Source organism: Pan troglodytes, chromosome 4 (genome assembly GCF_028858775.2).
Source record: "Pan troglodytes isolate AG18354 chromosome 4, NHGRI_mPanTro3-v2.0_pri, whole genome shotgun sequence".
NCBI classification, from domain to species: Eukaryota; Metazoa; Chordata; class Mammalia; order Primates; family Hominidae; genus Pan; species Pan troglodytes.
Genome location: NC_072402.2, coordinates 110,338,467 through 111,491,899, shown reverse-complemented (window position 1 = coordinate 111,491,899; position 1,153,433 = coordinate 110,338,467). Strand labels below are relative to the sequence as shown.

At 40.1% G+C, this 1,153,433-nt stretch overlaps 8 protein-coding genes, 6 long non-coding RNA genes, 2 other non-coding genes and 2 pseudogenes across 75 annotated transcripts; 5 read left to right on the top strand and 13 right to left on the bottom strand.

The window, feature by feature from the left end:
• Positions 1-40,147: 40,147 nt before the first annotated feature.
• LOC107974809 (uncharacterized) lies at positions 40,148-94,665 on the bottom strand. The gene is made up of 3 exons (XR_001717843.1): positions 94,429-94,665; positions 82,680-82,775; positions 40,148-40,261 (listed from the first exon to the last, which is right to left on the bottom strand). It is a non-coding gene; the product is annotated as an uncharacterized LOC107974809 (long non-coding RNA).
• Positions 94,666-178,575: 83,910 nt separating this feature from the next.
• YTHDC2 (YTH N6-methyladenosine RNA binding protein C2) lies at positions 178,576-259,853 on the bottom strand. 14 transcript variants are annotated; one of them, XR_010156972.1, is made up of 31 exons: positions 259,444-259,849; positions 258,155-258,245; positions 248,361-248,557; positions 246,752-246,951; positions 240,489-240,655; positions 239,127-239,229; positions 237,736-237,892; positions 234,355-234,462; positions 232,424-232,572; positions 231,034-231,169; positions 225,219-225,345; positions 224,866-224,931; positions 220,534-220,712; positions 220,207-220,303; positions 220,039-220,126; positions 219,871-219,951; positions 217,756-217,838; positions 212,713-212,818; positions 210,423-210,542; positions 209,789-210,061; positions 207,908-208,034; positions 206,632-206,837; positions 206,080-206,275; positions 194,249-194,358; positions 192,235-192,527; positions 189,464-189,641; positions 182,604-182,807; positions 181,668-181,850; positions 180,465-180,552; positions 180,305-180,373; positions 178,576-180,042 (listed from the first exon to the last, which is right to left on the bottom strand). XR_010156972.1 is itself a non-coding variant. In XM_517881.8 (30 exons), the coding sequence occupies exons 1-29, from the start codon at positions 259,628-259,630 to the stop codon at positions 180,472-180,474; spliced, it is 4,293 nt and encodes a 1,430-aa protein (XP_517881.2). In that variant the 5' UTR covers positions 259,631-259,853; the 3' UTR covers positions 178,576-180,373; positions 180,465-180,471. The 14 variants fall into 14 exon arrangements, 12 of the variants coding, with proteins under 12 accessions (XP_517881.2, XP_024212465.1, XP_009447746.1 ...); XR_010156973.1 differs by lacking the exon at positions 180,465-180,552; XM_517881.8 differs by having other exon boundaries at positions 178,576-180,373; positions 259,444-259,853.
• Positions 259,854-280,598: 20,745 nt separating this feature from the next.
• On the bottom strand, positions 280,599-280,724 carry LOC112209355 (U4atac minor spliceosomal RNA). The gene has a single exon (XR_002944094.1). It is a non-coding gene; the product is annotated as a U4atac minor spliceosomal RNA (small nuclear RNA).
• A 5,013-nt stretch (positions 280,725-285,737) lies between these two features.
• Positions 285,738-749,307, top strand: MCC (MCC regulator of WNT signaling pathway). Of its 5 annotated transcripts, none has more exons than XM_009449469.4 (19): positions 285,738-285,979; positions 386,116-386,360; positions 430,762-430,973; positions 619,352-619,465; positions 629,532-629,674; positions 650,080-650,222; positions 668,345-668,508; positions 670,711-670,917; positions 687,336-687,482; positions 688,456-688,545; positions 689,637-689,785; positions 701,419-701,559; positions 704,493-704,596; positions 708,509-708,692; positions 720,611-720,845; positions 725,274-725,480; positions 730,943-731,043; positions 745,498-745,620; positions 747,072-749,307. In XM_009449469.4, the coding sequence occupies exons 1-19, from the start codon at positions 285,831-285,833 to the stop codon at positions 747,250-747,252; spliced, it is 3,039 nt and encodes a 1,012-aa protein (XP_009447744.3). In that variant the 5' UTR covers positions 285,738-285,830; the 3' UTR covers positions 747,253-749,307. The 5 variants fall into 5 exon arrangements, with proteins under 5 accessions (XP_009447744.3, XP_063666642.1, XP_016809127.1 ...); XM_063810572.1 differs by lacking the exon at positions 285,738-285,979 and adding an exon at positions 381,964-382,103; XM_016953638.4 differs by lacking the exons at positions 285,738-285,979; positions 386,116-386,360; positions 430,762-430,973 and adding exons at positions 476,380-477,036; positions 730,052-730,117.
• Positions 336,897-339,004, bottom strand: LOC134809968 (uncharacterized). Its single transcript, XR_010156971.1, has 2 exons — positions 338,898-339,004; positions 336,897-338,520 (listed from the first exon to the last, which is right to left on the bottom strand). It is a non-coding gene; the product is annotated as an uncharacterized LOC134809968 (long non-coding RNA).
• TSSK1B (testis specific serine kinase 1B) lies at positions 339,081-341,091 on the top strand. The gene is given in 1 exon segment (NM_001328324.1): positions 339,081-341,091. A coding segment is annotated over 1 exon segment (1,104 nt). The 5' UTR covers positions 339,081-339,225; the 3' UTR covers positions 340,330-341,091.
• Positions 391,214-448,232, bottom strand: LOC129144007 (uncharacterized). Its single transcript, XR_008548056.2, has 3 exons — positions 448,152-448,232; positions 392,946-392,989; positions 391,214-391,299 (listed from the first exon to the last, which is right to left on the bottom strand). It is a non-coding gene; the product is annotated as an uncharacterized LOC129144007 (long non-coding RNA).
• Positions 749,308-753,603: 4,296 nt separating the features above from the next.
• Positions 753,604-797,877, bottom strand: DCP2 (decapping mRNA 2). 5 transcript variants are annotated; one of them, XM_063810575.1, is made up of 12 exons: positions 797,414-797,696; positions 793,264-793,393; positions 788,449-788,600; positions 782,194-782,321; positions 781,671-781,769; positions 773,338-773,490; positions 773,105-773,217; positions 772,900-773,007; positions 770,477-770,612; positions 766,560-766,664; positions 763,804-763,855; positions 757,993-761,280 (listed from the first exon to the last, which is right to left on the bottom strand). In XM_063810575.1, exons 2-12 carry the CDS (start codon positions 793,269-793,271, stop codon positions 761,117-761,119), a joined length of 1,218 nt encoding a protein of 405 aa, XP_063666645.1. In that variant the 5' UTR covers positions 793,272-793,393; positions 797,414-797,696; the 3' UTR covers positions 757,993-761,116. The 5 variants fall into 5 exon arrangements, with proteins under 5 accessions (XP_016809120.1, XP_016809122.1, XP_016809123.1 ...); XM_016953631.4 differs by lacking the exon at positions 793,264-793,393 and having other exon boundaries at positions 753,604-761,280; positions 797,414-797,877; XM_063810576.1 differs by lacking the exon at positions 766,560-766,664 and having other exon boundaries at positions 797,414-797,613.
• A 39,731-nt stretch (positions 797,878-837,608) lies between these two features.
• LOC104006515 (uncharacterized) lies at positions 837,609-848,913 on the bottom strand. The gene is made up of 3 exons (XR_680263.4): positions 848,799-848,913; positions 839,447-839,558; positions 837,609-838,787 (listed from the first exon to the last, which is right to left on the bottom strand). It is a non-coding gene; the product is annotated as an uncharacterized LOC104006515 (long non-coding RNA).
• A 1,149-nt stretch (positions 848,914-850,062) lies between these two features.
• REEP5 (receptor accessory protein 5) lies at positions 850,063-894,182 on the top strand. Its single transcript, XM_009449467.4, has 5 exons — positions 850,063-850,338; positions 851,153-851,246; positions 868,017-868,155; positions 883,419-883,587; positions 891,763-894,182. The coding sequence occupies exons 1-5, from the start codon at positions 850,221-850,223 to the stop codon at positions 891,810-891,812; spliced, it is 570 nt and encodes a 189-aa protein (XP_009447742.1). The 5' UTR covers positions 850,063-850,220; the 3' UTR covers positions 891,813-894,182.
• Positions 877,474-884,973, bottom strand: LOC107974806 (U2 small nuclear ribonucleoprotein auxiliary factor 35 kDa subunit-related protein 1). Its single transcript, XM_016953630.4, has 2 exons — positions 884,511-884,973; positions 877,474-878,994 (listed from the first exon to the last, which is right to left on the bottom strand). The coding sequence occupies exons 1-2, from the start codon at positions 884,528-884,530 to the stop codon at positions 877,518-877,520; spliced, it is 1,497 nt and encodes a 498-aa protein (XP_016809119.1). The 5' UTR covers positions 884,531-884,973; the 3' UTR covers positions 877,474-877,517.
• SRP19 (signal recognition particle 19) lies at positions 878,528-909,372 on the bottom strand. Of its 3 annotated transcripts, none has more exons than XM_009449412.4 (5): positions 909,143-909,271; positions 907,977-908,052; positions 906,030-906,101; positions 905,826-905,937; positions 878,528-878,994 (listed from the first exon to the last, which is right to left on the bottom strand). In XM_009449412.4, exons 1-5 carry the CDS (start codon positions 909,181-909,183, stop codon positions 878,990-878,992), a joined length of 306 nt encoding a protein of 101 aa, XP_009447687.1. In that variant the 5' UTR covers positions 909,184-909,271; the 3' UTR covers positions 878,528-878,989. The 3 variants fall into 3 exon arrangements, with proteins under 3 accessions (XP_009447687.1, NP_001229349.1, XP_009447686.1); NM_001242420.1 differs by lacking the exon at positions 878,528-878,994 and adding an exon at positions 902,162-903,155 and having other exon boundaries at positions 909,143-909,372; XM_009449411.4 differs by lacking the exon at positions 878,528-878,994 and adding an exon at positions 902,652-903,187.
• On the bottom strand, positions 884,854-887,222 carry LOC107974807 (X-box-binding protein 1-like; annotated as a pseudogene).
• Positions 909,373-925,572: 16,200 nt separating the features above from the next.
• On the bottom strand, positions 925,573-1,060,474 carry APC (APC regulator of WNT signaling pathway). Of its 35 annotated transcripts, none has more exons than XM_063810557.1 (18): positions 1,059,919-1,060,300; positions 1,016,364-1,016,516; positions 1,011,185-1,011,261; positions 1,004,977-1,005,061; positions 1,003,997-1,004,198; positions 995,670-995,778; positions 990,501-990,614; positions 978,848-978,931; positions 969,148-969,252; positions 954,975-955,073; positions 951,223-951,601; positions 948,571-948,666; positions 947,202-947,255; positions 943,316-943,455; positions 942,557-942,634; positions 941,588-941,704; positions 935,391-935,605; positions 925,573-933,001 (listed from the first exon to the last, which is right to left on the bottom strand). In XM_063810557.1, exons 4-18 carry the CDS (start codon positions 1,005,017-1,005,019, stop codon positions 926,425-926,427), a joined length of 8,412 nt encoding a protein of 2,803 aa, XP_063666627.1. In that variant the 5' UTR covers positions 1,005,020-1,005,061; positions 1,011,185-1,011,261; positions 1,016,364-1,016,516; positions 1,059,919-1,060,300; the 3' UTR covers positions 925,573-926,424. The 35 variants fall into 35 exon arrangements, with proteins under 35 accessions (XP_063666627.1, XP_063666621.1, XP_063666628.1 ...); XM_063810551.1 differs by lacking the exons at positions 1,011,185-1,011,261; positions 1,059,919-1,060,300 and adding exons at positions 1,029,327-1,029,434; positions 1,029,861-1,029,909; XM_063810558.1 differs by lacking the exon at positions 1,059,919-1,060,300 and adding an exon at positions 1,029,861-1,029,909.
• LOC112209293 (U6 spliceosomal RNA) lies at positions 992,938-993,044 on the bottom strand. Its single transcript, XR_002944042.1, has one exon. It is a non-coding gene; the product is annotated as a U6 spliceosomal RNA (small nuclear RNA).
• LOC107974808 (chromobox protein homolog 3-like) lies at positions 993,210-993,767 on the top strand (annotated as a pseudogene).
• A 24,318-nt stretch (positions 1,060,475-1,084,792) lies between the features above and the next one.
• On the top strand, positions 1,084,793-1,138,487 carry LOC104006513 (uncharacterized). Of its 2 annotated transcripts, none has more exons than XR_008548050.2 (3): positions 1,084,793-1,084,975; positions 1,109,515-1,109,600; positions 1,137,980-1,138,487. It is a non-coding gene; the product is annotated as an uncharacterized LOC104006513 (long non-coding RNA). The 2 variants fall into 2 exon arrangements; XR_680262.5 differs by lacking the exon at positions 1,137,980-1,138,487 and adding an exon at positions 1,110,599-1,110,945 and having other exon boundaries at positions 1,084,820-1,084,975.
• Positions 1,124,221-1,138,663, bottom strand: LOC104006512 (uncharacterized). 2 transcript variants are annotated; one of them, XR_008548051.2, is made up of 5 exons: positions 1,138,489-1,138,578; positions 1,137,877-1,138,002; positions 1,136,495-1,136,709; positions 1,135,005-1,135,098; positions 1,124,221-1,125,321 (listed from the first exon to the last, which is right to left on the bottom strand). It is a non-coding gene; the product is annotated as an uncharacterized LOC104006512 (long non-coding RNA). The 2 variants fall into 2 exon arrangements; XR_002943939.3 differs by lacking the exons at positions 1,124,221-1,125,321; positions 1,135,005-1,135,098 and having other exon boundaries at positions 1,136,181-1,136,709; positions 1,138,489-1,138,663.
• Positions 1,138,664-1,153,433: the final 14,770 nt, after the last annotated feature.

The following is a 1,153,433-nucleotide window of genomic DNA, read 5'->3' as shown; positions in this document are numbered from 1 at the left end:
GAAAAGCCCTGCATGCCTCTTTCCATGTGGGGAGGGATGCAACTCTGGCCATGTAAATAAGCTCCTTACCAGGTCTAACCTAGCTTCAGTGGCTAAGCAGGTCTGCCAAGCCTGCTCACTATGTGCACGTAACCCAGGAAACAAAATACCTCCTCTAATACAACCAGTGCAGAGGAGAGGAACTTATCTAGGGGAAGACTGGCAATTACACTTTACACATATGCCAGCTTACAGAGGACATAAGTTTTTGTTAGTGCTAATAGATACCTTTACTAGTTGGGTCAAAGCTTATCCTCCCAGAATGGAGAAGTCTAATGAGGTTATAAAGTTTCTCTTAAAAGAAATAATCCCTTGTTCTCACTCATAGGTGGGAATTGAACAATGAGAACACATGGACACAGGAAGGGGAACATCACACACCGAGGACTGTTGTGGGGTGGGGGGAGGGGGGAGGAATAGCATTAGGAGATATACGTAATGCTAAATGACAAGTTAATGGGTGCAGCACACCAACATGGCACATGTATACATATTTAACAAACCTGCACGTTGTGCACATGCATCCTAAAACTTAAAGTATAATAATAATTAAAAAAAAAAAAAAGAAACAATCCCCCAGTTTGGGTTACCTCAGAGTCTCCAAAGTGTTAATGGCCCATCCTTAATCTCCCAGATAACTCCACAGGTTGCTAAGGCTCTTGGAATAAAATACTATTTGAATTCAGCATGGAGGCGTCAATCCTCCGAGATAGTAGAAAGGGCTAACAAGCTCTAAAATTAGCATTAGCTAAACTATGTCAGGAAACATCAGAAACTTGGGTCAGCTTACTGCCCATAGCCCTCTTAAGGATCCGTAATACCCCTAGAGCAAAAATTAATATAAGCACTTTCGAAATGTTATATGGAAGGCCATTCTTAACTACTGATTTAATTACTGACCCAGGAACAGCAGGTTTAGTAAAATACCTAGTCAACCTAGGACAATTTCAACAGACTTTACAAAAGTTTGGAATTCAAAGGATCCCCACACTGGGAACTAACCAGCAACCCAAAATCAGGCCAGGAGATAAGTTACTTGTTAAAAGGTGGAAGGAGGGATCACCTGCTCAACAATTACAACCCAAATGGAAGGGACCATTTTCAGTAACACTGGCCACGTCTTCCACGGTCAAAGCAGTCGGATTAGATAGTTGGATACATCTGTCAAGGATCAAGCCAGGGATACCAGAAGCCCCAGATCAGGAACCTGAAGTTCCCATCAGCCACTATACCTGTGAACCTGTGGAAGACCTGAAGTACCTGTTTAGAAGACAGCCAAAAGATAAGTAAATGCCTACCAACTTTCCTTGGTGTCTTTGTTGCATAGTTACTGTAGGCTGGATAATAGTAGCCATTTTTTATTTTTGCAGTTTAATTGCCTTCTTCCAAATGGATGGAATCATTTCCTTTATAGTAATTAAGCAGAATTTTTTATTTCTATAACAAACATTCCTGACAGCACAGGCATCCACTCCCAAAATTCCCATTAAATCTTTTAACCGAATTCATTTCCTTTTGCCTAGAGACCATCAAGCTTCAGATAATCATGCAACAAGGTTTCCAGCCAGCTCCAGGTGAAGGCACCACCCCCAGCCATCAAGAAGCACCCTGTCTCCACTAGACAGAGTGGGCTGAGAATTCTGGGATCTCCAACAGGTAGGGACTATGCCCCAAGTCAGTATGAAGCAGTTAAAGAAGAAAGACCTTCAGTCCCTCTGTATCCCGTAAAGATTTATGGGGATCATGTGTCTCAAGGGAATGATGAGGCAGGATAATAGGGTCTGGAGGCAGGGAACCTAAGGTGTTTCATGCTGACGTCCTAGAACTGAACTGAAAGGAAAACACTGACTTTCCACTCTTAAGTAACAAAAGGACCAGAGGCTACTCCCTTTGACCTTTTCTGCACTGCAGATGGGAAACTGGCTGTCTGCAAGCAATCAGACTGATTGTGGGCCGAGTCTTCATTTGCATAGAAGTATAACCCTGTAACTTCACCCTAGCCTCTGCTTGGTTGGTTTTTGCAACCAATCAGATGTTTGCACAAGAGTGTGGCCTTTGTAACTTCACTTCAGCCTCTGGTTGTCTGCTTTCTGCAACCAGACTGATTGCAGGCTACCACTTCATTTACATGAGGTGAGCGTGAAGTGGTCAATGGGAAACTTTTGGGGGTTTCCAAAAGGCCCTTGAGCCACTGCTTGGGCCTGCTCCCACACTGTGGAGTGTACTTTTGTTTTCAATAAATCCCTGCTTTGGTTCTTTCGTTGCTTCATTCTTTCTTTGCTTTGCTGAGCGTTTTGTCCAATTCTTTGTTCAAAATGCCAAGAACCTGGACAACTTGCAGTCTTGACCCTCTACCAGTGACACTTAGATGCTTCTAAATAAGCTTTTTTCAAATTATTCAAATGAAACAAGCATAGATTTGTTGGTAAATTTTAAAAATTGATAAATAAAAAGGGGCTTTTTGTTCACGTGAACAGGATGATTTGCATGAAATGTCATTTATCTTGCTTAGTCAGAGAAATCACATAGTTTTACTTTTATTTTAAAACATACTTGGATCTTTTTCTGTACCTCACAATTTAAAAACAAAACTTGCTAAGTCATCATTGAAAATATTCCCTTCTTTCTGACTTTTAAGAAAAGTTACTCAGGAGGGCAAATATTTAAAAATATTTAAAATGCATGATATATGTGAAGATAAATGTGAGGGGAGAAGAGAAGGATAATAAAAATATGTGCCACTTTGGCATTTTTAAATTAATGGGCAATCAATTTGACTACCTATTTAGGAATTTATTCATTATCCAAAATGGCTGAGGCTGCCCAGGCTTTTGTCAAATTGTCAGTAGCAACCACTGCAAATACCTCAGTAATGTTAATAGAATAGGGCTTGCTCCACACTCAGGACAGTGCTAGGGCTAGGGCTCCTGGGGGTTAAAAGACAATTGAACTAGATGAAGCCTGACTCCTGCCTACGTGTTTATGATCATTTTATGGGGGCAGGACTTGGCAATCTAAAGAGCAGCAGGAGCAAAAATTCAAGACAGTGTACGGCCAATATTGTGGGGTTCAGAATATAAGCTCATCTCATAACCTTACTTTTTTCAGGTGAACTTAAGCAGATTCTAGAATGCTTAAATACGTATTGCTGTTACCTGAAATCAATTTGTTCCAAGTCTCTTTTATAGTCTCTTTCATTCATTTTATAAACCATGCAAGCACAAATTCAAGACAATATTTACCTTTTATCTTATGAGAAGAGTTTAACAAGTTTCTTAAGGATAACTTCCATTTATGAACTTTAGAATTATTGGTAAAGTAGTCAACTATGTACTTATAATTACAACTATGTACTTATAATTAGTTTGCTTTATAAACTTAAAAATATATAGAATGAAGTTAATTTAGAAGTGCTGCTTTTTTTCTACGCTTATATTTTCTAGAGTACAACACTTTCACTTCTGCCTTAGTTGTTGGAAGAGAGATATCTTTCTGAATCTATATATGTATGATGCTGACAATGGATACTTTATCTCAGGTCTTAAGTACCTGTATAATATTAAGAAAGTGATTTTAAAATTTATCCTCAGTGTATGGTTGAAAATAAATGTAACCACTCATTATATCGTTTTTAAGTGATCTTTAAAACTTTTGTTTACAAAAATATCTCACTAAATTTTGTAAAATATATTATTTCCCATTTTTAAAAACAATTCTGCCCACTGATCAGTATTACATGTTACAAATTAACATTAACTAAGGTGATATTGGGATAATGTGTTGTGGCAGAGAGTATAATGCTCAACAAATACATTTCTTTTCCTACACTTCCCAGCCCCCTTGCATTTTTTTTTTCTTCGAGACAAGGTCTCACTCTGTTGCCCAGGCTGGAGTGCAGTGGCATGATCACAGCTCACTGTGACCTTGACCTCCCTGGGCTCAGGTGATCCTCCTGCCTCAACCTCCCAAGTAGTTGGGACTATAGGCACGCACCACCATGCCTGGCTAATTTGTGTCTTTTTGTAGAGACAGGGTTTCACCATGTTGCCAAGGCTGGTCTCAAACTCCTGGGCTCAAGCCATCTGCTCATCTTGGCCTCCCAAACTGCAGGGATTACAGGTGTGAGCCACCACGCCCAGTCCCCTTGCAATTAGATGAGGTTCAGTGAGGAGTTCTAATCAATAAAACTTGGGAGTCAATGATTGTGTCTCTTCCTAGCTAAGGTAGGGAAAAGTCCACATGCAAGTTTCTAGTATTATTGGCACATATTCCACTTGCTGCAATTACAAGATGGTGGAGCCTCTATTGTCTTGAATTCCTGTATGGAACTGCAGTCTGCCAACCCATGAGGGACACATAGTGCGAGTAAGAAAAAGTTATATTAAGGCACAGCAACTTTGAGATTAATTTGTTATCACAGCATAAACTTACCTACCCTCACAAATTGTCTTTTCTAAACCAATAAAACAATAAAGAAAATGCCCTATAATAAAAACTGTTGTCTAGGCTTGACTATAAAGTCATTTTCCTTTTAGTAAGAAGTAGTTTGAGAATATACCTCACCTTATATTTGATGAACATACCCTGCCTTATCTCTTGATGAAACAGGTTGACTGTTTCTTTAAGGTCATGATGGGTTTCAGGACACACAAGCACAAAATATGGCACTTTGGCATTTGAAAAAATAGCAAAACCCAGGAAAGTCACTCTATGACCTTTCCGTTCCCTCTTCCCCTAAAGCAGGTCATAAAACAGTTTTCTGACCTTCCTCTCAAGTAGGCCATAAAAACCTCATGTGAGATGTGCCTACCTATATTAGTTCATTTTCACACTGCTAATAAAGGCATACCCAAGCCTGGCCAATTTATGAAAGAAAGAGATTTAATTAGACTTAAAGTTCCATGTGGCTGAGGAAGCCTCACAATCATGGCAGAAGGCAAAGAGGAGCAAGTCACGTCTTACATGGATGGCAGCAGGCAAAGAGAGAATGAGGAAGACACAAAAGTGGAAACCCCTGATAAAATCATCAGATCTCGAGACTTATTCACTACCAGGAAAACAGTACAGAAGAAACTGCCCCCATGATTCAATTATCTCCCACTGGGTCCTTCTCACAACACGTGGAAATTATGGGAGTACAATTCAAGATGAGACTTTGGTGAGGACACAGGGCCAAACCATATCATTCCAACCCTAGCCCCTGCCAAATCTTATGTCCTCACAGTTCAAAACCAATCGTGCCTTCCCAACAGTCCCCCAAAGTCTTAACTCATTTTAGCATTAACTCAAATGTCCACAGTCCAAAGTCTCATCTGAGACAAGTCAAGTCCCTTCTGCCTATGACCCTGTAAAATCAAAAGCAAGATAGTTTATTCCTAGATACAATGGGGGTACAGGCATTAGCTAAATACCATTCCACATGGGAGAAATTGGCCAAAACAAAGGGGCTACAGGGCCCATGCAAGTCCAAAATCCAGCATGGCAGTCAAATCTTAAAGCTCCAAAATGATCTCCTTTGACTCCATGTCTCACATCCAGGTCACGCTGATCGAAGAGGTGGGTTCCCATGGCCTTAGGCAGCTCCGCCCCTGTAGCTTTACAGGGTACAGCCTCCTTCCCAGCTGCTTTAATGGGCTGGTGTTTAGTGTCTGTGGCTTTTCCAGGTGCACAGTGCAAGCTGTTGGTGGATCTACCATTACCATTCTGGGGTCTGGAGGATGGTGTCCCTCTTCTCACAGCTCCACTAGGCGGTGCCCCAGCAGGGACTCCATTTGGGGGCTCTGGCCCCACATTTCCCTTCTGCACTGCCCTAGCTGAGGTTCTCCATGAGAGCCCCACCCCTGCAGCAAACTTACGCCTGGGCATCCAGGCATTTCCATACATCTGAAATCTAGGCAGAGGTTCCCAAACCTCAATTCTTGACTTCTGTTCACTGGCAGGCTGAACACCACCTGGAAGCTGCCAAGGTTTGGGGCTTGCACCATCTGAAGCCACAGCCTGAGCTCTACATTGGCCCCTTTCAGCCACAGCTGGAGTGGCTGAGATGCAGGGCACCAAGCCCCTAGGCTGCACACATCTCAGGGATCCTGGGCCTGGCCCACAAAACCATGGTCAGGCCTGTGATGAGAGGGGCTGCCATGAAGACCTCTGACATGCCTTAGAGACATTTTCCCCATTGCCTTGGTGATTAACATTTGGTTCCTCATTACTTATGCAAATTTCTGCAGCTGGCTTAAATTTCTCCTCAGAAAATGGGATTTTCTTTTCTATCATGTTATCAGGCTTCAACTTTTTTAAACCTTTATGCTCTGTTTCCCTTTTAAAACTGAATGCTGTTAACAGCACCCAAGTCACCTCTTGAATGTTTTGCTCCTTAGAAATTTATTTTGACAGATACCCTAAATCATCTCTCTCAAGTACAAAGTTCCACAAATCTCTAGGGCAGGGGCAAAAATGCTGCCAGTCTCTTTGCTAAAACATATCAAGAGTCTCCTTTGCTCCAGTTCCCAATAAGGTCCTCATTTCCATTTGAGACCACCTCATCCTGGACCTTATTTTTCATATTACTATCAGCATTTCTGTCAAAGGCATTCAACAAGCCTCTAGGAAGTTCAAAACGTTCCCACATTTTCCTATCTTTTTCTGAGCCCTCCAAACTGTTCCAATCTCTGCCTGTTACCCAGTTCTAAAGTCACTTCCACCTTTTCGGGTATCTTTTCAGCAACAGCACCCCACTTCTGGTACTAATTTACTGTATTAGTCCATTTTCACGCTGCTGATAAAAACATACCCAAAACTGGGCAATTTATGAAAGAAAGAGATTTAATTGGACTTACAGTTCCATGTGGCTGGGGAAGCCTCACAATCATGGCAGAAGGCAAGCAGGAGCAAGTCCTGTCTTACATGGATGGCAGCAGGCAAAGAGAATGAGGAAGATGCAAAAGCGGAAACCCCTGGTAAAACCATCAGATCTCATGAGACTTATTATCTACCATGAGAACAGTATGGGGGAACTGCCCCCATGATTCAATTATCTCCTACTGGGTCCCTCTCACAACACATGGGAATTATGGGAGTACAATTCAAGATGAGACTTGGGTGGGGACACAGCTGAATCATATCACTACCCTATACCTGAAGGAAACTAACATCCTTACCCTCAAAGACACAGAGATGCCAAGAGGAATCTGGGCAGACAGGATTTGCTAAGATCCCCCAAGTTGTCACCATTAGGTCTTATCCTCTTTGTCCAATCATACTTCCCCACAACCTTTTCATCAAACCTAGCATAAAAATATACAAGTTTACCTGTTTTTTTTCAATTTTCATTGCTAAAGGCTCTGATGTCACGTCTAAATTTGTATGCTTTTCTCTTGTTAATCTGTCTTTTGTTATGTGGCCTCAGCCATGAATCTAGTGAAGGGTGGAGAAAACACATCTCCCTCACCATGAGAAAGCTGTGGAAGACAGAGCAGTGAAACAGGACAGCCCTCTGGGGTTCCCAACAACCCTGGCAGAAGGTTGTGCGGAAGGTCTTACTTGAACTGGTTCTGACTAAGTGAGCCTTGTGCTCTCTGGACTTGGTGAATATTTAAACCACATCTTTCTCACATTCATGGAATATGTTTCAGGGGAGAAAACATAATTTCCTTTTAAGGTTCTTAGTTGAGACACTTTCCTGAAAACAAGTCATATTAACAAAAGAAAAACAGAAGTTTATTAACATGTGCTGTACCCATGATGTGGGACCGGTGTCAGTCCAAAAGTATTTCTCTCTCAAGGCAGCAGCTTATGGGCCTTGTTTAAATAATATTTTAACAAAGATCCATAAATCCTATAGAGACAAGGACAAAGAAGGAGGTATCTTTAGGCTTCTAAAAAGCAGGAAAATGTAGGAAGATAAATTTATGGAAAGAGTAAAGTCTGCTTCTAGATGCTATGGTGCCACTGTCTCTGAGCTCTTTGCCTGAGCTGATAAAGGCAGACAGGAGGGGCAGAGTGTGCCATTCTACTTTATCCTTTTAGCTTTAACTAAAATCCCCAGGATTTTAGAGAATATTTTTTTCCATCATTCAACTTCAATAGACTATGAAAATTCCATCTTGAGAACTCACATCACAAGCACCTCACTCCTTCTGGTCACACCATTCTAACCTTTCCATGCCCTGTGACTTCTTTGTTAGCCTCCAATAATCAGATGTCTCCTCCCTGGGTTTGCTGCTTTGGTCCCTCTGCCCTTCTGGGCAGGCCTGTAGAACATGCCAAGCCAGTTCCCTCTCCTACATGGCTCACATCTCATCCACAGTACACACTCAGACATCATTTGCCCTGACAACTCTTGAGAGCAGACTGATCCCCGGGCTGCACTGATCTGGCCCTTATTTCCACATCAGAATTTCTCAGACTGGCATCCTACTGTTGCCAAACTGAACTTGGGTCAGCCTGCTTGGCAAGGCAAAGCCAAACACTGACATTGGGACTGCAGTGAAAGAAGTGAGGCATTTATTGCAGTGTGCCAAGCAAGAAGAATCAGGCACCTAATGCCTAAGACCTGAACTACCTGATGTCTTACAGGTCAGAGTTGTTTTTTATTTTTAAGACAGAGTCTTGCTCTGTCACCCAGGCTGGAGTGCAGTGGTGTGATCACTGCCGCAACCTCCAGGGCTCAGGTGATCCTCCAATTTCAACCTCACAAGTAGCTGGGACCACATGTGTGTGCCACTACACCTGGCTAATTTTTTTATTATTTGTATAGACAGGGACTCCCTATGTTGCCTAGGCTGATCTCTAACTCCTGGGCTCAAGTGATCCTCCCACCTTAGCCTCCCTATGTTGCCTAGGCTGATCTCTAACTCCTGGGCTCAAGTGATCCTCCCACCTTAGCCTCCCAAAGTGCTAGGATTACAGGCGTGAGCCACCCTACCTCACCAGGTAAGAGTTTTTAAAGGCAGGGAGGCAGAGGTTATAGGCAAAGTCATTAATCAATACATGGAAGTTATACATTGGATTGACCTAAAAAGGCAAGAAATCTCTAAGCAGGGCCCCACAGGTAATAGGTGGATTCAAAGATTTTCTGATTTGCTATTGGTTAAGGAGGCAAAGCTTTGTCTAAAAATTTAGGATCACCAGAAGACTGTGAGCTCTGGCTCATGGGTGTAAACTTCAGGCACCTCAGGAAGAAATTTAGAACAAAGAACAGTGGCCAGAGCCCAGTTCTCAGTTCCTCATCTGAGGTCTATGCACTGGCAGATCCATATGGTGGGGGTCTGGGTTTCTGAAAAATAACTCAGAGACATATGTTAAGCCATTATTTTTAGTTTCTATAGGGAGCCAAATATATGCTAACTCTAACTTATTTGGCTATTGTTTTAAGGTACTATTACCTTCTTGCTTATGAAGTTGGTCATTTAATTCTCACAACTAGGTAGGTGCCCAGAATTCCCTGGAAGAAATTCAAGATTTTTATTCATTTTCATGCTTGGAGTTCCCACAAGCCCCTAAGAAGGGCCCCTGCTCCATCTCTACCCCAGTGTACAGTGGTTCTTAAATACAGTGGCCTGCACGTTACCTTTCTCTGAGTGCACCTGTGGGTACCACTCTCACAGGGCTTAATGTGAAAAAAAAAAAAAAAAAAAAAAGGCATTCACAACAACAGGTCTCTCCAAAGAAACCTCCATGCAAACCCTCCCTCTTCTATTATCTCAACCTTTGAAGTGGGTAAGGAAGTCAAGGGTCATGGAGCCACTTCTTTACATTTCCCTTGAAGAATCACTCTAAGGTAATTGGGCACCACACTAAAATTTCATGTTTATCCTACCTTGGCGTTTAGTGGGATCTTCAGTTTTCACATTGTTACATAAAAGACAGGGCAAGGCCAGCTGGGTCAGCCAGGGCTTGGTGCCTGAGGGTGAGCGATCCTACACAAATAATGCTGAAGCAGAATAAGCCGAAGATGCACAACCTTTGAAAGCATCCAAGCCAAAAAGTCAGAAAACACACACACTACAGCAGGCCCTAGGGCAGGAAAGGCATCATAACCGTGGGACAGAATAAAACATCAGAATCTGAGCCAAAATTAAATTGGAATAAGAAAAAGTCAGCGATGAATGAGATTTGGGACAATTTCAGCCCACATTATTGGGGATTCCAGTGCTTAATAAGATGAAAAACAGATACAAGAATATTTTTAATTAATTTCCTACAGCAAGTTGGTTCTCTGGTTAAGGAAGATACAACCAAATTCCCTGGAAATTGCAAAGAGTCCCTAGAGATTTCTGTAAGACAGACAAGATATAGATTCCCAACACTGCCCATTCCCCCACAACAGGAAAGCAGCATTCCCAAACCCAGAAGCTGTTGGCCTGATAAGCTCAAGTTTCATGATAGTCGACCTACTTGGAAACAGTAAGTTTTCATCCTCATAACCACTCCTCTCCCATTGCCATGTCAATATTGGCTGTCTCTGCTCATCAGCCATACCAAAGTGCAGCACTTGAATGCTCATTTTCAGCAATAACTGAACTAATGAGAGCTTAGTCCATGGTGTTTTATTAACAATTTTCTAACAGTGTTTGGGAAATAGAAATTGTCTGCTGCTCCCACACCCAGCCTGCAACTGCATGTCCAGTGGGCCTGACTGAACTCTGTACCACTAGACAGATGTTAGCAAGGAAAATAAGGTTGTATAAAATATCTTTTGGTACCAATGGCCACTATGGTTTTACTGTATTTAATGCAAGTCAAAGCTGGTGACTTCTACCTACCTATCCACCTATCTTCCTATCTACCTTTCTTCCTATTTACCTACCTACCTATATTAGTTTGCTAAGCTGCCATTACAAATCACAAACTGGGTGACTAAGAACAACAGAAATTTGTTCTCTCACAATTCTGGAGACTAGAAGCCTGAAACCCAGTGTTAGCAGTGTTGGTTCCCTCTAAGGGGCATGTTATAATTTGAATATGTCAGGTGTTGAAACTTAATGGCCAATGTCATAGCAGTAAGAAGTGCAGCCTCTAAGAGGTGATTAGGTTATGGGGGCTCCTCCCTCATGAATGGGATTAAGACACTTAGAAAAGAGGTGTCAAGTGGTGTTCTGCCCTTTGGACCTACCTTCCTCTATTTGAGGACACAGTGTTCCTCCTCTCAGGAGGATACAGCAAGATGGCACCACCTTGCAAACAGAGACCATGAACCTCACCAGACAGTTTGCTGGCACCTGGATCTTGGGTTTCCCAGCCTCCAGAACTATGAGAAATAAATTTCTGTTCATTATAAATTACCCAGTCTACAGCATTTTGTTATAGCCGTACAGATGAGCTAAGATAGGCTATGAAAGAGAATTTGTTCCATACCTCTCTCCAGGCTTCTGGTGCTTTGCTGGCAATATTTATTGTTCTTTGGTTTGTGGATGCATCAGCTCAATCACTGACTTCACCTTCATATAGCATTCTTGCTGTGAGTGAAATGGTAAATGGCAGCTGAAACTTCAGTGGGACGAGGAAATGGAGGATGAGAGGGCAATGACAGAGACTTTCATTCTAACAGCTATGAAGAGATCAGAGATGAGCCTGGGTCCTGAGCCAGGCAGGGGAGGGGAACAGACTCTACACATAGTTGGGATTCCCCAAAGGAACCCACTCTCGGGGAAAGAGTGGATTAGGAAAAACACTCTCCCACCATCTAAACAACAGGACAAACATATTTGTTGAAGTAACAGATAGAACTTTGGGAACTGAATACCACAATGCATGGGTAAAGCAGCAGATTAGAAATCTGAAGAGAAAATGAGACAAGCAGAAGATAGATTTGAGAAAAATGATCAAGGATGAAGCGGGAACAGACAGAGAGATGCAAGCCATGAAAGTGACATTAAGCAGAATAGAGGACAAAATGAGGTGCTCCAATGCATGCCTGATAAGAGAAGGGGAAGGAGAGAATGGAGGAAATGAAAGAGGCAATACTGAAAGAGATCATAGCTGTGACATTTTCACAATTGGTGAAAGACAAAACCTTGGTTTTAGGAATTGCAATGGGTTTCAAGCAGAATTAACACAGCCAAAACTGAACCCTCGTGGTGAAACTGCAAAGAAACCAAAGACAAAAAGTGAAAAGGCTACAATAAAGCTATCAATTATTTATGAAGTGACACTAATCAGACTGATAGCAGACAATACTAACAGCAGAAGAAAATAACTCAATAACATCTTTGAAGTGCTAAGGGAAAAGAACTGCCATTAGAAAATTTTAAATGTGGCCAAACTATCATTAAAGAATAGGGTAATATAAAGACATTTTCAGACAAAACTGAAGGAGAAATTTTCTCAATGTTCTTTCTTACTGACAATATATAGAACTATATTGCAGCTTAGTGATATCAATACAATTTTATGCTCTAAACCTGTAGCTTAAAAAAAAAACAAAAAAAGTGTCTATAATTCTCTCCATTTATGCACAGCATCACTATTTATTAGAAGCCAATAAGGTACCACCGAATACTTTTTGACGATAGAGATGATGATTCCTACACGGAACAGCGTCTCTGGTGGAAATCATCTCTGTGCTACATTGTGTGGAACAGACAGGACCCTAAGTGCAGAATCAGGAAACCTGAATTCAAGCTCTAACTCTACCACTAATTACCTCTGCAACTTTGAATGATTTATTCTGGTTCCTTGTATATTAAAATAGGTGGGTGATTGGTTGATTTTTACAACTCCAATCTCCATCACTCTTAAACTCACCCTGTACCCTCCTGACAATGGTGAATTGGGATCCACCCAGGGTCCACACACAAAATTATTTCACAGAATTCAGTACAGAGAGCTTGAATAGTCTCACCTTTCAAGGCAAAAATCTCAAACCTAAAATCTATGCTCAAGAAATGTAGATTGGTAGGCCAAAAACGGTTTAGATCAACTTTTCATTAAAAAAAAATCTTAAAAGTTCAATACTCCAATTCAATTCTCTCCCACCCTCTATTCCACACGCACCAAAGAGTCACAGTTTTTTGGGTTTTGCCATGTATTTCAGCCTATGGGACTAACCAAGACTCTTATCAGTCTGGAATTTCTATCATTCTAACACCACCCCCACAGCTTTAGCTCCTCCTCCTAAATACCTCAGCATTTTCTTTGTGGTTTAAGTTACTGCTCTCCTACTTCCAACAGAGGGTGAAAAAATGATTGCTCATCTTGCTTTCAATGACCACAAGAAATATTAAATTCTTCTGGCCCAAAAGAACATTTCCCACAAGCATCATTTTAAATCTTAATTACAGGTTTATGTATTATTCAGGCAATGTTAGAAACTCAGCTTTGGAATAGCATTATACCATTAGTCTTAATTTGTTCTCTTTGGTCTTTCCCCCAACTTCCAAATAATGGCCATTCTAATTCTCTTGCTTCTTTAATTACATTTTAGTTAGAATCATCTTTTTCTTAGAGCATGAGACTTTCTCTTGCAAAATGCCTATGACTTCAAAAAAGGATTTGATTCTCCTCTGGTCCCCTTGCTGACAAGGTTTAGGGATGCAAGCAGGCTATTATCTATCACCAAAAAGTCCAGCAGAAGGGATAGAAAAGGATCACTAGGTTAATATAAAGATAATTCTCTTCTTGTAATGTATACACACACAGGTGCACACACACAGGAATGCACTTGTCCAAAGATTAAAATAAAGCCAGATAATTCTTCACCAGTTGTTCAGTGATGCTATTGGCATTATCAAAAACCTAAGATCTGAATTAGGTAGCTAATACTTTTCAAGTGCTCTCTGTGTACAGGTTACCTGACTGCATACCCATATCCTCTAGTTCTTCTCTATGTACTGCCTCACTGATTCCCTGCTATGTTTCTAAAGTGCTCTGGGCCCTCCATCCTCCACGTGCTATCAGATCTTTGTAGATAAGGTCCTTTTCATCTTTCTATATATGGAAAAGTGTAATGAATAAATTTCCCATCCCCTGCCCCCTCTTAGAAAGAGCCCTAAAATTAAAAGAAATCAATTTGAAATTGATGCTACTCCTCACAGGACACAAAAAGGTCAACCTAATACCATGATTTCTGTTTTGTTTTGCTTCTTTAGTTTAGTTTTGTTTTCAGTGATGCTCAGTCTTCAGCAAAACAGAAAAGAGTCAGATACTCCTTCACACAATTATGATTATCTATTGTTCCTAAGGGCTAGGCCAGGAACATGATAACAAAAGAAATACTTTTTTCTTTTGTAGGTTTTGTTTGTTTGTTTTTGTTTTTTTGAGATGGAGTCTCACCCTGTCGCCCAGGCTGGAGTGCAGTGGCGAGATCTTGGCTCACTGCAACCTCTGCCTCCCGGATTCAAGCGATTCCCCTGCCTCAGCCTCCTGAGTAGCTGGGACTACAGGCATGTACCACCATGCGCAGCTAATTTTTGTATTTTTAGCAGAGATAGGGTTTCACCATGTTGGCCAGGATGATCTCGATCTCTTGACGTCCTGAACCACCCGCCTTGGCCTCCCAAAGTGCTGGGATTACAAGTGTGAGCCACCATGCCTGGCCTGTAGGTTGTGTTTAAAGATAAAACTTGTTTGCTATAAACTATATATTCTTAACTGCACAGCTAAATTTTTACTTCTGTATGTAACCTATGTAACTACCACACAGACCAAGATACAGAACATTTTCATCACTCCAGAAAGTTCCCTCATGCCTCCTCACTCACTCACCTCAATGATAATCACTACTCTGACTTTTATCATCTTTGACGATATTTGCCTGTCTTTCACTTTATGTATGTGGAATCACATAGTATATACACTTTTGTGTCTGGTTTCTCTTTTCCAACAGAATGCTTTTGAGATTTATCCATACTATTGTAAATATCAGTTCTTTCTTTTTTTATTGCTGAGTAGTGTTCCATTTTATGAATACACTACAATTTGCTTTTGTATTCCTCTGTTGTTGGATATTTGTAGCATTTCTAGTTTTTGGCTATTATGACTAAAGCTGCAAAGAACGGTCTTTCATGTGCCTTTTGGTTGATATATGAACTCATTTCTCTTGGATATACACCTAAAAGTAGAACTGAGAACTGCTGGGTCATAAGATAGAAGAAGATAGAAGTTCATTTATATTTAATAAATACCAGTAAACAGTTTTTCAAAGTGGCTGAACCACTTTGTCTGGAAACTGTTTATACTTCTATCTGCAATGTATGTGAGCTCCAGCTGCTCTACAATCTCACCTACACTTCATGTTGAATCTTTTCATTTTAGCCAGTCTACTCTGTTTATACTTTTCCCTCGTTGTGGGTTTAATTTGGGTTATATGATTTATAGGTGTTTAATTTTTACATAACTATATATACTGGATATGACTCCTTTGTCAAGTATATGTATTACAAATATCTTACCCCAGTCTGTGGCTTGCTCACTGAACTCGCTACCTTAACTATGTCTTTTGATGAACAGAAGTTCTTAATTTTAAGAAAGCCCAATTTATCTTTTTCCTTTTTCTTTTATGGCTTAATGTTTTTTGTGTCTTGTTTAAGAAATCTTGCCTACTCCATGATCATTTTCCTTTGTTACATTCTAGAAGCTTTATTGTTCTGCCTTTCACATTCAGGCCTATGATCCACTTTGAATTAATTTTTATGTGTGATATAAGGTCAAGTTCAAGATTCATTTTTTTTCCCTGAATAGATACCAATTTCTCCAGCACCATTTATTTAATAATGATCTTTTTCCACTGAATGACAAAGGCACCTTTATTGCAAATCAAGAAACCATATATGTGCACATCTATTTGTGGACTTTATCTGCTCCATTGGTTTATTTGTCCATCCTTACACCAAAATAGTATTTCCATGAGGTGGGATTAGCTTGTGTGTCTCTGATGAGTACAAATATGCATCTTTGCACAAATGCCCACTTCCCTTCTGAACCTCACTGACTTTCACTGTGCAGAATATTCACTGTTTTCTCTTACCTCTAAATGCTCTCTTCTGTACTCAGCTTGGTGATGCAGAGGTTTAGACTCTGCAAACATTTCTGCTTTGCCAGTGGTTCCCTGTTAGGTTCTGCCAATAGGGGTCACTAGAGGGAGACTGTGACGCTGGAGCAGGGACAAAGGACTTTCTTCTTCCTGTGTGTTCATTGCTCCTATCAGCATGGCCCCAGCAATGGTTTTGTGAAACAACAGTGGCAGCTGGGTTTAGCTGTAGCACTACTATAGCTTCAGCTTTGTTTCCACACTCCCAGAGATGCACTTCCTCAGAGACATGACCACCAACCAGGCAGCAGTTCTGCAGGGCCCCAAACACCAACCTTAAGGGTTCTATTAACCCCACCCTCTCTTCCTTTTCATCCCTGGCCCTGGGGTGGCAGCTGTTCATAGCACTTCCTATCACTGTGCTAGCTCAGTGATCCCTGGTTGCTTTTCAATCCTCCAATACCAATTCCCCATATTTCTTTTTTTCTGTTAGGCTATTTGGTGTCATGCTGTTTTTCTAAGTGGACTCTGACTCATTCACTCACTAACAGAAGAGATGACATAGAATTGTGTACAACTGGAGAGAATGATCACTCTCCCTCCTGGAACAAGAGCCTATAACCCTCTGGATTCTGCACAACTCTTCAGAGATGAACAATCATGCTCATCCTATGTTCATTCTTTTAAACGCAATGCCAGAAAACATCAAGGCATTGTCAACAAATAGTCAAACTCTGTAAAATATTTGAAGAGATTTATTCTAAACCAAATATGAGTGACCATGACCTGAGGCACAGTCTCAAGAGGTCCAAAGAATATGTGCCCAAGGTGGTCAGCCTGGTTTTATATGTTTTAGGAAGACATAAGACATCAATCAATACATGTAAGGCATACATTGGTTTGGTCTGGAAAGGCAGGACAACTTGAGAAGCAGGAGCTTCCAGGTCATAGGTGAATTCAAAGATTTTCTGATTAGCAATTGGCTGAAGAGTTAAGCTAATATCTAAAGACCTAGAATCAAGAGAAGGCAGTGTGGGTTAAGATAAGAGGTTCTAGAGACCAAGGTTCTTATCATGCAGATGAAGCCTCCAGATAGCAGGCTTCAGAGAGAATAGATTGTAAATGTTCCTTATCAGACTTAAAAAGGTGCCAAGCTCTTAAGTCAGTTCTCTCCTGGATTAGGGAAAAGACCTAGAAAGGGAAAGGGATTCTCTACACAATGTAGATTTTTCCCCACTAGAGACAGCTTTGCAGGACCATTTCAAAATATGTCAAAGAAACGTATTTTGGGGTAAAATACTTTTATTTCTTTCAGGGCCTGCTATATGTCATGCTGGTATCTTATTGCTACAAATAGTCTGTTTTGTCAGTCTTAAGGTCTCTGTTTTAATGCTAATGCTGGCCAGCGGTGCCTGGATTCCAAAGTGAGGAAGGTATAATAAGACATATCCAACCATGCATTCCCATAATGGCCTGACCTAGTTTTTTCAGGTTAACTTTGGAATGCCCTTGGCTGAGAGAAGGGGTCCATTCGGTTTATCAGGGGGCTTAGAATGTGATTTTTGTTTTACAACATAAAAGCTTCTTTGGAAAAGGATAGAGTTTCCTGAGGGATAGATAAGTTGCTAAGCTGAGAAATAAGTGTGTTTCAGGGAGGTGGGGACACTTGCAAGAGAAGCTAGTCATCATGAAGGAAACGTGCAAGGGAACACGAAGCATATGAAAGCCCAATGCCTGAAAACATTTTCCCTTGTGCAATAAAAGGAACATCTAAACTCATTAACTTTCAACCATTGTCCCTCCTACCATGCAATACCCTTTTGGGAATCTCTAACCTTTCAGAAAAGTACTTCGTAAATATAGACTTTGCTCTGTGTATAATGGTAGAACTGGGGGAGAGATGGGTCTACTCTGCCCCATTTTCCTTCCTTTGAAAAACCTTATGAGCAACCACTTAATAGTAAATATTCTCTTGTCATGGTAGTACATCCTTTGCCAGAAAAGTTGGCTACAGCACTTGCCCTCAGCCTGAACTCTGAAAACTCTATCCTCAATCTAAACAAAGGGAAAGATATGCCTGATTGGGTGTTTTTTATAAGCATGACAGCCTGACCCCACTCTTCCCAGGAGTGAAACACACTCAAGTACACATCTGTCCGACGCCCTGCCTGTAAAGTCATCCTCACTTAGCAATCATAGGGAACTTTCCACACACACCAAAGGGAGGTCTACCTATGAAACAGGACCTACCCACTACCCTAAATCCACTACCACAGAGTCCATACAAAGGATAGGTATTTGGGGTGAACATACCCGCATTGGTTCCCTATTGTAATCAGCAAATCTTTCCTTCACAAAAATAAATGTAAAACTAAGAATAAACAGTCATTTGAAGAATTTTAACCTGGGAAAGATACAACCAACTGAACAAAACTACTGAAGAGGCCAGGCACAGTGTGGCTCATGCCTGTAATCCCAACACTTTGGGAGGCTGAGGCGGGAGGATCACTTGATGTCAGGAGTTCAAGACCATCCTGGCCAACATGGTGAAACTTCACCTCTACTGAAAATACAAAAATTAGCCAGGCATGGTGGCACATGCTTGTAATCCCGTCTACTCAGGAGGCTGAGGCAGAAGAATTGCTAGAACTCAGGAGGCAGAGGCTGCAGTGAGCCGAGATCATGCCACTGCACTCCAGCCTGGGGACAGAGACTCCATCTCAAAAAAAAAAAAAGAAAAAACCACAAACAAACAAAAAAAACTACCAAAGAAAAATTTTACAAGAGGCCTTAAAAGAGGAACTAAATAAACAGAGATAAATTATGTTAACAAAAGGAAGATTTAATATTGCAACCTTTTAATTTTCTCTTCAGTAATATAATAAGACCAGTAAAATCAGAAAAAAACCCAAAATTTTTCATGGAACACAAAAAATGGATACTAAAATTCTTAGAAGAGTAATGTGCAAGCATACCCTTATCAATTTTGGAAAAGACCAAACGATAACTTTCCTGCCAAATATAAAAATGTACTATAAAGATTTTATAATTAAAACAGTATGGTATTTGTCAGAAATGGGTGAATAAACAAATGGAAAAGAGAGCGTACGTGGGAATTTAGTACACAATAAGGTAACATTTTGAATGGAAAGGACAAACTTACATAAAAGTATGGGACCATGGGATAACCACTTGAGAAAAAGCTAAGCTGATTTTACATAGCCATTTGTAGCATAGATTCCATAGGGATTAGAGATTTAAATGTAAAGAATAAAAACATAAAAGTCTAGGATAAAATGACCAAATATTTTAATCATCTCAGGTTATGAGTGTGGCAGAGAAATAATTAAGCAATGACTAGAATTTGACCACATAAAAATTAAAATTATGTAAAAACAAATTCTATAAATAAAAATAATAGACAAAAAAACTGAAGATTCATCAGTAGGTGATTCATTCATTCAATAACTATAGTATATTTATAAAGTTCTGTGCAGCGTTTTTAAAAGAATGATGTAGTTCTACATCAGTGGTTTTCAACTGGGGGCAATTTTGCCCCTCCTTCCTGGAGCCATAGAGCAATAACTGGAGATGCTTTGGGGTGTCACAACTGAGGAGAGAATGTGCTACTGGCATCTAGTGAGTAGAGGCAAGGAATGCTGATAAACACCCTACAATACAGGACAGACCCCACAACAAAGATTGTTGGGTCCAATGTCAATAGTTCCAAGTTTAAAAAAACTTGCTCTCCATAAGCTAACAAAGAAAGATGTCCCTGACATACAAAGTAGTGGGAAAAACACAAATTGCAGGCCGGGCACAGTGGCTCATGCCTGTAATCCCAGCACTTTGGGAGGCCGAGGTGGGTGGATCACGAGGTCAGGAGATCGAGACCATCCTGGCTAACATGGTGAAACCCCATCTCTAATAAAAATACAAAAAATTAGCCGGGTGTGGTGGCAGGCGCCTGTAGTCCCAGCTACTCGGGAGGCTGAGGCAGGAGAATGGCGTGAACCCGGGAGGCGGAGCTTGCAGTGAGCCGAGATCACGCCACTGCACTCCAGCCTGGGCAACAAAGTGAGGAAAAAAAAAAAAAAGGACCAAATTGCAGAACAAAATGTATATTATTGAGAGGTGACAGCATGCTGGCAGTCCTCAGAGCCCTCGCTTGCTCTTGGCACCTCCCCTGCCTGGGCTCCCACTTCGGTGGTATTTGAAGAGCCCTTCAGCCCCCCCACTGCACTGTGGGAGCCCCTTTCTGGGCTGGCCAAGGCTGGAGCCCACTCCCTCAGCTTGCAGGGAGGTGTAGAGGGAGAGGCACCAGCGGGAACGGGGGCTGCGCGTGGCGCTTGCAGGCCAGCTGGAGTTCCGGGTGGGCGTGGGCTTGGTGGGTCCCGCACTTGGAGCAGCCAGCCAGCCCCGCTGGCCCCGGGCAGTGGGGGACTTAGCACCCTGGCCAGTGGCTGCGGAGGGTGTACTGAGTCCCCCAGCAGTGCTGGCACAGCAGTGCTGCGCTCGATTTCTCGCTGGGCCTTAGCTGCCTTCCTGCGGGGCAGGGCGGGGGACCTGCAGCCCACCATGCCTGAGCCTCCCACCCACTCCATGGGCTCCTGTGCGGCCCGAGCCTCCCCGACGAGCACCACCCCCTGCTCCAAGGCGCCCAGTCCCATCAACCACCCAAGGGCTGAGGAATGCAAGCGCACGGCACAGGACTGGCAGGCAGCTCCACCTGCAGCCCCGGTGCGGGATCCACTAGGTGAAGGCAGCTGGGCTCCTGAGTCTGGTGGGGACGTGGAGAGTCTTTATATCTAGCTCAGAGATTGTAAATACACCAATCAGCACCCTGTGTTTAGCTCAAGGTTTGTGAGTGCACCAATCCACACTCTGTATCTAGCTGCTCTGGTGGGGCCTTGGAGAACCTGTGTGTGGAAACTCTGTATCTAACTAATCTGATGGGAATGTGGAGAACCTTTGTATCTAGCTCAGGGATTGTAAACGCACCAATCAGCGCCCTGACAAAACAGGCCACTTGGCTCTACCAATCAGCAGGATGTGGGTGGGGCCAGATAAGAGAATAAAAGCAGGCTGCCCCAGCCAGCATTGGCAACCTGCTCAGGTCCCCTTCCGCACTGTGGAAGCTTTGTTCTTTCACTCTTTGCAATAAATCTTGCTACTGCTCACTCTTTGGGTCCACGCTGCTTTTATGAGCTGTAACACTCACCGCGAAGATGTGCAGCTTCACTCCTAAGCCCAGGGAGACCACGAGCCCACCAGGAGGAAAGAACAACTCCAGACGCGCTGCCTTAAGAGCTGTAACACTCACCGCGAAGGTCTGCAGCTTCACTCCTGAGCCAGCGAGACCACGAACCCACCAGAAGGAAGAAACTCCGAACACATCTGAACATCAGAAGGGACAGACTCCAGACGCGCCACCTTAAGAGCTGTAACACTCACCGCGAGGGTCCACGGCTTCATTCTTGAAGTCAGTGAGACCAAGAACCCACCAATTCCGGACACATTATGATCTTAATATAAGTAAATATTCCATAATATCAGCAGTAACGATGATTGATGCATTGAGTATTAAACTCAAAAGAAAATCTAATAGAATATTTAAAACAACTAGTAAAAGAAATACACTCCATGTCTAGGCCTGACCTACTCTATGACTCTAACGTCGTTCTCTCTTGCCTGTCTCTCAGTCAGATGCGGAGGGTAAATTTGAAAATTTTCCCTGAATTGAAGAATTTTCTAGGAAAACAGAAGTTATCAAAATTGCCTCAAGAAGATATATCAATAACAATACAGAAAAGTTAAAAAGATGTTCTAAAATTATCTCCATAAATAACATCAATTGAGTCCATTTTATAGAATAAGCTCTCTACTCTTTCAGAGTAGTTAATGCTCTTGCCATGTAAATTATTCCAGATCATGCAAAAAGTGAAAAACTCCTCAATGAATCACACAAAAGTAGTGAATTCCTGATACAAAATCTGACAAAATAGTTTGAAAAAAGTATGCTTATGTCAGTCTCTCCTATAAATAGGTATTCAATAATTTTATATAAAGTTAGCATAATTATGAGTTAATAATTCAAAATATTTATGAAGTCCAAATAAAAATATACCAAGTCAAATCCAGGACAATGCTTTTTAAAAATGGCCAAATCAGTTTTATTTCAAGAATGTAAGAGTGATTTAATATGAGAAGATATATTAACATAATTCAGTACATACTGGAACTTTAAAAAGAAAATCTTTAAGTCCTTCTAAATAGGTACACAAAAGGCACTTGATAAATCTTAGCATTCAGTCTTCATTTTTTTAAATTTAAAACCTCTTAGTAAACTAGACCAGGAAGGATATTTCAAGCACCTGGAAGAATGCTATAAGGTTGGAAAGATTCAAGAAATAGTTATCAAATGACTGCATAAACAGTAATTCTTTCATTTGATAAGGAGTATTTACCTTAAACCAAAAGCAGTATTTTTTCACTTAATAGTTTAACTTCAAAAGCATTTTCTTATCAGAGATTAGAAAAAATTGCTCACTCTACAGTTACTTACCTCTGAAATAAGATAACAACAAAAAACGGAAGGCACAAATACCTATTTAAAAAGAGAGGACAAATGATTATTATTGAGTGGTCTGGTGGTCTCCCTGGAGATTCCTTATCCTTTGATCATCTCCTCTATCTTCCTTGTCTCAGTGCCTGTTCCCCCACCCCACCACAACCACCAAATACCCACACAGAGATAAGCCATCACAGGACAGAAAGAAAATCATTCAAGCCCATCAATATGTAAAAGCCAAATCTTTAACATCATTTCCATGTGTTGTCTCTTATCCTTGGCTTTCTATCAGTGTCCCCAAAGTTGCCGCGGTTCCTCTGGGATGGCAGACTGTCTTCCTATCTCACTTCAGTCACTTCTCTTTGGTATTAAACAATCTGACACTCGGATTATTTCTGTTGTTTTAAATTAAAGATTCAAAAAGTGTGGTATTCAGTCGGCCCATAGTAGGTGAGGGTCTTCCTTACGGACTGCAAACTGATCCAAAAATGCAAGTTCTTTATCTTTAAAGAAGATTCATCTACAATTCCAGATACTTTCAGTTTTATACCACAAACTCTAACAAAGAACAAACACTTTTAAAAATCCATGGTCCATGACTTTTTATGCCACTTTCATTATTTTGTTCTTTGCCAATTTTCTATTATTGATGGGTCCATTTTCCACTGGAAGGTTGTAAGAGTGGTGTACAGTTTTTAAAAAGTTTGAAAACTGATACTTTAAGCAATGTATGTCTTTCATATCCCGTAATAACCAAGGATATAACCTGAAGCACTAGGCAATTGAGGTGAACATTTTAAAAAACAGGATAGTATTGAATATATTGAAAAGGTTTAAGGGTTGATAATAGAGCAAGTGAATTCAGACTATACTAATCTATTCTTTTCAAGATTTTAATGTATTTTGTTATTAGTCTCTTTAATAATATTTTATTAGCTTTCTAAACATTTCACATACACTGTACAAAAAAGCAAAAATATTTGGAAGCCTAATAACCGTTTTGAAGCACGAATCTATCTTAAATGTGGCTTTCTTTTGAAAAACAATAAAGCTGACCAATGCCATCAGGAATTCAATTAGATTATTTCACAGGTAATGGTTTCTTATTTTAGTGGCACAATCATCCATAAAATGGAGTCCTCTCGGAGTTTACTGAGCCATTTTTAATTGTTTTCTCTTAAAGTCAAACTGAAGGCTGTTACAAGAAGGACTGATATATCTCTCTAGACATGTTTAAGTGGTTTAGACCAATATGTCACACCTGCAGCTAAAAGACTTTTTTTCAGTCTGAAATCACCTTTGCAAAAATTGTGGCAGGAAGAGAAATATAACATAGAAAATTATGATGGTGAAAGAAATCTGCCCTAACTGAATCCATCTTACTTCTAACCTCCAAGCTATCCCTGTTCATTTCTGTGCATAGGCCAAGTTAACTATGAAAGGAGTTTAGTTTAACTTTAAAACAAAGATGATAACAGCCACTTCCTGAAACTATCTCCTTGCTTAGGGACAAAAACTGCCTTTGGAAAACTAACAGATGAGCCACAGTGTAGAATTATGGCTCAGGAGTCATGCAGCCAAAGGCTACAAGATTCCTAACCTCCCCAGTAGGTCCTATAGATAACATCCCTATGGTAAAACCTAAGGTTGGTGATTGAGGTATTTTTCAGACCCTGAATTCTGATAGACCAGCTAAACTCACCCAACTGGTTTTGTGATCCTACTCAGGAAATGAAGACAACAAAAAGACAGTTACAACCCCCTATGATTTCATCCCTGACCCAACCAATCAGTATTCCCCATTCCCTAGCCACCCCCATCCACCAAATTATCCTTAAAAAGCTCTAGTCTCTGAATATTCAGAAAGCTGATTTGAGTAATAATAAACTCCTGTCTTCACACTTGGCCAGTCCTGCGATTATTAAACTCTTTCTCTGTTGCAAAAACCTGCTGTTCCCAGTGCCTTGGTTTTTCTGGGCAGTAGGCAAGATGAACCCATTGAGTGATGACAAGTCTTACTCATTTAAAATCAGTACTTGACAGTTCTGAAGGTTCTGCAATTAAATATATCAATACATACCTACAAATACATAGGTACACACATTATACAAATATGAATATTCTAGAATATACTCTGGCATATAATGATAATAACATTTCATATTATTATGTGCAATTTCTTTGGCAAAGCTAAAAATGTTTCTTGCTTGTAATGGCAGTATACATTATAATACCTTAATGTGATTAATTGAATTTAGTCATTGGGAAGCTCAACTCAGATTATTTCTGTTGTTTTAAACTAGACTCCTTCAATGCTTGGAAATATATACATATGCAATACATACATACATAACAGTACTGTCAAAAAAAAGCAAAATTACAACAACACATAACAGTACTGTCAAAAAAAAAACAAAATGACAACAAATTTAGTTAAAGATCTAATTGGTGCTTTTTCACAACTCATGAACCAGAGCAGCCTCCATTCTACACAACAGAATGAGAGCTATCTGTGAGCAAAAGCAGAGCGTAGGTTTTGTAAAGTAGGAACAAGGAAACAGAACAATAGTCTGACTGGTTAACATCAGGTTAAAACAGGTTACTTTTTTGTGAGAGTTAAAGCAGAAAAGACTTCCTTATTGTGTTGACTCAGGTAGAATGGAATCTCCTGTTTTCAAGGAAAAAAAATGAGTCTGTTTGGGGATCTATTTCCTTCCTTAAAGTTTCAGTTTGACTATGTGGCATTTAGCATGAATGACTCCACTTTGATTTGTCCGGTCTGTCGGGGCCTTAGTGCAGGAGCTCAGTCCAAAACAATGGCCTCCCATAATTATATTTAACAGTACAAACATACTTAACAAAACTCAACTATGCAAAGTTGAAATGGGAGGATTCAGCTGGGATGCAGTGGTGGGATGGACACTAGCCTGGAAGCCTAGAAACCAAGGTCTGAATTCCAACCTGTCAAGCTATGGGTAAGATGCTTAATCCCTGTAAGCCTTTTTGGCAGAGTTGATTTTCCCAGCCACAGTGTCCTCCAGGTCCCAGCTTCTCCAGGTCCCAGGTAGCTGAACCACAGGGTGACAGGTCTGCCATAGACCCACTCACCAAAGCACTGCACAAGGGCCTCACTCTTGGTCTGCTTCAACACCAAAGAACTATGAACTGTTGCCACTGTCTTCCTATCTCTTCTGGTACCCACATACAGGCTGCATCCTTATCCCTGAAGGCCTTCAAAGTACACAAAAATATAACATTTTGCCACTCAAATCCCCTGTCAAACATCCCACATTCTGCCTTCTTCAGGATAAATACTCTGAATTCCTTCAAACATTTCTCATATTTAGGGTGACTATACAGCCTTGTTTTCCTGGGATAGTCCTGGTTATCCTTGTTTTCCCAGTATAATAATTAGTAGCACCTTGTCACAGTGAAAAGTTCAAAAAGTTAAAATATGATATTCGTACACATGTAGACTGAATGCATGCCAAATATTTTATTCAACTTAATCTAATGGAGGAACAAATAAGAAAATAGAACTGGATTTTTATAGGTATTTTGAGAGAAAAGAATGCTAGACCAAGTTTGCTAGTTTAGATATAAACTGATTAATCCTCTAAGGGGAATGAACAATAATCTTTGGTGATATCTTTTCTGCTAGATGGAGATCTACAAAATAGATTTCACACTGTCTGAGTTCTAAACAAATAGTGAAGAGCAAAGTCAAACAAAGGCACATCCTTCTAGGAAATCAAATAATCTTTAGGCAGTCCTGATAAATAATGCCACAATAGGATGAAAGACATATGACCATTCTCTTATTTTCAAGTTTTAGATAATTTTTCTAACAGTCCCCTTTTACTCTCAAATGTATCCTAGTTTGGACCACAAATTATATGGCCAGCAACCTTGTAGCATATAATTTACACATTCTTCACCTCTCTGGCCATAATGCTCTTCACATAATATGTTTATCCATGTTTATCTCTTAGGATGTGGCATCCAGAATTTTTAAAAGAATTCTCCATATGTGCCTGGAGGAGTGCAGGCTACAGGAGAGTTATGACCTCCTATAATTTTGACAATATGCTTGGGGTAGACAGAGGTCATATGACCCATAAAACCTACAATATCTCCTATCTAATGCTTTATAGAAACAGTTTGCTGACCCATGATTTAGGCCCCTCTTTCCATTCCTTCAAAGCCCATATTGAAAGTCATCTCCTGGTACAGTCTTCAAAATACCATTCCCTTGCTAAGCAGAGTTAATGGCTTTGTCCCCAGTACATCCACAGCTCTATGAAATACATACAGACCCTCTAAGAAAACACTTTGTATCATAGTTACTGATACGAATCTCTCTCTCTTCCTAATGGAGACTACTTATCTCCAGGTGTAGGGCCATGTCACCTCTTAAATGCCCAAGACCTAGGTTACCTAGTACAGTGTCTGGACCTAGAACCAGTTAATATCGTTTGGAACTTTGTTCCCTTCAAATCTCATGTTGAAATTTGATTGCCAAAGTTGTAGGTAGGGTGTGGTAGGAGGTAACTGGGTCATGGGGGTGGATCCCTCATGAACAGTTTAGCACCATCCCCTTAGTGATAAGTGAGTTCTCCGTTAGTGAGTTCACGTGAGATCTTGTTGCTTAAAAAAGTTTAGGACCTCCCCTTCTCCCTCTCTTGCTCCTTACCTCACCATGTGACATGCCTGCTCCCCCTTCACCTTCCACCACAGTAAAAACTCCCTGAGGCCTCCCCAGAAGCCACCGTGCTTCCTGTACAGCCTGCGGGACCATAAGCCAATTAAACTTCTTTTCTTTATAAACAGCCTTACGTATTTGTTATAAAGATGCAAGAATATTCTAATACATCAATAGTCATAATTTCTTATTTATTTTTTATTACTGAACAACTGTTGTCCAGTGAGCATAGTTATAGTGAGCACTTACATTTGTTCTTTGATATAACTTTCACAGTAGCCCACATTAAAAGACTGAAGCCCAGCCAGGCGTGGTGGCTCACGTCTGTAATCCCAACACTTTGGGAGGCCAAGGCAGGCAGATCACCTGAGGTCAGGAGTTTGAGACCAGCCTGGTCAACATGGCGAAATCCCGTCTCTACTAAAAATAAAAAAATTAGCAGGGCGTGCTGGTGTGCACCAGTAATCCCAGCTACTTGGGAGGCTGAGGCAGGATAATCATTTGAACCTGGGAAGTGGAGGTTGCAGCGAGCCAAGATGGCACCACTGCACTCCAGCCTGGGCGACAAAAGTGAAACTCAATCTCAAAAAAAAAAAAAAAAAAGACTGAAGCCCTCAGAGGCTAAGAAGCTGGCCAGAATGACACAGTGAATAAGTGGTATACCAATGGTGGAACTCTGATTTCTTTGAATCCAGCTCCTGGGCTCCTGACTCCTAAGCTATAAAACAGTTCATTTAATAACCCTTCTGGTAAAGAACTCATTGGCACCTCTAAAATTTTGGAAGCTCACTCGAAAAGAAGATGTAGGCTCTACGCCTATGTCATTCATCTGTTATTAAAATGAGAACCTAAAATTCCTTAGGACACTGCAATGTTTTGAAGGTGTTTTGCCAATGTAGGTGTTCACCATCAACTTTGCCCTGTTCAATAGCCAAGGAAGCATCCTTGTCCCCCACATATATGTAGCCACTAACCCCCACTGGGAGAGCAGGAACATGTAAGGAAAGCATGCCTAAGTGGGTCATTTCCACCAGTCTCAGAAAGGATCTGGAGTCACAGAAATAAGCTGAGTCAATACTCCTTTGGAAACAATATGTCAGACAATTTATCTGAAAGTTGGAAATAAGGCCAAAAAAAAATGGTGCACGGCACATACTTTCAGAATCTTATGGAGCCAATCAGCACCCAAGAATTGTCTAGGGGAATGCACTGTTTACTGCTGATTAAAGGTCCTAGACTAGTCTAGGACCCTTTCCCTACCTTGTAGATTTCTGTTCAATGGAACAGATAACCCCAAAGATTTACAGCCTGCTGTACATTAAACAGTTTTGCAGCTAACTCAGCAATCTTATCGTAATATGTTTTTATTAAATTGTTCATAAATGCCCGAGCTCCTTAAATGTTCTTTGAACCAATATTAACATCTAACTGGCTCCTTCATTAATTAATGAGTTAAATCAGTGATACATGTTCATTATATTTTTGCTTGGGAATCATGATTTTACCTCTTTGAAAATTATACTTCAAAAATATGTTAAAGACTTTACACTCACATTAAGAGATTCACGTGATATAACACAAGGCCTCAGGCCATCTTTTAAAAATCCATCTGTTATTGAAATTTCCCTTGTGAAAAAAAAATACTGTCTTTTTTTTAATGTGCTAAACTGAAGGATGCTTGACTGGCCTTAGACATGTTCTAAAAGGTACAGTTATGATTGATCTAAGATAATTCAACACTAGGAAATTACATTGGGAACATTTCTCAGGCTGATGGAAACCACATGTGGGCTGGATACAGCTAAATAAAAATAAGACTTCACAGTTGTTTATATCACACTCTGTTGTATTAAAGGTAAACTCACAGGCTGTATTTTCTCACTTTATTCCTTACTGACATGAAATATTTTGAACTAAATTTAGCAACAACGGCCTTTGAAAAAATAGTGTTACCTTCAGTAGTAACTCGAGAGTCTAGACATATAACTGCTACCAAAATTCTTATCCTCTGAAGAATGTTTTCCCAGGATGATTTCACAAGGTCTCCTCTGATTATATAAGATTATTCAGTAATTGCCAGCTAGCCATCTTTTCCATCAAACCTGAGACTCATCTGGGCTAACCTGAAAGATGAGGAAAAGCCAAGGTCTACTGAAACAAGGGTATTTGGATTCAGGGCACTCAAGATGCAAATAATGTCACATTTCTCCATAGTAAATGTGCACATACAACTAAATAATTGAGTGTGTGTGTGTGTGTATCAGCTTTCAGTTTAACACATTAAAAAATAATTTTTTTCACAAGGGAAATTTAAATAACAGATGGATTTTTTAAAAGATTACCTGAGGTATTGTGTTTTATCAGTTGAATCTCTTAATGTGAATATAAAGTGTTTAACATATTTTTACAGTATAATTTTCAAAGTGGTAAAATCATGATTTCCAGGCAAATATAACAGCCAATTTTCAGGTCTTCCTCCATACACCTTATACCATGCAAAAACCCAGAGTTTTTATGGGCCCTGGGTCACAAGGAAGGGCCTGTTACTCAGCTGTGTGCTCAGCATTGACCTGCTTCTGGCCCAAACCAAGTCCATTTAGGTAAAGGTAGTTCTTCCGACAATTCTGCTGCCTCCAGGCCAAGTTTGACCTTGGGGACCTTGCCTCCACTCTAAAGGCCACAGCTCTCCGTGGGCTCGCCATGCAAGCACCATTTCCCCCCACCTCAGAGGCACTAAGCACTCAAAGACTCCCAACCTCTCCCCATTCCAGCCAGGGAAGTACTCAAAATGCTCCTGGATGGATGCGTCTTCCTTCAATCCTGGAAGTACTAAGCCTCCAATCCCCTCCCGCTCCACCAAATCCATCTTTATCTTCAAAGCAGACTAAAGCCTTCAAAAACAGATTCATGTTTAGACTGCCTTGCCTACTTCAGGGCCAGAGCTTTCTACTTTCACCCTAAAATGCACAGATTGTAAACTGCAATATGTGGGTGATTGAGAGGAAGGGTAGGACAGAAATGAGGAACTCAGAGCGCAAGGAGAGACTAGCCTAGCCGGGGATGGGGAGGTGGGCCAAGGGTGACATATAAGAAACATACTGGTAGATCTTTCATTGTTCTATAGTGCAAGCCAACTCTCAAGAAAATAAGTTGTTTCCCAACAGATTTTTTTAAAATCCAGGCTCCTCCAAATAATAGCCGTATGACCCCAGGCAAGCTATTTAACCTCGGTTTCCTTATCTAAAAATGGGGTTAATTATGGTACCTATGTTATATGGCTGGTTAAGAATTAAATGAGTTAATAAGTGAAACGTGATTAGAACACTTCCTGGAACATAATTATGCCATAAATCCTAGGTATTAGTGTTATTATTATTATTATTATTATTGTGCCACAATAAATTCTCAATAAATTGCATCATTATACTCAATGTATCCCATTAGAATGGAATCACAAGGGTTACTGAAGCTGAGACACATTGAGACAAAATCACTAATCCCTGGGAAGAACTGCAAATATCCTGCCAGGGAAAGTCTGTATCATGGTATTGTGTCTGAAAATGAATGTTGTCTCAGAGCCTCATTCAGAAGGGTAGCTACAGCTAGGGACTCATTCACTCAATAATGTGAGGAGCACACAGGTCTAGAAATTCTCTTATCATGCTGTTCTTCTCTCTGAGCCCAGAACATGTCACATGCCTAAGCAGGAAGCTTGTCTCCTTCTAGGAAATTCACAACACAAACTTGATTTATACTGTGCATACATGGGAAGCATTTAAGCCCTGCTGGGGACCATAGGAATATGAGGGATTCAAATGGATTATGTACAGGGTAATGAAGGCAGAAATTTTCTATGAATCCAAAACATTCATATTTATGTATCCAAATCAAACTGGTTATCTGTATTTATTTATTCATTCACAGATATTTATTGATGGCAGCCACCCTGCTAGTGCTTATGATATAGTGCTGAAAAAGACACAGCCCCTTTCCTCACAGAGCTTCAATCTAACGGGGCACACTGAACAAATGCTGGATGCTATGGGGGCACATATGTGACTTCATCTGGTGGCTTAAAAAGGATTCCCCAGAGAAAGTGAATTCTAAGACTAGAAATGAAAGGCATTTTATGATGGGTAGATGGAACCATTCAAAAGCACTTGGCTGAAAAACAACACGAGAACTCAGCGACCTGAAAACTCTAATACAGCTGGAACACAGAAAGCAACGGAGTAAGTAACAAGAAAGGCCAGAGACATGGGCAGGGAACCAGGTTTGTAGGACCTACAGACTATGATAAGGAGTTTGGATCTTACCCTGAAGAAATGAGATATGATTGTGTTTTCATTTTAAACTGATTATTCTGGCCACAGTGAGGACAACTGATTTTAGAGTGGCAAAATTGGATACAGAGAATTCAACAGAAAGCTATTGCAGAAGCAGATGACCAATAATGTTGACTTAAATTAGAATGGTGACAGGGAGAAAGGAAAGTAGATGTAGATTCCAGGGCTATTTAAGACGTGGTGATAATGATCAGTCATGGAGATTAAGGAAGAGGGATAAGCAAAGACCACTCCTAGGTCTCTGGCATGAATTGCTGAGTGGGTGGTGCAAATCATTTACTGTTAGAAAGAACACTGGAGGAGAAGCAATCTTGAGCTGATGATCATGAGCTCATTTGGGGAACAGGAACTTTGAATTGAGCATAATATATCAAAGTGGAAATCTCAATTAGGCAAATTGATGGTCAGAAGAAAAAAAAAAGCCCTGGACAATAAATATTTTGAAAGTTGTCTATATACAAATAGCCATTGGGCCCAGCGCAGTGGCTCACGCTTGTAATCCTCGCACTTTGGGAGGCCAAGGCGGGTGGATTGCCTGAGCTCAGGAGTTGGTAACCAGCCTGGGCAACATGGTGAAATCCTGTCTCTACTAAAATACAAAAGAAATTAGTGGGGCGTGGCAGCAGGTGCCTGTAGTCCCAGCTACTTGGGAGGCTGAGGCAGAAGAATTGCTTGAACCCGGGAAGTGGAGCTTGCAGTGAGCCGAGATCGCGCCACTGGACTCCAGCCTGGGCGACAGAGTGAGACTCATCCCTAGGAAAAAAAAAAAATCTATTGAAAACAGAAACCGGTGATATCCACTGGGAAGAAAATACAGAGTAAGAGAAGCGGGGCAAGACACAACGTTGAATGAATAGACAGAAAGGATCAAGAAAAGAAAACTGAGGAGCTGGCTACTTAATAAAATCAGGGAAGCCAGGGAGTCAGGAGCAGAGCCTGCAGTTCTCACCAGGCCTGTCTGTGTTACTGAATCAGAAACCAAAAAGAATCTTCCTCTAGGAAGATCCTAGAATTTGTAGGTCGGAGTAATAGATGACTCAATAAAACCTAGGGAGTAAAAGAGACATATAATTTAAAAAATAAGGTCCTATGTGAAGACTGTGTTTATTCTGTATCTAAACAAAGCCTGAAAATTCAACATTAAACAGCCAATCATCACCCAGATTGAATTCTATGCAGATGTAATTTGGCCTTACAGATAAAAACTGAAGAGCTAGAGCTTTTGAGAGTGGGTTTTAAATCAAACCTCCTAGGTGATGGATGAGTGTATGGCATTGATTTGGTGGTAGTTTCATGGATGTATACTTTTACCCAAACACAGAAAGTTTAAAAGAGCATGCTTCCCAGTAGACACTGTGTCTCATCTTTGTATTCACTGCGTCTTACACTGAGGCTGCCCGTCACATAGCGGGTGTTGAATAATTACTCTTGTGTTTCAGTATCAAACTGTGTATGTGTAAGGCTCTGCATTCCTCTCTGCAACAGTATTACTATGGCTGTGAAGCGAGTTTATGTGTGAGGTTGTGTGGGTAAGACTCATAAAGAAGTATAGAACAAATAAATAAACAAACAAATAAATAAAACCTCTGATTTGCAAAGACAGTTACCTCTCTGTGTTTTGGTATCTTGGACCTCCACAAATTGTTACGGGCATTTAAACCAATTATTTTCTTCCTAAGATTCATTTTCGTGAGTTTTTTGTTGGCTTGTTGGTATAATACTACATCTCTAAACATTTAATGCTTTAGAAATTGGTCAGAAGTTCATGCGAACTACTTGCTTTATCTGTTAAGCAGGACTTTACTCCCAGATGAAATACAGATTCTAAAGCTAACTCATTAGTTATTAAGAGAAAAAAATCACCAAAATTTTTCTTCTATCAAAATGAACAAGCTACTTTTCTTGATATTTGAATTATAAAACAGCCTCCTATTTTTTCCATTATTAAGTCATTAGTTTTGTTGGCATTTCACATTACATCATCCCACTCAATGCACTCTTCTTGGATTTCTTTTCATTGTATCATGCCAAAAGAACTAAAAATTAGAAAACGGGAAGCTTCTTATTTCATTTTTAATGTCATTTGATATTAAGATCAAATAAAATTTCATGTAGTGGCTAAAGCCAGACTCTTCCAAATGCTCTTTCAACTACTCTCCTCCAAATGCTTATAGTGCATACATCTAAGTCATACAAAAAGTTGTAACATTTTAAAAAACATATTCTATACAATATGAGGTGTCTAATTAAACAACTATAAGGAATCTAAAATTACTAAAAGCAGATGCCAGTCAAAATCTACAACCATGTTCCCCATTTTCTCATGATCCTCTTTTTAAAAGCAATTATTTAACAATGCAGTATTGAAATACTAAAATTTTAAACTGAGAATATGACTTTTAGAAGATTTATTTACTCAACTCTTAAGAAGGAAAGCTAAGGTTTCTTAATGGCTTGTTTCTTTTCAGTTGTATAAAGACCAAATGATATCTTCTTCCAAAAAGAATGAGAAGCTGATAGCTACTAATGGAACAGAAGACTCAAGAAGAAAGTTGGAAGTGGAAGACACTAATTAAAGGAGGATCCAGTTTCACTTGCACTTAGATGTAGAAAGCCACAAAATAATGTGGCTTTCACATAAACAGGAACAAAGCTGGACAATCAATAAAATCATGATTTGCCTTGAGCTCAGCAGCGAGCTAAGGTAGCAAGGCAAACAAGTGCACTAAATTTCAGATGACAGGCCACTCTGAGAAGAGATCAGGTGCATGAATGGCTTTACCTTTGGCAAGGCACAGCATGAAAACGCAACCACCTTATGGGAGGGTAAAAAGAAAACATCAAATTTTAACAAATCCTTAAAGGCCACGGGTGGGTGAAAGCAATGGTTTAGACTCCTGGTTCATCCCAACACTAGAAAGTCAGCACTGCGTCACACGCTCTTTGCACCCCATTCTCAGTAGTCCATAGACACACAAAGCCCCATCTGCTCACATTTCTTGAAGAGAGACCATTCTTGAAATGGGAACCAAGGGCTTTGGGTCCCTGGGTGAGGGACCAAAATAAGTCCTCTTGCCTCCAGCGCTCAGGCAAGAATTCCTTGCCTCTGGTCATAGATAGAATCCAGTATCACTGGGAGGGTGTGGAGAACCCTTCCTTCCTCCCTCATTCCCAGGCAAAGATAAACTCTGAAGAGATTTCTCAGAAACCTCCGTATTTCCACGATAAACCTTGCACAGAGTAACAAGTGTTAGCAACCTACCACTGGGGTTGGGGTGGGGATAAACAGGGCAATTCACATGTCCGTGATCTCCAGTAAAAGCACAATGCTACTGAGGGAAGAGTAGAGCAATAGCTAGCTGACACTAGGGAAGGGACAGGAAACCCCCTGGGGTCCAGCCTTCTGTACTGACAGAAAACAGAGGTTAGCTACCACTGGAGGAGGAGGATGAAACTCTCTCCTGCCCCAAGTGCTTCATAGATAGTAGGGTTTGGCTACCACATGGGCACAGGAATGTTGAAAAAAAAAAACACTTCTGAGACCCAGGTACCCAGCATCTAGCCAAGTGAGGCTGGACCAAGACAACTAAGAGTCCCCATCCACTCCCATCTTTAGCCTTCCACCAAATAACCAACAATAGCAGTATACAGTATAAGAAAGATAAGAGCATAGCGAGACCCTTTAGTGGTTCAAGCAGTCAGGGCTTCTTAAATCTGAGAAAACATGGAGAAAAATCCTCCAGCACCTTAGGATTTACAATCAGTACATTGTAGCAGTAGTCTACCATTGGAGGGGTTTTGATATGGTTTGGCCGTGTCTCCACCGAAATCTCATCTTGAATTGTAGCTCCCATAATTCCCACATGTTATGGGAGTGACCCAGTGAGAGATAATTGAGTCATGGGGGCAGTTTCTGCCACACTGTTCTCATGATAGTGAATAAGTCTCACAAGATCTGATGGTTTTATAAGGGGAAACCTCTTTCACTTGGTTCTCATTCTGTCTTGTCTGCTGCTGTGTAAGAGGTACCTTTCACCTTCTGCCATGATTGTGAGACCTCCTCAGCCACGTGGAACTGTGAGTCCATTAAACCTCTTTTTCTTTATAAATTACCCAGTTTCAGGTATGTCTTCATCACCAGCATGAAAACAGACTAATACAGATTTAAAGACTGTTATACATTAATGGTAGTTATAGCAACAAGACCAAAAATCATCTTAAATAAAAACCAGATTGGCTCAATGCCCCCACACTAAAAAAACTAAGAAGAAGAGACATTATAGTTGGGGATTTCAGTAGTCCTCTAAAAGTGGGTATAAATCTTACTGACCTCAGGCTTTACTGTTTTATACAAAATGTGCAGCAATCAATCAAAAATTATTAGACATACAACAACAAGAATGTATATTCTACTCTTCTTGGGTAGAGTATTCTATATGTGTCAACAGGTCAAGTTGTTTGACAGTGGTTTTCTTATCTTCCAAATTCTTACTGATTTTCTGTCTAGTAGTTCTATTAATTACTTTTAGAGGACTACTGAAATCTCCAACTATAATTGCTAAATCATCTATTCTTTCAATTCTCTCATTGCTTCATGTATTTTGATACTATGTTGTTAGATGTATAATCACTTATAAATTTATATCTTCCTGATGTTTTGACCCTTTACTGTTAGAAAATATTTCTCATTGTCTCTAGTAATATTGTTTGTCATAAAGTCTATTTTGTCTGAAATCAATATAGTCACTGCTGTTCTCTTATGACTACTGTTTGTAAGGTACATCTTTTTCCATCCCTTTACTTTCAACCAATTTTGTGTCTTTGAAAACACATGTGTTATTTCTTACAGACAGCACATTTTTGGATCCTGCTTTTTTATCCAGTCTGCCAATCTCTGCTTTTTCATGTAACTATTGATGTGGTTGGACTTGTCTACCATTTTACTATTTGTTTTTTATATGTCTTATGACCTATTTGCTTTTCTATTCCTTTTTACTGCCTTACTTTGTGTAAAATATTTATTTTCCAGTGTATCATTTTAATTCTACTGTTGCTTTTTAAGATTTTTAAATATTTTTTAGTTGTTTAACTAGAATTACTATGCATTTTTTTTTTTGAGATGGAGTCTCGCTCTGCCACTCAGGCTGGAGTGCAGTGGCACGATATCGGCTCACTGCAACCTCCACCTCCTGGGTTCAAGTTATTCTCCTGCCTCAGCCTCCCGAGTAGCTGGGACTACAGGCACGTCCACCATGTCCAGCTAATTTTTTGTATTTTTAGTAGAGACAGGGTTTCACCATGTTAGCCATGATGGTCTTGATCTCCTGACCTCGTGATCTGCCCACCTCGGCCTCCCAAAGTGCTGGGATTACAGACGTGAACCATTGCGCCCGGCCCTCCTATGCATTATTAACTCATCATAATCTACTACAGGTTAACACTGACTTAATCTTTATTAAATATAGCAAATTTGATTCACTATAGCTCCATTTCCTCCTCCATCCTTATACTGTTATCATCATATATACTAAACATGGAATCAACCAAGAAGCCCATCGACAGCGGACTAGATAAAGAAAATGTGGTATACACACACCACAGAATACTATGCAACCATAAAAAGCATGAAATCATGTACTTCGCAGCAATGTGGATGCACCTGAAGGCCATTATCCTAAGTGAACTCATGCAGGAACAGAAATCCAAATACTGCATGATCTCTCTTAAAAGTGGGAGCTAAGTATTGAATACACATGGACACAAAGGTGAGAACAATAGACAGTGGTGACTTCTTGAGGTGGGGAGGGTAGAGCAGGGGTGGGTTGGAGGCTTATCTATCCGGTATTACACTCATTACCTTGGTGACGGGATCATTTGTACACCAAGCCTCAGCAACACACAATTTATCCATGTAACAACCTTGCACATGTATCCCTGGAACATAAAATTAGGAAAAAAAAGACATGCCTTCTCTGTGGTATGCAGGCACTGATGTCTCTGGACATGTTTTTTAATCTTAATTTTCATTTTTTACCCTGGCTTTTTAGTGGTTTCACCTGTGTCAATGATTTGAATAGAGCTTGGACTCAAACATCTTAAGTCCATAAAGCTTTCCACCCTCTCTGTTGATTGTGTGTGTGTGGCCTGGGAATGTACTCACATTTGCAATTGGTTAAGTATCCCTTGGGATATATTTTTCTCCCAGTTCTCTCAGATCTCCCCATGCATCTGTGTAGTTTTCTATTTAACCAGGGATGTTTGGAAAGCTGATCTCATTTCCAGGATCTTTCCATTAAGTTTCTGGCTTTTCTAATACTACTCACCCCAGAAAGAACTGCAATCTCAAGTTAGCAAAGCAAATGATTTTTTTCTGTTCCCAACCAGTTTCATCAGTTTTAACGGCAAAGCCACATGTTTTTACCCCCATCTCCCACCTCAAATTAAGTCTATCTCCTATGACAGCCCCATGTCTTTACTGATCCAGCTGTTGGGGGTGAGGTGTGCAGAGGGGAAGACTAGCTGGTTTGGTAAAAAATAATAATAATTAAGCATTCCCAGTTAAATTTGAAATCCAGATAAACAATGAGTAATTTTTAAATACAAATATGTCCCATTTAATATTTTGGACATACTTATACTAAAAAAGTATTTACCATTTATCTAAAGTTTAAGTTTTACTGGGCATGTGGTATTTTATCTAGCAACCCTAGGGGAATGGGAGGAGCCACAGGCCATATGAGCCTGATGTTTTTAGCTGAAATACTTTCATTTTCCAGAATAAACTCTTCTAAATTTTTTGTCTACCTTTGGTCAATTTCCAGTGCCCTTAAGTGTTTGGTTTTGACAATGTCACCCAGTTTAGTATTTGCTTTGCAAAGAGAAATCATGATCATCTTCATCCTGCTATAACTAGAAACTGACCTTCCTTGATTAATAAATATAAATATTTTTAGAAAAATTTAGTCTCAGATGTGCTAAGAAAATGAAGGGGAAAATGCCAGTTCTGTTTATGACCAAACCCAGGTTTAATGATAGCATTTTCAGTTCACTGAAAATGATCCACAGAGAAAGCTCCAGAAAGAAGCTGGCCCCTTTCCCATGATTCTTCTCTTAGGGTGGGCTGTCCACATGCGCAGTGCCCTCCTTACTCTTGGGAGGTGAGCACACGTAGTGTGTTTAGGAAGTTGTACACATGCCCATATGGGTTTTTTTTTTCCTTTTTCTAGTGGTGTGCCCTTGGAAGGTTATACTCTGCCACTTTGTCTCTTAATGTGCATGCCCAGAAAGTTGCTTCTCCTTGGCACCTGCATTCGATTAATACTTCAGGGCAACAGGTGTGGACCATCAAGAAATGACCTCTCCTTGGCACCAGCTGCCAATTTATCACTTTTAGAGAGGCAATGTGATAATCACCAAACCATCATCTGACATTCCTAGTGAGTGAGGGAAAGCCCTCCCCTGCCCCTGCCCGCTCATGTCTGTCTAAGTATCTGTAACTAAGAACCTAAAAAAGGTAAGAAATTATATTTTATCCTCTATACATGACAGTAACATAACACAGCTTAGCATTGACAGAGCACTTCATATAATCCAGCTATTGTCATGTTTTAATCTTTGCTATGCCATTGGGCTGCCATATATTTCCATGGAATTGGCCTTGTAGTGGCCTACCACAGAGAAGGGAAGATTTGAGGTCAAAATCAGGCTTCAACACTCTTCACTTGTGCAGCTTGGGTTTCCTTGGCCATAAAAGAAAATGCAAAGCATAATGCAGGCCTTGGAAGCTTTGGAAGAAGGTTTTTTCAAACAAGCAGTTTCATTCTTCAAGCATTTCCCCCACTGTGATACTATGAAAAATATATTTGACCTTCCCCATTTCCTGGCAAAATTCTCCTAAAACCCTTGGGATCTCCAGAGTGATATGAGTGTCTTTTGTATGCTAATGAGATGACTGGTGGCTAGGGGCTCCTAGACAGCTTCTAGATGGGGGGAATGGTTATCATAAAGACCAAGGCATGATTTAAGAGTTAAGACTTTAAGCTTCACCCCCTAACCTCTGGGGAGAGGAGAGTCTAAATGTTGAGCTGATGACCAATGGCCAATGATATACTCAGTCATGCCTATGTAATGAAGACTCCATGAACACCCAAAAGGACTGAGTTCTAGGAGGCTTTAAGGAATATGCAGAGGTTCCTAAAGGGTGACACACCCAGAGAAGGCATGGAAGCTCTGCACCCTCGTCACATGCCTTGACCTATGCATCTCTTCCATTTGGCTGTTCATCTGTATCCTCTGTAATATCCTTCATAATAAATGAGTAAATATAAATGAAGTGTTTCCCTGAGTTCTATGACCCATTCTAGCAAATTAATTGAACCCTAGGAAGAGGTTATGGGAACCCCAAATTATAGCCAATTGGCCAGAAGTTCTGCAGGCCCAGACTTAACAACTGGCATCTGAAGTAGAGGACAATCTTGTGGGACTGAGCCCTCAACTTATGTGACCTTCCAGCCAATAGTATCACAATTAAACTGAATTAGACACTCACCTTGTGTCCACTGGAGAATCTGCTGAGAACTGATTGCCTTCTTGGTGTATAGGAAAAACACCACACACATTTGGTTACGGAGGTGTTCCTGTTTTAAAAGTATAGTAGAAGAAACTGAGTTTGCTTTTTTCTGTAACTTCAGATGCACTTTACCTCTAACTACCTCCAACTATTTCTCCCTATATTACTCAGAGTAGAATACATTCTTAAAATCCTCGATCTGCTAATTTTGCTCTCTTAACACACAGATGAGGTCTCTTAGACCTCTAGTGCCATGTTTGGCAAAGTGTTGTAAATAAATAGTAACATCTGGCCAGGTGCAGTGGCTCATGCCTGTAATCCCAACACTTTGGGAGGCCAAGACAAGCTGATCACTTGACTCAGGAGTTCAAGACCAGCCTGGGCAACATGGTGAAACCCCATCTCTGCAGAAAAAAAACAAAAACAAAAATTAGACGGGCATACTTGTAATCCCAGCTACTTGGGAGGCTAAGGTGAGAGGATCGCTTGAGCCCAGGAGGTCGAGGCTGCAGTGAGCCATGTTCACACACTGCCCTCCAGCCTGGGCAACAGAGTGAGACTATGTCTCAAAATAATAATGATAATAATATCTAATATTTAATGAGCCCTTACTAAGTGCCAGGCACTGCTCTAAATTCTTTATTACAGTGACACTTTTAACTCTTAAAACAACCTAGAAGATATGGATTGTGATTATCCCAATTCTATGGATAAGGAAACTGAGATACACAGAAGTTAAGCAACTTGTCCAGAGTGACACAGCTGGTAACTGGCATCCTGGAATTCAAGCCCAAGTAACCCAGATTCAAAGGCTACACTCTGACCACAATGTCCTACTGCCTCTTTTTGAAGGAAAGAAAGAGCATGAAGAATGACTTTGTTAAACAAAAGATGAAATTAACTTCACTATCTCATTCCTCTGATCTAAAGCAAGTAAGGCTGTTTTATACAGGTACATTTTTAAATGAGATACTTCATTTAAATACCTCCAGTGGAAAGAATGTTTAATTTATTATCCTAGATAATTGTAAGAAGATTAAAAGTAGATGCATTAACTTGAAATAAAGCCCCTGGAAACAATAAAATTTCAACAGAAATAAATTAACATTATTTTCCTACTAAATGTAACCCAGCCTTACTAGTTAACACGTTCCTGAGTATACTGTTTCAGTTATATTCCCCTATTCTTTGCATTTCAAGTAACAACAGCAATTGTACTAATTTGTTACTTGTATCAGGGTTTCTATTCTCAATCTATATACTAATAACTTCTACTTTCATGATGTTTTTCAATGTGTTAATTTTTTATACATTATCTCAATTAATTCAAAACAAGCCTTGAAATGGGCATTTTTTTCCTCTCATTTTAGGATGAATCAGATGAAAACAGTGAGTTTAAGTAATTTTCTCAAGGTCACACAGCCTGTAAGTAAGTGGCAGAATACAGGTAAACCTCAATCCAAATTCCAACCTTAATCCCTTTCCTGTTGCCCCAAAGCTAGAAAAAAAAAGAAATGACTTTCACTATGATAGCAAATTCTATCCCTTGTGGACCATAGTTACTAATATTGAGTAATAATATTTGTGCTTAATCTAGAACCTTGTCTCTGAAGAGCTGAAATAATTTAAGCTCTATTAATCTCACCAAATTTCTTCACAGCTCACAAAAGGAAAAGCTGAAATATGAACACCAGTCCTACCCTCAATCCAACATCTATCAGTTCTATGATTTCACAGTGTAAACCAAAAATAAAATTCTAAGGCCCCCCAACCATCTAAATGGACCCCTCCTTTAGGCCCAGGGCTTTCCAAAATTAACCTGAAAAACTTGCTCTGGTCATGATGGAAGAGGGAGTTGAACATGCCTCATTAGACCCTTCTCCCTTTTAGAATTCAGGAAAAGCTGACCAACATTAACAATGGCACAGATCTTAAGTCTGATAAGAAATATTTATAATCCAGGAGGTGGGACTACGATGGCCAACTAGAAACAGTGGCATTTGGAGGCTCCCATAATAAGTATGTGAATCCTTCACCGGCAACCAAGGTATCCAGGTTCTCTCATCAGAACTGACTAGGAGTCTGGCACAATCCATTGAGAGCAAGGAAGAACAGGGTGGTCCAGCGGCCCACCTGAGAGCCACATGGGGCAGGGGACCCCCCAATCCTCAGCCAAGGGAGGCAGTGATTGAGCTACTACTCCATCAGGGAAACTGTGCTATTTCCACAGAACCATGCAACCCACGGATTGGAAGATCCCACCAGTGAACCCACACTACAAGGGCCTAGCGTCCCAAACCTGGAGCCATGCAGATTCTCAACAGCCTCTCAGATGGAATCTGCTTAAGCATACCAAGCTCCCATGGGGAGGGGTGACCAGCACCACAGCTGCAGCTGCCTGCTGTTTAAGCTCCTTGGGGAAGGGGCAGCAGCCAGCACTGGGACTCCCACATGCTAAGCTCCCTGGGCGGGGGAAGGGAGCATCCATCTCTATAGCTCCAGGCTACACTTTTCTCCTGATGGAGCCAGGGAGGCTGGATGGCTTGGTCCCGAGATATGTCCCCCACAGCCCAACACACCAGCTGTGGCAGACCACGGCCAGAGTGCCTCTTCAGGCCTGACCCTGACTCATCCTTCCTCACTGGGCCAGGCTTCCCTCCAGGAACTCCAGTAGCTCCAGCCGGAGGCTCAAGGACAGATCCCAGATCTCCCTGGGCCTGATCCCCTAGGAGGAGGGGTGCCCACAGTCTCTATGGACCAGCAGACTTAGCCTTTCCTTCTGGTAGTTCTCAGGAATCCAGGCAGCCCAGATGAATGGGTTTCCCCCCAGCAAAGCACACCCCCTCCACCAAAGGACAGACAAAGTAGTTCATTAAATGGGTCCTGTTCCCCATGAAACACCCAACTGGGTGAGGCCCTCCAACAGGGGTTGTCAGATGCCCTATATACAAGAGCAATCCTATTAGCATCAGGTTGGTGCCCCTTAAGGTCAGAGATCCCAGAAGAAGGAGCAGGTACCCATCTGTGCTGTTCTCCAGCCTTATTGAGTGACATCTCCAGGTGCAGGAATGAAGTAGATGAATAGGGCCTGAAGTGAACCCCCAGCAAACTGCAGCAGTCCTGCAGAAGAGGGACCTGACCATTGAAAGAAAAACAAACAAACAGAAAGCAACAACAACAGCATCCACAAAACAAAAATAACCCCCACAAAAACCCTATCCAAGGGCCAGCAGCCTCAAAGACCAAAACTAGACAAACTCACAAAGATGAGAAAGAATCAACCAAAAAAACACCAAGAATCCAAAAGGCCAGAGTGCCTCTTCTCCTCCAAATGATCACAACACCTCTTCATCAAGGGTCCAGAACTGGACAGAGGATGAGATGGACCAATTGACAGAAGTAGGCTTCAGAAGATAAGTAATAAAAAACTATGCTGAGCTAAAGGAGCAAGTTCTAACCCAATCCAAAGAAGCTAAGAACCTTGATAGGAAGTTAGAGGAGCTGCTAACTAGAATAACCAGTTTAGAGAGGAACATAAATGACCTGATAAAACTGAAAAACACAGCATGAGAGCTTCATGAAGCATACACAAGTATCAATAGCTGGACAGACCAAGCAGAAGAAAGGATTTTACAATTTGAAGACCACCTTGCTGAAATAAGGCATACAGACAAGGCTAGAGAAAAAAGAATGGAAAGGAATAAGAAAAGCCTCCAAGAAACATGGGACTTCATAAAAAGACCAAACCTACAATTGATTGGAGTACATGAAGGAGAAAGGGAGAATGGAAACAAGCTGGAAAGTACACTTCAGGATATTATCCTGGAGAACTTCCCCAACTTAGTAAGACAGGCCAACATGCAAATTCAGGAATCAGAACACCACTAATATACTCCATGAGAATATCAACCCCAAGATGCCTGTCTTTACTGCAATCTCTGAACATAAATTGTGAAGACTTCATGGACACTTATCACTTCCCCAGTCAATACCCTTGTGATTTCCTATGCCTGTCTTTACTTTAATCTCTTAATCCCGTCATCCTCGTAAGCTGAGGAGGATGTAGGTCACCTCAGGACCCTGTGATGATTGCGTTAACTGCACAAATTGTTTGTAGAGCATATGTGTTTGAACAATATGAAATCTGGGCACCTTGAAAAAAGAACAGAATAACAGCAATGTTCAGGAAACAAGAGAGATAACCTTAAACTCTGACCACTGGTGAGCCAGGCAGAACAGAGCCATATTTCTCTTCTTTCAAAAGCAAATGGGAGAAATATCGCTGAATTCTTTTTCTCAGCAAGGAACATCCCTGAGAAAGAGAATGCATCCCTGAGGGTAGGCCTCTAAAATGGCCGCTTCGGGGGCGGCCGTCTTTTATGGTCGAAGCTGTAGGGATGAAATAAGCCCCAGTCTCCCTTAGTGCTCCCAGGCTTATTAGGATGAGGAAATTCCCGCCTAATAAATTTTGGTCAGTTGGGTTGTCTGCTCTCAAACCCTGGCTCCTGATAAGATGTTATCAATGACAATGCATGCCCAAAACTTCAGTAACAATTTTAATTTTGCCCCGGTCCTGTGGTCCTGTGATCTCGTGATCTCACCCTGCCTCCATTTGCCTTGTGATATTCTATTACCTTGTGAAGCATGTGACCTCTGTGACCCACACCCTATTTGTATACTCCCTCCCCTTTTGAAAATCACTAATAAAAACTTGCTGGTTTTAAGGCTCAGGGGGCATCACGGAACCTGCCGACATGTGATGTCTCCCCTGGACACCCAGCTTTAAAATTTCTCTCTTTTGTACTTTGTCCCTTTATTTCTCAGACCGGCCAACACTTAGGGAAAATAGAAAAGAACCTATGTGAAATATCGGGGGTGAATTTTTCCTGATATCTGGCTGAATTTCCCCTGATACTCCAAGGTCAAAATGAAGGAAAAAATGCTAAGGGCAGTCAGAGAAAAAGGCCAGGTCATCTACAAAGGGAAGCCCATCAGACTAACAGCAGACCTCTCAGCAGAAACTCTACAAGCCAGAAGAGACTGGGAGCCAATATTCAGCATTCTTAAGGAAAAGAATTTTCAACCCAGAATTTCATATGCAGCCAAACTAAGCTTCATAAGCAAAGGAGAAATAAAATCCTTTCCAGACAAGCAAATGCTGTGAGGGATTTTGTTAACACCAGGCCTGCCTTGCAAAAGATCCTGAAAGAAGAACTAAATATGGAAAGGAAAAACTGATACCAGCCACTGCAATAACACACCAAAACATAAAGACCAATGACACTATGAAGAAACTGCATCAACTAATGTGGAAAATAACCAGACACCATCATGATGACAGGACCAAATTCACACAAAACAATATTAGCCTTAACTCTAAATGGACTAAATGCCCCAATTAAAAGACACAGCCTGGCAAATTGGATAGAGTCAAGACCGATTGGTGTGCTGTATTCAGGAGACCCATCTCATGGGCAAAGACACACATAGGCTAAAAAAAAGGGGGGATGGAGGAAAATTTACCAAGCAAATGGAAAGCAAAATAAAGCAGGGGTTGCTATCCTAGTCTCTGGCAAAACAAGACTTTAAACAACAAAGATAAAAAATGACAAAGAAGGCATTACATAAGGGTAAAGGGAACAATTCAACAAGAAGAGCTAACTATTCTAAATATATATGCACACAATACAGGAGCACTCAGATTCACTAAAAGTTCTTAGAGACCTACAAAGAGATTTAGACTCCTACACAATAATAGTGGGAGACTTTAACCCCCAACTCTCAATATTAGACAGATCAATGAGACAGAAAAATACCAAGGATATTCAGGACTTGAACTCAGCTCTGGATCAAGTGGACCTAGTAGACTACTACAGAACTCTCCACCCCAAATCAACAGAATATTCATTCTTCTCAGGGTCACACAGCACTTATTCTAAAATTGACCACATAATTGGAAGTAAAACACTCCTTAGCAAATGCAAAAGAACTGAAATAATAACAAACAGTCTATCAGACAACAGTGCAATCAAATTAGAACTCAGGATTAAGAAACTCACTCAAAACCACACAACTACATGGAAATTAAACAACCTGCTCCTGAAGGACTCATTGGTAAATAATGAAATTAAGACAAAAACCAAGAAATTATTTGAAACCAATGAGAACAAAGAGAAAACATATCAAATTCTCTGTGACACAGTTAAAGCGGTGTTAAGAGGGAAATTTATAGCACTAAATGCCCACATTAGAAAGTTAGAAAGATCTCAAACTGGCACAATAACATCACAATTAAAAAAACTAGAGAGGCAAGAGCAAACTAATCCAAGAAATAACTAAGAGCAGAGCAGAATTGAAGGAGATAGAGATACAAAAAAACTTCCATAAAATCAAGGAATCCAGGAGCTGGTTTTTGAAAAAATTAACCAAATAGATAGACCACTAGTTAGACTAACAAAGAAGAAAAGAGAGAAGAATCAAATAGGCACAATAAAAAATGATAAATGGGACATCACCACTGACCCCACAGAAATACAAACTACCATCAGAGAATACTATGAACACCTCTATGCAAATAAACTAGAAAATCTATAAGAAATGGATGAATTTCTGGACCCATACAACCCCCAAATACTAAACTAGGAAGAAGTCAGATCTTTTAATAGACCAATAACAAGTTCTGAAATTGAGGTAGTAATTAATAGCCTATCAATCAAAAAAAAAAAAACCCAGGACCAGATGGATTCACAGCCAAATTCTACCAGAGGTACAAAGAGGAGCTGGTACCATTCCTTCTGAAACAATTCCAAACAATTAAAAAGGAGGGACTCCTCCATAACTCATTTTATGAAGCCAGCATCATCCTGATACCAAAATCAGGAAGAGACACAACAAAAAAAGAAAACTTCAGGCCAATATCCCTGATGAACATCGATGCAAAAATCCTCAATAAAATACTGGCAAACAAAATCCAGCAGCACATCAAAAACCTTATCCACCAAGATCAAGTCAGCTTCATTTCTGGGATGCAAGGCTGGTTCAACATACATAAATCAATAAATATAATCCATCACATAAACAGAACCAATGACAAAAACCACATGATTATCTCAATAGATGCAGAAAAGGCCTTTGATAAAATTCAAAATCCCTTCATGTTAAAAACTCTGAATAAACTAGGTATTGATAGAACATATCTCCAAATAATAAGAGCTATTTATGACAAACCCACAGCCAATATAATATAAAATGGTCAAAAGCTGGAAGCATTCCCTTTCAAAACTGGTACAAGACAAGGACGCCCTTTCTCACCACTCCTATTCAGCATAGTATTGGAAGTTCTAGCCAGGGCAATCAGGCAAGAGAAAGAAATAAAGGGTATTCAAACAGGAAGAAAGAAAGTCAAATTGTCTCTGTTGGCAGACAATATGATTTTATATTTAGAAAACCCAATCATCTCAGCCCCAAAACTCCTTAAGCTGATAAGTAACTTCAGCAAAGTCCCAGGATACAAAATCAATGTGCAAAAATCACAGGCATTCCTTTGCACCAACAATAGACAAGCAAAGAGCCAAATCATGAATGAAATGCCATTCACAATTGCTACAAAGAGAATAAAATACCTAGGAATACAGCTAACAAGGAATGTGAAGGACCTCTTCAAATTGCTGCTCCAGGAAATAAGAGAGGACACAAACTAATGGAAAAACATTTCATGCTCATGGATAGGAAGAATCAATATTGTGAAAATGGTCATACTGCCCAAAGTAATTTATAGATTCAATGTTATTCCCATCAAACTACCATTGATATTCTTCAGAGAATTAGAAAAAAACTTTAAATTTCATACGGAATCAAAGAAGACCCCCATATAGCCAAGATAATCCTAAGCAAAAAGAACAAAGCTGCAGGCATCAGACTACCTGACTTCAAACTATACTACAAGGCTACAGTAATGAAAAAAGCATGGTACTGGTACCAAAGCAGACATATAGACCAACGGAACAGAATAGAGACCTCAGAAATAACATGACACATCTGCAACCATCTGATCTTCGACAAACCTGACAAAAACAAGCAATGGGGAAAGGATCTCCTATTCAATAAATGATGCTGGGAAAACTGGCTAGCCATATGTAGAAAACTGAAACTTGACCACTTCCTTACACCTTATACAAAAATTAACTCAAGATGGATTAAAGACCTAAATATAAAACCCAAAATCATAAAAACCCTAGAAGAAAACCTAGGCAATACCACTCAGGACATAGCATGAGCAAAGTCTTCATGATGAAAATGCCAAAAGCAATTGCAACAAATGCCAAAATTGACAAATGGGATCCAATTAAACTAAAGAGCTTCTGCACAGCAAAAGAATCTATCATCAGAGTGAACACTCAATCTACATAATGGGAGAAAATTTTTGCAAGCTACCCATCTGACAAAGGTCTAATATCCAGAATTTATAACGAACTTAAAAAAATTTGCAAGAAGAAAACAACCCCATCAAAAAGTAGGCAAAGGATATGAACAGACACTTATCAAAAGAAGACATTTATGAGGCCAACAAACATATGAAAAAAAGCTCAACATCACTGATCATTAGAGAAATCCAAATCAAAACCACAGTAAGATAATATCTCACACAAGTCAGAATAGTGATTATTAAGAAGCCAAGAAACAACAGATGCTGTCAAGGCTGTGGAGAAATCAGAACGCTTTTACACTTGGTGGGAATGTAAATTAGTTCAACCACTGTGAAAGACAGTATGGCAGTTCCTCAAGAAGCTAGAACCAGAAATACAATTTGACCCAGCAATCCCATTACTGGGCATATACCCAAAGGAATATAAATCATTCTACTATAAAGACACATGCACACAAATGTTTACTGCAGCACCATTTATAATAGCAAAATCATGGAACCAATCCAAATGCCCATTGATAATAGACCAGATAAAGAAAATGTGGTACATATACACCATGGAATACTAGGCAGCCATAAAAAGGGGCCAGGCACAGTGGCTGACACCTGTAATCCCAGCACTTTGGGAGGCTGAGGTGGGCAGATCATGAGGTCAGGAGTTCGAGATCAGCCTGGCCAAAATAGTGAAACCCCGTCTCTACTAAAAATACAAAAATTAGCCAGATGTGGTGGCGTGTGCCTGTAGTCCCAGCTACTCGAGAGGCTGAGGCAGGAGAATCGCTTGAACCCAGGAGGTGGAGGTTGCAGCGAGCCAAGATCATGCCACCGCACACCAGCCCAGGTGACAATGTGAGACTCCATCTCAAAAAATGAAAAAAAAAAGGAATGAGATCATGTCCTTTGCAGGAACATGAATGAAGCTGGAAGCCATCATCCTCAGCAAACTAACAGGAACAGAAAACCAAACACCACATGTTCTCACTCATAAGTGAGAATTGAACAATGAGAACACATGGACACAGGGGAGGGGAACAACACACACCAGGGCCTGTTGGGGGGTGGGGGGCAAGGGGAAGGAACTTAGAGGATAGGTCAGTTGTAGGTGCAGCAAACCACTATGGCACATGTATACCTATGTAATAAACCTGCACATTCTGCACATGTATCCCGGAACTTAAAGTAAAAATTTTTTTTAGAAAAGAAATATTTACAATCTATTCTCCCTGAAGTCTGCTACTTGGAGGCTTCATCTGCATGATAAAACCTAGGTTTCCACAACCCCTTGTAGTAACCCAGACAATCTTTTCTATTGATAATAAATCTTTCAACCAACTGCCAATCAGAGAATTTTTAAATCTACCTATGACCTGGAAACCCCTCCCACCTGCCCCCCAACTTTGAGTTGTCCTGCCCTTCCAGATTGAACCAATGTAAATCTTACAGGTATTTGATTGACGTCTCATGTCTCCTTGAAATGTCTAAAACTAGGCTGTGCCCTGACCATCTTAGGCACATGTTCTTAGGAGCTCCTGAGGGCTGCGTCACAGGCCATTGGTCCCTTATATATGGCTCAGAACAAATCTTTTCAAACATTTTACAGAATTTGAATAATTTTGTCAACAGCAGTGAGCACCATAGTTAAGTAACTTAGCCTGGACTTTATTTGCTTTTAAGTCACAGAACAAAAAGTAAAAGAAACTGAAGGTAACTTCACTGTTTCCAAGGCTCTGGGAGAACTGAGATCTGTTTAGGAGTCTTTTTAACCCTGCAAAAACAGGGAAGTGGAGGAAAGATCACAGCTGAGTAAGCAGATGAGGAGATCAACCTAGTTCTTCCATTCACACTAGCTGAGTAGCTTAGGGCAAATATTTCACCCTCCTCTAGGCACAGATTCTTCATCTCTTCCATAAAGGGAAAGGGATCTAGGTCAGGTGTCTGCAAATTAGGGCCTTTGGTTCAAATTCTATCCTGTTTCGTAAATCAGGCCGATCGGAACACTGCCACATCCATTCATCATTTGCCGCTTTTGCACTACAAAGGCAGAGTTGAGTAGTGACAGAAACCATCTTGCCTGCAAAGCTTAAAGTATTTACCATTTGGCCCTTTATAGAAAATGTTTGACAATCTCTGGGCTAGATCATGCTCCAGCCTTCTTCCTCTGACTGCAAATCTCCTGTCATGACAGAATATAAAAATATATATAAATTCTGTAATAGCCCTGATAAACAAGAAGAAGTGTTCTTGGGCACTTAAATTTATGAGGAATCCCTGACAGACACAAGGCAAATGGGATTAGAGGAAAATGGAAAACTACAACACATAATACACCCAGAAAAAAAGGCAGGCATAAAAGGCAGGAATGACTCCAGGGAACATCTGGCTCAGAAAAACAATTAGAGAGAGTAGAAGGGTCCATCAGCAACTGGGAGAGTGGTTGGTCAGGACCTGTCAGCAGGAGTAATCAGATAGCCTACCCCTTCCCAACCTCCCCATGTCCAGCCTCAGCAGCAAAGGCATCTGCCACCAGACTTGAGCAGTGAGGTGGGGCACGTTAGCCAGGGTATTAGGACAGATATGAGCTCTGGATGACTAGCAATACCCAGGAAAAACAGGGGAGTTACACTCCTAGGAGAAAAGCTACAGGTATATTCCACCTACTGGCATAGACCCCCAGTCATTAGAGATCAGGAGTCAGAAAGAGATAAAGCATTGACAGGAGTAATTACAACATGAGCTCAACCAAACATTGGTGGACACAGGAGGAATACCAGCACCAGGATATTCTGAGTGGCCCCAAACAAAAACACAACCTAAGGGACACTGAGTAAACAGTGTTACTACAGCAAACAGAACAAGACTTAGAATAAAACATAAAATATACAAAGAATGCTTAGAAATAAATTTAAACAACAATGAATTTCAAAAAAAAAAAGACAGAGAGAGCAACCAAAGCATATGAACAGGCAAGGCAATTCACAAAAGAGGAAATTCAGACAGCCATAAATACATTAAAATGTTCTAATTCTCACCAGTAATCAGGAAGATTCAAACTCAATAATTACCAACTATCCCTGCTTCCCAAAGATTGACAAAACTTTGAGAGAATGATAACTGTTGCTGAGTAAGGGGAAATAAGTATTCTTACACCCCATTAGTAGAAGTGTAATTTAAATCCGCCTGTTTAATATTAAATATGCATATTTCTTTTAATCCAGCAATTCTATCTCTTAGTGTCTACCTGAAAGAAGTATTTTTACATATGCAGAAAGATGCACAAACAAGAAAATTCATGCAACACTGCATAAATAAAGACAATTAAAACAGCATAAATTCCTATCAGTAATGGATTAACAAACTCTAGTATGTGCTAGCTAGGAAATACTTTGTATTCTATGGCACACCAACTCTAATAAAATATGAACTCCTGAAGGACAATGACTTTTTTGACCTTATTCCCTTGACCGTGAACAATGTCTGTCATAAAGAAGCACTGAGGATTCTTTGTTGAAAGAATTAACAAATCTATAAGAACATGCCAATACTGTTCCTTGGAAGGTTGACATATATGGATAGCATCAACATACTCCCTTTCTCTCCAGCTTCTGACTCTGTTCAGCCAATAAGAATCTCCCTCCAAGATCAAAGAGGGTGTTTTGGTCTAGTCAAGCTACCATAACAAAATACCACAGATTGGGTAGCTTAAACAACAGGAATTTATTTTCTCATAGTTCTGGAGGCTGTAAAGTGCAAGATCAAGATTCAGTGGGGTTTGGTTTCTGGTAAGGACTCTCTTCCTGGCCTGCAGATGTGCAGATGGCATCTTTTGTTTTTATTGTTTTTGTGGTTTTGTTGTTTTGTTTTGTTTTTGTTCTGAAACAGGTCTCATTCTGCCACCCAGGCTGGAGTGCAGTGGTGCAGTCACAGCTCACTGCAGCCTCGACCTCCCAGCCTCAACCAATCCTCTCACTTCAGCCTCCTGAGTAGCTGAGACTACTGGTGTGAGCCACCATACCTGGCTCATTTTTTTTCTTTTTTTGGTAAAAACGAGGGTCTCATTATGTTGCCCAAGCTGATCTCAAACTCCTGGGCTCAAGGGATCCTCCCACCTCAGCCTCTCAAAGTGCTGGGATTACCAGCAAGAACAACTGCACCTGGCTGCCACCTTCTTGCTATGTGCTCTGTGGTCTTTTTTCAGTCCGTGCACATGCAGAGAAAGAGAGCAAGCTCTCACTCCCTTTCTCTTTTTGTATAAGGGCACTAATCCCATTATGAGGGTCTGCCCTTATGATCTCATCTAACCCAAATTACCTCCCCAAAACGCCGTCTCCAAACACTATCATGTTGGAGGTTAGGGCTTTAATATATGAATTTTGAGGCGGTGGAGGGGGATAGAAATATGCAATCCACAATAGAAAGGAAGGGATGGAGAGCTTTTTATTTCCTTGATTCCCTCCCTGTGGAATTGGTTTAGACTGACCACCTCCCTCCACTGAAGGTCTCAGCCCTGCCAAGCAGCCCATTCCACACAACTCTCTCTGTCTCTGTCTCTCTTTGTCTCTCTCTCTCTATTGCTGTTTCTTTTTCTGTCTCTCACAACCTCTCCCTCTCCCCAAAAACTCCTCCTCTCACCCTTCCCTGTTCTGGTCTAGAGGTGGTAGGAGTGTCTTTATTATTACTAATCTCAGGGTACTCGCCTATGATTTCCCTATACACGGCCATAAAATTTAGTTTATGAAGATTCAATCAAATTACTTAGTTGGAGTTGATCCATTTGCTTTCTATCTGGACCCTGAATTACATGATAGATTGATATGAAAAGAGGTTTAAAGCATTTATAAGTGAAGAATGCAAACTTCAGACAAATGCACAGATCATGACGTGATTAACTTAATATATATAAAACAAAACTAAATATTTTTATATGTACATATGTATATGTAAATACAGGGAAATAGATATGAAGGGATGCAGACTAAATTGATTACAGTGATTATGTCTACAAGAAACAGATTTGGGATATGGGCAAGGAAGAGAGGTTAAGGGAAATTTTCAATGTATATATATTGTTAGCATTTTTAACAATAAGTAAGCATTTCTGTATAACATACTTAATTAAAATATCTTAAAAGAAAAAATGAAGAAAATTAAATGTCTGTACAATATTTTTAAAATTACAGACATAATACAATATTTTTTAAAGTATATACATCAAAATATCAGCAGCGGTTACTACCAGACAGTAATACTACATACTGTCCTAGTCTGTTTTGTGCTGCTATAACAGAATACTTGAGACTGGGTAATTTATAAAGAACAGAAATTTATTTTCTCACAATTCTGGAGGCTGGGAATCTTAAGATCAGTACACCAGCAGGTTCATTGTCTGGTGAGGGTCTTATGACATCCTCACATGGCAGAAGGTAAAAGGGCAAGAGATGGAGCATTGCATAAAGCCTCTTTTATGTGGCCCTTAATCCTATTCACAAGGGAGGATCCCTCATGGCCTAATCCCTCTTAAAGGCTCCACTTCTTAATATCATCATACTGGCCATTTAGTTTCAACACCTGAATTTGGAAGGGGATTCATTCAAGCTACAGCATTCTGCCCTTGGCCCCCAAAATTCATGTCCTTCTCACATGCAAAATACATCTACATATGATCTTTGTTATTTTCTCCTTTCTGTTCTCAAAGTTTTCTGAACTCAAAAACATATGACTTTTGTAATTTGGAAATAATTTACATCATGAGTTGGACAAATTAAATAGGGTTTAATTAGATAACCTCTAAAGTTGCTTCCAGTTCTAAACTCTGACATTTCATTTAAAATAAACACAAAATTATCAAAATAGCAGAAAGCTATAAGGAAATTAGAAGTTTGCCCAAGTAATAGTGGGCTTGAGGAGGATAAATAACACATAAATATTCAGAAGAGGAAAACATACAGAAGAAAGCCATCTATAGCTATTCAGAGACACTCAGCTACTTCTGTGAGTGGGGACTGGGTAGATGAACACAGCCTTCTCTCTACTGGTAAGTATTCAAATTCTGGGGCCTGGTGTATGTCACAAGGAAACAGCACATGGATCAATCAATTCTCCTCCTGCGAGTAAGAGGGAATGAAGAATAAGGTGTCCAAGGCCTAAGTTTGGCTTGTGTATGGATCAAAGACAAATCAGTCTATCCTCCTAAGCTAAACACAAGTGCCAAAACAAATGGGTGTTGATAGCAACTGGCAAAAAGGTACTTTCCATCTACTGATGGAGAGCCTGTAGGACTATAATTTTAAAAAAACTTTAATGTTGTTGAAAAAGCAATTGGGAAACCACAGCTGTGTTCTAGTGACAAAGACATAACACAACACACCGCACTAAAAAGAGCCAATGCTGATCCTCCTGTTCAAAAATGGAGTGAGCAGAGGGCGTAGCAGCAGTCCACTAATACCTCACAGCCATTTGGCTATGAGAATGGAAAAACCTGGAAAGGCCAAAGAAATCCTATAGAAATACTATAGAAAATGAGCCAGTAGCAATTAAACCAAGATTGATGTGTTTGCATCAAGATAATAAAAGTAATATTATCATAACATGTAAGAGTGCTATTTTTCCTAGAACACAAAGGAACTTAATTTCACTCATTTCTATTCTGTTCTGGTTTAAATCCCTGGCTGGATCGTCACTGTCTGTGTGTCCTTGGGGCAAATTCCTTCACTTCTCATCCTTCAGATTGCATATACAGTGTGTGCTACATGGTAGATTCTATATTCACATCCTTCCCCACTTCCCATTTTTTCCCTTTTCTTCTTATATTTATAGCTTTATGCAGATACCAGATATATTTTTAGCATTATTTTCAACCCACTAAAATAAATTATGCTATAGAAAGCAACTTGTTTACAAAGCAGATTCATGAATCTGAATGCTAAGGAGAAAGAGGAATTCCCTTCTCAAGTATAAAAATAACTTGAGTTTCTTTTTATTAGCAAATAACCTGCTAATAGGAAAAAAAATGGAGACTTAGTAAAATATGCTATGAATTTTCTAAAGTGCATGCCTATCTTAAACCCTATAAAGGGACATTGAACAATTTTTGTGGGGGAAAAAAAGAAGCAATAATGTTCTAAGGGAAAAGTCAGAGAATAAAAATGTATTCAGAACTACAGTACAATTCAAATTCCATATGGTAAGTGTCTGAGGTGGGGTCCTAGGGGCAGATTCTAAGATGAAGATTCACATAAAACTGATTTACTGGGAAGTATTTCAGGGAGCAAACAGTAGGGAAGTGGGGAAAGGAAACATGATAGGAAAAAAAGCTCTTCAAGGGTGAGATTTCAAGCCAACTCTTTGAGAATGTAGCTTAGCTCAATTCCACAGGGACCTCTGGAGATAGTGTAGGTTGCTGTCCCATTAAGGGCAAGGAAGTTGGAGTGTTTATTACCTTGCACCTGTCAGTCATTGGTTAAGGACTGGCTCTCGGAAGCCAAATTCCCAGGCACTCTCTGCTCCCTTTTGCACAAAAACAAAGCCATTTCCAGCAGCCTGAAGGCAGCCCTTCCAGAGAGAAAGCACTAAGGAGGCAGTACACAAGTAAATGGAATTGACCTTGGGATGTGGGCAGAGCACTGATAGTACATACGCAAGTGTTTGAACATGTGTTGATCTCTACCTTTATACTTGCCCTGAAAGTCCATCCCTAGGACCTTTCCTGCGAATTCATTTTCAAAGAAATAGAGTATATACTCTGGAATTTCTCAATAGCATAGACTTAGTTTCCATAGATAAACACAAATTAATCAATATATTCCTATAAGCAAATTTAGTGGTAAAATGAAAGCCAATCTTAACTCTTGGTGTTGGAAGAAATTATATATTCTTCTCTGTTACAGTCACATTTGCAAATCTTTGAAAGAGAGCCTATTCAGGTGTTGTTTTGGAACTGTTCTTACTATATTTAGGAATATCAATCCCTCGAGAAGTAAGATTTATTAAGGTATAACAATGTCAGTCCTCTTATAAATATGTATTGAACACAGAATGCAGCAAAACCTGAAGTAGGAGCTCCACAAAACAATGGTCATTATGGATGTAAATTTGTCCATGTGCATCCTATTCTACTACTTGACTCTTATTTCAGTCAGCCAACTTGAAAATTGTTATCTGCATTAGCAAAGAAAAGATCATCATATTAGGCTCTACTCAAAATCATCTGCTGCAAATTGTAGTGCAGAATCAATAGATTCTTAGGACAACATAGGTCTCAGAAAGTTCAGGCTACTTACCTACATGATTCATCTTTAATTCTCTAAGGAATTTGCAACTTTGGTGTCTTTCAACTCTGATGTCCTTCATGGTGGCTATACATTCTATGAACATATATCACTAGCATTTTTGGGAAGATTTCTGTAAACATTTTTCTCAGCTCCTGGACTACTGTCAAAGGTTCAGGCTTCCACTGACACCTTCCAGAACCTCCACTCCTGTATCCACCATCTTATGCACTCAGAAACCAAGAAGATCTCCTAGTTCTGCAAAGCATAATAGGGCATTAACCACTCCCAGGACTGATCCTACTGTCATTAATACAATTCTAGAATGCCGAGACCAGCTCGGTCAGGGAGACCCTAACCCAGCAACGCTAGAGGAATTAAAGACACACACACAGAAATATAGAGTCATAAAGTGGGAAATCAGGGGTCTCACAGCCTTCAGAGCTGAGAGCCCCAAACAGAGATTTACCCACGTATTTGTTAACAGCAAGCCAGTCATTAGCATTGTTTCTATAGATCTTAAATTAACTAAAAGTATCCCTTATGGGAAACGAAGGGATGGGCTGAATTAAAGGAATAGATTGGGCTAGTTAACTGCAGCAGGAGCATTTCCTTAAGGTACAGATCGCTCATGCTATTGTTTGTGGCTTAAGAATGCCTTTAAGTGGTTTTCCACCCTGGGTGGGCCAGGTATTCCTTGCCCTCATTCCGGTAAAGCCACAACTTTCCAGCATGGGCATTAGGGCCATCATGAACATGTCACAGTACTGCAGAGATTTTGTTTATGGCCAGTTTTGAGGCCAGTTTATGGCCAGACTTTTGGGGAGGGGGCTTGTTCCCAACATGTCCCCCTTCTTTGGTTTGCAAATCAATAAAAGCAAAGGCAGCTTTGTCACGGTGAGCTACTTCTCACAGGAGTCAGGATCCACATCTGCAGACTATACAAAGACAACACAGATTAAAAGCACAATCATCATTGAAATCACAGAGCTTCCAAGTGTTTTTATCCATTTTAATGGGTTACTAGCTGCTAATTTGTCTGCAGCTCCTTTAAGCACTCCAGTTCCTGGTATTAAGGCCAGGTGTGCGTGGGATGCTTTAAATATTTGTTCTTTTAATTCTGCAATGTCCAAAAACAAGTTTGTAGAGTGTCCTTTTAGATGCTTTTTTGTTCTTTCCCAAACTTTGATCTTATTAAGAGCTATTAATAGTTTCCACAAATCCTTATGTTTAGCTCCTACAATGGGCCATATCATTTGAGGTTGAGGTGCCACTATACCGCCATGATTCCAGATAATATGAACTCTTGCTGGACTTCTTATCATTTCTACTATCTGACCATTTTGTTCAGATCAGCTGAAAATAGTTTGGCCATGGCACGCAGACTAAGAGGTGCAATTCAAACTAAACATCCCCTTAGGGGACCAATGAATAATGATTCCATAGGAATCACTGTCCAGCACCTCTGCCTGTTCTGCAAAGCAATCTTCCTAAACAAGTACGTTCATTATTTCTGGCCAGGTTCTATTTTGTTTACAAATAGGTTTTTGAAGGCCGTAGGCCTCAATTATAGGAGCAGATTATGGTAAATACTGAGATCAGAAAGCATGTGTAACAGTGTCATAGAGTGATTATATCCAGGCATTATTACCAGCCACGATTGATAAATATGCCCAATAAGTATAATTGTTCTCTGTGTCAGCCCTTGTTGAAGGAATACTCACAGCAGTGGTGATAACTGCTATCATAGCTACCATTAAATTACTCATTGTGACTGGTTGCCCTGCTTTCCTCAGGTTTTCTTCCACCATCTGTGACAGCTTCTTGATCTGTCAGGTGGATGGCTGTGTTCGACAGGTGTTGCTCATGACAGTTGGGGTACTCCTCAGCATCAGTCTCAACATGGCTACAACCAGGGGGTCCTTGGGATCCTCCCGGCATCTCTTCCTCACATCTGGCTCATGATAAGGTTTTAGGTGTCTTGATGGTATTCAAATCGGCTGTTGATTTTGGCCTGGAGAAACACAAGCATAACCTCTACTCCAAGTTATCATTTTACCTATTTCCTAACTTTTTGTTATTGGATCTTTTCACCAAGTAATGCTAGATTCAATTGTGTATGGACGGTCCTGTAATCCCTGTTTCTCCTCCTTTTTTATTTTTATCATCAGTTGTTCATCTGTATGAAATCATAACTGAGCATTTTCAATTAACTGTGTGGAATGAACCATGTATGAAGAATCAGAAATCAAATTAATAGGCATATTAAAAGCAGTCAATACCTCAATTACAGCTACAAGCTCCAATTTTTGAGCTGAAGTATAGGGCGTCTGGAAAACTTTACTTTTTGATCCAGAATAAGAAGCTTTACCATTGCTAGGCCCATCTGTAACACAATGAAAATGTTTAGCAGACTGCAGGCTGTTTACTGCAGGAATTATAAATGCAAACCATTTACAGTCTTGCTCAGCTAAATGGATAGTAAAGAAACAGTCTTTTAAATCTATGACTATTAAAGGCCAACTTTTTGGAATTATAGCAGGAGAAGGCAATCCTGGCTGTAATGCTCCCATAGGTTGTATAACTGAATTGATGGCTCTTAGGTCAGTTAACATTCTTTATTTACCTGATTTTTTCTTAATTACAAAAACTGGAGAATTCCAAGGGGAAAATGTTGGAGCTATGTGCCCATTTTCTAATTGTTCAGTAACTAATTTCTCTAAAGCCTCCAGTTTCTCTTTACTTAGTGGCCACTGTTCTATCCAAATTGGCTTATCTGTTAACCATTTTAAAGGTACAGGTTCTGGAGGCTTAACAATGGCCACCATCAAAAATTATTTCCTAATCTTTGGCGGGAACTTTGTTTTTCCACTTGAAGTGGTTATTTCAAACCTTGCAAATTTTTTTCTAGTCCAATACCAGGGACATACCCCATTTCATGCATCATATATTGACTTTGAGGGCTATGTAATTGTTCTGGAATTAGAACTTGTGCTCCCCATTGTTGTAATAAATCTCTCCCCCATAAATTTATAGGTACAGAAGTTACAATTGGTTGAATAATCCCAGGTTGTCCATCGGGACCTTCACAATGCAAAATATAACTACTTTGATATGCTTCAGGGGCTTTACCAACTCCAACTATGTTAAATTGAGCAGGTTGAATTGGCCACGTGGATGGCCAATGCTGTAGAGAAATAACTGAAATGTCTGCTCCTGTATCTACCAAGCCTTTAAATTTCTTTCCCTGAACAGTTATTTCACAGGTAGGATGTTTATCAGTAATTTGATTTACCCAATAAGCTGCTTTGCCTTGTTTATTTGTGCTTCCAAATCCTCCTGCTCATTTAGTTTCACTTTTCCCCATTCCCATATACAGCACTATCAGGAGCTGTGCTATGCACTCTCCTGGCTCTGCTTTCCAGGGAACAGAAGTAGATATAACAATTTGAATTTCCTCATTGTAATCTAAATCAATGACTCCTGTATGTATTTGTACCCCTTTTAAACTTAAACTAGACCTTCCTAGAAGTAATCCTATTGTCCCCACTGGCAAGGGTCAACAGACTCCTGATGGGACCTTTTGTGGGGGTTCCCCAGGCAGAAGGTTCACAGCTTTTTTGCAGCATCAATCTACTGTGGCACTACTGGCTGTGGTGGGAGACAGACATTGCACAGGTGTGAGGGAATGGCCTGAGCTGGAAATGCCCTGGTTTGGAATGGGGCCAGGGATGGGCCCCAAATGGCGTTTCCTGAAATCAGATTCCATCTTTATGAAACTTAGAGTGACACTGATTAGCCCAATGTTTTCCTTTTTTACATTTTGGACATATTTCAGGCTCAGCAGTTTTCTTTTTTCCCCTATCTGGTGGCCTGACTCGCTGATTTTTTCTACATTCTTTTTTAGTATGAATAGCTTGTTTAAATTCTTTGAGTAATTTAAAAGGAAAAAGCTCAAATGTAGCTATAATATTTCCCTGCTGATCTGGGGGATGTATTCTAACAGGAAACTGCCAAACCTCTAAATCACCCTCTCATTTAGCTTGCTGAATTCCTGTCTGAATAGAACTAAGAGTGGTTGCTTGAGGTGCTGCTCGAACAGTCACTGGGGCAACTACTTTTCGCCCAGTGTCCTCCAGAAAAGAAAGACCTGGAGGGTCTTTTCCTTCAAAATAATAATGAGGGGGTGCAGAAGGGTAGGGATGAACCTCTCCCTCCTTTGCCGCTTTAGTTTAGCTGGCAAATAAACCTGGTCTGTAACCTCTTCTGTTACTTCATTATACTCTCCTTCCTCCTCATCATCAGTGTGAAAAAGTTCCAAGGTAGAACAAACCAGAGCCCATACTTGTCCCACTGTTACCCTGATGCTTCCACGCTCCCCTACTTACTCACCACAGGGATTGCTTTAAGAGTACTCAGGTGTCCTCCAGCTAGTTCCACATTCTCCAACCATCGCTCCAGTGACCCTTCGACCTGGATTTGAGCCCCCACAAATGGACGCCACTGGCCGAGACAAGCTTGGTCGGGGAGACCCTAACCCAGCAACGCTAGAGGAATTAAAGACACACACACAGAAATATAGAGGCATAAAGTGGGAAATCAGGGGTCTCACAGCCTTCAGAGCTGAGAGCCCCAAACAGAGATTTACCCCCGTATTTGTTAACAGCAAGCCAGTCATTAGCATTGTTTCTATAGATCTTAAATTAACTAAAAGTATCCCTTATGGGAAACGAAGGGATGGGCTGAATTAAAGGAATAGGTTGGGCTAGTTAACTGCAGCAGGAGCATTTCCTTAAGGCACAGATTGCTCATGCTATTGTTTGTGGCTTAAGAATGCCTTTAAGTGGTTTTCCACCCTGGATGGGCCAGGTGTTCCTTGCCCTCATTCCAGTAAAGCCACAAACTTCCAGCATGGGCATTATGGCCATCATGAACATGTCACAGTACTGCAGAGATTTTGTTTATGGCCAGTTTTGGAGCCAGTTTATGGCCAGATTTTGGGGGGCTTGTTCCCAACACTAGGATAAGTCTGAGATGATCACAAAAACTACACAGTGCCTTCCTTAAATGTTCAGAGAATTGATTAAATAAATTGGTACTTTTATCAAAGTAATACACACAGTTGAAGAAATCAGATATACTAAAAGCCTCATAATGAGAAACAACACTGATTTCTTTCTTTCCTCTCAAATGTCCCCTGGAGTTTCCAGGACCAAATACTTTTAACCACTTAAAGTGTTTCTTCTAATATTTGCTTACATGTTCCTAAATAATATGTTTATTCTGCTATTTTCTAACTTAATTTTTTTAATATTACCTATTGACTTCAAAACATGGTAAGTGATGAGTTAGCGCTCTTAAATTTTCACCATCTTTTCACAAATCTCCAAATATGTTTATTACAGAAACTATTCACAATAGCCAAGATATGGAATTAACCTAAGTGTCATCCATCAATGGATGAATAAAGAAAATGTGGTATAGACATACAATGGAATACTATTTAGCCATAAAAAGAAGGAAATCTTGTCATTTGCAACAACATGGATGAACCTAGAGGACATTAAGTGAAATAAGCCTGACACAGAAAGACAAATACTGCATTATCTCATTCATATGTGGAACCTAAAAATGTTGACCCCATAGAAATAGAAAATAGAATGGTGATTACCAAAGTCTGGGGAAAGCATAAGGGTGGCATTGGAGAGATATTGGTCAAAAGATAGAAAATTCCATTTAGATAGGAGAAATAAGTTCAAGAGATCTACTGTACAGCATAGTGACTATAGTGAATGATGATATATTGTATTCTAGAAAAAAGCTAAAAGAGTGAATGTTAAGTATTCTTACTACAAACATGATAACTGTGAGGCAATGCATATATATGTTAAGTAGCTAGATTTAACCATTCCACAATGTATATACACTTCAAAATATCATGTTGTTTATAGCAACTACATACAATTTGACCTGTTAATTTCAAAAAAAAAATTTAAACAGAATTTTGTAAAAGTATTTTACTAGAGAGTTAAGTATATTATTAATTCATTTCCTTTGTTATATAAACTTTGTATAATTATAATTGTATCATATTTATTATATATTAAAATGTACAATATGCAAATTATGATAATCATACTAAAACCATATATTACCTAATCAAATTAGTAATTTATTATAATTATGATATAAACACTAAAATTATATTGATTTTATTTATTATAAATTTTTATATTTTGCATAATTGTATATTTATATTGCACTATGTTATCATAGATATAATATAAATATTAAAATCATGATTTATAGTATTATATTGTGACTATTGAATTCGAGTTTAATGTAGTTTGATTTCCTTTACATATAAATTCTCCCAGAGCTAAGAATTGCTTGTATTTTTGTTTATGCTTGCTTAAAATGTTCGTCTGTTCAACTGGTATTTCTTTAACTCCCCTATGTACCAGGCTCTATTCTAAGCACTTAGCATACAATTGTGAACAAACAAGCAAAGATCACTGGCCCCTTGGCTTTGACATTCCAGTAGAAAACAATAAACACAACGAATAATTAAATTTACAAGGTAGTAGGTAGCATTAAAAATTCCATTTCCTTCATTTTCCATGTACTATGCTTAATTTTTTCCCACATTCTCCATCATATCTATCAAATGTCTTCCAGTGTTCTTTTTTAAATGCTCAAACATCAGATAATCTGGCTTTAAAAGAGATCTCTCCATCAGCAGAGAGCTGTATATTCATTGATAGTCCCAAATACCTATGCATGCACCTTTTAACAAGAAACTTTTCATCTCCTCCTTGGCTGTAGGTGTCCTGAGAATCAGTCTGTCCTGAAAGGAGAAACTGGAAGCTCTGTTCTCAGCATGTAGTTTTTCTTTAAACTTACTGTATTCAAGCATGAGCTTCACCCCTGCCCTATGTAAGGGACCCCTTAAGCTGCAGTGCCATCTCAGAGGAAATACTCTGTGAAGGTGGGGTGTCATCCAATAGGATGTAGGATTCACAATGAATTAGAGACCTCTATGCCCCAATAAAAATATATGAATCCAGGAACCAAGGCATAGAAACAGAAAAAGCCCCACTTACAGTCCCAGTGTCCCACTGGGGCATTTAATGCTTCCTGTTCCCACAGCTTTGGGCTCTTTGGGTCCACAATGGGGGCACATTCTTGCCAGGGAACAAAACAAAGGTCTTATTCAACTAAAAGTTATGACTGCAACCTGGGCACTTTGAACTTTTTGTGTCCAGGGAATAACAGACAAGAAAAGTAGTCACCATTGTGGCAGGGGTAACAGACTCTATCAGGTGGAGGTGAAGGAAAAGAGAAATGTGTGTGGAATTCACCTGAATTCACATCTCTTGGTATTCCTTTGCCCAGTTTCAACTGTGAGTAGACAAGGGCAACAGCCCAACATGAGAAAAATAGAATTATCAGGGACTCAGATTCCTCAGGAATGAAGAGTTTGGTCATCCCACCAGGTAAGCCACCAAAGCCAACAGAAATAGTAGCTGAAAGCAAGAGAATTTAGAATGGGTTTTATAAAAGAAAAACTGAGTACCACTCACAGCCCCAAGATCAACTGCAGCTATTAGGGCAATAGATCATCCGACTAACTTTCCCTCTCTAACTTTCCCCTCATGAAGAGAGGCCACTAGAACTCTGAAAGAGCTGCCCCTTGAACATGTGGATCCACATGGCACGAGGCGTAGACTGTGGCAGCTACAGAAACATGCAACTCAAATCTCCCTCTAAGAAATAACAGGCTCCTCAGCTGCAAGGAGGCATTTAGGTAATAGCCTCCAGCTGTTAATGTCTTTAAGCTCTGCCTCAACTTTTGAATCAAGGCTACACTTTTCCTTGGCAGCCATCAGCCAGCAACAAAGCATCTCTGCCCAGTGTGGCACTCTAAAGGGCAACCATTTCTCTAGGGCTCCCAGTTGATTTTGTAAGGTCTACACTATGGTCTGAGTCTTGCTCTCCTTCCCAATCCTTCTTCCTCCCCTCTTTTCACAGATGTCAGATTGAATCCCAGTCTAAAATCTTTCCCTGTCCAATTTTGTTGCATCCCCCTTTAATCTTTCAAAGGCATTCCCCAATCCAATACCATCTTGCACTCCTGCTTCATCTCAGTATTTTTTTCCTGCAGGACTCAGCTGACGCTTTGAATCCAGTAGCTTCTGTATGATCACCAAACCCCACAGTCACAAGCTGCCTGTCACACCTTTTTTTCTGTGAAGCACGTCCCTTGGTCCTATGTGATGTTATGCAGGATCCCATGTTTGTGAATCAAACATCTTCTAAGCCCTTGGATAGTGGTTCTGATTGAGACCTTATGGGTGGAAAGGACAAACCCATAACTAGAGTATGTATCTATTCAAAATGAATTGTTGCCCTTTCCACAGTAGAAGGGGGTTAATGTAGTCAATTTGTCACCAAGTACCTAGGTGCTTACCTTGAGGAATATTGCCATCTCAGGAATTCAGCTTAAGACTCTTGTTGATAGGCCAACCATTCAGCCACAGCAGCTACATCTGCCTTAATGTGAGAGACCCTGTGCTAATGGGTTCATACATGTCCCTCGTATTCCCACCTTAGTTACTCCTTTCATTAGCTCATTGCAAAAGTGCTGGGGTGGCCAAATTCAGAATCACTTAGCCAGTTATTCTGTCCACTTGGTTAGTTAATGACTCTTGCCTAGTAGATGCTTTCTGTTTTATACTAACTAGCCTGTGATACCAACAAATTCACACTTCATGCCTACTCCCATGTGTCCATCCACATGTCACTACATGAAAACTCCTTGTCTCCTACCTTACAATCTTGCTTATTCCAAGCCCCAACCAATCAGCTAAGCCATTTGCCACTGCTCATGAATCCATATATATTCTTAACTTTGGCTGCTTCTCCTTTTACACAATTGATAATCATTTGCACTGCCCATAACCAGAATTATTTCTCCTTACCACAGTCTTTCAAAACCACTCTTGAGTGGGGATGAAGTACAACAGCTGTCAATTTTCACTTGCACCAATATACCAGACTAACCATCCATAAACCAAGCTCAAGTTTTCCCACATTTACCAGCTGACTGTAGGAAATCTTCCACAAAATCATAGTTATAAGCTGAGGGAGAGGCTTCATTGCAACTTCTCCAAAGTCAGCCATAACCATTCTGACATTCCTAATCAATTTAATGGGGGTCATCACTTTTTCCAAGTTTCCATGACCCATCTCAGCAGAATATTAGAATTAGCTTTCCAGGGTCTTTGCCAGAATGTTAAATCCTGTATCAAAAGAGAGTATCCCATTTTTTTAATCGTTCTTATTTAGCTTTAAATTCCATCTCCCTTAATCCAGCGCACTCAAATTCACTCCCAGGCATACTCTCCTGGATTTTGACAGGCCATGTAGCTCCTTTTGCATATAATTCCTCCCCTCTATCAGCAAGCTTAGCTTTTCCCCAGTTGAGTCATGCTGAGATTTGGCCTGAGGTATTGGTCTACTGGCTAGGGAGAGAGATGGGGACAGATGCTGAGAGGGCCATTATTGTCCTGAAAGCACTTCTATCACATGCATCTTCTCCATAGTAGTCAAACAAGCAAAGGACTCTGTATTCCAACAAGGGGGACTACAAGAGTCTCAAGAGTTCAGAGGAATCTGGGATTCCAGTTATTCTCGTACATCTACTCAGTTATCTCCATCCCAAATCTCAGAGTTTCAATCACTCCCTAATAGGGATCTAACTTTCTCATAGAAGACTTGAAAGGCCAAGAATTCAGCCTTTTTCAAAGATCTGTCATTCGTAAAATTGAGTCCTGAGACCTGTCTTTAACCCTGTCATTCCTCAAGCAGCAGGACAGGAGGATCTCTTTAAATTTTGCTGAGGAGGCCCTATGACTCTCACACTTGAATTTTAGTTGGCAATTGATATGGTTGGATCTATGTCCCCACCAAATCTCATGTCAAATTGTAATCCCCAGTGTTAGAGGTAGTGCCTGATGGGAGGTGATTGCATTGTTGGGGTGGATTCTTCATGAATGGTTTAGCACCCTCCCCTCAATGCTGTTTTCCTGATGGTGAGTTCTCACAAGACATCGTTGTTTAAAAGTGTGTAGCACCTTCCCCCTGCATCCCGTCCTCCTACTTCCACCACATAACACACCTGCTCCCACTTTGTTTTCTGCCATGACTAAAAGCTCCCTGAGGCCTCCCCAGCAGATGCTGCCATGCTTCCTATACAACCTTCAGAACATGAGCCAATTAAACCTCCTTTCTTTATAAATTACCCAGTCTCAGGTATTTCTTTATAGCAGTGCAGTAATGGACTAATACAGAAAATTGGTACTGAGGAGTGGGGCACTGCTATAAAGATACTTGAAAATGTGGAAGTGGCTTCAGAACTGGGTAACAGGCAAAGACTGGAGAAGTTTGGAGGGTTCAGAAGAAGACAGGAACAGGAGGGAAAATTTGGAATTTCCAAATTTGTGACAACCAAAATGTCACAACCATTCAACAAGTCATAGTCATATAAACAATGAAGTCCAGGCAGAGGAGGCCTCAGATGGAAATGAGGAATTTACTGGGAACTGGAGTAAAGGTCACTTTTGTTATGCTTTAGCAAAGAGTTTGGTTGGATTGTGCCCCTGCCCTAGGGATCTGTGGAACTTTGAACTTGAGAGAGATGATTTAGGGTATCTGGTGGAAGAAATTTCTAAGTAGCAAAGCATTCAAGGTGTGGCCTGGCTGCTTCTAACAGCCTATGCTCATACGTGTGAGCAAAGAAATGAAGTAAAGCTGAAACTTATAGTTAAAGGGGAAGCATAGCATAAAAGATTGAAAACTTTGCAGCCCAGCTATGTGGTAGAAAAGTCCAGAGGCAGGGGAGGAATTCAAACAGGCTTCAAAAATTTGCATAAGTAAAGATGAGCCAAGTGCTAATATCCAAGGCAATGGAGAAAAGGGCTTCAAGGCATTTCAGAGACCTTCACAGCAGCTCTCCCATCACAGGCCCAGAGGCATAGGAGGACTGAATGCTTTCATGGACAAGGCCTAGGGCCCCGCTGCCCTGTCTTGTGCAACCCCAGGACACTGCTGCCTGTGTCCCAGACACCCCAGCCCCAGCCATGGCTCACAGGGGCCCAGGTACATCTCGGGTCACCACTTCAGAAAGTGCAAGCCATAAGCCTTGGAAAAGCCTGAATATCCAAGCAGAAGCCTGCTGCAGGAGTAGAGCCTTCAGAGAGAACCTCTACTAGGGCAGTCCAGAGGGGAAATGTGGGGTTGGAGCCTCCATACAGAGTCCCCACTGGGGCACTGCCTAGTGGAGCTGAGAGAAGAGGTCCACTGTCTTCCAGACCCCAGAATGGTAAATCAATCAACAGCTTGCATCCTGCGTCTGGAAAAAAAGCCACAGGCACTCAATACCAGCCCATGAGACCAGCCATGAGGGCTGACCCCTGCAAAGCCACAAGGGCAGAGCTTCCCAAGGCCTTGGCAACCCACCCCTCACATCAGTGTGGCCTGGATATAAGACATAAAGTCAAACGAGATTATTGTGGAGCTTTAATATTTAATGACTGCTCTGCTGGGTTTTGAACTTGCATGGAGCTTGTAGGCCCTTTCTTTTGGCTAATTTCAGTTTGCAATGGGAGTATTTGCCCAATGCCTACACCACCATTAAATCTTGGAAATAACTAACTTGTTGTTGGTTTTACAGGCTCATAGGCAGAAGAGACCAGCCTTGTCTCAGATGAGTCTTTGAACTTGGACTTTTGAGTTAATGCTGGAATGAGTTAAGACTTTGTGGGATTGTTGGGAAGGCATGATTGTATTCTGCAATGTAAGAAGGACATGAGAATTGAGAGGGCCAAGGTATGGAATGATATGGTTTTGATCTGTGTTTACACCCAAATCTCAAGTTTAATTATAATCCCCAGTGTTAGAGGTGGAGCCTGGTGGGAGGTTATTGGATCATGGGGTGGACTTCTTATGAATAGGCTAGCACCATTCTCTTGGGGTTGTTCTCATGATAGTGAGTGAGTGAGTTATCATGAGATCTGGTTGCTTAAAAGTGTATAGCACCTGCCTCTTCTCTCTCTTCCCTTTGCTCCAGCTCTGTAAGATGTGCCTCCTTCTACTTCACAACCGCCATAATTGAAAGCTTCCTGAGGCCTCCCCAGAAACCAAGCAGATGCTAGCATCATGCTTCTGTACAGCCTGAGGAACCATGAGCCAATTAAATATCTTTTCTTGATAAATTACCCAGTCTTGGGTATTTCTTTATTGCAGAGTGAGAAAGAACTAATACAATGATTGATTGCCATGAGCATAAAGGGCATTTAGCAACAGACACCCAATTAAGTCCTTGTAATGCTATTGCTCCTTCACATCTCAAATGCCAGAGGTACTACACAAACCAGTCTCTCTCCCACCTGTATCCCATCCCAGTTCACTACAAGTAAAAGGCTTAGCAACTTCACTGTTTCTACAAGCCTGGGGCTATCAGTACTTCACCTATCACTGGTGATAGGGACTCACTGCTAATTACCTGGGAAGTTATCCAACTTCAGAATCCCTTACAGTATTCTTCCCAGTTCCCCTCATCTGGTACCAACCATCATAGGTCAGGCTCTCTAGAAGCAGAATCTGAATCAGAGATTTAAATTAATGATTAAAATAAATATATAAATTTTTAGATAGATAGGGATTCAAAGTAAAGCATGCCTACTATTAGCTTTACATAAGGCTAAGCCTAAAATATCTCATAATTAATTATATCAGAAAATTAATGTACTATGTAAATTCTAAGGAGAGAACATGCAAAGAAGTATTTCAAAAACATTTTTAGATCTGGGCAGGGCATCAAAACAGCGTCCACCAAATTCCCCAACCACTAAATGTTTCAAACATGAGCACTGCCTTCCCAGATTGATACTTATTGGGTTTAAAATGTCTATTTCAAAATGAAGATATTGAAATGGGAGTTTTTCCCAACCATAAAAAGAAATGTATCATTTTCACACTATGGACTTAGAAGAGGTCCAAATGGTGCTACAAACTCAAAAAAAGTTTAGCTGTCATAGATTTTCAACAAGGGATCAAGTTGAAGAAACTAGGAATTAATAGTCAGGGAGATGTGGGTTCTAGTTATAAGAGGTCTCATTCCAACCAGTCTACCAATTGCATAACAGAATGCAAATTGTTAAAATAAATATTTAAATCTAAAAGTAGTTAAGGATTAAAAATAAAGCATGCCTACTATTAACTTTACATAAGGCTAAGCCTATAACATCTCATCATTAATTATGTCAGAAAATTAATGTACTCTGTAAATTCTAAAGAGAAAATGTGTAAAGAAATATTTTAAAGACATTTTAGCTCAAATTTCTCTGTTTGAATTCATAAAGCTCCCTTCTGGTTTCCAATCTGTCATGAGAAGAAGTATCTAATTGACTGCAATTTCAGAATTGGTGGAAAACAGAAACAGTCCAAAGACCAATAATAGAGTTGAAATGTCTTTCTTCTTCACCAAAAAAACTGGATTTGCATCCAAAGATGCAGGCTTTGAAAAATGCATTATTTATTTAGCACTAAGAATAGGGAAGCCAGGCTCTGTTCATGAGTTTTCTTGCTTTCTGTTATCAAAATGACATTCTGCTTTATAACCACACTTCCTACATAATAACCTTGCTATTTCCATTTAAAATATTTAGACCTTTTTCTTAGAGGGCAAAAGGTGAGTCACACAGTAGAGCATTTTGAGCCTTTCGATATGGAAACTGTCCAAATAGAATGCAAATTCACAATGCTATTTTTAATGACCTTGAGCAACCATTGGTATTTCTGCATTTCAGTTCCAAAGATCAGAAATTTGCATCATTAATAAGGAGAAAAAGAGTAAAATTTGCACAACTCCAGTATACTCCCAAGGTATTCACTATTATCAACATTTTCTCTGGTCATATATTTAAAAAGAAACATAGCAACTGAAGTAAAAAGGAAACAAAGTTGGATGTGAGGAAAACTTTACAACCTCAAAGTGCTAATAACAAATGCTGCCTTTGATTTGGACAAATGTTTTTCCAAAATAAACAAAACAAAAACCCTAGAAACAGTTGAATTTCTACACTCTAATTTCTAGACCAAAGAATGTAGTATGGAAACTGTAGAATATCTTCAATATCAGTGTACATGAGGAGACTTCATTCAAAAATTATAAGGGAGGAAGTTTTAAGAAGCCCAAGTCTACAGTTACAGCACTGATAGCAGCTAAATGGGCTATAAAAGTTACTTTACAAATGAGGAGACTCAAAACTAGGATGAAGGGAATTTCAGTTAATTTCAAACCCCTAGGATTTTAACTTGAATATTTCTTTCTTTCTTTTTTTTTTTTTTTTTTTTTTTCTGAGATGGAGTCTCACTCTGTTGCCCAGGCTGGGTGCAGTGGCATGATCTCGGCTCACTGCAACCTCCGCCTCACCAGTTCAAGTGATTCCCCTGACTCAGCCTCCCAAGTAGCTGGGATTAGAGGTCCCCACCACCACGCCCAGCTAATTTTTTGTATTTTTAGTAGAGATGGGGTTTTACCAGGTTGGCCAGGCTGGTCTTGAACTCCTGAGCTCAGGTGAGCCACCCGCCTTGGCCTCCCAAAGTGCTGGGATTACAGGCATGAGCCACCACACCCAGTCAAATATTTCTTATAAAAGGTAATATTCACAAGATAGTAATAGTTGTTCATTAATAAATTTCTCTGGATAATGATGCCAATGTAAAATAAAAATTTTGTGAAGGCAGAGTAATTTTCAATCAAATGTAGACCTTGACCACAATCCACAGGAATTACTGGCTATCCTGTGAAATCCAGGCCTAGATTCCTAAGTACATTCAACAATTCTTTCACAAGAAATATTGTACAAGCAGTCTAGATGTCAGATATTGGCATTTCAAGTCAGTGGAGAAAATAGTTGTCTATTAAATAAATGCTATTGTAACAAAAGACTGAATTGGAAGATAAAATTAAGTTAGACTTCTACTTCCTAACAATTACAAAAATAAAATACAGATCAATAAAAGAGCTAGAATTTTACAATTAATAATTCTAAATATAGGCAATTCTGTTAATACTTATTACTGTATTTCACTTGATACCTGTATGATGGGAAGGAAGCGTCCATGTTAAGATCTGTAGGAAAGAACATTCCTACAGAAGGATAACAGTGCAGAGGCCCTGATACTGGAATGAGAGTGGCATGATGAAGGTCAAATAAATCCAGTAAACTTATAGAGAAGAGAGCAAGCAAGAAAGCAGAAGATGAGGTCCCAGAACTAGGAAAGAACAAGAACATGGGAAGCCTTGTATACTATGTCAAGGAAACTGAATTTTATTCTATGCATAATAGAAGCTTTAGAGTGTTTTAAGCAAGGGTGACATGATTTGATATGTGTTTTAGAACTATCACTCAGGAAGATTGACAGCAGGAGTACAAAAGTAACATCAGGGACTATAATGCAAAGAGAGATGATGGGGACTTGAATAGGGCATGAAGATAAGAGAGAAATCCAGGATGATTACTCAGCTTGAGGCTAGTATGGAGGGTGGTGCCATTTACTTAGGGGGAAGGGCAATTTTGAAGGACAGGAGTTAATAGTTCTATTTGGGGAATGCTATATCCAAGATATGTATTAGATATCCCTGTCATAATGTCCAATAATCAGTTCAATATCTAAGTTGAGGAGCCCCAGGAAGAGATTTGCGCTGGCAATATAAATCTGAGGATTTACCAGCACATAAATGTTATCTCAAGCTAGGTCAGATCACATAGGATGAGAACATAGATAGAGAAAAAAACACAACCAGACTGATAGACTTCTACTTTCAGAGGTCTGATAGAGGAAAGGACAGAAGCCAGCAGTAAGACTGAGGAACAGGGGCCCAAAAGGTGGGGGAAAACAGACTTACAGGGTCACTGGAGCCTAAAGAAGAAAGCATTTCATCAACCATGTCAACTGCTGTTGAGAGGTCAACTGGGACAAGGAGAGAGAACTGACAATTGACTCTGACATAATATAAATCATTGGTGACCTTCGTAAGCGTGACAAGAGCTGCTTCAGTAAACAGCTTTGGATAAAAGCCCCATTCCAAAGAGTTAGGCAGAGAAAGAAAATGAGAACGACACAGAGCGTACAGGCAACTCTTTAAAGCAATTTTTGTATGAAGCAGAGATGAAAATAGGGCAGTGTCCAGAGGGAAACATCAACCCAAAGGATATTTGTCAATGCATGATAACAAGCCATATTACATGCAATTGCAAATGATTTTTAATAATATGCTAATTTACATTTATTCAGCATTTACACTGTGCCAAGCACTGGCACACATACTTTCTTGTACTGCTCATTTAATTGTCAAAAGTATCACTGACTCAGTGGCAAAGTTACTGAGACAAAGAAAAGTCAATAAATGTGCCTAAAGTCACATTGTTAGCAAGTTATAGAACTGTGATTTGAAAACTGACAATATGAGCTCTTTACCACTGCACTAGAAGATGCAAGGAAGAAAGCAAATAATTGTAGAAAAGTAATCCCTGAAAAGGAAAGGGAGAGCAGGCACCAGGGCACAAGCTGAGGGATCAGTCTTAGATACAAAAGCAGATGGAAAACAGAGTCTATTGATACAGACGCAAGTAGTTAGAATTTGTTGTGGGAAAGGCATTTCTCCTCTAATTGTGTCTATTACTTGTATAATTAAAAATAAAAACCTTTAAAATATTGTTAAGACTTTCCTGTCCTTAAAGGGCTTGCAGTCCCATAGGGGAGATGGATACGTAACCAAGCAAGTGGTTTATGTAAAGTGCTTAGAATGGAGCCTGGAACCCAGGGGCTTTCTAAGGTGAGCTTCAGTTAAGTTCGATAATGGTATTACCTAATGCTACTGAGAAACATGTGAAGTATAGTGGGGACTTAGAGTGGACAACTCTACTGTGGGAGAAGCAGGAGCAGGGAGGTCTCAAAGGCTCCCAGAAGACAATGGAGATCTGTGGAACTTTGAACTTGAGAGAGATGATTTAGAGTATCTGGTGGAAGAAATTTCTAAGTGGCAAAGAGTTCAAGAGGAAGCAGAGCATAGAAGTTTGGAAAATTGCAGCCTGATGATGTGATAGAAAAGAAACCCCACTTTCTGGGGAGAAATTCAAGCTGGCTGCAGAAATTTGCATAAGTAATGAGGAGAGAAATGTTAATCACCAAGAAAATGGGGAAAATTCCTCCAGGCCATGTCAAAGACCTTCACAGCAGACCCTCCCATCATAGGCCCTGAGGCATAGCAGGGAAAAAATGGTTTCCTTGGCTGGGTCCAGGGCCCCCCTCCTGTGTGCAGCCTGGGGACTTAGTGCCCTGTGTTCCAGCCACTCCAGCCATGGCTAAAGGGACCAAGGTATAGCTCAAGCCATTGCTTCAGAGGGTGCAAGCTTCAAACTTTAGCAGCTTCCATGTGGTGTTTGGACTGCCGGTGCACAAAAGACAAGAATTGAAGTTTGGGAACCTCCGCCTAGATTTCACAGGATGTATGGAAATGCCTGGATGTCCAGGCAGAGGTGTGCTGCAGGGGCAGAGCCCTCATGGAGAACCTCTGCTGGGGCAATGTGGAAGGAAAATGTAGGGTCAGAGCCCTCACACAGAGTCCCCATGGGGGCACTGCCTAGTGGAGCTGTGAGAAGACGGCCACTGTCCTCAGACCACAGTACAGCAGATTCACTGACAGCTTGCACCATGCACCTGGAAAAACTGCAGACACTCAACAACAGCCCATGAAAGCAGCCAGGAGGTGGGCTATACCCTGCAAAGCCACAGGGGCAGAGCTGTCCAAGGCCATGGGAGCCCACTTCTTGCATCAGTGTTACCTGGATGTGAGACATGGAGTCAATGGAGATCATTTTGGAACTTTAAGGTTTAATAACTGCCCTACTGGTTTTCAGACTTGCATGGGACCTGTAGCCCTTTCATTTCAGTCAATTTCTCCCATTGGGAACAGGTATATTTACCCAATGCCTGTACCCCCATTGTATCTAGGAACTAACTGGCTTGCTTTTGATTTTACAGGCTCATAGGTAGAAGGGATTTGCCTTGTCTCCAATGAGACTTTGGACTGTGGACTTCTGAGTTAATGCTGAGATGAGTTAAGACTTTGGGGGACTATTTGGAAGGCATGATTGGTTTTTAAATGTGAGGACATGAGAGTTCAGATGGGCCAGGGGCAAAATGATATGGTTTGGCTCTGTCCCCACCCAAATTTCATCTTGAATTTTAACTCCCATAATCCCCACATGTCATAGGAGGGACCCAGTGGGAGATAACTGAATCATCAGGGTGTATTTTTTCCCATGCTGTTCTTGTGATAGTGAATAAGTCTTACAAGATCTAATGATTTTATAAAGGGCAGCTCCCCTGCACATGCCTACCACCATTTAAGACATGCCTTTGCTCCTTCTTTGCCTTCCACCATGATTGTGACACCTCCCCAACCATATGGAACTTTGAGTCCATTAAGCCTCTTTTTCTTTATAAATTACCCACTCTCAGGTATTTCTTCACAGCCGTATGAAAATGAACTAATACAGAGGGTATGACCAAGGAACAGCTAAGTAGGTGCCAATAAAGGATGCCTGGATCACTAAGCCACATCATTTGTTAAATATGAAAATATAAGAAATTAGAAATAGAATATTATATACAAGTAGGTGACTCTGTAAGACTACCAGGAGAGTCCCAGATGGAAACTGTCAATGTGTTTGAGAAGTTTTGAGGCACTGTAGCTCTGTTGATTCTATAAAGGATTCCAATTCATTCAACATATATAACAAAGTGTATCCACAATACCATGCTTAGTGTACTAGTTGGTTTCCCTGCATGGAAGAAACCAAAGACAGAGAAAGAGAAATGTTCCTGCTCCTGATGCCCTGAGTGAGTTGCCAGAGATTGAAGTAGCCTAAGCAGCATGGGTCAAAAATAGAACAAGGGATCAACAGGAACACTGGCAGAATTGAAAAGGAGGAGATAGATCTAAAAGAGTTATGGAGATAGAATCTACAGGGCTTGATGACTGAATGGATTTGCAGTATGAGGGAGAGGGAAGAGTCAAAGTTGATGAATCTATTTCTAGCTTAGAGGACTTTGTGGCCATTTACAGAAATTAGGAACAGATTTGGGCAAGTTGGGGAGGAATATAATAAATTCAATTTAGGTAGAGTTTGAGAGGCTGGTGACGCAGCAGGAGCTCATGACAAAGGTGTAGACCAGGAAAGTGCTAAATCATGCACACAGCACCCAGGTCTAGCAACACAACAGGAGCAGGCAGAAGAAGAGGATCCAGCAATGGGGACCAGCAGAAGCCATTCAGTCTCAGAGGGAGAAAGAGTACTGGAGAGGACTAGATTTCGAGGAGCTGCATTAACTAATGTCAGGGTCCAAACTGATTTGTATTAATATTTTAGCTTTTAGTCGATGAACAGAAAATATTTTGATAAATCCATCACTATTCACTTAATACAGCTGAAACAAAGCAGGCATAATGAAAATTTCCAACAAGAGCATAAGCAAATATTGCTATAACAATAATATGACTTTCAAAGGAGAAAAGCTTTGAGAGATGACAATTCTCTCCCTGTACTCTCTCTTCTCTTATGATTTTTTTCTCCTGAATAATTTTGGATCATTAAGAGGCACAGCTTCTAATTAACCTAATAATACCTCCCAATTACTACATGTACTCAAGTTAAGACTTTGAAATCTCTCTAGATAGCTGTCATGAGACAAAAAAACAATTTTTGATAAAATATAATATTATTTTTATTAAAAATTGATACCTTCCTATTATAAGCATTAAAAAAACTATAATATAGACCCTCCTTTTTTTCTTTTGAGGGAAGTGAAGCGGATGAAGAAATACTAAGGATCTATGGGAAACACTGATTAATTAGTTTACAATTGACCAATAACTCTTGCAAAGAAATATTTCGTGCACTGAATCTCTAGAAAGAGATCCGCCACATTCCTTTCTACTTTCAACAATCTGAGAAGCTACCCTCAGATGCTGAAAGGCACTTAAAGTATGTGCTCTCATTTCCTGTAATTGAACCAGATTTATAAGAAGTGGAAAACAAATTTACCCCAATTGGCATAAGATTTAAATTTCCTCAAGAGTAGAATGAAAGAGCTAGGTTAAATGATTCGAAAGGTCTCTTCCACTTTCAGACATGTTATGATTTCATAATTGATGCACATGGCACTTATTGACAGCAATTTTCTTTGAAGCTCAGAAGCCATATACATTGGTTTCCACAGTTTCTTGTGCCTCTAAACAGGAAAGCCCATAATACTTTCTCTGATACCTCACAGACAATTTTCAAGGTGGTCATTTCTGGGTTGTTTTTTTTTTTTTTTTTTTTGAGATGAAGTTTTGTTCTTGTTGCCCAGGCTAGAGAGCAATGGCACGATCTCAGCTCCCTGCAACATCCACCTCCCAGGTTCAAGCAATTCTCCTGCCTCAGCCTCCCAAGTAACTGGGATTACAGATGCCCATCACCATGACTGGCTAATTTTTGTATGTTTAGTAGAGATGGGATTTCACCATGTTGGCCAGGCTGGTCTTGAACTCCTGACCTGGTGATCTGCCCATCTCGGCCTCCCAAAGCACTGGGATTACAGGCATAAGCCACCATGTCCAGCTGAAAGTGGTAATTTCTGATGCAACAATTTTGTGATTTTTTTGAAACATTTTAAACTTCCTAAGATATAGGCTCTCAAACTCTCCTCCAATTCCCTCCTGAATACTCATGAGGGGTATGACCCAATCCTATCTATTCAAGAGCACACATAGAACTGATTCGCAAATTGCCCTCTCTGTGAGCATGTGAATAGAGGAGATAAGTGGTAAGTTGCCCCCCATTGTTTCCTCCCCATTTGTAGGCACCTGTGGGACATAATTTCTTAGGAAGAACAGATCAATGATTTAAAGCACTCCTAAAAGCTTGATGATTCAGCCATCTTTTTTCCATTAGGAAAGAACTTGCTGACATCCATCCAAGTCATTGGGAAACAAGGACAAATTACGTCCAATTATCACTTTTCTTCAGCTTCCATCCACCACCCCATGCATACTTTGACCAAGAGCCTGCTGAGGAAACCAGACATGACAGTAAACAAAATCAAAGTACTGTAGACATCTTTACTTCTTCCAGGCCACATGATTTTATTCCTAAACAAAACCTCACATTACACCAAAACCAGAGATTGCTTTAAAAGGGCAAGATACTGTAAATCACTAGAAAGTAAATACCATTGTTGCAACTTAGCAGCATAAACAATATAATACATATAAATAAGACAAAAACGTTCTGTGACATAAATCCTGCTACTGGACACAACCTTGAAAGGATCCTTGGGAGTCACAGCATAGCTGGATCTGACAACCTGCACTCAACATTTACATGCTATGAAATTGGCTTTCTGAAGAATTATGAATAATTCTTCTAATAATTACTCTAAATAAAATCATTTCCCTGCTGATTGGAGCTCAAAAAGGAGGGGAGAGACTTTAAATTGAACTCACCTTGGAATGAAAATTATTCACCTTTTCTGCTCTTAGTGAGGCAAAGGAGTAGCAGACAGTAAAGAAAAGTGAGGTGTGGCCATCAAGATGACTGCAGGATGTTGGAGAAATGTCATAAGACTAATGCCTGTTCATTTATCAAAAAGTCTTTCCCACGGGGTCTTCACCATCAAAATGGGCAGATGCAGTCAGTCTGATTTAAAGTCACGTTTTAGTCTCTGGATCTGCAAATCCTAGTTCCAGCATTTTCACTCCCTGTGGGCCAATATTTTCACTTTTTATCAGAACAGTAGCTTATGCTTTGGCTCTCCTGATTCTCTTCTCCCCACCCCTCCCTTCTCACTCATAATTCAGAAAAATCACACCTTTATTGAGGATATGCTACATGCCGAAAAGTACATCTCCTACTCTTCCTGACTATTCCACAGACACACATTCCTGCAGTAGGACCAACTGGGGTGACTCCAGTTGCCTAGATTCAGTGGCATCCAAACTATGAAAGAGAATTGGAGGAGAATGTAGTGGTATTCCTTCACGCTAAAAATGAGGTTTGTACATGTGCTTACATATTCATATTTATGCCTGCAAACAAATATGTATATGTATGCAAATACACATAAACACATAAAAATAACCACAATTATTTTCTTTTCCTCTCCTTCTCCTAGAAGACTATGGAATGCAGCCAGCCCTGCCCAAATACCATTTCAGAACTTTTTTTTGCTTTTTTGTGTGGCATCTTTTTCCCTTCAGCGTTACCCTTGATGCTCATCTTGCCCAGATTTCAACTGTATAGAAATGTTAGGGAAGAAATAACATTTTATAATGTACTGTAATTTGAGACCATGAATATGCACTGTTGGTTTCCCTTGAGTAATGTATAACTAACCCAAACAGCATCTCTAACATTGAAGACTCAGGAACTAAAGGCATTTGAAAACATGCAAACACTAGGGTTAATAGTCTGCTAGCAGGCTTTACTAATTCAACCAAAATTACTTTTATAGATTATTAGCAACTTTAGGAATTGCACTAAACTATTGTACTCTGCTCATTTTAGTTCAATCTTTTAAATGTCCAAGTTTTTCTGATGGAAAATCATCTCATTGATCTGTCAGGGGTTAATTATTCAAAGTGCTAATGACAGTTGTCAGCCAGACCAAGGCTCATTTTGCTTTGGCCTTCATCCGTCAGAGCTTGGAAAAATGACAAATTTTAAAGACAAAAACTACCTAGGCCGGCAGTGTGAAAAGACTGCAGATTGAAGATCTGTCTTTCCAGCACCACTCATACTCAACACCCAGAATTGTGGAAACTTCCCTGTAAGTCTTCCTAGACTTTTGTCTGCCTTAGAAGAAAAATATTAGTGTTGTGGTTGATAAGCCTTAAACAGCTCAGCCTCAACCCGACTGCCACACTAAAGGGCACATTGCCGCAGTAAAGGGACAATTTGGCAAGCTTCCTGTCCAGGGTCCAGATGGATAAACACGACAAAACACCAACAGTACACACACACTCACACACTTACACACCCAGCTATATTTTCAAGAGACATAAACACTATCCAAACAGATCATTTCTAACCACATGTTGGGCTGCAGGCTTATTTAGCCTTTGTTCCACTGAATTTCAGATGTTCTTCAATTCGGCTGCTTTTCTATCAAACGGGAAGAAAACTACTTAGCCCCATATTGCTTGACAGGATTGGAGTGGAGAATGTTCTGTTTGGTTTTATTGCATTGCAAAATTACACATAAAAGGCTGATTTTTTTATTAGAAAAGAATGGGTTACCAATAAGCTTTTAAAGAAACAAAAGCAAGCAATTGGGGTGAGTCTCAGTATGTCATGAATGTTTTCTAGAGGCAAGGAAATTCACAGCAAGGAGGCAGAAGAGCTTGAATTGTTGAAGCAGGATTAATGCGCTCAGGCCAACTGAGAAACCCCAGGGGGAACGCGTGGGGTTTTTCCACTGGCTGCCTGAATACCAAGCAGGAACACCGCTGCCCTTTACGTTACCACCCTCCCGTTTTCATCCCGATGTTTCCTGTTGATTTTCTAACAGCTTAAATGTTTAAAAACAACTGCGTCCTCTGAAACATTTTAGCTACCAACAGGTGAATGTTATTAGTTAGACCTAAATAAGCGGGGTGGGGGAGAGGTGTTCTTCCCTTCCTCTGTATGAAACGAGGCTTTCCTGAATCGGAAATAAAGTAAAAATGGAAATCTGCGGGTACCCTGGTTACCTGGCAACCCAAACCCATGGGCTGCGTCTATTGGCATCCTAATGTCCCCCAGCATGAAAGATGCTGTCGGAAGGGATTCCTTTTATGTGGAGCCTCTTTACTCTCGTCCATTCATTTATCCCCAATTATTTGGTTTCCAAGTCAGTAACCCAGATTTCTGAGGGCTCTAATGCTTGTCTCTGTAGGGAAGGAGGCTTCCACTAGGGAATTTACTATAACACCTTTTAAAAGGAATCAGTGTTTTGCAACCCCCCGGGAACATTTGTGTTAAAAGGAAAAAACAAGGAGGGGGCTCTGGGGGAAGACTGCTTCTGGCTGCCCCGCAGTTCCTTCCCCATTGCTCTATGGAATGTGCAGGTCTTTCCTATTTCCTCAGGACCTCACTGCCTGAGGCTTCACTTGGAGAACTGCCTGTCACACTGCAGAGTCATCTATAAATAATCAGCCCAAATTGGCAACTGCCTGGAATGACAGTAAGGGAGAAATAACGCATTCCACACTGGCCCCACCCCCAACCCAGGCAAACCCCTGATACTTATTGTCAGTTCCATTACTGGGTCTAGAAATAATTCTAGGATTGTTTTGACATTGTTGTTTTGATTTGCAACGTTATGAAAAAATCTGGACACTACTGAAGAGACACGTGCTCAATTCCAAAGCAGAAAACTTCAAAAAATTAACATTTTGCCCTCCTCTGAAGAAAAATGCTGTATTAGCTCACTAGATTTTTAGAGTAAGTATCAGTGATTCTCGCAGTGATTCTGTTCATCCCTAACTAATCAAAACAAGTTTATCTGCTCTGTGTCTTTTAAAAACTTAATTCTCTCAAGGCCTTGTCCATTCTACTAGTTGTTTGTATTTCTATCTGATGAGGCTTTAAATTGTCAAAGAAAATCAAATCTCAATGTTTTTCCTATTTGTCAGCACCTTTTTGAAAAATTTTATGAAGGATAAGAATTTTAACTATAGGTATTACAATATAGAAAGAATAGTTAAATCCCTATAACCTAATTAATTCAACAAAATAGGTTGAGAAATTAGCAGATGTAACACCCTGCTAAAATACATGTATGTGTGTGTGTGTGTGTGTGTGTGTGTGTGTGTGTTGCAAAGATGAATACAGTACAGTCTGTTCTTTGAGAACTTACATTCTAAAGAGAAATATATAATGCATATGCTTTACCAGGAAATAATAATGTATGTGCTCTCCAAGGAAAATATACTAAGTACCAAAAAAGACATGAGCAATGGGAACTTTTTGAGATATAGTCATTTCCAGCTCTGGCAATGGAAAAAGCCACAAAGGCTTCAGGAGAAATGGAGAAAAAAATAGCTTTTGATCTAGTCCAATGGCTGGGTAGAATTTTGATACACAGAGATGGAAAGGACATTAGAGATTAAAGAAATGGAGTGACCAAAAGCATGGGGTGGGAAGGTGCTGGAAACATTCAAGAATTTGTCAATGGTCCAGTTTAGTCAATGCACAGGATACACTGTTGTCCATTTCAACTGTGGTGTATCAATCAATCTATAATGCTGCCTTCTATAATTCATTCACTCATTTATTCAACAGATATTTACTGGATGCAACAAATATTTAAGTCTCTTTTTGGCAGAGACTTGAGAGGATTTAAAAGAACAATAATAAACAAGTGATTCTCAATTTTTCACAAGGCCTTTTGCCAAAGTTGTTGTTCACAAATTGCCACTCCTCCTTTAAGATTATAATAATATCACAGTTGATGTTGCCAAAAAAAATTCCTGTGCATGTTTAATGTGACTTATTCATGAAGAAACTGCATTATTCCAAGGGCGGGCAACACAACAGCTTATTGGAAGAAACCGGTTCAAAGCACAAAGCATCAATACGTAAAACACTCATACCATTACAACATCCCAACTACATGCAGTTATACCTCCAAAGTATTACCTGAGAAGTTGAGTGTTCAAAGGGGTGAAGCTTAGCCATTTCATTTGGAACTAGCCACCATACCATACCAATTCACTTAACAGCTGGACATTTCACCTGCAGGGGAAAAAAAAAATTAAAGTGTAAGAATATTCTCAAACGATATTCTTTAATCTTACGGGTAAAAAAAAGATAAAAACATTTGCTGGATCTACTTCACTGGGTTAACGTAAGGATAAAATGAGACAATAAATGAGAAGTAATTTTAACCTGCAAAGCACTAAATAAATATTAGTTCATTTTATCACAAAAGTCAGTCTTTGCTGAGTCAGTGCCACGTAAATCTCTCACTGAAAATGGTCCCAGCATGCACAATAGGACACACATTAACATTACACCAAGTTGGGAGGCTATCATGTTTTTTTTTCTTTTCTTTTCTTTTTTTTTTTTTTTTTTTTTTGAGACAGAGTCTTGTTCTGTCACCCAGGCTGGAGTGCAGTGGCACGATCTTGACTTACTGCAACCTCCACCTCCCAGGTTCAAGTGATTCTCCTGCCTCAGCCTCCTGTCACTGGGATTACAAGTGCCTGCCACCATGCCCAGCTAGTCGTTTGTATTTTTAGTAGAGATGGGGTTTCACTATGTTGGCCAGGCTGGTCTCGAAATCCTGACCTCGTGATCCACCCACCTCAGCCTCCCAAAGTGCTGGGATTACAGGCTTGAGCCACCGCACCCAGCCAGCTATCATGATTATTTGGTGGAATTCAGAAGAGAGCTGGGGACTATGTTGGTCACCAGTCAGTCCAGATAAGCGAGTGGCAACCACAGCAGCAGCAAAATTGAGACAATAGCTTGGAGAAGCTGCAAACATTAGCTAGTTGCTAGGGAGCTTCAACAAGATGTATCCCTGCCACTAAAATTGAGATCATGTGGCCTATATTATAAAAAATTAATCCAAGTTGGGGCACAGCTGAAAAAGATGCTTCCATCCAAGTGGCTTGACAGCAGGAGTCATTTGAAGTATTGTCTTTGGTTTAGAGCCATCTCACACTCCTATTTTGGCTATACTACGTGAGCCACCAAATGAAGCAAGGACATCAGGTCGTCATAACTCATTAGATCATAATTGCTGAAAATGAATTATATAATATTTTCTGAACCATCTTTACTGGTCAAAAGGTTATTAAAGAAAGATAGAAACCAGCAGTTATTAACTGCTTGCTCTGTACCAAGCATTCTAATTATTATTTACACATTAATTATCTCATGTCACATCCAAAAGACAGATGTACCCCAAGGGGTATATGACTGAATGTAATGCTTTTGTTTCTTGTAAGTTGTTATAAACATAAATGCCTGGCTGGAATTAGCCCAACGTCCCTTGACCTCTACTCCCCCAACATTTTCCAGGACTTTTAGGAGTCATCTGCTGAGAGACTAGGACAGAGTGAGGATGAGGGAGAGTTGCAGAGATTTGGGACTGCTCCTCTGGGGAAGCCAATAAGGAGGGTCAGCAAAAATGACCACTGAGAGCAAACAGAGGGAATTCATAGCAAACTGATCAACATGACATCATGACATCTTCCAAGAAGAGGACAGTAAAGGACACAGCATTAAGATTCTCATGGCTTTTTTCCTCTGGGAGAAGAAAGACGCAGCTAAAACAATTACAGTGAACATATTAAGTAGCATGCAAATTAAAAGGCCTACTATTCACTAGGGCATATCCTCCAAATCCATATAGATACACACAAAGGTTAAGTTCACTCTAGGAAAGAGCCTCCTTTCTTGAAAAATCACTGAATGGAATTCCATAGTTTGGCATGCACTAGGTAAGTAGGTAAACCTTCTTGTTTGTAAATACTGACAAATAGAAGATCTGAGGATTTTTTTTCATTAACTGCTTCTCCTTTTTATTCTCACCCACAAAAGACTCTCTTTTTTTGTGCAAAACAATGCTAAAAGCTCAACTCCATTATAATAACCTTTCCCAAAAGTCATAAAGCCTAAGAAATGTATTATGATATCCCTGAACCACACTCCCTTCTCCAACATCAGTTTCCTCTTCCCTCGCCATTTCAAGCCTGCTTTCATAAGGAAACTGACATTAAATCTCCACTGGGTCTGTGAGCTGCGGGTAGTCAGGAAAGACATTTCATCTAAGCACACATTCTAGGACACGTAGAAATCATTAACCACAACCCACAATATGACTAAATGTAATTTATATAATGCTACTATCACAGCAAGGTATTTCTTAATTATTTGGGCATTTTAAATATTTAGCCTAACTACAGACTAAATTTGAGGAATTGTCCTGAATATTAGCAAAATGGCTTTTCTAAAACTGAAAATTTCATTAAGAGACTAGATATTTATACATGTGTAGAAACTGTTCATTTTCGATTGTGCCCCTAAAGGAACACAATATTCTTCTGTGAGATGGGTTTTAGGGTGGCATAAAGAGCAAATGAGGCCAGGTGTGGTGGCTCATGCCTGTAATCCCAGCACTTTGGGAGGCCAAGGCAGGCAGATCAACTGAGGTCAGGCGTTTTGAGACCAGCCTGACCAACATGGTGAAACCCCATCTGTACTAAAAATACAAAAATTTAGCCAGGCATGGTGGCATGTGCCTGTAATCCCAGCTACTCAGGAGGCTGAGGCAGTAGAATTGCTTGAACCCAGGAAGTGGAGGCTGCAGTGAGCTAAGATCACGCCACTACACTCCAGTCTGGGCAACAGAGCGAGACTCCATCTCAAAAAAAAAAAAATTCCCAGCACTTTGGAAGGCCGTAGTGGGCGGATCATGAGGTCAGAAGTTCGAGACCAGCCTGGCCAACACAGTGAAACCCCGTCTCTACTAAAAATACAAAAATTAACTGGGTGTTGTGGCATGTGCCTGTAGTCCCAGCTACTTGGGAGGCTCAGGCAGGGGAATTGCTTGAACCCGGGAGAAGGAGGTTGCAGTGAGCCAAGACTGCACCATTGCACTCCAGACTGGGCAACAGAATGAGACTCCGTCTCAACAAAAAAGCAAATGAAATGATGCATGTGAAGGCATTCTATAAATGGCAGAACATGATGCAAACTTGAGAGATTAGCTCCCTTTCTCTCCTCCATGTTCTTCATTTCAAACTGATTCATGCTGAATGGGGAGGAAATCTGAGTCTCTCTCTCTCTCTCTCATAAATGTCTTGTCATTTTCAATCACTGATACTGCTTTATGCTAAAGCTTTTTGCTTACATTTAAATTAGGTATGAAGTCCACTAACATATTTAGATTGAATTACATAAAATTGCCAATATTCAATGATTTTAACCTATAAAAATGGTCATTTTATGGTTCAATCAAATACAAAACATTTTCTTTTTATGATGCTGTAGAAATACAGACATCATAAAAATAGCTATGATTATTTGGATAGGATTTGTATTTATAGGAGATGAATAAAAGCTATGCTGCTCTGAAGACTGGGGGTCCCCCACAAGAACTTGAATGAAGGAGATAGGAATGGGGCAGCTTTTCCGACTGAGGCTGACTGGAACCTACATGCCAGGAAGAAACTAGCTACATAAAGAAATCTGCAAACATTACAAATCTTACACTGTAATATGGAGACATGTTGCTTTCAGCCTGTAATAGGATGTTGAAGGACTCTTTTTCCCTTGTCTCAGAATTTCAACTGAAACCCAAAACTGAGGATAATAGGTGCTAAGATCCTCCACATTCTAAAGAGAACTGCCAGACATATCTCTGTGGAACTTATCAGTTATGCAGCTATCACCCATTACTCCCTTCAGCCTGCATAAGCAATAGATTAGAAGTTCTAGAATTCCAATGTGTTATTGAGTTGTTGGCCTACCAATGGTTCTCAGGCTGAGTGGAGGTTGAAAACGTGGGGAGGCGTTGGGGGTGCAATTGGCATCTAATGGGCAGGATCCAGGGATGCTAAATATCCTGCAACTTAAGGGAGAGCCCTGCACAGCAAAACCTGATCTCACTCTAATTTCCATTAGCTCTCTCATTAAGAGACACTGACAAGGTGAAATCCTATGGCTTTTCTTCTTCTCTGCAGGGATGGGGCTATTTTCCTATCCCAAAGCCAAGTGTCACATGCTCAAAGAAATTAGCAGTAACTGCAAGAAGACTGGCATCCATTCTCCAGGTGGACTCTGTGTGTGGGCGAGTTTGTTAACCTGCTCCTGTGCCTGCTTTGAGCAGAGAGTAAAAGGGAATTAAGTGTGGGGTGGCGGCTGCCTGAAGAAAGGGAAGCAACATAGTAGTCCTGCCCTCCCACCCTTAGGTGCATCTCCCTGGGCCAAGTGGACACCACGGAAATTACCCAGGTTTAAGCCGGGTGGCCAGAGGGCTGCCCAGTGGACAATGAGAGAACTGTCATTAGATGCCTGCCATACAGAGCATGTGGCCAGCCAAGGAACACAGGACTTTTCTTAGGTAGGCGGCATTTGTCCCTTCCCCCATTATTCCTCCCATACCCTAGCACACTAGAGGGAAAAAAAGAAGATGCCAAAAAAGAAAAGTAGCAAGACAGGCTCCCACCAATGCAGTTCCCTCACCAAGGCAGGTTCTGTGGGTCCTAGGCCAAGCTTGGTGAGAAGAGTTCTTTCTCCATTGGACATGAGGCTGACCTTTCAAACTTATTAAATTAAGTGAGACTGGAATTTCATACCCAAAAATGTCCACAATACAATGTGATTCATCTAAAATATTGTTGAGATGGGAAATATTTGACAGTACATGGTTGATGGCAAAAAAGAAAAACGGAGAAATGACATAAAGCTGTTTCGTGTTTGTATGTCATCAAAATCTTAGTTAATAAGGAACATTCTTAGCTGATAACTTACCTACATGAAATTTTAAAAGTAATTCCTGTATGTGAATGGAAACACTTTAAAGGTAACTAAAACTACTAAAAACACTTCATAATGATAGGTATCTCCAGGGTCAATAATTACAACCAAAAAATAGATTTTAGTTCTTTTAGGTAAATAGTGAATTTACTAGAGACTATAACAAGCTCACAGTGTTCATTCATTCAATAAGTACTGATCTAGTACTATTACGTTTCAGGTATTGTTCTAGCCATTGGCACATGACAGTGAAGAAAAGATAAAATTTCTTTCCTCCTGAGGCTCAGCTTCTAATGAGAGAATCACACAAAATCAAATCAGAAAAATACCAGAATAGTAGATCATGCTAAAGGGAAAATTAAAGCAGGGATGGGGAGAGGGAGTTACACTCATTGGGGGCTTCCCTAAATGGAAAAGGATGATGATGACACTGTCATTTTTGAGAACCCACTCTGTGGCATTAGCCCACTAAGATGCTATTGTGACTTAAGAGGTTAAATGGCTCACTCTGAACATGCCAGGTATAGCAGGAACTCAGATTCAAGTCTCAGCTGACTTCAAAGCCTGTGACCCTAGTCATAAAGATAACTCCTTCCCCTAGAGAGCAATACTGTACTTGTTTTTGTTTTCTTGCCAGTGTACATGGAGGGGGGAAGAGTGATCGTCCCCAAAGTCAGTGTCATCCATAGGCTTCCTTAAAAGCATTTTGCATCAAGACTTGAGGTCTTCACCTTCATATTAGGTGCTCCCTCCACCTTTCCTTGCATCCTGTTCTCTCTGCAAACAGCCAGCTCCTAATCAAGCCAAGTGATGACTGGCCCACTAGGTTAATGTTTTTCAAATGTGGTCTTCAAACAGCTGTATCAGCATCATCTGGGAACTTGTTAGAAATGCAAAATTTCAGACTCACAGCCAGATCTACTGAATCAGGAACTGGGAATGGGAACAGCAATCTCAAACAAGGCTTCCCGATGACGCTGAAGGAGGCTTAATTTGAGAAACACTGCCCTGGGTCATACAAGTATTCTGGATGCTGTGCCTTCCCAGCGTGGTTCCAGACACCTGGAAGAGCCATCTTCCTGCCCAACAGGGACAGCCTGCTGACCGCCTTTCTGAATCTCCCCTCTCCTGGACACAGGAAATCTCTGCCTCAAAAAAATCCTTACCTCTAAAGTCCACATCAAGCCTGTAAAACCTTAAAAGATTAAACTAAACATTCCTACAAAAGCAACATGCACATATGTCCAGTTTTGTATTTCAACAACCAAAGATAGGATAAATACCATGATGCTTTGAATTATGAGGCCATGGAGAAAAACCATGCATATTTCTATATGGCACTATTTGGCAGTGCTTAACAAACCTTTTTAAAAGCTTATCTACTTATTAGAATAGTTGAATCCTGAGTATGTTTTTGGGTAACTACCTAATAATATGTTCTCTCTGGGTACAGAGTAGACCCACAGTACAATGAAACCCATGGAATGGTGAAATAATTAAAAACAGGGCTTTACTAAAATTTTTATAGCTTTTTATAAATGCAAATTCATACCCCTGGTAAAGCTTCACACGGTTCTTTTTTGCCAAAGAAAAATGAGACTCCTCAGTTTCCATGGATTTATGATTCTCACGGGTGTTGAGAAAAACAGTCTAGTATTCTTCCCCAATGAATTTTACTTCATAATATGACTTTTTTTCCTACTTGTTTTCTCTAAATAGCTCCCATATATCTTTTGATAGGTTAATGTCTTTATTAATAACATTTAATTTTTCATAGTATAGAAATGATATAGTCACTGTTAAAAAAGATTAATTTCCTTAAATCAGTGTTATATTTTTCTTTAATTTTTTAATTCAGTTTTATAATTAGTTGATTTATCAAGAGAGTGGAAGTATTTTGTAGAGATGTTACAAGAAAGCAATTACGAACCCTCTCTCTCTAATCCAAAATGGTGGTCTCCAACCTTGTTTTTAAAAGATATCGAGTACCAACATTTGTTTTTAGAGACAAGGCCTCACTATGTTGTCTAGCATGGTCTCAAACTCTTGGCCTCAATCACTCCTCAGCCTTCCAGAGTGCTGGTATTACAGGCATGAGCCACTGTGCCCAGCAAAATATAGTTATTTAATATGTAGTTAATATCACACTACATAATAAATGGAGTCACATTTTTGTCCAAAGATTTCTGAGATCATTGAGTACAAAACTCTCTCCCACTTTCCCAAGGACTGAATAGAAGTGAACATGTTTCATGGATGTTACCCATGAGAAAAATCTGAGAACAGGGCAGGCAAGGGGAAGTAGAAGATGTAGTGTTTATTCATCAGTGATCCTGTCTAGCTACAAAACTCCACCTTGCTGTTCACTACTTCTATTACTGTAATTTTTCTTTGATACTAAGATAACATCATCCTACTCCCTACATTAGCAATGAATAGTCTAGTAACTCTAATTAGATAAGAAGAGTTCAGGCATAGGATTTCTTATAGGTAATATTTTATATTTATGATAAGAAAATATATGTATTGTATTAATATCTCATATTATTAATATATCTAAACGTGCTTTGCTAGACATAACATGTTATTATTTATTCAAAGGTAATAACTCATGAGATCACAAATATAACAATGAAACTTTAAAAAATAAAACTATTTAGCCTAATACTCAGGGAGAATAACCATAATAGATAATTCTCAAACCTTTATTTTTTAATAAACCCAGAGCTTTAGCAGCAAATAACCTAAAGTAGACCCAATTCTGTCAGACCAGGGGGCTGGAGATTGCAGCATGTGCCCCCAGTGCTGAGGGAACGAGGACATCTCAGGGAGCTGCAAAGAGACCACCTCAGCCTGAAGAACTTCATTGTCTGAGGTCATGCTGGGAGCACAAGTGATCGGCCTTTCAGTAAACATCCCAGGTCTTGAAGGAGAATACATGCTGGGAAAAGAGGGCTACTCTAAAATACAGCTTAGGGGGCAAATAGGGGACTAGGAAAGAACATAAAGGGTGCTCCATTTTCTGCTGCCTGAGTGTAACAAACAGACTCAAGGGTGACTCCCAATAATTCCCATGTCTTAGTGTTAATGCCTTTATGAAATCCACTCCCTTTGAGTATGGGTGAGACCTGTGATGGAATGTTACCCTTACAATTACGCTACACTGTATGAGACTTTATCTCAGCAGGTAGGAGAGAGATTCTCTTTCTGATCTTCAAGAAGCAAACTGCCTTCCTGGGAACGGGCTCTGGAGAGGGTCATATGGCAGGGAACTGCAGGTGGTCTCTAGAACCCAAGGGCAGTCTCTAGCTGACAGCCGGTAAGACTGGGAATCCTCAGTCATTCAACCTCAAGGAAATGAATTCTGCCGACAGTCTGAATGAGTGTGGACAAAGATCCTTTACAGTTGGGCCTCCAGCTGAGAATGCAACCTGCCTGACCCCTTGCTGGCAGCCACAGGGCCTGGCCAGCTAATCCATGCTGTGCCATCTCCTCACCCGTGATAATTATGAGGTGAGAAATGTGTGTTGTTTTCAGCCACTAAGTTATGGTAATTTCAGCATAGAGAACCAATACACTAAGTCAACATGGAATCCTTTTTACTTTGGATCAAACTTTGGTGAGCTCCCTCTCTCATTTATTTGTAGTAATTACAACCATCAGTACAAGACGCATGGTACTTAATCTGTGTGAGCTGTTCTTCACTTCAGAAAAGACTGAAGTTTTAAATTAATGCCTTGTGATACTTTCTAATTCTTTCACAGAACGTTGGCCCCTACTGGATGACAACTAAAGGAATTTAGTAAGTAGAGTTATGCATCTTTTAATGACTAGGATACGTTCTGAGATTTTTGTCACTGTGCAAACATCATAGAGTGGTCCACTTACACACACCTTGACAGTAGAGCTCACTACACACCTAGGCTATGTGGTAGAGCCTATTGCTCCTAGGATACAAACCTGTGCAGCATGTTACTGTACTGAATACTGTAGGCGATTGTATAACAATGGTAAGTATTTGTATATGTAAACATAGAAAATGTAAATAAATATATGATACAAAAGATTAAAAAATGGCCCACCTTTGTAGGGCTCTTACCATGAATGGAACGTGCAAGACTGATAGTTGCTCTGGGTGAGTGATTGGGTGAGTGGGGAGTGAATGTGAAGGCATAGGACATTACTGTATACTACTGCAGACTCTATAAACACTAAGGCTACACTAAATTTATTTTTAAAACATTTTTCATGGCCGGCGCGGTGACTCACACCTGTAATCCTAGCACTTTGGGAGGCTGAGGTAGGCAGATTGCCTGAACTCAGGAGTTTGAGACCAGACTGGGCAACATGGTGAAACCCCATCTCTACAAAAATACAAAAAAATCAGCTGGGCATGGTGGCGTGCGCCTGTGGTCCCAGCTACTCAGGAGACTGAGGCATGAGAATTGCTTGAAACCAGGGTGCCAAGGTTGCAGTGAGCCAAGATGGTGCCACTGCTCTCCAGCCTGGGCGACAAAGTGAAACTCTGTCTCAGAAAATATATATATATATGTTATGTCTTCAATGATAAATCAACCTTAGCTTACTATTACTTTTTTACTTTAAAAGCATTTTAATTTGTCTAAACTATATGATTCTTTTGTAATAACACATCTTAAAACACAAACACATATAATGCTATACAAAAATATTTTTTTGTCTTTATAAGATTTTTCTATTAAACTTTTTTTAACTTTTTAAGCTTTTTTTGTTAGATACTAAAACACAAACACACACATTAGCCTAGGCCTACACAGGTCAGGATCATCAAGGCATTAATAGGTGAGGAATTTTTCAACTCCAATATAATCTTTTGAGACAAACATCATATATGAGGTCTGTCATTAACCAAAATATCATTATGTGGCACATGACTATATAGCTCTAGGTACATATTGACTTATGTAAAAGAATGAGAAACTAAGAAAAGTAAGAATACAATTTTTGATGTACTCATTCTCTCATTCTATAAAGCAAAAACATAGGATTTATTTAAGCAATAACAACAACCACAAAAATGTCTCAGTTAACTATTTTTCCAATATATGAATCACAAAACACCTCAGAGCTCCTAAGATATTTTATTCTGTATAATTTTTATATACATTTTTGTAAAATAAATAGATACAAAACATATATTTACCAGGCTTGAGATGCCACTGAGAACTTTTCATTCATTCAACAAATATTTACTAAGAGCTCTATGTGTCAGGCACTATTCTAAACACTTTTTAAATTTACTAGTCTATTTTTAAAAAAAGCAAAGAACCTTGTCCATGTGACATAGCTTAGTGAGAGGAACAAACAATAAACAACAAAAATAATAAATAAAATAAATAAATAAATAAATGATGTAGTATATTAAAAGTGAGATGGATGGTGGACAAAAGGGGAAATAGAGAAAGGAAGAGGCAGCTGAGCTCTGGGGAGGGTGGGCAGGGCAGGATGAATGAGGGTGGTAAGTGGAGGCCCCCAGGAGTAGGTGAGATTTGAGCAGAGACTTACTGCAAGTGATGAATTGGGTCAACCAGTTATCTGAGGGAAGCACATTCCAGAAGAAGGACAGCAAGAGCCAAGTCTCTGAGGCAGGAATGTGTCTACTCCTCAAAGGACATCAAGAAACAGTGTTAGCCCAGAAGTTCAAACTTTCTAACTTCCTGGCACCCTCAGTGTCTCAGTAATTTTTTAACCACCAAAAAAAAAAACAAACTACATAGCCATTCCTTTCATTAGGTAGTTAAATCCAAAAATCTTAAGTATGTATGTCCTAATAATTAAGTAGCTATTTGAAAATAATAATACAAATTGAAAAAAATACGTTTCATTTCAGTCTTAAATAACCACAATTACTTACAAATGGGGCATGTGTGTCCCTTAGGCCCTGCACAGCCTCTCCATCATTGGAATGAGACTGGACACTGCCATCCTTGTTAACTATTCCTGTTCATTTTTGCATACTACTTGCTTTTTATCCCATCAACCTCCAAAAACCTAGCTTTGCAAAAATATGATGTCACCTAGGACTGTAGGAATGTAGTGCAATTTAGTATGAAAACTCTAAAGTCATTTGCTTGGTTTCTGGTAGACGCTGCTCCATTTCCTTCAAAAACTCAAAATATCCTGGGGCCTCTCTGTGAGTTGGCTGCAGCACCTTGGGGTGTCCCAGCACGTAGTTTGGAAACAGCAGGGTTAGTTTATACCTTAGCCTCTTTCATTTTCTTGGATCAAGCTATTTCTATTCTCTTTAGTAGCTTCTCCGACTGCCTTTCTACAATTTCTCCTTCCCAATTTTCTTTTTGAGTAGCCGCAGACTGTCTTAATCAAATATGACTTAAAGTATGTAGAGATATAGAGATACATAAGCATGTATATCATTATAGTAACGCCACCATTCAGAGGCCTATATCCTGGTGAAGGACTCATTTCCTTCCCTCTCAGCTTCTGTAAGGGAGTTAATCGCCTTTGAAGGTTTTCAACACCAAACAGATAGAAACATACATTAACACACTAAAACACCATGTCACCTCACATCTATAAAAGATGGGAGGCTGGGAGGAATATCCTCTGTCCCCACAAAGATAATTCTAGTCACAGTGGAAGCCAGTGCTCTCCTCTGCTAAAATTTGCTTGTTTACAGTACTTTAAGGCTTAGCTGTTCAATTATTTTCAAAATCATTGACCATTTGAATCATTACAAACTGTTTTTAGAGGGAAAAGGAACATAACATTTTAGCCCATTAGGGGAATTTCAAAGGACTATGAGAAAACCAACACTTTTATTCTAATAAAAATTGTCATTAGCTTTTCAGAGAAGGAAAGACTAGAAAGCATGTTCTCATTGTGAGAATCAGTTACGCACCTTCATTTCTTCACGTCTCAAGTCACCTTCCGTCGGCTCATGTGACACAGTTAGCAGCAGGAGGAGTGCTGTCAGAGCTCATTACCAACGCTACACACTGTGAAACAGAGCAGGAGGCAGCCTGACATTCTCTCCTTCAAAGTGAGAATTAAAGCAAGTTGAATTTGCTTATGCTGAGATAAAATAATACAGTAAGTCCCTGTACCCCCTCCAAAATAAAAAGGTCATGATTTCTTATAAAGTATAATGAGGGGGGGAATGACTTAAATTAAACCTCTGCTTATCTGCATTGTTGGCTAATTACAAAATTAGAGATTCACCCCACCACCACCACCACCCTGGCAGTCTTCACGGTAACATAGCGCCATCTAGTGCTGATATCATGTTAGGGGAATTCAAAAGCACACGTGTAAAGGGCACCTAAAAAGCAATGGTAAAAAAAAAAAATAATAAACAAATATTTACTTAGTACCCACTATATAAATACCATATGCCTGCTTTTTTTTCCTTCACAATTCTGGGAATTGTGTAAAGCTTTCATAAGCAGGAATTGCTCTGACTTTTGTGGAAATTATTTACATGATAGTGAGGGGGGAAGAAAGAGATCCTCTGTTGGAAGTTGTGTCAGCGATTTCATCAACATTAAATATGAGCGTAGAGGTGGCCATCAGGCTTCTCAGCTTGAGCAGAGCCATGATTACATTTACTGCACCTCTTCCCAGAAAAATATGGGGCTACTTAGCATTTATATTGCACTTTTCGTCTCCAAACCACTTTGCAGAACCTCTCTGAATAATTCCCCCAACACCCTTCAAAGTAGTTATTACTCCATACAATTAGCCTCTTTATGAAAGCTTTTGATGGCTGTTTTCACTGCGTGTGAGTGAACTGCATTTACCAAAGAGAATTTCTCCAAAGACTCATGTCCAGAGTCAAAGAACAATTACTATCTAAAACCTTAATGTTCCCCTTTTTTACAGAGCAAAAAAAGGCTTATAATTAATTTACATAGTGAACACATTACCTCTTTCCTATTCAAAGATAAGAATGTCAGGAGAAAGGAAAGCATTGCATCATCAATATGAAATGCTTCCCTATTTTTCCACCAGTGCTACCACACCTAAAATAATAGCATTGTTGTGTCCTCAAAATATTAAGAAAACCCAGGAGACAATTGAGATGGGCAGACTGCTAAAAGAGGATGACCTTATAAATTAGGACCCTGTGATATATTAAGGATCTGACTTTTTTATTTAAAAGGTAAGTGTCTGTCACTCCTAACTTAATCACCTTTTATAAACCAGTTATTCCTTACAGTATTTGGATTAGTGGTGTAATTTAAAACCAAAAATAAAAAGGTACAGAAGTTGTCATTTTAATGAGTAATATTCACATTTTTCTATATATAATTCAGGTTTAAACTTCTTAACTGGGCTTGTACCTTTTGTAAAAGAAAACAGAAAAAAATTTTTGTAATCACAAAGCATTTTTACTGTGTGACTCCCATAAACTATGGGATAAAATATGAGTGTTTCAAGAGAAAGGTCCTGCATTAAGATGCATCCCAGAGAGAAAGAGAACAGAGTAAGGCAGAAAAGTTAAGAAGTCAGATCCTAAGCAAAGTGTAATGTCAACAGTGGGAGAGGCCAAGACACATCAACATAGTCAATGAGGGGCCAGGCTCCCTCGCAAACATTCTTTCTCTGCTTTCATCTTTATGTATCTTCACCCCAGAGATTACCAGCCCAAGAAACACATATGATAGGCATTTCACAATGCACATTTTATGACTTAAAAACATTTCACATTAGAAATAATCATTCAATATTTTCAGCTTTAAAAAAATGATTATTCCATGGTATGTGGGAAGCAGTAAGTTAGAATTAATGTATCACATGCCATTTCCAAAATCCCTTCTGCAGACCTAGGAGGATGCTTTTGGTGATGTCTCAATGCCAGCTTTTTAAAAACAATCTCTAGTTATAGTCACTTTATGTAAGGGGATTCATCATCATTCTGTTACCTAATGTATTTTCATATATTTTAGGATTTAGGAAAAGAAGATAGTGTGAACTGAAATAAAAACTCTAATAAGCATATTCATTAGGCCAGATTATTTTAGGGAAATACAGAAATCTCCCAACTATTCCCTAACAGGAAACCTTATAATTTCCATTAACAGGAGTTCGGGAGGTGGAGGCGGGGTTCTTGTTCCAGGAGTGGTGTGTGTCCTTTTTGGAAGAGTTGGGACGTTCAGATGAGCAAAGAGGGAAAGGAAGGTATATTCCTGGTCTGTAAAGCACAGGAAGCTGCTGACACCAACAAAGGTTTAAAGGCACCCCATTGCCTATGAAATGAAGCCTAAACCTCTCAGCTGGTGAAGAACAGATAATTCATTTTTCACACTGCATTCTGATGAGACCAGAAAGCTTTGTTTCTTCTGTCTGTAAGACTGACCCGATTTTCCTCACCAAACTCCCACCTAGCTAAGTAGCATGGGTAATTTAGAGTTGCAATTAGCGATATTTTAATCTCGTCTCTTTTAAACAGTCGGTTTGGATGATGAAGTTTAAATAGTGTATTCACAGTCAACCTAATATCATGCCTAGTTTGCATGATCTCTTTTGGATGAATCAGACCCTTTGCCAAATGTTCGGTCTTTCTGATTTTGCACCCTCACTTCCAACTCCACCATGACAGCTACTATATATGTTACAGGGATTTACTGTGCCCTCCTACCAGCAGCAAGAAGGGGCCCTCAGACCATCATGGCCTCCTCTGGCCATTGATTCTTGCTGCAGAATGGCTGGATTGACTGACTCTGAGGTGCAACCAGCCACGTCTGACTGTGTTGGGAGTGATGTGAGAACAACCACTTCAGGCCCCAGTCATTTGTTCCCAGTCCAGAGGGCCCCACCCATAGTATTTCCTATGTGTTCCCTCCAGGCCTTAATGAGACCCCATCACAGTTAACAATTCCATGCCCCCTCCCTGGCACAAATGGGAATTTCAGCATCCCTCGCTCACGGGGAACCAGAGGGACTGCTATAGGCCTGTCTGTCCAGCTCTTCCTATCAATGCTGCTGAGCCATCATTTGTATTTTTCCTGTTAGTAGGGGCTACATGAAAGGCTGCTTCTTAAATCTTGCAGTGTCCTCTAGTGTAACTGAGAAGTTTACTATTAGTCCTAGTCATCTCAGGCTCTGATATACTTGTCTGGATAGTTCTAATTAATCCTCGATGCTTGATTTACTTAGCCTCCCTTCTTAAGCTCTGTAAAGGGAGTAGAGTGTTGTCAATACTTCTCACCCATTTTCATAACAAACATAAAAATTTGATAATATTTGTACTGCACACTGGGATAAACTGAAGGGGATTTGGGCACACCTATCCATGGCCTGCTGGAAAAAATTATTACATTATTTTTCTAACATATAATAAATAAAAACCCAAGTACTAGAAAAGTAACTAAATTTTGAATATTTATAAAACACATAAATAAGCTATTTTCCAATCTTTTAAGAGAAACTTGAGCTTGATTCTATGCACGTAAATTTTACATCAGCTTTTATCCATAAAAATAGGCATAAACAATTCCTGTTCAAGTTTTTAATGACAAGCTCTTCAAACTCTAGACAGTCTACATTGATGAGAAACTTTATTCTCACAAGTAGGTGATAGGTTTAAAACCATTTTTTACACCAGATATTTTACAGCCATTTAAAATTTTGGAAATAACTATCATAAATATTTGAATTTTGAATATTGTAAATTCAAAAATTGACAATAGTTAAAATTACATTTAAAAGACCAGTTCTTCCTTTTTTTTTCCATTGACAAATGAAACATTGAAATTTTTGGTGATAATACAAAGGCACTTTGAGTGCAATCACACTTTTTTCTACATCAAGTATTCAAACTAGTGGTGAAGTTAATTTGCAGAACCACATGCATTGTTAGAGCAGTCACTCTGGGAAAGGAGAAAGGGAAAAACTGGGTCAGGCAGGCAGTTAGGGTGGGTCCTCGGTTGAATCCTTTCAAACAAAAAAACAGCCTGCAAGCACAGATAAGGGAACTTGCACAGAAGGGCATCCCTAAGACATGCCCATAGCCATACAAATAAGAAAGGCTACACAAGTGACTTGCCCGGACATGCCCACAATGAAAAATTCTGTCCCCTGACACATGTGCAGTAAGGGGAACAAAGCAATATGGAGTAACTCAAGCTAAGGGCCCGCATGTGCATTAGGAAGACAGGGTGAAACTACAAGAAATTCATGCTTTATGCAAATGAGAGACCCAGCCTTCATCAGTTTCCTGTAAAAGCCTTTGCATTCAACTGTAAAAATAGCCAACTTCTTATGGGTCCCTTCTCCACAGCAAAGAGCTTTCTTCTTTGGCTTATTAAACTTTCACTCCAACCTCAACCTTTGTGTCCACACTCCTTAATTCTCTTGGTTGTGAGACAAATCATTCCAGGTGATACCTCACAACAAGAGAATGCTGCATTGTGGTGCATTGGTGAGACTCTGCCACTGGTTTGGGTACCATAAAAGGGATCATCTGCTGCACATGGACAAAAGTGTCTGATATATGGAAAAACAGCCCCAACTGGGTCAATCAGGAGTACCCACGAGGCCACTCACCTCTGAACACTGACCATAGGTTCCCAAGCTGCACCCCATGCTTCTGTGCACCTGGAAGATGAGCCCTTCCCCCACCTCCAGCAGCATCAGAGTCCAAGTGTCTACAATGGGTAACAACACACCCCACCTACCAGCTGGCTCCTGAAGTCAATACTGGGTGTATAGCATCTCCTAGGCCATGCCCAGGAAGAGTGCTTGATTCCATTGTGCTCAGGCCCCAGACAAAATTGTTCATGTCCAGAGGCTCCCAGCCAGGGACCATAGCTACCAGCCAAAAGGTATGGCCACCTTGGGTCATGTTAGGCTTTCCTGAAGACCAAGGGTCAAGAGAAGCTTCTAGCTCACTGGTTGTACACAGATTGAAAAGATCTGTACTGTCTTACTCTTGATTCCTGTAATCCTATAATTGCCTAATGGGTTCTTCCTGCCCACTGCACAGACAATACCAATTCATTGAGACTCTGGAATTGCAGTAAAGAAAATGTTTTAATTGACATGAGGCCAGCCACACAACATGGGAGATGGAGATGGAGTTCATACTCAAATCAATCTCCCCAAAAATTCAGAGGCTAGGGTTTTTCAAGGATAGTTTGGTAAACAGGGGGATAGGTGAATGGGTACTGCTGATTGGTTGTGGATGCAATCGTAGGTGTGCAGAAAATTGTCCTCATGTGCTAAGTCTGCTTCTGGTTGGGGGCCACAGGAGCAGTTGAGCCAAAAATCACAGGTCTGGGTGGGGCCATCTGGTCATCAAAAATGCAAAAGCCTGAAAGGACATCTCAAAAGGCCAGTCTTAGATTCTACAATAGTGATGTCATCTGCAGAAGGAATTGCGGAAATTGCAAATCTTGCGACTGCCAGAATAATGGCTGGTAATCATTCATGCCTAGATCTTAGCAGAATTCAGGCTCCTCTCATCTTCCTAACTTCGTAGTGTTTCATTAGTTTTACAAAGGCAGTTTAGTTTTGGGGAAGGACTATTATTATTTAAACCATAAACTAATTTTTTCCCAAAGTTAGCTTGGCCCAAGCCCAGGAGTGACCAAAAGCAATTTGGAGGTTAAAGGCAAGATGGAGGTTGGTTAGATTATGTCTCTTTCACTGTCATAATTTTCTCATTGTTATGATCTTGCAAAGAGAGTTTCATTCCTACTTGGGCATCAAGCCTCCAGGCTTACACAACAAAAGGAAGAGGGGAATCTTTTAAACACTGTGGTAGAATCCTACAATCTGAGGCCTCAGGGCTCTATTCTTTGCCTATTAATGGAATTCAGAAAGTTCTCCTTTTAAGATAAAATTTGGCTTGCAAGGCTTATTTTCTTGCTGCTGAATCCATTTTGAATGTCACAAGCTAAATAATGGCACTTGCTTTTCCTTTGCATTCTAACTTTAAGAATCCTAATGTCTCTGTTTTCTAGGAAGTTGTGTGCCTTGACTATGGAGAAGGTCAGTTACATGGAAAAAACAAAGAGAAATGCTTGTTACTAACTTTCAATACATTGACCCTGGTGCATGGGCACTCAGTGCCCTCTAAGAGGCAGGCTTAACCTAACTCTCCTGCTTCATCTCTCCTCACTCTCCTCTTCTTCACCTAGGAATTTTGCCAACCCAGGCAATGCAGAATTCCTGGCACAGAAACTGTGCAGCTCCCTTTCCTCATGCTATTTTTTCTACCTAGAAGGCCCTTCCCTTCCTGTCTTCATCCATTTTAAAAAATCGACCCATTTTCTTCTAAATCTATCTTCTTCTGAGCCACTCATCACATCTGCTCCACAATAAACTTTATGTACATCTTTCTTCTCTGATTTCTGACAGCACTCACTCATCTCTTTTGTACTTCTCCTGCTTTGCCTTGTGCCAAAGTAACTTGGGCAGGTTTTCACCCCTCATACTGGCTCCTGAGCTCCTTGAGAACAAGAATAATATTCTGTTTTACTTTGGTTTCTATACAACACTTGTAGACTCAAGTTTGAAATGATGAAGATAGCAGTGTTAATTAGGTTAGGTTTGGCCACATATAAAGAAGAAATAATAGTAGCTTAAACACAAAGGATGTATTCTGTGACAAAAAAAAAAGAAGCAGCAGCCCAGGGATACGGTTGTTTGGGGTCAAGAAGTCCAGGGCAAGGACTTTTGCTACATGAAGTTATCAGATCCCCAGGCTCAGTTCTGCCCTGCCTTCCTCAGAATCTGACTTTCATCCTCAAGAATACCTTGAGGCTTCTCCACTTGTCATATATGAATTATAGGAAGCAGGCAGCAAGCAGGAGAAAATAGGAGAAAGAGCAGAAAGAACACACCAGATCTCCAAAAATAAAATATTTAAAAAAAAAAAAAAAAAGGAAACAAGCCGCTCACTACCGTAGGGGAGAAAGCATAATTTCTTTTCTTTCCCTTTTTTGGTTCTTACTTGAGACATTCCCCTGAAAACAAAAGTCAAATAAACAAAAGAAAAACAAGCAGAAGTTTATTAACTCCTGCTGTACCCATCAGTGGGAGAGGCCTTTGTTCAAAAGTATTTCTCTCAAGGCAGTGGCTTAGGGGCTTTGCTTACATAGCATTTTAACAAAGAGCCATAAATCCTACATAGTGATAAGAAAAAGGGGAGAGCAGTTACAGTCTTTTAAAAGGTGGGAAAACATGGGAAGACAGTAAAATCTATTCCTTGGGTCCTCTGGTGCTTGCTGGTGCCTTCTCTGGGCTGAAAAGCAGGTGCTGTCTCCAGTAAGGAAGGATTTACCTCCACTGTCAGGCAAATACAGGCTGAGGCAGAATGTTCCCCTGTGTTTTCAGTGTTTTTAACTTAACAATCCTCAATATTTTAGGGAGAAATGTTTTGTTTTACTTCAATACACACACACACACACACACACACACACACAGTCACACTATACCTGACAGAGAATCATAAATTGGCGCCATTGTCTCAAGGGTGAAGGGACAGAAGAGGAACTGTCAGAGACAGCCTAGAGAACAAAGGATTCAAATTATTGGCTTTAGTACTTCTAAGGTCAGATATAAAACAAATAGCAGACCACTTGCAGCAAGCATTCTTCACCCACACAGGAGGATTTCTGAGCTGCATGAGGAGTCAGAAAGACAAGAGAACCAGAGCCTGGGGAGTGCCCCTGGCAACTTTGCCCCTGGCCTCTCTCCGCAGAAGGAAGCCACTGCAAGTGTGGGATGTGGGCACAGAGGAAATCTGAACTGTGCTTCTTATGTAAGGTCCCAGAGTTCACCCACACCCCGCAGTGGCAGAGCACATATAGTGACCAAGAAAGAGAAGCTTTAGATAACCTCACTGAGTGCTCATGACCCCAATGTCACTTGGAAGAACATCAAAAACTTTCTTTAACCTGACTGTACCTACAGCGACTCGGTATAGCAGAAAAAGCCCAAGGACCTGAAGAAGACTCAATATCAGTCAAATCAAGAACAGAGAATATTCTTCTAGGACTTGCATCTGAATCCATTTGGGAAAGCCCATGTTTCATGGATGCTGGCAAGGATAAAAGCCAATAACTGAGTCTAGCAGGAATGAGCAGGTATGACTGACAGAAGCAGATGCCAATAGGGACCAATGACAACCAAAGATAAGATGTCCCTTTTTCATGGGTGCTGGGAGATTCCTCAGAATTTATTTAGTTAGTTTATTTGTTTGTTTGTTTTTTGAGGCAGGGTCTTGCTCTGTCACCCAGGCTGTAGTGCAATGGTGCGATCACAGCTCATTGCAGCCTTGACCTCCCAAGCTCAAGCAATCCTCCCACCTCAGCCTCCCAATTAGCTGGGACTACAGGTACACTCCACCATACCTGGCTCCTTTTTTTTTTTTTTTTTTTGAGACAGAGTCTCGCTCTGTCACCCAGGCTGGAGTGCAGTGGCGCCATCTTGGCTCACTGCAAGCTCCGCCTCCCAGGTTCACGCCATTCTTTTGCCTCAGCTTCCCGAGTAGCTGGGACTACAGGCGCCCGCCACCATGCCCAGGTAATTTTTTTGTATTTTTAGTAGAGATGGGGTTTCACTGTGTTAACCAGGATGGTCTCGATCTCTTGACCTCGTGATCCACCCGCCTTGGCCTCCCAAAGAGCTGGGATTACAGGCGTGAGCCACCATGCCCGGCCTTGGCTACTTCCTTATTTTTATGTAGAGATAGGGCCTCGCTATATTTTCCAGACTAGTCTTGAACTCCTGGTCTTGAGCAATCCTCCAGATTTGGCTTCCCAAAGAGTTGGGATTACAGGTGTGAGCCACTGCACCTAGCCAATTCCTCAGAATTTATATGAAACCTCCTTGGAAAAAAAAAAAAAAAAGTGGGGCAAATCAGAATTAACTGAATGGAGCCCGAGTATTAAATTCAGTTTTAAAAAATAAAGTTATAATGTTTCAAATATAGGATCTTTAAAAACCATACCCATATCATCAACAATGAAAGTAACTGACCAGTTCTTCCGAGAAAGAGGATAATAAGGTAATGGTGTGGCTAAACTGGGAAGTCTTCAAAAAGAGCTGTTAGATCTGGGTTATGAGAAGTAAGCATTTACTCTGCTGTCAAGTGGGGGTCACAGGAAGACATTCCTGGCAGAGGGCCCTTGTACACAGAAATAGTGGCATCTCAAAAGTAAAAGAGCCCTCTAAGAGAAAGAATGTGGCCGACTTAGATAATACCCACCCTTCTCTTTTGTGGGTTTTCTCTATTCACACTTCAGATTGGTTTGTGTTACATCATTGTTATTTTCTTTTAATTTTTAATTTTTATTTGTATTTACATAGTTTTGGGAAGACAAGTGGTGTTTGTTTACATGGATAAGTTCTTCAGTGGTGATTTCTGAGATTTTTGTGCACCCATCACCCAAGCAGTGTACACTGTACCCAATGTGCAGTCTTTTATCCCTCACTCACCTCCCACCCTTTCCCCTCGAGTCCCCAAAGTCCATTATATTATGTTTATGGCTTGGCATTCTCATAGCTTAACTATCGCTTATAAGTGAGAACATAAGATGTTTAGTTTTCCATTCCTGAATTACTTCACTTAGAATAATGGTCTCCAACTCCATCCAGGTTGGCGTGTATGACATTACTTCATTCCTTTTTATGGCTGAGTAGTATTCCATGGTGTGTGTGTGTGTGTGTGTGTGTGTGTGTGTGTGTATACATTTTCTTTATCTACTTTTTAGTTGATGGACATTTAGGCTGGTTCCATATTTTTGCAATTGCAAATTGTGCTGCTATAAATATGCACATGCAAATGTCATTTTCATAGAATGGCTTCTTTTCCTCTGGGTAGATGCCCAGCAGTGGGATTGCTGGATCAAATGATAGTTCTACTTTTAGTTCTTTGAGGAATCTCTATACCATTTTCTATAGTGGTTGTACTAGTTTACATTCCCACCAGCAGTGTAAATGTGTTCCCTTTTCACTACATCCACAGCAACATTTGTTATTTTAGATGATTAAATTGTGGCCATTCTTGCCAGAGAGGTTGTTATCCCATGGTTTTGATGGGCATTTCCATAAAAATTAGTGATATTGAGCATTTTTTCATGTTTCCTGGCCTTTTATATATCTTCTTTTGAGAACTGCCTATTCATGTCCTTTGCCCCTTTTTGATGGGGTTATTTGTTTTTTCTTGCTGATTGAGTTCCTTGTAGATTCTGGATATTAGTCCTTTGTTGGATGCACAGTTTATGAAGATTTTCTCCCACTCTGTGGGTTGTCTGTTTACTCTGCTGATTATTTCTTTTCCTGTGCAGAAGGTTTTTAGTTTAATTAGGTCCCATCTATTTATCTTTGTTTTTGTCGCATTTGCTTTGGGTTCTTGGTCATAAACTCTTTGCCTAAGCCAATATCTAGAAGAGTTTTTCTAATGTCATTTTCTACACTTTTTATGGTTTCAGGTTTTAGATTTACCTTTTTTATCCATCTTGAGTTGATTTTTATATAATGTGAGAGATGAGAATCTAGCTTCATTCTTTTACATGTGGCTTGCCAATTATCCCAGCACCATTTGTTGAATAGGGTGTCCTTTCTCCAGTTTATGTTATTGTTTGCTTTGTCAAGGATCAGCTGGCTATAAGTGTATCGCTTTATTTCTGGGTTCTCCATTCTGTTCCATTGGTCTATGTCCCTATTTTTATACCAGTACCATGCTGTTTTGGTAACTATAGCCTTGTAGTACAGTTTGAAGTTAGTTAATGTGATGCCTCCAGACTTGTTCTTTTTGCTTAGTCTTGCTTTGGCCATGCAGGCTTTTTTCTAGTTCCGTATGAATTTTAGGATTTTTTTCCTAGTTCTGTGAAGAATGATGATGGTATTTTGATGGGAATTGCAATGAATTTGTACATTGCTTTTCGCAATATAGCTATTTTCACAATATTGATTCTACCTATCCATAAGCATGTGATGTGTTTCCAATTGTTTGTGTTGTCTGTGATTTCTTTCAGCACTGGTTCATAAATTTTCCTTGTAGAGATCTTTCACCTCCTTAGTTAAGTATATTTCTCAGTATTTTATCTTTTGCAGCTATTGTAAAAGAGGTTGAGTTCTTGATTTGAATCTCAGCCTTGTCGCTGTTGGTGCATAGCAGTGCTACTGATTTGTGTACATTGATTTTGTATCCTGAAACTTCACTGAATTCATTTATCAAATCTAGGAGTGTTTTTGGACAAGTCTTTAGGGTCTTCTAGGTATACAATCACATCATCAGCAAACAGCAACAGTTTGACTTCCTCTTCCTCTTTACCAATTTGGATACCCTTTATTTCTATCTCTTGTCTGATTGTTCTGGCTAGGACTTCCAGTACTATGTTGAATAGAAGTGGTGAAAGTGGGCATCCTTGTCTTGTTCCAGTTCTCAGGGTGAATGCTTTCAACTTTTCCCCATTCAGTATAATGTTGGCTGTGGGTTTGTCATATATGGCTTTTATTACCTGGAGGTATGTCCTTTTTATGCCAATTTTGCTGAGGGTTTTAATCATAAAGGATGCTGAATTTTGTCAAATGCTTTTTCTGCATCTATTGAGATAATCATATGATTTTTGTTTTTAATTCTGTTTGTGTGAAGTATCACATTCATTGACTTGTGTGTTAGACTATCCTTGCACCCCTGGTATGAAACCCACTTGATCATGGTGGATTATCTTTTTGGTATACTGTTGGATTCAGCTAGCTTGCATTTTGTTGAGGATTTTTGCATCTACTTTCATCAGAGATATTGGTCTGTAGTTTTCTTTTTTGTTGTTGTTATGTTCTTTACTGGTTTTGGTATTAGGGTGATACTGGCTTCATAGAATGATTTCAGTTGGATTCCCTCTTTCTCTATCTTTTGCAATAGTTTCAGAAACAATGGTACCAATTATTCTTTAGATGTCTGGCAGAATTCAGCTGTGAATTCATCTGGTCCTGAACTTGATTTGTTGGCAATTTTTAAATTACTGTTTCAACCTCATTACTTGTTATTCATCTGTTCAGAGTTTCTATTTCTTCCTGATTTAATCTAAGATGATTGTACGTTTACAATTGTTTATCCATCTTCTCTAGATTTTCTAGTTTGTGTGCGTAAAGGTGTTCACAGTAGCCTTTAATGATCGTTTGTATTTCTGTGGTAGCAGTTGTAATATCTCCTGTTTTGTTTCTAATTGTGCTTATTTGGATCTTCTCTCTTTTTTTCTTGGTTAATCTTGCTAATGGTCTATCAATTTTATTTATCTTTTCAAAGAACCAGCTTTTCGTTTCATTTGTCTTTCGTATTATTTTTGTTTGTTTGTTTCAATTTCATTGAGTTCTGCTCTGATCTTTGTTATTTATTTTCTTCTGCTGAGTTTCGGTTTGGTTTGTTCTTGTTTCTCTAGTTCCTTGACGTGTGACCTTAGATTGTCTATTTGTGCTCTTTCAGACTTTTTGATGTAGGCATTTAAGGCTATGAACTTTCCTCTTAGCACTGCCTTTGCAGTATCCCAGAGGTTTTGATCAGTTGTGTCAGTGTTATCGTTCAGTTCAAAGAATTTTTAAATTTCCATCCCGATTTCATTGTTGACCCAAAGGTCATTCAGGAGCAGATTATTTAATTTCCATGTATTTGTATAGTCATGAGGGTTCCTTTTACGGGAAATAAAACACACAGTTTTATTCCACTGTGGTTTGGAAGGGTACTTGATATAATTTCAGTTTTCTTAAATTTATTGAGACGTGTTTTGTGGCATATCATATGGTCTATCTCGAAGAGTTCCATGTGCTGATGAAAAGAATGTATATTCTGCAGCTGTTGGATATAATATTCTGTAAATATTTGTTAAGTCCATTTCTTCTAGGGTATAGTTTAAGTCCACTCTTTCTTTGTTGACTTTTCTGTTTTGAGGACCTGTCTAGTGCTGTTACTGGAGTATTGAAGTCCCTCATTATTTTATTTTATTTATTATTTTTTTTGAGACCGAGTTTCACTCTTGTTGCCCAAGCTGGAGTGCAGTGGTGTGATCTCAGCTCACTGCAAACTCCGCCTCCCAGGTTCAAGCGATTCTTCTGCTTTCAGCCTCCTGAGTAGCTGGGATTACAGGCACGCACTACCACACCTGGCTAATTTTTTGTATTTTTAGTAGAAATGGGGTTTCACCATGTTAGCCAGGCTGGCCTCGAACTCCTAACCTCAGGTTATCTGCACGCCTCCACCTCCCAAAATGCTGGGATTACAGGCATGAGAAGTCCCCCATTATTACTGTATTGCTGTCTATCTCATTTCTTATGTCTAGTAATAATTGTTTTATAAATTTGGGAGCACCCATGTTAGGTGCAAACATAATATTTAGGATTGTCATATTTTCCTGTTGGGTTAGTCCTTTTATCATTACATAATGTCCCTCTTTGTCTTTTTTAATTACTGTTGCTTTAAAGTCTGTTTTGTCTGATATAAGAATAACTATTCCTACTTTCTTTTGGTTTCCATTTGCTTGGAATATATTTTTCTACCCCTTTACCTTAAGTTTATGTGAATCCATATGCATTAGGTGAGTCTCTTGAAGACAGCAGATACTGGTTGATGGATTTTTATCCATTCTGCCATTCTGTATCTTTTAAGTGGAACATTTAGGCCATTTACATTCAATGTTAGTATGGAGATGTGAGGTACTACTTTATCCATTGTGCTAGTTGTTGACTGAATACCTTGGTTTTTTTTTCATTGTGTTATTGTTTTTTAGGCCCTGCGAGATTTATACTTTAAGGAGGTTCTATTTTGGTGGATTTCGAGGTCTTGTTTCCAAAATTGAAATCCTTTTAGCATTTCTTGTAGTGCGGATTTGGTAGTGCCAAATTCTCTCAGCATTTGTTTATCTGAAAAAGGATTTATGTCTCCTTCATTTATGAAGCTTAGTTCTCCTGGATACAAAATTTTTGGCTGGCAATTATTTTGTCTGAGGCTAAAGATAGGACCCCAAACCCTTCTGTATTATAGCGTTTCTGCTGAGAAATCTGCTGTTAATCTGATAGGTTTTCCTTTATAGGTTACTTGATGCTTTTGCCTCGCAGCTCTTAAGATTCTTTTCTTTGTCTTGACTTTAGATAACCTGATGACTATATGCCTGGGTGATGATTTTTTGCAATAAATTTCCCAGGTGTTCTTTGAGCATCTTATATTTGGATGTCTAGCTCTCTAGGCTGGGGAAGTTTTCCTTACTTATTCCCTCAAATATGTTTTCCAAACTTTTAGATATCTCTTCTTCTTCAGGAACACCAATTATTCTTAGGTTTGGTCATTTAACATAATCTCAAATTTCTTGGAGGCTTTGTTCATTTTTTTATTATTCTTTTCTCTTTGTCTTTATCTGATTGGGTTAAGTCAAAGGCCTTGTCTTTGAGGTCTGAAGTTCTTTCTTCTACTTGTTTTATTCTATTGTTGAAGCTTTTCAGGGCATTTTGTATTTTTCTATGGGTGTCTTTCATTTCCAGAAGTTGTGATTTTTTTTTCATTATGATATTTATTTCTCTGGAGCATTTTTCATCCATATCCTGTATTTTTTTTAAATTTATTTAAGTTGGTTGTCACCTTTCTCTGGTATCTCCTTGAGTAGCTTAATAATCAAGCTTCTACATTTTTTTATTTGGCAATTCAGAGTTTCTCCTTGGTTTGGATCCATTGCTGGGGAGCTAGTGTGGTCTTTTTGGAGTGCTATAGAACCTCATTTTGTCATACCACCAGAATTACTCTTATGATTCCTTCTTATTTGGGTGGACTATTTCAGTGGAAAAATATGGAACTCAAAGGCTGCTGTTCAGATTCTTTTGTCCCACAGGGTGATCCCTTGATGTGATGAACTCCTCCTTCCCCTACGGATGGGGCTTCCTGGAAGCTGGACTGCAGTGATTGTTATTGCTCTTCTGAGTCTAGCCACCCAGTGGGGCTACAAGGCTCCAGGCTGGTGCTGGGAAGTGTCCCCAAAAAGTCCCGTGATGTGATCTGTCTTCAGTTCTCCCTGCTGTGGATACCAGCATCTGCTCTGGTGGAGGTGGCAGGGGAGTTAAATAGACTCTGTAAGAGTCCTTGGTTGTAGATATGTTTAGAGTGCTGGCTTTCTTGAATGCTGATTATGCTAGCAGTGAAGTTGTCACATGGACAGACTCAGGATCACTGGTTAGCCAGGATGTTGTAGGCAGTGAAATTAGCTGTTGTTTTCTCCTTCCTTGGAGCAGGCTTGTTCTGTCACGAGTTGTTGTGATGTCCTGAGTTGGTTGGCCTCCAGCCAGAAGGTGGCGCTTTTGAGAGAACACCAGTTTTTCGCCTGTCTCACGGAATGTGCAGCAGCCTGCAGCTTCTTCCAAAGGATCTCATTATTATTCATTTAATACAGAAGTGCTAGTTCCTTAGTAGTATACTCAATGGTTCTAGAGAAAAGCAAAATCTTGATGGAATTTTTAGCCAAAGAAATGCCTTGGATACTGGCTAGAACAAGTTAAATACTTCTGTGTATGGGGTCCATTTGGGTGTTACCCCTTCCTAAACTTCAAAAAAGAAATATGATCAAACAGAATGCATTAGCCCTATCAGCCTAATCTCATTTGGATGGGCAGCAGACAGTTCCAGACTAATCTCCTTCAGGCACTGCTTAGAAGATGTTCTCACACATCACCCTTCTGAAAGAGCTCACCAAACCCTAATGGATTTGATTTGATCCTTTGTTATCTGACAGGTTTGGGGATCCATGGAGAAAGCAAAATTACTTAACATTATTGAGTGATTACTTCCTGTTGGAGATTTTGAGCACTATAACTGTTTCTACAATAACTCAAAAATACGCCATTCCCAAGTACCAAGGGTGTGGAAAACCATGTGTTTTTATCTAGAGCACCTCAGCTTTAGAGGACTACCATGGGCAATGCTGACAATACCCACACTGTTGTTTTCATGAGCCCATTCTTCTAACTTCTCCTCAGAAAGGTCAAATAAATATGTTTCACGTGTACATAGGCATACCCACTCACAGAGATGCCAATTTAAAACCACGCTACATTAAAAATGAAGACAATCTTCAAATGTACTTCAGTGGGATATAAGACACTTAGAAAAGCAGCCCTTTGAAACACTGTAAAGTGAGCATGTATTTTCTCTACTACCTGTCAAAATCCCTAAAATAAAGGAACAAAGGGGCTAAACAAATTAAAAAGACAAAAGGGCAAGAAACCAGAAGACAATGGACCAGCAATGACAAGAGCATTCTAGAAGATGGACAACAGAGGAATGAGTGACCACTGACTGCCCCGGTGATCTGTGATTGTGTGACAAACTACCATCGGGCGTAGCAACTTAAAACAACTATTTTTTATATTCACAGATTCTGGAAGTCAGGAATTTGAAAAGGACATGGCAGGAACATCTTGTCACTTCACAATGTTGGTGGTTTCAGCTAGGAAGACTCAAAAACTGGAGTGATTCAACAACTTGTGGGTATTAAAACTATCTGGAGACTCCGTTACTCATACAACTGGCAGTTGAGGCTAGCTAGCTATTGGCCGGAACCTCAGCTTGGTCTGTCTCCTGAAACACCTGCATGTGATCTTTTTATGTAGTCTAGGCCTTTGTCAGGGCATGGCAGCCTAGGACTTCTTACATAGCACCTCGGGTATCAGAAGATGAGTGTCCCAGGAGAACCAGTCAGAAAGCACATCATCTTTTCTGATCTAGCCTTGGACACCACTTATTATTGTTTCGCTATACTCTATTGGTCAATCACTCACTGAGGTCAGCCCATATTCAAGAAGAGAGAACACAGACCCCCACCTTTCATTGGAAGAAACGTCAAAGTATTTTCAGACATGTTTTAAAACCACTATATCTTTTGGGAGGGTGAGGTGGGAGAATAGCTTGAGGCCGGGAGATTGAGACCAGCCTAGGAAATATGGCGAAACCCCATCTCTACAAAAAATTCAAAAATTAGCTGGTCATGGTAGCACATGCCTGTGGTCCCAGCTACTCGGGAGGAGGAGGTGGAAGGATTGCTTGAGCCCAGGAGTTTGAGGCTGTAGAGAGTCTTGTTTATGCCACTGCACTCCAGCCTGTGTGACAGAGTGAGACCCTTTCTGAACCAAGAATCAATCGATCAATCAATCAAAATCACTACATCTACTTAGCAGAGTGGGAAAAGCTGGAATTTTAGAATTTATAAAAGAGAATGCAAACAACAACAAGGCAATTCATGCTGTAGAACTCTAGTACATCTTGGGAATTGAATACATCAGATACCAAGGTGAAGGGATAGGGTACAGCAAAGAGGGGGGAAGGCTGAAACAAAACTGGGTGAACCTCTACATAAGGAGCACTTCGGTTCCCAGATCCTTTCCCCAACTTGCACAGACAGACCACTAACCCAGTCTTACACCAGCAAGAGGAGAAAAATGTGTTCTCCGGAGCAGCAGTTCTTAAAGTGTAGAGTCCCCAGGACACTTCTGGGGATTTACATGATCAAAACTATTTTTATAATAATACCAGAATATTATATGTATTTTTCATTCTCATTAATGCATAGGGGAGTTTTCCAGAGGGTACATGCAGAGAAGCTATGAGAATCCAGCTTCCTTCTATTAAGTTAGACATTTAAAAGATTTGTAAAGATGTAAAATAATGCTACTGTTTTCACTAAATTGTTTGTTATAGGAAATAATTGGGGTGGGTCAGAGGAATGTTGCTTTTTGGTATATTCTATTCTACTATTTGACTTTTTAGACTATGTATTAATCTAAGCATGCATTACTTTAATAGATTAAAAATATAGGGTTATGATTAAATTGGAATGTCATTTTGCAATTACTAATGAATTAATAGATATAGGCATTGATCATCAAAGACAGCTAATGTTTAAAGAGAGAGAGACAACAAGACTGTGGGTGTTTCCCAAAGGATGAACAAAATACCACCTGTGAAGTAGACCTCCCCCAAGCCCCAAATCAAATCTGAATCTGAATCTGATTAAGACTCTAGAACTCATTACCCATTTACAGGAAATACAAAGGATGTTAAACAGCACCACAGGAATATAATCAGCAATATCCAGACTATGAAAAACTCTACAGAGCAAGCAATTCAATTTCTTTAACTTAAAAGGGAAGGGGAGAGCAGGAGGAGGAAAAAAAGCAACTTAAGAAATACCTTATATATCCCCAGTGTCTAGGAAAGGGCTGTTAAACTGGACTTTCAGGCCAAATACTCAAAAGAAAGGGAGGGTTTATTTCCATGTAACTACTCAGAATAAAAGACACCCTTATGTCAACATCTCAGTGATGACAAGAGGTAAGCATATTTCAGTTTCAAATAGCTCATTATTCAGGAAAAGGAGCTTCTACAGGAAATGCCCACATATGTGTACCTAGAAGCCAAACCATGTGGTCCCCAATATGGTCATTCAGATGCATCCATTCTGCCTTGTTGAGGCACTACGCAGTGCTTGTCATCTAACTAATCATCACACAGGGACAGATTTCATTCCATGCAGGGCCTGTGGCCAAGGAAAATTCCACAACAAAAAGGAAAAATGCCCAAAAGACAGTTTCTGAATACTAATTAAAACCAGCAAGACTAAAACAAGTATTCTATCTGTAAGAATAAATTACAATGAATCAAAACCCCTAATCATAAAAATTTAGCTTTGAGACAGAATCAAACATTCAGAGATCTCAGCACATATCTAAGTATGGGCACTTTTTACACTAGCCTACGTCAGTCAATATATGATATTCCCCTGACCATAGCCATGGGTTCAGGAATTCGCAATTAGCCCTGTCACTGCCAGTCAAGTACCAGGAGAGGTTTGCTGATATTTCTGGGGTGGAGCAGTTAAAGTTTCAAGGACATAAGATCCAGAGCTGCTGCTCTCTCTCCCCCAAGGAATGAGCTTGCCTGAGAATGGGGCCCAAGTGAAGGGAGTAGAGCTGACAGATGGAAAGAAATGCAATCCCACTTACATTGTTTGATCCCCTAATTAAGCTACTGAGCATTCCATTAGGACCTCTCTGTCAATCATCTATTTACCAGTATGAGAGAGATGAGTTGGAATTTTTTTACGGCAACTGAAGAAGTCCTAAATGATACAAAGATAAAGGATATAGCAGGCAGAGGAGGTTTCACTTTAGCAAACAATGGCCTGCCCCAGCCCAGCTGCCCACAGCAGAGACATTTGGGCCTGAATCACCAAGCTCCCCTGTGGCTGTGATGCATTTGTGGCAAGAAGCTAGCATTTATCAGCTTCATCCTTCCTATCAGCATCTGCCCTGCTGCTGTAGCAGCATTAGGTAATATATTAGGTTCCTAGGGCTTCCATAAGAAATCACCACAAACTAGGTGGCTTAAAACAATGGAAATGTATTCCTTCACAGTTCTGGAGGCCAGAAGTCACAAATCAAGGTGTCAGCAGGGCCGCACTCCCTCTAGAGCCTCTAGGAGAGATTCCACTCCTTGCCTCTTCCAGCTTCGGGCGGCTATGGGGATTGCTCGGCTTGTGGGTGCATCATTCCAATCTCTGCCTTCTTGTTCCTATAGCTCTTATTGCCTTCTCCTTTTCTCTCTAATCTCCCTCTGCCTCCCTCTAAAAAGGATGTTTGTCATTGGATTTAGGACCCACCCAGACAACCCAGGATTATCTCCTCATCTCAAGATCCTTAATTTAATCTCCTCTGCAAAGGCACTTTTCCCAAATAAGGTAACATGGAACGTGAACATATCCTTCTGAGGGCCATCATTCAGCCCACTACAGGTAATTAATGTCCTTAAAAACTCATGGCACAGCATGAAGCATCTTGTTGAGGTAATACTCTGTGGCATGTTGGTTCCCAAACTGCTCACACACTAGAAACACCTGGGAAACTCACAGTGCCCAGTTGGCACCCCATGCCAACTAAATTGCAGTGTATGGGAGTGAGAACCAGGCCTCAGTCATTTTTAAGGATTTCCCTCTGGTGATTCCAACAATGTTTTGGGAACCACAGGTTTCATAGCAGTTCTTTATGTATCTTTTCACTTATCTTCAAGTTCAAAATTCTTTGATTTACTTTTTCTGTTTGTTTATTAAAACTCTTAAATGTTTCCCTCATGGTTTCTTTATTAAAATAAAGTCATTTATTTAAAAAAATCTTATTGGATATTTGCTTATGTTTTTCCCTTGATCATGCTTATGAGAACTTAGGAACTGCTCTCACCCCAGAGATCCACAAATTTGCCAGTCCTTTCCCAGTGTACACATCTCTGCCAATGGCAAAACCAGCTGCCTTGGATTTAATTCCTTTGAGTAAAGATTTGTACCCACTGGATTGCACGCCATTTTCAAAGAATTACTTTAAAAGGAATGATTAAACTTTAAAAGCTTTCAGGTCTATAAAGTAACCCCAGAGAATAAAGGAAGAGATGGAGTTTTGAAGGAATCTTGGTAATGGATATGGAAAAGAAGTGTTTAAATTTCTTGTATTTCAAGAGAAATGGTTTGGAATGCTTTCAAATGAGGTCAATAGCTGTAGAGAGAATCTCAGCACGTAGCACTGGTCCTATGACACTGTGTACTCAGGAACATGCCTAGTTTCTTCTTGCAAAGAAAGTAAGTTCAGCTTGAGGCATACATGTAGTTAAATTAGCTCTAGATATTGAAACCATAACCTCTGACCATTCTCCTTATCAATTTTTTATCAAACATACCATCATTCCAATGAAATATTTGAGGTAAAAGTATTTCTCAGTATGCATCTCTTCTCACATTGATTCTTTAAGTTCTTAGATGCAGCCAAAAGTTATTGCATGATCCCAAAGTCCAGAAAAGAATAGAAGATAGCACGTCCTTACCTAGAGAACGGTTTTATACCTGTTTTATATTACTGAGAGTGATTTTTTCCCCACAATATCAGTGTGAAATCAGTCACGATATTTAAAAACATAGTTCATATTAACATATATTTTTCTAGGTAATGCGACTTTTTACATTATATTTTAATATTTGCTAAACCCTTTAATAAGTTCCAGATATCATACTTCCTGTCTTATAAGTGCTCATGGCCAGAGGACAGAGAAGCCCTAATGCAGTCAAAATCAGCAAATATTTATTGCCTACTTTATGCAATGCATTTTTTTTTAAATGAGATAACAAGAGGTTCCACACCATTCATGGGCTGGAGAGATTTCCTGGGCCTTGAGTGAAGACCAGGGCTTGAACAAGGAGAGTATGCTACCCAAGGAAATCAGCAGGAGCAAAGGAGTATAGATATGAAAGTAAGCCATGGTGGCAGATACCTGGCTGTTGTTTGCTAAGGATCAATTTCTTCCTTTTTCAATAACTGCAAGCCAACGTTCTCTGACTATCTATTCTTCTTTCACTCTCAGCTTGCCACAGCTTGTGGATCCTAACAGAAAACATAAAACTCCCGGGCCGGAATCAAAACACTTGGTTACTCACAGCAATAGTAGTTGCCAGAGTATTCACATTTTCTTAGGTCAGTTCCAAGCCCCAGTTACCAAAAAGCAAAGCAATGAGAGCCAAGTGCTACCTGCACACTCAGTAGGGTGTTACAGGAACCCAATATTTTACAATGAACAGTAAGCATGGCTGCCTTTGTTCCAGAAGGAGATACTATCTCTATCTTCCAAGGATGTTTGCCATAAAACATCATTGAAAAGATAGCCCAAAACAAAGTCATTCAGTGCTTCTGCTCATAAGATGTGCAGAAAGCCAAGAGACTCATGGAGAAATGTCTGCCAATGCCTATATTTTGGTTTTCGAGTTCATTCTTCTCCATGAAGTATACTGAATATACAACCACTCAATTAAAAGCTATTAGTCATCTGGCAGACGTGAATGACAAGGAGCTTACTACCTTAATTCCCCCAATGAAAAGCAAGGACCAGAAGAACTACATTAGGAACTGCACCTACCCATGCCTCAGAAAAGCATAAAAACCTTGCTAAGAAATATTGACGGATAAAACAATCCCCAAACTTCAACTCTTGAGAGAGGATTTTGGATTTCAGTGAGAGAGAGTACGCAGCCATTTTCAGAAAACATCATTTCTTTACTGAGGTAGAAAGAACATTGACTTCTGCCTTTTTATAAATCATCTATTTCATTTGCCAGGTTACTTTCAAACCATCTCATTTTAAAGAGAAGTATGCATCATAAAAATAAAAACATATTTTTCCTTGTTTCTTTTGTCTGATAAAGTAACAAAGGGTAACATGTTTGAGAGAGGTGAATTTATTACAAAGAAATTTCTACTTAACAATGTGGGCAATAAACTAAGGAAACCTATTACCTTTAAGTGATCATGCCAGTGAATTTTTTCAAAGATTTAGACAAATTCGTGATTAAGAAATGGGTCTTAGTTCAGGCTGTTACAACAAAATACCATAGATTGGGTCCCTTAGATAACAGACATTTGTCTCTCACAGTTCTGGAAGCTGGAGGTCCAAGATCAGGATGCTGGCATGGCCAGGAGCCAGTGAGGGGGCCTCTTCCTGGCTTGCAGATGGCTGCCTTCTTGCTGTGCCCTTGCATGGATGTAAATTTCTCACTCTTCAGTCAGACAGGCAGAGAAAATGCACCTTTTTAGTAGAACTCTTCTGATCATTTGCACAAGTACCCACCAGTTAGTAGCAGAGGGAAAACATTTACCCTTTAATTCAATCTAGTAATTTTCTGTCTGAGACCATACTCTGAACTCTCTTGAATTGACTTATCTCTTTTGAAGGCTGCAAGGCAGAGCCCCTGGCTTGCATCATGCAGGAGACAGATACAGCCAGACTTCTGGGACTTACCAGGCTAGGACCATGCCCAGGCTTTCCAAGCTCCTCCCACCCACCACCCCCGCCCTAAGATGGCATGTAGTTGTGTGAGGGGCAGTGGAGAAGGGGATCTTGGATCTGGGATTGGGTGGTGCCCTCTGGCTTCTCTGACCTCTACATCAACCCCCCTAGTCAGCCTGGTCCCTTCTTCCTTGGCCAGTTACAGTACCAGTCAGTGCTTGGTGTAATTTGTGATTTGGTCTTAAAAACCAACAAATAAAATCCTAAGCCCCCAACCTACTGCATGGATCTCCTCTTGGCCAAGGAGACCCCAAGAAACCTGAAAAACTGAATTTCCAGCCATGACAAGAAAGGAGGTCGGAAGTACCTCGTTATACCCTTTCCCTTTTGGAGTTTATGCACAATTGACCAGCATTAAGGTTAAAATAGCGCTCAAAAGGCTGACATAACAGACTCTTTATGGCAATAAACTACCAAATTATAAACAAGACCTAAGGCCATGCAAGGTCAGGATGAAGTCACACCCTACAAACCATAACGTCTTGGTAAATGGTTTTTGTTGCTATTGTTGTTTGTTTTGAGATGGTGTTTTGCTCTTGTCACACAGGCTGGAGTACAATGGCACAATCTCAGCTCACTGCAACCTGTACCTCACGGGTTCAAGCGATTCTCCTGCCTCAGCCTCCTGAGTAGCTGGGATTACAAGCATGCGTCACCACGCCCGGCAAATTTTTGTATTTTTAGTAGAGACGGGGTTTCACCATGTTGGCCAGGCTGGTCTTAAACTCCTGACCTCAAGTGATTCGCCTGCCTTGGCCTCCCAAAGTGCTGGGATTACAGGTGTGATTCACTGCACCTGGCCAGTAAATGGGTTTTTTTTATTAACCCAGTATAACACGGCTTACTTTTCAACCTGACTCTAAAATAGCATCACCTGACAGCAGACTCTGAAGCAAATCAAAATACTTTCCCCCAAAATACATTTTATTGATGTATTTTGAAATGGGCCTGCAAAGTTATCTTTTGTAGGGAAAACTTGTACCTGTAGAGAATCTCCATTAATACAGCCAGGGCTTCCATTTTTAGGCCTTTCCTGAATATATAAGAGATTACTTAAGACTCTGACACCTTTCAAGATCTGAAAAGTGACATTTACCATCTATTCTCGCTGAGGGCTGATACCTATGAGGCTTTATCTACATAACAAGGGCCTTTGCTCCCATAAACCTCTTAAATCAAGCACACCTTACTACTGACTTCATGTTTCCAGATGATAGTTTAACTCTCTCAACCAATTAACTAAAGAATATCCAAAACCCACCTATGACTTGTATGCCACTGCATGGAAATATTCCATACTTGGAGATGTCCTCCCATTTGGGGCCAAATGTGTACCTTCCATGTATCGACTTATGTCTTTGCCTGTAACTCATGTCTCCCTAAAATGTATAAAACCAAGCTGTAACCCAAGCACCTCAGGACCTCTTGAGACTATTCCCCAAGCCATGATCATTCATACTGACTCAGCAAAAACTTCTTTAAAACATTGCACATAATTTGGTTTTTCCATTAATGGTCTCTTTGGCTGATCCAGGCCTGGCAGTGATCACTGCTTTTCTTGGCTACTGGAAGTCTGCTGCATGGCCTGTATGATCCTTCAGCTACACTGCAAAGACACCCTTTCCACTGGCACAGCCTAGAGTGACTGCCTCGGTTAAATTTCATGTCCTTCCTGGATTTTGTCTATGCTACCCATTAACCAAAGTGGGGGAGGGGGGGAAGCTAAGCTTAGGCACCCCTTCTGTGTCTAAAACCACTCAGCCAACCATTTAATTTGATGTGGCCACCACCACAAATCAGGAGACATTTACAAATAATCCCCTAGCCCCAACACCAAAATGCCAATTGAGGATAGGGCTCACTCCTGGCCTTTGGCCTTTCCCTCAGCTGATCCTCATATCTTTTAGCCCACAGAGGAGGGATTGGGATGTCTCTCACCCCCATCTACTCTGCCTTTCTTCTTTCCTTATTCTATAATTTTTCAGGACAAGAGGATTTCATTTCTTCTATTCTTTGTGTATGAGGATGTGCAGAAAAGCAAACTGTTTTTTCTCCCACAACTCTCTACTCTCACAACACAGAATGCTTCTATGACCAAATGTGTGGGGATTGTTCCCCCAACACCAACCGACCAATCAGTTCTGCAGTGGACACCACCTGGGTGTCCTCTAATTCAATTAGATTGTGACGCTGTCTACCTGGAGATAGCATCGAATCCCACAGGTTGAGGGCTCAGCCCTCACAAGACTGCCCCTGACTTCAGATGACACTTGTAAGCCTCATGTTGTTTTACCTGTGCTTCTAACCTATCAGCTATATATCAGGGTTCCCACAATCCCCTCTTCAGGTTTGACTGGTAGGTATGACTGAAAGTTCCAACCTCTCATCACATAGTTGGTTCCCATGGCAATCAGTCCCCATCCTGAGGTCACCCAGGAGCCTCCAGCCATCAGTCAACTCATCGGCATACATAAACACACCTACTACTCTGGGGATTTCAAGGATTTTAGGAGTTGTATCTCAGGATATCAGACAGAGACCACAGATATATTTCACAATATCAAAGGGGGTATTTTTTTTAATCTTTGTGGAAGAAACGATACTGATCAAAATCCTCCCTGTTTGGTTCTTGATATGTATAAAATTTGAGGAAATTGAGAAAAATTGTCCATCCTCAATAATGTCTGTCTTGCAAGCTTATTGCCTTAATGCAAAATCCTGTTTGAAATACCAGAAACTGAACACAAATTCTTTCTTTCTCTTTATATTTCCACTGTAACAATCCTTTAACTTTACCTCTATCCCCAGCCATATGAATCCCTCAGGATGTAGAAGAAAAATACATGGAAAGGCAAAAAAGAAAAGCATGGCTTTTAAAAATGAATATTACCTCTGTCAGAGGCGTTTGAACCAGAGTAACTCCATCTTGAATAGGGGCTGGGTAAAACAAGGTGAGACCTACTGAGCTGCGTTCCCGGGAGTTTAGGCATTCTTAGTCTCAGGATGAGATAGGAGGTTGGCAGGGTTGATATCACAAGGTACAGGTCATAAAGACCCTGCGGATAAAACAAGATCTGGTAAACAAGCCAGCCAAAACCCACCAAAACCAAGATGAAAGTGAACTCTGGTCATCCTCGCTACTCATTATATACTAATTATAAGGTATTAGCATGCTAAAAAAAAAAAAAACCCATCAGTACTGTGACAGTTTACAAATGCCATGGCAATGTCCAGAAGTTACCCTATATGATCTAAAAGTGTGAGAAGCCCTAAGCTGCCCCTTTCTTGGAACACTCATGAATAATCTACCCCTCGTTTAGTATATAATCAAGAAATTACTACTCAGTCGAACAGCCCATTCCACTGCTCTGCTTATGGAGTAGACATTCTTTTCCTTCTTTATTTCTCTAATAAACTTGCTTTTGATTTACTCTATGAATTCACCCCAAATTCTTTCTTGGTTAAGGTCTAAGAACCCTCTCTTGGGGTCTGGATCAGGACCCCTTTCCAGTAACATCTCAGTTGTAGTCACACTTAACAGCTGTACATTTTCTGATTCTTACATGCAAATATTGCTGCTACCTTTTTTCTTTAAAAGTTTTTCCTATTCAACCTTAGAGAGTTTATCACTTTTGCAATGTATGAGCTGTTAACTTGGACACTCACTCGCTTAATAACAGGTACACCTAATGTAACCGAGCAGCTTAGCTTCAAATTGCATTTTAAAACTTTTTTTCTTTCCTCCTTTTCCGCAGTCTCAAAACATAGCTTTGAGACAAACTATGGATGTGTTTTCTTTTGTCCGGAAATACAGCCTTGGAACGTGCTTTAAAACTGCACTCCCTTCCCTTTCAACCCACCTTATGCTCTCATGCCATATGCACATTTATTTATTTACCTGGATGTTTCTTACGCTCACACCATGCCCACTTAGCTGGTCATATATTTCCTTAGAAGCTTCAAGGGCCGAATTCTGACACAACCTAGGCACCGCCAGAACTCTCTCCCCAGCTGAAGATACTTCGAGGGCGGAGTTCACTCCCAGCTAGAAATTAACAGCAAGATTGACAGCAATTAATCTGTAACCTAGTTAGGTCCACCATGGAGCCGGCCCCTTCACCAGATGGAACAAGAATTCAAGATAAGCCATTGGAGTGAGTCACGCCACCTGGCACCTCCTAGCCCCTCCTTTCCTCCCCTGTATTCCAAGTCCCCTTCTTAAAACCCCTGCCCTCTCTTCAGAAATTGGAAAGGTGGCAATTTTCAGAAAGGATTCTGGCCTCTTCCCCACTTCTGGCAACAGATAATAAAATTCACTCTTTTTATCACCCCTCACTCTTGTCATTTTGGCTTTTTTTTCTACAAGTGGAGAGCAGCCGGACCATCTTTTGGTTACAATAAGCCTTTACTATGGAGATAAAACTACAAAGAATAATTAAATTAACGCCAGAAAATAGTATGCTTTTCATCTTATTTCCATCATTTAGCAACAGTTTGCTTTTTAGGTCACTTTTTTTTTTTTTAATTTTTGTGGGTTTTTTTGTTTTGTTTTATTATACTTTAAGTTCTAGGGTATATGTGCACAATGTGCAGGTTTGTTACATAGGTATACATGTGCCATGGTGGTTTGCTCATCAACTTGTCATTTACATTAGGTATTTCTCCTAATGCTATCATTCCCCCAGCCCCCAACCCTCAACAGGCCCAGTGTGTAATGTTCCCCACCCTGTGTCCAAGTGTTCTCATTGCCCAATTCCCACCTATGAGTGAGAACATGTGGTGTTTGGTTTTCTGTCCTTGTGACAGTTTGCTCAGAATGATGGTTTTCAGCTTCACCCATGTCCCTGCAAAGGGCATGAACTCATCCTTTTTTATGGCTGCATAGTACTCCATGGTATCTATGTGTGACATTTTCTTAATCCAGTCTATCATTGATGGACATTTGGGTTGGTTCCAAATCTTTGCAATTGTGAATAGTGCTGCAATAAACATACGTGTTCATGTGTCTTTATAGTAGCAAGATTTATAATCCTTTGGGTTTAATGGGATTGCTGGGTCAAATGGTATTTCTAGCTCTAGATCCCTGAGGAATCGCCACACTGTCTTCCACAAAGGTTAAACTAATTTACACTCCCACCAACTGTGTAAAACCATTCCTATTTCTCCAAATCCTCTCCAGCATCTGTTGTTTCCTGACTTTTTAATGATTGCCATTCTAACTGGTATGAGGATGGTATCTCATTATAGTTTTGATTTGCATTTCTCTGATGACTAGTGATGATGAGCATTTTTTCTTGTGTCTGTTGGCTGCATAAATGTCTTCTTTACAGAAGTGTCTGTTCATATCCTTTGCCCACTTTTCGATGGGGTTGTTTTTTTCTTGTAAATTTGTTTAAGTTCTTTGTAGATTCTGGATATTAGCCCTTTGTCAGATGGGTAGATTGCAAAAATTTTCTACCATTCCGTAGGTTGCCTGTTCACTCTGATGGTAGTTTCCTTTGCTGTGCAGAAGCTCTTTAGTTTAATTAGATCCCATTTGTCTATTTTGGCTTTTGTTGCCATTGTTTTTGGTGTTTTAGTCATGAAGTCCTTGCCCATGACTATGTCCTGAACAGTATTGCCTAGGTTTTCTTCTAGGGTTTTTATGGTTTTAGGTCTAACATTTAAGTCTTTAATCCATCTTGAATTAATTTTTGTATAAGGTATAAGGAAGGGACCCAGTTTTAGCTTTCTACATATGGCTAGCCAGTTTTCCCAGCACCATTTATTAAATATGAAATCCTTTCCCATTTCTTTTTTTGTCAGGTTTGTCAAAGATCAGATGGTTGTAGATGTGTGGTGTTTTTTCTGAGGCATCTGTTCTGTTCCGTTGGTCTATATATCTGTTTTAGTACCAGTACCATGCTGTTTTGGTTACTGTAGCCTTGTAGTATAGTTTGAAGTCAGGTAGTGTGATGCCTCCAGCTTTGTTCTTTTGGCTTAGGATTGTCTTGGCAATGCAGGCTCTTTTTTGGTTCCATGTGAACTTCAAAGTAGATTTTCCAATACTATGAAGAAAGTCATTGGTGGCTTGATGGGGATGGCATTGAATCTATAAATTACGTTGGGTAGTATGACCATTTTCACAATATTGATTCTTCCTACCCATGAGCATGGAATGTTTTTCCATTTGTTTGTGTCCTCTTTTATTTCATTGAGCAGCGGTTTGTAGTTCTCCTTGTAGAGGTCCTTCACATCCCTTGTAAGTATGATTCCTAGGTATTTTATTCTCTTTGTAGCAACTGTGAATGGGAGTCCACTCATGATTTGGCTCTCTGTTTGTCTGTTATTGGTGTATAGGAATGCTTGTGATTTTTTGCACATTGATTTTGTATCCTGAGACTTTGCTGAAGTTGCTTATCAGCTTAAGGAGATTTTGGGCTGAGATGATGGGGTTTTCTAAATATACAATCATGTCATCTGCAAACAGGGACAATTTGACTTCCTCTTTTCCTAATTGAATACTCTTTATTTCTTTCTCTTGCCTGATTGCCCTGGCCAGAACTTCCAACACTATGTTGAATAGGAGCGGAGAGAGAGGGCATCCTTGTCTTGTGCCAGTATTCAAAGGGAATGCTTCCAGTTTTTGCCCATTCAGTATGATATTGGCTGTGGGTTTGTCATAAATAGCTCTTATTATTTTGAGATACATCCCATCAATACCTAGTTTATTGAGAGTTTTTAGCATGAAGGGCTGTTGAATTTTGTCAAAGCTCTTTTCTGCATCTATTGAGATAATCATGTGGTTTTTGTCATTGGTTCTGTTTATGTGATGGATTGTCTTTATTGATTTGTGTATGCTGAACCAGCCTTCCATCCCAGGGATGAAGCCCACTTGATCATGGTGGATAAGCTTTTTGATGTGCTGCTGGATTTGGTTTGCCAGTACTTTATTGAGGATTTTCGCATCAATGTTCATCGGGGATATTGGTCTAAAACTCTCTTTTTTTGTTGTGTCTCTGCCAGGCTTTAGTATCAGGCTGATGCTGGCCTCATAAAATGAGTTAGGGAGGATTCTCTCTTTTACTATGGATTGGAATAATTTCAGAAAGAATGGTACCAGCTCCTCTTTGTTATACATCTGGTAGAATTTGGCTGTGAATCCGTCTGGTCCTGGACTTTTTTTGATTGGTAGGCTATTAATTATTGCCTCAATTTCAGAACCTATTATTGGTCTATTCAGAGATTCAGCTTCTTCCTGGTTTAGTCTTGGGAGGGTGTATGTGTCCAGGAATTTATCCATTTCTTCTAGATTTTCTAGTTTATTTGCATACAGGTGTTTATAGTATTCTCTGATGGTAGTCTGTATTCCTGTGGGATCGGTGGTGATATCCCCTTTATCATTTTTTATTGCATCTATTTGTTTCTTCTCTCTTTTCTTTATTAGTCCTGCTAGCAGTCTATCTATTTTGTTGATACTTTCAAAAAACCAGCTCCTGGATTCATTGATTTTTTGAAGGGTTTTTTGTGTCTCTATCTCCTTCAGTTCTGCTCTGATCTTAGTTATTTCTTGGCTTCTGCTAGCTTTTGAATTTGTTTGCTCTTGCTTCTCTAGTTCTTTTAATGGTAATGTTAGGGTGTCAATTTTAGATCTTTTCTGCTTTCTCTTGTGGGCATTTAGTGCTACAAATTTCCCTCTACACACAGCTTTAAATGTGTCCCAGAGATTCTAGTACATTGTGTCTTTGTTCTCATTGGTTTCAAAGAACATCTTTATTTCTGCCTTTATTTCATTAATTGTCCCGTAGTCATTCAGGATCAAGTTGTTCTGTTTCCATGTAGTTGTGTGGTTTTGAGTGAGTTTCTTAACCCTGAGTTCTAATTTGATTGCACTGTGGTCTGAGACACACTTTGTTGTGATTTCTGTTCTTTTACACTTGCTGAGGAGTGCTTTACTTCCAATTACGTGGTCAATTTTAGAATAAGTGCGATGTGGTGCTGAGAAGAATGTATATTCTGTTGATTTGGGGTAGAGAGTTCTGCAGATGTCTATTAGGTTGGCTGGGTGCAGAGCTGAGTTCAAGTTCTGGATATCCTTGTTAACCTTCTGTCTCATTGATCTGTGTAATATTTACAGTGGTGTGTTAAAGTCTCCCATTATTATTGTGTGAGAGTCTAAGTCTCTTTGTAGGTCTCTAAGGACTTGCATTGCATATATATTTAGGATAGTTAGCTCTTGTTGTTGAATTGATCCCTTTACCATTACATAATGGCCTTCTTTGTCTCTTTTGATGTTTGTTGGTTTAAAGTCTGTTTAATCAGAGACTAGGATTGAAACCCCTGCTTTTTTCATTATCTTGGTAGATCTTCCTCCATCCCTTTATTTTGAGCCTATGTGTGTCTCTGCACATGAGATGGGTCTCCTGAATACGGCGTGCTGATGGGTCTTGACTCTTTATCCAATTTGCCTGTCTGTGTCTTTTAATTGGGGCATTTAGCCCATTTACATTTAAGGTTAATATTATTTTGTGTGAATTTGATCCTGTCATTATGATGTTAGCTGGTTATTTTGCCCATTAATTGATCCAGTTTCTTCACAGCATCGATGGCCTTTACCATTTGGCATGTTTTTGCAGTGCTGGTACCGGTTTTTCCTTTCCATATTTAGTGCTCCCTTCAGGAGTTCTTGTAAGGCAGGCCTGGCAGTGACAAAATCTCTCAGCATTTGCTTGTCTGTAAAGGATTTTATTTCTCCTTCGCTTATGAAAATTAGTTTGGCTGGATAGGAAATTCTGGGCTGAAACTTCTTTTCTTTAAGAATGTTGACTATTGGCCCCCACTCTCTTCTGGCTTGCAGGGGTTCTGCTGAGAGATCCACTGTTAGTCTGATGGGCTTCCCTTTGTGGGTTACCCGACCTTTCTCTCTGGCTGCCCTTAACACTTTTTCCTTCATTTCAACCTTGGTGAATCTGACAGTTATGTGTCTTGGGGTTGCTCTTCTCGGGGAATATCTTTGGGGTGTTCTCTGTATTTCCTGAATTTGAATGTGGGCCTGCCTTGCTAGGTTGGGGAATTTCCCCTGGATAATATCCTGAAGAGTGTTTTCCAACTTGGTTCCATTCTCCCCGTGACTTTCAGGTACACCAGTCAAAGGTAGATTTGGTCTTTTCACATAGTCCCATATTTATTGGAGGCTTTGTTCGTTTCTTTTTACTCTTTTTTCTCTAATCTTGTCTTCTCACTTTATTTCATTAATTTGATCTTCAATCACTGACATCCTTTCTTCCACTTGATCGAATCAGCTATTGAAGCTTGTGCATGCATCACAAAGTTGTCATGCCATGGTTTTCAGCTTCATCAGGTTATTTATTCTAGTTAGCCATTCATCTAACCTTTTCTCAAGGTGTTAGCTTCCTTGCGATGTGTTAGAACATGCTCCTTTAGCTCAGAGAAGATTGTTATTACCGACCTTCTGAAGCCTGCTTCTGTCAGCTCATCAAAGTCATTCTCTGTCCAGCTGTGTCCCGTTGCCACTTTTCTTTTTTTGAAACAGGAAGGGTCTCAATAGCTTGCCCAGAGTGGAGGGTGCAGTGGCACTGTGATAGTTAATACTGAGTGTCAACTTGATCGGATTGAAGGATACAAAGTATTGATCCTGGATGTGTCTAGGAGGGTGTTGCCAAAGGAGATTAACATTTGAGTCAGTGGGCTGGGAAAGGCAGACCCACCCTTAATCTGGTTGGGCAAAATCTAATCAGTTGTCAGCACAGCTAGAATATAAGCAGGCAGAAAAATGTGAAAAGAGAGACTGGCCTAACCTCCCAGCCTACATCTTTCTCCCATACTGAATGCTTCCTGCCCTCAAACATCGGACTCCAAGTTCTTCAGTTTGGGAAATTGAACTGGCTCTCTTTGCTCCTCAGCCTGCAGATAGCCTATTGTGAGACCTTGTGATCGTGTGAGTTAATAATTAATAAACTCCCCTTTATATATGTATCTATTCCATTAGTTCTGTCCCTCTAGAGAACCCTAATACAGGCACAGCCACCTTGAATTTGGGGGCTCAAAATATCCTTCCACTTCAGCCTCCCAAGTAGCTGGGACTACAGGCATGGACCACCACACCTGGATAATTTCTTATTTTTTTGTAGAGACAGAGTCTCATCATGTTTCCCAGGTTGGTCTTGATCTCCTGGGCTGAAGCCATCCTCCTGCCTCAGCCTCCCAAAGAGCTGTGATTACAGGCATGAGCCACTGCACTCAGCTAGACAGCTTTTTATTTCTCAGATGTCTTTCCCATGATTTCTGTGATCCTCATGGCCTACTTTACAGTGTATTCAATTGGTGTGGATTTTCATGGGCGAGAAACTATCTCGACAGTTTCTCTCCATATCAACAATAGCAAGCCAGAAGCGAATGTCCAAAACCTTAACTCCCTTTAAAATAATGAAATGAATACATTATACCAAAAAGAAAAGGAACTAGTTACTCCAGTTTAAAAATGTACAGAAATCCCTAAATTCATAGGGAGCTCTCCATCACGTTAGCTTTGTAGCCTAAAGAAAATACTCCACAGGCAGAACTGGTAGATGCAGCTTTCTCACTTCCACTTCCCTGCCGGGCTTTCACTCAAAATTAGCACTTTCCTAAGTTTCAGCTTCACTCTTCTAACCACGTACAAAAGTCACTGTAATTGTTTCCTTCCATCACTGCCACCTCAATTCTCCTCTCTGCAAAGTATGGGTAAATAAAACAAGCAGAGTTCTTACTTTCTAACAAAGGTTGCCCACAGGCCCAAAGCAAGAACTGCTGGGCACTTATACCTGGGCACAGGAACTCTGGCTGTCTCCTGAAACACCGAAAGTAAAGTCAAGAAATTAGTGAGGATTTAGAAACTCAAACCAACCAATACTTTCTAAAGTTTGGCAGCGTAATAATCTAAGAAAGATTTTTTTCCGTCAGAAGATTTTTTTTTTAACTAGCATTAAGTTACAGATGCTATGCTTCAGTCTGCCAGGTCATGTCCACTTTTTCCAGTGAAACGTTTGAAAAGATCTTCCTTTCTCTCATGCTGGTACAATGCTCAAGGATGAAAACACTAACCTATTAAGAGTAAATACTGTTTTAACCCTAAACAAACTGTAGATAGCAGCTAATTTTTTAAGACAAAAACACAAGGCTCTCAAACAGATATTTGCAAACCCATCTTCATAGCAGTTTTGTTATTCACAATAGCCAAAAGGTGGAAACAACCAAAATGTGTATCAGTGAATGAATAGATGAACAAAATGTGGTGCATACATACAATGGAATATTATTCAACCTTAGAAAGGAAGAAAATTCTGATACATGTGGCGACATGGATGAACCTTGAAGACATTATGTTAAGTGAAATAGGCCAGACATAAAAGGACAAATATTGGCCAAGCACAGTGGTTCATGCCTATAATCCCACCACTTTGGGAGACAAAGATGGGTGGATGGCTTCAGCCCAAGGTTGGAGACCAGCCTGGGAAATGTGGCAAAACCTCGTCTCTACTAAAAATACAACAAATTAGTGGGGTGTGCTGGCACGTGCCTGTAGTAACCAGCTACTCGCAAGGCTGAGGTGGCAGAATCACCTGAGCTCAGGAGTTCGAGGCTGTAGTAAGCCAAGATCATGCCACTGCCCTCCAGCCTGGGCAACAGGAGTGAGACCCTGTCTCAAAGAAAAAAAAAAGGACAAATATTGCACAATTCCACTTATATGACATATTTGGAGTAGTCAAATTCATAAAGACAAAGAAAAATACTTGTTATTATATATTACTGAGGAGAGGAAAGAGTGGGGAGTTATTGTTTAATGAGTATGGAGTTCAAAATGATAAAAATGTTCTGAAGATGTGTGGTGGTAATGGTTGCACAAGAATGTAAATGCGCTTAATACTACTGAACTGTACACTTAAAAATTTCTGAGGTGGAAATTGTTATGCTATATATATTTTACCATGGTAAAACACATATAGGCCAAGTGCAGTGGCTCATGCCTATAATCCCAGCACTTTGGGAGGCCAAGGCAGGAGGATCACTTGAGGTCAGCCTGGGCAAAATAGTAAGCTGTCATCTCTACAAAAATAAATAAATAAATAAATAATTAGGAAGGCATGGTGGCACATGCCTATAGTCCCAGCTACTCAGGAGGCCGAAGTGGGAGGATTGTTTCAGCCCGGGAGGTCAAGGCTGCAGCAAGCCATGATTGTGACACTGAACTCCAGCCTGTGTGACAGAGCAAGACTCTGTTTCAAACAGGTAAAAAATAAGACACATACACACATCCAAAACTGTGTTCTTGCTCTCAAAATAAAAAGTTCCTCAGTCCCATGCTCCCATACTTGCTTATGTACTGCTGAGAATCCCATTTTTGTTTTAGAGTACCAATCCTATGAGGCACACTTTCACCAGCGATAAATCCTCTTCCTCTGCCTTGGAGTTGTGCTTCTCAATTGCACATAGTGGGAACCAGTGTTCTCATCCTGGAGAGGAGGCAGCAGTGGACCCCGAGGCCTTCATCCTGTCCTGCTAAAGCACCTATCGGTGCCTGTGCTGCCATCCATCAATCTCTGCAACGAGTGCTTCCTGTTTCCCCCCAGCTGTCAGCTATCCCATTGGTGTCAGCTGAATTCAAAGGGCATTTTGCCCCCCAAGAAAACATCCTGACAGTCAGATGGTATCACTGAGAACATTCATCAAACATTCAGAACCAGCTGAAATTGTATCATATGAAGTAGGGAGGGAGGGGAGCAAGGGCCTCCCAATCCCTGCCTTCAGTGCTGACTGAGGATGGGAAGTGAAGAGTCCTAATGTTTAAGGCAGGAATCTCTTGTTGTCCCTTTTACTCCTGTCCTCACACTGGATTCCATAAATGCCTTCAGGTTTTGAACCTGACCCTGTCTTTGAAGTATCATTGTCTTAGTCTGTTTTCTGCTGCTATCACAGAATGCCAATGGATAATTTGTAATGAATAGAAATTTCTTTGGCTTGTAGTTCTGAAGACTGGGAAGTCCAAGAGCATGGCACTGTCATCTGCCGAGAGTCATCTGATAGGGGCAGTAGAATGGCAAGTGAGCTCATGAGAACAAGAGAAAAAGGGGTCCAAACCTCCACAATAGCTAACCTACTCCTACAACAATGGCATTAATCCATTCATGAAGGCTTTGGCTCATTAGGTGACCTGATCACCTCTTAAAGGTCCCACTCTTAATACTGTCACAATTGCAATCACATTTCAAACGGTTTGGAGGAAACATTTAAACCATAACAATCCACCCCTGCCCCCCACCCCCTGACAAAAAAAAAATTATGTCCTTCTCACATACAAAATACATTCATTCCATCACAATCATTCCAAAAGTCTTGTTTCAGCATCAGCTCAAAAGTCTAAAGTCTCATCTAAATCAGATAGGGGTGAGACTCAAGGCATGATTCATACTGAAGCAAATTTCCTTCATCTATGAAATCAAAACAAGTCATCTACTTCCAAAATACAAGAATAGGATAAGCATAGGATAGACATTCCCATTCCAAAAGGGAGAAAAATGCAAGGTGACAGAAGTAACAGGTCCCAAATGAGTCCAAAACCCAAAAAGAAAATCAACATTAAGTTTTAAAGTTCCAGAATAATCTCCTTTGATTGCATATTCTGCATCCTAGGCATCCTGGGGAGTAGCTGGGCACCCAAAGCCTTGGGCAGCCTGGGCACCCCTGCTCCTATGGCTTTGGTGGTCTCAGTCCACACTTGAGCTCTCTAAGGTTGGAGTCTTGTGCCTGTGGCTGTCGCAGGCTGGAGTTGGACACTGGTGGCCCTAGAGCTCTGAGGTCTCAGTGGCAGTCCCATTCCCACGCTTCACTAGGCATTACCCTATTAGGGATGCTTTGTGGCAGCTCCATCCCTGGGCAAGTTTCTGCATGGACCCCCACACTATCTGTGACATCTTTTACAATCTGGGTGGAGGTAGCCAGCCCCTTATGTCTCTTACATCCTAAGACCTTTCAGATTTAACGCCACATGGATGCCACCAAGACTCACCACTTGTGCCATCCAGAGTGGCAGCCTGAGCCACACCTGGGCCCTCTTGAGTCATGGCTGGGGTGGCTGAAGGGTGCTGTGCTGAAATGCAGAATCACAGTCCCAAGGAGGCCCTGGGCAGTAAGCTCATGGATGCTCCAGGCCCATTCCTTGAAACCATCTTGTCCTCCTAGAGCTCTGGGCCTGTGATGGGAGGAGCAGCCTCAAAGATCTCTGAAATAACTTTGGGGTGTTTCTCCCATTGTCTTGCTGAATGACACCTGGCTTCCTTCTGTCTGTGCTAACCTCTTTAGCAAATGTTTGCTTGGCCACACCCTTAGTATTCTCTCCTAACCATGCTTTTTTACTCTTTACCTGGCCAGGCTGTGAATTTTCCATATTTTTCTGATCTGCTTCTTTTCTAATTATAAATTCCATCTTTAAGTTATTTATGTCCTCTCACATCTGTGTGTGGTTAAAAGTAGCCACACAACAGCCTGAATGCTTTGCTGTTTAGATATTTCTTCTGCCAGATATCCTAGTTCATTGCTCTTAAGGTCTGCATTCCATAAAGCCCTAAAGGCATGGAACACAATTCAGCCAAGTTATTTGCAACTATATTACAAGGATGGCGTTGACTCCAGTTTCCAATACCTTGTTTCTCATTTTTGTCTAAGACCTCATCAGAATGAGCTTTACTGTCTATATTTCTACCAACATTCTGACCAGGACCACATGAGTGATTCCTAAGAATATTTAGACTGTCTTTAGTTCTGGGGTCTTCTAATCCCTCACCAGAATTGCCCTGAAGAGTAACACTTCATTCATGACAATCTAGGTTTTTTTCTAGCCTGCTCCTCCAAATTCTTCCAGCCTCTATTCATTACACAGTTCCGAAGTTAATTATATATTTTTAGGTATTTGTTATAGCAACAGCCCCACTTCTCCATACCAGTTTTTTGTCTTAGGGTTCTTTAGAGAGACAAAACCAACTGAAGAAGGAGAGAGAGAGAGGTGAGCAGGTATTTATTAGGGGAATTGGCTCCTACAGTTATGGAGGCTGAAAAGTCCCATGACAGCTGTCTGCAAGCAAGAGACCCTGAGATGCTGGTAGCATGGCTCAGTCCAAATCCAAATGCCTGGGAATCCAGGAGGCTACCCAAGTCCTGGACTGCAAAGGCCAGACAGCCTGGAGTTCTGACACCCCAAGGCAGAATAAGAAATGTGTATCCCAGCTCCAGAAGAGAGACCAATTTGCCTTTCCTCTGTTTTTGTTCTATCTTGGTCTACATTAAGAGTAGATCTTCCGCACTTAATCCAATCAAACTCACACACCAGTCTCCTCTGGAAATATAATCACAGACACACCCAAAAATAATGCTTTACAAGTTCTCTACGTATTCCTTAATCCAGTCACACTTAAATCAACTTCACACCTAAAATTAACCATCACAATAATGCCTCATACATGCCTTTTTGTATAATCATCTGAAGTAAGCATTAAAAACTGAAGGAGTAAGTCATCTCACTTGGCAGCTGTTAGAAAAACTGTCTGTCTGGAGTTGGGATGGGTCTACAAACATATGTTATGGTCCAGTCTTCTGGATTCATATGCCTGATCTTGACCTTGGCCCCTCTGTTAACATCTTATCTGGATGGGTGACTTAGAATTTCACTTTGGGGATGTCATAAAATATTATATGCATCCACACACTCAGCTGTTTTTTCTTAGGGATTTTAAAGCAGCTTGTAAATTTCAAAGAGGAGTTAACAGTTGCAAACTTTTTAGCTGAATCAATGTATTAAAAAGACTTTTTGACAAGGGTAGATGAGTCCTGGTGTCTTTGCAGAATTTGTCCTTTTCAAAAGTATCTGCATTTTTCCAGTGCTTGGGATGACAAATTCTCAGATGTGAGACCTTTTGTGGGAGATCCAAGGAAAGAGACAAAACAAAAACAAACAAACAAAAAATCTAAATTGGAAAAGAAAACCATTTGAGATTTGTTCAGCTCAATCTTGAAATAAACCATTCAGTAAAGCCTGAATTTTCTCTAAGCATTTGGCAGCAATATTAGCCACAGATTGTTTACACTATCATTTAATTTCCCATTGGAACTTTGAGGGGATAAAAATACTAAGAATGTAATGAAATAATATATGTGCAAGCACCTAGATCAGTGTCTGGTACGATGTTGGTGCTTAGCTGAATTTGAAAAACAGTAATAACTACTTTCACTAAACCAGTTATAAACCATTTTTCTGTACTTGATAGTGGCGTTACCTGGGGATGTTAATTTGGTTTTTTATCTGTTTATTGCTTCATCTGCTTCTGGGTGCTCAGTTCATAAGAGTGGATCAGGCCCAAATATACTTAACTCCTACTTGAGCAAGGGAAGGCATACATGGGTTCCTACACCTAACCAGCAGGAAGTGAATTTAAGGGATTTACCTCGATTTTTTTGTAAACTCCAAAAATGGTAATGCTTCACAAATAGGACAAGTCTAAGATTAGGCAACAGGATGAAAAAATTATAACATGAATCCACTCTTCCTTCTATAGGGCTTCCTCCCCCAGTCCTATTCATAATAGGACTAAAAATGATCAAAAGCACAGTAGGCCCCATAAAAACATGACAAACTTACATTACTAATTTAGGGAGTGTATTAGTCCATTTTCACACTGCTGTGAAGAAATACCTGAGACTGGGTAATTTATAAAGAAAAGAGGTTTAATTGACTCACAGTTCCGCGTTGCTGGGGAGGCCTCAGGAAACTTACAAAAATGGCAGAAAGCACCTTTTCACAGGAAAGAGAATGAGAACCAGCAGAGGAAATGCCAGACACTTACAAAACCATCAGATCTCGTTAGAACTCATTCACTATCATGAGAACAGCATGGAGGAACCACCCCATGATTCAATTACATCCCACCAGGTCCATCCCATGATACATGGGGATTATGGGGATTACAATTCAAGATGAGATTTGGGTTGGAACACAGCCAACTTATATTGGGAGATACTCGTGACCTCTTTTCACACCATTCACACTCTCAGTGCCACCCTTGGAAAGAGAATTGACAGAGCAAAACAGCTATATTGATAAAGGTTTGTTTTTTCTAAGGATTAACCCTTAAATGACAGGGCTTAGTTTTATCAGTCCTAAATTGAAAAAGCTTCCCAAGCAGATGGTGAATTTCTCCTTATTCATAACTCACTCAGCTTAATGGTATATTTCTTGTGTTCCCCAGACTGCCTGAGTTTTTATTTTCTATTTAGTCTTAGCCTTTTGTTTCAAAACAGGTTTTATTTACATTGTGCTTTCAGCATCATTATTTATTTTTCTTAGTATTATATCCTAAAACACTGTTGTCCTAGATTTTACTGCACCCTGGAGTCCATTTTTATGCTTTAAAGGTGATTAGATGGTTTATTTCATTTGCTTGCTTTTGTTTACTGATTTTAACTTTAGTGAAAATGAAGTCCAACATTAGGGTATGCTTTATGAGATAACCTGGGGTCTTCTCATTATCCACTTTCTTACTTCAGAAGCCTTTATAATTACCCCAGAGAGTGTACAGGCAGAGAAGAGGTAAACTGCAATGAAGTCATCACTTGTACAGCATTTATAGAGAAGAGAGAGACATTTGACTATGTTCAGATATTCTCTCTTGCTCACCAAAAGACCACTCATTTTCTAGATGTAAGTTATCTTTGTTTATCCTAAAATTGTGTTCTCCCCTTCTCAGAAGCATTTTAAGAAGCAATTAGACTTGTCTAGGGACTCTGGGTGTGTGTTGGGGTATGCATTCAACACTTAGGAAGTTACAACTCTGCCTTACTCTTCACTTCCTGCTTATACAGTGCCTCAAGGTCAACCAAACTGAGGCCCTCTCTGTTGCTCTGGTGTTTCCTGGGTATTTACAAAGCCCTGCACATCCACATGGCCTTCTAGATTCTAAAGAATATGTCAAAACTTTTCAAAGTCTCTTACGCACCTCTTATTTCCCAGATTTTCCTCTTACATATCTGGCCAGGCTTGTTTGCCCCAACTGGTAGCCCAGCTTCAGGCAGCTGAAATATTAAAGAATTTCCATAGATTGCTCTTGACAAATGCCCTGGGGACAGATCTTGTCCCAGAGATCAAGTTCTGAGTCAGGTTAGACAGTGACGACGACAGTCCTCTCACTAATTGTGTTTTGTTTTGAAATATATAGTTATTTTTCATAAAAGTATATTATTTGTGTTAAAATAAAATTAGTAATTTTTAAATGAAGTAATATGAAATAATAACATTATTTTTATGTTTTCTCAGTTTTAATCTGTAATACATTAAATACTGATAGACATAATACACATAAACCAAATCTCTTTAAGGTCCTCAATGAGTGTAAAGGAATTCTTAGATCAAAAAGTTAGAAGACTACTGGTTTATTTTAAGGTCAAGGGATTTTCTTCTCTAACACTTTGAAGATGCTACTTCATTGTGATCTTGCATCTCATATCATTAAAGAGAAGTTTGACATTAATTTTATTCTTGTTCCTTTATTGGTGATCTGTTCCTTCCCTCAAAAGCCTTTAGAATTCTCTTTGGTTCTTAGTTGTTTCTACATTTTATTGCAGTTTATCTAAGTGTAACTTTATTTTTATCTATACCGTTTTGTAATCTATAGATTGCTTCTACTTCCTTTTATTCTGGAAATTTCTCTATTATTATTTCTTAAAATATTGATACTTCTTTGCTTATTTTTTCCTCTCCTTTGGAGTCCTCTATTCGACAGATGTTAAGACTGTTCCTACTCCCCATATTTCTTTAATATTTGTTTATATTTCTTTTTTGTTTTTTTTTGAGATGGAGTCTCACTCTGTCTCCCAGGCTGGAGGGCAGTGGCACAATCTTGGCTCACTGCAACCTCCACCTCTGGGGTTCAAGCAATTCTCTGCCCCAGCCTCCCGAGTAGCTGGGATTACAGGCACTCGCCACCAAGCCCAACTAATTTTTTTGTATTTTTAGTAGAGACGGGGTTTCGCCATCTTGGCCAGGCTGGCCTTGAACTCCTGACCTCGTGATCCACCCACCTGGACCTCCCAAAGTGTTGGGATTACATGCATGAGCCACCACGCCTGGCCTTATTTGTTCATATTTCTATCCTTTTTTTCTCCTCCTAGTCAGTAAGAACACCTCATGGTAATCATTTAGAGTTCTAGTTCATTCTTTTTATTCAATATTTCTTTTTATTCAATTATTTCTAATATTTTTTGTTGTAAAATACAACAAACACAGAGAAAATGCATAAAATATAATTATCTAGCTGAACAAAGTATTTTAGAGTGAATACTAATACAATCACCATCAGAGCTGACTTCATGGGCATGCAGTCACACAGGAACCCACACTTAGAAGGGTCTCATGCTTGGTTTACTCCTCTGCTGTCTCTGTGTTGAGATTTTTAAATATTTTTAAGCCAGAGGCCCTACATTTTTATTTCACACAGGCCCCACAAATTATGTGGCCCATCCTAATCACCATTCATGTCAAGAAACAAAAAGTTTGTCACACTTCAGATGCTCCTGACATGTTACTTACTAATTACAATCTCTTCCCTCCCACAGAAGTAATATCTATCCTGACTTTTATGGTAGCCATTTCATTGCTTTTTATATTGTTAAAACGTGTGTATGATCCTAAATACTACTGTTTCATTTTCCCTGCCTTAGGAAATATCTCACATTGTGGCACATTAATAAAGTGGATGTATTAGGGTGCTCCAGAGGGACAGAACCAATAGGATATATGTATAAATAAAAGCGAGTTTATTAAAGAGAACTGCCTCACACAATTATAAGGCAAAGTCCAATGAAAGGCCGTCTGCAAACTGGGGACAAGAGAAGCCAGTAGTGGCTCAGTCTAAGTCCAAAAGCCTAAAAAACAGCAAAGCTAACAACGCAGCCTTCAGTCTGCAGCTGAAGGCCCAAGAGCCCCTGGGAAGCCGCTGGTGCAAGTCCCAGGGTCCACAGCAAAAAGAACCTGGAGTCTGATGTACAGGGGCAAGAGAAGCGGAAGCAAGCATCCGACACAGGAAGAAGAAAAAGAGCCAGAAGCCTCAGCAAGCAAACTTAACCACCTTCTTCTGCCTGCTTTGTTCTAGCCGCACTGGCAGCCGATTGGATGGTGCCCACCCACATTGAGGGCAGGTCTTCCTCTCCCAGTCCGCTGACTCACATGTCACTCTCCTCTGGCAACACCCTTACAAACACACCCAAAAACAATCCTATATCAGGCATCTAGGCATCCCTCAATCCAGTCAAGTTGACACCTAATATTAACTATCACCGTGGAACATACTGAAGTAATTACAATTTTAACTATGAAAATTACATAAAAGGTAAATAGGGAATTATCTGTTCCTGACAAGATGGCTAATTATAATAGGCTCTGACTTCCTTCCCAACCCAACCCTGAAGATGAAACATAGAAAACAGCCATAAAATGAAACTAGGGAATGAATATTAAAAAGGGGCGGGAGAAGCTACAATATGACAGACACCAAGCTACAATGGTGCGCCAAATAGACAGGGTTCCTGCACAGATATTGAACAAATGATCACACAACGTATATGTGTGATAAATGTTGAAGGAAAAAGAACCCAGTGCAATAAAAGCACAGAATGAGTATTTCACTGAGCCCGAAGTGTCTAAGAAAGCTTCCCGGGGTAACTTTTGCTCTGAGGTCTGAAAGATGAATAGAAGTGAACTGAAGTGAGCCCTGTTGTGAGATGGCACATTGCAGCTGAAGAATTCTAAGAAGACATATGTGGCCAATGAAGAGGAGATGGCAGATCAACCTGGAGGAATAAGCAGGGCCAACGCAAACAGGCTTTATCCCAACAGCAATGATTTTAACTAGGTCTGTTGATGTGATCCAATTTGGTTTTAAACTATCGCTAGAGTTAACAGAGAATTGATTGGAAAGGGAGAATGGAAATACAAAGACCAATTAAATGGCTACTGTAGTCGTCCAGGTGACATATGCTGATGACTTGTTTAAGGCAGTGGCAGTTAAGATGAAGAGAAACAGATCAATTTGAAAGATATTAAGAATTAAACTAGTCAGTTGTGATAGTGGGACTTGAAGTACAAGGATACATTCAGAGTAAGAATAATCCTCCAGTTCCTGGCTTAGTCACTTGAGTGATTAGTGGTGCCATTTGCTGAGTTGAGAAACACAAAAGGAGAACACATGGGGGTGGGAGGTCCAAACAATGAGCTCGATTCTGTTTTAGACATGGCAATTTAAGTTTCCTTTAAGACACCTGCTTTGAGATGTTGAGTAGACAATGTGGACCTCAAACCTTTCACATGATCAGTCAGTGGGTGAGAGAGTAGACACAGCTGGTAATCTGTATACATGAAAAATCATAGAAATAGAAAGAGAAATCACCCACTGACAAAGATTTTCAATGAGATTTTTACCTCAAACCAACTTTTCATCCTCGTAGGATACAAAAAACAAAAATTACCTAAATTTCACAAAACATTCCTGATCACACTTAGGAGCTTAGTAGGGAAAAAAAAGGAAAGAAAAGGCTGAAAAACAATATTCTCTTCATATATAACTTTCTTTCTTCTTTCTCCATTTTCCCAGGGAAGTAATGATGCCAGAGGTGCTATTCTCACTGGACAGCCCTATTCTGAGGCCATGACTCTAGTCCGAAGCACATGACAACCTATAATCTCTGATAAAGATTTCCAATCTCTGGACATTAAATAATAATAACAATAGTTTTAATGAAAAACAACTTGCAGGAGCCCTTTGCAAAGCACTGTATGGATTCTTAGCTTTTATTATTGGGTGACTACAACTGTATTGAACATTAGGTAACTTATTGAGAATGATGAGGACATTGTACACAGAGATCTTTCTTACTAAACGAGAGTAATTACTGGAATATTGAATATGACTTTCTACTACAAGTTTTTCAAAGGCAATATGTGCATCACTTTTCCTTTAAAGGCTGCAGGTATAATTCTGTGTGAATTTCACATTTAAACACTAATTATTAATAATTCAAGAGTTTCCCAGATCACTATATAATAAAGCATAACGTTCATAGCATCAACCATTGGTGTTTAAAAGAAGGGCACTCTTGAGGGGGTGGGGGTAATCTATCTAAAGTTCTAGTGTGTTAGCCAAGGTCAAGTCAGCCTTCAAGCTTTTCTTTTGTTCTACAGCATGTCACTTATTGAAACACATATTTCTTACTTGTTATTTTTCTCCTTTCATGACACATTAAATTCTCTTAGCACCAATTATTAATTTATTAATTATCACCAAGTTAAAACCTGTTAAGAATGCCCAGAGGATGTGTACAGTAGGTTCACAGCCGTAGATCCAATGGAGTTTAAAAACCCATTGCCAATGAATTAGGGAGACTTTCATATGCTCAAGGACCATTATTTGAACCAAAAATAAAATTTCTAATTATTTTCATTCATCAAAATGTCCCACAGAATTCTATGCTGTGCTAATTTTAAGATTATAGAGTAATGTAACAGATGTCATGGATTAAATCCTTCAAAGAAGGAGGTATTCTTTTTGGCATATCCTATTTCCTTGCTTATGAGCTCTTTTCATTGAATAAAAAACATCAGGATATTACTGAGGGCATTCTCTGCCCCAGACTCTGAACCAGATATTTTCCATGATATCTTGTTTAGTCCTCACGACAACCTTATGAAGTGCATATTATCTGCATTTTGCAAAGGCAAAACTAGAACATATTTCAAAACTTTCCCAAGTCACACAGATAAATAAATAGAAGAACTGTAAGTTAGAACCCTGTATTTGGTCTACAGAACTTCTGTAGGAATAATGGTAAGGAAGAGCTGGTAACCTGTGTAAGAAGTAAGAAATAGCTGGTAACTTGAGAAAGAAGTAAGAAAGGTACATGTGAAGATAATATAGTTTTTCAGCCTTTTCTTTCCATTTTCTTTTTCCTACTAAACTCCTAAGTGTGATCAGGACAGTTTTGTGAAATGTAGGTAATTTTGTTTTCTGTATCCTAAGAGGATACAAAAATCCTAGAAGTAAAAAAAGAGAACTCACCCACTGACAAAGATTTTCAATGAGATTTTTACCTCCAGCCAATTCTTCATCCTGTCAGAATACAGAAAACAGAAGTTGCCTTTTTTCACCAGTTCCTTTTCCTACTTAGTATAAAAATTGTTTAGCTTGCAAGAACTAATGCTACAAAGATCTAACATTAACTATAGGGAAACAATAATCAGAGTTGGAGAAACTGGCATGTGAGCAAATGACTTCAGAATATTTCCTTTCTTCCTCTTTCTTTATGTCCAAACCAGGGATCAGACATTTCCTCAAAGCATGATAGCATTGAATAGTACCACATTTTCATAATTATTAATACTTTCTTTTTTGGTCATTTTACTGTCAAAACTACTTGCTTTAAAATACCTCTTCCACAATCTCCATTTTGCCTTCCTTAAAGTTTTTCACTTTTTAATTTCTTTTTATTTTCCATAGAAACCTAAGCTCCCCTGTCTATTACATAAATTTGAATACCTTGAGATATTAACTGTAGATTTAAACATGGTGAGCCCTGAAAGAATTCAATTAGGTAGGAAGCCCCAGAATATATTTTATGCTCTTTAGGAATACTAATCATGTATGTTAGATCTTTGTAACCAATCTTTGTAGCCGTATCTATCATTTCTCTAATTGCTCTCATCTTTTTATTTTTTACTTTATCCTCTATGATTTTTTCAATTCTATTTCATTTCATGGTCTCTGTTTTCAGCTGTGTTGATTTTAAAATTTTGTGCTACTGCTGATTCCGTTTTTATTCATTTGTTTCTTGTTTTTTTTTTTTTTAGATGAAGTCTCACCTTGTCATCCAGGCTGGAGTGCAGTGGCACAATCTTGGCTCACTGCAACCTCCGTCTCCCCAGTTCAAGCGATTCTCCTGACTCAGCCTCCCGAGTAGCTGGGATTACAGGTGGGCACCACCACAACCAGCTAATTTTTCTATTTTTAGTAGAGATGGGATTTCACGATGTTGGCCAGGCTGGTCACGAACTCCTGACCTCAGGCAATCTGCCCACCTCGGCCTCTCAAAGTGCTGGGATTACAGGCGTGAGCCACGATGCCTGGCCTGTTACTCATTTTTTTACATTACCTCTGCTCCCTTTCTATTTTTTTGTGTTGTCTTAGCATTGCTCATTTGACTTTTTGTAACTTCTTCTTCAATTGTTTCATATATTTAAGTGTATTCTTTTACCTCCAATTTTTAAAATTATGGCCAGCATAAAAACAATACAAAAAATAGTACAACAAACACCCATATCCATTACCTAGATTCAAAAATTATTTGCATTTTGCCATATTCTTTCTACTTTCTTTGCTTTAACCATTTAAAAATAAGATGCAGACATCATAACACTTCACCCCTAAATACGTTAGCAACTTCTAAGAAAAATGACATTATCTTTACATAACCACAATACCATTACCATATCTTAAAATAAATAATAATTTTCTACTATTATATAAGGCCCATTTATATTCACATTTTTACAATTATCTAAAAAAACTGTCTCATATATGCTTTTCTCAAACCAGGATTTAATCAAGTGCCATGCATTACATTTGATTGTTACATTTTTCCAGACTCTTTTATCTAGAAAAGTATCTATTTTTTGTCCCATGGCACTGACTTCTGAAGAAAAATGACCAGTTATCTTACAGAATGTCGATTATTTTCTTGTGGTATCATTTAACTTCTGCTATTCCTTTATTTCCTAAGTTAAATCATCCTTGCATTACTAGATAAACTCCACTTGAACATAAGGTATTCTTTTTAAATGTCCTTCAGGGATCCTATTTTTTAATATATTATTTTGGATTTTTACATCAATATTCATCCCTTGGTCTCTGGTTGATCTTTCAGCTGTAGGAATGTGGAGTGAGCCCAGAAACAGCCAGCAAGCATCCTTAATGTTAATTATTTTCCTGCCAAACTGATTAATCCTCTGTTATGTAAACATACTGGTTCTGAGTGTACCCTCTTAGGATCCTGGCCATTCTGAAAGTTATCCTAGTCTGGGACCAGGTCGTGAACAATAAAGGCGGTGGGAATACATGATCTCCTTTTAACATCACCTTTCTTGTCATTCTTTGGAACCGAATGGTGCCCCAGTCAAGGTTCTCTGTTTCTCCTTAATCCATCCATAGAGTTAATCCTTACTGCATCAGGTTAAAGATTAGTAGTAAGACTCTTTTTAATCCACTGATTTGAAATTTGCTTCTTTCCAAATATCAGAGGATATAGGAGAAAGTTCTGAACATCCATCTTCAATTAATTTGGTTCAAGTGATCTTGCTTCTAGAAGATATTCTTCAGTAGTCAGTGATGTGGAATTTAGCTGTCTGCTGCTTTTGTTGTAGATATAATTTTTCCTTTCTATTTGGCTCTTTTTGTTCATATCTGTAGGTTTCAGGAAGAGGAATAAGGCAAACTTACTCTCATTCAATCATCTTTCCAGAAACTTCTATAATCTGAATATTTAAATTATTGATTTAATATTCGTTAAATATTAAGTATTTCTCAGATGTTGATTAAGTATTAGGAATCTAAATAAACAGAGCTATATACTATTGAATGTCAAAAACAAGACAAAAAAAGCAAACATCAATAACCTCTCTGCTATCCATTGTAAGAGCTCTTACCTAAGCTTCTTTTTTTTTTTTTTTTTTTTTTTTTGAGATGAAGTCTCACTCTGTCACCCAGACTGGAGTGCAGTGGCACAATCTTAGCTCACTGCAACCTCCATCTCCTGGGTTCAAGTGATTCTCCTGCATTCAAGTGATTCTCCTGCCTCAGCCTCCTGAGTAGCTGGGATTACAGGCACCTGCCACCATGCCTGGCTAATTTTTTTTTTTTTTTGTATTTTTTAGTAGAGACAGGGTTTCACCATGTTGACCAGGCTGATCTCCAACTCCTAGCCTCAAGTGACCTGCCCGCGGTGGCCTCCCAAAGTGCTGGGATTACAGGCATGACCCACCACACCCAGCCTTACCTAAGCTTTTATCAAAATATGGACCTTTGACACAGGCTTAGAAACCAACATCACTCTCTCTCCCATATCATCTGTTGACTTTATTAGAACCTTGGTCTTCTCTACATTATCCTAGAATCTTGCACAGGGATAACAAAGAAGGTAACTATTTAAACTGCACATACTATAGGTAAGTATCAACTAGCTGCTGTGTTACGAAGTAGGTAAATTCATTTGAACTATGAGCAGAAACCACAAATTAGTTAACTTAAAGCATAATAGCAATAACTTTTGAGAATATGAATCCCATAGCTAGACATTACTTATCAACTGAACTTGGATCACAGTATGAACCAGACCCAAAATGACTTGGCCTGTGTTACCAAACTACCCCATAACTCTTATCACAATAGACTACTCACTCCTGTATATTGTCCCACAAAAGTGCCTTTCCCCACACAAGTTTCTCTACCTGGACTTTTCCATTTCTGCCTACCAATTTTGCCCATCGTTTGAGGTCCAATTCAAATGCCATCTCTTTGGGCAGGATGTGGTGGCTCACAACTGTACTGTCTGCACTTTGGGAGGCCAAGGCAGGGTGATCACTTGAGCCCAGGAGTTTGAGACCACTCCAGGCAACATAGCAAGACCTTTTACCAAAAAAAAAATTGTTAATTTTTTATATTAGCTGGGCATGATGGTGCACATCTGTAGTCCTAGTAACTTGGAAGACTGAGCCAGGAGGATCTCTTGAGCCCAAAAGTTTGAGGCTGCAGTGAGCCCTGATCATGCCATTACAGTCTAGCCTGGATGAGAAAGTGATAGTGATACCCCTCCAAGAAATCTTTATCATTGTTTTCTCCAGTTAAACCACCCTACTTGACATCTCTATTTTAGTGTGACTTTTGTCTTCATTTATTCCATAATTATTATCCAAAACCTACTGTATGCTACGTACTACTCTGAAAGCAATAGATTCAGTGCTGAAAAAAGCACAATTCTTTCTCTATGGAGCTCATATTCAAATGAATGAGAAACAATGTTACAAACAAAAATAATTTAATTTCAAGTGCAATTTGGCAATCTCAAGAAAAATAAAGCTAGGTAAAGACAAAGAATATGAATAAAGTGATTCTGGAAGGGATCAGGGAAGAACTGTCTGAAAAAGTGACATTTGAACACAGAACCAAATATAGTGAAGGAGTAGTCATGGTGACATGAAGAGGATCACCTCCTAACAAACAGAACAGGTGCAAAGGCCTTGAGGTAGGAATTAAATCCTTGTCATATTTAAGGAATAGTGGAAAGGCCAGCATTGCCTAGAATGCTTGGGGAAAAGGAGAAGGAGATGAAGTTAGAAAGATAGGGGCCAGGTCAATTAGAGCCTTGAAGGCCATGAGAAGAACTTTTGTAACTAGAACTGCATCTAGAACTGCACTGGACACTGCATCATCCCTTTATTTGGTAAACTCTAACCCTCTTCATGTGGCTATATTGAACTTCCATCACAGTGCCCTCCCTGTTCCCAACTACAAGGTATATGGCCCAAGTCAGGTCCCCTGTCATTGTCCCCTGTCATTCAGTCCATGGTTAGTAGGTGAGCATGTGATTCAAGTAGGGACAAAAGTTTAAACAATTGCATTGCTACCTTGTATCTGGAGCTATCTGCACTCCACTTGTTACTGGTGTTGGGAGCCCTCATTGTCAACAAGTTGGTGGATAATCCAGATTCAAAATTCTATCCCACAGGAGTGATGTCAGCAAGATAGTGGAATAAAGAGCTTTCTATCATTATTTTCCCCACAGAGGCATTGATTTAGACAGCTATCCACAGAGGAGAGTACCTTTGTGGGAGTCAGGGAGTCTGGTGGAGCTCAGCACACATCCAAGAATATGTGTACTGCAGAGGGTAAAAAGAATTTCACTTTATGCATGTCATCCCTCTACCAGAGCAGCACAGCTCAGTGCCAAATAGTCTCCCCACCCCAATCCTAGGCCATAATGTATTCCATGAGGGAAAGTGAAAGTATAGTGGGTGAGTGCCCAACTCCCTCAGTCATTTAGAAAGCTGCCCAAGAAGCCAACTTCATTCTTGGCCCACCCAGAATACTGAGGTAATCATCATGGCTGGGTTGTTGGAGGAGACTGGGAACAGAGAAGAAAGGCCACAGAATCTACTAACTGATCCATAGTCTCCATCAGAAAGCCTGCCCACAAGCTGCTAGGGATACCTTGCCAATGGACACTCCTACCTCCACCAACTTGCCCTTAGGCATTTCAAATACTCTGTTCACCTCACCTCCTTCCCAGGCTGGCTCCTCAAGTATGCCCTCATGAGAATGCAAGTGTCTTCTGTTGACAGCCAGCCCAACACTGCAGAATTGGGAAAAGGCACACAAACTTGAGGATTTTAGAGTACCACACCAGAGGAAACAAATGGGAGGCTCTCAGCATTTGACTGGACTTTTCAGGATGAAGATAAGACACACAATCTTAAGAATCCCTCACACAGAGTAGTTGAATGGATTTTTATAAAAATCTAACTGTATGCTGCCTACAAGAGACTAACATCATCTTTAAGTTTACACAAAAACTGAAAGCGATGGAACAGAAAAGAGTATTCTATGCAAATGAAAATCAAAAGAAAGTATGGGTAATAGTTATATTACACAAAATAGACTTTAAAGTGGTCATTCAAGAGGATATAAAAATATTAAATATATATACATCAAACATTGGAGCATCTAAATATATGATATGGTTACATTACATAAAGAGAATAAAGGATTAGTTCATATGATCATCTCAATTATGCAGAAAAAGCGTTTCACAAAATATAATACATTTTCATAATGCTCAAAAAATTAAAAGGAATATACCTCAACACAACAAAGATATGAAAAACCCTTAGCTAATATCATACTCAATGGTGAAAAGTTGAAAGCTTTTCCTGTAAGATCAAGAACAAGACAAGGATGCCCACTCTCACCACTTCTATTCAACATAGTACAGGAAGTTCTAGCTAGAACAACTAGACAATACAAATAATTAACATGCATCCAAATGAAAAAGAAGTAAAAATGTCTCTATTTGCAGGTGTCATGATCTTATATATATATATATATATATATAAACCCTAAAGAACACTAAAAAAACTGTTAGAACTAATAAACAAATTAGGATACAAAACTAACATACAAAAAATCAGTTGTTTTTTGAAACATTAACAATGAACTATCTGAAAAAGAAATTAAGAAAATAATCCAATTTATAATACCATCCAAAACAATACAATATTTGGAAATAAATTTAATCAAAGGAGGTGAAAGAGCTGTACATGGAAATTATAAAATACTGACAAAAAAATTAAGTAAGATACAAATAAATGGAAAGATATCCCACGTTGATGGATTGAAATAATCAATATTGTCAAAATTTCACACTACCCAAAGCAATCTACAGATTCAATGCAATCTGTATCAAAGTTCTAAGGGCATTTTTCACAGAAATAAAAAAAATTCCAAGATTCATATGGAACCATAAAAGATTCAGAATACTTAATCTTGACCAAGAAGAACAATGCTAGATGCAAGATACTTCCTGATCTCAAATTACATTACAAAGCTAAAAGAATCAAAAAGTATATTACTGTTCTCCTGGCATAAAAATAGACACATCTGCCAGTAAAACAGAATAGAAAGTCCAGAAAGAACCCCATGCCTATACAGTAATCTTTTTTTTTTGAGAGGTAGTCTCGCTCTGTCTCCCAGGCTAGAGTGCAGTGGCACCATCCCAGCTCACTGCAACGTCCACCTCCTGGGTTCAAGCAATTCTCCTGCCTCAGTCTCCTGGGTAGCTGGGACTACAGGCACATGCCACCACACCTGGCTAACTTTTTTTTTGTTTTTTGAGTGGAGATGGGGTTTTGCCATATAGGCCAGGCTAGTCTCAAACTCCTGACCTTGTGATTCGCCCACCTCAGCCTCCCAAAGTGCTAGGATTACAGGCATGGGCCACCACAGCTGGCCAAGTAATCTTAGATAAAAAGCACCAAGAATACCAATGGGCAAAGCCAGCCTCTTCAATAAGTAAATGGTGTTATGGAAATTAGATATTCACATGCAAAATATAAATAAATAAAATTAGATTCTTCCTTTTATACAGATTACAGTATCAAGGGATATCATAAAAAGTACTGAGAGGTGAAGCTGGCCAGGCTTCTGGGTCAGGTGGGGACTTGGAGAACTTTTCTGTCTAGATAAAGGATTGTAAATGCACCAATCAATCACTGCTCTGTGTCTAGCTAATGGTTTGTGAATGCACCAATCAGCACTCTGTAAAAATGGACCCATCATCAGCACTCTGTAAAACGGACCAATCAGCACTCTGTAAAATAGACCAATCAGCACTCTGTAAAATGGACCAATCAGCTCTCTGTAAAATGGATCAATCAGCAGGATGTGGGTGGGGCCAAATAAGGGAATAAAAGCAGTCCACCTGAGCCAGCAGTGGCAACTCGCTCAGGTCCCCTTCCACACTGTGGAAGCTTTGTTCTTTCACTCTTCACAATAAATCTTGCTGCTGCTCACTCTTTGGGTCTGCACTGCCTTTATGAGCTGTAACACTCACCGTGAAGGTCTGCAGCTTCACTCCTGAATCCAGCGAGACCATGAACCCACCAGGAGGAACGAACAACTCTGGACATGCCGCCTTTAAGAGCTGTAACACTCACTGTGAAGGTCTGTGGCTTCACTCCTGAAGCCAGCAAGACCACGAACCCACCACAAGGAAGAAACTCCAAACATATCTGAACATCTGAAGGAACAAACTCCAGACACACCATCTTTAAGAACTTTAACACTCACCGCAAGGGTCCGCAGCTTCATTCTTGAAGACAGCAAGACCAAGAACCCAACGGAAGGAACCAATTCCAGACACAATTTGGCAACCATGAAGGGACCATCGCCTATTGCCAAGTGGTGAGACTATCGCCTATCACCAAGTAGTGAGTACCATCAGATCCCTTTTGCTTGCTATTCTGTCCTATTTTTCCTTAGAATTTGGGGGCTAAATACTGGGCACCTGCCGGCCAGTTAAAAGCGACTAGTGTGGCCACTGGACCAAAGACACGGGTGTCAGGCTTTCTGGGAAAGGGCTTTCTAACAACCCCCAAATCTTCAGAGTTGGGAGTGTTGGTTTGCCTGGAACCAGCTTCCGCTTTCCCTGTAGTTCTGGGCTGAGCCGAGGGTCAACAGAGAGGAAAGCCATTCAGCTCCAGGGTCCTGACAACACATTGGTTGACCCTGCGGCCATGAGCAGAACTCTTAAAGGTGTGTCGCCCAAGCAAGATTCGCCGATCTATCCTATCTATCCTGACCCTTGCCCCATTAGTCCTGGCACCTGCCAGACAGACCTTCTTGCCTCTCTTCTCCGAGGCTAGCCCTGCTTATAAAAACCACTCCCTGTCTCTGGTGCTTTCCTAGTTTCTCCTATAAGAATGATTTCTAGTATAAATTCCAGGACTCTGTTACCTTCTTTAGGCACCCGGGCTCACCAATCAGAAAGACATAATTTTTGCCCAAAGCCCCATTGTAGGGGGGACTATCTGGAATTTTAGGATCCCTCTTCAGACAAGCAGGCCTAACAAAAGCTATTTCTGAAGCTAGGATATGGGGAGCCTCAGAAATTGTATCCTTCCTATTCATATAAGTGAGGACAAAAGGCATCACTCTTTCAACTCTGGATATCCCTTCCCTTCCTCAGGGTGTGGACCTCAACCTCATTTTTAGGGCATAACAACTTTATTGGACACAGGTAAAGTCCCAATACTAACAGGAGAATGCTCAGGACTCTAAAAGGTTTTCAAGAGTGCATCAGTAAGGGCCACTAAATCTGATTTTTCTCAGTCCTCTTTGTGGTCTAGGAGGACAGGCAAGGGTGCAGGTTTTTGAGAATCCATTGGTAAGCACCACTAAATCTGACCTTCTGGGTCCTCCTTGTGATCTGGGAGGAAAACTAGTGTTTATGCTGCTCCATCAGTGAGTGCAACTATTCCAATCAGCAAGGTCCAGGGACTGTTGCAGGTTCTTGGGCAGGGGTTATTTCTGCTGATGCATTGGTGGGCACAACTATTCTGATCAGCAGGGTCCAGGGACCGTTGTGGGTTCTTGGGCAAGAGGTGTTTCTGCTGCTGCATCGGTGAGTACAACTATTCCAATCAGCAGGGTCCAGGGACCATTGTGGGTTCTTGGGCATGGGGAGAAACAAACAAACCAAAACCACAGGCAGTTTTGTCTTTCAGATGGGAAACAATCAGGCATCAACAGGCTTACCCATGAAATGCATCCTAAGCCACTGGGACCAATTTGACCCAAAAACCCTGAAAAACAGGCAGCTCATTTTTTTCTGCACCATGGCGTGGCCCCAATATTCTCTCTGTGATGGGGAAAAATGGCCATCAGAGTGAAGTATAAATTATAATACTATCCTGCATCTTGACCTTTTCTGTAAGAGGGAAGGCAAATGGAGGGAAATGCCTTATGTCCAAGCTTTCTTTTCATTGAAGGAGAATACACAACTACACAAAGCTTGCAATTTACATCCCACAGGAGGACCTTTCAGCTTACCCCCCTTATCCTAGCCTCCCTATAGCTCCCCTTCCTATTAATAAGCCTCCTCCAATCTCCCCCACCCAGAAGGAAACAAGCGAAGATATCTCCAAGGGACCACAAAAACCCCCAGGCTATTGGTTATGTCCCCTTCAAGCTGTAGGTTGAGGGGAATTTGGCCCAACCCAGGTACATGTCCCTTTCTCCCTCTCTGATTTAAAGCAGATCAAGGCAGACCTGGGAAAGTTTTCAGATGATCCTGATAGGTACATAGATGTCCTACAGGGTCTAGGGCAAACCTTCGATCTCACTTGGAGAGATGTCATGTTATTGTTAGCTCAAACCCTGGCCCTTTATGAAAAGAATACAGCTGTAGTGGCAGCCTGAGAGTTTGGAGATATCTAGTATCTTAGTCAAGCAAATGATAGAATGACAGCTGAAGAAAGGGACATATTCCCTACCTGTCAGCAAGCTGTCCCCAGAATGGATCCCCACTGGGACCTTGACTCAGATTTTGGGGACTGGAGTCACAAACATCTGTTGACCTGTGTTCTAGAAGGACTAAGGAGAATTAGGAAAAACCCCATGAATTATTCAATGATATCCACCATAAGTCAGGGAAAGGAAGAAAATCCTGCCTTCCTCGAGTGGCTACAGGAGGCCTTAAGAAAATATACTCCCCTATCACCTGACTCACTTGAGGGTCAATTGATTCTAAAAGATAAGTTTATTACCCAATCAGCCGCAGATATCAGGAGAAAGCTCCAAAAGTGAACCCTGGGCCCTGAACAAAATCTGGAGGCATTATTAAACCTGGCAACCTCAGTGTTCTATAATAGGGCCCAAGAGGAACAGGCCAAAAAGGAAAAGCGAGATCAGAGAAGGCCTGCAGCCTTAGTCATGGCCCTCAGACAGACAAACCTTGGTGGTTCAGAGAGGACAGAAAATGGAGCAGGCCAATCACCTGGTAGGGCTTGTTATCACTGTAGTTTATAAGGACACTTTAAATAAGATCATCCAATGAGAAACAAGCCGCCCCCTCGTCCATGTCCACTATGCCGAGGCAATCACTGGAAGATGCACTGCCCCAGAGTACAATGGTTCTCTGGGCCAGAAGCCCCCAACCAGATGATCCAACAACAGGACTGAGGGTGTCCAGGGCAAGCGCCAGCTCATGTCATCACCCTCACTGAGCCCTGGGTATGTTTAACCAGTGAGGGCCAGGAAATTGACTTCCTCCTGGACACCGCACGGCCTTCTCAGTGTTAATCTCCTGTCCTGGACGACTGTCCTCAAGGTCCGTTACCATCTGAGGAATCCTGGGACAGCCTGTAACCAGGTATTTCTCCCACCTCCTCAGTTGTAATTAGGAGACTTTGCTCTTTTCAAATGCCTCTCTTGTCATGCCTGAAAGACCCACACCCTTACTGGGGAGGGATATATTAGCCAAAGCTCGAGCTATTATCTACATGAATATGGGGAACAAGATACCCATTTGTTGTCCCCTGCTTGAGGAGGGAATCAACCCTGAAGTCTGGGCATTGGAAGGGCAATTTGGAAGGGCAAAAAATGCCCACCCACTCCAAATCAGGTTAAAGATCCCACCACTTTTCCTTATCAAAAGCAATACCCCTTAAGGCCTGAAGCTCATAAAGGATTACAGGATATTGTTAAACATTTAAAAGCTCAAGGCTTAGTAAGGAAATGCAGCAGTCCCTGCAACACCCCAATTCCAGGAGTACAAAAACCAAATCGTCAGTGGAGACTAGTGCAAGATCTTAGACTCTTCAATGAGGCAGTAATTCCTCTATATCCAGTTATACCCAACCCCTATACCTTGCTCTCTCAAATACCAGAGGAACCAGAATGGTTCACAGTTCTGGACCTCAAGGATGCCTTCTTCTGTATTCCCCTGCACTCTGACTCCCAGTTTCTCTTTGCCTTTGAGGATCCCACAGACCACACGTCCCAACTTACGTGGACAATCTTGCCCCAAGGGTTTAGGGATAGTCCTCACCTGTTTGGTCAGGTGCTGGCCCAAGATCTAGGCCACTTCTCAAGTCCAGGCACTCTGGTCCTTCAGTATGTGGATGATTTACTTTTGGCTACCAATTCAGAAGCCTCATGCCAGCAGGCTACTCTAGATCTCTTGAACTTTGTAGCTAATCCAGGGTACAAGGCACCTAGGTCAAACACCCAGCTTTGCCTATAGCAGGTTAAATATCTAGGCCTAATCTTAGCCAGAGGGACCAGGGCCCTCAGCAAGTAACAAATACAGCCTATACTGGTTTATCCTTGCCCTAAGACATTACAACCATTGCAGGGGTTCCTTGGAATCACCGGCTTTTGCTGACTATGGATCCCCAGATAGAGTGAGATAGCCAGGCCCCTTTATACTCAAATCAAGGAGACCCAGAGGGCAAATACTCATCTAGTAGAATGGGAACCAGGGGCAGAAACAGTCTTCAAAACCTTAAAGCAGGCCCTAGTACAAGCTCCAGCTTTAAGTCTTCCCACAGGACAAAATTTCTCTTTATACATCATAGAGAGAGCAGGGATATCTCTTGGAGTCCTTACTCAGACCCATGGGACAACCCCACAACCAGTGGCATACCTAAGTAAGGAAATTGATGTAGTAGCAAAAGGTTGGCCTCACTGTTTATAGTTAGTTAAGGCGGTGGCTGTAGTGTCAGAGGCTATCAAGATAATACAAGGAAAGGATTTCACTGTCTGGACTAGTCATGATGTAAATGGCATACTAGGTGCCAAAGGAAGGTTATGGATATCAGACAACCACCTACTTACATACCAGGTGCTACTCCTTGAGGGACCAGTGCTTCAAATACGTACGTGCGTGCCTGTCAATCCTGCCACTTTTCTTCCATAGGATGGGGAACCAATTGAGCATGACTGCCAACAAATTATAGTCCAGACTTATGCTGCCCGAGATGATCTTTTAGAAGTCCCTTTAGCTAATCCTGACCTTAACCTATATACTGATGGAAGTTCATTTGTGGAGAATGGGATACGAAGGGCAGGTTATGCCATAGTTAGTGATGTAACCATACTTGAAAGTAAGCCTCTTCCCCCAGGGACCAGCACCCAGTTAGTAGAACTAGTGGCACTTACCCAAGCCTTAGAACTGGGAAAGGGAAAAAGAATAAATGTTTATACAGATAGCAAGTATGCTTATCTAATCCTACATGCCCATGCTGCAATATGGAAAGAAAGGGAGTTCCTAACCTCTGGGGGAAACCCCATTAAATATCACAAAGAAACCATGGAGTTATTGCACGCAGTGCAAAAACCCAAGGAGGTGGTAGTCTTACACTGCCATCAAAAGGGGAAGGAGAGGGGAGAACAGCAGCATAAGCAGCTGGCAGAGGCAGCAGAATGGAAAGAGAGAAAGAGACAGAAAGAGAAAGAGAGAGAGAGGAAGAAACAGAGACAAAGAGAAGGAGACAGAGAGAGGAAGAGACGGAGACAGAGAGAGGAAGAGACAGAAACAAAGAAGGAGTCAAAGAGAGACACAGAGAGAGGAAGAGAGAGAAAGAGACAAAGAAGAAGTCAAAGAGAAAGAAAGAGAGAGAAGCAGTAAAGAAAAAACAGTGTACCCTGTTCCTTTAAAAGCCAGGGTAAATTTCTGTCTACCCAGCCACGACATATTCTTCTTATGTGGAACTTCAACTGATATCTGCCTCTCAGACAGTTTACAAGACATAACGAAATCTATCCTTACTCGACAATCCCAAATAGACTCTTTGGCAGCAGTGACTCTCCAAATCTGCTGAGGCCTAGACCTCCTCACTGCTGAGAAATGAGGACTCTGCCCTTTCTTAGGGGAAGAGTATTGTTTTTACTCTAACCAGTCAGGGATAGTATGAGATATCACCCAGCATTTACAGGAAAAGGCTTCTGAAATCAGACAACGCCTCTCAAACTCTTATACCAACCTCTGGAGTTGGGCAACATGGCTTCTCCCCTTTCTAGGTCCCATGGCAGCCATCTTGCTATTATTCACCTTCGGGCCCTGTATTTTTAACCTCCTTGTCAAATTTGTTTCCTCTAGAATCGAGGCCATCAAGCTACAGATGGTCTTACAAATGGAGCCCCAAATGAGCTCAACTAACAACCTCTACTGAGGACCCCTGGACCGACCCTCTGGACCTTTCACTGGCCTGAAGTGTTCCCCTCTGGAGGACACTACAATTGCAGGGCCGCTTCTTCACCCCTATCCAGCAGAAAGTAGCTAGAGCAGTCATTGGCCAATTCCCAACAGCAGTTGGGGTGTCCTGTTTAGAGGGGAGATTGAGAGGTGAAACTGGCTGAGCTTCTGGGTCAGGTGGGAACTTGGAGAACTTTTCTGTCTAGCTAAAGGATTGTAAATGCACCAATCAGTGCTCTGTGTCTAGCTAAAGGTTTGTAAACACACCAGTCAGCACTCTGTAAAAATGGACCCATCAGCACTCTGTAAAACAGACCAATCAGCACTCTGTAAAATGGGCCAATCAGCACTCTGTAGAATGGACCAATCAGCTCTCTGTAAAATGGACCAATCAGCAGGATGTCGGTGGGGCCAAATAAGGGAATAAAAGCAGGCCACCAGAGCCAGCAGTGGCAACCCGCTTGGGTCCCCTTCCACACTGTTGGAAGCTTTGTTCTTTCGTTCTTCACAATAAATCTTGCTGCTGCTCACTCTTTGGGTCTGCACTGCCTTTATGAGCTGTAATACTCACCGTGAAGGTCTGCAGCTTCACTCCTGAAACCAGCAAGACCACGAACCCACTGGGAGGAACAAACAACTCTGGAAGTGCCACCTTTAAGAGCTGTAACACTCACTGCGAAGGTCTGTGGCTTCACTCCTGAAGTCAGCGAGACCATGAACCCACCAGAAGGAAGAAACTCTGGACACATCTGAACATCTGAAGGAACAAACTCTGGACACACCATCTTTAAGAACTTTAACACTCACCGCGAGGGTCCACAGCTTCATTCTTGAAGTCAGCGAGACCAAAAACCCACTGGAAGGAACCAATTCTGGACACAGTACCACTAATTGGGGCTGGGCATGGTGGCTCATGCCTGTAATCTTGTGTCCAGATTTGGTGGGTTCTTGGTCTCACTGACTTCAAGAATGAAGCTGCAGACCCTCGCGGTGAGTGTTACAGTTCTTAAAGATGGTGTGTCCGGAGTTTGTTCCTTCTGATATTCAGATATGTTCAGAGTTTCTTCCTTCTGGTGGGTTCATGATCTCGCTGGCTTCAGAAGTGAAGCTGCAGACCTTCGTGGTGAGTGTTACAGCTCTTAAGGTGGCATATCTGGAGTTGTTCATTCTTCCCGTCCAGAGTTGTTCATTCCTCCCAGTGGGTTCGTGGTCTCGCTGGCCTCAGGAGTGAAGCTGCAGACCTTTGCTGTGAGTGTTACAGCTCATAAAACAGTGCAGACCCAAAGAGAGCAGCGGCAAGATTTATTGTGAAGAGCGAAAGAACAAAGCTTCCACAGCGTGGAAGGGGACCCAAGTGGGTTGCCCCTGCTGACCCAGGCAGCTTGCTTTTATTCCCTTATCTGACCCCACCCACATCCTGCTGATTGGTCCATTTTACAGAGAGCTGATTGGTCCATTTTACAGAGAGCTGATTGGTTTTGATGGGGCGCTGATTGGTGCATTTACAATCCCTGAGCTAGACGCAGAGTGCTGATTGGTGTATTTACAATACTCTAGCTGGATGTAAAAGTTCTCCAAGTCCCACTAGATTAGCTAGACAGAGAGCACTGATTGCTGTGTTTACAAACCTTGAGCCTGACACAGAATGCTGATTGGTGTGTTTACAATCTTTTAGCTAGACACAGAGTGCTGATTGGTGCATTTACAATCCTCTAGCTAGACATAAAAGTTCTCCAAGTCCCCACCAGATTAGCTAGATACAGAGTGCTGATTGGTGCATCCACAAACCCTGAGCTAGACACAGAGTGCTGATTGGTGCATATAGAAACCTCCAGCTAGACATAAAACTTCTCCAAGTCCCCACCCAACTCAAGAGCCCAGCTGACTTTTCCTAGTGGATCCCACACTAGGCCCATGGGCGGAGCTGCCCGCCAGTCCCACACCCTGCCTGCACTCCTCAGCCCTTGGGCTGTTGATGAGAATGGGTGCCGTGGAGCAGGGGGCGGCAGCTGTTGGGGAACCTCGGGCGGCGTGGGAGCCCACTGCAGGGGAACTCAGGCATGGCGGGCTGCAGGTCCCGAGCCCTGCCATGCAGGGAGGTGGCTGAGGCCCGGTGAGAATTCAAGCGTGTCGCGCATGGGCCGGCAGTGCTGGGCGACCCAGCACACCTTCTGCAGCTGCTGGCCTGGGTGCTAAACCCCTCACTGTGCAGGCCGGCGATGCCAGCCAGCCACTCCAAGTGTGGGCCGCCAAGCCCGTGCCCACCTGGAACTCGCACTAGCCCACGAGCACCACACCCAGCCCTGGTTCCTATCCACGCCTCTCCCTCCACACCTCCCCACAAGCAGAGGGAGCCAGTTCCGGCCTCGGCCAGCCCAGAGAGGGGCCCCCACAGTGCAGTGGCGGGCTGAAGGGCTCCTCGAGCATGGCCAGAGTGGACGCTGTGGCCTAAGGAGGTGCCGAGAGCAAGCAAGGGCTGCTAGCACATTGTCACCTCTCAATCCCAGCACTTTGGGAGGCCGAGGTGGGTGGATCACGAGGTCAGGAGATCGAGACCACCCTGGCTAACAGGGTGAAACCCCATCTCTACTAAAAATACAAAAAAAGTTAGCCGGGTGTGGTGGCGAGCGCCTGTAGTCCCAGCTACTCGGGAGGCTGAGGCAGGAGAATGGTGTGAACCCGGGAGTCAGAGCTTGCATTGAGCCAAGATCACGCCACTGCACTCCAGCCTGGGCAACAGAGCAAGACTCTCTCTCATAAAAAAAAAAAAAGTACCACTCACTGAGAACTTACTATATATCAGGCAATATTATATTTCATTTAACTCCCACAACAACCCTAAGAGGTACATCTGTTATTATCCTCATTTTACATATGAGGAAACTGAGGCACAGATTTAAATTATAAGTTTATCAGAGGCAGAGCTGGAGCTTCAAACCTAGTGTTGCCTCTGGTGCCTGTGCTCTGAGTCTCCAGATTATGCTGCCTCTCTTATAAAACACATTTTTATTTTAAAGCATGTCCACTTCACTTTCTCTTTTAATCTTTGTTAACAAACCTCCAGGAGTTAGATTAGGTAGGAATCTCCACTTTAGTGGGAGGGGAGGGGATTTCCAAAGTGGAGCAAGAGATTTGCTACCCACACTCTTTTCATACAACAAAGTCACAGTTGATGAAATTAAAAATTAAAAACCAAATGAAATATAATAAAATATAAAATAGGATTCTTTTCTTATGCCACACACCAAATCAGCTCAGAATGGATTAAAGGCTTAAATGTAAGACCTGAAACTGCAAAACTCCAGACACAGAAAGAAAAATATTGCATGATCTCACTTATATGTGTAATCTTTAAAAAAAAAAAATGTCGAAGACACAAAGACAAAGAACAAAATGATGGTTACCAGAGGTGGGGTGGGGGAAAGAGGGAGGAAATAAGGAGATGCAGATCAAAGGATACAAAGTTGCAGATATGTAGAATGAATAAGTCTAGAGATCTAATGGAACGTGAGGACTATAGAAACTTCAGTGAAGTTTCTGGCTGAGCAGGTCAGGGTTCTGGCTGAAAGCAGATGGAAAGAGTGAAGAGTTATTAGTGAAAGGTCTGTTTACAAAGGAGTGAGTAGAGTTAAGGAAAAATAACAAGAGATAATGAAACACCCCATGACTAGCAATAACAGGAAGCTGCTATCATTCCTGGGCCTGATGAGCCAAAGGAAGGAACAACGAGTTACTGGAAACCGAGACTCCGGTAGCTGTAGGAGAGGGTGGTCATAAGCTGTGGCCTTCAGCAGAGGGTCAAGGACATGTAACCAAATACTCTATTTTTAATTTTTTAATCTTTTTCCATTTTCCTCCTTGCTTACTTTATGTTTAGATGCTTGAAAATTATATGGTAACCTTTGCTCTCTTTCCTTCCACCAGGCACTCCCTTGCACAATGTCCCCCTCATCTAATTATATGTTTTCTTGGAAGTTCACGGACTGAGTCTTGAAACAATCTAGGTACCTATGGAATTCTCCTCCTCCAGGAGATTACTCAAAGCTGCAGTTAGCTTTCACCCCGATTGTGCCTGGGATGGTGCCAGCCCATTCAACAGATGGGGCAATAACTCAAGGTAAGTCATCAGAGCAACTTACATAGACTGACTGGCACCTCCTTGCCCCTCTTGCATGCCCCTCCCACCACCAACCTCCCTTTTTAAGCCCTTGCATTCTATCCAGAAATTTGAAATGGTTCCTTTCAGGCACAAAACCTTGGTGATTCCTTTCCTTCCTTCCACCCCACCTTGTCCTTGATTTTTGACCTTGCAAGTGGCAAGTAGCTGAACCTGTGTTTGGTTTCAGACCCAGCCAATCTGCCCAGCTACTCAACAGATGTAGGGAAAGAAATTCTCCAGCTCTCTCTCCTTCCATCTATCCATCTCTTGCTGTTGCTTCCCATTGGCCAAACCTAACAGGAAATCAAAGAACATAAAGGTCAGCATATTGAGGCATAGGATAGTGGACCTGTACAGACAACAGTGATTATCCATCATCATGACCTTCACAATTGTTTACTGAAATTTAGCAGAGACAACCTTGAGTTTCAGATATAGCAAAGCTTGTCTATTGGTGCAAATGGAAAGGTTGGTTTTTAAAAGGCACTTTATTAATTTAATATTGTTAGCTTTGGTGGAAAGAAGTGTGAAGGAAGGGTACTTTGATTCCTGTCTTTTCTAGGCTGTGGCTGAGGACTGAGGAGCAAACATAATAGGGAAGTGGAGGGGAAAAGACATAGCAGTAGCTTTGGATACTGCTTAAAGACAATTTTGGAGGATTCATTTGGAAGGATTATCCTCCAGAAAGGTGGGTCCTGAGCACATGCGGTAGCACCATTTGGTGCCTTGGTTTAATGGTCTGAACATGAAGGATGCCACAGAACTCATTGAGGAAGACCCACTGCTTGTGAGAATCTCTCCAGCCACTTTTCCACAGTGCTCCCCTCTCGCAGCCCATGTGACTTGAGGCTTTCTCTATCTTCGTGTCTGGGAACTCCAAACACTAATATTTACAGCACATCTCTTAAGTGTTGTCAAAACTCCTTATTGTAAAGGAAAATTTTAAAGAATCTCAGGACCCCCAAACTCCTTATGCAAAAGGAAGCTTAAGCCTGAAGGCTGAGTCATGCAACATCCTCTTGCAAATGAATAGCTGCTACTAGCATTATGCATCAGCCAGATCGTCAAGGAGAGGTGGAGAAGTGAAAGGCCTCAGGCATCTAGGGAGGGCTGTCTCCACAGATCACTTATAAGTAAATTATTTGCTGGCCTCCCATAAACAAGGACATGCCAATTGTAACTGTGGGTCTACAGTCTAAGTCTAGTTCCTAAGACTAAAGTCTGTTATACATATCTTACCAGGTACAGAACAAAGACAAGATGAGGTCAGTCACTTCCTCCATCTACCCAGAAATGTCTGCATTATTGATTCTCCTTTACTCCTTTTTTTCTCTTCAGGGGTTCCCTTTATCCCATGTAAAATGTAGATTCACTGGCCACTAACTAAAGTCTCATAAGAATGTAACTGCCTACCTGTCTCTCTTCCAAATGCCGTAATCTCTTCCAAATTACATAAGAATGTAATTCATCTAACTGCCTACCTGTCTGTCTTCCAAATGCCTTCCCCTGCTTTAAGGAAATGTATAAATACGGAACTCCTGAAAACCTCTCTGAAAAACAATCAGAGAAGAACATATGTCTATGGCTTATTTTTTCCCAGAATACCCTAAAGCTGGCTTAATAAATCTAGATAGTTGAGACTATTACAGTAGGTAGCTAGTCAGGTGTATTAGTTCGTTTTCATGGTGCTGATAAAGACATACCTGAGACTGAGCAATTTACAAAAGAAAAAGGTTTAATTGGACTTACAGTTCCATGTGGCTGGGGAAGCCTCACATCATGGCGGAAGGCAAGGAGGAGCAAGTCATATCTTAACTAGATGGCAGCAGGCAAAAAATGAGGGAGCGTGTGCAGGAGAACACCTCTTTTTAAAACCATCAGATCTCGTGAGACTTATTCACTATCACAGGAACAGCATGGGAAAGATTTGCCCCCATGATTCAATTACCTCCCACCTGGCCTCTCCCACAACACGTGGGAATTCAAGATGAAATCTGGGTGGGGACACAGCCATGAGGCATGAGCAGGGCAAGAGAGGGCTCCCCTAACCACCACCAGGAATGCCAGGCAACCATCAGGTGATGGTCAGGCAGTTTGTCACATGGCCTCTCCAAAATGATAATTGGTCACAGCCTCTGCCAGAGAAAGGCAGTTTCCCATTAGATAAAAACAACTGAAACTGGCGATCAGCAGCTTCCCAATAAGATCTCAGGAATTGGGTGAGTGGGCTCAAGCATATGCATTAAGAGGCAAAATGGTGCAAATTAACTGGTATATGACTTTCTGGGGGCATTCCTCTGGAAAACGGAAGACTGCATCAGGTGAGCATGCTTACAACTCCAGTAAACATACTGCACATACTCACCTCCCAAGTGCTAGCAGCACCACACATGTGGGCAGCTCAGCCCAAAGGAAGAATCAAGGTAAAAGGGAGGCAAGACACTGGCAGCATATAAAACCCTAAGTCCAAGGTCAAACAGGGCACTTTACCTCCAACATTCCCACTTGACCCTCTTCTAAGTGTACTTTACTTTCTTTTCATTCCTGCTCTGAAACTTGCCTTGGTCTTTTCTTCTGCCTTATGCCCCTTAGTTGAATTCTTTCTTCTGAGGAGTCAAGAACTGAGGCTGCTGCAGACCCATACAGATTATCCAACAGTAACTGTGATATTCACCATTGATAACAAGACTTTTGCCTCAGTCACTCATTCCTGTTATCATAATACATACATCTATATAGGGTTACCTTTGGCCCTCAAAATAACATACTGCACTTAAGAAATGTCTAAAGCTAACCAGGAAAGGGGAGAGGGGAGGCTTATGTCAGAGAAAAGCGGCTTTCTTTGCAAACTCTTCCCTAAGTAAAGCTCTCTTTAGCATTATCAGGATCCCAAGAGAAGGATCAGATTTTCAGTCATGGTCAGTTTTAACTGAAATATACGTGTCTCAGAGCCAAAGGCATCTAAAGTCCACAACCAGCACCACCCCCAGTCTCTCAGCTAGCCAGAGGGGCATCCTAAAGTGATTTGGGGTTGAAAGAGGAGAGCCCAGACTCCAGGTGCTCCTTCCCCTCAGGGCATCCTTTCCATTTTTTCAAAGGGCTTTTTTTTTCCAGTCAAGGCTCTCTCTTAAACTTTTGGGAACGCAGTTCCTCATCTGTAAGACAAGGAGAAGGAATATGCAGTTTCTAAAATTCCTTCCCTCCCTCAAATGGTTTTGAAGAGGTTTCATTTAAACCACTGAGCTTTTTCAATTCATATCAATGAAGCTTATGATTGGTGCATGAAAACACGTACAATATCACCATCTAGCGGATAAAAGGTAGTAATACTAGTGACAATGCAGACAAATGAGTGAACTTTCAAAAGGAGAAAGCAATTATATAGAACTTTCCAGACAGTATTTCTCAATTTTTTGTAGATTGTAGACCTCTTGGAGAAGTTATGGACCCTCCCACCTCCAAAAATGCGAAATGCATATACCTCAAATTTCTGCACACAATTTTAGACAATATATGACCCTTGAATCATATGCATGGGCCACAGATTAACAACTTCCACTTTATACATTATTTCAATCACTAGGCAAATGAAAAAGGATCCTATAATCAGCAGGAATCAGTAAATGCTGTAGCACATCTATTGTCTTTAAAAAAAAATCTAACCATAATTGAAACCCCTTTCCTATTGTGGAGGTTACTGCATTGTATCAGGGTTGGTGAGAAGTAGGGTTCTACCTGACATGGCAGAAGAGGCCTGCCTGATTTTCTTTGGCCAGAAAAGCACCCGCTTATCTGGTCATTTGCTCCAATCAGACTTTGATTCTTGAAAGGGTGGTGCAAAGATAGAGGGAAGGATGAAAAGTGTTTGAAGAGCTCTATAGTGTCTAATGGCAGCAAAGCCAGGGATAAGGTCCTGGCCTGACCCTTCCTTGGCTAAAATTCCATCTTCCCACACCCCTGCCTTTTTCAATATCTAGTTCTTCAATCTCGTTAATTCTGTGAATGGCTTGACATCCTTCCAATAAGTCCCTTTACTGCTTAGCTCAGAATTAATTTACAATGAACTTTTTGATTGATACACATACCAAATTCTTAAAGATGACCAGAAAGATAACTGCCATTAAATATAACATATTTTATCATTAGAATTTTTTGACATCCCACACAATTTTGGAACATATATTAACATTACCCACTAAAATATAACCTGAAGATGATTTAACATCATTTTGGCAATCTCATATGCCTAAACCTGTTAAATAATCCTGTTTATCTCTCTTTTCTGGACATTCCAGGGTCCCTTCTGGAGCCTCTGAAAAGCCAAGTATCAGGAAAGACAATTTTGAAACTGAGGTTTGATTTTGGAAAACCTGGTAAATATGTTACAGGTTTAAAATATTGATGTTATGAAATAGAATTCTAGATTACCATAAATTTATTTATTTTGCCAAAATGATGACTCAAAAATTTTAAAAAGGCAAAAACCTTTCATTAGCCTTTACTATTACATGAAAATCCTGTTCAAAGCCAAATTTTACCCTTGCATTAGTTTATTAACGTTAACCCAAATTTTTTGGTGAAGCCTCATAGACAATTCCATCTAATCTTAACCATTTTGACCATGAGGTAAAATTTTTACAAACCTTTTATAATCCTTCTGCTAAAAGGCAGACTAGTGTATTAAGACAAACTTGCTGTATTTTTATTTCAATCCTCAATTTATGAAAAGACCATATAATACCCTTTTGTATTACCCTTTTGAATTTAGTTAATGTTTACACACAGGATTTTTTTGCAAGATTAATTTTACAATATTTCCACAACTTGCTTAAACATTCAGATGTATCTTATCTAATTTAAGACAATCCTTTATTCCTAGGTGAAATTTACATTTCCATGCCTTCTTATAATCTTCTACTAAAGACACATTTTACTGCTTTTACACACCTCATACGTAAATCTATTTTTAGTGGTTTAAGTTACATGTTATAATGATAACTTTTAGCAGTTTTTAACTTTAATGTGAAACCTGGTAAGTTGTCTTGATTATGTACTAGACACAGATAAAGTCACTTTTTCCAGCATAGTTAGGGGTGTGGTTAATTTTGTACGTCCCCAGGCCTTACCAAGTTGTAAAGCAGGGAGCTTACAGTCTTGAAACATTTATCAAACCTAGTATCAGACTTATATGATGTAGACCACCCGTTTGCATTTTGATGACATTTGTATTTTACCAATAATCCCTAAGATTATTTTTATTTCTTAAACATTAAAGCCACTTGCACTGAAAGGCATTATAGCTTTTATATTTGCTTTAAAAAATACTTGATTTAAATGTGTATTTTTCTTTGAGCCAATCAATTAGAGCTGTTTTATAGACATTACACACAACACATATTTAGCTACACAGACAGACAGAAGATTCAGTACTTGTAAGATTTTTCATTTGCCAGTTTCTTAACTGAATTACTGGCTTCAGGGTAGAGTCCTTGGAGAAACAGGGCTAGGAAAGCACTCATTTCTAGGGTCTAATAAGCAGGCACAGCTGAAGGCAAAGACAGATCCCCAAAATTAAGGATGCCATTTTATAGTGGATCCTGGATCCCCAAAAGGAGAGAAATACTATAGAAGAAGATAGTGCAGTGCTTCTACCATGCATTTTATTGCAAGGCAAAGCAAAGCCAATAAGCCTATTTTGTAATCAGCCCATCCCCCATGGGAGTCTCATCTCTCAGTGGGGGTAGGGATGTTTCCATATCTTCCAGGTGGTCAACAGCGTGCTTCTCTGATCCAAATGTGCAAAGAGTCAAGTATCCCTCCATAACTACTACTAGCCATCCCTTAAAGTATATTTCCTACCTCGTTATTACACACCAAAGGTCTCTCTAATGTGAAGCAATTTCTGATACTTCCCAAACTCTAAACCGTCAGATAACACAATGCAAAATAGAACAGAGCCTTTGATTTTGAGAGGGATTTATCCGCTTTTAATTCTGGGATTTCATGAGGAAAACAGAGGTTTTTTTCCAAAACAGGGTCTCTGGCATCTCCTCTGTTTTTCCCAAGGAATTCCAGGCTACCAAAAGTTATCTTAGGGCATCTCATGTGTGCATTAAGAGTGGCAAGACAGGCTGGGTGCAGTGGCTCATGCCTGTAATCCTAGCACTTTCGCAGGCCAAGGCACATGGATTGCCTGAGCTCAGGAGTTTGAGACCAGCCTGGGCAACTCGGTGAAACCCCGTCTCTACTAAAATACAAAAAATTAGCTGGGCATGCTGGCATGCGCCTGTAGTCCCAGCTACTTGGAAGGCTGAGACAGGAGAATTGCTAGAACCTGGGAGGCAGAGGTTGCAGTGAGCCGAGATCGTGCCACTGCACTCCAGGCTGGGTGACAGCATAAGACTCTGTCTCAAAAAAAAAAAAAAAAAAAAGAGTGGCAAGACAAAAAATGGAGAAAAATAATTCAGTCAACTGAGAATAAAAACCTTTTTCCAGAAAAACAAGACCCAAGAAGAGAAAAACGTATAGGCCTTTTAAATATACCTGTAGTTTGGATATCCACTTTTAATTAAGCTGAGCTCTCTTTAAGAAAATAATTTAAGACCTCTTGTTACTCAACATTAGCCACACCAAGTGGTTAAGATTTTTGGCTCTTGAACTTTACCAAAAGTAACCTCACAGGTGAAACCAATAAGCCTCCATTAGGTTATGACTTAACTGCAAGTGTATGAGGTATTCTCAAAGGGGCGGTAAGCAACTTTTGAACCTGTCACTGCAAAATGACTGAGACAGTAAAAGAGGTCCAACCCAACCAACTCCATCTTGCTTCCAGCCCCCAAGCTGTCCTTGCCCATCCCTAGGCATAGGCCAAACCAACTCTGGGAGGAGCCTAGTTTACAGATTATAGCCTAAAACAAAGATGATAGCAACTCCTTCCCAAAATAAGCCTCCCTCTGGGCACTAGACCAAGAAACTAGCCACAAGATTAGAAACCATGGCTCAGGAGTCGTGCAGCTGGAAGCTGCAAGATTCTGACCCTCCCTAAACTGCTCCCAAGATCAGTGCTCAAGATACTTTGCAAACCCTGCCCTTGATGGATCAGCTGGCACCACCCAGATTGACAAACTGGCTCATCTGATTTTGCAGCCCCCACTCAGGAAGTGACTCAGCACAAGAAGACAGCCACCACTGTAGAATGGCAGAGACTGAAACAAAGTATTGCCACGTAGTTACAGGTCATGTTCCCAAGGACATAAAACAAGATGGAGGCCTGCAGCAAACTTCATCACTGATCATTTTGTAGGGCTGGCTTGAACAGCAGGTTTATGAGGTCCCAGTCCTAAGGCACCCTTTCTTTTGACAGAACCATGCAGAAAGACATGCAAACACACCAGATTGATGACAGCTTAAGACCAACCACACAAATCCTTTTTCATTAATTAAAACTTAACAGAGAATGTAATCAGTGATCCTTATTATCCCTTTTACCAGTTTGCCCAGAGACAGAGAGGCCAAAAGCCCAACTGGTTAAAAAAAAAAACTTTTACCGTTTTGCTGGCATGTCAGCTTCTGGGTTCCCTGCTCCCGAGCTCAACTCTAAGCCACGCACTTTAAGGTTTGGGGAACTTGACATTTCTCTGTTTGGAGGAACATTATAAAAGAAGGAATAGGAGCCACTTTAAACTGTGAAAGAAGGAAGGAGAAATACCATAGAAAAGTCTAGTGGTTTGGGTAGTAGAACTGGAGGAGCTGACATGTGGATGGGGGGCAGGAAGGGCCAGAGCATCTGGAAGTTGCATTCGAGGGTTGCATTCAAGGGTTTCCTGAGGGTTTGTTTCTCTAATTTTGGGGAATCATTTCCTTTGGGCCCTCCTGATATGACTGGTAAAAAAGCTGAGTTGATTGTGCAACACTTGCAAAGTTCTAGTAAGAAGGCCATGCCCTTGTGCATAAGAAAGTGACCCACTTTTTCTTTAAAATCTAGTGTCAAAGGAGTCCCGGCGCTTCAGAACACATTCCAGAGGAATTCAGGCTGAAGATGGTCTGTTACCTATCTAGAAAGAGAAGCAAGAAAAAGGTATGCCTTTAGTCTCCTTCCTTTCCTTTGAAATGGCACAAGGTAGAGGGAAAGACAGTGGGGGCATCCCCCCAACTGTTTTCCCTCCCTAGTTCCCTGAGCCCTGGCATCCATTAAATGTGCCACCCATGGTTGCAGGCATGACCCTCAGCATGGAACCAAAGGAACTAAGCGATTTGGGATTATGTTCACTCTTGTGACTTTAGTCCTCCACTTGTGATATCCCTTTGATTTCCTAGACTCATCTGGCCCGTGTGGCTCCCGGAAAGATGGATCTCAGGAAAAACTACATAATAGTTTCATGTGGGCAAGACCCATTTAATGGAGGGAGTGTACTAGATTAAACTCTATATCCTGCTATTACGGCCCATGCTAAAGCACTTACCCTTAGAGAATGGTTCCGGTGAACTTCCAGACATAAAATCTTCTTACTATTTAAGTATGGTTTTAATGGGAGGTAGAATATGTGCCTTAAAAGAACGTAGGGACCGAATGGCCATTTTCCTGCTGATGGGACGGTATCGAGACTCAAATTTGATTTTAGAGGATTTTTTCCTCCTCATTGCTGAAGGGAGAGTTTTTCCATTTACAGAAGCGCATAAAGCCTGGTCTCTAGTAGAGAGGTGCCAAAAGGGAGGAGATTTCTATTCCACTAGGTGGTGCTGTTGACCTTGAAATGCCATGTGCCCTCCAGCCCAAGGAGAAATGCTCACAGTGGTGGGGCGGGGGAGTGGTGGAGACCCTCAGTTCCTAGAAAAATCACAAAAACGACATTCCCTTGAGCTATATTCCTGGTTACTGCAGCATCCTACATTTCCTGATCTTGCCTAATAGGATTACTTCCCTGAACTGTAAAAATTCCCACCACATTGCATACAGAGAGAGGAGACATGGCAGTCGCAGACAGGAAAGGAGGAAATTATGATAAGTAAAGCTGGAGATCCTGTTGCCGATGCCTGATTGAGCAGTTGGAGGCGGGTCAGTCCAGAAGCCTTCAGATAACACCAGGGTGTAGACCTGGCCAGAAATCCTCCAGGACTTATTCCAGCCCCATGCAATGGCTAGGTTTCCATGAAAGGAAATCAGTTCAAAACACAGCCAAAATGCCCAGAATGGAGGCCGACAGCCTTGAAATGAAAGGATGTCCCAGATGGGGCCCCAAAATGAAGCGGCGACATTGTCTGGGATAAATACCCGAGGTTCGTTGTTTCACGCCAAGGGATTCAAGGACATGGACACACAAGTAGAGAGTTTAAGAGCAGAGGTTTAATACATAAAAGAAAAAGAGAATAGCTCTCTATTCTGCAGAGAGAGAGGGGCACCCGAGTGGGTCTTCCAGTTTTGTGATGAAATAAACGGGGTTTTGTAGATGAGCTTGAGGAGGTGGTGTCTGATTTATATAGGAGGAGGTGGTGTCTGATTTACATAGGGCCCAAGAGATTGGTAGAACCAGTTGTGATGTTTGCATGGGGTTCAAGGAAGCTGCCCATCCCACCCTAATCTTTTATTATGCAGATGGGCTCTCTACCTGGCCAGCGCCATGTTGTCTGTTCCTTACTGTACACGTGGTTCACAAAGGGAAGATGGAGCCACCATGTTGAACATGACTGGCCCCCAGGTAGCCTTTCTCTACTGGCACAGCTGCTGGTATTTACCTATGCAAGATTTTAGCTTGCTTATTTATGCTTGCAGCTTGATTTTTCAGGCTGCTTTTTGTTAGAAAAGAAATGATTTGGGGGCTGCTTTTACAAAAAGGAAAGCTTACTGAGGACTTTCTTACCCTATCTGCCTAAATAATTTCCAACTCCTGTATCGAAACGACTGTACTTTTTCTACCACATTATCTTTGTGTCCTTGTGAAAAAAAATCAGTTGCCCATAGATGTTGAGTGTATTTCTGGACTTTCCATTACTTTCTACTGCTCTATGTGTCCACATTTATGTAAAAACCAGGTTGTTTTGTATACTAAAGTGTCTTAGTCTGTTTGTGTTGCTATAAAGGAATATCGGAGATGGTAATTTATTTTTTAAAAAAGGTTTATTTGGCTCATGATTCTGCAGGCTATACAAGAAGCATGGTGTCAGTATTTGCTTCTGGTGAGAGCTTCAGGCTGCTTCCACTCATGGCAGAAGGCAAAGGGGAGCCAGCTGTACAGAGATCACATGGCAAGCAAGAAAGCAAGAGAGAGGGGGATTAATCTATTCACATAGGATCTACCTTCATGACCCAAACACCTCCCATTAGGACCCATCTCCAACACTGGAAACCAAATTTCAACATCAGATTTGGAAGGGGTCAAACAAACTATATCCAAACTATAGCATAAAGCTTTGTTAAGTCTTGAATTAGATAAAAATTAAGTATGGGCCCTCTAAAGTTGTTCTTTTTCCATTGTTTTGGCTATGCTAAGGTCCTTTACATTTCCATATAAATTTTGAAATCGGCTTGCCCATGTCTACAAAAAAGCCCACTTTTGTGATTCTGATGAATCTATAGATTTTGCAGAGAACTGACTTCTTAGCAATATTGAGTCTTCCAACCCATGAAAAAGTAAATCTTTGTTTTTTAGGTCATCTTTAATTTCTCTCAGCAACATTTTGTACATTTCAGTGTATAGGTTTTTCATATCTTTTGTCAGTTATTCCTAAATATTTATCTTTTTTGATGCTTTGTAAATGGCATTTTTTCTTATTTTAACTTACAGTTGTTTGTTGCCAATATACAGAAATACAGCTGGGTTCTTGTATATTGATTTTGTATCCTGGAACCTTGTTAAACTCACTAATTAGTTCAAGTAGCTTTTGGTAGTGGGAAACTAATAATTTTCCCTGCCCCAGAATCTTTGTTGTGATAATATAACTTTGCTATTCCTTTGGAGAACCATTTCTCTTCTACTCTTGGTCCATGTGTTTGGGAAGACATTTAACAGAGACTAATTAGCACAGTGATTGGTGTAGAGACAATAGTGTACGTGACCAGTTCATCCAATGAAAGTCAATGCTGGAAGTTATGAGGAAATCAATGGGAAAACATTGCTTTTTCTAGCTAGTTCAAAGTAGAATGTTACTGATTTCAAATTTAAGTCCATTGTGGTCAGAGAATACACTTTGTATGATTTGAATGCTTTTAAATTTATTGGGATTTGCTTTGTGGCCCACAACTGGTCTATCATAAGTATTATATGTGCACTTGAAAAGACTGTGTATTCTCATCCTGTTATGTGGTAAGTTCTATTAATGTTAATTAAGTCAAGTTGATGGATAGTGTTTTTCAAGCCTACTATTTTTTGCTGACTTTATGCTTACTTTTTATAACAATTGAGAGACATTGAAATCTCTGACTATAATTGTCAACTTACCTATTTTTCCTTGCAGTTCTATCAATTTTTACTTAAGTCATTTTGAAGCTCTTTTATTATTAAGAGCATAAGCTTTTAGGATTATTATATCCATTGATCTTTTATTAAGTTACTGTCTTTATCCCAATTATATTCTTTGTTCTGAATTATCCTTTGTCTGACATTAATATATCCATTCTAGCTTTTTAAAAGTTAATATTAGCATGGCATAACTTCTTTCATTTTTTTAACATTTAACCTGTGTGTCTTTACATTTATGATTCATTTCTTGTAGGCATCATGTAGCTGGGTCTTGGTTTTTTATCCAATCTGACAAGCTCTCCCTTTTATTTGGAGTTTTTGGACCATTCCATTTAATATGATGTATTAGTCTGTTCTTACGCTGCTAATAAAGACATACCCAAGACTGGGTAATTTATAAAGAAAAAGAGGTTTAATGGACTCACAGTTCCACATGGCTGGGGAGGCCTCACAATCATGGTAGAAGGTGAAGGCAAAGGCAAGTCTTAACATGGCAGCAGGCAAGAGTGCCTATGCAGGGAACTGCCCTTTATAAAACCATCAGATCTCGTGCAGCTGATTCACTATCATGAGAACAGCATGGAAAACCCACCCCCATGATTCAGTTACCTCCCACCAGGTCCCTGCCATGACACATGAGGATTATGGAAGCTACAATTCAAGATGAGATTTAGGTGGGGACCCAGCCAAGCCATATCATAAGATTACTAATTTTTTCAGTTTGAGTCTATTGTCTGTTTTCTATTTTTGTTGTTGTGTTTGTCTCTATTTGTTATTTCCATTTGTTTTTTGTACCATTTTCCCTTTTTTGAAGTTTTGCAAGTCTGGTGGGAACAGGCACTATTTTTGGCCATTTATAAGCACTAGGCAGTTTTCTTTAATCCTTTCAGATGGTTCTTTTCCTGACTTCAGGTAGTTTTTGCATGCATGCACTGATCAGCAGCTTGCTGAACACTCCAGAGGGACCCTCTGCAGAGTGTTGCGGTTTACTCTCTATGAAATTCTCTCATCTCTGGTCTTCTGTCTGTTCTAAGAGCTCTAGGTGCTTTGGTTTTCCCACTCTTAACTTTGTCTCCTCAACTCAAGAACTCAAGAACCAAATAAATACGGCCAAATGATTTTTTGACAAAGGTGCAAAGGCAATTCAATAGAGAAAGGGTAGTCTTTTAAATAATAGTGATGGAACAATTGGACATTCATGTATATAAAAATGAACCTCAACCTATCTCATACTTTATCCAAAAATTAACTCAAAATGGATCATGAATCTAAATATAAAACTATAAAACTTTTAGAAAAAACAATGGAAGAAAACCTTCATAACTGGGGGTTAGGCAAAGAGTTCTTAGTATGACACCAACATCACTATCCATAAAAAAAGATACAGTTTATCAAAATTAAAAATTATAAAAAATGTTAAGGGAATGAAAAGACAAGCTACAAATAAAGTATTTTCAAGTCACATATCTGACAAAGGACCTGTATTCAGAATCTATAATGAACTCTCAAAACTAACAGTAAGAAAACAATTTTGAAATGGTCTAAAGACTTGGAGAGGAAATATAGGTGACTTACCCAAAGAGGATATATGGTTGACAAATAAGCACATAGAAAGATGTTCAACATTAGTGGCTATTAGAGAAATACCACTTAACCCCATGGTCAGATACTATTGCACACCTAATAGAATGGTGAAAATAAAGAATACCGACAATAGTAACAGCTATCAACAATGTGAAGCAACTGGACCTCTCTGACATTACTGGGAGGAACGCAAAATGATATAGCCATTCTCAAAAATAGTGAATACTATTCAGCAATAAAAGAAAATAAAATGAATTGTAGATATAAACAATAATTTGGATGAATCTCAAAGACATTATGCTAAGTGAAAAAGCCAGTTTCAAAAGGTTACATACTGTATGATTCTATCTATAGGACATTCTCAAGAAGACAAACCAAGAATGTCAGAGAACAGATCAGTGGTTGGCAGGGGTTAGGGGTGGGGGGATGATGTAACTACAAAGGGGTAGCACAAGGGAATTTTTTAGGATGATGAAATTGCATCCTGATTGTGGTGAAGGTTACCTAAATTTGTACATGTGTTAAAATTCAAAGAACTGTCCATCTTTAAAAAAGTTCATTTTACTCTATTCATTTTAAAAGTTAAGCTTTAAAAGAAAACTTTATAGTAAACTAATACTAAATGGTGACATCTAGTTGTCCAGATATTCTGAGAAGAGCAAAGTGAAGAGCTTTAGTGGGTCCCTGAGTCTGAAACATGCCTGGTATATTCAAGGAATAGTAAGCAGGTCAGTGTGGCTAAAGTAGGATGAGTAGGAAAGGAGAGTAGAGGACAGAAGGTCAGAGATAATGAGAGATCAGATTATGTAAGGACTTTGGCTTTTGAATTAAATAGGGAGTGACTGCAGGGTGTTGAGCAGAAAATATGAGATGAACAGATTTAATGTTTTAAAAAGATCACTGTAACTCCTGTGTTGAAAATAGATTTGTGTAGGGGGAAGAGAAGAGGAGGTAGAAGAGGGAAGATATCTTAGGAGCTACTTCAGTAACCCAGGTAAGAATGACTGTTTGTGGCTCAGTACAGAGTGGTTGTGACAGATGTTGTGAGAAACGGCTGGAGTCCAGATATAATTTAGAAGGTAGACTCAAGATAATTTTCTGATGGATTGAATTGAAAAATGAATTGAAAAGGAGTCCAGGATGACTTCAAGTTTTCTGGCCTGAGCAACCAAAAGATTTAAACCAGCATCAGTTAAAGGGAGGACAGCTTTGGGTAAATCAGGATGGGGGAAAGAATAGTTCAATTGTGAATATGCTGTTTGAGATTCTAACAGCCAAATGAAGATTTTACATTTGGCTGGAAAGATCAAGGTGCGTCCAGTGGCCTTAGGCATACTGACTGCGCTGTGTGGTCCTTTTGGTTAACTGTGGAGAGTTCTGGAGCAGAGTGGGGAATCTGTGTTCTGGGAAGCTCATTCCACACCAGAACTAAAAGATTGTAGTCACTTGTAAGTTACCTGTTCAGTTGCGGTCTTTTATTCAGGAATGAAGTTTATTTGATTTATTCATCAAGACTTTCTCTGTCTCAGGATATAAGATTTTAAATGGTGAAGAATGCATCTCTAAAAACAAATTCTTAAATGAATATGTCTTTTCTTATACTACTCATTCAAGATTATTCTTTTCTCATTGTTTATCTTTGCTGTAGTTTTTAGAGTCAGGCTGAGTCTTTCAGTGAATACAAGGTGTCAGTAGATACAAGGTGGAGGGCTGCTGTAATCTAAGCTGCCCAGAGAATCAGAAGGAACAAATACGAATTGTGGATAGGGGTGGGAAATATACAAACTCACTGAAGAACAGTTTTAGACAAAGTACCAGATAAAATGAAAAATAATGGCAACTGACAAATTATGAAAATTAAGTTCTTGATTTAAGAAGCCAAAGAGTGGAAATAGCAATGAAATCTGACATCAGCTCCAGCTGCAAATCTTCATGTGCATATTATGAAATAAAAACGTCACAAGATGTCTCCTTCTGGCCCTTCCCATTCCCCCAAATAGAAATTATCAATAGTACTATTTTAGATTCCAGGTTTATACATAAACACATGTATATATGTATAGCTCTGTTTCACAGCCTAATCCCATCCCAAATCCCAAACCCAAATATCTTCCGACTAGGTTGTTAACAAATCTATATACAACTCTTCTCAAGAGATCAAAATACAATGACTCAATACTAGATCCAAGGGAATAGATTTTTCATAATGAATCTGTAGGCTTCAGAATAAGTAAACAAGGGAATGTCTAGAAATGAAAGCTTCTAATATTCCTTCATATTACATTCATCTGCCATTTTTTATTTTTTTTGAGACGGAGTCTCGCTCTGTTGCCCAGGCTGGAATGCAGTGGCACGATCTCGGCTCACTGCAACCTCTGCCTCCCAGGTTCAAGCGATTCTTCTACCTCAGCCTCCCAAGTAGCTGGGACTACAGGTATGAGCCACCATACCCAGCTAATTTTTGTATTTTTAGTAGAGATGGGGTTTCACCATATTGGCCAGGCTGGTCTTGAACCCCTGACCTCGTCATCTGCCCACCTTGGCCTCCCAGAGTGCTGGGATTACAGATGTGAGCCACCACACCCGGCCTCATCTGCGTTTTCTAAGTAGCGTTGTATTTAGTCCACAGCATCTTTCAGAAGGTATATTCAATATGCTAAAAACTATATAGTATTTGGAAAAACTATGACAAAGATATCATTCATGAAAATAGGATTTGACTACTTTCTCTTTTTGTGCATTGATGTTTGATGTGAAAAATCACAAATTAGCTGGGCATGGTGGTTCAAGCCTGTAATTGCAGCACTTTGGGAGGCCAAGGAGGGAAGACTGATTGGGCCTAGGTGTTTGAGACCAGCTTGGGCAACATGACAAAACCCTGTCTCTACAAGAAATACAAAAATTAGCTGGGCATGGTGCACATGCCTGAAGTCTCAGCTACCTGGGAGGCTGAGGTGGGAGGATCACTTAAGCCCAGGAAGTCAAGGCTACAGCGAGCCATGATCGTGCCACTGCACTCCAGCCTGGGTGACAGAGTGAGATCCCATTAAAAAAAAAAAAAATTCACAAATTAGAGAATAAGAATTAGTCAAATCTTAGATTCATAACTGTGTACAGTGGACATAGAAATAATTTAAATATATATCATCATTGTAAGTTGGCCATGTATTGGGGGGTGAGGGAGTGGGCAGTGAGGCATGGGGAACAATGCTTTTTGAAGCCTCTGTGATTTCGTTATATAATCAGAGTAATTGTTTTGCCACTACATATTCTTTCAGAATGACAGGAAGTTAGGAAATATTATCTTGAGAAATTACTAAGAACAGCAATTTCCGTACTATTTTGTGTTTTTCCGTCTTACCATTAGTTGTTAAGCTGCCGAGTCAAAATCAGCCTAGTTTAAAATAATCCACCTCACAGAAAGTTTTGATATAATAAACATTTTCTCTATTCATCCATTCACTTATATAATCTCTAAGGAAATATATTTTAATTTCCTAAATATCAGTATTTTCTTATAAGTGCACAGTGGATTTTTGTGTCTCAAAGCTAATTAAAAATATGAAGAAACTGTTTCACATAATAGCCAAAAGATTCTGCACAGCTAACTTAGGAAAACTTACCGTATACTAAATTGAAAGCTAATTTCCGATACTGACTGACTGCAATAGAATGGAATAAATGGCATTTGCTTTTTTGTTACTATGAACATAAACCCAAAAGCCTGTTTCTACCACATGTGCATACAATATATGCACAGGTATGTGAGTATATAGTTGTATTATTCTAGGCTTGATTTTCTCATTTTGATTAATAAAATTAAAGGTTTTTTTTGTCCAATTGGCTAAATGAGAACTCTCTGAATTTGTGTCAAATACATTGATAATCTTATAAACTCTTGACTTTCAACTTCATAGCAGAATATTTGAAAATATTCACTGAATTTCAATGTGCATGTTAAAGTGTTGACTTAATTTATATAAGTAGATTAGGATATGTATATGATATAGAGGGAGGAAAAACTGAAGAATATATCTGCAAGAGCTTATCTCTATTAGCATACTATGCTCAAACGGCTTGAATATCATGCAAAAAAGTTCTGGGACGAGGATATTAGCATATAAATTATTTCCCTCTTTCATTTTAAGTTAGAATATGCATTTCCTCTAAAGAAATTGTCAGTTGCCTAAAGAAAAAGTACACAGATGGAGAATTCAGGAAGAGTTAAACTGAGCACACTCAGTCCATCCTCCCAAAATAACCCATTAAGTCATTCTTTCTTCTTTTCTTAGAAACTGAAGGAACAGACATGGTCTTTGAGTATTCATTAAATACACAAGTAACTCAGATTAAGCCAAGCTTCTTAATCCCTTTATGCCTAGTGTTCCATTATTGGAACGCTAAGCATGTGGGAGTTATTTATACACTACTGCTCATCGCCAAGTTCTGATTTTTCACACAAAAAAATTCCAACCTCCAGCATAAATGGATTAATAGGCATATTTAGCAGTTTCATCATCAGAAGACACTTCAGCTTAACATCCAAAATTACTGAATCTACAGACATCTCTTCTCAGATAAAACATCTTTGCAAAACCAGTGCTGCAACGTGACAGGATCAACTCCATCAGTTTGCTCCCTTATCCTCAGGGTTGGTTACTCTGGTATTCTTCTACTTCATGGACGATTGTTTCTGCCTCTTTGCCTTGTGTCTCCTGAGGAAAAATACATGCTCTCCTTCTGCAAAGTTCCTGCTTGCACTATAAAGTAACACTTGCCCATACAGAATAATGAGAAGAGCACTTCTGCCCTTGTTTCCTTCCCTCCAGCAGAAGTGACATCGTCTTACTGATTTCTGAAGGGACTGAGTATTCTCAAATTCTTCCTTCCTGGATTTTCCTTTTTGGGTCTCATGGTCTCAAGATGCACATGTTCTCTTCCTCAACAACTGGATATGTGGCCTGTTCCTATAGGTGAGGCTTATGACCATAGGATTAAGTTCAATGAATGAGGAATAGTTTGCATTTAGAAATTTTGTGTGGCCATGAATCTGAGCCATGATCTTCAACTTCATTAGCAATAAAACTGATATTTCAGTCCCCTTCCTACTTATTTCTCAACTGGCTTTGAACTTAGTAGAGAAAAAGGTATGAATAAATATACATTAGGGATCTACCATACTTGAGTGCCCACTCTGTGCTGGACACTATTAGGCAGATAATACTGTTTATATTTGTATAGCATTCATACCTTTCCAAGCACTCTCATTTGACCCTTCTAATTGTCTTGTAAGATAGATAAATACTATTTTCACTTTTCAAACATGGAAATTAGAAGTCAGAAAAGTTAAGTGATTTGCTATTTTCACATCTAGTGTTGGAGGCTGGCCTCAAATGCAGGTATTGTAACCTTAAATCTAAAGCTGTTTCTTGATATAACACATTATATCTTGCAACAAGGTAAATCCTTTATTATATATCTCTACTTTTGGTACTCCAATCACCTTTTATTGCATAAAATACAAAATGTGAATATTTTGTGTTGATGCCACATGAACTTTAAAACACAGTTTCTTTATCAATCTGTTTCAGTATTGTCCATTTGAATTGACAGTAGTTGAAGTATGTACTAAACATGAAGATTCTTGAGGCCTATTACAAAACTAATGACCTATTGATCAGACCCTGTGCATAGGCCAAGGAAGTATTTTTAACAGCCACCCCATCTGCATATTAAAGCTCAAGTTCCACTTGATTCAATTATCACTTCTTAGCGTTTCTTAAACACTCTATATTTCACATTGTAAAACTCTTACACAAAACCTTACCAGGTAGCTACTGTGAATTATATATTCCCAAATACACCTTGTCCTTTTCCAGCTCTTCACTAGTTTTAACTTTGTCCCAATCCATTTAAAAATTCTCTTCTGAAAGGCATGCTCAAATGCAGCTCTACCATGAAGACCTCAATGATTATCCTCCTCTTAAATACCTTAACCCTTGTCTATAACAATTGTACTATAAAAGTGAAAACTGTTACAATTTTAAATAAAATTGTTACTCACAACTTTAAATAAAATTATTACTCAAAAGAAGCTCCTCCTGGACAGCAAGAAATGTACCTGTTATATCTTAGTATGTCACTGTGATATGAAATATTTATTATAAATAAAGGACAATGTGGCCAAGCACAGTGGCTCACGCCTGTAAACCCAGCACTTTGGGAGGCTGAGGCCAGAGAATCACTTGAGCCCAGGAGTTTGAGACCAGTCTGGGTAATATTGCGAGACCTTGTCTCTTTAAAAAAAAAAAAAAAAAAATTTAGCCAGGCATGGTATGGTGGCATGTCCCAGCTACTTGGGAGGCTGAGGTGGGAGGATTGGTTGAGCCCAGGAGACCGAGGCTGTAGTGAGCTGTGATCTCACCACAGCACTACAGCCTGGGTGACAGAGCGAGACCTTGCCTTTAAAAAAAAAAAAAAAAGACAACAAACTGCTTCCAGAGAATTAGTGAAAGCAAATATTAAAATTCTCTGGGAGATGAAAGGACTGATGGAAGCCAAGTATCTAAGATACTACTACCATTTTCTACAAAGAAATGTCTGGGTAAAACAGCAGCTGCTCCACCTTTTCTGAATGGATGGCTTCATTAGCTGAAAGAAAGGAAACATTAGCTGACAGAAAAGAACTAAATTGTTCAGAAAAAGTAGTGTTAGCTACCAAGATATTGTACTATTAAAAAAAAAGATATTATACTATAACTAACTTTCTCCTGGATGTTTAGACAAGAACTTTGTGAATAAAGTTAGAAAAATACTAACATTTAAGTACAAGGTACTATTCATAATATTTAGAAATGTTTTAATATAGTTTAAGTTTCCTATTTTTGTATATTTTATTAATATTTAAAATATTTTATACTAAACAAATGAGATTTTTGCCATCTCCTATTGAAATAAGGCAATTTACAGGGAAGGGAGTTTCAATACAAACCATCACCTTCTATATCAATTTAGTATTCTTCAAGGTGTTTGAAATTCATTATTATCTCAGGGGATATTGTTGATCATTGTTAACTTAGTCTTATTATAAAGTATAAGAAATAAGATCTGAAAAACTTAATAGAATTTCATTTTAATAAGTATATTTAAAGTTTATCGCTTCCAAAAAACAGCATTTTAATTACATTCAAGTTGTATTCATTTTAAATACCAACAAACCCATCATTTACATATAGAGCTAGATATTACAAAACAGATGGAAATTAAAACAAGTTTTTTTTTAAGTCCTTCCAAATTTAGAACATTGTGAACTATTAAGTACATACCTAAAAAATGTACACATTATCAGGGAAACACAAGTTGCTCTAATAGGAAAAGAGCCATAATACACATACAGTGGAATATAATTCAAATAGGTTCAATTTACAGGTATGTCTTAAAGTACAAGAAAATCCCAAAGCTAATAACTAGAACTATAGGCAAAATCATAGCTGACTTTCTAAACTAATGCACCACTATATAATGCTTTCCCAGAGAAAGTAGAAGGTTCTCAAGATTTTATGTTGACCCATGATTTTTCAGGTGTTCTCAAATATAAAACCAGAGTTTTCTTTTTGTCTTTAATTTACACTCATGTTCGCTTGTTTGCTTTTATAAGAATAACTAAAATGTATCATGAGAAGTGCCATCAAACCTGTCTATTTAGAGCTCAGTAACCAAGACATTTCTTTCATTTTTCCCTGTTGCTCTATTTTCCCTTCAAAAAGTCTCTAAGGAAATTTTATAAACAGTGGTGGTAAAAAGATAATTCTGAGATGGCAAAGAAATATGAGACTTGGCACAAGCACGGGTTTACAAAAAAAAAATTATCCCCCATTTATTAAACCATATATGCGAAAAAGGAAAATCATATCTGAAAACAGAAGCCAGTGAAAACATACTGAAAAAAAATGGAAGGCGGCACTTAGAATTGTGGCGCTTGCAGGCTTTAGTTTGGAAGACGCACAGCAAGCAAGCTACCAGTTGAGAATTTTTAAAAACTTGTATGAACTTGTTTAAATTTTGAACTTGTTCCAATCAAGTTGTAGCCAAAACAAAAAGGTCATAATTACTGTGCTCATATAAGAGATGTGACGAGGGAAGGAGGGAGGGAGAAATGCAGGAAAGGAGTGGGGAGAGGAGGAAGGGAGGAAGAGAGGGAGGAAAGAGTAAGGTACACATCAGGTTAAAAGGGGCAGAATTAGGAATAAAACTAAGCACTTAATCTAATCTGATCAGGAAGAAACTTTGCCCTTTATTCAGATTTTATTGCATTTCATAATCACAGAAAAAGAACATCCAACTTTATTCTTAAACGTGTCTCAAGTTAAAAATGGCAGAATGAATAGCCCTTAGTTAGCACATACTATTTTTAAAAGGGACATTTGTAGAATTTCATTGGTTTTTTGTTGTTGTCCTTGTTGTTTTCCCCACTTCTTTTCATAGGTGTTGATGTATTTGTTTTCTAATGATAATCTTAAGAGTTGACTCTTCTAAAATGGTGCTCAGATGTTCTGATATATTCAGGCCTTTCTTAAACAACTTACTCTGCATTAAAAAGTCATCAATAAGAACTGTAATTCAGTGTTTTTAAAAATGAAATGTTTAACTTCAAATTAAGTTTGTTTAAAATAAACTGCTATTGTGCCAAATAATGAAACTACTATTTTATTCATTACAAACATCATATAATCATTCTCTATGATCACTATAAAAATTTAAATGCTTCCTTTCTCCTGTATATGAAGATGGTAGTTCTAAAGCAACACTCTAAAAGTGTTAAAAAGCCCATTCGTAACACACACCCCACCTCAGTTTTTGAAAGTCAGTGCATTCAGTGGTTATAAATAGGCATGATGTTCTTCCACAGCTAAGAGTTCTAGAAGAAAGGGGAAAAAAAAAGATAAATAATCTGAAAGGTTCCTAATGATCACAAATACTGCCAATACTCAAAGTCAAGATGGTATAACCTGAGTGTCAATCAGTTGTGTTTTTTTCTCCCAAGGGAAGACGTTCCCATAACTGGAGTAACTGTTCACCAACCTGAGGTTCTAGTTCCTAGATAAATCAGAAGTCAAAATAAACATAAAAAGAACTGGAGTGAAAATTTTTAATGACCAAAACCTACACTGATAAAAATGTAAGAAAATCACTTTAAATTTCATTTTCCTACCAGCGTATGCTAAAATCATATGGTATGAATTGTTCTAATTCTTTGCTTTAAGGTTTATGGAGTTGACTTCCAGATTTAAGATTACAGTTAATCTGCAAAATCTCTCAACTTTTGTGACAAAATGGCAACAGATTCCCATGGAGTCCTGGAACTGTTTCTACCTAAAAATAATGGATTTTGTTTTTCATAGAGATTCAGCAAAAGCACTCAGCTGGAACTTCCAAAGGTTTACTGTGAAACCTAGCATATTCGATTTTGGGTTTTTTCCAAGGAACTCTCTTAAGCAACTATATCTTCTTATCTTGAAAATTATTAAAATATTTTTTCTTCTAAGAATTATTTCTAGCTAACATATTTCTTCAAAATCATTATTATAGAATAAAAATGAAATTATTCTCACACAATTGAAAAGAATCCCACTTCATAGTACTCCTGTGGAATGATACCTATGATAAGCACTTAAGAAGAACCCAAACACTTTTTACATGGTGATTTGAAACGAGTCATACTGGTTCAGATAAATTATTAGCTGTGTGACCTTAGGCAAAACTAACCTTTGAGTCTATTTTCTCCTATATAAAATTGGACTAATACTTTAATCATAAGAAATAAATTATATCTTCTAAAGCAGCTAGCATAGTATTTGGTCAATATACATTAATTTCCATCATCTTAACTAGCTTAAAATGCATGTAAGTAGCATCATGAAGACAAAGCAAAACATAATAGAAATAAACAAGCCACTAGAATATAAAAAGGTTATTTACTTTACATAATTAAAGCCAAAGAGAAGTTAAATACTATTGTCATCTTGAGACTCTGACTGCAAGGAGCAATCAGACACATTTACAAGTAGGTTTTTACTATCTTTTTACAAACCTGAACCCCTGTTTCCCATGTGCATATGGAATATAAAATTTGTACTCTTACATTTTCTCCTCAATTAAAGCACTGGATAACAGAAACAAAAGTAAAAAAAAAAAAAAATGCCATTGTATACCTGCCCATCCCTGCTTATCTGCACTTTCTTGTTGTCATTCCATGGATTGAGTAAATGGTGTGCAAATTGAAAGGGAAGGCTTTCTTTTCGTATCCACTCCACCTTAAATACTCCTCCTAGTCCAGCAGAGCCCCAGTCCTGACTCTTTTCCCTTCCAATCTCAGAAGACATCCTAGAAAATCCCTGTAGGTAAAATGGGAGGAAGGAATAGAGGTGAGGAGGAGATTAGCATGTCTAAATTTAATTTATCTGAGAAGGCTGAGTTTTTAAAATTTTAAGATTAAGATATAATATTGAAATAACAGATACCTAACAAAAACAAAAAATAAGCTACTAAATTTTTCATTAAAAGCTCTCTTAGCAAATTTTAGAAAAAAACAGTTCTAGCCTCCTAACAATTTCAAATATCAATAATGATTTCTAAATAAAATAGCAAAGTACATATTTTTATTCCATGATAAATGGATACAAGCTAACCTCTAAGCTTTCATTTCCAAAAATTATAATAAACATCAAATAATAAATGTATTATTTTATAAATTCAGGTATACATTAAGTCAAGATGGGTGATGGGTTAACAAACATACTTAGTTTACTGATTGTCAATACTAACACTTCCTTGGCCTATTTAAATAAATATTTTACCAAAAGGTCAAGCTTCTCATTACTTTGAATCCACTTGAGAATTAGTAAATCTAAAGTTGTCTTCAGAAGGAAACATAGTTTACCTGGAAAGACTCTGGTAAGACAAGGCAAAAACAAAGAGGATTCCAGTTCTATCATCCTCTAAAGAGATGCAATATATCCCTTATTCTCAATCAAGCAAAAGGCATTCTTGCATTCTGATGCAATGAAAAGCCAGTTGTTTTTCCAAAAATCTCTATGATTTAACCTACAGCCAGAACAACCCCATTTTACTGATTCAGGGTGGCTCACCTGGAAATGTCCAGATCCTTGAACAGAAAATACCAAGTAAACTGTGCTGCTTTCCCAAAAGGCTCGATTTAGCTTCCGTTCATTACTAGGAGTTGTAGACCAGATACCCTTCTGTTGAGAAATTTCAAGGTTTCTCAAATTGCTACTCTTCATTATGAAGTATCGAACAGGCATGTTTGGTCTTGGCGAAGGAGATTTTGAGCCCTATAAAAGAAAACATAAGTTCTTGAAAGGTAATCTGACCTTTCAAAACCAAGAGGCTCCATTAAATAACATCTTCATAAACATATAAGCCAAAATATTTTATCATATATTCAACAAATGCAAATAGCTCTATCATGTCTGAAACCTACACAAGAATTAACCAAAATAAAGTTAGCCAAAAACAAGTACTCATTTTCAGAGCATTCAAAATCCCTTATCAACAAAGGCTCCTGGAGTACCAACTTTGGTTTATACCTCAAATATACTTTCAGAAATTGTTTTAATAAACTTTCAAAATCAGAAAACAAAACAAATACTTCTCCAGCTTACTGCCTGGAGGCAGTTTTCAGAGGACAAAGAAAAACAGAGTCCAGTGGTCTCATTAAGTTGTGCAGAAAGAAACTGGAGTTCAGAGACCGAAGTGGCTACTGTGCACGGCAATGTACTATCTTAGACAGAAAGGAGCTGCACATAAAGAGAGCTCCAAAGGAAACACAGAGGGGTTCCCACAAGTTTTTGGCTAAGTGCTGACCTGAACATGAGTGAGAAAAAAGATAAATAACCCAAGGCTAGGGAAAGATCCAAAGGAAAACAAGTAGACCAAACAATTTCTAGAGCTCACTCATGGCTGGGAATATTTCATGTTATCTTCAGCCAGAACAGATAGAACCTGTAATATATATGGTACTGGCCCACAGAAGGGCCATACCTTAGTATTGGAACTAAATTAATAACAGAATAAAGACTGCTCTGGCCCATTCCTAACATTACTTAAAAGCAAACTTCAAAAGGATTCAACTGATTGCAACTAAACTGTGAATCACAACAAAGTCTAACGCTATTGAAAGGAATATACAAAAACCTAGCTGCCCAACAAAATTATAAGAAACACAAAGAATATACAAAGGTTGTTATTTACATAATCAAGGCTGAAGAGAAGTTAAATACTGTTGTCATCTTGAGACTCTGATTGTAATGAGCAATCAGACACATTTACAAGTAGATTTTTACTAGCTCTTTACAAATCTGAACCCGTTTCTCATGTGCATATGGAATATAAAATTTGTATTTGCATTTTCTCCACAGACAAAGCACTGGATAACAAGAAGACAAAACAGAAACAAAAGTAAAAGAAAAAAATGCCAAAAGTAATAAACAGAAACAGTCTCAGAGATGACAGAGTTGATGTAATTAGGAGACAAGAATGTTAAAGCATCTGTTATAAATACATTCATTATGTCCAAGAAGGTAGAGGAAAACTTGAACATAATGAGAGGAGAAATGGAAGATATTATTAACTTTTTTTAGGGGGACAGGGTATCACTCTGTCATACAGGCTGGAATGCAGTGGCACAATCACAGCTCACTATAAAATCAAATTCCTGGGTTCATGTGATCCTCCTGCCTCAGCCTCCCCAGTAGCTAGGAATACAGGTGGCCCATCACCATGCCCAACTAATTTTTTTATTCTTTTGTAGAGATGATAGGGTCTTCCTATGTTGCCCAGGTTGTTCTCAAACTCCTGGCCTCAAGCTATCATCCCAACCTGGCCTCCTAAACCACTGGGATTACAGACATAAACCACGCCCGGCCAGAAGATATATATACATATATATATATTTTTTTTTTTTTTTTAAAAGACTTGAACTTCTAGAGATGAAAATACAGCCTTTAAAAACACATTAGAAGGAAAGAACAGCAGATTAGACACTAAATAAAAACATCAGTGAACGTACAGACAAAACAGTAGAACTATCTGAAATGAAGACAGAAAAATGACTGAAAAAAATGAAGACAACATCGGTGACCTGTGGAACCATATGAGATGGTCTTACATCTGTGTATCCAGAGTCCCAGAAAGGAGGTTCTTCAGGCAGAAGTAAATAATACAAAATGGACATTCATATTAACATAAAAGAATAATGAGCACAAGATTAGTAATAATAAATGTAAAAATATATTTTTCTGACTTTGAAATCTTCATAAAGGTAACTGACTATGTAAAGTAAAAACAATACATTATAGCATTTATATAAAAACAAAATGTATGAAAACAATATAACATAAAGGAGTAAAGTGTAAAATAAAAGAACACTGTTGGCCAGGCATGGTGGCTCACGCCTGCAGTCCCAGCACTTTGGGAGGCAGAGGTGAGCAGATCACTTGAGATCAGGAGTTCGAGACCAGCCTGGCCAACATGGTGAAACCCTGTCTCTACTAAAAAATACAAAAACTTAGCCAGGCATGGTGGCACATGCCTGTAATCCCAGCTACTCAGGAGGCTGAGGAAGGAAAATGGCGTGAACCCAGGAGGCGGAGCTTGTAGTGAGCCGAGATCGCGCCACTGCACTCCAGCCTGGGTGGCAGAGTGAGACTCTGTCTCAAAAAATATAAATAAATAAATAAATAAATAAATGGCTTCATAAGTGAATTCTATCAAATATTCAAGGAAGAAATAATATCAATTCTACACATCTCTTCTAAAACACTGAAGTGGGACAAACACTTCCCAACTAATCTTATGAGGCCGGCATTACTCTGACATCAAAACCATACAAAGATACATAAGAAAAAAGAACTACAGAATAATACCCCTCATGAACAAAGATCCCTCATTTAACAAAATTATATCCAGCAATATATAAAAATAACACCATGACCAAGTGGGGTATAAACATAAGAAAATCAAGCAATGAAATTCACCAAACTAACAGACAAAAAATGCTTTCCCCCTAAGATCAAGGGAAAGATATGTGGCTCTCAACACTGAACAATATTTTGCTGGAGGCTCTGGCCAGAGAGATAAGGTAAAAAAGAAATAAACAGCAATCAGATTGAAAAGGAAAAGAGTAAAATTATCTTTATTATCAGAAGGCATAAAAAGCTAATAGAATTAATAAATGAAGTAAGGTCATAGGATTCAGGGCAGATATACAAATATCAAATGTATTTGTATATACTAACAATGAATACCTGCAATTAAAATTCTAAAGAACAGTATCAAAAACATTAAATACTTAGGGAGAAATTTAACAAAAAATTGTAATACTTGTACTCTGAAATTTATAAAACATTGTTGAGAGAAATTAAAGACTATCCAAATAATGAACAGATATACTATGCTTATGGATTAGAAGACTAAGAAGTGTTAATTGTTGATTTTCTTTAAATTGATCTATAGATTCAATGCAATTCCACTCAAAATACCAAAAAATTTTTCTGCAGAAACTGATGAGCTGACTTTAAAGTTTATATGAAAGTACAAAGGACCTGGAACAGCCAAAATAATATTGAAGAAGATAAACAAAGTTGAAGGACAAATGATTGAAGGATTAACTGATTTCAAGACTTACTATAAAGCTACTAAAATAATGTCAGTGTACCACTGGCAAATATATATATAATAATATGTCATAAATATTAATTATATTAATATATAAATATACTATATATTATGCAATATGTACAATATATTAATATATAAATACATAATATATATAATATATAAATACATAATATATATTTATATATTAATATATAAATACATAATATATATTTATATATTAATATATAAATACATAATATATATTTATATATTAATATATAAATACATAATATATATTTATATATTAATATATAAACACATAATATATATTTATATATTAATATATAAACACATTATATTTATATATTACATATAAACACATAATATATATTTATATTACATATAAACACATAATATATATTTATATTACATATAAACACATAATATATATTTATATTACATATAAACACATAATATATATTTATACATTACATATAAACACATAATATATATTTATACATTACATATAAACACATAATATATATTTATACATTACATATAAACACATAATATATATTTATACATTACATATAAACACATAATATATATTTATACATTACATATAAACACATAATATATATTTATACATTACATATAAACACATAATATATATTTATCTATTACATATAAACACATAATATATATTTATCTATTACATATAAACACATAATATATATTTATCTATTACATATAAATACATAATATATATTTATCTATTACATATAAATACATAATATATATTTATCTATTACATATAAATACATAATATATATTTATCTATTACATATAAATACATAATATATATTTATCTATTATATATAAATACATAATATATATTTATCTATTATATATAAATACATAATATATATTTATCTATTATATATATATATATAGAGAGAGAGAGAGATATTAATGAAACTGAAGAGTCCAATAAGTAGACCACATATTTATGGCCAGTTGATTTTTGACAAAGGTGTCAATGTAACTCAATGGAAAAAAACAAATGGTTTTAACAAACGGTACTGGAACAATTGTATAAGCAAAAGCCAACGAGTAATTCTTGACTCACCCATACTATAAACGAAAATTAACTTAAAATAAATCATATATCTAAAATGTAAGATTGCCAACTATAAAACTTCTAAAAACACAGGAGAAAATTATGATCTTGGGTTTGGTACACAAAATTTCTTAGTACACAAAAAAATACTAATCATAATAGAAAAAGCTGATGAAATGGACTCCATCGAAATTAAAAACATTTGCTCTTCAAAAGGCACTGTTAAGGAAATGGAAAGACAAGCCACATATTGTTAGAAAAAATATGCAAAACATATAATAATTAAGCCTTGTACCCAGAATATACAGAAAACTCTTACAACTCAGTGAAAGATGACAAATCACCAAAAACCAACAACAAAAAGTGAACTAAGATTTGAACAGACATTTCACAAAGATGATACACTGGCTAATAAGCACATGAAAAGATGCTCAACATCATTAGCAACTGGGAAAATACAAATTAAAACTATAATGGCCTATTACCACATACCCAACTGGAATGGCTAAAATTACAAAAGCTAAAATGCCAAATATTGTCAAGAATATGGAGCAAATGGAACTCTTAAGATTGTTAAAGGAAATGCAAAATAGTGCTGTCATTTTGGAAAACAGTTGGACAGTTTCTTGTAAAGCTAAATATACATTTATCAAACAACTCAAACAATACTAATCCTAGGGATTTGCCAAATAATAGAAAACATATTTAGACACAAAGATTTTACTTGAATGTTAGTACCAGTTAGTACAATGTTAGCAACTTTATTCATAATAGCCAAAAAGTGCAAACAACCCAAATGTCCATCAACTGATGAATGGAAAAACCAACCATAGTCTATCTAGAAATGGAATACTACTCAGTAATAAGATAAACTAATAATATACTCAACAATATGGATAGATTGTTGATACACTGAATCTTATGTATGTAGCATTTTGTGTCTGGCTTATTTCACTTAATAGAATTTCAAAAGGATTCTATTAAGTGAAATAAGCCAGACACAAAACGTTACATATATATGATTCCATTTACAGGAAATTCTAGAAAAGGCAAAACTCAAGGGACAAAGAGCAGAACAGTGGGTTACCAGGGAGTAGGGGTGATGGAAATGTGTAGATGATTGTGGTATAGTTACATGATTGTATACATTTGCCAAAATTCATTAAATTATACAGTTTAAACTGGTGAATTTTATTGTAAGTTACACCTTAATAAAGGTGTATAAATAAACCAAAAAACTTCAAAACCTAAGAATGCAAATCTACAAAAACATTTATTTTCCTCTTATTTAACAAAGAGTATTTCAACAGGCACATTCGCCAAAATACAATATGCAGCTAAATAACCCCTAATCAAATACTTAGCTACTAAAACAGTAAAGTCATCACATCATGAACATTTGCAATTATTCTTATTACAAGTTTTTTTAAAGATAGTTTTCAATTTCTTATCAACATCTCCTACCTTCCTAACCCTATCCCATCTTGTTTTTTTAATATAACCACTGTAGAAACCAATTAACAATAGAAAGAAACCACTGTTTTCGATTCTGAAATTATAAACCAAAGTTAAATTAATCTTTGTTATTTATTTTAGCAAAAAAGTTTCTAAAGGGCTGGGCATGGTGGCTCACACCTGTAATCCCTGCCACTCGGAGGCTGAGATGGGAAGATCACTTGAGCCCAGGAGTTTGAGGCCAACCTAGGCAACAAAGGGAGATCCCCATCTATAAAAAAAGAATGTTTCTTTAATCAGCTGGGCATGGTGGCATGCACCTGTGGTCCCAGCTACTCAAAAGCTGAAGTGTGAAGATCACTTGAGCCCAGGAGTTCAAGGCTGCAGTAGATATGATTGTACCACAGCACTCCAGCCTGGGTAAAAGAGTGGGACCCCACCTCAAAAAAAAAAAAAAAAAAAGGATTCGAAAGAAATAGGAAAGAAATAATAAACAGCCTACCTACATGCCAGTAGTGAATGATCTATAGTTTTAAAGCATTCTAAAATACCCCAAGATGGTAATAACTAGAAATATTTGGCATGCAGGAAAAACTTTAAAATTTACTCAAACTGTATCAAGTTTGCTAGCTTCAACTTACATCTAGAAGAGGCCACAATTAGAAAAGTACTCTAATTGTTTTACAATTTTATTTACCTAGGATTACATGTGCTACAAATCTGTTCCTTACTACATTTTCTTTCAGATACTCTTACCTTTCCTGAGGATGGAGGAGAAGGACTAGCACAAGGACTTGGGTAACTACTGCTGTCTGTAGATTTCAGAGAAGACTGATCTGATCGGTCCTCAGTGCCTCGTTTAGGGTGTAAAATTCCTCTATCTTTGTACTTCTGAGGTGGGTGTAATGCTGGAGATGGAGATTTCATCAGTACTCTTGAGCAAGAAGGAGGAAGCAAAGATCAGTTATATATAAGTTCGTCATACAAAGATCAGTTATGTATAAGTTTATAATACAAAGCAGATGCCATTTCAATCCAAAGTCCCAATGATCTTATGATTTATGGAATATTATTTAAAAATACTAAGGTCAGGAAATATAGATGTCTATGGCAGTTCTAAATTTACAACTAACTACGTATGAGATCCTGAGCAAGCCTCGTAACTTATTGGAGCTTTAATTTCCTTATCTGTTAAATAAAATAAAAGGATTATATCTAAACTCCAAGATTTTTATATTCTAAAATTCTATGAATAAATGCCACAAACATGGCAGTCAGGAATTTCATAATTTTTCTTAAAGTATGGGTCTTTCTGGGACAGACATTAAGTACTTCCTGATGTATTGCAATATAAAGTTCACAACACCACCTATAAAATATTCTTGTTAAAACATTGGATCAAATCAAACCCTGAGAGCTAACCACCAGCTTATATAAGATACATAGGGTATGGAGTCCGGGTGCAGTGGCTCACGCCTGTAATCCCAGCACTTTGGGAAGCCGAGGCAGGCAGATTACGAGGTCAGGGGTTCGAGACCAGCCTGACTAACATGGTGAAACCCCATCTCTACTAAAAATACAAAAATTAGCCGGGCGTGGTGGCGTGCACCTGTAATTCCAGCTACTCAGGAGACTGAGGCAGGAAATTGCTTGAACCCAGGAGGCAGAGGTTGCAGTGAGCTGAGATCGTGCCACTGCACTCCAGCCTGGGCGACACAGTGAGACTGTCTCAAAAATAAAATATAAAAATAAATAAAAAATAAAAGATACATAGCGTATAGAAATAAATAGTGCCAGGAAAAAAACAGAGACAAATTCAGAATGTAGGACATCTCACAGTACCACTGACCTAGTTCCTTGAACATTTCACCTACTTGATTTATCTAACATTATTTTGTTTTTTCTTTCCTGCTTCCCTTCTGTTTTGGCTTACATATTTAAAAGTAAATCCCACACATCATGTCATTTTATCCTTCCATATTTAAATATGCATCTGTTAAAATGAGTGCATTGTCCTTATATAACCAAAGTGGTTACCAATCCCAATAAAATTATCATTTCCTCAACTGTCTCAAATTATTGATTCATTTGAATCAGCATACAAGAAACACTCATGCATTATATATTAGTATGTCACGTTTCTTGAATCTAACAGAATTTTTCATAGGCTGGTTTAGGAATAACTCTACCACAGAATAACTCCTATGGAAATATATTCCTACATCCTAAATAACTAATGCTCAAGAAAATTCTAGAACAATATTTTCAAAAAGTGCGGTGTATCTAAGTAAAAAAATTACTTTTTAGTCTTCCCCTTTTTCTCAGCAGGGTCTAGACCAGAAAGAAAGGTTCAGCACACATTTTACAAGCTTTCCTTGGAAACTGGTTAAATTATTACTAAAATGTAATATCTGAAGAACATGGAAACCAATGTTTTATTCCTCTTTAAAGGCTTAAATGATATTAAGCCTTTATATTTCATTCAAATATGCAAAAATCTGATCAAAAAAGGTACTAAAAACCCCACCTGATCCTTGAAAAACAGTAAGCATTATGTATCTTTTATGTTTCCATTGTTTCTATTTTCAGTTTAACTATAAAATCAAATTCTTACTACAGAGACTTTTCTACCAGTATTGCCAAAACTAGCCTCATAACCAAGAATGTTTTTTGTTATGAATTTTAACAAGGTGAAAACCTGATTATAAAATAACTTAAATTTGATTCTAACAAATGTTTTTATAACCAGAAACACTTCTGAATCATGGCCAATGATTTATTGTAACCACTATCATATTACTAAAATATATTTTTTACATAAATAATTCAGTATGCGGTATCTCATTAATATTCATAAAATAAACAAAAACACCACCACATTTAATTGCAAAAGAAGAAAAGAAGAATTTGGCTAAATTATAACAGAAATCTTGTCATATGACAGTAAATTTGTTTACTTATTATATGCCTCCCCTCAATCAAATATATATCCTCTGGAGGAGATCTTACCTGTTTTGTACACTTCTAGATCCCTCACACCAAGAACTGGCATTCAATGTGTCACTGAGTGAAGTACTTTTCTATAGGAATGCTAGTCAGCAGTATTGATATCTAAGATAAGGCTTATAAGGAGGTTGTTCTTTTAAATGGCCATAGCCAGTATGGCCCAGGGTATCTAGGTAAAATGTTACTTCACATATATCAAGTAAAATACATAATTTTAAAATGTCTATATATTTTTGAGAGACCCAATTCTAGAAATTAGATATTTTGACCTTTTCCTGACAAAGAGTTGCCTTATTAAATAACTCACAGATATCAATAGTTTAAAATTCATATTACCTTAATACTTAGAAGAATTAAGTTGAACAAGTAGAAAACTCTTTCCACTTTATTGCTATCTTTTCATGGATCTTAGATTATAAAAAAGTAATTTTTAAATATTATAAAAGCACATGATTCTAAGATAAATAATTCATTTTCCTGAATAAAAAGTGACCCATTTTGGTAAAATGTCATAAATTTACCTTTCTGCAGTAGTACACTCATCAGAAAATTCAGTATCTGCTGAACTTTTCCTACTATTATTTGACCTCCAAGATGAGGCCAAAGGAAGCTCTTCTGAAGACATAGGCCTTGGCCTTTGGCCAATCCCAGATGGTTGTTGTAAACCTGCAGACTGTTCTTCAGTGCTTAAAACAGCTATAATTGCTCTTATGGTAGCTTCATCAACTTGAGACCAAGGTTTAGATGGAGCTCTCATTCGGCGTAAAAATAAGCTATGCCACTTCTGTCTGAGCTGCAGCAATAAACTAGCTGCCTGTAATAGTTCAAATAGATACAAGCAAATGAATATCACATATGCAAAACACCTATGTGTTGATTAGTTTCCATTAGTTTGCAACTGTTTCCAATAAACTTATTTCACATTTCATATAATTTACTATTAATTTCATTATTTTTAATGCATGAATGAAATAAAATTTATTTATAATATTTTAGGCACTAAGACACAAAATCAAATTAAATAGTCTAATAAGAAAGACAGTAAACAATAGTTGTGGTAGAGTGTGATTAATACTGGAAAAGTAGCAGCAGGGTAAATAAAAATATATGTAGCTCATAGTGTTATTTTAGTGCCTGTAGAACATCCAAATGATCATGTCCTGAAGGCAGCTGGATTCATAGAAAGGTCTAAGACAGAGCTCTAAACTTGAAAGTCACCAGTTCCTAAATGATTGCAAAATATACACATAGAGATAAAGTCCCCAGGGAATGTATAGAGGGAGTAAGAAGATAAGAGTAAGACACAAAGTGCTAGAGAACTTAAAATTTAAGGCACAAACACACACAGCAGGGTCTGTGAAACAACTAAGAAGGACTGACTACAGAGAAAGAATTAAGAAAGATTAATGTTACAGTAACTAGCGACAAAGAATTTGGGGCAGGAGTAAGGAAGAAAACTGGGGAAGGGCAGGAGTACAAAAAGGAGGATATGGACAATAGTGATAAATAATAGAGGTCACATTTATCCCGGACAGCAGACTGACTTTGACAACATGAAGGACACAGTTGACCTTGGCAAGTACAGTTTCAGTGAAGTGATGAATTGGTTGGAATGGAAGTGAGAGTGTAGTAGGTTGAAGTGATGAATGAATGGATGCTAAAATAGTAAACCTAGCCAGTGTTAACTACTGACAGCTTGACGCCTCCCAAAAATGTATAGAGAATGATCTTGGACAGTAGAGACAGAATCAAGGGGAGGCTTTGTCATGAAAATTTGTAATTTGAAAAGAAACATTCATCCTCCCTCAAACCCCCAATTCAGAAGTATATGCAAAGAGAAAATAGTATGGAATCATATCTTTCTCTCAGAAAACATAGTTACACAAAATAAAGGGAGTTCTTGTGTACCCAATACTCAATACTTTCTTATATATCCAGAAATACTCAAGGATTACTGCTACAGTTTGAAGTTTTTGTCCCCTCCAAAACTTCATGTTGAAACTTAACCTCCAATGCAATAGTAATGGGAGGTGTTGGCCTTTGAGGGGTGATTGAGTCATGAGGGCTCTGGCTTCATGAATGGGATTAGGTATCCTTATAAAAGAGCTTGATGGAGGGAGTTCATGCCCTCTTGCCCTACTGCCTTTTGCCATATGAGGACACAGTATTCCTCCACTCTATAGGAGGCAGGGTCCAGCAGCCCTCAACCAATGTCAGCACCTTGAACTCAGACTTAAGATCCTTCAGAACTGTGAGAAATAAATTTCTGTTCTTTATAAATTACTATAGCAGCAACAACAAACTAAGACAATTACCTTGCTTAAATAATGAGCCACAACTAGGTTTTCCAAGTCCTCTGTTGGAATAAACCCCAATACAGAAGAGAATGAATGAGGTCCCCAAGAAAACTAAAAAACAAGTTATATTCTCTGATACTAAGGGCTCAATAGTAAAGAAAAAAATTTTATCATATTATATATCAATTCACACTAACTGAATGAAAGAAATTTATTACACTACTTGAAAGCAACTTACCTCTGGCTCCAGTTTGAAATGGAGCCACTCATCCAGTTTCAAGGCTGCCAAATTAGCTGTAGTTTTGTCCTCCATTTCACTATCACTACTGTCATTGGGAATGCCATCCACTGTCCAAGTACATAATGAAAAAAAAATCAATTTTACCTTCTTACGTTATGGCAAAAAACTAAGAAGAATAAATACGCTTCATATACACAAACCCTCCTGACATACAACAATTTGTGTGGGAAGTCCTTCAAACTCAAAAGATCACATGTTAAATCTCAGTATTTATTTAAAAGGAAAAAAAAGGGACCATTTGAAGACTATAATGTCTCATCACAATGCAACAAAATAAAAAAGACAAGAATATAAAATTTGAAGCACAATCTTTAATAACTGGATGAAAAAGAAACAAATAACATAATTCAAGGAAGGAATGACTATACTACATATCAAAAACTACGAAAGGTGCCCAAAGCAATACTCTTATAAAGTCACAGGTCAGTTTTAAAAAGAAAAAGTATACAGCTAAATATATCTAAGAAAAATAGCATAAAACCCAAAGAAAAGTAGAAGAAAATAGAAAATTATAAAAAGATGAATTAGAAAGACAAAATGGTAATTAAAACTATAACCCAGTTCTTTGAAAAGATTAATAGATAACCCTCTGTAAATTTAATAAAGGAAGAAGAAAGCAAAAATCTATCTACAAAATTAGGTGAAAATGAGATTATAAAAATACAGAATGCATTATAAAATATGAAATTGATATAGGCTAAAACATACAGTATGTATAAATAATAAATTTGAAATCTCCAAAGAAATTAATTATTTTCTACATGAAAATTACTAAAACTGAAAGTAGAGGAACTAGAAGAACACAAACATATTTAAGGAAGAAATCAGAGATATCCTTAAAGAACATCAACAAAGAAATCCAGAATACCAAGTCTCTCAATTTGGCATGGAATCAAATAATGACCATTCCTGTAATGAGACACATCTAAACCTAACCCAAAACCTGATTAACACCTAAAACCTACATACCGGAATATGTACAAGCACACACCACACAAACCCTACAGGTCAGCCTCCCCAATGAAGATAAATATAAGTTTTAAATAAAATGTTAGAAAAATATCCAGCAATGTAATAAATCACACTTAGTCCAAGGAAGGTTTATTCTCAGAACAAAATAGCAGTTCCATAAGAAAATCTATATACCACATCAATAGGCTAAATAATTTCTGATTATATGAACAAATGCTCAAATGCTATTTAGTAAATTCAACAAATTTTTAACACATACACAAAAAAAACAAAACAAAACAAAACCTTCTATGCCAGGTGTGGTGACTCATGCCTATAGTCCCAGCTACTCAGGAGGCTAAGGTGGGAGGATCACTTGAGCCTTGGAGTTCAGGGTTACAGTGAGCTATGACTACTGCACCACTGCACTACATCCGGAATAACAGAGTGAAACCCTGTCTCTTAAAAACAAAAACACACACACACGCACAGATACACACACACAAACACTATTCCGTTATTTAAAAGGGACACTTTTATTAAAATTAACATTATAATCAATAGTATAACTTTAGAATTTGAACCTTTAAAATTCAGTAAGACAAAATGGACCTTAATTCAGTTTTCTAATATCCTCAGAAATAAATAAAAGGAATACATTTTGGTAATAAATGGAAGTATTACCACCTGAAGGTAATATAATTCAATAAATACAAAATCCAAAGGATTAATGAGTTTAATAAAGTAACAAGGTACATAAAATATATAATGTCTGCAATAATGTTTCTAAAGTTCAGCAAGAAAATTACACAAAGAGAATCCATTCACCATGACAACTAAAAACAGCAACAAAAGAATCTTAAGAATCACCTTAGGAAATATCCCCAAACTTTATAAAAGTTACCAAAAATATATATTTTTTAAGATAAATTTAAAATAAGGTATGGCTAATTAAAAGATACTAAATTTCCTGGATGGAAACATTAAATTAATATACAAAAGAGGCCAGGTGCGGTGGCTCACGCCTGTAATCCCAACACTTTGGGAGACCAAGGTGAGCAGATTGTAAGAGCACAGAAGTTTGAGACCAGCCTGGGCAACATGGCAAAACCCCATCTCTACAAAAAATATGAACATTAGCCAGGCATGGTGGTGTGTGCCTTTAGTCCCAGCTACTCGAGAGACTGAGGTGGGAGGATCACTTGAGCCTGGGAGACAGAGATTGCAGTAGGCTGTAATTGCACCACTGTACTTCAGCCTGAGGGACAGACCAAGACTCTGTCTCAAACAAACAAACAAACAAACACAAAAGAACTGTTGTTTGCAAAAGGATTACAAGAAGATGACTAATGAATATTCATTATTAAAAAATAGGTAAGATTATCAAACAATAGCTCAATAACAGAAAGGCAGTAAAGAGTTACAGCTAGAGCTTCTACTACCAGATATTAGAATTTATTAATAAATAAAAATACTAAATAAAAAGGTGCAATATAAAGGCAGAAATGTAAAGGAATAGAGTATACAAAAAGGTTAAAGATACCAAATTTAACATGCAATCATGCAAGCTTTCTAAAGGAGGATATATAAGAACTGTTTAATAAATTGTACAGATGAGGGGAAAGCACTTGGAAAAACTTAGATCTTTGTTTTAGGCCAGAATCAACTCAACATGGTTATAAAAAATATTAAAAATCAAATTATAGAAAACAAAAACAATACTTATCACATCAATGGAGGGATGAAATTTTCTCAGCTTTGAAAGTGAATAGTATAGGAAAAGATTATTCAGTTTAAATACACAGCAATCAAAACTCAGAACTCAAAATACATAACACCAAAATGAATAATAGATTGACTTAAACATGACAGAAAAAAGATTAATAACATCTTTAAATTATAACGCTATCATTCAAATTTTTGAGTAAAATATCAGTACCCAAATAAATGGGCAGAAGATGAAAAAAACAACTCAACTAAAGGGCAATATAAAGAAATGCATGGAGAGTTATTTCTTTTTGACAGAAATAAAAAGAGCAAATGAAGGAATCTTTAAATATTTTATCTTTAAAACCAACACCAAATGATGGCATAGTTGCCATGAAATTCACTCTTAATGGTGCTAATATGGTTGAGTATGGAGAAAGAACCATGAATAATATCTATACATTTTTATCAAGTAATTCCCACTTCAAAGAGTTTTATCACAAAGAAAATATTAAATGAATTAAAGCAAAAGGACACACAGATGAAGATGTCAATGTAGCAATGCCACATAATCTCATAAATTATCAATCATACTATTTCTACTCTCTTCATACAAACTTAATGCCCTCAGTCTCTCAAAGCACATTCAATAGAGCTAACCACTCCTTTCTTGAAACAGATTTGCCTCCAACACTGAATCACTCTTCCACTACTCAAATTTATATATTCTCTTTAAGAAATCCATTCTCATGTCTCTAAATATCATTTACAAGCTGATGACTTCCAAATTTGTATTGCCAGCCCAGACATCTTCCCTGAGCTCCAAAAATGCATATCCAACTGCTTCCTGAAAAAAAATTTACTTAGAGTGTCTTAGCCATCTCAAACTTAACATGTCTAAAAAGAACCCTTAATTTTTCCCCTACATGACTTGCTCCTTCGTTTTCTGAATCTCAAATGAGTGACAAGCTACTATAACCAAAATCCGAGAATTGACTCCTCCCTTTCCCTTACTACCCACATTCAATCTAGCAGTTACTAGTACCTTCAAAATAATTTTATATCTACTTCTCTTCATATCAGCGATCACTATCCTATCTGAGCCATCATCTTGTTAGAAGACCACTGCAAAAGCCTCCTACCTGCCTCCACTCTTCTATTCTTGTAATTACTCCTGTAATTCATCCCCTTAGCCAAAATGACCTTTTGGAACACATCACATCATGTCATTCCTTTACTTAAAACCTTTTAATGACTTCCTTTTCTTTGCATTTCTATGGCCTACAAGTCCTTGCTTTCCTTTCAACCTTATCATTGCCCTCTTCCATTGACCAATGCACTCCAATCACACAGCCTTTCTGTCAATTCCTAGATCATTTCCTAGCACAGAATCTTGGGGCTTTCCCTCTTTCTCTACCTGCAGCACATTTCTGCTTTTCATGTGGCTGGCTCTTCTCATATTGTAGGTCTCAGTTTAAGTCTTCTCAGAAAAACTTGTCTAGGCTTTCTTTCAAGTAGGTCACCCCTAAGGTGATCCTCTTTGTATTTCCTTAATAGTATCATGCAGATTATTTATTTTTTACTGTCTGTCTACCCTCACTACTGTGTAAATTCCTAAGGACAGACACACACTGTTATACCTTCAATGTCTAGCACAGTACCTGACATATAGTAGGTACTAAATATTTGCTGAATCATTAAATAGCAAATAATTTGAAATCATCAAGATGTCTAACTATGAAGGAATATTTTAAATGTGTTATGCCAGGGGATCAAGCAAGATGGCTTATTAGAAACAGCTGCAGTCTGCAGCACTCACAAAGAAGAATGAAAAGGCACAATGAATTCAGCATCTTCAACTGAAATATCCAGGTTCTCACATTCGGACATACTAGGCATACAAATCAACCCATGGAGAATGAAGAAAAGTAGGTGAAGGCGACAGCCCACCCAGGAGCAGCACAGAGCAAAAGGAACCCTCACCCCCAGCCAAGGGAAGCAGTGAGTGATTATATGACCTCTCCCGGGAAACCACATTTCTCCCATGGATCTTTGCAACCTGTGAATCAGGGGATCCCTTTGTGAGCCCATGCCACAGATCTGTGTGGAGTGTTGGCAGAGCAGCCACTCAGGCACACACAGAAACGTAGGAGTTTTACATACTCTGGCCCTGGGATCCCTAGCAAGGCAGGAAATCTGTTTGTACATATCCCTAGGAAGGGGGCTGAATCCAGGAAGCCAAGCAGCATCATTCTGTGGGATCCATTTCCATGGCACCTCACCAATTATGACCTACTGGCTTGGGATCCCAGCCAGCCAACAGCAGTGGGTTGGTCTGTCTGAGATGGGGCCGAGTTCCCAGGGGGAGGGGTGGCTGCTATCTTTGTGGTTTGGTTGACTCTGCCACTCCAGCCTGATGGCTATACAGGCGGTCTGGATGAGGAAGGGTTCCCACCAATGCAGCACACCTGCTGTATCAAAAAGCAGCCAGACTGCTTCTTTGTACAGGTCCCTGATCTCACTCCTCCTGACTGGGTGAGACCTCAGAACAGGGGCTTCCAGTCACCTCCTACAGATGCATGTGGGCCAGCAACAGGTCAATAACCCCCAGGACAGAACTTCCAGAGGAAGGAGCTGGCTTCCATCTTTGCTGTTTTGCAGACTTCACTGGTGATACCTCCAGGTACAGGAAAAACTGAGGCAACTGAGGTCTGGTGGGGAGCCCCAGCAAACCGCAGCAGCCCTATGGAAGACTGGCCTGACTCTAAAAGAAAAACAAACAGAAAACAACAACAACATCAACAGAAAAGACTCCACAAAAACCTCATTCAAAGGTCAGCATCCTCAAAGATCAAAGGTAGATAAGCCCGCAAAGGTGAGAAATAATGCAAAGATGCTGAAAACTCAAAAAGCCAGAGTGCCTCTTCTCCTCCAAATGATTGTGATACCTCTCTAGCAAGGGCACAGAACTGGGCTGAGGCTGAGATGGCTAAAATGACAGAAGTAGGCTTCAGAAGGTGGGTAATAACAAACTTCGCTGAGCTAAAGAAGCATATTGTAACCCAATGCAAAAAAGCTAAGAATCATGATAAAACAATACAGGAGCTAATAGCCAGTTTAGACAAGAACATAACCGACCTGACAGAGCTGAAAAACACAACAGGAGAACTTCACAATGCAATCACAAGTATCAACAGAAGCACAGACCAAGCAGAGAATAGAATCTCAGAGCTTGAAGACCGTCTTTCTGACATAAAACAGGCAGACAAGAATAGAGAAAAAAGAACGAAAAAAGAAATGAACAAAACCTCCAAGAAATATGGGATTATATAAAGAGACTGAACCTATAACTGACTGGGGTAGCTGAAAGATAAAAGAGAATAGAACCAAGCTGGAAAACATACTTCAGGATATCATCCGGGAGAACTTCCCTAACCTAGCAAGACAGGCCAACATTCAAATTCAGGAAATCCAGAGAACCCTAGTATAATACTCCATGAGAAGATCAACCCCAAGACAAAAAAATCATCAGATTCTCCAAGGTCTAAAGGAAAGAAAAAATGTTAAGGGCAGCCAGAGAGAAAGGCCAGGTTACACACAAAGGGAAGCCCATCAGACTAACAGTAGACCTCTAAGAGGAAACCCTACAAGCCAGAAGAGATTGGAGGCCAATATTCAACACTCTTAAAGAAAAGAATTTCCAACCCAGAATTTCATATCCAGCCAAACTAAGCTTTATAAGTGAAGGAGAAATAAGATCCTTTTCAGACAAGCAAATGCTGAGGGAATATGTCACCACCAGGCCTGCCTTGCAAGAGCTCCTGAAGGAAACACTAAATATGAAAGGGAAAAATCCATTACCAGCCACTACAAAAACACACGGAAGTACACAAACCAGTAACACTATGAAGCAACCACATAAACAAGTCTGCAAAATAACCAGCTAGCATCATGACAGAATCAAATTCACACATAACAATACATAACCATAAAAGTAACATTAAAGGTAAATGGGGTAAATGTCCCAAGTGAAAGGCACAGAATGGCAAACTGGATAAAGAGCCAAGACCCACGAGTATGCTGTCTTCAAAAGACCCATCTCACATGCAAAGCCACACATAGGCTCAAAAGAAAGGGATGGAGGAAAATTTACCAAGCAAATGGAAAACAGAAAAAGGCAGTGGTTGCAATCCTAGTTTCTGATAAAACAGACTTTAAACCATAAAGATCAAAGAAGGGTATTACACAGTGGTAAAGGGCTCAATTCAACAAAAAGAACTCATGATCCTAAATATATATGCAAGCTAATACAGGAGCACCCAGATTCATTAAACAAGTTCTTAGAGACCTACAAAGAGATTTAGACTCCCATACAATAATAGTGGGAGACTTTAACACCCCACAGACAACATCAGACAGATCATCAAGACAGAAAATTAACAAAGATATTCAGGACCTGAACTCAGCTCTGGATCAAGTGGACCTGATAGATATCTACAGAACTCTCTACCCAAAAACAAGAGAATATACATTCTTCTCATCGCCACATGGCATTTATTCTAAAATTGATCACATAACTGGAAGTAAAACACTCCTCAGTAAATGTAAAAGAAGTAAAATCATAACAGTCTATCAGACCACAGCACAATCAAATTAGAACTCAAGACTAAGACATTCACTCAAAACCACACAACTACATGGAAACTGAACAACCTGCTCCTGAATGACTCTTGGGTAAATAACAAAATTAAGGCAGAAATCAAGAAGTTCTTTGAAAGTAATGAGAACAAAGAGACAATGTACCACAATCTCTGGGACACAGCTAAAGTAGTGTTAAGACGGAAATTCATAGCACTAAATGAACACATCAGAAAGCTAGAAAGATTTCAAGTTAACCACCTAACATCTCAATTTAAAAAATTAGAGAACAAAGAGAAAACAAACCCAAGCTAGCAGAAGACATGAAATAACTAATATCAGAGCAGAAGTGAAGGCGATAGAGACAGGAAAAACCCTCCAAAAAAATCAGCAAATCAAAAAGCTGGTTCTTTTTAAAAATCAATAAAACAGACTGCTAGCTAGATTAATAAAGAAGAAAAGAGAGAAGAATCAAACAGACACAATAAAAATGATACAAGGGATCTCACCACTGACCCCATGGGAATACAAACTACCATCAAAGGATACTATAAACACCTCTATGCAAATAAACTAGAAAATCTAGAAGAAAGAGGTAAATTCCTGGACACATACATACTCCTGAGACTGAACCAGAAAGAAGCTGAATCCCTGAATAGACCAATAACAAGTTCGGAAATTGAGGCAGTAATAAAGAGCCTACCAACCAAAAAAGCCCAACCAGATGGATTTACAGCTGAATTCTACCAGAAGTACATAGAAGAGCTGATACCCTTTCTTTTGAAACTATTCCAAACAACTGAAAAGGAGGGACTCCTCCATAACTCATACTGTAAGACCAGCATCATACTGATACCAAAGCCTGACAGAGATACAACAAAAAAGAAAACTTCAGGCCAATATCCCTGATGAATATCAATGCAAAAATTGTCAATAAAATATGGGCAAACCAAATACAGCAGCACATCTAAATGCTTGTCCACCACAATCAAGTTGGCTTCATCCCTGGGATGCAAGGCTGGTTCAACATATGCAAATCAATAAACATAATTCATCACATAAACAGATCTAAAGACAAAAACCAAATGATTATCTCAATAGATGCAGAAAAGGCCTTCAATAAAATTCAACATGTCTTCGTGTTAAAAACTCAATAAACTAGGTAGTGAAGGAACATATCTCAAAATAATAAGAGCTATTTATGACAAACCCACAGCCAGTATCATACTGAATGGGCAAAAGCAGGAAGCATTCTCCTTGAAAACTGTCACAGGACAAGGATGTCCTCTCTCATCACTCTTATTCAACATAGGATTGGAAGTTCAGGCCAAGGAAATCAGGCCAGAGAAAAAAATGAAGAGTATTCACGTCAGGTGGGTGCAGTGGCTCATGCCTATAATCCCAGCACATTGGGAGGCCGAGGTGGTGGATCGCTTGAAGTCAGGAGTTTGAGACCTGCCTGGCCAACATGGTGAAATGCCAAATCTACTAAAAATACAAAAAAAATTAGTGGAGTATGGTGGCAGACGTCTGTAATCCCAGCTACTCCGGAGGCTGAGGCAGCAGAATTGCTTGAACCCAGAAGGCAGAGGTTGCAGTGAGCTGAGATCACACCGCTGCACTCCAACCTGGGCGGCAGAGTGAGACTCCATCTCAAAATAAAGAAATAAAGAGTATTCAAATAGGAAAAGAGGAAGTCAAATTATCTTTTTTGTAGTTGATATGATCTACATCTAGAAAATCCATTATCTCAGTCCAAAAGCTTCTTAAGCTGATAAGCAACTTCAGCAAAGTCTCAGGATATAAAATCAATGTGCAAAAATTGCTAGCATTCCTATATACCAACAACAGGCAAGCAGAGAGCCAAATCATGAATGAATTCACATTCACAATTGCTACAAAAATAAAATACATAGGAAAAGGCCAAGCATGATAGCTCACGCCTGTAATTGCAGCACTTTGGGAGGCCAAGGCAGGCAGATGGATCACCTTGAGGTCTGGAGTTCAAGATCACCCTGCCCAACATGGTGAGACCCTGTCTCTAGTAAAAATACAAAAATTAGCCAGGAATTGTGGTGCGTGCCTGTAATCCCAGCTACTCAGGAGTCTCAGGCAGGAGAATTGCTTGAACCCAGGAGGCAGAGGTTACAGTGAGCTGAGATTGTGCCACTGCACTCCAGCCTGGGTGACAGAGCAAGACTCCATCTCAAAAAAATGAAATAAAATAAAATAAAATAAAATAAAATACCTAGGAATACAGCTAATAAGGGAAGTGAAGGACCTCTTCAAGGAGAACTACGTATCACTGCTCAAAGAAATCAGAGAGGACATAAACAAATGGAAAAACATTCCATGCTCATGGATAGGAACAATCAATATCATGAAAATGGCCATACTGCCCAGAGAAATTTACAGATTCAATGCTATTCCCATTATACTGACAGTCTTCACAGACTTAGAAGAAACGATTTCAAAATTCTTATGGAACCAAAAGAGACCATATAGCCAAGACAATCCTAAGCAAAAAGAACAAAGCTGAGGCATCACGCTACCCGACTTCAAGCTATACTACAGGGCTACAGTAGCCAAGACAGCATGGTACTGGTATAAGAACAAACACATAGAACGATGGAACAGAATAGAGAACTCAGAAATAAGACCACACACTTACAACCATCTGATTTTTGACAAACCTGACAAAAACAAGCAATGAGGAAAGGACTCCTTATTTAACAAATGGTGCTGAAAGAACTGGTTAGCTATATGCAGAAAACTGAAACTGGGCCCCTTCCTAACACCTTCGACAAAAATTAACTCAAGATGGATTAAAGACTTAAATGTAAAACTCTAAACCATAAAAACCCTCGAAGAAAATCTAGGCAATACCATTCAGGACATAGGCACAGGCAAAGATTTCATGATAAAAATGCCAAAAGCAATTGCAGCAAAAGCAAAAATTGACAAATGGGATCTAATTAAACTAAAGTTTCTGCACAGCAAAAGAAACAACTATCATCAGAGGAAGCAGACAACCTACAGAATGGGAGAAAATTTTTGCAATCTATCCATCTGACAAAGGTCAAATATCCAGAATCTACAAGGAACTTAAGCAAATTTACAAGAAAAAACAACCCATTAAAAAGTGGGCAAAGGACATGAACAGACACTTCTCAGAAGATGTACATGTGGCCAACAAACATATGAAAAAAAGCTCAACGTCACTGATCATTACTGGAATGCAATTCAAAACCACAATGAGATCAGAATGGCTATTATTAAAAAGTCAAAAAACAACATGCTGGTGAGGTTGTAGAGAAAAAGGAACACTTTTACACTACTGTGTAATTAAATTACACTAGTGTAAATTAATTCAACCACCATGGGAGACAGCATGGTGATTCTTCAAAGACCTGGAGGCAGAAATACCATTTCTGGGTAAATACCCAAAGGAATATAAATCATTCTATTATAAAGATAAGTACATTTGTATGTTCAGTGCAGCATTATTCACAATAGTAAAGACATGGAATCAACCCAAATGCCCATCAATGGTAGGCTAGATAAAGAAAATATGGTACATATACACCATGGGATACTATGCAGCCATAAAAAGGAATTAGATCATGTCCTCTGCAGGGACATGGCTGAAGTTGGAAGCCATTATCCTCAGCAAACTAATGCAGGAATGGAAAACCAAACACTGCATGTTCTCACTTATAAGTGGGAGCTGAATGATGAGAACACATGGACACAGACAGAGGAACAACACACACTGGGGCCTACTGGGGGTGTGTGGTAGAGGGGAGGGAGAACATCAGGAAGAATAGCTAATGGACACTGGGCTTGATAGATACATGATGTCATGATCTGTGCAGCAAACCACGATGGCACACCTTTACCTATGCAACAAAACTGCACATCTTGCACATGTACCCCTGAACTTAAAATAAAAGTTGAAGGAAAAAAATGCATTATGCCACTTCAATGTGATATACTATTTTGCAGTCATTAATATAAAATACTAAAAATATTTTTGATATCTCTGTAATGAAAATAACAAAATATAAAATAACAGTTTGGGTGAAATAATTTAAAATATGTAAACATGTAGAAAAAATATAACATTAAAAAGTGTTAGCATGAGAAAAATGAGATTATGGGTGGCTATTATTTCTTTTACAATTACCTTTATTTACGTTAAACTATCATTTAAATTCAAGTGGAAAAGAAAAATTTCTTCCCAACAGCAAGATTAATAAAAAATGCACAAATAAACATCAAGTTACCTTATAAATAAATTTCAAAAACAGTAGTATACCTTAGTATTTCCTAATTAGTCTTAGTACATCAAAATAGAGCTGCTACTATATAAATCTTTATAATTTCATTATTTGGTTTAGTAAAATAATTTCATTATTTGGTAAAAAAAAAAATTCATTTCAAATAGATTTTTATTTCCTTAATACATTTACCTCTAAAGGATGAAGGTTCCTGAAGAGCATTACTTGCCAATCTAGCTGGTCCACAGAATACCAATATAGTGACAGGCGTCACTGCTGAACAACATCTAATATTAGCTATTCTATGGGCTCTGGTCATTTCATCATAAATAAGCCAATCTGTGGGCAGTGCCTTAATTGCTGCAGCTTGACCATTGGCTGGAGGAATCTATTAAGAAAATAAATTTTAAAAATTGTTAATTGTGTTTATCACCTAGTTTATTGGAAATACTTTTAAAATGTAAAAAGTCAATGAAATAGATGATGTATATTAGTACGTAAGCAAAAATTAAAACAAGTCATTGCTCATGTAGTTCGTACAAAAGTACTCATTACTTAACATGTTACCTTTTCCAACTCTAAAATTTATAAGTTTTGTTCCAATATTTAATGTTATATATATATATATATATATAAAACTAATTAATTTCTTAAAGCAGGCAGGCATTTGGAGCATTTTTCATTGATAGTGAACTACCTAAATTAGTTTCACCTCAAAACCCAACAGCATTCAAAATCTTTTACCTTTTTATATTGAGGCTGACTGAGAACTGAAGCAGGATGAAATCGTACTTTTTTCTCCTTTGGCCCTGTCAATACTAGATTCTCTCTGTCCACGTGGACTAAATTAGGATACATGCCTGCCACCAATGCAGCTTTAACGACAGCCCAATTCTCAGAGTTTGTGTTAACATCTCGAATGTCACCACCACCTCGTGCTCTAACAAAACCTAGAGGGGAAAAAAACCACACCAATTTTTCTATTGTGCAAAAGATACTTTTGTGTATTTTTTCCAAAAACTTGTACAACTCATGTAAATTTTGTGATATTCAAATTTCACGATAATTAATAGAATCTCCTCTGGAAAGTTGTTTAAAATATGAACCACCCCTCCCCACCCCAAAACAGATACAGAACCAACATTCTAGGGAAGTGTAGATCTGCTCAGGTTAGATTAAGTATAAGAATCACTGGGGGCTTAAATTTTTTTAGATCCACATTCTTGCAATAAAGTTCTTCATAATCTGCTGCCAGAAACAAACTAAATTCATAGCTGGAAACCCAAACCATTCTTCTGACTGTTATTAACAACATTTTGGTTATGATAGATACTAATTCTGTAGATGAAGTCAAGTAAATATATGGTAATTTTTGCTTGAGTTTCAAAAGTCCTTCATATTTCCTTATGTTCAGGTCAACTCTTAAGTCCTCTGGTTCATTCCTTATATTACTCTGGCACTTCAGCTAACCCATGAATCCAGGCTCTGGTACTATTCTTCTGACTACCACATCAATTTTTTTTTGCTACTCAAAAAGGCAATTCTAAAAGGTAATAGCAATACTAGCATCCTCTTCAAAAAAAAAAAAAAAAAAGTGACTTCAAGTATTACTAGCTGTTTTTGTGTTCCAAAAATATGAAGAGCAGCATTCATATCATTTTTTTAAAATTTCTATTTCACAGAACTAAATAAGTATTCATTAATGGTGATAAAAGAAAATAACTATAAGATCTAAATTGATCTCTGCCAACCAATACAAATTGTTCATTGCCAACAGTATCACAAGCATATAGATTCTGTCCCTAGATTTCTCAAATACACCTCCTGCAATAGCATTTTTTCATCAACAAGCAAAAGTTGAAGACATATCGAAGTCTACAAATCATGCATGAATATAAGATACACAACATGATAATGTCATAAAAATAATAGATGGCATCAGTTAACATAAGAAATACTATGAAATATGGGCAGGGTACTCTCAGTAACTTAAATAGGCTCTTTGAGGGAAAAACTTTACCTGATGCTCTAAGTTGACCAAGCAACTGTGTTCTCATGCCTATGATTATTTCCATAGTAGCCTGTGAAAGAAAATTCTTTTCACAAAAGGCTCGCTCCCACCCATCACTTCGTGCTTTTTGCCAGGCCTATAAAAAGAGGATAATTGCATAACAAGACACATTTACTAATCGCTTCTTAGTGAGGCAACAAGTAACTACAAATCACTACACGAATTCCTCGAGGTCAATTTGCCTTATTCTAATTATTCTATAAAATCTAAGACTTTATGATCAAATAATATTTATCATTAATTTATACTCAAATGCTAAAAAAGCCATTGAGTTTATAAAATCTCAATGAGAACTAAGTGTCAAGTAGCCTAAATGACTAACAATGTAAAAATATTTGCCTTCTCAGATGCATCTGCTAATTTTACTCTCTACAAAAGTATAGGTTTTCAACTAAGACTTCTTAACACTTATATCAAAGAATCGTGCCACTCTTGTCCTCCAAAAAATAATCTCTATGTCAACCCTGGACTCTACCTAAGAATGGAAAGTAGGATTTCTATAAATCATCTATATGCAGTATAAAAAGCTCTCCTCTGTGAATAGGTTCTCTTGCTTTGGTATATATATAACTAAAAGACTGAAGCAATAATTTATCCTCTCTGCTTTTGAAGGAGCTGGGGGAAAAGCAAAGAACAGATAGAAATTCTACTCTAAATCTCCCTCTACTTCTCACTCAACTATCTACTATAATATATGGTATTTAATATACCCAATTAATAACAATGAGTTATCCATTGATCAATACTCACAAAAGAGCTTGTAATTATTTTTGAAAATTATATGTGGTGAAAAAATCTTCTGTGTCTGAAGAAGAGTACTTTCTGCATAAACAAAGTTAGATTTTTAAAAAATATGGCTGGGCATGGTGGCTCACACATGGTAATCCCAGCACTTTGGGAGGCCAAAGCAGGCAGATCACTTGAGGTCAGAAGTTCGAGACCAGCCTGGCCCACATGGTGAAACCCTGTCTCTACTAAAAACACAAAAATTAGCTGGGCATGGTGGTGGGTGCCTGTAACCCCAGCTACTCGGGAGGCTGAGGCAGGAGAACTGCTTGAACCTGGGAGGCTGAGGTTGCAATGAGCCAAGACTGTGCCACTGCACTCCAGCCTGGGTGACAGAGCAAGACTGTCTCAAAAAAAAAAAAAAAAAAGTATAGACACAGTCTACATTCAAGAAGATTTGAGGATAAATACAATGCCTATGTTTTCAAGAAATATTCTTCCCCACATATCTGAAATTCTAAATTACATTTAATTTGTCTTCCCCAGGATCCTATTTTCCCCATCTTTTCTTTTCCATTTGCCTCTTTCCTCAACTTCCCATTACCATTATCTTAAAAGGTTTTTAAGTGATTTTTGTATTTTGCTTTACAAAATTAAGTTCTCAGCATAGTGTCTTGAGCAAACAAGAAAAAAGCTGAACTCTAAGAAAAATCGATAGATATTACATCAATATAATTTTCTTATAAGCTTTATTCTATGTACTTTAAATAGTATACAGTATTTCTTAACTGAAATTTTAGAACATTCCTTGCCCAAGACATGATTTAAAGAAACCTGGTAATAGAAGCATAAACACAAATAAATATATATACAAATACACTCATATATTCCTATAAGGAGAAAATGGGAAAAAAGAGCAAAACTGTTTTAATTTTAACATAACAACAGCAAGAAGATATTTTTCAGGACTATTAATGTGACTTCATAATGAAACAAAATTAATGCAATTTTAAAATTTATAAATTATTTTTAAAATTCCTACATTTGCCCCAGAAATGTGTTTAACCAGCAATGTTTTCAGAAATAAAATGACAGTAATAGTACCTGGAATGCTCTGAGAAGTGCCATATGGTCACTGAAGGCTCCTGCAGTAAAACGTTTCCTACAAAGCATAGCTGCACGTTTTTGAGAGGCCTGAGTAGGTAGTACAAAAGGATCTCGATAAGCTAGCGTGCAAGCAATTGTAAGGATGGGGTCCAGACACTTTAAAACAACAGCACACAAGACCATTTTACCAAGATGTGGTTCTACTGGCAAGTCAGCCAAATGATACCCAAGTTCAGTCAGATCTTCCCATGTATCCATTGCATCTATTGTCTAAGTAAAAGGAGACAGAACAGACTTTGATGTGAGCAAACTGTTTAATCAAAACACATAATTAAAAACCCCTAAATAATAAGAATATAGATTTTCTTTTGCTACTACATCTCATAAAAATATATTTTGTTTCTATTATACTATATAAAAGAACTATATCTACTGTTTCATACATGACAATATTATTTAAAGTACATGATCATTTAAGATAATTGTTTAAAAGTACAAAATTAGTTTATCTGGACACATGTAGGAGGACAAAAAGAAAAATAATTATACAAAATTAGTTAAGACATATTTTCTTTTAGTTTAAAATTTCAAGTAAAAATGTCATGTAAAATAAAACTATGAAGACACCAACCTTAAGCATTTGTACAGCATTTCTTACAATTAAAGCTGGTGGAGGTTCAGGAGCTTTCATAAGAAAATCAGCAATGGGACAATTAACTGGGGCTAACAGCTTGGTATGTAAGCAAAGTTCCTATAAACCAAAACAGTAAATAATTTTTTAAAATTAAAAAGAATACTAACCTACACATTTAAAGAAATCATGGGAACTACAGTTCCCAAACACAGACTAGTAGAGTCTCTGATTAGAATGAACAGTAGAAGGAACAATGTCTTTCTGTAAAAGATGAGCTCATACTTTGCCCTAGATGCCAGAACCTTAATAAATACCCTCTTCAATCAACTTATACCAAGATTGCCATTGCTCCCATTGGCAACATCTCCTCACACTGTTCGTATACATAACATTCATAGTCACTGTCCAAAAAAAAAAAATCTTTTTCCCCCTTTATACTTACTACATTCTAGAATATTTTATCTACTCAGCAAATATTTAAGTGCTTTCTAAGTGCAAGGCCCTGTGCAAATTGGAGAAAAAGAAGGGGACAGAAGGAAGTGTCCATTCTCATTGAGTTTACACTGTAATATGAATAAGCAGACTTTAAATAATTAATTATATAATTAACTACTTAATTACGATTATCGTCGATGCTATGAAGGCTATAGGGAGCTAAACAAGTAAATATGATTTAAGCAAGTTCAGAAAAGGGTGGGAGAGGGAGACCATGGGAAGTTACAGATAGTTTTCCTGAAGAAAGACACTTAAACTAAGATGTAAAGACTGAGTAGGAGTAACTATAAAAGGAATAAGGGGAAAGAATCTAAGGAGAGAGTAGATACCTGTGAAAGCTGTAAGGCAGAAGGAAAAAAGACGTGCTTGAGAAACTAAAACCAATGGTGTAAGAGAGGATAAGTAACAAGAAATCACCTGTTCCTTCCTGCCTGTGACTGGAGACACAGGCAGGAACAGGCAATTTACGCTCTTGTTAAGGATTCTGAATTTTCTCCCGGGAGGAACAGAAAATCACACATAAGCATTGGGAAGTGGGAAATCATCTTAGGTATATGGATGTTTAACACATTATCCTGCCTCTCTTTAAGGGTTTGGAAGCCAGCATTAGCCAAACACACTAAAGAATCAAATAAATGCATTCTGCTAATCTTCCCTAGAAGCTATAGGGTCTGGCTGTTCCATGAAGTTAGAAAACTTAAAACACACACACACACCCACACACACCCACAATTAATACAGGTAGGAACAGGCAATTTATGCTCTTGTTAAGGATTCTGAATTTTCTCCCAGGAGGAACAGAAAATCACACATAAGCATTGGGAAGTGGGAAATCATCTTAGGTATATGGATGTTTAACACATTATCCTGCCTCTCTTTAAGGGTTGGGAAGCCAGCATTAGCCAAACACACTAAAGAATCAAATAAATGCATTCTGCTAATCTTCCCTAGAAGCTATAGGGTCTGGCTGTTCCATGAAGTTAGAAAACTTAAAACACACACACACACACACACACACACACACACACACAATTAATAGAGGTCAGAAAATCTCAGTGAACTCAGTTCTAAAACTACTAGATAATCTCAGCATCTTATAGTGAGATTTGGATATTATCTTTTGGACCTTAAATAATTTGTTTGCTAATCCCTCTGAGAACTTAAAAGGTGAACACTATATAGTTGAAACTCATAAAATGCTGCATTTAAAAAAATATGGCCGGGTGCGGTGGCTCACACCTGTAATCCCAGCACTTTGGGAGGCTGAGGCGGGTGAATCATGAGATCAAGAGTTTGAGACCAGGCTGGTCACGATGGTGAAACCCTGTCTCTACTAAAAATACAAAAATTAGCTGGGCACGGTGGTGGGCGCCTGTAATCCCAGCTACTCGGGAGGCTGAGGCCAGAGAATCGCTTGAACCCGGGAGGTGGAGGTTGCAGTGAGCCGAGATCACGCCACTGCACTCTAGCCTGGGCAACAAAGCAAGACTCTGACTCAAAAAAAATATAGATAGATAGATAGATAGATAGATAGATAAAAATATATATATATCCTTTAAAACTGTACCATAATTTAAATATTCAAGTGATTCTTTAAAATTTTGATGGTTTATGAATTAAATTTTCTTATATAGAAAAAATATTTGTTATAGACATAGCCACCCTCCATAATATATATTGAATAATTTTGTTTTACAAATTGATTTTTTAAAGGCCTAATCCATAGAAGTTGAAATGGCCCCTCACTTCCCTCACCCACAAAAATGCCTTTCATATTTAAATAAATTTTTACCTGTAATGGCATTCTCAAAAGTTCCGGAGTCTGAAATTCCAACATATTCTGGAATCGGAGTCTACTGAACAGACGAAAACAAATTCCAGGTCTACATCGCCCTGCCCTTAAAAATAAAGTACAAGATTAGGACTCAAACAACGAATAAAGGCTACAATAAACTGTAAATGCAATGTGATTTAGGAAAGAGAAAAATGATCCAGGATCAGGATACCTGAGTTGAAATCCTATTCTGTTTCTTATCCTCTTATCAATCATTTTGGAAAGCACTTCACTAGTCTGGGTCTCAATTATTTCAGACAGTGTGATTCATGAAGGACACCTACCTTATACATCTTGTAGGGTTATGGTAAAAATCAAAAGAAATAGCATACATATAAAAGTGAGCAAAAAACAAAGCATGAATGAATATTGGTAATTTAAATTCAATCAATTTTACTGAGCTTATATCAAGCACTGTGTTCAGGCCCAGTGATTAGAGTCATACAAATTATGCATTACACAGCTCCAAGGGAATGCCATTTATCCTGTCATCATAAAGACTTGCATAATTTTCTATGAAGCAGCAGAAAAACACCTGGAAGAAAAGCAGTCTCCTAAATTCACCCAAAGTCACTATATCAGCTAATGGCAGGGCTAGCTATGCTTAGGGATAGAGATATAGAAATATTCTTGTCTTCACGGAGCTCACAACCCAGATAGGCAATCATCACTATAACACATTATAAGAGCTATAAAATCTGACATTATTGATCAACTCTTTCCTTCATCAAATACAAGAGGACTTCAAAAAGTTTGTGGAAAAATGGAATTAAAAGAGAAAAAAATAAAATTTCTCAACCATTAAGTTCAAGACACTTTTGTAAGTGATGACACCAGCCATTTAGTCCTCCCTAAAGAACTGAGGGTCCAGGGAATGTCATTATGTCAATGCAGTTTTACATTATTACCCTAAGAAAAATGGGAGTCCTTTATAGGTATTTTAAGATTAGAAAATAAAATAATTCAGAAGGAGCCAAGCCAGGACTATAAGGTGGATGCCTAATGATTTCCCACAAAAACTCTCATAAAATTGCCCTTGTTTGATGAGAGGAATGAGCAGGAGCATTGCTGTGGTGGAGAAGGACTTTCTAGTGAAGCTTTCCTATGGGTTTTTCTGCTAAAGCTTTAGCTAACTCTTCTCAAAACACTGTCATAATAAGCAGAAGTTACTGTTCTTTGGCCCTCCAGAAACTCAATAAGCAAAATGCCTTGCGCATCCCAAAAAACTGTTGCCATGACCTCCAGTCCGCTTTTGCTTTGACTGGACCACTTCTACCTCTTGGTAGTCACTGTTTTGGTTGTTCTTTGTGTTCAGGATCATACTGGTAAAGCCATGGTTCATCTTCTGTTACAATTCTTCCAAGAAATGCTTCAGGACCTTGATTCCAATTGTTTAAAATTTCCATTGAAAGGTCTGCTCTTGTCTGCAGTTGATCTAGAAGCAATGGTTTTGGCACCCATCAAGTGGAAAGTCTGCTCAGTTTTTAATTTTTCAGTCAGAATTGGGTAACCTGAACCAACTGTGATATCTACAGTGTTGGCTATTTTTGTGCTGTTAATTGTTGGTCCTCTTCAACTAGGGCACAAATGAGATTTCTTTTTCCTCACAAATTGACATGGACAGTCTGATGCTATGGGCTTTATCTTTAACATCATCTCGTCCCTTCTTAAAATGAGTTATCCATTTGTAAACTGTTGATTTCTTCAGGTCACTGTCACCATAAATGTGATATTTGCTCTTACTTCAATTTTAGAAGAATTCATGTTGCTCTGGTAGGGGCTTTTTTCAAACTGATGTCTTATCTTTCTTAGTGCCTCAAATGAGATCCTGTTCAGATACGTTATAACAAGTTAATATGAGTTTATTTTGGTGCAAAAAATTTTTGAACTCCATGCATAATTTTTTTCATAAGATGCATTTTCCATAAAGTTTTTGAAGACCCCTTATACTTCCCTACACTATACCCTTCAGCCTCTGACTTACCTCCAGGCTCCTCTAAGAGATTTCTATATTTGCCTAGTCCTTAAATGTTTATGGTCCTCTGAGATTGAACCCTTAGCCATCTGCTCTTCTTACACTACCCTCTCCCCTGAAGTAACTTTAATTATATTCATAACCTCAATTTCCATCTGTATTATATCTTCTTATCCTAATTCTAGGCCTATACTTGAGAAACTTCTTAGACAGCTCTACTTAGATTTTTTTTTTTTTTGAGACAGAGTCTTGCTCTGTCACCCAGGCTGGAGTGCAATGGCGTGGTCTCAGCTCAATGCAGCCTCTGCCTCCCAGGTTCAAGCGATTCTCCTGCTTCAGCCTCCTGAGTAGCTGGGATTATAGGTGCCCACCCCCACGCCTGGCTAATTTTTGTATTTTTATTAGAGACAGGGTTTCACCATGTTGGCCAGGCTGGTCTTGAACTCCTAACCTTGTGATCTGCCCACCTCAGCCTCCCAATCCACTTCGATTTTCTACAGGCAACTCAAACTCAAAATAACCAAAAATTAATTATTCTCTCCAGTGAAAACACTCTTCCAATTTTCCCTATCTGACTATGGCACTACTGTCCGATTTTTTAAGACAGAAACCTGGATGACATCCTTAACTCCACTCTCTTCCTTACCCCTCACCCCCTACATACACGATCAATCACCAACATTACTTTCTTTAGTATCTCTTGAATTAATTATCTATTTATTTTTATTTCCACCACCACTAAAACAATCCAGACTACTTTCATCTCTCCCTTATTATAGGAAAGTATTAATGAAGAAGCCTCCTACTGGGTCCTCCTACCATCATTTTTGTTCCTGCCAATCCATTCTTCAGAGAGCTGAAAGAATACTATACTCATGTCATCCCACTGTTTATTTTTTTAAAAAAGAGAGAAAACTCAAAATGGTCCTTAAAAACTTGTCCCCAACTTTCAGCTCATTTTTCACTATTCTCTAAACTAAATTCTATCCAAACATCCTCCCTATTCACTCTTGCCTTTAGGCAAAGAAGTATACCTGGTTATACTTTCCCTCTGCCTTTTAGAAATGCCTCCCCCTTTATTCACAATTGTCTCAGATTCAATCTTAACAACTCTGGAAACATCCAGTTGTAGCACAAATAACACTGTATTAAAATTGCTTAATTTACTGGACTCCCACATGGACTGCAACATTTGCCCTACCTCCAGCTTTACCTATCAGGCTATGGTTTATTTATCACTATCCGTAACATGTGCACAGGGAAGACTTTTGATAAACATTTGTTGAAAAATGGCAATGAAAATTTTTGCAGTTCTGGCCTTCATCTCCAATAATATACTATTTGTTATTTTATTTTTTTTTGAGACAGTGTCTGGCTCTGTCGCTCCGGCCGGAGTACAGTGGTATGATCACAGCTCACGGCAGCTGCAGCCTCGACCTCCTAGGATCAGATGATCCTCCCACCTTAGCCTCCCAAGTAGCTAGGCCCACAGGCCTGTGCCACCACACCTAGCTGATTTTTTAATTTTTTGTAGAGACAAGGTCTCACTATGATGCCCAGGCTAGTCTCAGATTCTTAGACTCAAGCGATCCTTCCACCTCAGGCTCCCAAAGTGCTGGGATTACAAGCATAAGCCACTACACCCAGCCTTACCCACAATAATATACTATTAATAGCATGGACATCCAGCTTAATGTATCAAGCCACTATTGGTCATAAGAAAACAACTGACATAACAACAACAAAGCCCTCATGGGCATTCTATGAAGTTACAAGGTAAAGAAATAATGCAAATGAGTCTTCAGTATATGAGGCATTCTTTGAAAGTCAGCATTTCATGTTTTCCTGCGAATTATAATAAAATGCAAGATAAATATTTACTGAAAATGATACTTTTTAATGTTATCTTTTGAAAATTAAAAAGTAACCCAAACACTTAGTAAAATAACCAAATTACAAAAAAAATAAAATGGTCTCCTTACTCCAAGAACCCCACAAATCCTCCTTCTCAGAGTTAATAACCATTCATTGTTTTTTAATGTTTCTCCCAGACTTCTCGATGCATTTGTGTCAAAATACATACGCAAACACACATATATTTTTCTTACCACAAAAGACTACTAGATGCATGTTCTGTATCCTTTCAATTAACAATGCATCCTGAAAACTCATTCCACATAAGAATACACAGATCTACATTTTTCCTTTTAACAGCTACCCAGAAAGCCACTGTGTGGCTATAATTTATTTAATCACTTCAGTATTGATGGACATCACACTGTTCCCAGACTTTACATTATTATAAACAATGCTTCAAAGAACAGTCTTAAACATACATCTTTGCACACGTGTGCAAGCATACTCAGGATAAATTATGACAAGTGGAATCTATGGTCAAAGAGTAGATTTGGATAAATAGTTTCAAATTGCACTCTGGAGAAGTCACACCAATCTATACTCCCATCAGTAAAATATGAAAGACTATTGGCCCATGTTTTTCCTCTATGTTGTACATACTGTTAAACATTTTCATCAATGCCCATCTGAGAGTCAAAAAATAATATCACATTAATTTGCATTTATTTAGATACATACTAGGTAGTATATGTGAGGTTAATGTATTAGTAGGACAAGCATATTTTTTATTTTGGTAAATTGCCTATTTGTGCCCTTTATCCATTTTAACTGGATTATTGGCCTTTAGTTGATTTCAAAGAGCTTCTTTATATAATAAGGAAATTAGCTCTTTGTCCTACATTGCATATGTTTAGAATTTTTGGTTTTGTTTTTTAAGCTTCTTACATCTGAATGTACATTTAACTAGGCAAAAGTTTTTAATTTTAACATAACCTACATTCAACTTTTAAGGAAGTATCAAAATGGCTTGCTTTGCAAAAATAATATAAAAATTTTAACATGAAAACTACTATTTTATTGAACATGGAATATATGATAAATGTGTAATGCATATAAAAACGTTTCCATTTTACAGGCAATTGAATGAATATACATTAAATATACATTACCTGCCTTTCCGCTGTATGGCACTAGCTTTGGAAATCCATACCATTTTTAACATTGTAACAAAATTCAGAGCATCAAAGGATTTCTGTAATATTTAAACCATCTTTATGTTAGAATATAAAAGGTATTTAAAAGGTAATAGCAAGAATGTTATCAACATATTTTAACATGCCAAAAGTTTAATTCAAAGTCGTCTCTTGATTAAATAATTAAAACAGCAGTACTGATTTTTTAATAAACCCTGATTTTCTGGTTACAAACATACTAAGAAAAAAGGATTTAAAAACTAAACTCAGAAGAGCGTAAAACTTCTCCATTCTGTGCTCTGCTGAGCTATTTGTTGCTCTCTGCCACAGCTGGATAATGGCAGCCAGTTCTCATAAGACATCAAGATTGGAGAGAATGGATCTATTCCCTTGAGGTCACTTTCCTATCAGATTTGCATCACTGTGCAGAATAAGAAGATCAAGGAAAGACATTTTCTGAAATACTTTTCAGGGACCTAACCTTGTAGAGTAAGAATAACAATCAATAATCTTATCCAAAAGAGAAATATTTTTAACCACTTCCACTTTACTTCCTGCTGAGCTACTAACAAAGTTAGCCTTTCCCGAACGTTACAATGAAGAAAGTAAAAAAGAACCATTGTTATCCACATACTTATTCAAATAACCTACAGTGAAAATTTATTGTAGAGAAATATTTTAAAGAAATACAAGCCTAACTAGAACATGTATTTCAGTGACTCGGTACTTATACTTTCCCTTTCATAAAATAACTGCATAGAGCAAATAAAAATGTTTGCATAATAGTTTATAAAATTTTTAGAAAACAGCTTATTTGGTTTTTAATATGACATTACATTTGTCAATTTTGTATGTTAAATAACTTTTGACACTACCCATGTTTTAAATTTCAGTTACTTAATAAATAAATAACACCTAAAGGAACTTTCTAAAATATTCAAAACCCACTTTATCCACTTTAGGTAATTTTAGGGCAATAAAATCTGAATTTTCATTGGCTCACCATTAAGATTTTTAGTGATAATACTCATTAATGTACTATTATATAAAAATAAAATTTATCCCACCTTTATTCAATTATAAAGCATATGGCCAATTTTTATAATAAAATTTTATTTTCTATAAAATATTCCTTAAAATTACATTGAAAACATAAGGCAATTACTTTTTTCACATTAAAAACGATCATTTTTATCCACTAAATAGATATAATTTGCTTTCCACACATGAATAATATGTCTTCCCTTGAAAAATCAATTATCTTTACCACTTTCATTTTTTCAGCGAATGTTATCCACCAAAAGTTAGGAACATGGAAAACTGCTGGGCATTCCAGTACTAAAAGGAAATAAATGGCTTTTTTTTTTTTTATAACAAAGGTTGGCTGTTTTTGAAAAGGACTTTCAAATAGTAAATATTTTAGGCTTTGAGAGGGTCTCTGTTACAAATACTCCAATCTGCCTTGCAGTATAAAGGCAGCAACCATAGAGAAAAGGTAAAAGTAGACTAGCTGAGTTCCAATGAAACTTTTTTTTTTACAAAAGCAAGTGTTAAGTCCAATTTAGCTGCTGGTTATCCCATGGTTTATCTATTTCTTTGCTTTCTTTCAGCATGGTTCTCTTGAACTGAGTATCTTTTGAACACCTGCTATAGGTGAGGCACTAAAGATTTAACAGTGAACAAAGACATAATCCATGTCCATATGTAGAAGGAAAACATAAAAAATATGTAATCAAATTCCCATACTGTGTGACAACATTTTCACTATAACTAACCAAACCCTTTACTTCCTTCCTAGTATTTGGTGAGCAGAGCTACATTTTTGTATACTTTGTTAAAATAACAAAAATTGATTCTATATACTGAATTATTTAAGGCAGAATATTTAGTAAAATCAATATTTAGCATGTTAAATTTATCTAGAACCAGACATTTTTCGTAAATTCTGCTTATAAAAGCATGTGCTGGTCCAAGCTGTCTTGAGTAGAGGTAAAATTAAAAGAAAAATAACTAAATAATAAATAAAAGTATTTGTTGAAGTAGAACTTAATCTTCTTCATTTAAGTAAAACTACAACTTACCCATACATACCTCTTTCACCTTACCAGAATCAATAACAAAGACAACATCATTGACTGTGATGCTGGTTTCAGCAATATTGGTGGAAAGAATCTGCAACAAGATATTACTTTAAAGTTAATATAAAAACAGAAAAAATAACTAATAAAAGTGTTAAAAAGAAGATTTTATGAAGCTTACTATTTTTCGAACACCTGCAGGTGGGTTTTTTAATACTTTCTTTTGATCGGATGTTTGCATATTTGAATGAAGCATAAAGACTTGGTATCTGCAGACAATTGAAAGAGAAAACATACTATAAGACCTGTCCGTTATTTTAAGCAACAGATATAAGGCTTTAGCCCTTACCTATGTGTATTGTCAGCAAACCGCTTGTCATCAAACAGGATGCGATCTCTCAGTCCAACAATTTCGTCATATCCAGGCAGAAAAATTAGTACTGCACCTTGGAGAAGAATGACTTTTTAATATTAAATCTCATTGTGAATCAGAGGCAATCAACAGAATTATAAAAATCTGTATCACATGTTTTCAAGTACTGGTAAACTATCATAAGATGACAGGATATTATTCACTTACTACTATCAGCGCAATTATATAAAAATTTGTACACTTAAAATATTAATTCTTAAAGTATATATTTTGCTCCAGTTCTTTTAGACAACACGTATTTACCAGCATCACAACTATGGCAGATATTGTATAGTAGATGCATGATCAAATCCAAGTCTACTTTTTCATCATCGAAACTATGATGATAAGCTTTCAGGAGCTCTCTGTCTTCAGCACTGAGGTCACTTCCATTTGTTTGAACCAGAGAACTTTCATCTAGATTTCCAAATTCCAGTGAAGCACTAAAAAAAAAAAAAAAGAAAAAGACAAAGTCAATTTCCACTAACAAAAGTAATCCTTATGTCCTTCAAATTTCCAATATTCCCTAAGGAAGGTAAGGTAAGTGACACTTAATGTCCTAGCTATAATATGATTTATGTTTTGATTTCAAGCACATTATTCAAAGTAAAATTTGGCAATGAATGCTTTTAGAAAAGCACAATCTGAAGGCATTTCTCCAAAGTAAATATACAAATGGACTATAAGCACATGAAAAGATGTTCAACATCATTAGCTATCAGGGAAATGCAAATCAAAACCACAATGAAATACCACTTCACACCAACTAGGATGACTACAATCAAAAAGACAGACAATAACAAGTGTTGGAGAGGGTGTGGGAGAAATTTAAACCCTCATGCATTGCTGGTGGAAATGTAAAATGGTAAAGCTGCTTTGGAAAACAATGTGGCAGTTCTTCAAAAGGTTAAACATAGAGTTACCATATGCCCCAGCAATTCCACTCCTAGGTGTATATATAAGAGAAATGAAAAAAATATATCCACATAAAAATCTGTACACAAATATTCATACCAGTATTATTCATAGTCAGAAAGTGGAAACAACCTAAGTGTTCATCAATTGACAAATATACAAACAAACCTTGGTATATCCATAGAATATGTATTAGTCATAAAAATAGTGCTACAACATGGATATTTTATGCTAACTGAAAAAAGCCAGTCACAAAAACCACATATCACATGATTTCATTTATATAAAATGTCCAAAATAGACAAATCTATAGCAACTGGAAGTAGATTAGTGGTTGGTCTAAAGCTGGAGGAGGCCTAGGAGAGTTGGGGCGGAATAGGGAGAGACACCTAATGGGTACAAGTTTCTTTTGTGGTGATGAAACTGTTCTAAAATTGATTGTGGTGATGATTGCATAAGTCTGTGAACATATGAAAAACCATTGAATTGGTCACCTAAATGGGTGAATTATATGGTATATTAATTATATCTCAATAAAACTGTTAAAAACCACAAACTTTCAGCTATCATTTATATTTTAATAGGTTGTATCTAATTGTTTACTACTATAAACAATATTCTGATGTATAGTTCACATTTTTAAAAAACTCAGTAGGTACCAACTTAACATGACTGTTAATTAGAAAATTCTATACTAAAAGCAAGTTGATTATGCTATTTTCCAAAAGCAAGAATCAACATAAATTACTGAAATAAATGCCTTGCTTCTTCATCTTATATGTAAAAATGTAAACTACTGCTATCACTAGCAATTATCAACAGAATTTCTAGGAAGTTCAAATAAATCCAATCTCTCTTAAAGAGTTTAGCAGAAAAATAACATAAGACTGTTTTCAATGGGAAAAATATTAAACTTCTACAACTTAACAACTGGCTCTTGTAAATGTTTTATTATACTTTAAGTTCTGGGATACATGTGCACAACATGCAGGTTTGTTACATAGGTATACACGTGCCATGGTAGTTTGCTGCACCCATCAACCCTTCATTTACATTAGGTATTTCTCCTAATGCTATCCCTCCCCTATCCCGGAACCCCTCAAGAGGCCCTGGTGTGTGATGTTCCCCTCCCTGTGTCCATGTGTTCTCAGCTCTTATAAATTTTAAAATCTACTTTAAAACACTGTAAGTTTATTGTTTTTTAATTTTTAACACATAAATGAAGAAGACATTATATTCTGTTTAAAGCTATAGCTTTTGGATATAAATTATCAATAATCCAGTAAACATAATAATATATTCAATTTTAAATACCTAAAATTTATAATTGATAATATGATCTATCAAATAAAAAGAAAGCCCAGTTAGCCAGGATAATTAAAATATTATCCAGATAAACGCTTTACCTGGTAACCTGTAGTATCTAGTGAGCTTTACTTAACACCATAAGAATGTCTGGAACATTCAAAGTGTTAACAATAAAAGGACTGCAAGTTCTGGGTGCTACTATTGAAATGACAACTAAACCTACCATATCAGAAATAGCATTTAAACCTACCAAGAATTTTGAGACTCAATGTCACAACTAATTTCAAATGTCTGAGACTACATTTCCAATTTTACATCTATAAAATTAAGTACAAAAACCCAGGTCAAATAAAACATTTTATATGCTCTTGAATAACAGATATTTTAATATATTTTAACTTCAGGCTCCATTGTTTTCTTTTTGAGTCTCTAAAGGTTGAAAACAGAAGCTTTCAATGTATTATAAAATATATATTCAAAATTTTCTTTAAATATCTAATCTGAAAGCTTCATAATTTATTTAAATATCTAATGTAAATTTATCTAAAATTTCTATCTAAAAGACAATTAATTCGATTGGTTTTACAGGATTCCCTTGTGATTTTTCTTTTTTTGCTAAATCAAAGCAATACATATACATAGTGGTAATAAATGGTTTTATAGAAGTTACAACAAAAACTCCTAGTCACACTGCTTAGGACTATTCTATTGTTTTAGCCATTCCTTTTTAGTATTTGCTGTCATATTTCTAAGCAACATTCATTTTCTGCTATTTATTGTTTTAACGACGTAGTCATTATCTGCGAACCTCCAACTAATGAAAAATGAGGTTACCACTTCCACTTCCCTACACTTTCCACCCACACCAGTTCCTACAATTTTTGTTAAATCTTCATTCAGCCTTTACTTTACTATGACTGGTAAACATTTACTGCTTAGCCTAATAATATACTATGATTATACCTCCTTTCTTGTGTAACTTTTTGTTTTTCCTAGAGTAACAACTGTCTAATTTTTATTTGCTTAGTTTTCTGTGATCTGATAGTAATTCTTCCCAAATTATCTAACAGATTCATAAAGCTTTTTAATATGATTGAGAATGCCAGGTAAATTTTTCCCCCACAGAGACCTCCCTCTAGAGCCCCACATCTTCTGTTCCTATGCGATCAGGCCTACTAGACACAGGTGTCATCAAAACAATCCTCTGTACCAGCATCCTGAGCATTCCTGTCACCTATCCCCTGTGCTGTACCTGCCCGGTTTTACCCGTTTTTTTTTCTCCCCCAATTTTTGTTTTTCTTTTTACTTCTTTTTTGTGAAGCACATTCTCCAACAGTTTCCTAATAAAGGAGTACATAGGAAGCAAATTTTCTTATGTTTTTTCTACAATTTTCCTGCTCTGAAAGCAATTTTCTAAACTTTATCTTGTAACTCTTCTTTTTTTCTGCTATCATATTTTTAATTTACAAGAATTATTTATTTATTCATTCACTCAACAAACATTCACTGCACATCTACTACATCTAGTTGCTGTTCTTGAACAAGCAGACAATAAGCTTACTACATTCTGGTAGGGAGAAGAGATAGACAATAAACCAATAGAACAGTGAACAAGTATATTACATAGTGTATCAGAGGGTGGTAGGGCTTCTGGAGAAAAAAAGAATACGTAGAACAGGTTAAAGAGGATGGACATTGCGTGGGGGGTAGATTGTAATATCAGATACAGCAAATTTGGGTAGGCCTCATGAAGACAAAATCTGAACAAAGATTTGTGTTCTGTTCCTTTTTGATAGCACACTTTTTATTTCATGAATGCAATATCTTTTATTATAGTTTTGTATTCTAAGTTTTCTCTTTGATAACTAATTTTTTTTTTACTGCTTCACTTAAAGGCCACTGAACAAGCCTCTAAGGAGTTTCAAAGCTAAAATGAGTGTTTCTCATTGGCACTGTGAGTTTTCTTAGTTCTGCTAAGTCAATCAATCAGATATCTATCATCCCAAAATTAACATCTTCTATCAGTTGCCCTGTCCTCTTCCATTCTCTTTGACTTTGGTTTACACCTTTTAAATTTCTTTATATTGCTTCATTGTCATTTTAGTGAGGTTTTGAGAAATGTAAAAGGTTTGAGAAAATGCAGATACTTACGTTGTATCTACCATGTTTAATTGGAAATCCCTCTACTGATTTCTTAAAATAAGACAAATATTATACCATGGTAGATCAGACAGAAAATTTCCTTAGAATCACAAAAAAAAATCTCTGGATAAAAGACTATAAATGGTCTACATTTGAATAGTCCATAATTTATATGGTGAAGCTCTTTTTTAAAAGACGGTAGAATTAATTTAAAATAGTATAAAGTTTTACCTGTAAGATTCTAGAAGATCCACAATTTCAGTCTGCCCAAAGTGTTTAGCCCAATCCAATGCCATCCTGCCAAAATTCAAAGGATATATAAGATGTCATCAAAATTGTAAAACTAGTTCATGACGAGCCTGGGCAACATCAAGACCCTGTCTTTTCAAAAAAATTTTTAAATAAAAAATAAGATAAATTATAGTTAAAAAACAAGTCATTCAAAACTATTAACCCATTAAAACAGAAATTCACCAGCAATTATTACACAATAGTTTTTAATATAAAGACAAACATAAGAAATCAAAAAAAGATATGTGTAGCTATACAAAGATATATGAAGAATCGACGTAGTTTAAAATTACCAGCCATTTGATGCTTTACTATGGACATTGGCTCCCATACTGATTAACTGTTCTACTTGACTTGCAAAGCCACGTCCTGCAGCAACCATCAGAGCTGTTGCACTGGTTTCACTATGTCTGTAATCAACTAAAAAAAGGAAAAGATAAATAAAACTTAAATTTCCAAACTACTTCAAACCATTTTCATTCTTTAAAAAATCTGAAATAGCAGAACTGAGTTTCAGGATAATTAGCCTGAGAGTTGCTCCTTAACTACATAATGACAGCACTACATAACCCTTAACTTAGATCACTTACAGCAATCTGTTATGATATGTCTAGTGTAAATTGAATAAAGACTGTTGGTTGGAAGGTAGGAGAAGGAAAGATCGATGTTAAACTGTTTTAAGCTCATCTATATTATTTCAACAGAAAAGGAAAGCTATTAACTTGCATAACCTTAAATAATCTTCCTAAATCTAGATATTACCTTGTTCACCAAATGACAAGACATAATTAAATAATTTAAAAGTTAATTTTCATCAGTAACTAGTAATGAATACTTAAAAGCTTCAAATGCAAAGTTTGAGACAATGTTTTGTTGTTATTTTACTTTGCTTTTAATCCCCCATTCAAGGCTATTTGATAAGACACTTACTGGGATTAACACTGACAGAAAGTTTATTTCCCATAAAACCCTTACATTAGAAAAATAATTAAAGTTCTATTGAAGTTTCTTCCTAGAATATATTTCTCAAGCAATTCAATATAATTGCTTAGCATTAATTTGCTTAAATTACAAAATTGGTAATTTCAGAAAGATTTCATTTAAAAAACCCTCAAAAGTAAAATTTAAGATAACTACAAAAGGAAAATTTTAATCTTTCATATACAGTATGTATACCCAATTATCTTCTATTTAATAAACACTCTGAAACATGGTATCCATTATCAATATAAATCAGTGTTCTTTTAAAGTGAGGCAGAGACAAGAAAATTGCCTCAGGCTTTCTTTTTAAGACTATTTTTTTAGAACAAGTTTTAGATTCACAGCAAAACCGAGAGGAAAATAAAAGTATATCCCATATGTCCCTTGCCTCACACATGCATAGCCTCCCCCATTATCAACATCCCCCACCAGAGTGGAACATTTTTTACAACTGATGAACTTGCACTGACACATCAACCAAAGTCCATAGTTTACATTAGGATTCACTCTTGGTTTTGTGCATTTTATGAATTTGGACAAATATATAATGGCATGTATTTTTATTTTGCTTTGGGGTTTGTTTTTTGGGGTGGGTTTGTTGTTGTTGTTTCTGCTTTGTATTTTTAAAAGCACAGATAGCCATACCTTACTCAGAGATTCAGATTCATTAAGTCTGGGATGGTCAGGCATTTTAAAAGATCAATTTATTTTGATCTGTACTCATTGTATGCAAATTACTTCTTCAACTGAATATTCAATTCATGGCCTTGGAGAACAGCATCAAACTGTGTGTATTTTGAGCAGAAGGGTATGAATAAATGTGAAACATTTAAAACATTTTTAACACTCCTCCCTTCAAGAGGTGGAGCCTAATTCCCTTCTCCCTGAATATAAACTGGACTAAGTGACTCATTCTAATGAACAGAATAACGTGAAAGAGGTGGTGTGCAAGTCTGGAAACTAGGTCATAAAAAGTAACTACAACTTCCTCCTGCTCTTTTTCTTTCTCTCTTGAATCACTCTCAGAGAAGCCAGCTGCACCTCACAGGTAGAATAAGGCAGCCCTATTGAGAAGGACAGTTGACAAGAACTCATGGCTATTCTGCCAACAGCCAGCAACAAACTGAGGACTCCTGCCAAAAGCTATGTAAGTGAGGCTTCTTGAAAGCAGACTCTCCAGCCCCAAAAACCTTCAGATGAATGTAGTCCCTACCAACAGTTTAACCGCAACCTCATGAGAGACTTGGAGCCAGACCACTCAGCTAAACCACTCCCAGATTCTTGACTCTCAGAAACTATGGAGATAATAAATGTTTCAGGCTTCTAAGTGTTAGAATCATCTGTAATGCAGCAATAGATACAGTAAGTATAACAGAGAATGTCAAGTCTTAACTGATTATTAGCTGCTTCTACATGATCATGGGGAAAATGATGATACTAAAAAGAAATCTATGAAGCCCAGAGTTTCCTAAATCATATGACATATTTTCAGTTCTGGTGCAAATTGAGGGTTGAGATTTTAGAAATGAAACAAAAAGATGAGAAGTGAATGATTGAGCTACTGTAACATTTTAGTTTTCCTCACATGGCTTAAAACATTAGAATACTGGACTCTGGGAAATGTGCAAACTGTACATAAGAGCAGAGGAGAGACCTGAGTCTACACAGGATGACCATAATCAAATTAACAGTCTAGTATTCACTAAAGAAATATCAGGAAGAAAGCTAAGGATAATACTTAAATACTTAAAATGCATCATAAATATTTTAAAGTCACTGTTTTCAGAATTTAAATTCCTTAACTTTCAAGTAAGATTGCTAAACTCTTCAGAGTAAATATTTTTTAAAATAATGGAAAAAGAAAGAACGCAAGAAAACTGCAGATGAACAAATATCTACACTTTCAAATCCAAAAAGTTACTTTTAAAAATGGAGATCAATTATTTTTCAAAAAATCAATAATGAGGGCCAAGCACAGTGGCTCATGTCTGTAATCCCAGCACTTTGGGAGGCAAAGGTGGGCAGGTCGCTTGAGCCCAGAAGTTCAAAACCAGCCTGGCCAGCTCTTCAACAAAAGAAGAGAAACAGGTTTTGCAGAAGAGATGAAGTATTCAGTTTGGGGCATATTAGAAATATCTAAATCCAAAGCTCTGGAGGCTGAGGTGGGAGAATCACCTGAGCCCAGAAGTCAAGGCTGCAGTGAGCCACAATAGCACCACTGCACTCCAGCCTGGGTGACAAAGTGAGACCCTGTTTCAAAACAAAACAAAACAAAAAAGAATAATGAGCTTTAAAAAATAAATCAATAGGAGCCAACACACATTTACAAAGAGAAAAAAAAAGTCAAAAAACCCTCACTTATTTTTTAAGAAGTTAGACTAGAAGATGTGTAGGATTATAACTGCTTGAACAACCACACCCAAATACTGACCTAGTCCCTTGCAGCATACCACATGCTTGGTAATTGACCCAGACACCTCAAATTGACAAACAGAGAAAGTTATTAATGCAATAGATAACAATTAGAATTTTTTAAAAAATTGTTAAGCAGAAACAACGGGCCAAATCTAACTTTAAGATAAAATTTATAATGAATGAACAGAATATCTCAAGCTCAAAAAAATTCAGAACAAGTACATGATGATTAAATAATTTAATTCAATAAAATCGTAAGTTTAAAAAAGAACTAAAAATTTCAAAAACAATATGAATCAATATGACAATGGGGTTGGCTGAATTAATACCAGTAAAGAGTAGAAGGTTTTAGGCTAAGATGGTTACTAAGAGATTAACACTCAGAACTGGATACTATGCTTTTCAAAAGGGATAAAATAGAACATATCCAGAGAAGGCAGACCAGGGAACGAAGGGACCAGATATCATGTTATATTAAAGAACAGTTGAAGTAATAGGTACAGTCAGCCCAAAAAAAACAAAAAATTTAAAAGAAAAAGAATAATCATCTTCATATACCTAGAAGTCTGTCAGGCATAAATACATATGTTCACTCCAGAAGCAGAAAAAGGGAGATGCTATGTAGTTAGATTTCACATCAACATACTAAAAAGTTAACTACTAAAACAATTCAAATTCAAAAGAAAGGTAGTGAACTTCCTGTCACTAAACATGTTCCAACAGATTATCATGTGGTAAAGATGCTTAAAAGTAATATCATTATTTGGGCTGGGTGTGGTGGCTCATGCCTGTAATTCTAGCACTTTGGGAGGCTGAGGCAGGCGGATCACAAGGTCAAGAGATTGAGACCATCCTGGCCAACATGGTGAAACTCCATCTCTACTAAAAATACAAAAAAATTAGCTGGGCATGGTGACGTACACCTGTAGTCCCAGCTACTCAAGGAGGCTGAGCCAGAACAATCACTTGAACCCGGGAGACAGAGGTTGCAGTGAGTCAAGATCACACCACTGCACTCCAGCCTGATGACAGAGAGAGACTTTGTCTCAAAAATAACAATAATAATAATATCATTATTCAACAAAGATTTTTCAGCACTTAATAAACGATGAATCTCTGGTGATACAGAGATAAGTAAAACTGAGAAAGTTTCTGCCCTCATGTAGTTTTCATTCTAGTAGATGAAATAAGTAATGAAAAATAAAAAATACATGACAGGTAATGAAAGTACAATAAAGAATAATAAAGGAGAGTAAGGAAATATCGTGAGAAAATGGTACAATTTTAGTAAGGTGGTCAGAAAAGAGAAGGCAATATGTAAGCAGAGACCTAAATAAGTAGGCATTGGGCCATGTGATTACCGGTGGAGATAGTATTCTAGGCATAGGAAACAACAAAACAAAGTCCCAAAGGGAATGTGTTGGCATACATGAAGAATATCAAGGAGATAAGTGTGTCTAGGCACAGTGAACAAGGAGGCAAGTGGCAAAAAATAAGATCAAGGAGGCAGCCAGAGGCCTAATCATGGAAAGGACTTTGATTTTTATCCACAGCGTAACTGGAAGCCTGGGAGAGTTGAGAACAAGCAAGTGGAATGATCCAATTTCCTTTATGAAAGGATCAGTCTTATTTTTCTGCAGAGAACAGACTGCAGTAACATAAAAACAGAAATGGTTAACGGGCTACTGCAATAGTCCAGAAGAGAGGCTAGCTTGGACTAGGGGAGTGAAATGTACAGTAGGGGGAGTGAAATGTACAGTAGGGGAAGTGAAAAGTGGTCATATTCAGGATTTATTTTAGAATGCAAAGTAAACAGGATTTGCTAATGAATTATATGTGCAATATGACAGCAGACTTTCTGTATGCTTTGCTGCCTTAGCAACTAGGTGAATGATAGTGACCATTTACTGAAAAGGGAAACACAAGAAAAGTGCAGGTTGAGAGGAAGGTACGTAGGGAGGGGATCAGAAGTTGTTTGAGGAGTATCCAATTTTATTCACCTAACAGACATCCAACTGGAGATAACAAGTGATAAGGTATATTTAAATCAGGGGGTAGGTGAGGTCTGGAGATGTAAAGTTAGGGGTCATTTAAAATAGATATTTAAAGCAATGACTATTTGAGATCCACTTAAGGATTAAGTATAAATAGAATTAAGGTCTTAAGGATTGAGACCTAGGAGATTTCATATTTACAGGTCAGAAAAAAAGAAAAAGATCTTGCCAAGAAAACCAAGAAGTTAGAGCCAGGGAAATATGAAGAAAATAAGCCAAGTATGAAATACTGGAAGTTAACTGAGTAAAATATTTCAAGAAGAAAGTAATCAATAATAATTACAATAATAATGCTGAGGGCTTCAGGTGAAAGAATAAATACTTGACATCTAAATCCTTTCCAAGGAAGGGAAAGACAAGAGTATATACACAACACATACACATAACAGCATTTTTGCACATAATTGTCATGTAATCACACAGCTCTTCAAACTGCAATGGAGACATTAGCTTAAGAATCTGATTTAACACAATATTTATTTCTACTATGCTGTGCTAGCAAGAAGATCCTGATTTGTGCATTTGAAATAAAATAAATACTTCTAAAAAATAAAATTTTGGGTTGTGCAATTATTGGTAGTACATACGTTTTGAATTAAACTATACTTCCACCACAAATAACTGTAAGGGTAATTTTTTAAAATTAAAATAAACTTACCACTAACATTTTCAGTTAAAATGAGATGAAAGACCTGAGCAAAGGCATCAATATCTTTATGTAGCCATATATCAGAAAGGCAAGCATCCATTTCCTTTATTAACCATGGTTCAAGGCAATTCACATCTTTTTCAGTCTACAAAAAACAGTAAAAATCATAAATTATCATAAATTACCTAATAATGTAACATTTGCTTGCAAAGAACATAAGATGGCCACAATGGCCATCAGGACTACTAATCCTATGATAATATAGCAAAGGCTTTGACATAAAAAATTTCTCCTTTCATCACAAACATTATCACTCACAATACAGTATCTAGTCCTTATACTCAACTTTTATCTGAGAATGAGTTTGTCAACAAAGGACTATGATCTAGTCACAATGTTAATTGTGCTTCCAATATGATGTTGTTAAATGTACATACAGATCAGTAGTTCTCTCTCTCAACTGCACATCAAGGGAAGTATCACCTGGAGCTTTTTAATACTGATGCCAGGTCCCACCCCAGAGCAAGTGCATCAGAATCTCTTGTTGGTAGGGTGCTAGATTCCATAGGGCTTTAAAAGCTCCTCAGGTGACAAAATATACAGCCAGTCTTAAGAACCACAAATATACATGGTCAAAATGCTGTTCCATGACCCAAATAAGTCTATACTATATTTTTTTATATAGCATGTGTTATAATCCTATAAACATATAGGATATATATCATTATATATATAGTATATTTAGTGTGCATATCTATAAAGATGTTAAATAACAATTTTTATTACCAATTTTTAAATATTCTTTAAAAGTATTTTTAAAAACTCATGTACAGTTCATTTGGATACATTACAACTTTAAACACTAGTAGAAAACTGCAAACATATCTGCATTACATACTATCACATGCTCAAAAAAAGGGTAAATTATTTTTTTAAAGAGTAGAAAGTTGCTCTGAAAAATTGGTTGTGGTCTAAAATAAACCAAGAGAATTACCATTCAATTATGCAGTAAAAAATTACAATCTCTTGGCTGGGTGCAGTGGCTCACTCCTGTAATCCCAGCACTTTGGGAGGCCAAGGCGGGTGGATCACGAGATCAGGAGATCAAGACCACCCTGGCTAACACAGTGAAATCCCGTCTCTACTAAAAATACAAAAATTTAGCTGGACATGGTGGCAGGCGCCTGTAGTCCCAGCTACTTGGGAGGCTGAGGCAGGAGAATGGCGTGAACCCAGAACACGGAGCTCGCAGTGAGCCGAGATCACGCCACTGCACTCCAGCCTGGGCCACAGAGCCAGACTCCGTCTCAAAAAAAAAAAAAATTATAAGCTCATAAAATGTTCTTTAACCTACACAATTTTCACACAAAATATGAGTGGGAAACCAGGGAGGTCATACCAGCTGACTGAAGACAGCATCACCACCATCATCCAGTAAGTCATACTCATCAGTCACATTTAGAACAGTTCTCTGCCTCTGAGATTCAGGCTTGAAACTATTTTCTTGAGCTGAGTACCATTCTGTAAGTGTGGTTTGTTGTTTCTCTTCTAAATTAATTATCAAAGAAAGAATATGTAGACAAATCATTTCCTTTTTGAAATGTATTCCTTTGTTTAAATAAATTATGTGAATCTGGTATCTCTTAAAAGTTGGTCTTATTCTGTAGTTACTTTTAAAAAGTATATTAAGAATATTCAATAATAAATGTGTTATGCTGAAACAAAAAGACACATGAAACTGCTTGAAAACTTCATTGATATGGTTAGGCTTTATGTCTCCACCCACATCTCATCTTGAATTATAATTCGCAGGTGTTGAGGGAAAGACCTGGTGGGAGGTGATTGGATCATGGGGGCAGTTTCCCCCATGCTGTTCTCATGATAGTGAGTTCTCACGAGATCTGATGGTTTTATAAGCATCTGGTATTTCCCTTGCTTGCACTTCTCTCTCTTGCTGCCATGTAAAGAAGGTCCTTGCTTCCCCTTTGCCTTCCATCATGACTAAGTTTCCTGAGGCCTCCCCAGCCATGCAGAACTGTGAGTGAATTAAACCTCTTTTCTTTATAAATTTCCAAGTCTCAGGTAGTATCTTTACAGCAGTGTGAAAATGGGCTAATACATTCATGCATTCACCTATTGTTCCAAGTCCTACTAATAAGTTTACTTCTAAGTAAGTCCAGAATTAAGAGTATTTTTATTCATGTTATAACTATTGTTTAAATCAATGACCAATATTCATACAGCACTTTGTAGAAAACCATTTGTTGAAGTTCTACCACCACGCTAGTTTTCTGAGATACAATTATATATAATTTTCATCTTCAAATGTTTCAGCTGGACATGGTGGCTCATGCCTGTAATTCCACTTTAGGACGCTGAGGCAAGAGGATTGCTTGAGGCCAGGAGTTCAAGACCAGCCTGGGCGATGTAACTAGACTGCGTATCTACAAAATATTTAAAAAATTAGTTGGGCACAGTGGTCTACATCTCAAGAGGCTGAGGTGGGAGGATCCCTTGAGATCAGGAGGTCGAGGCTACAGTGAGCCATGATTGCACCAATGCACTCCAGCCTGAGTAATAGAACAAGACCCTGTCTCTAAAAAAAATTTTTTTTAATTTTTTTTTTTAAGTTTCAAGATCTAGGAGTTTTACAACTTACATATCAGTAATTCAGTGCTGCCCAATGAAATCAGCATTGCTGATTACATTTTTCAAGGGGAAAATCCAAAGGAGTTCAGATTTTTGTCCAAGGGCATACAGAATAAACAAGGTACCAAAGCTTGAAGCCAAGTCTTCTATGATGAATAATGAAGTTAAAATTAAGAAAAAGAAATCTGAACCCTAATTCAAAAGCTGAAATATGTCATTACAAGAGACGTATTAACAGGAAAATAATGCTAAATTCAAAGTATCAGTGAAATCCTGTAACATCATCAAGATTTGGAAAACTCAACATTTTTATCAAAGTTTGTTATTAATCACATACTACTTTTTTCACTCCCTCCCATTCACTTCCCAGTCCTTCCCTATGAGATATGCTGTGGACAGCCAGCATATATTCTTCTATCTCCTTAAAAGGTGGCTGAATCTTTGGATATAGACACCTCCTCAACTCTGGCACCCACTTTCAGTTTCTCTCCACAGATTATAACTTCTGGACACAAACCAGAAAGCAAACGAATATTTGGGACAATATTCCAATATAAGGTTATATAATTATATACAAGAGAAAAACACTTTCAAGTGTCCTTGTACCTCCACAATGTAAGGATGGAGTACTCCAAAGTCATTATCAATAGTAATTTCTATTTCTTTTATTAAAAAATTTACCTTGCTGTTTTTCCTTTTTATATTTTAACATTTCTTTGTTTGTATATCCAGTTGTTCTTAAAATATCTTCCAGAAACATTTCTTTTACTTCAAATGGTCTTCCCTGTACTAAATAATAAAAAAAAAATTAAATACTCAACTTGCATCTTGGAGAAAATTCACATAAAAACATGAAAATCCCAAGTTAATGAATCTCAGTATAATATCCAAAAGCAATTTCATAGTTCAAGTGACTCTTATAATATTGTCCTTTAACTATAACTTTGACTTACAAACAACTATTAGACAACTGTTTGTGTGCTTGGGTTTTTTCCTCTAGTGTTTACTACCTACTTATCATGTGTCTGGCATCGATATCATTTGTATTATAAGTAGAAATGGTAAGAGGAAACAGAGCTATTTCCTGTTCCCTGGAGGCAAGCTAGTGGAAGAGACAGAAATCAATCCAAAAATCCAGAATATGAAGGTAAATATACAGTTGTGAAGAGTCCTGAGATACAAGTACAAGACACCATGACAGTATGTAACGGGGGATTTGACAACATCAAGAAAAGTATCCTAAGAAAATGAGAAACAAGAAGATAAACAAAATAACAAAGCCATATGAAAAGAATAAAAAGTGTATAATGATGATGAAAAACTGCATGTGCAAAGTCCCTGTGCTAGAAAGGAGTTTCAAGGACCTAAAGGTGTTTCAAGGAACTAAAAGGCTAACTTACTTGAAAAATGGTGGGAGTGTGGGAATGGAGAGGGATATCGTTCAAGATGAGGTAAGAGGAAAAGATAAGTCTTACTAAGGGTTTATGTCTTTATCCTGAGGTAAAAGTCATTCAAAGATTTAAGCTCAGTAAAGTGCTCGACATCATCAGAATTCTACTTCAAAGAAGACCACTCTGACTGCAATATGGACAATGGATTTAAAGACAGCAGAATGCTACGTCAAGCCAAGTAGCAGCTACTGCAATAGTTCAGGTTAACCTGAATGAGATTAATAATAGTGAAAACCAAAAAAGAAGCAGACAAATTCTAGAGCTAGGCGGGAGGTAAAATCCGTAGAACTCAGCATTATATTGGATATGGAAAAAAAATAAAGTGTCAAATATAGTCCTTTGATGTCTGGCTTGCAAATCTGAATGATAATGTCATTCTCTGAGGTAGCAAAGAAACCTGAAAAGAACAGGTTTGCTGGTGGGAAATGGGGTTTGGTTTTAGGCATGTAAAATGAAAAATGAGCTTTCGATTAGCATATGTACAGATCTGATGTCCCTGATCACCCAAGATTATTACAAGGAGTTAAGAACTTATAGGTTTGTGATTCAGGTGATTAGGTCAATAGTAGTATGACTAACTAAGACAGGTAACACAAGAAGAGAAAAGGGTTTTGCAAAAGAGATGAAGTATTCAGTTTGGGGCATACTAGAAATATCTAAATCCAAAGCTCTGGAGAACAACTGAAAATAAAGATTCAGAAGTCATCAGTATAAAAGAAAAAATAGAAGCCCAGGGCATGAATGAGAGCTTCCAGGAAAACTATGCATCTCCAATACCTAGTAGGGTATAGCATAGGGCAGGAAACAAGAGGATGGGAATAGTGGGAAAGGAAGGAAGGAAGGAAGACGGAACGAACAGAAAAAAAAAAGGAAACGGATCAAGGGAATAATTCTAGAGAATACCACTATTTAAGCATCATGTAAAAGAAGAGAAGCCCACAGGGGAGACTGAGAAAGCATGGGATATAATGAAGAATGAGGTTTAGCAAGCAGCAATGTTATCAAACAAACTACAGCATCTGAGCATTTCACAAAAAAAAAAAAAAAAGAGAGAGAGAGCCAACCATAAAAGATACCACAGAAAAGTTAAGTAAGATTTTTGCCTAAAATTTGAATATCAGATTGGCAATTAGGTTAATGTCAAACGACACCGGTAAAAATTCAAATAAATAGCCTTATACACTTCAGAAATGTAAATCATTTCAGCCTTTTGAAAAGTAAAATGGCAAAAGCTGTTAAAATTAAAAATAGATATACTCTTATTTAGCAAATTCACTTTCAGAAATCTATCCCTAGAAATCCAGTACATCAGGATATACATAAAAGGATGTTCATTATAACATTGTTAGCAGGGGCGAGGCGGGGGATCTAGAACCAACTTGAATATCCAAAAATAAAGAAATGGTAAAATAAATATAGTACATCAATATTATGAAATACTTTATTATGCAGGTGCTTAAAATAAAGAACTAGATCCAGGGTTACTAAACTGGAAAACTGTTCATGATAAAGCAAATTGCAAATAATGTATTAGCCATGTGCTCATGTTTATAAAACCAATTTCTGTAAACGTTATAAATGTGTATATATTTGCATATTTTTGTGAGCATGAAGAACAAATATATATAAAACACTGTTAACATCCATAAATCATAAATCCATAGAGCCAATTTTTGTAAATGTTATAAATATGTATATATTTGCATACATTTGTGTTCTTACATTAAGTAAAAACGAATATATATAACACTGTTAACATCCATAAATCAGAAAAGTAGGACATGGAACAAGGATAGGGGCAATTGTGAACTTTTTCTCTATATATTTTTGTATTATTTCATTGAAGTAAACAGAACTTTTGTATTTTTATTTACTTTTTTTTTTTGAGATGGAGTCTTGCTCTGTCACCCAGGCTGGAGTGCAGTGGCACAATCTCAGCTCACTGCAAGCTCCGCCTCCTGGGTTCACGCCATTCTCCCGCCTTAGCCTCCCGAGTAGCTGGGACTGCAAGTGCGTGCCACCACGCCCGGCTAATTTTTTGTATTTTTAGTAGAGACAGGGTTTCACTGTGTTAGCCAGGATGGTCTCGATCTCCTGAACTCGTGATCCACCTGCCTTGGCCTCCCAAAGTGCTGGGATTACAGGCGTGAGCCCCCACGCCCGGCCTAACTTTTGTATTTTTTGAAGAGGAATTTATCATTTTTTTAAAGACTGATGGCAAAATCCGTTTTTAATAAAGGACAAGGGCAAAAGTTGTTTTAGCATTTTCAGAAGTGAATGTGAAGTAAAACATGGGAGTATAGACTACTTTTCAAAGATATCTACCAATAAAGGGAAATAGTTATAGGACAATTTAAGAAGGAACACAAAGTGAAAATAAAGCATATTTCCTTTTAAGGTAAGAGAATTAGGCTCACTACACAATACCAAAGAGCTGTTGATAGAAAAGGAGAAGTTGAAAATAGAAAGAAGTGACAATTAAGCCTATCTCAGGTGGAACGGTAACAGATGGCCTCTACTTCAGAACATTCCCCAGTTTCTGTTAGGATAAATAATGTCCAAAAGTGTTCTTTCATAAAAATTATAGAAGAAATCTGACAATTTAACTTACTATATATCACTGGACAACTTCCAAAATATCTTATAAAGAGATTTACATCCAAGGCAGCACTAGAAAGAATTAGTTTCAAAGTTGGGTGCTTTTGCAACAAATCTCTTAACTTTGTAAGTAAAAAATCGCTAAATCGATCCCTTTCATGCACTTCATCCTGTAGTAAACAGAAATAAAACCATGGAACAGTTAAAACATTATTGATGACTAAGTCTTTAAAAACAATGGCACCACTGGGTTTTACACTAATTCAAATTAAATGTGGACAAGGCCAATCAATATTCATGAAAATTTTGTATTACAGGAATTTCAGAAATAATTAGACATTAACAATGAAATGCAGATGACAAAGTAAAGTTGTCCCCTGGCATCTGTGGGTGAATGGTTCCAGGGCCTTCCCCCATGCCAAAATTCATGGATGCTCAAGTCCCTGATTAAAAAAAAAAATGGCATAGTATTTGCACATATCCTATGCAAATCCTTCCATATACTTTAAATCATCTCTAGACTACCTATATTACCTAGTACAGTGTAATGCTAGGTAAATAGTTACACTGTATTCTTTAGGGAATAACAACAAGAAAAGTCTGTACATGTTCAATACACACACAATATTTTTTTAAATGTTTTCAACCTGCAGTTGTTTGAATCCATAGTCATGGAACCCACAGATACAGAGAGCTGTCTATATTGCCCTTTTTTCCCACAAAATATAAAACTACAAAAAATTATAAGTAAAGTCCAATTTAATGTGCTTTTAATACATAAAAAATCTATGTAAATATGTTTCTTTTAGCATCAGAGCTTATGAAGTGCATCCTTTGGTTTGGGTAAGTTTCTAAAAGCTGCTTATTCCAAGTTTATAAAACTTAATCTAATTTTTTTTGACACAAACTAGATAAAAGCTTAGAATTCCTTAACAAAGGGGTAAACTCATCAACTTAGTTCATCAGCAGTTAGTTAATTTAGCAGCTTAATCATGGAGTTTATTAGTATACCCCTATCATGGGGAAATATATGATATTAATGAAGGGATCAAACGACCAAGTATAGAGATAAAAGAAATCTCCCTTTTTTTTGAGAACTCTAAGTGCATGCATCATTTTCATATATGAAAAGCACATTTTTAAAAACTATCTGCTTATTTTATTTTCCCTCAATAAAGCCTAATGGCTTTATTATTTTTGTAATACAAAATATTTCTAATAATTATAGACAAAAAATAAATTGATCATTACAGCCTGTTCAAAAGAATAAGTTGGTTCTCTTTTCTACCCTATTCCAAAAATGTAATTATGTATTTAAATTTTTTGAGACTATCCTGAAACGGCATATGTATTTAAATTTTAAGCAATCTGAGTTACATATGACAAATTCAGCAATATTCTTACCACGATAACATGTGTCACAGTCGACAACGTACTATCTCCTGCCATCAATGTACGAAGCAATACCCCATTAGTACAAAATGTCAGAAGTGTCTTTGGAGAAACCCTTTTAAAAAAAAAGCAAAACAAAGTGCACAATTGCAAGTTTTTCATGTAACTAAAATATAATCACATTAAATGCTGGTCTCGTACACATTTTAATAAATATTACTAATAGTGTACCGGTATGTACAGTTTATTAGTAAAGCTATGTGGTTTTGCAGTTATGTGAGACTGCCTGACAATAGCCTTTTATATTAAGTGATGTATTTTGTTAAAGAACCTAAGCTGCTCTAAAAACAAAACAAAACCTTAAGTACTTTTTGCTTGCAGATAAAGTATGTTACAAATGGAATCAGATTTTTTAATCACCACTGAGAATAAAAAAAGTACTACTTGTCAAGAAGGCATTACTAATACTACATATACTGAGTATTCCTTATCCAAAATGCTTGAGACAGAAAGGGTTTTAGGTTTCAGATTTTTCCAGATTTTGGAATACCTCCAGTTGAGCATCCCAAATCTGAAAATCATAAATCCAGAATCCTCTAATGAGCATTTCCTTTGAGTGTCATGTTGGCACTCAAAAAGTTTTAGATTTTTTAGCATCTTGGATTTCAGATTTTTGGATTTAAGATGCTCAATTTATACTACTACTGATAATAAATTCACTAACAGTTATTGAGTGTTCACTATAAACTTCACATCAAACCTGTACTCTAGATGCTTTTCTTTGACTCATTTTATAGATGAGGACACTGAGGCTCAAAGAGGTAAAATAACTATGATCATGAAACTAGGAAACGGAATTTTTTTTTTTTTTTGAGATGGTTTCGCTCTTGTTGCCCAGGCTGGAGTGCCATGGTGCGATCTCAGCTCATCACAACCTCCACCTTCCGGGTTCAAACGATTCTCCTGCCTCAGCCTCCCGAGTAGCTGGGATTACAGGCATGCACCACCAAGCCCGGATAATTTTGTATTTTTTTTTTTTAGTAGAGACAGGGTTTCTCCATGTTGGTCAGGCTGGTCTCGAACTCCTGACCTCAGGTGATCCACCCGCCTCGGCCTCCCAAAGTACTGGGACTACAGGCATGAGCCACCGCGTCCCGCCTGAAATGGAATTTTTATCTATGGTTCAAAGTCTTTTTCAAACTCTTCATTCAATACTTCTCTAGATTTAGACATGACTTCAATATCTTGATGTAGACTTACTTGGAGCAAAATGATCACCTAACTTTTCAACGAACACATCCTCTATTTTTAGTGAAATATACATAGTCTTTTTTAAGCATGATAAAAGAGAAGATACATGAGAACTGTTTTTACCTGCTTTCTAATCGGATCTGATAACCAATTGTTTGACCAATCCTTTCCCTTCTCTCTGCGGCAACTCTTTCAGCCACAGCGATAGCTGCCAATCGTCTTGGTTGAGTACAAAATATACGGCAGGGGATACCATTTTTAAAGCAATCATCTAAAAGGAACTGAGGAATCTGAAACAAAAGTTTTAAAAACTGTAAGATGACATGATCACATAATACAAAAAATCTAAGTGAATCAACTGAAAAACCACTAGAATTGAAGTTCTATAACAAGTCCAAATATAATCATAAAATCAACGACATTCATGTAACTAGTAATCAGCTAAAAAATGTAATTTGAAAAGATCTTGCTCACAATAGAAACTAAAGCTAAAATATCTAAAATCAAATATATCCAGGAATATTTAAGGTTTACATGAAGATTATAAAATGCTACTGGAAAAACACAAAAGAAGACCTGAATATATAAAGAAAATATGCCATATTCATGGATGGGGATAATCAATGCTGTAAAAATGTTAACTTCTCCCCAAATTATTCCATAAAGTCAATGAAATAAAAATAAAAATTCCACTGGGATTTTTTAAATAATGAAAAGCGTTAAAAAACAAAAATAGTCTATAATCCAGGATTGTAGATACCTTTTTATAAATAAAATTCAAACAGGTTGGAAAGGTTTAAAATCAAAATCTTACCTACTCCCTGCCACCAATGCCCTTATATCTTCTCCATAAAAGTAACTACTGTTACTTATGAAATCTTTCAAGAAAAAAAAAGTTTTACACAACCCAGAATATTTGTGTATATAAGCATGATTTTTATCCATGCAAAGTGATGACTGTACTTAATGTCTGTAATTTGCAGTTTTCACATAACATACCAGATCTACCTAGCCCATTTTAACAGCTGCATATTCCATCTCATGGATATGCTATAATTTAACAAATGATTAAACATTTAAGTAATTTCCAGTTTTCTAGGTTTGTTATTGATGTTGTTGCTTGATATTATAAACAACACTGCAGTAAACACCTATCTCCAGAGTTTTAGAAAGATATATGTAGTAGCAGTGAAATCACTAGTAGTGAAAATGCTGAGTCATGGAGTAAATAAATTTTTAATTTAGAGTAAAAAAATTATCAAATTGCTCCCCAAAACAATTTATACTCCTACGAACAAAGCAACAAAGCAGAAGAGCTGCCTTCCAACACCCATACAAATACTTGGTACCATCAATTTTTTAATTTCTGCCAATCTTATAGTTAAAAAATATAACTTTTTATTTTCATTTTTTTAACTGTGAGTAAAAGAAAACATCTTTTCATACATGTGCTGGCCCCTAGGATTTTTTTTTTTAAACTTGACTAGTTCATCCAGATGTGGGGGCTCAGTCAGGATGATGAGAGAAATTGTAAAATTATAGGAAATAAACAAAAACCTCTTGGAAGGCCTGGGGGTTGCATAAAGTGTTTGGCTGAAGGCAGCTGAATTCTCTTAAAAGCTGAGCTCGTAGACACAGAGGAGTTTATCTAAACAGCTTGTTTACTCATGTGGTCCTAAGACCAACCTTTAATTGGTCTTAGGACCACATAATTGCTCTCTACTCAGGAGGTCGGCAATGTCAATTACCCTCTAGTGGTGTCTACTCAAGACCTTTGTCATTTAATCTATACTGAATAAATGTGAGCTTCGCTGGCTGATGGGGCCACAGCTACAACTCTTTACAGCACCTTCCTCAGTGTCTGTGAGTGGCCCAGCCCCTCAGCCTAACTGACAGGCAAAATATCTGTGTCAGTGTATGTCTCTCATCATATCACTGGGTCAGGATCTGCGGGTCGGAACCCCGCATACAAAAGCATAAATGCATAAGTACCACCAACAAATATTTTAAAAGAGAAGATAAGTGTATCATTTTCAAACTACAGAAAATCAAAGAGATCTTCTGAAAAATCCTAAAAGAAGCCAGAGTGGGGGGAAAACCCTTACCTACAAAGGAGCCAAGGTAAGAATTACATCCAAGTTTTCCTCAGACACTATGCAAGAAAAGAGCAGAGAGAAGCAGCTGGGGGGTGGGAAGAAAAACACCATCCTAGAATTCTGTACCTTGCAAAATTATCCTTCAAAAATGAAGAAGAAATGAAGACTTTCTCAGATGAATACAAATTGAGGGAATTTGTTGTCAGTAGACTACAGCCTTGCAAGAAATGTTTTTTTAAGTTCTTTACAGAGAAAGAAAAATAACATAGGCCAGAAACTTGAATCTTCATAATGAAAGAAAGAACACTAAAGAAGGAATAAATGGAGGTAAAAAAAAAAAATTTTTTTAACTTTTATTTTTTGTAGTCTTAATTGATCTAACACATAACAATTGGTTCAAAATAATAACAGCAACAATGTAGCTGATTATGTATGTATATATCTTATGTGTGTGTACATGTATGTTTATGTATGGTTACATATAAGTGAAATGAATGACAGCAATGATACAAGGGACAAGAGGGAGGAATTAGGGTTATTTTGTTATTTAAGGTACTCACACTACCTGTAAGGTGGTATAGTGTTATTTGAAAGTGGACTTGGTTTAGTTGTGAATGTATATTGCAAACTCTAGGGCAACCACTAAAAAAGGTAAAATATAATGAAGAAGAATATTATGCTCACACTGTAAACAACAAAAAGCAGAATCCTAGTGCAGGAATAGATAATGAGATTAAAGATACATAAGAAAAATTTTAGAAATAGACACTGGTACTATAGACAGTTAGTATTTGGTCAAAAATAGCATCTTAAATTGGGTAGGGGAGGTCGGGGGAAGGACAGATTTTTAAATAAAAGTTATATTTGAGCTGGAAATAACATGAAGAAAAAGTAAAATTCCTACCTGATATAATACAATAAAATTTCAGATGAATTTTTTAAACAATATAAAACTATTAGAATAAAATATTTATAGGAAGAGCCAGGTGTGGTGGTATGCACCTATAGTTCCAGCTACTTAGGAGGCAGAAGCAGGAGGATCCCTTGAGGCCAAGAGTTCAAGGCTACAGTGAGCTATAATCAACTCTGTGAATAGCCACTGCACTCCAGCCTGGGAAACATAGTGATACCCCACCTCTAAATAAATAAATACAGAAAATGTCCATTAATCTTAGGGTAGGAAATGCCTCTCTTAACATGCCCCAAAGCCCTAGAAAAATATTGACAGATCTGACTAAATAAAAATGTAAAACTACTGAACAAGATACCATAAACAAAGGTAAAAAGTAAACAAAAAATTGGGAGAAATTATTTTTAAGATGTTTAACAGTCAACAGACATGCATCTATAATATATAATAAAGCACTCTAAAAAATAAATCAAAAATTAATAAGCCAAAAAGAATAAAAATAAGGAACTCATAGAAGATAAACAGATAAGAGGCAAATAAAAGATAACTAAGAATCAACAAAATGCAAGTTAAAATATGATTTTTTGCTTATCAGCTTGATAAATGTTTAAATAATTATATCCATTCTTGCCCAAGCTTTAGAGAAACAAGAACTTTCAATACTTTCAGTACAGAAATATGTTAACTCTTTTTTAGAGTGATGGAACAATAACCAGTGAATCTAGCTATCAAAATTTTTAACTGCCATATCCTTGATCTGGCATTTCCACTTCTAGGAAATTTATCCTATTGAAACATTCCTACAAATAAGCAAAGAAATATTAGGATACAAGTAAGTACAATATAAGAGAAAGATTCCTACTCTATCACTTCTTAGCCATGTTAACTAGAGTAGATTAACATCTGTAAATTTTAATTTGTATTCCTCATCTGTAAAAACATAAAACCTCCATGTCTTGAAATTATTGAGAAGCTGAAATGAGAGAACTCTTACATAACTCAGCAAACAGTAAAGTGTCATTTTCACCATTGTTTATTATCATTACAAAAATGTTCACGAATACTATGCAGTTGTTTAGACAATGAGGCATATCTATAGGCACTGACTTGGAAAAATATCCACATCTGTTAAGTGAAAAAAAAATCAAGATGCAAAATTATGTGTTCTTAGCCTATGTTAAAAAACCAATATATAACAATGCTGTAAAGAGAACAAAAACAAAACATACAAACCCCCCACCACCACTACCACCAAAAACAAACAAACAAACAAACAAACAAAAACCCACGAGCATATATTTGGAGATTCTGATAGTAATGCAGTGACACAGGGTGGCAGGAGAATTTAAAATCTTTCATTTTCTGGCCAGGCATGGTGGCTTATGCCTGTAATCCCAGTACTTTGGGAGGCCAAGGCAGGTGGATCGCTTGAGCCCAGGAGTCAAAGACCAGCCTGGGCAACATGTTGAAACCTCGTCTCTACAAAAAATTTAAAAATTTGCTGGGCATAGTGGCATGCACCTATAGTCCTAGCTACTTGGGAGGCAGAGGGAGGAGAATTGCTGGAGCTCAGGAGGTGGAGGCTGCACGCCATTGCACTCCAGCCTGGGCGACAGAGTGAAACGCTGTCTCAAAAGAAAAAAAAAAAATCTTCCACCTTCTATAAAATATTTTCCACAATGTTCAAGTTTCACACAACGAACACAAATAAGAAAAAATATTCAAAAAGCACTTAACTTCCTAATACCATTAAAGGCAAGATAAAATACTACTTACATTCTGTTTTATATTTCAAAGAATAAAAACATTAGTATTTTAATTAACTCTTTAAATAGGACAAAATTATTTCTCAGGTTTGAACTCATTAAATTAATAGTATCTTCTTAAAAAGCAAAGAGTATAATATTTATGAATTAAATTCACAAGTATCCTTTCATATCTAGTAAAATGATACACATAACTGTTGAAAACAGGCATCCATAATTCTCATATATAGATATTATTAGCAAGGACATTCAAATAATTTAAACAAAGACCTATTTATTACATTTTATCGAAACTTCCATAATCTCTATTCTATATAATTAGAACTGCTACAATTAATACTTAATGGCAAAATTACTCACCCTAAAAAAATTATAACAATCTAAGACAGCTAAACAAATTCTCTGGAGTAACTCCATGGAATTTCACTTAATCATAAAAGCACTCATGCTGGGTCAGGCGTGGTGGCGGGTGCCTGTAATCCCAGTTACTCAGGAGGCTGAGCCAGGAGAATCACTTGAACCTGGGAGGCACTGAGGTTGCAGTAAGCCGAGATAGCACCACTGCACTCCAGCCTGGGTGACAGACAGAGACTCGGTCTCAAAAAAATAAAAAACAAACTCATGCTAAAGAAAGATCTTGTATAGTCTTCAGAAAAAAATTTCATCATGTTTTTAATTATTCAGTTTTACAGGATCAAGTTTTAAGGATAAACAGATATAATTCTGTAAAAATGTTTAAGTCCTTCAAGTAAAAAACTGGTAAAGTTTATAGTCAACTTCTCCTCCCACCTTGCCTTATCTATTAAGCCTATTAAACTAACCAATATAATCACAGGAAATTTTAGGCAATTGTCAAAAGCAAAATTATGTCCCTAAAAGAAGAAAAACTACAAATATTCTATTTATTATTTTATCTGAACCTCTATTAAAAGCAAACTAATTTTAGTAATTTTAAGCTGAAATGCCGCAAGAATGTACACAAGAGTCATATGATGTCATACTTACTACTTCCAATCTGTTATCCTATGAGTAAAACTTCATAAGGAGGTACTTTGATTCTAAAAATGCAAGTCAAACCTATCATATTAATTCCATTCTACAGTCAACTTTATATTAATACTTGTTATTACTGCTTTTACTTTGGTTCCTATATGCAAAATGCTATGCTAGGCACTTTACAGAGATAATCTCTACACCTCACTGTGAAAGGTAGCAATGATTAGTCCCATTTTATAAATGAGAACTCTGGCTCACAGAGGTTACAAAAAGAGCCTGGAACTTCAATAACTGAGGGAACTGGAATCTAAATTCAAGGCCAAAGCCCATCTTCTTTCCATGATACCAAATCACTTTCCCACCTCTGTTTAAATAAAGGCCTAATGCACTAGTTTAAAAATAAGTAAATTATTTAAAACATTTTCTTTCTACAAATTCTCCAAATATATTCCAGTAGTAATTTACTTCTGAAATAACCATTACTATAATAACCACAAGTTTCTTTTTCTGTTTTTTTAAACATATGCAGTGTAAATTTGATATAAAATTATAATATGGGACTATATATATATATATATATATTTTTTTTTTTCTATAAACAACAAAAAAGAAACAAACCTGTGTGGTCTTTCCAGACCCAGTTTCTCCTACAATCAAAACTACTTTACTTTCCTTAATTATTTTAACAATTTCTTCCTGTTTCTCAAACACTGGTAAAGACTGCCTAAAAGAATCAAATTCGGATTCTCCTCTTTTCACTGGAATCTGAGGTATGCCATTGTTGAGTCGCCCACTTGTCTTGCTCATTTCCCGGTTTTCTTTGAAAATGAATAAAAGAACAAAAAATGTATGATCAACACTGAAAAAGAAGTGTTAAAAATAAGTAATTTTTTTTGCCAAACCTAGAAAAACATGCCAAAAGACATAATTTCTAACATAATTCCTTTCAAATGTTTTCTTCTCTACTCAGTCTACATAAAGTTGTCAAGCAATATCTCAATTGTACTCTTACACATAATATTCTCATTGAACATGTTACAAATTTCAATATCAATTAGAAAGTGAACCTCTCAGACATATTTCTGGTACATAATGTTTAAAAATTGATAAAAATAAATCATTCAATAACCATTAAAAATAAAACAATCTTGATAATCTAGATGATTTTTAGGCTTGTTATAAATTTCTATCAATAATTTCATGGAAAATTAAATTTTTATAGTAGGAAATAATGTACATTTTACTTATAAGATCTGTCACGTACATTACGAAAACATATTACAAAAAAAAGAAAATATCCCATATATGTTTAATGCTATACATGTAAGATTAAGTGATCAAATAGAATAATTATGTGTTAAATATAAAGGTCTTAATGTTAACAAATTTCCTAATGGCGTATTTTAGCCAACATCCACATTTAACTAAACAGATAGGAATAAAGAAGAGGTATGAAATGTTTTATATTCATGTAGCTCAAAATATGTTTGTTTGCCTATATTTAAAATGAAAGTTCTTTGATATCTAGGACCACATATTTTCTATATTCTGCTGATCTATTCCAATAGACAATAATAACTATGTAAATTTTATCACTATAGGCAATAAATAGTTTTCTTAATAGGGAAGTGATCTTTCCAAATAGTAAAATTACATCTTTATTTTATAACCCAAATACATTATCTATCTACTTTTGAGCAACTTAATGTACTGAAGACTCTGTCCAATCTCTTACCAGAGCTAAAGCCCCAGTTCAAAATCTCACTTATTAGTGTGTTATGGCAGCATAATATAGGAAAGTCTAGTCCCTGGAGTCAAATACCCGCTCTGCAGTTTATTGGCTGGTTTGGTGTCCTCGAATGAATTATTTAATTCCTCTAAGCCTCAGTTTCTTTACCTGTGAAATAGGGGAAATTCTTACCTTGCAAAGGTTGCTAGGAGGCCCCATATAAAGGGTTTTGTATACTGCCTCATACACAGTTAATGCTCAGTAAATGGTAGCTATTGATATTATTATTAATACTAAAAAAAAAAACTTGGTTCAACTTAATGACATGCTTTAACACTGCACTTTGTTTCAAATTTTTACAACTCTTAATCATTTCTAACAAACTATTCCAATTGAGAAATCTTATTTCATCTTGGTTTTCGAAAATAAATCTAAAATGGAAAAAGAACAGTCATCACATAATAGGGTAAATGAGGAAGCTCCCCAGAAAATACATACCAGCTTCAACTGCAAACACATTTCCTCTTTCTGTTTTAGGCAGAAGTTCTGTACGCTCTTTATTGGTGACAGGAAATCTTTGAATTAGGCTCCTAACAGCATGTTTTGTATTATGAGTCAAATTACAGGTCATCATTGCATGAGCTGTTTCTGATCCATCTTTCTTCTTCACAGTTAGGTATCTATTTGCTCCCTTTCTGAATATTAATAAAAATCATTTATTTACTATATAAAGTCAACTTGTTCACATATGATGTATGCCCACTTAGAAAATATGTCTCAAGCAAAACACTGAAAAAAATCAAAATGCTTTGGGAGAAGATGCTGAAAGTCCAAAAAAATTCAGTAAAGAAAGATTTGGGCTAAAGTGGCCATAAAACTATTTTCAATTAAAATTTCAAGTGCTGTAAATCCAATTTTAAGTCCACTAAAAAGGCTTACTTACCCTTAAGTGTTAAAGTTTGTCTTTAGCAGACTTCATGGTAGATGAAACATCACCAGTTAATATGATACATGCTGGGTAGCATACAGAGGGGGAAAATCAATCTGAACAATAGAACCTAAAAATGATAATGAAAAAGTTATGGTCCATAGTTCAGACTAATATGTCCCAGTGAATGCTTCCACAGTATGTTGGTAATGAGACACTCCCATGAAAACCTGTTAAGAGAGCCAAGTTTCATGGTTGGACCAAAAAAGCATAAATCAGCATTACTGATAAATAATTTCAGATGCATTTTTAATAAAATATTTTTCAAAGGTTCTGGTTCTACTCTTCAATTATAAGGTAATGATTATTTGTAACTGTTCAAGTTATTTACTGTAGGTATATTGTTTCCTCAACTGGTCCAGGACTGAGCATATCTTTCATGACTTCTGCAGCTCTAAGAGTAGTAGGTATAGTGTTATATACCAGGAATTTCCCAGATGTGTTTTGAATGATTTCATAATACATGCCTATAATGTAGCAGTGTAATACTGATTAAGAGCTCAGGCTCCAAAGGCACACAGACCTCAGCTTGAATCCCACTTCTACCACTTACTAGTTGTGGCACTACAGGTAAACTACTTAATGGCTCTGAGCCCAACACCATAGTAATATATACCTCAAAGGAATATTCATATGATTAAGATAATACATGCAAAGTGCAGTATCTGTTGCAGAGTAGACTCTAAATAAATGAAAACTATTATTATAGTCAGAAACAATACTATTTCTTAAATTTTAAGTTACCCAAAATATTTCATAAAATGTTTTGCCATTTGTTAATGTCACTATTATAGAAATAATCAACAGAGCCATAAATACAATGAAAAATTTATAATTTACAAAGCAAATTTTATAATTTTTCTAATTTTCATTAGATGTAAATTTTATCAACAGTATCTTCACCATAAGAGTGATATCAAACTGGGGATTAACCTATACAGTTTTAGCATATAAGTTTTCTAAGTGAGGCTTCCAATTTATCAAGGTTTTTAATTTCTGGAAACTCCTTATTGAATATTTCAATGAATTATAAGCTTTCTAGGTTGTTATTTACTCCTTAAAAAGTACTTGGTGGTACTTAAAATGATGCTATAAAGATGAAATAAAATTTAACCTGATCTAGAAGTTTTACTTATTTCCATGATAAATTCAAATTATTGAATTCCATAAATGTTCTCTGTAATAGGTTCTTTTCCCACGGACCTTTCTGAAACTAAAGGACAGTCATTATAGACTCAATAATTCATTCCCCTTCTGTGATGTTCATTTCATAAAATTTTAACTACAAAAGGCAGGAAGTGAGCTGAACTGAGCACCAGAGCAAATGGTAGGAGGCTAGTATTCAGCTAGTAATAAACTTTCAAGCAGTTACATGATCAACGGCAAATCATTTTACTTCTCTGACACTGTATAATTGTTAATTTTAAAAACTTCATATTTTTAAGAACTCAAAGATGCTTTAATTTTCTTAAAAATCATCTCAGAAAGGTTTTGCTATATTTCACCTTTAATTGTATTTTATTCATTCACTCAATCATTTATCATCTATTAACTAAACACTGACTTTATGCCAGGCACTGTGGTAGAAGCCAGGAATACAAAATGGAGTAAAATATACCCTTTCTCAACAAGCTCACAACTGAAATAATAAGTTAGATTGAAACCTTCCTAACATAGGTTACCTAATATAGCATTTAGGTATTAAAAAAAAAACTCATAATAAGCAGGTGGGACTACTTAGCCATTACCATTTAAAATTTACTGAATTCAGTTTGAGCACATATGGTAGAATGGAAAGATAATATCAACTTGATCATTTTTATGTTTTAGTAAAGGAGTCTACTTGTGCTTTTACTGATTATTCCTACCACAGTCAGCACCACAGTGACACTGATATATCATAAAAGGATTAATGAAATTTTTGGTAAAATATTCACCTCATTGTTGTGAGGATGGAAACATTAAATACAGTAGAAATTTGTCATACTACATAAACTAACAAATTGAGATCTCCTTATTATGCTTTCATTCCAAGATAACCGAAACTATGGTTTGATGATAAACACAGGAATCTTTTATACAAAGCAAAATTAACTAAAAACTAGCTGCACATGTGGAAAAGATGCTAGCTAAGTGAAATTCACAAGAGTTTTCTAAATAAAAGGTAAACCCCATATGCAATTTTGAAATATAAAAGTAAATGTAATAAAATTACAGTTGAGAGCATCATAACACCTAACTTTCGAAAAATAAAAGTAACCGATGCATTTTGGCATTTCAATGGCTTCTTCCTTTGAAAGAAAAATGATGCTATAAGTAATCAAATTTGACACAATGTTAACATTAATCAATTTACTAATTTAAAAGGATGTTACTAAACATTTAAATCAAATACAAACATATGCTTCTATATTCCCTACTTGTAAATCTAAGAACAGTTTAAAAGATCAGCTGAAGAGCCCAAATCTGAAATGACTACTTAAAAAGCTCACAGACACCAGGAGTCTCTTAAAAACAAACAACCACCACCACCAAAAAAAAAAAAACAGGCATTCATTTGATGCCTAATAAGTACTTAATTTTATATTCCCTTAATTTATATTTCCATTAGGCAGACAGATGCAAAGATCTAGCTCCAAACCACTTTCTCCCCAATACTGTAATACAGAATTGGAAAAGTAGTAAAGTTTGCATCATACTAATTTGTACTTTTTTATGATTACCTAAAAACTAATAAACCAACCAGTTCACTTCATGTTGTCGCCAAACTGAGCACAGCTGCTTTCAAGGTATGGTCACTACGCCTATAGTAAATTTATTTTTCTGGGTTTTTCTTTTTTTTTTTTTTTTGAGACAGAGTCTTGCTTTTTGCTTTCAAGGCATGGTCACTACGCCTACAGTAAATTTATTTTTCTGGGTTTTTTTTCTTTTTTTTTTGAGACAGAGTCTTGCTTTGCTACCCAGGCTGGAGTGCAGTGGCACGATCTCGGCTCACTGCAACCTCCGCCTCCTGGGTTCAAGCAATTCTCCTGTCTCAGTCTCCCCAGTAGCTGGGACTACAGCCGCCCGCCACCATGCATGGCTAATTTTTGTATTTTTAGTAGAGATGGGGTTTCACCATATTAGTCAGGCTGGTCTGGAACTCCTGACCTCAGGTGATCCACCCACCTCGGCCTCCCAAAGTGCTGGGATTACCAGCATGAGCCACTGCGCCCAGCCTATTTTTCTGGTCTTAATGAACTGTAAGCTAAATTGAAGATGAGATCTATCCAATATTTCTGTTCTAACTCCTCAGAGCACCTACTACACTGCTATGAACTTGATGTGAACATCAAAAAATAATTAGTTAAGTATTAACTGTGTTCAAATCCTGGCTCTGCCACTTGCTAGCTGTGTGATCTCAGGAAAATTACTTAACATCTCTAGGCTTTAATTGCCTCATCTGTTATATAGGTGCCAGGTGTTAAAATAGACTCTGCCTTATAAAACTTGTTATGATCCATGGTAGACTGGATAAATAAAATGTGGTACTACATATACACCATGGAATACTATGCAGCCATACAAAAGAATGAGACCATGTCCTTTGCAGGAACACAGATGGAGCTGAAGGCCATTATCCTTAGCAAACTAACCCAAGAACAGAAATCCAAATACTGCATGCTCTCATTTGTAAGTAGGAGCTAAATGATGAAAACACATGGACACATAGAGGTGAACAACAGGCACTGGGGTCTATCAGAGGGTAAAGGATGGGAGGAGGAAGAGGATTAAGAAAAATAATGGGTACTAGGATTAATCCTGGGTGATGAAATAATCTGTACAACAAACCCCCTTGACTCATGCTTACCTATGTAACAAACCTGCACATGTACCTCTGAACTCAAAAGTTGAAAAATAAACTATATCCACACTAGTACACAAATGGAGGCATGCTCTGTCATACATCCTGCTGTATTTAATGTATAAGAAAGAACCATTGGTCCTTGTTGCTCACTTCTGTGAACAGAAAGTGCACTAAGGCCATGGGAGTCATCCACTTTCAGGTCAAGGTCTATCTTTTCCCTTGTGGTAAATACCAGGCCAGAGATGAATCAGCACCAAACCAAAGGCCCTCATCCAAATATGAGAATGCTGACTCCTTCTCATTTAAAGAAAAAAAAAAAAGAGAGAGATTCTTTTATTTTCAATAATCCTTTTATTCTTGGGAAAACCCAGTTTAAATGTGACCTAATTTTTTATTTTATTTAGCATATTACATCTATGATCACAAGTAAGATAAACCCATAATTTTCATTTCTAATATCTTCTTTATCTGAGTTAGGTAGCAAAGTTATACTAGTTTCATAAAAAACAGGAGGTGTCCCTCTCTTTGATTCTCCAGGAAAAACTGAAGTAAAAATAAAATTATGTTTATTGTGCAGCCATAAAAAAAGAGTAAGTTCATGTCCTTTGCGGGGACATCGATGAAGCTGGAAACCATCATCCTCAGCAAACTAACACAGGAACAGAAAACCAAACACTACATGTTCTCACTCATAAGTGGGAGTTGAAAAATGAGAACACATGGACATAGCGGGGGAACATCACACACAGGGGCCTGTCGGGGATTAGGGGGAAAGGAAAGGAAGAGCATTAGGACTAATATCTAATGCATGCAGGGCTTAAAACCTAGCTGATGGGTTGATAGGTGCAGCAAACCACCAGGGCACATGTATACCTATGTAACAAACCTGCACATTCAGCACATGTATCCCAGAACTTAAAGTAAAATAAAATTAAAAAGAAAAGAAATTATGTTTATTGACTCTTTGATTTAAATTACCTCTGAATGGCATTTGTGTGAGTAAATTTCTAATCTTGATTAAATTTATATAATGAATTTTTTAAAAAACCATTGTTAGGATTAAATGATAATCCATTTAAAGCACCTAGTACAAGTATACAACAACACTTAGTAAATGTTTGCTCCTGCCTCCTCAAGGAATGCAGCCCTGCCGATATCTTGATTTTAAGTCCATGGGACCTCTGTTGTTGGACTTCTGACCTCCAGAACTGTACTTTGGTACTCTATTTGGTACCTATTAGGCAGTGACCTTAGCAGTCACAGAAGAAACTTGTACTTGGAAAATCTACTTTCATATACTTCATATTTTCCCATTCTACAGATTTTTAACAAAGTTCATTTTGTAAAATCCATTTTTGTCTAACTTGGACTGAGAAAAATCGAGATGGGATTTTGTTTTCATTATAAACAAGCCAAAGACTTAGAAAAGTGAGCCTTTAGGACTAAAACACAGTGACCTCAGCGTGACTTTAAACACAACCTTTAAAGTTGAGGAAAAAAAGTAAATAATGATGTGAAATTTTTGGTATGTGAAACCTGACTAGAATTTCAAAGAAAACTTTAGGATATATTAAAAATCACAAAATGGGGCTTTTACTCCAAGAATGTTTTCACTAAAAGATGAGCAATTACAAAAAATAATCAAAACAGGGCCAAGGCACACTAGTTCAGGCCTACAATCCCAATACTTTGGGAGGCCTAGGCAGGAGGATCACTTGAGCCCAGGAGTTTGAGACCAGGCTGGGCAACATAGCAAGACCCCAACTCTAAAAAAAAAAAATCTTAAATTAGCCAGGCATGGTGGTGCATGCCTGTGGTCCTATCTACTTGCGAGGAAAGCCTGAGCCTAGGCATTTGAGGTCATACTGAGCTATGATTGTGCCACTGTACTCCAGCCTGGACAACAGAGGAAGACTCTGTCTCTAAAAAATAAAAATAATCAAAGCAGGTAAAATTCAATTATTTAGAAGGTGAAAAACAAAATCCATCACAAATGACATAATTTTGAAAGAAAGAATATCAAAAAGAAAAAATTGACCAGAAAAAAATTGAAAGCTATCACACAATAAGTCTGGAATCTATTTTTTAAAACTTATATAAAAAGCCCAAATAAGAGAGTCAATGAGAGACTGGAAATAGAATCCAGGCTTTCTGCCCTTTACACCAGGTGGCCTCTCAAATAGGTACTAAGAAACTATAATATCAGACACCTACAGATACACATACACACACACACACACACACACACACACACACACAGGAAAACTAACTTACTGAATCAATAAAGTTAACGATAGATTATTTTTTTAAAAATCGGCCGGGCCCAGTGGCTCATGTCTGTAATCTTAGTACTTTGGGAGGCCAAGGAGGGAGGATTGCTTGAGCCCAGTAGTTCAAGACCATCCTGAGCAACATAATGAGATGCTGTCCTCTACAAAAAATAGAAAAATTAGTTGGGTGTGGTAGCATATGCCTGTAGTACCAGCTATTCAAGAGGCTGAGGTGAGAGGATTGATTGGGCCTGGGAGATGGAGGCTGCAGTGAGCAGTGAGCCGTGATCATTCCACTGCACTAAAGCCTGGGTGACAGAGCAAGACCTTGTCTCCAAAAAAAAAAAAAAAAAAAAAGGCCAGGTGCAGTGGCTCACGCCTGTAATCCCAGCACTTTGGGAGGCCAAGGCAGGCAGATCACGAGGTCAGGAGATCTAGACAATCCTGGCTAACACAGTGAAACCCCATCTCTCCTGAAAATACAAAAAATTAGCCGGGCGTGGTGGTGGGCGCCTGTAGTCCTAGCTACTTGGGAGGCTGAGGCAGGAGAATGGCGTGAACCCGGGAGGTGGAGCTTGCAGTGAGCCGAGATTGTGCCACTGCACTCCAGCCTGGGTGACAGAGCAAGACTCCATCTCAAAAAAATAAAATAAAATAAAATAAAGTCAAAGGGTGAACAGAAAATTTCATGGATAAGTCAGGTACAAATTCTCATACAAATGAAAAGAAAGGATTTGAGAAGTAGATTCAAAGTGATTTATTTCTTTTTGTGAAAAGAAGAAAAGGCATTTGAAAATCACAAGGACCACTAAGAAAATATAGTACAAAGTTTACTCAAAGATGAAAAAAAGAGAGAAGGAGCTAGGGTATTTCGTAAGAAGGTTTGAAAGCATTAAGGTTATAGGTATTAGGGACTGGATAAACAGGCAGGATTGCCTTGCTTCCCTTAGCATCTCTTTCCTTTTTCTTCTTTCTCTGGCTCTTCAATGTTTCCGCATTCCCCATTTTTGTCTCCATAACTTCCTTCTTGAATTCTCCTTCCCAAGATATCTATTCATTCCAGATCAGCTCTTACATGACTATGCTACTGAAGAGAAGGACAGGAAGTCTACTCTAATGGACTGCTTTTCTAAGTTAGCTGTTTAGAATGCAAGACCCATGTAACCATAGAAATGATGTAGCTACAGAACTGTACATTTATAACATGTGTTTCCAAGCACAGGCCCAAAACCTCTTACCTGCAACTAGTAAACCCAAACAGTGCTAAAAACTGGAAACTTTTAAGTTTGCAGTAACCTCATTTGACATCAAATGTGATCACGTGATTAAACTGACATGAGGTTATTAATAGTCTCAGTGTGAATATTCATAGAATTTCCAGCAAAAATATAAATGTGACTAAAGGTGATGGCCATATTTTATTAGGTAGATTATACAACATATTGCAAATATACCCAAATACCTTTCTAAAGTCTAAAAAATCTGAATCTCAAATATATTTAGCCCAAGTGTTTCTGGATAAAGTATTGTGGCACTGAACTATATTTTTATTTTCAGGTGCAGTATTTTTACCTACCTAGTGGACTATAAGATGGGCACATTCAGCAATCTAACCACTGTTCCAGCACTGGCCTTAGTGATGTTCAAAACGCACATTCACCTAAACTAAATCCCGTGTCTCAGTAATTTATCACTGTAGTAGGCAGTCATATGCAAGACATTCCTACATCAGCTGCTTTCACTTTGGGACCATCTGAATATTTATTAATATATTTACTTAATAAAGTTTTGTTTTCCCTCTTCCTAACCTAAAAACAGGTAAGCTGAAATTTTATCCTTTTTTTCCCTCTATGTCAGTAGTTCTCAACCTGAGCAATTTTGCTCTCCAGAGGACATTTGGCAACCTCTAGAAGCATCTCTGGTTGTCACAACTGGGGTTAGGAGTGTTAGTGGCATGTAGTAGTAATGGCTATGGATGCTGTTAAACACCCTACAGTACACAAAACAGAATAAAGAATTATCCAGTCCAAAATGTCAATAGCACCAACAGTGAGAAAGCTTCCTTTACATTGATCCCACCATCCTTATTAACAAAATGAAATAGTGCCACAGAATTTTAGAGTTTTTCAATTTGGATGGCTCAAATGACTTTTCCCTCAATATAACTCTGTGATCCTCCTAACAAAACAAAACAATTTCCTCCTGTACCACTTTTTAAAATCATTTCTAATCATCAGATCCTTGACTTGGTAGGAAAGAAAACAATGAACATATGCTCTAAAGCTTATTATTATATTGCAGTAACAGTAAAAGAAGTAAGTTCCATAAATAATTGTACTTATTATCTTTTGTACATCCATTTTTCAAATGAGATTTCATTTCTATCAAAAAATAAAAATATTTTTCTCAAGCAATCAACTTCAACTTTTAAACTATTTTTTTCTTACATCTTAAAATTTACCTTTGAAAGAGTTCACAGTATGCCACCCAAAAATATGTCACTCTGCCATAAGGATTATTTTGAGCTGAAGGCAATCGAGAAGAAGCAGACATAAGAAAAACTCTGCCTTCCCCTGCTTTACCAGAAAGGGAAGGACTATTCTTAACAAGAGAAACCACTCTAGACTCTTAATAGAGACAGCACCAGGGGAACCTACATAACCAACCTTGCTAAAAGAACACATATCTTCCATTAGTTTCCCCATATATACCTTCCCACAATTTACTGCACCTACAAGTTCAAAGTCCTTTTCCTTTGTCTTGTCATTTTTTAAATAAATTCATTGTTCTTTATTAAGATGCCACATAAGCCCCATGTTTGAGTTACTATCGAGTTCTCCCCTATGTATGCATGATGCATGTCTTAATAAGCTTATGTTTTTCTCTTGTTAATATGTCTTTTATCAGTCTAATTTGCAGGGTCCCAGCCAAGGAACCTAAGCTGGGTAGAGGAAAAAGCATTTTCCTAGGGAAAAACAAAACAAAACAAAAAAGGGGGGAAGAGGTAGACAGAAGGAAGAGGAAAGAGTTGAATTTGGTACAGACCTGAATCTTTTATCTACATATGATACAATTAAGAATGTGAAGTTAAAACAGTAATAAGTACTTAAATGTACTCAGAAACATTTCTCCCTTTTTTGGGCAAATAATCTTTTTAAAAAAAAAATAAGAAAAGCTACCAGCTTACCCTTTACTTTTAGAGACCAAACCAAGAGACTGACTGAGTCGATGAATAAAGGCTCTTTCAGTACTGGTCAAAGAAGAAGGAAATTCCATTTCTACACCGAAAAAAAACAAAGTAGTAAAATTTGTAGATAGGCAATTTTCTCTCAAGTAAAACACACAGATACAAAATATGAAAAACATACATAGACAATCAAATTTATTATACTTTATTTGAGGTTAACTTTATATTTCATATTCTTTTATGTAAATTAATAAAATTAATATATTTTATTAATTCAATAACTACTGAATGTCTACCAGAATTCTGATATTAATAAAAAGACAGCTATGTATTAAACCTAAATGTGATAAAGGCCTCTGATATTCACCAAAAACGACTCCTCTTACTTGTTCTGGAATTTTGAGTTGGTATAATGACTGAACATATTAACTTGGTCCCTACTTGTTTAGTTAACAAAATGTTTATTTTCTTCAATGATGAGATATGTTCAAATATTATGAATTCTCAACATGAAACTCCATTGTCTTTGCTTTCAAAACCGTATAGAATTCGTATTTCACTATTTCAGAGGGATTTGTTATATATTGCTGAGGCTTTCTCTTTTTTTAATGTGAATTTAGAATCTCTCTGTCTAGAACATTCCCCATTTTGGACTATAAGATTCCAGAGTAAGAGGTCCCCTAACTAAGCCAGCAGGTCCGAATGAGCCCTCAACAGACTGCACAGGTCACCGCAGGTCAGTTGCTGGTTCTGCATTATATGACCCAAGACAAGTGGCTATCTAACCTCAAGAGGTGTGGAAGATGCTTCGTGTGCCAAACAAGTTTAATTTAAGTGGGTAGCGTGATGCTTCAGGGTCCAAACGTATTGCTGGTGCATTTATTTATATGTTTGATTTCTTTCTGCTCTTCTACATCTGTAGCTTAAACGTGCCACAATTAGGTGACACCCCCTTAAAAAATTTTTTTAAGGGTTAGGGCTAACCAATATCTGAAACACGGTGGCTTAACCGCCCAAGGCTGCTGAAAGACGCGGGGGAAAAACACTTTCAGCTAGGGAGCAAAGTGCCCATAACCCCACAGATCCGCAGAGCACCTCGCATTCCACCGCAGGGCCAACAGCCGCGTTCCAGACCCGGGTGCCGCCGCTGAGGCCCGCCCCGGACGGTGGCCCGGGTCTTCCCTCCCTCTTCGGAGGCACCCCCATCACTCGGTGGGCCGCCGTTTGGGGGGCGCTGGGGTGAGGGGGTGTATCCTGACTGCCAGCAGGGTCCCTGTCCGGAACCTCACCTCTCTGGTCCCCGTATCGGAAGCGCTCCAGCGCGATATTGACTGCGATCTTCACCTCCTCATCAATGCGAATGTCCTTCAGCCCCTTGGCCCGGCCGCCGCCCCCAGGGCCACAAGGCGAGGGGCCGCCGCCTCCGCCACCGCCAGGAGCCGGCTGCCGCGGGGAGACGCTGCTCGGCCTGGACATTGCCCTGAAGAGATGGTCTCTCCGCACGGGAGCGGCCAGGCCTGCTAGCTGACAACCAATGACAAAGACCGTGGGAATCCGGGGCCACTACCGGGAAGCTCCGGAGACGGCCTGCGTTGGGCTGAGGTCACCAGAAAGGCCTCAGTCACCGCCACAGCAGAAGTGAAGCCTGCGCCATTGATATCACGGCCAGGCGGGGAGCGCGGGCGTAATGACGTCACCAGGGCCGGCGCCCGTGACCTCAGCGCGGCCGCCGCTGCGCGCCTAAAGGAGGCTGTCTGCGGAGCTATGGTGCGGTCCTCTTCCCGCGCCGCCCACCAAGGGTCGCTCTTCATCTTCTTATTCACTCACTTGCTACTTCGTTTAGTCCTTCATTAATTCCTGCAGTAAGCATGTATGGGCTTCTACTGCGGACCTGGCATTATGCCACGCCTTCGATGTACATTGGAGAACCAGAAAGCCAAGGTTCCTACCTTCATGGAGTTTATATTTTAGTGGGAGGAGGGTTGCCAGATTTAGCAAATAAAAATACAGAATGCTTAATAATTTGCATTTCAGATAAACGAATAATTTTTAGTGTATATATTTCCCATGCAATATTTGGAAAAATATCATAAAAAATACATATACTAAAGAATGAGCGACTGTTATGTGTCTTGCATTCTTCCCTTTTCTGAATGGGAGATTTTAATGCAAGTATGCCACCCTTGCTCTATCACGCTACACAGGGTAGCTGAGTGGGGGCAGGTATGTAGTACATATTTACATAGTTCATGAGTTACCTGGCAATGAGGATGTACATCTGGATCTAATAAAGAGGACTGTGTATCAACAACAGATCCTGTAGGGGTGGGTTGCCCCTACACACCTGTGGGTGTTTCTCGTAAGGTGGAACGAGAGACTTAGGAAAGAAAAAGACAGAGACAAAGTATAGAGAAAGAAATAAGGGGACCCGGGGAACCAGCGTTCAGCATACGGAGGATCCCATATGGAGGATCCCCTATGGAGGATCCCGCCAGCCTCTGAGTTCCCTTAGTATTTATTGATCATTCGTGGGTGTTTCTCAAAGAGGGGGATGTGTCAGGTTCACAAGACAATTATGGGGAGAGGGTCAGCAGACAAACACGTGAACAAAGGTCTCTGCATCATAGACAATGTAAAGGATTAAGTGCTGTGCTTTTAGATATGCATACACATAAACATCTCAATGCTTTACAAAGCAGTATTGCTGCCCGCAGGTCCCACCTCCGGCCCTAAGGCGGTTTTTCCCTATCTCAGTAGATGGAGCATACAATCGGGTTTTATACCGAGACATTCCATTGCCCAGGGACAGGCAGGAGACAGATGCCTTCCTCTTGTCTCAACTGCAAGAGGCATTCCTTCCTCTTTTACTAATCCTCCTCAGCACAGACCCTTTACGGGTGTCGGGCTGGGGGACGGTCAGGTCTTTCCCTTCCCACGAGGCCATATTTCAGACTATCACATGGGGAGAAACCTTGGACAATACCTGGCTTTCCTAGGCAGAGGTCCCTGCGGCCTTCCGCAGTTTTTGTGTCCCTGGGTACTTGAGATTAGGGAGTGGTGATGACTCTTAAGGAGCATGCTGCCTTCAAGCATCTGTTTAACAAAGCACATCTTGCACCGCCCTTAATCCATTTAACTCTGAGTTGACACAGCAGATGTTTCAGAGAGCATGGGGTTGGGGGTAAGGTTATAGATCAACAGAATCTCAAGGCAGAAGAATTTTTCTTAGTACAGAACAAAATGGAGTCTCCTATGTCTACTTCTTTCTACACAGACACAGTAACAATCTGATCTCTCTTGCTTTTCCCCACAGATCCTGGATGCAGTGACTAGATAGAATTCCAGGTGTCTGGGGAGGGTATATGTGTATTCTGTGTGTGGTAAGAAGGGGGCGGAATATTTGGTGACAAGAAGTATCTTTTCTTCCTAGGCATTATATTTCCCAACTCCCCTGCAGTTAGCTGGGGGCCACATGGCTGAGTTCCGGCCATTGGAATGTTGCTGGAACTGATGTATACCACTTCCAGGATTGGTCTATAACACCTTCCTTGAATCTTCCCTTCTCTGTCTTTCCTGGTCTTCTGGAAGTTCTTAGACAATGGTGGAACCACTAGATAGATAGCAGGTTCCCGATTCCCTGAACGAGTGTGATAGAGTGTCCTCACCAACCCACATTGGAATATGACATGGGTAAGAAATAATTCTTAGTTGTGGTAAACTGCTGAGATTTGGGAAGATTTTTTTTTGTAACATTATGGTAAATTGTTGAATTCATCAAAGGTATGGCCTTTGATGAATCACACATTCCTCTGTTCACACCCTTGTATTCTTCCTTCCCACATGGACTCTGTCTTTGGCTATGTAACTTGCTTTGGCCATTGGGACATCAGCAAATATGAGATAAGCAGGGGCTTGAAAGGTGTTTGTGCATTAAGGCTTAGCCTGTTTTGCTGCTGAGAATTCTTCTTCCACAAAGTAAAGAAGCTTAGGCTAGCCCACTGACAACTATGGCCCAATCATCCACCAGCACCAAGGGCAAGACGTGAAAAAGGCCATAATGGAAATTCTAGTCTTAGAAAAGCTGCTGGATGACCACAACTCTGTAAGCAACCCAAAACAAGATTAGCAAAACCACCTAGCTAAACATAGTCCAAACTGTTGACCCACAGAACACATAAACAAATAAAATGAATATTGCTGTAAGCCACTAAGTTTTAGGTTGGGTTTGTTACACAGCAGTAGATAACTGATACAAAGAGTTAGCTTATTCTGACTAATATATTTGTACAATGATAAGGCTGATCTTGGGCATAAGTGACTGGGCTGAAAGAACTAGCTTCACCAGTTCCAGTTTGTACCCAGTTGCCTAAGAACTGGGGTCATCAACATCTTGATATGCCTGTAAACAACTTGTGGCATACGAGCATGCCACAGCACAGTGGTCTGGAGACTGCTCTCTTCTCATCTATAAAATTGACCTGGTAGAGTAATAAAGTCTTAAAATATAACCAACATGATTTTATTATTGATGCTAGGGATATTTCCTCCCACCCTTTGCCCCCTCATCACCCCTACTTTGCCAGCCCTCCATCCCTTTCTCTCTTGTTCAGCCAGGTCATTTAGGGGTTATTATTTGGGGAAATATTGTCTTAAGTTGGTTTCGGTTCTCTGGAACTGGAAAAAGTCACATAGTAATATACCAGTAAGTTGCCAAAAAGGATCCTGAGCCCTGCTCCTCTTGGGGAGAACAAAACAAAAACCCTGAATGGTGTGGGAGATCCTGGAACAGAATGGCCTGTGCTACTTTCCCAAGGGAAGGCCAGAGAGGCAGCCCAGGAAAGAAGGTAGTGTGGTGTGCCTAGGCAGGTGAGGCACAGTGTGGTATAGAGCAGCAAAGGGTTCCTGGTGCCCAAGAGGTGTCCAGAATTGGCAGAGAGATATGCCAGACCTGAAGGAATCGCACAGTTGAGAATAAGCAATGAATGACTTAACGGTGACTTATGTTGTTTGACCACCAAGGATCAGAAACTCTTTCCCACACTTACTAATGCCTTGATACTCCCTAAGTCCCCCAGAACTTAGAAGCAAGCCTAGGCAAGAGTGGCAGCCCCTGAATTAACTGAGGTTAATTACAGAGAAACTAAGTTCTTTCATATCTAAATCTATGGAATAAAATTTGTACTTAAGTAATTGTAAAACTACTTCCAGCGCTATCATTTTATATACATATCATAATATAGATACCAAAAATTGGTATTTTTCTATAACCTGTGTATGTATCTACCTGTCTACACATTAATCAGCTTCAATGTATATTAATATGGTTAGCCACAAGGTGACACTAGAAAGCTATCTTTTGCTTATGGTTCTAGGTCTTGACCGTCATTGATTTTCATAAACGGCTTCTATGAAGTATTGTATTAACAGTAGTAATCCCTTCCAGGGACATTTTCATTTTAGTAAGGGAGATGGCAGCAATGAGGTTAATAGGAGGCAATGTTCATGTTTTTAAATCATAAAAATAAGACTCTCTGGAACAGGCTATCAACTAGTTTTTATTCTTGCTCTTCTTACCCACTCTCATGTGATAGGATATCCCAATCACTACAAAAAATATCAAACACTAATTTATTCAACATCCATAAATAAAAAATGTAAATAGAAATAGTCTGTTAGATCTTGGAGCTTAAAATTTAAATGACTGTTTTTACAGAATGTGCCTCAAAAACATCTAGAACATCCTTAAACCATCTCCCAAACACTAAAAGCTCAGTCCAAAAATGTGAACACAGTAGGTCAGCAAATACATTGTGTAACTCACTGAGCAATTGCTATCTCATGTTGGGGATGACTGAGAAGAGGAGGAAAACCATCTCTTCCAGAAAGTCTTGCTTATTTGATTTATAAAGGAGATGCAATTTAAAGGATTGCTTAGGAAAATAGGAAGAAAAGGTTTGGAAAAGCTCACAGGGAAGAACTTTTTTTTTTTTCGAAACAGAGTCTCGCTCTGTTGCCCAGGCTGGAGTGCAGTGGTGCCATCACAGCTCACTGCAAGCTCCACCTCCTGGGTTCATGCCATTCTCCTGCCTCAGCCTCCCAAGCAACAAGGACTACAGGTGCCTGCCACCACATCCAGCTAATTTTTTTGTATTTTTAGTAAAGACAGGGTTTCACTGTGTTAGCCAGGATGGTCTCGATCTCCTGACCTTGTGATCCACCAGCCTCGGCCTCCCAAAGTGCTGGGATTACAGGCATGAGCCACCACGCCCAGCCCACGGGAAAGAACTTTCTAAGCAAAGGAGTAGTATATAAGAGAAAGTAGCATGTCACAATCTCGAAAGCCCCTCATTGAGAACATGGAAAGGCAGGTTGAAGGGACCAAAGAAGAAAGCAGTGACACTAAATGATCAATGTGGATCTAGTCTATGGTCAGATAGCAGAGGAAATTTACCTACTGGGAAGTGGAACCATTGCATGGTTTTGAAGACAGGAAGGATATAAATTTGTCCGTTGGCATATGTCCTTATGGAATTTTAAGGAAACCATGCTCTTGGGATGCATCAGGAGTAGGATTTTAAAAATCAAGAGTAGAAATGATGACACTTTAAAGAATTTAACTGTAGTAGTAAAAAGAATCAGGTGAGAATTTGTGAGAGGATGCTGCAGAGCTGGGAGAATGAAGACCCCTAAGTTTCTCCTTCAGGAGACTTTTAAGAAGAACTCAGAGACGAAGAGGGAGAGTCTATTCATGGAGTTGTCTCTTGGGACCCTCTGAAGAGAACATCAAAAACCCACTGAAAACAAAAAGGTTATTGCTAAATATTTAATGTTTCTGTTTTATGAAAGGATTCAGTTTTTAAACCATAGGCAAAATTTACCCATGCAGATAGCTAAAGAGGAATTGAATACATTTTTCCGTTGCTTGACAGTGTATTCATATCCCACAAAATAAGGATTTTATTTTCCCCAGGGCACACGTAGTATTTCGTAAATATAGTACTTTATTTCTTACTGATATTTTTCTTCAAAATATTCACAAGCAAAATCGTGGTAATCACTGAATTGTGGTGATGGTTATACCGGTCTTCTTTATACTATTCTTTTTACTTTGGGGTATGTTTGAAAATGTTGACAATTTTTTAAAAAATCGTTAAGAGTCTTTCTAGCCCCAAAATGTATCAAGTTAGTAAACCTACTTATGCATTTGGGATAGGTTAAGAAAGAAGTGTTCTTTCAGGACATGCAACTACCTGGTTTGATTGGATCATCCAAAAGTAGTCAACTCCAGCAACAGCAACAAAGAAAAACCAGACTGGCATTTGGTCAGGGAGGAATACTGTTCAGGAATACTCCCTTGGCAGATGTTTTGGGGACATTTCTTTCATGTTTAATTTGGCAAATTGACTCATAACTAACACTGAAAAGGAAAGAGACCACATGATTAAAAGAAGATTATATTAGTCACCTCAGGCTGCCATGACAAAATACCATAGATTGGGTGGCTTAAAACAACAGAAATTTATTTTCAGCAGTTCTGAGGGCTGAAAAGTCCAAGATCAAGGTCTGGGAAAGTTCAGTTTCTATAGAGAGCCCTTTTCCTGGCTTGCAGATGGCTGCCCACTTGCTGTGTGCTTACATGGCCTTTTCTTAGTGCTTGCACTCAGACAGCTTGCTCTCTCATGTCTTCTCTTAAAAGGGCACCAATCCTGTCTTGAGTGTCCCGCACACTCAAGTGTCTCAACTTGAGTCTCTCAACTAGCACTAATTACCTTCCCATCCTCAAGTACCTTCACATTGGAGGTTAGGTCTTTAATATATGAATTAGGGGGGTGGGGATACAAACATTCATAACAGAGATGTCAGGGACTTCAGAGTTATGTGCTAAGATGCATGTGGACACCACCTGACTCAAGTCTCCCCAATCTATTCCCCAAACTTAATCCCATCATCTTCCCTTTCCTGTAATGACTGGTCCATCACACAGGGTAATGGGGCCCCAAGAGGTGCACTGGAGTCACATCGATGCCTCCACACTCTTCTTCAGCCCTTTCCTCTCCTCTGGCCCATAAGACCTATTTAACAGACTGTTCCCACAAAGTTTTCAGTCAATACTAAGGACTGAGTAGTCTTCCAGGGACATTTCCACTTTAACACAGGAGTCTTAAAGAGGAACCTCCCAAATGCAAAGAAATAAAGCTCTTGTAATGTAATTTCTGGAAATGCTATAGCTAGTGAGGAGTTTGCAAATGGGATTCCATCTCATTATGACCTGAATCACTGCATGGAAGTGGCCACTACTCTCTGTTTGTGAGACTAATCCTTGTCAAGAATTAGGTAGCACATGAGCAGAGGATAGTTTTGACTTATTGCTTATTCTCCAAAGTAATGAGCAAGTGAAATTTTAACTATGGCAAATAAATGATAGAATTTTAGAAATAGAAGGAATCTTTGAAATTCAACTGGATCACTTTACAAATGAGGAAGTGAAAGTATACCTTGGCTGGGTGTATTGCCCAATACTGTATAGTTACATGAAGATCAAAGACTAGAATACTTTTTATGACACTATTTCACATCATTGCTCCAGTTCTGCCCCATATCATTAGATATCAAGATCAGCTTCTGGCAGCACACCCTCAGTCTAGACCAGTTAGCAAAGAGGTGGTCAAGCAAGCCACTTCCTCACCAGCAACTCTTTAATTTATGAGACTTAGGCAACCACTTTTGCACATTTCATGCTGTGTTGGGTCTCAAAAATTGGTTTGTGGCTTCCTTTTCAAATAAGTCACATATACTGAATTGCCAACTGTTACCACCCTACCTTTTGTATTAATTCACAAATGTAGGCAACCTCTAGGTAGGTTCAATCTTATTGTCTCCATAACGATCAACACACAACTGATAAAACAAGCACCAGTCTCTTACCTTTGCAGCCTCTTGAGAAGGTCCCTGACATTAGAGAGATTTATGGGGTCAATGGACAAATGCTAGATTTAATAAACACTTAAGATACAAAGCCGCTGTATCTATCTCTTGGATCCCTTCTGATTGCCCAGCGTGGAGATCATGGTTCTTGCAACTTCAGGACTTGGCTGCTGAGAGGAGCCAAGAATGTGGAAACAGTGTAGCTCATTTATTGCTTCCATGTTGGTCTGAGATTATGGGAAAAAAAGGTACTCTCAGTCCATGGTTGGATTAATAACAAGGAAGAGCATTAAAGCTATTTTGAGACTTTTCTTCAAGTTTGCACTTTGGAAAATTTCCAATCTCAAGTAAAGAGAATAGTGGCCGGGTGCGGTGGCTCACGCCTGTAATCCCAGCGCTTTGGGACGCTGAGGTGGGTGGATCATCTGAGGTCAGGAGTTCAAGACCAGCCTGGCCAACATGGTGAAACCCTGTCTCTACTAAAAATACAATAATTTGTCAGCCATGGTGGCTCATGCCTGTAATCCCAGCTACTCGCGAGGCTGAGGCAGGAGAATCACTTGAACTCGGGCGGCGGAGGTTGCAGTGAGCCGAGATCGTGCCACTACATTCCAGCCTGGGTAGCAAAGCAAGACTCTGTCTCAAAAAAAAAAGAAAAAAAAGAGGATAATGAACCTCCATGTACCCATCATCTAGCCTCAACAGTCTGCCGTCCTTGACCCAGGTGTACCTCCACACGCTTCCCACCCTTACTCAATTATTATCATTTTGAAGTAAAATGTATATACATTGAAATGCACAATTGTTAGCTATACAATTCAGAACTGGATACCCTGTGTAGCCCACACTCCTATTGTCTCATTTTGGGTACACTTAAAATATATATAAGTCAGTAGATAATGAAACAACTTACAACTTTTCAGCTGTTCTCATTTTCAAATCACGAGGCATTCTTGGGGGTGTTCCTCACTTGAGAAATTCTTCCCTTGTGCCTCCCCTCATCCCATCTCAGCACTGGAAGATCAAGCCACATTTGTCTCTGACATTTGTTTCTGACACTGTTTGCCTCTGCACATTGACTCCAGATGTCTACCTGACTTCTTAGATTTGAGAATCCAAATGAGATTTCCAATAATTTATTCACTGGCTCCACCCATCTAAGATAAAAACCCTGCTCCAATCCCCTCCCAGAACTCAGCAGCCTAACTCACTTTGACTGCTTTGCCTGGTAGAGGAGATAAATGAAGCAGGTTAGCCTTCTTGGTCCACCAGGAGAACACCCTGGAAATAAGAAAGAGAATGGGAGGTACAGAAATAAAATGGATTCCTTCCCAATCACCCCAAGTACACTGAATAGAAGGTGAATGAAATAGAGAGAAATAAGGGCAAGTCATTCCTGATCAAAAGTAAGGAAAGAAAAATAAAGCTTCTGAGCTAAGAGTGTCAAGGTGATTGTTCTTGCTATAAGTATCTTTCCCCTAGAGCAGTGTGTGTTAGACAGATACACAACCAGATATACACTGTTTTTATTGTGTCCAGAAAAAATACATGCATAAATGAAAAGGTTTTATGAAACAATATGTGACACTGCAAGTCCTGTGAGGATAACATTCCAAGAGCCCCAGTGGATGCCTAAGACTGAGGATAGTATCGAACCCATATACATTTTGCTTTTTCTATAAATACATACCTATGATAAAGTTTAATTTATAAATCAGACACAGTAAAAGCTTAACAGCAATAGCTAGTAATAAAATAAAACAACGATAACAGTACACTATTCACAATTTCATGAATAGAAGATTCATTTTTACTGTAGATCTTTGCAACCTCAGCGTATGATTTTTGTTTTCATTCCCTAAATTGAGAACTTTTACCTTTTCACTTAAACGAAGCACTTTACCGCTTCACTTTGGCATATCCAAATTGCCAGCATCCCTATTCTTGCACTTTGGGGCCATTATTAAATAAAATAAGGATTGCTTGAACACAAGCACTGTGATACCATGACAGTCGATCTGATAACCTAGACGGCTAAGTGACTAATGGGTGAGTAGTGTATACAATGTGGATACCCTGACAAAGGGGGGATTCACTTCTCAGGCAGGACAGAGCAGGGCAGTGCAAGATTTCATCATCAGAACTGTGCACAATTTAAAACTTACGAATTATTTATTTCTGTAATTTTCCATTTAAGATTTGTGGACCATGGCTGACCATGGAAAGCAAAACTGCAGATAAGGAAGGAGTATTGTACTAAGTTAAATATATGCAGATATTTTCTGTTTCTCTAGTTCATGTTTTATTTTTTTTCTCTAGTTCATGTTTTTAAAGGCCTGGCCACCACTTACTAAAATAATTTTGCAACTCACTGATGGGTTGCAAACTGCAGTCTGAAAACCACTGCCCTAAAGATTTGGCATAAGATGTTGGAAAGGAGCTCTTTTCTCTGGAGTTCTTGGCCTCACTGTTTCCTTCATTAGAAACCCGTTTGATCCTTCACAAAGTATGGTTGCTCAGTTTAAATCCAAGATACCTATGTTCATTACAAGAGATGATATTTAGCTAGGGATTATGTAAAGTCAACCAACATATAACACCTGACAGGCATAAGACTCCTCTTTATAGCCAGCCCCACCTACTAGAGCTAGGGTAGAGGTGGCTGGAAAGCCTATCATCATGTGAGGTACCGAGAGAGTGATGACGATGCATGTCCCCGCACACACTCAGCCTGCTTCATGTAGTCCCTATTGTGTTTGCCACACATCCTTTAGTTCCAAGAAGAAATGCAAGCACGTTAAAAATAAGAGGTGCTGTGTATGCAAAGAAAATACCAGGCCCCCTCTCCAGAGATTTGAATCTAAACCCTGTATGGCTAACTTCCTATATCTGAACCCAGAAAGAGAAATAGAAAACATCTAAAAAGGAGGATCTGATGTTATCTGATATCCAGCAATAAATGTCTTAAAAATATCATGATGTACAGCCTTATCCAGTTTTATAATACTAAAAATTATAATGGCTATGTTTCATTGGGCTCTTCTCAGTGGTCCAGTGTGCTTTGCATTATTTCCTGCAATTTAGTAATACCTCTATGAAATAAGTGATACTATTACCCCCATTTTACAAGTGGAAGAGGGAAACAATGAGTATCAGTTGGGGCCCTAAGACCTACAGCAGTGATGGAGATTGTTATTTTTCCCAACAAACTTCCTCTTCTAAGAGTGCCCCTGAGGCCAGGAGCAGTGGCTCACACCTGTAATCTCAGCACTTTGAGAGGCTGAGGTGGAAGGGTCACTTGAGCCCAGGAGTTCGAGACCAATCTGGGCAACATAGCAAGACCCTGTCTCTATTTAAAAAGAAAAGAAAAAAATGAAAGTAAAAGAGTGCCCCAGAAAGAGAGGCCCAATGGAATCGCAGAGGAGCTGCTTCCCAGACATACATAAAGAAGTGGATTCAAATAGCTCAAGATGAACTGTGGTGAACATTAAGGTGCACCACCAAGTTCTCCCTTCAAGAATGGACTTTTTGGGGTAGGTAGAGCATGATGGCTGATTAGAAGCCTTTAGCAATTGTCACCTCCACAGAAACATCAAATTGAACAACTACCTACACCAAAAAAGTAACTTCATAAGAACCAAAAATCAGATGAGTAATTGCAGTAACTGATTTTAACATCATATTAAGGAAACATGCACTGTTAAGAGGAAAAGAAAGACAGTCTTGAATCCCTTACACCACCCCTCCCTCATCCCATGGCAGCAGCTATTTGGTGTGGAGAGAGAATATGTGTATTTGGAGAAGGGAGAGTGCAGTGATAGTGGGACTTTCTTTCGGAACTCAGTGCTGCCTTGTCACAGGAATGTCTATTTTTTGTGGAAACATGGGGCAGAACTCAGCTAGCACACTTGGAGGGAGCATTTAGATCAGCCCTAGCCAGGGGGAATCACCCCTTCCAGCAGTTGGAACCTGAGTTCCAGCTAGCCCCATCCCTTCAGGCTAAAGCTCTGGGGCCCTAAATAAATTTGAAAGGCAATGTAAGCCACAAGGATGGCAATTCCTGGGCAGATCTTGGTGCTGACCTGGGCTCAGAGCCAGTGAACTTGGGTTATACATGACCTAGTGAGACAGTTGGGATGACCAAGGGAGTGCTTGCATCACCCCTCCCCAACCCTAGGAGGCACAGCTCACAGCTTCAAGAGAGACTCCTTCTTGGGGAGAGGAGAGGGAACAGTAAAGAAGACCTTGTCTTGCAACCTCAACACTAGCTCAGCCACAGTAGGGTAGAGCACCAGGCAGAGTTGTGAGGCCCCCTAGCTCCTGGATGACATTTCTAGATATACCCTGGGACAGAAGGGACCTGCTGCCTTGGAGGGAAGTTACCAGTCCTGGCAGGATTCAATACCGGCTGACTAAATCAGCAGTAGTGGCCAGCTTGTACTTGCCAAGGGCCTTAGGTGAGACTCAGAACCATGCTGGCTTCAGGTGTGACCCAGCACCTTCCCAGCTGTGGTAGCTAAAGGAGAGACTCCTTTTGTCTGAGGAAAGGAATGGGAATAATAAGAGGACCTTGTCATATAGCTTGGGTACCAGCTCAGCCATAGTGGCATACAGCAAGCAGATACCCAGGGTCCCTGATTCCAAGTCTCGACTCTTGGACAGGATTTTTTGGATGTGCCCTGGGCCAGAGGGAAGCCACTTCCCTGAAGGGAGAAACCTAGGCCTGGCAGCATTTATCACAAGCTAACTCAAGAGCCCTTGGGCCGTGAATGAAAACTTGTGGTAGCCAGGCAGTACTCCTTATGGGCCTGGGTGGTGGTGGCCATGGGGAGAGACTCCTCTGCTTGAGGAAAGGGGAGGGAAGAGTAGGAAGGACTTTGTCTTATGACCTGGGTGCTAGCTCAGCTACATTAGAATAGAGCACCAGGTAGATTCCTAAGGTTCCTGGTTCCAGGCCCTGGTTCACAGATGGCATCTCTGGACCCACCTGGGGCTGAGTGGAACTTGCTGCACTGAAGGACACAAGCTTGGCTGTATTTGCCGCCTACTGACTGTAGAGCCCTTGGGCCTTGAGTGAACATGTGTGGTAGCCAGGCAATGGTCCCTGCGGGCCTTGGGTGAGACCCTGTGCTGTGGGTCTGACCCAGTGCAGTCCCAGTGGTTGTGGCCGCAGTGGTGCTTGTGTCACCTCTCCCTCAGCTCCAGACAGCTCAGCACAGAGACATACTCTTATTTGTTTGGGGGAAATTAAAGGAAGAAAACAAGAATCTCTGCCTGGTAATCCAAGAATTCTCCTGGATCTTACCCAAGACCACCAAGGCAGTACCTCTGTGAGTCTGCTGTGAGTCTGCAAGAGTCACAGTGCTACTGAGCATTGGGGTGCATCCTAATGCAAATATGGCTGCATTGACAAAAGACTTAGATAACAACACCAAAATCCCTTTGAATACTTGGAGAGCCTTCCCAAGAACAGGTATAAACCAGCTGAGACTCTGAAGACTACAATAAATGCCAAACTCTTCTTTCTCAGAAACTGATGAACATCCACAAGCATCATGCAGGAAAACATAACCTCACGAAATTAACTAAATAAGGCACCAAGGACCAGTCCCAGAGAGACAGGGATATGTGACCTTTCAAAAAGAGAATTCAAAATAGCTGTTTTGAGGAAGCTCAGCAAAATACAAGGTAACACAGAGAAGGAATTCAGAATCCTATCAGATAAGTTAACAAAGAGATTAAAATAATTAAAAACAAGCAGACATTCTGGAGTTGAAAAAAGCAATCGACATACTGAAGACTATATCAGAGTCTCTTACTAGCAAAATTGATCAAGTAGAAGAAAAAATTAGTGAGCTTGAAGACAGAACTATTTGAAGATACACAATCCAAGGAGACAAAATAAAAAAGAATAAGAAAAGATGGAGAACATTTACAGGATATAGAAAATAGCCTCAAAAGGGAAAATCTAAAAGTTATTGGCCTTAAAGAGAAGGTATAGAAAGAGAGAGAGAGATATTGGGGTAACGAGTTTATTCACAAGGATAATAACAGAGAATTTCCCAAACCTAGAGAAAGATATTAACATTCAAGTACAAGAATGTTATAGAACATCTAGCCGATTTACCCCAAAGAAGACTACCTGAAGGCATTTAATAATTAAACTCCCAAAGGTTAAGGATAAAGAAAGGATCCTAAAAGCAGCAAGAGAAAAGAAACAAATAACATACAATGGAGTCCAATATGTCTGGCAACAGACTTCTCAGTGGACACCTTACAGGCCAGGAGAGAGTGACATGACTGCTGAAGGACAAAAATTGTTGTCCTACAATAGTATATCCAGTAAAACATGAAGGAGAAATAAAGACTTTCTGAGACAAACAGAAGCTGAGGGATTTCATTAAAACACAAAACATGTCCTAGAAGAAACGGTAAAGGGAGTTCTTCAATCTGAAAGAAAAGGATATTAACGAACAATGAGAAATCATCTGAAGTATTACAAAACTCACTGGTAATAGTAAGTACACAGAAAAACAGAATATTAAAACACTGTAATTGTAGTGTGTAAAGTACTCATGTTTTGAGTAGAAAGACTACAAGATGAACCTATCAGAAATAATAACTATGACTTTTTAAGGCACAGACAGTATAACAAGATATAAATAGAAACAGAAAAAAAGTTAAAAAGCAGGGGATTAAAGTATAGAGTTTTTATTAATTTTTGCTTTGCTTATTTGTAAGTTTGTTTATGCAGTCAGTGTTAAGTTGTCATCAGTTTAAAATAATGGGTTATAAGATATTATTTGCAAGCCTTATGGTAACCTTAAATTGAAAGACATACAGCAGATATACAAAAAGTAAAAGCAAGAAATTAAAATATACCACCAGAGAAAATCACCTGCACTAAAAGGAAGATAGAAAGGAAAGAAAGAAGCTAGACAAGACCAAAATCAACCAGAAAACAAATAATGAAATGGCAGGAGTAAGTCCTTACATATCAATAATAACATTGAATATAAATGGACTAAACCTTCCATTCAAAAGACATAGAGTGGCCAAATGGATAAAAAAAAAAAGATCCAGTGATCTGTTGCCTACAGGAAACACACTTCACTTATAAAGACACACATAAACTGAGAATAAATGGATAGAAAAGATATTTCATGCCAATGGAAACAAACAAACAAAAAAAGCAGAAGTAGCTATACTTATATCAGGCAAAATAGATTTCAAGACAAAAACTGTAAGAACACAAAGAAGGTCATTATATTATGACAAAGGGGTCAATTCAGCAAGAGGATACAACAATTGTAAATATATGTACACCCAATACTGGGGCACCCAGATAGATAAAGCAAATACTATTAGAGCTTGAGAGAGAGAGTGTGTGTGTGTGTGTGAGAGAGACCCAAATACCATAATAGCTAGAGACTTCAACACCCCACTTTTAGGATTGGACAGATCATCTAGACAGAAAATCAGCAAAGAAGCATTGGACTTAATCTGTACTATAGACCAAATGGACCTAATAGATATTTAGAGAACATTTCATCTAATGGCTGCAGAATATACATCCTTCTCCTCAGCCCAGGAATCATTCTCATGGATAGACTATATGTTAGGCCACAAAAGTAGTCTTTAAAAATTCATGGATATTAAATTATATCAAATATCTTCTCTGACCACAATGGAATAAAACCAGAAATCAATAACAAGAGGAATTTTGGAAACTATACAAATGATTGGAAATCAAACAATATGCTCTTGAATGATCAATGAGTCAGTGAATAATTTAAGAAGGACATTTTTAAAATTTCTTGAAACAAATGTAAATGGAAACGCAGCATACCAAAACCTGTGGGATACAGGGAAAGTGGTACTAAGAGGAAAGTATATAGCAATAAGCACCTACATCAAAAAACTAGAAAAACTTCAAATAAACAACCTAACAATATCTCTTAAAGAGCTAGAAAAGCAAGAGTAAATAAAACCCTAACTTAGTAGAAGAAAATAAATCATAAAGATCAGAGCAGAAATACATGAAACTGAAACAAAAAAAAATACAAAGATCAACAAACAAAAAGTTGGTTTTTTGAAAAGATAAACAACATCAACAAACCTTTAGCCAGACTAAGAAAAAGAGAGAAGACTCAAATAAATAAAATCAGAGATTAAAAAGGAGAGATTATTACCAACACTGCAGAAATTCAAAGGCTCATTAGAGGCTACCATGAACAACTATATGCGAAAAAATTGGAAAATGTAGGAGAAATGGATAAATTCCTAGACACATGCAACCTGCTAAGATTCAACCATGAAGAAACTGCAAACCTAAGCAAACCAATAAGCAATAGGTAATAATATTTAAGCCATAATAAAAAGTCTATCATTAAAGAAAAGCCCAGGACCCAATGGGTTCAGAGCAGAATTGTACCAAACATTTAAAGAACTAATACCAATCCTACACAAACTATTCTGAAAAAAAAAAGAGGAGGGAATACTTCCAAACTCATTCTACAAAGCCAGTATTACTCTGATACCAAAACCAGACAAAGACATCAAAAAAGGAAAACTACAGGCCAATATCCCTGATGAACATTGATGCAAAAATCCTGAACAAAATACTAGCATATTAAATTCAGCAACACATCAAAAAGTTCATTCATCATGACCAAGCAGGATTTATCCCAAGATGCAAGGATGGTTGAACATATGCAAGTCAATCAATGTAGTACATCATATCAACAGAATGAAGGACAAAAACCATGTGATCATTTCAACTGATGATGAAACAGCATTTGATAAAATTCAACATCCTTTTATGATTAAAAAAACCTTGAAAAACAGAATAGAAGGAACATACTTCAACATAAGAAAAGCCATATACAACAGACCCACAGCTAATATCACACTGAATGGAGAATACTGAAAGCCCTTCCTGTAAGATCTGGAACAAAATAAGTATGCCCACTGTCACCACTGTTATCCAACACAGTCCTAGAAGTCCTAGCTAGAGGAATCAGACAAGAGAAAGAAATAAAGGGCATCCAAATTGGAAAGGAAGAAGTCAAATTATCCTTGTTTGCAGATAATATAATCTTGTATTTGGAAAAGCCTAAAGGCTCCACAAAAACCTATTAGAACTGATGAAAAAAATTCAGTAAAGTTGCAGGATACAAAATCAACATACAAAAATCAATAGCATTTCTATATGCCAACAATGAACAATCTGAAAAATAAATTTTAAAAGTAATCCTATATACAATAACTACAAATAAAATACCTAGGAATAAACGTAACCAAAGAAGTGAAGAATCTCTACAATGAAAACTATAAAACATTGAAAAAAGAAATTGAAGAGGGCACCAAAAATGGAAAGATATTTCATGTTCATGGATTGGAATAATCAATGTTGTTAAAATGTCCATACTACCCAAAACAATCTACAGATTCAATGCAATCCCTATCACAATACCAATGGCATTCTTCACAGAAATAGAAAAAACAATCCTAAAATATATATGGAACCATAAAAGATCCAGAATAGCCAAAGCTATCCTGGGCAAAAGGAACAAAACTGGATGAATTACATTACCTGACTTCAAAGTATACTACAGAGCTGTAGTAACCAAATAGCATGGTACTAATATAAAAAGAGACATGTAGATCAGTGAACAGAATCGAGAAGTGAGAAATAAATCCATACATCTACAGTGAACTCAGTTTCGACAAAGATGCCAAGAATATACTTTGGGGAAAGACAGTCTCTTCAATAAATTGTGCTGGGAAAACTGGATATCCATATGCAGAAGAATGAAACTAGACCCTTATGTTTTACCATATACAAAAATCAAATCAAAATGGCTTACAGACTTAAATCTAAGACCTCCAACTATGAAACTCCTAAAAGAAAATGTTGGGAAACTCTCCAAGACATTGATCTGGGCAAAGATTTATTGAGTAATACTCCACAAGCACAGGCAACCAGAGCAAAAATGGACAAATGGGATCATATCAAATTAAAAGACTTCTGTGTGGCAAAGGAAACAATCAACAAAGTGCAAAGACAATCCACAGAATGGGAGAAAATATGCAAACTAGCCATCTGACAAGAGGTTAATAACCAGAATATATAAGGAGCTCAAACAACTCTATAGGGAAAAAAACTAATGATCCTATTTAAAAATAGCCAAAGGTGTGAATAGATATCTTACAAAAGAAGACATACAAATGGCAAACAGGTATATTAAAAGGTGCTTAACATCACTGATCATCAGAGAAATGCAAATGAAAACTACAATGAGATATCATCTCACCACAGTTAAATGGCTTCTATTCAAAAGACAGGCAATAATGAATGCTGGTGAGAATATAGAGAAAAGGGAACCGTCATACACTTTTGGTGGGAATGTAAATTAATAAAACTACAATGGAGAACAGCTTGGAAGTTCCTAAAATCAATAAAAATAGAACTACCATATGTTCCAGCAATCCCACTGCTGGGTACATACCCAAAAGAAAGGAAATCAGTGTATCAAAGAGATATCTGCACTCCCATGCTTACTATGGCACTAGTCACAATAGCCAAGATTTGGAAGCAATCTAAGTGTCCATCAACAGATAAATGGATAAAGAAAATGTGGTCCATATACACAGTAGAGTGCTATTTAGCCATAAAATAGAATGAGATCCTGTCATATGCAATAATATGGACGGAACATGAATTAACAACATTATGTTAAGTGAAAGAAGCCAGGCACAGAAAGACAAACTTCATGTGTTCTCACATATTTTTGAGAGCTAAATATCAAAACAATTTAATTCATGGAGATAGAGAGCAGAATGATGGTTACCAGAGGCTGGGAAGGATAGTTGGGGGTAGGGTAAGTGGGGATAATTAATGGGTACAAAAATATAGTTAGATAAAATGAATATGATCTAGTATGTGATAGCATAACAGGGTGACTACAATCAGTGATAATTTATTGTATATTTAAAAGTAACTAAAAGAGCATAATTGGATCATTTGTAGCACAAAGAAAGGATAAATGCTTGAAGTTATGGATACCTCATTTACCTTGATGTGATTGTTATATATTGTATGCCTGTAACAAAATATGTCATGCACTTCACAAATAAGTAAATAAATCTATCTATATCTACTATCTACCCACAAATAAAAAATTAAAAAATTAAAATAAACAAATTAATTTAAGAGAAAAAACAGACTTGTTGCCCAGCTGCTAGGAGTGCTCTCAGAAGATAACCTGCAGCTGTCAGTCTATCAGATTTTGTCTCAGCTGCAGTTACCTTACCCACAGTCACAACCTTCCTGGGTCGTGGATCCAGTAGGATGGGGTCCTATTTTCAATGGGTGACTGAGGCAGAGGTATATAAGCCGAGCCATTTCATTTCAGTAAAGGACAGTCTGATATTGTTAGGCAGAATAATACCTTCTCCCAAATATAACCACAGTCTGATCCCTGGAACCTGTGAGTATATTATATTATGTGGCAATGGAGAATTAAGGCTATTGATAGAATTATGGTTGCTAATCAGCTGAATTTAAGACAAAGAAGTTATCCTGGATTACCTAGGAGGGCCCAGTATAATCCAGAGGGAGGTAGAAAAGGGCATCAAGTCAGAGAGAGATTTAAAAATGTTATTTTAAAAGGGAAACAAGTCAGAGAGAGATTTAAAAATGCTATTCAGCTGGCTTTGAAGATGCAGGAAGGAACCATGAGTCAGAGAAGGCAAACAGCCTCCAGCAGCTGGAAAAGGCAAGGAGGTGATTCTCTGCCACAATCTCCAGAAAAAAACATGGTCCTGCCAACACCTTCAGTTTAACTCAGACTGATTTTTGATTTACACCCTCCAGAACTATACAATAATAAATTTGTTTCATGTTAAGATACTAAATTTGTGTTGTGTTAATTTGTTAACAGCTGCAATAGGGAAGTAATAAAGGCCACTTTAGAGGTCAGACAAGGCTGCTCTCAGCCCTGCATCACAGCATGGCTTCTCCCTCCATCTCCATCCCATCTTGCTTCCTTCACCTCCCTTCTCCCCAGTTTGGGGCACTCCTTAGTAAGCATCCTGTATGTGAACCCCATACTGGAGTCTGCTTCCCAGAGAGCCCAACTGGTGACAGATAATAGAACCTCATGAAGCCCCCTCTTGTAACTATAAATATATAATAAATATATAAAGTTTATATTTATGAAAAGGAGTTATAAACTGTTCATCAAAAACTGTAATGCCTATATGACTATGAATGTGAATAGCACTGGATCTGATATTAAGACAATATGAAGTAAATGTTAAGAACATGGCTTTGACTGGTAGATACAAGTTCAGTTCTAGCTTCTGTACTTGTGTCCCCCAAAGTTCATGTGTTGGAAACTTAATCCCCTATTCAACAATGTCGAGGGGGGACTTTTAAGAGGTGATTTGGTCGTGAGGGCAGAGTTCTTATGCATGGATTAATGCCATAATTGCTGCAATGGGTTCCTGATAAATGCTGCAATGGGTTCCTGATAAAAGGATGAATTTGACCTTCTTACCCTCTCTTGCTCTCACCTTCTGCACCATGGGAGGACACAGCAAAAAGGCCTTGAAAGACGCTGGCACCTTGATATTTGACTTCACAGCCTCCAGAATGGTGAGAAACAAATTTCTTTTCTTTATAAATTACCCAATATGTGGTATTCTGTTACAGAAACACAAAATAGACTAAAACAGGGACATTACTTAACTTTGGAATTTAGTTACTCTCACTCACCAACATCCACCCATAAATAGAGATAATAAATACCTACCCCCACTCGAAAGCATTAAGTAAGGTGTAATTTTAAACCCTATGACTGATTTGTGATAAGAACCCAATAAAAGTTTGTTAAGCTCTCTTAACGCTACCTCACTATTTTCTCTTAGGAATTTGCAACTTCTTTTTATAATAGTTGATACTATTGAGTTGGGAGGCAAATCATTGTTAAACTATATGGTTTGCTTCTGTCACAATATATGCTTCAATTAAGAGAGCTCTGGAAGGTACCTGTGTCCTGTATTGGTGAAGAAAACTTCTTAAGGAATATTGGAATTTAGCAGGGATGGTAAAAACATCCTAGAGAAAATGGTGAGCCAGTGGCACCATGGAGTCCTCACTCCAACTCTTGCTTATAGTGTTTTTGTTTGTTTGTTTGAGACAGAGTCTTGCACTGTCTCTCAGGCTGGAGTGCAGTGGCGCAATCTCGGCTATCCCAGTTCAAATGATTCTCCTATTCTCCTGCCTCAGCCTCCCGAGTAGCTGGGATTACAGGCGCTTGCCACCATGCCCAGCTAATTTTTGTATTTTTTGTCAGGGTTTCACCAAGTTGGCCAGGCTGGTCTTGAACTCCTGACCTCAAGTGATTTGTCTGCCTCGGCCTCCCAAAGTGCTGGGATTACAGGATGAGCCACCATGCCCGGCTGCCTTTTTTTTTAACCTTTTTTTTTTTGACATGGAAAAGTGGGTTTTCATTTTTCCAAAAATTGCACCAAGGTAAAAGCAAACCTCTAGTTGATGCGGGTGTGTTGCGTAGGCGTTAGCAGTACTGCCTTCACTATGCGCTCATTGGACATACTGCAACCCCAAGAAAAGGATGGTTGCATGTAGTCCAGTTTAGGTAAATCAAATTTGGAAGGACACGCACCAGATTATCAAGTTTTCAAAGCACTGCAATTGTTTTATTTATTTTAACATGTAATTTTAGACATATGGGGTAGGATATCTTGTCATGTGTACAGTGTTTTCTGAAATGTACCACATAAATTGAAGAAAAAAGCTGAGTAAGGACAAAAAGGTTGAGCTATGTACTCATCTCAGATAAATATATGAAACCTTTGAAATTATGACCAGTACTGTTAGATTTATGGCAGTGAGTATACATCCCTCACTCTTTGAGAGAGTGGCTCTCACTCATAACTTCTTCTTTATATTTATCATCTTTATATTCATATGGCATCTCTATTTTCAATGTCTTACAAATTTCTCCCTCTCCTGTAACCCTTTAGGCTGAAATTTCACGTTTCATATCAATTCAGAAGCAAATTCTTTCCTGGAATGTGGAACCTCTCTGTTCAGCCATTTCTGAGTTACTCAAGCATGAGAAAAATGTTTAGGAAATTTGTCAAGATCCACTTTTTGTGTGTTTAAATTTAAACATCCAGAGCTGTTGAACACATTCGGTAAGGAGAAAAAATATTCTTTGCTTTGAAATATAATTGGTTGAGCTTTACTGTCCACATTCTGTATATATGGAATGTGGTTATAGAGAGATGTGTTGAAATTTTGCAAAATCCTTTGGGTTTCCAGACCCTCCATACATGTTGTACTTAGAAAAATGTTTTTTTATTTCTTTTTTAGTCTTAAACTGGCATTTCTCTAGAAAAATTTGAGTGTAACAGCTCCTGTCTGGCTGTATTGTCAAACAACAGAAGTTTTATTCTATAAAAATTAGAAAAATTAGGATTAAAAAATTTATACATATATAAATTTAAATATATATATAAACTCTTGGGCTTTGGTTCTTGTTTTCTTGTAGATAGGAATATTTGTGCTGTTGGTAGCAACTTTCAATAAAATATTATTGGGTAGTAGATAGTGTCTTAGTCTGTTTTCTGTGGCTTATAACAGAATACCTGAACCTGGGGTAATATACAAATAAATGAAATTTATTTATTGTAGTTCTGGAGGCTGGGAAGTCCAAAGTTGAGGACACACATTTGGTGAATGCCTTCTTGCTGGTGGAAACTCTGCAGGCTGAAGACGGCACAAGGCATCGCATGGCAAAGGGGCTGAGTATGCTAGCTCAGGACTCTCTTTCTTTTGTCATAAAGCCAACAGTCTCATTCCCATGATACCCATTAATCCATGAATGATTTAGTCTATTTATGAGGGACGAGCTTTCATGATCCAACTACCTCTCAATACTGCCACACTGGGGATTGTTTCAACATGAATTTCAAGTGAGTACAAACATTCAACCATAGCATTCTGTCCCTGCCCCCCACAAACTTATGTTCTTCTCACATACAAATACATTTATTTCATTCTGATAGCCCCAAAGTCTTAACTTGTTTCAGCACCAACTCAGAAGTCCAAAGTCCAGAATTTCATCTTCCTGTGAAATCAAAGCAAATTATCCACTTTCAAGATACAATAATGGTATAGGCAAAAAACAGACATTCCCATTCCAAAAGGAAGGAATAAACAAAAAGAATAAAGCAGCATGCCCCAGGAAAGTCCAAAACCTAGCGGGGCAGACATTACATCTTAAAGCTGGAGAATAATCTTTTTTGACTCCACATGCTGCCTCTTGGACACACTAGAGCAACAGTTGGGCCCACAAGGCCTTAGACAGCCCCACGTCTATGGCTTTGCTGGGTACAGCCCATACAGCTGCCCATACAGGTTGGGGCCCGGTGCCTGAAGCTTTCTCAAGTAGATGTTGCATGCTGTTGGTGACTCCACAGTTCTGGGGTTCTGGTAGTGGCCCTGTTCCCACAGCTCCACTAGGCATTGCTCTTTTGGAAACTCTCGGCAGCAGCTCTGACCCTACAATTCTGCTTAACATTGCCTTAGTTGGAGCTCTCTGAAGTGCTCTGCCCTTGTTACAAGCCTTTGCCTGGACCCAGGCTTTCAGCAAAAATCCTTTGACATCTAGGTGGAGACCCCACATCTCCACAGCTCTTGCTTTCTGCAAACCTGAAGAATTATAATGGCATCATATGGATGCCATTAAGGCCTATGGTTCTTATCTTCTTGAGTGACAGGTCAATTCACACCTAAAGCTTCTTGAGCCACAGCTGGCATGTCCAAAAAGCACTGTACCAGAATTTGGGAAGTAAAGACCTGAGAGAGACCTCGGCAGCAAGCCCATGAAAGGTGCCTCAGGTCTGTCTCCTGAAACCATTCTGTCCTCCTGCCTCTGGGTCTGTGATGAGAGGAACAACTCAAAGTTCTCTGAAATGCCATCGAGGTCTTTCCTTCTCGTGATGATACTTTCTTCCTTTACTAATCTCTGGAACAAAAGGTTGCTGGGCTACACCCTTGGTTTCCTCTCCCAAACACACCTTTTCACTCTTCACATGGCCAGGCTGAGAGTTTTCCAAATCTTTCCACTTTGCTTCTCTTATGATTGTAAATTCCACCTTTAAAGTATTTTTTCCCCTCTCACAGCTTGATGTAAGTGGTTAAAAGTAGCCATGCCACAGCCTGAATGCTTTACTGCTTAGATATTTCTTTGGCCAGATACCCCAGTTTCTCTCTCTCAAGTTCAGCCTTCCAGAAAGCCCTCAGGCATAGAACAGTTCAGCTAAGTTCTTTGCCAATTTATAACAAGGATGGTCTTTACTCCATTTTCTTGTACCTTGTTCCTCAGTTCCATCTGAGACCTTGTCAGAATGGCCTTTACTGTCCCTAGTTCCATCAGCATTCTGATTATGACCATTTAACCAATTTCTAAGGAGTTCCAAACTTTCCCTGTTCTTCCTATCTTCTCAGCCCTCACTAGAACCTAGGCTTTTTCTAGACTGCTGCTTCATTCTTGTAGCCTCTGCTCATTATCCAGTTTCAAAGCTGCTTCTCCATTTTCAGGTATTCGTTTTCGTTAGCACCCCACTCCCGGTACTAATTTCTGGTCTTGTCAATTTTCTGTTGCTTAGAACAGACTACCTGAAACTAGGGTGATTTATACATAAATGAATTTATTTCTTACAGTTCTGGAGAATGAAAAGTCCAAGGTCAATGGGCCACCCTGCTGGTGGGGACTCTGTGCAGAGTCCCAAAACAGTGCAGGGCATCACATGGCAAGGGGGCTGAGCCTGCTAACTCAGGTCTCTCCTTCTCTTCTTATAAAGTCACTAGTCCCACTCCCATGATAACCCATTAACTCATTAACTCATGAATCTATGATTTCAGTGCCCTGAAATACTGGGAACTTAGAGAATAATAAAGAAGTAAAGTAGGAATAGGTAGATGGGGTGGAGAGGAGGAGAAAGAGAGCAGAGATTCCTTCCTTCTGACCTAGCAGACATTCCCAAGACATATGGACTTGTTCCAGTTATATACTGCTGCATAACAAATCACCTCAAAACTTAATGGCTTAAAACAACAATTTTTAATTATTATCTTCACAGCTCTAGGGGTTGGTTAGCCAGTTTTGCTCAGGGTCTCCAATGCAGTTGCAGCATCTAGAGCTAGCATCATCTCTCACTCATGTCTGGCACCTAGTCTGGGAAGATTCTAAGATCCAGGGCTAGAACAGCTGTAGCTCTTTGGTCATCTCCTTTTTTCTTTACATGGGCTTTCTGCATGGTTTCTCCAGCTTCAGGGTAGCCAAACTTCTTTTCAGGCAGCTCAAGGCTTCAAAGGTAAGTGTCCCAAGGGAGAGAGCCAAGTGCAATCTGCATTGCCTTTTCTAACCTAGTCTCAGAAGTCAAGGCAGTCACAAGTCCAATCCAGGTTTAGGGGAAGCAACAGACTCCACCTCTTGATGAGGGGTGCACCAAAGAATCTGTGGACATATTTTAAAACCACCAGAGAACTTCACACGCCTCTCTGGCAGAAAATCCAGGACAGAATAATGAGTCATTCACGAAACCACAAATTGCTTCACTGTGGTTTCCCTTTGGCTATGGGGGAATAGTGCAGTGTTTAAAGGCTCCTGCTCTGGAGTTAGGCTGCCCGGGCTTGCCTCTGCCCTGACACTTACTAAACCTGGAACCTTGAGCAGGTCTTGGTACCTCAGTTTTCTTACCTGTAAATTGGGAACAATGAGAGCTAACATTTTTTGAGCACTTACTAGGTGTCAGACATTGTCCTAACTGCATTATGTCTGCTCTCCTTTTATATGCAAGATAACTCTATGAGGTACTTATCTATTAATACTTCCTAAGTCGTAGGATTGATAATAAAAGAGGCATCTTCCAGGTCTGTAGTGTGGATCAAATGAGACCATCTATTATGTTCGCTCTTGGCATTATTAAAGCTGTTGGGGGAAATTCTAGTGATGCCTGGCCAGTAGAGTGAGCCGTTTCCAGAAATGGACCCAACGTACACAATGCCACACAGCGTGCAGACTGTTCCCAGTACAGAGTGGAAGCCAAGATGAGGGCTGCGAGGGCCAGGTTTCTTGACAGGTGTCAAAATTTCATAAAAAGGCCAGTCATTCCGGTTCTCATTGGTGGCTATGGGTACAGAACCCGGAACAATCCTGGAGAGTGGGATTACAAGCACCGTTTTGAGTTTGCAGAAGGGGAGTGTTTATATAGCTTCTCTGGAAAAGGAATCCATGACTCCGGGCGGTCGGAGGAGTTCTGCCCGGAGTACACCCGCCCTCTGCCTGAAGCGTCCCCAAGTGTCCCGGGCCCGCGTCGTTGCCGGATGCACAATGCTGACACCCTTCCCGGGGGCTTCCAGTGTATTCTGCCTCCTCTTGTGTTCCCGTTGCCACCCTTAGCTCCCTGACTCTTCCAGCCACCTTCCCCTCCTCCCTCTTCCCTGAGGTGCCTCCTCGGGCGATTCCAGAGCGCCCATCTTCCCAGTCCAGGCAAAACCCGGAGAGGTGGAATCCCTCGCCCGGAGCGCCCCGGCGGCCACTGGGCATGCTCCGTTGTCAGGCAGGTTCGGGGCTGCAGGCAGCTTGCGCGCCGGGCGGATTCCAGCTGCGGCCGCGCGTCCTCCTCCTCCCAAGTAGGGAGCGGGCGCGTGATGGCGGCCGCGGCGGCAGCGGCTGCGGGGAGCTCCAGTAGCGGCGGCGGCGGCGGCAGCAGCAGCGACACGTCCAGCACCGGCGAGGAGGAGAGGATGCGGCGCCTCTTCCAGACGTGCGACGGCGACGGGGACGGATACATCAGCAGGTACGCGGGGAGGTACGAGGAAACCGACAGAAGCGAGATCAGTCCCGCCGCGCGCCCTTGACCCCTGCTCTGCCCCCTCGCCCCAACTTGCGGCAAGTTGCTCAGAAGCTCGCGGGAAAAGTTGGCCGCGACTCCGAGAGCGCGTAGCCGGCTCGGCCACCAAGGCCTAGGGGCTGCTCTGTTCGCCTTGCGGGGGTGCCAGTTGGTCCAACTTTTCCCAGCGCTGTCTTTGTCTAGGCGTTGGGAGACATCTCCTTAGGATGCACATTCTTCCCGGGGCTCGGAGTGTTCTTCCCTGTGGGAAAAGGAGTTCTGGCCGCTTGTCCCAGGTAGGAGGGGCTGCCCCACAGCCTCGGGGTCCTGGGCATCAAGATGCCGCGGCACGGGGCAGCGATCTGCCCGGCGGCTCGGTGGACACCCCGGGGCCGCACCGGCAGGAGATGCGCTAAGCGACAGCCTCGGACAGGGAAATAACCTGCGAAGAAACTTTCTTGTGCCGCAGAACCCATGAATTCCAAACTTCAGAGCCCAAAGAATGGGTATCGTTTGCCACCCAGTATTGATTTAAAGGCACTAGCCTGAGAGGAACGAAGCGCTCAGGAGCAAACTGGGGCTACACCCGACTCCTACCCGGCTCTGTGCGCTGACCAGGTGAGCTTCGTCGTGGCTCCGGGCGCCTCCGCGCCTCCACTCACAAACAAACTTTGGGGTGTTTGCTTCGGATCCGCCGCACCTCCTGCAGAGGCGGTATTTAAGCTTCCTGCCTCCCGGCTTGGCCAAATAATTACTTCTGCCCAAATTTGTGTCACTTAGACTCTTGTGGTGAAGAAGGCAATCGCAACATTTTCTGGTATGCTTCTATTGAATGGTTGACACCGGCCATTGAAGACTTGGTATCCGTGGAAATTTGAATTGCCTTGGATGAGGGAGCAGCCTAAGTTGTGCATTACATGTTTCTTTAGTCTATGTCTTGGTGATGCTAAAGATCGTTTCTGAAAATCCGGGGCTGCTTCCTGATTGTCCCTGCCTACCTGAAAAAAAAAAAAATTGCGGAATTTTTCCCTTAAAATAAAAAAAAAATTATTTATTTGGGACTCAACGCAATTTTGATCATTCTTAGGTGAATTTTTATTACTTTCCTAAAGTTTTACTGAGAAACATTAGGAAGATATCAGAAAACTTGATGGAGTAATTCTGTTCGGAAATGAAAATAATATGTAATTCTGATTGACTCCATGCAAATTTCTATCTGGAAGTCTCGTTATTTTGGTTCTGGGAGTAAAAGAAATTTCATTATATAGTTTTCCTTTTTGTTGTTTTCCTACTTGAAAGGTTATTTTCTCATTTGCAATAATAAAGGCAAACTCCAACTTTGGATACTTTTTTTTTTTTTTTTAGACAGAATCTCGCTCTATCACCCAGGCTGGAGTACAGTGGCGTGGTCTTGGCTCACTGCAATCTCCGCCTCCTGGTTCAAGAGATTCTCCTGCCTCAGCTTCCCGAGTAGCTGGGATTACAGGTGCTCACTACCACTCCCGGCTAATTTTCGTATTTTTAGTAGAGAAGGGGCTTCACCATTTGGCCAGGCTGGTCTCGAATTCCTGACCCCAAGTGATCCGCCCGCCTCGGCCTTAGGAAGCGCTGAGATTACAGGCCTGAGCCACCGCTCCCCGCATGGATGCAAAAAAGTTTAATTTCACATGGGCAAGAGTGCATATAGAAAACTAGCAGCGTGCTATCCTTTTCTAATTTGGCCTATTAATATATTGCTTTATCTGAACTACACTTTCTGTATAAATGCTCACATTATTTTCGGTGATTCTACCCGGGAGGATAATGAATTCTGTAAGCGTAATTTGAGTAAAGCGGGTGGTGATAAAGAAGCCGTTTTGGATTAGAGTAGAAACTGGCTGGGGCAAAAGTGGAAAAAGTTGTTAACATTCCTTGAGCTGCATTACTTTAATGTGTCTGCTTAAAAGTTTCAAGGTATGTGTAGTAATGAACCCTAAATCATAACTTTAACTGTGGGTGGAGCTGCCCTGAAAATTATGCTGTGGCAGAATTGCCATGTAGGAGAAGTTTAGGGATGGCAATCTAGGGCAACAAGGAACTTGTCTGGAAGTGTGTTTACCTGGTAAGCACAGTTTTACCTGGAATTTACGTTTATGTGGTAAGACTTGGGGAATGGGGCTAATGAAGGTAAGGGGCATTAAATGACTCTCTGAAGCCACTTTTCTGTGCTGCTTTCATTTAATGACCTGTACTTACCACTCTGTAGTGGGTGATATGGTTTGGAGGGTTGTGCATTCCTGTTCTATCAGACATGAGAGTTGGACTTTTTACATTAAAACCTTAAAAACTTTGGATTCATCCAAAGACGTTAAATTTATGTTCCTGGTAGACAGCTGTATCTGTTAGAATTTCAGATGACTATATGTCATCACAGTAACCTAACCACAGTCAAATAAGGGTTGGCTTTGTCACCTAGTAGAAATGTGGAGGTAGGCTATCTAGGTTGGGGCAGCAGCTCTGCGGTGGTGTCAGTCCCAGCTACCTTCTACCTTTCTCCAACACCATTTTTCACATAAAGCATTCATCCTCATGGTTATCTCATAGTCCAAAGGTGATTGCCCTGTCTTCCTCTTCATCCCCAAATTCTAGGGAAGAAGATGTAAAAGGAAGTGGAAATAAGTGGTGCCTGTATCATTAAAGCAGAGCTTTCCCAAATCCCTTAATTGACATCTTATTGGTCATACTACATCACTTAACCATGCCTACTTCAGTAGAGTCTGAGGAAGCATATAATTCAACTAGGCACATTACCTCCTAAACAAAATCTGGGTTCTGTTACTAAGAGCAGGAAATAGATATTGGGTGGGCAAGTAGCAGTTAATACCTATAATAAACCCCCCATCCCATGATAATCCACATTCAAGTATATTTGCTCTGGTCCTCTGCCGAACCCTCATTCTAAACAGGAGTAGGCTGGAAATCTTAAGTGTGGGGGAAGGATAAGTGGAAGAGAAACTGGGCCATTAGGGGAAATGTCAGGGAGGTAAGGGGTGGTGCTTTGTGCTTTCAGTATTCTCTTGGCCCAGTCTTCCTATCAGGCTGACAAAAAAGGCATCAGCTAACTAGATTCTTGGAATTGTTGCTTCTGCCAAGGAACTTTAGCCTATAAAAGGGACCCAGAATCATCCCCATCAATAGTTAAGGTAGAACAGAAAGCTATGATCAAGCAGCTCCAAACTGTGGCTGGGACTCCGCTGGATTTGGGCAGCAGAGTGAGACCACCGTAAGCTCTTTCAGTGCATTTCATTAACCTTACAATGACTTTACCACATATTTTATGGTACTGGATTTTTTGGACCCTGCATATCATATTATAGAAGGTGGTGGAGGTTACTCTATTTGTTGAAATTATTTTCCCTTTGGAATTTTAAAGCTTTTTGTTTTTACCGTTCAATATAAGAAACTGCTTATGTTGAACATACCTTTGACAAATATTGAAAGCCAGCGCTTAACATTTTTGAGTTCCCAAGTCTCAGCTCAAATGTTGATGCCTTAGAGAGAGCTTCCCTGACCACTATATCAAAATAGATTTGCTTTATCCTGCCATTATTGTCCATCATAGTACTGATTGCTTTCTTTCAAAGTGCCCTTTACAACTTATAATTCCATTTCTGTTTGCTACTTTCCCTGTTTATTGTCATTCTGTCACTAAATGTAGGCTTCCTGAGGGCAGAAATCATATCTGTTTTCTCAAAAACCATGTACTCAGTACTTAGCACAGTATCTACCATGTAGCACACAATCAGCAAATTCTGATGAAAATGTGACCAAGAATAAACAGTGGTATGTTCACGTATATTGGAAAATGTTTCAAACATTTTCATTTTCAGATATTTTCCATATTTATGTAATATTTTAAATATGTATATTTTTAACTTTTATTTTAAATTCAAGGGTACATGTGCAGATTTGTTACATAGGTAAACTTGTGTCGTGGGGGTTTGTTGTACAGATTATTTCATCACCCATGCCTAGTACCCATTAGTTATGGGTACTAAGCCTAGTGCCCACTAGTTATGGATACTAAGCCTAGTGCCGACTAGTTATGGGTACTAAGCCTAGTACCCATTAGTTATTTTTCCTGATCCTCCCCCTCCTTCCAACTTCCACCATCTGATAGGCCCCAGTGCGTGTTGTTCCCCTCTATGTGTCCATGTGTTCTCACCATTTAGCTCCCACTTATATGTGAGACCATGTGATATTTGGTTTTCTGTTCTTGTGTTAGTTTGCTAAGGGTAATGGCCTCCAGTCCCATCCATGTCCTTGCAAAGGACGCGATCTAGTTTTTTTTTATGACTGTGTAGTATCACATGGTGTATACATACCACACTTTCTTTGTCTGGTCTATCATCAGTGGGCATTTAGGTTGAGTCCATGTCTTTACTATTGTGAATAGTGCTGCAGTGAACATACAGGTGCATGTGTCTTTATAATACAACGATTTATATTCCTTTGAGTATATACCTAGTAATGAGACTGCTGGGTTGAATGGTATTTCTGTCTTTAGGTCTTTGAGGATACGTGTATATTTTATTAAATATATTTTTTCTTTAAAAATAACTTCTTTGGGGTTATATAAAAGATACTCTTGTTGTTGAAAATTTGGAAACATATAGAAATATACAAAAATAAGATCAAAATGATCTCTAATCCCATAACCAAGGGATATTATTTCTATTTTCCCAGTGATATATCTGCATGATGCCATTCCTCTATGGGTACATTAAAAATGATTGGATAAATGGAAAAAATCACATGTTCATGGATAGGAAAACTTTTTGTTAAGATGGCAATACTTCCCAAATTGATTTACAGAATCAATGCAATCCTTCTCAGAATACCAACTGCTGTTTTTTGCAGAAATTGATGAACTGATTTTAAAATTCATGAGGAAACTTAAAGGACCCAGAAGAGTCAAAACAATCTTGAAAAAGAACAAAGTTGGAGGATTCATGCTTTCTAATTTCAAAACTTGCTCCAAAGCAACAGTAATTAAGACACTATGGTACTAGCATAACGATACACAAATAGGTCAATGGAATAGAATTGAAAGTCCAGGGATAAACCTACATATTCATGTCAATTGATTTTCAACAAAAGCACCAAGATTAAGAATGCCAAGGTCAAGGGTAAAATGGGGGAAAAAATCATCTTTTTGAGAAATGATATGGGGACAACTGGATAGTCACTTATAAAAGAATGAAGTTGGACACTTTCCTCACACCATCTACAAAAATTACCTCAAAATGTATCAAAAACTTAAATATAAGAACTATAACTATTAAACTTTTAGAAGAAAAAATAGAGCTAAATCTTTGTGAACTTCGATTTGGCAATGGATTCTTATATGTGACACCAAAAGCACAAGCTACAAAAGAAAAAATTGTTAAATTAGGCTTCTGCAAATTTTTTAAGTTTATGCTTCAAAAAACACTATCAAAAGAGTGAAAGACAACCTGCAGAATGGGAGAAAATATTTACGAATTGTACATCTGATAAAGGACTAGTATTTAGAATTTATAAAGAATACTTAATAATAAAAAGACAAATAACCCAATGTAAAAATGGACAAAGGATCTGAATAGACATTTCTCCAAGGAAGACATACACATAGCCAATATGCACATGAAAAGATGCTCAACATCATTAGCCACTAGGGAAATGCAAATCAAAACTACCATGGGATTCTACTTTACACCCACTAGGAAGACTATAATCAACAAGTCAGATAATAAGTGTTGACAAGGATGTAAATAAATCAGAACCCTTCTATATTGCCGATAGCAATGTGAAATGATGCAGCTACTTTGGAAAACAGTCTAGCAATTCCTCTAAAACATAAACATAGAATTGGCGTATGACCCCAGCAATGCTACTCCTAGATATACAGCTAGGAGAACTGAAAATATATGTCCACCCAAAAACATAAATGAATGTTCATAACAACATTGTTTATAATAGTCAAAAGATGTACCCAAATGTTCATCATCTGATGAATGAATAAACAAGATGTGATGTATTCATGTAGTGGAATATTTTTCAACCGTAAAAAGGAATGAGGTACTAATACATGCTATAACAAGGATGAACCTTGAAAACATTAATGCTAAGTGAAAGAAGCCAGTCACAAAAGGCCACATATTATATTATTTCATTTATGTGAAATGTCTATAGAAAGTGGATTAGTGGTTACTCAGGTTTGTGGGTAATGGGAAGAATAGATGAATGAGAGCTAAAGAGTATAGGATTTCTTTTTTTGAAATGACAAAAGTGTTCTAAAATTGGTTGTAGTGATAGTTTTACAGCTCTGTGAATATAGTAAAAAACAGTGGGTGAACATTATGGTATGTGAATTATATAACTCAACAAAGCTGTTAAAAAAAGATTTATTTTTTATTTTTTATTTTTTTGAGATGGAGTCTCACTCTGTCACCCAGGCTGGAGTAAAGTGGCACAATCTTGGCTCAATGCAACCTCCGCCTCCCAGGTTCAAGCGATTCTTCTGCCTCAGCCTCCTGAGTAGCTGGGACTACAGGTGTGCGCCACCACGCCCAGCTAATTTTTTTGTATTTTTAGTAGAAACGGGGTTTCACCATGTTGGCCAGGCTGGTCTCGAACTCCTGACCTTGTGATCCACCTGCCTCAGCCTCCCAAAGTGCTGGGATTACAGGTGTGAGCCACCGCGCCTGGCCAAAAAGATTTATATTTGTTGTAATCTCATTATTTATTTAATTAATTTAATTATTGTTCTGTTGTTGACTATTTAGATTGTTTCTAATTATTTCTTTTAGAATTTCATTAAATCTAAGTTGCCAAAGACTAAGACAAACCATTACTTTATGTACCAATTAAACTATGGCAAAATAATTCTTACCACTTAGAATTTTAAAATTCTTACTGAAAGGACTCCCTTAAAATTGTTGAGTTATAGATTTTTATCATATTGCACTCTTGTACATATATAAAAAGGGAAATAGGCTAATCAAATTGTTTAAAATAATTCTAAAACTTCTTCATATTCAAATTGTTTAAAATAATTCTAAAACTTCTTCATATTTAAAATCCAAGTCTTGGCCAGCTGCAATGGCTCACGCCTGTAATCCCTGCACTTTGGGAGGCTGAGGCAGGTGGATCTCTTGAACCTAGGAGTTCAAGACGAGCCTGAGCAACATGGAGAAACCCTGTCTCTACAAAAAAATTACAAAAATTACCCAGGCATGGCAGCTTGCACCTGTAGTACTGGCTACTCAGGAGGCTGAGGAGGGAGGATCAGTTGAGCCTGGGAGATCAAGGCTGCAGTGAGTTGTGAATACCCACTGCACTCAGCCTGGGCAACACAGCAAGACACTGTCTGAAAATAAAATAAAATAAATAAAAATAATGAAATCCAAATCTTCCAAATCACCTTTTGATTTAGAGTACTGATGTTGTGTTTCACATCAACCTCTGTGACATCAAAATATTTAGGGATGCAGCAAACTATTTTCTATAGTATTTTCTTCTAAGATGCCTACACCCTTTCTGCAAGTATTGATGTTGACACTCCTGATCTTAATGGAAGACGTTGATGGAAGTTTCTCAGACAATAACCACGACTTTTATTCTTGAGGAAGCATTGAGGTTTGCAGTTATTTAGTCCATTTTAGAAGGAATAACAACCTGATTCACACAGAACAAGCAATGGTAACTGTGTTGGCACAAGGCCAATAAATTTTAAGAAACATTCAGATTTCACAATGTTAAACTGTGCATCTTAGAAGTTTTGAAATATGGTATTTTATATAATGCTAGAATAAACACCTTCATTGTTCCATGTACTATGTTATTAGAGAATTAGTCAAAACTGAAGTTATCAGTGAAATGTATGACCGAAAATTGCTTGCAGGCGCTTTGCTCAGTCGTCCTTAAGAAACAGCAGCAACAACTATAAACAACAAAAGGTTGTCAGATTTAATGGAGAATATGGTAGTTTGCTTATCTAAAGAACTACAAATTTATATACATCTTAAACATAATCTACTATTCTCTCTTATTCAGTGTTAGCAGAAATTGAACTTGGAGAGGCAAGAGAGAAAAGTCATCTAACTTTTAAAGGGTTGAAAGAGTCACTTGAACCAAAGGTAAATGGAACAGAAAGACTATGACCTCTAGATTCCTTGTCTCATAGAAAAGTAGATTCTCGTGACATAAGCATAAAGCCTGCAATATATTTATTCTTCTTGGAAGCAGTAACTCTGGAACACAATTTTTGAAAGAGAGCCTTTGTGAGATTGAAATGGCAGCATAACCAAAGCCAAGCATTAAAGAAACTGAATAGCACTGAAAGCCTCAAAGCTACAATGAAACCATAGTGTCACTAAGAAATGTATAATCTGAACCTAAGTGGGAGAATAAAGAAGAAAAAAGAAAAACCATTAAAATCCTAAGACCAGCCATAAAGCAATCAGCCTACCAAGATAAGTCAAAAATATGATCCTATTTCATATTTTAATTAGATTAAAAAAACACCCTACAGAACTCCCCTTGTGGTAGCTCAAGATAAAAAGTAGAGCCCTACTTAGGATTGTAAAGTAACATGGGAGACAATTTTGAAGAGGACACATTGGCGTTATGAACATTCACATACAAGTGAAGCCATATTACTTTTGAGAAGAGCTAACCGATAATGCAGTATTCTCTGATTTACTGACATGCAATAAAAGGAACCCATTTAAAGTGTATATTTCAATGAGTTTTGACAAATTTATATACCGCTTTAACCACCACCAAAATCAGGATTGATTTTCATAACACAAGTTTCCTGTGCCCCTTCCTAGTCAATTGCTACCCCAGACCCAGTCCCCTGCAACCACTGATCTGCTTTCTGTCACTGCAGATTAGATTTGTCTTTTAGTATTTCACATAAATGGAATCATACAACATGTATTATTTTTGCATCTGACATTTTTTGAGCAACATCATGCTTGTGAAATTCATGCATACTTTTACATATATCAGTAGTTCCTTTTTATTACTAACATTTCATTGTATGAAGGTGCCACAATTTGTTTATCCATTCATTAATTGATGGACATTTTGGTTGTATCTAGTTTGAGGCTATTGTAAGTAAAGGCATTATGAACATTCACATACAAGTGAAACCATATTACTTTTGAGAAACAGGATTATCTGTTTCAGATAAGATACAGCTAACACGTATGGAGTGCCTACCAGATATTCATATCGCTTATGTAATGCTCACAGTAGCTATGCGAGATAGATAATGCAGAAACACAGGGAAAGAAAGTGGATAATCCTGACAAATAGTGTGAGAAGCCATAATGATAAGAAGGACTCTCTGTGAGACTGGCAGGAGACTGCTTTGCCTGAGGAACATGATGCCACATTATTGGATCACAGATTCCTCTTATCTAAAAACCCTTAAAGCCCAGAGCTTCCAAATTTTAGTCATTTGTCCACCATCTTTACTCTTTCCATATCTCTGACCTCAATGTCACCCTTGAATTTCAGACAGCTATATGCAGTAACTGCATACTTGACTTCCATGTCTGATGGCATCCCAAGCTTATCACATACAGAACCAAATTCCTGACTCCTCTCCCCAGGCTGCTCCTCCCTTAGTTTTCTCCATTACAGTAAATGGCTACTCCCTTGCTAGAGGTTCAAGTCAGAAACTTGAAGTCTTCTTGCATTTTCCTCTTTTCAAATGCTACATCCAACCCATTAGCAACCCTACCAACTCTTTAAAATATACCTAATATCCAACCGTTTCTTACCATCTTCCTTTCTACCACTGAGGTCCAAACCATCACTTGTTTATCACCATGTCTATTATAACAGACTCCTACTTCTACTCTTGTTGCCTCTACATTCCACCTAAGGCCCAGGCATACAGCAGCCAGTAACCAACTAAAGTGTCTGTCAGATCGTGTTATTTCTCTGCAGCATAGTGGAAAGAGCCCTGGATCAGAGCCAGGAAAGTTGGGTTCCCTCTAGGCTCTGCCACTATGTGAGTTGGCACCAAACCCTGCCTCTGTCTTAGTGTCATCACCAAAAAGTGGAGTGATATTGCATTTTTCATATTGTATTCGTACTGTATTTTTCACCTCTAGAAGTTCCATTTGAACACATGGAGCATATTTATAACTTTTAAAATTCTTATCTGCCAATTCCATCATCTCTGTCATTTCTGGGTTTATTGATTGATTTTTCTCATGGTTATGGAACTGTTTTCTGCTTCTTTGCAAGCCTAGTTACATTTAATTGGATGCCAGATATATTAACTTGTTCGGTACTGGTTTCTGTATTGTATTCCTATACTTTGTTGTGGCTTGCAGTTGAGTTTGGCTCTTTTGGAAGCTTGCCTTTAAGCTTTCTTTGTTTGGCATGACTAGAGGAGTCTTTAGACTAGGGCTAATTTAAATTAGCCTACTCTTCACATCTCTGGAGCTCCTTTTATCTAAAGCATTCCTTCCTCTTCCCTCTGCACCACAAATTTAATCTCCCTTGGCTTCCCTGAATTTTGTTCTCTCTCTCCTCAACTCAGTGAGACCACTGGGTGCAGTTTGGATTTTCCCTCCTGTTCTGCAGCGTATAGACTGCCTCCAGGCAGCAAGTTGGTGTAAGTGTAGGCTCACCTTGCTTGTTGCCCTTTACTCATGGATTGTATTCTTATGCTGTTATATGATGTCTGAAAATCATTATTTCATGTATTTGGTTTTCTAGCTGTTTTAGGTGAAACGGTAAATCCAGCCTCTGTGACCTATGATTATGACCTCCTTTCGCTTTGTACTGAGTATTTCAAAGTGAGCCTGCCTATTTGGAAGCACCCTGTTTATTATTAAGTTTATATATAATTTAAAAAATAACATTTACAGAAATGCCTCAACCAACTTACTGGTTTTTGTTTTGTTTTGTTTTTAGCAACTACCTACAGTCTAGGCCCACATATCTCTTCTTTTAATAGCTAATATTATTGAGTGCTTACTGTATACTAGGCTGTGCCAAGTAAGCACTTAGTCTGCATGATCTCATTTAATACTCATTCCTTTGAGAAAGGAATTTTTATTACAGAATTTAAAGATGAGAAAAACAGGCTCAGAATTACTGTTATTTGCTCAAGATTCCACAGTTAGTAGGACCTGAATTCAAACTCATGTTTAACAAATGAAGGTCATGACCACTACTCAATGCGGCTTTTCACATACATTTCTTTAAGTTATATTTAACTAGCTTTATTGAGATATAATTGACGTACTACATAATTAACCCATTTAAAGCATACAATTCAATGGTCGTATATATTCAGAGTCGTGTAACAATCATCACAACCAATTTTAGAGTAGTTTCATCACCTCAAAAAGAAACCCTGTACCCATTAGCAGTCATCCTCATTTCCCCTAACCACTCCCGCCCTAGGCAACCACTAGTTTGCTGCCTCTCTAGACTTGCCTGCTATGGATATTGTACATTCTGTGGCCTTTTATTGCTTGTGTTTTGATACTGTCGCTAAAAAGTCTTTGTCTAACCAAAGGTCAGAAATAATTTAAATGTTTTCTTCTAAGAGTTTTATAGTTTTAGCTCTTATATTTAAGTCTATGATCCACTTGAGTTAATTTTTGTGTATGGTGTGAAGAAGGGATCCAACTTCATTCTTTTGAATGTGGATATTCAGTTGTCAACAGCCATTTGTTGAAAGTACTCGTCTGTTTTCCCATTTTCTTGACACCCTTGTCAAAAATCAATAGACCAAAAATGTAAGAATATATTTCTGAACTCTCAAGTCCTTTCCATTGCTCTGTGTGCCTATCCTTATACTAGTACCATACTGTCTTGATTACTGTTGCTGTATTCTAAGTTTTGAAATTGGGAAGTACGAATTGTCCAACTTTGTTCTTCTTTTCCAAGGTTTTTAGTCTGTGGTTGGTCCCTTGAGTATTCATGTGAATTTTAGGATTAGTTTTCGATCTTTTCGAAAAACACAGCTGAGAGTTTTATAAGGATTGTGTTGAATCTGTAAACTAATTCGTTCACGTGCATTTTTAGTAACTATGTTTTTCAGGGTACTTTTGATTTTTCCTCTGGGTCACAGGATCATTTTACAGTCTTTTTATTTTGAGTCAACATATCAGTGGAAGTCTAAAGTAATAATGGCATATGTTTACACAAACCTTTATACTTTACAATCAGACCATGCATTATTTTATGTAATCTTTGCAACAGGAATTAGTATTTTCATTTTAAGGTGAGGAGCTAAGGTAACATAACTTCTTGAGGGTATTTCCCACCATACATGCGGCCTAGCTAACATGAGAAAACTTATTTTCCCTTAAAGTCTTAAAGTCCTTTACTTTTTAATTTACCAAAGCTCTATGGTGAGGGTGATTTTTCATTTTATAACTGCCTTCTTAGCATCAGTAGGAATGACATTTACAATGTTGAGATTTGCATTCTAAATGAAATGACATGGGAGTCTCAGCTGGAGAGACTCTCTCTTGTTCCATAAATTGAAAAATCTCTTTAATTCTTAGTCTCAGAGTGGAAGCCATATGGAGAGAAAGGGCATTTCCTTAGAGAACAGTTAATTGTCAGCTTCTCATTGTCATTTCAAAATGCCAGTTTAAATATGTAAATGAGTCATTACTAAATTTATGCCATTGATTATCGATGACTCTAACTGATGGGAGAAAAAAAGATAGGTAGGTAGAAGGACTCTCTGGACCTATTACTTTTTCAAACATTTGGATCCCTGTCACCTAATAAAGTGAAAAAGTAAATTGAACAAGTTTCTAGATTGACTAATAAGCATTAAATGTTTGTCTGATGTAACTCTCAGTTGAATATTTACTTGTGAAACTGTTGCTTGGAAAATTCTAGATAGATGAGCTTTGTGTTTAATTATTTAAAACATTCACATCAGTGGTATACAAGATACTTGAAAGGGCATTTATACTTAATGTTGGTGTTAATTGGGCATCTATTCAATATTATGGCAAGTGACATTGTTTAGTACACCTGTTGTCTATTATTTAAAACATCCACATGCCCAAATTTGTAGTATAAATGAAGGAAGTGAGAAAGTAGATGGGGTGAAGGGAAGCATTTTCATAACGATGTGGCTGCATTTCCTTTAAATATCAGAATTTTGCATTTATTTATAAAATTTCAGAACTTCTTTCTGAGAAATGAGAAGCTTAACAAAATATTCTACATTAGAGGTTGATGCTTTCAAGAGAGGGCTTTATTTGTTCAATCTTATGTGATGTAGTCTTAAGCTGACTTTACTTCACAGTAATAAACAGGATGAAAGTCACTGAGAAAATTGTTGGGGAGGTGTTTCCTCTTCTGAAAATGTGTTGGCAATTTTATATTTATTATAGGCAAAGGATGAAATCAGTGCGGCTTATCCCTCTCTCCCTTTTTGGTTTCCTAAGCTACTTCATCTCTAACCAGGATTATTGTCCTAGTATTCTAATCTGCAGGCTTGCCCCCTCCAGGACTCTCGGCACTGACACTGAAGTCATTTTTCTATAACACAGAACTGAGCAGGCAGCTCTTCCTAAAATCCTTCAACAGTTGCCTGTTCCTTACAGATAAGTTCAGACTCCTTCTAGGGGCATTTAATTTAAGGCCCTGCCCGTCTGGCACGGTGACTCCACTCCCCCTCCAGCATTATCTCTTGCTGCATTCCTCTTTCACTGCAGCGTCCCAGGCTGCTCCAAGCATCGGTGCTGTGCACATGCAGCTCCCTGTAAGTGCCTTTCTCTCACCCTTACCTGTCTGGTGAGCACCCTCTCATTTTTTTCTAGGCTGTTTCCATATAGCTGCTCCTCTCTGGACACTTTCCTGATGCCCTAGTACCTTGCACATACTCCTACACCAGCACTGCTCACACTGGATATTCTCATAGTTTTCATTTCCTTTCTCCCCATACTCAAGGCAGAGACCATGCTTTCTTTTCTTTTGCCTTTGTAACCTCAGTGCCCACCACTTAATAGAAACACTTCAAATGCTTGATAATTTTTAGAAAAAGGTTTATCAACTTTTTGTCCAATTTAGCTGAGGAATTTATATTTTGAAAATACATATTAGGTGCATTTTACCTAATCTAAAAGATCAGTGTGACCAAAATTCAGTGCCCCTGCTACTAACTGGTTGTGTAACTTTAGATAAGTCTCACATCACTTTCTAATCAGTATCATTTTCTTCTTCTGGGATTTTTTTCTATCAGCTTTTCAGGACTGAAATACTTTGATTTTTATGGATTGTAGGTACCAGCTCAGGATTTTAGTGGTAGCATATTCTTATGGAAAGGCATGCTGTTTAAGTTAGTCTCTATTGGGCAGCTGTCTGGTTGTTTATGAACTAACCCTGATAAATCCATAGTTTCTCTTTATTAGTAGTTTTTATTATCCAGTTCCTTTAATTCCATGCAGTAATAGTATTTTCAAAAGCATTGAATTCTTGGTTAGGATTTTTTGTCAATTCCTAAGTGAAGGTTATGAGATGGAGTAAACCTAAAAACTACTCATAATTTTGTGTTATAGTTGTTACTGAAAAGTTGATGGACAGTTGCCCACACAGTATTTTGTTTTGTTTTGTTTTTGTTTTGAGACAGGGTCTTGCTCTGTCATCCAGGATAGAGCATAGTAGTGTGATTATAGCCCATGGCAGCCTCACACTCCTGGGCTCAAGTAACCCTCCCGCATCAGGCTTCCAAGTAGCTGGAACTAGAGGCATGCACCCCCATGCCCAGCTAATTTAAAAATTTTTTCTAGAGATAGGGTCTTACTGTGTTTCCCAGGCTGGTCTCAAACTCCTGTACTCAAGTGATCCTCCTGTCTTGTCCTCCCAAAGTGCTGGGATTACAGGTGTGAGCCACTGCACCCAGCCAGTTTTATCTTGACTACTCCAAGGTATATAAAAGTTAGAAAGAGATTCTTAAATTAATATTTTGTAGTCTACTTTTCATAAGCTATCCCTCTGGTTAGTTACTGGGTAGTCACAGTAAACTAACATTTAAAAGTAATAATATAATAAAAATAAAGGAACTTACCCAATACTAACTTGTATTATGGTAATTTCTATTCTGCTTCTTTCGCCTGCTAGACCGTAAGCATCATGAATGCAACAATGTCTTTGTATCTCTCACACTACCTGACACCATGCGTTGATTAGATGCTAAATCAACATTGAATGAATGAACCAATAGATTAATACTACCTTAAGACAAAATACGGTGCTTCACACTCCCAAATAGCATTTTGATTTTTCTCATTCCTAAAATAGAGGAAAACTCCTGTACCATGTTAATCTGTCTCTAACCATATGCTTACATGCTTCCAGAATTACCATCTGTGAAATAATATGGGTGAGGAAATCACAAAAAATATTGCATTTTGATCTTGTAAATTAGTTAAAGCTCCTTATTTGTTAATATAAATTATACCTTCTCTAAAAGGAATAATTTGCTATTCACAATCAATAGTTACTTTACAGATTACTTCCTAAATCTTCCATACTTACAGAATTTGATAACTGTCAGAGCAGAACAAATTTAAGAATATTAATTATTATTGTTAAACATTCATTGAATGTACACTGTAGGCACAGAGGAACACAAAGTTGAATATATTATAACTTGTGACCTTAAGGAGTATTTTGTCTTATGCAATAAGTATACACATGCATAAACAAATAAAAATGCAAACTGCTTAGGAAGGTTCAGGAAAAGGAGAATAAACAATCAGCTAGGCTTTATTGGTGAATATTATTCTAGTCAGGGGTAAGTTTGTTGCAAGAAGTATGCACCATGCTCAGAATGGCCACTCAGAAGATGGCCGAATAGGAACAGCTCCGGTCTACAGCTCCCAGCGTGAGCGACAAAGAAGACGGGTGATTTCTGCATTTCCAACTGAGGTACCGGGTTCATCTCACTGGGGAGTGCCAGATAGTAGGTGCAGGACAGTGGGTGCAGCACACCGTGCATGAGCCGAAGGAGAGCAAGGCATTGCTTCACCCGGGAAGTGCAAGGGATCAGGGAACTCCCTCTCCTAGTCAAAGAAAGCGGTGACAGATGGCACCTGGAAAATCGGGTCACTCCGACCCTAATACTGCACTTTTCCAACAGGCTTAAAAAACGGCACACCAGGAGATTATATCCCGCACATGGCTTGAAGGGTCCCACGCCCACGGAGTCTCACTCATTGCTACCACAGCAGTCTGAGATCAAACTGCAAGGCGGCAGCAAGGCTGGGGGAGGGGCGCCCGCCATTACTGAGTTAGTTGTTTGATTAGGAAAACAAAGCGGCTGGGAAGCTCGAACTGGGTGGAGCCCACCACAGCTCAAGGAGGCCTGCCTTCCTCTCTGTAGGCTCCACCTCTGGGGGCAGGGCACAGACAAGCAAAAAGACAGCAGTAACCTCTGCAGACTTAAATGTCCCTCTCTGACAGCTTTGAAGAGAGTAGTGGTTCTCCCAGCATGCAGCTTGAGATATGAGAAAGGACAGACTGCCTCCTCAAGTGGGTCTCTGACCCCCGAGTAGCCTAACTGGGAGGCACCCCCCAGTAGGCGCGGACTGACACCTCACACGGCCAGGTACTCCTCTGAGACAAAACTTCCAGAGGACGATCAGGCAGCAGCATCTGTGGTTCACCAGTATCTGCTGCTCTGCAGCCACCGCTGCCGATACCCAGGCAGAAAGGGTCTGGAGTGGACCTGTAGCAAACTCCAACAGACCTGCAGCTGAGGGTCCTGTCTGTTAGAAGGAAAACTAACAAACAGAAAGGACATCCACACCAAAAACCCATCTGTACGTCACCATCATCAAAGACCAAAGGTAGATAAAATGACAAAGATGGAAAAAAAACAGAGCAGAAAAACTGGAAACTCTAAAAATCAGAGTGCCTCTCCTCCTCCAAAGGAACACAGCTCCTCACCAGCAGCGGAACAAAGCTGGACAGAGAATGACTTTGACGAGTTGAGAGAAGGCTTCAGACGATCAAATGACTCTGACCTACAGGAGGAAATTCGAACCAATGGCAAAGAAGTTAAAAGCTTTGAAAAAAAATTAGATGAATGGATAACTAGAATAACCAACGCAGAGAAGTCCTTAAAGGACCTGATGGAGCTGAAAACCAAGGCACGAGAGCTACGTGACGAATGCAGAAGCCTTAGTAGCCGATGCAATCAACTGGAAGAAAGGGTATCAGTGATGGAAGACGAAATGAATGAAATGAAGTGAGAAGAGAAGTTTAGAGAAAAAAGAATAAAAAGAAACGAACAAAGTCTCCAAGAAATATGGGACTATGTGAAAAGACCAAATCTACATCTGATTGGTATACCTGAGAGTGACAGGGAGAATGGAACCAAGTTGGAAAACACTCTGCAGGATATTATCCAGGAGAACTTCCCCAATGTAGCAAGGCAGGCCAATATTCAAATTCAGGAAATACAGAGAATGCCACAAAGATACTCCTCGAGAAGAGCAACTCCAAGGCACATAATTGTCAGATTCACCAGAGTTGAAATGAAGGAAAAAATGTTAAGGGCAGCCAGAGAGAAAGGTCAGGTTACCCACAAAGGGAAGCCCATCAGACTAACAGCTGATCTCTCAGCAGAAACTCTACAAGCCAGAAGAGAGTGGGGACAAATATTCAACATTCTTAAAGAAAAGAATTTTCAACCCAGAATTTCATATCCAGCCAAACTAAGCTTCATAAGTGAAGGAGAAATAAAATACTTTACAGACAAGCAAATGCTGAGAGATTTTGTCACCACCAGGCCTGCCCTAAAAGAGCTCCTGAAGGAAGCACTAAACATGGAAAGGAACAACTGGTACCAGCCACTGCAAAAACATGCCAAATTGTAAAGACCATCAAGGCTAGGAAGAAACTGCATCAACTAACGAGCAAAATAACCAGCTAACATCAAAATGACAGGATCAAATTCATACATAACAATATTAACTTTAAATGTAAATGGGCTAAATGCTCCAATTAAAAGACACAGACTGGCAAATTGGATAAAGAGTCAAGACCCATCAGTGTGCTGTATTCAGGAAACCCATCTCACGTGCAGAGACACACATAGGCTCAAAATAAAGGGATGGAGGAAGATCTACCAAGCAAATGGAAAACAAAAAAAGGCAGAGGTTGCAATCCTAGTCTCTGATAAAACAGAGTTTAAACAACAAAGATCAAAAGAGACAAAGAAGGCCATTACATAATGGTAAAGGGATCAATTCAACAAGAAGAGCTAACTATCCTAAATATATATGCACCCAATACAGGAGCACCCAGATTCATAAAGCAAGTCCTTAGTGACCTACAAAGAGGCTTAGACTCCCACACAATAATAATGGGAGACTTTAACACCCCACTGTCAACATTAGACAGATCAACGAGACAGAAAGTTAACAAGGATACCCAGGAATTGAACTCAGCTCTGCACCAAGTGACCTAATAGACATCTACAGAACTCTCCACCCCAAATCAACAGAATATACATTCTTTTCAGCACCGCACCACACCTACTCCAAAATTGACCACATAGTTGGAAGTAAAGCACTCCTCAGCAAATGTAAAAGAACAGAAATTATAACAAACTGTCTCTCAGACCACAGTGCAATCAAACTAGAACTCAGGATTGAGAAACTCACTCAAAACCGCACAACTACATGGAAACTGAACAACCTGCTCCTGAATGACTACTGGGTACATAGTAAAATGAAGGCAGAAATAAAGATGTTCTTTGAAACCAATGAGAACAAAGACACAACATACCAGAATCTCTGGGACACATTCAAAGCAGTGTGTAGAGGGAAATTTCTAGCACTAAATGCCCACAAGAGAAAGCAGGAAAGATCTAAAATCAACACCCTAACATCACAATTAAAAGAACTAGAAAAGCAAGAGCAAACACATTCAAAAGCTAGCAGAAGGCAAGAAATAACTAAGATCAGAGCAGAACTGAGGGAAATAGAGACACAAAAAACCCTTCAAAAAATTAATGAATCCAGGAGCTAGTTTTTTGAAAAGATCAACAAAATTGATAGACCGCTAGCAAGACTAGTAAAGAAGAAAAGAGAGAAGAATCAAATAGACACAATAAAAAATGTTAAAGGGGATATCACCACCGATCCCACAGAAGTACAAACTACCATCAGAGAGTACTATAAACACCTCTATGCAAATAAACTAGAAAATCTAGAAGAAATGGATAAATTCCTCAACACATACACCCTCCCAAGACTAAACCAGGAAGAGGTTGAATCTCTGAATAGACCAATAACAGGCTCTGAAATTGAGGCAATAATCAATAGCTTACCAACCAAAAAAAGTCCAGGACCAGAAGGATTCACAGCCGAATTCTACCAGAGGTACAAAGAGGAGCTGGTACCATTCCTTCTGAAACTATTCCAATCAATAGAAAAAGAGGGAATCCTCCCTAACTCATTTTAGGAGGCCAGCATCATCCTGATACCAAAGCCTGGCAGAGACACAACCAAAAAAGAGAATTTTAGACCAATATCCTTGATGAACATCGATGCAAAAATCCTCAATAAAATACTGGCAAACCAAATCCAGCAGCACATCAAAAAGCTTATCCACCATGATCAAGTGGGCTTCATCCCTGGGATGCAAGGCTGGTTCAACATACGCAAATCAATAAATGTAATCCAACATGTAAACAGAGCCAAAGACAAAAACCACATGATTATCTCAATAGATGCAGAAAAGGCCTTTGACAAAATTCAACAACCCTTCATGCTAAAAACTCTCAATAAATTAGGTATTGATGGGATGTATCTCAAAATAATAAGAGCTATCTATGACAAACCCACAGCCAATATCATACTGAATGGGCAAAAACTGGAAGCATTCCCTTTGAAAACTGGCAGAAGACAGGGATGCCCTCTCTCACCACTCCTATTCAACACAGTGTTGGAAGTTCTGGCCAGGGCAGTCAGGCAGGAGAAGGAAATAAAATGTATTCAATTAGGAAAAGAGGAAGTCAGATTGTCCCTGTTTGCAGATGACATGATTGTATATCTAGAAAACCCCATTGTCTCAGCCCAAAATCTCCTCAAGCTGATAAGCAACTTCAGCAAAGTCTCAGGATACAAAATCAATGTACAAAAATCACAAGCATTCGTATACACCAATAACAGACAAACAGCCAAATCATGAGTGAACTCCCATTCACAATTGCTTCAAAGAGAGTAAAATACCTAGGAATCCAACTTACAAGGGATGTGAAGGACCTCTTCAAGGAGTACTACAAACCACTGCTCAATGAAATAAAAGAGGATACAAAGAAATGCAAGAACATTCCATGCTCATGGGTAGGAAGAATCAATATCGTGAAAATGGCCATACTGCCCAAGGTAATTTATAGATTCAATGCCATCCCCATCAAGCTACCAATGACTTTCTTCACAAAATTGGAAAAAACTACTTTAAAGTTCATATGGAACCAAAAAAGAGCCCGCGTTGCCAAGTCAATCCTAAGCCAAAAGAACAAAGCCGGAGGCATCACGCTACTTGACTTCAAACTATACTACAAGGCTACAGTAACCAAAACAGTGTGGTACTGGTACCAAAACAGAGATATAGACCAATGGAACAGAACAGAGCCCTCAGAAATAATGCCGCATATCTACAACTATCTGATCTTTGACAAACCTGAGAAAAACAAGCAATGGGGAAAGGATTCCCTGTTTAATAAATGGTGCTGGGAAAACTGGCTAGCCATATGTAGAAAGTTGAAACTGCATCCCTTCCTTACACCTTACAGAAAAATTAATTCAAGATGGATTAAAGACTTACATGTTAGACCTAAAACCATAAAAACCCTAGAAGAAAACCTAGGCAATACCATTCAGGACATAGGCATGGGCAAGGACTTCATGTCTAAAACACCAAAAGCAATGGCAACAAAAGCCAAAATTGACAAATGGGATCTAATTAAACTAAAGAGCTTCTGCACAGCAAAAGAAACTACCATCAGAGTGAACAGGCAACCTACAGAATGGGAGAAAATTTTTGCAACCTACTCATCTGACAAATGGCTAATATCCAGAATCTACAATGAACTGAAACAAATTTACAAGAAAAAAACAAACAACCCCATCAAAAACTGGGCAAAGGATATGAACAGACACTTCTCAAAAGAAGACATTTATGCAGCCAAAAAACACACGAAAAAATGCTGATCATCCCTGGCCATCAGAGAAATGCAAATCAAAACCACAGTGAGATACCATCTCACACCAGTTAGAATGGCGATCATTAAAAAGTCAGGAAACAACAGGTGCTGGAGAGGATGTGGAGAAAGAGGAACACTTTTACACTGTTGGTGGGACTGTAAACTTGTTCAACCATTGTGGAAGTCAGTGTGGCGATTCCTCAGGGATCTAGAACTAGAAATACCATTTGACCCAGCCATTCCATTACTGGGTATATACCCAAAGGATTATAAATCATGCTGCTATAAAGACACATGGACATGTATGTTTATAGTGGCACTATTCACAATAGCAAAGACTTTGAACCAACCTAAATGTCCAACAATGATAGACTGGATTAAGAAAATGTGGCACATATACACCATGGAATACTATGCAGCCATAAAAAATGATGAGTTCATGTCCTTTGTAGGGACATGGATGAAACTGGAAGCCATCATTCTCAGCAAACTATGGCAAGGACAAAAAACCAAACACCGCATGTTCTCACTCATAGGTGGGAATTGAACAATGAGACCACATGGACACAGGAAGGGGAACATCACACATCGGGGACTGTTGTGGGGTGGGGGGAGGGGGGAGGGGGGAGGGATAGCATTAAGAGATATACCTAATGCTAAATGACGAGTTGGTGCGTGCAGCACACCAGCATGGCACATGTATACATATGTAACAAACCTGCACGTTGTGCACATGTACCCTAAAACTTAAAGTATAATAATAATAAAATTAAAAAAAAAAAAGAATGGCCACTCAACTTCACCTACCCTCCTAGATCTCAGCCTCTTTCTTTGCTTCCAGCCAGATTGACTCTAGCTATGGCTCACACTGTTCCCTATAGTCCCATCTACCCAGGAGGCTGAGGCAGGGGAATCGCTTGAACCCGAGAGGCAGAGGTTGCAGTGAGCCGAGATCGCGCCACTGCACTCCAGCCTGGGCGATGGAACGAGACTCCATCTAAAAAAAAAAAAAAATGTGGGTTAATGTATTCCTAATTGCTTTTCAGAGTTTAACATCAGCAGTCTATAAGAGTGTCCATTTTCTTATCTATTCAGTAACATTAACTATTATAACCTTTCTAAATCTCCATCATCTAACATCTGAATATGGTATAACATTATTTAACTTTACAATTCTTTGAATCCTAGTGAGTTTGGACATCTTTTTCATTTATTGACTATCTGTATTTCTAATTTGTGAAGTTTCTTTTTGCTCACTTTCTTCTTTTAGGAATTTGTATTTTTCTTTTGATTTCTAAGAGGTCTTCGTATATTAGAGATCCTAATCTTTTGTCAGGTTGCAAATATTTTCCTAAAATGTTCGTCTTGTTTTAAATTTTGTAATACCTTTTGCAAAATATAAGCTTTATATGGTTATGCAGCCAAATCTATCACTGTCAATCTTTTTCTTCACTTTTTCCTTTTGCGTATGTTAAAACTCTCTCTACTGAGCTCAGTAGATAAATATTGACATTTTCTTATAAGTATTTTATGGGTTTATTTTGGAGTTAAATATCTAATGCCTCAGGAATTTTTGTGTATATGAATTTTTAGCACATGATAGAAAACATAATTTTCCCCCAAATGGTTAACCATTTTTCCTACTTCCATGTGATGAATCTCTACTGACTTGAAAATACATAATTTAATGTGTGTACAACTTTGAAAAACATCTATTTGCATCTCATTATGGATCTTTTTTTTTTCTTGATCTACCTGTTCTTAGCTCAATACTTTTGCTTTGTAACATAGTTTAATATTTTATGTGGCCTCCCTTCCTCATTGTCTCCCTCCGCCCCACAAAAAAAAAATCTTGGCTATTTTCAGGCATATTTTTCCGCCCAAAAGGACTTTAAAATTCCATTGAATTTTAATTGGAAATAGGATACATTTCTAAATTGATGTAAAGAGAATTGATATCTCTGCAAGCCAATTTTTTTTTAAGAGGGATTATATGTCTCTACATTTATTCAAGTCTTTTTTATGTCAGTCACTGAAGTTTTCCTAATACAATCAACTTATGCTTTATTTTTCATTTTATTTTGTTTCTCTAATTTTTCCCCCTACATTTTATTGCTGTCATGAATGGAGCTTTTTTAGCCTTTTTTTCTTGTTGCTATTTGATAGTATATATTAAAGTTATTTGATTTATCCAAATATTTTATTCAACATACATTTATTGAGTGTGTACTATGTACTAGTTACTCTTCTAAGCATTGAGAATATAGCAGTGAACAAAATAGCCAACCTTAAGAAACTTACATGGGACAGGAGGTGAGATAAATAAACAGAAAAACAAAGCATGATATGTTAGAGAGTAAGAAATACCAAATAAAGGCAGGGAAGGGAATAGTGAAGGGAGTTCAGGGGTGAGAGGCTAATTTTAATATTAAATGAAGTAGTTAGGAGAGACCTTGATGAGAGAATAATTTTGGGGGCAAAGACCTGAGGGCTAGGGAGCAGCCATTTATTTCTGTGAAGGAAGAAAGTTCCTGATTAAAGGAACAGCAAAGGCAAAAGCCATGAGGTGGAAGCTGGTGCATTCAAAGAATAAGCAGGCCAGTGTGGCTAAAGTGAGAAAAGAAGAGTAGTAGAAGAGAAGTAGTGAGGGGGCAGATTTTATGGCCTTGTATATTATTGTGAGGACTTTGGCTTTTAGTCTAATTGAGTTTCCTGCTTGATTCTGTTTGATTGCCTATATTTACTGTCTCCATTTTCTTACTTCTCATAAACTCCTCAACCCACTGAGTTCTGGCATTTGTCACTCCATCGTGCCCTACTGTCACTTCATTGAATCAATGCTAAGGTCACTAGTGACCTTGTCAGTAAATAAAACGGGTGTTTTCCCCTTGCCTGTATCACCTTTCAGCCATCGACTGTGTTGCCCATTGCCTGCCTCTGGACGCATCCCCTTTTCCTGGCTGCCAAGACCCCACGGTCTTCTTGCTGTTCTCCCACCTCTTTGGCTCATTCCTTTCTATCTCCTTTGCAGGCTTATCCTCCTCTACCTAGCTATTGAGTGTTAGAATATTTTAAGGCATCAATTTTTGCTCACTTCTCTTTTAACCTCAGACATTCTCTCCAGGTATTTACGTTTCGTCTCTTATTTACGTTTCAGCTTCAGTTCTCTTTGTATGTGACAGTGACTCCCTTAGTAAATGTCCAGCTCGGTCCTCTTTTCTGCATCTCAGACTTGCATAACTAATTGACCCAACTGCCTATAAATCATCTCCTGCCAGGTATTTGTAAGGCATTTTAAACTCCACAAGTCCAACAATGGATTCAGGATTCTTCCCACAAAAACTAATCTTCCAGGCTTGCTCTCTCAGTGAATGTGACCATGTACACCCACTTACGGGAAGCCAGAACAAACTTAGAAACATCCTTGAGCTCTCCTTTTCCATGAACTCCCATGTTGATTTCATCACCAAGTCCTATTATTTTACCTTTTAAATCTCTCTCAAATCTGGCTACTTCTTTCCATCTCCCTTATGATTACCCTAATTCTCTCACTTGGAGTACTTCAAATATTCCTAACTGGCCTTCCCATCTCTCCTTTGGCCTCCCTCCAATCCAGTCCTCCACACTGTACCTAGAGAGATCTTTTTGAAGTGCTAATCTGCTCACCTTGCCCCTGCTTACAACCCTTCAAGTGAGTCATAATTCTTAACCTTGCAGGGCCAAAAAGGCTTCCTCTCCTACCTCATCTTGCCCTCTCTCCTCCAGGCTCTCTGTACATCAACCACTCTCTTCTTTTCTGAATTTCAGTTTCTCCAGTGTGTTCTGCTCTCACTCCCTATCTAGCTCCTGTGCACTGGATACATCCAGCTATTCTCAAACTTTGAACTCAGCTCAGGGGACACTTTTTCAGCCTTCCCTGGCCCTCTCATCTTTCTTTTATTATTATCTTCTTTCTTTTAATATTATCTTCTAATTATTTCTTGTGTTACTTATCTCCATTTGTAATGATATGTTCATTCGTGGGAATTGTTGGTTAATATCTTTTTGGCCCACCCAACCTTGAGCTCCATGAGAGCAGACTGTGTCCCTCTTTATTCACCATTGAATCCCCAGGCCTAGCACAGTAACCTGGCACATTGTTACTATTCAGTAAATATTTGTGGAAAGAATCAATGAAGTCCTTTTGCTTCTTAGAATTAACCCAAAATGTTGCCTTTTTTGCATAATTGGCTTACTAGTACATTTCTTTAAATTTGCAGAAGCAGTGTATTTTCATGAACATAAAAAGTGTATTTTTTGAGGGGTTTCTAGGCTTTTTCTGGAGTTACTGGAGAACAAATTGCTGTTGGGGTTTTTCTCACATTGTCGGAATCTGATATAACTGCCCTCTGTCCTTTGTGCATGCCATCTGGACTCAAGATTGAGTAAATTCACAGATTCTAGGCTGATAGCTATACAATACTGTTAATGACATTTCTAAATGTGTTAAAAGTGTTGTTTCAACTGGAATGAAATCCACTTTCTGGAGGCTTCAGGAAAATTTTGCAGCATGAGGTGCTATTTCCCAGTGTTTCTGTTGAATGCTGCCCTGGGAACTATGAAACAAGCAGCCCGGAAAATCCAAGTCTGTGGACAAATTGGAGATCAGAGTTGTGCATGAGGTGTTTTAAAAGGAGGCAAGGCCCAGAAACAAAAGTAGAAAGTGGGTGAATGGGTGGGTTAGCCAGTCACATCCCCACATGGATGGTTCCAGAAGGCCAGAGGCCTAGCTCTGCCAGTGGTCTGCAACTAGTTTTAAAGTATTTTGACCTGACTTTGAAAAGTAAAGCAAGAAAATACCATTATTAAAATCGTTCTTTTCCCCTCAGTTTCTAATGTTTTTTTGTGGGCATTAACAGGCTAAGGTTCTCAGGCATGCAGGTTAAACCCTTTTACTTTACCAGTCAGACTTACATTCACAGTGTCCTAAAGACATATTCATAGGTAATAATTTTTAACCTAGTGTGTCCTCTATTTAGCAAATTGTCACTCCTGCTTTTCCTGGGTGCTCGATGGCACGGGATGGGAAAACCTTTCACTTCTTACATGCCTCCCTCAGTGAATAGTCCCTTTGGAGTAGAACATCTCTGCTATAATCTGTAGCTTCCACAATTATTGTTGTAAACACCTGTCAGAATTTTTTTTTTTTTTTTAACTGGTGCAAGGTGTTCATCCTTAAAATCCATTCTAATTATTTCGTTTTTAAAAAATTAAAACAGTTTTTTTAAGAAACATGGTCCCGCTCTGTCACTCAGGCTGGAGTGCAATGGCATGATCATAACTCACTGTAGTCTTAGACTCCTGGGCTCAAGCAGTCCTCCCAACTCGGCCTCCCCAAAGCCCTGGGATTACAGGCATGAGCCACCATACCTGGACCTTCTAATTATTTCTTGTATGTGTCCAAGGGGTAGGCAGCATAGAGTTGTGGCATATACAATGGATTCCGGAGTTCTAATCTCCTCTCCACTCCATACTGGCCATGTAACTTTGGGCAAAAACTTCACACTTTCATGCCTTGATTTCCTCATCTGTAAAATGGAAGCTTAATAGTATCTATTGACCATACAATTATAAAGGGGGCTGTTCTTAGGAGTAAATGAGTTATTTGAAAAACGTGGTTTTTATTGTTTGTGTTTTAAGTCAGGGTCTTGGTCTGTTGCCTAGGCTTGAGTACAGTGACATGATCATGGCTCACTGCAGCCTTGAACTCTTGAGCTCAAGCAGTCCTCCTGTGTCAGCCTCTTGCATAGCTGAGACTGCAGGTGTGCACCACCATACCTGACTGATTTTTTAAAAACTGTTTTAGAGATGGGATCTCACTATTTTGCCCAGGCTGGTCTCAAACTCCTGGCCTCAAGCCATCTTCCTGCCTCAGCCTCCTGAGTCGAAAAATGTGTTTTTAAGAGTGCTTGGCTTATAGTAATTAATGCAACTATTTCTTAAATAAAATAAATGCGATAAAGTGCCATAAACCAGTACTTCTCAAATTTTGATGTGCAGCTAAAATCATTTGGGGACATTGTTAAATTGCAGATTCAGATTCTGCAGTTCTGTTGTGGGCTTGAGGTTCTACGTTTCTGACAAACGGTCAGGTGTTGCAGATGCTGCAGGTCCATGGGCCACACTTTAGCAGCAGCCAAATATAAGGCAACAAGCTACAACTGTCTCAGAATCTCTGCTCAAACATGACAGACTGCATTTATAAGGAGCCAGGTCTTCAATATGATGCTGTCTTTTGAACTCTGTGAGCATCTTTTGATGCTCTGTGAGCACAAGGCACACAGCGTAGAGCGTGGGGCTGTTAGGGGAGCCCTGAGCAATCTGCAGGCCCACACAGTTCCCCACACCCACAGCTTGTAATGGGGAGAAATGATTGCTGGAAGTTAGTTCTGTGACCCACTGCGGGTGAGCTACTGACTCACAATGTGTGTGGTGTGTGTTTGGGGGAAAAGACAAGGTAAAGAGGAGGGAATACTGATGTGAAAACTCACAGAAGAAGATGTATTAATCCAAATATTAGTTGAATAAAAGAGCAAATAGTCACATCCAAACAGAGAGCTGCTGGACCTCTTCCTGAGAGAAATCCCCACCGAAAAGGTGCCTCAGATGATGTATCACATGCCTCAGGCTTCACCCTTTTTCTTGTGTCCACAAATTGTCAAAATTTCCCATGGAAAGAGGGTTCCCTTCATGTATGATATTCCCCAAAGCTACCCATGACAGTCATGAAAAGCTGGAAATGACTTCAGCTGCAAACACTTGGGAGGTTTTGGGTTTTTTGTAGTTTAGGTATTAACACTTTATATGTTTAGGTATAAACATCTGTTTTCATACAAGGGACTCTTCTTAGGCAACCTCTTTACTTCATGTTGCTTCAGTTTATTTTCCCTTTTTCTCAGCTTTCACTGAATGTCATGTGGATGAAGCAAGTTTCCAGCTTGATTCCGTGCCGTAGGATGTTTACTTGTCCTTTCTTTAAGTATCTATTAAATATCTATCTAAATATCCACAGAATACAACTAAGGTGTGCACATATGTATGCATGCCTGTGTGTGTGTGTGTGTTTTCCATAGCGATTCTAGGACTCCTTTTTGCAAGGGATATCTGTTATCTAGTTTTATTTGAAGCATTTGTCTGCCCTTTGACTTTTAAGTCAGTGATCACATTGGAGAGCTAAAGGTAGAATGGGTGAGAAGCGACAGAGGTTTCTGAGGTGGCACATGAATATGGCTCCTTCTGGTCCTGTAGGTCCTTCCATCAGGATTGTCACTCCATCACCAGTCAGGGAATAACAGTGTTCAGAGGCAAAATAAGGTTCTGTGAACACAGAATTCTGGCTTTTTCTTTTTTTTGAGATGGAGTCTCACTCTGTTGCCCAAGCTGGAGTGCAGTGGTGGGATCTCGGCTCACTGCAAGCTCTACCTCCTGGGTTCATGCCATTGTCCTGTCTCAGCCTCTCGAGTAGCTGGGACTACAGGCACCCACAACCACTCCCGGCCCATTTTTTTGTATTTTTAGGAGAGACAGTGTTTCATGATGTTAGCCAAGATGGTCTCTATCTCCTGACCTCGTGATCCGCCCGCCTCGGCCTCCCTCCCAACATGCTGGGATTACAGGTGTGAGCCACCGCACCCGGCCTGTGGCTTTTTCAAAAGGTATATTTTTCCAGAGTCTTCATTCATATTCTCTCTCTCTCCCCCCCACCCACTTCTCACACACACACACACACACACACACACACACACACACACATCCTTACTCCTCCCCAGAGACCTCATTGTTGCCATCACCTGTTCAGAGCATCCAGGTTCCAGCCATGGTCTTGGTTGGACCTCTTCTTCAGTGAGCTGTCTGGGAGAGGCTGGTGTCTGGCAAGGTTAGGGATGTTTGATGTGAGGATGAGGGTCTATTACTCAATAACTCTCCCACAATATCAGTTCCACTTTGCTGAGGTGAAAGCCCTTTCATCTTCTGAACCTTTGCTCTAGGTGAGTTGAAGATTCCTCTGGTCAATTGGAGGCCCCTAAAAGTGAGATCTTGTTAAACAAGGCAGACCACTTTGGGTTTTGTCCTTATCTGCAGATAACCATGCCATATACAGGGCCTTAAGCACTCTTTCTGTGTGTAACCCCTCACGCTTTCTTCCCAACTCCTAATTGTCTCAGCAGCTCAGGTCAGTAGCCCAGTGCTCTTGTTATGCTAGCCTATACAAGCAGCACACATCAGTATGTTTTGGTCTTACACACTATTACATTTTTATCCATTGTGCTTTTAAAAGAGCCCTTGTTAATTTATATCACATTCGCATCATTTTTACATCTGGGAAGCATTATTGTGTCCGGAATTGGTGGGTTCTTGGTCTCACTGACTTCAAGAATGAAGCCGTGGACCCTCGCGGTGAGTGTTACAGCTCTTAAGGTGGCGCGTCTGGAGTTTGTTCCTTCTGATGTTCGGATGTGTTCGGAGTTTCTTCCTTCTGGTGGGTTCGTGGTCCCGCTGGCTCAGGAGTGAAGCTGCAGACCTTCGCGGTGAGTGTTACAGCTGTTAAGGCAGCGCGTCTGGAGTTGTTCCTTCCTCCTGGTGGGCTCGTGGTCTCGCCGGCTTCAGGAGTGAAGCTGCAGACCTTCGCGGTGAGTGTTACAGCTCATAAAGGCAGTGTGGACCCAAAGAGTGAGCAGTAGCAAGATTTGTTGCAAAGAGCAAAACAACAAAGCTTCCACAGTGTGGAAGGGGACCCGAGTGGGTTGCCACTGCTGGCTAGGGCAGCCTGCTTTTATTCTCTTATCTGGCCCCACCCACATCCTGCTGATTGGTAGAGCCAAGTGGTCTGTTTTGACAGGGTGCTGATTGGTGCGTTTACAATCCCTGAGCTAGACACAAAGGTTCTCCACGTCCCCACTAGATTAGCTAGATACAGAGTGTGGACACAAAGGTTCTTCAAGGCTCCACCAGAGTAGCTAGATACAGAGTGTCGATTGGTGCATTCACAAACCCTGAGCTAGACACAGGGTGCTGATTGGTGTGTTTACAAACCTTGAGCTAGATACAGAGTGCCGATAGGTGTATTTACAATCCCTGAGCTAGACATAAAGGTTCTCCAAGGCCCCACCGTACTCAAGAGCCCAGCTGGCTTCACCGAGTGGATCCCGCACCTGGGCTGCAGGTGGAGCTGCCTGCCAGTCCCATGCCATGCGCTCGCACTCCTCAGCGCTTGGGTGATCGATGGGACTGGGCACCGTGGAGCAGGGGGCTGTGCTCGTCAGGGAGGCTCGGGCTGCACAGGAGCCCACGGAGGCGGGGGAAGGCTCAGGCATGGCAGGCTGCAGTCCGGAGGCCTGCCCCGCGGGAAGGCAGCTAAGGCCCGGCGAGAAATCCAGCGCAGCGCTGGTGGGCTGGCACTGCTGGGGGACCCAGTACACCCTCCGCAGCCGCTGGCCCGGGTGCCAAGTCCCTCATTGCCTGGGGCCTGCAGGGCTGGCCAGCTGCTCCGAATGTGGGGCCCGCCAAGCCCAGGCCCACCTGGAACTCCAGCTGGCCCGCAAGCGCTGCAGGCAGCCCCGGTTCCCGCTCCCGCCTCTCCCTCCACACCTCCCTGCAAGCTGAGGGAGTGGGCTCCGGCCTTGGCCAGCCCAGAAAGGGGCTCCCACAGTGCAGCGGTGGGCTGAAGGGCTCCTCAAGTGCCACCAAAGTGGGAGCCCAGGCAGAGGAGGCGGCGAGAGCGAGCCAGGGCTGTGAGGACTGCCAGCACGCTGTCACCTCTCATTGTGATTTCATCCCCTCCCTGCTTCATAGATGCCTTGAGATAGAGGTTAGGCACCCCAAATCTGAAAATCTGAAATCCTCCAAAATCTAAAACTTTTTGAGCACTGACATGACACTCAAAAGTAGTGCATGTTGTGCACATGTACCCTAGAACCTAAAAGTATAATTAAAAAAAAAATGTAGTGCTCATTGGCCGGGCGCAGTGGCTCACGCCTGTAATACCAGCATTTTGGGAGGCCGAGGCAGGTGGATCACGAGGGCAGGAGATCGAGACCATCCTGGCTAATATGGTGAAACCTCGTCTTTACTAAAAATACAAAAAAAAAAAAAAAAAATTAGCTGGGCATGGTGGCGGGTGACTATAGTCCCAGCTATTGGAGAGGCTGAGGCAGGAGAATGGCGTGAACCTGGGAGGCGGAGCTTGCAGTGAGCCGAGATCACACCACTGCACTCCAGCCTGGGCAACAGAGCAAGGCTCTGTCTCAAAAAAAAAAGGGTAGTGCTCATCAGAGCATTTTGGATTTTGGATTTTCAGATTTGGAATGCTCAACTGGTATATGTAATGTAAAATGTTCAAAAATCTGAAAAAGTTCAAAATCTGAAACACTTCTGATCTCAAGCATTTTAGATAAAAGATACTCGACCCATATAAAAGGATTTAATTTCCCCTGGTAGAGTCTGACTGGTGTCATAGCTGTGTGATCTCCTGGGTCCCACCTAAGAAGGTGGCATTCCAAAACCATTAAAATTCAGCCTATGTAACATAGCCATAAATAGGTTAGGCTTAGCCTGTCCTAAGGTGGTGTGCCTGGGAGTTAAGATCAGGGGCTCATATCTCTAAGTAAGGTGGCAGGTTCGGTTTTATTTTATTATTTTAATTGCTATGCATTAACCTACATATGTGTCACATATATTGTGTATATCAAATATTACATAATTTAACCTTTTTAAAAGAGTAGAGTTCTGGAGTAAGGCATTAAATTCTAGTTTATTAGCTGTATGATCTCGGTCAGTTTATTTACCCTTTCTGTGGCACCTCTCTTTATTTCCAAAATATATAGGGATAATTGTGCAGGTCCGTTCTTATTTATCTGCAATTCTGAAACACAGAAAGCTGTAAAATGGACAGCTTCTTCATAAGTTTGCTGCAGATTCAGTAGGTAATAAAACTTGAACTGACCAGAGTCTATTTATAGTCTTTATTCCATTTAGTATGATTGCTCATATTTGGGGCTGATTATGTTTGGTTCATTATACATGTTTGATTATTGGTATGGCCCCAAATTCCTCTGGGGCTATTGTATACTGTTTCATACAACATATTGCCTTTCTAAAATACACAAATTTCTGAAATCCTAAACATATATATCCCCAAGAGATTTGGAAAAGGGCTTTAGACTTGTATGTCCCATCTCAGAGGGCTGCTGTGAGGAGTTGACATGGCGTCCATCTCTTGCAAATGCCTGTCGGATAAGCTGTTAGTTGTTACAGACCCCTGAGATGTGACCTTATTTACTGAATAAATATTTATTGAATTCCTGCCGTGTGCCAAGTGCAGGTGGGGTGGTGGTGGTGATGGTGGGGGGAGCGCAGCATAAAAGATGCCACTCTTGTCTTCAGGGAGCCCTACTCTAGTAAGGGACAGACATGAAGATGAGAAAGTATGGGCTAGCAGGCAGGTGGCCTTTCAGCCTTGGCTGGCCAAGAAGGGACCTGGAGCCGGCCAGGAATGGGGCATCAGCTGAGCCGAGTGATGGACATGAAGAAGGGTTTGCCAAGTTGAGGATGGCCAGGAATGGGGCATCAGCTGAGCCAAGTGATGGGCATGAAGAAGGGTCTGCCAAGTTGAGGATGACCAGGAATGGGGCATCAGCTGAGCCAAATGGGATCTCAGTACTTTTGAAAACTGCAAGAAGTCAGGTTGGACTGGATCTTTGGTGCGGTGGGAGGATAAGCAACCAGGTGGACAGGGAGTGCACATAAAATGCTTGGTGTGTCCGGGGGGAGAGCTTGGATTTTACCCTGGAGCCTGGGGTCAGATAGTGAAGAATGAAAGTGACATCTCTGAGTGTGCATGTGCATGACTCCTCAGCTGCAATTATTCATTTCAGGCTGTTACTATTTATTTAATATTATTCAGTTTATGACTGTGTGTGCATGCATGTAGTATTTCCTCTCCCAGATGAACATTTTCTAGTACTATATTAGGTTTAACAAAATAGGCAAAATATTTTTAAAACTCCCAAGATGTATATGTGTATTCATTGATTTTCCCCTCCATATATAATTTGATTTTTCTACTAATAAATTTTATAGTTAATGGACTTCTTTAAGTCTGTCCTTATAGAGCAAATATTAAGTACTTTCAGTTAATGCTGATGATGTGGGAACATCTTTTGAATTTATACACTCTTCTTAGAATCTTTGTTGTAGATTCTCCCTTTGAAGTCTGTTAACATTGTTAAGATATTAAAAATTAGTGGCCCAATTAGCCTCCCTTAGGGTTTTATTATGACTGACATTTAACTAGAAAAGTGACACCTTTTCAAGGAAATCATCCATCTGCCTTGGGCTCTCAATTCTGCTACAAACTTAATTATATGAAAACAAAAACACAGGCCAGGCACCATGGCTCAAGCCTGTAATTCCAGCATTTTGGGAGGCCAAGGCGGGAGGATCACTTGAGCCCAAGAGTTCTAGACGAGCCTGGGCAACAAAGTAAGACCCTGTCTCTACAAAAAAATGTAAAAATTAGCCAGATGTGGTGGCAAATGCCTGTGGTCCCAGCTACTAAGGAGGCTGAGATGGGAGGATCACTTAAGCCCAGGAGATCAAGGCTGCATCGAGCTATGATCTTAGGATTTTTAAAAAATATTTTTTAATATACACTTATTACTTTAATTTTCTTTTTTGAGACAGAGTTTCGCTCTTGTTGCCCAGGCTGGAGTGCAATGGCACGATATTCCGTCCACCGCAACCTCCGCCTCCTGGGTTCAAGCAATTCTCCTGCCTCAGCCTCCCGAACAGCTGGGATTACAAGCATGTGCCATCACACCCGGCTAATTTTGTATTTTTATTAGAGACAGGGTTTCTCCATGTTGGTCAGGGTGGCCTCGAACTCCCAATCTCAGGTGATCCACCCGCCTCGGCCTCCCAAAGTGCTGGGATTACAGGCGTGAGCCACCACACCTGGCTATTACTTTAATTTTTAAGTTACTATGAATACATTTTTTAAACAACCAAACTAAACTAAGCCTCAGTGACTAAATACCAAACAGGATTTAGAGTGTCCTCTCCCTGAACCTAGTCCCTGCACCCTTACCCCAGAGATCTTTTCCTCTGTGACTTTCTTCTTCCCATTCAGCTTAATGGGGAGACACATAAACAGCTGGGAGTCAGCTGTAAAGTCTCTTAGAAAGCAGGCATGCCTTCACAGAGCAGTGAAATACCTTTCATGGTGGTTCAAAATCAGAAAGGGAATCACAGCGCCTGCCTTTGCTGAGGGAGGTGGAGGAGGAGTTGAAGCCATGGGTGTCATGGTGACTGTCTGTGAAGCCCCAGTGACAGCAGCCTAGGCTGTGACACTCCAGGAGGGCTCTGGTCACTTCAAGATATTTGTGAGAATCTGGAAAACAAAGTTTTGAACTTAATTTTCACTTGTTTAAAAAAGCTGTTCTACAACATTTCTTGGTGGTAGGACTCTCTGTATGTGTGCCCGTGTGTGTGTGTATGTGTTGTGTGTGTGTACAAGCTGGGGCCCAGACAAGTGGACGTGTTCGATGAGTTAGGCATTGGAGGAGTTTCAGACCTAAAAGAATCTCAGATGTAACAATGCATCTGTCTAAAGACAGGGTTTAATTGGGTGACCACCGAACATGCGTTCACGCTGGAAAACTCAGTAAGAATGCTGAGACAGTCACATAAACAACCTCCTTCCCATGATTTCTGCTGACAAGTGGTTCTTTGCCATTAACATTAATCAGCAATTACCCATTATTCAGCCAGTTGTTGTACTTTGTCACCTCATACCCTGCTCTTAAAGTTCTTATTGAGAACATTTGCTTTAGGCTAATTATTAAGGCTGATTATTAAGCCAAATTAACAATAATTATATACAAGCCTAAGTTAATCTCTTCCTTTCAAATAAAGGACACATAAAGGCAAACCTGCAGTGGTGCCAACATCACCTGAGACCAAATGGGGAACTAACATCCTGCACCTGTGCATGCACCTGCAATGAAATCATAATCTTAGACTTGAACATTAAAGAATTACTGGAATAGTGGCTTATCACTGATCTTTCTGAGTTCCAACTATGCTCTTCTGGTGTGGCATTAATAGATTCTCTGCAAGTATAGTGTCTTAGTCTGTTTAGGCTGCTGTAACAAAATACCGTAAACCAGGTAGCTTATAAAAGACAGAAATGTGTCACAGTTCTGGTTGCCAAGAAGCCCATGATCAAGATGTGGACAGATTCAGTCTCTGGTAAGGGCCTGCTTCCTGGTTCATAGATGGCTTGCTGTCTTTCACTCTCTTCATATGGTAGAAGGGCAAGGCAGCTCTCTGGGGCCTCCTTTATAAGGGCACTAATCCCATTTGTGAGAGCTCTACCCTCATGACCTCATCACCTCCCAAAGGCCTCACCTTCTAATACCATCGCATTGGTGATTAAGTTTTAACCTATGAATTTGGGGGGGACACAAACACTCAGACCACAGCATATAGCTGCCCACAATTCCTCCCATTCCTATATATGCATGTGGCTTCCTTGTCTAGAAAGTAGATCTATTTCCTCCCCCTGGAATCTGGTTGACCCTGCCTTGACCAATAGAAGGCAGTGGAAGTGATGGTGTGTGACTTCCAGGCCTGAGGCTTCAGTGTCCTGGCAGTTTCCATTTGCACCCTCTTGGAAGCCCCAGTCATATTAAGTCTAGGCTATCCTGCTGGACAAATCATGAGGAAAGAGCTCTTGGAGGATTGACGGGACATGTGGAGGGGAACCGAAGTGCCCTGGCCACCAGCCAGCGCCTACAGCCAAACATGGGGGTGAAGCCATCTTGATCATTCCAGCCTTAGGCAGGCTCCCAGTTGGACATGATGTAGAGCAAAAGGACTGCTCAGCTAACCCAGCCAACCCACAGAATCATGAGTAGTTAAACACACTGATTTTTTAAGCCACCAAATTTTAGATTGGTTTGTTACACAGCAGTAGATAGTTGAAAGACTTGGTGTGTGGCTTGGGCAAGTGATGTGATTATTCCAAGCCTCAGTTTTTCCTTCCTTCCTTCTTTTTTTGAGACAGAGCTTCACTCTTGTTGCCCAGGCTGGAGTGCAAAGGTACAACCTCCACCTCCCAGGTTCAAGTGATTCTCCTGCCTCAGCCTCCTGAGTATCTGGGATTACAGGCATGCACCACCATGCCTGGCTAATTTTGTATTTTTAGTAGAGACGAGGTCTCTCCATGTTGGTCAGGCTGGTCTTGAACTCCCGACCTCAGGTGATCCACCCGCCTCGGCCTCCCAAAGTGCTGGGATTACAGGCACGAGTCACCGCGCCCAGCCTCAGTTTTCTTAATCCATGAAATGGAGATGATACAAAACATGCTTGCCTCTCAGGGTTGTCATGGTGACCAGTACAATAATAAAAACAAATGGTCTGGATAAACTGTAGATTAATTTAAAATGCTAGTTGCTAAATCGTTATTCTTTCTTCATCTCTTCCTAAAAGATCCATTGCTTTATCTGAGGGCCTTTTGTTGTAGTACAGAGCAAGGGAAAGCTTTCTAGTGTAGTGGGCTTCATCTCAGGAGTGTGAAGAAGTAGTGAAAGGGTGTACTGAGATAAAGCATCTCATAGGTGTGGTTGGCAGTATGCCACCAGCTATGGGTTCTTATTTTACTTCCTGAATTCTGCTTACAGAGACCAAACTGAGTTACAGCCTAGGGCAGTGTAGAAAAGAAAAAAAAATGCAACTGTGGAAAAGGAAAGATGCATTAGAATAAAAGAAGCAGAAAGGATGTGGGTCAGAGAGAGAATGGGGAGAAAAAAAAGGAGGGTAGGGGCTGTCTTCAGAAAGGATGAATTACAACCTACAAGGCCCTTCTGCTAATACATTTTTATAATAAAATGAAGGCTAAGAGTCCTCTTCCAGAATAGAAAGGTAAGAATGCTTTGTAATAGCGTTTCAAGAAGTTGCCTTCTGGAGACCTTACTGAAGATGCTGATGGTGCATTAACAGAATTGTTCCTTCTGGAGAGTGACACTTTCTCAGCACGTAGGTACATGTGTACCATGGAAGAGGCAGTTTGAGTGGAACATGTTTTAAAATGCTTATGAAAAGAAATCCAAAATCAGCTCTAAAGAGGTAAGTGGAAATTCTGAAATATCTCACAAGCATTTCTTTATGTAGCATATGCTGTGAGAACATCTGTTACATAGCTTCAGAAGCATGCTGGGTCCCGTAAGGGTCATGATAAGCAAATGGTCCTGGCCAAAATGTTTTATCTCCTGGGGTTCGCACACATTTCTGTTCATGCTGCTGCCAGGCTTGGGGGGGCATCACATCAGTCAAAGGCAGCTATATTTGCCGAAGAACTACCTCAAGCTGCTGGGTCCCCACCAAGGCGAGGCCCATAGCTAACTCCACAGCAGCTGATGGAGTTCACTTTTGTCCTCCCAGAGATTCTTCTGCAGCCTGAGTCTTTCTGAGGCTTCTCAGGTTCCTCAAGTCCATTCTCTAGGCTTAAATTAATAAACTAATTCAAGGTAAGGTGCTAATAAGGTAACGTTTAATGTTATTTCTCTCCAACTCAGTTTCTTATTTTAACTGTGAACTTCCACCCTAACTCCAGGAGAGAGTCAAATGAAAGAATTTCATTCTGAGAGACTTAGGGGAGTGTGGACATAAGGAGAGACCCTTCCAATGTCCATGAACTCTTATCTTTATCTTTAAAATTCAATAAATTATTTGCAGTGTAAAATACACTGCAAATTATACATTGTGCAGTTGTGCAAATTGTATATAATTGCATGTGTTCTCTTTATAAAGGAAAAAGTAAACATTTTAAAATGGAAAAAATCATACTCCAAATGCAGCCGTGTACTTCACCTACATAGGACTATAAATTTGAAAAAGAGTTTCTGATCTGGCAATACACATCTTTAAAAATCGTCATTTATTTGTTGTGATTTGAAGAAACTTCAAAGATCAGTTTAGACAAATGTGCCCGAAGAGATAAATTCATGCCTATTTTTTGTCCTCCTCCACTTCCCAAACCCACATGTAGACTGTCCTGGGATGTAACAGCTATAACACATGGGCAGTTTTACCTCTGAGCCTCCTCCACGACTGCTCTTTTCCTGTTCCACTCTACCTTGCCCTACTTCCCTCAAAAAAGAAGTAAATAATTTTAAATAAGCTGACTCTCAATCCCTTTGTGTTTAGATAAGTCCTCACAGAAATCATCACAGGAAGGTGGGTACCTGGCCTCCGCTGAGGCAGCACACAGCTAGTGTCTGGCTGAGAGTACACGCTTGGGGTAATGTCAGATGAGTGAATGAATGCACCCTTTCTCAGCTCCCAGTTATAGTGTTAAATTCCTTGCATCACCATATTGGTCTCATTTTATTCTTTTTCTTTCTTCCTTTCCCCAACTACCTTTTCTGCTTTTCATATATACAAGAAGACCTTTTTCAGAACATTCTTCAACCTTATCTTTCCGAGGCTAATTTGTTTATTTTAGCTTTCCTCATAGGTTCTGTTCTCCAGCTTTCTGAATTAGTTGTTTTTCTTTCACTTAAATCCCTGGTGCTGAAGAATATCAAATTGGCTTCTAGTAAGGATCTTCTCTGACCCAAGGATATTTGCATAATTGATTAGTGCGTGAGCCATTTGTGCTATTTTATTCCCAGTAATGAGGCCAGCTGGCCCTCTGTAGGATTTTCCTGATGACCAGTAGAGACTGGGCAGACACTGATGACTGACTGAAGGTTAATAGTAAATTGGAGCATCCAACAAACAATGTTAACTTTTACCTGATTCATGCAATATATAGTACACAAAATGGATTAAAATTTAATCCACATTTCAAACCTTCTTTACTGAGAGGAATAAATAAAATACAAGATTGAAAAGGTCAGAATCAAATGTTATACCTCTATTTGTGGAGCTGTCTTGGAGATGTCTTGAATGATTTTCCCTCCTTGTTTTTAGGCACCTTCTTCTTCCCCATTAGCATTGAAATCTAAGAACTTCATAGTAATGGTGTTTTAAGATGGTGATTTTGTAATTCCGGGAAAAAATATTAGAGAAGAAAATCTTAAGGTACAAAAACAGAGTACTTATTCCTACGATCAAGGCAAAGGCTAAGGTTTAAAAAAACTGGAGTGTGTATTTGTCACAACCGAAGGCAGTGCATCAAATCTGAAAAATGAAAAACTTCAGGGATCATTGGTATCTGCAGCTGTCATTCTGTGACAGAAAGGCTTGTCAGCTTGGGGAATCTTTTATTAATTCTTTTCCACTTAAGGTCATTATGGCCTTTCTTTGCTATTTAGACTGTATTCTTGCGTCTGGCTTTACTTAAGTTTAATATTTAAACAAAGTCTTTACCCTGGAAAGATTTTTCTGATGTGAAGCCAGTTGTGTCTGGAAGCACGATATTTTCAGAATTTATGTATGCTAAACCAGACTCATAGCTCTTCCACATATGTTCTTCCTTCAAAGGTTATGCACCAGAAAGGAGAAGAATGGAGAGGCAAAGACTGATTGACCCCACTCATGGTGCCTGCCCATCCTGTGGATCCTCCATCTTTTGAAAAAGAGCTCTGAATCTTGTCATACTTAAAAACTTTTGGAATCTAAAAGTAGGCACATGACAGAAAAATCCTATTGTGAGATTTAATGTGCATTATGTGTTTTTTATTTATAGCGATGGTTAATCCACTTTCAATACTGTTGTTTCCAAGGTAGTTCTCATTTTCCTTTCCCTTTCTCCTATTCCCTTTTTCCAGTCCCTCTACACCTCTCCCCAGATAGTGGCCAGATTCAAGCCCATAGGTCTCCTGAGAAGATCAGCAAAGCCACAGCTATTTTGCTGTCTTGCTTCCAGTGACTGCCAAAGTATGAGGCAGCTGGACCTTTGTCTCAAAATGCTCTCTCTTGGTGGGCCGCCCTGTGGCAGTTCCAGACACTGCTGGACTTTTGGCATCAATGCAGAGGCCCCATATGTTGAACAGTCTAAGAGGCAGCATCTGCATCTTTGAGAGTCAGAGCAGAGATGGAGAGAGAGAATGTAGGGAGGATGTGTTTATTTGAATTTTAGCCAATTTAATAGTATCTCAAGTTTTTAAAAAAAGATATATCTTTTTAAAAAATCCTTAGGGAATGAGCCAACTATAAGAGAACATCAAAATATAATCATACGGAACATGTGTTCTTCCTCATCTGTCAAAGGAGGTGGTCGGACTAGATGATTTCTAAGACCTATTCCAGTTCTAATTTCAGCTGTAGAAAAAGCATAGTGGGATCACTGTATAGGGAGAGATTCTTCCAATATCCATAAATTTATATCTTTAAAAAATTCAATAAATTATTTGCAGCATATTTTTCAAATTGTACATAACAAGCATGTGTTCTTTTTATAAAGGAAAAAGTGAACATTTTAAAATTGAAAAAATTTATACTCCAAATGCAGCCATATGCTTCAACTAAATGTGAGACCACCCACCCCTTCCTACCCAAAGAAAGGTGTTTTCTTTGTCTCATGCAGGACTATACATTTGAAAAAGAGTTTCTAATCTGGCAATACACATACTTTAAAAATCATCATTTTATTTATTTGTCATGATTTGAAGATATTCCTAAGATCAGTTTAGATAAAGGTGCCCAGAGAGATAAATTTATGCCTATTTTTCTTCCAACTCTACCTCCCAAACCCACACGTGCACAGATAACCTGCAAAACCTCAGGGAGAAAGGGTCAATTAGAGATGAGGAAAGGAAGATGAGGGGAGGGTTGGACCAGTTACTAGAAATGATCTTATTTTTTTCAATAATTTTAACTTTTATTTTAGATTCAGGGGGTACATGTGCAGGTTTGTTACCTGGGTATATTGTGTGATACTGAGGTTTGGGGTATGATTGATATTGTTACCCAGGTAGTGAACATAGTACTCAACAGTTAGCTTTTCAACCCTTGCCCTCTCCCTCCCTGCCAGTAGTCCCCAGTGTCTATTGTTGCCATCTTTATGTCCGTAAGTACCCTATGTTTAGCTCCACTTATAGGTGAGAACATGTGGCATGTAATGGGATTGCTGGGTCTATTTTTAGTTCTTTGAGAAGTCTCCAAACTGCTTTCCACAGTGACTGAACTAACAGTGCATTAGCATCCCCTTTTCTCTACAGCCTCACCAGCATCTGTCATTTTTTGACTTTTTAATAATAACCATTCTGACTGGTGTGAGATGGTATCGCATTGTGGTTTTGATTTGCATTTCTCTGATGATTAGCGATGTTGAGCAGTTTTTTTATGTTTATCAGCCACTTATATGTCTTCTTTTGAGAAAAGTCTGTTTCTGTCTTTTGCCCACTTTTTAACAGGGTTATATATTTTTTGCTTGTTGATTTCAGTTCCTTATAGATCCTGGATATTAGACTGTCATCAGAGGCATAGTTTACAGATATTTATTTTCCATTCTGTAGGTTGTCTCTTTACTCTGTTGAGAGTTTCTTTTGCTGAGCAAAAGCTCTTTAGTTTAATTATGTCATGCTAGTCAATTTTTTTGTTGTAATTGCTATTGAGAACTTAGTTGTAAATTATTTCCCAAGGTCATTGTTCAGAATGGTGTTGCCTAAGTTTTCTTCTAAGATTCTATTCTTATAGTTTGAGGTTTTACATTTAAAACTGTAATCCATCTCGAGTTAATTTTTATATATGGTGAAAGGTAGGGGTTCAGTTGAATTCTTCTGCATATGGCTAGCTAGCTATCCCAGCACCATTTATTGAATAGAGTCCTTTCTTCTTGATTATTTTTGTCAACTTTGTCAAAAATTAGACAACTGTTGATGTGCAGCTTTATTTTGGGGTACTGTATTTTGTTCTATTGGTCTTTGTGTCTGTTTTTGTACCAGTACCATGCTGTTTTGGTTACTGTAGCCTTATAACATAGTTTGAAGTCAGGTAATGTGATGCCTCTAGCTTTCTTCTTTTTGCTTAGGAATGCTTTGGCTATGTGGGATATTTTTTCATTCTATATGAGTATTAGAATAGTTTTTTTCTAATTCTGTGAAAAACGACATTGATAGTTTGATGTTTGATAGGAATAGCATTGAATCTGTAGATCGCTTTGGGCTTTATGGCCATTTTAACAATACCGATCTTTCCAATCCATGAGCATGGAATATTTTTCCCTTTGTGTCACCTATGATTTCTTTCAGCAGTGTTTTGTGGTGCTCCTTGTAGAGATCTTTCATCTTCTTGGTTAAATGTATTCCTATTTTATTTTTCGTGTGGCTATTATAAATGGGATTGTGTTCTTGATTTGACTCTTAGCTTGAACGTTATTACTGTATAAAAATGCTACTGATTTTTTTTATTAATACATTGATTTTGTAGCCTGAAACTTTACTGAAATTGTTTATCAGTTCTGGGAGCCTTCTGGTGGAGTCTTTAGGATTCTTTTTGTATAGAATCATATTGTCAGCAAAGAGAGATAGTTTGACTTCTTCTTTTCCTATCTGGATTCCTTTTACTTATTTCTCTTGCCTGATTGCTCTCCCTAGGACTTCTGAAATTTTAAGTATTTGATGTTCCCAAACATCCCTAGATCTGGTGCCCTAAACCCAATTCAGAACTCAGACAAATAAGGGTACTTCAGCCTTCTTGGAAACTGAGGATGGAAAATGAGACCATGACCATACTCCAAGATGGAGAGAATTGAAGTGTCTGGGCTGTATCTGGGTTACTGGTTTGTGAGCATTAAGGGATTTTGTTTTTAAGAGACTGCATTGTGTCTGTTAAATATACAGTTCTGCCCTTTACTAGCTCTGCCCTTGGATAAGTTCCTTAAATGCATTGAGCCTCACTTTTCTCATCTAGAGGAATACTTCCTTTATAGGGTTATTGTGGGAATAAATGATATGGAACAGTGGTAAAGCCCACTTTTAAATTACTATTGTTGTTGTTGTTATCGTCATCAGGTCATTGGCCCAGAAACTGATGCAAGGCCTTCAATATAGAGAATTGTAATATTAAATGAACCACTAAACTAAAAGAGCTGTAATAATTGATGAACAATAGAAGCCTTTTCTATTAGCATAAATAACAGAGTCAGGAACCAGTAGCAACAATAAGAAAAGGAAATAGATGGCCTTTGAGACCTAGTAATGAGACTAAGCATTGATTTGAAGGCCAAATACCACGCAGGTGGCGATCTACCCTTCCCTTAATTGTTCGCAAGGCTATATAGTTTAGATGTGGAAACAAGATTAGACATGTGGATATGTATAGTTTAGAAGGAAATAAGACTAGGACATGTAGACTGCAGATTTAACACTTTTTTTCCTTCAAAGAAACTCAATCCAGTAACTTGAAGGACATCTAAGGAGGATCCATTTAGAACCTACAACTATAGATGTAGTAATCCCAATCTCTGTCTTTCACCCTATAGATAACTACGGTATCTGTCTCTTCTCATCCCTTACTTTCATCTCTCAACTAAAACTTTCTGCAGGCCATCAGACTCTTTGGTGCCTTCTTCCCCTTCTTTCCAGGAATGGGCAAACTATGACCGGCCGGTTAAAATTGACCTGTAACCTGTATTTGTACCATCCTCAAGGTAAGAATGTTTTTCATATTTTAAAAATGCTGTACAGGCCGGGCATGGTGACTCACACCTATAATCCCAGCACTTTGGGAGGCCAAAGCGGATAGATCACGTGAGGTCAGGAGTTCGAGACCAGCCTGGCCAACTTGGCGAAACCCCATCTCTACTAAACACACACACACACACACACACACACACTAGCCGAGCATGGTGGCGGGCACCTGTAATCCCGGCTACTTAGGAGGCTGAAGCTTGAGAATTGCTTGAACCAGGAGGTGGAGGTTGCAGTGAGCTGAGATCATGCCACTGCACTCCAGCCTGGGCGAAAAAGCAAGACTGCATCTCAATACCTGGGATGCAAGGCTGGTTCAACATATGCAAATCAATAAATGTTATCCATCAAATAAACACAACCAATGACAAAAACCACATGATTATCTCAAGAGATACAGAAAAGGCCTTTGATAAAATTCAACACCCCTTCATGCTAAAAGCTCTCAATAAACTAGGTATCAATGGAATGTATCTCAAAATAATAAGAGCTATTTATGACAAACCCACAGCCAATATTATACTGAATGGGCACAAACTGGAAGCATTCCCTTTGAAAACCGGCGTAAGACAAGGATGCCCTCTCTCCCCACTCCTGTTCCACATAGTGTTGGAAATTCTGGCCAGGGCAATCAAGCAAGAGAAAGAAAAAAAGGTATTCAAATAGGAAAAGAAGAAGTCAAGTTGTCTTTGTTTGCAGATGACATGATTGTATGTTTAGAAAACCCCATCATCTCAGCCCAAAATCTCCTTAAGCTGATAAGAACTTCAGCAATGTCTCGGGATACAAAATCAATGTACAAATATCGCGAGCATTTCTATACATCAGTAACAGACAGAGAGCCAAATCATGAGTGAACTCCCATTCACAATTGCTACTAAGAGAATAAAATACCTAGGAATCCAACTTACAAGCAATATGAAGGACCTCTTCAAGGAGAACTACAAACCACCACTCAAGGAAATAAGAGAGGACACAAACAAATGGAAAAACATTCCATGCTCATGGATAGGAAGAATCAATATCGTGAAAATGGCCATACTGCCCAAAGTAATTTATAGATTCAATGCCATCTCCATCAAGCTACCATTGACTTTCTTCACAGAATTGGAAAAAACTACTTTAAACTTCATTTGGAACCAAAAAAGACCTTGCATAGCCAAAACAATCCTAAGCCAAAAGAACAAAGCTGGAGGCATCACGCTACCTGACTTCAAACTATACTGCAAGGCTACAGTAACCAAAACAGCATGGTACTGGTACCAAAACAGCTATATAGACCAATGGAACAGAACAGAGGCCTCAGAAATAACATCACACATCTACAAGTATCTGATCTTTGACAAACCTGACACAAGCAAGCAATGGAGAAAGGATTCCCTATTTGATAAATGGTGCTGGGAAAACTGGCTAGCCATATGCAGAAAACTGAAACTGGATCCTTTCCTTACACCTTATGCAAAAATTAACTCAAGATGGATTAAAGACCTAAACGTAAGACCTAAAAACATAAAAATCCTAGAAGAAAACCTAGGCAATACCACTCAGGACATAGGCATGGGTAAAGACTTCATGTCTAAAACACGAAAAGCAGTGGCAACAAAAGCCAAAATTGACAAATGGGATCTAATTAAACTAAAGAGCTTCTGCAGGGCAAAAGAAACTGCCATCAGAGTGAACGGGCAACCTACAGAATAGGAGAAAGTTTTTGCAATCTATCTATCTGACAAAGGGCTAATATGCAGAATCTGCAAAGAACTCAAACAAATTTACAAGAAAAAAACAACCCCATCAAAAGGTAGGCAAAGTATATGAACAGACACTTCTCAAAAGAAGACATTTATGCAGCCAACAAACATATGAAAAAATGCTCATCACCACTGGTCACTAGAGAAATGCAAATCAAAACCACAATGAGTTACTATCTCATGCCAGTTAGAATGGGGATCATTAAAAAGTCAGGAAACAACAGATGCTAGAGAGGATGTGGAGAAATAGAAAAGCTTTTACACTGCTGATGGGAGTGTAAATTAGTTCAACCATTGGGGAAGACAGTGTATTTCTAGTTCTGGATTCCTCAAGGATCTAGAACTAGAAATACCATTTGACCCAGCAGTTGGGTATATACCCAAAGGATTATAAATCATTCTATAAAGACACATGCACATGTATGTTTATTGCAGCACTATTCACCATAGCAGAGACTTGGAACCAATCCAAATGTCCACCAATGATAGACTGGATAAAGAAAATGTGGCACCATGGAATGCTACACAGCCTTAAAAAAGAATGAGTTCATGTCCTTTGCAGGGACATGGATGAAGCTGGAAACCATCATTCTCAGCAAATGAACACAGGAACAGAAAACCAAGCTCTGCATGTTCTCACTCATAAGTGGGAGTTGAACAATGAGAACATGTGGACACAGGGAGGGGAACATCACACACTGGGGCCTGTCTGGGGTAGGGGGTTAGGGGAGGGGATAGTATTAGGAGAAATACCTAATATAGGTGACGGGTTGATGGGTGTAGCAAACCACCATGGCACAGGTATACTTATGTAACAAAACTGCACGTTCTGCACATGTACCCCAGAACTTGAGTATAATAAAAAAAGTGCTGTACAAAACAAAAAATAATAAGTGATAGAGACCACATGAGGCCCTCAGAACCTAAAATATTTATTACCTAGCTCTTTATAGAAAATGTTTTCCAACCCCAGTTTTACACCATTCTCTTTTCTCTACTATAAAGAGAACTTGTTTTTTGTTTTGTTTTGTTTTGTTTTGTTTTGAGACAGTGTCTCATTCTGTCGTTCAGGCAACAGATGGTGCAGTGGCACCATCTCGGCTCACTGTAACCTCCGCCTCCTGGGTTCAAGAGATTCTCCTGCCTAAGCCTCCTGAGTAGCTGGGATTACAGGCACCCGCCACCACACCTGGCTAATTTTTGTATTTTTAGTAGAGACAGGGTTTCACCATGTTGGCCAGGCTGGTCTCAAACTCATGACCTTAAGTGATCCGCCCACCTCAGCCTCCGAAAGTGTTGGGATTACAGGCATGAGCCACCACACCTTGCCAGAACTTGTTTTTTTCTAATTCTGTGTCTGTCTTTTCTGTTTATTTATCTGCCCTATTAACCTCATCTGCAAATACACAGTGAGTATAGGGGGTAAAAAGGAGGAGAAAATGCTATGAACACATACACATTAATGGTTGTCCCTGTCACACTATGATTCCAGCGGTAATATAAAAAGTCAGGTGGATCTTTCATTATCAGCCATAGTAATTATATGCATTGTTAAACTTCTGATATAATCCCTGATTTCTTTCTTTTTCTTTTCTTTTTCCTGTTCCTTCTTCCTCCTCTTCTTTCTTTCTTTGCCAACAGATCTACTGAAAATGAGCTTCTTACCTGTTCCCTTAAAGGATATAGACATCATTCTTTCTAGCTTTGTTTTTCTTTCTCACCCTTTGTTTTTTCCTTCCCTCCTTATTCCTTCCCTTTCTTCTCTCTCTTCCTTTCCCTCCCTCTCTTTCTCCTTCCGTTTCTTCTTTACTTTCTTATTTTTTTCTTTTCTTTAAATAAATATCTATTGAGTACCTATAAAGCATTGTGCATTGAGAATCCAAAGACCAATAAGATGCAACGTTTGCCATGGAAACACTTGGTTGGAATTAAATGAAATACACTATAGAGTGGTGTGTCCATGACAAAATGAGATCAAGGTGTTGTGGGTCTGCCTGGGGGTGGGTGGAGGGTGTAACTGAAGTAGAGTGTCTGAGGGAGCCAGGAGGCAGTAGCAGAATCCAGATGATAAAGAGCCTCAGATTCTGAAGGAACTTCTACTTTTTTCTAAGGGCCATGAGAGCCTACTCAAGAATTTCAAGCAGGGGAATAAAATATCCTGATTGATCTTTAATAAGGAGCACTGGGCTGCAATGAGGAGAAATGCCAGACTGGAAGTAGAGAGACCAGTAAGGGCACTTTCATAGCAACTGGGTGAGAAGAGATGAGGGTATGCACTAAAGCAGCAATGATAGCTCAGATGTAATAAAATGACCACTAATAGATCAGGCACAGTGGCTCAAGCCTGTAATCCCAATACTTTGGGAGGCTGAGGTGGGAGGATCTCTTAAGGCCAGGAGGTTGAGGCTACACTGAGGTCTTGAGGCCAGGAGGTTGAGGCTACAGTGAGGTAATGTCATGCCACTGCACTCCAGTGTGGGCAACAGAGCAAAACTCTGTCTGTAAAAATAAAATAAAATGACCATTAATAATGGTCATAAAAGCCAACACTCGCTAAGTAGCCACTGTGTGCTAGCCTTTTGCTAAGTATTATATATCATTATCTTTTTGGATCCTTGCAACAATCCCATGAGCTAGAAACTATTATAGTCCCTATTTTAGAAATGTACATACTGAGGCTCAAAGAGATTGAATCAGTTATTAACTATCACAACATAAGATTAACCACCACAGGCTAGGATTTTGCCTCCTCAGCTATCTTCAGTGACATGAGTCTCTAGCAGAAAACTTACGACTGGCCATTGGATTTTGCTTCCTAGTGCTTCAAGTTGTGAGGTAGGCTAGGACACTGAGAGACCTTCTGAGGGTACTGACCATGTTATATTCATCTCTATCTTTTCCAAGGCATTTGTCATCTAATAAAGGTTTGTTCTTGGCCATATTCATTCATTTCTCTGTGTTTTGTTCAAATGCCATTTCCCTTTCCTGTATCACCTATGTACATCTACCTTTGCTTCAAGGCCTCGTGTGTCTCATCACCTCTGTGAAACCCTCCAATTGTCCTTTGTGAGCCACTTGAAATGTACTCAGCATGCCTCCACAACCAGGTCTAGGACTTGACTGACACTTCACTCTGAGCCTGCTGTTTACCACCAGACTTGCTCCCCGACACTCCAGCTTTGGCCTGCCTAACTGATCAGCAACCCAGGCTCCTTATACCTTTTCCAAATTAAACCATGGAAACATTTCTGTCTGATCTCTTGGAATTTTCAACATGGTTTTCAAAATTCGTTTCCTTAGCTCAGACTTTGACCCTGCATTGTTATGTCCCTGGTGTCCTTTGGTTTCAGGAACTGTGCTCTTAGAAGACACTGCCTCCACACCCTATCCTGGGTGACCTCCCAGCCAGGGCATCCTGCCCAAGGAAGCTCTAACACCTTCCTGGGCAACCCCAGCCCTCTGATTTTTTTTCTCTCCCATAAGCTTAGGCAATTTACTGCAAAATCAGTACTTTAAAAAATCTACTTAAGTTTCATATTTTATATATTATGACATTCATATCTATATTCTAGTGGTTTCTTCAACTAAATAACAAATTTTTAGAAGATGATGCCATGTCATAGTGTTTTTAGCTTCCCTGTAGTGCTTAATAGTGTTAAGAAAAGTATTTAACAGATACTAGAAAATAGTTTACAGGATCCCTTCTGGGATATTCTAAGGTATAATAGATCTATATTATACTGAATATTATTTTGTACATAACTTGGGCCCAATGGAGTAGAACGCCTCTGCTTTAGACCATTATGATGTCATAAGAGGTGATATACCAGGAATCACCATGTCTAATCCTCACAATCACTGTAAAGTGCATACCTATTTTGCATACCTTTTTTCCTTATATACTTTTCCTATTGCCTCTGTAAGATAACTAGGTAAATTAGATAACTTCATCTATTTTACAGATCAAGTTACTTTCCGAGAGTCACATTGTACTAATAAGATGTGGCCCCTGGGATTTAAAACCAGATTTATCTGCTCCGTGTCTGATGCTCTTAACTGCCTCAGCTCCTACACCTCACCGTACGGCAGATGGAACCCTTGATAACATGTCTTTAGATATAGAACAAAAAAAGTTAGGTGTCATTCTATAGGACCTTAACAATTTCTAGTTAAAGACTCCCCCCACAACCCCAAAATAAGGAAAGTTAGGGGAAAGAAACACAGGTCACTTGCCTAAGGTCACAAAATGAGTTGTCAGAGCCCTAGGACCAAGGATTGGCTCTCCTCTCATGCATTCCGCATTAGAAAACTGCTTTTCTTCCCAGATTCTCAGAGTTCTGCTTGCTCTTTCACTAGGTCCCATAGACTGGTGATACTGACAACTTCAGCATCGATTTTAGGATGCCTTCCCAACCTATGGGATGGTATCCAAAGAGAATCCCACATGGCACTGAAGGAGCAGACCTGAGATGTGAAGCAGGGAGCCGGAGCCCCTTACCACTCCTGCCAAAATTCCCTGTACAGCATATATTTACCTATTCACTCTACCCAAGAGCAACCAAATCCATAATAAAATGCCTTGGTCAGGGCTTTAGAATAACTCAACTATCTGGGATATAGATAAGGAGCCTTTTGAATTTAAAGCATCTAAAGAATCAAAAGACAAAAAGGGGGTGGGAGAAACTGCCGAGTAGATTTTAGAAATATATCTCAGGGAATTTTGAGCCAAAATAGAAATCATTCAAGTGCAGCACTATTTCTCCTTCATCTCCAGGTGTTTTGTATGTCTATGTGTGAGTGTATGTGTATCATCTGTTGCCCAGATTTTTGTAAAATGCAAATAAATGATCCTGTCAGTTTAGGATTTTAGATACAATATTTCTACATAATCCCAAGGTAATTATCATTTTGAGTGAATACCTCATACCTCATTGTCTTTATCCTTGGAAGGCATAGAACATAACAGGGGTAAAGGAGCGATGGAGGAAAATGAATTTTTTTTCTCTCCCTTTCTTTGCGATGATCAGTCACTCAGCCAGTGTTTATGACTGTGTGTAAAGCTCTGTGCTGAGGGCAGCCAGGGGACACACAAATGAGAAAGCCCAATTTGCAAGAAGCTGTCTTCCCTGCTCTCTCTTGCATTTGCCTCTGCTTAGCTTTCCCTATTGCCTTTGTAGGATAACTCAATAAAGAAAACAGCATTGGGACCAAAATAAATTTTTTAGCATTTAATTACAAAGAGTAAACATAACATTGGATATTTTTCATTGTAGACAGCAATATAGATAAACTTTTTTTTTTTGAAGAGATTTCTTCTGAGCCAATATGTGACTAATGGCCCAGGACAGCCCCAGAAGATCCTGACAACAAGTGCCCAAAGGGGTAGGGCTGCAACTTGGTTTTATACATTTTAGGGAGGCACGAGACATCAATCAGTACATGTAAGGTATACATTGGTTCAGTCAGAAAAGGAGGGACAACTTGAAAGTGGGAGGCGGGCTTCTGGGTCATGTGGATTCAAAGATTTTCTGATTGGCAGTTGGCTCAAAGAGTTTATCTAAAGACCTGGAATCAATAGAGGGGACTGTCTCTGGGATAAGAGGTTGTGGAGACCAAGGTTCTTAGGCAGATGAAGCCTCCAGGTATTAGGCTTCAGAAAGAACACACTGTTAAATGTTTCTTATCAGACTCTAGTTAATTATCTCAGGAGAAAAGAGCTAGAAAGGGAAGGGGATTCTTCACAGAATGTAGATTTTCCTCACAAGAGACAGCTTTGCAGAGCTATTTCAAAATATGTCAAATCTGTTTGATAGTAAAATACTTCAGTTTCTTTCAGAGCCTGCTGTATCTTACTGCCAGAGTCTATTGTCAGTCTTCAGGTCTCTGTGTCGATGTTACTGCTGCTCAGCTGTGCCTGAAACCTGAAGGGAGGAGGGATGATGAGGCCTGCCTGACCCCTACTTCCTATCATGGCCTGAACTAGTTTTTCAGGTTAATTTTGGAATGGCCTTGGCTGAGAAGAGGGGTCCATTCAGATGGCTGGGGAGATTAGAATTTTATTTTTGGTTTCCAAGAGACAGCACTTGGGGTACCCCAGCAGGAAGGAGAAGGAGGCCGTCTGGAGGAAGGAGCACCAACCACGCACAAAGGACTGGCAGTGGGCAGTCAGGGTTGGGGAAGAAGGTGAAGGAGCAGAGAAAAGGGAGAAGGGCCACACCTGGTGGTGATCCAACCCAGCCTGAGCGACATCCAGCCCTACTAACTCACTCCTGAGGGGCCCAGGGTTCCACCTGGCTCATGTGAGGAAGGAGTTCTCACTCCCTCTAGGTGGATGAGGCCAAAGTCAAATCCAAGGCTAGGACAGTCATGCAACTCCTTCTTCCTGACGGTGTGGCCCAGAGCAGGTGCTGGACACAGAACCAGTCACAGCAGAGGCTCCACTGCCAGCAGAAATGATGGTTGCTGTCCAGTGCTGCCCCTGCTGCTTGTAATGTCCTCAGAGCAGCTGCCAGTGCTCAGGGTGGCATCCAGGCCCCACCTTCAGCCCCCAGCCCCAGATATGCCCTGGGAGCCCAGCCAGGGCCGTGGGCTGGGCAGGTCCCCAGGAGGGAGCTCACAGCCAAGAGCAGAACTCCTGCCAGCTGTCCTCCTACAGAGCTGCTGTAAGAAGCCAGCAAAGGCTCAGACAAGGGAAGAGATGTATAGGGAGGCGGCAGAATCCAGGCTTCTCAAACTGCGTGACTCCAGGGCCAGGAGGCTGTCTACCTTCTTGACACACCACCCTTCTTGGCCCTGCTCTGCACCCCTGAGGGTCACCTGTGTGGACAGCATCAAGGGCTGAAGGGGAGAAAAAGAAGTCAGGGATGGGACTTCCTCCCATCCTCTGCCAGCCTGTAGGGTCACTGAGGCTGGCTTTTTCTCCACTGAAGGCCACTGCCTCTCCCAAGGTGGTCCTGTCTACACTACTCTTTCTGGGTTCCAGGGACCATTCCCACCCTTTTCTATGCAGGCCAGGGGTCTGCTACTATCTTGGGGTAATTGTGTGACCCTCAGGGTTCCCTACACTCTGCTCCCACCTTTATTAATTGTCCCCTTATTAAATCCTCCTCAGATGCCCTGGTTTGCAAGAATTGACCTCAGTTCTGCACAAGTATGCCTGGCTCTGGGTTTGGAAGCATAGGCAGACCCATGTGTCCCACACAGCCCCCTTCTACCTCAGGTCCCAGCAAGACACGAGGCCACTTTCTGCTCATCTTGTCTGCTCCAGCCTACTGGTCAGCCTTCCAGGATTCCAAGTCCAAGTGCCTCAGGCCAGGGTCTCATTCCCCTAGGGCACTCCTCCTTTGTGACTTCACTCGCTGAAGTCATCTGGGAGACAGTGCCAAATGTTCCACTCCAGAGTCTTGGCCTCTAGGAGGCAGGAACAGCAGGCCTGGCCAGCCCAAAGGACTCTCTATCCAGGATGTAAATGAGCACACTGCTGGCCCATGCGCCTCGGGGCTGTAGAGGGCAGCCTCAGAGGCACTGGGCACTCCTGGCACCATGGATGACGCTGCTGTCCTCAAGCGACGAGGCTACCTCCTGGGGATAAATTTAGGAGAGGGCTCCTATGCAAAAGTAAAATCTGCTTACTCTGAGCGCCTGAAGTTCAATGTGGCAATCAAGATCATTGACCGCAAGAAGGCCCCCGCAGACTTCTTGGAGAAATTCCTTCCCCGGGAAATTGAGATTCTGGCCATGTTAAACCACTGCTCCATCATTAAGACCTACGAGATCTTTGAGACATCACATGGCAAGGTCTACATCGTCATGGAGCTCGCGGTCCAGGGCGACCTCCTCGAGTTAATCAAAACCCGGGGAGCCCTGCATGAGGACGAAGCTCGCAAGAAGTTCCACCAGCTTTCCTTGGCCATCAAGTACTGCCACGACCTGGACGTCGTCCACCGGGACCTCAAGTGTGACAACCTTCTCCTTGACAAGGACTTCAACATCAAGCTGTCCGACTTCAGCTTCTCCAAGCGCTGCCTGCGGGATGACAGTGGTCGAATGGCATTAAGCAAGACCTTCTGTGGGTCACCAGCGTATGCGGCCCCAGAGGTGCTGCAGGGCATTCCCTACCAGCCCAAGGTGTACGACATCTGGAGCCTAGGCGTGATCCTCTACATCATGGTCTGCGGCTCCATGCCCTACGATGACTCCAACATCAGGAAGATGCTGCGTATCCAGAAGGAGCACCGCGTCAACTTCCCACGCTCCAAGCACCTGACAGGCGAGTGCAAAGACCTCATCTACCGCATGCTGCAGCCCGACGTCAACCGGCGGCTCCACATCGACGAGATCCTCAGCCACTGCTGGATGCAGCCCAAGGCACGGGGATCTCCCTCTGTGGCCACCAACAAGGAGGGGGAGAGTTCCCGGGGAACTGAACCCTTGTGGACCCCCGAACTTAGCTCTGACAAGAAGTCTGCCACCAAGCTGGAGCCTGAGGGAGAGGCACAGCCCCAGGCACAGCCTGAGACAAAACCCGAGGGGACAGCAATGCAAATGTCCAGGCAGCCGGAGATCCTGGGTTTCTCCAGCGAGCCGTCGACTATGGAGACAGAGGAAGGGCCCCCTCAACAGCCTCCAGAGACGCGGGCCCAGTGAGCTTCTTGCGGCCCAGGGAATGAGATGGAGCTCACGGCTTAAAGCCCAAGCTCTGAAGAAGTCAAGGGTGGAGCCAGAGAAGGAAGGCAGTCCCAGATGAGCTTCTATTTTCATCAGTTTCTTCTCTCTCCCCTTGAACTTGGTAACCCACATGGTTCTCCCGTGGCCCCTAGGTGGATGAGGCCAAAGTCAAATCCAAGGCTGAGACAGTCGTGCGACTCCTACTCCCCCAGAGCGTGACCCGGAGCAGGTGCTGGACACAGAGCCTGTCTCAGCAGAGGGTCCCCACTGGCCGCAACGGCTCAGTGACAGCACGAGCAGGAAGAGCAGCAGGAAGGCACCGCTGTCCACCTTGGGCACCATTTATCCCCCTTTCATCGTCCCCGGGGCGGTTGCGTGACCCCGCTGGGAGGCCAGACCGGGCCGGACTGAGAGTCAGGGGACCAGGCTGGGTTGGGGGTCGGGTGGGTCTGGACAGGGACGAGGCGCGGAGAGGCGGCGGGAAAGAGCTTCGGCTGGGCCGCGGGCTCGCGGGCACTTTCGGCGGCAGCCTCGGGGGCTCCGACTCCAGCTCTGGGCAAGATCCATAAACTTTTAAAGAAGCCTCAAAACATACTTTTAAAGCATTAAGCTTTAAAGTGCTAGAAATCTTGTGCCCCATATGTGCTTCTTTCAGTATTATCCTAGATCCTCAGAAGTAGCATGGCAACTGGAGAAAATGGGAGGAAAGACAAGAAGAAATAGAAGCTGATTTAACATCAAGTTTATTCAGTTTTGATTTTTCTTATCTCTACTGGCTTTCTCCTGTTCAAACCTTGTAGCGATAATATTTGGAAAAGAGCACTTGGAAATTATATTCCTGTTTTTAACTCTTTATATTTAATCATTCTCCTTGTAATTGATTTTGTAGCTAATTTACTCCCCAGCACCCCCAGAAGAAAATTTTACAGACAAAGGAAAATGTTTTATTTTTATTTTTTCCTTATCAACTTTTTATTTAAATGCTAATATCCAATTAATGGACAAACGAATCAGCTAATACTGGAAACAATGTAACAATAGTGAAAAGCATGAACTTTTGATTTCTATAGACTGATTTTGACTCTGCTACTAAATGATCTTGGCAAGTTGTTAATCTATATGTCTCAGTTTCTTTATCTATAAAATGAGAATAATACAACTTCATTAGGCATGCTATTCATTAATGTGTTTAGTTCTCATAACCCTATGGGAGGGGTCCTATTGTTATTCCCATTTTATAGACACGAAATTGAGTAAAGTCAATTTAGGTCACTTGTCTCTGAGCACATGATAAATACGTGGCAGAGCCAAGGTTAAAGCCCAGGCACACTCCAGCTCCGAGCCAACACTGTTAGCTATTTTTTTTTCTTTTCTTTTTTTTTTTTTTTTTTTTGAGACGGAGTCTCGCTCTAGCCCAGGCTGGAGTGCAGTGGTGTGATCTTGGCTCACTGCAACCTCTGCCTCCTGGTTCTGGGTTAAGCAATTCTCCTGCCTTAGCCTCCTGAGTAGCTGGGATTACAGGCACGTGCCACCATGCCCAACTAATTTTTGTTTTTGTTTGTTTGTTTATTTGTTTTTTGAGACGGAGTCTCGCGTTTGTTTTTTGAGACGGAGTCTCGGTCTGTCTCCAGGCTGGAGTGCAGTGGTACGATCTTGGCTCACCGAAACCTCCGCCTCCTGGGTTCAACCAATTCTCCTGCCTCAGCCTCCCAAGTAGCTGGGACTACAGGCGTGCGCCACCATGCCCAGCTAATTTTTGTATTTTTAGTAGAGACAGTGTTTCACCATGTTGACTAGGATGGTCTTGATCTCTTGACCTCGTGATCTGCCTACCTCGGCCTCCCAAAGTGCTGGGATTACAGGCGTGAGCCACTGTACCCCGCCCTAATTTTTGTATTTTTAGTAGCGACGGGGTTTCATCATGTTGGCCAGGCTGGTCTTGAACTCTTGACCTCGTGATCCACGCCCCCCCCCCCCTTGGCCTCCCAAACTGCTGGGATTACAGGCGTGAGCCACCGCGCCTGGTCACACTGTTAGCTTTTAAACTACAGCCTCAAGGTATACCCCTCTAAGGCCATAGCCTCATGGCCTGTTGCAGGAGCAGGAAGAAACCAGAGTCGGTACTCAGGTGTCCCTGAACAGCATCTCTGCTTCTAGCTTTCTAATGCCCCAGGAAGCCCTTCACCCACCCCATTTATATGTAGATGTCCTAGCCCCTTGTACCTCAAGATGTGACCTTGTTTGGAAATAGAGTCATTGCAGATGTAATTAGTTAAGATCATACTGGAGTAGGGTGAGATGCTAATCAAATATGACTGGTGCCCAGGAGAGAGGCCTGGAACAGATCCTTTCCTAGTGCCCTCAGAGAGAGAAAGGCCCTGCCAATTCCTCTATCATAGACTTCTGGCATCCAGAAGTGTAAATCACTACTTTTCTGTTGTCTAAGCCACTCAGTTTGTGGTACTTTGTCATAGCAGCCCTAGCAAACTAATACACCTACCATATGCAACTAATCTGGTTAGGCCCTTAGCACTGTTCAGTTAGCCATTTCTTCATCTCTTCTCAACTCTCTCCCATAATCCACTGGAAAACTCCTCCAATCCTTTCACTACCTCAAGCTCCTCCCCTTCCTTTCTCCCTCAGCAGATAATCTCACTTCCTACTCTTCTGACACAATAGCTATCTCTTGAGAGCTCTCAATTTCCCTCATTCTTCTCTGTTGCCACTGGCTCCTTTTCTTTTTAGACCATTGCTCTTCCTACCATACACATTTTAGCTTTCAACAAGGCTTGGTCCCTCTCCTTTCCATTCTCCATGTGCCCCTCTCAGTGTTCATACTCATTTCCATAAGTTTACCCTGCACTATTAACTCTGAAGCTTATTCCTGTAACCCAGCTTCTCTTCAGAGTACAGGCCCTCATGATCAGTTCCATCTGCTGTCTCTTCACGCTGACCACCCTCCAACTAGCACATTCTGACCTCTGTACCAGCTTCTGTCATCTCTATTTTTCACATTCAACCAGACCCCAGAACTTACTTTTCCATGCCCTCCTACAAACAAAGTTGGCAAGACCTCTTGATTCTTTCTTTGCCTTACCTCTCATATACATGCTTTCTGATTCCCACTAGAACATTTCAAATCCTCACCCTGAGCAACTGTCCTGAGGAATTGTCCTTCCTGTTTACTCTGTCTAGCTTCCAGCCTGTCTTTCATACACTGCCAATGTCATCTTCTCAACATGAAATTTTACTTATGTTTCTACCGTCAGAGGGCTGGACCTTTGTTGCAGAGAGAATAGAGGCCCATCTTAAATCTAGCATTCAAGGCTCCCCTTTAATACAGCTCCAGCTTACCTAAAATAACTAAGGGAGGCCAACTATCTACATAGGAAGAACTTTACCTAGTGCTCTGTCCTACTAGGAACTTCATGGTCCAAAATTAGATTTTAGCATTCCGTCAGGCATGACCTAGCTCAGTGGAGCTAATTCATGTTAACAAAACTTATGAAAGATTGATGTACCTCCGAGGCTACCATTTTTCCAAGTTAGTGTTGAAAAAATGACTACCAAGTGCAATGGAACACATGTATTAACAGAGTCACACATACTTTGTCACTCCCGAGTGGGGAAGAGAAACAGGCAACCAAGTTCTAATGAGAAGGTTGCTTGGATCCATAGAAGGGAAATCTATGGCTAATCCCAATGGTTTCTTCCATCTGTGAACTCATGAGCTCTCCTGGCAGTTGCTTAGATCACAGTGACTGTTGTGATTGCATTTCAGGCCTGAATGTACAAAGACGTGACCTTGATTAGGTTTCAGTGTTTTCCCACCCACAGGATTATCTCACAGGACGTTTTACTTCTATATGTTACTAATGTCATTGACTGTGTTAGTTTCTTTGTTCATTCATGTGTTTATATGTTTGCTTATTTAGCTCTCAGCCACCTTATTTCCAAATTCTCCTCACTATATGAAGTGCCCTCAGAATTTCTCTGAATAGACTTTAGGCCATGACCCAGCAGCCTCTGAAACCCTGAACAGAACACCACCAACTGATCTAGCCAGGGCCTGAAAATATGTGTACCACTCTTGAGTCAAAGGCACTAACACTGAATGAGGGGGAAAAAGGACCTGAAGAAAAGAGGTTGAGAAAAAGGAGTGATGCAGAGCTAAAGAGGAAAACAAGTGAGGCATCTGTGAGGATTAAGTGCTTTAGTTTACTTGCATTACATGTCCCTTCACCCCCTATATTAGTCAGCCCTGGCCGCCACAACAAAGTACCATAGACTAGGTGGTTTAAATAATAGAAATTAATTTTTTCATGGTTCTGGAGGCTAGGAGATCAAAGATTAAGATGCTGGTTGATGCTGGCTGATGTGCTCTTTTCCTAGCTTGCAGACACCCACCTTCTCCCTGTGTCCTCACAAGGCACAGAGAGAAAGATCTTTCTCTCTCTCTCTCTCTCTCTCTCTCTCTCTCTCTCTCTCTCTCTCTCTGTCTCTTCATATAAGGCTACAGTCCAATTGGATTAGGACCCCACCTTTATGACCCACATTTCACATTAATTACCTCCTAAAGACCCTGTCTTCAGATAGAGTCACATTGGAGGTTAGAGCTTCAGCATATGAATTTGGGAAGGGGAACACAATCCAGTATACAACAGTCCCCCTCAAAAAGAGTATATGTAAAGTTTTTGTCCTATTTCTTCGGTGAAGGAGAGCTAATGGATAATGGTATACTTAGATATAGTGTGATTACAGATATAAATTCTGACCCAACATTATTACCTTAACAGGTCTAGGTTATTAGCTAGACTGGGAAACAATTCGGCCGGATAAGTAAATCTTGTTTTTTTAAGATAAGTGAACCTAGGGGCTTCAAAGACAGTTCTATTAAGATGGCTAAATTTTATTTAATGTCTTTTGGACTGTGAGGAATTGAACCCTTAAACTAAAAAGTCCAACTGTGTTTAGTTGGAATTAACTTACTTCTTTACAGAAAGTCAAACTGTGTAGACAGGTTTCCCCTTAAATTCTTCCTTGAGATTGTGTTCTTCAGATGGGGAGGCCTTAAGTCGGGTTCCCTAGGATTACACTTGGGATCAACACCTGTGAGGGAGTGAAGGAAGCAGGATTAGGCACATGGAGAAGTTGAACTGTGACAGACTTACAGGAGATGTCTCAGCTGACCTTACAGGAAGTTCTGGAAATAAGATTGTCCTTCAGCATAGCCAAGAGTTGAGGCAAGAGGGCTAGGCCTTTGTAGCCTCATATCATATAGTCATTGGATATGGAGTGTCTCTGGGGAAGGGGCATAAGTGTCTGCCTTCCACAGAAAGCAGTTCCCAGGAAGGGACTCAGTCATAAGCCTTCTGCAGCCAACCCTGCTGGCAGCTGAGAGAACACATGCTTCAGTCGGTAAAGAGGGGTGTGGTGCTGCATCCCAGCATCCACTACAGGGAATAAGGGTGAGGGCAGGGGTCTGTAGATATTAGTTATACATTAAAATCTATTGACATTCTTCTACTTGGGATTCATTTGTTTTTCTTGTGGTTAAGAGATCATCCTTGTACTAGAGGTTGAAGATTTTATATGTAGGAGCCCTCTGAAAATGCTGAGTTGTGGCCAGCTGGGACTGGTTAATAGTTGTAGAATTAAAATGCCCTACGTTTCCAGTCATGTCATTACAGGCATAAGGGAGGGTGGAGCTAGACCCCATTGTACACTTAATTGAAAATTACTGATAGATGATGTGATGAGGAGCAAGTTTCAGACAAGCCTGTACATTTATTTTGGAGGAGCTGGTTTCCACTGAGGTATGTGTGGTTTCTATAACTTTCCTGGATTTTTTTTCCTGAGATTGCTTATGTTCATTTGCTAGAATTAGCAGAGAGGTTATGAAGATGGAATATAGTTCACTTTTGTATGAATGTTCCTCATCACTTGGCTGTTAATTAGTGTGGTTAGGTTTAATGAACTCATTTAATAACAATATTCCTGCAGAGAATTTTACTGAGTACTGAATTCTTAAATTTAATAATGCAAAACATATTTGTATAGTGTTAATAATGGTTGCAAGACTTGCAGGGAGTAAAATACGGGAAGGTTAAGTGTAATGGATTAATTAAGAAAGCCCAAACTACCTTTCAAAGTGACTCCATAATAATCTTCACTTTGTTTTAATGAATAAAGTAGACCATATCAAATGCCACTTGTGCATGTTAGTTTAAAAGCAGTATTCAAAGCTAGCACATTTAGATCAGGAGAAACATAAACACAGCGAAATATTCTGCTTGGCAAACAGAGTTTTGTTTCCTGTACTGATCCATTAAGTTGAATAACTTGATTTTCTTACAAGTCAACAGTATGTTTCTTCCATGTACAGAAATCAGTGGGACCTTTCCAGTCAACTCCCAAACGACAGCAGTTTGTATCAGCAGCAGTCCACATAAGCATTTGGGAAATGTTTTTAATTGCTTTAATTGCATATTAGGGAAATGACCAACTTCTTATTATAGCTTTTTCAAAGTAAGCAATTCATTTAAATGGGCTAAGGGCTTTTAAGCTGGTATAAATATCCTTTATATGATACATTCAAAATTATTTTGAGCAAACTTTTGAGGATGATAAATGTGTTTTGTAATTTATTATCCTAACAAATTGGCTAGACCTGAAGAAGATGTGTCCCTCAGAGTCCCCACCTGCAACATAGGGATAGAAAAAATATATCAATTAGGATGTGATAAGGCAAGATATGATTAAATTCATATACCTTGAGTTCTTCAGAGTCCTCAAAGGCTATTTTGAGGATGAGTTTTGTGGATTTTGTTTGTAGAGAGGTAGTTACTCCAAACAGGAGTACTGAGGAAGAGTTTTGAACTCATTTTGCACTCCCATCGCATTATAGAGGAGTGAATTTTAAGTTTCTGAAATATTAGAAAGACTAGAAGTTTTAGTTTCCAATTAAATCCATCCCCATCACATTAGGAAGGCCCATTGGTTAGGCATGTGTTTAGTTATTTTATTTGAGACATCATGAATTCTGGGGTGGATGGCTTAATGATGTCTTCAGTGAACCTTTTCCTTTTCTTTGTTCATCTTCACATTTTGCCATTCTTAGAATATAGGCATGTTCACATGCATATTGCCCCAGGGTCACAAGATGATTCTACCCACGCAGGTGTTGCTGCATTGCCAGGTACCATGTTTCAGGCATGAAGAACATAGAAAGAGAAAGTAGGAAATGATGACACCTAATTCAAAAAAGAAAAACTTTCCCAGAACCTTCAGGGTTTGTTTCGTTGGCTGCATACTATTACATTGTGTGGATACAGCATAACTAACTAGTCCTGGGGATAGATTTTGAGGGGCTGTTTATGGCACCCAGTCTTGGACTAACAGACATTTTGAAGGATGACAATGACCTATAGCTCTCAGATCCAGTGTTGACTTACTGTTTGTCAAGCCTCCCATGTTTCTAGTTTTGCTTCCCTTGTGGCCCTCATCTGCCAGCCTCAATCTGAGCCTGATCCTTATCTCAGGCCAGAGGGAGATAAGGAGTGAGTTCCAAGCACCCTGGGGCCCAGCATCTGCTTGCATTGGCATCCAGACAGGTTCTGGCTTGGTGTCTCAGTTCTGAAACCCATGTCCCCACTTTGCCTTATTTCCTGGGCCTGGCTGCCTGCCTTGGAAACCTACCAACCCTCAGTCCCTTGAGGACCTGGCCTGCCTGGTTCTTGTCTGCTCCCTCCAGGAAGGGAAATTCTCTTTGAGCTTCTGCCTGGGTTCCGCCCTCGGCTGACAGACTCACTTGATGATGCCTTATTGCCATGGCTTCAGAGTATTGCCAACTCCCATGACATAGATCCTTGGCCTCTCCCCACCCATCTTCCCTCCATCCACTTCCACCACCCCCAGCATGGTGAACAAGGTTATACATGGTTTAAGAAGTCAGATAGATACTAGATATTCAAAATCCCTAATGAAAAACAACACTCGTCTGTCCACCTGCCCTAGGCCAATTCTTTGTAACACTGATGACACTTTTAGCTGATTCTTCTCACATTTGCTTCTATAATTTATAATAATTTGCTTATATTACTGTTTCTTCAAGTTTTCTTCAATTGTAGATATTGTGTATTGATTTTACACCAAGGAATATGTGGATTTAAGGCCTCCCTCCAAATATGCACCCACTTCCCCTTTACCTATTCTCCTAATCATAATGTTTGATTAGATCAGTAGTCTCACTTCTTGTCACATAGGAGAGAAATAGAATTGTTTCTTGTTTATGCCACTTTTACTTGGTTATTGGTTATATGCACCCAAGCCCAATATACTGTGTTTCTGTCTTTCTTGTGAACATCCTCCTTTTGGTGGTGTCCCTCTCCCAGTAGCTTCCTGAGAAGCATATGTGACAGCTAATGTTTTGAGAAATGTCTTGATTCTGCCCTTTCATTTGATTGATTGTTTTACTGGGCATAGAATTTGAGATTAGAAATTGTTTTCTCTTGGAATTTTGAAGTGATTGTTTATCCTAGCACTCAGTATTGCTATTAAAAGTAGGTGCTATGATTCCCAATCCTTTTATGAGACCTGTTGTTGTTTCTCTTTTTCTCTTCTGAAAGCTTTTGGGATTCTCTCTTTGCCCAATGTTCTGATATTTCATGTCTTTAAAAAAAATTGTTTCTGTGGTCCTTTGTGGACCCTATCTCATGGAAACTGATATTCTTAAGTTCTAGGAAATTTCTTAATTATATCTGTGATAGTTTCCTCCCCTCGGTCTTCTTTGTCATTCTTTCTGTAATTCATCCAATGTAATTTAGATGTCAGATATTGCAAAGTGAGCTTATTTTTTGACCCTTTCTTTCATATTTTCTAGTTCTTTTTTTTTTCACTCCTAGCATTGCTGTTCTATTTTCTGGGAGATTTTCTCAATTTTACTTTTCAATTTGTATATTAAAATTTCAGTTCCTGCTTTTAATTTTTAAGAGTTTTTTGTTAATGTTATTCTCTGGGTGTGGTTTCTAATTTTTTAATTTAAAAAAAATTTTTTTGAGATAGAGTCTCACTCTATTACCCAGGCTGGAGTACAATGGCACAATCTCAGCTCACTGTCACCTTTGCCTCCCAGGTTCAAGGAATTCTCCTGCCTAGCCTCCAAGTAGCTGGCATTGCAGACACCTGCCACCACACCCAGCTAATTTTTGTATTTTTAGTAGAGATGGTGTTTCACCATGATGGTGAGGCTGGTCTCAAACTCCTAACCTCAAGTGATCCACCCGCCTTGGCCTCCCAAAGTGCTGGGATTACAGGTGTGAGCCATCACACCTGGACTGAGTGTTCTTTTTTAAAACTTATTATTGTTCTGTGAAAATTATGTCATTGTTTAACTATATACTGATGTCCATGATAGGTTTTTGGAAGTTATCTAATCTTCCAGCATTATTTCTGTTTCCTATGAGTTCTTTTTTATATTTTTAATTTTTTTTGTCTCTTTTATATTAGATGCCCTCTTCAAATACCTATTAGTCTTCAGTTGTTCCTGATATTTAAGGGCGAGGCATAACAAAGCTGATTAGAATGTGTGTGTGTGTGTGTGTGTGTGTGTGTGTGTGTGTGTGTGTGTGTGTGTAGAGGATGACTTTTTGACCAGTGGGATTAACCGTAGGATGATCTAAGAGGGCTGTTTCACTGAGAGATTCTTCCCTCCCCTTCCTAATACACACAGATATTTTCTTTTGGCCCAGGCAGTATCCCCAGAGGGATGTCCTTCAGTCTGCCATCTGGTTGGTATAAAGCTAGTAGCCAGGGTTGTCAGAGCTGAGTGGAGGAAAAGGGAAAAACAGTTTTACCATTCTCCATGAGGACTTTTCCTGAATTCCCCAATTTCAGGATGATAACCTTATCCTACGAATGGTAACCCTGAGTCCAGAAGCAAGTGGGGATCAGCCACTGTAGAAAATAAATTAGTTTTCTGCCTGGGTTGAGAAAACTTGACTGTGCCGGGTTGGGGTGGGAAATAGAGATCTAATGGCTTCTTACACACACCTTCAACTCATTCTCCTGTTATGAACATCACCTGCATTCACTGGCTCTCCTATTTCTGAGCCTGGCCAATACTGGCTTTCTCTGGTGAGCTGATTCCACTCATCTATATGCCTTGTAACTTTTGAAATGTAGTTGTTCTAATCATCACTTCTGTTCTCCTCGTTATTATACCAGTTAATTCTCATTATTCACAGTAATTATGTTCTAGAAAGTTGCAGCAAACACTGAATTCGTAAATATTGAATTGTTGCTTCTAGGGGAAACACAGGATTAGATTCTTGTGAGCCCAGGATCAACACATAGCTTTGTGTTATGTATAGGTTCTTTTTAAAGACACCCTGTTTAATATAGATTGTTGATTCATTAACATTGAGCTCATGGCCAACAGCACTGTCACTCATGCCTGAACAAAGCTTATCTAACATGTATATTCTTTGCAAGGCACTTAGGAAACCAGACAGCCCTTCAGCACTGTGCTTGGGGGCCACTTTAGACAGCAAAGTCATCAACAAAAAGCACGAAGGTATGAAAAACGTGACACTAAATAGACCATGAAAAGGATGATGTTTACAGTGTGAGATCCAGAACAAAGGCAGAGTGTTGCTTTGTTCAGCCTCTGCTGGGAACTTGTGTGTTGGACGACTCAAATTTTTCACCACTCTGAGCACATTCACAAATAATTGTGGAAAACACGATGAGTATTGATTTGGGGCTACAAATAAGTTTTACTGAGTAGACAAGTTTGCAAACACAGAATCCATGAGTCATGGGGATCTCCTGTAGTTTTGTGCTTTTTTATTCTTTTATCCTTTTAGGATGGTTTCAGGAGGCATTGAAAGGGAACAAGGAAAGTAACTAAGTATATTAAATCTACCAAGTATAACTAGAAGTCTCTGTCATCCCAGTCATTTTTTAGAGGATCCACTAATTCCTATTTATCTCCGATGCCATGTCAGATTTCTTCTAGCTCCTCCAGCTCACTCTGCCTCTTACATCCTTTTGCATCTCCACTGGGCTCATCCAGGTCCAGATTCCACGGCTCTTCAAGTCACCCAGGCCTGCTGCAACAAGCTGGGCCATACCTGATAATGCCACAACATCCTGAAGGTTATGTGTAGGTCTTTCCTATATCCTATAATCAATGATGCACTGGAGCTGGCTCGTACTTGCTTGCAAAAGCAAATTGCTAAATTTTCAGGAATTTTGTGAGCCATTATTAAACATAACCATTGTTAAAAACTAAATCATAAAGTCAATTAAAAAGACAAAAATAACTTAAAATTAAATCATAGAAGCTTGTAAACAAATAAATTACATGAACAACAAATATAATAAATGCTCAAACTCATCACTTACTATTTATTTTACTATATTTACAGTTATCCATGCTCTTGGGGCTGTTTATATCTCTTGTATCTGTATGGTGGAAATACTGTATCATGGTGTGGTACAGCACATCTCTAATCAGTCTCCTCACTAGATGTCATATTCAGTGATGTGACAATGATAGCTTCAAATCAACCATGGCCGGAGTGTATTTACCATGGAAATCAGCAAATGCTCCAAATCAAGGCTTTTTCTCCCCAGAGAGCCTATTGTTAAACCTTCACCAACACAGCACTGACTGAATTAACTATAATTTTATTGCTGCTGTTAGGGATTCACTAATTTATATTCTGTCTTCTCTGGCCTTCAAATACCTCAGTAAAAGCTGAAAAAGTGGCAAAAACATTTATATGAAGCAATCTTACTATCATATTCTTATTTATACTGTCACTAGCATTAGCAATGGAAGGACCCCAGGGAACTGGGAAATGGTGAAGAAAATAGCAAATTACCCCTGGAGCCTAGGAAATTGACTATTTCAAGGACTCCAGAGCCTCATGGAGCGTGGAATTGAGTGAAAATAGAAATTAACTGACAAAGGCAATGGGGAAGGAGTCAGCAGCTAGATCCAAGGATATACATTAGCTCCGTGGATGTTTATTTAGCAGAAATAGTGGGGAAAATGAAGTGAAAACTGGTAGAACAGAGTCACAGGAAGAGAGTCTGGGTCCTTCCTACTGTCGCAGACAGTCTGACCCAGATGAGCGAAAGGGTCTTGTAAATGTGAGCTTGGAAAAGTGAAGTTTTTATAGTTAACAGATGGGGATACAAAAAGTATTGATGCCTTGTTAGAATCATACTGCCTAGGAAAGTCTTAATATGTGTGAATAACAGAGGATGGACCATTAATATGTTATTTCTCTGACCAGTTAGAAATGTTATGAAATTAAAGAGTTTTATTTTCTCTGAGCAGTAAGTCTAGGGAAGTTTGCTGAAATAATTATTCCAGGAAAATCCAGTGGGGGTAAAGGTCATATTTAAAATTCTTTTGCAGAGGCCGGGTGCAGTGGCTCACACCTGTAATCCCAGCACTTTGGGAGTCCAGGCGGGCAGATCACATGAGGTCAGGAGTTCAGGACCAGCCTGAACAACATGGAGAAACCCTGTTTCTACTAAAAAATACAAAAATTAGCTGGGCATGGTGGCGCGTGCCTGTAGTCTCAGCTACTTGAGGAGGCTGAGGCAGGAGACTCGCTTGAACCTGGGAGACAGAGGTTGCAGTGAGCTGATATCGTGCCACTGCACTCCAGCCTAGGCAACAGAGCGAGACTCCATCTCAAAAAAATAAATAAATAAATAAAATTCTTTTGCGGAATTTCTACTAATTGTAAACTTCTATAAAGTTCAAATTACTGATTTATAATGTAAAGTCAGTGAGTATTTTAGAAGCTTGAATATATTATATTTAACATTAGTGCTTAGAATCCTTTGATTCCAAATAGCAAAAAGAGCTAACTGCCTGATATATCCCTGGAAAGGCAGTTAAGCAGGAAAAAAGTCAGTGTAGGAGGAAAAACAGAAAATAGTTGTGCTGCCGTCCTCCCTGCCTACTATCATTGGTATGAAAAAACTGGGTTAATAGGCTTAATGGCAGGCCCGATTTGAGAGACCCTTGGGAAAATAGACTAGCATGTCCTTTATATTTATAAAATAGAATAATACTTCTTCCTATTTATAAGCACACTGGTGTGCAGTGGAAGGTCCACCTCTGGGCCTGCTGTCACGTGGATTCTTGGTTTTGGTTCCAAACTTCAGTTTTGGGAATCTGTAGTGTGTCTTTCAGAGAAGAAGAATTACTGTCAGGTTTGTATATTAAAATTTATTTCATAGAGATGATCCCTGCTTGAAGTGTTATCCCTTGAAGTAAACTAAAAAACCTTACAAAGTTGCTCAAGGGATAAGGCAAAAATGTTTGTCCTGAGTTGTTTGATATAATCTTCATATAACAGAAATTTTTACAAGTGGCAAATGCTGTCAGATTTCTTTTTTCCTTTTAACTGTTATTCTTTGCGTCTAACTTGTTTTTGGTGCTGTTGTTGTTGCACTTGCTTTTTTTCTTCTATGGATAGCATAAAATAATTTTTCTAAATTACTTTGCCTAATCTTACATTTAAGATTTAATCTTAATATAAGATTTTTATATTTAAGATTTAATCTTAATATAAGATTTTTATATTTAATCTTATATTTAATCTTAAGTATAAGATTTAGGTAAACTTTGGCACAATGAATGAATTCTTTTTTTATTTCAATTGAGATATAATTCATATAACATATTTCACCTTTTTTTCTTTTCTTTCTTTTTTATTTTTATTTTATTATTATACTTTTAAGTTTTAGGGTACATGTGCACAACGTGCAGGTTTGTTACATATGTATACATGTGCCATGTTGGTGTGCTGCACCCATTAACTCGTCATTTAGCATTAGGTATATCTCCTAATGCTATCCCTCCCCCCTCCCCCCACCCCACAACAGTCCCCGGTGTGTGATATTCCCCTTGCTGTGTCCATGTGTTCTCATTGTTCAATTCTCACCTATGAGTGAGAACATGTGGTGTTTGGTTTTTTGTCCTTGCCATAGTTTGCTGAGAATGATGGTTTCCAGTTTCATCCATGTCTCTACAAAGGACATGAACTCATCATTTTTTATGGCTGCATAGTATTCCATGGTGTATATGTGCCACATTTTCTTAATCCAGTCTATCATTGTTGGACATTTAGGTTGGTTCCAAGTCTTTGCTATTGTATTTCACCATTTTTAAAGTACACAATTCAGTGGTTTTTAATATATTTACTGTGTTATGCAGCCACCACCATTATCAAATTTCAGACTGTTCCTATCACAACGGGGTATGATGGCTTACACCCGTAATCCCAGCACTTTGGGAGCTTGAGGTGGGAGGATTGCTTGAGTCCAGGAGTTTGAGACCAGCCTGGGCATATAACGAGACCCATCTATACCAAGAAAAAAAAAGAAAAAAAGAAGAAGAATAAGTAAAAAATTAGCTAGGTGTTGCGGCATGCACCTATGGTCCCAGCTACTTGGGAGGCCAAGGTGGGAGGATCCCTTGAGCCCAGGAGTTGAAGGCTGAAGTGAGCTATGATAGCGCCGCTGCACTCCACACTCCAGCCTGAGTGGCAGAGCAAGACTGTGTCAAAAAAAAAAAAAGAATATTCCTATCACCTTCAAAAGAAACCTCATACCTATTAGCAGATACGTGTTCTTGGATATATGTATACTTAGGAGTGTCATTGCTGGGTCACATGGTAATTCTGTGTTTAACGTTCTTAGGAATTGCCAAACTTTTTCCCAATGAATTCATTTCTGTTAGTTGCATACCCTTAATTGTTCAGTTCTCCTGCAAGTACGCATCCCTCTTTGGTTGGTTGTGCCTTTTGTGATGTTCTGGGAGAGACACGAAGAGGAGCTCTGTGATGCGGTGCTGCTTGATGCAGCATGGAAACTCATTGCTTTTTGATTGGTTTTGTCTGCAACTTGTCAGGAAATAATTAAAGGCCCTTTTTACCCATAATTGTGGTAATAGATTCATATACGTTTTCTGTCTGTTCTGCTTTCACTTTGCTAAATGGCTACTTTCTTGTACTCATCTTGATGATGATGATGATGATGATGATGATAATGATGAAGATTTTGCCACTTGTTAGGTGCTTTCTAGGTTCCAGGCACTGCCATAAAAGCTTTACATACAGTATTTCTTTAATCTTCACAATACACTTCTGAGGTGGATATTTTTAATCCCTTTTTCACTTGCCCAAACCAAGGCTTAACTGGGTAAAGAAATTTCACATGGCTGGAGGTTGGCAGAAAAGAAGGAAAGTGTGCTAAGCTGGGGTCTCCCACTGCTTGGGAAGATGAACATATGTCTATTTAAACATATGTATATTTAATCTTATATTTAATCTTAAATATAAGATTTAGGTAAACTTTGGCACAATGAATGAATTCTTTTTTTATTTCAATTGAGATATAATTCATATAACATATTTCACCTTTTTTTCTTTTCTTTTTTATTTTTATTTTTGTTTTATTTTATTATTATACTTTTAAGTTTTAGGGTACATGTGCACAACGTGTACCCCTATTTAAACGGGGTTCATTAGATTTGAGTTTGTGCTGCTGAATTTGAAAATTGAGATCATACCTGAAGCCTCTATCAAATAGAAGGGAAAAAAGAAGTAGGCCTTACACAAATCCAACATGTAGCTTTAGATGCTATATCTCCAAAAAAGACATGAGGGAGGAAATGACTGCAAACAGTATGCAGTCACCTTCTAAATTCTGTAGTATTTAAGTCTCATATCCTTTATAAGTGACACTAGGAAAATTATTTCTTATTTTCACTTTTGTATGACTTTTTTTTTTTGGAAATAGTGTCTCACTCTGTCACCCAGGCTGGAGTGCAGTAGCACCATCTCAGCTCACTGTAGCCTTGATCTCCTGGACTCAAGTGAGTGATCCTCCTACCTCAGCCTCCTGAGTAGCTAGGACTACAGGTGTGTACCACTATACCTGGCTTATTTTTGTATTTTTTGTAGAGACAGGGTTTCACCATGTTGCCCAGGCTGGTCTCAAACTCCTGACATCAAGCAATCCCCCTGCCTCGGCCTCCCAAAGTGCTAGAATTACAGGCGTGCCTGGCCTTGTATGACATTTTGATGTTGTCCCTTACACCTGTGCATAAGAAATCTAGAAAAATGCACTTTAATGTCATTGGCTTTTAGAACTCCAAGATGAAAAGTTCTTTCCAAGTTTTGTCATGGTTGTGGCTTTTCAAATGGGAAACTATTTGGTGCCTCAGTGGACCTCCTTTGCTGCACTGGTGCACAGGGAAATCACTGACCTCTTAGGCAACAATGGTTAAAGCCATAACAGCATTTCCCCAAATGAAAGCATGGCCACTGGTAGCTTAGTAACAAGCAGCTCTGCTTTATGAAGTATGGGACTTTTCCTAAAATGCCTGTAGATTTTAAAACAATTGTAGGCATTTTGGAAAGGTATATATTAGGCAGGAGCATAAAAAAGCAATTCACTGCTGGGTGCGGTGGCTCACGCCTGTAATCCCAGCACTTTGGGAGGCCTAGGTGGGCGGATCATGAGGTCAGGAGATTGAGACTATCCTGGCCAACATGGTGAAACCCAGTCTCTCCTAAAATGCAAAAGATTAGCCAGGCGTGGTGGCATGCGTCTGTAGTCCCAGCTACTTGGGAGGCTGAGGCAGGGGAATCCCTTGAACCTGGGAGAAATAGGTTGCAGTGAGCCGAGATCGTGCCACTGCACTCCGGCCTGGCAACAGAGCAAGACTCCGTCTCAAAAAAAAAAAAAAAAAGGCAATTCACATGGTAAGAAACAGCAATGACCAATATGTAAATCCAATATGTAAATAAAATTATTGACCAATTTTATCAATAATTTGCAAATTGTTGACAAAAATAATTGTCATTATTTTTGACAATTTATTTTAATTGTCAAAAAAGTAAAATAAAATGAGATATCAATTTTATCTGTTTATTACTGAAGAAGTAATATATGTATGTGGTACAAAATTCCAGAATTAAAAATTATTTAAAATGAAAAGTATATTTCTCTCCTCTCATGCTATTTTGTTTTCTAGCCACTTCATCTAACTGTCCAAGGGCATCTACCATTACCTGTTTCTTATGGACCCTTTTAATGGTTGTCCATGAACATGCTTATGTGTATACATATACATGCATTTATGTATAGATATATATGTATGTAGAATATACTGTAAACACTCTGTACCTTGCATTTTTACATAACAATTATTACTAGAAACTTTTCCATATCAATACATATATAGCTGCCATGTTCTTTAGCCACCTGCTCCCCCTGCCACTTTTTTTTTAAGAGATGGTATCTCTTGTTGCCCAGGCTGGAGTGCAGGGGCTATTCACAGGTGTGATCATAGCACACTACAACCTCAAACTCCTGTGCTCAAGCAATCCTCCTGTTTCAGTCTCCTGAGTAGATGAGACTACAGGTGTGTGCCAGCACACCCAGCTCTCTAACATTGTTTAAATGAACATTTTTAAGCATACAGAAAAGCCGGGACCTTATTCTTTTTAAGAGTTGCATAGTTCCATTCCAAGATGGCCGAATAGGAACAGCTCTAGTCTGCACCTCCCAGCGTGATCAACGCAGAAGACAGGTGATTTCTGCATTTCCAACTGAGCCTCTGCTGGTGATACCCAGGCAAACAGGGTCTGGAGTAGACCTCCAGCAAACACCAACAGACCTGCAGCTTAGGGACCTGACTGTTAGAAGGAAACTAACAAACAACAGGGAATAGCATCAACATCAACAAAAAGGACAGCCTCACCAAAACCCCATCTGTAGGTCACCAACATCAAAGACCAAAGGTAGATAAAACCACAAAGATGGGGAGAAACCAGAGCAGAAAAGCTGAAAATTCTAAAAACCAGAGCGCCTTTTCTCCTCCAAAGGATCACAGCTCCTCGCCAGCAATGGAACAAAGCTGGACGGAGAATGACTTTGACAAGCTGACAGAAGTAGGCTTCAGATGATCGGTAATAACAAACTTCTCCAAGCTAAAGGAGGATGTTCGAACCCATCACAAGGAAGCTAAAAGCCTTGAAAAAAGATTAGACCAATGGCTAACTAGAATAAACAGTGTAGAGGAGACCTTAAATGACCTGATGGAGCTGAAAACCATGGCACGAGAACTACGTGACGCATGCACAAGATTTAACAGCCAATTCGATCAAGTGGAAGAAAGGGTATCAGTGATTGAAGATCAAATTAATGAAATAAAGCAAGAAGAGAAGGTTAGAGAAAAAAGAATAGATGCAGAAAAGGCCTTTGACAAAATTCAACAGCCCTTCATGCTAAAAACTCTCAATAAGCTAGGTATTGATGGGACATATCTCAAAATAATAAGAGCTATTTATGACAAACCCACAGCCAATATCGTACTGAATGGACAAACCTGGAAGCATTCCCTTTGAAAACTGGCACAACACTGTGATGTCCTCTCTCACCACTCCTATTCAACATAGTGTTTGAAGTTCTGGCCAGGGCAGTCAGGCAAGAGAAAGAAATAAATGGTATTCAATTAGGAAAAGAGGAAGTCAAATTGTCCCTGTTTACAGATGACATGATTGCATATTTAGAAAACCCCATCATCTCAGCCCAAAATCTCCTTTAGCTGATAAGCAACTTCAGCAACGTCTCAGTATACAAAATCAGTGTGCAAAAATCACAAGCATTCCTTTACACCAATAACAGACAAACAGAGAGCCAAATTATGAGTGAACTCCCATTCACAATTGCTACAAAGGGAATAAAATACCTAGGAATCCAACTTAAAAGGAATGTGAAGGACCTCTTCAAGGAGAACTACAAACCATGCTGAACGAAATAAAGGAGGAAACAAACAAATGGAAGAACATTCCATGCTCATGGATAGGAAGAATCAATATTGTGAAAATGACCATACTGCCCAAGGTAATTTATAGATTCAATGCCATCCCCATCAAGCTACCAATGACTTTCTTCACAGAACTGGAAAAAACTACTTTAAAGTTCATATGGAACCAAAAAAGAGCCTGCATTGCCAGGACAATCCTAAGCAAAAAGAACAAAGCTAGAGACATGACGCTACCTGACTTCAAACTATACTATAAGGCTACAGTAACCAAAATAGCATGGTACTGCTACCAAAACAGAGATATAGATCAATGGAACAGACCAGAGGCCTCAGAAATGACACCACACATCTACAACTATCTGATCTTTGATAAACCTGACAAAAACAAGAAATGGGGAAAGGATTTTGTATTTAATGAATGGTGCTGGGAAAACTGGCTAGCCATATGTAGAAAGCTGAAACTGGATCCCTGCCTTACATCTTATACAAAAATTAATTCAAGATGGATTAAAGACTTAAATGTTAGACCAAAAACTGTAAAAACCCTAGAAGAAAACCCAGGGAATACCATTCAGGACATAGGCATAGGCAAGGACTTCATGACTGAAACACCGAAAGCAATGGCAACAAAAGCCAAAATAGACAAATGGGATCTAATTAAACTAAAGAGCTTCTGCACAGCAAAAGAAACTACCATCAGAGTGAACAGGCAACCTACAGAATGGGAGAAAATTTTTTTTGTTTTGCTTTTTTTTTTTAAGGTTAGCTGTTTTTATGAATCTTTTAATTAAAGTGTAAAAATCTCTGATTATAGATTGTGGGTGACATTGTAGGTGGTTGGAGTTAAGAATTACTCCTGAAAAAAAAAATCGCTCCTGAAACTTAGAGAGAATGCATGCTTTTTACCTTATCTGACAAAGGTCTAATATCCAGAATCTACAAAGAACTTACACAAATTTACAAGAAAAAAACAAATAACCCCATCAACAAGTGGGCAAAGGATATGAACAGACGCTTCTCAAAAGAAGACGTGTATGCAGCCAACAGACACATGAAAAAATGCTCATCATCACTGGTCATCAGAGAAATGCAAATCAAAATCACAATGAGATACCATCTCACACCAGTTAGAATGGCAATCATTAAAAAGGCAGGAAACAACAGATGCTGGAGAGGATATGGAGAAATTGAAACATTTTTACTCTGTTGGTGGGAGTGTAAAATAGTTCAACCATTGTGGAAGACAGTGTGGCAATTCCTCAAGGATCTAGAGCTAGAAATACCATTTGACCCAGCAATCCCATTACTGGTTATATACCGAAAGGATGATAAATCATGCTGCTATAAAGACACATGCACGTGTATGTTTATTGTGGCACTATTCACAATAGCAAAGACTTGGAACCAACCTATATGTCCATCAATGATAGACTGGATTAAGAAAATGTGGCACATATACACCATGGAATATATGCAGCCATAAAAAAGGATGAGTTCATGTCCTATGCAGGGACATGGATGAAGCTGGAAACCATCATTCTGAGCAAACTATCACACGGACAGAAAACCAAACACCACGTGTTCTCACTCATAGGTGGGAATTGAACAACGAGAACACATGGACACAGGGCAGGGAACATCGCACACCAGGGCCTGTTGTAGGGTGGAGCGTTGGGGGAGGGATAGCACAGGGAGAAATACCTAATGTAAATGACGTCTCAATGGGTGCAGCAATCCGACATGGCACAAGTATACCTATGTAACCTGCACGTTGTGCACATGTACCTCATAACTTAAAGTATAATTTAAAAATAAGAGTTGCATAATAATTCATTATGCAGATGTAGCACAATTCATTTTACTATCCCGCAGTGTCAGATATTTAAACCTCAGCCTTCCAAAGCCCTGGAATCACAGGCATGACCCACCACGCCCAGCCAAGAATAATTTTTTTGACTCGTGAACTCTAACTCTAAGAATTTAACCTACCGAATTGATCAGACAAGTGTTCAACAATGTTTATCACAGCACTTTTATAAGAAATACATGATGGAAGTTACCAATTAAATAAATTTTAAAATCATATTATGTTATATCTATATAGTGGATACCTTGTGGATATCCATTGTATCCATTGTATAGATACAACATAATATGATGTTAAATGGATATAAAAATCCATAATGGATATCCACAAGGTATCCCTTGTATAGGTATAGCATATCCATACGCAGAACCATATTTCTTAACATGGAAAGGTTTTTATGATTTTTTGCTACATGGAGTACACTAGTTATAAAACAGTATGTTCAGCAAGGTCCCGTTGGGGGAAGTTATATGGAGACAGAGACATGGGTATGTCATTTGAGAAATAAATTCCGTTACATAGACAGATCCACACATAAGTGTAGAACTATATTTCTGTATCTATCAATATATAGATATTTCCCTGGAACAGTGTCTTTAAGAATATACAAGTTTTTAATGGAAAATATGATTATAGATAATTTTTCTTTGCTTTTCCTATTTTCCATATTAAAATACAATTTTATAGTGAGCATATGTTTTATTTTTGACCACAAAATGTGAGACCGTAGTCTCGAGTATAGGAAGGGTCAGAGACTAAATATCCTTATCCTCACTATCTGATACATAAATTGCCCTTAGTATTGGAGTGGGGTGGGAATGAGAGAGTACATGATTCTTATTTTTCTTTAAAATTCCTAAATCTTAATTGGTAAGAATTATCCTAATGGTTTATGTGTAACATTCAAATATTTAAGGCAGGCACACTGGCTCATGCCTGTAATCCCACCACTTTGGGAGGCCAAGGCAGGAGGTTTGCTTGAGCTCAGGAGTTCAAGAGCAGCCTGGGCTACATAGTGAGACCCCATCTTTACAAGAAATTTAAAAATTAGCCAGGTGTGTTGGTGCACGCATGTGGTTCCAGCTAATTGGGAGGCTAAGGCAGGAGGATTTCTTGATCCAAGGAGATCAAGGCTGCAGTGAGCCGTGATCACACCACTGCACTCCAGGCTGGACAACAGAGCAAGACCCTGTCTAAAAAAAAAAAAGTATTTAACAGTGTTATTAATAGAATCTGTGGATGTTGCATTTTTGTTGTTTGTGAGAATGGGGCTTTTGTGATAAGACTTCAATTTATGTTAAGAAGGTCTGGAAATGAAAATCAGAGCACATTTCCTGAAATGTCTTTTATAGTTAGCCACATTCCAGACAAGTGCTAATATGCATTTTACATTTTTAAGTGCAGAGGAGAAAGACAAATATAGGGTAATGCAGTGGGAATCTCAATCTCTGTGTTGCTTCAGGGCCCCTGGTCCTTCTATTCCAGCCTAAAGGCACCAAAGGACCCTCTGACTGATAAATTGGCATTTATTACTCTTTAGCAGGCACTAAAATTGATCCATGTCCTAAGCTGCTTAAAATCTCTAAACAGTGAGTTTCAAACTTTTGTTTAAGCTGTGAAAACTTCATTCAAATAAAGCCTTACTTAGTCTGTAGCCTTATATATGAAACAGACAAACATGGTAGGGACAGGCTAGGCCATCTGCCCTGAAGCCTGGTACATGTTGATCTATCTCCTGCTCCCTTGCTCTACTCAGTCCTAAGGAGCAGTTTGAAAGCACTACCCCTAGGAGAACCCCCAAAACAACCAATATTCATGATAAAACCACCTTGATGATTTGTCTACATTTGTGGTTATCAACCTTTAGCTCTAATCGAAACCCTGGAGAACTTGGGAAACACTTCAAGAGTCTCATTCAGTAGGTCTGGGTTTGGACCTGAGAGCTCATATTTCCAACCAGTTCCCAGGTCATGCTGATGCTGCTGGTCTCACGACTACATTTTAAGAACCTCAGCCCTAGGTATATTCTGTGGAGCATTTGTTTCACACTCAACGGGCCAGTGAGGATAATTCATTGTCAGGTAAAGGTTGGGCTAAAAAGAATTTAACACGTTTCCTTTAAAGTTTGTAGTGTTTAGTATAATACAGTACATGTTGTATCTCCAAGAAAAAGATCTTGTATTTGATCCCAGAACATCTTTCCCTTCCCTCTTTTTTCTTTTGAAAATAGAACAAACATGGAAATTAGTATCGTGTGTTTGCCAGAGATAGAATTCAGAAAAACTGAGACACAGGGCAAAACTATATATGTTAAGTTTATTTTTGTTGCTCCAGAAGTTTGCCTTCCTCTATCTTAGACCTAAGGTACAACTTGTACTTTGAGAAACCAACTAATTAAAGTGTTTGAAGTGAGATGAGGAACCTTATCTGTCCAGGTTGTATGAAAGATATCTACCTTTCAGATGATTTGAGGTTGTTTGCTGGGGTTATATCAGGAGATTGTGTTAATATATCTCCCTTTGCTTTTCCTCTGTTCCCTTCTAACTAGGCCTGTTGATGAGGTGGAAAGAAGTTAGGAGACCTAAATTCTAGTCCTAGCTTTGGCACTAACTAGCCAGTAACTTAGTGTCTGGGCTAAGTTTTCATTTCAAGATTCTTACTCTTAAAAATGAGGGAGTTTACGTAAGTGGGAGTTGAACAATGCAAATACGTGGACACAGAGAGGGGAACAACACACACAGGGGCTTCTGGGGTGGGAGGGGTGTGAGGGAAGGGAGAGCATCAGGACAAATAGCTAATGTATGCGGGGCTTAAAATATAGGTGACAGGTTGATAGGTGCAGCAAACCCCCATGGCACACGTATACCTATGTAACAAACCTGCACATTCTGCACATGTATTCCAGGACTCAAAGCAAAATAAAAATTTTTAAAAATGAGGGAGTTTAACCAAATGAATGCAGAGATAACTTGCAAGTCTAAAATTATTTAACCTGCAGGTGATGCTTGGTGGAGTGAGTACAGGAGCAGTACTGTGGAGCCTGCTGCAGGGGAGGCACTGGCTCACCACTTGCTCAGATATTATCCTGAATAGGAAATGGTCCCAGTTTTTGCAGTTTTTGCAGATGCAGTTGTAGAGACTGAGAGAGGTTCAGTCATACATCTAGAAAATAGCAAAGGTAGGATTTCACCCTATCTGAGCATAAAGAATGCTTTCCACTCTGCCTAATGCCATAATACACTTACCACCCAGTTTCTCCTTAAAGTGTTTTCATTTTTTAACATTTCCTGTCGGTCCTTTGAGATCAGGTAGATTTTGGACTCAGTCTCAGCTCAACTGCTTTATAGCTGGCAAGTTACTTAACCTCTTTGCATGTTTATTAAGAGGATTATGTCAATTGCTGAGCACAAAGTATGTGTCCAATAAATAATAATTATTTTAACTTACTCTAGAGTTATAAGCACTGTAGATAACAAATTTTTTTCTGCCTTTTTATCTTAAGCAGTTTATTATAAGCACTTCTTATGTTGTCCAGGATTTCCAAATTTATATTTAGGGGCTGCATCTGTTCTCACTAAGTATATAAATAGTTATTTACTTATCTATTCTGCTACAACTGATATTGAGCCAGATGGGCCAGGCTCAAGGGGTGTAGAACCTTTAAGGCAGGCCTAAGGACGGCACTTGCTCCCACCTTTGAAATCTCTTCTTGGAGATCCACACAAACCTCACTGAGGTTCTCTGCATGCAGGACTTCTGGTTGAACCTGCTGGTAGGATATCAGTGACTCTAAATTCTCTTTGTAAGGTGTGTGTAACTTTAAAGCCTCAAATGTAAACATTATCTTTTACTTCTTAGTTTGTTCCTCATTTGCTTTTCTATAAGTGAAAAGTGTTTTTCAAATATTATTCTGAATGAATAGCCAGCTATATTTAGATCGATTTGAAAAAAAAAGATGGCTTAATTATACTTTCATTAGTGAGTATCGATGTAGACTAAAAATAGGATTATAGAGAACTCTTTTTATTGCTGGTTCAGTGGAGAGGGCAGAGGACCAGGACAGTTTCAGCTGGAGGAGAATCTGCGTTACATTTATCTGGGCAGGAGTTAATTATATGCCAACAGAAATGTGGCCGATTTGGGTCATTTTAGATAACTCTCCAATGGGACTAGAATTATTATTCGATGGCATAAGTGAATTTGTGACTGCCTTAATTTTTTATTAAAATCAGAGATCTCATCCAAGACAATCTTAAGCTAGCAATGTCTTTCCTTCAGCTGGAAGGAAATAAAATGGTGTAAAGCTGGATTCTAAAATGTAAATTACAGAGAAGAAGATTTGTTTGTAATTAACTTAGTGCTGTTTGTGTTTAACTTCATCATAATTTCTCAGGATGAACAAATTGCACATTCAATAGTGCAGGCAAGAAGTAAGGCTTTTAACAAGTTTGAATGTTCTTTCTCAGTTGTTATTTCTAAGATGAACCTGTGAACTTTTAATTTATATATTGGTTGGAAGTAATTAGCCCTTGAATTGTGTAGCTTTTGAGACATAATTATTTAGAAGGGGGATGGAGTAGAGAGAGCATTTTGATTTTCTGATCATCAGGAGAAAAATAATGCTTTGCATTGAAAATCTTAGAGTGATGCTCAAAAGGAAAATGTAGTCATGTAAACATATGCTAAATACTTGAAATAATATTAATAAGTATTTTTACGGTACAGAACTACAACTTTTTTTTTCTTTTTTCTTTTTTTTTTGAGATAGGGTCTCGCTCATCACCCAGGCTGGAGTGCAGTGGTGCCATCATGGCTCACTGCAGGCTCGCATTCCTGAGCTCAAAGGATCTTCCCACCTTAGCTTTCTAAGTAGCTAGGACTACAGGCACATGCCACCACACCTGGCTAATTTTTAAAAAGAAAATTGTAGAGATCAGGGTTGGGGGGCGGATGTCTCCCTATGTTGCCCAGGCTAGTCTTGAACTCCTGGCATCAAGAAATCCTCCTGCCTCTGCCTCCCAAAGTGCTGGGATTACAGGCATAAGCCACCACACCTGGCCCACAGCATATTTTATCTGTTTTTTCCTACCAAACCACCTTGCCTGGCAGATTTTAATGCCTTTTTTATCTTTACAAAATTTGGAGAGTGAAAAGAATTCAAATTCTCTCCAACTACCAGGTAATTAAATCCTGCTTAAATATCTTATATACTGATGCTCTTATTACATAAGTCACCTGCAGAAGATTAACTGATACACTTTGGACAACTGAAGTGAACTACTGTCAAGGCCAAGTGTAAATTGCAAGCTACTAAAATATCTTGACAGGATAATAACTGGAATAACCTGTAAGCTGATCCACTGTAAGGAGGCATTTGGTTTTCTTCTTGGCAGGGCACTGGATGCCAAAGCTAAGTTCCTTGGCTTATTTTTCTCTAACATTGCTTTTTAGATATCAGGATGCTGACTGCCACTATAGAGCTGGTATGTAGCTTTTTAAAAAATGCCTTAAACATACATATGAATAAAAATTCAAATGTGTTCAAAAAGGTTAATGGCAGAGTAAGCTTCTGTCCCATCTCTGTCCTCCAGACATGGTCCTCTTTTTACAGTCAGTCACTGGTAACAGCTCTGTAGGTCTCCTTCCAGATGTAATCTGTGCACATCAAGTCCTGCAGATACATATTTTACTACTACTTTTGTATGTATCATTGTATGACATGCACTGATCTGCACCTGCCTTTTTTTTTAACTTGATTGATTTTGGATATTGTGCCACCATTATACAGAGCTGCTTTGTTATTTTGGAAGACTGTTTAGTATTCATGGCGTTGTATAGATGGAGCATAATTTATTTACCAGACCTCCATCAGTGGATATTTAGATGATTTCCAATCTTCTGCTAATATAAATAGTGCTGCATTGAATAACTCTGTTCAGTCATCAACATATCTCTAGGATACATTTCTAGAAATGGAATCGCTGAACCAAAAGAAAAGCAAGTACAATTTTTATTTTGACAAAGACTGCCAAACTGCAGTGAATGTTGCAGCAGGCTGTGAGAGTGACCTTTGCTTTTATACCCTAGATCTGGCCTTTGTCACTGGTGGGCGTTTTTTCTGAACTTGGCCACAGTGTTTACATTGGTGACTTTCTGTCTGTGACCAGGACTCATTTTCCCACAATCCTGGCCACTGTATTCTTTTACAGCCATTTGAGGGCATTGCTTTTAAGAAAACAGACTTATTTCTCTATGTGTTTCCTCATAGATGAGGGAAATAAGGGAAGTGTTGATGTTTCAGAGCTGTGAATTTTGGCAGTGCAAAGAAACATTAGAGAGGTTTCCTTGACTTCAAAATTATAGGAGGGGATCTTCTCACCCTCAAATAAAGAAACAAACTGGGCCAGGTGTGGTGGCTCACAACTGTAATCCCAGCACTTTGGGAGTCTGAGGCGGGCAGATCACCTGAGGTCAGGAGTTCAAGACTAGCCTGGCCAATGTGGTGAAATGCCATCTCTACTAAAAATACAAAAATTAGCTGGGCATGGTGACCCGTGCCTGTAATCCCAGCTACTCAGGAGGCTGAGGCAGGAGAATCGCTTGAACCCGGGAGGCGGAGGTTGCAGTAAGCTGAGATCACACCAGTGCACTCCAGCCTGGGTGACAACAGTGAAACTCTGTCTCAAAAAAAGAAAAAAAGAAACAAACTGAAGTTTTGACATTTTTAAAACCAAAGTGTTGGTGGTGTCATGTAGCTATCACTTTACCATTGAGCCGCTCTACTAACTGGACCTCACATTCTCACCCCTGGGTCTGGCTCCCTGATGGCAATCCCGCTGGGGGCTTACAGCTCGCTCCCTCTGCTGCTTCCTTTCCTCCTTCATTTCCCACCTTCCTCTTCTCTCCTTCTTGTCCAAACAGCTTGTTATTACTCCGGCTGGAACTTTACCACCTCTCTCTCAGCCACTATTGTAACACTACAGATCCAGGCCAAACCAGAAGAAGCTCCTTCCTTGTGATGAATGCTTTATAATCTGTGATATGATTTGTACTACAAATTTCTGAAACATGAAGAGCCCCTTTTGTTTAATTACGTAGAACACCTAGTTCACAGTACTCATTTAAATATGTGATTGTGGTTAGTTGAAGGATTTTTTATTTCTGGGATTTAACTTTAACTTAGGTATATTTTAAATATAAAACGTTGATGGCATTACTATGAGTTGTTTCCCCAATACAGTGTTTACGAATACTGAAATAGACTTAAATGTTCTTACAGTGTGCACTTACTTTCCTTAGAATGGTACGTCAAAGTAAACAATGATGGCAAGCTACCATGGCTAATACTGGCATTGTTGCTGTTCTGTGCCATTCCTTCCCACACTGGTCTCTAATCTATAAGGTAAGGGATAGTTTTAGCCGTATTCATGACATCTAGAACAGTGCTACTCAGAGTGGGCCACAGACTAGTCTTTTCTTGCCAATCTGCAGCAAGGTAAGTACAAGATGCTGCCAAATTGCTATGAAAGTCTTTGAACACTGAAAGCATAAAAGTGTTCAAATCTTTTATAGCAATTTGGCAGCATTGAATCTAATATTAAAAATTGACCTGTCTCTACAATAAATTTTTAAACAAATTATCTGGGTGTGAAGGCTGAGGCAGAAGGATCACTTGAACCCTGAAGTTCAAGGCTGCAGTGAACTATGATTGCACCACTGCCCTCCAGCCTGGGCGATATCTTCATGTAATACTTGAGGATGTGAGACACAATGACAACATTTCTTGCCTGAGGCTGCTGCCTATGCTGCATTAAATCTCCTCCTTCTTTCTGTAATCAGACTACAAGCCCTCATTTGCTTCTTGTGCTATAATATTTTGATTATAATCTGAGAGAGTGAGTAGAATAAGACAGAATATTATACATGAAAAAAATTTGCATTTTTTAACCCTTAAAAAAGTGTAAAGTAGCATTTCACCCATATTATTTTTGCGTTAATGCCATTTTCTAAAACTAAAGTAGTTTGGAAGATATTTAGGAGAACTTTATTGCAGTCACTTTGAAATTAAAAAAAATCCTCCATGTGCTGAGTGTTTTAAAAATTTTTTGGTAGGCCAGGTGCAGTGGCTCACACCTGTATTCCCACCTCTTTGGGAGGCCGAGAGGATCACTTGAGGCCAGGAGTTCAAGACCAGCCTGGCCATCATAGCAAGACCCCATCTTTACACAGAATTAAAAAAATTAGCTGAGTGTGTTTTTGTGCCCCCATAGTCCTACCTACTTGGGAGGCTGAGGCAGGAGGATCGCTTGAGCCCAGGAGTTTGAGGTTACAGTGAACTATGATCACACCACTGCATTCCAACCTGGGTGACAGAGGAAGACCCTGTATCAAAAAAATAGTAATAATAATTTTAAAAATATGTAAAATTTTAAAAATACAAAAATAAAGTTTTTAACTTCTAGAGGAGAATATATATATATAAATAAGAAAACCTGGGGAAATTTGCACATGTCACAGTCTTAGCCTCAGGGAAAGGTTTAGGTTTCTGTCCAGGCCAAGGTAAGACCCAAGGAGCCAAAATAAACATTGGGAACATCTATTCTCAGTATGAATGCAACAGTCCCTAACTGTGTGAGCAGAGTCTGGAGGTTCGGAGGTCAGACATACAGGTTCAAATGATGTGGGAAGCAAGAAATACTGAGAAGGCTGCTAAATGAGAAAGACAATGAGACCAAGGGACAGAGGATTGAGAAGGCTGATAGCAGGCTCTGTGGATGGGCCACTTCAATTTAAAGAGCCAGGGGTCAAGTACACCTTTGGATCCTAGCCTAAAACATTGCTTAGACTTGGTTATTCTATTGAGTAGTACTTAATGAAAAATTTTGCTTTATCTTCTACCTTTACTCCTTTTCTACAATGGAAAAAATAAACATAATTGTAAGTTTATCATTCACAGTACACTGTGAATCTTTTATATATTAAATACATGTTGTAATATACATCTTTTTACCCTGGTGAAAGAAATTGGGTGCAATTGTCTTTTTATAATAATGGTGTTAAGTGTGTAATTTTCCCATAAAAAGTGTGACCTAAAATGATCTGAAGGAATAACTATTCTGGAAGTATTATTAAAATACACTTAGAAATAAATTTTTAAAAAGTGGTTCACTTCCCAAATACTTTTATTGCCCCAAAACCTATGTATTAGGCCTCTTCCAAGTATTCCCTCTTTCTATATCTTTCAGACATGACTGCCTTACATAATGTTTGGATCTGGGGTCCGTTGCTTAGCTTTAGTGGGATTTTTGGAAGGACACTGATATATTAAGAGCCACTTACTCATTTGTCATACTGACCATTATTGCTAGAATATTCAATTAGTGAGGATTTACTGAGTGCTCACTGTAAGATTCTACATCTGTCACTGAGATTAACAAAAAGGTGCTCTTTGTTCATTCATTCATCCACCAAGCTGTTTAAGTACCTGCTGTGTACCAAGTATGGTGCCAGGAATTTGGGACAGATTTCCTTTTACAAGGCACTGATAGACCCTGTAAAATGAAAATAAGATCTGCTATTGTGAGAATTAAATGAAAAAATATATCTAAAATACTTTGTATAGCCTCTGAATGAGTATTTTTCCCCAAGAATGGCACAGACTGCTTTTGAGAAGTTTTTACAAATCATTGTGAAGATAGGCTGAGTCTTGCTTAATACCAAATGTTAATTTACTGATTTAAAGAAATAATCCAAGGGGGAAATACATTTAAGTATTTTCTTTCACTACAGTGTCAATAGGAAACATCAAATTAAGAGAGAGCCAAAACAGGCCATGCGCGGTGACTCACGCTTGTAATCCCAGCACTTTGGGAGGCCGAGGAAGGCAGATGACCTGAGGTCAGAAGTTTGAGACCAGCCTGGCCATTGTGGTGAAACCGTGTCTCTACTAAAAGTACAAAAATTAGCTGGGCATAGTGGCGGGCGCCTGCAATTCCAGCTACTCGGGAGGCTGAGGCGGGAGAATCACTTGAACCCGGGAGGGGAAGGTTTCAGTGAGCCAAGATCGCACCACTGCACTCCAGCCTGGGCGACACAGTAAGACTCCATCTCAAAAAAAAAAAAAAAAAGAAAAAAAGGAGAGGGCCAAAACAATAAAGAGTAAGAATATTAGGAAACAGTCACATGTAAAAGAACTATAGAATAAAAAGCTGTTAAAAAAACATGTAAACATAATACTTCACTTGTTTGCAGATGCTGTCTTCTTGAATGTTGGCTTTTAGTCATTCTTGACGTTTCACCTGGAAAGGGGAAACTATCATGTCAGTGAATGATCTTAGCTATTCATTATTTCTGTGACCTCTTAGAAAGTTCAGGCCAAACATCAGAAGGAATTAGTATTGCAGTAACTCAAATCTAAGAAGGCAAAGCTGGTGCTTTCTCTAGGAAACATCCTTACCCTTCTGCTTGCCCCAGAAGTCCTATAAATCTTTCAACCAAAATGTTTTCATAAGGGGATGGTGATTTGGACATGAATTTGAATCTGATTTCCTTAATCAAAAAGTGAGTAGTTTTTATATGTTCCATAAGTAGAAATGAATCCAAAATTAGAAAATCAGCTGCAAAATACTAACAAATTTATAATAGTGTTTTTATGTTCTGAGGGAAAAAAAGCTTCTATTTTCCTTATTTACTTAGAATAATAACTTAGTAAATAACCTTAATAATAACTGACTTTTATTTATTTATTTATTTATTTGAGATGGAGTCTTGCTCTGTCGCCCAGGCTGGAGTGCAGTGGCACAATCTCTGCTCACTGCAAGCTCCACCTCCCGGGTTCACGCCATTCTTCTGCCTCAGCCTCCCAAGTAGCTGGGACTACAGGTGCCTGCCACCACGCCCAGCTAATTTTTTGTATTTTTAGTAGAGACAGGGTTTCACCTTGTTAGCCAGGATGGTCTCAATCTCCTGATCTCGTGATCCGCCTGCCTCGGCCTCCCAAAGTGCTGGGATTACAGGCGTGAGCCACCGCACCTGGCCAATAACTGACATTTTAAATAATCTCCTTCCTTAACTGATACTATTGCCTGAAGCTATTTGAAGATATTGTAGACTATTTTATTTTTTCCAGTGTTAGAACTTTCTGTGATGAACAAAACATATTCTATACTTGTGCTGTCCAGTGTGGCTCCTGAGCATCTGAAATGTGGCTGTTGATCTAGTACAACTGAGGAACTGAATTTTTAATTATATTTCATTTTAATTAATTTAAATGTAAACTTAAACAGCCACCTGTGACTAGTGGCTGCCATATTGAACAGTACAGTTCAAGACTACAAATACTAATTCTCAGGGTTAAAATAGACTTCAAAATAAATTGAAATAGGTTTCAAAATAAAGAATATTGAGAAAGTTGCTTATTGGAAATCCTAGTTTTACAAAAAAGCTTACATGGGTATATTGCGTGATGCTGAGTTTTGGGATACAATTGAACCCATGACCCAGATAGTGAACATAGTACCCAATAATTTTTCAACCTTTGATCTCCTTCCTCCCTCTCCCATGTAGTAGCTCCCAAGTGTCTATCGTTGCCATCTTTATGTGCATGTGTACCCATTGTTTAGCTCCTACTTATAAGTGAGAACATGTGGTATTTGGTTTTCTGTTCTTGTGTTAATTCACTTGGGTTAATGGCCTCCGGCTACATTCATGTTGCTGCAAAGGACATGATTTCATTCTGTTTTATGGCTGCATGGTATTCCATGGTATATATGTACATTTTCTTTATCCAATCCATCACTGATGAGTACCTAGGTTGATTCCATGTCTTTGCTATTGTGAATAGTGCTGTGATTAGCATACAAGTGCACGTGTCTTTTTGGTAGAATGATTTATATTCCTTTGGGTATATACCCAGTAATACGATTGCTGGGTTGAATAGTTCCATGTTTAGTTCTTTGAGAAATCTCCAAACTGCTTTCCACAGTGGCTGAACTAATTTACATTCCCACCAACAGTGCACAAGCATTCCCCTTTCTCCACAGCCTCACTGACAAATGTTATTTTTTGACGTTTTAACAATAACCATTCTGACTAGTGTGAGATGGTACCTCACTGTGGTTTTGATTTGCATTTCTCTGATGATTAGTGATGTTGAGCATTTTTTCATGTTTTTTGGCCACTTGCATGTCTTCTTTTGAGAAGTGTCTGTTCATGTCCTTTGCCCATTATTTAATGAAGTTATTTGTTTTTTGCTCACTGATTTAAGCTCCTTATAGATTGTGGATATTACACCATTGTTGGATGCATAGTTTGTGAATATTTTCTCCCATTCTGTAGGCTGTCTGTTTACTCAGTTGATAGTTTCTTTTGCTGTGCAGCAGCTCTTTTGTTTAATTAGGTCCCACTTGTCAATTTTTATTTTTGTTGCAATTGCTTTTGAGGACTTAGTCATGTATTCTTTTCGAAGGCCAATGTTCAGAAGAGTATTTCCTAGGTTTTCTACTGGGATTTTTATAGCTGTGGGTCTTCTACTTAAGTCTTCAATCCATCTTGAGTTAATTTTTGTATGTGGTGATAAGTAAGGGGACAGTTTCATTCTTCTACTTATAGCTAGCCACTTATCTCAGCATCATTTATTGACCAGGGAGTCTTTTCCCCATTGAAAAAGCTTATATTTCAATATTCCATTAGGCTTGACATTTCAAAAATAATCTTTATAATATAAATTAGGTGACTTAAAATGTTTATTCTTTCTTTCAATCTTGATTTTTGTTTTGTCTTTCCTATTTTTCTGTATTTTTTTCAAGTTGGTAACCACAACCAAAAGTGTTTTTTCAGATATGAGAATTAGACCAATAGTTTCATCATTTCTAGCAGAATGTTTTATTAGAAACACAGAGTGACAGAGTAAGAGAGAGAATGAATGCATGGGCTCAACGTCATGCCAGTGTAGGATGTTAATTACTTTGGCAGACTTGGTGAGTGCTTTAAGACAGTGGGAGGAGCCAAGATGAATTCAGTTAATTCCTTCAGATGCATGTCATAGGGCATTTTGTTTGTTTGTTTAGGTAATGTTGGAGTTGATTTTCCCTTTCCTTCATAACTCTTCATGTTATTATCACATGTGTTTCCAGACTACAGCTGACCTTTTTTTAATTAAAAGCTGAATTTTAAAAAGGGGCTGAGGTGCATTTATCCATAGCAGTGTCTCTCTGGTTTCCCTTTTTAACATTGAAACTCCATTTTAAATTGTAGAATATAATTTTTATGCCCCTAAAGAAAGTTATCTGTTGATTCACTGAATACTGTATCTGCCAGGTTGCCTTCTTCTTTTGTAAAATTTCAGTTAAGTGGAATATTTGGAATCATGGGCTTCTGGTTGATCAAAAGCAAAAGAAGAAATTGCTATTCATTTATTATTTATTTACCAAGTACCTATTATATGCCAGGTATCATTCTTGGTATTGGGAATACAACAGTGAAGAAAATAGACAAAATTCTCCATCCTTGGGGAGCTTAAATTCCAGAGGAATCCTTTTGTTTTCCTACTTCAATAGAGGATTTTTTCAAAATAATCTATTTTATTTTATCTTGCAAGTACATAAATGACCACAGTATGGTTTGTCACCCAGGCTGGAGTGCAGAGGCGCGATCTCAACTCACTGCAGCCTCTGCATCTTAGGTTCAAGCAATCCACTGCCTCAGCCTCCCGAGTAGCTGGGGTTGCAGGTGTGTGCCACCACATCTGGCTATTTTTTGTTTTTTGTATTGTTAGTAGAGATGGGGTTTCACCGTGTTGGCCAGGCTGGTCTTGAATTCTGGCCTCAAATGATCTGCCCGCCTTGGGCTCCCAAACTGCTGTGATTATAGGCATGAGCCACTGTGCATGGCTCGGGTTTTTTTGTTTGTTAGTTTTTGAGACAGTCTCATTCTTTCGCCCAGGTTGGAGTGCAATGGCACAATGAGGGCTCACTGCAGCTTCCACCTCCTGGGCTCAAATGATCCTCTCACCTCAGCCTCCCAAGTAGCCGGGACTACAGGCATATGCCACCATACCCAGCTAATGTTTGTATTTTTTGTGGAGATGGGGTCTTGCCATGTTGCCCAAGCTGGTCTCAAACTCCTGAGCTCAAGCAATCCTCCTGCCTCGGCCTCCCAAAATGCTGGAATAACAGGCATGAGCCACTGCACCCAGCCTTGTTTGTTTTTGATCACTAAGACTCCTGAGTGTCCTGAAAACCCTCATTCCTTAGGACTGTTGATATAGGACAGAAGTTCTCTGAACTACTTAGGAAGTCTTTTAACAAATACTGATGCTGCCTTCCCCTCTCCCATTTCCCAGTCCCCCACCCCCACCATTCTGATGTAGTTGCATGGGCCATGGAGCATAAGCATCAAAATATTTTAATTAATCACCCCAGGCAATTATGAAGAGTTGAGCATCATAATTAATATCTATTTATATAGAAAGTTTAGATTACTGACTTGAATGGTATGGAGCCCAGCATATATAAACCAAAAAGTATCTGAGACAGGTCTCAATCAATTTAGAAGTTTATTTTGCCAAGGTTAAGGGTGCATGGATTTTGAAGGCTTCAGTATTTAAAGGGAAACAGCAGCCTGGGGGGAAAGAGGGAGGGTATGGTCACCTTACTGAATCCATATATTGCAAGAGAAAAGGAGCAGGTAGGGGAATAGTCAATTACATATACGCCTGGTGCTCAGTAAATTGGCACTTTAAATAAGATAAGGTGAACATAGAGTAGCTACCTGTGGAGATATTTAACTTTTTATCTGTAGCTATCTGCTTTGGAACAAAAGGAAAGGCAGCTTCTTGCATGACTCAGCTTTCAGCTTAATTTTTTTTTCTTTTGGCATAGTGAATTTAGGGTCCCAAGTTTTTATTTTCCTTTCATACATATATACTAGAAGATATTTAAAAACCTAATGATATCAACTTGTTTTGTTTTAATTTGTGATTACAAAATGAAGTGTGCAAAAAGTACAGGAGAAATGGCATTAAAGTTTTCATGTTTTAGGTTCTCTTTTCACCTCTTTTACCTCAAGTCTAACATTATATTTACCCACGTATTCATTTATTTGTTATGCATTTATTTAGCACTTACTGTATACCAGGTGTTACAGACTCAAAGATAATGAACAAGGAATGAACTTTGTCCTCTAGGAATTTACAGCCTAGTACAGATTTGCAAACTTTTTCTGTAAAGGGTCATATAGTATATATTTTTGGTTTTGTGGGCCATATGGTCTCTGTCACAATGATTCAACTCTGCTATTATAGCAAAAAAGTAGTCATAGATATTACATAGATAAATGGGCATGCTCTGTTCCAATAAACTAGATTTACAGAAACAGGAAATGATCTAGATTTGGCTGCAGGTCTTACTTGCCAACCTCTGGTTTACTAGAAGTGAGATAAAATAAATCAGTCATTACTATAGAGTGGGGTAAGTGATCGAAGCTTGAGCAATTACTTTGATAAGATAATGAAGAGCTATCAAATTAGACTGGGAGTTACGTGAGATACAGAAGATTTCTGAAGGAGATGCTGTTCAAGTGACTTATGAAACATGCGCTGGAGTTTGAAGAAAGGGAAAGAAAAGGATGTTCTGAGCAGAGGGACAAACATGTGCAAAGCAGGAGCATGTAAAATAACAGTGACCGTTTATAGAAGCTAAAAGAAATTTGGTGGCTGAATGAAGGCTACCTACTTCAGCAAGAAGATGAGACTAGAGAGGTAGGCCCAGCTATGTTCTGATGGGCCTTGGCTATGAAGTGAGAAACTTGGGTATGAAGCTAAAAGTCTTGTGGGGAGCAAATAAAGGATTTTAAGCAGGAAAGAGTAACAGAATTTGTTGGCTGCCTGTTGGAAAGAGTGAGACCAATTAGGAGACCAATGCAGTAAACCAGGTGGAAAATGTTGAGAGGTAGGGATGATCAGGACGGAATGGATGTGAGAGCTATTTAGACAATAAAAGCTCCAGTCCTTGGTAATTGAGTATGGGGATAACCAAGAAAGAAACATCCTAGATAACTTCTAGATTTCCAGCATGGGTGACTGGATGGTATAATTTATGTAGGTAGAAGGAGAAAATTTGGGAAAGGGTACGAGATGATGAATTAAGCACAGGACTTTGAGTTCAAGATAAATATATGACAGTCAATTGTATCTACCCAGTAGAAAATGGATTGCTACTTAATTGAAGATAGAAATTTGGTACTCAGCCATACATAGTGGTAGATTAAAGTCACAGATTTAGATTAGATTATCTGTAGAGAGTTTTAGAGTGAAAAAACAGGGGGCCAAGGATATGACTCTAAGATAGCATGTATTTAAGGACAAGAATTCTGATATGGACCTTTCATACAGAGATGGGAGAAACCAGAAGACAGAGTTTAACAGACTGAAGGAAGAGTTTCAAGACGGTAGCAGTCGGCATTAAGCACTGAAGAGAAAGAAAGAAATGTGTCTCTGGGATTATATGTTATGAATGCCTTTGCAGAAAAGAAAATGAGGACATAGGGAATACTCTCTATGTAGGGAATTAGACCACTGTCTCTAGAAACATAGCCAAAGCATGAGCAGCTCAGACACTGCTAGTGGGACTATAAATTTGATGTTTCTCGAAGGATGTTGAGAAAACTATATTGAGAGATCGAACCTTTTAACAATGAGTAATTCCACTCCTAAAAAATCATACCAGGAAAATAACCAGATGCTCTCTAGTCTGTAAGGATGAACAAAAGTTCCAAAATGACATTTTGGATCATTCATCTAATTTGATTAACTCCAAGGGTCATGTCCTGTAAACACTTATTGATATGAATGACATTATTTTAAACATTTTCCCCTCCAACTATAGCCTCAGACCAAACTTATTTTGAATCGGCTTTATATATATGTTAGATTTTTAAATTAAGAGACATTTTAAATATTGAAAGTTACAGAGTATGTAATTAACACATATGTACCATAACCAGATTGCAGAGAAGTTATTATATTTGTCCACAGCTCTTAAAAACAACATTACAAATGCATGTCAAGCCCCCTTTGTGCCTTTCCCTAATCCTGTTCTTCTCCCTCTCTCACCTCTTTACAGTTGAGATTTATGCTTCTTGACCTTGTTTTTATTACTTGCCTATGTGTAAATCTATACACAGTTTATAGCATTGTTTGTATATTTTTAAACCTTTGATTAATACTGTCATATTGTTTATGTCATTCTTCAACTTGATGTCTTTACTCACTACTGTTTTTGAGATTTTTTATGATGATACATTGTAGATGCATTTCTTTCAAACCTACATTCTATTGTATTTCATTATGTGATGCCACTTCAATTTGTATGTATACGTATTTTCTGTTGATAGGCATCTGGACTAGTTATTTAACATCTCTGTTCCTCAATTTCCTCACTTATAAATGGAGATAATAATGGTATCAACCTCATGGAGTGGTGCTGAGCATTAAATTAATTAATATATATAAAGGACTAGCTCAAGCCCTGGCATACAATAAACATCCAGTGTATATTAGCTATTATTATAAATATGACTATTAATATTATTGTTAACCTCTTCTCAATTCTTTGCTGTTACAGATATTGTTCATGTCTCCTCCATTTATGCATAAATTTCTTGAGCACATGTAACTAAAAGTTGAATTTCTGGTTGAAGGGTATGCTTGAGTCTATTTTTTTTTTTTAGATGTTGCCAAAGTCCTCTCAAGAGGTGGTACCAGCTCTTCTTCCACCAATACCATGTGAAAGTTTCTGTTTCCTTGTCAGCACTTGGTATTGTAAGACTAATGTTTTTGGCAATCCATTAGATACTAAAATGGCATCCAGTTTCTAAAATTACGTTTTCCTTACACTTAGTGAGGTTAGGAATCTTTTTATATCTTCATTGGCCATTGGGGTTTTCTTTTCTGTTGACTGTTCACGTCATTTGCCCATTTTTCTTACTTTTTCTTTATTTTTAAAGACGGGGTCTCACTTTGTTGCCCAGGCTGGAGTGCAGTTGCTATTCATAGGCAATCGTAGCTCACTATGGCCTTGAACTCCTGGCCTCAAGGCATCCTCCCTTCTCGTCCTCCCAAGTAGCTGGGATTACAGGCACATGCCACCATGCCTAGCCTTACCCATTTTTCTACTGGGTTGTTATATTTTCCTTATTGCATTGTGGAATTCTTTATCTAAATACAATCTTTGTCATATCTCAAATTACATTAATAATCTATTTGGTTTTTTAAAATTTGAAAACATTACTTTAATAAAAACTATTCATGCATATGGGAAACAACAAAATAAAATTGTACAGAAGAGTTTGTGACAAAACACAACCCTCCTGCCCTACCTCCCTCTCCACACCCATGCCCAGTCCCCAGAGGCAAAGTCTTGGTACCATTTGTGCTTCTAGTTCTCCTGATCATTTCTTCCATAACACGGAAAAATATGCTAATACTTCTGTATCCTGATGACCAGCTTTTTTTTTTTTCCCCCAGAGACAAGGTCTCGCTGTGTTACCCAGGCTGGAGTGCAGTAGTACAATCATAGCTCGCTGCAGCCTCCAAACTCCTGGACTCAAGTGACCTTCCTGCCTTAGCCTTCCAAGTAGCTGAGACTACAGTGTGCACCACCATGCCTGGCTAATTTTTTCAATTTTTTTTGTGAAGATCAATGTCTCACTTTGTTGCCTGGGCTAGTTTCGAACTCCTGGCTTCAAGTGATCCTCCTGCCTTGGCCTTTAAAAGTGCTGGGATTACAGGCATGAACCACTATGCCCAACCCTGATTACCAACTTTAGATAATATCTCCTTATTCCATGCTAGGAAAAGGAAGTACAGCCACTGTTTTCAGCCCCACTTCTCATTCTCACAATTCATCACACTGGCTGGCTATAAACCCAGAACCTTCAGCGTTTTAGTACCACCCAGCAGCTCCCCTGCTGCATATTCTAGGCAAGGATTTCTAGCGCCTGTATCATCCATCATCATGCTCCCATCTCTTTTGTGTCTCTCTGAAATTTGTTGAAATTTCCTATATTTAATAACTTCTTCTCCTTTTTTCTTAAATATGGTTTTGTTTGCTTATTTGCTTATTGTTTTGTACTTCACTCTACTTATTTCGTAAGAAGCAATGATGAAAGAAAGGCAAATGCATTTATTCCATTCAACAGCTATACACAGAAATTACCAACTATAGCCCGGAAACCTGTTACTTTTTATGACCTAATTATAATTTTTCATACTTTCAATATTTGTAGAACTGAAATTAGAGACTTCTAAATTACATTTTTTGTGTGACTCAAATTGAAGATTTGGGGCAAAATAAGTTTTTAGATGTTTTTTGTAGTCTTTCATGAGCAACTATTTCTGGACTACCTACTAGGTCCAGGAGTCTCTGTTAGTTGAGAATTTCAAACAAAAGCATGCAACCTACTACTTAAATTGCCTCTGTATAGCCCTCATTCCAACTGGGTTTGGGATTTATTATCATTGTGGGGAAGAATAGTGTTTTTCTCTGCCCCTGAGCCTGAGAGACCAAAGCCCATCTTTCCCATTATACATCCCCAAGGTTAGGCTGCGAATTTACTTGAATGACAAATAGTTTTACTGAATTTTCACTTTATACTCAATTTCTTTATAAGTTAAAGGAAGAATAGCCAAGAGAAAAAGAAGACTTTTATATATAGAAAATAATAGCTGTTCATTGTGAAACCATGCAGTTTTGAGTGAGAAGCATCAATCTTGAAATGACTGAAGTCATTTTAGTTCTGCTGTCTGGTGATTGGTGTTCTCTAAGAGCTAAATATTGCCTGACTTGGCCAGCTCCTCTGATACAAACTGAGGTCTTTTTCTTTCTCATGTTATGAGGATATCATCTGAAGATAAGATATATATGCATGAATATGAGTATGAAACGCCTTTTAAAGCATTTGTAACAATAACAACTTAGAGGAAAAAATGTTCAGTACAATTTTGTGTAATTCACCAGATATTCACTGTGGTTATTGCTAGGTAAAGGGATTGCATGTAAGCTGTATTTTCTTTCTGCTTGTCTACATTTTCTACAATTAATATGTGTTTTCAGAACTAATATACAAAAGTTTTATTTTTTTTCAAGGCAGAACACTTACATGATGTTGTTATTGCTACTGACATAGTTCTCTGCTGGACTATCTTAGTTTTGGACAGTCTCAATTTAGTATCTCTTCCTCTGAAAAACTTTCCTTGCCTAGGGCAGAGAAATGTCCTGCTGTTCTGTCACAAAGGCTACAGGGTTATTAGTGTTTTATGGAGGCCATTGGTCATTCATACTTACTGAGCATCCCATGTGCTGCATTCTGTGGGAAAATACAAAGACAGGTATATGGTGGAAAATATCCAAAGTGGGGACCCTCTTTAAAAGAAAGATCATTTTCAACTTCTGAGAGTTTATGTATCATTCCATCAAAACAAATGTGATGGGGTCTGCTGTGCACGTGGTGGTGTGCTGGGTGCTGCACACATCTCAAAGGGAATTGACGTAGCATCAACACTGGCTGCCAGGAGCTCATGGTCATATTGGGAAGATAAGGATTGAATATGTGAAAACAATTTTTAAAAAGAGAAAGAGAGAAAGAAATCAAAGTTAAGTACAGTCCAAAAGCTGTCACAAAACTGTAAATAATCACCAAATGACTGGTGCAGGTACTAAATGTTATCAGAAGGAAAAGACCACCATGGGGCTGAGCAGGCTGCCAGGACTGCATGGAAGTGGGAGGCATTGAGTTGAAATTGGAAGCTAGAAGGTGTCTTTAGGCCTGTGTGTTCAGAATCCTAGAATTTTATTTCCGCCACATTCTGTTGGTCAAAGCCAGTCTCAAGGCCAGCCCAGATTCAAGGGCAGGGAAAGAGCCTCCACCTATTGATGGAAGGAATGGCAAAGGCATGCTGTAAAGAGGCATAGTCACAGGGGACTGTACGTCATTGAAGGTCATTTGTAACAACCTGGCAAGGTGGCGTATGGAAATACCCTGCGATTCAAGTTCTCCAGACTTAGCTCTTGATATAAAGGAGAGCTTTTATAATTTTCTTCCACTCCTGTAACTTTGTTTTCTCATCTTGTTGGTAACAAAATGTAACTTTATATTCTCATTCGTGTGTAACACAGAAGGATAACACATGTATAGATGAATGTAATTTTCTGGTTTGATATAAAAGCATTGTTAATTCATGACCTTTGATAATCAAGCTGCTCATGTTAGTGCTGTCCCTAATTGTTTTCTCATGCCACAATGTACCTGTTATTAATGTCCGAGATGCTAGATGATAGCATGGAAAGGGCAAGAGCTCTAGAATCAGACCGATTTGGTTTAGATTTCCAGGCTGTGCCTCATACTGTCTCTGACTCTTTCAACTGTCATATCATAATCTGTAAAATGGGGACATGTTAGTCTATTCTTGCGTGGCTGTAAAGAAACACCTGAGGCTGGGTAATTTATAAGGAAAAAAGGTTTATTTTGGCTCACTGTTCTGCAAGCTGTATAGGAAGTATGATGTTGGCATCTGCTTCTGGTGAAGGCCTCAGGACACTTCCAATCATGGCGGAAGGCAAAGGGGAACCAGCATGTCACATAGCAAGAGAGGGAGCAAGGTGGGGGAGGAGGTGTCAGGCCTCTTTAAACAACCAGCTCTTGTGTGAACTAACAGGGAGAGAACTCACTCATCACCAAGGGGATGGTGCTAGACCATTCATGAGGGGTTAACCCCCATGACCCAAACACTTCCTACCAGGCCCCACCTCCAACATTGTAGATTACATTTCAACATGGAATTTGGAGAGGATGAACATCCACACCATATCAGGGGATAATTGTAATTCCCCTGCAGGCTTGTTAGTTATTATTGTTAATTTTGTATTTCTATACTGAAAGAATTTAGCTTGAATTTAGTTTTTAAAAACTAGTACTTCTATTTAAAACTTACAATTTGACTTAATTTGGTAGAGTGCAATGAATGTACTTTGGCTTTGATCTTTTATATCAGCCTCTCAACAGCCTACACGTTTAAAATTAAAATTCAGTGTTACACATTCTACTCTGAGTTGGTATTTCTAGACCACAGTTACTTCTTTGCAGCTGTTTCTTGTAGAATGGGGCTTCTCAAGCCTGGATAGAGCTGAGTTTCTCACCAGGGTGCCCAATATATGTAAGTGGGCTGCCAGCAGCGAGGAAGGGTGGGCCTCTGTGGACAGATTGTACCACTTAGTGAGGTAGTCAGTTCCGTTCAGTATTCTTTTCCCCTGAGCAGATCACAATTCATTTTTAAAGCCCTAATCATGAAACTGGGGTATTATGAAAGATCTATGATCAACAATTATAAACCAACCATAATAATGGCTACTGTTTATTGAGTAGTTAATATGTGCCAGGAACTATGTTAAGTGCTTTCTATGTATTATTTCATTTCTTTTCAGAGCAGCCCTATGAGGTAGGTACTACTACTATCCCCATTCTAAAACCTTCAATGACATATCAGTTTATGAAAGTAGTATAATACACTGTGAAAAGTGAAAATACACAGACAGGAAAAATGAATACACCATATTTTTACCAATCAGAGAATATTAATGTTAACATTACATGAACTTCTGGAATTTGGAAAACCTCTTTATTTTTTGCTAAGCCTAAATTTAAGACTATTCTCTAAATATCTAAAAAAGAAATCCTTATTTTAGAAAGTATAATCTGAACCCTGAACTCAGAGTAAAAGCAGGATCCTTTCTTTCTGTTGGTATTCCTGCTTTAGCAATCCTAATCATCCCTAACTCTTGGATGAATCTGGCTGGATATCAGGTAGGTCTTATATGAAAATATTATATGAAAATATTACTTTAAAAACCAAACAAACATTTTTCCAGTTTATCGATTAGCTACTGATGGAAGAAAAATCACAAAATCTGAGCTTAAGAATGAACTTTAATTTGCATGAACAATAAGAACTTACTTTTGATCACACATTTTGGGGTCTGCAGGAATGACTTTTCTTAAGCTATGAGTCTTCAGATAGATTGGGGTGGCTTATTTTGAGACCCAGGCTAGATACATGGATAATGGCTACCATGGTATGTTTTTCTCCTAATGATGACTGAAGCAAAAGGGGACAAGCTCAACAGTATAGGCACTTGTCCAGTAATATCCGAGGGGCCAAAGCAAGTTAGATGTGAAGCCTGAAGTTAAGGGATGGGAAAGGACACACCTACCATGAATGTCCTTGGCCCTGAGACCAAGGCAAGGGTATACTTTTATAACACTACTGTGGGATAATGAAATATTAGGACTAATATTAATAATTTAACCTGCCATACCCACTTCCATGTATATATTTATTCCTATCCTCATGCATCTACTTTACAAATATATGTGTGTGTATGTGTATATGTGTATGTGTGTATACACAGATGCAGAGGCATATATATATATATATGATATACATATGGACACAGACACACATGTACACAGAAGATAAAACATGTAGCTATGTGTAAAAATTCTTTATAAAACATGAAAATGGGATAGCATATGGAAGCAGGGTGATGAGCTGAAAAGGCTGGTGGCATAGGCCTGGCATAAATTGAAAGGTCTTGGAGTCTTTTACATTTATTTAGAAACACCATAAAGAGCAAGTATAAAAGCATTTCAGGGAGAAGACTAACCTAAATTTGATGATAACTCAGACCCTGGAAACTTGGGGAAGGGGACAAGGGCAGAGGTGGGGGAGGGGAGTGCAAGGCACAGAATTAGGGTTAAGGAGGAGTGAATGAGAAGATATTAAAAATGCCCACAATTTTGTGAGCCTAGGGAATTTGAGAGAGACCATAGTGACATTGACCAGGAGACAGAATTTGTGAAGGGTGACTTGAAGAGTGGTCTTAGCATGATTAGGTTTCAGGTATCAGCAAACATCAAACTGGTTATATTCTCCAGATAACTGAACTTTGGTAGTATGTTGAGACAGGCACACTAATTAGCTTTGTTTGTGACAATGAACAAATTTCTAATGTCTCTTCCAGCACTTAAATTCTACAGTCCTTTGACCTTTGTTGAAACCTGCAGTTGGAGGAATATGAGCAAAATATTTGCTAAAGGAGGTTAGGTAGAGAGAAAAGAACAAGACTTGTATGTCAGGGATCAAACCGATGTCCTCCACATAAATGTTCTTGGTCAGCATAGGGTTATTGTTCTTGTTATTCTTTTTGAAATTCTTTTTTATTTTTCTTTTTTTAAATTTGAGACTCTATAGGCTGGGTACACTTCTCTAGTCCAGCCACAGACCCCACCAAGCCCTCTTATCTTAGATCTATCCACTTCACACATTTACATTAAATCTAGTCCTGGAAGACATTGAGATTTTGATCCCTGCTCTTAGTCTTAGGGCTCACTGATTGCTTGTGGGAAGGTGGAAAATACTCAAAAGCAGGAAAAACCAAAGGTAGCTAAGCATTGAACCACGAAAGTCAAGATTAAATGATGTTTTAAACAAGTACTAAAGTTAGCTGATTGGTCCAGAAAGCTGAAAATCAAGCTTGTTAAAATCTCTGTTGGTTCTTTTATAACTTGACTAGATTTTGGACTCTGCCAAGAGTAGAAATAATGTCTGTTCTATGTTCTGAAACTTTATCTTACAGTGCGATTACAGTGCTATGCTCTTCAGGTGTAAAGAAAGAACTTTATAATCCTCAATTTCAAAACAAAGAAAGGGAGAGAAGGGTGTGGAGACAGGAAGAAAAAGAGAACAAAAGATTAAAAGTTGCCTCACCTTTCCAAATAATAGAGTTTTTGTTTAGAATAACCCAAATGAAACATGTTTTTTTCATACACTTATCACTTTTCTAGAAACAATGAGAAAGTTGAAAATAAGTCTAGTATGTGAATATATTTAAGAAATACCTTTTTTTTTTCATTAACCGGTTTCTCTAGCTTAAATGTCACTCATAACACATTTTCTTCTGTTTAACCCCTTCTGCAGAAATGACTTGCTAATGGTCTGTCGCCAGCTGAATATGGAAGAGTCTGTGGCTGAGATCATGAACCAATTGGGAGCAGATGAAAATGGGAAGATTTCCTTTCAGGATTTCACAAGATGCCGCATGCAGCTTGTTCGAGAAATTAGGAAGGAGGAAGTAGATCTTTCTGCAAAGTCAGACAACTCCTGTCCAAAGAAGCTGAGGGATAGAATTGCTTCCTGGCCCACGAGCAGTGACAACAGTTTGGGTAGGTATAACCAGGTGGCAGTTTTATGGCACTCCACTGGCCTTGCCTGTGATCTCTCATTAAATGAGAGTAGCCTCCCCATCATGGGGCCACAGCCTCAGCTCACACTGAGGCTGCCCTCCTGGCCACACTTTCCCTGGGGGAGTGCTCACTGTTTCCCCCAGTTCTGTCTGATGGCTTCACACTTCCCAGCTTGCTGCTTTCTTTATTTTGCTTCTTCCATTTTCCAAGTATAATAATGCATTCAAGTAGCTATTATGGAAGAAGGGCAAATGCATAAGAAAGGTAGTAACTGCATCAGCAGGCCTCAGAAGCTCTTTGGGGAGGAAGTTTCAAGGTTACATGCAGAGGCTTTTAAAAGCAATTTTTTTGGGGGGCGGGGGACGGAGTCTTGCTCTGTTGCCCAGGCTGGCGTGCAGTGGCGGGATCTCGGCTCACTGCAACCTCTGCCTCCCGGGTTCCCGCCTTTCTCCTGCCTCAGTTTCCTGAGTAGCTGGGACTACAGGCACCTGCTACCACGCCCAGCTAATTTTTTGTATTTTTAGTAGAGACGGGGTTTCACCGTATTAGCCAGGATGGTCTTGATCTCCTGACCTCATGATCCACCTGCCTTGGCCTCCCAAAGTGCTGGGATTACAGGCGTGAGCCACTGCGCCTGGCCTAAAAGCAATTTTTAAAATTTAATATTAAAATCGTTTTCTATAAAGATGGTTTTTCTGTTCATAAGTTTATATTTCTTACTGGTGCAAGATAAGCAGTTGGAAAGAAAGTTCTTAATACTGTTGATAATTATTGAAATTGGGTGATGGGAACATGGGGTTTCTTGTATATATTTTTGAATACTCAGTTATACATATTTTTTAGTATGTTTGAGATTTTATATAATAAAAAGTTAAAAAGGAAAGAAAGGAGACATCTTAAAGGGTAGCCTTGACAAAGAGACAGAAGAAAGTATCTGAATTTTCAGGGTTTGTTTTTCCTTGAAAATGTGTCTTTGATCTCATTGTTTCTCTGCTAGGTAGATCTATTGGCAAGAAGTAAAGGGTCATGTTGGTTGTCCCTGTCCAAATGAGCATAGATAATTGTGTAGTGCCACATACACACACATCTTTAAACAATGCTTCTTCTTATTGAGTAATGGAAACAATAAAAATGTCCACATGCACTTCATGCATTACTTCCTTCATATATTCTACTTTAGCAGCAAATCAGATGTCTGGTAATGCATGTGCTCTTAACATAATATGTAGAAATACTTAATATTGAAATACAAACTTTCTGAATATTCAAGTAATATATGTTCATTATAAAAAAACACGGGGAAAAAAAGGCAAGCAGAAGAAAATAAAAATCATACTAATCCTACCACCTGGAAATAATAACTACTGCCTACGTTTGATATACTTACTTCTGGAATCTTTTCCTCTCCCTCTGTCTCTCTCGTCATGTGTGTGATTTGTGTTTTACTAATTTTTCCACATATCTTCTGCATATTTTGTATCTTGCAGTTTTTCTTTTGCATTTTCTTCATGCTTTTAATGGTATTTGAAAGCATGATTTGTAAGTTTGCATGACACAAAATAGACACTCAGTAAATATTTATTAAATGATGAAATGAAGGAATTTTTTCTGCTAAGCTGTATTTTCAGATTTTTCTGCCAAGAACTTGGATTTCTTCTATAAACACATAAGTGTACACACATACATAGTTGAAGTGTTAAGTACATTGTGGAACACCCCAACCAATAATTGCATACTATATAGCATTAAAATAATGTGTAAATGTGTATCAAAATATGTACACAGAAGGAAATTTTTTGTGAAAAAAATCGTTTATGTGTAGTAGATATTTATAAAAATCCTAAAAGGAACTGGTTTGAAAGAATTGCTGCACACATCTAATTGGTTTGACCAGCTTGGAAGACTGTCCTGACCAGAGGAAGGGTTGAAAAACAATACCCTTTCATCCTTTTATATAACCTTATACCCTTGGGAAAAGAGGTGGTAACTGACAGGAGGTGATTCATAAAACATGTCCTGAACTGAGGAAGTGCCAGCGGCTGTGAAACCTCCTACCACTTTCTCCTGGTAGTTAAGAGTTCAGAGTCAGACTATTTGAGTGAGAATCCTGTTTCTGACGCTTACTGTCTACATGACACTAGACAAATTATTTAACCTCTCTGTGTCTCATTTTCCTCAAATGTAGAATGGGGGCAGTTGTTATTTGGGGGAATAAAGGAGCTAATATATATGTAAAGTCCATAAAGCAATGCCCCGCACATAATCACTAAATATGTGTTAAACTAATATTGTTATTATTATTACCACCCGGTTTTAAGTCCTGGGGATTGGGAAAACAACTCCCTGTTCAGCCTAATGTAAATCAAATACATCCAAAAATTGACACTAATTAGGCTGGGCACCATGGCTCACACCTGTAATCCCAGCACTTTAGGAGGCCGAGGCGGGAGGATCACTTGAGGTCACAAGTTTGAAACTAGCCTGGGCAACGTACAAAAAATTTAAAAGTTAGCCAGGTGCAGTGGTGCATGCCTGTTGTCCTAGCTACTCAGGAGGCTGATATGGAGGGGTTACTTGAGCCCAAGAGTTAGAGGTTGCAGTGAGCTATGATTACACCACTGCACTCCAGCTGGGGTGATAGAGTAAGACCCTGTATCCAAAAAAAAAAAGGACAATAATTAGATAAAGATATACATGTTCAATTAGTCCTTCTCTTTTCTATATTATTAACCTCTCCTTCTGACTCTATTTAGGTAAACTCCAGGATCTCCCTTCTGGGGGTGGAGGGAAACCGTCTCTTGACTTTGTGTCCCCATTAGTACTGCCTTATTTCTCTGACCCTTTCTTCAATGAACTCTTACTGTCTTCAGTCCTCACCACTCTGCTGGCCCTGCTCTTGCTGCCTCTATGTTGGCAATCCAAAGATTCCTTTTCTGCCCACATCTAAATCTTTGGAATTTGACCCAGCTGACCACTCCTTCATGCTACCTATACTTTATTCTCTTGGACTTCTTGACACCATGTTCTCCTGTTTACCATTTTAGCTTCCCTTTCTCCGCCTATACTACTTCCAAATTTGGAGGTGCCTGGGGGTTACATTCTCTCCTTAGATGATTTCTTGTGGTCCCATGGGTTTATTTATTTATTTATTTGAGTCAGGATCTCACTCTGTCACCCAGGCTGGAGTGCAGTGGTGCAATCATGGCTCACTACAGCCTCAACCTCCTGGACTCAAGTGATCCTCCTGTCTCAGCTTCCCAAGTAGCTGGAACTACAGGCATGCACCACCAGGCCCAGCTAATATTTTGTATTTTTTTGTGGAGATGGGGTTTCACTGTGTTGTCCAGGATAGTCTCAACTCTTGGACTCAAGCCATCTTCCTGCCTCAGCCTCCCAGAGTGCTGAGATTACAGGCAAGCGCCACCATGCCAAGCTTGGTCGTATGGTTTTAAATACTAGTTTTGTACCAGTAACTCCCAAATATAATTATATATATCCCTGCCCTTTCCTGTGATCTCCAGAATCAGGTTAAATTGACATGTATTCCTAGATATCTTACAGACTTCCAACCTTAATGCAGTGAAAAAGAACTTTTGATTCTGTCCCCTACTTTTTCTCCCAGGCTTACTAGTCTCCCAGATAACCTTTACCTAGGAAATATCTGCATTTAGTAAATATCTGCATCTCGGAAATATTTCTGTTCATCTGTTTGCTCAAGCTGGCAAGTCCCACTGTCTCGCGTGCAAAAGTATAGCCAGAATCTGCCCACTTCCTTTGCTCTCCTGCCATCACCGTGTCCAAATCACCATCATATCTTGCCTTGCCTACTAAAATAACCTTTAACTGGCCTCCCTGGCCCCTTCCTTGGCTCCTGACATTTTATTTTCTACCTTGTAGTCAGAATTGTCTTTTAAAGTTATAAAATCATGCTTAGTTCAATCCCATGTCTAAAACATTCTGTGGCTTCTGTATCATCTTAAAATAAAGTCCAAATTCCTTACCACAATGTGGTGCACACCACCCACTCTGAGTTGATCTCATCTTGCTCCCCTGACTTACCATGTTTGCCACAGTCACACTGGCCTTCCTGCTTTTCCTCTAATTTAGCAAACTCAGCCTGTCTCCGAGCCTTTACTAGGCACTTAACCAGGCTTAAATATTTCCTCTTCAGAGAGGCCTTTCCAAGCTCAAGCAGCCTCTCCTCCTTTCCTCATTCACATGCCCTTAACTGCTTCATATCACTCACCCTTATCTGACATGAGTTATGTACCTTCTTGAATATTTACTTATCTATCTTTCCCCATACAAATAAATTTCCACCGGATTACTAATGACGTTGATTGTCATGTTTACTGCTATACTCCAGCACTTAGAACAGCGCCTGGCACAGGGAAGATGCTTGATGCATGTTTGTTGAATGAATGAATGAATGAATGAATGAATGAGTAATGCACTGTCATGCTACTTTAAGGACACAGGGAAGTGCAGTGCACAGTTCCAGACACTAAATAACTTATAATGTGATTGTGGAGGCATAAGCACATGACAAATTAAGTGACAATAAGCTTTAAAGTAGAGTTAACAAAAGTTTGGAAGCCATCGAATGGTACAGAAGTTATGGTCTGCTCTTTAAGAGGAGCTAAGAAATACTGTGAACAGGAGTTTCAGGAAATGGTTACCTGTGACTGTAGGATGGAGAGAAGTAGAGAGAATGTTGTGCTGTTGTGAGAAAAGCCTAAGAAAAACTTCAGTTTAATAGTTAAGTGACAGAAGAAGTTTATTGTCAGCCTCGACATTTCACAGCACATCTACAGCAGGGATCTGGGTTGGCAGAAAAAGACTTGTCAAAACATTACATGCTCAGCTCGGAAGAGGAATTTCCATAGATTCATTCTTCCCAAGTGTTTTCTGCAGAACACTGATTTAAAGAGATGGTTATAAATATTATGTGATGAAAGAATTTCTTTGTTAAGTACATGTGAAAACTTTGGGTTAAACTAGATTATAGTTTTCTTTATGGCAAGACATCTCGGAGCCTTTAATATGCTATTGTTTCTTGAGAGTCTCCAGAAGAAGAATAAAATATAAGCATTTTCCACACTTAATTGACTATAAACTTTTACTCACAAAGCTTCTCTTAGGCCATGCATTCTCTGCTCAAAAGTTCTTTGGGTGAAAATTAAGGCACCTGAACAACCACGTCATAACAGATTTTTATATCGGTTTTAAGCCATCCCAGAAACAATATTTTTAAATTTTTATGTGTTTTAGACATCAGCTATACAATTTAATACTTGTAGCAATAATACAAATGTTTTAAAATTACTAGTATTTATTAGCATGAGACAATTTGCTAGGCACTTTACTTGTATTGTAATGCTAGAAAGATAGATCCCAATTTCACCACTGAGTTGCCATGGAACTTAGGCTAAGTTCCTGATTGTTCTGAGCTTTAAGTTTTTTATGTCTAAAGATAAAGCAGTAACACAAACATTATAGGGAAGTTGGAAAGATTTAGTGAGATATTACATGTAAAGTTCCTACATAGAGCTTAAAATATCACAGGTTTTCAGTATATAATCGTGTTGTTATCATTATCATCTCTAATCCTTGCAACTACTTTCCTCATCTAGAATAGAATGCTCCTTCTGTACAGGAGGAAACTGAGGCTGTAAGCCACAGAGCAAGTAAGGAATAGAGAACACTCAGTCTGTTGAAAGAGATGATTGAGTCTCTTGCAACTTTAACTTAGAAAACTGACGTGATGAGCAAAGTGCAAACTGAAAATAACACTGCCACCCAGAGGCCACTCCCAGAAATGACAGACATATGGTCCTCAGGGACTTGAGGCAGGGTCTGAGGGCAATTCGTGTTAGTGAAAGCCCATCTTGTTGGCAGCAAAGTGATGCATACATTATACCAGAACAGTTGTGAGGTATTCTATATGCTACCTAATTTTCCCATGAAAAACAAATAATCTAGGTTCATTATAATTACTTGTAGATTTCATTTTGAAAAGTGTGCTTTTCTTTGTGATTGGGAAAGACTGGAGTTAAAAAAGAAATTCTAGCACTAGATATTTACATATGTTAGCAATTCCAACAGAGCCTTTATTTAAACATGCCCTTTTGAATAAATAGTTTTTCTTTTTTACTTCAGCCAAGCTGTAAACCTTACACATGGATTCCATGTACTTGTGTCAAACATGTGAATTATGTGAAAGGGGCAGTGCTTCAGGCTGATGGCCACTGAAGGGGCAGGGATTGCCTGACGAGAGCTGATGCAGCCCTTTGAGCTGACCTAATGAGGCTGTCACCTGTCTGTGCTTCTCAGAGCTTTGGGGGCACTTGTTTTTCTTCCTTTGGTCAGGTCTCAGAGAGCCCCAAAACTTATTTCAATCAAATTCCATAGCTGTAAAACATTGTTTAAGATAGTAGACATAACAACCTGCTAATTAGTACAATTACCTTTAATTTATACTAAGATTAGAACACCAGGCACAATTTCCAATAACCTATATCTCCAAAGACTCTTTATTGCCCTTTCCTTGAGGTAGATTCTCACCGGATGTGTCAGCCTTCATTGCCGCTCTGATGGTGCCCCATGGTCTAAGGAAAAAATAAAGTACTGAAGTTTCTCAGAAAAACTAACAGTAAAAAAAAGTTTTCTCTAATAGGAACTCAAAAAGTGAGATCAAAGAATATGTGGTTGAGACAGGAAGGACCTCAAACCCACAAGCCCAAGGGAGGAAGTATGAGGAGATATCCTGATTCCTTGGCAGATTTAAAGAAACAATAAGCAGCCTCCTGAATTTGGGTTTGATATCTTGTTTAAAAAAGTTAAAACTACAGTTTTAATTAATATATACAAAATCTATTCAGCCCTGACACATCCCAGTTTTCCAGAATGAATGCTACTATTAGATTTCATTGTTAAAAATACTGCCCAGTGAGCATAAAACCGGACTCAAGTCACACACGATAGCCTTCAGCCCCATTTGAAGGTATAAGGGGTTTTTTTTTCATTTTTGTTGTAGTTTTGTTTTATTTTACATACTCTAAGCCCTCTGTCAAAGGGTAAACAATTTAATTTATTCCAATACTTAATTGGGAGTTATAAAGGCCTTTAAAGTCTTTAAGTAATGGGTACCATTTTACATTCTATTGTTGCATACTGAGAATGCTGTGAAGCAACTATCTGTAGATTAAGTTTGGGTAAATTTAGCCAAGTCTTTGATTAGCAGTTAATTTTTGTCTCTTTTTATTAATCATTGTCCTTCCTGTCCTTGAGGAGTCCCTAATTCCTATTGATTCTTCTCTTCATACTTCTCAGATTGGCAGTACCATGGTCTAGGTATGGATCCTCCCTCATCTCTTGATTACTGGAGTTTCCTCCTAGTTGTTCTTTCTGCCTGCAAGCTGTTGATTTCAGTCAGTGCTGCTATGGCTTCCTAATATTTTTGCTAGGTACTCATGATACAGCTCTCTTTTATCTACTTAATTGACTATGCTGTCACCTCTGGATGCTTTTGGATGTCAAGACTCCTAACCATCTAGTGGGCTCATTCTACTGTATCACATCATGTTTCCCACTGCTTCCCACATGGGCCCTTAGCTTCAGTAATGCTGGCCTTCTTATGACCCCTATACAACCCCTCAAACCTACTTCTTGAGTTTTGTTCCTTCTGTACTATATATTAGGGCTTTTTGGTGACAAGCAGCAAACACCCAACTCTAATGCTTTGAAGAAGAAGTGGGAGGTGGTGAGAGAGAATGCAAATGTGACCATATTGGAGAAGCCTAGGCAGTTAGATCCAGCATGGATGGATTCAAAGGCTCAAATGTCATCAGCCTTCCTTCTGCTGTGTCTCAGCCCTTTCCTTTAGAATTGGCTTTATTCTCAGGCTCCTGGTCATGGCTTCCAGCAGCCCAAGTCTTACAGCCATTCTGTCGGGTAGCCACAGAGAAAAGAGGGATTCTTCTCTAATGGTGGCTTCACAGAAGTCCTGGGAATTGGTCTCACTAGCTCTTCTTGGGTCATATATCTATTCCTGAACAAGTCACTCAGACTATAAGAATGCAGTGATCTGATTGGCCAGACCTGGATTACATGCTCAGCTTGAGAAATTAGGGTAGAGTTGGCTCTATCCTCATCTTGTGGACTAAGAGCTGAGGAAAGAGCAGGTAGGGAATCAAGGTGCTGTCACTACCAGAAAGGCGAATGAGTGCCGGGCAGGGAAAAATAACAGATGCCCATTCCATGGTTTTATAATGGAAGTTTTCTTTTTATGTGTATTTTCACCATCCTCAGAAGGCTTTAATAATGCTACATAATACTGATATGTGTGTGTGTATGTGTGTGTGTGTGTGTGTGTGTGTATATATATATATATATATTATATATATAATATGGCAACTAGGAGATTCATGTGTGTCTTATACACAACCCAATTGTAAGTTTCTAAATGAATTGGTAAACATTTTATTTTATGTCTCTTAATGTGTTTTCATTATATCTTGTGCATTTATCTGTCATTGCAATTATCAGCCAAATTGTGTTATAATCATCCACTGTATATCCATCTTCTCTACTCAATTATGCATGTTGGGCAAATAGTACAGAGACTGACACAGGGCATGCATTGGGTGAGTATTTGGCCAATAAACAAATATACCAGTGAACAAAGCTTTCTGATACCCATAGCACCTAATCCCATGGACAACGACTATTTTCAATTTATTGTCAGTCTTCAAAGCATGAACCTGTTTGTTCAAGGTACAGTTATTCCTTTGAAATAAGAAATGTGTGCTTGGATCTGAGCAACTTTTAAAGAGAAAATCAGTCCAAGTAATGAGTTAAAGATCAATATTACCAAGATTAATTTTTTTATTTTAAATCTACTCTTATCCTGAGGATATAGTCTCAAGCTGGATGAAATGAAAACACCAGAACACTGAGTTCACATCAGCTAATATCTAGTACGTGCCTTCGCTATGACACTTGCTGCTAAATTGACAGAAGAAAGAGAATGTGTGATGTGGCTGATTGAAAAACATGGCCACAGTATTTTGCAGCTTTTCCCATCAAGAGGTGGAGTATTTTTTCCCCACCCCTTAAATCTAGGGTGGCCTTGTGGTTTGCTTTGAACAATAAAATGTCACAGGAATGAAATTGTGCAAGTTCTGGAGCCAAGGCCTCAAATCCCTTGCAGCTTCTTCATTCATGTCTTGGAACACCCCTGCCACCATGAAAGAACATCTGGACTAGACTAACAAAAGTTGAAAGACCACACAGGGAGGCCCAGCCAACAGCCAGCACCAAGCCCCAGACATGGACTAAGTGTGGATATCTTAGTCCCTCCAGCCCCTGTCAAGCTACCAGATGACTATAGTCACATCAGTGACCCCAGATGGGACAAGCCAAAGTACTGTTCAGCTAAGCCCAGCCCAGCTGAGAATTGTTGACCCACAGAATCACGAGAAACAGTAAATTGTTGCTGTTTTAAGTCACTAAGTTTTGTGGTGGTTTTTTATGTAGCAGTAAACATGAAACACATAGAGAATTATCCTTAAGAAATTTGTGAAATTATTGTGAATCAAGACAAAACATATAAATAGAACTAGTACAGGATCATATATGATCAAGTGAAAAATGTGTGAAGCAAACAAGTTGTGCTATAGGAGATGAGAAAGGAGAATCATTGTCAGAAACCAGAGAAGACTCTTGGAAGAAATTAAGTCCAAGCTGATCTTGGAAAACTGGAAAAAAAAAATGGAACAATGTTGAAATAAGGAAACACACCCAGGTCATGATAAGTTGGAGAAGAGCTCAATAGAAAGTATTCAACCTGTAATTAAATTCAATGTCCCTGTGCATCATACCGAGTTATATGAACATCCAGGGAGTACATAGCTGTGGTTGGGTGTGGGAAGTACTAAAAGCTCCAAGACAAACATGGTGCATCTTTTTTTTTTTTTTTTTTTTTTTTTGAGACAGGGTCTCACTCTGTCACCCAGGCTGGAGTGCTGTAGCACAGTCACGGCTCACTGCAGCCTTGACCTCCTGGACTCAAGCCATCCTCCCACCTCAGCCTCCTGAGTAGCTGAGACCACAGGCGTGCACCACCATGCCCCAGCTAATTTTTGTATTTTTTGTAGAGATGGGATTTCACCATGTTGCCCAGGCTAGTCTTGAACTTCTGGGCTCAAATGATCCACCTGCCTCAGCCTCCCAAAGTGCTGGGATTTACAGCTGAGTCATTGTGCCCAGCAAACATGGTGCATCTTCTCAAGCATCAATTTAGTTGACTATTTGGAGGAAAAGTTATATAACTTGGTAAATTGCTTAAAATTTGTATTAATACAAATATGGCGTAGAATTAACCATTCAAATGAATTTTTAAGATGAAACATGTGACTTCAAAGAAATCTCTGGCTCGGGCGTAAGTGGGTCTGTCCCCTAGACTCTTTTGACTATCCTCTGCCTTCAGCATACTCTGGTGGAAGAGACTGAGAAATGCTTCATTAAAGGATTCCTTTAAAAATATAAACCTCAGAACTTACTTCTCTTTTAGTTTGTCTCTTTGGGTTGTTTAGGGCTCCTGACATTTGAGCTGACAATTGTTTTAGTACCAGACAATGATTTACAGAGTCCATCAGGATCAAGGAGCAAAGAAGGTTTAAGGCTGTCAAACACTGTTAAGATCATAGCAAAGACATTTTCTGGAGTGACTATTGCAATGGCTTTGCTATTAAAAAAAAAAAAAAAAAAAGTAGAAGCCCCAGGCTGGGCACCGTGGCTCACGCCTGTAACCGCAGCCTTTGGGAGGCCGAGGTGGTCAGATTACTTGAGCTCAGGGGTTCAAGACCAGCCTGGGCAACATGGTGAAACCCCATCTCTAAAATTAGCCAGGCGTGGTGGCATGCGCCTGTGGGCCTGTGGTCCCAGCTACTCAGGAGGCTGAAGTGGAAGGATTGCTTGAACCTGGGAGGTGGAGGTTGCAGTGAGCTGAGATCACACCACTGCATTCCAGCATGGGTGACAGAGTGAGACCCTGTCTCAAAAAAACAAAAACAAAAACAAAAAACCTCAGCTTCTCAACTTAGCGTGTATAGGGAAGCAATCCTGCAGTGAAAATGTGTTAACACAGGAAAATCTTGATTATGCACGGGTAGCTTTTATGTGGCAAATCTTGTTTTAAAATTATGAACATAATTAAGGATATTACATGACAGTATCCTTTATATATTTCACAGCTTTAAAACTAACCATTTTTTTCCAACCCATGGAAAATATGAAACAAAGAAATAGAGAAAGAATCTGTTTAAATTTATCTTGAGAGGTCATGTCATCTGCTATGAGGAGCAAACGAGTTCTTCTGAACAAGGGAATGAAAGAGGAAACTGTAAACCTTCCCCCACCCCATTCTCAGACAACTGAACCCATATATTAAAATGTAAGCACAAAACAGCTGATGAAACCAAAGATAATAAATGACTTTGACATCTAAGACAGAGTAATCAATAGTCAGATTTATGTTATTTATCTATCAGAATGAAAATATTTCTGTATTAGGTATATTTGAACTTCAGTTCTTTGTATTTAATTTTTTTTTAGTGCAAACTTTATTATTTTTTAGAATATTTTAGAAACATATTTTATATGTGTGTCTTTTCAAAGTATGTCACATGCAGAATTGTGTTGTGGACACCTTCATTCATTGAAACAACTCTCTTCTCAATCAGACACCCAAGTTGCACTCTTAGAAACATCTTTTATTTATTTTATTTATTTATTTTTTTGAGAGGGTGTCTTGCTCTATCCCCCAGGCTGGAGTGCAGTGGTGCGATCTCGGCTCACTGCAAGCTCTGCCTCTCGGGTTCACGCCATTCTCCTGCCTCAGCCTCCCGAGTAGCTGAGACTACAGGCGCCCGCCACCATGCCCGGCTAATTTTTTTGTATTTTTAGTAAAGACGGGGTTTCACGGTGTTAGCCAGGATGGTCTCGATCTCCTGACCACGTGAACCGCCCGCCTCGGCCTCCCAAAGTGCTGGGATTACAGGCTTGAGCCACCGCGCCCGGCCAGAAACATCTTTTATACATGTGTCTTTAAACAGTGTTTTAGGCTGGGCTCAGTGGCTCATGCTTGTAATCCCAGCACTTTGGGAGGCCAAGGTAGGTGACTGCTTGAGCCAGGGGAGTTAAAGGCCACAGTGAGCTGTGATTGCACCACTGCGCTCCAGCCTGGGTGACAAAGCGAGACCCAGTCTCTGAAAAAGATTAACAGTGTTTTACATGCAGAACAATATAGTGATCACATTCATACATTCGTTCTTAGTGTAAACTTGAAATTCTGTACTTATGATGTTATATTCTATTTGTGGTACATTGGACATTATCTCTTCATTCTGTATTCACTGCAGACAGAAGGAAAAACTAAAGAGCAATACAAAGAAAAAATATAATATATATATTTTTTAAACTTCTAAGAAAACATGTACAAGGTCACTGGATTCACAAATATTTCTGAGGTATTAAATATTTTAGATTTCTTTTGTAGATCAGTACCTTGTGTAATTCAGTATGTTGTTTTGTGGTGATCTAAATTCTTTTAAGATGATGTCTCAAGTAGTACAAACTGGTTCAGTCTTACTTGCTGATTTTGTCTTTTATCTGTGTGTTTCACACTATTTGGTGCTGCTCTTTTTGAACCTATTATTTTAGCTTGCTTCTTAATGGCATTAATCACTTCATTTTAGTCAGCATAAACCAAAAAAGTTCATGGGAATCCAGGTGTGTTTATCTCAGGTGGTAATTCTGGCATGAAGGGAGTCAGTGATTACCTGTGTTGATCATATCTTTTGGACCACACATAACACAATGAAATTGTTCATCTATTTTCTCTCTCCAGCATGATTTAACTGAAGCAATTCATTAAGTGTCACTGTTTTTATGGGATGTTGAAGCCATTCCAATTTCTGTGGCAGTGATACAACTTGGCATGATTTTAGTTATTTTTCATGGAAGAAAATGATTACTTGGCTGAGATAAAGGCTCAGTCTGCTTACAGAAAGTGTTTAATTTGGCCAGACTATTCCATTGTCCATTGTTCATTCTACAGAATCTGTCACTCAACATTATAATCACAGAAAGCTCAGGAAGGCTTATTTTGCTTCCTGTTTTATCTCTTGTAAGACTAATGCAAATTCATTGGAGAACATAAATGAGAGGGCATTAGTAAATGATTAATGTTTTAACTAATGTTTTGTGTATAAGTTTAAATCCGTTAAATTTATATGGTTGTTTTGGAAGAATTGTGTATGGTTTCCAGTTGATCCATTTAAGTTTGCTATCTACAAGAAAAACATTTTTCTCCTAGGTGAAGCAGAATTTAATCTGGTACTTCATATATTTGTTTGGCTCTCATTTTTTGCATGCATATTTGTCAGTTCTAGATAAATTTTAACACAAAAATATTACCATGTCAGATTTATTTCTTTGTATAATTATAGTGTTTTCTTTGATTTATCTGACTTGAGTACTTTGATAAAATTTTGCCCTTGAATTACAAGATTATAGCCAAGAATGTCTGTTAAATATAATTTAATTTCATTCTCTGTATAGGATAGATGAGGAAATGGAGACCTAGAGGATTAAATGATATTGCTGAGGTCACAAAACTAATTGTGTCATGGCTGGGACTAGAATGGAACTCTCCTGGCTTCTGATTCAACTGTCTTTTTTTACTTTCTGTTTTTTGAGACGGAGTCTTAGTCTGTCACCCAGGCTGGAGTGCAGTGGCACAACCTTGGCTCACTGCAACCTCCGCCTACCAGGTTCAAGTGATTCTCCTGTCTCAGCCACCCAAGTAGCTGGGATTCCAGGCATGCACCACCACACCTGGCTAATTTTTTTTTGTCTTTTTAGTAGAGATAGGGTTTCATCATGTTGGCCAGGCTGGTCTCGAACTCCTGACCTCAAGTGATCCACCTGCCTCTGCCTCCCAAAGTGCTGGGATATGCAAGCGTGAGCCACCATGCCCAGCCTCAACTGTCTTTCAGCTAATTCACACTGCTGTATTATTTCACCCGTTTTCTTGTGCTATATTAATAAAATCTTAGAATTTAGGTCTCTAAGATGGTTTTTCTTGTTAGAAATTTCTGTATAGATGTTTAGAATCTGCAGACTGTGTGTTGAAGGGGAGGGGGTGTCTGTGTATGCATATATGTTCAATGCTGGAAAATGGTTTTGCTTTTTTGAAATACAATCTCAAAAATTTCAGTGCTGATGACTAAATTTTAAGTGATTTTTAAGTAGAACAGAACTAACAAAATATATCTATGGATCAGTCCATATTCTACCAGTCTGCAGCTTCTGTCAGAAGAAAGACCTTAACTCAGTAGAGGAGGAGATGGCTTCTTTCTGAGCCTTCATCTCTTGCTTTTAGAAAAAGAGGAATCAGACTATCTAGTCTATGTTTCTGAATGCTGCGAACAGAAATGAGGATAGGATTGGGCTAGTACCCACGGTCACTTCTGATACTCCTTATTATCTAGTTTTGTGACGTTTCTGTTAATTTCTCTTTAGACCTTAATAAAATCTTCTATAATGGTGTCACTTTGCCCTGTTTGGGATGTCAAAGAAGAACAGGCTTCCATTTTTGGGCCTCAATGTCCAAAGGGAAAAACCTTCGCCTCTTCATGGCCTGGGAATGGTTACAGGGATAATTAGAGGAAAATCCTGAAGGGGAAGGTGAAGACAACAGTTGGGATTATGAGGGTTCTGCTACATCATCCATTGTGGAGATTCTCCCTCCATTGCCAGCTGTGTAGAATAAGAGGTTTGCTTTTATTTAGGGAGTTGTCTGTTTCTAACACCTTTCTGCTGATTTGCATTGATGTTGACTAAGTTATATCCTCAGAGTTTATTCCTTTGGTTTATCCCCAAGAAATACTTTTGTTCTTGTTTTAACAACCAAATACCAGAGAATATGTTTAGTCTTATCAGTCATTCATACTGTGTATGAAAAAAATGATAGATTTTTTACTTGAATCAGTTTTAATGAGGGAAACAGACAAGAGAGAGATTTTGAAGGAAAGAAGTAGGGTGAGGGAGAATTAGAGTTATGGAAGAAACCTAAGGAAGGGAGAGGGAGGTAGGGCTTATGAAAAGCACATTTTGTCTGTTTCACTTTTGTCTATGCCTGGTCTGATAAAGTTCATTTAGTATGACATAGATCAGCGTTTCCTAAATTGGGCCCAACAGACTACCATAGTTTTAAGAATGGTGAGCTGAGATCTCAGAGCTTAAATAGGTTATGTAGCCCAAAGGTGGAAACAACCAAAGAGCAACAAACATCTGAAGAATTCCTCTAAAATAAAAGATAGAGACCAAATCAATAGAAAAAGTAACTTAAAGGGAACAGAGACTCTGCAGAGAGAACACTCAAAAAATCTACCATTAATATACTCTGAAAAAGAGAAGAAAGTGTTGTATCCGTGAAAAAAGAATGGGGTAAAAGAGGCATTTTTTTAAACTCTGGAAAAATATATTTGTGATATTATAAAATATATATTTGGTCTTTGTCCTTATTTTCTGGCATACAACACTTCATATCCTTAAAATCTCCAAACGTGAGGTATTTTTATGTGCTAATGAGTTGACTGATGGTTGGCAGCCCCTAGGTAGCTTCAGGATGAGGCTGGTCACTGAAAAGACCAAGGCAGGATTATAGAGTTGGGACTTTAAGCCCCAGCCCCCAACCTCTGGGGAGGGAAGAGGGGCTCAAGGTTAAGTTGATCACCAATGGTCAGTGATAATCAATCATGCCTATGTAATGAAGTGTCCATTAAAAAAAAAAAGGACTGGATTCAGAGAGTTTCTGGATAGCTGAACACAGGGCATGGAAGCTCTACGTCCCCTCCCACATGCCTTACCATGCATCTCTTCATCTGTTTCCCTTATAATATCCTTTTTAATAAACTGGTAAACATGTTTCCCTGAGTTCTGTGAGCCACTCTAGCAAATTAATCAAATCCAAGGAAAAGATTGTGGGAACCCACTTTTATACCCAGTTGATTAGAAGTACAGGTAAAACAACCTGGAGCTTGTGGTTGGCATCTAAGGCAGGGTGGCAGGGTGGGCATCTTGAGGGACTGAACCCTCAGCCTGTGGGAGCTGATGCTATCTCTAGGTAGATAGTATAAGAATTGAATTGAATTAGAGGACACTCAGTTGGCATCCACTGCAGAACTGATTCCTTGCTTGTTGGTGGGGAAACATCGCCACATATTTGGTCACAGAAATCTTCCATGTTGCTTGTTGTTGAGTGAAAGAATAGGGAAAAAAAAACGCTTTTTCTCCTATACTGAGAATATCATAAATGATAAATTCAGTGGGAAAAAATAAGAAATAAAGATTAGAATATCTTCCAGAGAAAGGAGGGAAAAGACAAGGAAATAGAACATAGGAAAGAAAAGGTAAGAAAATTAGAGTGCTGATGCAGGATGTTCACCGTTCAGATAATAGGCATTCTAGAAAGAGTAAACAAAGAAAACAAAGGGAAAAACATCATCAACAAAATAGTCTATGAAATTTTCCTTCAAAGACAAGTATGTGTTTATTGATAAAAGTGCCTGGGAAGTATCCTAGCATAAAAGATAAACTATGACCAATTATGAAATTTTATAACACCAGGGACAAAGAAAAGATTCTTCAAATTTTCAGAGAGGAAATCAAAACAGGACAAATTCAAAATATTCAGTATCAGAATAGCTTCAGACATCTCACAAATGCTGGATGTTAAGTGAGCAACGCAAAATTGTGAAGAAAAATTATTTCCAACCTAGAATCCCTTACCAATCAAATTATTAATGAAATGTTAGAATAGAATATAAATATTTTCTGTATTTGGAAATGAGACTGAGTAGAGATGGGGCTTGGCTTCAGCTTACCCCTACTAGAGCATTCTTTCATGTATTACCACTGATCATAAAACCCACACTACTACCTCACTGCTATAGTCCTTTTACTTAAATAATTCTAGGAACTGGCCTTAGGAGATAAGCAAGGTTGCAGTGTCCCCCCTCAGTAAGGAATGTTGGACAATTGATTTATAGTCTTGTTGCCACTGGCCAGACCACCAGGTGGCCCATTACTCAAGATAACTCTAATGACCAGATAATGCTGACCTACATGCCCTACCCCTCAGCCAGCATACCCTACCCTGATGTCATTTCCTTTGCTTAGTCTAATAAAAAAGCCCTACTGGCTCTTTTCAGAGTCAGTCAGGGGATTCTCTCTCTCGCTCTCTCTCTCTCTCTTTCTCTCTCTCTTCCCCCCGCCCCCCGCCTTCCTTATGCCCAAGCATAAGTTTTAATGAAGCCTCGTCTGGGAAAATTCTTTTGGCCTCATGTCAATTTCTATTGCAATGAGAAATCAAGAACCTCTAGTCAGTAACAGAAACATGAAAGAGAATGAAAACAGATGAGAAGTGAAACATAATGGACATTGGAGCAAGTCCAGAAGAGTAGGTAAAAAAAGCTCCAGGAGAAAGCCTTCACACTAAATTTGATGGAATATATGTACATCTTAAATTATTGAGAAAAGACTTAGATAATTGGCTAAGAATTTGAGGCTGAACTCATGATGCTTAGAAAACTAAACAAATGAAAATACAAAAAAAATTAGTCCCAAGGAAATAAAAAAATTGTTCAAGAAAAAAAAACTCGGATTATCTGTAAATATGTATTTTCATTATAATAATTTGCATATTCATAATTTACATAATGAATATTGATTTCCATATCAATTAACATGATTAAATATCAGAATATATTGTTCAGCTGAAAATAACTTTAAAAGCTGAAATAAAGCTAGGTACAGCAGCTCACACCTGTAATCCCAACACTTTGGGAGGTTGAGGAGTGAGGATCTTGAGCCCATGATTTCGAGACCAGTCTGGGCAACATAGGGAGACCCTGTATCTACAAAAAATTTTAAAAATTAGCCAGACATGGTGGTGCATACCTGTGGTCCCAGCTACTTGGGAAGCTGGGGTGGTAGGATCACTTGAGCCCAGGAGGTCAAGACTGCAATGAGTATGATCGCACCACTGCACTCCAGCCTGGGTGATAGAGTAAGATCCTGTCTCAAAAAATAAGTAAATAAATAAATAATTTTAAAAAGCTGAAATAACTATATTTTTAACCTTCTCCTTTAAACATGCTGAATATCCAGCAAAAGAGTAAAGATGTATGAGTCTAAAATCTAAGTAAATGAGGAAACCTTGCACACCAAGCCACTCTTACTTATTGTCTGAACCTCATAAAAATTACATGACCTTATGGACCCTGGGAACAGAAGACAAATTTCAGCGTCTTCTCAGGTAGGAAATCAAATAAGACAAATCGTTTTTTAAAAAATCTAGAAGCCTAGAGGGCTATATATTCTGGCTAAGGTTGAACAGAAGTATTCTACCCATATATTACCCTCGAAATATTAAAAGGAAAATTGCCTTGGAGGTGATTAAAGCAGTTCTAAAAGAATATCCACAAATAATTCTCCAGAGAATATGGGCAATTCAGTTTCTACAATTACTTAGTATATAAAGAGACTACACACATGAGCAAGAATTAACATAAAAAAAACCTACTAAGATTTCATTTATTGAAATTATCAAATTCAGAATATAATTACACTTGCTATGTCCAGAAAGAAAATCTAAGCTAGAAAAAAAGAAAACCAAAAAGACAAAGCAGATTCAAAAAAGGAACCAAATGAACATCTAGGAATGAGAAATGTTATAATTGAAATTAAAATCTGATTAAAATTAACTAATTAGAAATGAAGAGAGAATTCGTGAACTGAAAGAGGGGTTTGAGGACATTAGTTTTGAAAGCACAAAAGAAGAAAGAGATGTAAAATATGAAAGAGAGGTGATATGGTTTGGATCTATGTCACCATCAAATCTCATGTTGAATTGTAATCCCAAGTGTTGGAGGTGGGGCCTGGTGGGAAGTGATTAGATCACAGGGTCGAGTTCTCATGAGTGATTTAGCACCATCCCCAACTTGGTAGTGTATAGTGAGTGAGTTCTCACAAGATATAGTTGTTTAAAAGCATGTAACACCTCCCTGCTCTCTCTCTTCCTTCTGGATATGAAGTGCTGGCTCCTCCTTTGCCTTCTGCCATGATTCTAAGTTTCCTGAGGCCTCCCCAGAAGCTGAGCAGATGCCAGCATCATGTTTCCTCTACAGCTTGTGGAACCATGAGCCAGTTAAACCTCTTTTCTTTATAAATTACCCAGTCTCAGGTATTTCTTTATAGCAATGCAAGAATGAACTAATACAGAAAATTGGTACCAAGTAGTGGGGTGTTGCTATAAAGATACCTGAAAATGTGGAAGTAGCTTTCGAACTGGGTAATGGGCAGAGGTTGGAAGAGTGTGGAGGGCTCAGAAGAAGATAGGAAGTTAAGAGAAAGTTTGGAACTTCCTAGAGACTTGTTGAATGGTTATGACAATGCTGACAGTGATGTTGATAATCAAGTCCAGGGTAATAAGGTCTCAGACAGAAATAAAGAACTTTTGGAACTAGAGTAAAGGTCACTTGTGCTACGGTTTAGCAAAGACCCTGGCTGCATTGTGCTTCTGCTCTAGGGATCTGTGGAACTTTGAACTTGAGAGTGATGATTTAAGATATCTGGTAGAAGAAATTTCTAAGCAACAAGGCATTCAAGATGTGGCCTGGTTGCTTCTAACAGCCTATGCTCATATGTGTGAGCAGAAAAATGACATAAAACTGGAATTTAAAAAGGAAGGAGGGTGTAAAAGTTTGGAAAATTTGCAGCCTGGCCATGTGGTAGAAAAGAAAAGCCTGTTTTCAGGGGAAGAATTCAGTTAGGCCACATAAATTTGTGTAAGTAGAAGAGCCAAGTGCAAATAGCCAAGACAATGGGGAAAAGACCTCAAAGGCATTTCAGAAACCTGCACAGCAGCCCCTCTCATCACAGGTCTGGAGACATAGGAGGGTTTCATGGTCATGCCCAGAGACCTGCCACCCTGTGCGGGCTTGGGACACTGCTCCCTGCATCCCAACTACTCCAGCTCCAGCCTTGGCTCAAAGGGCCTCAGATAGAGCTCAGTCCACTGCTCCAGAAGGTGCAAGCCATATGCCTTGGTGGCTTCTACATGGTGTTAAGCCTGCAGGTATGCAGAGTGCAAGAGTTGAAGCATGTGAGCCTCCACCTAGATTTCAAAGGATGTATGGAAAAGCCTGGATGTCCAGGCAGAAGACTGCTGCTGAGGCAGAGCCCTCATGGAAAACCTGTACTAGGACAATGTGAAGGGGAAATATGGGATTGGAGCCCCCACACAAGTCCCCACTGGGGCACTGTCTAGTGGAGCTGGGAGAAGAGGGCCATCATCCTCCAGACCCTGGAATGGTAGAGCCACTGGCAGTTTGCACCCTGTAGTTGGAAAAGCCATCAGCACTCAGTGCCAGCCCATGAAAGTAGCCACAGGGGCTGAACCCCGCAAAGCTGTAGGGGCAGAGCTGCCCAAGGCCTTGGGAGCCCACCACTTGCATTTGTATACCCTGGATGTGAGAAATTAAGTCAAAGGAGATTATTTTGGAGCTTTAAGATTTAATAACTGCCCTGCTGGGTTTTGGACTTGCATGGGGCCTAGAGTTCCTTTCTTTTTTTTCCTGTTTTTTTTTTTTTTTTTCTGTTTTTGAGAAAGAGTCTCACTCTGTCATCCAGGCTGGAGTGCAGTGACGCAATCTCGGCTCACTGCAATCTCTGCCTCCCAGGTTCAAGCAGTTCTCCTGCTTCAGCCTCCTGAGTAGCTGGGATTACAGACACCCACCACCATGCTCAGCTAATTTTTGCATTTTAGTAGAGACGAGGTTTCACCATATTGGCCAGGCTGGTCTTGAACTCCTGACCTTGTGATCTGCCTGCCTTGGTCTCCCAAAGTGCTGGGATTACAGGCTTGAGCCACTGTGCCTGGCTATAGTTTCTTTCTTTTGGCCTATTTATTCGTTTTGGAAGGGGACTATTTACCTAGTGCTTGTACTACCATTGTATCTTGGATGTAACTAACTTGTTTTGATTCTACGGGATTATAGGCATAAGGCCTAGTCTTGTCACAGATGAGATTTTGGACTTTGGACTTTTGAGTTAATGCTGAAATAAGACTTTCGGGGACTATTGGGAAGGCATGATTGTATTTTGCAATGTGAGAAGGACATGAGATTTGGAGGGTCCAGAGGTGGAACGATAGGGTTTGGATCTGTATCCCCACCAAATCTCATGTCAAATTGTAATCCCAAGTGTTGGAGTTGGGGCCTGGTGGGAGATGACTGGATCATGGGGCAGAGTTCTTATGAATGGTCTAGCACCATCCCCCTTTGGTACTATTTAGTGAGTGAGTTCTCATGAGATTTGGTTCAAAGTGTGTAGAACCTCCCCCTTCTCTCTCTTCCTTTTGCTGCGGCTATGTGAAGTGCTGGCTCCCCCTTTGCCTTCTGCCATAATTGTAAGTTTACTGAGGCCTCCCCAGAAGCCAAGTGGTTACTGGCATCATGCTCCCTGTACAGCCGGTGGAACTGTGAGCCAATTAAATTTCTTCTTTATAAATTACCTGCTCCCAGGGTTTTTTTTTTGTTTGTTTTTTTGTTTTTGTTTTTTGAGACGGAGTCTCGCTCTGTCGCCAGGCTAGAATGCTGTGGTGTGATCTCGGCTCACTGCAACCTCCAACTCCCTGGTTCAAGCAATTCTCCTGCCTCAGCCTCCTGAGTAGCTGGGATTACAGGCACGTGCCACCACACCAGCTAATTTTTGTATTTTTAGTAGAGATAGGGTTTTGCCATGTTGGCCAGGCTGGCCTTGATCTCCTGACCTTGTGATCCGCCCGCCTCTGTCTCCCAAAGTGCTGGGATTACAGGCGTGAGCCACTGCACCTGGCCAGGTTTTTTTTTAATAGCAGTGCAAGAATGGACTAACACAAGAGGCTATAGTCAGGAAGTTTTTGACATAACATAAAATTAGATTTCCAGAAGCAGAGGAAAGAATGAAGCAGAAGCTCCCTCCCTCCACCCTGGAGTCATCTCATTAGTGTAAAAAAAGACAATTATGTTTCAGGAAATTTCAAAGATTTTTGAAGCTCTGTGCCAGTAACCAGGAACAAAATCTAAATATATATATTTTACTATACCACAAAAGCATTATTAGAAATAGGCTAATTTTTAAATGGTGAAGTATTAAATTTGTTAGAAAGATGTAACAATTTAAAATTTGTCTCAACCTAATTATATAGCCTCAAAATACAAAAGCAAAAAATTGACACCTATAAAAAAATACACCAATCCACAATCATTATGAGAGATATTAGCATGTTTCTTGTTAACTGCTAGAACAAGGTGGACCAAAAAAAAAAAAAAAAAAAAAAAGAAAGTAAGGATCTGCAAGAGTTGAACAACTCAATTAATTAGCTTGAGATAATTCACATATAAATTCCATTCCACCCAACTGCAAGATATGCTTTCTTTTCAAATGTATATGGAACATTTATAAAGTTTTATCATGTATAGGCCATAAAACAAGTCTCGACAAATTTACAAGTAAAGTAACACAGACAGCCGGGTGCAGTGGCTCATGCCTGTAATCCCAGCACTTTGGGAATCTGAGGCAGGCAGATCACTTGAGGTCAGGAGTTCGAGACCAGCCTGGCCAACATGGTGAAACCCCATCTCTACTAAAAATACAAAAATTAGCTGGGCACGGTGGTGCATGTCTGTAATCTCAGCTACTCGGGAGGCTGAGGCAGGAACATCGTTTGAACCCAGGAGGTGGAAGTTGCAGTGAGCCGAGATCCCGCCACAGCACTCCAGCTGGGTAACAGAACAAGACTCCATTTCAAAAATAAATAAATAAAATATAAACCCCATATGATAGGAAATTCAGGAACATTGTATTAGTCAGGGCTTTCCAGAGAAACAGAAATAATAGGATATATAGACATAGATATATGAAGGTGGATTTAATATGAGAATTGGCTCCTGTGCTCATGGAGTCTGAGAAGCCCCACAATATGCCATCTATAAGCTGGGGAACCAGGAAGACTGCTGGTGTGGCTCAGTCTGACTCCAAAGGTCTGAGAGCCAGAGGAGCCTATGGTGTAACTCTCAGTCCAAGTCCAAAGGCCTGAGATCCAGAGGGGTTGCTGGTGGAAGTCCAAGAGTCCCAAGGCCAAAGAACCTAGAATTTTGATGTGCAAGGGCAGGGGAGAAGATGGATATACAAGCTCCAGAAGAGAGTGAATATAGCTTTTCTCTTTGTTCCATCTGGTCCCTCAACTGATTGGATGGTGCCTGCACACATTGGGTGAAGGCAGATCTTCCTTACTCAGTCCAGTGATTCAAATGCCAATCTCTTCTGGAAATACCCTCACAGGCGTACCTGGAAATAATGTTTTACCAGCTATCTGGGTATCCCTTAACCAGTCAAATTGACACCTAAAATTAACCATCACAAATATACTCTTAAACAGCCCATGGGTCAAAGATGAAATTATGAAAATTCAAAAATAATTTGAATTGAAAGATTATGTAAATATCAATTGAAATGCAACTCAAGCAGTACTTAGAGAAATTTGATAGCTTTTATGCATATATTAGAAAACAAAATAAAAAGGCTGAGTTGAGCATCCATTCTAAGAATTTTGAAAGAGAACAGCAAAACAAAATAGAAAAGAATATAATAAAGATGAGAACAAAAATTAATAAAATAGAAAAGCACTATAGAGATACAATAAAGACTGAAGATGGGTTTTTTTTAAAAAATTTATGAAATTGATAACTTCCTCGCAAGAATGTTAAGTTAAAAAAAGATAAGGCACTAATAACCGTCAAAGAAAAAAAAAAGACCATTAGAAAGCCAGGATTGATTGCTGAGTAGAAGAGTTTTACTGCTAAACAGGCAATCCAATAAAGCATGGAGTCTAGGAAGGCTCTGCTGGTTGAGGTTTGGAGGAGAAAAGAAAGGACCACAAATTGTCTTGTCCCAAATGAGAAATGCAAAGCCCCTAGACATTGTTAATTATCTGGCAGTATCCGGGCTTGTTGAGTCCATACATACTGGGCTAGCTAAGGGCATGTCCTGTGTAAGTATGATACATACATAGCAGGAGTAGGACATCCAGGGGCCTCTGCTTTGCACAGGTAGCAACTGAGTCAAGATTGGGTCATCCAGCCAACTCTACAATGACATTGGCAGGCAAGGTGGCCAAGTCAGGGTTTATTATAACTAATATCAGGAGTAAAAAGGAGACTGCTACAGATGCTGCAGACACGTTTGAAAAGAAAAGATTATGAACAGATTTCTGTCAATATTTGCAAAATTTTAGATAAAATAGATGAATTTCCAGAAAAACATAATTTACTAAAACTGATTCATTAAGGAGTATAAAGTCTGAATGGTTCCATAACTGTGAGTGAAATTAAAACAGTAATTTAAAAAATCTTTCCACAAAGAAAATTCCAGGCCCAGACAGCTTCACTGGTGAGGTCTACCTAACATTCAAAAACAGACAGACTCACACATAACCTAAGATGGAAACATAACAAGGACAATGTGAGGAATAAAAATTATGGGCCAATTTTACTTTGGAAAAGAGCTGCAAAAATCCTAAACAAAATACTAGCAAACCAAAATCAGTAATATATAAACAAGATTTAGAGTATATAGAGTTTGTCTCTGGAATGCAAACTTGGTTTAACATTAGAAAATCAATGTAATCCACCACATTAAGAAAACTTAAGTGAAAAATGTCAACTTTTCATGAATAAAGGATAATATTTTGTTTTTTGTGAAGAAGCTGGAATCGAAATCATTTTTTTTTTTGTATTCCCCTTGGTGTATTTTTTCCCCTGGCATTTTCCATTTTGATTAGGCTGATTTTCAGCCAAGAGGTATGACAATGTCATTGGCATGCCATACGAGAGGTTGTATGTGATGCTTTTCATGGCAGGGAGCAGGCTCAGATTAGCATCATCCCCATTCACAGTCTCCCATTTATGACACTTAAAAATTAGTGACTACCAAGGGCTTACTGAATACATGGCTTCCATTAATATGCCTTGTAAGAGAAAGATAAATTGATCCAAAATGCAATCTCTGCCTTCTAACCAAGAGAGACAAATCTTAAAGAAAAAAATCTTGAACTCATATGGACCATGGATGTTACCCCTACTCCCCAGCCCGCTTCAGGGGCCTAAAGGACCAAACATTCTATTTATCTTCTATGAAGTGAAAGTCAATTTCTTTGCTTTAATACCTCTTCATTTTAATGCTCCTTCCCCAAACTCTCCTTTGAATTCTTCAGCCCTGAATCAACCTTCTTGCTTATCTCCTTCAATATACATAGTTTAGACAAACCAAGATAATGAGCTGCCAAATATTATTTTTAATTGTTTTTTTAAAAAAGGTTAAAGAGGCTTGCCTCAGCTGTGCTTTCATAACCAGATTATTAACTGCCCAAGGGCAGACACTTTGCCTTTTATATTAAACTTAATGAAGAACAGAACAACAGAAGCTAGAGCTGGAGGAGAATTTTAAAGTCTGTTTATTGCAGCTTCTCCTTGGGTTAGTTGTCTCTAAAATATCTCCCATTAAGTGTTCTCAGGCCTGTGCTTAAAGACATCAAGGATTGCTGAACTCACTTGGGCACAGTGGGACATTAGAAATATCCACTAATGGTGATGGTGTTGATAAGCATGCTTCGGTAGGAAAAATTTCCTCATTTCTTTCTTTCTGAGCACCTGTCAACAGTCTTGGGGTGGGGGAAGGGGAGAGGGAGTTGCATTTCAAAATATATCTTCCACTGTATTCCCAATGTTACATTGAAATTCAGTGCATTGGCTCTAGATAGGATATGTGTAACATATATATGTTCTAAATAAGACACTAATAAGCTCACTTCCTGAAGACAGACAAAGGGCAAAGAACTACCTGAGAGATAATATTATTTACCACCACTTAGTAGACATGTCCTTTGAATTGCTCTTTATTTTTCCTTAGGAGAAGGATAGATAGACTCTATTTATCTGTACATTCCCACCCAGTTCTCCTTGTGACCACAGGCACAGATTTTAAGACAATTGGCCTGTGTTAGTAATGTAATTTGTAGTGGAGGATGCTAGGGGCCCTCATGGGGATCAGGTTCCTGAATTTCATACCAAGCATTGACATTAATAAATGACTAAAGACTCATGGTGATTCTGTTGTGGACTAAGCGATTTACTGCTGCTTCTGTTGATGTCAGTATTATCTAGAAATAGTAAATATGCTGTGACAGGGACAGCTGACACCTGGCAGCCAATTTGTTAAAATTATCCCATGCTTCTTGTGGCAATGTGGTAGCTTTAAATTCATAAAGGTAGCTGCTTCTGGTATATTGAAAGGATTATTTTCCTTCTTGACATGGAGGGTAATAAGTTAGGCAATGTACTCTAAAGAACCAACATAACTGAAAGATACAGGGCCACTAAACATAGACAATATCATAAGATACTGTTAATACAGGTCTCAGGATCCCCTAAACACTCTGCATTTTCATCTGCCTTTGTTGTGATGAAAGAGCCCAGTGCTCAAATGAAGGATGGAAAAGAAGCTAAAGGTAGAAAACAGAGGGGTGGCCAGAGCACAGATCTAATTAATAAATCATGCCTACTCTGCTTTTAAGTCATTATTGCTGCCAGGAAGTGCAGATTTCCTCATGGTGCTGGCCACAAGTTTTGGGAGGGCCAATGTCCTCTCAAGATTAGAGCTGGCCAAGTAGAATAGGGAAGTTAAGTCTGTCAAACCCAGTAACCAAAGACTGACTTACTAATGGAATATTCCATACTCAGAGAAATGTAACTTTGGCTCTGACGTGATTGGCTATTTTCATTTTCTTTACAATAATGCTGGAATAAAACTGTTAGCAGTGGGTGAATCTATATGGGTCTGCAGCAATGTCAGTTCTTGCCTCCTAAGAAGAAAGAATTTGACCAAAGGGCATAAGGCAGAGTGAGAAATGGAGGCAAGTTTTAGAGCAGGAATGAAAGTTTTTTAGAAAGTTTTTTAAAAATTGTAGGGCAGGAACAAAAGGAAGTAAAGTGCACTTGGAAGAAGGCCAGTGGGCAACTTGAGAGATTCAAGTGTGCGGTTTGACCTCTGACTTTGGGTCTTAAACAATGGCATGCTTCTGTGGTTGCATTACTTCTCCCCTGAGTCTTGCCTTTGGTTGGGTTATCCACATGCTCAGTGGCCTGCTAGCACTTGGGAGGGGCTGCAAGCATAGTGTGTTTACTGACGTTGTACACATGCTCACTTCAGGCGTTCTTCCGTTACCAGTAGTGTTCCTGGAAGGTCATATATGAGTTAAGCTCCACCATTTTGCCTTAGTGCACATGCTTGAGCCCACTTGCCCCAACTCCTGAGATCTTATCGGGAAGCTGCTGATCTGCAGTTTCAGGTTTTTTCTGTCTATTGGGAGACTGCCTTTCCCTGGTACTTGCTGTGACCAATTATTATTTTAAAGAGACAGTTTTAACAACTGCCTGACCATCATCTGATGGTCACCGGACATTCCTGGTAGGTGGGGGGCCCTCTTCTGCCCTGCTCATGCCTGACTACCTACTGTAACAAAACTATTGTTTAAAATTTTAGGCACTGGTTGGGTGTCAATGGTTTTGTATTTTTAAATTGGTAATCATAATTGTTACCTTTCAGAAGCTGAGTGTACATTTTCCCTATATATTTGCTTTCTATTATCTAAAATGGATTCCAAATAAGTAATTATGAAGTGTGATCAGATAATGGCTAACATTTGTTGATCAGTTTACCATATTCCAGGGATTGTCTTAAATGCTGTACATATTTTAACTTTAATTCTCACAACACCCTCATGAAAGTACACGTTATTATCCCTATTTTAAACATTAAGAAATTGAGGCTAAATAACTTGCTTGATGTCACATAGCTGGTTATGGTGTCTTTAAACCTGATACTAAGCAGCATGACTACAAAACCCCAGCTCTTAACCACTATTCTATGCAAATGAGCAATGTCTATGAAATTAAGCTGAAAGAGAGAAAATGTCCTCTTCTAAAAATGGGAAAAATGTTGTGGCAATTCGTAGGCTATTGGTAGGACCAAAGATAATATATGTGAAATGCTTAGTACAGTATCTGGTCCTTAGTGTGGTGGACTTTGAATAGCTGTTAGCTGTCAGAATTGTTACCAACCTTAAGGTAAATTTTAGGTGTTCCAGATGCTTTGGCTTGTCTCATTCTCACAGGAGTCTTGGCCTGCTGGGAAGGTTGCATAGTGCCTTTGGTAAATAAGCTCTGTAATTGTAGGCCTTGAAGCCAAACCTGGGTGGCACTTTGAAGATGGGATTAAAGTACTAACTTGTAGCTGCCAAGTACCCAGCAGGGCAGCTAGCATTCTCTCTGAGAGCAGGATTTTCCCAGTGGTATGTTATACAAATATGTCAAATTGCCACTTGTTTCCTGTGCTATTTGGATAAGTGAAAGAAACATTTAGAATTTGTGGTCTGCTACCTTCAAACACTAAATATTCCAGTTTAAAAAAAAAATATATATATATATAGTTTAAAACTTGATATATACATTTATATAAAATATATAATATATATTAGAATATATATTTTGCTGGAATATTATATATAAATGCATATATAAATGCTATATATATCTCCTAGCACTTTGGGAGGTCGAGGCACGAGGATCACCTGAAGCCAGGAGTTCGAGACCAACTGGGACAACATAGTGAGACCCAGTCTCTATAAAAAACGTAGCCAGGCTACTCGAGAGGCTGAGGCAGGAGGATCACACCTGGACTCGAGCTCAGGAGTTGGATGCTACAGTGAGCTATGATTGTACCACTGCATTCTAGCCTGGGTGACAGAACAAGACCCTGTCTCTAAAAAAAAAAAAAAAATACACCTTGCCTGTCACTTCAAAGGACCCAATAGTTGTTGCAGTGGCAGATATGATGGCCTCCTTTGCTTCTGTTTGTGCAGAGACCACCTCTGGGCCCAGGGAGTGCTTTGGATGTCTACTTACAGGGATGCCAGATGCCATGCAGCTTCCTTACTGGCCTGGAGAGAAACTGCTTAGTGGCTGTTATGAACTGAATGCTTGTGTCCCAGTGCCCAAATTTGTATGTGGAAACCCTAACCCCCAGTGTGATGGCATTTGGAGATAGGGCCTTTGGAAGGTAATTAAGGTTAGATGAGATCATGGGGTGGAGCCTTATGATGGGATTAGGGCCCTTATAAGTAGAGACACTGCAGAGCTTGACCTTGCCCTCTCTTCTTACCATGTGAGGACACAGCAAGAAGTAGCTGCTTACAAGCCAGGAATACAGCCCTCGCCAGAACCCCACCAGAACCCTACCATGCTGGCACCCCATTTTGGACTTCTAGCCTCCAGAACTGTAAGAAAATACGTTTCTGTTGCATCAGCCACATAAGTTTTGGTATTTTGTTATGACAGCCCAAGCAGACTAATATAGTGGTTATCTCTTCGTTGAGGAGCCTTTAAGCAAAACCAGCATAAGAAGAGAGTGCTGGTATGAGTGAGCCCTGCCTACCTATTAGTACTCTGTTTGACTCTTTGTTTTAGCTCTTTAGGAGATGACCTATGAAATGCACAATAGGGGTGAGATGAAATTACAGTTTTAAAAGGTAATAGAAATAATGTTGAAAGAAGGCAAATTCCCAAACCCAAGAGTATCCTCTAGCTTTGGTAAAAGGTCCTTGTTGGTGCCCTTTGAGGTTGGCATGTCTTGCACTTCCTTTGACCAACCCACCTGATCTTTCTCTGGATGCTTTAACTAAGGTGAGGTTGGTCAGCATTTATTTTTATAGTTCTTTTTTGATTGTCAAAATACAAGCAAAATGCAAATTAGGATTTTTTTCTTATGCCATATTTTTTAACATAGTATTTCCTTCTTCAGTCATTAATATAAAAGCTGGAATATATGCATCTGCATACACATATCTATATCATATATGTGTGTATACATACATATATACATGTACAGAGATTTCTCAATAAGAATATTGAGACAGAAAAAAAGACTATCTTTTTTTCTAAATATTTTTCTACGTAAGAACAAAGTGCTATTGCCACATTCTTGCATTAACAGGCCAAGGATAAGGTCTTAATAAGGCCATTAATTCTGGATGTTGAATAATAATAATAATAATAATAATAATAATACAGGGTATATGGTTGATCATAGTACAATAAAAAGTCTAAAAGAAAAAGGGGCCAGGCACGGTGGCTCATGCCTGTAATCCCAGCATTTGGGAGGCCGAGGCAGGCGGATCACCTGAGGTCAGGAGTTCAAGACCAGCCTGGTCAACATGGTGAAACCCCGTCTCTCCTAAAAACACAAAAATTAGCTGGGTGTGGTGGTGCATGCCTGTAATCCCAGCTACTCCGGAGGCTGAAACAGGACAATCGCTTGATCCCAGGAGGTGGAGATTGCAGTGAGCCGAGATCGTGCCACTGCACTCCAGCCTGTCCGACAGAGCAAGACTCTGTCTCAGAAAAAAAAAAAAAAAGAGAGAAAGAAAAAGAATCCCTCAGATGTTATCATATTTGAGATAATATAAAAATCCAATCAATATTAAACTCTGTTCTTGTAATTCACCAGATGTTTCCAGTTTTGCCCCTTCTGGACACTTAGTAAGATTACGTGACTGGGATCCCTTCAGGGTAGGGTTGGGCTATATGACTATATCTGGCCAGTGGGTTATGAGCCATGTGAGTCACTTGTGCAACAGAGCATTCAATTGCCAGTGTCAGACCCTCTAGAATACTCTCTGTCTGCTAGACAGTGACAGATAGTGCTGAGTGATTACAATGAGCAGAGGCCTTGCTGACCCTTGGATGGCAGTGTGCAGAGAAATAAGTCTTTTATGTTTAAGCCACTGAGATTTGATGGGGAGGGAAGGGGTCTTTTCATTACTGCAGCATAATCTAGCTTGCCCTAATCAATAGAATTATATTGGCAAATTGCTGATATTGACTCTCAGTGGACAATGGAACAGTGGTAAGCTTTTGAAGAAATTAGTTCCTAGAAGTGACCTTTGCCAGTTGTCTTCATACCATTCCTGAAAAGAAAAATGATTAAAGAATTCTCCATTGTCCACTCTAGCTATTGTAGAAAATAGTCCTGTGCATGTGGCTATGTCAGTTGATAGGTATCTATCTTCATACGGTCAGCTAAAAATAAAAATATCACAACATGTCTAAAGTGCCTCATGCACTTTGCTAACTGACCAGTATAGACTGGTATAGGGAGCCTAACCATGTGTAGACTGATCAATGTTTAGAATCCTATGGGTGACCCTCTAGACCAGATTGAATATTTAAGGAGGCTTTCACAGGTTATCAATTCTATATTGGTTTAAATGTTTACGTATATCTGTGGGACCACTTATGTTTGCTTATTAGTAGGCAATTTATGTGTGTAAGCCTGCTAAGAAAAAGGGAACTGACATTTAAGTAGTATTGAGAGACCATAAAGAGAGAGGTTTAAATGTATAATCTTCATTTTTTTCATAAACAAATAAAATGACATAAAATGACAGTGATAAACACTGTCGTCCTTCTCATTACCTTCTCATGACTGTTGCTAAGGACATGGCTGGGACTCAAATGCAGAAAGCCCAAAGCCAAAGCTAGTGCTCATGAACCCCCAGACCCTCCTGTGTCTGGCCTGAGAGTGGAGAGAGTGCTAGGAGTGCTCCTAACAATGGCCTTGTCATTTGTTCGAGAACTCAGTAAGTCTGAGACCTGAGCCCAGCAAAGAATGTGAGGAGCATCATTTCCAGCACAAAAACAGCACGTGAAAGGCCTGTGCCTTGAAAGCACCCATCATGTCAGAAGATACAGAAGGTCAGCCTGGCTGGAACCTCGTGAGCCAGGAGACATTGACACAGTGGTGTCCATGTCAAGGAGAAGAAAGCAGAGCCATAACCCTGTGGGGAACAGGCATATGAAAAGCCATGTTACAAGAGGGCTCATGAGACCCTTGACCTAACGTGCAGATGTCAGACAAAACCCAAATCATATTAAAATTACATTCTTAATTTTTCTTTCACTTACAGTACTCAATATTCAGCAGGAGTTGAGGGTTGTAACCTGATGATGTATTTACAAAATTTCTTCTGATGAAGAATCACTTGAACATTAAGGAAAGAACATTCATGTTAACACACAAATACCGATTCAAATGTTGAGAAGAAAAAGGAGCCCCTTCCTCATCTCTCACTATAGATCTGATAAAAGTGAAATTTGAGAGAGTGCATTCATGAACCCTTTCTCCCACTGCCCCCTGTGCTGATGCAGGGGGAAAAAAAGGAAATAATTTGAATGCTTCAGAAAAGTCATAGAACTTTCTACCCTTCCACCAGATGGTGAGCTCTTTACAGCAAAGATTTTTGTCTTAGCTTTGAATTAATATTTCTAGTATTTCTTGTAGAATCTATTACTTAGTGAGTTCTCAAAATCTGTTGGAGGGCAGGCAAGCAGAAAGGATGGGAAGACAGGAGAAAGAGAGGGAAGAGGAAAAAATATGGGAAGATAGTAAGCCTTTTATTTATTTATTTATTTTTGCCTGGAGCACAGGAACCAATTTGAGGTTCACAAGGAGGTGAACACAGGCTGTCAAGAGGCTGCATATGAGCCATCAGGTACCATCATGCTTCAAAGGGCAAAAGGAAGATGGTTACCAGACCTGCATTTTCAAAGTTTTTCAGTGAGATCATCACAATTAAATGACTAGTTTTTGTCTCATGAATGTTGGTTTTTATTGAGAGAAAATTTAACATGAAGACAGATTAAAAGAGAGTAATGGGAACAGTCTACTACAGTTTTTTTAAAAGTCCACTTCCCTTTATATGGTCCATTTATGTGGAAGCTATTATGACTGATTTTGGCTCCATAGCAGAAGATCTGAGATTTTCAGCATCACTTCAGCAAAAATTGTTATGGTAATAATATGAAGGCCTTTAAATCTTGCTGATTAATATAGAGCTTGGCTAACCTAATTAAGTGATTCTGCCAGAAACTGGGTTTAGGTCTGTTAATATGGCATAATAAATTTCAAATGAAGCTTCCTTTGACTGTCTTACCCCAGAACAGTTGTATTTTTAAAAAATATTGTGGGTACATTTAGGTATATATATTTATGGGGTACATGAGATACTTTGATACAGGCATGCAGTACATAATAATCACATCATGGTAAAAGGGGTATCCATCCCCTCAAGCATTTATCCTTTGTGTCGCAAACAATCCAGTTATACTCTTTTCATCATTTTTAAATGCACAATTAAATTATTGAGTACAGTCCCCCTGTTCTGCTAGCAAATAGTAGGTCTTACTCATTCTTTCTAACTATTTTTTTGTACGCATTAACCATCCCCACTTCCCCTCTACTTCCCCCACTACCCTTTCCAGCTTCTGGTAACCATCCTTACTCTCTATCTCCATGAGTTCCAATTGTTTTAATTTTTAGCTCCTACAAATAAGTGAGAACATGTGAAATTTGTCTTTCTGTGCCTGGCTTATTTCATTTAACATAATGACTTCCAGTTCCATCCATGTTGTTGCAAATAACAGGATCTCATTCTTTTTTATGGCTGAATAAAAAATGTACATTGTATTTATGTACCATGTTCTCTTCATCCATTCATCTATTGATAAACACATAAGTTGCTTGTAAACCTTGGTTATTGTGAATAGTGCTGCAATGAACATGGGAGTGTAGATATCCTTTCAATATACTGATTTCCTTTCTTTTGGATGTATATCCAGCAGTGGGACTGCAGGATCCTATGATTGTTCTATTTTAAGGTTTTTGAAAAACCTCCAAATGGTTCTCCATAGTGGTTGTACAAATTTACATTCCCACCAACAGTGTATGAGGGTTCCCTTTTCTCTATATCCCCACTAGTGTTTATTACTGCCTGTCTTTTGGATAAAATCCACTTTAACTGGGATGAGATGATATCTCATTGTAGTTTTGATTTGCATTGCTCTGATAATCAGTGATGTTGAGCACCTTTTCATATGCCTGTTAGCTATTTATGTCTTCTTTTAAGAAATCTCTATTCGTATTTTTTGCCCATTTTTAAAATCAGATTATTGGATTTTTTTCCCTTTAGATTTGTTTGAGGTCCTTATAGATTCTGGTTACTATTCTCTTGTCAAATGGGTAGTTTGCAAATATTTTCTCCATTCTGTGGGTTGTCTCTTCACTTTGTTGATTGTTTCTTTGCTGTGCAGAAGCTCTTTAACTTGATGTAATCTCATTTGTCCAGTTTTGCTTTTGTTGCCTGTGCTTATGGGGTATTACTCAAGAAATTTTTGCCCAGACCAATGTTCTGGAGAGTTTCCTCAAAGTTTTCTTGTTATAGTTTCATAGTTTGAAATCTTAGATTTAACTCTTTAATCTATTTAGATTTTTGTATATGGTGAGAGATAGGGGTCTAGTTTTATTCTTCTGAATAAGATACCAGTTTTCCCAACATAGTTTCTTGAAGAGACTCTCTTCCTTAATGTATGTTCTTGACACCTTTGTCAAAAATGAATTCACTGTAAGTGTGTGGACTCGTTTCTGGGTTCTCTATTCTGTTCCACTGGCCTATATGTCTATTTTTATGTCAGTAGCATGCTGTTTGGCTACTTAGCTCCGTAGTGTAATTGGAAGTCAGGTATTGTGATTCCTCCAGTTTTGTTCTCTTTGCTCCTCAGGATAGCTTTGGCTGTTCTGGGTCTTTTGTGGTTTCACGTACGTTTTAGGATTGTTTTTTCTATTTCTGTGAGGAATGTCATTAGTAGTTTGAAAGAGATTGCATTGAATCTGTACATTGCTTTGGGTAGTATGGACAGTTTAACAATATTCGTTCTTCCAGTCTGTGAACATGGATTATCTTTCCATTTTGGGGGGGTTCTCTTCAATTTCTTTCATCAGTGTTTTATAGTTTTCATTATAGATATCTTTTACTTCTTCAGTTAAATTTCTTTCTAGATATTTAATTTTATTTGTAACTATTATACGTGGGATTACTTTTTAAATTTTTATTCAGATTGTTCACTATTGGCATATAGAAATGCTACTGATTTTTGTATGTTGATTTTGTATCCTGCAACTTTACTGAATTTGTCTATCAGTTCTAATAACTTTTTGGTGGAGTCTTTAGGTTTTTCCAAATATAAGATAATATCCTATGTAAACTAGGATAATTTGACTTCTTTTCCAGTTTGGATGCCCTTTATATCTTTCTCTTGTCTGATTGCTGTAGCTAGGACTTCCAGTACTATGCTGAATAACAGTGGTGAAACTGGGCATCATTGTCATGTTCCAGATTTTCGAGAAAAGACTTTCAATTTTTCCCCATTTAGTATGATACTAGCTGTGGGTCTGCCACATTTAGCTTTTATTATGTTTAGGTATATCCCTTCTATACTCAGTTTTTTGAGGATTTTTATCATGAAGGGATATTGAATTTTACCAAACACCTTTTGGCATCAATTGAAGTGATCATATGGTTTTTGTGCTTCATTCAGTTGATATGAGTATCACATTGATTGATTTGTATATGTTGAACCATCCTTGCTTCCATAGGATAAATCCCACTTTGTCATGATGAATGAAGTTCATCATGTGTTGTTGAATTCAATTTGCTAGTATTTTGTTGAGGATTTTTGCATCAGTGTTCATCAGGGATATTGGCCTGTAGGTTTTTTTGATGTGTCTTTTTCTGGTTTTGGTATCGGGATAATACTGGCCTCATAGAATGAGTATGGAAGTGTTCTGTCCTCCTCTATTTTTTTGAACACTTTGAGTAGGATTGGCATTAGTTCTTTAAATGTTTGGTAGAATTCAGCAGTGAAGCCATTGGGTCCCAGCATTTCTTTACTGGAAGACTTTCATTATGGCTTCACGCTCATGATTTTTTATTGGTCTGTTCAGGTTCTGGATGGCTTCATGGTTCAATCTTGGTAAGTTGTATGTGTCTAGGAATTTATCCATTTCCTCTAGGTTTTCCAAGTTATTGGCATAGTTGCTCATAGTAGCCACCTAATGACCCTTTGAATTTCTGCAGTATCAGTTGTAATGTTTCCTTTTTCACCTCTGATATCATTTCTTTGAGTCTTCTCTTTTTTTATTCTTAGTCTGGCTAAAGGTTTGTCAATTTTATTTATCTTTTCAAAAAGCCAACTTTCTGCTTTATTGATCTTTTGTATTGTTTCATTTATTTCAATTTTATTTATTTCTGCTCTGATCTTTATAATTATTTTTTCCTACTAATTTTGGGTTTGATTTGCTCTTACTTTTCTAGTTCTTTAGATGCACCATTAGGTTGTTTATTTGTTTTTCTACTTTTTGATGTAGGCATTTGTAGGTATAAACTTCCCTCAGTACTGCTTTCACTGTATCCCATAGATTTTGGAATGTTGCGTGTCCATTATCATTTGTTTTGAGAAATTTATCCATTTCTTTCTTATTTTCTTCATTGACCCACTGCTTATTTAGGAGCATATTGTTTAATTTCCATGTGTTTGTACGATTTTCAAAATTCCTCTTGTTATTGATTTCCAGTTTTATTCCTTTGTGGTCAAAGAAGATGCTTGATATTATTTCAGTTTTTTGAATGTTTTAATACTTTTGCTTTGTGACCTAAAATATATTCTATCCTTGAGAATGATCCGTGTGCTGAGGAGAAGAATGTGTATCCTAAAGACCTTGAAGAAATGTTCTGTAAATATCTGTTAGGTCCATTTGTTCTATTATGCAGATTAAGTCCAATGTTTCTTTGCTGATTTTCTATCTGGAAGATCTGTCCAACACTGAAAATGGGGTGTTAAAGTCTCAAGCAATTATGGCATTGAGATCTCTCTCTCTCTCTCTCTCTTTAGCTCTAATAATATTTACTTTATATATCTGGGTGCTTCATTGTTGGGTGCATAATTACAATTGTTATATCCTCTTGCTGAATTGACCCCTTTATCATTATATAATGAGCTTATTTGTCTCTTTTTATAGTTTTTTCTTGAAATCTATTTTGTCTGATACAAGTAGAGCTACTATTTGGCTTCCATTGGCATGGAATATCTTTTTTCATCCCTTTATTTTCAGTCTGTGTGTATCTTTATAGGTAAAGCGTGTTTCTTGTAGGCAACAGGTCATTTGGTCATTTGGTCTTGCTTTTTTATCCATTTAGGCACTCTGTCTTTTCATTATAGAGTTTAGTTCATTTACATTTAATGTTGTTATTGGTAAGTAAGGACTTACTCTTGCCATTTTATTATTTGTTTTCTGATTATTTTGTGGCCTTCTCTTCCTATTTTGCTTCCTTTCTGTCTTCCTTTTGGTGAAGGTAATTTTCTCTGGTGGTGTGGTTTAATTTCTTGCTTTTTATTTTTTGTGTATTCAGTGTATGTTTTTTGATTTGATGTTACCGCAAGGCTTGCAAGTAATATAACCCATTATTTTTGTTTTGTTTTGTTTTGTTTTATTATACTTTAAGTTTTAGGGTACATGTGCACAATGTGCAGGTTTGTTACATATGTATACATAACCCATTATTTTTAACTGATAACAACACTGATTGCATAAACAAAAAAACACGAAAACTAATAAAAATTCCACACTTTAACATCTTCCCCCCAGTTTTTAACTTTTTGTTCTTTCTCTCTGTCTTATTTTACTGTTTATGTCTTTAAAAGTTGTTGTAGTCATTATTTTTTATTGGTTCATCATTTAGTCTTTCTACTTATAAGAGTAGTTTACTTACCACAATTGCAGTATTATAATATTCTGTCTTTTCCTGTGTGCTTACTATTGAAAGTGAGTTTTATGTCTTCAGATGAGCACTTGTTGCTCATTAATATCCTTTTCTTTCAGATTAAAGAATATCCTTTAGCATTTCTTACAGGACAGGTCTGATGTTGATGAAATCCCTCAGATTCTGTTTGTCTGTGAAGGTCTTTATTTCTCCTTCATGTTTGAAGGATATTTTCACCAGATATACTATTCTAGTGTAAAAGGGTTTTTTTTTTTTTCCTTCAGCACTTTAAATATGTCATGCCACTCTCTCCTGGCCTGTAAGGTTTACACTGAGAAGTCTGCTTCCAGACGTATTGGAACTCCATTGTATGTTATTTGTTTCTTTTCTCTTGCTGCTTTTATGATACTTTCTTTATCCTTGACCTTTGGGAGTTTGATTATTAGATCCCTTGAGGTAGTCTTCTGTGGGTTAAATCTGCTTGGTGTTCTATAACCTTCTTATACTTGAATGTTGATATCTTTCTCTAGGTTTGAGAAGTTCTCTGATATTATCCCTTTCAATAAACTTTTTGGTTTTTTGTTGTTGTTGTTTGTTTGTTTTTTTAGACAGAGTTTCACTCTTGTTGCCCAGGCTGGAGTACAATGGCATGATCTTGGCTCACTGCAACTTCCACCTCCCAGGTTCAAGCAATTCTCCTGCCTCAGCCTCCCAAGTAGCTGGGATTACAGGTGCCCACCACTACGCCTGGCTAATTTTTTTGGTATTTTTAGTAGAGATGGGGTTTCACCATGTTGTCCAGGCTGGTCTTGAACTTCTGACCTCAGGTGATCCACCTGCCTCGGTCTCCCAAAGTGCTGGGATTACAGGCATAAGCCACTGTGCTCCACTTCCTTTCAATAAACTTTCTACCCCTATCTCTGTCTCTATCTCCTCTTTAAGGCCAATACCTCTTAGATTTACCCTTTTGAGGCTATTTTCTAGATCTTGTAGGCGTGCTTCATTGTTTTTTTATTCTTTTTTCTTTTGTCTCCTCTGACTGTGCTTGTGTCACCCTTCTCCAAGCTCCAGGTGGCTCAGCACAGGGAGAGAGATCTGTTTGATACATTCTTCAGTAGGTCAATTGCATTTTTTAACTCTAGAATTTCTGCTTGATTCCTTTTAATTATTTCAGACTCTTTGTTAACTTTATCTGATAGAATTCTAAATTCCGTCTCTGTGTTACCTTGAATTTCTTTGAGTTTCCTCAAAACAGTTATTTTGAATTCTCTGTCTGGAAGGTCATATATCTCTGTTTCTCCAGGATTAGTCCCTGATGGCTTATTTAGTTCTTTGGGTGAAGTCATGTTTTCCTGGATGGTGTTAATGCTTGTACATGTTATTCAGTGTCTGGGCATTGAAGAGTTAGGTATTTATTGTAGTCTTCACAGTCTGGGCTTGTCTGTGCCTGTCCTTCTTGGGAAGGCCTTCCAGTATCCAAAGGGACTTGGGCACCAAGCCCAATAATACTGTGTATTTTTCAGACTCTTAGAGGTACCACCTTTGTGGTCTTGGATAAGATCTGGAAGAATTCTCCAGATTACGAGGCAGAGACTCTTGTTCTTTTCCCTTACTTTCTCCCAAACATACGAAGCCTCTCTTTCCCTGTGCTGAGACACATAGAACTGGGAGTGTGGTGATGCAGCCACCCCTGTGGTTCCCACCACTAGGACTACACTGAGTCGGACCTGAAGTCAGCACAGCACTGGATCTCACCCAAGGCCCACTGTAACCACTATGTGGCTACTGCCTATGTTCACTCAAGGCCCTAGGGCTTTACAGTCAGCAGTTTGGGAAACCAGCCAGGATTATGTGCTCGCCTTCAGGGCAGTGAGTTCCCCCAGGCTCTGGGCAGGTCAGAAATGCTGTCTGGGAGCCAGGGATTGGAGTAAAAAAATACTTAAAATCTACCTGGTGCTCTATTCTAATATGGCTATGCTGGCCCTCAAACCACAAGACAAAGTTCTTCCTGCTCTTTCTTCCCCTTTCCATAGGCAGAGGAGCCTCTCTCAGCGGCCACCACCACTGACCCATGGTGAGTTCTGCCAGGCCATTGTCAATGTTCCCTTAAAGTGCAAAGGCTCTTCAGTCAGCTTTTGGTGAATGCTGTGAGGCCTGGGACTCACTTTCAGGGCAGTGGGCTTCCTTCTGGCCCGGCGCAGGTCCAGAAATGCTGTCCAAGAGCCTGCTTGTTGCTCTACCCAACTGTGGCTGAGCTGGTACCTGCGGTGCAAGACAGAGTCCTCTTTACTTTCCTCTCTGCTTTTCTCAAATATAAGGAGTCTTTCACTGTAGACACCACAGGTAGGAATGTTCTAGGACTCACCTGAAACCAGCATAGCTCTGAGTCTCACCTAAGGCCCACGGCAAGTACAGCCTGGCTACTACTACTGATTATTCGGGGCCCAATGACTCTTTAGTCAGCAGGTGATGAATCCTGCCAGAAATGGGTCTTTTCCTTCAAGGCAGAAGGTTCCTTTCTGGCCCAGGGTATGTCTACAAATGTCTGGAAGCTAGAGCTTAGAATGGGGGGCCTCATGACTCTGCCCGGTGCCCTGTCCTGTTATGGCTGAGCTGGTTTCCAAGATGCAAAACCAAATCCTCTTTACTCTTCTCTCTCCTCTCCTCAAGCAGAAGGAACAAGTCACTTTCTTTGCTGCAAGCTGTGATGCCTGGGTTACTGAGGTGGGGTAATGCAAGCCCTCTCTTAGCCAACCCGGGTGATGTCTCACAGGTCATGTGCTGCCCTAGTCCACCTAAGCCCAGCCCAGCACTAGGATCTGCCTAGGAAGAATTGCAGTCTTTGTGTCCTAGACTGCCTTTCAAGTTTACCTAGAACCCCAGAGCACTTTAGCCCACAGTGGCAAGGCTTGCTGAGAAACTCAAGTTCCGACTGCTGGGATGGGCAATTCCCCTCTGGCTAGGGCTGATCCAAATGCTCCCTCCATGGGTGGGCAATGACTGAGGTCTTCACAGTTTGGCTCCCTGCTGTGACAGGGCAGCACTGAGTTCAATGCCAAGTCCCCCACTTGCTGTGCTTTCCCTCTCCCATAAGCACAGATTCTCCATGGTACATAACCACTGCTGGAGAGTACGGGAGGAGTGGTGTTGGTGATTCAAGACTGTCTTTCCTACCCTCTTGAGTGCCTCTTTCAGTGAGAGGAAGTCAAAACCAGGTACTGTGATTGCTTACCTGATGGTTAGTTCTTACGATGGTGCTTTTTTATGTGTAGGTAGTTGTTAAAATGTGGTATTCCTGCACAGGGGGATGATCGGTGGAGGCTTCTATTCAGCCATCTTGCTCCACCTCAGAACTGTTATATTTTCCTGTTTGAGAATGAGGCTTCATGTTTGCATAAAGAAAAAGTTTAAGTGTATAATTTATTTTGACTTAATTCACATGTTGTATTTCTAGGTTAAAAAGTGAAACTGTAGGGTACTACAACCATGGATAATTCAGCAATCCATTCAATAAATGTTTATTAAATGCTAGCTATGTCACAGGCCATGTGCATGGTGCTGAGAGTACTGTGGTGAACATATAAGGCAAGGCCCAGCCCTCTGTCTGTTTGTCTTATGTATGAGATATAAGTCCGTCTGTGACTCAGTCCAATGTGGGGACTCCACTTTTCAACGCTGACCTCTGTTAGTCTTCTTGCCACATGTTGCTGGAGCCAGAACAGAGGCCCTGAGGCATTTAGGCAGATAACAGACAGTGTTCAGAGGAACAAGGGGAGGGAGAGCAGGCATTTGGCAGTCTATGTTAAGGAAAGAAGAACCTGCCTTGCAATACAATCAATGGACTTTAACATTAAAGTAAACTTGGAGCAATTGCAACATAGTGACAGAATTGCCTGCTTTGATACAAAACAGTTGATGCATCCCAGCTATAAAGGCACTGTATAAAAAGAATGTTGGGTTAGACCGACTGGAGAGGATCAGTAGAGCCAGAACAGTAAGGGGAAACCATCTGAAGACAGTTTTCCTATTCACATTGATTAAATTCATCAATACCTGATAAGAGGAGACTGGACATTCATATCAGAACTCACTGTACACAAACTGCAGTTTGCTGTATGTAATTATTCTCAAGTAAATTATAGAGTAATCTGTATATGTTCTCATTTCATAGTACAAACTGGATCATTTTGTGTCCTTTTTTTTGTCATTAAAAGCCATGTATTAAAGACCTACCAGAATGAGATCTTTGCAGGCAGGGACTACAATTTCTCATGCTTACTGCTATATCCCCAGGACCCAGTACACGTCCTGTGCATAGACCGTTGTTTGTGTTGTGGCTGCCTAGGCCTTTTGAGCACCCTTCTGTTTAGGAAATGTCTCACCTTATCAATACTACCTCTCTAAAGTAAAACCAGAAAACACATTTACCCAGCTTTCCTTGCAGCTAGAGGCATCCAGCCTAGGCTTCACCAACCAGATGCACCCACAAGACATTTCCATTCTGAAGTGAACAACACAAGGAAACAGGTTTACCTCAAATCTATTTTTTTCTGGAAAGAGTAACAACTCAAGCATCAGGCTTTCTCCTCCAGGAAGCTTTCCCTGAACATTCCCCATTCATCTCCGGATGGACTGAGTTAGATATCCTTCCTTTAGTTCTACTTTTTCATTGCACTTTCCCATTTGTATTATAACTATTAGCATATTTTATTACCTTCTAATCGTCTGTAATAATTAAGGTAATACTAGCTGCTCTAATCAACAAACCGAAAGTATGTAGTGAATCAAACACAATGGAAGTTCCTTAAAGAACTAGGAGTAGATCTACCACTTGATCCAGCAATCCCACTCCTGGTTATCTACCCAGAGGGAAGTGTCATTATATGAAAAAGATACTTGCACATACATGTTTATACCAGCACAATTTGCTATTGCAAAAATATGGAACCAGACCAAATGCCCATCAATCAATAACTGGATAAAGAAAATGTGGTATATATACATCATGAAATACTATTCAGCCATAAAAAGGAACAAAATAATGGCATTCACAGCAACCTGGATGGAATTGGAGACCATTATTCTAAGTGAAGTAACTCAGGAATGGAAAACCAAACATCATATGTTCTCACTCATAAGTGGGAGCTAAGCTATGATGACTCAAAGGCATAAGAGTGACACAGTGGACTTTGGGGACTTGGGGGAAAGTGTGAGTCGGGGGGTGAGGGATAAAAGACTACACATTGGGCACAGTGTACACTGCTCGGGTGATGGGTGCACCAAAGTCTTAGAAATCACCACTAAAGAACTTATTCATGTAACCAAACACCACCTGTTCCCCAAAAACCTATGAAATAAAAAACATGTAAAAAAAAGGTTTCTTTTCTAATCATGTTAGGGCAAAATAGGGTACTCAGGATGAGCAGACACCTCTTCTGCAAGTGATGATTCTGGAATCCAGGCATCTTCCATCTACCTTGTGGCTCCACCTTCTGTACCACATGGTTTCCAAGGGTACCATTCCCATCTGAACCAGGCCAGAAGGCAAAGGGCATGGAGAATCACACACTGTGGGGCTTTATAAGCAAGGTCCAGCAGTGATGCTTATCATTTCTGTTCATATTCTATTGCCCAGAACTCAGCTTCATTGCTATCCCTAACTGGAAAATACAGTCTAGCTTCCTTCAGGTAAGAGTACATCAACAGTAGAAAGTCATGATACTGTCGGTTGCAGTGGCTCACACCTGTAATCCTAGCATTTTGGGAGGCCAAGGCAGGAGGATTTCTTGAACCCAGGAGTTCAAGACCAGCCTGGGCAACATAGTATAGAAATGAGGTCTACAAAAAAAAATTTTTTTAACGAGGCAGGAGGATCACTTGACCCAGGAGGTTGAGGCTACAATGAGCTGTGATCACGACACTGCACTCCCACCTGGATGACAGAACAAGACCCTGCCTCAAAAAGAGAAAGAAAGAAACAGAGAAAGAAAGAGAGACAGAGAGGAAGGAAGGAAGGAAAGGAAGGAAGGAAGGAAAGGAAAGAAGGAAAGAAGGAAGGAAGGAAGGAGAAAAAGAGAGTCATGATAAAGTGCCATATGTTAACTTCCTGTCATTCTTCTTGCTTCCTTTTTCCTCAGTTGGGAGAAAGAATGACCAGTGCTAAGGCTAATGTAGTAGCCCTGTGCAAATCACAGATGTGACTCTGATCTGGATTCCCTTTACTTGGCTCTCCAGTGCTTTTTTTGCTAAGCATTTCTGTTTAGGGGGCACATATTCATGGGACAGTTGTTTTTGAATGCTTTGCCTGAAATTGCTTTTATCTCCAGGCTCCCCATGTGTCAGTTTGAAAGAGAAAGCGCTTAGCATGCAGCCTGGGCACCACATGTGTTCTGAGATGCTGGCACATGGAAGGCTTAGGAGGTTCCAAATCATTGCCTATTGGCCACCCACAGGCTAATGAAGGAAATGTCTTTTCATTTTCTCTGCTTCTCTCGGACTTAGGTGCCTTATCAGCAGCCAGGGAGAGCTGGGAATACGACTCTGGTGCCAGGGACCTCCAGAGCCCGGATGTGCAGAGCCAGTCAGCCCTCCAGAAGCTGCTCGAGTATGGCGGAAGCTCTTTGCATCAGCAGGCTGCTCTCCACAAACTGCTCACACAGTCCCCGCACATTGGCAACTCTGTAGGAGGAAGCTATCTAGAGCTGGCCAACACAGTGAGTACTTTTTGGTTCATGGAACACATATTTCGGCCTGTCTGTATTCCAATACAAATATTTTAATTTTGTGCTCCAGGGAACATATCGGGTATTGTCTTCTTTATTGCGGTAAATATTGTACCATTTCCAGCATTGCCAGTAATGTTTAGTGTTCCAAAGTTGCCAGCACTTAGGGACTTCACTCTCATTGAGACCAGAGTAGACTCCTAAAAGGTGTTTTAATTAAGGCTGTAACTTGCACAGGTTTAATTACTAGAAGATGCACAACAGCTCTTCCATAACTAGACTACTTCTATGGTTCTAGACATTACAAATTAATAGGATATACTTGCTTCTGTTTCCTAATTTGGACTTTACTTATTTGGAAAACAAAAAGGAAAATATTGCATTGAAGGTTTCTTGTTTCTGGTTATACTTTAAGAGTATTTTCTGTTGAAAACTGTGGGACAACTTAGAATGTCATTATGTGTAATTTACCTTCCTTTTTCCTTCAAGGTGAGTCACTACAAAGCGACCTTTGGGCAAAGAGCTGTTGTCTTCTCTTCTAAGTCAGGGCTGCCAAATGAGGTGGGTGGCCGATGGCCTGGCCATTTTGGGTGACATGCAGACAGTACAAATTGAGATTGCTATGCAGCCACTGTGGGAAAGGTCTAAAAGCCTACCTGGCTTTTTGAAACTGAAGTTCAAATGGTAGACTAAGCATCTCAATAACCTTGACTTATGCATATTTACAGTCTGCTTTGATGTAGACCAGTGGTTTTCAAACTCTGTGTTTGAGGCACACTTTCTAATTCTGACACTTTTGGTGGGATGTTTGAAGGAACAAGCAATTGTAAATATGGCAACAATAATTAAAATACAATCATCAGAAAAATCCCAATTAAATGACAGTCTACAAAATACGTAACCAAAACTCCTCAAAACTGTCAAGGTTATCAAAAACAAGGAAAGTCTAAGAAAGAGAAACTGTCCAGCTAAGAGAAGCCTAAGAAAATACGACAACTAAATGTAATGCATACCCTCAATGGGATCCTGGATTAGAAAAAAAGGACATTACAGTAAAACACACATGCACGCGCGCGCACACACACACACACACACACACTAAGGAAGCCTAGATAAAATATGGACTTTAGTTAATAATAGTGTGTCAACATCAGTTTATTATGACTAGTATACCAAAATAATGTAAAATGTTAATAAGTAGGAAAAACTATTTGTGGGGTATATGATTACTCTCTCTCCTATCTTTGCAAATTTTGTCTAAAACTATTTTTTTTTTTTTTGAGATGGAGTTTCGCTCTTGTTGCCCAGGCTGGAGTGCAATTGCGCAATCTTGGCTCACTGCAACCTCTGCCTTCCGGGTTCAAGCAATTCTCCTGTCTGAGCCTCCCAAGTAGCTGGGTTACAGGTACCTGCCACGCCTGGCTAATTTTTGTAATTTTTTTTTAGTAGAGACAGGGTTTTCACCATGTTGGCCAGGCTGGTCTCGAACTCCTGACCTCAAGTGATCCACCCGCCTTAGCCTAAAACTATTATAAAATAAAAAATATATTAAAAACATATAAACATGCACAGTCACTGCTAGGGTATGATAATGTCTCATAAAATCTGTAAAAACATTCATAGTTATTGCACTGTTTGTCACTTGGCCACACTTCAAGGACATTCTTGCACAGTTTGAGTAGAACTCTAACTATCCTAATCTTGCCCTCCTATGTGCTCAGGAGATTAGGCGATTATCAGTGAATATGTCATCTTTCTCTGGCATAGGCCTGGACTTAGGCTATGCCTGCTTCAAATAATTTGCAGCAAGTTGAACCCTCCTCTGTACTATATCAGCTCAGCCTTTTCTCAAGACAGACATTGCCATAACAGGATGGGTTATAGCAGAAATCAGTGTTAAACAGAGATCAAAATTTGATGGTACCTTCTCTGGAGGGTTCCAGGTTCATGGCCGACCAGTTTTCTGCAGCAAATCTGCTATTGAAAACTGTGGGAGTTGGCTGTTTCCTATCTCTGTGTGACTCTGTGGTTCCCAGCTTCTCCAGTAACCTCCTGGACTGATTTCTGTTCTCCTGTCTCTCCTGATTGGAGGCCAGTTCAGCCCTTGGGGTTCCCACAGCCATGTTCTCTAAGTTGGCTCTTCAGGGGAGTCAAGGCACAGAGAGCTGTCACATACCCCACAGTCATATACATACCCTCTTTTTACTTTACTGGTTAAGCTTTAGAATGAGGGAACACTGCCTAACATTTCCTCTGCACACTCACTTAAGGCGATCCCTTGGCAAGAACTGAACCATGAATGCAAATGCAGGCACTGAAGTCCTATGACTATGATTACACTATTTATTTCCTCACCAAATGGAAAAGTAAAACTTTAAAAATACCATTTGAATTCACAGACCCATTTTTAATGCCCTTGGACCCTGTGGTAGAGTACATTTTGGGCCCCAGTTCTTCATCCTGTCCTGTGTCTTCACCATTTGTCATGCAACTCTAGAGTCCTTCTGTCAGACACGTGAGAGTGATACATGATGGTTGTTTTAACCATTGTGTTTGCGGTAGTTTGTTTCATAGCCATAGTGACTCAGGGTCTACTCAGAAGGGTCTGTAGAGCCCGATTTGAGAAATACCCTTCCCAGGTGGCCAAAGAAAGCAAATAGTCTCTTGAAACTGCACATTTGGGCAATCCCTTTGTTTATATAATCACATTAAAAGTAATTTATGTCCCTTCTAAGGAAAAATCTTGAACTAATAAAATTAAGTTTTATTATTTTTCTTTTAAATAGCTACTAAGAGCAAAAGGCATTTTATCAGTGTCTAGTTAGGAGACAGAAAGCACACAGTAATTCACACAGGGAAAGTTTAATATAAATGATTATTAACTAGTAGCAGAGGGTTACCTACTAAGGGTAAAGAAAACCGTACTGAACACAGGAATAGCACATACGAAGAACAGCCACTACCCCTAAGGCTGTTCCCAAGGAAAGAGTACCAAAGAAGGAACAAATTTGGAAGAGGGCCCTCCCCTCACCCAGGGCTGATTCAGACCCCTTTCAAAGAAAGTCTGCAGCCCACTGAATTGCAGAGAATTTCCCTGAGATGTTGCAGGCCAGGGCTGGCAAGCAGGAAACCAAACTTCTGAACATTCATCCAGCCTCCTGGGATACCACCCATTGGGGCATCTGCAAGACTCATCAGGTATCACTGAGGTGTCCTCCGAGGTGCCAGAGGGATTCACTGGGAAGCTGCCTGCTGGAGTGGTGGCAAACCCACTGAAAAGTCCCCCAAATACTGCCACTAAAACTTAATAGGGTGAGTCACTAGATGTCCTATGCTGCTGGCGCCTACCCACCACAAGAGCTAGCAGGGGAGAGCACAGCAGTCAAGCCACGAGAGTCAAGCTGAGTTCCCTTCTTCCTGCAGTGTCCCTCTAGCACCCTCTATTGACAAAGGAGAAATGTTTACAGGGTCCAGCTCCAAGACCACAAAACAGGACAAAGAAAGCTGGATTTGGAGATGAGAAGCAACAAATGATAACTAGCACAGACATTTTTTAGCATTGAGGATTTCCTGGGAGATTCCTACATAAGCTTTTTACCTTTCTAAGCATCTCTTCCTTTTCTTCTACCACCAATCACCAGTCTTCTCCTTCTACCTAAGACAGTGGATACTATGAGGCTTAACATACTGTTCACAATGCAAAGGCAACAAGACAGTGTTGTACACAGGGACTTACAGCAGCCATGGTTTTATCGAAGTAGCAAAATGGCCACACATTATACAGAATAAGAGATTTATTATCCTAAGGGCTAGACCTTACACAAATGTGAGAGCTGGTGATGCAATCTATGAAGACTATTGGTTCTGTATCTAGTGCTGAGCCTGAAGTTACTATAGGTTTGTCAGATCAGCTGTTAAGATGGAAAGCTAGATGTATAGGAGAGTAGGGCCAAACCAGAACTCATGAGGACCAATGGGACCATTGAGGACAAACTGGAACCCTCTTCTGTGTCTTACCATGTCCAACCTTGATGCTGTGGGTGACCTGCAGGAGAAACTGGCACTATCTCCTGCAGTGTGTCTCCTGCACACACACTTGGCCCAGGACTCAGAGAAGCTGAAGGAGGAGATTTAGTGAATTAGAATTACTGCAAGCCTGGTACACCAAGTAGTTAAGCAGCAGATTAGCAACAATGTGTGCAAGTGGACAAGGTGCATAGTGCCTGCTATGGTTTGTTTTCCCCTCCAAAATTCATATGGAAATTTTTTTGCCATTATAACAGTATTAAGAGGTGGGACAGTTAAGAGGTGATTAGGCCATGATGGCTCCACCCTCATGGGTGGGATTGGTGCCATTTTAAAAGGATAGGTTCCTCTCTCTCTCTCCCACTCCCTCTCTCTCTCTCTTTCTTTTTCTCTCACCTTCTCCTTGCCCTTGCACTCTTTCACCATGTGATAACACAGTAAGAAGTCACCTGACAGATGCCAGCACCTTAATATTGGGCTTCCCAGCCTCCAGAACTATAAGCCAATAAATTTCTATTCATTATAAATTACCCGGTTTCAGATATTCTGTGATAGCAGCACAAAACAGACTACGACAGTACTCTGTACCAAGTTTCAGAGCATAAAAAGTATGACTTCTTTACTTCTTCCTTCTGGATTTCACACAGAATGTCTCTCATGGCCATACAGAACCATACAAGAAAGAGAACTCTGGGGAATATGGTTCCAGCTTAGCTGAATTTAGTACCAAGTCACCACAAAGCAGCAGCAAAACTCAGTGTAATCTAAGCCCTATTCATAAAACTATGGGTAAAGCAATATGAGATATTTTAAGAGTCTGGTAAAGAGGGTATGCAGTGGGAAAGATGTACTGCCTGTTTTCTGATAGATTTTTTTTCTACAAAGATTTGTATTACCAGGAAATAATGCTAGTATAAATTATAATGTTATGGATTCTGAGTAGTAACATATGTAAGTATTCTAAAACATAAAACATAACAGAAGTTTCATTTTCTAGATACAGCAGAGATAAATTCCTGAATGAAATAGCAATGTCTAGATAAATTCTGTGAGCTATACTACTTGGTTTTTAAAGTATTAATTATAGGTTTTATTTTTTATTAATAAAAGTATTAATTGATGTACATTAAAATTAATTATACTAGAAGAGAAGCCATGTGGACAACAGAAAGTTGATGAGAAGTAAAAGTAATCATTTGTCTCTGTCTTCCCTCATTTAAAAGGTCTTCACCAACTTTTTAAAATGTATTCTTGAATTGCTTTTAATATAGGGAACTTTTCATTTCTCCTTCTGCAGTCTTAACACACTACAATCATTATGGTACTTGCCAAATTTGGGGTTACCAAACTTTGATCTAGAGGATGTGTGCTAGCTTCGTGGTTAAAGCAAGGCTGATTGTTCTATGAGCACCCTCTTCTAGGCATTGTTCAGAGTCAAAGAACAAAAAATTCTTCAGCATACAGCATGCTTGTCACCCTTTAGATTTGCAGGGAATTGGGATAGGACAAATAAAATATTGGAATTTTGAGAAAAGGGCTAAGGAATGGCCTAGAATATAGGGTTGATTTTTTTAAAATTCAGAACATTGGCTGGGCACGGTGGCTCACGCCTGTAATGCCAGCACTTTGGGAGGCCGAGACAGGCAGATCACCTAAAGTCAGGAGTTCAAGACCAGCCTGGCCAACATGGTAAAACCACATCTCTACTAAAAATACAAAAATTAGCCGGGTGTGGTGGTGAGTGCCTGTAATCCCAGCTACTCAGGAGGATGAGACCAGAGAATTACTTGAACCCGGGAGGCGGAGGTTGCAGTGAGCTGAGATCACGCCACTGCACTCCAGCCTGGGCGACAGAGCGAGACTGCATCTCAAAAAAAAAAAAAAAAAAAATCAGAAATCAGAACCTTGAATTGTCACTTCCAAGTGATTGAGACTGATTTTTAAAAAATATGTATTGTAAATATATATGTAATACAGCCGGGCATGGTGGCTCACGCCTGTAATCCCAACACTTTGGGAGGCCAAGGTGGGCAGATCGCGTGAACCCAGGAGTCTGACCATCCTGGGCAACATGGTGAAACCATGTCTCTACAAAAAATACAAATATTAGCTGGGCGTGGTGGCACATATCTGTGGTCCCAGCTACTTGGGAGGCTGAAGTGGGAGGATCACTTGAGCTCTGGAGGTGAAAGTTACAGTGAGCCAAGATCATGCCACTGCATTCCAGCCTGGGCAACAGAACTAGACCCTATCCCCCCAAAAAGTGTGTATAATATATATATAATATATATAAATATTCTAAAACATAAAACATAACAGAAGTTTCACTTTCTATATACAGCAGAGATAAATTTCTGAATGAAATAGCAATGTCTAGATAGATTCTGTCAGCTATACTACTTGGTTTTTAAAGTATTATTAGCTTTATTTTTATTAATAAAAGTATTAATTGATGTACACTAAAATTAATTATACTATAAAAGAAGCCATGTGCATAACAGAAAGTTGATGAAAAGTAAAAGTAATCATTTGTCTCCTTGTCTTCCCTCAAATAGATATATAAATTTATAATGTATTTATGTAGATATATAAATACATGTATATGTGAATACATATATACATATATGTACATATATACATATATATAAATATATATGAAGCAAAGACATTTTGTTTTTATGCGTTTAGTTATCTAACATACCAGCTATCTGTGGGGAAGTGCACTGTTTCATGAGTTTTTCTGTAACATTTCAAATGATGAAGCTGTAAACACAGTCAGACTCATTTCTATGCAGATGAAGATGGTAATGTCTGTATTCTGCACCCTGCTGCTCAAGGCTGTCTTTTCCTTTGGATGACTTGGCTTCAACTTTGCCCATTTTAAGACTTAATTTTGTGTTTAATGCTTTTTTGCAAAAGTAATTTACATTTTTAAAGGAGAAAAAAATCATGAGTTGTGCAAATAAAATCATGCGAATTAAAAAACTGACATAGCAAGTTTTGCTCCTCTGTGTATCCAACAGTCAAAAACTCCAAGCAGCCTTTTTACTTTAGGCTGGTTTAACACCTGTGAATTGAAAATCGAATTAAAACTGTGTATTATGCTCATTTGCTATATGATCAAAATTATTAATATAGTCATTATTAACTGAAACTTGATACAACATTATTGGTTACTTTGGAGAATACTGCACATCCACACGTTTCATCCAATACAGAAACATCTTTAAAAGGTGTGTGAATAAGAGTTGGTGTAGTAGTGGTGAGAGAGACAGAGGTCTTCTTTTTGGTTTAACCACTTGATCAGCTTCTTGTGTTTCACATTAGTTTTTGGTTTGTTTCCCCCTTTTTTCATATCAACCATAAAATACCGAGGAGTTTTTTTGTTTGTTTTTACACTTTTCAGTTCCCACAGTCCTTATTATTCTCCCTCTTATTGAGATCTGCTACCTTGATGTTTCAGGGTCAAGGGATTTGAAAATTCTTAAGAAGAGTTTTCAGAAATCTTGAAATAAAGCAAAAAGATTACTGGGTGCTCTTTCAAAGTCGTATTAGATCCTCTAAGAATCAGCTGATATTTCAGGAGATGTAGCTTTGTTTGGCTATTTGCTATTAATTGAAGTCTAGAATCTGTAAAATTTGGATGTTAATTTGCAGAAGATCGGTAAGTTACTGATGACTTTTGTTTGGTAGAGATACAAACTACTTTTGCCCAGCATTGAAGGTAACCCCAAATGTTATATTTTATTGGCCCTAGTAAAACGGCAACCATTTTGTAACTAACTTTGCAGTCCTATGCCAGCATTATTTTTTTCTACTGGATTTATATTTACTAGTTTCTTCTATTCCTTTTTTTTTTTTTTTTTTTTTTTTGGAGACAGGTTCTCATTCTGTCACCCAGGCTGGAATGCACTGGCTTACTGCAGTCTTGACCTCTTGGGCTCAAGCAGTCTTCCCACCTCAGACTCCCAAAGTGCTGGGATTATAGGCGTAAGTCACTGTGCCTGGCCTCTTCTATCCTTCTTTAAATCACCTTTATTATCCTGCCAGTTAACTCAAAGAATTAAGTAAATCTTAGGAAAATACTTATTTATAGCCAGGGATGGTGGCACACACCTCTAGTTCCAACTGCTTGGGCGGCTGAGGTGGGAGGATTGCTTAAGGCCAGAAGTTGGAGGCTGCAGTGCGCTATGATCATGCCTGCACCCTAGCCTGGGCAACATAGCAAGACATTGTCTCAAAAAATAAAGGAAACATCAAAAAAGAAAGTTACTTACAAGTGGCTACATTTGGGGTAGTATTTGGAAATAGAAACTAAAAAAATTCTAAAGAAATGAGATCTTTCAAGGAGATTTCAAGATATTTACTGATCACTTTTTTATAGTCTAAGAGCTGTCTCAAGATGACGTTGTTGTCATCAGGAGTTCTCAAGGTGGTATTGTCATTAAAAATTATGCTGAATGATCTTGTATGTAGAATTCACTTGGAAATACCAGATCATAGTCAGAGGCAGTGGCTCACACCTGTAATCCCACACTTTGGGAGGCCGAGGTGGGCGGATCACCTGAGGTCAGGAGTTCAAGACTGGCCTGGTTAACATGGTGAAACCCTGTCTCTACTAATAATACAAAAATTAGCCGGGTGTGGTGGCGGGTGCCTGTACTCCAAGCTACTCGGGAAGCTGAGGCAAGGAGAAACGCTTGAACCCAGGAGGCAGAGGTTGCAGTGAGCCAAGATGGCACCACTGTACTCCAGCCTGGGCAATAGAGTGAAACTCCATCTCAAAAACAAAACAAAACAAAACAAACAAAAAAGCAGATCATGAAAAAAATAATAATTTCTACCTACAGAGAGAAGGATCCTTGAAAAACTTCAGTCTAACCTTTTTATTTTAAAAACAGGGATATGGAGGCCCAGATCAAAATATCCACCTAAGGACACACAGAAGTAGTAGAACCAAGACTGTAGGGTAGATTTCCTGACATCCGCTACTAACACTACTATATCCCTGTCCTGGTCTAGAGGATGTCCCTGGTTATTGGCAAGAGAAGGAACAGCTGCTGGGAGGAAGAGCTACTTCAGATCTTTGCTAGTGGACGCTGAGTCACTCTTCTGCTCTGCTCAGCAGTACTGGCTTATTTTTCTGATGTCTTCTAATCCTCTTAGCAGAGTGAATGTTCAGCCAGAACACCACCGTACAGATTGTTGAAATATTGACATGCTTTTGTCCCAGACCCCCCACTCTCTTGGCTACCTAGTCCCTCTGCCAGGAACCCAGAACCTCTCCACAGTTCAGCATCTAAGGGGTTAATGCTGGCCCTGCAAAGGGAAGAGGCAGAATTGCTACCAGCTGGCATCTTCCGGGCATCTGTTCTGGTTAGCTAGTGCGTATGCCACACTAGTTGTGAAATACTTTTAATATTTCTTCTGCCCTTTGGCAATCTGTTGGACTGAAACCTTGTTCAGGTCCATGTGTAGGACCTGAAGAAAGTGTTGGCACCAACAGATAGTGAGGTGGTAGGAAGCCGTCATATCACTCTCCTAATAATTGACAGTATTTTTAAAAATGATTCTATTGGATAGTTCAACAGAGGTTCATGTTTTATTCTGTTTCCTACTATCTTTCAGGTAAAGATCTCTGATAAAGGGATTTAGAAAAATTTCAAGTACACTAGAGGGCAGTGGTCCCATATCTAGACACCTGGCAATTACCACTTCCTTTGCATTTCTTTGCCTTTCCTTTCGTGTAGGGGAGGGGAAGAGGGGTTTTCGTCACAGAATACAAATGCCATTTATGTCTGAAGTATTTTATAAAAACAGAGTAGCTGCTTGGCAGCACCCTGTCTATCATTTCTTGTAGTTTCTTTTCCATCCTTCTTCCAATGACTTATCTCAGCATTAACATCTTAATGACTTTTTGCGTTTTTGAAGAAAAGGCGAAGGAGAGATAGGAAACATACTTTCCTACTTTGGGGTAGTAAGGTTTTCTATCTTTGCATCTTTGTATTTGAAAATAAAGTCATGAATTAAGAATGAGGGAGAAAAAAGGTACAGGAATGTATTCTTGTATTTTGTATGTGCAGAGGTATTAAAAGAATAAGTTTAGACAAATTAAATTTCACAGAGTTTAACTGAGCAAAGAATGATTCAGGAATCACTCAGCTCTCAGAACCAGAAGTGGTTCAGAGAGCTCTGCTCCATTACATGGGCGGCAGCATTTATGGACAGGACAAAAGTCAGGTACAGAAACTTGATTGATTACAGCTTGGCATTTGCCTTATTTGAATATGGTCTGATCAGCTGGCTGCCTGTGATTGACTGAGACTCAGCTATTTGTTACAAAACTATACTCCTAAGTTAGGCTTTCAGTTAGTTTATGTGCTAATTTAGATTGCAATTAATTACATGAGGACTCAACTGTCCTTATGTAATTCAGGCCAAATTTAGTTTGACAGAGGCAAAAGTCACTTAGATGACTGCACTGCTGCCCCCTTCTTCATGATCACCAAGGACAATTATGTTTTAGATCACTCAGTTTTCCTCTCCTGCCCCTCTTCTAAGTAGAAGGGAGCCCTGCTTTCTGGAGGAGAGGCTAAGCTGATCTATATACACTAAAGGGATGGACAGGAGGTGAGTGGATGGGGTAGGGAGGAGAGAAGTTCCATTGCAGTTGGATAGTATAATGGATTTCAAGAGGAGAAAGCAAAGAGACATTAAAAAGTATGCCAGTAGATTATTTGATGAAATATGAGACCTTAAATAAAGAATTGTATCTATTATTAATTACTTTTGGTTGTTGGACTGTTTCTTTGAAAGAGATAATCCTCTGAAACTAGTTTGTATGGCTTTCTGGATTTATAAAAGTTATGTATAGAATGAACTTGCAGACATTAGCATTTTCATTTGTGAGATCTACAGCAGTTGTGTTTATATATGTGTGTATACGTATATATGCATGTGTGTATACATATATGTATATATGTATGTGTGTATATATGTATGTGTGGATATATGTTTCTGTGTGTGTGTGTGTGTGTGTGTGTGTGTGTGTATAGTTTATTCACCATCTTTACTCTTAGGCCCAGGTGGGAGATAAGATGCTCTTCTTCCAATTCACCCAACTAGAGGCCTGGGTGGGAGGAAGAACACCTGGACCCTTATAGCAATATGTCCCCTGCAACAAAGGGACAGGAACTCTGCATTTCTTTTGGTGTTGCTAATATTCATTGGGGATTTACCGTACACTACATATTGTGTCACTTGTTTTGCGTAGATTATCTTGCTTAATCCTCACAACTTTATGCTGCATATATAGGTATGATCCCCATTTACCCGTGAGAAATTTGAGGATTACAGAGGTTGCCTGGCATGAAAAAGTGAGCATGTAGCAGGCTGAGATGTGAACCCAGGTTTGTTTGACTCCACAGCTTGAGTTTGTAGCTACTCATTTATGTGCCCCTAAGGGAAGGAGGGATGCTGCAGGCAGTGTCATTGGGAAATCATTTGTTCTTCCGACCCATTCGACAGGGTGCAATGCTGTCTCACACATCTGAACTGGACATGGGTTCCTGGTCTTATTCCTCTATTGGAACAGAAATGATGACCTGACTGTTCTGGGGATAGCCTGGGACATAAACACACATGCACACACACTGACTGGATTTTCACTTCTCTGATTTTGTATGAGATATTGTCACTGGAGAGTAATTAAAACCCCTGGTGAATTTATGTTGGGGCCTCCTAACACGATTGTGCAGTTATTTATCCTTAGACAACAAGGAGGATTAGCATTAAATGCTGAGAGAAATGCATCTGCCACGTTGATGCAGTTAGAGGCATCTATCAAAGATGCATTTGGAACCCAGAGACTTCATCCTAATTGCCGAGAATGCTGGAGGCTGTTTTCAGCTAGACGTAAAAGTGAAGAGGAAAACCATTAGTAGTAAGAGAGGTGGATCCCACATTAACTTCTCAGCAGATTTCTTCTGGGGCAGAGGGATAATCTCTTCCCTAGCCCTGTCCCACTTGTATCTTTTAGGTAATAGTCTCTGTCATGGATCAGGGCAAAACGTTTCCCTAGAGACAGAAGCAGGCAGAAGGAATTAATGTGTTCCTACGATTATTCCTATGAATAACTGGTCACGTTTGCTAAGTGTTTAGTACATGTAGGATATCGGTAGAAGCGCTTTGCCAGCATCATCTCATTTAATTCTCAGATGGCCAGTCCCTCTTCAAAGCTAACCCTCTCCACCCCTTCCTTTCTAATCTAACACTTACTGTGTCATTTATTTCTCTCAGGGGAGAGGTAAGTCGTATTTATAAGACTGGCATTTACATTAGCTCAAGAAGTGAATGTTGCCAGGTACAAAGGCAGAAAAGGATTAGTAGATCTGTGAATTATGGTGTCAATTATACTTGTATTGAGAATAAGAATCATTTGTTAGTTGTTAACATCTTATTTCATGTTTATATATGTCAGATTTATTTTTCATATTGAGGAATAATACTATTAGGTATTCCTAATGTTTTTCCTAAATATTCCTCATATTTTCCACACTGAGGTATAATAATGTTAGGTTGGTGCAAAAGTAATTGTGCTTTTTGCCATTACTTTTAATGGCAAAAACTACGATTGCTTTTGCACCAACCTAATAATTATTACTTAAAAAACCCAAATGTCAGCTGCTCTTTGTCCTTCAGTTTTCGTTTCTGTTCATTCCAGCTCTGTTTTCTCCTCATTGCAACCCAGACTTGGAACTTAGTGATGAATCTATGATCACAAAAGAATTGGTAGGCAATATCTTAGTAAGGAAAGAGTACATAGAGGATGAGATTTATATATATATATATATATTTTTTTTTTTTTTTTTTGAGACTGAGTCTTACTCTGTCACCCAGGCTGGAGTACAGTAGCACGACCTCGGCTCACTGCAACCTCTGCCTCCTGGGTTCAAGCGATTCTTCTGCCTCAGCCTCCCGAGTAGCTGGGACTACAAGCTCACACCACCACACCTGGCAAATTGTTTATTTTTAGTAGAGACAGTGTTTCACCATGTTGGTCAGTCTGCTCTCGAATTCCTGACCTCAGGTGATCTGCCTGCCTCGGCCTCCCAAAGTGCTGGGATTACAGACGTGAGCCACTGCGCCCAGCTGAGATTTATGTTAAATGTAAATCCCACCCCACAACACACACATACCTTTCTTTTCAAGCAAACAGCTTAAGAGTTTCTATTTGATACTTCTGTCCTCTAGAGATCCTCCTTTATCCCAGATCTGAAGCTTTTCTCCATACCTTTCCACCCCTCTCCCAAGCAATGCCGCTGCTTACTTACTCTTGTCTGCTTCCTTCTTTTTTGTTGGAGGGATGCAAATTTCTCTCCTAATATTATATGTTGAAATTTAGGAACCATTTTTGTTGCTAAACATGACATTAGCATCTTACGCTTTTACCATATGTGAATTATAAAAGCATTCCTTGCAAGGAAATGCTGCACTCTCTTTAAGAGATATTTTGGGGGAATAAAATTTTTATTTCATTATAGAAAAAGACCTTATTGACAGAATCTGAAATAAGGGATCATGTACAGAATCTTGATTCTAAATAGTTGAATATAATCTACCTTAATTCAGCCATTTTATGTTTAACATAATACTGGAATAGATTCATTACCATAGAAGATTATGAAGATAACACAGAGTGTTAAGAATGACTGAATCCATATAGTGTAGTGAGAACTATTGAAAATTCATTATAAACTTCATATAGCACTTGCTATGGGTTGAATATGTCCCCTCCAAAATTCACATTGAAACTTAACCCCCATCGTGGTGCTAATTAAGAGGTAGGGCCTTTTGGTAAGTGATAAAGTAATGAGGATTCCTTATAAATGAGCTAAAGGGAACTAGCTTAGGCCTTTTGGCCTTCCATCTCTTCTGCTATATGAAGACACAGCATTTGGCCTCTCCAGAGTATACAGCAAGAGGGCACCATCTGGAAGATCTTGGCACCTTGAACTTGGACTTTCCACCCTCCAGAACTGTGAGAGTAAAATTCTGTTCTTTATAAATTATCCAGTCTCAGGTATTTTGTTATAGTAGCACAAGTGGACTAAGACAGCACCCAAATGATACATAAATAGTATGTAATGATTTCTGTTATGTGTCCTAACTTTTCTTTTGCTGTGGAACCAGAAATAACCTTTAACCAGGTAGCCTTGGTTCTGTCTTGGTTCTTCTGTGTATCCCATATTATTCTTGTGTTGTCTTGATTCATACTTAAATGTGAAAAATTCAGACCACATCACATTCAAACACATTTTTCATACCTGTGCATATTAATGGCTTTAATCTAGACAAAACATCTAATTTATAATCAAAGATATAAATAAAACCCTAATTCATGTGTTTGCTTAATGCCTCTCTGCCCCTTACTCCACACTCACTGGCATCTCAGATTACTTTTTACAGTATGGTCCACATTCACAGCTTTCAGTTTTCCAGAGTTCAGATACATTAAGATCATGTGTCTGTTAAACCTTGTTGACTAAAAATGTTTCCAGTGAATTCAGAAAGGTAACTGTTGTATTAGAGGAGTAAAACCATGTCAGTGTTGGCTGTGGATCAAGGGTTTAAAATTTCTGTGAAATTCAACTGTGAAGTGACTCTTTTTAGAAGGAAAATATAGGTTTATGTTCTTGAAAGTCTGCTTTCAAATGGATTAAACCTTGATTGGAATGGCACCATATGCTATAATACTTTCCATTTAGCAAATGAGTTTCCGTTGTTCAATAAAGTAGTCAAGATTACCACCGAGACTGAAGTTTCTCTGAGCCCACAGCACTTGTGATTCTGCGTGATTGCTTAACAGCAGCAAAAGACTTTGCAGGGAAGTCTAGGAAGCCATATGAAAGTAAGAGTGGCTACTGTCCATGAGAAGAATTTCTATTTCAAAGTTAGATTTAAGTCAGTAAAAAAAAAAAAAAAAAAATGCTGCGAGAAGCCCAAGTAATGAAAACAATCAGAATGTAGTACACTTCTCCAGATGGGTTTTGTTTTGAGGTTGAAAATTCAGTTTGAGCACTCTTACTGTGTGAATCATTAACATTCAGTTTGTCTTTTCAAGCGCTGCCCCTATAATATCTTTCAAAGGGTTAGGATTGGTTAGAGTTTGTGGTAAGAAGGAAACACTGGGAATTCTTTCCCAATGTTATCACACAACACCTTTCATTCCCACCCCTCTAACTTATTTATCTCATTGTGAGTTATAAAAATGGTTCCAGGGCTGGAAGCAGTGGCTCATGCCTGTAATATAGACACTTTGAGAGGCCAAGGCAGGAGGATCGCTTGAGCCCAGGAGTTTGAGACCAGCCTGGGCAACATAGTGAGACCCTGCCTTTACTGAGATTTTTTTTTTTAATTAGCTGGGCATGGTGACATGTGCCTGTAGTCCCAGCTACTTGGGAGGCTGGGGCGGGAGGATCCCTTAAGCCCAAGAGTTTGAGGCTGCAGTGAGCTATGACTGCACCACTGCACTCTAGCCTGGGTGACAGAGGGGGACCCTGTCTCCAAAAAAAAAAAAAAAGTTCCAAAACTTCCTACAAAGTGAACAGTCTTCAACTTTTATTTTCCTTTTCTAATGAGGTAAGAAGGTAGGCTGAAATTAAGGAAATGAATGTTTGTAGAAAATGTCAGCTCAGAGTAACAGCTGCAGGCTTGGATAGATTGCCAGTGCTACCTTTAGATTCTTAGAAAGAAATAGAGGTAGTGTTATTCATGCCATCTATTTTCTTCTTTATATTTTCTGTATCTTTCAAATTGCCTAACATCAGAATTTATGGTTTTTATAATAGAGAAGGAAAAGTCTTTAAAATCTTAGGTTTAGCCAGTATATTTTACATATGGGCATAGGGATACTGGAAGGATACTCACCAACATGAAAACAATGTTTATCTTGTGTAATTTGGGTGATTGGTAGTTTTTTCTCTTTTGCACATTTACATTTCTTAATTTTTTGCAATGAATATTATGTGTGTAATAAACAAGGATTTTTCTACAGTGAATATTATCTGTATAATTAAAAATTATATATTTTTAAAAATCATGCTCACACCAAAAGTAAATATTTGTACTATGCATTTGTGTTTGTTATTCATCAACATTTTGATGTTGTTCTACTTGCCTAGCAAGTAGAAACTCTTTCCTAAATTTGGAATTGGATTTGGTGAGGTTCAGAGGCTGCCTTAGAAAGGATTCTGGGGTTCTATAGAAACCAGCAAAATCCTCATTGCTCTCTCCTGTCCATTTGTTTCCTCCCTTGCAACACTGCAGAGGCCATACCAGGCCTGAGTTTGGAATAATAGCAAAAGTCATACTAGTAACAATTAGATATTTATGTAACTCCTAATACTTTCAAATCTTTCCTGGTCATTCTTCTCTGAGCCTCTAAATAACTGAAAAGTAGATAGTAAGCCAGGCATTAGTGGTCCTTTCCACACTATGGCCCAAGTGAGATTTTTTATTAGAGACATTGTCTCGATATGGTGCCCAGGATGGAGTGCACTGGCTATTCAGAGGTATGATCATAGTGCAGTACAACCTTGAACTCCTGAGCTTGAGTAATCCTCCTGCTTCAGCCTCCTGAGTAGCTGAGACTGCAGGTGTGCATTACTGCTCCAGGCCCACGTGAGATTTTTGAAACAGAGAGAATTGCGTTAGTCTTCTAAAGATTCATGAAAGGATTCCCAATGTGTTAAGAATATAATTTAAACTTTTCACAAGAAGTCCTACCTGATATGGCTAAGACCACCTCTGTGACCTCATCTTTCCCATTTCCCTGCCGGAATTTGCTCTGGCCACACTGTCCCATATACAACTCCGGATCTTCCCTCTGCCATTCAGCTTTCTTGTTTGGGAATGCTGTTCTTCCTACCACCACTGCCACCACCTTCCACCCCAGAGCTGGCTCCATTTTATCCATTCTCAGCTTAAATGTCTTTTTCTCAAAGAAGCCTTTCCTGACCACCTGTTTAAGTAGGTATGTTCTCACCTTCTCACCCACCTCTCTTCTGTATTAGTTACCTATTACAGCATAGCAAATTACCCCAAACCTTAGTGGCTTTAAACAATAAACATTTATTGTCTCACCTAGTTTCTGTGGATCAGGAATCCAGGAGTGGCTTGGCTGGGTGGTTCTGGCTCAAGGTCTCTCATGAGGTGGCAGTCAAGTCATCAGCCAGGGCTGCAGTCATCTGAAGGCCTGACCAAGGCTGGAGAATCTGCCTCCAAAGTGGTCTATTGAAACACCAGGCAAGTTAGTGCTTGGTTAGTTCCTCATGATATGGGCCTCTCCATGGGGCTGCATGCATACCGTCATGACAGGGCAGCTGGCTTCCCTCAGAGCAAAAGAGCCAAGAGAGCAAGGCAGAGCTACAATGTCTTTTATGACCTAGACTCAGAAGTCACGCACTGTCATTTATGCAGTATCCTATTGGTTACACAGGTCAGTCCTATTTAGCTTGGAAGAGGTCTGTACAAGGAAATGAATACTGGGAGATGGGGATCATTGTAGGCTATCTTGGAGGCTGGTTCTTCATCTTGATCACTTAGTTTTCTAACTATTACCAATTCATTGCTTACTTGTTTCTTGTTTGGCTCCCCTCATTCATTAACTTGCTATCCTCTGTACCCAGCCCAGTGCCTAATATATAGTTGATGCTCAGTAAATATTTATGGAATAAGTAGGAAACTCTTATCTTTTGATAGCTGATTCTTTAAAACAGGAGGTAGAAATAGGTATAAAATCAACATTACTGGTTGATGTTGACTTTACCCAAGAAAGTTTAATTGAATAATTGGATGTTTGTAGGGGGAGCTGATTTTCTCTTTAATGAAACACTTTCATTTATTTCAGTCAAGAAATTGTAATGTGTAATTTTTGTTTTCTCATAATTGATTTCTTTTTTAAAGTTAAACTTCATAACAGATATCTTTTCTTCTTTTTCTGTATGATTTTATACAATCATGTTTCAATATATTCATGAAAAGAAGTTTTCATGCAGAAATAAAATAAAATTATAGTACAGCCATATTAGATAATCAGTAGGTAGGAAAAGTGTGCAGTCAAACTGCAATGGTTACATATTTACTTATAGACTTTCCCCACCAGATGGTAAAGTCAAGGAAGCCACAGGTGTGTATTCTCTATGTCCTTGTACTAAGTGTGGTCCACAAATCAGTAGCATCCACACCACCTTGGAGCTTGTTAGAACTACACATCATGGGCCAGGTGCGGTGGCTCACGCCTGTAATCCCAGCATTTTGGGAGCCCGAGGCATGTGGATCACCTGAGGTCAGGAGTTTGAGACCAGCCTGACCAATAAGGTGAAACTCCGTCTCTAGTAAAAATAGAAAAACTAGCCAGGCATGGTGGTGTGCATCTGTAATCCTAGCTACTTGGGAGGCTGAGGCAGGAGAATTGCTTGAACCCGGGAGGTGGAGGTTGCAGTGAGCCAAGATGGCACCATTGCACTCCAGCCTGGGCAACAGAGCGAGACTTCATCTCAAAAATAAAAAATAAAAATAAAGAAATACAAATCATGGGCATCACCCAGGACCTAGTGAATCAAAATCTGCATTTGAACCAGCTCTCTGGGATTTGTATTCACTCTAAAGTTTGAGAAACATTGCTCTTTGGTGCTTAACCCGGGCTTTGCGTTTGAAGAAGGCTTGTGAACTGGAGAAATAGGGAGCATTTGCTTTTATGCAGTCAAGTTCAGGAATAAAAGACAGCATCTTCTTAGAACTGAGGTGTTTCTAATTGAGAAGCTATCTCTCAATTCTCTAATTGAGAAGACTTTAAGTTTTAACTACAGAACATCACCATCCCCCTTGGGAGTTTCCTAATGTGGGCTCCGCACTTGCCTGGTTTATGCAGTTCCTCTCAGATCCAGAAGGCCGAGCTCTGACTTAGAGTTTACCTCCTTCCTGATCGCTTTCCTCCCTCAAATTAGCAATCAGCAGAGAACCAGTTGCTTCAGGTTCCAGAAACCAAGATCTAAAAACTGGGGTCAGATGTATTAAAATGGTATAACCTGGAAAATAATGCTTTTCCTTATTAAAAAAAAAAAGTTTTCCTATTTATTTTACAAAGAAAACTTGGTTTTTAGACTCAGCTATAGAAAAGATATATTTTGGTTTTATTTCTAGACTTCAAATTAAAAATAGAAATTCTATATTTTCAGATTTCAGTAGAAATAGAAATTGCTTATTATCCTTGTTTCTGTTTTCACTCCTTTATATTTAGCATTTTCAGTTGCTCTGAGGATATTTCACTAAAACAGCAAAATGATTACTGAACCACAAGTGTGTAGTGGAATATTGTTTCATGCCTATGCTTTTCCTTTTACATAAAAATGTACCTTTAGAAAATTAGAACAAACAATTGTGTCAACTAAGAAAGTGTAGGCTATGCTATTGGAAATATTTGAGAAAGTATCATGAGTGTTACATTGGTACTCTGCTAGAGGAAGGTGAAACAATTGGCATTCACATCAACTCTCTCTTCACATTTCCAAAATCTGGCCACATTATATTGTATTTAAGAGCAAGATCTCACCTATATACTAATTTACCCATCATGGGTTTCATCTAGCAATGTTTTTGTGCCAGTCACTGTGCCAGGCCTTAGGATTGCAAAAAGGAATGTTTAATATGTGAGGATATCACCTTTTTTGGAAGCAATAGTTTGGCCAAGGAACTCTGCTAATAATTAAACCAGTTGCTGGTTCCTGAAAATTTTAAGAGATAAGTAGTATGCTTTCCTAATTCTAAAATAAACATGTATTTCCTCAGAAGTCTAAATATTTGGAACATGTAGAGGGCCTGTAGGTTATCACCCTGCTTTGCCAGTTAATACTGTGTTCCTCCCAAGATGACATTTAAACAGCCTTTTTTTTTTTTTTGCAATGAGTCTGGTGCATTTTCTTAAACAGTCTTGTGTACAATGTTATCACCATTTGAAAATCTGTTTCCTGACATGAATCTGAATTTGCATTTCTTTCGGTTTCTATATATTTGCCACTTAGGATCCCTTACCCTCTCTGCTACTGAAATTCAGTTTTTTAAAAACAAACAACTAATGTGTGTGTGTGTGTGTGTGTGTGTGTGTGTGTGTGTGTGTATACTACATAGTAGGCTTGAATGCATGAATGTGGGTTTTTTCTGGGCAGACAGAGTACATGCTATAAAAAAAGCCAGGATACTGGTTGAATTTTTGCAAAAGTTTATATACGCTAATAAGCATACTAGTGAGTCAAATTATAGAAGATTAGGAAATAAAATATCTTTGAAATAAGAATGCACAAATATCTTTTGATCATTCTGTTTGACACATGGAGTTGGGTTTTAGTATTTTATGGTGATGATCTTGGTACTGTAATAGCCATGCTGTTGTTCTGTGTTTTTAAATAGAAGTAAGGAGAAGCCCAGGATAAAATTATGCTAAGAAATAACTTTGGGGCCTCATATGGTCATTGGGGTTTGCCCAGGAGTAGGCAAGGCACTAAGAACTTCCAGCCGGTCTTCTCCAAGGCAAAGTTTTGCAAGAGGGAGAGGCCTGCTGTGGCTTGTACAATGATATCCCATAGTTTATCCAGGAAGCCTGGTAAACAATATCCAGTAGTTCCTAGAGCCAACATGTTTGAATGCTGTTACACATCAACATCGTGTAAGATTTTTAGCTCTATGCTTAATTTTGAGTTTGATCTCATATTTGTTATATATAAAATTTAATTGAGCCATGCATGGAAACAGGCATCTAGTTTCCTTCAAGTTGAATTTTGGTTTGAAAAAAATGATTAGATCCAATCACTCCCTTCCATCTTCCCTTGATCCAGCTCACAGAAAATGCTCAGCCAATGGGAACATGCTTTCCCAAAACAAGGCCAGCATGCCACAGGTGGAAGACACAGTGAATACAGGTGGCACACCACATGGCATCAAATAGGACAGTATCATACGACAAGAATAGAATTCCCTTTATAGTTCTCTTCCAGTCCTTATGTTTACATCAAGAGAAAAGCCTCATTTGGGTGCAAGAAGTTCACTAATACCTCCCTGCTTCTCAGAGCTCTCTTTACAAGGAAAAGGCCGGCCCCAGGATCAAAGCTTTGGTAAGCAACAGTATTTAGCTAGACTAAATTTACTTTTACTTTTACAGTTGCGTTCTGCTTATGCCACTTACAGTTATTTTCCATTAATAATAGTGTTAGAAGGCTTGGCACAGAGGTTCACGCCTATAGTTTCAGCACTTTGTGTGGCTGAGGTGGGTGAATTGCTTGAGCCCAGGAGTTTGAGACCAGCCTGGCAACATGGCAAAACTCCGTCTCTATAAAATGTATAAGAAATTAGCCAGATGTGGTGGCGTGTGTCTTGTAGTTCCAGCTACTCAGAAGGCTGAGGTAGGAGGATCACTTGAGCCCAGGAGGTGGAGGTTGCAGTAAGCTGAGATCACACCACTGCACTCCAGCCTGGGCAACAGAACGAGACCCTGTTTCAAAAAAATAATTAAAATAAAATAGCATTATAAAATTTTCATTTTTTTTAACTTTTATTTTAAGTTCCGGGGCACACGTGGAGGTGTGTTACATAGGCAAACTTGTGTCATGGCACTTAGTTGTACAGATTATTTCATCAGGTATTAAGCCTAGTACTCATTAGTTGTTTTTCCTGATCCTCTCCCTCCTCCCACCCTCCACCCTCCCATAGGCCTCAGTGTGTGTTGTTCCCCTCTATGTATTCATATGTTCTCTTCACTTAGCTCCCACTTATACGTAAGAACGTGCAGTATTTGTTTTTCTGTTCCTGCGTTAGTTTGCTAAGGGTAATGGCCTCCAGCTCCAACCATGACCCTGCAAAGGACATGATCTCATTCTTTTTTATGGCTACATAGTATTCCATGGTGTATATGTACCATTTTAAATAAACATTTTGAAGTATAAATCCATCAATTTAGAGAATCATGTTAAGTAGATTAAAGCCCAGATGGTACATAGTCTGGCAAAAGTTGTAAAGGTGATATATGAAAGACTGCCTTGGTTAGCTCTTATGTAGGCTTTGGAGTTAGTTAGACTTGGAATTTGCATCTCTGTGGGCACTTACTAGCTTTGTGACTTTGGGGAAATTGTTTCATCTCTCTGAGCTTTAGTTGTCTTCATCTCAAAATGGCAATAACAGTGATGTCATGTTTGTAAAGTACAGTGCTTTAAAAAATGAATGTACTCAAACTGTAGCTCCTTCCCAGCTAACTAAACTCTTCAAGACTTAGTTATATCTAATCTACACCACAAAACTCAATCCATCTCCCTACAGTGCAATATCAATAATTGGAAATCCTCTGACCTCCACCTCTTCATAATTGATTTGCTTCCTTTTTTCCTTCTTATATGATTCATAAAGCATTTAGGTCTCCCTCTGCATCTTGTGATATTTAAACTATGTGAAATCTTAAATCTGTAAGACTGTAATTATGACGGCTGTAATTATATCCTGATCACATTTTTCCTTTTGGTATTCACAAAATGGTCTGGAATTTCTGGGCCATCTGGGTGTTCTGAAGTAGCCAACTTAGTAGTATACCTTTTTCCATTTGCATCTTCATTAGCCCATCCACACTGGCATTGTTGAAGACATGTGGATTGCATTTACAATTTACGTGGCCATATGCTACAATGCCATTTTTAAATTCTATTTGCGGAACGAAGGTTTTATGGAAAACATTTTGCTCCAGAATTGTGAATGTGCTTAGGAATATCCGTGTCATACATCATGACAGCTCTTTCCCTGTCATCACATGTACTCACCTCCTTGTTTGAAGTACCTTCTTTAGCACCTGGCCATAAACATCCCTTTATGATACTATCAGTCATGAAACAACTGCTGGTACACCTGTATGAATTTTAGTGATGACCCATTTGATTAAATAGGCATGGCTATTATAGTGTCATATACTCAAATAAATCTACCAGTGTCCATTGTAATATAATGCAATAAACTCACTTTTCTAGCAAACTCAGAAATTGCAAGCCAAGCCCCATGTGGACCCAAGGGTCTGTTCATTTCACATATGGCCAATTCCCTGAAAGGAGATGTTTGAATATAGTTTTTTTAAGTAGGTTAGCGAACAGAAAATTTAATTCATATGCTAAAGTGTGTCAGGCAGCTGAGTTCCAGCATTCAGTTCATCATTATTTTGAACTGTGGGTTTAATCAAGTTCCTTCACTTAATCTGAATGTTTGTGTTCAAAACCTGGTATCCCGCTTTAAGGAAAACCCTCACCTTTTATTTCTTTTCGATAGTCCCCAGTTTTGTGAAATCTGATGAAGACAGCCAGTGAAGTGAATCTAATTTGGGTGGTTGAATAACTAAAAGGAATCAGGAAGCCTGCATAGTGTTGCTTTCATTAAAATAGCTTTGTCCAAGTAGACATTTTTCACCATACTTTTGCATCTGTTTCAGTGTCATTTCCATTTTGCTTTGCTTAAATTAAAAAGGAATGCTATTAAAATTAAAACTTGGTTTTAAAAATACACACACACACACAAACATATATGAGCAAATCAGTGGGTTGGGCTGAATGCTATGTTATTTGACAGATTTGCATGTCTCCTGATGGTGGGGGAGCAGTTTGGTTTACCCTCTTTGATACAAAGCTAGCATATGTTCAGAGCTGGGCATCAGATGTAATAGAATTACGCATTGTGTTTATGAGACCCTGACTTTTATATCCCTGTAGATGTTCATTCATTCATTTTTCAGATAGAAATTAAAGGTAGAGATTGCAGATTAGATGTGCCAGGGCTCATGTGGGCTATGTGAAATGTAGTTTCTCTCACTCTTGGAACTTATTGGATCATGACAGAAATATAAATGAGCTCTAGGAGAATATTCAATCCTTATGAGAATTCGTTTCTGTCAAGACATGGGTAGTGGCTGTGCTAGCAGATGAGGCCTGCAAACTTCGTTCTCTTTTTCTTGGTATTTGTTATTGGTATTTTAATTCAGTTAGCAGTGCAAAGGGTCTTAAGCAATATTATCAAGTTATAGCCTTTCAATCGTGAATATGACTTATGATAAGTAGACTACTTAATATAACATATCTCTTTCTTTTTTTTTTTTTTTTTTTGAGACAGAGTCTCTCTCTGTCGCCCAGGCTGGAGTGCAGTGGCATGATCTCAGCTCACTGCAACCTCTGCCTCCTGGGTTCAAGCGATTCTCCTGCCTCAGCCTCCTGAGTAGCTGGGATTACAGGCGTGTGCCAATACGCCCAGCTAAGTTTTGTATTTTTAGTAGACACCGGGTTTCACCTTGTTGGTCAGGCTGGTCTCAAACTCCTGACCTCATGATCTGCCCACCTCAGCCTCCCAAAGTGCTGGATTACAGGTGTGAGCCACCATGCCCGGCCAACGTGTATCTCTTGAAGGTCTACTTTGTACCTAGTTGTTTTGGGCACTTCGAAAGAAGAAATGGCCTAATCATCCCAATCTTCTGCGGTCTTTTTTTTGAGACAGGGTCTCACTCTGTCACCCGGGCTGGAGCGCAGTGGTGTGATCATGGCTCACTGCAGCCTCGACCTCCTGAGGCTCAGGTGATCCTCCCACCTCAGCCTCTTCAGTAGCTGGGACTACAGATGCACACCACAATGCCTTGCTATTTTTTTTTTTTTTTTTTGTAGAGATGGGGTTTTGCCATCTTGCCCAGGCTGATATTGAACTCCTGGGCTCAAGCAATCCTCCTCCTTCAGCTTCCTGAAGTGCCAGGATTACAGATGTGAGCCACTGCGTCTGGCCTGCTGTCATTTTTTTTAAAAAGGAGCACATGAAGGGCATTTGACCCTTTTGGATGCTGCTGAAATTACTTAACATAATTCAAACGACTTTCTATGTTGGCTGTATGCAGCAGAACTTAGTATTAAGTTGAACTATTTAAAATTGTCAACGTCTTCTCTTTTTGTTCTATTAAAAGCAATTTCATATGATTTAATCTAATACCTATAACTTATTGAGCACCCACTAGATACATAACTATATTTAGTACGTAAAGAATATTCAATTTCTAATAATAAAACAGGCAGTACCTTTGGCAACTGCTGTTGAAGAAGAGCTATGGATACTGTTAGGAATTTGGGGGTTCCCTAGCAGGCATGAAGGGATGAAAAGAATTGAGGACCAGAGATAAATTTGGGATTGATATTTAACATCTTCTAATCTTTACCTTAAAAGCACCTCAGCCAATAGTAAGGATCACAAACTTTATTTGCAAAGAACGTGAATACTGAATAGAGTTTATAATGTATTTCATCATAAAACAGTTTCTTATTTACTGATGGAGAGCAAAGCTCTTGGCAGATTAACTCTACAAATCAAGAGAATATGAGAATCAAAGGCCAGAATCCAGGATAATGAGCAAAACTCTTGGAAGAGCACTAAGACCAGTCCTGCTGGACTTTTGAACTGACTTCCCAAAGTGAAGGTTATGACCCAATGGAGGCTGGGTGTGGTGGCTCACACCAGTAATCCCAGCACTTTGGGAGGTCGAGGCAGGTGGGTCAACTGAGGTCAGGAGTTCGAGACCAGCCTGGCCAACATGGTGAAACCCTGTCTCTACTAAAAATACAAAAATTAGCTGGGCATGGTGGTGCATGCCTGTAGTCCCGGCTACTCGGGAAGCTGAGGCAGGAGAATCGCTTGAACCCAGGAGGCAGAGGTTGCAGTAGGCCGAGATCGCGCCATTGCACTCCAGCCTGGGTGACAGAACAAGACTCCATCTCAGAAAAATAAAAATAAAAATGACCAAGTGGGGTCAAAGGTGGAGAGTTCAGGGTTCCCCTGAAACTCCTTCTTGGACCATGTCACCATGAGCACTCAGCAGTACTCATAATATCCGGCTCTATACTGTGTGGAGTTGAGCAAAAACAGTTCTTTCAGGTGAAGCTGCTGACACTAACAGCATTTACATGCCCTTTTCTGATTTTGAACAACTCAGGACCTGCAGGGAAATGGAATTCCCATAAAAATCTTTAAAACTGAAGGACACAGTCATCCAACCTTCACTCCCAAGTCCATCCAAATTGTAATTAGAAAAATGAGCTCTTATTTGTCTATTCTATCATTTTAAAACTCCAATTAAAGGCAAAATGAAGCCCCATGATTTTTAAATTATACTCTATCATTTTGCCTAGAAAATGACAGATTTTATACAGGCCTCCCTGGGAGGTTTGAGAGAATCTGGAATATCTGTTTAGAATTATAGATACCTGCCAAGTGCAGTGGCTCACACCTGTAATCCCAGCACTTTGGGAGGCTGAGGCAGGAGGATTGCTTAGGCCTAGGAGTTTAAGACCAACCTGGGCAACATAGTGAGATCATGTCTCTGCAAAAAATAACAATTAGCCAGGCATGGTGGCCTGCACCTGTGGTCCCAGCTACTTGGGAGGCCGAAGAGGGAGGATCACTTGAGCCCAGGAGGCCAAGGCTGCAGTGAGCTGTGATCACACCACTGCACTCCAGCGTGGGCAACAGAGCAAGACTCTGTCTGAAAAAAACAAACAAACAAACAAACAAAACAAAAAACAGAGGGAGAAAGAAAATGGCAGATTATTATACAGGTCTCCCTGGGAGCTTTGAGAGAATGTGGAATATCTATTTAGAAATATAAGTATCTTTCCAGACTCTCTGGAGTCTTCCACCAGATGATGCATAAAGAACATCCCTAGTAAATAGGAACCCAAGAAAATAGCTGAAGGCCAATACTGATCTGTGACTCCTGCATTAGGAGATGGACTTCCAGAGTAGAAAGTGCCCCAGATCTCTTTTCTTTAGTTGCTCGCCATTGCCACCATATCTCCAACCCTCCTTCCTCCCCAACCACCGCTATCAGATATGACAGGAACTCTCAGGCCAGAATAGGAGCCATAATTTCCTCAAGCTGATTTTGCTTTCAGTGAGTGCAATTTGGCCTTCACAGAACTCGATGTTCCTTCTCTACACGTTTTTGTTGTTTGTTTGTTTGTTTGTTGTTTTTGAGACGGAGTTTTGCTGTCACCACGCTGGAGTGCAGTGGCGCCATCTTGGCTGCCTGCAACCTCTGCCTCCTGGGTTCAAGCGATTCTCCTGCCTCAGCCTCCCGAGTAGCTAGGATTATAGGTGCGCACCACCACAGCCAGCTAATTTTTTGGTATTTTTAGTAGAGATGGGGTTTCACCATGTTGGCCAGGCTGGTCATGAACTCCTGACCTCACGATTCACCCGCCTCGGCCTCCCAAAGTGCTGGGATTACAGGCATGAGTCACCATGCCTGGCCCCTTCTCTACACTTTTAAAGCACATTGCTCATATTTCTCTGGGTTAACAAGGAAGTCTCTTTTTTGTGTGTCTATCTTCCCCACTAGACTGTGAGCTTATCAAGAGGAGGAATCTTGTGTTTGTGTCTCTCCAGTGCCAATCAGATTGCTTGACACAGGCTCATTCATTCATTTAATCTCTCAATCATTTATTTATTCCCAACTGAAACCTCTCAATAAATGTTCATTGACTAAATAGATGGATAAATAAATATTTTTTTCAGGACTAGATTATGAATTTTATGGGCAAATTTCAAGGTATATATATGAGAAACTCCCTACCCATTTCATAGCAAAGTAAGCATGTGAGAAGAATAACTTGTATCCATCTTAAAACCATTCAGTAGTTCTCATAGTTCTTTGGATCAAGTCTTAAACCCTTCACATCATCTACAAAGCCTTTCATTTGTTCCAATCACTGCCTATCATCCCAGCCTCATTTCTTTGCATTCTCTTCTTTATCTCCATTCTCCAGCTGCATTGACCTTATAAGTAACTCAGCATCTGTACTCCTTCCCTACAGGGCCTTTGTACTTGAAGTTGCTGTGACTTGAACACCTCTTTCCCCTACCCTTCACCTGGTTAACTTCTGCATGTCTTCCAGATCTTAGGTCAGACATCTCTTCCTTAAAGAAATGTTCCTTAACCTCACTCCCCACCAGTCTATGTCAACTCTGTTATATGTATTCATATTTCTGTATTCCCTGTCCTTCAGAGTAGACATTGCAGTTTTATAGGTTTTTTTTTTTTTCAGACAGAGTTCTGCTTTGTTGCCCAGACTAGAGTGCAGTGGTGTGATCTCAGCTCACTGCAACCTCTGCCTCCCAGGTTCAAGTGATTCTCCTGCCTCAGCCTCCCCAGTAGCTGGGACCACAGGTGTATGCTACCACACCCAGCTAATTTTTTGTTTGTTTGTTTTTTTGAGATGGAGTCTCGCTCTGTCAGCCAGGCTGGAGTGCAGTGGCGTGACCTCGGCTCACTGCAAACTCTGCCACCTGGTTTCAAGCGATTCTCCTGCCTCAGCCTCCTGAGTAGCTGGGATTACAGGTGCCCACCATCACACCCAGCTAATTTTTGTATTTTTAGTAGAGACAACGTTTCACCATATTGGCCAGGCTGTTCTCTAACTCCTGACCTTGTGATCTGCCCGCCTCAGCCTCCCAAAGTGCTGGGATTATAGGCATGAGCCACCACGCCCAGCCTAATTTTTGTATTTTTAGTAGAGACGGGGTTTTACCATGTTGCCCAAGCTGGTCTTGAACTCCTGACTTCAGTGATCCACCCGCCTCAGCCTCCCAAAATGCTGGGATTACAGGCGTGAGCCACCATGCCCGGCCAGCTATTATTTTTTTTTAATGATTAAGCAATGTGTCAGTTATCTGTTGCCACAACAATGTTGTGTAATTTTAAAAGACTATAAAATATCAGTGACATTCACCAATAAGTGTTTATTGCTCATGTATTTGGGGTCAGTTGCAGGTCGGCAGGGCAACTGCTGTTCTTGACTGTAAAGCCTGGACTCACTCATATATCTGAGGATAAGCTGGCTTGATGGCTGATCTGGCCAGACCTTGGTTTGGGTGACTAGAGCAACTGCTGAACCTGTCTCTTATCCTCCAGAAGGCTGGCCTAGACATGCACTCACGTTAGCGGCAGATATGTAAGAGGAAACATGACAGACTCCTAAGGAGGAGACATGGGCATACCATTAATTCCATCTTATTCTGTTGGCCAAAGTTAGTCACATGGACAAGTCCAGAGTCAGAGTGGGAGGGTACTACAAAGTTATAGGCAAAGGACATGTTTACAGGCATGGGTAAAGTATGGGGCCATCTTTGCATTCTACCACAAACTGACTCTAAGTTTAACTGAAGACAATGATGGTGTACCTCTTTAATTTTTTAGAGACAGGTCTTGCTCTGTCACCCAGACTGAAGTGCAGTGGCTTGATCACAGCTCACTGTAACCATGAACTCCTGCATCCAAGTGATCCTCACTTCTCTGTCTCTCAAAGTACTGAGATTTACAGGCATGAGCCACTGTGCCCAGCTGGTGGACTTCTTTTTAATTGCTATTATATCTCTAGTACCCAACAAGATACTTGGCACATAGTGGGTGATAAATATTTTTTTAATGAAGGAAGGATGGAATATGAAAAACCATTAATTTAATGCAGTTGTCTCAAGGATCCAGAGAAATGTCCACTTTTGAAGGAGGTTCCCACCTTAAGAAAGATAAAATAAATTAGTCCAATATTGTTATCCATTTTGTGTTTTTTCAAATTCCCAAATTCTCCCAAATAGTAGCTGTTTGCATTTCAGGGTTAGCTTTTATTTCCCATGTGATACATTTCCCTCTCTATCACTAGTGACAGTAGTGGAAGGTGTTTGAAAAATAATTTCAAATGAAAAAGGTGAGATATGAACTATGTGAAGAAACAGAACAAAAACTTAATAATTTAGATATGAAAAAAAGTAGTTTTCATTAGTTTGGACAAAGGTTTGGGCAAGCTTTCTCATATGTCATAGGCTTTATCTTCATTCATTTGTGCTGCTGTAACAGGATACCACAGACTAGGTGATTTATAAAGAACAGAACTTTATTTCTTAGCGTTCTGGAGGCTGGGAAGTTCAAAAGCAAGGCGCTAGAAGGATTGGTAGCTGGTAAGGGCTGCTCTCTGCTTCCAAGTTGGCACCCCTGTTGCTATCTCCTCTGGAGGGGAGGAACACTGTATCCTCACATGGTGGAAAAAGCAGAAGAGCAAAAGAGCACTCCATTCAACCTCAAGCCCTTTTGTAAGGGTATTAATCTCATTTATGAGAGTGGAGCCTTCCCAAAGGCCACACCTCTTAACGCTGTTCCATTGGGGATTAAGTTTCAATATGAATTGTGAAGGGGACACCCTCATTCAAACCATAGCAGGCTTCCACATAACAGGCTCTGAAGGGCCAAGAGTAGGCTGCTGGTGCCTTCAAATCGTGTATTCCTTATAACTGGGAAAATAAGCCAAGTATTTCAGAGCCTGGTTAGTTCTAGAATATGAAATTCTAAAATATTGATAATGGTATGAAACACAGAAGAAAGAGAGAGGAAGAGAGGGAGGGAGGGAGGGAAGAAGGAAGGAAGGAAGGAAAGAAGGAAGGAAGAAAGGAAGGGGGAAGGGCGAGAGGGAGAGAGGAAGAAGGAATGAAAGAAAGAAGGTGAAAGGAAAGAAAGAAAGGAAAGAAATGAAATGTATTGTTAAGAATGTGTAACAGACCATTTGATACAGCAATACCCAGATACTGGATAGCTACTCAAAGAAAAAGAAGTCATTATATAAATAAGACACCTGCATTCATATGTTTGTCACAGCACAATTCACAATCATGAAGATATGGAATAAACCTAAGTGCGCATCAACAGATGAGTGGGTAAAGAAAACATGGTGTGTGTGTATATATGTGTAGATATAATGGAATACTACTGAGCCATTGGAAAAAAACAATGAAATACTGTCTTTGCAGCAACTTGGATGGAACTGGAGTCTATTATCCTAAGGGAAGTAACCTGGGAATAGAAAGCCAAATACCACATATTCTCACTTATAAATGGGAGATAAGCTGTGGGGACGCCAGCAAAGTGCTGCATGCATGGGTATGCAGAGGCATGCAGAGTGGACATGGGAGACTCAGTGGGGGAGGGTGGGAGAAGAACACGGGGTAAAAAATTACCTATTGGCTACAGTGTACACTATTTGGGTGATGGCTACACTAAAAAGTCCAGACTCCACATTATACAGTTTATCGATGTAACCAAAAATCACTTGTACCTCTAAAGCTACTGAAATTTAAAAAAGAATGTATAACAGTAAATGAGTTTCATATTCAGAGAGTGGTAAAGGAGTTGGGGGATGTTGATTCAAATTCTGTTAGGAAATTCTATAAGAGCATGATGATAGTTTAATTGGACAATGTAATTGAGTATCTTTGATAAAGAGATTTATTATTTGACTCTGGCTTCATTTTTAAAATATGGCCTCTTTTCTCCAGGAATAATATTCAAAATACTTGTCAATGGGGACTAGCCATAGCAATGGAGGAAGATTTTAGAAACCTTGGTTGTGCAAAATCAAAATGTTAGTCCCTCTCTTTCTTTTCCTTCCTTCCTTCCTTTCCTTCTTTTCCTTTATCTTTCTCTCTTTTTTTCTGTCTCTCTCTCTCTTTCTTTCTTTTTTTTTGCAGGGTCTTAGGGTCTTGCTCTGTCTCCCAGGCTGGAGTACCATGGCAAAATCATGGCTCAAGGTGGCCTTGGACTCAAGCAATCCTCCCACTTCAGCCTCCTGAGTAGCTGGGACCAGGCCTGGATAATTTTTGTTAGATTTTCTGTAGAGACGAAGGTCTCCCTATGTTGCCCAGACTGGTCTGGAACTCCTGGGCTCAAGCAATCCTCCTGCCTTAGCCTCCCAAAGTGGTGGGATTATTGGCATGAGCCACCGTGCCTAGCCCAAAGTGTTAGTCTTATGGCTGCTAAACTGTGGAAAGGTCTGGAGGTTTTTAGAGATGGGGATGGGGCAACCTGAGGAGGGAGTGGGCACTCTCTGGTTTGGGGCAGTAGTCATGTACCAACTCGGTAAGAATTGTTTCCTAATATTTTCTAATACTGATACAGTCATACCAGCCCTGTTTTTCTCTTTAATTAATTGAACTGAGCATCATACAGCTCACCTTTTAATGGAGCTATCAAGGTGAGAGTGCTGAAGGACTTCAGAGAACAGAAAGGTTAATGTCAGGACAAGAGTTAAAAAGTTGTTAAGATTTAGACAGGCACCAAAGAATTGTTAAGATTTAGACAGGCACCACCCTGGGCAACATTGCAAGACCTTGTCTCTACAATATATATAAAAAATTAGCTAGGCATGGTGGTGCACGTCTGTAGTCTCAGCTATTGGGGAGGCTCAGGTGGGAGGATTGCTTGAGCCTGAAAAGTTGAGGCTGCAGTGAGCCATGATCGTGCCACTGCACTCCAGCCTAGGTGACAGAGCAACACTCTGTCTTTAGAAAAAAAAAAAAAAAGGATTTAGACAGGCAAATGGAGCTGTCACTCCACGCAGGAGAAAGAGCAACAGGAAGATACATTAATGTGGGAATGAGCTTGGGAAAGATAGTAAGAAGACACCTTGACTTGCATTTAAATGGAAGAAGTGTTTTCCATTCAAGTGGTCAGGGATAAAAATTTATTGAAGAAAAAGGGGAATCTACAAAAAACCTACAGCTAACCTCATTTTTAATGGTAAAAGACTGAATGCCTCCCCACCACCCTGCCAAGAGCAGCACAAGACAAAGTTGTCTGCTCTTTCCATTTCTATTCAGCATTATACTAGAGATGCTAGCTAGGACAGCTAAATAAGAAAAAGAAATAAAAACATCCAGATTGTAAAAGAAGAAGTAAAAAAATCTCTATTTGCAGATGACATTATCTTGTGTATAGAAAATTCCAAGAAATACACCAAAATGTTAGAACTAATAAATGAGTTCAGCAAGATTGCAAGATACGAGATCAATGTGCAAAAATCAATTGCAATTCTGTACATTCATAAACAATCTAAAAATGTAATTAAGAAAAACATTTCATTTACAATAGATTAAAAAAGAATAAAATACTTAGGAATAAATTTAACAAGAGAAGTACAAGCTTTATACATGGAAAACTACAAAATGCCATTGAAAAGAATCAAAGCAAACTTAAGTTAATGAAAAGACACCTATGTTCATGGATTGGAAGACCTAATATTATTAAAATGTCGATATTCCCAAACTGATCTACAGACTCAGTGCATGCCTATCAAAATTTCATCTGTCTACTTGGCACAATAACAAGCTGATCCTAAAATTCTTTGAAATGCAAGGGACTCAGAAGAGCCCAAGCAACCCTGAAGAAGAACAAAGTTGGAGGACTCAACACACGTTCTGATTTTAAATCTTTGTATGAAACTCCAATAACCAAGATGTGTAGTATTAGCATAAGGATGGACATACAAATAAGTGGAATAGAATTGAGAGTCCAGAAATAAATCTTTATATTTATGGCTAATTGGTTTTTGACAAGGGTACAAAAATTATTCAATGCGAGGAAAGAATACTTTTTTTTCAATAATAAGTTAACAAAAAATGGATCATTGACCTCAACATAAGGGCTAAAACTAAAAAAATTATTAGAGGAAAACAATAGGAGTAAATCTTTGTGACCTTGCATTAGGCAATCATTTATTAAATATGGCACCAAAAGCATAAGCAATAAAAGAAAAAATAGATAAATTGGACTTCATTAAATTAAAATTTTGATGTTTCAAAGGACTCTACCAAGAAAGGGAAAAGACAGCTCACAAAATGGGAGAGAATATTTGCAAATTTATATCTGCTAAAGGTCTAATCTCCAGAGTATATAAAGAACTCTTAAAATTAAACAATAAAAAGACAACCCAATTTAAAAATGGGCAAAGGATTTGAATAAACATTTCTCCAGAGAAGATATACAAATGGCCTACAAACACATGAAAAGATGTTCAACATTATCAATCTTTAGGGTAATGCAAATCAAAGCCACATAGCAAGAATAAAGACAGTAAGTGTTGGCAAAGATGTAGAGAAATTGAAACCCTCATACATGGCTAGTGGGAATGTGAAATGGTGCAGCCATCTTGGAAATTATAGTAATTTGGTAGTTCCTTAAAATCTTAAAGATAAAATTGCCCTATTACCAAGCAATTCCATTCTTAGGTATATACCCGAGAGAATTGAAAACATATGTCCATATTAAAAACTTGCTCACAAATATTCATAGCAACATTATTCATAATAGTTGAAAAATGGAAACAACAAAAATATTCATCAATTGATGAATGGATAAACAAAATATGGTAAACCCATACAATGGAATATTATTTGGCAATAAAAAGGAATGAACCATGAATACATATACAACATGGATAAAATTTGAAAACAGGCTAAGTGAAAGAAGCCGTATACAAAGAGCCACATATTGTCTTACTCTGTTTATATGGCATGTCCAGAATAGGTAAATCCAGAGACACAAAGTAGACTTGTGTTTGCCAGGGCTGGAGGAGGGATACATACAGAGTGACTGCTAATGAGTATGAATTTCGTTTGGGGGTGATGAAAATGTTCTAAATAAGATAGTGGTGATGGCTGCACAACTCTGTGAATATACTAAAAACCACTAAATTATGTTAAAAGGTAAATTTTATGATATGTGAATTATCCATTAATAAAACATAAAATATAACTTGTAGAATGACATTACGGAAAACTGTACTTTGGAGAAAAATCGCTGGGCTAGAGTATATGGAATGCTTTGGAGTCATATCATTGAGCTATAATAACCAAAATGTAAGGTGGCAAGGCCTGGGAAAGGTGCTGCTAAGCAGTAAAAGTGGAGAGCAAGTGGGGACGAAAGGACTACATGACTGGAAGAGAAGATGAAGGAAGGGGAACTGAAAATGACTCCAAACTTATTAGACTGGAAAGTATGATTCCATTTACACAAATTTGTAAGCTGCAATTAAAGTTGGTTTTTGGTGGAAGGTGACAAATTCTGTTTTAAACATGGTTTTATAGTGATGACAGAACTTAGCAAGAGTGTCTGGTTGTCACATAAAGAATATTAACTGGAGCACAGGTAAGAGTAGCTGGAGATGCCAATTGGAAAGGATTTGCTTAGAAGGGGAAGTTTGAGCTCATGTGATAATCATGCAAAACAACTGAGGATGGCTGGGAGAGGGAAGCTGTCTTATCAAAGTAGGCAGGAGCCCATTCTTCATGCCTCAGCCTGTCCCTGTAGGAAATCCCTACCATAGCAGTCCATCCATGGGCACTTCATGAACTCAAAGGCTAGGAAGGTGGCTTTCCCAGCCTGTGCCTCAGACCTTCCTTCACCCCTCAGCTTGATACAATACCAGGTTAACTGACTCCTTTATTATTAAGTATATGAGGCATCATATCATACTGATTTTTTTTTTTTTTTTTGCCCCTTTTGGGTAGCTGCCGTAACATTCTAGCTAAGAGACAGTAATGGAATGATGCTGTTTTAGCCCAAACAGCTCCAGAAATAACAGTGGCAGGCATTTGGAATTCATTTAATTTAAGCATGTTCTCCAAATTTTACTAGATCTATTTTTATGCATCTATTTAAAATACTTTTTTTGTTTTCCTCTCCAGGAAATTGACCATATGCAGGTACTCCTGGGAGGACTTAAAACTTTTTTTTTTTTTAACTTCCTTGGATTTCCAAATCTCTAATCTCCACTGATTAATTTTCCTTTCCATAGAAAATGTGATATAGTTTAAAGAAATTTGGAGAACAAATGAGCAAAAATTTTTGAAAGATACTCTGAATATTGACAATGACACAGATACTAAGTTTTAGGCTCAAAAATATCTAATCAGACAATGAAGGGGTATTTGATGCATCACATGATGCTTGCATAAAGTAGTGAACTCAAATCATTATCAAATCCCCACTGATAATGTCGGAGATGTTGATGCCAAATGACTGTGGGTTATTAGGATGCCTAGGCTGGGTGTGAAGCAGTCTGTAAATGTAACTAATGAAACAGACAAACACCACGGGGGTGCTTTCTTTGCTTGAGTTATATTTGCAGTTGGAGAAGGTTGGGTTTTTGTTTGTTTTTTCTGTATGTGAGATGTAATCTGGAAATAGTCTTCAAGTAGTTCTTTTCTTAGCCAGTTTTAAACATAGACTAACCAAATTACCTACTGCATCCCAACTATTTTTTAGTGGTAAGTCACTGGGTCTAAAGCAGTGTAGCTGACTTCATGAACAATAAGGTGAAGACCTGGCCATGATGGGACAGACTTCAGTGAGCAGTTTTAGGAGGGGTCAACCATGCTAACAGCCCAGATTCTCTAATCCTTGCTGAGATGCTTCTACTAGCTTGACTGAAGGGACATAGTAAAGGAAGAAAAGCTCAGAAGTACAAGTAGAGACTTTGGTTCAAGATCTCATTCTCATAGTTTACTAGTAGTAAGGCTTTGGGCAACATACTTCCCAAAAGTTACCTCCAGGCCAGCGTGGTGGCTCAAGCCTGAAAACCTAGCACTTTGGGAGGCCGAGGCGGGTGGATCACCTGAAGTCAGGAGTTTGAGACCAGCCTGGCCAACATGGTGAAACCCCGTCTCTACTAAAAATACAAACAAATTAGCTGGGCATAGTGGCTGGCGACTGTAATCCCAGCTACTTGGGAGGCTGAGGCAGGGGAATCACTTGAACCTGGGAGGTGGAGGTTGCAGTGAGCTGAGATTGCGCCATTGCCTGGGCGACAGAGTGAGACTCTGTCTCAAAAAAAAAAGTTATCTCCATATGCTCTCTCAGTGTTTTCACTTCCTACACACCATTCAATCCACACTCGTCTAATTTCTATCACCACCACTTAATGACATTGATTCTCTCAAGGTCCCTAGTAATCTCCAAAGCCAGATGACACTTCTTCATTGTCAGCTTTCTTAAACTCTCAGCAGCATCCCACACAGGTTACCACTGTTCTTCTTAAAACATGATACAGTTTTCAGTTTTTCTGTTCTTCTCTGGATGTTCTTTCTTATGATTCTATTTACAGAAATCTGTAAGCTGCAATTAAAGTTGGTTTTGGTGGAAGGTAATTTCTATCCAACCTGAAAGAATTAAGGATCTCAAGGATAAGTCCTGGGACTGCATTATTACTCACTCTCTCCCTTGGTGACCTCATATGTTCTCATGACCTTCAACATCAACTATAATCTATATGCCAATAAGTTCCAAATCATCACCATTTGCTGGAGTCTCTCATGAACCCAAGATGCATATATGCAACTGCTATTGACATCCCCTTAGATGTCAAATAGGAATCTCAGATTTAACACATCCAACATGGAACACTTGATTTCCTCTGCGAAACTTGGTCCTTCCCCCCACCAACCCAAAAACTGGTAGTCATCCTTGATTCCTATCTTTCTCTCATTACCTGTATCCAATCATTCACTGAATCCTGGTCAGTTTTACCTAAAAAACACATCTCAAGTCCATTTCTTACCATCTCCATTGATTTCACCGAGTTCTAAGCCACAAACATCCTCTTACCTGGACCACTGCAATAGCCTTTAACAGGTTTCCTTGCCTTACTTTTATGGCACTTCAACCCAGTTTTTACACAGAAGGAATAATTATCTTGATTTAACTTGTTGATTTTGAAGATTTGTACACATACAATTGGACAGCAAGTAGCATGAATTCCCACATACCTATCACTGAGCTATAGTAGTTATCAATTCATCATCACAGTTTGTTTCATCAATAACCCTGTCTTCCCACCTCCTCTAGTACTTTGACATGAATCCCAGACATCATGTCATTTTACCCCTAAATATTTTAATATATCTCTAAAATACAGGATTCTTTTTCTTTAAATGTAACCACAAGACCATTAACACATCTAAAAATATTAATAATTTCTTAACATCATGAAATATCCAAAAAGTATATTTCTGAATACTGTATAATATGTAATTTTCACAATTCATAATTTTTTATAGTTACTTTGTTTGAATCAGGATCTCAACAAAGTCCACATATTGCCATTGGTCGATATGTCTTTGAGTCTCTTTTAATATGCAGAGTTTTTCTTTTGGTGGTTTCTCATTTGCTTACTTCCCTTTTTCCCTTTGCATTTTATTTGATGAAGAAACCACATTGTTTTGTTTAGTAGAGTTATATAGGGTTTTTTTTGTGGTTAATGTAACATTTCTTCATGTAAAAACTGCTAAGGTGGCTCTGTAGGTGGTAATGTTTTCTTCCATCAGAAATCATGTGTCTGGCTCTATGTCCTTTTGTAATGTTCGTAGCCATTATGCTAATACTTAAATCTATTAATTCATTAAGGGTTGCAAAACAGGGATATTTTGTCAATTCTTAATTTATTAGCAGCGATACTTGTATGAGGGAGGAACTGTCCTTGGTTTTTACTTTTTAGGTTACCTAGTGGTAAAGCTTGTGAAGACATAGATTTACCTTTTAAAAATGTAAACTGGATCATGTCTTTGCCCTGCAGAAAGTCTTCCTGTGGCATCTTCATGCACACAGTGAAATGTGTAGTCTATACATATTCTGCACGATTTGGCTCTGACATGATCTTTTTCATCATGTTCCATCACTGCTAGTAAACTATTAGAATGAGCTTAAATTTCAATTAAATAAAAACTTGAAGTTTATTAAAATGTATTAAAAAGGTGAAGCCCTTTGTTTCCCTAGGCTTTTTGCCCTTACTGTTCCCTCTGCCTGTCCACCCTTCCCTCACTTTTTGCCTAGTTGGCTCCTTCTTTACCTACATGCTGAAATGTCATCTCTGCATAGAGGCCTTCTCTGACCTGTTCACTTAAGGGGCCTACTCTCCCCTATCATAGCTCCTGTTTAATTCCTTTATAGCATCCAACACAAACTACAACTATCTTTTTTTTCTTTTCTTTGAGATGGAGTTTCGCTCTTGTTGCCCTATAAGTATCTTTTTTTTTTTTCTTTTGTTTGAGATGGAGTTTTGCTCTTGTTGCCCAGGCTGGGGTGCAATGGCGTGATCTCGGCTGGCTGCAACCTCTGCCTCCTGTGTTCAAGCGATTCTCCTCCCTCAGCCTCCCAAGTAGCTGGGATTACAGGCATGCACCACCACACCTGGCTAATTTTGTATTTTTAGTAGAGATGGGGTTTCTCCATGTTGGTCAGGCTGGTCTTGAACTCCCGACCTCGGGTGACCCACCCGCCTTGGCCTCCCAAAGTGCTGGGATTACAGGCGTGAGCCACCATGCCCGGCCTGTAACTATCTCTTTAAAGGTACTTATTAATCATTTCCCATCAAGAGTGCTAGCTCTGTGAAAGCAGGGATCTTTTCCATCCCATACACCACTGAATCCCAGGGCACATGCAGGACAATATCTAGCACACAGTGGGTGCTTTACTTTTTCTGAATGAACACCACAAACTCGCCGACCCTACATATCCTCATCTATATGAATGGGATGCAGGGATGAGCTAGGTAACTACAGAATTCCTTGCAGTTTGTCCATGTTTTTCTCTGAGGATATAGAGATGAAGATACAGATCATTCATTGCAATGCTTCCTGAGTTCTTCATGTTGTAGTTCCTTGAGCAAATGATGTCCGTTATGGGGCAGGCCATTGAGGCTGGTGAGAGGCTCCCAAACCAGGACCTGAGAGAGGAGCTGGTCCGGTAATTGATCAGAAGGCCACAGGAGTTTGGATAGGGAGAGCATTTCTGGAGTCACAGAGGTGGGAGAGTGGGGTGAGCTTATAGATTTAGGGCAGGAAATTCTTTGGAGTATGTACTTTGAGGGCTCCCTAATTTTTATGATCCTCAAGGACTCAAAGGACTGAGACTTCCTGAGTCTCCATAGGGTTCTGAAATCCCCCTATGCCCTCAAAATTCACTTTCTTCAGGAAATCCCACCAATTTAAGAATTATTTCAAAGCATTCTCCTTTTACAATGTAAACACTCTGGGCATGGTTGAGAAGATTATTCACGTGTGTGTGAATTAGTTTAACCAGACTGCTTTCAACCTAAAATCTGAGGTATCAGCGTTTTGTTTAGCTTGAGAGAGTCAATGGAGAAGGGGACAATTTTAGAGTTTGGGTACTCTTGTGGGCTGGAGGACAGGCTTCCTCAGCACAGTGGACTGCTGGGGTAGGCAAGGATGGCTGGGGCACCCCAGGGGTAGAGACAGTGGACCAGGCCAACTAGTTCCAAGGTTTTCAGTTTCCCTAGTGCTAGAGGTTCAGGGTTTTTTCTCAGGATTGCTTCAATTAACCTGATGTTTATCACCAGTAGAGGGTACAGACCAGACCCAGAATAGAGTTTCTGCCGTGTAGAGATTCACTGAAGTCGGCAGCCATACACAGAGAGGCCAGACTGCTCTAACAGCAGAAAGGTGATGCCAGTGTGCCCACAGCATGGTGTTGGTGCACAGCCTCATCCAGTCATGCCCAGGGCAGCTTCCACTTACCTAGAAATGTTCCCAAGACTGCTGCTGCCTCTTCTCATCCCAGGGACCAGATGAGAAGAGACTGGGCTTTAGAGAAGACAAGGCCTCAGGAAGGAGAGGAACCCAAGCACCAGGCTATTGCCTGATTGCAAAGCAGGTTTTCCTCCTTCTCCCAGATCTGCTCCCTCATCTTGATAAATTCCCCTGCCACCTCCTGCCCACACCTCTCCATAGGAGCTTAATCCCTGCTGAAGCAGGAGGACTTGGAGAAGCTTTCTTGGAGAGATCATGTTAAGGCAGCCACAGTATAACAGGATTTGTAGTCATGTAGAGTTATACACTTGGTAAACGCTGGCAAGCTCTAATTGTGAAACCTTTTACTTATAGCCTGAAACCTACTTGGGGCTTTATTCTTTGGTGTGTTGAGAAGACATGATGAGTTGGTCCATATGTTTCTAACGTTCTTATAATATTGACCCAGTTGCATTCTTGTTCAAAGCAGTATCTTAGCTTTCTTGATAGCAGAGATCCAAGACAATGAGGTGAAAAAAAATCGTAAGACATTTAAATTACCACCAACAAAAATCATTTCATGGAATTTTACATTATAAGAAAACCAGTCTAGACTCCCTCAATGCAAGAAGCCCTACTCTTTTTTTTTTTTTTTTTTTTTTTGAGACGGAGTCTCACTCTGTTGCCCAGGCTGGAGTGCAGTAGCGTGATCTCGGCTCGGTTCACTGCAACCTCCACCTCCTGGGTTCAAGCAATTCTCCTGCCTCAGCCTCCTGAGTATCTGGGATTATAGATGTGTGCCACCACGCCCAGCTAATTTTTGTATTTTTAGTAGAGACGGGGATTTCACTATGTTGGTCAGGCTGCTCTCGAACTGGTGACCTCGTGATCCGCCTGTGTCGGCCTCCCAAAGAGCTGGGATTACAGGTGTGAGCCACTGCATCCGGCCTGGAAGCCCTACTCTTTACATGCAATGGGGTTCAGCATGTCCCACCTATACTTGAACAATTTCAGGAGTGGGGATCACAACTACTTATTCCCTTGCATTGACAGGCATTTCTCTGTCTAACTTTCCTTGAGTCAGAATCTGATTACAAATTATCATTAGTCTTCGTTTCCCCTTCACAATTACAAAGAGGAAGTTAGTTTACTCGTCAAATAAGTATTAGTTATTATATCTCTGAATTCTTGTCTTCCCTACTGTGTACACTCTCTAGTTCTCTTGTTTCTGTTCTCCTAGGAAGAAGTATCAGCATCCCCTCCTATCCAAGCCTACTCCAAAGCTAATCTCATAGTTTTTGTCCTTGACACCTGCTCCCCTTTTCTCCCTTTTTAGGAACTTTGCTCCATCTCCTGGTTTCCCTTAGCTCCAGCTTACAAATACACCCATTCTACTCTCTATTCAACATTGCTTATCTACTCCAAAAGATAGTCTCATCTCCCATTTTCCTGTCACCATCAAATTTATGGAAAGAATTGTGCATGGTCACTACCCCCAGTTTCTCCTCACTCCCTATGGTAATTTATCTGCCTTCTTTCTCCTCAGCTTTATAGGAATCTATCTTTGAAGGACAGTAATGTCTTTGAAATGACCTTATCAGTCAGTAGGCTTCTCTACCCTCTGTAGCATATAATATTGATGCTGCTCCTCCTTCTGCCTTGGCATCTTCCTTAGACTCCCAGATGCAGAGGTCTCCTGGTTATCTTCCCATTTCCCTAATTGACCTTCTGTATCATTTCCTCTTTTATTCTTTGGCCTCCATAAAAACAAAACAAAACAGCCTTCCTTAAGGTAGTATCCTTAGACCACTTTTCTTTTCACTGTCCTCTCTTCCTAGGCAAATTTACCTGATTTCACGGTTTTATTTATTATTCTAACAGAGATAACCTCGAACCTCCATCTCCAGCTCAACCCTGACTTATCTCCATAATTCCACTTCAAGCTCCTGCTGAACATCTCCATTTGAATATCCTGATGCCACCTCAAACTCATGATACCACAAACCTAATTTCCTGCCAAAGCTATTTATTCTCTGGAATTCCTAATTTTGTTGAGGATATTACCTTAACCCCAATCAGCCAAGTTCTAGATCTATAAGTCGTTTTTAAGCTCTCCTGTTTTCTCCACAATTTCCATCTACTTTCTTTCTGCCTGTCCCCTCCTATTTCCATTGTCCCTTCTTTTTTTTTTTTTTTTTTGAGACAGAGTCACTCTGTCACCCAGGCTGGAGTGCAGTGGCACGATCTTGACGCACTGCAACATCTGCCTCCTGGTTCAAGTGGTTCTCGTGCCTCAGCCTCCTGAGTAGCTGGGACTACAGCTGGGACTACATGGTGCACACCACCATGCCTGGCTAAGTTTAGTATTATTATTATTATTTTTTGAGATGGTGTCTCACTCTGTTGCCCAGGCTGGAGTGCGGTGGTGCGGTCTTGGCTTACTGCAACCTCCATCTCCCAGGTTCAAGCGATTCTCCTTCTCAGCCTCCCGAGTAGCTGGGATTACAGGCACCTGCCACCACGCCCAGCTAATTTTTTGTATTTTTATTAGAGACAGGGTATCACCATGTTGGCCAGCCTGGTCTCAAACTCTTGACCTCATGATCCTAGTAGAGACAGGGTTTTACCATGTTGGCTAGACTGGATCTTGAATTCCTGACCTCAAGTGATCTGCCCGCCTCAGCCTCCCAAATGCTGGGATTACAGGCATGAGCCACCATGCCAGCCGTCCCTTCTTAATTCAGGCCCTTTTAACCTCTTGCTGAACTGTCTTGATAGTACAATCGGCATGTTCATTTCCCACTTTCAACCTACTACATCTGCTGCTGCCAGATTGTGGTGGAGTTGAATCTTATGTGAAGTATAAGTATTGAAGTATTCAAGTCATTGTTTATGAAGAAAATCTCATACAATCAACATTACCCTTGAAAATGCCTTATATTGTCTATAAAGTAGAATCTACAGACACTGCTTCTCAGTAAGTTCAACACTGCTAGTTTTTCCTCCACTTTTGGAACAGATTACTTTTCTTTTGGTTGAACACCAGATGAAGTCATCTGCTTGGTTTTAGGGGTAGAGTCGTATGAAAAATATGTATCTTTAAACACCAGAATCACATTCAACACTAGCCTATTTGAGTTCATATTAGTTACTCATGAGTGTGATTTAAATCTACTGGAATATCTAAAAGCACAGCTCTGATCTCCATTATTTCTATGCTAAAAAACCTTTAGTGGCTCTCCATTGCCTATTGAGAAGGCCCATTTCTTTAACATGGCACTTAAAACTGTTCACTGTCTGACACCAACCCCCCTTTCTCACCCAGCTTATGCTCCAGAATGGAATGCCTGTGATCCCCATGCCCGCTCTGCACATTCCAGTCTCCATCCGTACTTTCTCTCACAGTGGCCTGGAACGCTTTCCCCTTACTTCCCATCTCTGCTGGGCTCAGCCATTCTTCACAGGTCAACTCACATGCTGCCTCTTCTAAGATTCCTTCACAGAATCTTCTCTCCAGACCCTGTCCAGCCAAAATCATATTTCCCTCCTCTGAACTGCAGTCGCTCCTCATTTGTACTGTGTTTATGGCAAGTATCATTTTCTATCTAGAATTGTCATTTCTGTTCATGTTTTACAAGACTATAAACACATTCAGGGCAGGGGCAGTGCTTGAATCTTCTTCACAGTTATGTATACACCACCATTTCCAGCTTCAAGCATGCAGTTTTCAACAGATTTCAATGAAAAGATAAGTTAAATAATGTAGCTTCCCATCTCCTCCCCATGCAGAATGTGCTCTAGTTTGGCAGTGCCCAAGAACTTGGGACCCAGTGCTCTAGAAAGAGCAGCAAACTCTTCCTAATCCCAGCAGCACCTCCATCAGGCAATGAATGAACTCAACAAGAAGGGGGTTGGGTAAAACGTTATATGCAAATAGTTGCACTCTGCCCCTTCTTAAAGAGCAAAATAAACATGATTTTTTAAAAAGACCATGGAAGTTGGCAATACAATGGCTTTTTCACAGAAGGCTTCAGGATATGCCAAGTTCTGTTATTGGGGATGGAGACATTTTGTCCCCATTGTGTAGAAAGAGACTGATGAGGTCTCTTAAGCAATCTCGCAGACCTACTGTTTTGAAGCATCAGAACATTTTTCTGTGCATCTCAAATTCATTGGAACTTTAACTTTGTGGAGAGAAAAATCCTAGTTCCCCTCTTCCCCCATCTCATCTCTCTCCCAATAGACACAGGATGTTTTACCTTGGGAACTCAAAGTTGAAGGGGAGCTCAGATCCCAGGGGTGTACTGGGTATAACAGCCCCTTGAATCTTTTCTGAATCATACTCCACACTCCATAAATACAACTCTACCTCCGCTCAATTAGGGAAGGTCTGGGGGTTGGGGAGCCTATCTGACATCTTTCAAGGGATGGGAGTTGGGGAGCCTATCGACATCTTTCAAGGGATGGGGCCTCTATCTTCATTATGGACATGCAGAAAATGTACTCTGCCCCAGTGACAGACAGAGGGAGTTTGACATTGAATTTACACCCGTGGCGTTGACTTTAGACTGATTAGGGAAAATGACTGCCCTGCACCCTTGTAAAATCTTAATGTTCCGTGAGAAGTGCACCGTGCTGTCTGATGTACAGTGTTTAGGTTTGTCTTGACCTTATTAAATCATGGAAAGCGGCTCCTATGAGGGAAGTTTTTTTTTCTTTTTCTTTTTCTTTTTTTTTAATTTCCTGCACGATTATTCAGGTGGCTTTTCCTGTTTCTTCTCCCCCTCCTGGACTCGGGTCCTTAATTACTATTGCAGAGAACTGGAAGGATGCCTGCTCTGCTCTCCCAGCACGGTCTCCTCTGCTCGGCCTCCAGGCTACTCGCCCCCACCCTTTTCTCCCTCTAGCCCCGCCTCCTCCGCGCACCCCGTGGCCAGCAGCTAGACAGCTGTGTTCAATCAGAAACCACTTACAACTCCAGACGATTCGAAGGGGAAACTTCGGCGTGAAGTGCAGCTCCGCTCCGGCTCCCTCTAGCTTTCTTTCCTTCTCTGGAATCCGAGGCGCGGATCTTCCTCGCCCCACCGCCCTAGTTTTTTCGGGAGCTCGCCGGTGCCCTCTAGGGTGTCGGCTTGTGCTGGGAGGTGCCCTCCATCCTGGTAATGGGGGGCGGCGAGGCACCGTAGGAGTGGCGAGGCGGCGCCCAGGGTGGCACTGCCCCGGAACGGGGCGCTGGGTGCGCGCGGGAGGGTCCCCGCGCGGGCTCCGCCGCTGCCGCAGCTGCGAGCGCGCCGCGCCACCGAGCCTCCTGCAGCAATGGCTCGTCCGTGAAACGCGAGCCACGGCTGCTCCTTTTAAGAGTGCCTGCATCCTCCGTTTGCGCTTCGCAACTGTCCTGGGTGAAAATGGCTGTCTAGACTAAAATGTGGCAGAAGGGACCAAGCAGTGGATATTGAGCCTGTGAAGTCCAACTCTTAAGCTCCGAGACCTAGGGGACTGAGAGCCCAGCTCTGAAAAGTGCATCATGAATTCTGGAGTTGCCATGAAATATGGAAACGACTCCTCGGCCGAGCTGAGTGAGGTAAGAAACAGCTGAGGTCGGGAGCTAGGGTTTCTCGGGCGTTTGCTTTTCCACAAATCCCCCTCCCCTCGACCTCCCGACAGCCCTACACCCTATCCCCCTGTGCTCCCAGTCTGGAGGCAGCGCAATTGAAGATTAATAGATTTTCTGGATCTTGTTTTAACTTGTAGTGCTACTCAGGAAATGACCTGAACTGGCTTGATATTTCAGTCTGAAATGAGTGGCTTAAAAAAGAAACAACCTCTCACCAAGCCGCGAGGCGTTTTACTCACGACAGTCTGCATCCCTTGTTCCTTCCCACCCGCTTCCACTAATTTATATACACCATTTTATTTCCCTGATCGGTAAAATACACGGACATTCCCGATGAGTTTAAGCCGACGGTAACTAATTTGGTGGGGGTGGTGGTGGTGAGGGGGACGCATTGGATTATTTCATCTCCCACTTGGCTCCCACGTGCGATGCGTTTGGCTACGTTCAGGCAAGGTGGTCTCTTCCCTAGGCTGAGATGAATGACCCGCGCTGGGGAGGGGTCTGGGGACAAAGCACTTCAAAGCCGCTTTAGAACTTTATTTCCTGCCCGGGTCTGGACTCCTGAGTCTTTGAGGCAAGCGCATTTGCAATTCCTGGGCTCCCACTGTAACCTATTCACTTGAGTGTTTGAGACCAGCTTTGAAATTAAAGCTACATCAAACACTATGCAAATATGTGAGCGGTAAGATGCCCAAAGCCATCTTTTTTCATGACTTTAGGGATGCTTCGGGCACATCCCTCAAAGCTTTGAATACCTGAAAAGTGATGAGAAGCCCGTAGAACTGGGTGCTGAAAAGAAGAGGAAGTCTGTGTGCTTAGTGTCTACAGCTAGAGGCTTGGTGTCTGTCGGTTTCCCTCTTGGTACCATCACTGAGCCATTTATGGGGGCAAAAGTAGCATAAGTAGTCCGTGTTTCTTGAGTATGGCTGAAGAGAGGAAAGAGGAAGAAAAGGAAAACAGTGTAAAAGCAGCCGGAAGGCAGATAATGGTGATGTCAGACTACCAATGGTGAAGGGAAAAATGGAGGGATGGAGCCCCTGGGGGGGTGTGTGTGAGGGAACACCTGGTGATGGGAAAGAGGGGGGATTAAATGGGGTTGGGGGAAACCTAGGAGGTCTGCCGTCGGGCTGGTGAATGCTATTGGGCCCTGCCTGGTGTTCTTAAGTGTCATGCTGCTGCTGTGCTGTTCCTGCTCCGGTTTGAAATAGCATTTTGAGGTGCTGGCTGAATGAAGTAGAGCATTTGCTAATCCTTAACGGCTGTTGCCCCTGTGATGTAGAAGACTCAAGAAATGCTGAGAGTGAGAACTTAAAAATGGAGGTGAGGGAGGAGGCATGAGGATTTAAGTGACTTTTGCCAATTTTATAATTAACGGTCTCAAATCTGAACTAGAACCCAGGGCCCTGCTCCATCACTAACCCTGTTTCAGGAGAAGCCTTTGGTGATCTTCTAAGGTCATTGAAAACCCCAAAACTGAAGGCATTTCTTTTGCAGAGACTCTTTGCCAGGCCCTTCACGATGTTTCTATGCAGCAGAGTGCTGTCCAGTAACCTTTGTTTAAATGAATCGCAGACTTAGGAGGAGGGGGTCTAGAACCCTGAGTGAAGGAAGAGATGTGAATTGACTTTCGTCCTATTGGCACGTCCTTGAGCACATTGGGTGAGCAGAGAATGTGACACTCAGGTGCCACATAAAATTACCCATTTTTTTTGCCTAGTTGTATCCACTCCCTAAGTAATCCCTATAAAGCTTGTAGGCAAATGAAAGAGTTGAGAGTGCTTTGTAGTCCCTGCGTTGGCTGGAAAACTATTTGAGCAGTATATGACATAATATTGTTCCTAAGGAAATAAGTTCCTTCCTCAGCTATATCCTTTACCAGATGTTCTTTTCTTCTCATCGGTGTCTGCTCATTCATTTTTTGCTTGCTTTCGAGCCAGTTTTAGGTTCCATGATTTAGTTGTACCTCTTTCCAATCAATGTTAGTTATCCTGCAGGTTGAATGGTAGTTATTTTTACTTTTTGCACTAATTTTTTTAATTTTTATTTATTTATTTATTTTTTGGAGACAGAGTCTCACTCTGTCACCCATGCTGGAGTGCAGTGGTGCAATCTCGGCTCACTGCAACCTCTGCCTCCCGGGTTCAAGCGATTCTCTTACCTCAGTCTCCCGAGTAGCTGGAATTACAGGCATGTGCCACTACGCCCAGCTAATTTTTTTATAGTTTTAGTAGAGAAGAGGTTTCGCTATGTTGGCCAGGCTAGTCTCAAACTCCTGGCCTAAAGAGATCCGCCTGCCTCGGCTTGTACATATTTTAAATTAGAATATGTGTAAAGATAATTTGTAAGGCAAGAGAGTGTGTGCTTCATACCTTGTGGACCCTAAATCTCAGTTCAATTTAACATGGGCAATAACTTTAGTATTTACCATTTTTCTAATATCCACAGAGCAGTATCCATAGATTCAAATACAATTCGTTTGTATTCCTCACATTAGATCTTTGGTGTTTCTATTCCCTGTCATTTTTCTCTTAAACACGAGTTTTCGCTTAATATCTTGTAGGGCAAAGTTGCCATTCACTTTTGATGGTTGAGTCCTCCTCCTCACCTGGAAGCAGAGCTAATAAAACCCCTCAGGGCCCCTTCAGTGCCATCTCTGTGATTGCCCAGGAGCCTCAATGCTGTCTAGAGGTCACTGTGGGGTCAGTTTCAGCCTGATGTTTACTAGGCATTTCAGGGGCAGGAAGAACTCTGAAAAGACCTGCCATTATCCTGGGTATCATAAACAAAATGGCTCTCATTGGTGTTGACTTGCGGGCTTACTCCTTCTGTAAGGGTCCCCTAGCCACAGAAGTCATTGACTCTTTGACAGTAATGTTGACACTGACTCTGTAACATCCTGAACTAGAGAGTGAGTTTAATCAATTTCTGGTTGTAATCTGCTGATCCTGTTAGTGACAGCAGCAAGCTTTGGTCAACCACTGAGGTGTTGGCCTCTGCACCTAGTACTCCAGGAATGCTTGGATACTAGGGAGATAGGAGGGATTTGTGTGCGAGGGATACACAATTAGGAGACCTAGGGATGGGTGTTGGGCATGAGGTGTTTTGCATGTGTACTTCAAAATGGAAAACAGGAAATTCATGAGTGTGTTCCTTTTGTATCTTTAGTTTGAACAATAGCCATTTAAGATCCTGAGTTGATTACAGCAGATAGTAAAATTGCCTCTATGAACATTCAAACATATTTTTATGTATTTATTGACCATAAATGGCTTATGTCAAGTCTGAACGTTTTTTTGAAAGCAAAGGAATTCATAGCAGTAACAACAGAAATACAAAAGGAAAATGTAGACGGATAAACTAGTGATTTGTTCTTTTTTCTTGGCTATAGCTGTTCCTGTCATAAAGATTTGAAGGGATTTTTTTTTTTTTTAAATTGAGATTAAGGAAGGACTTCAACATCAGGCAAATCAAAAGCATTGCAAAAACTAAATGTTTGAATTCAACCTCTCTCCCCCATGATCAAGGAGCCGAATGGCCACACTTTAAGCAGCATTAAATTCTCCCGAAATCTGCCAAGGGACAGCTCTGGCATATTCTTCGTGGTCGTGACTTTTAGATCAGCAGTTAGCTCTATTGGTCTTGGTTAAATTTGTGGGGCCAGTATGTAGTTTAATCTTGTTAAATAATCCCAGGTATCTGGAAGGAAGATATCTTAAGGTTTAGCAATATTAGGGTAAAACTTGACTTTACTTATTCTTGGAGAGTAGTTGTCTGCTTGATCTGGTTGTCTGGTAGACAGTTGCCTATTTATGTACAAAAATAAAAATTTATTTTTAAAAAATTTCTCCCTTGGCAATCATAACCTCTGGAGATGAAAAAATATTCTTACTCAAAGAATTTGTACAAAGCAATCAACTTAAACTCTTTGCCTTTTAAACATCATTTAAACAATGGACAGACAAAATTCTGCATCACTATTTACTTGGAAACATTGGATGCCCCTGGAAATCATATTTCCCTTACTTTCTTCTTAGATCTTCATTCAAATCATTTTGTATCAGATCATTCCACTTCTGAATTAGGCCATAGAGGCAACTCTCCATGCTTTCACCATTTGCGTGTTGAGTAACTCCTGAAATGCCACCTCTTCGTTGATGCTCTAATTAAGAAGGAGAATTGTATAGAAGAAAGTTGTTCTCTACCTAGATTATCTTGTGTGACTCTCTCCAAGTGGCCATCTCGCAGCTGTGCTGTTCTTCATCATCAAATTAATTATAAAATATCAGCATTGGAAGGGGCCTGAAAGATCACCTAGTATTCACACACCCTTTTTTGCCTCTTTATACTCCTCTGCCTTTAGAAAATCACACGTCGTTGTAATGAGCTGTTGAATGTCTGTCTTAGCCATAGCATTAGCATAAGCGTAAGAAGAGCAGGGTCAAGACCTGGTGCAGAATCCAACAAACTGCTCCAAAATTTAGAGGCTGAAAATAACCATCTTATTTACTCATGGATTTGCAGTTTGGGCAGAGTTCAGGGGGAAGACTTGTGTCAGTGACTAGAGCAAGAGGATCTACTTCCAAGATGGCTTAATCATATGAATGGCAAACTAATGTTGCCTGTGAATTGGGAGATCAGCTCAATTCTCTTCAACATGGGCATCCCTATGTGGCTTGGGCTTCCTCTCAGCATGGCAGCTGGGTTCCGAGAAAGAGGAGGTAAAGGTGCCTGTTCTCTTAAAATATGGAAGTGAAACGGGCACAGGATCATTTCTGTGTGTTCTGTTGGTCAAAACAGCTGTTTTCCCAGCCTAGATTAAGGTTAAAGAAGTAAGTAGAAAACACCTCTCCAAGAGGGGTGTCACAAAGAATTTGCAACCAATTTAAACCCACTCCAGAAGCCACAAAATGACAGAGCCTTGTTCAAAACTCTGACTTCTTTCTTTTTTCTTTTCTTTTTTTTTTTTTTTGAGATGGAGCCTCGCTGTGTTACCCAGGCTAGAGTGCAGTGGCGCAATCTCGGCTCACTGCAACCTGCCTCCCGGGTTCAAGCAATTCTCCTGCCTCAGCCTCCTGAGTAGCTGGGATTACAGGCACGTGCTGCCACTCCCAGCTAATTTTTGTATTTTTAGTAGAGACAGAGTTTCACCGTGTTGGTCAGGCTGGTCTTGAGCTCCTGACCTTGTGATCCATCTACCTCAGCCTCCCAAAGTGTTGGGATTGTAGGCGTGAACCACCGCACCTACCTTAAAACCCTGACTTCTTAATTCCCAATGCCTGGCAATGGTTTTTAGTTTTTTGTTTTGTTTTGCTTTATAGCTATTCATTTTGTGGTTTATAATAACTCTGAATCACATTTTCTAAGCACTTCCCAGATATTGACATGCTTGTCTAAAACTCTGAGGTGCCTTCTGTTATTCCCATGTTACAGGTTTAGAAATTACGGCATAAGAAGGGGGAAAAGCATATCGAAACTACACAGACTGTAAAAGGTGGAGTCAAGATTTGTGCCCAGGTAGTCTTTCTCCAGAGCACACTCAGAGGAATCCATGTGTACATTAATTGCTTTCATTAGCTTCTGTTACTGCCCTCAGCTTTTGATCACATGTTCCAAGGAGGGAGTATTCTATTTTAATAAGCCTGTTTAACTTGATTTGTATTGTAATCCCTATGCAATACCCAGATATTTTGATAAAAATGAAATGATATGATTAGAGTAAAGGGATATAGTCACTGCCATAGCCTCCAAGTGGTGGAGGAATTCAAAGCATTGACTTTCCAGAGCCCTAAAAGCAGATTCGTCGATAAGGAATAGTTGTGATCCTCATTCAGTGGGGGTTGGGAGAGAGACTTCTATTTTTTTTCACTGCAAGGAAGGTGGAATATTACAACCTGTGACCCACTACCTGTGTATTCAGAGGCATCTCAGAGATTGATGTTACAATACTTGAGGTGCCAGAAAGAGAAGAATAAAGCGTTAAATATCTTAAGAATTAGGGCTTTCCCACCCCTGCAGGCAGGGCTTTAAGTTCCTTCTACAGTTGGCCAAATCACTGTGGGGCTGCAGAGTGCCGAGGCTTGGGGAGAAAGCCAAAGGGGCCCAGTGAAGTTAGTGGCCACGGCTGCATGGCAAGGCAGCGGCTGACAGCCAGGTCTTGCAGAGGCACATGCTGAACATGACATTGAGGTCCTGAGTCAAACGTGGTGGATAAGGTGCAGTAGATCCAGCCACAGAGATGGTTCGTTTGGCTGGAACCAGGTGGAAGACAAGAAAAAGGAGAACATGTGATATGAACAGAGAAGTTACTCAAAGACCAGGTAGGTGATCAGAACTGGGATGGCCACAGACCTGGAAGCAGGGAGAGAAGCTTTATTCTGAGGAAGTGCTTTGACCAATTGGGAAGCTTTTAAGTCCCAAGACTTCTTATCTTAAGGAAGCACCTTAGAGGTAGTTGCTACCAATTGGAGATGCCAGAACCCTGAGTGAGTGGGCACACTTATGTAGAGTAGGGAATGTCATGGTGATACTCAGGAAATAAAGTCAAGTGTGCAGTTGTAATAGCTGCCTAGCTGATTTACCCAATGCAAGTCATGAGGAAGGCTTTCTCCCAGGTGGGGCTGCAATTGGAAGATCAAACCTGCATTTATAGCAAAATTAAGAAGCTGTTGATGGGCTCGGTGTGGTGGCTCATGCCTGTAATCCCAGCACTTTGGGAGGCTGAGGCAGGTGGATCACGAGGTCAGGAGTTCAAGACCAGCCTGGCCAAGATGGTGAAACTCTGTCTCTACTAAAAATACAAAAGTTAGCCGGGCATGGTGGTGGGCACTTGTAATCCCAGCTACTCGGGAGGCTGAGCAGAGAATCGCTTGAACCCAGGAGGTGGAGGTTGTAGTGAGCCGAGATCGCACCACAGCACTCCAGCCTGGGCGACAGAGCGAGACTCTGTCTCAAAAAAAAGAAGTTGTTGATGAAGATTTCAAAGTTAGTTTTTGATCCAGGGAATCAAATTACCGAAAATGAAAATTATATTTTAAGCCATCTCTAGATTCTGAGAGAGGGGTTTGTGTTGGCAAGGTTATAAAATCAGACAAGCCAAAGAAGACAGCAAGAATTGATAGATATTAGTTAGGACTTGGATTATTTACATTGGTGAGAGGATGTCATAGCAGAGATAAATTGTATGTAATTATTTTTTTGAACCCTCTTTCCTCCCCCATATATCTGCCCGGATTCCCAACAGTGATATCTTTCACTCTTGGGGGTGAAAAAAAGAAAAAAGCAAGTAATGTGGATTACACAGATAAACAGAAGTTCAATTTATAGAGTAAATATTTACTGGAACTACAGAGATACCCTGTCTTTCTAGCGAATGTCCTTTTTCTCTTGTTGACTAGAAACAGCCAAAATTGGTACAGAGAGGAAAGAGGAAACCTTTTCAAGGGTTTTCATTGCCACAGGAGTGAATAAGGTTGTAAAGCACTTTGCATGTATGAATCTTTCAAGATATTTCTTAAATTCAGCAAAGACCTTAAACCTTGAGAAAGTCTTTTAGGGAAAAAAATTCTGTAGTTAGCAGCTATTAATTCCAATTGCCATACCAAAAACCATATGTTGAGTTTGTTAACTTTGTAAATAAGCAATAAAAAAGCCCATTGAACTGGGAAATTTGTGTGGTGAAGGCTGCCTGATGTTTTGGTTGGTGGAATATTTTGAGCAGATCCCTTGTCATGAGATTTGATCAGTGCCTGGAACGCGCATAGGACTTATGGGGCCAGAGGTGGAAATGCATCTTAAACCAAAGTCTATGGTGTGTGATTATTTGAGAACAGAAAGTTTCATGAAACCTCAATGTGTGTGCGCATGTCAGTTAACTTCAGCTGGGGTTGTGAGAAATACTGAAGCAGTTGTCAAAGGAAGAATGCCAACTAGGGAAAAGATTGCCTTGCAGTTAGAAAAGGAATGGAGGCCTCTGACTGGTTATGTGGTGAGAGTGGGAGTAATTCCTTGTTCCTGTTTTCCTGTGGGTTGTGTGAACTTGTCCATAGAACACACAGCACTCTTAGAGTCTTCTTGCTCTTCTCCCAGCGGCCCCCGGTGTCTCCAGGTTAGTTGTTCCTTCCCTTATGTGTGTTCAGAATACTTACAAGTTGGCCTCCTTGGGGAGACCATGAGGTCTTTGAAGGCAGAGACAGAGTAAAGTTGATCACTATATTGCCAGCACCTAGTCAATATGTGGTAGATAGGATATCAACAGTCTTTGAAGTTGCTGTTTGGACCAAATCCCAGTTGCCATTTTACTGTGACAGATGTGTTGGATTAACTTCTTTTCTATTTTGGTTAAAGTACCCATTCGATGGAATTTAGTTTGGTCATTTTGACTGTAATTTATTATCTTGTAACCGTTCACATATTCAGTCAACAAATATTGTGTGCCTTCTACATGTCAGATGCTATTGTAAGACTGGGGATACAGCAACAAACAAAACTGATGTAGTCCCTGTTCTATGCATCCTACACAGATACATAGACAGTACACAAATGTTCAGTGGTGATATGTGCTGTGAAGGAAAAACTCTCAGGGAAGGAAATGGGGAGGGATGCTGTTTGAGTGATCAGGGAAGACTTCACTGTGGGAGTCTGTGAAATGAGGGACACAGTCATGTGAAGATGGGGGACAATCATTTCAGGCAGAAAGGAAGAGTGAGGGCCAAGGTGCAGAGCCCAGGGCACTCTTGCTATGCTTCAGGAGTGGCAAGGCAGCAATGACTGGGAGCAGAGTGAGCAGGGGGAGAGTGGAAGGAGATGAGGTCCAAGAAAACAGTTCTGGCCAGATCACCTAGGGCTTCATAAGCCCTGGAAGAGTGTCTGGATCTCCCTGGAGAGTTTCGAGCGCAGGCCTGAATTTGTTTTACTTTCTTATTCTTTTCATATTTTGTGGGGGTGGGGGGCGGGGTAGGCAGGGGGAGATGTAGGGAAGAGGAGGAATTAGCAAAGAAAAGGCCTGGAAAGTTGTGTTCTGAAAGCCAGTTAAAGAAGGTATTTTCAGAAGAGGGCAGAGTGATCCATCGTCAGATGCCTCTCCTTTGGCTTCCCGCCTTTGAGAGCCTGTGTATATTCCCAAACTTTCAAACTGTATCATTTTCTGTCGTCAAAAGTAATTATTATGTACCATAAAAATACACTGTAATTATTTTTTTGACATCTTCAGAGTATGTGAATTCATTTTCCCCTAAAAAGGAATGGTTTAAAAAAATGAGTGGCATGGACACTGGCCAAGAATGATTTGAAAATTGCTTTCCCTTGATTGATGGTTCAGTATTGATGGATGCTGATGTTGTATAATATAGGTGGGTTTTGAATTAGAAAAATTGAAAACTACCTTCCACTGTCACATGGACCCATTTCCTTCAACTATTTAGAATCAGACTTTATTTTTATGAACTTTAATATCAATTTATTGATTTATAACAAATATAACTGCAAGGAGACTGGAATGCTGACACTTATTTCCTATTGAAAAACTACTTGGCAGTCAGATTATGACCAGAAAATTGCCTGGCAAACATGGAATCAGACAAAGGAAGTGCTTCTATTGGGTGGTGCTATTAAGCATATATTTGACTTAAGCGATAACTTGTCCTAACCATTTGCATGACTGATAAAGAAACTGAGGCCTGAAGAAGGCTTGCTAGTGGCAAAAGGGGAAATGTAGTACTGAGATTTTATGTTTCTAATTCCCAGGGATATTTTTTTCTCCTCTACCTCAACTTCCTCTATTTCTATATTACAGGATATTTACATTAAGGTATGTGTTTTGGAATATTCTGTAATTATTTTAAAAGGAGAAAGTTTAATTCTTCAGTAAATCATATCTAGATACAACATTATTACAGATCACACTATCAAAATACAGTTGACCCTTAAACCATGCTGGCATAGAAACACCAACCTGCCACCCCTGCAGTAGAATTCCATTTTGCAGGCTGGAGTACAGTAATGCAGTCTGCAGCCTCTACCCACTGGGCTCAAGTGATCGTCCCACCTCAGCCTCCCAAGTAGCTGGGACTAGAGGCACATGCCAAGACATCCGGCTACTTTTTGTATTTTCTGTAGAGATGGGATTTTGCCAGTCACCCAGGCTGTGCATAACTTTAGACTCCTCAAAAACATAATTGCTGATAGCCTACTGTTGACCAGAAGACTTACTGATAACATAAGTCAATTAACACATTTTATATGATACATGTATTATATACCATAGTCCAAAAGTAAGCTGGAGGAAAGAAAATGTTATTAAGAAAATCATAAGGAAGAGAAAATATATTGATTATTCATGCAGTGGATCATCATAAAGGTCTTCATCCTCATCGTCTTCATGTAGAGTAGGCTGAAGAGGAGGAAGAGGGAGGTTTGATCTTGCTGTCCCAGGTGGCAGAAGCTAAGTTTACACATGTAAGTGGATCAGACATTAGCAGTTCAAACCAGTGTTGTTCAATGATCAACTGCAATTAGTAATAAGAATTTATTTTTAGCTTTAACTGTGGTTTTAGGGTGTGTTGTAATTGCTCTCAACAGGCTTTTATTGACAAAGATTGTTGGAGCCTAGCAGGGACAATACGCCTTTCTTTTTTTGGGGGGGAATAATGAGATGAGCTTACTCTTTGGCTGGTTTGCTAGCTGCTGTATGTTGACAGGGAGTGATTGGTCAAGCCTCTCCTTTCTTTAAAATTTCTCAGCATCCTTGATAACACTTGTTCTTTTCCGTTTCTTTTTAAAAATTTTTATATTTTTGATTGTAGCTATCCTGATGGCTGTGAAGTGGTATCTCATTGTGGTTTTGATTTGCATTTCCCTAATGGTTAGTGATGTTGAGCATCTCTTCACATGTTTATTGGCTATTTATACATTTTCTTTGGAAAAATATCTGTTCAAGTCCTTAACCTATTTTTAAATCTGGTTTGGCTTTTGTTGATGTTGAGTTACAGAGTTTCTTTGCATATTCTGGATTATCAACCCCTTAGTCCTCTTCTCCTTTGTCCATTTTTTATTTTCTCCATATTGGGGCTTTGCACAGTACTCACGCCTTGGTATTTTCAGTAGGAGTGAAAGTGAGTATAAAATACAGCCCAAGAGTGAATAGCCTCTCCACAGAAAATAAATGGGCTCTGCCCAAGCCCAGGAAGGCTCTCTTTTGGCATAATCTGATGGAAGCAGGGAGCAGAAGTCAGTATGCCTTTTGGTAGGATTGATAGAGCGACTTCCAAAACTGTTTCTCATTTTGGGCATCTGAACTGCTTATGAAAATGCTGTCTGGACACACATGTAATTACTGCTGAAGAAAGTGTCTGATGCTGATAAAGCTGCCTTCAAACCCTTTAATTCCCTGAGTGTCAAAGATGGAGCGTCTTCTTTATTTGGCATTAAAACATCCCCAGCTAGCAGTGATGACATATTGGGGTCAGGATACTAAGTTGAATGACTAGGAAAGGCCTCTGTTTTTTGGCACCTTCTCTGCTAACTTCACTGGGTCAAGTCACTTCAGTTTCTTTGTCTGTAAAACTATTTTTTTCTAAAGTTATAGACTCTGAAATCATAGCCCTGCCACTTCCTAGCTAGGTGATGCAGGGAAGATTGCTTTTCTGGGCTGCACATTCCCTGTTATAAAGTAGTGATAATAAAAGTATTTTCCCTAGATAAATGTTGTGAAGGCCAGTGACATAACCCATATAGTGATTATCACAGTGCCTAGTAAATACATAGTAATTGCCAGTTCTTGCTGCTATATTATTATTATATTTTGCTACTATAGGGCCTACTTGCTGAAGATGCCAAGTAGAGTAGAAGTTCCTTAGAAGCATTAGTAGCTATATTTGTGAGCACTCAAATCATTTAAGAGAAATTCTTAAGTGTAGACCAATATGTCATGAAAACAATATGCAGGAATGCTGAGAGTCTCACTGCCTGCTGTTGTTTTTTTCTTTCTCTACCTTAATGCCAAAAGCTCATTGCCTGGGAAAATGTTTATCCAAATAGTGTCAAGTCAGAATACTGGGTATTTTCTTTTCTGGATTCACGGAGCCAGAATGTTAATAAGCTAACAAGTGGCAATACTAATTCCTTTTAAATTTTTATTACTTTTGCCGTAATTTTGTCCCAGGTTTATTGTTTTCAATCCCTCTTGTGCCCAGTAACCTTTGGATGACCATCATGTTTGAGGTCATGGGAGAGAGGTGGCATTGTGGTCACTGCCTGTGTCCAGAATAAGGATGCACTGCAGAGAAACAGACCATGTTCATGTGGTGCATGACCATTCTTTCCTGGAGATAAGGTTTTATCAGTGATGCACACTTTGTGAATTACTGTAAAGATTTTATCAGTGATGCACACTTTGTGAATTACTGTAGAAGTTTTATCAGTGATGCACACTTTGTGAATTACTGTACGAGTTGCAATTGGTTAACTGGAAGAAGGTTACAGAAGCACTGGTGAGAGCATTGCTTTGAAGCAGCAATGATGGCTGGAGGTTTGAGAGGATTTGGAATATCCCCCATAGCAACGAAGGCCACGTGTTTCATTTATAGCTACCTTTTTTATTTGCAAGGAGTTTTTTAAAGCCTCTGATACTTTATTGAGGTTTTGGCTAATGGTCAAAAGGAGGAAGTGGTAGAATATTCCTGCCAGTGTTTTGAAGTTGTTAAGCAGTTTGGTCATTTGCTGACCAGCATATACCATGAGGGCAATGGGAAGGGAACTGAAGAAGCCCTAAACCTAAGCTCTAGGCTCTTCCACCTCCCACTTGGTTGTGGAGCTTTGGACCCCTTGGACTTCCATGGCTGGGTCATCTCCATGGACTCTCTTATGGTGGTGGTTTCCATTCCCATGGCTTTGACTGCCACCTCTAAGCTGTTGCCTCCAACCTAGGTTGGAGGTCTGAATATCCAACAGGTAAAAGGAGAAGCACAGGTCTTGTGCAATACAAAATCTTCTTGTAGTCAGTATTCTTCCTCCTCCTCCCTCCTGCCCTCTCAAAACAAAGCTCATACTGCCCCTTCTTCCTGTGATGACGTTTCTCCATCTGGTGACACCAACTCATCTTCTAGACTCAACATGTCACCTTCTCTGGAAGGCCTTTCTCAACTCCTGGTGAGTGCCAAGTACCCCATGAAGTCTGGCAACACTCCTCACCTCTCTGACTTACGACTTAGAATTCTATAATACAGTGTGTTCACCTATGTCTCTGTCTCAGCACCTTAGCTGGTGAGAGTGGCTGGTGGCTGGAGAAATGCTTTCTTATCAGAACATACCCTACATTCTTGCAGTGTGCTTGACAGAATACATGATAATAAAGAATAATGAAAATAAGTGAAATAGTACTAGGAGATAGATAGAAAAGGTACACATAGGGCAACTACTTTTATATCAACCAGCGTTCTGAGCCCCTGGAACCCACCACTCCCAGGTTCCCTTTCCATGAAAAAGGATCTGGGCTACTGCTCGCCTCTATCTACTTCTGAAGGCAAACACTGAGCCCCAGGGGCCCACCCAGTACAACTGGGGTTGGAGAGCTTTGTTTCCAGCCAGATTACATGAGAGTATCTGAACTTGGCTCTGGGTGTCCTCTCTCAGGAAGAGAAGAGATCAGTGTGGAGGCCGAATGGAAGCAAGTTGTAGTCCTGGGATGATGGGAGTAGCTCCAGGAGCTGGAATTGTTGCAGATTGTGTTAAGAAATGATAAATGTGAAGAATGGCAATACCATATTATTTTGTTGAAATACTTCTAGTGAAGCAATATGGTACAGAATTACTTCAATTTCATTTTGCAAGTATTCCCTTTATGCATTTCAAAAGCTACATCTATACTTTTTAAAACATATTGCCTTTAATACAACAAAACTGTTTAGTGATGCACAGTAATAATTCTGATATTCAAAGCATCCTGTTACAAATTAGTATTGTTAAATTTATATTGTCCATTGATACTCTGATTATTCTAAAAATTCATAAGAGCTTGTGAGAATGGTAACCTAATGCATCTGGACTTGTCAAGGTTTCTTTCCAAATTAAAAATGAATAGTATTAGAAGATGGGGCTTGGGGGATAATTTTATCTATAATTGTGTTCTACATGCAAAAAGACATCCTTTCTTACAAAGATAGGAAGTCCATGCAGTTAAGCTCCGATATTCATTTGCAAGAGACAAATATGTTAATTGCTTTTCTGGGGTGAATGATTCTTAATCCAGTAGAAATGAAAGAGTTTTAAATTCATTTTACTAATTTTTTTTTAATGTCAGTGTTCATAGATTACTATATAGAGTTAATAAGGTATTCCAATGAGGTCTGGGTTACTGGATGAATTTCATTCACAATATGACACTGTAATATTCCTCAGTGGTAGAATTAAGTTTTCATCAAAGCAATCAGCCTGCAATGCTTCGGGTGACTCTGAGCATTGAACATTGGTGCTTATGTGGGTTGGGTGGGAAACTGGAGCACACCATGTCGTGAAATGATGAGGCTGATGTAGTGTCTTATAAGTGCTACTTAACACAGCAATTGGAATTGGGAAGTTACCGAGATCAGTTGTGTGGAGAGTTCTGAGGTTTATGACTCAGAAAAGAAGTTAACCTTTTCATTGCACATCTGACTATCAAAAACCCCAGCTAAAGACTCATGGGCTTTTCCCTTTATATTCTTGCCTTTAATATACCAACGACATAGAAAAATTTTAAAATTGCTTTTTAAAAATACTCTAACATGTTAATAATTGGAAAAGGCCAGCTTACAAAAAGAGACACTTGATTTGTAAATTTCTGGACAGCATAAACCAGACTATATGGTGGTGAGAATGAAGGCAGTTATTAAAGGTTTCAAGAAGAGCATTCAGCTGTGCTAAGCACTTTGAAAGCATTTGTTTGGTCATTTCCCTGCCCAGAACCCTTCATTTCGAGGTACCCAGCCCCATATACCCTGTTGATCACTCCACCTATATCTCTGGCCAGGTCGCTCACATTCTATCCTCCAGCCAACACCGCTGATTTCAGCACCTTCAAGGTGCCTGGTTGTCTCTGGACTTCACAACTTCACATTTGCTATTCCTCCACTGGTATACTATCCACATCCTTAAACTTTGCTTGTCTACCTCCTGCTCATCATACAGGACTTAGTTTAAATGTTAGTTACCTTGGAAAACTGTTTCTGATGTTGCCACCCCGGTCTAGGTTCCATCTCCTCTCCTGTGTTCCCCATTGCATTGGGTAGTTCGCATTGTAGCAGTTAATACACTGTAAAGGCCTGAGGACTTGGTATTTCGTACCACAATGGCTGTTACTCACCATTGACCCTAGTACCTGTATAGTGCCTAATAGTGCCTGACCCTCAGCATTCACTTTCTAGTGAATGGCCTTCATTTAAAGTATGCCATGGTCCCATGAGACAGATCCTGTCTTTAGGGGCGTTTGATGTGAGAGAACAGAAGCTCAGACAGGTTAAGGATCTTGTCCAAGGTCACAGGTCTGGTAGACGGCAGGGCCAGGTTTCAATTAGGGTTTGATTCCTGAAGTCCCTGCTGTTTGCATAATGCTACTCCTTTCTCAGACCATGTAGTCATGGCTGTTGGAGCTGGAAGATGGCTTGGTAGGTTGCAGGGAAGGACAGGCATTGGGAATAATGCCCAGGTTTCTGAGGGGATTCTGCTGATAGGTGAGACTGGAGATCTCATAGTAAAATCCAGTTTGTGAGGAATGATGAGTCTAGATTTGGGCATTCTGAGTTTGAGATGCCTGCTGGTCATCTAAGTGGAAATGTGCAGTAGACTGTTGGATAATAAGGCTCAGAGACAGGTCAGGATTTGGGCATCTTTGGTCTTCATGGCTGTTCACTCACAATGCAGATGGCTGATGGGTGATGTAGACATATAGTTTATTCCAGTCTCTCCACAGTAGATGCCAATATCGCATATACCACATAAATAAAGAGTGGTATGAAGTAACCATTTGGTACTGTTTGTACTCAAATGCAGATGAAAGGACCATAGTCTGTCTTCTAGCATTTTATGTATATATAATACACGTGTGTATAGTTCAGAATCTGCCATTATAACTAAAGCAGACCGTGCTTTTTAAGTCATGGTTTTTAAAATTGTTTTTAAGAAAAATTTAATTAGTTCACATCACATGAGCATTTCCACCTTGGACTCCTTACAGAAAGGGCAGGGTAAAGAGTAAGGAGTATGCAGGCATGATCATAAAAATAGTGCATATTCATACAAAACTTGGGAAATAAATGAGTAAACAAAAAATTTTGTATTTTACTATCAGGTAACATTTTGGTGTTTTGTTTTTTTTTTTGAGATGGAGTCTCACTCTGTCACCCAGGCTGGAGTGCAGTGGCACAATCTCGGCTCACTGCAACCTCTGCCTCCTGGGTTCAAGCGATTCTCCTGCCTCAGCCTCCCGAGTAGCTGGGATTACAGGTGCCCGCCATGATGTCTGTCTGTTTTTTTTTGTTTGTGTTTTTGTTTTTTGTTTTTTTTTTTAGTAGAGATGGGGTTTCACCATGTTGGCCAGGCTGGTCTTGAACTCCTGACCTCAGGTGATCCGCCTGCCTAGGCCTCCCAAAGTGCTGGGATTACAGGTGTGAGCCACCATGCCTGGCCGGTATGTCTTTAGTTATAAAGATTTCTTTAAAGGGATCATACTTGAGTTTTAAAGAATCATATTCTGCATTTTTTTCAAGTCTTCCTTGATATAGCTTCTTTTTAAAAACTTGATTCCTTTTGGCCAGGTGCAATGGCTCACACCTGTAATTCCAGCAATTTGGAAGCCTGAGGTGGGGGGAATCACTTGAGCCTAGGAGTGTAGACCAGCCTCGGTAACACAGTGAGACCATCTCTACAAAAAAAAAAAATAAGAAGAAAAATTAGTTGGGTGTGGTGACGAGTACACATAGGCCCAGCCACTCGGGAAGCTGAAGTGGGAGGATCACTTGAGCCTGGAAAGTCAAGGCCCCAGTGAGCCGAGATTGCACCACTGCACTCCAGCCTGGGCAACAGAGCCAGACCCTGTCTCAAAAAACAAACAACTTGATTTTTAATAACTCTGATAGTCCATCTTATATATCATAATATACAGTTAACGACTGAATAAGTATGTAGGTTTTCAATCTGTGTTCGTTATAAGCACATCTACATAACTTTGTGTTTTCTAATATCTTTAGGGCAGATCAAAGGAAGTAAAGTGGGGGAGAAGAGAGGGAAAATAGAGTAAATGAGGAAACTGAGCAGTGTATTGTGCAGAATTGGTGTCTGACGTTAAAGAAGAAAAAACAAGGGTACCTTGATGCCCCAGGGTGGTCTTTGTAAAATAATCCAAAGACTATAAAGTTCAGTTTAAAAAAACCAAACACATAGCTATAATAAATTAGGACCATCTGTTGTTCTACCCAGGCCTGCGTACTCAGTCTCCAGCCTGTTGCTTATTTAAGAATGCCTTTACAATGGTGAAGGAGTGCTGCCAGGGTGTCTGGAGGGAGTCAGGGGAGGCGTGTGGGACAAGGAGGAAGGCAGCAGCTTGGGGAGCCAGCATGGGCTGCTGTGCAGTTCCCACACTGGTTACCCTTTGGGGCCAGAATCAATGTGGCCACTGTGGCCTTGAGATTCTTGCCACCTGTGACCTTTGACAGCCCATCCATGGGTATGGGATGGGAGTCGGGGTTGGCCTGCTTAAAAAAAAAAAAAAAAAAACAAGTGAAACCAATTTTAGAATGTTTTGTAAAAAGGGAATTTCACTTGAACATTTAATAACCTATGACTCTTTTACATATACAGCCTCCCTTGGTGTTCAGGGGGAATTGGTTCCAGGACCTCCCGCTACACCAAAATCTGTAGATGTTAAAGTCCTTTATATATATAAAAGGGTGTAGTATTTGCATATAAGTTATGCGCATCCTCCTGTATACTTCAAATCATCTCTAGTTACTTATAATAGCTAATACAGTGTGAATGCTATGTAAATAGTTGTTATACTGTCTTGTTTCTTTATTTGTATTCTTATTTTTCCTGAAATTTTTGATCTATGGTTGGTAGAATCCACGGATATGGAGGGCGGGCTATACCTGTCTCTGCATGAGCCTAGTATTAATCTGTTTTGCAAAGTCTGTGAACCAATCTAATGTAGGAAGCTTAATCCCTGGGGCCTAGTGGAGCCCTTTTTAATCACAGAGGTAGCTGAATTTTATTTTCTGGCCCAAAATTGCTACAATTACGCATTGCTAGTGTTTCTGTGTTTTAATGGTGACTTCCTATAAATAATGACAAAATTATTACTGAGAAGTTCCTAAATTGAACTGTGTTGCTAACTACAGGTGTACTGTTAAAAGTTTAATTTTTGTTTAAACTATATCCGACCAAAATGCTAATCTAGAGCAACATTTTACCTACTGGTTTGGCAAACTGTGTCATATAATCAATTTAGCTCTTAGAGTCAGAGTTACTATTTTTGTAGCACAATGGAGGAGGGGCTACTTGTAGCTTCAGGGTGTTTTTGTTTTTTCCTTTAAGGAGCTCATTAATCCAGTGGCCCACCCGCGCGATGGACTGGCTGGAGGCTTTGGTTGCTAGGATGGTCTTAGGTTTTTGTGGCTTTCAGGAAGTAAAGGGAAGGCCACAAGCTGTGTGAGTGAAGCATTTGCAAGCTGGCCTTGTTTTTCTCTGCCCCCACTTCACTGGCATGCTGAAAGCCAAGCTGGGAATCTAGGCATGGTGCAGGAGGTGTCAGAGCCTGGCTTCCTAGCCAGAAATGTCATTCAGTGCAAACATTTTCTCAAGCATAAGGTATAACATTCATTCAGAAATGAGTATTTATGAAAATAGAAAGAGTTGATTGTGGGAACTTGGATGATGAAAACATTTATACTTAGTGATTCCATAGCCCACCCAGTATTAGACCCACCAAAGGATTGTAATAGAAACTTGTCCCTTTGAATGATGGGAAATAGCTTCCAAAATGCTAGTCTGGCCTCAATTCTGTTAACCTTCAAAATATCTTTAGGATGGGGGTGGTGGCTCACACCTGTAATCCTGGCACTTTGGGAGACTAAGGCGGTCGGACCACTAAAGGTCAGGAGTTCAAGACCAGCCTGGCCAACATGGTGAAACCCCATCTCCACTAAAAAATACAAAAATTAGCCGGGTTGGTGGCATGCACCTGTAATCCCAGCTACTCGGGAGGCTGTGGCAGGAGGATCATTTGAACCCGGGAGGCAGTGGTTGCAGTGAGCCAAGATTGTGCCTCTGCACTCCAGCCTGGGCAACAAGAACGAAACTCCATCTCAAACAAAACAAAACAAAAGTATCTTTAGTCAAAATTAAATGATCTCACCTTAGTACAAATGCTTCCCTATTGGTTTCCCCCTTTCCTAGGGGGAAGTTGGTTTGCTAAAACACATCATTTAGAAGAAGGGACCAAGAAGTTTCTAACACCCAGATCTGATTTATGCTCCACTGTAATTGCTACCACACATTATTACAAGCATTGAAGCTATCACAGGAAGTGGTACTGTCTGATGGCGTGACTGAAGTAAATCCCCTGTGTGGCACTCTTGGTGAGCTTCTGGAGGTCCCCTATCCTGCTTCATACACATGTTGGGTATACAATGTTTACCTGTTTGTATGTGCTGGAGAAGCCAGCGTTTTTCTGTGCAGAGGCGAAGCCCTCTCTTTCCCTGAATGTCAGTCATACACATAAATCCTGAGAGGAGCCCATAATTAGGAGTGCAATTAGGGGTGTAACATAGTGGGCAGACTTGGGAGATGAAGGAAGGAGACAGGAACAGAGCATAATGCTTTTTAACCTATCCAGACTTGATATTGCTCACTGTTTTTTTTTTTTCTCATCCCGTCTAATATGGATGAGAAGATTCCTGATCTTTATTATTGTGACCATTTGCATAGTGTTAATTGCATTCATTTGCTTAATACAATTAATCAGGAAAATACCCTTATTTAGTACAGCTGATTCTCCTTGGCACCACCCCATACCTACTTTAACCCCTCTTTCCTAACAGTTGTATTGCATTTAGTCTCTACACACACATCTAAATTCTTTAAAATGTGGCCTGATCCTGTTTCTCATGTTTTGCTTCCCCTACAAGTTTGTACGTATGTTCAGTGGCTGGGAGTGTCTGCTACTTTATGTCCTATTAGATTTCTGTGTCATACTTAACCCAATACCAAAAAAGTCAAAGACCCAAGTGAGAAAGACCCTGCAGTGTTGTAGGCATAACTCAGAATGAAGTATACAATCCCTGATTTCCAGCTTTAATCAACTTTCCTAAGATCTCATTGCTGATCCACAGTACATTCCCTGGGGGCAGTTCTTAGAAAACCCTTAGCAAGTGGGAAACCTCTGACCCCCTTTAGAATATTTTGTTAGAAAAGGGAAAGGACACATACTCATGGCATTCCTTCTGTAACTGGTAATGAATGAATTTTCTGCTTTGGAGGAAACTTTGCTTTCATCTTTCTATTCCAAAAGTTTGTTCATTGTCACCTTCAGCCCCTCAGTACTGTTCTGATAAATACAGATTAAGATATTCTTTTATTTTTCTTTCTAGTGTTATGGAACTAATAGTTCTCTCTCCTTAGTTCATTAATGTTTTCACAATAGTGAAATAGTAATAAGTAACAGTAACTTCTTTAAACTCTTTCTTGTCCCATTTCTACAATCTCTGGTTGCTGGCAGCCCCAAGAAACAGCAGCTACTTAGTCAACATTATTACGTTTTTGTGATTCTGTGCTGCCTACCCACGTGATAATCAGTGGTTATATTTGCTTGCCATTGAAAATTTAAATGACTGAAGGACAGCAAAGTAAAGGGAACCTTGCCAGATACGATAGCAGAGTAATGTCCCATAATTCATTTCCTTGCAATCCAAGCATTATCATATTCATTTTTAAAAGAATAATTACTGTATTTTGTTGAAAGAATGGGCTCATAAATTCCAAGAAGCTAATTATGCTTTGTTACTGGTGTTGCTAGAATTCTGATGAGCTTATTCCTATTTCTAGGTTAGCTGTTGGAAGCGGAAACATATCCTAACATGGACAAGTGTATCCTGATAATTAGAAATTACTGAGAAAGAAATAATGATATTTTATCATTAAAAGAATTTTCTATCACTTGGTTATGCTAAAATGAGCACAGTAGAGCCCAATTTTAAATTGAAGAAGGAAATTAAATTGCTTATTTTTTTATTTAGATCTGTCAGGGAAAGAGAGAAGAATTAAAGGAGAGCCTATCAACCTGATTATACTTGCAGGCTCCTCTGAGATTAAAAGAAAAAATTCATAGTATTTATTCAGATGAGTGGTATTTGAAAATCACCAGCAGAACAAATACGGCCATTCCACTAGACTTACAATATTAGAGATAATAATTCTGGCTCATAGTTGAGTGCTTCCTGTGTGCCTGACATGATGAGGAACTTGAGACAGAGAAGTTAAATAACTTGCCTGGAGTCCCACAGTAAGTGGCAAAACCTCAGATAATTAAACCTTACCCATTTCCCTTTTGGTGCAAGCAAAATCCAGAAAAAGATAATATATAAACAAGCTAAAGCTAAACAGTCTCCAATTTTTAATGCAGAGAATTGAGTTTAAAGTAACTATATTTAAGTTAATCAGTTATCTTTGATTATGCAAATATTCTTACTTGTTTGAGTCTCTGTTAAGGATGGTCAACTGTCTCAGTTCATTTTGTGCTCCTAGAGCAGAATGCCACAGACTGAGTAATTTATTAATAGGAATTTATTTGGCTCGTTGTAGAAGTTGAGATGTTCAAGATTGAGGGACTGTCATCTGTCAGGGGCCTTCTTGCTGCTTCATAACATCATGGACAGCATCACATGGCAAGAGGGGAATGGGGGACAGACTCATCCTTTTCTGAGGACCCTACTCCCCTGATAAATGTCATTAATCCATTTGTAAGGGCAGAGCCCTTATGGCCTAATTACCTCTTAAAACTTTCCACCTCTTAACACTGTTGGGCTGGGGATTAAGTTTTCCCCAGAACACATTCCCAATGTGGGGAACACATTCAAACCATAGCACCAACTATTTCTGTTTGCCCAGGAATTTCAGTGCAAAAACTATGCTAGTCCTGGCATTCCTGGATGGTTACTCCCTTTATTTCAGATCTTGATATCAGGTTTTCTTTGAAATTTCACACTAGGAAATTCTTTACTAAAGTAAGGATGACTGATCATAAGGAACCTTGTTCTTTTTCTTCATTATAAGTAGGCCTCTTGTCTATGGGTTTCATCTGTTTTCTGGTTCCAGACTTGAGCCAAGGGATCCTCACTGTGTACACAATGCTTAATCCTTACCCAACCATTTGTGAATCTAGTGTTCTAGGTAGGTGGTAGAAGAGATAACTGTGCCATTGTTAATGATGGGAAACTGAGTCAAGGAAAAGCAAGACATTTCTTAAGCCCATAGGAATCCACAGGCAGCTGAGTCAGCTGCATTATATCCTTGCAATTCTGTGCTTAGAAATGTAAACAAAGGCCTCTTAGATAAGTATATTTCCTGCTATTGTCTTAACATGAACATACTTGCTCACTAAGGGTCCCATTTTGAGTGATACAGCTGTAATCAATGGCGTGGTTAAATGCTTAATCTAGGTAAATTGATAGAAAAATGAAGCAAATATTTTTATCCTTGTCTTAGCAAAATGTTAAATTTCCCCAAGGAGAGATTGAATTAGGCTCCTATATGTCAGCTTTTTGTTTGTATATATATATATTTTTTGCAGGGCAATTTAAGAAGTAAAGTGAAGCAGTTATCTTTCTGTCAAAGGCTTTTCTTAGCACCAGTGTTGGTAGTGTGTGGGCCCTTTGATTTAAAAAGCACGGATCTATGAATTACCTGGAAGGAAGGTAACATGCATGGAAGTTAGGGATATAACTCAGGTCACATGGAATTTGGCATTGGAATTTTTGTTTCTCAACTTTCTAAGTGGAAAAGTGATCTTATTCTTTGCTTCATCTAGTATGCTAAAAAAGTTAAATGGGCCTCACATCAGAAAACATGAAGCATTTCTGTGTCCCATTGTGTGGGATACAGGGAGTTAGGGCATGCAGTGGGTGCAAAGGGGATGACACATTGTTATCTTGGGTACCTGGGTTTTTTATTCTAAAGGACGTTAGCCCTTGGGGACTAGGCTGAGTGCTTTATTTTTCTTTATTTTGTATGGTTCTCTTTTTTCCTAAAAACTTGAATGAATTTGATGTGTGCCCCAGTAAACTTTGGAATTCTATCAGTGAAAGGCTTAGTCCAGCCACCGACGTCAGCACAGGTACATGGGTATTCCCCCACATTCTGTTGCACGCTTTAGTGAATATAGCCCATGTTTGGACACCCTGGCATGGATGACCTAAAGATGAACAGCCGTATTATTCATTACTGACTTAGAACTATTACATTCCTAACCACCTAAGAAAGGATAAGTTGAAAATGCTAAAGAAGGAATCTTTATTTTGTCTCGAATAAGTCATAAACATTTTTCCTAGTCCAAAAGTGGTAAAAGAGTTAGATCTAGATCTACCTCCTGTAGGTACCCTTTTCTTTAGCATCCTACACCCTGTTGTAAATGAAAGAAAGTAATGTTAAACAGTTCAGCTCTTCCCACCTCTTTCCCTGAAACATTTTCTTATTCTCTCTTCCTTCTTTGGGAAAGTTTACAGTTAAGCTTCTTGTATTATGTCCATTTCAAAATTGCAGAAATGTAATTATACTTTAGAAAAAATATATAGTTATGTTGGGTGCTGAACTCAGTGTACTCTGTTGCCTTATCTCTGAATGAAATCTTGCAGTGGTGAGAGAAAAATAAAAGCAGTCTGTCAGTGGGGTTTTCGCTGTCACCCTTCTAGTAATCATCTTTATTGCCATTTGTTTCCCCTGATTGCTGCTCTGACATTTCCATGAACATTACCAAGGGCAGCTGAACTAGGTAAATTAGGCCCTTTCTGACCAAATAAAAAACTGACATTTTGGCAGTGCTAAACTCATTAACAGTATTAGCCAGGAGTCCTGCTTTTAGCAAAGCTCCATCCTGAGCATGTGACTGTAGGTTGGGGAAGATAAAGACCTTACAGCTCCTAATTAGCAAGTGTAATAATGGCAAACAGTTTGTGGGAGAGTCTGAATAACATTAATCAGATTTAGAAGGCTACCACAATTTAATCATTTGTTTTGGTGTCACCTTGGGGGAGATAAAACCCACATTATTCTAGAGATATGAAGGAAGTGTTTTTTTGATGTGTCCTCATTGCAGTAGCTTAATTCAAGAGACAGGAATTTAGCCACATAAGCATTCTTTATCAGTTAAGGTATCATTGAAAAAGCTTATTATAAAGAGTTCATTGGCCTCTGGTTCCCTGCAGTAGAGTCTGTTGAAGTCAAAAGGCCCAGTCCCCACCTGGAGAGAGATTGCGGGGCCCTGACGCCAGGGAGGGAACTTGCCTGCTGGTGTTCCATGGGTTTCGTAAGCAGAGAATTATTCTGCCTTGTCTCCCTCCAGGTTGCAAGGCTGGTCTGACTTTTATTTCCTTCATCCCTGTCTTCTCCATCAAATATTCACCCACCCATCTATTTGTGCTGCTGCCTTCTTAGTTTCTAACTTTTGCTGCCATTCTTCTTTTGTTCCTTTGATACCTTTTGCTTCTCTACTGCATTCTCACCTTTAAGAAAAAAAAGCCTAGCTTTTATAGATAACATCAGTCACCGTTAATATTCCTGTCCTGTGTCCTGCACTAACCAGTCAGGATACCATTGAGTAAAACTGTTGGCTCCTCCAAGGTGGTGTGTTTTAGCTAATGTATTTTTCCCCTTAAACTCAGTGCTTGGACATTCTAGATGCTTGTTAAAACTAGTTCCCAGGTAACCAAGGATTTACTAAGGGATGATTTTAAAGAAATCCACCTCCCAAACTAAAAAATGTTTGTTTTGCCAGCAGCTTCTGCGGTGTTAAATTAGATAGTAAATTTCTGGGAGCTCATGTTCTTTAATGGTCACTAAATTGAGAGGCGCTTTGTATATAGCAGTATCCTAGGCCTAGTGGATGGAGGGGCAGGGCACAGAAGATGTCGTATCATCTAGCTACCTTAGCTACCTTTTGACCCTTACTGGGAGACAGCATACAAAATTTTTCTTGTCTAAGTATCAAGTGAGTCAGACTACTAATGGTAGGTAGACAAACATTATGGTCTGGAATGTTCAAGGGAAATTGATGACAGAGGTACATCCTAAGGGCCTTTCTGTAAGCAGAAGAAAGGATTTCTAGGAGTGGTGGTGCTGTGCACGTGTGTTAGTCACAGAGGACTAGGTGAGACCGCTAGAATGAACTGGGAAAAGGTAGAGTTCATTTGGACCCTTGAGGGACCTCAGTTCCATGCTGAGTTAGGTACTAATGTTTTAGCAGGGAAGTGGTATGGGAAGTGGTATAGGAAGATGGTGCTTTGTGGAAGAAGAGTTTCGGACGTCTTTAGGATTGTTGGGATAGGGAAGAGACTAGAGATGTGGTAATCAGGGAGGAGTTGTTTCAGTAACCCAGGTTTGTAGAGTTGAGGCCTGGATTAAGATAGAAGATTCGTTGGCTACAATAGTGACAGAATTTGCTAAGTGAGAGAGACATTTTGAAGGAAGGGAACAGAAAGGAGTTGAAGATATAGCTGGTTTGGGTTTTTATCCATCTTCCATTCCACTTTATTTCATTCTAATTTAAGATCATGTTTTAGCAGACATACCTTTTTTATAAGACATATAAATACAGAAGTTAGGTTTAATAGCTTTGAAATGTAATTCATATACCATACAACTTATCCATTTAAGGTATACAATTCCGTGGTTTTAATATATTCCCAGGACTGTGCAACCATTACTACGTTTAAAACATTTTCATTACTCCCAAAAGAAAGGCTATTAGCAGTCACCCCTGCCTCCCGTTGCCTCCCTTATCTGCTTCTGTCACTGTGGTTGTGCCTGTTCTGGAAATTGTACAGGATATGGTTTTGTGAATGGCTTCTTTCACTTGGCATGTTTTCATGGCTCATCATGCTGTAGCATATCTCAGTATGTTGCTGGATTTTGGTTTGGCCATAAGGTGGCTGAGAAATGTTGCCCCTGACAGAATAAGCTCAGAGGTTGAGTGGCATACCTCACCTATTAAATGAGAATGATAGTGCTGCCCTCTTTACTTCCTAGAGTTACCGTGAAGATGAGATAATGTATATGAACATTGATGGGTGGATTTTATATACACGTGAAGGTTTTACAACATAACTCACTGAAGAGAAGATGAGTTCTAGGGGTGAGGGGATAAAATTTAGACATAATTACATTTGGGTTGATAGTAGCAGAGGAGTGAATTGCCAGACCCAAGAGTCTCTTGGGAAGTCACTTTTGGTGTGCCAGTGGTTGCCTCTATGAGAGCTGATGAGGATTTCCAGGGCAGCCTTTAAAGAAAGGGAGCAGAGGGTTGAGCACTGAGGGCCTGCTACAGGGACGATAGGAAGGAAAGAGCTGCAGAGAACGTGCCCTGGGATACAGGGGAGTGTGAAACCTGTTCTGCTGAAATAGTTTAATAATGCAATCATTGCTAAATTCTCATAATTAGTCAACTCTTGGCCAAGTCATGTCTGTGCATGATTCTCTGACCCAATTTATTATTGGCCCGAGGCCACATGCTAACTGGTCAGTAACTTAAGCTCTTATTTTAAAAAGAAAATGAAACAAAACCATAAATACCCTAGGCTTGAAATGTGACCTGGATCCCTGATTTTATGACCCATTGTGTTCACTTGAGCCTGATACCTAATCTTTTATAGGTTTTTTTTTTTTTTTTTTTTTTTGTCTGTATGGAGGGAGGTAGTTCCCTTGCTGGGATGTTGAAGATCACTTTGTATACAACAAGGTATGCAAAAAACCTTTGTAAGTGCTGAGGTGCCTTTAAATGTAAGGAAGTGGCTGGGATGTGGTGGCTCACACCTATAATCCCAGTTACTCTGAGGCTGAGGCTGGAGGATTAGTTGAGCGTAGGAGTTCTCCCCACCACTGCATTCTAGACTGGGTGATAGAGCGACACCTCATCTCAAAAGAAAAAAAGTAAGGGAGTAGTGCTATCCCATCTTCTGCCTATCCCTCTCCCAGATAAATACAAATAAAGCCCTATGTGAGATATTGGGAATTTCCCAAGAACTGCCAACTCCCAAGGACTGACTCTGGCTGTATGTGTAAGAAGCCCTGCGGGGTTGTGTAATGTGTTTGTAAGTGGCATCACTGATCGTTGCTGGGTGAACAAGAGTCCCACTTTGGGGGAGTGAATATCTAGTCTGAATTTTTTCCTGTATAGGTTTTTTCAGAATTGCTGGTGATAATGGTTTTGTGTGTGTGTTTGTGTGTGTGTGTGTGTGTGTAGAAGGGGTGAAGGGGAAGCAAGCACAAAAGAAATGTAGATTGAAGGTAGAGGTTGACTCAAGCCAGGACCAAAATAATATAGTTATTTTTTAGGGGAACTATAAAAAGAACAACAGTTTTTCCTAGCATTTGGCATAAGACCTAGGATTTTAATGAAAGTTGAAATTCAAATGCCTGAGACTGCCCCATACTGTGAGGGTCTTATTAGCCTTGTCTTTGGAAGGAGACTTACTGTCTCTCTTCCTAAATTTAAATGGCTTGTTTTCCCTACCTATATTATGGCAGGCAGAGTGGATATTTAAGGTATTGTCTATTCAGATTTCTCCCTTCTCATTTTCTAGGGATTGCCCTGCATTCCATTTACACTGTTAAACTTAGACCTGTGAATTTGACCTGTCTCCCGGGCATTTGGAAACGGGGTATGATTCTACTCCTAGTCTGTCTCTGAAGCAGGGGAGGTGTCAATCCTGGTGACATATGAACTAGAGGGGTTGGCCTGCAGTGAGGGAAGCATGAAGGAGATGGGTGGGTGGAGAAGGGAAAAAAATCAAGAGATATGCTCAAGTTCCTCTGTGTAGCCCTCCAGTTCCCAGAGACCCTGATGTACTTACAACAAATGAAAAGGGGGTGTGTTCATATTTTCCTTAAATTTTCTCAAGGGATTTTGGGAACTTCAACCACAGGTACCCTAATATAGTGGTAAAAAAGAAGCCTGAGATTTTTAGAGCTGCTGTGAAGACCTATTAGAAGGCGGAGTATAAGATTCTAAGTACGGGACTAAGTTACTGAAAATGTGGCCCCATAGAGAAAGCTGCTCTACCCTTCCCTTAGTGCAGACATTGAGGTTGGGGTTCATTCTGTGACATCATAGCCTTGCTTTGAACTAGAAGAAGCATTTGTTAGATACCAGGTTCTGTTGGGATAAAACAAACAGAATGTTGCTTCTCAGTACAGCTGCCTGTTTCCAGGGCTAATTCTCTAAGGGTCTCAGGATACTCAGAGGCATAGCAGACTTGGGCCCAGAGCACAGGGATAGGCAAAACTTTTCTGTTAAGGGCTACTTAGTAAATATTTTAAGCTTTGCAGGTCCTATGGTCTCTGACATTACTACTCAACTGTCCCATGGTAAGATAAAAGTCACAGACAATATGTAAACAAAATGGACATAGCTGTGTTCCAGTGCAACTTTTTTTTTTGAGACAGTCTTGCTCTGCCTCCAGGCTAGAGAGCAGTGGCATGATCTTGGCTCACTGCAACTTCCGCCTCCCAAGTTAAGCGATTCTCCTGCCGCAGCCTCCCAAGTAGCTGGGACTACAGGCATGTGCCACCACACCTGGCTAATTTTTGTATTTTTAGTAGAGATGGGGTTTCACCATGTGGCCAGGTTGGTCTCAAACTCCTAACCTCAGGTGATCTGCCCACTTTGACTTCCCAAAGTGCTGGGATTACAGGCCTGAGCCACCATGCCTGGCCCAGTGCAACTTTATTTACAGACACTGAAATGTGAATTTCATATAATTTTTACATCGTAAGATATTCTTCTTTTGATTTTTTTTAACCATTTAAAAGTGGGAAAATTCTTTTTACCTTGTAGGCTCTGCAAAAACATATGGCAGGTGAATTTGGCCCATGGGCTGTGGTTTGCAGCCCCCTAGAGTATCACAGGGAAGTAAGGGGGAGTGTTTACTTTTATAATAGCTGAGATGGGTGAGAATAGCTCTCATTGAGTGTAAGTCCTTGATATTTTAACATTTTCATTAATCCCACAAGACCTCTGGAAGATAGTTGGCCAGCATCCTAACTAACCTTTGAGAGGAAGAAAAGATTTTAAGTTCAGTGAGCTAGTTTTCAAGCTGGGAGCTAATAATTACCAGGCCAGACTTTAGGTGTTTGACCCGTGACTAAGGCCCTCTGCTCATTGTATCACTGGGGAGGGAGGCAGGTGCCGTTTTCATATTTATATAGAGAAACCAAGTCTCCTGGAAGATTGTGTAATGCTTTGTATGTAAACGTCAATGCAAGTTTTGGCAGGGACAAACTGCATTCAAAAAGCATTGCAGCAGCGAAGTGTGCTGGCTTTAGGAAGCAGTTTTTAGTGGATATTTACCTCACAAAGTCTTACAACTGAAAAATCATATCTTTCGGAATCACTTAATTTTTGTTTCTAAAGAGCAAAGTGCTTCTTTTCATTCCCAGAACATTGTTGTAAAATGAGGAATTAAAGAACCAGATGAGATGCATGACTTAGGCAAAATCAGGTGGTTTGGTTTCCAATCTGACCACGTGTTTTTTCTTTTTTTCTTCTTCTCTTTAGATATAAGGCCACTGGTTTTATTTCCTTCTTTCCTTTTTTATTCCCTTCAGTTATTTTGCTATTGCCATGATGAAGTGTGAGGCTTGTGTCTTGATCTGTGTGGAATGCAAGAGTCCGGCTGTTTTCTGCCACACCATAAACGTTTCAGGAAAATTAAGATGCTCCTGGAGATAACCCCCGTAGGTAATAGCTATATGACAGCTTTTACTTTTCCGAGTGGATTCCCTGCAATAAAATTACTGCAATCTTGTGTTATAGCTTTTACTTTTCAGAGTAGATTCCTGCAGTAAAATTATTGCAGTCTTTTTGCCTTGTCCTTGAAAGTCATGTTACTCTGAGAAATGAAATGTTGCTGAAAATGTGTACATTTCAGTAGGAGAGTTTTAAACAATTTGAAAGAGCCATGTTTTAATGGTACCAATTTTGCAGCTTCCTAGGCAGAAGTTTGTTACATTGAACTCTTCAGCTGTCCAAGTGAATCAGGGCCACTATTGATAAATCAATAGTAACATAGCTATGATTCTTTGGCATGGTAGCCAATATCTGATCCAGAATTAATGTTCTGAGTAGATGTCTCCTCTTGTAGATTCCATTTCCTCCTCCTTCCTTCGGCTTCCATTCCCATTAAGGGTCCTCTCCATCACAGTCGCATAGATTTAGCTGCAATCTTCTCCAAATAGCTAGTCAAGTTTGAAAGCTGTCTACCTTCTCTAATTCCAGCAGATGCCACTGAGCTGTTGATTGTCTTAGAAGAGACAACAGCACTCTCCTGCTTATTAGGGCCAGTCTTGAACGTTCCCTCTCTATAAGGTAGAGGACTGAGGACTTTTGGTTTCTTACCAGCCTTTCTCTGCCAGGATGGTAGGGTAGAAAAATATACAAGTAGGAAAAAACATTTCTCAAATTGAATTTTGAAAAATGTGTCAGGATTCCATCCTTTTTACCCTGTATGAATTTGATGGCCTTGTTAGCCATCATTGTCTTTTCAACACGTTGAAACCTCCACATTGCTGAGGCTAATGTGGTTAGAGCAACTGTTCTCAGTGGTCCGTGAACCAGCAGTATCAGCATCACCTGAGAACTTGTTAGAAATGCAAATTATGAAGCCCATTTCTAGATCTCCTGAATCAGAAAATCAGGGTGCAGGGCCCAGGAATTTCCTTTAGTAGGCCCTCCAGATGACTCTGATGCTCAACAAAGTTTGAGAATCACTTGTTTAGTCCCAAACCTGTGTTTGGATCCCATTTGCATTACTTAGAAGCTAACTGGGGACTAGTTACTTTATCTTTGGCCTCTTTATTTCTATAGAAAGAGGACAACCCTCTCTACCTATTAAGGTCATGATGGGGAATTAAGGTGACATGTATAAACGTTTGCACATAAGTGCTTGGTGAACAATAACTGCTGGTATTTGGTACCATCTTTTAAAAGCCATGGTGGTAGACAGTGAGAAGATAAAGGCGTAAAAGGTGGGCCCAGCCCTAACAGGTTTGCAATCAAGTAGAGGTGGCTTACATATAAATAATTATTAGACCAGAAAAATGGTAACTTTTCTCATAAAACCCAAGCCAAGGATGGTTTCGCTTGTTTTTTTTGCTTTCAACGTGATAGCAAATGTGATAGTTGAAAGCAGACACTAATATGCCTAGAATCATGGGATTGACATTACTTTTGCTAGCAATCTGTGGAGCTTGTATGCTTAGGCATGTGCTAAAGAGAGGAGCCTGAAAGTGCAGGACATCCTAGAGGATGCATTTGTTTCGGGGAACCTTGGGAGAATAGGCCCTTTGTTTTGCACGGACCTCGTACTTAAAAAAAAAAAAAAAAAAAAAAAAAAAAAAGCTCTTAGGACATTCATGAGAAAGTTAATGTCTTTTTTTGAATTTGTGAGTGGTTAATCAGTCTCTCCAATTTTTAATTATCAGAGGGGTAGATAGACACATAGACTATTGGAATTTTTTTATTAATAATGTAGTTTTTTGTGTACTGCATTCATGTTAATGAAAATAGCTTTTAGGAGTTAATACAGCATCATGTGGACACTTAGTAATATAAGAAAGTGATTAGCAAAAATGTCTTGAATTTTGGACAAAGCCCATTCTGTCAGCATCTCAAAAGGAGAGTGCTTTTAGGAAGAACCTGTAAATTCATGCTTCTTTATACCCTGTCTGCCAAAAGACTGGGTTTCATTTCTTCCATGTTGATTGTAATCAAATAGGATGTGTATTTAATTTATTTTTGTTTGTGTCAGTTAAATTGAATGCTTAAAAAATTGTAAATCTAACTTAAATATGATAATATTTGTCAGTTTTTCCCATAACTGTTAATATTTGGTATTTATGACTGTATTTGTAAATTCTTCTCCTAAAGGCGTAAATACCTGCCCTCTGGGTATGAGTTTTGGGTTTGGTTTTATGGCTATTTTGTCTAATACAGAAGAAGTTCAGGAAAAGATGGGCAAACTTCTTGAAGTACAGCTGATACCATAGTAATATAAACATGTTTTGTTTGTATTTTCCAGTTAACATTATATTATGAGCATTTTACAGATTTATGATGGGATAGTGCTAAAGCAAATACAGTAGAAATCATATTTTGAGTACCCATTTAGCTATTCTGTTTTTCACTTCTAATACAGTATTCAATAAATAACATGAGATATTCAATACTTAAGCATAAAATAAGCTTTGTGTTAGATGATATTGCCCAACTGTAGGCTAGTGCAAGTGTTTTGAGCACGTTTAAAGTAGGCTAGGCCAAGCTATTATGTTTAGCAAGTTAGGTGTATTAAATGCATATTTGATTCACAGTATTTTGAACTTAGGATGGGTTGTTCAGGATGTGACCCCATCGTAAGTCGACAACTTTCTGTATATTATTTGTAAACGGTATGTTGGCCACATAATTCATCACAAAGGTATATCCTAACAATCCTTTTTTGAACACTTAAACCATTTGATATTTTCCCAGAAATGAAGCTATTACTTCAAGAAAAACACCTGATGGTATTTGCCAATGATAAAATTAGAGCTGTCAGGTGAAAGTGAAAACTGAAATTTTGGAAAACTCATATTTGCAACCCTGTGCTTGACAGCTTCCCAGTACTGAAGATGTGTATGGTAAGATTGATAGTAATATTAATAATGTACTTTTCGGGGGATATTTTCTAAAAAAAAATGTGTAGGCATTTCAAAAAAAAAAGCTACATAACTCAGTGAACCAGTATTTTCCAAAATCATACATGGGTAAAAGACCCTTTCAAGTCGCAAATAGACCACTGGATTTTAATGGAACAGAGTACAGAAAGTTTGTCAGATTTCATATTCCATATTGTAATTAACTACTAAAAAGCACCACTTGTTGAATTTGGGGAAAGTATGAAAGAATACCCACAGCTATCTCAAAAGATGATTGCAAGACACCCTTCATTTTCCAACTGTTTATCTGTATGAGGCCAGATTTTTCTTTATGTCCTTCAACCTAAACACCGTATTGCAACAAATTGCATGCAGAAGCAGGCATGAAGCTCTACTATTTTCCATTAAGCAGGACATTGAAGAGATTTGCAAAAGCGCAAATCAATACCATTCTTAGTAAATTTTCTTTTGGAAGATACATAAAAAGTATCTAGGTTAATATGTGGTTTTAAAGATTATTTTAAAAAGTATTTTAAAAATTTCTTAATTTTGAATATGATAAATAACAATGAATATAACCCACATAACAAGAACTCTTTAGGGTCCTTGGTAATTTAAGGGTGTAAATGGATCCTGAAAACAAAAAGTTGAATACTGCTGAGTTAGATGAACTTCTGCGTTTAAGGAGTTTTTTTTTTCCAGAGTTGAATGTCATTGATTCTCTTGAATTTATAATGAATGCAGGCCACATGGAAAGGTAATATTTGTTAATCAACAAATTTGTTCATCTTTTCTAGAGTCATTTTGTAGTTTGAGCTTATTTATACATTTTGGTTGACTTGACTTTTTTTAAGAAATAAACACTTACCTGAGAAAAATATTGCATTCTGTGGTACCTAGTACAGTGTGACACATATAAAATAGCTTCATTTTTGTTATGATGAAAATTAACCCATTTATGCTGGAGGTTGCAAATTTTTTGTGTGTGTGATAAATCAGATCTTGGTGATGACCTTGAGCAGTAGTATATAAATAACTCCCACAAGCTTGGCGTTCCAATAATGGAACACTAGGCATAAATAGGTTAACATGTTCTAGGAGTTCGAATCACCCTAAAGGGAAAAATAATGGCCACGTGCTTCTCCTGGCCCCACTCTGCTGCAACCAAGATTAATTACTGGAAATAAACAAAGTAGACTTCACAGCTATATTTGCAAATAATTTTTGAAGCATATTAAGAGCAAAATACTTTCCAATTAATTTTTTTTTCTTTAGTAAATGATAATGGGTCTGTTAAATGACTTAGGGGTGTGGTAGACTCTATTACCTGACTTACTGTATTTTCAAAGGCTTTCTTCTAACCCATAAAGCAGATTTATGGGATTAGAATTTAGGGCTGAATGACTTTGAGGGATAATCTTGGTCTCTGAATAATAATTGGTATTTGGCTAAATGAGGAATATGGCAATGTTCATTTTTTGACTGTTTCAACTGGGATTCATCTGTAACAATGGGGCATCTCACAAATGACTGAGAATGGCAAATAAATGCATTCCTCTCTAATGGAGTCACTTTGGTTCCTGTAGAAGGTGGAGAAGTACCTTTCTAAGAGAAGGGATTTGCCTTCAATTATGAGAGAGTATTTAACAATAATAGGGTTATGTGTTTTTTGTCTTGCATTTTGCTATTGTAAATTATAAAAATATGGGTGGATTTAAAATAAAACACCTTTTAACATTTTTACACGTATCTACAAGTTAAATAGATCACTTAAAGAGCTTTTGATGTAAGAATTTTAATGGATAGCAAAAAGCATAATTATGTGGTCGGAGTAGTACAGACCTTGTTCTTGTATAGCCTGTTAATTTACTGTAAAATTACTTTAAAAGTTTTAATTAGCATAGTTAAGTAAAGTAAGTGATAAGATACATTACTTTATATATTTTATGTGTTCTTCTTGAGTCACAGCATTTAACAGGAGCATTTAAACTTAATTACCTCTTCTAACTTAGGGTAGGTGTAAAGCATAAGCCATAATGATGGTTAGTGCCACCACAAATTAAAATCATTTCCACCCTCACCTCAGTTCTCCTAAGTGAGTGACCCCCAACCTTTTTAGCAGGGACTGCTTTCGCAGAAGACAATTTTTCCACAGACAGTGGCGGGGTGGGGGATGGTATTGGGATGAAACTGTTCTACCTCAGATCATCAGGCATTAGATTATCTTAAGGAGCATGCAACCTAGATTCCTTGCAGTGCATTTTACAATAGGGTTCCCCCTCCTATGAGAATCTAATGCTGTGGTTAATCCGACAGGAGGCGGAGCCCAGGCCTTAATGCTGGCTGACTGCAGCTCACCTCCTGCTGTGTGCTCTGGTTCCTAACAGGCCATAGACCAGTACCAGTCTGGTCCATAGACCAGGGGTTGGGGACCCCCTGTTATAAGTGATTTATTTGTTCTAGTGTGTTGGCATTCAAATATGTTGAGTGCCACCCACAGAAAGAACATTTTTACATCACAATTCAGTATACACATAAGCATATGTTATATTAATGTTATTATATACAATGTTTGTCTTTCCTATAAGCAATGTACTTTGGTTTTTTAATTCCTTTCTTTAAAAAGTATTGATTTCAGGACCCCTTGCAGTGTGCTCACTGAAAAACTGCCTTGGGAAGCTCTCTCTCATTCACAATGTTTATTTGATATCTTCTCTACCCTCATTCAACTTCTCTCAATTCTGCTCACTTCTCTCAATTTTAGCAGATGCTCTGGCCTCCTGCTTTATGGAGAGCCATTGAGTTGTGGCTTCCTCAGCTTGTCACCAGACCTGCAAGTTTCTGCACTGCTACTATCTATCCATCTGTCCTCCCTCCCGTAATGGAAGAGGTTTGGTTTCTATACCTGTGCTCTAGATAGAACCCTTTCCCCTCCCTCGGGAACATGGGGTATTGATGATCACTTCTCCTCCATAGTCTCCAGGCTTTCCCTCTTTAATGACGTTTTCCCAACAGCCTTTAAATGTATTTAAAACTCTTCTTTCACACACCCACATCCCAGCACCCACACCCCCATGCATATCCATTTGTGCACTCGCGGCCCTAGCTACTGCTTTCTTCCTCTTATCTGTAGCTTATTTATTGCCAGCCTTTCTGAAGGGTTTTCTGTACCTCCTGTCTGAGTCCTCAGTTTTCTTTCCCTTCTCAACCCACTTCTCTCTCCAAGGTCAACAAAGACCCCTTATTTAATAGGCTTCTCACTCTCTTTCTCACTTAAACTCTCTGTTCCTGATGAGATTCTGTCGAATGATTGCTCCCTCTTCTTCACCTTGGCTTTCATTGCCTGGAATCCTTCTGTCCTCTTAGTTTTTCCTTCCTGTCTCTTCTTGCTCCATCTGCCCCATTATTCCTGGGTTCCTTGGAGTTCTCCCTTTGACCTCTCTCTCCTGATTTCCTTGTACTCTCTAGAGGTTTGCACAGCCTCATGACAACCTTAGTAATGATGCCCAAATCTGTCACCAGCCTGAACTCTGGACCCACACACCAGACTGGGCCAGGATGACCAGAAGTGGTACCTGGAGTATATGCCAAAAGCCCATGGACCTTAAAAATGAACACGCTCAGCCCCAGAAATCCTCAGTTGCCTACAAATTTCAATACCACGAACTTCTGCTAATCTTCACTGATAAGTTAGAGGGGAAAACACAAAAGGAGACAAATTTGTGACAACCACTTGGTGCAACGAGATGTAATGGAAGGGTGGTAACTGATTAGTAACCATCCAGACCTCCTGCCAGATTCTTTTCCTATAAAGATAAGAATTGAAATTAGTCACCTTGGAGAACTCAATGAGAGTTTTAATCTGGCCCTCAGAATGGTTTATGGGTTTTGCTTTACTAGCACTTTCTGCAGAGTAAGCAAAAATCTGATATGGTGTGGAAATAAAGCAAAAATTGGCATTAACCCAGGTTTGAAGGCCACAGTGACTCTTCTCAGATTTGAGGCTATGCCAAGTATCTGTATCAGGTTGGCAGGTAGGTAGCAGTGTCTGCAGCGGCCAGACAGCTCTTAAGTTTGGATGTCTCTCAGGCTTCCCAAGGTCAACATGTCCAGAAGTGGACTCATTATATTCCTCATCAAACATACACATTTCAAGTAAATGCTACAGCTGTCTACCTAATATATAGGTAGGCAAGTTTATTGAACTTGACGTTTCTTGAATATTCCATGTTTTATCTTGCTTCTAGACCTTTGCATACACTGTTCCCTCTGTTTAGAGAATCCACTCCAGCTATGTTTTATTTTTTCTAAAACTCAGTATAATATGTTGTAATAGCTTGGTGACTCTTTCCTGTCTGAACCCTCTACTTATGCCTGCTGGCCCCAGTAGACATAAGCCCTTTGAGGGCAGGTATTTTCTTTTTTCTGGCATATCCACAACACCTGGCAGAGTATCTGATATGGTAGATACTCATTTAATATTGTTCAATGAATGAAATAAGCAGTGCTGGGATGAGGATAGGCTTTAATTCAGTTAGAGTAGTGGTGTTACCTACTTCTCCTCTTGGATAGAAACAGAACCAGGAATCACTCTACTAAAGAGATAGGGTTGGTGCAGCTAAACTATGTGCTGGTTTCTTCTGAATTAGAACCTTCCATTTGGATTCAATTTGTTTGGGGTGTGGTGAATTCTCGGAACAAGGGACACACCCAATTTAAAATATAAATGCATTCAAAGCAAATATTATTTTGGCTCATCTGTGCCATTGTTCAGTGAATAAGAGTTTGTTGGTGGATAAAAATGTTGATGTGGCTGAATCAGATCAAATAAGCGCTTTTGGATTTTAGGATTTGCTAGGTTTGGAAATACTACCAGATGGATCTAAATTACTCCCTTTGCTGTGCTTGCATAACGTAGTCCTACACTCCAAGCACCATTTTATGCATTTGTAAACTCTCTGCCCTTGTTTTACTGGGGTCCAGGAGGGCAAATGTGGTGGCTTGTTTAGCCTAGTGTCCCATGTAACCACAGGGATTAGCCTGTGGTTGGGGCCATGTAAATATTTAAGTGAAAGCTCTGTGGGAAACCTACCCAGCATATTCCTCCTAAGGCTGAAGGTAAAAGATTTGGTCTTTGACAGGCTATTAATATTTCTCCTCTGGAGCAGAGTGTAAAGAAGGAGATATATATTAGTTAGATCTTTCTCACTTGCAGATGACAGAAACCCAAATCAAACTGGGCTTCATTCAGAATAGGAAACCAATTCCTTGTTTCAGTTAAGGAATGTGTTCCCCATCAACAACAAAAAAATATGCAACCGAAGTCTTAAGTAGATATGGGGGTTAGTTTTCTGATCCCAAAGGCTGGTACAGGCACTCATGGAATTCATTTTGGACCTTTTACCCTTCTGTCCCATCATTCTTAATATGTGGCTTTCATAGGAAAAACAGGGAAGGAAAAATTGCAAAACTTTCTTCTTAGCAAGACTTGGCCTTTTTATTTATAAAGGAAACCTCCTCGAGGACTTTGGCTCACATGTCGGCTCTCACTGTGAGCAGATTGCAAAAGGGGTGGGGGAATAATAGCTCTTATGTTTTTGTTTGTTTGTTTGTTTTGAGATGGAGTTTTGCTCTTGTCACCTAGGCTGGAGTGCAGTGGTGCAATCTCGGCTCACTGCAACCTCCACCTCCTGAGTTTAATCAATTTTTCTGCCTCAGCCTCCCGAGTAGCTGGGATTACAGGCGTCTGCCACCATGCCCAGCTAATTTTTGTATTTTTAGTAGAGACAGGGTTTCACCATGTTGGTCAGGCTGGTCTCGAACTCCTGACCTCAGGTGATCCACCCACCTCGGCCTCCCAAAGTGCTGCAATTGCCCGGCCCACTCTTATGTTTTTAAGGTACATCTTAGAGGCAGGCAAGGGAGAAGGGTTGGAAATGGAGGTTTACTCAGGCAACTAACAGTGTCTTTCACACTCTTAGATTGGGAAAATCCAAGGAGATGGTTTGCTTTTGTTGGCTGGATCCAGAGGCTCCAATACCACTCCCTCAAAGTGGTATCAAAAATATGAATGCACCATAAAGATGGAATCCTAGGTTATTAGCCAAGCATAGGCCACTTGAACAGAGGTGTTCTGGGCATCTAGGTCAAATTCTCTTTACATTTGGTTAGTGGCTTAGAATCATGGCATACTTTTGTTTGCTTTATGTATGGGCTGTGATGTTCTTATATAGCCTTGTTCTTACTGGACTTTCTAATTGCCTGTTTTCTCATTTACAGAAGTAATATTTGTCTTCATTCTCTCAAAACTATAATTTATTTTCTTGATTATACAACCTTTTTGAATGTGTTATGAACTAACTGCTTTCAGGACTTGCTTAACAGCTGACATTTATTTTCCTTTTATTCTTGGCTTAATTCTACTTTTCTTGGACTCTATTTTCCTTTTTCTGAGACATATTTTTAATTTTCCTGGAGTATATTATAAAGTAAGTTTTCAGAAAGAGTACATGGCAAATATACTTTGAGCCTCTGCTTATCTGTCCTCATGCTTAATTGGTAATTTGGCTGGATATGAAATTCTGAGTTTAAAATAATCTTCCCTTAGCATTTGAAAGAATTTCTCTCTAGCAATCAATGCTACTGACCCTCGTACCTTTGATGGACCTTTCTTTGGAGACTCTGTTTTCTCAATATCAAGATATTGTGACATTTTATGAGAATCTTTTTTCCTTGATTCTGCTCAGCACCTGTGGGCTCTTCCAATCTGAAGACTTGGGTTCAGTAGATTGATGTTAGGCTTCCTGGATTTACTCTTAAATTGTCTTACCAAACTTTTTTGTTTTCCTCCTTCCACTCACCCAGTTTTCTGGGGATTTCATCATTCTTTTATCATTTCATCCTTTCTAATGAATTTTTAACTTCAATATGCAATCTTTTCCATATTGATGTTTTTGTTTCATATATGTATTTTGTGTTTTCTAATATCTTTGACCACACTCAGATGTTTTTCCCCCTAAAATTCTCTTCTGCTTTAGCTCCATGAGTTATGATCTCTGTCTTCTCTGGGATCGGTTTCATTTTTTCCGTATTTATCTTTTTTCCCCAGCTTTCTTCATATGTGGTCATCCTTGCTTACCTATCCATATGGATGCATGAAGGATGTGTAGCAGCTGACTTAGCTTCCCTCCTCCTTGTGCTCATCTGCTGCCCCTCTTGGCCTTTTCTTTCACTAGGAGTATGGGTTGTGAGCTCTGAAATGGAGGGCATAGTATGTCAAAGAGCAGGTTTCACTTTAGGGTGTGTCAAGGTGAAGCAAGCAGGATGGGGAGAGGTTCCCACAATGCCAGAGGAGAGATCCCCACCAGGGTCTGCCAGTCCCTCCTGGCAGATCAGTTGCTCCCTTTGGAGAGTAGATGTTTGACTTCAGACTAGGGGCCAACCCTGCCACCACCCTGATAGGCTGGGGAAAAGGAGGCCATGCTAAGCTACCATCCTGCAGGCAGTTTTGCAGATGTACCCTCCTTTCAGTTTCTGTACGTCTAATCTCAGATGCTGCCAACTTCCACCTCCATTCTTGCCTTCCACCTGCGTGTGTCCCAAGCTCTGCTGTGGTTTATTTCTCAGTGTGCTCTCATCTGACCTATACAAATCTTTAGTCCGTTTATGTGCCCCAGTGGGTTGGGGTAGGGAGATGTCTTGCTTCTTAATCTAAAAGCCCTGGGGTATTACATATTTTAAAATTACATTTTTGAGAAATTAATTCTCACATAATAAAAATTCAAGAAGTACAGAAGGACATGCAGGGGAAAATAAGGCTTTCTTGAACCCACTCTCCATGTTCGCCAGTTCCCTTGCAAGAAGCAAATGCTCTTAGCAGTTTCCTGCATATTTGCAGAGAGGTTATGACATGTACATTTAAGAAAAATCATTTTGGTTGTTGTGTTATAGTATGGACTAGGTTTGGAGTGAGGTGGGAGGAGATAGAAACTGGAGTCTGGGGGTGCCATAGCAACTACAGTGGTCTAGACCAGCAGTCCCCAATCTTTTGGCACCAGGGACCAGTTTCCTGGAAGACAATTTTTCCATGGACCTGGGTGGTGGAGTGGGTGGGGGATTGTTTCAGGATGATTCAAGTGCATTACATTTATTGTGCCCTTTATTTCTATTATTATTACATTGTAATATATAATGAAATAATTACACAACTCACTGTAATACAGAATCAGTGGAAATCCTGAGCTTGTTTTCCTGCAACTAGACTGTCCCATCTGGGGGTGATGGGAGACAGCGACAGATCATAAGGCATTAGATTCTCACAGGGAGCTTGCAACCTAGATCCCTCACATGCTCAGTTTACAATAGAGTTCATGCTCTAATGAAGATCTAATGCAATGCCACCACTGATCTGATGGAAGGCAGAGCTCAGTTAGTGAGTGATGGGGAACAGCTGTAAATACAGATGAAGCTTCTCTCACTCGCCCACCCACCACTCACCTCCTGCTTTGCGGCCTCGTACCAGATCTGTGGGCCTGGGGGTTGGGGACCCTTGTGGTCTAGGCAATGGGGAGGCTCTACACTAAGATAATGGGATGGGAATGAAGGGCCGACATGCTTGATCAAGATAATTCCACTAAGAAGTAAACAGGATCTAGCCACTGGTTAGGTGTTGGCAGGACGTCAGGGATAAATGGAGGAATAGGGTTGTGGTGAAAAGAAAGCAGGCCTCTCTGTTGATTTTTGTGGAAAAAGGGTGGGGTTTTATTTGATTTAATCTGGTAATTTTACTGAGAATCTGAATACTTTGATTGTCTCTTTTAAGGTCTTGAAACCTTAATAATTTGCCATCTCTGCTCTTGTTCCTCTTCTTTTTGCATGTCCCCTCAGGCCACCAGTGGGTTTCTGAGACTAACAATCCAAAGTAATTTTTGTAGGCGTCGCTGAATATGCATCATTCCCACTTCCTATAGAGGAGAGATAGCAAACTGGAAACTCAGCAGCCAAGTACAGCAGCCCATAGGCATGTTTGGGCTCAGTATTTTGTTTTGGTTTGTTTTCAACTTGAGTTAACATTTTTAAAAACTGAGACTTCCCCAAACTCTGAATTTATCGCCTTTTTTGAGAAGTCAGAAGATCTAGCAAAACTAGAACAGTCTTCCTCACTGTGGTAATGGGGTAAGTATGAGAAGCTTTGAAGGGTTGTACCTTCTCCACGAGGCCACAGCCCCTATCCCTCAGTCCAGATCTATATGTGAACTTACTGCTGCCCTCCTGAATCATTTAGTTACCTGCCAGGCCCCTTAGTCTCGTGTTTGTCACCCTGGCTATAGAGATCACACTGCAAGAGATTTCCAACTATCAGAAAAGCTGTCTGTATCTTAAAGTTTATCATAGTACACGTTATAGTGGTATTCCTTTTCCAAGCACAAATGAATGGGAGAAATGGAAACATGAATTCTAACAGTTGAAATCAAATGTAGGCAATACCAACTTAAAAAAACGCAGACAGTGCTAATTAAAGTTATGGAAGAAAATACCTTTTGGCTTGGCCAGATTGATGTAAATATTTCTGACAATATAGTTAGTACATATGGCATTTGCAAAGGTGGTGGTGTGAGAAGTAGAATTTGCCTGAGGTTTGTAAGCTAAAAGACTGGATGACTTTATTTTCCTGTGAACAGTTACGATGTGTGGAAAAGTGAGGCCAAATAGAACACTTTTGATTGTATTGTTAAAATAGGACCTTAAGAAACCCCTCTGGATAAATTCTCTACCTCTTAAGTCAGTAAGGAAAAGGTATAAATCCTTTGTCTGACCTGTTACAGAGAACCTTGTCAGGCAAGACAGTTTATTGGAATGATGTACCCTAAATTTACCTGTTGCAGGGGCTGTGTTTTTCTAAGGCTATCCTAGGGAGTTCCCTTTGTGTAGGTCGACCTTGGACTGACCCCAAGATTTCCAGTCATCAGAATGTAGGAAGTAGAGGTAGTGGAATTACACATGCTTGGAACTCAGCCCCTTAGAAAAAGCCACATGCGTTTTCCAGCATTGGCCGTCTTTGTCTTCAGTTTTGAGTCCCTGAATATTTGATCTGAATTCCCCACACCACTTACACAAACAGTTCCATGCACTCCTCAGGAAGCATGTGACATAATTTTGTGATTGATGTTAGGATTCCAATAACAAGAACACAGGATCACAGAAAAGGTCTGGTAACCTGAGTAACTTTTTAAAAACAATTATTTATAAAGGCACATGTCTGTGTGAGGGAACAGATGTTGGGAGGCAGCGTGCTGTGGGAGCAGGCTGCACTGGGATGATGACTCAAGAAACAGAGGTTCTAACCCCAGCTCTGCCTCCGTCATGTTACATGACCTTTGAGCAAGTTTTTCCTACATCTCCTTTTCTTCTTGTGTAAACTGAGGAGGTTGGACTAAACAGTCTTCCAGTTTTCCCACGTTGGACATTTGAGCAGTCACTTGTTCTCATTATCTTTGCTTTACAGAGTGAGAATCCTAAGGAAGATGCTCCTTGGTGACTGTGTCCTCAGACATAATGGTTGGCCTCCCCTTCCCTGAGATAATGACAGAGTGCCCTGTGTGACTTATGTCATTGGTGGGTCTTCACTGACCATCTTCAACTCCTGCTGTTTGCAGTACACCTCAGACACTATGGGAAGCAAAGCTGGCTTTATGGGGAGACAGTCTCTTTTCCATTTGGGTTTCAGCATGCCAAGGAAGTTTTTTTTCCTTTTAGATGTTTCTTCTTATTTGGTGGTGGTTCCTGAAATACTGCATTATATTTTTTACTTTCCCTCCGCCACTTTTTTGGCTTCTTGGAAACTGTGCATTGGAGTCTGAAGAGGCTATTAACATGGCAAATCTTAGAGTCACAGAGAATTAGTTAAGTAGATGGTGAAACCAAAGGCGTGGGGGTAGAGGGTGATACCAGAGTAAGGAGCAGTGGATAAGGGGGCCTGAAGGCCAACTTCGTCTGTCTGATACATTTGTCCTGCCCTGGTCCTGGGTGAGCAGGTTTGAAAGGGAGATGAAGCATGCTGCTCTGACTAGCTCTGCTCTCTGCCCTGAAACCCAACAGTGGCAGGTGGAGTTTTATACACCCCAAACACACAGATATACAGAGACAGCCAGATTTACCTGCTTATTTTTAGGGGGTGAGCCAAGAGGAAAGGAGAGAAGAGGCACAGAGGAGAAAATATTAACTAATGGAACAGCAGCTGAGCAGAGGCTGGAATGAATGGGATCACAACATAGGTAGAGGGCATATGTTTGGCAGACGTAAAAGGAAATCTTGTCTCCACAGAAAGCTGTGAAGGAAAACAGTGAGTAGCATGTAGCTTGCACAATGCAGAGATATAAGGAATTGTTTTTCTTCTGACTTCATCTCAGTAAAGTTGGTAAGTCTCACTGTCCTCATCCCTCTGCTGACCCCCTGAGCTTTCTGTGTTTTATTTGGTTCTGAGCAGATCTTGATACTGTTGTGATTGGCATCTTTCAAGGAGAATGGTTTTTATAGAGTAAACAACAGGGACTCTGTTTTCTTCCATATCAGCTCACCCTTCTGTTTCTGGATCCACAGACAGTGTGGTGTCCAATCAATCGTTTAGAGAGAGAGAGAGAGAGAGAGAGAGCTGGGTGCGGTGGCTCACGCCTGTAATCCCAGCACTTTGGGAGGCCGAGGCGGGCAGATCACGAGGTCAGGAGTTCGAGACCAGCCTGACCAACATGGTGAAACCCCATCTCTACTAAAAATACAAAAATTAGCCAGGCATGGTGATGCACACCTGTAATCCCAGCTACTCGGGAGGCTGAGGCAGGAAAATCGCTTGAACCCAGGAGGCGGAGGCAGCAATGAGCAGATGCTGCAGTGAGCTGAGATCATGCCACTGCACTCTAGCCTGGGTGACACAGTGAGACTCCATCTCAAAAAAAAAAAGAAGAGAGAGAGAATGAGAGCACATGCAGCATGTGCACTGAGAACCAGAGAACATTGTTCTGTCCTGTTTCTGCTGAGGGGTATCTTATATCAAAACCCTACCGTTAACATGGGATAGGAAGGTGGAAATAGCTTTGCTATTCAAGACCCTTCTTGGTGAATATGTTGGATGAACCAGACTTGAACTATGTCTCTTGGCATTTAGAGGGTCAACCGGGGTTTCAACACTAGGGAAATTTGGGAAGCAGCCAATTTCATATACTCTTCATATACAGGTTGAGAATTCCTTATCTAAAATGCCTGGGGCCAGAGGTGTTTTGGATTTTGGATTTGGATTTTCAAAGTTGGGATGCTCAACCTGTATCGACTTTACTCAGATATAAAATTTATTTTTATATTTACTGAGGCAATGAAGTGACAGTAACATAAAACTGAGCATAGTACCTGCTTTGATGCCCATGATCTAATAACCCCATCCAGTGTGTTTTTCTGTGTTCTGTTACTTTGATTCCTTGGGCATTTAATACTGTACTACTGAGTTGTAAAGCTCCCTCCTGCCTTTCTTTTATGTGTGATCTTTTTTTTTTTTTTTTAATAGATACAAGGTCTCACTCTGACACCGAGGCTGGAGTGCAGTGGCACAATTATAGCTCACTCTAACCTGGAACTCTTGGGCTCAAGTAATCCTCCCACCTCAGCCTGGAGTAACCAGGATATATGCTTTCTTTATTCTTAGCTTCCTTTTGAGGCTTTTCCTTCTCTGCCCCCTTCCCTGACTTCTGCTTCTTCCAGCCCCCTAACTATGAAGTGTGCCCCAGGCTGAGATCTGGGACTCCTTGGATATCTCATTCATCCTCAAGGTTAGGCTCTTGGTTTTGGGCAACTCTCAATGCTATGCTTCCTGATGGCTTTCCAGGGCTTTAGTTCAGCATCTGACTTGTAAATGGCTGTTGGATATATCTTCATAGGTGACCATACACTCCCCTGCTGCCATCTATCATCCCTCCCTCTGGTTATGGTGACACCATTCTCCCATACATCTCTACTTGAAGATTGAGAGCCTTGATTGCTCCACATCCAGTCGATGGCCAAATCCCATTTACTTTTCCTTTAGGACGTCCTTTGTTACATCCATCTGTCCCTCTGTGGACCGGTCCCCATCACCTCATTCCTAAACTGCTGAGTCTCCTCTCAGTTTCCCTGCCTCCAGCCCTTCTTCAGTCCACCTTGTACTGTATTTCCAGAGTGATCCTTAAGATGCTGCCTTGTATATACCACTTTTATTTCTACTAAAACTTCCATGTGAAGAAATTTCTACCAGTAGAAATCTTTAGTAACTATCTAGAAAATAGCCTCAATTCCTTAGCTTGCCATTGAAAGCATTCTGTAGTTTTCCTGCTTTGTTCTCTTTACTCTTCACTTAGTTTTCTGTTGACTTAAATGTATCATAAGCCATCATTCCAAGGTCTACCTTTGTGTGCTGGGGGTGCTACGGTTCTCCCATCTCCCTCCCTTTCTTAACGTGGTCTTTACCTTAGTTGTCTACTCTTTCCACTGAATGCACCTGCCTTCACAAAGGTTTTGTCAGTTGCCCCTTGATGAAACCCCCCCTTCTGGATTCCTGTAGGATTTTTTGCTAATCATATTATCACTTATGTTTTCAAGTATATGCCCTACCTTCCTCCATATGTGTAAACTACTCCAGGGCAGGGGTCATGTCTTAAGACGTTACCTTTCCAGTGTCCAGCACCTTCCTTTGTCATAAACCATTTGAGGACAAAGGTTAAAGAGCAGACTCTGAAATGGACCAAACAGTGGACTGAGTGAAGAAAGCCTCTGGAAGTCGCAGAGAGCCTTGCCAAGACTCCGGATCTCTCCTAGCTTCAGTTTTTGCCTCCTGCTTAAATATAAAGGGGGCTGGTCTGTGACCTCAGAATCTATTTCTCAGGTCCTAAACCTAATGTTATGTGAATGACTCCAGTGATTGGATTTGGAAACACTGCATTGCAAGCCTCTCCCCTTCCCTGTTGTGATGATTAAACAAGGAGAGTAGAGTGGTTTACAGAAGTAACACATAACTTAAGACAATAAAAAGTTCACAAGATAAAGTAGGATTTTTTCCTAACCACAATCACAGAAAGTGATGAGACAACTTTCAGGAAAAAAGCTGACAGCTGGAGACAAAAGACAGTATCTCCTCCTGGGATTCATTTACTTGGCTCTCAGCCTCTGTCTGTATCCAAAATAGGATTCGCTGCTGCTTTCCATTCCTCCAGCATTCACCAAAGTAGTCACTTGGCTTTCCTGTTTTCCTAAAAATTAAGCCATTCCTTCTCTCCTACACAACCCCTCGCCCTAGAGCCGTGGCTGAAATTCCTCCCTTAAGTTTCACAATGTAACGTCACTTCCCCTCTTTCTGTGGGGTAGGCTTTTCCCCTTTACTTCCCTCTTCCTCTAAATCAAGATGAGACTTCACGAGAAATTGCTTTAAAAAAGATGAACTTTTCAGCTTATCAATTTAAAAAGTAAATATTTCAGTGGGTAGGGATCTCATTGTATTGAACCTCTGATTAGAGATTATTCCACAAGGAAGTGGAAACATGTTTTAACTGCCTCCAGAACCCTAAAATGTCTAGAATGTGACTTGTTTTGGAGTCCTGAAATTCTGGCTAAAGGCTCTTGTCCTTCCATGGTTTATCAAATTCTCTGCTAGTAAGCCATCTTTTATAACTAAATCTAAATGTCTGTCTTTTCTACCAAGAGTTTATTCTTTTTTGTTCCCCATCTTCCCCTCGGGAAATATTTTTGGCAGGGACCTTATCTCAAAAGCCTTTATAACAAGATCTTTTTCTGAAACCTCTGAAGTAATACTGTTCTCCTTGGCCTCAGTGTCATGAGAAGCCCAGACTTCCAGACACTTTCTGATCCCATTAGATGTTGATTACATTGTTGGCCCCTACTCCTGGTGACTTTTTTCCTTTCAAAGTGGCAGTTGCTGTGATTGAATGGGTTTTAAATTGTCACAGTATGAGTTCTTTATGGCTAGGATTCCTTTGGATTTTCCATCATTTGTGGGGAAGGGATGAATAACGGAGAAAATAAAAGTATGAGGCTTTGTCAGACATTTATTACTGAAACTGAGAAGCTGAAACTGAGAAGCCTTATATTCTCTAGGAAGGTTACAGGGTAGTAGCACAGTTTCAAAATTGATCACCAGGAGTTTTGTTTCTCACAGTGGATTCCAAACCTGCTATTATCCTGGTGGCACACCTCTTCTTGGCCTTATGTCCTTGGTTGCTTCAAGGACATAAGGCTTGGTTGTGGCAAGGACTAAATTCTACTTTGCTTACCTTTTTCCCTTACCAGTTAGGTTGTTTATGGCTTGTGGAGATATTTAAAATATTTCATTGGGTTAAAAAAAAACAGATGATTTGGAGAACACAAGAGAGAGGACATAAGATATTTCTTTGGTTTGTCCCTCAAGGTTGGGTTGAACCTTAGTGGGAAAAAAGTATTACTTTTTTTTTTTTTTTTTTGAGATGGAGTTTCTCTCGTTGCTTAGGCTGGAATGCAGTGGTGCGATCTTGGCTTACTGCAACTTCTGCCTCCCTGGTTCAAGCCGTTCTCCTGCCTCGGCCTCCTGATGAATAGCTGGGATTACAGGCACATGCCACCACGCCCGGCTAATTTTATTTTTAGTAGAGACGGGGTTTCATCATATTGGTCGGGCTGGTCTCAAACTCCTGACCTCAGGTGATCTGCCTGCCTCAGCCTCCCAAAGTGCCGGAATGTGCTTTCCAGAAGCAAAAGCTACCCAAATGATTTAATATGGCACTTCTGTGGAATTTTTAACCCACAATGGCTAATCAATATTAAGTTTCTCATACTTGTGGGCAGTATTGCTGCCTGAACAACAGTGGAGAAGCTCAGATTTTATTTGACAAATTTGTTATAGTAGATTTTCATTTTATATATATTTGGGTAGTGCTGTGCTTATACAAATATATAGATCTGGTGCTTGGAGGATAGTAGTAAAGTGAAACATTGTCTTCTTAATTACTTTAGGGAAGCACCTCTTCCTATTGTTTAGCTATCTTTACTTCTAGCCTCCAAGAGTGGAAATCAGTAAACTCACTTAGTGAAACCATTTTTCTAGTGGAAGAGTAGATACAGACTTGCACTAATTTTGTTTCCTTCCATTTGGAGTTTGACATTTCATCTTTCAGGCTAAGTAAATTTCAATCATGAGAGACTCCTAGTAACCAAATGTTGTATTTAGAAATGTTATTTAAAGCTGTTATTTTTTATTTTTAAAGCTGGAATGTCTAAAGTTTCATAATGTATAGGCTTAACTTCAGAGCACATGTTAAACACATTCTCATTCTAACTCTAGAGATTATATAGAGTATTACATAATTTGGAGTATTTCCTCCATTTGCTCAAAGTGTTAGCTATTGGAGTATCAAAATATATTTGTCCCTGTAGGCTTTAAGTTGTAAACCTACTTGTAGATTATTTAACTGTATTTATTTTACAGATCTACATTTCATAAAAATATGGATGATCATTCCTTGTGTTGTTAAAAGTATATCATTAGCTGAGGCCAACAATTACATCCACATTACATATGCTATTTGGGGGTGAGAGAGGCATGTTCCCATTTACAAATTTATTAGAGAAGCCAGATCTATTAGAATCAATTATGTAGATTTAGATAATTTTGATATTTCCATGTATGCTATCCAAAGACACATCTTAACCAGATTTGTGTGTGTTGACTTTGCCTGCAGTGTAGAAGTGGATCCTGTCATCTGTTTACTGTTGGTGGGTATTGGACTATATTGATGTTCCAATCCATTGCATGGCTCCATGAACAAAATTTGAATCTGGCTCAAGCCGGGTGTTGGATGGGTGGCAGAAGCAGAGGAAGGGTGTTAGTAGAGCTGAAGCAAGGAAAGAGAGAAGGAAATGCTAGGTGTGCTAAGAACTGCCGTGTTGTTGCTTGGCTAGAGCATTGGGCAAACGGAGGGCAGTCCTGAGAGGTGTGTCCCAGAGCCATGAGCCCGTCCTCAAGGCCTGAGCTCCTGGCTGGGAGTTGCTAACTTCGTTCAGGAGGCAAAGGGAGCCAATGACAGGTTTTAAACAGAAAGAAGGATAAACACACTAGGCATGGCCAGCACCTTTGAATTGTTTTCCAGAAACCGAGGTTTGGCCTGGCTTCCAACATTTGGCAGAATGAAACTTTGGAGAAGGAAAGGAACAGTGGAGGCCCATGGCTCAGATTATGTGCTTTCATTTAATACCTTTTATTCTTTCAGTCAAAGCCTGTAGTAACTGAGGTCTGTGGTATTCATACCACAGAGTTCTCTGTTCTTTTAGGGAATGTGGTCAAGGTGAGAGACAGTAGTCCTGTACGTGTGAAGGGTTAAGGCAGAGACCTGGAGTATAGGAGTATAGGATACTCACAAGTAGTATCCTATAGCTGCCGAAGCTTTGTTGCCCTGTGAGTTAGTAATTGTTTCCTTTTAATAAAATAATCTTGTCTTTACCTTCCATTTTTATGTGCTGATGATTCATTACCAGAAGAGGGCTGATGTAGCTACTTCTAGATCATGCCAGTACATGATACCATTCCATTAAAAACCAAAACAAAACAAAAAAAACAAAAACGCATGCTTGGTAACAGCCATTTTTAGACCTGGGCTAAAAAGCTAAAAATGTTGATTGTAAGATAATAGGCAGAAAGCATAGTTGTTCATTTCAGAATTCATTAGACCACTACACTGGATATTTTGGTTTAAACTTTTTAAAGTAAGTAGTTCAAGAGAAACAGACTTTCCCTCCATGGTATCTCATTGTGAATTGCATTTGCCTGATGATCTAGCTCTCACTGAGGAGAGGAAACTCTCACCACCACTGGCTCCTATCCCAGCTTGTCCGGGTCTTGCCTGACTGACTCCTGTTACTTTTGGTAAAGTCACAGCTTTGCTTTCTCGATTTCCACAGTACCCAGTTTTCAGTTCCTTTTGGTGAGATGGAAGGGAATGGCTCTCTGAAGTACCCGAGATGGGAAGCACATTTCTCTGTGGTGCATGGTCTTGAACTGTGTCCATCTGGTTACCCCGTGTGGTCATGTTCCTTGTTCATTACCCTCTTGAAGTGCAATGCCCTGGGCACTCTGCCTCTCCTGCTGTTGTCTAAGAAGGCATTAGTTTTTTGGGCAGCTGCTTCATTGATGAGTCACTGAATGTATAGGAAACCCAGATTCTTGAGGGATTAAAAAAAAAACTAATAATTAACTCTTACTAATTCATATCTCTGTTTTGCATAGTTGTTTTTAAATGTGAATGTAAGACTTAATTTTTGTTCCAGTTAATTTTGTCCTTTATTATCTGAATCTCTTCAGATTCTCTTTGGATGGGGTTCTGGTTCTCTCAGCTTCTATATTGGCTGTTCCTCCTCCTAAAGTGGTGTCATCCAGAAGTTTGAGAATTATACCATTGACATACTTACCAATGATGTGAATATACTAGAATGAATGCCTTGTAACGTATCACTGAAGGCTTTTTCTCCAAGTTTAGTCTTTCAGCCTAGCTATTACTCTCCTGACACACATGAACTCAAATGGTATTCTGAAAGAATTTAATATCTTGCTTCAGTCCAGAATATTTCGAATGAATCTGGGTATACCTTGCAGTATTGGTCTACTGCCAAAGATGGCTATGATGTGGGATTAGGTTAGCACCAGTAAGGAGTTAGAAGCAATGAAAAACAGTGTAGTTTATGAGAAGGAGGGTGTTCATTTTATACTGTTGTTTGATTTGGTTGTTCTCTATTCTGCTGGATTAGTTCCTTGAATATATGGCCACCTGTTTTTTTCCTAAAAGAATGTAAAAAATCTGATTTGAAGCTCTATGGGAATAGCTGGATTAGCCAACAGGTGGGCTTTGGAGCCAAGTGGTTGTCAATCTGAATGTGCAGTTTTTCCAGAGAAGACTTGTCTAGTCTACTTTGGAGATGTTGGCCTGGCTTCCAACATTTGGCAGAATGAAACTTTGGAGAAGGAAAGGAACAGTGGAGGCCCCTGGCTCAGATTACATGCTTTCATGTAATACCTTTTTTGATTTCAGTCAAAGCCTGTAGTAACTGAGGTCTGTGGTCTTCATATCACAGAGTTCTCTGTTCTTTAGGGAAGGTGGTCAAGGTGAGAGACAGTAGTCCTGTATGTGTGAAGGGTTAAGGCAGAGACCTGGAGGTCCAGTCTCTCTCTAAATAAACTTACAACTAGTTTCTAAAGTTTCCAGCCTCATGTCTCACTCCTGTTTTTTGTGGTATACAGTCTCTCCAAACCTGAGCCTCTCTGGGTTTCTATGAGAGTAAATTATTTTTCTTGGTATCTCCTCCGTAGGTTCTTTAGGCTATCGCAGAGTTGAGGAAGTTAAATTGGACATCATTCTGTCTATTTTGTTTTTCCAAAATTTGTTGAAATCACTCCTCTGCTATCTTCCCTCCTAGTCTCTTGCCCTTAGCTATTTCTTTAATTTTTATTTTATTTGCTATCATTTTAGTCATTGTTGGAAAGGAAAGGTGAGAAGTGTGTAGTCAATCTGCTACATTTAACCAGAAGCCTACATTATACTCCTAAGAAAAGACTGCAAGTTAGTTGAGTTTCTGTACAGTTTAGAGCAATATGTCATATAGCTCAGAGCTTATTATTACTATGAAACTAAAGCTATTTCTAAATGACCTATAATGACACATTGATATTACTCAGTTTCTGATTCAACTAATTTATAGGGCATCCAGAGGATCTGGCTGTTGTTCCTTGTGTGGGAGCTGCATGATGTCCTGGAGGAGCAGTGTTGTGGAATGGGGCAAAGGTGTCTTCTTCACCTGACTCCGTGATGCTCTGAGTCAAATAACTTCCTCGCCTAGTACCCAGCTCCTTATTTTGTGAATAAGGGTCTGGTCCTCAAGGTGTTCTCAGCTCCTCTGGTCCTGAGGCTGTGCCTTCTGGAGCACAGATTCTGGTGGACTCTAATGCAGACCTCCATCTGCTCCTCAACAGCAACTGGTACATTAACTGGGTGATTTAAATGGCCCAGTTTGCTCTCTGAGTATAGGAAAAAAGATGAGAAATCCTGTTACAGTTGGCATTAGACTCTTGGAGGAAGGGAAATGTAATATTAGAGCAACCTCCATTGAAACCATCCTCGCTGTAAATAGTGCCACTGATGTATTAAAGAAGACGTATCAGAGGAAGGGGAGTGGATTCAGTGGAGTCAAGCTACGTATGCTAGAGTGGATATCATGAATCATGCCATCGACTTATGTCCTGTTCAGTTGAAAGACGTAAACATAGTTAGTCTCAAAGCCTTATAAACAGATTCCACACCTATCATAAGCAGGTTAGTTCAATATGGTCTGAGTTCTAGGTTTATTTCAGTGAAAAGTTTAGAAACGGACTTCAAATTAGTTTAAATAATAATAATATGAGCTCATATAAGTCCAGGAGTGACTTACCCATGGCTAGATCCTGAGGCCTGGGTATATTTAGGCCTTGCTCTCTCACTAGCTTTTAATTGGGTCAAGTTCTCAACACCAGGCCAACTACTCTGCTGGGGAGAAGGGTATCCTGACTGTCCTTCCCTATGCAGTCACACAGAAGGTAGAGGAGTGGCGGAATGGGAGAGACCGACATGACAGCTTTCTACCACCCTCCATTCCATATGTGGAAAGTATAATCACTTATGAAGATTTAATTTGCAGAATAGGAGACCAGAAAAGAGTAGGTAATTTGGACTTTTCAAAAAGGCAGAAGCCACTGGAGGATACAAATCATATAATGAGTGACCAGATGAGATTTGTGTCTAAAGCTCAACCTGAGCTCTGTGTGGAGACTCAGTCACCTAAATGGAGTTGGAAATAGAAAACCAGGTAATGATCAGAAACTGACAGGACCTGGCCCAGAACCAGGAATCTGTCTTCCACCACGTTTGGATTTCACCCAGAGAGGAGTTGCCAGTTCACCGTGGGAAATCTGACAAATGAGAAATGTGTATATAAAAGTGAGTCTATATACCATAGTTGCCTAAAATAAGCACCCCAGGCTTAGACTGCATCCACAGAAGCCATTTCTCAATGAAGTGTTTGCCACAAATGGGCTGCACTTTGAAGTCTCAGAACTCGAGTCCTCTTCCCCATCTGGACATTACTACGGAGATCCTTCTTAGTTATGGCTGAGCCCACATCCTCTTCTCTGGGATCATGGTCCCAGAAATCCACAAATGGATTTCAGCAAGTGTGTGACTGAAACCCTTTAAAAATGTATGAGGACAAGGTCTGTTCCACTTACCAGGTTAAGAGGGGCCTAAACTAAAGGTGTTTGAGAACTCTGCTGCATGCGAACACCCCCCTGGAGAAAGGAAGTACCCTGCTTCCTCTCAGAGCTGCCCTTTTGGGATTCCAAACTCCTATTACCCAATTTATCTCCGAAAGAGACCCACAGTATACTGGATGTTTCCACGGCAGATTTATGCCTGAGGCCATCCCCACTGAAACATGGAACATGTTTTTCTAAAGAGATCTTGTCATCAGTATGGCAGCAAATGAAAGTAATGCTGATGTTATTGTTTCAACTAATGGTGTCCAAACTTCTCTGTTTAAATAAAGTTAGAGCTTTAACAGCTTGTATCTCCAATTTATGTATATTTACAAATTAAATACCTTTAGTACTGTATTAATGTTATATATCCTAAAAAGCAGAAATAAACTAGACGTTAAAGGATAAGATTGAAAAAAACATATGCATGAATATTCTCTTCACATTTCAATGAATTGTCATAGTTACCTCATCTTTTAAACCCTTTGTTACCTCTGTTTAAACCCAGGAATTAAATAGATGTTGCGGAGTAAGTTGGAAATATGTACCCCTTCTTGTAACTGCTTCTTTGGAAAATATGTTTTAAGTTCTAAACAACCATTTTACAAAAATTGGAAATGCCATTTTGTTAAAAATTTGAGACCATTAGTCTTTTTCTCTTGCCATATTGGATCACCTTGATAGTCGAGGCAAACCATGGTAAGAATGGAATTGCAGTCTTTCCACATCCCATACCCATTGGCATGTGGGAGGATGAAACTAATCAAATGTGCTAACATTTTTTTCTAATCTCTGGTCTCTTTGTTTATACTATGAACTCAGCATTAACAGCCTTCATTTTTGAATTGTATACAACCAATAACAAAACCTTAAATTTGGGGAAAATCTGTAAGCAAAATTGGGTCCGTCGTAAAGCACCAAGATTTTTTTGTTAGTTTGTTTTAAAAGCTTTATTGAAGAGTCTTTTTAGGAGAGAGAGTGAAATGCAGGACTTGTTTTCTTATGGGTCATCTGTCATGTATAATGGCCAAATAGGAAATAGGAGAAAAGACTGGAATGAAATATACAAAATTCTACCATTAGTTATGGATAGTGATTTTTTTAGGTGGCGTTTTCCCTTCATTTCTCAGTTTTTAGTGAAATAATTGCTTTGTTTAAAAAAACAGGAAAAAATGTTTCCAAATATTACTGCCTTTCTGAAAAGTGCCAGAAGCTCATCAGTTTGATTTAATGTCTATTTCAACAGTGGTGCCTCTACCCCCAAAGCCTGGTAATTTTTGCATCTGAGTTTAAGTGACTGTGTGGTTGCATGCATTTTGCTGTGAGTGCTACTTATGCCATGAGGGAAGCCAGATATAGCTGCATTCTTGATGTCTGTCTGCTATCAGTCTTGCAGCCAGAAATTTTTGAGCTCTCTTTGGTAAAGGAGAAAAAATCCACAAAGCACGCTTCCTCTACCTCTGTTTCCCTACTTCAGTTTTTTCCCTCCCCAGCTCCCGAAACCATACTCATTCATGGAAATTATTTTTCTGCTGTCACTGGAAAATAATACAATTCTGATACTTCAGGCATTAGATGACTCTGATTGTTTTTCAGTGTTCTTGCCTTAGACAAAATTAAATCACCAGCAGTGTGTCGCATCCAGCCAACATAAAAGCTCTTGTCTGGGTTCTGTGAGAGCCTTGCAAGTTTCTGAATCAGTCAGAAATTATCGCGGAGCTGAGACTAATCAATGAGGAAGTTCCATTTTATTTTTCAAATATAATTTCTCTTGTAGCCCATGTGTGTGCTTGTGATTTCTCTAAAATACAGCCGGCCCATTTTCCCCTGGCCCATGTTTCCTCCCAGTGCCTTGGTGACTGCTGTCATTTTAATGCAAGTAACCCTTCTTGGCAGAAATAAGATTAGGTAATTTTCTGACCTTCTAATCCCAGAGGCACCAATTCTCCTGGCTTGCCATTTTGGTTTTAGGTTTTTCCATAAAAATATTTTTGAACATTAAATGGGTAGTGGAAGCAGTTGGTATTTGCTTTTCATGGAACACATTTATTTCCACATATCAATGAAAATAACCAAGTCATATTAAAATATTTTTGTGCTACAAAATTCAGAAATTTTTGTGGTATTAGCTTTAAGCATAATGGCCCAAAATGTAGTCATTAAAAAGTAGAAATAAAATGTTCACGTTTTTGCCTCAGTGATCTCAGTAGTATATTTATACCAATTAAATATTTAATTTACATATAAACCATATTCTGTGGTTACTCTTGAGAAGCAAGATACTTAGTGGATTGTATACGCCATGATTTATTCCCTGAAGGCGTACACATTTCCAAGTTTCCTTTGAACAGGCAAGTTCAGTCAATTAGCAAGTAGTTAATGAATTCCCCAAGGACTTCCAGTGGATCAGGAGCCCCGTTGCCACTTTCCTTCTCAATTTTTTCAACTTGACAGAGTGAAAACAACTGACATTCAGAGTCTAATTTCTTTCAGTATATTCATTGCAGCTTTATGTTTTTAAGACTTCATGATAAATTCAGTCGAGGAAGAAAGGAGTGGGAATGCACTCCTGGTCCAGCCTCCCAGAGAAGCCACCCACCAAGTGTAGCCACCCCGCCTGTCCCGCGTCCCCCTGAACAAACATCCGATCAGTTTGAGGAGGGAGGGAGGGGCCTTAGTTCTCCTCTCTGTGTATTCTTCTGGCTTTTTATCTGCTCTGCCCTAACCTAGGTGTTCAGCTTAATCATTTATTGTACCTCAGAGTGACTCACTTGGAAATTGTAATATTAATCGTTGGCAACACTAACAGTGAAGATAAACATTATAATGGCACTCAATTATATGCCTGGACTCATTGTAAGTATTTTATAATTCATAATCTAATGAATCTTCAACTACCTCAACAACCCTAGACATAATTATCCCCATTTTTCAGATGAGGAAGTGGAGACACAGAAAAAATTTAAGTAACATGTCCAAAGTCAAATAGCTAGTAAGTAATACAACTGAGATTTAGTCATGGGAGTGTGGTTCCCAGAGCCCATGCTCTTATCCTCGATACTGCCTTTCTCTGGTCCCGGAAAGCTTTTCTGCCACCAGCATATCTAGAATTTATTGAAATTTGCATTCCAGATTATTGGTGTCCTTCTTGGTTTACGCAGCAAATGCAGCAATATTATTTCAAACCTAGGCTCAGGCATATTGGTTTATGCTGCAAATGCAGCAATATTATTTCAAACCTAGGCTCAAGCATACCTCACCTCTCTCAGATGCCATCTCATATTGTCATGGGAGTGTGGCTCATTCTGCAGATCGGAGAGCCTTTAAAAGAGGATCTTGCAGCCAGCATTTTTACCTGTCATAGAATTTACTCTTCAAAGGCACCCAAGGGGCCCAACCTGAACATGAGGAAATCCCACCTACCTAGGTTAGAAGACCAAGGAAATGGTAGTGGGAACATCACCAAAGCTGCCTCAATCTTCTAAACTCTCTAAAACTTTAGCAGACACTGACCGAATTTTAACGGCTACCAAAATCAGGTCAAGGAGGCAGAATAGATGTATGTTCAGACTCCAGTTCTTTGTGTTCTGCAGAGTTGAAGCTGCAGAACTGGGCATAACATTGAAATGAAAGAATACCCCCTCAAAATGATTTGTTTCCTGGAGGAATGTAAAGTGGGAAAGTCTCTTAACCGAAATGGTTTCTCTGCAGGAGAAATGGTGCCCAGTCCAGAAATCTTCTTTACACCTTAAGTGAAGGAATACTTCTCCAAGCACTGAATCTCCTTGTGTAGTTTTACCATGAAGGGACATGGGCCAGGAGAGAGTCGCCCAGCACTGTGCCCTCAAATGGCAGGATTGTTAAATCCACATTCACCGTTTTATTTGTGTTTCCCCACTCAGTTCCTGTATGCATGATAGAGTTGGATCTTTTTCATTCCCAAGTGCTAAATTCCACTTAAATTGATGTTTTCCTCTGAGGATTATTTACCTCTCTCTTGTTTAGTGGAATGAAGAAACTAATGCACTAACATAGTCTAATCAGATGTAAAAATTATTTGGAGATTCCTTTGGGGAAGTAATATGGAATGTATGTGTGTTTGATAATTGGAATCTAAGTTAACAAAGAGGCTAGTGTTTTTATTTAGAGAAAAATTCCTCTTTGATTCATTTCTCAAGTGCATTGAAGTCAGACTTTTGAAGAACCCAGAATATGAAGTGAAAAAGGATGAGGAGAGTTTTGTGGTGTTCTCTCAATTGATTTTTTAAAAAGCCCATTTTTATTGTGGAGCAGTTTAAAGTTTTATATGGCACCTTTCACCTCAGGCAGCTTTAGGAACAGAAGCAGCTCACTCAAACAATTCCAGAAAATCTGCTGGGCACAGCCTAGGAAAAGCAGAACTTACAAAGAACATTTTAGGAGCATCGCTGGTAATCGCATGCTCTTGGAAGTTTGCCAGAAGACTGAGGTTACCACCTGAATTTCTGGCAGCGAACTCAGGAATCCTAATTGGATCAAGCCTTGGTTTTACCTCCTTTCATAAGATATTTATGTCTCTTTCATGTACCTTTGGACTGAATTGCTAGAACCCAAGAGTTCATAATTTAACAAGGAACCTGCCACTGCTTTTAGTAGCTTGTGTTCTATTTGTCATCTGCATATCTGGGGCCTGTGAAGAAGTATAGTATTATGCACAAGGCTGGGTGGAGCATTGAGTTTCCTTGAGGAAATGGGCAGGAAGAAGAGTCCTGTTTTAACTCTAGTTGTTTTCTATATATAATATCTGCACTCAACAGATATTCTCTGTTTTTCTGTATTTTTAAAGGGAAATTGGAAACTATGGGTAGAGATAGAGACCTTTTTTAAGGGATTTGGGTTTAGTAAAAAGCCCATCTAGGGGGGCTTCCCTGGCATGCTGAAGCATAGGAGGATGCTGCAGTGTGCTCCTCTACTGTGATCTGATGCAGAGTTGCCACTTCTAGTCACACTCCACAAAGGAAGAACGTGGTAAGGCTGAATGCATTTTCTTATTGAAGTGTTGCTCTCAGAGCTTTCCTTGGCTTGCTAGGATCATGACCCTTGATTTTATTAAAATATATATATTTTTATATAAGATTTAAGACTTATAGTAATGTGAAGAATCCATCTCATATATGCTAAATATTGAAAGTGACCATGGAGCATTTAAAGGTAATTTTCAGTATCATGATGGTGTATTATATAATAAATAGGTTTCTTGATATATTTTAATGTCTTTTATTATCAAAGTAATGATTAGGCCATTTCATTTTCGCAAACTATCAGTTCATGAAAACAAGCACCACCAAATTTAGTTAGTCAACAAATATTGAGCACCTGTGATTCTTTTATTTGCTAGTCAGAATAGAGCTTTAAGTTTAAACTCTGTGTTAATGACAAGTGGCTCAGAACATTCCCTTCCACTGTTTGCGGTAGAGAGTGGTAGGACTTACTCTTTTGCATATACACTGTATCTCCCTGTTCTTTTTCCTCCATTGTCTCCCCATCCTATGAGTTCTTTTCCATTTAAGAGCAGAGAATGATCAGATGAACAGAGTTGCTTCTGACAGAGTCATCCTAGACCATCTGTTAGACTGACAAAATTTCATAGTTGTTAGGATTAAATGTTATTTGTAATCTAGGGATTTGGGGCAGCCAAATATATCTTAGGTGACTCAGGATGGATTTGAATCTAATTCTCAAGGAAACGTTGATTTAATACTAAATGTTTCTGACATGCTGTTGCCATCTGGCTGGAGTTGGGGTGGAGGGAGACAAAGGGACAGTGAGAGAGAGGAGAGAGAAGTCACATATGTGCCAGTTAGTATCACCCCAAAACTATAAATCACAAAGAAATAGCCATTTTATTCCTTTTCTCAATCATTAGATTGTTCCTTGGAATGAGGGCTTAAGATACCCAGGGTTTCAGAGAATCTGTCAAGTTTTAAGGAAACTTCATTGCATTCATATTTGTGTTTGGAGCAGGTAGTATGAATACATTGGTCACCTTTTCTTAAATTCATGCATTCTAGTCTGAGGCATTGAGAGGCATTTGGGGTAGACATTTGAGATGCACATTTAGTTATCTAAGATAATTATAGGAAAACATCAAACCTTTTGGCAACTTTCCCCCCTTAATATGGGTATTTTCAGCTTTTGCAATTCATGGTAGGTGTTACATACATTTGCCGACATAACTTGCCATGTAAATAAATATTCCATGTGGTTCCAAAACAGTTTGTTTCAAAGAAGCTTGTTTCCTCTCCTCTGATAGCTTCAGATAAAGTGGATGGGCCTATAACACTCATTTCCTCTCTTCACTAATATTAGCGATAGTCAGGTTTATAGAGCACTGCCTGCCTGCTGGCTGCTTTGCTAAGTGCTTTACAGGTATTTCATTTAGCCCTGTAACAAGACTTATAAAAGATTATAAGTCTGTGAAAATAACTGCCTGCTCCATATGCTTCAGACTTCTCCAATCCTGGTTCTGCTCCTGGGTAGATACTTTAAATCATCTCCATTTTATAGTTGAGAAGACAGAATTTAAGAAACCTGCCCCAGGTCACATAGTAACTGGTAGAGCCTGGCTTTAAGCCCAGACCATCTGGCTCCAAGCCTCCTTAAAGCACTCTGCACATGGTGAAGAGTCTGTGTTTTTCTAAAGATCCGTATGAAAGTTCTGCCTCATATAAATATTATATTAATTATACTTAATTTGCAATTCTGTATTCTTGTGTTCAAATGGGTCCTTTCTTGCTTTAATAAATTTTCAAAGTACTTTTCATTAAAGGTTTTTTGAAGTGTTGGTACATTGATGTGTGTATAATTATGCATTAATCTGAATCTGAAAGTTAATGTGAAAAAACTACCAAGTAAACTGACAGAGTCTCTGATCTCAGCTTTTTGGGCATGCGAATTCAGAATAGGAAGGCAAAGGGAGTGTTTGGAGATGCCTGAAAGCTGATAGACTTGGGCAAGGGTGTGGACATGTTGACTCACATGGCCTGTTGCTATTATGTGCCAGTGTTTAGGCATCTAATTCTGGAAGATTGATTCCAAAAGTTATGTAACTGGACTCCTCATTCACCCACTGAAATCCACTGAGACCCAGTATCCCAGCATTGGAAGATAGAATACAACCATACTACATTAGATGGATTAAGCAGAAATGCAAATCTGAAAAGGATGCTGGATATGTTGTTTTCCTACTTGACTGTGGATGGATGTGACTTTCATGCTTGTTCTTTTTTCCCCTGGAGTTTAGAAAATTCAATGTTAAAAGTGATACATTTTATTTTTGCTTTTATTTTAGAGTTTGCTTTAAGGTGAAAGCTAGTTAACAAATAACATAGTATCTTTGTGCTTGAGGTGGTGATAAACTATTTAGGCAATTGTATTTCATAGTTTGAGTCTACATTATAAAACCAGGAGGTTGTTTAAATTCAAAATTATATAGGTCCTGTACAACTTAGTGTCAATAAGTTGTCAGATATATAGTAAAAACTAGAGATTACTGGGGATTAATAGAGTTGAAGTCTACTAAGGTAGACAATGATTTGGATGTTCATTGGCAACACTGACTATGTGAAATAGCCTTATAATAAATATGACAGCTTGCAAAACCCACTGGATATCAGCAAAACCATGATATTTGTCTCAAAGTTCAATACATATTTTTGCTATTTCTTTCAGACACATTGGCAAATTGGTAATCACGACTATCTTAGAGACATTACTTGTAACTTTCATAGCTGTCAAGAAAATTTGTTGGCATTTTCTTCCTAGGAGGAAATTCCATTTTAGAGGTGATATGGGGGAAAGAGGATTAATGAGAAAGCTCATTAACATATTTGGCTGTAGGAACAAAGTGAACATGGGAGACAGCCATGACTAATGGGTGAAACATCACCCATGTCCTGTGGTCATATGAATATTCTGAGTTGTGATCTGGCTAAATAGCAGGTCTCTTTCATTGTAACTTGGTAAGAATATCTAATTTACAAAACTGAAACAAAAGGACACCACTTTGTAAGGATTTGTGTCCTAAGACAGATTTTAGATGGAAGCATATATTTACTGGTGATGTGTGAGAATGTAATACAAACTGAACTCCTAAATTAAAGAGTTGGAAGTGTGACATTAAGAAATTTCTAAAACTGGGAAACTCTCTTCTTATGGTAAAAGGGAGAGACTCGCAGGGAGTGAGAAGCACTGAAATAGGGAAATGTTTTAGTACCTCAATCCTCAGTAAAAAACAAAACAAAAAAGGCTTACTCTGCATTTCTCACCAGTGATTTAAGGTCAAGCTCTTGAGATTTTTTTTCCCCCTTAGGAAACGTTTCTGGAATTAGAGTTTTGGAGAAGAGGATTTGCTTTTCAGAATGAAGTCTTTAAAATTTTTGACTGCAATATATCAGTTCTAGAATCCAAGAAATTCCTGTAGCTGGGGAAGTGTTTGTCGGGCTCATCTCTTTAGAATCAGAAAATTCCTTTAAGGTATGGGGAGCACGTAGGAGCATGATAATAAGAATTGAGATAATGGTCTGTTTTGCAATCCTCTGTAGTAATACAGCTCAACTGATTGAAGAGAAAGTCAATGGAATGGTAGTTTTCATTTTAGAGAAATCACAATATGTGAAGGTAGTCATGTAGCTAGGTTCACATAACTGAGGTGAAAATGGACACTGGGGTTCTTTCCTCATTGCACCACATATTTATATCTGCAAAATAGTACATTAACTTGTATCCTCCAAATATAGGAAGAGTAAACCTTTTTCCAAATTAGACTATGTTAATATATTTTTACTGCTTTAGATGGACTAGATCCTTAATTCTTGTTGGATCAGTATAGCTTTGCTGAATTGAAAAGTCAGTGTGAAAAATTCTCTCTGTTAAAGGAAGAAATGTCAAGGTATTACAGCTTTCAGCTCATTATGCTAGAAGGAATGATAAGATGGGCAATGTTGCATATAAGAATTTGATTAGGGCCCTCTTATTAACATTTGTGATATCACATTGATTAGTTTCTGAAAACACATTGATGTTCTGTGTTGTTTATGTATGAGATATAAGTTCTCCCTCTCCCTCTGTTATCTAAAATTGTACGACCTAAAAGTCATATTTCAAGGACATTGATGTGTTAGCTGTCTTAAGAGAGTCTTCAAATTGAATTCTTAATGAAGATATTTTTAAATGATGAAAGCAACTGTTAACATCCAGTAACAGTAAAAATAAAAAACCAAAACAAAAAAACAAAACAAAACTTATTGCTGCCCTAATTTTGTAGGAAAAAGGATTAGGCAATTTAACTCTACAATGGCCATTTTTAGAATCCACTATTTAACATCTTCTTGACTGGGGACTGAGAATCATATGAAGATTTCAATTTGCTTCCATCCTTTGACTACACATTAGCTAGAGAGAAGATTGTAGTGGAGCAGAAATGCGGCATATATGGTAGTGATGCTTCCCTTAACAACTGGGATACATTTTGAGAAATGTGTTGTTAGGGGATCAGTTCTTCAAACTTCATAGTGTCCTTACACAAATTTAGACGGCACAGTCTAGTTACTACACATCTAGGCCATATGGTGTAGCCTGTTGCTCCTGTGCTACAGACGTGTACAGCATGTTACTGTACTGAGTACTGAGTACTGTAGCCAATAGTAGCACAGTGGTAAGTATTTGCGTATCTAAGCATATCTAAATATAGAAAAGGTATAGTAAAAATGTGGTATTACAATCTTACAGGACCACCGTTGTATATGTGGCCTGTCTTTGACTAAAATGTTGTTATGCAGCACATGACTGTAATTGCAAAATAGTTCTCTAGATCACTAAAAACACTTGCCGGAGTGATTGTATCCTAAACCCACGCAGAGGGCACTAGAAAAGTTTGGGCCAGTAATCCTCAGGAGGATCACTTTTGCTGACCTGAAAACTTTTCATCTTTTCTTTTTAAGCTAACTCCTCCATTTGCGTGTTAATTGAAATCACTAATATTTCACAATACTAGGTGTTTGGAAAAACATCTGATTGCAGTTTCTGGTTGCTATTAGTTATCATTAAGTATTTACTTACAGGATATTTAACCTTATACTTCTTTAAAGAAACAGCAGTATTTTTTCAGATTCTGAACATTTTAAATAGGCATTTAGTTTAGGTGTAACAGTGTGGCCAGAACACAGCTGTCTCTTGGCTGTTTTCTCACATCACTGGCTATCCCTTCTTTGTCTCCGCCGATTCTTCAGCCCCTCCCCATCCGCCATGTTGGGATGTCCTAAAGCCCTGTCCTCCCACCTCTTCTCACCCAGTGCCAGGGCTGTAAAAAACCATCCAAACACTGACCTCTAAGTCCATACTGCCAGCCCAGGCCATAATTCCAGACTCATATTCAGCTGCCTCTTCATCTTTTCTTCAATGTTAAATAGGTATTTAAAACTAAACATGATAAAATCAAACTCTGGACTCCACATTCTTTCCCATATATGTAAATGGCAACCCAATCCTTCCATTTTTCCGGCCAAAAACATTGACGTGTTTCTTGATTCTTCTTCTTCATACCCCACAGTAATCTGTCACCAAACCCACAGCTAAGCTATGAGCGTGTGTGTCACCTGTTTTTGATGGCTTATTTGCTCCGTGTTTCTTGTTTTTGTAACTGGTCTCTGCCTCCATCCTTACCCTCTACAGTCTGTTCTCACCACAGCAGCTGAGTGATTCTTTTAAAATATAAGTCAATTCATGTTATTCCTCTGCTCAAAACCCCTTTTCTCTTGCACTCAGTATAAAAGCCTCTTAAGTCCTGACAGTGGGCCCTGTATGATCTATACCCTACCCCTACCACCACCTCCACCTTCCTTCTTGTTTTTGCTGCCCCAGATACGTTGGTCACCTTGCTATTCCTCTAGCATTTCAACAACTTCTCAGAGCCACACTTTCCCCAGGCTTGTTGCTCACTTCCTATAGGTCTGCTCAAATGTCACCTTAACATTGAGGCCATTTGGAGCTTTCTATAAGTCTGGCAATACCCTTCTTACCACTCCCTCCACTGCCTGAATCCTCCAGCACCATTGGGGGGGTGGTGTATGTGTGTGTATGGTAGGTGTGTGTGTGTAAGAACTCATTCTCACGAGACAGCATGGGTCCCTCAGGACCCAAACACCTCTTAAAGTTCCCACCACCACTCAACACCATTACATTAGAAACCATGCCTCAACACAACACGAATTTTGGTGGGAACAAACCATATTCAAGCCATAGCAGGCCCTGTACCTATTCAGGATGTTTAAGGGTTTTCTCCTGTGGTCTTGGAAGCAAATTTATTCATTCAACACCTACTTAAGTAGGCAAATTCTCTGATCTATTAAGTTTAATTGAGCCCAGGCTCATTGGGGCTAAAGCATATACCTTGTGATTTCGTTGAAAGTAGCATCATCTGTTGTTATGTAATACCTGGGTTTGACTAAATTAGACCAGCCGTTAACTAGAAGGATGCATTGGTCCAAGAATGAAAGATCAGACTGACAGCTGATGAGCAGTCTTCCTTTACAGATTCTCTTTACGGTAGGATTTCCATGGCAGGTCTAAAAAATGCGGAATAATGGAAAATGATAGATCTTGTAGGGGAAAAGAGACTACTTTTTACTTTTATTATGGGAATGGAATGTGTTTGGCATCCATCTCCTACTTTATAGTATTATAGTTATACAGTAGTTTTAAGATTTGGATCTTGCTTGTGAAAAATTTATAAGCCATCCCCGTATTTGTTCTAGACATGCTTATGTTCTACTGTCTATGGAAACATGTGATTTTCTTTAAAGATTTTTTAAAATGGAAGGGATATTATTCTGTAAATCATTAAAGTACAAATATTAGTTACATGAATGAATAAGCACCACAGCTATAGGATAGGAGCTGAATTCAAATTTGAGAACCATGTTCTCTAGCTGGAAGGCACCATGTAAATAATTCGAGTTACTATAAATTATGGTCTACTTCAGGAATGAAATATGTAGAAAATGGGTGTTTGAGTTATCTAAGGTATGGCTATATACTTCTTATAGTGCCTAACACCAGATTATTTGGCAGACTTGAACAGACTTATATTTTCTGGTGCAATGAAGATACTGTGAAACGTATTCTTTGAAGATGGTGTTGGGATACCATTGATAGAAGTTGCTCTAGAGACAGGATAATAGGTAGAGATAACTTCAAGAGTCTCAAATGTGTCTAGAGAAATATTATGGGCAATTTTTGTTAACCATTTAAGGCTTTGTAATGCTCTAATGCTAAACAAAGTCACTTAATTAGTCCCTTTTAGAAATAAGTTGTCATATCACATCGAAAAAGTAAAAGAAAAACTGAGCCTGGGTGTCTCTGCTACTGTTAAATATCCCTGTCATAACTGCATTGCCTTATCCTTAGCAAATAACAAAATATACATTCTTAATTGTTCACAGTAATATACAAGTCAGGTATAGTTATCCCTATTTTCAGATGTCAAAACTGTTAAGGTAATTAAAATAACCAAGTTGAAATCATTCAACTGGTTAATAGCAGAAACAGAGTTTGAACTCAGGCCTGAGTCAAGACTATCTTATAAGGCCTCTTCACCCAGTGATAAATAATACCACAAATAAAACATTGTAAAGTTAGAATTTTAAACACTAAAATTACCCATAATTGTATATCCTAGAGATAAATACTTTTAACATTTTTAAGGGATATTGTTCCTTATTGGTTTATGAAAGTGTTCAATTAGCTTAATTTAAGCTCCTGAAAAGCATATGGAAATCATTTAAATTGTAACATGTTTTCTTCTAAAATGGTAGTTAATGACCCTAGCCCCTCAAACTAAATTGTTAGTTACTTCCAAATGTTGTGGCATTTAAACACACACATAATTTAATTTGAAAATAAAAGCTGTCATTTGAAAGCCTGATTTTGTTCTTTGCATGGGTGCCACAACACTTCTCCAGGAATCTTTTCACCTTGTTGCACTCCTGTGCAGATATGTTCATGGATTTCCTGTTGACTGCAAACTAAAATTTGAGCACGTCTCATTTTTCTCCATCATGGCTCCTGCCTTGCCAGTTACATTCATCCCTTGTGAGTCATTGTTTTTGGTCCCATCCTGGCCCCTCAATTCCATTCCATGGAATAGAATAAATTTATCCCAATAAAACTTTTTTCCCTCTCCAGAAAGGTTTCTTGTGTTACCTTTCTGGGGGTGGGGGAAGAAAATGTTTGTTTGTTTGTTTAGAGACGGAGCCCAGGCTGGAGTATGGTGGCACAATTGTGGCTCACTGCAACCTTCGCCTTGCGGGTTCAAGCAATTCTCCAGCCTCAGCCCCCTGTGTAGCTGGAATTACAGGCACCTGCCACCGCACCTGGCTAATTTGTTTTGTATTTTTAATAGAGACAGGGTTTTGCCATGCTGGCCAGGCTGGTCTGGAACCCCTGGCCTCAAGTGATCCGCCTGCCTTGGCCTTCCAAAGTGCTGGGATTATAGTCATGAGCCACCACGCCTGGCCCAAGACGTTTCTTGTGTTACCTCTACCACCTGCCAGCTCTCTCACTTTAACCTTGGTTTTTTCATCGCTAAAGTTAAGACATCAGATGTAATCACCTAATATCCTTTCTGGTTCTGACATTCCATTGTTCTCACTGCTTCCTGGGATGCCTGTGAGCCTATGTTTGTGACTATGCAGCACATGTCAGTGAACCAGGAACAGAGGAGGTGCCTGGTATAGGTTTCCTGGGTAGTGATTCCTATCCTCTTACTGTAATTGTGTTAGAAGATCAAGGAGGTGAAGGACTCCATGGAGCATACATTCATGAAGTACTCTTTAAGTTCAGGCTATATGAGGGTGTGAGTATTCAGAGGGAGTGACTAGGAGAATGTCATCAGTGTCACCGGCTTTCAGTAAATTCCAGAAGGTAACTCGGGAGGCCCAGAGAAAGTTTAGTAAGAGTGAGGTGGGGAAAGTGGAAGGGTGGTTGAGAAGTTTTTGTTGAAGAAGAGAATCTTGACATTGAGCTCTTAGAGGTAGAGCAATTCTAAATGATGGCAGAATTCAAGTGATGACTGCCTGGGTGGATTGGAACTGAGATCTTTAGGTTGGTGGCTGTCAGAATACGTTGAGGGTAATTTTAGAAGAAAATTCATCAATAAAATTAGTTCAACGGAATATACAGGAAAACACATAAGTGTCATACGTGAAGTCAGATCGGAACTAGTGTTATGATGTTGACATCTTTGACTCTATGTAAGAATCTGGAAGTGCTCAGCTCAGAGGTTATCACCAAGTAAAGCAATGTATATAAGGCTTTGGATGATAAATAAAGTATTACACAGACATGTCAGTCGCTTGGCTCTTCTGGATGTGGCCTCATTCTTCAGCTTCTTTTTATTTTTAACCGAGTATAAGATCAACTAGGAACAGGGTCACCACTCCTACATTTCTTATATCCTGTCTGGGTACCTCTCAGACCATGGTCCACATACCACCTTCTGTTCAATTTTCAGCCTGTCTGCCCTATGTAATTGATGATGTGGCAAATCTTTTCCTAAGGAGTCATTTTCATATTCCCTGGTTGGATTGTTTTTGCGAACAGGAGTGTAAACTTAGACTTATCTTGTTGCATCTGTAAAAGATTTGAACTTAGTAGCAACCACACGTGGCCATTATTTGTACTTCAGGAAAGTCCTTTTCCTGACCTTTCAGTTGAGGTTTTTCCTCTATTTACTCCTGCTTGAAGAGCTGTTGTTTGGATTAGTGGTGATACTTTTGGAATTTACACAGAGGAAAACATACAGTTTACCAAGTCTGGGAGCCTTTAAAGTCTTCTGATCTTCCCACAGTGCTGTTAAAAGATTCAGTGGTTATGCCACCATTAGAAAATGCTTAAGGACGAGGGCAGTTCCTCTGAGGAAAACAGGCATTTTTGTTTCAGGCCCCTCCAATTCATACTTTGAATAAAGAAAAATAGTTGGCATGCATTCACTATAAAAACTATATAACAATACTTGGCCGGAGGCAGTGGCTCACGCCTGTAATCCTAGCACTTTGGGAGGCCGAGACAGGCTGATCACTTGAGGCCAGGAGTTCCAGACCAGTCTGGCCAACATGGTGAAACCCCATCTCTACTAAAAACACAAAAATTAGCTGGATGTGGTCGCGCGTGCCTGATCCCAGCTACTCGGAAGACTGAGGCGGGAGAATCACTTGAACCTGGGAGGCGGAGGTTGCAGTGAGCCGAAATCACACCACTGCACTCCAGCCTGGGTGACAGAGTGAGCGAGTGAGACTCTGTCTCAAACAAAACCAAACAAAAACTATATAACAATACCTACTCCTCCAAGAATTGGTATGAGCATTCCTTGAGTTATTGTTTGTAAAAGATCTGAAATGGTGAGTCCCAGGAAGTGTTGCTGGTTGGTGTAGCAGCAGAACAAGGAGTTTGTGGTTCACATGGGGAAGGTCTAGGAGTCCTTGGCCTGCAAGCAGGGAGAAAATGCCAGTATGTGGGACAGAAGGTTTGTGGGGAGTGCCAGTTTTGGGCTAGATGTACTGAAAATGAAGTACTTATTTGTTGGTTAAATGTCAAATCTCTAGCCAGGTAACAGAAACAAACCTATGAACAAATGATGCATCATTTTCTCTGCCCTTGTGCCCCTCTTGCCCTGACCAGTTTACCAATTTCTGCCCTTCTTTGTAGATCGGTCATTCTGTGGTCTAGGCTAGGAACTTTGACTTCTCCCTCTCCCTTTCCCTTTATTGAATTACCATTTAATCCCTGCTTTAAAAAAAATTCTCAAGTAGCCTCTCTTCCTTTCCAGTTCCTACTTCCACTGCCTTAATATAGACTTGTTGGATCTCCTGCCCTGTCTTTGCCACCAGTCTTCCTGTTACAGGCTTGGCAGTATCACCAGAGTGATGTTATCTAATAGCAGTTTCAGAAATTCAAACACATCCCCAGGGCCAGAATATGTTGAGACCTTGGAGAACTAGAAGAGCTCCAAGGGGACAGGTACTTTTCAACTCTAGGGATCATGGATTTTGTATGGCCAGATGTTCTTAAGAGAAGCCAAAAACCCAACTTTGTTTGTGAAGTCCCAGAGTTTTAAACTTTGGTAATTAATTCAAGTATTTCACAAACAGAATATGCTTATGGGCCATCAGCAACTTCTGCTCTCAGTGCCTTGCCCTAGGCACATGAGACGTTGCATGATAAATCTCCTGCCTGCCTCTCAGCCTCATCTTCTTGCACTCCCTGTATCACATTTGAAGCCGCCCTGACAGCTTCGTTTGCGTCCCATTTTTATACGTGTGTCACCGTCCCTATCGATGAAGTCCTGGCTGCCTGGGATACACATTTTGACTTCCTCACAGTAGTCTGGCAAAGCTCACCTGCAGAAAAATATCTGAGCCCTAGGTGCTGAGTTGCAGTGATGGGTGGAATAGTCCTTGCCTTCTTCGCCTTTGTAATCTCTGATTGGCTCAGGTATCATACCCACAGGAGAGCCTTCCTTGAAGACTCCTACATCCTACCCCAGGGTTGTGTGTTCTTTTTACCATATCTCCTTCCCCTGACAGTGCACTGGGTGCAGTGGTCCACTTGAGGACAGGGGTTGTATCTTGGTCACCTTTGCATTCCCAGCTCCTAGCAGAGTGTTTGACACTGTATCATTGCCCCATAAGTCAAACAACAGAAATATGTGCCATTTCAAAATGTGATTTGAATATTCTCTTCGTTTCTCCCCCAGTGAGAATTAATCTCTTCTTCTTATACATTCCATTACAAATGTATTTTTATCCTGTTAATACATTTAATATCTGACAAATGAGTTGTAGTTGGCTTTGTGACTTTGGATATTACTAAAGATAGGACCTAGATTCACTGGTGAATTCATTTAAGAAAGAAATAATACCAACTCTACATAAATTCTTTCCAAAAAAATTGAAGTAGAGGGAATACTTAGGAACTTTATGAGGCCAAGATTACCTTAATGCCAAAATCAGAAAATGTATTACAATGAAAGAAAAGTACAGAGCAATACAATATCTTTATGAACATGGATGTAAAAAAAGACAATTTTAGCAAATCAAACCCAATAATATATTAAAAATGATAATACATCATGACAAAGTGGGGTTAATCCTGGCAACGCAAAGCTAGTTCAGTATTCAAAAATCAGTGTAAATCACCATATTAACAGACTAAAGAAGAGTGATACAAGAGTCTTAATAAATATAGAAAAAGAATTGACAAAATGTAACATGCATTCATGATTTAAAATTAAAACCCTCAAAACTCTCAGGAATTTAAGAATAGAGGGAACTTTCTCAACCTGACACCAGAAAGCTATGAAAAAACCTACAGCCAGCATCTTAATATACATAACAAAGACCAAAAGTATCTCCCCCTTCCTAATGTAACCACCCAACGGGCTTACTTTGCCTGCTGCCTAGACAAATTTATCAAGACAGGGGAATTGCAATAGAGAAAGAGTAATTCATGCAGAGTCAGCTGTGTGGGAGACTGGAGTTTTATTATTACTCAAATCAGTCTTCCCAAATGTTCGAGGATCACAGTTTTAAAGGATAATTTAGTGGTGGGGGCGGGGGGCAGTGAATCGGGAGTTCTGATTGTTCAAGCCAGAGATGAAATCATAGGGAGTTGAAGCTGAACTCTTGCACTGAGTCAGTTCCTCAGTCAGGTCCACAAGACCAGATGAGCCAGTGTATCCACCTGGGTGGTGCCAGCTGATCCATGGAGTGCAGGGTCTGCAAAATATCTCAACCACTGATCTTAGGTTTTACAATAGTAATATTATTGCCAGAAGCAATTTGGAGAGGTTTAAAATCTCATAGCCTCCAGTTGCATGCCTCCTAAACCATAATTTCTAATCTTATGACTAATTTGTTAGTCCTGCAAAGGCAGTCCAGTCCCCAGCCAGGAAGGGGAATTGTTTTGGGAAAGGGCTGTTATCATCTTCCTTTCAAAGCTAAACCATAAGCTAAGTTCCTCCCAAAGTTAGTTTGTCCTGTGCCCAGGAATGGACAAAGACAGCTTGAAGGTTAGAAGCAGATGGAGTTGGTTAGTTCAGGTCTCCTTCACTGTCTCAGTTACAATTTTTGCAAACGTGGTTTCACCCAGACTGGGATAAATGCAAGCACATCTGTGTTCACCACTTATTTTCTCTTATTTTCTTTTATGACAGCGTCTCACTGTGTCACCCAGACTGGAGTGCAGTGGCACGATCATGGCTCACTGCAGCCTTGACTTCCCCAGCTCAGGTGATTCTCCCACCTCAGTCTCCTGAGTAGCTGGGACCACAGGCATGTACCACCATACCTGGCTAACTTTTTGTATTTTTGGTAGAGACATGGTTTTGCCATGCTGCCCAGGCTGGTCTCGAACTCCTGGGCTCAAGCAATCCACCTGCCTTGCTCTCCAAAAGTGCTGGGATTATAGGCATGAGCCACCATGCCCGGCCTCACTGCTTCTTTTCTTTTAGTATTAGGTGCCAACTAAAAGTGTTCACCACGTCTATTCAACATTGCACTAGATGTTCTAGCCAGTGCAGTAAGGCAAGGAAAAACAATAAAAGGCTTCCAGATCTTAAGAGGGAAATGTAAAAATTTCTTTATTCAAAGATAACATAACTGTCTATGTAGAAAATCCTACAGTATCTACAAAGAAAACTGTTCTGGTTAGGACTAATAAGTGAATTTTACATGGTTACAAGATACCAAGGAAATACAGAAAAATCCATTATATTTCTGTATTCTAGTAATGAACAATCAGAAATTGAAATTCTAAAACAGTATCATAATCTGTCAAAAATATGAAATACTTAGAGATAAATTTGACAACAGATGTGCAAGATCGTGCACTAAAAAATACAAACATTAATAAAAGAAATGATCTAAATAAATGGAGCAAGCTGCTGTATTCGTAGATCAGAAAACTCAATGTTGCTATGATATAAATTCTCTCAATTGATCTATAGATCTCAATTAAAATCTCAGCAGACATTTCAGTAGAAATTGACATGCTGGCTGGGCGCAGTAGCTCACGCCTGTAATCCCAGCACTTTAGGAGGCCGAGGTGGGTGGATCATGAGGTCAGGAGATCGAGACCATCCTGGCTAACACGGTGAAACCCCGTCTCTACTAAAAAATACAAAAAAATTAGCTGGGCGTGGTGGCGGGCGCCTGTAATCCCAGTTACTGAGGAGGCTGCGGCAGGAAAACGGCGTGAACCCGGGAGGTGGAGCTTGCAGTGAGCCGAGATTGCGCCACTGCACTCCAGCCGGGGTGACAGAGCGAGACTCCGTCTCAAAAAAAAAAAAAAAGAAAAAGAAATTGACATGCAGATTCCAAAGTTAACATGGAAATGTAAAGGACTTTTATTAGCCAAATTAACTTAGAAAAAGAATGAACCCGGAGGATGTATACTATCTAATTTCAATAAGGGGTTGGCACTGACCGGGAGGATGTTGTGAGTCACATTTATTTGTACCAAGTTGGTTGGGTGTGTGGTATACAGTAGAAAATGGCATAGGAAAAACATTAGTGGGAGTCATTCTGAAGGCCAGGTTGGACTGGATGAAGAGGAATCAATATTCTCCTTATAGCACTCCTCTAAACCTTCTCCACTGTGGTTGAGGGACATGAAATTTAGCCTTTAACATAGTTTCTGGCCTGCTGGGACTTTAAGAAAACAAACCTCACTTTATTATGGAAAGTTTCAGCCATATACAAAAGTAGAGAAAATCGGTATAAGGGAATTCATTATATGGTCCTCCAACTGGGACCTATTATTGAAATTTTAAAGCAATGATTATAGACTATCAATAATATGCTATTACTAACATAATACAAAATCATCTATTCTTGAGATCCTGTTTTAACATCACCTTTTTTCAAATAAGCTATTAGGAAAATAAAAACATGTTAACACCAGCTTTTTAGATACATTTGTGGTTAAACATAGCAGCTGATCATTGAATTTTAATTGCTGATTCTTAATGCTACTGACTTTTTATTGGAAGTCCTCACAGGAGTTAAGGGCCCCCCAGGAAGGGCCTCCAGAATTCATTGCCAAGGGCCGTTTCCTTTAACCTTCCTGTGTACAGAGACTGCACGGCACCTCCCAAACAATAGCTTCCAAACTTATTTGGTAACAGAACTCTTTGTTCAAATGAAATCTTCAGCACCCCAACATTTAAAACAACCCAAAAGGAAAAGCAGCGAACTTGTTATTATCTTCTCGGGTGTTTTATTCTGGGTTTAACAGCCAATATTTTATTGTTTGTAGAAACCTGGAAACACTCTCAAGAGCCAGAGGACAGTTTGAAACCTGCTGTTTTACTGCATTTCTCTGTTATATCAGGAATTTTAAAAATTTCTTTTTTTAGACTCTTCACCTTTACTCCCGTTCAAAACCAAAACAAAACATGGATTTCATATTATCCATACGATGTTGAGAATTTCTGTGGATATTCTTCTACATTATTTCAAAAGCTATTCTTATAATGCGTCCCCTTCTATTCGGAAGAATAGTTATTAATTTACATCTTTTATTTTGAAAGTAACTAAAAATCTAAAACTGAGGATTTTTTTCCCCAAGTCTATCTTGCACAAAAGATATTGCCAACATCATGTGCAAATCAAAGCCTTGTGAACACATTATTTTAAATGCCTGAGAGGATATTTATATTCTAAAATCTGTATTGAGTTCCATTTGTAATGTGAAAAAACAGCTCTGAGACTTATTTGCTTTTCTTGTTTAACATTTTTTAACTCGCATAAATTGAAATACACCCGTACTTTGGTGTTATGAAGTTCATTTCTACCTCTGGGCATTGTCTCATTAGTTGCACTTGTGGGATTTGTAGTGAAGGAGGAGAAAACCCTAATACACTTAACTGATTATTCTGACCCACCTTCTGCCCTCCTGGTTGAGCGGGCGGTAATGTCAGGAACAAGGAGGAGAAAGCGGAGGCACTCAGCAGATCACAGGTGCCCTTTACCCTTGCCTGACATTCAGCTCTGCCCAGCCCCCAGCCCGAAAGCCCAGTGACAAAAATACCAGCCAATCTCAGGAAGCTGCAGACGTTAGAGATGTGAAAGAATAAAACTATTGAAGGCCAGGGCATGAAAGCTCCTACCCAGCACACATTTAGAGTTATTTATCCTAGCTGAGGCAATAAGCCAATGTCGCTTGTCGCCAGTGCTCGTGAGTAAGAGAAGCTGGGTAAAGGGCTCCCCCACCCCCCCACTCTCCATACTCCCCCCAGTTTCCCACCTCACCCCTACCCCCCTGCAACCATCCTTCTGGCTTCTTAAGAGCCAGATGCTCACTTAGGATTTCTGGCTTCTTTCTAAACTAAACTATTTACAGTGTCTGGTCAGCATGGGACAGATCAAACTGCAGAAAATACTGAGAAATTCTGTTTGGGATATGTGCGGCACACTTATCCCCCGAAAATGTGTTGGAAGAGGAAAGGAACATACAGGCATGGTGTGCACACTCATGTGCTCATGTCCTTTCTGACCTCTCAGTGTTTCTCTTGTCTCCTGGGATTAGATAGGACAGCATTTTCATGAGAAGTGCTCACTGGGCTCTGCCTGAATTCTCCGGTTTCACTCCAAAAGATAAACGACAGCGCCCCGGCCATCCGTCATAGTCATGTCATGCAACCGGAGCATCAGATTAGGGGCACAGGTGGAAGGCAGAGTTTGCCCTGATTAGCTTGGAGCCCCACTTTCCTCCTTGATTCCCAGCTCCTCCAAAAATTTTCATACACGAGTGGGATCTGTTTTTTACTTTTTGCTAAATGTGTTGGTATTACTCCCTGTTTTTGTTTTGATGCATGCAAAACTCAAGTATCTCTGTTCTAGCCCCCATGTACTTACCTTTAAAGAAAGATGAAGTTTTGTATGTACATTAGCTTAGAAAATAATATCTTTGCAGTAATAAGGCTATAAAAAATCAACTTAATATTGTCCTTTTGATTATCAAAATGTCTACTCTTCAAAATGTGTGCATTACATTCCAAGTTATGTGCTATAGCTGAAAAAACAAATTATGGTAAATTCTATCAGGAAAAGACAATTTACAGAACAGTTTGTTGATGCTTCAATTTAGTATCACCACTAGTGCTTTTTAACCAATGAATCTTTATGGGAGAGAGAGACAGAAGCTCCTCCTTTGGAGTTTGGTCTTTTATCTTGAAGGATTAGTATTAATATAAGACCTAGCTGCTTGTTTTCATAATTTAAAATATGAAACTACTACCTGAATCAGGGCTCCTGCTATGAAAAGATCAAGTGTGATGCTATAACATAGCCGAGACGACCCTAGCCATGTTCATTGTCAGTGTACTTGGAGCCTTAAGGCAGAAGACTTTGTCCATAATAATAATTGTTTCTACTTATTGAGCACCAAAATTGCTTGACAAAGGTAATGGGCATTTTACACATATTATTGGTTTCATAGCCACCCTGTGAGATAGAGGAATTATTTCATTGTCTTCGTTTTGCAGAGGAGGCAACTGAGAGTGAGCACCTTAACTAAGATCCTACAGCTAGTGAACGGGAGTCAGACTTTCAACCCTTATCCTAGTGGGAAATCCCCTATTCGGGGTTTCTACTTTGTCACCCATCTATAGACAAGTCAAAACTGATATAAAAGAATAGAAATTTCATCAGTTGAATGACTGTGTTCTCACCAAGGGACTATGGCTGAGCCTTTAAATATAGTCATTTTGTCAGGAGCCTTTAAATATAGTTATTTTAAAAATACCTTGTAAACACTCATCTACCTAGTTAACATTTTTTGATGGCTACTGTGTGCCTGTCACTGTGCTGAATTATGTCTGTAAGACATGGGCCTTGTCCTCAAGGAGCCACGTCTGTTGGGGAAGACAAAAATGCTTACAGATTATTTATACTATAGGTCACTGATGGAGGGATGTTCAGGGGCCATGGGAACCATCTTAGAAAGACAAAGAACGTGTCAGGTTAAAAAGCAGACTGACAGAATCCTGGGGAGCTAGTGTTCCTAGGACTGCTTATACCTTCATTGGGCAGCAGAATAACAAGAGCCTGTCCAGTCACAGTCACAAAGGTAGGAAGGAAACCCATAAGTTATAATAGGTAGGGCAAGGGTTGGCAGACGTTTTCTGTAATGGACCAGGCAGAAAATATTACAGTTTTTGCAGGGTATATGGTCTCTGATGCAATTTCTTAATTCTGCCATTTTTGCAGCAAAAGCAACCATAGGCACTATGTAAATAAAGGGGGCATACCTATGTTCCAATAAAACTTTATTCACAAAAACAGGTAGAAGGTCAGATTTTGCTCATGGGCCATAGTTTCCTGACCTCTGGAACAGGGAAAGGAGAAGGGCTTGCCATCAAACAAGATATAACTGAGAAACAACAGTTTTGATTGAACAACAAAGCGATTGGTGGTTTCTTTGAGAGATCAGAGTGTGGTCATTCCAGCCCCTACTAAGTGTAGGCATTTACTAAATATTTGTAGAATGACTAACTAATGGCTTCAACTTGGCCTGGAGATAGTAACTGAGGCTCTCTCGTAGTGAAGGGAGAGGTAATGGGATACCAGAAACTAGTCAACTACTAAAGAACAGAAAGTTATTTATTATTTCTGGAAGCTGGGAACGTCCAAGATCAATGTTCCGGCAGGCTTATTGTCTGCTGAGGTTCTGATCTCTGCTTCTAAGAGGGCTTGGATGCTGCATCCATTGGAGGGGAGGAACACTGTGTCCTCACTTGATGGCAGGCAGAAGGGCAAGTCAGCCGAACCGCCCTCCCCCGCCAGCCCATGAACCGTCTTTTATAAGAGCCTTAATCCCATTCATGAGGGCAGAAGCCCTCATAACCTAATCACTTCCCAAAGACCAACCCCCACCCTTAACCACTATCACATTGGCCACTGAGTTTCAATACCTCAATTTTGAAGGGTGCAGTATTCAAACCATAGCCAGCACTATGCTAAGGACAAAGATACACAGGTAAACAAGTCATACTTCAGATCCTTTTTTCAACAGATATTAAGAAACATCTCTTAAGGTTCCATTCTAATCTCCCCTTCCTCCCCCCACCAAGTTGTCTGAAGTCTAGTAGAGGAAATAGACAAGCTATTATAACAAGCAACTAAAATACAGTGTAGTTGAACATGGAAGTCTGACAGCAGAGACCTAAAGAGGATGCATTCACCTCTGCCTAGGGTTGTCAGCAAAGGCTTCTGGAGGAAGTGATAGCTGAGCCCAAACTTAAAGGGCTGGCAGTAGCCAGCCAAGTAAAGGGTAAAGGGGGTGGTGGGAGAGATGAGGATTGTGTTCCAGGTAAGGGAAATGGGGATTGTGTTCCAAGTAAGGGAAATGGTTTGTGTGCAAAGCCCCAAGGGCAGGGTCGAGCATGGGGATTTGGAGGTTCAGCCTCACTGCAGGTTTTCCAGTTAGGCTGAACCAGGTGCCAGTAGAGCATGGGGAAGGTAGAAGGGGTTACAAATGGCATTGCAATGTGGGCTTTATCCTGATGGCAATGAGGAGCCATTGTCTGATATTTTTTACATGGAGAATGGGCAGGCCACCACATGAAACTTGAGCTTTAGAAGGTACGCTTGGCTACAGTGTGGAAAATGGCTTGGAGGGTGTTGAGATTAGAAGTGGTAAGAACAATTAGCAGACCCAAGTGATCTGGGAGGAGGATGCTGATGACTTGAACTGAGTGAGTAAAGTTGGAGTGGTGTAGAGTTGCAGAAGCCTTTAGGCACTGATACTGATAAGGCTGGGGCTTGGATGAAGAAGCAGAAGGAGTCAAGAAACAAACCTAGCCTGCTATAGGATCTCATGCCCTCCTATGATCTAGTACACATCACTTTACATTTTAAATATTTATCTCTTAGATTCTCAAGTTTGCCTATAAGCTACTCAAGGATCTACCATTGTTCCATGGCACCCAGTATAGGAGCGCAGCAAATGAACACGCAAGGCAACTCAGTTCATGGAGTTTGATTAAACAGAGTTCTGTGGATGTGGTGGAGAAAGGATCTCTGGGCGGAGGACTGAGCATGTGGTAGTGTCTCCCCACTGGGATGTGGCCTGGTGGTTGAGTGGGGCTGTTTCTCAGCTCCGTCGTTCTTTGTGGCTTTGAAAGCAGCACCAGGGGAATGAGAGGAGGGCATTGGCCGTAGCCCAGGATGCTTTTCATGGCTGAAGTTGGAGCTGCTCAGTGTGTGGCCTTGGATTTTTGTTAATTCACACCATTGTGCGTGACCTTGTATTTTAAGTCCGGAATATGGGGACAGGGGTGGGAGGAGGGAAATGAGAGAGACAATAATACTATTGCAAAAAACATCAGTCCTACAAATTCTGGACTTGGCTGATTGGGTCCCTCATGTTGTGTTCTTTGCATTAGGAATGAGGAGGACTTAGGAAGTGGAGAAAAAAAATAAATGATGCACCCTGCAGGGAAATTCTTTAGTGCTGAAAAGGACTTAAGGATTAGCTGATTTGTCTGTCCTCTTTCGGACAAAGTAGCTTTGGGTAAGTGAATTGCAGAATTCTGAGTGACAGAGGCAACAAAGGGAAGTTGTCATTCACTGTGACTGGGTATGAAAGAGAACACGTGTCAGGAATTAGAAACCAACCTTACTTTTTAGGCAGGCAGCTTCAGAAACAGGGAAGTAGAGCTACTGTGCCCACCACTCTCAGTACTGAAAAGAGCCCCGAGCTTGCCTTTTCTCTCTTACCCGCGTGCTTTGACGTGAGGTTGTCAAAGCCGCTTGTCAGTGTAGCCAGTCAGCCTTTCATCATTAAGGGTCCAAGCAGTCTTCAGGTTATGTCGTTGTTCTCTTTTATGACTAAATATTTTTATTAGGACACTGCTTGCTGTGAACTGCCTGAAGGGTCATGGTGGTTATGAGCCTTTACTGAAAGCCATGAACACTGTGAGACCACCATGCCTTGCATTTCACATGGCATCTAAAAAACAGATTTCTTTATCTCCCCCTTCCAAGCCTGCATGGCACTTGTAACTCTTAGGGCAGTGTTCACATTCTGCTTAATATTTTAACCCCTTGTGGTATTTCTTATTAGCCTGCTAAACTTAGTTCCTTGAGGCCTCTGATTGCTTTAATGTTTATTCCTAGTTCTATGAGCATACTTTTTCAGCGGAAAGTTAGAGAGGTGTGTAGAGGGTTCGCAGAAAGTTGCAGAGACCCTAGGAAAGAGGCAAATAGGAGCAGCAATGGCATTGCATGTGACAGCAACACTTTGGCTTATCAAAATCCTGTAGAAAACATTCTGGGTTTCATGGGAAAGCAAGCCTTGCAGAATAGAATTTTAAAACGCACACACACAAAAAACAAGTACACTTGGGAAAGAAGGAACGCTGGAACCAGAAAGAACATGTGCTTGAAGTAATTAAAGTAAATGACAGGTAAAGAAACATCAGAACTGGATGAGAATGAAAGGTATTAGTAGGCAGGAGGGCAGCTTAAAGAGCTGGAGCAAGGCGGGTTTTGTTTTTGTCTGTTTTTCGTCCTTTTAGCCATAGTTAGAGGGGGAGTGACATCTTGTGCAATTTAGAAAGTACAGGAATACCTCCCTCTGAGCTCCCTGTGGGCAGGAACTGAGTCTTACCCAGTGTTGTATTTAGGTGTTGGGGAGTGAATAGAGGGAAGAGCACCTTCTCATTTCTTTGGCTTAAGAGGTTGGGAAGTGAGAGAATAAAACTGCAGGTGGTGTTGCCTAAAATGATAGAGAATTTTGTGTTTGAACACAATATTGGCATTGTACAATAAACGTGGCTATATCTAGAGGCTTGCATTTTTTGTCAAATGTGTGTGTAACAACCAAGAATGTTAACATTATAGTGAAGCTGTCTGCAACGTGAGATCTTTTTTTTTCTGTGTGAGATGAGGCTGCATGTGGTAGTTGAATGCTTTCCAAGAATGGTATGAAGCCCTCTCTGTGGCCTCTCCTGGAGTGGAGCCAGGTCATGGAGCTTTGTCTGGCGGTGGCTGTCAGCAACAAATGTCCATGTTCAAATATCTAGGGATTCAAGATTAGTGAGCAAGAAATGTGTATCATACTGCTTGGTGTAGAGAAAGGGGAATGGCTTTTTCTTGCCTTTGAGTATTAGATAGGTGTGTATTGTCTATATATGAATTGATAAAGATTGGTTATATATGTATGTACCAACATAATTTTATTTACTAATTTGTTATTATTGAGAGAACTAGTGGAATGTTAGTTATCAAACAGCCATTAGTTTTTAAATGCCAGACCTTAGTAAAATGCCCTTGACTAAGCTGCAAATACACAATCTTTCTATAATTGTCTGGGATCTTACTGCATCTTAGAGATATTCTCTCAGGGAAGCCATGTATTCCATGTGTTTGAAAATTAGAGGTACTTTACTGTGTGTGTATTTAGGTTCTGATTTAATAAAAATGCATTGTTTTAAAAGTTTGCTATTAGGCATGTGTCACACATAACTACTCCAATTTTTCATGCTTCTAAAAATGTTAGAGTTTTCATGTTTGTTTCTAATAAATGTCTTCATTCAAGTGTGCTAAAAACTAACCTCTAAGCCAATTTGTTTATTTTTAATTAAGGGGAGTTTTAGGATAACCTCCAGTAGTTGAGATAATGAGTTAAAGGTCTCCTTCAATTGTGTTCCCACATACAAAAGTACACATTTACCAAATTCTGCTATTTATATAAACATCAGCTACATAAAAAGCAGTCACTGAGCCTGTTTTCTGATCTTTAGATATGCTGACAGTACCTTACATGAAAAGTTAACATGGAGCAGGATTCCTTTAACTTTGTCAGCATTAGGCAACAAGAACCCTCCAAGCCAGTGGCTATGTAGAAGATTGTTTTAGAATCAAGCTGTGGGCACCATTGCACAGAGTAAGGCTGGGTCTTTCAGGTTTTTTCATATCTCTGTCATCAACAGATGAAGTGTCCAATGCTACATGTCTTAGTCTGTTTGGTCTACTATAACAACATGCCATAAGCTGGGTGGCTTATAAACAATAGACATTTCTCACAGTTCTGAAGTCTGGGAAGTCCAAGATCAAGGCGAGAGCAAATTCAGCATCTGGTAGGGCCCTGCTTCCTGGTTTATAGACAGCCACCTTCTCACTGTGTCCTCACATACTAGAAGGGACAAGCGAGCTCTCTGGGGTCTCTTTTGTAAGGGCACTAATCCCATTCGTGAGGGTTCTACCATCATGACCTAAGCACCTTCCTAAGGCCCACCTTTTGAAACCATCACATTGGGGATGAGGATTTTAACATGAATTTGGAAGAGACTCAGTCAATTGATAGCATCATGTTAATAGGCAATCCACATATCTCTAACACCACTAATTACACCAGTGAGAAGTCTTTTCTAACCTCCATTGAGCTAATTTACAAAGCCTTTAGAGTTGAGGGAAGGTCAAGAGCTTGAAGTGGCTGTTTCTAGAATGATGATGCCTTCTGATAAGCATCTTTCAAGTGACAGCAGGACATCTTTGGAGTACGTAAGTAGGGTAAGGTAGGGTTAGGGTCGATCTTAGCTCCTGGAAAATAGGTTAAAACTGACAGCCATATACTGTTGCCTATGCAACACTCTTTCAAAGTAAATTATTGTTCATGTAATTCTATCTTTACTAGATATTAACTTTCTAACTTTAGGGAGCTTCCCTGGTATCATGAACCTTGGATTCTCCTTCTTCCTATATTCATTCGTGTCATGTTTGCCTGAGTACCTGGGTTCATGTTTCCCCCAGACATCCTCTTTCCTTCCACCTCTGCAAATTCGACCTAGATTTCTCATCACACCTGTACTTGACCATTCTCAGTCCCTTTCTCAATCCCAATTGCACGGAGTCTGGGGATACACATTTATCTAATACACTAGCTGTCCCATATTGATTATGGTTTTATGTATGTGTTGGGGGAAGATGTTGTTAAGCTTATATTCCTTATATTCCAGACTAAAACAGAAGGTTTAAGATATGGGCTTCATACGCATTTTCTAAACTACCACCCAGTTTAGCAGAACACCACACTTGTATTAACACAGAATAAATATTTAAGAGAGAGAATTGGGAAGGAAGAGAGAATATGGACAAATTATGGGAAGGTATATTTAGAGGCCCTGTAATTCCAGGTTAGAGTCACTTCTCTGGGAGGGGAAAACTTGTACTGTTGAGGGTTTAAAGCTTCACTTTTCCCACCCACAGCTCTATCACCACACTCCCTGCCCTACTTTATCCCTGTGCTAATGTCAAATGTGTGCTACAAGAGCCTAATGAATGTCATAGGGTATATCACATTATGGCTGCAGTGAGAAGAGAAAAACAACACTCAAACATAGGTCCTTTAAGTCAGGTGGAGACCATATCATACCAATCTTATCACTCCGATAGACGGTTTTAAGCATGAATGCCATTTTTATAAGCAAAAATGAAATAGCGCTCTAGACACATCATTTATAAATTTAAGTAATTTCTTTCCCTCCTTTTTGTTTTGCTTTTGTTTGTTTGTTTGTTTTGGTCAGACTTGGTGTTTTTCTTTTTAAAGAGTAAATAAGATGAATGCAATGGGAGCCCGACCATAAACATGACATCCCAGGAAGTACACAATTCCCTGTAGGAATGGCCATGGAAGGCTCCTGACCCACTGACACTAGGAGCTGCAGTCTAATGTTTGAAAACAGCTGTGTTCCTGCTCTGAGTTCAGTGGTGTCTTGGAGTGAGAACAAACATACCTTGCTTTTTGCTTGACAACTTGATATAAAATATTTTCCCAGAAGAAATTCCTATACTGGGTCTTTACAATAAAATTATTGCAGCCATAAAAGTCGTCCCGTATCCAAAGCCTGCCGGAAATCAGGATAGGTCAAAAATAAAGTGTATGCATTCTGTCATCTTTCTATTTCCTCTGTAGGCTTTATGGGCTGGGTTTGGAGGAACCCAGTGGAATTGCCATCGGCACCGTCTGATGTTTTGTAATGTTGCTTAGGCAGAGCATGACTGACTGGGGAGCCATTGATATGTGACAATTGGGAGCAATAACATTTTGAGAATGGAAATAATTTTTGAAGCCGTCTTCTGAGGCATTTTAATAAGTCTGGTTTTTACAACTTTAGGTAAACATGTCAACTGTTCCCTAAAATCAGATGAGTTTTTTATGCTTGAATTAATGAATTGCTTAGAGCATCAATCTTGGAATGTAAGAGCCTCTCGGGAGAACCCAGACCTTTGATACAGAATATAATCTCACTCTGTTGGACATACAGCTTCTGTTAAGACTCTGGTTGTGAGAGATGATGTACATAGAAGGTAATTTAAGAGATAGCCTGTATCAATTTCCTTTTTGAAGTGTTTTAGGATCAATCCTTGGATGATATTAGACTACTATATGATAGCAATATATACCACAACCCTTAGCCCCTCAGAGAATGGCTTCAGGATCTGACCTTGGTGTTAGGCCTCTGAATTTTCTAGCGAATTGTAATATATTGGGAGCATACGAAATCCACATCTATGTTTTTGTGGCCATGATGTTGGGGACATTGCTTTTGAGTAATACAGTGAGGAACTGTAATTCCTCAGGTAAGAGTGTCCCTCTAAAGCATTTAAGAAACAAAGATGTTTGTTTTTTTCATGATACTCTTGCTAGCTGAATTTTCTGTGACTCCTCTTTGCCTCAGTTTCTAGAAAACTTAAAAACACAGTGTTCTATTTTGGCATCATAGCAACTGCATTGTCTCATGATTGAAAGGCTTGCTTTTTTTTCAGTTTCTTCACCTCACATTTCAGATAGTAATGGAAGTCTAATCCCATCTCGAAGAACCTAGTTCTTTGAGGAAGAAAGTCACAAATACCATTACCCAGAGGACCTGGTCCTACATTTTTTTATACGGGGCAGCATCCCGAGGCAGGGAGAGCCTTCCAGGAGTCCAACTGCACACAGCTTCTGGGTGCTCTTGAAGGGTGGTGGTTTTCTTCTGCAGTAGTTCAAGGCACTCTGTAGAAAGGAATCAGTCTTGTCCATCAGGGGAACAGATAGGTTCCAACTTCCTTCTCACAAAGTGTGCCATGTAAGGGATTGATTTGAACTAATTATCCAGCTTACAAAGTATCATATCTGGTGACTGTGATATGTCACTATGATAGGTATTGAAGATACATATCTTCAGTAGCAGAACCCATTTTTCAAAAGAAAGTTCACAGGCCAGCCCACCTTGGCTACATCTCTGCTTTATCCAGATTGGCTCATTTGGCTACCAGGTCAGTTGAGAGAATGAATGGAGAGGAAGTTGTAATCATCATACAAAGTGGAAAGTATGGGATTATTATCTGTGCTACCTTTGACAAGCAGATATTGCATATGAGTAAGCATTTAGCTGGATAATTTCCCTCTTTTAAGTGAATGGTGAAGGCAGACACGATTGAAGTCCCCAGTAGCTCAGGCCCCACCTCTGCTGATGAGAGTAGGGTTCTCATTCAGCAGACCACTTTAACGTGGCCTCCAGGGGAAGGACTTTTCACTTTGTTACCAAAGGACATCTTGTTAAGGTTCTGTTTATAGGTTTGTTTCTCGTAAGCTGTTACCTCTAGCTAGGATCAGAATAGACCATTGATATATGTCATTTCACTCAGTAGGTATAACTCTGAAAAGGTGTGTGAGTATAATTTTTGTAAATGTGCTCATATTTTAAGTGCCCTAGGAAAACCCTTTATTCAAGGGAGCCCTGCTGAGAATCATTTTGTAAAGTGCTGGGCTCACTGTAGGCGTTGGATAACTACGTGGATGGACAGATGAAAAGAACAAAAGAACAAAGATAAGTATTGTTTTGTAAGAACAATCATTAAAGCCATTCTCTAAGATTCAGTTCGTCCAGATACACTGCCCCCGCCCACCCCACCCCCCACCCTCCACGATGGAGGATAGGTGTCCCCAGACCTTGCTCTCTTAATATCCTTCATGTGTCTCTGTCATTGCCTTGTATTAATGCTAATAAAAATAGCTAATACATACTGGATGCTTACCATGAACCAGACTCTGTGCTAAACATCTTTCCTCTGCCATCTCATTCAATTCTCCTGACAATCCTGTGAGGTAAGACCACTGTGGTTTAAAGGGGCAGAATGATTTGCCCACCGTTGCATAACTAGTAAACAGTGAGGTCTGGTCTCAAATACAAATCTGTCTGATTCCAAAGTCTCTAACCCCCAAATTCATGTGTAACCTTTTGGTGTGTATGTGTGTCTCCTAGATGCCAGCTCTTTGGAAAAAACTGAACTCTGTTTTACGTATCTTTGCCCCCTTGGTTCCAACTACAGTGCCCACTACACAAAGGCTCTCATTTGAATTAATGGAGTAAGGAGGACCAAGATGGTGTTGGGAAGAACTGGGTTCTACTTTAGTTCTGGTGCTAGATGAATCATTTCATCGCTCTGTAATACCACCAAAATTAAGGGTAATGACCCCTGTCTTGCTTACATCACAGAGCTATTGTCATGATCAAATGAGGGAAAGCTTACGAGAACTGTAAGGGGCTATACAAATATTACGAAGGATTCACAAAATAAATTACCTAATTTACTTTTTAAGTACAAGATGATTCAAGACTAGGGTTCCTCAAAGTGCCTGAAAATTTTATTTTTATTTATTTTTTTGAGACAGTCTCGCTCTGTCGCACAGGCTGGAATGCAGTGGTGCAATCTTAGCTCACTGCAATCTCTGCCTCCCAGGTTCAAGCGATTCTTGTGCCTCAGCATCCCAAGTAGCTGGGATTACAGGCGTGAACCACCATGCCTGGCTAATTTTTTTAGTAGAGATAGGGTTTTGTTATGTTGCCCAGGCTGGTCTCGAACTTCTGGCCTCAAGTGGGAGGCCTGCCTCAGCCTCCCAAAGTGCTGGGATTACAGGTGTGAGCTACTGGGCCCGGCCCGAAAAATTTAAATATTTGGAAAATAATTTGCATAAGGAAAGGACAGATTTTTATAAAGCCAAGAGGAGAAAATTGTAAAAGATAATTTTTAAGGTTCTATGGTATATATTACACATATGAGCAAATGGGTGAAAATAGGATTCCAGTTAGGGGGAAACATCCCAAGGTAGTGAGTATACACTGGGTGGGGCATCCGAGGACCAGGGCACTCAGTAGAGCTTGGATGCTGCCTTTCTTGGGAAAGTGCCTCCACCTTGCTGCCAGGCCTCAGTTTTCCTATATGTAAAATGAGGTGTTGGGAGTCAATGACTGCAAGCCGCAGTGACCTGTCATTCTGAACTTCAGTCTTGGAGCAGTCCTGCAGGATTGAGTTGTCCAGTGGTGTAGCTGTCACTGCTCACTGCAGATGCCAGCACGCAGTGCTTGCTGCCACCTTCAGGCTTCTCACCATGCTCACAAAGGGGCTAGGCAGTGAAGCAACAGGAAAGGACCCATCTCTGTGGCATGGCTTCAGGAGCCTTCTATAGAAATGCCCTGGCCTCCAAAGCTAGTCTATGCACTGCGTTGACTAAACGTCATTGTTAGCCCCATCAGCTCTGGCTTCAGTCATCTTACTTGGGAGAATGCTCTGTCTACCCATGCCACCCCTCATGGTTTCGCTACCTGCTCACCTCTCATCTGCTGACTTGAAACTTAGATTCCCGTTATTTAAAGCAAATAAGATATTTTTCTATAGTGTAATATAAAAATACTCTTTAAGACTTTCTTTCAACTTTAGAGCTATTCATGCTTTTAAAACATAGTCTTTGGACAGACTGGTAAGAACATGCCCTCTGATAGCATCGTCAGTTTTGTAATATTTATCTTCAAATGCATTGCTTAAGTTTCCTGTTGACCCTGGTAGATACACAGAGCAGATATGACTGTCTGCATTTTACAAATGCAGCCTAGAAGAGGAAGGGAAGCCCCGCAAGGGACATGGCAGAGCAGGGGCTCAGACTTTGTTTTCTCCATCCTGTTTTGTCCACCTTCTCTATGATACAAGCCCACATTCCATACCTGACCACCAGGTCAGTCCTGTTTAGTAAGCAAGCAGGGCAGGTAATGTTCTCATTAAAGCTGAGGAAATTAAGGCTCAAAAGTGAAGCTCCTTGCCTCTAGGCCTTTAACTGTTTATTCTAGATCTCAAACCCACCTCCTCTGATTCTTAGATCCTGCTCTTCTCACTGCATCAGCCCTTCCTGTGAAAGCTGCAGGCTGGGTCCTCCAACATAAAATACATCAAGGGAACTCATAGAGAAAAATAACAGTAAGGCAGGGGGTGAGGGAGAGGGAAAGGAGGAAAAGACTGAGACTGGCATGTAAATTACCTGCTTCCTTCACCAAAAGTAGGAAGCAGTCTTTGGTGATGGAATTATCTGTGGCTTTGGCTATAAAACCAGTCCATAGCCCCAGACTCCCTGCATTAGCCCTGTCATCTGTTGAATACGGGGGAGTTACTGCAGGGTTCCACTTTTCATTAGGTGTTTGGCTGTTTTCTGTACTATTCATATTTGCATTGATCAGTTGATGGATATAAAAGTAAGACTTCAAAACTGATTGTTTAGTTTTCCAGACTAATCCACCTTGAATTTGAGGTCTGCTATCTGACAAATGGCAAAAGGTAATATGATCAGAGGTAGTTGCAATTACCCTCCCCTGTGATCATAACCGTGGGACAGAGAACAGCTTTGGAATGGCTCTTCCCTTGCACAATTTCTCCTGGTTTCCTGCCAGCCATGGTTTTCTGCCTGGAGCATTGTCTCTGCAGCTCAGGGCCTGCTCGCTCTCTCCCTGGCATTTCTCCTCAGATACTCTCCGCAGCACCCTCAGATCTGCCTAACTGCGTTGAACAGAGACGAGAGAACAGAGACTTGATGAAATGAGCATCAGGTATTTTAATACTAAAAATAAATTTTATTTGGTGTATATTTTAGAATTTTAGAATTCTTAATTTTTAGAATTTGGTGCATGTTTTAGAATTTTAATGCATTTCGGAGGGAAAGAGAGTGAATTTTAACTAGCTATCCACACAGTTTTAGAACTAAAAATCTGTATTTCAAGATCAATCAATAGAGCTTTTCTGAGGAAGAGAGCTTTGTGTGCAAAGGCCTTCATCTGCTGTGTGATGGCTTCATTACTTCACATTTAGTGCTAGAAAGAGGCTTTGTGATGATTTTAAGTATGCCTTGGCCTTCTTGTTCTTGCCCATAATGCTGATGAAACGGTTCTTGCAAACCGTCAAGACCATTCTCTAGGCACAGATGTAGTTACTCCCAGTCATCTCCTTGACCGTGTTTGTAGGCTTTATACTCATTCCTCTTATTCATCTCAGCTGCTCAGAAAGGCTGTGGATAGAGATGAGTGGGATAAAAATTGCCGGAAAAGGAAGGACGGAAAAGTAGGGGATATTGAGCCTGTACTCAGTTTGGCGTCCGGCATCTCTCCTCAAATTTGGTTTGCTCTTAAGAATCTGAATGGGCAAAGTTAAAGACCAATCTTGGTGACTTTTTTTAAAGCCTTCTTATAAATTATTATGTCCACATTAATCTGACAATGAAATGCCATGTTGCCTTGCGCTGGATCTATGGCAAAGAAATCTAATAGCAAACTCCATACATCTGGTGTCTAGAGCGCATCTTAACCTATCATTTCACATGTAGCCTTTATTTGTAATATTTTGATTACTGCATGTGTGTAAGATCCAGCGTTGTTTTTTTTCATTCTGGTGGCTTGCACGGCGCCTGGTTGAGTGGTTGAATGTGGGTTTGCTTTGTTAAAGCCACAAACTTTGGAAGCGAAATAATCACGCCAAGTGATCCGGCTTATCTTGACTCTTCTGTAAATAGTATGCGCTCGGGGAGTATTCGGTGGCCCCCCGGGCAGGTCAGCAAAGTGGTTGTGAGACAGAGTAATCTGGTCTGGGCCGTGCTGAAAGCTCTTATTGATATGGGATTAGTCTCGGTGGAGACAACGTGCTGTCACATGGGCATCAGTGCGATTGAGAGGAGTGAGATCCGAGGCCGGTGGGGGAGGGACAGCGCTGAGTCACTGAGTTCATTAAAAGGCTACTGAACAGGCGTGCGGCAGGCGAGACCAACCCCGGACTGTGCCTCCACCACACCCATCCCCACACCTCTTGGGCAAGGAGGACCAGAGCACATGTCAAGGTAGGAGCACAAGCCGGGCAACTGGCCCAGCTCACAGTGCCTGTCTACCTCTTGCAGGTTCAGGCCCCTGGGTAGTTTCCCGGTGGGGCAAGAGGGAGCCCTGGCTGAAATGCAGGAACCCTTGTATTCCCCAAGTCCAGCCCCTGGTCCTGAGTATTGGCTTCTCTCTACAAATGGGAAGGGGAGTGGTCACCAAAAGATTTCCTGGCTTGGTGGCTCAGAAGTTCTGAAAGGGAAAATTGTATGCGCTTTACTGGTAGCCAGCAGTGAAATATTATTTTGCCGGATTGGGTGCAATTTAAAGTCACATCTAAACTTGGCAGTGAGCAGGCATTGTTGATGAAAAACAGGGTTGAGAATATGTCAAGTCACTGTTCTAACACGGACGCCATAAAGTTCAAAAGTCTGAAGCTTCTATACCCCTAGAAAAAGTTTTTTTGTTTTTTTTTTTTTTGTTTTTTTTTAAAAGGGCAAACTTTCATCTGCATTGGGGCTGAGGGGAAAGTAGAAGGTATATGGGGGGGCTGGGGAATGGGAACAGAAGTCATAAAGTCTGATAAACTGTCTCATCTCTGCAAGCAGAGGCTAATTATGTGTTGTTTGACTTAAGTTTTTTCCCAGTCTTAAACATCTAACATACCATGTTTGTATAAGCGTGTGTGTTTTTGTGTCCCCTGCAAATACACTGTCGGCGTATCTGAATGACTGCTAATAAATGAACATGTCCAAAAGAATGACAGTGATGATCCTGTAGGCTAACTATGTACGTATTGTCAAAACAGGCAGCTGGCGGTAACTGGAGAAAATCTTTCAAAGTAAACCCAGTGTCGGAGCTACCCCAGTGTAGGTTATCAGTCCTGGAGAACAGATTTTGGCAAATCTAGATAAAGAGTGGCTGCTTGGCCTAAGCAAGTTTTTTAAGGGACTAGTAAAAAGTCATTTCCTATAGAAGCTCCGTGTGCACTCCAGCAGAACCCCGGGATTGCTTTATTTGTTTTGAGCTTCTTCCCCATCCTTCCTTTTTTTTCCCCCCCTTTTGCAAAACTGAACATCGAATCAGTTAATCACAATTCATTCAGAAGTGTCTAAGGCAAGGGAGGCCGACAGCAGATTTTGGTGGCTTCGGTTAACGGGGAAATTTGTAATGGAGGCTGGGGTTGAGCAGGTCCAGGGAAGGAGGAAAGCCTGTGTGGTAAAGGAAAGCTTGCTGTTGACTGGGTTGTGCTGGCAGCCAGTAAAAACTGGGAGGGAAAGAGGAGCGATGAAAATGGGGTTGTGGGGTCGTTCCTTGCTGCCGTTGCCCCTTTATTGGCTGGAGTGAGTGTAGCCTGCCTAACAGCGTGTTACTTGGATGGCCGGACAGGAAACCACTTCATTCCTGGCTCCCCTGGTCTCAATTAGCTTAAGTGTAAAAACTTGCTTGATTTTAATCAAGCCCTCTAGCAGAATAAGACTTTTCCCCTTTAAGGAGAAAGGAATGTTGTCTTGGGCATTAATGAACCTTTACTAAACCAACCTTCCTGCATAATTAAATTACTTTGAAGTTATAGGAGCACCTAAAAATCAAGGCTTCACATAAAATCTAGAGCATATTTTTAATATTTCTTTCAAGTTTTCATAAAAGTTTGGAAAATGAGGATGTCAAAAGCATTGACTCTGAAATGCAAGAAATATGTTAAGCAAAACCTATAGCTGGGGAGAAAAGCAAAAGCTAGTTGGTTCTTGGGTTTTTAAAGTCACCAAGAAGGAGCCATGGATTAGGACTTCATCTGACTTGGGGCCCTAGATTTATGGAGGGTGGGATACCACACTGCTGTGGGCCAGTAGTTTCTTCTTTGTTTTTTTTTTTTCGGAGATGGAGTTTTGCTCTTGTTGCCCAGGCTGGAGTGCAATGGCGTAATCTCAGCTCACTGCAACCTCTGCCTCCTGGGTTCAAGCAATTCTCCTGCTTCAGCCTCCCGAGTAGCTGGGATTACAGGCACGTGCCACCACACCTAGCTAATTTTGTATTTTTAGTAGAGACGGGGTTTCTCCGAGTTGGTCAGACTGGTCCCAAATTCCCGACCTCAGGTGATCCTCCCATCTCGGCCTCCCAAAGTGCTGGGATTGCAGGCCTGAGCCCCTGTGCCCAGCCAGGCCAGTAGTTTCTTATTTCCAGTTCCAAGCATATAGATGGATACATCCGAGGCTTTTTCCCCCCTGTGTAAGGGGTTCCATATAAGAATTTAACTGTTTGGTCTCCAACCATCATACTCCAAATAACCTGCAGATCACCTATGGCAGAATGTTAACCCTTTATCTACTACATGGTCAAGTTAGTGTTCAAGAAAAGCCAAATGCATTGAAAGATTTTTTGCCTAAGGAAATCCCTTCCCTGCTTCTGGCACAGCACCAGTTTCCTGTAAGATGAGGTGTCTTCAGGCCTCACTGCTGGCCTCACCTGGGCACTATCTGGTTTCAAATCCCCCTATTTGCTCTTTGAAATTTCTCTTTATTTCTGGGGATAGATCCTTTTGCTTATAAGGTTGGCTAGGCTTTTCTTTGTTTGCTTTTTAACGTAAGTTGTATCCGACATTTCCATATGTTTCTCAGTGGAGAAGGGGCTTCCTGTGTCAGCTCAGTCTGCTGTGCAGACCTGAGGTCTAGCCTAACTAAGTGGAACAGGGAAGTTCAATATGGGAGAATGTTTTTTTAAGTTGAACCAGATAGTCTTGGTGTTAGAAGGAACCCCTACCACCACTGTTTCTTGTATAGTCTTGTGCTTTCTAACAGGAAGGGGATCTGCAGGCAGGCAGTGATGTATCCTCACAGCAACTTGTGGTTCACTGTCAAGTCATCTTGACCCACAGAGCTGCTGTCCTGAGCCCTCCATCTGAATGGCTTTCATTGAACAAACTATACCTGCCTGTTGCTATATTTGCATGAGATCACTTTTCCTTTATAATTTCAAATTCATGATGTTTACTACTCACAGACTATGCATTTATAATGAGATTCCAGCTCCCTTTTATTTTTTCCTATTAGGTTTGAAATCCCTTCCTTCTGTGGTAACCTGTCATATTTACTGTCTTCCACTGTAGCTAGGATATAAATTTTACGTGTCTTCCTCCACTTTCCAAATTCCACATTAAAACTTACCTTGTCACTTCATCCATGGCAAAACTCTTTCCACCTGTGCTCATGAAATGCCCTTTCTCCCCAGCTAGGAGCCATCATTCTAGTGTCTCACACACGGTTCCTAAAAATAAAAATTCTGTTTCAGATACCCATTTGTGTTGCTTGGCCACTTTTATCTTTCAAAATCAATAGCCTTCACTGGGAAGAAGCCAGAAAAATATCCCCCTTGGGTTTCAGGGTTGTCTTCAGAAAGTTCAGGATGTTTGGAGTGGTGTCACTCATTCCTGTGAAAGTCAGGCATGGAGAGGAGAGGATGGTGTTAGCCTTGGTGGTCTGTTGCATTGTTGTCTCTCCTTGGCCTCATTTACTTCAGCAAGCTGGCAATCATTGGGTAATAATGATCTCATTCGCGTGGGGATGCAATCCAACTGCCTTCACCCCATTCACCATTCTACCAGAGCGTCCTGAGACTTGACTCTATGGCCCATGGCACACAGTGTCTGCTGCAATGCTACTGCTTCAGATTCTTTCACTCTCCAACCCTAATTTTAACTCTTTTTAGATAATCCTTTTGAGAATCTGGAAGCAGCAAACTTTCCTCCCAGAAAAAATACACTCATACAATTTTGTGTCCAGTTTCAGGGATTAGCACATCTTGTCTATTCAAAATAAGTGGACTCCAGGTTCAGGACCCCTTATATAAACTACCCACATTGTTTTTAGATTTGGCAATTTAGCTTACTACATGTGGTTTCTATTATTGATCCCACAAAGAGGGCCTTACTCCTGTTCTATGTGTCTTGTGGTTTTATATATTATTTATACTCGGACCTCAGATAACACGGCACTAGATTAGTCATGGTCCTTGGTTCACACTTAACACCTGTCCTTGCAGGATGCTCTTCTATTGATTTCATTTCTTTATTTTTTTTCCTTTGGAGACGGAGTCTTGCTCTGTCACCTAGGCTCTATGGAGTGCAGTGGTGCAATCTTGGCTCACTGCAACCTCCACCTCCCAGGTGCAAGCAATTCTCCTGCCTCAGCCTCCAGAGTAGCTGGGACTACAGGTGCACACCACCATGCCTGGCTAATTTTTGTATTTTTAGTAGACATGGGGTTTTACCCAGGTGATCCGCCCACCTCGGCCTCCCAAAGTGCTGAGATTACAGAATTGAGCCACTGCCCCTGGCCTATTGATTTCATTTCTATATAACATCCAACCCTTGTGAGCCCACCCCCAACTCAGAAACTTGAAGGTCACTGCATGCACCTCAGCCTACGTGGTCCCGCCTCCCAACCCAGCCCAGCCTCTCTCCTGAATCTTGTGCCAGCTGTTTGTTGTGTTCCTCAGAGGTAGTTTTGTTACATCTATATTGTCTGTTAATTCTTTTTTTTTTTTTTTTTTTTGAGGTGGGGGTGTTGCTGTGTCACCCAGGCTGGAGTGCAGTGGCCCATGATCACTGCTCTCTACAGCCTCAACCTCCCAGGCTCAAGAGATCCTCCTGCCTCAACCTGCCGAGTAGCTGGGACCACAGGTGCAGGCCATCATGCCCGGCTATTTTTTTTTTTTTTTAATTATTTGTAGGGACAGAGTCTCACTATGTTACCCAGGCTTGTCTCGAACTCCTGGGCTCCAGCCATTCTCCTGCCTCAATCTCCCAAAGTGCTGGGATTACAGGTGTGTGCCACCATGCCTGGCCCCACATCTGTACATTTCTAAAAGGTTAGATATTATTTAGTTCCTGCCTTCTCTCTTGAAATACATAAGTTATCCCAGGCTCATTTACTTAAAAATATTTGAACACCTGCTAGGTGTTAGGTGCTGAGGTGGCAGGGGAAGAAGGACTCAAATGACAGCCCCTGCTATCAAGTAGCTCAGAAAGAAGATACCAAAACCCTTTAAACTCAAATAGTGACACCACCAAAGACATGAACAAGCTGAACTGCCTTATATGGGTGATACCATTTCTGTGTGTGGCACGAGACTTGCTTTATGCTAGACTTATACATAGTATGACGAAGAAGGCCTGCAGTGCACCAGCTTTCCTGTTAACTGAATTATATAGGCTCACAGCGTGGCTGGCCGCCAGTTCTTAACCCCCTTTCTAATCTGCACCATTCCATAGCTTGCACTTAGCTGGACTGAGATGCTTATCAGACACACTTTAACTCTTGTAGTCACATGACACGAGTGTCACCTCTGTGCTTTCCTCCGCCTCTCCTGCCTGGGTTTATGGAACGCAGCATAGCCTGGTGCACAGAGCACTTGCTCTGGAGTTGGCCACCTTGGGCTCAAGTCCTGGCTTCACAGTTCCCCTGTGACCTTGAGCAGATTACTTAATGCCCTGCTTCCTTTTCTTCTCAACTATAAAGTGAGGATAGTAATTCACCCTTGTGGGGTTGCTGTGAGGTTTGAATGGAATAAAGTGCTTAATACATAGGGCCCCCTACATAGTAAGTTTTCAATATTTGATGCCATCATTAGTTGTTGTTTTGGCCTCCCATGACCCAAGAAATAGTGGGAGGTGAAAATTAAAGAGATTGGCTGTCATCAGGCTTCCTGTGTGCTAGGGAGCTTATTTTACTTTATGATTTCAACAGCTTTGAGATATAATTCACATATCATACAATTCACCCTCTTCAAATGTACAATCCAGTGGTTTTTAGTGTGTTCAGAGTTGTGTGTCCATCACCACAAACAGCCTTTTCACTGCCTAAAAAAGAAACCCCATAACCATAAGTAGCCATTCTTCACTTCTTTCCCCGCTACCTACCTATCCTCTCCCCTAGCCCAAGCAGTCACCTATCTCCTCTCTCTTTGTTTGCCTATTTGGGCTTAAAAAAAAATTGGGGGTCTGAAAACTGGTTTAGGAAAAAAAAAATTCCCCCTTTTGAATTGTAATTATATCTCCTTTGACCAACATCTCCCCATCTCCCCAGAATGTATTTAAGAAAGAAGCCCGTGACAGTGGAGTGGACCCCCCAGCCCACCACAGCTCCCTGGCTCCAAAAAGTCTGAAGTCCTAATTCCACAATATCAACATATGCCACCATTTCTTGCTCAGATTTCCATGTATACATCTTACATTTCCAGAACCAGGTTTTAAGCTCCATGAGGGCAGACACTGCATCTTTTATTTTCAATGTTACATGTAGGATGGCACCCTTAATTAATTGTTCCAAAGACCATTAGTGGAGGTTCCAGATCACAGGGCCCAAACTCAGCCAGAACCTGCAGACGTGCTTCTGTTTGCCCACAGATTGATTGATTGATTGATTGATTTTTGAGATAGAGTCTTGTTCTGTCACCCAAGCTGGAGTGATCTTGGCTCACTGAAACTTCTGCCTCCCCGATTCAAGCGATTCTCCTGCCTCAGCCTCCCGAGTACTGGGATTACAGGCATGTGCCACCATGGTCGGCTAATTTTTTGTATTTTTAATAGAGATGGGGTTTCACCGTGTTAGCCAGGATGGTCTTGATCTCCTGACCTCATTATCTGCCCACCTTGGCCTCCCAAAGTGCTGGGATTATAGGCGTGAGCCACTGCGCCCGACCAAGTATTTTTTAAATTAACATTGGTAAGTAGCCCTTATACATCAAAATATTTCACTTAAAAATCCCTATTTCTGGATTTTCTTACAAAATCATAGTATCTAGCAACATGGGGCCCATATTCCCACCTGGCAACAAATGCTGGAGTTGAGAAGCAGATGCCTGGTAGTAAATGAGACATGACCTCTCCAGGTTGCTATGGGCCCTACTGCTCCCTCCTGCTCACTTCACCCACTTCCATCAGGGCTCACCTGCTAACCTCCTGGGCACCTGACTGTGACCCAGGTCATGAGAGCCTGATGTCAGGAAAGAGGGTCATTCATCCATCCGCCAATGCTTCTAAAACCCAGCACTAGGTGTTGGCACAAGCAAGGGAGATGGGAATGAAGATATTTGCTATTACTTACGGTATCTCATCCATAGGTATATCACCAATAGAAGTGACTCCCAGCATGACTCCAGTGAAAGACACTATGTGCCAACCGAGGCACAAGTAAACAATCGAAAAGAATGAAGTCTACTGCTGCCTGAGCTGCCTGTGGGGTTTCTTGCATGAGGTCATTTGGCACTAGCTCTTTAAGGATGATAGGATTTCAGTAGTTGGAAGAGAAATCATCCTTCTCCCTGAGGGGGTGACAGATGCAAAAGAAGCCAGCTGTGACTTGACCACCATGACCCACATGTAGAAGAGTAGAGGGAGCTGAGAGAGAGGAGGCGCCAGATGAGAGACCCTGAAAGCCAGATGGTGGTATTTGGAACACAGGCAGAAGGGCACTGCCACCAAAGATTTTTGAGAAGGGGAATATTGTGGTCAAAGGAGTTTGAGAAGTGAAAATATCTTCAACTGTTAGCAAACATCCCAGAGCCAGAGATGGCTTACTGACCTGTTTGCCAGGATGTCCTCTGCACCCTCCATCTGGCTTTTTCTTCCAGCCCATTTCTTCTAAGGGTGCTTAAGATTACCTTTCTTTCTCAGGCCCATGGCTGTGTCAGTTTGCAGAGTCCTGGTGATCTCAGGAGGCCCAGAGCCCACAGATGGGTGATAAATTTCACATGCAATTGGAAATGCATTAAAGGGGAGTGGTGACACTGAGAAAGTTTAACCTGCCTGTCATATGAAGAGATGAGAAACATGTTTGAGGCTGTTGTAAATTACACCAGACCTAAGCAGACAGTTTGTATCTGGTTGATACCAGATTGTAGGTCTAATTCTATTAGTGAAACTCACTGTGTCCTGGTTGTTATAATTTGCTTTCTGCCTGTATGTGCTGGCAGAGGTTCTACATTCCTGATGCTGGGTGCCATTAAGGAGCACTGGTCACCCCTTCCGAGCACACTCTGTTGAGAATGCTGCTGTTGCAGCATGAATATTGATCGACACCCTCACGAGGTCCATTGCTGTCTTCACACCAAGTGTGATCTGTGTGTGGTCTTGGAGCTGGCTTCCTTTAATGTTCCCTTCAACAAACGCTTTGGTATGTTTAGTCCACACTGTGCACTGGGAAAGCCTAGGGCACAATCACTATCTGAAATGGGCATGGATGCTTCTGGGGCAGCCTGGTTCTATTCAGAGTTAAACATCACTGCTCCCAACAGTGGAACCACCAGCCTGGCTGTGATGTTGTCACTGACAACAGAAGTGAGGCCTGCTGTGGGGGCCATGTTCTCTTGTTGATTTTATGGCTATTTTGGCCTTGGTTTATTGCGTTTGCTTTGTACACTACATCTAGATTCATTTTCACAATGAGTCCTCGAGGAATGACTATAGATGAAGGAATTCAAGATTGCCAAAATCTTTCTACGGAGCAGCATTCATCACTCATCATAAGGCATCAGGAGGCCTCTTCTCTTCCCCTTTCCCTTCCCCTTTCTTCTTTTTCTTCCCCTTTCTTCTTTTCTTTTTTGAGGCAGGGTCTTCCTTTGTCACCCAGGATGAAATGCAGTGGTGTAATCTTGGTTTGCTGCAGCCTCCAACTCTTGGGCTCAAGTGATCCTCTTGCATCAGCTTCCCGAGTAGCTGGGACTACACACATGCATGCTCGGTTAGTTTTTATTTTTTTGTACCGACAGATTCTTACTTTGTTGCCCAGGCTGATATTGAACTCCTGACTTAAGGCAGTCCTCCTGCCTGGGCCTCCTAAGTTGTCAGTATTCGGGGAGTGAGCCCCCACGCAGACCAGGAGGCCTTTTGAGTAGTGTCAAGTTGTTGTTTTTCTCTCTTCTATGGGGCAATGTTGGACTTTAACTGATTCAACAGACGTTTCTCAAGAGTGTTTTGCATGTACTAAGTATTGTACAAGCCCTGGATAAGTTAGGTTATCACCATGCCCCCCTGCTGGATGCCTGGATTTCTTTATGACATATCCAAGACAGATTCAGTAATTTGTCAGATATGACCATTTTTTGTTTTCCGCCAATCACAGGACTAGACGATGATGTTTATGTTACTTTATAAGCTTAGATCTATAGGAGTCCTCTGGAGCCTGCGTAATTTTTCCCAAGTGCTGTTTCTTCAGTTTGTGCAGCTGCCACCATGTGAATAGTGGTTCCTGTAAACATGAGGTAGAACTGGCAGGTAGATGATCCCCAGGTGTGGTACTGGACAAAAACAGGAATAGGTCACAAAATACACTTTCATAGAAAAATAACAACTATTACCCAAATTGTGCTTCAGTTAATCATTCCTTAGAAAAAAAACAAATGAGAGGAGGAATTCCTAGGTGTATATGTAGCATTCACTAAAGTAAATCCCAGCTGGACTATAGACTTAGGTGTACAAATTGACCCCATAAACAAATGGAAGTGCAGTGTGTGAATGAATAGCATAAACTCTGGATGAGTGGATCTCAGGCTATGAAGCGGTTTCCTAGGAGAAACAGAATTGGAGGTGGGGAACAAATTTTATTCCTACTTTATGTATTTCTCTATCGTTTGAATTTGTAACAATGAGTGAAGTACATACACCCACACCCACGCATACACAAACACTATCCTGACAAGATACGGGGAGAATTCCTAGGCTTAACGTTAGTGGGAGAAATGACAAAAGGGTAGATAAGAGAATTTGACAACAAACATGTTACTTTTATGGAAAGAATGTAGACAAACAGGAGAAAATATTTCCAGCAACCCCATGTTACCATTCTCAAATAGCTTAATACAGTAAGAACATCTCTTGGGTTGAATGCCTGCCCACCCCCACCCCAAGAGGTCCATGTCCTAATCCCCAGAATTTGTGAATATTTTACCTTACATGGTAAAAGGGTCTTTGCATATGTGATTAAGAATCTTGAGATGAGGCTGTTATCCTGTATTATCCAGGTAGGCCCAGTGTAATCAAAAGGGTCTTCATAAGAGGGAGGGAGGAAAATGAGAGTCAGAAGAAAGAGATGTCATAATGGAAGCAAAGAGTCAGAGTCTGAGAGAGACTGGAAGATTCTGTGCTGCTGGCCTTGAATATGAAGGGGCCATGAGCCAAGGAATGCTGGCAGCTACCAGAAGCTAGAATAGGAAGAGCTGAGGAAGTAAATTCTACCCCAGAGCCTTCCCGGGAAGCCTGGCCCTGATAACACCTTGATTTAGGCCTAACGAAACGGTTTTAGACTTCTGACCTCCAGAGCTGTAGACAATAAACATGTGTTGGTTTAAGCCACTAAGTTCATGTATTTGTTACAGCAGCCATAGAAAACAATCCCAAGGCCTAATGGAAAAACTTTCATACTGACATCTACTACTTAGTAGGTTCTTGCTTGTTTGAACTGTGTTGTATGCTTTGCATGTGTCATCTCTTAGTTGATAAACCTATGGAGAAGGAGGTATAAGGAGGCTTAGCAGGTTCTTCCTTGTTTGGACTGTGTTGTGTGCTTTGCATGTATCATCTCTTAGTCCTTACAAACTTATGGAAAAGGAGGTGTAACTCCCATTTTAATAATAAGCGAACTGTGAAGCTTGTTAAATTGCACATCACACTGTTAGTTTCAGAGCTAGGATTCTTTCTGGCACACCCGATCCAAAGCCCATGCATGTGTGTCTTTAATCCACATATACAAGTACACACGAAGACATATGCTAATTGTAAATAGGTAGGGGGTATAGGTGCTATTTTCTGCATATGCTTTTTCATAACTCACAAATTTCCCACAGACAATATGTAATCCCATGTTGAGAAGAGGGAAAATTTCTTAGTGAAAGAACAGTACCTTGTGTTTCACAGTTTATCAACATTGACAACAAGGTTGTCCAGAGAATGTTCTTTTCTGAAGGGAAAGCCTTCTAGACTGCACATCTCAAAGGTGTTTTCAAAGAGTGACCTTGATCTAATAGCTTGGCCTTACCAAAACATTTCAGGTATTGTCTTTGGTTACTCTCAGGTGTGGGTGCTTCCTTAGAGCCTGGTGGGTGGGTGCCATGGTGAAGGAAGGGGCATGTGGCACTAGCCCCAGCACACTGGAATGAGATCTAAGCTCAAAAAGTGACATAAACATCATCTTCTAGTTCTGTGGTGGGGGGAAAACAAAAAATGGTCATATTTGACAAATGACTGAATCTGTCTTGCATACGTCATAAAGAAATCCAGGCATCCAGCAGGTAGGTGTGCATGGTGGTAACCTAACTTATCCAGGGCTTGTACAGTACTTAGTACATGCAGACATTCTTGAGAAATTTCTGTTGAATCAGTTAAAGTCCAACATTGTCCCATAGAAGAGAGAAAAACAACAACTTGACACTACACCTAAATCAAGGTGTTAAAGCCTTTGGCCTTCATGGGGAGTGGTGGCCCACTGGGGGCTGCTCTTTCTCATCGCTGTTCTATAATCAATTGCGTCACTTTAACTGTCCTAGAAAAAAGAAACTGTTGCATCCTGCTGTCTTAAAAATCAAGTCGCCCATCCTCAGCCCCATGACCTGGCTTCCTTCTGTTCTCTGATGTACAGAGATGTGGCGAGGAAACCTCTGCCTACATCACTGTGAGGTCAGAGAGCCCCATGATTATCATCTTCAGTTCCCTTGCACTCCTGTTTCTCCCCTTTGCTCAGCTGAGGGCTTCCACCTGTCTAAAGGAACATGGCCCAGCAGGAAGGCTTCTAGGTGCCCTCTGGATTCGGTAGGGCCATGCCTAGGATGGGCCTCCAGGGCCAGTTTCCCCACAATGACCAACGATGTTCCTGGTTAGGCTGTGGCCAGAAGGAGAGATGTTAAAAAGTGAGGGGACCTCCTCTTATTCCTATGAAGAGATAGAAGAAGAGAATGACAGAAGGAAAGCCCAGGCTCACAAACCCAAGAGGAAGAAGAAGGGTCAGAAAAATGTGGAGTACTGGTGCGGAGGCAGATGGGGGAGACAAGCCTTTCCCACTTCTAACATTGGATGGGAAGAGACCAGGAGCAAAGGCAGATAAGCAGCCTCCTACCTTCTGCTCGGTGATGCTTGAGAACTTGAATGTAATGGAGAATGCTAAAAGGAGGTGATTATCGTTTTTGGATTTGACGATTTCTGTTCATTTTAAGTCATCTATATAATCCAGAGAGGATGGGCCCTTCCAGCCTGCTGCTGAGATCCAGCTATCAGGGTCATGCCTGCTTCGTGCCAGGCACCATGCTCTGCCCTCCACTCCATCTTCCTTGCCCACTTCAGAGTACTTGCCTTGGTCCTGCAGATGGCCATGCACATGGTAATGGGGCTGTGTTCAAGAGATGGTAAGCTTGAGAGACATTTATTTTTGTCTGCCTCTCAGATTTAGACAATCCCTTGTTCCCCACACCCAGTAAGGGAATCCACTCAGAGGATGTTTCATACACTTCCTCTTGCCCCTGCCCTGGGTTCTCCTGGCACCACCTTTTTGCAGCTCGACATGCTGAGATTCTGAAACCATTCAGATATCTCTGTATTGTTGTGCTAGCTCCTGCTCTTCACCCCACCCCATTCTAAGTTTTGTAGTTGTTTTGTCTGTTTGGTTTTTTCAGCAGAAGGGACACTAATACTGAATAGCTCTACATTCTTTAGCTGTGATTCAGGAACAAGTTTTCCCCCTTAGAATGAGGGCTTTTCTTTGCTTTAATCTGGAGACTTTCTCCTTGGTATTTTAAGCTCCTCCTTTGGTGTGCATCATTTAAAGCTTCCTAACACTTGGAGAATCCTTATAGCCCCTCCTTCCGCATGTGATTTTGCCTTTGCTATGTAGGCCAGAGAGCCTGGATCTAGGGAAGCGCGATTGCCTGCCACCCCTATTTGTTGTTATCATCCTTTCCGGTAGACCTTTTAGTTCCTTGGGGAAATAGATCAAGTGGCTTGTTAGAGCCCTACCAGTTTAGAGCAGGCTGTGAACACAAGCAAAAGACAGCTAGTTCTCTCACATCTTATCACCTGACGTATTAGCTATGGACTTAGTTCACTTTACAACTGCAGTTTGGCCAAGACTGTTATAGCAGCTGCCCAGGCAGGAAATAAGGGGACCTTATAGACACCTTAACACCTAATCAGATGCTAACAGAAGACTGTAGGTTGAGGGGTGTTGGGCTACAAGTGGCTAGGCTGAGACTGAGGCTGGGTACTTCAGGCAGACACAGGCCCCTGAGTGGTCCATTAGCCAGTGGGATCTCAGTGGACTAATGAGGCTCTCTAGATAACCTACATCCAAGAGCCAAGCCTGGATCTTCTCCTGCAGGAATGTTATATAGCTTCACTGGTAATGGTGGTTACTGGGCTTTTTATAGGTGGCTGCTTAATTAAGATTGTGGCTAATTAAAAGTGAGTGACTTGCCTATTTAATTTAAATTTGGTAGTATCCATCCATGTCCTTAAATTTAACCTACTTCCTTTTTCAAAGGTTAAACAGTGATTCCACTAGACTCTGAGCACTTGGAGCCAGCCTCCTGCTTGCTCAAGTTATTTACTTCTATTTTTATTTTGATCCACTCAGTTGATTCACTTTTATTTATTCTGTATTGTGTGACTATAAAGGGGTAAGATAGTGCAACCTAGTGATAGACTGTGAGGCTTAGAGTCACCTGAGTCCAACACTGCTTTTAAGCAAGTCATAGTGAACCTGGATGGCCTATCCAGTTAAATTCTCAGACTCAGTTTTGCTATCTGTAAAATGGGCTTACACCTAAAGGGCATACTTTTACAGACCAGCATGGTCAATCTCTGCTTTGATCATCTGATCCTTCAAGAAGCATTCTCTTCTGTTTAAATGTAAAATTGGGCTAACACTTCAAAGGTGCTTTCTTCTGACCTATGAAACTATGGAGATGGTCTCTAGTAAGTCCTTCCCTCAGAGCCATAACTGAGAGTCTCACTGTTTAAGGGGCAGCTGACTGTCGAGTTGTGATATAAGATGCCAGCTCTTCCAAAGAGGACATGTAGGGCAAGGTGAGGGCAGCAGCTGTCACTGGGCTCAGTGCACACATTGGATTATTTTGTGAACACGGGCTTGAAGCAAGTCTGAGGTTGTCTCGGTTCTGTTCAGGTGCTCCTTTTCCCAGGGCTTGGTAGATGGCCTCACTCCTCCGAGGTGAAGCTGTCTCTGGGCTTTGCATTCAGAAAACTTGCTGCACCAAGGTCAGCTGTGTCTCACAGAGTAACAAGGGTTCCCCTTCTCACATTTACTTTCTCTTGCTTAGTATCCATTTCTCATTTATGTTAGCTAATACTGGCTTCCTAATACTCTTTGCTCTGTTTTTATAGTTAGATAAGCTTAGAGTTTATCTAAATTAAAAACTATGGAGTCAGGTAGACATCTCAATTCCTGGCTCTGCCACTGACCAGCTGTGTGGCCCTGGGCACATTATTCTTCCTCTGAGACTCAGTTATATCACACTTGTAAGATGAGAAGAATCAACAGCATCTACTTTAAAGGCCTACATCATGATTAAACAGGGTGATGTGTGCATACTACATCACAAGTGACATTCAGGTTAGATGTGGGCTGGTCTCTTTATACCATACTCCTCTGAAAAGCATGTGTGCCCTCAACCATGATTTTCCCTTCCCCTCTCTGCTTTTGTGTTTCGAATACATCTTTACTTAATAAATATGAAAACATAAAGCCTTCAGCCTCTTGATCCAATTTGCTTATTAAATAATATGAACTTTGCAGCCATACCCCTGCAGTCATTGTGGCTGTCCTTGGAAGCAGAGTAAATTCTAACTGTGAGTTGTTCTATGGCAGAACATGTGACTCTGTGTTTCTGATTTACCTGTTTCGTGGGGCTAGAATAATTAGAATCTTTTTTGCCTCCTTTTGGTAAACAATGAGAAGAATTTAGTTTGACAGCTGGCTCTTGTCTTTTTGTGAAGCTTGACAGTATCCAATCATGGTTGTGATGAATTTGTAATAGAAAATGGGGCATCCAGAGACAACCACAAGGCTTGCATGTAATGTGGACAAGCTGGCATTGATATAGGCTATATTCGTTGTTTCAGTACCATCTGAGGTCCTTGCTTCCTCAGCTGTAAATAATACATGGCCTCTTTTACATCCCCTTTTCAAAAACCCCGGGAGTGAGAGAGGCTCATTTGTGGCTTGGTTTACTTCTGCTTTCCCCTTTCTAGAATGATAACAGGATCATGCTTGAGCAGGGCCACATACCAGATTTGTTGATGCCCCTCTTGTTAGGTCTTTGCCCCTCAATTTGTTCTGAGCATGCACTAGAACTATAAGGGGCCTTGTTTGTAACGTGGGTTCTGTCTAAAGTATGGCTCACATTTGTGATGTGAGAGAGTCTTTGATTTTCTATTTTGGCCACAGGTGCATGTGTTTGCTTTTGTTGGTGTGTTTTCTTTCTTTCTTTCTTTTTTATTTTTTTGAGTTGGAGTCTCACTCAGTCGCCCAGGCCGGAGTGCAGTGGCGTGATCTAGGCTCACTGCAAGCTCCGCCTCCTGGGTTCACGCCATTCTCTCACCTCAGCCTCCCAAGTAGCTGGGACTACAGGCACCCACCACCATGCCTGGCTAATTTTTTGTATTTTTAGTAGAGACGGGGTTTCATGGTATGTTTTATTACAGCTTTCTTTTCTAGGGTAAGTTTGGGAGCCCCAGAACATGGAAAACTCTTGACTAAGCCCTGAAATATCCTGGGTTCCTCTGATCCTCAGAAGAACCCAGTGAGTTGACAGTGCTTTTATCCTCATCTTCTTAAAAAGAAACAGAGGAGGCCAGGTGCTGTGGCTCACACTTGTAATCCCAGCACTTTGGGAAGCCGAGGCAGGCGGATTGCTTGAGGCCGAGAATTCAAAATGAGCCTGGCCAACATGGCAAAACCCCATCTCTACGAAAAATGCAAAAATGAGCTGGGCATGGTGGCGCATGCTTGTAATCCCAACTGCTCAGGAGGCTGGGGCACAAAAATTGCTTGAACCTGGGAGGTGAAAGTTGAAAAAAACTGCTAGTAGTGATGGGGCATATGAGGAGTGGAGGATAAACTATAGGAGGTGAAAGTTTAAATGAGTTTGGAATGGTTTGGTTGGGGCAGATGTTGAGGAGCCTCAAAGTATCCTGTATCTTATAGGCCAGCACTTCCTGAAAACTTTCCTAAAGTAGGATTTCTGCTAAAGTAGGATTTCTGCCACATAATTATTGTTGTGGGGGCTGTCCTGTTTATTGTAGGATGTTTAGCAGTATCCCTGGGCTCTACCCAGTAGATGCTAGTAGCTCCCCCTATCCTCCTCCCGTTGTGAAAACCAGAAATGTCTCCAGACATTGTTCCCAAATGTCCTTTGGGAACAAACTTGCATGTGGTTGAGAACCACTGCTCTGAAATAAAGCAAGATAGGAAACCTCTACCCCTCAGTAAGCAAAGTGCCCATGGTGACCCTTGAAAAGGTACATAGGCTTGAAGCTTTTTCGACATCCCAGGGCTAATAGGTAGATGTTTTCTCTAGTATGTGTTTTGCTTTATTCTCTAATATATGTGTTGATCTTAAATATAAAAATATTTTAAGTTGCATTTACATCAAGTGTTGCTGTAGGGCAGGCTTTACACACTCAAGTGCCAGGCAGGGCAGGTTAAATAGATGAAGTAGACTAGGAGGTTTGATTTGTTTTTGTTGAAAAATAAGTGGTGTTAATTTTGGAAGGCAGTAGCCAAACAGGGAGGCTGACCGCATTTCTAGTTCATTGTCGCCATGGCTGCTGCGGGCCTTGGGAAATTCAGAAACACATTTTTATATCAAACCCATTCATATTTAAAACAGGCCCAAATGAGGGGGTGGAAGAGAGACTGCAAATCAAACAAAATGTGTCTATAGCCCCTGGAGCTGCACTTACTGTGTTTTCAAGTTCCTGCTGGCACGTCCCCTGCCACCCACGCTCTGGATTTCCCTGTGTGAGAAGCAGGGCTGAAAGATTGAGCCAGGGATACTGTGTAGATGTGGTCAGATCACCTGTAGTAGTTGCAAGGATCCATTGCCGCACAGGCATGTTAATACCCCGGAAATCCCAGGGACCTCTATCCTGCCTCAGCAGCAGCTCTCAGTCAGTCCCACAAACTAGGTTTATGCATTGTTGCCCCTCAATGCCACTGTCATTGCACTTAAAAAAAAAAAATCGTACAGTCCTTGTTTTCAGATCTCCTCAGGGTCTTGGTGGCTCTCATCTGAATATACACTTAATTGCTCTTCCTTCTCAAATTAAGGAATCCAGAATTCAACTTACTGAAGGAGGGGTGACCTCCTCCTTCATTTCCTTATATGGCCTCTGTTACTATACCCTAAGATTGCAGAGTGTCATGCTGCAGCACGCTTCATTCTCAATGAATTTAGTGTGAACTAGAATTCCTAAATCTCTTTAATATGTTATGCTACTATGCTGTATTTCTTTCCTACACTTGTAATTATTTTTCACATGCCTGGGGATGGCAATGACTCAAGAGAGGTTGAAGTTTGTAAAGCTGTTAGTTCCTCTCAATGCTCCCTAGACTGCTGAGTTTTAAAATATGCTCACTTTTGAGAATAATGATTCTCTTTCTTACCTTTTTGTCAGCTGTCAGTTCTTGCTGATATCTGTGTAGCTTTCTCTAGCCTTTCAATCTGCTACTTCTAATCTCCTGTGGGTTGGAACATCATGTGTCCAGGAATTTTAGAATCATGTAACCAGGATTTTAAGAATTTCAAACAAGATAGATGGTCTCTGCCTGTGGACCCTTGTTAGGAAGTCAAGTGTTCATGCCTTCTTTGCTGGTCAGAACAATTTGTGTGGTGTGTGTGTGTGTTTGCAGTTTTCAGGTCCATAGAGTTGTTTCCTCTAGGGCTTGTGTCTTGTTAAGATTTGACTGCATAAAGTAAGTCCACTCCCATTTACAACTCTCCTTCCTCACCCTCTCAACCCCTCTGATTACTAGAGAATTGGGACCTCATGTTAGAGACAGCTTAGATAGTCAGGATTCAAAGTTGGATGAATTCAACCCCTTATGCCCACTCTCTCTTCATTAAGTTGATGTTTGAACCATCGTGCAGAGGCTGTCTCCACGTGGAGTGGCCTAACGTGGTGTGGTTGTGCATTATCCTTCAGGCTTTCCCCAGCTTCCCTGGTGCCTTTGCAGCCTTTTCTCTCTTGACCCTTTCAGTTAAAAAGGTGGAGGAGATAAGATTTGGGTTTGTAGTCAAATACAAAGTTACTCTCAGGCTAACATTTTCTTTCCTTCTCCCACTGCACAGTGTGTGTCATGAGTACTTTATACAAAGTTAAGGTGGTTTGCCCATCTATTTCAGTTGGTAATTATAGAATTGGAGATGTGAAGTTGAAGCTGTTAGCCTTCTAACACACCTCCATCAGTGGACTCTAAGGATTTTACCCAGAAGTTCTATGTTCTACAGTTTCAGACTTAACCACTTTACTTATACCTGTCCATCTCTTCTTTTGATATTTTTAATAAAAATAATCCTTGTTGACCTCTGTTCCTATAGGGTTATAGAAACCAAACTGCTATAAGCTGGGCGTGGTGGTGCACACCTATAATCCTAGCACTTTGAGAGGCTGAGGCAGGAGGATTGCTTGATCCCAGGAGACTGCAGTGAGCCATGATCTCAGCACTGAGCACCAGAACAAGACTCTGTCTCCAAAAAAAAAAAAAAAAAAAAAAACGAAAAAAGAAACTAAACTGATATGTGGGAAAAGTGTGCTATTCCATAGATCAGCAAAGTAAAGTTTTACAAGTTGGTCTAATTTTTCTTCCAACATCTTTCTAGCCCATCCAAACCAGAAAAAATAAGTTATGCTTAGCATATGGAAAACCAGTTGAGTTTCAGGGAGGGTAGGTGGCGAAGAATCAGATGCTGATGTAGCTCTTTTAGACTACCTTAAATAGAAAGAGAGCTTTGGGTTAAGGACCTGAGTTATCCCATTATGTTCTGTCAGAATATCGATATTATCCAAATCCGTCTCAACAAATGCATGGTGCTAATAAGTGGGAAAACAATCTTATAAGAGCAAATTCTAATGTTAAGAGATTACAGTTCTTTTGAGATCACTTTAAAAATTAAATGCCAGCTGTCTCCCCTAATGAGCTTTAGAGGGGAATAAAAATTGATTTTGGCATCAGACATTTCATTCTACTTACCAGCATTGTGATTTTGGATACTCTAAGCTCTTTGGGCTTCAGTTTGCACAACCGAAAAATTGCATGGGGAATTGTGAAGATGGGTGGGGGTGGGCAGAGGAGGGAGGAGAGCAGCAGTCATGTGGAAAGGGCTAATGGGTGTCAGCCCTCTATTCCTTTGGCCCCCTTTCTCCCCACAAGTTTTGCTTCAGAGAGAACCTAGAGAATTCTGACCATTTGCCCTTGCTAGTCATGTTTTCCAGCTAGTTCCCATCCCTCTGGACTGGTCCCATTTGCCCCTGGTGCTCTTGAAATGGGCTGTTTGGGTCTGCACACTTCTCCAGATGCCCAACTCTCTCTGCGTATGAGACTCTCATCCTGCTGTGTGCTAGATACAGTATTCCAATTAATGCAGCTGAGGGGGGATTGTAATTTGACGCAGCCAATGAATGTCCCCTTCCAGGCTTATTTGGAACCAAAACCCTTGGGAGGGGGATGTTTGGGGGAGGGAGGTAGCCGACTTTGTCACCATGTTTCCATTAGAGGCCATAATACCAATCCACACTCCTTTCTTCTGAGACAAGAAAGAATGTTTTTAAGAGTAGTCTGACAAATTTTCTCTGACCTGGTACCTGAAGGAAGAAAAGATAGATTTGAATTAAGTTGCACATACTGAAAAAGCTAAAATTTAGAGAAGCTTATTAAAAGACATTTCTCTGTCTCCTTCCCCTCCACACACACACACACACACGCACACACAGCTTAGATTTTCCAGACCTCTCTGGTGTGAATCAGAGCTCTTGTCTCAGGAGTATAAGGGAGCTGACCTTTTAAATCAATTACACTGAGGAGCAGATGGGGCCGCTGAGAGATCTGGAGCCCCCACTGCGTGAGGCGTATCATCTGGCAGCCACAGACCTGGTATAAATCCTATCATGTTTCCATTTAAGGTGCTCTGCCCACCTGGACACCCTCCCCAGCTCTCATTCTTCCTCCCTGTTGAAATCCTTCTCCCAAACTTAGCTCAAATGCCTTCTCTCCAAGAAAATCTTCCTGAATTATCTCAAATGGGAACTGCACTGAACTCTCCTGTGCTGTCTGTGGCACATTACTGAGACCTTCACTATGGCCTTGTCACAAGCCTCCTGTGACAGTGTGGCTATTGGGTGTTTATACCTTCCCGCCATCTGGATTGTCAGTTCCTCATTGGATGCGCATGCATTGAGTGCCCCTGTGTGCCAGGCCTTGTGCGAGGCACCGGAAGTAGATAAATACAGAAGTTCACCAACAGGTATGAAGACTGGCATGTAAATGCAAAACTCACTGTGACATATGTTGTATGTGAAAGGAAGTATCAAGTGCATTAATATTTCCCTGTGAGTATCTTCATGTAGCTTTTGAAGGCTTGCTCTTTTTTTTTTTCTTTGAGATAGAGTATGGCTCTGTTGTCAGGCTAGAGTGCAGTGGTACGATATTGGCTCAGTGCAACCTCCGCCTCCCAGGTTCAAGCTATTCTCCTACCTCAGCCTCCTGAAAGCCTTGCCTTTTGAAGTTAGGAGAATATCTTAATCTTTTACCCCCATACCTAACAGAATGCCTGGTGCGTAGTAGATACCCAATATGTGTGTTTTGAGTGAGTCACTTACCATCTCGTTATTGTGCTCTGAGGAAAAAGGGTATGTGCCCACTTAACCACATTAGAACACTGGGTCTGGCTTGACTGTAGTAATGGAAGAACAGATACCAAGCTGCAGAGGCCATCCGGTAAATACTAACTGAATGAAGAGAATCTGTATAATGTGTGTAAATGCAGTTCAGTCCCTTCTCTACTATAAAAACCCCCTTAAAAGCATTTCATTGGTGGGGGTGAAATCACCCTTAAATAGAAACAAAATTGACAGGTAAGGAACAACTCTGGTGAAGAAGAGAGTTGTGGCTTTACCTTACACACAGGATGCTTCCAGCTAAACCCACGGAGCTGACAGAGGGAGCAGGACACCTCTCCTCCATGTTAGCACATGAGGGCCTGGCTCAGCTGTGGGAAGGAACAAGTGATGCTGATGAGCAGATAATGCACCTGATAGGGAATGGGGTCCTCGGAGAGCAACATATCTGTGTGGCAACTGTTATAAACCCCCCTGGGCCTCAGAATTTACAGTGAGCTGCAGTCATAGGTAAGGAGACTCACTCATACTTCAGCACAGTGTCTGAGAGCTTGTTTTCTTTCTTTTTTTCTATTTTTGGTTTTGTAATTGTGAGTTTTATATGTGAAGAAGGGAACTCTCCAGGCAGATGATCTTCATTTTGGTTTGAGGTTTGCCTTTTGTTACATTTTCATTTGTTCTTACACATCTCACTTATTCCTCTCTGGGGACTAGTTACCTCATCCTGTAGCTGAGAAAACAAACCCAGAGAAGCAGAGTCAGATTTGACCCCACTTTTCTGACAGCAGGTGCACAGTCAGAAGGTAGCTAAGATTATTGTGCATTATCTCTCCTTTCTATAGTATTCTACAGTTATAGATGGCAAGGTACTTTTGTTGGATCCTACTCATTTAGATAACTCTTTGGAGTTCATAACATGTTGTCTTTTATTTTCCTAAATATTTACCTCTATGATTATAAACAATAAAACAGCCTAGCCAAATTTCTTTGAGTCCCAGTAAAAGTGAATCTCTTCAGAATCCTTTTCTAAATTCTAATCAGTACATTTCAAGGCTGGTAATGGTGTTCTGACCGATAGTGCTGGTCTAAAATTTGCCTGATAATGGTCTTAAAGAGGCCTGTGCACATCCAGGCTTTCTGTAAGCAGCAGAATGAGGAAAACTCCTTTTTGAAAATCAAAGCTTCCCGTCAAAATTCATGTTTAGGAATAGTCTAAATTGCCTGTTTCTGGGAGTTTAGACTAGGTTGTCTTTAATAAGCATCATCGTTCACATAGAGATATATTGGTCTCAATATAAGAATATAGGTTTTTAGGGCACTGCAGCATTGATCTAATTTAATCAAGTTGGGAGGTTGGAATCTTTGATTCTTCAAAATTAGAGTTGACTTTTGGATGATTTTAGATTAAACTGTAAACACATAAATGATGACTTTCAAAGTAGGGTGCTGAATGGAGTTAGAAGGACATAAGTAACTTACATAATTATTTTGTTTTTCTGATTAAAATGTAATTGTTAACTATTATATAAAATGTAGAAAGTCAGAAAAATATTAAAAATTACCTTAAATCCCACATCCAGATAGACATGCCATTAATGTTTTAATATTCTCTATTGTATAGAGGAAAAATTGATCTCTTTTACACTGCTGAGATCTAACATATACGTAAATGTATACTCTTCTTGGGCAAAAATGGCTTGCCAGAAAATGGCTGGCATTATAACATAAACTTCTCTCATGTCAGTAAGCATTTTTGTTAAGTGGTCAATCTTGGGACGTGCTTTTACCCAGAAGTTGAAGAAGAAAGAGCCCCCAAACTAGAAGAATAGTCTCCATCTACTCTCATCTCATCGAGGCACCCTGAACAGCATTGAAAGCCTAGGAGGGGCAGAAGGAAGAAATCAGTAATCCTGCCTATAAGGGGTAACAAGTGGGTTTTTCTGGTGGGTTCTCTATACAATATATTCCATCAATCTGAGTCATGCCATATTTGTTTTTCTTCATTAGATTTCTGAGATGGAAGCGCTGTACTGAAGTCTTGAAATGTATAAGATTATTATTATAAATTGGAAGCACGGGAGACAGGGTGGAATTGAAGAAGAAATAGCAATAAAACAAAGGGAGTAGAAATGAGAACATGGCAAATAAAAAAACACGTGACGATAAGTAGTAGAGATGGGCCCGTGAAGTCCAGATGCTGATAAAGAAGTACTTCTCATGGAGACCAGGCAGACAACCCCTTCCTAAAATCGGGGGAGGAGGCTGTCGGGCCACTGTATTCATTCTCCATGGAAATCCTCTTTGTACTTCTGGGGTGAGAATAGAAATCTCTAGGGCATATTTAGCACATCGTCTGAAGCTACATCTTCAGGTAATTCAGAACCAAGATGTAGGTATGTATATGTTTAGGTATGTATGTCTCTTGACCAGGGATTCCTGCAATACCCATAGCAGCTGGTTGAGAAGACAAAAGATGGTGAAGCTGAAATTTGGACACAGATGTGTGCCTGTATCTAAGGCCCATGCTCTTGTAAACACAGCAGGCCTTGGCTCTAATGTTCCCTGTGTGTGTTATAAATTGGTGCTAGGTATATCATTGCAAAATGTGTGTGGTTCCTAATTGGGCTGTTGCATTTTACAGCAAAATCCTTTTGAAAAATTCAACTGCATTCATTTTTGTCTTTTCGAGAACTTGCATGTTATTAATTGGTAAATGAGAAGATACACTGGCATTTTAAAAGAAATCAATAGAAATTGATTCAGTGTGTCTTAGTTTAATAAAATTCTACTATCTGCTGTTTTTAAAGGATCAACACACAACCGCAATGGCAGCCAGAACATCTTGAACCCATTTTGGGAAGAATTTCCTTCGCATTCCCTCTATGAGGAAAGCAGAGCCAGTCACTTCAGAGTACTGAGCACTGCCTGAAGTACTTCTCGTGTTACTAACAGCCAGTGTACTTGCCCCTAACAGCATTTGAGAAGACAAATGTTCCCTGTGCTAGGCTGCAAATGGATTAAAGCAGTGTTGATCCTCATCTGTCAGAACAATTAACATGAGTAAAACACTTGCCCTACTTAAAGCAGATGGAGGGGGTTGGGGGAGGGTGTTCTGTGGTACTGTTCATAAGATTAATGGTGCTATATGGACAGCAGAGAGCACTGGATTTATATTCTGAACATTACATGGATTTACAGGGATGTCAGTTATTGCTGAAAGCGCAGCCTGTGTTCTTAAAGGGTCTCTGTAAGGTATTGAATGAGACATGGAAGAGTGTGGTATGGGGGATGGTACATGAGATAGTAGCATTTTAACAGTAAATTATGACTTCTGGATCATTTTTGCTCTTCTTTTGTTTAAGCTCTGCTGAATTTAAGTCTTAACAGTTACCTGGCTTCTTAGAGTATGTGTAAATATTGTTATAAGATTTTTTTGATAAGATAAATGAGAGAGATAGAAATGGGACTGTAATCACTTGAGACCACAGCTCTGTGTTTGCAGGAAGACTTTAGATCCCCTTTGCCTTCTGGTAGAAGGCAGGAGGGTAGGATAGGAGGAAAAGAAAATAGAACATGTTAATTAAGAGTGGGTATTTTTGAGGATTTTATTATTCTTTGACAGTGGAAGTGGAATGGTAAAATTGTTGAGGTTAACGCAACAATGATAGAAGACAGTAGTGTGAGAAATAATATTTACATGAGTGCTGAATTAAATTTAATTATAGAAAGGAATCCGGTTGTTGGCAGAAGTTTAGCTATCTCTGCAAGGGCCAGACTTGGGGGTGAGGAGGAAATGTGGTTGAGTGGCCACTTGTCATAGGCAGAGTGGGTTGGGATTCTATTATTTCTCTGGCTAACCCTTCCCAATATATCCCTCATAAATAAATCTTCTGCCCTGGCAATCCCCCATCTACCCTTGTTTGCTCTTTCTCTTGTTTTCTAGTACCTCAACTACTGGAAACAGGCCAGAATCCTTTGCTGCCCCAATGCCATCTACACTTTATGTCTAAATCTGACCCCTAGCCACCTTGCTAGGAAAGCTGCTGCATGCTCAGAGCTACTGAGATGGTCCACTCGCCACTGCCTTATCTGGTTCCATAACAGGGACTGCTGCAGGTAGTGTCTTTGTTAACTGTCTAAGTGGCAAGAGTGACTCCAGAAATGCTCCTCCCGTGTCATTCAGGAACGCATTCTAAATTCCATTTCTGCAGCTTCTCTTCCCTTCTGCTGCCACTCATACCCCACTTTCCTGCATGTGTTCTGATTTGCAAGCCCTGTTTTGGTCCATTCTTATATTAGCCACTGTTTTGGGTATTGTTTTGCAGATGGTGTTCCAAGTATGTGTTCTTGCAGGTTTAACATAGTGAAATAGTCTTCTAAGATAAGGAGAAAAAATTCTTTCCTAATTCGAAAAGAAGGAAATCATTTTATGTTTGTTACAGCATTATTTTAAATTAGTAAAGATTAGAAACTACCTAAATATGATTAAATATGATACATTAACTTGATGGCATTTACTCAGGCATTAAAACTACAAATATGAAGACTGTGTACCCACTTGAGAAAACCTATACAAAATAACACAAAATTTGCCATATATGTATGTTAGGATTACAACTTTTTAAAGAAAAATGCAAACATGGATTTTGAAAAATGGAAAGGATCATGAAGAAATCTAATTGCTATAACAATTGGGTTTTTTTTGGTATAATGTCTTTATGTGAAATGGCTTTAATGGCAAAATGTACTTAATGTTAACATTGTTTATCATCATAAGCAGACTTATATCATTGATTTCAGTGCTCCTTTTTGTTTTCAGATTGTGTGGCTGAAGTCATTGGACTGTCTAGCCCTAGATTTTCCATGGTTATGTACCTGAGAGATTTGTTGGGATGGTTTCCTAACCATTGCTGAAAGTCCACATTGTGTCATTGCACAAGGCACACAATGACCTCCAACGCCTGGTTTAGCTTTTATCATAGTTCCCATGTTAGAGGAACTGGTCAATGTTAGTCTTTAACATGTGGTTATTCAGTGCCTTCTTTGTGCCTGGCACAGTGCTAGCTGTTGGAAACCAGTCAGACAAAATGCTAGTCCTCAAGGAGTTTACAGACTACTAGAGGAGACCAAAGAAACAAGGCCACCAAAAGAGTGTGTTAGAAGCTTTATGGGAACTAGGAGGGTACATAGGAGAGGGGCCCATTAGGACTCAAGAAGTCTTTCCAGAGGCCACCTGAAGATGGTGTGCGGGTGGGAGCAGGTAGGTCCATTTAAAAGAATTTGGACCTACCTGAGGGCGAAGGGCAGCCACTGAAGAGTTGTTATTGTTTATATTTCTCTTTTAGCAAGAGAAATGATGTCATCAGATATGCACCTCAGAGTGTCTACGCTTCCTTTGGAGAACAGTTTAGAGAGAAGGCTGGATGTAGGGAACCAGTGAAGACACTGTTCCTGCAATCTAGACAAGCAGTGGACCCTGAGCTAGAATGGTGATGCTGGCACGGCGAGGAGTGGATGGTTTCCAGAAAGATTTGTGAGGCAAGATCAACAGAAATCGATATGAGGGACGTGGAGGAAGAATTCAAAAAGGATACCCAAGTCTCTGGTTTGGGTAAATGGGCCTGTAGAACTTGGCTCATGGCCCATATTTGTTCATTTAATTGAACTGGGTGACAGTTCAATTGCCTAGCAAGCTGGATGCACGGGGTGGGTTAGTTTGCAGGGAAAGAAGGGAAGTTGAGTTTGGGCCACATCAAGTGTGACCCTCTGGGTGCAGCAGTGTGGTCAGCAGCTGGTGGTACAAGCCTGGAGCACAAGGGAGCCGTCACCCTTAGCTGTTGGACTTTGAGATCAGTGTCTTGCTCTGTGTGTTGAGGAACATGCTAGAGCTTCAATAGTAGATGTCTTTTCCTGAGAATTCTGTTGACAATTGTCTTCAGATGTCTGAGTGTTGGCAGCACAGCTGCAAGAGATAACTTTTCAATTAAAGGTTTACTTGCTGTTGTACTCAGGGTGCACACATCTCCTCTCTGTACATCCACTGCTAGTGCTGGGCTGTTAATACAGTCCTTAGGGGCCTGGCCTGATGGCAGCGTTATGACCTTATTGTTGTGATCCCCCTTGTTCTTATGTCATGTTTTAATATACAGTACAAGAAATGGGCATTTAGGAGCTATTTCTCAGCAAGAAATCCTAAGGCAAAGCCATTTACCCATTATAACAAATACCTTGCTGGGAAGTAGAGAAAATAGAATTAGCTCCTGAATTTTCAAATGTATACTTAAACTTAACGTTTTTCTTAATGACAAAATCAGCTCCTTGAAAATCAGCCTAGGATATGGCTATCCAGACTTGAGAGAAAGTGTTTTTTTTCCTGCTGGTTGGTACAGTACATAGGGGGTAGGATGCAGAAAAGAAGGGAATATTTAAGGCAGTAGTTTTCAAACTTTTTTTTTTTTTATCTAGATCTATGCTGATCACAACACACTAAATTTGTCTCCAGACTCATTTATGGATCATGACCCACATGTTGAAAAATATTCATGAAAAGTACTCTAGGGATGATTGGGGATGACTGTATCTCTTCCTTAAAATTGAATGTATTTTAGAGTAGATTATAAGGAATATTATGTGGTTGCTATTTAATTCCCTGGGGGTACACCAAAACAATATTTACAATCTAATACAAATTTCATACGACCTCCTAGATAGGTTCCTGAGAAAGTCAAACAAGGCTTTCAAAAGTGAAATACATTGCAGTACCTATAGCATCATATCTATTTATCTGTCACTACTTACCCTCCAGTTTGAGTGGCTAATTGAACACTAACTACAGTGATCAAATTTGCATTTTCCCTGTCAAATGTGCCACTCTGTGAATAGCTAAATTAACTTAGTCTTCCTGGAATATACCCAAATGTTGAGAACCATCTAGGACCTTTCAAAACCATTTGGTCTGTGCTGTCTTAAGATAAGCAGAATAAATACGTCCCTGAAATCAAAGGAAAACTAATTGTAGTACCTCTTTCCAGCTTTAAGTCATCAAAGTTTGACCGTCTCAAGTATGTTCTAATGGGGTTCATTATTTTGTTTGTTCTACATCTGAGATACTTTTACATTTGCATTGTTAATATCCATTTTTCAAAATTTGTTGACATGTCTATTTATTTTCAAGAATAGTAACTTATTAGCCTCTCCTTTCAAAGCACAAAAGCTACACATGGCCACCAGAACAAGTCAAACAACACAGAAATATATCACGGAAGAGCTAACTCAGGCCCTTCTCCTCTTAAATTTCTGTCTTCCTCCTTAACCAGCATTAACAATTTGGTGTTTATTCTTCAATACCCATCTAAGCTCATATAAAATACACAAATATTTATAAATGTGGTGAACATTTTCTCATAAAAATGAGATCACACTATGTTAATTCTCTTCTTAACATTTAAAAAAAAAATCTGTCATCTGGGCACATTGGCTCACTCCTGTAATCCCAGCACTTTGGGAGGACAAGGCAGGAGGATCATCTGAGCCCAGGAGTTTGAGACCAGCCTGGACAACATAGGGAGACCCTCGTCTCTACAAAAACTACAAAACTCACACCTGTAGTCCCAGATGCTTGGGAGGTTGAGTTAGGAGTATTGCTTGATCCTGGGAGTTTGAAGCTGCAGTGAGCTGTGATTGGACCATTGGACTCTAACCTGGATGACAGAGAAACACCCTCAAAAAAAAAAAAAAGTCTTAAGAAAAAAAATATTTTTTAACTATATGTCGTGGGTTTTTTCTCCAAGGTCTTCAATATACCATTCTTTTTTACAGCTGCAAAGTATGGTTATGTCAGTGTATTTATTTACTCCCCTGTAGATGGGCATTAATGTGTTTGTTTAGTTTTTGTTATTATACTGCTATAATAAATATCTTTGTAAATGCATCTTAAAACTAGTAAATCATTAGATCAAAAGAGGTGCTCCTTAGGTGCCAAACAGTGCAGGTGATCCGTACCAGCAGTGTAGGTACGATTCACAATGACTCCGTCCAGCCTCCACCAGTGAATTGGTTTTTGTTAGCTGAGTCCCTTTACCAAGGAGCCAGGAAGAAGACAGGTTGGGAACATTGATTCAGGTCTTTTTTACCTAGGATATTTCTGTGTCTACCTACCCCTACCTTGGATCTTTGCTGTCTGAATGTCCTAAATCTCTCTTAGCATTGGGTCTAGGACTTTTTAAAGCAGTGTTCTGACTTCTTTACTTCACCATGGCAGTGATATACCTCATTCTAGACACATTTCTGTAGTTCTCAAGCATGAGTTCCAGTTCTGTTGATTTTGGTTCATCTTAATCTACCCAGTGTTACCCTCCATGTTCATTTCCCCTTTGTGTTGCTGTTGCAGTAATGTAGAAAGGTCTCTGTCTTTGGAGTTGGTTATGCTGTTAGAGTGGTGTGGTGGGCTGTAAATCCCTGCACTTAGACCTTTGCTGAGTTACACACACCAAGTGCATTCAGGGTTGTGGTGCTGTTTTAGCTATTTGGGGTTTGAAATACTAAATAAGATGTTAAAGACAAATGTTCTAGGTCACTTTGATTTCATTCATTCTAGTACACTGTACTAGCTACTAGGAATAGAATATACTGAGAAAACAGAAATAAAATTTGTCCTCAGGGAATTTATGTCTAGGTTAAAGAGAGCCTCTGCAAAGAAAAATACAATTTGATAAATGGAGTGCTCATGTTATTAGATGGGATTCAGTCATGCACATGATTACACTGATTGGGGGAGAATAGAAGTTTAGTGGTGTTGTGATCCAGAGCCTCATGGGATTTCAAAACAAATCTTTACAGTGACCTTATATTTATCAGGAAGAATAAACAAATAGCTAAAATATTATTTTTAATAAAACAAAGGGGGAGATATTACACTATGCAACATTAAACATAATATTGTCATTTAGAGTAACATAAAGATGTAGCTATAATTATTCAGTAGTAATAGGACAAACAATAAATGAAAAGAACAAAGTTGATTTCTAATTCATGTATGCCATGAAATTCCAGATGAATAAAAAGTTTAAAAAATGACCACATAAAAGAAAACCACACTGAAGAAAATGTTGGTAGCTATGGAATCTGAGTGGGGTGGAGGATGTCTTTCTAAACAAAAAGCAGAGAGAGGATCTGTTAAGGAAAAGGTTTATGGAAGCTACATAAAAATATGAAACATACAGATGTGATAAAATGCTCTATAAATTAAAAGACGAACAGTTCACTGGGAAAGAGTATTTGCAATGTATCTGGTGAAAAGTTAATATCTGTTATACACATCAAACTCTAAAAAATCATCCTGTCAAAACAGGCAAAGAACATAAACAGGCAATTAAAAAACAAATTCATGTGTCCAGTAGATTTACGACAAAAAGTTTATCCTGAAATAATCAAGAAAATGAAGACTATTTTGGAATCAAATTGGCAAAAAAAAAAATATGTGATATATCTACACATGTTAGGAGTAAAGTGAAATAGATAGAGCTGGGAGAAATATATATTGCAATAGCTTTCGGTAGAAGGCAATTTCACAGTCAGAAGCCTTGGCCAGATAATTAACTCTATTTCCACGAATTTGTTCTAAGGTTCTTCATTGTAGCAATATACAACAAGGAAAATTGGTTACACATTTTATAATTGGCTGTTGGCTAAGTTATGGTACGCCCAGCACATAGGTAATTGTGTTAAGATGGACAGATGGCCATGGGTGGAGTCTTTCTCGTCACCTGATTTGTTCTGTGTTATGTCAAAGTGTGTAAGAGGTGGGGAAAGAACATTTCACGTTTGCCTCCCCAAAGCCTTTTTAGTCAAACGAGGTTACTTAAAAGAAGAGGATGTGCATGGCAGAGTAGAGTTTTCAGCTGTAAAGCTATAGGAAATAGCAACTTGAGGCTGACCAAGTACAGTGAGAAGGGAAAATGAAGCTTGTTCTCTATGCAAATGAAGTGCTAAAGCAGCTGAATAGTTGTTCTAACCTCCAAAATTTTGCCTAGGCTGTTAAATAACCTTAAAGAGGTGAGAGTTTGATGCCTGAGACCCTTTTTTGAGTTGTTTTGTGTTCAGACAGACAAAAACATTGCTGTCACCTCTGAATCCTGTCTTAAGTGATCCAGTGAGACTTGATCAATATTAAATCAGGTGCCTGGATTGTGTGAGCTGAACTGTGTCTAATGGGTATGAACTGTCCATTGGTATGTGTCTCTTTTCTCTTCCACTGCTACATTTGGAGAAAAGGGTCCTACCTGTTCTCTTATAGAATCCTTCCCCTACATAATAGTTCTTTTCCCCCTCAGTGCTCCCATAGTACCTGAAGTCAGTCAACATTTGGATAGCTTTCCATTTTACTTTTTCTTGGTCAAAACAGGGCACTGATGGTTTGCTAAGAACCGTGGGAGATGGATCATGAGGGTGCGAAGGGAGAGCCTTCCTTATGTAGGGGCTCATGTAGTAGTGTCAGTTACTGATGAGTTCCAGGACTTGCTGGTGACAAGCAGATATCACTGAAGCTCTTTGTAGCTAGAAACCTCACAGATTCTGGAGAATTCCCTTGCCACAGCTGCTTCCGTTCTTGGAGGCTGCCCAGTAACCACCTGTGAAATGATACAGGCCACAGAGCCACCAATTAGATGTTCTGGGTTAAAGAGGTTTCCACTTTCCATGGCCAGGCGCGGTGGCTCATGCCCCTAATCTCAGCATTTCGGGAGGCCAAGATGGGCTGATCACTTGAGGCCAGGAGTTCAAGACCAGCCTGGGCAACATGGTGAAACCCTGTCTCTATTAAAAATACAAAAATGAGCCAGGTGTAATAGCGCATGCCTGTAGTCCTAGCTACTCAGGAGGCTGAGGCACCAGAATAGCTTGAACCCAGGAGACAGAGTTTGCAGTTAGCCGAGTCGTGGCACTACACTCTAGCCTAGGCAACCGAATGACACTCTGTCTCAAAAATTAAAAAATAAGAGGTTTCCGCCTTCAGCTTGTCTCTGTGCATTTTTGCCCTTGTTAGGTAATTGCCGGACTGAAGCTTAATACATTTTGGGGCAGAGATGTAAACTCATAAGTACCCAAGTGATGAAACAGCTCTATTTTCTATGCTTCCTCCTTTTGTCTTTAGGTTCAAGAGAATGGCTGCCTGTCTGATGGGAAATTATCTTGCACCATGCTGTGATAGCACTCTGCTAAACTTGACTCAGGAGCTTTCTTGTGGATGTAGGCAGTTGTGATCAAAAGTTTTGTGTGGAGGGCAGATATCTGAGTGAACTGCCAGGACACGGTCACATGCCTTTGACAAACAGAAATGGTTCAGGAGAGCCACTGAAGCCAAAGCTTTAGGGACGCACGTACTCGGTGCTTCCACAGAGTCTCAGTTCTGGATGCAGAACGCCCAGTGTGGGAGCCAAACACCCACTCTTCAGCTTAAAGGTATTGCCAGCCATCTGGCAATATTTGGATCTGACTCTCAGATTTCAAGTCTTGTCCTTAGAGATAAGTATTCCCAAGGGCTCTTTTCTGGGAGCAAAACATATGAGTTGCTTGCTTATACTGTAACTACTGACCACATCACGAAAAGTCTATAACTTCTTGTCAAATTTTGTAAACAGAGGCAAACATAATAAAGTATGTTAGAGATGAATTTTAAGAACACCAGTAAGGAGAGTTATATATAAAAGTCAGTAAATACTACCTTGAACTGTAACATTTTTGTAGTGCTTTTAACAAACAACACTTATAGGAATGCCCCGAGACCCCGGTATCCCTAGGAAGCGGGTAGAGTAAATATTAGCTTCCCACAAGCAGATAGGGACATGGGTGGGTGTGCATAGCAAAGGCTGGGTACTGTGGTACTTTAATGACGCCACAGAAATAAAAAGCATCCAAGCTTCTCACCATTCATGCAGTTGTGGTTTATCAGAAAATTTTGGAAATGTCCCTTCTTGCCTAAGGAGGTAGGAGTATGGTATATTGCCCAATTCTACAAGGAGAGGATGATTCTGCCATGGATTAGAAGTAAAGTCCATTGAAGAAAAGGACAAAAAAGTGAAAGGAGTAAAGGGACCAGTTAGCACCCTATGGCTCCATCTGTCCTTGTTTAAAAGAAGTAGGTGCTGTAAAGAAGAAAAAAGAAATTTAGATTAAGACACTACCATCAATGGTCAAGCTTCTTTCTATGAAGACCAGACCTGCCCATGACTTTGTGCTTAAAAATACTCATTTGTGCATCTTACTAAAAATCCCTAAGAATTTTGTATTGGAGCTTAGATGTGTGGGGTATATCCATCTAATTCTACCATAGTAGCTGTAGCTGAGGTATCATGTACTTGCCATCCCCAGAAGGAAGTACTTTATTTAAGCAATGTGAAGTTGAGCAATGCATAAAAGCTGGAGTAGAATAGAAATGTTATCATTTATGCCGATCTCCCAAACAGTGCACTTTGCTGGCCAGTCTTTAAATTGCCTCTTGCTGCCTGAATAGCTACTATTAAAGAAATGAGGCATTTTGTTTTCTAGACAGGCCTCTGATTGTTGACTACAAACACTCACACAGAGTGCCTGATTGCAGAGCTTTCTGTTTTTTTCCCAGGTCATCCCACAGCAGTTCAAAAGGTGACTGCTCTTGGGGAAGAGGTCAAGTCAATGCATTTTAAGAAACCTACCCTTGTGTCTCCCCATGGCCCGAATGTGACCCCATATAGAGCTTCTGAATTTGTACATTAACCCCCTTGGCACCACACCTGAGCAGTTTGACTGGGTCTTAATGAGAGAACATTTTTTCAAGAACAACCTTTACTTGTTTCTCAGTCCACACCTCATCTCCACCCAATTATCTAAACATCAGCATTCCTTGGTGTGCTTGGCCTTGCTGGTCCATGCTGGTTATAGGGTGTGGGGTGGCATTATAGGAGACTATGCAAGATTAAGGCTTTGACACATTTGGGTGCAGGAATGGTCCTGCAGAGGAAAGTCTTTCAAAAAGACTTTAAAAAAGACCTATAATGTTAATTTGCTTATTATTATTTTCCTTTCTCCTTCTGGGTTTCTTGGCTTCCTTTAGAATTAATGGTTATCTCCATGTATACAGCCTATCCATTCTATTTCCCTCTTCCCCCTACTCTTTGGATTCTTTCCCCCTTTTTCTCCTCCCATCTTACCTATAAAACAGCAAGAGCAATGCAAATCAGTGTCCCTTCTTTCTGTCTTCCTAGGACAGAGGGCAGGGAGTCTGGGACGGTGGGAGTTCCAAGATTTCTTTAAGGGAGGCATTCAGGCTGCTCTGGGGCTGGGGATTGGTGATGGGGAGGCACAGAGGGCTTGTCTTAAAGCTGTTTGCTTAGCTAACACAATCTTTACATCCACCGATTATGTCTGTTGGATGCCTGCAAGGGAGTTGGTGGATATCATGGGGGCTGATGCCTGCCTAAGCTATTGCTTGCTACTAGTCAAGCCTGAATTTAGAGTCTTTGTGCTTTATAGACTTTAGGGGTAATATAGAATTAGCCTTGTGGACTAGTCTGTTGCCCCTGCCCCGTTCTCTGCTACCTATCTCAGATCTGTTGCCCCTCTTTTCCCCCCAACACCACCCACTAGGAGGGCTTAATTAAAAAAACAGACATGGCAAAAAAGCACAGTTGCTATGGCCTGCACCCATTATTTGAACTACGAGATTCAGAATTCTGTAAACCACAAGGGTTTTGTGCCTGTGGTATATTCTGGAATTTGAACTCACCATAGAAAGAGCCTGCTTTGTATTATTCTTTCATGGCATAGATTTATCCTTTTGTATACTCTAATAATGTATTTCTATGGAAATCATTTAACTTATGCAGCACAGCTCATCTTTTCTTAGTCAAGTTTTTAATAAAAAGTATGTGAAAATCTTTTTCCATAAATGTAATGGGGGAAAGAAGTGCAAGTATATTTTTTCAGAAAGTTTCAAAGAACTGAATCATGTTAAAGCACTTGTCTGAATGGATATGAAAGTACTCTTAACATCTGGCATTTATCTGGAAAAGGGCACATTTTCATCAAAATTTTAATATTCCATATGTAAGTTAGGAATTCTTTATGGCTCTCTAGTTGCCATGTTTCCACAAGCATGTACAGTGTATATAAAGCTCCAAATAGGCTTGTTGTGGCATGCCCTTGGTTTAGTATTGCACTAGGTATATAAGAAAATCCAGCATAACTTTGTTGCTTTATAAGGATACTCAAAGCCTGTGTGTTTCCCTAGGAAATGATTTGCCATGTTTGCACTTTTTCTTCACGGACATAAAACTGTTGCCTCCCAAAAATGTGATATCTGAAATGAGATAGGTTCAGTTGTTAATGTTTAAAATCATGAGACTGCAGGCAATTTTTGAATAATTTTGGTTTCTTTTAAGGATGGTATTGACTGGGTGCGGTGGGTCATTCCTGTAATCCCAGCACTTTGAGAGGCTGTGGTAGGAGGATTGCTTAAGCCTAGGAGTTCAGGACCAGTCTGGGCAACATAACAAGACCTTAACTCTGCAAAAATTTAAAAATTAGTCGGGCATGGTGGCACACACCTGTAGTCCCTGCTACTTGGGAAGCTGAGGTGGGAGAATTGCTTGAGCCTATAAGGTCAAGGCTGCAGTGAGCCTTGATGATGCCACTGCACTCCAGCGTGGGTGACAGAGAGACCCTGTCTCAAAAATAAAATAAAGATGGTTATTGAAAGGGGAAGGTGGTGGTTGTAGGTCATGTTTCTCTGCCCCAGAAAAAAACTGTTTTAAAAGTCTAGAGAGTTTCAGTCTGTTGAAGTTAAAATTTAAAGTGGTGATTCTCTTTCCCTTTTTCACTCTAGCCTGTTATTTTGGGGATGAGGAAGCTGTTCCTTTATGTATCAATCACTTTAAATAAATTTCCAGTTCTATTTAAGTCACTTTTCTGGGTAGCCCTCAGCCCTGCAGGTGTGTAAATGCCATAGCTCCCAGGCTGAAGCACATCAGGGAATGAAGTGCGCAAATTTCACACTTCTGTAAATGTTGCTCTGTGTTATGAGTCACAATTGCCAGGATTTAAGAAAATAAAACAAAAAGCTAGCTTTGAGGTTCCTGTGCTTCCTTTGGAATAACCACTGTTTTTCTTTGCCACATGAAAAGAAATGCCCTCCATAATTGTTCTGTGTGTGTTGACTCACCTTTTTTGCCCCAGCGCATCTATTGGTGTAAAATGAGAGAATCATGAGACTGGAATGAACCTTGAGAGGCTGCCGACCAAACTCCCAGGCAGGGCTGCACCCACATTATCCCAGAGAGATGAGACTCGCCCCTGTCTGGAAAGGTTTTCCGGGAGAGTAATTCCACAGCCATCGCTGTACCTTGTAAGACATAACAAGCTTCACTGTCAGGAAAGACATTTAGAGCAAGCCTGAATCCCTCATGCTGAAATGTAAACCCATTATCTCTTGCTGCATACCCTGGTGAGTCCCTGCAGTCTAAGAGTTCATCATATGCTTGGCAGCTAGTGCTAATTTGCCTCTGTTCTCCTTACCTCTGAGCAAAATCATCCCATTTCAAATTTGTGATATTTTTCTGAGAGCCCAAAACTAAGCTTTGTTTTTTTGGTTTTTTGGTTTTTTTTTTTTTTTAAATAAATGATGCCCTGTATTGAGGGTAATGGGAAGACTCACAGAGTCTTGGGATCTTATAGTCCTGTTTATCCATCTCAAGTGATGTTTGCATTTAAACTCTATTACGAAGACTCAGAGTCTTCGGATCTTATAGTCCTGTTTATCCATCTCAGAGTGATGTTTGCATTTAAACTGTATTATCACCCATGCTGTTCCAAGATTAGCATTTCAGAATTTTGACCTCACAGGGTAGCTCATGCAGGACTCTTAGGACACTCCATCTGAATATCAGGCAAAAGCTTACTCAACATTTTTTCTACCGCTGTACTTGGTCCCATGCCTAATGATGGTCAGTGTAAACTTCTTTAGTAGTGGGGCTTAACTTTAAGAGTTTGGGTAAATTTTAGTTTTTGTATTGTAAAAATGGCAGTATTTCTAGTCACTGCCAGACTTAGACTTTCTTTTGATATTTTTATCTAGGTTGGAAATGTGTCATTCCTAAACAGCCTAGGAGTCTTTCATAGTTTCTTTGCTCACTGCCTTTCTGCTTTCAGGAAACAAAATAAGGCAGCTTTAGGGAATTTTTCTGTTTGCATCCTAGTGCTATGTCTACAAGGAGGTGGGGGAATGGTAGACATGACAAGAAAATCAGGATTAGATGTCACTTCTTTTGCTGTGCATGTTTGAAGTAATGATTAGGCTGGGCTTCATGAGCTTGGGAAAATATGCAGCCTTCATTCCCCGCCCCCTCCCACCCCTCTTAATAAGCACAGGAGAAATTTAGCTTGCAAATGAATGTATATTTTGGGGGCAGAAAGCAATGTCATTCCCAAAAATGTATGATGAAAGAAGCCTTACTTCTAGGAAGCTGTGTGCTATTTGTGATTACCCAAAAGCTCGCCACCTCTCTCAGCAACCAAGCTGTTTCTATTACCATTAGGTCTGGAACCTAATATGGATTTTTTGGGTGGTTACAGGTTGGAAGACGGTGCCGTTGGGTTGGGGGCTCCTACCATCCAGAGAAAGTCAGAAACAACCAATAAACGTAAACCCCAAGCAAACATTTCTTTCATCAGCCCATCACGGTGGCCTCCTCTTTATTCTTCCTGCTGCTTTCTCTTTCAAGGGTGTCACAGAGTCCCTGTAACAGCAGAAGGGTAGAGGTGAGTGCCGATGTAGGAGACCTTGCATTGTCCTTAGCTATCCCATCTGCAGCCAGTAATGCCACTACCCCTGCCATACTTTATTAATTTCAGAATTAGCCCATGAAATTAAGGGGACAAAAAAGGAATAAGTCAGTTTGTAAGAGAACTGGCAAGACAATATGTGATAAAATGTTGGTGTTTCTTGTAGGTAGGGGGAAGAAACAGGGAGGCTTTTTATATTAAGATAATGTTGAGCTGTTGCATACCTGTCCGAATTACTAGTATGTTGTGGTTTCTAGAGACAAAGTAGGAGGACAGGCTGCTTTTGAGGGAGAAGCAGCTCCTTACAGGAAAAGAGCTGGAGCGCTGTCAAGCTAGACTCAAACCACCAGATTTCATTCTGGTCTGTGGTTGACTTGCACTGTGTTGTAGCTTTTATCTGCAATTCTGACATCTTTGATTTGGCAAGGGATTGCAAAACACTCACAGGCCCTGGCCAGGCTAGTGTTGGCAGATGGGGTGGGGTGCAGGAGGTGCACCAGCTTTGGTAGGTTCATGGCTTACTTGCAGGAACAAGGTCTTTTTGGATAGAACAGCGCCTTTTTGGCTACAGAGTTCAGCCTGCCCTTTACCTATACAGGGGAGCTTCTTACCTCTGGTGCCAGGCACTGTCAGAGCAAGCATGGGGATCCCACTGAAACTCCCTCTGGTAACAATGGCCTTTCCAATTTGAGCAGCACTGCTATAAACCATCTGGTGCTGAGCAGCATCCAAGTCTGCAGTCTTGAGTCCTCAGGCTCTCTCCCTTAGCCCACACCAGATATGGGATCTCAAAATGTGTGACCCTGGATACCCGTGGTAAATGTGACAGGTCAGCTTGGAAGTTTATGGTTTCAAGTACTAGAAAACTGACTGTGCCTCAGTTTCCTTGTCTGTGAAATGAGTTCATTGTAGCACCTATCTCAGTTTACTGTGAGAATTCTATGAAAACTCTTGTAAAGTGATCGACACATAAGAATGAGCTAGGCAGAATTCATCTGGAGTACTGTGCTTGGTCCTGGCTACCATTTACCAAAAGGAACATTGACATCCTAGGGGCCCCTGGGCGATCAAGGATTGTTCTGGAGGTTTGATGATTTAGGAAGGATCTTACTGATAGAGTGAATTACTTGGAGAGTTTGGAGTATAAAAGAGAGCTAATTTTATCCTACTTATGGAACTAGACCAATGGGACAAGTTGCAAGGAGGCAATTTCAGAGTTGCTATGTAAGGTAAAATTTGCAAATGCCAGTAGCTATCCAACAGTGAGCAGGCTTGGCTGTCTGAGGAGTTGCCGAGCTTTTTAGCACATAGACATAGTGACCACCTGCAGGCAACACTGTAGCCAGGATTCTGGCACTGGCTGGACTGTTGGATAAGAGGACAGTTAATGATCTTTCCAACTCCTAGATTTGGAAAATCCTTGGTTTATCTCTCTGAATACACTGGGAGCTTGTTGAGAGCAAGGATTACCTATTTATTTGTATTCTTCATAAGACTTTGTAAATAGGGTCAAGAAAACACTTAAAAGTTGTATAATACTAATATATGTTTATTATAGAAAAAATACAATAAACCTAAGAAAGAAAATCATCTGTAATCACACTACACAGAGATTACCTGGGGATGCTGTTAACATTTTTGTACATGTATTTTTGGACTTCTTTCTAGTTAGATATTTTGGCGAAAAATAGTACTATTTTAAAAATTGTTTTGCATAAACTATCTTAAGTGTAGTTACACGTACAGAAATGTCTGACAGATATTTGCAGGTGATATCATCTCATAGTGGTGGTGGGAAGAGGTAAGGATAATGTTCCTTTATCTGTATTTTCTAATTTGCTAACTTTACCCATTCAACAAATACTGCGTGAAATTCTACCATGTGCCAGCTACAGTTCTTCTTGTTCATGAGCTATTTCCCCAGCCTCTTGACATCCCTGCCTTCTTGGAACTCATAATTTTATGGGGGCAGTGAGTCAATAAAAAAAAAAAAAGTTAGGATATGATGTCAGGTCATACTAAGGGTTACGGAAAAAAAAAGGAGGAAAGAGAAAGTGGATGGGGGAGAATAGGTGATCTGTGGGGGACAATTGGAAATCAACATGATAGAACTTAGGAAATGAGTCATACATGTGGGAAATAATGATTGCTAAGTTAATTATATATTTCTCTGTTTTGGTGACAACTTAGGATTATTCTATTCCTGCCACACATTTTATTCAAAAACTTATTATTTTTGATTATTTTTCTATCATGAATAAATGACCTTTGTGTGTGTCCTTGCTTACAATAACTTCCTTGGTCCTCTCTTTTGTACTATTGAGATGCGTTTTTATGGAAATTGATTTTGGGGTCATTATGTATGTCCCGCTTGGTTCTCGACTGTCTCTTACCTGAATGATATGAGGACCCAGGAGGCAGAGGGTGCAAAGCGGGCATGAGGCTACTCCAGTTTCCAGGCTGTTTAGGATGAATGTGTTTGCCTGCTTACCTGCTGGCCCAGCCCGGGTGCAGGGAGCAGCTGATTCAATTACACATGTTGAAAGGCAGAGTCTAGATTACTCTGATTAATGTGATCTAGGCTCCAATGTGTTGAATCGTTCTGATTGCTTAATCAGGACTTGTGAAAATGAGATAGGATAGTAACGTACCACTGTTTTCAAAGCCTGATTTTATTTTGACACTTTTTAGCAGGCAGAAGGGGTGGCATATGATAATTGTGGTCAGTAAGGTGGCAGTGGACCAAGGCACAGTGGCTCTAGCTTGTAATCCCAGCACTTTGAGAGGCTAAGGTGGGAGAATCACTTGAGCCCAGGAGTTTGAGACCAGCCTGGGCAACATGGTGATACCCCATCTCTACAACAACAACAACAAAATTAGTTGGACGTGGTGGTGCCCGACTGTGGTCCCAACCACTGGAGAGGCTGAGGTGGGAAGATGACTTGAGCCTGGGAGTTCGAGGCTGCAGTGAGTTGTGTTCTTGCTACTGCATTCTAACCTGGGTGACAGAGTGAGACCATGTCTCAGGGGAAAAAAAAAAAAAAAGATTGCAACAACCCTTGTGGCTAACAGTCTGCCAGCTGATGTTGTGGTTAAGTGATTTGCCTGAAATATTTCATCTAATCTTCTCAACTAGAATGAGTGGGTGTTGTTCCCATTTTAAAGATGAGTAGACTGAGGCTTAGAAAAGTTAAATGAGTTACCCAAAGCTGAACTAATACTCAAGTCCAGGGTATTTTGTTTTTGCATTTTGACAAAGCCTATGTCCTTAACCATGAAACTGTTTTTTCATGTTGTTTTCTTTCTACCTAATCTCTTTCCCATTTTCTTCATTTTCTGGGAACAAAGTGATCCGAGTTGGGACTATTGTTGGCTGGGTTAGAGTGATTGGAAAGGAAAGAAGATTCAGACCTAAAAGCCATTCCTTCTTTCTATCTAAACACACTGTTCTCTGAAGCAGTCAGCAGGGCCCCATCAGAGAGGGAACACGAAGCAGATTTGAAATGTGTCTCCTCTCTCCTCTCCTGGTACTTTGGATTAGATGTACCAGCAAGCGGTAAATGGCCCATCCGTCAGCAGCCCTGTGGTGAGGCAAGACAAGCCAGGGCCTGCCTGGGCCTTCCCTGAAACGGAGTATGCCGTGGCATCAAGCATTTTAAAACTGATTTTCTTTAAATGAAATAATGCATATTAAAGTATCTTTTAAAAGATGGGAATGCATTTAAAAATGATTGTATTGAATATCTAAATAGCTGACATCTTGGATAACTCTTACACTTTAATTAGAAGTCTGGAAGCATGTGCCTTGAGTTTTATATATACTCTATGTGTATATGTTGGTAATTGCATGTCTGTGTGTATGGGTATGTGTAGACACACACACACACACACACACACACACACACACATACACACATAAATCTAAACCTCCATTTGCTTTCCCAAACAAAAAGTATTGTCCTTAATCCATTAAAATCTAGGGTCTCTTCAAAGCACTTCAACCATTGCTGTAAAAATACTTTGGCCTTTCCTGATCTGTGGAGTTTATTGACTGTTTCACCATTAAAGGTACTTGGTTTCTCTAGAATGGGGAATTCAATACCTGCTAAATTGGATCAATATAAAAATTTATGAACAATGCAGACCTTGTCAGAGAACCCTTTTATTCATGTTCATAGAATTCTCTGTGGGAGTTTCCGCCTGGGGGATCACATCAGTATTTAGCGTGCACTGAAATATTCATGTCCCCTGATTAGCTGGATTTAATTGTTACATCTTCATCTCCTCCATGATGTGTCATTAGGATGCAGCCCCCTTGAAATTTAAGTTGGTGCAGCCAGCTTAGTGCAGTGTCTTTATTTTGTCTGTGTTTCTTTCCAAAAACCCTTGTATAACCACATAATTTTCGTTTCCCTTGAAAATAAATATTACTACACGTTAGGATTTTTTAGTGGAAAATACTAACTTATTTTTAATAGCTACTGTTGTCTTACAATATTTGTATAGGAAATTTTTACAAAATATATAAAATATTCTTCTGTTTAGATTTTTAATTTTTAAAGATCACAACAGTTGAAGGTAATAACCTTTCCTTTTCTGTAGTCTTTAAGCAGCAAAGTTAGGTGTTTGTAAGGGCTTGTTTTACCTATACTACAATTTTGTCCTCTTTAACTTTCCCACATAGAATGTAGGAATAGCTGGAGATTAATTTTTCACGGATTCCTTCCTGGGTCTGATACCAGCTGAATGGTCTTCTATTTCTCAAAATGTTTAAAGTTTTAAAGAATGAATACCTGTCTATCCCCCATGCTAATTGTGCTAATTCTGCTTTCTTCTCTTAACAGAATAACCCTCTGAGATCTTTCTTCTCAACAGTTTCATGGGTATTTGCAAGGATCTCAGAAGTGCTATGATATTCTGTTGCAAAGCAGGGGACTTGGTAGTTATGAACAAGACCCTGGGGTTAGACAGACCTGGGCTTTCATTCTGGCTCTGTTACTTACTAGCTTGACAAGTTACTTAACCTCTAAGTCTCAATTCCTACCTCTTTAAATTGGAGATAACAGCACTACCCATCTCATAAAGCTATGTGAAGAATAGTTGAGAAAAATGCATGTTATGTGCTGAGTATAGCGATCTAGCACATAGCAAGCAGTTGTGTTAGCCAGTAAAAATTATGATGGGACATATTTTCAGGGGAGCATATGTTTACAGATGGGATGGGATTGTGGGTCATCTTTAAAGCTGATTGTCAGTCTCAGACACCTCTCCCCCTTGGGAACCATTTCCTAACCATTTATTTGAAGAAGGGGAGGTGTGGCTTTAAGTGGGTCCTAGGGACCAGTATGACAGCTTTCACAGTGAGTACCTGGGCCTGCTTTGTGATCTGGCACTGTTCCCTATATCAGTCATCCTTGGGTAGGGTTAATCTTTCTTGTATAAATGGTGTCCCACTGCTGCGGTGTTGAAGGAGCCTTTGAATGCTGTTTTGAGCAACTGAATTTCAGCTGAGGTTTAAGAAATAATTCAGGGGCCACTGACCTCTCAATGAAATTATCAGGTAAAAGGAAAGATGAAAAGCTGCTGCTTTCTGAGTTGATCTAGGGCACACAAAAGTGATTTCCATGCAGTGAGACATCTTTAATTTATAATTTAGATTATATTTAATGAGTTTTAACTTTCAAGACTATGAGCAGCATTTCTTGAAATACTACATAGCAGGTGCCCCTAGCTGGAATTCCGGTAGTAAAGAGGAATGTTCCAGTCCTAGAAGTCACTGAACAGGCCTGATGGTATCCATCTAGCAGGGAACGCTACCCTTTTGCCAGGCATTTTGTTCTGTATGTATCTGAATTAGAACACCTGGGTGTGGAGTCTTGGATGGGAAGCTGAATGAGGCTTTTTCATGTGCAGATGTTTCTTGCCGTCTCCAAGGATAGCTGGGACATACATATTTTATTGACTACCCACGAGCTCTTGGATTGCCATTGGGAGAGAGGTAGCCTCTGGACAGGGAACCAGGAAATCTGAATTTGATGAACCTTGAACCTCTCTGAGTCTCAGTTTCATTTCTCTACAATGAAGGAATTGGACTAGATGTTCTCAAATTCCCTTGCCAGTGGTAAGACGATGTGTGATTCTGAAAACTCATTCCATTTTTAGGGAAAAGATCTTGGGTGAACAGTTCTGTATAGAGTGAAGCTTCCTTAAATATTTGAGCTTCAGCAGATTTTTCTGGGACCAGTGGGCAAATAAAGTATACAAAGCCCATAGTGCAGAACTCAGGTGCCTGGACAGGTGAACATGCCAGGCAAGCATGCTTACAAGTTTAAAACCAGAAGAATCTTAGAGGTAATCCGATACAAACCCTTCTACAGAGGACAAAAAAGCACAGAAAGGACAAAGAGAATCACCCACATTTATACCAAGCTGAGCCCCAAGCTTCATCACAGCATTGGAGGACTTGCCCTGCCACCCTTCTTGCTCCCACCCAAAATCACATGGGTGCTGCCATCACGAAAACCCTGACCCTGCTTCTCCCATGTCTCCAGCCCTGCCTGTGCACACACCTCACCCCCGCCCCACATCCACCCCTCCACACACACATACATGGACACAAGCAGGTTTACGCATCCCTCGGGCAAGGGAGAGCCGTGGTATGTTGAGTTGGAGGTGCCAGTGATGCACATAGTGGAGAAGATTTGAGCATAGGGTCCTTGTGTGTTATTATCTCCGGTACTGTTAGGTTGGCGCAAAAGTAATTGCAGTTTTTGCCATTGCAATTACTTTTGCACCAACCTAATATTTATTAGTTTTCTTCACTTCGGCTGATTTTCTACCCCTCTTCTGTGCCTTGGTTTCCTCGTTTGCCAGAAGGAGGTAATAACATATATCTCACAGCATTGTGGTGATGGTTAAATAAGATATGGCATGTAATGTGCCTAGCCCAAGCCCCTGATACCAATAAATATATTCAGCAAACGGTAACTATTAATATTATTACTTTCATTATTACTGCCTGGTGGCCTGGAATTCTCAAGAATATTCCCAGATTTAGGCATTGGGATTTGACACTGCCTTTCCTCTGCAGCTGATGGAACAGGTAAAGTGTATGAAGCATGCAGTGTGGAACCTGCCAAAAATATGTATTCAGTGAAATTAAGTGTCCTTTAATGAGAGAAGTTGGCACTACCCATTGTCACTGGATGAGAGAAGTTGGCACTACCCATCGTCATCACTAAAACATAAGCAAAAATTGTGCATACTTTGTATCTGGAAAGCAAGTGGCTCAGCTAGAAAGACAGAATAGTACAGTAGTCCCCCCTTACCCATAGTGTCATTTACTTGCAGTCAACTGCAGTCTGAAAATGTTAAGTGGAAAATTCCAAAAATAAACAATTGGCAGGTTTGAAATTGCAAGCTGTTTTGAGTAGGCTGATGCATTTGCGTGCTGGGCTGCTTTGTCCGACCTGGGGAAGGGCTCCTTCCTTTGTCCAGCATATCTGCACTGTCTGTGCTCCCCACCCATTAGCCAGCTGGGTTATCACATCAAATGCCATGGCATCACAGTGCTTGTGTTCAAGTCATCCTTATTTTACATCATAATGGCCCGAAGCATAAGAGTAGCAATGCTGGCATATTGTTAATAATTGGTCTGTTCTATTAATTATTTTGAATCTCTGACTATGAATTAAACTTTATCATAGCTTTGTATGTATAGGAAAAAACATAGTGTATATAGAGTTCAGTACCAACTGAGGTTTCAGGCGTCCACTGCAGGTCTTGGAGCAGACCTCCCTCCATTAAGTGGGGGACCACTGTAGCTCCTGTCATTACTCAGTGGGAAGGCAATAGATGCACGCTGGCAGTGAGTGTTAAACTAGCACTTCAAGTAGCCAGACCAAGTTAAGGAGAGAGAGAACAAGCACAGTTTACCCCAGATGAACTCACTTCCCAACAAAGCCGGGAAGACTGGCCCAGCCCTCAGCACCATGAGGTGCCTCAGCAGCATGAGGTGCCTGTATCTAGATAGGGCCTGTGGGGATGAACTCATTCCTCTGCCTCAGCTGTGGTTGCAGGTGCCTTTGGGCCCTTTGAAGACCGTGCTGTTCAAAGCACAGACTGAAGTCCCACAAAGATGAATCTAGGCTCTCCACCATTTTATTCAAATCGTATTCCTTTTTACCAACTGTGTTTCATGGGAAAAATAATTGTCCCTCAGCAAATTGGGAAGCATAGCTTGCCCTTAGGCCACAGAGTCCTGGCGTGATGAAGGTCAGAGGAGATGGTGCCTGGAGAGTGGTGTGTGCACTGGGTAGTGTAGGCATGTCTCCTGTGTTTATTGCCAGGGTTAACAAAATGCAGAAGCACCTAATAACCAGAAATACGCAGTGACACTCCTGGAGGGGCTCTCATCAGAGTCATTGGACTGCAGAGTTCAAGGGCACCTTATGAAGTGTGAAGCCTTTTGTCACACAGCAGATATGTAACGGAATAAACATCTATTCACTTAGCAAAGGAGATACCCCTGGGAGAGTCTGTCATGAGGGCACTGCTCACTTCTTACCTGGGCTCAGCGGGGCTGGACACCTTTCCTCTCAGAGGCTAAGAGGGCTTGTCCTTAGAGTCAGTTGAACAGTGAAATTATTTTACTCAAGTTATGTTTTATCCAAAAATAACCATTTTGACAGTTAGCTTGCAGCCAAATGTCCAGGTGGTTTAGTTTCGTTTGGATACACACTGTAAAATGAATGTGAAGCAGGGCTCAAAACAGCCTAGGGAATTAGGGCCTTTTATCTCCAGAAATGTGAGGAATGTGTGGATCTATATCCTTCATGCACTAGATCCAGATTTGTATACAAAGTGTCAGGGTTCTATCCAACCTCGTTTAGGCCTCATGTTAAAATTTCACAGAGAACTAAGAGCCCTGGCTGTCAGCTCCTTAAGCCTTAGGATTTCAGCAGAATCTGGCAACGCAGCTATTGGCTTCTTAGTCCTGTGCTATCCACCAGGTGATACGCTTCTCCAGGACAGGACTGTTTTCCTAGTCTGAGTGTCCCTAGCACCTCTGATGGGGCTTGGTCTGCCTGAGAAGGTTGTTGACTTCAAACAAACCCATTTGTTGAGTGCTTACCTGGTTCCAGCCACCATGCTAGTCACTTTCTGGATGCCATCATTTGTCTTGACACAGCCCTACAACAAAAGGGATTAAATTGTGCAAAGACAGTCCACCAACAAGTGGCATAGATAAGATTTGAACCCAGCCTTATCTGATTCTGTGAATTAGGATTAGATCAGCTTCATTTGCCAGAAACTCTCAACTTCATAGCGCTTTGTATAACAGAGGTTTATTTCTTGGAGTTCTGTAACAGAAGTCTGGGGTTAGGTGGTCCAAAACTGGTAGGGTGGCTCCACAAAGTTGCTAGGGACCGAGGCACCTTTCTGCTCCCTAGAGTCTCAGCTTTGTAGCACAAGATGGCTGCAAGAGCTCCATCCATCACATAAGATACCAAACAGCAAGGATGGATGAAAGGAAAAAGGATGTGGCCTCTCAAAAAGATTTTCCCATACCTCTCACACAGTATTTCTGCTTACATCGCACTGGCCAGAGCTTTGTCACATGGCTATACCTAGCGCAAACTACACTGAAGGATGGGAACTGGAATATTTTCGCTGAGCAGCAATATGACCAGCTAAAAATCAGCATCTGACTCCTGAGTGTGAAGAGAAATATGTGTTGAGGAAGACACTAGCACAGACTCTAAACAGCATGTATTTTCTTTCTCTTTGGTTCATGGAACATTTTCTTTTCATCATACTTCATAGTTCATATGTCTGAATCTCTCACTCAAGTTAGAGGCCATTTCAGAAACCAGAATATGATTAAAGGGATCCCCAAAATTGGCATAAATATAATTTCCCATTTATACATACTTGACAATTTTGGTTGCTTTAGTACATTTATCTTTCCAAGATTTAAACCCACTGGTAGTCCTTTTAAAAATCACCCGGAGGCACTCTTATACACTGTTGGTGGGAATGTAAATTAGGACAACCATTATGGAAAACAGTGTGGAGGTTCCTAAAAAAACCCTTAAAATAGAACTACCATATGATCCAATCCCACTACTTGGGTATTTGTTCAAAGGAAAGAAAATTGGCTTATTACAGGAACACCTGTATCCCCATGTTTATTGCAGCACTGTTTACAATAGCCAAGATACGGAATCGACCTAAGTGTGCATCAGCAGATGAATGGATATAGAGAGTGTGGTACATATGCACAGTGGAATATTATTCAGCCATAATAAAGAATGAAATCCTGTCATTTGCAGCAATGTGGACAGAACTGGAGGTCATTATGTTAAGTGAAATAAGCCAGGCACAGAAAGACAAATATCACATGATCTTACTCATACTGGGAGCTAAAAAAGTTGATCTCACAGAGATAGAGAATAGAATGATAGATACCAGAGGTGGGGAAGAATGTGAGGATAGTGGGGGAGGGATGAAGAGAGAGGTTGGTTAATGGGTAAAAACATGCAGTTAGAAGAAGTAACTCCTACTGTAGCACAGTAGGGTTACTATAGCTGGCAATAATGTATATTTCAGAATAGCTAGAAGAGATTTGAAATGTTCCTAGCACAAAGAAATGAAAAATGTTTGTGGTGATGGTTATTTTAAATATCCTGATTTGATCATTACACATTGTATGCATGCATCAAAATATCACATGTACCCCATAAATATGTATAAATATTATATTTCAGTAAAAAAGTTTTAACTGCCTAGAAGGACCTCTAAACTAATTTTTTCATGCTTGCCGACACACAACTACACAAATTCCTTCGTGTAGCATCACTCACAAACACTCTAGCTTTTGAATTTGCAGGAATGCCACCAATAAGCCAGAGACTGGTGAAACCCCAAAAGAAGGGAGGTTATGTCAGCTTTTGATGACTTGAGTTGATGATGCAGTGGGACAGGGAGTGCCATTGAACTCAAACGCACAGAGATTGAGTGTCCAGCACTCAAACTTGCGGTGGGAAGTCCACTCCTCTCCTCACCTACTCCGTCCAGGAGGTCAAGGAGTGGTCTGTCAGCCAATTCTAGGCAGTGTGGCTTATGGCTGGTTGGTGGCTTCCCCCACTCCAACTTCTGCTCTCTCTAGTTGTAGCCTCTGCGGAGTAATTGTCAGTAACAGTAAAAGACATATTTTATTCTACCTCATTGTTACAGGTTTTCCTTCTGTCAGAAGAGTTGGTGGACAGACTGCAGCAAGGAAGCAAAATAACCCTGTACAATATTTACGCTATAGCCTGCATATGCAGAAAACAGTCACTTTATTTTATTGTGTCTTTAATACAGAAATAACTCAGGAAAAAATGCTCATTAAACAAAAAGTACCCAAACAAAAAAAAGCTTAAAACCACCCAAAGCCCATCACTAAAACATGAGAATGCTCTTTCTGGTTTATTTTTCTGTTGCAATTTTATTACTTTTATAATCAGAGAAGATATGTTAAGTAAAATTTTCATCCAAGTAACAAACTGAAAACTCTGTCATGTACAATACCATAGAGCCAGAAAAGAGTGCTGTGGCCTTGGCCCTGGTGCTCAGCTGACTGTGAGACCTTGAGTAAGCAAGTCAGTCTCTGGATTCCAGATCCTAACCTGCAGTTATGGAGTGGGGGACATCAGTACCAAGGTTCTTTTCCCCACTCAGACATCTGTGATGATGACACATGAGACAGTCTCTGAAACTGATGTGGGGTCACAGAGCTGACATCAAGTCCAGATGTTTCTTATTGAGTGGCCCATAGATAGATTCCAGAGTGTGTCATCACCATAATTGGGTGGGAAATATGCATGCATCCCAAACTCATCTCTGCCCTAGTAGAACGGCCCATTGCATTCATGAGATTCTCAAGGAATCTGTTCTCACCTCATACATAGGCACCTTCCATCCAGAGAAGTGAAGGGACCTGCCCCCTTGGGCATCTGACAGCTCTTCCTGGAAATCTGGAGAGCTGGTAGGCCAGAAGGTATTATCACTCTAAGCCCGGTGCTCTCCCTCATGATAGTGACCCATCCTGGACCCCTCTTCCAAGTCTGTGATGGAAGTAAGTACTCTGTGTGTGTCTCCATCTGGCCCAGTTCATGGAGTCTGTGGGGGAGCATGCAGCATTCTCTCAGCTTTTCCCTCCAGGCCTCCCCCAACCCCTTCAAGCAGCCCTTTTCCCCAGAAGTAGGAGGGGAGATATAATGAGGAAGGAAGCAAGTCTAGGCTAACAGAGCTGGGATCCTTATCCCCACTCCTCAATTTCTTCAAGAACATGTCAGCTCTCACGTATTTTATCCTTCTCGCCGGAGGTGAGGTGGCAAATCCTTTCTCAAGAGTTGGTATAATAGTGTAACATGCCACAGTGTCAGATGCTGAAGAAAAATCCTCAGACTGACAGTTCAAAGGCTGAGGGGGCAACCAACCGTCAAAGGGAGTTGAATTCGTTCCCCTTCCACCAAACAAAACAATCTCAACAAGACTATACAACGGGAACACTGTGGTATTTGTACTGAGAAGTCGTCACACAAAACATTGTATCTGAAACCCACAGTGACCTTTTCCAAGCCACCCTAGCCCTACATCAGAAGTCAAATACTGCCAGATTGCCTGACATTTTCTTTTTTTAATTTTAAGCATTCCTGATTTCAAATCGGCTATTGATCTGTTGGTTTGCTGCTCCGATGCGATTAAGTGAAGTCACATTTACTGCTATTAGAGTCTAACAAAAACAACTGCTTTGAAACCCCACACTCTGCCTTATATCTGCTTCTCCCTCACTCAACACCCATCCCACCCTCACCCTGAAGCCTGCCAGCCAACATGCTGTGTGTGGAGGGCAGGTTGCAGAAAAGCACATTTTTCTGAGCCTCAAATGAGAATCTTCAAAGTTGAGTTATGTACCATCGTCCTGTGTCCATCTTTAAAGATCAAATGTATTTGCTCACTTCTTACTTGAAATCCTTCTTGGCAAAGACTACAAAAAGCCTAGAAAGCCAGGGGATGGTTTGTTCTAATTCTAGTTGTTCACCCAAATGTAGTGTGGAATTCAGTGAGGGGATGGTCTGAGCTCCACCTGGAATGGAAAGTTTCAAGGTTTCAAAGGACGTTTCAGGGTGTTGCTTTGGGACCAGGGTGTTGAACGGGTCTTAAAAATAGTTCCATCCGTCGGCCTGAAAATCACAGAAGGCACGTGTGTGGTAGGTGTGTGTGCAGCCAAAGTCCAGTCTTTAGAACTTGGAAGTTGAACAGATTGAGATTCTGGATGTACGTGGGGCCTCCTGTTAATCTTTTGAAGAACATTCTTTCTAACTCCAGTTAACCCAGAGAAATGGCTGCAGAAAGATACCTCAGTTGATCCTTGGTTTGTCTTTTCACAGCGTCATTTGTCAGAGTTCTGGTGCTGCTCCTGAAAGAGGGCCTGCTAGCACATAAGCATCTGTCTGGCCAGTACAGCCTTTCGGGGGAAGTGGGGAGGCAAAGAGGAGGGAAGACCCAACAAGAAAATAAATGGGTCAACTGTACAAGGAGACCATCTAAAAAATGAGCTCTGCTGCTTTTTTCCCCTTAATGCTCAGTGCCTGTCTGCCTGTCATATATGCAGCAATTTAGATGACTGGATTCCAAAAATCCAAATTGCCCTATTCAGCTTTCATATTTTCCGAAGGTGAAAATTAATATGGTTCTGCATTTTCTTGACTCTCATGATTAGAATCAGGCAGCTCCACTTCAGCTGTCAGGCTCATCCTCACTGAGTAGCTTGGGGAAAGCCATTGGAAAGAGAAGTTTTGTTCTCTGGCCTGATTATACCATGCAAAATTAGGTCCCATGTCCCACACATAATATTTAGGGTGACCATATAACCCAGCTTGCTGGTAGCACACCTGACTTATGCCTGTTGTCCCCAAAACTCATAACACTTACCTTCATTCTCAAAAGTGTTGCTTTTTGGATGATAGGCTTTTTATTTGGTTATACTAGTTGCGGGAATGAAGGGAAGGAAATACATCTCTGCTACAATACTCTAATCTCCTCCTTTCTGTCACCACAGCTCCATTCGGCAGCCCTGGCATCACTAAAGGGAGATATAGTGGAACTTAATAAACGTCTCCAGCAAACAGAGAGGGAACGGGACCTTCTGGAAAAGAAATTGGCCAAGGCACAGGTAAGGGATCTGGAAAGGTTTTTAGTTTGCTTTTGTTTTTTGTTTTAAATATGTAATCTTAAGATAAAACATGAGTACAGAAATTCCCACAAAACAAATTACAGCTTTATCAGCAAATACTCTGTCTTGGTCTGCTCTGGCTGCTGTAACAAATGCCATAGATTTGTGGCTTAAACAACACTTATTTCTCACAGTTTCAGAAGCTACGAAGTCCAAGGTGCCTACCGAGGGATTCCTTCCGAATGGCTACCTTTTTGTTTTTCTTGAGGCAGAGTCTTGCTCTGTCACCCAAGCTGGAGTGCGGTGGCACGATCATGACTCACTGCAGCCTCAACTTCCCAGGCTCAAGCATTCCTCACACCGCAGCCTCCCAAGTAGCTGGGACTACCAGTTAATTTTTTGTATTTTCTGTAGAGATGGGGTTTCGCCATGTTGTCCAGGCTGATCTTGAACTCCTGAGCTCAAGTGATCCTCTTGCCTTGGCCTTCTAAAGTGCTGGGATTACAGGCATGAGCCCTTGTGCCTGGCCTTTTAATTATCTTGTTAATATTAATTTTCTTCCTTTGCTTTGATTTTTCAAGGACTTCTATCATTTGTATGTTACATCATCTTTGCCTATCTTTATCTGTTACTATCTTAAATATTTTAAATCTTTTTTAATTTAATTTTTTCTTTTCCTTTTCTCTTGGGGTATTATGTGTTGTTTTTAGCCTTTCTTTTTTGCCTTCCAGTGTAGTCATCATTACTGAAATGCATTTTCATTTTATTTCTAACTCTTCTCACTTCTGAATTTTTCTAATTCCTAACGTTCTTTTCTGTCTCATGTCTTTTAGTTTATTTTGAAATAGTAGGCTATTATCTGGAGTGTTTTTGTTTGGGGGATTTTGTTTTTGTTCTGTGTTGTGGCATGCTTTTATGGTTTATAAGGATGTTCTGCCCTTGTTTTGTATAACTTTGTATGGGATTTGACGTCAGTATTTTTCTGTTTTTCATTTTCATGTGAAAAATAATTTCCTTGAACTTTCAGGAGGCAGGGTTTAAAATGGCTTTCTAAAGTGTTTAGAACCTAGCCTTCTGTTGTTTTCTTGTCAAAAATGGCAGCCTGCTTTCTGTCACTGTCTGGCTCTGTTCCTTTTACCTGCTTTTATCTGGACCTTTTCTTTCCTTTGTCTCTATTATTCCCATCCTGTTCAATTTTGTTTCCACTCCCAGCAGTTTCTCTTCCTGGAAGGCAGCCCTGAGGGCAGTCTCCAAAGTTCACAGGGACTAGCCTAGGTTAGCCTCTTCAAATCTTGCTGTGGGCCCCTTGCACTGACTCTTTGGTCAGGCAAAACCCCTCCTAGTTTTAGCTGCTATTCTCCAATTTGGCATCCTTACTTTCCTGTGAATTCCTTTTGGTTTTTTAGGGGTTTTCCAGTTCTCAGATACATCAGCCTTGTTTTCCTCTGATTCTCCCCAAGCTGTTGCCACTCAGATCTTATGGATGATGTTGGTTTGTTCTTACCTGCTTGTATTTTGTTGTTCAATAGCACACCTTGTCTCCAAGCTTTGGGCTTTACTGTGTAAGTGCTTTGTTTATTTTTATGTGGGAATTCAGAGAAATTTTAATACCAGGCTGGTATTAAATTAATATCTGGAAAGATGGCTGCTATAGCCATCTTTCCAGAATGACCTATGGAAAATTTTTGGAAACTTTCATGTCTCATAATCAAAGACTGCTTGAGTAGAGGGAAAGGATTCTCTGTATTTAAGATCATCCACTTTCATATTTGACGGGCATCTGAAGGAGATTAACTTGATTACCCAAAGATAAATGAGTAGCTCAGCAAGGCCACCAGTGCCTTTTCCCACTATAGGATGTTAATACTATTTTCATAGTATTTATCTCATACTGAAATAAAAAAATTTTCAGTTTTTACTTAGATGAAAATGTTACTTAAAATATTTTCCTTCTGATTATAAAAGTAATAAAATAGTGATAGAAAAAACTGGAAAGCATTAGAATGTTTCAGTGGTGGTCTCCAAACTGAAACTTTTTCAGCGCTTTTTTTGTTTTACAGTGTTTTTTTTTTTAAGAGAAAATAGTTATTTTTATATTTAAAAACAACAACAAAATGGTGGTGACTATGTTTTCTAATTTATACCCACCCAAAGCCAGCCATCATTAGCAATTCTTATTGATGAGAATTTGTTTTAAAAAAGAAAATTGTGAATGCATTTAATTGGAAGCTGGCATGTACAGTAGTCTTGGATTTTAAAAAGTGACCAGGAAGGTATTTATTAAAATTTAAGCCTACAAAGACAGCTTTTACAGAGGATGGTAAGAGGATAATGGAAAATTTTTTCTCTAAGTCAAGGATTGATTCAGCTCTTTTTTTACTTACCTGTGGTCAAGCCATCCTCATGTAATAGCTTTTGATGACTGATTTTACCCTTGATGATAATGGTCACATCAACCATTTATTGACTCTCTTATTTGCATTCTTATGTAAAATAGATTTAAAAATTACTCTCTGCTCTTCTCACTGGAGTTTTCTTCCCAGTTCATATACTGGAACCTAGGAAAGAGAATGTGGAAAAAAAAGTCAGACTTACATCTTTAAAAACATGAAATTTATGCAAGAAAAATATAAGAACAATGAAATGACTGTGCTGCACTTTTGGTGTTATATGCCTTGGTAAAAGATTCATGTTTGAGGCTTTACCAGATTGTAGAAGAGCAAATTCATGTGTAAACGTATGCTGTGTGGCTCTATTAAGTTTTACCAGCTCTCTAAATATTATAGTGCCATGATTAAAATGTAAAATGTAAATGGTGGTTATGTTCAACAGACATTACCAAGAGAGCTGCAACATCTGTTGAATAATTATTAATGGTGACACTATAACTGGTTGAATAAAAGAAGGTGTCTTATTTATGCTCATGACATCAACCTGTAGGTAGAGTTTTGAAAATAGTGATATGAAGGGAAGAGCCCAATACCAATGTGATGGGGAAGACAAAGTGCTTCTGTATTAATTTTCTATTGCTGTATAATAAATTGCCATAAACTTACTGGCTGAAAACAGCACACCCCTATCTTCCCAAATTGAATACGGGCACAGACATGCATCAATATTCTACAGCCCAGTGGGGACTGAGCCTGTGGGAAACTGGCTAAGATCAGATATAGTCCTGATTTGATGCTTTCAGCATATATGCTATTTATTTAGTACCAACAATTATTTTAAATTAACTGCATTTTTAAGTACTTCAGAAGGAGATATGTCAAACAAGCTTATGAACCCCTTTAAAATAGGTGAGCAGTAATGTGGAATACTTCGTAAGCTCTTTATCTTTGGAAAACAAGTCTCCTGAATTTTCTACCTCTTGGCATTCAGGAAGAGAACACACACAGTTTTCCTTAAGTGAAATGGAAAGAGTTTTTTCTTTTTCTCTTGTTTTCTGAGATAACTTTTCTGAGATGTAGTCGGCATGTATTTTTGTTAGGGGCGCCTCATTCCATTCCTCTCCTATTCGTTTATGCTTCTCTTTGGTAAACTCCTCTAGCTCCTTTGCTCCTTAATGGCATTTCCTTTTGTGCTGGTGCCTCTTTGTTTAGCTGGTCCACTTTCCCCTTAGCGAGCGAACCTGGGCAAGAACTGAGAGTGAGGGTGGAAATACCCCGAACAGTGTTAGTTGTGACAAATCCTGTGTGACCTTGAAAGGGTAACATCTCTTGTTAGCATATTTTAAAAGAGAGTGGTACTAACCCCCTTCACAGGATGGTTGAGAGGGTTAACAAATTAATGATGGCATTGCATTTTCCAAGAACCTAGTTCATAATGCTCTTAGGTTTGACAGCTGACACTAATGCGATGATTAAAGATCAGTGGTCTCGGTGGAGTAAGATAAAACCCGGTGAAGAACATTAACAAAACCATAAAGCTGCTTAGCATCACCACATTGCACAGGGTTTTTCCAACAGGGGCTCAAGTTCTCAGGCCAGACTGTCTCAAGGCTGACTCAGGGCTTTATCCCTGGATTGCACCATAGCAGGGATGAGCCTAAAGGATTTTATTCTCAGTGGTTGAAATGACGATGTTGCTTGTTTTTATTACACATTTTTGCATATAGGCAATTTCACCAATTTATGTGGCTAGACACAAGTATTTATATGAATGTTTAATTTGCTTCATCATCATGATAGGAAAGCTAAGATCTCAAGAAGAAACTCCGGGTATGTATTTAGCACCAGACGAAATTTGGGAAAAACAAAATTTTGTCATATCCAATGTCAATCATTTTTTTCTTTTCCTTTCAAACTGAAAGTCTGTAGTTGTGAGACAAATCTAGACTCCTAATGATAATGGCCTCCAGAAATTTATGGCAGGCAAGACACTGCAACCCCAGGCTTTCTGGCTTTGTGGTACTGTACCTTCAGTCAAAAATTGAATATGGGCTGGGAGGAGGAAGAACCTTGGATGCAATTACCTGTAATGACAGAAAAAAAAGCAGTACCATATTATTTGAGACCAATTTTTATTTTGTTCAGCTGAAATTGTATGGGGTGTCTCTGTCCAGTAGAGAGAAGAAAATAGTCTCTAACTTACAAGTTGTAGTAGAAGAAACTGCCTTTGGTCCCAGAGGCCGCTAAGTAAATTATCACTGAATAATTGACTTCGGAAGCTAAAGCTGGCTTGTTGGAAGCTAGAGAGACTTTGAATTCCCTGTTTTACACCCCCTTGTGTCTCTTTTTCTGTTTTTATCCTCTCTGGGGGTTGAAGAGAGAGCTCTTTGGGCTTTCCTAGCTCTCTTTGGTATCAGAAGGCCTAACATTCATGCTTCCTAGAGTTCACAGAGGCGTTTCAGGGTCTGAGACCAAGGCACCACCCAAGATCCTTAGGTAAATGGTGAAGAGGATATAAACTCACAGGTCAGGGAGCTGGGGGAGGAAGACATAGAGGAGAGAAGATTGCGGCTGCAACAGCTTCAATGCCTTGATGGCAAGAACAGGAATCAGAGGGGTATTTGTTACCTGGGTTACAGGAAATAAATCAGTTGCTTCACATTGAGTCTGTTTTCTTATCTACAAAATGATGGTGTCAAGCTATGCAGTGAAAACAAATAGTTTCAAATTTTCAGTGGCCTAAGATATCAAAGATTGATTTCTTATTTTCTATTGGGAGCTCACTGGGCCTGGCAGGAGACTCTGTGCTATATTGTCCCTACCCAGGCTTCCAAGCCGAGGGCCTCTACCATCTGGAATGTCGTTAGTGGCCATGGCCTGGGAAAGGGAATGTGGCAAGCCCAACAGGAGCTCTTAAAGGCTTCTAGGCAAAATGGTGTATATTCATTTATATCTTATTGGCCAAAATAAGTGGCATGGCCATATTTAGCTTCAAGCAGGAGGAGCATAATCCTACCATGTGCATGGATGGAGGCAAACCAGAGGCTTGGTGCCACAGGAGTATTTGTTATACCACATGGTGGTCCTGGTGGATGGAGCATCATGTACATAAGAAAATAATGGGGAGAAATTAACAGTATTCAGAAAAAAAAATGTGTTAGGGAAATTACAAAAAAATGGGTGGGTCTTGTATCAATTTTTTGAAAGTCTATACCGTACTTAAATTTTTAACTTAAAAATTGGAAAACTTCTGCAAATGTTAAGTAGTAATTATAGAAGAGAACCTCTTTTCCCTGTTTGGTTGTTGTCATTGTGTTACCTTCCTGAATGGGGCCTTACAGGAACACGTACTCCTAGGTGACTTGTACGTAGAGGTGCAGTGTTGAGCTTGGCCTAGCCTGTGTCCTTATTAAACAGAACACCTGAAACCACACACCATCCTGGGTTAAAAAGTGCTCTCCCAGGGCTGGGCGCAGTGCCTCATGCCTGTAATCCAGCACTTTGGGAGGCTGAGGCAGGCGAATCATTTGAGGTCAGGGGTTCGAGACTGGCCTGGCCAACATGGTGAAACCCCATCTTTACTAAAAATAAAAAAATTAGCTGAGCATGGTGGCACACCCCTGTAATCCCAGCTACTTGGGAGGCTGAGGCATGAGAATCAGTTGAACCCGGGAGGCAGAGGTTGTAGTGAGCTGAGATCACCCCACCACACTCCAGCCTGGGTGACAGAGCGAGACTCCATCTCAAAGGAAAAAAAAAAAAAGTGTTGTCCCAGGTCATGAAAACTCAAGGTGATGAGAGGCAACAGGTCAGTAAAGAACTAGAGTGTGGTGACAGAAGTGGGCCTCACTTTAACAAGCTGCTCCTGCCTGTGTGGGAGGTCACCAGGACAGGAAGGCCAGCAATGGTGCACAGAATGGCTTTGTCTGCCCTGGGCGCCACCTGCTCATCTTCCACTTTTCCTGCACTAAAGTGCCACATTCCCCGCACTAAAGTGCCACATTCCCTGCACTAAAGTGCCACATTCCCAGGGTTGACTCATGAGCAGTTGGATGGGTGCTGTTGAACAAGGGTGTTGGCCGGGCGCGGTGGCTCACGCCTGTAATCCCAGCACTTTGGGAGGCCGAGGCAGGCGGATCACAAGGTCAGGAGATTGAGACCATCCTGGCTAACATGGTGAAACACCGTCTCTACTAAAAAAAAATACAAAAAAATGAGCCAGGTGTGGTGGTGGGCACCTGTAGTCCCAGCTACTCAGGAGGCTGAGGCAGGAGAATGGCGGGAACCCAGGAGGCGGAGCTTGCAGTGAGCAGAGATCACACCACTGCACTCCAGCCTGGGTGACAGAGCAAGGCTTCGTCTCAAAAAAAAAAAAAAAAAAAAAACAAGGGTGCTGTGTTGGTTCTTTCGGCTTTTGCAGGTGATGGCTTGTTTCCTCCTGTGTTGTTGCCCTGTGGGATTTGCTCTGCTTTTCCCTGCGCCGCAGCTTGGAAATGCTCAGTGGATTTTCACTAAGCTTTGAGATCAGTGTTTCAGCCTCTTTGGCTGGATACAATGAGTGTGCACAAATGAGTGAAGTATGTTTAATGAGAGGATGTTGATTTGTAGAGATGAACCTTGAGCAGCGGCTTCTCCATCATTGATACATCCACCGGCTAGGAGTCTGTTTTGGTAATTATTTTCTGGTATTCTCTTTTCACTGGGGAAAGAATCCCCAGGATGCCATCCTAGTATCTCTTCTTCTCCCTACCTTCCCACTTGTATCCCTGTTTCTTGTTCTCCAGAAGAGAAGTCTGGAATTCTTTCAGTCCACTGGAAGCTGTGACCGCAGTTACCTTCAAAATGTGTTGTAATCACCTCCCCTGTAGCACCCAGCAGAGTCTCATTTAAGAAATGTCTGATATGTGTAGAGGAAGTGTTACATTATAGTACTACATTGTATGCTATTTTTTTAAAACTTACGGAAAAATATAGGAATGTAAACTAAATACCTTTGCCCTTAGCTAAAAGAGGTTTTTTTCCTCTAATATATTCTTGTTACTTCTCCTAAATCAGTGCTTGAGCTCCAAATATACATCGAGTCTTTTTTTCCTTTAGCTACAAGCCCTATTCCATCTGACTGAATCACCAGGCTTCATGTTGCCTCTTGTTCATGCAGGTATCCTCCAGGCAGGCTTCTCAGTTAGAGGCAGGGGAAGGATGGTGCAATACCAGAGAGCAAGCTCTCCCTCTCCATCTGGTATCCTGGGCAGCCCCACAGGGTCGTGTGTGTGTGTGTGTGTGTGTGTGTGTGTAAGCAAGTTTATTAGAGAAACAAAAGAATGGCCACTCCATAGGCAGAGCAGCAGCGAGGGCTGCTGGTTGGCCAGGATTACATCTTTTAGGCAGTTGATATCAGTCAGTAGGGATGCTGAAGGGTGGTCTTTTGGTGGTTTTTATTGATGGTGTGCCTTTCTCTATATAAACCCTTGAACATCTTCATTGTTCATTGGACTTTGTAGTTTCTTGTCAGCCCAGGTGGTGGTAGTGGCCTGTTGACCTGTAAGGACATCAAAGAAGAAAGAAGGAGTAGAGGAATAAGGGAAAGTGAGAGCTCATTGAGTGTGTAAGTGGAAATGTTTCACAGTAATTTGTAGCCCTAGAGAACGGAATATGGAAAACAAAAGAGGAGGAACAAGCAACATGGGAACATAGGAGTCACAGCATTGATGAGATCCAGGTCAGAGACAGAATTTTATCCTACAGTCACACTAAGATCTGGAACTGGTGACCTGCATGAGCGTGTCCACTACATCTGTACATGTTCATACAACATGAACACACGCACACACTCTCTGAGGTTGGGAACAGAGGCTAACAGCAAGAGTTTGTAGATGTGCTGCAGGTCTGAGAGGAACAGTGTTCTGTTCTTGGTTTGTTCCAGAGAAATATGAAGCTCTTTCATTTATTGATAGAAATGCCTTTGAGATCCTGTAATTTTTGTGGACTTCTCCTTTTCCTTAAGTATGTAGGATCATGGATGAGAAAGGCCTAACTTCATGGAAAGAGTGTCTGTGGCTGGTTACAGCATCTTTGTTTAGGAAAGCTTCCACTAGATGTGCCCCTCATTCAACCTTGATCCTTGCCTTTGTTCCCGCTTATTTTTTGTGTGCTTGACCTGGAGTGGAGTTTATTTGATGTTTCAGGTTGTCACTAAGAATAGTAGTTCACAGGAGTATTTTCCTGAAAGTATCCCTCTAAGGCTGTGACAAAGCATTCAACAACCTTGTTGCCTCCAATCTTGTTTCTGGAGCTCCAAGGTAACCCCCAGGAAGTTACGTAAATACTGATCCAGCTGTTGTTGAGGTGCAGGCCCTACCATGATTGATACCAGATTATTTGTCAGACTTCTTTGTTGAGTACTTCTGTTTCAGTATGGAGTTAGGCTTAGTACAATGTTCAGTTTATCGTTGAAAGCCTTTTGTCCCTGCCCTGGGTTATGCCATTGGAAGCTTAGCTGATTTAGGGAGGGACAGGGGAGGTAGCGGGTGAGAAGGCCTGCTCTCACTGGAGATGCAAACCTGCAACACTGGAAAGCACATATGGCTCTCGGCACTAAGAAAACCTTGTTGAAGATGAAATTAAAGTTCCTCTGCTGACAGGAAATTAATCGAAGCTGAATGTAGTAGACAAGGACGCAAGCTAGGCTACTTGTTCCATCACTGAGGAGTATTTTATTATTATGTAAATGAGATTAAATGCACAGTGACTGGAAGGGATTGAGAGCAGTGGAGAGAAGTGAGAGGTGAACAGGTTCCTCAGGATTTAAACTCTGGCTACAGAAATGTTTCTGTAACTCTGCTGCCTCTTAGTCCATCAAATGCTGAGCAAGGGAAGCTCCTCTGCCTCTTTTATCACTATTTCTGCTAAGCAGTTTTCATGACGATGATATATCGTCATCCATTCATTCCATAACACTCCTAGATCACCCACAGTAAACCAGGCCATTTGCCGGTGCTAGGCTAAATAATGAGAAACCTAGTCCCTGCCTTCCAGGAGCTTGTAGTCTGGGAGATAATGATATTGGAAAGCATTAAATTTGCAGATAATCCATCCAGATAAGAAGTGGTATTATACCATTTAGGATTATTTGGTTGAAAAATAGCTGAAACAAACCCTGACAAACTTCAGCAAAGGAGGAGTGAATTGGTAAAAAGGGAAACTGAACAGCCATAAAGGAACTTGGGAAAGGAGCTGTAGGTAGCAGGAACTAAGAGAGATGCTCTTCAAGGCTTTCTGAATCAACTCCATGCAACCTTACATCCATTGGCTCAAGATTGAAATCCCCTGCAGAAGGTATATGATGGATCTAGCTTGGACCACTTGCCTGTTTCTTGGCTACGGGAAAGTGGGGGACTTGAATAGCCCCACTTGGACAGTGTGCAATGGCAAAGGGACTGTTTCCCAAAGAGAGATGGAGTGCTAGAAAGGCAAAGACTCCAGTATCCACTGGGGGAATTATAAAATTTAGCCATTGATATGTTTCCTGGGATTGCCAGCCGATGAGCTGACATACATTTTATTTGGGGCATACTCAGTGTTGGCAGTTGTAATGGTTTAAGGCCACAAAGCTTGGAATCATCCACCTGTAGGTGCATGAATTCATCAGCACTTCTGTCCTTTTCCCTTATTCCCAGTGCGAGCAGTCCCACCTCATGAGAGAGCATGAGGATGTCCAGGAGCGAACGACGCTTCGCTATGAGGAACGCATCACAGAGCTCCACAGCGTCATTGCAGAGCTCAACAAGAAGATAGACCGTCTGCAAGGCACCACCATCAGGTACATGGCTCCAGTCGGCTTTTACTCTGCCCCTTCTGCTAAACCCTCCATCTTGGAGCTGAAGTAGCCCCAACGATTTTAACTCCAAGACCGAAGTTCTAGTTTGTAGATTATAAACTAGATTATAATGATGTTTTCTTTGTATCTAAGGCTTTTGAAGTGTATATTTCTCTTTGCTTTGTTAATCATGTGCTTTTACCTCCCTTATTCTGTTCTGATTTGGGTCCTTACAGTAACCCTGGAAAGTAGACAAGGTGGAGGTTGTGGTCCTCAGTTTGTTGATAAGGGTATGAAATCAGAAGTTGAGTGAAATGCTTTAGTCATGAGTTCTAAATGGAGCCCCTTCCGTCTTAGAGACGAGCATCCCTGCTGCTGCTTTTATTCACTGGGTTGATGCTAAATATGCAAACTGTGTCCCTCCCTTGGAGATTTTGAGAGATTTATGAATGTAGCTTATAACTAAGCATTATGTAGGCTTCTAGATAATCTGATTATATTTTGAGCTTACCTCAAATTGCTCTACCAACATGGATTTATCCTCTTACCAGACTCATAAGGCAGGGGGCAAGATTTGACCCATCATTTTACTGGTGAAAAAAGCTGGGGCTTAAAGAGAGTGACTGCCTTGTAGTTAAAATTAGGAGAGGATAGAGGTGGGTCAGAACCCAGAATATCTCTGCTTTTACTGAATTTTCTTTTCATAACAATAACTGGTAGGGATTCTGCCTTCCTTACTTATTAATCACTTGGCCTCTAAGTCTCCTGCCACAGTGATTAGTTGGTTGTATCTGCCCTGTTCCTCAGAGGAGAGGTTTGCTTTAAATGACACTAAGCCGTGGATGAGAGCATTTTCATGTTCCTGGCGATGCTCCGGGAACAGCCTGAGGACAGCAAGTGGCTGGCACCTACCTTTTTGGAGAAAGAGTGCTTTGTTCACCAAATGCTTACACAAGCCACAATTTTAAAACAGTTTCAGAGGCAGCTACTTTAAACTCTCCTTCTAGAAGTCAGAGGAAACTTTGGATGCATTTTGTTCCAACACCAAGAGTCACAGTAATGGCGGGGCTTCTTGATGAGGCTACTAATGGGCATCTGTTTTCTGGGCAAAATTGTGGAAAAGTTTGCACTGAGCTGGAGCCACACAATAAACTGCATATTCTAATTTAGAACCTCAAGGCTTTTAAATTGTATATTGGTCTTCAGAGTGATTGTAGGTTAGAAGTACATGAGCAGAGAAGAATTTTTAGCCCAAAAGAATGATTATAGCAGATGTAAAGGAGCCTGGCATAGGACACTGGCAAATTTGTGATTTTTATTAATACATGTTGCACTTTTAAACACTTGAGAAAGTGAAAGCAAATGGGCTCAGTAAGTTGTGAAAAATACAAAATGTGAAAAAATACACATCACCTAGAAATCTCAATTTCAAGATGTTTAAATTGAATGTAACGACCAAACTGCTTCACTTTGAAATGCAGTGAGCTTCTTGACTACAAACATTTATTGGTGCCTTTAATTTAAAGGAAGACTACATCTGTGGAGATGTCATATTAAATTCTGCCAGTTTTTGTTATGTAAATGAGCTGGTCCCTCCTCGAGGGGATTCCCTGCAAGGCTGGAAGGCACTTAGACATGTAGACCAATGAGACAAAGGCTCTCCTTGTCCTCTGAGCTCCTGAGGCTTAGGCATCTCCCCAGCCCTCAGCACTCCAGCAAATTGGTTTGGCCTCTGAATTATTCAGGGTTCTCCAGAGAGACAGAAACCAATAGAACGTAGAGACAGATATACATCTATAAAGATATGAAAGGGGATTTATTAGGAAGATTGGCTCATGTGATTATGGAGTCTGAGAAGTTTCACAACAGGCTGACTGCAAGCTTGAGATCCTGGGATGCTGGCAGCATGACTCAGTCCAAGTTTGAAAAGCTCAGAACAGAGAAGCTGATGGTGTAAATCTCAGTCCAAGCCAAAGGCTTGAAAACCTGGGGGAATGCAAGTGCAGGTCCTGGAGTCCAAAGGCTACGGAGCCAGGAGTTCTGATGTCCAAGGGCAGGAAGAGTTCTGATGTCCAAGGGCAGGAAGAGTTCTGATGTCCAAGGGCAGGAAGAGTTCTGATGTCCAAGGGCAGGAGAAAAGTATTCTACCTCCAGGAAGAGGGAGAGTGAATTTGTCTTTTCTCTTCCTTTTTTGTTCTATCCAGACCCCCAGCCAGTTGGATGGTGCCCACACACACTAAGGGTGGATCTTCCCCGAGTCCAACAACTCACACACCAGTCTCCTCTGGAAGCACCCTCACACACACATCTAGAAACAACGCTTTAACATTTCTCTCAGATATTCCTTAATCCAGTCAAGTTGACACCTAAAATTAACCATCACAGTCTCAGCTCTTAATATGCTGTGATGGGCCAAATGCAGTAGGAACTAGGCACCGTGGATGAACTCTAACTGCCCTAGCATACCCAGGGTCTACAGAATTGCTTGTCATACTGGACAGACACAGTGGTGGTACCATTGTAGACTTTGGTGTCACTTAAATCTGGCCTCAGTTAAGAATTTATTGGAGAAGCTAAAAATCATTATTAAGGGCATAGTTTATATAAGCTATGATATATCCACACTTAAGCTATCCTGAACTGCTTAAGGAAAGAAAATGACAATCTCATAGTTTTCTATCTCGGGTCACAATCAAAGCACCAGGCACCTTCTGTGACTGCCCTAAAAGACTCCCATCCCTTACAGTCACAGTGCTAATGTAGCCAAAAATCAGATACTGCAGGTTGCAGATGCTAATGTGAGTTGAATTCATAGCCACGTCAGATCTCTTAAGTGAAGATTAAGCATTGGTAGGAAAAGGTGAAATCGTGAGAATTTGAACAGGGACATTTGGGTAGATTCAAATAAATTCAAATACCTAGAAACTACAAATTCCACTGAGCTCTCCCTCCTACAGAAACAATTCTCCCTCCTCATCTAATAAAGCAAGTCCTATTTTGCTTGGAGACTCTATAACTATTTCATCCCAGGTAGGAGGTGGCAAATATAATCATGTCCCATTCCTACTTCATTCATCTTTATCTTTAGGCCTAAAAGTGGTCAAATATCATCATGTCCCAAAGAGATAAGTAGAAAATCCAACTTGGAAAGATACAAGTAAAGCACCAGAAGATTTGTAAGATTCCATTAATTTACATTTAATAAAACTCGGGGAAGTTTTATTGTATGTTCCTTAGAGATGCTGGATAGACCTTTGATGCATAGTTTGCAAATATTTTCTCCCATTCTGTAAGTTGTCTGTTTACTCTGTTGATAGTTTCTTTTGCTATGCAGAAGCTCTTAAGCTTCATTAGATCCCACTTGTCAATTTTTGCTTTTTTGCTGTTGCTTTTGGTGTCTTTGTATGGTGGTGCACACCTATAGTCCCAACTACTCAGGAGGCTGAGGCAGGAGAATCGCTTGAACCCGGGAGGTGAAGGTTGCATGTGTCTTTATAGTAGAATGATTTATAATCCTTTGGGTATATACCCAGTAATGGGATTGCTAGGTCAAATGGTATGTCTAGTTCTAGATCTTTGAGGAATCACCACACTGTCTTCCACAATGGTTGAACTAATTTACACTCCCACCAACAGTGTAAAAGTATTCCTATTTCTCCACATCCTCTCCAGCATCTGTTGTTTCCTGACTTTTTAATGATTGCCATTCTAACTGGTGTGAGATGGTATTTTGTTGTGTTTTTGATTTGCATTTCTCTAATGACCAGTGATGATGAGCTTTTTTTCATATGTTCATATTAATTCATGTGTGAGATTAGGAACTAAGGGTTCTAGACCAGGGAGGGAGGAACTCAGTTGGACCGATGACGACTTTATTGATAGGACTTTTCCTGTAAGAGATTCTGGATTCAGTATGTTACTATGTTATACTAATCAAACTAGTATTCACCAGTTTGAATAACTGAAAACTAGGCTCAACAAAGGACTCTGCATTAAATTATGTTGAAATGCCAGAACTTTCCTAGTATAATCTAGAAAAAGTTTAGAAGCCTGAGGAATCAGCGATGTTGACTGGGAGATAATGTCCTTAAAATGGGGTCCTTGGTACCACTGAACAAATAGAGTCGAAGTGGGCTTGGTTACTATATTGGTCAACAAGGGCACAATAGTAATCAAAAAAGTTTGACCTGCTAGGGATTGTTGTAGTGGCTAAGCATGAGATCTCTAGAACTGATATAAATGGGCAGCCTACTAAAGTTTTACTTGATCATTATAGTCAAACTCTGGTCTGGTGAACAGAGACTTTACTTGTCATCACAGTGAATAATCATGGCCTCATCCAATTCCCTTACCTGGATAACAGGCCAGTTATAGAACCAGAGTCCCCTGGATGAAGGGGAAGATGTATCAATCATGCCACAAGTGAGTACAGTAAACTTTCCTTTTACCCCTTCAAAGAGAATGGCAGGTACTTATAAGGGAGAGTGTGCAGTGGGGAAAAGAGAGAACCATATTCTTAGGTAGATTACTAGACATTGAATCTAAACTGATGATAACCCATGGAGCTTCAAAATATTTGTGGTTCACAAGTCAGAGTAGGGACTTAGGAAGGCATATCAGTCAGCTTGGGCTGCCATAACAAAATATCATAGACAAGGTGGCTCACACAACAGAAATGTATTTCTCACAGTTCTGGGGGCTGGGAAGTCTAAGATTAAGACACAAGCTAATTATTTCTCCATTGAGGCTCTGTTCCTGGCTTGCAGATGGCCACCTTCTCACTGTGTCCTCACATGGAGGGAAGAGAGAAAGAGGAAGCAAGCTCTCTGCTGTATCTTCATATGAGGGCACCAGTCCCATCATGAGGACCCCACCCTCATGACCTCATCTAAACCTAATTACCCCCCAAAGGCCCTGTCTCCAAACACCATCACATTGGATGTTAAGGCTTCAACATAAGAATTTTGGCGTGGGCCAGGCGTGGTGGCTCATGCCTATAATCCCAGCACTTTGGGAGGCTGAGGCAGGCAGATCACTTGAGGACAGGAGTTTGAGATCAGCCTAGCCAACACACCCCTCTCTACCAAAAAATACAAAAGTTAGCTGGGCGTGGTGGTGCGTGCCTATAGTCCCAACTACTTGGGAGGCTGAGGCAGGAGAATCACTTGAACCCAGGAGGTGGAGGTTGCAGTGAGCCAAGGTCGCGCCACTGCACTCCAGCCTGGGTAACAGAGAAAAAAAAAAGAATTTTGGGACACAATTTAGTGCCTGGGACCTTCTGTGACTACCCTAGAAGACTCTCCCATTCCTTATAGCTACAGGGCTAATGTAGCCAAGAATCAGACAATGCAGGTTGCTGAAAGTCAGGTGGTAAGTCGCATTATGGACTCAATCCAAATCATAGTGGACCTAGTGATGGCACCATCTGAGAGGTAACCTTTTTCATTGCCCTAGAGATGTGGTAAATGCTCCGAACTAGCAACAGTATATGGTGCTGTGTTTTGTGGATTGAGAGAATGGAAGTGGCCCTTCTTATGCATACACCTAAAAATCCACTTAAAAAGTTGTTGCTTCTGTTACCCTGATACCAAATGCAGACAGGGGCATAACAACAACAACAACAAAAGCACCAATTTCAGGCTAATATCACTAATGAAAATATAGGTAAAAATCCTCAACAAAATACTAGCAAACCAAATGCAACAGCACAATAAAAAGGTCATTCACCATGATCGAGTGGGATTCATCATAGGGATGCAAATACCATTCAACATATGCAAATAAATAAACACAATATACCACATTAACAGAATCAAGGAAAAAACATGATTATTTCAATAGATGACAGAAAAGCATTTGATAACCATCCCTTTATGATAAAAACCCTAAAATGGATACAAAAGGAACATATTGATATGGTTTGGCTCTGTGTCCCACCCAAATCTCATCTTGAATTGTAATCCCCACATATTGAGGGAGGGAGGTGACTGGATCATGCGGGTGGTTTCTTCCATTCTATTCTTATGATAGCATAAGAACGAATTCTGACAAGATCTGATGGTTTTCTATGTGGTTGACAGTTCCTCCTTCACATGCTTACACTCTCTCCTGCTGCCTTGAGAAGGTGCCTGCTTCCCCTTCCACCATGATTATAAGTTTTCTGAGGCCTCTCCAGCCATGCTGAACTGTGAATCAATTAAACCTGTTTCCTTTATAAGTTACCCAGTCTCAGGGAAGTTCTTTATAGCAGTGTGAGAACAGACTAATACACATATCTCAAAATAAAGGCAACCTATGACAAACCCATGGCTAATATCATAGTGAAGGGGGAAAAACTGAAGGCCTTTCCTCTAAAGACTGGAATAAGACAAGGATGCCCACTTTCATCACTGTTACCCAACATAATACAGGAAGTCCTGGCTAGAGCAATTAGGAAAGAAAGAAATAAAGGGCATCCAAATTGGAAAGGAAGAAGTCAAATTCACCTTGTTCGCAGAATTATCCTGTTCACAGATGATATGATCTTATATATAGAGACCCCTAAATACTCCAACAAAAAACTTCTAGAACTGATACATTCAGTAAAGTTACAGGATACAAAATCAACACGTTAAAATCATTTTAGCATCTCTATGCACCAGTAACAATCAGAGAATCAAATAAGTCAATTCCATTTACAATAGCTACAAAAATCTAAATTTTAGATCTAAAAAGGTCTAAATTTTGATTCCTTGCTTGCACTCCTAGCAGGTAAAAAATAAATAAATAAATAAATTTTGATTCTTATATAATTCTTACAGCAGCTCCTAAACCAGGAGAGCTACGATTACTCAAAGTCCTCAACCAAGTAATTCTACCTATAGGAATATCAATGCATGTATGAATCTTATCAGAAGATGTCTTGCACCCATGAGCTGTACCATCAGTAGGTCTATTTTTATTTATATTTTCTTATTTCAGATCTCTGTTTACATCACTAGGTCTAAAAGCAGACTTCTTCAGGAGTAGAGATTGTTGATTACTTCATTAAATAAAGAATTCTAACCAGCTGAGATGCTAGCTAAAGAAAATAAGGATTTCCTAGTAGGAGAAGGAAGGAGTAAATATCAACTGTAGCCTGTAACCAGCTATAGCCTGTAATCAGAAGCAATGGCTACGCTATGCATATATTCTTGCTTTTATGTATATATGCATGTCCCTTTTTCCTCTTACTTTCTCCTACTTAATTTTTATTTATTTATTTATTTTTGAGACAGAGTGTTGCTTTGTTGCCTGGGCTGGAGTGCAGTGGCGCAATCTGGGCTCACTGCAACCTCTGCCTCCTGGGTTCAAGCGATTCTCGTGCCTCCCCCTCCTGAGTAGCTAGGATTACAGGTATGCACCACCATGCCCGCCTAATTTTTTGTGTTTTTAGTAGAGATGGGGTTTCACCATATTGGCCAGGATGTTCTCGAACTCCTGGCCTCAGGTGATCTGCTCACCTTGGCCTCCCAAAGTGCTGGGATTACAGGTGTGAGCCACCACGTCCAGCCTCTCCTATCATTTTATATAGGATGAGTTGGTGTTGGTGAAACTCATAATTTAGTAGGTAGGTTACGTATCTAGGTGGGTTTTAATAGCATTTATATATGCCAACAGTGAAGAATCTGAACACAAAATCAAGAAAGCAATCCTATTTACAATAGCTACAAAAATCATGAAATACCTAAGGATAATTTTTTTTTTTTTTTTTTTTTTTTTTTTTGAGACAGAGTCTCGCTCTGTCGCCCAGGCTGGAGTGCAGTGGCATGATCTCGGTTCACTGCAAGCTCCACCTCCCAGGTTCACGCCATTCTCCTGCCTCAGCCTCCCAAGTAGCTGGGACTACAGGCTCCCACCACCACACCCGGCTAATTTTTTTTTTGTATTTTTAGTAGAGATGGGGTTTCACCATGTTAGCCAGGCTGGTCTCGATCTCCTGACCTTGTGATCCACCTGCCTCGGCCTCCCAAAGTGCTGGGATTACAGGTGTGAGCCACTGTGCCTGGCCCCTAAGAATAAATTTAACCAAAGAAGTAAAAGACCGACTGGGCACAGTGGCTCACGCCTGTAATCCCAGTAACTTGGGAGGCCGAGGTGGGCGGATCATAAGGTCAGGAGTTCAAGACCAGCCTGGGCAATATGGTGAAACCCCGTCTCCACTAAAAATACAAAAATTAGCCAGGTGTGGTGGCAGACGCCTGTAGTCAGCTACTCAGGAGGCTGAGGCAGGAGAATTGCTTGAACTCGGGAGGCGGAGGTTGTAGTGAGCTGAGATCGGGCCACTGCACTCCAGGCTGGGAGACAGAGCGAGACTCTGTTTAAAAAAAAAAAAAAAAAAGTAAAAGTTCTCTACAAGGAAAATTACAAAATTCTCTCTAAAGAAACTGGAGAGGATGCAAACAAATGGAAAGATCCCCATGCTCATGGATTGGAAGAATTAATATTGTTAATCCATTTATGCCTAGTGTTCCATTACTGGAACGCTAAGCTTGTGGGAGTTATTTATATCCTACTGCTCAAGGTCATCACCAACGTCTGATTTTTCACACACAAAAAAATTTCAGGCTCCAGCACAAATGGGTTAAAATGTTAGTACTACCCAAAGTGATCTATAGAGTCAATGTAATCCCTATCAAAATACCAATGTCATGCTTCACAGAAATAGAAAAAAAAAATCCTACAATGTTTATAGAACTACAAAAAAAAAAAAAAAAAAAAAAAGCCCAAATAGCCAAAGCCAATCCTGAGCAAAAAGAACAAAGCTGGAGGGATCACACTACTTGAGTTCAAATTATGCTACAAAGCTGTGGCAACCAAAACAGCATAGTACTGGCACAAAAGCAGACACATAGAGCAATGAAACATAATAGAGAATCCAGAAATAAATCCACTCATCTACAGTCATCTCATTTTTGACAGAGGTACCAAGAACATACAGTGGGGGAAAGAACAGTCTCTTCAATAAATGGTGCTGGGAAAAGTGGATATCCATATGCAGAAGAATGAAACCAGACACCAATCTCTCGCCATATACAAAAATCAGAGCAGATTAAAACCTAGACATAAGACCTGAACTATCAAACTACTCAGAGAAAACATTAAGGAAATGCACTAGGACATTGAGTCTGGGCAAAGAATTTTTAGTAAGACCTCAAAAGCATAGGCAATGATAGCAAAACTATACAAATGGGATTACATCAAACTAAAAAGCTTCCACACAGCAATGGAAATAATGAAAGTGAAAAGACAAACTACAGAATGGGAGACAATATTTGCACACTGTCCCTTGGCAAGGAATATAAGGAACTCAGTAGCACAAAAAACAAATCTGATTTTTTTTAGCAAAAGATTAGCAAAAGATCTGAATAGACATTGCTCAAAAGAAGACGTACAAATGGCCAACAGGTAAATGAAAAAGTATTCAAAATCACAATGAGATATTCTCTCTCCCCAGTTAAAATGGCTTCTACCAAAGCATAGGGAATAATGGATGCTGGCAAGGATATGTAAGAAAGAGGAAGTCTCATACACTCTTGGCAGAAATGTATATTACTACAACTGCTATGTAAGACAGTATGAAAATTCCTCAAAAAACTCAAAATAGAACTACCATATGATCCAGTAATTCCCTTACTGGGTATATATCCAAAAGAAAGGACATCAATATATTGAAGAGATGCCTGCATTCCCTTGTTTATTGCAGCACTTCACAACGGCCAAAATTTGAAATCAATATCAGTGCCTATCAACAGATGAATAGATGAAGATACACACAATAGAATATTATCAGCTATAAAAAAAAAAGAATGAAATCCTGTCACAGCAACATGAATGGAACTGGAGGTTGCTATGTTACATGAAAAAATCCAGAAAGCACAAAAAGACAAATATCACATATTCTTACTCATGTGGGAGCTAAGGAAGTGGATCTCATGAAGATAGAGAGTATTTTGGTGGTTATTAGAGGCTGGGAAGGGTAGGGAGGAGAGGGGGATGAAGAGAGGTTGAATAATGGGTACAAAAATTTAGGTAGATAGAAGAAGTAAGACCTAGTGTTTGATAATTCAATAGAGTGACTATAATATTTTATAATTCAAAGTAGCTACTAGAGAATAATTTGAATGTTCCCAGCATAAAGAAAAGATACATGTTGAAGGTGATGGATATCCCAGTTATCCTGACTTGATTATTACACATTATAAATGTATGAAAATGTCACAGGTACCCTGAAAATACGTATCTATCCAGTATCAGTAAAAACAAAAAAAAGAAAGTTATAGATTCTTATTTTTGCAACTTTGAGCTCTGCTAGTTTGAAATCTTAGAGAGTTCTCCATCAGAGACTACAAAAATGATTCCATTGACTGCCACCTGTTTGGCCCTTTGGGACACCCCATGCCACTGAGCCAACAAGCAAAGAAGGGAGTTACTCTACTGGCTGGAGTAACTATCAAGAGGAAATTGGGACACTGAGTACTATGTCTGAAACACATGGGAATCCCTAGGATACCTTCTAGTAATTATCCAGTGGTAAAAGTTAGTAGATTAGAACAACCGAATACAAGTCAGGCCAAATACAAGTCAGTCCACTAAGGGCTAGGCCCTTGAGGAATAAAGATTTTGGATTACTTCATTAAGTAAAGAACTAATTCTAACCAGCTGAGATGCTAGCCAAACAAATAAAATATGGATTTCCCAGTGGAGGGAAGTTATAAATATCAACTATAGCCTCATGACCAGTTGCAGAAAAGATGGCTAGGCTGTGCATATTTTCTTGCTTGTATATATATATATATATATATATATATATATATATATATATACACACACACACACACACACACACACACACATATGCACTTTTCTTTTTCCTCTTATTTTCTCCTATTATTTCATATAGGGTGAGTTGGTACTGGTGAAACTCATAATTTAATAGGTAGGTTACATGATATCTAGGTGGGTTTGTCATTGAACTGGAAGAATGAAGATCACTTTACAATACTATTGTTAGGAATAATGTTTAAAATTTTAAGGAAATTGAATCCTTGTAAAGTTCCAGTTAATAGAAAACTCAAAAGAAAAAAATTATAAATTAGAAAATAAAAAATTAATCGTTATTTAAAAAAACCCTTATATCCCACACTATAAATCATGGTACTTTGGATCTCTCATTTTCAAAAGTTGAGCCTATTTAAATTGAATCAAGGAATGACTACAGAGAAGGTTAGTATCATTGCTATTGCGATTTAGAAATTGTGGTATGGATAAGAGGGTGCATATGGTTGGTCACTGAGTAGCTAAAGAGGGTGGAGACTATGATAGCTGTTGTCTGGCACTTGATACCATTCCCACCCCTCTCTTTATTCTCCCCAGAATCAAAGAGGGCCTGGGAACTACCTCTCAGATTCTCTTACCAGCTGGGGTCTGGATAGAGTTTTAACTCTGACGATGAAATGCACTCACATGGGTTTGGAAGGCAGAGGGAGGTGGGAGCCTTTCTCCCTCAGGCCGTGGTGGTGCAAAGTCAGTAGCAGTTCCTGATCTCTGAGGGGATCACAGCCACGATGGCAAATCTGACAGCTCTTGGTGGCCTTTACTCACCTCTCTTTTCTGCAGCCCTTTCAGCAATTTTGCAGGCATGGAACTAAGTTAAATCCTTTCTACTTGAAACATGCAGTGCAGTTTGTTTTCCTAACTGAACCCTGCCTAATGTATCCTAAATCCTATCTCCTAGGATTAAACACTAAACACTTTATACATAAGGCCTTCTGAAAAATTGTATTCATGAATATTTTAAACAAATCTGATCATATAACATGCACTGTTTTGTAATATGTGCTCTTTCTCTTAACTGTTATGGGTGGCTTTTTTTTGAATGTTCACCTGACTTGGGAAGATTATATAGTGGGATGGGGGAAATGGAAAAATATATCAGTAGCTCACTGGATGTGAAAAGAAAATAAAAAAGGATTTCTAAGCAAATTAAACATGAGATCTTTTCTTTCCCAAGGAGGTTATTTTCTTTTCTATAAGCTACTCTCATAACATCAGCCTCTCACTACCAAGTCTCATGAGTTGTTCATGTTCTCTGCTTCATCTCCCCTTTGCTCGTTAGCTCACTGCTGCTGTGTGGCATCTGACTCCAACAGTTTACCAAAACCCTCTTGCTATGAACTGAACTGTGGTTCCCCCTACCCAAATTCATATATTGAAGCCCTAGCCCGTATTGTGATGAGATACGGAGATGAGGCCTTTGGGAGAGAATCAGGGTTAGATGAAGTCAGAAGAGTGGGGCCCTGTCTTAGTCCCTTTGTGTTACTAGAAAGGAATCTGAGGCTGGGTAATTTATAAATAGAAGAGGTTTATTTGGCTCACAGTTCTGCAGGCTGTACAAGAAGCATGGCACTGGCATCTGCTTCTGGTGAGGGCTTCAGGCTGCTTCTACTCATGGCAGAAGGGGAAGGGGAGCCGGCTGTGCAGAGATCACATGGCCTGAGAGGGATGATGTGCCAGGCTCTTTCAACAACTCGCTCTCCAAGGAACTAATAGAGTGAGAACTCACTCACCCACAAGGAAGGGCAATAATCTCTTGAGGGATCCACTCTCATGACCCAGACACCTCCCACTAGACTCCATCTCCAATAATGGGGGTGAAATTTCTACATGAGAGTTGGAGGGGACAATCATTCAAACCATAGCAGGCTCTCAAGAAGGTATATTGCCTTTTTTTCATTTTTTTAAATTATACCTAAGTTCTGGGATACATCTGCAGAGCGTGCAGGTTTGTTAAATAGGTATGCATGTGCCATGGTGGTTTGCTGTACCCATTATCTACATTAGGTATTTCTCCTAATGCTGTCTTTCACCTTGCCCCCATCCCCCGACAGGCCCCAGTGTGTGATGTTCCCCTCCCTGTGCCCATATGTTCTGATTGTTTAACTTCCACTTATGAGTGAGAACATGTGGTGCTTGGTTTTCTGTTCCTGTATTAGTTTGCTGAGAATGATGGTTTCCAGCTTCATCCATGTCCCTGCAAAGGACATAAACTCAATTCTTTTTTATGGATGCATAGTATTCCATGGTATATATGTGCCACATTTTTTTTATCCAGTCTATCCTTGATGGGTATTTGGGTTGGTTCTAAGTGTTTGCTATTCTGAATAGTGCCACAATAAACATACATGTGCATGTGTCTTTATAGCAGAATGATTTATAATCCTTTGGGTATATACCCAGTAATGGGATTGCTGGGTCAAATGGCATTTCTGGTTCTAGATCCTTGAGGAATTGGCACACTGTCTTCCACAATGGTTGAACTAATTTAGACTCCCACCAACAGTGTAAAAGTGTTCCTATTTCTCCACATCCTCTCCAGCATCTGTTGTTTCCTGCCTTTTTAATGATCGCCATTCTAACTGGTGTGAGATAGTATCTTGTTGTGTTTTTGATTTGCATTTCTTTAATGATCAGTGATGATGAGCTTTCTTTCAAATGTTTGTTGGCTGCATAAATGTCTTCTTTTGAAAAGTGTCTGTTCATATCCTTTGCCCACTTTTTGATGGGGTTGTTTTTTGGTGTATTGCCTTTTAAGAAGAGACATAAGACGGCTTGCATGTATATTCTCTTCCTCCCAGCCATATGGGGACACAGGGAAAAGTCAGCCATCTGGAAGCCAGGAAGAGCCCTCACCAGAAAGCAGCCATGCTGGACCTTGATCTTGGAGGATCTAGGCTCCAGAACTGTGAGAAAATAAATTTCTATTGTTTAAGCCACCCTGTCTATGGTATCTTTTCATGGCAGCCTGAGCTGACTGAAACACCTTTCTTGAAAATCACCAATGATTTCTTAAATGAAAAATCCAGTGACTTTTTTTGTCATTGGTCTCTTTCTATGGCATTTGACCCTAGGCCCTCATTCCTTCCTGACGGCACTCTTCTTAAACCTCTAGGACCCTGCAGACGGTTGATCTTCTCTTCCCTCCACCAAGTTTGTCCTCAGCCTAGGCTCCTATCCTAAACTCTCTCTCTCACACCTTTAACCTCATACAGCAGCAGCCCCAAGGCACAGACCCCTCCTATCTCTGTGATCTCAGGATTGGCACTCAACCCTTCTGCTTACTGGGTCTGCTACAAAATGCCCCCTCATTTGAGGACAGAGAGAGAAAACATCCCAGAGTCTCTATCTACTGTAATATAATCTGACCACTAAGATTTCAGGCCTGCACCAGGAGCTTGATGTTTCTCCTGATCTTTGGGCACACAGTTACCTGTGTGTTGTTGGTATCACGTACATCTTGATATACATGCAGCCAACAAAACACACAGGCATCTGTTCATCTTCATGTTGTTGCATTTCAAAAACTGTAACCAAAACCTCCTTGTCTGCCAGCAAAACATGTTGTTCTGATTAATTTACGGTCTAAAAAGTATAATGCAATGAAATAAAAATAAAACCCAGAAAGAAGAGTGTTTCTCTCTCCCTGTTTTCCTGTGTGGTCTATATCAATCTCTTTTTTAATATTTGGAAGTTCTTGAATATGGATCTTATATGAGCTCTTGTTAAGACAAAAATGGATTGTTATATTCATAGGAGAGCATTTCAAAATCCCATTTGTTCAATTATTCACCAAAAGATTCATAGATGAGTCTGATCTTCTCTATGCTATCTGAAAAAATAAGAGGAGATAGTATTGAAGAAAGAACGAGGACTTTATTCATCACTTATTTCCTGTATGTAATAGATTCTTTCAGAGAACTAAAAGGAATACATTTCCTTCCAATAGCTTTAAAAAAAACACAAAAAACAAAAAACTTTGTTCTTTAAAGGAAAGCCAGCCATTTAAAGGCAAGTCTACTCTTAATTTAAGAAAGAATGCAGTTCGCCCAAAAAACACCAGGTCAAGTAGGGTGGATTAGTTGGCCACAGCTGACTGACAGCTTGACAGCTGTCAAAGCAGGCAGATGACCATCTGGCTCTTCTCCACAAATCATTCCATTCCAATGGAAGGCATGAATGTGCACCCAAAATGAGATAGATAATGTGGATAGTTAGTGACATGACAGTCTATCAAATGCTGTTGACTCCATAGTACTTTCAGCTTGAAGTCTAGATAGCATATTAAGAATTATACTTCCACTGACTTTTCCCTCTTCTGATTAAATTATTTTACCCCTAACCAATAATGAGAAGGAATCTTTAATAAACAATGAAATATCTTTTCCTTCAGTCATGACATTATAGTTGACCCTCAAACAATGTGAGGATTGTGGGAGACAACCTAAGCAATTTCATTCTGCATGGAGGCAAGGGCAAGGATTTCATGACAAAGACACCAAAAGCAATAGCAACAAAGCAAAAATTGACAAATGGGTTCTAATGAAGCTTAAGAGCTTCTGCATAGCAAAAGAAACTATCAACAGAGTAAACAGACAACTTACACAATGGGAGAAAATATTTGCAAACTATGCATCAAACAAAGGTCTATCCAGCATCTATAAGGAACTTAAACAAATTTACAAGAGAAAAACAACTCCATTAAAAAGTGGGCAAAGGACATGAACAGACATTTTTCAAAAGATAAACATGCAGCCAACAAGCATATGAAAAAAAGCTCAATATTGCTGCTCATTAGAGAAATGCAAATCAAAACCACAGTGAGACACCATCTCACACCAGTCAGAATGGCTACTATTAAAAAGTCAAAAAATAACAGATGCTGGTGAGGTTGCAGAGAAAAGGGAATACTTACACACTGTTGGTGGGAGTGTAAATGAGTTCAGTCATTGTGGGAAACAGTATGGCAATTCCTCAAAGAGCTAAAAGCAGAACTAGCATTCAGCCCAGCAATCACATTACTGGGTATATACCAAGAGGAATATAAAGCATTCTACTATAAAGACACATGCATGCAAACGTTCATTGCAGCACTGTTCACAATAGCAAAAACATGGAATCAACCTAAATGCCCATCAGTGACAGATTAGATAAAGAAAATGTGGTACATATATACCATGGAATACTATGCAGCCCTAAAAAATACAAGCTCATGTCTTGTGGGAAGATGGATGGAGCCAGAGGCTATTAACCTTAGCAAACTAATGCAGGAATAGAAAACTGAATACTGTGTGTGGGAGCTAAATGATAACAAATGGACACAAAGAGGGGAACAACAGACATTGGGGCCTACTTGCGGGTGGAGGGTGGGAGGAGGGAGAGGAGCAGAAAATATAACCATTGTGTATTGGGCTGGGTGATGAAATAATCTGTACAACAAACCCCCCAAGACACGAGTTTACCTGCGTAACAAACCCTCACATGTACTCATGAACCTAAAATAAGGGTTTAAAAAAACCCAACAATATGAGGGATAGTGGCACCAACTGCTACACTGTGCAGTTAAAAATCCACACATAGCTCATGACTCACCAAAAACTTAACTACTAATAGTCTACTGTTGACTTGAAGCCTTACAGATAACATAAGCAGTCAATTAACACATAGACTAGTATCTATTAGGTTGTGTGAAAGCAGTTGCGGTTTTTTCCATTACTTTCAAAAGCAAAACTGCAATTACTTTTGCATCAACCTAATGTATATATTTCATGCATTTATGACATACCTTAAAAAAAGTTTGTTTTTGTATTTCTAGGCTATACGATTCTTCTGAGTTTTTTTCAAGTTGTCACAAATTTCCAGAAAATTTTCAAATATATTTATGGAAAGAAAATTTGCATATAAATGGATTCATGCAGCTCAAATACATGTTGTTCAAAGGTCAAGTACATATTGTCTCATTGGTATGAAATTTAGGAATTAGGCTGTGCTAGTGGTTGCATAATCTTAGGTGAGTTGCCTCTCGAAGCCCCATTTATCTTGTTTGTAAAATAAAGGTAGTGGTCCTGGCTAAAACAGTCTTTAAAATCCCTTCCAGTCTGCCAGCCTGTGATTTTTCTGCCACTGCTGGTCATTACATAGGCAAGTGTACAATCTAATGCCTGTCTCCTGAGGAGCATTTGTTATGTTGTTGTTTAAGCTAGGAGCAAACATTAATGGTTGCATCTCTTAAAGCAACTTGGAAGCACTTCGCAGATGCTTCTACATGAATGAAAGAATATGCATTTGGAATCCTGTGAGTTGACCCTTTATGTTCCAAGGAGAAACACCTGAGAACTTTGTCATTCCATTATTATAAACCTACCACTACAGAGTGTCACTTTCAACATTTATCAGTTTATCAGAGGTGCTATTTTTCTGGTTTTAAATGGACACTTTTTTTCCATGTTTTTACATTTTCCTCTTCTTCATCACCAGCAATAGCAGTTGGTGTTTTTTTGGGAGGCATTTTTTCCCCAAAGAAATAAGTTATTGCTTGAGAAGAATGCCTGTATATACAACAAACAAGTCATCTTGAGATGCTGTTGTGCTGTGTCATTAGCCTCACCAGGCATCCTCTAGGCTGTGCAGAGCCACTGCAGAAGCACAACTCAAAATCTTGTCTTTATAAAACTGCCAGGGACTCTTGGTGTTTTTTACTTATTCCATAGCTCTTGATGGAACAATGCTCCTGATGCAGTCTGCCACGCATACTGCAATCATAAATCGAGTTAGTTTACAGAGGACCCTCTGAGAATTGCTTTTGTCATTTCCCGGTCCCAGGTTCCAGCCCCCTTTCAGGAATGATGCCAATGAGAGATAAGGATATGCAGCTCCATGATTTTTTACCAAAGTCAGTGGGAGACACAACAGGGTGCATGAACTTTCTAATATTTAAGCTCAGTTTAACATTTTTATACCTCACTCTTTGTGGCACAAAATCTTCCCTGTTCTCGCAAGGTAGCTTTCCACCTCTGATGACTATTTACTTTGTTGGCATGTGTCGTTTTTGTTCTAGAATACTTATAATGATTACCATAGCTGGAATGCATTTCTCTTCTTCTCATTTTATCTGTTTCCACACAAGATCTTGGCAACATTTACTCCTTCCTCTGAATTCCTAGACTTTCCACATTGTATTTTTATTTCTGCCATCTAACCCTGATTATTTGCATCCTCCGGTGCAATATATTTTCCTTTTGCTCACACTGCCTAGTCAACAAGTAGTATGAGTGCCTCTCCAGCCTCATGTTTCCATCCTGTGCCATATTTCGGTTTTAGTCATAGTGAACCACTTGCTCCCCTCCAAGTTCTGCACGTTCCCAGCTCCTCTGAGCCTTTGCCTTTGCTATTCCACACTTGTGACCTAACTGAAATTAGGTCCTAACTGATCTTGAGCACTGCTCCACCCAGGAGGTCTTCTCTGGTCACTCCCCACTGGCAGCCCCAGATATTCCACCTGTGTTCACCCACAGCATCCTTCTTGTGAACATCTTTGTCTCCTTGAAGACAGAATCTGTGCAGTCTTTGTGTTCCTATCTTTGTTTTAGTGCTCAAATACATTGAATGGGAATTTTTAGTTTGCATTTTGTGACACAGAAAACCTACTGCTTAATGTATGGTTCTCCTTCAGACTGTGCTCTGACCTCAGTAGGGAATGTTTCTGCAATAACAGCTTCCCTTTCCCATACTTTCCCAATTCACTGCTTTATAAAGTTCATCCTAGTAATCTCTAGAAGTAATTTTGTACAAAGCAGGAGATTTGGCAGGAAATATATGTTTTCGAATCTGCCAAGCCAGGTTTAAGGTGGCTATTAAAGATTTTACAAATGTCATTTATACCAAAGAAACAGCAGCAGCATTTATCACTTGCTTTCTTGGCTGCAAAAAGTCTCAGCTGAGCCAAAGCTGATTACGTTGGCCATGCAACAAAGGTAATTTATTCATCATACACAAAATCTCCCTTAACTAAAATCAGAATTTTAAGTGCTGACTGAAAGGAGAGCTAATGTATCTATCAGTGCACAATCATCCTGTAGACCAAAAAGGCACTTAAGTGCTTTTTAATCATTTTCTTTCCTAAACCTAATTATTGTTGACTTTTGCAGATGTCTAATAATTAACTTATTCATAGAACATTAGCCTGTATTTTTTGTCTTCACCACTCTCTAATTCATATTTTCCATGTCATGGGGCTTTATATCTACATAAAGCTTTCCCAGTTTTCTGGGTAGGTTTTATTAACAATACCTTATAAAGCACGGGCTCAGCTGAATCCCTTTCCTGGGAGAAATTTGATATCTTAAGAGAACCAAGATTTCTGTTCTTCACATTTCTCTGATTTATAGATGTGTCTCCCGCTTGCCTCCCTAAACCCTAATGATCGCCACTCATCATCTTGGTCCACCCAGAATCCAACACTGTAGACTTTCTTCTCCTCTGGTTGTTGACAACTTAAAATGAATGCCAGGCTGAGGTTTCTCTGATTCCTAGCTTTCTTCACAGACAACCTGCCCTTGAAGCTGAGCAGACCCAAGTGGGCATTCCACTCCCAGTTAAATCCCCTGACAGTTCCCCCTACTGGTTCACTTGCAAAATAGATCCTTCAAAGACGGTTCATTTTGCTGTCTCCATACCTGTGTCCAGTGTATGTGTGGTGATGGTGGTGGTGTGGGAAGGGGACAGTACACGTGCTCTGAAATACACACTGCAATTCTAAGTTTCTCAGCTTGCTAATAGTACAGTGAAGAGACCAGAGGTTGAGGGACCTCTGAAGGGTTGAGAAGAGGTAGATGTGTGTATACAAATAAAACACAGTGGGGTTTAAATGTTGTCTTCCTGTTAGCAAGTGCAAATTAAAGGAAATAGACCATTGAATGGTGTTCTCTCATTCAGTGTTCTGTTTTCTCCTCATTGCATCGTCTCTTCCTACCCCCTAGTTCTACCTACTTTCTTTGGGAAGTTAGCCTAGTCTTTCTTATACATGCTGATCCATATACCTTTCAAAAAAGTCTAGTTTGATCTGCACAGATGAGGTGCTGGTTTCCCAGTAGCTCTAACCCCATCTCCAACCTCCAGCCTCCTTCAAGAAGGAAGCCCCTGTGGGCCCCTCCAGGTTGTAGGGCATGCTGTTGCTGTGCGCTAGACTCTTAGTTATTTGGTTCACAGTAGCCTCAGTGCTAGTAGCCTTAGTTCTTATTCTCCTCGGAATTTGAGGAGGTGAAGAAATCTAGTTTCTTCAGGAATCTTTAAAGGGGAAGAGTTTCTGCAGGCTGATAGATGAATCTTGTTTGGTACATGGGTATGTTTTGTGGACACAGAGGCAACCTTTCAGCTTCACTCACTGAGCATAGATGTGACTATCTATTTCGCCTGGGAGAAATCCTGGTCCCTGTGGCCTGGGGGAGAAATCTGTTTTCTCTCTCAATGTCTTTTTCTTGTCCTTAAAAGACATATTCTCTAGGGGGTTGTCTTATATCCTCTGTTAGTGGTAGCCAATTCTCCTTTTTTCTCAGGGAGGAAGATGAGTACTCAGAACTGCGATCAGAACTCAGCCAGAGCCAACACGAGGTCAACGAGGACTCTCGAAGCATGGACCAAGACCAGACCTCTGTCTCTATCCCCGAAAACCAGTCTACCATGGTTACTGCTGACATGGGTGAGTCTGCCTGCCCTTGCCACCAAGCCAGAGTTTGGTTTCTGGATTGTAATAGAAATTTTAGAAATGTGAGGCAGCCTGAATTAAAATTTAATTTTTCAGGGGGTTTGCTGAGTGGATGAAGTCACATGTATTTCAGTCCCTTACACATTACTTTGTTGGTCAAAATGGAACTGAAGCTTTCTGCTCTGATACAATTGTGATTCAAACATAAGTCACTTCTATTTGAAAATTCTGGAAGTAGGGAACCAGTTTAAAAGGCTATTGCAGTATTCCAAATTACAGTAATATCTGAACTATGATGGTGGGAAGGGAAGGGATGGGATGGGGGCCAACACATTGCAGTGGAAGAATCCCAATAGGTTTTAACAACCACTTGGATTGGGCAAGAAGGAGGAATCCAAAATGACTCCAATGTGTTGTTCCTAAGTGACTAAGAGAATGATCATATATTCCTTAGGAAGTTGTGTTGAGAAGTGAGTTGGGAAATAGTCATATTATGCTTGAGGTTGTAGAGAAATATCCATGTGTAAATATCTGGTATGATGTATTTTAAACTGCAGGGTGTGACCTACTATTGGGTCTTGAAATTACATGAAAAAGTATTTTTAAATGAAAGCTAATAGGAAAGCAAGTGACAGTATTGTTTCATGAAATTTGTTTCTTGCATCTTTGTAGGCAGTAAGTTGCCAAATGAATGTTCTAACTGGGTTGCAGTCAAAATGTTACAAAACTACTGGTCTTGCCTACCTGGATATTTGGAAAGAGATCGAGGTTGAGGGAAGAGGCTTTGAAGTTATCTGAGCTAAGGTGATCCCTGTGGTTGAAGAGTGTGGAGTCAAAAGAGGGAGGAGCAGCATATCTTAGGACAGACATGTTTACATGTATGGGAGAGATGGAAGAAGAACCAGGAGAAAGAAGAGTTGCATATAGTCAGTTTTCTTGAGTTTTATAATGAGTTTTTCTTGGAAGTTAAAATTTTGTTGGGGGGAGGGATTTTAATCAAATATTACATATTTGGGTTTAATTAAAATCCTATAAGTGCTACAACATTATGGAACACAGTACTATGAGAGTGTATCCAAAGAAATTTGATTCAGTCTAGGGTTACAAGAAGGCTCCCTCTAGGAAGGCGTTTGACCTCAGAGCTGGAGGATCAGTAGGAATTAAGCAGGTCAAGGAAGAGAATAGCATCCAGTGAGGGAGAGGAATGCATTTAAGGAGGTGACTGAAGATCCTCATGGATGGAGGACACAGAGGTGTGAGAGGGGGACTGGAGAGGTAGGCAGGAACTAGGCCATGCAGAGTCTTACAGGCCATGACAGAGACCATGTTTGGCCTTTACCCAAAGATCCACAAGAAGCTACTGAAAGATTTTTTAATAGTGGGGGAAGAGAATGAGATAATCAGATTTGCATTTTGAATCAATCACTGTAGTGTGGAGAAAGAATCCATAGATGAAGAATGAGTTGGGGAGGCTAGCTTGGAAACTATTGCAGAACTCTAGATGCGCAAAATTGTTGCTCAGATTAGGGTGGTGGCAGCTGAGATTTAATAAAGATGTAAAATTGGCAAGATTTGCTGAAGGATTGGAAACCGATTGAAGGTGGGGGGTGTGTATGCCCCATAAGAGTTCGTTTGTACAACAGATGGACAACAGGGCCACTCGCCAATAGGGCACATAGGAAGTAGGACCAGGTGGTTTTGCTTTGAGTTTTGTTTTGCTTGGGGCAGGAACTATATGATAGGTGGAGATCGTGTTTTGTTTGCCCATGGGTTTATAGTGTCTTGAAGTATTTGAGCGGAGGTGCTTCAGAAGGCAGTAGGCATTCAGATAAAACACCAAGAGGAGAGACCTGGGCTGAAGAAAAGCAGCTGGGAGACATCAGGGTGTTTGCAGATGATAACTGTTGACTCTGTCATTGCCCCATTTGTATCTTACTATCACGTTGACGTTTTAAATTATGTAATAGTATTTATTTGCTTGACTGATTCTCCCACTAAATTCCACTAGGCGGAAGCATGTTTGTTTCATCTCCTAGTATATCTTCAGAGATTATCACAGGGCCTGGCACATAACATGTGTTTAAAGATATTAGTGGGAATGAATGAATGAGGTAATCAACCAGTCCACCAGTCAGCCAGCCAAAGATGAAGGAATAAAATGAGGAGAGTGGTATTCTGGAAGCCAGTGGGGCAGAGGAGGCTCTAATAAGGAAGGAGCGATCAGTCGTGTGGATTGCATCTAAGGCCAAATAAAATACATCAAAGCCATTGAGAGCTGTATGTTGGTACAGCTTAAGCCAGGCAGAAGTATGTTGAGGAGTGAAGACACTTCTCCCAACTAAACTGAACCCAGACCCCGGGCTTTATGTTATAATACACACAACTCCCTGCAACCAGACCATGCATGTGCCAAGTTCATACCAGCATGCTAAGTTCATACCAACATGCTAAGTTCATATGGGCATCATAAATCTCTAACCCTGGCAGCCCCAAGCTTCAGGACTCTGTCTTCCGCCTTAGATAGCCAGACAGATTTAAACAGCCTAGAAATTGCTTATCATTGTAGAGTGTGAGCCCTATACTGATCCCGCCATTCACTTCTCTCAAATTGTATCTTATGGAATTAATAAATGACCTGTACTCCAACAAAGTTCCATAATTAAATAAGTTTGGGAACTGCAAGGATAAACACATTTACATGGATGTCTTTCCTGTGGGGCTTCTTGGACCTCCTGACATGAGGTGGCGTCTGTTGCACTGGTCCTCACACAGAAGGCAGTGTCCACCTATCTGCGCCATGGGGCATCCTCATTTTCCCAAACCATTCTTTTCATTCCGTCCCTCATTTAAAAATACATGGGTTAATTATAACTGGTGGTAGCCTCTTTCCTGAGAAGACTGAGTTCCTGGAGGGGAGTGACCTTCTCTGCCCAGTGTTGACACATGTTCTCTGCCCACACATAGAAGCTTTTTTTTTTTTTCATTTAGTCAGCAAACTCACTTGGGGCTGTGCTAGGTACTGGGGATGAAAGACAGAATCTGCTGTCAGGTCAATGTGCTCCCACCCTCAAATCCTTCAAGCCTAGAGTGACTTCTAGCTTCCTCAGCACGCAGCCAACAGGGCGGTCCCTGCTTCTGGCCGCCTCCTTGGCCATTTGTCCTGTTTTTCTTCCAGCTGCAGCCACTCTGGCCTCCTGGCTTGCCGTTCCTCCAGCCTGAGCTGCTTCTCCTGCCCGGGGCTCTGTGCTGGCTATTCCTTCCGCCTGGAGCCCTGCTTCCTCAGCAGCTGTCTCCACAAAGGCCCCCCGCCCTCCCCTCTAGAGTCATGCCTCATCCCTCACTCTCAGGCAGCCACTTGCTTCCCTTTCCCTGCTTCATTTTCTTTCATAGCATGGAGCACTCCCTGAGGATGGATTGTGTTTGTACTCATTTCCTTGTGTGTTACCAAGCTTTATCTGGCTGTCATGCCAGAGTGCAGGCTCCACGCGGGCAGGGACTTCACCTGCCTAATTTACCAGCATAGCAGTTCCTGCACGTAGGAGATACTCAAATACTTGAGCAGCAGTGAAAGAACCCCATCCCAAAGCTCACAGTTGTTTGGAGGATGCAGACAGGTCCACAGGGAAGACCTCACAGTGCAGTTAGGACTCCATAGCAGGCCTGCAGTGGCCCTGGTGATAACCTCGGGGAGGAGCATGGAAGAATGCTTGCCAGAGGTCACAGCCGAGCAGGAATCTGGGAACTGAGTGGGGTCGGAGCCCATGAGGAGGAGGGTGCACTGGGCAGGGGCAGCTCTGCCAGATCCCCCAGGAGGACAAACACTTGGGCACAACAAGGAGGAGTTCATTAAAGCTGCTCACACAGTGCCGTCAGTGTGTTTGTTCATCGGAACTGGCTGTCTCCCTCTTCTTATTCCTTCGCCATTTTCCAATTAAATTTTTTCAACAGGAAAAAAGCTTCCATATGTAAGCACCATTATAGGAAATCATTTAAAAGTAGCCATTTCATTATAGTTGCTATATTTGCAAACCTGCATTAGCAACCCAGAGGTTTTCTTGAGCTGCAGAATTTGCTGCAGTGTATTTGCCGATCTCCAAAGATAACAGGACTAAGTCCAGCCTATCCGCTTCATCAAAAAGCACTTTTCTTTTGTTTTCATACCCACCCATCAGAGTCCAGCTGCCCCTTCAGTAGGCTGGTTCCTGGACAGTCTTCCAAGCCTGGAGGAATAAACGATCCAATTAAAAAGTGCTTTGACTTACTAAGCAGTCAAATAAAAGAGAAAGGTGCCAGCCTCTGTCACATTGCATGTTTTTTTTAAAAAAATTACCTCTTATCAAACCTGGTCACACATTGTTCAGAAAATAAAGGTAATTAAGTGGACAAAGCCAAGGTAGGAGTTATTGCTTAGAATTTTTATGTCCTCCATCTGGCAAAGGCTCACCGTTAAAAGAGAGGGTGGGTATACCAACTAACATGCTTTGCTCACTTACCCTGTGTCAAGCATTTACATGCATCCTTCATGTTTAATCCCCAACCTGGAAGGATGCCCTGGAGGGCTCTTCATCTGTAAAATCAGGATAATGAAGTTTGGAGAGGGTAAGTCACTTGTCCAAGGCCACACAGCCAAGAAGTTGTTTTTGTTGTTGCCGCCTGTGTTTCTATAGATGGCTTTCCTTTGATACTCCTCGGTTTAAACAGGAAGACATGCCAGTGGTTGATGTCATTTGCTTACTGCAGTCCTTTGAGGTCTCTAGGGCTGATGGGGGAATTAGGGAGCAGCTGTGTGATCACAAGCACCTGGCTTAACAGTGAAGCATTTGCAATCAGATTTTGCAGCCCTTCATATTAAAATAGAAACAACACTCTTGGACCCAATGATTCTGGGTATTGCAAGAGAGCAGAGCACAGATGTGTGCACACAGGCTCATTGCATCCTGCATGTTACAGCATGTTTGCTGTCCTTTCCTGTGGACCATTTTCCCCACCTCTGTTAATGCAACAGCAGTGCTTTTCTGGAGCAACTGTTTCCAAAACAAACAAAATCCCTGATTGTATGGGCCTTTGCACAGCCAGTGAAGCATTCTGTTATTTTGAGATCTCTTCTGATTTTGGGTGAGAAATTTTTATTTTTCTGGAATTTAGCAATATCAGACTATTATACCCTCAAGGTTGAAATATCAAACCATTATACCCTGAGGGTTGAGGTTTATACCCTTAGGGTTGAAATCTACTCTTATACCCGCAAGGTGTCCTATGCATAGAATACCTTGCTTTCTGGTGTGATCACTTAGATTTTTCCTCTGTATGAATAGGTTTTGGAGGACAACCAAGGAAGATTTTCCACATGAAACCTGGTTTTTTGGTGCGGTTGTGACTGTGAAATATGTTCGATGCTAAAGCCAGATTTTCCTGGCTTACTGGCTGATGAGGCTTAATGGCTTCAGGAAAAAATGTTTACAAGTGTCAAGCAGCCACTCAGAGTGAGGAGAGAGGGTCAGGGCAGGGAAAGGCAGCCCTGCCTCTGCCAAAAACAGTTTTTGCAGACCTGGAGAAATGTGTTTACACAGGTAAGGCAGGCTGTCTGGCGAATACTCACTTTTTGCTAGGAATGAGGTGGCTAGATAGTCAGTGATCCTCTAGTCCACAGACTGAAAAGGTTAGACCGGACTGAAAGTTGTACTCTAACTGGTTCATGTAACAGGCCAAGCCCTTTGTTACCTTTTTCTTTTCTTTATGTGGGCAACTTAATTTCTTTGGAGAGGGTCACAATAGGGATCATCCCTGAGAACCAGTTAACAGTTTGAACATTGATTCACTGGAGCACTCTCTAGGGTGACTGTGTGTTTTCTCCTAGGGATCTGAGCCTGGTCAAATAAGACCTGTCTGCAAATGGTAGCAGAGCTAAGTGACTGAGGAGAACCCCCTGAAGTCATTCCAGAATCTTCCTTAGAGTAACCAGGATTGAGAGCAGGAAAGGTTATTGTTCTACTTCATTTTGTGTTACTTTGGAATATTTTCCCCAAATTCTGCTGTTCCATAACTTTTCAGTCCCCAAAAGAGACTTGGGGTATAAGATGGAAATGGAAAGGCATTAATCTACAGCATTTACTCAAAATGAGCTCCCACAATTCTTGGGATTCATGAACTCCTCTTCTATTAATAACATAAACAGTCTTTATTTTCTAAGTAGACCATGTCTTTTAAGGTTGATTTGGTTTTGGTTATTTGAAATTCATGACATAATTTTTCTTAAAACCAGCATTATAATAAAGGAGTGTTAGCTCCTGAAACCAGCCTTGGAAAGCCTGTGTAATCTGTCATGGAAATAACTTCGGGACCTTGCTAGTGCTGTTACCGCATCCCCAGCCGTCATTGTGAACATTGCTGCTATGAGAAAATAATTTGCAGATCACATTTGGATGCCAGAACCACATCTTCCCCCTCCTCCTGGTGGCGTGGAAATCCTCTCACTCATGTTAGCATGAGGGCCACAGGGCCTGGGATGAGTGCTAATGGAGGATCCACTGTTTGCTGTCAAGGGCAGGAGACAGCCTATCTAAAGGGGATCTGGAGCTGCCGCAGGTGACCCAGGCACTAAGAAAGGGCCATTTGGACTGGAGGTTAGTGAGCCTGGGGGAGAGTGGGCAGAAGTGAGGCCTGAGAGCTGGGCTGTGGTCAGTGATGATAGAGAGCCATGGAGGCACAGTGAAGGGGTTGGAATTGATCCTCTAAACATACTTGTAACTATTTCTTCAAGATTACTTCTCAAAGGTATTGAATGATTAAGTCTTTTCTTGTATATTGTCAGTTGCTGTCCCTTCTCTACCCCAAAGATTTCCTCTCATCCTCTGCAAAACTGAGTATCATTCTTATTTTAAAGCTGTGCCAATTCAGGTGATCAATAGTCAAATAAGTAAAATGATTATATGTAGATTTGAACTTTTTTTCACATATGTGTGAAACAGAACTTTTCTGGCAGAAAAGTTCTGGCAGAAACCAGTGACAGAACTTTTCTGCCACCGAGGCTGGAGGTGGATGGCTAGGAGTTATGTGGGGGTGCATAACAGAGCAGAGCAGGGGATCCTAGATGGGCACCAAGGTCAGTAGAGGCTCGCAGTCCTGGAGGACAGCTTCCTGGAGTTGATGTTAGGTTATCTTCCTTATCCCTTCATATTTATGACCAAGTTTGTTGTTTCACAGAAACAAACTGTGTCAGAAATCTAAAGTGACAACAGTGAAAATGAAAACAAATCCCCAGCTGGTAAGATTTTACTAAAATAGAAGTCCTGAAAATGCAGCCTCGATTGCTTTGAGAAAAGAAACAGAGATCTATAGTCAGAATGTGGTGGGGTGGCGTCTTCCGCTTCTCAGGTCCCCCACCCTGACTTTGAAATAGGAAATTTTCCTTGACCCCTTCTCAGGCCTCGTGACAGGGGTGCCTCGCTTACTCAGCCTGCAGCTCTCAACCCCTCAAGGGAGGAGGAGCACACAGGTGAGTGTGTGCAGGGGCCGGAACAAGTGCTTTTGAGCACCAGCAGGAGCAAAACTCCGTGATGGCCCCACAGTAGCGTCTCGAGGGGGAGGATCTGTGACCCCCAAAGCCCCAGAGGGCATGTGTTACAGTGCTCTTTTTGCTTTGCTGTTCGTGGACAGCTTAAGTGTTAAGCAGCTCAGTGGGCCCTCTGCCTTTTCATGTGAGGCAGTTGCTCTCCACCACTGAAGGCAGAGGGTCAGTGTGGCACCCTTTAGCATCTGTGCCCTTGGCACCCAAACTCTTGTTTGGCATCCAGGAAAAATCAGGTCGTATGAAGAATTGAAGGGTGGTGAATACAGAGGATTTTATTGCCAATAAAAGTGGCTCTCAGCAGGAAGGGGAGCTGGAAGGGGGATGGAACGGGAAGGTAATCTTCCCCTGGATTCTGGCTGTCCCCAGCCAGACTCGTCTCCGAAGCAACGGTGTCAAGCCATCGCTCTGAAGTCAAGCTGCTGCTCTCTGACATCAAACCACAGTCTCTGACATCCAGCTGCTTCTCCTCTTCTTCCCTTCTCTGCTCTCTGCCAGTCGGGTCAGAGTTTTTATGGGTATAGGATGGGGGGCGGGGTAGGCCATGGGTGATTTTTGAAAAGGCAGCATTTCAGTGGGGAAAAAAGGTTGCATGTTCTCACTTTGGGCCATGGTTATAGGCTTCAGGGTGGGGCTTCGCCAGGGACCCTGCCCTTTTCTGCCTAGAATTTCTCTGCCTCCTGTCCCTGTCAGCTTGTGCCTGTGTACTTGGTGATCATTTGGATGTGGAAGACACACTTACAGGAGAGCTCTCCAGTTCTGGTGGCTGCACTGAGAATCAGTCATCTTGCGCTCTCCGTGTTAAATCTCCACTGCAGCATATCCAGACCATGTGAGACCTTCTTGCCTAGAATGTTGAAGTATGTGTTTTCTCAACTTTTTATTTTAAAAATCTTCAAACTTACAGAAAAGGTAAAACAAACCTCCATAAACCACTCATCTTAATCAACCAATTGTTAACATTTTGCCACATTTTGATTTTTTTCTCTCTCTTCCTCCCATTTGTGTTTGTGTATACGTTTTTTTCTAAGCCATTTAAAAGTTGCAGATGCCATGATGCTTCACCCCCTAAAGGCATATGTGTAAACCTCTTAAGAAGGAACCTTCTCCTATAATAAACACAGTACCTTCATCACCCCTGAGAATTTTACCACTGATGAAGCATTGACAGTCCACAATCCATATTCAAATTTCCCCAATTGTCCTATTAATGTCCTTGGTTGCTTTTGTTTAGTCCCAGATCCAGTCAAGGCTCACACATTATATTTAGTTTTCATGTCTTTTGACTCTCCTTTAATCTAGAACAGATCCTCCCTCCTGCTGTTTTGTCTCTTGTGACATTGCCATTTTGAGGACGTCAGGTTAGTGTTATCAGGTTAGTGGTATCATAGAATGTCCCTCAATCTGATGATCTGATTGTTTTCTTACAAGACTTGAGGTTAGCTTTTTTTTTGTTTTTTTTTTTTGCAAGAACATATGTGGGTTATGGTCCTCATTACCCTGTTGCAGCGGGAGGTTCCTAATGTCAGTTTGTCCATTATAGGTGATACTGAGGAGTTTTTAAACTACCACAACATTGTTCTCATAAGTCCTCTTGTCTTAGGTAGACAGAGGCAACGTGGGACACAAAGCAAGGGGTAACCTCTGTGGATACTCTTTCTCCCTTCCTCCCAGACCCTTCAGTCTTCTCTTTGGTGTTCAACCCTAAAAGTTGACTATTCTGTTTTCTAATTTTCTGTGTTACTTTGTTCAGTTTGTGTTTGTTCCTCGATGGAATTAAAGAGGGCCTTGCTGTATGCAGAGTACAGAGGAATGCTCAAAAGAAAGCAACAGCCCTCCTGGTTTCAGCCGTAGAGCTACAACAAGATCTGAACTATTACATCCCTGGGATATAACATCTTGCCTTTACAGAAAGTCTGTGTTGATGCTGAAAGAATCTGTAGGTCTTTCTCCCACTTTGAATTGCTTTACCAGGCATGGTGTGTGCCCAGTCAGAAAAGAAGGGTGGGTGGTGTGCACTGGCCCTCAGAAGGTGGCAGGGATATGGTGAATGGCCAGTCCTGCTACAGCCCACATCGTAGCAGGCCTACAGCTGCTTCTGTTTCTTAGCCTGGCTAAAATTCTCTGTGACTTATGTCTCTAACTTCACTGACAGCTTTCTATCTTGGGGATCTTAATTGAAAGCTTTCTGCCTTATTAGCAGGCTGTGATAATGTCATTTGATATGTTTTAAATTTGACACTGGATTAACAAGTAAATTAACAAAAACTTGGGACTTTAAAAAGTTGGCTTATAAAAAGTCTTCCATTTATTTTACATGTTAATCTCATCCAGTGTCTGTAGAGCACATGTTCCATGCCCAGCACTGTGAGTCTCTGGGACATGCCCAGCACTGTGAGTCTCTGGGAACACACTGTTGAATGAATGAAATCATCAACTTTTAGGGCTGAGTGCCAAAGGGCTGGGAAGGCTTCCTGGAAAATGAGATTTCAAGGCTGTATTAGTCCGTTTTCACACTGCTATAAAGAACTACCTGATATTGGGTAATTTATTTAAAAAAGAGGTTTAATTGATTCACAGTTCCACAGGCTGCACAGGAAGCATGACTGGGGAGGCCTCAGGAAACTTACAATTACGGCAGAAGGTGAAGGGGAAGCAAGCACATCTTACATGGCCAGAGAAGGAGGAAAAAGAGAGAAAGGGGAGGTGCTACACACTTTTAAACAACCAGGTCTCATGAGAACTCACTATCACGAGAACAACACGGGAGAAGTCTGCCCCCATGATCCAGTCACCTCCCAACAAGCCCCTCCTCCAACATTGGCAATTACAATTCAGGATGGTTTTTGGGCAGGGACACAAACCCAAGCCCTATCAAAGGCAAAGCTTAATAAAGACCCAGCATGGAAGGCTTCCAAACTAGGCAAATACCTAACCACTAGTGTGAAGCAAGTACCGATCCCCAGGAACACGTGGTTTTGGAATCTGGGACCATACTTTGGAGCAAAGTCATTCTGGTAAAGAGGGGACTGCTTGGTTGGAATCAGGTGGACCAGGGGAGATGTTTGTAACATCTCACCTGTTGGAGCTGCCCTTTATTTGAGTTAGGATTTTTACAGGGCTTGTTTGTTTAAAAAAGCAACTTTTAACACCTGATTCAAAATGAACCAACTCTGCCGTAGTTAATGGTGTCAACTCTGGGCATAGGCATAGCTGATCCTGAGTAAGAAAGAAGAAAACCAGCTTTGTCCACTGGTGTGTGTTTAACTAAGCCAGAAGGCTCATTAGGATTCTTAGTTTTCACAGCCATGAATGTCCTCTTACCTCCTTTCCAGATTTCCAAAGTATAGTAAGTCCTCAACGTCGTTGATAGGTTCCTGGAAAATGCAACTTTAAATGAAATGACGTGTAACGATACCAGTTTTATGGTTAATTGATATAATCAAGAGTTAAGTTCCTGTAGTGTATTTGTGGTCACTGAAACGTTAGTGAATTTCTAAATAGAGACCCAAAGCACTTCTAATATTAAATGTGGGAATAAACTTGAGCTATATGTACATTTAAGGCAGATTAATAAAAATAAGGGAGATAATTATTTAACCCCTTATTCCAGGTCAGTGTCGCAGGTAGCTGAGGCCTATCCCGGGAGCTCAGGGTGCTGGATGGGAACCCACCCTGGCCAGGTGCCATCCCATCGCAGGGCACACGCATTCATTGTCTCTGTCTCTGTCTCTCTCTGACTGGGACTATTTAGACACACCAATGAACCTAACGTGCTGAGCTTTGGGGTGTAGGGGAAACTGGAATACCCAAAGGTAAACCACACAGCCATGGGGAGGGGACAATGTACAAACTCCACACAGACAGTGGCCCCAGCTGGGAATCCCTGTTTCCCTCCTCGTCTATGTTATAATGAGACGATGTTGAACAAAATGTTATTTGAGGACCTGCCATATGTGGATCTTTCCCCAAACAGCAACATAAAAACCTAAGGCTCTGGTTCTCCTTAGAAAAATATAACCTGAGCTGTGTATTATTGAGCTCTTATCAGGAGGCCAACTGAGGAAAATTGCATTTAGAAAAGAGGAAAAGGGCAGGAGGAGCCATGGACTTGGGTGGAGGCGGGCAGAGCAGAGGAGCACCGTGGGTTGGGCGTGCTGAGTCCTGGGGTCTGCGGCTGGCCCCTCTGCACATGGCTGTGGTCGAGAAGCTGGGCCCCGCATTGCCAGATCTTCTCATTTTACAAGGATAGCCATAAATTTTAACAATTTTTAAAATGTTGACAGTTAACTCAAAAACTGTTTTAAAAATTAAAAAAAAGGCCATGCCAGACACCATAGCCCTATCCCATATGCAAGCACATCTTTGGCTGCAGGTGGCTGGTTTGCATCTGCTGGCCAAAGGGAGAGGTCCATTCCATCCAGTCTTCTGGGTCCTGTTCAGTCTTATCAGACAGCTTTGAAGACTGAGTGCCAAGATTACGTGAGCTTAGCACTCCCCAGAGTTCCCTTTACCTTGTGCTTTAAATGGTCTACAACTTTAATTTTAACTGAAGGTTAACATAAGAAGAAACCATATGAAATCCACATATGTGTGAAACTGGCTGAGGAGACTGGCATCACATCACTTCACACCACGTATGAAGTACCGTGTACCTAAATCCTTCTAGCGTCTGTTGCCAAAAACACCTTGTCTCCCTTGTGAAACCGGAATGCTTCCTCCTTTCTGTCAGGAGATAATTCATATTTGCTCAGGATGCCAGGATGCTCAAGGCTAGCTGGAGGAGTCAGCCCTCAGCTGTGTCAGCCTCCGTTTGCTCCCAGCCTTTCCCTGATCCAGTCACCGTGTTTTCCCCTTATTTGTGGCTGCTTGTGATAAGCAACCTCAAATTCTTCTTTAGAAAGGGGCACAGTACAGATAAACTTAAAGGAATGTGTATTTGCTACCAAAGGCCTCCTCTCTGTCTCCTGGATGTAGAACAGTTTCCTTTGATGCATAAAGCACAGCACAGGTAGCTCACGCCTGTAATCCCAGCTACTTGGGGAGCTGAGGTGGGCGGATTCATTGAGCCTAGGAGTTCGGTCCTAGCCTGGGCAATGTAATGAGATCCTGTCTCTGGAGAAAAAAAAAAAGATTTTTAAAATAAAAAAATAAAGTACAGCAGAGGCTGAGGGAGAAAGCCAGTGGGCCTGCCTCAGCTGCCCTTCATGGAGTTGCATGGCAGTGGGGGCCAGGGTTTTTCTAAAGAGTACATTACTCCCCCTTGTCCTTAGACTTCCCATATCTCTTTCTTCCTTCTCTTGCTCTCCAACCCACAGGGGAAAATTTTTTTAAATTAAATTACAGTACTTCAAATCCTTTCTGAATGTGCTACCATTCTTGAAGGTTACCGTTTTCTGTTTCATATCTGCCTATTTGCTTATATCTCCTCATTTTACTCACTCATATACATTTATTATATTTATTGTGGTAACAAACATGAAATTTACCATGGTAATCATTTCTAAGTGTACAGTTCAGTGGCATTCACAGAGTTAGTGTGACCATCACCACCACCCATTTCCAGGACATTTTCATGCCAACATAAACTCTGTACCCGTTAAGCAATAACTCCCTATTCTCGCATCACCCCCACCCCTGGTAAACTTTATCTCCTGTCTCTGCATTTGCGTCTTCTAGATACCTTGTATTAGTGGAAATATTTGTCATGTTGTGTCTGATTTATTCTAATTAGTATAATGTTTTCAAGGTTCATGTTGTAGCATGTAAAAGAATTTTATTTCTTTTTTAAGGCTGAATAAAATTACATTGTATTAAGAGACCACATTTTGTTCCTTCATCTGTCAGTGTACCCCTGGGCTACTTCCACCTTTTGGCTACTGTGAATAATGCCGCTATGAACATCGGGGTACGATTATTTGAGTCACTGCTTTTCGTTGTTTTTGTTAAACATAGAATTACCATATGATCCAGCAACTCTACTCCTATACTTAGGACCTACTGTGGCACCTTATGCCACAGACTCTGAAAGACAGTTCTGTCTGGAGCCATGTAGATGCTGGCAGTGAGTGGTGATAAGTGCTTGATACCTTGACGTAGTACCTTGACAGGGGACACAGAATAGCTGCTCCAGGCGGCCCAGTCTCCTCGTCCTCCTGTGAGGCTCCAAACAGGGAAAAATAGCAATGGACAGCCAAGTGCCAACTGGTCACTGATGGGCCTGTGTGAAGCCACAGTGCAGAGCTCTGCAGCACAAACTGGAGTTTGTGGGGTTCATCACCTCACCTGTGTTTTTATACATTCAGCTTCCTGTGACCAAAGAAAGTATGTGTAGCCCTCCTTGGTTTGAAGGGTAGATATTCTTTAGAGTCTGTGCATCAGTGTAAATGACCTCACATCTTGCCACCTCTCTGCCTTGTGTCTGCACTGTGTTATCTATGGTTACTTCCCTTTTTTTTTTTTTTTTTTTTTGAAATGGAGTCTCGCTCTGTTGCCCAGGCTGGAGTGCAATGGCTCGATCTCAGCTCACTGCGACCTCCACCTCCCGGATTCAGGCGATTCTCCTGCCTCAGCCTCCTGAGTAGCTGGGATTACAGGCGCGCACCACTATGCCCTGCTAATGTTTGTATTTTTAGTAGAGACAGGGTTTCACCATGTTGGTCAGGCTGGTCTCAAACTCCTGACCTCGTGATCCGCCCGCCTCAGCCTCCCAAAGTGCTGGGATTATAGGCATGAGCCACCACACCTGGCCACTTTCCTTTCTTTTTTCTTTTTTTTTTTTTTAAGATAGAGTGTTGCGTCTTGCTCTGTTGCCTAGGCTGGAGTGCAATCTCAGCTCATTGCAACCTCCACCTCCTGGGTTCAAGTGATTCTCCTGCCTCAGCCTCCATTACAGGCGTGCGCCACCACACCTGGCTAATTTTTATATTTTTAGTAGAGACAGGGTTTCACAATATTGGCCAGGCCAATCTTGAACTCCTGATCTCAGGTGATCCACCCACCTTGGCCTCCCAAAGTGCTGTGATTACAGGAGTGAGCCACTGCACCTGGCCTCTATGGCTACTTTCCTTACAGTAGTGGTGGGCAGCAGAGAGATGGGGCAGTGGCCTTGTACTTCTGGGGGTCTCTCACAGTTAAGGTCAGTCTCTTATTCATCTTTGCACTCTGCTCTGGCCTGAGTCAGGGCTCGGCAACTGCCCAATTTAAGTATGAGAAGGAAATACTGGTCACATGCCTAGCCCATCTTCCTGCTGCCTGTAACTCAGCACCCTCTGGAAGCAGCCTGTTGCCACCACTCCAGCTCTGCTGTGAGAGCCCCTCAGCAGACATGTCCAGTGTCATTATTGCATCAGGTGGACCTGCGCTAGGGAAGTCAGCACAGAATGTCTGAATATTTCATGAACATCTCACTCATGAGCACTTAATGCACATAACTCAGGACAGTGGATCGCACCAGCCCTGGATACCAGGAGACCTGCACCAGAGGGTACGTGGTCATTCAGAGGCTGGTTGGTGTGGTCTCTGAGTTGTTCTGCTCCTCACTTGGGTCCTTTGCCTCCAGTTGGTGTCCACCTGCCTCCATCTCCAGAGGGCCTCTGCAGTGATGAGCATCCTAGTTCTTAGCAGCTCAGGTCGAGGTCCATAACAAGGAACAAAAACACTGAGGTCAGGAGTTCGAGACTAGCCTGGCCAACATGGTGAAACCCCGTCTCCACTAAAAATATAAAAATTAGCTAGGTGTGGTGGCGCATGCCTGTAATCCAAGCTACTCGGGAGGCTGAGATAGGAGAATCACTTGAACCCGGGAGGTGGAGGTTGCAGTGAGCTGAGATTGCACCACTGCACTCCAGCCTGGGAGACAGAGCTCAAAAAAAAAAAAAAAAAAGAAAAGAAAAAAGAAAAACATGCTGCTATTGAGTCTGTTTATAGCCTTCCTGTCTATTAAATAAATGATGATGTGGTGTTTCTCTTTGCCCATTTAAAAAATAATGTTTGACCGCCTACCCTATTCTCTGTTGGAGATACAAATGGTGAGGAAGATCAAAGTCCCTTCTTTCCTGGAACTTACGTTTAGTAGAGGAGAGAAAACAAACATGTAAGTCAGATCAGATAGTGATAATTGCCATGAAAAAAATAGGATAAGAAGATAGGGAATGGGCAAGGGAGGAGGTGAAACTCCATGCTTCAGATAGGGAAGAGGTTGTTGGGGAGATAGCATTTGAGCTGAGAGCTGAACAATATGTAGAAATTCGGTTGGCCAGGCATGGTGGCTCATGTCAGTTATCTCAGGACTTTGGAAGCCTGTGGCAGGAGGATCGCTTATGGCCAAAAGTTTGAGACAGGCAACATAGACCCTGTCTCTACACAAAAATAAAAATATGAGCTGATTGTGGTCATGTGTACCTGTAGTCCCAGCTACTTGGGAGGCTGAGGTGGGACGATAGGTTGAACCCAAGAGTTTAAAGCTTTAGTGAGCTAGGATTGTACCCCTGCCTGTACTCCACAGGATTGTACTCCAGCCTGTGCAACAGAGCAAGACCCTGTCTCTAAAAAGGTTGTATTTTTTTTTAATTAAAATTTTAAAAAATCAGCCTAGACAAAGGAAACAGCAAAGGAAAAGGAACCTGTGGAGCAGACAGGAGTTTGGCATATTCCAGGGGAAAAAAAGAAGGCCAGGAGTGTGAATGGAGCATAGTGAATGAGGGGAAGGAGTGTGAATGGGGCATAGTGAATGAGGGGAAGGAGTGTGAATGGGGCATAGTGAATGAGGGGAAGGAGTGTGAATGGGGCATAGTGAACAGGGGAAGGTGGATGGGTGAGGCAAGATCAGATCAGTGGTTCTCACTCTGACTGCACGTTAGAATTACCTGAGGAACCTAAAGTTGCCATTATGCAAGCCCCACCCCCAGAGATTGTGATTTAATTGGTCTGGGGTGGGGCCTGGGCATCCGTAGTTTATAAAAGCTCCCCAGGGACATGGTGCAGCCTGAACTGAGCACATCAGTCTTGATCATGCAGAGTTTTACAGGCTCTGGTAAGGAGTTGGGACTTTATATGAATGTTGATGGGAAGCCATTAGACTGTTTGAACTAGGAAAATAACTTGTTCTGATCTGCGCTTTTAGCAGGCTCACTTTGGTGACCGCGTGGAGAGTAGAGGCAGGAGATTGTTACAGTGGTCCAGTTGAGAGATGATGATGGTTTACAGCAGGATGGTGTCAGTAGAGATGGTAATAAGAGGTCAGTTTGAGGATAAGTTTTGGAGTTTGTGGTCACAAGATGAATTGGATTTAGTATGTCAGACAAAGGCATAGAATATTGCCTCAGAGCTCACCTGAGTAACTGGGTGGATAGGGATGCCATTCATGGAGATGGGAGAGATCGGGGAGGAACAGGTTTGAGAAGTAGGTAGAGTAGTTGTGTGTATTGGTTGGAGTGAAAGCCTTAGGCTGATCTCTCTAGATTTAGGTAATTTACAAATAGAGGCAACCAGATGAGGTTGACTAAAACATTCTGAGAAGTCCTGTTCCTGTTGTGCCAAGAGTTTTCTTGAAGTCTTCCAAAGGTAAGTCCCAAAAGCAGTCAACCATTTTATACATGGAACCTGTGGTGAGAAGCATGCAGAAGAGAAGAAGAAAATGGAAGACACTGAGCAATTTTCATGCAGGGTTAGGCTGGACGTAGGTGAAGAATGTACTCTGAAAGATTACATATAATCAGTCAGCATCTGCCCTGCAACAATAATTGAATGGCATGGCGATAGACAGAATCCAAAACAGCAGGTTACAAAATTTGTATTTGACTTTAAGGGGAGTTTTTTTCCCAACAAAATTGTCTTCTAAGATACATCTGAGTCACATTATAATTATTTTTTATTTCTCTGACCAGGCCCTGGATGTCCAGCGATTCAAAGCAACCCAAGTTTTTAAGTCAAAATCAAATTATTAGAATTGGTTGCCTTATGTGGAGAACAATAAGGAATTTGTTGGAACAGTTTATTTTTCCCCCTGATGAAAGAACATGGATTAAATTGCAACAGTGGAGCATATTGATTGGTTCTATCATGGAAAAGTTCTTGGTTTTAGGCTCATTGAGGGCAAGGACTATCTCTTACACAGTTTCTGTTTTTCAAAATACCTAGCATCTCTGCTCATTCTGAGACTTTTTGTTACATTTAGTAAAGTTATGGGATCTTTCTGCAGTTAGTGCTTGTCTGAATGACTGAGCAGACAGGTTGACCAGAGGCTCTGGAGGTGCCAGCAGCCTCTTCTGGGCATTTCTTTGTTCTTACTAAAGAAACTCAAGATGTGGCTGCTTTGAGTGAAAGACAAGAGAATTCAGAAAATGACCATCATCTGAAACTCCTTAATAAAAAGAGCTTTGCATTGGCTCCAAGCCTCAGAGGCAGTGCCTGTGAGGTTAGGCTGGCTGGTGTTGAACTTTGAAATGTCAGGCTCCATTGCCATCCCATTACCTGAATGAGTCCCTCATGGTAAGCAAAACAGCATTTGTTGCCCTGTGTAACACATTTTGTCTTCATTCACTCACAGACAACTGCAGTGACCTGAACTCAGAACTGCAGAGGGTGCTGACAGGGCTGGAGAATGTCGTCTGCGGCAGGAAGAAGAGCAGCTGCAGCCTCTCCGTGGCCGAGGTGGACAGGCACATTGAGCAGCTCACCACGGCCAGCGAGCACTGTGACCTGGCTATTAAGGTAGACCTTCCTCACCCTCTGTGAGGCCCTTTGAGGTTCTGAAAGGGAAATGGTCCAATCCTTCTCTTGAAGTGCAGTTTTCTTAAATACTTACTAGGGATGAATGTTTCCATGAGAGCCATACAATAGATTGGGCCACGGTGTAGAAGCGGGGGCTCTAGAAATTTTGGTTGGGCTGAATTATTTCAGAAAAAGTCATGATGTCAGCAGTCAGGTTCACTGGCTTTGCGGTAAAAAGGACAATTTACTTGGAAACCATTCGACTGCTAGTATTGAACCACGTCATTTAAGAGTGGTTCATCATAGAGCCAGTCGTAAGCTGTAAGTTTAGCTTGGAAGTTTTGTTAAAGCTCTAAGGCCTCTAGAATATGATTTCAGGAGTCCATTCATCAATTCCTCTTGCTGTTTGAGATGGTGACAGGAATTTGTTGCATCTGCACAAACTCATTGTGAATGATGGGAAAGTCAAGGCTTACTGATACTAGGCCTCTGGTATCTTTATATTCCTTCAACGTAACTTAGTGACCTGGGCATAGCAATTCAAATTTAAAAGTCTAGGAGGAGCCCGTAAAGAGAAAATGCAGGCCCAAGTTTCTATAAGTAGGAATCCTGGATTGCACAAAAGAACTGTGGTGTCACAAGGTAAACCATGATGCATGTTTGTAACACTGCTGGTTTTCCATCTTTCTTCATCTCAATTGCAAATATGTAGTTGATGTGGTTCAGGGCAGGGAGAAGCAATTGCTGGTGTTTCTTTCTCTGGAATCTCCTGGGCCCTATATTTGATTGTAATGTCAACTTGGGTCTAGCCCCAACCTCGGAGTTGAGAGGGAAGGAGGAGGCCAAGGGCCTCTACCAACCAGCTAGGGACAAAGCCACAGGGTCTGGAGCAGAACCCAGTAGGATGAGAGTCTCCAGATTTAAAGGAAGGACAAAGCAGCACATGGGAAAAGGGGCAGCAAGATTTGAGAACCAACATGAGCATCCAAGAGTGATGTACTTTTCTTTTCTTTATTCTTTTTATTATTATTTTTTAGACGGAGTCTTGCTCTGTCGCCCAGGCTGGAGTGCAGTGGCATGATCTCAGCTCACTGCAACCTCCACCTCCCAGATTCAAGCGATTCTCCTGCCTCAGCCTCCCAAGTAGCTGGGATTACAGGCGCGCGCCACCACGCCTGGCTAAATTTTGTATTTTTAGTAGAGACAGGGTTTCACCTGAGGTCAGTCTGGTCTTGAACTCCTGACCTCAGGTGATCCACCCGCCTGGGCCTCCCAAGTGCTGGGATTACAGGCGTGAGCCACTGCACCCGGCCAGCCTTCTGTTTCTTATTCCATCTCTTCACTGCCTTCTACCTCTTCATAGTAATTCTCCCTCTTGTTTCATTATCCACTGGCTTGTGCTTCCTTTTTCAAAGGACAGTAAATGTGAATGAACAGTTTATAAGAGTAAGCAGAATGACTTCTTCCTTTTTTTCCTAATATGCATGTTTCTTCTTCATTAAATGTTTTTAAATGAATTTTTTAAAACTATGTGCTACTAAGATTTTCCTTTAAATTTTGAAGCTGTATTATTAATTTAATCCCTGCTGTCTTAGAAATCTCCACAATGAGCTTCCTCTTTTCTGTGTCAATGAGGTTTATTTTTGTCTTTCACATCTTGAGACTGAACCTCATTTGCACCATCTGAATTTGGATGTGGCACTAAAAGCTGGAAATGGTAATGTGACCTATCTTATCGCTGAGTTGGCACGTGGGAGGCCTATAATTTAGGAAACTTCAAGTTAGATTTTGTATGCAGTTTACAACCTCATGTTTGTCCTCACATTACCAGGATCACTAAATGGCCTTCTGCCTGGTTGTGTGTATCCACCAACTCTGGAACTCAAGTGAAGGAAATAAGCATTGTGTGGATGTGTCAGCTAGCGCCACAGACAGACTCAGCTGCCAGGAGAGGACTCACTGTTTTTCTTACTCTGAAGGTTGCCGGGTAACACAGACTGTACCCCAGGCAAGTGACAGAGCCTCATCTGAAATTGGAGACAGGATAACTTTGGGGTGTCTGTAGTCATGATCACTATTTATAACAAAGTGGTTCTAGAACACACTCCTCTATGGACATTTATTCCTGTTCAGCCTATTTTCTTCCTATCCCCTTTCTCCAAGGTAACTTACTTGACTTTTCTTTGGGGCTGTATTTTACAGACAGTCGAGGAGATTGAGGGGGTGCTTGGCCGGGACCTGTATCCCAACCTGGCTGAAGAGAGGTCTCGGTGGGAGAAGGAGCTGGCTGGGCTGAGGGAAGAGAATGAGAGCCTGACTGCCATGCTGTGTAGCAAAGAGGAAGAACTGAACCGGACTAAGGCCACCATGAATGCCATCCGGGAAGAGCGGGACCGGCTCCGGAGGAGGGTGAGCATGCTGCATCCATAATGGTCAGGCCCTTCCTGGGCATGGGGCTGAGAGAGGCTGGTGTATAGCACCAGGGGCACCGTGAGAATTTTGTGGCATTTGTAATCTTGGGAATCACTGTCTCTTTCCTGTTATGAAGTCCTTCTTGAAAGTAGTTCGAAATTGCTAAGGTATAGAGGTAAGATTAAAAAAAAAAAAACAAACACTTTTCTCTGGAATCTTAAATCTGACTGGTTGATAAAATTACGTCGGGGCAGTGATTCTAAACTTTCCAGGGTAAGCACATCTTTTCTAAGCTCAATTAAAATGTTCTTTAGGATAAACTAATAGCTTTAGAATTTGAAAAAAAAAATGGAATTTTACGCTTTTAATTTTTTTCTATAAAATTTTATTTAGCTTTATTGTACCTGCTCTCATTTACTTATACTGAATTTAGTATAGAATGTCATCTCTCCTGGTGCAGACTTATTGAAGTTAAAATAGCCATATCTTGTACATTGTGTGCATATATGTATGTGTGTATGTGCATCTGTTTAAGTGTGCATGTTATGTGTGTGTCTCTGTGTTTACAGATGTGTATGTGTGACTCCTGCTATTCACCCTAGGGCCTGACCTAGTGTGAGTACCATTTTGTTTAGGACATGTATCCATTACTGAAGGAGCCAATGTTTCAGGATAGAAATGTTCGGCAGAATTGTTAAAGCCTCAGTTTTTCCAAGATGAAGTGTTTAATCCCAGGAACCCACAAGCACTTCTGTGTTTGGCTGTGAGTTTGATCTGTGATTGGACTGGGGGTGAAGCAATGAATTCCTCAATCAAACACTTCCCTCTGAACTTCACTTTGAATTACTAGACTTACTTGACTCTCTTTCTTGGTCTTGGCAATATTAGAAGCTTGTTTTCTAGTTGTGCTCTGACTGCTAATTTTGTACACAGATAAAGTTGACTTAGAAGGGGAAAAATAATGGCCAGGCACGGTGGCTCACGCCTGTAATCCAAGCACTTTGGGAGGCCGAGGCAGGCAGATCACAAGGTCAGGAGTTCAAGACCAGCCTGGCCAATATGATGAAACTCCCGTCTCCACTAGAAGTACAAAAATTAGCCAGACATGGTGCTGTGTGCCTGTAGTCCCAGCTACTTGAGAGGCTGAGGCAGGAGAATCGCTTGAACCTGGGAGGCGGGGGTTGCAGTGGGCCAAGATCGCACCACTGCACTCCAGCCTGGGCGACAGAAGGAGACTCCGTCTCAAAAAAAAAAAAAAAAAAAAAAAAGGGAAAAATACATCTAGTGGGTCTCATCATCCTTCACCATTGCTCTTGCTCCCTTAGCCATAAAAAAGACCTTGTAAATAACTTGCTCTTCTATCCTTCAACGAGCTCAGGATGTGTACATCATTTGGTTTTTAATCCATTTGTAAGTATTCTTAGTAGCCATTATATAAAACGGAAGAAATTACTATTTTTGAATGTTATCAACTCTTCCTCATTTGAAAAATATGGAAGAAATTACTATTTTTGAATGTTATCAACTCTTCTTCATTTGTGCTAATGTCATAATTAAAAGGCTGGCACTACTACCTCTCATATCTGAACATCATTTTGTCTTAACTCACGTGCATAAGCATATTTTCAGTATGCAGCTATATCGGATGCCAGTCTCCATAGTTGCATCAGCAGGTGTAAATCATCCCAGTCAGCAAAGGCTTTATCTGGGAAGCATGATGAAATTTGCTTAGCAGTAAAGCCCACGCCACCTGTAATTTCCTGGGTTACACTCCCCGATGATTATCACTGATGTCCTAATTAGGTATGTACTTGCTCTTAGTGTGTGCATTCTGATGGTGCATGTTTTGTGAGGGAAATTGTTGGTCTTTGGTGTAATTACATATTGTGGTTTAGAATGAATTTTCTTCTCTCACTTGCCAGCCCTTCATGGTGGACTAGCAAAAAATAAAAAGTCCCCTTCCCCACTTTTCAGTCTTTTCTCCAACTCTGGAGGTCAGTATTAAGAATAGCACAGTGCGGAGGCACTACACTAGGTACCAGGGCTCTGGAGCCAGATTGCCTGGGTCATGCACAGCCTGACCTGCCAAGTCACCACGAGTCTTTGGCAGGTTGCCTAACCTCTCTGTGCCTCAGTTTACTCTGCCACGAAGTGGGACAGTAATAGCACCCAAAGCAAAAATTACATAATACTCGTAAAGTGGTTAGGCGATGTCTGGCACGTAGTAAATGCTCAAAAAATTAGTAGTAGTTCTTTGGAGTAAAATCTATAGTTACCTGTTGAGTGATATGGAAAATTGAATACCATCCTGTCATTTTTTTAAATAGGAATCCTTAGATGTTTGAAGAACTCCAACATGGACATTGGATAATTACACACACACACACATACAGGCCTGCACACATAGACACATTTTAGTCAAAGCCTTTCTTCCAGTCACATCTGTTACCTTTTATAAGTTTGTGCAACTGGTATAGTTTTGTATAATTTTTATATCAGTTACCTTCAAATAATGTTAACTTTTATCTCTTCCTCAACTAGAGATATTCTCAGGAATTTATATACATACCATGAATTGGATTTATTGCTTTTTATTTCAAGATGAGTGTAGATCTCAAAAAGTGTCCTAGATGCATTTGAATGCCTTTTTACTAGACTTTAAGTGCCAAAAGTCTTCTTCCAGCCATCACTCACCCACCCACCTAGTGTGCTTTATTTCCCTCAGGAGGGATCTGTCCTTCGTGGTTGTCATTGTCGTCTGTTCTTGACGATGTGTAGCTCTGCAGAGTGACTGAGGTACCATTTTATTTTTATCCTGTGACAGTACAGAGTACAAGGCTGGTTTGCCTTTGCTGTCTTTGTAGCAGCTCTGAATCCATAGTTCATCAAAGTTCCTTGACAAGCAATTGGGGCCACTTTCTTTTTCTTTTTTTCTTTGCCCACATTCATTGTATAGAATTTTAACTGACCAGATCAATAGGATTGATGCTTGAACCGTGCCTGTAATTAAGCAAAGTGCTCTCTGTAGGTCTTCTGAGCTTTGTTCAAGATTTAATTAAATTAGATCTTTAATGTAGTCAGTTAACAAATTGGGCTAGTGGCAGAGCAGTACCTAAGGAACAACAGGCAATTTTATTATTGGTCCTAGTTCATTATTGAATGAGGCGATCATTTATTTCTGTTTGCTCTGTGATATAACCATGTATTTCCTCACACATAAAGAATTGGGCTTAATGTAGGCAAGGGAGAATTACTCTATAAAGGAATTACTTTATTCTTCATTCATTCATTTCACAAACGTGATTGGTCATCTCTGTGCCAGACAGAGGGGTTACAGTGATGAACAGGACACAGTCCCTGGCTTCAAGGATGTCGGGGAGACAGGCAAGTAAACAGATCATTGCAAGGTATATGTCAAGTGGTGGGGACAGGTAAACACAGAGAGTGCCCTGAGAGCTCCCCAGAGAGTCGTGTGATGGCAGGATCCACTTTCTCCACATTGTTCCCATTTTTTTAGCTACATTGTTTAAGTCAGCCATGATGTGGCAAAAATAATCAGCACTTTCCCCAGTGTGTTTGGCGAAGCAAACTTGATATGACCACAGGCACATGAAACTGTGTCCCGCTGAACCATAGACTTGAACACAAATCGGCCACATAAGTTCCTTCTGAGATTTTCTAGAAATTCTTCAGATTTACAGAATTCTTCTGCATGTTCATGTCATAAGATGTTAACAATTTCTTCTTTACACACTGTGCTCTACCTGGGTATTTTCTGCATGTCTTGGAATGAGTTCCATCTGTCTCTCCTGGGCCTCTCTCATCCTGGGGGTCTGGCTTCTGGTTTCATTGCCACAGTAAATTCAAGAGACAAGTAGACATGCTATTTTGAACCAAATAAAAGTCACCCTCGGCCAGGTGCGGTGGCTCACGTTTATACTTCTAGCACTCTGGGAGGCCGAGGTAGGAGGATTGCTTGAGCCCAGGAGTTTGAGACCAGCCTGGAAGTGTAAGTGTTGTGATCTTACAGAGGTTAAATAAAGAGACATCTGTGTTTTCCCTCACATCTCTCTTAGCCTCATTTGGCCATAGTCCCATCTGAGCTGGTCCCACTCTACCTCTCCTCGGTGTTGCTTTTCTTGAGACAGGGCTATATAGAGAAAATGCAGACTGCAAAATAGTACTTTATATTTATTATGAATTTATAGCTGTATAAATTTCCATTTCATAGATATTCATATGTGTGTATATAAAAATATTGAAAATAGACCAGAAAAATATAAACCAACATCATAATGGTAATATGTTGTATTGGCCTCAAAGGGACCTTAAACTTCTCTATAATGTTCTAATTTATGTTTTTAATGAATGTATTCATATCATTGTATAATTTTTAATATGCAGAAGTATATACATAGAAATAGAACACTGATATGCTAAAATATTAACAGGTTAAATCTGGGCAGTGGAAGTATGCGATTGCTTTTTTTCTTCTTTGTCCTCTTTAATTTTCAAATTAAGCAAAAACAAAAAAGTATGGATTATGGAGAATGATCTGTATCTCACAGCTTTTAATGGTTTGATATTCACATATAAGCTGAGTCTTCTTTTTTGTCCTTTATGGAACTTTTTTCATTTCTTATTTGTTCCATTTCTTCATGGGAATTTCTTTTCAGGATAAGGAAGAGGATGCCAATATTAGCTGAGTTTAAATTCATAAAAGTTTTGTAAAAACAAGTCCTGTCTCAACACCGCTCCTCTCAGCTCTCCCCAGCTGTCATCTAGCTGCATGGGAGGGAGCTGAGAGGAGCCAGGTCTGGCTTCAGTGTGCTCCTTCCACATGGGAGGCTCAGGTGGCTCTTCTTTTGTATGGCTGGTATATTAGTCAGTATGAGGCTAGATTTTTCTGCAATAACAGGTTCACTCCCCAAATCTCAGTGGCATGGCACGTTGTTTCTTGCCTGCACCATATATTCAATGCAGGTTAGGGGACAGGTGCACGTCTCTGATCCATACATTCACTCAGAAACTCAGACTGTTGGCCGTCCACCACCTAAGAGCCCACTTAAAGGCTCCCACCACAGCATTTAAATGCTTCTGCGCCCTGCCTGTTGACCAGAACTAGGCAGATGGCTTTACCTAACCATAAAGGGGCTTAGGAACATGTGGATATTCAACAGTACAAGTTTCTGATGCAGCTGATTTATATGCTTTGACCATGATACCAGCCGGACTTGGCCGTGAATCAGAGTTGCAGAGAAACAGGCAGTTTCACTCATCCATCTTGTGGTGACCCCACACGTGTGTGTCAGAATCACTGGGAAGCTCTTTGAGAGGATGTGTGCCCAGGCCTTTCCATGAGCCAGAGTCAGTAAATGGGGTGTAGCACCCTGGCACACTCCCCCACATCATGATTGTGGTCAGCACTTGGAGACAAGGAAGGGAGAGGCAGTGTCCTTTGGTCACCCACTGGACATGGGCCAAGAGCTTCTCCAAGTGTCCTCTACTTCCCCTCTGCAGGTGAACTGAGAGAAAGAGCTACAGGCTTTCTGCCTTCTCCTCATGCCCGGCCTGCTCCTCCTGGGCCCACCGTGTAGCAGTGATAAGCCCGGCGTCTGCTGGGGAAGCTGCCTGCTATGTGGAGCCTGCCCTGCACTGTCCCTTCACCAGGGTCATCTGAGCTAGAAGTGGAGGGAGGGTGGAGTCCACCAGGGTACAGGCACCCCGGGGCTCCCAAGGCCTGGAGGCACTGCCTGGCCCGGTGCCAAGTCCCCCAGCTCACCCCATGAAGGAAATCACTTCCACAGGGAGCCACTTACCAGTGCAAGCTCAGTAGGGCTTATTTTTAAGAAAGGCTCTGTTACTAATATTGATAGTATTGACATTCTGTGAATATTTGCAGACTGAACTCCTCTCAGACTAGACACCCCCCAGATTAAAATCAGATACCTCTAAAGGCAAAGCAGGACTTACTCAAAGCCTAAATCACCAGCCTGGGTAACATAGCAAGACCTCTGTTCTACCAAAAAAAAAATTTTTTTTTTTTTAATTAGCCAAGTGTGATGGTGTGCACCCATAGTCCCAGCTACTCGGGGGCTGAGGTGGGAAGATGGCTTGAGCCCAGGTGATCAAGTCTGCAGTGAGCTGTGATCACACCATTGTACTCCAGCCTGGGTAATAATAGCAAGGCCCTGTCTCTAAAAATAAATAATTTTGAAAACCTAAATTATGATAATAGCCCAGAACATATTTCAAACACTTATTTGTGATGGGTGATGATTTATGCACATTTTGTTTAATCTGCTCCAGAATCCTAGCTGATAGGTACTATTATTATACCCTTTTTAGAGATGGGAAAACAGAGGCCCACAAAAGCTTTAACAATCTTGCCCAAGTCTACATTGATGTTAACTCTTGGTACCAAAATTTGGGATCTGGTGGCCTTATTAGGGGAGGCAGTTGTCATTGTTCTCTTGTTTAGACCACTTTCCTGTAGCCTTCTGTCCACCCTTGTCCTCATCCTAGCCCCACTCCCATGCAGACCAACAGTGGGTAAAATGTCCTCTGTTACAGCAACATGGGGGCCAGATTCCTTAGGGTTTCACAGACCCACTCTCCTGGCATTCTAATGCTACATGAAGGCACACTGAGCTTGTTGCAGAAAATAGGAAGCTGGTGGTATGCATGCTTTTACCTTGACCTGAGTCCAGTGTTGTGTTCCCCTCCTCTCTGTAGACTGAGGGAGTTTTAGGGGGAATCCAAGGCAGAGAATCCCCAGAACCCTGGTTCTTTGACCTCTTCCATGGACACAGCTCCCAGTTACTTCATGAGGGCCTTACACACACTTGAGCCACGGAGATTGTGAGGCAACTCCTGCTGTGGGCACCAGTATTTGCTTACTCACCCCAGCCTCATGTACCTATGAGGAGGCCAGGCTGCTTCAAGGCTAGCTCTTGGCTGTCATGAAAGAAGCTGACTCAATTTGTCAAAAAGCTGGTAAGAAATTAGGAAGATTGGCTGGGAGCGGTGGCTCATGCCTGTAATCCCAGCACTTTGGGAGGCTGAGGCGGGTGGATCACAAGGTCAGGAGTTCGAGACCAGCCTGACCAACATAGTGAAACCCCATCTCTACTAAAAATACAAAAAATTAGCCAGGCGTGGTGGTGGGCGCCTGTAATTCTAGCTGCTTGGGAGGCTGAGGCAGGAAAATCGCTTGAACCCGGGAGGCAGAGGTTGCAGCAAGCCGTGATCGCGCCACTGCACACCAGCCTAGGCGACGTGTGAGATTCTGTCTCAAAAAAAAAAAAAAAGGAAGATTGCCAAAATGCTGGCCTTTTCCAAGGCAACCATTTTTATAACACATCCAGGTACTTTAGTGGGCTATAAAACAAAAGAGAAAATAGCACACATATCAAACTTTCCGAGAGATGGAAATGCTGTTGGATGTTTTCTCCTTCTATTTTGTGATCTCTCTCTTCTGTTTCCATCTGGCCAAAATTGCCATTAACAATAAAATACCACTATCCTGAAACACCATGTAAATTTGATTTATAGAAAGAAATAAATATTTGCTGTAAATAGATTCTGATTATTTGAGGGCTCTAAGAAAAATCATATAAAATCTCCAATAAGAGGTGTGGTTCTCGGCAAAATATCTACAAACCCTGGACTTCGAGATAGCAGCTTTCCAAAAACTACACAGGGACTAACTGCATGAAGCTCATTAAGTAGAGCTTTCCCAGCCTAGTGATTCTCACCATTCTATAGTGTGGGAATCATCTCATCTCAACCAGCTCCATTACACAGTGAAATTATGAATTACAACCTAATTGCCTGAAATTACAACTACCCAGTGAGCACTGCTACGTATCATCAGCAGAACAGGCTCTTTCTTTTATGGCTAATAAAAATGTTTCTGATCCTGCTCAGGACTCTGGTGCCACCTTGCCTTCCTGCTTGTCACTCATCTGTGAGCCACATTCACAGATGACTTCATCAGCTGACTCTTGTCTGTGCTCCCACAATTGTACTCAGAGATTGAAGCATCCGCATAGCTGACCTGTCTCATACTTGCCTAGCCTCACGTTTCCAAGGAATTTCCTACCACTTTGGAAACCTGCTTCTGTGCACACTCTTTGTGTTTGACAGCTCTAGGGCCAAATCCCCCCAATATCTCACTTTCCCACTCTGCCTAATCCCTCATGCTCTTGGCTTGCATCATTTACTTTCTTTTGGATTGATTGAGAGAGAGAGAGAGAGAGATCAATAGATAGATAGATAAGATAGATATGGGATCTGGCTATGTTGCCCAGGCTGGAATGCAGTGGCTATTGACAGGTGTAATCACAGTGCGCTCGACCCTTGAATTCTAAGCTAAGCGATCCTCCTGCGTAGCAAGCTGCCTGAGTAGCTGGGACTACAGGTGCGCACCACCATGCCTGGCTTTTGTTGTAATTTGGCACTCAGGACAGAGAGAGAAGATAATTATATTCACTAGTCACATTCACTGGTCCCTCTTTTAATTTATTCCTTGCAAATAATTTATCCCATATAATATCCCATCCCCTTCCCCCCATTTTGTGCATGTCCTAAGATAGTGTTTTGCATTACTTTTAATTTATTTAAATGTTATTGTGCTGTCGCCTTCTCTTATGTTTTTCTCCTCAGCACTCTGATTTTAAGGTTTGTCCATATGGCTGTGTGTACATCTGGTCCTGTGTGTCTAAGGACATCTAGCATTCTATAGTGACCCACCTATTGCATTTACAGCAGCTGGCAATCAAATTGCTTCCCATTTCCCATGACCACAAACAATGCTCCGGGGCATAGTCCCTTGCACATGTCTCCTCCGGCCTGGTGGGAATTACTCAGGATCACATGTCCAGGAGTGAAACTGCTGAGTCTCAGAGTATGTATAGTCTTGCTTTGACCAAGTACCCCAGGGCAGCTTTTGGGAAAGCTGGCCAGCCCATCTGCCCAACAGCAGCAAAGGAGTATTTCACCACCTACATCCGTGTCAGCTCTTGTACTTCCATTGTTTCTTTCATCCCATTCTTTTTCTCAGGTTTAATTTTTTTGGTACTGAAAATCATGTATTCTTAGGAAATTCTTTCAGCAAAGATCTATAGGTGATAGATACTTAATCTTTGAGAGGGTCTTTATTTTTGCCCACACTCTTGATAATAGCTGTGTAATCTCCTGTGGCTGCTGTAACAAATTATCATGAACTTAGTGACTTAAGACAACACAAATTTATCATCTTACAGTCCTAGGGGGTCAGAAGTCCAAAATGCATCTCATTCACTAAAATGAAAGTATCGGCAAGGCTGCATCTCTCTGGAGGCTGGAGGGGAGAATATACTTCCTTGTCGCTTCCAGCATCTAGAGGGAGCCTGCATCCTTTGACTACGCCCCTTCCTTCATCTCCCAAGCCAGCAGCATAGCATCTTTAGAGCTCTAACTCTGGCACTCCTGCTTCCCTCTTACAGGGGTCTTGTGACTTCTGAGTCCACCTAGATGATCCATGATACTCTACCCATCTCAATTCCCTTTTGCCATACAAGGCTACATTCACAGTTCTCGGGGTTTAGGGCGTGGATGCCTTTGGGGGCCATCATTCAGCCTACCACAATATTCTAAGTAGGCATTAGATTTTAAGGTGATAGGTTTTTTAGTGGCATTCAATAGATTTTATTGAGACTGTGTCAGTCCCTGTTGAAGGTGTTGGCAATGCAGTAGTGAATGAAACAGAACAACACCCACAGACCCACAGAACCTGAGATGCCTCTATCCCATGAGAAGGCAGTGTGTGTGTGTGTTTGTGTGGTGTGTGTGTGTGTGTGTGTGTGTGTATCTGAGTCTCATTGCATCACCCAGGCTGGAGTCCAGTGGTGTGATCCTCCTAGCTCACCATGGCCTCGACCTCCCAGGCTCAAGCAATCCTCCCACCTCAGCCTCCTGAGTAGCTGGGACTACTGGCTCATGCACCACTCCTGGCTAATTTGTTGTTGTTGTTGTTGTAGAGACAGGGTCTTGCGATATTGCCCAGGCTGGTCTCAAACTCCTGGGGTCAAGCAACCTTCCCACCTTGGCCTCCCAAAGTGTTGGGATTACCACCAAAGCCACCGTGCCTAGCCCCACAAGAAGGCTTTTAAGATTTGGTATCTATTTTTGTTTCATTATTTCTTAATCTTAAGGAAATTATTCCCCTTATCTCTTTAAGGTTCCTCAGTGTACCTATTGTGATGTGGTTTACCAGTTGCTTTATTTTCATTTCCCCTAGGGTGAATTCAGCTCCTGATTCAGACTGCTGGCTCTCTTGTTTTATCTTTTGCTCTCTGTAGTTGTCCTCACTCTGTGTCTGGCAGCTTTGTGGACCTGGGCTCCCAGTCATGGGAAGCCTAAGTCTCCTGTTCTCTCTTGATACTGGGCAATTTACAAATTAGGCAGTTTCTGAGGCAGTGGGTGGCCTGGCAAAATCCAAACCAGTTTCCATTGTTCATGTCAAGTTTGGAGTCCCACAGTATGCAGCTAGTATAAATTTGGACCTCACACCCAAAGGTGCCACTGGTCTGGGGTTTTGGTTTCTGAAGGTTGACTCCGCTGCATAGCCTCAGGATTCCTTCTGTGGACAGCACTTTCAGCTTTTCACCTATGGGTCAGGCAGAGAGGCTCCAGGCGTGAGGCAGAGGGATCAGCTCAAGCAGCTAGACTAGCAGGCGCCCTCCATCTCCTCCCTCCCACGCTCTCATTCTGTGCCCTGCTCACAGCCCCTGGGCTTGCGGTGGCACCACCTCCTGGCAACTCCTTCAGCCTTCTTTCTCATTTCTGGCATCTGGAGATTTTGCTGTCTTTTGACCTTGGCAATGAATTTATTTCTCATTGTTCCTTTTTTAATGCAGGATTTCTATGCATTTTTAATAGGAGGAGCACCTGTTGACTTTAGCTGAAGCTGTCATATGCTGGGAAGTTTCAATTGTTGTATACGGTTACATAGCTGCAACCTCTGTTAACCTCTGAAAGCCTCTGTTCTCATTCTTGTCCTTCCTGCTCTCGCCAAAGCTGAATTAGAGTCTGCCACCGTCCTTCTGGGTAGACTGGCTGCCTCTCTTTGTATACATTATAGACTTTTTTTATTCTGTGTCTTTCATCAGTGCTCTTCTTTTCACTTGGCCGTTGAGGAACGTGTCCAAATTTTGTTTCGGCCAATGCCCCAAGCACATTCTTATCTCCGTTGTGGTTTTAATCCTTTTTTATTTTGTACTATTATTTTAATGAGGTCTCTAGAGTTGGAAGAAAACAATGTGTTCCTCAGTCTACTATCTTCAAAGAGAGCTCAACTGAGCTGTCAGTGCTGCTGTGTAAGCTCCCTTTTTTTTTTTTTTCTTTTATGGTCCTAGGTCAGCCTCCTTTCTCATTTCTGACATTCCCCCCTCATGCCTAGCAGAGAAAATAGAAGCCATCAGATGGGAGTCCCTGTTTCGCATCTTCCCCTGACAGTCTGCAAATCACGTTTGTTATTGCCCGTCCTCACCTCCTTTCCTTTTCTCCCCGAGAAAAAGGTGTCCCCATCTCCCTGTCCTCCACTGACCCTCCACTCCTGCCAGCTCCACACAGGCACTCTGCCCACCACACTGCCACACCTCCTTCCTGGACCTTATCCATGCCCAGCATTCCTAAATCTATCTATCCAGTTCTAATTGCTTTCCTTCAGACTTACATCTCTAATTGTTAACTGATAAGCCCTCCCTTACATACCCAGTTGTTTTCTCAAATTCAGCATGTCCAAAGCTGACATCATTGTCAGCTCCGGACATTGTCAGCTCTGGTCATTTCTTTCTGAAAAGATCAGCTTCTCTTTATGTTTTTCTTTCTCATTGCTAAGTAACTCCATGATCCACTGAGTCACCCCAGCTACAAGTTTGGGTGTTTTGTTTGTTTTTTCACCTCCTTGAATATTTTTAGAACTGCACTGATGGGTACAGTAGCTACTAGCCACATACAACCATTTAGATTTGAATTTAAATAAAGTAAAATACAATACAATTAAAAATTCAGTTCCTTGAGTACACCAGGCACATTGCAAGTGCTTACAGCCACGTGTGGCACCAGGCTACCATAGCAGATAGCGCCACTCTAGAACATTTCCGTCTGTACAGGGAGTTCTGTTGGATAGTACTGGTCTAGGGTGTATTTTGCCATCCTTATTCCCACTTCGCTGACTGTATTTGAGCCCTCATAATTTCCTATCTGAACCATCAGTAGAGCTCTTGGCTCACCAACTTTTTCTTCCTTACTTCAGTCCATTTTCTCCTCTAATCAAATGATTTTTGCAAAACCCTTGAAGAAATACCAGAGGGTAACAACTGCAACCTTTTAATATCATTTCCCTACTTGAACCTTCCAGAGTCTCCCCATTATCTTTTCCTCTTTATTTGCTTGTTGAACAGTTCAGCCTTCAAGATTGAGTTCTAGCGTTGCCTGCTCTAGGAAGGCAGAGGCCAGCCAGGTTTCTTCTTCTGCACTTTGACACTCCTTGTTGATATCCCTCTTTCAGAGCATGTTTCCCATCATAATGTTTACCAGACACGCAGTAACTTCAGGAGAAGTGAAAAAACAGCCTCTCAGGTCATGTTCTGGTGTTGAGGAACCCCAGTTGAGAAAGGCTGTGAAGGGTGCTGAATGATGTTCCCGCAAGTGTCAGTCCCTGCCTCAGGTTAGCCCTGGTTCTTGGCTATCTCTTGACTCCAAAATATATATTCTGTAGAGAGCAACATAATTCCTTCAATAAAAATAGCCGTGTGCAGTGGCATGCCCCTGTAGTCCCAGCCACTTGGGAGGCTAAAACGGGAAAATCTCTTGAGCCCATGAGATTGAGGCCAGCTTGGGCAACACAACATAGTGAGACCCTGTCTCAAAAAAAATAAGTCTTCAATGAAGAAGGAGTATTTGGATTACTACAAACTCTCATAGTTCTGGAGTCTAGGAGTCCAAACTCAAGGTGTTAGCAGAGCCACACTCCCTCAAAGGGCTTTGAAAGAGAATCCTTCCTTGCCTCTTCGAACTTCTGATAGCTCTTGGTGCTCTTTGACTTGTGTCCAATCTCTGCTTTCATCTTCACAGGACCTTCTTCCCTGTGTCTCTCTGTCTTTGTGTTAAATATCCCTTCCTTTTCTGTTAAAAGAACACCAGTCATTGCACATAGGGCCCACCCAAATCAGATTATCTTGCCTTGAGATCGTTAATTTAGTTATATCTACAAAGACCCTATTTTGAGATGAGGTCACATTCACGGGTACTGAGAATTCAAATTTGGACATATCTTTTGGGGGAGACATAATCCAACCCACTACAATGGGTGAGAATAAAAGCGAGGACTCTATTAACTATGTTTCTGCCTCTTTCCGAAGCCATGCCTAAGCTGACTCAGGATATTGGCTTTAGCCTTTGCTTCTTGCATTTATTCCTGTAAATTAAGATTCTCACTCTCAAATCAAAAGACGGGGGAGAAGGCCACTTAACCAGCTGTCTTTCTTTCCCTGACAGGCACACTGCACTCCCTTCAGCTGGGTTTGTTTCCACTGGCTAGCAATTATCATTAAATAATAAAGCATAGCCCAAAATAAACATGTTTATCATCTTTAGTTTTCAAAGACATTCTCTGGGTCCGAAGTTTTTAAAGTGAAAGTAGATATTTAGATTTAGAAATTATTTTAAGCACATGTGTGCACATACACAGCAAGGAAAATGATTAGAGTTAATTGCCTCTCTAGAGTAAGAAAGAACATAAGCACTTTGACTGTTTTTATATTTTAGTGTCATCTACATTTTCCACAATGAGCGTGTTTTACTTTTGTGATTAGAAGAAGAAATGTTTTTAAAACACGGATAGTTTTAATGAAGTCTTTATAAATTGCCCAGGATTTTTTTTATCTGTATTTTTTTTTAAATAGAGATACAAAAAAAAAAAAACAAGATGAGTAGGCCAGTAGGGATTCTAAGAACAGACCACTGATTGTCTTGAGTGCAATTCAGACACCATTTAGGTTTTGGAGTGGTGTTAACATTGTTAATTATTCAGGACCTTATCAGACTCATCAGCAGTAAAAACTGAAATTCACCGTCTCCACCGGGAGGTTTCCCCCAGTCCCTGAGGAAATGAATGAGCCCTGTCTCTTTGCCCAGTCTCTCTTTGTGGCATAATGAGGTATCCACCCCTGTACCCATTTTTGGTTTGTCAGGGACCATTTCAGAACGAGTCCTGTAATCCTTCATCAGCAGTACCATTTGGCTTCTACAGGGATATATTTTCCTATTCTTTAGGCTATTTTGAGTTTAGCCCTCTGTCTGGTCTGTTTTGAGGACAGCAAGCATTTCCATCGATCCTCCGTTACTGGAACCGTGGCAGAGCATTAGGCACTTTTGAGCTGTTCCACTATTGAATGCAATTTGCTTTGAGGGAATTTTCCTATTTTAGCTTCTAATATGTTGATGAATTATTGAAATTTCAATTACTTTTGGTTCCCAAGTTAGCAGGATGGAGACATCCTAGACATTTAATATGAAAAGCTTTCCAGTGCCTTTTAGAGAAGGGGCCATGTGCCTGTTCTCTGCCCTGTCTAGAAGGCTTTTGGCGGCAGGGCTGGCACCGGGGCATGGCTCCACTCTTCCTGTCTATGGGATTAAAGTGCTTTGTGGCCTTGGAAGTCCCTTAGGTCAGTGCTGTTCAAGGTATGGTCCCCGACCGGCAGCATCAGCATCTTTTGCGAGCTTACTAGACATGCAGATCTTGGGCTTCATCCAGACCCTGCTAAATCAGAATCCCTGGGGTAGGGCCCTGGAATCTGTTTTAGCAAGCCCTCTGGGGGATTCTAGTACACATTCTGTTTAGAAAGCCCTGTCTTAAATTTCCTAGTGCTAACTCTTCCCAGCCCGACAAAGTCTGATGTCCACTTGTAAGGACCGCTGGGTGTTGTAGTTAGTTTGCTCTTTGAGGTAGACACTGCACTCTCATGCTGAAACTGCGACCAAGGTTATAAAAGACCAATCTCTAGCAACTCTCTTCAGCTACTTGGAATACTTCTCTCTTTCGAAGTCACAGAGTTGTAACTATAGAGGAGCAGGATTTGGACATTTAATTTCTGTGCAGGTAAATGCACGTTTTAAATGTAACTTAGAGGGTCCATTGTTTCTTTTTTATATAGAAGGACTATTTAGACGTTCCTACCTACTATTCCAGGGAAAATCTCATCTGTAGGTAACTTGGGGAAAAGGTGCTGGCTCCATCAATGTCTCTTCTCTTAGCCTAATATTTTCCCCAATACAGACACTTCTGCTAAAACACACATATTGAATAACTTGCACCTCTTCAAACATAGCATATCATTCTAGCACCTGTTCAACCCCCGACTCTCACCCCCCAGGCATATCACCACTAAAGCCATCTCCTCACTTGTTCTCCTTTAAGATTGCTCAAGTACTACTGTCTTCGTTCAGCTTTCTCTGGATGACTTCAGCTGGAGTTACATTCTTCCCTTTTTCTGCTTCCCGTAACACTTGAGATAGAAATTTATAACACTCAAGTGCACTTGTGTTGAAATCATTCCTGTCTCCTCTGGGCTCTGAAATGATGATTCCATGAGAGGTGATATCATCCTGGGTCCTCGTCTGCAGTCCGCAGCACGGTCAGGCAAGTGGGGCTGAAAGAATAAACATTCCTTAAAGGTAGTTATCCAGTGGCTGGGCACAGTGGCTCATGCCGGTAATCCCAGCACTTTGGGAGGCTGAGGTGGGAGAATTGCTTGAGTGCGGGAGTTCAAGACGAGCCCTGGCAACATAGCGAGACTCTATCTTTACAAAGGAATTTAAAAATTAGCCAGGTGTGGTGTGTGCACCTAGTCCCAGCTGCTCAGGAGGCTGAGGCAGGAGGATCCCTTGAGCCCAGGAGATTAAGGCTGCAGTGAGCCATGGTTGCACCACTGCATTCCAGCCTGGGCAACAGAGCAAGACCCTGTCTCAAAAAAATAAAAATAAAAAAAGATGGTCATCCATCCTGGAAGCTTCCAGTGCCTTACATAATATGTTCACCTCACGATTGTGAAGAATAGATGATGGTCTGTGGCAGATTCTGTTAAGAATATGGTGACTCTTAGGCAAATATAAAAACTAGTAATATCATCACTTTGGTTTATAACTCTACTTTTTGTATTACATGTGATTTAAGAAACTGATTCATTAAAAAAAAAGTATTAGTCCAAAAAAAGGAATATAATGACTTTTATGTGGACTCAACCAACCTAGCTTTTCAGTGGGCTGATCCCTCAATGTAAATGAAAGCCCCACCACCTACCCATCTGGCTGTTTTGCTCTTTAGCCAGGGAAAGCACCAACTATGTCTAAAAGCATTATGATTTCAGGTCAGAGAGCTTCAAACTCGACTACAGAGCGTGCAGGCCACAGGTCCCTCCAGCCCTGGCCGCCTCACTTCCACCAACCGCCCGATTAACCCCAGCACTGGGGAGCTGAGCACAAGCAGCAGCAGCAATGACATTCCCATCGCCAAGGTGAGTTCCTGGGGATGGACCCGATGAGCGGGAACACCTCCTGTTATCTGGAAGCACCAGGCTCATCCTAGCCACTGTACAGGCATGCCCTTAGCTGAGACAGCACAAGGGGCTTCCCCTGGGACCTTACGCAGGCCTTCTATGCAGGAGCTGCAAGGAGAGATAACCCACTAATAGTTTTAAGTCTCTCTCAGCTGCAACCTGGACGCCAGCTCTCATTAATCAGCCAGCTGGAGAATGTCACAGCTGACAAGTCATTATGGAGAGTGAGACGTTTTGTCAAGTGCTCCAGTACTTCACAGTGGACAGAGTTGCTCTCAAAGACTAAGGTTCAGCCCAGTCAGGGACCTTGAGTAATGAACCAGTGATCTCCCCACTCACAAGACTGACAGCTCTGCCACAAAAAAAGAAAAATAGATTATGATGGACAGGCTGTGGCAGCTGTGAGAAGTAGCCCCACTCATTCGCTGCCACAGCCCCCCAGTACCTATGTTGAGTCTGTCTCAGATGATTAAAATTATGCCTGTTGGCTTGCCTGGTAGCTCTGCTAGCCACCACAGTAAGATTGATTCTTAACTATCAAGTTTAATAAGTTAGGTTAAACCAGTGTTTTCTAACCAGAAGTGATTTCATCCTCCAGGGGACATTTGGCAATGTCTGGAGACATTTTTGATGGTCACAATTGGAGTGCTACTGGCATCTTGTGGCTAGAGGCCAGAGATGCTGACAAATGTCCTACAATGCACAGGACAGACCCCCATAAAAAGAATTATCCAAGCCAAAATATCAGCAGTGCTGAAGTTGAAAGGCCCTGGCTTAAGCTGGTGGTAGAAAAATTGGACGTGAGCTGTTCTTAAGTTCTTTAATCATTTAGTTGACATGGCTAAAAAGTAGCCCTGTATAAACGTAGTCCCAACAGTTTATCTGAGGAGTGGTGTGTAGTTTTCTATAATGTTTTGTTTTCTTTTTTAAGATTGCTGAGAGGGTGAAGCTATCAAAGACAAGGTCCGAATCGTCGTCATCTGATCGGCCAGTCCTGGGCTCAGAAATCAGTAGCATAGGGGTGAGTGTTCATGAGAAGCAAGGCAAGAAAGTACCCGGCAGAGCTACACAGACAATGGATTGTAGATGACAGAAAAACTTCCAAAGTCTATCTCCAATAAACCAGTTAGTTATAATAGTAAATCATACCTGATTTCCTTCCAAAGGATTAAATTAAAATGTATGATGATTTCCATCCATATGGTGAATTACTTCTTCAGCTTTAAGGGAGATTTTTTTTCCTTTCCTTGAAACCATTCAGAAACAAATGATTTAGGTCCAGTTCTTGGTGATATAGATGAAAGTCTTGAAGTATCTGTCTTATATCACCCTGCTACCCCAGAGACCAAGAGCTCTAAAATAACTTCGTCTTTTGCACATCCATCTTGAAAGGGGATGTGCTTTCCACGGAGGAGGAATGTTGTCTTTGAAGCCTAGCCCAGTGGTAGGAAAGACCAGAACCTTCACTTTAGTTCCAGAGTTTTCATTTGTGGAGTCTGGAAACCCCCTGGGACTGTAAGAGCTGATGGATGGTGAAAAGGAGTAGTTTCATTTCTTTAAGGGATCTTTTAGGATTGGGGATGAGGCTTAGAGAGCCAGCTATTTGATCCTCAGAGGCAGAGAGAGCCTGAATAGCATCTTAAGGCCCTAATTTAGAATTTTACACTGAGCAAAAATGCATGCATTCAGATTCTGTGCCAAAGCCAAATTGTGAAAATGAAGGAGTCAGCCCCTCTCCTGGGCTACAGAAACCAAAAACAGTGGCCTGGAGTGGCAGGGAATTCAGGATAGGGGACAGAAATCCTGACTCTGTTCCACATTCAGAATTTAAGGAACTCCAAGAAGGCATGATCTCCCTATCCTGGCTGCCCAGCACCACGTGCTTGGGGAAGGAGCCATATTTTGATCCTGGTTTTTTTTTCTACTGCTTTTATAGTATTTAATAGTTAGCTTTTCATACTAGGATTCTATCCTACAAACTGAGAACCTTCAGGGTAACCATCCTCCCAGTCCCCGATTCTCATGGAATATCAGCTTTAAATTCTTTTGCATGCAAAACATGCATCTCTGAAATGATCTGTTCCAAAGGGGAATTAATGCTTCTTTTTGCAGGTATCCAGCAGTGTGGCTGAGCACCTGGCCCACTCACTTCAGGACTGCTCCAATATCCAAGAGATTTTCCAAACACTCTACTCACACGGATCTGCCATCTCAGAAAGCAAGATTAGAGAGTTTGAGGTGGAAACAGAACGGCTGAATAGGTGAGGAGAGATCCTATCGATTTGATTGTGGGGCAGGGAGGAGGTGCTACTCCTCACTTCTCTTTCCAAAGATCTGTTCAAGGTGGCTTATGTATTGTGACATAGAGCAGTACCGTCAGGCTGGTGGGGTTGGAAGTTCCTACCACCTTGGTCATCAGAGGAGTGCTCACAACAGTCTGAGCTGCCATCATGGCTGTGACCTGGCATTCACATGGGCCTTATGCTTAGAAAGGTGCCATACTTGCTTCACTGCTGTGCTGTCAACGTTTTAAATTCTTAATATTGTTAAACAACGGACCCCACTTTTTCGTTTCACACTGGACCTTGCAAATTACATAGTGAGTCCTGGGAGCAGTCCCTACAGAATGGCAAGTAGGTCACAGGTGGCTGCCAAGCATGCAGGCCTGTGCTGCAGAGAACCACAGAAGGGAGTTCTGGAATGTTGAGTCAGCATCCTAGAGGTACTTGGAGCTACCGGAAACAGCACAGGCAATCTGGTAGAGCCATTCCTGGCATCGACCAGGCATGCTGATCTAGATCATCTTCCTGATGGTTGCCTAGTTTTATTTATGTTCTTCGCAAATGTGCTCAGTCTTGGGTCCCTACATCCTATCCTAACTGTCCTACCTAGAGTAATTTTACCATATACCCCATTTTATGGATTCTTTTCAAGTCTTACAAAAGAGGTAGTTTCAGTTTGCCCTTTTGCCTGTTGGCAAAGACTCTCTTATGTGTCATGCCAGTGATGAGGGAGTTGCTAACAAAGCAAAGGAGAACGACCAGGGCCAAACCATAGAAACCACTTGGCCTCAGAATTGGTTCTGCAGTGGCAGAATGGACTGTTGAGTCACATCCGAGTGTGGTGTGGCTGCCTTGACCTACCAATCTTTAGTGGGAGAGCATTGTAAGAATTTGAAAGACTTATGAGCTAACCAGGAAGAAATAGGGATACCGTTCCCCATCCGCTGTTGCTTAATTCCATTCCTCTTGTGTATGGCAAACCAGAATAAATTGAATTATCATGTTAGTCCTGCCTGATTGAAGCTGTTTAATATAGTTCTTGAGAACTAAGGTAATTGGCAATCTAGGTCATTTTAAATCTTGAAATTAAATGGTTTCCTTATTAAATCCAGAATACTTAAGAGTGATAATCCTGGTGATTACTTAGTGGCAGTAAAGAAGCAGTCTTTTCGGTATCACTGCCCTGGGAGTGCTTAAAAATTGAATCAGATATGCCCTTTGCAATTTAATGAAGTCAGATGCCTTCAGGGGGACCTCGATTTAGTGAGGATCTCCTCTCTACAGATTCTGGGCTTTAACAAGTTGGATCTGTGGCTGAACTTGAATAGGGGAGTTGCTTTCTACTCCGTTATATACACCCAGGAGAGACCAAAGAAGGGGGAAATATTTTGCTGGTAGCTGATGTTATTATGGTGTTTAACAGCTTACAAAGGGCTCTCGCAGACAGCCACTTAATCCTCAACTTGTGAGGGTAGAGTAGTCCTGTTTTGCAAATGAGAAAACAAAGGCTTTGAAGTCCCAAGTTGAGTGACTTGCCTTAAATCCAGAGCTATTAAGTAGCTGAGACAGAATTCCAACCCCTACCCTTTGACCTCACCTCCATTGTCATCTCTGTGATCCTAGCTGCTGCGGGAACCTGGGGGTTCTTAGAAATAAGCTACCAGTATATCCTGATGTCTGCTATTTTAACTACCTCAAAGTTGGAGGCCTATTACTCTCAAAGTATGTTAGCCTTTAACTTCATGATTGGCAGGGGTGGGGGGGTCATCCCTACCCACCAAAATGTTTTCCTTCTTTAGCAAATCTGTGTTAAGCATCTGCTATATGCTGGGCTATGTGGCATGCAAAGCAAAGTAAAACAGAAAGGGTCCCTGCTCTCATGGAGCTTATATTCTGTTAGGGAAAACAGACCAAAGAGAAAACAAATAAGATGATAAGAAAGATCCAAGAAGGAAATAAATAGGACACCAACAGAAGCTCTGGGAGGGGTGATTTTTCTTTTTCTTTTTTTTTTTTTTTTTTTGTTGTTGTTGTTAATTATACTTTAAGTTCTAGGGTATATGTGCACAACGTGCAGGTTTTTTACATAGGTGTACATGTGCCATGTTGGTGTGCTGCACCCATCAACTCGTCATTTACATTAGGTATATCTCCTAATGCTATCCCTCCCCGCTCCCTCCACCCCACGACAGGCCCCGGTCTGTGATGTTCCACACCGTGTGTCCAGGTGTTCTCATTGTTCAATTCCCACCTATGAGTGAGAACATGTGGTGTTTGGTTTTCTGTCCTTGCGATAATTTGCTCAGAATGATGGTTTCCAGCTTCATCCATGTCCCTCCAGAGGACATGAACTCATCCTTTTTTATGGCTGAGTAGTATTCCATGGTGTATGTGTGCCACATTTTCTTAATCCAGTCTATCATTGATGGACATTTGGGTTGGTTCCAAGTCTTTGCTTTGTGAATAGTGCCATAATAAACATACATGTGCATGTGTCTTTATAGCAGCATAATTTATAATCCTTTAGGCATATGCTCAGTAATGGGATGGCTGGGTCAAATGATATTTCTAGTTCTAGATCCTTGAGGAATCACCACACTGTCTTCCACAATGGTTGAACTAGTTTACAGTCCCACCAACAGTGTAAAAGTGTTCCTGTTTCTCCACATCCTTTCCAGCACCTGTTGTTTCCTGACTTTTTAATGATTGCCAGTCTAACTGGTGTGAGATGGTATCTCATTGTGGTTTTGATTTTCATTTCTGTGATGGCCAGTGATGCTGAGCATTTTTTCATGTGTCTGTTGGCTGCATAAATGTCTTCTTTTGAGAAGTGTCTGTTCATATCCTTCGCCCACTTTTTGATGGGGTTGTTTGATTTTGTCTTGTAAATTTGTTTAAGTTGTTTATAGATTCTGGATATTAGCCCTTTGTCAGATGGGTAGATTGTAAAAATGTTCTCCCACTCTGTAGGTTGCCTGTTCACTCTGATGGTAGTTTCTTTTGCTGTGCAGAAGCTCTTTAGTTTAATTAGATCCCATTTGTCTATTTTGCCTTTGGTGCCATTGCTTTTTGGTGTTTTAGTCATGAAGTCCTTGCCCATGCCTATGTCCTGAATGGTATTGCCTAGGTTTTCTTCTAGAGGTTTTATGGTTTTAGGTCTAACATTTAAATCTTTAATCCATCTTGAATTAATTTTTGTTTAAGGTGTAAGGAAGGGATCCAGTTTCAGCTTTCTACATATGGCTAGCCAGTTTTCCCAGCACCATTTATTAACTAGGGAATCCTTTCCCCATTTCTTGTTTTTCTCAGGTTTGTCAAAGATCAGATGGTTGTAGATGTGCGGTATTATTTCTGAGGGCTCTATTCTGTTCCATTGGTCTATATCTCTGTTCTGGTACCAGTACCATGCTGTTTTGGTTACTGTGGCCTTGTAGTATAGTTTGAAGTCAGGTAGCATGATGCCTCCAGCTTTGTTCTTTTGGCTTAGGATTGTCTTAGCAATGTGGGCTCTTTTTTGGTTCCATATGAACTTTAAAGTAGTTTTTTTCCAATTCTGTGAAGAATGTCATTGATAGCTTGATGGGGATGGCATTGAATCTATAAATTGCCTTGGGCAGTATGGCCATTTTCACAATATTGATTCTTCCTATCCATGAGCATGGAATGTTCCATTTGTTTGTTTCTTCTTTTATTTCGTTGAGCAGTGGTTTGTAGTTCTCCTTGAAGAGGTCCTTCACATCCTTTGTAAGTTGGATTCCTAGGTATTTTATTCTCTTTGAATCAGTTGTGAATGGGAGTCCACTCATGATTTGGCTCTCTGTTTGTCTGTTATTGGTGTACAGGAATGCTTGTGATTTTTGCAGGTTGATTTTGTATCCTGAGACTTTTCTGAAGTTGCTTATCAGCTTAAGGAGATTTTGGGCTGAGATGATGGGGATTTCTAAATATACAATCATGTCATCTGCAAACAGGGACAGTTTGACTTCCTGTTTTCCTAATTGAATACCCTTTATTTCTTTCTCCTGCCTCATTGCCCTGGCCAGAACTTCCAACACTGTGTTGAATAGGAGTGGTGAGAGAGGGCATCCCTGTCTTGTGCCAGTTTTCAAAGGGAATGCTTCCAGTTTTTGCCCATTCAGTATGATATTGGCTGTGGGTTTGTCATAGATAGCTCTTATTATTTTGAGATACGTCCCATCAATACCTAGATTATTGAGAGTTTTTAGCATGAAGAGCTGTTGAATTTTGTCAAAGGCCTTTTCTGCATCTATTGAGATAATCATGTGGTTTTTGTCTTTGGTTCTGTTTATATGATGGATTAACGTTTATTGATTTGCATATGTTGAACCAGCCTTGCATCCCAGGGATGAAGCCCACTTGATCATGGTGGATAAGCTTTTTGATGTGCTGCTGGATTTGGTTTGCCAGTATTTTATTGAGGTCTTTGCATCAATGTTCATCAGGGATATTGGTCTGGAATTCTTTTTTTTTTTGTTGTGTCTGCCAGTTTTTGGTATCAGGATTATGCTGGCCTCATAAAATGAATGAGGGAGGATTCCCTCTTTTTCTATTGATTGGAATAGTTTCAGAAGGAATGATACCAGCTTCTCCTTGTACCTCTGGTAGAATTCGGCTGTGAATCTGTCTGGTCCTGGACTTCTTTTGGTTGATAGGCTATTAATTATTGCCTCAATTTCGGAACCTGTTATTGGTCTATTCAGGGATTCAACTCCTTCCCGGTTTAGTGTTGGGAAGGTGTATGTGTCCAGGAATTTATCCATTTCTTCTACATTTTCTAGTTTATTTTTGTAGAGGTGTTTATGGTATTCTCTGATGGTAGTTTGTATTTTTGTGGGATCAGTGGTGATATCCCCTTTATTATTTTTTATTGCGTCTATTTGATTCATCTCTCTTTTCTTCTTTATTAGTCTTGCTAGCAGTCTATCAATTTTGTTGATTCTTTTCAAAAAACCAGCTCCTGGATTCATTGATTTTTTTGAACGGTTTTTTTGTGTCTCTATCTCCTTCAGTTCTGCTCTGATCTTAGTTATTTCTTGCCTTCTGCTAGCTTTTGAATGTGTTGGCTCTTGCTTGTCTAATTCTTTTAATTGTGATGTTAGGGTGTCAATTTTAGATCTTTCCTGCTTTCTCTTGTAGGCATTTAGTGCTATAAGTTTCCCTCTACACACTGCTTTAAATGTGTCCCAGAGATTCTTGTATGTTTTGTCTTTGTTCTCATTGGTTTCAAAGAACATCTTTTATTTCTGCCTTCATTTCGTTATGTACCCAGTAGTCATTCAGGAGCAGGTTGTTCAGTTTCCAAGTAGTTATGCGGTTTTGAGTGAGTTTCTTAATCCTGAGTTCTAGTTTGATTGCACTGTGGTCTGAGAGACAGTTTGTTATAATTTCTATTCTTTTCCATTTGCTGAGGAGTGCTTTCCTTCTAACTACACGGTCAATTTTGGAATAAGTGTGATGTGCTGAGAAGAATGTATATTCTGTTGATTTGGGGTGGAGAGTTCTGTAGATGTCTGTTTGGTCTGCTTGGTGGAGAGCTGAGTTCAATTCCTGGATATCCTTGTTAACTTTCTGTCTCATTGATCTGTCTAATGTTGACAGTAGGGTGTTAAAGTCTCCATTATTATTGTGTGGGAGTCTAAGTCTCTTTGTAGGTCTCTAAGGACTTGCTTTATGAATCTGGGTGCTCCTGTATTGGGTGCATATATATTTAGGATAGTTAGCTCTTCTTGTTGAATTGATCCCTTTACCATTATGTAATGGCCTTCTTTGTCTCTTTTGATCTTTGTTGGTTTAAAGTCTGTTTTATCAGAGACTAGGATTGCAACCCCTGCTTCTTTTTGTTTTCCATTTGCTTGGTAGATCTTCCTCCATGCCTTCATTTTGAGCCCATGTGTGTCTCTGCTCGTGAGATGGGTTTCTTGAATACAGCACACTGATGGGTCTTGACTCTTTATCCAATTTGCCAGTCTGTGTCTTTTAATTGAAACATTTAGCCCATTTACATTTAAGGTTAATATTATGTGTGAATTTGATCCTGTCATTATGATGTTAGCTGGTTATTTTGCTCGTTAGTTGATGCAGTTTCTTCCTAGCCTTGATGGTCTTTACAATTTGGCATGTTTTTGTAGTGGCTGGTACCGGTTGTTCCTTTCCATGTTTAGTGCTTCCTTTAGGAGCTCTTGTAAGGCAGGCCTGGTGGTGACAAAATCTCTCAGCATTTGTTCGTCTGTAAAGGATTTTATTTATTCTTCACTTATGAAGTTTAGTTTGGCTGGATATGAAATTCTGGGTTGAAAATGCTTTTCTTTAAGAGTATTTAATATTGGCCCCCACTCTCTTCTGGCTTTTAGAGTTTCTCCCAAGAAATCAGCTACTACTCTGATGGGCTTCCCTTTGAGGGTAACCCGACCTTTCTCTCTGGCTGCCCTTAACATTTTTTTCCTTCATTTCAACTTTGGTGAATCTGACAATTATGTGTCTTGGAGATGCTCTTCTCAAGGAGTATCTTTGTGGTGTTCTCTGTATTTCCTGAATGTGAATGTTGGTCTGCCTTGCTAGGTTGGGGATGTTCTCCTGGATAATATCCTGCAGTGTGCTTTCCAGCTTGGTTCCATTCTCCCCATCACTTTCAGGTACACCAATCAGATGTAGATTTGGTCTTTTCACATAGTCCTGTGTCCAGAATTGGTGGGTTCTTGGTCTTGCTGACTTCAAGAATGAAGCCATGGACCCTCGCGGTGAGTGTTACAGTTCTTAAAGATGGTGTGTCTGGAGTTTGTTCCTTCTGATGTTCATACTTGTCCGGAGTTTCTTCCTTCTGGTGGGTTTGTGGTCTCGCTGGCTTCAAGACTGAAGCTGCAGACCTTCACAGTGAGTTACAGCTCTTAAAGGGGGCGCGTCTGGAGTTGTTGGTTCCTTCTGGTGGGGTCGTGGACTTGCTGGCTTCAGGAGTGAAGCTGCAGACCTTCACGGTGAGTGTTACAGCTCTTAAAGGTGGCGTGGACCCAAAGAGTGAGCAGCAGCAAGATTTATTGTGAAGAGCAAGAGAACAAAGCTTCCACAGCATGGAAGGGCACCCGAGCGGGTTGCTGCTGCTGGCTCCGGCAGCCTGCTTTTATTCCCTTATCTCGCCCCACCCACATCCTGCTGATTGGTCCATTTTACAGAGAGCTGATTGGTCTATTTTACAGAGAGGTGATTGGTCTGTTTTGACAGGGTGCTGACTGGTGCATTTACAAACCTTGAGCTAGACACAGAGTGCTGATTGGTGCAATTACAATCCTCCAGCTAGACATAAAAGTTCTCCAACACCCCACCCGACTCAGGAGCCCAGCTGGCTTCACCTAGTGGATCCCGCGCTGGGACCGCTGGCAGAGCTGCCTGCCAGTCCCGTGCCATGCACCCACACTCCTCAGCCCTTGGGCGGTCGATGGGACTGGGCACCTCAGAGCAGGGGGCGGCACCCATCGGGGAGGCTTGGGATGCACGGGAACCCACAGGGGGTGAGGGGGGCTCGGGCATGGTAGTCTGCAGGTCCCAAGCCCTGCTCCGCGGGGAGGCAGCTGAGGCCCAGCGAGAATTCGAGCGTGGCACGAGCAGGCCGGCAGTGCTGTGGTACCCGGTGCACCCTCCACAGCTGCTGGCCCGGGTGCTAAGCCCCTCACTGCCCAGGGCCGGCAGCACCAGCCGGCTGCTCCAAGTGCAGGGCCTGGTGAGCCCATGCCGAGCCAGAACTCATGCTGGCCCACGAGTGCCACGCACCTCTCCCTCCACACTTCCCAGCAAGCAGAGGGAGCTGGCTCCGGCCTCAGCCACCCCAGAGAGGGATCCCCACAGTGCAGTGGTGGGCTGAAGCGCTCCTTGAGCATAGCCAGAGCAGACGCCGAGGCCGACGAGGTGCCAAGAGCAAGCAAGGGCTGCTAGCACTTTGTCACCTCTCAGTCCCATATTTCTTGGAGGCTTTGTTCGTTTCTTTTTACTCATTTTTCTCTAAACTTCTCTTCTCACTTCATTTCATTCATATGATCTTCAATCCCTGATACGCTTTCTTCCACTTGATCAAATCAGCTACTGAAGCTTTTGCACGCATCATGTAGTTCTTGTGCCGTGGTTTTCAGCTCCTTCAGGTCATTTAAGGACTTGTCTACACTGTTTATTCTAGTTAGCCATTTGTCTAATCTTTTTTCAAGGTTTTTAGCTTCTTTGCAATGGGCTCGAACATCCTCCTTTAGCTTGGAGAAGTTTGTTATTATCTATCATCTGAAGCCTTCTTCTATCAACTCATCAAAGTCATTCTCTGTCCAGCTTTGTTCCATTGCTGGCGAGGAGCTGTCTTCATTTGGAGGAGAAGAGGCACTCTGATTTTTAGAATTTTCAGCTTTTCTGCTCTGGTTTCTCCCCATCTTTGTGGTTTTATCTACCTTTGGTCATTGATGATGGTGATGTACAGACGGGGTTTTGGTGTGGATGTCCTTTCTGTTTGTTAGTTTTCCTTCTAATAGTCAGGACCCTCAGCTGCAGGTCTGTTGGAGTTTGCTGGAGGTCCACTCCAGACCCTGTTTGTCTGGGTATCACCAGAGGAGGCTGCAGAACAGCAAATACTGCAGAACGGCAGATGTTGCTGCCTGATCCTTCCTCTGGAAGCTTCGTCTCAAAGGGGCACCCAGCTGTATGAGGTGTCAGTCGGCCCCTACTGGGAGGTGTCTCCCAGTTAGGCTACTCAGGGGTCAGGGACCCACTTGAGGAGGCAGTCTATCCGTTCTCAGAGCTCAAACTGCATGCTGGGAGAACCACTGCTCTCTTCAAAGCTGTCAGACAGGGACTTTTAAGTCTGCAGAAGTTGTCTGCTGCCTTTTGTTCAGCTATGCCCTGCCCCCAGCGGTGGAGTCTACAGAGGCAGGCAGGTCTCCTTGAGCTGCGGTGGGCTCCACCCAGTTTGAGCTTCCCAGCCACTTTGTTTACCTACTCAACCCTCAGCAGTGGCGGACGCCCGTCCCCCAACCTCGCTGAGGCCTTGCAGTTCGATCTCAGACTGCTGTGCTAGCAGTGAGTGAAGCTCCGTGGGCGTGGTACCGCAGAGAAGGTTAATTTTTTGGTGGGTAGTCAGGGCAGGCATCTGAAGATGGGAGGCTTACACTGAGATGGATTTAAAAGAAAAAAAGAAAAAAAAGCAGCCATATGGCAAACTGATATTCTTATGGCCACTTAACAACCATGAGGCCTGAAAGAGGAATTGTCCAAAGGCCAGTGGAACTGAAATGGAGTAAGGGGAAGAAGCTACATGAGACGAGGTGGCAGAGCAGGGGCTGGCTCCGCTGTGGATTTCGATGCCACGGACAAATTTTACTCTTTATTCGAAATGTAATTAGAAGTCATTAAAGGGTTTTCGAATGTGGAAGAACAAGATCTGATTGACAGTATGGAAGCTTACCTGGGTGTGGAGAATGGGAAGGATGGGATAAGAGTGGAAGCAGCACGATCTTTGTGGTATGCCAGGGCAGCTCTGGCAGGATGGGGCCAGGGGCCTCACGCACGCCATGTGTGGTGCTGAAAGCGGTGGAAACTGCAGCTGGGTTGCACTTGAATAAGAGAAAGGAATGGTCTCAAAAAAGATCCTCAGGGGTCTAGTGCAGGGGTGTCCAATCTTTTGGCTTCCTGGGCCACACTGGAAGAAGAGGAATGTCTCGGGCCAAACATAAAATACACTAACACAAATGACAGCTGATGAACTGAAAAAAAAAAAAAATTGCAAAAATATCTCGTAATGTTTTAAGAAAGTTTACAAATTTGTGTTGGGCCCCATGCAGCTCACAGGTTGGACAAGCTTGGTCTAGCATGTAGTGTTGGGTAGATGGTGGTGGCATTTACTGAGATGGAGAAGATAAGGGAGGATGAGGTTCAGGGGAAATCAAGAATCCCACTTTGGAATGTTAAACTAGAGGTGGCAATGTGACAGCAAAAGGAAATGTCAGGAAGGCAGCTGGATATGTGAGCCTGGCCCTCAGAAGAAAGCGCTGGGCTAGAGAAAGTTGTGAGCCAGCGGAGCATACCTGCCTAATAAAGTCATGGGACTGGATAGAAATCACCCCTAGGGTGGGAGTGTTGATAGCAGAGGGGACCCCGGGACAGCCCCAAGAGAATGGCAAGCCTTACTAATTTTATAGAGAATGAGCATCTAGCAAAGGAGACTGAGAGGAAATAGCCGCTAGGGCAGGAAGAAAACCAGCAGAGACCCACCATGGCTTAAGTGAGGGGAGCTCTTTAAGAAGGAAAGAGTAGCAGATCAGTGGGGTGTTGCCTGAGAAGGGCCCTGAGATGGGCTTGGCTACATGGAGGTCTATGAGTTGGGTAAAGGCTTTATCTAATTAGCCGGGACAGACTGTAGACTGGAGCAAGTTGAAAAGTGAGAGAATGGTGACTCTTTTCAAGAAGTCTTAAGGTGAACAGGGGCAGAAAAGCATTCTTGTAGCACCTTACCTTGAAATGACCTTGGAATGGCCAGAGCCTGGCAGTGATCTTAGTTCTTCTACACTCACCAGATGTGTCCCATGTTGGCAAGTGTCTCCATATTCTGCTCTAAGGCTTGAGTCTAAGATTTTTCCTTGAAGCTAATGGCTTCCAAACCCCTTAACATTTCAAGTCACTTCCAGTTTGTTTGTGTGAAGCTTTCTCTTTAAGAGTTAGTGGTCAGAGTACTACAAATAGATGTGTCCATGGAAAATGACTTGTGGCATCAAGAGCATCTGTACCCTGAGATGGAAAACGGAGAAGCTGAAGGATCATATTATTCATTTGTTTGCTAACTTTGCCACAGACTCATTTGCCCTGAATCTACAGTTCTGAATCTTGTAAAACTTCAAGTTCCCAATGCTTATCCTACCACTAGTTAGAGCTGCTAGACTATGTAACCCAAAAGCAGCTTTGGGTACAATCCATAGCTCCTGGTCCATTTCCCACTTAAAGGCCACCAGGGGAAGTTTCCTGTTCACTCACTGATTCTTCCTTTGGTTCTCTCTGTAGTTTGTGATTATGAGGATGGGATTTGGGGTCACACTTCCTGGTTCAAATCCCAGGGCAAGATACTTAATGTTTCTGGACCTCCATTTCCTCATCTGAAATGGGAGTAACGACACTTAATTCAAAGGGCTGCTAGGAGAATCACTAAAGCAAAGGCTTAACAAATAGCCATGACTGCTGTCATGCTGCTTTTCATCCCTGCATGTGGAGGGTGACTTATCTAAGCCCACCAGACGTTCCACATGACGGCGGCCTGGAGGTTGCACAACTGTCTCCTTTCCTTGGAATATCTCCAGAGCCTAGCACTGTGCCCTGCTCATGATAGACATGGAGTGAGTGTGGCAATGGCTGGGGGGCTTATTTTTAACCAGGGGGCTTATTTTTTATTTGTAGTTCACAAGAGTTTGGTGATACTTTTATGTAGACTTGCTTCTTTGACAAAATACTGTGTCAGCTACTAATCTGACAGGCCCACATCCTCACATGCTTTTCTGCCCTGAATATAAATGAGACAACTGAAATGTTGGCAAATTAACTGTAACCCTAGTGTGAAACTGATTTTTGTTCCTTTGTAGCCGGATTGAGCACCTCAAATCCCAAAATGACCTCCTGACCATAACCCTGGAGGAATGTAAAAGCAATGCCGAGAGGATGAGCATGCTGGTGGGAAAATACGAATCCAATGCCACAGCGCTGAGGCTGGCCTTGCAGTACAGGTAGGAAAACAGCGCGAGGCACACACTGGGATGTTTGGAGCTACTTCAGGGTAGAAGTGCATCCAGAGTAACCTTCAGAATAAAAGCAGGAAATAGGCTTTTAGAAGGCATATCTGGCAGTTTGGACCAAGGCATATCTGGCGGTTTGGACAGCAAATAGCTAAGAGTAATGAATATGATGTTAGTAAACAGGTATATTTCTCCTAGCATATTCATCTTAAATATTATTTCATTTAGGTACTATCACTCAAAATATCGATTTTTTTGGCATGTTACATATTCATTTGTTCTTGCAGATTTTTATTCATGTTCATATGTAATTTACGTTGTTATAAATCTAGTGCATTCTAGTTCTTCATTTTGTCGTAGTCTTAAAATGTTGCTTTTAATAGTCTCTATTCTGAATGGCTGTAACCCCTCCATCAAGTTTTCATATTGTTAATTTATTCACTTTTCTAAAAGACATTTAGACTTTTGATATTAAAAATAATTCTATGATGAATAATTTAATGCAGATAAGATCTTCATTCTTTTGAATATTTTCCTCTGGATAAAATCCCGAAGCAGGAATTGTAGGTCAAAGGATATGAATATTTTCCTGACTCTTCAGGCATGCTGCTGATTTTTTGTCATGAAAACAAGTCAATTTAAATAACTACAGTTCACTCATTGGTGAGCAAGTGGTAATTTGAATGGGCCACTTTTTTTTTTCTGCCTCATCACTTTGAAATTTATCTGTTTTTAAATTACTGCTTGTTTAAAGCTGCAAAACTATGCCTTATTATTATCATCATAGGTTTCTTTTATTAGTGTTACCACTTAAGCTTATTTGCCAAGGCCTCAGAGTAGTTGACTGTATCGTACACTTAGCATCCTCTAAAAAGTTCGGTATTGTTTAAGAAACATTCTTGTTTATTCAGGAAATTATCAAAGCAAAATGAATGAGACCAAAGCTAGAGAGCAATCATTCTGGTTTACAGACAGCAAAGCAAGCAGATAATCCATCTGTGATAACCCTTGAAGCTGGTTGCTGTCCACCCACAATCTGCCTTTGAGCAGAAAGGTCTTTCTCCACATTAGTACAACCTCATGGATAAGGAAATGTCCTCACATCTCTGGAATATGAACTGCCTTTGAAACGAGGAGCTGGTATCACCTAGGGCTAGCATTTCAGCCCTTTGTCTTAACTCTTAGTAAAGGACAATGAAAATAAAGTCAGTTGACGCTGGGCGCGGTGGCTCACGCCTGGAATCCCAGCATTTTAGGAGGCCGAGGCGGGCGGATCACGAGGTCAGGAGATCAAGATCATCCTGGCTAACACAGTGAAACCCCGTCGCTACTAAAAATACAAAAAAAAAAAAATTAGCCAGGCATGGTGGTGGACGCCCGTAGTCCCAGCTACTCAGGAGGCTGAGGCGGGAGGCTGAGGCAGGATAATGGCGTGAACCTGGGAGGCGGAGCTTGCAGTGAGCCGAGATCGTGCCACTGCACTCCAGCCTGGGCGACAGAGCGAGACTCCATCTCAAAGAAAAAAAAGAAAGAAAAGAAAGGCAATCAAAGCAAATTGTCTGTTGACTAAATGAAGCAACATATCCCCTGTTCAGCTTGAAGAAGCTAGACAGTTACTTTCTTAAAGAGGAAATGTTCCTACTGCAGGCATATTATCTGGGACCCTGAGGATGCTGTACACATGTTCCACCTCCTCTTGTGTGGACGTGGGCCACTTGGGTCTCAGGCTACAGGAAAGGGACTGTTGTTTGATATTTTACCTTGTTTGCCCAATGAATGTTGGGCACAAAGAAGAGTGACTATGTTTCCTCCTCCTAGAAATCCAAACTCAAACTCTTGTCAGAGCTTTTGTGAAGGCCTAAGAATGTTTCATGAGACATTTTAAGCACTTAGTTTTATGAGAATCTAATAGAACTTTTCTGTGATGGTGGAACTGTTCTCTACATGCACTGCCCAATATGGTAACCACTGGCCATGTATGGCTATTGAACATATGAAGTATGGCTACTGCAATGGAGGAATGGACTTTTTCATTTTATTTAACTCAGAATATTTTCTATTTAAGTAGATATTTGTGGCTAGTAGATACTGTATTGAATAGTGCAGGTCTAGGTCAAAATCATCTCCTTGTGGGATGTTATATCAGCTACCTATTGTATGACTAATCACTTACTGCATCACAGTTTCAAGGATCAGGAACCTGGGGGTGGCTTATTAGGTGGTTCTGGTTCAGGGTCTCTTGTGAGATTCTGGTCAAGCTGTCAGCCAGGGCTGTATCATCTGAGACCTCAGTGGGGGATTGGAGGATCTGCTCTAAGAAGGCTCACTCACTTGGCTGTTGGCTGGAGGCCTTAGTCATTACTCACCATGTGGACCTCTCCATAGGGCTACCTGAGAATCTTGAAGACACAACAGCTGGCCTGCTCCGGGGAGGATGGTCCAAGATAGTGAAGTGAGAGAGAGTGACCAAGATGGAAGTCAGGGTTTTTTAGTAAGCTAATTTTGGAAATGACCTACTGTCACTTCTGTCACACAGACCAACCCTGGTACAGTGCGGATGGGGGACAGCACAAGGGTGTGGACACCAGGGTGCCGGCTCAGCGGGACTACCTGGAGTGGCCTACCACAAGGGAATCACATGGTCCTTTCAGGTGGTCACTGAAGGGACGACACATTTGCCTCTCCCACCTTTATTGTTTCTCTTGTATTTTTCCAGAACCAAGTTAAAGGTTTAAAAATAAAAAGGCCAAATGAAAGAGCAAGCCACTGGCCCTGTCCTGGGAATGTTCATGGGTGGTTTCCTTGCCTGTGTGGAGAGTGAGGCCGAGACAGCATCTGAGCTGCCTCCTGCACAGAAACCGGCGCCACATTGAAGGTGTCCGCTGTTCTTTGCAAGGGCTGAAGCCCCATGTGCTTTGTTTCAGCGAGCAGTGCATCGAAGCCTACGAACTCCTCCTGGCGCTGGCAGAGAGTGAGCAGAGCCTCATCCTGGGGCAGTTCCGAGCGGCGGGCGTGGGGTCCTCCCCTGGTAAGTGTCTCCAGAGTCCCTCTTCCTCCTCTTGTCTCCCTGCCTCCTTTGCTTCTGCCCCTGTCTCAGCAACTGGCATTGAATCATCTCCCGACAACACAAAATTTGGTTGTCAAGTGTGTTTTTCGTTTTTCCTCATGACTGAATGGGTAAATTGTTTATGTTGAATGCAGCAAGAACTGGAGTGGAAACAGAATAACAGACAAGTTAAAACAAGACTTCTTAGGAGCTGCATTCTCCTGGGCTGACAGTGGGGCCAGATGGAGCTGAGGCCGCATCAGCGATGAAAGGGGCCAGCGTTTCTGCAGCTGTCTCTCTGATGCCTGTTGTCAAGGCACATGCTGCTGCCACATGGCCTTCACTTCATCTCGTTTCATTGGCTGAGCTTCTCCAAGTTTACCTCTTTGAGTAGTAGTTGTGTTTTTTGTTTGTTTGTTTTGAGATGGAGTTTTGCTCTTGTTGCCCAGGCTGGAGTGCAATGGTGCAATCTTGGCTCACTGCAACCTCCACATCCTAGGTTCAAGCATCCTCCTGCCTCAGCCTCCCAAGTAGCTGGGATTACAGGCACATGCCACCACGCCTGGCTAATTTTGTATTTTTAGTGGAGACAGTTTCACCATGTTGGTCAGCCTGGTCTCGAACTCCTGACCTCAGGTGATCCACCTGCCTCAAAGTGCTGGGATTACATGCGTGAGCCACTGCGCCCGGCTTTTGAGTAGTTTTGAAACATGGGTTTCCCCTGCCAGGTCTCCAGGTGTCTTACGAACAAAGAAGAAGTAGTTTCACCCCCTGCTCATGTCAGCATCACAGAATGCTCGCCCACCTCGCTTTCCTGTGCCTGTCCTTCCCCCAGCCCAGGGATGCTGTGCCCTGTTGGCCTGACCTGTACCTTGAGATCTGCACTGCCTACTCACTTCTGTCCCTCAATTTTGAGTAAGGTGGAAGGAGTATCTAATTGGAACAGACACAAGCATGTCATTCTAGGAAGCGGCAGCATTTGCTAAAACGTGGCCAGTGATTGTGGCTCCGAGCCTGCAGTGATGTGGGGAGGACTGCAGTAGAAACAGTGCTAAGAGGAAAGAGAGACCCAAGGAGAAAGGTGGCCGTCTCTCCATGCAGAACTAAGCCCCGGACACCCCCTTAGCCTTCGGAGAGGCAATAGCAAGTAAACAGAAAGCCAAGGTGACCAGGTCTCTCCAGAGCCAAAGATGGGTGGTGTGGGCAGGCCAGGCATTCCCATGTGTGATAGCCAGGCCTCTGTCATGGACTGGCTTTCTGCTGTGAGCTTCCATTAGGACTTGTCCATCCAGGACACACCCTTCAAAGAAAGTCACCATCCAGGCACCTTCTGAATGCACCTTCCTGTCCTTCTTCCCCGCTCCTCCCCCCTTGTCTGGGGGCTCACTTTTTCACTGAACACTCACATGTGTTTCCTCCTTCAGTTTCGACTTGCGCAGGAATCTGAAGCAAAAGTGAAGGAAGGAAGGTATCCTGGGTGTTAATTTCCTGCTTCATATCCAAGTGATCCAACAAAGGAGCGCACCTTCATTTGTATGGAGAGTGATGCTCTGATCCTCCCTCTGGTTTTTTTTAAATAGTATTACCAGCCCAGCCCAGAAGTAGAAACTCTGCCAGCATTTCCATTAGAAACCTCATTTTTCAGGGTCTTTTAACTGAACCATAAAACTTTATTCCTCATATGAAACAGATCCTAAAATGATCTTGGCCTGCTGTCAGGATTTTTTAAAATTAATATACGTATTAAGAAAAATGACAAATTAAAGGAAAAAGTCAATCATATTTCCAGTTGGTATCAGAGGAGTGTCTTAACCTGTTCAGGCTTCACAAGGTACCTTTCATTAGGCATGTACCTACTCAGTGCAGTTATTTGGTGTAGGAGCTGAAAGAGCTTAAATAAATCTGCCTTTTAAATATTCAAAATCAATAATGAAATGCTTTGTATTTACCTAATACTGGGAAGTTCATGTATACATTTATAATACGAGCCAGTAAGTAATGTCATGCCTAATTCCAAATAGCAGTCATTGGTGAGATGTATGTAAAATGTCTTATTTGTGGAGAGAAGAGAGGCATGAAGTTTGTCAGAGAAATGACAGGAGGGAGTTCCAGGGATTTTTGGCCTGCAGAATGGGTCCACCCCATTTCCTGCCCACTCTCCATAGTACTGAGGGCAGGCTTGATTTTTAGCAGTTCCCCATTAAGCCTCGCCCTTGCATTCCGCTGACAGGAGTGGCTGGCCCATCATACTGTCCCATCATGCCACCCATCATGCCTTAGAGCTGTTGCACAGCAAAGCAGGAACTCATTTGTGACATGCATCCACAGTCTCTATGATTGTGGGTCTTTTCTTTTTTACTTGTTGATGTCACAGGCATTCATTCTGTTCATTCTTTCATTCACAGGTGCTTTAGGCTAGTGGTTTTCAAACTGGTCTGGGAAGCTGGAGGAGTTTCTCTGGGCCTCGGCAGTGGGGTTGGAGGGTGGGACTCTGAGTGTGTCTCCCACTTCTGCCCACTTCATGCAATTCCGCATTTACCTTTTTTGTATGTTAGGATAGCATTTTGTATGATTTGGTGTAAGATTTCATTAAAAAATATTTGGAAAAGCATGGATCTATGCTGTACAGGTAGCAAACCAGTGATTTGTTCAGCCAGCACAGTTTCTGTTTTGTTTTGTTTTATTTTTTTAAGGCTTTGTTTTTTTAGAGCAGTTTTAGGTTCACAGCAAAACTGAGAGGAAGGCACAGAGATTTCCCATATGCCTCCAACCCTCAACATGCACGGCCTCCCCCGTTTTCAGCGTCCCCCACCAGGGTAGTATATTAGTTACAAGTGATGAACCTACAGTGACACATCATCACCCAGAGCCCATAGTTTACATCAGAGTTCATTCTTGGTGCTGTACGTTCTATGGGTTTGGGCCAATGTATAACAACTTGAGTCCACGGTTACAGTATCATACAGAGTAGCTTCACTGCCCCAAAAGTTCTCTGGCTCCACCTATTCATTCCTCCCCCAACCCCATCCCCTGGCAACCATTGCTGTTGCTGTTGTTCTTGTTGTTGTTTTGGAGACAGGGTCTTGCTCTGTTACCCAGGCTGTATTTGAACTCCTAAGTTCAAGCAGTCCTCCCACCTCAGCTCAGCCACCCATGATCTTTTCAATATCTCTATAGTTCTGTCTTTTCCAGCACAGTCTTTAAACACAATAGGAATGTGAACATTTTGGGCAGGGACTTCACTGCCTGGTCTGTGCGAGTGCCCACCACACCCTGATGTTCTGCACTAGCCCACTGACCTGGCTCCTGGAGGCATTTGAGTTCATGCCGATTACCAAGCCAAGAGAAGGGTCAGGGGTGGCATCGGTACCTATAATACAGAGCCAATCTAAAGCTCTTGTCTGAACCATTAGTTTTGTCTCTCTTGCCCCCACACAGGGCTCTAACCAAAGCTGTAGACATGTGGAAAGATGGCACAGTTTTGCCCTAGTTTCTCCCTCCCTCATTCACAGGGAAGTGCCAATGCACAGAGGAATGGCCAAATGGTAGACTTGTGGCTGAATGGGAGGAGAAGCCAGGAGCCTGGATCATTAGAAAAATCAGAGCGTGTTAGAGCTGGAAACAGAAATGTGGTGATCCCGTTGGTTAACTCCTACACTTGTCCCTGAGGCCAGTGGAGCCCAGAGAAAGAGCAGAGAAATACCTTCCCACATGTAGCTTCTAAGTGACAGTGCCAGGCCCAGAACACAGATCTTCTCTTCGGCTGGGCACTGCCAATTCCCTTCCACAGTGCCACCTCTGCCCTAAGTAACAGAGTTAATTATGCATAGTCCCTCCCAGGCGTGCCTTGTCCAGGCCTATGTTGATTAATCCGTTGGCTTCTCTGCCACATAGGAGACCAGTCGGGGGATGAAAACATCACTCAGATGCTCAAGCGAGCTCATGACTGCCGGAAGACAGCTGAGAACGCTGCCAAGGCCCTGCTCATGAAGCTGGACGGCAGCTGTGGGGGAGCCTTTGCCGTGGCCGGCTGCAGCGTGCAGCCCTGGGAGAGCCTTTCCTCCAACAGCCACACCAGGTAATGCTTAGCCTTCTGCTCTGGGGTGGGCGTGTGTCCACATGGCATCTGTTCACTGGACTTGGTGTGCAGTGACCCAGCTCTTGGGGACTGTGTGGCTTGGGAAAAGGCAGACATGGCTTCTGGCATGCAGCCTGCTCCATCCAAAAAGGAGTCAGAAGATCAGAACAGAAGAGCTAGAAAGTGGCCCTCTCACTTTGCCAATGTGGAAACTGCAGTCGAGATTGGAGAGATTTGCTGTGGAAAGTGGTAGAGATGGAATGCAAACCTACCTTTCTGTCAGATCCATTTTCTCTGCATTGTTCTGTTCTCCATTTCTTTATAAGTCTTCATTTCCAGGAAGCACTTAGGGTAGCCAAGAGCCGTTTGCTTCAAATGGTCCCTCTGGTCCCAAGGCCCAGCCCAGCTCATCCTAGTTCCAGACATCACTCTCCTGTCTTCTTGTGCCTCCATCCTCTATAAGCTCTTCTCAGGCAAGAGCCTCTCCTCTCATCTCTTTTGCCTCATGGAATGATGCCACATTCACAGCACGTGCTTACAGGCACTCAGTCATGAACCTGAGGTCAAGTTCACTGTCTGTGAATCTAGGAAATTAAAGTGGGTGCTTGAAAAAGGAAGCTAGGAAGAGAGCGGCGAAGACCTTGCAGAGCATAATTTGCTGAAGTCATTTCATTCTTCGGATGGGAGTGGAGAGTCAGAATGAAACCCTTTCTACTTACCTTCTCATTTCTTGCCACCAAAGCCCTAAAAACATGAATGCCTTCCCTTTATTTACCAGTCCTCAGTTTAGAAGACACTTTGTTAGAGATTCTTACATAATTGCCAAATCGTGAAAGACTTGGAAGGGTAACTTACTCCATTTTCACAGGTTAGGAAACCTTGGCTCAGAGATAATGTCAGTGACCTGCCTGGTGATAAGAGGGAAACCTGGATGGGAACCCGGGATCTTAGCACCGAGCATATTGTTCTTCCCACATTGGATCTCATGACATAACAAAACAGTGTCTACTTGCAGACTAAGTGACCAGAACTGCATAAAGATAGATTGACTGTTGAGAGCCAGAGGAGAAATACTGATGCTTTCTTGGTGCTGGAAAGCAACTTAATGTTCCCCTCCCTCTTTCTCCCCTGGTGGGACCCGCCATCTACCTTAGTGCTTCCATTTACCTGTACTGGCCCAGGTGTCCCAGGAGAGGGAACATGGCCAGTAATGCACTCAGCCAGGTGCCCACAAACAAAAGGGACTTGATTCTTCTTTACTTTAACAACAATTGTCTCATTCAGTGAAGCACAGATTATAATTTTTTTTCATAAAACTATATTCTACTGTGTAAACACAGAAAGCAGATGCTTTTCTTAATGACTCTTCCAGATGTGTATAATCTATCATTTGTGTGTTTATTTAGTATAGAAATGTAGTTCTCATGTTGTCAGTGATGCTGTGTTGTTTTATTAGTGAACATAAGAGTTTGCTTGACAGGAAATGTGTGCTGTTTCAGTAGCTTATGAGGTTTGTGCTACAGATCATTTGCTCAAACCTCCCTACCCCCAAAAAGAATGTTGTGGTTTTATTCTGAATCAGAGACAAATTTAGAACCAGTCAGGAGGGAGAACAATTTTATCACCATCTATTTAGCTTTTGAATATTTGTTAGAAGTACTTGAACTTACAGGTTAGCCTTGATTTTGAGACTGTTTTCTTAGAGAAATTTAATTTGGGATCCTGTTTTTCTGCAGATTGAGATAAATTCAAAACACAGAGTCATTGTTTCCAAGGATAACCTCACCAAAGAATGGTTCTTAAATTAATTTCAGTCTCAAATGGATCTTCCCATCAAAGTACAGAGGTCTTTAGCTCCAATGTCACCCAATTCTCCTTAAAAAATCACTTTTACCCTCCCGCCCAAATCAGAGCAGCTCCGAGTATAGAAGAACCACACACGAGGCATTCATTTGTCACTCCACATTCTTAGAACCTGATGCAATTAGACTGCTTTATGTTAAATGTGGGTTTAGAATAAAGTCCCAAACCACCAGACCCCTTTCATAATTATGATAATTATAGTAATTTTGTTTGTAAATCTTGCCATTCTGGCTCAGACATTCCCCCTTGTCAAGTTTATGAAAATAAAGAAAAGGATCTTTCTGAGTTGGAGCTTTATGTGGCCCAGCAAATCCCCTTTCCCCCCACTGTAACCACCCAGCTTCAAGAGGTCTAATCAGAGTGTCCATCAACTGCCCCTCAAGGGTTCAGGAAAGAAACGCTGAGTATTGTGCCTCCAGCGGCATTTCTGGCAGCCCATAGGCAGCTCCTAACGACAGGAGGGTTAATGGTTTTAGAGAGGAGCAGCAGAGGGGTAGTTAACCAGCAAGGAGAATAAAAGTGATAGCCAACCCTCAGTTGACTGTTGGCAGGTGCCCAGGGTCGGTGCCACTTCATTTTTGAAAAATATAGCCATGGCCTCATCAGAAAGTATAATAGTCTTATGGACAGAGTGACTAGGTTGATTGCCTGGATGGCTTTATCAACATATCATGACAAAGAGGCACAAGGACTAAAATGTTAGGAAGTGGAAATAGGAATCCTTGGTCAAGCCCACCCTCTGTGGCAGGTCTCACAGTTCAGCTCCTTCTGTGCAGCGTAGTCATCGATCTCAATCCACAAAGGAACTGTGGCCAAGACAGGATCAGCCACAGCAAGTCTGTCCTCTCAGAGACTGAAATTGAGTCCCTTGTCTCAGCAACAGATGGTGACCCTGGAGAGCTGTGAGAATGGTGGTTGCGGCCTTGCCGTGAGCCTCTAGGTACCTCCAGGTAGCCAGGGTGCTGCCTGTGTGGCCACTCACTCTGGGGTGTAATCCCCAAGTTGGACTGGACAGCAGCAGAGCTCAAGAGATGCCTAGCTCTCACTCTTTGAACTAGTCTGGATTAAGATAAAGTTTCATTGGGGCAGAAAAAATGGTTGAGGAGAGTGAAATCATGTCCACTGAAAGGGTGAATTTTTTGAAACAGCCACCTAGTTAGAACAGGCATCAGTAAGCTTCAGGGAATGAGAGTCAGACTAGATCTGGCTGAAACAGTCATCTTTACTGAGGAGAGGTGCTTTTCCATCTGTGTGTCAGGAGAGTCTATCCAAAGTCCTTGGGACAAACGCTTACTGGTGTTAGTGAGCTCTAGAGACCAGCCCCGACACATCCTTGACATGACAGCATTATGATCAGTCCTCCTGCTCGAATGTCCTCATCACTTACCTTTTAGGTTCTATGAGAACAAGGTATAGACATGGAATGCTTTTTATGGTTTTTTTGTAGTGAGATCTAACTTCTTGATTTCAAAAGAACTGTATGTTTGTTGTAAAACTAAGCAATTAAAATGCCAGCTTCGCAAAATGCATAGGATGGTTAAGTTCTCCATTCTAGGACTCTCACTGGAAAGGACATTGGGAACCGTTTGGGGTATATTCCCACAGATTTAACTGCATTTTTTATTAGGATGCATGGTTGCAAAGAACAGAAACATGCTCAAATAGCTTAAATGGAAGGGGGTCTTATTGGAAGGATATCAGATCTCGCACCCACGAGCTGCCTACCCGAGCAGAGGGCTGCCTAAGACAAAGCAGCAGCAGAACCAGGCTCCAGGTCTGGTCTGTGTGGCCCTTGCATGCAGCCTTTGTTCTCTTTCCTGTTCTCGGGGGCAGCCTTCCCCAGGTGACAGACAACCAGCTTACCACCTGCATTTGTACACAAAGCTGGCTGGTTTCCCTGGTGTCAAGTAAGAAAATCCTGGAAAGGGACATCTTGCCCAGCTGGGCTGTGATGGCTATCCTGATCCTCTGTGGCCGTGGAAGCACGAGGCCAAGGCAGTTTCCACAGGAGCTTGGGGATGGAGAAGAAAAGGGATAAGTCTCAGCAGAAGAGCCTGGAAGGCAGGTACTTGGTGCACCAAAACATGACATCTTTAAAAACATGAGTACATCTCTTTTTCTTCTCTTTTTTTTGAGACGTAGCCTCACTCTGTTGCCCAGGCTGGAGTACAATGGTGTGATCTCAGCTCACTGCAACCTCCGTCTCCCAGGTTCAAGCAATTCTCTTGCCTCAGTCTCTGGAGTAGCTGGGACTACAGGTGCCCGCCACCACACCCAGCTAATTTTTGTATTTTTTGTAGAGACGGGGTTTCACCATCTTGGCCAGGATGGTCTCAATCTCCTGACCTTGTGATCGGCCCACCTCGGCCTCCCAGAGTGCTGGGATTACAGCTGTGAGCCACCATGCCTGGCCGACTGCATCTCATTTTTAACCTAATGAGGATCCTGTGATGTGGACTCCTGAAACATGCATTTTCCCCTTAGTGTTATGCTCTTACACATCTTTCTATATGTGTCATTCTTTCCAGGAGTTGGATAGTTTTCCATTGGATGACAGTAGTGTTGTGTATTTGAACACTTTTCCCTGGGACATTTGTATCCAGTTTTCCACTATTATAACATTGCTGCAGCCACTGTCCTTTCCTTAATGGCTATTCCTCTTGTGCCGTTTCTGTGAGACCAGCCCTCCACACATAATCCAGTTATTCTCCTACAGCCATGGGTGCTCCAGCCAGGCTCTTCCTCCAAATCCTTGGTAATACTGGGTAGTACATCTTTTTTCAATTTGGCCAATCTGTACGTAAGCAAAAAAAAAAAAAAAAAAAAAAGTTAATATTTCAACTTGTACCTCTTTATTTTTAGTGACATTTAAAGTCATTTGTAATGCTTAATTTTTCTAACACCTGGGAAATTGTTACCAGCAATATAGTTGTCAGGCCTGGGTAGTGTCTATCTTGATGTGTTATGAGTAACCACATCAGGAGTGGATTTATATTTGTTTTAGAGATGCAACACCATTATGATGGCACCTTTAAAAATTGCTGAATATATAATTTCTCTTCTAAATATTTCTGTCTCTTATTTTGACTTCCACTATCAGCTAAATTTTTAGGAGCTTTGTGGACTCAAGCAGTTTTTGAGGACTTTAGTTACTGACAGCAGATTTTCCCATGCCCATATTTTGCTAGACAGTCATAGGACTATTTTTTATGTAATCTACCCTCATTTAATCTCAGTTTCTCCTCCTGGAGAATTGTGATAACCATTCAAGAGCATATAAACCTAAGAGGTTTAGAGTTTGTTTAGTGTTTGTAGTCCTTTGCTACAAACCCAAAAAAGAAGGGATGGGGGTATACCCACAGCACAACAGTAAAAGATACAGGCAAGCTGCCAAGGCTCGAGCTTCTGCTTAAAGTAATGGGGCCACTTAGGAATGACTTAAATGCCAAATGTCACCTGGACTGACCCCACTCATTCAGATAAATTTCAAATGCTCAGCAAAACAGATGTCCACCCCCAGGGTACTTTCCTTCTAAAAATGAGCTGCTGGGCCGGGTGCAGTGACTCACACCTGTAATCCCAGCACTTTGGGAGGCTGAGGCAGGCAGATCATGAGGTCAGGGTTTGAGACCACCCTGGACAACATAGTGAAATCCTGTCACTATTAAAATTACAAAATTTAGCCAGGCATGGTGGTACATGCCTGTAGTCCCAGCTACTCAGGAGGCTGAGGCAGGAGAATTGCTTGAACCCAGGAGACGGAGGCTGTGGTGAGCCAAATCATGCTATTGCATTCCAGCGTGGGCAACAGAGTGAGAGTCTGTCTCAAAACAAAACAAAAAAAAAACAAACAAACAAACAAAAAGAGCTGCTCCTTGATGGAAATCAGATCTCAGCTGGGGCCAGATAAGATGTTGATGAAAACTTCAGGAAAATGCCATCACGGATTTTCAAGGCAAAAGAAATGAAATGTCCTTCTAGCCTTCCACCAAGGCAAGCTGAGGAGGCTATGAAAAATGAATTTTTCTTCTAATGAGCAGGCTGGGGAGCTGTCTTGAGGACAGAGGTGAGGCATGGTGGAGAGGGATAGAAGAGAGGATATTTGATGTCGATAGCTGGTTTGAACAGCTTGTCCTGTAGTGGACAGGGTAGGTGGAGAGTGGGTCGGCCCGAACCGTCCCGAACCAGCCAGCCCCGCATTCCCACCAGGCTACAGGCCTGCTGTGTATGCTTTGTGCTGGAAGAGCTGCTGGCAATGAACAGATGCAGAGGAAAGCCAGCGTGACGGGTGCTCCAGCAGAGCATCACGGAAAGGAGAAACCCACACATCCTAGACTAGCTCCTCAAGAAGCCAGAGCAAGACACACATGTGTGGCGAGGGTTTTTGTCATTAGCCTTCCCCCACAGTCGCTCTCAGAGAACACAGACAGGCTCCTGTCCTGGAGAGGAGGAATAATGCAGCCACAGAAAGTGATTGATTCCCCCTTAACAACTGAGATCATCCAGCATTCCAAGCTGGGAGAATTAATGGATGACTTAACCCTTGCCCAGCAGCCAGCAGCAGGCCCTTGGGAGACCGCCAGCGCCTTTGTCTGTGAGGCCAGAGAAAAGGCCAGTGGCTTCCCCTCCCCTACCATTGTCATAATCATATTCCGCAGTGAAACGTTAAGAGCTCAAAGCAGAATTGTAATTAACCTTGCCTGATCTGTTCCCCGCTGCTGTCCTGGAAGCAGGAGAAGGGAAGCCGGAGGGGCTGTGAGGTTTATCTTGAAATTAAACTTTCTCCACTAAAAGCATTTTAAAGCTCTGTGCTTCCAACAGGGTAAGATCTGTGGACTGAGATCTTTTGTTATTTTTTTTTTCTTATTTCCTTCCTCTTTGAAAACTATACTCATAGCAAAGTGGGTGAAACAAAAGCCTTCCCTGCCTGCCATGGATGAGGCTCCGGGCCCTAAGGGTGGCAGCGCCTGTCAGTCTCTGCCTGCCTGCGTTCGTGTTAGGGCTAGGTGATTTCTCAAGTCCATTCAACCACTGGCGGCTTTTGTTCTCCCTGGGATGGAGGGATTCTGGATGACCTGCTGGTGGCCAGTAGCTCAGGGGATCTCTGAGTCTGGTGTTAGGTGTTGTGGGGCTGTTGGCAAAGCCATCAGGAAAGTGGCCACCTGTCTCTCTTCCTCCCACAGGACAGGTGCTGTGTGGCAGCACCAGCTGCCTGCTTCAGGGCCTGCCGTATCCTTTCCACAACTTAGTGAGGCAGGAACCCTTAGTATTCCTATTTCCTGCAGCCCAGAAACATTGGGTAATTTACTCTGGGCCATAAAGCAAGGAAGTGGCAGAGGAGGAACATATATCCAGGTTTGACTGACATCAGAGACCTGCTCATAGACCCTGACACCCACCAGGGCAGCCAGGAGCATTGTGGCCTCTACCTAGAAAACCTGGGAGCATCCAGTCACCTCACAGGCTACTGAGCAAATGCGCACTTAGCCTGAGGGGGAGACCAGTGCTTCTCACACCTAAGCGTGCATCAGAGTCACCTAGAGGGTATATTAAAACACTGATTGCTGGGCTCCACCTCCAGAGTTCCTGACTGTGGAGGTCTTGACAGCAGGCCCCGGAATGTGCATTTCTAACAAGTCCCCAGGTGCTGCTGATGCGGCCAGCCCGGGACCCCTCTTGGAAAACTGCTGGGGTGGACCAGTCCTGCTAAATGGAAAATCTGCCAAAATAGTATCACTTCAGTTCCTGCAGGGTAATTAGAGAATGCTAGCTTTTACCACTCTTTGAATTTTGTGATTTTTATTTTAAATGAAAGTCAACAAAAAGTGTTTCAAGTTTAAATTTATATTTCCCAAAAAGTAGTCTGAAGAAAATATACCTCAGTGTCTTGTGGGTGGTAGACGCACAGCTGTTGGTTATTCTTTGTTTTTCTATAGGTTTGAAAGTTTTCAAAATAATTTTTAATGAAAGGAAAGACTAGAGGTGTAAGTAAACCCCACACCCTGTGTCCCAGCTTTACAAGGAAGGATTTCATTCCTGAAACCTCCCAAGTAACTGGAAGAGAAGTGCTGCTGTCTGCCAGCGCCACGCTGTCTAAACATGCCGAGGCTATGAGCACATCTCCAACCTCAGCCCTGTCTGTAGAATGCTTTGCAAACAGTGCCAGTACTTGAGTTTGCTCTAATTTTGTCGCGCGTTCGCCTGTGGAACATTAGATGTCTGTCCCTCCACATCAGTGTTGATGATCTGTGAAGGTGAGCTCCCGAGCTCTACTTGGGGGTTTTGTATGAGGCATGCCTGCCGCTGAGCAGGTTGCAGGCAGACAGGCCTTCGCTGAGATGCTGAGGGTCCTTTGGATGCGTCCTCTGATGCACAGGCGGGCTCCTCAGTGCCCTCTGCTGTGGGCGCGCTTTGCTCTCTTTGCAGTTCCCTTGAGCTGCCTCATTTCACTGTGGAATAGCCCGTGGTGTTCCAGCTGCAGGATGTTGCTGCTTCTCCCCTCTCATCCTTTTTAAAATACAGCTTGAGAAAACATAATGCTGATGATCAGTAGTCATTTTTATCTTTCTCCCTGCCTTCCCTGCTCCCACCTTGCTCCAAGCCGCTACCATCTCTCCCTGGAATTGTTGCTGTAGCTCCCAAGGTGCACCCCTGCCTCTGCCCTGGCCTCCCTGCATCTCTACTCATCCTAGAGGCCAGATGGATCCTGTTATAACAATAAAGCAGACCACATCCCTCCCTGTTAAAACCCCCAATGGCCTCCATCCTAATCCTAGAGAAAAAGACACAGCCCTTATAAAATGCTGCATGACCTGGCACCCAGCCCCTCCCACGCACTCCCTCTCTGACCACTTCTCCTTCTTTCTCTCCCCTGCCTGACTGCTTCAGTCACCATCTCGTTCTGCTGGCCGCACTCCCTGCCTAGATTGCATTTACTGTGTCCTGCAAACATCCACGTAGCTCCCTCTCTCGCCTCCCTTAGGTCCACCATAATGTCACTGGATCACACAGGCCTTCCCTGCAGCTCAATCACAAATAATAACCTCATGCCCACTCTGCATTCCCCACGCCTCTTCCCTGCTTCATTTTTCACCATCTCATGGACTGTGTATTTCACTTCCTGGCCTCCTCTATTAGAATATGAGTTCCGTGAGGGCGGGGATTTTTCCAGGACCCCATAGTAGGCACTCCAATATTTCTTGAATAAATGAATGATAACTTCTGCATTTATTGAGTGCTTACTATGTGCTGGGCACTGTTGTAAACATTTCTATTTTTTTTTTACTTTTAGTTTAAGTTCAGGGGTACATGTGGAGGGTTGTTACATAGGTAAACTCATGTCATGGAGGTTTGTTGTATAAATTATTTTGTCACCCAGGTATTAAGCCTAGTATGCATTAGTCATTTTTTCCGATCCTCTCCCTTCTCCTATTCTGTACCCTCAAGTAGGCCCATTGTTTGTTGTTCCCCTCTTTGTGTTCATGTGTTCTCATCATTTAGCTCCAACTTATAAGTAAGAACATGTGGTATTTGGTTTTCTGTTCCCACATTAGTTTGCTAAGGATAATGGCCTCCCGCTTCATCCATGTTTCTGCAAATGACATGACCTCATTCTTTTTTTATGGCTACATAGTATTCGTGGTATATATGTGCCACATTTTCTCTATCTAGTCTACCACTGATGGGCATTTAGGTTGATTCCATGTCTTTGCTATTACAAACACTTCTAATTTTACCTCATTTATTCGTTACCCTGACTTTATGAAGCATGTACTATGATTACCTTCATTTTAGAGATGAGAAGACAGGGAATATTCAAAGTATGTAAGACACTTGGGTCACACGTAAAGGTAGCACTTTGCTGTTAGGGCAGTGCAGAGAATCAGAACCAATAGGAGGTGGGTCTATATGGAGACATCTATACCTAGATAGAAAGATCAAGATCAATCTCTTGATATAGATTCTAGTAAATCGCAAACAGTGATTTATTTTAAGGAATTGGCCCATTTGATAATGGAGCTGGCAAATCTGAAGTCTGCAGGTCAGGCTAGAGACCCAGGGAAGAGTTGATGTTGCAATCCTGAGTCTGAAAGCTATCTGGAGGAAGAATTTTTTCCCTTTTGGGGGACCTGTCTTTCCCCTTAAGGCCTCTCTGATTAGATGAGGTTCACTCACTGTATGGAAACAGTCTCCCTGTAGTCTTTTGATTTTAATGGTAATCACATGTAACAAACACCTTCGCAGCAATGCCTAATCTGGTGGTTGACCAAGCAACTGCGCACATAGCCCAGCCCAGCTGACATGGGAACTTACTGGGCATAGCCTCTGAAGAGGTGGTGTTTAATGGTCAGGCTGATCTTGCTCACCTTATCTCCAAGGGACTCCCCACCCGTCCTGATGGTACAGAGGGAGTGAGATGCAGCCCCAAAGGGTTTCTGGTGCTCAGGAGTTTCCCATTCTAGAAGGGGTTCTCTGACTTGAAGACCACCCCAAGCCCTAGGGTAGCCTCTTCCTCCTGTGAACAACAAAGCTCCAGCCACCATCTCTCTTCAGCTTTTCTCTCCCCGGAAGCCTTGTCTTCGTAGCAATGTGTCATGTACAAGAGTGGGCCTGCCCTCACTCATGTCTAGGCTGTGGGGACTACAGCTACTGAGTTGGGGTCCTGGCTCTTACCCTTTTGCAGTGTGAGATGAGGAGGGCAGGCCTGGGTTTGTGGCATCTGGCGGCCTGTGGAGATCACTCGTGGCCCCTGGTATAGCTTCTAGCTACAGGATTCTGGGGACAAGGACAGGGCTGTGGGACGAGGCTGCGGCCCAAGTCTAGTTGCACCTCTTTCCAGTCGCATGACTCGGCTGACCACTTGATGTCTCTGAGCTTCACTTTCCAAATCTGTAGCAACAGACATGACAACACAGCCTGGCCTGTTTTGATGCAAGGTCAGTAGGCCTCTGCTTTTTCCTCTGCCATCTTCAGACCAGTTCCATGAGGGGCGAGTCACCCCTAGGGAGGCCCAGTGCAAGTGCAGAGAAACTGCTGTCGGTGCACACTGGCCTCAGAGTCCTCAACCGAGTGGAGTGGGCCTTATTCGGAGGCACGGGGAGCAGCCTGCCCACTGCTGGAAAAGGCCAGAGCCCACTTGAAAGCCGTGGCCTCCGTTTTCCAGTGGTGCTCCCCCTTTCATGGTGGTTTGGTCCCCTAGAAACCTTCCCGGGCTGCCACAGGCCTGGGGTTCAGCTGGGGGCTCCCTGCCCGGTCACCATTCACCTTGGGCTGCCAAGGGCCCTTGGGCCAGCCCGAGTCCCTATAGTGAACACTATACTCAGACTATCCTGTGAAGGCCAGGGGGTACCCCACTCCCAAAGTGGTTATTGCTGTGTTGTGCACCCCTGTGTTTTTCATGGTACATGTTGCAAACAACAGAAGTAAACACAGCAAAACAGCCCCCTTCGGTGCTGCTCCGCAGGGACGGCTGCCACAGCCTGGGACACCTGCACACACGTGTGAGGGTGTGACACGCATCTGTGGATCATGCCATAGGAGTTTTGTGCTTCAACTTTTGTTGCCTTAAATATACCTTTTTTAAGTTCTGACCACAAGAGTATCTTTTTTATTACATATATAATATCTTTTAACCTATGTCCTCAAAATATCACCACCATTGTCGATATCACTATAATTTCACATATTACAATTATCACTGTAATGTCCACATGATTTCCCTCCTTTTGATAGGTGTGATAAATCACTAAACTGTATTTTAGATTATGTTCCTTTGTATGTGTGTCTTTTTGCTTCTGTGGAATTATTTCCTTTGAAATTCATTTCTAGAGTCCACAGTGTTGCGTCAAGGAGTGTAAGCATTTGTTATTCTTCATACTTAATTCTTTCCTAAAAGGTGGTATCATTTTCCTATGCTGTGAAGAAAACTGATTTTTGGATTACCATCTAAATAACACTGGGGAGAGGGAATGTGGAGAAGAGTGAGGAGGAAAGATCTATTTGCCATGACTTGGAATAACACAGGGTGGTGGGTCTTTGTTTTTCTTCTTTCTCAGCACAACCAGCTCCACAGCCAGTAGTTGCGACACCGAGTTCACTAAAGAAGACGAGCAGAGGCTGAAGGATTATATCCAGCAGCTCAAGAATGACAGGGCTGCGGTCAAGCTGACCATGCTGGAGCTGGAAAGCATCCACATCGATCCTCTCAGCTATGACGTCAAGCCTCGGGGAGACAGCCAGAGGCTGGATCTGGAAAACGCAGTGCTTATGCAGGAGCTCATGGCCATGAAGGTATGTGGTGGGTGGGTCACGTGCGCTAGGCTGCCACCTGGAGGAAATCTAAACAACCTCTGAAAGCAGGTCCAGCAGATAAGGAGGAATCAACCCCTCCTGCCCAGAGAAGAGCCAGACCCTTGTTTGTAGACAGAGCTGGTTTCACTATGTCTGGGGGTCACTTGGGCTGGGTGTTTCTGGACAGGGGAGTTGAATTCTAAGGGATTTCTCAGGGTGTCCCAGCCCAACTTTGGAGCCCTTCATCCTCTAAGAGAAGCCAGGTCAGACCTCTGCAGGGTGGAGCCTCTGTCCATCTAAATTGACCCCTAATCTCAGGAATGTTTGGAAATATGTCTTGGGTTGCTGATGCTGATGTTAACTCCGGCAGGGGGAGAACAGGGTGAGGCCAGTTGTAGAGTTTGGCCGAGAGCCCTAGTTTCCTGACACCCTGTACCTTTGGTGCAATGTCGAGCCTGCTCAGACCATAGTGCCCTCCAGTGAAGGTGTACAGTGCTGTTGAGGTCAGTGTTTCAGTGGATCTGAAACACTGGGCCCTTCAGCTGCTAGTGGAGATATCTACCTGCTGGCATTTCTACAGAAGGGAGCTTTCTTGGAAAGCTGGTGTCCCCTACTGGGAAGTAGTTAAACCGCCATACCTACAACAAGACATCACTTTGCCTGTTTCTGGTGTGGAATGCCAGGCGCCAGCCCTTCACCTGGTACCTGCTCTCAGAAGGCAGCTGTGGTATAAGTAAGACCATATCTGGTATTTGTCCTTGGTTTTGGGACAGAGTTTGAGAAACCCTTGGAGTTTCTTGCTGAGCTAGGGGTGTCTTTGTGATGCTGATGAGGTGACTTATGGTGGGCCCTAGACAGCTTCAGAATGTGGGCTGGTCACCAGAAGGACCAGGCGTGTGTTGGAGGATTGGGACTTTCAGCCACCTGACCTCCGAGGAGGGGAAGAGAGCCAGAGATTGAGTTTAGGACCGGTCAGGAACTGGAGTCTAGCAAGCCAGAGCGGGTTGTGGCAGTGCAGAGTTAATGGCTCCTATTGGGATCAGTACTGTCCGCAGCAGGGAGAAAAACTACCCCCTGGTCGCACCATCTCTGGAGAGTGGAGGGGAGCTGGCAACAGCAGCCATCCTGACACCCTCGGGGGTGACTCATTCAGCACAGCCCTGTCCTTGGGAGCTTCTTGAGCTAGAATCTGGGTGAAGTTTGGGAAGACACTAGGCAGTGGTAACAGATACAGGAATCTCACCTCCCACCCCCACCCCCATGATTTCCAAACTGGCTCATCTTCATCAAGCCACGCAGCTCCCATCCTGGCCTCTCTCTAGAGAATCCTCATGCGGCTTTGGCTGATTCCACCTCTCATAGCTTATGAGCTAGACTTGGGTCCATCATCGTAGTGACTTTTCCCCCAACTGGGAGCCCTGTTTGCAGATGCTTGCAGCCTGTGGCACGAGCCATGAGGCCGCCCTTCCATCATTTGTTCCAAACATTGTGTTTCTTTTGGGCAAAGACTAAGGATTTCCTTTTTAAAATTGGCCAACGTAGGGTGATAAATTTACTGGTATTGTAGCCAAGAAAGACATTTTTGTTGGAATAAAAGTTCTAATACTCCCTTTGCCACTTGAAAATAAAATGTGTACTGATCTTAGAAATTTTCTAAAAAAGTAGAAAAGCTGGGAGGAGAACAATCCATAATATCATGATCCAGGGCAGCCATTGCTAGCATTCTGGCTTGGTTCCCTATGACTTTCTTGAAGGCTAAACATCAGAGCCGTCCCCTTTTCCTCTGAGTCGCTCCCAGTCTGCTTGGGGATGTGTGCTCACCCATACCAAATCCATTATCCAGCAGGTTACGTTGGATTTTCACCAGTTTCTAGGATCCAACTGCTGAGAAATTCAAGTTTCTGTTTTTGTGATACCTTTTCATTTCTAGATGATCTGCTTGGTTCCTTTTCAAATCCATTCTTCTTTTTGTTGTTGTTTGTTTGTTTGTTTGTTTGTTTGTTGTTTTGAAACAGGATCTCACTGTGTTACCCAGGCTGGAGTGCAGTGACACAGTCATGGCTCACTATAGCCTCGCCCTTGGGCTGGAAGTGATCCTCCTGCCTCAGCCTCCCGAGTAGCCGGGACTACAGGAATGCACTGCCCTACCCAGCTGACTTTTTAAGTTTATATTTTTGTAGAAACAGGGTCTCACTTTGTTGCCCAGGCCAGTCTCAAACTCCTGGGCTCAAGTCATCCACCCACGTCAACCTCCCAAAGTGCTGGGATTACAGATGTGAGGCACCAGGCCTGGCCTTCTTTTCCTTTTTGAACATCTTATCCCTTCATTATGACTCCTATATCACTTTGTTTTAAAGCTTTATTTTCTAGTTTTCCACATTGTTATTTCTGCTTCTTGTAAATGCTGACTCTTACTTTTTGCATCCGCTCATTCTACGTCAGTGCTGATTCATTCTCATTTCCTCGGTGGTGGGGGTGGGGGAGAGAATGCAAGCACCAGCTCATCCTCTGTGGAAACTGTCTTCCGTGGGGCCCTGAGGATCCTGGGTTGCAGATGTCCCTACAGAGTGGTTCTATGTTTAGATCTGTTGGGACTCATCAGTTTCTGAGGTTTAGGACTAGTTCTTGTTAAGTTCTTGGCTCCGGATTCCTGTACCACACCTACACATGACACAAGCTTGAGGTTTAATTCCTGGAAAGAGATTTTTCTTTCTTTTCCCACACAGAGCCTGAGAGATGACAAGTTTACTTGTCACATCTCCAGAAAGGAAGTTTCCTAGTGTCTTATGGGCAGCCTGATGAGAATCCTGCTCCCGTAGGGGTCTGAGCTGTGGCTCTCTGCCTCAGAGGCCACGGCCCTGGCCTTCGGTAATGTTAAGCCCCCGGGTGGAGGGCCTGAGGACAGTCTGACGCCTTGCTGGCCAGCACCTGCCCTCCTTGCCGTTCTCTCTGGCAGAGTTCCCTCTTCATTTCTGGCACCCATAGGTTTCTCTTTCCTTCTTTCAAGCCTGCACTTATATGTTTGTTCTGGAAGCGACCATCACATTAGCTCAGTATGCAGTGTTGCCAGAACCTTCGGAATCCTACTTCCAATGGCAAAAGATCCGAAGGCTCTGGGCGTGGCACACCTTTCATTCTGGCTTTTGTGTCTGATATTTAGGGTAAAGAAGGTTGGCATGTTCTGAGTAGTTTACTGAGCATATTGACTAACGTCCCTCTCGAGGGGTGTCCTCTAGCTATTTCCCCACATTTGAGAGTGAAAACATCTACCCCCTAGTCCAACTTACCCAGGACAGTGCACCAGGCCTGTGGTTTATTACCTCAGAAGGGTCACTTCGGGGGTGGTGAGAATCTGAACTAACCTCAGGTGAGTCCATCTCACGGTGGGCTGGGAAGGCTGGACCTGGTGGCCATGGGCTGGTGGAGTTACTCTCCAGCAGAAGTGCGGGGACAAGAGTCATGCGTGGGCTCACCTTGAAAGGGAGGGAGGCAGTATAGCTCTGAACCAGACAGCTTGGCTACAATCTGTGACTCCACAGCTTACACAGTAGCCATGAGCAGGGGGATTTCCTTCTGTGTGCCTCAGTTTCCCATCTGTCAATGGAGATAGTTGCAATACCTAACCCAGGTTGGGAAGATGAAATGAGCCACGTCATGTGAACACTTAGCACAGTGCCACGTGCTCAGTAAAGGCTACTGGCTGTCATTGTTATTGGCTCCTGGTCCCAGGATGGCACTGTCCTATTTTGGATTCACTTATTCTCCACTCATCGCTCTCATTTGAGTTCTTAGGATACTTTTAGAAGTTGTCTGATGAGCAGTCACCTGTGAAGGATGCTGTTTCTATTGATTTCATTTGGGCCCTGAGAAGTAGGCAAGAGCTGGAGGTTGATGCTGCTGCAGGCATTCGCCGCATGCCTGGCCCAGCTACAGGGCAACAGAGGTGCCATGGGTGTGATTAAACATGTGGTTGGTGCTATGGAAACCAAAATGGGAATTGGAAGGGGCTTGGCCAGAAGAGGCCTTCCATGGATAGGTGACTTTACAGCCTCTGGCAGGTGCAGCTCAGCCTCTGCAGACCAGAGAATGGGTTTCCATCGAGGCCCATGTGCCTGAGTGGGGGCTCTATTTGTTAGAAAGGTTTTCCCTATATTGAACCACAATCTTGCCTGTAACTTCTGCACTTCTGTCTCAGGTCTAGTCCATAGACTGACAAAGTGCATGGCCTTGTCTATACGTCATTCCTTTAGAAGTGTGGTGACAGGTGCCACGTCTCCTCCCACTCATCCTACTGCCAACTTCAAAGTGATAACTCTACCACGGGCCTGTGGGTCATAGCCGGGGACCCCCCACCCACCCACTTGGCAGCAGCCAGCCCTGCTCTCAGATCGGGCGTGCCTCATGTGCTCTGTGCTCCTTGCTCTGTAGGAGGAGATGGCCGAGCTGAAGGCCCAGCTCTACCTACTGGAGAAAGAGAAGAAGGCCCTGGAGCTGAAGCTGAGCACGCGGGAGGCCCAGGAGCAGGCCTACCTGGTGCACATTGAGCACCTGAAGTCCGAGGTGGAGGAGCAGAAGGAGCAGCGGATGCGATCCCTCAGCTCCACTAGCAGTGGCAGCAAAGACAAACCCGGCAAGGTAGGGCCGGAGTGGCTTGGGGACACCCTTAGGCTCAGGCCTCCCTGACTGCCCAGTGACCACTGGCCACACCTCACCGCCCTGCTGCCTCAGTTCTTGTATTTGCATAGGAAATGCAGGCCATTCGTAGGTATCTAAGAAGGTGACATTTTGAGTGTAATGAAACCAGGTCTACATTTTAGAAATACCAAATCTCACTTTATGTAATAGTTGAACCTTTTCACATATCACAGTCACATCAGAGGGGTGATCTCTGCAGTTGTCCACTGATACTGTTCTCACCTCCTTCGTCTAATCCTCTGTCACACGGCAGCCCTCATTTGTTGGTTTATTGGTATAATAGGGCCCCCTTTATCCACAGGTGATATGATCCAAAATCCCCCATAGATGCCTGAAACCACAGGTAATACTGAACCCTTATATATTCTACGTTTTCCCCTATACATACATACCTGTGATGAAGTTTAATTTATAAATTAGGCACAGTAAAAGATTAACAGTAATATATTAATAGAACAATTATAACAATAGGTCAGCATCATTAATGTTGCACTTTGGGGCTGTTATTACATGCCATAAGGGTTACTTGAACACAAGCAGTGTGACACTGATAGTTGATCTGATAATGGAGACAGCTACTAAATGACAGATGGGTGGGGAGTGTCTACACTGCGGCTATGCTGGACTAAGGAATGATTCGCAACTCAGGTGGGATGGCGCAGGTCAGTGCAAGGTTTCATCACGCTGCTCAGAATGGTGCACAATTTAAAACTTACTGTTTATTTCTACAGTTTCCCATTTAATATTTTCAGACCATGGTTGACCTTGAGGAACCGAAAGCACAGAAAGCAAAACTGCAGTTAAGGGGGAGCTACAGTACTTCTGTACCGATGACTGCATTTATTATCGCCCTTAAGTCTCACAGGTCTGAGGAAAGAATAGTTATCCCCATTTACATGAGAAAAATGAGGCTCAAAGAAGTGAGGAGTCTCGCTGCTGATAAATGGTAGAATTGGGATTTAGCCCAGATCCACTAACGGGCTCTCTTCTCTCCACTGCATTTCCTCCTTGACTCCTTCCTGCTGGCGTTGCTACCGTCACAGGGTGGTAAGCAGGAAGCAGCCTGCCGGCAGAGGAGGAGGAGGGAAGCCTTGGGTTACGAAGTCCACATCATCTGAAAGCGGGCTGTCTGGTGATAGACTTTTGCAAACTCACTCTCTTATCAGCCCCCAGGTGTTTTTTTTTTTTTTTTCTGGAATCCAAGTTCATTCCATTATCCTGTATCTCAGAATTTTCCAAATACTGTGTTGGGAAAAAAACAACTGTGGACTCTAAAGAATTATATCCCTTGTCCAAGGGTCATCTATATTCTGTGCATCATATTTTTCTGTTCTTAATAAATGCAAGCTTCTCTTGACCCCCATTTGTTTCAGACCCAGGACTCGCAGACATATGCCAACTTGCTAGTCTAATAAGCCGCTTCTCATAGCATAAGTGCAGGATCGTCTCCAGGAGAGCCATATACCTGGGAAAGAAGGAACAGTACTGATGTCATGTGACAGTGAATTGTCACTCCCTACATAGTTAAGAACTCTGAAGCATGATTCACAAATGGCCACAGCTACACCCTTCTCCACCTCCCACTTGCTGAGGAGCCAAGACAAGACACAGCTGTGGCACCCAGCCAGGCCAGCCCTCCCAAGACCCTGGCTGCTTTTTATTCATCCATTCAGCTGATAAATGTGATTTGGCACTCACAGCGTGCCAGAACCAAGGCAGGGTGCTAGAGGCAGCTCTGTGGTAGACAGGCAAAGTCTGTCCTCCAGGAATTTACATTTTTAGGAGGAGACTGTTGGGCAAATGGGTGATCGCAGAGCAGTGAGAGAATGTCCCCAGTGTGAGGCTGAATTCTTAGCACCATGGGAGGACAGAAGCCAGACACAAATGTCCACTTGGGAGATTCAGGACAGGTTTTCTGGAAGAAATGAACTTCCGAGCTGAGCCCCAGTGGAAAGTGGGAGGTAGCCTGTTGAAGAGGGGCAGGTGGAGGGCCAGGGGAGAGAAGAAGTGCCCTTAGGCTGATGGGACAGCACATGCAATGGCCCGGAGGGGTGTGGAGTTGATGCACTGGCTGGAGTTATCTTGAGGGCCGTGCGGAATCATGGAAGGGTCATCAGCAAGAGATGATGTGATACAGTTTGGGCTTTAGAGAAGTCACTATGCCAAGTGCACTATGAAGCCATCTGCCCAAGGCTGGGGGAGGTGAGTCAGGCTGTGCAGGTGGGCACCAGCCATGCGGTGCTGTATCTGGGTTCACATGGAAGTATCTGGGGCTCGGGAAGATGAGGTTCCATACAAACACCTTCAAAATCTCTCTTTTTTTTTTTTTGCCTTTTGAGTTTGTTAGCAGTCAGTTAGGGACAGAGCCTAAGAGACAGAGCGCTAGTGTTTGTGTGTGTTCTTGGGGTGTGGTAGAAATGGAGTTACCAGGTTCTTGCCAGAAGGCCCATGAACTGAGCATTTTCCCCTAGTTCCTGGTATTTATTCTGACTGGGTGAAACACTGTTATGTGGAGTGGCTTCAAAGTAAGGAAATTTGGCTGGACGTGGTGGCTGATACCTATAATCCCAGTACTTTGGGAGCCCGAGGCGGGTGGATCACTTGAGGTCAGGAGTTCAAGACCAGCATCACCAACATGGTGAAACCCCATCTCTACTAAAAATACAAAAATTAGCTGGGCATGGTGGTGGCGCCTGTAATCCCAGCTACTTGGGAGGCTGCGGCACAAGAACTGCTTGAACCTGGGAGGCGGAAGTTGCAGTGACCCAAGGTCGTGCAGCTGCACCACAGCCTGGGCGACAGAGTCAGACTCTGTCTCAAAAAAAAAAAAAAGTAAGAAAATTTCTCCTATGGAAAAGGCCAGATGATTTTTTTTTAACACTACAGTAAGAACCTTTATAAGAGTATGTTGTGTTTTTCAGGTAATGAAATAAGCTGATTATCTTGCCTTTCAAATACTAGATCCATTTACTGTTGGAATAAAATCTCCCATCTGGGCTGTTCATCTGGTCTTAGCTGTTCCTGGATGAGGCGAGCGTCTAGAGAAGGGGTCGGCACTTTTCTGTGAAGGGTCACACAGTGAATGTTGTAGGGCTTGTGGTTCGTTTGGGTGCAGCTGCAGCCACTCAGCTTTGCTGTTGTCCAATGCTAGCGCAAAAGCAGAGGCAACAGGGAGACCAGTGGCCATGGCTGTGTTCTAGTAGCACTTTATTTAATTAATTTTTTTTTTTTTTGAGATGGAGTTTCACTCTTGTTGCCCAGGCTGGAGTGCAGTGGTGCGATCTCAGCTCACAGCAGCCTCCACCTACCAGGTTCAAGTGATTCTCCTGCCTCAGCCTCCCAAGTATCTGGGACTACAGGTGTGCGCCACCATGCGTGGTTAATTTTGTATTTTTAGTAGAGATGGGTTTTCACCATGTTGGTCAGGCTGGTCTCAAACTCCTGACCTCAAGTGATCTACCTGCCTTGGCCTCCCTAAGTGCTGAGATTACAGGCGTGAGCCACTGTGCCTGGCCTCTAGTAATACTTTATGTATGGATGCTGACATTTAAATTTCATTTAATTTCTACCTGTCACAGAATACTCTTCTTTTGACTTTTTAAAATGATTTTAAAAATAGGAAAACCATTCTTATCCTGTGGGTCATAAAAAGCAGCTGGCGGGCCACATTTGAGTCTTGAACATTTTTTCTTGCTCCACTGGGTGGGTGCTTATGCTTCTTTAAAAAGCTTCCCTCCAACTAGCACAGCTGGATTCCAAATCTTAGCCAAGTTGCGTTAGGTTTTGAAATTCTTGTCTGTGTGCACCAGATACTGCCAAGTATATTCAGTGAGAGGCACCATGAATGAGACAGAGCAGTCCCTGTCTTTAAGGAGTCTCATGAAATGTTAACATCAAATGGGAATGGATATACAAAAAGTGAGGGTATTGTGGGAATCTCAACAGATTCCAAGGGTGGACAGGGGACTTGGATCTCTGAGCACAGGTAGGTGGAGAGGAGGTGGAAGGCGACCCAGGTGGAGGGCATGGCAGAGGGAAGAGCACTCAGGTGTTGGCAGCACCACTGCCAAGGAACTGCCTCGGGAGACCACGTGCCTGGACTTGCAGCACTGAATCCGTGCCTCTCTGTAGCTCACATCTTATAAAATTTTCTGTTTATGGCCAGGTGCGGTGGCTCACGCCTGTGATCCCAGCACTTTGGGAGGCCGAGGCGGGTGGATTACCTGAGGTCAGGAGTTTGAGACCAGCCTGACCAACATGGAGAAACCCCGTCTCTACTAAAAATACAAAATTAGCCAGACGTGGTGGCGCATGCCTGTAATCCCAGCTACTCGGGAGGCTGAGGCGGGAGAATCGCTTGAACCCAGGAGGCAGAAGTTGTAGTGAGCCAAGATCACGCCATTGCACTCCAGCCTGGGCAACGAGAGCAAAACTCCATCTCAAAAAACAAACAAACAAAAATCTGTTTACATTCCATCTCCTGCAACAGATCACAAGCTTTTTATTCTCAGGCCTGCAGCTCGGTAGCACTCATGTCCGTTGAGAGATCATCCGATGAATGCCTTCCCCCGGCCATGGTACTATGTAGTGTGGCTGCTGTCCTCTCTGTGCATGGAATGTAGAGCACTCAGGCATGGTCACTGCTTTGAATAGTCTTAACTGTAGGATTTGGACCACTGGCTCTTAAGTTTCCTCATCTGCAGGGTGGGATGATTTGCTTTAGATGATGTCAAGGTCCCTGTCTAATGCTAAGCCAGGGGGTGGGGTGCACTTCTGTTTTCCTCCTCCTCTGCTGGGTTTTCTTGATGATTACACTGAACCCAGCAAAGCTCCTAAATCTAAAGGAGTTTGCTTTTCTCCCAAGGAGACGTGGGATGGGGCACCAAGGATATTCACGGGTATTTCTCACTTGTCTTGTATGATTACAAGAGGCTTTACCTAGCGGTCAAGAGATTGATCTGCGGCCACACAGCTTGGGTTTGAATCCTGGTTCCCCCATTTCCTAGCTGGTTACTGGGCGGCATAACTTCTCTGTGCCTTCATTCCCTCCTTGGTAAAATGGAGATAATGATAGTTCCTGCCTCAGAGAGTATTTGTGGAGATTAAATGATTGAATGCATATGGCATGCTTAGACCAGTGCCTGGCATCAGTGTCTGCTCAGAGCATACTGGGTGTCATCCCCACCGCACTGGCCAGCCTGCAAAAGGAGCCAGCGGTCTGGGAGTAGAGGGGCCTCTTTGGCTTGCTGCCAGGCTTTCCCCTTTGGCATGACCTGAGGGCGCCACCCGGTGCCCACACTGCTGCCATCACTGCACGAGCCACCTACCGCGCTCTGCTGCAGGCTTCCAGGGTGCTGCCGGCTTGGATTCAGGCCTAACTGGAATGTGTTTGCTGTTGTCAGGAGTGTGCTGATGCTGCCTCCCCAGCTCTGTCCCTAGCCGAACTCAGGACAACGTGCAGCGAGAATGAGCTGGCTGCGGAGTTCACCAACGCCATTCGTCGGTAAGCACCCTTTCCCCACCCCAGCTGGTGTTTATCCTGGGCATGGAGACTTTGTTCTGAGTTCTCTTTGCTGCTCCCAAAAGGAGAAGGTGCTGATGTGTTCCACTTTACCCATGTCTTGGAAGCCAGAAATGGAGAAGGCCTGTTGGTGCCAGGCCTTTCAAAACAGTGAGAAGAGAGAGCACTTAAGAGACAGCACTTAGGCAGTCATTGATTCATCAGTGAATAGGAAAATTCCCCTTCCTTTTCTTTTCTGTTATGTTGTTGCATTGGCTAGAAACTTCCGGGACAGTGTTAACTAGTGAGGTGAAAACAGGCACTCTTACCTTGTTTCCAACTTCAGCAGGAATACTTTCCTTCAGCGTTGGTAGTATGAAAAAGCTTTGTGTATTTATTCAGTTCTGGGAAATTTTCCTTTTATTATTTCAGTGTTTCTTTCCCCTCACCGCCCCCCAGTTCTTTATCTCCTCCTGCAAGGAGAAACAGATGCTGATTCATCTAGCTCTGTCTTCCGTATCTCCACTTTTCATACCTTCTTTCCATCACTGCTTTTTCCCCGGGTTCTACAGCAGCATTGTCCAGCAGAAATGTAATGTGAACCACATAAGTAATTTTAAATTTTCTAGTAGCCACATTAAAAAGAACAAAGACAGCTGAAATTCCCTTTAATAACATTTTATTTAACACAATGTCTACATTATTTTAACATATAGTCAATATTTTCTCAAACTATTAATGAAATTTTTTTTAACTAAGTTTTCAAAACCTGGTATGCATTTTACACCTCAGCTTATCTCAAATTCAGACATTTCAAGTTCTCAAGAGCCACACGTGGCTTGTGGCTGCCCTATCAGATAGCTGCAGTTCTGGAGAGACAGATTTTTTGGCTCAATTTTCCAGCTCACTAATTTATTCTTTAGTTAGGTTCATTGTGATGTTTGACCTATATGTTGAGTTTTTTTATTTTGGTGATTAAATCTGTCATCTCTTTTTTAGTGATATGCATCTCTTTGAGGATTTTTATAATGCTTAAATTTTTTTTTTTTTTGAGAGAGGGTCTCATTCTGTTGCCCAGGCTGGAGTGCAGTGACACAATCACAGCTCACTGCAGCCTCAATCTCCCAGGCTCAAGTGATCCTCCCACCCCAGCCTCCCAAGTAGCTAGGACCACAGGTGCATGCCCCCACACCTGGCTAATTTTTTTTTTTTTTTTTTTTTGAGACAGGGTCTCCCTATGTTGCCCAGGCTGGTCTCAAACTCCTGGGCTCAAGTGATCTTCCCATCTTGGCCTCCCAAAATGTTGGGATTACAGGCATGCAGTACCCTGCCCGGCCCTTAAATTCCTTCATCTTTTTTGTCTGCTATATTAATTCTGTTTCTTCACATGTAATTCTTTTCATAGTTGAGTTTTGTGACTCTTTCTTGGTGTTTGCTTTCTTTAAATATTCAGTGGTTCTTGTTTGTGTGTTCATTCTTGTATTTTAAATTCCTAGGTCACCTGTTCGAGAGGTTTTGTTTTTTGTTTTTTGAGACAGAGTCTCGCTCTGTTGCCCAGGCTGGAGTGCAGTGGTGCGATCTCGGCTCACTGCAATCTCTGTCTCCCAGGTTCAAGCAATTCTCCTGCCTCAGCCTCCCAAGTTGGCTGGCACTACAGGCACACGCCACCACACCTGGCTAATTTTTTGTATTTTTAGTAGAGATGGGATTTCACCATGTTGGCCAGGCTGGTCTTGAACTCCTGACCTCAGGTGATCCACCCGCCTTGGCCTCACAGTGTGCTCTGATTACAGGCATGAGCCACTGCACCCGGCCATCCCATTTGAGAGTGCTTCTTCTACTTATTACAGTCTGCCACCTAGAAAATGTAGCCAGGTCCTTCAAAGTGCTGTCAGCTGGGTCATATCAGAAGCTGTCTCCTGGGCTTTCTGTGTCTCCTGGCTAATAACAGCCTTCTAGTCTGCGTATCTGACCCAAGCATTTGGTCCCCTCCTGTTCTGGTAGCCAACACCTCTGCTTGGAGCACCTCTGAATCCCCTTCTTCCTTTTGCAGAATATTTTTCTGCATTCATTTTGCATTGTGGTTTTCTCTTCAGGAAGAAGAAAACATCTGCCTTTCATTTTTTATGATTGAGCATGGTTTCTGATATACAAAGAGCACTCCTTTCTAAGACGCTCAGGGGTTTTAAAAAATGTCTTTCCTGCCATTTCTGGGGATTTAGGGTTGGAGGGGAAGGCTACAGTGTATTTTCAGTCAGCTAACTTGATCCAGCGGGCCTGTTTATAGGATGGCCTCCAAGCTGATGGTGGATGGAAGGTTGCCTTGTGGGGAACTTCACTACCTTCCTGATTTATTGTCACTTTTTGTCTTTCCTTCCAAGTTGTAATAGCTCTGTTTGTACTTTGCCAGAGTCTCTGGCCGTGCAGTTAAATGGCAGTTGCTCTGCTTGGGGCGGGAAGAGAAAAGCTGCGCAGAAAAATGCCCTCAACAAATCCTAATGACTTAACTGTGCCAGAAACACGGGATGGAAATCCCACTCGCTATTTCCAGTGGGAGCCATTTGCATATTGTATCTGTAAGCTAAGCCCTTAAGTTTTTCAAATTCCCCAAACCTCAGAGGCCTTTGCTGGCACAAGGAAGATGCAGACTGTGCTGACTAAACATAAAGAGACTTCATTTGTTCTGTCAGTCACAATGGATTTCCAATAACCAGCCTTAAGTTGGTTAGCATGGATTTCTAATCAAGACCCAGGTGGATGGAGCCAAGAACAAACTTACCGAGGTAAAGGAAAAAGGAAAATAACATAATGATACTGTAAATATAGCTTAGAAACTGGGGTCATCACTTCATGAGGGGATACAATATACACACCTCAGAGCTGCAGTTTGGGTTTGTATTATATACCTTGATGAAATGATTCCTGAGGTTTTTATTTTAAAAAATCAAATGGAAACGAACACCTTTTTTGAAGGTATTAAATCACAGCCGAGCTTATGGTTGAGGTCAGCTGGGGGAATCTTACCAGCATTTTCAGCAATATTTCTCCCTTGAAAAAAGGATGGTGCCAGACACCAAAACTGTAGGCGCAGGCATCCAGACTGAAAAGATCAGGTGTTGCTAAGGGAAGAGGAAGAGGCTAAGCCATGGGCTGTCCTTAAGGAGAACCAGCCATCCCAGGGAAGGTGCCCTGTGACATTTCAGTCACTGGTTCTGGGTCATGACACTGTCCCCAACCCAACCTCCCCTTACCTGGCCAGCCCTTGTCACTCAGCCCTGGCTCTCTCAGTGTATCTTCTCCTAACTTTCTTCTGTTTGGAACAAAACCAGGGCTACATGCCACCCCGCATTTACTGTATGTATAACTCCCATCTGGTCTGATTTCGTTCCCCCTACTTCGGTGAACATTTATTGCAGTTTGTTGGCTGTGGTATTGCCATAAAACCCCATCTGGATGACCAGGTTTCCAGTCTGGCACACGAGATGTTTTCTTAACAGGGTATCTTGTTTTCACTCTTGTCCATCCAGCCTGTGTGCTGTAAAAACCTTCTCCATCTCAGATCTGTCTCTCACCCTTGGTCCTAGTAAAATTTGACTGATCTTTCCACCAAGTAAGTGATCTATAAAAAGGCAGCTAAATAAGGGAATTTTCAGAAATGACTCTTTTTTTGTACTCACATGGTGTTTGTGCAGCCTGCCCTCGGGACCCAAGCACAGCTGAGAGGAGCAGACTAGTTCATCTCCGTCATATTCTTGGGAGGCAGCCGGGAGCAGGTGCTGCTCTCCATGTGATCCTGGGGTGGGGGCTGGGGGACGCGGAGTGGGACAGCAAGGCTGAGTGATCTCTCAAGGTCACACAGTGAGGCAGTGGGGAAGTCTGCATGTTTCTACATTCTCTATGGGGACCCCTTGTGCCCCACATGTGCTGGCAGCATTGGGCTTGCTTGCAGATGAGTGAGCCCACTCGTTTATCTGAAGACTACCTGCTGTGTGGCTGGTCTGGGCAGTGAGAAACCTCTATGCCTCCAGTAAACAGCCATGTCTTAGTCTGTCAGTGCGAAAGGCAAATGAGGTGCCATGGCGGGAGGCGGACTTCCTTAAACACACAGAGCTGTGAAGCAATGGCATATGTCAGCCTAAGTCATGCTGATAAAAATGTAAGGATCTGAGTGAGCCAGGTGCTGTTGCATACACCTGGAGTTCCAGCTACTGGGGAGGCCAAGGCAGGAGCATCCCTGGAGGCCAGTTCAAATCCAGCCTGGGCAACATAGCGAGATCCCGTCTTTAAAAAATAAATAAGTAAAAAATATCTTTTTAAAGTAAGGATCTGTGCTTCCTCAGTGCTGGGAGGCAGGAAGTAGGTGCGCTGCTCCTCACCATGATACATCGCCTGAGCCATGGTGAGGAGCAGAGCATGGTGCTGCCTCACAGGCACTCGCCTTTCACTCTACCCAGGAGCAGGGTGGGGCGAGCCTCACATACTACCTGCGGGAGTCAGCGCCCTGCCCTCCAGGAGGCTGCGGTCATTTAGTCACTGACCATCCAGGGGCTGTGCCCAGCCCTCCAGGGAACTGGAATATGCCATCTGTGTCTGCGTGTTTGCCAGATGGTTCTGTAAAATGCCACGTTAAGGCAATCGACAAATCACAGTGGCCGTTCTGTCCAGGGACAGGATGCCCCTGACTCATGCACCAGAAGAGGGCTTCCTTTCCCCTCTCTGCTGAATAAGAAGTAGGCAAGCTGCCACTGCTGGAAGACAGGGTTGTGTGCCAGAGCCCTGTAAGGATACATCCAGTGGCAGGAGGGCCTCGTCTGGTCAGTGTGATCACACCTGCCGTGAGACTGCTCTTCCTCTTCTGCGCCTCTGGGGCTTCAGTCTTGCATCTGCTTTTGTCCTGGCCCCACCCAATCCCATTCCCCAAACATTCACATCAGGTGACTTAAAGCTATCTGTAAAATGGATCCGGATGTTCCCATCCTCTACCTCCCAGCAGAAATGACACCCTCTCCCACTTCTTTTTTGGTTCCTAGCGCCATGAATTTCCTTCTCTCATGGAACATTTCATTGCTCATTTCTTAATATGCCTGGTTCTACCCCCAACTCCTCTCCTTAACCCTCAGTCCCCCCACAGAAAGAGAGTCCTTTTAGGGCCAGGGATTGTGGTTTACTCAGCCAAGTACATGACTCCAACTCTCATGTCTTCAGCTGTTCCTTCTAAATGGTCCCTAAATTATCTCAACCTCATGCCCACTGGACATCTCCACCCAAATATGCTAAAGCCTCAAAACAGCACATCCAATACAATTCTGTTTCTTCCTGCCCTTTGATGAATTCCTATTTATGTTAAAAATCCCCTTCTCCTAATGATCCAGGATTATAACTTGTAAGTCTCCCCTCCCTACCTCTCGTCAGCAGGTCATAATTCCTTAAAATCCCTTCCATTCCTTTCCATTGCACTGACCCTCAGAACCCAGAGAGTAGTGTCCTAATGGGTCATTCTGTAGTTTGATTCTGCCGCCAAAATACCTTAAAGCATACTTCGGATTAGGGTGCTCTGCATAAGCACCTTCAGTGCCTTGGCACTCAAGATTGTCCGTAGGTCCCTAACTTAACTTCCTAGCCCATATTTCAAATGTTTCCCCATGCTTGATCTGTAGTCCAGCCCCTCTGGAAAATTCATCTTTCCAAGAGCACACCCTTTGCTTTATCCCTGATTCTCCCTCATCCTTTCCAATCAGAATGCTTACCATCTTGAAGCTTCCTTCAGTCACCTCCATCACGTATCTTCTCGCTATTCTCTGAGTCTTCTATGGTACTTTTTTGAGACAGGGTCTCACTCTGTCATCCAGGCCGGAGTATAGTGGCACAATCACAGCTCTGTGCAGCCTCAACCTCCCCAGGCTCAAGCAGTCCTCCCACCTAAGCCTCCCAAGTAGCTTGGACTACAGGCGCACACCACCACGCCTGGCTAATTTTTGTATTTTTAGTAGAGACAGGATTTCACCATGTTGCCCAGGCTGATCTCAAATTCCTAGGCTCAACTGATCCGCCCGCCTCAACCTCACAAAGTGCTGGGATTACGGGCATGAGCCACTGTGCCCGGCCCTGACTACTCTTTACCCATCAGTGGCCCACAGAGCCCTTGACTGTTACCAGTGCCTTCGAAAAAGCCAGCAAGACTCCTCAGAGTTCAAATCCATGTCCAAGTTCATAAACCATCCACCCAACTATAGAAAACTTCCAGACTTGTAGGAACCAACATTTGTCCCTGAATGGAAAAAGGATAACACTAGTTGACCCCTATTTCAGCAGCTGTGGATGAATACTGTTTTTGAGCCACACAAAGAGTGGGATAAAATGAAAAGGGAAGTGGGTGGGGTGCTTTTTAAAAGGGAGCCCCCACTGAACAAATAAGCAGCAGAATCTTCACTGGTTCATGAGGAGGACCATTATTGTAAAAGGTGCTGTTTTATTTAAACTTGCTGATTCTTCATATCTGGTTGATGTATAAAAGCAATCAAGCAATGGAAGTTGTGCTTAGAATTCCGTAAAAGCACATGGGTCTGCAGGACATTAATGGAATACAAAGTGTGCCTGTGGCTTCATTAGCACGCAAATAAACTGCCGAGCCCCAGAGCCAAGTGCCTAGAAGCACAGAGGGTGAAGACTGAGGCTCACTCAAGGGATTGAGGGGTTGTTGCTTGAGTAATTGAGATTTATTTTACTTTTCTGCCATCCCTCCAGCATCCCCAAAGCTCAAAGAGAAGAAGGCCTTGCCTGGGACCTCATAAAGGCAGAGTGGTAGAGGGCACTGGAACACCCAGCAGCCACTGGCAAGGCCTGTGAAAACTCCAGATGGATTTCCTGGACAAGAAACATGTTCATAGCAAAGTCTGGGCAAAAAAAAGTTAGACTGCTGTTGTCCTTGTGCTGCTACTCCTGGCAAAACACAGCCACCGACATACCTGCAGAACCTCATTATCTGGGGACACTTGAGCCTTAGTTCTGCAGGGCTGCACTGTTAAGCAGAGGTCTTGTTTATCTTGCACTCTACTGTATTCCCTTTGTGAATCACAGGCTACTACCCAGTGAGATGCGTAAGGGCACAGGCTCTGCAGACAGAATCCCAGGTGGGAGTCCCAGTTCTGCAGGGACTAATCTTAAGTTCCTCATCTATAGGCCAGGCGCGGTGGCTCACGCCTGTAATCCTAGTACTTTCGGAGGCCGAGGCAGGTGGATCACCTGAAATTAGGAATTCAAGACTGGCCTGGCCAACATGGTGAAACCCTGTCCCTACTAAAAATACAAAAATTAGCTGGGCATGGTGGCAGGTGCCTATAATCCCAGCTACTCAGGAGGCTGAGGCAGGAGAATCACTTGAACCCTAGGGGTTGGAGGTTGTGTTGAGCCCAAGATCACACCACTGCACTTCAGACCAGGCGAAAGAGTGAGACTCCATCTCAAAAAAAAAAAAAAAAAAAAAAAAAAGTTCCTCATCCTTAAAAATGAGAATCATGATAGTACTGACTTCAAAGGTTATGTGGGAATGAAATGATGTTATCCTTATAAAGGACTTAGAGACAGCTGTTATCTGCTGCCTGGATTTTCTAAAAAATAAGTAAACATTGTGGTGATTACCATGAAGGAAACGGGATGATGTGATACAGTCACTGTGGAGATTTTTTTTTCCAATAAAGTAACTTTAGTTTGCAATGAATAATATGAAGGAAATGGCAAGGTGTGGTGATGTCATAGCTCTGGGACATGAGTTTAGATGGGTGGTCAGTCTAGGCCTCTCTGGGAGGTGACACTGAAGCTGAGATGAGGAGGAGAGAGGCAGAATCATATCCGGAAGAGGCCCTGGCTGTGCAGGGGTGTGTTGAGGACCTACAGGATTCCATCAGGGCAAGGGTGATTCCAGCAGCCCAAAGGCCCAGCAAGTAGCACTCAGGTCAAGCAGGGCCTTAGAGGTCCAGGCAAGACCACAGGGTTTATTCCACGTGTAGGTGAAAGGCAGTGAAGGGCAGTAACATGATCAGATCTGTCATGTGAAATGTTACCTGGGCTGCTGTGTGAAAACCAGGGCAGAGGGATGCAGGGGAGGAGACAGAGAAACCAGTTAGCAGGCTGTCGTGGTTGTCCGGGTGAGAAGTGATGACCACTTGGACCTGGGTGTGGTGACAAATGGCAGGATGAGACTTGGTAGATAGAGTTTGCTGTTGAACAGATGTCGAGGATGAGGGGAGGAGGAGTTAAGGCTGACTCCAAGTAACTTAAACTGCCTTAGCAAGAATTTTATCAGTGAGAAAACTCTTGACAGAGAGATCTGAGCCCAGTGAGTGACTGGGTGAAAGGTGGTGCCATTAGCCAACACAGGAGAGAGAGTGGCTGTCGGAGGTCATCTGGGAAGTAGTCCTCTGGACGTGTGAAATCGCAGATGCCAGTTAAGAGGCCGCAAACAGACAAGTCCAGAGATCCAGGGAAAGGCCTGAAGATAAGAGTGTGGAAGTTTTTAGGAAAAGGGAATGGAGGGAGTCCATTAGAGAAAAGGATAAGATAAAATACAGGCCAGGCCCAAGTCCTAAACAACACCCAGTATTTTGGCATGGAGTATAGAAAGGGAGCAGCCAATGAAGCAGAACGAAATCAGGCTCTGGAGGCCTTGTGCAAGCCATGAGCAAAGAGGCGGTCAGCCCTGCAGGTGATGCGGGCAGGTAAGAAAAGGACAGAAGGGACCAGACCGCTGGAGGCAACAACTTGGAGCTCACTGGTGAGCTCAGTGATCCACGTCAGTGGAGACAGAGCCTGATGGGTTAAAAGTAAATGGAAGGTGAGGATGAGAGAAATCACATATGCAGACAATTCTCTTAGTGACTAATTCCATATAATCAGCAATTACTAAGAAATTCCAGGCCTTGTGGCTGCATGGCTGTGACTCCCTGTGGTTTGGTGTGATTACAGCTCCTCTGAAAGGTTTCCTGGCCAGCTGTGAAGCCACTCACAGCCTCATTGAGACTGGGCTCTCGCCCGATGACTCCTGCAGCTCCTCATTTGGACTCTAATCACAGAGTACCGCTGCTGGCCTTTTTATTTTAGGGAGAATATAACCTCCTTACTGACTGCTCACGAAGCGGCACTGCCAGGCTACCCAGGTACACCAACAAGCACCACTTCCGAGGCTTGCTTCGCTCTGCCCAGCGTACTGGCAAGCCACCTTGGTTTTCATATTACCTTTAAATTCACACCACGAGTCTGCCTCTTAATTCCCTGTGTATATTCCACTGCCTTGAAACGTACCACATTATGTTTCAATTAAAAAGAATCCACCAGGTGGAGTTGCTCGGGCCTGTAATCTCAGCATTTTGGGAGGGCAAGGTGGGAGGACCACTAGAGCCCAGTAGTTTGCAACCAGCCTGGGCAACATAGTTAAGACCCTATCTCTACAAAAAAAAAAAAAAGTTTTAAAAATTAGCCCAGCACGGTGGCACACACCTGTAGTCCCAGCCACTCAGGAGGCTGAGGTGAGGGGATTGCTTGAGCCTGGGAGGTCGAGGCTGCAGTGAGCTGTGATTTGTGCCACTGTACTCCAGCCTGGATGACAGATCAAGACCCTATCTCTTAAAAGTCCCACCCTGGCTCTGCAGTTAGAGTCATACGACCTTTTATCACCAGGAATAAGAAGCCCAAAAGCTGAAGTGGGAAGACGTGGAACTAAAATCCATGTGTGTACTGGGGGACTTCAGTTGTCACAGTCATTACAATCCACCATTGTTTTTGCTTGATGGTATGGGGTATATTTGTGAGTGCCGATACTACTGGGCATAAAAAAGGAATGGATTATATATTTCTGGCCATTCCAGGAAACACTGTATGAATACATTACTATTGAAGGTGCATATGGAACGTGTAGTGTTTAATTTTTGCTTTCTCATTTGTGTGAAGCCAAGAAAGCTTGTTTTGGCCTAACTTATGTACCCAAACCATATAAAATCTTAACTAAAGGCTAAGCAAATTTAAATTAGAAGTAGAAAGGAACAAGAATGGTTGAGGTTTCAATGTGACTTGAATTAGTAAGCTATGTTTCTTTGCATTTTCCACGTCATCGTTTGAAAATCTGAGGAAAACTGTAGACTTGATAAAGTGAGCCCCGTGCTTGCAATTTTGCATATAAATTCAGAAAGTCAGTTCCAGGAGTAACTGAAGCTCATCCTCAGGTCCAGGTGAGGAACTCTTCTGCCTTACGCTAGTCCCTCAAGCTTGCCTGATAACAAGAGTCAGCTGGGGCCCTTGTTAAACTGCAATTCCTGGGTCTCAACCCAAACCTACTGAGTCAGAAGCCAGGGAAAATATCTGGTAATGCTGTTACTGGAAAATATTACCGATCCAGACCCCAAGAGAGGGTTCTTGGATCTTGTGCAAGAAAGAATTCAGGGCAAGTCCACAGAGTAAAATGAAAGCAAGTTTATTAGGAAAGTAAAGGAAAAGAATGGCTACTCCATAGAGCAGCCTTGGGGGCTGCTGGTTGCCCATTTTTATGGTTACTTCTTGATAATATGCTAAACAAAGGGTGGATTATTCATACCTCCCCTTTTTAGACGTTATAGGGTGACTTCCTGATGTTGCCATGGCATTTGTAAACTGTTGTGGCGCTGGTGAGAGTGTAGCAGTGAGGACGATTAGAGGTCATTCTTGTGGCCGTCTTGGGTTTGCTGTTTTGGCTGGCTTCTTTACTGCAATGTTTTATCAGCAAGGTCCTTATGACCTGTATTTTGTGCTGACCTCCTATCTCATCCTGTGACTTAGAATGCCTTCACCATCTGGGAATGCAGCCCAGTAGGTCTTAGCCTCATTTTTACCTAACTCCTATTTAAGATGGAGTTGCTCTGGTTCACATGCCTCTGACAGCATTAAACAATTGCTCTAGAGCAGCACTGTCCACTAGTGATATAATATGATCCACAAATGCAAGGCATGTATGTAATTTTAAATTTTCTAGTAGCCCCATGAAAAAAGAGACACACATGAAATTAATTTTAATAACAATGTAACCCATTATGTCCAAAATATCTCAACATGTAATCAGTATCCTTTTTTTTTTTTTTTTTTTTGAGACATTGTTTCATTCTTGTTGCCCAGGTTGGAGTGCAGTGGCACGATCTCGGCTCACTGCAACCTCCACCTCCCAGGTTCAAGCGATTCTCCTGCCTCAGTCTCCCAAGTAGCTGAGATTACAGGCATGTGCCACCACACCCAGCTAATTTTGTATTTAGTAGAGACAGGGTTTCTCCATGTTGGTCAGGCTGGTCTTGAACTCCCGACATCAGGTGATCCGCCAGCCCCGGCCTCCCAAAGTGCTGGGATTATAGGTGTGAGCCACAGCGCCCGGCCCGTCATCAGTATTTTTTAAACTAAATAGATATTTTACATTTTTTTGTGTTGTCATGAAAACAGATCAACCCAAATTTTAGGTTTAAGTTTACAGTTGGCCTCGTCTTTGCATCTTTAAATAAATGAGCATCATAGTTCTTTCCTGGGGTTTCTCCCAGCGGTTCACTCCCATTCCCTTCTGAAGGCCAGGCAGTTCTGAGCTCCCAGCAATGGCTACTCCCCACCCCTGCGCCACAACCCTAAGCTGGGGTTGGCCTGGGTCTGAGAGACTCTCTCCTGCCCTTCTGGGGTTCTATCCTCCTTTGGAGCCTGCCAGATCCAGAAAGTTCCCTCTGGTCCCCTGAGGGCCTGGGTGCTGGGTAAGGAAGCGTTTTGTCTTGTGGAAGGGCTGCGATTTCCAGTCTCCCTGTTCGCTGAGTGTGGATAGGAGTGGGGGAGGGAGCGGATTTGACTGCTCTAGGTAGCATCCCAGAGTTTTTTGTTGTGAATTTCTTATTGAGTTTGTGGTTACATTTTTAACTCTTCAGTTTTTTTTTTCCTTTTACACTATTAATCAACATTAGAATGAAAGATAAAGGGCTCTAAATGGTAATAAAATGTAGGGCAAAAAACCTTTCCCTGCTGTTTTTAGCTGGAGGGAAGCAGGAGTCCCTGGCTTCCCTCCGCTGGAGGAGGACTGCTGGGAAGGCTGAGGAGGTGTTGGGGGGCGGGTGGGGAGGAAAGGAGCTCCCCTCCTGCAACACCATCCTCACTGCTGGTAGGAAATGCTGCCACTCTCCAATGCCGGGAGGAAATGCAGCCAGATCCGAGATGTCCTGGAGGCTGCTAGGGCCTAGGAAAAACACATGCTCCTTCCAGCTTAGCAGAGGCGGGTAGGAGAACTTCCTGAAAAATGAGTTCTGGGCTGAGGGCTGGTTGCTAGACTTCCCTTAAAGATCCTGCCCCTTCCATCCTCTCTCCCAAAAGCAGGTGTGGATTTTATGTTGTAATTCCTTTCTTCATTGATCAGTTTGGAGAGCTTGACTTACCCTCATAGTAGCTAAAGGCAGAAATGTAAAAGATTAGATATATGAAAAGCTAGGAAAGGAGAACCAGGGTCTGAACCATTTGGGCACCAGAAAGGAGCCTTCTACCCCGACGTCACATTCCCATGCCGTTCCTACATGACTCTAACTTGCACTTTACAGAAAATATACAAAATTGTAAAAATATCTGGCAATGCAAAAGTGAGTGAAGTAGAAAATGAAAGCCTCCCATCAACCCCCTTCATGAGTTAAGCATTGTTGAGTTTGTTTCACCTTCTAGTCTCTTATTACAGTGTCAGATATTCACACTCAGCTTTTCAGTTTTTACAAAAATGGCATCTTTAGAACTCACCCTTTTTGCTTAAATGTATCAGATATCCTCCCATGCCAGTGCATGGCCATCTGATTTGTTTGTCTGTTTGTTTTGAGATGGTCTCACTCTGTCACCCAAGCTGGAGTGCAGTGGCAGGATCATGGCTCACTGGTCTTGACCTCCTGGACTCAAGGGATCCTCCCAACTTAGCCTCCTGAGTAGCTTGGACTACAGGCATGACCCACCATATCTGGCTAAGTTTTATATTTTTTTGTAGAGATGGGGTTTCACCATGTTGCCGAGGCTGGTCTTGAATTTCTGAGCTCAAGTAATCCACATTCCTTGGCCTCCTAAAGTGCTGAGATTACAGGCATAAATCACTGCCCCCAGCCCTCCATCTGCATTTTAAAAATATTTTTCAAGCAGAGCATTTCAGTAGCATGGGTAGGCCGTGATTAACCAGTTCCCTGCTTGTCTCCCTTTATTAGGCATTATTGTAACCAATGCCTAAGTGAATCCAAATATAAGTGATGTATCTTTAGGAACCTGTGCTCCTGATATCTCTGTAAAATCAATTCCTAGAAGTGAAGTTGCTTAGTCAAGGGGCATGTTCATTAATTATTTTGCTAGATCCTACCCAACTGTCTTATAAATTAATCATGCAAATTTACATTCTACATACAGTGAGTCCTTTTTAAAGGAATTCCTTCCCTAAATCCTGGTTTCTTAATATGTCCCAAAGAATCAAATACATTACCTTCAGTAAGTTGTTCTAAAGCTGTTTTAACAGTCACTAGAAGCTGTCACCCAGGCACGGTGCTCAGCACTGGGGGTGCATTGGGGAACCAAACCAAGTAAAGTCCTTGCCACTCTAGAACCCAACACGACCATGGGGGAGCCTCGTGGCTCCAGCATGTAATACGGTGACGTAGTGCTGAGTGTGCTACTAAGTGGAGTAACACTGTGCATGTGATAGAAGGATCTTGGAAGGGAGTCAGAGTAGCCGGGAAGGCTTTGATTAGTGTTTCCCTGCTGGGTCTCGTGGGAATTAGAGGAAGGCAATGAGCTGACTGGATACTGGAAACCTCCCTGAACTGACTCTAATTAGCTTGGGTTACCAAAGTAGTAGAGGATCCACAGAACTTGAAGCTGCTTTGCCTGTGGAGGGCAGGTAGTCAAAAGTGCAAATGTAATTTCATGGGAAAAAGGACCCTTACAATGAGGAGAGTATCGTATCTACTCCCTCTACCAATTTTTTGGTTTTTGGCAAGGTGGGATCATGTTGGTCTCAATGAGTGGGGACCTGTTCAAGGTAGGTTGCTAAATCTGAGTGGTTCAGGAGATACTTAGGACACTTGAAAAAGAAGGGGATGGAGACAGATGGGGGTTTGTGGTCAGGCTGCACTCATTGCTGAGGATCTGGTATGCCAATAGTAGAAAGGAACTTCTAGATTAGCTAGAAGACTAGAAACAGAAATTCCTGTCTTGTTTCTTTGACACATAAGATCTCTAAAAAGCCTCTGTCATTGAAGAAATGGGCTTAAATCTGCATTTGAGAATGAATTCATTCAGGTGACAGTAGCGCTGCTGGGCCCTTTAGTATCTTTTCTCTCCCTTGCCTTTAGGCTTTGCAAGCTAAACCTTCCTCTTTCTGTCACCACTTCCCAGGTAGTGGGCACCTCCAGCATCATCTCAAACTACTCCTGGCCTATTTTGTCTCCTTTAATATAGAGAAAAGAAGTTGAAGGCCAGAGTTCAAGAGCTGGTGAGTGCCTTGGAGAGACTCACGAAGAGCAGTGAAATCCGACATCAGCAATCTGCAGAGTTTGTGAATGATCTAAAGCGGGCCAACAGGTAAAAATCTCCCTATACCCAGCCCCCACCGCCCTCCACCTGTGGTACTTGGACTGACACCCCGCATGTAGACACAGCACCAGGGAAGGACATTTCCCTAACTCTTGAGAACTAACTGTAGAAAGTGGGTGAGTCCCTACCTGGCTCTCTAAGAGCCTGGTCTTCCTTAGAGTGGCATCTCCCAAGATGTTCTGTGGAAACTAAGAAATGCTCAGTGACAACATCCTTTGGCCAAATGTAGCATACTGTGGTATATGCCTCCTGATACTATGTATCTTAAAGGTTCTGAGAAGTCATATAATAAAAAATCTGTTTAAGCCAGTATTTTCCAAACAAAATTAGCCATGGAATTTATTTGAGCAACACAATATCCACTGGAATACTTCAGGAAATACTGCTCTAAGACTGGGTTCAGGACTCTTCTCTATAAAAAACGGAGGACCTCAGAGAGCTTTTGTTCCTGTAAGTTGTATTTACTGATACTTCTGATGTTAGAACTAAAACCAAGATAAATTCTTTAAAGTTTTTATTATTTCATTTACAAAAAAAAATGGCATTTTTATGAAAAACTACTTTCCAAGAAATAATTAGAAAAGTGGCGCTGGTCTTACAATTCTGCAAATCTTTAATGTCTGGCTTAATAGAAGACAGCTAGGTTCTCACATTTGCTTCTGCAGTCAACATTATGTGGATGTATATTGAGAACACCTGGCATCATCCAGCTGTATAGTTGGAAGTAAAAGCTCAAGACCTCACAGACCTCCTGAATAGGTTTTACAAATCCCTGGGGTGAGTCCTCAGACTATCTGGGAGAACTGCAGCTGTAAGGGTAATGACTGTACATGGAATGGACCTACCTGGGCTCACTGTATACCCCACCACCAGGCTCTGGTGGGAACAGTTCAAAGGCCTGTATATTCCATGTTTGGCTTTGCAGCATTGGCTTATGGCCTAATTTAATATTCTGAGTCCCACCAGCCCAAAGCATAAAGGGAAGGTGGAACAAGAACAACCTCTCTGCTCTCATCCCAGGTATGGTCACTTTGATTGCAGTGCCTTAGGAATACTCTCCTGTAAGATACACTTGACTATGTTGCAAGCAACCATGGAGCAACAAATAGACCCACTATTTGTATTTATCCATTTTGGACTTGGCCAATTTGGATTGCTGGTTTGACTCTTAGAACCCCTTCTAATATGTGAGAGTGACCAGCCTCTAGCAATCTGGCTGGATTCATCAGGGTTAAGCCAGTAGGTGACTGGCCTTTGAGTGTTGACATCCTGGTGCTGTCCCTCCTCTGACCACTAGATTTCAGATTCTTACTGAAGAGGATGAGTGATCTTTCTTCAGAGCAGTGCTCACTAGATCTGGTTATCCAGTGGACAGGACGGTGTGTCACGATGCTACTTAGGATGAATCTTCATACCAATTTCCCTTCATTCTCACCTAGCAACCTGGTGGCTGCCTATGAGAAAGCAAAGAAAAAGCATCAAAACAAACTGAAGAAGTTAGAGTCGCAGATGATGGCCATGGTGGAGAGACATGAGACCCAAGTGAGGATGCTCAAGCAAAGAATAGCTCTGCTGGAAGAGGAGAACTCCAGGCCACACACCAATGAAACTTCGCTTTAATCAGCACTCACGCACCGGAGTTCTGCCCATGGGAAGTAAACTGCAGCAGGCCACTGAGGACAGAAGGGCCCATGTACTTGTTGGGAGGAGGAGGAAAGGGAAGGCTGGCAGGTAGGTCGGCACTTGGACAATGGAGTGCCCCAACTCAACCCTTGGGGTGACTGGCCATGGTGACACTGTGGACTGTATCCAGAGGTGCCCGCTCTTCCCTCCTGGGCCCACAACAGCGTGTAAACACATGTTCTGTGCCTGCTCAGCGGAGCCTCGTTTCTGCTTTCAGCACTCACTCGCCCCCTCCTCTTCTGGTCTGGCGGCTGTGCATCAGTGGGATCCCAGGCATTTGTTTCTGTAAGATTTTCCATTGTATCCTCTTTTTGGTAGATGCTGGGCTCATCTTCTAGGATCTCGTTTCTCCTCTTTCCTCCTGCTTCATGGGAAAACAGACCTGTGTGTGCCTCCAGCATTTAAAAGGACTGCTGATTTGTTTACTACAGCAAGGCTTTGGTTTCCAAGTCCTGGGTCTCAACTTTAAGACAGAGGCGGCCATAAGAGGTGATCTCTGGGAGTTATAGGTCATGGGAAGAGCGCAGACAGGTGTTACTTACAGTCCCAGATACACTAAAGTTACAAACAGACCACCACCAGGACTGTGCCTGAATAATTTTGTATTGAGAGAATAAAAACTTCCTTCAGCCTTCATTTTGGAGGCAGGGCTGGGAAGGGAGCGCTCTCTTGATTCTGGGATTTCTCCTTCTCAGTGGAGACTTATTAATATTCAAGACTTAGAGCTGAGAATCTTTTTGATACCTGTAGTGGAACTAAAATTCTGTCAGGGGTTTCTTCAAGAGCTGAGAAACATTATTAGCACTTCCTGCCCCAGGGCACTACATAATTGCTGTTCTGCTGAATCAAATCTCTTCCACATGGGTGCATTTGTAGCTCTGGACCTGTCTGTACCTAAGGACAAGACACTGAGGAGATATTGAACATTTTGCAAAACTTATCACGCCTACTTAAGAGTGCTGTGTAACCCCCAGTTCAAGACTTAGCTCCTGTTGTCATGACGGGGACAGTGAGGGAATGGTAGTTAAGGCTTCTTTTTTGCCCCCAGATACATGGTGATGGTTAGCATATGGTGCTTAAAAGGTTAAATTTCAAGCAAAATGCTCACAGGGCTAGGCAGTACCAAAGTAACTGAATTAGTTCAGGAAGGTCTTCCATCTTAAAACAAATTTATTCTTTTTCAGTTTTACCTCTTCTCTCTCAGTTCTACACTGATACACTTGAAGGACCATTTACTGTTTTTTTCTGTAGCACCAGAGAATCCATCCAAAGTTCCCTATGAAAAATGTGTTCCATTGCCATAGCTGACTACAAATTAAAGTTGAGGAGGTTTCTGCATAGAGTCTTTATGTCCATGAGCTACGGGTAGCTCTATTTTCAGAGCATGATACAAATTCCACAGCCTTCTGTTCGCTGGAGGATACTCCAGCCACCAATTCGGAGGGCAGACAGTTGTATCCTAAAAGCAACCACTGAGAGGCCAGCAGTGAGGCTGCCCATCTCCAAAACGAAACAACAGATCAACTGGTATCAGTCTAGAAGGACCAGCTTTGGGGTGCTTTGATCACTATGAAAATGTTCACTGGTTTCTGTCAATCATTTGGTCAAAGTTAGTTCCTGTGATTTTTTTTTGAGATGGAGTTTTGCTCTTGTTACCCAGGCTGAAGTGCAGTGGCGTGATCTTGGCTCACTGCAACCTCTGCCTCCTGAGTTCAAGTGATTCTTCTGCCTCAGCCTCCTGAGTAGCTGGAATTACAGGTGCCCGCCACCATACCCAGCTAATTTTTGGTATTTTTAGTAGAGACAGGGTTTCACCATGTTGGCCAGGCTGGTCTCGAACTCCTGACCACTGATCCACCCACCTCGGCCTCCCAAAGTGCTGGGATTACAGGCATGAGCCAATGTGCCTGGCCATTGCTGTGATTTTTTAGAATTTTTCACTTTTCATAAAAAGTTGCATTTTATCATGAGGAAAATGTTTTGGCTGAAAAACATATGCCCAAAAAAAAAAAAAAAAAAAAAACAGTTTTCACTATTATTTTTCCAGCTTGCCTAGGGAAACGTCCTCCCCTGACCAAAGTGAGATGTGCATGGCTCTTTTGTGATTAAGCAGGCATCAAATGGGCAGTTTTCATTTTCACTGACACAGAAACATGTGGCTGAAGCAGGAATAAAATCCTGCCTACTGACTTCTGTCTCCATTCCTGCTCCAGGTAAAATCAGAGAACCTCCCCTTCTTGGCCCTTTAATTCCCCCAGGCAGAGGCGGCTCCAGCTCCTGTTAAGGGCCCCAGTTTTACTCATGCTACCTGACCTTAGTTTGAGTTTAGTACTTTAAAATGTGATTTGGGTAAAAACTATTTTGCAGGCAAAAGTGTTAATTTTATAAATATGTATAATAAAGCTATAAAAGTTTTTCCTTTTCTTGTATTTTTCAAATACTCCCCAAGACACAATCCTTGAAGGTGAACTAGGTGGCACTTGATTATGCTAATTGTGGGAGCTACTGAACTATATTGATTAAATTAAATGCTTGCAGGTGCCTGAGTAATTTTCCTTTGTGAATAACCTGGCTCTACCTGAATTTTTCTCTAACATCTCCAATGAGGGTAAACAATGATCCTGATTCCAATTTATATGAGGTTAAAAACCTTCAGATTTCGTATTTTGAATTGTTCTCCCTAGTTTCCTCAGTGGTTACCCCCTTTTAGTCAGTAACCATCTCTGTTCAGAATTCAGTCTTTGGCTTTTGAAGAAATGGGCACAGAGCAAAAGGACCCATTTCACAGTTCCCTTGGAATATATTTCCCATTGTTGGACTGAGGCAAACAAAACCAACTGTGCAAATCACAAGCAAAAGAGACTTCTGTCCATAGTTGGAGTGCCATCAGTGTGAGCTTACCAGCTACAAAACCTGTCATGGACTGGGGAACAGTATGATTCCTTATTGAAACTTTCATCATCCTCATCGGCTGGCTTGTCAGCGTTCTGAAGTTAATATCCATGCTGCCTGAAACAAATGTTATGTTTAACTAGCACTTAACTTTTAAAATTGCTTAATTCTCCTTTCAGATGCATGCACTAAGTCTTCTCTGAGCCTGCAGCAATATTTTAGAGGGACCTCTTCTAAGTCAGAGCCTTGACATTCTACTCCAAAAGGAAGTCCAAATTAGAGCCCATAGGCTTTTTCTTAAAAGCTGTTAAGGAGTAGTAAGAAAGTTACCACTCTAAGGAAAACATGAAACTATCTGAAAGTCTTCTGGTTCCTAACTGGATACAGATTAGATTATTTTAAATGAGAAAAAAGTGCACCGCAGTTACCCAATCAAGATTGGACTGCCTGTGTCCCTGGCATGAATTAAAGAACCTCCATAGTTGCTTGTTCCCTTCTGAAGGTGTTCCTATGGCCCACGAGAATTATCCAGCAATCACTTTTTAAGTCTATCAGTCAACCTTAATAGCTCTCAAGAGTTTGGATTATCAAGCTTTAAAGTGATATCAAGATGACTATAAAAAAATAAACATTTCTGAAAGTGTCCTTTCCTCCATAAGGCTTTAAACAATTTGCAAATTCTTAATTGGGAGTATGTCCCAATCATTGTATTAAACTATTTACAGCTCCACCTACTTCTAGATTCAGCAAACAGAGCTACTAGTTAGAGTATTTTGAGAGCCAAAATAGTAAGAGACTTCTTTAATGGTTGAGATTTCTGCACTGACCTTAATTAGGGTACTGCCATAGGGCTACCAAAGTTTTTAGTGAGGGCTGGGGAGGTGGAGCATAAGTAACATTTTTTTGCTGCAGAAGGTGATGGCTTTGTAGAACACTATAAAATTTTTCAGGAAAACATACAGCAAATTTTCTTATCCAGTGGGAACAGCCTATTTGACAAGGAATGATACAAGTTTGATTCACCTTTGAGCACTCTTACAGAGTTTATAGAAGAGGCGTAACTGGTTACAGAACAAAAATTACGCCTTCACTATCCAGTTCTTAAAGTTTATCCACATCCTGCAAATCTTATGTTTATGTAGGTCAGGTTAAAGTAAGCTCCAAACTTGTGGCCTTCAGAAGTATCTGTTTAACACACCTGAAATTACTCTAACTTAATACATTTGTATTCTCTAAGAAATAATGCTGACTGCTGTCACCACAGCATCACTGATCTCTCAGTGGCAGTTAAAATATAAACAAGTGGAAAAAAAGTATACAAGTTGATAGCAGCTGTTCATGTATTCTTGTTTTGCTAATACCTGTGTAGAGAAAGACAATTTCACATGCAGATCACCATACATTTTTGCTTAAAGGTTACACTGGGTAAACTGTTTATCACATTACATCTGGGTGAGATTTTGCATGGGACCAAGAGGAAGAAATCATTCAGTCCCGGAAATAGCAACTGCTATGAAAAACCACATCCTTGACTAGTACTTCATCTTTCCACAGTCATTCATCTGCTAATCAGGTGAAATATCAGCTCAGCAGAACAAAGCAAGTTATATACAAATTTCCCCCACATTCACACTGATGCCGTACTTAGTAATTCTGGCTCTACCATTCCCTTTTGCACTTTTTGCAAGTCAAATTCATGTGGAAAAATGTTCTGTTTGTAGAACTCATAGTATTCACTTATAGTGCTCATGTCAGGAATGGCAAGTGAGTAAGAGCCCCTGATAATCTGCTTTTGTTTGAACGTAATGCAAAGATAATAAAATATGTCCACTTCTTTTCTAGTTCTAATCAGTTTTTAGACATCTTATCAAGATTTATTTACTTTGCATGAGATTTGTTTCCTATTATTTGAATATGTGCTATACACTTGAATTAGAAAAACCTGCTTGAATGTATTGTCAGTTGTTAAAGCACATGTGACTAAGTTTGCATTTGTCAGTATTGTTCTACTGTTTGTACTGAAAGTCTCATTTTAAAATTGCTACTTAACACTGTACTATACCTTGTAATTTTTTAGATTCTCCACTTGTATTCTTTAAATGTTTCCAGATGCCTTTAGTTTTAGCTGCTGTAAAATAGCTACTTTGCGTTATTTGATATAGAATTGTTTTTTAAAAACTCCATTTATTTATACAGAGACATTTATAATATTTTACAAACATTCTTATATTCTGAATAAATATTTCTAATTCCACAGTGTACCTTAACTGTGTTATTTAAAGGGTAAGGCTATCCTTCTGTAGAACTGTGATATACATGCAGGCAAATATCAAATCCATGATGCTTACATGAAATCAAGAGCCCTAGTCAAAGCAGGGGGGCTAGAAGTAAGACTATTTATTATTAGATCAAAATGGCCAAAGAACCCTCATTTATAGCCCATTTTTAGTTGGCTTTTAAAAATTTGGCATAAATAGGAAGTTATCTATTGAAGAGAGTCTTTTCCCCTCTTAAAGATCATTAAAACGGAATGTAATCAAGGACTGGAAATGCAAGGAAGTCATATAGGACAACAAGATGGCAAGCAGCTTTGCAACACGTCTGTTAGGGAAACATTACAATGTTCTCAAGTTTTCACTATGGAAGCAAAGTAACTTTGACAGTAAGTATAACACCTTAGTCACTCTCCTTTTGAAAATTTAAAATAAAAGTTAGTTACTATCATATAGCTGAGGTCTCTAATGGAAAAGAATGTCTTTCTTTCCCCCTTGAGATCCAAAGTTAAGTATTCCTATTGCAAAACCTGATTCTAGCACAAACTTAAGAATTGCTGGATTTTAAATATCTAATGAATTCACATCTCAAGCCCTACACTATAATCTTGCTTTAAAGCAACAAACTTAATTGTTTGAGGTATTTTCATTTTTGCAGAGACTCTCCACAATATTTCTTCCTGGGGTTTTTTCTTTTTTTTTTTTTGGTTGTTTTTTGTTTTTTTCCAGACAGAGTCTTGCTCTGTTCACCCAGGCTGGAGTGCAGTGGTGTGATCTCAGCTCACTGCGACCTCTGCCTCCCGGGGTCAAGAGATTCTCCTGCCTCAGCCTCCCAAGTAGCTGGGACTACAGACACGCACCACCACGCCCGGCTAATTTTTGTATTTTTAGTTTCACCATGTTGGTCAGGCTGGTCTCGAACTCCTGACCTCGTGATCCACCCAACTCAGCCTCCCAAAGTGCTGGGATTACAGGTATGAGCACCGCGCCCAGCTTCTTCCTGTTATATAAACATACTTTTATCATGTTCATCTCATACTTGCCATTTTTATTGGTCCAAAGAGCAACCACAATGAGCAACTCAGAACCTACGATGATAAGTAACAGTAGCAGAAAACCAGGCTAAGGTGGTAACTAAAACCGCCCAAGCAGCCAATTTTATTGATAGTACATTACAAACAATCTAACACAATGATGTTTTTACAGAAAGCCAGTATCTGAACAACCTTCCATCATTCAAATTGTATTTTGTAAGATTAAAAGGCTTTTAGTTTCTAACCTATTATTTACATCAAAAAGCTTTCAAAAAGTTAGAGCATAACTGTTAAGACATAGGATTTTGTTCATTTTCTCAGTGGAGGGTACAGAGTACAGCTGACATTCTAGTGGGTCTTTGGAAGTACAGTAATCCTGCAAACATTTAAACTCCAATTCGCAAACATGAATCACCGGAAATCCTTTGATAGTCATACCAAACAATACAGGTAGTCTTTATCCTTTCATTAACACTGAGGGAAAAAAACAGGTGCTGTTCAACTACAACAACATAAATCTAGAAACAAAATGAAACCTGTTCTAAATGTTTCTGTTCTTATAACAAGGTGAACACTACAGGTGTTTTGGGGTTCCTTTTCTGCTATCAGTAAATGTTTGACAATTTCCAAAAGAGCACCAAGAACTGTATACTACCATGAACAGAATCCCTTGAAGTAGATTCACTTATAGTCTTTCTCCAAGCATTAAAATGCCCTATAAGGTAAAATAAAACACTGCTATAATCTAGGCAAAAATTAAAGGTTGAATCATTTCACATAAGATAAAAATAATTACTAAAGAAATAAAGTTCACAAATCTACTTGGTTATCACATTTACTCTAAAGTCCGGTTTTCTCATTGACCATAATATATTTAGTGAAACATTTCCTCAGTTTTTGTCTACCAGCAAAAGGTCTCAAAATAATTTGCTTAACATAACTCAGCATAAATATCTTCACCTTTTTCCGACTAAAACTTACTCCCAAATTGTTTTAAGACTATGTATCCTCCATTAACATCTTTAAAGCATAATGTAAAAAGCCACATCAAGTCTTGTTTTGGAAATAGGCACAGTATTAAAAAGTCAAGTCTTACCACTTTCCCATCCAAACTAATCTGTATGCCCTATTTTGGTTAGACAAAAGGCAATCTTATTAAGAGAACTTCACTTAAAAATGCTAATACATGAACTGGAATTCCGTATATTTTATTCTGAAATGAGATTGTTTTAAATTTTTATTAAAGCTAACAGATAAAAGTCTGAATTGTACATGGATCTAGGATAAGTCAATAATTACCAAGGATGATTTTTAAAAAGTACTATAAGGTATTAAGCTAATAAGCAAACTTCAAAACAATTATTTTTTAAAAACAGACATAAAGCAAAATAGTTCATGGTTTTATTGTCCTTCCCTGTTTTTGTTACTGAAGAAAAAGTTTCTAATATTTATAAAATGGAAGTCAGGTTAGCTGTCTCCTGTCCTAACTCTAAAGTGAAATATGACCAAAGAACTTTAAGACTCATTTCTTTGGACACTTGCATTTAACATTAAATGATTACTTGTGCAACATCCTAACACAAACCTAAAAGGAACCAAAGAGACAGCAGTCCCCTAGAACAGTAGCGAAATGCACAAAGAAACTCTTAGCAGTATGTCTTCTGTGTTTTCTGTCAGTGCATATCATATGTATAGTGCATAAAGAATACAAGTCTACTGTTATATGTTCCAAAAGCACTAACCCATCTAATCAACCAACTGCCGAAGAATTATCTTTCTAAATTTCATTCACAGTTGAGAACCTTTACTTTCATTTGCTGCCATCCATAGTCTTTTCCTAAGTATCACAAAAGCATATGCCTGCCCATCTCTTAAAAAATGACAATGCAGACTTGTGCTCAAAATGAAGCTACAGATTTAGAACCTCAGATTCAATGAACTAAAAGGAGAATACATTAAAATGTTAAATTTGACCTCAGAAATTCCACTATACTAAGGATGTTGCCTAAGACCTCTCAAAGACTGAGGTCCAGCAGAACACTGCCCATTTCACTCTAGAACCACACACAAGTCTGTTGTTCCCAAGCCAATGTGAAAGCTATAAGCCTTGAGACTCAAAAGAGCACAGGTGTCCACAGGTGACCCAAACATCAAAAGTGAGATCACCTTCTCAGGAAGGAAAGATAAAATCACTGCTTGCAAGTCTGTGGCAGGTTTGCTATAGAGATGTAAAACAAATTTTAAAAGATGGATTATTCTACAGAAGGGGTAAGACACCAGGGAGAAAAAAAGGACTCAATGGACTTTTTCCTGGCCAGTCACACCAAGAAAAAGGATTAAGAAACAACAGGTCTTCAAATGGCACTGAACGAACAGTAGCCAATAACCCAAAAACCACCCAACCACCTGCAGGAAACCTTCCACCAAAAAGCAGAAAACACATATTCAGGGCCATTGTCTTCTACTGGACTAAAAGACTGAAGTCTACTAAAGGTTAGGGTCCATGTGGGACAAGATTACAAACACAGCCAACTGATTTCTGCATTCACTCTTCGGAGTACCTTTGACCAATACTACCCAGCTAACGTAAGCACCTTGTGAAAGCTCATTCCTTTTAGGTTGTGCCTTCAAGCTGCTAACATAGCTAGACCATACTCCTCTGCTAACCACAGAAGATCCAAGATAAATGGAATGTTTTTATTGGTGATTTCATTACTCTGATAACCCAGATTAAAGATTTCATTATGAACAATTCTCAAGACCTCCATACTTTATCATAGTTTTTCTTTACACTTGTTTGTACTCAGCTGGTGGAAGTCAACCCTTTAAGCCCACTCCCATGCATAAGAGTAACTTTCACTCTTTTCCCTATTTTAAGACTATTTCAATAGTAAATGCTATTTGTCACAAGGAAGTTAGATGGAAAGGAATGAATCACCATTCAGGACAAATGTATAACCACTGTGATGTGACTGACACCAAAGCAGATTATGGCTGTGTGTTCTGAGTTGTCTTCCTGTAAGAAAGCGGTGCACTCAAGTTTGACTGGAGTTCTACAGTATCAGTACAGGAAGGACCAGACTCCTCATCACTGGTCTTTAAAGTGAGAAAAATTACTTTAGATTCACTGGATTGCTTGGCAATCATACTTCAAAAAAATTAACTTTATCCAGGGCTAGAAAACACTCGATAATGGCGATACATATATATTTATAGATATAGATATAGATATTCATATATATATGAATGACTACACTTAGGCCATGCAATGATCACATTTCTAGCCTGGAACATAATAAAGCACTCAAGTATTGATAAATACTCTAAAGTTTCTTTCTTATACTCTTTGCCCAGCAACTATAGCTATTCTTCTCCCTTCAGGACACTTTGATTCTATAACAATAATCTATCATATTTTTTTGAAACTGCAATCCAGAATCCTACTTTGAAAGCATGGGGCAAAGCCTGTACTGCCCATTTGCAATCTGCCATCTTTCTGACACAGGAGTACAGACTTCAAGAGCAACTCAATTCTAGGAAGCAAAAAGATGCTGAGAAAGCCCATCATAATCTCATTTTTAGAACTTTAGGCAACTAGACAAATGCACTTTAAAGTCTTAGGACATAATACAAAATCAGAAACTCTACCTAGACTTTACCAAGCTGTCAGGAGTACTGTTTGACAAAATTGTTTTTACTAACACTTGCTTACCTACAGACAGGTATGTAAAGGATACCGTCAAACAAAAAAATAGTTTGTTTTGTTTAGTAATCTAAAGTTACAACAACACATATGAACCCCATCCCCCAGGCTAGAAAATAATCCAAGTCAAAATTACTAGGAAGAAAAGTTAATGAGTCTGACTTTACTATAACTATGATTAACATACAAAGAAAATACTGCCTCGGAAAATATAGAAACACAAAAGATGTCAATCAAAACAAGTCTCAGGGAGCAGGAAGTTCCACTGGTACAAAAATAAAGATAAAAAGCCAAGAGAGACCACCCTGACCAACATGGAGAAACCCCGTCTCTACTAAAAAGACAGAATTAGCAGGGCGTGGTGGCGCATGCCTGTAATCCCAGCTACTTGGGAGGCTGAGGCAGGAGAATCACTTGAACCCGGGAGGCGTAGGTTGCAGTGAGCCGAAATTGCACCATTGCACTCCAGCCTGGGCAACAAGAGTGAAACTCCATCTCAAAAAAAAAAAAAAAAAAAAAAAAAAAAAAAAAAAAAAAGCCAAGAGGGTATTGTGCTAAGAAAACTAACTTGGCAAAATGTCTAATTTTTATAATTAACTTTGCTCTCCTTACCATTTAACTGTTGGAGATGAAAAAAGAAAGGATGAGAAGTCCATGAGAGAATAGGTAGTGAAATGTTTTTAATGCACACATGCACTCAGACCTTAACTTTTCTATAGGACACAATATGGTGACTTTTATAGAAGAATCTAATTCCTATAGTAGGAGGCTGTTATTTACTCAGATTTGAATTCCTTTTATTTGACATTACATACAAATTACTAAAGCCTTCAAAAGGAAAAGTACCAATTCAATCTTACAGCATAAAATTACTTTCATTATATGTCTTCATTAGCTATACTTACTAATTGATATTTAATAGAAAAATAAGGATATTCAAAGCTCAGAACAGCAAGTAGTAACCACAATTCCTTTGACAGCACTGGGAGACTTTCCTTTATACATGAATACAAAAATCCAACTTCATTTTCCAACATCTTTAATCAAATTTCACTCACACTATATGAGTTCTATTAGGTTCTCAGTCCTCTCCAAATGCTCATGTCTCAGGAGGGTATCACTATTTGAAATCCTAAACCATTCATTTGCTACTTCTTAACAAAAATTTTTGAAAAGCATGTAAACCACACCCTTATCTTTTGGATTACAATGGTTAGGTACAAAAACAATTCATTTAGCATCTTATAAATCATTTAAGTTATACATAAAAGCACCTACAAATTTTTTTAAAAATAAAAGATTCACAGTGCACTGCACCTTGGAACATATAAGGTTGGAACATAACATTTAAAAAGTGAATTCCAAGACCTGTATCTCTCTCAAAGACATAAAACATAATGAAGCAAAACCAACTACTCTTCTCATCTAGCATCTTAAAATGCAGCACTCAGTAGAAGTAAATTATTGCATATTCAGCATACTCCTTTATCACTTGATTTCCTCAAACCATACTAAAATTTCTCAAAGGAGAAATCCAGTTCGCTAAGCATGGCCTTTCTCAAGGTAACCTGAACACTGAGAAACTATTACCCAGGTTTGAGAGAATAAGTATAGTAGATGTACCTAAAACAAGTACATTCAACTTAAATATTTTCTGCATAGTTAAGTCACATCACACACATAAACTTTAACTCACATCTTTTAACATTTTTTTAACCTCAAACTTTGAGGAGAGCTAAAAGCCTGAAGTTATCATAATCACACCCCAACAGTACCCTTATATTTTGTTCCACAGTGCATTAAATAAAGCAGCGCAACAGCAATAACATTTAACCATAGTTAAACTACTGTAATCACAAAGATAATTTGTTGGTTCTTGAAAAGGCTCAACACCATTAGAGGCCATACTTCTGGTAACTAACTCTAATCTCTTTTGCTTCAGTATTGAGAGCTGAAAAATCCAACTCTACAGGCACCAGGAAGACTGGCCAAAGTATGAACTTAAAAAGAAAAAAAAAAAAAAAAACACATACCAAAAAAATAAAAAACAGTAAAAGTTAAATGGTTTCCAGAAGACAATAAATGAGTGAAAATTATTCATCTGCCAGGCAAACTACATTTTCACTCCTTTAACAATTTACCAGAAGTCTGGAATGCTGGGACCAACTATAAATATGGCTCGAAGAGACCCAAGCAAAGCAGCCGTATTTCTGAAAAGAACAGTAAAAGCTTCCAAACACAATTATATAATGCATTAAAAAGCAAAAGTCACAGGATTCAAAAATTTGTCACATTAAAAGATGCAGGATTCTGAATATCATAATTCTATACACACAGCTTTGTGAATTCTCCTGCTTAGCACCAAAAGGGTGACACTTTCATTAATAAATAGAATTTCTCCTTTAAAATCAAGCCATTTAAAAGCTAAAGCAAAGTACTACCAAGTGAATTCCTTAAATAGCCCTTCTTTTAAAAGTCCCATGAGGTTCAGTGGAACCCAATTAAATAGGCTACCTACACAGAATAAAGATTTCTACAATAACATTTATAAGCAGAGAAGTATTTTGTGGATACCACTGTAAAAAAGGATTTTTAAAACCCACATGATAGATACACACACACACATATACTCAAACACCCCCGACTCCCAAGAAATTCCTTCAATGAGGTCAGATGCAGCCAAAACACTAAAGCCCCCTTAACGCCCTGGTGATTGTCCTCAGTTATAGCTGAAATCCTCCTTAAAATGGGCACTGCCATCCTTATTTGAATTTAAAAATCCTGAAGCAAAATACATTCCTAGGAGTGAGTTATGTATGTTACTGTTATGTAACACATATACATAACGTGTAACCTAGTGAAATGCTTTATTTGGACTTGGGTAAACTGCATACCCCTTCCCTTCTCGCTCCATCATCCAGGGGCTTAGCAGGTCAATAAAAGCATGTCAGTCTCTGCTACTATTGCGAATTGGAACCTAATATAACATCAGTTTCCAAAGATCAATACTGGAGATGCAACGTAAAACCTAGTAATATCAGTTTTCCATACATATTTACACAACTGGAATATAGAAGAAATTTCCACAAGAACAAAAGTCTACGAGACTAAAGGGTTGGAGGCAGGACAGTAAAGACATGACCCAAAGTAGCTGCTGGGTCCCAGCCTCCATGCTGTCTGCTACATTTCCTCCAGCAGTCTCACAGGTTTACTGACTGCATGTAACCACAGCTCAAAATCACAGCATCAGCTCCCATCCACTCAAGCCCCTCCAGGCTACAGACTTTGTCCTTTTGAAGCGCTGAGTTCATTTTGGACATGCACATTATATTCCAGAAGCTGCTCAATAAATCCCTTCACTAAAACTCCAGAGGAAGATTAGAGAGCCTCAGTGGTTAGAAGCAGAGAGAAGTACAAAATGCCACCAAAATAGATCACCTGTAATCCTGACGAATGTGACATCTCAGCTCTTGTGTTCATTTAATAATTGGGCATTACTTTAAGTTTCTTTGAAAAATTCCAATATACTATTATTGCAATCACTGTAACAGGTAGATGGAGCATTCCCATTAACTTGGCTACTTGACAGTAACTCAATACATTATTTTCTTAACCAGAATACAAAATAAAACCCACAGTCACACAGAATAAATGCCCTCAAAGAAAGCAACTTAAACTTGTACTAAACACTGAAAAGGTAAATCTGTATAAAAGGTTATAACTGCATTTACAGTGCAAACTCGTGTTTCTTTCTACTCTCTTATAAACAGAAAATGTCTTCAGAAACATTGCCTCCCTGCATTTCTTTAAAACACCTGAGAAAGGTAAGGCTTGAGGAGACACCCACTCAAATTCAACAGGTCTCTGATCCTGGGACATTTACAATACATGTGCTGCTATCAAAGGTCCAAGATTTTCATTATAGCATTATGGTCAAACTTGAAACTCAAAAAGGCTCTGGATGAAAAGGGGAACTTGCAATGTCCATTACATGCCACGGGCTGTCCCTCGGCATGTTCTAGCAACTGGTCTTCATTGGAGCTAGGCAAGTCATATACAGCATCTGTTTAAAGAAAAAACAAAATAAATAAGCTCAGTAACCTTAGTAAGAAATCAAATACTGCCCTTTGCCTTTTGTTACAAAACAATTAGTTTTGAGTATATATTTATCTTCCCAGACTCTAACCCTAAACAGAACCACCAAAATATGTATTTTCCTTTCCATAAACTGGTGGTCAACTGCATTTTCAATCTATTATTATTTCCACATATTCAAAATCTTAATCTCAGCCATTATGACCCTTGACATTCCTTTGCTTTCAAAATGAGAGTAACTTTACCTCCTGTATGTGCTTTACCTATTTTATGTGCATTCTGTTACAGAAAAATAAAGCTGGGGTTTACCAAGATTTCCAGAATTTATCACCATAAAGAAAAATCTGGCCAGGCATGGTGGCTCACACCTGTAATCCCAGCACTTTGGGAGGCCAAGGAGGGCAGATCACAAGGTCAGGAGTTCGAGACCAGCCTGGCCAAGATGGTGAAACCCCGTCTCTACTAAAAATACAAAAATTAGCCAGGCATGGTGGCACACGCCTGTAATCCCAGCTACTCAGAAGGCTGAGGCAGGAGAATGACTTGTACCCAGGAGGCGGAGGCTGCAGTGAGCTGAGATCGTGCTGTTGCACTCCAGTCTGGGTGACACAGCAACACTCTGTCTCAAAAAACAAAAGAAAAAAATAAGAAAAAAAAGAAAAATCCAAATTTTCCAAATCATAGTACAACAAAACTCCAATTTATCTGGGATTTTTCCCCCCTCCTTTTAAACAGATCAGGGACTTGACCAGAAAGTAGGTTTGGAATAGACATCAAGAAGCTGGGGTAGAAAGAAAGTCTGAAATGAGGATGAGGCTTCCCAGGACATGAATCCTTTTATACTTCTCAAGACAACTCAAAATTTTATATATCCATATAATGCCCAAGATCGATATACCAAGTTATAGTATGCTGCCCCTTTTTTCGAGATGGTCTCATTCTGTTGCCCAAACTGGAATACAGTGATAATCACAGCTCACTTCAGCCTCAACCTCCTGGGCGCAAGTGACCTTTTTGCCTCAGCCTCTTAAGTAGCTGGGACTACAGGTATGTGCCACCACACCTGGCTCATTTTTAATTTTTGTAGAGACAAGAGTCTTGCTATGTTGCCCAGGCTGGCATGGTGTACCTTTTTTAATGTCCCTGAATATACGGCTTTTAAAAGATTCTGTGAAATAACTAATTTCTGAATATATGTTAACTAGATTTCACTATCCACCTAACATGTCCCCACCACCCAAGGTGGCCAGAAAAAAATCCTATTAAGAGGACTTATACCCCCATAACTTTTCTATACTAACTCTAATGAGGAGAAATAATAGACCCTTCAATAAATGGTGCTGGGAAAACTGGATATCCACATGGAAAAGAACTGGATCCTTATCATATACCAGACATAAAAATGAACTTGAAATGGATGAAAGACTGAAATGGATGAAAGACTTAAATGTAAGACCCGAAACTGTAGCATTCCTAGAAGAAAACAGGGAAAAAAGCTCTCTGATGCCGATCTTCACAATGATTTTTTTTTTGGATATGACTGCAAAAGCACAGGTAACAAAAACAAAAATAAACAAGTGGGACTGTATCAAACTAAATTCTAATGATAGTTCCTTTCTTCATAGTTAACAGTAACTTTCCATAATAGGGTTAAGGCATCTCTTTCAAAATAGCATTATCTTGCTTAAATCACAGACAGTATTACAGAAAAAGAATATGATAATGCTTTTCATTTCTTAGGCTTTTCTATATGAAAGCCTTAAATTTAGATGGTGAATAAATGAGTATCTACTGCACAGGAAATTTCATACAATTCAAAATAGCACCTAAGAAAAAAGTCTACTGCACTTCCAAGTATCATCTACTAAATCAGTATTTAACAAAGAGCTTTCTACATTCACCAGGATTACTTTCCAAATCAGACAACACACCTAGTTTTCATAACCGAGGAAGGAGAAATTGCAAGTATCTTTAATAAAACTCATACTTAGTATCACCTTAAAAAGTTGAACACTGCCTCCAAAAGAGGGAAAAATGTTCCTTTTAATTGGAAAAAAGGCATACAAATTTACTAACGTGTGTATGGGAAGAACCACAGTGATTACCTCCCAAAAATGTTCCCCTTCTAAAGTCAGTGCACCCCTTATATAGATCTGAGAGTGAGGTTTCCTAGCCTTTACAATACTGGATTCTTTCTACTCTCCCCAAATCCTTATGCAATTATTTACGTATTTAAAATATTCACGCATAGCACTAAGGCTTAACATTCATAAAAGAAACGGCACAGTCTGAAGGCAAGTAATTTTATCTAAATGAATTTGTTTCAGCCAGTTTCTTAGAGAACTCTACATACATGAACTCTTTCTACAGAACATATGCAACTCTTCCTGCTTAACTATCACAGATCACATACTCCCACTAAAATCAAAGTTAGGTAAACCAAACCAAATCCCACAAGGCAGAGATTATAAAAAGATAGGAAATGACTTGCCTGTTTCAAAATTATCCTGAAGTTTCCGTGGATGAAGTTTCTTTTCACACTTCTATTTAAAAAAACACACACACACACACACAACACAGTCACCAGTTATTTCACTTATTAAAAATCAAAAGATGTATTATCAAATTTCTCAGGAAGAAAAACTGAACCAGGAATATAATCATCATCCCATTCTCTCACCAGTATTTTTGTATTTTGTATTTACTTTTCACACCTAAAATTTTTTTTAGTTCTTGATTACATACATACACATTATAAAGACATCAAAAAAATAGACAAGTATTGGCTAGGTGTGGTGGCTCACGCCTGTAATCCTAGCACTTTGAGAGGCTGAAGCAAACGGATCACTTGAGGCCAAGAGTCTGAGACCAGCAAAATCACCTCCCAACATACTTTATTTCTAAAACATAAAAATCAGCCAGGGCTAATTAATTTAGCTGAGGTGGCCAGGGACAGTGGCTCACAGCTGTAATCCCAGCACTTTGGGAAGCCAAAGCATGAGGATCACTTGAGCCCAGCAGTTCAAGACCAGTCTGGGTAACATGGTGAGACCTATTTCTACCAAAAAAAAAAAAAAAAAAATACAAGAATTAGTAGGGTGTGGTGCCACGCACCTATAGTCCCAGCTACTCTGGAGGCTGAGATGGGAGGACTGCTTGAACCAAGGAGGTGGAGGTTGCAGTGAGCCAAGATCGCACCACCACATTTCAGCCTGGGTGACAGAGCAAAACCCTGTCTAAAAAAAAAAAAAGAGCTGAGGCAAGAAAATGGCTTGAGCCCAGAAGTTCAAGGCTACAGTAAACAATGTACGTGCCATTGTACTCTAGACGACAGAGCGAGACCCTGTCTCAAAAAAAAAAAAAAAAAGGAAAAAAAGATTATTCATTACATTTCTCAACCCAGAGCTAATTAGTATTATATTTTTCTAGCTGATTTCCTATGAAGATGTGTGTTAACATCTTTTCATAAAATTGCAAACTTAAAATGGAATTTTATCATACGTACTAGTGTCTGATAGTCTTTAAAAATAGAATATATTGTTAAGAAATTCCTTTTTCAATAAATGTACATTGTCATTTTTAGCAACTTCATGGTAACCCACTGCACAGATCTACGATACTGTATGTAATATCATCTTCTTCAATATTTGTTTTCCACGTTTTCATCATAAAGGGGGTGAACATTCTTTAGATTCCTCTTCTAGGGAAAAGGTGAACACTTTTGTAGGGTTTTGATACAGCGAAGTCCTCTCTAGAAGGTTGTACCAATTAGTAATTCTTATGTGTTACCAATACACTCAATATACAACTGGGTTACTTCTTTTCATCTTTGCCAATCTGATTGGAGAAATGTATCTCATTTCAATTTACATTCTTTGACCACATATACAGTTTAACAATGTTATATGTTTATCAGTCCCTTTTATTTCTTCTCTTAAAAACTGCTCATATACTTGCTCTCTGTCATTAACTTTCGTCTTAAACAACTTTTAAAAATCTATTCAAAGTTCTTCTAGACAAATTTGAGAGTATTTTGTGAAGTTCTCCCAAAAAATCTACAAAGAATTTTATTGGTATCATATTAAATGTACACATTAATTTGAGGACAATTAACACTTGTACAATATTATCAATAAGTTATCTGTTGGCCGGGAGCGGTGGCTCACGCCTGTAATCCCAGCACTTTGGGAGGCAGAGGCAGGTGGATCACGAGGTCTGGAGATCGAGACCATCCTGGCCAACATGGTGAAACCCTGTCTGTACTAAAATACAAAAAAAAATTAGCCAGGGGTGGTGGCGCACACCTCTAGTCCCAGCTACTCAGGAGGCTGAGACAGGGGAATCACTTGAACCCGGGAGGTGGAGGTTGCAGTGAGCCGAGATCGTGCCACTGCAATCCAGCTTGGTGACAGAGTGAGACTCAATCTCAAAAAAAAAAAAAAAAAGTTATCTGTCTAGTTTTTGTTAAAAACAGCTGTTGAATTTTATTAAAAGCCTTTTAATCATCTACTAAGATTGTCTTCTCTGTTCTTGTCACTTTTATCAGACAGAAGAGAAATAATAAAGGTAAAGTAGTCAAATGAGTCATTAGAACCCAAATTAAGTAAATACCCAGGGAATTCAGGTAAAATATTTTTGCTAAAAATTTGAAATTACTATTATTACTCACCAATAAATGAAAAACAGGTGAAGCTACAATAAGAAAACCTAATATACAAATATCAGAACTTACAGAAAAGATAACACAGGAGACTGTTAGTTATGAATTAACTTTTGGACTGACTAAACAAAAGAATGAAAGAAAATTGCTTTATTCAGTTGTCATCAAGCAAAATCTAATGACAATAGCACTGGCTGTGTTTTTTTTATTTTCTAAACTCTATCAACTTGAAGAAAAAAATAGTTAAATCCCCCCAAACTTTTACCCTCACTGAAATAATATTTAGAAAAACATGGAGCAATAGCCAAATAATTGCTCTAGAGAACAGGTTTGAGTACACATTGATATTAAAATAAACAGCCACATAAAAAATTAGATGTACAATTGCATCAACATTATACATTTGTAATTAAGAGCAGCCAGAGATTTTTAGTGTGAATAGTGCACAATTCAGCTACACAAAAATCCTACTAGTATATCAATTAAAATAAGAACAAAACAAGTAACATTCCTGTGCTTTGGCAATGCCCTTGTTTCACTCTTCAGAGGATGAACTGCCTACTTAGTGTGACAGCTATAACTCTTACCATCAAAGAATTCTGCTGCTTTGCTGGCTGAAGCCCATTTGTTCTTTTCTTTTGATTAGGTGAATCTTGATACTGTTTTCTGCCATTTCCCCTCATACTTTGATTCTGTTTTCCCAAAAAGAAATATAATATGAATCTATAGTATAATATAATAGCACAAAAAAATACTCCATGAATATGTTTAGCTGGTTGAATCAAGTTTTTAGCAAAGCTTCTCCTACCCAAATTTTCATTAATCACCCTATCAATGTATTTTCTTATAGAAGTCAGTGCTTCCCAAAGCAAGAGTTCTCTAAAGGTATGAAATAGCAAATACACTTGCCCCTAGAAATCTTTCCACACCTCCACCAGGCGCAGTGGCTCATGCCTGTAATCCCAGCATTTTGGGAGGCTGAGGCAGGCGGATCACGAGGTCGAGATGAGACCATCCTGGCTAACACAGCAAAACCCCGTCTCTACTAAAAATACAAAAACTTATCCGGGTGTAGTGGCACACGCCTATAGTCCCAGCTACTCAGGAGGCAGAGGCAGAAGAATCACCCGAACCCAGGAGGTGGAGGTTGCAGTCAGCCAAGATGGCACGACTGCACTACAGCCTGGGCAACAGAGGGAGACACTCTCTTTTTCAAAAAAAAAAAAAAGAAAGAAATCTTTCCACACCTCTTGCCTTATCCCATGTCTGCTTATAGATCTCGTTTCTAATGCATAAATGGAACCTCTCTGTAAAGGAATGCCGAGGGACATTGGCTACAGTTCTTAAAGCAGAAAATGGGTAGATGTAGTAATCAATTGTTACCCTAGAAATCTGCTTTAAATTATTAATAAGCAGTATTAATTTTTACAAAGTTTTTACTATATTTTTACAAAATAACAAAGATTACTATTATTTTTTTTAAAATGGAGTCTCACTTTGTTGCCCAGGCCGGAGCGCAGTGCTTGGCTCTCTGCAACATCCACCTCCCAAGTTCAAGCGATTCTCCTGCCTCAGCCTCCCAAGCAGCTGGGATTACAAGCACATGCCACCATGCCCGGCTAATTTTTGTATTTTTAATAGGGACGGTGAAGGTTTTCACCCTGTTGGCCAAGCTGGTTTCAAACTCCTGACCTCAAGTGATCCACCCACCTTGGCCTCCCGAAGAGCTAGAATTACAGGTGTGAGCCAACGTTCCCGGCTAAGATTTATGTTTTAAAATGTGGGCCATTATTCCTAAACTTAGACATGCAATAGTTTGAATCTTGCTATTAAATTGCTTTAAGATAATTTTCCTACCAAAAAATTATTAAGTTTAAATTAAAACGAACATTTTAAACATTAATTTGTTGTTTGAGATATTGAAAAGATAGCTATTTGAGGACTGGCTAAAATAGAATAAATAGGAGGAACTTCTAAAATATATATATATAAAATAAGAATGTTAATTTACATTCCAACCTATAGGGAAAAATAACCAGTTGCTAAAATAGCTGGAAAACAATAACCTAAGTAAGTGATGTGAAGGAAGTATGGCTTTGAACGACTCATGTTACTACGCACTTTTAATTTAGTTTCATTCCACTCTTCCCAGCATGTTTTTTAATTGTGGTACAAAATACATACAATTTACCACATCAACCACTTGTGAATGTATAATTCAGTGGCATTTAGTATAGTCAGCACTACCCACTTCCCCAACTTTTATCATCCCAAACAAAAACTTTGCAACCAATAAACAGTAACTCCCTATTCTCCCCTCCCTCTAGCCTTGGTAATCTCTACTTTGTGTCTCTATGAATTTGCCTATTTAGGAATGGAATAACATTAATACGATATTTATCCTCTTGTGTCTGGCTTATTTCACTTAGCATAATGTCCTTGAGGTTCACCCATATTGTAGCATGCTTCGAAATTTTTTTTTTTTTTTGGAGATAGGGTCCCACTCCCGTTGCCCAGGCTGGAGTGCAATGGCGCCACCACAGCCTTGACTTCCCAGGCTCAGGTGATTTTCCCACCTCAGCCTCCTGAGCAGCTGGAACTACAGGTGTGCACCACCATGCCTGGCTCATTTTTTATATTTTTAGTAGTAGAGACATGCTGCCCAGGTGGGTCTCCAACTACTGGGCTCAAATAATCCGCCTGCCTCAGAGATGGGATTACAGGTATGAGCCCCCATGCCTGGGCAGAATTTCATTTCTTAATTTCATTCCTTTAAAGCTGAATGATATTCCATTATGTGTATACACCACATTGTTTATCCATTCATCTGTTGACAGGCATATGAGTTGTTTCCACCTTTTGGCTATTGTGAATAATGCTGCTATGAACATTGGTACACAAGTTATCTGTTTAAGTTCCTGCTTTCAATTCTTTTGGATATTACCTAGGAATGGAATTGCTGAGTCACGTGGTAACTCTGTTTAACTGTTTGAGAAATTGCCAAACTCTTTTCCACAGCGGTTGCACCATTTTACACTCCCATCAGCAATGCACAAGGTCTCCAGTTTCTCCACATCCTCACCAATACTTGTTTTCTGTTTTTTTGTTTTTTATTATAGCCATCCTAATGGGTAAGAAGTGATATCTCACTGTGGAGATACCACTAATTATTAACAATGTTCTCTAATGATTAATAATGTTGAGCCATTTGCATATCTTCTTTGGAGAACTGTCTATTCAAGTCATTTGTCCAGTTTTAAATTAGGTTGTTGTGTTGTTGTTGAGTTCTAAGAATTCTTTACATATTCTGGATATTAACCCCTTATATATATAATTTGCAAATATTTTCTCCTATTTTGTGGGCTACTTTTTCACTATTTTGAAAATGTCTTCTGAAGCACAAAAGTTTAATTTTGACAAGCCCAGTATACACACACACACACGCACATTTTTTTGAGACAGAGTTTTGTTCTTATTGCCCAGGCTGGAGTGCAATGGCGCGATCTTGGCTCACTGCAGCCTCTGCTTCCCGAGTTCAAGCAATTCTCCTGCCTCGGGCTCTACAGTAGCTGGGATTACAGGACCCCGCCACCACGCCCGGCTAATTTTTTGTATTTTTAGTAAAGACGGGGTTTCACCATGTCGGTCAGGCTGATCTCGAACTCCTGACCTTAGGTGATTCACCCGCCTCGCCTCCCAAAGTGCTGGGATTACAGCCATGAGCCACCACGCCCGGCCAAGCCCAGTATATTTTTAAAATTAAAAAAAAAAAAAGTAACATTGAAACCTGAAATTAAAAAGATAACATCAAGTATTAGTAAAGATGTGCAACGATTAGAACTCGCATGTATTTTGCTGAGGATATAAATAACTTGAGTAAATTAGCAAATAGATACTCAATAACACAGGCATATCCAGTGATCCAACAATTCTACTTTTCTTTCCTTTTAGTTACACAGAACTGTGTATATTCATCAAAAGACAGGTATAGGAATGTTCATAGTAGCACTGTTTGTTAAAGCCCCAAACTGGAAACAACCAAAATGTGCATTAACAGTGTTATGAAAAAATAAACTGTGGTGCTTAGAACATGTGGAAAAAGGAAAACAAGTATTAATAGCAGTGTAATTATACACTCGAATACAACAATGAAAATCAAAGTTTACAATACGCTGTTACTTTTTCTTCCTGAACAAAAGCCAATAGATCCCACTTGTGTTAATTTGGAAAATATTTTCCTTATGACTTATTTTTAAATGAACCTTTCATTGGCAGCATATACACAAAAGTCAGATGCTAATTCTTATTATTAACTGGATTTACACCGGAACTGTAAACATTAAGAAGCCTCAGCCCTGCTTCAAATCATAAGTAAGGAACATACAGGCTTTGATCAGTAACTCAGAGCTCTCTGTAACTATTAAGATGTAATTCTCCAATTGAGAAAAATTTCAAAGCCAAATGATCTAAATTTCTGAGAAGACTGTAATTGTGTATCACTCACCTTTCCTTTTAAAAGGTCAGACATTTCAGAATGATTATTATATGGCTTTTGCTGCAGTGGTTGCCTGTGCTTTACCCACTGGTCACCAGGAGAACCGTCAGGAAATAACTGCTGACTGTGGCGGAATTTGGTTCGACTGCACCAAGATTTAAAAAATAATCAAATCAGAAAATGTTCACTTATAGTTCTTTTAACAACTTAATAGTTAAATTTATAGACTACATATTTTCTTATTTACTGTCTATCTTCCCCACTGGAATGTAAGTTCTATGAGAGCAGAGATTTTAATCTGCACTGCTTTATCCTCATCACCCAGATGAGTGCCTGGTATTCAATAAATATTTCTTGAATGAATTAATACACTATTATTTTTTTTCATCCTAGACTTAAAAAAATTATCCAGGCCATCTCCTCCCTATAAGTGATTACAGTGTACTCTTAAAAAATATGCAGACTATAAATCTAAATTTAGATGAAACAAATGAATGTACATTTTCCTGTTTTTTGAGACTGGGTTTCCCTCTGTCATCCAGGCTGGAGTGCAGTGGCAGGATCACAGCTCACCGTGGCCTCAACCTCTCAGGCTCGAGCCATCCTCTCACCTCAGCCTCCCAAGTTGCTGAGACTATAGGCACACGCCACCATGCCCTGCTAATTTTTTGACCCTGCACAAGTCAGTTACAGACCACATCCTAGGCTGAAAGATGATCTGAGAAAGTAAGCTACCCTCTAAAGTATAAAATTAAAGGGCACAAGATAATGAATGAGCAAATTAAGTAAAGATCCAGTCTCGAATTCTTCTGCAAAAGAATCTATTAAAATGTTGTACTAATGCAGGCTGAGCGCAGTAGCTCACACCTATACTCCCAGCACTTTGGGAGGCCAAGGAGGGTAGATCACTCAAGGTCAGGAATTCGAGACCAGCTTTTGACTAATATTACAATAACAGATTCTGAAAGACATCAGGGCATTTAGTCCAAGCTCCTGTCCTCAGAATATCCATCTAAAATGGAATGCTACCGATTTAAGAAATGCTTACTATAGAGGTGGTTTACTCCTATTTAATTTCTGAAGCTCTGTCATAAAAGCAAATCCAAATTACAGAAAATGTAAAAATCAACTCTCTCTGAATCTAACATAGGCAACTTTGTAAACAAGGTGATTATGCTTAAAATATATATTATGTTTAAAAATACAAGCTTATTTAACAAAGTTACTTTCCCAGCCTACTCTGTAACTGACTTGGATGCAATTAAGTTGTAAGCCAGAGGCCAGGCATGGTGGCTCACGCCCGTAATCTCAAAACTTTGGGAAGCTGAGGCAGGAGGATCACTGGAGCCCAAGAGTTCAACAGCAGCCTGGGCAGCATAGGGAGAGCCCCATCTCTACAAAAAATAAGAAAAAATTAGCCAGGCTTAGTGGCATCTGCCTGTGTTCCCAGTGACTCAGGAAACTAAGTGGGATGATTACTTGAGTCCAGGAGGTCAAGGCTGCGGTGAGCTGTGATCATGCCACGTACTCCAGCCTGGGCAACAGAGAGAGACCCTGCCTCAAAAACAAAAAACAAACAAAAAGTTCCAAGCAAGAAAATGTTCTTCACGGTTTATGTCCAGGTAGTAGTCACTCTTGATAATACACAATCTCTGACACAATTTTTTTTTTTTTTTTTTTTTTTGAGACCGAGTCTCACTCTGTCACCCAGGCTGGAGTACAGTGGCATGATCTTGGCCCACTGAAACCTCCGCCTCCCAGGTTTAAGCCATTCTCCTGCCTCAGCCTCCCGAGAAGCTGGGATTACAGGTGCCTGCCACCACGCCCAGCTAATTTTTGTACTTTTAGTAGAGATGGGGTTTCACCATGCTGACCAGGCTGGTCTTGAACTCATGATCTCAGGTGATCCACCTGCCTTGGCCTCCCAAAGTGCTGGAATTACAGGCGTGAGCCACTGTCCCTTGCTGGGAAATTTTTTTAAAAGCCCAAGTCTTCACTGTTCTATCTCCAATTTAACAAACTACATTAGCATCCTTCCTCTCCCCTACAAGAAAACAAACCTCAACATATCCTCCATCCAAACGTCTTTAGAAACTCAATTATCTTAAAAGTAGGATATGACAACAGAGAAGTAACACTAAGAACACACGACACAAGATTTTTTTTCTTTTCCTAGTGTTCTATCTAAAAAGTTGGTATCCTCTTGAGTATACTATTTTAAAAGGTGCCTGAAGCTCCTTTCCAACTCCAATTAACCTTTTTCATCTCATCAGAAACCCTTTTTAAAAATCTTCTATTATCTGTGAGACCAATAACAAAGAGTATCTATAAAAAGAAATCTTACACCCTCTGCAAATTTTAGAAGCAAAATACTATTATTCTACTTTTAAAAACTATCAGAAAATCAGGATTCCATGAATGTATTTCTTTACCTCAATTTTTCCACAGTGGGTTTAGCCGGCGTGCTACCAGTTGAGGAAAATCCATTGTCACTGTCTGAGGAATCGCCAAATCTTCGAGAAAGCCAGTCCCTTAATGGTCTGCAGAAACATTAAGAATTCACTTTCAAAATATGGCTACAGACAGAAGATGACTATCCCAATCATGAAAGTTACATTTCAAGAAATATGAACACACCTGATAAAGGGAATGGCCATAAAAAATTTGTTAGGTGCCAAACCAAGTTTGGATTTGGGGGTCATATCATTTCTATGACAAGGCAATTTCTCAATAGAGAACCACTCAATGTTCTGAAACACAGAAGAAAATAATTCATTTAGTTAATTTTTATCAACGAGCTTATAAAAGGATTTCCCTACTTATTCATTTGGGATACTGTCCAGTAACCTGAAAATACTCTTGTTACATACCCGAATTTCTCTTCTAGTTTTTGGGTTAAATTTTGTGTCTTTTGGAATTCCTGGAATGATGTACAAACGAGCAAGCTGGTCATTGATTCGAAGTTCAATGTAATCATCCTTACAAATATAGTCTTTGATATCAAAACCAGTTTCTTCAAAGACCTGGAAACAACAAATTTGGATGAAATTTTCATTTTAGTTCTTAGGCCTCTAGTTCATTAAAATTTATTCCCAAGACAAAAACTCAGAAAAAGGGGACATGACTTGTATTTACTATTTCTAGAAATGACAGGCTGGTACAGAAATGCATATGAGATGTAAAAAAAGTTCTTGTGTCCTATTGTTTCTAATACTGTATCCACAGGCGGTATGGTATATAGAGAACCAGTCCACTGTAGACCTGATTGCTGACATTCAAACACACCCAAACTATATATCTTTCCCAGAATAAAATTCTGAAGGCTAGTGATAGAGGTTTCAAGATTTCCCACTTTCCAAATCTTAACATTTATATATAGAAGGTAAAGTAATTAAATCATCAATGATGTGGAATTGACTCATGCAAGCTGTCTGAGCATTCCAATCAGAGTAAAAGTCCCGATGCTTTGGTTTTCCTTTCCTTCGAAACTAAGGTCTAATCTACTGCTTGAGATAGAGCTTAATAATGTTTTTGATTAATAAATTAATCTTGATGGCTTGGATTTAAAATTTTAACAATTAAGGCTGGTTTACTTAAAAGTTTACCTATCAATATGTGCAACTGTCTTCAAAGACACCATTAAGATCAAGAACATATTAAAAACTCAGGTGGTGTGTGTGTGTGTGTGTGTGTGTGTGTGTGTGTGTGTGTATTAGACAAGTAATTGCACTTCAAAAAAATAGGACTGGGCACAGTGGCTCACACCTGCAATCTCAGTACTTTGGGAGGCCAAAGAGGGAGGATCACTTGAGCCCAGGTGTTCGAGACCATTCTAGGCAACAGTGAGACTCCATCTATACAAAAAAATGTAGATAAAAATTAGCCTGGCATGGTGGTACACCCCTGTTTTTCTTCTTCTTTTTTTTTTTTTGAGACGGAGTTTCGCTCTTGTTGCCCGGGCTGGAGTGCAATGGTGGGCTCTTGGCTCAGTGTAACCTCTGCCTCCCAGTTTCAAGTAATTCTCCTGCCTCAGCCTCCTGAGCAGCTGGGATTACAGCTGCCTGTCACCATGCCCAGCTAATTTTTGTATTTTTAGTAGAGACGGGGTTTCACCATGTTGGCCAGGCTGGTCTCAAACTTCTGACCTCAGGTGATCCACCCGCCTTGGCCTCCCAAAGTGCTAGGATTATAGGTATGAGCCACCATGCCCGGCCGCATGCCTGTTTTTCTAGTTACTCAGTAGGCTGGGGTGAGAGGATCACTTGATCCAAGGAGTTCCAGGCTACAGTGAACCGTGATCACCATCCCAGTGCACTCCAGTCTAGATGACAGAGCAAGACCCTGTCTTTTAAAAAAAAAAAAAACAGGCTGGGTGCGATGGCTCACGCCTGTAATCCCAGCACTAAGGGGAGGCCAAGGCAGGCTAATCACCAGGTCAGGAGTTAGAGACCAGCCTGACCAACATGGAGAAACTCCGTCTCTACTAAAAATACAAAATTAGCCAGGCAGGGTGGCGCATGCCTGTAATCCCAGCTACTCGGAAGGCTGAGACAGGAGAATCACTTGAACCCCAGGAAATGCAGGTTGCAGTGAGACGAGATCATGCTATTGCACTCCAGCCTGGGCAACAAGAGCGAAACTCCATCTCAAAAAAAAGAACAGAAAAAGGTTTAAAAAGTAATTTTTATATGTTTCTTAATTCTAGTTTTATAGTTATTTTCTTTAGCTCTGCTCTTTGAATAATGCCTCAAAAATCAGAAATAAGTATACATAGCTAGTCATGTGAATCTGCATAATTGGAAATTATGCTAAAAGTAAATTGTATAATCTAAATTCTTCGTGGGCAGAGCCTGTTATCTTTGTGTTACCAACAGTATCTAACTAGATGCTTAATAAAAGAAAGTACTGAAGAAAAAGTAAGGAACAGTTTCAAATTAAAGGAGACTGAAGAGACGTGTCAATTAAATGCAAATGCAGCAAGTAAGCATGGATTGGATCCTGGGTAGGCAAATGGGTGGGAACTGCTGAATCATAATGGGCAATTAGTGAATGTGAATATGAACTGTCCATTAGATAACAAACAGCACCATATCAATGTTACATTCCTGAATTTGAGAATTTCACTGTGATTGCCCTAAAAAAACTCCTCGTTCTTAAAACATACATGCAGAAGCAATTAAGGACAAAGGGGCATTACATTTGCAATTTACTCTTAAATAATTCAGCAATAATAAAAAACTCTGCACACACATTTATCCAAAGTAATATAGCAACTATGGTGTAACATTAACTAAAGTCTATTCTTTGAATTAATCTATTCTTCTCTACATACGACACTATCTCATCCTCAATGTAATTTTTATGGGGTCACGTAGCTATGTTTAGTTCTTAGTGCTTTCACTCAACTATGTACTTTGTGCTTAGTAAATGACAGGCACTGTTCTAGGCAGTGAATTTAGTAATGAATAACGCAAGCAGCACCCTTTAAGGAGTTCAGTCTACAACAGAAAAAATTTTAATATGATGTAAGTATTATGAGGTAGGAGGAGGGTGCCTAACTCAGCCTTTAGCAGACGTCTTTGAGAGTTGGGGGATGGTCATCTTTGGTTATGGACAGCAGCCTATTCTGCTGGATAAACTGGAGCTAGGACTTAAAAGATAAATAGGAGTTTGCCAAACCAACAAGAAGAAAAAAGGCCTTCTGTTTAGATAGCCAAGAATGGCTACAGCTTAAGAATTACATGGGAGGAAGTAGGACAATATGAGGCAAAACAGCAAGGGCCACCAGCACTAAAAGAGGTAGATTCAAACTGTCCAATCAAATCTAAAAGCAATAAAACAGATTTGCCTGTAAAATTAGGCAAGTACTCTCATCAAATATTTGCCAGGAAAAAGTTATAATAGTTGAAATATATAAACAGACACCAAAGACAAAAATTTTTATACCACACCTCCTGTGAATCAAATCTATTGCTGTATTATAATATAGCGTTTAATTCTCCTAGCAAAAGGAGTATCGACTTCTCAAATGTTAGCAGATAAAAATCCACAAATAAAATTTTTTTAAAAGTGTTACCCAAAGGGCCAGGCGCGGTGGCTCACACCTGTAACCCCAGCACTTTGGGAGGCCAAGGCTGGTGGATCACGAGGTCAGGAGTTCAAGACCAGCCTGGCCAACATAGTGAAACCCCATCTCTACTAAAAATACAAAAATTAGCCAAACATGGTGGCGTGCGCCTGTAATCCCAGGTACTCGGGAGGCTGAGACAGGAGAATCACTTGAACCCGGGAGGCGGAGGTTGGGGTGCAGTGAACTGAGATCGCACCACTGCACTCCAGCCTGGGTGACAGAACAAGACTCCGTCTCAAAAAAAAAGAAAAAGAAAAAGTGTAACCCAAAGAGCAGCAGTGTACAAAGACAATGAAATCCTGTCTATAATCTTCATCCTATAAGCCTACAGGAAGAGGCAGAATAAACTTACCAATAGTTGCTTTGTATTAATTCTATTAAATTATATAAGTGCACATGAAAGTCAGTTTCATTACACTAAAACACTGCTTTGCCAAATAATAAGGAACGATATATTAAATCTTGAAACCACAAGTAAACAGCTAAGTATTATTCGCTTATTCTCAAGAAAGTTGATGTTTCACCACAAATCACAACAAAAATACAATTGAGATTATTATGCCTTCGACAATATCTAGAAAACATCTTTGTCCTGTTAAATAGAACTTATAGGAGGCCACGGTATGGACTGCATTCCCACACTAGGCCCCAACAGACCTAAACAAAATGGAATTACTCATGCTAACATTCCATGTCACCAAACCAAAACTAAGTTGTTCTCCTAACCTTCAAGATATGTGGAGAAAAAGAGCTAATAGCCAAATCCCAAAACAGACCAGTTTCAGTTAGCATGATAAGGAAGTCCCCTCTGCTTTAACCTTTAGAAGAAAACTAACTTTGAAACGCCAATGTACATTTGGTTTTTGGTCCTGCTTTCCTCAGCTCTTTTCCGTCTTTAAAGCCAACCTCCTTTGCTCAGCCATTGGAATGCTCATTTTATTTTATGGTATAAAATGTTGCGTAATTCTAAAATTGCAAATAAACCCATTGCAATCTTTAAATTTGTTGTGATTTTGTCTTTTGACAGTCCTAAATCTATTTCACTGAATAAACTATTCAGAAATAGTCAAATTAACAAAGGTGAGCCAAAAGGTCAAATAGAAGATTGGAAATTACTAATTAAGATTGCCCCCCAAAAAAAGGCCTGCTAAAAAAAGGTCTGTTCTTAGCTCTCTATTGATAATTACTTACACCTTCTCCCTAAGTAGCTTGTCTGCCACTGCTGCTTTAGGCTTAGCCCACAGACCATTCCCTGTTTGAGGATGTGTCAAATTCTGCTACGGTGTAACAAAACACCTCTGGAATGCCAATTATACTAAAATAACAACATTAATATAACTGTATGAATGCCATAATAAGCTAAATAAAAATGCTATTAGCAACTTAAAATTGTAAGCACCCATGGTAGAACTTAAATGTATGTAACTTAAATGCAAGAAAAAAAAAGTGCTCAAAACATCAGCCTAAGTCTAATCAGTAGCTAGAAAATTAGAACAAAATCTCTCCTCATCTGTTAATACAAGTGGAAATGAAAAGGAAAAACGAGGCATTAATCAACTATGAAGAATGGAATAACCATCTGGTTTACAACTGGTAATGTCACTCGGTCAAGCCGTGCAGCTTCTTTTATACCGCAGCACCACCAAGTGGCAGAAGGACAAACTGCAATTCTAGCTGAATACTTTCATCATTCAAAAAAGGCCACTGCTATGGACTAAATTATGTCCCCTCACCAAAAAAATTCATATGTTGAAGCTCAACCCCCCATGTAACTGTATTTGGAGATAGGGCTGTGAGGAAGTAATAAAGGTCAAATGAGATCCATAAGGGCAGGGCCCTAATCTGACAGGGCTGGTGCCATTTTTACAAGAGGAAGAGACACCAGAGCTCTCTCTGTATGTACACAAGAAGGGCATAAGTGTGCTCAGCAAGGTGTTAATCTATAAGTCACCTTGCTCTTGGACTTCCCAGCGTCCAGAACCGTTGCAAAATAAATTTGTTGTTTAAGCCACTCCATCTGTGATATTTTGTTATGGTAGCCCTCACAGACTAAAACAGCAACACTTCACCCTAATCCCAAACTTTATGACAAAGTCGGTCATTTAAAAATCAAAAGTCAAACTTGCCTTTAAAAATCCTAATCCAAAAATTTACTGAAATTAAAGTTCCTTAGTCAGCTATAAAAGGACATCATAGAGATCAAAAAGAATGTTTAGAGGTTAGAATTTTTATTATGAAAACGAAAAAATTCTCCCTGAAATTAAGAGACTATGGCTCTTCAGGATGCCTGTGCTTCCCTCAAACCAAGACAAAAACCTAAAATGGAACTGTTTTGTTATTCCAACCAATGTAATATCCTCTTCCTGACCTGGACAACCACCTTACTGCCGTAAGACCAGTCTAATCCCATGTACAGAGCTACAATCAATTCCTCTAAGCAGGATACTGCTTTCTATTTTGTCCTTCCTTATAAGCAAGAGAACTACAAAGTTTGAGGAAATAAAAGGGAGGACTTTTACAAATGGTCCGTCTCATTTCCTACCATCTACAGAAAGAAAAGCTAAGCTCTTAGGTGATATGGCAATTCCTCACATTCTCACCAAACTGCTTCCAATTTTAAGAGTTGTGTATTAACCTTCATTTACTCATACACAACAGCTTTGTCTATAGGCTGTTGTAAATAATAGCTTGGGCAAGCTGTTCCATATCAAATTTAAAATACAGCATTTTCAATCATTTTTTGATTCTATTACAAAGTGAATAACCACTAATGGTTTTTCTATAATAAACCACCACCAGCAGTTTGTAAAAATTTTAACTATTATCCCTCATTAATAGTTACACCCAAACTTAAAGTAGGCAGTAAACACTGTTGCAGGAAATCGAGTCAAACATATACAAGGCAATGAATTCTAATGAAATATGCCACAAAATCCATACTACCATTTCAAACAGTCTTAAATTCATCAAATCACTACCACCTTAGAATTTTTTCCTTAAAGATATTACTTCTAATGGACTTGAGTGAATCTCCTTAAAGGTCTTTATGTCTTACAGAGGTTAAGTGACTAAAGTCTCTAGGGTACTGGGTAACAAAATGTATGCTAGAACAAAAATCTTTCAACTCCTAGGCCAATCTGCTTTCCCTTATATCATACTTCCTATTAGTTCAACTTCTCAAATCTCAAGAATAATTGTGTGATACATGATAAATTGTGTGATAAATGGTAAGAAATAAGAATACGGGAAACAATCCATCGCAAGGTATTATATAATAGTGAACAGTAAAGACAATAACTGCTATTGAAGTTCAGAGACTAACACTACTGTTTGCTAGAGCTAACTGGTAAGATTTTAAAATAGAATTTTAAGTAAGAATGAAGGCTGGGCACAGTGGCTCACGCCTGTAATCCCAGCACTTTGGGAAGCTGAGGCAGGAAGATCACTTAAGCCTAGAAGTTCAAGACCAGCCTGGGCAACACAGTGAGACCCCACCATTAAAAAAAAAAAAAAAATTAGCTGGGCACGGTGGCATGCAACTGTGGTCCCAACTACTTGGGAGGCTGAGGCAGGAGGATTGCTTGAGCCCAGGCGGTCGAGGCTGCAGTGCACTATGATCATGTCACTGTACTCCAGCCTCAGTAACAGAGCAAGACCCTGTCTTTAAAAAAAAAAAAAAAAAAAGAAAGAAAGAAAAAAAGGAACAAACTTCAAAGAACATCCATTCTAAACTTCATTTTAAGAAACTAAGGCCCAGTCAAGCACGGTGGCTCGTGTCTCTAATCCCAGCACTTTGGGAGGCCGAGGAGGAGAGATCACTTGACCTCAGAAGTTCAAACCCAGCCTGGGCAACATAGACTTTGCCTCTATAAGTAAGTAAATAAATAAATAAATAAAAATTAAAACTATGATGTTGCCACTGGACAACAAAGCGAGATCCTACACCAAAAATAATTGTATGTGTGCATATTTATAAACACACACACATAGATACACATACACACACACACACGAGAGAGACAGAAAAGAAACTTAAGCCCTATACACAGAGTTAGTTGGTGGCGGTGGCAGTGGCAGTCCTTCAGGGAAAAGGGATTTAAGCTGGGTTTAGAAACATATCTAGATAGGAGCTGAACAGAAGGAACAAGAGAGGACATTCCAGGTAGGAAAATAACAGTAAAAAAATTTTTGGTTTTTTTTTTTTGGTTTTTTTTTTTTTTGAGACAGTGTTTCACTCTTGTTGCCCAGGCTAGAGTGCAATGGTGATCTCGGCTCACCGCAACCTCTGCCTCCCGAGTTCAAGAGATTCTCCTGCCTCAGTCTCTCAAGTAGCTGGGATTACAGGAATGTGCCACCACGCCCAGCTAATTTTTCGTATTTTTAGCAGAGACGGGGTTTCTCCATGTTGGTCAGGCTGGTCTCGAACTCCTGACCTCAGGTGATCCGCCTGACTCGGCCTCCCATATTCAGGCATGAGCCACCGTGCCTGGCCATAACAGCAAAAATTTAAAGGCCGAAACAAACCAATCAAGTTCAAGAGAGAGAGAATAAATTGTTTTGACTGAAAATACGATAAATTCAGAAATGGTTAAGATTTGTGTGGGGAGAGGGGACAGAGTTTAAATACTTAAAGAATTAAACTTTATCCTATAGGCAGTGGAAAGCCTTAGTGGGTTTTCAGCAACAAATGTCAACTTCTTAGAAAAGCCCAAATTGTGCACTTGTCAGGAAGCCAAGGCTATAAACATAAAACAAGGATTATAACAGCCAAAATGTTTTACCAATAGGAAATCTAATTCTAAAGGGAAAGGTGGGAAAAATATCATCAAAGAAAGGAACAAGAGATAATACAAAATGGACCATTAAAAAAAATGGGAACAGATAAGAATAAATGAAAAGAGATGTGGATAAAAGAATCAACAGTGATGTTAAAAAAAAAAAAAGTAAGTTACTTCGTGCACTCAAGTTCTGGAAAGGGTTAAGACAGTCCAAAGAAGTAGTCTATATGGCTAAAAAAAATACATTCAGACCCTAATAGCCAAATTTACTGTGTATCAAAATGGAATAACTTACCTCTCTAGCAGCACAATCATGAGGAGCTTCTTCTTTATTTACTTTTCCTTTTGGAAATCCCCAGCCTGATTTTGCTAGGTACCCCTGAACCAGTAGTACCTACAAAACAAGCAAAAGTAAATATCAAACTTGCCCTCCTTTTCCATGCTCCTTTCTAAAAATCAAAGGCATTTTTCTCCTTACTTGAGGTAACTGTTACCGCCAATAATTTTACAGAGTATTTTCTTAAAGTATCTTCAGTGAGTCTGAATACATCACCACCAGTGTGAAAGCATTCTGCCCATTTAAAAAAAAAAAAGTCTTCAACAATTAAGCGACACTTTTTTGTACCACACCGTAACTGCAACAAGTAAAAAATCTGCAGACATAGCATGCGGATAAAATATACAAAGCTTGGCCTTTTAGCACTAAAAATCTAAGTATATTTTAAAACCTCAATTTAGAAACACTACATCAATAACAAATTTTGTTAACAGACTAACGATCACCATTTCACTAAAAATCTTTATTTCATTACACTCACATTTTCAAGTGTCTCATCAAGAATAATTGCACCATATGTTGGTACTCCCATTTTATATTCCTTCCATTCATCCAAAACTTTTTCCACATCTTCACCTTGAGGCAGCAAAAACGGACAATGACTGAAGAGTATAAATAGTGTCAAGGAAGTTACTTTCTCCTTTAATATGGCTTGAGAAATTATATACAGAAAGAGACCCATTTAAATCAATAGTGTATTTCATGTGAAATTATTCAAATCTTCCCTCATTTAAGTGTAGCATTTTGGCCAGGCACCATGGCTCACACCTGTAACCCCAGCACTTTGGGAGGCCAAGGCAGACTGTGTTTTTGTTTTTTCTACATTTGTTTTCTCTTAAAAAGTCATTGTTAACTTTTTCATTTGTAGCCTACACACAAATCAAGTTTTTAATACTCACAGTCCTGGATCCCTAACACAAACTAATTCTGGACCATGTAAACACCTAGAACATTTCTCGTTAAGTGAGTCAAATTCATAATGCCAGGAGTTATAGATATTAGCGTAATAACAAGAAATAGAATTACATATATAAAGTGATAGCAAGAAACAGAAGAAAATATATTGCTAAGAGAAAGAAACTATCACATCAGAAAAAGAATAAAGTGCTTAATTCTGGGAAGGAGAAGTATGAATGAGGTATGCCATTCTATACTGTTTACCACATATATATTGTTTCCATAATGAAGAACACTTTCAACAAATTTTATTTTAAGGATTACAGAGAAAGGCAAATCAGGTATTAAGGAAAACATAGCCAGTTTCAAAGAAACTAGGCATGCCTCCCCCCAAAACTGGGCAGTGTAAAATATTAATAGTAAAGTAAGTAAAATCCAAACCCTGAAATTATATGCTCAGACTTCCAACACTCCATGCTATCGAATGCCCCATCACTATAATACTGTTAATTTTAAAAAAGCATAGAGAAAATGATAATTTATGATAGTATCTCTCAAAATGAGGTCATACTTTTAAGGGTTCTCAATTCTTCAATAAAAATTTGTATACTTTTTCATTTTGATATTACTCTAACATGCAATCTGAGCATATATTCAATTATCTAGATGACCATATGTATCAAATACTACCACTTGATTTCAGAGACCATATTGGTACTAGTACTACTTTAATTGCTACAGGCTATTAAAAACAGAAATAAAGCTAATCTACAAATGATGCATTACAATCAAATGACATACGACATAATATAGAAAGGAATGTTTCATAACAGAGAGCAGAGAAAGGTGGTGTTAGTACAGGTACACCGAACTCAAAACACCCTCAAAGAAGTCGGCATTATATTCATTCACATTGTGATGAAAAGTCTGGTTTAAAAAAAAAAAATCACATCAAATTCATTTTATTAATTTGAATTTTACATGTTCTACAATTCTGTAATTTAAAATTTGTTTCATAGTTGTAGTACAAATAAAATAGGTCCTCAGAGCCCAAGTCAAGTCAGCCATATATAACAACACTGTAATTTGGCCAGGTGTGGTGGCTCATGCCTGTAATCCTAGCACTTTGGGAGGCCAAAGCAGGAGGAATGCTTGAGCCCAGGAGTTCAAGACCAGCCTGGGCAACATAGTAAGACCCTGTCCCTACAATTTTTTTTTAAGACAAGCGCAAAGTTAATCTCAATATAATTAGTGCATGCCTTCATTTGGGGAGGGGAAAAAAAAGATGAAAGCTTGGATACAACATTAACCATTCCATGAAGCTCTATGGTTCTATAAGGGCCTGGTAAGATTCTAAAAGGTATTAAAATTCTGGCTTTACATGTTTAGTAAAATCCCTAGCAGAACTTCAGCCAAGGAGCAAATGTGGGATACTCTTGTCTGTATCCACGTTGCTGAGTGCTTACTGAAGGAAAAAAAATCAAAGACTATGCATAATTTACAAAAGAGAAAACAGAGGCATAGACAAGTTCCACAATTTACCCAAGGATACATAGCTAGTAAGTGGCAGAGAAAGGATGCTAACTCAAAGGATGTGGCTCGAGAACGTATGCTCTTATCAAAGTATGCAGTCTTCTCTACTGCAATATCCCACATGTACCATCAACTCAACTAGCCCATAACAGAACCCATCAATTCCCTACATTTCTCATTTTCTTGTCAATGAGATGGCCAAGTAAACGATTTACATGTACAAATATATGTGCTTCTCAAACTTACCCTTTGAATTAGGCACTATTAGTAACCTTATTTTTCAGGAAGAAACTGGGATCCTCAACTGCTCATACTAGAAACCTGGGTACCATCCTTTCTTCTACTTCTCCTCAGATATCCAAATCATCACCAATCTTACCTCCTAAATAGCTCTCAAATTTGATCTCTTCTATTCATTTCTACTACCACAGGTTTTCTCTCTCTAGTAAATTAATAAAATAGCATGTTAACTAGATTCTCAGAATCCAATCTTGCCTTCCCCCAATTCTATGTTCACACTATTTCACAGCAGTCTTGAAAAATACCCCTATACGGAGAAATAAGCAAATGTGGGAAAACGTTAATAATGAATGAATACAGATGAAGGGTATGATGGCAGTTGTCATGTTCTTTGGCCATCTCCGAAAGTTTTTTCCCAAAATAAGTTTTTTTAATCTGTTTTTTAAAGAAATATGGCCCACAAGACCCTTACATGTTTTAGCCTCTGAATTACTCTGTAGCATCATCTCTTATCTTTCCCATTTAGTCTAAAATACAGTAACTTTTTTCATTTCCTCCGATTTTCCTCACATAAATCACTATCTCAGAGAAGGCTTCTATTTAGCTCCCAAATCTTTTTTTTTTGGAATAATAGTTAACATTTATTACTTATTAACATTTATTGATCACTGTGCCAAGTAAACGACTTACATGTACAAATATATGTGCTTCTTAAACTTACCCTTTGAATTAGGCACTATTAATAACTTTGTCAGGAAGAAACTGGGATCCTCATCTAAGACGAATTAAATAACCTACCCAAGATTTTCGAGTGGCCAAGATGGGAATCAAACTCACAGCCTCCAAATCGTAAGTGGGTATCCCTCTTCTGTTCCCACTGAACACTGTGCTTCTGTATCATATCCTACCACACTGCACTGTAATCATTTCCTTTCCTGTCTTTTCTCATCTTCTTGAAGATACTGAGTCTACTCTCTTCACTGCTTAAGGCCTGGCACAGAGTAACCATGAAGTTACTTAATGAAGTGTACCACATTAAACATTCCTTCTCCATGTAGCTATTCTTAGTTAACTAAATGAAACATACCTAAAACAAAGGTTGTTGGTGTTTTGTAATAGCAGGCAAAGTGTAAAACTCATGTGCAAACAGACACAAAATGTTATCCGAAACCCTAAAGTATGTAAAGTTGCCCTAGTAGGGCTGTAAGTCCATACAAAATGACCAAAGCAAAAGAGGACTTGGTTATCTTAGTTATGTTTCCTTAACTAGATTGTAACTCCTGAAAACCAGGCTACTAAGATTTCTCCAGAGAACCTATCACCAAGGCCTTTAACAAAGATAGTGCTCAATATATTTCTATTTCTCTCTGATTTCTCATTAACTTCTACACATTTAATCAAACGGTTTGATCATTTCTTCCTTTGAAATCTGTCTCCCATCAGTGTTTTCTTTGTAGTCCCACTACCATGGCTCAGGGATTTATTGCCCTGAACGTCAAGTGATGTAACAGACCAACCAATAAATCTTGGATACCTTTTTTTTTTTTTTTTTTTTTTTATTATTAAGACACAGTCTCGCTGTGTCACCCAGGCTGGAGTGCAGTGGCGCGAACTCGGCTCACTGCAAGCTCTGCCTCCCGGGTTCACACCATTCTCCTGCCTCAGCCTCCGGAGTAGCTGGGACTACAAGCGCCCGCCACCACGCCCGGCTAATTTTTTGTATTTTTTTTTTTTTTTTTTTAGTAGAGACGGGGTTTTACTGTGTTGGCCAGGATGGTCTCGATCTCCTGACTTAGTGATCCGCCCCCCTCGGCCTCCCAAAGTGCTGGGATTACAGGCATGAGCCACCGCACCCGGCCTTGGATACCATTTTCAAATGATCAGAGTAATATTCTTTACCGTTGCTCAAAAATGTGCTATGGTTAACAGTTAACTGTTACAGAACAATCACTGTTTCATCCATTTTCTACAGAGCCCGAAGGATTCCATACTTCATGAGGCTAAAGGAAAGTGACAGGCAGCTGAGAATGAGGGTATTTCAGCTCACCTATCCCTACTCCAACTCTAGTTCTAGTACACGAACTTGCGGGTACAAATCCATTAAACATACACGTCATGGTCAAAAACAATAACCTGGCCAGGTGTGGTAGCACCTATAATCCCAGCTACTTGGGAAAAATGCGGGAAGACTGCTTAAGCCCAGAAATTCAAGCCAGACTGGGCAACAAGGCAAGACCTTATCTCAAAAAAGGAGAGGAAAAAAAAAGACCTATGGAATAAAATCAGTTTGGGCACAGTTGCTCACACCTGTAATCCCAGCACTTTGGGAGGCCAAGGCAGGTGGATTACTTGAGGGCAGGAGTTTGAGACCAGCCTGGCCAGCATGGCAAAACCCCATCTCTACTAAAAATACAAAAAAAAAAAAAAGGCAGCTAGGTGTGGTGGCTTGCACCTGTAGTCCCAGCTACTCAGGAGGCTGAGGCATGAAAATCACTTGAACCCTCCCTACAGGTGGAGGCTGCAGTGAGCCAAGATCACACCACCACACTCCAGCCTGGTCAACAAAGTGAGGCTGTCTCGGTTTGTTGGGCGGGCGGGGGGAATAAAAATCAAAGTGCTTTGGCTCAAGATTTAAGAACCCATACGATGCCATCATCACCTCACATGACTTTCCAACTATATCTGCTATTATGGCCCCATGAGAGGACGCTGTTCAATTCAAACTAATTTATTTATTGAGATATCCTTTTTCAAATCTCCAATTTTTCTTTACCTAAAACACATTCCCCACTTCTACTGAGAAAATCCTATATTCCCTCAAAAATATAGCTTTCCCTAAAATATTTCCACTTTTTTTTCCAAATTCTAGAAACATGTACTATCAGGACCATTAGCAATTACTCAATTATTTGCCTTATGACATAGCTTCTTTTATAATGTTAAATATTCATGTGAATCTTTTATAACTAATAAATCACGACAAGTTTCTGCCTGATATGTACATGGGGAAAGAAGCTTCTCTGAAGGCAAAGATGACTTTTTTCTCTTTGAGACGGAATCTCACTCTGCCGCCCAGGCTGGAGTGCAGTGGTGCCATCTCAACTCACTGTAACCTGTACCTCCCAGGCTCAAGAGACCCTCCTGCCTCAGCCTCCCGAGTAGATGGGACCATAGGTGAGTGCCACCATGCCCAGGTAACTGTTTTTGTACTTTTGGTAGAGATGAGGTTTCGCCATGATGCCCAGGCCGGTCTCAAACTCCTGAGTTCTGGCAATCCACCAGTCTCGGCCTCTCAAAAGTACTGGGATTATAGGTGTGAGCCACTGCACCCACCAAGGGCTTCTTTGTATTTGCCACACAACTGAAAACACTGCTTCAAACATAGTAAACATTCAATAATTATTTAATAAATGTCACTGGGCACAGCGGCTCACACCTCTAATCCCAGCACTTTAGGAGGCCAAGGTAGGAGGATCACTTGAGGCCAGGAGTTCAAGATCAGCCTCGGCAACAAAGAGAGACCCCCATTTTTAGAAAACATAAAAAAAAAATTAGCAGGAATGGTAGCGCATGCCTGTAGTCACAGCCACTCGAGAGGCTAGGGAGGAGGATTGCTTAAGCAGGAGCTCGAGAATACAGTAAGCTAGGATCACATTACTGCACTTCAGCCTGAGCGACAGAATAAGATCCTGTCTCTTAAAAAAAAAAAAAGAAAAAAAATTCTAAATAAATCAGAAAGGCAGTAATCTGATTAAAAGATCATCTGGTTACATGCAGCAGCAAGAGTAAAGTTGTACAAACAGGCTAGCTATGCATGGGAAAAAAATAAAATTTAATCAGTGTACATTTTAGGGCGTCCTCTGTATGATTATTATGAGTATTAATGATTATGATTATTAATATGATTATTACTAAATTGTGTCTACTACTTATGTTTGACAAATTTTAGCAATCAAGTATGTTTTTCTCTAAGAGTTTTAAAATCTGAAAAGACAAGCAAAAAGAAATTTGTGCTAAAATATATTGCTAACAAGAAAGTCAGTCATTATAGTAATAAAAAGGATATCAGCTTTAGCAAAGTCTCTTATCCCACACTGAGGTAATCCTGGTGTGTTCTGCATGTAGAAATCCAAGTAAAACCAATGGGCAAGTTCAATCTGAAAACACACTCGGATTGCATTGTCTCTTTCCTCGCTGGGAATATGCAAAATAAATCGGCTGTCAAAAACAAAACACATACAAAAATTACATTTACAAACTATAACGATTTATCTTAAGCTATTTAAGTGCTTCATACCTGACCCACCAACTGAGAAAAGGGATCAAGAGCAGTACTGTTCAAGGAAGCAATTAATATTTGAGAGAAATACTATAGGGAAGATGAGTCTTAGAGAGGAGACACCACATGTATCTCACTTTTAATACAGTTTGTTCTGAGCCTGTGTACCCTCTGTTCACAAGTACAGAGATCAGCTTAAGAGCTCACTAACAACAAAAGTGAGCAAGAAAACCTCCACTTCCTCCCATGTCTGGCAACATTTCCAAGAATACAGGTAAATATATTCATACAATTTTAAAATGTTTGCTATTACATAATCTTCACATACAAAATATTACCAAGAAATATTGGAAACCAATATTCTGTTGCTGATTAATATACTAGACTTCCCAAAGAGCCTCACCTGCACAGCCTCAGTTCAAACTTTCAAATATACTCACTTTTCAAAACCCTAAATTGTCTTTTCCATGTACATTGGGGAAAGGAAAGACATATTTCTTTTACATATAAATATACATTTATATTAATATACACTAATATTGCATGTACACATATGTAATTAGGATAATGAACCCCTTTATTATGAAACATACAAGTTAAAATTCATCAATCTAAGTGAATGTTGTAATTCAGAGCAGTCATTAAGCAGCTATCACTTATTTTTTCCAATGTTAAGCATTTTTGGTAATCCTTTTTCCCAGTAACCATTAGAGACAGATTCAAGTCCACTGGTTTTTAGAGTCATTTTTAAAAATTAAAAATAGTACCACCCAGTTTGATCACTTGTTTAATCACTATCATAGTAAATAATTCTTGGCTGTTTCCAAGTTTCAAATAAGCATAAGAATACTCTTCTCCAATTACAAGAGGACCTTCTCAACAAAGGAATTTAAAAATTAGCCAGATATGGTGGCATGCATCTGTAGTCCTAGCTACTTGGGAGGCTAAGGCAGGAGGATCACTTGAGCCAAGGTGTTCAAGGCTGCAGTGGGCTATGATCATGTCACTACACTATAGCATGGGGGACGAGACACTGTCTCAAATATATATATATATATATATATATATATATATATTTTTAAATTAAGAAATAAAAACAACACTGCAACACTGGAGTAGCAAAAGGCATTTTAATCAGGTTTTTAGAGATTGCAATTTGGGAGACACAAGTCTAGCAAGCAGCTAAATCATGTTGCATTCAGGCAAGGTTAGGCAGAGCTTTTAAGGGCTACTGTAAATTTACGTATCTGGAAGGTTTTAGCACAGTCCATGATAAATGATGGCTGGTTGTCAGCTCAGGATGTCTCTAGTCAATGATCAATATAGTTGGGTATGGTTATCTCTCCAGGCGGTTGATAGGCCCAGTATATACAACTCAAGTCAAATGCAGCTAGTTTTACACTTTGGCCCAGTTCAGCAGGTGAAACTCCATCTAGATGTGTATGTGACTAGGATCCAACTCCTTATGCCCTCCTGGCTCCTTTTTGGATATTCTGACATAATCATCTCCATTGTGAATTTTCTTTTCACAATTCAGATCCATCAGTTTCATTTTGGATTTTTTTTCCCCACAATTCAGATTCACCAGTTTCATCTTTAAGACTTCTAGTCTTCTGATCTGTTCTAGTCTGGATCAGCTGTCCTCTACACCTGGTACACATCTGTCAACTCTACACTGCCCTTTCACAAGCATCCTATAGTTCCCTGTGCCTTTATCCCACAGAGGTCATGTGTCTTGTCTTTTTGTTTTCACCCTCCTTAATTCACTTCCTTGTTTTCATGAAGTAATCCTCACATATCCTGTGAAGGAAGGATGCAAAGGGGAGGTAAATACTATATTTTAAGATACTACACATCTAAAATGTCTTTATCCTCATGCTTGATAATTTGGGTAAAGAATTCTAAGTTGGAAATGATTTTCTTTCAGAATTTTCAAAAGTCTTCTCTCATTCCAACTTGCAATTTTGATATTGAGAAGATTGAAGCCATTCAGATTTTTTTCTTTTTACTTCTAATTTGTGCCAAGGACAAAAGCCATTCAGATTCTTAATGTTTTGTATATGATCTTTTTTTTTCCCCAGTCTGGATGCTTCTAATATCTTCCTTCCATCCCCAGTGTTGTGAAATTTTGCAGTGTCTATTTTTGATCCACTACACTGTCATTCCATAGACTATACGTACTTGGAAACTCATATCCTTCAGTGCTGAAAGGTCTCGTAAGTCAATCCTACTGTGAGTCTTTATGTTTCTATACTGCCTTGCCAGGCATGGTAGTCTATGCCTGAAATTCCAGCTACTAAAGCCAAGGAGTTCAAATTCAGCCTGGTCAACAATGTGAGACCCCGTCTCTATTTTTTTTAAAAAATACCCCCCATATCAATTACATTAATTTTGCTTTTCATTTTTCCCAGTTCTCCTCAGCCCGCTCTGTTGAAATGCTGAAATTTTAACTGTCAGAGGCAACCGTAATATTGCCTTAGGGACTTGTGGGGAAGGGGAGGGGAATTATTCAGCGTAGTGTTTTAACTTTCAGAACCAAGTAATCTATTTTCTCTATGTAAGAAATGTGTTTGTCTTACTTGAAGAGAAACCCAGACTTCATCAGTTTTTGATAACATCTTGGTTTCTGAAGGAACTTCAATCTGTAATTGGCATTCAGAATGCCCTTGGCATGGCAGTCTGTGTGATGGCATTTAAGACCTGTGAAATCCTTGAGCCCAACTTGATTAATCAACACTGACAACCACCACCTTTATCCTTTAAAGTCTGCTTTATCTGTATTTTAAAAAATGAAAAACCCTCAAGTGTAAGAGCCAGCTTCCTATCTACTCACATAAAGGAGAAGCGTATTAATGAATAAACCTCCCAAATGTCTCATTATTAATATAAAAAGGCATCCAAAAATCACCTACCATCTAAGGAAAATGTGAAGCATGACAAGAAAGTTTTTTAACTGATGCTGAAGAAAACATAATTGAGGAACCAGAAGAAAACAGGAGTGAGGGTTGAAAGATGGAATTATTATCCTAAAAGAAATTTAAAAGAGTATTCCTTTTTCAGAGCAACTGTATTTTTCTTTAAATGTACAGTAACTAAGTAAGAGCCCTCGGGGGGAAAAAAACTATTATTACTATAACCAACAGAAGCAGTGGAAGGCAGTATTAAGGATATCACCTAGACACTGGTACTCAAAATATGGACGCTAGACCATGTGGGAACTAAGTGTGAAAACAGAAACAGGTATTTTAGACATTAAAGGACTCAGTTTACTTCCTAATGAACCCCCTCAAAGAAATTAACTTAAAATGCGCACAAGCAAAACAAGAATGAAAACCAAGAAAGGATAAAACATGATATTCAAGAAAGATTAAGTACCATCTCAGAGAGTTGTGAAAGTGAATTCTAGTATTCTAGTTGCTAGGCAAGTCTGAGGAGGAACGAGTCCAGACTGGATTAGGAGGATGGAGGTCCCCAAGAGCGCAGTCTAAAGGGAAAAAAGGATTCTGTCGAAAGTATGATTGAGGATAAAATAAGGAAGCGGATGAGAAGGGTTGAAAAAAGCAGCTAGAAACTTTGGACATATTAGAGAGGAGTACATGTACAACAGAATCATAGTGCAAATGTGAAGCAAAAACACCAAAGTTAGAACAGAAAGCCAACTGTCCCCTCCGCTCAAAAAAATGGATTTCAAGAATAGCCAGAAGGGGCCTGGCATGGTGGCTCCCGCCTGTAATCCCAGCACTTTGGGAGGCCAAGGCAGGCAGATCACCTGAGGTCAGGAGTTCAAGACCAGCCTGGCTAACACATGGTGAAACCCCGTCTCCACTAAAAATATAAAAAATGGTGCGGTGGAGGGTGCCTGTAATCCCAGCTACTCAGGAGGATGAGGCAGGAGAATCGCTTGAACCCAGGAGACACAGGTTGCAGTGAGCTGAGACCACATCATTGCCTCCAGCCTGGGCAAACGAGCAAGACTCCGTCTCAAAAACAAATAAACAAAAAGGCTAGAAGGAATCAAGCAATAGTAACAAAAGCATATATTTCTTTCCCCAAAGAAAAAACTAAATGGTACCATCATTTTGACCAATTTGTAGGATATAAGAACGGAGAATTCATTCAGATATTCTGCAAGACACTTACAAAGGGCTCCTGACTATGCCCCGATGGAAAAGAAATTAGCCACTGAAGACTTGCCTCTACTGTAAAAACTACATATCTATTTACACTGTATCATTATTGTTCAGCTTTTACAATCAACAAATAGCACAAAATATAACAAACGTAAATTTACAAAATAGAATATAAATATTATCAATCCTAATTTTTTTCAAGTTAATCTGCATAGAAGCTGAGGGAATGGGCAAGAAAAAATGAGGCACTAATCATCTCACCATATCAGAGACTCAAGAAATACTGTAAGTTCGTAAAACAAATATAATTTTAAGTATATTAAAGTCACAAAGGGGCCAGCATGGTAGTTCACACCTGTAATCTCAACACTTTGGGAGGTTGAGGCAGCAGGATTGCTTGAGGCTACAAGTACATTTGAGACCAGGCTGGGCAAAGATCCCATCTCTACCAAAAAAAAAATGTATTTAATACCTGGGCATGGTGGTACATGCCTATAGTCCTAGCTACTCAGGAGGCTGAGCCAAGTGGATAGCTTGAGTCCAGGAGTTGGAAGTTGCAGTGAGCTATGATCATGCCTGGGCAATGGTGCAAGACCCTGTCTCTAAAAAAAAAATAAAGTCACAAAGGTAAACAATGGAACAATTTAAAATACTGATAGAGACATACTGGAAGTAGGATGGGGGCAATAGTGGGTGTGGTAAACTGAACTCATCTAGTATCTACGAAATTGAACCAAATCCTCAATTCAATATAGAAAGTTGATAAAACAAAAAACTGGCACAAGTATATTTTAAAATATGAGGTATCCACCAGAAGAACTCAAAACAAAACAAGTAAAAGTCAATGCCTCAACAGGAATAGAAAAGGGTAGGGTAAGAAACTAAGACTGTTGCCTGTCATTTATAAATATGTCTGTACTCTAATTTTCAAAACCATGTACATGATTACATATTTTTAATAGTAAAAAGTTGACAAGTTTATAAGAGCTGATGTACGAAAATTAAACAGTTAATGCGTTCATTCTGTGAATGCTTTTGATCTGTTTTAAAGGTTCAAAAGTACGTGTACATATGTGTATGTATGCGTATATAGTAATAGCTGAAATAAAATGCTTTCCATTACAATTTGTTACGGAAAAAACTGCATCACACGAAATGTTATTTTCTCAGTGTTCCTACAAACAGGACATTAGCACAAGGATTGCAATTAGTAGAAAAATGTTCCGGTTGAATTCAACACTAACATGGCTAGCTGAAGATGAGCACAAATTATTTAATTAACCTATGCTATCACCAAAATAGCAGCAACACTAGTTGCCAGAAAATACCTTTCTCCTTTTAACACTAGTGTGGCCTTACTATACCCAACTCTTAAAAAGGGCTTTAAAAAAATTCTAAGATTTGAATCAACCAACTTTTCAGTTTCTACTTTAAAACCTTGCTTTTCAATTCTTTAATAAGCTAGTTTAAACAGTATTGAAAAACTCTGTATTTGAGTTTTAATATCAAAAATCATGGTTCATCAAAAACAAGTATCACCATAAAATGCTGCAGATTCACCTTTACACATACATTTTAAATTATAAAGCATTTTTTGTTCACTAGAATATTTTAAGACCAAACTCTTCCCTTCCTCTCCTCTAATTCTACTCCACTCAGAAAGTAACCAGTGTTATTAGTTTGGCGCATATTCTTTCGGCATACGAATACATATACCCCTTCCCCACCCACACACACACTTAAAAATTTGTTTTCACAAAAGGCACCAAGGGACTAAATAAGTATTTCACTCAGTATACTGTGTACATCTTTTCAACACACAAATATTTTCCCTCAGTTTACTGTGTGCTAATTGCCTGAGGAACTTAGAATGGCTGCACAATATTCCAATAAATAGAATGTTACATACTAAAGCATCAGCCTTAGGTTATGAGCAGTCTAAAGGTTACAAAGTCACATTTTGAAAATTTAAGTCTGCTGCTCTCCACATCAAAAGGCAAGATTTAACAGAAACATGTAATTTATCAAAAAACAAAGTAACACAAAAGAAAACTTCCTATATACACTAATAATAAGCAACAGAATTGGGGCAAAAAATGAAGGGAGTAAAAACAAGCACCTAGATTGAATTCATAAATCAAGACGTACATAAAAGAGAGCAAAGAAGTTCAGAAAAATTAACCTCAAATTAAGCTTTATTTTTACAGAAGTTTACCAAATTCTAAGTGTAAAAAAAAAGTTTTAGTCTACAATGAAAAGCTTGAATCAGTAACATTAAAAATCTTTCAATTAATCAAAGCTATAAATATTAACTTGAAAATGGCATTTATTTTAAAATCTGAAGTTTTGAGAAATGTTTATTTGGTTTCATTATTACAGCCAGCCCTAATTTTTAAATATATCATATCCTTATTTATACAGCCAAAAACAGTAACTGCAAAAAGAAATTTCTTGAAAGGAAAAAAATGTTACTCCATTCAAAAATATTTGTTTAACAGCTTAAATACACTCACTGGAAAACCAACTATCTTTAACACTTGACAGGTGCTTAACATATTGTTTACAAAATACAACGTAATTATTTTGTGAATAGGTTCCATACATAAAATCGTTAACAGCTGACATCACTTATTTAAATGATGTAATCCTAGATAATATGCAAATTAACCCCAATACTAGAAGGAAGACTAGCTCTGATGTCTGTAAAATGTTTAAGATTACCACATCTTTTTCTAAATCAACTCTTAACCCTATTAACACACAGCTAGTTACTGATCACCTTTCTAAATACTTATCTTCAATTTTTTTCTAACTATAAAATGCATAAAAAATATTGGAAACAAAAAATAAAGATCACAATCTCATAATCCCACTATTGGTTGATGTGCGTCTAGTCATTTACCCACATACACATATCAAATTCAGTTTCTTTTTCCTTTTTTTTTTTTTATTTGGGACAAGAAACTAAGTGCCTTTTCAGTGGTTCATTTGAATCTACCATACTTCAAAAATTATAAATCTACCATCACCAAAGAAGTACAACGCCATTTGTATTAGTTGCAAAATTAGGCTATTTACTTTTCTGTATGTACTTTTGTGAGGTTTAAAACGTTAGGCTTATTACTTCTCCTTGGTATGAGAGAAAAAGCACAGGCACTGGAAAGAAAAAGGAATAGGTGTGAAATCTTGATTTTGTGAATTAGGATGAATGTGACCTTATGTAAATTACAAAGTTCCTGAATCTGTTTGCGCAGATGAAAATGGAAATATACTAACTGCACCTACCAAACACGGCTGACTGAGGATTAAATAAAACAATACATGTAAAGGTAGTGCCTGGTGCACAGTAGAAACTCCAGGCCGGGCGCGGTGGCTCACGCCTGTAATCCCAGCACTTTGGGAGGCCGAGGCGGGTGGATCACGAGGTCAGAAGTTCGAGACCAGCACGGCCAAGATGGTGAAATCCCGTCTCTACCAAAAATACAAAAATTAGCCGGGTGTGGTGGCGGGTGCCTGTAATCCCAGCTGCTAGGGAGGCTGAGGCAGAGACTCGTTTGAATCCGCAAGGCAGAGGTTGCAGTGAGCCAAGACCGCACCACTGCACACCAGCCTGGGCAAAAGAAAGAGGCTCCGTCTCAAAAAAAAAAAAAAAAAAAAAAACAAAAAACTCCACAAACACCAGTTCTTTACTTTCCATTTAAAAAAACTGCATGAAGGAAATACAACTACTAAAAGCCTGCCTTTTAAAACATAAACACAGTAACTGTGAACGAAAAGGTGTTATCACTTGTAATCACAATCCACACACACTTGGCGACAACTCCGGGTATCACTGCACCCCAAATTTTACCTTCGGAAAATAAGTATTTTTAAGTATCCTACACGTGTTTGGCTATCTGAAATCAGAGTTGACAAGGGGAAAGAATGCAGAAAATTTCTCATGTGAAGTATACATCCTGAGTTAAAACCCCGCGGTTGAGAATTTCCTTTAAAATAGGATAATTAAGGATAAAAAGAAAAGCAGCGCTACACTTTTTCCCTCTCTCCCCCAAAGACAAGTCCAGGGATGAGAAAAAAAAGTAATTCCTTACAGGAATTTACAGAGAACGCCACGGACAAATAACACGCAGACGTCAGAATAAGTCCGAAAATTTGCTCCTTGCGCAGGTCCGCGTACCTGGGATCCTAAGCCTTAAATTACTACCCTGGGGGTCTTCCTTCAGAATCGGGGAATGAGACACAGGGAGGAGGGGGTGCACGGCGTGGAAAAGTCACAGAGGCAGAAAAAACAATGGGAGAGGGAGGCGGCGGCGGCGGCAAAACGCTAAGACCCAGGCTCCGGCGAAGCGGCTACGCCTGCGGGAAAGCAAAATAGTTGAGTAACTTAAAAAATGAGGAAATTCCGGGTGTTCTGCGGGGAAGGACGGAGGGCCTTGAGAAACAGGGAGGCTGCGGCGGAAAGAGGGGCGGTGTCGTCGGAGAGCAGGGTGGACGATGGAAAGCGAGCAGCGGCGGGAGCGGAAAGCGAGGACATGGACGTGGGCGGGGAAGAAGAGGCCTCTGGGGGTCGGCGAAACTGAGAAAACCCGACGGGGGCGAAAGGGGGTCGGGTAGCGCGGTACCTGCAGAGATCGTCCAGGACGCTGCCGGGAATCTCCACCCGTTTGGTCTCCATGATGAGGACCCACAGCAGGAACAGTGCATCCCGGCTCCGCGCGGCCGGGGACTGACGGTACGGCACTAGGACTCCGGCTCGCCGGAGAGCTGGCAGCCGAGGAAGCCGCGGCAGAGACGACTCCAACGGAGACGAGAAGAGGAAGGGGCGGGACCCGCTCACTTCCGTCCCTCTCCCTCAGCCTTGGACCCCAAGACTGGGCCAAGGCTCGGGGCGGAGCCCCCGGAGTCACGCCCCTGCTCGCTTGAAAGGCCCAATGGGAAGCTGAAGAATTGGGACTCTAAGCACTCTAAGCCAATGAGACGTTTGTTTATTGGTCTGCTACTTCCAATCCGTCTTCAAGCTGCTCAGTTGCTACTCAGAAAACCAACTTCCCGCCGCCTTTGGGGTGGCTACACGCATGCGCACCATGCCTCCTGCGCGCTTCTGGGAAGTTTAGAGGGGTCGGGGCTTAGGTGTAGACCCCGAGACACATATCCGGGACTTTGGCATGTTGTGCAGGACCTCGCGGTGACTGAGCTCTTTCCTCTGCAGGGCCGACCCTGAGAATCCGTACAACACAAGAGTACGCTCGCGATTCCTGTCACCAAGTATCTTGCACTTACCGCAGCCCCCACCAACTCCAGGCCAAGAGCTGTGCCTCTTTCACTACAAACCCTTGGAGAGGGTATCCATTTTGGAGGTGGCTCTCCTCTGTGCTTCCTTAGGCACCTGGTTCCAAATATGAAGACAAGGACTTTATCTCAGTATCTGGCATCTAGCAAAATCTTAGAAAATACTGATTTAAGCTGAACTCTGATCTGTATTCCACCCTCTGCACAAAGCAATCCCCACCTGCTCGTCCTTATTCATTCCTCATCTTGCTTAATGGAGTCCAATCCATTTGGGATCTTTGGAGAAACTAGATCCATCTGTTCTTCCTCTTACATCAGACCCACAGGCCCACACACACCTGCTCCGTCACAAGTTTAGTCTGTTCTACCATTTAATCTCCCATCTTTTGTCTAAATTTGTCACATGCCACTGTGTACTTCAGTTTTGCATCATTTCTCCATACTACAGCAAGAGCTGCCTAACCACTGACTCTGCCTCCATTCTTGGCCTGTGCAACTGCCTACATTTTGTTTTGTTTTACTCAGATAGGAACAAGTTATCTTTTCAGTTGCTGTATGATCAAGCCCAAGTTCCTTTGGCATAAGAGGCCCGTCACCATCTATTTTGCTCCCGTTTTCCATCCTTTTTTTCCCCTCTTTCTTGGAGAATTCCTCAAATTTATCTTCCCGACAACTACAGAGTTTTTACTTATTTAGAGTTCTATTTTGTTCTTCAAATGCCCCTTTCTTGTGGTGTCATATTCTTGCTTTGTATATTTTATTTTATCCTTCTGAGGATATTAATAGTAGATTTTGACGTTTTCTTCTCCCTGAGTAGTCTTATTCCTCTCAGCTGCTTTTTGCTATTATCTTGATCTCATCTATCCTATTAGAAGCCTCTGTAGTCCTTGACTATTCACTCACACTTAAGAGTAAGGCCTTGACCTGGAGTCAAGTGCCTTGAAAGCTAATTGGAAGCTCTCACCTTGTAGATGGTACTTGTTTCCTGAGAGCTTCACTGTAGGATGATCTGGCTGAGCTGTTGGTTGGAAACACATGGTATCAGTATCTGTACGTAATTCTTTCTGCTGATGAAATTCCCTAAAGAGAAAATGCTTCCAGGCACAGCTTCATGTATTCTGGGAGTCCAGTACAGAAGCACAGGCTGCAGTATTCCATTTGCTTTATTCAGTACTCCCAGCACAGTCCAAGTCTTATTTTAGATTTCCTAAGAAGCAGGCACTGAGACAAGGTTTTGAGTGCGGATAGCCTGTGAGGGAGGTGATCCTGGGAAACATTGGTAGCAGAGCAGGAAAGTGAGTCAAGGAGGGGAAGAAAGCCAAAAGGTTTATTATCAAGGAAATTAGCACTGTGGTTAACTGGAGCTTACTGTCACTGGAGAACTCTGGTGGCCAGTATAAAACATATACCTCAGAGTTATCCCACTCAAGGGGTGAGGGAGATGGGGATTTATATACCAACTTCCTTCATTGGTTGAAGGCAGCTCCTGGGGTCTGCACTCTAGCCTGCTACATGGGCAGCAAGATGGGCTCTGGTGGCCAGAAAAAGTCCTACGGCAAAGAAATGCAGATACTAGCAGTTGGACCTCCAGCCAGTGTAGTGGATGGATTGGTAAGGGTAAGAGTGAGCCCCTTCAGTTCTATTTTGCTGGGTGTGCATTCTACCTGTTCTGACTGAATGTCTTTTCTCTGACTGGGGGTCACCATAGTGGTTTTCTTAGTTGTCTCACTTAGAGCTCAAGTCTAGTTTTTAGAGTATTCTAAATGATGGCAGTGGAACAACAGTTCAAGGCAAAGTGGTGCTTACCCACATGGGCCAATGGTATATTAATAGAAACAAGCAGGTTACCAAGCACTTGCTAAAGCACCTGGAGGAATTCTTCTTACTACCTTTCTAGTCTCCCAGTTTAGGGGCAGCTATACAACTCCTTTTGGGCTCTTAGAGGCCAGGAAGTCCCCAAACTCTCACATGGTGTTAAACCAATCTGCCTTATTAAGAGTTTCTGAGATGTCTGTGGTCCAAGATATTATCTTGCCCATGCCCCATCCCTCCACTGCCTCCTCACACACAGATTTCCAGGAGCTGGACTAGTGCAACCCTTATAGCAGCCCCCCAAGCCATGACTTCCAAAGAAGCCAAGTGTACGGTAGAGGCACCTGACAGCAGTAACGTAAGCAGACCCAGGGGAATGACCCTGTGTGGCAGACAACCTGAATGAGTTTGCAGTTACAACCAAGATTCATTCCTTATCTATGAGGAACATCTGAGCCCTGTGGAATGCAGGCCGCACAGGAGGGCTAGGCCCTTTGTTTTGGGCTAAATGAAAGTTGTCAGGTGGAAGCTGTTAGGGAGAGGGTGCAAAATGAAAATGCTATATAAACTGCATGCTTTCTGCAGGTGATGTTGTTCTCATGTCCAGCTCTCCTCTAGTGGACCGCTCTGTATGTAAGTTCCCCTCAATAAACCATATGCCTCATTTGCTAGCTCTGTGTCTCTTCTTCAGCCTCTTGAACCTAGTGCCATCCCTGTTAAAGTGAATAGGGACACCAAGCCCTCAATTCCATCTAATTGTTCACAGGACCCAGCTGAGAATGACAAAGGGGAGCTTAGAGTTGAGGGAACAGGAGAACAGGAGATGCTAGGGTTCTTAAATTATAATACTGATTTGATTTTTAAATAATTAGGTTGATTAAAACCTTTATAGTTTTAAAATATGCTATTTCATTTAGTCTTTTTTTTGGAACAAGATCCCACTCTGTTGCCCAGGCTGGAGTGCAGTGGCATAGCTCACTCCTGGGCTCAATCTCCCACCTCACCCTCCCAAGTAGCTAGGAATACAAGTGCGCACCACCAGGCCTGGCTAATTATTTTTTTAAAAACTTTGTAGAGACAGGGGTCTCACTAGGTTGCCTATGTTAGTCCTAAACTACTGGCCTCAAGCAATCCTCCTGCCTCAACTTCCCAAAGCACTGGGATTACAGGCATGAGCCACCGTGCCTGGCCTCATTTAGTCTTTATTACTACATGAAATAGACAAAGATTAATGAGGCTTATAAAGATTAAATGACTCAAAGATTAATGATTAAGCAACAGTATGTAATTGAGTCAGGACTAGCATTCAGTTCTAAACTCATAGCAGGAATTCTGCCTTAGGGAGAATGACACAAAAACTATTGTTTATGCCTGTAAAGCATATTATAGTATAATATTCAAATATAATAATCTCACAACAAAATAAGCTGTCACTGAATCCTAAAAAATATTTAACTTGCTTATTGGCCTTTTAAATTGAGTGAGGTCGCCTGTAATCCCAGCACTTTGGGAGGCCAGGGCGGGTGGATCATGAGGTCGGGAGATCGAGACCATCTTGGCTAACACGGTGAAACCCTGTCTCTACTGAAAATACAAAAAATTAGCCAGGTGTGGTGGCAGACGCCTTTGGTCCCAGGTACTTGGGAGGCTGAGGCAGAAGAATGGCGTGAACCCAGGAGGCGGAGCTTGCAGTGAGCAGAGATCACACCACTGCATTCCAGCCTGGGCGACAGAGCGAGGCTCTGACTCAAAAAAATAAAAAATAAAAATAAATAAATAATTAAATAGAGTGAAGTTAAATTAAGTCTGTCAAAGCTTCTTCACATCCCTACAAAGTTCTTATGGTTCAACTCAATGTTTACAGAGTAACACATAATTGCCCCTTCTGTTAGTCCCGCACTCCTTCTAGTATAATATCTCCCACAGCATATAATATGTTTTAGTAACATCTACCAAGAAACAAAAATCTCCCTTGATCTCTATGGCAGTCTTACTAGATGCTGACTGTATTAGTCCGTTCTCACACTCCTAATAAAGACATACCCGAGACTGGGTAATTTATAAAGGAAAGAGGTTTAATTGACTCAGTTCCACATGGCTGGGGAGGCCTCACATCATGGCAGAAGGCAAAGGAAGAGCAAAGTCATATTTTACATGGCAGCAGGCAAAAAGAGCATGTGCAGGGGAACTCCCCTATATAAAACCATCAGGTCTTGTGAGATTTATTCACTGTCATGAGAACAGCACAGGAAAGACCCACCCCCATTATTCAATTACCTCCCACCAGGTGCCTCCCATGACACATGGGAATTATGGAAGCTACAATTCAAGATGAGATTTGGGTGGGGACACAGCCAAACCATGTCACTCACCAATCCCGTTTCCTCTTCCTGGATTCACAGGCCTCCTTGCATTTAGATGGAAAAACGCAATTGAGTTCTGACCAGTGGAATGAAGATAAACGTGATATACCCAACTTCAAAGCACAGCTCCTGAAATGCTCTATGTAATTTTCACATAATTTTTATTTCTCCCTTTTCTCTTCCCAGCTGAAAGCAAAGAACTCTTTAGATAGTGGAGTCACACTGGAAAAAGCACAGACCCTTGAGTGTACTGCTTGGAGGAGAGCTACCCTGGAGCATTTGCTCCAGATTCTGCATGAGCAAAAGCTAAACTTTTGCTGCATAAAGTATCTTGTTTTTTTGTTGTTGGGTTTTTTTTTCTTTTTACACACAAACCCTTTTCCATAATCAGTAAATGCAGGTTGTAGTGGTCATTCTTGTTTGCATGCCCAGCACTCATTTACCCAGGGCCAGCTGCATGTGTGTGTATGTATAAACCGTATAGTTGCACAGAACCCTACACTCAGAAAGGCCCCATGTTTGGTTTAATGCTCTGCTGTTACCATCTTGAAATTCTCAATTTTGTTTTTGAACTTGTGTTTTGTAAGTAAAATTGGAGGGACAATAGAGCATAAGCAGAGCTGAGACGTGCAATATGCATGTCCACTCACTCCTTGCCATGCCATTTGCATATAGCATTTGCATTGTCCTATTTAAATAGAATTTCACTGAACTCACAATGCATGAAAGTTCAGCAAGATTCAGAGTAAGAACAACATAGGCACATTACAACTGAGTAGGTGGGGTCGCTGTCAGCCCTAGGAGGTCAAGCTTCCTGTGTATCAGAACTTGTTCTAATGCAAGAAGACAATGGCAGTCTAAAAACACAAAGAACCAAGAAACTCTATCATATCCTTTCCTATTGCTTTCCTGATTTAGCCAACCCCTTATGCTGAAAATGATGACATAGAAGGAAAGGGGAAGATAGAGCAACCCATCTTTTCCTTTTCTTTTTAGTTTTTTCCTCATCAATAAGAAGGTAGAGAGTGTGGTAGAATATGTATGTGCATATCAAGAAGTGACGTAAAAACAGTTGACTTTCGTACAGCATTTTGACTGTTCTGGTAACAATGAAATATATCATACATGTACAAAGTATGAAGTAAGAATTACGTAATTTCAGTGATTCCATGTACAAGTTAAATTTTCTTATATTTGCATTTAAAACCAAAATTGTGGTTGGGCGCAGTGGCTCACACCTGTAATCCCAGCACTTTGGGAGGCTGAGGTGGGCAGATCATGAGGTCAGGAAATCGAGACCATCCTGGCCAATATGGTGAAACCCCGTCTCTACTAAAAATACAAAAATTAGCTGGGTGTGGTGGTGCATGCCTGTAATCTCAGCTACTCGGGAGGCTGAGGCAGGAGAATCACTTGAATCCGGGAGGAAAGATTGCAGTGAGCTGAGATAGCATCTCTGCACTTCAGCCTGGCGACATAGCGAGACTCCATCTCAAAAAAAATAAAAATAAAAAAGCAAAAAAAAAAAAAAAAAAAAAGTCAGCATTGCATAATATAAAGACGGTAAAAAGTCTTTGTAATGATTTTAATTTTACTTAGAATGAATTTAATTTTACTTAATTTTAATTTTAATCTTTATTTAGAATGACATTAAATATCAAAAACACCATAAGTCAAGAGAGAAACTGTGAAAGAAAGAAAAAGCCTTTATATTCTAGTATTTTTGTTGTTGTTGTAGTTAAGAGATGAGGTCTCAGTTTGTTGCCCAGGCCAGACTTAAACTCCTGGGTTCAGCAATCCTCCTGCGTAACTGATACTATAAGTGTATGCCACCTCGCCTGGCTTTCTAGCACCTTTAGTGACACTTTTTTCCTGCCTTTTGAATAAGGAGCTGTATATTTTCATGAGAGGAACAGGCTCTGCAAATTATGTATTAATAGCAGGCCCTGAATTCACCCCTTACTCTTTCCTAACAGAACCCTGATTAAGACATGTATCCCTTAGCTTCCCTCACACAGCACATGTGACTCTGGGGAAGCCAGAAACACTTTTGGCTCAAAGGCCAAGATCTGGTTGGTAAGTCAAACACCACACTCCATTCCCTGGAAATGTACCCATTCTCTGGACAGGTACATACCTACATAGTCCAGTCAATGTATACCATAGAACTCTTGCTTAAAACCTCGTGATGAAAAAGTCTCTCTTCTTTCATTGGATGTCATCAGGTCAGGATATGATGTCTGGAACTTCTACAGCCAGTACTCAGTGACTGATATACTACTACTGACTATCACTTTGAGGTTGAAGCTAATGTGTGGAATGGGGCAAAGCTGAAAGATCTGTGGGAAAATGGACCTAGAATTGTCAGGAAACGGGCTGGGAGAGAGACAGAGAGCACTAGCTGAGCTAATAGGTATCAGAGTAGCCAATTAGACCAACGAGCCAAAAATGAGAGTAGCGTTTACTGCAATGATACAAACAAGAAACAGAGAAAGTACCCACTGTTTCTGTTCCATTTCCCCCATGGAATTGTGCACTAGCTGCAGGTCACATGAGTCAGCACGGATGTAGGGGGTCATGGAGTCATATCACTGTTAAGGGATCCCTGAAGAAAAAGCTCCAGCAGTTTTATGGACTCTGAGGTGGAGTAGGGGAAGGCAAGGGGGAAAGGCTAAGAGTGGAAAAGTACTGAGTACCTAGGCAACCGGGAAAAGAATGTCAAGGTTTCCCCTCCCCTCCCCATAAGGAGGCCTCAGCAGAGAAGCCTAAAGAACCCTCTCCCCAGCCAGGCACAGTGGCTCACGCCTGGAATCCCAACACTTTGGGAGGCCAAGGCTGGCAGTTTGCTTGAGCTACTGAGTTCGAGACCAGCCTAGGCAACATGGCAAAACCTTGTCTCTACAAAAACTACAAAAAAATTAGCCTGGCATGGTGGCATCCACCTGTAGTCCCAGCTATTCAGGAGGCTGAGGTGGAAAGAGTGCTTGAGCCCGGGAAGCCAAGGCTGCAGTGAGCTGAGATTGTACCACTGTACTCCAGCCTGGGTGACAGAGCCAGACCGTCTCTCAAAAGAAAAAAGAAAAAAAAATCCTCTGCACAAGGCCTCAGATAAAGAAACCTAGGAATGAAGGAGGCACCAGGGATAGGAATGCAAATATTTACAGTCATGAGTTGTTTCAGAACAGGATACATTCTGAGAAATGCATTGTTGGGTGATTTTGTCATTGTGTGAACATTATAGAGTATACTGGTACAAACATAGATGGCATAACCTACCTAGGCTATATAGTACAGCCTATTGCTCCCAGGCTACAAACTTGTACAGTATGTTACTATACTGAATACTACAGGCAATTGTAACACAATGGTAAGGCTTTATAGATCTAAAAATATCTAAACACAAAAAAGGCACAGTCAAAATATGGTATAATAATCTTATGGAACCAACACCTTCAAATATGTTGTTGGTTGAAATGCTGTTATGTGGCCCGTGACTGTATCAGAGCCTGCAGCACACTAGCTGTGCACCAAGTCTGTGGAAGGGAGGGCAGCTTTCCTCCATGAGGGCTGCCAGGTAGAGGCTTTGTAATCACCTGCAATCAGACAGACCTGAAAAACCACACGTAGGTTTTTAACCAGGAGCTGGACTCCTCAAGAACTAAGTGAAACCCAAAGCCTATCCTACCTCTGAACTTACATGAACCAAATACTTCTTAAGCCGACGCTGTTATTTGAGCCTAAATCATTTTAATTTATATGTTCCTCTATCCATCCAGTAACTCAAATCAGAAAACCTAAGAGTGAATCTTGATTCCTGTTTTTCTCATATATCACTATGCCCAATACATCAGCAATTCCTAACTAGTCTACCACCAAAACATATCTAAGATCCATCCCCATTTCCTCCACCTCAACTTTCCCCACCTTAGTCCAGGCCACAGCACTTCTCACTTAGACTACTTCAACTGGCTTCTAACTGGTCTCCTGTCTTGCACCCATGCTCCGTTTTAATCTGTCCTCCACAGAGCAGCAAGAATGATCAGGCTGGGGATGGTGGCTTACTCCTATAATCCCCACATTTAAGGAAGCTGAGGTTGGGGGATCGCTCCTGGCCAGGAAGGAGTTAGAAACCAGCCTGAGCAATATAGTAAGATCCCGTATCTACAAAAGTAAAAAAGAAAAAACAAAAAAACCCCATGCATAGTGGTGTACACTCATACTCCCAGCTACTCCAGAGGCTGAGGCAGGAGGATCCCTTGAGCCCAGGAGTTCAAGGTTACAGTGAGCTATGATTGCATCACTGCACTCCAGCCTGAGCAAAAAAGAGTAATAATCTTTTATTTATTTACTTATTATAATTTTTTTAGAGTCAAGTTCCCACTCTCTTGCCCAGGCTAAAGTGCAGTGGTGTGATCATAGCTCACAGCAGCCTCACACCCTTGAGCTCAAGTGATCCTCCTGCCTCAGCCTCTCAAGTAGTTTGGACTACAGGCGTGTGCCACAATGCCTTGCTAATTTTTGTTTTTGTTTGTTTATTTGTTTTGTTTTGAGATGGAGCTTCATTCTTGTCGCCCAAGCTGGAGTGCAATGGCCTGATCTCCGCTCACTGTAACCTCCGCCTCCCGAGTTCAAGCAGTTCTCCTGTTTTAGCCTCCCAAGTAGCTGGGATTACAGGCATGCACCACCACGCCCAGCTAATTTTAATCTGTATTAAAATTAATAATTTATATTTTTAGCAGAAATGGGTTTTCACCATGTTAGCCAGGCTCATCTTGAACTCCTGACCTCTGGTGATCTGCCCACCTTGGCCTCCCAAAGTGCTGGGATTACAGGCATGAGCCACCACACCCATCCTAATTTTCATATTTTTTGTAGAGACAGTCTTACTATGTTGCCTAGACTTGTCTCAAACTCCTGGGCTCAAGCAATCCTCCTGCCTTGGCCTCCCAAAGTGCTGGGATTACAGACACGAGCCACTGCAGCTGGCCTGTGATCATCTTAAAACCCAAATTTGAATGCTGGGCATGGTGGCATGTGCCTCTAGTCCCAGCTAGTCAGGAAGTCCCTTGAGCCCAGTCTGGCCTGAGCAACATAGCAAGACCTCATCTTTACAAGACCCTGTCTCTACAGAAATAAAGGAAAAAATGACATAAATTTAATCATCACTCTCCTCCTTAAAATTTTTCATGACCCTCAGAGTAAACTCTAGTTTGCTATCTAAGAGAACTTACACGATGGAGCACTAAATGTCACTTTAGCTTCATCCTATGTCCCATCTTCATCTGTCTCTGCTACACTCTAGCCATATTAGTCTTTTTGAAATTCGTCAAATACCCCAAGCTCTTTCCAAATACCACTCCCTCTGCCTGGAATGCTGCACCTACCTTCCATGATCCCCTTCTTTTCACCTTTATGTATGGGTTAAATGTCACCTCTTCAAAAAACCTTCCCTGGCCGCTCTATTTAAATAGTCTCGACTGGGTGTGGTGGCTCACACATGTAATGCCAGCACTTTAGGAGGCCGAGGCAGGTGGATCACCTGAGGTCAGGAGTTCATGGCCAACATGGTGAAACCCTGTCTCTACTAAAAAAAAAAAAAAAAAAAAAAAAAAAAATTAGCCGGGTGTGGTGGCACGTGCGTATAGTCCCAGATACTCGGGAGGCTGAGGCAGGAGACTCACTGGAACCCAGGAGGCAGAGGTTGCACTGAGCTGAGATTGCATCACCGCACTCCAGCCTGGGTGACAGAATGAGACTCAGTCTCTAAATAAATAAATAAATAAATAAATAGTTTCTACTGTCATTACCTATCACATGTCTTTGTTTCCTTCATACTATGCTTCTTCAATTTGAAACATTTTCAATGCCTCTCCCCCATTATACTATATGTTACAAAAAAGCAGGGATCTTTTCTAATTTATCCACTAATTCCCCAGTGCTTAGAATACCTCAGTCATATCTATGACCTCTATAAACATTTGTTAACCAAAGAATAGGAAAATGAATGAGTTATCACCAAATATGTGCTGAGGTGACTAGGAAGGAGGTGATGAGACGCAAAATCTCAAAATGAGTAAGAGAGAATCACTTTTTAAAAAACAGAAAGAGGCCAGACGTGGTGGCTCACGCCTGTTATCCCTGCTCTTTGAGAGGACGAGGCAGGGGGATTGCTTGTAACTATGAGTTCGAGACCAGCCCGAGCAACATAGGGAGACCCCATCTCTACAAAAACCCAAAAAGATTAGCTAGGCATGGTGGCGCCTGTGGTCCCAGCTACTTGAAAGGCTGAGGAGAGAGGACTGCTTGAGCCTGGGAGGTCAAGGATGCAGGGGGCCATGATAGTGACACTGTACTCCAGCCTGGACAACAAAGCAAGACCATGGCTCAAAATAAAATGAAATCAGAGTGAATCTCTGCTTTCTAAGAGTGAATCTCATCTTCCTAACATGTCGGAAAAGATGAACTCATTCTAGCTCAGTTAGGTTTTTGTTACTTTCACCAGAGTCCTAATACAGAGCTCGCTTGCCCTATGTGTATATATTAAACAAATATATGTGATATAAAATATTATAACAAATATAAATATAATATGTGTATAATAATATATAAATGTATGTGAAATATAAACATAGTAAGTATAAATGTACACTGCACATAAAACAACTCTTGAACTCTAGACTATGCCTCTTTTCTTTTGCCCTCCCCTTCCTGTTCCCTGTCATGTCTAACTCCCACGCACTGATGTATTTGCCCAGAATGGGAGGAAGCAGTTGAAAGGGGACAAATGGAATTGTCAGACCCAAGTAAAAAAGCTCTAAGCGGCCGAGCACGGTGGCTCACACCTGTAATCCCAGCACTTTGGGAGGCCGAGGCAGGCGGATCACGAGGTCAAGAGTTCGAGACCAGTCTTACCAACATGGTGAAACCCCGACTCTACTAAAAACATAAAAATTAGCCAGGCGTGGTGGCACATGCCTGTAATCCCAGCTACTCAGGAGGCTGAGGCATGAGAATAGCCTCAACTTGGGAGTCGGAGGTTGCAGTGAGCCGAGATCGCGCCACTGCACTCTAGCCTGGGTGACAGAGCAAGACTCCATCTCGAAAAAAAAAACAAAAAAAGCTCTAAGCTAGTGATTAACAACCTTCTTTTGCATGAGGAACAAATTAGAAAAAGTAAAATTATTTTTGAACTTTAAAAAAAAATCTTAACTTTAAAAATCAGAACTACAATTTCTATAACAGTTAAGAATCTGCTTATTAATTTCCTGTCATTGACTAAAATTTCAAAACTAAGTTATTAATACACACTAATTATTATGTTGAATCTTTGAATAAATTTTGTTGTTGAGTAAGTATCCTAAAGGCTGGCTTTTCTTTCTTTTCTTTTTTTTTTTTTTTGAGATGGTGTCTCACTGTCACCCAGGCTGGAGTGTGGTGGCGCGATCTCGGCTCACTGCAACCTCCTCCTCCCGGGTTCAAGTGATTCTCCTGTCTCAGCCTCCTGAGTAGCTGGGACTACAGGCACATGCCACCATACCAGGCTAATTTTTGTATTCTTAGTAGAGATAGGGTTTCACCATATTGGTCAGGCTGGTCTCAAACTCCTGACCTAGGGTGATCCACCCGCCTCGGCCTCTCAAAGTGCTGGGATTACAGGCGTGAGCCACCATGGCTGGCCAAGACTGGTGTTTATTTTCTTAATGACCTTGTAAGCATCTTAACTGGAAAAAGGAGTTTGTCTTATAGCACCTCTTACAATGAATTCTTTAAAAGAAGTTGTTTTGTTAAAAACAATGATGAACAAACCAACCCAAAGAAATACAAAGAAGCACCTCTCCAATCACTCACTGGTAAACTCATCAGCTAAGTTTGGCCCCATAACTCTGTGCTGCATGCTCTTCATGTACCTCCTAAATCCCCAGTTGTGTGGCACTCTCCAGAGGCCCCACCTGGGTAGACCTAACTACTTCCAGAATACACAAGGAAGCCAAGTATGTTTTATCTGCTACCAGCAGAGGGTGTTCATTCCTTTTTTCCATTTTTAAATTTTGCATCATACTGCTGAGTAATATTTTTAGTACAAGAACATGACTTTAAAACTGCAGCTTTTGACATACATAGGACTCCACTTCTTAGGAGTTAGGGAAATGGCAGTGTTTTCTGGTTAAATGACTCAGAACTCTGAAGAAACCCTTTCTCACACAATGAAACCTCCCCCTTAGAGTTACTTCTTTTAGTCATCACAGCACTGCCAAACAGTGATACAATCTCACTCTGTAATTAGTTTTCTATTGCTGTTATAACAAATTACCACAGACTTGATGGCTTAAACAATACAAACGTATGGCCAAGTGCAGTGGCTCACGCCTGTAATCCCAGCACTTTGGGAGGCCAAGGCGGACAGATTACTTGAGGTCAGGAGTTCGAGACCAGCCTGGCCAAAATGGCAAAATCCCATCTCTACAAAAAATATAAAAAATTAGCCGGGCATGGTGGCACATACCTGTAATCCCTGCTACTTGGGAGGCTGAGGTAGGAGAATCGCTTGAACCTGGGAGGCAGAGGTTGCAGTGAGCCGAGATTGCACCACTGCACTCCACCCTGGGCAACACAGTGAGACTCTCTCAAAAAACAAACAAACAAGTTCTCACAGTTCTGTAGGTTAGCAGCCCAACACAGATCTCACTGGGCTAAAATCAAGGTGTTGGCAAGGCTGTGCTCCCTAGTGAAGGCTATAAGGAACAATCAGTATCCTTGTTTTTTCCAGCTTTCAGAGGCCGTCTACTTCCTCAGCTCGTGCTCCCCTTCCCCCATCTTCCAAGCAGCAATGACAAGTGATTCCTTCTGACGTTGTATCTCTGAGCTTTTCCATCATTCCACCTCCCTCTGATTCACTCCTTCTGGTCTTCTTTCACTTTTAAGAACCCCTGTGATTATATTGGGCCCTCCTGGATAATTCATGATCCCATGATCCTCTCCCTATCTTAAAATCAGCTGATTAGCAACTTTAATTCCATCTTCAATCTTAATTCCCCTTTGCTATTAACACATTCAGAGATTCCAGGGATTAGGACGTGGACATCTTTGGAGGACATTATTCTGCCTGCCATACTCTCTGTGTCCTTGTTTAGTAGCCCCTTCTCTGTGTCTACCCATCTCCTTACTTTCCTATCTCCAGGAATCACTGACATAAATTTTTATCATTTGGTAATTGCTAGTTTCATTAACTTGAATTTATGGAATTGTATCTTTTTTGTTCCTCTTGCATGGGATTACCCAGTTTAAAAATTATCCTTATTTGTTGGTAAAATAACAGGATATCTGGGATTTGCTTTAAAATGATCCGTTGGGGGGAATTACAGGGCAAATAGATAAAATAAGGCAAAAGGGTGGTAATTATTGAAGTTGGGTGCAGTTTCAAGTAGTTAGAATAAAAAGTTTTTTAAAAAATCTAGACCCTATTGAGAAGTCAATGGACTTTTCCTCTTCTTGTTTCTTGAGTAGTTGAGAGAAAAACAATTGATGATAACAGTTGAAACTGCAAAGCAAAATACCATTATTAAATGCCCCAATTCAAAATGCAATTGACTTTTTAAAAAACTTGATTAGCTGGGAGTGATGGCACATGATTGTAGTCCGAGACTGAGCACTTACACTATGACTGTACCCCTGCACTTTAGCCTGGGGGACGGCAATATTTCATCTTTTTTTTTTTTTTTTTGAGACAGAGTCTCGCTCTGTCGCCCAGGCTGGAAAGCAGTGGCATGATCTTAGCTCACTGAAACCTCTGCCTCCTGGGTTCAAGCAATTCTCACGCCTCCGCCTCCCAAGTAGCTGGGATTACAGGCTTACAGGCACCCACCACCATGCCCAGCTAGTTTTTGTAGTTTTAGGAGAAACAGGGTTTCACCATGTTGGCCAGGCTGGTCTCGAACTCCTGACCTCAGGTGATCCACCCGCCTTGGCCTCCCAAAGTGCTGGGATTACATACGTGAGCCACCACGCCTGGCCAAGGTTTCATCTTCAAAAAAAATTAAAATAAAAAAAAACTTCATTGAGATATAATTTAAATACAATAAAATGCTGTTAGCTGATGGAGTGGCACACTCCTGTCCCAGCTACTCAGGGGAATCACTTGAGCCCAGGAGTCCAAGGCTTCAGTGAGCTATGGTCCAGCCTGTGAATAGCCACTGCATTCCAGCCTGGCAACACAGCAGACTCATATATTTAAAAAATATATGCCATTCACTTTTTGTAAAATTAAACTTTCTATTTTGAGAAAATTGTAGAAGAGAGATCTTCCTACAACTGGATATGAATTTTCTCAAAATAGAAACTTGGTATATACTTTACCCAGTTTTCCGCAATGGTAACATCTTGCAAAACAGTATCACAACCAAGATATTGAAATCAATGCAGTCAAGACACAGAACATTTAATTACCACAGGTTCCTTCATGTTGCCCTTTTATAACCATTTTCTGACTGGGTGTTCAATATTTATAGTATATTCCAAATGAAAACTTTTCTATGACTTTTACATGCCTTCCTCTTAGCTTTACATAGGAGCTATGAGCAACTGCTTAAAATTACTGAAACCTATTTTTTCAGAGCTCTCATACATACTGCCTGAATCTATTTTCTGATATGATCCTAAAATTATATTGACTAAATCTTAGGAGCCATAGATAGACTACCAAAATATCAGCTGAAATAAGGGCTTGAGAGCAGCAAAGAGGGTAGTGAAAAGGCATCCTGGTCCTCCAAGATCAAAGCAGCACAGTGGGTTCCAGGGCAGTCAGTATTACAGAGCCCTTGACTGGCAAGTCAACAATGTGACAGACACCATCACTGGGAGCTGCCCTCTCCAATGTCCAATCTCCTCCCTCCTCTCAGTTAAAGGCCTCATTTAAAAGCCTACATGTCCTTGTCTGTCTCACGGCCATATGCTGCTAGATGTGAAACTGCATTTGGCCAAGGAGATACAAGCATAACGGTGGTCTAGAACCCTTGGGAAGTTTTTAAAAGAAAGCAGAAGCCTCTTTGCCACCCCTTCCTCTTTGTCCCTTCCTGTCGCCAGCAATCGGTAACCTGAGCAGAGTAGCAAAATAGAACTCTCTGGTCCCTGATGACCTTGGAGCCACTAAACCAGCTCTGGAGTGCCTATTTCTAGAATTCTTTTACTGAGCAAGAGAGAGAAATAAATGTCTACCTTGTTTAAGCGATGATACTGGTTTTTTTCTGTTATATGTAGACAGTAGTCCAAACTGACATAAGCAATCCTCTCCTCATGTAGAGGCAAAGGTAGTTCTCACTTAAGGCTTGAGAGTGCACTTTTCTTTGGATAAAAACATTTTAATAGGCCCTTTTAGCATACAAAATTAAAGCTCCAAAACTCTTACAGACAGAAGAGTTTGAGACAATTGAAGGTAAACAGCTCTGAAGAATGATGCGAAGCTTTATCTTCCTCTGAGCAGAGTTGAGGCTCTGCAGAAAGAGGATTATGATGTTGGAAGAAGAGAGAAGAAGCAGGCAGGAAGGATTTCCTCTTTTTAGGAAAAAAAAAAAAAAAAAAGGCTATAGTTGAGGGCCTGCAGCCTGGGTAGGGCTCCAGGTCAGAGAATCCCCATCTGTCACCTATGATTTCAAAGATGCTCCTAGCACCAGAGGCCTAAGGAGGGTGACAGCTGGAAGAGCAGGCCCCTGCACAGATGGATCTAGGAGCCAGAATATCAACATGCTTTCATTTTAAGGGGGATTCTTTTTCCTATTCTGAAAGGTAATTTTCTTTGCTAAAGTCCAAGTGCAGTGAGCATCTGCCTCTTTAAAAAACAAAAAACAAAAAACAAACAAACAAAAAAACTTCTCAGCATTCATTTTCTCTCTGGAAGCATAAAGCTGTTTTTCCTTCAGGAGCAACTCCTCCCCCATTCTCATTCATGTACTCTGAGTGGGTTTGATTCCTCTTTTCTAACCCCTCCACCCTCACTCCAACCTCCAAGAGCACTTGTCACCATGATTATTTAAGAAATAAGCCAGGAGGCCAGGCATGATGACTCACGCCTGTAATCCTAGCACTTTAGGAGGCCAAGGCAGGTGAATCACCGGAGGTCAGGAGTTCAAGACCAGCCTGGCCAACATGGCGAAACCCCGTCTCTAACAAAAATTAGCTGGGCATGGTGGCACGTGTCTGTAATCCCAGCTACTCGGGAGGCTGAGGCTGGAGAATCACTTGAACCAGGGAGTTGGAAGTTGCGGTAAGCCGAGATCCTGCCACTGCACTCCAGCTTGGTGGCAGGGTGAGACTCTGTCTCAAGCAAACAAACAACACAAAATTATAGTTCGAGACCAGCCTGGCCAACGTGGCAAAACCCCGTCTCTATTAAACAAACAAACAAACATTAGCTGGGCGTGGTGGCACACACCTGTAATCCCAGCTACTCAGGAGGCTGAGGCTGGAGAATCACTTGAACCCAGGAGGCGGAGGTTGCAGTGAGCCGAGATCATGCCATTGCACTCCAGCCTGGGCGACAGAGCAAGACTCCGTCTCAAAAAAACAAAACAAAACAAAACAAAAAACAAATACTAAGTCTTATTCATTCTATAGAGATCACACTGCTGCACTCCAGCCTGGGTGACAGAGTGAGACTCCATTAAAAAAAAAAAAAAAAAAAAAAGCTAGGAACCCAAGCCAAATTGCCAAAGACCCAACATGAGGATGTCTTCTTAACTGATTGGAAAAGAAATGCTTCTTCTTTCTGTTGGGCTTGCCAAAGTGCTGGGAACATAAGCCTGGGGATTCCAGTGCTTTCTCTGCTACCACTCAGGAAAGCCTGCATAAGAATGAAGCCAAAACAGAAGAAAGCAGGAGAAAGAGATGAAGAGAAGCCACTTTCTGTTTCTCTTCTATTTTCTTTTTCAAACTCCATTACTCTGAGTAATGGAGTAATTTCTTATCTTACTGTTTGAGCCCTAGAATCCAACCGAGCCTCAAACTACATATATTCCCTGGATCTTTCATTACCTTAGCCAATACATTCTCTTTTTTGTCATTGTTGTTGTTCTTTAAAACCAGTTTGAATAGAATTTTTGTCTCTTGCAACCAAGAGTCCTGACTAACACACTAAGTCTGCTCTCACTATGTTTTGGGAGAATCAAGGGAGAGGTCTGTACCTACATTTGGAATACATGGTTATTAGGAAAGCAAAGAAGCATTAAAAAAAAGTGATGAGAGCAAAAGATGATTGGCAGGACAGTAACCTTGGAAATAGAGACAGAAGCTTAGACCCTGCTAATTTGGCACAAACAAGAATGGCCACCAACACTTAGAGAAGTTGAGAACACTCTGATTTACAATAATAAAATTGATATATCATGAGTAAAATATGCTATCTGCAGAAAACTGTCTCATGGGTCCAAGGGGGAAGAGTTGAATTAGACAGTTCGCTAACATTATTTGCATCTTTAAAAAAACAGTGAGTCACCAGGGTAGACAGGGAAAGCCTGAAAGAGATCTGAGCTGCAGGGTTTGGCACTGCGCCTCAAGTCCCACAGAATAAAGAAACACTGAGTAACCAACTTAACCATCTGCTTGGCAGTACTTCCATATAATGGCTCTAATAGGACCTTTAACCTTGAAAATCACTCAGCTTAGGCTTCATTTCAATTCAACACTTTTCAAGCAACCCTGAGATTACATTTTTACATCCCATGTAACTTTCTGTCAGCACGACTAAGCACCCTGCAAAAGAGATGGAAACAGTCCAGATCAAAAATATTTCAGAGACTGGAAAGTCAAACTGCACCCTGGAAGCCAAGTACAAACAGCACATGTAGATGGTCTTAAGCAGAATCAGAATTTTGGGAAGGGATGCGGAATTGGAATGGAAGTGTGGGGTAAGGAGACCACACTCTCCAAGTCAGAGACAGAGAAATAAAAGATCAGGTTGGAAATGAACAAGATTTTGGCAACTGTTCTGATTAAACTGGGAGGGTCTGCATCTGGCCTTTGCTGGCTAGTGGCCTCTGAGGGATGGATTTGGTTTAAGGACAGAGAGCCAGGTGGCCAGCAACAGGGCCAAGAAATTTCTTTTTTAAGCAAAAATCAGTATACTCTATTTTACTACTTAAAAGAGTTTCATTATTTTTAGTAGTAAATGACTTTCTAAAAGTTAATTTTCCTAACTTTGAATATGAAAAATTAATACAAATCAGTGAAAGGACTCCGCTGGAAATAAAGAATATACGCAATTTTTTTTTTTTTTTGACATGGAGTCTCGCTCTGTCTCCCAGGCTGGAGCGCAGTGGCACGATCTCGGCTCACTGCAAGCTCTGAAATGTAGGCAATTTTTATGCTTAAAAAGTCCAAGCCTTTATATTACTAATATGTAAAAGTGGACTGTCAATTTCCATACATTTGCCCACATATACCATTATTTTCACGATAGTGAGCTTATGTGAACCAAAAGTATATAAATCTTAAAGATTATCTACCTCTGGCTTTGGAATGCCATTTCTTCAGAGATATTTGGGAAAGAATGGCAAATAATGACCAACAGGCAGACTGCCAGGTTGCAAAAGAACTGCTGGTTTGGCATTGTTTCAGTACCCATATTAAAATATTCTGTTCGTTAAATTTCCTACAGAAGAAAATTTGCATTGCTAAACTTGAATAATACAGCATGCATCCCTAATTTAGGTAAAACATCCATTCTGCCAGAGCTCTATAATTAGAAAACAACCATAAAAACTATTTAAAAAATGCTAGTTTTCACAAATTTAAAGTTTTATTTGCAAAGCATCAGCCCACTCTAACAGGTGCTTTGCTTATGAAGAATACTGGATTACTGCTCATTTCCCCTGCCCTGCTTATGTCCCCAATCTTACTTACCTCTCCTGTCCTCTTCCTTCTAACCCCATTCCCCTACTCCTAGAAATGTTAACAAACCCAGTGTGTATCTTCACATACCTTCTCCCTACTCTCTAAACAAACATATATACATAGGGATTTTCTCCTCACTGTTTTACCAAATAAAATACTATAAATTTATCTGCATTTCCCTTTCTTGGTAAAAACACACAGTGGACATCTCTCCAAGTCAATTGATAGAGAGTTCACTCATTCCATTAAGTAGCTAATATTCTGTGTTGCTTAATATTCAATGAGGTGGAAATACCATAACTTAGTCAATAGTTTCTTCTTGAAAGGTATATACTTTTAGTTTTTTGTCTCTACAAAAAGTGCTGCAGTAAAAATCCTTGTATGCAAGTTCCTATGTACTGGTGCCCTTATTTCCAAGAACTAGCAGCAGTGAGATTAGAGGAGCAAAGGAATGCAGACTTTAAATTTTAGGCTGGATGCCATGGCTCAGGCCTGTAATGTCAGCACTTTGGGAGGCCGAGGTGGGTGGATCACTTCTGGCCAGGAGTTCAAGACTAGCCTGGTCAACATGGCAAAGCCCCAACTCTAATAAAAATACAAAAATTAGCTGGGCATGGTGGTGCATGCCTGTAATTCCAGCTATGCGGGAGGCTGAGGCATGAGAATTTCTTGAATCTGGGAGGCAGAGGTTTCAGTGAGCCGAGATCATGCCACTGCACTCCAGCCTGGGCGACAGAGCAAGACCCTATCTCAAAAATAAAAGAAAATAGAAACAAATAAATACTTTTTAATAGGTACTGCCAGATTGTGTTCCCAATGGACTGTATTGAACTTCTAGATCCAAACTTAACAGATGAGCACGTCCACTCTTGTAGTCACCTCTATTGCCCCCAGTCATTGGAGTTACTATTCTTTTTAGTTATTGCATCTTGATAAAAGATGCAATAATTGGGTTTTATCTCTATTCATGGTATTAATCTTTATCAATTCATTTTTATGTATTCATCTTTACTAATTTTATCTTGAATGCACACACAAGGGGTTCTGGAACACAATCAGATTCATTTTTACCTAACAGTAAATTAGTGTGCTGGCCCTCCTTACTGCAGTTCTGATTCAGTTGCTGTCTGTATCATCAAGGTGGCACTTCTGTGATCTCTGAATCTTTGTAGATCCTCATAGACCTTTCTTTTACTCTGATAGACAAACAATAGATCAACTGGGTAAAGATACTTGGGTAGCACTGTTTGTTCTTTCCGTAGTCTGTGAATTTTACTTTATTTTCTCTAGCTTCAGGTTTTTAATGAGAAATGTGAAGCCGGGCTGATATTTTTCCTTTTAGACTAATGTTATCTCTATATCCAACAGACTCTAAGGTTATTACTTTTGATTCTTGGAGTTCTAGATTTTTACCAGAATATGCCTCTATGGAGGTATACATTGTTGTCACTGTTGCCATTATTTTTTAATCACTCTGACTGAAAGCTGGGCACAGTGGCTCATGCCTGTATTCCCAGCACTTTGTGAGGCTGAGGTGGGAGGATCACTTGAGCCCAGGGGTTTGAGACCAGCCTGGGTAACATAATAAGACTCCATCTCTGCAGAAAATAAAAAAGATTAGCCAGGTGTGGTAGCACAAACCTATGGTCCCAGCTGTAGGGGAGGCTGAGACAGGAGGATCCCTTGAGACCAGAAGGTTGAGGCTGCAGTGATCCATATTCAAGCCACTGCACTCCAGCCTGGTTGATAGAGTAAGAGCTTGTCTACAAACAAACAAACAAACACAAACAACTAACTGAAACTCAGTTAAACCTTTAATCTTTTAATTCAAATTGTTCGTTAACTCAGATACATTTTCTTCTTTTTTTTTTGTTTAATTATTGCCTCTCCTCCATTTATTTTCTGCCTCTGATAACCATATTTACATGTTGCAGCTTCACTATCTATCATCCAAGTCTTTTACATTTTTTCACCACTTCCATTGCTTATTTCCTCTCTGTATTTTAAAATCTTTCTTCTACTATTTTACCCTGTGTTTTGAAATCTTACTTCCATTTAATTTTCTAGACCACTAATTCAGTTTTCACCATTACCAGCCTTTCTTTAAAATTTATCTACTAAATTATAAAATTAGAAAACTAATTTTGTTTTTGCTTAATGTTTCCAGAAATTCTGTTTTTTGCTATAATTGAATCTTCATAAATTCTCTCTTTTGGCTGTGGTTTAGGTTGTTGTCTTTCTCTGACAACAGTTTATAATTCGCAAGGAGTCATCTGGTATATTAGTTATCTACTACTACAAAAGAAATCACCTCAAAACTTCGTGCCTGAACACAATAAACGTTTATTATCTCTAGGGAATTCAAGTGGAATACAAGAGAACCCGAAGAAAAGTAAAAGTCTACTTTCAGCCCCATGACTTCAGTTTCATCTACCCATTTACCTATCCAAAGATAACCATATTCTATAGTTTAAAACAAATTCTAAGCATACATAAGCACATATATGTATGTAGAGAGATATTTTTGGATTTTGTTTTGAAATAATTTCAGACTTATAGAAAAATGACAAAAATTGCACAAAAAACATACCCTTCACCCAGACTCCTCAAATATTAGCATTTTACTATTTTAGTTTCATTATCCTTTCTCTATATATATTTTTTCTGAACAATTTGAGATTGAATTGCAAATATGATGCCACTTTACCACTAAATACATCAGTGTGTTTCCTAAAAACAAAGACATTTTCCTTTATTCCCACAGCACAAGTATAAAAATCGAGAAATTAACGTCAATGTAATATTACCTAATCTACAGACCTTATTCAAATTTCACTACTCTACTAGCATTTTTTTTTTCTTTGAGATGGCATCTCACTCTGTTGCCAGACTGGAGTGCAGTGGCATGATCTCGGCTCACTGCAACCTCCGCCTCCCAGGTGCAAGCGATTCTCCTGTCTCAGCCTCCCAAGCAGCTGGGACTACAGGCACGTGCCACTACACCCAGCTAATTTTTGTATTTTTAGTAGAGATGGGGTTTCACCATGTTGGCCAGGATGGTCTCCATCTCTTGACCTTGTGATCTGCCCACCTCGGCCTCCCAAAGTGCTGGGATTACAGACATGAGCCACTGCACGTAGCCTCTACTAGCATATTTTACAGTAAAAGAGAAAGAACTTCTTTTGGTCCAGGATCCAATCCAAGATATATACTCCATTTATTTGTCAGCCTCTTTAGGTCCCTTTGATTTGCAAGAGTTCCTCAGTCTTTCTTTTTCTATAGATAACTTTTTTGAAAAAAATTACAAATAGAATAATTCTATATAGCTATGTCCCTTGTTTTTTATTACTTAAAATACCTTGGACATTTTCCATTTCATTATATATACATATTATATGTAAATATATATCTATATTAATATATATTATATATAACATATATAATATATAAATATATATCTATATTAATATATATTATATATAACATATATAATATATAAATATATCTCTATATTATATATTATATACAACATATATATTTATATACATATATATCTCACACACTTATTTTACTGACTGCACAGTATACAGTGTCAATCAAAATGATGTAGGTTATGCTGTGATAAACACTACCAAAATCTCAGTGGCTTAACAGAACACAAGTTTATTTCTTGTGCATGTGAAATCTGCTGTCCTCTATCAGTGGTCTGGGATGCTTAGCATCTCATGGGCCTCCATCCCAATATGTGTTTCTACAATTGCTGCAGCAGAAGAGAGCATGGAGAATCTCAATGGGCTGCTAAAACGCTTCTCAAATTTCAGGGGCCAAAGCAAATCACATTGGCAGCTAAACCTCAAAGGGGAAGACATGTATATTCCCCCCATGTACTCAGAAGAGGTAATCGAGAAATATTGGTGACCAGTGCCCTGGCACAGTGCTGCTCGCCTTACAATCTCAGCACCTTGGGAGGCCGAGACAGGAGGATCGCTTCAATCCAGAAGTTCAAGACCATCCTGCGCGACGTGGCAAAACCCCATCTCTACAAAAAATACAAAAAAAAATTTAGCCATGCCTGGTGACTCATGGCTGTAGTCCCAGCTACTCGGAAGGCTGAGGTGGGAGGATCATTTGAACCTGAGAGGCGGAGCCTGCAGTGAGCTGTGATCGCACCACTGTACTCCAGTCTGGGTGAAAGAGCAAGACCCTGTCTCAAAATAAAAAGAAAAGAAAGAAGAAAGAAAAAGAAAAGAAATATTGGTGACCACTAGAAATGTACTGAATGACTGTACCATAATTTGACTGGACGCGGTGGCTCACACCTGTAATCCCAACACTTTCGGAGCCGAGGTTGGCAGATCACTTGAGGTCAGGAGTTTGAGACCAGTCTGACTAACATGGTGAAACCCCATCTCTGCTTAAAAAAAAAAAAAAAAAAAAAAAAAGCAGCTGGCGTGGTTGCACATGCTTATAATCCCAGCTACTTGGGAGGGTCGTTTGAACCCAGGAGATGGAGGTTGCAGTGAGCTGAGATCGCGCCGCTGCACTCCAGCCTGGGCGACAGAACGAGATTCCATCTCAAAAAAAAAAAAAAAAAAAAGAAAGAAAGAAAAGGAAAAAGAAAAAAGGCTGGGTGTGGTGGCTCATGCCTGTAATCCCAGCACTTTGGGAGGCCGAGGCGGGCGCATCACGAGGTCAGGAGATCCAGACCATCTTGGCTAACACGGTGAGACCCGGTCTCTACTAAAAATAGAAAAAAGTAGCCAGGCGTGGTGGCAGGCGCCTGTAGTCCCAGCTACTCGCGAGGCTGAGGCAGGAGAATGGCGTGAACCCGGGAGGCGGAGCTTGCAGTGAGCCGAGATCACACCACTGCACTCCAGCCTGGGAGACAGAACGAGACTCCATCTCAGAAAAAAAAAAAATAATATGTATACCATAATTTATTTACATAGTCCTTCAGTAATGGACATTTAGGCTGCTTTCAGTTTTTTTCCCAAAGATACTGATACATTTAGCTTTTGCACATTTGTATGAGCATCTACAGTACAAATTCCAAGAAGTGAACTTGCAAAAGCAAAAGAAATGTGCATCTAAACTTTAGATAGATCTGGCTGGATGTGGTGGCTTACCCCTGTAATCCTAGCACTTTGGGAGGCCAGGGCCGAAGGATCCCTTGAGCCCAGGAGTTCGAGACCAGCCTGGGCAACATAGGGAGACTCTGTCTCTATTTAAAAAAAAAAAATCAATCAATAAAGTTTAGATAGATCAAGGCTGACATTTTCGGTTATCTTCAAGTGAACAGAGGAAGCCACACAACAAAGACAAGGAATTGACACAGAAAAAGAAAGGGAAGAAAGAGATGGGAAAGCCAGAGAGAACAGACTTCAAGCCTGACGTTCCATTTTACGGACCCTCTGAATCCTGACTGTCCATGTCTACTAAACCTCAACATGTGTTTAGTAAATTCTTGTTTTCACTTTTGTACATCTGAATGGGTATAGCTCCTTGCCATAAGTTATATCAGATTCTGAGGGAAGAGAAAGAAGGATGGAATGATCTTTACTCCAATTTAGGTTTCCAACCTAGTAAAGAGTTGGGGCAGAGAAAGAACCAAGCACTGAGTTACCCAATCCCAAGGTTCCCCACTGGACCAATATTTAATGGGTTGAGTTGCTTTTAAATCCAGTACAATGGTTGACAGAAGTGCATATTCCTCAGATATGAAACAAGAACATAACTCAAGGAAAGTCTTACTTTTAAATTCCATCTCTGCACCAGGGTAAATTCTTATTTTTAAAAACCCAGCTCGGATTTCACTCACTTCATGATCCTTTATCAACTGCTACCAGAGCCCACCCTGATCTCCAACTTTTCTAAATTCTCATAACACATAGCATACAAGGTAGACCACACATGGTTTTATTGTTCTCTGTTGGTCTCACCTCTAGGATTGGAGTGCAGTGGCGCAATCACGGCTCACTGCAGCCTCAAGCAATCCTCCCATCTTAGCCTCCCGAGTAGCTGGGACTACAGGTATGTGTCACCATGTCCAGCTAATTTTTGTATTTTTTATAGAGATGAGGTTTTGCCATGTTGCCCAGGCTGGTCTCAAACTCCTGAGCTCAAGCAGTCCTCCTGCCTCAGCCTCCCAAAGTGCTGGGATTGCAGGCATGAGCCACCATGCCCAGCCTGGGATTAGATTTTAAATTCTTTGAGAATAAGGAAAATGTCTTATATTTATTTTGAATTTCCTACAGTACCTTGCAGAGATAATATTCAATAAAGGTGCAATTGTTGACTGATTAATTCTACCTAAGTCATGCAAACCTGGCTTGACTTGAATGTATTTATAAAAGAAAAATAAAGTGAAGGACAATTCAGCTAAAATCAACATGTGGTCCTGACACTTCAGCTATTACACTAAATCAGAGTGTTCAGTATAGAAAATAACCCAAATCTAAAGCTGTTAGATCAATTATTTGTATATAACTTTATTTATTGTTTTGTTTTGAGACAGAGTCTTGCTCTGTCACCCAGGCTGGAGTGTGGTGGCACAATCTCCGCTCAATGCAACCTCAGCCTCCTGGGTTCAAGCAATTCTCCTGTCTCAGCCTCCCGAGTAGCTGGGATTACAGGCACATGCCACCATGCCCAACTAATTTTTGTATTTTTAGTAGAGACAGGGTTTTGCCATGTTGGCCAGGCTGGTCTCAAACTCCTGACCTCAGGTGGTCCACCGGCCTCAGCCTCCCAAACTGCTGGGATTACAGGCAGGAGCCACCATGCCTGGCCTATTTGTATATAACTTTAAAAGGAGTAGAAGGTTGTTTGGAGAGTTATAATCACATTCAAAGTACACTTTTTTTCTTGAAAAAAATAACAGATTTTTTTGAAAATTAAATGATGTAATTGAACTCACAAATTACTTCAAGCTGTTTTTTTCATTTCTATTGTATTCACATGTGATAGCATCAATTGTTGCTACATCAGAGATATGAAATATTTTATTAGGTCAGCATTATTTATGACCTTTAGAACAGTAAGGACATTAAAATGTAAGCTGCATAATGTTTATAAGTGTTTAACTTATAATATTGAGTGACGCGTGAGTTAAGTGTTCAGAGTAATTTTCTGCATTATCGTAAAAGAAAACCATTTTTAATTTTAGTTAAAATTAAATTAAAATTAATTTAGTATATTATTTTACTGATTGTAATTTTATGTAATAAAATACAGCACATTAAAAAAATTTTTAGTGTTATCATTACATTCTGCAGTCTCTCTTTTCTCATCATAGTATATATTTGTAGTTTATCTCATATTTATACATTACTCTACATATTTAACTGCTATTTAGAATTTCATTTTAGTAAATCCACTTTCCTGTTGATGGACATGTTAGTTACTTCCAGTTGTTTCCCAGGTTTGAAAATAACGCTGCAAGGAATGTTCCTGTTCATATCTACTTATGCACACACATGCAAGTTTCTCTAGGGTATAGACTTACAAGTAGAATTGCTGAGAACGCATATCTCCAACTTTGATAATGCCAAAGAGCTCTCCAAAAACAGTTATAACAATTTAGACTTCCACAAGTAATACATGAGAGTTCCATCTCCCCATGTCCTTGCTTGATTAATGTTAATATAGTCTGTCACAGTGCAGAGGCTTCAGCAACCCAGATCCTGCCCTGCCCACTGTATTGCTTATGGGGATCAGTATCTTGTGGCCCATCAGGTGGCAAGCTCTGTTCTATTTCTTTTATATCAATTCAATCTAGCTTACTAATTTTATTTCTTTCAGCCAGCTTGATCTATTCGTTAGAGGAGGGTTAACATCTTCTTCTTTGATTGAGATTTGGTTCATCATCCTTCTAATTCTATCATTTTCCCTTTTATTTATTTTACAACTATGGTTCTTTATTCCTATCTCTTCTGATAAATTCTTTTAAATTTTTTTATATTTAATTCTTGTGGTTATATAGTAGATGTACATATTTATGGTATACATGAGATATTTCGATACAAACACGCAACGTGTAATCATCACATCATGGAGAATGGGGTATCCATCCCCTCAAGTATTTATCCTTTGTGTTATAAACAATCCAGTTATACTCTTTTAGTTATTAAATTTTTAAATGTACAATTAATTTATTATTGACTATAGTCACCTGGTTGTGCTATCAAATACTAAGTCTTATTCATTCTTTCTATTTTTTTGACCCATTAACTATCCCCACCTCCTCCCAACCAACTACCTTCCCAGTCTATGGTAACCATTCTTCTACCCTCTTTCTCCATGAGTTCAATTGTTTTTATTTTTATTTTTACGTATGCATTTTTGTGTGTGTGTGTGATGGAGTCTCATTGTCACCCAGGCTGGAGTGCAGTGGCATAATCTCAGCTCACTGCAACCTCTGCCTTCCAGGTTCAAGTGATTCTCCTGCCTCAGCCTCCTGAGCAACTGGGACTACAGGCACCTGCCACAATGCCTGGCTGATTTTTGTATTTTTAGTAGAGATGGGGCTTCACCATGTTGGCCAGGCTGGTCTTGAACTCCTGACCTCAAGTGATCGGCCCACCTCAGCCTCCCAAGGTGCTGGGATTACAGGTGTGAACCACCGCGCCTGGTCCAATTGTTTTGATTTTTAGATCCCACAGATAAGTGAGAACATGTGACATTTGTCTTTCTGTGCCTGGCTTATTTCTCTTAACATAACATCCTCCAGTTCCATCTATGTTGTTGCAAATACAGGATCTCATTCCTTTTTATAGCTGAATAGTACTCCATTGTGTATAAGTACCACATTTTCTTTATCCATTCATCTGTTGATGGACACTTAGGTTGCTTCCAAATCTTGGCTATTGTGAACAGAGCTGCAACAAACATGGGAATGCAGATATCTCTTTGATATACTGATTTCCTTTCCTTTGGTTATATACCCAGCAGTGGGATTGCTAGATCATATGGTAGCTCTATTTTTAGTTTTTTGAGGAACCTCCATAGCGGGGGTATTAATTTACATTCCCACTAACAGTGTACAAGGTTTTCCTTTTCTTTACATCCTCTCCAGCATTTGGTTATTGCCTCTCTTTTGGATAAAAGCCATTTTAACGTAGGTGAGATAATATCTCATTGTAGTTTTGATTTGCATTTCTCTGATGATCAGTGATGTTGAGCACCTTTTCACATACTTATTTGCCATTTGTATGTCTTCTTAGGAGAAATATCTATTCAAATATTTTGCCCATTTTTAAACAGAATTATTAGATTTTTCCCTACAGAGTTGTTTGAGCTCCTTCTATATTCTGGTTATTAACCCCATGTCACATGGGTAGTTGGCAAATATTTTCTCCCATTTTGTAGGTTGGCTTTTCACTTTGTTGATTGTTTCCTTTGCTGTGCAGAAGCGTTTTAACTTGATGTGATCCCATTTGTCCATTTTCGCTTTGGTTGCCTGTGCTTGTGAGGTATTACTCAAGAAATTTTTGCCCATACCAATATCCTGGAGAGTTTTCCCAATGTTTTCTTGCAGTAGTTTCATAGTTTGAGATCTCAGATTTTTCTTTAATCCATTTTTATTTGATTTTTGTATATGGCAAAAGATGGGCGTTTAGTTTTGTTCTTCCATGTATAGACATCCAGTTTTCCCAGCACCATTTATTGAAGAGACTGCCTTTTCTCCAGTGTATGTTCTTGGCACCTTTGTCAAAAATGACTTCACTGTAGGCGTGTGGATTTGCTTCTGGGTTTTTTACTTTGTTCAAGTGGTCTGTCTGTTTTTATGCAAATACCATGCTGTTTTGGTTACTATCCAGTATAATTTGAAGCCAGATAATGTGATTCCTCCAGTTTTATTCTTTTTGCTCAGGATTGCTTTGGCTATTCTAGGTCATTTGCGGTTTCATATACATTTTAGGATTCCTTTTTCTGTTTTTTTGAAAAATGTCACTGGTATTTTGATAGGGATTGCATTGAAACTGTAGATTGCTCTGAGTAGTGTGAACACTTTAACACTACTGACTCTCCTAATCCATGAACATGAAATATCTTTTCATTTTTTGGTATCCTCTTCAGTTTCTTTCATGAGCATTTTATAGTTTTCATAATAGAGACCTTTCATTTCTTTGGTTAATTCCTTGGTACTTAATTCTGTTTGTGGCCATTGTACATGGGGATTACTTTTTTATTTCTTTTTCAGACTGTTCACTGTTGGCATATAGAAATGCTGATTGTTGTATATTGATTTTTTTATTCTGCAACTTTACTGAATTTGTCTGTCAATTGTAATACTTTTTTGGTGCATTTTTTAAGGCTTTTACAAATATAAGGTCAGATTATCTGGAAATAAGTATAATTTGAATTCTTCCTTTCCAGTTTGGATGACCTTTATTTCTTTCTCTTGTTTTATTGCTCTAGCTAGAACTTCTAGTATTATGCTGAATAACAGTAGTGAAAGTGGAGATCCTTGTCTTGTTCCAGATATTAGAGGAAAGGCTTTTCATTTTGCCCTGTTCAGTATGATACTAGCTGTGGGTCCATCATACATGGCTTTTATTGTGTTGAAGTATGTTCTTTCTATACCGAGTTTTTTGAGGGTTTTATCATGAAGGGATGTTGAATTTTATAAAATGCTTTTTCAGAATCAATTGAAATGATTAGGCCAGGTGCGGTGGCTCATGCCTATAATCCCAGAACTTTGGGAGGCTGAGGCAGGCAGATCATTTGAGGCCAGGAGCTCAAAACCAGCCTGACCAACATGGTGAAACCCTGACTCTACTAAAAATACAGACTTCAGGCCGGGCGTGGTGGCTTATGCCTGCAATCCCAGCACTTTGGGAGGCTGAGGCGGGAGAATCACTTGAGGTCAGGAGTTGAAGATCAATCTGGCCAACATGATGAAATCCCATCTCTGCTAAAAATACAAAAATTAGCTGGCTGTGGTGGTGGGCACCTGTAATCCAAGCTACTCAGGAGGCTGAGGCAGGGGGATGGCTTAAACCCAGGAGGTGGAGGTTGCGGTGAACAGAGATTGTGCTACTGCACTCCAGCCTGGGCGACAGAGTGAGACGCCATCTCAAAACAAACAAACAAAACAAACAAGCAAACAAAAACAGCCTTCAAGGCCGGGCGCTGTGGCTCAAGCCTGTAATCCCAGCACTTTGGGAGGCCAAGGCGGGCGGATCACAAGGTCAGGAGATCGAGACCATCCTGGCTAACACGGTTAAATCCCGTCTCTACTAAAAATACAAAAAATTAGCCAGGCGTGGTGGTGGGCGCCTGTAGTCCCAGCTGCTCAGGAGGCTAAGGCAGGAGAATGGTGTGAACCTGGGAGGCGGAGCTTGCAGTGAGCTGAGATCCGCCACTGCACTCCAGACTCCATCTCAAAACAAAACAAACAAACAAACAAAAAAAACAGCCTTCAGGGCAGTAGGCTCCCCTCTAGCCCAGGGTGGGTCCAGAAATGCAGTCCAGGAGCCTAGGCCTGGACTCAGGGACTCTAAGAGCCTTCTTATTTGCTCTACACCCACTGTGGCCAAGATCGTACCTAAGGTGCAAGACAAAGTCCCCTTTACTTTTCCCTCTGCTTTTCTCAAACAGGAGTTTCTTCCTGTAGCCACCACAGCTGGGGATGTGCTGGTTCATACTAAGTTATTCTTTCTTTCTTTTTCTTTTCTTTTCTTTTTTTTTTTTTTTGAGACAAACTCTCACTTTGTCCCCTAGGCTGCAGTGGCTTGATCACAGCTCACTGCAACCTCTGCATCCTGGGCTCAAACAATCCTCCCACTTCAGCCTCTAAAGTAGCTGGGATTACAGGCACCCGCCACCACGTCTGGCTAATTTTTGTACTTTTTGTAGAGATGGGGTTTTGTCATGTTGCCCAGGCTGGTCTCGAACTCCTGAACTCTAGCAATCCGATCACCTCGGCCTTCCAAAGTGCTGGGATTACAGGTATGAGCCACCACGCCTGACTTAAATTATTCTATCATTAAAAAGTTTTCATTTTTACCCCAAATGAAGCTTTTCATCTTAAATTTTATTCGTGACTCATGCCTGTAATCCCAGCACTTTGGGAGGCTGAGTTGGGGGGATCACTTGAGGTCATGAGTTTGAGACCAGCCTGGCCAACATGGCAAAAACCCATCTCTACTAAAAATACAAAAATTAGCCAGGTGTGATGGCGGGTGCCTGTAATCCCAACTACTTTGGAGGCTGAGGCATGAGAATCGCTTTAGCCTGGGAGGCAGACGTTGCAGTGAGCCGAGATTGTGCCACTGCACTCCAGCCTGGGTGACAGAGCGAGACTCTGTCTCAAAAAAAAAAAATAATAATAATTCTATTCATTTGCTGTTAATTCCATTATGTTATTAGCATTTCTGCATACTCTTTTTTTTATTAGTATTTGATTGTTGTATTTTTCTTTACTTTTATCTTGAAATTTCTGGATGGTTTTAAGTGGGCTCCTTGAACTATTTACACTATTGTTTGCTTGCTTGTTAATCAAATGAGATGATTTTTATCTATTAGTAAATGAATTCTATCTAATAAACTTATATAGTCAGTCGTCCTGGTATATTTAAATTTATTTTTACCACCTAATTTGGTCTTTGCTTTACTACCCTTTTTCTTTTTTTCTTTTTCTCTTTTTATTCCTGTTGCTTCTTTGGGACTGATGAAATTTTCTATATTCTTCTTTCCTTCTTTGTTGGTTTTAAGGCTATGCATAGCATTTCTATTTTTTTAACATGAATATCTCTACATTTTTCCTATAAAGTCTCCAATTACATACACAGTGTTTTTTCCTTCTCCTGAACAAGACACAAAGCTAAACAAGCTTTAATTACCTAGTAAGTACTTCCACATTATTGTTTTTATTTTTAATTTATTTTTTTGAGATGGAGTTTCACTCTTGTCGCCCAGGCTGGAGTGCAATGGCGCAATCTCAGCTCACTGCAACCTCCACCTCCCGGTTCAAGCAATTCTCCTGCCTCAGCCTCCTGAGTATCTGGAATTACAGGTATATGCCATCACGCCCAGCTAATTTATATATTTTTAGTAGAGACGGGGTTTTGCCATGTCTGCCAGACTAGTCTCGAACTCCTGGCCTCAGATGATCTGCCCACCTTGGCCTCCCTAAGTGCTGCGATTACAGGCGTGAGCCACTGCACCTGGCCCCCATATTATTTTTAACCCTCAAATTATTTTTTATATTGATAGTTAATTGTACTTACCAACTTATCAATTTCTATGCTTTTCATGTTTGCTTACATCTAATTTTTTCTTCCTGGGTTTACTGTTCTTCTAACTGAAGTATGTCTTTTTAGTAGATCTTTCACTGTAGGTCTATGGTTAGTAAGTTCTCTTATTTGTATATATTTGTTTTATATATTGTACACCTAAAGATGCACTTTCATTAAGCATTTATTCTGTCTTTTCTATACGAAGTAAGCAAGTAGAAGTAGAGAACTTTTCCATTTCTGATGAATTAATGGATCAGTGGTTGCCAACATCACACAGAGAGAGACAATCAGTTATTACATATTTTCTACAAGTCACCTACAAAGGAGTCTAGCCTGAAAATTGTACCTGAATCTGATCAAGGCCATAATCTCACTACCAATTTATAGAAAATACAGAAGACAGACAAGTGTAAATTACATGGGAATGCAATCAGCAAAATACAGATGTGGGAAACTCTACAAGTCAGATAAAACAACCCAGTTTCTTTCAGAAGTAAGTTGAAAAAGGTGGGGCAAAGGGGATTGAAGGGGTAGGTAAAAGAGACTTAAAAGATGTGTATAGTTAGAAGGCAAATTAAGCTTCAGAGTTTAGAGGTGCATCATGGGCGACAGAACTATAAAGAAAGCAAGAAAGCAATGAACATAAAACTCAAGATGTAGTTACTTTCAGGGGAAAAGGAAAGGATTGGGATTGGGACAGGGTAAATGAAGGACCTCTCCTGTGGCTGCAGAGTGGACCCCATTGGGATACAGCAGAGAATGAGACCAAGGCCCAGCTCTCAGGGTGTTTACACAATATTAGGAGAAATAAACCAATAAATGAATAATGCAATGTCAATTAGTGATAATGGAATATAAAACATAGTTGACCCCTAGCCTCCAAATAAGTGCCAGCCGAGTTTCATTCTTAACACAGAGTACATAGAAAATATAATTACTTGATAAGGTCAATAAGAAATCAGCTTTCGCAATATATTATGGCCAATTAAGAGGAAAAAGTAAAGAGAAAAGAAAAGAAATGAAGAGAGAAAAAGAAATAGGGGCATAAAAAGCAAGGCCAAACATAGAAAGACACCCACAAAGGCATAAAAACACCCACATCCATAGGGCCAGAACTTTATGGGTAAAATATTTTATTATAGCTACAAACTCATCACTCTATATAGATATAGGGGCAGGTTGTCTTGGAGCTCTCATCTTCAGATATTTAGTCAAGGTCTAGAGACTGTGCCAGACTTGATCATTCCAGCCCCAACACTTCCCTAGGTTTGTTCCCTATTTAGGTGGTGGCACATTATAAGTACATTTCAGACTTTTTCTGAAAGCAGATATTATAAAGAAAATGAGTGTGGGAGTAGAAGAGTATTCATCCTCAGAGGAAAAAGGACACTGAAGGGGCTGTAGAGGTGCCCAAGTAAATGCTCCAGTTTAGCCACGACTCAGTCTACACACCATGAAGGCCCTTTTTCTTGCAGCCCTGCAGACTAACAAAATGGATGGTAGAGAATGCTGACTGTGCATAGAAGACTTTCTCACCGTGTTCACCTTGGAAGGGTCATTTATAGCTCAGTTCCTTGGATTCAAACAGGAAATCAATCTTACCACCTATGGCAATAACAAAAATGGCAACAAAATGATTGCGGTTTTTAATTCCTTCCTGTTGTGGTAGCTTTCATTCGTCCTGTTATTGCTGGATTTATTAGAAATAACTATCCAAGTCAATAAACCAGAAAAATGCAAGCTCCATCTCATCTAGAAATCCTAAATGAAGTCACAATTCACTTTAAATATATATAGTTTATGTAGTTCACATTTTCATTTACAACAATATAGAATATTAACATTAACTTGCAGACTATGAGATGGCAGGAGGTCATAAGGGTAATAACCATTTATCAGTGAGACCTCAACCAAATGCTGGCTTACAGGTTTTCCAGTAGAGTTGTGGTTATTTTTTCCCTTTGTAATGAAAACAGATTTGATTATGGTTGTAAAAGTAATATTAAAAAGTAATATATATTCATTATTTTCAAAAGTTAAACAACAGGAATATATTAATATACATCAAAAACATAAAAGTTGGCCAGGTGTGGTGGTTCATGCCTGTAATCCCAGCACTTTGGGAGGCCGAGGCAGGAAGATCACTTGAGCTCAGGAGTTCAAGACCAGCCTGGGCAACATGGTGAAACCCCATCTCTACAAAAAATACAAAAATTAGCGAGGCGTGGTGTTATGTACCTGTAGTCCCAGCTACTAGGGAGGCTGAAGTAGGAGAATCACCTGAGCCTGGGAGGTTGAGGCTGCAGTAAGCCACAATCATGTCACTGCACTCCAGCCTGGGCAACAGAGTGAGACCCTGACCGCCCCCCCAAAAAAAATCAGTATTCTCTCCACTAAGGAATCTATTTGCCCAGACTTTTTTTGTCTGCAGGTGCACGCACGCATGCACACACACATACACGCCCCTCCCTCTACCCCCACTTGTGTGTTTGTTTGTTTGTTTGTTTTTTGAGTCAGAGTCTTGCTCTGTCACCCAGGCTGGAGTGCAGTGGCATGATCTCAGCTCACTGCAAGCTCCGCCTCCCGGGTTCATGCCATTCTCCTGCCTCAGCCTCCCGAGTAGCTGGGACTACAGGTGCCCGCCACCACACCTGGCTAATTTTTTGTATTTTTAGTAGAGACAGGGTTTCACTGTGTTAGCCAGGATGGTCTTGATCTCCTGACCTCGTGATCCACCCACTTCGGCCTCACTTATTTTTTTAATTTAATATATCATAGATATTCTTGATATATTGTAGATGAAAAAGCAAGTTATTTAATTATATATATATAGTATGACCCATATTTCATTTAAAATTCCTGTATGTTGGCCAGGCATGGTGGCTCACGCCTGTAATCCCAGCACTTTGGGAGGCTAACTGAAAAACAAAAATTAGCCGGGCGTCGTTGTGGGTGCCTGTAATCCCAGCTACTTGGGAGGCTGAGGCAGAGAACTGCGCGAACCCGGGAGACAGAGGCTGCAGTGAGCCAAGATCGCACCACTGCACTCCAGCCTGGGTGACAGAGTGAGACTCTGACTCAAAAAACAAACAAACAAAAAAAACACACATAAGTGGGGGTAGAGGGAGGGGCGTGTGTGTGTGTGTGTGTGCGTGTGCGCACCTGCAGACAAAAAAAGTCTGCAGGGTGTGGTGGCTCACGCCTGTAATCCCAGCACGCTGGGAGGCTAACTAAAAATACAAAAATTAGCCAGGTGTGGTTGTGGGTGCCTGTAATCCCAGCTACTTGGGAGGCTGAGGCAGAGAATTGCATGAACCTGGGAGACAGAGGCAGAGAATTGCATGAACCTGGGAGACAGAGGTTGCAGTGAGCCGAGATCGCGCCACTGCACTCCAACCTGGGTGACAGAGTGAGACTCTGTCTCAACAACAGCAACAACAAAATCCTGTATGTTTATATGTAGACACAAATAAAAATCCCTACGTAGACACATGGATATATGATTTTATTTGTACAGAAAATTATCTGACAGGGGCCGGGCGCGGTGGCTCACACCTGTAATCCCAGCACTTTGGGAGACTGAGGTGGGTGGATTCCCTAAGGTCAGGAGTTTGAGACCAGCCTGACCAACATGGAGAAACCCCATCTACTAAAAATACAAAATTAGCCAGGCGTGGTGGAACATGCCTGTAATCCCAGCTACTCGGGAGGCTGAGGCAGGAGAATCGCTTGAACCTGGGAGGTGGAGGTTGTAGTAATCCAAGATCGCGCCATGGCACTCCAGCCTGGGCAACGAGTGAAACTCCATCTCAAAAAAAATTATCTGACAGGATACAAACCAGTTTTTTTTTTTTTGAGACAGCATCTTGGTCTGCCTTCCAGGCTGGTGTGCAGTGGTGTAAACACCGCTCACTGCAGCCTAGACCTCCCAGGCTCAAGTGACCTGCCCACCTCAGCCTCCTGAGTAGGTGGGGCTACAGATGCATGCTACCATGCCTGGCTAATGTTTGTATTTTTTTTGTAGAGACAGGGTTTTGCCATGTTGCCCAGGCTCAAATTTTTAACAACAGGGAATGAGATGGAAGGGAAGGGCAGGTAAGTAGGGGAAACTTCAAATTTTTGTTTATATATATCTGCGATATCTATTCTAAAAAAAATACACATACTATTTCAGAAAGTAATCAAAGTATACATAAAAAACAGCTCTTTATATCAACATTATTTGTTATCATTTTTAATCATTCTCTACTATCTCGTTTGGCTACAGTATAGTGTTTAATGAATTGTCTACTTAACAGCTTTAGGATGTTTCCAATCTTTTGGTATTATAAACAATGTTGATAGCATAGCTTTGCATATGTTTTCTGTACTCTCTCATCAGTCCTGAGTATTACCAATTTTACTATATTTTCACCCATCAGCCAAAAATAAGTTCTTATTTTAATCAAGTTTTTAATGACAAGTGAATTGAACATATTTCCCATGCATGTTATATCTTTATTTTTTATTTTTGTTTATTTTATGGATTTTCCTATTCATATAATTTGTCCACTGTTCTTGGAATTTTTATGTTTTTCTTAGATAACTGCTTATATATAAAGTTATTAATCTCATCTGCAGTACACATATATATTTTTCCAGTTTGCTTTTCCATTTTTAGATTCATGTCTCTTTTGCCTTTTTTTTTTCTCTTTTTTTGCCATTCTCCTCCGCTTTTACTCACTTGCTGTCCTAGTCTATTTGTGCTGCTATAACAAAATACCTGATATTGGGTAATTTATAAAGAATAGAAATTTATTTTCCCACAGTCCTGATGGCTGGGAAGTTCAAGATCAAGGTGCTGGCAGGTTTGTTGTCTACTGAGGGTCCAGTCTCTGCTTCCAAGATGATTCCTTGAAAACTGCATGCTCCAGAGGGGAGGAATGCTGTGTCCCCACATGGCAGAAGGTGGGAGGGCAAAAAACAGGTCTGACTCCCTCATCAAGCCGCTTTATAAGGGTACTTAATCCTATTCACAAGGAAGGAGCCTCATGATGGCCCAATCACCTCTCAAAGGCCCCACTTTTTTAAATTTTATTTTTATTTTTATTTTTTGAGATGGAGTGTCACTCTTATTGCCCAGGCTGGAGTGCAATGGCGCGATTTCGGCTCACCACAACTTCCGCTCCCCGGGTTCAAGCAATTCTCCTGCCTCAGCCTCCTGAGCAGCTGGGATTACAGGCATGTGCCACCATGCCTGGCTAATTTTGTATTTTTAGTAGAGATGGGGTTTCTCCATGTTGGTCAGGCTGGTCTCAAACTCCCAACCTCAGGTGATCCGCCCGCCTCGGCCTTCCAAAAGTGCTGGGATTACAGGCGTGAGCCACCGTGCCTGGCCAGCCCCACCTTTTAATACTGCCACGTTGGCAACACCTGAATTGTGGAGGGGAAAATTCAAACCATATCACACGCTAATTTCCTGTATATATTGGACTGTCCATGTGCTATTTTATTTCTGTGGTTTGTCCATCCCTGCACCAGGACCCATAGTTTTAATTACTGTAGCTATATATGTGGTAAGGCATGCTTTGCTCAGACTTTTCTATTTTGAAATGTTACTAGTTCCTTTCACATGTTTGTTTATTCTTACTGGTAATTAGAATCATTTTGTCAAATCCCAAATGTTAAGACTGTGTTAAACTAACATATATATTTGAGGAAAATTATTTATAATATGAATATGTCCTTAGACTATTATGTTCCCAAGTCAGGTTATACAGTTTTCTTTAAATATGTACATCACAGGCTGAGTGCCATGACTGATGCCTGTAATCCCAGCACTTTGGGAGGCTGAGACAGGAGGATCACTTGAGGCCAGGAGTTTGAGACCAGCCTGGCTAACATGGTGAAACACTATCTCTACTAAAAATACAAAAAAACTAGCCCAGTGTGGTGACACGTGCCTGTAATCCCAGCTACTTCGGAGGATGAGGCAGGAGAATCACTTGAACCCGGAAGGCGGAGGTTGCAGTGAGCCAAGATCATGCCACTGCATTGCAGCCTAGGCAACAGTGAGAGTGAGACTCTGTCTCAAAATAAATAAATAAATAAGTATACCACATATTCATGTCAAATGTAAACTTATACATTTTATGTTTTGTGTTATTAATGCCAATAGAAATGTTTAGTTTTTTGGCTGGGTCTGGTGACTCATGCCTGTAATCCCAGCACTTTGGAAAGCCAAGGCAGGCAGATCACTTGAGGTCGAGACCAGCCTGGCCAATATGGTGAAAACCAGACTCTACAAAAAGCACAAAAATTCGCCAGGCATGGTGGCTCACACCTGTATTCCCAGCTACTCAGGAGGCTGAGACGTGAGAATCGCATGAACCCAGGAGGCAGAAGTTGTAGTGAGCTAAGATTGAGCCACTGTACTCCAGCCTAGGTGACAGAGTGAATGAGAAAAAAAAAAAAAGTTTATTTTTGCTTAACACTATGACCGGCATTTTACAGGCACTCAACAAGCATTTGTTGGACAAATAAGTGGATAATAAACTTTAAAAAGCCATGAAAACTTTTCTTTAGTTGGAGACTAAAAAGGAAATGTGCCCTTATGCCTAAAGGATTTTGATCTAATTATGCTAGGACCGAAAAAAAAAAAAAAAAAAAAAGGTAGTCAGCCTGGTTTCCTATCTAGGGTTCATATCTAAAAGTCAACTGAGCATTCAAGATTCAAAATCAAGCCTGGCCTTATCTATGAATGGTGGATCTTGGGAAACTATATACACTCGGGGAAAAAGTCTCTGCTATTGGCTGGGTGCAGTCGCTTACGCCCGTAATCCCAGCACTCTGGGAGGCCAAGGTGGGCAGATCACGAGGTCAGGAGTTCGAGACCAGCCTGGGTAACATAGTGAAATGCTATCTCTACTAAAAATACAAAAAATTAGCCCAATGTGGTGGCATGTGCCTGTAATCCCAGCTACTTAGGAGGCTGAGGCAGGAGAATCACTTGAACCCAGGAGGCAGAGGTTGCAGTGAGCCAAGATCATGCCACTGCACTCCCGCCTGGATGACAGAGTGAGACTCCGTCTCAAAAAATAAAAGTCTCTGCTATTGCTTTACTAATACCTGGAGTTCCACCATTAGTTTCACTGCTTCAAATTTAAGGCTTCCTTTCTCTAAAAATGCAAACACCTCTGAGAAAGATAGTAGAATACAATGTGTTCAGCCATATAGTCTTTTACACCTTAGTATGAATTAACTATTAGTTTATTCCCAACTTGTAGCTAATCAAGAAGAGTTTTTGATAAGAGGAGGAAATCAAGAGGCCAAAGAACAGTAGGATACTGGCCTTATGGGTGTGTAAGTGTAGAAAATTCAGGAAGCTGACTTTAGGAAGGAAGCTAAAATGTGTAAATTTCTTTGGGCAGGAAGTAAATCTTGTTTATCCTTGTGCATAATGTTGGAATATCATAGCCAGTATAGATGGGTATAGAACAGATGAGTTAATGGATAAACAGCTCTGCTCACTTCATAGCTTTTGCCTAGGGCTTGCTCTGCCCAAAGCTGTAGTCTCAGGGTTATTTTGGGGTGACTGCTACCCTGTTACTCTGGCTTCCTTTTCTTCAGAATTACTCATGTGGGATGGTGATATGGTATGGCTGTGTCCCCACCCAAATCTCATCTTGAATTGTAGTTTCCATAATCCCCAAGTGTCATGGGTGGGACCCAGTGGGAGATAATTGAATCATGGGGGTGATTACCCTCATGCTATTCTCATGATAATGAGTAAGTTTTCACAAGATTTGATGGTTTTATAAGGGACTCCCCGCTTCACTTGGTTCTCATTCTCTCTCCTGCCAGCATGTGAAGAAGGATGTGTTTGCTTCTCCTTCTACCATACTTGTAAATTTTCTAGGTGTCCCCAGCCCCACAGAACTGTGAGTCAATTAAACCTCCTTTCTTTGTAAATTACCCAGTCTCAGGCAGTTCTTTATAGCAGCATGAGAATGGACTAATACAGATGGTATGCCAGAACCTCATTGTTAACAGATGTTGGATCACTAGTATAACAAACAATTGCTAACTACTAACACATTTTGCACTAAAACATTTTTAGAGTTAAACACATTTAAAGGAAAACAATAAAATGTCTATTTATACAGTTTTAAGTGTCTCCTTATATAATAAAAACATTATCATCATCAGATGCTTGGTCAGATCATTGACCAGCTCTGTCTCCCATTCCCTATGAGTCTGACATTTCATAATTGATACCACTGGTGAAATACTGGGCGACTGGGAGATGAAGATAAACAGTGGATTTTCCCTCCACTGCTTAGTTTTTCCACTGTTAGTATTTATGAATTTATTACATAATTTAGCAAAATGATGACTCAACCATGAAGCCAGTGCTCCCTCAACTGCTGGATCTGTGGGAAAGGGAAAAGAAAAGCTAATGAAGTTAAAAAGAATTTACTGCTAGCAAAGTCACAGGTAAAGAGAGAACAAAGGATATATGATAAAAACATAGTCACATTGAGTTTATCAGTTATCAAATTTATTGATAATAGTTTTTTCTTTAGTGATAAGAAAAATATAAATATTAGGTTAAGATATTAAAGTTTCAAACTCTTAATGACACATAGCAAATGTTGCTGTGGTTATAATCTGTGAGATCCATAGAGCTTGGACCTAATCTATATTGGTTCCTGGTGTATCTTCAGTGCCTAGCAGATAGTAGGTGCTCAGTGAATAGTTGTTGAATGAATGAATGAATGAATGAATGAATATTAAATGCTGGTGACTCAGTAGCCTTCTTTAAAGTAGTGTAAAACCTTTAACAAATTATATCTAGATAATTAGGTCCAATGCTAATGAGAAGGGCCTTCGAGGATGAAGGAATGCATTCTGGAATCTATTTTATACTTGACAAAAACAGCAATGACTATTTCTTGGTCTCAAACTAAGTCACCCTGAAAAATCTACCCATGACCAATTTTCCTATGCTGAAAGACAGCCTGGGCTGTCTACACCAAGTAGATATAATTGATATAATTTTTACTAGTACAATCCTAAGATAATTGCTTACCTTTTTACTTTCTTCTGTCAGTGTAGGTGCAATCTAAGGCAAATGAAAAGAACTCACACCATATAAACTGATGCTGGTCTTCAGTCCAAGGTGACTTTTACAAATTTTTCCTCTGAATAAATACAAATTGGAAAAGTGGTTTCAGTTAACTATAAAAATAATGTATTTAAAAAGATTACTCTGAAATTAAGCCAATGTTGTTTTCTGTATTAGTTTATTAAGAAAACTGCCTATCCTCCACTTAATTTTGCAAGTTGCGAACTTGATATGAAATAATCGAAGTAAAACGGTTTTCCTACATGTTAAAGACGGGTTGTAAGTAATCACATTTCCAAAGAATCCAGAAATGGAGACTCTCCCTTTAATCCATTTCATATGCCAGTGTGTTGGGTTATAAACATACCAAATACACATGTGATATAGACTGGGTATATTGTATTAAACACTAACTCAGTTACTATTGTACAAAATTAGAAGTTACAGTTATCACTATTGATGTTTCAAGTCCAAACTATTTGCATAAGAATGACTATCAGGCCAGGCACAGTGGCTCACATCTCCAATCCCAGCACTTTGGGAGGCTGAGGCAAGTGGATCACCTGAGGTCAGGAGTTCGAGACCAGTCTAGGAACAAGGTGAAACCTCATCTCTACTAAAATTACAAAATTTAGGTGGGTGTGGTGGCATGTGTGTGTAATCCCAGCTACTCAGGAGGCTGAGGTAGAAGAATCGCTTGAACCCAGGAGATTGGAGGTTGCAGTGAACCGAGATCACGCCATTGCACTCCAGCCTGGGCAACAGAGTGAGATTCCATCTCAAAAAAAAAAAAAAAAACCATCAAAAGTATAAAATTAGAGTCTCACTTGTGACTTTCAGTAAATTCCACCCTTGATCTTAGCCAAAAGGCGGAGAAGCAATGACTTTCAGTAAACTCTATAAAGGTGGTTAAGATGATGCATATAATAGTTGGTGCTGTTTGGAAAGAGTATATATTGTAATTTTTTTAGACTAATGAATTCTCACTTTTAGTAGGGTGTTTTTGTTATGGCTGTGAACAGATAAAGATGTGCTGGGAACAATGGTGTGAAAAAAACAAAAACAAGCCTGTCCTCCCAAACCTTATTCCAAATCCCCCAACACTAACTAGTTATAAATCTCCATCAGCATGGACTTTAGGGAGACTAGACTGGGTAAAATGCAAAAGGCTATGTGGTCAATCAATTCTCTCCTAACTGCATGACAGAGCTCATCATAAAGCAAAAGTTATTTATGTAATGAAAGGAAGATGCACGTCCTCGAGTCAACCAGTGTGGTCACAGCATGATTGATGTCCAAGAGCTAGAGGAACATGGGCCAAAACTCATCCAAAATAGGCTGAAAGTCAGAGACTGAAGAGAGACAGGAAGCATTAAGAGACTGCTAAGTGATAAAGAGCTGCATAAATCAGCTTGCTGCATGTCAGAGAACAGCTTGACTTTGACCTGACATTTGTTTGTAGGTCAATTCCTTGCTCACATCTGTGTAGGCCTGGAGGGTCCCTTTCACTTGGCCAAGGGTTAATCCAAGGATCCTAGACAAAACTGAAAAATAAGCAATTTTGTTTCACTACTTTGTACCTTGGAAAACACTACTCCTTTAATCCTCAGGTACTTAGTGACCCCTGACTCCAACAAAATATGCTGTCAGCATCTTCATACAAATTGTCTAACACAAAATAGGTGCTCAGTATACATTTTCTTTTCCTCCTTCTTTCCCATAGTCAAATTGTTGATGAAAATGTGCTCTTATTTTTGCCAGAGTATTTTGATTTTCACAGATACCAAATCCTTGAATCAAAAGAATAAGAGAAGATAGTATAATTTTGGGCATAAACTCTTGTTAGTGTCTACTTCATTGATGTATGTGCCCTTCAGATAGGCACTCTGTGAAGTGCTTTACGTGGAGTATCTCATTTATTCCAACAATTATATGAGGTAGATACTAGCATTATCTTTGTTTTACAGGCTGAGAACAGTGGGGCTTTTGGAGGTTGAGAACTTTCCCACGAGTGCACAGCTAGTAAGTAAGGGATCCAGGGTATCTGCTCCAGGGCCTGTGCTTTGACCCTGTGCCATGTCCTGGGATGGCGATTGATGTGAGTGAAAGGACTTACACCAGTTGTCTGATCTCAATATGTTCATTCTTTCCAGGGAACTTGATGCTGGTTATGGGTCCCCCATGTAAGGCTAGTGTAGTAGGCAGAATAATGACTTCCATCTCCACCCAAAGATATCCATGCCCTAATATCCAAGCCTGTGAAGATGTTACTTTGCATGGCAAAAGGGACTTTACAGATGGGATTAAAGTTATGTAGACTAATCAGGGAGATTGACTGGGTGCGGTGGCTCACACCTGTAATCCCAGCACTTTGGGAGGCTGAGGTGGGTAGATCACGAAGTCAGGAGTTCGAGACCAGCCTGACCAACATGGTGAAACCCTGTTTCTACTAAAAATACAAAAAAAAATATAGCCGGGCGTGGTGGCGCACGCCTGTAATCCCAGTTACTCAGGAGGCTGAGGCAGGAGAATTGCTTGAACCCAGGAGGCAGAGGTTGCAGTGAGCCGAGATTGCGCCACTCCACTCCAGCCTGGGTGACAGAGTAAGATTTCGTCTCAAAAAAAAAAAAAAAAAGATCTGGGAGATTATCCTGGTACCTGGGTGGGCCCAATCTAATCACATGAGTTCTTAAAAGTAGAAGCAGAAGGCAGATGAGTGAGAGAGATGAGATGAAAGAAAAGGAACAGAGATTTGAAGTATGAGAGGGATTTGACTGCTGCTGGCAGTGGCTTTGAAGATGAGGAAGGAAATGGGGACTTGAGTCCTATAACCACAAGAAACTGAATTCTGCCACAACCCAATTAGCAAAAAAACATGACTCTTTCTTTAAGCCTCCAAAAAGGAACAAAGCCCTGCTGACAGCACCTTGATTTTAACCCAGTAAGATTGACACAGAGCACTGCAACATAAAAAATTTGTGTTGTTTTAAGCCATCAAGTTTGGGATAATTTGTTACAGTAGCAATATAAACTTAATACAACTGCTTAGTTTCTTTTTCTTTTCTTTTTTATTTTTATTTATTTTTTCTGAGACAGGGTCTCACTCTGGTGTGATCATAGCTCACTGCACTCTGGACCTCGCTGGCTCAAGCCATTCTCCTGCCTTAGTCTCCTCAGTAGCTGAAACTGCAGGACCATGCCATCTTGCCTGGCTAATTCTAAATTTTTTCTTATAGAGAGGAGATCACAAACTCCTGGGCTTAAGAGATCCTCCTGCCTTGGCTTCCCAAAGTACTGGGATTACAGGCATGAGCCACAGCACCTGGCCTGGTCAGTTTCTTTATTTATGTTAACTATATTTACCTGATGTCTTATCACGAAAGGAAGTGGGCAAAATTGTCTGACTCCTTCTGGTCCTTCTCTCACATGAAAAGAAAAGCAAAACTTCTTGCCACCCTGTAGGCTAGGAGGCAGATGTGGATTGTTCTCTGTAGTTGGACCCATACCCCAGGGTGAGTGAACGCCGTATTATCCTGGTATGGAATCCAAACCCCAGGCTTTATCTGGAACTGGACTAACTGGTCTTGAGCATAGACAAACAACCTATTAGTGACTTGTTTTCTCCTATTAGTCCACTGTGCAGATACCATTAGAGAAACGTCAAGGAGAAATAAAGGACACTTTTTTTTTTTTTTTTTTTTTGGTAAGATGGAGTCTTGCTCTGTCGCCCAGGCTGGAGTGCAGTGGCGCAATCTCGGCTCACTGCAAGCTCCGCCTCCTGGGTTCACACCATTCTCCTGCCTCAGACTCCCGAGTATCTGGTACTACAGGTGCCCGCCCCGAGGCCCAGATAATTTTTTGGTATTTTTAGTAGAGACGGGGTTTCACCATGTTAGCCAGGATGGTCTCGATCTCCTGACCTCGTGATCCGCCCGCCTCGGCCTCCTGAAGTGCTGGGATTACAGGCGTGAGCCACTGCACCTGGCATAAAGGACATTTTTAAACCTGGTGAGAAATCTCTAGATTTGTGTGCAATAGCAATGACATATTAGTAATTTCACATAACAATACTTTTGCTAAACTAAAGGATATTTCCATGTTGGTTTATTCTCAACTGTGAGCACGAATTTTCTAAAAATCAACTTCCTGTTTGATAAGGGGAGAAATACATTAAAATGCTTTGTCCATATTTTCAGTAGAAAATGTTTAAGAATAGGACAAATGAGGTAAAGAAAATGTAATTCAAATATATTCAATGAAACATGGTGATTTTCACATTTTGTTTCCTTCAATGCTCTTTCTTAAATTACATTCAGACTCTACATTTTCCTCCCATGGTCTGGCAAGTCCGTGTCTCAGGTTTTGTTTACTCTGTCTTTTTCCCTTTTTATTCTGATGACATGTCATCATAAGCCTCCTGCAGCAGAGGGAGGGTGTATGTGCCAACAGGGCTGTGTCTGCAGGGGCTGAGGGTCTCCTGCCTGTCTCATTGGTGCCATACCAGGGTACCCTACAAATGCAGGGGTGGGGGAAAGGAAGGAAGAGATTACCTGACAAATTATGCTGTACCTCTTCTTCCTAACATGAGTAAGAACAAATGTGTTTGATGACTTCAACTTGTTTTCTTACCCTGAAGAAACAGTTTGTGTAGAACAAAAGTGACCTGATCTGAGTTCTCCAGCAGAATTTTCTTCTCTAGCTCACAGAGGGTATAATAATAGTATTTGCCTCATCCCAAGTCAGTTCAACTTCCTCCTTAGAAACTGCCAAAGTTGGCCAGGCGCAGTGGCTCATGCCTGTAATCCCAGCACTTTGGCAGGCTGAGGCGGGCGGATCACAAGGTCAGGAGATCGAGACCATCCCGTCTAACACGGCGAAACCCCATCTCTACTAAAAATACAAAAAAAAAAAAAAAAAAAAAAATTAGCCGGGTGTGGTAGTGGGTGCCTGTAGTCCCAGCTACTCAGTAGGCTGAGGCAGGAGAATGGCGTGAACCCAGGTGGCAGAGCTTTCAGTGAGCCAAGATCGCGCCACTGCACTCCAGCCTGGGGGACAAAAAAAAAAAAAAAAAAAAAAAAAGAAATTGCCAGTGTCAACCGGTTCCAGGCCAACCTTCTTCACAGCCTCCAAAACAGATCTCATCTATCTAGTTCCCAGATCTAGCAGCATCTGGCACACAGGATATATTTAGTAAATATGAGTAAGTGAATAGTTTGAGACCTTAGGCAGGCTTCTGGGTTCTTATTTTCTGCATCTCTTTCCTCTGCTATGAAAGAATCTAAGGTTTACAGTGCTGGTGGGATAAACTAGGATCCCATACTCCCCGAATCTGATTGTAATTTACTAAAGGCAAGAGTAATGTAATATTTCTCCATCTCAATTTTAGAGGCTGGGCATGATGGCTCACTCCTGTAATCCCAGCACCTTGGCAGCCTGAGGGGGGAGGATTGCTTGAGCTCAGGAGTTCAAGATCAGCCTGAGCAACATGGTGAAATGCCATCTCTACAAAAAATACAAAAATTAGCCAGGCTTGGAGGCATGTGCATGTAGTCCCAGCTACTTGGGAGGCTGAGGTGAGAGGATGGCTTGAGCCTAGGAGGCAAAGGTTGCAGTGAGCTGAGATTACACCACTGCACCCCAGTCTGGGTGACAGAGCTAGACCTTGTCTCAAAAAAAAAAAAAAAAAAATTACACCTAGCTGTGTTTTTTTTCTTTCTTAAATTATTTAAACACTTATTTTGCATCAAGTACTCTTCTAAAAACATTACAAATAGTAACTCACCTAACCATGATGAGAACTCTGTGAAATAGGTACTATTTTTATCCTTGTTTTACAGATGAGAGACCAGAAGCACAGAGAGCTTATGCAACTTGCCCAAAGTCATATAGCTAAATGGTAGAGCTGGGATTTAGCTCATACAGACTGAATCCAGAGATAGAACTCCACACTATGCCTCACTATACTGCTTTGCCTCACCATTGGTTGAATGCTTGAGGAAAGAAGAAATTTGGAATCTATGTCAAGAGAAAATTGAAAAGAGAGCAATATTTACAGAAAGAAAGCCAAGGGCTGGGCACAGTGGCTTGCATCTATAATCCCAGCACTTTGTGGGGTCAAGGTAGGAGGATTGCTTGAGCCCAAGAGGTCAGGGCCCCAGTGAGCCATGATGGTGCCGCTGCACTCCAGCCAGGACAACAGAGTAAGATCCTGTCTTGAAAAATAAAAAAATTTAAAAAAAAGGAAGAAAGGAAGAAATCCAAATGAACAGTATGTTTCTAGATATTCCATGCATAGTTAATGTAGTACAAATGTTGCCACTGCATGAAATGTAGTGACAAAAACCTAGGTTGATTTGGATACCTAACTTAAAAGGATTTTGCTCCTTTGCTAAAATAAATAAATAATAAATAAAACAATCAAATTGTGATGCTGGGTGTAGCGGCTCATGCCTGTAATCCCAGCACTTTGGGAGGCTGAGATGGGCGGATCACTTGAGCTCACAAGTTTGAGGCCAGCCTGGGCAACATGGCAAAACTCCATCTCTACAAAAAAGTACAAGAATTAGCTGGGTGTGGTGGTGCACACCTGTAGTCCCAGCTACTTGGAAGGCTGAGGTGGGAGGATGGTGTAAGCCCAGGAGGCGGAGGTTGCAGTGAGCCAACATTGTGCACTGCACTTCAGCCTGGGTGATACAGTCAAACTTTGTCTAAAAAAAAAAAAAAAAAAAAAAAAAAAAATCAGGACCGGCACTGTGGCTCACACCTGTAATCCCAGCACTTTGGGAGGCTGAGGCAGGCAGATCACTTGAGGTCAGGAGTTCAAGACCAGCCTGGCCAACATGGTGAAACCCCATCTCTACAAAAAAATACAAAAATTAGCTAGGCATGGTGGTATGCACCTGTAGTCCCAGTTACTCAGGAGGCTGATGCATGAGAATCATTTGAACCTGGGAGGCTGAGGTTGCGGTGAGCCAAGATCATGCCACTGGACTCCAGTCTGGGTGACAGAGGCAGACTCCATCTCAAAAAAAGAAAAAAAATCAAATTATGAATCACTTTAAGTATTCAAAAACAACCCCAACTTAATATACATACTGTACTCAGTAGGAAATTATACAAACTCACAACTTGTTTGAAGTTTACAGTTGAGTTATTCTGCTAAGCAGCTGTACTAGTTTCCTAGGGCTGCTGTAACAGTCTCACAAACTGGGTAGCTTAAATAATAGAAATTGAGGCTGGGTGCAGTGGCTCATGCCTGCAGTCCCAGCACTTTGGGAGGCCAAGATGGGGAGATCACTTGAGGTCAGGAGTTTGAGACCAGTTTGGCCAATGTGGTGAAACCCCATCTCTACAAAAAAAAAAAAAAAAATTAGCTTGGCATGGTGGCACACACCTGTAGTCCCAGCTACTTGGGAGGCTGAGGTGGAAGAATCGCCTGAACCTGGGAGGTGGAGGTTGCAGTGAGTGGAGATTGTGTCACTGCAGTCCAGCCTGGGTGACCCAGTGAGACCCTGTCTCTAAATAAATAAATAAAACATAAATTTATTATCTCACAGCTCTGGAGGCTGGAAGTCCAAGATCAAGGTCTCAGCAGGTTTGGTTCCTTGTGAGGGCTGTGAGGGAATGATCTGTTCCAGGATTTTCTTCTTGGCTTGTAGATGGCCATCTTCTCCCTGTGTTTCTTCACAGTCTTCCCTTTATATGTATCTGTCTCCGTCCAAATTTCACCCCCCCTTTTTTTTTTGAGACAGAGTCTCGCTCTGTTGCCCAGGCCGGAGTGCATTGGCTTGATCTCGGCTCACTGCAAGCTCTGCCTCCTGGGTTCACACCATTCTCCTGCCTCAGCCTCTTGAGTATCTGGGACTACAGGTGCACGCCACCACGCCCGGCTAATTTTTTGTATTTTTAGTAGAAATGGGGTTTTACCGTGTTAGCAAGGATAGTCTCAATCTCCTGACCTCGTAATCCACCTGCCTCGGCCTCCCAAAGTGCTAGGATTACAGGTGTGAGCCACCGCGCCTGGCCAAATTTCCCATTTTATAAGGACAACAGTCACACTGGATTGAGGTCCACCCTAATGAGTTCATTTGAATTTGACTACCTTTTTGAAGACCCTATCTCCAAATAAGATCACACTCTGAGGTACTGTAGGTTAGGATTCCAACATGTCTTCTTTAGGGAGGTAGAATACAATTCAACCCATAATAGCAGTGTAATATAGGGGTAAGAGCCTGATTCTGAATTCTAGCTCTGCCACTTATTGTGATATGGGAACTCACTATATCTCATTTTTTTTTCCTTAAATGAGGATGAAACAGGTAGCATCTTCCTCATGCAGCTGTGAGGATTAAATGAACTAGTCCACGTAACACTTGGAATACTGGGTGGTACAACACATGTTAGATATTCATTCATTCATTAATTCAACAAATAGTTATTGAACAACTACTAAGTGCTAGGCACTGTTCAATGTGCTTAAAATATTGAAGCAAATAAAATAAGCAAAAATGTCTACCCTCATGGAGCTCATAATCTAGTGAGGAAAGAAAGATAATTTAAAAATAGAACATGGTCTGGCATGGTGGTGGCTCATGCCTGTAATCCCAGAACTTTGGGAGGCCAAGGTGGGCAGATCACGGAGTTCAAGACTGGCCTGGGTAACATGGTGAAACCCCATCTATACTAAAAACAAAAAAAATTAGCCAGACATGGTGGCACACGGCTATGGTCCCAGCTACTTGGGAGGTTGAGGTGGGAGGATGGCTTGAGCACAGCAGGAGGTCGAGGCTGCGGTGAGCTGTGACCACGCCTCTGTACTCCAGCCTGGGTGACAGAGTGAGACAGTCTCAAAAAAAAAAAAAAAAAAAAGTAGAACATAATGCCAGACAGTAATAAATTCTATGGAGAAAAATCAAGCTAGAGACCACTGGGGTTTGCAATTTGAGATTAGGGGTACCATTTGAACAAATATCTGAATAATGGAAGGGCACAGTTAAATGGTTAACTGGGGAAAGACACTTTCAGATAGAGGAGGGTTTCTGGACTGTCACATTACTGACATTTGGGGCTGGATAATTCTTTGTTGTGGGGGCTGTCCTGTGTGTTACAGGATGTTTAGCAGCACCCCTAGTCTCTAACCACTAGATGCTAGTTGCACTTGCCACCTCCTGCTCTCCTTGTGTGACAATCTGTTTCACAACCAAAGTATCTCTAGACATTGCTACTCCTCCCCCCAGGAGGAAGAAGGGGAGAGGAAGTGCTCCTGGTTGAGAACCACTGAAATAGAAGAAAAGTGAACGAACGCCCAGAGGCTTACCTTGTCTGAGGCACAGCAAGGAGGCAGGCAGTAAGGGAAGACATCAGAAAGGGGAGGGATGAACCATGTCACCTGTGACCCTGATGCCCTCCTTCAGGCAGATAGGAAGCTGCTGGAGGGTTGAGAACAAAAACATAGCACAAGTTGACGCACATTTTAAAACAGATTCTACTGTCTGCCACATTGAGAATTAACTGTAGGTGAAAAGACAGAAGTAGACAGCAGGTTGTTTCATTTGTTCACTGATTTGGCTGGGTGGTGGTAGGAGCAGCTGAGAAAGCTGAGCTAAGAAGCTCTGAGGAAGAAAGGAGGAAGGAGAATTAGCATAAAAGGAAAAAGCTAGGCGTGGGCAAGATAACTTTTTGCAGAAGTGGAAGGCAGTAGGGTAATTAAGTAGATTTGAAAGCACAGAGGGGTTGTGTAGGACCAAGACAGAATGTTGGGGGCCAGTTGTGGGCAGGGCATTGAATGCTCTGCTAAGGAATGGGAGCTCTAGTCTGTTAGGATAATAATACGGAGCTTCGGACAAAAATTCTGCAGCAGTGTGCAGAATAGGAGTCAGCAACAGTAATTTTAGGAGTGTCTGGAAGTCATATGGGTGAGATAAGAGGAGCCTAGGTTTAGGTGGAGGAAGAGCATGGCCAACTCATTCTGAATGAAGCAAAAACGAGCTCCTGCCCTAAGGCTTGGACCTTAGAATCTCCGTCTTCTTCAGAGTATTTTGAGTGTACGAAGTGCAGAGTATATCGGCTCCACAGAGAGAATTTGGACACTTGCCACGGTATCAGACACCAAGACAACGCAAGCCCACCATGAAAAGATTTAATGCAGTTTTTTCTTGGAAAAGGTGTACCCCAGGGAGGATGTGTTAGATTTCTTCAAGGGTCTTTACAAGGCAACGATTGTCTGTAGGTGAGAAAAACTGCCAAGTTAAGGCAAAGAGGGAGAAAGCAGGCCTGCTTCCAAAGAGTTCTTTCACGATGCTCAAACATTTCATTTTTTTAGGTCAAAAATGCCTTAGCAGGTTTAGCACAGCAATGTAGGTGCCAAACTCATCGCACTAAATTGCAGGCGGGAGCAACAAGGACGCCTGCCTCCTTTCTGCCTGCTTTTTGCAATAGTCCGATTTGAGAAGGGGACCCACGCCACATCCTTTTTACCCCGCAATGGGTTAAGACTGTCAACAGGCAGGCCACCTCGCAGCGTCCGCGGAGTTGCAGGCCCGCCCCCGCCAGGGTGTGGCGCTGTCCCCCAGGCGCGGGGCGGGGGAGGAGGGGCGCGCGGCGGCCGGGCGGGGCGAGCGGAGGCGAGTGGAGGACGCGTAGACGCGCCGCGGTCCCCGCCTGCCGCTGCCCCGCCGCAGTCGCCGCTCCAGTCTATCCGGCACTAGGAACAGCCCCGGGCGGCGAGACGGTCCCCGCCATGTCTGCGGCCATGAGGGAGAGGTTCGACCGGTTCCTGCACGAGAAGAACTGCATGACTGACCTTCTGGCCAAGCTCGAGGCCAAAACCGGCGTGAACAGGAGCTTCATCGCTCTTGGTGGGTGGCCGGGGGTCGCCGCCGCTGGTAGGGCCACGGGATCCGCCGCTGCCCCAGCTGCTGGGGAAGGAAGCAGGGAGAGGACTCGGGAAAGGTGGAGTCGGAGACAGACGGGACAAGCAGCATCCTCAGGGATCAGGCTGGCCTCCCGGGAAGCGTGGGCATCGGAGGACCCCGCCGGGGCTGCCCAGGCTGAGGGTCGCGGGGCTGGAGGGCAGCTGCGGCGCCGGGCGCTGGCAGCTGGAAGGGCCAGCGCTGACGTGTCTGCCCCGCGGCCCGGCGCCCTATTCCTGCTGTCCTGCGCGGTGGGCGCGGACAGCGGGGCCCCTGCGGGCGGGCGCGTTGACGGAGGTACCCGGTCCTACCCGACCCTCCGTGGAGCTCCGCCCGGGGAGGGCGCCCCTCGGGTGGGCGGGGGCTGCTGCTGCAGCGTGTGCGGGAGTCCGGGCCTCTCGGGACGCTCCCCGCTGAACGCAGCTTCCCAGGCTGGAGCGCTGCCCAGCAGGCCCTGCGAGAGGGCGGAAGGGGGTGCCCCGGACCGTCCCGGGCGCCGGGGGTTGCTACGCAAAGCGCCGGGGCCCCCTGCGGGAGGTAGGAGAGGCACAATGGTGGGGCTGCCTGGTATCCCCAGACTTCAAGGCATAGCCCCGCGGACGCGCAGGCCCAGCTTTCGTGTGGTTTGTTTTTCTCGCTCCTTTAATCGAGTCGAGAGGAAAACTCCTACAACAGGCCCAGCCTCGCGGTGTGGGCGGCGGCTGTCCCGCGTGAACGGCTCTCATGCTGCCCGACCCACTTCTCTCCTTGTGGTCTCCAGGTGTCATCGGACTGGTGGCCTTGTACCTGGTGTTCGGTTATGGAGCCTCTCTCCTCTGCAACCTGATAGGATTTGGCTACCCAGCCTACATCTCGTAAGTGACACACCCTGCAGCCGTCCCCTTCCCTTCCTCCATTCCCCCCCGCAGGGCTGCTGCAGTAGACTGCACATCCGCATTTCCCGGGAGAAAAGTGAAAGCTCGGCTGGGAGGGATGGGGTTGGACATAAGGGGTGGGGATAGTATTCACCATTTTGGAACCTTAACTTAATCCCTATCTCTTGACGATTAGCCCAGAGGTATTTTCATTAGATTATCCTGGTGACCAGTGTCCCCTCTCTTTGGCACACTAACAGGAAAGCGCTACCACTCTGTCGTCCTGCCTTTACTGGTGGGAGGATCTCAGAAGGTAGAGGGAGCTGAGCACTTTTGTCTAGTAATTATTTTAATGGGTATTTCACCATATATTTATGCACCTAGAGAGTAAAACCCTATCAATTAGGTCTTCCTTAATTCATAATTATGTTAATTGAGACAGTAGGGAGAATTTTGTCTTTTTCTTTTATTTTGAAAAAGCCACATGTTACAGACAAACTTGGGAAATGCTTACCCTAGTGTAAAAACAAAAACCTTTAAAAATGCTCCATGATATAGCTCCTTGGTTATATAAGTGAGTCATTTATATAATTGAGCTACTTAAAAAATGAATTTTTACCATTAGGATCTGAATTTATTACCAAAGTTGTTTTTATTCTACAATGTGTTTATTTTTTTTAATTCTACGATTTTATTTTTCCATTCGTTCAAGTAGGAATTATTCCTCTCCAGAAATGAATTTTGTTTTGCGATACAGTTCTTCCCAAGAAAGCCAGTGGTTTTTACCTTCATTCAGTTGGTCTCTGCTACTTTCTTCAACCATAGGGATAAAAATAAAGGAAGAAAAAATTTTCAACTAGGAGGCTAAGACACAGATAACACATTATTACAGCTTGTATCTGTCACTAGTTAGGCTAGAATTTAGTCTATGACTATAAGGGAAGAAACATGTTTTAGAAGTTAGTTCTGATTTGAGCAATTAAATTGCAGTTACCTAGTAGTTGTTACTGTGTTAGTCCGGTACAGACACTTAGTCATACTCCGGAAAGTCTAGCTACATATAGCCCTGAGGCCTACCCCGGGCTCTGCTTTTTGGAGGAGACTCAAGGAAAAACGGGATTGTGTGCACAGAATAAAGCATACAGACCCCCGTGAGCAAATATTCAGGCGGTCGGTGTTACATTAGTCTAATCAAGTCTGTTCATTGCGTAACCAATATGATTGTATAATTGTCCAAAAGAAAGAAAAAGTGTTTGAAAATGGTGGTCTTTAGTAGCATCAAAATCCATGTTGCTTAAAGTGTGACCTGTGAACATTGTCTTAGTCTGCTTGGGCTGCTATAACAAAATACCTTAGACTGGATAATTTATAAACAATAGAAATGTATTGCTCACAGTTCTGGAGGCTGGGAAATCCAGGACCAAGGCACCAGCAGATTTGGTGTCCGGTGAGGGCTTGCTCCCTGCTTCAAAGATGGCATCTTCTCACTGCTTCCTCACGTGGTGGAAGGGTCAACTGGCTCCCTCAAGCCTCTTTTATAAGGACACTAATACCATTCATGAGGGCAGAGCTCTCATGCCTTTTTCTTTTCTTTTGAGACAGAGTCTCGCTCTATATTGCCCAGGCTGGAGTGCAGTGTCGTAATCTCAGTTCACTGCAACCCCCATCCCCGGCCGCCCCCACCCCGCCAAATTCAAGCAATTCTCCTGCCTCAGCCTCCCTAGTAGCTGGGATTACAGGCATGTGCTACCATGCCTGGGTAATTTTAGTATTTTTAGTAGAGATGCAGTTTTGCCATGTTAGCCGGGCTGATCTTGAACTCCTGACCTCAGGTGATCCACCTGTCTCAGCCTCCCAAAGTACTGGGATTACAGGCGTGAGCTACCACACCTGGCCAAGCCCTCATGTCTTAATTGCCTCCTAAAGGCACCACTATTTAATACTAATACATTGGGTATTAGGTCCCAACATATGGATGTTGGGGGAACACAACATTCAGACCATAGCAGTCACCTTCATTTTAACTACTCTCCATACCTCTTGTAACTCTTATGCTCCCTAGCCAGAGTTATTTTTTAAAATATTCATCTATTTAGCAAAAATCAAATGCCAGTCACATGTGTGGCACTGTGGTAGCACTTTAGATATGGCAAGAAATAAGGTAGTCATACTCTCTGTCCTTGTTGAATGAGCAGTCTACCCAGGCAAGAAATAGGCAAAGTAGTGACCGTGTGGTAAGCCCTCTAAAGTAAATAAACAGTTCTGGTAGAGAAGACCTGAGGAATGAGAAGGGGCCAGCCAAGAGCAGAGCCAGGGAGAGGGAGAAGAGTGTGTCAGGCCCTGAGGCAGCACACAGCTTAGCTCTGTGTGAGCAAAGAGTGGTGGGGGAGGCACCAGAGAGGTGCAGGTGCCAGCAGGTAGGGTCAGTGGTGGAAGTGTGCATTTCATTCCAGATGGTGGTAGGGAGTTCGCATTTTTTGATTGCCTTGGATGGGTTTTAAATAGGGGGTGACATGCTACGATTTATATTTTAAGGTCACTTTGGCTGCTGTGACCTCTGTAAGGAGTTCGCGATCTTGCCAAACTATTGCCAGTAATTTATTTCCTTCCTTTCTTACCTTTCAGCTTTTCTCTTGCTGTTTCCTCTCCTTGGGCCATCACAGGAAGGGGAGTAGTGTCAGTATTGGGTCAAGAGACTGCAGGATGCAAAGATGAAATTGGGAAAAGCTCACTTGGCTTCCTAGCTTTTCTCCCTTTGGACTCCCTTTGGAAGTCTGTGAGTGAAGCTCAGGTGCACCTGGCTCCTGGTCAGGGTCTGCTGCACGTCGGAGCATGTAGATGGTTGAAGACTTGCCCAGTGCTCACTGGGGAGCAACCAGTACCTTATTGTATACCCCTCTTCCTACTGGTTCTTTCCGTGTGCATAATTTCCCTTTGAGCTCTTTGAGAACGGGGTCTTTCATCTCTGACTTCTAGTTTCTAGAATTTTTGGCCGTCTTATATAGGCAATTCGGAATCTAATTCCAGCCTTCCTTTCATTAAGAACTGTTGACATAATTACCTTAATCTCCTTACTTCCCTCTTTTACTGATAACAGGAGGCAGACTACTGGAAATGTTTATTATAAAGATAGACCTCCCCCCATTGCTAAGATATAATTTAGATACTTATAAATTGTACACTTTTAAAGTATGCAGTTCAGTGGCTAGTATGTTCAGAGTTGTGTAACCATCACCACTGTCTAATTCCAAAACATTTTTATCACCCCAAAGGGAAACCATCACCAATCACTCCCTATTCCTCCTACCCAGCCCCTGGAAACCACTAATCTGCATTCTGTTTCTATGAGTTTGCCTATTCTGAGCATTTCATGTAGACGGAATCATACAATATATGGCCTTTAATGTCTGGTGCAGCCCTGCTTCTAATGGGATTGCACAAATAAGAGTCCTCTGGAGGGTGTATGCTGTGCTGCACCCTCATATGTGAGTAAGTCCTCCTGGTGCAGTCCCTCCAGGGTGGGCGCTAGTGAGCCAGGGCCCTAGTCCTGTACTTGCTCCTTTGTACAAATGGAATTGTGAGGCAAACTCAGACTTTATCTTCTATTTAAGGAAAGGGGAAGGTTTGCTTTCTGTCCTACCCAGTAACTTTTTTGTTTAAAATTCTATAAAAATGTCTATTACTTTTCCTCTTTTTATTTCATATTTTCCTTAAGACTCGGGCTGCCACCTTCCTGGGACTATCAGAGTTGGGCCTTAAAGATCAAACAGGTAGTCCAGTTCCTTTAGTTTTAAAATGACAATTCAGGGACAGAGAAAGGTGGAGTGTGTTTCCCAAGGTCACACAGAGGCCAGGCTTGGTCTGGAACTACACAAGAATGTAAAGCACATTTAGGCATATTTTAGTGCCAATGTTAGAAAGATTAAATATGTTTAGGGGGCTGGGCATGATGGCCCACATCTGTAATCTCAGCACTTTGGGGTGCTGAGGCAGAGGGATTGCTTGAGGCCAGGAGTTCAAGACGAGAGTCCAGCACTATATATTTAATCTTTAACAACACTTTTGAAATCTCATACCCAGTTCAGTAATGTGTCATTTTAGTTTCTGTGTGTCCTCACAAGCCCATTTTAAACTTTTGCTGCTGGTGTAAAGAGTTATATTGCATTTAGCTCTTTGTATGGCTCCTGAAATCTGTGTAGCATTTTATTTAACAGATACGTACATATCTCTGTCTAAGTGCTTTGCAAATATAGCTCATTTAATCCTCAGAACAACCCTGTTATGTAAGTGCTATGATTATTCCCATTTTTACAGATGAGGAAACACAGAAAGAGAATTTGAATAACTTGATCAAGGTCTCACAACTAGCAGGTGATGAAACTGGTATTTAAATCCAAAGAATCTGGCTCCAAATTTCATGCTTTTAATGATTACGTTATGCTACCTCCCTTGTGGCTCTTTGAATGTCCCACAAACACAACATCACCTTATGTAGAGATGAAAATTAAAAAATGTAGGCCTTTCAAAAAAACAGTTGGCCCTGTCAATACATTACCTTTGTGCAGTGTATTTTTCCTCTCAAATAAGGTACTGCCATCCCAAATCATATATCTGCACACATAGGCATTGACTGTGTTTTGTAGACATTAGTTAGAATATGTTACTAACAACTTTTCTTATCTGTTATGTAGCTTTGACTTATGACAGCAGAGGCTTGCTCTGTTTTACTAGCACAAGGCCACCTGAAAATGGCACACTGAACTGGATTTCCTAAGGGGATGCAGCGTTGCCTTTAGTTCTGTTTCAAGAGACAAGTATCTCAAGGGGAGATGTTTGGGGATGACCCCTATCGAGGTCAGATCAGAAAGGGATGGCAAGAAGGTTAATTTGAAGAAAAAAAACAATGAAAATATCTACAAGAGTTGTAACACAGTTAACCACAAGTAAAAGCAACAGCATCCTCTTAGCTAAATGATGCTCAGCACACAAAGGGAGGACACATTCTGGGGAACACAAGTTAAAAAGAGTTGCAGTCTACTTGCTTAAGGTGTGCATTGACAGACTCCTAAAGAGGTTTATTACCCAGAGGAGACTTTGAGAAAGTCACCGTGGTGTGAATGACAGTTGTGAACAGACACTTTCTGTTTTGCAGCTAGTCACTGGAAGCAGAGCTGTTTCCTTAACAGTACTGGAGGATGTGTATTTGTAGTTCTCTTCTTGGACTCACTAGTAGGGGGTGTATTTGTTTTCTTGTGGGTTTTTTTTTTTTTTTTGAAAACTTGTAATTATGTTTTGTTCTTTTTTACTCATGAGAACTTCGGAGCAGATGTATTTTCTACTGAGCTGCCTATGTTCCCATTACACTAGCTTTTCTCTCTGGATCTATATGTGCTTTGTTAAAGTGTTGAAGAGCAGAGCAATGCATGCCTGCGCTTTGCCTTCTGGGGTAGTATGAAGCACAAGCCAATGTGGCCTTCTGGCCGATGTGCACTTGGATAAAAAATATAACAGGCATTCTGCAAACTGTGACTTAAGCAATTTGCTTAAACATTTAAATCTTTAATTTACTTAATTTAAATCTGAAATCTTAAGCATTTAAACATTTAACCTTCCTCAACTTTTTTACTGTCCTTGTTTCACTTAACATTACTGCTAAGAGTGCTGGACTCTTTTAAGATGAAAGTGTTGTGGAGAAATGAAAAAGTAATAAAAATATCCTTATAACAACTTGTGACTATTTTGTAAAATAATGACAGCCAGCGTTTCAGTTAAGGTTCGCCCGCTTGCCTGTGTCATAAAGAAAGTAAAGTTTTAAAAAGCAAATAAGATGAATGATTTAAATTATTTATTCATGATCAGAGTTTCTGGGCTCTAAAGCAGTTGTGGAGGAGGATCTCATTTCTAATACTCTATTCTGGAATGTTCCTTATGAGCTTTTTTTTTTCTCTTTATGAAGGCCCTGGAGATTTAGTCTATTTGTCCTTCTTTCTGTCATAGCCTCCCTCATCTCCTTCTGACCTGGACTTCTCTTTTTCAGGACTGACTTTGAATGAGGACTCAGTTTTCAACTTAATTTTTTTCACATGGCATTTAAAACAAGTATAAATACAAATATAACATGTTAAGGTATTTAGTGGTGATTCATAACATTAACAATTAATTTTGGGGAAATATGAATTAATATGGCAGAAGTTTTAAAACAATTTCAAAATTGTGAATGAAATTACTTTTTGTAGCAGCTGAAATATAAGTGGGGGCTATAGAAACGTACCCTGACTTCATTCTGTCACTTGCACACTTTCCTGATTCCAGGGAGTGGAGCTTATCAGTCACTCTGAGTCATGTGGCTACTATATATATCCTGCAGCCTCTGATAGACTCAAGTGATCTAGTTAAGGGATCACTTACTTGTCTAGACTGCAGTCCGCATCTAAGGTGGCCCTCCTTTACCTAGGAAAAGGCAGCTTAGGTTGTTCCCCATCTAAGTTGTGAGGGTACTTGAGATTAAGTTAAACTTTATGATACCAATCTGACACAGATACTTATAGAACCACTGGTTTTATTGACAAAGGGTTGTCCCAGTGGGATTTGCATCTGCTCTTTTATTGCTCCTGGCATTAATCTTTTTTACCATCAATCATTCAAACAGTTTTTTTGGGGGGACAGGCAGGGAGGCTGAGATGGGTGGATTGCTTGAGTTTGAGACCAGCCTGGACAACATGGCAAAACCCCATCTCTACAAAAAATACAAAAAATTAGTACACGCCTGTAGTCCCAGCTACTCCAGAAGCTGAAGTGGGAGATATGGGTATAAATGGGTATAAATTTATATGGGTATAAATGGATATATAGATATATTTTAATGAACTGCTTTTTTTTTCACACTGTCAGTCTCTGGTAAATAGTTGATATTGGTACAACTGGTTTGAATAATAAAGCCAATGCTGTGAAGACATACTATTACTTAATTTTATGTCATTTGGCTAGTTTGAATTGTAGCAACTGAGTTACTTATGAACCATGCACAGAACACATAGTATGTACCTATGTGTCTTAGGTGTGAGTAGCCAAAAGCATGTGTATATGGAGCTGATTATTACCTCTTGAGCAAAGAGCTTAACTTTTATAAAATTCAGTTTTCTCATATGTAAAAGGTGGGGATAGGGTTGGGGGGAGTTGGGATAATATATGTCAAACGTTTAGGACAAATCAGGCATTCTGTAAGTGCTCAATTAAGGGGAGTTAGTTTCATTAACATATAAAGAGGAAAATTGACTTAATCATAGTCATAGTTCTTTAACTTTGTGTCATTAAGCTTTTCATTGATTTAAGGAAAAACCTTCCTAAGAGTATTTTCTTTCATTTATTTTTTCACTTTCATTTTTTGTTCCTTGTCTTATTATTTTTTTCCTGTACTTAAATCAGCTTAAGACATCATTATTCAAAGAATAAAACACAGTAAAGTTTTGTTCTTCCAAGTTAAAAATATGTGATATGGCTAGTGGTTTTCTTCTGTACTGGTACAATGGTGTATATGTTCCTAAGCATTGAGTATAATTTGGACTAACAATTTTTTAATATTAAATCTTATGTTATGCATAAGAAATGTGAACTTGGTCCTAAAAGCAAGAACTCAAAACAGAAATATAAAAAGGTTGTACAGTTCACATATAAAAAAGCATTTGATCTATTTTGCATAGTAAGAACAAAATAGATCTGAATTAAGAACTTGTAAAAGTGGATGTTTTTCCAGATGGATTTATTGTGTCTGAAATAATTTGAAAAATAGTATGGAAGGTTGTCTCTTTCCTGTCTTCCTCCAAGTAAGCATTAGCTGTAAGTGTTTTGAAATATTGATTGATAGATGAAACCTCAGCAAAAGAAGAAGAGCACATTTTGACCAATACCGAGATAACTAACTTAAGCTTAGCTTAGAAAGCTTTTGGTGATGATGCACACCTTTTATGTCAGTTCAGTGAGCTGCAGCCATTTACAGTGGCCTAAAGAATAATGACCTTGAATTACCTCACGTAAGAAGTCTGGAGGTTGAAATTTCAAGGCGCTACAGCAGAAATCCATGCTCTTTCCCAGCGACTTTGGAGTATAATCTTCCTCGCCCACGCCTGTTTCCTTAATATATAACAAGATTGTTGCCATATAGCGCTAAGGCTTTCAAGAGCAGGAAGCTGGAAGACCTTTTATTTGTGCGCCTCTCATATTTTATCAGCAGAGGAAAATTTTGTCCCAAAGCCTTCTACCGTATTTCCTTTTGTGTTTCATTGGTCAGAACTGTGTCACATGGATACCCTTAACTCCAAGGGGGCTAAGAAAGTCAGTATCTAGCAAAAAGCAATGGGATTACCATGGTGGATTTGTACTAACTTTGATTTATCCCCTAGGCCTGGGGCAGGAGCCTAGCTTCCCTGAGTCAAGACAGATTTGCCAGGTACATGTATATAAAATCAGGGCTCTGTGGGTGAGTAGGAAGGACTGGCTAATTGATAGGCAAGGAACAGTGTCTGCTATTTCCTTGAGCAATGATAGTGACCGGTTGCTGTCATAGGATTTTTGAAGCAGCAGTGTTACCATGACAATCTGATCATGCTGGTGACCATCATTCAGCAGTGAATAGTTAACTGCCAGGCAGTGTACAATGGAGAGATTGAGCTGCAGATATAAATTTGGAAGTTATTAGCATATATATGATATCTAGATTTATGGGGACAGATACTCTCTCCAGATCAAAACAACCAAAATGGCATGATGGTAATAAAATAGTTTTAAAAATCTGGTATTATAGAATGCCTAGGTGGTAAGTGAAGTTTTTTTTTCTCTTTTTTGTTTTTAAATGGATTTTATTTTTTAGAGCAATTTTAGGTTCACAGTGAAATTGAGCAGAAGATACAAAGATTTCCCATGTACCCAGTACGCCTACACATACACAGCCTCCTCTACCATCAGCATCACCTACAAGAGGGGTATGTTTTTGTCTTTGTTTTTTTTTGAGATGGAGTCTTGCTCTGTCGCCCAGGCTGGAGTGCAGTGGCACGATCTCAGCTCACTGCAACTCCACCTCCCGGGTTCAAGTAATTCTCCTGCTTCAGCCTCCCGAGTAGCTGGGACTACAGGTGCATACCATTATGCCTGGCTAACTTTTGTATTTTTAGTAGAGACGGGGTTTCACCATGTTGGCCAGTCTGGCCTTGAACTCCTGACCTCAAGTGATCCACCCTCCTTGGCCTCCCAAAATGCTGCGATTACAGGCGTGAGCCATCGTGCCTGGTCAGGGTGCTGTTTTTTATAATTGGTGAACATACATTGACACATCATTGTCACCTAAAGTCCTTAGAGAATGTACAGCTTACTTGTGTCATGGGTCAGGGAATATCTTAGGTTTTCTAAAAGATGACACTTAATTTGGCAAGGAGATTCCAGCCCAGAATCATCTCTGCTCAACCTTGTTTTCTTCACATGTTAATGCTATTCTTTGGCCATCCTTGGTTCTTGCCTTTGCTTTCAGAAAATAGCAGCCAAGGTGTGAACAAGTAGATGGGCCAGCAAGGGTGGAGTGAACTGGTACCAGTTACTGGGGCCCAGTGTACTGGATGAGGGATGGCCAGTGAGTTGTGTTCATATATGTACCAGTCCAATGCCAATGTAAAGAATTTCTGCCATTCTACCATTGCAGAGTGGGCCTGAAAAATGTTTTCAGCAATGTTCAAATTTCTTCCCACTACCTGCAAACATGAATTTGGGGATTTCAGCTAACTTCTTACTACCTGTAGCATATGGGATTTGGAGTAGGGTATAATTAAAATTGATGGGTAACTCTAATCTCCTTTTAGCCTTATTAGCAATATAAACCCTCTGACAGCTACTTAAACAAAGAAACTAGAGTCTTCTTATCTCTCTCTTTTCTTCTTAATCTCTTATCTCCCTATAATAATGTTATTACTGTACTATAATTAATACCTGTTAAGGGAGTATTTACTGAGACTTTGTTAGTGCCTTACATATATTAACTACTTTAATCTTCACAACAACACAATGAGGCTTATCCATACTAGATAGGTGAACAAACTAAGGCTCAGAGAGATTGGATAACTTGCCCAGGGTCATATATCTAGTAAGTAGTAGAGCTAGAATACAGAGCTACAAACTAAGGGTGGTGAAATGCTGCAAAGCCAGAAAAGCACTGAGAAGAAATGAAGGGAAAGCCCTGGCCATTCCATAGTTCAGTGTAATCAGTAACTTATGATAGTTTGTATTATTTAAGTAGAAAGTTAAAATGAGTCAATTTCATGTGATGGGCTGTGTGGCTCTCTTTTCTCTTTGTGTGTCTCTTTGTGGGTGTGTGTGTTGAAGGCCTTTTAATGCTCTAAAACAAAACAGATTATATCTGACCATTGTTAGAGAAATTTGTAAAAAAAAAAAAATCATTAGCTGGGCTGGACATGGTGGCTCACGCCTGTAATCCCAGCACTTTGGGAGGCCGAGGTGGGCGGATCACGAGGTCAGGAGATCGAGACAATCCTGGCTAACAAGGTGAAACCCCGTCTCTACTAAAAAATACAAAAAATTAGCTGGCGTGGTCGTGGGCGCTGTCGTGGGTGCCTGTAGTCCCAGCTACTTGGGAGGTTGAGGCAGGAGAATGGCATGAACCTGGGAGGCAGAGCTTGCAGTAAGCCGAGATCGCGCCACTGCACTCCAGCCTGGGCAACAGAGTGAGACTCTGTCTTAAAAAAAAAATTATTAGCTGTTTTCTCAAAGAGAAATTAAATGAATATAGCTGATGTTCACTTTAGTGTTTATTTTTAACAAAGCCTCATAGAGAAAACTAGTCTCATAGGAGAAAATCATTATAGAAAGTCTGATGCTCAGCCAGGCACGGGGGCTTATGCTTGTAATCTTAGCACATTGGGAGGCCAAGGTGGGTAGATCACCTGAGGTCAGGAGTTTGAGACCAACCTGGCCAACATGGTGAAACCCTGTCTCTACTAAAAATACAAAAAAACTAGCGGGGCGTGGTGGCAGGTGCCTGTAATCCCAGCTACTCAGGAGGCTGAGGCAGGAGAATTGCTTGAACTGGGGAGGCAGAGGTTGCAGTGAGCCGAGATCGTGCCACTGCACTCCAGCCTGGGCCACAAGAGCAAGACTCCATCAAAAAAAAAAAACAAAAAAAAAAAAACAAAGAAAGTCTCTGATGCTCATTCTTTTCCAAATGGAAATCTCCCCCGCCCCCTTCTTTTTTAAATCAATTTTAGTACATACTCATTGGAAAGACCTTAAGTAAAATTCTGTTATTCAGGATTAACTTTATACAATTTGAAATGTATTGCATATCTTTCTGGATATCATTCTTGGTCTGTAAACATATAAAAACACATCTTTTTTTAAACAAAAAATTAGAATTCACTTTTTACACTCAACACTGTATCTTGGACATCTTTCCCTGTCAATACCCTTTTTAAAGGCTTCAGAATATTTCACTGTACGGATGTGCCAAAATGTAAACAGTCTACTGCCCTTTACATACACATGCTCTGTAACCTTCTAGTTTAATAAATTAAAATTCATTTTAATATAACTCGTTTCTCTTTAAATTTCATTTTGTCTATATAAAATGTAGAATTTGAACTAGTTCATCTCTGAGATGTCTTCCAACTCCACACATGGTGATTCCTAATTCTGCTCGATTAATTTTAGAGCTGCCAGCTGCTCCCACAGTTTTGCCAACTATCCTCTGCCTTGTAGTCATGCCTCTGCTGCTCACCCAGCCCTGGCTTCTCTTGATATCTGCTTTGGGGAAGCAAAATGCTGCCCCAGAACATGGTAGGTGGCTCAGGAGAGAGAATAAGGAAGCCACAGCACTGAGCCTAGGCGGCCAGGCTTTAGAACAGTGGTGAGAATATGACAGTAAGGTGTGCAGAGAGCAGTAAGACTGTGGTGTCTGTCCACAGAAGCTGTATGTGGGTGTGTTAGTTCTGAGCCCAGGATCAGTGTGACTGCCAGAGGATGAGGCGGTACTAGAGACAGAGGAGCCTGTAAAAGAGTGGACCAGGCCTGTGGAGAGAGTGGTAGGAATTGTTGCCTGTTGCCATGGGGTCATTCCAGAACTCCTCTAGGGGTTAGCTGTGCAGGCTGAAGTTCCAGCTAGACAGATACAGGGCTTTTAGATGCAGTTCTTGAAATCTTAGTGAACAGTTTTATTTCAGTGTTGTTATCTTGAATCCTTTTACAAATTTCAGAATATTCAGGTGAGGGTTCTAGATCATATTAGAGTTGACTTATTCTAATTTTAGTAGAGACATTATTCAGTTTGCCTTCTACGTCCAACTTTTCTTCTCTTTTGGCCTCTCACTCATTACTGGAAAGGGGTAGCCTGCCCTCTGGCTACAGCTGATTATACCCAAACTGGCCATTTGGATTTCCTTTCTTAGAACACGTAGGGCAGGTGCTGTGAAGACTGGAACTTTGAGGTGGTTTCCAAACACAGTTCTGCATTATGATCACCTGCACAGCCTTGTAAGAGCAGCTGAATCACTAGGTCTGAAGAAGGACCCAGGCGTGTATATTTTTAATAAGTTCTGTAGATGGATGTGGATGATCATCTAAGTTCGAGGACCAGTGGACTAGGACACCAACTCAGAACACTATCCTGTTCACTTCTGATAGTTCCCCCCTGCAAATCCAGGTGAGTAGAGTGGAGGGTAGAATGGACCTCCAGGGATCTGGACACTAAGACTATGACCCTGCCTCCTATTTTTCTGCTCTGTGGCCAGTTTAACCTTTCTCTGGGGTCCCCTCCAAAAGTAAGATTGTGACCTCCTATTGTATGTATATTAATTCAATAAATATTAAATGCCTACTTTGTACCGGACATTTTGCTGAGTGCTATCCAGCTTGCCACTGAATTGTTTTCTTAATTAGTAAAACAGCATAGGATAGTGAACAAAGCACAGGCTTTGGAGTTAATTTTAAGTGTAAGACCAATCCTTGCTACTTGTAGCTGGGTGCCCTGCACATGTTATTTCTCTACACTAAGCCTCGGCTTCTTCTGCTCAAATACAGGAACAATACCTATCCTACATGGCTATTATGAAGGTTAAATTAAATAATAGGTTTCTACCCCTCCATTCTATGGCTTGGCCATTTTGGCTAGACTGCAAGGGACCTAAGAGCATAGAGCATATCTTATGGTTTCATGAATCCTCTATGTTGCCTAAATTGCTACCTCTTTATTCTGATACACCAAGTTGGAATATGAGTCATATTTGTACAAGGCAGAGAGTGTTTTGTTGGAGAATCACTTTTATCTACTGAATTTGGACAAGGAAGTCTAATCAGAAGGTATATAAGTAGCCTGGGCATGGTGGCTCATGCCTGTAATCCTAGTATTTTGGGAGGCTGAGGCAGGAGGATCACTTGAGCCCCATGAGTTTGAGACCAGCCTGGGGAACAAGGCAAAACCCCGTCTTTATAAAAAAGTACAGAAGGTAGCCAAGCATGATGATGTGAATCTGTAGTCCCAGCTACTGGAGAGGCTGAGGTGGGAGGATCACTTGAGTCCAGGAGGTTGAGGCCGCAGTGAGCTGTGATCATGCCACTGCACTCCAGCCTGGGTGACAGAGCAAGACCCTGTCTCAATCAATCAATCAATCAATCAATCTTTTTAAAAAGAAGATATATAAGTAAATAGCATTCAGAAAACCTCGTTTGTTTTTTTTTTTTTGTTTTGTTTTGTTTTTGAGACCGAGTCTTGCTCTGTCACCCAGGCTGGAGTGCAGTGGTGGAATCTCGGCTCACTGCAACCCCCGCCTCCCAGGTTCAAGTGAGTCTCCTGCCTCAGCCTCCCAAGCAGCTGGGATTACAGGCATGTGCCACCATGCCCGGCTAATTTTTGTATTTTTAGTAGAGGTGGGGTTTCACCATGTTGGCCAGGCTGGTCTTGAACTTCTGACCTCAGGTGATCTGCCCACCTCGGCCTCCCAAAGTGCTGGGACTACAGGTGTGAGCCATTGTGCCTGGCCAAAAACCTCAGTTTTAAGCTTTTTTCTTCTCTCACCATGACTACATGGGGCACTTCACCTTTTTGAACCTCACGTTCCTGAGTGAGCTAGACCATCTCTTCCCTTTTTTCTTGTTTTGGGTAGTTTGTGATTGTTATGACACATAAAGACATTTTTTAAATTGAACATTGTGCTATTTTAAATTAAAACAATTAAATGCTTCAATAATATGAGACGATCTATTAAAAAATCTCTTTAGCTTAATAGACTCATTGGCCTTTTCCTGGCTTCTTTCATATGCCTTGGTTTTCTGCAAAGTTGTGATCAGTGTATGTATTCAATTTGGAGTTCTTTTATTTCTACTTTTCAATGTTACTATATAGTGTTCTAGTATATTAACATGGGGACTTTAGAATTCATATTGTAGATATGAATTAAAAAAAAATTTTTTTTTCCTAGAAGAGCTGAACTGTTAGGCTTCCTGTTTTTCAATCTGTGGAACTTGACTAACATTTAAAAAATAATGAAATAGAATGGAATTTAAAATATCAGAATGGTTTCAGGAAATATCTATTTAAGTTTATATTTTTATGTGAAGATGTCTGTTTACTGGATCATGATGTAAAATGTATGCTTACCGAGGGTTGTGGCCAAAAGAATTTAAAAGCCACTGGATTAATAATGACAGTCCCATCACATTTTGAGGTTTTTACGTCATATTCTAGAAAAGACTGTTTAATTCCCAGTTGTGTCCTGAGAGTTGCTTCTTTTGAAAGTACATAGTTGTGAGCTATTGCGTTCACAAAACTAAGACCTTAAGTGAAATGTAATTACGTATCTCCTCTGCCCAGAATGAATGTACAGGAAACAAATTTTTATTATACTAATAATTAAATAAATCCAATTAAATATGGATAAGCCATACTATACCAAATGAAACACAGCGGGAGAAGAAATCTTACACATAAAGGATATACTGTGTTCTTTGGTTAACATGCTTGTCTACACTTTTCCTTTGGCCTTCTATTACATTCGCCAGCTTCTATCTGAAGGAAGCTAAAAAAATACAGACTTTGTGCATACATTACAAGCCATTTTTTAATAGTCAGCTCTCTTAAATTCATTTTATATGATTCTTGTACTTTGAAATATTTGGGGCTGGGTGTGGTAGCCGCCAGACTGCACTTTGGGAGGCCAAGGCAGGAGGATTGCTTGAGGCCAGGAGTTCAATACCAGCCTGGGCAACACAGTGAGACCTTGTCTCTACTAAAAATTTAGCAAGTAGCTAGGTGTGGTGGTGTGTACCTGTAGTCCCAGCTACTTGGGAGGCTGAAGTGAAGGGAATTACATGAGCCCAGAAGTTTGAGGTTGCAGTGAGCTATTATTGTGCAACTGCACTCCAGCCTGTGCAGAGACCCTGTCTCAAAAAAAATAAAAATTTTGCCTAGTCTTGAAGTTCAAAGCAACATTCACCTTATTACTTGTTCCTCTCTCTGTCTTCCTCATCAGTAATCATCTCATTGAGCTATAATTTTTCCCCTTTTGGTTATTTTCTAAAACTCACACACATAGCTGCTTCTCATTAACTGTACAAGGGCTTTCTTAGTGAGTGACTGAGCATGATTTAGCAGCCCGTCTCTTTGGGGAGCTGATGTTATGGAGTGGCCAATGTATTTGCTTTTTGAAAATTTTTTATTTCAATAGGTTTTTGGGTAACAGGTGGCGTTTGGTTACATGGATAAGTTTTTAGTGGCAATTTCTGAGATTTCGGTGCACCCATCAACTGAGCAGGGTACACTGTACCCAATGTGTAGTCTTTTATCCCTCACTCCCCTCAGCCCTTTCCCCAAAGTCCCCATAGTCCATTGTATCTTATGCCTTTGCATCCTCATAGCTTAGCTCCCTGTCAATGTATTTTCAGTAGTTAACCTGTTTCATAGGCTAAACAAGATTCAGAGTTCTTTTATTTTACTGTTTCAGTCCAGCTCAGTTATGATAAATATCTAGATCTGTTAGGATAAGAAATTGTGGAGCTTCAGGTTTAGAATAATGAGATTCCTAGGACTGAAGGAAATTTCTGTGATTTAGAAAATTATTTTAAATGTATTTCCATCCATTTGCAGAATGAATTTTGTTTAAGCAATAGTTAGGGTTGGGAAAGTCCTGTTATTAACTGAGGAGAGGAGGAAAGTCCATAGCCTGTGGATCAGATAAAGACATTCTGAACTAAATAGACACCATGAGGTTTGTTTTCACCCATTTACTATAAAATATGCTGTGGATTTTGGGCAGTACCTAACCTATGTTCCAAATGTTGCTTTATGGGAAATTCTTATTCACCCATGATATATCTCAATCATTAAAAGTACATAAGAACCTGGTTATCATGAGAGAATTCTTCCTGATATATCCCTGGTGGCAGGACCCAGCTTGGGAGTGGAAATTGCTCTAGCTCCCAGTCACTAGTGGTATATTCTAGGACTTGTGGGGAGGCTTTGGCAGGGTGGAGATCCAGGGCAGTAACAGCTGGTGCTGCTTTCTCTGGTGACCAGGAGACTAGAAACAAGTGGTTATAATGGCTTGTCCCGATATCCACATTGCTTCCAGTCTTTAAGCTGTATTCTTGCATCTAGTGACACAGTGCCTACTACATGTGCCTAAGTTTCTCAGTGGTATCAGAGGACAGGTTATGAAAGTGTATTTGAAAATCTTTCATTGATATCTTACCAAATGATATACTTTCTTTTGTACTGCCTTTCAGAATTAAAGCTATAGAGAGTCCCAACAAAGAAGATGATACCCAGTGGCTGACCTACTGGGTAGTGTATGGTGTGTTCAGCATTGCTGAATTCTTCTCTGATATCTTCCTGTCATGGTTCCCCTTCTACTACATGCTGAAGGTATGTTGGTCTTGCTACCACTAAAACTCCATCTCAGGACCTGTATAGAAGAAGTAGGAATAAATGCTTGAATGTTGTACATCTGTGGCTCTGTCTCAGATTATAAACAAGAAGACAGGCCTGGGCAACAGAGCGAGACTCTGTCTCAAAAAAAAACAAAAAAAAAATGCTCAAGCAAGCCACTTGCCTCAGCCTCCCGAGTAGCTGGGACCATAGGCGCACACCACTGCACCTGGCTACTCTTTTAAACAATTTTATCTAAAGAAATTTAGATATAGGAAATTAAATATAGGAAGCTCCATCACTCCAACCACCATCATAAATGGTAGTATCTTGAGTTTTAGTTCTGGGTAATTATGGATATATATTTCTTTTTGTCTTTGGTCTTAGCCTTTTTTTTTTTTTTTCTTTTTTTTTGAGATGGAGTCTTGCTCCGTCGCCCAGGCTAGAGTGCAGTGGCATGATCTTGGCTCACTGCAACCTCCACCCCCCAGGTTCAAGCAATTCTCCTGCCTCAGCCTCCTGAGTAGCAGGGATTACAGGCGCCCACCACCATGCTTGGCTAATTTTTGTATTTTTAGTAGAGACAGGGTTGGTTTTTTAAAAAATCTATTTATTTGTACTTCTTCTGGGAGATTTCTCAATCTGACCTCCTTTTTTTTTTTTTTTCTGAGATGGGCTCTTGCTCTGTTGCCCAGGCTAGAGTGCCATGGTACAATCTCCGCTCACTGCAACTTCCGCATCCTGGGTTCAAGTGATTGTCCTGCCTCAGCCTCCCGAGTAGCTGGGATTACAGGCATGTGCCACCACGCCTGGTCAATTTTTGTATTTTTTTTGGTAGAGAAAGAGTTTCACCATGTTGGCCAGGGTGCTCTCGAACTCCTGACCTTAAGCAATCCACCCACCTTGGCCTCCCAAAGTGCTGGGATTACAGGCGTGAGCCACCGTGCCCGGACTCAATCTGACCATCTAATTTTCAACTGTATTCCATGACTACATTATAACCATTCTGTTATTCCTGCTATATACCGTGTTCTTCATTTCAGCTATTATATTGTTCACACCTAATGTTTTTGCTTGGCTCTTTTCTGTTTTCTTGTTCTTGTTTCATATTGCTAATATTTTCTCATTTCTTTTAGTATGGTTACCGCTCCCCAGTTTAAAATTCTTGGTCAGCAGTTCTAATATTTTTGCTCCTGACCAAAACCTGTAGTTGATTGTGTTGTTTTTCTTTTGAAATGTACTCTTGGCCAGGCGTGGTGGCTCATGCCTGCAATTCTAGCACTTTGGGAGGCCGAGGCGGGCAGATGGCCTGAGCTCAGGAGTTTGAGACCAGCCTGGGCAACACGCTGAAACCCTGTCTCTACTAAAATACAAACGAAATTAGCTGGGTGTGGCAGAGTGCACCTGTAGTCCCAGCTACTCAGGAGGTGAGGCAGGAGAACTGCTTGAATCTGGGACGCAGAGGTTGCAGTGAACCGAGATCACACTACTGCACTCCAGCCTAGGCAACAGAGCCAGACTCCATCTCTAAAAAAAAAAAAGAAATATATTCTTAAAATATCTTTTTATTTTAGCCTACAAACTGCTTTTCATCCATGAGTATCAGCTATCCCATCAGGCACTGGAATGGAGGGGGCCCCAGTCCATGCTAGTACTAGTAAGTTCTGGGTAGGGGGTGGATGAGTCCTAGGAGTGGGGGGCCCCAGGCACACAGGAACCATAGTTAACCACTCTTCACCTACAGAAGAGCTCCTCAGGTCAAAGCTTCACTGTACAGTCCCCCTCTACCCCAGCAAAGCAGCATCAAAAGGAAGTGATCCTGGGTTATAGTTCACAGCTCTAGGAGTTGGAGCAGGAGGGGTAGGGAAGTAACTGCCTTTAATTAGTGTCCACCTGTTTTCCTGAGTGATTTGCAAAGACAGGACTTTTATGCCAAAACCTCTGTTTTAGAAAAAAGTAGAGGACAATATTTTTTAACTTTGAGGTATAGAAGCAAGACAAAATACAAAAGTTTCAAAGAAAAAGATTTGATAAATTCAACTAAAAATTTCTAAAAATTAAATTTCTATATGACAGTGGGCAGCATAAACAAAGTTAAAATAATGACAGACTAGGAAGATAGATTTACAACACACACACCAAATAAGGAATATCCAGAATACATAACAATTTCCATAAGTAAAAAGAAAAAGAAAATGGGAAAAGGTTCTAAGTTAAGTATTTCACGGAAGAGAAAAAATATAGAATGGCTAGTAAACAGCTCACCAGTGATCTGGGAAGTGTGAGTTAAAATAGTGAAATCCCATATTTTGTTCATTAAACTGGCAGATATTTTAAAGATTGAAAATATCTGGTATTGGTGAATGTATAGGGAAATGGACATGTAATGGTACAGGCTGAACATCTGAAATTGGAAATCCTAAATGCTTTAAAACCCCAAACTTTTTGAGTGCCCACATGATGATCAAAGGAAATGCTCATTGGAGCATTTAGATTTTAGAGTTTCTGATTTGGTATGCTCAGCTGGTATAATGTACATATTCCAAAATCTGAATAAATGTGAAACCCTAAACACTTTTAGTCCCAAGCATTTCAGATAAGGGATACTTAACAGCGTAGTGGTATAAACTTGAATAACCTTTTTAAGGGACCTTTTAACCATTTCTTGTTGAATTGAAAAATGATACTCTTAACAATTCTAAGGAAATAGTCACTGTGCATTAAAGAGCTGCACAAAGATATTCATGGCAGCATTTTTTGTTGTCAACTGTATATAATATGAACTGCATAATGTAAACATTATAAACAGAAATGTCCATCAGCAGGTAAATGGTTCATTCAATTAATAGTATATCCATACAGTTAAATGGAATGAAATAGATCCATATGTACAGACCCAGAAATTTTTGCATAATTTAGTAATTATGAAAAGTTATACAGGACAGTTGTGCTAGCTTTTGCCTATAATCCCAGCATACTCGGAGGCCAAGGCAGAAGGACTGCTTGATGCCAGGAGTTTGACACCATCCTGGGCAACATGGTGAGACCCTGTCTCCACACACACAAATTTAAAAATTAACCAGGCTCCCAGATCACAGCATGTTGACCAAAAAAAAAAAAAACCAAAAAACAAAAAAACAAATGCCAGGCATGGTGGTGCATGCCTGTGGTCCCATCTGCTCAGGAGGCTGAGGTGGGAGGATGGTTTGAGCCCAGGAGTTCAAGGCTACAATAAGCAATGATCACCCCACTGCACTCTAGCCTGGGTGACAGAGTGAGACCCTGTCTCGAAAAAGAAAAAAAGTAATAGAACATTAAATACAGTATCACACCATTTATGGTTAAAAAAGAAAAAAGACAAGACACTATATGAAGTGAGTGTCTTTTAAAGTTTAAAAAATTAAATGAAAACATGCTCAGTATAGATTCTTTTATATTTTTGAATGACTTCACCACAGAATGCCTTGTAAGGCAATTAAGAATTTTCCTTTCAAAACTGATGGAAGAAAATAAAAATTGGTCTGTGGAAAGAGTTGATTTCAAAGATTGGATTTTTTTGTTTTTATTATTCAAATTCATTTAACATTTATAAAAATATTCTTACAATCTTTAACTTGGACATGACATAATTTAAACTTCAGATAATTTTAAAGCCCTTAATAAGATCCATCTAATCGTAGGGACCTCACAGTACAGTCTTTAGTGGAAAGAAATTGGCTTTTGCTTTGGGCCCACTTGCTTGTGGCAGTGAACACTATCTTGTCAGCAGAACTACTTGCAGTAGTTCTGACCTCAGACTTCCAAATGTGAGCAAGCTTGACTTCTAGCCTACTCCTAATCACCTCTGCTAATGGAGTTCACAGAGAGGTAGAGAGAAGATCCAAAATAAATGGTAGTCACTGAATCATTTATATTTGGTTTTGAAGTTCATTTAAAATATTGCTTTGTAGCAGACTTTCTTCCCTAATGGTAAAATGAATGTGCATCCATTAGTAGTCTCCAGCTGCATGGCATCATAGTGTTCATGAGAGTGAATTTATTGCATACATTCCAAATAGATAACATACTTGAAAGGATTAAAAATTCATGATGCTGTCAATCAAAATACTTTCTTCCTACATTAGTGGCATACTCTGAATGACTTAGTGAACAGACTGAGAAGAGGCCTCTGAATTGCAGAGTCTGTAGGAGAAGGTTCGGGAGAGTATTGAATTTTAGGGACTAGAATCCATCTTACCTATGCTGTTGCAATCGCATGCTGACTGGAAGTGTGGGAAAGAGACTTACAAGTAAGGACATGGGTTTGTTTTGTTTTTTGTTTTTTGGGATGGAGTGTTGCTCTGTCACCCAGGCTGGAGTGCAGTGGTGCCATCTTGGCTCACTGCAACCACTGCCTCTCCAGTTCCAGCGATTCGCCTGCCACAGCCTCCCAAGTAGCTGGGATTACAGGCACGCACCACCACACCCAGCTAATTTTTGTATTTTTAGTAGAGATGGGATTTCGCCATGTTTGCCAGGCTGGTCTCAAACTCCTGACCTCAAGTGATCTGCCTGCCTCAGCCTCTCAAAATGCTGGGATTACAGGTGTGAGCCACTGCTCCCAGCCCAAGGACATGTTTAATATTTTATTTTTTGCAGAGTTAATATTATTGGCTTTATTTTCATTTTTCTAAAGCAGCTTATAAGATTGGAGGAAAATAAAAAGAGCCAATGGCTTGGCATCAAAGCTTAGTTGAGAAGATAATATATGATGTATTTAGGTAGAAATTGGATCGTGCATATTCTGAGCTTTGCTCTGACATCTGGCCTTGAGCAACAGGGTTTAAAAATAAATTTAAAAGCTTTTTTTCTTGATTATGAAATTTACATATGCTCATTCCTTTATTCAGCAGATTTATTTAGAACCTCCATGTGCCAGATTCTGTTCTACATCTGGGAGATATTTTGGCGAATAAAACAAAGTCCTTGTTGTCCTACTGTTTACATTTGTGTGTGTGTGTGTGTGTGTGTTGGGATGTGTTTTATGTAGGGAGGAAAATAACATTTGTAATCCTACATCTTAGAGTAGTCTTCCTATTTTTTAAAATGTGCAAATATATTGGTCTATGTATATAAATAAAAACAGAACTCTGTGTGTGTGTATGTGTATATATATATGTATGTATTGCTGTCTTAACATATGTGTGGCTTAGATCACATTTGATATATAATTCTGTGTCTTGCTTTTTTCAATTAACACAGTATTATGAGTATTTTCTCATGTTATTCAGTATTTTTTGACATAGCTATCTGTTATTGATAATTTACCTACTTCCCAATTGAAAGACATTGAGGACATTTGTCATGCGATTATACATAATGCTGCAATTAATATCTTTGTATCCTCTGTTTACCTTCATTTAAATCATTTTCTAGATTTACTTTACTTTTTTTGAGACGGAGTCTTGCTCTGTCGCCCAGGCTGGAGTGCAGTGGCGTGACCTCTGCTCACTGCAACCTCTTTCCCAGGTTCAAGTGATTCTCCTGTCTCAGCCTCCCGAGTAGCTGGGACTACAGGTGCACAACCACGCCCGGCTAATTTTTGTATTTTTAGTAGAGACGGGGTTTCACCATGTTGGCCAGGCTGGTCTCAACTCCTGACCTTGTGATCCACCCAACTCAGCCTCCTGAAGTGCTGCAATTACAGGCGTGAGCCACCAGGCCTGGCTAGATTTATTTTTAGAACAAGGTTGAGTAAACTCTGGCAAGGTTAGGTCCTGACCTGAATTGTCACCTGTGCTATTTCACCCATTGACAGAGAATATAACATTTTTCTTTTCTTTTTTCTTTTTTTTGAGATGGAGTTTCGCTATTTCACTCAGGCTGGAGTGGAGTGAAGTGGCGTGATCTCTGCTCACTGCAACCTGTACCTCCCGCATTCAAGCAATTCTCCTGCCTCAGCCTCCCAAGTAGCTGGGATTACAGGTGCCCACCACCACGCTAGGCAAATTTTTGTATTTTTAGTAGAGATGGGGTTTCACCATGTTGGCCAGGCTGGTCTCAAACTCCTGACCTCAGGTGATCCTCTTGGCCACCTCGGCCTCCCAAAGTGCTAGGATTACAGGCGTAAGCCACTGTGCCTCGCAACATTTTTCTTCTTAATCTTCGTAGGAGGCTAAAAAGACAGGGAAATCTTTCCTTTAACACGTTCTTTTAAGCTTTTATTTGTGTATGCTGAGCAATGTAGCCTGTAACTATTCTGTGGCTACACTGCAAAGGCTTTCTTAGACTTCTGTTTCTGTTCAAGTCATTGTAGCCTATCAGGAAGTCAGTGTTGAAGTACATTTTCTTCTGACATTAACTCTCAGTTCCGTAACTGCATGTTAAGCATACCCCTACCTGGGAAATATCTCTTCTGGGGGAAAATCACATGGTGACAGCATTAGAAGCACAGACGGAATAGAATGGCCTGTTGTAATTCGTAATTTAAGGAGTCACTGTGTCAGTGCTAATACTTCCAAGAGTCCAGTTAAAATAGCATGGACTCTGTCTGAACTGCAGGCAGCAGTGGGCTTGTGAGTCTCCTTGGGAGTATCATCAGCTGGCACTTTGAGGGCAGCTTGATTGAAAAGAGCCAGATCTGTGTGGGTGACTTTAATAAACTCAGGCTATTCCTGGGCTGTAGAATAGTTACATAGATTAAGAAGAGAGGGTTGTAAGAGGTGGCAGCTGAATATCACCTTGGGAGTTGAACAGTAATTAACTTTATTTTTAACATAAGAAAATGATTTCATTTCAGAACTGGAAAATGCTAAGGATGTAGCTAGAGAGCAGTAATTATTTTACTGTCTCAAGACAATAGCTAGAGGGTACCAGAAAGAAGTCAATTAACAGTCTGCAGTCTAGCCTACAAAGTAATCACATTGAAGAGGTACAAAACTGTGGACACTTGACTTAATTCATCCAGAAAAGATAATAAGCTTGTCTGGATTGCTGAAGGGTTGGCATCTACATAGGCAGGTAATATTTCAGAGATTTTCCACAATAAGAACTTTAGGATTTGGTAATACTACTATTCTATTGTATACTTTCTTCAAGTACATTAATTTGTGACTTTCCTAAAACTCTGCAGAAGAGAAAACTGTCTCTTAGGTTGATTTGCCTAAAGTCATAAAACACACCCCACCTTTCCTGATTTTTTTTTTTTTTTTTTTGAGACAGAGTCTCGCTCTGTCGCCAGGCTGGAGTGCAGTGGCGCAATCTCAGCTCACTGTAACCTCCGCCTCCTGGGTTCCAGTGATTCTCCTGCCTCAGCCTCCTGAGTGGCTGGGACTACAGGTGCCCACCACAATGCCCGGCTATTTTTTTTTCTAATTTTAGTAGAGACAGGGTTTCACCATGTTGGCCAGGATGGTCTCGAACTCCTGACCTCGTGATCCACCTGCCTCAGCCTCCTAAAGCGCTGGGATTACAGGCGTAAGCCACTGCGCCCAGCCCCACCTCTCCTGATTCTTAATCCAATGAGTCATTTTCACTTCACCTTAATGCTCTGGTTTTAATATGGACATCTGTCTCTCTCTTGATAATCCATTTCTGAAAATCAGATATTCTATGTAGGAATACATTCTATGCAGAAGCTTATTTTCCACTATTTTAAGTGGGAAAAATTTTAATGTATTACATGTCAATGTAAAACTCAACGAATTCACTAAGTATTAATAAAATACAGCAAAATACCTATATATAACAAATATCATGTTAGGATGTTAGATGCTAAAAACACTTGCTGCTCTCCAAATAGTTAATATAGTAAGTAACAATTGCTCTGTGTGCAGGAATACATAGCACATCCCCTGTGATGCTCTGCATATTCTTCAAAATGTCCACCAAGGATTCTGATATTCTGTCAAAAATGTTACTCAAGACATTTCCTGCATATCATAATGTTGTATTGCATTTTGGGGATGTATAGCTTTTCCTATATAAGCAACTACAGTAAAACATTATATGAATTTTGGATATTAAAAACCAAAAGGCAGCAGGGCACAGTGGCTCACGCCTATAATCCTAAGCACATTGGGAGGCCAAGGTGGGCAGATCACGAGGTCAGATCAAGACCATCCTGGCCAACATGGTGAAACCCTGTCTCTACTAAAATACAAAAAATTAGCTGGGCACGGTGGCATGTGCCTGTAGTACCAGCTACTCGAGAGGTTGAGGCAGGGGAATCACTTGAATCTGGGAGGCGGAGGTTGCAGTGAGCTGATCACGCCACTGCACTCCCGCCTGGCAACAGAGCAAGACTCTGTCTCAAAAAAAAAAACAAAACCAAAAAAAAAAAAACAAAAAAAACAAAACCAACCAAAAGGCTTCCACAGGGAAATAACTAGAGAGGTGGTCTTGCAGGGTCTGCTGTAATTAACTGGCACTATGCCAAGGAAACAAAGCTAATGCCAGTGAAAAATAGTCATTTAATTCTCCATTTTGGGTCAATGCAAATGCGTATCTCAAAAAAACCAAGGTTCTGAACCTCTGGCAACATCTTATAATTCAGTAAGATCTGCTGCTGGCTAAACCTAGGGCATGCTAGAGCAGAGTTGCTGGGAAAACTAAGAGTAACATGGAACTACTTGCACATACTGAGGGTACCTCAAGGCGCTGGCTTCCTTGGAGTGCTTGGACCTTTAACAGAAGGTCTTAGTCTACCATTGTGTGTGTGCAGAAGGCTGGTTTGAGTTTTTGCATGATTGCACATTCATGCACGTAGCATTACTATCCATGTGTAGTGAGACTACTAGATGCTAGTCTGAGTCTTTACCCTTCCATCATCTATTGTCATGCCTTCCCAAGTCTGAAGATCCTGTTTTCCAAGATCTGTGCTCAGTAAACAAGCTTTGGAGTCTTTAAATGTAAGGAATAGGAAAGGTGAAGAGAGGACTGGCTTAAAATCATAACATGGAGATTATGGCAGTGAATCGCATTGGGTTGAATGGTCTGATATGGAAAGCAGGCTGTGTAGTTCCACTAGTCCAAAAATTCTATTTTTTGAGACACAGTCTCGCTCTGTCACCCAGGTTGGAGTGAAGTGGCATGATGTCGACTCACTGCAACCTCCGCCTTCCAGATTCAAGCGATTCTCCTGCCTCAGCCTCCCAAGTAGCTTGGATTACAGACGCCTGCCACCACACCTGGCTAATTTTTGTATTTTTAGTAGAAATGGGGTTTTGCCATGTTGGCCAGGCTGGCCTCAAACTCCTGACCTCAAGTGATCCACCCACCTCAGCCTCCTAAAGTGCTGGGATTACAGGTGTGAGCCACTATACCTGGCCTGGTCCATTCTTTTTTTTTTTTTTTTTTTTTTTTTTAAGAACAAAACTAGTTTATTTGGATTTGGGACTCTGAACAGTTCTGTCTCTATTACCCGACCTCCTCCTGCCACGACTTCGGCACCTAGAGGAACTTTGGCTCCGGCTGCGGTGGCTCCTGCGGCTCTGGCTCCGGCGGCCCTGGTCCCAGCTGCGGTGCCTATTTCTTCCTCTGCTTGGTGAATTGTGCCTCTCCCGACTCTTTGATGTGCGTTTGTGAGATTTCTTCCCCCTATGACTACTCTTTTTTCTCTCGGATTCCCCATTTCTTTTGTAGGTGTGGTCTGGACTAGGGTTTCTCCTTCCCCGCTGCCTGCTGTAGTAGTGGTCGTGGTGGCCCATCTTCTCCCTCCTCTCGGAGTTCTTGCCAAAGGAGGAGCCAGTCTGATCTGGAGACAAGTAGATGTCTCTATTAGCTTCCCAGAATTCATTGTTGGGATTTCTGAACACATGAAGAAAGTTGCAGTGTTTTCCTCTTGGACATTGTTGTATTTCAAATAAACCACAAATCGCCATTTTCCACCGCGTCACTGGGCAGAATTCACATTGCAGCTGTCGTCCTGCATACCATCGTCCGTTAAACAGAGAAAGGGCTGCTTGGCATTCTTCTTCCGACTGGTACTGAACATATACATTGCCCCTCAGGTGAGGTTCCAAATTGCAGCTGACCTTGAACTGAATCACTTTCCCCACGTTCTTGAACTCGGGCAACACATCCTCATAGAAATCTAGGAACTGTTGGTAGGTTTCTTCCTCGCTGAACTCCAGGCTTGCGTCAGGGTCATAGTCATCCCTCCTGCACTGCTCCATTCCAAACGTTGTAAACATGCTCTTAATAAGAAGGGTAGGACTGGATGTTGGGAAATTATGTTTACGTGAACATCTGTCTCCAAATCTGCAAGCTCCTGTTTTACTGTAGAAGGGACAATTAGCTCGATCCTTCTCCATTACTCTGAAATCCACGGGTGGTTCTGGGTTTTGCCATGTGGTACCATTTTCTAAATCATTTTCAGCCTGATCCAGCATCTTCTGCACAGCTTCCTCTTTTTCTTTCTTCTCCTGTTGTTTCTGCTCCTCCTCTTCTCTCTCTTTCCTCTGCTGTTCTTTCCATTGTTCCTTTAACTTTCTCTCTTGTTCTTCTTGCCATTTTTTAGCCACCTCTTCCTTTTCCTTCTTTATTCTGAATTCTTCTTGTGCCTTCTGCTCTCTCAGCAACCACTCCTCATGTAATCTTTCCCTCTCTCTTTCCAATAGCTTCTCTTCTTCTAGTTGTTGTTCTTCAATAAAAGTGTCCTCTTCCTCCTCCTGTGAGAGTCCTGAGTCTCTCAGTCGAGCAAGTTCCTGCCGACGTTTCTTTCGTTTCTCCTTCTTCAGGGCGGCCCTGTACTTTTTGTGGCTTGGTTTCTCTGGAAATGTCATCTTCTTGGGAAACGTCATCTTCTCAAGTGCAGCCATCTTGCCAGCACCGCCTGGCCCCTCAGACATTCTTAACCTATGGGAATATATGGAAGATTTTGTTCATAGCTGCCACTGTCAGTGATTCTACTTATGAATATTTTATGTTTTCTAGTATTGTTTTGTTTGCATACTTATATATATTACAAATTACTTTCATTTTGTTTCTCCTTTATATTGCAGTTAGACTTTTTTTGTAATTAAGTATATCATAAATTTGAATTTCATTTCATGTACTAAAAGGAGATTTCTAAAATATTTACTTATGGCCAGGTGCGGTGGCTCACTCCTGTAATCCCAGCACTTTAGGAGGCCGAAATGGGCGGATCACCTGAGGCCAGGAGTTTGAGACCAGCCTGGCCAACATGGCAAAAACTCATCTCTACTAAAAATAAAAAAATTAGCCAGGCATGGTAGCACGTGCCTATAATCCCAGCTACTTGGGAGGCTGAGGCAGGAGAATTGCTTGAACCCAGGAGGCAGAGGTTGCAGTGAGCCACGATTGCGCCACTACACTCCAGCCTGGGTGACAGAGTGAGACTCTGTCTCAAAAATAAAAAATAAAAATAAATATTTGCTTAAATATTTTTGGTTCTAGGATTTGCTTTCCCCTACTGAAAGCTAACATGTTCTCCTGTTAGTAATGTTTCATAGATGTTGTTAGAAAACACAGTATTCTTGGGTCAGAGAAAGTCCTTGCTATGCTTAGTAATTTTATTTTCTTACAAAATTATAGGGGTAAATTTTAAAATTTTCAATTAATACCTATTTTATAGAGGAAAAACCAGACTTAAGTGATTAAGTAACTTGTATAAGGTTTGCTTAGCTAGTAAATGGCAGAACCAGGATTGGAAGTTAGTTTCTTTGAGTCCATCCTGTTACTCTCTATATACTATATTAACTCTTTGAATCCCTGTTTGTTGGGTTGAGAGATCTGTATATATCTTTAGAGTGAGATTTTAGGCCAGGTGCAGTGGCTCACACCTGTAATCCCAGCACTTTAGGAGGCTGAGATGGGTGGATCACTTGAGGTCAGGAGTTCGAGACCAGCCTGGCCAACATGGCGAAACCCCATCTCTACAAAAAGTACAAAAATTAGCCAGACGTGATGGTGCGTGCCTGCATGCCTGTGGTCTTCAGCTACTTGGGGGGCTGAGGCGGGAGAATCACTTGAGCCCAGGAAGTTGAGGCTATAGTGTTCTGTATTTGTGCCAATGCACTCCTGCCTGGGGGACAAAGTGAAACCCTTTTTTATTAAAAAAAAAAAAAAAAAAAAAGACTTAAATTTTGTGTTCTTTATTCTGTATTCTTACTAATTTCTAGGTTGTTTTATATATCAACTTTTTTTTTGTCTTTTTGAGACAGGGTCTTGCTGTCTCACCAAGCCTGGATTGCAGTGATGGTATCACAGCTCACTGCAGTCTCGACCTCCCAAGGTCAAGCCACCCTCCCACCTCAACCTCCCAGGAGGACCACAGGCACACATCACCAAGCCTGGCTAATTTTAAATTTATTTTTTGTGGCCGGGTGCGTTGGCTCACGCCTGTAATCCCAGCACTTTGGGAGGCCGATGGGGGCGGATCATTTGAGGTCAGGAGTTCAAGACCAGCCTGGCCAACATGGTGAAACCCCGTCTCTACTAAAAATACAAAAATTAGCTGGGCATGGTGGTGTTTGCCTGCAGTCCCAGCTACTTGGGAGGCTGAGACAGGAGAATCGCTTGAATCCGGGAGGCGGAGGTTGCAGTGAGCTGATATTGTGCCACAGCACTCCAGCCTGGGTAAGAGAGCAAGAATCAGTCTCAAAAAAAAAATTTTTTTTTTTCCTAGAGATGTGGTCTCCCTATGTTACACAGGCTAGTCTCAAAACTCTTGGGCTCATGTGATCCTCCAACCTCAGCCTCCCAAAGTGCTGGGATTACAGGTGTAAGCCTGGCTAGTATATCAATTTCTGATGGAAATGTTAAAATCTATGATTGCAGATTTTGTCCATTTGTCTATATAATTCTGACTTACATTTAAATATTTCAAAGCCATATTTGAAAGCTAGCTATAGCTATATATAAAATATATAATTATAAAAATAATTCTATTGCAAACATATGCAAAGTTAGATATAATTTACGTATTTCAAAGGTATATACAAGTTCAGGAATTTTAATATTCTTCGTGAATTGCTTTCCTTCTTTATCATTCTATTTACTTATTTTGCCTTAAGTAATTTGTATGTATTAATATTGCTAATGAGCTATTTTGGGAGTTGGTGTTTGTCTGATATATCTTTCCCATAACTTTATTTTCAGTGTTCCTATTTGGTTTTGTTGTAGGTATGTTTCTTAAGCATACAGCTATAGTTTTGGGGTTTTATAAAAAATTTAGTCCTATAGTGTCTGGGTTTTGTTTTGTTTTTGAGATGAGCTCTTGCTCTGTTGCCCAGGATGGTCTCTGCATTTGTCTGTTCTCATGCTAATAAAGACATAGCCGAGACTGGGCAATTTATAAAGGAAAGAGGTTTAATTGACTCACAGTTCCACATGGTTGTGGAGACCTCACAATCGTGGTGGAAGATGAAGGAAAAGCAAAGGGATGTCTTACATGGCGGCGGCAGGCAAGAAAGAATGAGAGCCCAAGCGAAAGGGGAAACTCCTTATAAAACTATCACATCTCGTGAGACTTATTCACTACCATGAGAACAGTATGGCAGGAAACCACCCCCATGATTCAGTTATCTCTCACCCTGTCCTTTCCACAACACATGAGAATTATGGGAGCTACAGTTCAAGATGAGATTTGGGTGGGGACACAGCTAAACCATGTCAGTCTCCAACTCCTGGGCCCAAGCAATCCTTGCACCTTGGCCTCCCAAGTCACTGGGACTACAGGTGCATGCCACCATGCCTAGCAAGTCTCTGTCTTAAAAACTCTTGTGCATGTGTAACAAATTTTAATTCACAAAGGTTACATTTCAAGAGTTACTTTTTACTGTAGTTGAGATAAGGGGAGTCTGGGCAACATTGTGACACTTGTCTCTACAAAAAAAAGTTATAAAAAATTAGCCAGGCCTGGTGGTTCATGCCTGCAGTCATTCCCAGCTACTTGGGAGGCTGTGGGAAGATTGTTTGAACCCAGGAGTTCAAGGCTGCAGTAAGCCATGTTCATGCCACTGCACTCCAGCCTGGGTGACACAGCAAGACTCTCAGAAAGAATAATCTGGAGATATTGTTGAGAACTTGGGTTTTGTTTTTTATTTTGAGTGTTATACAAGTTCAAAGTCTAGTATAAATTTCTCAGAGCCAACATGGTGCTGATGGAGTGAGCTATTTGTGCATTTTAAACTGAAACTCTTGTCATTAGTGTTAGCCCTTTATCAGCTTTGTATCTCTAAAACACTTGAAAGACTGTCTTAGAAAAGCATCATAGCTTGTTGATTATTAGAGTACATCCCTTGGTTTGGAATCATAAGGACTAAGACTTTTAAATTTAAAGCATGAGAAATTAAGATGTTTTTACACTAAGGAGAAGTTGTAAAAAGTACTGATTTGGAATCTCTGTAAGTGACTTCTGTTTTTTTGTAGAGTCACCCAGGCTGTGTGGAATACAATGTGGTTAGAATCTTTTAAACTAAAATAACTCAGTATATTGTTTATTAAACTTTCTAGGGAAATGGGCAGATTACTCTGAATATTCCCTTTCCTTCTGCTTTTCTTTTTATCTTAAAAAGGAGTAAATTGCATGGATGACTTGAAGTGGCGAGTTGGTATTTATTATTTGAATCAGCAGTGAAAATTTTTTGGACATAGTGTGAAAATCCTTATTTAAGTAATTAGGGCAGAATTCTTGTCAATTAAAAAAAATCTCAATGGCAAAGTAGAGCTGTAAAGAAGGAGTTAGGAATAATAACTACATTCAAGATGAAAGATGAAGAACAACTGTAAAGATTCCTTGAAGGCTAAGATCTACCCAAAACGGAGGTCCACCAAAGGAAGAATTCAAGAATGGACAAGGTATTTTTTCCATAATAGGATGAATAAATGTGATAAACTTACCAAGATAAGCCTACCAAGCACAGGCCTCCTAGATATTAGGCTTATCTGTACAGGGCTTTATACATGCAGATAAGTACTATATTTTCTTAAATTGATTTCTAAGAGTTATGATTAATAAAAGCCTCTTACAGCTATATACTAAAACGTGGTCCAAGTTAGGAAGATAGTTAAGCTCCTGGACCTGGTGTGTTTTACCCTTTGTTTTTTAGTCTCAGCTTTTCCTTACCAGCTCATTACTCATCATGTTTTTTCCATCTAAAGAAAGCCCACCTTTAACCTGCAGAAAACACTGGTAATGCCTTTGGGGAAAATAACAGAGGCATCTCCCATCCCCAGAGTAGTGAAAGACAGTGTGTATTCTCAGAATGTGCCCCCTCCACCCTCCTGTTACCCATGCTGGCTCTTATTCTGTGCAGTGTGGCTTCCTGTTGTGGTGCATGGCCCCGAGCCCTTCTAATGGGGCTGAACTGCTCTACAAGCGCATCATCCGTCCTTTCTTCCTGAAGCACGAGTCCCAGATGGACAGTGTGGTCAAGGACCTTAAAGACAAGGCCAAAGAGACTGCAGATGCCATCACTAAAGAAGGTAAGACTCAGGAACAACATGGCCCCACATGTGAGAGGAGATGTGACACACTGGGCTCAAATAACAGGCTTCCTGGCCTTCTTGTCTTATCACCACCCCTCAGCCAAATGCCAACATTACTCTGGGATTTCTTTACAAAGTCTATGCCTATTGAGAACACTTACAGTTCTCGACTTTTCCCAAGACTCTTCCTCCATGCCACATTTAATGTAGCCTTCAGTCAGAACATTAGGAAAAATGACTTTCCTTGGTAGGCAGCGATTTTAGAGAATCATCTATATTGATATGCAAGTCCATCTCTTCTAATTGTTTATTTAATTTTTTTGTATTATACTTAATTACATAGGTAGTTTTAAATAAATGGAGAAAGCACCTTTCAAAAGCTATACTAGCAGGAAAAATTCCATCAAGCATTTACATAGTAAATTTCTATAATTTTACAAAAAATTCTTGATCTTTACTTGAACTGTACATGAGGGGAAAAGAGCCCCCTCAGGTATGTGTTCTCTCCACTTGCAGAAGAAAACTAAAGGACCTAAAACTAGAGACAAGCCTGGGATGCCAAAAAGCGGGAGGAGAAATGATAAAGAGCCATTCATGAATTCCATGTCTACTCTAAGACACTTGTCTAATCACCCTCACATAATAAATATTTAGGGCAAACTACCACTCTTTAGAAAAAGTACAACCTCAAAACCTATAGTTCTGAATTGTAACATATCGAATACCTTGGACTGCTGGATGCCAAAAGACAATACTTGGGGTTATCTATGACGTTTAAACAGGTAAATAGGGGAATTCTCTAGGACTGTACACTCTGTGACGTTTTGAATGAAGTGCAGGCAGGCTTCTCTGCTATCCTCCAGGCAGTGTAATAGTCAAGGAAAAGGGCAACAGTATTGGATCACTCCTTAGACACTAACCAGCTGGTGAAAGAGTTCATTGGCCAGTCTCCTCCTTAGAATGGTTTGCACCAAGTGGAGAGGCCATGTCACTGAAGGGGAAAGGGGAGCCCTCATACCCACAGTCACTATAAACATCCAGTAGACAGGAAGATGGCTTCGGGCAGTGGCTGGATGGAAGTAGATTGGAGATACCCAGGTCTGGAATGAAGTCATCTTCCACAAAGTCTTCCTTCACTGAGACCACGAATTCTGGGTGATCATTCTCTAAAAGGCTGAGAGGTGCTTCCTTGATTTTCACTACCACATTAGCTTGGCTCTCTGTCTCAGACTACGGGCTTGGCATATATGTAGTCAAAATTAATTAGTTCATTAATAGCTTCAAGCTTGGCTGATAATGTCCCCACTGACAGAGAAAGGGAGGCTGGTTAGGAATTGGGTCCTTCTGAGTAGACCTCTGGGAGCTGCTCCAGGCTGGCAGACCCTGGGGAAGGACATTTGAAGAACACTAGTGGGTCTAAGTTGTCCAGAATGCCCAACAGGATGTCATACTGGGAAGGTAGTTGATGTTTACTTCCAACCCCACCACAACTAACTTCTACTCTCATCTGCCTAGTTAGGGATGTCAAGCATCAAATAGATGGAATTATCTTGGCTTTCGCCTCCTCTTCAGTAACCAGAGCATCCATCCCCAAGTGCTGTCTTCACTCATGGTTCTCAACTACGAGTCCATGCATTTTCTCTTGTAAAAGCTGATTTTCTAGCAGAAGTTTTTGGTTCTGTTCTAAATCTACCACTTGCTGTTTCAGGTCACTCATTTGAGCTTGCTTTCTGTCTCTGGCAGTTTGAGCTGCTAACCCTGTTTTTCCTCCTCAGTGCCTTCTCCTTGGGGCTCCCCACCCCCACAGCACTCACCATCTCCTGGCTGGCTCCTCTCTGGGCTGGCACCATGAGCACCAGGGCCTAGCTGGCCAAGGCTGTAGCAGCAGGCTGACCAGACAGAAGCAGTACTTTGGAGGCCCTGACGGCCAGCCTGATTCAGTTCAGATTGATCGGTTCAGTATGCTGTTCAGTTTTTGTTATGGGTACAAAAGAATGTCCACTCTCAGCTCTGATTAATTCACTCAATAAATATTTATTTATTGAGGTGTTTAACATGTGCCAAGCATGTTCATAACACTGGCAGTGAACCAGCAAACCGAAGAGACCATACTCCTTGAATTCATGAAGCTTACAGTCTAGTTGAGAGATAGGCAGTAAAATTGAAAATTAGATGGTATATTTACCAGATAATATAGGGAAAAAATAAAGCAAGTAGAAAGATGGGGGGGCCAAGGACTGGAGGGATGGTTATGATTTTAAATAGAGACGTTTAGGAAATCTATACCAGAAGGCTCTACTGAATCAGACTCAATAGTAGTAAAGGAATCAGGAACAGTGACTCAGCCTGTAATCCCAACATTTTGGGAGGCTAAGGCAGGAGATCACTTGAGGCCAGAAGTTTGAGACCAGCTTGTTTGTGACAGGGTCTCCTATGGAGACCCGCTCTCTACAAAAATTTAAAAATTAGCCGGACATTGTGATGTAAGCCTGTGGTGCCAGCTACTCAGGAGGCTGAGGCAGGAGGATCACTTGGGCCCAGGTAATCAAGGCTGCAAGTGAGCTGTGCCACTCTAGCCTGGGTTACAAAGCAAAACCCTATCCCCCTAAAAAAAAAAAAAAAAAAAAAAAAAAAAAGAAAATGGTAAAAGGAGGAACCATGGGGAATCATACTTTAGAATGAGCTGCATATACAGAAGTCCAGAGGTGGGAGCAACAAAAGAAGTGATCTAGGGGGGTGCAGGAGGAGATGAGGTGGGAGAAGTTGCGAGTGGAGGCTGGAAGACGTATCACATAATGCCTTATAGGCCATTGTAAAGGTTTGGCTTCTACTCTATGTGAGATGTGGAGGTACTGGGGACTTTTAACCACAGAAGCAAAATGATCTGTCTTGTGTTTTAATAAGATGCCTGTGGCCACTGTATTAGGAACAGACTGAAGGGGTAAGGCAGGAAATTGGGAGAACAGTTAAAAGGTTCTTGCAGTGATCTGGCTGGAGGTGATGATGGTGGCTTGGTTCCTTGTGTAGCAGTAGGGGGTAAGAAGTATCAGATTCTTGATATATTTCAAAGGTAGAAGTAATGGGATTTGCTTATGGATTGGCTTATGGATTGGGCATGGGTCAGAGGGGTTAAGGACAAGGACGAGCTTTTTAGCCTGAACAAATGGAAGGATAAAATTGCCACTGAGCTGGAGAAGACTGGGTAGAACAGGTTTTGTTGGGGTGAGAGGTTGTGGTGGGTGGGAGGATATGGAATTCAGTCCTGGACATTTGTTTGAGGTGTCTGTTTGTTAGATACCTACAAGGATTAGTCAAATAGCTAGTTGGATACAGGGTGTCAAGAGTTCAAGAAACAGGTCTGGACTGGAGATATAAATTTGGGGGCCACAAGCTTATAAATATTAAGCATGAGACTAGATGAGATCATGAAGGTAGTGTAGTTAGGAAACAGGAGGTCCAAAGACTGAACGCTGGGGAGTCTAAGGTTTAGAGACTGGAGAAATGAGAAGCAACCAGCAAAGCAGACTGATAAGGAGTGGCCAATTGAGGTAGCAAGAAAACCATGAGCGTGTGGTATCCTTGGGGCCAAGAACAGAAAGTTTTTCTTTCAAAGAGGAGAAGTGATCTGTCATGTTACATGCTGTCGACAGGTCAAGTAAGATAAGGACTGAGAACTGAGCAGATTTAGCAATGAGGAAGGTACTAGTGATTTTGATAACACAGATTTTGTGGAGTGGTATCAAACTCCTGATTGCAATGGATTTGAGAGAATGAGAGAAAAGGGATGAGAGAATATAGATCTTTCGTTTGAGAAATTTCCTGCAAAGGAGAGCAGAGGAATGGGGCTATAACTGGAAGAAGGAATTATGGTCCTGAAATTTTAATTTTTTTCTTAAGGTAGGAGAAACAAAGCCTGTTTGAAAATTAATGGGAATAATTCAACAGAGCAAAAAATGATGATAGGAGTGAGAGGGTGAATTGTTGGAGCTCTGTCCTTGACCAGTGAAGGATCCAGTATACAGTAGAGGGATTGGTCGAAGAGCTGGAAGTTTATGGTAACAGCAGGGATATCAGGTTTTATGGTATGCTGTGAGCACATGTGACTACAGGAGCCTACAGAAGTGACTTTCTAATTGTTTCATATTTCTCAGTAAAGTAGGAAGGCCAATTGAGAGAGGATGGGGAAGGAGACAATGGAAAGAGAAGGTATGAAATAGTTGCGAAGGAGAGGGACTGCTCAACTTTTTCTGTAAAGGGCCAGATAACAAATGTTTTAAATTTCGTGGGCTATCATGTCTCTGTTGCAGCTACTCTCCTCTGCCATTGTAGTGTGAAAACAGCCATGGACACTACATAAGCGAGTTTGGCTGCAGTGTGCTGGCCCCTCTAGGACAGTTGGAGAGTAAATGGACTGTCAGGCAGTGTTAAAGGCATGCTTGAGATTTGTGTTCATGAATTTATAGTGAAACCAGTTCTTGTTTATGTTTTTCTCCAGCCATACTCAGCTACATGGGTATAGCTACAGAGTAGGTGGAGAGTTGTGTCAAGGTTGTGATTTCCAGCAAGAACTATGAAGTGAGGGTGGGACTGTGGAGTGGTTAATGCTTGACAATGGAATTTAACCTGAGTAAGGTGGGAAGTGGTGGTGGAAGAACTCTGAATCAGGATAATAGCGGGAATACTCCATCATCATCTACAATGAGCAAAAAAGCAGGGTGGGGAGTGCACTACAAAGATAAAAGGTGATGGTGGGTGAGTGGGAGGCTTGATACAAGATTATGGAGGGACTGCAGTATTGGTACTAACAGGGATCCTGGGAGTCAGTGCCATATGTAGGGTGGAATATAAGGGTTATTGGAGGGGAGGAACTAAGAGGTCAGGATATTAGAAGATCATCACATGTCTACATGGATATTAAAATCATCAATAATTAAAATAGGAGTAGTAGGTCAGGTGCAGTGCTCACACCTGTAATCCCAGCACTTCCAGAGGTCAAGGTGGGTGGATTGCTTGAGCTCAGGTGTTAGAGACCAGCCTGAGTAACATGGTGAAACCCAGTCTCTACAAAAAAAAAAAAAAAAAAAACACAAAAATTAGCCAGATGTGGTGATGCGTACCAGTAGTCCCAGCTACTCAGGAGGCTGAGATGGGAGGATCACCTGAGCCTGGAGGTTCAGGCTGCAGTGAGCTGAGATGGCATCACTGCATTCCAGCCTGGGTGACAGACTGAGACCCTGTCTCTAAATAAATAAATAATAGGAGTAGTGTTAGAAAGGAACATTAAGTTAGGAGCTAAAATCTTCAAGAACTAAGGCAAAGTAGCCCAAGAGTCAGGGATGACAGGGAAAGGGAAGGCTACTCAGTGATAGAATCTGATGACATGAGATTCTGAAAGTGGCAATGAAGAACAAAAACAACACCTACCAGATCCATTTGTACTAGGGTCATGAGAGGAAAGAAACAGCCACCACTTGAGAAAGCAGTGTCCTCAGGGCACAGCCAGCTTTCTCTAAGAGCAAGAAGGTAAAGGAAACATTCGGAGGAATGGATGAGGATATAGATTTTGCCAATGATGGGTCTTGAGTTCCAGAGGGACTCAAGGATTTTAGAAATTGGAGAAAGGTTTTTGTGTTTTAGAGCTCTGTGGTAGTTAGACATGGGAGTTGTGAGGTAGCCTGACCATGGGGAAGTAAAATCCCAAGACAGTTCTCCAGCAGCACTGATGCCCCAGAGGTGGTATGTTCCCCATTTCTCCCTCACAGACCTCTCTTCTCTGGACTCCTATTTTTGGGCATACAAATCCAGTCTACTTGAATATGTTTTAGGTATTTTTTAACTTGTAGCCTTAACCTCCTCCCACTTCAGGATTGCCAGCTTTTTTTTTTTTTTTTTTTTGAAACAGAGTCTCACTCTGTTGCCCAGGCTGGAGTGCAGTAGCATGATCTGAGCTCACTGCAGCCTCCACCTTCCAGGTTCAAGGGATTCTGCTGCCTCAGCCTCCCAAGTAGCTGTGATTACAGGTGTGGGCCACCACGCCCAGCTGATATTTGTATTTTTAGTAGAGACACCGTTATGCCATGTTGGCCAGGCTGGTTTCAAACTCCTGGCCTCAAGTGATCCACCCACCTCGGCCTCTCAAAATGCTGGGATTACAGGCATGAGCCACCATGCCCAGCCAGGATTACCAGCTTATTTTTAAGAGCTTTCTTTTCTTCTCCCTTCCCTTAGCCTAATCAGCAACCTGTGGTGATGTCATTTCTGTCTACTTCACCCACATTTCTTAGCCTCTTGGTTCTCTTAGATATCAATACTTAAAATCCAATCTTACTTTGTTATGACACATTACTAAATAGGGGCAAGAAAATTAAAATAAGTTAGGAGGAATTTACATGCTGCCACATTTTGGACTTTTCTCAAAGCTTTTGGATTAACTAGGAATTTCTACAAAGGGTTAGTTAAGGGAAGGACTACATTTTCTCCTTTGCTGTGAACTTGGTTCAGTAATTTTAACTGAGCAAAGGGAGAGCAGCTGTCAGGCAGCTGGTGGACAAGAAGGGACTCCTTGGCTCTCATCACTAAGGCTCTGGGCTCCATCAAGAACAGCTGCAGATTGTAAAATCTCACAGTGGGCCCTGGAGGCTTCTAGACAACCCCTTTCCCCTCCATCTCACACACTGTACTGGTTCTTATAGCACATTCCCTGCCACTTGGTAATTAGAAAGTGGAAGGCTTGGTCTCCTGCAGAAGTAAGAAAATATATTTTTCTTTTTTTTCTATAGAGATGGGCTCTCACTGTGTTTTGGCCAGGGTGATCTCAAACTCCTGGCTTCAAGGAATACTCCTACCTCAGCCTCTCAAAGCTCTGGGATTATAGACATGAGCCACCACACCTGGACAGAATGTTTTCTTGATGAATGTAGTGTCTTGTCACCAACTCAAAGACTTAGAGCAAACTCTTCGCATAGAAGAGAATGGTGGCACAATAAAAGTATAAATACAGATTTTAAAAACAATTTAGTATAACAACAATTTATATAGCATTCATGTTGCATTAGGTACTTTAACTAGAGATGGGCTTTTAAAATTTTTTTAAAATAGAGGTGGGGGGTGGGGGTCTCACCATTCATATTGGCCAGGCTGGTCTCAAATTCCTGGCTTCAAGTGATCTTCCCACCTCAGCCTCCCAAAGTGCTGCGATTACAGGCATGAGTCATTATGCCTGGCCGAATTTAAAGTATATGGAAGAGGCCGGGCATGGTGGCTCACGTCTGTAATCCCAGCACTTTGGGAGGCCAAGGCGGGCAGATCACGAGGTCAGGAAATTTAGACCATCCTGGCTAACACAGTGAAACCCCATCTCTACTAAAAATACAAAAAAAAATTAGCTGGGCGTGGTGGTGAGTGCGTGTAGTCCCAGCTAATCGGGAGGCTGAGGCAGGAGAATGGCATGAACCCGGGAGGCAGAGCCTGTAGTGAGCCGAGATCGCGCCACTGCACTCCAGGCTGGGTGACAGAGCGAGACTCCGTCTCAAAAAATAAATAAGTAAATAAATAAAGTATATGAAAGCACATAGGTTATATGGAAATACTATGTATGCTATTCTATTTAAGGGCTTGAGCACTCACAGATTTTGGTATCTGTAGGGTTCCTGGAACTAATCTCCTCTCCCCCACCACCCCCCAAACACATATATCAAGGGATGACTGTATTTCTAGTGCTGGGAATGAGGACTTCTCTGATTTGTCGCCATGGGATAAATATGATGACCTAGTTGTCATCAGATTGATAATATATTGATAAGTGAAATCTTACCGGCAAGCACACAGATACAAATAGAATTTGAACACTACTCTTAAGGAATCTCTGCTTCTTTCAATGCTTAAAGGAGAATAGAGGGCAGACAGTTTAGGTGACACTGTCACAACAAGGTGCTAGGCTAGATGACCTTCAAGTATTTTGCTCAAGTATTTAGGATTTGTGCTCTAAGAGGTACCTTCTCCATTTCCTGCAAACCCTCTTAGCCCAGACCACAAACCCCAACATGATCGCACCTGAACATGAGTCATCCAAGTTTTGTTATCTAGTAGCTACATTAGGCACAAAGCTTGCAAGCTTGCATTCCAAAGGAAGAGCTTTGATATATTTTTCTTTCCCTCCTAACAAACAAACAGCCAAGAAAGCTACCGTGAATTTACTGGGTGAAGAAAAGAAGAGCACCTAAACCAGACTGGATGGAAACTTCCTGCCCTCTCTGTACCTTCCTACTAGAGCTTGATGTTATATTAGGGACTGTGGTATAATTATTTTAATAATGTTGCCTTGGAAACATTTTTGATATATTAAAGATTGGAATGTGTTGTAAGTTTCTTTGCTTACTTTTACTGTCTATATACGTAGGGAGCACTTTAAACTTAATGCAGTGGGCAGTGTCCAAGTTTTTGGAAAATGTATTTTGCCTCTGGGTAGGAAAAGATGTATGTTACTATCCTGCAGGAAATATAAACTTAAAATAAAATTATATACCCCACAGGCTGTGTACTTTACTGGACTCTCCCTGCATGCATTTTCTCTGTAGTTACATTTAGGATAATCTTTATGGTTCTACTTCCTGTAATGTACAATTTTATATAATTCTGAAATGTTTTTAATGTATTTGTGCACATGTACATATGGAAATGTTACTGTCTGACTACAACATGCATCATGCTCATGGGGAGGGAGCAGGGGAAGGTTGTATGTGTCATTTATAACTTCTGTACAGTAAGACCACCTGCCAAAAGCTGGAGGAACCATTGTGCTGGTGTGGTCTACTAAATAATACTTTAGGAAATACGTGATTAATATGCAAGTGAACAAAGTGAGAAATAATGAAATCGAATGGAGATTGGCCTGGTTGTTTCCCTAGTATATGGCATATGAATACCAGGATAGCTTTATAAAGCAGTTAGTCACTCTAGTGATAAATCGGGAAATTTACACACACACACACACACACACATGAGTAACCTGTAACTTTTAATTCCCTGAAAAACTAGTAATACTGTCTTATCTGCTATAAACTTTACATATTTGTCTATTGTCAAGATGCTACAATGGAAACCATTTCTGGTTTTATCTTCAAAGCGGAGAAACATGTTGATTTAGTCTTCTTTCCCAATCTTCTTTTTTAAACCAGTTTAAGGAACTTCTGAAGATTTGTCCACCTCTACATGTATGTTCTTGTTTGTATCATTAGCAACAACATGCTAATGATGACACCTAGCTCTAAGAGCAATTCTGGGAGAATGAAAGGAAGTATAAAGTAACCCATAATCTGCTTGGCAATAGTTAAGTCAATCTATCTTCAGTTTTTCTCTGGCCTTTAAGGTCAAACACAAGAGGCTTCCCTAGTTTACAAGTCAGAGTCACTTGTAGTCCATTTAAATGCCCTCATCCGTATTCTTTGTGTTGATAAACTGCACATGACTACATAGTAAGTACAGAACAGTAAAGTTAAAATGGATGTCTCCATTGATCTGCCAAATCGTTATAGAGAGCAATTTGTCTGGACTAGAAAATCTGAGTTTTACACCATACTGTTAAGAGTCCTTTTGAATTAAACTAGACTAAAACAAGTGTATAACTAAACTAACAAGATTAAATATCCAGCCAGTACAGTATTTTTTAAGGCAAATAAAGATGATTAGCTCACCTTGAGATAACAATCAGGTAAGATCATAACAATGTCTCATGATGTAAAAAATATTAAAGATATCAATACTAAGTGACAGTATCACTCTAATATAATATGGATCAGAGCATTTATTTTGGGGAGGAAAACAGTGGTGATTACTGGCATTTTATTAAACTTAAAACTTTGTAGAAAGCAAACAAACAAAATTGTTCTTGGGAGAAAATCAACTTTTAGATTAAAAAAATTTTAAGTATCTAGGAGTATTTAAATCCTTTTCCCATAAATAAAAGTACAGTTTTCTTGGTGGCAGAATGAAAATTAGCAACTTCTAGCATATAGACTATATAATCAGATTGATAGCATATAGAATATATTATCAGACAAGATGAGGAGGTATAAAAGTTACTATTGCTCATAACGACTTACAGGCTAAAATTAGTTTTAAAATACTATATTAAATTCTGAATGCAATTTTTTTTGTTCCCTTGAGACCAAAATTTAAGTTAACTGTTGCTGGCAGTCTAAGTGTAAATGTTAACAGCAGGAGAAGTTAAGAATTGAGCAGTTCTGTTGCATGATTTCCCAAATGAAATACTGCCTTGGCTAGAGTTTGAAAAACTAATTGAGCCTGTGCCTGGCTAGAAAACAAGCGTTTATTTGAATGTGAATAGTGTTTCAAAGGTATGTAGTTACAGAATTCCTACCAAACAGCTTAAATTCTTCAAGAAAGAATTCCTGCAGCAGTTATTCCCTTACCTGAAGGCTTCAATCATTTGGATCAACAACTGCTACTCTGGGGAAGACTCCTCTACTCACAGCTGAAGAAAATGAGCACACCCTTCACACTGTTATCACCTATCCTGAAGATGTGATACACTGAATGGAAATAGATGTAAATAAAATTGAGTTCTCACTTAACTGTTATATTTCATTTTATTTTGTGGGGCTTTTTTCCTAACCCAGAATTATTTAAGCAAAGTTTTAAGTAAATACAGATAAATGAGCCATGAACACTGCTCTTTATTAACTCTATTCCTCACATGGCTTGTAGTTTTCTCCTGGTGGTTCTTGCCTACCAGAGGAAAAGATTTGTCCTAAAGAAAACATACCAACTCAAAAAGTTTCTACCAATAATTAGCACTACATTTAAAGGAAACCGAATCCACTGTTTTTTTTTAACCTGTGTATTGCATTACACACAAAGAAGTCTCCTATGACTTAAGATAGTGTATTGCATGCATCTTGATGTAATAAACTTTTTTTTTTTTTTGAGATGGAGTCTTGCTCTGTCACCCAGGCTGGAGTGCAGTGGCGCAATCTCAGCCGCCTCCCGGGTTCACGCCATTCTCCTGCCTCAGCCTCCCGAGTAGCTGGGACTACACGCACCCGCCGCCATGCCTGGCTACTGTTTTGTATTTTTTAGTAGAGACGGGGTTTCACCATGTTAGCGAGGATGGTCTCGATCTCCTGACCTCATGATCCACCCGCCTCGGCCTCCCAAAGAGCTGGGATTACAGGCATGAGCCACCGCGCCTGGCTTTGATGTAGTAAACTTTTTACATGTGCCTCCAAATTATGCTGTACTTGTTTTCAGAAGAGATCAAGAAAAGGAGTACTTGAGAATTTTGATAAAAATACCCACTTCTGGCCTAGCGGACCTGTAATCCCAGCACTTTGGGAAGCCGAGGTGGGCGGATTGATTGAGTGCATGAGTTCAAGACTAGCCTGGGCCACATGGTGAGACCCTGCCTCTACAAAAAATACCAAAAAATTAGCTAGGTGTGGTGGAACGTACCTGTAGTCCCAGCTACTCAGGAGGCTAAGGTGGGAGTACTTGAGCCTGGGAGGTCAAGGCTGCCGTGAGCCAAGACGGTGCCAATGCACTCCAGCCTGGGCGACAGGGCCAGACCCTGTCTCAAAAAAAAACAAAAACAAAAACAAAAACAAAACGTACTTCTGAAGGTATGCGTTGGTCCGCACGGTCACCTACATCTGCTTTTTGATGTCTGCATGTCTAGAATTGTGGTGTTTAGAATAACACAGGTACAATTCAGATCTTTACCCATCAAAGATTACAGTTCTATATAGCATGGCTGGAAAGTAAACATATTTGAGGATATTAAAAGTTTTCCTGGCTCACTGCTAGAACATTAACTCTTAAAATCTTACAACATACACATTTAAGAGTTTCCTTGGTTAGATCGATGCTTCCCAAAAACTTTGGTGTGGGCCGGGCACGGTGGTTCACACCTGTAATCCCAGCACTTTGGGAGGCCAAGGTGGGTGGATCACCTGAGGTCAGAAGTTCGAGACCAGCCTGGCCAACATGGTGAAACCCTGTCTCTCCTAAATACAAAAAAATTAGCCGGGTGTGGTGGTGCATTCCTGTAATCCCAGCTACTTGGGAGGCTGAGGCAGGAGAATGGCTTGAACCCAGGAGGCAGAGGTTGCAGTGAGCCGAGATCACACCATTTGCACTCTAGCCTGGGAAACGAGCGAAACTCAGTCTCAAAAAAAAAAAAAAATTGGTGCACATCAGAACTGATGGAGGATGGGGATGGAGAGGAGTGTTGTTAAAAAGATTACTGTCCTCTCAGATTCTGATTCAGGAAGTCTGGGGTGGGGCTGAAAGTTCTGCATTTTTAAACAGCCCAGGCAGTGTTGGGTCCAGGAACTGCACTTTGAGATAAAACCACTGGGTTAGGTAAATGCTATCTTTGTATCTTAATACACAGAGGTTTTCGGACCTGGCTGCACAACGGAATCATCTGAGGACCTTTTCAAAAATATTGATCTCTGCCTTCACTAACAAAGTGCTGATTTAATTAGTCTACCATGGTACCCAGGTGCCAGTATGCTTTAACAACTCTGTAGGTGATCCTAGTATGGAGCCAGGGTTGAGACCCACTGGTAGAGACTAGTAATGATACTAGTATGGATCCTAGTATGGAGACTAGTAATGAGGACAAGACTCTTCCTTTGTTAGCCAGGCTGGTCTCAAACTCCTGGGCTTTCAAGTGATCCACTGCCTTGGCCTCCCAAAGTGCTGGGATTACAAGCATGAGCCACCATATCCTGCCACTCTGAACTTTTGTGGTTTTTTGTTTTTTGAGACAAGGACTCACTCTGTCACCCAGGCTGGAGTGCAGTGGCATGATCACAACTCTCTGCAGCCTCAATTTCCTGGGCTCAAGCTATTCTCCCGCCTCAGCCTCCAGAGTAGCTAGAACTACAGGTATGTGCCACCAGGCACATCTAATTTTTAATTTTTTTTGTAGAGAGGGAGTCTCCCTATGTTGCCCAGGCTGGTCTTGAAGTCCTGGGCTCAAGTGATCTTCTTGCCTCAGCCTCCTAAAGTGCTGAGATTACAGGTGTGAGCCACAGCACCCAGGCCAGATCTCAACTTATAATCAACCTTTTGGTCCTTCTATCTTAAAAACCAGCAACCGAAACAAAGCTACTTAACGTGATAGGGATCAAAATAAAAACAGAAGGAAAAAAAAGAACTTGGAAACAATAAGACTATAAATCTCACCTTCTGAGAAATAAATTACATCCATGAACTGAGAATAGAATGCTAGAAAAAGGGAACATGCAGATGACAAGAGCTTAAAGAAGTTAGAAAGAAGGCCGGGCGCAGTGGCTCATGCCCGTAATCCCAGCACTTTGGGAGGCCCAGGCAGGTGGATCACCTGAGGTCAGGAGTTTGAGACCTGCCTGACCAACATGGAGAAACCCCGTCTCTACTAAAAATACAAAAATTAGCCAGGCTTGATGCCGCATGCCTGTAATCCCAGCTACTCGGGAGGCTGAGGCAGAAGAATCGCTTGAACCCAGGAGGCAGAGGTTGCGGTGAGCCGAGATCGGGCCACTGCACTCCAGTCTGGGTGACGGTGTGAAACACCATCTAAAAAAAAAAAAAAAAAGAATAGGAAAGGTTGGAAAATAAAGCTGAGCAAATCTAAATAAAGGCAAAAAAGAAAAAAAAAAAAAAAAAAGAAAACCTGAGGATCAGACCAGCAGGTCTAATAGTCAAATAAAAGAGTACCAAGAAAGGTCAGAAAGAGGAGAAAAATTATCAATGAAATTTTCAGAAAACCTTCCCAGAGCTGAAAACACAAATTCCCAGACTGAAAACCCACTTAGCTGCCCAGCACGATGGGCAAAAAAAAAAAAAAAAAAAAAAAAAAAAAAAAAAAAAAAAAAGACCCACACAAAGCACACAACTGTGATATTTCAGAATACTGGAACCAGGATCATGATAATAAACTAGAATGGCTACAACTTCCCTTCAGCTACAAGAGGTCAGAAGACCAAAAAGTAATTCCCTTGAATTCCTTAAACAAAATGACTTCCAAAGGTAATTCTATATCCAGCCAAACAATGTAAGGGTAGAATGATGAAATTTTCAAATATGCAAGGTCTAAGAACATTTACCTCTCTTGCACTTTTCTGGGGAAGATCCTGAGAACAAGATATACAAAACAAAGCAGTAACATAAAAAAGAGGACTACACGGGATACACAACAGATGATGCCCACAACAGCAAAGCAGTGGCTTGAGTCACTCCAGACAATGGTGAGAACCCAGAGTGAAGTTGTGCACTAGGTCTAAAGGGTAAGAGATCAGAGCCAGGCAAAGGACTACAGAAAAGATTTTAAAATGATGAGGCCGGGCACAATGGCTCACACCTAATCCCAGCACTTTGGGAGGCCAAGGTGTGCGGATCACTTGAGGCCAGGGGTTTGAGACCAGCCTGGCCAACACAGCGAAACCCTATCTCTACTAAAAATACAAAAATTAGCTAGGCATGGTAACACATGGCTGTAATCCCAGCCACTGGGGAGGCTGAGGCAGAAGAATCCCTTGAACCCGGGAGGCAGAGGTTGCAGTGGGCTGAGATTGTGCCACTGCACTCCAGCCTGGGCAACAAGAATAAGACTCTGTCTCAAAAAAAAAAAAAAAAAAAGAATCATTTGGGGATCACATTAAACACATCTGAATTCTGGGCTGGGGCCAGAGATACTGCATTTTTCACAATCTTTCACCAGAGGCCAGTGCTGCTGGTCCTTCAACCATACTTTTAGTAGCAAATGTACTACACGGCTGAGCTGTGAACAGAATGTATAATGTAAACTCTGAATAGTGGTTAAATTATGAAATATATTGGTAGGCTAGGAAGATAGGAAATATGCAAGCATATGGTAGAGAAGAAAAACTAAATCCTCTTCTTCTGCAAATGGAAGTTAATGCCTAAAACAGAAACACACTATTAAAACTAGCTGGCTTTTAAAATTATATATAATTCTGATAACAGATTCCTTAAGAAGTGAGTAGAGGATGTGAACTCAGTTCATAAATACGAAAAGCACTTCAACATCTACATAAATACTCAACTGTCTCATTAAGATTCCCTTTTTCAGCTAGGTGTGGTGCCATGTACCTCTAGTCCCAACCACTTGAGAGAATTGCTTGAGCCCAGGAGTATAAGAACAGCCTGAGTGAGATCTCATCTCTTAAAAAAATTTTTTTTGAGACGGAGTTTCACTCTGTCACCCAGGCTGGAGTGCAGTGGCACAATTTTGGCTCACTGCAACCTCCATTTCCCAGGGTTCAAGTGATTCTCCTGCCTCAGCCTCCCGAGTAGCTGGGATTACAGGCGCCCACCACCACACCTGGCTAGTTTTTGTATTTTTAGTAGAGACAGGGTTTCACCATGTTGGCCAGGCTGGTCTCGAACTCCTGACTGCAAGTGATCTGCCCGCCTCGGCCTCCCAAAGTGCTGAGATTACAGGCATGAGCCACACCACACCTGGCCTCTAAAAAAAATTTTTTTTAATTACAAACTTTTATACTCAGGAGGCTGAGATGGGAGGATCACTTGAGGCTGGGAGGTTGAGGCTGCACTGAGCCGTGATTGTGCCACTGCACTTTAGCCTGGGTGAAAAAGAGAGACCTGTCTCAAAAAAACATTTTTTTGGCTGTTTTAAAAAGATTACAGTTTTCACTTAACAACTGGCAAAAAAAAAAAAAAAAAAAAAAAAAAATTCACTGATTGCACCAATTGCAATAATGTGAAGAAACAGCAATATATTGTTACAGCAGTAGTTCTGAAATCTTAGTGTTTTATGTTGTTGCAACAGAACACCACAGACTGGGTAACTTAAAAAAATGAATAGAAATTGGCTGGGCGTGGTGTATCATGAGGTCAGGAGTTCAAGACCAGCCTGGCCAACATGGTGAAACCCCATCTTTACTAAAAACTACATAAATTAGCCGGGTACAGTGGCAGGCACTTGTAATCCCAGCTACTCGGGAGGCTAAGGCAGGAGAATCACTTGAAACCAGGCGGCAGATATTGCAGTGAGCTGAGATCGCACCGCTGCACACCAGCCTGGGCAATGTGTATTTGGCTCATGATTAGGAGCTGGGAAATCCAAAAGCATGGCACCTGTATATGGCAAGGGTCTTTGATGCTGCGTGATCCCATGGTGGAAGGTGAGAGGACAAAGAGGGTGTGCTGAGGAGAGCAAAAGAAAAATTTGGCTGAACTCCATTTTATAACAAACCCACTCCTGAGATAGTAACATTAATCCATTCCTGAGGGCACAGCCCCCATGGCCCAATCACCTCCCAAAGGTTCCACCTCTCAATAACATCACAATGGCAATTAAATTTCAACATGCATTTTGGAGGGGACATCCAAAATATAGCACTGACAATCCTTATTGCCCCAAAAGTAAACCATTTCCAGATTTCAACCATCTTTCTGTGACAAATCTTTTCAGTTGGCTACCACAGTACGTTTTTTTTTTTTGAGACAGGGTCCAGCTCTGCTGAGGTGAGTGGAATAGCACGATCACGGCTCACTGCAGCCTCACCTCCAGGGCTCAAGCAATCCTCCCACCTCAGCCTCCCAAGTAGCTAAGACTATAGGCATGTGCCACCATGCCCAGCTAATTCTTTTTTTTGTAGAGACAGTCTCACTATGTTGCCCAGGTTGGTCCCGACTTCCTGGACTTCAGTGATCCTCCTGCCTCAGCCTCCCAATGTGCCGGGATTATAGGTGTGAGCCACTGTACCTGACCCAGTATGCATTCTCAACTACTTTCTTCCTTAGCTGCCTTGGCTGTCAGGACTGAAAAAGCTATGCAGTCATCCCTCATCTGTGGTTTCACTTCTGTGGTTTCAGTTACCTTGGTCCCAAAACAGGTGAGTATAGCACAATATTTTGAGAGAGACTGACAATTTCCACATACATTTTATTATAGTATATTATTATAATTGTTCTATTTTATTGTTAATCTGTTACTGTGTCCAATTTATAAACTTTATCATAGGTATGTATTAATCCATTCTCACACTGCTATGAAGAAATATCCAAAACTGAGCAATTATAAAGGAAACAGGTTTAACTGACTCACAGTTCCGCATTGCTGGGAAGGCCTCAGGAAACTTACAATCATGGCAGAAGGCAAAGGAGAAGCAGGCACCTTCACAGGGCAGCAAGATGGAGTGACTGCAAGCAGGGGAAACGCCAGGCACTTATAAAACCAACAGATCTCGTGAGAGTCACTCGTTATCTCAAGAACAGCACAGGGGAAATTGCCCCCATGATCCAATTATTTCCACCTGGTCCCACCCTTAACACATAGGGATTTGGGGATTATAATTCAAGATGAGATTTTGGGTGGGGTAGCAGCCAAACCATATCAAGTATATATACATAGGCAAAAACATAGTATATATAGGGTTCAGTACTATCTGCTGTTTCAGGGATCCACTCTTGGAATGTATTCCCCAAGGATAAGGAGGACTGCTGTGTTCACTTTCTCAGCCTCCTGTGCAGCTAGAGATGGACCTGTCACAGTTCTCAGCAATGAAACTAAGTGAAAGCCTGCTGGGAGGAATTTTGAGAAATCTCATGCCTATGGTCTCAGCTACTTGGGAGGCTAAGGTGGGAAAACTGCTTGCCAGAAGTGGCTGGCACAGCCACCTTTTCTTCCTGCCTTGCACTCACATAAATATCAGCCCTTTTACAAGCAGGAACAATAATCATAAAGGTGTTAGAAATATGTCATGGACAGCAGAGCGGAAAAATACAAAAAAAAGGCATCACTGAGAGCTAAAGCACCACCACAGCAACCTCACTTGGATTTAACATATGAGGCAAAAATATCCTGCTTAAATCCTTCATTGTTTTGTTTCACAGCAAACACATCCCCTTATTGTTTTGTTACACAGCCAAACACACCCACTTTCTCAAAGAAGGCTGCTCTGAATTATGTTTTACACATACTCCCCTCTCCCCAGGATTTATTTGTAAGTCAAATATATAAACTAAGTCTTATACTATTATGTTCACTATAAAACAGAAATTGTTAAGAGTTAAAAAAAAAAGTCAACAGGCCAGCTAGCTCATGCCTGTAATCCCAGCACTTTGGGAGGTTGAGGCAGGAGGATCACTTGAGCCTGGGAGTTTAAGACCCTGTCTCAATTCAAATAAATAAATACATATAAATCTCCACAACTCTAGGTTTGCTTGTTTGACAATCAATAGGAATGTTTGACTGTGAGCAATAAAAACGTAAAGAAGGCCGGGCACGGTGGCTCATGCCTGTAATCCCAGCACTTTGGGAGGCTGAGGTGGGCAGATCACCTGAGGTCGGGAGTTCGAGACCAGCCTGACCAACATGGAAAAACCCTGTCTCTACTAAAAATACAAAATTAGCCGGGTGTGGTGGCACATGCCTGTAATCCCAGCTACTAGGGAGGCTGAGGCAGAAGAATCTCTTGAACCTGGGATGCAGAGGTTGTGGTACGCCGATATCGTGCCATCGCACTCCAGCCTAGGCAACAAGAGTGAAACTCCATCTCAAAAACAAACAAACAAACAAACTTAAAAAAAATGGAATTTACTGAAAATATGAGATAGCTTGCAGAATTCAAGGAAGAGCTAAACCAGGCCTCAGGAAGAACAGGAATTGGGATAGCTCAAAATCACTACTTTCAGAAACCGCTCTGAAATTCTGGAGCACCAATCCAATTTCATTTGTTGAAGGAAAGTGTACCTCAAGGTGCTAAAGCACAGTTAATTTTACAACTCCCATGAAAATCATGTTCTTAAACCTACAAAATAAGCAAATTTAAAGCTTAAAATCCAGGACTTTCCATGTCAAAAAACAACTGAACGATTCGATTACAGTAATATATTAAAATATGATCTACAGACTGGCTTTTTACAGACTCCCCTGTCCCCCACCCACAAAAGGACCTACCACAGTTTCTTCTAGTTTCAGGCTCACACTATGGAAACTTTCACTACATATTTTATTCTTAATTATCCCTCCTCTCCTAGCATTAGTATATAAGCAAAAGCTTCAAAAGTCAGTTTCAAATTTTATTTCATTAACTTAAAAGGTGGACAAAATGTTTATTTTAAATCTAATTGAAATTTATCTGAAACAACTTATTTCAAGTAACTTATTGTACAGTCCATTGTCCATTTAAAAATATTTTCTTCCAAAAAACTGCATTGAAAGACAAAAAAATTCTTTTATATGGCATATAAGCGAGATGCAAACTTCTGATGTAAATTTGTTTCACTGTCAACTCCGATGATAAAGATGAGAGGCACAAGGGTTCACAGTTCAGTTAAATGATGCAAACAAAAAGCTTCTGTTTCCCTCCGATACAAATTAGAAGTCTCCATTCATGTCTCTTACAGTAGTACCACATACTTGATGCTGATACTAGGTTACTTCTTTTTCTTTCCTTTCCCTTTTTTACTTCCCTCTCCTTGTTGAAGACTTTGGTCAGCACCTCCTGTTTTTTGTGTCCTTGTTTTTAGTTTAGGTATCATTTCTGCTGCATACAACATTACTGACTTACCTAGGAACCAGAAGTTAGGCTTAGTGTATAATCTGAGAAATAAGACATAAAAAGTCATCAAATTGAATATCACAAAGTGTAAGAAACTATCACATCAAGAAAATGGAAAATAATTTTTTTAAAAAATCAAAAATCAAATGACTGAAGACACTGACTAGCTCAAGTCGGGGGAAATGTACTGAGAGTGAGAATAATGCTGAAAATATTTAAATGAATAAAATCAAAAGGCAAAACACTAAGTATGAAACAAAAATTTTGGTTTGGTCCTAGTAATCAGCTTGAAGATCTAAGGAGTATGTATCCAAATATACCTCAGGTAGAAACAGAGTCAGAATATCACTGTATCTTAAGACACTGAAATACAGGGTTTTCTCAGTCTTACAACAAAAAAACAGTATCATCAAGTTACAAGCGATCCGATGGGTAAGATCAGATGATCTACACTTACATGCATTCCTGCTCTGCACACCTACAACCAGCTACCTTCACCCCCAACAGACCAAGTTCCTCAGCTCTGCTTTCTTTTTACTATCTTACTTGGGTCTTACTGGAAATAAGAAGTGACATGTTCTCACCACAACTTCTACCCCTATTTTATCTACTACTTAATTACAAGTTTTTGTTTGTTTTTGGTCTTTTGAGATATAATATAGGAATATGTTAAGGAGAAAAAACATATCAGAATATGATGTCACTCCTTAGTCACAACCTGAAGCATCTAGCAATACCTACCAATCCTGATGGGTTTTAGTATATAAAAAACAATCTATTTTAGGCTGAGCCCAGTGGGTCATGTCTGTAATCTCAGCTCTTTGGGAGGCTGAGGCAGGAGGATCACTTGTGTCCACGAGTTTGAGACCGGCTTAGGAAACATAGCAAAACCCCATCTCTAGAAAAAATAAAAAATCATGTGCCGATATTCCCAGCTACTTGGGAGGCTGAGGCAGGAGGGTTGCTTGAGCTCAAGAGGTCAAGACTGCAGTGTGTTGGCCGGGCGCAGTGGCTCACGCCTATAATCCCAACACTCTGGGAGGCCAAGGTGGGCGGATCACCTGAGGTCGGGAGTTCGAGACCAGCCTGACCAAGATGGAGAAACTCCATCTCTCCTAAAAATACAAAATTAGCCGGGTCTGGTGGCTCATGCCTGAAATCCCAGCTACTCAGGAGGCTGAGGCAGAAGAATCACTTGAACCCGGGAGGCGGAGGTTGCGGTGAGCCAAGATCACGCCATTGCACTGCAGCCTGGGCAACAAGAGCAAAACTCTGTCTCAGAAAAAAAAAAAAGAAAAAAGACTGCAGTGTGCCATAATCGTGCCACTGCACTCAACCTGGATGACAGAGTGAGACCTTGTCTTTAAAAATAAAAGTTCAAACATGCAGGCTGGGCATGGTGGCGAACGCCTGTAATCTCAGCATTTTGGGATCTCCCCCAGATGGGAAGATTGCTTGAGTTTGAGACTAGCCTGGGCAACAGAGTGAGACCCTTGTCTCTCTATTTTAAAAAAATCAGGCCGGGGGCAGTGGCTTATGCCTGTAATCCCAGCACTTTGGGAGGCCGAGGTGGGTGGATCACGAGGTCAAGAGATCGAGACCATTCTGGCCAACATGGCAAAACCCCGTCTCTATCAAAAATACGAAAGTTAGCTGGGTGTGATGGCACATGCCTGTAGTCCCAGCTACTTGGGAGGCTGAGACAGGAGAATCGCTTGAACCAGGGAGTTGGAGGTTGCAGTGAGCTGAGATCACGCCACTGTACTCCAGCCAGAGCGAGACTCCATCTCAAAAAAAAAAAAAATCAAACAAGCTGTCAGTTCGTCTGACGATTTCATTATTTTTAAGTAAATTTAATGACAGAGTTTAATTAAACTGAGGGGGTTATTAAACTGAAAGAAAAAATTAATAGCTCTGTTTTAAAAAATTAAAATTTTCAGAGATGAAAATTCAGAAAAATAAACAACATGCAAACAAAAACTTATCTTCCTAATATTCAGAACATTCTGTTATATTGATGCCGTTTTGCTATTGTTTTTCATAAAATAAAACACTAGAGATGATGCAACAGTCTTCTATGACCATCAACCCGTGTCTCTACTCTCTACCCCGCTCACCATTAGGTGACTACTCTCTTAAGAATGAGTGTTTCCTTACAGAGCATTTCAAAAAAATGCCAATAAGCAACATTACATATGCATCTATCAATAAATAGTAATATTTTGTATTTAAATTTACCTAAGTGGTACCACACTATGTATATCTCTTGCTTTTTTCAGTCAATATTGCTTTTCAGATTTATTAATGATAGAATCATTAGATATTATAGATATTAACAGACCTCAAGGACCTCTAGGATCTGAAATGGCAATTAACATCCAACGATTTAATAATTTCATATTCTTAACCTGGGAGCAATGACAGACTTCCAGAGGTTTATAAAATGTTCACACAACAATTTTTTTGAAAAATGTTTAGTGGGTCTCATTACATTTTCAAAGAGGTCATTCACCTCAAAGAAATTACAACTACTGCTTCTCTCCATGAGCAGTAGTCCTGTCTTTAAATTAATCTTCAGAATGCAAATTCTGACTTTTACCTTTCAGTTTTAGAACCTTTTTTGTGTTGTGTAGGAGAAACCTATCCCTGAGCCCCACTGATTCATTTAAACAAGCTTACGTGATGGGAACTGTACAAGGCAGAGGCTCCCATCTTCCTGTTTGAGCTGGACCCGGACTCTGCCTCTGTATTGGACATCACGATTCCATTCTCTAGAGTACATTTTATTTTTCTAACATAAACGAAACAAAAGAAAAACAGGACTTAAGAAAGTTATTACATCAATTAGATGAGTATGGAAAATAGTGAAGAACCACGTCATACCTCAAGAAATACGTTAAGTCCAACTGCTGAACATACATCTTGAATCTCTGTAGCTGTAGGATTTTCAACAGCCTGAACAGTTAAAAACATAAACACTAAATATATGTGCTTTAAGTGGACACTGCCATAGTGTTGGGTAAATAATTTCAAATACTATAATCAAACAAGTACCAAAACCCTAGGTTTCCTTTTTCATTAAGTACAGATGCTTCTATTGTAATTTTAAAAATTCCTAGGAATAACACTAATGCATAACTGTGTGCCCATCTCCCCTCCAACAGAACATAAACTTCTGAGGGCAGGGGCTTTGTTTTGTTAACCAGTGTATTCCCCAGCACCTAGCATGGTACTCTCAACATAGTAGGTGCTCAATGATTATTGACTGCTTAAACAATTACACATACAAACACTTTAGAAAACTGCTAGTATCTACTAAAGCTGAATATATGCATTCTCTATGGCCCTGCAATTCCATTCCCAGATGCGTTCTACAAAAAAGCAAAAATATGTTCACTAAAAAACATCTATTTATAATAGCCTCAAACTATTAATAGAAATAATCCAATTTTCCATCCAGAGTAGAAAGGGCCAGGTGTGGTGGCTCACACCTGTAATCCCAGCAGATCACTTCAGCTCAGGAGTTTGAGACAAGCCTGGACAACATGGAGAAATCTCATTGCTACAAAAAAATACCAAAGTAGCCGGACATGGTGGCATGTGCCTGTAGTCCCAGCTACTCAGAAGGCTGAGGTTGGAGGATGGCTTGAGTCCAGGAGGTGGAGCCTGCAGTGCGCTGAGACTACACTGCCGCACTCCAGCCTGGGTGACAGAGCCAGACCCTGTCTCTTAAAAAAACAAACAAAAAAGAAGGTAGAAAAGACTTTGGCATACTCACACCATGCAATACTATAGAGGAGACAGGGCAGTAGTTTTGAGCAGGGAAATTCTGTCCTCAGCCTCCCTACCCCTACCCACACACAAAAGACATCTAGCAATGCTTGGAGACATTTTTGATTGTCACAACTAGGGGATGGGGGGGTGGAGGGGGCTGACCTGTCATCTAGTGGGTAGAGGCCAGGGATACTGCTGAACATCTTAAAATGCACAGAACAACCCCCAACAACAATTATCTAGCTCAAATTGGCAATGGTGCTGCTATTGACAAACCCTGTTATAGAGCAATGAAAATTCAACTACATTCAAATATGTAGGTAAATCTCAAAAGCTTAAAGTTCAGTGAAAAAAAGATACAAAATTACATAGTGTGTAATTCCATTTACAGAAAACTGAAAAAGAAGCAAAAGTAATCTATGGTGTTGAAGTCATAACGGTGGTCATCCTGGTATTTTTGAGCATATGCGGAGGCGACAGTGACTGAGAGGGAACATAAAGCAATCTTCCTGGATGCTTGTAGTGTTTTCTTTTTTGAGTGCTTGTTACCACCCAGATGTACTCATCATGTGAGAATTCACTGCATCAAACCTAGGTGTCTTAAATCTGTCATATTACAAAATACAAACGACACTTTAATAAAACTCAACAGGGCTGAACTTTCTGCATGTCTTCTTCACACACTTAAAAAAATCTCAACTACATTCTGAACATTATTAATGTATCGTACAATGTCATAATTTTGATTTCCTATATCAAGGGAAACACCGTCATAACCTTTGTTTTAAAAACATGTGAACTCTACAGACTCTGCCCCCACTCCTTTACAAACAAAGGCTCATTAAGAGATGTTAAAAAAATATCCCTTCAGCTATGAATTAATGCCTTTCTGGTTTCACCAACACTGAGGAACGCACCCCAATTCTTGGCTGTGTTCTCAAGCCCTAAATAAATGCAGTGAAGAGAACCCCCTGCGGCTCTAACAAGATTACGTGGCCCGACCAGGATGACACCCCCCATTCCCTCGAGGATCAAGGTGCCAGCCATCTTGCTTACCTTACTTATGGGGATTCGCCTTCCCTCTGCGATGGTCTTCTTATTATTTAAATAAGCAGGATAGATACAAATAAACCTGCCATAGACAATAGCATAAGTGGTATCACTAGAGCAGTAAGAGGCAGGAGAAAAGGGTCGGGTAGCAGGGAACCGAAGGCCAATTCATGCTGCCTAGATATCAGATGGGTACTCCCTTTTCAACCCCTCCTTTTTCTGCGTGGCAGTTGAAAAATCAAAGTACCTCGGAGTGGTCCCCTCGAGCAACCAATCAGACTGGCCGCGGGCCTACTCCTCATTCTGATTGATCCCCCTCCCTCAACCAGTCAGACTGGCACTGGTCAATGGGAAACGTCTAGAGGGTATTTAAACCCTAGAAAATTCTGTAACCAACAGCTCTTGGGTAGCTTGCTGGAGCCGGCTCCCACCCTGTGGAGTGTACTTTTGTTTAAAATAAATCTGCTTTCGCTGCCTTGCTTTGTGTGTTTTGTTCAATTCCTTATTCAAAACGCCAAGAACCTGGACAACTACACTCAACAGATAACAAGTATTTTCAAAAATACATTATTTCGGTCCGTGGTAGTCGTCATCATTGCTGGTACACCTATGCTATTATTTGCTTAATGTTATTTCTTTAAATTACCTCCCTTTAACTTATTTAAAAATAAACTTTATCCACTACCTTGGATGGAAAAAAACCACACGAATAGAAACAAAACGACTTGGGTAACTGTTACATTAGACACAGCAGCCCGTCAAAAGTTCCTGAGAATGGGCCCGCCCTCTTATATAAAGTGTCCGAGGTATTAAAAACCTTAAAATTTCACAAATGAGCCTTTCTGAACGCAACAATACTTAAAAAGAACACATTTCTCACACTGTGATTATATTACTTGATATCATGTCCACATAGCACCCAAAATCCTTGTCTCGCGTACAGATAAACACTAGGCTACCTACGGTCGGAATTTCAGGAGCCCTGAGAAGAGCCTGGTGGCTGCTGCAGGATTCAGAAAAACGAGCTGCCAGGGAGAGGCGCGGGGCCCGTACAGGGCGAGTTGGGTCAGCTAGGCCATTCTGGAGGCCGCGGAGCGGAGAAGCGCGGTGTAGCACCTGCGGCACCACAGCAAGCCCCTTCCTTTCTGAGGACCCACCTCCTCAGAACCCACCTGTCCTGGTCGGCAGGGGACCGCGCGGCAGCGCAAGCCATCTTCACAAGAGTCTCAACAGCCCAGGAACCGCAGGGAGAAACCCGGCAGAAACCCGGGAGGAACCCGGCTCTGAGTTTCCGAGACAGCCCGCTTTTCCGCCGGAAGTCCTGCCCAAGAAATGGTTCCGCGTCCGCGATTTCTCACCGCCTGTTTGTTCCGGCACCTGTCGCTCGGCGCCAGGATCTCTAGTCTCTGACGTGGCATGAAGACTTCCCTTCTCGCGAGAGAATCATGAAAGCTTCTCATTCCTTTCCCAAGCCGGGAAGGCCATGTGGGGCGCATGCACCGCCACTAAAAAGGGTTTAACTTCGACCCTCCCTCGTTTCCAGTTTCTCAGCGAGTATGGGTGGTACTAGCTACTCTATGTTAAGGGGCGAAGACTGTGCAACGAGGGGAATCTGTGTGGTTCAGGATGCAAATATATGTTAGAGCAGGGAAGGAAATACTCCTTACGTTTAATTTTTCTCCGTTCCTGGGCCCTAGAGCTTGCTTTCAGTTTGGTAAAATGGATTTTTGTAGTGGTAGAACTAGCAAAGTTATAGACGTTGTGTTTCAGTGTGCTCTGTGTTAGAAACTTAGCTATTCACCTTTTAGGCCGGGTGCGGTGGCTCACGCCTGTATCCCAGCACTTTGGGAGACTGAGGCAGGTGGATCATGAGGTCAGGAGTTGGAGAGCAGCCTGGCCAACATGCTGAAACCCCGTCTGTCCTAAAAATACAAAAATTAGCCGAGTGTGATGGCACAAGCCTGTAATCCCAGCTACTCGGAGGCTGAGACAGGAGAATCACTTGAACCCAGGAGGTGGAGGTTGCAGTGAGCTGAGATCACACCACTGCACTCCAGCCTGGGTAACAGAGCAAGACTCCGTCTAGGAAAAACGAAACAAAACTATTCACCTTTTAAAACTTCTGAAGGATACCATGTGCCATCACTACAGGCATACTTCATTATTGCCCTTCACTTACTGCTGCGAGTAGATACTGCCTTTTTACAAATGGAAGGTTTTTGGCAAATCCGCCTGAAAGAAGTTGCTTGGTGCCATTTTTCCGGCAGCGTATACTTTGTGTCACATTTGGTAATTCTTGCAATATTTCGAACCTTTTCATTATTTCTGTTATGGTGATCGGTGATCAGTGATGTTTGCTGTTACTATTGTAATAGTTTTAAGGCCGGGTGCGGTGGCTCACGCCTGTAATCCCAGCACTTTGGGAGGCCGAGGCAGGTGGATCACGAGGTCAGGAGATAGACACCATCTTGGCCAACATGGTGAAACCCCATCTCTACTAAAATATAAAAAATAAGCCGGGCATGGTGGCACAGGCCTTTAGTCCCAGCTACTCGGGAGGCAGGGGAATCTCTTGAACCCAGGAGGTGGAGGTTGCAGTGAGCCAAGATCATACCACTGCACTCCAGCCTGGCGACAGTGCAAGACTCCGTCTCAAATAATAATAATGTTTTGGGGCACCATGAACCATGCCCAGATAAGATGGGGAACTTAATGGATAAATGTTGTGTATGTTTTAACTGTTCGACCAACTGGCCATTTCCCATCTCTCTCCCTCTTCTGGAGTCCCTATTCCCTGAAACACAACAATGTTGAAATTAGGCCAGTTAGTAACCCTACAATGGCCTCTAAGTATTCAAGTGAAAGGAAGAGTCACACGTCTCACATGTCAAAAGATGGAAATGATTAAGCTTAGTGAGGAAGGCATGTGTAAGTCAAGATAGGCTGAAAGCTAGGCCTCTTGGCACCTAACAGCCAAGTTGTAAATACAAAGACAAAATTCTTGAAGGAATTAAAAGGAAATTACTTCAATAAACACACAAATGATCAGAAAGCAAAACAACCTTATTGCTGATATGGAGAAAGTTTTAGGGGTTTGGATAGAAGCTCAAACCAGTCACAACATTCCTTTAACCCAAAGCCTAATCCAAGCAAGGCCCTAACTCCCTTCAATTCTGTGAAGGCTGAGAAAGGTGAGGAAGCTTCAGAAGTGGGAAGCTAGTAGAGGGTGGTTCAGGAGGTTTAAGAAAGAATCCATCTCCATAACATATAACATAAAAGTGCAAGGTGAAGCAGCAAGTGCTGATAGAGAAGCTGCAGCAAGTTATCCAGAAAATGTAGCTAATATCATTGACGATGATCAATGATTAGCTAATATCATTTAGTGGCTACACTAAACAACAGATTTTTCAATGTAGACAAAACAGTCTTCTATTGGAAAAAGATACCATCTAGGATGTAGCACCCCAAATCCTTGTCCCTTTGAGAGAAGTCAATGTCTGGCTTCAGAGCTGCCCCATTTAGTGGCTACACTAAACAACAGGTTTTTCAATGTAGACAAAACAGCCTTCTATTGGAAAAAGATGCCATCTAGGACGTAGCACCCAAAATCCTTGTCTCTTTGAGAGAAGAAGTCAATGCCTGGCTTCAAAGCTGCCAAGGACAGGCTGATTATCTTGTTAGGGAACAATGCAGTTGGTGATTTTAAGTTAAAGCCAATGGACATTTACCATGCAGAAAATCCTAGAGACCCTAGAATGATGCTAAATCAACTCTGCCTGTGTTCTCTAAATGGAACAACAAAGCCTGGATGACAGTACATCTGTTTACAGCATGCTTTACTGAACTATTTCTTTGAGACAGTCTCGCTCTGTCACCCAGGCTGGCATGCAGTGGCCCTATCACATCTCACTGCAGCCTTGACCTCCCACACTCAAGCAATCCTCCTACACAAGCCTCCTGAGTAGCTGGGACTATGGGCTCATGCCACCATGCCTGGCTGATTTTTATTTTTATTTTTAGTGGAGACAAGGTCTTGCTATGTTGCCCGGGCTGGTCTTGAACTCATGGGGTCAAGCAATCCTCTTGCCTCAGCCTCCCAAAGTACTGGGATTACAGGCGTGAGCCATCGCACCCAGCCTTTACTGAATATTTTTAAGCCCACTGTTGAAAACAATTACTCAGAGAAAAAAAAAAGAGATTCCTTTCAAAATATTACTGCTCATTGACAATGCACCTAGACCTCTAGACATCTAAGGTTCTGATGGAGATCTAGAAGGAGATTAATGTTTTCATGCCTGATAACACATCATCCATTCTGCAGTTTATAGATCAAATAGTAATTTTTATTTTCATCACTTATTAAGAAATACATTTTGTAAAACTATAGCTGCCAAATAGTGATTCCTCTGACGGATCTGGGCAAGATAAATTGAAAACCTTCTAAAAAAGATTCACTATTCTAGATGGCATTAAGAGCATTTGTGATTCACTGGAGGTTAAAATATCAGCATGAACAGGAATTTGGAAGAAGTTGATTTCAACACTCTGGGATCATTTTGAGGACTTTAAGACATTAGTGGAGGCAATAACTGCAGATGTGGTGGAAATAGCAAGAAAACTAGAATTAGAAGTAGAAACTGAAGATGGGATTGAATTGTTACAATTATGATAAAACTTGAATGATGAGGAGTTGCTTCTTATGAATGGGCAAAGAAAGTGGTTTCTTGAGATGAAAACAACTGGTGAATATGCTGTGATCATTGTTGAAATGACATCAAAGGGTTTAGAATAGCATAAACTTAGCTGATACAGCAGTGGCAGGGTGTGAGAGGACTGACTCCAGTTTTTAAAGAAGTTCTACTATAGGTAAAATACTACCAAACAGCATTACACGCTACAGAGAAATCTATCGTGAAAGGAAGAGTCAGTTGATGTGGCAAAATTCGCTGTTGTCTCATTTTAAGAAATTACCACAACCACTCCAACCTTCAGCAACCATCATCCTGATCAGTCAGCAGACATCAACACTGAGGCAAGACCTTCCACCAGCAAAAAGATTATGATTTTCTGAAGGCCCAGATGGTTGTTAGCATTTTTAGCAATAAAGTATTTTAAATAAGGTATGTACATTATTTTTCTGGATATAATGCTATTTCACACTTAACAGACTACAGTATAATGTAAACATAACTTTTATATGCACTGAGAAATCAAAAAAATTGTATGACTGCTTTATTGTGATATTTGCTTTATTGTGGTGGTCTGGAACCAAACCTGCAACATCTCTGAGGTATGCCTATATATTTTTTGCATAACTTAGATTGATTGCAAAGTAGTATTTCAGCATCTCCATTCAACTAAACCTACCTTCATTCCTGTTTTAATAATGGATGTTTATTCCACACCTATAAAGACATGCTTCAAAAAGCCAGGCAAAGTGAGATAGGTTTTCTCTTTTACAGATAAAAAAGCAGACAAACTGAAAAACCAAACTCAACCAACAAAAATCTTCATGAAAGTTTGAGTCTCAGTGAGGTTAAATAATTAGCCCATTTATGCTAATAATGGCTGAGCATAGATGCTCCAGTCAGCTAGTCTGACTGGAAGCCCCTGACTTTCCTTCATGTTCTCACTTATGTCTCTCAATCTTCCTTGTTTTTTTTTTTTAGCACAAAATTAAGTTTGCTCCTGATGTAAATAAATAACGTTTACTTCTTTCTAAAGTGTATATGATTCCTGTTAAAACAGTGTCATGCAATGACCTAAAATTGAGGAGTACATTTAGAGATGAAATGAATCCAAACTTTAAAATACATAATTTTCTTGCCTTAGGGTATGCATACACATATTAAAAAGTAGAAAATGAATGAGGTAGTCTGAGGCTTAATACATGCAAGTAGCCTACTTACCATGGAATTGCTTTTGTAGAGCCATCTAAGTAATTGGAGACAAAAAGATCAATATTATAATTGCTAGTAACATGTCCTGGTTCATATATACTAAGAGAATTAAGAGAATTAATGACAGAGCTAGTATTTTTTAGTGTCATTCAATGCCAAATCCACACTCCTATTAAACTCCACACTCCTATTAAACTCCACACCATTGCTGAGATATTGTACAACTACAGAGAGGAGGGGTGAGGAAGAGAGAAAGAATGCAATATTGTTACCACACTGACAATGAAAGTTTCAGCCAAATATGAAGTTTTTAAATGCTTATGCTTGTGGAAAGGCAGACTGAATTAAAGGAGGATGAAAATGGACATGGAAAAATTGTGGAGATGATGAAAGGGCTTTATAGAATTATGGCGCTTGTTTTCAAATCTTATTTTTATCAAACTATCTTCCTTTTCTTCATACAAATGTGCCACTAAATTCAACCTATCAACCTTGATTGAGGCTGCTGGCTGGAGGTAGGGTTCACAAAGGTAGAAAGAGAAGATCAAGGTAAACAAGAGAAATTTTCCTTAGTTGAGTAGAAATTGAGAGAGTATTCTGAGAAGATTGTGGAGTAGAAAGAACCAGGAATCCATCTTCCCACCACAACAATGATTACATTAGCAAAATCTGTGACATGTAACTATTTAGAAACTATGGAGCCTATTGAAGGCTTGCAACTTCCAGGGGAAGAATTTAAAAGTAAATTGGAGTTATTTTTGGTCAGTGTCAGTTCTTAATACAGTAGCAGTTACCCATGCCCATCCCCAGTCCTGTGATAGTCAGCTGTATACGCATTCCAGGAACAGCCTATGGGACCCAGAGTGGGCAAAAAGCACCCTATCTTCCAAGTACTGGGCATCTGTACACTGGTCATTGATTGCTGCTTCTGATCATATAAGTGCAGACAAAGAGGCAGATGGTCATGGATTTTGCACCTCCCCTCATTGGTTCAAACCCCTTCTCTCCAGCTGAAGTGACTTCCAGGGGATTTAAAGGACTGGTGCCCCTCCTCCTTAATTTTTCTCTCTCTCTCTTTTTTTTCTTTTGGGAGGCAGGCATTAAAGACTAGGACATCCAAAAACAATGGCATATATGAGGAAAATTAGAAAGTAACTATGCATTCCGAGGAAAAGACTAGGATCAGAAAAACCTGAGAAGACCTCAAGTGTATACCTCACGTTGAACCTTGGCACAGAGAGAGCCTATAACAATTAAACAAACAAACAAAAAACCCAGGGAAGGGGAGAATTTGATTTCCAGAGTTACCACATCTCCTGCTTACCTTGATCTTCTCTGTCTTTGTGAACCTCATCTCTAGCCAGCAGCCTCAACCAAGGTTAATATGTTGGATTTAGTGGCACATGTGTTTGAAGAAAAGGAAGATGGTTTTATAAAAAATAAGGTTTGAAAACAAGTGCCATTGGATTCAAATGTCCAGTTTTCAACAAAAAATCACAAGGCATACAAAGAAACAGGAAAATTAGGCTCATTCAAAGAGAAAAAATCTTGGTAAATCTCAGAGTAGGGGTGAAAAGAGAAAAAGTAAATAAAAGATATCAACAGAAACTATTTCTGAAAAAGATCTGATGGTAGATCTACTAGATAGAGACTTTAAAACAACTGTCTTAAGGATGCTCAAAGAACTAAAGGAGGATGTGGAGAAAGTTGAGGAAACCATGTATTTACAAAATGGAAATAACAATAAAGAGACAGAAAATCTAAAAAGAAGACAAAAAGAAATTCTGAAGGTGAAAAAATACAGTAACTAAAATGAAAAATTCACTAGAGGGAGTCAGAGGCAGTTTTGAACAGACAGAAGAATGAGCAAACTTGAAGATAATGGAAATTACTGAGTCTGAGGAACCAAAAGAAAAAAAAATAAGAAAAGCAAACAAATTCTAAGGGACCTGTTGGAACACCATCAAGTGGACCAATATACACATTGTGGGAGTTTTAGAAGGAGAAGAGAGACAGAAAGGACAGCAAGAATATTTGAAGAAATAATGGCTGAAAAATTCTCAAATTTGTTGAAAGACATTAATGTAAACATCCAGGAAGCTCAGTGAACTCCAAGTAAGATTAACTAAAAAAAAAACCCACATTAAGACACATTATAATTAAACTTTCAAAAGCCTAACATGAAGAATCTAGTTCAAGTTGCTCACAGGTCTAAGAGTGAGACTCATATGCATACAGCCATAGCAGGATCACCCCAGCCTGAGCTTGAGTTGAGTCTATTGGGAAATTCATGGCACGCTTGGGCATATTTGGTTAGCTAATGGGGATGGCTGCCTGTCTCACTTGTCTGTTGCTGTGTAACAAAGCACTCTAAAACTTACTGCTTTAAAACAACAACAACAATTTATTTGCTCATGAAAGTGCAGTTTGGGTAGGGTAGATAAACAGGACCAGCTTGTCTCTGTTTTATGTGGCATCTGCTGGGGCTAGAAAGTCCACAATGACTTTATGTTTATGTCTGCCTCAGTTGGGATGGCTTGAACAGCTGAAGGCTGGTTGGATATCTCTATCTCCATGTGGTGTGGCATCTCCATATGATTAGATTGGGCTTTGATAAAGACTCTCTCCTTGACCAAACATTAAACAGTCTCCTCTGAATCCTCTTCTCAACTAGGTCTTGACCTTGGCCCCAGTCTTCTCTTTGACCTGTCTAGCCCAACCTAGTTTTAGCAAGAATCCTGCTAAGTTTAGTGAGAATTTCCCTACCCTTGAAATCTAATCAGATTTCTCATCCCCCACCTTTAATGTAAAAGCCTTTGGCCTGCTTACAGCAAGAACCTGTTAAGTCAGGTTAGCAAGGGTCACCCTATCCTTGATGTCTTCCCTTAGCAATTTTCCATCCACTTACCCCTTTGGCTATAAATCTCTAGCTGCTAATCCCTTTCCCCTATTGCAATACCCCAATTGCCAAAGTCTTGAGAAAAGTCTTCATTACAGTTTTAACAAGTTTCCTGCAGATGGCAAAGTAGAAGCTGCTAGGCTTTTTTAATGCCTGGTCTTGGAAGTCCCAGAAGATAATTTTCTCCACATCCTATTGGTCAAAGCAATCACAGGACCAACTCAGATTCAAAGGAGGGGCAATAGATTTGTACTGTAAAAAAAGCACGTGGAATGGGAGATAGTGTGCCATTTTTGGAAATATGTTCTACCATTCTGTCAGAAGTCAATTCCACAGAACACAGAATTTACCCTAGAACAACTAAGAGTTATGAAGACCAGCTTGACCCAATGACAAAACTGTCACCATCTGGGGGAAAACTGTCAGAGCACAACATGGTGCTTGTCACTAAGATTTGTATGTGTTCCATATCCAGACCCTGGAGGATTCATATCTATATTTTGAGTTAGGAGAATAGGCTATCATTAAAATCTGTTTTAATGAAACTATTTCATTAAAAATACCTTAAGGCATTTGAACACAAACAGTACTGGTTTGGTAATCTTATGGGAAAATGTTAATACCAAAGTGGAGGACAGGTGTTCTTGCCACATCTAGGGGAATGCAGTGCAACTTCTGGACATCAAGAACTCCTGAGAGTAGAGTCCCCACTTAGGCACCGCCCAGTTTCTGATGACAAGGGCCATTTTGGTGGATACAGTTGATTTGGACCCAGTATCCACTACATTTTTTTTTTTTTTGAGACAGAGTCTCGCTCTGTCATCCAGGCTGCAGGGCAGTGGCATGATCTCAGCTCACTGCAGCCTCTGTCTCTCCAGTTCAAGCAATTCTCCTGCCGCAGCCTCCCAAGTAGCTGGGACTACAGGCATATGCCACCACACCCAGCTAATTTTTGTATTTTTAGTAGAGACAGGGTTTCACCATGTTGGCCAGGATGGTCTTGATCTCCTGACCTCGTGTTCCACCTGCCTCGGCCTACTAAAGTGCTGGGATTACAGGCGTGACCCCTCACGCCTGGTCCAAATTCCTTATATTATGGCTTGATTTCTTATGCAGCAAAGTGCGAGAAAAGAAGTGATGGAGGGGAAGTAACAGTAAAAGAAAGAACATGTGAACATTTGCTTGAAGGCTCAAGATTGAAAAGATTCAGGATTAAAAGAGTTATGGGGAAAAAGACAAACAGCTGGACTTAACGCTAGTAAAATTTCTTTATTGAAGGGCTTAAAATAAAACCCTATAAACACTCAAGTAGGAAATAAAAGTTATCTATATTGGAAGAAACCCAGAATGATACTGGAACTTCTTAGCAGTAGTAAATGCTAAAATCTAAAAGTTCTGAGGAAAAAGAATTGTGACCAAAATTGTGACCCAAATTATCCTTGTGTGAGGGCAAAATAAAACAATTTGAAAACGAGTATGGATTTAGACAGTACCCTAATTTAGCTTTTCTGAAAAGATAATAATCATTTGAGGAAATACTCCAGCTAAGCCAAATTAACATACAGAATTGAAGAAAATCAAAGTCATGTAATATAGAACAGTGCTGAATACTGAAATCTAATTTATACTTAGATTTAAATAATTATAGTTACTATGATGGTGAAGCTAATTACAATTGTAAAGAAAAGACCCTGAAAATTAAAAACGAGTGAATACGTTAACACTGGAATAGAGATTTTGCAAAGAACCTAGGGTTCCAACTAAAATAATGTACATCTCTTTCTTGAATCATTTTAGCCACTACATCATGGGCATATTACTTCACCTAGGACCTTGACCTCTCCATATTTTGCTTTCTCCTCTTTCCCTTTGTTCTCTCCCATCTCTCCTCCTCAGCCTCCCATTCCTGGGCTACCCCAAGAATTCCAGATTCTCACCTCTCTTAAGCAAACCTATTAAATTTTCTCTAACTCTCCTCCCAACTCACTCCAGGCTTGGCTTTACAGATTTCAAACTCATAAAGGTCCTCAGCTAAAGAAAAGGATCCTCTGAGAAACTTCCTTTCACACAATCCACCTTTTTAAAAGGAAGTTGTGGTTTTATTATTTTTATTTTATTTTACTTTTTTGAGACCGAATGTCACTCTTGTTGCCCAGGCTGGAGTGCAATGATGTGATCTCGGCTCACTGCAACCTCCACCTCCTGGGTTCAAGTGATTCTCCTGCCTCAGCCTCCCGAGTAGCTGGGATTACAGGCATAGGCCACCACGCCCAGCTAATTTTGTATTTTTAGGAGAGACGGGGTTTCTCCGTGTTGGTCAGGCTGGCCTCGAACTCCCGACCTCAGGTGATCTGTCCCCCTCGGCCTCCCAAAGTGCTGGGATTACAGGTGTGAGTCACTGCGCCTGGCTATTATTTTTAAAATAGAGACAGGGGTCTCACTATGTTGCCCAAGCTGGTCTTGAACTCCTCGGCTCAAGCAATCCTCCTGCCTTGGCCTCCCTAAATGCTAGGATTACAGGCATGAGCCACCATGCCCAGCTGGGAAGTTGTAGTTTTAAACAATAACTGCTCCTTGGTAGCAAATGTATGAAACAAAATTACAGGCCGGGCGCAGTGGCTCACGCCTGTAATCCCAGCACTTTGGGAGGCCAAGGTGGGCGGATCACCTAAGCTCAGGAGTTTGAGACCAGCCTGACCAAAATGGTAAAACCCTGTCTCTACTAAAAATACAAAAAATTAGCTGGGTGTGTTGGTGGATGCCTGTAATCCCAGCTACTCAGGAGGCTGAGGCAGGAGAATCACTTGAACCTGGGAGACAGAGGTTGCAGTGAGCTGAGATCCCACCACTGCACCCTAGCCTGGGCAACAGAGTGAGACTGTTGTTTGGGCAACAACAACAAATTACAAATGCAAAGAGAAATTAACAAAAACCATGGTAACAGTGAGGCTGCCAGTGTTTTACAGATGAATTAGTCTGTGCAAAACAAAAGGAAAAGTTATTATTTATAGTACCAAATGTTGTCATCATGTTTCATGTTTGATGCCTTTTATCAAGAACTATACTGTCATAAATTTGCCTTTACTGTTTTCTTTGCATTTGCCTGTGCAAGGTGGTTGTACTTTTTATTGTATCCATTCTGAATCATTTAGACTGTTTTGTTAGTGGCATATAGTTGGGAGATTTCATTTTATCCAATCTGATAGTGGCTATTTTATGTGTTTAATACATTTATTACTCTTATTCCGTCATTTTATGCTTCACTGTGGCTAATTTAGCTGTTATCTTTCAGCTAGTGATTTGGAGGGAAAATTTTACTTAAATAAGATTTTCTGTTAGTTTCAAGTTACTTTAGGAACAAAGAGGGGTTAGAAGTTCACAAGTGTTCCCCAAACCGGAAAAAGTAGTATACTTTTTTTAAACATTGACATTACCACTAAACTTAAAAATTGAATTTGTATTTTTTCTAAGTTAAAAATAAAATAGTATCTATTGACACTGCCTACATAAAATTCAAAACAGTGTGTTTTAACCTCTTCCTTTCCTTCTAACCCTTATTTCCCAGTTTGGGTTGAATAATCTTGAATTTAAGATGATTTAAATTACTAAGCATTTCATTGTTTCTCTTTTGAGTTATTTAAACATTCACATTGAGATTCATTATCAGGTTAACAACATTATTTATACATTTATTCAAGTTTAAATATTTCATTGCTCAATCTTAATACCTTTCCATTTATCTTAATTACTGGGGCAGCTGGAATACTGTAGTAGAAATACGTCATGGTTTCTGGCTCCCAAGCACTTTTGCAGTGTCACTCATAGATTTGAGAAATTCATTTTTATGAATCCAGCCTCAATGGAGAAACAAAAAAGTGAACTTTCCCAGGTGCTACAGGCATGTCAACACATCCTCTGCCAATCACGTCCACCCAAGCAAGACTTCAATTCAGAAGCAAGCAGCGTGAAGTGAGTGCCATATGTAATCTTATTTTATGGCGATGGTGTCAGAGGATTCCAGCATTTAGGGGTAGCATCTAAGTCTTTACTGCAGTCTCACAGTATGGTTTGGATATTGTTTCCACTGTGTAGTTTCTAAGGCTGATTTTCTAGTCCTCATACAGATCCTGTGGGCTACCTCATATTCTTTAAATAAACATCTTGTCATTTAGAGGTCTTGTTTTTAACTATAACAAGAATCCCAAAGGTTGATAAATGAAATGTTAGTATGGTTGGTTTCAGAATTCTTAGGTAATATTTCTATTCCCTCCAAATGCCGCATGCATTGTGTTCCAATTTCTTGTGGTGTTTTGTTCTTTGACATTTAGTATTACAGAGATATTTGATGCCAACTTTTTTTTTTAAGGCAACCTATTCTTCTCTTCCTATTGTTTTTTTTTTAATTTTTTTTATTATTTATTTATTTTTTCCCTCGCTCTGTCACCCAGGCTGCAGCGCAGTGGTGAGATCTTGGCTCACTGCAACCTCCGCCGCCTCCCGGGTTCAAGTGATTCTCCTGCCTCAGCCTTCTGAGTAGGTGGGACTACAGGCGCGCGCCACCACACCCGACTAATTTTTTAATTTTCAGTAGAGACAGGGTTTCACCATGCTGGCCAGGATGGTCTTGATCTCTTGATCTCCTTATCCACCTGCCTCGGACTCCCGAAGAGTTGGGATTACAGGCGTGAGCCACCGCTCCCGGCCCCAATGATGTTTTTATAGTCTTATCTTGGAAATTTTAAAACTTACTGTATGTCTAAATATGGTTTTCTGTTAAAGTTACTTCAGGACCAAAGAGGGGTGAGAGGTTCACAAGTGCTCCCCAAACCGGGAAAAGTAGAACAAAGTCTCAAAAATGGCAGGAACTGAGTGACTCCAGGAGCTAGGGACTCTTTTTTTGAGACAGGGTCTTATTTTGTCACCAAGGCTGGAGTGCAGTGGCGAGAACGATCCTCTCACCTCAGCCTCCTGAGTAGCTGGGACTACAGGCGTGTAGCCCCATGCCCAGCTAATTTTTTGTAGAGACGAGGTCTCACTATGTTACCCCTAGGATTTTTTTTTCTTTTTTTTAAGACAGGGTCTTGCTTTGTCATCCAGGCTGGAGGGCTTACAGCTCACTGCAGTCTTGAACTGACAGCCTCAAGCGATCCTTCCGCCTCAGACTCTGTGTAGCTGGGACTACAGGTATGCACCATCAGGCCCTATTTTTTTTTTTTTTTTTTTTGTAGAGACAGGGTCTCGCTTTGTTGCCCAGGCTGGTCTTGAGCTTGTGATTCTTGTCTCTCTCTCGCTATGTGTCCTCCCAGTATCTGTTCCCTTTTCCTCTTTCTCCACTAGGTGGCTTCCTCTTAGTTTAAGCTTCATGATGCCAGTCATAGTAATTTGAGCCTTAACTGTGTGCGTGCTCTTTCAGTTCCAGCACTCAAGACCCGGCCAGAAATTTCCTTTGTGACTATTTCAAATTGATTGGCCTAATCATTTTTTTATTTCCAAGCAGTGCTATACAAGTCTCTGGTCACTGACCAGCTGATGATGAGTCTCCTCTAGGTCAGATACAACTCTGGTACAAATAGCCAAGGTCAGGGAGAAAGACTGGGTACGTAGTTCAGTGACCAGTGAATGAGGCTAAGGGTCTGGATTCCAAAAGGTGGTGTAGGTAGGGAAGTTAATGTTTGGCATTTTTTTCAATAGTTATTTTTCACTAATGCTGCTTTATATTCAATGGTCACCTTCACTAACATACATTATGTTGAATATTTTTAATTATTCGAGAAAATAAGTGGATAGTCACAAATGTAGAGAAAGAATTATCCTGAATATCAGATAAAAGAAAGTGTATTTAGCACCAAGAACAATATTATATACATAGAACGTACAGGTTGAAAAAAGCATCAATGGCCTAACAAAAAGCAGAATATACTTTTATAGATCTTAGACAGAGCTGTAAGAATGGCAGGAAAATGACCTGGGGTTTACAGGAGCCACAGTCTACAGGTTTCAACATTACAAAGTAATTTTAAAATTTTAAGTCAGTGTAATATGAGGAAAATACGCTTATTTGAAAGGAAAAAAATTATACACTCTATTTCAGCCACCATGACCTTTGAAAAATAATTGTTTCATAAATTTTAATGATCTGACTACTCAGATGTTCCTTTAACTATGGGCAATTTACTTTTTGCATTTCTGGTGCTCTGCTTTTTTCCTTAGATTCCAAGAAACCCTGGGATAACATATATTCAGATATTGTGCAACTGGCTCCCATCCTCTGCAAGAGATTCATTCTTTCATGTAATTAACCTGTGGCAACACGATCCATATTTTAATCAAGAAACATTTTACTGTACTTACAGTGCTATTTGATCCTTATGGGGCTTATCTTTGATTACTTCCTTTTCATTACCCTGGTAATCTGTAAAGTTGTCCTCAAATATCTTATTTGCTAATTATTGATCACTTCCACTGTATATTAAAAAACTGGATATTTTCATCTGAAATCAACCTTCTCTCATCTCAAAGTTCCCTTTTCATAGTCTTTTAATCTTATTGAAAATTCAAATTAGATCTTTGCTGAAGTTACTGCTTTTTATAATGACAGTCTCAAAGGGAACATTAACTGATCCTTCAAATATAATCATTGTCTTTAGAATTACTTGTTTGTTCATGTCTGGCTAAGTTTGTCTGCTGTCAGGAGTTGAGATGAGCATTATCAAATTGGATGGCTTAATATTGAAATCTTTTATGCCTAGGGGAAGTCTTTTATCTGTTGCTATACTTTGTCAGATTAAGGGTCCAGTTGTTGGGAGGAATCGCTAGAGCTGAAGGCAACCACTCAAGGAGCTTCACTGTGATCTTAGGGCAGTAATTCTCAAAAAGTGTGGTCTCCAGACCAGCAGCATTAGCCTCACCTTTGAACTTGTTAGATATGCAAGTTCTTAGGCCCCATTCCAAACCTCCTGAATCAAACTGGGGGTATGGCCCAGCTATGTCTTGGTAAGCACTCCTGGTGATCCCAACGCACTCCTTTGAAGTGCCTTACGATAGGTAACTCTCCCTCCCCCACTCCTCTCTAAACTGGCATCGTAACTCTTGACTAATTCCCAACGCTGGGCTTAGTATGCCATTTGTTAACAAACATAAACTGGGAATATTTGGCCTGCTATCGATTATAGCAGCACCCTGTGAACATCTATAATTAGAATTGAGATTTGCCCCTTTACTAATTCAGAACCACTATCTCTAATAGAGGGCCTCATCCAGCAGTCTTTACTTCAATGGGTAGTATAGACTGGCCCTTCTCCCCCCACTCAAGTGTTGCCTACAAAAATTCCACTTTTCTGGCATGTGGAATGAACTCTTCATTTTCAGCATTTATATTTTCTTCCTTATTTGAATTAAAAGGCAAGTTTATCTAATTGACTAACATCCATCTCTTTCCATAGAAGTACTTGAAGTGGTTTGCAAAAACTGGCATGCAGTAATTCAGAAAATTGGAAATAGAAAATCAAAAAATGAAAGGAAACCAGTATGACCTATATGCATGTATCTCCATTGTTTATGGAAGCCCTGGAGAACAACAGAAGTAGATCGTATTCATAGACAATTTCAGGTAACATTTGGCAAAAATTTAAAGGTCAATCATTTCAAAGATAGTAAATTGAAGTGTTTACAAAGTGGTGCAGTAGACACAGTACAGGCATTGGAGTCAAATACCTTAGCTCAAGTCATAGCACTTTTATTTACTGGCATTTTAGCTTTAAAAAAAAATCATTCTCATTACCTGGAAGTTATAAACACAGGTAAGGGGTAGATAATTAACTACTTGATGTGATTTTCAAGGCACCAGGTAGGTGTATTCACTCCTCTCTTATCTGAGTGCCCCACCATGCTTAAAAAGGTTTTCCCTCCCCAAATACAGAGTGTATGAATCTTATCACTAAAAATAAAATTTCATTTATTCAACAAATATGTATGCATGTATCATCAGTCACCCTCTGATCTTTTAGAACAAATCAGAGAAGATATATTAAGTAAATTATCTTAGTTAATAAGTGTCAGTTTATTTTCCTTCAGGAAGGAAGACTTCCCTCCACTGTATAAGGGGACAGTTAACATGTACCCCAGAACTGTACCTACTACAAATAAAGTTTCCTTAACAGGCAGGGATTCTAAAATATACTTCTGAATATCTTAATCGTATTAAATCTACCTCTAAAGTTCCATGTGATTTGAATTTTCTGAGCATGGCAAAGTGCTGATTATACTTCACTGCTGAGATTTTGCCCTAACATACAGGGTGATAAAAAGTGTTCATGTCAGACCCAGTTGCAACAAGAAGATGAAGGGGCAAGACAGTTTACACTGTAAAGCCTCGAAGAGACTGCAATGTCTAAGAATCAATTTCAAGTACAGAATTCTATAATATTAAGAAAGAGGAAATTATGTGGGCCTATTATGCTCAATGCTTAGTCTGTGCTAGGCTGCTTACATTGCTATTACATGAATTTACTTTTACTGAGCTCCAGTGGAGTAAGAAAAAAAAGTTTAAGTGGAAAAATATTAAAAATCAAGATGAGCTAATCACATAAAAGAAATTTCAGGAATAGATAAGTGCCAACGCATGGAATGGTTAAGTGGCAACAGTCTTCTTCAACTGTTTTTATTACAGTAAGAGGAATTTTACTCTTAATGCATAGAAGCTGAAGAAAAAAATTTATATAAGCTTTTAAAAGACGCCTTTTAAACAATTATTAATACAAATGTGAAACAAGACCCTTCAAACAAATACCAATTTCAGTAATAGTTTACATACAGCAATAATTTATTCTGAAATGTTCATTTAGTTTCTGTTGAGACACAATTCATGTCTCATTAATAAAAGAGCAGCCATCTCACCTCAAATACCAGAATATACAACAAATTACAGCATAGCAAAAATTCTACCTACTTTCAGATAAAATCTAGTTCAGGTAAAATAGTTTCATTCAATGTTTTACAGTTACACAGATTTTTGTTTTGTTTGGAGCACAAAATAGTGTAAATTATTACACTGTAGCTATCTCTATGCACATCATGTGACCACATAACTGTTAATCATTACTTCTGAAATTGAACCATCAGTTTCATTCATGCAGTAAAGCAAAGCAGGCTGGGTAAACTTGTTCATCGGGAACCATATTACTGTGAATTTCACAGCCACATGATTAATTATGATGTTAGATGGACTCACAAGGACAAAAACTTTTTTTTTGCATAAATACCAATTTTTCCCTGATGTAAGTTTAGTCAGTTTATAATCTAGAAATGATTGATAACAGCAATATATCATATTTTCTATCTGTACTGTTCATTATTTTAAGACAAGCAATAATTAAAGGAAGTTGGGATGGGATGCTACTTTAAATACATGTAAAACATACTGTACAAACATACTTGGCTTTACTATTTTTTTCCTAACCATCAAGAGTGCCTCCCAAAATAAGACCAGTGAAGACAAAGTATACTATCAAATATGGCTTCCAGAACAAAAACCCTCTAACAAGAATCAAACCTATTTACAAAATTTTTCAGTCTTTTAAAGTTTCATTTGAAACAAAATGTCTATATAGCAGTTGTAATTAACATAGAATTTTCTTAGTTTCATTCTTCCTCTCTTTTAAACAGATGTCACAAGGTAAGACCCAGAATGGCGCTTAGGACTTTGGGTTCCACTGGATTCTGTGCTGTCAGTTTTGGAATCTCGCTTCTTTGTGTTGTTATTCACTGGAGTTGGGATCTGAGATGGCCGAGCTGAAGTGCTATCTGCGCTGCTTTTCCTAGGGCTTGGGTTATAATTAAAAGGTGTCACTCTGGCAGCAACAGTCCCACTAGGTGAACTGTGTTTGCTTGAGCTGCTAGAACTGAATGGGGTACGTTCCACTATAGAACTTTCATTAGTCTCCGATACAGGGACAGGATTATTTTGTCCTGGTTTTATCTCAGTTCCTTTTTGGTCAGGGGCATCCACCTGAATAAAGGAGTTCAGGCGATTTTCCAAACCCACGGTACGCATGGGAACACTGCCATTACCCACATTTTGTTTTGCCTGATTATCTTTTGAATCTTTAATGTTTGGATTTCCCTTTTCTGAAACACTGTCAATCACCGGGGGAGTATTACCTGTGGGAGATCTTCCAGATCTAGGATTGTTAATGGGACAGTCCTCAATTCTCACCCAAACATCCTCTGTTTTAGAAACAGCAGGTGCCATTTGATAAATTAGAGTCTTTGATTCAGCACCATTTGTAGCACCTGAGGAAACGGTCTGAGAAGTACTATTTGTGGGAGAAATTTCATTTTCTTTTATTTTTCTCCATGTTCCTTTTGCGGATACTTGGTTTGCTTTACTTTGTTTGGTTCCTGAAATAGAGTTCACATGTTTTTCATCCTCACTTTTTGCTTTTTCACTGGATTCTGATGAAGCAGAAAGAATTGAAGATGAACTTCCAGTTCTTCTCCAAGTGCTTACTCGAGGAAGGGATGATGAATGTTTGCTGTGCTCACGTTTCCAGGTTCCTGACCTATTGATTGGAAGTCTAGAAGGACTTTCAGAATGAGACCGTGCAATATCATGGCGCTTTGCTGGTCTTCCATCATTATACTCTATAGTGGGACTGAGATTAGGTGGGAGTTTTCGCCATCCACCAGCCTGAACAGACGAATGTGTGGATAGAGACATATCAGGAAGGGAAGGACTTAAAACTGGAGTTTGTGCCTGGGACCTAGTGGGAGAAGCTGGTCTAGACGATGGAGAAAGAGATTCAAATGAAGCAGATTCCTCCAATTTTCTTCTTAATGTTGGGCTTGGAGCTTCTTTGATGAAAGTTGACTGGCGTACTAATACAGGTCTTTCTGATCTATCAGATTCACTTCCACTTGATTTAGTTGAAGACATTCTAGAAAGTTCTACCTTTTTATTGGCTCCATTACCATTATTCATCTGATTTAGTCCTTTGGAGGCAGACTCACTTCTTGGAATACTACTGGCATTCTTGGATAAACCTGTTTGTTTGGTAAGGTTCTGTTGGCTCATCTGTCTACCTGGAGATGTATATGACATTTTTCCAGAACCTGAGGACTTAGTTGAAGCAGTACTAGGGGATGATGTCCTTGGAAGTTGAGATAATTTGTTAGGAGGACTTATTCCATTTCTACCAGGGGAAATTGAGTTTCGGCCAGGAGACTGTATAGGTCTACTTAATGGTTGCTGGGCAGGTCTTGAAGGGGTCGAATCTCTAGATCCTGATCTAGAAGGTGCTTTACTTGTCCCACCTATTTGGGATGTCTGCCTGGCAACAGGGCTTAATTCTGATTTCACAGATGGCTTGGCTCCTCTAGGAGAAGTGGTGGCTGTTTGACCTTCACTAGGGCTTTTGGAGGCTGGAGTCTTAAGGGGTGGGCCTTTTTTAGAAACAGGACTTGTACTTGAGGAGCTATTTCGAACTCCTGGAATATGAATCATTGTCCTGCCTCGAGAGATTGAAGGCATGTTTGCTTGAAGGGGCTGTTTCATTTGGCCTGAAATTTCTGAATTAGATCGAACTTTTCCAGTAATCAAACTTTTATAAACTTTTTTTCCTCCTTTGATTCCTTTACTTTCAGATTCTATCTTTTTAGTTTCCAATGTACTTTTCTCCCCTGGTTTTAGAATTCGTGGGCCTTTATTACTTGTAAAGGGTTTTTCTTCTTGATCAGGTGTAAGATGAAATGGTGATCCCAGAGAGATTCCTGATTTCAGGGAAAGGATGGAATCTGAATCAGACGAAGCTTGTCTAGATAAACATGCAGCAGCAGCAGCTTGATGTAAACTACTTACTATGGAATTTGCACCTTCCTGAATAGCTTTCCAATCAAAATTTTCTGAATCAGGGGATAGACCATGTTCTGAATCTGGTCTCTGTATATCTTTCAAATCAAGTGTCAGATCTTCAGCTAATATGCCACCCATATTTCTGGGACTATATTTTTCATGATCACCCTTGAGTCTTGAAGGCTTTTTCTTTTTTGGCATTGCGGAGCTTATACATTCCTGCAACAGGTCATCTTCAGAGTCAATACTAAGAGAACTGAGAGAACTGTTTCTTGAGAAACAAACTGGGGTATCTTCAACATGAAATGATTTAGGAGCATAGCCTGATGCTTGAGGTTTACTTGGTTCTCCCTGTGAGTCAGGGGGCTCAGTCTCTTTGATAGGTTCATTTTCTTTATTGTTGTTGTTTTCTTGGTCAATGTCACTGAGAGAACTCAGAGAGGAATTATGAGAAAAGCAAACTGGAGTATTTTCAATAGCAAAATTCTGTAACTTTTCATCAGTTGCTGCCCCTCTGTCTGGTATGTCTTTGGATGACTGGGGGAAAGTGGATTGTTTCTGAAGTATGGGTTTAGGCTGACCTCGATTTATTGGCTGCTTTGCAATAGCTTGTGTCTTATTAGCTGATTGTTGGTTGGAGGTTAGTTCTGTGTGGCTGGTAACTTTAGCCTCTGATTCCTTATTTTCTTTTGCCTTTCTTAATTCAGCCTTTTCCCTGGAAAGGTCAACATCATCATCATCAAAATCTAGAGAACTCAAAGAATCATTTCGTGAAAAACAGTAAGGAGTTCCTTCAATAGGCGTGTAATGATGAGGTGAATCAAAAGCAAAACTTCCTCTGACTCTATCTTCATTATTTGGGAGCTTATCATTGAAGTCCTTGGAATTATTTTTCAAATTCTGTTTCTTTGAATCTTTGTTGTCTGAGAAAACTCTCTCAGCATTTAAATTATTTTTTGAGTCTGCATTTTTTCTTACACGTGTCCTATATTCAGTATTTTGTGGTATAGGTTTTACTGGTGAAGTTGGTTTCTTTTTCTTACCATCTAACTGATTTTTATTGGGTGCAGAAGACGACGCAGATGCTTGCTGGACCTGGTCCATTATCTTTTTCACACGGAAAGGCTTGTGACTTTTCCCTTTGGGCATAGCAGAATTAATGCATTCTGCAAGAATATCACCTTCCTCTGCTTTATTGTCATCCAATTCAGGTATGGTTACAGATGAGGTTTTTCCTCCTTGAGCCTCATCTGTACTTCTGCCTTCTGTAGGAATGGTATCTCGTTTTTCAAATTCACCTGACTGTGCACCTCCTCTAACTCCTTCTCCAGCAGCTAACTCATTTGGAGGGGATTCGATTGTTAGATCACTTAGAGATGTAGCTGTGGAAAAGTTTATAGGTGTCCCTTCAACACAATACACCCGTGGCATATCATCCCCCGGTGTAAAACTAACATGCTTTTGGGGTTGCAACCTGTTTTGTGATGGTAGAAGTTTGTACACAGGCAGCTGACTTGGTTTCCTTGCCACAGGTGGAGGTAATTTTGAAGCAGTCTGGGCTGGCTTTTTTGCTTTACATGATGACTTTGTTGGCATGGCAGAAATAATACATTCTTCTAGTATTTCAATATCATCACCATCTGAATCATCTAATAGGTCCTTTTCAGAATCAATAGTTTTTTCTGCCTCTTTCTCTTGGTTTTCATTTGATTCTTTAGGCTGCTCTGATTCTGTTTCATTCCCATTGTCATTTTCCTGAACTGGAGGCATTATTCTTAATTCCACATCTTTCTGTATAAATGGCTCATCGAGGCTCAGAGCACTCAGGCTGGATGAACAAGAAAATCCATCTGGAGTACTTTCCGTGGCAAAATGTAATAAAGTATCAGCATCTGGAAGAACCTGGACCCTCTGAACTGCAGCATTTACTGCAGCTTGCTTAGGTCCACTCTCTCTCTTTTCAGCAGTAGGTGCTTTATTTTTAGGTACTTCTCGCTTGGTTTGAGCTGTTTGAGGAGGTGGTGGAGGTGTTTTACTTCTGCTTGGTGGCATGGTTTGTCCAGGGCTATCTGGAAGATCACTGGGGCTTATAATGCCACTTACCATTCCACTGCATGGTTCACTCTGAACGGAGCTGGCAATCGAACGACTCTCAAAACTATCAAGTGAACTGACAGAAGTACATCTGCTAAACATGAGTGGGGTCTCCTGAACATAGTGTTCAGGTGGACTTTTGGGTGTCTGAGCACCACTTTTGGAGGGAGATTTCGCTCCTGAAGAAAATTCAACAGCTTTGTGCCTGGCTGATTCTGAAGATAAACTAGAACCCTGCAGTCTGCTGGATTTGGTTCTAGTGTGCTGTGACACTGCTGGAACTTCGCTCACAGGATCTTCAGCTGACCTAGTTCCAATCTTTTCTTTTATTTCTGCTATTTGCAGGGTATTAGCAGAATCTGCTTCCTGTGTCGTCTGATTACATCCTATTTCATCTTCAGCTGATGACAAAGATGATAATGAACTACATCTTGAAAAACATATTGGAGTATCTTCTACACAGTAAGTCTGTATTGTTTCTTGGTTAATAGAAGAAACTTTGCAAGTGGCAGCCTTTTGAGTCTGACCACTTCTACTCTGTGCAGAACTTGGATGGAGCTGATTCTGCCTCTTGGCATTAGATGAAGGTGTGGACGTATTCTCACTGCTTGACGACATATGTTCGGTTTTACTGCTTTGTCCAGATGAACTCTTTGAGAATGAAAATGACTGTTTCTGTGATGAAGGAATATCTGTGGCATATTTTAAACTATAATCAATAGGCTGATCCACATGATGTTTCTCTTCATTATATTTTATGCTATAATTTGTTGGTCTCTCTTCTTCTTCATGCTGTTCTTCTTCAGAGTAACGTTCACTATAATTGGTAGGCTTATCATCTTCATAGTCATCTTCTTGACACAAAGACTGGCTTACATTTTGATTAATTCCATGATTAGAACCCACTCGATTTGTTTCTGAACCATTGGCTCCCCGTGACCTGTATGGAGAAACACATTCCTGCTGTCCAAAATGTGGTTGGAACTTGAGGTGTTTATCATCAGTGCTCTCAGTATAAACAGGATAAGTTGTACTTTGATTCCTTGATTGTCTTTGCTCACTTTGTTTTATTTCATCTTCTATTATGTGTTTGGGTCTTGCCCATCTTTCATTCTGTGAAGGACTTTGCCTTCCAGAGTTCAACTGCTCATCTGAATATTTAAGACTATAATTTATTGGTGTATCTAGTTCTCCATCATTATCATCCATATGATTTGCACTATGTATTTTATGGGCTAGGTCGGCTGGGTATTGACCATAACTGCAAAACTTACTTTCATCATCTTCAGAATAGGATTCAATCGAGGGTTTCATTTGACCTCTTTTACCATAACCATCACTACTACTGACACTATTTAAACTATCATTTGAAGATCTCTTGTATTCTAATTTGGCATAAGGCATAGAACATGTCCTATTTGAATTTTCTGACTTAGTGAAATTGTAAGTGTTTGAATGTGTATGGGCAGCAGAGCTTCTTCTAAGTGCATTTCTCTCATCTGTCACACAATGTAATTCAGTGGTAGACCCAGAACTTCTGTCTTCCTGAGAGGTATGAATGGCTGACACTTCTTCCATGACTTTGGCAATCTGGGCTGCAGTGGTGGAGATCTGCAAACCTCGCTTTGAAGAGGTTCCTGGATTTTCTGTTGCTGGATGGTAGTTGCCTAGACCAATTCCGCGTTCTCTCTCCAAACTTCTATCTTTTTCAGAACGAGAACTATCTAAGCTTCCTCTTGATGAAGAGGAGCTGGGTAACACTGTAGTATTCAAATATGGTGAAAGGACAGTCATGTTGCCAGTATTAAAATTGTCTGACCTATTATCATCATGTCGATTGGTGTCAAAAACATAATCACCATAGAGACTTTGCTTGTGTCTCTGCTTACTACGATGAGATGCCTTGGGACTTAAATTGTCTATATTGTCAAAAGTTTCTGATAAGTGCTGAGCATCTAATTCTGCTTCTAGGGCTTTTTGTTTCCTAACATGAAGAGATGGCAAGCTTGAGCCAGGAGACATAATATTGGCATCCTTGTACTTCGCAGGCCTATTTGCCATGAGATTCCTTAAAGCTGCAGCACTTCCCATAGCAATCATTTTGTGCTTTGAATGAATGAGGTTCTTGAGCATGCTAACTGCCCCCATGTCCCATAATGCTTCCTGGTCTTTAGGATTTCTTGCTGAGAGATTCCACAAAGTTCCACATGCATTACTGACTATTGTCAAACTATGAGATTTTAAGTGTTGTAATAAAGTTTGTAGACAGTTGTTCTCTCTTAGGATTTGCCTGAAATAAAATCAAGAGATCACAAAATTAAGGTCACAATGTGTATGCAGTAACAACAAATAAAAGGATAGAAGACAAAAGGCATAATATGATTGTACCAATTATCCTATAAATTCCAAGTATTCCACATCTCCTTTTGTTCTTTCTAATTTCATGTAATGTTTAATGTTTTAAAGTACTAATCTGTCACACTAAAAAAAGTAAAGGTGTTATTTTTTGTCAATTCTACATTTCCTATTCTGACCCAATAGCTTAAAACATTTGCAGGGGGTGGGGCACATACATTTACTCTATTCATATAACAGTTTCCCAATTTAAAAACTATATCATGAAATCCTATGTTGAATAGGAACTTTGTGGTAATTTAATCTATGGTTGGGTGCCACTCTGATATTGATATTGAGTTATCTTGGAAGAGGTAGATAGAATTGATTGAAGATTTTTCTGCAGTCAGTGCACATTATAAGCTCTTAGATTAGCACACTTACTTTTTAGAGTAATCTCTGTATCTCTGGCTTGATTTTGTGATACTGCCATCCTTCTTACGAGTGCTCTTGGCCAGACACAGTGGCTCATGCCTGTAATCCCGGCACTTTAGGAGGCTGAGGCAGGCGGATCACCTGAGATTAGGAGATCAAGACCAGCCTGGCCAACATGGTGAAACCCTGTCTCTACTAAAAATACAAAAATTAGCCGGGCATGGTAGTGCATGCCTGTAGTCCCAGCTACTCAGGAGGCTGAGCCAGGAGAATCACTTGGGAGGCAGAGGTTGCAGTGAGCCGAGATCACACCACTGCACTCCAACCTGGACAACAGAGTGAGACTCCATCTCAAAAAAAAGAAAAAAGAGAAAAGAAAAACTGCTCTTTGGCAGACTTATTATTTTTAAAAAATCAAGTAAATTAAAGTTTTCGAAACATTTAAGGCATATAAAAACAAGGAGTGAGAATCAGCATAGTGAACTCTGGACATGAAAGAGCAACAGCTTGTTTAATGCAGGCAAACTGAAGATTAATGACAGCATATTCAGCTTTAGTGGGCTTTAAAACTGAATGGCAAGGGTACATAATGAGCTTTAACATGGTCGTCTTCTCTTAGCAGTCTAGTAGTTACTGGACTTAAGAAATCTTCTCTGTATAGCAGAAAGGGAGACTAGGCTTGTAGTTTCTGCATCACAGACTTAAAAAATGAATAAGATATAAAAAACAACCATATTTTTGGCTAGGCGCGGTAGCCCATGCCTATAATCCTAGCACTTTGGGAGGCCGAGGCGGGCGGATCACCTAAGGTCAGGAGTTCAAGGCCAGCCTGGCCAACATGGTGAAGCCCCGTCTCTACTAAAAATATAAAAATTAGCCGGGCACGGTGGCGGGGGGGGGGGGGGGGGTACCTGTAATCCCAGCTACTCGGGAGGCTGAGGCAGGAGAATCGCTTGAACCCCAAAGGCAGAGGTTGCAGTGGGCAGAGATTGTGCCACTGTACTCCAGCCTGGGCAAGAGTGCAAGACTCCATCTCAAAAAAAAAAAAAAGAAAAAAAAAGACAGTTGTATTTTTGTTGATATAATACAGCATCCGAGTTCTGAAAATGTGTGCCCTGTATCTGAAGCACTCTCTTGGGTTTTACAACTCTAGCAGATTGGATGAATGGCTGTTAGCTAAATAATATTATGATTATTGGCCGGGCGCAGTGGCTCACACCTGTAATCCCAGCACTTAGGGAGGCTGAGACAGGTGGGTCACTGGAGGCCAGGAGTTCAAGAGCAGCTGGACAACATTGTGAAACCCCATCTCTACCAAAAAATAGAAAAATTAGCCGGGTGTTGTGGCGTGCATCTGTAGTCCCAGCTTGTTGGGAAGCTGAGGTGGGAGAATCGCTTGAACCCAGGAGGTGGAGGTTGCAGTGAGCCAAGATCACAACACTGCCCTCCAGTCTGGGAGACAGAGTGAGACCCCGTCTCAAAAAAAAAAAAAAAAAAAAAAAAATATTATTATGGATACTAAGACATCATTAGAAAAATGTGAACCTTTATATTCTCTGGATCACGCTCATAGTTTTTGTCTTGTTCTAAATTTTGTTTTCATACTCTTTTATACTATACTAATAGAAATGGATTATTTTGTTACAATATTTGTGACTAGTTTTTCCTCCACCTATGGGCTACACCTCTCAACTATAATTTGCTTAATTTAGTCTCCTCTATAATACTATAAACTCTTATTACATTAAGTACACTAATGAGTTAAACTAAGAGTTAGTAGTTATCTTTTCACATTAATAAATATATTTTGGCTTAAAACTTTCATGATTATGTAAAACATTGCTTACAATTAGGTCTTTTTGAGAGTATGAATTCTGTACTTTAAAAGTAATATAAAACTCTATATATACCTGTGGTCCTCATTTGTAGCTATCAAGCTGGACACATTCCGTAATATCCCACCTCCACTTTCAATAATGGCTAAAGTGTTTGTCTGGCTCCGGTAAGTAAGAGTGCCAACCAAAAATGCAAGTGCACCATCTACAGCACATATATCAGCTTTATTCTCAGTGCAATGTGCTGACAAATTCCATAAGGCACTCAATACGCTTTTGAGGGTTGATTCCTAGTAAGAAACAGAATATGGGTCATCTAATTAGAGTTGGAATTTGTCTCTCATTAACTTCTATGTTACTGATATTGAATAAAAGCTATTTTTTAATCTATCCTATTGCCCGTCCCTCACTGGTAAATTAAGAACTTTCCATTTAGAAAAATGTTCATAAAATACCAAATAGTATTTATATCAGTGATATCTCTATAAAACAAGCAGAACACAATATTTAACTAATGACTTTTATAAACTTTATTCTAAGTGTTTAGATAGTACACACATCTTAGAATATGAGGCACAATTGATGTGCATTATGAAAAGAAAACATTTTCAGAATAGAATGTGGGTTATTCTCAGGCTGGGGTTGCTTGAAAAAAGAAAAAAAAAAGTGAATAGGAAGTGGATTAAGGCCCGGCATGTGGCCGGGCACAGTGGCTCATGCCTGTAATCCCAGCACTTTGGGAGGCTGACGGGTGGATCATCTGAGGTCAGGAGTTCAAGACCAGCCTCGCCAATGTGGTAAAACCCCGTCTCTACAAAAATACAAAAAAAAATTAGCCGGGCTTGATGGCAGGTGCCTGTAATCCCAGCTACTTGGGAGGCTGAGGTGGGAGAATCGCTTGAACCTGGGAGGCAGAGGTCGCAGTGAGCCGAGACTGCAACACTGCATTCTAGCCTGGCTGACAGAGCGAAACTCTTTAAAAAAAAAAAAAAGGCGCAACGTGGTGGCTCATGCCTGTAATCCCAGCACTTTGGAAGGCTGACTGGCGTGACTGGGAGTTTAGGAATTTGAGACCAGCCTGGACAACATGGTGAAATCCCGTCTGTACAAAAAATAAAAAAAAAATGAGCTGGGTATGGTGGCACACGCCTGCAGTCACAGCTGCTTGGGAGGATCACTTGCGCCTGGGAGGTCAAGGCTGCAGTAAGCCATGATCGCGCCACTGCACTCAAGCCTGGTTGACAGTGAGACCCTGTCTCAAAAAAAAAAAGAAAGTAGATTTTTAAAATTCTGTAAACCATACATAGATATGGAAAGATATCTTGGAAGTATTATTAAATGACAAGAGCAAGTTGCAGTGTAGTATATACAATATTCTGTTTATATAAAAAGCATTATATACATGTGGTTGATTCAAAATTAACAATGTAATTTATAAAAACAATAAAGGGTACTATAAAAGCTATAATTTCTTAAAATTCCCCACATAACAAATTATGAAAACCTGGAACTCCCTAACATACAATTATCAAAGTCAACTGTCAAATTGTAATGGCCACAGAAACACTCTGATACACAATTAAAGGTATTTGGTCAAAACTTGCCATGTGCTGGGTGCGGTGGCTCATGCCTTCAAGCCCAGCACTTTGGGAGGCTGAGGTGGGTGGATCGCTTAAGCCTAGGAGTTAAAAACCAGCCTGGGCAACATAGCAATACCCAATCTCTACAAAAAATATAAAAAGTAGCCAGGCGGCCAGGCGCAATGGCTCATGCCTGTAATCCCAGCACTTTGGGGGGCCAAGGTGCACGGATCACGAGGTCAGGAGATCGAGACCATCTGATCAACATGGTGAAACCCTGTCTCTACTAAAATACAAAAAATTAGCCCGGTGTGGTGGTGGGCACCTGTAATCCTAGCTACTTGGGAGGCTGAGGCAGGGGAATCGCTTGAACCAGGGAGGAAGAGGTTGCAGTGAGCCGAGATTGCACCACTATACTCCAGCCTAGGTGACAGAGCGAGACTCGGTCTCAAAAAAAAAAAAAAAAAATTAGCCAGGCATGGTGGTGCACACCTATAGGTCCAGCTACTTGAGAAGCTGAGGCAGGAGGCTAGCTTGAGCCCAGGAGGTCAAGGCTGTGTGGCAGAGTGAGACCCTGTCTCAAAAAAGCAAAAGCAAAAGCAAAAGCAAAAAAAAAAAAAACCCAAACCCAAAACTTGGCATGATGGTGATGTCAATCTGTCTTCTTACTATATATCCATCAGGAAACAAACATTAATTAGAAATCAACTCTGTGCCTATTGCAATGAGAGGCACTCTAGAGGATGCAAACACAGCAAACTGATACCAGTGATTGAAGGTGTTAGCAATTTGCTTTGGGGGGAAAAAAAGATACAAAAATATACATGAAACAAAGTGCTCCAAAGGAAAAATTATTACACCCTGAATTTAATCAAATCAATCAAATATTTCATGGAGGAGAACAGCTCTTTAGGAGGATTAGACCTGTACATTCCCAGAGAAGAGAATCCAGTTGCTGCTGGCAGGGGAAGTAGAATGAGGAAAGGCAGGGAAGTGGGAATCAGCGCGGGAGCACTGATGACCCAGAAAGAAGATGCAAAGGAGATCACAGTCCATGATGGGGAACAGTGGAAAATAAGTCCAGGGAGACAAAAGCCAGGCCTTGAATGTCACAGCAAACATTTTGGGTCTAACCCAATAAATAGCTACTTTATTCTCTTCATCAAGAAATTAAGTGAACAAAACAATCTAGGAGCAGGTTTAGACATAATTTGTCAGATAAGTGGTAGGAGGCAGATAGAGTGCTTTTATGCAAGAAGTGCCTTTGTCCTTCTCACATCAATCAAGATGAGCCCAATTTTAATTACATTGTGACTGAGATAAAGGTGGGGCACTCCAAGTATCCTGAGAACAAAAAAAGCAAGAATTTAAAGGACTGAATTAAGATGCAACTGGCTCAGAGTTGAGAGTTGAAGGTAGAAAAATACAAAAGTTCCTCTCTGTGGGGCTACATGTCAAGGGCCAGAGGTTTTGTTTCAAAAATGTTTTTATAGTTCAAATTAGAAGACACAAAATAAATAATTAGAGGTTATTAATACAAGTAATAACAGCAAAAGTGAGTGACCAAAAAGTATAAAATACAGGTGAAGGTAGAATAGAAAAACTTAAATAAATCTACAAATCTAGATTCTATGATCAAGGAGAAGGGTTGTGTCAGAAGCAAAATTAGGAGGAACTCAAGATAGTACAGCCAGTTTAGAAATGAAGCAAGTCAAAGTCAACTGTCAAATTGTAACTGCCCCAGAAACACTCTGATACACAAAGGTATTTGGTCAAAACCATTGTTCAGGGTTTTGGTTGTTACTGGAAAAGAGAAACACTGTAATAGAAGCCACAGAAAATTTTTGTTTTTCAAAACATTGGGCTTCTTCTAGAGAACTGAAACATAAAAAAGAAGGATCCAGTAGAGAATATGTAGAAGACAAGAGTAAGGGACCAACAGCTTTAAGTGAATGGAGTACAGAGTGCTGGTAAAGGAAAGCTCTAGAGTAAGAGCTCTGAGTGAGTTAAAGTGATGTGGAACACGCAGGGGAGCTAGAAGGTAGTTCTGATTCTCTTGCTCATTAGTAGCTGAAGTTGAGAGGGAATTGAATGAAAAAGAGAAGAAGAATGTTCATGACTGCTGCACTAAATGTAGAAAAAGAGGAAAAAAATAAATTCTAATACTGCTAACCAGAATTAGGCCCAAATCAGAACTGGATATTATAAATTTCTGACGGCTAGTTTTTCCAAGATTGACCATGCATTATATCATGCCTGTAATCCCAGCAGTTTGGAAGGCCAAGGCAGGCGGGTCATGAGGTCAGGAGATGAAGACCATCCTGGCCAACATGGTGAAACCCCGTCTCTACTAAAAATACAAAAACTAGCTGGGCATGGTGGCGCATGCCTATAATCCCAGCTACTTGGGAGGCTGAGGCAGGATAATCGCTTGAACCAGGGAGTCGGAGGTTGCAGTTAGCCGAGATCCTGCCACTGCACTCCAGCCTGGCAGCAGAGCGAGACTCCATCTCAAAAAAAAAAAAAAAAATTTATAGAAGAGTTTAGGTCCTTGAGAGAGAATTAAGTCATGAACCAGTTAGCAGCAGTGCAAATTCTCATAATACATACACACATTAAATCCTTCTGAAACTACACAGGGTTATTAGAGTAGGAGTACTTAAGTGTGCAAGCACTAATTTTTTTGAACTTTATTGAAATATAATTGAAGAATAGTAAACTGCACACATTTCAAGTTTACAATTTGATAATTTTTCATACATGTATACACCCATAAAACTGCCAGTCGAATCAAGATAACAAACATTTATATCATCCCCAAAAGTTTCCTACCCTCTAATAATCCTCCCCTTCTCTTCTACTCCCAACCCCAGGCCACCACTAATCTGTTTTCTGTCATTACAGATTACTGCATGTATCAATAGTCATTCTTTTTCACAGCCAAATCCTATTACTTTGTACAAATATTCCACAATTTGCTTACCATTCACCTGCTGACAGACATAGTTATTTCTAGTTTTTGACTATCATAAATTATTGTGGATGTTTGTGTGTAAGTCTTCGTGTCAGCACCTTTGCTCCTCTTGGGTAAATACTTAGAAGTGGAATGGTTGGGTCATATGGTAGGTGTATGTTTAACTTAAAAACACTGCCAAATGTTGTCCAAAGTGATTATACCATTTTATATTCCCACTAGCAGAATACATGATTTCCAGCTGCTCAACATCCTTGAAAATGCATGGTCAATCTTTTAAATTTTAACCAATATGATATGCATAATGGTATCTCATTGTAGTTTTAATTTGTATTCCCTGATGATTAATTATATTAAGTATCTTTTCAAGGGCTTATTGGCCATGTTCTTTTCTGAAATGTCTTCTCTCCATTCAACAGTGATACAGGTATTTTTATGCAGAAGCTAAGTATATTTGAATATTATCTTTATAACTAATAATTTAGCTGAATGCTTTTCTATCTAATAAATTTTCAAGGGTTTTCCAAGAACAAAATAATATACTTTACCAAAAATGCATAACTAAACCAACAAAAAACAAACCTTTTGCCTTCTCTGAAGAGGAAAGTTTTGAAGAAGAACATGTAGGCTGTGGGTGTAGGAGGACTAGCTGGGTGAAAGGAAACCTAGACTAGCTAAGACAACTTGCTTGGTCCCTCTCAGATTTCAAGTTTACTTTTTTTTTTCTTTTTAAATTTAGCCTAGTTTCTGAAGCAGATGGACTGCCTGGAGATATTTCCTTCTGTAAACAAATTATTATTTGATGATTCCTCACCCTTGGCTCTGATCACCTCTTGATAAGTTGACCATCAAAATTTGAGGGGATTGAGATTTGGAGAGCACAAAGGTACACTTATACCAGTGATTCTTAATTGGTGGTGATGTTGTCCTTCCTCCCTCCCACAGACATCTGACAATATCTGGAGACAATTTTGATCAGCATAACTAGGGGGAGGGTATACTGGCAGCCAGCTGGCAAAGGCCAGGGATGCTGCTAAACAATCTACAATGCACAGGTCAGCCCCAGCAAAACGAAGAATTATCTGGTCAAAAATGTCTATAGTGCTGAGGCAGAGAAACCCTGATATACATTAAATCCCCTATATAATCTTTTCTACCTTAGTACTTTAGGAGTTTGCAGTACTCTAAAACTATGGACTGGTGAGATAAACAGGTAAGAAATTAGGGAATCTAGGTTGGGCGTGATGGCTTGCGCCTATAATCCCAGCACTTTAGGAGGCCGAGTTGGGCAGATCACAAAGTCAGGAGTAGTTCGAGACCAGCCTTACCAACATGGTGAAACCCCATCTCTACTAAAAATACAAATAGCCGGGAGTGGTAGCGTGCACTGTAATCCCAGCTACTCAGGAGGCTGAGGCAGGAGAATCACTTGAACATGGGAGACGGAGGTTGCAGTGAGCCAAGATCAGGCCACTGCACTCCAGCCTGGGCGAGAGAAAGAGACCCCATCTCAAAAAAGAAATTAGGGAATCTCATGGCTAAAAGAAGGCAGCAAAAAAAGCTAAACATGAAATTCATATTATAGTACTGAATAATACACAGGTAAGAAATTAGGTAATCTCATGGCTAAAAGAAGGGAATCTCATGGCTAAAAGAAGGCAGCAAAAAAAAGCCAAACATGAAATTCATATTATAGTACTAAATGTTTTCAAAGGTACCTTTTTAACTTCTAAAGCACATTCCATCAATGCTTTCACACTTCCAACTTCTCGCAACGTCTTTTTACTATTTACATCTGCTCGCCAAGACAAATTCCTCAAAACACTTGCAATAACCTGCAAATTAATCAATTTTAGATTAATTTATACATAAAATCATACTAGTTGCTTTTTTGTTTTTAATGCTAGCAGTAAGAATAGAAATCTATTAAGAAAGAAATTCTGGCTAGCCGTGGTGACTCACGCCTGTAATCCTATCACTTTGGGAGGCTGAGGCAGGAGGATCTCCTGAGACCAGGAGTTCAAGACCTTCTGGGTAACACAGTGAGACCCTGTCTCTATGAAAACTTTTTAAAAATTAGCAGGGCATGGTGGCATGCACCTGCAGTAGTTCTAGCTACTTGGGAGGCTGAAGCAGGAGGATCCCAGGAGCTTGAGGTTACTGTGAGCCATAATCGCACCACTGCACTCCAGCCTGGGCAAGAGAGGGAGATCCTGTTTTTTTTTTTTTTTTTTTTAAATTCCTCCTAAATGCTACTACAGTGCCAAAAAGATTTCCTACAGTCTAACCACAATATAATTATTTTTCTTTTTCTAGTGTTAATGGAACTATCTTTTATACATGAGATACTAAATACTGAGCAACAATCTAAATCAGGATATTAGCTGGGTGTGGTGGCACACGCCTGTAATCCCAGCATTTTGAGATGCTGAGGTGGGCAGATTGCTTGAGCCCAGGTGTGGTGAAACCCCGTCTCTATAAAAAATACAAAAATTCGTTTGGCATGGTGGTGTGCACCTGTAGGCCCAGCCTCGAGAAGCTGAAGTGGGAGGATTGCTTGAACCCTGGAGGCAGAGGTTGCAGTGAGCTGAGACTGCACAACTGCCCTCTAAGCCTGGGTGACAGAGTGAGACCCTGCCTCAAAGAAAAAGAGAAAAAAGAAAAACAGGTGAAATTCTAAATAGTACCTGCTGTAAGTCTTCACTTTCAGATTTTAGTTGGGCCACAAGTGCTCTCATGCAGCCTTTCATAGAGCATAGCGTAGCCTGTAAATTAAATACAGAATAGAGGATCATTAAAAAGACAACTTGAAGCCAAGCTTTATTTTTGGCTACTAAATGTCTAATTCAGTTTTCATTATTTTGTTTTAATCATAACTGATACTTCACTCATAAAAAATCTAGAATAAGATTACCTAAATAAAAGACAAATATTCTCCTAATTCTTTGCTATCTGTTCTTCCTTTGTCAAACTAGAGAAATAAAGTGAATAAGTGGTGAGAAATGATAAGCAACAGGTTTTAGAGTAAAGCCTCTTATTTGGATGGAATCAATGTGTGTGTAACACTTGCCTTGGTCTTAAGAATTTTTAGATTTTTAATCCCATTCCTAGGAAGTGTTTTATCTTTTATTTTTTAATTCTACACAGCCAAACTTCTCTAGTAATGGATCACAGAAATGATCCCTACAAGTATATTCTTATGAATGGTGTTTTTAATGCAATTACATAAATTCACTACTGTGTTCCATCTGTAGATGTACCTTTGCCTTTGTTTAGGCATAAGACAAACAAATGAGTAAAGATAAGCGAATGTGAAGCACAGGTTTTTATCAGTCATTGTTTAATGAGGAGAGTGAAAAAAAAGAAAATCAGTAAAATGTGTTTGTATGAAAGTAAATTAACTCATACCTGAGCTATCTTAAGAAATACATGTTATAAAAACATACCTTGTTGGCTACATCTCCAAAAGTCAAGTTTGTCAAAGCCATTCCAGCATATCGTCTTAGTGTAATACTGTAGTGGTCATTAGTAAGCCCATACATTTCACAGTCCACTTGCAATAATTCTGCAATGGCCTGTAGTCCCCCTAATTTAAAAAGGGCAAGAGGAAAAAGACAATCATCTAAAATAAAACAAACTGGTACCAAGTTGGTAACTTAAATACTAGGAAAAAAAACTCAATCAATGAGAATATATGGTTTAAATTTGCCTTTAGAATTATAAGCTACAAAAACTGTTATAAAGAACTTTTGTATAATATATTTATAAAGTACAACTGACAATTATTCCATTTTATGCCAGTTTCTCCACCCCCTAGCCCCTTATCTTGCTGAGCGAAATAATTATTTTCTATTTACTGCATATACACTGCACCTTGCCAACAGTGAAGAAGGCTATTTTCTAACACTAGTTCTTCCTGAACATAAGCAGAAAAAGGTAACTTATTATTATTATTAGGGCTTTATAAACACTCTTTATTGTCATACACTGTGGCCTAACTACTTTAATTTTTTTTTTTTTTTGGCAAATAATTACCCTTAGGAATACGGATGCCTCTAAATGAAACTGTGCATGAAGAAAAACTAAAAAGTTTTTTTTTTTTTTTTACAAAAAATGATCATCTGTTCAATTTATTAAGTTATATAGAACTACTGATTTGTGTTTTTCAAAACATTTCTTACTTCTCATTGATAATATCAAATATTAACTATACTAAGATTTAGTATTTTCTTTCCCCTGATTCTTTCCACTGAAAATGCTAAACAATGCCCACAATGGCCAACAATAGGAAGTCAAGGAGAAAACAAAGGTAAAGGAATGGGAAAGACACAAAGGAAGCAGTTAAAAAAAAAGTGAAGCAAAATGGTGAGGAAGTGAACAAAAGAGAAAAATGCATGTGGAGGCTATTCAAAATATAATTCATCAAATATTAATCATCACGGGACTCAGAAAGAAAAAGATGAATATAAACAGGCAATTCTTGGATACTACAAGTCTAATTAGGTCATTCATCTGCAAGACAGCCAGTACGTTAATATTTTTAATAAGTGATCTGGAAAGTTCAATATGCAGAAGAATCTGCAAGTTTGTAAAACAAAGTTCTGTCTTGGGTCAAGAATTCCAAGCCAAGGGATTTAAATGTAGGAAGATTTATGCAAAACTTTATGACTAGCAGGAATGACAGACATATTTGAATGTAGGTAAGTGAAAATTAATTTGGTTAAAGAAAATCCAAATCATATTTAGGAAAATTTTCCTCCATTCACCTGCAACAGTGGCAAAATACAGAGACAGTGAACAAAAATCAGTCACTGTCTTTATGAAGAGCGTACAGATTGGAGCAAAGATAGATGAACTATGTAGAACCACAGGGTGATATAATAGGTGGACTTAACTTAGACCTGGGATTAGGCTCCATAAGAAAAAGGCTGAGGAAATAATCTTTTAATGTTTAAGTTGAAACATAAAGGATGAATGTATATCTTTCCTTTTATTTTTATTTTGGTAGAGACAGGGTGCCACTATGTTGCCCAAGCTGGTTGCGAACTCCTAGGTTCAAGTGATTCTCCTGCCTCGGCCTCCCAAAGTGCCGGGATTACAGGCATGAGCCATCAGGTCTGGCCAGATGAATGCGTATCTAACAAGGGTGGGGCAGGAAGAAGAAAGATGCATTCTAAGCAAAGGAAACAGCATGTGAAAGGGCCCCTGGGCCTGAAATATTTAACAGCAAGGAGAGGGCCACAAAATGAGGCTATAAACATGGGTAGATGCCGGATCACATAAGACTTTATGTGCCACATTAAAGATTTTATGCAGAAAAAGGAATAATTAGATGCACACTCTCAACAGATTACTATGGTTTCAGTGAACAAAATCGACTATGAGTGGAAATGGGAAGAGAAGTAAGACAAAGTATTGTAGAACAGGAGAGACGATGGTGGCTTGGACTGGGGATGAAGAGAAGAGTGATGACATAAGATACTTTTAAGTAGCAGAATTAAAGCAGTCAGTTGCTATTTGCAGGGGATAAGGATGGCATCGTGAATGATTTCCAAGATTTTGAAATTTGAGCAACTGGATTGGAATTTCTGAGAAAAGGAAACTGGGAAAAGATAAGAGATTCAGGGATGGGAAAGATTACGAATTCAGTTTGTGACAGTTGAGTTAGAAGTGTCTAAAATACCACCTAAGGGAAGATGTCACATAGTCAGTTCAATAATGTGTCTAAAACTCAGGGAAAGAACTCAAATTGAGCTGTAAATTTGAAAACAAAAACAAAAACTATAACAGAAGCATAGAGAGAAAGGAAAAGAGCCTAGGGCAGAGCTTCAAGGAATTCCACCATTTTACACTTGGGTAAAAGAAAAGGAGCCTGTAAAAGAACTGAGAATTTTGACCCATGAAATTGACAGGGAAGACCTTAAGACTTGGCCTGGTATACTAATGAGATCCCCAAGATGTCGAGTATTTTAAAGCAGAGGATCAATACCAAAACAAAACAAACTATGCCTTTCGTCTGTATAAAATCTTGCCTGGTGTGACAATAACTGGGATACTTTCTTAACAAAGATAAAATGCACCTAAAGAAGATGCCAAGAAGGCACTACATGATCAAAGAGTTGAGTACTCTTGCATGGAAAAACTAAAAATCTTAGTACTTGATACTGAAAATAAAGATTAAATAAGAATGTGGCAGATATCAACAGATTCAGGAAGAACATGGCTAATAAAAAAAGAACATTCAAAAAAATTTAGACTATCAGATAAAAGAGGAAGTGCTTTTTGATTTCAGGCAAATGAAAAGATTTCAGAGAATTTTGAGGCACAGAATAGAATTCATAGGTTAAACCTATAAATGGATTTGCTAAAATATGCAAATTCATGACTGCATTGATACAATTAAAAACTGGTTGCTCTAAGAAAAATCAGGATGTTTCATGGTAATGCAAAGATGATGAACATGTCCTTCTACAGTTTTCTTGGTGCCTGTTAGAAAACAGTGGTCTAAATAGACCAAACTATTGCCCAATAGGGTAAAACTACCGATAGTAGAGCACCAACAGACTCAGGTGACATTCAACAGAATCCTTAATTTAGACTCTTATGAACAAAAGAAAGACTGATAATTTTAAAAAGTATATTGCTTTTGTTTTATTTGGTTTAGATAGTCACCATTAGCATGAAATGCCTTGTTCTAAAATAAATATCACAGGCTCAACAAGAATATTCTACTGGTGTTTCACAAAATTTCCCGAACATAAGAATCAGCCAGGCCACTTATCACATTGATTCCTAGGCCCTTCCCCTGGAGATTCTGTTTGCTACAGGGCCAGAAAATCCAGTTTGACGAGTGCCTCTGGGTGATCATTATGATTTAGGTATTTTGTGAAACACTAATGCAAATAAACTGTGAGTTCCCTGAAAGCCAGGACCAGGTCTTAATCATTATAAAAATCTAGTGCCTAGCACAGTTTCTGGGGTAGATTAGGGAATCAATAAACATACGTCATGGAAATTATATTCTAAAACTTCTAATAGTAATAAGTGCAAACTTAAATGACTGATAGCTGTAGAATCTTCATATATGTACAAATGACCATCCCAGCTGACTGAACTAAGGAATTCCCCTTCACCTATTTGGGGTTTCTTTTCTCCTTATCCCTTACTGCCAAAACCTTGTGCTGTCTTATACTATTATCTCCCCGCAATCCACACACCCTAATCCTCCTTTTGCCCCAGTGCAAATCTGGAGGTGAGGAGTGAGAAGAAGGTAATCCCCTGTGGCTATGTCCCCAGCAGTCACACCCCCAGAGGCCCCATCCTGCTCCTCACCTGAAAGCCCCTGCCCTAGCTCCTGTGATGAAATGCCCCGGGTAGCCTTCCTACCTGAAGAAGGAAGAGGAACAAATACTGAGTCTAGGTTTTATTTTGAAATCCAGATGATTAATGTCTCAGTCCTAGTCTACAATCCATTGGAATACAGGAACATTTATAGAATAACTTTTGAGGTATCTTAAAACTGAATGTTTTCCTGTTTATTCATTATTTTTTATCCCCTTCCTGTTATGATTAGCATTTTAAAAAATTTAAAATGTTCACAAATGCTGAGATTGTATTAAGGAGGGGAGAATTCATAAGATTAACTGAGAATCCACAGGAGACCAGGGGGAGGAAAGAGAATCAGGTAGGCCAATTGCTACACCACTAGGAAGGAAAGCATGGCCAGAGGGCAGGCCTGAAATCTTAAGGTGCAGAGCCTCCCAAAGTGATGACTCTGAAGGAGACAATACTTTTGGCTGTTCATGTTCTCTGTGTAAGAGTCTCATGACTTCATCACTTTTAAGATAAATGACGAATGAAACGATGAGGGGGTAGGAATATAAAGTGGTGGCTGGAACATAACGTAACATAAACGGCACAAAAAGCAAGGGCACAATTACACTAAAATGGGAATTAAGTGTATGGTTCTTGCTTGTGGCATGACTAGAGAGATCCAGTTCACATGAGATGGTTCAGCATGATGCAATTTATAAATACCACATGTACAAAATGAACCTAGAAATCAAAGAAAAACCATTACATAAAAAATGGAGTGCACTGCTGGTTATATAAGGCTTAGTGTGTGAAAATACATACCTAAAGAAGTAATCATTCCAAAGTTATAATGAAATGTTTCTGACTTAAAGCATAATACTTTTCTATATTAACCAATTTCAAAGATACCAGGCTGCTTATGATGAAAATCCTGTAAAGTACCAATAACCATGAAGATAAATGACAATCTTAATAATAATTCCCTCTGATGCTCATCAAAAGTGACTGAGTTCAATCACAATACAGCAGCTCCACATTTCAAAATAATTCAAATTACCATCCTCATCAGCTGGCACATATAGAGTCTACTTTGGCAAAAGGGACAAAGAGTGACCCATTTTGTCATTTTTTTTCAATCTCTGGCTTCGATTTTGAAAAAGTTAGCTTATGACAGGGTAGCAGTTTCTGTGATTCAGGATCCTTTCTATGCTGGAAACCAGGGTACAATTTTTTGCTACACAGAGGAAGCAGCTGATAACAGAAGTTGGTGGCCTTATATCCTAATTCATCAATGATTAAAAATCTTTATTTACTATACTGAATTTCTACCATGATTTAAAAATCCACCAGTAATTGTCTATGTCATTAAAAAACATTTTTGTCTTACCTAGTTCATTCATTGCATGTCTATGCTCTTCATCAAATGAAAGTTTCATTAGAACACACACAGCAGGACAGATCTGATGTTCAACAGGAGCTGGCACTGAAAAATAAAATCAACATAAACCATAATGCTTTGTTATTTGAAGAGCAATGATGTTTATTGTACTTTAAAAATATGCAAGGATCACTAATATAACCCTAATTCACGGAATTTTAGTGGATCAACAAATATTTGCTGAAAGGATGAATAAATACTACAAATGTGGAACAAAAAATAGGAATAAAGGAATTTGTTTCCATAAAAATGGTTACCACTCATCTGCCCTTGACTAAGTCTCTTAGAATAAGTCTAGGAGGTTTATGCTATTACTCATATAGCTAATAACTTAAAATTATGTTGAGTATACAAAATAATAAAAATATTTTGGTATAAAATGGTTTAATTGTTTATAATTTCTTTCTTTCTTTAAAAAACAACAACAACAACAAAAAAAAAACCAGGGTCTTGCTCTGTTGCCCAGGCTCGAGTGGAATGATCATAGCTTTCACCGCAGCCTTGTATTCCTGGGCTCAAGTGACCTTCCTGCCTCAGCTTCCGGAGCAGCTAGGACTACAAGCATACCCCACAATCCCTAGCTAATTTTTAAAATTTTTTGTAGAGATAGGGTCTTGCTATGTAGCCCAGGGTAGTCTCAAACTCCTGGCCTCAAGTGCCGCTCCTGCCCAGGCCTCCCATAGTGCTAGAATTATAGGCACGAGCCACCGTGCTTAGCCCAGTTTATAATTTCTATTTAAACTACTATCATGAGTGTGGGTTAAAAGCACATGGTGCTAGGTGCAGTGGCTCACACCAGTAATCCCAGCACTTTGGGAGGCTGAAGTGAGCAGATCCTTGAGCCCAAGCAGTTCAAGACCAGCCTGGGAAACATGGCAAAACCCTGTCTCTCAAAAAAAAAAAAAAAAAAAAAAAATAGTCAGTTGTGGTGGCACATGCTTGTAGTCCCAGATACTCTCAGGAGGCTGAGGTAGGAGAAGTGCTTGAGCCTGGGAGGTTGAGGCTGCAGTGAACTGTGATCGCACCACTGCATTACAGTCTGGGCGCTTGTGTGAGACCCTATCTCAATACAAACAGAAAAAAAAAGCATGTGGCTATGTACAAATGTGATCTCTAATACAAAAAGTTACACAGATATACTAGACAGTAAACAGATATTTTTTAAAAGGGTGACTAAGAAAATGTACCTCCACATTCAATACTATGCACGAGGTTTCAAAACTCATTTGACGTAAGTTTTTTAAAAACTTTTCAAAAGAAGTATCATTTTATTCTATTTAATTTTTTGAGAACAAATATCAGGAGTACAAAATGTGGGTCATTACATAACTGTGGATAGCCAAAGAAACAATCCAGGAAGGCAATGTTCTCCCAGTAAAATCTTACTAGTTCCCCTCACCCCAGGACAAATAGATATGAAAGGCGATCCCTTTTTTCTTATGCTTTTTAAATTTTTAAAAAATGAGATAGTGTCTCACTATGCTGCCCAGCTGGTCTTAAACTCCTGGGCTTAAGCAATCCTCCTGTCTCAGCCTCCCAAAGTGCTGCCATTACAGGCATGAACCACCACACCTGGCCTTTCTTATCCTTGAACATTTTTAGATTTCAAATAAATTCACCTTCATACCTAAGCTTAAAAAAATCTGCTATAGGTTCATAAGTCATGTTTGTATCATCTCCTCTTCACATCAATAGGCTGATACAGTAGAATCATCTACTTGTAGTGCACGTGTGTGTGTGTGTGTGTGTGTGTGTGTGTGTGTCAGTTCTTATTAGGTGAAAGGAAGGTCTTACCTTACATACTTACTGCTTTTGGTTCTTGGCTACAGGAATGAAATAAGTTATATCCCCATAGGTCCTAACTCCCATGCTGCTCCTGCGGGAGTGGGGCTGAGGTCTAAGGGTCCCTTCCTGAGTGAAGAGCTGGGTGGATTATCACTCCCAGCAACTGAGGCCCACTGTCTACAGCTGGATGGTACAGTAGGAAGAGCACCGAGCTGAGAGTCAGGAGATCTGGGCTCTGTTCCTGGGTCTACTACTTACTAGGTGTGAGGCCATGGTTAAGTCCTTTAGCTCTTCTGAGCCTCAGTTTTTTCATCTGTAAAATGGAGATGATAATATCTTCCCTTCCTACTTCACTAGGTTGATGTGAGGAGCAAATAACATAACAGATGTAACGCTGCTCTGTATCCCCTGAATATAATGATATGCAAATGTAAAAGATTATGGTTTGGACACTAATGGCTAAAGGAACTTACGTAAAGTCACTTTCATCTATGAAATGAGCTTCAGCTATGAAGTGAAAGATGGGCAACATAATTGCTCAAGTTCTTTCTAGCTCTACTAAGGCCCTACTATGCTATGATTGTATAAATTTCTCTTGACTTACTGTTCTTATAGTAGTGCACATAACATTTTCCTTTGCTAAATTTTTCTAGGGAAATACAGACTTAATCTTTTAAATACGAGTAGCACAAATGGCTGATATGAATTTTCTCCTCTTAGTCATAAAGACAGCATATTAACTAAACATGTTTTCTGTTTAAAAATTTCACATTTGCTTTGAAACATGCACTACGATGTACACTATAGAGAACATACTTGGATTTTTGTCCTGGTCCATGCCTTGTTCATGAGCTTCCTGCCACTCCCAACAGGTTTCACAGTAAGCGCGTATCTGTTCCAAAAGATGAAGGACTCGGATTTCACGCCTGCCTCTCTTGTCATCAGGCTGTGAGTGAATGATGTTGTGGAGTGCTGCACTGGCCCTGGCCCGAGCCTCTTTACTGCCCCGGGAATTTCCCAACAATACAGAGTCTTTGTCATTGCCATGTAAAAGCTGGATGAGGAGAGGAAGACATCCAGACTGTCGCATGGATATACAGCTGTCTTGGGAGCTAGACATAGCTAGCAAAGTTCGCGACATATCATCCTTATCATGAGTACCAAGCATTGACAACAATGAATACACCATTTCCACCTGTGGGCCAAATGAGTTTAGAAACAAAATTATGACTTTAATATCCAAAAGCCAAAAACCAATTAAGTGATGAATGGGATATTTACTATAACTCTAAAAAAACAAAACAACCCCCCCACCGCCAAAAAAAAAAAAAAAAAAAAAAACCCGAAAACCTTTCCAGGATGAAGTAATCGGTGTTATTTCAAAATCTATGTATCATCACCAATTTGTTTATGTGAGTAAATAGTATGAGTGGTAATATACAGTATTAAAAGCAAAAGTAGGTTTTTGCATACTCACTAACAAACTGTTAGTGCTGTTTGCCTAGATAAGTTGGTGCTAATCCACTGACTATAATCAGTGAAAAACAACGGATTTCACACACATAGAGAATGTAGTTTATCTAAATCTTTACATAATTTAAAACTTTATCTTATTTCTTTTAATCTATACCTATAAGCAATAAACAGAAAACATTTCTGCAACAATTTTAAGTACTAATTCTCAGCAATCATTAATTCTCGTCAGATAATATTATTAAAATTATATGATTATAAATTTAAAAACATTTTGTCATAAAAAGGAAAATGCCATGATCATACAGAGTGAGAGCCAGGATTTGTAGTCAGTTTTTTAAAAAGCAACTGGTAAGTACTAATTACTCTCTGACAATAAATTCTACGTATTTACTTAGAAGCAGATTAGAAACCGGAAAGTGGCACCCAGTTATCCTGGGCCATGGTCCACTCATTTTAACGCTAGAGGGTATTATATAAAAGTAGAGGCTATTATATAAAGAATGCATCATTCTCTATAAGTCAATGGTTCTCAACTGGGGGCAATTTTGCCCCCATCGGGACACATTTGACAACATCTTGGAGACATTTTTGGTTGTCACAATTGTAGGATGGGTATTTTAGGGGAATCTAGTGGGGAGAGACCAGGGACGTTACTATACATTCTAGAATGCAACAAAGAATTATCCAGCCAATAGTGCTGAGGTTTAGAAATGCTGCTTTAAATGCGTAAATACACATACACCTTTAGATATGAAAGTTTTAGGAAGGCAGTATAGGACTGTGGATAAATGGGTTTTCATCGGAGCTAGGTTCAAATTTTGGCTCCACCTCTTAGGAGCAAGCTGTGATACTATTATAGTTAAGCTATTTGATTTCTCTGAGCCTCAGTTTTCTGAGCTGCAAAATGGAGAAATTCACCTACCTAACAAGATTTTCTCCATTAAGGTGAAATAAAATAATACATGTATAGGACAGTAGCTAGCATTCAAAATACATACTAGGGTCTTAATATTATCATGCATAAATTACTTCAAAAAGAAACAGTATTCTAATTGCCAGTTTTCACACAATAGTACTCTTGAATATTCAAGATTTTCTTTATAGTAAAAACTACATGTTGAGGTTAGACAGATCTGGAATTAAATTTCCATGCCTAAAACTTTTTTTGCTTCAGTTTTCTCATTTAGAGAAATATGGATACTTCATAGAATTTTGGAGAGGACCAGAGATAAGGTACACACAACTCCTGGCACAGTGAATGGCATATAAGAGGTCCCAAGAAGTATAAACAGGATTAAGCCTCATAGTGAGAATATCATTGATTATTCTAAAATCATTACTTAAATCAACATTAGTTATTTCAGTAATACCTTTCCCAAGAGCTATTATATTATTTACAGTAAAGAAAGAGTATACAGAGTATGCTGTGAAAACAATTAATGGAATTCGAGCTAATCGAAAATACATCGTTTAGTAATATTAGAATTTCATTTCATCTTAGTGAATATTAAAATCTCTGATGGGCCGGGTGTGGTCACTCATGCCTCTAATCCCAGCACTTTGGGAGGCAGAGATGAGCGCATCACCTGAGGTCAGGAGTTCGAGACCAGCCTGGCCAACATGGCAAAACCCCATCTCTACTAAAAATACAAAAAATTAGCCGGGCATGGTGGCACGCACCTGTAATCCCAGCTACTTCGGAGGCTGAGGCAGGAGAATCACTTGAACCCTGGAGGTGGAGGTTGCAGTGAGCCAAGATCGTGCCACTGCACTACAGCCTGGGCAACAGAGCAAGACTCCATCTCAAAAAATAAATAAATAAATAAAATAAAAATAAAATCAAATCTCTGACTTTAAAATAATAAAGTAACTATATTTTCCTCTTTTTTTTTTTCTTTTGAAATGGAGTTTTGCTCTTGTTGCCCAGGCTGGAGTGCAATGGCACAATCTCAGCTCACTGCAACCTCCGCCTCCCAGGTTCAAACAATTCTCCTGCCTCAGCCTCCCGAGTAGCTGGGATTACAGCCATGTGCCACCACGCCTAGCTAATTTTGTATTTTTAGTAGAGACGGGGTTTCACCATGTTGGTCAGGCTGGTTTCGAACTCCTGGCCTCAAGTGATCCACCCACCTCAGCCTCCCAAATTTCTGGGATGTGAGCCACCACATCCGGCCTAAAGTAACTATTTTCTTTTCAAACATTATTCCCAAATCCTAAAATATTTGCTAACATCTAAGAAAGATACTCTAAGAAAGCTCACTTATCAGCATGAAATAACACTCAACTTCAACAATTTTTCCATTCACCTCAATACATATTTACTCATGTGCAGGCACTGTGTTAGACACAGCAAAAGATAAGTAAAAAAACATTTCTTGATTTCCAAAAGACAGGTTCATGCAAATTGTTAGTGATTCAAATGAGGCAGATGGATCACATGGGGAGGTAAGAGGACCTTGGGAATCAGAAAATGTTTTGTAAAAAAGCAAAGCCCAAGAAGAGTTTTGAAGGCTGGCTAGGATTCTGACAGACATTTATGGTGGTCCCCACCAATGCAGGCAAGGAAGGGAGGGGGAAAGTCACAGGGAATGTTCAGGAAGCAGGAAGTGAGCCAGTTTGGCTGGAACTCAGTATTCTTGCAGAAAAGTGGATGTAAAGACTGAAAAAGAATTAAAAATTAGCTAATCTGGCACTTTTTATAAACCTGATTTTTCCTTTGTTTATGCTTCGTTGTATAAAAATATGTAATTTCTTCAAGAGACTGTGAATCAGAATTCTCCACTAGAAAGCGGTGTAATCTCAGCTCACTGCAACCTCTGCCTCCTGGGTTCAAACTATTCTCATGCCTCAGCCTCCTGAGTAGCTGGGACCACAGGTGTGTGCCACCACACTGGCTAAATTTTTGTATTTTTAGTAGAGATGGGGTTTTGCCATGTTGCCCAGGCTGGTCTTGAACTCCTGGCCTCAAGTGATCCACCTGCCTTGGCCTCCCAAAATGCTGGGATTACAGGTGTGAGCCACTGCACCTGGCCAAGAATGTCTTAGCAAAGTAGTCATGGCATTAGTGACCAGGGTTTGTAATCTTCTGTTACCTTGGTTCCCAGATGACTTGTCAGCCTTCGAGGTGCAGAGTGTGTGCTACTAGAACTCAAAACACTGGCTGTTTCATGGTCCATTCGTGTAGTTGAACCCTAAAAATTAAGCACATTATAGATGGTATAATTTAGACTATAGGTAAATACAGATAACATCATGTTAAGGTACTCCAAATGAAGTGTCTTTATGATAAACAATTAAATACATCATAAAAAGTATGACCATTATAACTGTTCAAAATATTTTTTACCTATACGCTTACTAAGTATATTTTAGAGAAAAACTAAAGAAAAGAGAGTTTCTTGCATATGAGCATTAAACTGCAGAATGGACTTAACCAAAGACTGAAGAAATTCTAGGGTAGTAATTTTTCATAGATCTAAATAAATAAAACCACATTCAGATAAGTTCACTGATGAAAAGCATTGAAGGAATGTTCAAATTCTGAAATGCTCCAAATTGCCAGAAAACTAAGTATGAATTTGCTACAGTCCAAGTTCTCTAAGATCTCACAGTTTAGAAAGGGCTGTTTAAAACTTTTACTGGAGAAAGACATGAAAAAATAAATGACTGCAGTGCAATATAATATAAACACCGCAGTAGAAGAATGAACAAAATACTGAGGGAAAACAGGAAGAAAGAAATTACTGCGTAGGGACTATTAGAGGCTGTATAAAATCAGTAACATTTAAGGTAGGCATTTTGTGACAGGAGACTGACGGAGGAGACTGTGCAAAGGTACAAATACGGAGAGCGTGGAGTGTTCCAATGTAATGTGGACAGAACACAAGGTGTATGGTTAGAGATAAAGGTTGGGTTAAATCATTAAGTATCTCATGTCATTTCAAAGATGTTGCTGTCAAGCTGTGGAGTCACTGGACTTCAGGCAGGAGAATGGTACAATCAGAATTATGTCTTAACAACAGCACGGAGAGATCACAGGTAGGAAATGAGGGAGAGGGTATTTTCAGTAGTTGAGTGGTTCTGAGGGCACAAACTAAGGCAGTGAGAATAGAGAAGTGGGGATGCTCTTGAAGGAAATTCAAATTAATTGGCTTGAACTGAAGGTCAAATTAACTGGCTTGAGTAACTTGACTGGATGTGAGTAAAGAGGGGCTGGGAGTCGAGGACAACTTGGAGGTGTCAAGCTTGGATAAATGGGTAAGTAATGATGCTCGTAATGGATATCGGAAACCCAGAAATAAATGATGGCTTTCACTGGGGGAACTGAGCTCACTTTGAATCTGACATCCAGTAAGAATGCCCAATGGGCACCTGAAAACAAAGGATGCAACTCTGGACAGGAGGTGGGGTTGCAGATAAATAACTGGGACCTATCAAAATATAGGCCACAGCTAAATCCATTCATTAATAATTAAGGAAATGACTGTAAGAATAGTGTCAGCAATATTTGCAGGCATTCTTCTGCAGTTCTCAACCTTGCAGAATGGAAAGCTAAAATGTAAGTTATTTGAGGACAGAAACTTTATTCTGTTCACTGCTGCATTCTTAGTACCAAGGGTGGTCTTAGGCTTAGTAGGTATCCACAAAATATTTGTTGAATTATAAATAAATGAGGAGCTATTAGTAAAATCTGTAAGAATGTCAAGATGCAGGACATCATTCGAATTGTCTTTCAGATATACAGGCTCTGGCTAATTGAAGAAGGGAAAGAGAAAACCACAATGGGAGTAATAGGTTTTGAGGACTGTGAGATGGCACCTCCTACTCTAGCGGGTACAAGGGGAGAATTTTGGAACCAACATACCTTATAACTTCCTTTTGTGCATAAATTTCACTTTTGGTGATTTTTTTTTTCTGTTTTCTTTTTTTTTTTTTAGAGATGAGGTTTCACTATGTTGCCCAGGCTGGCTCTGAATTCTTTGGCTCAAGTGATCCTCTCACCTCAGCCTCCAGAGTAGCTGGGACTACAGGCAGGAGCCAATGAGCCTAGCTATGGTGACGTATTAGAAACTTTTCTTCCCTGTTAGCTAGCAATGTAAACTGTTTGCCAGATAACTTCCACTTTGGTAGACAACATAGAAAACTGTTAACAATGTATTCCTAAGTGATTCGTCAGGATTTTAATCAAGCAATAATTAAGGGCTCATACAGAGATTTCTGAATTCGTAATAAATTCCTTGTTCAAATTTGTTATAAATTTGTTTCATAAAGTCCTTAAATAGGTAATACTCCAAAGTTAATTTTTATGAGGGCTGCTTAGAACTTCTGTATAAGTCATGTTATAAGCCAAGATGAGGTTTTCCTGACTAGTGCACAAAACTATTTTAGATCATCGTTCACAATAATTAGCTATTTTAGATCAGCATTTTAAAGAGAAAACTACATTTGTCAAAACTCATTCAACTGTACACTTAAAATGGGTACATTTTATCACATACTAATCTTTCTTCAATAAAAGTGATCTTTAAAAAATCCTAACTTGAGAGGTTTTAAAAAATGTGTCCCCATATAAAGGCAAGATAATCCACTTATTCATACTCGCATAGGGAAGTCTGGGGTTGGACTGAGAATACTAGTTCAGAGTCCAAAGTGGCTCCCCTTTCCAGTCTCTACTTCCTTTGTGGGTCTGGACTCTTTATGCTGACTAGGGACACTTCTAGGACAAAACTAATTAGTAATCCTCCTTAGGGAAGGGAAAAGAGGCATCAAGGAAAGACTCATCTTACATCTCTTTCCACTGCCACCAGCTATTGACTGCTTCTGGAATGGTCTTTAAATCCACATGCAACCAAGCAACAAATATTGCCTGAGCCCCTGCTACTTTCCAGGTAGTATACTAGTCACCAGGAATATAAATGAATAAGACATTCTCACCCACACTACACACACAATCTAGATGAGGAGCTGAACATGAAAATACGTGTGGGTAAGTGCTTTGACAGAAACTATATGAACACACAGGAAGATACACAATTCAGTCTTGGTTCCTGAAAAAGTGGCATCTGAATTTGGACTTGAACCATGAGGAGTAATTTAGTTAATAAAAAGAATGAGGGGGATTAGCCACAGGGCAGCCCAGGCAAAGGCAGAGGCATAAGCAAGGGTCAGAAGAATATGGTATAGTTGTGTTTGTGTGTGTGTGGAGAGGAAAGGGAGGCAGAACTACAAATAAATCTGAACATAAGGAGCTCACTCTGGTTCTAACTAATAAAGGATAGATCTGAGGGACTGAGACTCAGGCTAAGGAGGATAGTTGGGGCTTTTTTAGTAAATTCAGACAAGGAACCTTTTTCTTGGTCTATAGAAGGGAAATGACTCTTTACCCTGAAGCAAACACACAATCTTGGAAGATGTCTAAATATTTTTACTGTTTGTAGGTAGCCTCTAAGATAGATCTTCGCCTCCTGGTATTCACGCGTTTTTGTAATCCCTTCCCCTTTAGTCTTGGCTAGATTTAGTGACTTGCTTCTAGTGAATAAAATGCTATAGAGGTGATGAGAAGCACTCTCAAGATAAGGTTACAAAGACGTGTCTTCCATCTTGGGCACCTCTCTTGTTCCCTCTGAGGGAAGCGTTACTATGCTGTGAACTGCCCTGTGGTGAGGCCCATGTAACAAGGAATTGATGTCTCTCTGGCTGACATCCAATGAGGATCTGAGGCCTTCAATAGCCATAAGTGAACTTAGAAGCAGATCCTCCCCTGGTTATGCATGGAGATGACTGCAACCCCAGCCAATACCCTGAAGTCTTGTGGGAGACCCTGAACCAGAGACAGGCAGCTCAGCTGCACCAGGATTTCTGATCCATAGAAGCAAATATAAATGTCTACTAATGCTGTTAAGTTTTGGGGGCAATTTGTTATGCAGCAATAGCTAACTAATGTGCTACTTGAAACAAAAGAAAACAGGAGGTTTAATTATGAAACAAGGGAAAACCTGTTTCCACAATAAAACATGTTTCTGACATTCATTTCAGTGTAGACAACAGATCTTTTCTAAGCTTCAGTCTTAGTTATCTTCCTATTTAGCTCCTGGATTTTGAGACACTCTTCATTCCCCAATCTGTCTCAGTAGAAATTTAGATGTATTTATTATTAGGAGATACCAAGAGGTACACATACTCGTATTCTCTATGAGCCTAGAACTTGGTCCATGAGAGTCTTTCTTGGGCGTTTTATTAAGGCTAGACCTGAGCCAACTTCTTTCGGAGGGACTAGAGTCTCCCTATCAACAAGAAATGATTAATAACTTCCTAAGAATTGTTTCCCACCCAACTCAAAACTAAATTCTGAATAAACTTGAGTGTGATGAACTTTCTCACAACCTCAAGACCTGCTAAGTCAGTCATGATTGCACATCCCTTGAATCAGCTTTGCTCATTGTCCAAAGATAGAAGCACTCGCTGTTATCATTCCTGACTCTCAGTGTCCAAATGTGTGAGACCCTATTTCCCACTGTCCTTTTTCCTATCCAACTTTCCTGTACCATCCACATTCAATGCTTTATAAATACCCATACATCCTCCACATTTTACTTCATGCTCCTTTTATTTCCTGGTCTTCAACTTTCTCTAAGATGTTGGTTCTTTTTTTGTATGTGTGTGTGAGATGGAGTTTTGCTGTGTTGCCCAGGCTGGAGTGCAGTGACGTGATCTCAGCTCACTACCAACTCCGGCTCCCAGGTTCAAGTGATTCTCCTGCTTCAGCCTCCAGAGTAGCTGGGATTACAGGCATGTGCCACCACTCCTGGCTAAGTTTTGTATTTTTAGTAGAGACAGGGTTTCACCATGTTGGCCAGGCTGGTCTCAAACTCCTGACCGCAAGTAAGATACTGCTTCCTTGAAATGACTAGCAAATCCAGCACGTATTTCAGGTTGGATTTCTTGTGGTTATCACTTTCATAATTCTCTTGCTAGTTTTTAACAGCTTTGCCCTGCACTTATTCCACCCCATTTGTCTGGAAACATTGCAATCACAGATGAATCCAACTGTCTGTTTTCTCTACACCCTGACATGAAGTGCCAGGCAGCATTCGAGAAATTTGAGCATGTGAGAAACTTACGTAACTCTTTAGGATGCTGTCGATATACATTTATGGTCACCAATACACCTAGACTCTCCGTGCTATAACTGCCATCTTTTTGTTTCCCTTGTCAGCTCTCCTTTCTTTGGCTATTTTTGATATGCCTCATTTTGTATCATATAAAACTGTGGCTCTTCTTCTCTTACTGCATATAACTTTACCTTCTACTTTATAGAAAAAATAGCCAACAGACAAAATTTCCTCAACTTCTTGCTAACCAGAACCTTAAAATTACCTGCATATATATCCATCGCCACCTTTTGCTGTGACATCAGAGTTCCCCTCCTCCTATCTAAGGTCCATCCCTTTAGATGTGCTCTGGATCCTTTCTCTCCCCATTTCTCTTTGATCTTAGGGATCTTCAACTCTCTTCTCTACTGGCTCCTTCCCATCAGCATTCAAACATCCTCATCTTTTCTATCTTAAAAACAGAAATAAATTTTCTCTCAAACTTATAGTCTGTATCAGTTAACGATCTTTTCTCTCTTGGGCAGTTCACATCTAGACATCTTTACAGTTAGCTAAAATTGCTCTCTTCTACTTTTTTTTTTGAGATGGAGTCTTGCTCTGTCACCAGGCTGGAGTGCAGTGGCAGGATCTCAGCTCACTGCAACCTCTCCCTCCCGGGTTCAAGTGATTCTCCTGCCTCAGCCTCCCGAGTAGCTGGGATTACAGGCACGCGCTGCCACGCCCAGCTGATTTTTGTATTTTTAGTAGAGACAGGGTTTCACCAAGGCCAGGATGGTCTTGTGCTCCTGACCTCGTGATCTGCCCATCTCGGCCTCCCAAAGTGCTGGATTACAGGCGTGAGCCATCACGCCTGACTGCTCTCTTCTACTTTTTAACCTTCCATTTAACTTCAACTCACTCCAGTATAATATAGTAGGAAGGAAGGCCCAAGGAATTGCATTTGACAAGATCAGCAATGAACTTTTTTATTTTTATTTTTTTTTTGGTGAAACCCAAGGTGATTTTTTAGTCCTCATGGCAATGGTGGAAACTGTTAACTGTTCCCTCTTTGTTGTAACAATATTATTCTACTGCTTTGGAATTTTAGGCTAGGTATTCATCTTCTCACTGTATACTCATTGGGGATGTAAAAATCTTTAATACCTTTAATTACCAATTCTTAACCTTTCCTCTCAATTCCAAATCTAATAGCCTACCTCACATTTCTACTTTGTGTGTTTATTTTATTTTTTTGAGACAGGGTCTCACTCTGTTGCCTAGGCTGGAGTACAGTGGCATGATCTCAGCTTACTGCAGTCTTGACCTTCCAGGGTCAGCCACCTCAGCCTCCCAAGTAGCTGGGACTGCAGGCACATGCCACCACGCCTAATTTTTTTTTTTTTTTTTGTATTTTTTGTAGAGACAGGGTCTCCTTATGTTGCTGAGACTGGTCTCAAACTCTTGGGTTCAAGTGATCCACCTGCCTTTGCTTCCCAAAGTGCTGGGATTACAGGCATGAGCTACTGCACCCAGGTGCATTTTTGCTTTGATGTCTCAGACCTAACATCTTTAAAGTTAAACTTAACATTTTTCCAAAACTAGACTCATTATTTTCTCTCACAAACCTCCTTCTCATCTAGCATTATTACTAAATTGCGTCACTACCCTTCTAGTGATGCCTAACAGAAACCTGCGAGTAATTCTCGACTTCTCCTTCCCCCTAAACACTCATATCCAATCCCTAAGCTTGACTGATTCTACTTCTTGAATATTCTCAGATACTGAAATCTACCAATTTATAGGACATACAGATGATAAAGAAACATGTTGAAGTATATCATGGGGAGTCATCAGCAAAATCTAGAGTATGGGACACTCTATAAAAAAAACCTTTGGAAGCCAGGCATGATGGCTCACAAATGCAATCCCAGCAACTCAGGAGGCTGAGGCAGGAGGACTGCTTGAGATCAGTTTGAGTTCAAGACCAGCCTGGGGAACAGAGGGAGGCCTAGGGCATGGTGGTGAGTGCCTATAGCACCAGCTACTTGAGAGGATCGCTGAAGCCCAGGAGTTCAAGGCTGCAGTGAGCTTTGCCACTGCACTCTAGTCCGGGCGAGAGTGAGATCCTGACTAAAAAAACAAAAACAAAAACAAAACCCCAGAAAACCATAAAGAAAAAAGAAAAACAACTTTAGTTCTTCAATAACTAAATGGCCGTAAAACAAAAAGAAGGAACATACAGATTAGAACAGATATCAGAGATATACTAATTCCTATTCACGGACCTTATCTGGACCCTGAGGCAAATAAACTGTGAAAAAGACATTTATGAAACAACTGCAAGTTTGAATACTGACTGGATAAATGATGCTATTAAACAATTACTGTTAGAGTCTTTGGAGATGTAATAATGCCACTGCAGTTATTTATTTTTTAATTTTTTTATTTTTTTGAGACAGAGTCTTGCTCTCTTGCCCAGGCTGGAGTGCAGTGGTGCGATCTCGGCTCCCTGCAACCTCTGCCTCCTGGATTCAAGTGATTCTCCTGCCTCAGCTTCCCGAGTAGCTGGGACTACACATGCACGCCACCACATCTGGCTAATTTTTGTATTTTCAGTAGAGACAGGGTTTCACCATGTTGGCCAGGCTGGTCTCGAACTCCTGACCTCAAGTGATCTGCTCACCCCGGCCTCCGGAAATGCTGAGATTACAGGTGTGAGCCACCACACCAGGCCAGTTATGTATTTTTAATAAGTACTTTTATCTTTTGTAAATACACAGTGAAATAGGGAAGAAGTGATGATGATGCCTGGAATCTTCTTAAAAAATAAAATGGGAGGTTAAGGTGAATAGGTTACATGTGGATATGAATCACTATATTATTGTCTTTGTAAATGTTTAAAATTTTCCATAAGAAAAAGTTTTAAAAACCAGTGGCAGTAGAGTGGGTTTTTCTATCATTCCATCTTTTTCCCACTTTTAATTGAGCTTTATTATTATATACTGGCTATTATCAGAGACCTGGTTCTAAATTTCAAATAGAAAAGCTTAGGTTGCTTGAAAAAAAGAAAAAATAGTGAAAGAAAAATGGATTAAAAACTTCCATATCTATAAACCACATATAGATAGGAAAAGATATCTCAAAAGTATTATTAAATGACAAGAGTAAGTTGTATAGTATAAAAATATTGTTTATATAAAAATTATATATGGCTGATTCAAAAGTAACAATGTAACTTATAAAAAGAATAAAGGGTACTGGAAAAACTAATTTCTTAAATTCCCCAAATAACAAATTACAAAAACCCAGAACTCCCTAAAATACAATTACCACAGTAAACTGTCAAACTGTAATTGCCATAGAAACACTCTGATATACAGAAGATATTCGGTCAAAACTTTCCACGGGCTGGGCATGGTGGTGCACGCCTGTAGTTCCAGCACTTTGGTTTTATGTTTTTTTTTTTTTTTTTTTTCCTTGAGATAGAGTCTTGCTCTGTCACCCAGGCTAGAATGCAGTGGCACAATCTCAACTCACTGCAACCTCAGCCTCCTAGGTTCAAGAGATTTTCCTGCCTCAGCCTCCCAAGTAGCTGGGATTACAGATGCACGCCACCATGCCTGGCTAATTTTTGTATTTTTAGTAGAGATGGGGTTTCACCATGTTGGCCAGGCTGGTCTCGAACTCCTGACCTCAAGTGATCCACTCATCTCAGCCTCCCAAAGTGCTGGGATTACATGTGTGAGCACCATGCCCAGCCAATCGTAGCACTTTGGGAGGCCAATGCTGGAGGATTGCTTGAGCTTGGGAATTCAAAACCATCCTGGACAATATAGTGAGATCCTATCTCTATAAAAAAATTAAAAAATTAGCCAGGCACAGTGGTGTGCACCTGTGGTCCCAACTATCCAAGAATGACAGTGGAAGAATGGCTTGAGCCTGGGAGGCAGAGGTTGCAATGAGCCGAGATTGCACCACTGTGCAGTGGTGTACAGTGACAGAGTGAGACCCTATCTCAATAAATAAATAAATAGATAAATAAATAAATAAAGTTGAGAACCAACTAATAAATAAATTATACACATAGTTATATGCTAAGCAAGCAGGTATCTGGCCTGTATAATTTACTCCTAAGCTTTTCCTTCCATTTAACTTCCATGAGAGATTAAAAACAGATCAAGAAACCCTTTCTTTAGCAGGGATATTAGTTGGTCTTCCACACACCACATATTTATTGTTATCTACTATTTATCAGGGACTGTGAGGGTATGAAAATAACAAAACTAGATAGAATCCCTGCCTTTCTGGAGCTTACAGTCTAGTGGGGGAAACACAAATATTAATCAAGTCATCACACAAATTAATGTAAAACTGCAAATGTAGTAGTCTTCAAACGAGAGGAACATGCTGTGACAGCCTATGGTAGTGAGATTTGATCTGTTCAAGCCTCTCTGAGAAACTGGTGCTTAAGCTCAGACACACATGAACTGGTGTTAACTGAGCAAAATGGGATGAAACAAACACTACATGGAACAGGTATAGATGTGCACAGGCCCAGTAAATATGAGGTACTGAGAGAAGGCCAGTGTGGAGGTGTGAGAGCAAGATGTGACATAAAGCTGACAAGATAGGTAGGGGCCAGGTTACCTGGGTCACAATAAATGGTTATCATTTTTCTAAGAATCAAGGGAAGCCAATGAAGGATTTTTCAAAGAGAATGATTGTGGGCAGGAAACCAGGTGAGAGAAGGGGTAGAATACATTCCCACGTGGTGGTGAAGAGAATTACTCTACTGTGATCCTGAGGAAGTCAGAGACTGATTTTCATTTTCAACTAGTGTTGGTGGCTTTTGTCTTTTGAGCAAATAATAAAACAAAACAAACTAATAAACCCCAAGAGGTGGTCATGTGTATAGATCCTATTTAGATGAAAGGACTTTTGGAATAACAAATCACAGTCCCACAGATACAGGTCACACATCTACATCAGGATCTGGGAATAGCTGCAATATTGTTTTAAAACAGTGACTGAAAGTAACCAGATAGTATTAGCAGCATTAGTGTCATACAAACACCAATATGGTGGGCAAGTCTATGATTGCTACTGCTAAACAAACATACTTATGTTTACCTCTGAATTCACAGCACTATCAGAGTTCATGGCTTAAAGGAGGAATGAATACCGGGCCCTGATTTACTATTTTCAATAGATCTTTTCCTCTGCCATCCCTATACTGACATAAATGACATGATGTATGTCATGGTAGGACTCTGAAGTACGACAACCTAAACTACCACACAACGGAAATCAAGACAGTGCTTTCTTCTATTTTCCCAAAATGAAAATGGGTTTTGGGTGTTATAAATTATAGTAATACATGTTCATTACAAAAAATAAAACGATACACAAAAGAATAAGTAAAACCCACAAAAATCCCAACACTCAGAGATAACTATTGATAACATTTTAAAGAACATTCTCCCACACATTTCTCTATGCATATACACACATTATACATATGTATAATGAGATCATACTTACTTGCTTTTAAGTTTTTTTTTTTTTTTTTAGACAAAAAATAAAAATTAAAAAAAATATTTTTTGCCTTGTTACCCAGGCTGGAATGCAGTGGCATGATCATAGCCCACTGCAGCCTTGACCTCCCAGGCTCAAGTGATCCTCCCACACAGCCTCCCAAGTAGCTGGGACTACCACACATGGCTAATTTTTATTTTTTTTTGCAGAGGCAAAGTCTCCCTATGTTGCCCAGGTTGAACTCGAACTTCTACCCTGAAGCAATCCTTCCCGCTTGGCCTCCCTAAGTGTTGGGATTATAGGTGTGAGCCACCATGCCCAGCATACTTGCTATTTTTAAATTAAAAAAGTTGTAATTGGCCGGGCGCAGTGGCTCACGCCTGTAATCCCAGCAATTTGGGAGGCCGAGGCGGGAGGATCACGAGGTCAAGAGATTGAGACTATCCTGGCCAACACAATGAGACCCCGTATCTACTAAAAATACAAAAATTAGCTTGGTGTGGTGGCACACACCTGTAGTCCCAGCTACTCGGGAGGCTGAGGCAGAATTGCTTGAACCTAGGAGGTGGAGGTTATAGTAAGCTGAGATCCCACCATTGCACTCCAGCCTGCTGACAGAGCGAGACTCTGTCTCCAAAAAAAAAGTTATAATTACCTAAGTCAATAATATTTATTAATATTCAACATAAATGCTCTCTGCCAGGTACATATTAGTTGGCTGGCATACAGTGAGGAGCAGGTGTGGCTTAAAGGACTTTAAGAAGGAAGGAAGACAATTAAACCAATGATAAATTGTGCTAAGCACTATGAGAGCAGGAATACAGCGTATCAAAGAGTACTTTATTTATTCCAGGTAGGTGGAGACAAGGAAAATGTCCAGGAAGAAGTGACATTTAAACGGTGGGGAAGGATGAGTAAAACATATAATATGAACTGAAGCAGAAGACAGTTTTAGACCAAAGGAATGTCCTGTGGAAGGCCTGGACATACTCAAGGAACTGAAGAAGTTGAAGTTGAGGGAGTGGTGAGAAATGTGGGCAAATATTGTGAGATACTCTTGGAAGAGTAAGCAACATGAAGAATCTGGATTCTAATATATGGGAAGTGAGTAGCCACTGAAAGGTTTAAACAAATAAGTGATATAATCAGATTCATGTTTTAGAAGAATAACTGATTATAATATGAAGGATATACTAGAAAAGGCAACACTGAAGGCTAAAAATTAGATCTTTACATAAATAGAGACGTAATTTATCATTTTTAATATTTGCATGGATGTACCATATAGGTTCCATGAGGCCAAGGACTGTCTGTCCTTTTCAATTATCAATTCTAGAGTCCAACACAGTATCTGGCATATTTGTTAATTTAAAGATAATTATTAACACTTGTTAACAACAGAATCTGTTACCTTTTACTAAGCTCTGACAATATGCCAGGGACTGTGTTAAGGGTATCTTGCATTTAACTCTCCCAACTGTTCTATGAGGTAGAGGTTTTATCATCATCTTATTTTACTAAAGAGGAAACACTAAAGCTCAGAGACTTTTTGTTACTAAGCTAGTTAGTGAGGGAGTGTGATTTCCCAGGTTTGTTGACTCCAGAGCCACTTAACTAATCTACAGCTGACTAATAATTTAACCAATTTACGATCAATGTCCATTTAGGTTATTTCTAACTTTTTGCTATTGTTAATATTATGATGAATCTCTTCAAACATGTCTGATCACTCTTGACTGATTATCTCATTAGCAAAAAATCTTAGATGTTGTAGTGATGAGCTTCACAACAGGCACATTATAAATAATGCTAGATGCATTTGACAAAATTGCTCTCCAGAAAGGCTGTTTCATGTCATACAATTAAAAGCAACATATGAGAATGCCTGTTTGCTCACCATTACTGAGTGTTATTGATTTTTGCCAACTAAATGGCCCCCCCACGAAATCTGACTTTAGTTTTAATTTGTATTTATATATCATGCTTAGTAAAGTTGATCATCTTTCCATGTTTACAAGTCATTTTAATTTCTTCTTTTATTTCCTGTTCATATCCTTTGCCCATTTTAATTTTATTTTTAAAATTATTATTTATTTTTTTACTTCTACGATGGCTTGGAACCATTTTAAGATACTTTTTAAATAGTTGGTATATAAATACTGTTTTTTGCATCTTGAATTTTAACTTTTTACACGTCATAAATGTTTGCAAATAATGTGATCTTGGTTGTTTGTTTTGGAATCTCGCTATGATTTCCTGGCATACTGAAGTCTCAGGCTGTAATGTGAAATCTATCAATCCTTTCTTTATGGGTCTCCCACCTACATCATGATTATAAAAATGCTACCCATATTTTCTTCTAATCTTTTTATATTTTTAATGATTTTCATTTTGACATTAAATCTAATCTACTTAGAATTTATTTTGATGTAGTAAGTGTAATATGGATCCAATTTATCATAGCCAGCTTACTGGATAGGTAAGGTTTCCAAAGTACATAATAATTGGAAGATGACCCAAAGCACTACAAGTAGATCTATTCCTATGTAAATATTTTTTCTGTCATATAAGATTAAATTTTTCTTCCTTCTACATATGTGTAGGAATATATAAATGTTGCAAGTAATTCCCTAAACAAAAGACAGATAAATAACTCAAATGTGCTGTTTAAACATGATTGCCTTTGTCCTAATTTACCACTTGTTTTCCAATATAATGCTAACTAGTAATACTGAATGAAGTATGTTTGTTTTAACTCAGTAAAATAAATTTAAATACTTAATAAGACATTTTAAGCTTTACATTTTAATGAACTAATAGAAGCATATTCTTAAAAACAATACTATCAAAAGTAACCTAGAGAGACTAAGAAAATTTTCTGTATCAACAGTAGAAAAATTACCTTTAAGAACAATTTAGTGAAATTCTGTTTTTAAAACATTTACACTCTAAAAATATTCATTGAAGAAAATTTGGAGAATACAGAACACCCTAAAGAAAAATTCTGTTCTATTGCACTGTATTTCAATAAAAATCTAATAAGACAACTGATGGTAGCATAACAAGATAATAGTTCTGTATGTAAAAAGAAAAAGTTTACTTTCATAATTTTGCTGAAAATGATGTAATATTAAGCATAATTAGGCCATGTTGCCTTACTTTTTTGTGTGCATTACAATTATCTTTTTCAGTAAGACTTGGATTTCTAGATTTATATAATCTTTAAGTACAACAGGAAATAAAGCCTTTATAACTTTAAAAAAAACATAAAAATGTCTTTACATTGAAGGTCTTAGTGAAAGAGCAAACCTATTCAAGGTAAGCAAAAATAACTAGGTCAAATCATATATATAATCAAAATGCAGCTTAGAGTTATTTAAAAAAACTACTCACAATCATTTTAGACTAAAACATAGACACACAATCTATAGCTATAGAAATAGATCTAGAAAATCCTTACAGCATTATTGCTGATATAATAAAGAGAAATGACAGCACATTGGTACTGAATGCTTCTGGAAATATGCATTCAGGACTAAGAAAATAGGTAAGATTTATAGATCATTCTTAGAACCATCTTGCTTCATACTTTTCTGATATTTAAATAATTTTAAAAAATACGATAAAATAATTTATTTACCTGACCATTACCAGAAGTTGCCATGTTGATTTCTCCCACTCCTTGACCTTCATTCTGCCGCTCAGCATCATGTGAGCCGGTTTCATGCTTGTTCTGAGATGACCTCTGTTAAGATGGAGTTAACATCAGTACATGCAAAAATGGTGTAGGCTTTCTTAGCCCAAGGCTTTTTTTCTTTTTTTGTTTTAAAGCTCTGAATGCATCAATTATACAGACTGATAAAGGCATGGAACTGTGTATTACACTTCATAACCTCCAGTACGATTGGCGGTCGACTATCTCGGTAAGGGGAAAGTGAAGTGTGTCCCTTGAGCATTAGAGCTGCACGAGACAAAGGATTTTCTGAGACTCACAGGAATGCCATCCTCTACCAGCTGCGCTCACATTACTATCAGGAACATAACCCAAGTAGAACAAATAACTATCTTTTCTGCAAGGTCACATGATTCTGACATTTAATGGAGCTGCAAATACAACAGTTAAACTATTACCTAAGCTTACAAATATCTTCTACTTAGGTATATTTTCACATAGAATATATATATATGTATATCTTCTAATAAAAGTTAGGTGAAATAAAATGATAGGCTCTTAGCTTCTGATATGAATAAAACCCAAAGCCTTTTCTAATGCAACCACCATCTGTTAACAGGAAATTAAAATGACAGATTACATCCAGTAAAAGCAGTCATTTCAAGATAGATTATCCCTAGCACAAAGCAGTCACTTTATAAAAATACCACCACAAAATTAAAGAAATAAAAGAATTTCTCACGGTCATTTATAGAAACAGCTATATGCTTGTTCTAGGAAAACAATATCTAAAATAAAAATTATACATTAAAAATCTGACCTAACAGTGGATAATTAAATTACAAAATGATTCCTAACGTAATTTCTTTAAACATCAAGCTTTCCTACATCATTTAAAAAATGTGACTTAAAAAATTAATTTATATGCAACATTTCCATCAATAAACTAGTATCAGTTATATGCTGGCAAAAGTGAGGTAGCACTCAGTAATCCAGAAATAAGAATAATTAGTACCATCTGAAAATCACGCTATAGAATTTAATGGAATCCACAAGAATAGATATACATATATAAAGTCAACCTAGAGACAAAATGAATCTAAGACCACAAAGATTTGACACTAACGTAAGTGAAGATGTCAACATATTTAAAGAAAATTACTGACCATCTACTATGTTAGTTACTTGCATTAGATGCTGGGGAATACAGTGCTAGCAAAACTAGACATTGTTCTATGCTCTCTTGGACCTTACAGTTTAGTCAGGGACACTGTCAAATAATGACAGAAATAATAAAGGTAAAATTGACAAATGCCATGAAAGAAGGGTACAAGGTGCTGTAAATATATATAACAGAGAGATATGATATACTCTGGAGGTTTGGAAGAGCTCTCTTGGGAAGTGCTGTTTGAGTAAAGACTTGAAGAGTAAATAGGAGTTAACTAGGCAAAGGGGAGGAGTAGAGGATGAGTGTTCTGGGTAAAACAGATCACATGCAGAGGACCCAGGGTAGGAGGGAGTGTGGCTTGTTTTAGCATGTCAACGAATCATGGTGTGGATGAAGCACCAAAAATAAGGAGGAAAGTAGAACAAAAAGAATATGATAAAAAAAAATCTAAATTTTAATGCCTTTTTCTGCGATTCTTAGATGGCATTCTTGCCTTTTCTACTTGCAAGTTACAGTGAGGCCACTGCATGATTGCCCCCACATAATTAATATTAATATATTAATGGATAAAGTTGCAAGTAAATTTTATTTTTTAAGTCAAATTTTAAATGGTCTAAGTAGGGAGGAAACATAGGAAAGACCAGTTAGGAGGCTAATGTATTAATATAAATGTGAGACAGTGGCACTATGCACTAGGGAAGCAGTGACAGAGATAAAAGTGGAGACATAGAGGTAAATCTGATCGGGTTCGCTGACAGGATATGGGGAGTGGAGGAAGAGGTCTGGTGTCGAGTATTACTCCTACGTTCCTTAGCTCACACAATTCAATAATGATGGTGCTACTCCTCACAGAGATAGGTAATACTGAGGGAGGATGAAGGTTTTTTGCTGCAAGGTGGGGTAGTAAAGAGGGCTTAGGAGGAACAGATCATTAATTATGTTTTGAATATGTTGAGCAATATTAAAGTGCCTTTTTTTTTTTTTTTTTTGAGACAGAGTCTCGCCCTGTCACCCAGGCTGGAGTGCAATGGCGCGATCTCGGCTCAAACGATTCTCCTGCCTCAGCCTCCCGAGTAGCTGGGATTACAGGTGCCCACCACCATGCCCAGCTAATTTTTGTATTTTTAGTAGAGATGGGGTTTCGCTGTGTTGGCTAGGCTGGTATCGAACTCCTGACCTCCTGATCCACCTCCGTCGGCCTTCCAAAGTGCTGGGATTACAGGCATGAGCCACTGTGCCCAGTATTAAAGTGCCTCTGACATGACTCAGTGGAGATGTAGAGCTGACACAGAGATTTAGTACAGAGCTTAGGGCTAGAAAAATAAACTTGACAGCCATCAGCATATATATGGTCAGTGAAACCCTAAGCATAAATGAGACTGTTTAGGAAGAGAAGATACAGAGAAAAGAAAAATATGCCTTAGGAAATACCCTTAATTAATGTACAGAGAAAGGAAGATGAGTCTATAAAGGCCAGAGAGGCTGGGCACAGTGGCTCAGGCCTGTAATCCTAGCCCTTAGGGAGGCTGAGGCGGGAGGATTTCGAGCCTAGGAGTTTGAGATTACAGTGAGCTATGACAGTGCCACTGCATTCCAGCCTGGGTGAGACTGAGACCCTGTCTCAAAAAAAAAAAAAAGCCAGACAAGCGGGAGAAACCAGAAATGTGACTGATGATGGTGATGGATGATGCATATGGTAACATTTAAAAAAACCCGATGTTTACTATGCACTAATCACTTAGCACTTATTATTTAATCCTCAAACTAACCCTATGAAGTATTATTATCCCCATTTTATTTATTTATTTTTTGAGATGGAGTCTTGCTTTGTTGCCCAGGCTGGAGGGCAGTGGCACAATCTCAGCTCACTGCAACATCCACCTCTCGGGTTCAAGCAATTCTTGTGCCTCAGCCTCCCGAGTAGCTGGGATTACAGGCTCCCACCACCATGCTGGTTATGTTTTGTATTTTTAGTAGAGACAGGGTTTCATCATGTTGGTTAGGTTGGTCTTGAACTCCTGACCTCAGGTGATCTGCCCACCTCAGTTTCCCAAAGTGCTGGGATTATAGGCATGAGCCACAGTGCCCGGCCATTATTCCCATTTTATAGATAAAGAGATGGAGGCACAGAGAACATAAGTAACTTGTTTTCAGTCACATATCTAGTAAATGGCAGAGTCAGAGCTGGAATTCCAACCCAGGCAATTCCAACCCAGACTACCATTTAACATTTACTATCTTCATTTTCTTTCCTCCCTCCTCTTTCCTAATTACTTCTTTTTATTCTTTCACTGATCCTAGGCTACAGGCCTGCCTGCACTCTTTGATACACTGAAGACAAAAGAAGTGGTTGCTCACTATTATGAAAGATTAATTCTAACTAGTTTCCTCATTTCCATAGTTGCTTTACAACTTCTCCAAGGTTTTCTACTCTAGGTGATAGAACTTGAAAAAAAATTTTGGTGAGGTATTTAAATATCACAAAATCCATCCATTTTAAGTGTTCAATTAAATGACTTTTAGATTTATCAAGCACAGCTGTAATCCAGTTTTTGAACATTTTCATCATTCCAATAAAATTCCTGCTGTCCATTTACAGTTAATCCTCATTTCCACTTACAGTCAAACAACCACTAATGTACTTTTTGTCTTTAGAAATTTTGCCTTTTCTGGACATTTGATATAAATGGACTTATATCTCTGGCTTATTTTACTTAGCATGTTCTGGAGGTTCATCCATGTTATAAATTCTGCATCAGTAACTTACTTTTAATTGCTGAATAATATTCCACTGAAGGGATATAACAAATTTTGTTTATTTATTCACTAGTTGATACACATTTGCACTGCTTCTCCTTTGAGGCTATTATGAAAAAATGCTGCTAGTGAATGAACATACAAGTCTAAGTCTTTGTGTACACATATATTTTCATTTCTCTTGGCCAGATACCTAGGAGTAAGATTGCTGAGTCACATAACTATATGTTTAATATTTTGAGGAATCACTCAACTGTTTTAAAATGGTGGCTGTACTATTTAAATTCCCACCAGCAATGAGGGATCCTGCTTCTCCACATCTTCGTCGATGCTTATTATTGCCTTTATGATTAAAGTCATCATAATGGGTGTGAAGCAGTATCTCACTTGGGCTTTGATTTGCATTTCCTTAATGATTGAGCATATTTTCATGTACTTATTTGCCATTCCTATATATACCTTCTGTGGTGAAATGCCTATTTAAATCTTTTGCCCACTTAAAAGTTGAGTTGTATTTATCTTTATTAATGAGTTGCAAGAATACTGTGACTTTAGTAAGTATTCTTCATTTGCTATTATCTTTTAAGACACACTGCACTGTCCTCACAGCTCCCATGCCACCCAATGTACTTGCTTGTTAATAAATAAACTATGTCTGGAAGAACACACAAGAAAGTCACAGCACTGGTTGCCTCACATACCTTTATGTAACTTCTGAGTTTTGAATCATGTGTAATAATTAGTAGACTTAAATCACGTCCAGCATCTAGATCTTAAACCAGAGTTATAATACAGGTAGCCAAAGAAAATGCTATAAGAAATATGCTTCATGATAGAGAAATTATTTGGCAGAAGCTTTTCCCTTTCTCATATCTACTGCTCTATGAACTAATTTGCAAGTGTCCAATCCCCAATTTTCTCCATCTTCTAGCTTCTCCCTCTAACTTACATTAGAAGAATAAAATAATGCAATAAACAAACCACAAATGGCAAAATTGTAAAAAGTGGTTTTGTTCTTTCTTAAATGTGAAATGGCACCTTCCTTTGGTTTACACATTTACAAACTATCAGAATAATGCAACTGATGTAACTATTATCATAACAAAAGGAAGCAATAAGAGGTTGGATCATAGTAGCAGACAGTCTGCCCTAAATCCAATAATATGAATAAAAAGTTTTGAACAGATACAAGAAACACAAACAAGTTTCCAACCTGAAACTTGTAACAGTACTGGAAAATGAGGATTACTATTAATAAATGGTACTACAGTGAAATTGAAGGTGAACAGCATTAAATAAAATAGAGGGCTATTTTATATTATACAAATAAAAGATTCAATCAGCTAGAAAAAAATGTGACTATTGATTTAGAAATATCAAAACCTGTTAGATGCAGCAAAACAGTAATAATCAGAATACAAGAAAGATGGGGGGGAAAGAACTAACTGTAACTAAAGCTATTCAATTAAAAACAAAACACTGCCTATTTAAAAATAATTTAAAAAACAGACCAAAACGAATTTGCTTAAGGATGAAAGACACATAAAAACTTCAGTAGAAAGCCAAAAAGGTCATAATAAGTAGAATGCTACATACATCAATACCAACAGAACTGAAAAGGAGCAAAAAAATACTGCTTTTTTTCCTGGCCCTTGGAAAGGGCCAGGTAAAAAAAAGAGTCCATTGCAAAAATGAACACATTCTTTAAACTGCAAATATTTGACTTATATTTGCTTAAGACAGTCATGTTAAACTGCTTTTAGGATTATGACTATCACATTGTACTTAAACTGTCTACTTAGCAAATACGTTTCTACATATTTCAGATTCAGACGTACTAAATCCAAAGTTCCTCAGATATTAAAAAAGCCAGACATGGATGAAAATGTTTTTTGAAAGAACTCTTTCTTTCTAATCTCTTTCAGCTGAGTTTTTGGGGAAGGGGGGATACTCACCCCCTCCGATCTCCAAATAACCTGCTTCAATGGCTAGTTCTGCATTTTTCAGTTGAATGCTTTATTTCAGTTCCACTTTATTGTTACACAAATTTTCCACTATTTACATTACTTTGACTATTAAATTCTAATCATAGCTGGCAGGTGGTATACTATGATCACCTTCCTTTACAACTTCCTGTTGTCCATGGAGTTAAAGGTAATCTTTATTTTTTGTTCATTTGGGTTTCTGGGTACATATGACTGATGCTCAGCTTCTCTCCTACTGTGTAAATTTCCTTTCCCTTCAATACATTCAGAAACCGCAGGTATTCTGCTGATTTCATCTTCTTGGACTTAATCTCTCCTGGAATCCTCTCAATAGTTTCAATATGGACTGGCTGCTTTCTTTACCATTTATCTCAGGATGTCCCTTCATCTTTACTCTGTAGTTTCACTCATCTCTTTCTCTTGTATTATATCCCCTGGGTCTTGAGTTCCAAAAATTCATTTTTCTTGCTTTATATTTCGATTTCACTTGAGTATATCCTTTAATAGGTTCCAGAAAAGGGTGCATGAGAAAAACGTATTTGAGACTTTGCCTATCTAAAAGTGTCTTTATTCCACTCTCAAATTTAACACTTTGATTAAAGGCTAGAATGGTATAATAAAAAATATAGCTGGTCTTTGTTCATTTGTACCTGAGAGAGCTTCAAATACCCTTGGAATTTCTCGAGTGATAGGGGTGTGTGTTATGCTAATGAGGCAACTCAGGGTAGGCCACCAGATAGCAAAAAGATGGGTGGCTGTCACCATGTGATAAGAGAGTTAGAACTTTGGGCCAGACTGACCTCCAGGAAGAGAAGGAGGCTGGAAATTGAGTTTAATCCTCATGTGGCCAATTATTTAATTAATCATGCCTACAGAATAAAATTCTAATAAAAATTATGGATACCAAAACTCAGTGCAGCTTTCTGATTGGTGAATACACTGAAGTGCTGGAAAAGGCTGGGAACGGTGGCTTACGCCTGTAATCCTAACACTTTGGGAGGCCGAGGCGGGCAGATCATAAGGTCAGGAGTTCAAGCCCAGCCTGGCCAATATGGTGAAACCCCATCTCTACTAAAAATACAAAATATTAGCCAGGCATGGTGGCAGACACCTACAATCCCAGCTACTAGGGAGGCTGAGGCAGGAGAATCACTTGAACCCAGGAGGCGGAGGTTGCAGTGTGCCAAGATCACGCCACTGCACTCCAGCCTGGGCTACAGAGCGAGACTCTGTCTCAAACAAAAACAAAAACAAAACAATGAAGTGCTAGAAGAGTGACATGCCTAGATTCCACTAGGAGAAAGCATGAAATCTCTGCACCCCCATCCCCATCCCTACCCCCTTCCTTAGACCTTGCCCCATATGTCTCTTCATTTGGCCATTCTTGATCTGTATCCTTATAATAAAACTGTTAATCCTAAGTATAGTACTTTCAGTGAGTTGTGAGCCATTCTAATGAATTACTGAACGTGAAGGGGATGTGGAAGCCTGGAATTTGTAACACACTGGGCAGAAATGTGAGTGGCCTGGAGAAACTCAACATTTGTGGCTGGCATCTGAGCCGGGAGCAGTCTTGCGAAGGAGTTGGCTCTTAACCTGTTGGGGCTGTGCTAACTCTGGGTAGTTAGTGTGAGAATGGAATGGTACCACAGCACACGCACACAGGGGTGGAATTTATAGACAGCTTGGCAGCAGTCCTGGTGGCTTAGGGACACCCAAAACTTGTGGCTGGCGTTTGAAGTGGACAGTCTTGTGATTGACTTTGTCTTTTACTTGTGGAGCTGACTCTAACTCTGGGTAGTTAGGATCAAAATTGAACCCAACTGGAGGATATACAGTGGTGTCAAAGAACTGGGGTCAAAACATAGCTGCACATATTTTCTTTCAAAAGTTTTAAGAGGGGTCAGGCGCAGTGGCTCACGCCTGTAATCCCACACTTTGGGAGGCCAAGACAGGCAGATTGCTTGAGCTCAGGAGTTCGAGACCAGCCTGGGCAACATGGCAAAACCTCGTCTCTACAAAAAATACAAAAATTAGTCAGGCATGGTGGCACATGAGCTACTCAGGGGCTGAGGTGGGAAGATCACTTGAACCCAGGAAGCAGAGGTTGCAGTGAGCCGAGATTGCGCCACTGCACTCCAGCCTGGGTGACAGAAACTTTTTAAAGAGACTTACTTACATGGCAGGATTCACCAACAAAACAACCCAGCTAGATCATCCTACTTTTTTTTTTTTTTTTTTTTTAAGAGACTTAGTTCCACGTCTCTTAAAAAAAGAAAAGTTTTAAGAAATGCCTACCCTACTTCCCAGTTTCCAGTGCTGTTATTTACAAATGTAAAGGCATTTGCATTCCTGTTCCTTTATGTGAAATTTGTTTTCTCTTCCTTCTCCAGAAGGTTGTTAGAATATTCTTTTTATCCCCAGTGATTTGAAATTTCCTCATGATGTGTCTTAGTGTAGGATTATTCTTATACATGATGTTAGATACTGGAGAGACCATTTTTTTGGAAAACTAAGCCCCTTGTTAAAATTTCTGGGAAATTTTGATTTATTTCTCTAATTTCCTGTCTCCAGTTTCTCCATTTTCTTTTTGGAACTCCTTTTATTTGGATATTGAACCTTCCTAGAATGAGCTATACTGTCTGGTAGTTAGTGTCCACTCATATTTAAGAGCGGGCTATCTATGAAAAAGTTAAATGAAGCTCTATGCCTGAAGAATGGATTTTGTCAACTATATTACCCTATAGGGTGATCTAGGTGGGTTGTTTTGTTGGGTGAATTTTTCCATGTAAGTCTCTTTAAGTTTTTTTTCTTGGGTTAGTCACATTCTTCTGATTTTTTTTCTCCCTTTTTAATGTTCTCTCAGCAGAATCAGGGTTAGTCACATTCCTTATAGAAGTTCCTTCCAGAAACTTGCCTGGAGATTATAAGCCTGGATGCCAGTGGGGGTTTCAGCATTCAGTAGGTAAATTTTCATGTAATTCAGTGTTTCGTATGATACCCTCACGTTCAATTAAACAAGGTTGACACCTAACCAAAGACCCTTCGTTTACCCTCTCCACCTCTTCAGAGGAGAAAGCTCTCATCTTTTGCTGGGATTGGAAAGGAGCAGTCACCTAGCTGTACAGGGTTGTAGGGAGGTTCTGGAAAGTCCATCTGCTTCTTAACAGATTTTCAAATATCTTCCTGCTTTTAACCCTTTTTTATTCTCACATCCAGAGGTATCTAGTTGCTTCATGACTTTTCATTCCTATTGCTGCCTTATGGGTCAACCCTCTCTGATATGCTAGAATGTTATCACTTGTTTACCTGCTTTCCAGCTCCACGGATTTTACTGTGGTCACCTTCCCTGGTCTTAATGCCTCTTTCATTGTATACTTTTACTATCACTTTAATGGGGTTTCTGGAGTAAACACAGGTAAATGTGTATTATCAATTCTTACTATGGATTATCTATAAAAAAGTTTACTTACTGGATAGTAGCCAAATTAAGTTAACTATTTGATTATATGTAAGCTGACAGCTAAAGTAAGGTATCTATATTTACAGTTTTATAAATTTTAACTGCCTAAAAGTTAGATAAAATCAAAATAGTCCAAATTTTTGATAATTTAATTTCACGAAAAAAATTACGGTATTTAAATTCTCTGAAAGAACATCTATATTTCAATGGTGTCACATTAAATTATACATGTTTTCTTTTCTCAGAATAACTACCTATTTTTATACCCACAAACAAGAAAGGCAATTTACTAACCTCTGCTTCTGTTGCTTGGGACTGTAAAAGCTGTCGTATACGAAGTATGTCCTTTTCGATTTGCTGAATTCTGGCTATTCTTCGCTAAAATAAAACAAGAAACCTAATTAGTTATGTTTTTATTAATAATATTAATAGAAATAATCATACTATGGCTTCCACTTAAAAGCTCAGGGTTATGTCAAATCATTCTTATTTAAAAAGCTAGACATATAAATATATTCACCCTTTAATAACAAATTGGGGTCAGTTCAATTTTTCTTTTCTTTTTTTCTTTTTTTTTCGAGACAGAGTCTCGCTCTGTTGCCCTGGCTGGAGTGCAGTGGCATAATTTCAGCTCACCGCAACCTCCGCCTTCCGGGTTCAAGTGATTCTTTTGCCTCAGGCTCCCGAGTAGCTGGGACTACAGGTGCGCACCACCACGCCCAGCTAATTTTTGTATTTTTAGTAGCGATGGGGTTTCACCATATTGGCCAGGCTGGTCTCGAACTCCTGACCTTGTGATCCGCCTGCCTCGGCTTCCCAAAGTGCTGTGGGCTTACAGGCGTGAGCCACTGTGCCCGGCCCTGGGTCAGTTCAATTTTTTGTAATACACTGGACTTTATTCAACAGATGTCTAGATCTGCTTAGTAAAACTGGAAATACAAGTCATATATCAAATTGTATGTTGCATGAATTATGAAAATTGACACAATACACATTGTGAAAATTTATTCTCAAAAAATATTTCAACAAAGAGAAAATTACACCTGCATTTAATCTTTTATATTAATCGAGACATTAATACAATATAATAAATTTATATAAACATAGTATACCAGTAAAGGGAAAGAACATCTGATTTGTTTTAATAAATATCAGGGTCCCCAACCTTTTTGGCACCAGGGACTGGTTTCGTGGAAGAAATTTGTCTACTGACTGGGGCAGGGGAAGTCTCAGGATAAAACTGCTCCACCTCAGGTCCTCAGGCATTAGATAAGATTCTCATAAGGAGCCCGCAACCTAGATCCCTCACATGTGCAGTTCACAAGCGGGTTCATGCTCCTAATGCAGCCACTGATGGTGGCAGGAGGCAGGGCTCAGGTGGTAATGCTTGCTCATGGCCTGGGGGCTGGGGACCCCTGGTTTAAACAGTAGGCCCAACTCTTCCCCAAAGTTACTTCTGTCATAAGTTAGTAGTATTTTTCAGCCTTTCCAAGTACCTAACTGTGGCTAAACATTATTTTTTCTCCAACACTAGGATCATAAAGAGGATAGAGCTTTTGCTTTTCCACTACATGGAGACCATCAACTGGTCACAAAGCAGTAACTACAGATTGAACCACATGGAATGCAAACAATGTGGGGAATATGTTGTGTGTGTGTGTGTGTGTTTTTTAAGCTAGACTTCATTTTAACTTTTATGAATACTAGTGGAAGTGGAAAAAACAACTCACTTATGAATAAAGACTTTGCAAATCTCTCATAAAGCTAGTTTATGACAAATCAAACACATATGTTTTAAAAACAAGTACTGACAATGCTGTACCATTTTCTGTAATAATTCTATAGTTATTGACATCCTAATATTGAGAAATCAAAAATTATATTATAAAAGTAAACTGTTTCAGTAAGGGGTGTGTGTGTGTTAGAAGCTAGATGGAGTAGTTTCCAAACATTTTTCAGTTATGTTCTCCATCAATAAAATATTTCGGAACAAATATCACCCCCAACAGATAAATAATAAAAGTACTATAGCAATTAGCTTTAAATACATGCAGTTATAAAACTTACTCTTTGATCACATCTAGTTTTACTTAAATACAATGCCTTCATGCTTTTCTTACTACCATAGTAAAAATGTTTACTGCTATCATCCAGTCTTATGATAAACAAAGAACAGAAAAACTCAAGTTGTGTTCGCTGCCAGGCATGGTGGTTCACGCCTGCAATCCCAGCACTTCAGGAGGCCGAGGCAGATGGATCACTAGGTCAGAAGATTGAGACCACTCTGGCCAACACAGTGAAACCCCGTCTCTACTAAAAATACAAAAAGAAATTAGCCAGGCATGGCTGACGCGTGCCTGTAATCCCAGCTACTCGGGAGGCTAAGGCAGGAGAATCGCTCGAACCCAGGAGGCAGAGGTTGCAGTGAGCCGAGATCGTGCCACAGCACTCCAGCCTGGGCGAGAGTGAGACTCCGTCTCAAAACAAAAACAAAAACAAAAACAACCCCCACCCCCCAAAAAAAACCCAAATAAAACAAGAAGCTGTGCTCACAGTCCCAAATTAATCTATCTTAATTTTCTCCCTCTTTTCTTTCTTTTTAACAATATAACTAAGCTGATTCTCTATCATGATTCTGAAAGTAGTAAACTTAAGGTAAAAAAATATTCTCAGGCCAGGCACCGTGGCTCAGGCCTGTAATCCCGGCACACTGGGAGGCCAAGGTGGGCAGACTGCTTAAGCTCAGGAGTTTGAGACCAGCCTAGGGAACATGGTGAAACCCCGTCTCTACAAAAAATACAAAAATTAGCCAGGCATGAGGGCATACGCCTGTAGACCCAGTGACTTGGGAAGCTGAGGAGGGAGGATGGCTTGAGCCTGGGAGGCGGAGGTTGCAGTGAGCCGATATCGTGCCACTGCCCTCCAGCCTGGGAGACAGAGCCAGACTGTCTCAAAAAAATAGGAAAAAAAAAAAAAAAAGAATATTCTTTAACTAACAAATCTTACCATGTCCAATTCACAGTATGAAAACCATCTGAAGAAGTACCTGTACTTTTGGTAGTTTTCTAAAGATATTGCAAAGATGAGTGATCATTTCCATAACCAGGTGGCAAATACTTCCTAGCTTTAGAGAAATAGCCAAGCTACATAAAATTACTGGATTTCTAAATTTGATTGTTTCCTCCTTTTCTATATAATCAGTTTCTATATAATTAGCTCCCTTCCATCAATATAGTCCTAAATAAAAATTTTTAATATTTAGAGGATGAAAATAGGAAATTATATCTCCCACTCCTCTCCATTTTACACTACATTTCCATATTGCCAGTATCTCACTAAATACTGAGGTCATGTCTATGTCTTGATGTCCAGTGAGGTGGATGGTTTCTGACATGACATTCCTTGTGCTTCTGTTTCTAATATGAAAATAGAAGAAGCCACTACACCTTGAGTATTCCTAATCCCTATACCTAATACAAAAATCCAAAACCCAAAATGCTCCAAAACAGGAAACTTTTGGAGCACCCACATGGTGCTCAAAGGAAATGCTCACTGCAGCACTTCACAATTTGGATTTTTGGATTAGGATGCTTAACCACTAAGTATTTCTTTCCTTTTTCTATATGACAAGAATATTTGTGAAATTATATTTAATAACAAACTGTTCAGGAGTATGGACTTGATATGACTTTAGAAAAAAGTGATTTTTAAAAACTGCAGTAGTAATACAGATTCAGGATAACTCTCCACAAATTAGAATAGAAGGTAAATCCCTTAACTTGATAAAGGGTACACTTAACTGTGTAAACAACACACTTAACTGTGAAATTTTAGAAGAATTCCCTTTAAAGTCAAGACAAGAAAAAGAAGACCACTATCATTGTTTCTATTCAAAGATATATTAGAGTTCTTACACAATACAACAAAAGAAAAAACGCTGTAAGGACTGGAAAGGATAACCAAATTGTCATTATTTGCGAACAATATGACAGTGTATAGAATCTTAAACCGGCGATGATATAATAAAATATTTCAGGAAGACTGCTGGATACTTTTCACTTAAACGTAATTTACTAATATAATTAAAGAAATTCTCACTTATAATAGCAATAAAAACTGTAACATATCTAGGAATAACTTTTTTAAATGATATGTAAGACCCCTGTGGAGAATTTGACAAAACCTTATTGAAGGATATAAAATAAAACCTAAATGAATAGAGAGATATAAAATTAGTAAGAATACCTAATAATTTGCTTACTATGTGCCAGGTTCTGAGTGCTTTTACATATATCAACTCATTTAATCCTCACATTTTACAGTTTATCACTATCTGTATTGTATTGACAAGAAAACTGAGGCAGAGAATTTACCTAGGATCACGGTGTTGCTAAGTGGCAGGTCTGGGATTTGAATATAGAAGGTCTGGTTCCAGAGTCCATCCTTTCAACCAAGACTAAATATTATGAAGGTCTGACTTCTCCTTAATCTATAAATTTAATGTAATTCTAATCAAAAGTCCATGAAGCTTTTATCTGAATTAGAAGCTGACATTAAAGTTTAAATGACAGAGTAATAAGGCAGAATACTACGTTTTTAAAAACAAAGAAGGATTCACTCAACTGGATATCAAGATTTATAAAACTGCAGCAAATGAAAAATGTGGTATCAGTGCAGGCATGGAGAAGCTAAAGTGGACTAACAGAAGAAAGTCCAGAAATATCCAGCATATATAAACTTGGTATGTGATAAGAGATGACATTACTCATCGATGAGGAACTAGTGCGGTATCCAATACATGATAATGAGAAATTCAGTTAACAACATAAATATATGTATGTATGACTATACATAACTGTATATACACACATGTATAAATCATGTGCATGTATAATACACATACACACATATATAAGTAATATACATATAAGTTAGATTCCTGCCTCCACAAAATACATAATAGCAAACTCAAGATGAATTAAGGAGCTAATAGAAGATTACCTTTACGACTTCAGTACAGGAAAAGATGTATAAATCTGGCAATATAACTAATTTAGCTCTATCATAAAAGTTTATTTTTGTTATGAGGCTAATACAGATAACAGATTTGGTGGGGAGGAATTGAGATGTATATTATCTACAAAGGATTGGTATCAAGAGGACATTAAAACATCTCTCAAACAAATGAAAACAAGACATTTAACAATAGGGAATGAGCAAGGGATATGAAGAAGTAACTTAGAAAGAAAACCCCAAAATCTAATAAATATATTCGAGATTCAACTTCAGTAGCTCAGGAAAATACAAAGTTTAAGATGACAAAATGTTTCACTACCCACTGATTGTTAATGATAAATTCTGACTCACAAGTGATGGAGAAGACATACAGAAACAAGAATTGTCACATACTACTATTAGGAATGTAAACTAAAAAGATTACTTTAAGAGCAATTTGGCAAACACTAATTCAAAACACTCATACCTTATGACCAGTAATTATGCTTTTAGATATATATGCTAGGGCAACAGTCAGCAAACTAGGGCCTACTAAGCCATCTGTTTTTGTAAATTAAGTTTTACTGAAACACAGCCATGCCCATTTGTGTTCATAAATTATCTATGGTTGCTTTCTTGTTAAAAGGCACGGTTGAGGCCAAGAGTGGTGGCTCACGCCTGTAATCTCAACATTTTGGGAGGCTGAGGCGGGTGGATCACCTGAGGTCAGGAGTTCGAGGCCAGACTGGGCAACATAGTGAAACCCCGTCTCTACTAAAAATACAAAAATTAGCCAGGCGTGGTGGCACACGCCTGTAATTCCAGCTACTTGGGAGCCTGAGGCACAAGAATCGTTTGAACCTTAGAGGCGGAGGTTGCAGTGAGACAAAATTGCACGACTGTACTCCAGCCTAGGTGACAGAGTAAGACTCTGACTCAAAAAAAAAAAAAAGAAAAAGAAAAAGGCAGGGTTGAGTAGTTGCAAAAGAGACCATATGGTCCACAAAACCTAAATATTTACTATGTGGCCTTCTAAGAAAAAGATTGCTGACTCCTCACCTAGAGAAACTCTTGCATGTTTGTTTACAAGACATGAATAAGTATGTTTATCAGAGCTGTTTTTTTTTTAATACTTTAAGTTTTAGGGTACATGTGCTGTTTTTAACTGAAAAATTAGAATCAACTTAAGTGTCCATCAACTAGGGAGGAGATAAACTATATTAAACAGTATCATCAATTATGGCAATATAGAGGTGTACTTACACCTTCACCCCACCAATTCCCACATCCCAGTAGTAAGCTCTATTAACAAACTGATGTGCACTTTTCCAACCTTTGCTTACATGCCTATGGAAGGGTAAGTACCACCATACTAGGTGACCAAATACACACTGAACAAGTAAGAGTAAATAACCATGCAGTTAAGAGGTACCTGGAGACTAACAATCTCACATAGGTAGGCAAAAGTGGATTTTGAGTTTTCCTAAATTATTTACTAGTCATCTGTGTTTTACTGGTCATTTGCCATCTTTTTAATGAATTGCCTTATTACATCCTCTGTCCATTAAAAAACATGGGTTAGGCAGGTGCGATGTACACGCCTAAAGTCCCAACTATGTGGGAGGCTGAGGAAGGAGGGTTGCTAGAGCCGTTTGAGGCTGTAGTGTATTATGATTGCTCCTGTGAATGGCCACTGCGCTCCAGCCTGGGCAACCAGCAAGACCCCCTCTCTGAACAAAACAAAAACACAGGGTTGTCTTTTTCTTATTCATTTGTAGGAATTCTTATATTTTAGAGATATTAACATTTTCCCCTTTATGTGTTATAAGTATTTTTCTAATTTATCTTTTGTGCAATGAATGATTTAAAATGTTATGAGATAAATCCCAACTTTCCTTCCTCTTTACTGCTTTTGAGTCTCCATTCATATTTAAGAAGATCTCTTGCCTGTATTTTATTCTATTAATTTTAGATTTATTTTTCACATTTGAATAGCTAATCAACCTATAACTTTTCTAAAGATGTGAGGTAAGGGTTTAATTTCTCATCTTCTGAACAGGTCATTGGTTGTACCTATATAATTTATTGAGTAATTTACCAATTTCTCCAAAATTTATAATGTAACTTCTGTCATATAAAGGTTGTAAATATTCCTGTACCTCTTTCTAGTCTCTATCATTTGCCTAAATTTATTCCTGTGCTATTATCATACTGTGATTATTCCAACATCTTCACAGTAAATTTTAACAAATGCTAAGGTAAATCTTCAATTATGCGTTCTTTCATAAATGTTTTTGGAAATTCTTGCATTATAAACTTTATAATCATTTTTCTAGGTTCCAAAAAATTTAGTGTCCTTCAACAATTTTATGTTTTTCTTTATGCAGGCTTTTTCTAGTTACTTTAAAGTTTCCTGTTATTGTGAACAGGTCCTCCTACCCCCATTTCCACTTTTAACTGGTAGTTATTGCTGATTTTTGTATGTATCTTAACTTGAGATACCTTACTAAATTCTCTTACTAGTTTAAATACTTTTTAGTTCATTTTGTATAGCTTTTCTAGGCAAACCACCACATCATTTACAAATAATTATTTAATCTCTTCCTTTCTAGTTCAAAAATAGTGTAGGATTCATAACACTTATTTTGTTTTTTCTACTTGCATTAGTCAAGCCTGTCAAACAAAGTTAAATAATAGTGATGACAGCAAGCTACTCAAACATATTAATGATAGCAACAATGATTACCTCATTATTTCTGTTTTCTTTTTCAAGACAAGGTCTTGCTCCGTCACCCAGGTTGGAGTGCAGTGGCATGATCATAGCTCACTGCAACCTCTAATTCCTAAGCTCAAGCAATCCTACCACCTCAGCATTCCTTAAGGCAGCTGGGATTACAGTTGTGTGCCAACACTACTGCTAACTTGTGACCCTCTTGAGTCAGCCTCCCAAAGTGCTGGGATTACAGGCCTGAGCTATTTCACTCAGTCACTATTTTCTTAATATAAGGTTTGCTTCTGGTTTGTGGTAATACTTATGTTTAAAAACTTTCATTCTATTCTTATTTTATTTGGAATTCTTATTTACTCCTTCCCCTTGCAAATGAGATCCCATATTTTTTCTCATAGCCTCAGACCCTCCTGAGATCTCCTCTTCCAGGACTGTTGTTGTTTCACTTGTTGAATCACCCAAGCAGGGAGTTAGGAGGGAAAGGAGTGCTTTGGCTACCATATTCCCACTATTCTCAGTATGGTATTTTATAATAGCTTGCATACTATTCATTTAATAATTTAAAATATGTATCTATATTCTGCCCTAAAGTAAGTATTTCTGTACACAACATATTCCTAGATGTCCTATAGAAACACAGGGTCATAGAGCATAGGCATTTTAATTTTGGCAAATAATGCCAAACTGTCCTCCAAAAATGTATCAATTTATTCTTAAAAGAACAGGGTAGACAATGTTGGCTGGGTGCAGTGGCTCATGCCTGTAATCCCAGCACTTTGGGAGGTCAAGGCAGGCAGATCACTTGAGGCCAAGAGTTCAAGACCAGCCTGACCAATATGGTGAAACCCTGTTTCTACTAAAAATACAAAAATTAGCTGGGCGTGGTGGCACACAACTATAGTCCCAGCTACTCAGGAGGCTCAGGCATGAGAATCGCTTGAAGCCAGGAGGTGGAGGTTGCAGTAAGGCGAAATCAAACCACTGCACTCCAGCCTGTGTGACAGAGCAAGACTGCGTCTCAAAAAGAAAAAACAAAACAAACAAAAAAGATTTAAAGGTAGATGATGTTTTTACTTTCACACCCTTGCTAATACTGCATGTCATCAAATTATAAAGTTTCGGGCAGCCTGATAGGCAAAAAAAAATAGTACCTTACTTTATATTACATTTCCCTGATGTGTAGTGATGTTTAAGCATCTTTTCACAATTGTTTATTAGACATTTGAACTTAATTTTCTGATGGAACTATTCACATCTTCTGACTATTTTGCTATTTGGTTATCTGTTTTCTTTCCTTTCTTTCTCTCTCTTTTTTTTTTTTTTTTTTTTTTTTTGAGTGCAGTGGTGAGATTGTAGCTCACTGCAGCCTTGAAATCCTGGGCTCAAGGGATCCTCCTCAGCCTCAGCCTCCCAAGTAACTAGGTCTACAGATGTGCACCATCATACTCAGCTTTTTTTTTTTTTTTTTTTTTTTTTTGGTAGAGGCAGGGTCTTGCTATCTTGCTCAGGCTGGTCTCGAACTCCTGGGCTCAAGTGATCCTTCTGCCTCAGCCTCTCAAAGTGCTAGAATTACAGGTGTGAATCACCATGCCTGGCATGTTTGACCATTTTCAATTGATTTGTAGGTGATCCTTGTAGAGTAGGGATATTAAATCTCTTATATATTCTACCAACATTTCCATTATTTGCCTTTTTATCTTGTTTACAATTTCTTTAACCTTAACCTTCATATAACTATTTCCAGAATAAATGAACACATATGTTTCTCAAAATACAGAATAAAATTTCCTTAGAATATTAACTACCAAAATGAAGGATACTGCATTCCAGAATAAAATAAGAATGACTGTATCAGCGCTTATGTGAACAAAATGGCCAAGAAAGAACTCAAGTTAACCTCTCCTCAGGGATATAAAATGTCTGGAATACACCTACTTATATTTATATAGCACAAGAATTTTTACAACTACCATCACATCTTGTTCTTTAAGGATCTCTCTCTCTAAAAAAAAAGCTTATATTAACAGACACAGAAAAACTAACTTATGTCTACAGTATCCCATATATTCATGTTCTAAAAATGCAAATTCATATAAACCAAAGTATTAGTTGTTTTTTTGAAACAAATAAACCTAACATTTTAAAATAATTCCATGAAAATCTAAAATTTAAATCTAAATGTAAAATGCAATGTATTTTTAGAAGTTATTTATATATTCTTGATTTTAGTTCTTTGCCAGTTATATGGTAATAAATATCTTCTCCCAATTTGTAACTTATCTTTTCACTTTCTTTCAGGTACCTGTTGAAGATAAATTTTTAATTTTAATACAGTAAACTTATTGGTCTTTTATCATTAGCGTTTTAAGTCTTTCTTAAGAAATACTTTCCTACTCTAATATCAGAAACATACTTATGTATATTTTCTACTGAAAGGTTTAAAGTTTTACTTTTGACATTTAAGTCACGAATCTTTCTGACTGGGATAGGGGCAAGAGGGAAGGTAAGAAAAAATGATATATTACATACACGTATTATAACTAACATGTACACATACATGCACATGCACACAAACACTAGTTAAGCCCCCAACCTCATTATGACCTTAACCTTCATTATGAAACTAACATGTATGGACTATGAAATGTAGTATGGTACTGGTGTTTTAGTAGCACCTTAGCCTACCACCATACTCCAAAACAGATAGAATATACATTATGTTTAGGCTGGGTGATATGGTTTGGCTGTGTCCCCACCCAAATCTCATCTTGCAGCTCCCATGTGTTGTGGGAGGGACCCAGTGGGAGATAATTAAATTATGGGGGTGGGTCTTTCCTGTGCTGTTCTTGTGATAGTAAATAATTCTCACGAGATCTGATGGTTTTAAAAATGGGAGTTTCCCTGTCAGTCTCTCTCTTTTTGCCTGCTGCCACCCATGTAAGACATGACTTGTTCCTCCTTGCCTTCCACCATGATTGTGAGGATTCCCCAGCCACGTGGAACTGTTAAGTCCCTTAAACCTCTTTCTTTTGTAAACTGCCCAGTCTCGGGTATGTATTTATCAGAAGCCTGAACACAAACTAATACACTGGGCATGATGACTCTAAATCCTAGCACTTTGGGAGGCTGAGGCAGGTGGATCACTTGAGGTCAGCAGTTCAAGACCAGCCTGGCAAACATGGCGAAACCCCATCTCTACTAAAAATACAAAAATTAGCTGGGCATGGTGGCGCACGCCTGTAATCCCAGCTACTCAGGTGGCTGAGGCAGGAGGATTGCTTGAGCCCAGGAGGCGGAAGTTGCAGGTGAGATCATGCCATTGCACTTCAGCCTAGACAACAGGGTGAGACTCAAGAAAAAAAAAAAAATCATTATGTTTAGGAAGTGTCACAAAAAAAATAAAGACTATACTTCAAGGAATGTAAAATATCCTACAGTAGCCATTTTAAAACTATTTAATATGTTTTATAGAATACAAAATGTATGTGTATCACTACCATGTAAATGCTGGTCTCTGCTTTTATTTGCTATATTTACTTAAAGAAAATCTTTAAATGTTTTCCTCCCAATTTGTCCCAAAAGTTAAAAAAGAAAACAACAGCCCACGCTAGTTTTGAAACAGTAGGCAATTGGCAAGGCCTCTTCAGGGCTTTAAAACATTAGTCAGTCATAAACTTGTTTGAATATAAAAAGGCTATATTCAATAATATATAAAAATACTTAATAGCAAAGCTAGCTAATACTCTTTCTTGACATTGAAGGTAGAAATATGGGAATGTTCTCCATACAACTTACTTCATCTCTCCTAAAATTCTCTTTGTTTCCTTCCTATTATCCTTGAATGAGGGTTAAGTGCACAATTTGAAGAGCAGTGACATGTTCTGAATGCCTTTATACAGTCTAAGATTACAAGAAGTAAAAATTTCAAAGGAGAACTGAAGCTAGTTATTAGCTACCAGAAGACCACCATTTAACTCTCTCTCCCTTATAATTCCAAGGCAGAACAGAACAGTAACAGGGGAAATGAATATGGTAAAGACACAACTATGTGAATATTGATTATGTTGCTCAGCAGCCATGATAAATCTTATTTTTAAATAGAGCCAAAATAAACACAGCCTTATAAATGTCTTTAATAAAATTTAATCAATATTAACAGAGCTGTAATTCATTTTATTCCTAATAGCTCTTTGCTGTTTTATCACTTAGAAACAAGTAACTTACCTGTGCTCGTTTTTCCATATCCTGGCAGGTACCTAGTTGTTCTTCCATCGCAACTCTGATTTGCCTTGCTTCATATTCCAATTGCCTTCTGGTCATATCTGTTTGTAAGGAAAACTAAAACCACAAAAAATAAAAAAGTATCAATATCTTGTATTTATGTTAATCAGTAAAAGCAAAAAAGCACATAAGTACCAATAAAGAAAATGAATAAGCAAATACGTCAGTCATGGTGCATGAGAAAATTATTTTTTACTCCAAGGAGTGTTTAAATTTGATTATAGGTGTCAGACTCAATCTGGATCCCTGATGTGACGTGGAATTCAAACACTTATTTGCCAAAGTCACAAGTGGCTTTAATTAGATTGGCCTATTTCACTTAAAATATATAATTGGTCCAGTTAGAGTGAGGCTAAATTCAGTTGCCTTATGACTCTTCTCTACTGAAGAGGCACTACTTTTAGTTATTAAATACTAGCATATTAATGTGGACAACATAGAAATATCAAGAAACAAGTCCATCATTCTTAAGCTTATACTTCAACTTAAGGTAAGGATTACCATATACATACAGATTAAATTGAGAGAACTTTTCCATTAATCAAATGAGGAATATGGGATAAGAAAAAGCCTACATGTAAGAAAGATAATCATAGAGTGGATAAAGTCAACACAGACTTTGGTAAAAATTCAAAAGTAAAGCAAAGTTGAAACAAAAACAGGTACTTCTTCAGAATGGGTAATAACTCATTCAAAAATTTATTAACCCTTTAATTAAAATTCCAAGGACTGTGATAACTGCCAAGCATGCAACAGGATTTTAAAAGGACAAGGTAATGAAACATATAAACCCATGCCCAAAAGGTAATAAAAACTGATTAAATAAAATGATAGGTAACAGACTTATAATGGGCCATGAAGGGAATCAGGAAATGTTATAGATTTTCTGTGTGCCCTTAGAAAACTGTATATGACATATATCTGACTCAGAATAGCATTCTGGTCCAAGAACTCCAAATTGTGTTGTCAGTTGTAGTTAGATTAGTTCTCACCCTTTTCCCTTTGCAACATACAGATGACATTCATATGCAGAATGCATTCCCTTAGGCATACCCAAATTATGGGTTGCAATAGAGATGAAATAGTCTGCATGTTATTTCTTATTCCTACTGAGCCAGTTGTAACTCCACTTATTAGTCCTCCACTTCCCAAACCCTCTCTGCAAAAAAAAAAAATTGAACATGACACAGTATGTTGCAATAATGTGGTTTAGATCTGATGTTTTCAGTAATGTTTTGATAAGTAGGTATTTCCACATAAAGTGTTCATTAGCTTGGCTTCCCAACATAAATGCAAAATTTGTGAAATTAAAAAATACTTATAAAATACAAGCAGAGTTTAAATTTGCTGATGTTGCCAATGGTGCCTGATAATGTCTTATATATCATATTAAATAAATGTGATCTACTTAATAAATTAGTAGAGAATAATTAACTTGACAACTGATCTTTGTTTCAGATAGTAACCAAATACTCTTGAGTTGTCATGTACATTTAAGCTCTTTCCTGAACCTGACTTCATGTAGACAGTGGGATTCTGGATTTTTGTATATTCTCTAATGACCAAAATTAACGGTAAGCAAAACTACACTTTGGTATTTTTCTTCATAAGTTATAGTCCCAACAAATCCCCGAAAATTCCTCATCCTCACAGGCTAACAATAACTGTTCTCTCATTATCTGTGCTCCTTAATTCCCAGGAGCACTGTTAAGTGTTAACATGATAAGGGCCCTCTCAGAAAAAGGGATCCTTTCTCTCTCAAAACCCTGAATGATTATTCTAGGAGAATGAGCACTTAAGCTTCCAGTTCCACCTCCTGTCAGCCAATGTCCACTCAGGAAACCTGGCTAGCTACATGTTTTCAAAACGGTTTTCTCTCTTTCAGTTTTTACCTTTTTGTCTATTTTGGTCTCTCAAAGTAGTACTAGAAAATGAAAAATCTAAGCTAAGAGAGTACGTTATATTTTAATTAGTCTATTTTCTTTTAAAAAATTACATGTGGCCGGGCGCAGTGGCTCACACCTGTAATCCCAACACTTTGGGAGACCAAGGTGGGTGGATCACGAGGTCAGGATATCAAGAACATCCTGGCTAACACATCAAAACCTTGTCTCTACTAAAAGTACAAAAAATTAGCTGGACATGGTGGCATGCGCCTGTAGTCCCAGCTACTTGGGAGGCTGAGGCAGGAGAATCGCTTGAACCTGGGAGTCAGAGGTTGCAGTGAGCTGAGATTGCGCCACTGCATTCCAGCCTGGGTGATGGAGGGAGACTCCATCTCAAAAAAAAAAAATAATAAGTTACGTGAAATATTTATGGATAATAGCTAAAATATGTAGTCTTGTTTGAGATTATATATATACGTTTTCTTTATTTTTTTTTAAATATAGAATACTTCATGAATTTCCATGTCATCCTTGAGCAAGGGCCATGCTAATCTCCTCTGCCTCATTCCAGTTCTAGGATATGTGCTGCTGACACAGCCACTATAAATGTATTTGAGAAATATTCTTATATGTGCCATCCCATGAATAAAATCATTGACATGGAGAGGGAGAGGCTGACAGGATTAGAATTTTTTTTTAACAGAACACTGCAGACCTATAACCCAGAGCAGCTTGGAGGTGGTGAATATCAGCTCCTCAAGTCTGCAATAAAAAATGGCCTCCAATAAAACTACATTGCAAAAAATAGGAAACAAACAGAATGGAAAGAGTAAAAAAGATGAAGAGGCAGAGCCGGAAGAATCTGTGGTGGAAAATGTACTAGACTGACGTGTAGTGAATGGGAAAGTGGAATATTTCCTTAAGTGGAAGGGATTTACAGATGTTGGTAACACTTGGGAACCTAAAGAAAATTTAGATTGTTCAGGGTTAATTGAAGCATTTCTTAATTCTCAAAAAACTAGTCAAGAAAAAGATGGCACAAACAGAAAATCTTTATCTGACAGTGAATCTGATGACAGTAAATCAAAGAAGAGAAGGGATGCTGCTGACAAACTAAAAGGCTTTGCCAGATGTCTTGATCCTGAAGGAGTAATTGGTGCCACAGACAGCAGTGGAGAACTGCTGTTTCTCATGAAATGGAAGGATTCAGATTAGGCAGAGTTGCTGCTGGCAAAAGAGGCAAATATGAAGGGTCCTCAAAATGTAATTGCTTATAAAAGAGAAACTAACTTGGCATTCTTGTCCAGAAGATGAAGCACAGTAATTGTTCGCCCTGTTTTTTATGGGTCTTGGTTTTTGATTTACTAGTGTGAAGAAATAACTACATTTTAATGAAAATCAAGTTTGGTATGTTTGTTTTGAAAGTAGTATTGGGAGAGTTGCTGTGGATTTTCTTTTGCATTAATAGCACTGGTCACTTTGAACAAATAAATAAAAGCTTTCTGTAGTTGCTTCCTTCATCAGAAAGAAAAATTAGATACCATGGTATATTATATCCACTGCATGAGAGAACAGCTTTTCTAAACATATTAGGGGAAATTTCCATAGCCATTACTCAATCAGAACTTCTGTTCTCATATGCCTAAGGACCATTCTGGGTTTCTTACTTGTTTTTTTTTCATGTGTGTGTGTGTATAAAGAAAATGCACACGTAAATGTTTTCCTTTTTTATTGTTTTTAAACATTTACCAAAACAAAAATCACAGGTAATCCAATGTTTCTGAAATGCCATCATTCTGAACAATCTAAGAAAAATAAATCACTTCAAGTTAAATTGAAAAATTTCCTTAAGTCATACATTTCAAGTTAAATGAATGATTTTAATTGGACAATTTAAATTGGATAATTTTAAAGCAGCCATATCAGAATTCATATCTATAAATGCAATGGTTTGCAAAATTTCTAAAATGAAAAATTTTACCATTGCTAGCAACATCCAGATGAGGAAACCAGACAAATCCTAGTGTATTTTAATTAGCTAAACAAGACAGTTAAATGGACACTTAAAGATTCCTCTAGTGAGTCATTTCTTTTTTTTTTATTTTTTTCTTTTTGTTTTGAGATGGAGTCTTGCTCTGTCGCCCAGGCTGGATGGAGTGCAGTGGCATGAACTTGGATCACTGCAACCTCTGCCTCCCAGGTTCAAGTGCTTTTCCTGCCTCAGCCTCCCAAGTAGCTGAGATTACAGGCATGCACCACCATGTCTGGCTAATTTTTGTATTTACTTTAGTAGAGACAGAGTTTCACCATGTTGAACAGGCTGGTCTCGAACTCCTGGCCTTAAGTGATCCACCTTTCTCAGCCTCCCAAAGTGCTGGGGTTACAGGCGTAAGCCTCCGCCATGTTGAGTCATTTCTTAACAAAAAGTTGAAATCCCTGTGTTACACTGACTAAAAGGTTATGATTCATGGAATATCTAAGACTTGGCTCATGGAAACCTAATCAGATGGTTAGAGATGTTGGCAGTTTAGGATCTGCTGTCATAAATCGGTGAACAAACTTCTGTAATCTAAACTATTGACTTGCATGTTTTTTCTTTACTCCAACACATTCATTATATGTAGGTTCGATCTTTTCAGTATATGTTTTACTGGTTCAGCACAGGCCAAGAAAAATAACCCTTTGTAGTAAATCAGAATGTTATTCAACTGCATACTGTTAATTTATTGTGAATACTGGTGGACAAAAGAAACCAGCTTTAGTGCTTGCAAAAATGCTAATATCCGTGCTATAGCTATTGGCATTTATATCTAGAATATTTTCAGAGATATTTTTATTGCAAAAACTATTTGGCATGATTCCTGCAACACAGTACAAAAAATAGGCAGATGGTGATAAATATTTCTATAGAGTATGTTTGGCAATTCAATACACGGAGTTAAAAAACTAGTTGCCTAGTTGAACCCTGAGGTCCTCTAGAATTCAAACTTTATAGAGTTTCTAAATAAGAGCTTTAAATAAAACATTTGAGCACAATAAAGTTTTATCATCTTTACAAACAAAAATTCATTAACTATTATATATTCAGGCCTAAAGTTGGGTAAAACATATTGCAATTTACAAATAACTATAAATTCAGTTATCCTGAATTTTAATGGATTACCTAGGTACTTTAAAATATCAAGTTATTAAAGTTTCAAATAAGTTGTACTGCCAAGTTACTTACATTTTCAGTTAAAGGAAGACTATCTATTCTTTTAGTGAGATTCTGAAGTTGAGCGTAATACCAGTCTTTTTCCTTTTCTTCTTTGTCAAGATCAGCAAGAAGCAATGACCTATTTTTTTTTTTAAAAAAGGTACGTTTAAACAATGCTAATAAAGACTGCAGAAAAGCAATACTTACATCAGTTGTTATTGCAAACTTCTCTACCTAAAGTGCTAATAATGAATTACTCAAAAAATTTACATTGATTTCAATTTTTAAAGGTAGGACTTAGAATATTACAGTCATTAAAATTAGAGTATTAAAAAGAACTTTTTTTCTAAATAAACTGGTAATCATCCTTAAAAGAATACTTACACTTCACTAAAGGCTTTCTTCATATTTATAGTCTAAGAATATAATGATAGGTAAAAGATACACATATAACAAAACTCAAAATTAGTATAAGAATAAAAAGTATAGTAAAGGAAATAAGAAAAGCAGCAATGATGCCCAGAAAACAAAACCAGAATATAAGAAGCTATTACTTTGGACACTGATGTGGCTTTCAGCTTCACAGCAGCCAAAATAATAAGAAATATACTGTCATTTTGAAATAAGAGGAAGTTATGATGGAGAAAAACTTCTTAGTTTGGAATCTGAACACCAAATGATGGTGTTCTCCATAGCAATCTGTACTAAGAAACTGTATACCTGAGCATTATAAACATAAATGCACAGTAAGAGTGTTACAGGGATAAAACTCAAGAGGTACAAAAAGTATATAATCTATCTCTTTTCACGTGGCTCTTTGCCAGAGCTACCACTGTTATAATTTTCTTATGTATATTTCTAGAGCTATTCTATAAAAATACAAGGACATATGTGCATACTTATATGTACATTTTAAATATAAATTGTAGCATATTATTATAGTGTATGTTGTCCTGCAACTTTTTTTCACTTAAAAATTGATCCTGGGGGCCAGGTGTGGTGGCACATGCCTGTAATGCCAATACTTAGGGAAGCCGAGGCAGGTGGATCACTTGAGCTCAGGAGTTCAATACCAGCCTGGGCAACATGATGAAAACCCAAACCCCAAAATCCCATCTCTACAAAAAAATACAAAAACTAGCCAGGTGTGGTGGTGCATACCTGTAGTCCCAGCTACTTGGGAGGCTGAGCTGGGACAATCACTTGAGCCCAGGAGGCCAAGGCTGCAGTGAGCTGAGATCATACCACTGCATTCCAGCCTGGGCAACGGACTCCTTTCCAAAAAAAAAAAAAAAATCGATCTTGCAGAACACAAATAGGCACAGGTTGAGTATCCCTTATTCAAAATGATTGTGACTAGAAGTGTTTTTGGATTTTGGAATATTTCTATTATACTTACCAGCTGGGCATCTCAAATCCAAAAATGCTCTAATTAGCATTTCCTTTGAGCATCATGTTACTCAAAAACTTAAGGATTTTGGAGAATTTTCTATTTCCAGATTTGGGATGCTCAATCTATACTAGGTATTTTTTTGGTTAGCTACATAATATTCCAAGAATTCCCTAGTATTCATAAATCTATGTAGGGATACACTACAACCAACTTTTAGTTGGTGGGTACTTAAGGCCTTTCTAATCTTTTGTTATTATAAACAATGCTGCATTGAATAGCCTTATAGCTATACCTCATTTAATACATATACACTCATTTATATAAAAGAAATTCCTAGAATATATAAATTTTTAACTTACTGCCCTTGTGAGATGTTATACCAATGTATGCTACCATCACCACCAATTTAAGTGTTTAATTCAACTTTTTGCTTTTTCATGTCTAGTTTTTTTAAATGGTGTATCACTGGTTTTAATTTGATTTCTCTTACTATGAGTGAGATTAAACATTTTGTTCAAGTTTATAAACCATTTGTATTTCCTTTTCTGTGATTTTTCTTATTTGTAGGACCTTTTCAATATTAAAAATGATAGTGCTTTGTCAGTTGTTGGGCTGCATATAATTTTCTGAACTTGACACTTGTCTTTTTCACATTTTTTACTCAGTTGACCCTTGAATATGGGTGTGAACTGCATGGGTCCACTTATACAAGAATTCCCTTCCACTTCATTATGATTTTCTTAATAACATGTTTTCTCTAACATAGTATATAATACATATAACATACAAAATATTTGTTACTTGACTGTTTATGTTATCAGTAAGGCTTCAGGTCAATAGACAGGCAATCAGTAAAGTTTTCGGGGAGTCAAAAGTTATATATATATTTTTGACTGCACGTAGTGGGTGGGTACGCCAATCCCTGAATTGTTCAAGGGTCAACTGTAACGTTTTGCCATGTAGAAAATTTTGATTTCCATGCAGTCCGATTTGTAGATATTTTCTATTACAGATTCTGGAGTTTGGTCATACAGAGAGACGTTCCCCACTCTGATACTATTACTTTAAAAGTTCTGCTTGATTATTGTTTCTTAGGAAATATGGGAATGAATCTTAGTAGTGAGTATGTGGAAGGTTCTGTTCTTGCTAAAATGTATTTTCCTTTACTGAGAAGCAACTTAAAAAATAAGAAATAAGCTTTTGTTCTTATGTGGCAATCTTAATAGTGACGGACTGATTGGGAAGAAAGGAAGCCCCTGCTTATGATGTAGCATCCCTCAGAAAAGGCACACTAAAGACAAGCTGCTCTCTCCCTCCGATTTCTGACAATAGGAACAGGAGAAAGCACTGCAGAAAGCCTGAACTCCATTCACAGCTGGGTACCACAACTCCCATAAAGATGAGATTTAATTCTATTTTTCAGTTTTCCCTAGTGAGGACCTGCAGGACCTACCAGGTCCAAGGTGGGAAAAAGAATAAAATAGATAGTGATGCTACTATTTCCTCCATTACTTCCTAATAAATGAACTTATGAAATAAGAGTTGGGGCCAGGCACGGCGGGTCACGCCTGTAATCCCAGTACTTTGGGAGGCTGAGGCAGGTGGATCACTTGAAGTCAGGAGTTCGAGACCAGCCTGGCCAACATGGTGAAACCCCGTCTCTACTAAAAATACAGAAATTAGCTGGGCGTTGTGGCAGATACTCATAGTCCTAGCTGCTTGGGAGGCTGAGGCATGAGAATCTCTTGAATCAGGGAGGTGGAGGTTGCAGTGAGCCAAGATCGTGCCATTGCACTCCAGCCTAGGTGACAGAGTGAGATTTCGTCTTAAAAAAAAAAAAAAAAGAGCTGGGCATTAAAAGTGCTTAAATTGACAGGCCAATGTCAGTGGCAGTGTTGAAGTAAGGGGGAGGTTAGGGACACTAGGGACAATTTGCTACTATCAAGTTTAAGATTAACCTGCAGTAAAATACTCTGGGGAAGCCAAGGTTATAGTGTCTTCAGCTAAAATGATAGCAAGTGATTAAATTATGGTAGTTGACCTTGTGACTCACACAACAGCAGTTCATAAGGCTCAGAACTGAAACTAAGGCTAGACTCAGAACAGGTAGAGTCATTAGGGTTTAGTGTACTAAAGGCCTATTTTGTGATTGCCAATGGTCTTCTTTAAAAATGCTTTTTCACATAAATCTCATGTCTTCTTAGTCCTCTACCTTACTGGGGGTCACCTAGAAGAGCATGGCACATTTGTATTAGCATTCAATAAATATTTGTTAAATAAATTAATAGTGAACATGACAGCAACAATTCCTAACATTATTGAATGCTGTATGTACTGGGCATAGTGCTAAGGACTTTTAAAAAATCTAATTTAATCCTCATGATATCCTTTGAGGTCGTTATTCTCATGATCACTTTACTAACTAGAAAACTGAGGTTCAAAACCCAGCTTATAAAGCTACAAGCTGGGTTTAAGTCCTGGCTTAACCAACTTCTAGCATTTATCTTGAGGAGTACAGATAAAGGAAAAAGATATAAACTATGACTTTAGGAAGGTCTAGAAAGAAAGAACAGAAAAAACTAAAGGGGAAAATCATCAAAGAAGTAATATAACAGAAAAAAGCTGAATAAATAAATTTCCAGATCAAAAGGGTAGAGTAAATATTCAGCATGATGAATGAGGAAAATATGCATACCAAAACATTCAAAAGCTTCCAAAGAGGAAAAATGGCCATCTACAAAGGAATAAGATTCAGACTGGTATCAAATTTCTCATTGGTACGTTGATAATGAAGAAAAATGAGTTTGAACCTAAACCTACCTGAACTATCAATCAAGTGTGAGAGCAAAATAAGTATACTATCACACAAGCAAGAAATCAATTTATCTCTCTCCAACACAGCAAGAGTCAAGAACACCCAAACATATTAGACCTAAATGGGAAGCATAATGACAACAGTGGTATGACAGTCTTGTAGCAGGCTCAGGAAGCAAATGGTACAAATTAGATCAGAAAAATTCATTGGCTCCAATAAAAATTTATTTATGAATAAAATGAAACTAGATCCTCATATTATCATAAAGGCACAAGTTTCTGCTCCCGAAAACATAAAAGAAAGGCAATTAGAAACTTGAGACAAAAACAAAGAGCTATATAAGAAAGACACAGTCCAAATAGCATCATCTTCCTTTAAACAGCACAAAGAGTATGATACTCTATCAATAGGGAGCAAAAATTAATTCTGGCATACTACTGACTCAGTGTCCAACGACTACAGAGTCCTAAAAAAACCCACTTATTTCACATCAACATTATGCTTAATTTACAGAATAAAAAAACATGAAGACTTAAATATATATAGTATGATGTAACTGTTAACAGTCTTAACAAAATGAAGGTAAACACACAGTTGCCAAATCTTATACAGCGGGGCTTCAATAGACACAGTCACTCACAGGAAAGAACAAGAAATAGAACTTATATATATGTATGTGTATTTGCTTATGTGTATATGTATACAAATTCGACCAAAGAATTGGTACAGAATTAAAAACTGGATGGATAATTGAGTGAATTTAACAAATCTTCATCTTTCAGAGTGGTGAGTCAGTAAGTCATGTCCAATACTAGCAATATAAACATATTATTTAGAGTTATAGAAGTAACTATCTCATGGGAAATGAGACTGAACATAGCAAAGGAATACTGATACTTTTCATTTATGATGCTTTATAAAGCTAAACTAGTGATACTAATGATCAGTGAGAGTTGAGAACCTTCTAACAACACCATGTTGATACCTCTTTCTCTCCAGATAAAGCGACTTTTTATAGAGTGTAATAAAGCCTGAATTAGAAGTTGGGCCATATTTTGGGAGAAAAACGAAAACAAAAACAAGACGTCTTTTCTACAGTAACAACAGAAAAGGCTAAAGCACCTTGAAATATTTTTAAAAAGAAATGTATTTTCCACTTGAAGTTAAAAGTCAGAATACTAGCTTAAAGTTACTTACAGTGGTATTATATAATAAATAAAACATGGAGATCATTGCATTTAAGTCTTTGAACAGAGAAATAAGCTTTTCCTAGATTTAGATGCAAAGAACTCTGGAAGACTAGCAAGAAATAATGTCAAGACAGAAACTAAGAACATTTTTATTACAAGTATTCCTTACCACTTACAGCTGTATTTGTTAGGTTTACTAGTATTTGCAGTAAAACTTATTTCAAAAATTAATATTTTTCTCTGAAATTCCCTCTCTCTGCTAATAAAATCAGGACTTTGCCTACATAAAGCAAAGTAAGGAAAAGAAAGCAAGTAAGGAAAGGTTAGTATGCATGCCCTCTGCCTCTTAATAGAGCTCAAAGGGGAAAAAGAGATGGAAGATTATGGACCCAAGTTCACTCCTTATTTTTCAAGATGGTGTTTCAATAGTCTAGGATCAATGTATGAAACAGAGACTTATGTAAACTTAAGAAATAAAAGACAGTGAAACATCATTTCTCGTCCAGATAATTATCCCTATTTTTATAAATGGGCATATATGAAACTGGAGAGAAAGTTATAAAAGGTCTTCTGCCTCTCAGGGAGATATGCTGGGCATTTCCTATATACTAATATTCAATTTTCACAACAATGCCACAAAGTAGAGCCATATCTTTATCTTACAGAAGAAAATGGTACAAAAATTTAATGACTTAACCAAGGTCACAGAGATAATATGAAGCTTTTATATATTTTACCATTTTCTGAATGTCTAATAGAACTTTTAGAAATATAAAGATAATAAAGATATTCCTTAATATGTGCATTAAGGAATCTTTTAGGGGACATAAAACATTTGACGAAGTTCCTGATAATGATCTATATTTTGGTATCTGCAGTGAGATAATGTTAACTTTAGGAAGAGAAGAATTAATACACTAGCTGTGAAAAATCAGAACTCATTCCATACATCAAGCAATTTTTTTTCAGGTATTAAAACTTATACATTAAGACATGTTTTGTTGGCCAGGCGCAGTGGCTCATGCCTGTAATCCCAAAACTTTGGGAGGCCAAGGCAGGCAGATCACCTGAGGTCAGGAGATCGAGACCAGCCTGGCCAACATGATGAAATCCCATCTCTACTAAAAATACAAAAATTAGCCAGACGCGGTGGGGCGTGCCTGTAATCCCAGCTACCCGGGAGGCTGAGACACGAGAATTGCTTGAACCTAGGAGGTGGAGGTTGCAGGAGCCAAGATTGCGCCACTGCACTCTAGCCTGGGCGACAGCAAGACTCTTATCTCAAAAAAAAAAAAAAAAAAGAAGAAAAAAAAGAAAACTTTACTTTTTACTAACAGAAGTAAAAAGTAAATACTAGAGGCTAGGAAACACAGAGGGAAAGAAGAGATAAAGAGAGATTTGTTAAAGAATATAAAATTACAGCTAGATAGGAGGAATAAGTTCTAGTGTTCTACACTACTGTATAGGACTGTGTTCTACACTACTGTATAAGACTGTGTTCTACGCTACTGTACAGGACTGTGTTCTACGCTACTGTACAGGACTGTGTTCTACGCTACTGTACAGGACTGTGTTCTACGCTACTGTACAGGACTGTGTTCTACGCTACTGTACAGGACTGTGTTCTACGCTACCATAGGATAAGCACAGTTAACAATATTACATAGTTTCAAATAGCTAGATGGTAGACAGTGAATGTTCCTAACACGAAGAAATAATAAATGTCTGAGATGACAGATATGCTAATCTGATTGCAATAAATTATATGTGTAGAAACATCACTATGTACCCCATGAAATGTACAATTATTATTTATAAAGTAAAAAAAAAAAAAAAAAAAGACGTATTTCATTTGTGGCCACTTGTAGTGGGCCTTCCATAATGAAAAGAGTCATCTTTTACTGAATCTAGTAGTTACTGAATATACTTCAATAGATAATCAGAAATTCAATAAAAATCAGTTACTACTTTTTCTTTTTTTTTTTTTTGGTAAAGAGACAGAGTCTTGGCCAAGTGTGGTGCCTCATGCCTGTAACCCCAGCACTTTAGAAGGCCGAGGCAGGGGGGAATCACCTGAGGTCGTGAGTTTGAGACTAGCCTGACCAACATGGTGAAACACTGTCTCTACTCAAAATATAAAATTAGCCAGGCGTGGTGGCACATGCCTGTAATCCCAGCTACTTGGGAGGCTGAAGCAGAAGAATCGCTTGAACCTGGGAGGCAGAGGTTGCAGTGAGCCGAGATTGTGCCACTGCAATCCAGCCTGGGCAACAAAAGTGAAACTGCATCTCAAAAAAAAAAAAAAAGAAAGAGTCTTACTATGTCACCCAGGCTAGTCCTGAACTCCTGGCCTCAAGCAATCCTACCGCCTCAGCCTCCAGAGTAGCTGGGATTACAGGTGTGGGCCAAAGTATCTGGCAAGTTACACATTTTAACTACGTATAAATATAATAATTATGTGTATTACTCAATGTACAGAGTAGTCAAAGTATTTAAGTGATAAACAGCTTGGCCAACATGAAGAAACCCCGTCGCTACCAAAAATACAAAAATTAGCCAGGCGTGGTGGTAGGCGTCTATAGTTTCAGCTACTTGGGTGGCTGAGGCACAAGAACCGCTTGAACCCAGGAGGTGGAGGTTGCAGTGAGCCGAGATCATGCCACTCCACTCCAGCCTGGGAGACACAGTGACACCCTGTCTCAAAATAAACCCCAAAAAACAAACAAAAAAACAAAATAAGTGACAAAATAGGTCTTCAGAATCCCAGGAAACGGCCTTGTTTATATTTTTAGATTTAATGTAAGTGCAATCAATAACATGCTATCTTTGAGTTTAAAAATGCAAAATGCTCTAAGTGTTAGCTATCACCTACTATAAATTCACAATTTAAATATTATATTACAAAATAACAATAAACTGGAGTACACAAGGCAATGTTTACTATATGAAGAAAAGTTACCTCTCTTTCTCAAGTTCTTCTAAATATCCAGTACTTTCTCTGCTTCCATTTACAAACCCTCTTCTTGGAAATGAACCCATAGGAACAGGACTGCACTCTCCAGAACGGCTTGATACAGATCCTTCCCGGCTTCCATAAGAACGGAGGGACATTTTTGACCGCAGTTTTACTCCAGGGAAATTACTGCTATCTAAGTTAAGCTCTAAATAAAATAGAAACAAGTTTTTATACAACAATTGCTTTAAGCAGTCTAAAATATTCTTAATGTTATATTATTTTAAAGTGAAATATTAGGTTTACATTTTAGCCACAAATATACATGACTGAAAACAAAAATTATTTACGACTTTCCTTGCAAAGTCCACTTGGGTCAGGGTAAAAATAAGGAGTGTGTTAAAGGAAAATTAGATAAAATGTACTTCCTTAGACTTCCTCTAAATAATATTTTAGAATCCAAAAGTAATTTCTCTGTCTGGCTTCAATTATTATCAAGCACTTTCTCTGTTCTGACACTGGAATTTTCAAGCAACAGAATGAGAAAGATATCCTTTTAAAACTGCTAAAAATGAATTATAATCAACTTATATATGTGAAAAGGTTTAAATATTTCTATCCTGAATGAAGAAGACAATACTTCCTCCAATGAAACAGTAGGCTCAAGTCTATGGCATATAGAATACTAAAGCCCTATTTAGTGACTGGCAGAATAGCAACAAGCTTTAAAAAGAGTTGAAAATTATTTAAGGAAGGGATTTAAAATAGTTAATTCAAAGCCAGTTAAATGTTTAACTGAAGAAATGACACACAAATACATTTTTTATTTATTTGTACTTTAACAATTACATCCTGAGGGTAAGGCTAACATACCAAGAAAACCGATACCGACATCCAAATCGAGAGAAGCTGTACTTGGATCTACACACCTAAAGATGACAATTTGAGCTTAAAAAATTATTTTAAAACACCTTTTTAAAATCTACCTTTAAGACGCTCTAATAAATCAATCTGTCCAGAAGAAGCCATAGCTTCATCTTCAATACTTCCTTGTAGTTGTTTAAGTACTTCCTGTTAAAAAGAACACAATATATTAACATGAAATTCTAAATAACTTCAAGACATGATTCTGTATTTCTTGACATTTAAGTATGCTGAGAAAAAAATTCAGATCACTCTCAAAGCATGCACCTTATATATATTACCTATTATTCATTATTAATAAATAAATCATGGCCAAATAATAATAGTGATATTTTGTGATAATGGTGATTATGGGGAGTCTCCGTGCAAGGTATTATAAACACACTTAAGATACATTCATTATTTCAAACCTAAAAACCAACAATGCAAATTATTCTCATTTTTCAGATAGAACAAGTGAGACCCAGAGACTTGCTCAAGTTACAAAAGCTACTTATGTGTTTAGAATCCATGTCTCTTAAGCGTGCACCAACATGACCATAAAAAACACCAAATTAACACATAATCTATTTAACAACTTCAACATTCAAGCTTTTATATACCACATTTAAGTATATTCTGCTAGTATACTAATTTACAATTAGCATACATTCAAATGACTGTATGTTCACTATTTCTTGACTTTTGATGCTTTTCTTCTTTCCCATGTAATCCCTTTCTTGATCATTTTTTCTCAAAGAATGTTGGAAATTTTCATTTTCTACCAGTTTTTCTGCCATTACATTTGTGAACTTTGGCTCTTATTGCATGCTACTTAATAACAATTTATATTATTTTCCATTTACTGAGGCATTCCATTCTAGCTCCTAGCATAGTTCTTTGGCCAATCAGGTTTCCTGAATGCAAGACAAAATATTTGAACATTTGCAACTTTGTAACTAAATGGAACGTTCCCCTATAAGAAAAGTAATCTGTAAATACATTAAAAGGAAAACCTGTCAAAAAGTGAGTGACTGGAGCAAAGACGGTTTCACTGATTTATCTTGACAGTGACATTGTAAGCATTCATGGTGGCTCATGCCTGTAACCTCAACGCTTTGGGAGGCTAAGGCAGGAAGGTCACTTGAGTCCAGGAGTTTGAGACCAGCCTGAACAACATAGCGAGACTCTGTCCCTACAAAATTAAAAAACAAACAAACAAAAACCATGAGTGGTGGCATGTGCCTGTAGTCCCAGCTACTTGGGAGGCTGAGGCAGGAGAATCACTTGAGCCCAGAAGTTTGAGGCTGCAGTGAGCCACAGTCTCACCACTGCACTCCAGCCTGGGGGACAGAGTGAGACCTCAGCTAAAAAAACAGAAACAAAGAAATCGCCCCCAAACCCCAGAATTCCTGTTAATAAATAGCCTTAGTATCTGACCTTCAAAATAATAGACTATGTTGGAGTTTGAAAGGCTTTGGTAAGTAGATGTGGGGGCATCAAGGTGACTGTATTATTTTCAAAATATTCCACAGTGTTTTACATTTGTGGAATAGAAAACAAATTTGCTCAGTGATAACTTCCTTTACTGAATGTGAATATGCCCATCAAAATGTCTACTATAAACTTCAGGGCACCATCTCTTCCATTTAAGAACTCTCATTGGAGACTACCTGTGATTTTTCCAGGATTCCAATTCTCTTTCCATCCATTGCTACTGTTTTAGTCCTTCAATAATCCTTTTTTAATCTTATCCTTATTTCTCAGGCTTCTGGTCTCACAATTCAACAACTACCCTTGAGCAGTTAATTTCCAATGACATGTCTCGAATCCTAACCTCACTTGCAAACTTCAGACTCACTTTTCCAACCAACTGATGGATGCTTTACATCTGTATGACAGGTACCATACATCTAAATGTCCAGAACTGAACTAACATTTTGTACCAATAAAGCCTGTTCTTTGCCTTGTATTCTCTCAGTTAAATGGCATTAGCCTTCTCTTTCTCCTCCAGCTCAAATCCTTAGCACCTCCTCCTTCACATTCCCAGTTATGGATTTCTGGTGATTCTACCTCTATTAGCTCTCTTACAGCTATCTCTTTCATATTCTTACTGCCACTATCTTGTTATTAACCCTACCTAAACTATGAAAATAATTTCCTAAGTGGCTCAACCTTGCACAGAGCTGTCAGAGCAACCTTTTTAAGGCACAGCTTTGATCAGGTCTCTTTTTTTTTTTTTTGGGACGGAGTCTCGCTCTGTCGCCCAGGCTGGAGTGCAGTGGCGCAATCTCGGCTCACTGAAAGCTCCGCCTCCCAAGTTCACGCCATTCTCCTGCCTCAGCCTCCCGAGTAGCTGGGACTACAGGCGCCCGCCACCACGCCCGGCTAATTTTTTTTTTTTTTTTTTTAGTATAGTAGAGACGGGGTTTCACCGTGTTAGCCAGGATGGTCTCGATCTCCTGACATCACCATCCGCCCGCGTCAGCCTCCCAAAGTGCTGGGATTACAGGCGTGAGCCACCGCGCCCGGCCGATCAGGTCTCTCTTTGTAAGATTCTTCTCCAAAGCCTACAGTAGTGTTCTCAAGCGTCAGCATGGATCAGAATCACCTGAAGACCTTGTTAAAACATAGACTGTCGATTCAGTAAGCCTGGGGTAGAGGCTGAAAATCTGCATTTTGAACAAGTTCTCAGGTGAAGCTGATGCTGAAAGCAGAATCATTAAAATGTTAACAGTGTTATTCTATGGAGACTGAAATTACAAGCAATTTCTTTTTTACTTGTTGTGTCATACTTTTTAAACAATATGTATTAGAAAAAATCCTACTTGTTTTTAGAAAAGTTACAAAGATTTAAAAGTTTAAAAATAAAAAATCCTTCGTACATCATTGGACATACATCTAATTTTTTCAAAACTAATGGTACATTAATGGTCTTTTTAAAAAGAAATAATAAAAACTTAAAATATTAAAAAAAGAAATTAAAAAGCCATATAAATTCAGATGTCCAACAATAAGTATTAAATAAACCATAGCATTTTTTAGCTGTACCTACAATGGAATACTATGCAACTGTAAAATACATAATCTGACGTAAGATGACAATAAATTACACAGAAAAAAATATCCTGCAAAATATGATGTCATCAAATACAAGTTTGCATAAATGTATAGAGAAAAGAATATATATACATACTATCAAAGGTTACTTTTACCTCTGGTGATGGGATTTAAATTAAAAAAAAAAATAGTTGATTTTGATATTTTTTTGTCCACATTTCCTAATTTAATAAAATAGTGAATATACTCAACTAGTAATAAAGTTCTATTTTTAAAAATTTCTGTACACATTGTTAGAAATCTATTGATAGCTATAAGCATAAAGGTAAATAAGATTTAAGGTCAAACAATTTTTAAAAAGATTCCCAAAGTAGTCACCTTGGAAAGCTACTAACTTACTCCAATGATGTGTTAAATTACTTTTGTAAGTGCTTTGAGTTATGAACCTCATCAACAAAATCTGTGTACATTTACAGTCACATCCAGTTACTTTGCCTTAAGATGATACCATCCAATATGACCTACATTATTTACTAGTTTGCTGTGAACAGTTTATGGCTATTCCACAATAAAAACTGACCTCAAGTAATTTTTTTCCTGTTTTATTGAGGCACAACACACATATGTAAAATACACTAATCCTAAATATCCAGTGAATTTTCACACCCATGTAATCACTATCTAGGTGAAAATACATTTCTAGCACCCCAGAGGGTTCCCTCAAGCTCCTTTTACCAATCTTCATTCCCTAGAGGTAACCACTATTCTGGCTTCTTTATCAGAAGAGTTTGGCATGCTCTTGACCTTCATATAAATGGAATCACACAGTACATAAGTATTTTGTGTCTCACTTTTTTTGTTCAACATAGTATCTGTGAAATCTGTCCATGCTGTTGCCTTATCAGTTCATTATTTTTAAATGTTGTATAGTATGTAGCAGTCCACTGTATAAATACAGCCCAATTTATCTATCCTTTCTCCTCTTAAAGGGGCATCTGGGCTGTTACCAGTCTGCAGGCTATTATTTAGAATGTCACTATGAACATTCTTGTACCGTTTAGTGGACACTTGCCCTCACCTCTCTTGAGTACATTTCTAGGAGTGCAAACACTGAGTCATAGGGTTTAATTTTAAAGGAAACTGCCAAAATGGTTTTTAATACTTCTCTCAGCAATGCCTGAGCATTCCAATGCTCCACATTTGGTGTGATCAGTCTTTTAAACATCAGTCATTTGAGTAGGAGTGAAATAGTCTTTGCATTTCCCTGATGCCAAATGATGCTGAATCCCTTTTCATGGACTTATCTGCCATTTATCTTTCTTTTTGAATTGTCTTTTCAAGTCCCTGGGTCACATTTTAAAAACTGGATTGTCTTTTTGTTACTGGTTTGTGGGAATTATTTATATATTCTGAAGGAATTACTTATATATTCTGAACTGAGCCTTTGGTCAGATACATGTATTGCAAATATTTTCTCCTCTATGGCTTACTTTTTCATTTTCTTAATGAAGTCTTCTGAAAAGCACAGGTTTTTAATTTTGATGAAGTTTATCTTATACATTTTTATGTTTAGTCTTTTGTGTGTCCTAAGAAATTTTGCCCACCCAAGGCCACATAGATAAGATTATCCTATGTTTTCTTCCAGAAGCACACTTGAGTCTTTTGATGAACAAGAGTTCTTAGTTTTAATGAGGTCTATCAAATTTCTTTCTATATATGGTGCTTTGGCATTCTGTTTAAGACATCTTTGCCTACTCCCAGGACAAGAAGCTATTACCTATGTTTTCTTCTAGAAGCCATTGTTTTGTCTTTTTTGTTTTTTCCATTTTTTTCTCTGTGCTTCAGTTTGAATATTTTCTACTGATCTTTTTTCAAGTTCACTAATTCTGTCTTCTCACTAGTTCACTAATTCAGTGTTCAGCCTGCTGTTAAGCCCATCCAATGTTAATTTCAAATATATTTTTCAGTTCTAGAATATCTATTTGATTCCTTTTAATTACAGACTCCAATTTTCTGTCAAAATTTTCTATCTGTTCATTTTTCTTTTTTTCAAGACATTTATAATACTTATGTTAAAATCCTTGACTACTAACTGCAACATGTGGATCATCTGAGTTTGCTCCTATTACCTATTTGTTCCCTTGATTATCAGTAATCTTCCAGTTTCTCTGCATTTCATATAACGTTTGACTGTATGCCAACTGTGTATACAAGAACAAAAGAGACTTAAGATGATTGATAGTATTTTCCTCTAGAGAGTTTGCCTTTTCCATTGTTGGGGTCTGATCTCCTCAATCCAATTAGCAACTAAAAATGGATTGGGACCCGCTGGGGGTGGTGGCTCACACCTGTAATCTCAGCACTTTGGGAGGCCGAGTCGGGTGGATCACGAGGTCAGGAGATCAAGACCATCCTGGCTAACACGGTGAAACCCCATCTCTACTAAAAATACAAAAAATTAGCCAGGCATGGTGGCAGGTGCCTGTAGTCCCAGCTACTTGGGAGGCTGAGGCAGAAGAATGGTGTGAACCTGGGAGGTGGAGCTTGTAGTGAGCCAAGACTGTGCCACTGCACTCCAGACTGGGCGACAGAGCGAGACTCTGTCTTGGAAAAAAAAAAAAATGGATTGAGACCTAGTTGCAATTTTAAGTTCACAACTAACTGGTTTGGTTTTCCCAGTTCCTTGAGTGTGTCTCTCTATATTCAGATAGAAAATATGAAAGTTCTCCATCTCCTCAGCAGTTAACTTCTTACCCTATACAGTATCAAAATCTGACATTTATCTTGAATGGAAAACCAGTCATGTTTGATATACTAGGTAGGTCTCCCTCTAATAGGTCTTTCCTAAACATTGCAGGAATATGGGATATTTCACTTTGCCTTTCCAGTTCAGCCTTATTCTCTGGTAGCACTTACCTCTCTAGCCTTAAATGTTGTTTCTCTTGGAGGTTGTAAACTCAGGTCTTTAATCTCCTGCTCTACAAAATTTAAAATCTGGCAAATGACTTGAGGAGACCTGTGGTATGAAAGTAACATGTCTCTCCCTCTAGCAGGACTTCGCCTGCTAACATTCTGCGTTTCTAGTCTATCCCAAGTCTCCTGCACTACAAGACTCGGCCAATATCTCATGGTAAAAATGAGCCATGCATTTAGAGCTCCTCTAAATGCTAGTATCTCTACATCTGCCCTCATGTTTGTCAAGGCTGCCAACGATTTCATTTTCTTTCATACCTAGTCCTGCAGAAAGTCCTCAAGAGTTTCTTTCTCCCAGTGAAGTCCTCCTGCTTGTGCCAGTGATGAATCTCAATCTGTACCCAGAATCAATATACCCCAGGAAGAAAATTACCAGTAATCTCAGCTTATCTAGAAAGGGTTCTTTCTTCTTAAGAATTATAGTTAATAAAGAGCTTGATGATTCCACAGTCCTCCAATGTCCTTAAAAGTATGATTTTTGTATTTTATCCAGTGTTTTCTAGTTTTTGAGTGGGACAGATTTCTTGGGGGCTGCATACTGCATACAACCTAGAAGAGGCCCTTGATTTTGAAGAGTTTTTAAAAGAAAATGGAATACAATTGCAAAGCAGTTCCAAAAAAAAATGTTTCAAAAAGTTCTTTGAGAAGTGGCAGCTTTTAAATACATATGTAATTTTGAAGGAGAGAATATTCATTTGTATTTTAAAATTCTGGAAGCTCAGTTTTAAAAGATTAATTACACTATATAATCACACATTGTCTTAGAAGTATTTTAACATTTTAGAAACATTAGAAAATTATTCATTAGGCTGGGCACGGTGGCTCACGCCTGTAATCCCAGCACTTTGGAGGCCGAGGCAGGAGGATCACAAGATCAAGAAATTGAGAACATCCTGGCTAACATGGCGAAACCCCATCTCTACTAAAAATACAAAAATTAGCTGGGCGTGGTGGTGCACGCCTGTAGTCCCAGCTACTCGGGAGGCTGAGGCAGGAGATTAGCTTGAACCCGGGAGGTGGAGGTTGCAGACAGCCAAGATCATGTCACTGCACTCCAGCCTGGTGACAGAGCAAGACTCGGTCTCAAAAAAAAAGAAAGAAAGAAAGAAAGAAAGAAAATTATTCATTAGAGATGAAATGTGCTGTGGTTATACCAGTGATATTTATCTATGAGCAACTGTGTTATTTCAGGGAGGCTGCTACTTGACCCACTTTTATTTATTTCAGTATATCATAATTAAAGATGCTTTTCATTACCAGATATAAGTACACTTGATAATTACATCTTCAAAATACATTCTGAAATGTTGATCTCGGTTTTTTCTTACTTTCTGAAAAGATATACTTTACATGTATATTGTTTTACAGTTTATAGACCAATTTATAAATATTAAATTTTGTCAAACTACAACAAAGATGTAAATGCTTCAATAACTTGCCTATAGATAATTCTTCCTACACCATGCCATCTTTCAGCTTTTTATCTCTATAATGCCATATTTACCTTGTTGCTATACTCAGCATTTTAAAGTCAATTAAAGAGCTCTAGGTAGGCTGGGTGCGGTGACTCATGCCTGTAATTCCAGTACTTTGAGAGGCCGAGGCGGGTGGATCACCTGAGGTCAGGAGTTTGAGACCAGCCTGGCCAACATGGCGAAACTCCGTCTCTACTAAAATACAAAAATTAGCCGGGCGTGGCGGTAGGGACCTGTAATCCCAGCTACTCTGGGAGCCCAGGAGGTGGAGGTTGCAGTGAGCCAAAATTGTGCCACTGCACTCCAGCCTGGGCAACAAGAACGAAACTCCATCTAAAAAAAAGTTGTGGGGAGGGGGCCAGGCGTGGTGGCTCATGCCTGTAATCCCAGCACTTTGGGAGGCCGAGGCGGTGGATCACGAGGTCAGGAGTTCGAGACCAGCCTAGCCAACATAGTGAAACCCCGTCTGTACTAAAAATATAAAAATTAGCCGGGCGTGGTGGTGCACACCCGTAGTCCCAGCTACTTGGGAAGCTGAGGCAGGAGAACCACTTGAACCCGGGAGGCCTCCGGAGGCTGCAGCAAGCCAAGATTGCCCCACTGCACACCAGAGCCCAGGCGACAGTGTGAGACTTCGTCTCAAAAAACAAAAAACAAAAAACAAAAAAACAAAACAAAACAAAAAACAAGTTGGGGGGAGGGCTCTAGCCATGGAGTAAAAAATACACCACACAACTTTTTTTAAGATTAGCTATAATTCTGCATTTATCTGATTTCATATCATCTAAATTCCATGTAATCTCTATTTTATTTTCATTACAAAAAATTTCAAACATATACCTAAGTATGCAGAAAATTATAACAAACCCCCATGTACCTTCATATCCCACATCAATAATTATCAATTCATGGTCAGTTTTATCTCATCTACACCCATATCCACTTCCTCTATTTCCACCCCTCTGCCCCAGACTTATTTTGAAAATAAAGCTCAGGCATCATACAACTTCTTTGTAAATATTTCAATATGTATATTTAAACAAGGATTCTTTCTAAACACAAACACAATAATATCATTATACTTAAAAATAAATATTTCCTTAATATACAGTGTTCACATTTCCCTAACCCATAAACACTTATTTCCCTGGCTGCTACAAAGACACATATAATCAAATAGCAAAGCAGTGTCCTCTTTTGCCACTAGATGGTACTACTACATAAATTTTAGACTTTAAGTAATCCGGTTGGAGGAGACCCACTTTTTGCTGTTTTTTGTTTTGTTTTTGTTTTTGTTTTTCAGACAGACCAGGTCTGGCTCTTTTGCCCAGGCTGGAGTACAATCTTCCCACCTCAGCCTTCCAAGTAGCTGGGACCACAGATATACGCCACACCTGGCTAATTTTTGTATTTTTTTGTAGAAACAGAGTCTTGCCATGTTGCCCAGGCTGGTCTCAAATTCCTGAGCTCAAACAATCTTTCTGCTTGGCCTCCCAAAGTGCTAGGATTATAGGTATGAGCCACGGTGCCCAGCCTCCTTTTGCCTTTTTTGGGGGTAAAGAGATTAATGAACAGGAAACGTGATTCGAGTTTATATAAGGTATTACAAAGTCTAGCAAGTGATTTTGGGAGAAATAACCATTGTGTGGATTAATTTTAATCCACAGTAGGAAGTGCCAATGGTTTCAAAAGTGTCTACACAAAACAATATTCTAAGACAAAATAAATAGCTCATGGTTTATGCTCTTTCACAGCATAAAACCTTAAAAAGAGATATAATTTCATTATAGGGCTATAATTGTTATGGTACCACATGTCCAATTCTAAGGAAATATGTTAATGGATTCACAAGATGTCTGTTGAAGCACATGCTGAGTAAAATAAAATTTATGGTTGGTTTCAGGTATATCTGAAGTGCCACTATTCCTGATGTATATAGGTTGAACATTCTAAATCCGAAAATTTGAAGTCTGAAATGCTCCAAAGTCTTGAGCTTTCTGAGCACCAACATGACACTCAAACGAAATGCTCAATGGAGCATTTCAGATTTTGGATTTTCGAATTAGGAATGCTCAAGAAGTATAATACAAGTATTTAAAAATCTGAAAAAATATAAAATCCAAAACACTTCTGGCCTGAAGCAATTTTGGGTAAGGGATACTCAACTTGTATTATACCACACATATAAATGATCAACTAGATATTCCACTGTAGAAATTTGAGGGTGTGACTTCTATTGTCACTCTGAGAGACATTACACTTCAGTGTGGAGATGGATCTAAGGGTAAGTTACATTGTCTCTCAAATATGAGTTTTGAATTGCTTAAGGAATTAAACAAACTTTAAAAAAGAGATCTCAGAGTTCTACACTACAAAACAGACATGTACTATCTAAATAGGCCTGCCAGGAGGAGTTCTCTGCGAAATATACCATACTAAAGTAGATGAAAGAATATTTTAATTCTGTATTTTAAAACTTTTAAAAACACATGCCAAGTATAATGATTTGAAATGTAATGTGTTGATCAATGTTAAAATACCAAACTACTCTTTTTTAACCTGTTAGGCAACTAATGCAAGTCTTTTTAGGTCACCCATAGTTTGTGGAAAGAATAAAATGTTTGTTTATAGTCTACCTTATTTCCCAAGGGATTTGAAGTAGGTATATTGGATGTCTGTCATTGCTGGGGACAGTTTTACCACAGAAGAGGCTAATTAGAGTAGAAAAGATTGATAGAGAGATGGAAAAAGAGAATAGGACACATGAGCAAAGGTTGAGCTGTGATGATACTGAATATAAAGGGTAAAAGAGAAGCAGAAACAGTTACCTCAGTGACACACAAAAGTCTGGAGAATAAGGGAAACCTTGAAATGCATAGGAAAAAAACTAGGATAGAATAGGAAATTAGTAAGGAATAAGAGTAGTGAACAGACAGGAAGAACTGGACCAGGAACTCAAATGTTAAAATAGCCAAGAGGCAGAAACAACACAAAGCAGGAAGATTTTTTTTTTTATAAAGGAAGTAATTTTTTTTTTTTTTTTGAGAACGGGGTCTTGCTATATATTGCCCAGGCAGGTCTCGAGCTCCTTGGCTCAAGCTATCCTCCTGCCTCTGCCTCACTAAGAGCTGGGATTACAGGCCTGAGCCATCACACCCAGTGGAAGTAATATTTTTGTTGATGATGTCCAATTCTATGAAGTTATTAAATTCAGTCAGAAGAGAATCTGCCTAAGTGGGAATTAAAATGGCTAAAGTTTTAACCTCAATTATTTTGAAACCAGAACATTTTCCCCACTATAGACGATTTTCTAACTTGTCTTGGAGGTGATCAGAACTTTTCAGTACTATTTGGCAAGCCAATTTTAGGGCTTGAAGGTGCCATGGAAATCATCTAGACTAGCGTGATGCCTGTACTTGCCAAATAAGACAACTTAAATTCTGAAGAATATACAGAGGTCATATAGCTCAGTTTGTGGGAAAGCCAGGGATAGAACCAGGTACTGACTTTCAGTTCATGGCTCTTCCCAGTAGGGTATCCTGATTTTCTTGATCACCTATCATTGCAGTACTTAAGGGGTGGCAAGATCTGAGGGAGTTGGGGAGGAAGGCTACACTTAATATTCAAGGCATATTCTAAAATCATGAGGCTAGTTTCTATGAACTACACAGAAAACCTTGCCTCAGTATAGTGATGCTATATTTGGTCTCTTCTCTTTCATCTTAAAAAGAACTAAGAACTAACTAGCCATTGGAGTTTTACACTTATTTTCTTTATATGATTCACTGAATGAATTCAATATATCTTATTTAAAAATATAAATGCTAACTTTTGCAAGAAAGAGTTTACATATTATTGCTTAATGTAAAATACACTTTTAAGTAGTGTCTTACCTCAAGTTTACAAGAGGGAATACTGAATAAAAATGGATAAACTACAATTAAAAGTCACAGTCTTGATACCTTCATATTAGATGCCTCAGTTTCCAGTTTTGTAAGATGATTGGAATTATCTTCTAGCTCTTGTCGAAGATTTGAGTTCTCCATCTTCAGTGCCTCAACTTGCTTTAACAACTGATCATATGAAGCTGCAGCCATCCTTGGCTACCCTTGGACCTATAAGGTTAAAAAGGATTTTGAAATTCACTACTAAAAAATTTAGTGGCTGCTTGTTTTTAAAGAAAGGGGTAAAGGAAACAAAACTCTTAAGACGTTTAAGAAGAATTGTGTTAATATGCTAGTTTTTGGTCTCAAAACAATATTGTTCAAGTAGCAGCATCTAAGAGGATGAAACAGTGGAGTCTTAGTTCAAGACAAATGAAATTAAAATAGAAGAGAGAACTTTAGTTGTGTCTGAATACATTTGCCTTCTCACAGATGGATTAAACTTTCTATCAAGTAATAATTTCTTCAAGGTTTTAAAGATATTTTACCCATTCTTACAGGCAAAACTTAGGAAATATAATTATGATAAAAAATTATTTATATTAGTAATACTATTTTATTTCTGAATTTTATCTGATAGTCACAGAATTTTAGAGCCAGAATGGATTAATCAGATTACATATTCCATTTCACACTTTTCATTTGATAAAAGGCTAATCTTACACATCCTCCATGGTGAAATAGTTCTGAAGTTCTAAGATGTCATTAAAAGGCAATCATTTAACAAAATGGACATGAAGGAGAGCATTAAATGAAGACTTTAAGCCTTTTTGATAGGAAGATGGTAAATAAGAATTACTAACATAAAGTTCAATCACATTTATTCAAAAGGTTGACTATAATAGCCTATGCTATGGCATATGTGGTCTTGGGATCTGCTGTGCTCAAACTGAGGCCAAAAGATACCTAAAGAGAATGGATGACCTTAGGAGTAGAGACTGTCAAAGAGAAATGAAGCAGAGTCTGGCAGTTATTATGACTCGGAAAGAAGAGGAGAGACAAAGAAGATACAAAAGATAGCCAGGTAAGAGGACTTTAGGAACAATTATAGAATGCTAGGAGTTATATTAAGATTAACCAAGTAAGATTCAGGAGATCCACATTCTCTTTTTAGTTTAGGTCAAATCATTTTGGAACAAATAAAATCCTGCCTATCTTAATTATTTAATAGCTAAAAAGTATTAAGTAGTTTGCACTTAAGCAATACTTAAACATCTTGACATTAAAAAAATGCCTCTGTAATATGAAATCCATTACACAGAATAAGGCAGACAGGTTGTAACACTGGCTAGTCACGACAATATTGGAGTTCAGCAATTGGAAGACTCTACCAAAGGAAATCAGGGGACTCATCTTAGATCTAGTTAGTTCTACAATGGCTAGAATCTACAGTAAACCTGGTACAATCCAATGACATCTGAGGAGGAAGGGGAGTCCTGCAGGCAGGGATCACCTACAAAAGTCTTTAGTTGAAAAAAATTGAGTCTTGTGTGTTAATTTCAGGCCTGGTCATGATTTAATCTTTGCCCTTTCATTTTAATTCATTTCACAATTTGTAAATGAACACTTACAATCTGCTTTAACATAACTTACAGTGATATTATTAGGATTAATAAAAAAGTATGCTAAAAAATAAAAGTACTATGTAAATGTAAGTTATATTATGAAAATATACATGTAACATAACCTCTTCAGTAAGATATAGGGTTCACCCATAGTTAAGACCCCTCCTCTGATCAATGGACAAGGGGTGAAGAAGTAATGCAGCCAAAGGAGACATCTCAAAAATAAAGGAAAAATCCACAGGAGTGATCATTATTTTGTTTTACATCTTATTAATAAGCAGGTCTGAAAATACCCAGCACATTATAAACCATATGACAGAGGTAGGGATCTGACAGAATTTGAATAATGTGAACCTTAAAATTTCTCATTTCAAATAAAATTAACAGGTAATTTTACATCAAAATAATAAAACAAAATAAGAGAAAAGGTAGTAACAGAGAAAAAAATGGGCACGCACAAGTTTACTGAGACACAGAAGTTATAAACTTACACAACCACAAAAAGAGCCGGATGGGCAAGATGAGCAGAGACTGCTAAAAGTACCCTTTATTACAGGAATAAAAAAATCAACTCTTCAGATGAACAATTAAACTTTTAATCATCTTTTTTTCCCTTAACTCCAGAATCCCAATCATTAAAGTTCTTTCTGCTCTAGAAAGAATCTAATTTTCTGGAAAAAATAACAAGTTTCATGGAAGAATACCCAACCTTATATTGTTTTAGGATGCTGCAGCCATACCTCCCTAATCCAAAACTTGTGAAGTCATACAAAATTTGTGAAGTCATAAATTTACTTTGGAATGCCTTTTTTGCAATTATAAGAATTGCATACCAAATATATCTTTAAAACATTTTTCACATTTGAAACTTGTGTGATCACATTACAGCTGCCACACACCATGAAATGGGGAAAACCTCCCAATCTTTCACTTTACTGAGAGCATGCAAACCTCTCAATTTGTTTTTCTGCAGTTAAGATGACCACTAAAGACACTGCTGCACCTTGTAAGTGTGGGGTAGGGGAGAAGAAAGCACAAGGACTATTATCTAGACTTTTATTCAAATGTTCATTAGAAAATAAATTTACAAGTAATGTAAGAAATTAAAGCAAGGAAGCAAAAAATTTCAGGGTGGCAAAAGATAATCAGAATTAAATGTGGAGGATTATTATTTTCAGAAGTTTGAGATCACTTCTTTTTTACATTAATGGAGCTGCTTTTATTGTTTTGTTTTCATGGAAAAACAAAGATATATTTTCCAGCATTTTTAGATGAAATGAGGAAAATATGAATAAGAAGGCAGGAAAGCAAAAGAATCATAAAAGATGACTCTGCTCAACTCTATGCAAACAAATTTGAAAACCCGAAATAATTTACTAGAAGATATAATCTATCAGAACTGATCCCAAAAGAGATGAAAAATATAATTTACAATGAAAAAGTCACTCTTAGAAAATTAATTATATCATTTAACATAATAGATATGGGAAAAAATCATATGTTCATGCCAAAGATGAGGAAAAGACACTTTACAAATTTAATACCCATTCTTGTTGAAAATACTGAATAAAAAAGAACATTTCTTTAACATGATCTATCAGCCCCAAGGCCAACAGCATACTTAATGTGGAAACACTGGATATAGTCCTACAGTCAGGGTACCATTCTATTAGTCATAATATTAGTCAACACAAATTAATGAATAAAATTAGAAAAAAATTAGAAAGGGAACATTATTCACAGATAACACAATTATACACCTGGAATATACAAAAGCATCGATGAAATATTATTATAATAATATAATTTGGTAATACAGTATAGTACAAAATATACAGAAATCATTCCTTCATAGGGGAGAGAAACCAGACAGAAGATAAATGAAAGAAAAGATCCCATTTACAATAAAAAATGCAAATATCTGGGCATAAACTACAAAAAGAGTCCAAAACATATACGAGAAAGATAGAAAAGTAGACTTCAACAAATGGAAAGACGTTTCTTATTCTGGTATACCAAGATTCAGCAACATAAAAATGCCATTTCTCCCTAAGCTAACTTATAAATTTTACAGTCCCAGTAAAAATACTATATAAAGCTTTTGTTTATTTTCTGCAGCTAGACATTTAAAAAATTGAAAATATGAAAGAAGAGCAGGGAGTAAACCAACAACATATTAAAATATTGTACAAAGCCTTTATAATTAAAACCATATAAATGTAGTTAACTATATTGTACCAATAGATTATTTTTTTGTTTTGATAATTGTAGTACAGATATATAAGATGTTAATCATCTGGGGAATCTGTAAAAGGTATATAGAAACTCTCTGTACTATTTTTCCAACTCTTCTGTAAGTCCAAAGTTATTTAAAATTAAAAGTTTTTTAAAAAGCTACAATACCAGTACATAAATAGATCAACCACGAGAACACAATGTTTAAAATCCAGAAGTAAATATATATAAATTCAGTATATGATTAAAGTAGCATCTCAATACTTGTAAAAAGATGGAATTTAAAGTGGTGCTGGGAAATAGGACAGCCATGAGGAAAAAGAAAAAACTGCATCTATTCCTCATACAACACACTAGGATAACTTGCAAAAAGGAACAGAGATTTAAATGTTTGAAAAACATTTCATTGCTTATGAGAGCAGACTTTCATTTTTTTAAGTAAAGATATTTAAATGGTGTACACCCTCTTCAAAGGATGGTATGGAACATTTTAATTTTAATTTGTTTAACGGGTGTAAGACACACAGAGGGCCAAGTAGAGTTCTCTAAAGTAATGATGTCCGTTACTAGACTAGGAGTAATAAAGGAGATTCTTAGGGTACTTCAAACAAATGGGAAAGTTTCAATTTGCTATAAAAGCACAACTATGTTAAAATAAATAATGCACATCTGTACAGTGAAATACTACATTGGTATTAAGAAGAATGAGGCTGATGTAAAAATGAGGTTGATGAAAAACAAAACAAACAAACATAAAAAACAGGCAAAAGCCAAGAAAAAAAAAAAGAATGCTCATCACTAATGCCTCATGTGGTCCCTCCTCTTCCAGTAAAAATAAAGGAGTGCATAAGGATAAAAAATATCACTTAAAGAACATACAAAAATACAGTCACTGCTGATAGAATCAAGGTATGGTGTCTGGTGGTAAGCCTTCCTTTTTATTACATACCCTTTGAAGAGTTTGAAAAGCAAAGCATTGGCCAGGTGGCGGTGGCTCATGCTTGTAATCCCAGCACTTTGGGAGGCTGAAGCGGGCAGATCACTTGAGGTCAGGAGTTCAAGACCAGCCTGGCCAACATGGTGAAACCCCATCTCTACTAAAAATACAAAAATTAGCCAGGTGTGGTGGCATATGCCTGTAATCTCAGCTACTTGGGAGGCTGAGGTGAGAGACTAGCTTGAACCTGGGAGGTGGAGGAAATGTATAGTTTTAAATTTTTATAGTATTTTGAAATAGGTTTTCAATTAAGCTTATGCTATCTCATCTTTTTATATGGTCTGGAATAGTTTGAATAGTGTCTATTCTTTGAAAGTCAGCTAGAATTCAAATCAGAAGGTGACTTTTTTCTTTTTTCTTATCAAAGTGACGGATACTCAAAAGAGGTGCCATTTTAGAGCTAAGATTTTTTTAAAGTATTTTAAAGTTTCTTCTGTGGTTTACTCTTTTCATACTTTCTCCATCTTGTATTAAGTTTATTCATTAATAGTTCACTAGTAAACTATTTCTTTCCTCTAGTTTTTCAAATGTATTGTCAGAGTTGTATATATTCTGTCATTTAAAAATTCTTTATCTGAAGGTATCTTTTCTCACTGATGTTCTGTTTGCCTTTTATTCCTTTAAACTTTTTAGGGTTTCATTTATTTTATTGGTGTTTACCAAAACAAACAAAAACATCAACATATCCTTTCCACTACTTTATTTTCTATTTTATCAATTTCTTTATCTTTACTAATTATATCCTCTTATTTTCCTTTGGTTTACTTTGTTATTTTTAATAGTTATTTAAAGTGAAAGGCTGGCGTGGTGGCTCACGCGTGTAATCCCCACACTTTGGGAGGCAGGTCAGGAGTTTGAGACCAGCCTGGCCAACATGGTGAAATCCTGTCTCTACTAACAATACAAAAATTAGCTGGGCGTGGTGGCACCCGCCTGTAGTCCCAGCTATGGTGTGGGGTGGGGGGGTCGCTAAGACAGGAGAATCGCTTGAGGTGGAGGTTGCCGTGAGCCGAGATTGCAACACTGCACTCCAGCCTGGGCGATAGAGTGAGACTCCGTCTCAAATAATAATAATAATAATAATAATAATAATAATAATAATACAGTGAATATTAATTCATTTATTTCCTTACTTTACTTAAACATTCACTTATTCGTTTCATCCTTAATAATATAAATTTTAAGGACATCAATTTTTCTCTTAGTACAGCCTTATCTACATTCCACAAGTTTTAGTATGAAGTGTTCCCCTCTTTATTTCCAGATAACTCATGACTTCCATCTTGATTTCCTCTTTGATCTAGGGGATACTTCAAAGATCTGTTTCAACTGTTAGGTATATAAGGCTTTTTGAGTCATCTTTTTATTGTCATTGATACATTGTTTATTAGATTAATGGAAGACTACTGCTTATAAAATTGTTACCATCTGAAAATTATTAAAGGTTTGCCTTGTAGTCAAGAACATGACTAATTTTCATAAAAATTTTACTAAAAATGTTTTAAAAGGAAAAGTATATAAAGTTCTATAACTGTTTGACTACAGCATATTATTTAAATCCTATATATGCCCTTATTTTTTATGTATTTGATATGTGAAATTCAGAAAGCCTGATATCTATTTAGTACTTACAATATCTCACGTAATGTAAATGCTTTCTATATATTAACTCATTTAATCCTCACAACCACCTATGAGGTAGGTGTTACTCATTTTTGAGTTAAGAAAAATGGAACTCCAAAACAGTAGATAACTTCCCTAAGAACACATATCAAGAGCCTATGCCAGAATTCAAATCTGTATTTGTTTTTAATGCTCATGCTCTCAAAGACTGTATAACTTCTGTCTGGTGTTCACAATCTATTATATCTGATAATAGTCTACCTTCAAAACTTATTTCCTATTAAGTTCCAAGATAACCTTCCTCAAGTAAGTCTCTCCTCACTTTCCTCTACAAACTATTTCTCACCTTTATATTTTTGTTTATACCTCCTCCCCTTTCTGAATACCACATCCTTTTTTCCTCTGCTGTTATAATATATCCTCATCCTTTAAGGCCCAGCTCAGTTTCTTACACAAAACCTTCCTGACGTCTCTAGCCAATAATGAATCTTCCTGCTGGCTGAACAGTAAATACTATACAATTTGGCCTAACTTCTCAAATTATTCCATTTTACCTTGGGGTGTTTTGTCTTCCCAGCTGGAGCATAAATATCTTGAAGACAAGGTCTATATCTAATACTTAGCTTTTGTAATTCCCAAAATGCTTTACTCAGTGACAGCCACATAAAAGACAAATATACATGTAAGAATGAACAGAAAGGGTGCATTATCAGCCACAGAGGGCAGACAACAGAAAGAGAGGGTACAAGTTCAGAGAATGTCCAAGATGACTTTTCCATAAAAAAAGTAAGACAATATGCCTTGTTATCCACAAGGTACCATATTTAGGTATCTTATTATTCACAAGGTACCAAGTATTAAGGGAGTGTTATGGGTTGAACTGTGTTTCATAAAAAGATATGTTACAGGTGTGAGCACAGTGGCTCACACCTGTAATCCCAGCACTCTGGGAGGCTGAGGTGGGAGGATCACTTGTAGACAGGAGTTCGAGACCAGCCTGTGCAATATAGTGAGACTCTCTCCTTATGAAAAAAAAATTAAAAATTAGCCAGCTGTGGTGGCACATGTTTGTAATCCTAGCTACTTGGGAGGCTCAGTTGGGAGGACTGCTTGAGGCCAGAAGCTACTCTAGCCTGCGCAACAGAGGGAAAAAAACCAACAAACAAAAAAACACCAAAAAATGTCATGTCAAATGTGACCTTATGTGAGGACAGAGTCTTCATAAATGGATCAAGTTTGAGATGAGGTCATACTGGATTAGAGTGGGCCCTAAGTTCAATGACTGGTAAGACAATGACAGATCAAGTTTCAACAAAGCGCCCACAGAAATGGTGTTATAACGAGTCTAAAAGATACAAAGAGAAATTTAATAAGGCTGTGTTGCTTTAACGTTTCTCAGTTTCTATTACAGACTATGTCAGAAGTAGCTGATACACTGATATAAATTAAGTGATGATAAAATCAAGAATCTAATTGAACAATGAATATCTGCTTACCAACTTGGTGATCATTATATATTATACTATGCTTTAAATAAACTTGGTAAATGAAAATCTGAATTTACCAAAAGAAAGTAACATGCATTCACAAAAGTAAAAATAACTAAAAAATCCTTCAGCTTAAAAAAATGGAGAACCAGATGAGTATGCCTGTGTATGGCCCCACAAAGATGGCCAAATCCTAGTCCCCAAAACTTATGAATGTGTTACCTTATGTGGCTAAAGGAACTTTGCAGATGTGATTAAGTTAAAGATCTTGAAGCTGATTTTCCTGGATTATCTGGGTGGACCCAATGTAATCACAAAGGTTCTTTTAAGAAGGATGCAGAAGGGTCAGAGAAGAATATGTGACAAGAGCAGCAGAGGGTCAGATTCAGAGAGAGATTTAGAATGCTGCTGGCACTGAAGATGGAGAAAGAGGCCATGAGACAAGGAATGCAAGAAGCTGAAGAAAAGCAAGAAAATGGATTCTTCAATAGAATCTCTAGAGGAAACGCAGAGCCACTGATATCTTGATTTTGGTCCAGTGAAAACCGTGTCTGACCTCCAGGACTGCAAGATAATACATTTGTGTTCTCTTAAACCACTAAGTTTGTGTTAATTTGTTACAATAGCAATAGGAAACAATGCCCTATTATCCAGTGATCCCTCTCCTAGGGATAAATCCAGTGAAACTGTTTCACTGGTCGATGTAATGATCTTAAAATATATCATAAATTCTTTGACCCTACTCCTTTAAGAGGTGGATCCTAATTCCTCTCTTTGGTGGGCTGGACTTAGTGACTCACATCTAATAAAGAGAATACAGCAGAAGCAATGGTGTGTGGCTTCTGAGTCTAGGTCATAAATGGCCTTTCTGTTAGAATCATTGAGGGAAGCCAGCTGCTATGTCATGAAGACATTCAAGCAGCCCCATGGAGAGGCCCATGTGACAAGGAACTGAGGTCTCTTGCCAATAGCCAATGAAAAACTGAGACTATCTGAGTTAGCCATCTTGGAAGAAGATCCGTCAGTCTAGTCAAGCCCTTCAGATGACTGTATCTGTGACTGACATCGTGACTGCAACTTCATAAGAGATCCTGCCTGAGTCAGACCATCCAACTAAGACATTCCTGAATTCCTGCCCCACAGAAACTGTTTAAGCCACTAAGTTTTGGTACAATTTGTTATACAGAAATACATAAATAACATAGTCCCTAAGGAGATATGTATAAGAATGTATATCATAAAAGTGTTTGTGGTTAACGGGATTTGGAGAAAACTTACGGCCTTCACTGGAGGAACAGTGATAGGTACTATAGAATACTATAGAGCAGAGTTAGCATCACAAACTAGATGGACATAAAGTAAAATGGATAGATCTTAAAAACAGTATTGAGTTAATAATCTTCAAAAATTATGTAAATTAAAAACACAAGTTTGAGTACACACAAAAAAAGTAAAACCCAAGCAGACACTTGCACACCCACATTCACAGCAGCATTATTCATGATAGACAAAAGGTGGAAACAACCTGAAGTGTCCACTGGCAGATGAATGAACAAAATGTGGCATATACATGCAATGGAACATCATTTAGACCTAAAAAGGAAAGAAATTCTGACACATGGCTACAGTATGGATGAACCTTCGAGACATTATGCTAAGTGAAATAAGCCAGGTGCAAAAGAATAAATATTAAATGGTTTTTCTTATTAGAGGTTCCTAGAATAGTCAAATTCTTTGAGACAAAAAGTGGAGTGGTGGTTGCCAAGGGTTGGGGGGAGGGGAAAATGGCATGTTAGTGTTTAATGTGCACAGAGTTTTAATTAGGGAAGATTAAAAATTTCTAGAGATGGGTGGTGGTGATGGTTGCACAACAATGTGAATGAACTTAATGCCACAGAACTGTACAATTAAAAGTGCTTAAGATGGTAAATTTCATGTATATTTATCACAATAAAATTTTTTTAAAAATCTCATTAACTGTAAAAAACAGACTCACAAAATGATGCTATTTCTCAGGAATTTATGCATATTAAACACACAAGAAGAGTGGGAGCAGGGTGTGAGAATAAAGGGGAGAAGGCTTACCTTGTATCAACTGATGATGTATGATTTGATTTACAAAGTCAACTTTTGAGAACATACCTATTCACCTAATGTTCTCATTGTACATTCAAGATACTTAGTACTTCAAAAGTAATTTAGTTTTCAAAAATTCTCTGTGACTCTAAGCAGATTTTATGAAAAAGCAGTGTTTCAAAGAGCAATCCACCATATTCTTCTAAATTAGAGGATATCTTAGATTATATAAATCTTTAAATATCCTAGGAGTAGCCAAAGCAGTGTTTAACTTGTAATGAAATTTCACATAATTCTACCATGAGTTTTCTTAGAGATTAGTTCACGTGTCTTATTTGACTCCAGCATCTTTCAAAGATGATATTTAGAAGGTATCCTAATAAATATGTAGTGAATATATTTCCTAAACTATTACCCATCTTTTCTGAACCATAATACTCTATCCCATTTTATGTGCTGCATAGGTAGGTTTCAGATTCTAATACAAGAAAAGGGGGAGAAGGGAGATCAAAATTGAAGAGAACATTTAAACATATACAAGTATAAAAGATTGGTTAAATTTCATAAAATGAGTAACAGTTTATAAAACAGACAAAAATGGTAAAATCTACAGAGCAATTAATGCAAATGGAAAAACTTCATGGTGGCTCACACCTGTAAATCCCAGCACTTTGGGAGGCTGAGGTGGGAGGATCATTTGAGCTCAGGAGTTCGAGACCACCCTGGGCAACATGGCGAAACCCCATCTCTACAAAAAATATAAAAATTAGCTGTGCACGGTGGTATGCGCCTGTAGTCCCTGCTACCTGGAGGGCGGAAGTGGGAGCATCACTTGAGCCTGGGAGGTTGAAGCTGCAAGTGAGCCATGTTTGCTACTGCACGCCAGCCTGGGTTGACAAAGTGAGACCCTGTCTCAAAAAAAAAAAAAAAAAGAAAAAACAACAACAACAACAAAAAACTTCAATAGCTTAAATTCAGTTCATAAAACATTTATGAATATTTAATTTTAAATTCCTTAAACAGCACAATTCAGGCCATATCAGAGCAGTGAATAATTTCAAAGACCACTAAAGCCAATAGGTCAGTCATAGATTAGATATACTACAAGAGGAATGAAATAAACTTTAGTTCTTTATTTCTTATTTAATTCAGAAAAACAACTCAATCTAACACTGTTCTACTTAAATGTGTTCATATGATTAACAAGACGATCTTTAAAAAGTCGTTTATGAATGTCATTATGAAAACTGCTGCTTCTCCATTTGCTTAGTCACCAGGTATTTTTTAAAGCATTCTTATATTGTAGATAAAAATCCACAACCAAGTAGGATTGCCTTTTCATTTTTTGAATAATTTGTCAGTGACTTACACTGTTTTTCAAATTACCTGTTATATATTATTTTATATGTATGTAATAAAAGGCATTATAGTTTTATAGAATTAGAATAAAATAGAAGACTTAAGTTCTTCACATTGTTATACAATATTTGACCTTGGATAAAGTCACAACATATTTGAATAGGAGTCTCTAACATTTAAAATAAAAATAATGCTACAATGAGCTGTTAAAATGGTAAAAGAAGGTAATTTATGTAAAAATAATAGTTTTATAGACTCTCAAACACTATGCTAATGGAATTCAAAGAACTGAGTAATATTAGCTGTTAAATGTCATTTGGAATTTTAATGTGACATCTTTAGTTCTAGCCATAGTTTCCATCAGATTTTAAAAAAGAGACTCTAAGTACTTTTTTTTGAGATAGGGTCTTGCTTGGTTGCCCAGGCTGGTCTTGAATGCCAAGGCTCAAGTGATCCTCCTGCCTCAGCTTCCCTCAGCCTCCTGTTTAGCTGGTATTACAGGCATGGGCCACCACGCCCGGCTCCTAAGTACTATTAACCCTGATATCCATGATCAAGTAATTCTTAAAGCAGAAATAATTTTTTAAAGAACTATTTAAATTTATCAGTGAAAAACTTATGTAGTCTTATTTATCTAAGCCAGCCCAATTCCGCATTATCTTGAAAATATTACTGAAACAATATAATAGGTCATCTTAAGACTTTCTATTACATAAACATTATTTAAGAGACACTGTCACTGACCCTGGAGGGCTTTACAAAGCCACTGCCATCCTTGTTCAGGGAGTGGGGAGCTGTGGCAGGCTGGCTACTATAAATATGCATAAAGATAGGCTTTTACATTTAGGTAAAGGAAAAAAAAGCTCAATGAAAAACACTTTATATCAAGAGTATATCTCATGAGTACTCACTAAACAGAAATACATCTAGAAGAAAAGCCATGTTGCTTTAATTTAAAATATTTGCACACTGAATAAATATCTTAAATATTTATTCAGTGTAATCTAAAAGCAACCAAAGAGAAATATAAAATTACTTAACTATAGGTCTTAAATATTAGGCCTACAAAAATTTGTTCACCATAATTTTTGACAAAGTAATTTACATTGTAAAGTGGTTTGCTCTTGAATGACCTAATTAATGGCATAAAAGCTTCACTAACAAAGGAAAAGATCCACTGTTTCATACATAATTTATTAAGATTTCCTATAGGATTTATGTTAAATCAAAGAATTTGAGCATCACTTTCGTGATGTAGAATCAAAGTGTCCAATAGATTCCAATGACAAAACATTCATAGCCTGACATTTTTCCTACTTTAAAAAACAGTAATTTTTTTTCTGCTGTTCAGGCTGCATTTATAAACTATGGCTTCTTGTAAATGGGCTTCTACCCCAGCATTTGCTGCAAGGTTTCTTATTCCTCTGCAGTTGTCTTTTCAGCCTAACAGAGGGAGAAAAAGCACTGCTGCAGTCGTCCGCAAAAAGCCACTACCACTGCATTTTGTAACTAACAAAGACACTGGTATCTGTTTGCCACCCTGTTCACAGGGAGTTTACTTAGATGTTTTACAAAAGCAGGCACACTACTGGTGACCAGTATTTCACCAACCAACACCACCACTCACGCTCTGCAGTACCTGCCTCCTCCTCTTTCTCTCATCCCCAGTAGCTCTTTCCACTAGATTCACATCAGCCATCTGCAGCGGTTTTGTCTCCTCTCTCTTTTGGCCACCAATGCATGTGTCCTTGTCGCCAGGGAGGAAAAGAAGCCTTTCAGTGGGGTAGAGCTTTTGCTCCTCGCCATGAATATGCTCCATTCTTTGTTGTCCTCTACCCGTTTCCTTAGATACTGTTATTCCACTCTGTCAAATGGCATTATAAAAACAAAAACCCCTTCTAGCTTCAAAAACAGCTTTTCTCAGCAGACTCCCCTTAACACTTCTACCCCTCCCCCTTCTTCCTCTTCTGTCAAAAACCCTGGATCCGAAGTACAGGAAATCCATCTCCAGTGCTGCAGTGGGGGGCGGGGGGACGACGCCCCTGCCTCCTCGTTTGGCATGCTGCAGTGGACCCTGTGCCAAGGAAAGGCCATCGGTTTAAGACAGTGCGAGGGAAAACCGCCTTCCCCCTCCCCCCGCAGCAAGCCTGGCCATGGTGGCTCCAGCACCTACCCCATTTCCGAGTCCGGCAGCACCTCCATTCTGTCTCCAGTGACACCCTGGCGGGCTGCACCAATACAGCCACATGTCGGTCACGTGCGCCCACACCCAGCCAATCGGCGGGCTCCCGACGGGAATGGGGAGCGCCCTGGTCCGCATCCAGCGGATTACACAGCTGCTTCTCTCTCCGCTTCCCGACCCGCACTCCGCAGAGGGGCACAGGGCCCCGCCCAACCGCACAGCCTGCCTAGCCCTAGCCCCGTACCCCTCGGGGGTATGCCCTCGCGGCCCCAGTCCCCAGCAAGCAAGGAAGTTGATGGCAGTTGACACGCATAGTAAAGAGTCGGGGGAGGTCCGCAGGGCAGAGGGATTAGCACAAGATGCCGGAGGTGGGAGGGAGAGTAATAAATTACATCTCGATTGCTATGATTTTTGCAGCACAGAGAAACAATAATATTAAATGAATTACAATGAATAATTTTACATTACAAGTCACTGAGTTGTCAAGAGTGATGACTTGTTAGATAGATCACTCGAATTATATTTGAATTAAAAATAGTTACCAGAAAAGCTATGCTAGCAGCTTAGTAGTGGAGATCAGAACTCTGGAAGTCTGGGTTGCCTGAGTTGAAGCTTTACTCCTGTCACTCTAGCTCTGTAACTTTAGTTACTTAACCTCTCAGTGTTTCAATTTCCTGCTGTATAAAACGGTAACAGAAGTACAGAATAGAGGAGTTAATATATATGAAGTATTTAGAGCAGTCCCTGACACATACATAGAAGTGCTGTTAGCTACTACAAATCTGAGGCTTTAATGTAGTATTTTAATGCAAATTCTACATTGCATTTAAATCGAACCAGGTGATGCTTAAATTCCCAATTTTATGAGGTTGAAGGACAAAATCCAAACTGTCAAGAATACATAAAGTTAAACTTAAATTCTGGTTTAAATGGGGGGAAACCAGTTTCTATTATCTATTTAAAATTTAAAAGGATACTATACTTCAAGTTTTCTTTGTTTGTTTGTTTTTCGAGATAGAGTCTTGCTCTGTCACCAGGCTGGAGTGCAGTGGTGCAATCTCCGCTCACTGCAACCTCCACCTCCCGGGTTCAAGCGACTCTCCTGCCTCAGCCTCCCAAGTAGCTGGGACTACAGGCACGTGCCATCATGCCCAGCTAAATTTTGTATTTTTAGTAGAGACGGGGTTTCACCATGCTGGCCAGGATGGTCTCAATCTCCTGACCTTGTGATCCGCCCACCTCGGTCCCTCCAAGTACTGGGATTACATGCGTGAGCCACTGTGCCCGGCCTAAACTTAAAGTTTTTAAATGAAGCATATTATAATCGTTTCTTAATTTTCAAATAGTATGAAAAGAAGCAAGCTATTAAATAGCATATTTGAGGCAATTCCATTTGATTAAAAAATGTATACATTAGAAAAGCAATAGACACACAACAAAATGTCCGTAGAGGTTATCCCTGGAAAGTGAGATTATGGAGCTATTTCTGCTGTCCTTTCGTACTTTGTTTTTTTTCTCTTTCATTAGTCCCTGTGTTACAATGCCTGATATACAGCAAATACACCCCAAATATTTATTTAACAAGTGAGTTATTTCCACACTGATGGCATACTACTGTTCTATTAAAAGTTTAAATATATTTAGAAACAATTTCCCTTCATATTTGAAATAAATAAAAGCATGTAAATCAATTTGATTATATCCTAAATAACTCTCTTATGAGAATGACTTCATTTTACAAAAGGCTTTCAAAATCCTCTTACTGAAAGCACATGATTCACTGCACAGGACTTATTTACAAGTCATTTTTTGTGACAAATTCAGAATAGGTAATTTCTCATAAGGCCTAGAACTTCCAGAAGGAAAACAGTCTTTCAAAACAAAGAATACCTTTTAAAAGGTCCTCAAAAGAACTTCTTAGTACCCTAAGACACAATTGTAAGCCTATTACTCTTGACTCAGACTATGATTCAAGCTATTATTTAGTAAACCAGTTTGTAGCCAAAATGTTTGTCTAAATTTTTACTGCATGTATCATAGATATTCATCAGTGACTTAAATGACAGAGTTGTAAAGAAAGCTACGACCATTATATGTTCATTAGTCACTATGCTTCAAATCTAAAAGAAAGCCAAGTTAAACATTTTGTATTTTATGTTGCCAATTACTCAGTAATATTTTTCTTATTTTTAGAGATTCCACAAAAGTTTAATTTGAATTTTTAAAACTGCTTAGCTATTTTAAAACTATAATTAAATATAGATATATAATCAAAGTATATTGGGCCAAATTTCAACATGGAAAATTACTGAAGCATTACCTTGTGTTATCAAGTTTGCACATAGCTCAGAATAAAGCTCCTGCCATCTCTATTTGATTGAAGATGTTATTTACACTACATATACATATACATATATATACATATACATATATATATATATATGCATTAAAAATATTTTCTGGGCAGGGTGCAGTGGCTCATGCCTATAATCCCAGGAATTTGGGAGGCCGAGGTGGCCAGTTCACTTGAGCTCAGGAGTTGGAGACCAGCATGGGCAACATGGCGAAACCTCATTTCTACCAAGAATACAAAAAAATTAGCCAGCTGTGGTGGCACGCGCCTGTGGTCCTAGCTACTCAAGAGGCTGAGGTGGGAGGATCACTTGAACCCAGGAGGCAGAGGTTGCAGTGAGCCGAGATCTTGCCATTGTACTCCAGCCTGTGCAACAGAGACCATGTCTCAAAAGATATATATATTTTTTCTGATCAAAATGAAACAGAAATAAATTGTGTAACACTGTTTAAAGACCGCACTGACAAACATATCTCTTATTTTCAGTATCAGTGTTTGTTATAACCAGCTTCATTGCTTTTAGTAAATGGTTTCATATGTAAATGTTGTAAATATGAACATATAATTCAACTTAAAAAACCCTTCTGAACCTTCTGCAGCTACAAAAAAAAATGACTAAATAGGATTAATAGGATTCTTAATGTCTTAAATATTACATTCCCCAGCTACTTGGGAGGCTGAGGCATGAGAATCTCTTGGACCTGGGAGGTGGGGGCTGCAGTGAGCCAAGATCACACCACTGCACTCCAGCCTCAGTGACAAAGCAAGACTCTATCTCAAAAAAAACAAAAACAAAAACACACACAAGAAAACCCTTTCCATTCCATTTTTACCTAGGCACTTTTGGCCTAATTTAAGACTTTTGGTTTAAAAAACTGACAAGAAGAATATTGACAATATTAACTAGTGTAAAATGAATTAAAATTAGTGCTCCTTTCAGTCACCTTAATTGACTCTGGTGCTTTACTGATAAACTTAATCGTCTCTCTTTACCGAAGACCTTAGACATAGAATAGAGTTATGCCTACAGACATCAACAAGCTTTTTTTTCTTTCAAAATAATAATTATGCATTGAAAAAACAGTTACTAGTATAAATTTAACTTCTACAGGTACTAAGGCATCAAATAAAGCTCAGATTTAGAAACCTTTCAGTGTTCGGATCCTATAGTTAGTTATGGTACGATGGAAAAGCCTAAGAAGAGATAAGTTAGATGTGTGCCTAACTGGTTCTGTATTTTTCATGGGATACGAGAACGAGGTGAAACGTTACAATGGCAATGAGATTTTCAGTGATGTATAAACTAAGTGGGAGATCTTGACCCACGTGTCTATCTTTATCTATATGTCTGTCTGTCTATCCATCCACCTAACCATCTCCCATTTTTTCAGGGACGAGGTCTTGCTCTGTCACCCAGGCTGGAGTGCAGTGGCATAAGCACAGCTCCCTGTAACCTCGAACTCCTGACCTCAGGTGATCCTCCTGCCTTGGCCTCGCAAGGTGCCGTGATTACAGACGTGAGCAGCCACACAGGACTGGGAGATATATTCATAGTCTTCTACGGGCAAGACTTACCAGTATGTTCTATGTTACCTCAAGGAGTAAGTCTCAAAAGAAGTGTTCCTAGCATCTAATAGAATCTTAATTAATTTTCCTCTCACCAATATCCTCTCTAATCAGCAAACACCAAAATAGTTCTTCACACTATTGCTCAAGAACATTCCATGTCTTTCTACTGCTGACAGTGGAACAGAGACAGTTTGGAGTTTAGTCATGGAGTGCCCTGAGGTCATGTTAATTAGTCTTCCTACAATAAAATAGTTCCTAGGCGTATTAAATGTCCTATGGCTGCCAAAACAAATTACCACAAATTTAGTGTCTTAAAACACACATTTGGTAACTTACAGTTTTGTAGGTCAGAAGTCTAAAATGGGTCTCACTAGGCTAAAACCAAGGTGTCTGCAGGGCTGCACTTCTTTCTAGAGGCTCTAAGGGGGAATCTGTTTCCTTATCCTTTCTGGCTTCTACAGATCCACTGTATTTTATGGTTCATAGCACTTCACTTCCATCTTCAGAGCAAGCAATGGTGGACTGAGTCTTTCTCATTCTGCAGGACTGACCTTGCCCCTTCTCAAATGTCCTTCTCTGACTCTCATTTTTCTGCCTCCCTCTTCCACTCTTAAGTAACCTCTTTAAAGACCCTTACATTTGGCCCACGTCAATAATCCAGGATGATCTTCCTATTTTAAAGTTACCTCATTAGCCATTTTAATTCCCTTTTGTCACATAACCTAACATATTCATAGATTCTGGGGACTAGGAAGCAGACATTTGTAGGGAGCCATTATTCTGCTGACCATACTATAGCTTTATCTCCAACTATTTCAGAACTTGCATCCTAATAATAAAATTAACTATCAGCCCTTTCTAAAACTTATAGTTTCTTACTCATATAGCTCTTTGATACTCTACTGAGATACTTTAGAAGGCTCCAGCATATGGAGATTGAAGACTTAGGTTCAAGTTCTGAATCTTTCACTTTGTAGCTTGATAACGCTGGAAAAGTCATTTAACTTTTCTAAGGCTTGACTACTCCTTCATCTATAAAATGGGAATAACTGACTTATCTTGCAGAGCTGTAATAAGGATCATTATGTATTATGAACAAGCTTTATAAACTGAAACAATTTTTTAAAGTAAAGGATGATTAATTGCTCTACTGGCCCAAATCATGGTTTGGCTTAAACATAAATTCCCATGAAGTAATCCAGCAACCCACCTAGAATCAATTCATCTCCTTTTCCCTTCATTGTTCCTACATCTTTTATGGCACAAACACATTTTGTACCTGTGTGTATACACCTCTTATCCCATTCCTGACTATTAAAATCCCAAGGGAAGAGCCCTCACCTGATTTTGTCTCATATCTCATGGTGTATATCACGATGTTTTCTACATAGGTGTTCATTAAACATTATTTTAAAAAGTGATTTTAAATTAACCTGCAAAGGGCATTCAATTAAGATGCCCTCATGGAATAATAGTAGAGCAATTGTTAAATAATATTATTGTAAAATATAACCTTCTACTGAGGAAACGGAATATTCTAAGTTAAAACTCTGGCCCCTGTATATGGAAAAACAAATGTTGTGATGCAGCCACGGGACTAAGTTTCTGAGCTTAGTTGTTACACTGCAGAATCCCTTTAGTACTCCGAGGAGCTTTTAAAACACCAAGAAAGAATCTGTGGGTAGTGCCCAAGCTTTGGTATGTGCTGCCAGGGATGAGAAACACCAAGCACTCCTTTAGATTCTGCTCTCGAAGTTCCCACTGCACTACAGTAGGGAAACCATTTTGAAATAGCCTTTTAATTTGGAGTGTTATACAGCCTCAGGACTTGCTTACAGGAGAAAGAAACTTACTTCTTCCTGTCAAAAAGCTTTCCCGGTATCTTGCTTAAGTACTGGCAATTAACATGAGAAAAAATATGAAGGACTAATAAATACATAGAAAAATGTTCTGGTCATGTGCAATGGCTCATGCCTGTAATCCCAGCACTTTGGGAGGCCAAGGTGGGCAGATCACTTGAGGCCAGGAGTTTGAGACCAGCCTGGCCAACATGGCGAAACCCTGTCTCTACTAAAAATACAAAACTTAGCCAGGCGAGGTGGCACATGCCTGTAGTCCCAGATACTCGGGATGCTGAGGCACAAGAATCACTTGAGCCTGGGAGGCAGAGGCTGCAGTGAACAGAGATCGCGCCACTGCACTGCAGCCTGGGCAACAGAGCAAGACTCTGTCTAAAACAAAACAAAACAAAACAAAACAAAACAAAACAAAACCAAAAAAACCTAGAAGAATGTTTTAGTATATCAAATGATCAAAGAAATAGAAATAAACACAAGAGTACTATAAAAATAGGCAATGATATTTTAAAATAATATTGTAGGGTCAGTGAGGACACATAAGTCTTTAAAATGTTTACCATGATTTGAGTATGTCCCCCAAAAGCCTGTGTCGGAAATTTAATCCCCAATGCAACAGTGTTGGGAGCTGCAGCCTAATGGGAGGTATTCACGTTCCACCCTCAGTAATGGATTAATGTGTTTTATTAAAAAGCCTGAGGCTACAAATTTGATCCCTTGCTTGCTCTGGCCGTCTCCTGTCCTTCCTCCTTCCACCTTGGGATGACACAATAAGAAGGCCCTCACCAGATGCTGGTGCCATGCTCTTGGACGTCTCAGCTCCTATAACTATGAACCAATAAATTTCTGTTCATTATAAATTACCCAGTCTCAGGTATTTTGTTATAGTAGCAGAAAATGGACAAAGGCAATTCTTATACTCAAGCAAGCCCAATTAAAAGAAATTATCCTATGTACAGATACCTCTACAAAGATTTGTAATTCGGCATTACTTATACTACTGAAATGTTAGAAAAAACCTCAACAATTACTAACAACAGCTTGGTTAATTATACTTTTGGCACATTTATAAGATGATTAAAATTACGTTGTAAAATATAATTATATGATATATAATTATATAATCCATATATTATGTGAAAATGCAGAATATTGTCTGTTTAATATGATATAAACTAGCTTTTAAAAAATAAATTGCGTATGTACACAGAGAAAAGCAGAGAGAGATAAAATATCATGTTTCCTCCCTAGGAATTACAAGAATTTCGGTTTTTCTGAATTTTATAAAATTCCTACAACCTAATATATATAATTTCTTTCCATTTTTTTTAAGTTAAGTACTTCTAGGTTGGACACTAACTGAAGTCACAACATTAGAGGAGAGAGAAATTAACATTTGTTTCTCACTTAACCTGTGGCCAAAGGCAGATTCAGATTTTGTGGTGACCAGCAGCCTATAATAAAGGGGCAGGTGGGTGGGAGGGTCCTTAAGAAAAACACAAATTAATTCAAGATTGCTAGGGCTGCTCCTGCAAGGGCCTTAGAAAGGGCCATGCAATTAGGTTCACTAAACTTCATCAGTTTCATGATAAATATGCTTCTAAACCAGTGGCAAACATTACGTTAGGCATTTTCATATATTCAATCTAATCTAACCCTAACAAAACTTCTATAGAGATAAAGGAATCACTATTCACATGCATAGAAAATTGAGGCTCAAAGAAATTTTAAAAAGTATCCAAATTCACCCAACAGTGAAATGGCAGTCTGCCTTCAAAGCCAATGCTGACTATATTGCCTCATCCTCCATGTCTCAGCAGCAATTTCCTTCACTAAGGTACCTTTCAGAGCAGCTTGTACTTTTTCAAGCTTCATCCCTCATAAGAAGTTACTTGTTCAACTGTTATCATTCTGATGCTTACTATATAGTAGCTGGCTCTGCAGCAGTAGGTACTTGATAAATATTTATTGAATGAATGGATTTATTATAATCAGAATAGGTAAAAATAAGAAAACTCAAACATTTGAAAATGTCCTTTTAGAATCTACAATGAATCCACCCATAAATTTGTATCCATGAGAAAATACAGATCTCTCTGGAAAATATCTGGAACAAAATTTCTTTAAATGCAGGAGACATCTTTATGTTAATTTAGTTAAATAACTAAAGAGAAACAGAGTTTGGGGTTATCGTATGGGCATTGGCAAATAAGAGGTAATGCCAAGGAGTGGGCATATTAGTAAAGGCAAAATAAATCAGAAAAACTGTGATGACTCAACAACTCAGCTACCCTAAGTTAGTTCTGTTTCACTGCCCTTGTAAGATACTAAATATATATTAGATTAAATAAAACTTATGCATGCAAAATGTGGCAGCATTTAGGCCCTCAAGACTTGCCCTCTGGTGTTACTCTAGTGAATATACTACATTATATGGTAAAAGGAACTTGGCAGATAAAATTAAGTTTATTAGTTAGCTGACCTTAAAATCATGAGATTATCCTGGGTAGACCCAATGTAATGACATGAGCCCTTAAAAACTTCAAACTGTTCATTGGCTTCCCAGTGTAATCAGAATAAATTTTAAATTCTTTACCTTGGTTTACAACTCTGCATAATCTAGATCTGATTCTTATCACTTCTCCTGTCCTTCCTCACCTACCTCTTTCTTATGCCTTAGAACTACCTTTCGTTCAGCCTCAAAAATTCTGCTTCCAAATCTTCAAATGACTAGTCCTTCATGTCATTCAGGTTTTGGCATAAATGTCAAATTTTCAAAGATCACACCTTCCATGATCACCTTATCAACGCACTGGTGCTATCCTCAAACTTTCTACCACATCATGGAGTTTCACATTCTAAGCATTTGAGATCTGAAAAGCTCTATCTATGTATTTATTTAATTTTCTGTCTCTCTCATCATTGTTTTCCAAAGTGGAATATAAATCCCATGAAGACAAGAACCAAGATTCTCCTGCACTGCTCTTTCCCTCGCATCTATAACAGTGCTTGGTGCTTTTTGTTCAATGTATGAATGTAGATGATACAATAATGAGTAAGAGAATTTATAATCTAGAAGAGGACTAAGACATTTACAGCAGACGTTTTAATACAAGGGAATGTACTGTTAAAGAATGGGAGATTAGATCGTTTCCAGCTAGGTAATCAAAAAAGATTTCAGAGAGAAAGTAGTAACAGAACTAGACTTCAAGGATGTTTAGGAATTTTTCAGGGCAGAGATTTCAATATTGTGTGTTAGGTTTAAAAACTCAGAATTCACCATATAGGCAATGAAAATACTAAGTATTTCAAATAAAAAGGGATATATAATTAGAACAAGATCCACAGATATTACAGGACCAGTTTCTAGTTCTGGCTCAAGAGGAAAAATAATCAGAAATCATATGCACACTATTACTAATTTATAGCTGAATGTAATGGCCAAAAGCTTTTTCAACTGGAAAATATGATTGCAGGAAAAAAAAAACTAAGTCATACTCTCTATAAAAAAGTTTATAAATTCTATGATGTTGACAAAACAAAAAAAAACACAATCACCTCTGGCAACCATTTTACCCAATTAACAAAAGATTTAGAAAAAATTGTGCGTAAGAACTTTATTTTTCTAAATTCTTAACATGTCCTAATCGGTTAAAACTTCAATTTCAGGGTATGCAGTGTTTTCCAGGGATGTCCAATATTTTGGCTTCCCTGAGCAACACTGGAAGAAGAATTGTCTTGAGCCACATATAAAATACACTGGTCGGGCACGGTGGCTCACGCCTGTATTCCCAGCACTTTGGGAGGCTGAGGTGGGCGGATCACTTGAGGTCAGGAGTTCAAGAGCAGCCTGGCCAACATGGTGAAACCCCGTCTCTACTAAAAATACAAAAAAACAATAGGCAGGCATGGTGGTGGGCGCCTGTAATCCCAGCTACTCAGGAGGTTGAGGCAGGGGAATCACTTGAACCCAGGAGGTGGAGGCTGCAGTGAGCTGAGATCACAACACTGCACTCCAGCCTGAGCAACAGAGAGAGACTCTGTCTCAAAACAACAACAAAAAACACAATAACACTATCGACAGCTGATGAGCTTAAAAAAAAAAATTGCAAAAAAATCTCATAATGTTTTAAGACAGTTTATGAATTTGTGTTGGGCCGCATTCAAAGCTGTGGGTTGGACATGCTCATTTTAAACTATCCTTTCCTATGGGGGGATAAAATTCTGATTTTTTTTTTTAAGTTAAATGTTTAAAACAAGGTTTTATGCTTGCCTGTATATTTAAGTATGTCTTCTTCAATTTTTTTTTTAATACTTTGACCTCTACTTAAAACCTAAAACAGCTACAAGACCGCCCCCAAAAGTACAATTTTACAATACAAACTGTATTCATAAAGATATCATTTTACCACTGAGAAGCTTAGTGACTGAAGGTCACCAAAACAGCACCAAATGCTTATGCATGTGGATTCAAGAAAGAGTAGCACACAGGATGATTTTTTTTAAAGTCTTTTTCCCAAGAAAACAAGATTAAAATGATCATTCATTTAATATTTAAAATGTCCTAAAATGCCCAGATTACCTGATAAATCAGTTTATAACACACAAATCAGCCCTGAAAATACATCATAATTGATAAGAAAAATCTCAATACTGATGTTAAAAACAAAATTGGGTGTTTATGAAAGAATAAATATAGGGCATAGTAATGGCATTTAGAACTTGAAACCAAAGCCTTGGGTCAAAAGACTTTTGTTCTTATACCAATATTACCAAATTCTTACCTTGAAAGAGAAAATATAAGCTTTTAAAATATCATATTTAACAACTGCAGATGGCATTGCCTAATGCTATACCATTTTCTTCCTTTTTGAATGTCTTTCCTTGGTCTTGCTACATGCTGAATTTTTTAAAAGTATAGACTATAAAATTATTTCACTCTGAATGTCCGAAGGTAAGTGTTTGCAAGGGTCCCAACTTACTATTAAGTAAAATGAAAAAAAAAAACTCTATCTAGCATTACTGGACTATGTCAATCAAATTGGAAACCTCTTGATCACCTGACTACCCCTAAGAGTAGGTTGGTGCAAAAGTAATTGCGTTTTCACCATTACTTTCAATGGCAAAAACCGCAATTATTTTTGCACCAACCTAATAGTATCTAATATATATTATAGACCCATTTTAAGCATTAGGAGAATGAGTCACCTAATAAAGGCGTTCATAATGCCTATTTAATATTATGTTCTCAGAGAGAAGAGAGAAAAGAAAATCAGGACAATCTAATAAATGTAATTCCCTTTTTCAAAATAGATCAATGTTTTAAAACTGAAACTTCATATTTACTTTATAAGTCTTTTTAAACTTTCTCTCCCAAGTACTCCAAGGTCAGGTGAATTATCTTAAGTGTCATACACCTTTTATACAAGCAGAAAGGTTTAAGAATTGGAATAAATTTCATTCCACATTCAAATACCCTCTCAACATGATACGGACAGGAAACAGGGAAATACTGGGTAGAAGAGGGTAGCTCTCCAGCAAAGGCCCCACCTCCAAGCCTGGAAACCTGCAGCCCTAAATAGGAAGAGGCATTCCTTTTTTTGCATCCAAAAGATGCCTTCTGGTCTGCCATGTCCCCTTATCCTGTGCCCATAAAAACCCCAAACCCCCTGCTCCACAAGGAGACAAATGGAGAAGCAGAAGAACAGCAAAACAGCACAGCAGAGAAAAGAAAAGGAACGTTTGAACGCCGAGAGGAGTTTGGCTGGGCATGGTCAGAGAGGAAATTGGCTACTGGACAGCCAAACTCCAGGGGAAGATCATCTTCCCACTCCATCCCCCTTCCAGCTACCCATCCATCTCACTGAGAGCCACCTCCACAACTCGATAAAACCCATGCATTCATCCTTCAAGTCCGTGTACAACCTGAATCTTCCTGGATGCCAGACAAGGACCTGGGTACCAGGAGGGTACTTAGCTGGTTAACACTTAAGTCGTCTGCAAGGCTAAAGGGGCTCACTGTAACACATGCCCACCTGGGCTTCAGGAGCTGCAGGCTCCCACCCCTGGATGCTGCCAGGGGGCCGGAGCCCAGGGGCACTTGCCCCGGCTTCTGCACCTGCCCATCTGTGTGCTCCCCCTCCCATAAGGGGTTTGAGCATGGACGGTGGCCTGAACAGATGAGCCACTCCCCTGTTGCACATCCTGCAACAGGGGTCAGGGAACTCTCCCATTTCAAATAGACACAAGCTATTAATAAGGATCTTGATCCTGAACGAGTCTGTACCTCATATACTATGGTAAGGGCTTTTTCCTAATCTTTTTCTGAAGAAGGTCTGCTATTTAATTCAAATACTTAGATTTTCTCAACAAAACACTTGGGAATTCCATAGTAAAGGAATTTTTTTGATATGTGGTGCTTTGGGTTTTTTTGAGATAGGGTCTCACTGTTGCCCAGGCTGGAATGCAGTGGCATGATCACACCTTGCTGCAGACTCAACCTCCTGGGCTCAGGTGATCCTCCCAACTCAGCCTCCCAAGTACCTGGGACTACAGGCCTGCACTACCGAGCCCAGCTATTTTTTTTTTTGTATGTTTTTGTAGAGATGGGGTTTCACCATGTTGCCCCGGCTGGTCTCAAACTCCTGGACTCAAGGGATCCATCCACCTCAGCCTCCCAAAGTGCTGGGATTACAGGCGTGAGCCACCGTGCCTGGCCCCTCCTTCTCCTTTTGAAACTGTTTTGTTTCTAACACTATTCTGATATTAAGAATATGCTGCTTGAATACTCAAGAAACAACAGTGACTTCCTCTGGGGAACAGAACCGAGTGGCACTCTCTTACTGTTTAAATCTTTAACAACCGCCTGGAATACCTTTAAAAAAAATTGCTGTAAGTTATACTTACAGAAAATAATCTGATTGGGTGCAGTGGCTCACGCCTGTAATCCTAGCACTTTTGGGGACCAAGGCAGGTGGACCACCTGAGGTCAGGAGTTTGAGAACAGCCTGGCCAACATAGTGAAACTCTGTCTCTACTAAAAATACAAATTAGCTGGGTGTGGTGGCACGTGTCTGTAACTGGGGAGGCTAGGCCACGAGAATGGCTTGAATCCAGGAGGCAGAGGTTGCGGTGAGCCAAGACTGTGCCACTGCACTTCAGCCTGGGGTGACAGAGCAAGCTCTGTCTCAAAATAAAAAAAAATAAAATAAAAATCTGTTAATTGCCAGCTGTTAGAAAGACCCTCCAAGATTAGTATTTTCTACCTTTCAAAGCACCCAAACAGTGATAAAGTAAAAGTCTAAGCTCATTAGCACTATATGTAAGGTCCTTTATGGCCTTGGCCCTTCACACTCCTCCATCCTTACCCACCGCCACTCACCTACTCTAGCTACACTCCAACCATTTGGAATTCTGTGCACTCACCACCAAATCACTACACCATTTCATTTACTGGAAGGTTCTTACATCTGCTTTTTCACCTAGATAATGTGGACCCATTTTACAGGACCCAATTTAGATGACCTCTCCCAAAAGCCTTCCCTAAGTCCTCCTTCCAGAGTTAGATCTGCCCCCACCCCCACCCCAATGCTTCCATAGATCCCTGTGCTTACCAACTATCTCATTTACCACACACTTGGGATTACGTATATATTGCTCTTTCTCACTAAAAGCTGTTTGAGGACAAGACTCTTGTATGTCATAATTGTATTCTCAAATGTATTCCAGTATTGCGCCTGGTCCAAAGTAGGTACCCAAATAGCTGCAGAATATGAATGAACTACCTCTCATACTTCAAGGCCCAATTCTGTGAAGCTGTCTATACCTATCCTAAGCAGCCAGGTGCTTTTTTCTCCATGCTCCCAAAGTACCAACTCAACTAATATCTATTTCTCTCCATTAGACTATGAGCTTCTGAACAACAAGCTTTTTCTTCTTCATAACTATACAAGCACTGTCCCAGGTATCTAGTAGCAATTAATTATTTGTTGAGTGGATGAAGAGTACGTATACTGTTAAAAATACATGTGAAAAAATAACAAGCATAGGATAGCCTGCTCACTTCTGATTTATTTTTTCATCTTTACTAACAATAAGAGATCATAAAGCTCTAAAAGTATTTTGTGCTTGCTTTAGGATTAGGGAAAGGGAGCCGTTAAAAGATCATACTATTCCCCAGATAGCTCCTTATCCTCTGACTTCCTGAAACTCTGCTCTTTTTTTCATCTGAATTTTGTTCTCATTTCTAATCATTAAACCCTGGACCCCCCCAAAATTAGAGGCCCTCCCAGTAGCTTAGAAGCAGGGAATTCCCACTTTAATTGCTTGGCAAAGAGTAGCAGTGGGGGCAGTAATGGTAAGGTAAGGAAGAAAACTCTTATACTAGAGCAATAAAAGGAGATGAAATGTTCCTGACATCCCAATTTCAAACTTTGAATTCATTTTCCTCTAGAAATAGCATTATTCAATGTTACACATGGTAGTAATGGCAGTTAATACAGCATATAAATTAAATGGTTTTTTGTGGGCAGGGCTGGGACATCATCATTCCGGTCAACACATTATTCCTATGGGACCATGACAGATGTTTAAATTTTTGAACTACTATTCTCTTCATGTTTTCCCCTCCCACAAAAGAAAACCTGAATACCACAACAGGTTTAGCACAGTGTGAAATACATATGTATATGTTTTCATCCACAGCTCCTGGATCTTTTTCTTTTTTTTTGAGATGGGGTCTGACTCTGTCACCCCAGGCTGGAGTGCAGTGGCATAATCTTGGCTCACTGCAACCTCCGCCTCACAGGCTCAAGCAATTCTCCCATCTCAGCCTTCTGAGTAGCTGGCACCACAAGGCTGCACCACCATGCCCAACTAATTTTTTTATTTTTTGTAGAGGCAGGGCCTCTCCATGTTGCCCAGGCTGGTCTCAAACTCCTGAGCTCAAGCGATCCCAAAGTGCTGGGATTACAGGCGTGAGCCACCACGCCCAGCCAGTTCCTGGCTCTTCACTACTATAATGCTTATTATAGTCCTCTTTTTTTTTAATAATGTTGAGGCACTTCAGGCCTCAGGAACAGAATCTCTCTCTCTAGCCTTCTCCTGTCCTCCTTTTACCTACCCAAGGCATGACTCTAATCTGGTTTTGGGTCAAAAACCCTCATTCCAGAGAGGGTCCTGTCCCCATATCAAAGAAGAAATGCTACACAGAGAGGCCAAGGAAAGTCAGAACAGACAGGCCTTGCTGGGCTTAGATCACACACTTTTTGTCCAATCACATTTCTACATGGTTGTCAATCATACCTATGCAATGAGGCCTCCATAAAAAGCCAAGAGGACAGGGTTCAGACAGCTTCCATATAGCTGAACACGTGGAGGTTCCTCGAGGTTGGTACACCCAGAGAAGGCATGGAAGCTCCGCGCCCCTGCCCCTATATCTCACTCTGTGCATCTCTTCTTCTGCATCCCTTGTAATATCCTTTATAGTAAACCAGTAAATATAAGCAAGTGTTTCCCTGAGTTCTGTGAGGTGCTCCAGCAAATTAATCGACTCCAAAGAGGGGGTAGTGGGAAACCCAACTTGAAGCCAATCAGAAGTTCCAGAGGCTAGGACTTGGGACTGGGGGGAAGGAGGGGGTGGTCTTGGGGCCTGAGCCCTCAACCTGTGGGATCTGATGGTATTTCTGGATAGACAGTGTGGGAACTGAATTGGAGGACACCCAACTAGCATCCACTATTGGTGTGTGGGGAAAAAGCCCCACGTCTTTGGTCACAGGTGTCTGTTTTTTAATTCATTTAATTGGTAAATTTCCCAAGATGAGACACAGATGTCTTTTACTATGTTAATGATTGTTGTGGTGGTGCAAGAGCAGCGGAAAAACAAGGGTTTAGAGTTTTTCTGAAACACACAGTGTTTAAAATGCCATAATAGTATGGAAATTTATGTAACTCACAAAACCAGTGTATTACTTTAGTACTACTGTACTAAAATACAATAGATGAATGTACAATAAATTAATCAACGAACTCCCCTGTAACTTCAAACTCTTCAATAAATGTCGTCTTCACCGATTTATCTTAGTTGAAATCAGATGACACCACTTTCTGTGCAGCTTTCTCAATGGGGGGGTCTTTTTTCTCTCACATCCTATGTACTTTAGGCCAGGAGATAGGAATAGGATACTGAAGGGTCTAGAGCAAATTTGTCCCCAGGGCTGCATGGCCCAGGATGGCTTTGAATGCAGCCCAACGCAAATTCGTAAACTTTCTTAAAACATTACGAGATTTTTTTTTCCTGCCATTTTTTTTCAAGCTCATCAGCTATTGTTAGTGTTAGTGTATTTTATGTGTGGCCCAAGACATAAAATTTGCCAACGAGGCCCAAGGAAGCCAAAAGATTGGACAAGCCTGGTCTAGAGGGAGGCAAAAGATATGCTCCTTGCATCCAATTATCACTTCCAAACCATTTCTCCTCCTTTCTTAAACACCCAAGATCTTCTGACATGATACCCAACTGTGTACCCTCTATTGCCTCCAGCACTCTTCTCCACTCTTACCCCCACCATCACTCTCAGTGACTTCAAAGTCTATGTGGATTACCCACCTAACACTCTGGCTTCTTAGCTCCTTAACTTCTTCACCTCCAAATACCAACTTCCATGATCCACGCAGGACCTTGTCATCATCAATAACTGCGTCATCTCCAAATTCTTAACCAAAAATCTCAAAAATCAAATTTTCAGTCTTTATTTTTTTATTTTATTTTTATTTTTTGAGGTGGAGTCTCACTGTTGCCAAGGCTGGAGTGTAGTGGTGCAATCTCTGCTCACTACAATCTCCGTCTTCCGGGTTCAAGTGATTCTCGTGCCTCAGCCTCTCGAGTAGCTGGGATTACAGGCACACGCCACCATGCCTGGCTAATTTTTGTATTTTTACTAGAGATGGAGTTTCACCATGTTGGCCAGGCTGGTCTCGAACTCCTGACCTCAAGTGATCCACCCACCTCGGCTTCCCAAAGTGCTGAGATTACAGGTGTGAACCACTGCACCCAGCCCCAAATTTCCGGTCTTCAAAATGTATCTCCTGCCCCTCTAGTTCATTATACTATCTCCAAATTCAACATTCCCTCACCTTACTTACTGTGTTCTCCAATCCAATAAAAAATGCTCTCATCATTTTTCACCATCCGTTACTTTCATCTTTACTGTTCTCTTTAGATGCAACAATAACCAGCCTCTTTCAAACTCTCAAACCCCTTACTCTTCTCTCCCTCTGTTACCTGGTAAAATCTCAACTCTAGCTGAACAATTCCATTCCACTTTTACGTGCCTGTACCAGAGCAGCTTATTATAGAGGAAAGGGGGAAAACCAGCTAACAAAGCTAGCTGGTTTCACTTTAAATTCACAACTATAAACATCAAAGGATATCCAATACTGCCTAGCAGGGCTACTATGTTTCCTGGAAAGTTTGCCTTCCCACACTCTAAGTGTCTTTTTTGTCTCCTCAAATCTGTAACAGACCTATTTTTCTACCTATGCCACTCTTTGCTGACGACCTACTTCATGGAGAATATAAAAGCTATTGGAGAGAAATTCCCTCATATTTTTAGGCAAGTCAAGTCACCCATCTTCCTTGGGCCTCTGTTTTCACGTTTAAAATAGGAGATGGGTAGGACAGGAGGGTTCATGAGAGACTTAATGATATTTAGGGTCTCTTCCAGTTCTAAAATTCTCTGTCCACCTCATTTTATCCTTCAGTTTTTTAAAGGCAAGTGAGCAAATCTAAAACAAAAAGCTATTTGATCTAACATAGCAGGGAAGAGAAGGAACTATAATAGGAATCTTCGACTTAGTATTTTCTTCTAGCAAAGAGAAAAAAATAAGTAAACAGTAAACACATAAGAATTCTAGGTTTTCATACAAGAGAGCTGGTTTTGTTCTTTATAGACACATCAATTTAATCACAAAGAAATGGATGGCATTTCATATTAATGGCTGTGACTAATATCAAATCAAGTATCTATACAGGAAAAATATATTGGTATGTTATACTAAATTTTTAACACTCCTCCATCACAGAAGAACACCAATTTATGTAGACTACCATAGCTTAGTTTGCCTAGAAGAATTTCTAACGTATCTGTTTGGCTTCCATATTTAATAGATTTAATCTCAGAATTCAAACGCAAATTGTACCTATATTTTAAATAGATGTGGGTAAGATTTTTGAAATCGTATTTTGTCCTTGAGATGTAAAAAAAGTTTAAATTAAATAAAAAATAAAAATCATGACATCTACATGGCATAGAGAGATTTGTCAGAATTTTTATTGAAAATTGGCTGGGCGCAGTGGCACACAACTGTAATCCCAGAACTTTGGGAGCCTGAGATGGGAGGATCACCTGAGGTCAGGAATTCAGGAGTTCAAGACCAGCCTGGACAACATACTGAAACTCCATCTCTACTAAAAATACAAAAATTAGCCGGGTGTGATGGTGCGCACCTGTCATTCCAGCTACTCAGGAGGCTGAGGCAGGAGAATTGCCTGAACCTGGGAGGCGGAGGTTGCAATGAGTGGAGATCACGCCACTCCAGCCTGGGCGACACAGTAAGACTCTGTCTCAAAAAAAAAAAAAAAAAAAAAAGAATTATTATTGAAAATGAGGCTGGGTGCAGTGGCTCACACCTGTAATCCCAGCACTCTGGGAGGCCAAGGTGGGTGGATCATTTGAGGTCAGGAGTTCCAGACAAGCCTGGCCAACATGGTAAAACCCCACCTCTACTAAAAATTTAAAAAAAAATTAGCCGGGCGTGATGGTGCACACCTGTAATCCCAGCTACTCGGAGGGCTGAGGCAGGAGAATTGCTTGAACCTAGAAAGCAGAGGTTGCAGTGAGCCAAGATCGTGCCACTGTACTCCAGCCTGGGCAACAGAGCAAGACTCTGTCCAAAGAAAGAAAAGAAAGAAGTAAAGAAGGAAAGAATGAAAATGAACCTACTTCCAACAAAAATACTAAACAACAAATTTGTCTGCAGTCCCTCCTCAGTTTAGTACATTCTCCCTCCTCCATACAGTCCCACTTCAAAAATGTTCACATTACATTCTATTTGCTTACATAATTCCTACCCTAAGGCACTACTCACATACAAGTATTTTTTGCTTCTCCAGTCATACAAAATATCCTCTGTCTCCTTCCCTTAGGGCTTTGCAAAGTACTAGGAACTAACCTAACTAACTTTTAAAGAATTAAAAGGCAACCATAGCTTAAAGTCTACCTTTTCCAGGTATCTCATTTGCACCATCAAAGGAGCCCTAACACAAAGGAATGGCTAATGTAGAAATTTCAAGTCTTTCTGAACAAGTTAGTCAAAGAAATATTTGGACTTACACTCGTAGAAACAGCAGACCAGGTTATTCAGACCAAGTATCCTTACAAACACAATTTAAAAAGCTAGATAAGATAGTAAAATGATCTTAATAGCACCAAATAACCAGCAAAATAACTAGGAATGAGTAAGAAGCTCAAATCCACTAGAAGTCAGGAACCCAGAAAGGTGACCTCAGCTTTTGCCTTTTGTGAGTTTGCCAACAAAGAAGCATTAAGAGGCTGAGCTTTGTTGTTTGTTGCCTGCATTGCAGGCACAGGGGACCAAAGCCAGAGTCTGAGACCCACCAAGGGTGAGGACTGCAGTGAAAACAGCATTGGCTTCCGGCTGAGACTCTAAAGGGCTGCAACCTAGAAATAAAGAAGGAACCAGAAGGAAACCATGGACTGAAGTCAGTTTCAACTCATCTAGGTGGCCCAGGAAAGTTAAAGATTTGAAATTTGATTAAGATGTTCTCATACCCCCAGGCACTTGGTGACAGCAAATGAAAATCTTCTTTAGAGAAAGATTAACTTCATCTTACATTATATACATCAATTTATTTCTACAACACAACTGAATCAGCTTCCTAGAGACTTCCCAACATTGGAATTATCAGACACAAACTGAAAAATAACTATGCTTACTACATTCAAGGGGATAAAGGCCACACTTAAATATTTTTGCTTAAAATTGAAAACTATAAAAAGTGATACAGTTTTGAAAAGAACCAAATAAGAATTCTATACTAAAAAATAACCTAAATTTGGTATTTACTGAATGAGTTAATAACAGATTAGGCATAGGTGAAAAAAAAAATGTGAACTTTGAAGATAAGTCTGAAGCAATATCCAGAACAATGCCTTGGGGTCAAAAAGAAGCAAAAAAAAAAAAAGAAAAAGAAAAAGAAAAAAGGTAAGAGACAGGATAAGAAGGCCTAACATACTAAACTAGTCCCAAAATGACAGGAGAGAGAATATGAAGCAAAGACAGTATTTGAAAAAATAATGGCTAAGAAACTTCCAGGACTGATAAGACACCAATCCATATATTCACACAGCCCAAAGAATCCGATGTCTAATCACAGCATAGAAAAACAGAAAGCCAAAGATAAAAATCTTAAAAGCAGCCAAACAAAATCACTTTATCTTAAAAGTTGAGACACAAAGAGTTGAGGTATCAATAACAATGAAATGTGCTGAAATAAAGTAACCACTGCTAACCTAGAATTCTGTACCTAGCAAAAATATCCTTTAAGACTGAGATAAAATAAAGACATTTTCAAGCAGACTAAAGGACATTCTAAAGGGTGTGTTTCAGATCCTTCAAAATCAAAGAAAGCAATCTTAAGTGCAAGATCATAGGGAAAGTAAAAAGATGGTAAAGACATGCATTAACTTAAATATTGGCAGTATGAAACAGTAACAACAACAATAATGAGGAAGAAAGAGAAAAAATAAGAACGAATTAAAATGCACAACAAAACTGTATGAGTAGGGGCTGGGCACGGTGGCTCATACCTGTAATCCCAGCATTCTGGGAGTCCGGGACTTCAAGACCAGCCTAGCCAACATGGTGAAACCCCGTATCTACTCAAAGTACAAAAAAATTAGGCAGGCGTGGTGGCACATGCCTGTAATCCCAGTTACTCAGGAGGCTGAGGCACGAGAATTGCTTTAACCCAGAAGGCAGAGGTTGCAGTGAGCCAAGATCACGCTACTGCACTCCAGCCTGGGCAACACAGCGAGACCCTGTCTCAAAACAACAACAACAACAAACAAACAAACAAAAATAACTATATGAGAAGGGCTGCAAGTAGAATTAAAGTGCATCATCTGAGAATAGGATAAAGGTATTGATTAACATTAGATTTTATAAGATAGATAGCAATTTCTAGAATAACTAGTAAAAGAAGATCAAACTATAATAAAGAGAAAGCTAGTGTTGTTATATTCATCTCAAACTAGACTTTAATGTGCAAGTACTACCAGAATAAAAGAGGAAACTTGATAATTTTGAGTCACTGAGAAGATATAGCTATTACACATTTCTATGCATCTAATAGCATAGCCTCAAATTTATAAAAGATTAGAGAACTACAAGGGAAATACTCAAATCCACAACCATAATGGAGTATCTTAACATACACTTTTAGTAACTGATGAGCAAACAAAAGATCACCTACGATACTTAAGATTTGAAATGCAGGATTAACAAATATGACCTAATAAAAAAAATACAGAGACCTGCACTCAATAAATGGAGAGGAAAAAAAAGACAATATACTGGGCCATATACAGATCTCAAATTTTAAGTCTGAAATAACAGGCCTTTGAAACAGAGTATGTTCTTGGATTACACTGTAATTTTACAAATTAAAAACAAAATAACTGGAAAATCTCCATATGTTTAGATATAAAAATATAATACTTCCAAATAATCCAAAAGTCAAAGTATAAATCATAATAGAAATCTGAAAACATCTTAAGTGAATTATAAAAATACTATGCACCAAAAAATACTATGTATCAAAACTAGTAATAGAACTAGCTAAAATGGCGCTTCGAGGGAAATGTTTAACTTTATGAACATATTTAAAAACAAGAAATGCTGAAAATTCAAGAACTTCACGGAAGAACCCCAAAAAGTAGGAGGGAAGGAAATAAGAAGCAGAAATTAACGCAACAGAAAATAAACATACAACAGACTAGCAAAATTCAAAATACGGTTCTCTGGAAAGACTACTGATCTCTGGTGAAACTAATAAAGGAAAAGGAAAAGGTACAAATAACCTACGTTGGATATGAAAAGGGAATCTTTTCCTGCAGCCATTAAAAGGACCACAGAATATTTATTATAAACAATTTCATGCCAGTAAATTTAAATTTTTAGATAAAAGAATAGGCTTAAAAACAATACATTGAATTAATAATTAAAAACCTTTCCTCGCAACACAAAGAAATGATAAACGCTCAAGATGACAGGTACTCTAAATACCCCGACTTGATCATTACACATTTTATACATGTATCAAAATATAACATGTACCCCATAAATATGTACAAATAAATACCAAATTTTAAAAAACATTTCCACAGGAAAACTCCCAGCCCAGGTGGTTTCTCTGACATGTTATAACAAATATTTAAGGAAGAATTCATTCCAACTATACACAAACTCTTCCAAAACCAAAAATGATGGGCACCTCATTTTATTCTATTTCACATCTCGACAAGAATGGTACAGGCCACCTCACTCATGAACACTCAGGTCTCTTAGCACAAAGGGCTTCTCAAAAAACCCTTCTTCTCTTACCAAACTAAAGTAGTATCCCCTGTTTTATTCTATTTTATTCTATTTCAAGACCTATATACTACCTGAACCTATTTTATTCTATTTCAAGACCTATATACTACCTGATGTTATTTGTGTGTGTGTATGTGTACATATATAATATTTATTGACTATGTCCCCCACTAAAATTTAAGCTCAGACAACACAGGCTCTGTTTTGTTCCCACTCAATGTTGCCACACTATCTGCCTACAGCAGGCTTCAAAAATATTTGTTCAATTAATAATTGGTTTTGGTTTTGTTGAGAAAATGACAAAAACACAAGTAGAATTCAGTAACGCTTTCAAACGAATTCATACTCTATTATAACAACTGCAAGAGCATCATATACATGCTTTAGTAGTAGGAGCACAATGCACATAATTCAGGATTCAAAAATAACTGATGAAGGAATGAGGCGTTCTTAAATTTCTAAACATCTCCCATCCCCAAGGGGTACCACAACTCTATTTCAATAGTTGTTATATATACTTGTTTCTTCCTTTCTGTAGTAAGCACAAAATCATTCACTAATTCCATAAACAGTTATCATACACTACTATGCCAGGCAGTATTCCAGACATTTAGACATTAAGAATACAATAATTAAGACAAGGTAGAGTAATGCATGGGACAGAAAAATAATACCCATAGAGTGTGATATATAGATTGTAAAGCTGAAGCATGATAGAAGAGATAATAAACTTTTTAGGGGTAGATGTTTAGGGAAAGTTTCAGTAGTGGTGATACTAAATAAATACTTGTAAAATCAAATACAAAATATTTTTCATTTTACTATATGTGAAATGAGGATATGAAGTCTGAAAGTACTACAGTAATTTACCACCATTAAGATAAGCTAGCCCAAGAATAAAACCAAATCATGGTGAATAATGGAGCAGAATGAATAAGAGAAATTAAGTCCTTGATGTTTTCATGTGAGCCACTGGATGAAGTCTTAGCTAAAGTTTACTAGAAGATCTACTGAGTCCCCTTTTTTGTTTAAGCCAGTTTTGTGTTTTCTGTCACTTGCAATGTAAGAATATAGATCAATCTCTGAATTCTTTCAAAAGGCAAAGCATTTGCTAACTTCAGTGTATACATGTGCAGGGGCACTACTGGTATTTTTGAAAGGACAATTCTGTTTTGTGGGACCATTCCAAACATCACAGGACATTAGTGTATCTGGCCTTTACTTAATAATTATGAGTAGTACCCCGCAGTCACTGTGACAACCAAAAATGTCCCCATATAGTATTTCCAAACATCTCCCATCCCCAAGGGGAACCACAACTCTATTTCAATAGTTGTTACATATAATATACTGTTTCTTGCAGTAGCTCCAACAGATATGCTTAAATGTACTTAACACAGTCTTAAACAAACTGGGATATACCACTGAAATATTCTAATTTTACATAATAGTTCATTTTTAACCAGTCACCTATGACTATTTAAATGTTCAGTCAAAATCTTACGTATAGGCTCGGCACGGTGGCTAACGCCTATAATCCCAGCACTTTGGGAGGCCGAGGTGGGCGGATCACTTGAGGTCAGGAGTTCAAGACCAGCCTGGCCAACATTGTGAAACCCTGTCTCTACTAAAAATACAAAAATTAGCTGGGTGGGGTGGCAGGCGCCAGCTACTTGGGAGGCTGAGGCAGGAGAATCGCTGAACCCAGGAGGTAGAGGTTGCACTGAGCTGAGATCAAGCCACTGCACTCCAGCCTGAGTGACTGAACGAGACTCTCTCTCAGAAAATAAACACCGAAATCCTATGTACAGCTTATATTAACTCTTGGTGTAAACAGTGTTTTAAATTTGCCACTATTATCTGAAAATTCTTATTTATTTAAATTTCTCCATACAATACTGTCATTGACACCATCTGTTTTCTTCTAATCAGCCATTTGCTTACCCTCTTCCTAGACTGAAATGCCACATATTCATTTTCCCAGCCTCCTCGTAATTAAGGCAGGGGCACGCCAAGATGGACATCGGAAAGAGGGCTTCTGTGAAAGGTTTAGTTGCCTAATTAAGAGATGAAAGGACAAACTTCCACCTGTCTTTGGTAACTGTGTGAGAATGTGATGCCTGGAGCAGAGCCATCTGCAACCATGATGGCAAAGTCTGAGCCCAAAGTTAAGCATGCTAAGGATAGCCAAGCATGAAGATGGAAAGCACCTGAATCCTTGATGAAATCATAGCACAGCTAAACTAACCATGGAATACTCCATTTCTGGACTTTTTATGTGAGATACTGGCTTTTTTTTTTTTTTTTTTTTTTTGCGATGGAGTCTCGCTCTGTCACCCAGGCTGGAGTGCAGTGACACAATCCCGGCTCACTGCAACCTCCACTTCCTGGGTTCAAGTGATTCTCCTGCCTCAGCCTCCTGAGTAGTGGGGATTACAGGCGCCTGCCACCACACCCGGCTAATTTTTGTATTTTTAGTAGAGACGGGGTTTCACTATGTTAGCCAGGCTGGTCTCAAACTCCTGACCTCAAGTGATCCGCCCGCCTCAGCCTCCCGAAGTGCTGGGATTACAGGCGTGAGCCACAGCGCCTGGCCCGAGATACTGTTTAAATCAATGTTAATTGGGTATTATACAACTTGGGGGCCTAACTAAACAAGATGTATTCAAGATCTGACAAGTGATTGACAGTGGGAGAAGAATCAAGATTTCTGAAAGATTTCAAGACTGGGTGGTTGAGAGAGAGGTAGTTAGAAAAGAGAAATCGGGGGAGGAGGAATACAAACACACACATGCTGCTGGGTGCAGTGGCTCATGCCTGCAGTCCCAGCACTTTGAGAATCCCAGGTGGATCACTTGAGCCCAGGAGTTTGACACCAGCCTGGGGAATACAGCAAGCCCCGGTCGCTTAAAAAAAAAAAAAAAAGGGCTGGGTGTGGTGATGCACACCCGTAGTCCTAGTTACTCAGGAGGCTAAGGGCTGAGACGGGAGGACTGCTTGAGCCTGAGAGGTCTAGGTTACAGTGAGTTGTGATTACGCCACTACATGCCAGTCTGGGTGGCAGAGTGAAACCCCGTCGGTCTCACAAACAACAAAACATATATGTGCACATACACACTAGGTGAGGGTTGGTGAAGAGATCAAACTGACTCAGTTTAGTATGAGCTAAACTTAGGGTAGTATATATAAGATAGACATATACAGGAGGAAATGGAAGTAGGGAGTTACAGAACCAAGAAACAGCCCCACAGAAATGATGGTTTATATCATAAAGGATATGATCACCAAGAGAACACAGTGAAAAGCATACGGAACCTTGAGGACACTGGTTACTTCCCCAGGATCCACCCCTTCCCCGTATTGTGTTGCAGTCTCTATTTTCAGGTAAGATTCACTCCACTGGCTAGGCCACTTAGGATAATTCCATCCCTCTAGACAAAGATATTGTTACAGGTTTGGCAGCATGATCGATGTTTGTTTAATCAAACTAGAGCTTAGGATTCTTGGGAAAAGGCTAGGAGAAGTGGCCTTCTCTCTTTCTTTGGAAATAAATGAAGGGGCTATAATATGAACATCATTGGTGGCAATTTTTTTTTTTATTAGAAGGGAAGTCTAAAGCCCAAACAGGAGGACAATGTTGAGAGAACAGCAGATAAATGGGAGCTTAGCCCTTATGACATGACAAAGCACTCTTCAAGCCACTTCTATCTATGTACTTGCCAATTACAAGAGCCAAAACATCTCTTTGGGTTTTTTTGTTTTTTTGAGATGGGGTCTCGTTCTGTCACCCAGACGGAAGTGCAGTGGCCCAATTATAGCTCACTGCAGCCTTGAACTCCGCCCCTCAAGCAATCCTCCCACTTGGGCCTCCCAAAACTGCTGGGATTACAGGTGTGAGATACCACGGCCCAGCCTATCTTTCGTTTTTAAATCCCATTTGCAGCCTAACTGATAAAAGGAAAATGTGAAGAAACTTCCTGAGAAATAGAGAATCAGGAAGTATAATGCAGAAAAGCCAAGAAATCTAGATCGTTTTATGACTACAGAAGACAGTATATTTCACAACTGATCTAAGGCAGCAGTCCCCAACCTTTTTGGCACCAGGGAATGGTTTTGTGGAAGACAATTTTTCCATGGGACAGGAGTTGGGTGGGGGATGGTTTCAGGATGAAACTGTTCCACCTCAGATCATCAGGCATTAGTTAGATTCTCAAAAAGAACATGCAACCCTGATCCCTTGCATGTGCAGTTCAAAACAAGGTTGGCACTACTATGAGAATCTAATGCCGCCACTGATCTGCCAGGAGGTGGAGCTCAGGTGGTAATGCTTGCTCCCCTGCTGCTCACCTCCTGCTATGCTGCCCAGTTCCTAACACCAAACAAGCCAAGGACCGATACCTGTCTGCAGCCTGGGGTTTGGGGACCCCTGGGTCTAAGGAAACCAAGGATGACAGAGGAAACGTCATTGGATTTGGTGATTCGGAGGTCACAGATAACTTTTAAAACAGTAGTTTCAGTGGCGAAATGGTAAAGGCAGTACGAGTGCAAAGCACAGAAGCATTTAGTAAGAACTCTACAATGTACCAAACACTTGGATGGACATTTAACATGTGTTAATTTCTTTAACTACCACCCTGTGAGCTAAGTATAACATATTTTATAGATACAGAATGAAATCTGAATAGTAACATACCCACAGTTACACAGCTACTAAAGTGGTTTTAAAGGACTTCAAAAACCAAGATCAAAAGTTCTATCTTGCTCAAAAGTCAATGTTCTTCCTACTATAACAGCTTCCTGGGATGAAAGAATAAGTCATTAAAGAAAAGAATAGAAATACAGTGGCATAGCAGACTCAAGCTTTAGAACGTCCTCCTAGAGTTGAACAGCACACACACTTATATGGCAGAAGATACAAGCATCTATGTAGGCTAGAGAGGGAGAGGCTGAAGAAGGTGGACAGGAAGTGAAAATGGACAGTTTCTAGAGAAAGAAAGATGGGAAAGGATACATGGACACATCTGGAGGGAGGGGGTTGCTCTTGAAAAGAAGGAAGGTCATTTCTTCCTCTGAGATATATATATATAAAGAGATGACACTGAGGTGAAAAAAGTGAAGTGGAAGTATACCTCAGATGGTTGAGATTTTTCTCAGCAAAGGAAGAGATTAAGTTATTTGCTATAAAAACCTGAGGAAATGAGAAGAAAAGGAACACAACACTAGAGACCCAGCAGAGAGCACCAACTGGCATAAAAACTGACCAATATCCTCACATAGCTGTCTCTGACGTCCCTCAGAATTTCAGGGGTCAAACTGGTAAAGCTAGTGAGGCTTATTTAGGATTGGGGACTGGAAAGGTAAGTCTACAGAAAGTGAAGCATTCTAGGCCATCAATAGGAGCTTAGTAAAAGCTGATGATCATGGGATCCTGGTTACACAGGGAGGCAAATGAATCAGCATTAGGGTAATGGGTTGGAAGAACAGGGAGACAAAGAAGGTTCACAAAGAGAAAGAGAGAGAGAAAGGAAAAAATACCAAATTCCATAAGAGTGGAAGAGTGAGAGGGTTTGCTTGTTTGTTAGGAGACAGGGTCTCACTGTCACCCAGACTGGAGTGCAATGGCACAATCTTGGCTCACTGCAACCTCCACATCCCGGGCTCCAACGATCCTCCTGCCTCAGCCTCCCAAGTAGCTGGAATCACAGGCATGCACCACCATGCCTGGCTTATTTTTGTATTTTTTTTTTGTACAGATGAGGTTTTGCCATGTTGCCTAGGCTGGTCTCGAACTCCTGGACTCATGCGATCCATGTGCTTTGGCCTCTCCCAAAGTGCTGGAATTATAGGCATGAACCACCACACCCTGCCAAAGTGAGAGGTTTTAAAGAGTTTGTGGTCAGATGTTTTTTGATACAGAGCTTCAAATCATTTTGCCAGAAGCAGTGAGCCACTGATTGGGGCTCAGCAACCCCTGTTTTGCTACTGTCCCTCCAAACTGTATGCAGAGAATTCAGAGACAACCAGCTCTAAAAACACACAGGCTCTGGTTCTAGAAAAGTGAAGGCTAGCAACGAATGAACTAGCCCATACAAGAAGCAAACATAAAAATATTCCTCCTTCTTTTAAGCTGAACAATTCTATCTCTAAATTTTAAAAATGCATTAAAAGGTCAAAAGTCCACAGCAAAGGGAAAAATAGATTATGTGTTATGAGATAGAATGAAAAGTAAACAAATCTGTCAGGCTATTTATAACCCACACGTTAAAAATTTTTAGCATACAATTCTAATACAGCAGGCATAGTTTGTGCTTAACAACTTTGGAGAACATCTAGCATAACTTCAAGAAAACGATATTGCTCAATTTAATGTTAATAAAAAAGGTCCACCCATTTGCAATTTCAAAGGGCAAGCTATCATTTATATTTTTAATCTCACTTCTACAATTTTGGGGCTCTTGACACGTTATCCAACCCTTCCATCCAGGGAAAGATGGAAAAATTAGCCATGGCAACTTCCTCCACTACCGCTTTGATCCCACATTTTGCACTTAGACTCTGACAAGGTACTACGTTATTTAGGACAGTTTTTTACACCAGTAATTCTGACTACCCTTGCTCCACTAATAAAGGAGGGAGTACTGAGACTGGCACAAGCCTAAATCATATAGAAAATATCAAGTACTCCTAAGGAGGGTTGAACAGTAACAACAATCGAGAATACAAGCAATTTAAGAAGTTTTGAACTTAAAAAGCTTTTCTCCATTTTAGTCCTTTCTAAATAGAAACAAAGGGCTTGTACAACATGGAATTCTAAGACGTCAGTAGGCAATTTAAGCTAACACTGAATAAAATAATAAATCACTTATCCTTGCTTGTACCATTAAGTGATGTCTTACATGTACTGCATAAGGTCTTCTTTTTAAAACGAATATAAGTTTCCAATTCTTTCACTAGATCTAGAAAGCTCACGCCCCCACCTCAACAGTTCAGAGACCAAAGATTTCCTACAGCCGAAAAAAATGAATGATTTAGATGAACAATCATTTGCCAACAGAGGCACCATTCCTCTACTTGGTGGGTCAAGGAGTCAGACTCTGACCTAACCATCCAAGGCTCCTGGGGACTTGATTCTCTCATCAAAGTGAACAAAATTCACCGGCCTTTGGATAACAGCCCTTTCTTTGTAACTCCACATGCCGGGCTATCAGGTATTTTCCCAGGCAGAGAGTTTAAAACTTTTAGAGGAAGCAAGAGGGTCGAAACGAGGAAGATGGGGAAGCGACTAAAATGGGAGGGGCGGACGACCCACCCACCTAACGCGAATGGGGCACCACTTGCAGGGGCGAAGCTCCAGCAGCAGCCAGGAAAGGTGGAGGACGGCGGGCGTCGCGACCCCCATCCACTGCGTGAGAATGGAGGACCTGCAAAGCCAGGGGCCAACTGGAGGCCTGAATGGGGAGTGCGGGGAGGGGAGAGGGTGGGACATGGAGAGAAGAGAGCCACAGAGTCGGGCCGAGCACCGTAGGGTCCCGAGCAGCGGCGAGGCAAAGCCGAGGAAGCTTTGCCGGGAGGAGACGTCAATGTCTGCAGCCTCACTCACCTGCCAGACGCTCGCCCAGTGGCCAGAAGTACGAGCGCCGCCCGGGCTCTTCGTCTCCTGCCGGACGCAGCTCCTGCTGCCGCCGGTGCTCCAGGACCCGAGAACTGAGGGTGGTACAGAAGCGGGCAAAGCGGCGACCGGACCCGAGCCCAGGGAGGCGTACATAGGGGGCGCCGGGGCCGGAGAAGGCAACTGCGTGCTTCACCTTCCTCACCAACAGCCAACAACAGTTCCTGGGAACAGCATCGAGCCAACCTCGGTCCGCTGCTCCCGGGCCTGAGCCCGCAGGTCACCCCCAGCAGCGGCTAGGCTTCCGGCGGCCACACCCCGCCCCCTTGCTACTTGCCCTCCGCCATCTTGTGGGAGGTGGGAAGACTACAATGCGCATGCGTGAGAGGTGTCGCTGGCTTCCCACAGCCCGGAGACTAGAGCCTGTTATGCGCAGGCGCAATGGGTGCTGCGCTCCGCTTGCCGGGCACGGCTTCGTTGTTCTGTCCCGTGAGCCATTGCTGCCTAGGCAGCCGAGTCTCATTCGCAGTACTTACTGGCCTTCTCTGAATTGTGCTGCAGCCCAGTTAATAGATCCTTCTGCACACACTAGTCCATTATTCCGCAAACATCTATCGAGTGCTCACTATTTGCTACTCCCCGTACTAGACGCTGATGATAGAGAGATGAATAAAATTCTGTCCCAGCCCCACAGGGGCTCATAAGATAGCGGAGAAACGGAGATGAGCAAGTTATTATTTTGTAGCTGCGACCTCTGCTTCCCTACCACCTCTCACTACCACCCTGTAGTTTTAATTTAAAAACACCTCTTCCGGGAAATCCTTGTTTGTCTCACACAGTTTGATAAGTTCTTTACCTTGGATTACCTCTTCAGTTTCATTTCATTCAACATTAATTAAACAATATCATTTGGGTTTCCGATATATACTAGATACTGTTTCAGGCTTTAGATTTACAGCAATAGGAAATACAATAAACTCATGGAACTTACATTCTAGTGTGAAAGAATAGACAATAAAAGACAGTCAACAAAAGAATGTTTGATGGTGATAAGGGATAGGAAGAGAGCAAACCACACAGAAAGATGATGGACAGTGAGAGGTGGTGATTAGTGATCTTTCTCCAGAGTTGACATTTAATCTGAAGCCTGACTGACCACGGGGGCCCAGGAGCCACTGGAAGATCTGGGGCAAAAGCTTTCAGACAGAGGGAACGACAGAACAGATCCTGAGGTGGTAGCAAGTCTGACATGAAAGAGGGACAGAAAGAATAGGTGGCATGGACAGTGGGAAGGAGATGTGGTCGGGGTAGGCAGAGGCCAAATCAGGTAGGGCCTCCGGGTCATGGTAAGAAGTTGGATTTTATTCAAAATGGCCCTTGTATGTTGTTGACGCTGTCTCCCCTAGCCCCCACTACTCCTCTTCAAACACTTCTAGCTCCTGACTGCCTTTCTGGTTTGTATATGCCCCCTTGACTACCTAGAGGACACTTCTTCTTGTTCTTTAAATGTCTAACTTCTTATCTTTCAAGTTTCAGTTTAAATATCACCTCAGAAAGACCGTCCTTCCTAAGAATAATAAATTTTCCCCTGCCTTCCTCATTATTCTCAATCATTGCACCTTATCATTTCTTCCATGGTACTCAATATGTTTTTAAATGATCTATGTTTTGTTTCTTCACTGCCTCCACACTAAACAGTCGACTCCATAAGACAGGGAATACATTTTGTTTACCAATGAATACACAGTGCATAGCACCATACCTAGCATGAGTGGTCTGTCACTCAGTGTTTGTTGATTTAATAAGTGTGGAAGTTTGTCAGCATCTAAGTAGTTGGTGGTGTACTATATTGGTTTCACTTGGTTTTTAAAATGAAATGCAAGTCACTTCTTATTTCTATGTCTCCTCAGCTAGAATATAAATAGGAAGGTTGGAGAGAGAGCAGATGGGATGGAGAAGGGTGGGTGATTGTGGGGCAGTGGGCAGGGTTTATATTACATATGTTGTAGTATGGAGAGAAGGAAGGCTTCAAGTTAATGCAATCCCTATTATATGTGCTGTGAACTATGTTAGATATGAAATCCTCACCACAGCCCTGCTAGATAATTATCCTCACTTTTATACATGGGCAAATTCAGAGAGATTAAGTCCCTTGCCCAAGGTCTCACATTAAGGGATAGCGCTGACCATAAAGCCCATGCCCTTCCCATCTAGAGAAATTGGATTTGGAGACAGGCTTACTCAGAGATTTGATTCTGTGTCATTAGCAGGCTTTCATTAGAGATTTCATTCAGTTACCCCCACTTAAGAGTCCCAGTCGTATTACTATCCCTGTGTAGGACCTCAAAGGGCCTGCCTGGGAACTACTGTCGTTCTTTTCTTTTGAACTAGAGCAGAACTCATTTTAGCATTTTCCTTTTAATGTTTTTTAAATTCTGTATTTATTTTTATTAATAACATATATATTTTCTTTAAAGGAAAAGAAGAAATACCAGCAAAATGGATACATAGTCTAAATGCTAGCTGCATCTATTGGTTAGGCTTCTCAATGTGCCTAAATGGGACTAGTTGTCCCATCTAGGACCCAGCTGATACCTTACACCCCCAAAGACCCTTCTGGAAAAGAGTTATAGGCTCACTGCAACAACCTCTTCTTCCATTGACTTATCAGAATTACACACCATCATTTCCCCTCTAAATGGGATAGCTGCCTCAGGATGGCTGGGGAGACCTGCCAGAAAGGATGGGGCTGGCATCTTATCTGTGGGGGCCATTTAGTCCTTATATGAGAGAAGAGATTCACTGAACTCATAACATATGCTCTTCAACCAGGCCCTATCAGTCCATATGCAAATCAAGTAGTAGGTAGGAATATATACTTGAAAACACTTCCCCGCCTTCTACCTCACTACAATGTAATCCTTGGAATAAATCCTAGAAACAAGACAAAGTCTTCAGTTTCTATGGTATTTACTTCTCTTATGGTTACCATCTGTTAGAGACTGAATTGTACTACTCCGAAAAAAGGTATGTTGAAGTTCTGACTTTCAGTACCAAATAATGTACCCTTATTTTGAAATAAAATTATTGCAGATATAATTAAGATAAAATGAGGTCATACTGCAATAGAGTAGGATAACCCACCATGACTACTGTCCCTTTAAGAAGATGACCGTGTGAAGACATAGACAGAACGTGAGGATGCCAGATGAGGGCAAAGGCAGATTGGAGTTATGCAGCTACAAGCCAAGGAATGCCAAAGACTGCCAACAAACCATCAGAAGCTAGGAAGAGGCATGCATGGACTTTCCTACAGGTTTCAGAGGGAACATGGCCCTGTGGACACCTTGACTTTGGATTTATAACTTTCAGAACTCTGAGTCAATAAATGTCTCTTGTTTTAAGCCACCCAATCTGTGGTACTTTGTTATAACAGCTCTATGAAATTAATACACCATTTTATCTGGAAGGGCCTGAAATAGAGGAAAGAGATGTTGGCAGGCAGTGAGAAGGCTTGAGCTACCGCTCCAGTATGTCAGCAAGCCAGCTGCACAACCTCAAGCCAGTCACTGAACAACAGTTTCCTCATCTGTACAAACAGAGATAATGACAGCCACCCTGCCTACTTCAAAGATCTGCAGTGGTAACTAACAAGTATTCCTCCAGTGATGCTGTGACCAAGGTCTGACAGATACTAAGAAACAATTATGTAAAGACAGGGTTCCTGCCACAGGGAATTTTACAGTCTGGCTGAGAAAACTAGACACTTTCCTATGATAAGATAAATAGTATGGGCAAAGTGCCAAGTGCGTGGTTTGGATCTTAATCACTATTGATGCTGAAAAAGGGAAGGATCCTGTGGACTGGGGTGGAGAGGGAGACTTCATGAAGGGCCTTAGCAGAAAAAGAATTTATTAGAAGGATATTTGACATCTACAGGATCTTCAGGAACAACACGCAACATTATGCCCGGAACTGGTCCCAAGAAGCCATCACTGTAGCCACTGCTGGATGCAAATACCAAAACTGAGACTGCCAGTACCACTTGACCCAGAGTGGATGATGCCTCTGCTGCTTCTGGAAGATAGATACAGTTACTATCACTGCCACTACTCTCAACAGAATGGAGGGTCACTTCATATTCACAACATTAGCTTTCAACCTCAAGCCTAGAATGGGGGCAAATCATGGATATAACCTAGTAACACATTAACACTCTAGCTACATGCTGTCCGATAGAAATATAATGCAAGCCACATACATAATTTTAAATTTTCTAGTAGCCACATAAGACAGTTTAAAAACAAAAACAAAAACAAAAAACCGCCTCTAATCCCAGCAGTTTGGGAGGCTGAGATGGGAAGATTGCTTTAGACCAGGAATTTGAGACCAGCCTGGGTAATATAGTAAGACATTGTCTCTACAAAAAAATATTAGCTGGGCATGGTGGTGCATGCCTGTAGTCCTAGTTACTCAGGAACCTGAAGCGGGAGGATCACTTGAGCCCAGGAGTTCCAGGCTGCGGTGAGCTGTGATTGTGACACTGCACTCCAGCCTGGGTGACAGGGGGGAGACCCTGACTCTAAAGCAAAACAAAAACCAGGTGAAACCAATTTTAATAATATATTTTATTTAACCCAATATATCCAAAATATTTCAACATGTGGCACTAGACATACGTCAAGTGCTCAGTAGCCACATGTGGCCAGTGGCTACCATGTTTGACAGCACAGCGCTAATTGATAGGAAGGCCAGGAAGATGAGCATATGAACTTTTAATTTCGATAGTGAGAGGGGATTTCTGCTTCATGAGGAGGGCAATCTCCTAAACACAGTAAGAGAATTAAGACATAGTCTTACAAACGGAAAATAAAGTTGAAGGAAAACCAAACTGGATTGTAGAGAATGGAAAATGGTAAACTAAGGACATTTAATTTCATCATGTAGTGACTGAGAGCCACTAAAGGTTTGTGAAATGGGGAAGTATTTTGAAAATTTAATAAAAGTACCATGAAGGGGTAGGTGATAAAAAACACTTGAAGTTAGAATTTCTGGGCTTAGTTATGTTTTTTTTTTAAATCTGTGCAGCATTATACAAGTTGCCTCTTTGGATTTTTCTTCTCATCTTCAGACATGGTGCTTATAATATCTATCTCAGGCTTGTTGTGTTGTGAGGATTAAATGAAATGGTACATATGAAAATGACCAGCACCTGGTGCATTATTTAGGGTTCTCCAAAGAAACAGAACCACTAGAATATATATGAGATTTATTATAAAAATTGGCTCATGTGGTTATAGAAGCCAAGAAATCCCACAATCTGCCATCCATAAGCTGGAGAACCAGAAAAGCTAGTGGTGTAATTCAGTCTGAGTCTGAAGTCCTGATAATCAGGGTGCTGACAGTATGAATGCCACTTTGAGTCTGAAAGCTCGAAAAAACAGGAGAGTTAATGTCCAAGGCAGGAGAAGATGCTCACCCACATTGGTGAGGGAGATCTTCTTTATTCAGTCTATGAATTCAAATGCTACTCTCTTTCTGAGACGCCCTCACAGACACACCCAGACATAATATTTTATCACTTATTTGGGCGTCCCTTAGCCCAGTCAAGTTGACACATAAAATTAGCCGTCACACTTGGCAAGCACTCAATACATGATACTTAAATCTGAATGAATCTGAGTATCTAGTTAGAGGTCTAGATAGATAGTAAGGAGGTTGGATTATTTCCTAAATGTGAAGAGGACCTCCAGGGTAAAAACCCAGAAAATATGTATTTTAGATATCTCAATTCTGTCTCAGCGTGGACAAGTTAAAATGTGTACTTGTTTTTTGCCTAGACCATGTCTTCCTTGAAGCCCTTACTGGTCATCCCTGGCCATCTCTGCTTCCATGGCTTATTGTTCTCCTTTAGGTAGTATTACATTGCCATGTGTTGGCCTCATGTCTTGTCTTCTTTACTATAATAGATACATACATGAGGGCATAGGCCATATCTTATTCATATTTGTATTTATCTCCTACAATTTCTTGAATTGAAAGTGTCCAAACAAACAGAAGCTGGATGATGAGTACCATGAGTATTCATTATATTATTCTTACTACTTTTGTGTATGCTTGGAATTTTTCATAATAAAAAGTACTTTTAAAAAGACATCCAAGAAACTTCTGCTGCTAGATGGGGGGCTAAGTACCAGTGTTTACTTCCTTCTCCTCTGTATATTCCACTAAAATATCAGTAGCAGGACTTAATTTTTGATGAAACTAATGGATGTTAAGCTTCAAGGCTCTTCACTTGCGTGGGCCCTTTTCAAGGTCCTGGAAAATGCCTTAGCAATATGTTCATAAGTTTTTGTAAAATCTGCAAAAGTAGTATCTCTTAATCACAAGTGGTTAAGGGCATTTCTCTTTCCACTTTGACTTACTGTCTGTCACAGGTCTGTTTTGTCAGGTGGTATTAGAGTAGCTGTAATAACTTTGGGTTCCAGCTAAGGGAAAGTTGAGTGTAAGAGACATTTTTAAAAATTTGGTCAGAGGATATTTATGTGATTCGTAGTTATGTCTGTGTCTAGTATCTTATTGATAACTATCTTAGTGGAGGAATAGCTTCCAGGAGTACTTCTATAGTCCAGTGCCTGACTCTGTCTGCATTCTAACACAATGGGGCAGGACCAGAGTTTGTGTTGTAACATGAACATGTTCTGTGGCACCTGAACCCGAAGTATGTATACAGCCAGAAGTTAGTCTATAGAAAATTCTTCCAAACTTTATAGCACATATGGAAAAGGAACGTGTAGATAACACGGAAAAAGAAAAGACATGATGGAAATTTTCCCAAATGAGATAACAATCTTAAGAAATCATAAGCCATTACTAATAACAAGTTGTCAAGCTGAAAAAAATCTAAACTATCAATAATAAAAATTTTGTGATTAACCATGTTAGAAGAAAGACTGAATTATATTTCTATTCAATCTATTAAATTATAATAAAACAAAATCACCACTTAAAGAGCATCTAGAAAAAAATTTAGGACAAAACTACAGAGGTATGTCAGGCAGTAAAATAATGCACTTGTGTTATTTTTCCAGGTTTTGTGATGCTTGTGGATTTTGTGTCAGCATTCTAGATTTATTTTTTCATTCTAAAGAAATATTTACTTTTTCACCTAAATTTATATTCAAACGTTGTATTTTTTTTTCAAATTCAATGCCTTATCATGGACCTCTGCAATTACAGTTAGAGACATCAACATCCCTCTCTCAGTAATTGATAGAACTACTAGGCAGAAAATCAGCAAATACATAGAAGACTTGAACAACAGAATTAATCAATAGGATCTAACTGACATTAATACAACACTCAGTAGAATACACTTTTTTTTTTTTTAAAGCATCCATGACACACCACATCTTTGGCCAGAAAACAAAACTATGCAGAATATGTCCTCTGAGCATAATGAAATTTAATTAGTAATCAATGAGAGAAAGGCAATGGGAGAATCTCGATACACTTGAAAATTAAACGACACACTTCTTCTTTTTTTTTTTTTTGAGACGGAGTTTTGCTCTTGTCGCCCAGGCTGGAGTGCAGTGGCACGATCTCGGCTCACTGCAACCTCCGCCTCTCGGGTTCAAGCGATTCTCCTGCCTCAGCCTCTCGAGTAGCTGGGATTACAAGCGCCCACCACCACACCCGGCTGATTTTTGTATTTTCAGTAGTGACAAGGTTTCACCATGTTGGCCAGGCTTGTCTCGAACTCCTGACCTCAAGTGATCTGCCCACCTTGGCCTCCCAAAGTGCTGGGATTACAGGCGTAAGCCACTGTGCCTGGGCTAAATGACACAATTCTAAATAATACCTCAGCAAAGAGGAAGTCTCAAAGGAAAGTTTTAGAAAATATACAGAACTGAATGGAAATGTAAATACAACATATCAAAATTGGTGGAATGAAGCTAAGGTGGTGCTGAGAGGGAAATTCATAGCACTAAATGACTACATTCAAAAAAATAAAATGATTACCTTAGAAAAGATCCCAAATTAATCACCTAAGTTTCTACCTCAAGAAAAACGAAGAGCAAAATAAACCCAAAAAAAGCAAAAGGAAGGAAATAATAAAGATAAAAGCAGAAATCAATGAAATTGAAAAGAATAGCAATAGGGAAATCAATAGAACATGAAGCTGGTTGATAAACTCTAGCAAGCCTGACAAAATAAAAAGAGAGGGGACACAAATTACCAATATCAGTCATGAAACAGGATATAATTATAATTCTTGCAGCTATTAAAAGAATAAAAGGGAATACCATGGACACATGTACACTTATAAATTAAACAACTTTAGAAGAAATGGACCAATTCTTAAAAACCATAAATGACCAAAGCTCAAAGAAGATGAAACAGAATAGTCCTATAACCATGAAATAAATTGAACTGCCACTAAAACGCTCTGGAAAAAGAAATCTCCAAACCCAGATGGTTTCACTGGAGAACTCTACCAAACATTCTGAGAAGAATAAGCTCTGATTTTAAACATTCTATCCTAGAGAATAGAAGAAGAGGGACTACTTCTCTATTCACTTTATGAGGCCAGTATTACTTTGATACCCAAACTAGACAAAAACAGTAGAATAAAAGGAAATTACAGACCAATATTTCTCATAAACTTAGACACAGAAATCCTCAACGAAACATTGTTATTTCTTGGAATCCATGGGGAATTGGTTTCAAGCTCCTGAGAATACCAAATTCCACAGATACTTAAGTTTCTTATATAAAATGGCACAGTATTTGCATATAATCCAGGCATATCCTCTGTATATGTTAAATCACCTGTAGATGACTTTATAGACATGCTCTGCCTAACGACAGGAATACATTCTGAGAAATGCGTTTGGTGATTTTGTTATTGTGCAAACATCATAGCATGTACTTACACAAGCCTAGATGGTATAGATGATATAGCCTAGGACACACATAGGCTATATGATCTAGCTTATTGCTCCTAGGCTACATACTTATACAACATGTTACTGCACTGAATACCGTAGGCAATGGTAACACAATGGTAGGTGTGTGTATATTTAAACATAGAAAAGTTACAGCAAAAATATAGAATGATAATTTTAGGAAATCATCATTGTATATGTGGTCTGTTATTGACTAAAATATTGTTATGCACTTCATGATTGTAATACCTAATACAGGATAGATGCTATGTAAATAGTTGTTATACTATATTGGTTTTTATTTTTATTATTTTCATTGTTATATTGTTATTTTTATTGTTCTTTTTCTAAATATTTGTGATCTGCAGTTGGTTGAATTTATGGATGCAGAACCCACAGATATGGAAGATTTTGAGTGTACTAGAAAATCAAACCCAATAATATATTTAAAAAAAATATGACATGGCAAGTAGGATTTCTCCCAGGTATGCATGGCTAGTTCAATATTCGAAAATCAATGTGATCTACATTATCTACATACAACAGGCTACAGAAGAAAATTCATGTGTAATCACATCATTTGATACAGAAAAAGCATTTGACAAAATGCAACACCCTTTCATGATAAAACCTGGGTCTGTTCCCTGCCCAATAACTGCATAAAAGGGAATACATTTGTGACTATTGAGAATGAAGAATGTTCCATCAGCTGATGAGAGATTTGGCAAGTGGCTAGAAGACAAGAAATGATGGATGAACCAAGGTGGAAGACATGCTCCAATCCAGAACATAAACTGCCTTATGGAGAGGCCCGCCTGACGTGGAATTGAGGGAGGCCTCTGCCCAAAAGCTAGTGAAGAACAGAGGTTCTTAGTCCAACAGTTCATGAGGAACTCCCTGCCATCAATCATGTGAGAGAGCTTGGAAGTGACTCTCCCAGTCAAGGCTGCAGATGATAGCACAGACTTGGCTGAAAGCTTTATGAGAGACCTTGAAGCACGGGTACCTAGGTAAACCATGCTCAAATTCCTGACCAATAGAAACTGTGAAAAAAAAATACTTCTTGTTATAAGCTGCTAAATCTTGGTATAATTTGGAAGGCAGACATGAGAAGGTATGAATTCCATTTCCAGCAGTAATTGAATTGGTCATAGAGCAAGTTTGAAAATCTTTATGACACCAATTATACATGTTTCTTCTTTTTTTGTTTCTCTTGTGCCTGTATCAACATTTCACTCATGATACACTAAACTTCCCTTCTTTTAAGCTCCACCTATTTCTTAAAACTTTCCAATTAAAGTGGCTGAATGCAATAATCAGCCAGAGACTCTGTGCTTTTCTGTTTAATGACAAAAAAAAAAAAAAAGGAAAACTCTCCATGTGGGTAGAAATTGATAATTAGCCATATCCAATTCCTGGACATCTGGCTTTTAAATGAAACTGAGCATAGCAATGTCTGCTCCCTCGGCATTATTTTACTGAAAGTGCTACGTATTCTTCTAGTATTTAAAGGGGCAGCACCAATGTAACTTGAATATCAAGTTACTAAAGATTTGTCTCAATTGTTTTTCATACTACCAAAATGTTAGCTATTTATCATAGAAAATTTGGAAACTCCAGAAAATCTCAAGAAGAAAGAAAAAAATCTCACCATTCAAGATAAGAATTGTCACCATTTTGGTGGTGCTCTTTCCAGGTTTACTTTAAAATGAAAGGCATTTCAGAATAACAATATTGCCCTCTACAATAAATCCTCATTTTGTAAAAGCATATTTTAATGAATAAAATTTAACAAAGAAAACCAAATCATTTATTTCACTGAAATTCACATCAATATCTTGACACAGTTTATGGTTTGGCTGATGACATTGATAATCAGCCCTAACAACCAGTCTGAGTAGCTCAGGGGAACATCCCACAAGACCAAAGCAGCCCCAGCAGCACGTTGAGAGCGGTGGGGCTCAAGAGAAACAACATATGTTTGCATCCGCTCTCCCTTCATGCTGCTACAGCTCCCCCGTCATTTGGGGTTGGGGAGGGATCCAGAGACTTGCACCAAGATCTTTAGTAGACTGGAACCAGCTTAAAGAACTGAGAGAAAGTCAGTTTAGAGATTTTATGAGTTGGCAATTACACACAGCTATTATTAAAAATTAATATAAAATTGCAATTCAATAAATTATATTGAAAACAAAGGTAATAAGCACTCAAAACTCATCACTTTCAAATCATTTTCTCACATTTAACCATTTCCTATGCTCCTGATGCCATTCCATCTCTTGTATCTAAATGGTGGAAAAACTGTATAATGTTCTAGGGCACATCTACTCAAAACACTAAGTTCAATGATGTCACATTGGTAGTTTGAAATTGGCCAGAGCGAGAGCATTTACACCAGGGAACTCAAGAAATGCTCAAAATCTGGGCTTGACTTATTGTTTTGTTGATAGTCTAGTGATGGAGAAAATGTTAATGCTGTACATTAAAGTTAAAAGTGTGTCACGTCTATTGCTCTTACTTTGCGAATAGCACACAGATTGAGGAAATATTATTCCGGTATTTAAAAACCATTATCAAATTCTTCCAAGTCGCTCACATTATAGACAAATAAATAAAGTTCTAACATATATCTTTGTTGTTTCATTTTCATCTTACTCATTAATGACTAAGAAAATATCAGCCAGGATTCTTGTCAAAACTACACTTGTTTGTTATTTATAATGATAGGTTGGCTACAGATACAAAAGTTCAGCAAAAATCAATGAAACAATCATGGGCAAAAATCAGGAGAATTATTGGCTATATGAAAGTCACATTAAAGAACATTTTCTGTTTTGCTAATATTTATACACTATGTGCTATATACTCTTTTTTCTCTTTTTTTTCTTTTTGTTTGTTTGTTTGTTTGTTTTTTTTTGAGATGGAATCTTGCTCTGTTGCCCAGGCTGGAGTGCAATGGCATGATCTCGGGTCATTGCAACCTCTGCCTGCGGGTGCAAGCGATTCTCCTGTCTCAGCCTCCTGAGTAGCTGGGATTACAGGCGTGTGCCACCATGTCCAGTTAATTTTTGTATTTTTTTTTTTTATTAGAGATGGGGTTTTGCCATGTTGCCTTGGCTGGTCTTGAACTCCTGACTTCAAGTGATCTACCTGCCTCAGCCTCTCAAATTGCTGGGAATTATAGGCGTGAGCCACTGCACCCAGCCTGTGCTATATACTCTTCATATCAGTAAAATTTAAAAGAAACTTTAGTTTGTGTGTGTGTGTGTTTGTGTGTGTGTGTGGGTGTTTCAGAGAGCTGATTACTAATCATTTACCAGTGTACTACTGATTAGAAGCAAATGCTTCCTTTTGCCCTACTCGACTTAGCCCCCAGCTAATCCCTTTCAGCAAGGTTTCAGCTGATGAATAAATAGGAAAAGTAAGTGAAAGAAAAATAAGGGCTGCAGGAAATAGAAGAGGGAGGAAGAATATAAAAGAAAGACAGGAAGGAAAAGAAAGATAAAGTTCTCTCTGACTTGCCTGTGTACATCTTTCTTTCTCTTTATCTTTTACCATCAGCCAGCAGCTGTCTTTGAGAAAGGAGACAAACCATTGCACAACCCTTTAGGAGTCCTGGAACCACAAATATGTCAGGGATTAGCTGGTAACCCCACTCATAAGAGAGCTAAGAGGCCAGCAGTCTCCACCAACAATGACCACAGTGATCTGGGTCAGAGTTTTTTGTTTTTGTTTTTGTTTTTTTAAATTGAGCTGTAATTTATACACAGCAAAATTCACCATTTAAAAGTATAGTTTAATAAGCTTTGACAAATACAGACAGTCATGTAACCACCACCACAATCAAGATATAGAACTTTTTTGTCATACCCAAATGTTCACTTGAGCCTATTCGTGGTCAACCCCTCCCCATTTCCAGCTGGTGGCAACCACTGATTACTTCTCTATCCCTCTTATTTTGTTTTTTTGCAGACTGTCCTATACCTTATGAGTCCAGCTTCTTTCACTTAGCATAATGTATTGGAGATTTCCCCGTGTTGTTGCATGTTTAGTATTTCCTGTCTATTTACTGCATTATACGGATGTACGATTGTTTGTTACCCATTCACTGGTTGAAAAATATTTGGGTGTTTTCAGTTTGGGGTGATTATTAATAAATCCATTATAAATATTTGTGTACAGTTTTTTGAGTGGGTATATGTTTTCATTTCTCTTGAGTAAATACCTTGGAATGGGATTTTTGGGTCATATGGTAAGTGTATATTTAACTTTATAAGAAACTGCCAATCACATATCTTAAATGATGAGCATCTTTTCATGTACTTATTTGCCATCTATGTATTTAATTTGTTGAAGTGTCTGTTCAAATTTTTGCCTATTTCTAAATGGGATTTTAAAAACCTACTGAGTTGAGAGAGCTCTTTATGTATTTTGGAAATATGTCTTTTAATGAATATGTATTTTATAAATATTTTCTCACAGTCTGTAGCTTATATTTTTAACAGTGTCTTTTCAAGAGTAGAAGTTTTAAGTTTTAATGAAGTCCAGGTTATCAGCTTTTATTTCTTTTGTGGATCATGTTATAGGTGTTGTATCTAATGAATCTTTGCCTAACCCAAGGTCACAAAATTTTTCTCCTGTGACTTTTTCTAGACATGTTACAGGTTGTACATTTAGGTTAATGATCTATTTTTACCTTAATTTTTGTGTATGGTACAAGATAAGGGCTAAGGTTCTCTCTTTTTTAGTATATAGATGTCCAATTGTTCCATAATCATTTGTGATTACCATTTAAGAATCTTCTTTCTCCATTGAGTTGATTTTGCACCTTTGTTGAAAACCAATTAACCGTATGTATGTATATGGGTTGTGTTAGAATTTTTAAAAGAGACTTCAATGCTAGGGGCTACCAACTACTTTTCTAGGGAGGAAAACTAGTATCTCAGAGAGCCAGACACTGTTCTCACCAGTTCTGAGAGATGAGTAAATTCCTAAAGCAGGAAGCTTTGAGGGAGGCTCAAGCATAGGCTTGCTGTACCTTGAACTGAAAGAGACAGGTTATTGTCTGACTACTAGCTACCAGGCTCATGGTAGTCCTCATGTGCCTGAACACTAGGCAATCCTGAATATGAGGAGACCTTCCTTTTTTTCTTTTTTTTTCCAAAAAAGCGACTAAAAAATGGTAGGCCAACTTGGAAACAATACACACTTCTAAGGATATAGTCAAAACAGTCAAACGTCTCTTTCTAAAAACTTTGTTATAATTAACTATTATTTATTAAAATCCCATATCATATAAAATGACATGTGCATTTAAGAATGTTCTAGAGTTTTTCTCTCTCACATATTATGACCTAGTTTTACTTAAGTTCCTTGCATGTATCTTCAGCATTATAATCTTTGCCAACACTAGAACCACGCTGGTGTCATCTTACCCCGGTTTTTTCCAAGCACATCAGCTTTGTTTCATTCGATCTGTTATTTGAAATACAGCACTTTTTGAATCCCAGCATGAAGCTGTCTTCAGCAATTTTATCATAAGCCACAAGTACCTATTTACATAACATTGTGGGAGTTGGCATTTTTATTCATTTTGAACCCATGCTTTTATGATTTCTACCTCATAATTATTTATAGTGTTTTTTTAAAACAAATATATTTAGAAATTGTATTGTGCCTCTTCCAGTCTCCCCATCAAGGAGGATGAGATAAGAGAAAAGAGGAAAGGAAGGCACTAAAACCCCTAAAACCCGAAGTACAGGGATGGTGCCAAAGAAAAATGGGAAGGCCGGATTGATAAAAGGGTTGGGTCAACTCCCAGGTATGCCTTGTGGGTCAAGAGAGTGGGCAGTGGGAGTTGGGTGAAGCACTATTGGCAGCAGGGTGATGGCAGTCTGGGGTCCTAGACACCAGAGACCCGGGGTTTCCTCCTTGTCTAATGAGGCAGAACTGGATTCAGGATTAAGGGGCTCACCAATATCCCCCATCAGTAGAATAGAACTCGTATTTTGAGGGCTCACTGGTGAGACCTGGGCTTTATTTCTGCCCTCTGACTTGAAGACCTTCCAACATCCTTATAAAGTGCAAAACAGTGAGTGAGTAGCTCTTCATTTATGTCTCCATGGATGGCAACTTAGTGCCTATCTCTATGTTCCTGAAGAGGGCTGGGCAGTTTCTTTCTTTCTTTTTTTTTTTTTTTTTGTGTGTGTGTGTGGTCTAAGTTTCACTCTGCCTTCTGAGGTGCTTTTCACTTCCTTTTGGAAAATATCTTTTGTTAGTAAAGCTGAGCTCACATGAGTCTCCTAAGTCTCTTCTGCCCTATTTCAAAGTGTGTGTGTGTGTATATATATATCTTCAGGGGGCTTAGGAGCAGGTGTAGCTGGGTATGTTTGCATTTTGGCATTGGTGTTAGTTCGGAGTTCAATCAGAAGACAGACACCACATAGTAATTTGAACATCAGAAATTGAAATAGAGAACTATTAACTTTAAGAAAAGATTAGAGTAAGAGGAGATTGGCTAGTCAAAGGTAAAAATAACTTTAAGGCCGAAAGCAACCTAATGGAGAGCAGCTACAACTCAGGGCTGAGCTAGAGCATCCAAGGAAGAGACTCCTCCATCCTGGGCTGAGATCCAGATCCAGACCTCATTGGTAGAGGGTGCAACCATGGCTCACTGGATGGAGAAGAGGTTTGCTGAGGTCCTCTGCTGGTGGGACTACCTGGGAATCCACCCTCTAGATTACCAGGGGAAGCTCCCCATGGGGAGGTGCCATGCCTTGGATCTCATTGCAAAGCTCTGTGAGAGGATTTCTGGGGAGACATTTCTGGGGAAGTGCTGAGCTTAGGGTACTCCATTGCAAAGCAGCCTGAGAAGGTGATAGGGAACGATGCCCCTGGGGAGGTACCACTTACTGCTGGCTGCTGGCCACTGCTATCCCCTGTGCACTGCGGGAGCTGATGCTGTGTAAGCCAGTGGGTACTGCAGGAGCTTGCTGAGAGGTGCACACCAGAAATAGGACAAGAAATCCCTTCTTCCTCCAGTGACCTTCTAGCACCCTCTACCGACGAACATCATGCCAGCTGGCAGAAGAGAAATACTGAGTCTAACTCCATTATTGCAGAGCAGGCAGTGAAGGGTGAGTTCAGAATGGACAGGTAATAAATTGATAATTGGCACAGCATCTCATGCCTGAAATGCTTAGGCTTCCTTCTCATTCTCATCTGAAGTCAATCTGCCTGGATATGGGGACTTTTTAAGCTCCAAGCCCCATTGTGGGGTACACACTGCAGGAGACCCCTGCTCCAAGCCACAGGGGAGCTGTGTCATGGGACTGGGGACAACAAAGAAAATCCTCCTGCTAAAACCAGGAGAGCAGCAGCAGCATCACTAGATGTTGCCCAGGCTTTGGGTGGAAGTTGGATTCCGGTGTGGACTCTGTTGCCATCTGCAGACCAAAGTCTTCTGTGTCTGGTTAGAGGTAGGCAACCACTCTAGTTCTCCTTGTATGTAACGAACTTGGTCAGCCAGATGGAGGTTGAGGATTTCACTTTGGAACTACACATGTAGTAGTCTGCTGCCTGTCCTTATCTTTGCCATAATAATCTCTTTCAGGCATGTCTCATGATGCCGAACACTACAAACATGACAGTGGTAGTGAACCAGTGTAAAGCAGACTGTCAGGGCCATCCTCATAACATCACTCAGCACAGGGGGTGGGGATTAGGAGGCAGGAAGTGGAGAAGGGGGAAGCTCCAGGTGTTCTGTGCCTCTGGCCATGGAAACCAAAGATACTTCCAGGTCTCCATAGAATTTCAAGGTGACTCAAGCTGGCTGCCTCAGGACACTGCTCTCAAGAAACACAGCTCCTGGTGACACTTGAGGGTCTTCCAGACAATGTAGCCAATTCATTCACTGTTGAGGAAAAAGTATCTTTCTGGCCTCAATGTGCCCTACCATCCCCCTACAACCACCCCATTTCCAAAGCGTCCTGGCCTAGTTCCCAGTCACAACTTTCTTTCAAGAGCACCTCCCACTTGCTTGGGAATGATGGCTTAGAGGTGATAAAATTATCAGTGATCAAAGAGATTCTATTGCTGCCTTTTAGTCCATTGAAAATAAGCTGAGGCCAGTAAGAGCAAAGCATTGCATGAGTCATCAGATGCTGGTGAAAATGACAGAATTTGAAGCTCCAAAGTAATCCATAATCTCAATCAAGAAAATACTAAATTTTGCCAGGAATAATGCCAAAATTTAGATTTTTTGCTGTTATTAAGAAAAAGAGTAGTATTTTAAAATAAAAGACTTGATTGCACCTAGATCTTTGCTTTCTGTGTAAGACTGCACTAAAACCTATCTGCTGTCTGTATTTGAAGTAGTTACAACCTTTCCGCAGCCTCGCTGTAGGAGATAGAGACCCCTAGATGAACTTGGAAAGCCTAGAGCGGGGGGAACCTTTGACTCTCTTCCCTGGAACCCTGGGAGGAAATCACCCGACAGCGTGCTCCTTGCCAAACTGAGTAGAAATGGAAGGTTAAGTAGAGAGAAGGCTGGACACAGTGCCCACAGCCTGAACATGGCGGAAGCACACTGAGCTTTCCAATAGGTCCAGCAATAGGCATGACGGGCCATCTTGCCTTGGAGCATGGTGACCTACAGCCCAGGCTCTAGGGTGGGAAGCCGAAAAGATCAATGTGAGGTTGAGTCTCCAAGCTTCATTTGAGCCAGAAGGGGCTGAATGGGGGTGGCCATGGTGGGCCTTTATCACAGTTAGACAACAGGCTACAAGTTACCAGCTGTAAAACCTTCAGCTGCAGCAAGGACACAAGCATCTGGGGCACAGCCAGACGAACCCCTGTACACAGATATATCCTGAGGGGAAAGAGAAGACGAGAATCTTTGAGAGTGGATAGCAGCTCATGTATTGAATTTGAGCTCCAACTTACTGAGCTTAAATCTTTAATTTGACTGAATATTTACTCCAAGAGACTAACCTTGAAACTGCAATGACACAGTTACCTTGAGAGTGACAAGGCTGAGTTTACCTCCGTCGTTGAAAATGGAAACTTTAAAGTTAAATTGAATTCCACTATGGAGAAGTAAACTAAAATACATTTCTTCTCACTTCAGTTGTACATTGTGAATTTTAAATTCATTACACTATCATATTCTCCCTTTGAAGTCTTAAATAATTTATGTAGTGTGGACAGCAATGTGACTCAGCTGTGAGTTCAGCACTCCTGTATTGGCAGTGTCTGTGGAGCCCACACATAGACCTGGGGCAGATTTCCTGTCTCTGCCTCCTACAGAGAGACTGGAGGGACGTTGTAACTACTCCTTTAAATACAGGCAGCAGATAGGTTTTAGGCAATCTTACAAAGAAAACATAAGACCTAGGTGCAATCAAGTGCCTCATTTCAAAATACTATTCTTTTTCTTAATAATAATAGCAAAAAGCTAAATTTTAGCATTATCACTAGCAAAATTTAGTGTTTTGTTGATTAAGCTTATGGATTACTTTGAAGCTTCAAATTCTATCATTTTCACCAGCATCTGATGACTCATGCAACTCTTCATTCTTGCTGGCCTTGGCTTATTTTTGATGGGCAAATGGGAAGCAATAGACATGTCTTTGATCACTGATAATTTCACCACCTCCAACCCATCATTCCCAAGCAAGTGGGAGGTGCCTTTGCCTCAGAGTCCATAGGACTTCTCAACTTCTCCCAGCTGACAATAGCCCAATGATGACAGTTTTTTCAGAGGCCAGGACACATTACACATCCTATTAATTAAGTTTGTATGACCAAAAAAAAAATTATTAAGCACTGATGATATGCTAAGTGCCAGTCTGTAATGTTGAAAAATTACAGCCAGTCATATGTTGAAAAATAGGAGTTTCCTTCAAGGAGCTCACTGAGGGAACTTCAAGGAGCTCACTGAGGGAAATAAGATAAGAGAGTGGACTGACAAATACAGCCTAATGAAAGCATTTGCTGAATAATCTAGGTGAAATCTCTCAAATAATAGACTGCTTTTCCCTCTCCTTTGATGACTGAGAGGACAGAGTGAAAAAGAGCAACAAAGAGGCAAAACCATGGACAAGAATAAGGCAATAAGTCAAGTTGGTGGTATCAAAACAGGAATGAGAGAACTGTAATGACGGAAAAAATGCTGTAAAAACATTAGCTTGCCATCTGAGGAAAACTTGCCTGACATGTTTCTTCTCAAACTAGTTTCATCCTTCATTTACCATTAGTCAAAATTCACATTATGGCCCATGAGAAGTGCCCTTCTCTGATCCAAGTCCTTTCTAATTTGACCTGTGGGAAATCCAGTGGATCGAAAGCACCGTGGTGCATTGTGGGAGGGAGTGGTCTGCTGGTAATGGAGCCATGTCAATATAGTCTGCTATGGCAGAAGAAGTAGGAGCTGGGAGCTGGTAATTGAGGAACCAGGAAAGCAAGGAGATGATAAGAAAGAAAGGCATTATTTCCTTTCATTCAAGTGGCAGGAATAAAAAGCTTTAAGAAAATTATTATTTAAGGCAGAAGAGTCTTCTATTACAGGGCTCTGTCTTTCCTCTCATATTAATTAAACACACACACACCCCCACAACCTGTGTTACTTATCTAGTATTCTGAGGAGGAAGAGAGGTCAATTACTTTCATAAAAAAATACTTTATGCTGAGACATGCAATGGAGGTTACTTTAAAATATAATAATCTTATCATATGTATATAATTTCATTTTCCAAATAATAGGTGTTTTCAAATAGAGTTTGCTTTGGCCTAATTCTTTAAAATGTACCTACAGCTAAACAATAAGTGAGTACAAAGGTGAGTATGTATCAATTCTAAAACTGATTCTATTTATGAGACATTTTACTTTTTAAAAATGCTTACTGTAGTTTAATACTCATATTTCAAATCCTTTTATTGACCCGTACTGTCTCAGTACAGCATTGATAACATAACATTAACATCCACAATAATTAATATCATAAACATGAGATTATGGCTTTCTTACAAAATGTAGCAGATGAGAGAAAGAGCTGAGAAAAACAAAGCTCTTTTCAAAACATGGTGTCAAAAACAGTTATTAAAACTGATAGCAAAGAGAACACAGAGCAGTAGCTTCAAAGTCACTTGTGTAATACCTGATTTCTTATTTACTTGCAGAAAATGTGCTTACGGCCAAAATATTATCTCACAAATTAGTCTACAGTACTTATATAAAGATGAAACAGAACCTTTTAGCAAAATTCCACCATAAGGAACTACCCTGATGTATTGTTTCTGGGTCCAGTGCCCCAAATCTCAATTATGGACCTGCTTTTCAGGTGCTTTGTTTCAGGTGCTAAACAAAGAGGACATTGGATCTGCCTTTTGTAAGAAAACAAAAGGCTGTGGTTGGAGACATGTGATGCCCATCATTTGCTCCTGCTGGCCAGAGGCAGAAAGGACCAGGGGAGGGGAGAAGAGACAAGGGCTACATTACTTAGAAACATCAAATTCTGATGCTGGGAATTTAGGAGAAGCATCCATAGAGAGCCTGGAATTTCTCTTTCTCTGTGTTTTTTTCCTTTTCTTTTTCCTTTAAAAAATTGGTATATAATAAATGTACATATCTTGGGGTACATGTGATAATTTAATACATTTATGTAATTTCAAAAGATCAAATCAGTGTAACTGGAATGTCCTCACCTTAAATATTTGTCTTTTCTTTATGCTAGAAACATTCAAATTATTCTCCTCTAGCTATTTTGAAATGTACAATAGATTATTGTTAACTATAGTCACCCTACTGATCTATCAAATACCAGATCTATTTCCTCTATCAAACTGTATATTTGTTTCCATTAATCAGCCTCTCTGTGCTTCCTGAAACAAAGACATCTAACCAGACCTTGGATGGATTCTTGTTCTGGGCTGAAAAGCTTGAAGAAGGGAGAGCAGCTGCAAGGACAGCAGCATTGGAGTGGTTTAGTCTTTCCGTTCTGCCTCTAGCTCCTTAGCTGAAAGCTTTTTCTTTGCCTTTAGAGGAACAAAGACCTCTGGGTCCTTAAGGTCCCCAGAGAACCACTTGGTCCCCACAGTGCAAGTCATCCAGTGTAGCATATGGCTAAAACTACCAAAACATCAGAAGGGTCAAAATGATTCTGAAAATTGAGGCAAATCGTCTAAATAATTCTACCAAAATTGTACTTTTGTTCAAACACATAGATGGCTGAGGCAAAAGTGGTCCTTTTGGCTTATCTTAGACAACAATGAAAATTATTTACATCATTTGGTAGGTTTAGATGAGAATTAAAATACACTTTTTTTGAAAAAGTATATTAATGTAGATGAAACTATTGGAATACATTTACCCATAGTATTTCTCAAGAGCAGATGACAATGTCTAAAAGACAGATTCTTATGGCAAAATTGTAGAGTGCAGTGTGAAATCTGTACATACCTTAACTTCAGGGGCAGTAGTCATAATAGTGACCTACTTCACTGGGTTGTTAGGACATATGTAATATTCTAGGTAAAAGGAAGGAGATTCTTTGAGCCAACCAGTGTGTCTAACCTTCCCAGAATCCCATGATAACTTTCTTTATTTTCTTTTTTGGTTTATTTGGCTGAAGTTAATGTTAAGACAAGATATATTCTAATGTATATCAAAAGAGTTTAGAACCCATGGGCCCAAGAGTTTAGAGCTCATAGTAATGCAAATTACTTACATCATTCCATTTAATACCAGAGTGATATGAGCTCTGCACTGAACAGCCAAAGCTGCAAATAGTTGGCAAGAAAATGAAGGGCCTGTCCCAAAAGAATGCTCTGCTTCATGCTCTACCAAAGACAAATTCTTCAGTGGAGCATATCAGCTGCCATAGGAAAACAGAAGCAAAGTTATGTCAGTGATTCTAGAACCCATACTGCTCCAACTTGAAAATACGTTGGTGTTTGTTGAAAGCTCATTGTAGCATCATTGGCTATGATCAAGTTCTCATGGTAAAAGAAAAATAGTATCCTTTTTGTCAGAAAAGAGCGTTTGTAATAAATATGATACATTTAAACTTGGATTTTCTTGTGGAAAATAGACTAGTTTTTTAAAGGATAGCACTAAGTTAAATTAATTTATATATCTATAAAATGAGCTTCTTCATTTGTACATTCAATGACTCTAGCTGATTTTCCCAAAATATATCACACAGTCAAACATTCCCACCAAGCTAAGACTAGAAACAAGCTGTTAGTAAGAGGAATAATGGTGAGAAGTAGACCTGCCAAGACTGAATAATTAAAAATGATCCAGAGTTGAAAAAAGCAGAGTATTTTCCCCCACCTCCTTATGTTACAACATCTTACAACAGTAGCACAAATGCTTCTGTGGTTTACAATGAAAATGGCAGAATTCCTTAGGCCAAGGGACTCAGAATATAAATTCTCCCCCTACTTTCCATACTGGGGCCATTGTGGGAAAGATGCAGCTCTCTTGTCCTCTGGCTTTTTCAAATACAGATAATTAATTTTAATTTTTATTTATTTATTTTTGAGAGGGGCAGTCTGGCTATGTTGCCCAGGCTGGTCTTGAACTCCTTGGCTCCAGCAATCCTCCTGCCTCAGCCTCCCAAAGTGCTGGGATTACAGGTGTGAGCTATCACACTCAGCTCACCCTTCTTGTTTTTAATAAATAAAGTGAAAGCTTTTTATAAAAAGAATGTTGCTTGGCTATTCTCATCTCTAGTAAAGATGGAGAGATAGTAATAGGATTCGACTTCATCAGAAGGAGTTTAGGGTGAGCTAGGAAGAATTTCCTGCATCCAGGAGTGATGAGGCAAAGAACAGCTCCTGATGATTGTGCTTTTCCTGTCCCTGAAAGAATTTGCAGATGATGATACAGCATATATTTGGTGGGGTGGTAAGCGTAGTAATGGGATCAGGAATGCAGAATATTAGTTATGGAATAACAGGCCGCTCAGTTGCTAAGGAATCCTAAAAATAGGGCATGAGTGACTAGCTGAGAGGGGTGGGGAGGAATGGATGGTTTCCTGGGTTTCATTGGGCGCCCGGATCTGACAAAGACAATGCAGAGCTGCTTTCTGCAGCTGCAGAGATTGAGCAGCAAGCGTGGACAGACAAGTCTGAATCCCAACTATCTTGCAGAGCTATTCTTAATAATAGCCTAGCTTTCTTCCAGTGCAGGCCAGCCCCAACACACGGAGTCCTCAGACTCACAGTAAAGTCTTGAGGCTTGGGTTCTTGGGGCAGAACAGAGGTCCACAGTTCCTCCAACAACTGTGCCCATATGCACATCCCCTCTTCCAGCCCCATCTAATTTTCAAATGAATTCCCCAGCTTGGAAACTGTTTGGGTAACAGACTCCCACCCATCATTCCACAGTGTGCGAAGCTGACTATTTGCATACTGTGGGGAGAGAAATCTAACAGGTGAAAAAAGGGTGGATGATTTTATTTTGAAGCAAAGTTGTGTTTGTTGTCATCCTGGACAAGTTGACCTCTGCAAAACTTTTTGTTTTCAAGATTCCGCAAAACTATTTTAAGCAAAGTTTACAGCTTATCAAATAAATGGAGAAACTCCCTAGGGAATAATGTGTTAGAAAATTTGCCTGCCCATTTCCCACATCCTCTAACTGACAGCCTATCAATGCTGTGCTACTTGTTTCCTCTGAGACAGGTTCTAATACGGATTGTGGCTTTCATTTGCTTGGTGGGATTTTAAAAAATTTCTGATGTTGTTATAACAAAGGGCTTTGCTCATTTTTCTTTTAGTCAATGACAAAACATGGTAGAAATGATATTTGGCTGCTGTGTGGACACCAGGGAGATGGCAGGAAAATGAAGAGAGTAGAGGAGACCTGGAGGAGGACATCAGCAGAGGAAAGGAAACCTAGCTCTCCTGCCCTGAGCAAGTGTTGCTATAGGACAGAGAAGGTTGGGTTCATGCTCTGTGGATCCCTTTGATGTCTTTGTCCATTCTTTTAAAAAGCTGGCTCAAAGGAAGAAAGCTCAGGGCTCTGTTTCTAAAGATTTCTATTTTACCCTTTTTAGCAATATTATTAGTTCATGGGCTTGGAGACTTAGTAAGTGACATTGGTTTGTGGGATTATACAAAGGACATCCCAAACCAATGGAAAAAATCTTTCCCCAAACTTTCATTGAGATTCACTACTTTATTAAGACATTAACTTTTCCTGGAAGGCTCTGTTTAATTTAGAAAGAAGAAAAGAAAAAACCTTGGTAGGGAAGAACGGTTATATCATTACCAGACATTATAATGTGATGACTAGCCAATAGAATATAGGACACAGAACAGGTGGGTTCTTTCCTATTTTAAATATGAAATATAATTTAGGTATAGTAAATTTTACCCTTTTAGTGTACAGTCTTGCAAGTGTTGACAAACATGTGTAGTCATGTAACCACCACCACAGTCAAGATATGGAGCAGTTTTCATCACATCAAAACATTTTTACTTATATCAGGATAATATCAGGTATTATCCATATCCCTTCTGGTTAAACCCTTCCCCAATCCCTAGCAACAACTGATCTGTTTTCTGTTCCCCTAGGGTTACCTTTTTCAGGCAATGTCATATAAATAGGCTCATACAATATGTAGCCCTTTTAATCTGGTTTTTTTCACGTAGCATAACATATTTGAAATCTATCCATGTTCTTTTGTGTTTTAACAGTTGCTCCCTTTTTTACTGCTGATTATTATGTCATTGTAGGGATGCACCAGAATTTATTTATTCATTCCCCAGTTAAGGGACTGCTATGGAATGACTTCTGTCCCCCGCAGATTCACATGTTGAAACCCTAACTCCCAATGTGATTGGATTTGCATAGGTCCTTTAAGAGGCAATAAAGGTTAAATGAGGTCATAAAGGTGGGGCCCTAACCCAATAAGGTTGGAGCCCTTATAAGAAGAGGAAGACACATCAGGTCTCTCTGCAAGCACACAGACTAAGTAAGGAGAGGTTACAGGAGCACGCAATGAGAAGGCAGCTCTCTGCAAGCCAGGAAAAGAGCCCTCGCCATAAATCAAATCGACTGGCACCTTAATCTTGAACTTCCAGTCTCCAGAGCTGTAAGTAAATAAATTTCTGTTGTTTAAGTCATCCAGTCTGTGGTATTTTGTTATAGCAACCCAAGCAGCCTAGTGGTCAGAAGGAAAAATCTAGCTAGGATTCTAGTCACCGAGTATGAGTTACTAAAAAGCAATGGTCATTTGATAACTTAGGCATGCCCTAAATGGAGTGGCCATGGTGGCTAGTCTCTGCCATTTAGTGAGCTAGATAAAGATCAGTGAGAATAACTGAGGGCCCACAGCTGCAGCATAATGGAGAAAAATGGAGGAAAAGCCAGAATGAGAAAAGATGACTTACTCGACAGACATCATAATAATGCTACTAACTGCTCCTTATTTTAATGGGTAGTTTTGTCTAAACCAAATCAGCAATGTGAATGCTTAATTCTTTCCTTCTACCAAGGGGGAAAAAAGAACTTAGTCCCTCTCAGGGGGACTTTCAGGGAGTCCTCCTTGGATAAAAGATGTTTAAGAAAGAGGCCATTTCCTAGAGTGTTTGTTAAAAAGCAAGTTCCAAGACACTAACTGCAGGGAAACACAGAAATCTGCAGTTTTTGAAAGTCAGATAATTCTGATGCAGATAGTCCTAGAAGTTGATTTTCAAAAACAGTTTTTCAGAAATGGTTGATGTTTTCACTGTACCACTTGTATACATCGAGCGAAATGCCACATTTTAATTATATCATGACTTAGATTCAGGTCCTACTTTCCAGAAAGATGCATAATACCTATTCATACATTTATATATTTATACATACAAATAATATACAGACTGTGATTGTTTATTTCAGTATATTTATGCGGAGAAACCCAGACACATTGCTATTACTGAGACAATGCATCTAAAGGTAGATCATGGCCCTTCCGGGATCCATGGGTTTCTGTGCTTAAAATCCTTCAGTCAAATCGTAGATGTCAGGGCTGCTAAATGCACATCCTTTCACACCTTTTAGTGGGTTGAACCCTGAAAGGAGAGAGTTCCTGTGGGCATCACCTTAGGGTGTTAGAGGAAGACAGCTGTCCTTGGCTTCTGGTCAAGAATCTGCAATGAAAAATGAATGTTTCAGTACTTCTGCATAGTCTGCTTAGTAATTTGGAAAGCAGAATGCATCTCTCTGATGCTCACTAAGCAATTTTGGCAAGTAATTGAAACACATTTATCTTCTCTGACATTACCTAATGGAGCTATCTACTTTCCTGGAACATGCTGAAAGTGACTGGCTAAAATATGTGCATTTTGCAGTCTACAATAAGGCGTGTGTGTGTCCCACAGATGGAAGCAGCCCACCTTTGGCACCCAGCCTGAAAAGTGAAACTAATGAGTTCTCTAGTAGCTGTTCAGTAAGTTGTTCGTTATTTTAACCTCTGAGATCTGAGTAAGGTCTCAGATCTTTTAGGGCTGGACTCTGGGCATTAAAAAAAGTTTTAATTTAAGCCTATCAAAATATATTCCAGTTAAAAAAATATTTCATTTTAAACTGAGTGTGAAGGGAAACAGAAGTTAATTAAAAGGAATACTGTATGTGCTGTAACCATGTTTTAATTCCTGAACCCTGAGAAAGTAGTGATAGTAGAAAAATGTGACTTATTGAGACATTTATATAAACAGCTTTAAAATTAGAATAAGAGTCTATGATGATGATGATAATGATGATGAAGAATAATAAGAAGAAAAAGAATTGGTCAAAATTTTTTGGTTCATAACATCTTAAGAAAGTCTCATTAGACATACATGGTCTTCAAATTAAGAAAAAAAAATTAAAAAGGTAGGGAACAGTTAAAGAAAGGCGGAATCCAGAACCTCTACTTACATTTCATCAGTCCTCAAATTTATCTAAGAAATGTCACAAATCTTGGAAAGGAAAGGTGAAGCTGTGGGTTTTCATGGGTGCAGTCAAGTACGTACAGGCTCCTTCTAACTACGTGAAGAGAGATAATTCTAGGGGACAGGCTGCTTTCACTGTAGGGGCACGTTCACTACTCTGATTAAAAAGCTTGGCATGGCAAAGTTTCCAAAACCTGTCTTTACTAATTCATACCTCCCAATTGAACACCCAACACTGTCAGCCTAGTTTTTCATTACAAGAAAGGTGATAAAAATCAAATATTGTTAAGATGGGCTCTTCATGTGAAAACCTATTTGGATTTGATCCAGTTTCACAGTTCTGAACATCTATGGAAAACTCTGAGTAGACTCAGAGTAATCAAGAGTTGCAGATGGATATAAATATATCCATCATCCACTGTGAAAAGTGCAGCAAATACGTGTTGTTTATGCACTGGGATTCTTGTCTTTTAAGATGGGTTGCAAATATTACATGTTATGTTTTAGAGTTAAGCTTCGAGAGGAATCAGAGGAGACATAGCTAAAGCCAGTCAATATATTTTGAATTGTGACTGTTCTCATCCAAGAACCAAAAGGAATTCCCTGGGGGCAGTCCTTGAATCTCTTGTTTTCATTTTTGCTTAGGAAGTATTTATTTTCACTACTCAAAGAGAAAAAAAAAAAGAGGATTTTTTTATTTCTACCCCTTCCCAAAGGGGTAGAAAAGAACTGGCTGTCCTTACCCCTATCAGAGTCCGCTATTGGTCCAGCACACTAAAAATCTCTTAAAGTGACTATATGAAAATGTGGGAAAATGGGTAGGATATAATAATAAGTTAAAGAAACTCAGGTTCTGGCTGGATGTGGTAATTCATATCTGTAATCCCAGTGCTTTGGGAGGCTGAGATGGGAGGATTTCTTGAGCCCAGGAGTTCAAGGCCAGCCTGGGCAACATTGAGAGACTCTGTCTCCATGAAGAAATTTGAAAAATTAGCCAGGCATTGGTGTTGCATGCCTGTAGTCTCAGCTACTCAGAAGGCTGAGGTTAAAAGATTGCTTGAGCTCAGGAATTTGAGGCTTTAATGAGTGAGTTATGATTGTGCCACTGCACTGCAGCCTGGGCAATAGAGTGAGATCCTGCCAAAAAAAAAAAAAAAAGAAGAAACCCAGGTTTAAAATTGGATTCATGACATGATTATAACTATGTTGAAATTATCTATATATGCAGCTAAAACTTAAAGGAGACATGTGGAAAATGAGGCCAAATGATTTGTTGGAAAGTGAGATTTGGGATGAATAATTTTTATTCTAAATTTTCTATACAGTTATTATGTTGCTTGCAAAAAAATAACATTCTTTAAAAACTCTGACTGATGCTCGGAGTTGCCCAGATGGCCGAATAGCAACAGCTCCAGTCTGCAGCTCCCAGCGTGATGGACAGAGAAGATGGATGATTTCTGCATTTCCAACTGAGGTACTTGGATCATCTCAACGGGACCGGTTGGACAGTGGGTGCAGCCCATGGAGGGCAAGCTGAAGAAGGGCAGGGCATCACCTCACCTGGGATGCACAAGGGGTTGGGGGATTTCCCTTTCCTGGCCAAGGGAAGCCATGACAGACTACCTGGAAAAATGGGACACTTCCCACCCAAATACTGTGCTTTTCCCAAGGTCTTAGCAACCAGAAGACAAGGTGATTCTCTCCCGTGCCTGGCTCAGCAGGAGCCTTGCTCACTGCTAGCGCAGCAGTCTGAGGTTGATCTTCGAGGCGGCAGCCTGGCTGGGGAAGGGCATCTGCCATTGCTGAGGCTTTAGTAGGGAAACAAAGCGGCTGGGAAGCTCGAACTGGGTGGAGCCCACCACAGCTCAACAAGGCCTACTGCCTCTAGACACCACCTCTGTGGGCAGGGCATAGCTGAACAAAAGGCAGCACACAACTTCTGCAGACTTAAATGCCCCTGTCTGACAGCTCTGAAGAGAGCAGTTGTTCTCCCAGCATGGCGTTTGTGCTCTGAGAACGGACATAGTATCTCCTCAAGTGGGTCCCTGACCCCCATGTAGCCTAACTGGGACACCTCCCAGTACGGGCCAATGGACACCTTATACAGGCAGCTGCCCTCTGGGACGAAGCTTCCAGAGGAAGGATCAGGCAGCAATATTTGCTGCTGTGCAATATTTGCTGTTCTACAGCTTCTGCTGATGATACCCAGGCAAACAGGGTCTGGAGTGGAATTCCAGCAAACTCCAACAGACCTGCAGCTAAGGGACCTGACTATTACAAGGAAAACTAACAAACGGAAAGGAATAGCACCAACATCAACAAAAAGGTCATCTACACCAAAAGCCCATCCATAAGTCACCAACATCAAAGACCAAAGGTAGATAAAACCACAAAGATGGGAGAAACCAGAGCAGAAAAGCTCAAAATTCTAAAAATCAGAGTGCCCCCTTCTCCTCCAAAGGATCGCAGCTCCTCGCCAGCAATGGAACAAAGCTGGACGGAGAATGAATTTGACGAGTTGACAGAAGCAGGCTTCAGAAGGTCGGTAATAAGAAACTTCTCTGAGCTAAAGGAGGATGTTCAAACCCATTGCAAGGAAGCTAAAAACCTTGAAAAAAGATTAGATGAATGGCTAACTAGAATAAACAGTGTAGAGAAGACCTTAAATGACCTGGTGAAGTTGAAAACCATGGAATGAGAATTTCGTGATGCCTGCACAAGCTGCAATAGCTGATTCGATCAAGTGGAAGAAAGGGTATCAGTGACTGAAGATCAAATTAATGAAATGAAGTGAGAAGGTTAGAGAAAAAAAGAGTAAAAAGAGACAAACAAAGCCTCTGAGAAATATGGACTATGTGAAAAGAACAAATCTATGTTTGACTGGTGTACCTGAAGGTGATGGGGAGAATGGAACCAAGCTGGAAAACACTCTTCAGGATATTATCCAGGAGAACTTCCCCAACCTAGCATGGCAGGCCAACATTCAAATTCAGGAAACACAGAGAACACCACAAAGATACTCTGGAGACGTGCAACACCAAGACACATAATTGTCAAATTCACCAAGGTTGAAATAAAGGAAAAAGTGTTAAGGGCAGCCAGAGAGAAAGGTCGAGTTAACCACAAAGGGAAGCCCATCAGACTAACAGTGGATCACTCGGCAGAAACCCTACAAGCCAGAAGAGAGTGGGGGCCAATATTCAGCATTCTTAAGGAAAACAATTTTCAACCCATAATTTCCTACCCAGCCAAACTAAGCTTCATAAATGAAGGAGAAATAAAATCCTTTACAAACAAACAAATGCTGAGAGAATTTGTCATCACCAGGCCTGCCTTACAAGAGCTCCTGAAGGAAGCACTCATCATGTAAAGGAACAACTGGAACCAGCCACTGCAAAAACCTACCAAATTGTAAAGACCATCAATGCTATGAAGAAACTGCATAAATCAATGGGCAAAATAACCAGTGAACATCGTAATGACAGGATCAAATTCACACATAACAATATTAATCTTAAATGTAAATGGGCTAAATGCCCCAGTTAAAAGACACGACAGGCAAATTGGACAAAGAGTCAATACCCATCAATGTGGTGTATTCAGGAGACCCATCTCACCTGCAAAGACACACATAGGCTCAAAATAAAGGGATGGAGGAAGATCTACCAAGCAAATGGACAGCAAAAAAAAAAAAAAAGCAGGGGTTGCAATCCTACTCTCTGATAAAACAGACTTTAAATCAACAAAGATCAAAAGAGACAAAGAAGGCCATTACATAATGGTAAAGGGATCAATTCAACAAGAAGAGCTAACTATCCTAAATATATATGCACCCAATACAGGAGCACCCAGATTCATAAAGCAAGTCCTTAGAGACCTACACAGAGACTTAGACTCCCACACAATAATAATGGGAGACTTTAACACCCCACTGTCAATATTAGACAGATCAATGAGACAGAAGGTTAACAAGGATATCCAGGAGCTGAACTCAGCTCTGCACCAAGCAGACCTAATAGACATCTACAGAACTCTCCGCCCCAAATCAACTGAATATACATTCTTTTCAGCACCACATCGCACTTATTCTAAAATTGACCACATAATTGGAAGTAAAGCACTCCTCAGCAAATGTAAAAGAACAGAAATTATAAAAAAACTGTCTCTCAGACCACAGTGCAATCAAACTAGAACTCAGGATTAAGAAACTCACTCAAAACCGCACAACTACATGGAAACTGAACAACTTGCTGCCGAATGACTACTGGGTACATAACGAAATGAAGGCAGAAATAAAGATGTTCTCTGAAACTAATGAGAACAAAGACACAACATACCAGAATCTCTGGGAAACATTTATAGCAGAGTGTAGAGGAAAATTTATAGCACTAAATGCTCACAAGAGAAAGCAGGAAAGATCTAAAATTGACACCTTAACATCACAATTAAAAGAACTAGAGAAGCAAGAACAAACAAATTCAAAAGCTAGCAGAAGGCAAGAAATAACTAAGATCAGAGCAGAACTGAAAGAGATAGACACACAAAAAATCCTTCAAAAAATCAATGAATCCAGGACCTGGTTTTTTGAAAAGATCAACAAAATTGATAACTAGCAAGACTAATAAAGAAGAAAAGAAAGAAGAATCAAATAGACACAATAAAAATGATAAAGGGGATATCACCACTGATCCCATAGAAATACAAAGTACCATCAGAGAATATTATAAACTCCTCTATGCAAATAAACTAGAAAATCTAGAAGAAATGGATAAATTCCTCGACACATACACCCTCCCAAGACTAAACCAGGAAGAAGTTGAATCTCTGAATAGACCAATAACAGGCTCTGAAATTGAGGCAATAATTAATAGCCTACCAACCAAAAACAGTCCAGGACCAGAGGGATTCACAGCCAAATTCTACCAGAGGTACAAAGAGAAGCTGGTACCATTCCTTCTGAAATTACTCCAGTCAATAGGAAAAGAGGGAATCCTCCCTAACTCATTTTATGAGGCCAACATCATCCTGAAACTAAAGCCTGGCAGAGACACAACAAAAAAAAGAGAATTTTAGACTAATATCCCTGATGAACATTGATGCGAAAATCCTCAACAAAATACTGGCGAACCGAATCCAGCAGCACATCAAAAGTCTTATCCACCATGATCAAGTGGGCTTCATCCTTGGGATGCAAGGCTGGTTCAACATGTGCAAATCAATAAACATAATCTATCACATAAACCAAACCAACAACAAAAACCACATGATTATCTCAACAGATGCAGAATAGGCCTTTGACAAAATTCAACAGTCTTTCATACTAAAAACTCTCAATAAACTAGGTATTGATGGAATATATCTCAAAATAATAAGAGCTATTTATGACAAACCCACAGCCAATATCATACTGAATGGGCAAAAGCTGCAAGCATTCCCTTTGAAAACTGGCACAAGACAAGGATGCCCTCTCTCATGACTCCTATTCAACATAGTGTTGGAAGTTCTGGCCAGGGCAATCAGGCAAGAGAAAGAAATAAAGGGTATTCAATTAGGAAATGAGGAAGTCAAATTGTCCCTGCTTGCAGATGACATGATTGTATATCTAGAAAACCCCATCGTCTCAGCCCAAAATCTCCTTAAGCTGATAAGCAAGTTCAGCAAAATCTCAGGATACAAAATCAATGTGAAAAATCACAAGCATTCCTATACACCATTAACAGACAAACAGCCAAATCATGAGTGAACTCCCATTCACAATTGCTTCAAAGAGAATAAAATGCCTAGGAATCAAACTTACAAGCAATGTGAAGGACCTCTTCAAGGAGAGCTACAAACCACTGCTCAATGAAATAAAAGAGGACACAAACAAATGGAAGAACATTCCATGCTCATGGGTAGGAAGAATCAATATTGTGAAAATGGCCATACTGCCCAAGGTAATTTATAGATTCAATGCCATCCCCATCAAGCTACCAATGACTTTCTTCACAGAATTGGAAAAAACTACTTTAAAGTTCATATGGAAGTGAAAAAGAGCCTGCATTGCCAAGACAATCCTAAACAAAAAATCAAAGTTGGAGGCATCATGCCACCTGATTTCAAACTATATTACACGGCTACAGTAACCAAAACAACATGGTACTGGTACCAAAACAGATATATAGACCAATGGAACAGAACAGAGGCCTCAGAAATAACACCACCCACCTACAACTATCTGATCTTTGACAAATTGGACAAGAACAAGAAATGGGGAAAGGATTTCCTATTTAAGAAATGGTGCTGGGAAAACTGGCTAGCCATATGTAGAAAGTTAAAACTTGATCCCTTCCTTACACCTTATACAAAAATTAATTCAAGATGGATTAAAGACTTAAATGTTAGACCTAAAACCATAAAAACCCTAGAAGAAAACCTAGCCAATACCATTCAGGACATAGGCATGGGCAAAGACTTCATGACTAAAACACTGAAAGCAATGGCAACAAAAGCCAAAATAGACAAATGGGATCTAATTAAACTAAAGAGCTTCTGCACAGCAAAAGAAACTGCCATCAGAGTGAACAGGCAACCTACAGAATGGGAGAAAATTTTTACAATCTACCCATCTGACAAAGGGCTAATATCCAGAATCTACAAAGAACTTAAACAAATTTACAAGAAAAAACCAAACAACCCCATCAAAAGGTGGGCAAAGGATATGAACAGACACTTCTCAAAAGAAGACATCTATGCAGCCAACAGACACATGAAAAAATGCTCATCATCACGGGTCATCAGAGAAATGCAAATCAAAACCACAATGAGATATCATCTCATGCCAGATAGAATGGCAGTCATTAAAAAGTCAGGAAACAACAGATGCTGGAGAGGATGTGGAGAAATAGGAACACTTTTACACTATTGGTGAGAGGGTAAATTGGTTCAACCATTGTGGAAGACAGTGTGGTGATTCCTCAAGGATCTAGAACTAGAATTACTGTTTGACCCAGCAATCCCATTACTGGGTACATACCCAAAGGTGTATAAATCATGCTACTATAAAGACACATGCACACGTATGTTTATTGCGGCACTATTCACAATAGCAAAGACTTGGAACCAGTCCAAATGTCCACCAATGATAGACTGGATTAAGAAAATGTGGCACATATATGCTATGGAATACTATGCAGCATAAAAAAGGATGAGTTCATGTCCTTTGCAGGAACATGGATGAAGCTGGAAACCATCATTTTCAGCAAACTATCGCAAGGACAGAAAACCAAACACTGCATGTTCTCACTCCTAGGTGGGAACTGAACAATGAGATAACTTGGACACAGGGCAGGGAACATCACACCCCAGGGCCTGTCAGGGGGTAGGGGGCTTGGGGAGGGATAGCATTAGGAGAAATACCTCATGTAAATGATAAGTTGATGGGTGCAGCAAACCAACATGGCACACGTATACCTATGTTTCAAACCTGCATGTTGTGCACATGTACCCTAGAACTTAAAGTGTAATAATAAAAAAAAATTTGATTGACTAGTACACTGAAAACTATAAAATGCTTGTGAAAGAAGTTAAAGAAGACACCATAAATGAAAAGATATTCAGTGCTCATGGATTGAAAGACTAAATATTATGATGTCAATACTACCTAAAGTGCTCTATAGATGCAATGCAATCCCTACTCCAACAACAGTTTTTGCAGAGACAGAAAAATCATCCTAGAATTCATATGGAATTTCAAAGGAGTCTGAATAGCCAAACCAATCTTGAAAAAGAAAACCAAAGTGGGAGGTCTCCTACTTCCTGATTTTCAAACTTGCTACAAAATACAGTAATCAAACCCATGTGGTACCAGCGTAAAGACTGACGTATAGACCGATGGAGTCGAATAGAGAATTCAGAATCAATTTCTCTCATACAAGGTCAAATGATTTTTGACAACGGTGCCACGACCATTCAATGGGGTAAAGGACAGTCTTTTCAACCAGTGCTGTTGGGAACACTGGATAACCACAAGCAAAAAATGAAGTTGGACCTTTACCTTATATCATATTCAAAAATTAACTCAAAATGGATCAATAAGCTAAATGTATAAGCTGAAAGCATAAAACTCTTAGAAGAAAACATAGGGGAAAAGCTCCATGATATTGGATTTGGCAATAACTTATTGGCTATGACATTAAAAGCACAGGCAATGAAAGAAAAAATTATTTAAGTTGGACTTCATCAAAATTAAAAGCTTGCGTGCATCAAAGGACGCTATTAACAGAATGAAAAAACAACCCACAGAAGGGAAGAAAATATTGGCAAATCATGTATTTGATAATGGACCAATATCCAGAATACATAAAGAACTTCTACAACTGAACAACAACAGCAAAAAAATTGATTAAAAGTTGGACTTGAGTAGACATTTCTCCAAGGAATATATATAAATGATCCATAAGCAGGTAAAAAGATGCTTAACCTCACTAGTCATTAGGAAAATGCAAATCAAGCAACAATGAAACACCACTTTACAGCCATTCGAAGGGCTATTATTAAAAAAAAATCACGCAGAAAATAACAAGTGTTGGTGAGGATGTGGAGAAACTGGAACCCTTGTGCATTGCTTCTGGGAATGTAAAATGGTACGGAAATTCTTCGAAAAATTAAAAACAGAATTACCACAAGACCCAGTAATTCCACCTCTGGATATATACTCAAAAGAAGTGAAAGTAGGGACTTGAACAGATATTTATACATTCATGTTCACAACAAGCATTTCAGCAATAGTCAAAATATAGAAGTAACCCAAATGTCCATCAACAGAAGAACGGATAAATGAAGTGTGATATATACATATAATAAAATATTATTCAGCCTTAAAAAGGAAGAAAATTCTGACATGCTATAACATGAATGAAAATTTAAGACATGCTAAGTGAAATAAGTCAATCATAAATGGACGAATATTGTATGGGATTCCTCTTTGATGAGGTTCCTAGAGGAGACAAAATCATAGAGGCAGAAAGTAGAATAGTAGTTGCCAGGGGTTGGGGGAAGGAGGAAATGCAGAGTTTGTGTTGAGTGCATACAGAATTCTAATGTGGAAGATTGAAAAGTTCTGGAAATGAATGGTGGTGATGATTGCACAACAATATAAATGTACTTAATGCCATACAACTGTACACTTAAAAATGGTTAAGGTGATAAATTTTAGGTTGAGTGTATTTCACCACAATAAAAAAAATCTGATTAAATGCACATTCTTTTTTTTTTTTTCCTGTAAAAGAAATCATATCAGAGTAAATACACATTCTAATTCTCTTATTCTAGGTAGTACATCCTGGAGTCCTCATTCCTGTCTTTCTCTATATTCCCATTTCCCTTATCTCTGCTCTCAATAAGATTGCTGTAGATTAATTGCCCCAATCTGAGCCCTGCAGCATTTTCTTTTCTGACCACTTCAGTTGTCAGTTTCTATGCTGATGGATTCATCTTTGAATAACAAGTATTAAATAATTGTGTAATGTGTGTCAGTGCTGTGGGCAATATGGTGGAATATGGGCCCAATGACTTGCAGCTATGCTCTGACAAGATAGGGTATTGGAAGATAGGGCACATGGGACACAGACAATACCTCCAAAGGAAGATAATGCTTGATCGACCCACTGTGAGTAATTTGGATTAGAACTGCTTTGGGAACTTTGAGAGAGAACTGGGAGAGATGAGGTTGAAACAAGCTTTGGAGAATGGTAGGATTTGATTATATGGAGATGGGAAGCATTGAACTCAGAGAAAATGTGTCAGTTATTTATGAACATGTGCAGACTTTTTTAACTTTAGCACCATTGAGATTTTGTACTGTACACTTTTTATTGTGGGAGGTTTCCTGTACATTTTAGTATGCTTACCATCTTCCCTGGCCTCTACATACTAGATACCAGTAACTCCCTCCTTCACCCCAATTTTAACAATCAAAAATGTCTCTGAACACTTCAAATCTTTCCTGGAGGGCAAAAAAAAAAAAAAAAAAAAAGCTCCCCCTCCCCACCCCAAATTTGAAAACTGCTGCTATATGGAACCTGTCTCAGGGAAACATCAGTTTGAACAGGGCAGAAAGTCCATTCCTGAGAGTGTCTTTCAAAATCTGTGTATTCCAAGTGCTCATTTTGGCACCTGTTATGTATGGATAGTTTTTAAGTCTTTTGTTCATTACTGTTTAAATGGTGCTATACACAGGCTGATCCTACCTTTAAAAGAGTGTGGATAGGGAGAGCCTAGAAGTAGAAGGATCATTTAGGAAGCTTTTTTAATAGTTCGGAAAATAGATGTAAAGACCTAAACCGAGGTTGTGATAATTGGGATAGAAAGGGGAAGGGTGCATGAATTTGTGTGAAGGAAGGACAAACAGAACTTGGGGCAGGAGGCAATACATCTGGGCAAGCTGAGTAGAAGAAAAGAGAGGCCCGGGTCTTCTTGAGAAGATAAATCAGTGTAGATGTAAACTTAAGTCTCTTGGTAACTGAGGGTTGAATGTGAACAACTTTTTGTGAACAAGTTATTAATTATTTCAAATCATGAAAATAACTTCAAGTCAAGTTGAAAGTGGAATCAACTATAGGTAAAGAAGGTAGGCAAATTTAGACTTTATTTAGTCTTTTTTTTTTTTTTTGAGATGGAGTTTCGCTCTTGTTGCCCAGGCTGGAGTGCAATGGCACGATCTCAGCTCACTGAAACCTCTGCCTCCTGGGTTCAAGCGATTCTCCTGCCTCAGCCTCTCGAGTAGCTGGGATTACAGGCACCCACCATCATGCCTGGCTAATTTTTGTATTTTTAGTAGAGACGGGGTTTTACCATGTTGGCTAGGCTGGTCTTGAACTCCTGACTTCAAGTGATCCGCCGTCCTCGGCATCTCAAAGTGCGGGATTACAGGTGTGAGCCACCATGTCTGGCTTAGATTTTATTAGTCTTCTCTCAGAAAGAAAAGATTGTAAGAAAAAGGAGAAAAGCACTGCAAAATCTTTTTTTCCTCAGTAATACCTATTTGAGATGTAAAGATGAATAATCTCTGATTTGGGATTTGGAAATCTGCATTTGGAACTCAGCGTGTCCCTTTAAAAGCTCTCAGGGAATTAAAAACTCTGTGCTTTTAAAAATTCTAAACCATTTCTCCATTTTCACAGAGGAAATACAGACAAAGCAAGGGCAAAATTTCAGCATAAGGGCCTCCCCCTGGCTCACAGCCTTGGATGCTGCTAAGCTGGTGAGCATCGTATTGTCATTTGAGAAAGCCAGCTGCATAGCTAGATAGAGTGAGCCTGTCTCTTCAATTCCAAGAATGTAATTATGCTAAAAAGGGATCTTGCAGCAGTGAATATAAAGAGAAGCCTGGGAATATATCTCCTACACTAAACAACTTTATGGTTGAAAGGAAGCAATTACTAAGAACAAGACGAGACTAAGTAAAAACAGCATAACTTTCCAACTTGGGTATCGACAGTATTGTGCTGACCTCAAACAGTCTTTGCTTCCTCCCTGCAACCCACCGAAAGCCATAATAAGTCCAGCTTGCTAGCCTGATTTTTAGATCAAGTGGAAATAATTTTTAACAATGAAACTGCCCTCCCCTCACTCAGTTTAAAGCAACTTTCTAGATGGACTTAATAATATCAGTAATCCTACCGAATAGTTACCCCTGTCACCAAGACTTAGAAAGGTATTAGGTAGTCACGTAAGCCCTTCGCTACTTGATGAATCAGCTCTACCTTCCTAAGTTATCACCATCCAGTTGCAAGTAGAGCTGTCTGGGGATAGGACAGATATGAAAACAGTAGAAAAGGAGGATTCCTAATTCTTTTACTTCATGATTGAAGGTGGCAGAAAAAGGAAATTGGGTATAGAACAAGATTATGTATAAGATGGAAAACTGAAAATTAGATCCACCTACAATAGTGCACCCAACCACCTCCTCATTCTGACTTTGCAGTCTGCAATTGAACAGGTTCATTCTAACCCTCTATCTGCAAAGTGTATTATAAGGTTATGTGAAAGCAGGTGGTGTTTGGGAACAAGCACATTCAGGCCAGGTCTGCACAAGTTAATTAGATCACTTAGCTCTCTCGATAATTCTAGAACCCAAAATATCAACTTTTACCTAAATTATACAGATGGTCATGCTTGGTGACATTTATCACTCCCTTTTCTGGAGGTCTTAGCCAAAGCATAAGACAATAGGAAGAAATAGGATAGGAGATATTGAGAAGAAATAATAAAAAATGTCATGATCTTTAAATGATATGATTGTCTTTCTAGAAAATTTAAGACAAAGAAAAACAATGAGGTTTAATGAGAGATATCAGTAAGAAAGTCAGGAATGGCTATAAAAGTGCCAAAATCAATAGGTTTCTTACACATCAGCAATAATATTATAAAATATGATGTGTAAGTGAGAGGAATTATTTAATTAAATCAAGATATTTGCATTCAATGTAACTGTATACTACAGTCATTACAAAGATGGTGTACATCTCTATAACATGACATGGAAAGAGATCTAAAACATTTGGTAAAAGGAAATAGCAAAGTCCAAACAGTGTGTAAAGTATCAAAGTAAATAAAATTATATATGTATACATGTATGTGCATATGGGTGTGTGTACGTGTTTATACACTCATGTGCCACATAATATGTTTGGTCAACGGTGAACCACATATATGACGGAGATCCAAAAATATTATGATGGAGCTGAAAAATTCCTATTGCCTAGTAATGTGGTAGCCATCATAGTGTCTTCGCACAAGGCATTGCTCATCTGTTTGTGGTGATGCTGGTGTAAACAAACCTACTGCACTATGAGTCATATACAAAGTATAGCAATACAATTATGTACTGTATAATACTTGATAATGATAATAAACAACTGTTACTGGTTTATGTGTTTACTGTATTACACTTTTTATCATTATTTTAGAGCATACTCCTTCTACTTATGTATATTAAAAGGTTGATTGTAGGCAGGGCGCAGTGGCTCATGCCTGTATTCCCAGCACTTTGGGAGGCCAAGGCAGGTGGATCACTTGAGGTCAGGAGTTCGAGACCAGCCTGGCTAACATGGTTAAACCCCGTCTCTACTAAAAATACAAAAATTAGCCGAACATGGTGGCACGCACCTGTAATCCCAGTTACTCAGGAGGCTGAGGCAGGAGAATCGCTTGCACCTGGAAGGTGGAGGTTGCAGTGAGCCGAGATCGTGCCACTGCACTCCAGCCTGGGCACCAGAGAGAGACTCCGTCTCAAAATAAATAAATAAATAAATAAAAAGATAAAAAAATTAACTGTAAAACAGCCTCAGACAGGTCCTTCACAAGGTATTCCAGAAGAAGGCATTGTTGTCACAGGAGATGACAACTCTATGTGTGTTATTGCCTCTGAAGACCTTCCAGTGGGACAAGATGTGTAGGAGGAAGACAGTGATATTGATTATCCTGACCCTGCTTAGACCTAGGCTGATGTGTATGTTAGTGTCTTGGTTTTTAACAAAAGCTTAAAAAGTTAAAAAAAAAAAAAAGGAAAAAAGCTTATAAAATAAGGATAGAAAGAAAATATTTTTGTATAGCTGTGCAATGTTTTTGTGTGTATGTGTGGGTTTTTTAATTTTATTTTTTAGAGACAGGGTTTTACTATGTTTCCCAGGCTGGTCTAGAACTCCTGGGCTCAAGTGATCTTCCCGCCTCAGCTTCCCAAAGTGCTGGGATTACAGGTGTGAGCCACCATGTCCAGCAGTGTTTTAAGCTAAGTGTTACTATAAAAGAGTCAAAAAGTTTACAAATTTAAACATTTATAAAGTAAAAATGTTACAGTAAACTAAGGCTAATTTATTATTAAAGCAAGAACAAATTTTAAAATACATTGAGTGTAGCCTAAGTATACAGTGTTTATAAAGTCTACAGTAGCACACAGTAATGTCCTAGGCCTTCACAGTCACTCACCACTCACTCACTGACTTACCCAGAGCAACTTCTGGTCCTGTAAGCTCCATCTGTGGTAAGTGCCTTACAGGAGTGCACCATTTTTTAAAAATCTTTTATGCTGCGTTTTTATTGTATCTTTTCTATGTTTAAATACACTAATACTTACCATTGTGCTACAGTTGCCTACAGTATTCAGCACAGTAACATACTGTACAGATTTGTAGCCTAGGAACAATAGACTATATCTATATATACAGCTATATATAGCCTAGGAGAATTAGATTATATATTTGTAGTCTAGGTGTGCAGTAGGCTATACCATCTCAGTTTGTGTAAGTATGCTCCATTATGTTCACACAATGATGAAATTGCTTAATTTCTCAGAATGAAAAATGTATTCCTTCAGCAGGGATACATTCATTTCTGAGAACTATCCCTGTTGTTAAGTGACACATGACTGGATATAAAGTATACATAATACATACATATGTATCTGGAAAAGAATCTGGAAGAACATAACCCATCCCTGTAAAGTGGTTTCGTTAGGGGTGGAGAAGAGCTAGAATTATGGCTTTCTCTTTCTTTAGTCTATATTTCTCTAATATTTTTACATGACAATTATGTATTATATTTGAAATCCAAGGAAGAGACCAAGTGCAGTGGCTCACATTTGTAATCCCAACACTTTGGGAGGCCAAGGCAGGAGGATTGCTTGAGCCCAGGAGTTCAAGACCAGCCTGGGTGACATAGGGAGTCCTAGTGTCTTAAAAAAAAGAAATTATCCAGGCAAGGTGATGCATGCCTGTGGTCCCAGCTACTCAGGAGGATGAGGACGGAGAATCGCTTGAGCCTGGGAGAGCGAGGCTGCAGTGAGGTGTGATAGCGCCACTGTACTCCAGCCTGGGTGGCAGAGCTAGACTCTGTCTCAAAAACAAACACACAAAAAGCCAAAGAAAGCAATGAATACTAAAAATCTAAAAAAGAAAAATTAAATGTTAAGAATCTTCTTGAGCTCTCCTTTTATAGAGAATTTAAAAGCTTACCTCCTTAAGACTGAAATTGAAAATGAATAGCTACCAAAATGGGAATAGAATGTTCTAAGCTTCAGGTCAGTAAGAAAAGTAACTATGGGCTAATATTGTTAAATCAAAACATATTTTAAAAGATACACCCAGCACTGGAAATTTCCTATTTTCTCTAGTGTTTAAATCAACCTCTTTAAACATTATATATTTTTCTGATTATGTCAGTAATTCATGTTTATTCCAAGAATTTGGAAAATACCAAAAAGAACAAAGATGGAAACAGAAATAACCTATAATCATGTTTTTCAGAGGTAACCAAAATTAATATTAATATTTTTGTGTATATATATTACCCTTTAGTCTTTTAATTAACACATATGTATATTTTTAAAAAAGGGTTCATAACTATTTTCATCTGACAACACATAATGAAGGTGTCCCCTTGCCATTCTTTGGAATAGCATTGAATATTACCATTACTTCTTATTTTTGTAATAAATATTACTATAATCCATATATTTATGTTAAATTTTTTATTAAAAAAATTAGACACAGGCTGGGCGTGGTGGCTCATGCCTGTAATCCTAAGCATTTTGGGAGGCCGAGGTGGGCGATTGCTTGAGCTCAGGAGCTTGAGACCAGCCTGGGCAACACGGTGAAACCCCGTCTCTACTAAAATACAAAAAATCAGCTAGGCGTGGCAGTGTGTGCCTACAGTTCCAGCTACTCAGGAGACTGATGCAGGAGAATCGCTTGAACCCGGGAGGCGGGGGTTGCAGTGAGCCAAGATCACTCCACTGCACTCCAGCCTGGGCAACAGAGGGAGACTCTGCTTCAAAAACAAACAAACTAAAAACATAGATGAATCAAAGGACTTTTTCTGTGTTATTTACAGCTATGTCCCCAGTGCAGGGGACAGAGCCTGATTCTTTGTAAAGAATAAACATTAATGAATGAATCTCATTTCCCCAGGCCAGTAGGGCTTAAGCCTTAGTATATATAAGTATTATCAGGAGAACTTGTTAATGCACAATTCCAAGATCTCAGCCCCAGAGATATTGATTCAGATGTCTTTGGTGGGGCCAGAGTGATTCTGATACTGGGACCAACCTTTGGGAAACACTGCCTTAAGCTAAATACATGGAAGAATTACTGGATCAAAAGCATCAAGGTTTTGAAGACCTCTGATTTATATTGTTAATTTACCTTCCTGAAAAGTTTTGCCAACTTACTACTTTAAAGCAACCTCCTTCTACCTTGTGACATGTAAAATTGCCTATTTCATGGTCTTTCATCAACACTGTGTATTATTGATTTTAAAAATCATGACTGATTTGATAGGAACAAGGAAGAAAAAATAAACAGCTTCTCATTAATGATACAGAAAGTCATAAAAGAAAGTCACAATCATCTAAATTCACACCATCTGGAATGAATTACTCTTACCTCTTGGCATAATTCTTTCTAATCTTTTTTTCTTCTGCTTTATTGAGGCATAGTTGACAAATACAAATTGTATATATTCAAGGTGTACGAAGTGATGATTTGATATACGTATACACTGTGAAATGATTGCCACAACTAAGCTGATTAACATAGCTGCCACCTCACATAGTTACCTTTTCTTGTGGTGAAAATACTTAAGATCAACTCAGTAAATTTCAAGTACACAGTACATTATTATTAACTATAGCTACCATGCTATACATTAGGTCCCCAGAAATTATTCATCTTATAACTGCAAGTTTGTTCCCTTTGATCAATATCTACTTTTTCCACTCCCTCGATTCTTGCTTTTAAAAGAAAACAATCATTATTGTTGTTTTAAAAATGGTACATGCTTATTATAGAGAATGTGTATAATGAAAAAGAACAAATATGAAGGTTAAAAACAGCCCAGATTGCACCACGTAGACATAATTAGACTTGATATAAGAAATGACTTTAGACATCTTTCTTTCTCTTCTTTCTTTTATTTACTTTTTTAGTTTTAATTTTTTAAAACTTTTGGGTTCAGGGGTACAGGTGCAGGTTTATTATAGAGGTAAATTGTGTGTCATGGAGCCTTGGTGTACAGATAATTTGGTCACGCAGGTAATAAGCACAGATCCTGATGGGTAGTTTTTCCATCTCTCCCTCCTCCCACCCTACGTCCTCAAGTAGGCCCCAGTATCTGTTGTTCCCTTCTTTGTGTCCATGTATATTCAATGTTTAACTCCCACTTATAAGTGAGAACATGTGATATTCTGTTCCTGTGTTAGTTCACTTAGGATAATGACCTCCAGCTCCATCCATGTTGCCGCAAAGGACATGATCTCATTTTTTTTTTATGGCTGTGCGGTATTCTATAGTGTATATGTACCACATTTTAATTATTCAGTCTATCACTGATGGTCATTTAGGTTGATTCCATGTTTTTGCTATTGTGAATAGTGCTGCAATAATCATATGCATGCACAAGTCTTCATGGTATAATAGAGCTATTTATATTCCTTTGGGTATTGTATTAGTCTGTTTTCATGCTATTGATAAAGACATATCTGAGACTGGGAAGAAAAAGAGATTTAATTGGACTTATAGTTCCACATGGCTGAGGAGGCCTCAGAATCATGATGGGAGGAAAAAGGCACTCTTACATGGCAGTGGCAAGAGAAAATGAGGAAGAAGCAAAAGCAGAAATCCCTGATAAACCCATCAGACCTTGTGAGACTTATTCAGTATCATGAGAACAGCATGGGGAAGACCGGCCTCCATGATTCTATTACCGCCTCCTGGGTCCCTCCCACAACATGTGGGAATACTGGGAGATATAATTCAAGTTGAGATTTGGGTGAGGAGATAGCAAAACCATATCAGGTATATACCCATTAATGAGGTTGCTGGATCAAATGGTAATTCTGTTTTAAGTTCTTTGAGAAATCATCACACTGCTTGCCACAGTGGCTGAACTAATTTACATCTCCAACAGCAGGTATAAGTGTTCTCTTTTCTCTGCAACCTCTGCAGCATCTGTTATTTTTTGACTTTTTAATAATAGCCATTCTAACTAGTGCAAGATGGTATCCTTGTGGGTTTGATTTGTATTTCTCTAATGATTAGTAATGTTGAGCATCTTCTCATATGCCCTTTGACCACATGTATGCCTTCTTTTGAAAAGTGTCTGTTCATCCCACTTTTTAATGGGATTGTTTGTTTTTTCCTGTTAATTTGTTCAAGTTCCTTATAGATTCTGGATATTAGACCTTTGTCAGATATACAGTTTGCAAATATTTTCTTCCATTCTGTAGGCTGTTTACTCTGTTGATAGTTACTCTTTAGTTTAATTAAGTCCCATTTGTCAATTTTTGTTTTTGTTGCAATTGCTTTTGGCATCTTCATCATGAAATCTTTGCTGGGGCCTATGTCCAGAATGGTATTTCCTAGGTTGTTGCCCAAGGTTTTTATAGTTTTAGGTTTTGCATTTAAATCTTTAATCCATCTTGAGTTGATTTTTGTATATGGTGTAAGAAAGGGGTCCAGTTTCAGTCCTCTGCATATGGCTAGCCAGTTATCCTAGCATGATTTACTGAATAGGGAGTCCTTTCCCCATTGCTTGTTTTTGTTGATTTTGTGGAATATCAGATGATTGTAGGTGTGTGACATAGTTTCTGGGCTCTCTATTCTGTTCCATTGATTCATGTATCTATTTTTGTAGCAGTACCATGATGTTTTGGTTACTGTAGCCTTGTAGCGTAGTTTGAAATGTAAATAGTGAAATGACACTGGCTTTTTTTTTCTTAGGATTGCCTTGGCTATTCCGGCTCTTTTTGGGTTCGAATTGAATTTTATTGATCTGCATATGTTGAAACCTGGCATCCCAGGGATAAAGCATACTTGATCGTGGTGGAGTAGCTTTCTGATGTGCTCCTAGATTTGTTTTTGTAGTATTTTGTTGAGGATTTTTGCATCTGTGTTCATCTTTTGCCTGATGTTTTTGTATGTGTCTGTGTGTTTCTGCCAGGTTTTGGTATCAGTATGATGCTGGCCCCATAGGATGAGTTAGGGAAAAGTCCTTTCTCCTTATGTTTTGGGAACAGTTTTAGAAGGAATGGTACCAGCTCTTCTTTATATGTCTGGTAGAATTTGTCCGTGATTCTGTCTAGTCTTGGGTTTTTTATGTTGGTAGCCTTTTTGTTTTTACTGATTCAATTTTAGAACTCATTATTGTTTGGTTCAGGGATTCAATTTCTTCCTGGTTCAATCTTGGCATATTTCCACGAATTATCAATTTCTTCTAGGTTTTCTAGTTTGTGTGCATAGAGGTGTTCATAGTAGTCTCTCAGAATTTTTTTTTGTATTTCTGTTGGGTTAGTGGTAATGTCCCCTTTGTCATTTCTCATTGTTTTTATTTGGCTCTTCTCTTATGTTTTCTTTGTTAGTCCAGCTAGCAATCTATCAGTCTTATTTATTCTTTCAAAGAATCCAACTCCTGGATTTACTTATCTTTTGTATGGTTTTTCCACATCTCAATTTCCTTCAGTTCAGCTTCGATTTTGGTTATTTCTTGTCTTCTTCTAGCTTTGGGGTTGGTTTGCTCTGGCTTCTCTAGTTCTTTTAGTTGTGATGTTAGGTTGTTAATGTGAGATCTTTCTAACTTTTTGATGTGGGCATTTAGTGCTATAAATTTCCCTCTTAACACCACTTTAGCTGTGTCCCAGATATTCTGGTATGTTGTTTGTTTGTTCTCATTAGTATCATAGAACTTCTTAATTTCTGCCTAATTTCATTATTTACTCAAAAGTCATTCAGGAGCAGGTTGCTTAATTCCCTTGTAATTGCATGGTTTTGAGTGATTTTTTTTAAAGTCTTGATTTCTATTTTTATTATGCTGTTGTCTGAGAGTGTGTTTGGTATGATTTTGGTTATTTTGCATTTGCTGAGGATTGTTTTATGTTTGATTGTTGGTCAATTTTAGAGTATGTGCCATATGGCGAAGAGAAGAATGTATATTCTATTGTTTTGGGGTAGAGAGTTCTGTAGATGTCTGTTAGGCCCAGTTGGTCAAGTGTCAAGCTCAGGTCCTGAATATCTTTGTTAGTTTTCTGTCTTGATGATCTGTCTAATACTGTCAGTGGGGTGTTGATGTCTCTATTTATTGTGTGTATGGGTTCTAAGTCTCTTCATAGGTCTCTAACAACTTGCTTTATGAATCTGGGTCATCCTGTGTTGAGTGCATATGTATTTAGGATAATTAGGTCTTCTTGTTGAATTGAACCTTTTACCATTATGTAATGCCCTTCTTTGTCTTTTTTGACCATTGTTGTAATGCCCTTCTTGTCTTTTTGACCATTGTTGGTTTATTGTCTGTTTTGTCTGAAATTACAATGGAAACCTCTGCTTTTTTTCTGTTTTTTCTTTTCTTGGTAATTTTTTCTCCATCCCTTTACTTTGAGGCTATGGCTGTCATTGCATGTGAGATGGGTCTCCTGAAGACAGCATACAGTTGGGTCTTGCTTCTTTATCCAACTTGCCATTCTGCCTTTAAATTGGGGGCATTTAGCCTGTTTACATTCAAGGTTAATATTGACATGTACAGATTTGATCCCATCATCATGTTGTTTAGCTGGTTGTTATGCAGACTTAATTGTGTGGCTGCTTTGTAGTGTCAGTGGTCTATATACTTAAGTGTATTTTTGTGGTAGCCAGTAATGGTCTTTCCTTTTGACATTTAGCACTCCCTTAAGGACCTCTTGTAAAATAAGACTAATGGTAACCAATCCCCCTAGCATTTACTTGTCTGAAAAGGATTTTATTTCTCTTTCACGTATGAAGCTTAGTTTGGCTGGATGTGAAATTCTTGGTTGGAATTTCTTTTCTTTATGAATATTAAATATAGGCCCCCAATTTCTTCTGGCTTGTAGCATTTCTGCTGAAAGGTCTGTTTTTAGCTTGATGGGGTTCCCTTTGCAGGTGACCTGGCCCTTCTCTCTAGCTGCCTTTAACATTTTGTCTTTAATTTTGATCTTGGAGAATCTGATGACTACGTGTCTTGTGGATGATCATCTTGAATAGTATCTTGCAGGGGTTCTCTGCATTTCCTGAATTTGAATGTTGGCCTCTCTGGTGCACTTGGGGACATTCTCATGGATGATATTCTCAAATAGTTTTCCAAGTTGCTTGCTTTCTTTTCCTCTATTTCAGGTATGCCAATGAATCATACATTTGGTCTCTTTACATAATCCCATATTTTTCAGAAATTTTCTTCATTCTTCTTTATTATTTTTTATTTATTTTTGTCTGATTTATTTCAGAGAACTGGTCTTTGAGCTCTAAGATTCTTTCTGCAGTTTCGTTGATTCTGCTGTTAATACTTGTGATTGTATTATGAAATTCTTGAAGTGAGTTTTTCAGTTCTATCAGATCTGTTTGGTTCTTTCTTTATGGCCCTATGTCATTTTATTGTGTTCCTTAGATTTTTTTTGGATGGGGTTTTGACTTTCTCCTGAATGTCAATGATCTTCATTCCTATCCATAATCTGAATAATATTTATGTCTGTCATTTCAGTCACTTCAGATAGGTTAAGAACAGGGGGACTAGTGTGATTATTTGGAGGTAAGAAAACACTCTGACTCTTTGAGTTGACAGAGTTCTTGAGCTGGTTCTTTCTCATCTCTGTAGGCTGGGCTGGTGATCCTTCAATGTTTTAAGTTGCTGTCCTTTGAATGTTTTTTTTTTTTCTTTTTATCTTCTTTGATGCCCTTGGGGGTTTGATTGTGGTAAAAGGTGGGTTCAGTCAACTGAGTTCATTTCTGGAAGATTTTAGGGAACCAAGGCCCAGGTCAGCACCTCTGGTTTGCATGTTCTAGCTTTGTGGGGCTGGTACCAGGTCCCTGCCTTTGTTCTCTGGCCCTTTGAAATTAGGAACCTGCTGCACTGGAGGAGCCAAGGTGTTCTTGGTCTACTGGCCACAACACTCCAATGAGTGGTGCCAGCCAAAGTGCTTCACAGGGGGTGCCAGCAGCCATGGCAGCATGGCATAGTGCGTGTGCCTACACATATTTCTATGCATGTCTATAGGTGGATGAATAAAAGATAGACAAATAGATGGCTGGCTGGCTTGTTGAAGAACAGGAGTGGAGTACTTCTGTAAAAGTTATCAGTATAAAAATAGTCACTTGTGTTTAAAAAAAAAACAACAAAAACTCTGACAAATAGAGCCAAGGAAGGCCATGGAGAGAAGGGTTCACATGCATAAATACTTGGTGACAAAAACTGTCACAAAAGACTGCAAAAACCACAACCTTGCACAAAGGCCATCACAACCTTACACAAAAAATACTTCTGCGAGAATATCTACCCCCAACTGCCTGTCCAAACTTGGACTGGTGTCACCCTTGTTATTGATCCTTGTAACCCAAGGAAAATTATCTCAAAACAATTATGTAATCCTCCTCATTTTTCATTTAAAAGCCTTCGTCTTCCTTTACCCCCTTGAATATGCGTATAGTTTACATGGCACACATATTCCCATTGCAATGCTTTATTCCTGAATAGGTAAAATTTTCTTTTAGAGACTCTGTCTCTGTTATTTAGGTTGACACTTTTATAAAAGTGGAAACATACTACAGATAATCATGGGTATGCTATCTTTTATATTACCTGGGCTCTACTCTTTCTTCTGGGATTTTGTTAATTGTTCTATATCAAGGTTCATACTTCCCATTTGAGCATGTATTCTGTTCTTTTCATTGGTTCTTAGGTTGGGTTATCTCAGAAGCAGAACCTGAGACAAGAAAGTGAGTGGAAGCAGTTTATTTGGGAGAAAGTCCCAGGAAGCACTGGTAGGTGAGTGAAAAAGTGAGGAAGGGAAGGGAAGAAAGCCAGTAAAGGGTGAGCCAGTAAAATGTTACTTTTGTGGGCCATAGGAGCAGCTCAATCCCACCAGGGATCTCTGGGAGTCAGTGCAGAACACATATCAGAGTTACTGGAATTGAGAGTGGAGAAATTGGATATTTATCCCACCTGTTGTCAGTCATTGGTTGAGCATTGCTGGGAGGAGGCATTAACTTCCCAGCACTTTCTGCCTGCCCCTCAAGAGGCCAAATGGGCTCTGCTGATCGAAAGAACCCTCAGAGGCTGGGTGTGGTGGCTCACGCCTGTAATCCCAGCACTTTGAGGGACCAAGGCAGGCGGATCACTCAAGGTCAGGAGTTCAAGACAAGCCTGGCCAACATGGTGAAACCCCATATCTACTAAAAATACAAAAAATTAGCTGGATGTAGTAGCACGTGCCTGTAGTCCCAGCTACTTGGGAGGCTGAGGCAGGAGAATCCCTTGAATCTGGGAGGTGGAAGTTGCAGTGAACCAAGATCATGCCACCTGCACTGGGGGCAGCAGTAAAGGTAGGAGCTGAGCCTTCCTGTGTATCTGGCTTCTCTGTTCTGTTTTAGAAGTTGGTGCTCCTCCCAAGCCCTTCCTGCCAGTTACCTCTCACAGTTTTTTAAGTTATCATATGATGATTTAAAAATGTGTCCACAAATTCTTTGACATTCTTCCTCCAAAGGGCAGAGGCTAATTCCCTTCCTCCTGAGTGTGGGCTGGACTTGATGATTCTCTTCTTTTTAATTAATTAAATTATTTATAGAGATGAGGTCTCACTATGTTGGCCAGGTTGGTCTTGAACTCCTGGCCTCAAACAATCCTCCTGCCTTGGCCTTCCAAAGTGCTAGGATTACAGGTGTGAGCCACCATGCCTGGCCTTGATGATTCTCTTCTAATGAATAAAATACAGTGTAAGTAAGGGTATGTGACTGTCAGATCAAAAGCATCCCGATTCCCCCCAGCTTAGACTCTTGGATCACTGACTCTGAGGGAAGCCAACTACCCTATTGTGAAGCTACACACCAGCTCTGAAGTGAGATCCACAAGATGATTCTGTGAGCTGTCACAAGGAATGAAAGCCTCCAGACAACAGCCGCATGAGACAGTTAGAAAGAGGACCCTCTAGCACCTGTCAAGTCTCTAGACGGCAAAACCTGAGCCAGAACCACCCAGCTAAGCTTCTCCCAGGTTCTTGGCTCACAAAAGCTGTGAAAAGAAACGTTTGTTCTTTTAAGCCATTGAGTTTTGGGGTAATTTGTTAAGTGGCAGTAGATAACTATTAATAATAAAATTGTATTAGATTTTTCCATCTCCTAGTTTGGTTCTTTTTGGTAAATTTAAGGCTGACTTTAAAAAATATTTTTTGCTCTCCTTTTAAAGTGCGTAGTTTTTCACCATGTTAAACAAGAACTTTGATACTAACTCTTTGCCTCGAATATGGCATAATATGTTAACCTTTGCTTTTCTTTCTTTCTTTCTTTCTTTTTTTTTTGAGATGGAGTCTTGCTCTGTTACCCAGGCTGGAGTGCAGTGGTGCGATCTTGGCTCACTGCAAGCTCCGCCTCCCAGGTTCATGCCATTCTCCTGCCTCAGCCTCCCGAGTAGCTGGGACTACAGGTGCCCACCACCATGCCTGGCTAATTTTTTGTATTTTTAGTAGAGACAGGGTTTCACCGTGCTAGCCAGGATGGTCTCGATCTCCTGACCTCGTGATCCACCCGCCTCGGCCTCCAAAGTTCTGGGATTACAGGTGTGAGCCACTGCGCCTGGCCTAACCTTTGCTTTTCACTTTCTTTTTTTTGAAACAGGGTCTTGCTGTGTCACCCAGGCTGGAGTGCAGTGATGCATCCTCAGTTCACTGCAACCTCCGCCTCCTGGGCTCAAGCAGTCCTCCCATTTCAGCCTCTTGAGTAGCTGGGACTTCGAGTGCACACCATCACGCCTAGCTAACTTTTGTATTTTTTTTTTTTTTTAATATAGAGATGGTGTTTTGCCAGGCTGGTCGTGAACTCCTGGACTCAAGCGATCGATCTGCCTTGGTCTCCCAAAGTGCTAGGATTATAGGTGACAGCTACTGCACCTGGCCATTCCTTTTTATTATACGTAGTCATTGGGGATCTGGGGCAACTTTCGTCATTTTATTTCTGTGACAACAGTGAAGAGGTAATTTATTCAGTGTGTCCTTCCCCCTCACATTTTACCTATAAAGAGAACAATGTGGAGAGGTTAATGCTCTTAATTCATAGAGACACTTACAAGTTCTAGACAAAAGAAAGCTTTAATGTAGCCTCCAAAAACCTCTTCAACTTTTGTGGGTTTTTTCCCACCTACTTCTAACAATCCTCTTGGATTCTCTGGATTCTTAATAACTTCAGTCACTGACACCACTACTGCTCTCTCCTTCTGGTTCATACTGATTAGAAGTGGCTGTTCCTCTGCATCACCATATTCATAACCTCAATTTTCTCAGTTCGGAATCTCTTAAGAAGTATTTTTTTCCTATAAATTTCACATTTGCATTTTATTTTTAGAACTATTGCATGAAGGACATAGAATAAAGGGCAGAATCTGATGAGTGGGGAGATTATGACCTCGTGAAGTTAAAGCAGAGTCTCTTAACCTAGAAACTAGAGAAAGCTGGTATTCCCTTTGAAGCAATTCTTGCACCTCCATATTATAATAATTTAAATCACTTTAAAATAAAAAAATTATGTTGAAATGTAAGCATGGGAGAACAGTTTCAAGACATACTCGATGATGTGAAAAAAAAACTCTTGTAGAAATACACACTTAAAAATGTAGAGTACAAAATAGTACATATTCTATGATAAAAATCATGTAAAAAGGATGGGTATACATGGATATAGATTTGGAACTAAAGAAATGTAAATAGTTATTTTATTTAGGCCTAGACACCACAGGTACACTTTTTGAAACCATAAAAGCAAAACCTTTCTGGAAGGAAGATATACAACTACATGTGCCTGGGTGGATTTCTGTAAACATACTGCAATGAAGAATTTTTAAAACTAAATTGGGGCTGGGTGCGGTGACTCACACCTGTAATCCCAGCACTTTGGGAGGCTGAGGCGGGTGGATCGATCACTTGAAGTCAGGTGTTTGAGACCAGCCTGGCCAACATGGTGAAACCCTGTCTCTATTAAAAATACAAAAATTAGCTGGGTGTGGCGGTGCATACCTGTAATCCCAGCTACTTGGGAGGCTGAGGCAGAGAATCACTTGAACCTGGGAGGTGGAGGTTGCAGTGAGCCGAGATCGTGCCACTGCACTCCAGCCTGGGCAACAGAGCAAAACTCAGTCTCAAAAAACAAAGGGTAAATTGGGCTGGGTTTATGAAGGAGAGAGAAAGAGAGCATTCTTTCCTTCTGGCTGAAGTGAGTTTGTGAGATAAGACTTCCCTTGTATCTGTTTTAAAACTTTTCTGTGCTTCTTTCCCTCTCCCACTTGGCCCCCTTTTGCTGTGGTCTGTTTTTCTTCTCCTCTCTTGATAGAAAATCTCCAAATTACTGTATGACTGATTATTTTGCCTGAACAAAAATAATGATAATAAAACTTCCAAAAACTGAAGTATGGTAAGTTTCCATTTAAAAATCAGACCAACAAGGTTGTGTCTCAAGAGCTGAGCATGCTGTCACCTTTGGCTTCTAAGAAACAACCAACAGCCTGCCTCAGTCTTCTACGTGTGTTTTCAGCCCTCTGAGTGTGGAAATAACCTAAGGGAGGGAGCAAAGGCCATACAATTGGAAGAAATAAATAGGCCTGCTTATTAGGTCTCCCTATAAAGCTATTTATGATCTGTTATGCCTCATCTATTAAAGAACATAATAAGCACCACAGGTCACATTACAGATGTGCATGTGGTTAACTTTAAAAATGCGGCTGTCTCCAGAAGGAATTCCGTTTGAGGAAGGGCCAGTTGCAGTGTAATGTCAAACTGTTTCCATCTGCCCTGTGGACTGCTGAACACTGATCATTTATGTCAGGGTCAGCAAGGCCGTTTTCTTCCCCGGGCAAAAAAAAAAGAGGGCAGTGGAGGTATACATCAGGCCAGAGGTGGTAAATCTCTACAGAGACGAATCTAGCTATGAGATGATGGCTGGGTAGAGGTGACCTTGCTGAAGGCCAGGTGGGTGTGTTCAGGAATCTGGGTACACTGTAACAAATGGGAAGTCCTGGCCGGGATGCGTCTGTAATGGCAAGCTTGTAAAGTACTATACAGCCCTGCTGTGGCAGTTAATCCCTGGCTTGGCATCTTTGGGAGAGCTGAGGTCTTCTATCTTTTTATAAATGAACTGCAGCTCAGGGTGTGCATGGTGGCTCACACCTGTAATCCCAGCACTTTGGGAGGCCAAGGCGGGCAGATCAAGAGGTCAGGAGTTTGAGACCAGCCTGGCCAAAATGGTGAAACCCAGTCTCTCCTAAAAATACAAAAATTAGCTGTGCGTGGTGGTGCACACCTGTAGTCCCAGCTACTCGGGAGGCTGAGGCCGGAGAATCGCTTGAACCTGGGAGGCAGAGGTTGCAGTGAGCTGAGATCGCACCACTGATTCCAGCCTGGGTGATGAGTGAGACTCCATCTAAAAAAGAAAAAAAAAAAAAAAAGAACTGCAGCTCATTTCTTATGTTCCATTTCATCCTGTGACCTGACCTCATGCTACATGGGTCAAAATAGATGTCTTCGAAATGCACGTAGTTTCCCTAAGTGATTTTAGTGTCAAAACTTCTGGAATTTGCCTAAAACAGAAATCCACATCCCTTTTCACTTTCCAGTCTTCATTTTTCATTTTTTCCTTGTAAGTATCAGTATCTATTTTTTAATTCATATCTTTTTTTCCCTTAGCTTTAAATTCTAGGTTTTATGATCCTTACCTTATTATCACAGATTTCTTCTGTATTTCTTATCTCAAATGTCTTCCTGCTTTATTGTCTGTGGACATACTCTCTACCTCTTCTGAAAAGTTCTCTAGAGATTCTACACTAGGTCAGATCTTTGCTATTGGCAGGACAGACTTCATCCCTGCACTCACATATGGCAGAAGAGACTAGCTGCTTTTCTTATGTCAACTCAAAAGATGAGGGATTTGGGGGTAAGACCATCGTAAGTGGCTTTCATTTTCTTTGTACTCTAAAAATTTTTTCCAAATGTTCAATAATAAACATTTTTTACTTTAATTTACAATTTTAAAAGATGAGATATATATCATGAGTAGCCTTTGCTTCCTTTCATAAACCACTATGGCTCTATTATTTTATCGAAATCCTTTTTGAAGTTATGTATTTTACCGTTTTAACTTATGAGTTCAAGAGCATTGTAAATTGCCACTCATGATGAAGTAGTGAGGTCTTTGATTTATTAAAGACAAATATCTAAGTTTGTCATTTTAGAGAATTGTTCTTCTTTAGTCAAACATTGACTATTAGTTATGATTCTCATAAAACTTGCAAATGAATATGAAACATCTAAGCGCTATTCTCCTTTAATTTTTTGTCTCTGTGGTAAGTAGTAAAATGATTTATAGCAAAGCCACTAATGTCCATTTAGCAGATGTTTGCTGGGTGTGGCTACACCAGAGGCTGGCTGTCCTGGTTAAGAGCATGTGACCTGGAGTCAGTGTGAGCTGGGTTTGTGTCCTCACTTATCACTTCTTACGTCACTTTTTTTTTTTTTTTGCATGGAGGGGGTGAGAAATGGGTGTGTGGCGGCAGGAGGAGAGAAGCAAGGGGGCAAATGGAAGGGAGGTAGCAAAAGAGAGGATGGAAGTGGGGGAGAAGCGGGTGGGAGGGACCAAGAGGATGAAGTAAGGAAGCAGGTGGGAGGAGAAAGAGGAAAGCAAGAGAGGATGGGAAGGTGGTGAGAAGTGAGGGATGGGACCAGGGGAAGAGTGAGAAGCGAGGCCAGGAGAGAAAAGTGAGGGGGCAGGTCCTTTGTCATCTGAAACCAATTTTTCACCATTCTGAGTCTTTTTTTTCTGACCTGCAAAATAGGGATGATAATATCACCTACCTCATAAGATTAATCATATGACTGTTATGAGGATTATGTAATACAATCTACAAAATCCAAAGTGGACGAAACACTACAAGATGACTGTTTCAGTTTCTTCGATAAATAAATTGAAAAGAAAATAAAGATGTTTCGCTCTGGAGGAGGGGAAGAGAGAAAGAGGACGGCAGAGAGAGCGAACCTGAGCACATAGTACATTTAACACTACGTTAATTTAAAGTTTTAGCTATTTATATTATGTGCTGTCCAAATTAAACTATACAACAGTTTACCGAAATCAAATAAATGTTCATGACATTCTACTAAGTGTGATTCTAGGTCGTCCTGTCATTCGATGAATGTTACGTTGTCCCCGCCAGGCCATTTGGGGTTACAGTGAAAGATAATGACAAACCTCACTCTTGGTCCTGGCTTTGATGATTATTAGATGTGACATCTTGAACAAATAATTGCTCCAGTTCTACATTTACTCAGCTATAAAATTTGGATGAACATAATACCTGCCTCACCAGGCTGTTGTGAAGATTGATTACACCATTAGGTGTAATGCTTAGCACCATACCTAACACTCAAAAAGTATTCAATAGATAAATACTGCTTCCTATTATTGTTATCACAATAATCAACATTTCCCCTGCCCTCAATAAGCTTATTATCTGACAGGGGAGATAAGACACATCTGACATGTCCGCAGAGAACTATAGCTCAAGGCCCAAGGTGAAGAATGGTGCAAGCTACATACAGGTGTTGTGGGAACACAGGAGAGAGTGGAGGGGTTTGAACAGAGGGGACCAAAGTCAGGGGGTTCGTGTCCAGACCAGCGACATTTTTTAAAGAGCCACTCCTCTGACTGTAGGAGCTGCAATCTTTGGGTTTTGAGTTCTCTCTTCAGAGAACTGCAGGGTAAACTGCTGTGAATGCAGACTGGAGATCCCCTGAGATGCCACCATCCCTGCGCTTAGTGTGTCTTCCTGCCCAATGCATTCAAGTTACTGCCATGCAGCAGGCAGCCGATGTAAGCCTGGGAGGAGAAGGGCACTCTGGCTGAGCTGAAGGGGACAGATAAATAAAGCTCACCTAAACATTGAGAGAGCACAAGCATTAGGGTAAAGGGGGATCAAGAATTCCTCTGTGGAGGGGTTCAGGGACCTCACTGAGAGGAGGAACTTGAAGCTGCATAGGAAGTTTTCTAAGGTACCTGATTCTCTTTGCCTTCCTGTCTACGGCGCTCAGGGCACCAGGGCCAAGAGGTAGTGATGTGAGTAGGAGGAGCCCTGGATTTGATTCAAAGGATCGATGTGAGTCCTGACTTCACTGCTTACAGAGCGGCCTTGGGCAAGTTGCATAAACACACTTGACTGCAATTTCCTCAACCATAAAACAGGTTTAATAATACCTGCCCTGAGTATCTCGTGGGAGTATTGTGAGGATTGAGTGAGTCAATGTATATGAAACATGAGTTATTATTGCCAGTGACTTCGGTGTCTTTGTCCTTGACTTTGGATATGCTTTGAGTGTCTTAAAATGAATTAATCACTCAAGTAAGTGTTTCTGCTACTAGCCTTGACCAGGACAGATAAATAGGAAACCTGTTTCTTTAAAGGCCATTTACATTTAGGTATGCTTCAAACATTTTCTTCATTTATTTCTCCCCTCAGGGAAATCCTTGTTCTTTGCATGATAGAATACTTACTCATCTTTTTATAATTCAACATAAATACCGTAATCACTTTAAAGTCACTGGTAGGAAAAGCAGGTTTCTTCAAGACTCCACCATGTGCTATAAAAGGTAAAAGATGACCTTGTCTGAAATATAGGATGTAATTATTTCAGATTCTGCAAAAAACCGTTCTTTGAATAAACCATGCCTTTCCTTTGCATGTTTCTTTTTAAGAAAACTGCAAGCTCTAGCAAGAAAGATACCACAAAAATAGAAATGCCAATCTCTAAGATCCCAAGACACTTTCAAAATAATAAATAATTAATTTTTTTCAAGCATCCTTAATATGATTAATCTTATTTTAGAGATGAGGCAAGGGAAGCCAACAGAAGTTAAGAGACCTGCCCAAGGTTATAAGCAGCCAAGCCTGGAAGAGAAGCTGATTTGGAGCTCAGCACTTCTTCTAATGAAAGGGTCTCAGTTTAGTACAATTATTGAGTATGAACAATGTCATATGCACTGTGGGAGACATCATCTAAGAGCCCATAATCTACTAGGGACCACCCCCCCCAAAAAAGTATAAAGCAAACAGCAGTGAATACTATAATTAGATGTCAAGATGTCATAAAAGAAGAGGAGGGGAAGAGATTAATTATGACTCAGGCAGAAGGGAAGTCTGGGTATATTTTTACAGAGGAGATGGGATTTGAGCTGAGGCTTTGGGAATGGGTTGGACATGTATAAGAGAACATGGGAAGGGGGACCAAAGGGATGTCATCCTGGGTAGAGTTCTGGTTTGCATCAATACCTAGGGATTGGAAAGCAAAGGAAACACTCTTACAAAACAGCAAGTAGATCTGGGTTGTTCACAGAATAGAGATCAGATTGCCAAGGATTTTAAATTCTAAATTGAAGAGGTTGGATTTTGTTAGCTGTGATAAGCCGTTACTGGCTTCTGGGTAGGGAAGACATAAGATAACTGTTTTAATACAAAATACCAATACAATACAAAAAAGACACATCCCCTGCTTCCAGAGTAACCCGTGCTTATGAATATGCCGAGAAGTGTTAGGAGTAGTAGGAGTAGGATGCTTTGGAGGCACAGACTAGGGGTATCCAAATCAGGGAAGACTTCTTGGAGGAGGTTTTTACTGTAGCTAAGATGGAAAATGAATAGAGATTGGTTAGATGAGTAAGGCACAGAAGTGCATTCTAGGTAATGACACTTGAAAGGTAAGAACTAGCATGAGAGGTTCAGGGAACAAGCAGCTCCATGTGACGGGTCACAGCTGTGTGTAGTGGTGGGTGGAGGACAAAGGATAGGAGATGAAGCCAGAAAGGCCAGTGAGCCTAGAGCATGAGAAGTTTTATGTGCTAGTTAAGAGAATAAACTTCAACCTGAGAGCTTGTAAAGGGTTTCTAAGTAGAAAAGGCACTCTGTTAGACAGGTTAAGTTCTGTTAAAATAGTTCTATTTCTAGTAAGAGCTTGACCTAGGTCAGTGGCAGGCCATGAGACTAGAAAAAAACTCTAATTTGGATGGAGAGTTCAGACTAACGCAGAGTGGAATTAAAAATCAAGACAAAGTCAGCGTGGCCAGGCTTGGTGGCTCACGCCTGTAATCCCAGCCCTTCGGGAGGCCGAGGCAGGTGGATTGCCTAAAGTCAGGAGTTCGAGACCAGCCCAGCCAACATGGTGAAACCCTGTCTCTACTAAAAATACAAAGTTGTGGTGGTAGGCACTTGTAATCCCAGCTACTTGGGAGGCTGAGGCAGGAGAATCGCTTGAACCCGGGAGGCGGAGGCTGCAGTGAGCTGAGACTGTGCCACTGCACTTCAGCCTGGGCGACAGAATGAGACTCCATCTCCAAAGAAAAAAAAGCCAGTGGCTAAACTATGGGTTTGTACCAAGGGCTGTGGGATTTTAAGAGAGAAAAACATGAAGCCTGGAGCATGATGCCAGGCAGGGTTCCCTGAATGGGGTATGGCTTGCATGAAGAGGGCATTCTGGGTAAGCACTACAAGGCAGGAGGGGAGAGGCATTCTAGGCAAACACCACAGGGAGGTGGGGGGAGGCATTCTGTGTAAGCACCACAGGGCAGGAGGGGAGAGGCATTGCACCACAGGGCAGGTGGGAAGAAGAATTCTGGGGAAGCACCACAGAACAGGTGGGGTGAGGCAAGGCCAAATTCCATGGCTGTGAGGAGAAAGGGCTGGATTGGTGGAAAGCTTGTATTATCATATGAATGGCCGTATGGTAGGCTGGCTTATAGAAGACTTTGATAGGAGTAAGACTCAATGAAATAAACCAGAAACTCACTGGAAACTTTTGAACAGAGTTTCATAAAATGACATGACTCAGGGTATTTTAGTTTAGTTGCAGGTATTTGGGCTGTTTTAGGAGATGGAGAGTATGTCTGCTTATCCTGAAAAATCTGGCTTCAAACTGTGGAGCCTTTCAAGTTCTCTAATTATATCATCGTTTTTTTTTTTTTAAGGAATGGCAATGAAATAAACAATTTTTTCCTACCACTCAGTTATAGTCTTATAGTATTAGCTATCACTGGCTAATCTAAGCCATAGAATTGTTGAAAGAAACGGAGTATTCCTAGAAAGCTAACTTTCTGTGGCATTAGGGCACTGGGCAGGCTTGCAGGGGCCACCGTTTTTTTAGCTTTGGTGAAGAAAAATCGCATATATCTCAGTGAATTTTCCTGGGACCAGTCTGGGTATCCCTGATGAATTACTATGTGGCAGCTTTAAACCCAAGTTATTGTGCTGAGGCACTCCCATGGGCTCAATAGCGAAACAAGGGAAGCCCAAAGACACATGGAAGGAGAATGCAATGAGTAAAAGAGAGACAGCCAAGCAAGAAAGAGTTTAGAAATTGACTAACTGTATACATCTGTGACCTGGACACTCAGGAATGATAGGCCTATGGTGGTAGGATTCTTAAATCATGGCTTGGACCTGAGGAAGGAATAGTATACACTTCCCCTTATCTGCTTCAATGGGGCTAGAACAGCTCAAAGACTTGGAGCACAGCCAGAAGTATAGTGGAATAGAAAAGGAAGACACACTTACTAGAGAAATAAGAGGAGAGAGACCTGGGCAGATGGAGGAACACAGATCTAAGGATCTCTAAGTAAAATATCTCCTATGCCGACCATGTATTTAGTTACTGCTTCAAGTCATCGGCTTGTCTTTAGGAGTAGCTTTGTTGCACTCAGCGTGTCTGGCCTGAGGGTATGTGACGTGTATGATTTAATGCTGATGAAAGGTATGAGAGATGATGGTGTTTCTACGTCCTCAAATTATTCCACTTCTGAGCATCATTTAAAACAGTTTCCCCCTCCTTAAATTTTTGTCCTGTCTTGATTGTGTGATACCATAAACTTCCTGTTCTGGTGACTTTTTTTTTTCTTTTTTTTTTTTTTAAAGACAAGGTCTCACTACTTAGTCACCCAGGCTGAAGTGCAGTGGCACAATCATGGCTCACTGCAGCCTTGACCTCCCAGGCTCAAGTGATCCTCCCACCTCAGCCTCCCCACCTCAGCCTCTTAAATACCTGGGACTACAGTTGTGCACTACCACTCCTGGCTAATTTGTAAAGTTTTTTTTATAGATACAGGGTCTCCCTATGTTGCCCAGGCTAGTGTCAAACTCCTGGGTTCAAGTGATCTTCCTGCCTTGGCCTCCCAAAGTGCTGGAATTACAGGCATGAACCACCACACCTGGCCTGGTGGCTATTTTTAAATTTCATTTGCTGCCTCTTTGTCCTCTACCTAACTTCCAAATATTGGAGTTCCATCACAGGGCCTCTTCTCTTCTCCAGCTATCCAATCTCGGCAGGTAAGCTCATCCAGTCTCCCAGTTTAAACATTATATATATATATATATATATACCCAGATGATCCCCATGTCTACAGTTCCGGCCACTCCCTAGAGTTCCTGACTCATGTATCTAAATGTGTACTTGATGTTTCCACTTGGATGTCACACAGACATTTCAGATTTTATGAGTTTAAAATTACACTTTTCATTTTTCTGCTTAATCTTGTTTCTTTTATCTCAGTTAAATGTTATCACCATCCACTCAGTTGCTCAAGCAAGATCATCCATGATCGCTTCCTTTGCTTCACCCAATCCATTAGCAAGTATAGACCATTCTACTTTTTTTTTTTTTGAGATGGAGTTTTGCTCTGTTGCCCAGGGTGGAGTGAAGTGACGTGATCTCGGCTCACTGCAACCTTTGCCTCCCAGGTTCAAGCAATTCTCCTGCTTCTGCCTCCCAAGTAGCTGGGATTGGGATTACAGGTGCCTGCTACCACACCCAGCTAATTTTTGTATTTTTAGTAGAGACAGGGTTTCACCATGTTGGTCAGGCTGGTCTTGAGCTTCTCACCTCAGGTGATCCACCCGCCTCGGCTTCCTAAAGTGCTAGGAATACAGGCATGAGCCACTGCGCCCGGCCCCATTCTGCTTTTAAAATACATCCCAACCTGCCCATTTCATCACCTCTGTTAATGTCACAGTACAAGCCTCCATCTTCTGTGGCCTGGACTCCTGCTTTGCATGTCTACCCAGGCTTCACTAAGAAGCATGTAGCATAACATTCCCATTGTGGCCTGCAAGTCTGCATTGTCTGCCCATTCCTACAAGTTCAAACCCATCTTGCTTTATTTTCCTCCTTGCTCACCCCCTTTCAAATCTTTTTTTCATTTTCTCTAATATGTGCACGTCCTTGATTGAGTTCCCTGGAAATGGTTTAGGGGCAAGGTAGGGGGTGATCTGGAAGGAGTGAGGGCATGAAGAGAGTGGAAAGAAAAGGAAAAGACCAAAACAAGTGCATTTTTTGAGACTGCTGTTTTGGGCAATAAGGCTCTATGCTGCTGAGATCTCCCAAAAGGTATACAGAATGCCTTCCAGAGATGTGAACCTAAAGGACAGGAGACTGGGACATTGTCTACCAGCTCCTGTCCCTGACAATTGAGGATTGTCTGAGGGTCATTAGCACAAGCTGCCCTGTGGCACTATCAGAGAAAGTAGAAAGAAGCTCAGAAGCTTGAGGTGGGTGGCTGTCAGCTGGAGGTGAGTTTGGGCTTTCAGGGAACTATTCATCACAGCTGTGGCTGAAAACAGGAAGGCTGAGGGGCTACGCTGAGAGGCTACTCCAAGCTCTTTTTTGTGTTAGTAGCTTCTTACATGCTGTTCCCTTGGCCTCCATGGACTTCTCTTCCTCCCAACTCTGTGAGTAGCTGGAGTCCTTCCATCCTTTAGATCTCAGCTTAAATATCATTTCCTCAGAGATACCTTCCCTGTTCTGCCAATCTAAATTATATCTCTGTTGGTGGTCTCCGTCACAGTACCTTCAGGGCATCTGCCAGGATTTATGATTATATATTTTTGTGTTACATGTTATGTTTGTCATCCGCATGAGTCTGTAACTCTCTCTTTTGTTCGTCTCTGAACATCCAGTGCCTGGCATTATATCTGGCAAATAGTAGGTCCACAACTAACGCATGAAAGAGAAAAAGCTATAAGCCTAAATATGTAGCCCAGAAACCTGTCTCATGTCCATCTTTTGGCAGCACAGGCAGGGGGCCTTGTTCTCCATCAAGCCTGCCTAGCTGTTGAGAGAGCTCAGGTTTTCTGGGCAATAACTGGGACAATAGTGGGAGAAGTTTTAGGACACCATATCAGCAGGGGAGGATTTGACAAGTGTTTGTGGGGCTTTCACTGTGGGTCAGACCCTGTCTAGGTGAAGGGGATAGAAAAATTGTGAAGACCCAGTACCTGTTCTCATAGAGTGGTCATGGGAATCAAAGGAACTTACAAGTGGCAAAGTGATTGGAAGACTGTAAAGCACTAGGCAATATGAGGCCTTTTGATGGTGAAAGTTTGGGCTAGGCTGGGCACAGTGGCTCATGCCTGTAATCCCAGCCACCACCCACTCAGGAGGGTGAGGCAGGAGACTCGCTGGAACCCAGGAGGCAGAGGTTACAGTGAGCCAAGATTGAGCCACTGCACTCCTTGGGCAACAAGAGTGAAACTCCGTCTCAAAAAAAAAAAAAAGAAAAAAAAAGAAAGGTTGGGCTAGATAGTTCTAAGGAGCCTTCTGGCTTTTAATCTAAGGCATTTGTTATCAAGTGGGGCAGGGAGGATGAGTGTGTTGAGATCTGAGGGAGATTCTTGAACTATTTAAACTAAGGGGGTGCTTGAAAATAGTTTTGCTCACAGCTCTCAAGAGCTGCCCAGCACTTTGGATGATGTTTTCAGATATAGAGCACAGCTGTGCAGTTCCCAAGCTGGGGTAGACATTGGTTCTGTGCCACTTTCTCTATGGTAAGTGAGTAGCTAGGTAGGATTAAGTCTGATATGCTTTCTTTACTCTAAACTTTCAGCTCATGACTTGATACATTTTTCTCTGTAGTAATAGCCAAAAATGAATGGTAACATTGAATAAAATTTGTGTAATTTATCTCTTAACTTGCAACTCGAAAAGTAAATTTTTACATTAAATATGTTCTGTGGTAGCATCTGCTTTAACTACAGTATCTACTAATGCAGAATCTGAGTGTTAGAAAGACTCTAAGAAATAAATTTATTCATTGCCCCATGTCTCTGAGTTTCCTAAACTGCTGCTCAATGTAGACTCTCCATTCATGTCTAAGTGTTCAGAACTTCCCAGGAATTCAGAGATAACATTCTGAAAGCATTGGCATGTCACCAAGGGATAGTGGAATGAGTAAGGCCCAGGAATTGGGAGACTTGGTTTCCAGTTCCACTCAGCCACTACCTGCTGTGCAGACACAGGGAAAAATGCCTCTGCTCTCAGTTTCTCTAGTTGTAAAGTGTTACCTGACTTTTCAGATTTAATTGTTCATAGAAGACACAGAGAGACAGTACAGTACATTTATTAAGAGCCTGGGTCCTGGAGCCAGACTGTCTGGATTCAAGTCTGTGCTTGAGAGAGTGTTGGCCTAGAAGATACAGAAGCCCTAAACACACATTGATGCTGAAATAAATATGTGTGGCTTAAAATATGTGAATACAAATAATAGTAATTTTGACTATTGTACTGACATTAGTGTCAAGTATTGGCGTAAGTTGTATTGGAGTATAACAATAGTGTTGGGGTAGTATTAGTAGCACCCTGGGGTCCCATAAAAATCTAAGCTTCTGTTTCTTTGGGAAATTGACTTATTTTTCCTTTTAAATAAAGAGGAAAGGGTCCTCCTCAAGATTTCTTTTTCTTTGCAGTCCTAATTATTTTGCAGCATTGGAAAAACAAATCCAGTATTTAATTTTTTAGTATTTTAAGTATATTCTCTTTCTTCTGAAGTGGTACAATCATTAAGAAAATGTTCTCAATTAGATCCCCCTGCAACCTTCACTAGATATTCCACCAGTGAAAAAGATTTATCTAAATGGAAACTTCCAAAACATTTAAATCAGTAAGAAATTAAATTCAAATTAATTTCAAAGGTGATGACTATATAAGTGTTTTGAACTCAGGCCTCCAAAAGAGAAACGTGGTAGGGAGGAGAGTGATAGCAAACCCTCTTCTCTTCACCATGTAGGGGAGGAAAAACATCTTTATCTCCCCATTCCTAGGTTCGTGGCTGAAGTCCCTTTTACCTAAGACAGATTAACAGAGAAAATTAGACACATTTAGTTAATGTAGGTTTTATGTGACATGAGTCTTCATAAGGAAATGAAAACCCAAAGAAACAGTGAAATATATATATATCTCTCTTAGGTTTAGTGAAGAGTGGACAGTTGTGGAGAAATATGATTGGGCAAAACAGTGTGATCTGATGGTAAAAAACCAAGGGAAACTTAGCAAGGCCTGTTTGTTCAGATTCTTCTCTGTGACGTTTTGTGTTCGGAGATACGGATGCTTCTTTCTTCTGGATATAGTGAGGGCATCTCTAAAGTGAGGATCTTAGGAACTGCTTCAGGGTGAGGTCAGAAAATCTCCCCTAGGTTTTATGAACAGCTGCAGGAGAAAAGGGTGGGAGAAGTTCAGAGAGACTTTACTGCTTCTGCTTTTTCTCAAACGCCAAGGTGCCGTATTTGGGGGCAGCATGTCCTCAACCCCATTACTCATTTCCCACAAAGTGGGAAATTTTGAGTTGACTGTAAGGAAATATCGAGTTCTCACCGAGAGGCTCAGTCATGAAAAAGGAGGTACTGTAATTTTGTTTGATTCCATACAGCATATAAAAGAATGATCTGGAAAACTGTCTTTGGAGACAGGTTTGTGAGCCTAAGCACACAGCTTCAGGTTGCCCCTGCCCCTTTCATTCTTGCTTACTGGGCACAGCCCTGTCTGCAGCAGCCCCTGAATGTGGCCTAAAAGGCAAAAAAGTACTACATCCCAGTGGGCTTTCTCATCCCTGTACAATTATGTGTATAGGCCATCTCCAGCCTCATTCACCCTCTCCCAGCATTTCTGCTTTCTGGTTTCAGTTCACCTCCTAGGGTCCTCGACAAATCAGTTTCCATCTTTGCAGCCACAGACTTGCCCAGAAAGTTGTAGTGTGCCTTTGTGTACTGTCTGTTCAGTTTCAGGGGCCATCCATTTGAAGATGTGCTGGAGTTCTGCTTCTTTCCTACTTGTCTCCACATCTTGCACAGACATAAGTGTGTCGAGGATGACTCCTCCACCCTCCCCAACACTCCCAATCCTATAAGTTGGGTTGGAAAGAGCTGTTTTCCCCAGGCAGGGAACTCTGTCTGTCATCCCGATTTCTTTGGTTGTCTGGAGAAAAAATGCAAAACAGTGCGTCCACCCTTTCCCGTTTCTCTTCCAGGCAGCAGCTGGTGGGTGCAGTGACCCCAGCCTCAGAGCTGCTTTGGGCAGCTTCTGACCTCTTCTCGCTACTTAGGCTCCATCAGTTCTGTTGTGGGCTGCATGTTGCAGAAATCCCATCTCTCCTATTTGGAGAGAAGGATTTAAATGCTTGAAGAAAGGTTATAAAGCATTCCTGTTTCCTAGTGACACAGCATTCAACCACATTCAACTCTTGCTAGTTTTGGGAGAGGCAGCTTTTATAGAGTAGAGCTCTAAGAAGAATGCTGTGTTTTGTAGACACAGATTGCCTCCCTGGAGATTCAAGGGAATGCCTTAGGTCATAATAGCCTGGAGGCCAAGAAGAAATTTCTGCCCTGGAATAACAATTGGTTATTGAGCTGTGATTTTGACTGGGTTGTTCCCCCTTCTACTCTACTGCCCTCCACTGCTTCCCCATCCCCTAATCCAGACCAGACACTCTGGTAGCATGGATAGCCGGGGAAAGAGACTGCCAATGAGCAGTGACAGGGGGTCCAAAGTTGAGTCCATTTGCCCATTTTGGGGGTATAAATTGTGGACCAGTTGCAGGAATGTGTAACAGAATACACATTTGGGATTTGTGGTCACTGAGATAATAATAGCTGATACTTTATAATGTTTCCATGTAACAGACACTGTATGAAGTGCTTCACTTATAGAAATTATTTTATCATTATAATAAATCTTTGAAGTGCTTCCTCTTACTTTCCTTTCTTTTCTCTTCTTTTCTTTGGAGACAGGGTCTCACTCTGTTGCCCAGGCAAGTGTAGTGGCAGGGTCATAGCTCACTGCAGCCTTGAACTCATGGGCTCAAGTGGCCTGCCTGCCTCAGCCTCCTAAGTAGCTGAGACTACAAGTGTGCACTACCATGCCAAGATAATTTTATTTTATTCTATTTTTTTTTTGTAGAGACGGGATCTTGCTATGTTACCCAGGCTGGTCTTAAATTCCTGGCCTCAAGCAATCCTTCTATCTCAGCCTCCCCAGTAGTTAGGACTACAGGTGTACACCACCATGCCTGGCTAATTTTTATTTTATTTTATGTTTTGTAGAGACAGGGTCTGGCTATGTTGCCCAGGATGGTCTCAAACTTCTGGCCTTAAGCCATCGTCTGGCCTTGGCCTCCTAAAAGTATTGGGATTACAGGTGGGAGCCACTCTATCTGGCTGAGGTGATTGATTTTATTATTATCCTCATTTTACAGTTGAGGAAACTAAAACTTGGAGAGGTTAAGCAACTCGTGTAAGAGCACACAATTAGTAAGTTACCTGAGTACAGTTCAAATCCTGTTCTGGTGTCTGCACTTTTAATCACAGCCCTATACTCTGACCTTTCCAGGGGATTGTTAGTTTAACGACCTCTAAGGTTCCCAATCTTTGTTTTATGGGTTAGAGACACAAGAAATTTGGAGGCATAGGAGGCTACTCCTAGTGTTATGCAGGGCTGTTGACGAAAAGAACCCATTGCGTAGAAGAGTTGAGATGAATTATAATTTTGATCTGAAAATGAAATGAAATAAAATAAAGTAGAGGAAAACCAGAAAATATTGACTAGGGAAGGAAGATGAAAAAAGAGATAAAAGGGAAGGATAGTGAAACTACATTTATTCATTTAGTTACTAAATGAGTGTCTCTTACATGCCAGGCAACGTGTTGAGCCTTGTGCTAGACACTGGAAACTAACGGCTGACAAAAAAAGAAGACACACTTTTGCCTCTGGGGAACTTTTACAGGTTGAACATCCCTAATCTGAAAATCCAAAATCCAAACTGCTTCCAAATCTGAAATTTTTAAAGCACCAACGTGAGCCACAAGTAGAAAATGTCACACCTGACCTCATGTGATGGGTCATACTCAAAACACAGTCAAAACTTTGCATCATGTACAAAATTACTTAAAATATTGTATAAAATTACCTTCAGGTTATGTGTATAAGGTGCATGTGAAACTTAAATGAATTTTCTTTAGACTTGGGTCCCATCTCTAAGATATCTCATTATATATATGGAAATGTTCCAAAATCCAAAAATCCCTGAAATCTGAAACCCTTCTGGTCCTAAGCATTACAGATAGGAGATACTTAAACTGTAGTTTACAGGGGAGGGGGAGGGGTGGGTAACCTTCATCAAATAGCCTCATACATAAATTTCAAATTATAACCCCTATTTAGTGCTATGAAGGAAAAATTCATGGGGCTTAAAATAGCATAATAGGGGCCTGACCTAGTCTGCCTCCTGGTTAAGATGTGTAGGAGAGAGATTTGATGAATTGCCTCTCTTAGGGGAAAGTGAAGTTGATTCTGATATTCTTGAGTGAATAAAATTTGCAGACAAGATGGTCATCTTAGTGTTTCATTAGAAAAAGTTTGACAAGGAACCATAATGGGCATGATTTTTGCCTTTAAACTCTCCTCTCCTTCCCTTACTTGTTTAAATTTTAACCTATTTCTTCCAGCCCAGTGTCCCTTTCTCTACACTGTACCTCCTAAGCCACTGTCATTTCCTCATCAGTAACAGTTTTTCACTGGGCAATTGTCTACTGAAGGGTTCATTTGTCAACAAGTCCACTCTCATGCCTCAGCTTGGCAAAAACATTTAGGAACCAGTTGCCTAACCTAAATTTCCCTCCATCCTTCTGTGTACCCCTAGAAGGTTTACCTGAACCAAAAGGCTGCAATATTCTCCATTGCTTATTAGACTCATTCTCTGAGTCTCATTTTATTTTATTTTATTTTTTGAGACAGGGTCTCACTCTGCTGCCCAGGCTGGAGTGCCATCACCTTCCCGGGCTCGACCTTCCCGGGCTCAGGTGATTCTCCCACCTCAGATTCCTGAGTAGCTGGGGCTGCAGGTGAATGCCACCATGCCCAACCTTTTTTTTTTTTTTTTTTTTTTTAGGAGAAGAAGTTTTGCCACGTTGCCTTGGCTGGTTTCGAAGTCCTCGGCTTAAGTGATCCACCCACCTCGGCTTCCCAAAGTGCTAGGATAACAGGTGTGAGCCACCAGTCCTGGCTCTGTCTCTAGATTGAAGACTATTTTGGCATTATTTTTTTCACCACATATGCAATGTATAATGTGTTATATAGAAAAATGCATAAAGTAAATCCCATTTCTTTTATTCTCCCTTCACTCCACGATGGGAAAGATTGGAACGCTCAGAATTCTAAGATAATGATAAAACAAGTAATTGTACAGCAGTCCAGAATATCTTATGTCATAGTTAATACTGACTTTGTATGTTATGGGTAATACTGCTTTTCATACTGATATTTTTGAAGGTCAAAAAAATCTGATTAGCTTACAGTGCTTTAGCCATTAGGAGTTACATTTAGTTGAAAATTAGGAGAATGGTTGTTATTTTTACCACTAATATGCTACAGCCGCTCTTTGCCAAGGATGTTCTTCATGTGGACATGGAGTGATGCCCAAAATGTTAGGTCATTGCCTCTTGACAGAGGCTTCTTGTGCTTAGATTTCAAAATTTACAGCCTCTGTGGAAGTCAGTAGACAGCAGGGTAAAAACACACATACTTGAAACATATTGCCATTTTCTCCCTTCCAATTAAAACTACTGTCCGCAGGCCAGGTGTTGTGGCTTATCATGCCTGTCATCCCAACACTTTGGGATGCTGAGGCAGGAAGATTGCTTGAGCCCAGGAGTTCAAGACCAGCCTGGGCAATATAGTAAGATCTTGTCTCTACAAAAAATTTAAAAATTATCCAGGTGTGGTAGCATGCGCCTGTAGTCCCAACTACTCAGGAGGCTGAGGTGGGAGGATTGCTTGAGCTCAGGAGGTGGAGGCTGCAGTGAGCTGAGATTGTTCTATAGCACTCCAGCCTGGGCCACAGAGTGAGACCCTGTCTCAAGAAAACAAAACAAAACAAAACAAACTACTGCCCACAACCAGGGCATAAAAACAGACACTGGAAGTCAAGAGACAGTATTTACTATTTCCTTGCAAGACATACCAGAGATTTTGGCAAGATGCCCTGAGAGAAAGGACCTCACCATCTCAGGGAGTTGAGCCCAGCTGCCTCCTCAGGCTGCCTAATTTTTAAAAGGCTGTGTCTCCCTCATTTCTGAGAATGTTTCCTAGCCTGAGGTGGGCTGCAAGATTCTAGAAGCTTCTGCTCTAGGCACTTGAAAGGGACCCCAGGTAACTACCCTGACACCTTTTGACCTGAGCTTTCATTTCCAGGTGACTGCCTCAGCCTGCTTGTCCTGTCTCCTAGGAATAGGTTTGTAGTAATTTCATTACTGAGAGAGGTCAAGTGGAAACTATTGCTCAGAGAGAAAATTGTACTTCCCAAATGGTGTAAGTCAAAGTAAGTAGCATGCATTTTGTCATTCATTCAGGCAGTATCAGTTGAGCAGCATTATTTGACAGTCCTGGGCTGGGGCTGGAGTGTACAGTGGTGAGCAAATAGCCCTGGGCCCTGTCCTAGTGGAGCATGCTATCTACTAGGGGAGAGAGGGACTGGTGAAAATGACTACACAAATAAGTGATTACAACTGTAAGAAGTGCTGAGTAAAGCAAGGTAGGAAGCCGGGAGGGTGCAGGTGAGCCTGGCAGGTTCATGGTGAGCTGAGACCTGTAGGGCATTGCCCTTTTTGTCTCTTGTACTTGGCTGTCTCCTGCCTGTGGCCTTATGGTCTGCTCTGAAACACAGATACCTAGTGGGGCAGGGCTTTCATGGGGAGTAACCCATTCACAGTACAGTGTCTTTGTTCAGCACTTGGTGGTTGGTCCCTGGGTGGCCTCTGATATCTGTGGAATCAGAGTCTGGGCTCTCAAAATAAGAGGGGTGTTCTTCTGAGTCTTTCTCTGCAACATTTGAATTATTTAGATAAGGCATTTGACTAGGAGGTACAACTAAGAATCACTACACTTTACAAAGCATTTTAACCACATGATTTCAGCTGGTTCTCATGCCAGCCCCACAAAGTAGGTTTTTGTTAATCATTCCCAATTTACAAAGTGAATAAGTAGACAAGATTGGTGTTTCAGCTTTTCATTCCTTTACTTTGCTTATCATAACACTTAATACACTTTATTGTCATGACTTGTTTAATTGTGCACTTCCCCCATGGGATTGTAAACTTTACAAAGGCAGCTATAATCACTACCACATCCCCAGCACCCAGGAAGTGCCGGTACATAGCAATAATTATTTGTTAAAATAAATAAATAAGTGAATGAATACATTGTGCCTAAGAAAATCTGTGTTATGATAGAAGAAAAAGACATTGAATTAATTTTCCAGTGAGATGTAACCGAACAAGACTATGGAATTCAAGGCCACAGTAAATGTAAGGGCCAACCCAACTTTTCACATGCCTGAACTGAAAATTTGTAAAAGACATGTGAAAACACATAACACTTATCTTAAGCCTTTCCCACAAAATTACTACCTCTACCTCTGACTCGTCAGGCCTGGTGCCAAAAGGCACAATAAGAGCCCTCTCTCCCCCTTCAATTTCCTGCTCTGCCCCATGTCAAGATAATCTCCAAGTAGGGTTCCTTTACACGTTGAAGCTGCAACCAGAAGTCCTGAATGGCTGCATTAGAAGCCTGATGTCATCAGGACAGGGGTAAAATGGGACTGGCTTTAGCACCTGGACCCCACACTTTCCCTACCCAGAAGTTTCCCTTCTCTGTTCTCTACCAACCTCTTCCCCACTTCCCATACCCACTTGCTATGTGCAATCCAGCGCCCTGCTTGTCAGTAGTGCTCTTGCTCTTGATTCTTCACTGGCACGGGAAAGACATCCAGACCAGAAAAATCTAACAAACAGGAAGACCTCAGGAATCATTTGGTTCTATTAATACTATCTAGACTGGGGGAAGGATGTTTCACAGTTTCACACTGAATCGGGTGTTTACTGTTCTAGGCCTTTGCTGCTGGACCCAGAACAGATTGTAACTTGAGAGCTGGACCTGCACCACAGTAAGCCTGTGACCCCCAGCTGTTATACCACCACCTCTGTTGTCACTATTGTGGGGTGTTGAGTTTCCTGCCCTAACAAGTGTTAAAAGAATTTCACTCGAGTAAATTATGTGCAACTATTTCATAGTGGCTTAGGCACAGAGGATTTTGGGTCATGGCTGGATATCATGTACTCAATAGCGTGTTCAAACACAGTGAGATTAGTGCTCCAGGTCCCTCTCAGACCACCGCCACAACATTATTTTTATTTGAATGGAAGCTTTGTCTGGATAAGGCCAACAATGCAGAGATCCATGCAAGTTTTGCTAAGTCATTAGTGGTTCCATTTTAAATAATGACTACTAAGGGGGAAAAGTTGGGGTCATCAAGGAAGAGGTCTTGAATTTATTAGTACTTCAAAGGGAGAAAGAGTAAAACAATAACATGAGTATTTTAAGTTTATATTCTCCAGATTATCCACTATAAAAAATTGACTCACACTGGAAGCAATGAAAGTGTCATAAGAGTATTTATAAATAAAATTGTGAATGGATCAGGAGTCAGGAAAGTGGTTGCTGGTCTCACTTCTGCCTCTTAACTACTTGTGTAACTGTAGTTCAGCTGCCATTTCTCTCTTGTAAACCTCATTCTCCTCATTTGCAAAATGATGGGGCTGGATTGGGTAATCTCTAGAGCACCCTTCGCAGCAATTAAATTCTCTGGTTTGATGAAGTATTGTAAATATCTAAAGGAAACCAGTACAATCTGTTGTTTTCAGTGAAGTTGGCTTCTAAGCTGTCACCAAGAAGGAACTTTTTAAGCCACAAATCAATAAGTGGCATTTCAGTGAAACGCTTTGTAACTGAATTTAAATCACATTAAAAAATCAAACTATACTGAGGTCTATCTGGGAATGTTTAACTGTATTGATTATTTCAACATGACTTGAAAAAAATGGAATTAATGATAATATTCAAAAGAGAGATAACTCTAGTAGTATTACTGTACTATAAAGAAAATATAAAACAATACAATCTCTGGTTATTATTGTGGGATTCATTTTTTTTTAAATATCATTGCAAAACATGTGTAGTTGGGAAAAGAATGTCTGCTTCATACCTTGCTAGAAGGCAATTTGTATGTTAGGAAGTACTGTCTCTGAGAGCTCAGAAAGCAAGGGCTCTTCTATAATTTTATATAAGGATGACATCATTATGATATGAGTCTAGATTTTTTTTAGAAGTTAAGCCCCACAGGACAAAGCCTTGGTTTGGAAGAGTAATGTGAAATACAACACAGGGCAATTTGCTAGTGACACAGGATTCTTCTTGGTCATTCTGCCAGCTGGAGACCCCTGGCTGGTGACAACCCTGCCCAGGTGGATGGTGGCACGTTAACAGCCCTCTCAGCCCTGTTCTGGCCTGTGGCTCTGAGGCTGGCTCTGCCCCACCACTGTTACAGCCTTCTTTGTACCCATGTTCGGTGGGTCCTGAGCTCTTGTCCTTTGTCTAAGAAGAAGGAGGATATGCTGACAATTGAAGTGTGAGGAGGCAGAGAATAATTTTATTGAGTGAGAAAAGAGCTCTCAGTGGAGAGGGGTTGTGAGGGTGGTCAACTACCTAGAGTCAGGAGGTTTTTCTCCCCTAGTGTGGCTGAGTCCAGGGCTTTTATGGGCTCAGAATAGGGGCATGCATGTTGATTGGTTTGTGAGTATGCAAAAAAAGGTTAAAACAAAGACACCACTCAAAGGTGGACATGACAGTGTAAAAAACCAATTAGGGAACGGTAGCTATCTGTAAAATAGGTGAAGGGTGGGGATCAATCAGAGGAAAGCACACCAAACGGGAAGACAGGATCTCAACCCAGTTGGTGGATTTGACTTGTAGCTTGGCTTTCAGGATTTAAAATGTCTTTGGCTTGGAGGTGGGGTTTTACTGGAGATCTGCCCCTATCTGCCTAGGCATTTGTGTGCCTCCTGCCTCTATCACTAGGTACATGATGTTATATTATTAGAAAAAATGTAAGTACATCAGGTGTTCTCTATTGTCAGTGACCAAAGGTTGCTTCAGTAAACTATCTTCTGAGGTTAGCAGATAAACTTCAGATGAACAAACAACAAATCAATATTTGTTTCTACAACATATTAATCACAGAGTAAGACTCCCTACAAATTTCAATCTTCTTATTTCATCTGCTACTGAAAATGCTTTCTCAAGACACGAATTCTATGAACTGAAAGGGTGATTATAATAGTGCTCCACTGCAATGTTTCTTGTTCATTAGCTATGCTTGTGCCCAGAATAAAACTGTGGAGCCTGAGTTCAGGAGCCCTGGCCTCCTACATGGGAGCTGAGCGGTAAAATTTCCTGGCAGGATGCAGTACACTTAGGAGGCATTCTGGGAGAAGAGTGCTTAGGTGAATTCAGAGCTAAAGGGAGAAAGAATTTGGTCTTGTCATCTACTTTAAATAATTCCTCCATGAGACAAGAGTCAAGGTAGGTTCCAAAGAGAAAAAATGATCAGAAAGGTGATCAAGTCATTCCATGCAAGCATTTAGAAGGCAAGAATGGCATAACCTATTTTCTTTGAAACTCCCAAACACCCACACCTGCACACAGAGGGATCATGACTAGGTAGACTGGAAATTCTTTGGGTAAAAATATGACTATGGCTTGAATGTCCCCTCCAAAACTCATGCTGAAATTTAACTGCCAATATAACAGTATTGGGAGGTGGGGCCTTTAAGAGGTTATTAGGTCACTAGGGCTCTGCCTTTATGAATGGATTAATATTGTTATCATGGGAGTGGGTTAGTTTTCATAGGAGTGTGCTTGTGATAAAAAGATAAGTTTGACCACAAATTTTTCTGTGTCTCTTGCACTCATTTGCTCTTTTACTCTTAGGCCATGAGATAACTCACCAGATGACAGTGCCATGTTCTTGGACTTCCCAGTCTCCAGAACCATGAGCCAAATAAACTTCCATCATTTATAAATTGCCCAGTCTGTGGTATTCTGTTATAGCAAAGTAAAACAGACAGACAAATACTATCTTAGGCATATTTGATTTTTTCAGTGTTCTCCAGAATTCCTAGTATTTAGTAAGCCCTTATTAAATACATGTTCAAATAATGAATATTGTGTTGCCATTGATGTTCTCAGACTGATTAGTTTTAATTTCCTTAAATTTAAGTAAATGATGTCAACTGTATACCTGCGTGAAAGGATAGCTTTTTGAGCAACACTGTGTTTATAAATCACCTCAAGGTGCCTTTATGTTTCTCAATTTCTACTCCTTTAATTAAATGATTTGGTAAGAAAACCTCGTTTCCTGTCCTTTTTACAGTGCTACATCCCTCAGAAGTTTTATGTAGGTAAATGTAGTAGCTCTCTGGGTGCTAACCTACTGCTCTTTCCTTGCCACTGAAAGTAGCATGCTGATAAATATTGTCTGTAGCCCAGTAGTGAGTGTAAAAATTTTCTGAGGGTCTTGCTAAAATACAAAGTTCTAAAAACACTCCAGAGATGATCACTTACTAGGTCTAGATTGGGGCTCAGAAACCTCATTCACAACAAGCACTCTAGGTGATTCCGATGTAGGTGTGCTTCAGCTGGTATTGCCATAGCAATATTGTGTCATGATGTCCCCCTCACCCCCCAAATCTCAGTGGCAGAAAATAAGCATCTTCTTCTCACTCACCCACATGGAGATAAAGTTTAGTTCAGTTTATCTAGCCTGAACTTGGCTTTCAGCTATTGGTTGGGTCCAAATCTGTTCCATGTGTCTCTCATCCTCCCTGAACCAGCATCTGTCTGAGGAAAGTTCTTCTCACTGAGAAAAACAGTTGTGTGAGATGGCAAACCTGACCCTCACGCACATGCTGAGTCTTCACTCACATCTTGTCCACTAACATCCCACTGGCCCAAGAGTGTCCCATGGCCAAGGTTAACATCAAGGAAGAAGAAATGTATTTCTTTCATAGAATTCTGATGGGGGAAGTAAATATTTTCTGAACAATAATCCACTATAAACTAGTATAAAAAGTTTTACTTTAAAAAGCATTAGAGTCTCTTGAAACATCCAGAGGAGGTGAATGCAAGGTCAACTTTTTTATTTAGTTAGTAATGCAATAAACGATTTATGAGTGACTACCAAATGCCAGACAGACAGATAATTAGTTATTGCCTGTCTGTAAAGAGTCCAGTCCAGAGACAGATAAGTAAATAGATAATTACAAGCAATGATACCATATAACAGAAGTGACAGAGTTATTTTTGAAAATCTAGAACAGACCAGGAAAGCAAAAAATATTGTTTGTTCTCTGTAAGCCAGAAATAATAAAGAATCCTTAAAATATGGGAGACACATGGAATCAGATTGTAAGATGAAATCAAGTCCTGGGGAACTCACTGAAGAAGATTGCTGCAAGTGATAAAAGTGGCTCCTGGAATGTTCCAGACGACAGGTTGTAGACATGAGGGCAGCAGGAAGCCTGGGATGCCTGCAGCCTGGCAACCAGTAAAATGTCTCAGCAATGACCTTCATTGGCTCAGATTGAGGCACTCATCCAATGCCTAGACCATTCTGTGACGTGGATTGGCCTGATGAGGATCATAGTCCCACTCCTGAAGGGAAGAGGTAACGTGGTGAGTCACATGAACAAACAGTGTAGGAGGCGATTTCCCAAGGGAAAATCAAGGTTCTGGCAAAAGGACAGATGTCCTCCACCCTGGAATACTATACAGATTTAAACATATTTATTTATACTTATTTGGAAATACCTTCAAGATAGTTGCTGGGTAAAATTTTTAAATGCAGATATTTTATACAGAACATTTATGTGATTCAGTCATATATTTTTGTATGTACAGGAATATATCTGAAAAGGCATGTAAACATAATAGAAGGCTTACACATCAAACTCCTAGCAATAGCCAGTACTCACCTTGAGGAGGGGACTACAATTGGGGATGAGGTATTATAGAAAGTGACTTTGAGTTTACTTATATTGTTTGGGGCTGACTGTCTTTCTCCTTACTGGAATTCCCGAGACAATACAGTCCTGGAATAAGAGAGTGGCAGTGGGGATAAACAGCAGATGATAGTTTTGAGAGGATGCAGGCTTTGTTGACCTATGGAATGTTAGCACAGGCAGGATGTGTGGGAGAGGGAGTGGTTAAGGTGACTCCCAGCTGTCTGGATAGGCATTATGTGGATGGTGGTGCCACTCACTAAGAGAGGGGGAACAGGAAAAAGATAAGTTTATGGATGAAGGTTATGAGATTGTCTGAAGACATGTTAGTTTTGAGGGTATTGTGGGGCATCCAGGTAAAGATATCCAACAGAAAATCTGGGGTCTCTACTGATGTCACACTTTTCTCTGCCCAGAAAAAGCTTTCAATGTTTCATTAAACATTTTAAAAAGAGGGTGGGCGCAGTGGCTCATGCCTATAATCCCCGCACTTTGGGAGGCAGAGGCAGGCGGGTCACTTGAGGTCAGGAGTTCAAGACCAGCCTGGCCAACATGGTGAAACCCTGTCTCTACTAAAAATGCAAAAATTAGTCAGGCATGGTTGTACATGCCTGTAGTCCCAACTACTCGGAAGGCTGAGGCAGGAGAATCGCTTGAACCTGGGAGGCAGAGGTTGAAGTCAGCTGAGATTGCACCACTGCACTCCAGAGCAAAGACTCTGTCTCAAAAACCAACAAATAGCTACAACAAAAAAACCCCCAAACATTTAAAAAAGAAACTAATCCACAGAAAACAGAATACGTAGTGCTTAGTTACTTACCGAAGGAGGGGCAGCCCAGCAGGGTTAGTTTTTTCCTGGGGTCTTGGACTTCAACTCACCAGACTTTCTCTGATAAATACTATTCTCTTGTTTCATTCGCCAGGATGACATTAATGGTGTAATTTGCTATAAAGAAAGAGGCTGAAAAATTTACTCCTGGGGAGTTAAAAACAGAAGGTGCACAGAGAGGTGTGTGAGATATAAATTGCCTTGCATATAAAGGGCTCACTTGGCAGAGGATTGCTGGGGGAGAGATACAATCCTCACAGCCTGAAACTCAACTCTCAAAACTCCTCACTTCAGCCTTGACCTCCAGAGCACCCATTTCTTCCAACCGCTTGTAGAACTTTCTCTTTCATCTGCTTCAACGCTCAGAGTTTTCAGCGGCATTGACAAACAGTAGGAATCAGGACTAATGGCCATAAACCTTGATGGCAATGACATTCGGATTCCCCTGGGAACCAAGGCCTGCACCTGGCACTTCAGTGCAAGAAGCAAAGAAGTACAAAAGAGCCTTTCACCCCGGATTCTTTTTCCCCATTCTGAAAAAGGGATGCCTGGGATGTGGGGAACTTTCCTCTTCCACAACAAAAGCTGTAAACTTAAACCCACCTTGTGCCTAGCCACCAGCCTTTCTGGAAAATCTTCCCCTGCTTGTCTCTTTATGTTTCACAGCTATTGGAACTGGGTTGTTCAAAGAAGTACCTGACCTTGTTTGTCAGATGAGAAACAGAAAATGCTGACACTGAATTCTTTCATTTGCTCCTGCTGCTAACAGAGCAGTACTGCAGAATCTCAGACACTTCAGCAGCTTTGGCCAGGCTGGGGGTATAGAATAATGAATGCATAAAGCTCCTTGACAGGAACCTTCTCTCCCCTCCCAACACTGCATTCTGTGCTGAAAAGGAGGGAGAGAGGCCATTAGCAAGGAGTAAGCGCAAAATGAAGTGGTTTGGAGCCGTGCTGAGGATAAAGGCCAATTTCAGCCAATGCTGTTTGACCTGCTGGTACTGTTTTTGCTTTTTTTTTTTTTGCTTTGTTTTTTTTTGTCTGAGTCCTGCTGTTACTTTTGTCACAGGAAGAAAATGAGTCTCATAAAAACATAGGTTTTGTCTTATTCATCTCCAGGATTTAGCACAGAACCTAGACTAATGAAGGCAGATTTTAAAGAGATTATGGGGAGAGCATCTTTTGCATTTGAAAGGTAAATAGTTTTATTTTCAATTTGCAGAAAGGGAACACAGGTTTGGAGATATGAAGAGACTGGTTCAAAATACAAAGCTAGTAAATAGAGGTATCTTTGCAGATAAGCAACAGAAAATAACTCTGGCATATTTAGCCAAAAAGGTCATTAATTGGAGAGATACTGGGATACAGAGAGAATGGGAATCTAGAAACCCAAATCAGAAAAGGGACAGGTGTTAGGATAGATACAAGCATAGAGTATTGCATAGATACAGATACAACCATCCCATCTAGCAGTCAATTCATGCCAAAGTTTTTTCCCATTCTTGCTATCATTCTGCTCAAGATGGTAGAAGTGCTGGGAGAAAGTATGAGATGGACTGAGCTCATTTCCACTTTGGAGAAGGGTGGGCAAGACATGGTTTCCAAGACTTAGAGTTTCATCGAGTCTACATACAGTGGAACAAAAAAGATTGTTCCACCAAAGGAAAATGAGTTACTGTCAGAAAGAGGGAATGGGCACAGAGTGCCCCCCAAATTCAGATGTTCACCCCAGAAAGCTAGAGTTCAACTCATGTACATTTGATGCCAAAGTTTGCATCCTTTCACTATGCCAGCATGGTTGTATACAGTGGTTCTCAACCAGTGGTAATTTTCTCCCTTTACCCCCAGGGACATTTGACAATGTCTGGAGGTATATTTGGTTGTTACAACTGGGAGGAGGTGCTACTGGCATCTAGCGGATAGAGGCCAGAGACGTTGCCAAAAATCCTACAATGCACAGGACATCCCCACAAAAAAAAATTATCCAGCCCAAAATGTCAACAGTGCTAAAGTTGAGAAACTCTGGTATAAACAAAGACAAGGGATTGAGGTAACACACTATAGGTTTTAGAAAGTTCAGTAATTCAATTTGGTAGAAGTATCGATTATATATAGAAAAACAAAAGACGAAAAAACTAAAAAAAAAAAAAGCTTTAAATCAGATTTTGTGGGGCCTTGAATGCCAGCCTAGGTTGTCTAGACTGCACTTAATAGGACTGGATACCTCTTAGCCTAAAATTACATCTTCATTGACTGGGCCTGGCAGGTCTCCATGTTTATTCTGAAGTTTATTTCTAGAAGACCTTTGGAGCACGTGATCAAATGACATGAGACAGCTAATGACAAGGCCCTTATTGTCCCCAGCCTGTGCAAACAGTCAGGATCGTTCCCAAAAGTTTTGCTTCTCTATGCTTCTTATATCTCTCAAGTATATGATATTAGAAAAGTGATTGCTTCTTAGAGCGCATGCTCCTGCTAAAGAGATTAACACTATTTTCACATCCTTTCAAATCATACAGCCACCAAATAATCTTTATTCTTTCCTGGATACCCTGTTTTAAAAATTAACATATTTCACTGATTCACATTTTTTTCACATCTCTGAAATCAGGACGTACTTATGACCAATAATGTGCCCAAGTTTTATTGGTAGCACTTACAAATGTTTTATATAAAATAATGGCACTTTTGATCAATGGAACTTTAAATTCGATGAAATATATTTGTTTTCTTTCATTGTCATTGGTTAAATTTTATTCACACTCATTTAAAAGAACTGGCTGTTGGCATTGTATGTGGGTATTAGTGTTGAACTCTTGCAGAGTGCTAAGGAACATACAGAATATCATGATGGAACTGGCCCCTCTCTGTCATCATTATCTTATAATTAGAATTACAGCTCTCATGTTGAACAGAAGAGGTTTTGTAACTATGCAACCATTTCCCCAGTGGGAACATCCAGGGCCTGCCCCCAGTGAAATGTTTCGTCTGTGTTTCAAAGCTTTTAAGGAGTATGTGAAAGAAACATTCATTCAGGTCGAATTGCCTTGGCATATGCTTTTGGGCTGTTCTTATTTTATACAGACTTCTTGCTCCATCATTAGATAATTTCATTTGTACAAAGGAAATGGAATAAAATTTCCTTCTACATCCTTTCTCTATTTCTCATCTTTATCTCCCAACAGGGCTTCCTCCTTTCCTTTTTCAACACCATATATCAGTAAGATTAATATGTAATGAGATCCACCCTCCTGCAATGTATCAGCCTAAGAAACAAAGGCGTAAGTAAGACTAAAGAAGGAGAGTGAAGAGATGAATAGAGGTGAAGCTTAAGCAACTGTGGATTTCCAGGAAATATTTATGAGCTAATTTAAATACTAATGAGCTGGTAGTCTGACAGCAGAGGGAAGACACAAGAGCATAGAAACTCGGCTGGGCTGCGGGTTGTCTTATATCTACACAAGCTGTACAGTAGAACAGCCACATTTTCAGCCTCCTGCTGAACAGACATTTCAAAATGCTGTTTGGCGAAAAATTGACATTTTCCCACTGATTTCAATTTTTTATTTCTATCATAGTACTTACTAATCTATTTGAATCCCATGTTGAAGAAGATACATAGGGGCTGAATATAAAAACCACTTCACCCAACCCTTTTCTTTGAATGGCTACTGTACTGGAACGACTCTTTAAATTTTCTTTTTCTGTCCCCTTTAAAAATCCACCAGATACCCTTTCTTGCAAGTTCCTATGCAGCAGCTTGAACAGTGTCTCAAGAGTGTAGTAAGAGGTAATTTATCTGAAATTGCCTCCTGTCCCAACCTGACTGCAGAAAAATACATCAGTTGCCTATGGGTTAGAAAAGATAAAAACACTTGCTATTATAATAAAACAAATTTAACTTCCAAAGAGCTTTTTACATATATTGCCTTAAGCATGACAATCTGCTGACTTGATTCAAAATAAACAACTGGCTTTTGTGGTTCTAAATCATATTTCAAAGTTCCCCACACAGATTTGTTGTTAGGGCTTATTCAGCTGGGATTTCTTTTTTTTTTTTTTTTTGGCATTTTTCCTATCATAAAGAAGCTAAGTAACGTAAAGAGAAAAGTTGGGTGAGCAACCCAGAGAGTCTCTGGAAATGTAGTCATTTTTAGAATTGAGGAGACTTAGGTCCCAAAAGTTAAAAAGCAGAAGCTAGGGTCATATCATCTAGAAACCCTGCACCCATGCTGTTATGTGTCCCGGGGATGTGGTGGCTAGGGCTCAAATGAGGCCAGTGAGGTGCTTACCTCAGGTGCAAAATGTAAGGTGGTACTAAAAAACCTAAGAATCAAGATCATACTAATTTTATGCAATATTTTAAAAAATTAAAATTAATGCAAAATTCAGATAGTGTGATGTCTCCATCTCTGTTCTTTTTGCTCAGATTTCTTTGGCAGTTCGGGGTCTTTTGTTTTTCTATACGAAAGTTAGGATTTGTTTTTCTATTTCTGTGAAAATATCATTGGAATTTTGATAGGGATTGTATTGAATCTGTCGATTGTTTTGGGCAATATGGACATTTTAACAATGTTAATTCTTTTAATCTAAGAACATGAGATATCTTTCATTTATTTGTGTCTTTTTCTCTTTCTTTCATCAATGTTTTATAGTTTTCAGAGTATAGCTCTTTCACTTCCTTGGCTGAATTTATTCCTAAGTATTTTTTTTTGTAGCTATTGTAAATAAGATTTTTTCCTGATTTTTTTTTCAGATACTTCATTGTCAGTGTATAGAAATGTTACTGATTTTTGTATACTGATTTTTCATTCTGCAACTTTACTGAATAGATAATTCTCAAAGGAAACTTACAAATAGCCAACAGGTATATGAAAAAAAGGTCAACATTACTAATCATCAGAGAAATTTAAATTAAAAACACAATGAGATATCATCTCACACTTGTTAGTATGGCTTTTGTCAGAAAGACAAAATGGAACTCTCACGCACTGTTGGTGGGAATGTATATTAGTACAGCCATTACAGAGAACAGTATGGAGGTTAATCAAAAACTTAAAAATAGAACTACCATATGATCCAACAATCTTACTACTGGATATGCATCCATAGGAAATGAAATCAGTATCTCAAAGAGACATCTGCACTTTCGTGTTCATTGCAGCATTATTCACAATAGCCAAGAAATGGAATCAACCGCGGTGTCCATCAACAGATGAATGGATAAAAAAATTGTAGTATTCATTGGGTGCAGTGGCTCATACATATAATTCCAACACTTTAGGAGGCTGAGCCAAGAAGGATCCCTCGAGGCCAGGAGTCTGAGACCAGTCTGGGCAACACAGCAAGACTCCATCTCTACAAACAATTTTTTTTTTAATTAGCTGGGCATGGTGGCACATGCCTCTAGTCCTAGATACTCAGGAGCCTGAGGCAGGAGGATCCCTTGAGCCCAGGAGTTTGAGGATGCAGTGAGCTATTATCCCAACACTGCACTCCAGCCTGGGCAACAGAGAGAGACCCTGTTTCCAAAAAAAGAAAATGTGGTATATATGCACAGTGAAATTCTATTCAGCCTTGAAAATAGAAAGAAATGCCGATATTTGTGACAACATGGATGAACCTAGAGGACATTAAATAAAACAAGCCAGGCACAGAAAGACAAATATTGCATGATCTCACTTATGTGTGGAATCTTAAAAAGTTGAACTAATAGAAATAGAGAATAGAAAGGTAATTGCCAGGGACTGGGGAGATATTGGTCAAAGGATACAAAATTTCAGTTAGATAAGAGGGATAATTTCAAGAGTTCTATTGTACTACGTGGTGACTACAGTAAATAATAATGTGCTATATTCCTGAAAATGATTAAAAGTAGATTTTAACTGTCCTTACCACAAAAAAGAGATAAGTATATGAAGTAATACATATATTACTTAGCTCAATTTAGCCATTCCACAATGTATACATATTTTCAAACAACATGCTATATACTGTAAATATATAAAATGTTTGTTGGTCAATGAAAAAAATAAATACTTTTAAAGTTTCTGTTCTTTAACCTATCTAGGAATCTATATTTTAAAGTGATCATCAGAAATGCAATATATCACGAATGCAATGAGCCTAAGTGCTCATTATTGTAGTATTTTCAAGAGCAAAAGTGGACACATATTACATATTCAAAATTAGGAGAAGCAATAACTAAATCATAGTTCAGCCATATGGTGAAATTTTGCCATCATTCATACAGTAGAAAAGCTAATGGAATAAGGTACATCACTTAGGATAGCAAACCAAGGGGTTCAAATAATAATGATACTTATTATCTCACATAATAAGAATTTGGGAGGTAGGAAAAAAGGCAGAGTTAGTTATTCTGGCAAAGACAGATTTTTGTCATCTAATGTTTATTCTCATTTTTTCTCAGAAAGAGGATGCTGACTTTTTGATGGGCACATGACCACCCTCAAAATGACGGCTTTTCCCAGCATCTATAAATGCTAAATACAGGTCAATGTGATATAAACTAAAATATCATACAACTTCCAAAAACCTTGACAGATAATCTACCTTGCTTAACAGTGAAGAAAATGTATTCTCATTTAAACAGAAGTCCAGAAGGAGGTGGCTGCAGGATGGTTAATTCAACAAGTCAATGATACCCACAAGGTTTTAGGATGCATCTTCCTTCACTGTCAAGTGCAGCAGTTGGCTTCATCTTTGATTGCCTTCTCTCACAGTTAGAAGGCTGCCTTGGTTCCTGGAGGCCCGTGCAAATCTAAAAATGCCTCTCAAAAGGAAACGAGGGGATTCCCCCCCCCCCTTTTTATTCTCATAAGAGTGAAGACTGGGCAATATGGTGAAATCCCATCTCTACAAAAATTCAAAAATTAGCTGGTAATATTTTGGGCTAGCATTGGGAAAAAAAAAGAACAACAGCAGCAAAATTAGCCAAGTGTGGTGGTGTGCACCTGTAGCTCCAGCTATTCGGGGATGCTGAGGTGAGAGGATCACTTGAGCCCAGGATGTCGAGGCTGCAGTGAGCTGTGATTGTGCCACTGCACTCCAGCCTGGGTGACAAGGTGAGACCCTGTGTCCAAAAAAAAAAAAAAAAAAAAAAACTTTTTTGAAGAAGCCTTCCAGCAGAACTTTTCCACATTTCCACATCTCATTGGCTAGAACTAGATCACAGACCACCATGAAACCAATCACTGAGAGAAGAATGGAATGATGATGGGAGGCTTAAGTTAACCAAGATTTACCCTAAGTCATACAAAGGAGAGATAGTCACCCAAGCAAAGTTAGGGCTTGGCAGTGAGGAAGATGGAAGAAATCGCTGTCAGCTGGGAAGCCTGCAGCATCTGCTACAATGTCAATTATGGGTTGTCAGGCATTGGGTGGAAAATATATCACTAATCTCTGTATCAGGTTCATCATTTATCAGCACAGGAAATGGCCATGGTGTTATGTAAGACAAATTGCAAAAATCTTCAATGAAACAATATAGTTAGGTCCATACCTGCCAGCTGGCAGCAGGATAAATTCCAAATAGATCATAGAACTAAATGTGAAAACTTTACTGCTATTAAATGAACACACTGGAGAACACCAGGAGCAAAGCCACAAGATAATTGATTAACTGAGGAAGAAATTGTAATTCATATCATAGATAATCAGCTAATCTCCTGATTGTATAAGAACTCCTAGAAATTAGTAAGAAAAAAACCCATCAATATACAGAATAACATAGAAAAAACAAAGGATATGAACATCCAACTTGCAAAAAAGACCACAAAGATTTCTTAAACATATGAAAACTTGTTCAACTGTGCTTCATTTATATAAAGAGAAATGAACATTAAAACTATCCTAAGATATCATTGCCAGCTATTAGATGGGCAAAAATGCCAAAATTTGATACCATACTCTGTTGGTGGTTTTAGAGAAGCAGTCACTATCATCAAGAGCCAGAGAGAATATAACTCCTATGGAGGGCAATTTGGCAATATATGTTAGATGCCTATACCCTTTGGTCCAGCAGTTCTGTTTCTGAAAATGCAGTTGTGGATTCTATAGATTCTACATTTTACAGATGTATTTCATTACATGCCAAAAGATTTTTCAGGACTAGTATTTAACTGAAGCACATAAGACCTGATATAGTTTGGATATTTGTCCCCTCCAAATCACATATTAAAATGTCATCCTCAATGTTGGAGGCAGGGTCCAGTGGGAAGTGTTTGAGTCAGGAGGGCAGATCCCTCGTGAATGATTTGGTGCTATTCTCATGGGATTGAGTGAATTCTCACTCTTAGTTCCCATGAGCTATGCCAGTTAAGAGTCTGGCACCTCCCTCCCCTCTCTCTTTCCTCCTCTTTGCCAAGTGATTCCAGCTCCTCTCCCCTTCTGTCATGAGTGGAAGTTTCCTGAGGCCCTCACCAGAAGCAGATATTGGTGCCACACTTCTTGTACAGCCTGCAGAACTATTTTTGTAAATCGTAAAGAAATTTGTAAATTTCTTTACAAATTACCCAGCCTCAGGTATTCCTTTACAGCAGTGCAAATGGACTAAGACAACACCCAACTGGTTGGTTCATGCCTGGTACTCCCCTAAAAGATTGATGACCATGGTATACTTAAATGGGAAAACTTTAAATATTACCCCTGTAGGTATGTAGGAGTATATATTTTTTTTGTAGAAAAATAATGGAAATAATCCAAATAGCCAGCAATAGTGGACTAGTTAAATAAATTATGGTGGTCCTTAAAATTGAATAATATGCAGCCACACAAAGGAATGACATCTCATTCTGTTCTGACTGCTGTAAGAAATACCATTAACTTGGTGGCTTGTAAACATCAGAAATTTGTTTCTCACTGTTCTGGAGGCTGGGAAGTCCATGATCAAGTTGCCAGCAGATGTCGGTGTCTGGTGAGGGCCTGCTTCCTCATAGGCAGCTCTCTCCTTCCAACCTCATATGGTGGAAGGAGTGTGGGGTCTCTCATGGCTTCTTGTATGAGGGCATGAATCTCATTCATGAGGGCTCTGCTCCTCTGACCTAATCTCTTCCCAAATGTCACACCTTCTGTTACCATCATTGCATATCATTTTCACTATATATCATTTATTTGTCTTTTGGTTTTTTAATGTATTTATTAAAAATAGGCTGGGCGTGGTGGCTTATGTCTGTAATCCCAGCACTTTGGGAGGCCGAGGTGGGCGGATCATGAGGTCAGGAGATCCAGACCATCCTGGCCAACATTGTGAAACCCCATCTCTACTAAAAAATACAAAAATTAGCTGGGCGTGGTGGCGCATGCCTGTAATCCCAGCTACGTGGGAGACTGAGGCAGGAGAATCGCTTGAACCAGAGAGTCAGAGGTTGCAGTGAGCTGAGATCGCACCACTGCACTCCAGCCTGGCGACAGAGTGAGACTCTGTTTCAAAAAAAAAAAAAAAAAATTATACAATGGTTTACTGTTGCCTACCTTCAGATTCCAAATCCTGAGCTTGGCATTCAATTCAAATCACAATTTAGCACAAATCAACCTTTCCACAGCTGATTCCTGCTATTGCTCCTCCCTTCCTGCCCCCCCACTGCCATCCCTAGAACATCTCCCTAAAGGTAATCACTATGAACAATGTTAACTTTAGAAAAAAGTGATATGCATATGCCTATGTTTCTATTATATACATATATCATTTTGAAAAAATGTACACATAGGCTGGGCACAGTGGCTCATGCCTGTAATCCCAGCACTTTGGGAGGCTGAGGTGGGTGGATCCCCTGAGGTCAGGCATTTGAGACCAGCCTGGCCAATATGGTGAAACCCCATCTTTACTAAAAAGACAAAAAATTAGCCAGGCATGGTGGTGTACGCCTATAGTCCCTGCTACTTGGGAGGCTGAGGCAGTAGAATCCCTTGAACCTGGGAGGCAGAGGTTGCAGTGAGCCGAGATTGTGCCACTGCACTCCAGCCTGGGTGACAGAGCGAGACTCTGTCTCAAAAACGAAAGAAAAAAGTACACATTGTATCATTTTTCATTTATTACGTATCTATAAGAATTTTCTATAAGAATTTTCTGCCGGGCACGGTGGCTCACACCTGTAATCCCAGCACTTTGGGAGGCCGAGGCGGGCGGATCATGAGGTCAGGAGATCGAGACCATCCTGGCTAACACGGTGAAACCCCGTCTCTACTAAAAATACAAAAAATTAGGCGGGCGTGGTGGCGGGTGCCTGTAGTCCCAGCTACTCGGCAGGCTGAGGCAGGAGAATGGTGTGAACCCAGGAGGGGGAGCTTGCAGTGAGCTGAGATTGCACCACTGCACTCCAGCCTGGGCCACAGAGCGAGACTCCATCTCCAAAAAAATATAAAGAATTTTCTGTATTATAAATTTTTTTCCATTTATTTATATGTCTTGTGATTTTATATATCAGGATTTTTTAGTGACTAAATAATATTCTATCACCTGGATATATCATAATTTACTTATTTTTCTGGTTGTACAGTTAATGGAGACAATCAAAATAGCCAGCAATAGTGGACTGGTTAAGTTGTTTCTATTATAGTTTTTGTTGATATATGCAATGCTGCAATAAACTTCTTGACATATTTTTGCCATGTCAATATGGAATTGTCAGGAAAGTATGTGCATTTAAAATTTTTATTGATATTGTCAACTTGCTTTTATAAAAGTCATACAAACACTCTTTTCTCTGAAAGTACTCCTTTCCTCATTTTCTCACTAATATTGATTCTGAAACTTTAAAAAATTGCCTGATGGGCAAAATTTTTTTAATGCTTAGTTTGTATTTCCTTAATTATAAGAGTGAACATCTTTTTTACATGTAAATAGGAATTTGTATTTCTTTTTTCCTAAACTGTTTATTTTAGTTATGTAGAATCAAATGAAGTCATCTTTTCTGTTATGACTCCAGGGCTTAGGGTTGTGTTTATTTATTTTATTTAATAAATTTTTTTAGAGACAGAATCTTCCTCTACTGCCGAGGCTGGAGTGTATTGGCATGATCCTAGGCTCACTGCAGCCTTGAATTCTTGGGCTCCAGTGGTCCTCCTGCCTCATCCTCCCAAGTAGCTGGGACTACAGGCATGCACTACTATGCCTGGCTAATTTGTTTTGTAATTTTTTGTATAGATGGGGTCTCACTATATTGCCTAGGCTGGTCTTGAACTCCTGGCTTCAAGTGCTCCTCCCTCCTTGGCCTCCCTAAGCACTGGAATTACAGGTGTGAGCCACTGCACCTGGCTTAGGCTTGTGTTTAGAAAGGCTTTTTTCTATTTCCACATGACAGACACACACAAATTCGATATTTTCTTCTCGTCAATTATAGATTTTAAAGTGTTTAAATCTTTAATTCATCTGGATTGAGGAGAGTGGTAGTATATCCTGAATGGTAACATTGTAATTTAATTTTTTTCCAAGTCTCAACACAACTTCCCTAATAATCTATACCTTCTTCACAGATTTGAATCACAAAATGTATTACACACTAAATTTCCATAGGCATATGACTCTTGTTCTGGGCTCTGTGTTTGGTCCCATCCGCCTGAATAGCTCTTCTCACCTACTACCACACCGCTGAAGTTACTATAGCTTGACAGCAAGTTTTTCATCTGATAAGGTGGGTCGCCATCTCAGAAGTCTTTCACCCCTTCCCCGAAAGATTCTAGGCTTTTTCAGCACATTTAATCTCCCAGATGAACTAACAGATTAATTTGAGGGAAATGATGTTTTATAATATTGAGTCTTTGTGACTCCTAAGTCCAGTGCTCAAAATGTCACACGAAATTACTAGACAGTTACTTAGTGAATATGAGACCAGATCGTTGTGGACATTTCTGACTGGATTAGTTGCACAAGTCATCTGACTCTATGACAAAATTGTGCAATTCTCCCCTTTATTGTGTAGACATGTGAGAATTACCTGGGTATCAGAAAAATTGGGCCAAGAGCAAAAAATGAACAGTCCGTCCATATCCTTCAGTAATATTTTAAGTAGAAAAATTAATGCTTCACGTCCTGTCCAAAATGAAAGTGGAGCTGCAGCCACAATCAATACCGCTGCTCATGTACACTGCAGGCGGCGTCTTGGGCGTAGAACTCCTGGCTCCTAGCCATAACCAATACAGGAATAAATGCCATTTAATTTCACCCAGCTGTTCCTGGGGCCTTCCATGGGTGGGTCTGCCAAGGGGTGTTTCATTTGATTCACAGGCAAAAAAATGTGCCCATGAATTACTTGGTACAGAGCCAGATTTGCTAGGACTTCCTAAACACCCTGCTGTAGAGAAGAAGCCACCAAGAATGCTCACATCATGGACCAAATCCAGCCCAAGGTATTCTTCTTGCGGCTCTGCTGGTTCGTTGCAGTGTGCTAAACTTGCACTTTATTTTATACTGAAAAACCAATGTGTTCAGTATAAAATTTTTCCAACATATGGGGTTAAAAAGACAGTGTTACATATTTAAATAAATGAAGTGAAACGATCAGATAGAAATTATACTTTATATAGTATTTAAGGTGATATTAACCTACATAAATTAGTATAATGGAAGAGAATGTAATGCTCTTATTTTAAAAACAGAGAACTTTTGCTTGACTGCAGGCAACAGAATTGATACATGTTGTATATGTGTGTATTCAGGTGCCAAAAAAGTGATTTCAGGTTCTGCGAAGAATAGTCATTTTCCATTTCACATAAATATAATTCCAGTATTATGGTTCAAAATTATCTTTCTTTCCTTGGGAAAACAAACAAATGCAGGGACCTTGTGATGATTTGCTTTTTGCTGTTGTTTATCTCGTTTTGATGCTCCCAAGACTATGTTAGAAGGTTCAGAAATTGTGCATGATGCCCAAGATTATATTGAGAGTGGCTATTGACCAAAGCTATGTGACGTAGTAGAATTGGGAGGAAAATTGATGACAAAGAAATTTGTGCAAGAAGTATGTGGATAGACCTCTCTGAGTGGGCAAAAAAACAAAAACAAAAAACCCACAAAAATGTTTGTGTCCCATGTGAGTGCTCACCAAATGGTGACCTCAGCAAAGGGTGATTTTAGTAATTAAGTGGATAGATTGACCCATTCTGTGACTACCAGTCAGCCTCTTACCCCAGCTCTCCCTGTCAGTGCCTGATGGGCTCATGAGCAAAGCAGTTATGGTGACAGGGATGAAGGTTATACATGAGCTCAGTAACCCAGACTTCTACTCACCAAGGCTGACCTGGCTATATCCACTGCTGAGAGACCAATTAGCCAGCAGCAGAGAGCAACACTGAGGCCCCGATATGGCATCATTCCCCATGATCAACCAGCTACCTGGTGGCAGATTGATTGCATCGGACCACTTGGAAGGAGCAGTGCTTTTTCCTTGCTGGAGTAGATACTCTGGATTTGTCTCCTCTGAAAAACACAATGCTTTTGTCAAAACTACAATTCATGGATTTACAGAATGCCTTATCCACCATCATGATATTCCATGCAGCATTGCTTCTGACCAAGGAACTCACTTCACAACCAAAGAAGTGCAGTAATGGGCTCATGCTCATGGAATTCACTAGTTTTACCTTGTTCCGCACCATCCTGAAGGAGCTGGCTTGATGGAACAGTGGATGGCCTTTTTGAAGACTCGTAGTGCCAGGCAGGTGGCAATACCTTGCAGGGCTGGGCAGGGTTCTCCAGAAGGCTGTATATGCTCTGAATCAACATTCAATATGTGGTGCTGTTTCTTAGACAGCCAAGATTCATGGGTCCAGGAATCAAGGGGTGGAAATGGGAGTGGTACCTCTCACTATTACTCCTAACACTCATTAGTGACTCACTAACAAAAGTTTTACTTTCTGCTACCAAGACTTTATGCTCTGCTGGCATAGAAGTCTTAGTTCCTGAGGGAGAATTGCTTCCACTAGGAGACATTAGCAACGATTCAACTAAAGTGTAACCTAAGACTGCCACTTGATGACTTTGACTCTTCATGCCTCTGAATCAACAGGAAAAGAAGGGAGTTGTGAGTTGTAGTGTTAGCTGGGGTGATTAATCCTGACTACCAAGGGGAAATTGCACTACTACTCCACAATGGAGGTAAGGTAGAGTGTGTCTGGAATACAGGAGATTCCTTAGAGTGTATCTCAGTATTACCATGCCCCTGTGATTAAGGTCCATGGGAAACTATAACAAACCCAATCCAGGCAGGACTACTAATGGCCTAAATTCTTCAGGAATGAAGGTTTGGGTTACTTCATCAAGGCAAAGAGCTATGACCAATTTCCTCCACCTGGTCTCTCTTTTGACACATGGGGATTATGGGGATTATGAGGATTACAATTCAAGATAAAATTTGGGTGGGGACACAAAGCCTCACCATATCAGCCCCCATGATCCAAACACCTTCTACCAGGCCCCACCTCCAACATTGGGGATTACATTTCAACATGGGATGGGGGTGGGGACAAATATCCAGATTAATCACTGAGTAAAGCAGATGACCCTCCCCCATGCGGGTGGGCATCCAATTCATTGTGGTTCAGAATAGAAGAAAAAGGTGGAGGAAGGGCAAATTCAATCCCTCTGCTTAAGCTGAGACATCCATCTCCTATTCTTGTACATCAGCGCTCCTGGTTCTTAAGCTTTCAGATGGGGACCAGGACTAACCCCATCAACCACTTAGACTCTCACATGCAGACTGAATTTCACCACTGGTTTTCCTGGTTCTCCTGCTTGTAGATGGCAGGCTGTGGCACTTCTTGGCTTTCATAATCACATGAGCCAATTCCTATAATAAATCTCTTCATATATCTCTCTATGTATCCTACTGGTTCTGTTTTTCTGAAGAACCCTGACTAATACAATGCCCCACCTGGATCCCCTATTTCTGGGCTGGAGCTTGCAACCCCCATTCACTATGGGTGTTTGCTGCTAGTAATGGTGGGCAGCTGCACCTGTCTTAGGGAAACTGCCCATAGTCCATAGTAACCATTTCGTCCACAGAAGCCAGGGAGGTTATGTTCCCCTCTGCCCTGAAGGGTGGCCTGTGGCCAATCACTAACTGATAGGGGGTGGTATAAAAGCCTAGCTCCCTTGCCTCACAGTAGAACAAACTAGTACAATTCATGCTGCAGAGTTCCCCATGACATCAGGCTAAGGCTAAACTTTTCCTTAAACCACATCTTTTCTTAACTTCCATTCCCCTATTCTGCTTTTCACTCCCTTACAGGTTTTTTCTGTCTCATTGTGTCAGTCAATTGCCTGCACAAGAATCTCCATCTCTGGTTTTGCGTCCAAGGAACTTGTCCTAAGGTATATTTCCAAATAGAATGGGAGAAATCTTCCCCAACAATATAATGACTTGCCTTTGAGAACAAAGTGGTTAAGTCCCAAACACTAGTTTGAAACTCTTAATATGCCTCCAACTCCACCTGAAACATACTAATCTGTCAATTGGTCAGCAGTTACTACAGACATCAATGTGGACACACTGTTCACAGACAGAGGTCTTTATTGGAATAGAAATGTCTTA

Bases quoted from the DNA above. Each gene is read 5' to 3' on its own strand.
- YTHDC2 (XM_016953639.4), bottom strand. From the start codon at position 259,630: ATGTCCAGGCCGAGCAGCGTCTCCCCGCGGCAGCCGGCTCCTGGCGGT. The intron at 248,558-258,154 runs GTAAGCTGGTAG...ATTAATATTCAG, and splicing joins TTGGTCTCTAAAAGTAAAGG to AAAGGGAGCAAATAGATACC. The intron at 237,893-239,126 runs GTAAGAATATTG...TGTTTACTACAG, and splicing joins CTGTGACACATGTTATCGTG to GATGAAGTGCATGAAAGGGA.
- MCC (XM_009449469.4), top strand. From the start codon at position 285,831: ATGGCGGCCGCGGCGGCAGCGGCTGCGGGGAGCTCCAGTAGCGGCGGC. The intron at 386,361-430,761 runs GTAGGTATAACC...TCTCGGACTTAG, and splicing joins GAGCAGTGACAACAGTTTGG to GTGCCTTATCAGCAGCCAGG. The intron at 619,466-629,531 runs GTAAGGGATCTG...CCTTATTCCCAG, and splicing joins AGAAATTGGCCAAGGCACAG to TGCGAGCAGTCCCACCTCAT.
- DCP2 (XM_016953631.4), bottom strand. From the start codon at position 797,466: ATGGAGACCAAACGGGTGGAGATTCCCGGCAGCGTCCTGGACGATCTC. The intron at 788,601-797,413 runs GTACCGCGCTAC...TGTTTTTGACAG, and splicing joins GTCCTGGACGATCTCTGCAG to CCGATTTATTTTGCATATTC. The intron at 773,218-773,337 runs GTATGTAACAAG...TCTGTGTTTCAG, and splicing joins AAACTAGAAGAGAAATTCGG to AACATTGAGTGGTTCTCTAT.
- REEP5 (XM_009449467.4), top strand. From the start codon at position 850,221: ATGTCTGCGGCCATGAGGGAGAGGTTCGACCGGTTCCTGCACGAGAAG. The intron at 851,247-868,016 runs GTAAGTGACACA...ACTGCCTTTCAG, and splicing joins GGCTACCCAGCCTACATCTC to AATTAAAGCTATAGAGAGTC. The intron at 868,156-883,418 runs GTATGTTGGTCT...TATTCTGTGCAG, and splicing joins CCTTCTACTACATGCTGAAG to TGTGGCTTCCTGTTGTGGTG.
- LOC107974806 (XM_016953630.4), bottom strand. From the start codon at position 884,530: ATGAACTCTTTCACCAGCTG. The intron at 878,995-884,510 runs GTTAGTGTCTAA...ATATTCCCATAG, and splicing joins ATGAACTCTTTCACCAGCTG to GTTAAGAATGTCTGAGGGGC.
- SRP19 (NM_001242420.1), bottom strand. From the start codon at position 909,183: ATGGCTTGCGCTGCCGCGCGGTCCCCTGCCGACCAGGACAG. The intron at 908,053-909,142 runs GTGGGTTCTGAG...TGTCTATGGCAG, and splicing joins TCCCCTGCCGACCAGGACAG to GTTTATTTGTATCTATCCTG. The intron at 903,156-905,825 runs GTAAGCTTGTTT...TCTGGTTCCTAG, and splicing joins CCTTGTACAGTTCCCATCAC to GTAAGTCAGTAATGTTGTAT.
- APC (XM_016953625.4), bottom strand. From the start codon at position 1,029,935: ATGTGGCTGTATTGGTGCAGCCCGCCAGGGTGTCACTGGAGACAGAAT. The intron at 951,602-954,974 runs GTAACAGAAGAT...TTTGGCCCACAG, and splicing joins CAAGTCATCTGGGAACCAAG to GTGGAAATGGTGTATTCATT. The intron at 933,002-935,390 runs GTATATATAGAG...ATTTTATTTCAG, and splicing joins GCTACAAATGAGGACCACAG to GCAAATCCTAAGAGAGAACA.